This window comes from Narcine bancroftii, chromosome 6 (assembly GCF_036971445.1).
Source record: "Narcine bancroftii isolate sNarBan1 chromosome 6, sNarBan1.hap1, whole genome shotgun sequence".
Classification (NCBI taxonomy): Eukaryota; Metazoa; Chordata; class Chondrichthyes; order Torpediniformes; family Narcinidae; genus Narcine; species Narcine bancroftii.
Window position 1 is genome coordinate 10,639,023 of NC_091474.1, and position 1,116,410 is coordinate 11,755,432.

At 39.2% G+C, this 1,116,410-nt stretch overlaps 9 protein-coding genes, 5 long non-coding RNA genes and 1 other non-coding gene across 61 annotated transcripts in view; 9 read left to right on the top strand and 6 right to left on the bottom strand.

Moving 5' to 3' along the window:
- The first annotated feature begins 100,638 nt into the window (after window positions 1–100,638).
- Window positions 100,639–103,191, top strand: sox18 (SRY-box transcription factor 18). The gene is made up of 2 exons (XM_069883923.1): window positions 100,639–101,031; window positions 101,796–103,191. The coding sequence occupies exons 1-2, from the start codon at window positions 100,752–100,754 to the stop codon at window positions 102,650–102,652; spliced, it is 1,137 nt and encodes a 378-aa protein (XP_069740024.1). The 5' UTR covers window positions 100,639–100,751; the 3' UTR covers window positions 102,653–103,191.
- A 4,854-nt stretch (window positions 103,192–108,045) lies between these two features.
- On the bottom strand, window positions 108,046–113,451 carry LOC138735702 (uncharacterized). The gene is made up of 3 exons (XR_011339888.1): window positions 111,145–113,451; window positions 110,728–110,857; window positions 108,046–108,153 (listed from the first exon to the last, which is right to left on the bottom strand). It is a non-coding gene; the product is annotated as an uncharacterized lncRNA (long non-coding RNA).
- Window positions 113,452–116,602: 3,151 nt separating this feature from the next.
- Window positions 116,603–116,708, top strand: LOC138737800 (U6 spliceosomal RNA). Its single transcript, XR_011341242.1, has one exon. It is a non-coding gene; the product is annotated as a U6 spliceosomal RNA (small nuclear RNA).
- A 7,730-nt stretch (window positions 116,709–124,438) lies between these two features.
- Window positions 124,439–383,953, top strand: xkr7b (XK, Kell blood group complex subunit-related family, member 7b). Of its 25 annotated transcripts, XM_069883933.1 has the most exons (12): window positions 124,439–124,618; window positions 135,359–135,457; window positions 138,119–139,228; window positions 144,526–144,659; window positions 148,535–148,762; window positions 155,182–155,283; window positions 157,000–157,176; window positions 175,532–175,630; window positions 196,476–196,601; window positions 363,132–363,331; window positions 381,002–383,103; window positions 383,872–383,912. In XM_069883933.1, the coding sequence occupies exons 10-11, from the start codon at window positions 363,145–363,147 to the stop codon at window positions 381,946–381,948; spliced, it is 1,134 nt and encodes a 377-aa protein (XP_069740034.1). In that variant the 5' UTR covers window positions 124,439–124,618; window positions 135,359–135,457; window positions 138,119–139,228; window positions 144,526–144,659; window positions 148,535–148,762; window positions 155,182–155,283; window positions 157,000–157,176; window positions 175,532–175,630; window positions 196,476–196,601; window positions 363,132–363,144; the 3' UTR covers window positions 381,949–383,103; window positions 383,872–383,912. The 25 variants fall into 25 exon arrangements, 15 of the variants coding, with proteins under 15 accessions (XP_069740034.1, XP_069740033.1, XP_069740035.1 ...); XM_069883932.1 differs by lacking the exon at window positions 157,000–157,176; XM_069883934.1 differs by lacking the exon at window positions 155,182–155,283.
- LOC138735703 (uncharacterized) lies at window positions 319,562–640,106 on the bottom strand. Of its 5 annotated transcripts, none has more exons than XR_011339892.1 (4): window positions 639,978–640,106; window positions 555,603–555,650; window positions 427,444–427,493; window positions 319,562–319,923 (listed from the first exon to the last, which is right to left on the bottom strand). It is a non-coding gene; the product is annotated as an uncharacterized lncRNA (long non-coding RNA). The 5 variants fall into 5 exon arrangements; XR_011339890.1 differs by lacking the exon at window positions 319,562–319,923 and adding an exon at window positions 404,792–404,866; XR_011339893.1 differs by lacking the exon at window positions 319,562–319,923 and adding an exon at window positions 414,317–414,491.
- ccm2l (CCM2 like scaffold protein) lies at window positions 383,967–456,233 on the top strand. The gene is made up of 11 exons (XM_069883922.1): window positions 383,967–384,054; window positions 410,942–411,087; window positions 423,716–423,889; window positions 429,204–429,287; window positions 430,421–430,604; window positions 433,418–433,554; window positions 433,959–434,094; window positions 441,385–441,448; window positions 442,058–442,205; window positions 445,681–445,819; window positions 455,540–456,233. Exons 2-11 carry the CDS (start codon window positions 411,058–411,060, stop codon window positions 455,800–455,802), a joined length of 1,359 nt encoding a protein of 452 aa, XP_069740023.1. The 5' UTR covers window positions 383,967–384,054; window positions 410,942–411,057; the 3' UTR covers window positions 455,803–456,233.
- On the top strand, window positions 542,554–629,050 carry hck (HCK proto-oncogene, Src family tyrosine kinase). 6 transcript variants are annotated; one of them, XM_069883917.1, is made up of 15 exons: window positions 542,763–542,848; window positions 544,504–544,611; window positions 561,532–561,586; window positions 575,901–576,018; window positions 577,434–577,473; window positions 583,859–583,958; window positions 584,756–584,854; window positions 585,838–585,941; window positions 586,303–586,452; window positions 589,441–589,593; window positions 593,471–593,653; window positions 604,836–604,912; window positions 616,363–616,516; window positions 617,858–617,989; window positions 627,333–629,050. In XM_069883917.1, exons 4-15 carry the CDS (start codon window positions 575,905–575,907, stop codon window positions 627,533–627,535), a joined length of 1,509 nt encoding a protein of 502 aa, XP_069740018.1. In that variant the 5' UTR covers window positions 542,763–542,848; window positions 544,504–544,611; window positions 561,532–561,586; window positions 575,901–575,904; the 3' UTR covers window positions 627,536–629,050. The 6 variants fall into 6 exon arrangements, with proteins under 6 accessions (XP_069740019.1, XP_069740017.1, XP_069740022.1 ...); XM_069883915.1 differs by lacking the exon at window positions 561,532–561,586; XM_069883920.1 differs by lacking the exon at window positions 561,532–561,586 and having other exon boundaries at window positions 575,901–575,964.
- On the top strand, window positions 639,999–685,963 carry tm9sf4 (transmembrane 9 superfamily protein member 4). Of its 2 annotated transcripts, none has more exons than XM_069883912.1 (18): window positions 639,999–640,155; window positions 657,073–657,186; window positions 658,558–658,657; window positions 659,394–659,562; window positions 661,215–661,344; window positions 661,549–661,672; window positions 665,899–666,017; window positions 666,755–666,866; window positions 668,644–668,714; window positions 669,670–669,802; window positions 669,892–669,973; window positions 674,227–674,302; window positions 675,554–675,637; window positions 676,754–676,929; window positions 682,201–682,264; window positions 682,678–682,797; window positions 684,073–684,162; window positions 684,265–685,963. In XM_069883912.1, exons 1-18 carry the CDS (start codon window positions 640,141–640,143, stop codon window positions 684,412–684,414), a joined length of 1,929 nt encoding a protein of 642 aa, XP_069740013.1. In that variant the 5' UTR covers window positions 639,999–640,140; the 3' UTR covers window positions 684,415–685,963. The 2 variants fall into 2 exon arrangements, with proteins under 2 accessions (XP_069740013.1, XP_069740012.1); XM_069883911.1 differs by lacking the exon at window positions 639,999–640,155 and adding an exon at window positions 640,619–640,732.
- A 1,781-nt stretch (window positions 685,964–687,744) lies between these two features.
- On the bottom strand, window positions 687,745–812,760 carry plagl2 (pleiomorphic adenoma gene-like 2). 2 transcript variants are annotated; one of them, XM_069883914.1, is made up of 4 exons: window positions 812,633–812,760; window positions 713,071–713,196; window positions 708,678–708,809; window positions 687,745–692,951 (listed from the first exon to the last, which is right to left on the bottom strand). In XM_069883914.1, the coding sequence occupies exon 4, from the start codon at window positions 692,945–692,947 to the stop codon at window positions 691,697–691,699; it is 1,251 nt and encodes a 416-aa protein (XP_069740015.1). In that variant the 5' UTR covers window positions 692,948–692,951; window positions 708,678–708,809; window positions 713,071–713,196; window positions 812,633–812,760; the 3' UTR covers window positions 687,745–691,696. The 2 variants fall into 2 exon arrangements, with proteins under 2 accessions (XP_069740015.1, XP_069740014.1); XM_069883913.1 differs by having other exon boundaries at window positions 708,373–708,809.
- Window positions 692,124–697,915, top strand: LOC138735704 (uncharacterized). The gene is made up of 3 exons (XR_011339894.1): window positions 692,124–692,507; window positions 694,820–695,017; window positions 696,993–697,915. It is a non-coding gene; the product is annotated as an uncharacterized lncRNA (long non-coding RNA).
- Window positions 812,761–840,857: 28,097 nt separating the features above from the next.
- LOC138735709 (uncharacterized) lies at window positions 840,858–894,892 on the bottom strand. The gene is made up of 4 exons (XR_011339896.1): window positions 894,691–894,892; window positions 860,399–860,530; window positions 844,354–844,458; window positions 840,858–842,514 (listed from the first exon to the last, which is right to left on the bottom strand). It is a non-coding gene; the product is annotated as an uncharacterized lncRNA (long non-coding RNA).
- On the top strand, window positions 877,890–911,913 carry kif3b (kinesin family member 3B). Of its 8 annotated transcripts, none has more exons than XM_069883958.1 (10): window positions 877,900–878,064; window positions 881,938–882,049; window positions 884,987–886,431; window positions 895,375–895,476; window positions 896,965–897,087; window positions 900,768–900,886; window positions 903,650–903,766; window positions 905,867–905,972; window positions 907,283–907,494; window positions 909,152–911,913. In XM_069883958.1, the coding sequence occupies exons 3-10, from the start codon at window positions 885,037–885,039 to the stop codon at window positions 909,240–909,242; spliced, it is 2,265 nt and encodes a 754-aa protein (XP_069740059.1). In that variant the 5' UTR covers window positions 877,900–878,064; window positions 881,938–882,049; window positions 884,987–885,036; the 3' UTR covers window positions 909,243–911,913. The 8 variants fall into 8 exon arrangements, with proteins under 8 accessions (XP_069740062.1, XP_069740059.1, XP_069740061.1 ...); XM_069883960.1 differs by having other exon boundaries at window positions 877,900–878,057; XM_069883961.1 differs by lacking the exon at window positions 881,938–882,049 and having other exon boundaries at window positions 877,890–877,952.
- On the bottom strand, window positions 911,240–933,913 carry LOC138735708 (uncharacterized). Its single transcript, XR_011339895.1, has 3 exons — window positions 933,000–933,913; window positions 923,310–923,369; window positions 911,240–911,529 (listed from the first exon to the last, which is right to left on the bottom strand). It is a non-coding gene; the product is annotated as an uncharacterized lncRNA (long non-coding RNA).
- On the top strand, window positions 933,421–1,023,896 carry asxl1 (ASXL transcriptional regulator 1). Of its 5 annotated transcripts, XM_069883956.1 has the most exons (13): window positions 933,421–933,808; window positions 942,166–942,248; window positions 943,902–943,904; window positions 964,178–964,286; window positions 984,250–984,367; window positions 989,457–989,563; window positions 999,304–999,421; window positions 1,002,320–1,002,496; window positions 1,006,496–1,006,659; window positions 1,013,254–1,013,350; window positions 1,014,175–1,014,280; window positions 1,016,799–1,017,549; window positions 1,019,572–1,023,896. In XM_069883956.1, the coding sequence occupies exons 1-13, from the start codon at window positions 933,746–933,748 to the stop codon at window positions 1,022,875–1,022,877; spliced, it is 5,202 nt and encodes a 1,733-aa protein (XP_069740057.1). In that variant the 5' UTR covers window positions 933,421–933,745; the 3' UTR covers window positions 1,022,878–1,023,896. The 5 variants fall into 5 exon arrangements, with proteins under 5 accessions (XP_069740057.1, XP_069740054.1, XP_069740053.1 ...); XM_069883952.1 differs by lacking the exons at window positions 942,166–942,248; window positions 943,902–943,904 and having other exon boundaries at window positions 933,760–933,808; XM_069883954.1 differs by lacking the exons at window positions 933,421–933,808; window positions 942,166–942,248; window positions 943,902–943,904 and adding an exon at window positions 964,455–964,532 and having other exon boundaries at window positions 964,197–964,286.
- Window positions 1,023,897–1,051,222: 27,326 nt separating this feature from the next.
- Window positions 1,051,223–1,116,410, bottom strand: part of LOC138737278 (nucleolar protein 4-like) — a 96,080-nt gene continuing 30,892 nt past the window's right edge. Inside the window, exons 3-8 of the mRNA XM_069888029.1 lie at window positions 1,098,354–1,098,536; window positions 1,088,961–1,089,152; window positions 1,080,845–1,081,000; window positions 1,071,747–1,071,866; window positions 1,064,905–1,065,085; window positions 1,051,223–1,056,065 (exon numbers count right to left, since the gene is read on the bottom strand). Of these exons, the coding sequence (XP_069744130.1) occupies window positions 1,055,863–1,056,065; window positions 1,064,905–1,065,085; window positions 1,071,747–1,071,866; window positions 1,080,845–1,081,000; window positions 1,088,961–1,089,152; window positions 1,098,354–1,098,536 (1,035 nt within the window). The 3' untranslated portion in view covers window positions 1,051,223–1,055,862. The remainder of the gene's footprint in view (window positions 1,056,066–1,064,904; window positions 1,065,086–1,071,746; window positions 1,071,867–1,080,844; window positions 1,081,001–1,088,960; window positions 1,089,153–1,098,353; window positions 1,098,537–1,116,410) is intronic.

The window sequence follows — 1,116,410 nt, forward strand, 5'->3', positions numbered from 1 at the left end:
GCAAGCGGTGTTGGGAGTTGGAGTCCGTCCCGCCGGCCGGGGTGACGTCTCCGCTCATCCCTCCCTTGGATGTCCTGACGTCACCGGGTGCCGCAATCCAGCCGTCACCGGGCGCCGCAAGCGGTGTTGGGAGTTGGAGTCCGTCCCGCCGGGCGGGGTGACGTCTCCGCCCATCCCTCCCTTGGATGTCCAGCCGTCACCGGGCGCCGCAAGCGGTGTTGGGAGTTGGAGTCCGTCCCGCCGGACGGGGTGACGTCTCCGCTCATCCCTCCCTTGGATATCCTGACGTCACCGGGTGCCGCAATCCAGCCGTCACCGGGCGCCGCAAGCGGTGTTGGGAGTTGGAGTGCGTCCCGCCGGCCCGGGTGACGTCTCCGCCCATCCCTCCCTTGGATGTCCAGCCGTCACCGGGCGCCGCAAGCGGTGTTGGGAGTTGGAGTCCGTCCCGCCGGGCGGGGTGACGTCTCCGCCCATCCCTCCCTTGGATGTCCAGCCGTCACCGGGCGCCGCAAGCGGTGTTGGGAGTTGGAGTCCGTCCCGCCGGACGGGGTGACGTCTCCGCTCATCCCTCCCTTGGATGTCCTGACGTCACCGGGTGCCGCAATCCAGCCGTCACCGGGCGCCGCAAGCGGTGTTGGGAGTTGGAGTCCGTCCCGCCGGGCGGGGTGACGTCTCCGCCCATCCCTCCCTTGGATGTCCAGCCGTCACCAGGCGCCGCAAGCGGTGTTGGGAGTTGGAGTCCGTCCCGCCGGACGGGGTGACGTCTCCGCTCATCCCTCCCTTGGATGTCCTGACGTCACCGGGTGCCGCAATCCAGCCGTCACCGGGCGCCGCAAGCGGTGTTGGGAGTTGGAGTGCGTCCCGCCGGCCCGGGTGACGTCTCCGCCCATCCCTCCCTTGGAGGTCCAGACGTCACCGGGCGCCGCAAGCGGTGTTGGGAGTTGGAGTCCGTCCCGCCGGCCCGGGTGACGTCTCCGCCCATCCCTCCCTTGGATGTCCAGCCGTCACCGGGCGCCGCAAGCGGTGTTGGGAGTTGGAGTCCGTCCCGCCGGCCGGGGTGACGTCTCCGCTCATCCCTCCCTTGGATGTCCTGACGTCACCGGGTGCCGCAATCCAGACGTCACCGGGCGCCGCAAGCGGTGTTGGGAGTTGGAGTCCGTCCCGCCGGGCGGGGTGACGTCTCCGCCCATCCCTCCCTTGGAGGTCCAGCCGTCACCGGGCGCCGCAAGCGGTGTTGGGAGTTGGAGTCCGTCCCGCCGGGCGGGGTGACGTCTCCGCCCATCAGCTCGCCCGCCCCCACCCCCGTTCACTACAACTCCCGGGATGCATCGGGACGCCTGGCTCCTTGTGGAATTTCTGGGTGAGAGGGGTTTGTTTTTAAGAATCGCCTCAGTTTATTTTGATGTCTTTGTGCCGCTCAGGGTGGAAACCAAATTGATTGTTAAAAAGCAGAGCTTGTGAATTTGTATCTTCCTCATCGTCGTCTGATCCCTCAGCATTTCCATGTGTCTATGATAGAAACTGATGCTCTGTTACTTGTAACCGTGAGGGAGGTCTCACCAGCCCCATTCCCATTTGGGTTTTTTTCAGGTTGCTTTAAACAACTTCATTCAGTCTTTTCAAATTAAAAGGGAGGCTATGAATAGGCCAAAAGTATGCATATCCCATTCTGCAAAGCATAGATTCCCTTCTACTGTCAATTCCCCCCCACCTCCCCCCACCCCAGCCACATCCACCGCTGCCCTTTCATGTCACATCTAGTCTCTGTGGTCAACCACAGTGAGGCTGTGATTGGCCACCGCCGGCTGGACGCGCCTCCCAAGATCCATCCTAGCCACGGCCTTACACAAGAAAGGACCAAACAGCCAAATGCTACAATTTAGAATGACTACTTTTGATGTTAAGGCACCAACCCAGTGGGTGTGACATCAAGGAGCTCGAGTAAAATTAAATCAATGGGCATCAGGGAAGCACACTCCGAGGGCTGATGTCATACGTGACAGAATGAAGGATTGTACTTGTTATTGGAGGGTCTATAATCCAACTCCAGGATATCTATTGGAACAACATCGCTGAAGGGCTCCTACTATGAAGTACTGTTCTATGTTCTGTCTCTGCAGAAGTTCCTCGGGATGATGCCCAAATGCTTGGCCATCTTCTGCTACTTCATTGATAACTTTTCTTCCATTATGAGATAAAATTAGGATATCTGTCAAGGATAACACAATACTCAATTCCAGTCAGAACATTTAAGCAAATAATATTTTAGGAAAATGCAGATTTTGGCAACACGAGCCAGATTATAGTGTTTTCGTCTATAAATAGATCACAGAGGATGAAAAGCAAATGCTCCATTCAGGTGCAAAGCTGAAAAGATGACCAGGATAATAAGTATGTTTAAGTTGCAAACAGAAACTACAATTTGCCCTTTGTTTTAATTGAAAATTGTATCCCAAGGCTTCCAATATATTGTCGATTTGATATTATCTTGTTAAATACAAGAGAGACCACATGATGGCAGTATTTCATCTGTTTTTGTCAAATTTTAGCGCTTTACTGAAAATGTTTAGTCATATCAGCCTGCTTTTCTAATCTTTTACTGAAAAGTAGCTCTTAATTTTCAGAATTCTTTTATGATGAAAATTCAATATGCTTTAAAATATTGTTTTTGTTTTCATATTTAACACTTAATTATTTTAAAGCATAACCCTAGAAAAATAAGCTTTTGTTAAGAATGGGTAATATTCCATTCCAGCAGTAATGCATTTTGAAGTTTAACCTTAGAAAGTGTGATCTTTATTTTGCTACACTGTTATGTTCAGTCTAACTGAACAATTGCTAAATGCAAAGTATAGATTTCCATTGTTCTGTTACTACCATCCCACTGCTTCCGCCCCACCACAGACCCCTGATCCGTCAGTTCCCATCATTATCATCAAATTATTTCAGTTTTTCATGTTTCCTCATGCACATTTGGGTTATCCATTACCAGAAAAGTACTGTTTAGGATTCTACCACGGTCACTGATTTGTGAGCCAGTTTCACTCCGTAGCACAAGGAGGGCTCGGTTAGCCTCCTTTATCTTGAAATTGAAAAAAAGTTCTTGTTTCTGATAATTATCTGACAAGTCTCATGGAAGCAACTATATGTAGTGATTGGACAGCAATTGAATGCAGCATCAGAAAGCAACATGCAATGAGGAGTAGATTCCTTTTAAAAAGTGACAAATTAATTAAAATTTCAAAGTCTTAATTTCTATTTTTAGGACACTCTAACTTAGTGAAACATCCTAAGGATTTCACATGAACATTATCAAATGAGGTTTGACACCAAACCATGAAAAATATTAGGGCAGATGGCAGCAGCAAGAACTGAGCATGTGCTGGGTGGTGAGGGTCTTTGATGATTGCTGCTGCTTTCTGATAGCAGCGTTCCCTGTAGATGTTCTCAATAGTGGGGAGGGTTTTGCTTGTGATGCCCTGGGCTCTGTCCACTACCTTTTAGAGGACTTTGCGTATGATGCCTGGAATGAATGGCTTAACCATCTGTCAAGTTTTTCATTGGAACTGCAGATCTTTGCCCTCACCCTGAAGCTAAATAGTTTGGAAAGTTTCCTCAAGTTGTCCATTCTAGATGTAAGTGGATTTACTAGACATGACAATCAGCTAAGTTTCAGACTTTGTCTCTGGGGAAAAAAAACTCTGATTTATTTTTTTAATGGAACTGCAAAACATGAACCATTAAACATGAAAGTGTATGTATAGTGATTTTTAGATGTGTCTACATTCAAATTCTTCCTTCATTTAATAAATTTGAAATTACATAAAATTATTAGCAAACCAATAGCAAAAAACAAAATGGTTTAAGAAAACAAAAAAAAATCTAATAGATTTAGAAATTTCTTTCAATCATATATTCTATTACAGCTATCGGAAAGATTATTTCATGCATAGTTTTTGACTTGCAGAAAGTGACTTTGGGGTGGCACATTAAAAAGCTAAAGATTTGAACCATAAAATCCATTCCATCCCCTTTCATTTGGATTCAGATTTACTCACTTAATCAAATTATGAAATGTTCCACAGTAGGAATTTTATCCTCGGATTCTTTCCTTCAGTATAATATTAGTTTGTCCTTTGTGATAATAGAAATAAAGCAGCAGTTTGCACTCTGTTCCTTTGAATCTGCTCACCGTTCAGCACCATTTTCAAAGTTCAAGATTCTTTTTATGATCACGTAATATTACATAAAAATGTAATATACATGATATAGTTTTGTTCAAACCATTTACAGCCAGAACTCCAGGTCCAAACCTCTGATCAGGAAGCCTTGAGTGCCTGAGGCCCTTTGGGACCCCTTCTTGACTTCAGTGCCCTCTTAAATACCAGTTTTGATACCTGGTTCCCATTAGTCAGTCTCCAGGAGTCCACAGTCTGTGTGAGTCCTTTGACTGCCAATTGCCAGCAACTGCAGCTGGTCTGAATACTTTGACCGCTTCGCTAACTGCCCACAGCCTGTGTGGGACCTTCAGTCACTGAGCCCCTTGCTAGTCTGTTAACATGGTCACCTTCCCTGTTGAGTCGTCTCACATGCTTCTCATTCTCAATTTGGAGAGTACTCCCCATTTATGGTGCCCTGCAGTGATCTGCCTCTTCTCTAAGTCTACAGCTCCTCTCGATACACTGTCGAGCACGATCCTGGGCACAGACCACCGTGGTTGCTGGATTTTTTTTTAAAAAGCACCAACTCCTTTAACTGGTCGTTTAAAGTCTGTATGAAGCCATCATTGTCAGGATCAAGCAGTAGGACATCATGAAGCAGCTGTTCTCCTGAGTGTGTGCACCAGTGGAAGAGCATCCATTTTTTTTACTCTCCTCTTATAACTTGATTCCCTTTATGTCCAGAAGTTTATTAACCTATTTTTTAATTAGCATAATGACTGAACTCCAGCCTCCTGTGGGATAGGAATTCAAAATAAATTCACACTCACTGGGTAGAAATATCTCTTTATCTCAAACCTATCCTTTGAAACTGTGTGCCTGGTCCTCAACAAGGATTTCATGTGTCCTGTCAATATCCTTAAAATAAGTTCTCCTCTCCCTTTCCTAAAGGAAATAGTGTCAGTCCATTTACATTTTATTGCGATTTCTGTATGACACTCCAGGTGCAGTTGTAACAGGGCCTTATATAATCCTTATTCAAATCTTCTTAATAATGAGTAACATTATCATTTCCCTTTTTGATCATATGCTGAACTTTTGCAACTTATGTACGAGCACATTTATCAAATGCTTCTGTTGTGTTACTACACGAAAACCAACAAGGTCGGGTCAGATACAGCAATGAGCTCTCTGAACCCTTCTCCATTAACAATGGCGTGAAGCAAGGCTGTGTTCTCGCACCAACCCTCTTTTCAATCTTCTTCAGCATGATGCTGAACCAAGCCATGAAAGACCTCAACAATGAAGACGCTGTTTACATCCGGTACCGCACGGATGGCAGTCTCTTCAATCTGAGGCGCCTGCAAGCTCACACCAAGACACAAGAGAAACTTGTCCGTGAACTACTCTTTGCAGACGATGCCGCTTTAGTTGCCCATTCAGAGCCAGCTCTTCAGCGCTTGACGTCCTGCTTTGCGGAAACTGCCAAAATGTTTGGCCTGGAAGTCAGCCTGAAGAAAACGGAGGTCCTCCATCAGCCAGCTCCCCACCATGACTACCAGCACCCCCCACATCTCCATCGGGCACACAAAACTCAAAACGGTCAACCAGTTTACCTATCTCGGCTGCACCATTTCATCAGATGCAAGGATCGACAATGAGATTGACAACAGACTCGCCAAGGCAAATAGCGCCTTTGGAAGACTACACAAAAGATTCTGGAAAAACAACCAACTGAAAAACCGCACAAAGATAAGCGTATACAGAGCCGTTGTCATACCCACACTCCTGTTCGGCTCCGAATCATGGGTCCTCTACCGGCATCACCTACGGCTCCTAGAACGCTTCCACCAGCGTTGTCTCCGCTCCATCCTCAACATCCATTGGAGCGCTTTCATCCCTAACGTCGAAGTACTCGAGATGGCAGAGGTCGACAGCATTGAGTCCACGCTGCTGAAGATCCAGCATGGATCACGTCTCCAGAATGGAGGACCATCGCCTTCCCAAGATCGTGTTATATGGCGAGCTCTCCACTGGCCACCGTGACAGAGGTGCACCAAAGAAAAGGTACAAGGACTGCCTAAAGAAATCTCTTGGTGCCTGCCCCATTGACCACCGCCAGTGGGCTGATATCGCCTCAAACCGTGCATCTTGGCGCCTCACAGTTTGGCGGGCAGCAACCTCCTTTGAAGAAGACCGCAGAGCCCACCTCACTGACAAAAGGCAAAGGAGCAAAAACCCAACACCCAACCCCAACCAACTAATTTTCCCCTGCAGCCGCTGCAACCGTGTCTGCCTGTCCCGCATCGGACTTGTCAGCCACAAACGAGCCTGCAGCTGACGTGGACTTTTACCCCCTCCATAAATCTTCGTCCGTGAAGCCAAGCCAAAGAAAAGAGAAGACATTACCCCACATTGCATTTCATCTGCGGTGTTGATGCCCACTCTGTCAGCTTGCCTATAATTGCCTTGAAGTTTCTTTAAGTCCTTCTCCATTCTCACAACGTCTTCTAATATAGTATTATCAGCAAGGACAGGGCAAATCTAATATGTAGTCACCTCGCTTAAATTGTGGATGTACACTGTGAAAACCTGGGCCAAGCATCAATCCTCATGATACTCCATTAGATAATGCTTCCCAACCTGAGAATAGTTCATTCCTTGATGAACTTTGATGAAGGGCTCAAGCCCAAAATGTTGGTTATGTATTTTTTATCTCTGCTATATAAAGGACACTCTTTGACCTGAGATTCTCCAGCTTTGTGTTTTTACTTCAACCTCAGTTGCAGCTTTTCATGTTTTACAACAGTTCGTTCATTCCCTCCTTCTGCTTTTTATCGAATAACCAATTCTCAAATTATGTCAGTACATTATCCCCGATTTCATGGTGATCAACTGCTGACATATGACATTATCAAATGCCTCCTGAAAATCCAAATATATCACATACACTAGTTCTTCCTTATCCATTTGGCAAGACATTTATTTAAAGAGCTTCTACAAATTCATTGATGTGATTTTCCTTTTATAAATTGATGCATTTTGCTGAATCCTATGATTTGTTTTGATCTTTTGTAACTACGTCCTTCATTTTAGATTCCAGCATTATCCCTTCCTCTGACATGAGGCTAGAGAGTCAGTAGTTTCCGGTTTCTTTTTCTCTCTCGGATTCCTTGGCAAGTTTTGAACTGTGCTGTTTTATACTAAAATTGCAATATTTAACGATGGTGAGTTTCTTCTGATATCGAGTGTTTTTACTATTTTGCTTGATGGGGCACAACAGTTCATTCTTGGTACTTTAATCAAGAAAGTGAAAAGTGAATTAAATTCACAACAATTACAATGTTAAATTCTCTATATCTATATGTTCCTCAGAAAGAGTTAGGAAGGGAGTGTCTCATGACTGAACAAAAATTAACCAATAAATAACAAACTTTTTAGACTTTTTATGGAATGACAAAGGAAGTTATTCAAGCAAAACAAAAATTGTACATGTCATCAGCTTCCACTGATATGAGACTTGCGTCTCTAAGAAAAGCCCCTTGAGTGTGCAGCAGACATTCTGTTCTTGATGCTTCTATTTGAGTGTTTCACGATTGGAGGAAACCACACCTCTACAGAGTTAACCTGCTTTACTGGAAAATTCCATCGAGTCACTAGTGAGACGATGTGGTGGTTTAATTCACTGTTTGGGGACTTGGAAACTGATGGATCATTTTTACAACACAGAATTTCAGTGAAACTAGAATTACAGAATATTATCATTGCATCCACTTTGACTCCCCGCTTTCAAATGATGAAATCAGTAAAATAGAGCTTTAACAAAGCACAGTAAAGGAACCAAATTGTCCATGTCCATGTTTAACCTGAAAGATTTGGTTCACACAAGCTGTTTAACATAAACAACTCAAACCTAACCAAATTAATTTCCAGTCAGGCAGTATAAATGAATAATGTTAAATACATTAAGTCGTGTAAAAGACCTGAGTTAAACTATTTATCTGATGCACTTCATATCCATCCATCCAAAGTTGTTGAAGTGAATTTTTAACTTACTCCCTTTTAACTTTTATATTTAGTTGAATATTTTTTACCTGTTTGTTCATCAGAAGCATTGGGAAAACTGGAAAGGCTTTTTGTGGGCAGGATCTCACATTGGACTGTCAGAGATTTTGTCATTTGGTTGTAACTCATTTCATTCAGCAGAATAGCCATGTTTAATGTGGCCACTGGCTTGTTGGGAATCATATGTTACCAAGAGACCAGTGCTGCCTTAGTTAGCTTGGGTGGCTGGGTGGGTGCATAGCCACCTGAGCCATGCTTTAACCCCATTTTGCTTACTTATAAGGAACTTTATGAGCGACTTTCACTCCAAAATGAGTCACTGTCATGAATTTTACTTCCAATTTCCATCCATGTTCACCTTCATATGGTCTATGTCTGACTCTTTAATTTGATTTCTTAAATTTTCTTTCTCCATCCTGTCTATACCAAGAACCTATTTTTCCAAAAATAAGAAGTAGAACATCTGCTGTTTTCTTATTTCTCTTCTCATTATTCAAGGCTCCAAACATCCCTCCTAATTGCACATTTAGTTCTGTATGTCATGCTCACCACATAATTCGCCATGTCCATTGTGGTATATTAAACACACAAAAAATAACTCGTGTCGGTTTGGAGGTGTAACCCATCCTATTCCACTTCCATTGTGATCCCTCAGTCCTCTGACTCTAAACTGCTCCAGTGAGCCTCAATGTATTCAAGACAAAATATGGATACAAAAGAGAGAAGTATTAACAAGAAGCAAGCACAAATAAACTGTGCAATACACAAAATAAATATTCAATCATAAATAATGTGCAAAGTAAGAGCCCTTAAATGAGTCGCTGATTGAGTTTGGCATGCCTCAGGTGGCTATGCACCCACCCACCCACCCAAGCTAACTAAGGCAGCACTGGCCTTATGGTAGAGGGGTAGCAACTGTTTCTGAACCCAAGTCTTGTGACACCTATACCTCTTTCTAATGGCAGCATCAAGAACAGAGCGAGTGCTGGGTGGTGTAGATCCATGATGATTGCTGCTGTTCTCCCAACTACATTCCATGTAGTTTTTTATGATGGTGGAAAGAGTTTTGTCTGTGATATACTGGGCTGCGCCACTACCTTTTTACATTCGATAAATGTGCTTGTACATAAGTTGCTAAAGTTCAGCATACGATCAAAAAGGGAAGTGGTAATGTTACTCATTATTAAGAAGATTTGAATAAGGATTATATAAGGCCCTGTTACAACTGCACCTGGAGTGTCATACAGAAATCGCAATAAAATGTAATTGGACTGACACTATTTCCTGTAGAGTTTAGGAAAGGGAGAGGAGATCTTATTAAAATGTACAAATTTTAAGGATATTGACATTGGAATTCAACTATTTTCAGATTATTGCTATTGGTTCCCCCTGCCCACCCTAACCCTTTTACAATTTTTCTGGACCCACTTTTGATTTCTTTATATTTTTTGTTATCATTACTTTTTCTTGCCTCGAGCCATGATTTCATTTGTTATTTATTTTCTCCTGCCTTTCATCCTATCATAGATCTTTACTCTTTTCCCTAACTTTATCCTTGCATTTTTTCACTTTTTCATGTTCTGATGAAAGATCAACTTGAAATATAATTTTGTTAGGGCAGCATGGTTGGCATAGCGGTGAGTGCAACACCTTTACAGCGCCAGCGATTGTGACCGGGATAGAGTTCTCCCCGTGCCTGCGTGGGTTTTCCTCTGGGGCTCCAGTTCCTCCCACTGTTCAAAAAGAAAACATACCTGGGGTGGAGGTCACTTTAGTGTAATTGGGAAGCATGGGCTCATGAGCCAAGATGGCCTGTTACCATGTCTAAATTTAAATTTTAAATAAATTTTTAATTCTTTTCATACACCGTCACTGCTCTGCTGAATATTTTCAGTATTTCTATTTTTAATTTCTGAATTTTAACATTAATAATATTTTGTTTTTGTGTGTTGTTTAGTAATTTTTTTTATACTTTCCATGGGAAATCATTTTTATATTTTTATTTTGGGCAACATGTCTATATTTCAGCTGATTAATCAGTCACATGTATTAATTCGCATGGGATTGTGGGGACAGGTAGTGCAATTATACATTTGAATGACATTTTTCCAGGGGCACAGAACAAGAAAAAAGTTAATGCTTCTTCCTAACCCTTTGGCATTGAATCCTACATTAATGCCATACCATTTTAATGGTACTAATGATATCAGTTACTCAATAACTTACACAATAGGGGTAAAATGCAGCCTGTATTCTAAAAAATTACTTGGTTCCATTCAGTTTGTAAAGATGTTCACTCAATAAAACAAGCATAGAAGCAAAATGTAAGGTCTGACATACTGTAATTGGAGAACTTAATTAAGTTCCTGCACACACGAAAGGATTTAAAAAATTTTTATTAAAGTACATTTGTACCAGTACTATTTTCTAGCAACTGATGGTCAGTAAATCAAAACACTTTATTTTCCATTCAACAATTTCATTGTGATTTCAAGACGGATATTCATTTGAAAATGTCAACAGAGACTAACTTGCTTTTGTTTCTTTGGTCGCTTGTAAACAATGTGGCCACAGAAAGTAAATGAAAGTGCTATTAATTATGTACTGTATTTCATGTTTCAACATACATTTGACATGTGGTAAAGAAAGAAACTGCAGCAAACAATTTATGTTGAATATAGTTTCATAGTTGGCAATAACTGGACAATTAGATTTTAAATTAATGGTATTTGACAAATAAATATTGGTCAAGTTAACTCATTGCTTTTATCTGAATAGTGCAATAAATACTTTTATAGTCAACAGAAGAAGCCAATAGAGTTTTAAGATGTTGTCTAAAATAGTACATTTGGGTCATATGTGGTGTATATAAAAACTTGGTTATTAGCATAATGGATCAGATTTACTTACATAGCTTGTAATATTGTGAAACCCATTGGGTTCTGGATTCTTCAAGACCCATAGGTGTTCATATATGTATTCTCAACAATATATATTCACTGATATTGCAGTTTCTAGATATGAAACAGTTCTAGTTGATGCCATATGGGATATGGGGAGAAGGCAGGTAGGTGGAGTTAGGTCATAAATTAGATCAGCCACGATTGTATTGAATGGCGGAGCAGGCTCGATGGGCCATTTTTGGCCTACTCCTGTTCCTACTTCCTATGTTCCTATATGAAGATAAGTATTGCCTAATACATTTTCACTGGCTGAAAGTGAATAGTTGGAAATCCAGATCAAGCAATTTATATTTATAATACAAGCAATGAGTTGTGGATTTATTCACTGGGTGTACAATCTCAATACTCTGTTTATGTCCTATCCAGTAGTGGTGTTACATGAGAAAATGCAAAAAAAAAACCAGGAAAATTTAGGCATATTATCAATCATCTGAAGTTGATATTGTGCAAATTATTTGTGCCACATTGTGCTGAATTGGCATTACATCTTACTTCCAGGGAATTTTAGGGAAACATTAAAAATTCTGCTATATTATCCTGTTTGAAAGAGTGAGGTCTGTAGTTTGGGTGGAAGATTATGGGCTGGTGTGAGAGATGGGAGTGTTGTGTGGGGTATGGGAACAGATCTTGTGATATTTTCGCGGCACTGAAATTGTATTTGAACTGCTCTTGTGAGATCGTGAAAGGATGCTTTATTGAATATCTGCTCAGAGATATTAAAGTAAGGGCTTTTGTTTTGGGCTGGTTTGTGAAAAAAATGAAACAATCAGGATATTACTGTGAGGGAGCCTTTACATATTTGTTGTACATCTCATCAAATAGGTGAAATTCTATGATAATTTTTTGTTAACATTTTGAGGCTGAATTCAGAATACAGTAAGTCAAAGGATTTATGATTATTCAATCCTGAAACAGCGTCAAAATATTTTTTTTAATTGTCCACTTTGGAAAACCAAATTCTGTGAAAAATATTATTCTTAATTTCTGACAAATATTACAGAAAATCAAACTTAAGCAAATTTCAAAAGGGAAGCATTCCTTACTTTGTTTTGATTGTTTTAACAGTGCCAACATATTTCTGTCATTAACAGAATTTAGATCCTGTTGAAACTTGTGTAAACAGCACGTTGCCTGATCTGTTCCCAGCTTGGGTGTTTCAGTTTGGCTCCATACTTTAAATTTAGCTGAACTCAACGCAACCTAACTTAGGATTTCCAAGTGAAGGCTTACGAACCACCTCATAATTAAGCAACTTAAATTTTTGAATGCTACCTCTATATTTGAGGTTGTTTCCCGCAAAGGTTGCACAAATTCTAAAAAATGTTATTGCGTTAATAGCATTGGTACACTACTATTAAAAATATCTTTTAAAAATATTTTTATTGAGTTTAACATAATAATTGATATACAAATTATTAATATAGCAAAGCCACATGTACATGGCATATAATTAAGGCAAATGAATGATTAAATTTCATTCCTAATTGTTAAATGTGATTGTTAAAATGATTATGCATATAGAACAGTTAAATAATATTACAACAGACCTCATTATACCTTAATATAATATCTAAAAAAAGAGAAATATCATCTAGGATAATCATAATTAAAGCCGATAAATCCATTTATCTAAGAAAGAAACAAAAAACCTAAAACTAATACTAATTTAACCCCTCCCTCTAATCAAGGTTGACATAGAAATGCAAAGATGGATCAAGTCGCCGTCTCCAGAAGACGGACGGACCCAAATCACCTCAAACTTCAAATTATGGCACCATTCTAGAAATGGGCCCCAAACCTTTTCAAACTGAAACTTTTATCTTTAATATTGTACCTAATTTTCTCTAAATAACTATGTCATTAAATTATGTCGCTACTATGAGAGTTCATCTTTCCATTAAAACTGCTCGTCTGGCTATCAATATACTAAAAGCTAAAACTTTCTCTTGAGGTGCCGATAAAATTTAACTGAAAAAACAAACAGGGAAATTAAAGGGTATGGATCTAATTTAATCGTAAAAATTGTTGATTAAAAAATGAAAAATATTCTGCCAATATCTTCCTAATTTAGGACATTCCCAAAACACATGAATCAGTGAGGCTTCAAAAACGTTATGCTTTTCACAAAATGGATCAATATCCACATAGAAATGGGATCATTTGAGTTCGGACGTGTATTCTGTGCACCACCTTAAATTGTAATAAAGAAAATGAATCATTGATCAAACTAAGAGTGGAACACCAATCCTCATCTGAAAAAGATATATTAAGATCATGCTCCCAATCATTTTAATCTTAGCCATTGGAGCTAGTCTTAAATCCAAAAAATCAGAATAAATATGTGATATCAGTCCACCGTGAACAAATTGTCTATCAAAAAGTATATCAAGAATATTTGAGTCAACAATTTGAGGAAAGGAGTTCAGTTTAGACTGAACAAAATTCCTAATGTGCAAATAGCTATAAAAATGTCCATTAGAGATCTTAACTGACAATTGTTCAAACGAAGTGGTTATTTTGAATAAATAAATCTTTAAAATTTTTAATACCTAATCTGTACCATTCCTTAACACTTTCATCTAATACTGAAAGTGGGAATAGATGGTTATCTATAATAGAACTGGTCAGAGAAAAATTTCTTAAATTGAGCCCGTATTCTCAATCTAATACTCATTATCAGATTGTGTGTCCCTGAGATGTCACTGCTGCCGACTGACATCTTCAGGACTATGTGCTGAGGGACACACTGAGGCTTGGTGTAGCCCATGCAAGGGCAATGTGGGGAAGGAGCATAGTTTAGAGATCTCCCATTAAAGGGCATGGAGGGGCTGATACTAAGGAGAAGTCCTTCAGTCAACCAACAGTGGAGAGGGAGAAACAACAAGGTGTCACAGTGGTGGTAACTAAGTATTAAGGCAATAATGTAAAACATGAAATGTACATGGATGAGGTCACTCATATCATGTAAAAAGTTTATGAACAGTTTTTCCTGTATTGTAAATATCTTATTCTATATGAGATGACTGACATGATGTAAATGTTTTAAACAGTTTTTGTAAATAATTTACTCAATATGACTGAAAGGATGAATGTAAAATCTTGAGCAGTTCTTTTTTTCCTTAGTATGGTATATGATTTATTATAAATGATGGGTACTCAATGGTCTAAATGGCCCAACTCCTCTCCTCTGTCTTATGGTCCAATTATAATTTTAAAAAGAAATGCAGTAATCTGACAAAGATAGACCAATAAACCTCTAACAATTTTTTTTAAAAAGTAAAATCTTTCAGGTCAAATAGACAATCATCAATCAAATTAACTTTTTCAAATTGATGACAGCTTCAGGAGAAAAGAGTTGTGAGAAATGTTCCTCACTTTAGTTTATCTTAATTTTTAATGAACACAATATCTTATCCTTTAGAAATTAAGGCATGATATTATTTCTATGTGACCTCTAGTGCTGTGGTTTATATATTCTTCCTATGACTTTGGTTTCCTTCTCATACTGGTTTCATCCTTCAAAATATGTATAACCACAGAATTGTTTGATTAATCAATTACTGTAAATTGTCTTTTGTATACAAGTAACTGGTACAATCTTAGGTTCTTGATTGGAACGTGGAGAGAATTAAAAGGGAATAGTACAGGATTAGTGTCAATATGTGCTTGAAGATTGGCATGAATTTGCTGTTCCAAGGGCCTGTTCTGTACTGGATGTCTCCACATCTCAAGATTAGTGTTTGAAATTACTGTCCTTATCTACAAGAATGCATCAAATTACATGCATATATTAAAAAAAAGGCTTTTGAAAAATGTTAAAGTAACTATCTTTTCTATGAATTCAGTACTGGAGGATAAAGTCGAGAATTCTATCACAGCATGTCTTATTGCACTTAACCTACATTGGATATGAAGTCACTCATCCAAAGTTTTAGTCCACAATATGTATATCTGGAGAGAAAGCAAAGGTACACAGCAAATGAGACTTAGTGCAGAATACTACTCAGATTGTATAAAAACAGCTATTCACTTTTTTAAAAAATGATTAAACCGATTAATATACCACAACAAAATTTTCAAATACAGACACTGCTATTTTGCCAAATTATTTTTATTTACATTGACCACCGCCAGTGGGCTGATATCGCCTCAAACCGTGCATCTTGGCGCCTCACCGTTTGGCGGGCAGCAACCTCCTTTGAAGAAGACCGCAGAGCCCACCTCACTGACAAAAGGCAAAGGAGGAAAAACCCAACACCCAACCCCAACCAACCAATTTTCCCCTGCAGCCGCTGCAACCGTGTCTGCCTGTCCCGCATCGGACTTGTCAGCCACAAACGAGCCTGCAGCTGACGTGGACTTTTACCCCCTCCATAAATCTTCGTCCGCGAAGCCAAGCCAAATAAAAAAGAACATTAAGTAAAATTCCTTATTATTTAAGTTCATTTATGATATGTGGAGTGGTGTCATAATAATTTATTGCCCATTCCTCAAGTAAAAAAGTAAACCATCGCACATTATATAGACCAGGTAGAGACAGCAATTTCTTACTGAAAAGACATTAATAAACTTTTTGGACATTGACTTAAATATGGAAGCTCAAGGGTCACTTTTACATGTGAATTTATTTCTACAGTACTAATATTAAAATTCTAAAGTCTTAATGTAGCTCACATTCAATTTGTTTGAGTTTGAGTGCAGTTTCTCTGGTTTGCCTGGATAGTCTACAACCCCAATGGCATGAAAAGGCCAAACACAAACTGAATGAACATCACCTCATATTCTACCTGGATGGTCCACAATCCAACACCTTGAGCATAGAATTCTCTAATTTCAGGTAACCTGCACCCTATATTTCCTTTCTCTTTACTTCAGACCTACCCAGGTCTTCTCACACACCCCTTCTTTCCATCTCTCAGCCCCCCATTATCCAGTTTCTTTTCCCTCCTTGACCTAGTTATATCTGGCTAGCACCCACATACACTGGAGGCCCTGTCCCTTCCCCTACTATTTCTCTCTGTCCACCATCTCTCTCTTCACTCATCACGGTCCTTTCTTATCTGATTCCATAATTTGCAGCCCTTTGTTGTCTTCACATCACCTTTCAGCTTCTGTCACTATCTCCTCTTCTCCCTCCTCCATCTGCCCATCACCTCTTTCTCACCTCGATATCAATCTATAGCTTGTGAGCTTCTACCTCACCCCTCTATACTTGCTATCTCCCTTTACATTTTCAATCCTGATGCAAGATCTTGACCTAAAGTAGTAATTCTCCCTTTACATCCACAAATGCTTCATTACCCACTCAGTTCCTCCAACAGTTTTCGAATCCAGCATCTGCAGTCTCTCGTGTCTCCATTTTACTGGTGGTTTAATTATTGTTGGGATATTAGCAGCATTCTAAACTTAAAGAGTATGATTCTTTGAATTTATGTCATTATCTTTACTTCTCACAGTAGTTTATATACCTTGGACAATGCTTTTAATGGGCAGTATTCACTTTGAATAAACTTAGGAACTAAACTCAAGGGTTCAGACTTCAGAGAACCCTTTTTGTCTTTGACATCCAGAATTCTGATATTACTACATTTCCCCTTTGCTAAAGAAAGCAAGATTATGTCACAGAGACTTGATAAAGCTTGCTATGGGAAGGTGCATACATCTGAACTCTCACACTCCTTCCCATTAGAAGTTTCCTATTGGACTTTAACCAGATAGATCTTTTGAGGTATTGTCCAGTGGGGATGTATGCTATTAACAGTAGGAAAAGGGCTATTGTTGCTTCCTATTAACCTTGCTGAACATGGAAATAGGCCAATATATGATTACAAATTTTGTCGTTTGGGGATAAATACATGTCACCAAACATAGTCAGTTTTCCTGATGTTATTGTTACACCTGATAAAAATGCAGATAGTATTTCTAATAATTAAAATACTGGTGCACCGCATATTCTGTGAGGTATGCAAGTCTGCCGATGCTGTGGTTATACTAAAAACAGAAATGCTGGAGGAACTCAGCAGCTCTCGCAGAGTGCATAGGAGGTAAAGAAATATTACTAACGTTTCGGGCCTGAGCCCTTCTTTGAGGTATAAGCAAAGAAGGCTGGCGAGAAGGAAGGTAAGGGCAGGGGTTGGAGGAGTGGGGGAGCCCACAGCAACATACAAAAGGTGATAATTGGATATGGACAAGAATTGATTGGAGAGGGGGTGGCTTGGAACGCAGAGCTGGAGAAAAGGAGACAGAGAGAAAGTTAAAGTGACAGAGAATCAGAGCTGTAGGAAAGGAGAAATAGCGATAGGGGAAGAGGAGAGACAGCAGAGGGGTTATGGAAATTGGAGTGGTCATTGTTAATACCATTTAGTTGGAGGGTGTTCAGACAGAATATATGGTGGTTTCAGTCTGGCAGCACATGAGATCATGGACAGACATGTCGGCATGGGAATGGGGTGGGGAATTGAAATGCGTTGCTGCGGAGATCCCCACTATTGTGGCAGACAAAGCAAAGGTGCTGAACCAAGCAATCTCCCAATCTGCATTCAGCCTCTCTTGATGTAGAGGAGACCACAATTAAAGCATCGGATGCAGTAGATTACGCCTACAGGTTCACATGTAAAGGGTTGCTTCACCTGTAAAGACTGCTTGAGACCCCGAATGGGGGTGAGGGGGTGAGGTGTGGGTGCAGGTGTAGCATTTCTTGGGGTCACAGGGGTAAGTAGCAATGGGGCAACTGATTAGAAAGGAATGCATGGACACTCAGTGACTCCAGGGAAACTCTCTTTTACTACTCTTTCTCTGACTGGAAAGGGTGTTGGGCCATTTCTGCTAATAGCAAATCTTTGTCTGCCCTATGGTAGCCCTATCCTTATCCAATTATCACCTTTTGTATGTTAGCCTGTGCTTCCCCGCTGCCCTCTCCCCCTGCCCTTTCCCCCCATCTCCTCGAGCCTTTTTATTCAGACGCCTGCCTGCTTTTTGGTCATACTTTGAAGAAAGGCTCAGGCTCATAGCATCAGTTTGATATCTTTACCTCCTATGAATGCTGTGAGACTGGCTGTGTTCCTCCAGCATTTCTGTGTTTTTACCACTTGTATCTATACCTTTCTGATTACTAATTCACAAAATCTCAAAGTGTAGGTCCTTTGCAGCTAAAATTCTCAGATGCTTTCAGTGAAACAGCATGTCTAGCCAACACAATAGTTCAAATGTTACTAAAGAAAAGTACAACACTTTGCTTGTTGCTTGGAAGCAACTTTAGAATATGTTGTATTGATGTGAATCCGATGCATTTAAGTATCTTGGTAATTTATATCAAACTCTTCAGCGCTTGACGTCCTGCTTTGTGGAAACTGCCAAAATGTTTGGCCTGGAAGTCAGCCTGAAGAAAACTGAGGTCCTCCATCAGCCAGCTCCCCACCATGACTACCAGCCCCCCCACATCTCCATCGGGCACACAAAACTCAAAACGGTCAACCAGTTTACCTATCTCGGCTGCACCATTTCATCAGATGCAAGGATCAACAATGAGATAGACAACAGACTCGCCAAGGCAAATAGCGCCTTTGGAAGACTACACAAAAGAGTCTGGAAAAAGAACCAACTGAAAAACCGCACAAAGATAAGCGTATACAGAGCCGTTGTCATACCCACACTCCTGTTCGGCTCCGAATCATGGGTCCTCTACCGGCATCACCTACGGCTCCTAGAACGCTTCCACCAGCGTTGTCTCCGCTCCATCCTCAACATCCATTGGAGCGCTTTCATCCCTAACGTCGAAGTACTCGAGATGGCAGAGGTCGACAGCATCGAGTCCACGCTGCTGAAGATCCAGCTGCAGTGGGTGGGTCACATCTCCAGAATGGAGGACCATCGCCTTCCCAAGATCGTGTTATATGGCGAGCTCTCCACTGGCCACCGTGACAGAGGTGCACCAAAGAAAAGGTACAAGGACTGCCTAAAGAAATCTCTTGGTGCCTGCCACATTGACCACCGCCAGTGGGCTGATAACGCCTCAAACCGTGCATCTTGGCGCCTCATAGTTTGGCGGGCAGCAACCTCCTTTGAAGAAGACCGCAGAGCCCACCTCACTGACAAAAGGCAAAGGAGGAAAAACCCAACACCCAACCCCAACCAACCAATTTTCCCCTGCAGCCGCTGCAACCGTGTCTGCCTGTCCCGCATCGGACTTGTCAGCCACAAACGAGCCTGCAGCTGACGTGGACTTTTACCCCCTCCATAAATCTTTGTCCGCGAAGCCAAGCCAAAGAAAGAAAGAATAGTATGAACAACATGCAATTAATTTAATTCAACTGCTTCAAGGTTGAGTTAGGTTTTATATCTTTTAAAACATTGCATTCGTAATAATGATTATGGTGGCATAGTGGTTACCGCAATGCTGCTACAGCTACAACAATATATCTCCCCGTGTTTGCTTGGGTTTTCCTGAAGGCTCTGATTTCCTCCCACTGTTGAAAATGTACTGGGGGCTGTAAGTCAATTTGGTGTAATTGGGCGGCATGGGCTTATGGACCAATAGGGCCAGTTACTGTGTTGGATGTCTAAATTTAAATTTAAATGATAATGAGTTCATTGGGCATATGCATTGTACCATATGCACTGAAATTCTAACGCTGCAGCTGAACAAGTACTTCATATAAAGGAAAACAACTACATTCTTGTACATTAAATTGAAAAGAGATCATAAATACAAAAGATGGATAATATTCAAAGTCGCAGTTGTGCAAGTAAAAAATGGCATACAATACTGCAGACAGTCCTCTTGTGCTTCAGAGCAACCATGATTAATGTAACAAATAAAAGGTCAAGATCCTACTACCCATCGGAAAGAGATTGTTCTTGAACTAGTGGTCTTAAGTCTTCTGTACCTTCTACCCAAAGGTAGCAGTGAGAAGAAGTTAAGACTAGGGTGATGGGAGTCCATAGTGATGTTGGCTGCCTTCTTGAGACTGCACCTCACATAGATGTATTCAGTAGATGGGAGGTTCAGAGCCAGTGATGGAGCTGGCTATGTCTGACACCTTCTGCAGCATTCTGCATTCTTTGGCACTCAAATTATCAAAGCAGGCTGTAATGCAGCCAGTCAGCATACTTTCCACAGTGTACCTGTTAGGATTCCTATCAGACATCGGCAAAAAGGATGATGCGACAAGGCTTATTATGGAGAGCCAGAAAAGAGATGTAAAAAAAAATCTCCAACTCCACAAAATAATCCATTAGATTTCTAATTTATGCCCAAACCAGGATTAAAATTTGCTACTTACTGAACTATTTTCAATCTTAGTTGTGTTAATAGTAATTGCTTCTCAAGAAAATGTTTCACTGTGCAAGGATATAAAATATTCTCTGCATAGTACCTGCATTAAAACGAATGCTTGTTCAATGGTTGAACTGTGAATGAGTTAAATTTCTTATCTCCGTATCACTCCTGGTGCAGACAGTCCACTCAGCAAGCCATCTCATGGCTAACAGCAATGGTTCTGATCTCATCAGCAAACTTGATGCTGAACAATGCAGTCTTCTCCTAAGAACACAATTACCAGAAGTTCACAGCTTTTCACTGAAACCTCCCCAAGGACCAGAATGCCAGCCTGCTTGTCTGCTCCCAGAATAACAGTTGCTGCCAGTTTATTTGACATTTATCATAAGTAATTTAATAGTTATTTCATAAGGCAACATAGTTAAGAACACAATTTAAAATGCAATGCCAATAAATGTAATTTAAAAAAGGCAGACTCCCGTCATCATGTCATTAACAAAGCTGAGGCATTTAACTTTGGCGTATTATATTGATAGGCGCAATGCATATGTGGAGTAGGACAGGGAAGAGAAGAAAATCCGATGAAATAGCTAATATATTATAGGATTCCTTTGATCTTGTATTACTGTGAATTACTATAGATTTTCCTGGAATGAAACTGTTGTTTTACAATTTTTACTTTAAAGAAATTATATTGGGTAGTTGAGTATTGATAATGATATAAAGTTCGTGCAATTTTCAACTTTTGTGTCTCATGAAATTTCCAGAAATATAAACAGAACTCAGGGATTCTGCCAAAATTCTATTTCCTTAAAATTCACTGCATACACTATTTATTTCAACATTCTGTAATGGAAAGTTAATTTTTTCATGGAGTGAAATGTGGTCATTATTGTTACATGTGGATTGTGGAGGAACACATGACCTCCCTGTCTGGAATATTGTGGAGGGTCACGTGACCTCCCTGTCTGAAACTTCGTCTGAAGTCACATCACCTGCCAATCAAGGTTGGATCCTGGCCACCCATTGGTACACACCTTGCCGAATACTCAATGTCATCATTACCAAATGCCCAACTCAGAACAGAATAAAGATCGATGCATGCCACATTTCTTTCTCTCTAACTCTTTGTCCAATCCCAGACAGGTTACTACTGTGGACATCACTGGAGGAGTTGTGGGTAAGGTGTGCACTACACTGAATTGAGCCATAGTACTGCAGCAGATCAGTGCTTGCATCCCCCCATTGGTACAGGGAATCGGGAGTGTATTTGAAAGTCCCTGTCTGTGAAGTGTGTACACTTGTGGGAGAGTGTAAGCAGCCACTGGTATTGGAATCCCTTTTGGCCAATGTGCCTGATTGCACCGTTATAGTTTTATCTTGTACTGAGTAGAAGATAGGCAGCAACTGGTATCAGAGTCCAACCTGGGTCCATTGTGAATGTCTATATAGCCATTTAGTAGTAGAGTAATTAAGTATACATTCGGTTTACATCCGGTACTGCACGGTTGGCAGTCTCTTCAATCTGAGGCACCTGCAAGCTCACACCAAGACACAAGAGCAACTTGTCCATGAACTACTCTTTGCAGACGATGCCACTATAGTTGCCCATTCAGAGCCAGCTCTCCAGCGCATGATGTCCTGTTTTGCGGAAACTGCAAAAATGTTTGGCCTGGAAGTCAGCCTGAAGAAAACTGAGGTCCTCCATCAGCCAGCTCCTCACCATGACTACCAGCCCCCCCACATCTCCATCGGGCACACAGAACTCAAAACGGTCAACCAGTTTACCTACCTCGGCTGCACCATTTCATCTGATGCAAGGATCGACAACAAGATAGACAACAGACTCGCCAAGGCAAATAGCGCCTTTGGAAGACTACACAAAAGAGTCTGGAAAAACAACCACCTGAAGAAACACACAAAGATCAGCGTGTTCAGAGCCGTTGTCATACCCACGCTCCTGTTCGGCTCCGAATCATGGGTCCTCTACCGGCATCACCTTCGGCTCCTAGAACGCTTCCATCAGCACTGTCTCCGCTCCATCCTCAACATTCATTGGAATGACTTCATCACCAACATCGAAGTACTTGAGCTGGCAGAGTCCGCAAGCATCGAATCCACGCTGCTGAAGATCCAACTGCGCTGGGTGGGTCACGTCTCTAGAATGGAGGACCATTGCCTTCCCAAGATCATATTATATGGCGAGCTCTCCACTGGCCACCGAGACAGAGGTGCACCAAAGAAGAGGTACAAGGACTGCTTAAAGAAACCTCTTGGTGCCTGCCACATTGACCACCGCCAGTGGGCTGATATCGCCTCCAACCGTGCATCTTGGTGCCTCACAGTTCGGCGGGCAGCAGTCTCCTTTGAAGAAGACTGCAGAGCCCACCTCACTGACAAAAGGCAAAGGAGGAAAAACCCAACACCCAACCCCAACCAACCAATTTTCCCTTGCAACCGCTGCAACCGTGCCTGCCTGTCCTGCATTGGACTTGTCAGTCACCAACGAGCCTGCAGCAGGTGTGGACATACCCCTCAATAAATCTTCATCCGCGAAGCCAAGCCAAAGAAGAAGAAAGAAGAAGAAAGAATTAAGTATTGTTTGAAGTCTTCCCCTGTTTGTCTCCCATGTGATCAATAAAGTTACCTTTGATTGCAACACTTGTGTCCAGACTCGTCTCTCTGTGAACCCACTAAATCTGATACTTTCTCAAACATAACAATTGGCACTGTGAGTGAGGTTCAAAGAGTTTCAGCTGGGCACATATGGAGTACTAACCAAGTAGGAGATTGTGCTAATGAGCATGTGTATGTATGTTTGTGTGGGTGGGTGTCCTATTGTGTACCTGCTACCAACAGGGGCAGCAGGAGGTAACCCTTGGCTAGTAAAGGAACCCTGGAGTTGGAATATAAAATCCCTGGGTGGACCTCCGACTACCAGGAGTTCAGCCATTTGGCAGCATGGCTGTTAAGCTACGCCATGCTGGTTAACTGGATTAACAGGCTAGACCCCCGCAGAGAAAAGATAGACACCACTTGGTATCCCTCCTTGAGTAACTCTGAGGGGAATCCTGGAATGGGCTTTTGGCGTATGGTGTCTCTCTTGAGACACCAATATGAAATTGCAGGAGAATTAGACCAACAGAGTGCACAGAAAGATAGGGAGATTGAATCCCTGCCACATCACTCTTGTGCACTAAAGGAGGCAGCGCAGACTGCCCAATTGTGAGTGACCAACCGAGAAATGAAAGTCTTGGAGGCAGCTTCTAAACTGATTGAAACACAACAGCTGCAATCAGCTTGCTGGTCTGGCTGGCAGCTTGACCCAGCCAAAGACCGAGCCATTGTCCAGCAGGGGGAGCGGATCTGCACATGGTTGGGGGTGGATATGTTTGGATGGATGGTGATAACCATGAGGAAACTGAGTCCTATGACACACATCCTCCCTTCTGTGTCCTCCCACATCTTCCCTTCTGAGAGCTTGCAAGCCCGGCTGGTAATGATGCAGTCTCAGACCCAGCAAGGGCACCCGCCATTGATGTTCCACAATGGGGAAATTGCCAACGTGTACACTAGGGCACATTCAGCTCAGCATGGGAATGGGCCAAGACTGGAAAGTAGACTGCGTTGCCCCTCTTTCTTTTGGCATACGATCAGGCCGACCAGGACAACACCATACAGCCAATGAAATTCCTCCTCCATTTATGGAGCACCTTAGGAGGTACAGTCTGATCAGGGCTCACACTATACAGTGTCTAAGGTACAAAACTGGGCAACAGAGGCTGGTATCTGTGGCCATTGGACATCCCCTACCACCCACATGCATCAGGTCTAATTGAAAGAATGAACAGTCTCCTCAGGCAAAGGCCGTGCATGCTGACATCTGACAACACGCTCAAAGGATGGCTCAGCCTGCTATAAGAAACAGTGGGCCATCTTAATTCATGCCCCACTACACTGGGGTCCCTTCTTTCTAGACATTTGGCCACATTGGCACAGCAAAAGATAGATGAGGTTGACTCCCTGAGGAGTCCTGTAGGGTATAGGTGCAGCAGCCACAAGATCCACCCAGAAAAGGGGAGGTAGTTGCTTGGGGACCAGGAAGCACTCGGTGGGTTACTTTCCCGGGATAATGTCATAATGTTTCTATACTAACAAACTTTCCAAGAGGGAGTGAAGAAAATTCCACCCACCTGCCCTTCAGGGTAAAGATAACTCAACATTATGAAAGACTTCGTTACAGGACAAATTCACTTGAACACAACAAGCTGCTGCGATTCACTTCACTGATTTTCATAATTTTCCAGTCACCAGCTTCAACTCGTTTTAGCAGCAGGAGCTGTTGTCATGAACTATGCAAAAAACATTCAGGAGATGGCAAGAGCTATTGCCATGGACACTCACAGAAAATTCCATCTTCTTTTTCAAAGGAATCTTACTTTGCACACTATTTATTATTGACTATTTATTTTCTGTATTGCTCAGTTGGTTTGCATTTCTGTTTTTATAAATATTTTATTTAAAACATTTTCATACATGTAATTAATAAGCTGTTACACAAAACAATAAATGTTTAAATTGAAGAGAATTTCATTTATTACATGATGGTTATAACCCCTCCCCTTCCCTTTCTCTCCCAACCCCTCATCCCAAAATATATATATATGTGTAAAAAAATATTGTAATATAAAATTTAAAAAAAGAAAGAGCATCATGGATTGTATGGAGTATCACTCCCCAAAACACTGGGCGTCAACAAGGTTTATATGATCAATTTAAGGAAGAAGGTAGACTCAGGTCTTAAGAGGCTAGAAGAACATTTCTACTTATTTATACCTAGAATTTGTATATGCAGGCTCCAAATTTGCAAAAATATTTATTTCTCAAATGATAATAATGCTAAAGTTAGGAAGCTGAAGGCTTCCCAATTCATAACTCCACGATAATCTTTCTATAGAAACTCTTGACATTTTACCGTTCCAAAGAAATTTCCTTACATGTTTATTTAATTCTTTTTTTTTTTTAAATTTTTTATTTTTCACACCATAAATCACAATAGCCATGATATACACTTTTTCTTTTCCACACATTTACAGTGACTTTTTCTCCCTCCCCCCTCCCTCCTCCCAAGCCACCCCCCCATCCCCCCCCCTCTCATCCATTTTAGTTATACAATCTAGGTTGCATTAATTCAGTTAGACAATGTTGTCATTCAACAAAAATACACCAGAAATTCTACTGAGTCCATTCTTTTCTTTTCTTCTCCTTCCATCAACTTAGGTAATGTTTGTTCCCGGTAGGTTTTCGCTATTGTATTTAATGTAAGGCTCCCATACTTGTTCGAATATTTCAATATTATTTCTTAAACTATATGTAATTTTTTCTAATGGAATACATTTATTCATTTCTATATACCATTGTTGTATTTTCAAATTATCTTCCAATTTCCAGGTTGACATAATACATTTTTTTGCTACAGCTAGGGCTATCTTAACAAATCTTTTTTGTGCATCCTCCAAGTCAATTCCAAATTCTTTATTTTTTATGTTACTTAGGAGAAAGATCTCTGGATTCTTTGGTATATTGTTTTCTGTTATTTTATTTAATATCTGATTGAGATCATCCCAAAATTTTTCTACTCTCTCACATGTCCAGATTGCATGAATTGTTGTTCCCCTTTCTTTTTTACATCGAAAACATCTATCAGATACTGTTGGGTCCCATTTATTTAACTTTTGCGGTGTAATGTATAGTCTGTGTAACCAATTATATTGTATCATACGCAGCCTCGTATTTATTGTATTTCTCATCGTTCCAGAGCATAACTTCTCCCATGTTTCCTTTTTTATCTTTATATTTAAATCTTGTTCCCATTTTTGTTTAGTTTTACCATTTGTTTCCTCATTTTCCTTTTCTTGCAGTTTAATATACATATTTTTTATAAATCTTTTGATTAACATTGTATCTGTAATCACATATTCAAGGTTACTTCCCTCTGGTAAACTCAAGTTGCTTCCTAATTTATCTTTCAAGTAGGATCTCAGTTGGTAATATGCCAGCGCTGTATCTCCCGTTATATTGTACTTATCTCTCATTTGTTCAAAGGATAAGAATCTACTTCCTGAAAAACAATTTTCTATTCTTTTAATCCCTTTTTTTTCCCATTTTCTAAAGGCAAGGTTGTCTATTGTAAAAGGGAGTAGCTTATTTTGCGTCAATATTAGTTTTGGTATTTGGTAATTTATTTTATTTCTTTCTACATGAATCTTCTTCCATATATTGAGGAGATGGTGTAATACTGGAGAAGTTCTATGTTGTACCAATTTTTCGTCCCATTTATATAATATGTGTTCAGGTATCTTTTCCCCTATTTTATCTAATTCTAGTCTCGTCCAGTCTGGTTTTTCCCTTGTTTGATAAAAATCTGATAGGTACCTTAATTGTGCGGCTCTATAATAATTTTTGAAGTTTGGCAATTGTAAGCCTCCTTGTTTATACCATTCTGTTAATTTGTCTAGTGCTATCCTCGGTTTCCCCCCTCTCCATAAAAATCTCCTTATTATTTTCTTTAACTCTTTGAAGAATTTTTCTGTCAGTTGTATTGGCAATGCCTGAAATAAGTATAGTATCCTTGGAAAAATGTTCATTTTAATACAGTTTATCCTTCCTATCAGTGTTAGTGGTAGCTCTTTCCAATGCTCTAAATCGTCCTGTAATTTTTTCATTAGTGGATTGTAATTGAGTTTATATAATTGGCCTAGATTTTTGTTTATTTGCACACCTAGGTATCTTATTGCCTGCGTTTGCCATCTGAATGGGGATTCCTCCTTAAATTTTGAGAAATCCGCGTTATTCATAGGCATTGCTTCACTTTTATTTACGTTTATCTTGTATCCCGACACTTCTCCATATTCCTTCAATTTCTTATATAGTTCTTTTATTGATAGTTCTGGTTCTGTTAAGTACACTATCACATCATCCGCAAACAGACTGATTTTATATTCCCTGTCTTTTATTTTTATTCCTTTTATATTATTATCTCTTCTTATCGATTCTGCTAGTGGTTCTATAGCTAGCGCAAACAATAATGGTGATAGTGGGCATCCCTGCCGCGTTGACCTGCTGAAGTTAAATTGCTTTGATACATGTCCATTTACTGTCACTTTCGCTAACGGTCCCTTATATAATGCTTTAATCCAATTAATAAACTTCTCCGGTAAACTGAATTTTTGCAATACTTTGAACAAGTAATTCCATTCTACTCTGTCGAAGGCCTTCTCTGCGTCTAAAGCAACTGCTACTGCCGGTGCTTTATTTCCTTCTACTGCATGAATTAAGTTAATAAATTTACAAATATTGTCTGTTGTGCGTCTTTTTTTGATAAATCCAGTTTGGTCTAAATTTACCATTTTCGGTACCTGTTCTGCTAATCTGTTCGCTAATAGTTTAGCTATTATCTTATAATCTGTGTTTAGCAGAGATATTGGTCTATATGACGCTGGTGAGAGTGGATCTTTCCCTTGTTTTAGTATCACTGTAATTATTGCTGTTTTACATGAATCTGGTAAGTTTTGTGTCTCATCAATCTGGTTGATTACATCCAGGAGGGGCGGTATTATTAGGTCTTTAAATGTTTTGTAGAATTCTATTGGGAGTCCATCCTCTCCTGGTGTCTTATTATTTGGTAAATTTTTTATTATCTCTTGTATTTCTACTGTTCCAAATGGTTCTGTTAATTTATTTTGTTCCTCTATTTGTAGTTTTGGTAGTTCAATTTTAGTCAAAAATTCATCTATTTTCCCTTCTTTCCCTTCGTTTTCGGTTCGGTATAATTGTTCATAGAATTCTCTGAAGTTTTCCTTAATTTCTTTTGGATTATATGTAATTTGTTTGTCTTTTTTCCTTGTTGCCAATACCATTTTCTTAGTTTGCTCTGTCTTAAGCTGCCATGCTAGGATTTTGTGTGTTTTTTCCCCTAGTTCATAATATTTCTGTTTTGTCTTCATTATATTCTTCTCCACCTTATATGTTTGTAGTGTTTCATATTTTATTTTTTTATCTGCCAATTCTCTTCTTTTGGTTGTATCTTCCTTTATTGCTAATTTTTTTTCTATGTTTATTATTTCCCTTTCCAACTGCTCTGTTTCCTGATTATAGTCCTTCTTCATCTTGGTTGCATAACTTATTATTTGCCCTCTAATGAATGCTTTCATTGCGTTCCATAGTATAAACTTATCTTCCACTGATTCCGTATTTACTTCAAAGTACATTTTTAATTGTTTTTCAATAAATTCTCTAAAATCCTGTCTTTTAAGTAGCATGGGGTTTAATCTCCATCTATACATTCTTGGAGGGATGTCTTCTAGCTCTATTGCCAATAACAGGGGTGAGTGGTCCGATAATAGTCTAGCTTTATATTCCGTTTTCCTAACTCTCCCTTGTATGTGGGCTGATAACAGGAATAGGTCTATCCTTGAGTATGTTTTATGTCTAGTCGAGTAGTATGAGTATTCCTTTTCTTTTGGGTTTTGTTTCCTCCATATGTCCACAAGTTTCATTTCTTGCATTGATTTAATTATAAATTTGGTTACTTTGTTCTTCCTGTTAATTTTTTTCCCCGTTTTATCCATATTTGGATCTAAATTCAGATTGAAATCCCCTCCTATTAGTATGTTCCCTTGCGTATTAGCTACCTTCAAAAAGATATCTTGCAACTTTTGATCTTCTTCGTTAGGTGAATATATATTAAGTAGATTCCAAAGCTCTGAATATATCTGACATTTTATCATAACATATCTCCCTGCTGGATCTATTATTTCCTCTTCTATTTTAACTGGCACATTTTTGCTAATTAATATAGCCACTCCTCTTGCTTTTGAATTATACGATGCTGCTGTTACATGTCCTACCCAATCTCTCTTTAATTTCTTGTGCTCCAATTCAGTTAAGTGTGTTTCTTGGACAAATGCTATATCTATTTTTTCCTTTTTCAGTAAATTTAGTAGTTTCTTCCTTTTAATTTGGTTATGTATTCCATTAATATTTAGAGTCATATAGTTCAGCGTAGCCATTTTATATTTTGTTTATCTTCTCTTTCCGTTTTTCCATCATTACCTTTCCTCCTTTTCCATTTCTGTTTTCTTATTTTCAACTTTTTACCAGACAACATTCCTACAACATCCAACATTTTCCTTATTCTCCTATTTCTATCTTCTTTATCCCCAATCTCCCCTTCCCCTCCTGAGTTGCCCTTTATCCCTTGTCGGACAACCACATCTCCCCTCTCCATTTGGATTTGCGAATCCACTCGCAAGCGTCAACTGATTTTGCAGTGACCGCTCTTTTCCCCCACCCAGCCCCCCCCAGAAAAGATTTCGTTTTTTTTATGTCACAAAGGTCACTCTTTTAGTTCCCTCCTTATTCTCTCTATTCCATTACCTTCCCTTATTAATTCTTGTCTATACTCTCTATGTTTTCCTCTAATTACAGATACTTTCACATATGCCCATTGTCTCTATTCACTCTTATACCTCTTTACCCGCATACATATCAATCGTGGTCATTTTTACCCTCCTTACCCGTCTTCATCCCTCAGTCTATTTTTGTCTTTACCCACATACATATCAATCGTGATAATTTTTGCTCTCATTACCCGTCTTCATCCCTCAGTCTATTTTTGTAATTGTTCTGCAAATTTTCGTGCTTCTTCTGGATCCGAGAATAGTCTGTTTTGTTGTCCTGGAATAAATATTTTCAATACCGCAGGATGCTTCAGTGTAAATTTATATCCTTTCTTCCATAAAATCGCTTTTGCTGCATTGAACTCTTTTCTCTTCTTTAGGAGTTCAAAGCTTATATCTGGATAAATGAAGATTTTTTGCCCTTTATACTCCAGTGGTTTGTTGCCCTCTCTTACTTTTTCCATTGTCTTCTCCAGTACCTTTTCTCTTGTAGTATATCTTAGGAATTTTACTACAATAGATCTTGGTTTTTGTTGTGGTTGTGGTTTAGGGGCCAATGCTCTATGTGCCCTTTCTATTTCCATTTCTTGCTGTAGTTCTGGACATCCTAGGGCCTTAGGGATCCATTCTTTTATAAACTCCCTCATATTCTTGCCTTCTACATCTTCCTTAAGGCCCACTATCTTTATGTTATTTCTTCTGTTATAATTTTCCATTATATCTATTTTTTGGGCTAGTAATTCTTGTGTCTCTTTAGTTTTTTTATTAGATTCCTCCAATTTCTTTTTTAAGTCTTCTACCTCCATTTCTGCTGCTATTGCCCGTTCTTCCATCTTGTCCATTTTTTTCCCCATTTCTGTTAAGGTCATATCCATTTTATTTATTTTCTCTTCTGTGTTGTTTATTCTTCTTCTTAAATCATTGAATTCCTGTGTTTGCCATTCTTTAAATGACTCCATGTATCCTCTAACAAGAGCAAGTATATCCTTTACCTTGCCTTTCCCTTTATCTATTTCACTGTATTCTTCCTCTTCTTCTTCCTCTGGGTTGGCCATCTGTTGTTTCTTTGTTGCCCTTTCCTCCTCTTCTTTCTTGTTTCCATTGTCTTCTGTGGTCTCTTCTTGCTGCAGGTGTTCTGCAGCTGTCGTTGCCGGCTGTGGAGATCGACTCCCCAGCTGGTCCCCCCTCCCGTCGGTGTGTTTTTTTTCATGCGCGGTTGCGCACTTTTACTCGGCTCTGTGAGCCATTGTTGTAGTTCTCTTTCTACCGACCTGAGGTAGTGGGGTCTTCTCTCCACAGCGGGCCTCTTCGGACAGGTAAGGCCTTCACCTTTTTCCTCCGTTGTCTTCTCTTCCTCTCTTCTTTCCGTTGATTTTGATTTTTCTCCTTTTGTCTCCATCTTCTTTCCACCTTTATACTCACTTTTCTTTAACTTGTATTTCTGTGCCTTTGTATTTTCTCTTGTTTTTCCCGACTTTTCTGGAGAGGGCTGGAGTTCACCGTCCGGCCACTACTCCATCACGTGACTCCTTCATGTTTATTTAATTCTTGAAAAAACTTTTGTGGCAATAATACAGATAAAGTTTGAAAAAGATACTGAATTTTTGGGAATATATCAATCTTAAATCAATTAACCCTTCCTATTAATGTTATAGGTAAAGTCATCCATTTTTAAAAATATCCTTCAGCCTTTTTGAGTAATGACAGATCATTCAATTTGTATAATTTTTTTAGATTATTATCTACATGAATCCCTAAATTTTTAATCCCATCTTTTGACCACTTAAATTGAGTATTCCTTTGATAATTACTATAGTCTCCTTCCGTGAGAGGCATAATTTCACTTTTATTCCAATTTATTTTATAACCAGGGATCTTACCATATTCTTCCAAATTAAAGTGTATTTTTTGTAAGGAAGTTTCAGGTTCTGTCAAATATATTAGAACATCATCTGCAAATAAACTAATTTTATGCTATTCTTGACTAACCTTAAATCCCTTAATATTTAAATCACTCCTTATTACTTCTGATAATGGCTCTTTTGCTAGTATAAACAAAGCTGGAGACCAAGAGCATCCTTGATCTCGTCTGTTGGAATGAAGTAGATATTTGTCAATTAGTTACTACTTTAGCTTTAGGATCATTATAAAATGCTTTAATCCAATTTATAAAAGTTTGACCAAGCCAACATTTTTCCAAGATCTTAAACAAAAGTCCCATTCCTATCTATCAAAAGCTTTTTCTGCATCTAAAGCCACAGCAGCACTTACATCTTTTCTTTTTTGTGCTAAATGTATAATACTAAGTAATCTATCCACGTTGTCCACTGATTATCTCTTTTTTACAAAATTGATCTAGTCCATATTTATTAATTTAGGTAGTAATTTAATTATCCTATTTGCCAATATTTTAGCAAGAATATTATAATCTGCATTCAATAATGAAATAGGTCTATATTATGAAGGTTTCAAAGGACCTTTATCTTTTTTTGGTATCACAGTAATTATTGCTGTTGAAAATTATTCTGGAAGAGTATGTGATGTTGATGCTTGATCAAGCATTTTCATTAGAATCAACAAATCTTAAAATTCTTAATAAAATTCAGCTGAATTAATTACCTTCTAATTGTGTAAAGTTAGCATTTAATTCTGTTTGTCCTACCACACTCAATCTAAGAAAATATATCTAAGATAAATATCTTTCTATTTCATTCTCATCTTTTAAAGACCCTGGCCTATATAATTTAGAATAAAATTTCTTAAAGGATTCATTTATTTCTTGAAGTTTGTAAATAATGATATTCAAATCATTTTTAATTACATTTATTGTTCTTCATACCTGTTCCACTTTCAATTGCCATGCAAGTACTTTATATGATGATTCACCTCTCATAATACTTCTGTTTAGTTCTCATAATCACCTTTTCTGTTCTATAAGTTTGTAATGAATTATATTGATGTATTTTTATTAATTAGTTGCCTACGTTTATCCTCAGAGCTTCTCTTTTGAAGATCTTTTTCCAAAACCATTATTTCTTGTTCTAATCAATCTACCTCTTTCATATACTCCTTCTTGATATTAGAAGTAAAGCTTATAATTTGACCTCTCAAGTATTCTTTCAAAGTATCCCATATTACAAATTTATTATTCATGGAATTCACGGAATAACTGTATTTGTTCTCTAATATAATCCCAAAAATCTGTTCCTTTTAATAATAATGAATTAAATCTTCATCTATAAACAGATTTCACTTCGTCAAGCATTAAAACCATCATTTATAGAGGTGAATAATCAGATAAAATTCTCCCTTTATATTCTGCATCTAATATCCTTCCTTGTAATTGTGCTGAAATTAAAAATAAATCAATTCTGGAATAAGAATCATGTCTATTTGATAAAAAAAATTAATCCATTCCTCTGGGGTGAATTCTTCTCCATGCATCTATTAAATTCAAGTCTATCATTAATACAAATGTAGATTTTGCTACTTTTGCTTTTAACATTCCTCTAGCATATTATCTCAAATTAGATACAAACAAAAATTGAAATCTGTTAAAATATTTTCATGTGCCTCTGTTAAATTCAAAAATATTTCCTGTATGATTTTAAAGAATTCACAGTTCTGAATATATTTGACAATATACCATCACATATCTCCCTGCAGAATCAATTACTACATTTTGTATTTTAATTGGAAGATTTTTTTCTCACCAAAATTGCTATTTCTCTTGCCTTAGAGTTGAATGAAGAATCTGCTACATACCTGACCCAGTTTCTCTTTAACTTCAAATCTTCTTTCTCAATTAAATGTGTTTCTTGCAAGAAAAGCTGGGTCTACTCTCATTTTCTTAATTTGTGCTAATACTTCCTTTCTTTTCACCGGTCCGTTTAGCCCATTAACATTAAAATTTTAAAATCTCACTACGTTACCCATCCTAATAATCCACTCCTTCCCCCACCTCCACTTGTGACTATTCCTTCCTCAACACTCTTATTCAATATCCAATGTATTAGCATGTACTTCCTCTGGCAATCCAGATAGAAAAAAGAAAACAGATTTACTTCTAGAGCATACATGTTACCACATGTAACAAAATAAAATCCCTCAGTACATGTTGGTTAAATAATACTCAACACTAACTCCCTCTATTTTATGGGTTATGACCAAGGTCACAATTACCCACATGATACATTAGGAGTCAGTAACCCATCTCCTCTCCAACCCCGCTGTTATATTAATCTTTAGTCGTTTAATACAAACATAGAAGAATTCAAAAAAATTCAAAAATCAACAAGAAAAATATAAGTAAACAGTATTCTAGATTATTCACTCCTTTGTCAACTGCCAGATAAGGTTGATCATTGAAGCATATTGATAACAACTGCTCTTTTGATTCTTCATTCCACCTGAGCTTTTTACTTCCAGGCAAGAAAATCTTCAAAGTTGCAGGGTAACGCAATACAAATTCTCTTCTTTTTAATAAATTAGCAATTATATTAGGGTAAAATAAAACTTTACCCCCAGCATACTCAAGTGGGCCTCTCCTTGTTCTGGCCCCTTCTGCTGCTAGAGTCAAAATCTTCTCTCTGTCTTGATATCAAAGAAATTTAATTAGCACAGAGTGTGAGTTCTGATTTGGAAGTGGTTTTTGTCTGAGAGCTCTGTTTGGTCTTTCAATCTTTATAGGGTGATCAAAATTCCTTTGACCCAATACTTCAAGAATCCATTTCATGAGGGAAGTCACATGATGGGGTAGTGACCGGTAAGAAAATACCAGCCCTCTCCAGAAAAGTTTTTAAAAAGTAAAGAAAAAGCAAAGCCACAAACATAGAAACCATAGCAAATTAAAAATAAAAGTGTGGAGAAAATGGCAGCAAAGAAAGAAAAACCAAAAACAACGGGAAGAAAAGAAGAAGGAAAAACGTTGGAAGAGAAAGGTGAAGGCCTTACCTGTTCGAGGAGGCCCGCCGTGGAGAGAGAAGCCTGCTCCCTGAGGTCAGTGAAAACCCCGAACTCAGGACTACAAAGATGGCTCATGGAGCCAAACAAAAGTGCGCAACAGCGCATGCGCGAATCCTCAAGACACATCTCAATGCACAAGACAAAAACAACACTGACGGGAGGGGGGATCAGCTGAGGAGTAAGTCTCCACAGCTGAAACAGACAAGAATAACACAACAGCAAGACTCCCAACAGAAAAACAGAAAATAACAGGAACAAGAAGGAAGAGAATAAAAATAGGAAATCAGAGAAACAACTGATGACCAACCCAGAGGAAGAGGACCAACATCAAGACACCTTTAATAAAAATAATAAAAACAAAATTACCCAACAAAATAAAATAAACAACCCAACAAGAAAATCAGAAGGGACAGAGATAAAAGACACAGATCCTGGAGTAGACTCAGAAGAAGAGGAGGGAGAACATCAAACTCTACACAGAGAAATGGAAGATTAATGGAAGGGACAGTACATGGATTTTAAAAAAATTAAAGAATATATGGAAACATTAAAAGAATGGCTGACACAAGAATTCAGTGAAATAAAAAGAAGAATAAAAGGTACAGAAGAAAAAGTGAATAGATTAGAGATGGTCATGACAGAAATAGGAAAAAGAGTAGACATATTGGAAGAATGAGAAACAGCCATAAAAATGGAGGTAGATGACTTAAAAAAGAAATTAGAAGAATCTGATAAAAAAAGTTAAAGAAACACAGGAGCTGTTAGCTCAGAACATAGATATAATGGAAAATTATAATTGGAGAAACAATATAAAGATAGTGGGCCTTAAGGAAGATGAAGAAGGCAAAAATATGAAAGAATTTATAAAAGAATGGATCCCCAGGGTCCTAGGAATGCCAGAATTACAGAAAAGAATGGAAATAGAAAGGGCACACAGCCCCTAAACCACAACCACAACAAAAACCAAGATCCATTCTAGTAAAATTTCTAAGATATACGACAAGAGTAAATATATTGGAGAAGGCAATGAAAAAAAATAAGAGAACACAAAAAACCGCTGGAATACAAAGGTCAAAAAATTTTTTTATACCCAGACATAAGTTTTGAACTCTTGAAGAAGAGGAAGGAGTTTAATGCAGCAAAATCGACCCTATGGAAAAAAGGTTATTAATTTATGTTAAAATGATACAGCGGTGCTTAAAGTAGTTATCCCAGGGCTGTAAAGCAAACTTTTCTCGGATCCAGAAAAAGCACGAAAATTTGCAGAACAGCTACAAAACAGACAGAGAGATGAAGAGATGTAACAAGAACAAAAATGACAACAAACTATATATAAAGAAGAGTAAAGTATAAGTAAGAACTAAGAAAGGGAAGAAAGGAAGTAAGGAGGGAATTAAGAGAGTGAGCTTTTTTATATATGAAGATTAAAATCTGGGTGGGGAAGAATAACAGTCACTGTGAAATCAGTTGACGCTTGTGAGCGGGTTCGCAAATCCAAATGGAGAAGGGAGATGTAGTTCCCCGACAAGGGACAAAGAGCAACTTAGAAAGGGGAGGGACTATTGGAGCTAAAGGAATTTTAGATATGGGAATAGTGGAAATATTTTATGTTTTAGAAATGTTGTCTTACAATGTGTTCAAAAAAAGAAAAAGAAATGGATAAGAAGGGAAGGTGGTGATGAGGAAACGGAAAGGAAAGATAAACAAAGTATGAAACTATATGACTTTAAATATTAATGGAATACATAACCAAATTAAATTTATTGAAGAAAGAAAAAATTGATATAGCATTCGTGCAAGAAACACATCTAACTGAAGTGGAACACAAGAAATTAAAGAGAGATTGAATAGGACATGTAACAGCAGCATCATATAATTCAAAAGCCAGAGGTGTAGCTACATTAATCAATAAAAATGTACCAATCGAAATAGAAGAGGAAATAATAGATCCAGCAGGGAGGTATGTAATGATAAAATGTCAGATATATTCAGAATTTTGGAATTTACTCAATGTATACGCACCTAATGAAGAAGATCAAAAATTTATGCAAAATATCTTTTTGAAGATTGCAGATACGCAAGCGAATATACTAATAGGAAGGGATTTTAACCTTAATTTGGACTCAAAGATGGATAAAACTGGAAAAAAGACTAACAGAAAGAATGAAGTAACCAAATTTATGATTAAATCGATGCAGGAAATGCAACTTTTGGATATATGGAGGAAACAACACTCAAAGGAAAAGGAATATTCATATTATTCAGGTAGACATAAAACATACTCAAGGATAGACCTATTCCTGTTATCAGCCCACATTCAAGGAAGAGTTAAGAAAACGGAATATAAAGCTAGATTGTTATCGGATCACTCACCCCTGTTATTGGCAATAGAGCTGGAGGACATCCCACCAAGAATGTATAGATGGAGATTAAACTCCATGCTACTTAAAAGACAGGATTTTAGAGAATTAATTGAGTGACAAATTAAAATGTACTTTGAAATAAATACAGAATCTGTGAAAAATAAATTTATACTATGGGACGCAATGAAAGCATTCATCAGAGGGCAGATAATAAGTTATGTAACTAAGATGAAGAAGGACTACAATCGAGAAATAGAACAGTTGGAAAGGGAAATAACAAATACAGAAAAAGAATTAGCAATAAAGGAAGATACAACTAAAAGAAGAGAATTGACAGACAAGAAATAAAATATGAAACACTACAAAGATATAAGGTGGAGAAGAACATAATGAAGACAAAACAGAAGTGTTATTAGCTAGGAGAAAAAACACACAAAATACTAGCGTGGCAGCTTAAGACAGAACAAGCTAAAAGAACGGTATTGGCATCAAGGAAAAAGGACAAACAAATTACATATAACCCAATGGAGATCAATGAAAACTTCAGGGAATTCTACGAACAACTATATCAAACTGAAAACAAAGGGAAAGAAGACAAAATAGATGAATTTCTAAATAAAATTGAACTACCAAAATTACAAACAGAGGAGCAAAATAAATTAATAAAACCATTTGAAATAGAAGAAATGCAGGAGATATTAAAAAAACTACCGAACAATAAAACACCGGGAGAGGATGGACTCCCAATATAATTCTATAAAACATTTAAAGACTTATTAATTCCTCCTCTCTGGAAGTAATGAACCAGATTGAAAAAACACAAAACATACCAGATTCATGCAAAACAGCAATAATTACAGTAATACCAAAGATGGGGAAAGATCCACTAACACCAGCATCGTATAGACCAATATCTCTACTTAACACAGATTATAAGATAATAGCTAAACTATTAGCAAACAGATTGGCCAACTGTGTACCAAAAATAGTAAAACTATACCAAACTGGATTTATTAAAAAAAGATGAACAACGGACAATATCTGTAAATTCATTAACTTAATCCATGCAGTACAAGGAAATAAAACTCCAACTAGCGGTTGCTTTAGACGCAGAGAAAGCCTTTGACAGAGTAGAATGGAATTATTTATTCAAAGTACGACAAAAATTCAACCTACAAGAGAAATATATTAATTGGATTAAAGCATTATATAAGGGACCATTGGCGAAAGTGACAGTAAATGGATATATATCAAACCAATTTAAATTAAGCAGATCAACAAGGCAGGGATGTCCACTATCTCCCTCACTGTTCGCATTAGCTATAGAACCACTAGCAGAACTGATATGAACAGAAAATAAAATAAGAGGGATAAAAATAAAAGAGAAGGAATATAAAATCAGTCTATTTGCAGATGACGTTATAATATACTTAACAGAACCAGAAATAGCAATAAAAGAATTACATAAGAAATTGAAGGAATATGGAGAAATATCGGGGTACAAGATCAACCCAAATAAAAGTGAAGCAATGCAAATGAATAATGCGGATTTCACAAAGTTTAAGAAAGAATCATCATTTAGATGGTAAACACAAGCAATTCGATACCGAGGTATACAATTAAATAATAATCTTGGCCATCTATATAAACTAAATGATCAGCCATTAATGAAAAAATTACAAGACAACTTAGAGCACTGGTAAGACTTACCACTAACACTGATAGGAAGGATAAATTGTATTAAAATGAACGTCTTCCCAAGGATACAATACCTATTTCAATCATTACCAATTCACCTAACAGAGAAATTCTTCAAGGAGCTAAAGAAAATAATAAGGAAATTCTTATGGAAAGGGGGGAAACCAAAGATAGCACTAGATAAATTAACAGAATGGTACAAACAAGGAGGCTTACAACTACCAAACTTGAAGAATTATTATAGAGCAGCACAATTAAGATACCTATCAGATTTTTATCAAACAAGGGAAAAACCAGATTGGACCAGATTAGAGCTAGATAAAATAGGGGAGAAGATACCTGAACATATACTACATAAGTGGGATGAAAAATTGGCGCAGTGTTTGCATACCACCAACTGAAAACCTACTTGAAGGACAAATTGGGAAACAGTCTGAGGTTACCAGAAGGAAGCAATTTTGAATATGTGATTACAGACACAATGATAATTTTAAAAATTATAACAAACATGTACATCAAACTGCAAGAAAAGGAGAACGAGGAAACAAACTGTAAGACTAAACAAAAATGGGAACAAGATCTAAACATAAAGATAAAGAATGAAACATGGGAAAAGCTATGCTCCGGAACTATGAGAAATACAATAAACATGAGGTTATGCAATAAACAATATAATTGGTTACACAAGCTATACATCACACCCCAAAAGTTAAATAAATGGGACCCAACAGTATCAGACAGATGTTTTCGCTGTAAAAAGGAAATGAGAACAACAATACATGCAATTTGGGCATGTGAGAAAGTGAAAAAATTTTGGGAAGATCTAAACCAGATATTAAATAAAATCACAAAAAAGTAATATACCAAAAAACCCAGAGATCTTCCTTCTAAGTAATATAAGAAATGAAGAATTTGGACTCGATTTGGGTGGAGCACAAAAAAGATTTATTATGATAGCCCAAGCTGTAGCAAAAAAAAGTATTATGTCAACCTGGAAATTAGAAGACAACTTGAGAATACAACAATGGTACATAGAAACAAATAAATGTATTCCATTAGAAAAAATAACATATAATTTAAGAAATAACATTACAATATTCGAACAAATATGGGAACCATACATGAAACACAATAGAGAAATCCTACCACGACCTCCACCACTTAAAATGACAGAAGGAGAAGACAACGAAATGAACTGACTCAGTATATAAAAGTAAAAGATACAAATTTCTTGTTCATTTTTATTAAGTGATGACATTGTTTAATGGGTTTAATTTATCTTATAGATTGAACTTTGAATAAATGGGAAGGGGGGTTGATGGAGGGAGGGAAGGGAGGGTGGGAAAAAGGGGAGAAGATTACACTATATTCAAGAGAAAAATGTCTGTATGTATTTTGGTCAGTATGGTTTATAGTGTGAAAAATAAAAAAAATTTTAAAAAAATAATCCATTTCATAAAAAAGCCAATTGGATCTTGTTCCTCCACTCATCTTTAAGACCCACTATTTTGATGGATTTTCTTCTGCTAAAATTCTTCAATATATCCATTTCTTGCTGAAGCTTTTGATTTTCCATAGTATAACTCTATGCTGCATTTCTCCCTGCATTATATTCAATTTCACATCTAATTTATCAATTTTTCTCTTCAATTTATTAACTACATCCAGAACTTTATTTATTTCACATTTCATTTTTCTTATCATTTCATGAAATTCTTTTATTAATAAATCAATGCTGGTTATATCTTCTATTTTATGTTTACTCTTAGAAGTTTTAGCTTCTTTGAGTACCTCCTCCTAGTTGCTAATCTTCCTCTTTATTTTTTTCCTCTTCATTGTAGGTCCATTGTGAGCCTGACCCTTCTTCTTCCTCCAACGGCATTTCTGAAGGCCCCAGCTTTTCAAGCATGTACGATGCACTTCTAGGTTCTTCTCTGAAGCCATCTCTCCATCACTGCGGAAGAGTGATGTCAGCAGATCTTCATCAGGATCACTCACTCCAGTGAGTAGATTGGATGCTAACTCCCTGCTTCTGACTTATGGTAGGCCTCAGATCTCTTGATATTCTCTTCACGTCAGACTTCAGGTAAGGCAACAGCTGCTTTATCTTTCATTGGAGACATTTTAAAAATATTGTAGCTGAGTTTAAATGTGCTTTCAACATTTTTAATAGTTTAAAACATTTCTTATTCAGCACTTTTTAAGCTAATTTACCAGGAGGGTCAGGATCCTATGTCCTAACCCTACAGAATCACATGTCACCCCCAGGAAATTCGAACTTAACAATGTTCACAATCTTTGTCATACATCTTTTAATTACAGTCTTTGTAATGGGCCTTTTTAATTGAACCCTGAGCTGTGGTATTTACTTTTCACTAAAGTCTTTCAGGTCAGTTAACTAGCATCAATTTTTCTACAATTTTTTTAATTATAATGTTGGATATCAGGAACTGTTTGTATAGTACAATTCCGATTATCTGAAATTGTCAGGACTGGGCATATTTCGGATAAACGATTTTTCAGAGAACTGGTCATTTTTTAAAAAACAGCCCAGTAGCAACAGCAAATCACATGCAACAGTGTTTATAAAACAACAAACAGAAAGAGAAGGCTTTTAAGCATTTAAAATAATGTTTAATTCTCACCAAAAAATACTCCCGGCCACCGCCAATCATCTACACCTCCCTACCAAGGTTCCCCCTCCTGCTGCCGGGAGCCCAAGGTTCGCGCTGCTACTTGGAGCCCGACGTCCATGCTCCTGCCGGAGCCTAAAGTCCCCGCCCCTGTTGGGAGTCCGACATCCACTACTGCCAGGAACTTTACTTCCCCGCTCCTGCTGGGAGCCTGAGGTCCCCACTCCTGCCAGGAGCTCGAGGTCCCTGCTGCAGCCTAGAGCCTGAGGTCCCTGCTGCCACTGCCAGCCCAAGGTCCCCAGTCAGTTCTGCTCTGAAAAGTTTTTGGATAAATAAGGATTCCTGATTTGTTTCAGATATCCTCATTTGTCCAAAGTTTTTTTAAAATTTCAGATAACTGAGGATTTCAGAGAATCTGATTTCAGATAATCAGAGTTGTATTGTGTGTGAGTGTGAGTGTGTGTGTGTGTGTGTGTGTGTGTGTGTGTGTGAGTGTGAGTGTGTGTGTGTGTGTGTGTGTAGTAACCATTTGTCTTAGAGTCTTTTACACAGCAACTTCATTCCAGCATATTTGCAGCTTTTTTTTTACACTACTTCTGCTGTGTAAAAAATACTGCCACAGAATTGGGGGGGGGGGTGCATTCCAGTCCCACAGCAGAGATAGTAACAGTGCCACGTGGAACGTCATCTGTGTAAAAGGGCAATCCAGGACCAACTCAGGTAAGGATGTGTTTATGTACCTTTTTTTAGGTATTTTTGGATAAGCTTTTAAAACTTGGACAAAAATGAAAGTAGGAAAACAGGAAAAATCTTTTTAATAATAACTGCAATTATACAGCAAAGGTAAAAGGCAGAATTGATATGGCTGACAGTGAGCAGTTCACTAGGGAATACCTGACTGTTTATGCACGCTTCCATAAATGCAGAAGTCTGTATAAACTGTAGATGAAATGGCTGGAGCAGGAGATTAAATTAGCTGGTGTTGAAATAGTGATGAAGCCTCTACTAAATTCACCATTTCATTAGGTGATGTGTTGCTGGTAGAAGAATGAGAGATAATTTAATTCATAAGTACATATCGTCCCCTGTCTCACCATGGGATAGCACAGTGACAGGCATCTGGGGACTGGGGTGAGGGAGCTTCCAAATGTGAAGCCAAGGCATGGCATGTTGAATGCAAGAGAGGGCTTTAGCACTTTTTGAATAGACAATTTTCTTTCTCTTCTCTCCCCTCTCACACTTAGGAACAGTTCCCACAGCACCCTGCTCCATTGGGAACAATGGTCAAGGGGGTGGGGGGGGGCGGAATGCTGGTGAGCCATTGTCATTGAGTTTGATAATGTCCCTTGGCTATCATACAGAAGGAACTTGTGTATATATTGATCCACTTGATATGTATCATTATAGACCTAGTTTGACAGTTATAAAATGTTATTTGGATTTTCGAGGGGTGGAATTTTATACGTGGATTGTGGAGGAACATGTGGCCTCACTGTCTGAAATATATTTGGAAGTCGCATCACCTTCCAATCAAGATTGGACTCTGGCCACTCATTAGCGCACACCATACCATTGGCTCATTTCAATGACTCAGTGACATCATTGGTCAGGGTGCTACTGTGGACATTGCTGAAGGAGTTGCGAGTAAGGTGTGCACTACACCGAGTTGAGCCATAGCTCTGCAATAGATCAATGCTTACAGAGAGTCACATTCCTGTTGATGCAGAAAATTGAGAGTGTGTTTGTAAATTCCAGTCTGTGAAATGTGTACATGTGCGAGATAGTGTGGTAAGGTAAGCAGCCACTGGTATTGGAGTTCCTTGTGCCCGATGTGCCTGGTTTTGTGCCACGTAGAAGATAGGCGGCCTCTGGTATTGGAGTCCAACCTGGGTCCGTTGTGAATATCTATATAGTCATTTAGTAGTAGAGTAATTAAGAATTGTTTGACATCTTCCCCTGTTTGTCTTCTGTGTGTTCAATAAAGTTACTTTTGATTGTATCACTTGTGTCCAGATTGGTCTCTCTGTGAACCCATCAAACTTGATACTTTTTCAAACACAACAATTATTTCTAGTCATTTCATATCTCTACAAATTCGGCATTCCAGGAGTGATTCACTCTTGAAGCCCCAACATCATTTCTGTAGTAGGGACCTGGAAGATATGTGATTGTAGTGCCAGACCCGGACCCCTCACAGGTAAATTAGGATATATTCCCCTGCCCTTCACTGCTCCAAACTCTTCTTAGACAATCTGAAATGTATCCCACTGACCATGTAATTACTCAAGTCCTGGTCACCAATTGTGCCATCCCATTGATTCTGCTAGCCACAACAGAAATTCTGACAGCTTTTACACTATCTAATAGGCACCATTCAGGAGCAATGGAATGGCATAGCATCCATTTGCCTGGATAATCAGAGTTCCGGCATCACAGAAAGAGCTCTATATGATCCAAATCAAATCCATGCTGCTCAATTAATCTACACCCTGGTAGGTACTCGTGGGCTGAAATGGTCTGTTATCATGCTGTTTTTCTAAATTAAGAATTAAAAGGTTGACCACCCCAATTCAAGAGCAACTTCTATACATAAAAATGACTAAGAAATATAACGGCAGCAGGTAGCTCGGAAAGCCACCACTTACACTTCCCTTCCAAGTCGCACAGTATTTTGACTTGACTTGGAAATATATTGTCATTCTTTCATTAATGCTAGATCTAAGTTTTTGGACTCCCTATACACTTCAGAATTGTGGAGTTACATTCACCGGCAATACCAAAATGATTCACACAAGTGGCCACGGCAAATAGGAATGGGCAATAAATGTGTGCCTTGTCAGCAGTACTTGCATCCCAAAGAAATGACCAAATTGGAGAAAAAAAATCTCTAAGGCCAATGGCCACTCCCCAATTTAGCCTCCAAATAGAGAATTGTCTGGTGTGTTTTCACTTGGGCACATGAAGTTTTTAATAGAGGACCGTTGACTGGAATGACTAAGTGTAGACATTTTCATTCATTTCCTAATTTTATTTCCATGGCTATGGATGTTCTATTCCCACTGGCAAAACATCTCATCTATTCTCCTATTTGCTCTATCCCTGATCCAATGCCTTGTTCCATTCCAAATGGCTTCAATATATGTTTAAGTTTCCTCAACTGAGGAAACTTCAGAACTGCAATTGACGAGAGAGGGCAGAATGCTTGGGGGTAAGAAAGAGGATAATGCATATGGCATTTGTGGCTTGCAAATCAGATGATTGTGGAATCTGGAGGATAACGTCCTCCTCAGTGTTATCGAATCTATTGCCAGTCATATCCTCAACAATGATCATCTCAAAAATATGCATCACTATCTTTTCTATAAAGATAATGCACCACTTCTAAGCAGCAAGTTATGTGGCTTAGAAGACAACTTCCAGTTGGTGGTGTTCCCTTGCTTTTATTGCCCTTTTCATTCTCTCTGACGGAGGTCATGGATTTGGGAGGTGCTGTGTAAGGTGCTGCAGAACATCTTGTGGATGGTATCTTTGGATCATAGCATGCCAAAGAACTGCATCATAGGAATTTGTAGCATGCCAAGACAGTGTGACTACAAAGCTCAATTTATGCTTAATTTTGTGTTAATTCAAATTGATCCAGATTTATGCTGCTAAAAAACATACAGCTTGTGAATGCACCACAAAAATATTTTAAAATGCTTCCGCATTCACATTGTAAACTTATTCAAAGTAGAACTGTCATTTCTGAAATTTGCTGACTTATTTGGAAAATTCTTCAATTTATTGAAAGTTTCTGCACATGAATTGTACAAACTAATCTAAAATCGAGACAACAAAAGAGTAGAAATGAAGAGGAAATGTTTTTATTCTGATGTTTGAATCTTTTTTTGCTTTTGATATGATATGATGCTACGCAAATGTCCTTCCTTTTATTTAAAGAATGTTTGATATGATATGATGCTACGCAAATGTTCTTCCTTTTATTTAAAGAATGATCAACAATTTTCCATGGACTGGAGCAATATTTCAACTGTCTGGCATGTAATTGTAATGCTAAATTGTTCAAACGACTCTTTTGCAAAATATCTTAAAAGATGATATAGGAAAATGAAATTCAATCTCATTAAGGTCACAACCATTTAAATTGAAACTTACTTTATTTCATAGAGAACTGTTAACCAAATTGCTGTAACAGTCATGGGTTTTCAAATCAGAAATAGACAACTTATCTGTTATCTAATAAGATTAAGAGATGGTCATCCCAACAGTTCCTTCCAAAAAAAGGTCATTCTCTGTAAGATCTAAATTTCCCTAAAGAGCATTTTCAAAATTTGTTTAGCTACCTTCTTGTTTACATGAACAAAAAAAATATGGTGGATAGATCTAATTAATTTGCAACAACTGTTAGTGTTCCTAACGCTAATCAGACTTTACATAATTCTCTGCTTATTGCATCTGTTCCATAAGTGCAATGATGTTGATCCTAAGTCTCTGGAGCATATTTCTTCAATGAAGTATTATATATTCTGATTGCAACGAACTATATGTTCAAATTTTGATTCTCCTATCAGAAAAATGAACATTTTTGCATTATACGATTTTTTTTATTGTTAATTACAGTACTGGCCTTGACATTAAAAAAGTTAAATATTTAGGTAGAAAGTTACATTTTGGTGTGGAAACTTTGAAAGGTGAGTTTTCCTGTATGCTATTGATTTTTTATAATATATAGTTTACAGTTTGTGTTGCTAAAATCCAGTCTGATTTAACACTGGGTGTTAGGGAAATATATCATATTGTATCAAGCAACACAGTTAGCTCAGTCCTATTACAGCACCAGTGAACTAGGTTTGAATCCAGAAATGTCTGTAAGGAGTTTATGCATTTTCCCTGCAACGTATCTGGATTTTCTACAAGTGCTCTGGTTTCTTCCCACTCTCCAAAAACAAAAGGGCTTCGTAGGTTAAATGGGTGGCAAACGTTACACACACCTTTCACTGGAGTGAATTTATTTTGTATATACCTGTATCACATTTCTAAATACATACAACTTCCTTTCTTTTCTCTCATCTCTACTCTCTTCCCCTCTTCAGTAACAGTTTGGATATGGCTTGAAATGATCATTTCCACCCTTTGTTAATCTGAATGATTTTACTGTTAAACAATCTATCTGATATCTATACTTCCCTGTAAAAACACAAAATGCTGGAGAAACTCGGCTGATCAAACAGCGTCCTTTATGCCAGATGGGCATTTTAGCATGCTTATTGTTAAAAATAGACCACCACCACCACCATCATCATAATTTGGAATTGCATCACAACATGGTTGTTCATTGCTGTTAGATGTAAATCCTAGTGCTCCCCACCCAATTCAACAGAAAGAATAGTATTTTATAAAGGTAGCTCACCACCATCTTTTCAAAAATAATGTGGGATTGGCAATAAATGCCAGCAATGGCCAGATAACTGATTCATCGATAACAGCACAACTTTCAACATCATCATTCCCTCAGTTCTGGTCAGCAAGTTTCAAAACCTGGGCCTCTGTATCTCCCTCTGCAACTGGATCCTTGTCTTCCTCATTGGAAGACCACAGTCAGAGTGGATTAGTAACAATATCTTCTCTTCACTGACGATCAATACAGGCACACCTCAAGGATATGTGCTTAGCTCACTGCTTTACTCTCTCTACACCCATGACTATGTGGCTGACACAATTCAAATGCCATCTACAAATTTGGCAATAAGACCATGGGTGTCAGCAGAATCACAGACGGTAATAAGGAAGCATTCAGCTAGTTAAGTAGTGTCACAACAACAAACTTGTGCCCAACATCAACAAAACTAAGGAATTGATTGTGGACTTCACAAACTGGAAATCAGGAGACCAGTCGACATCAAGGGAGAGGGTAAAGATGTTCAAATTCCTGGCTGCCAACATCTCTGAAGATCTATCCGGGGGCAATATGTTGATGTAATCTTGAAAAAGGCTCGCCAGCAGCTACATTTCATTAAGAGCTAAATGAGATTTGATATGTCACCAGAGACTCTTGCAAATTTCTACAGGTGTAACGTGGAAAGCATTCTGACTGGTTGCATCACTGGTATGAAGGTACTAATGCACAGGACAAAAAGGCTACAAAGGGTTGTGAACTCAGCCAGCACCATCATGGGCATTAGTTATCACTTCATTAAGGACATCTACAAGAGAATGTGTCCCAAGTAAGTAGCCTCTATCATCAAGGACCCTCACCACCCAGGTGAGGGTCTTCCAATTCTCACTGCTACCATCAGGAAGGAGGTACAGGAGCCCAAAGACCCGCACCCAACAGTACAAAAACAGCTTCTTCCCCTCCACCATCCTATTTCTGAATGGACGATGAACCTATAGACACTACCTCACTTTTTTCTCTTGTTGCACTAATTAATTATTTTTAAATATTGTATTTATTGAATTTTGCACCTGTAAGTCTGCTGGTAAAGCAACAAATGTTGTGGCAATGTTCATGAAAATAAACCTGATTCTGATTCTCATCCCAAAAAAATGAATAAATATGAAGAAATTTATTGTCAGGGTAAATGAATGAGTGATGATATGGCAAATTGAATACAAAATGGAAACATATTTGCACACACTTCCTTATTCCCCCATAGATCTGCCTGAACTATTGATTTTTTTTAATTTTAAATTTCTGACTGCCTTTTTACTTTGCTTTATAAATTGTATGCTTTTGAGTTTATAAGATGAAAGATGATCAATTTGAAACAGACAAAATTCTTCAGGGGCTTGACCTGATAGAAACTGCAATATTATTTCTTTGACAGGGATGTCTACTCTAGAACATGATCAGGTTCTCAAAATAAGGCTATGGCCATTCACAACTGAAATGAAAAGAATGTTGAATTCTCATTTTAAGTGGATTTTGGAGGTTCAGTTGCTGAGTATATTCAAGATGCAGATTGATAGGTTTTCAGATGTTCAGGAAAATCAAAGTATATCGGGATTCATATTGAAAGATGAGACATGCACTAAAGCCTGGATAACTTGCTTTTCTTCCACTTGCTTTCTTGCTATTTTCAGGCACCTATAATACCACATACCACATTGGTTTTTTTTGTATTAGGTTATTGGATGCGCTAGGACATTTTATCTCCAAAACATCAGAGGATGAAGGTGACCTTAAAAGAGATATAAAACATAAGGGGCATAGATAAGGTCGTCATTAGCACCTTTCACACTGGCACCTTGACCCAGTAATTGATGACCAACCTACCGGTTAAGGGTCCAGTACAAAGGTTCTTTAATCAGCACACAGGCGTCATCAGATGCTGGCAATGACACTAGGTAGGTAGTATCATCCCTGGTGTCTGATGATACCTGCATGCCGATTAGCCCATTGTGAAAGGAACATAGAGTGTCCTGGGATAAAGTAGTGGCACGTTGATTATGTTTTTGTGTGAGTGCAGGAATGTGAAGGAAACAAAAAATTTTAAAGAAGGTATAAACTTTGCCGACCTATATATACCTTTATAAATGCCAAAAGAACCATGGGAAGGTCGCAACAGGAAAGAGAGAGAGAGAGAGAGAGAGAGAGAGAGAGATGGTGTATCTGCCCTCCCCAAATTCCTTGGATCAGAGAAACCCCTCCATGAGTGCTCTGTGCATGCAGCCCTTTCTCTGCCACATGGAATTCTGGGTGGGCAAGTCCACCATAGCTCCTTCTTACGGTCTTCATAATTTGTGAGCTATTGCCACTAGGACTTTGCGCGACTATGTGTTTTATACAACTTTCCCACAGTATTTTATAAATTTATAAAGGTTTTTGTAGGTCAGCTCAACAACTGGGCTGGAGGGCTAATACATAATTCTTAATTATGTTATAATTAGGCAAAATTATTTTTGTTTCAATACAAAATCATATCATAATACATTAATCTGGATTTAGGACAGGTCCACCAGTGCTCGATGTGTCACTCAGACGTCACCGGTAGAATCCCCTATCCCTGGGGATGCCTTGTGATGAGTGTGAAAGCAGACAGAGAACTGGTTAACAGTGTCCAAGGTGAAAGGCAAAAATGGCTTATTTAACCAGTTCACTGAATGGCCACCTTACTCTTTAGCCAGTGTGAAAAGAGCTATTGTCTTGCTCCCACAGGAACAGAGTCTAAAAATAGATGACATAGGTTTAAGATGAGAGGATAAATATTTAAATGGGAGCTGTTGGAAAAAAAATGTACACAGATGGTAACAGGTATGTGGAACAAGCTGCTATAGCAGATGGTGGAGAAGGGTACAATTACTGCTAAAAGACACAGAGACAGGTACAGGTACATGGATTGGAAAATTTAGAGCAGCCAATCTTAATCTATTTTTGGCTATGGCCCCCTTAGGATTGCTCAAAGTTGATGGGCCAGCTTCCCTATGAAGCAGTCAAGTTTAGTTGGTTTCTTTTGTATTTTTCTCCTACTAACAACATAAAAATATTTTATGATTTCATTCCGTTCTCCCTTAAATGTTCTGTGGCCCTCATTGAGAATGGCAGGTTTAGAGTAATATGTATCAAAGGAGCCTAAAGAGGAGCATTCAGCGGCACAAGGACAGCTTCTTCCCCATTGCCATCAGATTCCTGAATGATCAGTGAACCTTACTTTTCGTACACTGTTATTGTTAATATTATTTTATTTTTTTATAGTAATGTAGTGATGTTGTAAGATGGTTATAATACGTACGTTTGCTCTGTGACGCTGCCGCAAACACCGAATTTCTTGACCGGTTCATGACAATATATTCTGATTCTGAAATTCTAACAGTTCATGGGAGCCACCTCCTCTTCCTTCACCCCATGCCCAACCAATCATTCAGTTCAGATTGAAATTGATTAATTTTTTTTCCTTCCCAAGTCAGAAAGATCCAAGGCTTTTGTATTTATATAAAGCCTGTGATGTAAAACAAGTTGCCTCTCATGTTGCAAACATCTCCAGTCTTGCCTGCTAACAGTCACAATACATAAAAATCTGCCTGACTGCTCATGTTAATACCTTTTATTATCTTCCATTCACAAACTGAGAAAAGCCCTTTGAATAAACAACTCCTGTCCATGTGTTTTGTTGGGATGTGTTTTCCAATTTCTGAGGTAGGTTAACTGCTTCATACATAGAAAAAACACTGCCTTTCTTATTAACATTTTAATCATCTTCATGTCAATACCATTTTCTAAAAGCCTGTGCAATACCCTTTGCTATAAGACATTACCCTTAAAGGTAAAGCCTATTATTCAAATTAATCCTTTAGAAAATTAATCAAATAATCTTTTAAAACATGAAAAATATATTTCTCAAAGGCTTTAAACGTTAAAGGAGAAAAAGTCCTGCCTATTACAACATGAACAGTTCCAAGCCTCTCAATCAAAGACCAATAGCATTTCCTTCCTGCCTCCTCATAACTTCCTACAACAGGTCTTATCAACATAGAAACACTGAAATGATCAGCCTACTTTCAGTGCCAAGTACAGTCTTTTAAATGGAAAAAGGTAGCAAAAAGGTAAATTAAGCGAAATACTCAACTCCCTCAAGGCATCTGCTGTTTTGCTTTATTGGAAACTTGAAAGCACTGAGCTCCAGATACATTTACTCATGTGAAGTATAAAGTCCCACACCCATAAATCCTGATCATCCTTATGCAAACTATATTTATTTTTATATCAAAACCACTGCCAGAATTCAATCTGGTTAATACCGATAGCATCCATCTATACTAGACTTGTCCAAGTAATCTGATAAGTTCCCATGCAACCACTTTTCAAAAAAAATTTGGCAAAGGATTAAAAAAATCTTTGTCCTTCATCAGAAGACACCCACCACAGAAATAATCCATAAGACAAATAGTTTCAGTAAACAGTTCTTTAGTGTGATTCTATTGAAGGAAAAGTAATCAACAAAACATAAAAATAAGTTCATAAGTTGTTCTTGGTGGAAATAAATATTCAACTTTTAAACAAATTTGGAGCCCGTATATGCAAAGATTAGGGCTAAATATGTAAGAATGTACTTCTGGCCTCTGAAGACTTGTAATAATCTTCTTCCCTAAAGTCATTTAATATAAATATTGTAAGCCAATCCTTTGTGCAATCCAGATTGATATTACCTTTTTTTCTTTATACTTTACTTATTCTTTTTATACATTCCTTTGTATATTGTATCTGTTGTTATCATTATCTTTTATAGTAGTTGGTGGGTAAGAGGGCGGGGAGGGTGGGATCAATACCATGTAATTACTGTAACTTTTATATGTAACTGCCCGCCGAACTGTGAGGTGCCAAGATGCACAGTTTGAGGCGATATCAGCCCACTGGCAGTGGTCAATGTGGCAGGCACCAAGAGATTTCTTTAGGCAGTCCTTGTACCTCTTCTTTGGTGCACCTCTGTCACGGTGGCCAGTGGAGAGCTCGCCATATAACACGATCTTGGGAAGGCGATGGTCCTCCATTCTGGAGACGTGACCCACCCAGCGCAGTTGGGTCTTCAGCAGCGTGGATTTGATGCTTGCGGACTCTTCCAGCTCGAGTACTTTGATGTTGGTGATGAAGTCACTCCAATGAATGTTGAGGATGGAGCGGAGTCAGTGCTGATGGAAGCGTTCTAGGAGCCGTAGGTGATGCCGGTAGAGGACCCATGATTCAGAGCCGAACAGGAGCGTGGGTATGACAACGGCTCTGTACACGCTGATCTTTGTGTGTTTCTTCAGGTGGTTGTTTTTCCAGACTCTTGTGTAGTCTTCAGCGCCTGACGTCCTGTTTTGCGGAAACTGCCAAAATGTTTGGCCTGGAAGTCAGCCTGAAGAAAACTGAGGTCCTCCATCAGCCAGCTCCCCACCATGACTACCAGCCCTCCCACATCTCCATCGGGCACACAAAACTCAAAACGGTCAACCAGTTTACCTATCTCGGCTGCACCATTTCATCAGATGCAAGGATCGACAACGAGATAGACAACAGACTCACCAAGGCAAATAGCGCCTTTGGAAGACTACACAAAAGAGTCTGGAAAAACAACCAACTGAAAAACGTTAGGGCTTTCATCCCTAACGTCGAAGTACTCGAGATGGTAGAGGTCGACAGCATCGAGTCCACGCTGCTGAAGATCCAGCTGCGCTGGATGGGTCACGTCTCCAGAATGGAGGACCATCGCCTTCCCAAGATCCTGTTATATGGCGAGCTCTCCACTGGCCACCGTGACAGAGGTGCACCAAAGAAGAGGTACAAGGACTGCCTAAAGAAATCTTTTGGTGCCTGCCACATTGACCACTGCCAGTGGGCTGATATCGCCTCAAACCGTGCATCTTGGCGCCTCACAGTTCGGCGAGCAGCAACATCCTTTGAAGAAGACCGCAGAGCCCACCTCACTGACAAAAGACAAAGGAGGAAAAACCCAACACCCAACCCCAACCAACCAATTTTCCGCTGCAACCGTGTCTGCCTGTCCCGCATCGGACTTGTCAGCCACCAACGAGCCTGCAGCTGACGTGGACATTTACCCCCTCCATAAATCTTCGTCCGCGAAGCCAAGCCAAAAATAAAGAAGAAGAAAGAAGTATTGACTGTACAATTACGGATGAAAACTTTAAATAAAATATTTTTTTAAGTTGTTCTTGGTGTACTTTTTCATTCTTTAAAGATATAATTCACTCTGCTTAAGTTGGCTTGGATTCATGGCCATCCTGGAAAAATGGTGACCCTACTGGAGCTGCTGTAATAGGAGTGATGCCACTGGTGTGGACACACAGAGAGCGGGGTCACAGCACTCCCGTGAGGTCCAACCATCCAGTCCGAATGCCGTCAGCTCCATACAGGCTTTGAATGGTCCATTAAAGGAGCTGATGGTGCTTTTATTTAAAATCCTACAATCATGGGATCTATGCCCAAGATGGCAGTGCCTATGATCGGCAGCAGCCACAAGGGTTTCCAGACTCCAACGAAGCAGACTAGTGCAGGGCAACAGAAAATAGGGAGATCAACCCCCATCTCAGAAGGAGAATCAGGGGAGACAACGCACGGGTCGGTGACCACAGCAGTGGACCAGTGAGGGGTTCTGCGGCCGAAGGACACATGCAGGCATCGGGCTGCTGGTGATGAGGCAAGGAAGCCATGGAGGCTGTGGGATGCTGGATATTGCAATCAAGGGACTGGCACCAGGCTGCGGATTGCTGGAGGCTGGCTTGAAAGTGGCTGAAGGGGTACCAGGTTTCGGGACCAGGATGCGTGAGGATGGCATAGATGCCGAAGGATTCCTGATTATGTAAGAGTTTCATATCTGGAGCTTGGGTTGCTGACGGTTTGGTCTGGACTCTGTGTGGCTGTGGAGGCTGCGGGAGTACTGGAGGTGAATCCACAGCTACTCAGTGACTATGGGGCAACTCTCTTTTGCTTTTCCTTCTCTGACTGTAAGAGGTGCTTCAGGCTATTTCTGCTGATGGAGAATCTATCTGCCTTACACCAGACAAAAGGAATTTCATGAAATATGACAGTTTTTATTACATGACAATAATTTGAATCTTGAATCTAAAGCAAATTTGGAATAACTTAAAGGTAGAAAATAATTTTCATTTAAAGTCCATGATAAATGCACATTTAAGGTTTATATTTAACTCTCACAAATTTGAACTGCATTCTTGAATTTTGAGTTTAAAATTAAATATTGCATACTTTTTTCATTCAGTTATGGAGTATGGTTCAGTTCTTGGTTGATAGAACACATCTGTAATAAATTATTAATGTTATAATTTAATTAGACCACATGGTTTGATAATTTTTTTAAAATTACTCCTTAAGTTTCACCATCTTCGACTCAACATGTCAACACAATTAAGTTCAAAGTTCCAAGTTCAAATTTATTGTTGGTGTGCCTCCAAGTTCTCCGTAATCTCATCCTTGACAATCGACTCCATCATCTTCCTAACCACTTCCGGAATAATATTTCCTTTTTGCTGCCTTCCTCCCTTCTTGAATCTGTGATTTTTCAGTACTCCGGGATCATACCAAAATCTATTGATTCCCAAAAGATCATTACCAATGCCTCCACAATCTCTGCCGTCTCTCCTTTCAGAACCCGAGGGTAAAATCCATATGGTCCAAGTGACTTATCCACCCTTAGACTTTCTGAGCACCTTCTCCCTTAAAATAGTAACTGCATTCAATTCCCTTCCCTGATACTCTTTGACATTGGCACATTGCTAATGTCTTCCAGAGTGAAGACTGATGCAAGAATAAAATTTATTTCCTCTACTATCTCCTTGTCTCCCATTATTATTTCTCCAGCATCATTTTCTCATGTTCCTGTATCTACTCTCACCTCTCTTTTATTCTTTATATACTTGAAGAAGCTTTTTGTATCTTTTTTGATATTTTTGCAAGCTTAATTTCATATTTTCACTCCTTATGAGCATTTTGGTTACTTTGCGCAAGTTTTAAAAAAACAGTTCCCAATCTTTTATCTTCCCACTAATTTTGCTTCTCTGTATGTCTTCTCTTTTGCTTTTACGTTGGCTTTGACTTCTTTTGTCAGCCACATTTGTGACATTTTTCCATTTGAATATTTCCTCTTTTTCTGGTGTGTATTTATCCTGTACCTTCCCCATTTTTTGCAGAAACCCCATCCATTGCTGTTCTACCATCTTCCCGACTAGTTCCCCCTTCCAATCTTCTTTGGCCAGTTCCTCTCTTAATTCCCTTTACTGAAATACTGACAAATCTGACTTTAGTTTCTCCTTGTTCAAATCTCAAATTGAAATCAATCATATTGTGATCACTGCCTTGTCTTTTTACTCTAAGCTCATTAGTCACCTCTTGTGTATACATCCAATCCAGTACAGCTGATCCTCAAATGGGCTCTTCAACAAGATGCTTTAAAAAGCCATCTTGTAGGCTTTTTACAAATTCTCTCTCTTGAGATCCAATTCCAACCTGGTTTTCCCAATCTACTTGCATGTTAAAATCACCCATGATTACCATAACATTGCCCTGCTCTTAACATCTCCTCACTTCTCAGGAAGGCACAGCAGCAACTGCACTTCCTGAGAAGACAGAAGTGGACAAGGTTACAGGCCATCATTAAATTAACCTTCTCCAGGAGTTCTATTGAGAGTATCCTGGCTGGCTGCATCACACAGTGGTACAGTTGCATTAGAAAAATGGTTTGGAGGTTAAGCCACAGAACCAGAAGAGTGGCAGAAGGGATCACTAGAGTCTCCCTTTCCCCCCCACCCCCCCCCCCCACCTACCCAACCTAATTGATGTGATCTACCAGTAATTGTTGTAGTGCAAAATCATTGAGGACATCTTCCACCCTGCACACAGCATCTTTCAGATGCTCCTATCAGAAAAGAGATCCAGAAGTATCAAAGCCAGTACCACCAGGTTGACGAACAGCTTCTACCCACAGGCAGTGAGAATGCTGAATGACCAAAGGAACTGCTCACACTGACCATCCGTGACTGTCATATTCATGGAACAGTATTTATTTGTTTATTTGTACTGATAAAATACTTGTCCTACATATGCATTGTTTGTTGGTATGTGTGTTATATCTGGTTGTGTGCCCACAGGTTTTGCAATGAGGACCAGAGACCACTGTTTCGTCAGGTTGTACTTGTACAATCAGATGACAATCAACTTAACTTGACTTCTGACACGTCTTTTCTATTTGCTGTTTTAATTTGTTGTCCATATAGTGGTTTGTGCAATGCTATTACAGTGGCACCGACCCGGGTTCAAATCCGCTGCTGTCTATAAGTTTATACATTCTTCCTAAGACTTCCCTGGATGCTTCGGTTTTCTCCTATCCTCCAAAACATATGGGGTTGCAGGATTATTGAGTGTAATTGAGTAGCATGAATTCAATAGTCAGAATCACCTTCTGTTATCTTTTAAATAAAATGTAAAAAGAATTAAGATCCAGGTCAAATGTGATTTTATTAAATACTTACATCTGTATCTGCATTTCTATATTTCTCATCACTGCATAAATATGTTGTAAAGGTCAAGTCATCATCCAATATTGTATCCCATGTGCAATCCTTATGTAAACGACAAGCTATCTGTAATCCTTTGTTAACTGATGCATTAGTTTCATACTTCTGCTTTTTAACTCATTTTGATTTGATGGTTAGCTCTTATATGTTCAGTCAAAATCCAATACAGCAAACAGTTCTGAAACAGTACTTTGTCAGAGTCAAGTTAAGTCAACTTTTATTTATCGTTCATACCATGCTTGCACAGTCGGACAAGATATCATTTCTCAGGACCGCAGAGCATATTTATATAGATATGTTAGGAAAGCAATTAGCACATTAAAATGTTAAGATATTAAGACATTTTCACTGAAAGTCCACTGCACGCTATCCACATTAATTCTGGGAGTTCAGAAGCCTGATGGCTTGGAGAAAAAACTGTTTCCCATTCTGGATGTAAGGACCCGAGAGCTATGGTACCTCCTGCCAGATGGCAGAAGGGAGCACAGTTTACATGTGAGATGTGTGGAGTCTTTCACAATATAACCATATACAGCACAGAACAGGCCATTTTGTTTATCATTTTCCGCCTACATCATGTAGAAGATGTCCTTCATGCTAGGAAGAGGTTCCCCAATGGTCCTTTCTGCTGTGATTGAATATTAAAGTTTGAAGTCATAATCTTATAGCTCCTACTCTAACTTCTGGGGTTTTTTTCTGGAGGCTATTCTCTAGAAATGCAAATCTATTGAAATTTTTCTAACCCTGATTTCCAGTATGTTATTGCTTTTAAATTTGATTTTTTTTTTATAATGAAATCAATCTATTGAGGAATCTTAGGACTAACCCTATACTATATTTTTTCAAAGTTTAAGTCAATGATAAATAATTAGAATTAGAATAGAAATAGGTATTTTTGAAATAGTTAGTAATAGATATGGAAGGAAATATGAATTTACTATCCAGATACATTGACAGTTGTTTTCTGAATTAATTCATCTTGATGCACACATGCTCCAAAAAATCAACATAATTCTCTGTCATAAAAATATTAAATCGCTTTGATGAACAACAGGGAAAGAATTATGCAGTATTTCACAATAACTGCATGTCCTATGTCTGTTTAAATACAATTTTGACCATATAAAAAGCAGGTTTGACAGCTATCTCCACCCAGAATCTGGTGACTAATGTCAATTCTTAATGCTTTTTCAAGCATTTACAATTTGGAAGCCAGAAGATGTAGACTTGGACGATTTAAATTGCTTATAGATAATTTATAATTTTTTTTGGTTTATTCTCAACAATTATTAATATTGCTGCAAATTAAATAAATGAGCAATGCTGTAATCTGGTAAGATACATGTTATTCTCATTCTCTACCCTGTAAATTGATCTCAGCTGGACAGTGATTGAACTCCTAGCTTCAGACATGGAGTTATATAGGAAGGTCTACAGACACGGTGATCATAGTGCAATATACAAAGTTGCTGGAGAAACTCAGCAGGTCACACAGCATCTACTGTATAGGAAGCAAAGGGTAATCAATATTTCGGGCCTTGGACCTTCGTCAAAGTATGAGCAAAACACAGGCAGGTGCCTGAATAAAAAAATCTGGGGGGGGGGATGGGGACGGAGTAGAGGAGAGGAGGGATGAAGGGGCAGAGGGAAGAGCACAGGCCAACAGGCAAAGGTCATAGGTGGATATGGGTGGGAGGGTAGAAGAGAAAGTAGCTGAGAAGTGATGGGGAAGTGTCAACTCTCCAACTGAATGGGATGGGGAGCTAGAGGAAAGGAGACAGAGGGATAGGAAAAGAGAGAGGGAGGGAGAGAGGGAGTGGAGGGCCTAATGGAAATTGATATTAATGTCTGTTTCTTATTTAGCATTCAGTTGCTTCTGCTTCCCCACCCCACAGGCTGTTGGCCTGTGCTCCTCCCCCTGTCCTTTCTTCCCTCTCCTCCCCTGACCCCCATCTTTTTTATTCAGCTGAATGTTTGCTTTTAGTGCATACATTAACGAAGAGCTCAGGGCCAGAACACTAGTTACTCTTTGCTTCCTATAGATGCTGCATGAGCTGCTGAGCTTCTCCAACACTTTTGTCTATTGCACTACATAGATATAGAACATTACAATACAGTACAGGCCCTTTGGTCCATGATGTTGTGCAGACCTATATATAACTATGCCATAAAAATAGCTAAACCCTCCCTACTTCATAACCCTCTATTTTCATTTTATGTATGTGCCTATCTATAAGCCTCTTAAATGCCACTGTTGTTCCAGCCTCCATTACCACCACTGGCAATGCATTCCAGGCATGCTCAACTCTCTGTGTAAAAAAACTTATCCCTAATGCCTCCCCTAAACTTTCCTCTTTTCACTAGGTTCAAATGTCATCTGCCAATTGCCACTCCCACCCTGGTAAAAAGATGCTGGCTGTCTAACTTATCTGTGCCTCTCATAATCTTGTAAGCTTCTATTAGGTCAACTCTCATCTTCTTTGCTCCAAAGAGAAAACTCCTAGCTCTGCTAATCTTGTCTATGCTAAAGATCATGGATTTGTAGTCACTATCAGCGAGAGGTCTGTCACCTGACCAGGTTCATTTCCCAGTACTAGATTCAGTACGGCCTCTCCTCTAGTCAGTTGGTCCTCATACTGTGGGAATCCTTCTTAGACACACCTGACACATTCTGCCTCATCTATCCCTCTTGCAGAAAGGAAGTGCCAGTTAATATTTGGAAAGTTGAAGTCTCCCATAACAACAACTCTGTTATTTCTGCATCATTCAAAAATCTGTGACATACCTGTTTGTCAGTATCCCAAGGACTATTTGGAGATCTATAGACAACTCCCAATACAATGATTGCTCCCTTCCTTTTTCTGACTTCCACTTGCACCAACTCAGTAGACACTCTCTCCACAGTGTCTTCCCTTGCTGCAGCTGTGATGCTATCCCTGACCAGTAATGCTACTCCTCCCCCTTTTTTACCTCCCATCCTTTCCCTTTTAAAGCATCTAAACCATAGTACCTACATTGGCCAATCCTGTCCTTGTGTCAGCCCAGACTCCTTGTATTGAAATAGATACATTTCAAGCCCTCCAACTGACTACATTGATGTCTCCTCCCTTGCCTGTCCTTTCTCACAAAGCTACTACACAGTGCATCATTCTTTCCACCTCTGCTCTATTCTCTGTCCTCAAATTCTAGGACAAACTAGTTTAAACTCTCCCCAACTCTAGTAAAACTGACCAACAGTATATTGGTCCCGCTCCAGTTCAGGTGCAGCCTGGCCTTTTGTACCTGAAGTGATCCCAATAATCCACAAATCTGAACCCTGAACCCTGAATCCCTAACCCCGGACTATCTCTTCAGCCACACATTCATCTGCCACAATTTCCTATTCCTACCCTCACTGGTGTGTGGCACTGGCATCTTTCCCAAGATTACAACCCTGAAATCCTGGTTTTCATCTTCCTAACTCCCTATATCCCTCTTCAGGACCTCATCCCTACTCCTATCTATGTCATTGATAGCAAGATGGACCTCGATATTTGGCTGCTCACCCTCCTGCTTCAGAATGGGTGGGTGAACTACAATTGGCTTTGGTTCTTTTATATTGCCGAAAGGAAAATCATTACTTCAACAGATTGTGTTAAGCATCTAATTTCTTGCTCAAACTAATGAAAATTATTGAAATAATTGCTGAAGGTTTCATTGAACTTGAATGAGATGCCTCATCCCACAGTTGATGAGGCTGTTAATGCTCACAAATGCTCACCAAGAAAAGGAAAAATATGAATAAGATAGAAACAGAGCAGGGATGTTGCCCAGACTTCAGGAACTGAGTTACAGGGAAAGGTTAAACAGGTTAGGACTTTATTCCCTGGAGCATCAAAGAATGAGGGGAGATTTGATAGAGGTATTTAAAATTATGAAGGGGTAGACAGAGTAAATGTAGATTTTTTTTCCACTGAGGGAAGGTGAGATACAAACCAGAGGACATGGGTTAAGAGTGAAAGGGGAAAAGGTTATGGTGAACATGAGGGGGAACTTCTTCAGAGTCGTGGGTGTGTGGAATGAGCTTCCAGCTGAAGTGGTGAATGCAGGCTCAATTTTAACATTTAAGAGGAATTTGGACAGTTACATGAATGGGAGAGGTATGGAGGGCTATGGACAGTGCAGGTCAGTGAGACTAGGCAAAAAAAAAGGCCTGTTTCTGTGCTTTAATGTTCTATGGTTCTAAGTCAAGTCAAGTTTATTATCTGATTACACAAGTAAAACCGTGTTCTCCATTCCTCAGTGTAAAATGCATAGACACATAACAAGACATTACTCACATATAGCAAGCAATACATATGCAGGACAAGTATTCACATATAAAAATAAATAAATATTGTTTCATTAATATAAAAGTCTCGGACTCAATCAAGATTGTTGAGGTGCCGAAGGATACATGCTGCTTATAAGTTCAAACCCCTTAAAGAAAGAATAATGTTTGTAAACTAATGAAAAAAATGAGTTGCATTCTCAGCATTAAGATACTGTACATTGACTGATGAAAAATGAATGTCATATAGAAAACAGAGTTTGAATAAATGTTCCTTTTCACAATGGAGGAATGTAATTAGTGGAGTATCCCAGGAATCTGTTTTTTGGCTCTGAAAATGTTTATATTTTACAATAATGATCTCCAAGTGGGAACGAAATGTAAGGCTTCTAAGTTTGCTGACAATACAAAAATAGGTGGAAAGCCATATTGTGATAAATCTGCAAAGGGAATGTCAACAGTTTGAGTGAAAACCTGGCAAATATAGTTTTACATGGGAAAGTGTGAGGATTTCAAGGTTTGAGTTACAGGGAAAGGTTGTGCAGACTAGGGCTTTTTTTCTCTGGAGCATAGAAGATTAAGGGGGGACATGATCGAGGTGTTTAAGATTTTAAAAGGGACAGACAGAGTAAACGTGGATAGGCTTTTTCAATTAAGAGTGGGGGAGATTCAAACGAGAGGGCATGGTTTAAGATTGAAGGGGGAAAATTATAAGGGGAACATGAGGGGAAATTTCTTTACGCAAAGGGTGGTAGGGATGTGGAATGAGCTTCCGGCAGACGTGGTCGAGGCGGGATCATTGGTTCCATTTAAGGAAAGGCTGGATCGTTACATGGAGAGGAGAGGACTGGAGGGGTATGGACCGGGTGCTGGTCAGTGGGACAAGGAGGGTGGGATGGACTAGTAAGGCTGAACTGGCCTGTTCTGTGCTGTAAGTGGTTATATGGTTATATGGTTATATGGAAGAGGAATCAAAACATGAATTATTATCTAAATGGAGATACTGCAAATGAGTGAAATTCAGAGGGATCTTCGTGTTCCAAGAACATGATTCATAAAAAGTTAGCAGGCAGCTTCTACCACTAGTTAAGAAAGTCAATGTCAGGTTGTCCCTTATTCGAAAGAGGTTTGACTTTAAAAATTGAGAGATTTTTTTACAGTTGCACAAGGTGTTATACCTTGTTGTGCACAGGTTTGGTTCCCCCTAACTAAAAAAAAGGATAAGGTGGCATTGGAGTCAGTGCAATTGAAATTAACTAGCTAATTCCTAGGTAAGAGAATTGCCCTATCAACAAAAGGTAGATCGATAGGGTTTAGCAGAATGAGAGGTCATCTTATTTAAACTAAAAGATCCTGAGCAGGCATGCAGGATGGTTGTTGGGATGTATCCACCAATGAGAGGCATAACAAGGGGACATGGCTACAAAATAAGGAGCTGCTCATTTAAAACAGAAATGCCTATGAACTTCTTTTGGATTTACAATGAATCTATAGAATTCTCTGCCCTTGGTGGTGAAGTTCAGATGATTTGACATATTTGAATCAGAATTTGTTGTCGTGAATAAGTCACAAAATTCGTTGTTTTGTGGCACCATCACCAGTGCAAACATTCATATAAACCACCTTACAAAAAAAAAACAGCGTGGAAGAGGCTATCTGTATGCCATTGGATGCTCATCTTTAGGTTCCTGTACCTTTTTCCTGATGGTAGCAGAGGGAGGTGCGCATGCCTGGATGTTGCGGATGCTTGAGAAAAGAGGCTGCTTTCTTAAGACATTGCCTCCTGTAGATGCCTCTTGCAGATATTTGATAAAGATAGATAAATATTTCAAAGATTGAGGAATTGACGGGAACTGGTACAGAAGAGGTGATGAAGCTATTGTTGATCAGCCATGATTATACTGAATAGTAAGATATGCTTGGAAATATTTTTCTTGCTCTCCTAACTACATTTTTATAGAAATATGTTCATTTACTGTTCTCAATAATTATTCTTTCACAAGATCTGTGACCTGATTTCCCATGGTGAATGGTGAACAAATTTACCAAGGATGGATTCCACATGGGGAATCCAATGGTGTTGCATTTGAAATGTGATGCATTTGTTCGACTTCTGCTTTTCTTTCTTTTTAAATAAAAAAATTATGCAACAAAAAAAGGTGCAATTCAATAAGGTGATATGGATAGTTAAACCAATTGTCATTCATATCCATAATTCACATTCTAAATAGTATATACCTTTTTTAGAAAAAAAACTCAAGTAATGCAAAAAAAAAGGTAAGGATTCTGCTTTTGACTACAGAACTACCAGCAAGATCTAGGACGTTACTCCCCTAATTTAACACAAAGGCCAGTTGTTCAACAGTGTCCAGAATTCATTCAGGCATCGTTGAAGCTCTAATGATATTTAAGGCAAAGGTTAAGTGACCAAACAATGCTTCAGACATAATAGCTCATTGTAAATAAATATGCATACTTTCCAGATAGAGAGGACCAAGTGCAAACAAGCATATTCATTTTTAAACTGTTTAGAAAATGTCTTTATTTGTCCCAAAGTTAATTGTTTCTACTTTCCTGTTCATATATATGCGACAAACTTATTTATTTTAAGTATATGGTAACGGCTCTTCTTTGATGTTGAGATGATAACTCAGAGCATATAACAGGAGGAAAATACCCACTAATGCAAAATGCGTGGTTTAATATACCCTATAACTTTAATAATGTGTAATTTATTTGCTGAAAAAATATGAAATATTTCCTTCATGCCATCCAGGTCAGATCAGCCCATTTAAATGGCACAATTGACAAAATCTACCCCTGGCTCCCTATGACTACAGCATGTATTATCTACAGGATACACTGCATCAACTCATCAAACTTACATTGACACCAACTCCCAGTCTCATAACATCTACTTCTATGAAGGACATAAACATCAAGGTCATGGGAACGCTATCACCCTCAGGGTCACCTCCAAGTCGCACACGATTCTGACTTGGATATATATCATTGTTTTTTCATCATTGTTGAGTGTAAGTAAATGTGAAGTTCCCTATCTAACATTACTGCAAAGCATCATTTACATAAGATTCCAGTAGTTCAAGAAGCAAGCCCATTATTAACTTCTTAAGTCAAGCAAACAATAAATAAAGATTTTACTTTCCTCCGCTCTCCTAGAAAATACAAAAAAATTAATCAAATAAATATGAATTGATGTTGAAGTAAAAAAGTTGATTGATGAGTTAGATTTTCAATGTGTCTAGCTCCAGGCCAGAAAAAGCAGTGGCAACATTTTTTTATACTTTTAACTTTTCGAAGTGTCCTGAACTACAAGAGGGCGAATCCCTGAATTTCTAAAAAAGTCTTGTGAAGACACATTTTTTTAAATTCCTGGTTTTTTTTTAAATGTTCAAAATATCAGAAAATATTGTAAGTAAGGTAAAATGGATTTCAAGTAGATGCCCAACAAATATATTAGTTCTTGGAGTTTTAGAACAAGCAGCAAAATTGCATTTCACAAATTCAGTGCAATTAGGATAGGTGTGTCCACTAGGGTTACAAGGCTGGGAAAGTCTAGACTTCAGTACTGTATTGCAAGTAGCAATTTGGTAAAGCTGGAGATATTTTGTGGTTTTATGCAAGGACTGTGATAATCAAGGAACTGTGTAGGTTTTGTGCAATGAGGGAGTGATCCTACAGTTTCACATCATTGAGGTGATCAACTCAGTTGTTATCAGATGCCCAGAATTTCCAAAGAACCTTGCTCTTGTGAACCTATGTAGTTTGCTATTGAAGATGGGTTGCTTTAATGCATTGAGTTACTTTGCATCTATGCTACAACAAAGTTTAAAATAGTGATCAGGTGCAAAATAAGTCAAGTTTATACTATGTTATATTCAGCTGCTTGCATAATTATTGCTGCAGCTGAATTCATGCAAGATTATTCCTGAGATTTGTTTCTTGAGCCTCGCAAGATTGTGGACCTCCGGAAACTGGGGAAAAGCCATTTTGCATAAAATGCCAATGGGTCTGCAGTATGTAGGTAACAGATAAAGTTGAGATTATGGAAAACCACAAGAACTTGTTATCTTTGCCACTATTAAACGGCTGTCTTCATATATTTGTGAGATTTTTCATTTCTCTGATGTAAGGTCAGTACCAGTCTTCACACACAATGTATTGTTTTCTTCCAATATAATGAAGACTTTATATTCACATTTTCTGCAATCTTGCATAACTATCGACACAGTAGGACTTGTACTTTATGTCGTCAACCTTATTTATCGTTCATACCCTGTTCGCATGGTAGGACAAGATAGCGTTTCTCTAGGACTACAGAGCATATTTATATAGATATAAGTTAGGAAAGCAGTTAACACAAAAATATTAAGGTACTAAAAGTCCACGGTACACTATCCACATCAGTACTGATGGCTTGGGGGAAAAAGCTGTTTTCCACTCTAGACGTAAGGGCCCGAGAACTACAGTACCACTTGCCTGATGACGAAAGGGAGAACAGTTTACATGTGGGATGTGTGGAGTCTTTCACAATGTTTATTGCTTTCCTCCTGCATTGAGTGTTGTAGATGTCCTTCATGCTAGGAAGAGGTTCCCCAATGGTCTTTTCCGCTGACTTCACTATTCTCTGCAGGGTCTTGCGGTCTAGGTGGTGCTGCAGTTCCACAGGATACTCTCAATACATCCTCTGTAGAATGTAGTGAGGATAGAAGGTGGGAGATGGACTTACCTCAGCCTTTACAGGAAGTAGAGGTGATGCTGGGCTTTCTTGGCTATGGAGCTGGTGTTAAGGGGCCAGGAGAGATTCACCACCAGCCGCACTCTAAGGAACTTGATATTCTTGACGACCTTAACGGTAGAGTTCTCAATGGTCAGGGGATTGTGATCTCCCTGGGCCCTCCTGAAGTCAGTAACCATCTCTTTTGGTTTTTTTAATGATCAAATACAGGTTTTTTTGCTCTGTACCAGTTCATTAGTGTCTGCACTTCATCTCTGTGTGCTGCCTCCTTGTTCTTACTGATAAGACCCACCACTGTTGTGTCGTCAACGAACTTGATGATGTGGTTCAAGCTATGTTTGGCTGCACAATCATGGGTCCTCAGAGCGAACAGCTGTGGACAGAGCACACAGCCCGGCGAGGGAGGGGGGCCCGTGCTCGGTTTGATGGTCTTGGAGGTTCTGTTTCCGATTTGGATTGCCTGAGGTCTCCCCATTGCAGAGGGAGGTGTTTAGGGTCAGCAGGCCCAACTTTCTTATCAGATACTGAGACATGATCATGTTGAATGCCGAACTGAAGTCCATAAATAGTATTTAAACACATGAGTCTTTATTTTCCAGGTGGGTGAGGGCAAGATGTAGGGCAGTGGCGATAGCATCATCCGTGGAGTGGTTGGATCCATATGCAAACTGCAGAGGGTCCAGCAAGTATTTCAAACTCACAGAAAGTCAAACATCATCCCATAACTTGATTAACTAAAATGTAGTCTTGTATCTGCATGAATGGCATCATTTATGTGGGTTTAGATTAGAAGGACATGGTGTAAAAATGAAGGCAAGATGAACTTGATAGGATGTGAGGGAAGTTTATATTTGCACTTCAAGATGGAAAATTTTGGAAATACTTAACAAGCTAGGCAGAATTTGTGAAAAGGAGTAAAACACGAAAGTCTGCAGATGCTGTAATTGTAGTAAAAGCACAGAAATACTGAAGGAACTCAGCAGATCTTGCGGTGTCCCTAGGAGGCAAAGATATATTACCGATCTTTCAGACCTGAGCCTTTCTTCAAGGTATGGAAAAAGCAGGCAGTGTCCGCATAAAAGCAATGGTGGAGGAGCAGTACAGATGAACAGACAAAAGGTTTTTGATGTGGATATGCCGAAGAGGCCAGGAGAGAGGGAAGGTGAGAATTGATTTGGGCAGAGATAAGGTAAAGGAGACTGAGGGAAAAGGTAAGAGAAAGGGGGAGAGCCACAGGAAAGGAGGCATCTGGAAATAGGGGTGGGAAAGGGGTGGTTCACAGAGTCCAGAGAAATCAATGTTAATGCCATCCAGTTGGAGGGGCCCCAGATGAAATATGAGGTGTTATTCCTTCAATTTGCAGGTGGTCTCAGTCTGGCAGTGCATGAAACCATGGACAGACATGTCAGCAAGGGAATGGGGCAGGGAATTATCATTTATACTCTGGTAAAAGTCGATACCATGTAAAAATCTTTGGCCCAAGAATTTGGTATTTTCCATGTATCATATGTAAAGTCAATGCTCGTCTCTCACTTCAGCCCCAGTCGCCAGCAGGCTGGAGCATCTGACGTCTTTGTCATGAACTCACACCTCAGCCCATCCATCATAGCTCCCGATGCCTCGACCGCCGACTGCCTACCTGGTCTCAGCTGCTTGCCCTTTGAAGCAACCAACGCCTCGAGTGTGGACTTACCACCTGGTCCAGGATGCCCGTTAAATTCCTGACACCTCCGGCAATGCAGATACTCATTGCAGCCAAAAGTAATATCCATGTAATAGTTAACCCCATAAAGTCAACGTTAAAAAAATCTACAAAATTCGACTTTTACACGAGTATATATTGTAAAATAGATGGCCACTAGGAGATCCCTTCTATTGCAGCAGACAGACCCAAGGTGCTCAACAAACCGATCTCCCAGTCTGCGTCCAATCTCTCCGATGTAGAGGAGATCACAATGGGAGCACTGGATGCAGTAGATTCACTTGGAAGGACTTTTTCTTTTGAATATTTAAAATTTTTTCCATACTTGTAATTAATAAACAATCATATAAAACAATAAGAGTTTAAATTTAAAAAGATTTCAATCTTTACATGATGGTTATTTCCCCTCCCATACCCTCCTTCCCTAAATGCCCCACCCAAAAGAAAAAAAGTATATATGAAAGATATATAGTAGTATAAAATAAAGAAACAGAAAAATAAAAATAAAAAAACCTTTATGGATTGCAACACACAGGACTCCATCAAGGTTTATAGGTCATTTTAGGGAAGAAGATTAACAAGAGGCTAGAAGAACATCACTGCATATTTATACCTAAAATTTGCATATACAGGTGCCAAATTTGCAAAAATATATCATATTTATTTCTAAAATTGTATGTAATTTTCTCCAAGGGGATACAACTTTGGATTTCTGCATTCCATCTTCCCATATCCAGTGTGAATCTGATTTTCAGGTCACTTCAATACACTTCCTTGCCACTGCTAATGCTATTTTAACAAATTTCATTTAGTATATTGATAGTTTCAACTTAGGTCTTGTTCCTTCTACATTTAGTGAAAATACAATACCTGTAACTTGTTCTAAAAAATTTCCTAAATCCAAAAAGGCTTTACCTTGGGACATGACCAAGTTGAATGCAAGAAAGTTCCTGTCTCTTCGCCATACCTAAACATTGATCTGATAAATCTGATGTCATTCTATTTAATTTTGTGGCATCAGGTAAAGCTGATATAAAATATTACATTGAGCTAATTTATACCTTATATTAATAGTATTTATCATACAATCTCGACATCTTTACTCATCAATTGTAATATTTAAATCCAGCTCCCATTTCTGTCTAGATTTATGCACTTCCTGTTTAGTAGTTCCTGTTTGTAATAGAAGATACCTTTCAGAAGTAAATTTTTTAATACTTCATCTTCTAATAAGAATTTCCATCTCACTGCAAGTAGTAACAGCATTGCTGGACATAACTTTTCCCTCAAATATTCTCCCAGTTGAAAATAATAAAAAAGAGTATTATGTTATTCCATATTTATTCCTTATGTTCGTAACAATCTATTTAGAAGAACTGATTGAGGCCCAAAATGGTGGTGAATGAGGATGTGTGGGTGTGAGTGGAGCATTTTCTGCAGTCGCAGGGGTTGGTGCCAAGGGGACGGTGGATGGGAAAGGAGAAGTGGTCGAGGGAGTCACAGTGGGAGCGGTCTGTGCAGAAGGCAGTGAGAGGAGGAGCAGGGAAAATGTGTCTGGTGGTGGGATCATTTAAAAGGTGGTGTAAATGGCAGAAGATTTTTAAAGAACTGAAGGGCTTGGAGGTATATTGTGACTGGATATCAATAGTAAAGATAAGGTGGTTGAGCTCAAGGTACTAGAAGTGATGGAGGGCATATGAAGTATCGTGGTTGTAGGTGGTGAGGGACTGGACTGGGGGAAAAAAATGGAGTCAAGGTAAGCGGATACTAGTTCGGTGAGGGAGGAGGACGCGGAAATGATAGGTCTGCCGGGACAATTGGGTCTGTAGGTAGGAGGTAGAAATGGGCAGTGCAGGGTTTGGAAACTATGAGGAATTTGCAAAAAAAAACAAATAGTTAATGTTTCAGGTTAGGTCCCTTTAACAGAACTGGGAAGGGAGAAAACAAACTAGTTTTTTAAGAATAGAATGTGAGGAAGGAATGTGTAGAAAAAAAAATGTTTCTCATTAGAGTGAATCCAAATGGCTTAATTGGGACAGTTAAACTTTCTTGTCAGAGAGGCAGATATATATTTTGCTTGATTGATGCTGTGTGATAATGTTGAATTTCTCCTTTTGTGTATTACCCCACAACCCTTGTGACTAGTCTTTCCTATTTAACTAGATATGTTCATAGTTGAGCCTGTAAGGTAAAACATCATGAGATGGGAATGTGTAGGGAGTTACCCTGTACAGGGCAGTAACAAGAAGGGGAGGTGTCCTTGTACTCCTGTTAGGTAAAACATCATGAGATGGGACCGGAGAAGGAGTCACCCAGTACTAAGGAGTAACAGAATGCATCCTTGTACTTACAAGATAAGAGAGACATTGATGGATTGAGAGGCAGGAAGCTAGCAGGGAAAGGATAGCAACAGTTTTAGTCATTGGACAAGTAATGATATGATGATGTTCTAAGCACGTATCCAAGGGTATAAAAAATCACCATTTTGCTGATAACGGCAGAATGCATTCTCCGACTAACTTGGTTAGTCGCAAGTGTTACAATCCGGTAATAAAGAACAAAGAACCCTGATTTTGACTCAGCCTGGTGTTTGTCTCACTCATTCATGAACAAAGCAGACCTAACAAGCCCCATTGCCTCAACACATTAAACAGACAAAGGACCTTTAATGTGCTGATTACTACACCCATTTAGAATCTTCCCTATTAATGATATTTCCTTTGTTCTACCCATTCTTACCTGACCTTCTTCCCAATTGAAAACCTGGCTATTTTTCCCAATTTTGATGTAGGATGCTGCACCTAAAATATGAATAAAGTGCAAATATCTTTGCACAAATGTTGCCGGACCTGCTGAGTATATATAAAAGATATATAGTAGTATAAAATAAAATAAAGAAATAGAAAAATAAAAATAAAAAACCTTTATGGATTGCAACACACAGGACTCCATCAAGGTTTATAGGTCAATTTAGGGAAGAAGATTAACAAGAGGCTAGAAGAACATCACTGCATATTTATATAGTACCTTCAGCTGAGTGTTTCCTACACTTTTTTCAAATTTCAGATTTCAGCTTGAGCAGTTTTTATTTATTTCCTTATATTTATAGTGCCTATATTTATTTATTTCCCTATTTACAGAAAGAAAACTTGAGACAGTCTACTTGAGACCGAATCAAATGAAGCCATTCTTTCCTTAAACAATGTTTTGAAATTCTATGTCTATAGATGCTCCTCTACTTACGATGGCTCGACTTAAGCTTTTTCAAAGTTACACTGGTACGCTGGTGCTATATTTTATGATTAAAAATTGTTTTTTTCAGTGTGGAATAAAAGGTATTCAACATTTAATTATAAAATAGGCTTTGTTTTAGATAAATGGTTCTCAACCTTTTTTTCTCCACTCACATACCACTTTAAGTAATCCCTATGCTCTTCTACACATATATGGATTGCTTAAGGTGGGATGTGAGTGGGAAGGGAAGGTTGAGAATCACTGCTCTAGACCCAATTGTCACTGAAATATTTTGCTTGAGAAAAATTGTCATTGGCCCATTTCCTTTGGAGTTATGAAACCGTGCACATAACGAGTCAATTAGGGACGATTAAAACAGTGGTTTTCAAACGTTTTCCTTTCCACCCACATACCACCTTAAGCAATCCCTTACTAATCACAGAGCATCTATGGCAAAGAGTGGAAAGAGAAAGGTTGAGAACCACTGTTTTAGATAAATTTTCCCAGCTGTAGGGTACAGTAAGTGGTCTGATCCCATTTAAGGTCGGCTAGGCTGTGATGTTCGGTAGGTGCGGTATTCTCTTTTGACTCATGATTTTTTCATTTATGATGGGTTTATCAGAACATAACCCCATCATAAATAGAGGACCACCTGTATTAAAATAGAGACAAAATAATTATTTTTCCCACCTTCTCGCCATATTTTATAAAAATATTGCATAAATGTATTCAATTTTCATGCAGAATAATTGTAATGTCTATGCTAATTAGAATATTGGGTAGCAATATTTTCTGGAAGCACAAAATTGCTAATGACCTTGTTGGTTTTCAGAATTTTGATAAATTAAAAATAAAATTTAAAGATTTGCCATGTCATAGCACTTTAGTAAGTTGATCAAATGCTAACATTTTAATAATAATGCTGGGAGGATGGAGAAGGAAAAGAGAGGGAGATAAAAAAGATATTTAGCTAGAAGGATGAATTGTAAAGGAGCTGGCAATAATAATGTCAAAGCTGGGATAGCAAATATTTATTCAAAAATTAATAAAATAAGAGAGAAAAATAACCAACAAATCCTCAAAGGAAATGGATGTTAAAATATCTGGAATAGTGTGTAAATAGGACAAGTTATGAGCAACTTATTTGACTAATTTGTGTTTTACTGCTGTTTTCATGGAAAAGAAAGGCATTTGAAAGACGTTGTCTTCTGCTAAACTATGATTTCAAGTGTAAAGTCACTGTGTCTGTATTGCATATTTTTAAGTACTTCATACAGGAATCCAGCAGCAGAATTGGAAGCTTTTTTCACCATTTCAGTGAAGCTCAGGGTCATTTTCATCCCATACCCACTTGTCACCCAATAGTGCAAGTAGATAGCAATCTGTAATGGCATTCCTGACTGATTTTCTTCTCCAAAAGTAGCCATGCATTGCAATCACATTAGTAAAGGTAGTGTGTAATCCAGTGCACCTAATTCAAATGCCTTATAGGCAAAACCATGAGGCAACTTCTTTCCCACAGAGACCGACAATAGCACATTTCTTGCTTCTGCACTTCATATTTACACTTATGGCTGATAACTTTCCACAATTCTACTCAACCTTGCTGCAGGAGAAATTGGTGCATTTGAGGATAAAGACATCTTTGGTTCAGGACCCAAATTTATGATACTTGCCTTAATAGTAAAAAACTGGTGTCGCTCCATTTCAGCAACATTAGGGAAGCATTTTCTTCATTGTAGGCAACATTCTGCAGTAGAAACTCCATCTAATAGATGGGTATGAAAGCAGCTGCTTACATTCTCTGCAAAAGTACAATTCAAGTGGTAAAAGAGGAGGGAAATTATAGAAACGTGTATTGAAAACCCTGGGCCGTGCAGCCTAGGTTTCCAAGGACCTTCTGTATCTGTGGATGGGCACTTTATAAAACAGATATAAAAACACAAAATGCTTGAGAAGCTCACTTCTGAATAACTTCTCTGTAAACTCATCCCACTTCCTCCAAATCAAGGGCATAGCCACGAGTACCCACATGGGCCTGCTTGTTTGTAGGCTTTGTGGAGCAATCCTTGCTCCAAATCTACACAGGCAAGACCCCTCCCCCCCCCCCCCCAACTCTTCCTCCAGTACATAGACAACTACATCGGGGCTGCCTCGTGTGTTTTTACTTCAACCACAGTGTCTACAGAATTTTGTGATTTACTTATAAAACAGATAGGACACAAATCAGATGTCAAAAATAATGGCCAGGCAGTGGATGGTTTTAATCTGCCTTAAAAAAAACCCAGCAGAACAGACCTGGAGGTTCTCCTAAAAGCAGAAAAAGGGGGTAACACAAAGGTGCCTTGGATCAGCTTCCAACCTTTATTTGTTTTTATGGAGAGTTGCAGCCTGTGCTGTCAGGAAGCAACACCATAGTTTTTCTAGTTCTTCACATACAATCAAACAATAGAAGGCTATTTTTCCTCCTGTTAGCTTTGAGTTCATCAAAATAAAATAGAATTTACACTTAACTAATAGATAACTTACTTGTTAAAAGGCTGAATCAAACTAACTGTGGCTGGAGGTTCCAGATGAAACCACAAGCCATCAGCATCTAGCAGATAAGTACGTTTCTTACATGACCCTGCTTGAAGTTTGAGGCAAGCTGAGTGACAAATAACATTAAATTTGTCACTCGATTCCATCTCTTAACTTCCTGTGGAGAGCTGAAATTAACCCTGATTTCCCAGCATTATGCTTGGGGAAATCTGCTTCTGTGATTTTTCACCAAAAAGCCTGTACAGGATTAGAATAGGATTCATTTGGAGATTGGTAGGTAAAAGGAACGCTCATTATTTGTTTGTTGGTTATTTTTATTTATTTATCTTTTGATGCACTTCAACACTTGTGTGTTTACATTTTTAGAAAGGTATTTTACATTTTCTAATAGTTTTAAGTAATTTTAATAGCATTTTTGCATATCAGAAACATTTCAAATTTCTTAAAGAACCTTGACACCTTTGATAGGAAATTCCATCCCACCTCCCAGCCGTCCTCCCATCAAGTGTTGTCAGGAGTTTAAAGGAATAGGGGCTTTGCCTTACACTATTTAAGGCCTAATCACATTGTTCGCTTTTGCCAGGATTGGAGGACCCAGATGACTGGACCAAGGATTTGACCCATTTTAGTATATGTGTAGAAGAAGCGCAAGGGAGGGGTTCAGAAGATGGGAAAATTCAAAACCAACCACCCCTACAAAATTCTTATTTCTGGTACTTTGCTATATGTAAGGTATCAACTATATTTGCTCCATAATGTTACATAACTGATTAATTCATTGCATTTTGTAACTTCCTGAAAAAATGTATAACTGCAATTTTTTTCTTTATACCTAACACTTGACATTAATAGATAACTTTTGTGTTTGTGTTTTTGTACTTCTAATTATAATTTCATAACATATCTGGCAAAAATATCATATTTGTATTCAAGCAGACCATATCGTTTTTCAGGAATCTTTAGTTTTGCATGGGTATAATTGATGGAAGTATTCCAACCAGAGGTTGCAAAATCAAATTATAATTAAGATATTTGAATGCAAAGTCAACTTTGGGGATTTATATGACATTTAAATTGCATTAACTGAAATAAGGAGAGAATGCCAGAAATATTCCCCTCAAAATCTATTTCTATCCTGGAGTTCTAAAATAGACTATGGGAACCCCTTTGTGAGTTTGACCTTGCTGAGAAAATTGTGTGTTTAAATGAAATAAGTCATGGAGTCTGGAGCCTTCGCCAGATTTCCTTTGTTAGGTGTGGTGCAGCTGCAGTTGCTGTGCAGGATTGTGTGAGACAGAGGTACACTCTGAGCAAAAGTGTTAGCAGCTGGGTGAGGGCCAACTAGTCGGACGCCAGGCCTGGTGAGTTGGGTGGTGGGAGAGGTCACTGAGCTGACTTTTACAACGATCTTATCTGTGTCCAGCCATTGCAGCAGAAACATCAAACATTTCCTGTCGACGAGGCAGAAATACAACTGTACGGTGTCCAACTTTAGGCAGTCACTTTAACCTCACGCAGGATGTCAGAGATTGGCTTTTTATAAAAGGAAGGATTGCATGATGTTTGTCTTTCCCAGTGAAGGTTTAATGTGAAATTCCCCATACTAGATTTGATAATGCATTTAACATTAATGCAATAATTGATTTATATTATTCTATTGGAGGCAAAGCTGTAAAATGTAAAATTTTCAAACCAGAACTTACATTATTGGAACAACTTAGACCACTGTGGATCTAGCCGGAGGTGAAGGTGGCAGGAACTGGATTAGAGGAGTAATATTATTATGTTCCATGTGTTTTTTCTGTAGCATTTCTTCCACTAGGCACAATAATGAATGTTTAAACCTCCTCTGCCCAAGGGTAATTTGCATCTCTCCCACATGAAATCTCCTGAAACTCACTCCCCGTGATTTGATTTATGATTCATAAGCCATTTAGGGAGAACCTGTTTATAATGATGATAGATGAAAGAGAAATTACCCAATGAGGTCATGTAACCTAAATATTATAATTGATATTAGTCCGTGCTGAAATGGGAAATGAGATTTAGAAGGTGTAGTCATGGTTTGCATTCGTTTAATTAACAGAATAGTAATCCTAAAGCCTGATCGAATAATCCATGTGCTTAAATTCCACCAGGGCAATCATGGAATTTGAGTTGAGTTATTCTAGTGTTCTGAAAGTTTAAGTAATGGTGGGCACAGGAAAATCAAGCGAGTTCATTAGTATCCATCTGAGAGGAAATCAAATCTGCTATCATTATTGGTTTTATATATGACTCCAGATCCACATAATCATTGATACTGAAATGGCTGAGTAAGGTATATGGGAGCATTACAATAAATGAGTAAAGCTAGAATCAGAATTAACGTGGAGAGGTCCGGTTGTCGTCAGACAATTGATACGCATGATCAATGACTCCGAAGACTGAGTGAGGAAAGACAGGCTTTAATACTTATTAGATTTTGGCTGGCCCATCTCCATGTGCTCGAATGAATGGAAGGGGGCAGGGAGGTCGACATTTATGGCCATGTCACAGGGGGAGGAGTTACAGTGGGTCAAGTTATCAGTGGGTGGGCCAGCCACTTATACACAGAGCAGCAACAGTATATGCATATATACATATCTCCCCAAAAATCTTGCAAGTTCTTTACAGTTATCCAGGCAACAAGGCATTATAGGAGAGTATCTATATTGGGAGGGATTTCAAGCAATAACATGATTTCATTATACTCTCAGAGTCATACCTTACAGAAAATGGATCAAACTCTTCCAGCACAAACCCTGGGTTCCTCCTGTTCCACCAGCAGGGTAGATCCATCATCTTAGAGACATCAGTGTTGATTCTAGGGTACATCAATTCTTTTGACATTCATCCCAAGACAGGCAAGGAATCTACTTCTGATTACCACCTACCTTCCTTGCTCAGTTGATGAGGCAATGGTCCTCCAAAAAACTCCATTCTCTTTTACTTCATGCTTGATTATAGCTTTGCTACTTCCTCAGCGCCAAGTTTGTTGCCAACATAACATTCGAAAGTTCTTCTATAATGATGTTCACTTCTGTTTCACATCCTTTATTAAAAGACACACAGCTCTCAAATAACTGGAGTGGCTGATACAATAATAAATCAAATGTCATACCACCTGGAATGCATTTTTTTGAAAGACCTGGTCACAAATTTAATATATATGACATGCTTCATCATCAAGATCCTTAAGCTTCCTACCTCAATGAACTAGAAGGGGCATCAATGTGATGCAAGGTCTGTGTTGCTGCCATTATACTGCAGCAACCCAGGATCATCCCTGACCTTGGTGCTGTCTGTATGGAGTTTATATATTCTTCTTGAGGCTGTGAGGGCTTCCTCCATCTGCTCTGGTTTTCTCCCACAACCCAGAAATATGTTGATGGGTTCTTTGGAAAATTTAAATTAATTCTCGTACTGGTGGATGCAAGAAGAAGCATGAGGAAGTTGACATGATTGTGGGCGAATAAGTTACCAAATTAGTTAACAGGTTGGGAAAGGATGCAGATCACCATTTCTGAACAATATTTGTAAACCAATTCATTAGTTTCATGGTCACCAAAACTGACAATAGCCATTTAAATGGATTGAAAGGCCTGCTTCTGTGCTGTGGTGTAATATACCAAAATAATTGATTTATAATTTGCAGCACAAAATGGCCTTGCAGTTACTGATGAGAAAATAATACAGTACTTCAAGTTAATCTGTATGAGTTGAATTGAACTCCACTACTTAAAATCTGCCAGTCCACAAATAACTGGCAACTGTTCAATGAGTAATTCCATTATGACCCCTGCTAACATTGTGATATGCCATAAATTAATTAACCAATCTCCACATTACTGATGTAGTATCCTCAATCTGATGAGCTCTCTCTCATGTTACACTTTACTGAATGTCTTTTTTCAAATCTAAATATACTTCACCCAGCTTTTATCTGCCAGGTCATATGCCTTTAAAAACTCAATAGATCAATCCTTTATTGATTCATCTTTCATAAAACTAAGTCAAATTATAACATGATCAGCCTTTAATGCCCTGCCATAACAAAGCAAGGCGAACAGCAGAGGTGTATTTTTATTTTATTTTTGATGGAATATAGATTTCTAATCTATTTTTAACTGTGTCTAATCGATGTATCAAACTAACTTCGTGGAAATGTTCATGATGTTTAAAAAAAAGTATTGATGGGTCAAAGTGAGCAACATTCTTTCCCATCAGGAAACTTGGCTGATATTAGTTTATTTTGCCTATTCTTCGGTTGAGGACAAATTGCAGCTTCACTTGCTTCCTCAGAGTTGTCATTGAAGAGTGGTGCATTGAGGAGCTTCAGAGTTGGTATTTAATGATATTCTAGAGCTTGATGGATAAATACCATCAGATTTTTTAAAATGAATTGATGTAAGAGTAAGATTTGATAAAACTACAAAGGAAATTATTTAATTAATAAAAATGCATTAAGGATGCCTGCAAGTCTCCACAAAAATATTTAGCAGAGAATATAGTGATTTCAGCTGCAACTTAAAATCCATTGTTCAGATTTTGGAATTATCGTAAACTGCATCATGCCAGAAAAAAAGACCAAGATTCCAGGAGTAAGTAATGATTGAGAAATTCTGTTTAAGCTGGCCATTAGTCTACATGTGCTGAATTTTAAGAATGGTGCCAAGACAAACGTTTGTTTCTCATCATCTGTTGTCTTGTAATGTCAAGGTAAACTTTTGTTCCAATGTTTGCTTCAAACCAATGTGAATAATTACGAGTGAAAAATTACTGATGTAGAGTCATCAAGTCAGAGAGCAGGTTCTTCAGCTCAGTGAGGACACATTGGCCACAAACACATAAATAGGCCCTTTGATTCAGTGAGTACATGTTAACTATTAACCCTAATCTCATTATCCCCTCATTCCCATTCCCTCTACAAATTCTACCACACATCTACGGGCAATTTTAAACTGGCCAATTAATCACACCTTTTGCAGAAGGAAAATGGAGATTTAGAAGATACCCATGTATACACAGGGAAAATGTGCAGTCTTTACATACAGCACCAGGGATCGAGAGTGAGCTGGGTTGTTGGAGCAGTGAGAAAGCAGTTGCAATCGTTACACTATAATGCTGCTACATGCTATCTTCAATGTGAAGTTACAGAGTTTATAATCACCAACTTTATTACAAATTTATTTTAATTTGAAATTAAAACATATAAATTCCCTTGTAATTTATTGAATTATTTTGGAATTAGTGAATGCAAAGGCAGTTGGAATTCTGAATAAAATAAAAAGTACAAACATTTATTTTATGGGGAGAACAATAAGTTTGAGTAATAACAATTTGAGAACCACATGAAAGTCACGTAATTGAAGAATATCTTTCAAATCAGCATCAATGCTTCATGTAATTTTTGATTTAATATACATTTAGATCCCTTGATTCATATTTTACAATTGTAATTCTCAGTGATGTCTTAACAAAATAAAAGCTTAATTGGATATTCATTGAAAAAAATTATAGAGAATATCATGTGGTATTCAGATTCCAAATTTGTTTGTGATGCAGGCGACATACAAATGTTGTGTAGTCTGCACAAAGCTGTTAATTTTGCATGTAAGCAAAGCTGACCAAGTTTTTTTGCACATCAACAGTGGACCCGATCACAGAAAGATGCCTAGTGCCTGTCAAAACGAACCTCGTGTTTTAAGTTATCCTGCATTGTAGAAGATTTTCAACCGAAATGCCGAGGATGCATCTAGTTTTTTCTTTGCAAAGACTACTCCTGTAGGTGACTTAGTCGTGGGTAAAGTGGCCATGTGTCAATTCTCAGCTAGTCATTTTACCTATAGCATCATTATTAAGCAGACCTGAGAACATAGGATCCAGTTAAACCAGGAAAACTGGTAAGGTGACTGTCTACCTTGTCTGTTCCTTTCGTCATGTTATATACCTGTACTTCCACTGCCCCTCTGCCTCTAATGGATCCAGAGAAAACAATCCAAGTTTGTCCAATCTCTCCTTATCCACACTCTAATCCAAAGCATTGGTGGGTGAGAAGGTTTTCCTCTGAGTGCTTTCGTGGGTGTGTTAACTGGCCACTATGAATGATTACCCTAGTGTCTGGAGGTGAATGGTAGAATTTGGGAAAAGTTGACGTGGATGCGGGAATAATAAAGCAAGATGATGTATCATCAGTGCAAATGGGTTGTTGATGGTTTGGTGGTCTAAAGGGCCTCTGTCTATTCTTCAACTCTCTGTGACTATTTCATACATGTTCAATTCACTTCATGTTTATGTGCTTACATAAATAACTTTGTCTTATAAATCTGCTGGCTAGAATTATGCATGTTTTATAACAGCAGGAAACATGAAAATCCAGTTAACTAACCAGTTAGAGTAAGAACTTGGCAACATCAATTGAATAAAACTGAAGTGTGCACATTTCCATCATCCAGTAATTGTGCAAGAACTGGCAAAGAAATGAATGAAAAAATATATTCAGTACCAGCCAAGTCCATGTTCAGTATTGGCCAAGTACATACAGCTGGTACTGAGTTTTGATTCTGCAGATGTCTCCTCAGTTAATATCCAGGAAGGGAATAGATGACAATGAACGCTATTTTCAATTTATCCACTTTCTGACATTGCTACAGCTGATATTAACTCACCAGCTCCCTCGCTCAAAAGGAGCCAAAAAATTTGGGTCTACTTGACTATTAACAGAGATTACAGTGGAATAAATCTGAATTAGAAATTCTTTTCCAGGCTTTTATCTCAAGAAATCCGATTGGGATGAAGAAAGCTTGTTATTTTTTTAATGTAATTATAGGTATCTGTGCTCCTGTCCAAGTATACATAAGGGTTATTATTTTTCTGCATTATTGCTTTGAAACTTCTTGTCTGGTAAAAAAAATCATATTTGTATGTAATTGGAAGCATACACAAGTGTTGTCATACAAGTAATGAGTTGTCAACTCCATATCTGATAGAATTAATCCTTTTAAATATTATTTTTTTTAAATGTTAAAAATTAATGCGATTACCGTCATGGTTAGCTGTTGCCTGTTACAGAAACTGGGGTTCGAATCCAGTGTTGTCTGTAAGGAGTTTGTATGTTCTCCCTGTGTCTGCGGCAGTTTCCTCCAGGTGCTCTGGTTTCCTCCCATCATTCAAAACTTACCAGAGGTTGTAGGTCAGTTGGGTGTAATTGGGTGGCATGGGCTCAAGGACTGAAAAGGCCTGTTACTGTACTGTATGTCTCAATTAAACATTAAATTAAATCTCTTATTGATTATTTATTGGTAGTGTGAATGCTTTAGAATGGATTTGTGATACACATTTGCTAAGTGTAGTTAAATTCAACCTTTCAAGTCCTACTTTTGCAGAAATAATCTCAATGGGTGAAATTAGGTAAAGGCTGCATGTAAATCTCAACTTCTAATGTCAGGGAAGATCTCCCCCCCCCCCCCCCAACCCCCCTCCATATAGTGACTATTTAAACAGTGATTGAATTTACATTCACAATGGCATCCTCATTCTGTTGAAATCCTCTGCAATTTATTGTCCCAGTGAAAATTAATCAAAGGAATCCTGGGGGCAAATCATCATCCCGTCATGTTGTTGGTCCCACGTTGCTTGTGACCTGTCTGTCCAATCATCATGAAACATTCGAATGACCTCTTGATGGAAGGAATGAAGCCACTTAAGACACTCAGATGCTTCTTAAGCAAATCGTGACCTACCACAACTGATTTTCTTTGAGCAAGGTATAACTCTAATCATTTGAGTGCTTTCTCTTCAACCTCATTGGAGCATTTTATTGCTACATTTGGTCAAAGGCTGCACTGGTATTCTTGCCTCACGCATGGATTCTTTTTTTTTGTCTATGTTGATCTCAGCTCCTGGTGAAATACAGAAATTGTACCATTAAGCGGGTTATTTTTTGAGTAAGTGCTTGATTGAAGTTGCAATACTTTTCAATATTGTCTATTAGATGTTTACCTTGTAACTGTAATGAAAGCAGCTTGGATGGAGGCCAAGCAGCAACTGAAGCTGGACTCCTTCATTTTTCTCAGCACTCAAGCCTTGAGTATAACTGCTGGGATATTGTCTGGTCCCAGAATCCCAGCTGTTTCTTGATATTATGTGATGTGAATTGAATTCCTCAAGATTGGTGAGGATCTCAGGAGGAAGCCGTGATGAATCATCCACAGTACACTACTGGCTGAATATTAATGTCATTGCTGAAGGTGGATATTCTCTTCTCAAGTTAACCATTTTAATTATCCAGCCCTATTCACAACAACCTTTCATCTAATCTGTTGATCAACACATCACTTAGCTCTGCATTTGCAGCTGAAGCTTCACCAGGTTAGCACCTTGCCTGCACAGTTTTGAACATATCCTTCTGTATTTCTTCTGCCTTGATTTATTGGTAGGAGTGAGGAACATATTTGGCCATGAGATTACAGATTGTTGTGTAATACTTCTCTTTTGCTCCTGACTGCCTTGCTCTTCATGGATACTCTACTTTGAAGTGCCAGATATTTTCTTTGTCTCTCCCACTTTAATACATCATGCAACACAAGGGAAACTGTCCCTTCCAAGTGAAGCTTCACTTGTCCATCTGCAGGGGTTGTTTACTGCATCTGGCGCTCCTGTTGTGGCCTCTCTACATCAGAGGGACTGAATGCAGAGGGGCATATCACTTCATTCAGCACCATCTCTTTATCCACTGCAATATTGGGGATCTCCCAGTGGCAACCCACTTCAATTCTCTCTTCCCCCCCCCCCCCCCATTCCCATACCAACATGTCTGTCCTTGGTCTCATGCACTGCCAAACTGAGACCTCCTGCAAATTGGAGGAACAACTCCTCATATTCTCTGCACCATTTGGCATTAACACTGACTTCTCCAGTTTCTGTAAGTGCACTTCCACCCCCCCCCACCTCTCTTTCCCTATCCCTTTGTCTCCATTCCTCCAGCCCTGCATACACATTGCTGTCCCTCTCCCCAATTAAATTATCAGCTTCTGCCCTCCAGTACATGTCCACCTCTGGCCTCTTGGCTGTTGGTCTGTGCTCCTCCCCCTGCCCTTTTTCCCCTCCGCCTACCCCCCTGCCCCCACCTTTTTATTCCATGCCTATCTTTTTTTTTGCTCACCTTGATGAGGGGCTCAGGCATGAAACATTAGTTATGTATCTTTTCCATCTATAAACATTGTGGGATCTACTGAGTTTCTACAATTTTGTGTGTTAACTACAATCACAGCATTTACAGACTTTCTTCTTCAATTCCATTAGAGGCTGTAATGATGAGGGACTTTTGTCTGCACAAAATCTGCAAGTGACCACTCTTACAAATGCTATTTATGGGGTGGAGAGCAATAAGTTCCTTGGAGTTCACTTAACTAGTGACCTATTGTCTCCTCACTTGTCAGGAAGATGCACCAGTGATTACTTACTGAGAAGACTGAATCGGGCAAAGCTACCGACCGGCCAACCTTCTACAGGAGCTCTATCAAGGGCTTCCTGGCCGGCAGCACCACAGTGTGGTCCATTTGCTGCAGAGAAATGGATCAGATGTCAATCCACAGGACCACAAGAGTAGCAGAGAGAATTACTGGAGTCTCTCTTCCCTCCACCCCCCTCCCCCCACATTGACGTAATCTACCTGGATTGTTGTCTGAAGAAGGCATGCAAAATCATTGAGGATCCCTTCCACCCTGCACACAGCTTCTTTTTAGCTGCTCCCATTGAGGAAGAGATACAGGAGGATCAGAGCCAGCACTACCAGGCTGAGGAACAGCTTCTTCTCATGACCCTTGAGAATGCTGAACGACCAAAGGAACTGCTCACACTAACCACAGAAGACTCTCATATTCATGAAACAATTTCTATTAATTTATTTGTTGATATGAATGCCTTTCTTGCCCTGCAGATGTGTAGTTTGTGTGTTATGTCTGGTTGTCTGTTCGCATGTTTTGCACCAAGGACTGGAAAACACTGTTTAGTTGGGTTGTACTTGTACAATCAGATGACAATAAACTTGACTTGAAATTATGGAATGAATTATAAGGTGAGGACAAGGTTAGGTAGGTTTATCCTCATTCTTGGTTCATTCACCATCTGCTGCAGACCCAGTCTGTAAGTTATCCTTCAAGCCTTGGACAGCTTGGTCAGTGCTGAAGGTACCAAATCACACTTAGCATTGGATATTGAAGCATCCACCCAGGAGTACATTTTATGCCCTTTGTTTATCTGTGCTGTTACAGGCCTAGAAGACCCCAAAACCCAGCAGCAATAGAAATTCACCAAGACAAATGGTTACTTAAACAAAAGCCATTTTTAATTTTCTTTAAACATAAAAACAGGATCAAACTTTAACATTACTATTAACTTACCTTAACCTAACTTAACCCCCTTCTAATTCTAAGTGCATGTGTATGTAATGTGTATAAATTCAGAAAAGTTCTTTGATTCACAATCCAATCTCACTTCTCACTCCTCCAAGTTCACCGGTATCAGGCAATTCTTATACTGTGCACAGAATTTAACATTTATGAATTTTCACCAAGCTCTGATGTTTAAAGGTAATTGGTTACTGCTCAGGAAGGTTCTTGTTGGTTTCAGAGAGAAATTCATTGCTCATTGAACACTCTCACAAACTAATTTACTTCCATCAGTCACTTCAGTGTCTGATATAATATATCTGTCACAGTGCTTTTTCCAAACATTTTTAATGTGAACGTGCACTGATTTATTAACTAAGTTAGTTATCGGGAGGAAATTTTGTCATTCATTTTTGACATGATTTCATGAGACCATTTGGTTTGGAGTCAGTGTTGATGGTCCAATGACTACTCCTTCCCATGAGATCCTCTGAAGCTTCATTTCCTGCAGGACAGCACACAATCAGAAATGGTGATGGACGAGCCTGATGTTTGGTGTTTAAGGCATTTTTGTGCATGTGTAGGGCATGTTATTGCTTGATTTGTCTATGGAACATCTCTTGTAACTTAAATGGAGGTGCCAAGTTATTTTAAGATGCTATTTTGGCCAGGAACAATCTTGCCATGACCAAATTTGGCACCTGGGTGATTTGTCCAGCTTTTTAAAAAATCTTTTTATGTGACAGGTTGATGAATAACTTCAGAGTGCAGATAAAAATCTATGCTGACCAACTTAACTTTTATTAAATTTTTTTATTTTTCACACTATAAACCACATTGATCAAGATACATACATTTTCCTTCTTGAACATATACAGTGTTGTTTTCTCCCCCCCCCTCCTCCCCTCCCTCCCTCCCTACCTCCCCTCCCATTCATTTAAAGTTCAGAAAATAAGATACATTAAACCCGTCAAACAATGTTGTCACTCAATAAAAACAAACAAGAAATTCCACTGAGTCAGTCTTTTCATTCTCTTCTCCTTCTGTCATTTTAGGTGATAGATGTCCCCGGTAGGTTTTCTCTATTATGTTTCATGTATGGCTCCCATATTTGTCCAAATATTGTAATGTTATTTATTAAATTATATGTTATTTTTTCTAATGGAATACTCATTTCTATATACCATTGTTGTATTCTCAAGTTATCTTCTAATTTCCAGGCTGACATAATACATTTTTTTGCTACAGCTAGGGCTATCCTAACAAATCTTTTTTGTGCACCATCCAAATCAAGTCCAAATTCTTTGTTTTTTATGTTACTTAGGAGGAAGATCTCTGGGTTTTTTGGTATATTGCTTTCTGTGATTTTATTTAATATCTGGTTTAGATCTTCCCAAAATTTTTTCACTTTCTCACATGTCCAGATTGCATGAATTGTTGTTCCCATTTCTTTTTTACAACGAAAACATCTGTCAGATACTGTTGGGTCCCATTTATTTAACTTTTGAGGTGTAATGTATAGCCTGTGTATCCAGTTATATTGTATCATACGTAACATCATATTTATTGTATTTCTCATAGTTCCTGAGCATAACTTCTCCCATGTTTCCTTCTTTATCTTTATGTTTAGATCTTGTTCCCATTTTTGATTAGTTTTACCATTTGTTTCCTCATTCTCCTTTTCTTGTAGTTTAATATACATGTTTGTTACAAATTTTTTGATTATCATTATGTCTGTAATCACATATTCAAAATTACTTCCCTCTGGTAACCTCAGACTGCTTCCCAATTTGTCCTTCAAGTAGGATTTCAGATGGTAGTATGCCAACACTGTATCGTGAGTTATATTATATTTATCCTTCATTTGTTCAAAGGATAATAATTTATTTCCCGAAAAACAATTTTCTATTCTTTTGATCCCTTTTTTCTCCCATTCTCTAAAGGAAAGGTTATCTATTGTAAAAGGGATTAGCTGATTTTGCGTCAGTATTAGTTTTGGTAGTTGGTAATTTGTTTTATTCCTTTCTACATGAATCTTCTTCCAAATATTGAGCAGATGATGTAATACTGGAGAATTCCTACGTTGTACCAATTTTTCATCCCATTTATATAATATATATTCAGGTATCTTCTCCCCTATTTTATCTAGTTCTAATCTAGTCCAATCTGGCTTTTCCCTTGTTTGATAAAAATCTGATAGGTATCTTAATTGTGCGGCTCTATAATAATTTTTAAAGTTTGGCAGTTGTAAGCCTCCTTGTTTATACCATTCTGTTAATTTATCTAGTGCTATCCTCGGTTTCCCCCCTTTCTACCTTATTATTTTCTTTAACTCCTTGAAGAATTTCTCTGTCAAGTGTATTGGCAATGCCTGAAATAGGTATTGTATCCTTGGGAAAATGTTCATTTTAATACAGTTTATCCTTCCTATTAGTGTTAGTGGTTAGTCTTTCCAATGCTCTAAGTCGTCCTGTAATTTTTTCATTAGTGGATAATAATTGAGTTTATATAGATGGCCGAGGTTTTTATTTATTTGTATACCTAGGTATCGCATTGCTTGCGTTTGCCATCTGAATGGTGATTCTTTCTTAAATTTTGAGAAATCCGCATTGCTTCATTTTTATTTGCGTTAATCTTGTACCCCGACACTTCTCCATATTCCTTCAATTTCTTATGTAATTCTTTTATTGGTATTTCTGGTTCTGTTAAGTATACTATAACATCATCTGCAAATAAACTGATTTTATATTCCTTGTCTTTTATTTTTATCCCTTTTATTTTATTTTCTGTTCTTATCAATTCTGCCAGTGGTTCTATGGCTAATGCGAACAATAAGGGCGATAGTGGGCATCCCTGCCTTGTTGATCTGGTTAAGTTAAATTGTTTTGATGTATATCCATTTACTGTCACTTTTGCCAATGCTTTAATCCAATTAATATATTTCTCTGGTAAGCTGAATTTTTGTAGTACTTTGAATAAATAATTCCATTCTACTCTGTCAAAGGCCTTCTCTGCATCTAAAGCAACCGCTACTGTTGGAGCTTTATTTCCTTCTACTGCATGAATTAAGTTAATAAATTTACAAATATTGTCTGTTGTTCGTCTTTTTTTAATAAATCCCGTTTGGTCTAGATTTACTATTTTTGGTACATAGATGGCTAATCTGTTTGCTAATAGTTTAGCTATTATCTTATAATCTGTGTTAAGTAAAGATGTTGGTCTATATGACGCTGGTGCGAGTGGATCTTTCCCTGTTTTTGGTATTACTGTAATTATTGCTGTTTTGCATGAATCTGGTAAGCTTTGTGTTTTATCAACCTGGTTGATTACTTCCAGGAGGGGAGGAATTAATAAATCTTTAAATGTTTTATAGAATTCTATTGGGAATCCATCCTCTCCTGGTGTTTTAATATTCGGTAGTTTTTTTTATTATCTCTTGTATTTCTACTATTTCAAATGGTTCTGTTAATTTATTTTGTTCCTCTGTTTGTAATTTCGGTAGTTCAATTTTAGTTAAAAATTCATCTATTTTGTCTTCTTTCCCTTCGTTTTCAGTTTGATATAATTGTTCGTAGAATTCTCTGAAGTTTTCATTAATCTCCATTGGATTATATGTGATTTGCTTGTCTTTTTTCCTTGATGCCAATACCATTCTCTTAGTTTGTTCTGTCTTAAGCTGCCACGCTAGAATTTTGTGCGTTTTTTCTCCTAGTTCATAATTTTTCTGTTTTGTCTTCATTATGTTCTTCTCCACCTTATATGTTTGTAGTGTTTCATATTTTATTTTTTTATCTGTCAATTCTCTTCTTTTAGTTGTGTCTTCCTTCATTGCTAATTCTTTTTCTATATTTGCTATTTCCCTTTCCAATTGCTCTATTTCCTGATTGTAGTCCTTCTTCATCTTGGTTACATAACTTATTATTTGCCCTCTGATTAACGCTTTCATTGCGTCCCATAGTATAAACTTATCTTTCACTGATTCCGTATTTATTTCAAAGTACATTTGAATTTGTCGTTCAATGAATTCTCTAAAATCCTGCCTTTTAAGTAGCATGGAGTTTAATCTCCATCTATACATTCTTGGAGGGATGTCCTCTAACTCTATTGTCAATATCAGGGGTGAGTGGTCCGATAATATTCCAGCTTTATATTCTGTTTTCCTAACTCTGTCTTGCATGCGAGCTGATAACAGGAATAGGTCTATTCTTGAGTATGTTTTATGTTTACCCGAATAATATGAATATTCCTTTTCCTTTGGGTGTTGTTTCCTCCATATATCCAAAAGTTGCATTTCTTGCATCGATTTAATTATAAATTTGGTTACTTTGTTCTTTCTGTTAATTTTTTTCCCAGTTTAATTCATGTTTGAATCCAAATTAAGGTTGAAATCCCTTCCTATTAGTATATTCGCTTGCGTATCTGCTATCTTCAAAAAAATATCTTGCATAAATTTTTGATCTTCGTTAGGTGAATATACATTGAGTAAATTCCAAAACTCCGAATATATCTGACATTTTATCATTACATATCTCCCTGCTGGATCTATTATTTCCTCTTCTACTTTAATTGGTACATTTTTACTGATTAATATAGCTACTCCTCTAGCTTTTGAATTATATGACGCTGCTGTTACATGTCCTATCCAATCTCTCTTTAATTTCTTGTGCTCCACTTCAGTTAAGTGTGTTTCTTGTATGAATGCTATATCATTTTTTTCTTTTTTCAGTAAATTTAGCAGTTTCTTCCTTTTGATTTGGTTATGTATTCCATTAATATTTAAAGTCATATAGTTCAACATAGCCATTTCATACTTTGTTTATCTTTCCTTTCCGTTTCTTCATCATCACCTTTCCTTCTTATCCATTTCTGCTTTCTTTTTTTGAACACTTTATAAGACAACATTTCTAAAACATAAAACATTTCCCTTATTCTCCTAGCTAAAATTTCTTTAACCCCACTATCCCCTCCCCTTCCTGAGTTGCTCTTTATCCCTTGTCGGGCAACCACATCTCCCCTCTCCATTTGGATTTGCGAATTCACTCGCAAGCGTCAACTGATTTCGCAGTGACCATAACTCTTCCCCACCCAGCCCCCCCAGAAAAGATTTTAATTTTCATATACAACAAAGGTCACTCTCTTAATTCCCCCCATACTTCCTTTCTTCCATTTCTTTCCCTTCTTAGTTCTTACCTTTATTCTATTGATTTTTTATATATATACATACACATATACACATACATATATATATATATATATATATATATATCTTTGGCTTGGCTTCGCGGACGAAGATTTATGGAGGGGGTAAAAAGTCCACGTCAGCTGCAGGCTCGTTTGTGGCTGACCAGTCCGATGCGGGACAGGCAGACACGATTGCAGCGGTTGCAAGGGAAAATTGGTTGGTTGGGGTTGGGTGTTGGGTTTTTCCTCCTTTGCCTTTTGTCAGTGAGGTGGGCTCTGCGGTCTTCTTCAAAGGAGGCTGCTGCCCGCCAAACTGTGAGGCGCCAAGATGCACGGTTTGAGGCGATATCAGCCCACTGGCGGTGGTCAATGTGGCAGGCACCAAGAGATTTCTTTAGGCAGTCCTTGTACCTTTTCTTTGGTGCACCTCTGTCACGGTGGCCAGTGGAGAGCTCGCCATATAATACGATCTTGGGAAGGCGATGGTCCTCCATTCTGGAGACGTGACCCATCCAGCGCAGCTGGATCTTCAGCAGCGTGGACTCGATGCTGTCGACCTCTGCCATCTCGAGTACCTCGACGTTAGGGGTGTGAGCGCTCCAATGGATGTTGAGGATGGAGCGGAGACAACGCTGGTGGAAGCGTTCTAGGAGCCGTAGGTGGTGCCGGTAGAGGACCCATGATTCGGAGCCGAACAGGAGTGTGGGTATGACAACGGCTCTGTATACGCTTATCTTTGTGAGGTTTTTCAGTTGGTTGTTTTTCCAGACTCTTTTGTGTAGTCTTCCAAAGGCGCTATTTGCCTTGGCGAGTCTGTTGTCTATCTCATTGTCGATCCTTGCATCTGATGAAATGGTGCAGCCGAGATAGGTAAACTGGTTGACCGTTTTGAGTTTTGTGTGCCCGATGGAGATGTGGGGGGGCTGGTAGTGATGGTGGGGAGCTGGCTGATGGAGGACCTCAGTTTTCTTCAGGCTGACTTCCAGGCCAAACATTTTGGCAGTTTCCGCAAAGCAGGACGTCAAGCGCTGAAGAGCTGGCTCTGAATGGGCAACTAAAGCGGCATCATCTGCAAAGAGTAGTTCACGGACAAGTTTCTCTTGTGTCTTGGTGTGAGCTTGCAGGCGCCTCAGATTGAAGAGACTGCCATCCGTGCGGTACCGGATGTAAACAGCGTCTTCATTGTTGGGGTCTTTCATGGCTTGGTTCAGCATCATGCTGAAGAAGATTGAAAAGAGGGTTGGTGCGAGAACACAGCCTTGCTTCACGCCATTGTTAATGGAGAAGGGTTCAGAGAGCTCATTGCTGTATCTGACCCGACCTTGTTGGTTTTCGTGCAGTTGGATAATCATGTTGAGGAACTTTGGGGGACATCCGATGCGCTCTAGTATTTGCCAAAGCCCTTTCCTGCTCACGGTGTCGAAGGCTTTGGTGAGGTCAACAAAGGTGATGTAGAGTCCTTTGTTTTGTTCTCTGCACTTTTCTTGGAGCTGTCTGAGGGCAAAGACCATGTCAGTGGTTCCTCTGTTTGCGCGAAAGCCGCACTGTGATTCTGGGAGAATATTCTCGGCGACACTAGGTATTATTCTATTTAGTAGAATCCTAGCGAAGATTTTGCCTGCAATGGAGAGCAACGTGATTCCCCTGTAGTTTGAGCAGTCTGATTTCTCGCCTTTGTTTTTGTACAGGGTGATGATGGTGGCATCACGAAGATCCTGAGGCAGTTTACCTTGGTCCCAACAAAGCTTGAAAAACTCATGCAGTTTGGCATGCAGAGTTTTGCCGCCAGCCTTCCAGACTTCTGGGGGGATTCCATCCATACCTGCTGCTTTGCCACTTTTCAGTTGTTCGATTGCCTTATATGTCTCATCCAGTCCTCACCCCAAGTCCAAAGCCCGCTGCGCAGCTCAGACGGCAAAGTCCTCCTCAGCGACAAGATCTCCATCCTCAACCGATGGTCAGAACACTTCCAATCTCTTTTCAGTACCAACCGCTCAGTCCAAGATTCCGCCCTGCTCCAGCTCCCTCAACAGCCCCTAAGGCTAGAGCTGGATGAGGTTCCCACCCTGGATATATATATATATATACCTACATACACACATACGTATAGTTTGTGGTCATTTTTGTTCTCGTTACATATCTTCCTCTCTCTGTCTGTTTTGTAGTTGTTCTGCAAATTTTCTTGCTTCCTCCGGATCCAAGAATAGTCTGTTTTGCTGCCCTGGAATAACTATTTTAAGTACCGCTGGAAACTTTTGCATAAATTTATATCCTTTTTTCCATAGGATCGTTTTTGCTGCATTAAACTCCTTCCTCTTCTTCAGGAGTTTAAAACTTATATCTGGATAGAAAAAAAAATTTTGACCTTTCTATTCCAGTGGTTTTTTGTCTTCTCTTATTTTCCTCATTGCTTTCTCCAATATATTTTCTCTTGTTGTATATCTTAAGAATTTTACTAGAATGGATCTTGGTTTTTGTTGTGGTTGTGGTTTAGGGGCTAATTTTCTGTGTGCCCTTTCTATTTTTATTTCTTCCTGTAGTTCTGGTCTTCCTAGGACCCTGGGGATCCATTCTTTTATAAATTCTCTCATATTCTTGCCTTCTTCATCTTCCTTAAGGCCCACTATCTTTATATTGTTTCTTCTACTATAATTTTCCATTATATCTATCTTCTGAGCTAACAGCTCTTGTGTCTCTTTAACTTTTTTATCAGATTCTTCTAATTTCTTTTTTAAGTCCTCTACTTCCATTTCTACGGCTGTTTCTCATTCTTCCACCTTGTCCAGTCTTTTTCCTATATCTGACATGATCATCTCTAATCTATTAATTTTTTTCTTCTGTACTTTTTACTCTTCTTTTTATTTCACTGAATTCTTGTGACTGCCATTCTTTTACTGATTCCATATATTCTTAAAAAAAATATATCCATTGTCTTGCCCTTCCCTTCATCTTCCATTTCTCTGTGTTCTTCCTCTTCTTCTTCTGAGTCCACTCCAGGATCTGTGTCCTTTACCTCTGTCTCTTCTGGTTTTCTTGTTGGTTTGTTTGTTTTATTTTGTTGGGTATGTTTGGTCTTCTTATTTTTATTAGAAGTGTCTTGCTGCTGGTCTTCTTCCTCTGGGTTGGTCATCTGTTGTTTCTTTGATTTATTTTTACTCTCTTCTTTCTTGCTCTCGTTATTTTCTGTGTTTTCCTCTTGCTGTTTTGTTGTGGTTGTCAATCTCAGCTGTGGAGATCGACTCCTCAGCTGGTCCCCCCTCCTGTCAGTGTTATTTTTGTCTTGTGCATCCGCGCATGCGTGAGGAGTCGCGCATGCGCGGTTGCACACTTTTGCTTGGCTCCGTGAGCCATTTTTGTAGTTCCGAGTTCGGGGCTTCAACTGACCTTAGGGAGCGGGCTTCTCTCTCCGCGGCGGGCCTCCTCGGACAGGTAAGGCCTGCACCTTCTTCTTCCGACATCCTTTCTTCTTCTCTTCTTCCCGTTGCTTTTGACTTTTCTTTTTTCGCTGCCATTTTCTCCACACCTTTATTTTCACTTTAGTTTGGTTTTTGTGTTTGTGCCTTCGTTTTTTCACTGTCTTTATTTTACTTTTCTGGAGAGGGCTGGAGTTCCCCGACCGGCCACTACTCCATCACGTGACTCCTCCGCTGACCAACTTACCAATGTATTCACAGATATCTTCAACAGCTCACTCCAGCAGGGTGTGGTACCCTATTTCAAACAGGCGTCAATCATACACAAAAAGTCTGTAGTAATGTGGTTTAATGACTATCGGGCAGTAACATTTGCATCAACAGTGATGAAGGTTTTTTTGTTGAAGCGTATCAGCTCCTGACTGAGCGGTGACATGGATATGTTCCATTTCGCCTATTGTAACAACAGGTCTAAGCTGGATACCATCTCACTGGCTCTACACATAACCCTGGAACACCTGGACAATAAAGATCAGGATGCTCTTTATTGACTACAGTTGGGCATTTAACACCATCATCCCCTCAAAGCTGATCAGAAAACTCCAAGACCTGGGACTCTACACCCACTGTGTAATTGGATCATGGATTCCCTCACCTCCAGACCATAATCAGCACTGGAGCACCACAGGCTACATTCTTAGCCCCCTGCTCTACTCACTTTACACCTACCACTGTGTAGCTTGGTAGGACAATAACACCATCTACAAATTTGCCGACGATTCCACTGCAGTGGGTCGTTTAAAGAAAAGTGATGTGTCAGCATACAGGAGGGAGATTGAAATGTGGCTGAATGGTGCATCAACAACAGCCTTGCACTCAATATCACCAAAACTAAGGAGCTGATTGTTGACAAGGAAGGGAAAGCCAGTGGTGTACAATCCAGTGATCATTGGGGTATTAGAGGTGGAGTGGGTGAGTAAAGTTAAGTTCTTGGGAGTCACTATCTCGGAGGATATTTTATGGACCAAACACACAAATGGCATCAAATAGAAAGAATAACATCACCTCGACTTCCTCAGGAGTTTGCAGAGGTTTGGTATGACACCAGCAACCCCGGCAAATTTCTACAGATGTGTGATGGAAAGTGTGCTGACCAGCTGCATCATGGTCTGGTATAAGGATAAAAATACCCCTAAATGTAAAGCACTGCAAAAGGTAGTGGACACAGCCCAGGACATCACAGGCAAAACCCTCCCACTATCAAGAACATCTATAGGGAACACTGCTGTCAGAGAATACGAGCAATTATCAAAGATCCACACCACCCAGCTGCTCGCTGCTGCCATCGGGAAAGAGGTCTAGGTCTAGGTGCCACAAGACTCACACCACCAGGTTCAGGAACAGCTGCTACCCCTCCACCATCAGACTCTCCAACAACAAACTCAATCAGAGACTCATTTAAGTCTCTTACCTGTGCACTTTCTTGATTAAAAAAAAATTCTCTCTATTACACAGTCAGTTTGTTTACATTAGTTATCTCTTTACAGTTCTTTATTTGTTTACATGCATATGCAGCGAGTTTTTTTTGCACTACCAATAAGTGGTAATTCTACCTCACCCACAGGAAAAAAAATCTCAGGGTGGTGTGTGATATTCTGTATGTATTCTGACAATAAATCTGAAATATGAGTCAATTTCATCTCGATGAGCCTGAGATCACAAATAATCCAGATGGGATTCTACAAAGCAGGCTTGTTATATTATAGTCACTTTCTTTAAAAATTAGAGATTAATTGAAATTAAATGTTATTGCTGAAATTGAACTTGTGAGTTATTGTTGACTACTTTGCCCCCAACATACTCCTCATAAATTACCCTAACCCATAGACGAAAAATATAACTACATGATGTTTTCAGTAAGTCTTCTGCATTTACCGAAAGTAAAATTGTGTGAACATATCCTTTCATTTTAGAAATATCCTCAAATAATCTTAAGAGGTATAAATGTTGAAACATATCAATAAAATGTTTTCATTTGAAAATTAAGTCACTAAAATAAATTCAAACATGGATGTTTTTATATATCATATGCTGGCCAAATAAGGTGCAGTAATACTTAAGAAAACAAAGATTTCATTTTAACCTAATTCAGTGTGAATTGAATCATTATGAATTTATATTCTGAAAAGAGACTATTCCTTCAAAATTAACAGCATTTTGGTTGGTTGTCAAGATCGGTTTCTCAAATGAAATACCACATTTTTTATGTTTTGCATTGTAACATACTGGAAAATGGATGAATATTAACGATGTTTATTTATTCGTCTTGAAAGTGGGAAGGGTGGAGAAGGAAGTGAATAAAATAAAACTAGTAGTGCTGGAGAAGCTCAGAATCCATTGCATAGACAAGCAAAGATGCATTTTTCCTCATATTCATTTGATGGAGGGGGTTCCATGGCATTGTGTGCTGAATGGAAATTTTTTTGTTAGATTTACTTTTTTTTTGGCTTTAACCAAGTATTGCTTCAAGCTCAAAACTTCTCAGCTTTATTGTTAAATAACCTTACATAGTCTTTATGCTGTTGTGACTCCACCTATTTTATTCAGCACTGAGTCATCTGTATTTGGATGGATTTCAAACCTGGGGGTATTTGGCTTTAGCGAAGAACAGCTAATTAGAATATGATTTTGTTTCTCTACAACAATAATCTCATCATTCATTTGCACTGCTATTCACCTCAATGAAATGTAACAATTTCAGAGACCGGAAGGAATATACTGTAAACAATTTTCAGTGAAAGTAAATGATCCGTAATTTGATAGTTGGGCCCTAAAACAGTTCTGGAGTAAAATTATGCAAGAATCCTTCAGCAGGCAAATTTACAGTTGATATATGTCCAGAAACTTCTGAAAAATGCATGGGCCAGTTTTAAATGGAGCTCGGCCTGAACATTCCTGCCTGGCTTCCTTAATATAGAATTTTAGCCACTTCAACAGGCTCTTACATTTGAATGCTTGAACAAGCTCAATATCCCCCATTTCTGCTTTGAAAACTGTAAACTGACCACTCCTCCCAAATCAGGGTAATGCTCATTGAACTGGTGGCTTTTTCTACAGATGCTACTTGACTGGTTGAGTTCTTCCAGCATTCCTGTTTTTGTTTCAGCTTTTTTTTTCAACATGTGCAGTTTTGTGTTTTCAACTTTGTGATGTTTATACACAGCCATTCTCAACGGGGGCCATACAGCCCCCCCTCCCCCACCCCCCAGAGGCACAGTACATTTAGGGGGGACCATGGACTGAAATCATAAAATATTTTTATGTTTCTTAGTCAATAGAAGGGAAGTATGGAAGAAACCAACTAAATATGACTGCTTCACAAGGAAGAGACCCCATAACCTTTGAGCAGACTCCTAAAGGGGCCCATATCCCCCTAAAATAGTTAAGAATAGCTAGTTTATTGAGCAATAAATTGGGATATTTAAAATTTTGTGTGAGAATATATTGTTTACAACCAAGATAATCACTAATATCTCCAACAAGAAGTAAAGAGAAATTTATAAACTGGTTCAAATATGAACTTTGCTATCACGAAAGATAGCTAAGTGACATAGTTTGAAATAATTTCAAAAGGAAACTGCACAAGTACAGAGAACAAAAGGTGAAAATGTTTGGGATGGTGACTAGGGAACTGTCTTATAGGCTGCTTTGCTTTAAATTCTATGCAGTTTCTTAATTATTCTGTAAATGCATTAAGAGAGGTAAGCGGAGAGTGTTCAATGTTGTTTGTGTTGTGCCAGATACATGGTGGAAAGCACGTTACATGAACAGCTTCACTTGTGAATGAATTGGGAATGGAATTAAATGTGATGCAATCGTCAGCTAATATTTATGACCCTTAGCAAAACAAACAATATTTGGGAGAAGAATACTGTGCTGTAGATGTCCATGGTAATAACCTGGAGTTTGAATGATTGACATCTAATAGCCACAATCCTCTTCCACTCTGTGAGATTTGACCCCAGTCATTGAAGTGATTTCCTTTTGATGCTCACATACCACCTTTGCCATGGTTCCTTGAACCCATGCTCAGCTAAATACTACCTTTTTTGTCAAGAGCCATCCTGTCTACCCACCTCTGGAAGTCAGCTCTTTGGTCTATGTGCCAAGGCTGTAATGAAGTCACAAAGTAGTAAAGGTGAAACCCAAAATAGAATTAGCGATCTGGTCAAGTGAGTGCAAGTGCTGTTTGATGGCACTGTTTATGAACTTTTCATCAATGACCGAATGGTGGAATATCTTGGGTGATATAAGGCTAGATTCAATCTGTCCTACTTTAGTTGTAAACAAGTCAGTTGGATGCCAGCGCTGTAATCTAACTGGAATATCTTGTTTGTATCACCCATAATCTATTATAGACATGCAGGGATGGACACATCACGAGTGCACAATATGCTTTTTCACATAAGATGCAATATGTGAGAATAATGTCCCAACACTGGAATTTGGTGCAAGTAAGATAGAGGAATAGAACGAAACACTCACACAAAGTACTGGTCAATTCCTTGAGTTAGTAACATTTGCTGCGTGTTTTATATCGACTGAAATTCTGAAAGGTTTCGTGTCTTTCGTAGGTCTCAGTCATATTCTTTCCTTACGCCCGCAAGGGAAGGTGGAACTATCTATGCTTGGATTTATCCCGATTTAAAAGACATTTGTTCGTATTTAGTTCGAGGGCAGGCAGATTTAAATGAGAAGATTCGACAGGTTGGCAGCTTCATAATTCGGCAAAAAAAAATATGTAACCGAGCTGAGATCTTCAGAGCTGACGTGGAACAGGTTTGTCCAGGCTTTCAGATCACTTGGTTTCTGGATCTACTGCAGTTAGTGCCGAGGCATTAGTCATTTTTCATGATGCCCACGGGGAGGTGCACAGATAGACAATATGATTACTGACATGGCATAGATGTTATAGCGGGGCGTCGGCATGTCGTTGCTAAATTCTAGATACAACTTGAAACAAACTTTCGGAACCGGTATTCGCACCATTTGAGTCGTTGCACTCAAAGCAACGCTCAAGAGGAGTTTGTAAATTGCTTCTACCAACTAATTATACAATGCAGTTCGGAATTAGTGGCGAGATGGGGTTTTTTAATAGCCATTTTGCATGGATGCACCTATCCCCAAATATGACGAAATATTATTTATCCTTTCTATATTTATAAATTACTATTTGGATGCAGTGAATAATGATTCTGTACAAGGCGTCACAACGGGTTATTTCCCTCAGAACCACAAATGTAATAACTACATAAATGATCGAAATTCATTTAGAGCAGAATATTTTTAGTTATATATAGTAGGAGCTGGGATCTTTAATGTTTGAAACTTGAACGTGAAGTACTTTAATCATCGGTAGGAAATTAACGAGGCTTACATCAATTACGTGTCTATCGTGCGAAAGTTAATAGACATTCTGTATTGCATGTCACGAATCTCGTTATAAATATATCAAATATTCTTTGCATAGAACCTCATTCATTTTAACACGTATTGAATGGAATAAAGAGAACATTTTTAACTGGCATTTGTTATATCGATCATAAAATCACTCTAACATTAATAAAATGTACGATCCTATTTACAGTTTAGATTTTAAAAGATTCCTGCACGCTTCATTTTTCAAAAAATAATTTGTGGTAGCTTCTTTGAACATAATATTCGAATTGTTTAGTTTCTTAAAAATCAAATGCACATTTATTAAAATGTAAAAGCAGTCACAGATAAGTAATTTGGTCTAATTTTACCTAAATTTTAAAGTCACGACTTTAACAATGTGACAGTCGAGGGATCACCTTCAGCTCGTTGACTCATTGCCACGATAATGTGATAATCATTTTAGATGTGTGTGACTTTAGCAAAGCGTTGTCAAAATCGTTATTGACATTTCCGACAAGAGTAAAATGTAAGAATAAAAAACACAGCCCACTGTACCTCGGCAGTTTCCTATTTTAAAGCTAACCGGAAACTGCTTTGAAGAATTCCACTGCAAGTGTACATTTCGAAAGGATACCGAAAGAGGTTCTGTTTCTTCAAAAAAAACACGTCCCAACTCCTTAGTGGAACAGCATTTAACCAGAAGTTTAGAACTGCAACACTAACCCGTTTGGTTGGGACCACTTGGAAGTCAGAAGGTTGCAGATTCAAGGTTATTCTAGGATTTAAGCGCACAATCCCAAATTGACGAAATGCTCCACCGTCCCTGCAATAAAATATTAAACCGAGGCCTGTTCATTTGTATCTTAATAGTGCGTTCTCTCGATCTTTCAAGTAATATTTATTCTTGAGCTGCTCTTCACGGTTTTTGGAAAGACCTTCCTGTACACCAACGACCTGGCATCAATAAATCTACTGGAAAATGTTGCAACAGACCTGCTTAAATCGACATAACGTGCACCTTCTCTATTTGCCATCGCCTTAACTGAGGAGAAAGGGCCGAATTACGAAAAAAAAAACCCGACCTGAATCAAACGTCTCTGGAAGTATGACTTAAAAGGCATCAATAGAGGACAAATTGGGTCGAAGTATTTTGTCAATAAGTTCAATTCTCATTATAGTAGTGCTCCACATAGGCAAGACACGTTGGGATATCCATTAACAGCCGCATGGCTGGTTGATAGTTCCGAAGAACTTGAATTGACAGATCACATACTTTTTATTTTGACTGGATTATTCCAGTATAGAATTTAACATATGATAAACAAAAAGAACGCAGTTAAATTGGTATTTCTACGTTTAAATATACGATGAGTTTTAGACATGAAAATGGGTTCTTGCGAACCCCCAAATTGCATCTGGCCAGTTGGCATTTTTTGTGTTGTCTCGATAAAGGGACGCAGCCGAAACGTTCACTGAGCATTTCTACCCATGGATGTTCCTGACTCGTTAAATTCATATTTTGATCGACATTTTTCATATTTTGGTCGACATTTTTCATATTTTGGTCGACATTTTTTTTATCCTGGTTGTGTTTTATTTTAAAAAGCAAGTTCTAAATATGTAAGGCATGAATGACCCATTTGATAAACAGCACACACACTTAAGGATAAATTGATCTTTTTCTTCATTTCTCTTTCTCTATTGTATATGTGCACCTTGCTCATTGGCAAATTGTCGTTTTGAGCTGCCAATAACCGAGTAAACATAACATTGAGGCAGACTCCTCATTGTTGATCTGCTTATTTTATAAAGCTGAAGCTCAGTGCAAATAGAGCCAAAAGATCACGTGGTTATGGTTAACGTTGCTCCCTCAAATTTTAACCCAAAACGTTTTGTCATAATTTGGCCTCGGTGTGACATGTTTTACCTGAAGGACAGACACCATTTTCCAAGTGTAACCCAAATTATGGTTTGATGTCAACAGCTCTATAAAATGGACAGGTTCTATTTTTCTCCACCAACAACCTCTCCAATTCCTTCCATTTCCCAATAAAGCTCTAGTACAGTGGTTCTTAACCTTTTTTCTTTCCACTCACATACCACTTAAGTATTCCCTATGCCATCGGTGCTCTGTGATTAGTAAGGGATTGCTTAAGGTGATATATGTGGGTGGGAAGGTAAGGTTGAGAATCACTGCTTTAGACCCAATTGTTATTGAAATATTTTGCCTGAGGAAAATTGTCATTGGCCCATTTCGTTTGGAGTTACTGCACATAATGAGTCAATTAGGTACGATTAAAACAATGGTTTTCAAACTTTTTCTTTCCACCCACATACCACCTTAAGCAATCCCTTACTAATCACAGAGCACCTAAGGCATAAGGAATACTTAAGAGGTATGTGAGTTGAAAGAGAAAGGTTGAGAACCACTGCTCTAGTAGCTGAACAATTGTCTTCCTTGGTCAATAACTTAGCTCTCCTTTATCATCATCTGAATGAACATTATTACATGGGGAAAAAAATCTTCCATCCGTCCTGAACCAAATAACCACCTTGGTCTTAAATGGCACACGAATTGGAGACCACTGGGAGGTAATCCCATTATATCTAGGGGAAAATATGTGATTACAGAAACCTCTTCAGTGTAATACCTGAACTTCTTGTATATCTGATCAGGTTTATTTTCACCACAAGGTTCCGTTTCTCAGTGAATCCTTGACACACATTGATCTAAGATCTGCCAAGTGAATAAGCAGTGATTTGCAATTTCGCAACTTTGTAGTCTGAACAGTTGTTTTTAAGGGAAGGATGGTGTACATGGTGTTTAATTTGTATTAAAGTTATACAGTAGGTTACCCATGAGGTTCTCACTGCCCAAGGAGCTGCCTTTAAAGGTGTTAACTTACAGTCATTGGTTTGTGGGTGAATCCTCCGCCTCCCTACAACTTTTTAAATATATACATATATATTTGGTGAAATCACGCCTCTTAATTTCTGATTGGTGCTGCTCCCTGTATATTTGCTCCTGGAGCAGAGGAGACCAGAACAGAAGTTATTAAGATTTTACGAGGTATTTGTGATTTGCAAAGAAATCCGCCCAGTTGAGAGTAGCTGGCTCTAGACAGACAGATAAAAGTGTTTTGGCTGGAATGAGTATTTCTGAGGCCGAATACTGCTGTGTAGAGGATTCGCAGCCCGGGAGCTCTGGCCTGGCCACGGCCGCTTCTCCATGGGCTCAGTCCGAGAGCCCTATCTCTCAAATCGGTCTTGCATCACCTCAAAGCACGAGTAAAGCCGAGGGAAAGGGCGACACCGAATCGCGGATCAGACGCCCTATGAACGCCTTCATGGTGTGGGCAAAGGACGAACGAAAAAGGCTCGCTCAACAAAACCCCGATCTGCACAATGCAGTTCTAAGTAAAATGCTCGGTAAGCAAAGACATTCTTTATTGAACCATAACGACGCCGGCATACTGAAAGTTGTATTGTTGCAAGGAAGACACGATCTGATTAATTGATTTCTTTCTTGCTGCAAGCACAGCAAATGCTACATTCAAAATACTCATGTGATAACGTCATGCGAAACTAAGTTAAAATCGATTAGCATTTGGACTAGGTATGTGTCTTAAACAGGCTTTGCATTGATGTCAGAAATATAAATGCTTAAATGTAAATAAAGTTTTCATCAGAATAATTACATTTCCCCAAAAGTTAGGACAAGTCTAATTATTTCATTTAAATCAGAATTTTTTTTTAAATCTATTCAAATATTTCTACCTCCAGTCATTATTATTTACATCAAAGACCCACACCACACGCTTTCAGGAAAGAAATACAGGTGCCACAAGTCTTCCTGAGAACAGCTGCTCCCCCTCCACCATCAAACTCCTCACTACAAACTCAATCAGGACTCTGACTTGTGCACTTTATTTGATTTTCTTTTGTTCCCTCTGGATTACAGTCAGTTTGCTTACTCGTTATCTGTCTACAGTTCTTTTATTTATTTACATGTTTTACACTGTGTACAGTTTATTTTTTGCATGACCAATCGGTGGTAATTCTGCCGCGCCCGCAGGATAAAGGTCAGGGTGGGATGTGATGTCATGTACGTACTCTGACAATAAATCTGAAAACAATTAATTTTTTTTGTCTGATTACAGTAAATTCATGGTTTCCTTTCTGTGAATTTGCAGGGCAAACTTGGAAATCTCTTCCCTTTGAGGAGAAGCGCCCTTTTGTGACAGAAGCTGAGAGACTCCGTGTCCAACACTTGCAAGATCACCCCAACTACAAATACCGGCCACGCAGGAAGAAACAGAGCAAAAAAGTCAAGCGGATAGAGACCAGCCTTCTGGCACACAACCTGCCCCAGAATCATGGCTCTGCCCTCAGGACCACTCAGGGAGTTGGTGGCGACAACTTCAGCAGGAGTCAGCACGAGGGAAGACTCTCGGGCCAACATCAACTCCCTTCACTCAGTCACTACCGCGATTTGCATGGACTGGGTTCCGAGTTCGAGAACTACGGCTTGCCCACTCCTGAGATGTCTCCATTGGACGCGTTGGATCCGGTGTTCTTCCCGCCACACGCGCAGGAAGACTGCAGTATCTCGTATGGAAACTACCATCATCAGATAGATTACAGTCGGGAGAAGCAGCCAGATGCCTTGTCCTATTCAGACCAAATCTCTGCCAATGTGGGTGAGTTGGTTAGGCATCCACAGCATCTGTATTACAGTCAGCTGTGCCCTGGAGGTCAAGGCAGCCTATCAGCTCACGTGGGGCAGCTCTCGCCTCCTCCCGAAGCGCAACATGTCGACAATGGGGAACACTTAGGTCCAAATGAGCTTTGGACCGATGTTGATCGTAGTGAGTTTGACCAATATTTAAACCTGGCAAGGACTCGTCCGGATACCTCTGCACAAACCTTTCACGTCTCTCTGTCGAAAATGAACCCGAGAGGTGTGTCCGGATGTGAGGAAAGTAGCTTTATTTCTGTCCTGTCGGACGCCAGCAATGCTGTCTATTACAGCACTTGTCTCACCGGCTAACTCGCAGTGTTCAGACTGTTCAGCTCCCGCGATGGTTCCCTCTCAATACACCTTGCCAAAAAGTCACTAAACGGTTACTGCAGTTCAATATTTGTTTCTGTATCAGCCGAAATCACGGGTGAACACCGATTTGGGAAAAGGGAGTGGGTATTAAAGTGAACCAGATCTTACGAAGTGATTGGTTGTAAAATAAATGAGAATGGAATTTTTCGGTGCCCGAAGCAAATTAATACGAAAAGCGAAATTGTATTAAGCAGAGATTATTCCAATTGGAATGATATTGTTTGTAAGCCTTCATGTAGCAGCGCGTATACAATGTGACCGGACGAGTAAAGCTTAAAATCGAAATGAATATGTAAATATTGAGGTTTTTTTGAACTGTCCTTTCCACATTCTATGGCTATACCAAAATATTTTGGCGCCTTTCGAACTGTTTTTGCTACTAATTTTCAATTATTAACTGTAATAAAGTTTCAAACACTTTTGACAATAGTGTTTTTTTTTGCTGTAATTGCATGTTGTAAATCTGTTATTTAATAAAAAAAATCAGCTTGTAAATTGCTTCCACAATATAAAGGTCCGTTGTCTTTCTGCTTGAACACCTGACTATGCATTTGCTCACAGTTACAAATTGGCTTCGAGGAGCAATTGTTTTGTGCCTCCAGGTTTCCCAAATATCATTCATTTCCTGTCTTAAATATACTAATTTTAAGGGTTTTGTATTATCCTGGAAATTCAGACCGAGTTCATGATACTCAGTTCATTCTAGCCTTATACTCTTGCTTTATTGTTATATATGACACCCTAAAAAAAAATACTATTAGAATATCAGGGATCCACTAAGACTCTTTCAAACAACATAATTGCCCTGCCTGTGTTAGAACGAAATATTTTCTGTTAATAATATTAATGAGACTGGAGGGCTTATAAGGATAGACTGTTTTTTCCCCTGTGACATAGGTAGAGGGATGACCTTACAACTATGAGATAAGCTGAATGGCCAGAGTCTTTGTCCGAGGCAGGGGATTGCAAAATTAGCAGGCACAGGCATCAGGCAAGAGGGGAAAGATTTAAAATGGACGAAAGGGGAAAGTTTTTCCACACAGAAGATGGAGGTATATGGAAGCCATAGAGGCAGCTCCAATTAGAATGTTTAAAAGACATTTATACAGTAAAAACACAATGCTGGAAAACTCAGCAGGTCAAACAGTGGACATTATATAGCAAAAATAAAGATACATAACCAATGTTTCTGGCTTGAGCCCTTCATCAAGGTATGGAAACATGTTGGCAGACGTTCAAACAAAAAGGTAAGTGGAGGTGGGGGGGGGGGGGGAGAAAGAGCATGATCCCAAAGGCTGGAGGTAATTGGTGGAGAAGGGAGGGAGGCCACAGTAGCAAGTTGGGGGAGGAGGTGTGGCTCAGTGAATGGAAAAGGGAAGGGAGGGAGAATGGAGAGCAGGTTAGTAGAAACTGGAGAAGTCGATGTTAATGCCATCTGGCAGGAGAGTGCCCAGATGGAAAATCAGGTATTGTTCCTCCAATTTATAGGTGATCCTGGTGTGATAGAACACGAGGCCATGGGCAGACATGTGAATCTGGGAGTGGGAAGCTGAAATGAAATGGTTGTCCACTCTGAGGTCCATGTCACTGATGCAGACAGAGCAAAGGTGCTCAGCGTAGCGATCTCCCAGTCTGCGTCCAATCTCTCTGATATAGAGAAGGACACAAAGGGAGTATCGGATGCAATCACTCACTCCTGCAGATACACAAGTGAAGTGTTGATTCACTTGAAAGGCCTGTTTGGGGCCCCGGGCTGCAGTGTGGGTGCAAGTGTGGAATCACCTGCAGCCACAGGGGAATGTGCCTTGGGTGGTGGGGGTTGTGTTGCTGGAGATTAGTGGAAAGGGATGAGTGCATGAGGGAGTCATGGAGGGAGTGGTCCCTAAGGAAGGCAGAGAGAAGGGGAAGCTTGTCTAGTAGTGGGATCATTTTGTAAGTGTTGGATGCAGAGGCTAGTGGGGAGGTAGGTAAGGACAAGTGGAATCCTATGTTTGTTGCATGGGCAGAAGGGGCCAGGGCAGATGAGCAGGAAATGGAGGAGATGTGGATGAAGGCTGAGTTGACGGTGGTGGAGGGGAAACTACATTTGTGGAAGAAGGCAAACATTTCAGATGATCTGGACTGGAAGACCTCATCTTGGGAGCAGATGCAGTGGAGATGGAGAAATTGTGAGAAAGGAATAGAATCCTTGCAGGGCATTAGATGTGAGTTGTGGGTTGGTAGTTTGTAAAATATGTCAATGGAAAGCTTGTCTCCTGGGATGGAGAAAAGGAGTGCCAGAAAGGGAGACAGTTATTGGAGATGACTAGTTGAGTTTTAGATTGGGGTGGAAGTCGGCAACAAAGTGAATCAAATGATGAGCTAATCACAGGTGTGAAGTGATATTTAGAAAAGATAGTTAGTCAGGCGCATAGAGTGATACGGAGCAAATGCAGGCAAATAGAATTAACCTAGGTAAGCAACTACTGACATGGCCAAATTGGGCTGAATGGCTTGTTTCTGTACTGTATAACATTAGGATTGAGTAAAGGAAAGTTAACATCAATTTACATATCTATGTTGCTTTCTTCTAACATTGAAGCTTCTCACTTCTATCCAATACTGTAAGACTATAACTCTATAGCCAATCCACTTTATTTTGAAGTAGCTTGTGTGAAATTACATAAACACACAATAGCCAAAATCATTTGTTTGAAGAATATTTCAGATTTTCAAATCATGGATGTGGTGACCTTGGAAAAACTTACTAATTGAATATATATACATCCTTTGGAAAAGAAGAATGGATAAAGTATGGATAAACCACGCAGCTGGTGTTCGATCAACCTTTCTGTCATTTGTAACCTGCTCTAATGTTGTCAAGTACAGTTTATAGACTGCCTTCGAAACACTTTTCCAAACACCAGTATACATGTTTTGCTAAATTATGTTCAACAATTATTACCATTCTAACCACCTCAACAACACTCAACATTTCAAAGAATTTTCACATACCTCTGCAGTACAGAGAGATGCATAAAATTAGAGGTACTGTATTTTGAGTCCCATATGGTTATGGTTATGGTTATATGGTTATATGTTAAATCCAAAGCTAACTTAATTAAGGGAAGCACAGCCTGACATTCTGAATATATAAATAAAAAGAAAGTTGCAGGTTTTTAAATTTGTTTTATTACTTCCCTACTTTCAAAACTTGATGTGAGATAGAAAAATAAAACAAATAAGAAATGAAAATGTAGAAGTAATTTGTCAGATCAGTCTAAAAAATTCTTCCCGTTGACCGAATAATTATTGACCAGGAAGCTCGAAGTGCAGGCAGTAAAAGATTGGATAGAGTTCCAAATCATCTGATAGGGAAATTGGATCTCCAGAGATGAGGTTCAGGGAACCCAACCAAATCATCTGATAGGGAAATTGGATCTCCAGAGATGAGATTCAGGGAACCCAATGTGAATAGCACATGTCAGCTTGACATTCAAATATTGAAGCATTGGTGCTGAACTTTTTTTGATAGCTATCTGTTCAAGATTACTTCACCTTGGGCCATTTTCTCACCTACTCCAATTATCTTTATCATAATTTAATCATCCTCCTTGTGACATTTCATTAGTTACATATCAGTTCCTCCACACATGCCAGATGTTTTTTCAGACCTCTCTATTTGGAACAGTCCTTATGGAAAAGGATGCAAGATGCTGGTGTAGAGGTCTTTGTTTATATATAAACAGGTTGGTCTGCTTTTTTAATATGTATGTAAACTATGTTTATAAAATTGGTTAGTCTTGCTGAGAATCTATCTTCTCAAAATGATACTGGACAATTTAACATTGAATTGAAAATTTCAATTCTCTTTGTTCACAAATTAATTCTAAGAATAGGACATTTTCTATCAAATTAAGGATACACACTGTTAAAAAAATACTTCAGTCAATTTATCTTATCTATTCCGGCGTACTTGGATATACCCATATCATCATTTAATTCCTTTCAGGGTAAAATCAGAAATATAAGTCACAATATTTCAAATATAGGAATGCTACAGTGCTTTTTGATTACTTAGTGATATTTCAAATATAGGAATGCTACAGTGCTTTTTGATTGCTTAGTGATATTTTGTATTTCATTCTAAATTGATAAACTAAAGAATAATTATTTCTTCATTTTTGGTTTGAAGGTAACTGGATTGTAAAAGAGTATATTGTATATTTGAGTTTAAGTTTATTTGTAATAAAGTATCCAGTAACGTGAAAAAGGTTCACCTGTGAGCAGTCTACCATATTCCCTTTTACATTTGTACTGCTGTGTAATGGGCACAATTTGCAGAGTATAGGATTGCAATGAAAAGAACGATCAATTAGCAGTGAGAAAGGATATCGTGAAAACATTGCGATGGGGTTCATTCTGGAGCTGAATGGCTCCATGGAAGAAACTGCCTTTAAGCTTGTGAGTCATTGGGCAAGTTAAGGATTGGGACAAAAACTGACGGTAAAACCTTTTATCCGACGGATCAATTGACACCAGTTGTGCCATTTCTATGACCTTGTCTCAACACAGAGAAGAAATGAAATCTGTTTGGTTCTCTGTATTCTATCATTTTTACTTTTTGTTTTCAAAGGGGTTTCAAACCTTACTAGGTGATGTCATTGATAATAATAGTGTTTCGACCTCCATTGAAAGAGTGAAATAATTAGTCAGGCATTGTGCCACAATTGTCATTCTCTTCCTTGTGCTGCCGGTAATACCAACTTAAGTCATTTTTCACAGGCATCCTGTCTGAGAATTTTACATGGAGGAAATTCTTTGTGACAAATGTTGAATCACACAAATCATTTTGCAGCAATGGTTCTCAGGAAGAAGAAGAGAATTATTAGCATTTATTACTCATTTTCTGGTCCTATATTTCCTGATAGATTATGCAGAGCATGGTATTCTCAGAACTCTTTTTTCTTTGGCTTGGCTTCGCGGACGAAGATTTATGGAGGGGGTAAAAAGTCCACGTCAGCTGCAGGCTCGTTTGTGGCTGACAAGTCCGATGCGGGACAGGCAGACACGATTGCAGCGGTTGCAAGGGAAAATTGGTTGGTTGGGGTTGGGTGTTGGGTTTTTCCTCCTTTGCCTTTTGTCAGTGAGGTGGGCTCTGCGGTCTTCTTCAAAGGAGGTTGCTGCCCGCCAAACTGTGAGGCGCCAAGATGCACGGTTTGAGGCGTTATCAGCCCACTGGCGGTGGTCAATGTGGCAGGCACCAAGAGATTTCTTTAGGCAGTCCTTGTACCTTTTCTTTGGTGCACCTCTGTCACGGTGGCCAGTGGAGAGCTCGCCATATAACACGATCTTGGGAAGGCGATGGTCCTCCATTCTGGAGACGTGACCCATCCAGCGCAGCTGGATCTTCAGCAGCGTGGACTCGATGCTGTCTGAACCCTTCTCCATTCTCAGAACTACATTTAAAAAAAAGTATATATGTAAGTTGTGGCAATCTAAAATCCTGAAACGAGAGAAGCAGTCACAGACCTGAGGCACTTTAATCAGCACAATTAAATATCACCCCTTTGACTTTTCCTATATGCTTAAAATGATGTCTCATTGCCGGCCATCTAAGTTGCAAAACCTGCTAGTGCTGCCTCTTTTCAAGCACTTCTCTGTCCAAAGGTGTATTAGGCCAGTGAAGCAAGTCATGTGAGTTGAACAAAGTGTGATATTGGTGGCAGGTTCCCCCTGAATGAACTGCACCAGTGGTTTTCAAAGTTTTTCTTTCCACTCACATGTCATAAGTGCTTTGTGATTAGTAAAGGATTACTGGACATTTACCCCCTCCATAAATCTTCGTCTGCGAAGACAAGCCAAAGAGAAGAAAAAGAACTTAAGGTGGCATGTGAGGTTGAGAACCATTGCTCTAGACCCAATTGTTACTGAAATATTTTGCTTGAGAAAAATTGACATTGGCCCATTTCCTTTGGAGTTATGAAACCCTGCACATCACGAGTCAATGAGATAAGATTAAAACAGTGGTTTTCAAACTTTTTATTTCCACCCACATCCCCCTTAAGCAATCCCTTACTAATCACAGAGCACCAGTGGCATAGGGATTTCTTAAAGAAGATTGTGAGTGGAAATAAAAACTTTGAAAACCACTGAATGACACAGAATATAAATATCGTCATGTTTTCTATTTGATATGAAGCTCATTTCTGTCTTTGCTGAGGATTTTTGACAGTGATGTATATCTCTCCCTGTTTGTTTTCAGAATCAAATATTTTTGTCATATCTGCATTTATGGTTTGTACTTGGTTTCCTCAGAAATAGATTATGGATCTTTTTCTTGAACCTCTGTAGTCCTGGTGATTACTACAAGATGTTTCCATTACATTAGGCCCGATACTAATTAATGTCTAGGTCAGGAAGCCATGATATTTGTAGACTAACTTCTAGGGCATTAGACAAATATGAGTGACACAGTGATGAACCTAGCACAGCTGGTGCAGAGAAACCTGTCAGAACTTGCAATGAGGTTCCATCAGCAAATATGCAGAACTCGATTTGTTAGCAGTGAACCACCCTAATCTTGCTTGAAACTCTTTTGTAGCCAGTTTCACTATTTTTGCAAAGGACTTGGATTTGTTGTGCTAAATTTTGCAATGGTGAAAAACAATTTCTGTACATTTAAGATTGCTTGCCAATTAATTTATAATATTAAAAGATGTTTCTTGGCATTGTGCAAAGCAAGAAGCCAAGTTTAACAACTAGGAAAAGCTTGCATGTCCTCCCTGTGGCTTTGTTGGTTTCCTTTCGGTGTTCAGGTTTCAGCAAACCTGCCAAACACAAGTGGATCATAGATTAATTGGCCATGTGGTGTCAGTGGGTGTTAGAATTGATGGGAATGTGGGGAGAATAGATTAGCAGAAAAAAAAGCGGAGAAGTAAGATTGTTATGAGAGCTAGCATTTGCTTGATGAGCTAAATAGTCTTCTATTATTTGTGACTTCTTTCTAGGAGAATTTTCAGAGAAAGGTCTGATATCAAACTAGCCTTGTGAACCATAAAGCTCCAGCAGATTACACTAGCAATGGAAGAGGTTAGATGTGGAATCTGGTGAATGATATCAGAACATAAGAGGATAAGGACATAAAAAAAATCGGAGCAGGAGTAGGTTATCTGGCCCATCAAGCCTGCTTGGCCATTCAACGTGATCATAGCTGATCTGATGATTGGCTCATCTCTATCTTTCTCCCTTTTCCCCATATCTCTTAATTCCCCTACTATGTAAAAAATTATCTAACCTTGTCTCAAATATATGAGGTCACATCCATGACTTCAATGGCAGTGAATTTCACAGATTCACCACCCCCTGGGAAAAAGAAATTTCTCCTCATGTCCATCCTAACTCTAGTACCCTAAATCTTGAGGCTATGTCCCCTTGTCCTGGCCTCCCCTACCAATGGAAATAACTTACCTATCTAACTACGCCTTTCATAATTTTATATGTTTCTCTCAGATCCTCCCTCATTCTTCTAAATTCCAGTGAGTACAATCCCAAATGACTCAATTTCTCCTAAATCCCTCATCCCTAGAATCAACCCACTGAACCTTCTCTGCACCGCCTCCAAAGTCAGTATATCCTTCCTCAAGTAAGGAGACCAGAACTGCAGACAGTACTCCAGATGTGATCTCACCAGTAGCTTTTACAGTTGCAGCATAACCTCCCTGCTCTTAAATTCAATCCCTATAGCAATGAAGGCCAACATTCCATTTACCTTATTGATAGCCTGCTGCACCTCCAAATGGTATGAACTTTTTAAAAGCCTTAATCATCAAGCAAGCACCAAATATTTCTTCATATTCCTGAAATTTTTTTTCTGGTTAGGAGGTCGAAAAGTTCAAAGAAATTGGCCATAGTTCAGAGTAAGAGGATCTTTCTTGCTCTGACCATATCTGCAGTACTGATGAAGCTATTCTTCGATCATTCCACCCACAGTTAGCCTCACATTGAAAGACATAAAAATGAAATACACTTACATAGAAATATATTTATGATGTAAAGAGACACAATTTCCTAGGAAACACTATGCAGCTGTGATTCCGGCATATGTGCAGAGGAATGTGTTTCCTTCCATCCCTGGAACATTATAGACACCAGACATTCAATCTGTCAAAGATATTATGTTACAAGATCAAACCAGCAACCACAAAGAAGGCATATCACACAGGGGTAAAGATGAACAATTACTTTATTAACAAAAAATTCACTTTCAAACTTTCATTCAAATTCCCCCCCCCCTTTTATAACAATGCCCACTGGTTATTATGCAAATCTCTATAACAGTGTAAAACTAATAAATTCCCCAGCCTAAATATAACATACATAATCAAAGTCTAAGTTATATTTCCAACCAGCCCACAGAAAAACTTAGACACAAAACACACAAGACTCACAAAACTTCAATCTTAACCGAAGCAAAGATCATAAACAAAATTCAGTTTGTTTGGTTAACTGAATCCAGAAGATCTTTGAGAGAGAGAGAAAGAGAGAGAGAGAGAGAGAGCACAAAATTCAAAGTTGTCTTGTATTGCTTGCAGAGAGAGGAATCACTGGCTTGGTCCAGATCCTTCTGGCTGCCTTCGGAATGTTCATCCTTTTTGAAATCCCAACATTCTAAACTGTCCTCCAGATCATGACTTATGCTCTGGGCCTTCTTCCACTCCACAGCAGCCCCAGTGGTGGTTTATCGTCCAAGTCCAGAAATTTTTAGATCATTTTCTGCACATGCTCAGTCTGTCTCCCACTCCCTCAGCAGTCCACCTTCGCCTTGGCTCTCTAAGGCAAACTGTTACTTTTTAACATAAAACTGTCAGAAATAAAACTTCTCACACATGAGTCTCTTTAAAACTGATGACACGACAAGCTTTATTTACAAGTCTGCAGAGTTGGACTCAACTGGCTTCTCACCAGTTAAGCCCCGATACATACAGTGCATTGATTTTTATACCCTTGTTGTTTGCCCTTCCCCTTCTTATTAATACTGTTTTAATTGGTTAGTATTGCAAAAGCATTCTAAGTACAACTGCATTTTTAATTATCACGTTCGTTACGTACGCTGCGAACTCTACATACACTAAATTCTGTTTCTCACCCTTCTTATCAATCTTTTGTCTCCTGCATGTCTCTCACTATGACCATGAAAAGATATGTTTAAAAAAACATATCCAGCTGAACCTTTTGTCCTTGGCTGCTAGTAAGCTCCCTGTCCGTTCTGGCTTCCCTTTTTATGATTAATCATCACATTTTAACTTAAGCCATTTTAACCTAAATTCTCTATATATAACAATCCACCCCTTTCTCTCTTTAAAATGTGTGTATTATATATATATGAATGGGGATTTTAACTCGTGGAAGAGAAACGTTTCATGATAAATTAATCTCGTGCTGAAGTAAAATTCTAACGGGGTCTCCCAGTCCCCCTGGTTGCATAGCCTGTTGGACCATGGAAATCACCAGGCTGCGTAGACAGGGAATAATACAGGGCAAAACAAGTAGGAGGAATAAAATACCTCCAATGACCCACAATAAGGTATGCCACCAGGTTCCTCCAAACCATTTGTCCATCCAATTTAATTTTGCAAAAGGATGCCAGGTTTGAACAGGTACATGGGACAAAGTACGAATATTATCAGCGATTTTTCGAATGGCTTGGCCATTATCATCAATCTGTAAGCAGCAGTTAGTCAAATTAAGCTTTCCACATACACCTCCTTCCGTGGCTAGGAGATAGTCTAGGGCCAGACGGTTCTGATATATAGCAGAGCGCATTTGACCTTGCTGGGATGCAAGTAATTGCAGGGCTAGAGCTGTTTGATTTGTAACAATTTCAAGGACTGCTTGCAAGCGAATAATGTGATTTAACATATAAATAGGAGTACGATAACCCCAGGATCCATCTTGAGCCCATGTAGCGGGACCATAATATTGAATTATGCGTTCTGGAGGCCAATCATCTCCCCATTGTCCCAAATGTACCGTGCTAGAGCGGGGCTGACGGTGTAATGTATCAAAAACCTTCACTCCTAATTTATGACCGTGATCGTGGGGTAGGAGGAAAAATTCTGGGCGGATTATTCCTAGGAAACAAGTTCCACTCCACTGTAAGGGGAGACGAGTATAAGCTTTATTACCACATACCCAGAATAATCCATTTGGGGATACTCCATACCCCCTTTCCCAAACTCTTTTAAGAACGGGGTTTGATTGGTATGGTCCTGTGATGGTGGAACTGGTACAATTCCAAAACTGAATACTGCTATTAGACAGGGGTAGGCAATTAGTTTTAAAAACAGTGGATAAGAACCAAGTCAGGGGTTTAGGAAACCAAGTGAAAATACCAGGCGAAATGCGAATCCATACAGCCTTGCAGGGACTTTTTCCTACTGGGTATTTGCCGGTTCGTGAGAGACAATAAAAACCAGAGGGGACGTTAGAGAGAGACCAAGTTTCTCTTGATCTCGTTCGGTTAGTTGTCCATATTCGGGAAATCATGGTCAATGAATTGAGGGACTCCCCCCACCAAGGCCATTGCTCTGACATCCGTGGACCCCCGCAGACCCAACAATTGGTTACATTAAAAGTTCCTGCAATTTTAGTTGCAAGATCTACAAAAAGGTTATCTCCCCCAACTGCATGACCGAAACTTTCATGGTTATTTGGATGGACTCGAACTAAGTCCGGCTGTCTTAAAGGGGCAGGCACTTTCGGTATAAGTTTTGGTATAATTTTCCAGATGAAAATAAATTCTCATGTTTCACACAAACTTCAACCTATCTATAAACATAATTGTAAAACATTTTCAAATAGGGAGTAAAATATATGAAATAAAAATAGAAAAATGTGATTTTATATTTCTGATTTCCACCATCAGCATTTTTGCTTTTGAAACCAATGTTGTTTTTTTACTAAATTAAAATTTTTTAATTTTAATTTTTCTTTAAATGCAGAAATACAGCACTGTAACAGGCCAATTCGGCCCTCTGAGTCTGTGCAGCCCAATTTACATTCCATTAACCTAAGATTTTGAAGGGTGGGAGGAAACCAGAGCCCCGGGAGAAAATACACGCAAACACAGGGAGAATGTAAAAACTCCATACAGACAGCACGGGATTCAAAACCAGGTCTTATCCCAGTCGCTGGCACTGTAAAGATGTTGCACTAACCGCTACGCCAACCATCAGAACCAAGATCACTTCAACATCAATCTACAGACTATATTTGCAGAGTATTGTGGATCCCCTGCAGATAACAGAACACCCACATCAATCACTTTAAAACCCACAGGAATGGAGAGAATTCAATAAATTTAGACTGTGCCTAAGAAGATTTTGGCAACCTTTGAAGTAAGAAGAGGGTTAACAGGTCCTCCTTTCTATTACCTGCCAATCAATGACATTCATGTTATGGTTGCTCCTCTGATTGCCTGGGACATGAGGCTGTAAATTCTGACCAAGGATATTTCGTGGGTAGACTTCTTTCCGCTCTTATTTTTGCTTTACCTCAGCCTCTGCTTCTTGGCCCTCGGGCTGTGGTTCTCCAGGTTGTTCTTCCTTCAACATCACTTACTTCCTTCTGTTTGAAGGATTCAACAGTGGGCAGCACACACAACGATGAAGTTTCTGAGGCAGGGTCTTGACCTAAAACATGGACTTATACATGTTGCTGTTTGAACTGCCGAGTTCTTCTAGAATTCTGTGATTTTTTTTTTTGTTTTGATTCCAGCATCTTCAGTCTTTTTTGCCTTCAATAAAGTTTTCATATCTGCTTGGCACATTCAGCTGTGTAATGGGACATTCCTCTAACATTTGTGTCACTTGGAAGCTCTAAATTGTATCTGGGGAGAGAAGTCATGACTTCCAGACAGAGTGACTGCTCAGAATGGAGGAATTATGTGAGATTTCCTAGAAACGTAGTTTTGACCTTCAGGAAATTCTTTTGAGCATCTTCACTATCTTGCATGTAGAGGAAACTGTTTTTTTTGCCTCAGCAATAGGTTTGTTGTAGAAGTAAGAGCCTGAACAATGTAACATAATCAAGAATGTAATCTGAGCAATGTGATAAAGGTTTGACATTTGTTGCTGGGCGACCCCTGCCCAGTTTGTAAGTTTCCATCACCCTGGAGTTTCCCCATTCAGATGACCTGCAAGAACAAAGCCTGAGGAAAGGGGAAGTGAGTTAAGTGATTGGTTCACATAACGATGCCATTTGCAGATGAATAAAGTGTTGCTTAATGCTGATAGGGTAAAGCTCGTCACATGGGAGAAGACTTTTTTTTGGATTGGCCAAGGCAGATTGCGGCTGGGTGTATAAAATGATGTAGTTGTATGTTCAGAGAGCTCCTGGATCCCCCCACAGAGATGATAGACCTCTCTTTGGCTTGGCTTCGCGGACGAAGATTTATGGAGGGGGTAAAAAGTCCACGTCAGCTGCAGGCTCGTTTGTGGCTGACAAGTCCGATGCGGGACAGGCAGACACGGTTGCAGCGGTTGCAGGGGAAAATTGGTTGGTTGGGGTTGGGTGTTGGGTTTTTCCTCCTTTGCCTTTTGTCAGTGAGGTGGGCTCTGCGGTCTTCTTCAAAGGAGGTTGCTGCCCGCCAAACTGTGAGGTGCCAAGATGCACGGTTTGAGGCGTTATCAGCCCACTGGCGGTGGTCAATGGGGCAGGCACCAAGAGATTTCTTTAGGCAGTCCTTGTACCTTTTCTTTGGTGCACCTCTGTCACGGTGGCCAGTGGAGAGCTCGCCATATAACACGATCTTGGGAAGGCGATGGTCCTCCATTCTGGAGACGTGACCCATCCAGCGCAGCTGGATCTTCAGCAGCGTGGACTCGATGCTGTCGACCTCTGCCATCTCGAGTACTTCGACGTTAGGGATGAAAGCGCTCCAATGGATGTTGAGGATGGAGCGGAGACAACGCTGGTGGAAGCGTTCTAGGAGCCGTAGGTGGTGCCGGCTAAAGAAAAATCTGAGTCCTTCATTCCTCAGGAGAGGATACTGCTGATTCGGATCTCACCCCAGAACCTGGATCGAGGATTGACACCAATCCTCTTACATTGTGTAACTAAAATCACCCTTTTTGGGATACACCTCAGCTTCACTCATTCCATGGCATTACCTGCTAATTTTTCTTCACTGTGCCTAAAATATATGAAATCATGACTTTATGAGAGCAGTTCCTTAGTGTCTTTCTCAAGTGAAGAACAAATAGTAAATTGTGGCAAATTGCAGAAAATTTCTATGGGTATTTGGAATGATTCTGTGTTCTGGAAACTGAGGATCAAGATAACTGTGACTTCCATGGAGAGTTCAGGCATGGGAGGATGGCCAAAGACAATTTCATATGTGTTGGCTATGCACACTTTGGCAAATATGAGTCTGTAAATACCTTGTTCATCAAATGGTGCAGGGAGAATGTGGCATAAGTGGGGTTTTCAGAGATGGACATCTTTTCTTCCTGGCCCAAGATCTGCAAATCACCTTGAGAGGCCCATCTCAGCAGCTCAATGCTCGAAGAAACTCTACTTGTCATAGCACACACTGTGAACTCTGCAAAGTGTTTGAGAACTCTGCAGATGGCTGTGAAGGTGCTGAGACTGAGTCTGCTTCAGTGTCAGCAGAATGAGAATTAAGTCAATGTTCTTTTGAAATGACTCCACACAGTCAGAAATTTCACCTTGAGCCCCAGTTTATATAATGAAAGATAGAAATGGATCTTATGGAAAGAGCAAAGAAAATGTTACACCATTGCTAATGTCAATCGTGGACAAGAGGTGCCCGGTTCAATTTTCAAATGGCCATCTCCTGTGCACCATTAACATTAGCACAATTTCACACAGAATTATCAACACCAGGTGCTCACTTTGGCAGCACATATACTAAAATTGGAACGATACGAGAAGATTAGCATGTCCCCTGTGCAAGGATGACACGCAAATTCGTGAAGCGTTCCATATTTTTGGGATATAATATTCCTGTTTTAAAACATTTATTAGGGATCTGGACTAAAAGGAATTTTGTTATAGATACGAGAGATAAGATGTCAATTCAAACTCCATTATATCAAAATAGGGTTATTCCTTTTTCGATGAATATTTAAAGGTATGGGATTCTGAGGGTATAAAGGTGATCGAGGATTGTTTTGAAGAAGGACAGTTTCTTTCTTTTAATCAACTTAGAGAAAAATTTGGAATACTATTTAATTCTTTATTTGTGTATTATCAAGTTTGAGCTTTGGTAAGGGATAATTATGGAAGAGAAATGAAATTACCTGAACTAACAACATTTGAATTTTTGATTTCATTAAAAAAGGGTTTTATTTCTGATATGTGTACTTTGTTACAAGATGATATGGATAAAGCAAATTTAAGTAAATCTAGAAATAAATGGGAAGGTGATTTATTTTATGATATACCTCAAGAAGATTGGGAAGTTATGTGGCAAGATGGGGTGACTTAATTACTTAATGTAAGATATAGTTTGGTTGATTATAATTTTTTACATCAGTTATATTTGACCCCTGAGAAATTTTTAAAATATGGATTTAGTCATTCGGATTTATGCTTTAGATGTAGATTACATACTGGAACATTTTTACATGCAGTTTGGTCTTCTGATGAATTTCAACCATTTTGGGAAAAAAAATTAGAGTATTTTTTTTTAAATTATTTAAGATTAAATTGCCATTACACCCAGAAATCTTTTTGCTGGGCTATATTGTTTCGCTGACTGGTTTGGGGTTGGATAAGTTTCAGAGAGCTTTTGTTCATTTAGCAATGACAGTAGCACGGAAATTTATTGCAATTACTTGGAAAGATAATGTAGAAGTAAATATAGCTTGTTGGCATAATAAATTGAGATCTTGTATTTACATGGAAAAATTAACATAATCTGCATGATAATTATTCTTTTTTTATTCAGATGTGGTCACCTATTTGGAATGTATGGGTTTAGAAATATCTTAAGGTACTATATAGTTTATGTTTGTAATTAATTGATATATGTCTTTTTTTGCTCCCCTTGCAGGGCTTGCTGAAGGTGGGAGGGGGGTGGGTTTATAGTGTTTTAGTTTATTTTGTTCTTATTTTTATGTATTATCTCTATGTAATTTGAAAATTTTAAATAAAGTTTAAAAAAAAAAGAATTATCAACACCAGCTACAAATGATCATTAATCAATCATATATCTTGGCATAAGGGATAACTCTATAAACTTGTTAACTTGTTGGAGGTTGGGGGTGGGGGGGGGGAGATGCTTGCAGAAAAAAAAAGTATTATTGCATTATACCCAAAGTTGTCATTCTTCTTCCACTCCATGGACACCTGTCAAGGTACCTGTACATGGATTTCCCCCCCCCCCCCCCCCCCCCGTTTTAACTTTGCTTCAGTTCATTTGTGACTTTAATCTATTTGCTGAGATCAGTGGCTTGTAAAATCCTCAAGCTGGTTTTATGCAATTCAGCTGAGCATATGATCTGGTTTCATGGTTTTCTGTAAAGATGGCAAACGAGCTTATCTCAGATTTTTAGTTTGGTTATCTTGAAATTATGTAACCCTGAAAGAGAACTGATTCCTCTGTAAATTAGTTAAACTTTTTGTTGTTTGTTTATTTTTCATAGATTGATTTATAGCATTGAGAACTAAGTAATAATGCAAAAGAGACATTCAGCACTGAAAAGGTTAATCAAGGGTTATCATTTATAATCACCATAAAGCAATGACGTCACCTAAAGTTAATGTTGCCTTCTACAGAGGTCTTCTCATCAGTGTTTGATCATTCTGATCATTTGTTACCAGATTGATAACACTTGACTCAGTGAAGGGAATGAGAAACCTATCTTATTCCATTTGATTTGGATGAAAATCTACGTACTCAATCAAAATACGCAGCATTCACTCTTCAGTACCACTTGACCTCTTTGTGCAATATCAGAGGTGATTTCCTGCTGCTGAAATTATACATGAATCTTTGGTCCTGGGTAACTGTTACGGAGCAAACAGACATTTAAGATATTTAATCTTTTCTCCGTATGTGACTGAATTGAATGTTATCTGCTGTAACACCCACTAGAATGAGACTGGACCATTTGTAGAATATAAATTTAGTTCCTAGGAGTGAAGTGGTTTGGTTTGTAGATATTAGAATGATTCTGGGTCTTGAAGAATCAACTCTGTTTTGTACAGGACCTCAGTACCCCTCAGAATCAAACTGTTTTCCTATAACATCTGAGCTGCCTGTGAATTCCATTTGATGTTAGTAGGATGGTTCTGAATCTAATAGAAAATGTTCACCAAGTTAAATTTGCAATCATGGTTTGGAGATTGGTTGTTACTACGAACTCCGATGTTTCTTACATTCAAATTACCTTCATTTCCAATTTTGTTTTGCTTTTAATGCTTCAAAACACACAAAAGTAAATTTATCAAACAAAACAAAGCTCAGTGTGAAGTTATAAGCAAATCTTTTAACTCTTTTAGACATGATATGAGGAGACATGCTCACGCTGATGTTCAAAGAAGCATACCACAAACCTGCAGTGTATTTTGCGATATGGACTTTCTTTTCTGACGTTAGTAGCAGTCAAGGATTAGCTCAGGAAACCTTGACGAACAAGTAGCCACAATGCTAATAATATTTTCAATTTTCAGCATCTAGTTGTTAATGAAAAGTCATCTTATATGCTCACCACCAATTGCCCTTGAGGAGATAATTTTAATCTTTTTTTTAATTATTAATCCTTCTGGTGAAAATATTCCCACAGTACTATAACATTTCGATAATTTAGATCCAGTGATAATGAAGGACTGGCAAAGTGTTTCCAAGGTAGGATGGTGCATGCCTTAATGGGGAACCCGCAGGTAGTGCTCTTGCTATGTGTCTACTTCCTTTGTCTTTCTTGGAGGTGACATTCATGGTTTTGGGAGATACTAATGGGGTAACACAGTGGAGAAGCGAGTAGAGCATCTGCTCGATTGACCTTAGTTCCACCATGGAATGGAGTTTGCACATTTTCCTGCTGATTTCTCTGGGTGCTCCAGTTTCTACCCACATCCCAAAACCCTGTGGGCTGGTAGATTAATTGGCCATTGTAATTACCCCCCATGTGTAGAGGAGGAATAGAATCCAGGGTAGTTGAGAATGTGGGGAGGATTAAATGGATTAAGGTAGGATTTGTGTAAAATGTGGATTCCATGGGCCGAAGGTTTTTTTTTGGAGTTTTATCTTGCCACGAGTCCAAGACTCCAATGCTTGGAGCGTAACTGCTGTTCATTTTGTACAGAGCACCTATTACAGCCACCATGACCCAGTCACGCAGCAAATTAATATTTAGAGAGGTAGTTGCATTAATAATCAAGTGATCTGTCCCCGTACTGCTGAGCCAACAGTCGATCGACTTTAGGTTAAACAAAACACAATTCTAGAAAAACCTTTAGCATTTCTACTTTTGTTTCAGATTGCTGCAGTCAGGGGTTCCCACCTGCTTCAATACACTAAAAGTCTTTTGACTTTCTTTGTGCCATGTGATCAGTATTGATGTGCCATCAGTGTCCATGGAGCCAACACCACATCCTAACCAGCGAGGGAGGAAAATATAACTCTGGGGAACTCTGTCCCTGCATTAGTCAACATTGGACTCCAGCCTGTCCTTGTTGGACCATTTCCTATCAAGATTCATTGAGGAGAGGAATCTGGGTCAGTGGAGTGAGTCAGTATTTCCCAGGAGTCTGTGCTGCAGGCTTATCTATTTGTGGATCCATGACCAGCATTTGCTAACTTCAAACAGAAACTTGTCTCTCCAGAGCCAGAAACTCCCATCGGTATCAGTACCTTCGGAAGACCAAGTTGAAGGAGGAAATGAACGGCAGTTACGCTCCAAGCATTGGAGTCTTGGGCTCGTGGCAAGATAAAACTCCAAAAAAAAACCTTCGGCCCATGGAGTCCACATCGTACCCAATTTTACACAAATCCTACCTTAATCCATTTAATCCTCCCCACATTCTCAACTACCCTGGATTCTACTCCTCCTCTACACATGGGGGGTAATTAAACAAAAAGAGAAATAGGTTTTTATACAAAAGAGAAGGTTTTCTTCTGTGGAGGCTTGGATTGACATTGGAAATCCTGACTAATTTCTACAGATGTGTGGTAGAAAGTGTGCTGACTGGCTCCATCACAGTCTGGAATGTGGACCCCAATACCCCTGGGCGTAAAGCCCTGCAGAAGGTAGTGGACACAGTCCAGGACATCACAGGCAAAACCCTCCCAACCATCGAGAACATCTGCAGGGAACGCTGCTGTCAGAGAGCAACAGCAATCATTAAGGATCCACGCCACCTAATGCACTCTCTTTTCTTGCTGCTACCATCGGAAAAGAGGTATAGGTGCCACAAGACTCACACCATCAGGTTCAGAAACTGCTCCACCATCAGACTCCTCAACAATAATTAGGCAACATGATTGGCATAGCGGTTAGTGCAAAGCCTTTACAGCACCAGCGATCGGGACAGGGGCTTGAATTCCCTGCAGTCTGCAAGGAGTTGTACGTTCTCCTTGTGTCAGCATGGGTTTTCCCTGGGGGCTCCGGTTTCCTCCCACCATTCAAAATGTACTGGGTGTGTAGGCTAATTGGGTGTAAATTAGGCGGCACGGACTCATGAGCTGATATGGCCTCTCACCGAGCTGTATGTCTAAAATTTTTAAAAATTCAAATAAGCACAATCAGGAAGTCATTTAAAGCTGAGCATAAGGATGATCAGATTCTGCATACACCTGATTTTGAAGTGAAGTCCTGGAATAAGCTCGAGAACAAGCAGACAAAACAACAATCAATAATGAAGTTCAGTTTTGCTGTGTGACAAATAACCTTACATTTGCACTTCATTGATTTTTTTTCCTCTCTTGTCTTGCACAGTCAGTTTGTTTACATTTATTTATTTGTTTATATATGTACACTGTGTACAGTTATTTTTTTGCCCAATTAATAAGTGGTAATTCTGCTGTGCCCGCAGGAAAAAAAGAATTTCAGGGTTGTATGTGATGTCATGTATGTACTTTGGCAGTAAATTTGAATCAGAATGGGGATGTGATATTGTCGGCAGTTACAGGGAGAAAAGAAAGATTTTTTAAAAAGTCACCTCTTCATCCCTTCCACTCTCTCCAACTTAATCATTCCAGTTCCTGATATGAAATGTTGACTCCATTTCTTTTTCCACAGGTGTTTCCTTAGATCTGGAGAGCTGCTTGCTGATAGCAATTAGTCACATTTCACTGATTTAAAGGTTTTGGGTCCCTAGCACATATTTAACAGACCGTGACCTTTCCTTTGGATTTGGCATCATTCCTTGCTCCCCTTGGGTGCAATGTGGAATGAGAATTAATATTTATTCATGATTTTATTAAATATCAGAAAATGTCTATTGTAGATCAAAGGAAATCAGTGAGGTTAATTGTAATCTTTCTAGCCCAGAGGCAGAAGGGGATGAAATGGTTTTCTTCTGCCCTAGATATGGTTCTTTGGTGCAGAATTGATATTTTATTATTAGAATTCAAACACAGAATAAATATAGCCAAAATTTCCCCTATCTCTGTGTGATTTAATAGAAAGTATTTAAACCAGTGGTTCCCAGACTTTTTCAGGCTGCAGTGCCCTTGGCTCCCAGGTCACATCCCGAGTGCCCCCCCCCCCCACAATACCACAACACTGAGTGGGGGGCTGGTGTCGGCACTGAGTGGCGGTGGTGGCGGAGGTGATGAGCAGGATTGAGGCTGGGGGTGGAGGCGCTGAGTGGAGGGGGTAGTGACGCCAGTGCAACATGGTGGCCACCGAGACCAGCTCTCGCCTTGTTATAGGAACATAGGAAATAGGAACAGGAGTAGGCCAAAAATGGCCCATCGAGCCTGCTCCACCTTTCAATACGATCATGGCTGATCTAATTTATGACCTAACTCCACCTACCTGCCTTCTCCGCATATCCCCTAATTCCTCTATCATGTAAAAATTTATCTAACTGAATTTTAAATATGTTTAATGAGGCGGCCTCAACCACTTCCCTGGTTAGAGAATTCCAAACATTCTCTACTCTCTGGGAAAAACTATTTTTCCGCATTTATTTTACAATACATGACAATGACATTCTGTGACTCCCCCCCCCCCTTTTCCAGTTCATTTTATTTGTGTGGGACTGTCCCTTTAAGAGACCAGATCAGATTTACCAAAAGCCTGCAGGTTTTGGAAAGTGACTGTGAACTAGCAGCAGGATTTGAAGTTGATACATTTTGAAGAGTGAAGGGGGGGAGCAGCCCTGGAGATGCCAGGGGCAGAGACCATGAGACCAGCGTACTGAAAAGGCAGTGCACATTCTATAAGAGAGCCCATTTTAAGAAGGCCACACAAGAGAAATATCTCTTTGACCTCCTTTGTGGGATTGAGAAACCCATTCGGTCTTATTGTGTGGTTACAGACAGAATTGTCAGATTTCCTCCTTTTGCTTACAGAGGAATGAGAGACTACTTCTACTGACCCACAAAAGGGGTTTTAAAGTTGCAGAAGAAATACTGCACTGCACTCGAATGACCCATGAAAAGGGGTTTAATTGCAGAAGAAGGCACTTGTCTATAAAGGACATTTCTCTGAAGCACTTCATGAATAATCAACATTCTGTCACCCCTGGTCTCTTTTCACCCACTTTGGGAACTGCTAACTTCATCTAAGGCCTGCGTGCCTCAACCATCTAAAGCCTTAGTGTTGCCTCAATCCCAAGCCCATGTATCATCGTTGAATGTCTGAAGTTTGAACTTTGAGCTGTCTTCCCAGAATTGAGCCTTGAGCAGTTGTGGCTTGGATTTTTCCATCAACACCAGTATACTCATCACTAGTTAGAGTTTAAATTAGATAATTGTATATAAATTTAAGTTAAGTTTAGATAAGTTAGTTAAATGAGAGTAGGTGTTATATTAATAATTAAAAATATTCTTTTAAATATCATATAATACTGTTTGGGCTAATCTTTATTGCTGCTGTCATGTACATAGCAAAATGTATATTCTTAGATTGGTACTGGCTGTGGCACAGAACATAAGAGTGGAGTTTAAGTGAGATCCGCATAAATTAGCTCACTGTCAGAGTACCCGAACAGATCCAGCCACCATTTTACTGGATTAATGCAACGTCATAAAAGACAGTGCAGAGGTGACTTGTAGGGTTATTGTCAGGGATGGAGAAATGTAGTTAGGAAAATATGATTGTTTTGGCTTGGGATGCTTTATTTGGAACGGAAGAGAATGGGGGGGGGGGAGAATTTATCAGAGTATGCAAAATAATGGCATGCATGCAGAGAGTGAGTAAAAATGAATAGTTCCCTTCGTCGAGAAGTCAGTAACCCGTGAACATAGAATTAAGAAGAAAGAGTAAGATGGAGTTGAGTGAAGATTAGTGGGGGTCTGGGACTCCTTGCCTGGATGGTTGCTGAACTAAAAATTGTCATCATGTTTTAAAAATACATGGATAAACATTTGAAGTGTTGAAAGTCACAGGGTTGTAGAGTAAGAGTGGTGGAGTGTGATTAGTCTAATTAATGCTTTTTGGCCATCATGCTGTAAATGTTTCTGATTCTGGGTGTAGTGCTAGAGTGCTACCACCAGGAGGAGTCAAAGAGGGAGTGTGTGGCATCTGGGGAATGTTAGATCTTGGGTAGATTCAAGATGGAGGCCTCCACATGAGCTCCTGTCTGAGTTTTGTTCTTAGTGTTGCTTGCTTTAGTTAGTAAATCTAGTTGTTTAAAAAGAACCCAAGCTTCTTTATTGGAATAAGAGAAACATCATATGGTAGCAGGAGTGGAAGAAAGACACTCGATATCAGCAGAGAAAATGTGGTGAGTTTAAAAACTCTTGATGCTGTAAAATGGGCTGGAAATGTAAACCATGAGTGGAAGATGTTTAAACAAACTCTGATCATGAAAGGATGGTTGAAAGTTTAATAATAAAGACTAGTGGAACTCTGACAGGCAGCTGAGACTATCCTGGGCTTCCCAGGCTATAAAACCTATCAGGACTATATGTGGTTCTGAATCTCCCTGGCATAAAATCAGTTAACTAAGCTACATTACTTCAAAAAATTTATACAGTATATGTTAATATCTACTTACTGTACTCCATTGCAGGCATCTTTCTCCACTGGGATGAGTGGCCCTTCTGTTCTCCTGGTGGATCTAAGATGGTACAGATTGTTTGACATAACAGCTCTTGAATTGCAGCAGGTTGACACCCTGCTCACAATGCTTGAGGCCCACATTCAGTGCTAATCTCAGGCACTGTCCGGGTGGAGTTTTCACATTCTCTTAAGGTCCTTTCATGCTAAGTCTCTGCCTGGAGGCCAGCTATAAGCGCAGAGGGAAAAATATAAGCACTTTTAAGGTTGCTCCATTAAAAGGCTGCTCTTGCATCACATTCATGTTGAGCGGCGCCTCATGGCCCCTCCCAGAGCCAATGGAGGTGGGGCAACTGGTGCCACCCATCATAAATCTGCAGCACAGCAATGGTCGTCTTCCCTACCTATAATCCCTAATGCAGCTGGAACCACTCTGTGTTTCCCAGAACTGTTCCAGGTGCGTGGAGGATTATAGGTAGAAGATGGCCATTGCTCCACTGACAGCCCCAAAAGCCGAAGTGGCCTGGTGAGGTGCTGGAGCAGCCGGCGGGGCTGTCACAGCCCACACTGGCCCCTGTCCTCACGGCCCCTGCCCTGATAGTTCCCGCCGACCGTCCTTGACCTGATGGCTCCCGCTGGCTCCCCCTGCCCTGAGGGGGTCATGGAAGGAGAGGGGTGAGTGGGTGGGGGAGAGAGGAGAGATGGGTTGCTGGTGATATTGCGACGTCATCAGCCCACCCCTAGCTAGCTGCTTGCAGTGGCTGTGTATTCATGTGAAACAGCAGAGCGCAACACTCGGCTGATGATCCTTCCCCGAGAGGGATTGCAGAGGGTGCCTTGGAACCAGCAACGGCGCATTCATAGAGGTAAGTATCTCCGCTTTTACAGTCAAGCTTTTTCACTACATGAAAGGAACTATTGTGACGTCTGGATTTCTGTATGCTACAGTTTCCTCCCACAATCCAAAGATGTGTAGGATGGTCACTATAATTGACCCTTCTGTGTGGTAGAATCCAAGTGAGTTGATGGGAATATGGGGAGAACAAAAAAGAAGTAGCATTAATGCACAATTAGTGTAAATAAGTGATCAACGGTCAACCATAGACACAATGAGCTAAAGGTTCTGTTTTCATGCTCTTTCTCTCTATAACTTTACAACTCTACCACATAACAAAACATGTAAAGAATTGATTAAAGGGATCAATGGTGGGATTGTCTTTTAAAATCCTGGCCAGATTCTTGAGAAGAATCATAGTTAAATGAAGCTATGTCCTCATAAACATCTACTTTTTATCTGAAATTTGTGAAGTGATTTTCCTAGGCATTCACAATCTATCAGTCTCCTATCCATTTTAAATGCTTGCCTCTCATGGTAATATTATGTCCCCTAGTGGTTCTAGATTCTACAACTGGAACATACAGTCTCTCATCTTATATTTATTTTGTCAATCCTCCTCAGAATGCTCTTTTTCTTAGTTATCACCTCTTGTTGAATAAACTGCGGTGCATCAAAGATACTGCAGCATCTCCAGAATCAATCAGGTGAATCTATCTTGTTCTGACACCTTCTTTAGGTAAGGAAAACAAACTTAAATGCAATGAGCTTTTGCATTTTGTTACTCTTGGACACCAATTTCTCATCTTCCTCATCGATTATTTGTAAGTTTACTTTGCATTCCTCACGAACCAGCATAATAAGATTTGCTTTATAGATCAACATTTATTAGTTTCCCTCAAATTAAAGTGACCAATTTTTCTTTTCTTACCATGCATGTTCCCTAATATTACACTCTATACGCCAACAACTTACTCACTTGATATCCCTTTTGCAATAAATTTTATCTCTTTCCCTCATAACTTCCAATCAACTTAGCAATGTTAAACTGTTAGTTTACCTTAAAAATTCATATAAATTATGAATAGCTTGAGGATCCAATACTGATTTGTGTTGGTCCACAACTTGGCCTGCTTCCAAATCAAGATCTTTCATGCCAAATGTATGATTCCTGGCCCACGAGGCCATAAATTATGTCACTGTGTCTTTTTTTGTGGTACTTCGTGGTACTTGTTTAAATATTTCTGAAAGTCCAGATACATTACATCAACTAGTTTCTCCTGACTCACTCAGTTACCTATAAACCAAAGAAAATTCATTATGATCTTTTCCTCTATAAATCCATGATGCTATGATCTTATTGTTTGTGACATTATGATCTTTTACCTGCTCCATTGTGAAATATAGATTCCAACATTTATACCAAAAGCAAGTGAAGATCAGTTAAGCCCAGTACTGCAGATTTCAAACTTTCTCTTAATAACTGTTGGTAACATAAGTCATTAGTTATTATATATGTGATATTAATTTTGAGTTGAATTTTAATTAGAAAATTTTCTCTTCTGATTAAATTGTTATTCAAATTCAAAGCAATGTTCTGAATTTAGATTTTTACATTGAACTTTTTTCTGACACTTAATAATTTTGCAAAAATCTTTCAAAAGGAAAGGTACAAATTTGTTTTGAATTGAAGGGACTGCACGGTAAGCGTAACAGTGGGGCAGTATGGTTAGCACAGCAGACCAGTGATCTCGACTGGGGTTCGAATCCCACTTATATTTGGACAGAAAAATAATTCTCATCATGTTTTTAAGATTGCTAGCTGGCCATCTTTTCTTATTTGTTTACAATATGAACCAATAAATAAAATTTTAAAATATTAAATTAAATTTAAATTTAGACATACTGTAACAGGTCCTTTTGTCCCATGAGCCCATGCCACCCAAATACACCCAACTGACTTATAAACCCTGTATGTTTTGAAAGGTGGGAGGAAACCAGAGCACCCGAAGGAAACCCACGCAGACACAGGGAGAACATACAAACTCCTTACAGACAGGGTGGGATTCTTTTCTCTCCTCTCAATCCTGGGTCTATCCCACATTTCTTCCCCCAACCCCTCCACCCCCACACACATATCTAAGGTCACTCAATTTTGACTGTATTCAAGTCTCTATCTCTCTATCTTGTGCTTTTATCTGTCCCACGCTTCTCTCTCTCTCCCCCTCTCTATCCTGTGCCTCACTTTTCCCCAACCCACCCCCACCCCCACCCCCCCCCCCCCCACCCATGTCTCTCCCTTTTTCCTGGGTCTTTCTCTAAACTCACCACCAGTACAACTTTGACCCCAGCCAAAGGCCCCTTCTCTCTGACAGCTGTCAAGAAATAAAAAATATCATTTCTACTTGAGAGCTAATTTTGAATGGAATACTGTTATCGGTTTGATCCATTCTGTAAGTGGCGAGCACAGCTGAATTGATAGAGGTAGATGAAATGGGATATCGCTGCCAGAACCTTACCGCATGGCCCCCAACTAGATGGCGACATCCCTCTCCGTGTAAGTATCACGAGATTCAGCGAGACCGCAGTGTCCTCACTCACGCACGTTGGAGTCCAGTAGATAGTATCCACCAATCATTCCCTCAACTTGCCACCATTCCTGATTCAGTGAAAAATGGAAAGTTGGGGAGCAGACAGTATTCTGACTTAAATTCTAAAACTTGTTGAGAGAGGAATGTTCTCTCAAATCTATAATCATATCTCCCTCATTCGTGGAGAAGTTGATCACTTTTATACAGAGGTGCCGGAGCAGTGCTCTGGTGAGCTCTGGCCACACTGCACCCCTGATGTATTCTATATTCAGCAGATCAATGTTGTTTCAAATATCCCTTGGATCTTTTTTTATTGAGAGAGGAAAGCCATCTGGTGTTAGCACTGATGAAGTGACGATTTTGTACACCAACCAAATGTGTCAACCAATGCCTCGGCACCAAAGCAAGATTATCCAAATTTACACTCTTTTTACATATTTTCATTGCCTTGTTCAGTATACTGAAGATGATGAGAAAAAACATGTGAAATTTTCATTTGAGATTACAGGAAGAAACCTGTGAGCCAGAAGCAGTTCTTGTGGAAGGAAGTGACTAATTTGTCCCATTTTGATCGCCTGAAAACAACATTTGTACCAGAAGCCTTGATTTACAATTATGTTGGGAGAGAATGAACACTCGATACAATAACTGGATCTGCTGTTTTGTTTTCTGATTGAATTTATATTGGTTTTTCTTTCTCCTAAGAAATAAATTTGACTTATAATTGAACATTTCTGTGATTACTCTTAGGATACAATTGATACAATTCTGTTTTCAATTGCAAAAAGTGAATGATGACTCCACGTATCATGAAAACAGGATGTTTTTAATCGCTCACTCAATCAAATCAAGTTGTTTTTAGACTTTGATGCACTTGTTTTAACTGACCCTTCACTCTTCCCTTCCAATTACTTCAGTCTTTGTAAGGTTGAGATCAAAAATAATAATAACATCAGAAGACGACTACATTTTTGGCTGGCCGCAGAAAATACTGTGGGACAGGGTTTCTTTCCATTTGTGAAAAAATTCTTGGAGCAAGGTGGCTTCAGTTCTCTACCCCTTCCTAACTTGATTTGCTGCTCATTGATTACAGCATCGTGCAGTCTTGCTGCTGTTGTTTTAAGGGAGCGGAGGCTCTTGAATATGTGGTAGAGTGAAGGAAGGAACACTTTGTTTGTAATACTATTAAATGCAGGCAAAGTGAAAATCAATAGTTGGATCGTATCTTTTTGTAAAGGATGCTTCAAATAAGCAGGAAATTCATTCTTTTTATGTTATAAATTGTTTAATTCCTTGCTCATGGCCAAGCTTTAGTAAATTCTTATGACCAGGCCTCACTTTCTAAACTTGCATCTTGTCTCAATCTCACTATGGCTGAACTGCTTCCTTTCTCCGCAGCGCCTCCAGTCCTCCACAGCACCTCCAGTCCTCCACAATCTCCGTCCTCTCCTCACCATTAATTTGCTTCACCTCATTCGTGCGATGCTTTCTTCTGACTGCTTCCTCAGCTCTGGAAGTTGTGCCCATTAGCCTTATGATTTCCTTTTAAAATCAGTCCTCAGAACTAGTATCGTAGCCCCAGCATTTTGTTACTTGACCTATTATCTCTTATGTTGCTCAGTTTTAAATTTTTGGCTGTAAATGAGCAATTTGCGATTTAATCACATTGCACTCAATATATGAATGGAAAATTGACTGCAGGCACTCCATTAACGCTTCAGATGTCAGATTTATTGTCAGGGAGACATCACATACAACCTGAGGGGTTTTTTTTTCTCTCTGCGGGCGAGATAGATTTAATGGGACAATTACAATATTATAGAATATTACAAGAAGTTTCAATACTTTAAAAAAAAATTGAATCTGCAGCTCATTAGACTAGCAGAAAGATCCCTCACTACAATAGATGATTCAACTCACCCATTCTTGACTATCCCACTGTATTGGGGAAGGATTTTGGGAAAGCAGATAGGGATGAAACAGGATGAAATCATTCCACAATCTGGGCGTATTGTGAGGTATTTTTTAATATATTTATTTTTTTGCAGTACTTTTTTGGTCCCATCGTAAGTCTTCAGCTATTTGATGTTTTAAATGTGATCTGGCAGTTCATTTCCTCTTGCCTGTTATTTCAGTTGCTGATGTGTTTCCGACTCCACTAATTTTGCTTCAAAAATGAGAAGAATTTGAACTCTTAGCTTACCTAAGGAATTGTTGTCATCATCTAATTCACAAAACAGGATTCCGAATGTTTGTTGCTATTTTCTTTTGCAGTTGAAAGAATTCAGAAGGGAAGGTTCACAGGTTAAACAAATATTTAAGATTTAACCCCGACAGATCTCATTATGTCGTCAGGAGCAGGCTACAATTATGAGAATTATTTTTCTGTCCAAATACAAGTTATAACAGGTCCAAGATCATTTTTTCTCTTCAATTTATACTGCACTTTCTCTCTTTTACTTCCATGAGTTACGCTTAGTCAAGTCAAGTTTATTGTCATCTGATTGCACAAGTACAGCCAGACAAAACAGCGTTTTCTGGTCCTTGGTGCAAAACACACAGGCACACAACCAGACATAACACAAATACAGGCAAACAATACATCTGCAGAACAAGTATTCACATACAAATAAATAAATATTGTTTCATAAACATGAGATCTCGATGGTTAACGTGAGCGGTTCCTTTGGTCGTTTAGAATTCTCACTAGCCATGGGAAGAAGCTGTCTTTCAGCTGGGTGGAGCTGGCCCTGATACTTCTGAATCTCTTTCCCGACGGGAGGAGCTGAAAGATACTGAAGATACTGTGTGCAGGGTGGTAGGGGTCCTCAATGATTTTACATGTCCTCTTCAGACAACGATCCTGCTAAGGTGTGGAAGGTGGAGGGAGGCTCCATTGATCCTCTCTGCCACTCTTATGGTCCTGTGGATTGACCTCAGATCCATTTCTTTACAGCAAAAGTACTATCCTGTGAGGCAGCCGGCTAGGACACTCTCGATATAGCTCCTGTAGAAGGTTGATCGTTAGCCTTGTTTGCTTCAGTTGCACTTTCCTGAGGAGTATTAGATTAAAACTCTTGCCTTTACCAGAGGTGGTAAGTCCACAGACACCATGACAACAGGCTCTGATCACCTAACAAATCATCCATAGCAGCCATTCTCAATGGGGGCCATAGCACATTTAAGTTTACGCCTTGTTTTCTTTTCACCTCATAACAATTTTTTAAATGTTTTTTTATATAGTCGGAAGTAGAAAAGAATGGAAGAAACTAAAACGACGGCTTGACAGGGAAAAGGGGCCTGTAAATTTTGAGCGGAGTGCTAGCAGGGCCATGCCAAGTAAAACATAGTTGAGAATGGCTGATCTATAGAAATGGACAAAGTGTAATCGCTGTTCAATCATCAATAATTTCACCTCAAGGAGATGAAAACTGCGTCAATGAAACAGCAATTATTTTAAACAATAAGGATTTTCAAAGCATCTTGGTTTGTTTAAGTTTTTTAGTTTTCATTTAGTAAACCATTGTTGGCACATTTTAAATTATTTCAGTACCAGTAACGCAAAGCAAGCTGAATAAAATTATATTTCCAGCCATTGTTTTAATGCATTTATTTAAAAATTATATATAATACTAGTTTGAATCTAAAAACTTAATCTGAGGAATCTTGATGATTTGATTAAGTTGTAGCCAGTATTTTTATAAGGTCAAATATTATTTTTCGATTATGGGCATGATATAAGTTTGAATTTATCAAATGAAAGTACAAAAATGGAATAAATAAGATGCATAGGTACCTTAGTCTTAAAGCATTGTGCTTCAAAAGTGGGTATTCAAATGAAAGTACAAAAATGGAATAAATAAGATGCATAGGTACCTTAGTCTTAAAGCATCGTGCTTCAAAAGTGGGTATTCAGGTTATTCACAGATGATTATGCCTGGATTTGCAACATCCGGATGTCAGCTGGAAGAAAGAGCCAGACTAAACAGATCATGTACACTGTTCACTGGCAGCTGCTTGAATGTACAAAGTGACAGATTTTCTCAGCTGACCATTCTCAGTTATGGTCAAGCTGTTAGAACTAGTTAATCCAAAACCATAAACAAAAGCTGTACATTTAACCCTGAGAGATAATCATGAATGCCTTCCTTCTTATTAGACAGGAACATATCCATGACATGAAAAGAAATCATCTGGAAACTAATTAACTTTGCTCCTGGAGTTTTCCTTTTGACTTGCTTTCCTGAAAATTAGACTTTTTAAATTTCCCTTCCCACAAAAAAAATTATCGGTTACATGATGAGGTCATCTTTGGCGATGTTAGCATTCAATGTCTGCCTAATTGCCTCGAAAGGTATGCTGCAGTCCCTCCTTGAACCATTGCACTCTCTCATCACAGTTATCCCATAACATTGTTCGGGAAGATGTTCATACATCTTAAGTCAAATTGATGCATCACTTGGAGAAGTATTACAGATGTCCATCCACCATATATCTTTGCCCTTAACTTTCAAAATGGTAGAAGTCAACAGAAGGTGCTGTCAAAAGAAAGAAAATAGAGGAAGTACAATTTTAAGGAAGTGGATGGCTTGCCAACCAAGTCAATTGCTTTTCCTGGATATTATTGTTATAGAGTTGTCGAACCTGTATTCAGGAAAGGAGAGACGACTCCATAATATTCCTGATATTAACAAGATAGTAAGAAAAGGCTTTCAAGCTCGAGGAACGTGCATTCATCTTTGACCTGCACTTGTCTGCAGTGACGTTATTTGGCTGGTCTGTTTAACTTTCTGACTGATGCTTTTTCTCCAGGAAGTTGATGATCAGGGTAATACTCATGTAGAAAGCAAACATTGTTCTACTTCAACAAATGTCCCAGATCCAACATTTGTCACCATGACCACATTATCCAAAGAACCCTGTTCTCTGCTACCCCATGCTTGTTAACTGCCTTGCTTGTTTCTCAGCATCAACATCCCTAACTTGTCAATACTTTTGAGGCTTCCTTTATCTTAATTAAGGTGAGAACAATGATTCTTTATTGATGGTGATAGCATTTCCAGAAGTGTGGTCCCAGAAGTTCAAGTACAATAATCTTTCAAATGTCCTACCACACGGCACATAAGTTGGTTAAAATGTTATACAAATAATAAACCAGACATTTGATTTTATTTTAATTGATTTATTTGTGAATGGCATTTTGAGCCACTTTAGAGAACAAATAAGAGTCTGCTGCATTTCTCTGTGTTTGAAACATATTTAGACAAGATAATGAATGGCGATAGATTTCCTTCAAAAGTGACTTAAGAATGTTACATTTTTAAATGTCATTTGGTACTTTCAATGTCATAGGTATTTAATGCTTTCAAGTTCCAGAATAATTAACTATGTTTTATTTCCCTGACTGCCGTGGTTGAATTAAACTGGCATCTCTAGATTATCAGTCCAGGCCTCTGTATAATAAAGGCATATGTTGAAGGAATTGCTGAAAACAGATGAAAACTTTAGTAGACTGGTGCATTATTATTTCTAAATGCTTAACAACTACTTCCTGGGGTTCCATCATTTGTAAATATTGCAGAAGGTGTGAAATATTCATAGGTGCAATGAATGTCAAGATTAATTCTATTGGTTGAGAAGGATTGTAGACAAGGACATCAATGTTAATGTTTCTAGTTTTAACTCAGAACAAAGTTTGCCCAGGTTAGCAATAAGATGATTTAAAAATTCATTGACTGATTACACTGGACATTTTTTTTCTAAAAGGTTTGCTTCCTGAAAACAAATTGGGGATTATGATAGAACGCAGAGATAATTTCAGATTTGCTCTATCACATGGGAAATTGGAGAAACATTATATTAACCTTTATTGAATTTAGCATGTTTAATTGCCCAGTGATGCTGACCTAAAAATGTTTTGCTGTTGAATTTCATTTGTACTCCGCATCTGATGCCTCTGTGTCACTGTCCAACAATAGTCGGCCAACATTGATAGATTCCAGTTTCCCTGATACCGCTTTTCCATGGTTGCAATGTCCTGGTGAAACCTTTCGTCATGTTCGTCTGCACCAAGATCAGCAAGGAAGGAGTGCGAATGCAGAAAATAAATTTTCAATGATATGTTGCACTTCGTGGTTTTGGAGGTTTGAAGTAGACAAAATATGACAGGAAATCACAAAACTAGGTTATATCTGAAAAGCGGCATGCGATAGGAAAATCTTCTGCTGATTTTCATGATCAACAGCACAAATTACAAAAAATACACTCAAAAAGTGTTCAGGAAAAAAATCTTCATTGTGCTGTGTTACTTGTTATTTTAACCTGTGGCCATATTTCTGGCCATTCCTCACCAGCTAGTAAAATCACAGAAATGCTGGAAGAACACAGCAGTTCTCGCAGCATCTATAGGAGCTCAGGCCCAAAATGTCGGTTATATATCCAACCTCTCATGGACGCTGCAAGACCTGCTGCATCCTCCAGCATTTCTGTGTTTTTACTACTATCACTGCAACTGCAGACTTTCATGTTTCACTCCTTTCTTTCCTCATCAGTTGCTGGCATGTTAGTGACCAAATGCAGACCAGCACCATCTCTAAAGTGGTTAACAATTGCACACATCTATCTCTATCCAGTTAGCACCTGCTATTTCTGTCATGTGCCGAGGTGAACATCCAGGTAAGATGATGCATTCTGTTTGAGTCACATGACTTTCATCATTGAACAGCTGGATGTGAACGAGGTGTTAGGTATGGGTTTTGACTGGTAGGTATTGTTTAGACGATGATGTATTGGGAAGAGTCTGAGGATGAATGAGGAAGATGGGATGTGAAGACGCATTCACTTATCTTAACACTGCATGAGGTTATTGAACTCCCCGCGGTATTTTATCAAGGTTCTGAACGCTTGATACCTGCAGTCAAAGCTTTCTCTGTATTCCATGGATTGAGCACCTTCCTGTTCTTTTCAGCCACCTCTAGTGTAGCATTAGAAATTTTTGATTCCACTTTCTCCTATTATCTCATTTACATCTCCATTTCAGAATGATCATCAATGATTTCCGTGACCTGCTTCAGCTACAAGATACCCTCCCTTGAAAAAAAGTGGACATTGCAGGTTACACAAGCTAGCTGTATCCCAAGTGAGTTTTTCCAAAAATACTGATGAATTCATCCACCCAAAAACGTATATAGTTGATACTTCGTAAAAGTTGACCCTCTATTTTTAGCCCCAAAAATTTGGTATTTTCCATATATGGAATGTAAAAGTAATTAACAAGCCTTTTTTTGACTCTGGCCACCTGCCTATCTGAGCTCCTGATGCCCCAAATACAGTCTCTCACCTCAGCCTGCAGCTGACGTAGACATTACCCCTCCATAAATCTTCGTCTGCGAAGCCAAGTCAAAGGAGAAGACACGCAATATCAAGCAACCAGAATATTCACTTATCTGGCATCTGCCAATTACCGTAGGTGCCGGATATTGGGGATTTTACTGTATATAAATTCAACCATATTATCACTGTAGGAAATCTTTGAGTGTTATCATTAATTGTTTTCTTTTAAAACATTTTTACATGTGCATTACAGGTTGGCATATATGGAATGTAAAAGTAATTAACAAGCCTTTTTTTGACTGGCCACCTGCCTATCTGAGCTCCTGATGCCCCAAATACAGTTTCTCACCTAAGCCCCGGCTCCCTACCCATCTGAGCTCCTGAAGCCCTGACTGCAGACTCTCGCCTCAGTCTTGGCCGCCCATTCATCTAAGCTCCTGACACCTCGAATGTGGACTTACCACCTGATCTCACTGCCCACCTGTCCATCTGAGCTCCCGAAGCCCCAACCATGAACTCTCACCTAGCTCTTGGCCGCCAACCTATCCAAGCTTCCAATGCCTCAAATGCGGGCTTTCCATCCAGTGCCAGCCAACCACCTTCCCATCCAAACCCTGCTGCCATGATTGCTGACACCACCCAGTCCTGGCTGCCCACCTACCCACTCATCTGAGCTCCTTACGCCTCAAATTATGCAGGTACTTACTGCAGTCAAAAGTAGTGTATGTGTAATTGTTGACCCCCCCCTAAATTTTACCCTAAAAATTGGCCCACTAAATTTGACTATCACACACGTATATAGAGTAGCTAGTCTTGACTGTGTATTGTAATATTATTCTTCAGTAGAAAGATAATATTTTGCCTACATATGGGGAATATAGTAAAATCCCCATTATCTGTAATTCAAGCAACCAGCAAAATAATTGCAGAAAATAAACAGGTAAAAAATATGAAAGTTTAACATTTGTCCCCTCTAGTGGTTAGTTTGCGTTGTCTCCGCTCCATCCTCAACATTCATTGGAGCGACTTCATCCCTAACATCGAAGTACTCGAGATGGCAGAGGCCGACAGCATCGAATCCACGCTGCTGAAGATCCAACTGCGCTGGGTAGGTCACGTCTCCAGAATGGAGGACCATCGCCTTCCCAAGATCGTGTTATATGGCGAGCTCTCCACTGGCCACCATGACAGAGGTGCACCAAAGAAGAGGGACAAGGACTGCCTAAAGAAATCTCTTGGTGCCTGCCACATTGACCACCGCCAGTGGGCTGATATCGCCTCAAACCATGCATCTTGGCGCCTCACAGTTCGGCGGGCAGCAACCTCCTTTGAAGAAGACCACAGAGCCCACCTCACTGACAAAAGGCAAAGGAGGAAAAACCCAACATCCAACCCCAACCAACCAATTTTCCCTTGCAACTGCTGCAACCGTGTCTGCCTGTCCCGCATCGGACTTGTCAGCCACAAACGAGCCTGCAGCTGACGTGGACATTACCCCTCCATTAATCTTCGTCTGCGAAGCCAAGCCAAAGAAGAAGAAAGACACGCAATATCAAGCAACCGGAATATTCACTTATCCGGCATCTGCCAATTACCGTAGGTGCCGGATATTGTGGATTTTACTGTATATAAATTCAACCATATTATCACTGTAGGAAATCTTTGAGTGTTATCATTAATTGTTTTCTTTTAAAACATTTTTACATGTGCATTACAGGTTGGCAAATATGTTTTTATATTTTACAAATATTTTATGTTAAAATATGTCATCATTTCTTGTACATGGCAGCACGGTTAGTGTAGCGGTTAGCACAAAGCTATTACAGTGCCAGTGACCTGGGTTTGAATCTGGCGCTGTCCATAAGGAGTTTGTACGCTCTCCCTGTGGTTTCCTGGGCTTCCTCTGAGTGCCCCAGTTTCCTTCCACCTTTCAAAGCATTCGGGGGTTGTAGGTTAATTGGGGTATTTGGGCGACATGCTCATGACAGGAGGGCCCTGTTACCATGCGGTGTGTCTAAATTTAAAAAAATTTAAATGATAACTGATTTTCAGAGCTGAGCCCTCCAATAAGAAATGCTAAGTGTTCTGCCCACATCTTCCAATTATGTTCAGCCAGCTTGTGTCCTTCTTAACCAATTGTAAAGTCTTGGTTGGAGCCCGTGATATTAACATTAGTAAAAATAATGCTCAGTGCTTCTAGATTAACCTTTCCTGTAAGCAATGGAAAGAAACAGGAATTCTGACCAATTACTTAGAAATTGTCCCCAGAAAATGTTCATACCTGAGTGTGGTGAAGATGTAACAGTACTGAACCCATATTAATTTATGATGCCAAATAAATAACATTGCAACAACAAGTGTAAAAGTAAATGAAAGAGTTAAAAGGATAAAATCTCTGCATTGTTACAGCTCTTTATTCATTGCTTTTCCTGAAGCTGACATTTTGTCCATGTCTGTTTTCCTTCAGCAGACATGCTTCTTAACGCAGGAGAGCTGCTGAGAGACAGGAAGAAAACAGGAAGCTATTACCAGCATGATGCACGGGAAACAAAGCTAACTAAATAAGTCGTAACAAGGAAGAAAAGACCCATGGACAGGATATTTTTGAACACGTTGACAATTTTGTAGCTTATCTTTTGAGCGCAGAATTGAAATTCTATACAAATAATTGAAACATCTGGTCCTATATAAGTGTTGTCAGTCTTTGGTTGGGGGCCAGTCGCCGTGTGGAGGTGGCAGGAGTTGCGCAGGGAAAGGTTGGCAGCTTGGCAAATTGCGAAATCAATTTACTGGTAAAACAAATGAGGCAGAATTTTCTGAACTTGATCTCCCAGAGCAACGCAGCAACAGACCCTTCAGCCCACTGTGTCTGTGCCGACCATTTCAAACGAATCCCACCCACCTCACATGTCCATATCCTCTATTCCCTGCTTGTTCATGGGTCTTTCTAAATACCTCTTCAAAGTTTCTGTCATATCTGTTTTTAACCACTTTCCAGGCCTCTGCCACTCCGAGTAAAAAAAAACTTGCCTTACAATTCTCCTTTAAATTCCCCTAAACCTATGCCCTTCAGGGGTTGACTTTTTGAAACTTAATATACTTGAATCAGGTTAACTCTCAGCCTCCAATGCTCCAGTGAAAACAATCCAAATTTGTTTAACTTCTCCTTTTTGCTAACACCCTCTAATCTAGCCAACATCCTGGTCAACTTCTTTAGCACCTTCCCAACGCCTTCACATCCTTCCTACAGCGTGGCGAACAGAACTGCGCGCAATATTCCATTTCCAAATGTGGCCTAACAAAATGTTTACACAGTTGCAACATTGGTTTCGTGTTGTATGATCTTTCACCTTTGAAAAAAACCTGTTTAACCTACTCCCCAATTTCTGTGGAGCTTGAGTGGCAATGCTGTGCACTGGCAACAAAGAAAAATGAAAATAAAATTTGTGCCAAGAACTAGTATAATCTTGGATCCCTCCATGTTATTTTGGGGTTAATTTACTTTTTCTCCTTGTTTATTTTTCATTCAATAGGTCTTACTATCGTGGAGGTGTTTGGTGATCATGTTACAGTTTAGGTAATGAAAAATTATAGCTCCATATATTTTGATAAGTTCTGGGATTATAACATTTATACTTGCATTGGATTTATATTATCCCACTTAGTCATGCATCATGTGGGCACATGTCATTCATAAATATTTAGAAGCAGATGTTTGTGTTTATAGTGAATATCACATCCCCATCTGGTTCTTCTTTAGCGACTGTATCCATGAATAAATTTTAAGGAATAGTTTCTGTATGAATGATAAAAAAATCTTCTGCCACGTTAAGAACTGAAGCTTATGTTCAAGCTGAGGTGCAATTTTCCAAGATTTAGAGTACTGAGTAATGTCCTTCTCAGGGGCAGATTGGCGGAATTATGAATTTATTGTTTACAATGGGCAAAGCAAATCATTCAAAAAGCTCCATTACAACCTTCTTGAGGAGCAGAGTATTACTACAGATGAATGGTGTATCTGTAGTTCTGCCGAGGTGGATGTATGTTATTGGACTGTTTTATTCAGACATCCGTTCGCGTTACTGGAAGTAAGACCACAGTGGGCTTTCCAGATGCTGTCATTAATTTGGAGCACAATCTTTTCTCTGCAGATTGGGAGTTTATAAATCTATAATTTCATCCCAGCGTTGAGAAAAATCTTTAGCTAGGATAAATGGATTTGCCTCCTGTTTGTTTCTCAGTTCTATACCTATTTTGTATGGTCAGGAGAGTCAACTGACTACCAAGCATTTGCTTGTGTTACTTGACCTGATCAAGGTGTTGCAAAGAATTTCGTTCAGTCTGAGATTTAAAAAAATGTGAAATTACATATGTCGAGAGGGAAAGAAGCCCAGAGGTGACAGGACAGAAGGTGGAAGAGGTGAAGAGATAGGTAAAGGGGAATCTATTAGGAAGGTTAGGGGATAAAAGTTAGAGAGAAATATATAAGTACAGGAATAGATAAAGGGTTGAAACATTGACAGACCACTTCTACCCATGGAGGCTGTCTGACCGGCTGAGTTTCTCCACCAATTCTTTCCTGATGCTTGGGTTTTTCTAATTCTTTTTGAAGAACTATCACATCTCCTCTCTTCGTGCTAGATAATTACCAATGTATTCAGATAGGAGCAGAGCCTGTAACTTTAAATGCTGTTTTGCTTTTTCAATGAGACATTGTTACTGAGGACGATTATCACAGTAAAGATAAATGGAGTGGGTAAACCCCCAATGATCTGAAATTTTAACAATGTCATTTCTGGTGGTGAATGAAACAAATTAACATTCCAAGATGCGCACCATCATTCCTAACCATCTGAAGCTGCCGCGAGATTGTAGAAGTCCATGCCCCGCAGCAGATACGAGATTGTAAAAAATCCACACCCTGCAGCAAATACGAGATTGTAGAAGTCCACGCCCCGCAGCAGATACGAGATTGTAAAAAATCCACACCCTGCAGCAAATACGAGATTGTAGAAGTCCACGCCCCGCAGCAGATGCCTGGTTTTCGCTGTCCTTCTCGAAACCTAAGAACCTTGTAACCTCGGATTTGTCTTGCTGCCCAACAGCTGCTGAACCACTTGGAGTTTTAAGCTTTTTTTTCAGTTGTGATACTGATTTGCACAGAGGGGCTGGCAGGAATCATCCAGTTAAAATATTCTGCATTTAAAATCCAAAAATAAATATCAGCTGTTTGATCCTAGAAACAAAAGTATCCAGTAAATTGACCTGAGTACCTTTGCTCAGTTTAAAAGAGTCTATTTAGTCAGGAAGAATAAAACTGTTAACAATGTCACAAATTTATAGAATACAGAGAATTAATCATTTGAGAAAGTTGAATAATGATGTCATGATGTGTTGCCTTTGACAAGTTCTGCTGACTGTTTTTACTGTCAGTTACCAAAGAAATCTTGAAAATCTGTGATTAACAACTTAATCTTCCTTTGTGAATTAAGAAATATCCATTTTCGACCTTACCCAAGTGCTTGACCTTGTGCCGAAGTCAAGACCTGTTTCCTCTCTATGTGAAAAATCACTTCCTCCACCAGGTGGCCCACTACAATCATTTTCACAAGGAAAGACTATTTTTCCTGTAATGTGAATAGTGACAGGATGTCGTTCCAAAGTTTCCTCGGGAAAAAACAATTATTACTCTTTAGAAAGTAAAAATTAACTCCATACTGACCTCTTGAATAGTTGAGCTAAGTAACTTTCTGCTATTGAATCTAAGTCTTTAGTAAAAACACAATGTTGGAAAAACCCAGCAGGTCAAACAGTGTTCTTTACATAGCAAAGATAAAGAGACATAAACAACATTTCAGGCTTGAGCCCTTCATCAAGGAATAATATAGGACAAAATTAGTTGGCAGGTGCCAGAACAAAATGGTAGCGAGGAGGGGCAGGGGGAGGAGCACGGTCCCAAAGCCAGGAGGTAATAGGTGGGTAAGGGAGGGAGGGCACACCAGCGAAAGGGTTAGGAAGGATGGCTCTGTGAATGAAGTGGGAAGGGGGCAGAGAGCTAGAGGAAAGAAGGGAAAGGGAAGGGAGGGAGAATGGAGAGTAGGCCGGCAGAAACCAGAGAAGTTGATGTCAATGTCATCTGGATGGAGAGTGTCCAGATGGAAAATAAGGTGTTGTTCCTCCAATCTATGGGTTGTTTAGGTGGGATAGGCATGAGACCATAGACAGACGTGAGCAGGGGAGTGGGGTGTGGAATTGAAGTGGTTGGCCACTGGAGATCCCTGTCACTGAAGCAGACAGAGTGAAGGTACTCAGCAAAGAAATCTCCCAGTCTGTGCCCAGTCTCTCTGACATGGAGAAGGCCACAAAAGGAGCACTGGATGCAGTAGATCACTCCTGCTGTTACACAAGTACTGTTTCACTTGAAAGGACTGTTTGGGGCCCCGAATATTGGTGAGGGAGCTGGTGTAGGCATGTGTGTGGCACTTTCTGGTGGTCACAGGGGAAGATGATTAGCGGGGGGGGGGGAATGAATTGCAAGGGAGACATGGAGGGAGTGGTCTCTTTGCAGAGGGGGGGAGGAGAGGGAAAGATGTGTCTAGAAATGGGCTCTTGTAAGTGGTGGAAATTATGGAGGTTAATATGTTGGATGCTGAGGCTAGTGGGTTGGCTGGTAAGGACAAGGGGAATCCTCTGTATGTTATGTCTGGGACAGAGGGGGCCAGGGCAGATGAGTGGGAAATGGAGGAGATGTGGGTAAGGGCTGAGTTGATGGTGATGGAGGGGAAGCCATGTTTGCAGAAGAAGGCAGACATTTTAGATGATCTAGACTGGAACACCTCGTCTTGGAAACAGATGTGGTGGAAACGGGAAAATTGCAAGAAGGGATTAGAATCCTTGCAGGGGACTGGGTGTGAGGAAATGTAGTCGAGGTAGGGTTTGTAACATATGTCTGTGGAAAGCTTGTCTCCCGAGATGGAGACAGAGAGATCAAGAACAAGAACTGCAGGAAGTGGCACACACGCACTGACACCTGCTCCCTCACCGCTATTCGGGGCCCCAGACAGTCCTTTCAAGTGAAGCAACACTTCTTGTTTCCCAGGAAGAGATAACCTTTCTGTTACTAGAACATAGAAAAATACAGCATGGTACTGTGAAATTTATTTCACCAAAGTAAAAATTATTTTTTGTGATGGTGTTGATACTTGGGGTATCTCAAAGTTATCTCTTCCACTCAACACTTCTCCCTGACCATGTGGTCATATTTATTTCAGTATAAATATTATTGCCACTTGTTATTATTCATGCATTTTCCTGGGAAGGGGTGGTTGTTACTATGTAGAGCAATTAAGGAAACTAGGCTGAATTGGGTACATAAATTAAAGCATACAAAATTCCTAGAGCTAGAAGCCGTAGTCTCACAATAATGTACCCGTTCCTGAGGACTGTGATGGGAAGCAATATCTTCATCCAGAGGATAGTGCACATTTTCATCTGAAAGCAAGCTGTTGCCACTAAGTCACTATGTATATTTGAGTTGCAGGTCAGAGGATTTTTGAAATTGAGGAAATTAAGGGGTATGGGTTAGTCCAGGAAAATAATGGTCAGGAAAAACATCAGCAAAAGCCTTTCATGCTTCTACTTCTCATGTTCTGATGTTCTTTTATTGTTTGTCAATCTATTTATTAACAGATAAGATCATTGATAGCAATGTTTATTAAAATTAACTAGTAACTCGGGTGGGAGCACTTACAATCACAAGGCACTACATCACACTGAGAAAGCTGGGGAATTTAAATTTGGCCCATGAAATAAATCTGGAATTGGGAAGTTAGAACTGTTGAAGAAATTATGAAAGCTATTTGATTCACTCATTGCTTCCTTTCATTTTATTGAACAAGATCTCTTGTCTTCATCCAATCAATGAACCCAGAACCATAACATTACGATTGATGCTTAGTTGCTCACTGACATGCCTCCTCAGTTGTGGAAAGAACAAAAATAATAAAATTAGGTGGTAATAATGTAGGCGCAGAGAACTGAGTCAATCCTGCTAAGTCTTGTATCTGGAGATTTCCAAAACTGCAAGAAATATCCTCTGGATTCGTCGGGGAAAAGCCTGAAGTCAAACTTTCAGAGTGATACCTAACAGTAGACCCCACCATCGCCACACCCTAACTAAAACAGAAGTGAGGACACAGCGGGTAGACCCCACCATTGCCACACCCTAACTAAAACAGAAGTGAGGACACAGGGGGTAGACCCCACCATTGCCACACCCTAACTAAAACAGAAGTGAGGACACAGCGGGTAGACCCCACCATTGCCACACCCTAACTAAAACAGAAGTGAGGACACAGCGGGTAGATAAAGGTGTTGGTTCTGATTGATCTCAGCAGTTGCATTGAAGTCTTGTGGTATCAGTTTAAACGTGAGGAGAAAACCTACTGCTAATCACCACTGGCCTGAAACCCCTCTCCCGAAGTAACATAACAAGGCCACAACATCAGAGACTTCCATGGTGGTACGAGCTTTAATGATACAGATGTTTTGGTTAACACTCTGGGGACGTGACTTCAAACCTCACCATAGCAGAAGTGGGATTTAAATTTGGCTAATCTAGTTTTTTTTTTAAATCCTGTCATGAATAATGTTGCCAAAATAAATGACTGGGGTTATCATAAAAGCCCAACTGACTCAATACTGTTATGTCATCTCATTACATCACAAACATGAGCAGTATTAAATGTACAAATGGCATTCAGAGGAGACAGACTGCCCCCCCCACCCGCTTACATGGTTTGGACCAGACTCAAGCAACAAAATGGCCTACATCTGCTTCTATTTCTCATGTTTCTGTGTTTTTTTTTAAACCAGGATGTCAATCTATTAATTGGCAGAGAAGATAAAACTGTGGACTGCTAATGCCAAGACATTTTCCAAATTAAGCTGGCAAATGCAAATCTACTGAATTCCAGAAGTGAGTTTACAGTGACTCTCCTTGGCATCAGGTCAGTATTTAACTGATTATGGCATCAGCAGTTACCAGGAGGAAACCCTAGGGACATTGTCCTTCCTTAATGAAGGTAGAGGACCTGGAGTGTTCTGAATAAAAGCTTATAGTCGTCACCACATGGTCAGGGAGAAGTGTTGAGTGGAAGAGATAACTTTGAGATACCCCAAGTATCAACACCATCACAAAAGCCAATCTACAACCTGTTTGATTCAATTTCCATGATATAAGAAAAGACTAAGAATATTGGATACAGCAAAAAAATATGGGTCAATGAGATCCTGGCTCCAGAACTGAAGGTCTGCACTCCAGAACCACCCGTGATGGCACAATGGTGCATTTAGGAGCGCTGTTGCCTTACGGCTCCAGCAACCCAGGTTCCATTCTGACCTCTGATTCTGTCTTTGTGATCTCCCCGTTTCACATAGATTTCCTCCAAGTGCCCTGGTTTCTTCTCATATCCCAAAAATGTGCAGCTTGGTAGGGTGATTGGCCACTATAAATTGTTCCAAGTGTGCAGTGAGTGGGAGAATCTATGAGTGGGGTGAGGTGATGGGAAGGTGGGCAGAATAAAATGGGTTGGGGAGGACTCGTGTAAAATAATGTGTGCTGTATCACTGTGTGGCTCTATGAAGCCCTGGCCTTGGCCCTGGCTAAGCTGTTTCAGCACAAATATGATGTTGACTTCCACTAATGTGGAAAATGCCCCAGATATGTCATGTTCACAAAATGCAACACAAATATGATCTGACTAATTGCTGCCCAATCAGCCTGCAGTTCACTTGCATCCCTCAACTCTGGATGTTTTTACAGCCTGCATCCAAATGTGAACCGGAGAGCTGAGTTCCAGAAATGAAGTAATCATGACTGCCCTTAACCTCAAGGCAGCATCTGGCCTGGTGTGGCCTTGGTTCAGTTGCATGTATTGGGCATCAAGGGCACTGCATCCAGATGAGAGGAGTTAAACCTTGCACAAATAAGGAGATTGTGGTTGAGGTCCACCCAGGAGCTTTTCAGGGCAGCGTCCAAGGCTAATAATATCTTCGGATCTTTGTCTTGCCCTGGGATCTTTTATATCCACATGGAATGGATGACAGGGCCTCAGTTCACCACAATCCTTTCTTAGTATAACATTACCTCAGTATTGTGTTAAAGGTCTGTCTAGGTTTCAATAATAGTCTCTGGAGTGAGATAAACTCTGGATCAGTGGTCAGGGGCTCGAAAGAAGTCAAGGCTGGGTTTGGGTTTTCAGACACTGAAAGCCCAGCCAAAAACTATAAAGGAGGGCTTGGATATTAGTGGGTCAATCAAGTGGTAATTATTGGAATCCCTGTTAGTGTCATAATGGCACTGAGGAGATGATTTTGGAAGGTTTTCAGGAGCGTTATGGGAAGTAGTGAGTATCAGACTGAGTTAAGTAATGGGACTTACCTTGGTAGGATTCTAGTCCACTGTAATGGAATGAGTGATCTATGATGGACATTTCTCAAAACAATCTGCTCTAATTTCCCTGGCAATGCTCCCAAAATTCTGAGATGTTTTTCTACCTTTTGTTATTGAAAGAAAATACCGTCCTATTCCATCCAAGGAACTTCCCTGAAGACGTACCTTACAATAATTGATTGGTGGTGTATCTCTCATGCTCAGTGTGGGTTATTATAGTCTGACTGCTCTTTGAACACTGATCTAAGTGTTATGGTTCTGCCTCCTCAATATTAATCAGTGTGAATGCATATTTTATGTCTTTCAAAAGTTCTTTATTTTTGTTTAAAGATTTACAAGCATGATGATGATTTTCCATATTCTCAGGCATCTAGCTAACCAAAATTATACACATTCTTTCAGTAAAAATTTCAATGCTCCATTAAAATGTTTCCCGTCTCATTTGGGAATCTCAAAGTAGATTCCTTTTCCATACAGCATTATTTTGCAATTCAAAATGAATAAAACTTTAATTGAATGTTTTCATGCACAGCAATTTAAAAAAAATAATTCTGCTTTTAAGACACAGTAGATTTTATGCGAGTTGCATCAACGTGAGGTAGAGCATTTAACCTCACTGAATTCTCAAGTTCCTCACTAGCCTGCATTAAGGCTGGTTTCTGAAGTGGATTGGAATGATTTATTCGAAGCTCTACTGCGGCTTATCATTTGAGACAGAAGCTAGGTCTTTTTTGTCTATCAGAGTTTATGAGACAAGGTGTCAACCTGTTCTGGCTCTGATAAGGATAATTGCTTGTGGCAGATGGGATGTTCCTTCTGCTCTAGAAGGCAATTCATATTATTTCCACAAACTTCAAGGAACATAGCATGCCATTATAAGGCTTAGACATTTGCTTGCGGCTGAATTCAATGCATCTCTCGGGAGGTGTGTGTTTGTGCGTGCACACGCACGCACACTTGAGGGGGAGAGGAGGGTGGAGAGCTGGCATATGTATAGAAGGGTTCAGGTCCGTGGGACCAGGCATAAAGATGGTTCAGAACAGACAAGAAGGGCTGAAGGGGTCTGTTTTTGTGTTGTAATGTTCAATGGTTCTATTGTGGGTCAGGGATAGCTGTGAGGGGTTGTGGGGTTAGTACATCCAGCTGGGATGTACTACAGAAATTTTGTATTTAATTGGGGATTACTAACCTTGTACCAATCTGATCTGGATTCTGAAGACCTGACACAGTAAAAGACTGCCCTCTGGAATTTGAAGCACAAAGGTACAGGTGGGGCGTGTGGATGGGAATCAGGGCCAGGGTATACTGGGCCCATTACAGAGGGATTCAGTAGTTTGGCCCAGAGCAAGCAACTATCTCCTGGCCATGGCCAGTGCTGTCAAAACTCTCACCTCATGAACCTAGCCCATTTTATGTGCCTTCTGCTTGTGGGAATTTCCTCTTGGGTCAGGGAAGCCCAGTCATTGTAACATGAAACCATAAGAAAAGAGATATATATATATATATATATATAGGTATATAGGTGCCTTGCACCACCAGGTTCAGGAACAGCTGCTACCCCTCTATAAGACTCTTCAACAACAAACTCAATCAGGGACTCATTTATTAACTCTTACTTTTGAATTTTATCGATTGTTTTTCTCTCTGTATTGTGCAGTTCGCTTGCTTACATTTCTTTATTTGTTTACATGTCTACATATCTACTTCAGTACAGTTTAGTATGTGATATCATGTATGTACTCTGACAATAAATCTGAACATTGAACTTTAAAATCTATCTTTAAGTTAATAGTGAAGTCAGCAGGCTCCTTACCATTTTAAATGACCAATCAAGGAACTGGGAGCAGATTGGCCATCTGCCACGTCTCTCTTTTGTGAAAACCAGAATTATTAATTTTTCTGGATCTGGACATTGTTGGAAAGGCCAACATTTATTGCCTGCCCTCATGTCCCTGTTAAAGTGGTGGTGAATCTCCACGTAGAACTGCTGCAGTACTTTGGATGAAAGTATTCCAGTGTTGCAGGGTGGAGATTGCCAGGATTTGGAGCCAGTGATGATGAAGCAATGACGATATATTTCCAAATTGGAATGCAACTTGACCTTAAGGGGAAGTTGCAGATGGTAGTGTTCTCATGGGGCTGCTACCTGTGTCCTTCTAAGGCGTGGAACTTGACACATTACTTGGGTCAGGATCAGATCCTGTTTTAGATTTTTGCAACAACGCCAACCATTTTTTTGGAGTTACATTTCAACTCTAAATATCACAGAATGGACAAAAATACAGTCAGCACTTTATGAATTTTTTGCATCTAAAACATATGTTTGTATAAAAAATTTTGATTAACTTCCCATGAAGCAAATTCATTCTGACTGTTCATTCAACAATTACACTGAATTGAGTCACTTTTCTTCATTATTTATTCATTCAGGGTATAAGGAAGATACAGCAAATGCCCTTTGAACCAATTAGATTTGTATCTCAGAGGACACAAAAAAACCCACAAGAACTCCAGATACTGAATCCAGAGCAAACAATATGAAGGTGGAGGTTCTCAGAAGGTCAGGCCGCATCCATGGAGAAAAAATGGTCAGTCAGCCCGATTGGAACCAATCTGAGACATTGATTTCCCTCTAGCTTCTTGTTGTCATCGCAGAGGGTAAGCTGGATTGAAATTTCTTAAATGATCATAAAGTTTAGCTTCCACCACTACCTCTGCACTGTTTCTGCAGTGTGCATCACCTACAAAATGCATCTGCTGTGGCCACCAAAAGACCTTCCAAAACTCCATGACCTTTCTTTCTTTTTCTTTGGCTTGGCTTCGCGGACGAAGATTTATGGAGGGGGTAAATGTCCACGACAGCTGCAGGCTCGTTTGTGGCTGACAAGTCTGATGCGGGACAAGCAGACACGGTTGCAGCGGTTGCAGGGGAAAATTGGTGGGTTGGGGTAGGGTGTTGGGTTTTTCCTCCTTTGTCTTTTGTCAGTGAGGTGGGCTCTGCGGTCTTCTTCAAAGGAGGTTGCTGCCCGCCGAACTGTGAGGCACCAAGATGCACGGTTGGAGGCGATATCAGTCCACTGGCGGTGGTCAATGTGGCAGGCACCAAGAGATTTCTTTAGGCAGTCCTTGTACCTCTTCTTTGGTGCACCTCTGACATGACCTTTACAGTCAAGATTAACAGTAGCTTCAGGAGCAATGTTTTTTCTTCACGTCAGACTTAAAACCCGAGTGACCAAACTGCAGTGAGTGACAGAAAATTACATTATGCATATAATTAGTAAATAACTATCCTTTACACAGTGTAATTTACTGGAGAAATTGTTTTCCTTTCATTGGACAAAGTTGCTATAGTTTATTGCACATTTTATTTCATCTATTCATGAAATAGTTTTCTGATAAATTGTCTTCGTTTGATGTACGATATTGTTTGCTGCGAACAAAGTCGTACTCCCGCCTCCACAACACAAATGTTCAATAAAAACAAAGCTTCCATTGATGCCCTGTGATCTCGAGTAGATAATCCTATTGATAATTTGATCAAATAGGCATTTTTAGGCTGCTGGGTTTGCCTCCAACCTTGGTAACCTTGAAATGCAAATATTTATCATGTTGTCCAGAGTTTTTGTGGTCTGAGAAAACCACTGTGTTCAATTAACATAGAAAAATGTTTATGACTGACTCAAATAAAAAAATAATGACATAGATATAGATTATGTCTATAAAAATTGTGTCCGAAATATTCAGTTGGTCGAAGACAAGACTATCCGAATCAAGAAATCTGGGCGGCACAGTTAGCTTAGCAGTTAGCAGAACACTGCTGCAGCACCAGCTATTGGGACCGGGGTTCGAATCCCGCGCTGTCTGCGAGGAGACCATATGTTCTTTCTGTGACTGTGTGGGTTTCCTCCAGTTTCCTCAAACCCTTCAAAAAAAAGTACTGGGGTCATAGGTCAACTGGGGGTAATTGCCTGAAAAGGCCTGTTACTGTGTTGTATGCCTATGTTTAAATTTAAACTTCACTGCCTCAGAGTTTTTGAACTGAAATCCATGTTGTAGACACGGACAAAATCAAAGAACAACTACTGTTCACCCCCATGTTCCCTGACGTTCCAGCATCTGAAGAATGTGTTAGTGCTGCCTTCAGTGGAGTGAATCCAAAGAAATTATTTGGTCCATTTGGAGTACCCACTGAGTACTGAAAACCTGTACCAACCAACTTGCCAACGTAGTCACAGATATCAAACATCTCACTCTGGCAGGGCATGATACCCACCTGTTTCAAACAGGCCTCAATTGTACCGGTGTCCAAGAAGAGTGTGGTAACCTGCCTAATCGACTACTAATTCACAGTGATAAAGTGTTTTGAGAGGCTGGTGTTGAAGCAGATCAGCTCATGTCTGAGCGGTGTCATTTCAATTTGTCTACCGCAGCTTGGAACATCTGGACAGCAAAGATACATACATCAGGATGCTGTTTATCGACTACATCTCGGCATTCAACACCATCATCCCCTTAAAAGTGATCAGCAAACTCAAAAACCTGGGCCTCAATACCCACTGTGCAATTGGATCTTGGATTTCCTCACCTCCAAATCCCAATTAGTGAGGACTGACAAGAGCATTCCTCCACAATCTCCGTCAGTACCGAGGGACCACAGAACTGCATACTTAGCCCCCTGCTCTACTTGTTTTACACCTATGACTGTGTGGCTTGGAACGCAACAACATCATCTACAAATTTACTGATGATACCATGGTAATGGGTTGTATAAAATTGAGCAATGAGTCACTGTACAGGGTGGAGCATGAAAACTTGCATAACCTCGCACTCAATGCACCAAAACCAAAGAGTTGATTGAGGACTTTAGGAAGGGAAACCAGAGGTGTAAAATCTAGTGATCATTGGAGAATCAGAGGTGGAGAGGGTGAGTAAATTTAAATTCCTGGGAATCACTGTCTTGAAGGACTTTTCCTGGTATCGATGCACAAATGTCTTCGTGAAGAAAGCACGTCAACACTTCTACTTCCTCAGGAGTTTGCAGAGATTTGGTTTGACACTGAAAATTTTAGCAAACTTATACAGATGTGTGTGAAAAGTGTGCTAACCGGCTACATCATTGCCAGGTATGGGGATACTCATACCTGGGGAAAGGTAGTGGACTCAGCTTAGTACATTATGGACAAAACTAACCCCACTATCAAGAACATCTGCATGGAATGCTTTGGTCAGAGAGCAGCAGCAATCACCAAGGATCCACACCACCCAAGACATGCTCTGCTTTCACTGCTGCCAGCAGGAAAGAAGTATAGCTGCCACAAGACTCATAACACTAGGTTCAGGAACAGTTGCTACCCCTCCACTGTCAGACTCCTCAACAACAAACTCAATCAAAGATGTATTTAAGGACTCTGACTTTACACATTATTCATTTCTGGATTTTTTTTCTGTATTGCAGTTTGTTTACATTTCTTTCTTTGTTTACATTTCTTTACATTTCTCTCTTGTAGGCATATCTTTTCTTGAATACAATTTTTTTGTACTTCCAGTAAGTAGAATTCTGTCTGATCCACTGGAAAAAAGAATCTCAGGGTTGTATATGATGTCATGCATGTACTCTGACAATAAATCTGAATTTTGAACTTTGACACAAAGTACATAAAAGAATATCAAAACATCTTTCTCCATAAATAGATCTTGATCAGACCTGGGCTGGTGTGACTGAAATGGAGTAAAGGGAAACCAAGTGAATGTGATTCGCAAAAACTCCTTTCCTCAAAGAGGGCAATGAGATTGTTTCATGCAAAGGATTGAGATCATTAGAAGGATTTCCATAGTGCTAATCAATAATTAAGAAGGGGAAAGGGGAACAAGAGAAATCTGTTAGTTCTGATGGGGTTTGTGGGGGGGACAGAGGGTGGTCTATATTTAGAGGGAAAGGTGGCATATTTTGAAAAGTTGAGAACCCATGTGCTTTGTTGTTTACCTCATGCCAGGATGAGGAACATTTCAAACTGAATTGAAAATAAATTTGTAGATAAAGGGTCACGATCCACTTGTAATGATTTAGGTAGGGGATTGTTAGAGACACAAGAAACTGTAGGTGCTGGAATATGAAGCAAAAGATAAACTACTGGAAGAAATCAATGGTTCAAGCTGTGTCTGTTGAAGGCAAAGGATAGATACCTAGCACCAGGTCTCTAGAGGCCCTGTTAGGAGGGCATCAGGAAGAAGGGGCAAGGTTTAGAAAAGGGGCTCATTAATCCTGTGGACATTGGTGGTGCTGAATTAGCAGATTTTCTACACCATTGATTCTCCAACACTTATTTATTCATTTCTTTAGAAGCTACACAGTGGAATAACATATTTTCTAGTGAACCTTTTATGTTTGAAGGGAGCACAGGAATCAAAACCCCAATAAGTTTCAAGAGAACATAATTATAAGGACTAGGTCATCGACTGAGTCAGAGCGGTAAGGTTTTGGCTCAACAGGCTTCAGCAAGAATAAGATAAGAGGTGAGGGATAATAGGAGTTGAAGTAAGAAAAGGGCCACCCCTTTCAAGGAACACAAAGGATTCAGCAGGTAGGCACAGGTAAGAACAGGTATTAGATATCATATATTTTGTTCCTCCAGTCAAAAACAGTGGGAATGGTAGCCAAGGCAGGGGAATGCACTTCTTGCAGAATGTAGGTCATCAGGGAAGCCAGCAGTATCCCTGATGACTTCATCTGTGAGAAGTGCATCCAGCTTCAGCTCCTGACAAACCGAGTTAAGAAATTTGATCTGGAGTTGGATGAACTCCAGATTTGGGAGGCAGAGGGGGTGATAGACAGGAGTTATAGGGACACTATCATACCTAGGAGACGAGAGGATGGTGGATAGGTGACAGTCAGGAGAGGGAAAGGGAATAGGCAGGCAGTATAGGAAGTAAGGAAAGCAAACAGTGAGATTATGGAACCTATACAGATTAAAGAGGAGGAAATGCTTGCAAATAAGGATGGATAAATCCCCAGGGCCTGACAAGATATTCCCTTGGCCCTTGAGGGAGGCTAGCGTAGATATTTCAGAGGCTCTGGCAGAAATATTTCAAATGTCATTAGCCATGGTTGTGGTGCTGGAGGATCGGAGGGTAGCTCAGATCATTCCCTGGTTTAAAAAAGGCTCCAAAAGTAACTCTGAAAATTATATGCTGGTGAGCCTGACGTCAATTGTAGGTAGATTATTGGATGTGCTCTAAGAGATCGGATATACAATCATTTGGATAGCCAGAAACTGATTATGGAAAGTCAACATGGCTTTGTGCATGGTAGGTCATTTTTTGAGGAGGTTACCAGGAAAGTTTATGAAGGAAAGGCTATGGATGTTGTCTCCAAGGACTTTAGTAAGGCTTTTGCTAAGGTTCCAAATGGGATATTAGTTTGGAAGGTTCAGACGCTAGGTATTCATGGTAAAGTAGTGAACTGGATTTGACAATGGCTGGTCAGGAGAAGCCAGAGAGTAGTGGTGGATAATTGTTTCTCAGACTGGAGGCCTCAGGGATTGGTGCTGGGACCATTGTTGTTTGTCATTTATATCAATGATCTGAATGATAATGTGGTAAATTGGATCTGCAGATTTGTAGATGACACTAAAATTGGAGCCATTGTGGACAGTAAAGAAAGTTTTCAAAGCTTGTAGAGGGATCTGGATCAGCTGGAAAAATGGGTTGAGAAATGGCAGATGGAATTTAATGCAGGCAAGTGTGAGGTATTGCATTTTGGAAGGACAAACCAAGAAAGGACATGCACAATGAATGGTAGGGCACTGAGGAGTGCAGTAGAACAGAGGGATCTGAGAATACAAATACATAATACCCTGAAAGTGGTGTCACAAGGGGATAGGGTTATAAAGAGAGCTTTTGGCATATTGTCCTTGATAAATCAAAATATTGAGTTTCGGAGCTGGGATTTATGGTTAAGTTGAATAAGACATTGGTGAGGCCAAATTTGGAGTTTTGGGTGTCATTCTGGTCACCAAATTACAGGAAGGATATCAGTAAAATCGAAAGAGTGCAGAGAAGATTTACTAGGATGTTGCCCAGACCTCAGGAACTGAGTTACATGGTAAGGTTAAACAGGTTAAGATTTATCCCCTGGAATGTAGAAGAATGAGGGGAGATTTGATGGAGGCATTTAAAATTATGAGCGGGGTAGGTGAGATACAAACTGAAGGATATGGGTTAAGAATGAAAGTGGAGTAGTGTGAGTGTGGAACGAGCTTCCATCCGAGGTGTTGAATGTGGGCTTAATTTTAACATTTAAGAAGAATTTGGACAGGTACATAGATGGGAGAGGTTTGGAGGACTGGGTGCAGGTCAGTGGGAGTAGGCAAAAATTGTGGTTCAGCATAGACTAGAAGGACCAACCTGGCTTGTTTCTGTGCTGTAATTTTCTATGGTTCTTTGAGAAGGCACAGGAACCAAGGCCCTAGTCACTTTCAAGGGAGTGTTAAAATTGGGGCGTCACAATCAATGGAAAGAATATAGGAACAGAAAAAAAGATAGAAAAATCTATCTTTGGCATAGGTTCAACCTGAGCCAGTTGGGTAAAAGATTCATAGCCAAAAGGAATGGATAGTGTGAGAGGAAGATCATGAAATTGAATTATGGAGGCCCAGACAATATTAATAAAAGTTCACAAACAAATGAAAAGGAAATTGTAAATTGAGACTGCAGGTAAAGAAAGATGAAAAATAATATAATCTAGAGATAGAAATTATAATATATAAGGAGGCATTTGTAAGAGAAATTTTTGCAAAAATAAACATTTTTATATAAATGCCCTGATATTGTCCACATGGACCTTAGTAACATGGAAAAGATCCCTCATGATCCTGAAGTTAAAGATTTATGGGCTCCACAGTGAATTGGTAGTTTAAATTCAGAATTGACAGATACATGGAAGATGGTAGTGGTGGAAGAGTGTTTCTCTGGCTGGAGGTCTGTGATCAATGGCGTTCCATAAGGATACCCTGTTGATTGCAATAATTATAAATGACTTGGATGAAAAAAAGATTGTGGATATGTTAATATGTTTGCAGATTACACAAAGATTGATGGAGATGTGAATGGTATGGATGTCCATCAAAGAATACAACAGGATATAAATCAATTACCGATATGGCAGATGGAATGTAATGCAGGTATGTGTGAGATACTGCATTTTTGGAAGCCAAATGTAAGGGGAATATATACAGTTAATGGCATTGCTGTGCAAAGAAATCTGGAAGTTCAGGTCAATAGCTCCTAGATAGGATGGCAAAGAAGGCATATGGCAAGCTTGCTTTATTGGTCAGGGCATGAGTACCAGTGTTGCAGTGATATGCAACTTTGGTGAGGCTGAATGTGGAGAATTGTGAAAGGATATGGAGGGTTAGAAAAGTGTACAAAGAGATCTGCCAAGATGCTGCCTAGATTAGAGGATATGAGGTATGGAGAGAGATTGGACAAACAGGTTGTTTTCATTGAAGCATTGGAGGGTGAGGGGAGACCTTATCAAGGTTCATAAAATCATGAGATGTATCGATAAGGTATGCAGTCTGAATCTTTTTCCCAGTGTCAAAATATTACATGGTAGATAACATGCATTTAAAGTGAAATGTGGAAGGCAGGGTGAGAGAATTTAAAGAAAGTGGACACATTTCTCTTTACACAGGAAGTAGTAGATGCCTGGGTAGTGGTGGAAGCAGATACGACTGTAGCATTTAAGAGGCTTTCAGATAGACATGTGAATATTGCAGGGAACAGAGCAAGCAGCAGGGTTTTAGTTTAATTTGGGCATTAAGTTCAGCACAGACAACGGGCCAAAGGGCCTCTTCCTGTGTTGTAATGTCCGATGCATGGAACAGAAAGAACAAATTGAATAAGGTGAGATGGTCATTATTGAAATATTCAGAATTTGCAAGATGTTCAAGAATGCGATATGCAGTAAATGGGTTGTATCACAGCTGGGGAGGGGTACCCCTGCAATTGAGCATGAACTGATGTAATTGATGGGAGAAGATTTAACAAGAGGTGAGCATGACATAAGAACATTGAGAGTAAAATAGAAAAATAAAGATCATAATGAGAATTATGCAGGGGCCTGCTGGGAGCTACTATAAAATGCCAAAATACCTTAATGTAGGGATTAAATTTAAATTTAGACATGCAGGTTCATGCTGCCCAATTTACACCCAATTAACCTACACCTCTGGTACATTTTGAATGGTGGGAGGAAACCAGAGCCCACAGGGAAAATCCACGCAGACACGGGGAGAATGTACCAACTCCTTACAGAAAGCTCGGGATACGAACCCCAGTCCTGATCGTTGGCACTGTGGAGGCATTGTGCTAACTGTTTCACTGACCATGCTGCCCGTCAGCATAGACCTGAGGCTTTAATAGAAAGATCAACTTCCATAAAATTGCAAAAGATAGATGAATTTGTGTTTTAAAATGTAGAACATTTCTGGCAAGTGAAAAGTGTGATTTCCCATAGTAGCCTGACCCAGATCCATCATGAAGTTATATTAAATTGAATATTGATTATTTAGCCAAATTTAGTTAACAGCCAAATGGTGCACAGCTATTTATCAGATATTGTTGAAATAATGATCAATATTGTGTTTGAAATATAAAAATGAGAAACGATTACTATGCTCTGGATAGGCCTATGGCTGAATTCCATGTAATGAGGAGAATGATAATTGAAGACAATTGAGCAAATCTATTTACAAGAAAAACAAGGATAGTATAGAGGAAGGTGTTCAAATATAATTCACGATTGTACACCTCAGAGACAAAATTTCTCATTGTCAAAAAATCAGCCATGGAGGACAAAGAAGAAAGGATTAATAAAAAGGCAAACTTTTCCATAGATTCTCATTCCTGGACATCGTGCAAAGAACAGCAAAAGTTGAAAACAGAGTGAGAACAAGAGAAAAGGACTATGAGAAGAAATTTGCAAGAGATATTAACATCAATGTAATCATCTTCACGATAGTATTGGGAAAAAGGTGACCAGGAGCAATGTGGGTCCCTTAAAAAAAACCAAGGTGATGGTTGAATGATAGGCATGTGGAAGATCATGGTGCATCAATATTTAGTTAGAGAAAGAGGAGAACTTGCCATATATCCCAAGAAAATTCAGTTTGAACTAGGGTCAAAATTACTGCAAACAAAATGATAGACTTGAGGAATCCAGTGACACTAAAGAATAACATATCCATATTTCCCAAGTCATATGGATATGACTAAGGACCTGCAGCATCTCTCATCTTCCGGGTAAATACTCCATTAAATGTTCTTGCTTTTGACTTGCTCAACACTTTACCTCTCATCTTTTTCTCAATTCTCTCCCAATCGCACGTCTTCCCAATCCTGCGATAACCTCCAATTTTCTCAATAACTGATCCTGCCTCAGTCCTCCCTCTGGCTGACTCCCAACCTGCCTGAACATCTCTACTCTTCTCCCTCTCCTAACCATCTCTTTACACCAATAAACTCTAATTCAGCCAACTCACACCTAAACCAGCCGTTCTCAATGGGGAGCAGGGGAGGGTGGGCCGACACCACCCCTCCTTTCCCACCCCCGGGATCACATTCAAGTAAAATCCTGTTTTAATCTTGCATAACATAATTTTTTGAAAATATTTTCTATGTAGTCAGGAGGAGAGAAGTCTGGAAAAAACCAAAGCCTGACCACTTCATAGGGAAGGGGCCCATAAACTTAGAGGAGTGTCCCAGGGGCGCTGTAGCCAAAATAAAGTTGAGAATGGCTACTCTAAACCCTGCAATCCATCATCAAATTGATCACCAGTGTTCTTTCTACTTTAATGAAGCTAAAAGGCAAAACCAGTGAAATACCCAAAATGTGAAAGGTCTGTTGTGTGGTACATGATTGTCACACAGCAGTTGGTAGTACATTTTAAATTTAATTCCAGTATAAAATTCCCTTGGTATCTATAAGACTATAAGACAGAGCAGAATTAGGTGATTCAGCCCAGTCTTCACCATTCGAATCGTGGCCGATGTATTTTTCTCTCAACCCCATTGTCTTTCATTCTCCTTGTAACCTTTGGCACCCTTATTAATCAAGAACCTATCAGCCTCCACTAAAAGTATACCCAATGACTTGGCGTCCGTAGCCTTCTCTGGCACCGAATTCCACAGATTCGTCATCCTCAAGCAATCAATATCTGTTATTGCTTTTGAAAAGTCTGCAGAATTTCCCAGCCTTTAAAGGAATCTTTGCTTGGGTTTTTCCTATTTACTTCCTTTATCTGGAGTATATTCAGTGTTGCTAGCAGAAATATTTTGATGAACCCAATAGTCATTGGGCTCACTATTTCCCTTTTGAGAAAAGATGTGTTTACAGAGTTTTTGTGAATAACCCATTACTGGAAGGTAAGCAGTCCAGAGCTGATCTGAAACTATAACTTGCACATTTCATTCCATGGAGTGGTCTTGGGTGGAGCAGCCATTAAGATGATCATTGCTGCCATCAAGTGGCAACAGAACTGATCGACTCAATGAATTGAGGATTCTTTGACATTACAGGTATCCACTAACATTATCTCAATTAAAACAAAACAAGGACAATCTCCATGTAATTGTCTTACTAAATGCATTCACTGTAATTTCCATGAAACTTGCAGATTCCGGCAATTGATAAAGTTACATTAAGTGATTAAAAGTAGAAAATAGATTTGTGTGCATGAATGATTACTTATCGAAGAGAAAGGTATGTTGGGAGTGTGAATACTACAATTTCACTTTCTAAGCAATAGAATTCTGCAGATGCTTTAGTTTTACATGCTGACCATCACTTAAAAATACATTTAAATGATTGTGCAGGGCTTCATCAGCACAGGAATAATAATGGCCCACATGAAAGTGAATTGCTCCTTCATTCAACCAGTTTAGTAATTCCCCAAATGTAGATCAAAATTAAATAATTTTTATTGACACATTTTTATCATAGCTTGAGGATTTTTGAGCAAAAAAAGTGAAAAATGTCAATAGCCATTTTTAAAAAAAATATTTTGAGCAATGTTTAAGAGATAAGCAAATAATGCAAAAAAAGTCTTCCAATCCCCCAATTTTACATCTATCTATCTAATTATCTATGTATGCATATTTTATATGCACACACACACACCCACACGAACACATATTGTACAGTATAACCATATAACAATAACAGCACAGAAACAGGCTAACTTGGCTGTAGTCCATGCCGAACACTTGCTCCCACCTAATCCCACTGATCTACACTCAACCCATAACCCTCCTTATTGTACATACATACCATGTATGTGTAATATATATTATATACACATTGACCACCGCCAGTGGGCTGATATCGCCTCAAACCGTGCATCTTGGCGCCTCACAGTTTGGCGGGCAGCAACCTCCTTTGAAGAAGACCGCAGAGCCCACCTCACTGACAAAAGGCAAAGGAGGAAAAACCCAACACCCAAACCCAACCAACCAATTTTCCCCTGCAACCGCTGCAACCGTATCAAAGTATTATATTTTTTTTTTAAATAATTTAAAATAAGCTTCAGAAGGGAGAAAAGGAGCTAATTAATTTCACAATGGGACTTTCTGACTTGGAGTTCATAGAGAATAGAATTGTCTCCTACATTTTACAAGCTCTACAGTTGATTGGACATGCATTTGCATATAGTTGCGTTCAGGATTACCGAAGCAGTGACACAAGGGATCTTACTGTTCACCAGTTCTAGATCCTCAATTTACCCAGGAGCAGCACTGTAAGACGACATTTAATTTGCAGACAATTTACAAAAGCTTTTTATCATTTGCAGAAAAAAATGAATTTCTCTCAAAACAACTACTTCACCAATTTACAGTGATTTTCTGACTTCAATTAAAATTAAATTATTTTGATAAAAATTGTGCAATGCTTGCATGGGATTTTACAGAGCAGAGAGAGCCCCACAGGTCCACTCTAGTCTTTATGCTCCATCCAAAACTTCTCCCTTACTATTACATCTCATTCTATAATCACATGATCCTGTTCTCCCACATTTATTTATCTAGTTCTCAGTAAATTACAGGGTTTTTTTGTTAAATTAGATGTCCTTTATTGTTTTGTATATTTTTAATTTTATAACTTTTTAAAATTAGTCATATTTAATTATTAATTAAGTTGTGATCTATAGAATGCTTGTGATATTTACAAATATTCAAACTCTTTGACACCTTTGACTGCGGGTTTAGTCTAAGGTGGACCTGAACCAGCTCTCAAAATATTTCATTGGGGTTCACAATTGAAAAGACCTACGGTGCTCAGAAGCTTGTCAATCAGGTTGCAGCCATTTAAGCTGCTATGGTGAGAACCTGTGGATCTTTACTCGGTAAGAAAACTGTTTGATAGGGCTGTGTCTATCAAACACAGGTAAGTAGGAAGTGTTCCAGTACTGGTCATCAGGCCTCATGCCTACTAATTCATTGTGCATTTAATGTATTAATTTTGCCTGTATTAGACATGTTAAACGAGATAAGTTCATGGATATTGTCGATAAAAAGGAAGTATAGTAGTATTCATTTCATTTTATAGAGCAAAAAAGTCACTGCATTAGAGCTTCATTGCAACGGGAAGTAGGAGTAAATGCTGAGAAAGAGCAATAAGGTTGGGGATACATTAACTCCACTTTGAAATCTTCTTCCGACTATATAGGTAGACAAAACTACCTGTCACCTCTTTGGCTCAGGTTTAATAGAGCCTTATGGGGTAAAGCACAATGAGTGAGTGAACTAATTACACCAGAGTTCCCAAAATATGATGTAATTTTGGTATCTTTACCCTTAGCCACAACATAATGAGCGAAGCAATTAGAAAGGGGACATCACCAAACCCATATGTCACAGGTCAACTTTGTGTGACACATTTAATGCCAATTTCCCAGAAGTATTTATGACACTTTTCTGAACTATTTGTGCCTGGATGACAAGACCGTAAGCAGTATATTTCAAGCTGGAGACAAGATTCTCCTGATCTTATTGTTCATTCATTGCAAGTTGAAAGGAGAAAAGACATCTGAAGGTCAAATAAAACCTCATCAGTTTGGCTCAATGGCCAAAGATAACTAGAGTCAAGGCAAGAATTATGATGGGCTAAATGTTTTTAGGAATTACAAAGATGATCCAGAAATTGATTTGAAACTAATTACTTCCCTTTTGGCTATTGGCTCTGTATACTCTCTGGCACAACTACTACACACTTGGTTCAGATCTGATTTAATTCTTAGGGATATCATCTTTCAACCATTATTGTTATCTGTTTTATGTTTCTATGTTCTTTGAACTGTGGGAAACTGACCTCCAAACATTAGTGAGATGTGTGAACCACTGACTCAAAATCCTCTCTATTAAATTCTTCATCATACTGATCACAAGCAAGAAAACATATAAATTTGAAGCTAAAACCTATAACCATTCTCAAACTGGTCTTGGCCTAAGCTTTGGACATGTTCCGCTAAAGGTACCATTGAAAATGTCCCACAGCAATATAATTTACACGTAAAAAGGCTAAGGAGAATCCTGGGCAAGCATGTGTCGGCAAGTGCAATGACAACGGGTGCCTCCTGTTGGAGCTCTGCACAGAACAGTGGCTTGTCATTACAAACACCCTTTTTCAGCAGAGGGACAGCCTTAAGACTACCTGGATGCATCCCCGATCCAAACACTGGCACCTCCTGGACTATGTCCTGGTGCGAGAAAGAGACAAACGAGATATGCTCCACACCAGGGTCATGCCCAGTGCGGAATGCCACACTGACCACTGGCTGGTTCGCTGCAAGCTCAACCTTCACTTCAAGCCAAAGTCCAGGAACAGTAAAGCCCCCAGAAAGAGGTTCAATGTTGGAAACTTGCAGTCAGACGAAGTGAGAGGAAACTTCCAGGCAAACCTCAAAGCAAAGCTCGAGGATGCAATCCGCCTCACGGACTCGTCCCCTGAAACCCTCTGGGATCAGCTGAAGACTGCCATACTGCAATCCACTGAAGAGGTACTGCGCTTCCCCTCCAGGAAAAACAAGGACTGGTTCGACGAAAACAACCAGGAAATCCAGGAGCTGCTGGCAAAGAAGCGAGCTGCCCACCAGGCTCACCTTGCAAAGCCGTCCTGGCCAGAGAAGAAACAAGCCAATTTCATTTCAGTGCCAACCGCTCAGTCCAAGAATCCGCCCTGCTCCAGCTCCCTCAACAGCCCTTAAGGCTAGAGCTGGATGAGGTCCTCACGCGGGAAGAGACATATAAGGCAATTGAACAACTGAAAAGTGACAAAGCAGCAGGTATGGATGGGATCCCCCCCAGAGGTCTGGAAGACTAGCGGCAAAACTCTGCATGCCAAACTGCATGAGTTTTTCAAGCACTGCTGGGACCAAGGAAAGCTGCCTCAGGACCTTTGTGATGCCATCATCATCACCCTGTACAAAAACAAAGGAGAGAAATCAGACTGCTCAAACTACAGGGGAATCATGCTGCTCTCCGTTCCAAGCAAAATCTTCACTAGGATTCTCCTAAATAGAATAATACCTAGTGTCGCCGAAAATGTTCTCCCAGAATCACAGTGCAGCTTTCGCACAAACAGAGGAACTACTGACATGGTCTTTGCCCTCAGACAGCTCCAAGAAAAGTGCAGAGAACAAAACAAAGGACTCTACATCACCTTTGTTGACCTCACCAAAGCCTTCGACACTGTGAGTAGGAAAGGGCTTTGGCAAATACTAGAGCGCCTCGGATGCCCCCCAAAGTTCCTCAACATGGTTATCCAACTGCACGAAAACCAACAAGGTCAGGTCAGATACAGCAATGAGCTCTCTGAACGCTTCTCCATTAACAATGGCGTGAAGCAAGGCTGCGTTCTCGCACCAACCCTCTTTTCAATCTTCTTCAGCATGATGCTGAAACAAGCCATGAAAGACCTCAACAATGAAGATGCTGTTTACATCTGGTACCGCACGGATGGCAGTCTCTTCAATCTGAGGCGCCTGCAAGCTCACACCAAGACACAAGAGCAACTTGCCCATGAACTACTCTTTGTTGACGATGCTGTTTTAGTTGCCCATTCAGAGCCAGCTCTTCAGCGCTTGACGTCCTGCTTTGCGGAAACTGCCAAAATGTTTGGCCTGGAAGTCAGCCTGAAGAAAACTGAGGTCCTCCATCAGCCAGCTCCCCACCATGACTACCAGTCCCCCCACATCTCCATTGAGCACAGAAAACTCAAAATGGTCAACCAGTTTATCTATCTCGGCTGCACCATTTCATCAGATGCAAGGATCGACAACGAGATAGACAACAGACTCGCCAAGGCAAATAGCGCCTTTGGAAGAATACACAAAAGAGTCTGGAAAAACAACCAACTGAAAAACCTCACAAAGATAAGCGTATACAGAGCTGTTTTCATACCCACACTCCTGTTCGGCTCCGAATCATGGGACCTCTACCGGCATCACCTACGACTCCTAGAACGCTTCCACCAGCGTTGTCTCCGCTCCATCCTCAACATTCATTGGAGTGACTTCATCTCCAACATCGAAGTACTCGAGATGGCAGAGGCCGACAGCATCGAATCCACGCTGCTGACGATCAAACTGCACTGGGTAGATCACGTCTCCAGAATGGAGGACCATTGCCTTCCCAAGATCATGTTATATGGCGAGCTCTCCACTGGCCACCGAGACTGAGGTGCACCAAAGAAGAGGTACAAGGACTGCCTAAAGAAATCTCTTGGTGCCTGCCACATTGACCACCGCCAGTGGGCTGATATCGCCTCAAACCGTGCATCTTGGCGCCTCACAGTTCGGCAGGCAGCAACCTCTTTTGAAGAAGACCACAGAGCCCACCTCACTGACAAAAGACAAAGGAGGTAAAACCCAACACCCAACCCCAACCAACCAATTTTCCCTTGCAGCCACTGCAACCGTGTCTGCCTGTCCCGCATCGGACTTGTCAGCCACAAACGAGCCTGCAGCTGACGTGGACATTAACCCTCCATAAATTTTCGTCAGCGAAGCCAAGCCTAAGAGATTTATATTAATAATAGGAGCAGAATATCAGGAATTATAGCATATATCCAGGAATGGTAGGTGTGAAATCATGACACAGGATTCGATCAGCAAAAAAATGGACATATTTGTCAAATTTAATAAGATTAGGGCCAAAAGGGGAGAGTGTATTAATATCCTACACATCTTATAGTGACTAAAGTAAATGAACTTTCACATGCTTGATCTAATAAAACCAATATTTAAGAGGAGTTTGAATGTGTAGGTCTCTGGGACGAGAAGGAAACTGGATAGATGCTGTGTGATATGAGGATAGTTAAAAGAAAGGGAATGTGGAAGGAAAAGGGATGAAAGCTCTGACTTGGTGACAGGATCAGAACTCAAAACAACCTGTATTGTGGGGAAAATAGGATTAAATGCATGGATTACATTTCATTGCACAAATATACATCTTAAAATAAATCCATGTACAACTGATCATCAAAATAATGAGGAGTACTCTCCTTCCTGGATCTCTCTGTCTCAATCTTGGACCCTACAAGAATTCTATTCTCTTCTCTCAGTTTCTCCATCTCTGACACATCTGTTCCCAAAACGAGGTCTTCCAGTCCAGATCTTCCAAAATGTCTGCCTTCTTCCACAAATATGGCTTCCCCTCCATCACCATCAACTCAGCCCTCACCCGCATCTCTGCCCCCAAACACAACAAACATAAAATCCCCCCTCCCCCATCCTCACCTACCACTCCACCAGCCTCCACATCCAATACATTATCACCTAGAATTTCTGGCACTTACAATGGGATCCCACTACCAGATGCATCTTCCCCTCTCCACTTTCCATAGGGACCACTCTCTTTGTCTCTTGCACTCATTCCTCCCCATCAATCACTCGCCCTCCCCCTGGCAACTTCCACTGTGGCTGCAGGAGGTGCCACACTTGCACCCATACCTCCTTCCTCATCACAGTCTGGGTCCAAAACAGACCTTTCAAGTGAAGCAACACTTGTGTATCCACAGAATTGGTTTACTGCATCCAGTGCTCCCTTTGTGGCCTTCTCTACATCAGAGAGACTGGGCACAGATTGGGAGATCGCTTTGATTAGCACCTTCACTCCTTCTGCACCAGTGACAAAGACCTCCCAGAAGCCAACCATTTTGGTTCTCTGTCACACTCCCATTCTCACATGTCTGTCCATGTGTACTATCCCACCAAGACTACCTGAAGTGGAGGAATAACACCTGATTTTCCATCTGGGAGATCTCCTAGCATATGGCATGAACATTGGCTTTTCCTTTTTCTGCTAACCTGCTCTCCTCTCTCCCCCCTCTTCCCTCTACCCTTTCCATTCCCCTTCCAACTCTCCTCCCCCTTTGCTCTCTGTTCACCTGACCATCCCTCCTCCCCTTGCTTGCTCCTTTCTCCTTGTATAATTTCCTGCCTTTGGAACAACCCCTCCCCCTACCCTTTTTTCGGATACCTGCCAACATTTTTCCACACCTTGATGAAGGACTCAAGCCCGAAACATCGGTTATGTATTTTTACCTTTGCAATATAAAAGACACCTTTTCCAGCATTGTGTTTTAATATTAAATTAATGAGTTTCAACACTGTGAGTTGGGCCACTCTGCAAACATACATTTTACACATACTGTTTATACTAGCTAGAAAGGGGCAATAAGAAAGTTTAATGAGCACAGAAATTTTACAGTAACTCAATGCCACCCTTGGTTGACTCCCCAATGGACATTTCTGGACTTGGCACCTCTGAAATGTAACTATGATTCATTTAGTTCAAGTCATGGCTGGAATGTTTCTAAACTCTAACATAGCTTCAAAATAATCAGATTCATTGTGGAATGAAACATAAAAATGAAAGTGCAAACAACCCTTGAATTAGTTTCTGGTTTCTAAATCTCCAGTGTAACAAATTGACTAAATGTTTTCATTCAACTGTGAAACTTTCTGAAAAACTCATGTCTGAATTTATTTCTAAAACACAATATAGTTGTTGTGAAAGGCAGGATTCTGAAAGTACTTCAAGGTTAGGAAAATAAAAACATTTGGATGCTTATAACTTTATTTTTTTATAATTTAGACATACAGCCCAGTAAAATCCCTTTCAGCCCATGAGCCCGTGCTGTCCAATTACATCCAATTGACCTACAACCCAGTAGATTTTGAATCGTGGGAGGAAACCAAAGCACTCAACAAAAACTAAAGTGCAGTGTGAAACCAAAATTGCAGAGTGGATATTTGATGTCACATTACTTCCAATCTGTCACTTGAAAGGTCTGTATTAAAGAATATGTGGACTTTAAGAAGATGAATCTCATAATTAACATCACTAAAACTTTAGTTAAAAAGCATTCTGGCAATTTACTGCTTCTATTATTGGAAAATATCTTTTGAAAATCATTTCATTTCCAGAAAGAACTCTGCTCATTCTATGCAAACCAATGTTAATATGAAAAGGGACAGTGATTTGTATTCAATCAAGGTTGAATCTTCTGATTTTTTTTTGTAATATTTTATTTATTTTAAAATATTTAACAATCAACAATAATCACAAATGTAAAACATCAAGAAAGCCCTCCCCTCCACCCCTCCCCTTATATAAATCTTGTTAAACAGAGAAAGAACGAAGAAAAAGAAACACCAAAAAAATCATCCCATTGTCAGTGCCTCCAGTAAAACATATGGAGACACAATAAAACCACAGTTTTAAAATCTTTACAGAGGTCTACTGGCTAGCCAGTAGCAATCGTAACCCTCTATTTGGCGCCAGTGAGGTACCTATATGCTCTAAATAAGGCTGACAGATTTTTATGTTACAATAAGCATGTTAAACCTATTAACACAAGACAAAATATTATTACTAAAATTGCTTATATGATTCAGATTTTTTCAGATTCAACATGTCTATCCAAGTTTGGGTGGGACAGTTAGCGCAACGCTGTTACTGTGCTAGGACTGTGATGTGAATCCAGTGCTGTCCGTGAGGAGTTTGTACATTCTCTCCATGTCTGCATGGGTTTCATCTGAGTGCTTTGGTTTCCTCCCACGATTCAAAATCTACTGTGGGTTGTAGGTCAATTGGATGTAATTGGACAGCACGGGCTCATGGGTTGAAAGGGCTTTTACTGGGCTGTATGTCTAAATTTTTAAAAAAGTTATAAGCATCCAAATGTTTTTATTTTCCTAACCTTGAGCTTCAAATTGCAGATTTAGTAATTGTTCACAGATTTTTTTGCCCTAGTTTGAAGAAATTCTGTTTGGCGCACAACACATATGCTAAATGCGAACTCTGTTTCCCATGTTACAGTTTAGTACCATATAATGAGCAGAATGAATAGTGGATGTAGGGAAGCCAAACATTAGCAAAAACTAAAGTGCAGTGGGAAACAAAAATTGCAGAGAGTGGATATTTGATGTCACATTAGCCAAATCCACTCCATCCCTGGTGCAGTTTCAGTGACTTTTCATCCCTTTTTCATATCAGTGTATTCCAGATCCAATTGCATCAGAAACTCTAATCCTTACAATCCTTCTCTCTCCTGATTACCAGTCCTCTTCCATTCTCTACAAGGAACTGAACGTCTTACTCCTGCCTCCCACTGCCACATTTAGTACTCCCTATTCTCCTTATGAATACAATCTAGGCTTCATGCCTCTGGCAACTTTCACCGCATCCAGCAGCACATCCTAAATTAACAGATAATTTGTCAATTCATCTCAGGCTACCACAAAGAATGTTCTAATCTTTCAGAGGATCAATTCTGCACCATTGATATTTGAGATTACAAAGATTCCAGAAATTAAGGGATTATTTTATGAGGAGAGTAAGGACCTGAAATTATACTCATTGGTGTTTAGATGTATAGGTGGGGTGGGGGGGGGGGGAGGGGGGGTGGCCTGGGTTGCATTTTATAGAGATTCGTAAAATTATGAAAGGAATGGGTAAAATAGAAGCAAGGAGATTGCTTCCACTGGCAGGTGAAACTGGAACACAGGTCCAAACCATAAGATTCAAGGGAGTAGATTTAAAACAGAAATAATGAGGAGCCATTTCTCCCAGAGGCTAAAGAATCTGTGGAATTCTCTGTCAAAGGAAGCAGCAGAGACTGAGTTTATTTAATACACAGATAGACAGATTTTGGAAGAATAGGGAAAGGAGGTGAGTAAATTGAACTGAATCCTTTCTTCTGTTGTTATTCCAGAAAATCAAATATAATCTCTTCATTTGGTTTCAGTTTTGAGCCAACAGTATAATCCAGGCTGTTATGATAGTTGTTGCACAGTTTAATTTGGATCATTTGAAATTCAAAGATAATCTTGTAACTGCTTGGGAATCATTCACTTGTCCAATGGCTAACTGTTTGTGACTGCTATCTGGTATATCATCTCTGCTATTTGAGTCAGATTTGATTTATCTCTCAAGGATAGCACCTTTTAAATTTATCCTTGTTGACTATATGATTCCACTGTGCTAAGTCTTCTACTCTGTTAACATTACGTCTCTGAGTACCACCAATAGTGTGAATCATGCAAGAAATAACATAACATTGCTGGAAACAGACCAAAACAGTGATTATCATAAGAGCACAAGATATAGGAGCTGAAGTCAGCCCATTGGCCCATCAAGTCTGCTCTGCCCTTCTAATCATGAGCTAATTTATCCACTCAGCCCCATTCTCCACTTTCTTCCTGAAACCCTTGATGGCCTGATAATCAAATACTTATCAATCTCTGCCTTAAATACACCCATCAACCTTGCTTCCACAGCCTCCTGTGAAACTCACAACCCTCTGACTAAAGAAATGTTTCCATATCTTTCTTTTAAATCAACACCCTTTTATCCTGACGTTACGTCCTCTTATCCAAGAATCACCTACCATGGGAAACAACCTTGCCACATCTAATCTGTCTAGGTCTCTTCAGTACTCCAACGAGTACAGTCCAAGAACCAACAATTGTTCCTCATCTGCTAACCCTTTCATTCCTGGTATCATTCTAGTAAATCTTCTCTGAACCCTCTCCAAAGCCAGCACATCTTTTCCAACTTGAACATTGACAGCAAACTAGAAGCTGCATTGAGACATTCTCTGAGTGCGACTGAATCGGAAAATGACAGGATTAAGACTTTCAGTTAATTCAGGCCCACATCTAACCATGGGGTTAGTGACTGAAGTTCCAATGACTTGTTATAATTTATCCATAGAGACAAGGCAATGTGGTCACACTTGTATCCCTAAAGTGTAGGCTTTGCTGCATCAGTTATGTGATACCTTGTCTAGCAAGAGAGGCAGAAGTGTTCTGATAAATACCTCTCATGCTTAAATAGATGGCAATGCATGCAAGTCATGAGAATGAAGAAGTGGCTTGCAACTTACCCAAGTGTGTAAAATGCTGTATCATAGCTAACTGAAAGAAATTGCTGATCGTTGAGTGATGGAGAATTGAAGGGGGAGAATTGGTATTGTTGATGATGGAGAATTGAAGGGGGAGAATTGGTATTGTTGATGATGGAAGCGAATCAGTGGTGTAGTCCAATGATACAACTGGCTGCAATGGTACCTGAAGATGACCTTACAGAACTAGATCACTCCTGTGGTCCACACCACTTATCCTGGGTCGCCTTGGAAATATGGTCTTATGGTCCTGCCTTGAAATTGTTGGGATCTGGAGATGTAGGATGTTGACCCACTTTCCACTAAGTGCTCCAGTCTAGCTGCCTTGGAGCCATCGTTCTCTAGTGTTGCTCATTCTTCATTCCCTCCACGTCAGATCATCTTCTTGCACTACCACTGGCAACTGATCCATCTGCAAAACCCCCATCCCTTTAAAAGGTGCAGGCTAGCTTTGGGTTTAGTGAAGCAAAAAAGGAAAATTCTAATGAAGAGTCGACACAATACATCACCCTTGTTTCTCTTTCTGCAGACACTGTCTAGTTTGCTGTTTTCTCGTTTGATTACTCTTTGAAGTTATTTATAATTCTGTCATTCTGAAATGAGTTTTTTTTTTGCAATGTCTAATAAGACTTAAATTAATTATATATTTCATGAAAAAAGATCATGAAATTCTCCACATGCTAATTAATAGTTTATTCCTTGCTGTATCTGAGCTTGTGAAACTTGACATTTACTGTAAATAAATATATTTTATAACAAATACTCTTCCTTGGTTCATAATGCTTAATAGTAAATGTGCGTGACATTTAGACAGTTATTCTACTGTCTTCTGTAAACATAAAAATAGCTGATGGTATAAATATATTATTTGTAATTATGTACGCTGGAAGCTTTGTTGAATAACTGAGAATGCTCTTGATATAGGATTTCTCATGAGATTGATCTGTATCATATTGAATAAAATATCTGGAGTTACAAATCATGGGAATATTATCTGAAGGGGAGAATTTGTTTGAGCCTGCCAAGTCCAAAGGTAACAAGCTAAGGATTAATGTTCATCTGAGGTGGGACAATGATTTGTGAAGGTACAGAGATAGAATAAGGTGGAATAATGCTGTGCTTCTGTGGTCAGACATGATACAGTAGGAATTATGTCAAGGAAACAATGAGTGGGTTGCTTGCAGGAACACAAGAGGAATTAGAGAAAGATGCAACTTCGGTTTTGAGAAAGAGGATAACACTGGACAACAATTTTTTTTCAAAAAGATTGCTTCTTGATTTTCATTTGTACTCAGCATCTGATGCCTTTCGTGTCAGTCTCCAACAAGAGTCAAACAGCCTTGATGGATCCTAATTGCCCTGCTATTGCTTTTCTACGGTTGCAATGTCCTGGTGAAACTTTTCACCATGTTTGTCGGTGACTGCACCAAGATCAGCAGGGAGGACGTCCATGTGCGAATGCAGAAAATGAAGTTTCAACTCTAGGTGGCACTTCACAATTTTTTTTTTAAATACTTGAAGTAGACTTAAAAGATGTCAGGAAATCACAAGTTATAGTAAAAAAAAATGGTAAATGATAGGAATTTTTTTAAAAGGGATTTTTGTGATCAACAGTCCAGAATTCATAAAATACAACCAAAGTGTTCAGGAAGCAAAATCTTCGTTATCCAGTGTAATCTGAGAAGAATGTTGGCTTGACTAGGAGGGGGAAAATTTTGGCAGAGGTAGCTAAACGATAGTATCAATTCTAATGACAAGGATATCAACACACTGCTTAGAAGTGAGGATGAACCATACAAGTCAAAAAGAAGGTAAAGGAGCCAAAGGAAAAGGAGAATATTAACATGTATTTGTTTTTATGGATGAACAAAGTAAAAACATTTTGTGTATTTATGAATGATAATAAAGATAGCTTGAATCTTTATAATATATAATTCTCTACTGCAGGGTGTTCTAAAGCATTTTACAAGTAGTTCAGATGTGTATAGAGTCACTATTTTATCAGAAATCACAATTAACCAATTTACAGAGAACAAAATCTTACAAACAGCATTCCAATATTGCGCACATAATCACATGTTGCTTTTAGGAATAAATATTGACCTGGATAGCAAGACATCATCAAAGAAGGCACACAATATAATGGCTCTTCAAAAGACTACACTAATGACATGTTAGCATTCAAAATTTGGTAGTGGGGTTTGAAATCCCAAGCTTTTGAGTCAGCTATCACTAAAGCAAGACTGACATCACTGCATGATGTTGCAAATCAAAGGTAATAAAATATATTTATGGTTTGAAAATATTGCTTGATGATTAATGTTATACAGAAACCTTAGAACAGAACATTCTTACTAGGCTGTGGAGAAATATTCTCACTTCTGACAGATGCTTGCTGCATAGTTTTGATACGGCTGTTGCTACTGTCTGGATCACTCCACTTTTGCATTGTAACCTGGGACGCAGCACTTCAAATCATCGACTCATTCAGCACCACAATGGATACAAAAAGCTTCACATTTTCACATTGAGAGCTTATTATTTGGATCATGAATCTTCTTGAGATTTTCATTTTTGGACTGGGATGGACAGGGCATAATTTCAAAGTCTGGAGATAATGTGAAATTCAAAAATATACATGATAATAAGGAGGACAGTGGCAGATTTCAAGAAAAAATAGCAAAAGGGGCAGGTACATGACAGATGAAATTATAATGTAGAAAATTGTGAAGTCTTATACTTTGGAAGGGAAAATGGGTAAAATTGGAAGTAAACAGATTCTAATCAGCATCCAGAGGAATGGTATTTAAAACCCTTTCATAGATGGAACAAATCCATCCATTCTGTTTGTCAGGATGGATCTGAAATTCTGTGAGACAAGCACAAGACAGAGCACTCTAACATTGTGTCAAGTTATTTCCATAATGTTATCATGAAGTGAGAAAATAGCAGTTGAGCTCCATGGAGGCTAAATCTCCAACCAGACACTATCTGCATTTCAGTCTTCTTCTTCTGGCTCTCCATCCCATAGGATGATGATGGTTCCTTTCAGTCAGTTTGTGGGGTTTGATATGTGCGTCCTGCAGTGGCTGGTCAGGCTGGTCCTTGGCAGGCACTGCTTGTCAAATTCCTGGCAGATGAAGCCTGGAGGGGCAGAAGCTCTTTTATGGTGCTTCACTGCTTCTTTGAGTTTGTTCTCAGCAGCGTCTACACCTTTTCTGATGACGTCCCTCCACTGTGAGCAATATTGAGCCAGATCTTCCCATGTTGATGGGGCAATGCCAGCTTTCTTGAGGCTCCTTGTACCTTAGTCACTGGCCTCCTCATTTTCAGGTACCTCTGGACACCTGGCCAAACAAGATGTCCTTGGGCAGTCTTCCATCAGGCATTCTGGGGATATATTGCAATAAATATTCACAATGATATTTTTGGATTGTTTGAAATTTTTATTTAACCATAAATTTATCCATGATAAATTTGATCAAAGCCATAAATATCAAACAACTTTCTTGTATGTTCCTGTAGCTCAAATAATAGAAGGCTTATTTTGCTCAATAACAGCAAATAAAACTTGAATGTTTTAATGAAATCATTCAAAATCTATTGAAGAAAATAATGGTGGCATGTTTAATTGTTTTAAATTTGATTTGAATAATTCAACTAAAAATATGTTGAAAATAATGACCTCAGGAACAAGCTGACCTCTTGGTTTTAAGCATATCTTCTTTTCTTCACAATGTCAATTCTGATTGCCTCTCCAAGGTCAATATTCAAGTATTACCTGTGGAAAAGTTCTCCAAATAAGACCAATGTCAATAAGAGGCTAATTAATGTTAATGGGAGTGTCTCAATACTGACAGCTTTTTGGCTCCTGGTGTTATCTCAATGACCTTTACAGGTTATTCCAAAGTGAGGAAAAATATTGAATTAAGTAATTGTTTTTCATGCCCATTTATATGAATGTTTAAGATTGTTTCAGTGTGACTGGTTGGTGTGTTTTCTAAAGTGTGACAATGGAAAATGATTGGTAGATTCAATACATTTCAATCTAAATGTGAATAAGATGGTTGAGAAATTCATCCTTGCTGCTTCCTTGCCACCAACAATCTCCATCTGCTTTTTTAATGAGGTCTTAAAAATATTGTCAGTGCTCGTGGACTCTCTGAAGTAATTTCAGAAACAGCAGGTATTAGGGATTAAATTTCCTAACAGCTCCAACTTTGGGAGTAGCCTTTATGGTTACACCACACTAATTTGTCACCTTGCAACATGGCTAACTATATCAATGCAAAAATGAATGATGTAATAGTTAATGGTTCCTTGCTTTTCAGTGAAAGCTTTTGTTGATTTTGGAAATGGAACAGTCCACGTCAAATTGTCATATATACCATATAGCAACAGCAATACCTGACATGAATCCTGTGGCAAGATTTCTAGAAGTGAGAGCTGAGGATGACTATGGCTTTGACTTTGAGAGTTGAGTAGGATAGTTTTATACCTCAGTTTTCATAGGTCACAAATAGCCTGTGTTAGACATTACTCCTATAGGAAATGTTGATGAGAGGGTGCTGAAATGGGGAAGGTTTTTGGTCCTATCACTTTGGCCAGATGTATTTCTCTACTAAAAGCACAATGCTGAAGAAACTTAGCAAGTCAAACAGCTTACTTATATAGCAAAGATAAAGATGCATAACCAACAATTCAGGCCTGAGCCCTTCATCAAGATCTGAGCAAAATGTAGAGAGGTGCCCAAAATGGTAAGGAGAGAGGAGCACAGGCCCACAGGCAGAAGGTAATAAGCAGATAAGTTGCGCCTCTCTTCCTTATCCACCTATTACCTCCTGTCTGTTCTCCTCCCCTTTTATTCCGGTCCTGTCTACATGTTGCTCATACCTTGAGTAAGGGTTCAGGCCCGAAACCTTGATGATCTATCTTTACTATATAAAGTACACTGTTTGACCTGCTGAGTTTCTCCAGCATTGTGTTTTTACTTCAACCAAGGTGTCTGCTTACTTTCATATCTTACCTCCTTATCTAGTTCTTGTTTTACTAATTCTGATCTGATGAATAGAGAAGCAGTTCTTTTTACGCAGGATTCTGGAGTTTCTGGGCATTTCATTTTCAGAAGGAACCTGGTGCAACAATATGGTAATATAGTGACTGGAATCCCAGTTAGGTCTGTTCATTTGAAATTTGTTTTATAGGCCGAGTTTTGCCTATGAGTACAGGAGATGTGTGCTTAGACATTTAGATAACACCACATTTGAACCTTCAATATTATTAAAGCTATTCATCTGAGTGTGTACAGAACTGTTTGCTTTTAAGAGTAATGTACAGTACTTGCTGACCTTTACTACTTAGTGAGTTGAATGTCAGAAAACCATTGCTAAGGTACACAGCAAAAAGCTTGTATCCTATTAATTGCCACTGTTAACTCCTGTTTAAATATGTACCCTCGGTTATCACTGTGTTCTGATTTGTGCATACGTTTCACTAACTTTGCACAATTGTGTTTCTTTGTCATTGCAAAATGTGAAACTCAGAAGAGAGACAAGTCCAAGAATGTTTACTTTTGACAGCATTATGGCAGTGCCTCTTGGTGCAGTATTTTCTATATTTGCAATATTTTCTGTAACTGCTGTGAATTAAGTCGGAAGAAATTTAATTAAAACAGAATGATTTAGACTTTTTTTGCTTCAGAATTAATCACTATTATATTTGGCAGAGATCAATAATTGTGATCATTAGTCTGAAAGATGATTTCATTCCTCAATACAGCTTTCATTTATCTGATCCAATGTTTTTTCAAACTGCTCCCCTAAACTCACATTCCATGTTAAGCAATCCCTATGTCATAAGTGGTCTATGAATAGTAAGTGATTGCTTAAAGACATAAAAGAAAAGAGTTTGGTAAATTAAATGCTCGGATATTAAGGAATGACATTAAATCTCTTTGAAAACAGAGAGCAAGGCAGCAGCTTGGGGAAAGGAGTTATGGAGGATACACTGAAGGAAGAAAGGGAACCAATGAAAATATTGGATTGAATTGTGTGAGAAATGAGGTAAGCTATAATCTGATATATATATATATATATAGACAAGGAAATCAGAGTAAATGAAAGAGAGGAATATCAGTCTTAGCATTGGCCTGAACTTGTATGGTAAATTATTGTAATCTAAAAATGGAACTATATAGAACAGCAAAGATAGAACTGGAGCTGAAAATGGTCCTTCTAAAATGTTTTTTCTATGTTAAAGTCAAGCAAAACAATTCATTGAAACCATCTCCACTGCCTACAGGAAGATTAATGTACCACACTGATATTTCTTCAAAACAATGGGTTTCAGAGATTTGGATTCTTGGGTTCTATTGTGAAGGAGAAATGGGTTTAAATCCCCGATGTCACTTTGACCTTTTCTCAGTATTTTCCATAAGTCACACATCCAAAATATTGTCCATTAGCATACAATGCAGGCTAAATATTAAGAATAAGTTTATAATTTTATAAACCATGTAATATTCATTGCTTTTAATATTCATTAAATCCTTAACTTCAAATGTTGTTTTATTGCTCTTTAATTATTCATGTAAGAAATTTTGTGATAATCAAATGTTCCTTTAGAGGCAACAATTAATTTATTACAGCAGTGAGATTTTAGAAACCACTAGCAGGCAATTGGAAAAATAATAATTATGCATGTGGATCAATGTTAAATTGAAATAAATGCCTAACAATTATATACACATCAAAATATGAATTAATAGTTCTTCACAATACAATATTAAAGTTATTAATTAATTTTAAAGTGAAATTCTAACTGAATGGAAATTGTGATTGTAAGATAGTTCATTGTTAGGTGCTGATGTAGGGTTTTGTACCAATATGGCTGCAGATATGTCACCAAGCTAACACAATAATCAAATAATGACCTGCAATCCAGCCCACAGATGGTGTGCCCAATTGACCACAGATGGAAAATGATTGATGTAAGCAGGCTGTGTGGTATCATGTGCACAGTTTCATCGTTGACCTCTGACCTGCTCCCCCATTAAATCTAAAAAAAACTAAAATGTTTATGCAGGATTAATTTCTCTGCTATATTTCTCTGAAATAAAGCAATTACATCTCAGCCCCAATTTTTCTACCGATGATGTGAGCTACTAACAATATGGGATAAAGCAATTCATTGAATTATATCACAGTTTAGGAAGTATTTTACATAAAGCTGATTTAAGGGCATGAACTTCGAGCCAACTGTAACAAGGGCAGCCACCTTCCCCAATTCATTTTAGTTCTACAATAGTATTTGTCCTTTAATGCCGAAGATCAGATTGTAAATTTTCCTGGAGCCAAAGGTGCATGCTGGATTATATTCTTCAGCAAATGATGTTTCACATTAAACTTTTACAAACAAGAGAAAATCCCTGATGACAACAGCAAGGCATTAGTTTGAGAGGCAATACATTGTATGCAAAGTATTATTACTTGCATTTCATTCAGAATGATTTTAGCTGTCTCGATTTTTTTGAAGCCCGCTATTATGTCTGAAGCTTTGACTAAACACTCTAAATTTCTCACTTCCTCTCCAGAGGTATTAGTTTGTTCCTAGTATATTGGAGATAATGATGGAAATATGTTGGGAGAGGTGGCGAATGATGGTAAATCTCTAACATCTTACTATGCGTTATCCTTGACCTTAAAAATAATCTCAATAAATACCTGCACAAGGGGTAGGTATCTGAAACCTCTGAGCAATGCATTTTCCTTCTCTCTAACCCAGTAACATTGGTGTCAAGTATTCTTACTTCAATTCCTTTTTGGAATGGATATGCAAGTAAGTTTATTCTCTGCAAATCTAATTAATTAATTAAGTTGGTTGTAATTGCATAAATACTCTAGGTCAGTTCAATTCCCATTTTTTCTGGTCTTGTCCTCATGGAATCATTCAAGCGTCATTATTTTTCTCCAAATAATCTTTCAGACTTCAATGAAGTCCAATATAGTGCTATTCCATGACAAAACATGTTTGTAGTTAGGCACCTAGTGCCAACTGATCTTTGTCAGTTGTTACATAAAAGTAATTATCCAACCATTAAAAACCATTTTCCTAAGACAACATTATCTTAAAACATATTGCAAGTCCAATATCTTAAATTCTGGAGTTTCATTTATCAGATTAACCACTAAAGAACTAATTACTTATTTTCTTGGGCTGAATGTAATTTTCACAGCATAAAATTGTAATTAGTGCAATAGAAAAACACAAAGAATGCAGATGCTGGAATCTGAGCAAACAATAATCTGCTAGGGGAACTCGATGCGTCAGGCAGCATCCATGGATAGAAAAGATTAGTCAACGTTTCAGGATCTTTAATCAGTAATTTCATCAGATGCAAGGATCGACAATGAGATAGACAACAGACTCGCCAAGGCAAATAGCGCCTTTGGAAGACTACACAAAAGAGTCTGGAAAAACAACCAACTGAAAAACCTCTCAAAGATAAGCGTATACAGAGCCGTTGTCATACCCACACTCCTGTTCGGCTCCGAATCATGGGTCCTCTACCGGCACCACCTACGGCTCCTAGAACGCTTCCACCAGCGTTGTCTCCGCTCCATCCTCAACATCCATTGGAGCGCTCACACCCCTAACGTCGAGGTACTCGAGATGGCAGAGGTCGACAGCATCGAGTCCACGCTGCTGAAGATCCAGCTGCGCTGGATGGGTCACGTCTCCAGAATGGAGGACCATCGCCTTCCCAAGATCGTATTATATGGCGAGCTCTCCACTGGCCACCGTGACAGAGGTGCACCAAAGAAAAGGTACAAGGACTGCCTAAAGAAATCTCTTGGTGCCTGCCACATTGACCACCGCCAGTGGGCTGATAACGCCTCAAACCGTGCATCTTGGCACCTCACAGTTTGGCGGGCAGCAGCCTCCTTTGAAGAAGACCGCAGAGCCCACCTCACTGACAAAAGGCAAAGGAGGAAAAACCCAACACCCAACCCCAACCAACCAATTTTCCCTTGCAACCGCTGCAATCGTGTCTGCCTGTCCCGCATCGGACTGGTCAGCCACAAACGAGCCTGCAGCTGACGTGGACTTTTTACCCCCTCCATAAATCTTCGTCCGCGAAGCCAAGCCAAAGAAAGAAAGAAATTAGTACCTCATAGTAAAAACACAATGCTGAAGAAACTCAGCTGGTCGAGCAGGGGACTTTATCTTAGCAAGCCTGAAACGTTCGTTATGTATCTTTATCTTTGCTTATTTAAAGTCCCCTGTTTGACGGGCTGAGTTCCTCCAGCATTGTGTTTTAACTTCAACCCTGGTGTCAGCAGACTTTTATGTTTCACTTCCATTCGTGAAACATATTAGTCAAAACAATACCAGTGAATGTTTGCAACACTTGGTTTGAGATTTGCCTTATTTACATTTCAAAAAGGCCGCTTTTTGTTTGTTATTGTGTTGATATTTGCAAAGTTGAGAATTGATGTGAAGGTTGAATTTGTGAGTCAAAAAGCAATCTGCTGGACGGACTTAGCAGGACAAGCACCATCAGCGGGGGAGAGAGAATAGTCGATGTTTAAAGTTCGTACCCTTCATCAAACTGAATTTCTGGGAATTTTTAGCATAATTAACTAAAAAAAAGCATACTGCACCTCCCATGCTACCCAATTACACCCAATTGACTTACAACCCTGGTACAACCCTTTTGAAGGGTGGGTGGAAACTGGAGCACCCAGAGGAAACCCACTCAGACACAGGGAGAATGTACAAACTCTTTGCAGACAGTACTGGATTTGAACCCTCCCAGTAAATAATTCATAAAAGATGGAACAGCAAAGGCAAAAATGAAATGACAACTTCACCACTGCTGTGTTTTCCTGTAAGTAATTGCGTAGCACCAACTAACAATAATTTCCACACTCCTAAATCCACTTCAAGGACAACTTGGGCAATATTTGTTGTACTTCCCAGGCAGACATTTTGACTATTTATTGCGTGAGGTTCTTTATGCTGGCTTATTTGACCAGTTTCGTGGGTGGAGCCACTAACATCATTAGAGCTCCAGAAAGAGTTAAAAATGGTGGGGTTGCTGGAACTGCTATCACAGCAGGCCTACTGCTGCTGTGGAGCTGGGGGAGAGGGCTCCACCGCGGGGTCCTACACCCATTCCTACTGCCATCTGCTCTGTAGAGGCTGCAAGCAGCCTGTTCTCTCACTTTCAACCTTTTTATTGAGTTTTATAGAACAAGAGGGTCTAAGTACTCGAGATGGCAGAGGTCGACAGCATCGAGTCCACGCTGCTGAAGATCCAGCTGCGCTGGATGGGTCACGTCTCCAGAATAGAGGACCATCGCCTTCCCAAGATCGTGTTATATGGCGAGCTCTCCACTGGCCACCGTGACAGAGGTGCACCAAAGAAAAGGTACAAGGACGGCCTAAAGAAATCTCTTGGTGCCTGCCACATTGACCACCTCCAGTGGGCTGATAACGCCTCAAACCGTGCATCTTGGCGCCTCACAGTTTGGCGGGCAGCAACCTCCTTTGAAGAAGACCGCAGAGCCCACCTCACTGACAAAAGGCAAAGGAGGAAAAACCCAACACCCAACCCCAACCAACCAATTTTCCCTTGCAACCGCTGCAATCGTGTCTGCCTGTCCCGCATCGGACTTGTCAGCCACAAACGAACCTGCAGCTGACGTGGACTTCTTACCCCCTCCATAAATCTTCGTCCGCGAAGCCAAGCCAAAGAAAAAAATAGAACAAGAACACATTGTATAGAGAACACAAGGTTATCAAATATGAAGAATATGCACATTGCCAAAAATAAAACCATAACGATTCACCCCCTTCCCCATACCACATTGTTGGAATAACAGAAAAGAAGGAGAAAAGAAACCAAAGAACTCTAATGGAAAAAAAAACATGGGATGTTTTGACATAAAATTAAAGGTCGTACGGTTCTGCTGAATCTATAAAACAAGACTAACTGAAGGAAAACAATTTACATAAATAAACACATTCAATGATCAAGACAAACAGATTTAATGAGTATGAAAATAGTCCATACAAGGACTCCACATTTTATGAAAATTAGTGTTGGTATACAATGTGGAATACCTGATCTTCTCTAAACTGAGGCATGAACAAACAGCCTATTAAAGGAGCTGATGGTGTATTATTTAAAATTTTGTGACCACAGGGTCAAGGCCCAAGAAAGGGGTGCTTATGTTTAGCAACTGTCTCGAGGGGTGGCAAACTTTTCTTGAGCAGCGGGCTGGTGCAGGGGACCAGAAAATGGGGCAACACCCTCCATTGAGAAGGAGAAGCAGAGGAGATGGCCCTAAGGGAGTGACCAGGTGACGGGCTAATGAGGTGGACTCCCTTCAGGCTGCTGGTGATTGGCTCATGAGAACCAGGTATCGGAGCAGGGAAGCAAGAAGATGCTGAGTGCAAGGAGGGCTCCCAAAGGACCCCTGGGAACTGAAGGCCTTTCTCATCGTGACAGAGATTTGGATTTTGGCTCAGGTTGCTGATGGTTTGAACTGAACTGGAGTCTTGTGTGGCTGCAGAGGTTGTGAGAGCCCTGGAAGAATCCATGGACACTCAGTGATGCTACATCCTTGGCAGGGCAATGTTTCCTCAGGTGCATGCCCTGCCCACAAAAGTTGCAACTGGAGAGATTGCCCACGACGATAACCAAGGTCAGATCATTAGTGGGTTGGTGTATGGGACCAGGCACTCATGGAGTCGGATGATGCCCTGTCTCAGAATAGCGGCCGAGTAGTCATTTGGAGTTCTGGAGGGCTACCTCCAATGTCTATATAAGCTTGATCACCCTTGTCAAATTGAGTTCCTTATGGTGCAGTAATCACTGGCGTATGTACCTGGAGCAGAGGCAAGCAACATAGGCATCTCTAACGAGGTCCTTGGCACTCTGGGTGGTGAACAAGGGCTTATAGTCGCAGGCTCTGCACAGGATCTGGAGGGCCCACAGGAACTTAGTGCTAGACTCACCAGGCTGTCGTTTTCTGCTGGCCAGGAGATGCCTGGAGAAAACCTCATTAATCTTCCAGTGATGCTGGGCCTGGTATGATCTGGCATCACTGAACATGGGTAAACCTGGGGTCCGACCTGTGAAAGGAGCAGTCTCAGTCAATTTGCATCTGTGGTGATGGCGTCCACAGCTGCCGCCAAGAAGTTTTCAGAGCATCGTAGCTCGATGGTGTTCAGGGCATCCGGTGACTGGGGGTCGATGGAAATTTTCTCTGATTTCAGGCACTGTTCCAGACTCCTTTGAAATATTAGCTATTAAAATTGATGAACCATCAATAATTCACAAAAGGCTGAGCAGTGAAGCAATCAGGGTTTTAATAGCTAAAGACTGGAACACTATCAAAGAACCATCCACCTCCTTGACTGATCAGAGCAAAAGGAAAGGGGTAGCCTGCAAGGGGTTATGGGTAGGATTGATCTCGGGAGGCGTGTCCAGTCGATAGCAGCCTGGTCACGGTGTAACAGTGGTTTACCACAGGTGTTGAATCCTAGGTCTTGGAGATTGCTGATCAGTTTTGGAGGGGATGATGGTATTAAATGCTGAATTATAGTCAATAAAGATCATCCTGATCAAGGTATCTTTACTGTCCAGGTGTTCCAGGGCTTTGTGAAAAGCCAGTGAGATGCATTACCAATAAGTGGTAATTCTGCCTCACCTACATGAAAGAAAATCTCAGGGTTGTATGTGATGTCACATATGTACTCTGACAATAAATCTGAAATGTGGAAGAAGTTCCACCACAATGACATTTCATACGCACTGGGGAAGTTGGAGTTGTAAATAACCCCTAACTACATGTTTGAAATGGTAGGGCAGACAAAACTAGCAAAAGCAATGATTCCAGGAACAAGAAAAGGGAGGAAATATCCTGAGAGATGAATTATAGGTTGCATTAATGCAGTTCAATTACATTAATGGCCATTTCATGGTCTCCAGGCTGGGAATCATGTGAAAGGCATAAATAACAACTATGTTGGTGACAGAAGGATCCACCTACACCATTATTTATTATGGTAGTTCAGTTGGCTGCAATCAGAAACAAAACATTCAAAATACAAGAAAATCACTATCGATATTGGTCTGAATGAAGAGCAGAGCTTTTAAAATCTACTTTCTGAGCACCCATCAGGAAAGAATTGTAAATTCCAAGAAAATGTCTGTCACAATGTGATGAATTTGCTCTGACTATTATAATAAGCTACAACATAGATGCTCTTGGCTCAAGTCCACCAATAACTCTGACACCAAATTGTCATCTAATTCAAAGCCAATTAAATTCTTGAGTTAAGATGGGTGACAATTATTTAACAATACACCAACTGTAACACAGAACTGTATGTAACAATTTAATACTTTATCATTCTCCAATTACACATTAGCATACAAGAAAATACTTTCACCACTTCTTCCACATTCTAGCTTTGTAATTTGCCAACACCATCAAGGTGATAAGACATGAATGTGTAGAGTGTAGTGGAAGGAAAAGAATTGAGATTCCTTGCTGCTGTGATCAATCATATGTTGTTAAATATATCTGTTGCCTTGCTTTGAACAAGTCCAGTTGCAGGTCAGTTGTATTCAGGAAAATGGGCCTTTTAATGATCTCATGCATAACCAGACTGTGGCATTAACATCGACCTCCAGTTTCCGTTAAACCCCCACCCCCCCCCCCCCCAATTCCACAGTTTTTCTTCCTCCAGGGTGCGTTATCTCTCTCTCTCCTTCCCTCTGTCTCCTTTCACAGAGCCAAAATTAATTCTCACCTCTCCTCATCACATTCAATTAACACCTTTTGTTGGTCTGAACTTGTCCCCCAGCCAATCTTCAGTCTTTATTTCTAATTCCTTTCTGACCTTTGCTTATACTTTGAAGAAAGATTCATGCCCAAAATATTGGTAATATATCTTTAATTCCTAAGGAAGTTGTGAGACCGGCTGAGTTTCTTTGTTTTTACTTTCAAAGACTACATCTAAAATGGTAATTTAAAAATACCCTCTCAATATCTTAAAGTGGAGGTAAGAGGTATAGGACCTATCTTCTCATGGGCTGTGAGATTACTGAATGACTGATGAACCACTAAAATAACTCTCCAAGACTCTACTATTTATTAATAATATTTAATTTAAATATATGTACTGTACTTGTCTGTACATGTGTTTGCACTGTTTTGCATTGTGAAATGTTGTTTTAACAGGTTGTACTGGTACAATTAGATGATAACTAAACTTGCTCCATCCAAATTGGTTATTTAATCAACCTCTGTGTGATGTGTTAATCTCCTGCCAAATTTTTGTTTCATTTCCACTCCTTCCTTTCTCAACTCTATCTTGCTGATCCTCCCTAAGGCTCACAATCAATAATGCAGTGATCAGATGTCCTAATCAATATGCCTGAACATGAGAGGCACAAACTGAAGATGCTGGCATGGGTATCTATGGTGCCTGAAGATGTCTACTAGCTATGTGCAACACTTTAGAAATGGAATTGAACCCTGTGGTTGAACTTCCATTGGTGGCATGTTCAGCAATCTTCTTATCTTGTTCATCTTCTTCTTTCTTCGGGTTGGCTTCGCGGACGAAGATTTATGGAGGGGTTTGTCCACGTCTGCTGCAGGCTCATTGGTGACTGACAAGTCCGATGCGGGACAGGCAGGCACGGTTGCAGCGGTTGCAAGGGAAAATTGGTTGGTTGGGTTGGGTGTTGGGTTTTTCCTCCTTTGTCTTTTGTCAGTGAGGTGGGCTCTGCGGTCTTCTTCAAAGGAGGTTGCTGCCCGCCGAACTGTGAGGCGCCAAGATGCACGGTTGGAGGCGATATCAGCCTACTGGTGGTGGTCAATGTGTCAGGCACCAAGAGATTTCTTTAAGCAGTCCTTGTACCTCTTCTTTGGTGCACCTCTGTCTCAGTGACCAGTGGAGAGCTCAGCATATAATACGATCTTGGGAAGGCGATGGTCCTCCATTCTGGAGACGTGACCCACCCAGCGCAGTTGGGTCTTCTGCAGCATGGATTCGATGCTTGCGGACTCTGCCAGCTCGAGTACTTCAATGTTGGTGATGAAGTCATTCCAATTAATGTTGAGGATGGAGCAGAGACAGCGCTGATGGAAGCGTTCTAGGAGCCTTAGGTGGTGCCAGTAGAGGACCCATGATTCGGAGCCGAACAGGAGCGTGGGTATGACAACTGCTCTGTACACGCTGATCTTTGTGTGTTTCTTCAGGTGGTTGTTTTTCCAGACTCTTTTGTGTAGTCTTCCAAAGGCGCTCTTTGCCTTGGCGAGTTTGTTGTCTATCTCGTTGTCGATCCTTGCTGCACCATTTCATCTGATGCAAGGATCGACAATGAGATAGACAAGGCAAGGCAAAGAGCGCCAAGGCAAAGAGCGCCTTTGGAAGACTACACAAAAGAGTCTGGAAAAACAATCTTGTTCATAATAAACGAAGAAATAACTGAAAGTAGGCAAATCTTTATTTAGATACCTGCCTGCATTTTGCTTGTACCTTCTGTGACAGATTATAGATATGTTTTTGGGAGATAAAGGGGGGGGCAGGGTTTTTTTTAAAGTGTAGGTTACATACAAACACTTCAAAACATCTAATTTAAAGTACTGGAGCTCTGCTTAAGCTAGTCAGGCTGGCTACAAGAGCCTTTGCAAAAGCTTTGGAGAGTGCCCAAGAGACTTCACTAATAAATGGTTGTTTCGAAAAGCAACAGTTGAAAGAACTCGGAGGAGTAGTTCATAGCCGCAGTCTGTGTGGGAGTGTTGTTTGCTGTTCTAAGAGGGTCATGTGGTTTTGCAAGCAGAGAGAGAGAGTCAAATTGGCTTTTCTGTGTGTATGTGTGTGTGTGTGTGTGTGTGTGTGTGTGTGTGTGAGTGTGAGAGAGAGAGAGAGAGAGATTAGTTCTCCAGTTTTACAGACATCAGCAATTTCCCATTTTGAAGACGGGATGTGAATGTTTAGTTCAACCTGGTCAAAGCCATTGTGGCTCATACAAGAGGAGAGGACTGGGTGACTAATGTTTCATTTGAAATAAGAGAAACATAAAGGAACTCTGTGATGACCTGAAAGAAAGAGGTTATCATCTGGAGAACCCTGAGGGGGACATTTCTTTGGCAAGATAATGAAGTGGCTGATTAAAAGGAATCAATTGTGGGTGTCCAGTGAACAACAAATCTATCTCTGAAAATGGACAAGAACCTTCCTGAGCGGTAACCATTGACATTTCAAGCACCAAAGCTTGGTGAACTTCATAAATGTTAAATTCTGTGCACAGTCTAAGAATTGCCTGCAATCAGTAAACGTGGAGAAATGAGACTAGGTTGTGAATCAAAGAACTTTTCTAAGCATGTGCTTAGAATTAGAAGGGGGTTAAGTAAGTCAATAGAGACAAGTTAAAGTTTGATTGTGCTTTCATGTTTAAAGATCATTAAAAGCAACTTTTGTTGAAGTAACCATTTGTCTTAGTGAATATCTATTGCTGCTGGGTTTTGGGGTCCTCTGGACTCGTAACACTTGAAGAAGGGCTCTGGGCCAAAGTGTCAGTAATAAATTTTTGCCTTCTATGGATGCTGCGAAACTGGTTGAGTTCCCCTAGCATTCATTGTGTGTTTTTTACTACAGTCACGGTGTCAGCAGACTTCTGTGTTTTAATCATCTTAGCAGGTCAATAAGATCAAGATAAAGGCAGCCAAGAAATGCAGCAAAGTAGAGTTTCTGCCAAACAGCTCCAGTGTCTCAGGTTCAATTACGACCTCTGATGTTATCTACGCAGAGTTTTTCTGGGTTTCCTGCAGCTGTTATAGATTTCTTCCACATCCTAAAAAATTGCAGAGTCAGTTAGTTAATTGGTCACTGTCAAATGCCCTTGTATGTAGGTAGGGGGTAGAATGGGGTTGGGGGGGGGGGGGATAGTTATGAATGTAAGATAAGTTGCATGGAAAATTTGGGCTGCTGGTTGAGCAGGGATTGAATCAATGGCACCTTTCTAATCATGAGAAGATCTGACAATGCTTAGTAGATCCAATCTTGAACTCATCAACAATTTCTTGTGCTTTCTAAGGAATTCCACTTTCAACATATTCAAGGATTCCACATCCAGAGGCTTCAGGTTAAAAAGTCCTAAAGTTTCACAATCCTTTGAGAGAAGAAATTCCTCCTCAGATTTGTTTAAAAGTTGAGCCCTTAATGTAAAAAATGTCCCCTTGCCTAGATAACGCCATGTGAAGAAGCATCCTCACAGCATCCATTCTATCAATTTGGTGTTTTTCAATGTGATTACCTCTCATTTCTTCTACATCATCCAAATCTGCTCAATCCTTATTCCAGGAATCAACAATGAATCTTCTATCCTTCCTGAAATATGGAGGCGAAAACTGTTTGTTGTATCCCAGGTGTTATTGACAGTGTTGAAAAACTGCATCTTATTATCTTGTCTTTTATACTCCATAGCCCTTATTAACTTATTGTGTTTCAGATCCCTTTACACTGGAACACTGTTTAACTAATAATTTGCTTTGACATTCTTTCATAATGGATAACCCATATTTTAGTGCAGATTTGTCTTTTGGTTGTCCCAGAATAGTTTATGGTTAGGTTTAGGCTATCTGAGGAGGTTCAGGAACCTGATAGCTGTTGGGGGAAAGAAAAACTGTTCTTGACTCAACCATGCTTCTGTATCTTCTGTCTGAAGATACCTGTAGCAGTGAGAAGTGATTGTGACCAGGGTGATGGGGATCCTTTAACATGTTGGCTGCCTTCTTGAGGCAAGTGTTTCACATAGGTATCTTCAATAGACAAGAGGTCAGTGCCCACGATGGACTCAACTAGGTTTGATGTTTTCTGCAGCTGTTTATGCAATAATTCATGCTACTAAATTTTGTGTGTTTCAAAGGCAGTATATAATTGCGGGGAAAAAAAACAAACCTGAAGCAAATGTTAATAGGAAAAGTTTCTGACCTTTCTGGGTCTTATTAAATGTATTATTAGTGTGGGTGACTTGGAAGTGTGATACCACCATCCAGCAAGTATTTCCATTAATTATTTTCCTTGACACATTGAATAATTTACTAATCACCAGAACAGCAGTAGGTTTTGCTCAGAAGATGCATAATGCACAAAATGCCTTCTGATCTTCCTCTGTTTGAAAGTATATTTTGTGCAATTTTCCCACTTCTTGCCAATGTGAAATTGTGAGCAGATCCTTGGAAACCGTATCCTAGGGATTTGGTGATGTCGAGGTTAAGTTGGTGAACTAATGTTTTGAAGGGCATGACTAATCAGGATCTTGTGCATTCCAAATTTGCATTCATTTTTTAATTGCAGAATTTATAGAAGGCTTTTTATTTTGATAAAGCTGTTGCAGAGTGTCACATTGCAGACCAGCCACAATACAAATTCACCTAGACAGTTACTTTTAAATATATATATTTATTAATAATTACTAATAAATTAAATCTACCCCAATTATGCATGTGTGTGTGTGTGTGTGTGTGTGTGTTACCCAGACCATTAAAGCTTAGGCACTATTCTGGAAAGTTATTCCCAAAGTTCAGTCTTAGAAATTCTGTGTTGAAACTCAGAACTTTTAAACTGATGCTCAGAAGTAATTATGAAGGAGAAGATTGTGTGATCAGACTGCTACAAACTGATGAATCTTTGTCGTGTTGCTTCCAGAGAAATGTCCTCTCATAAAAATGGTTGTCACACTCCTCTCTTCGTTGCATAGGAGAAACAAAATGTGTGACTTCCACAATGCTTCCAAAACCCAGGCAAGGATCAGTCAAAATGACCATCACAATGGACACGATCCAATGCAGGAATTCTCCTGCTTCCTTTACCCAGATATGGGCCAATCAAAATAGCCATTACAATGGTCATGGTGGTTAAATTTCACACAAAGTCATTCCACCTCTGTGTTTTCCGACGTCTGGCTGATCAATACTGAATTGTGTTCCAATCGCATGACTCATAATTGTATGTCTCTCTCTCACCATCTGTTTTTTTCCTCAGTAAACAATCATTGTTCTTGGCTCTTCTTCCAGAGCATCACTTTGTTTATAGTCAATAGTTAATGGTGCCACTCCATCTGTGAATGCTGTAAAAACAGCCTGCAACAACCCCCAAAGTGAAAGAGGAGCTTGTAATAAAAGACAGAGTGGTAAATTCCCTATCAATCAAGCCTGTTGATTGCAATACTATAATTAATATTGAATTGAAGATGAAATGTCTGTGACTACCTTGCAATCCCTGAATTATTATATTACCATAAGCAGAAAAGGAACTACATGGTTAAGCATAACTATCGTATTTTGTTGATGTTATACTACGTCACTCGCAAGTGCATTATATTGCACATACTGAATTGGCATTATATCGTTGGACAAGAAGTTTGGGTGAAAGAACAAATTGTGAACCATAGATTTCAGTCTGTAAACCTAACAATAGAGCTCTGGAAACAGCAAGATAAAGAATACATTTCTCACAGAAGTCGCCTGCTTGGATAAGGAGAGGTCCATAACTGATAAGAGGAGATGCCAGGACTAGAAAACAAAGAGCAGCCCAAATTGACCCCTGTGATCTATCTTGATCAATAGTTTGTAAACCTGACATACTATTGTTAGATGGCAGATAGAACTATATCCAATGGTGTAATGTTATCTGTCTAGAAAGTAGAACTCTAGCCAACAAGGATAAAATGAAGATAATTGTTGAAGGCAACATGTGGAAGAGCATAGCGCAATGACGGGAAGTTGCATATTCTCAGTGAGGAGATAGGAAATCTATGGGCTCACTACCGATAACCTTTAAATAGCCACAAAAAACTCCACCTTAATAAATCACTTTTTTTTAAACTGATATTTCTGATAAGTTACTAAGTAGAATGTAGTCTTTAGACTTCCTTTGTAAAAAGATCATATTACTCGTGTATAGACAGGAGCTGGACTGTGATCAGTTCTATATACATTTATTTAGAATGGAACATTTTTCCTGTGTGAGCTTAACCTTTAAATAGACATTTTGTTTTACAAAAAGGATTTCCCGTAGGTGAATAAGAATGAATGATTTTCAGAAGTCTAATTGCAAGAAGCGATCAATGCTTTGATGATTTGAGGCTCCAGTCAGTTTCATTGATTGATTTCATATCATGGCCTGCACTGTGAAAGTTATCACATACACTTTCAATATAACGGGGCAATGATTTCAAATCTATTATGAACTTGTATTAGAATCTTATGATTGCTCTCAAACAGATTATAGCTTTCATTAATGCTAGATCTGTGATATAACTAAAATTGGTTGTGTTGCAGGCTTCTGTTATTTTTTTCTATTGAGTTACTTTGGTGGTTAGAACAGGGTGCAAACACTTACAGATTTCATAATAAGATTTTGAAAAGACACAGAGGCACCTCACTTCAAGTTGTAAACAGAGTTAATGCTCTCAACTAAAGACTATAACAATGGATTGTTTACTTAAGGAAAAGACATCTGGTGAGAAGAGAAGTTGTATGTTTATGACATGCTTTTGGGAAATTGAAACTGAAACCAGTATTGATCAAGCATGTTATGTGATTGAGATGCTTGAAGAAGCAATATTCAGTATCATCAGCCAGTCATCTGAAAAGACAGAAATGAAATAACTTTGTGAAATAGACACTGCTGTTGTTTTATCCTTGTCAGGTCATTTTGATTTACTCATGTCTGGGTAAAGGAAGCAGGATCATTCCTGTATTGGATCATGATCATTTTAATGGTCATTTTGTTTAACCCTTGCCCATGTTTGTGGAAGTCACATGTTTAGTTTCCCCCTACACAAAGAAGATGGGAGTTGTGATAATTATTCGTATGAAAGAACATTTCTCTGGAAGCAACTTGATAAGGATTTGTAAGTTTTGAAAAGACTGATGACTCAGTGTCTCACCTAATTTATAATTACTTCTCAACATCAGTTTAAAGGTTTTGAGTTTCAACACAGGATTTCTAAGACTAAACTTTGAATTGACTTTTCAGAATTGTGCCTAATCTGTAATGGTTTGGATAATCCACACACACACACACACACACACACACACACACACACACACACACACACACACACACACATTTGCGCATAGTTGGGGTTACATTTAGATTTCAGTAAGATGTTATATTCTTAGTGATTATTAATTAAAATATGGTTTTAAAAATACCATTGTCTTGGTGAATTTCTATTGCTGCTGGTCTATGATGTAACAGTTGAAAAAGTAAGTTCACACATCCTGTGCTTCTCACCACATGAAGTGGCTCTCCACTCTCCGCTCACCTGAATAAAAGCAATGCCTTTATCAGGCTGTTTTTTATTGATTATAGCTCAGTTTTCAACACCATCATCCGCTCGGTTCCGCTTCAAAACTTGGGCCTTTGCACCTCTCTCTGCAGTTTGATCCTTGACTTCCTCATCGGAAGACCACAGTCAGTGCAGATTGATAACGACATCTCCTCCTCACTGACAATCAACACAGGTCCACCTCAAGGATCTGTGCTTAGCTCGCTGCTTTTACTCTCTCTACACAAGACTGAGTGGCCAGGCACAATTCAAATGCCATCTACACATTTGCCAATGATACCATGGTTATTGGCAGAAGCACAGATGGGAATGAGATAGATCAACTAGTCGAGTGATGTCACAACTTAACATTAGAAAAACTAAGGAATTGATTGTGGACTTCAAAAAGGGGAAATTAGGAGACCAGTTGTCATTGAGGGGTTAACAGTGGAGAGAGTAAAGAACTTCAAATTCCTGGGTGTCAGAATCTCTGAAGATCTATCCTGGGGCTATCATGTCAATGCAATCATGAAGAAGGCATGCCAGCAGCTTTATTTTGTTCAGAGTTTAAGGAGATTTGATATGTCGCCAAAGACCTGCACATTTCTACAGGTGTACCGTGGAATGCATTCTGACTGGTTGCATAACTGTGTGGTATGGAGGTGCCAATGCACAGGGCAGGAAAAAGCTGCAGAGAGTTGTAAACTTGGCCAGCCCCATCATGGACATTAGCCTTCACTCCATTTAGGACATCTTTAAGAGGTGATGTCTCAAGAAAGCAGCCTCTATCATCAAGGACCCTCACCACCAAGCCCATGCCCTTTTCTCACTACTACCATCAGGAAGAAGGTACAGGAGCCTGAAGACTCACACCCAGTGCTACAAAAACAGCTTCTTCCACTCCACCATCAGAATTCTGAATGGACAATGAACCTATGGACATTACCTCACTTTTTCACTTATTTGCACTATTTATTTATTTTTTTTAAATCTTTTATTTACAGAATTGTAATTTATAGCAATTTTGCACCTTGTTTTGCACCACCCTGCTGCCACAAAACAACAAATTTTGTGACATATGTTCATGACAATAAACCTGATTCTGATTCTGATAAACAGCGAACACCAGTAATATCACACTATAAATACAAAGTAATCAAAGGATGTTTTGGCCATCAGGATCTATCCAAAATGAGTTATTTTACTAATGAAGGCAGTGCAGATGCTGGTTTATTGCAAGTACATATGCATAAAACACCCTCCCAGTCAGCAGTAGGTACTGTTGTAAAAACATGAAATGTTGGAAGAACTCAGCAGATTATTCAGCGTCCATAAGAGTATAAAAAACATTTCGGGCCTGAGCCATTCTTGAAGAGATGAGCAAAATAAAAACCCTCCTCTGGACACTGCGAAACCTCCAGCATTTCTGTGTTTTTACTACAGTGTCTGCAGACTTTCATGTTTCACACCAGTAGGTACTGTTTATCTCAATTAAAAAAACCTAAAATGTACCTTTTGCATAATGTTAAATTTAACTGTCAATTGCATCAAAACAATTTCACTGTCTAAACCTATGAATATATGAATTAGGAGGAGAAGTAAGAAGGGTTACTGACTATCTGTTGGCTTCCGTGAATGCTGTCTGATCCGTCATTTTGTGTGTTGCCCCTTTGATAACTCTACTCTTCAATTCATCACAAAAGATTTGATTATAATTTCATCTTACCTTTTTTTCATATCAAGAATCTACTTCTGCCTCAGAAATATTTGGACTCTGCTTTCTCCACCCATTCAAACAAAGTATTTTGCCTCTTAAGTGGGAACATGTTTGCATGTTTTTATACCAAGGACCGAAAAAACCACTGTTTTTTTCCAGTTGTATTCAGACAATTGAATCATAATAAACTTAAATTGGATCCTGAACTTGAACTTAAAGGTATCAGACATGAGGAAGTTGCAGAAGTCAAGTGAGAGAGTAATGGATAAACATGAAGAGAGGGATGGAAGATTTTGAATATCTATATTTGAAGAAATTATGTGATAAAGAAAAAGGACTTGATCTAGGACAAGAGAGATATGTATCACAAATTGGGGTTTAAGGAGAGAAGAACATGAGATATTTGCAACTTTCCATTCACCTTGTGAAACTACTTTCATGTTTAATTGGTGTGAAATGCACATATCAGTGGACTAACTTAAGGTCTTAGCACTATTTGAACCTAACAGGACTAACTTTGAGCCCTTCTGGCAGCAACTTTTCTGGTTTCTGCTAACCTGTTCTCTTTCCCCCATCGCCTTTTCAATTCTCTTCCCCCTCACTTCACCTAACCATCCCTCCCCCCTTGATCTCTGCTGACTCCTCCCTCCATTTGCCACCTATCACCTCCTGCCTTGTGACCAACCCTCCACCCCCTACTCTTTTGTTTGGACACCTACTGACATTTTCCCATACCTTGATGAAGGGCTCAAGCCCGAAACATCCATTACGTATTTTTACCTTTGCTATGTTGGGTTTCTCCAGCTTTGTGTATTTTTACCAACCATGATGTCTGCAGATTTTTGTGTTTTACTTCAAACTATTGAAGAGTTTTATTAGGGATAGGATTTATGAGCATTTAGGGAAGTCTTCTCAGGGATAGTCAGTATGGCTTTGTGAGGGCCAGGTCAACTTTCATGAGCCTAATTAATATTTTTGAGGAAGTGGTAAAAGAAATTAATGCAGGTAGGGCAGTAGATATGGTGTTAATGAATTTCAGAAAGGCATTTGACAAGATCCCCCAAAGTAGACTCATTCAAAAAGTCACAAGGCATGGGATCCATGGAACCTTGGCTCTAAGGATTCAGAATTGGCTTGCCCACAGAAAGCAGAGTGCAGCAGTCTGCCTGGAGGCTGATGGCTAGTGGAGTTCCATAGGGATCTGTTCTGGGACCCCTGCTCTGTTGTTGAGAGGTAATGTTGTAACTCTATGAAACTTTGGTTAGACCACATTTGGAATATTGAGTTCAGTTCTGGTCATCTCATTACAGGAAGGATGTGGAAGCTTTGGAGAGGGTGCAGGGGAGATTTACCAGGATGTTGACTGGACTGGAGGCAAGTTAAACAGAGCTAGGGCTTTTCTCTTTGGAACTAAGAAGGATGGAAAATGATTTAATAGAGGTCTACAAGATTATGAGAGGCATAAGGCCTTTTCATAGTCGGCCTCCGGATGAAGGCTGGCTTAAAAGCTGAATGTAAAGGTATTTCATGGAGGGAGAGGGGTGAGTGAGTTGGGTCATGGGCTTATGACATCACCACAACTCATCAGCCCACCCCAACCAGCCACTTGGAATGGCATTACATTCATGCAGAGCGCTGCGCTCCACCGCTGACCCTTTGCCCAAGAGGGATTGCAGTCGGTGCCTTGGAGCCATCCAGGGCGCATTCATGGAGGTGTCTCCTGATGTAAGGGTGGAGAATCTCTGCCTTTACACTTGGACTTTTTAACCAGGCGACATCTTTTTAAGGTGAACGGAGGAAAGATTAGTGGAGATATCAGGGATAAGTTTTTTTTTCCACAGAGAGTATTGGTTGTCTTGGTTAGGGAATTAAAATAGAGGTTTATTAGTGTGAGGTAGGGAGTGTTTTGATTGTTGAGTGGGGTTCAAGAGGTCAAATGGCCTGTACTATGCTTTAATTGTTCCATGTTCTAACTCAGTGAGTGACACACTTGACTAAAGTGTAGAAACATCAAACCCTAATGTACAGCATAGAAGCAGGTCATTATCTACACGTCTATGCTGATCACTGAATCGGGCAAAGCTACTGACCGGCCAACCTTCTACAGGAGCTCTATCAAGGAAAGGATGCTTTTTCACTCAGAGAGTGGTGGCAGAATGGAATGATCTTCCAAAAGAGATAGTTGTGGCAGGGACCCTTCTGTCATTTAAGAGAAGGTTGGTTGTGCACATGGATGTGAGGGGTTGGAGGGTTATGGGCGGAGAGCATGAGGGGGAAGCTAGTGGAGTTTTTCAAGTGAACCGGCGTGGACTTGAAGGGCCAACATGGCCTGTTTCCACGCCATAAACAGTTATATGGTTATTACACCTGTCTAAACCAAACCCACTTGCCTGCATTAATTACGTATCCTCTATGCCTTGAATATGGTTACATTTTCTGCATCTACCACCACTGCTCCATGTGTGAAAATCTATTCCCTCAGATCTCCTTTAAACTTCCTCTCTCACACCTTAAACACATGCCTACACCCTATGGTGATTGTTGTGTACAAGCAGTGGTAACTTCTAAGGCTCATACTTCGAGAGGATGAATAAGATATACACTGATATTATTTTATTTGGTAAATGGTCAGAGTCAGAGGATAAAACTCTGATTTCAAACACTTGTATCGACCGTGCTTTGCTTTTATTAGAGAATCCTAAGATTTACTTCCTCTTCGGCTAAAAAGTGGCCATTTGAATCCTCCATCAAGCTACAAAATCGAGGAAAATTCACACTATGAATGACAGTCTATGCAAATTTAATATCTTGTCTGAAGGATTCTGTAATTGATTTCACTTTGACTCCATGACAGAAAATAAAAGTATCAGTGAGAATTTCTGCTCCTCTTCTCTTTAAGATAGGACTACTGACTATTTCACAGACATATTTCAAGACTCTTACTTGGGGTTAACTTGAGATTATGACCTCAGAATAGACAAGGTACCCTGACAACCTTTAGCTTTACCATTGTCATCTAACACTCACAGATATAAATTGAAACTGATTTTGATAAATTCAGGTTTTCATGCAGGTGCCAGGAACCTCTAATATGCACTGGTTAATAAAAACATAGAATGTGTGAAGAATGAAGGACGCTGCTCCTCAGAAACATTTAATTTTTATTTAAAAGGTGAAGTAATTTTTGTGTTTGTGGCATGATTATAACGAGGCTTTGTTGAACAATTTTAAGCATTTAGTAGGCTAATGCGAGCTGGCATTTCCAAATGAAGTAAATACTGTCTGCAAGCAGTTGAATTATTAGATGCTTGATATAGTTCCCTGTGATGCATCAACTGTCTCAAAGAAAATTGCATTTGATTATTAACAGAAATGTCTGTGGAATAATATAATTTTAAAACTTGAAAGGCTTATTTAAAAAATATGTAAATAAAATTTGCTTAAAGCAAATAAGGGAGTGACAGTTAATCATTTATTTGTGAAACAACATTTATGTATTTTTTAAATAAAAAGTCTGAAACAACAGACAACATTTTAGTACTTTAATTATCTATATTTTTAATTGGATGGCCACTGATTTCCAAAAAGTACAATTGAATATAAAATGTGTGACAACTTGAAGTTTGATTTAAAAAACATCTGATACAGGTTGTTCATATATACTATATTTCCTGTTTTAAATCAATTGTTTTCATTCAATGAATATAAAATCCACTTGCAAAGTGGACCTTGTGGTCGCACTAGGCATGCAGCAAGCATGCAGAGATGAAAGTGAGTTGAACCAACTGACTTTAATAGAACTCTCACATGCAATTAAATCCCTCAGAACCCGAAGATCCTTGCGACTCCTGGGACCTTTATGACATCATCCGCCAGGCTGCGGGCTTGCTCCGCACCTGGAGCTCTCACAGATCTGCCTATGACTCCGTGAGCTGATTTGCCTATTGTGTGGGTGAGCTGCCATAACCTTCAAATTTGTGCTTTATACAATACTTTATAACTATCAAAAAAGTACTCCCCAAATGGTATTAATATGCCCTAATAAGGAGTGACAGAGGAATTAAGAAGTGTTATGTTTTCTGTTCAGTAGTTTTAGAAAAATTATTAAAAGTACACCGTTTTTAAATTTCTTGATTAGATTTCAGCTATTGCTGTATATTTTAATAAAAGATACAATAGTGGCAACGGGTACAGGATTTGGTTCTCCCAAAACCTTTATTTTTCAAGGGAATATGTGGTTACTGATTCATCATTCTAGATTGCGAAGATTAGATGTGGTTGTTAAGTCAGTGGTACATCTTATCTGTGGTGTCGTCACTGATCGGCACCATATTAATTAATTTCTTTGCAGCTTTGCAATACTCAGCCCAGGACCACAGAGCATTGCAGAGGAATTAACAATTTCAGATTAAAAGTAAAAACACTAAAATGCTGGAGGAAGGCATCCAGTCTTACAGTGTCCTTGGGAGATAAAGATATATTTGCTGATGTTTTGGGCTTGAGCCCTCCTTCGAGGAAGAGGCAATCTTTGTTTCTAACAATTTCAGATGCATGGTCAAGATTAGTGATCACACTAAACCTTCTTCTTTCCTTTGTAACCTAATTTCTAATCTATAGGTCTTCCTCGGGCTTTGAGCTTGAAGAAAATAGAAACATTGTTGCAGCATTAGGTCATTTGGTCACCCCCACATTTCCCCTTGTTTCTGGGCTCCACCCACTTCTTGGTGCATTCCCTAGCTCTTTTAACCATCCTCCCAACACTTCCTCGTTATCACAGTTCTGCTTCAGCTGTAATTGGTTGTGGCCTGCAAGGATGATCAACAATCTTCGAAAACACAGTGGCTGCCAACAGGAAATGATGATGTAATTTGTGAACAGGCATGCTTTAACCTGAATACCTCTGCTACCTGGGATTATTAAACTTACACTTGTGTCTTCCCTGTTGGATTCAAAGAAAATTCCGTGCAACGTACAAATAAGACAGGAGTGAAGGTCAGCTGGTCTGATTCTAGATTTGATTCAGAAACTTGTGTTTCATATCCATTCATTTGGATTGTGCAACTGATGCCTGTGTAGAGCAATAGTGTCCTTCCTGAGCCCTATTTTTAAAATCATATCATTATGCATTATGTGTAATACGTGTCGAAAGAACCAAAGACTTGTTGATCCAAACCGAGGCTTTTATTAACTAAAAGACTGGAGCATAACACAAGTAGGTTGACCAGTCCAGAATGACCTGGTCTGGCTAGGAGCAATCCTTTAAGTCCTGCCAGTAGGTGTGTCTACACTCTCAGCCACTCACAGTCATCCTACATGACCATCTGTACATATGTACACATTGGTGATAGAATCTGTACTATTTCAATATGTGATTAAAGAAGCCAGAGATCTTCCTGCTAGGTTCAGTGAAAGATCTGGTCTAGGTGTATTATCAGCCCAGCACAGACTTAACTGAGGATGGCCTAATGCAGAACGTGTCTGGTTGTAAGGCCATGTCTGAACCATCCTCTACTAATTTTTTTTACTAAATCAGCTTGGATTGTGACTTGGAACAGAATCTATAGATGGTGGCATTCCCATGTTGCTGCAGCCTTTGTCCTTCATGGTGGCCATGGGTACATATTAGGATGGTAAATATCGGAGCAATTTTGTGTATTTTACCTGTAATTTGCACCCAAAGTGAACAAGCAAATATTTGGAGTGTTAATCAAGCAGATTGTTTTATCCTGGAAAATCTCAGCAAAGTCAGACAATGGCTAAGGAAAGAGAACCAGAGTTAATATTTCAGCTTGGACACTTGGTTCTCTTTCCACAGGTATGGCCTGGTCTGCTGAATATTCCCCATATTTTCTGCTCTTATTTTTGTGGATGATATTGTATTTTGTCGGGGTTATTCAAGTTGCACTCGTTTGAGAGAGGAAAATTAGCATAACCCATCCTTATGAACCATGCAAATGGATCTCGTAAAATTTCCACAACTTGACCCAGCTTTGTATTTATTAATTTTATATCATAGCAATTATATCAAGCACGATTAAACCGCATTGAACTGTTCAAGAAATGATTTCAGCTGTAGTATTTATCATCTGTAAACTCTCCTTTTATTTTTACAAATTTTTTTTTTAAAGTGTAAGAGGAATACTGAACCAAAAATTATGACATCTGCATGTGGCTTTAGTCTCGCATTTTCCAACCAAATCTGTGGGAAAATGACTAAATGCCACAATGTTTCATTACTCCTTTGAAATCTACGTCATCTGTTAAAACCCAGTCACGATTTAAATGATATAGACCCTAATTTCCTTTACAACAGGGGTGTCAAACTCAAATTCACAGAGGGCCAAAATTAAAAACTTGGACTAAGTCATGGGCCAAACTAAATGTTTATTGAAAATTTTCAACAACATCTGCATGTTTTCTTTTCTTTCAACATATGTAATGTTAAACTTTTTCTTATTAAAATAAATGTTTGACAATAGTTTTGGTTAAACTCTTTCCAGAAAAAGCATTAACAAATGAGAAATAAAATATTCAATAAATAATATTTCTCTATAGCCTTTAAGCTCCTTTTAAATGTATTTTTTTTCAAAAGCCTACAAGTCAAAAAAATAACAACTTGCTTCAATGACAAACAGGTTTTTCTTTTAAAATGATGAACATATAGTCTGCCTCCCACCTGTCTTGAAAGGTCCTGTTTTCTGTCTTTCGTTTGGCCATTTTTCGTAAGGGGTTTATTACATGTGAGTTGGGCGACAGGTCGCAGATACTAATGAAAGTAAAGAGAAGAGGTGGGGGCGATTAGTGGGCTGACGGGCCAGCACCAATGCATTTGCAAAGCACTCTGGGATTTGTAGTATTAGCTGTGCATGCGCTATACTGGCGCAGCGGCCAGCGGGCCAGCTCTAATACATATTTGATATGATCTTGCGGGCCAAATATAATTATATCACGGGCCAAATTTGGTCCGCGGGCCTGAGTTTGACAGGTGTGCTTTACAACAATAAAATAAATGCATGTTTGCATATCATGCCTCTTCTTTTAAAATCCAATGACCTAGAAATTGGATCCATTCACACTGGTATTAGTGCAAAATACACATAAAAGCTGTTTGTTATTTTTGGAAAAATATGGAATTCTTGTCTATCGTAAAATTGAATTGGGTGCTGGATTGTGATTCTCCTTAGTGTGGCTAATGTTTCTCTGTTGTTGTTCACCCATGTGATGAAATCATTGATATGCACATTGGTCATCTCAGCCTAACTGACAGGAATTGGATCAATAATTTGCAACAATAACCTTTGTTTTTAACCCCAATCCCTAATAAGTCAAAGAGCAACCTCACAGTAAATTGATGAGATGTGAATGAAAGGGTGACCCTTAGGACATTGATATGGATGTCTACACCAGCTTATCTCATTTTTTAAGGCTCTTTATCATTGTTAGGGCTCACAGAAACCTTACAGTCAAAATCCTTGACAGATAATATTAAAGAGGAACAGCTGAGGGGTCAGTAGGTAATAGGAGGATTGAGTAGTGGTGAAGGATAATGAACTAATAGAGCCCAACAGAGGAGAAGGATGTTGAAAGACACAGCAAGAAAGTGAAAGTCAGGTGGGGGGTGGGGGAGGCAAATGGAAGCAGGAGGTGGTGAAGGTGGAGATAACTGCTGAAGGAAGTAGATTGGTAGAAACAATATAATGGATGGTGGCCAGATGGGAACAGTGGAGGGAGGAGATGGGTGTGCAGGACCTATGCTGGAGGACATTAAGTAAGGAAATAGGAAGGAACAGGTTAATGGGGGATGGAGGGCAATTGGAAAGACAGTTGTATATTAGAGGACTTGGGTGGATAAGAAAGAGAGAGAAAGGGACTGAAGGGGAGCAGATTACTTGGATAATTCAATATTCATGCCACAGGGCAGAATACAAGGAGCTGCTCCTCAAGCTTGTATTTGGCTTCATCAATGGAGGAGGCCAAGGACAGGCCAGACAATATGGACTGGAAAGGGAAATTAAAATGGCTGGCAACTGGTAGCTCAGCAAAGCAGCTGCCTCATCTGACCTTGATCTCACCAATAGACATTCAGAGCATTTTTGTTTGTATGTAGGGTGTATGGTGTGTTTGTATGTGTCCACTAATATCCAAATATATGCTGTTTCATCAGGCTGTATATACAATCAAATGAAAATAAACTTGAATGGAATGCATTAATGTTTTAAGGTAGCACTCAAGGTGAAAACCACTGTAATGGTTTTCAAAAGGCACGTTTTCTTAACTTCACAAATTTTAGGGGGATTCACTTGATCAGGCATAAGTGATAATTATATCCTTCATGCAGGATCGAGGTTCAACTCCAATTTTTAGATGAAGATGTATTTTTCATTGTCTTCATTATTTGATGAGCTGGAACTTTCTCTTATAAAACGGTGGAAGAACTAATTACATTTGTTTTAATTTATCATTGGTAGTTCACTTCATTTTTCCTGTCTTTAAGTGAAAGCTATTTCCTGGCAAAACCCTCCCTGGTTAGTATTTTGTATACTTAATCCATAAAGCTAATTTTGTGAATAAATTGCAATTTAAAGTTAATCACTTAGTATAGTGGAGAAAGCTAATAATTATTTAAGTTAGCACCACCCGTCTTGTCATTGTTTTGAAGTCTGAAGTTTGTTGTCCTATACATAGGTACAATATACAGATGCAATGAAAGTCTTAAGAGTTTGGTATGGTGACACCAATAACCCAGGCAAAACTCTCTCCACCATCTAGATCCTAGAACATCTACAGGGAACGCTGCCACAGAGAGCAGCAGCAATTATCACGGAGCCACACCACCCAGTACATCCTCTGTTCTCGCTGCTGCCATCAGGAAAGAGGTCTAGGTGCCACAAGACTTGCCCCACCAGGTTCAGGAACAGCTGCTCCCCCTCCACCATCAGACTCCCAACAACAAACTCAATCAGCGATTCCTTTAAGCACTATTTTTTTTTCGTTTCTGTATTGAGCAGCTTATTTACAATTCTTTATTTGTTTACATGCGTACGTTGAGTTCAATTCTTTTACGCGATCAAGAAGTGGTAATTCTGCCTGGCCTGCAGGGAAAAAAGAAACTCAGGGTTGTATATGATGTCACGTGTATAATCTGACACTAAATCTGAAAAGTACACAAGTGCTTGAAACGACTCCGTTTCCCCTGCAAGCAACGGCTGCCAACATGGAATTAACTGTTAATTAATTGGAGATGCTCATTTGAAACTAAATTACAAATAAATTACTTTAAAACTGCGAGTTTCCCTCGTTGGAATACCCAAAGAATTTGATGGTAACTCAACGGCTTCCTGAATCAGAAATGGGGTTCATTTCAAAGGGCAGTTTGAGGAGAACCATTTCGAAGTGACGCTGAATATTGGTCTGATTTTTTTTTCCCTAAAGACACAGTAAACCAGAGGGTCATCAACTTGGAGCTTTGCTTTTTTCCCCCATCAAATTTATTCAACTGGCACCTCCTGCGATGTGTCTTCACCGTCTATTCAAGTTCTCTGGACGAACTGGTCTCCTGCCCAGAATTACCATCATGACCTTCTCAATTCAGGTCTCGGGGTGATTCCAGGAAGACACCCAGTCGGCGGCCGTGGTCACCAGCTGAGACATTGATCTGTAAACCTACCGTTTAGCCGGAAAGGGGAAGAAGGAAGATGGGATTTCTAGTTCACATGCAAGGTTTTAAGGCGCCCTCTCCAGTTAAATGCAACAAAAAAAACCGGGTGACAGGGGGAGTTTATCTGTCTCTTTCAGAAATCTGATTTGTGCAAATCCCCGGCTCTCTGTCCCATCAAGCTCGGACCTGCGATAAAGAAAGACTATCCATCCTCCAAACTTTGCAAGATCTCACGCTCCCAATTTGGAACACTTTCCGAGTGAATATTTACGGGGGATCGTGGAGCCAGCCTGTACACCAATGCATGCTCTGAATTACTGCAGCGACCATATCATTTCACTGTTTCAAAGGCCTTAACTGGATTCTCCGCCAACGACGAGAAGGAGCGCTGGCCAGAAACAAATACTTATCGGGGTCGGATTAAACGATCGGAGAGAAGACGGGCGGGTCAGCGCTGCTAGAAAGTGCAGCCTGTTTGAATGCACGGGCCGTCGCGTTCTCGGGGTGCGCCTGTTGAATGGGTCTGTGGGACGACACAAAGGGGAGAGGCGCCTGTGCGGACTCGGTGATGCAGCCACGTTCCCCAAGCGGGGCAGTCGCTCGCCGCGGATTCGAGCGCACGGAAGCCCGGGCTCGCCTCCGTCCTCCCCGACTCTCTCTCCGAAGCTCAGCCCAACGGCCGGAAGTTTTTTTTTCCTAACGACCACCCCCTCCCCCCCCCCCCCTCCAGGCGCTATTAAAAAGAGCCTCCTTCCCCGGAAGTGAGTGCCAGTGTTGGAGGGGGGGCTGCTTAAACATGGCTGCAAAGTCGGACGGGACGAGAGCCGCCTCCATGCACAATTTGGGTCAACGCCCAGCGGAGAGCGAGGAGAGGGGCCCGGCAGCAGCGGCTCTCGGTGGCCCGGTGTCGGGCGAGCAGGACTCCAGCTGCTGCCACAGTTCGTGTGTGCACTCGGTGATCCGCCAGCGCCAGGAGTACTCGTTCGCGGACTGTTGCTGGGTCCTGGGCGCACTGCTTGTCTTCTTCTCGGACGGGGCCACCGACGTCTGGCTGGCCGTGGACTATTACTTCCAAGGCGACTTCTGGTGGTTCGGGCTGACATTGATTTTCGTGGTGGTGCCGTCTCTGGTGGTCCAGGTGTTGAGTTTCAGGTGGTTCGTCTACGACTATTCGAACGACGGTGGCAGCGGCGCCCGAACCCAGGCGGTCGCGGGAGGAGCCGTCGCCACCGAGGACGCAGTCGATCAGTTCAGCACCAAGGAGAGCGAAGCGAGGCAGCGCCGGAATGCCGGCACCTCGCCTTGCTGTCGGCTGTGCATGTGGTTCTTTCAGTCTCTCGTCCACGTTCTGCAGCTTGGACAGGTCTGGAGGTAAAACTACAGCACTCTGTTTAAACAGATAGTTTAACTCCATTTGAACGGTAGAATTGCTGTATTTCAGCTCTGATATTTTAATCCAAATCGACCACTTGTTCTGTAGGGTGGGGCGTTATTTCGTGGGTGGAATTCACGTTTAATGAAGAAATTTGGATGTAATGTGTCAATCAGGGAGATCTTGGACCAATTTAAATTTGTTTGCAAATAGGTGATGAACAAAGGAAAGTACTTGTTCTAATGGTTTTGAAGTAACTCTTTTCTAAAGTAAACATCTTCAATATCTATGTAGTTTATTTCATGAAAACTTCAGAATGCATTTATTTATTAGTTATCTTGGATATCTATCTCTATTGGTAACCTGACTGGAGTAGACAAAAGAGGCAGGAACGACAGACATGGAGTGCAGTGGTACAACTTTCCAACAAAATCCGAAATGGCTCAAAATATTGCCCATTTAAATATACTGTTCGGAAAATGTGAATTCCAGTTTCTGTATGTGGATAAGGGGCAGTTACTCTACCTTGCCTGTGCCAAAATGGGTATTTTTAAGTGGAACAGCAGCAATAAGTAATGTAATTTCTTCAGTTTTTAAGCAACATTTTTTTAAAAAGGCATTCATTCCAAAATTGAAAGGATTGGCATGAATGAAGAACACCAGGAACATGTAAGCTAGAGGAAGAGTTGGAAGCATGCTACATTATAAATTAGGGGTTATTTTACATAATTGCGCCTGCTAAGAGGAAGCCATGATTGAGATGCTTTCATCCCATAACCAGTTTTGATGTGTTCTTCAATTATGAATGTAGGAATTAAATATTTTCATGCACGTTAATCAAGTTAATAGCACATTACACCTCATCCCTACCTCTTATTTTCAGTAATTATGTTTCACACTTTTCTGTTTGGAGTTTAATAGCCAAGTTATCTAAATGACAGAACATAATAGAAAATGGGTTGTATCTTACAAACTAGTAAGTTGTTCAGCAAATGAATTGGAAAGCCAAGTACCATATTGAAATTGAACAATTTGCAGATGATGTGTTTCTTGCCTTTTTTTTTCTGTTCCAGATAGTGGGAACAAATCTGTTCTCCTATTAACAACATTCATCCAAGTAAAAGATGAGTCAACTCAATTATATGTGATATTTTCCTCTTTGCATAATTACACAAGATTCCTTGGGATTGTAACACTTAGCAATTATTATTTTTTAAATAATTCTTTGTTCCATAAAACAAAGACATCTTCTAAGCTTCACGTACTTTAGGCATATCAAAGAATTGGATTATGCTTGAATATGGAAGGTATTTATTGTACTGAATTAGCTACTTAAATTGATGTTATAGCTGAACTTTACACAAGTGTGTGGCCATGCTTGGATAACAGTATACTTAAATTATTAACTTGCTTTTTTTATAGGGGTAAGGCTAGAACATACCAAATTTCCTGACACTGAACTGACTTAATTGAAGAATGAATGTGATACTACATTTGTATACCAATAACTTCCATGATTTATTTTATTATTGATCTTATTCTGTATGAAATATTGACTTTGCTATTCAAAAAAAATGCATTCATAATGTTACTATCTGAGAGTGCAACTTAATGCCACAAATATAATATAAATGGCTCAGAAATATTTTTACTTAAAATACCTTGAGCTTTGTTCACATCGACATGCAGAAACCATAAAAATGCAATGGAAACTTTAAATGATTTCTGCATGCCCTGCTTTTGGAGTTTGATTAGAGCTATGCATACACACTTCGAATCCAAAGACGGTTGCTTCACTTGTATTTGTGCAATCCATCTCTCTTGGTGAACTGGCTCTATAATCAGCAAGACTGCAATCTCAGTGAGAGTTTGTAGGATTTGGAATGGGGGGGGGGGGGAAATCCATGTAAATATAGGAAGGATGCAGTGTTATAATTGGGAAAGTTAGGGGTTAACATGGGCAGTTAAGGCAGAGAAAATTAGGCTTTGCTAGAAACCCAGTCCTGCTGTTTTTGAGCTATAACTGTTTAATCACAAAACCTCAAATTTAAAATGGAATTGAATTTTGAGGATATCCCCAAGGTAGAATATTGACAAAATATGAAGGCATTTTATCTTGTAAGGAACCCTAATTTGAGACCATCATCTCCTAAATCTTGCCAACAGCAGTAGGGGAATTAATTGCCTTGCTCTAAAGTCCCAAAACCAGTGCTTTAGAAAATAATAGATGGGATTGATTGAATAGGCTTTTGTACCAGGCTGATTAAGATTCTGACCCAAGGTATCTCTTAAATTCATCTTGCCTAAAGTTTTATTCCATACATGGAGGCAGATGCTATTTCATTCTGGATTAGTTTACGCTGCTTTTCTGATGAAGAGATATCACATGGATTTTAAAATAAAGAACAATAGCAAAACCTTGTGTTTGTTACATAGTGGATGTTCCTGTATGTTTCAAAGTAAAAATTAAACCCAAGTACAGAACGAATAACTCTTGAGAGATTATAGTAATATATAATTGGTCCACGGTGTCGTGTTCATTCGATTTTATTTTAAGCAAACAAAAATGTGATCATTACCTAAATATAATTTGAGTTGAAGAGCAAGGACCATGGTGCATCTATGATACCAAAATGAGGGAATATTTGAAGTGAAACTACCTCTTAGAAAAGATCCAAGCTAAAGGAAGAGCATATTTGGTAAATTGTGGGTTTTTAATAATACTTTTCTACATTGATGTAAATTATTTAAATACCAATTTTGAGACAGTAAACCATTATGAGATGGTTGTTGAGAATTTGATGGTTACAAATTACATGTGGGTGACTTGTACATAACAACTCAGAAATAATTCTGTTACATATGCTGTATCATTATTCTCCATCATCAGATCAAGTTTGTAATTATTGTGATTACCAAATGCAGCAGCTACTTTTTTTAAAAAGAGAACATTAATTTGCAACACATTTGCAGTTGAAGTTAATAGTGAAAGTGTACTATCGTTGAATACTCCAACAGTAAAATGTTTTTTAAAAAAAGTAACAAAATAGCCATTACAAAAGCACTAAAAGATTCTGAGACAAAATGCGAATAAAGTTTCTAATTGCTCTAGACTATTGAATGAGAATTCGCCAGTCCATCAGAACTTCCAAGCAATTTGATACTGGATGAGTGGAGGTTTTCTGAGCTACCTCTGTGGCATACCCTTTGAACTATTCCTGTTAATCAATTTTATTTCTTCTTTGCCAAAAGGTTTCTCTTTTCTCATCTGTGTTCAGATGTGTCTTCTACTTTTCATGGTACATGGAACAATGCGGTACAGAAGCAGACCCTTTAATTTACAAGTGTGTGTTGAATGTGATGTCAAAGCAAACTAAAACTCTCTTCCTTGCAGCTATCCCTCTTCCTCCTTCATATTGTGAGTTTTCTTCAGTCTCGTAAATGCCTCTTTTGTAGTTGTTTCCACAGTTTTTCCTGGCAACCTGTCTGGGCACCTACCATTTTCTGTGTATTTTCTTAAAAAACATTTACCCTGCACATCTCTTTTCAACTCCATCCTTTCCCTTTCACCCCACCCCCGATCCACCAAGCCTTAAACACATGTCTAGTGCATGAGCCTTTTACCCTCAGGAAAAGATTTTGACTACTGAGCTTATTGATTCTGCGAATTATTTTTTTTTAAAAAAAACCTCAATCGACCTATCATGGATATCCCTCGAGGTCGAGGATGATGGTCTTCATTCCTATGGGCTCTCAAATGGCTTATGAGTCCAATCTTGGAAAGTGGCCCACCGAGCTAAGACATGATGGTATCATAAATGCACCATGGTCCTTGCTCTTCAACTCAAACTATATTTAGGTAATGATCACATTTTTGTTTGCTTGAAATAAAATTGAATGAACAGGACACCGTGGACCAATTATATATTACTATAATCTCTCAAGAGTTATTCGTTCTGTACTTGGGTTTAATTTTTACTTTGAAACATACAGGAACATCCACTATGTAACAAACACAAGGTTTTGCTATTGTTCTTTATTTTAAATCCATGTGAAATCTCTTCATCAGAAAAGCAGTGTAAACTAATCCAGAATGAAATAGCATCTGCCTCCATGTATGGAAATAAAACTAGACTGGAGTATTTTTTTTAACATGTACTTAATGTTGCACTCCATGAAGCATACGATGCTTCACAAATCAACTAACTAGTTCCAATGCATAAAAACCACGTAGATTTGAGCTGTTAGATTCGTTGCAGCCTACACCTGCCTTCACAACCATTGAGTTTGAAGTAACTTCATCTGTCTGTTCCACCGTTGAGGACTTGGTTGGATTGTTCTTTGTCAGGAATCTCACCCTCAACCTTGCTGCCATGGGTGGCCCTACCAAGAGCATAGCTCCAGACAGCATCGCTCTTGGGGTCCCAGGACCACACAAGCTTCTCCACCATGGCAAAGTGACAATCTACAGAGAAGCAACCTCCTATATTCCAGAGAAAATAATCCAAGTTTGTCTAATCACTCCCCATAACTCATGCCCTCTGAATCAACATCCTAGTAAATCTTTTCTATTACACTAACCATCTTTTAACTTCTCTAATTTCACATTGTTTGCTACAATACTTAGTCAAACAGCACAGAAAAAACACCCTCTGCACGTCAAGTCCAAGCCAACTATCAAACATACAGTTGTATTCTCCCCTCATTCCTATCTACTCCCCTATAGATCAGGGGCAATGTATAGTGATCAATTAACCTACCAACCTGCACATTTTGGGGGAGGAAAGCAGAGAACCTGTGGAAATAGACATGTCAACTCCACGCACCACAATGGAGGTCAGGATTGAACCAGGACTCCTGGAGCTTTAAGGCAGTAGATGTACTGCCCTTGTTTTTAAACCAACTTCCAAATTCACAATATCCAGGGATTTAAAAAAAGGAATGTGGATCATGTGCAAGCAGCAGGGATTTAATAAAATTTGGGCATCGTGATTCAGTGCAGACATGTGGGCTGAAGGATCTGTTCCACAGCTGTTCTGTTCCACACTGGCTGCAGAATTTGACAGTTTGGTCAGTGCGTCGATCTGCAAACAGAGTGCACTCTCAGCTTAGCCAGTGATCAATACTGATTCTGACAGTGAAGAGTCACCAGTGAACTCTACTCACTTCTCCAGTAGGAGATGGTCGTTGTGTAAAGACATCACTATCTGGATCTGCTATTGCTGGATGGGAACAGTTAAGGTACCTCAATCACCATCAAGTAAGACTTTTCATGATATAAAAAGTATTGAAACATTGGTTATTGAAGATATAAAGAAACAAAACTAAATCTGTTAATTAAGTTGAATAGAGCTACTCTTAGTTGCTTCATTAATGCTTTATTTTTGCAATGGAGAATTGAACTAAATAGTATGCTTTTCATATTTTACAATCAGCTGTTCAATAAAGATCCAAAACAAAGATGTAGCAAGTACATGTATTCCCTTATAAATTTGTGCTTTGCAAAATCTTATTCCAGAGATTACACATGTACTTGATGTTGTCTCCCAATTTTTAGATTTTATTTTCTAAATGAGACCAAATTAGAATTCTGTTTCAGTTTTAAACAATGAGTACTGTTCTCAGCCTTGTATTTGATAATCCAAGTCATGATTCTTCAAGTCTATTTTTTTTTAAAAAAACTATTTTCCAGATTTGGAAAAGAGCACTCCTAATTTTTTTTTCCAAAACTTTAACAATTAGAATTTGGAGCTAGAAATGCAGCAATGCCAAACAGTTTTTTTTCTTAAGCAATGAATTATTGAAAATACACTTCCCTGGAATGGAATATGTTAATGACAATTCACAAATCTTTTCGTTCGGGGAATTCAACTAGGCATTTTCCAATGTAAGTCATAGCAAGTCTGATACAATTTCCACATCAAATAATCTCGCCTCCTGAGAAAATAATTTTATTTTGGGCCTATGCTAAATTTCTAAACCATGAATTCCATCTTGTTTGGTTCAGGCTTCTTAGCAGAGGACTTGTCTAGCATGTATCTGCTGTGCTGTTTACAAGCGTGGCTAATAAGATTAGTAGCTTACATTGCAGGTGGGCAGTCTGACTTTATTTTGTTATGCAAGGTGACAAATTTCAAGCTACCATTTCCTAGTATCTTGTATTATTGCTGAGATCAGTTGCCCTGAGCATTCTGCACGTCGACTTACTGAGAAATGGCACAGCTAAAACAAATTGTACCTGCAGTCTTCTCAACCAATTATTTCCGTGGACTATTGTTAGATATTTGAATGTTTTGGCAATCAGTGGTGAGCGGTATACTGCAGCAATCTTTGCTGGGTCCACAGCTCTTCACAATATGCATTTGTGCGCAAATTGATTTGGAAGAGGGAAAACCTCCTTAGAACACAGTAGTTGGGAGGTCTAAGATTTCATACCACATTACAGCCAAGTCACAGAACAACTGCATATATGTAATGATTCAGGAAGCAGGAGAATAGAAGACCACCGGAATTGTTCTGCTGAACCAACCCCCACCCCCTTCCAGTCATGCTGCTGTCTCCCCCCCCACCCCCCCCCCTCGCCTGCCCGACACGATGCTGGTCTCCTCCCCCGCCTGCCTGCGCTGCCGGTCTCTCGCCCGCCTGCTTGCCCGAAACACGATGCCGGTCTTTCCCCCCCCCACCCCCCTCGCCTGTCATAAGAGTCCATTTTTGAGTTTGTGGATGTTAGCCTGAAATCAATGTTTGGGATCCACGGACACCAGTGCTATAAACGATTCTGTGGATTAACGAATCGCATTCTAACGAGATTTCACTGTATATGTATTGCTTCTAAGTTAGCTGATACTAAATTGAGTAGAGGAAACATAGAGTCTGCAAAGAGGTATGGATGGGTTTGGCTCTGGCAGACAGATAGCAACCCTGGAAAATGTGAGGCCATGCACTTTGGAAGAAAAAGTAGTAAATTGCGCTATTTACAAGGTGAAAAATACAAAGATACATTGGCTTTGAGGCTGTACAGAGAGGTTCACCACTTTGCTTCTCAAAATCGAGGTTATGAGGAAGATTGAGTAGACTGGGACTATACCCATTGGAGTTCAGAAGGATGAGTGGAAATCTTCTCAAGCTGTGAAAGAAACAGGAAAGTTCCAAATTTTAGGTGAGACTGAAACTTGGAGCTATAGTTGCAAGACTCAGCTGAGGAGATTTAAAATGAGATGAGGAGGAACTGCTTCTCCCAGAGTTATGAATCTATAGAAATCTCTGCCCAATGAAGCGATAGTGGGAGCCCCATTATATGCATTCAAAACACCGATAAATAGGTTTTTAAGTAGTGTGGGAGTTGAAGGTTATGGAAAATAAGGTGGGTAAGTGGAGCAGAGGCTGCAGTCACATCATGATTCGATTGAATTGCAGACTTGACAGGCCAGATGGGCTGCTCCTGCTCCTATTTCTTGTGTTCAGTCATCCCCTGATAAGAACACTGGTATCCAAGAGACCATTTTCAACCAGATAACTTCATTGTTATTGTAACCTTACAATGATGTGTTGAAATTCTAAACCACATAACTATAATTATATTATCTTCATGTTTAAAGAAGCTTTCCATGAATTTATTTCTGCATTTGCTACATCAGTTTTGTATAATGAATTTTATGCTACCCCAAATGATTTGCACAAATTCTTAATGAACACTGTGGGTTTAATTTTAGTAGGTTCATATGTCTTGGATTAAAGATGTATCTAATTTTAAATGGTGAACAATATTCTGTGAAATGAAATAGTTCAACACAAGCATTACTAATTTCTTTGGGATTAACCATAACAATTTGGCAGACTAAAGATAAATCCATTAACACAACAAAGAAAAACGGAGGATCTGTATTATATAACTTGCCCACTGCAGCAGGTACATTTAGGACAAATCTGAAAAGGATGTCTCTGGAATCATGGCCTTGGTTTCTCCTTTTTTAAGTGGTGTTGTAGAAATTGCTATGTTGTAGTTTGGGATTAAAGTGGTGATGGCTAGTTGAAAAAAGTCACAGAGCAAGATGTTGAAATGTGGGATTTCAAAAGCAATATTGTCTGATTTCTGTGTTTCACGAGAAACTGAAACTCATTTTTTTTTTAAGGGCAGAGTTCTGTCAATGTTCAGGTTCTCCCCAAATTACAACTGCATTTGGGACCAAAAGGTTGGTCGCATCTCGAAATGGACGCAAGTTGGAATTTTGCCATGCACTTAGAGTACCGAAGTCTTAAAGCAAACATTTTAATCAGATTTTCATTTCATTCTGGTCCATACTTACCTTTTTAGTCGGGGTCCTGGGGTGCAACCCTCTTGATTCCTGTGCACATTTGCCCTGACGATATTAAATTTGTACCCTTCATTTTCATGCATGCACCAACCAAACTCCAATACGTGAACCCACCGTGCATGCACCAATCGAAGACTCGCGCCTGTGTACAGGAATCAAGATAGCTGTGCCCAGCCTATGAACCCCGGGTCACTGACCTTCAAGGTAAGTATTGCACATTTTGGCTCTTGCGTGCCCTATATCCCTGTTATAGTTTATCAAATATAATGTAAATCGCATTAATTTTATATCTTTAATTTTTTTAAAAATGAGTGTATGTGCGGATGGATGCAAGTCACTTGGGTTGCAAGTTGGGGAGTACAGATATTGCAAGAACTCATCATTGCCACAGTATCATGCCATAGGTGTCATTTTTGGACAATTCCTAAATGGAGACACCATAAAACAACTTTTCCATGTATGACCACACCACCCCGATGAATGAATGGTTGCTGGATTGGTGGGAAGTAGACAGGAGAGTCCCCTCTCAAAACCGAGAACCTGCACATGTGGCTATAAGAGGTGTGTTTGTACAGAGCAGCCATGGAGTCTTTCTAGTACCACTGCCAGACACACTCTTAGCATGGCTGTCTTGGTAATCTCTGAATGCTGCCCACATTGGGGAAGCCTTTCAAACAGTCAAATGCCTTTCCTTTTCCTGTGGCTAAAGGAAAAAAAAAAATTGGTCTCCTACCCATGATCATGGGGTTTAAATGACCTCTCTAATATGACACAGGTTAGCCACAGCAGCTGAGAATCGCCCTGAAACTTCGAAGCTGAATGTGATCACCAGCCTGATTTCCATGGGCAAAGCAGTCAAGGGTTAGATTTCATTGCATTTAAGTTCTTAAATAGTCAGGTAAATATGGCAGTTTGTGCTAGCTCTAACTAGAATAGATTCAGGAGAAATGGGGTCAGTAAGTTGATTGCTCTGCCAATGGTCATTTTCTAGGCAGAATGTATTTACTACCATTGATATTGTTAGGCAAAGTTGAAGCTGAAAAAATTTGGAGAGTAACAAATTCTGCTGAAAAAGAGATCCCATATCTCAATAGGTTCAATAGCTCCCAGAAAAGTGTCTGGTACCCCCATTGTGGTCTCCTCCACATTGGAGAGACTGGACTCAGTTGGGAGATCACTGCATTCAGCATTTTGGCTCTGCCAAATGAAGAACAACGTTTAATTTTCCGTCTGGGCACACTCCAACCAGATGGCATTACGATTGACTTCTCTGTTAGCCTCAGCCACCCCCACCCCATCACTCCCCTTCTACCTCCCTATTTCTTCTTTCCTTTAGGCTTGTCTCTTTCCCGTTCCCTCTGTCTCCTTTCCTCCATCTCTCCATTCACAGTGCCACTCCTACCCCGATCAATTCACATCTTTCTTCTCCACATTTAATTAGCACCTTTTGTCTGTTGGCTTGTGCTCTTCTGCTCTTTCTTCCCTTCTCCCTCACCCTTTTTATTTTGACGCCTGCCTGCATTTTGCTTATACCTTGAAGAAGGGCTTGGGCCCAAACCTTTGGTTATGTACTTTTACCTCCTATGGATGCTGTGAGACATGCTGAGTGCCTCTAAAACTTTTTTAAATGCAGTCACAGCATCTGCAGACCTTCGTGTTTCACACCTTGTTAGCCAGATTATTTTCTTTCTCAAGCTACAAACCATTTTTTTTGTCTAAACTATCTTCTGGGTTGGTGGCTTCCTAAATTTCTACTTTAGCTGTTCAGCCACATTTCTGTTGGAAATTTTGCTATTCAGAAGTCTTCAGTGACCTCTTGGAACACATGGGTTTTTACCTTTTTTTTTTAAAAAAAAAACAATTTTTGTTGATTCCAAAAGGAGTGAACATTCTCCTAAAGCAGAATAAAAACCATAAATACACTTGCAAATGTACTAAGGAACTGTAATTTAAGCCTTTCCTTTAGAAATGTGTGACCTATCAACTGTCTTTGAACAAATCAGTTACATACGTTTTTAAAAATAAAATATAAGCCATGTGGTACAATAAATGTGAACTCCTGTAATTATGAGATAGATTTGTATCCACTTTAGGAAGATTTGGAGGCTTTAAAGAAACAGTTCAGAGGAGCACAAAGGTGCATCTAGTAGATCTATTGCCTTACAGAACCAGTGGCCCAAGTAATCCAGTCTGTAACCACTGGATTTCCTCTCACATCCAGAAGATTGTGCATTATGAGGCAATTGCCCCTAATATTTATAGATGCCCTCAATATATTTGAGGTAGTTGCCCCTAATATATTTATACCTCCAACAGCACACTAGGCTCAGCTTGAGGGATACAAATTTTGCTTTGAAATGCATTGGTTGAAGATTTTGAATACATACATATAATGAGCTCTAAGAAAAGATTTGAGTACTGCAACATGAAATACAGCCTGAGTTTTAAAATAGTTATTTGAGTAGTTTTTTTTTAATAGAACTGCTGATGTGGCTTATCTTGTAGCTTGAAACTAGAATCGGGAAAAGAACAGCTGTTCATTGGAGTATGAGCCCAAAACAGGTTTGTTCTTTATTTTGTAAAATCTTTCTTGCCATGTGATGAAGACCCATTTGTAACATCATAGACCAACAGCAATAGAAATTCACCAAGACAATGTTGTCTTCAAAACAATTTTTTATTAATAACTATTAATAATATAAAATCTTACTCGACTCGTGTGTGATCCCAAACCATTGTAGCTCAGGCACGATTCTGAAATGTCAGTTTCAAAGTTCAGTCTTCAAAAATCTTTTGTGTTGAAACTCAGATTCTTTATTGTTGTTGAAAAGTAATTATGAAGTAGGTGAGATACCAAGTCATCAGACTTCTCAAAACTCATGAATTCTTGTAGAGTTGCTTTCAAGAAATGTTTCTTCATATGAATGATTTTTCTACAATTCCCCTCTCTTGCTTGAAGGTTGTGGATTTCCATGATGATTTCACAAGCCCAGGCAAGGGTTTTAGATGAAGTGACCATTACAGTGGCCACAGTGGCTCTGCTCTCTCTTAAACAAGAGAGACAGTCTAAGTGGCCATCTTTTCTGAAGCCAATTTGATCCTTTGTTCCTTCCTTCACAAGAAGAACACAATACCAGTCCTTTCTAATGAAATATAACTGCATTTCTGACTTCAGATGAAAATGGTTCATTATATTAAAGATGGTTTCTTAGTGTCATAATCACATGACATCACTACTGGGTCTGTTTGAATTTTCATTTCTCCAGAAACCACTTCATGAAGCAAATGGCTTTCTGTTTGATCAAATGTCTTTCTGAGTAAACATTCATTGTCTTCAGTATTTCAATAGAACAATCAACTGTAGTTTTATGGCTCTGTTTACATCTGGACAAAGGAAACATAGCGTCTCTTCAAAATGGTGTGTGTGTGTGTCTTTCCCCTGTTTCCAAACCCACACAATCTTTACTAAAATATAACTTATAGATTAATAATAATATAATTCTGTAGCCCAGTATTTTCTAGACTTGTTCTTCAAATCCTTTGACATTGACATCCTGTGTGAACTAGAATTATTCCCTCTTCCATTCATAATTTCTGAAGTAAATGAGGAGGCAAAAAATCTAGCATAACAGTACTTAGAAGGCCATTTGCTTAATGTGAAACATGAGTCCAATCATGTGGTGAAATTTTAACCGAACTGGCTGGGAAACACTTAGTGAGCTTGGACATCAGGCTGCATTTCCTAGAAATGAATTCTAGATGTTCCCTCTTGTCATATCATGTGAACATTTAAGCCATTTTTTAAAATGCACTTGTCTCAAACAAGTAGATTGTAGAGTGAAGAAGTGTGATATGGAATTGGTTGGTAATAAGATGAAGGGAAAGTAGTTCACATTAGTTGTGATTTTTTAAAAATTGTATAACTAATTAATTATGATGTGCAGCAAAAATTGATTTCAAAAGCAATTTTGACCCACCATTTAAATGGCAACAACAAGGCGATTGAATTGCAATTTTATACACTAATTTTGCTCATTTGTTGTTGAAATATTATTTACTGTATTCGCATGTTGTGTGAGATGGTTTGACCATAAAATTGGGGTCATTAATTTTGACTATGGCACATACTGGTGATTTTATTTATTTATTCTTTGATTAAGTTGTTGAATGCAAAATGTCACACAGAATTTAAAAAGTAGCTGGAATTTATATGCAGGATGCTTTGCTTTATGCCATTGCTTTCCAAATGTAGATGTTTTTACTTGTGTCGTTTTAACAATTGAAGGAAAATATTAGTGTGCAATACTTGAATTTATTTTCACTTTTTTTAAGCAGGTGCACCAAACATTCAATGCCATATGATAGGAAAACATTAATTATTGCTTTGTTTAAGAACAAGGCATTCATTGCCTGTTGCACAAGTCTCAAATTCCCTAAGAATCCACTCTTTTTAAATTCTTTGGTTATTTAATGAGGAATATAATATATTAAATCCATTTTGTGCAGAGCCATAATTTTCTTCCACATTTATAGAACTATATTACATTGTAGTGCAGATTTTGTGCACCACTTGCCTGTGCCTAAAGCTCTGTCGTAGGTTATTTTGTTTTTTAAAAAACATTGTTTTCCTGATGTTCTTCATTTGGTCTGGCATTAAGCTACACCATGGTTCATTTTCTCAAGTGCCTTTATTCCAAATATTGAGTTCAAGTTAGTGACAATGAAAATTAAGTTTTTATTGACATAGTTTTTGTTCTTTTTAAAACAAACAGGTGAATTGATTCCTAATTAAATCACATTACAAGGGATTAATGTTAAGATAGCAATGCCATTTATTTTCAGTGAAGCACCCAATGCTTCTTTCCCCTCTATAATTCACTTTTTTGCAGTGTTCATGACATTAATTGAATAATTTGATACCAGATAACAGGTTCTTTGAACATAGATGGGTACAACATGAGAATCTTTTGATAATTCTGTCATTCATTAAATGTAGTAATTGAAAACTTTCTAAAAATCAAATAAGAGAAGCAATTTTAAAATGATCTATATGATGGGTTACTGATGGCTGTAATTTTTTTTAATTACTGGTGCCCTTGTCATTGTTGGATAAAAAAGTTAAAATTATATATTTTTTAAACTGTGGATGCTAAAAATTGAGAATAAAATCAGAAAATGATACCAACATTCAAAAGGTCAACAGCATCGTGAGAATCCAAAACCACATTCAGATTTCAAGTTATTGCTCATACATTTTTCCTCTTTGAATTGCCTTTGTTAAAGCCCTGGATAGAATGCACACGCTTCAGGGACTGGCCCCTTGCTCCCTCGAGGGAAGCAGTTGAGAAGGATCCTTCCAGTGTCTTTTCACTGCAAATGCTGTAAATCGATTTGTCTTTTTCCTTGAAGGTGGTCAGGATTTAATGCTTCTGTATTTCCTAAGCATGCTTTTTTTTCCCATTAATGGGAAGGAGATTAAGAACTTTGTGTAGGAAGTTTCCCTCAATCAGGATTTAGAACATTTTGCAAGGTTACTGTCTGCTGCAAAGGCATTGCCTTTCCAACCTCGTTAGTTCATGGGTAGCACTAAGAGTGGATATTGTAGTGTGCTTTAGTAAATTAGATTTGGAATATATTATTGTTATTCTACCTTTTATGTGCTATTCAAAGGGTAGCAAAGAATCACCATGCGTGGCGGCATTTTGCAAATGAAGAAATGGGAAAAGAAAGACAAGGAAGAGAAGTTCCGGTAGAGACATCCTGTGGTTGAGGATCATGCTTGTCTCCTCTGATGTTGCTGAATCCAAAGCTTGAGCTCTTGTTTCCAGCTACCTGCTCCATCACACCTGAAGCCTGGGTTATGACTCCTAGAGCTTTTGGAAGACATCAGTCTTCTGTGGTCTGTTGGTAGGCCTGCTGTACCTCCTTGATCTCTATTCCTTGAAGCTGTTGGTGCCAGTAGCCTGGCAGAAGGCCTGCTCTCCATCACACCTCTTTGACCCCTGGATCTGATTCTTGGAAGGCCATGGCTCCTGCTCTTAACATTGCCACTGCAGCCTCCACTATTATCGCAACCACCTCCCAACTCATTCGTGGTATGGCTCCCAGGTAAACCTGATGGGAACTGCCATTAAGAATAGGAACTAATTTACAGAAAACTCTTCACTCCACAAGCAAGATCACTCCAATCTTCTTCAGAGCACCAATAAACAAACAGTATTGGCATTTGTGCCAACAAGGAGGCTGGGCTCCAAGTTATTGAGGTTCACTGTCAGAATGAGACTTGTATTAAACTCCTGAAAACAAAGGTCATCAACCAACCTTCCTCTGCTGCACAGCATCTCCTTACAATGCTGAAATTGAAGCATCACCACTAAGGAGTTCCTCAAAGTGCTCCTTGCATCAGTTGCTGGTTGCTCCTTATATCCCCGATGAGCTCTCTTTGGTTCCTGGCTCTCAGTGGGGTGGTTCTTGCGGATGTTTGGGTAATAAAGGACTTGAAAAAACCAAGTGTGCTAAAAATTATGCTTTTATTTTCTGAATTTCCTGGTGAGTATCAACAGTTCAGTTAAGGTGTTTTCTTCAAGAAAGTTGTAGTGGTTTCTTAAGCTCACAAAAGCTTCTATAAATGTCACATTTAAAATTACCAATAAAATGCTGGAAATACTCAGCGGATCAGGCAACATCTGCCTTAGAACATAGAACAATTCAGTAGAGAAACATGCTATGTTGCAAATATTGACTGACCGGTGCTTTTAATGTTTGTGTTATATACACATTTAACAGAATTGTTATCCATGGAGGAAAAAGGATAATGGAAATGTATTTAGAAAATTTAAGGATCAGATGTTTCAGATTGGTTGTGGCGGGGGGTGGGGGGTGGGGGGGGGAAGGATTTGGAACTTCCCTGGGGTCAGTATTTTAATGTTTCTCCTGTGCTTTGATATAAGCTTGGATGAAGAGGATATCACTTCAGTCTGTTGATAATAGCTTAAAGTAGGAAATGATAAGGCTGGTAAGGTTTCAGAAGGGATAAAGATAAAAAGGCAGATACAAAACTGGTGAAATTTAATGCAGAGAAACATTTCAGTAGGAAGAATTAAAACTAAATATTTTAATGGATGATGGGAACCGATTATAGTGTGTGAACACTGACCTTCAGCAATGATAATTATTGTAATACTGGTGGACCCCGCTTTATGAAGGTTACCATTTGTAAACCAAAAATTCATAAAGCAAAGACCCACTGACTCATAGGCATATCTAGGATAAGGCAGCCATGGCACATGCTCTGGGTCCCACTTAAAGGGGGACATCACTAGCCTCACCTCTCCCGCCCAATATCTTTGTTCACTGTTTTAACTTGCTCTGCTGAGTTTCTCCAGCATTGTTTCATGGTGTTTGCAGACTTTGGAGTTTTACTCCGTTTTTCTTGCCTGCTGATTTGCTAAGTCGCCCAGGCCCGTCAGCACACAGTGATTGGTGCTGGGGATGGCTTGGTGTGCCACAGCCTGGCGTGCTGCTGGTTATGGAGGTGCTGAGGGCCATCTCATCTGTGTCCCACCGTGGAGCTTGGCCTTTGTTCCAGTGTTGGTCACGTCACAGCCACCCCCCCCCCCCCCCAACCACACCTTCCTCCCTGCCTGAGAGCTGGGCCATGTGTGTCCTGGCAGATGCTGGCATCACCCCCTCCCCTCTCACCACAAGGACTCAGCGTCTCTGCAGCGCCACGTGAATGCAAGCAGACTGCCCGTGGTGCTGGGTGTGTGGAGAGGGGTTGTCACTTCTTCCGCTGTCTATTACTTGGGTTTTGAGTGCCAGCAAACAGATTATTAAAATGCATGCCTAATCAAAGTGTGTACATTGGAACAGGAACATAGAATTGAAAAGACTAAAAAAAACTCTTATTGCAGAGTTCAAAAGTTTGTCCGTGATTTTTAATTTTTGAATTGAAATATTCAAATACCCCTGAGCATGGGTAAATTGAGCAATGGCTGTCTTTGTTACCCATAATCCCCCATGCAGCTGGAACTGCTTTGCCAGTGCCAGGGAAACACAGAGCGGCTCCAGGTGCTTGGGGGATTATGGGTAAAGAAGATGGCCATTTTGCCTACGGAGCCTGCAGCTTCCAGCTGGGAATGGCAAGTAATAAACACAAGGCTTGGTTGCTTCAACATGGGATGGAGCCTTGAGCATCCCATGACTTGGTGACTGGGAATAATAAACCTCAACGTGGTGTAGCGTGGCTCACAATCAAGGGTTCTGTTGGGGGGGTAGAAGAGAGAAGGGGGGGGCTTTCTCTTACTAAAGCTCACCCTAGGGGCCCAGGTGGAAGTTGATCCATTGGTTTACTTCTTTTAAAAAAAAAATTACAACGCAACATGTGAAATTTACAAGGATATGTTGGGCGACACAGTTGGTATAGTGATTAGTGCCAGCTCACTTGTGCATGAAAATCGCCCAACTGGCAACTTCATGTGCGTTTTTTGTTAAAAGAAAAACGAGGTGGGCGCAATTTCACCTCTTGCCATAGGTGCTGTTTTACCCAGATACGCCACTGCATTGACTATTATTGAAGGCAATTTTCGTAAAAATGAAAACCCATTATAAGTTCTTCATAAAAGTGAATTTTCATAATTTGAATATTCGTAAAGTGGGGTTTACCTGTACATACAACGTTACTCTACATCACCTTTGTTGACCTCACCAAAGCCTTCGACACCGTGAGCAGGAAAGGGCTTTGGCAAATACTAGAGCGCATCGGATGTCCCCCAAAGTTCCTCAACATGATTATCCAACTGCACGAAAACCAACAAGGTCGGGTCAGATACAGCAATGAGCTCTCTGAACCCTTCTCCATTAACAATGGCGTGAAGCAAGGCTGTGTTCTCGCACCAACCCTCTTTTCAATCTTCTTCAGCATGATGCTGAACCAAGCCATGAAAGACCCCAACAATGAAGACGCTGTTTACATCCGGTACCGCACGGATGGCAGTCTCTTCAATCTGAGGCGCCTGCAAGCTCACACCAAGACACAAGAGAAACTTGTCCGTGAACTACTCTTTGCAGATGATGCCGCTTTAGTTGCCCATTCAGAGCCAGCTCTTCAGCGCTTGACGTCCTGCTTTGCGGAAACTGCCAAAATGTTTGGCCTGGAAGTCAGCCTGAAGAAAACTGAGGTCCTCCATCAGCCAGCTCCCCACCATGACTACCAGCCCCCCCACATCTCCATCGGGCACACAAAACTCAAAACGGTCAACCAGTTTACCTATCTCGGCTGCACCATTTCATCAGATGCAAGGATCGACAATGAGATAGACAACAGACTCGCCAAGGCAAATAGCGCCTTTGGAAGACTACACAAAAGAGTCTGGAAAAACAACCAACTGAAAAACCTCACAAAGATAAGCGTATACAGAGCCGTTGTCATACCCACACTCCTGTTCGGCTCCGAATCATGGGTCCTCTACCGGCATCACCTACGGCTCCTAGAACGCTTCCACCAGCGTTGTCTCCGCTCCATCCTCAACATCCATTGGAGCGCTCACACCCCTAACGTCGAGGTACTCGAGATGGCAGAGGTCGACAGCATTGAGTCCACGCTGCTGAAGATCCAGCTGCGCTGGATGGGTCACGTCTCCAGAATGGAGGACCATCGCCTTCCCAAGATCGTATTATATGGCGAGCTCTCCACTGGCCACCGTGACAGAGGTGCACCAAAGAAAAGGTACAAGGACTGCCTAAAGAAATCTCTTGGTGCCTGCCACATTGACCACCGCCAGTGGGCTGATAACGCCTCAAACCGTGCATCTTGGCGCCTCACAGTTTGGCGGGCAGCAGCCTCCTTTGAAGAAGACCGCAGAGCCCACCTCACTGACAAAAGGCAAAGGAGGAAAAACCCAACACCCAACCCCAACCAACCAATTTTCCCTTGCAACCGCTGCAATCGTGTCTGCCTGTCCCGCATCGGACTGGTCAGCCACAAACGAGCCTGCAGCTGACGTGGACTTTTTACCCCCTCCATAAATCTTCGTCCGCGAAGCCAAGCCAAAGAAGAGACAACGTTACATATGTACTACTTACTGCAGCCAAGCAGCACTTGTATTTTAAAAATACAACTCCAATATTTAAATTAGACAGTATAGAAGGAACAATAAATATAAAAGATAATCAATATTCACAGTTTCAGTGAGTGCAAGCAGGTCTTTTTGTGGATTCGATTTTCCCCTGTGCCAGTTGCTGGCGCTGTAACAGCGTTGCGCTAACTGCTACACTAACCATGCAGCCTTATTGTTCTTGTAAGACTTGACAGAGTAGATGGTGAATTAATAGTTTTTTTTTTAAAGCCTTTTACGCCTCCAATTTGGAATCATGGACTCAAAATAGGAGGTCAGCCATTTTGTACCTGAGGAGAAATGATCCCCAAGGTGATGAATCTTTGGAGTTCTCGATGTAAGAGTTCTTCGGAAGCTTGGCATAGTTAAGATGCAGATTGAAAGATTATTTGAGGGATAGAGGGTTAGTGCAAGAAAAATGGCACTGAGTTAAAAGATCAGACACACACCACTGATGGGCAGAGTTGGGGCTCAACACTCCATTGCTTAAATTCTGATGTTCTGAGGGTGGAAAGAAATCTGCATGAAAACTATCTGAATATTTCAGTCACATGTTGCACATTATCCTGACATTGAAATATATTGCTATTTCTTTATCATTACTGATTTCAAACCCAGAAGCACCATGGGATTGCCTTTACTACATGACTTGTCCAAGAGTTTTCTTGTTGAAGCAGGCACGATGGGCAGGAATTCAAAGCTGACAGTGTTCCTGAACGTGTATAATGAATCACTAGTGAGATTTATTTAAAGGAGAATCTAAAGCACACATTGCTAATGAGACAAGAAGGAGATTTATCAATACATAGATAAATTGATGAGTTTAAACTGAAAAGAAATGTAGAATAATGTTGCTGTCAGTAATGATAACAGTAACTCATGACTGCAAGGGGAAGTGTAGCAGAGGGTGAAAGACATTTTCGAAGCAAATGGATGACTGGATCTGTACAGAAAGCAAAACTGTTGGAGGAAAGTGGATATTGATATTACAGAGAATGGAAACCATTTTAGTAGTTGTAGGAAAGGAATTTGTTCTTTAAAATTAAGTGAATTTAAGTGTGAATGATGATGTGTTCAGTGATGTTGAGGGTTAAAAAGAATAAACCTGAAATTTTCCCATCCTTAAAAGTGTAAATGGTGGTTTTTGAATCCTGCTTCAAAATAAAGGAGGGTGACAGTGACTTGAAATTTGATTAACCTAATGAATGGAAGAAGAGTTTGAGGATAACTTAGTACCATTTACAGAAGACTTGAATATTCCAAATTTCCTGAGTATCCTTTAAAAATTTCCCCTTCGTAATTAAAATAAGTACATTAACTTGTGTATCGGGAACTTTAAATTGATCTTTCCTCTTCACACACTTCCATTAGCCTCTGACCTGCTAGGTCTCATTCTGAAGAAACCAATGCTTTTCTACTCTGTTCATCTGCCATCAAACTTGGAGGAAGGTGGATCTGCAGGAAAAGAGCCCGAGACTTAACTCGCTGTATCGTTTCATGTCACCTGAGTTTGAAAGTGCAAACGTGCATTCCTCCAGAATGAATTTGGGTAGGAGTAGAGATGGCAGAGGAGTAAAGATAATTAATGCTTGCTATCCTGCAGCAAATAGTTTATTCATAATTATCATCTGCTTTTTCAGCAGTTGCTGACGATTTTTTAGCTTGTGCTTGTATTGTCTGGAACTCAATATATTGGACATTTTTTTTTTAAATAGATATTTGACATGGTAACAGGCCAATTTGGCTCACGAGTTTATGCTGCCCAATTGATCAGCAAACCCCAGTACTTTTTTTTGAATGCTGGGAGGAAACTGGTGCCCTCAGGGAAACCCCAGGCAGACTCGAGGAGAACATACAAACTCCTTACAGACTGTGTGGGATTCAAACCCCAGTCCTGATCGTTGGCGCTGTAACATCATTGCGCCAACTGCTATGCTAATGGTGCCAACTTTTACAAGCTGTAACATTTTTTTTAAATCACATTTCCTTGTTTAAATGTCATCGTTGCTCATTTGCTTTTGTTTACATGCTGTGATTTTTTTAAAAAAATAAAGATTAACATCTAAAACTGCTTTTGTTTGGCCATTAATGGGAGGAAAGTTGTTTCTATCCCAACTACAAATATTTGAATAACAAAATATGCTGGATGGCTTTTGAAGTTGCTGTTGATGAAAGTCAGGTTGACAGAGATGAAAAGTAAGTCTCTCCTGTGAGAAAGAGTGAGCAAAATGCACCTCCCAGTATTTTCTTGGAGAAATTCGGGAAGGTCGAAGTGGCTGATTTTGTGCCGAAAGTGAGACAAGGTGCCATTTTCTGGCTCAAGAAGGCTTAAGCCAAAGGAATGGAATTTGAGGCTTTTATGATTGGATGGTTGGTAAGCTCCCACTGCTGTTGGTTCTGTTTACCATTGAGGGATGCTATTCCAAAGGCAACTTCCAGCTCCAAAAGTTGGTTAAAAACCTATTGAGCGTAAAATGATGAAGAACTGTCATTGGAAGGACCGTGGTCTGATATCAGTTGAGGCACTCTTCCCTCCCACGTTAGAAAGATGCACATTCAGGGGTCCATCAAATTGAATTTGTAATTGAGATGAAGAGTCGGAAACAGAATTTGGTGTCCTGAACATGCATGAAATTTGTGATTTCACAGCAGCATCACAGGGCAAACATCTAGTTATTTATTTATATTAATGATTTTTGACACCAAACATTGGAAATCTCAGTTCTTCTCAAATGCCTCTCAAGATAGTTGGACTTTCGTTAAATAATGGACCTCTCCATTTCAATTCTTCAGCACTTGGCTGCATTAAGCTGACATTGTTTTTGTTTGCTGCAACATTTTTCGAGGATATTTTAGAGATTTGGAACCATCTCGTCATTGTAATGCAGCCCTCCTCCAAAGCACCAAATTTGAATGTGGCAGATTCAGTCCAATTAGTGACTCTGTAAATTGCAAGAATCATGTGGACACTCTGGCTTCTTCCCAGAATTTGCAGTTTCATTTCTGCATTGATTTTTGCCATATCCAGTCAATAGTTGTATCCCGTGCTGATCCCATTGCTTCTTTCCTTGTTTGTGGGATCTTGTAGTGATGCACTTGTGTGTTCATAAAAGAATTTATGAACTGGATGTCTTATTCTGTTCAAAGCGATTATGGATTTTTTCCTCTGAACTGCCTACCTATAAGGTCTGTGAAGACTTCCATAGTTGTGAAATTGCCAAGCCACTGTCAAAGTGACATCTTTGATTCTGGTTACACACATGGACTGGACTCCAAGCATCATTATCTCTGGGAGATCTAACTGATCCAGTTCTCTAATTATTGCTTTAATCTACAGGACTGTTTCTCAGCCTCCTGATAGTTTTCAGAGGTCCCTTGTAATGGTATTTCCCAGATATCCCAACTCAACACCCCTGTCAATTGTTAACCAGCTTCTCAGTTTTCACAGTCTTTCACCTGAACAATAAGCACTGAAAATCTTTGGCTCTCCAACAACGTCTACACTTTATCTTTCTCGTAATTATACCCTTTGTTAGGATTATCCAGTCCCACTTCAAGCTTGTATCTTTTCACTTCATGTTCTCGTTTACTTCCGTTAAACCTCTCTTTAGCTCTATTCAGGCTTAACCTGTGGAGAAATTGCTGACTTGCCACCTCTTGTGTTCCGCTGTTTGGTAAGATAGGCTGTCATCAAATTCCATCACTCCCGGCACCTTGGTTATACCTGGTCTCAAGGATAATGCTGCCAGTGCCATTATACTCTTGTTACATGTAATATTTCTTCCTCAGTATCCCAGGTAGTTGCATCATAGTCATTGGATTGCCCTTTTCTATGGCTATCTCACTTGATCTGCAACCTGCCATACCTGGTCTTCCAGGTGTATTAAACGGTGCCTCTTGAGCCCACCTGAGCATGAATAGCTTCTGGATCTCCTGGTCAAGTAAGGGGACTATGCTTTCAAAATTAGTTTCTCTGTCTGAAAACTCAATTTAGTCTAATCCCACAATTGGACTGGGTGATGTGGTTGGCACAACAATATTACAATGCCAACAATCCAGGTTTGAATCCAAGACTATCTATAAGGAGTTGGTCCATTCTCCCCATGTTTGTAGAGACTCCTCCCACCCTCCAAAAGCATCTGGGGTTTCTCAGGTGCTGCATTAAATTAAAAATAAATTGCTAGTACATACTCACAGCTCAAAACTGGTTCTATTGAAAATGTAACAGTTCAATTTCTTCCTCAACTTGGGGGGACACTGTCACCATAATCATTAACACCGTCTTCTCCTGACTCATCAGGAAATGGTGATGTATCTCAGATACAAGCCCTGGCACCCAGCATCACAGGGCACACATTAATGGTTGTTTCCTCAATCAGTACCTCTGAATGCATTCTCCTGAGTTGTGCTTATTCTGACCACCTTTTTCTGTGTCTACTGTGTATGCCTGGTGTTACTGATTAAGGAACTTGACCCCTTGCATCTGAGACATTTGGGGACCACCATCTTTGAGTATTTACCTACTGTTGTGCAATATACCTTTTACCATGTGAGTGTTGTAAGAAGAAAGAATTGAAACTTGAAAATCTGTAGACACTGTGGTGGAAGTAAAAACACAATGCTGGAGAAACTCAATAGGTCAAACCGAGTCCTTTATGTAGCAAAGACAAGATAAAGCCCAAAACATTGGTTATGTATCTTTATCTTTGCTATATGCCACACTGACCACCACCAGTGGGCTGATAACGCCTCAAACCGTGCATCTTGGCGCCTCACAGTTTGGTGGGCAGCAACCTCCTTTGAAGAAGACCGCAGAGCCCACCTCACTGACAAAAGGCAAAGGAGGAAAAACCCAACACCCAACCCAAACCAACCAATTTTCCCCTGCAACCGCTGCAATCGTGTCTGCCTGTCCCGCATCGGACTTGTCAGCCACAAACGAGCCTGCAGCTGACGTGGACTTTTTATCCCCTCCATAAATCTTCGTCCGCGAAGCCAAGCCAAAGAAAGATAAAAGTTCAGGAACAGCTGCTCCCCCTCCACCATCAGACTCCTCAACAACAAACTCAATCAGGGACTCATTTAAGGACTCTTACTTTTGCATTTTACTGTTTCTTTTCCCCCCTCTCTGTATTGCAGTCAGTCACTTACATTTGTTTACGTGTGTACAGGTTTTTTTTACACTACCAAGAAGTGGAAATTCTGCCTGGCCCGCAGGGGAAAAAAATCAGGGTTTTATATCTGGCAATAAATCTGAATTCTGAATCTTACAAACACCAGTTGAGTTTATCTTGCATTGTTTTGACTGTTGAAGGACTGTGCCATTCTTTATCCTCACTTGAATGTGAGAATCACATGTTAAATAGTCCACTCTGAATCCTCCCAGCCACCAATCTGCATCACTGATCTAGAGTTAGAATTTTACAGCACAGAAACAGGCCATTCTGGCAAACTTGATTCTGGCAATCTTATTTGCCAATGTTTGGCCCATATCTCTCTGAACCTTTTCAATCCATGTAAATATCTGTTTTTAAAAAAGCAATTACACCTGCTGTGGTGGGGAACAAGGTCAAAGGGTTCAGTGAGTGACAGCCCTGTAAACGAGGCAGCATTAACCAATATTTACAACAGCGTACAGGAGACGTATATGCCTGCATGCAAGCTGATTTTTTTTCTATAATAGAAGTGAATTACAGATGGTTAAGAAACAATACCTGCCACTCCTCCCCCGACAAGCAGGCATGGCACTCAACTTACTGAAGCTGTTTACAAATTAGATCAGAGGACCCATGATGGTTCCATTTGAGGTGCATGTGAAAGAGAGCCCTGAACTATCTACACAACTCAGTCTGGAGCAGCTTGGATACCTCAGCAAGAGGTCAAAGAACTAAGAAAATGGCGGGAGCACGCAGTTGTGTTTTATTCCCGGCACCTGAGGGCTGACCCAGGTACTGGTTCATGTGACCAATTGTAAGGTGGTATCTGATATTGGAAGGTCTGATATTCAACTACACTGGACAGTGAGCTTCGATCACTTTTCCTGTCTCTTCAATAAGAAGACCCTCTGTGTTACATCCACCTCTACCATTTCCTCTAGCTGCTTGTTCCACATACCTTTCTCTGCATGAACAAGGACTGTGCCATTCAGGTCCCTTTCGAATCTTTTCTCTCTCTCTTAAATCTGTGCCTTCTAGTTTTAGACCCCACTACCCTGGGAACAAAACTATGACTATTTACCTTATCTACACCCCTCATAATTTTGTATATCTCAAGCTAAAAGCATCTGGAAATTGCATTGATTTACAGGTTTATTATTTTGACTGTATTTGCAAACTTAACATGTCAAACTGTTGAACATTATTAAATATCTGACGTCAATGCTTGCACATTGCCATGCTCTTCTGTTCTGTGTTCTTCCTACAGAACACAATGATATCTCTTGTCTTCGGGAACACTTTTACTCTTTCTGTATGTACAGGATTTGTTGTTCCTTTGTGGACTCAGCAGCATATCACCTGCACACAGATCAATCAAATCGGCCACTAAGCTTTCTCCTGTGTTGAGATAGCTGTTAGTTCCGCCTGTCGATCCCTTCTGTGTTTTTATTACATTTTCTGTAGTTGCAGAAAAGTAAGCCTTGCCGCTTTTATGTTTCCAGAGGTCATTCTCTCTGTAAGTAATAAGTTAACTGGAACAGTCCCCAATTTCCATTTCAGGAAATTCCAAATATTGTGGGAAAATTCTCAGTTTCTCTGGACACTTTTGGTTGCAATTTCCTTTCAATCAGCCTGTGCTTTCATCTGTTTATAAATCTTTCCTGGCTGGCGGGCTCTGTTCTGCTGCTCATGAATGAGCTTGCAGAAGTATCCAGCTCTTGAGAATTTAGCAAGGCCAAATACCAGCTATTTTTTAAAAATTTAATCCATTTATATCAGAATTTTTTGCCTGTTTATTATTTCTTTAAAGTGACAACGTGGTAGATTTGGGTGCTGCCCCTGGAGCTCTCCAAGATAACAAATTCTGAAGTGCTTGCAAAGTATCAAATTGAATTGATTCTCAAACACTGAATGAATGACGCCAGGGAATCTTCATAGCTCTTATCTGCAGATTTGCTTGAGAGGTAATGTATCCATCTTGTGGTGGAATTGGCTGAGATTAATGGAGCAAACCTGATCAACCCAAGGGAAAGGTTTGTCCACTCTCTTTGCTGCATTATTTTTTTAAAATCTTTTTTGACTTTGAATTTTAGTGGGGACAGCATCTGCCATTCATATGAATAGTTGGATTGGATTTGGTAAATAGGAGAGTATGTGCATTTTGTGATTGACAGGCACAGATTGTCTGATGCAAAAAAAAAAGTCCTTTTTTAAATACTCACACGAAGTAAATTTGTATTTAGATTTGAAAGTAGCTACGATCCATTTTTATATCTCTGACAATAACCAGGAATCTCAATAAATTTTGCAATTATTTTCTTCTAATCCAGTTCCTTGAACATTGTTCACTTTCCTTTTTGGCCCCTATATGAAATAAAAGGCTAACGAACCATGTGTGTATCATGGAGAAGTGTTTTCTGCAAGGCTTTTGTATATTTGTAAGTAATATTCACAATTGACCATTTCCCCAGTGCTGATCTTTCCATCATTTAACTGGCATTTTTTTCCCTTCTAAAGAAGTACTGTACTTGCCTAGAATTTGGATCCATTTGTCTGCAATGCTAACTGTGTAAATATTGTCAGGAAACCAGACAAGACATTTCTGAGCACCTTTTGAACGGCTAACATATGTCTGCTCTCAGTTTTGCTCCAATTGGTCATGTGTTAATGATTCCCTCAGTGCTAATGGAAATTCGGCCTTGAATGAGCAACTTGGGACTTTCACTATTCACTCCAGGTAAGATTACAAATAAATTGTGAAGGATTCAGAATTAAGGCATGCTTAAATTATCTTCACTTTTGTATTATGTCTTGTACAAAGCATCTCATGGCCTCAGTGTTTCCTGCTCAGCATTATAGGAAGATTGATCAAAAGCCTCTTGGTCAGTTACTTGAGCCACGAGCCCTATTACAGTTCCCTCATTTTATCATGGGCTCCTGCCCCTCTGTGGCAGTCTTCAGTTGTACTTGGGCTGCCTCGTGAAAAGTGCTTTCAGCTCTAATTTTCTGCTTGGTACTCAGTGGGATAGTAATGTTGCCACTGCAAGCACTACAGATCCAATTGAAGACACCAATCTGTGTGCTTTGGCATAAATTCTTGAAATTTTTTAAACTTTATTTATTCGTTCAAAATACAAATAGTAAATAACATATACAACAATTAACCATAAACATGAACGTTATATTTTATTTTAAAAAAAAGAAAAAACCCCCCCCTTCAGCCAACTCTCCTGAGAGCCATAAAGAAAGAAAAAAAATTAAGGAAAAATTAAACATACATATTGAGATCTAATCAACATAAATCAAAATGTAAATATTCTGAATATAACAACCACTTATTAATAAAGAAACTATAGTTATCACACAAAACATATGTAATTTTTTCCATTATTAAACAATATTTCATCTCATTATGCCATCTATTTAATATCAATCATATTTGTATCTTTCCACGTAATAGCAATACATTTTTCGTTACAGATAATGCTAAATATACAAAAGCAAGTTGAAATTTATCTAATCCCAAACCTTTCAAAGGTTGCAAACTGTCCAATAAAAATACTGTCAGATCTAAAGGTATTTTAATCTTATACAGGTATTCCAAAAACAATTGAATTTTCTTCTAAAAAGACTGTGGGTGTGTGGTGTGTGTGGGTGTGTGTGGGTGTGTGTGGTGTGTGTGGTGTGTGTGGTGTGTGTGGTGTGTGTGGTGTGTGTGGTGTGTGTGGTGTGTGTGGTGTGTGTATTTATATATATGTGTGTGTGTATATTTATATATGTGTGTGTGTGTGTATTTATATATGTGTGTGTGTGTGTATATTTATATATGTGTGTGTGTATATTTATATATGTGTGTGTGTATATTTACATATGTGTGTGTATATTTATATATGTGTGTGTGTATATTTACATATGTGTGTGTGTATATTTACATATGTGTGTGTATATTTACATATGTGTGTGTGTATATTTATATATATATGTGTGTGTGTATATTTATATATATATGTGTGTGTGTATATTTATATATATATATGTGTGTGTATATATTTATATATATGTGTGTGTATATATTTATATATATGTGTGTGTGTATATTTATATATATGTGTGTGTGTATATTTATATATATGTGTGTGTGTATATATTTATATATATGTGTGTGTATATATTTATATATGTGTGTGTGTGTATATATTTATATATGTGTGTGTGTGTATATATTTATATATGTGTGTGTGTGTATATATTTATATATGTGTGTGTGTATATATTTATATGTGTGTGTATATATTTATATATATGTGTGTGTATATATTTATATATATGTGTGTGTATATATTTATATATGTGTGTGTATATATTTATATATATGTGTGTGTGTGTATATATTTATATATATATGTGTGTGTGTATATATTTATATGTGTGTGTATATATTTATATATATGTGTGTGTATATATTTATATATATGTGTGTGTGTATATATTTATATATATGTGTGTGTGTATAAATTTATATATATATGTGTGTGTGTGTATATATTTATATATATGTGTGTGTGTGTATATTTATATATATATGTGTGTGTGTATATTTATATATATGTGTGTGTGTGTATATATTTATATATATGTGTGTGTGTGTATTTATTTATATATATGTGTGTGTGTGTATTTATATATATATATATGTGTGTGTGTGTATATTTATATATATGTGTGTGTGTATTTATATATGTGTGTGTGTGTATTTATATATGTGTGTGTGTATATATATATATGTGTGTATATATTTATATATATGTGTGTGTGTGTATTTATATATATATATATGTGTGTGTGTATTTATATATATATATGTGTGTGTGTATATTTATATATATATGTGTGTGTGTATTTATATATGTGTGTGTGTATTTATATATGTGTGTGTGTATATATATGTGTGTGTGTATATATATATATGTGTGTATGTATTTATATATATATATATGTGTGTATGTGTGTGTATTTATATATATATATATATGTGTGTGTGTGTATAGATATATATAGAATTACCACATCTAAAACACAAATCTGATTCATGAAAACCATACTTTTTTAGTTTATCAGGTGTTAAGTATAATTGATGTAAAAAAAATTATAATTAATCATTGCATAGCGTGTATTTATCAGTCTAGTTACACTATCATAACAAATATCTGACCAATCATCCTCGGGAAAAAATAAAACCAATATCCACTTCCCATTTACTTTTGGATTTATCCCAACCCTTTTTATCCATACCATCCTGTAATATTTGATACATAGATGAAATATGTATCAAAGCTGGTATTTTCATAAGAAAAGTCTCAAATTTAGTCATTTCAGGTAAAATCATATCTCTACCAAACACATGTTTTACCAAAGATCGAATTTGATAATAAAGAAACCGAGTTCTTATCAATACCATAACTGTCCCTCATCTGATTAAAAGATAAAAATTTACCATCTTTAAAACAATCTCCCAAATTTTCCATACCTTTAAATCTCCAATGTAATAAACTTCGATTGTGTATTGAAAAAGAAATAAGTTGATTATTATACAATGGAGTCAGTCGATAATTCACCCCTAGAGCCTATCATTTTCTTTTTCTTTATCCATAACTTCATTAAATGTTTTAATATAGGCACATTATGTTGCTGTAACAAATTTATATTCCATCTAAACAAAAATTGATGTATTTCAAATTAGGAAATATTTGCCATCTCAATTTTGGCCCAACTAGGGGGCCATTCCAAATCCATTAATGAACTAATAAATTTAAGTTGGGCTGCTTCATAATAATTTTGAAAATGTGGTAAACGTAATCCCCCTAACTCATATTTCCAAGTTAATTTATTCAAAGCTACTCTTGAAAATTTACCTCTCCATAAAAACTCCCTAACCATTTTATTCAAATCTCAAAAAAAATGATCAAGTATATATGGAATAGATTGAAACAAATATTGCATACGTGGAAAAATATTCATCTTAATTGTATTTATCCTACCCAATAAATTAATAGGTAAATCTTTCCATTTAATCAAATCAATTTTAATTTTTTTTATTAACGGAGCATAATTTAATTTATATAAAGATTGATAATTAACATTCAAAATTATACCCAAATACTTAATTCGATCAGTCCATTTCAAATTAATAATATTCTTATAAACTGAATAATCTCCTTCACTTACCGGTAATATTTCACTTTTTTCCCAATTAACTTTATATCCAAAAAGACATCCATATTGTATCAGACATTTCTTCAAGTGCAAAAGTGATTGAGCTGGATTTGCCAATACATCATCGGCAAATAAACTAATTTTATATTCCTCATCTAAAACTTTCATACCTTGTATCTGTGTATTTTGTCTTATCAACTGTGCTAAAGATTCGATCACTAACGCAAACAAAGCTGGTGATAAAGGTCAACTTTGATGAGTTGATCGAGTCAATTTAAACGGTTCTGAAAACAAGCCATTCGTCAATACTCTAGCTATCAGTTTACTATATAAAGCCTTAATCCAACAAATAAAGATAGGACCAAACTTAAATTTCTCCAGAACTTTAAACAAAAAATTTCACTCAACTCTATCAAATGCTTTTTCTGCATCTAAAGATATCACCATCGGGTGATCTAAAGATTGTCGAAATCGATTAATCAAACTAATCACACGCAGAATATTATCTGAGGCATATCTATTCTTTATGAAACCTGTCTGATCCATATGAATCAACTTAGGTAAAAATTTAGTGACTCTATTCGCTAAAATTTTAGCTATTATCTTATAATCTACATTTAACCACAAAATTGGTCTATATGAAGATACTTTCAAAGGATCTCTATTTTTTTTTGGGATTACTGTAATTAAAGCACTAGAACAAGACTCAGGTAATTCATAATGTTCTCCAACTTGACGTAATACATCTCCAAACACTATAGAAAAATCATCATAAAAAATTTTATAAAATTCAACCAAAAATCCATCGTCACCAGGCGATTTACCGTTCGGCATTTCCATCATAGCCATTTTAATTTCCAAATCAGTAAATGGGTGCTTCCAACTCCTGTGTATCTCCATCCTCTAATGTCGGTAAATTCAACTGTGATTTTTAAAAAAAAGATCAATCGATCCATTTTCTTTCCTTCAGATGTATATAACTTTTTATAAAATGAACAAAATTCATCATTAATCTCACGAGGTTTATAAGTGATAAGAGAATTTTGTCTAACAGCATTAAGTCCTCAAAACCTGTTCTTTCTTTAATTGCCATGCCAATACCTTTTATGCTTTCTCTCCCCATTCATAATACCATTGTTTAGTCCTATTAATCATACATTCAAATTGATAAAATTGCAAAGTATTATATTCCAGTTTTAACCTAGATAATTCTATTTTCTGATCTTTTGTAGCATCTTTCTGAAATTCCTTTTCTAACTCATCAATCTGTTTCTCTAATTCAAGACTAATTTAATCGATTCTTTTTTATTTTAGAAGTATAACTAATTATTTGTCCTCTCAAATAAGCTTTCATAGCATCCCATAATACAAACTTACTTTGAACAGAATTAGAATTTTCTTTAAAAAAAAATTAATTTGTTTTTTAAGAAAATCAATAAATTCTGTATTATTTAATAACATTGTATTAAACCTCCAACGATAGGCCACTTGAATTTTCTTGGAGGTTGCATATGTAAAGTATAACAAAGAATGATCTGAAATCACCCTACTTTTGTATTCCGCTTGTTGTATTTTCCCTTGTAAATGTGTCGATACTTAAAAAAATAGTCAATCCTTGAAAACGATTCATGTCTAGATGAATAAAAGGAGAAATCTTTCTCTGTCGGATTAAGATGTCTCCAAATATCTACTAAATTAAGATCTTTCATAATGCTTGAACCTGAACTGCCATTTTAGATTTCTTAACTTTCTTTGGAGATTTATCTAATAAAGGTTCCAAAACACAATTAAAATCACCACCAACTAAACATTATCATTAGCCTGACCCAAATATAAAAATGCATCTGAAATAAATATTTCATCATCTACATTTGGGGCATAAATATTAAGTAAAGTCCAAAGTTCACTAAAAATCTTAATTCAATTTAAGAATACATCCTGCCTTTTCCTCCATTGATTGTAATTCAAAAGATAAATTTTTATGTATCAAAATTGCTACACCTTTTGCCCTGGAATTAAATGAAGAAGAATATACATGCCCTACCCAGTCACTCTTCAATTTCATACTTTCTTTGACATTCAAATGTGTTTCTTGTATAAAAGCAACATCAATTTTCATTTTCTTAATGTACGCCAAAATTCGCTTACGCTTAATCGGACTGTTTAAACCTCGAACATTAAAAGTAGCAAACCTCAACTTTGACATATCTACTAATATTACTAAAGACCAATGATATCTTTATATGAAAACTCAAATCAACATATTATAGGCCCTCCAATGGGAGAAAAAAATCACAAATTAAAAGCTAGATAAAATGAAAAAAATAATAATATAATTAAACCCCCCCCCCTCCAAAAAAAACTACCAAAAGATAGTAATCCCTAAACAAAATTTGGGTGTGGATCACCCACCAGTGGCTGATGACTAATAGAACCTAGAACAAATCTCTCCCTCCCTAGCCAAACAAAGGATAACATCATAATAACATAAAAAGTAAAATAAGAATAAGAAAATTATTCTATTCATCCATGAGATTCCAAACTCTGAGATCCCATTTCAAAAGAAGCTGGACTCTTTCCATTCCCGTTTTTCCCATTTCTGCCATTTCTTCCGTTTCCAGAACAACCAGATTTTTCTTTAGGAGACAATGGTGGACTACGTCTTTGTCCTTTTATATCTGGCAATGAATCAGCAAAAATCATTGCTTCACGATCATTCTCAAAAAACCGAGATTAATAGTCTCCATAAAACACCTTCAGCACTGCTGGATAGCAAAAAGTAGATTTATAACCTTTACGCCACAAAACTTCTTTAACTGGATTAAATCAATGTCAACATTGAATGACCTCTTGACTCAAATCAGGATTAAAAAAAAACACTGCTATTCTAAATCAATAACGGAGTTTGTCGTTGTCTCGCATTTTGCACTGCTAGTCGAAGTATTGCTTCTCTGTCCAAATAATTCAAACATCGAATTATTACAGGTCTCGGTGGTTGACCAGGTAAAGGTGTTCTTAAAGCTCTACGAGCTCTTTCCAGTACCAAGCCTCCAGAAAAAAATTCTTGCCCTAGTACTTGTGGGATCCAGTCTTTAAAAAAAACGAAGAGGATCTTGTCCTTCCATACCTTCTGGCAAACCAACAATTTTCACATTATTCCTTCTGCTTTGATTCTCCAAGTAGTCTATTTTCCTCTTTAACTCCTTCTCACGTTCTTGCAATTCTATAATGGATTTTTCAACGTTCCACACTTTTTCTGTATCAGAAGCCACTTGCTGTTTACATTCCAAAAAAGCAGACTGAATTTTTAAAAAATTTTCACAAGATGTTTCCGCACATGCTTTAACTGTATGTAATTCTGAACTTATACTAACATTCATTTGGCCCAGCTCATTCATTATAGGCTGGATGACAGCATTTAACTGCTTACGTTGTAGCTCAGAAAAGCTCAGCCCTGCTTTCTCTGATGTAGTGGCAGAACCAGGTAACTGCAGCTCCTGCTGCAACTCAACAAAAGGCATTTTAACGGTTTTACTGCGGGTCTGGACTCCCAGTGACGGCACCCCGACTTCCTCAGGGGGTCGACGCTGGTCTCCCCCCGCAGCTCATTGTTTTTTCACAAAATCACGGAGGAAATCGATATCATCAGATTGGAATGCTACCTGAAGCAATGGAGTCTTCTTCCTGCATACTCCCTCCATTAAAATTGAAAGGCTTCCAGAATCGGGATCCACTTCTTGGGAACACATACCTTCCTCCAGAGAACGGGTAATTCCAGTGCTGTCCTTCACTTAGTGAGTAGTAGACATTTTTTTTTCAGCTCCCACAGGCAGTCTTTGTGGTTTAGATACTTAGGAAGTTAAACCTGAAGCTGTAACAAGTTGTTTTGGCCCCAAATCTTCAACACTTCAAAAATGTAACTTCTTCTGCACTTGAGGTTTAATCTTAGTACCACTAATGGCCATAACAGTTCCTTAATACTTTAATCTAAAATTTAAGAAACTTAAACTTGAAAACAAGGGGTTAAAAACGGGTACTTAAAAGCCCGGCCAGAGAGGTCGAGATCACACATCTAGACTCTATGCCATCTTGAAAATCTTCAAGTCTGACTGAACAGTGGCAAGATGCACAACCTACAGCATCAAAAAAGCTCCACAATTTATGGACAATTCCAACATGTTTTCTGTATAAACCAAGGAGCCTTTTTAATCAGATGTTTTCAGTATAACTATGAGAGCCACTGTCTCAAGAAGGCAGCCAGCATCATAAAGTATCTGCACAGCCTGGTCATGATCTGACCTGAAGGCCAATTGGGTTTTAATGGGAACCCAGTAGTTTTGCTATTTCCATTACTGAGGCTGGTGTTTTCAATCTTGAATTCTGTTTTTTTTATGAAATTCAGTAAATTAATCTGGAGTAAACAAACTTTGTGTCTGTTAATGTGATGAGATTTGAACTTTTCTCCCTCCTCATTTTCATCCAAATATCTGGCTGCATTCTACTAATTCGCATATAATACTTATTTCCCACCTGATGCATTGATTTATTTCTTGGGTTGCCATCTTTACAATTTTTATTTTCAGGTGGCAGGTCTCTGACCACACTGTTATTTGCTGTTGAGTGTCACCTGGCCCTGACTTCTGCAGAGCTTTCATTGCTCATTATTTTTGGATGTTAGAAATTCAAATAATAACCCACTTCTCTCAGTCTTAGTCTTACTTTCTTCCCTCCTAACTTGCCTTTCCGAACTTGATTTTCAAAATAGTACATTATTGTTTGACTGGCTCTTCTTTCTCTCACCTAAATAAAAATTTGATTTATCATGGACCATTTATACTAACCTATTTTTAGTGCCCTGTCTTCTCTGCCAATGGCATTCCACTTGTGACTCTAAATACAGCATGATTGTTACAAAGGTCTCTGCCTCCCATTCAATCAGATATTCTGCTTAACAATCCTTGAATTTGGGGGGGGGGGGGGGAGGTGGGAATCCTTCAAACTCCTCTAAATTGCTGTCCTTTAAACATGTTATGGGGAAAAGTTTGTCTATGTCTTCACTCTTAATTTTGTTTACCTCAACTGTCACCACTCCAAGGGAAACCAACCCCAACTCTCCCCATAGTTCAAAAATCATCCTCAACAACCAAAACCATGCACAGCTTAATTAATATTTTATATGATGTAACCTCTCTGCTCTTGTTTTCTTAGTGCCAGCAAGTATCACCGAGGTAATTTAAGGTGGTTGAGAAAACTTGTCCTGCTGTCTTCAAGGATCCTTGGAATGTACATCTTATTCAATTCTCCCTTCCAATTATTGACCACGCCTGAGCCTGCTTATCTTCTAAGAACAGACAATCTCAAGCATATTCAGGCTATTAGGCAGCTGAACCCTGTTGAATGATGAAGCAGGCTCAAAGAAAGAAAAGTCTCCTCCTAACTTCTTATGCTTTCAACTTCAGTTTACAACCTCTAGCCCAGGTAGGAAACTCAGGTAACAATATGGTTCAGATCCTTCCATACTCGTGGTTCTTTTATTTTTAATAAATGTAGCTTTTGGTTCCAAACTGGATTACCCATGCAACCAGGAAATCGCAGGATATTTAAGAGTAAGACCACCAGAAATTTCTTCTGTCAGAGCATGTGGAATTCTCTAAAGATGGAGGCCAAGTCACTGAGAAGGTGGTAAATGGATTTCTGGACACAAAAGGAATTGTGTATGGTGCAAGAGCAGGAAACAGAGTATTGAGCTATATAGTAGGATCAGCCACGATTGTATTGAATGGCAGACTAAACTCAGAGGACTATCTGGCTTACACCTGCATCAATTTAATATGTTGTTGTCATCCCTAGTAGTTGGACATTTAATGCCATGGAAAGGATATGATTCGGCTGCAGAAAAGATTCACATGGCTGTTACTGAGACAGGTGGGCACGAGTTACAAGAGGAGATCAGACTGGCTGGGACTGTTTTCCCTTGAGGTGCACGGATATACAGTAAAATCCTAAATTCCAGAATGCTTGGGGATTGGGTTGGTTTGGATTTTCCAGATTCTCGGGCAGTACATCTGTGGCGCTAACACAATGCATGCACAAGTCGAGAGTTTGAGAAGACCAGCTTATCAGGTGATCCAGATTTTAGGCATCCAGATTTTTGGATTTTTAGCTATAATAAATAGTCAATCTTTTAAAAAAAAAAACAGAAGAGTCTAAAACTGGACAACACAGACAGGGTATTCATTGGTGATCTGAGAGGCAAGGTTTTCCACAGAGAGGATGATGCACAAGTGCCAGAGGAAGTGCTGAAGCCCAAAATGTTGGTTAAGTATCTTTGTATAAAGTACACTGTTTGACCTGCTGAGTTTCTCCAGCTTTGTGTTTTTACAACATTAAGTTTGACAGGTGTATGGATTAGAAATGTTCAGAGGGATTTGCATCAAACACAGGTAAATAGGACTATCTTTGGCAGGCAGCCTGGTCAGCAGAGAGGAGTTAGGCTGAAGGGCCTGCTTCCATCAAGCATAACATTATTACTCAATAACTTTTCAAAAGGGAACAACCAGGCTGTAATAGAAAGTCACAGCAACTTACGTACAAAATGTACGACTCCTGTCCAACCCTGTACCCTTCCTTTTTTTGGGATACATTTTGAATTGTTCAGCCCACTGTGTGTATCCTGTTATGCATGCATCTACTTCAAATTATTATTACAAATATTCACCATTATGCTCAGCAACACTTGGATTCCATCATAACTTAATTAGCTGAATATTTTAAAAGGGAATGTAATGCTTTAACTGATATACACAAAATAATAGCAATTAAATAAAATTATTGATCTGGAATATCAAGTTGTATTGGATTTCATGGGATGTATCTTCTCACAAGAAATTGAGGTGGTTGCAAATTTTTTAACAGAAGGCTTTTTTCATCAAAAGGAAGTTTCCATTGTCCATTCAGACTGTTAGAGAACAAAACGTGTCAAAAAACATATCCAAGATGGTGCAGCATAGGGAGGGATGGGTTGCATCATGGAAAAACTGGGTAAACTGATGATATAATGAAATGGTGCCACTGAAGACATTGCCAGAGTATACCAGGCTACACAAGGATTTGATCGTAATAAAAACACAAATGCTGGAGAAACTCAGCCGGTCTCGTTGTTTCCTTAAGAGGTAAACATATTTTCAACGTTTTGGGCCTGAGCCCTTTTTCAAGGTATAAGCAAAGAACAGGAAGGCATCAGAATGAAGACTGGCAGGCCAAACAAAAGGTGTTCAATATCTTAAGAGGAGAAGTGAGAATTGATTTTGGCTCTGTGAAAGAAGGGGAAAAGGGAAGAGGGAGAGCTGGGGGAAAAGGCGACGAGGAAGAAGGGGTGTGCGGGGGTTGGTGGTTTAAATGGAAACTGGAGAAGTCGATGTTCGTGTCGTCCAGATTGAAGATGAGGCGGTGTTCCTCCAAATTGCAGGTGGTCTCAGTCTAGCATTGCACGAGTCCATGGACAGAAAGATAAGCAAGGGAATGGGACGGGGAAAATTGGGCCATTTTGAAGATTTAAAAATAATCTTCTGAGAGGAAGGAAGCTATTAACAGTTAGAGAAGATGAGAAACATTTTGGTTGCAGGCTTCAGAGACCAGGATGAATTAGCATTTGTGCAAGCCTCTGAAATTGAAAAGGAACAAAAACACCAAGCCTGGAAACAGGCATCAGGCAAGATCAAACAGAATTTAAATGCACCTGGATATCAATACCAAGGATGCATATTGTTTGACTAGTGAGTGAAGCAGCTGGACAAGGAAGTTAAATTAGCACCAGAGACACAAAGTCTGTGGTGTCAAACAAGCAGATTTTATAGTTGCAATTACTCATGAGAATCATAGTCTGACAATCATGTGGCATGGTAAAAATAGATGTTGCTATTTAACAATAAGGTTCTTGAGGAGAGGGGAGGAGTGAGGAGTCTGAGGAGTGGAGATAACCATCAGGCTTGCAATCAAATCAATTTGTGTTGCAGTGAGGATCACTGGAGACACAATGGATCAGAAAACAGAAAGCAAGTTACAGAAATATAAAGGAAAATGTAGGGAGAGCGAGGGTTTGTGTCATGATGCAATTTCAAGGATATAAAATGACTAAACTGTACAAATACAGTCAATTCTCTGCTAACACCAAGACAGAAATTGTCTTAATAAATCAAGAGAGTAAAACACAAGTCTGCAGATGCTGTGATTGAAGTCAAAACACAAGGCTGGAGAAACTCAGCAGTTCAAAAGTGTGCTTTATGTAGCAAAGATAAAGATCCAGAACCAATGTTTCAGGCCTGAGCCCTTCATCAAGGCACAAGCCCAATGTAGGCAGGCAGCTGAATAACATTGTGGGGAATGGGAGGAGCACAAGCCCCACAGGCAAATGGTCATGGGTGGATAAGGGAGGGAGGGCAACAAACGGGGAATGGCTCTGTGAATAGCATGGGAAGGGAGGAAAAGAGGGATATGAAAGAGAGGGAGATCAGAGAGTGGTCTGGTAGAAAGCAGAGACATTGATAATGCCATCCAGTTGGAGGGTAACCATATGGAATATTAGGTGCTGCTCCTCCATTTACATGGCTTGGTTGGGCAATGCATGATGCCATGGACAGTGGGGTGGGGTGTAGAATTGAAATGGTTGGCCACTGGGAGATCCTGTCATTGATTGGTACAGAGTGAAGGTGCTAGTGATGGAATTTCCCAGTCCGTATCCAGTTTCTCCGATGCAGAGAATGCCACAACAGGAACACCGGATGCAGTAGGTAAACTTCCACAGATTCACAAGTGAAGTATCACTTCACTTGGAAGGTCTGTTAGGGGCCATAAATTTAATAGGTTGAAGCAAAATAAAGTGTAATCTTGATGGGGTGGTGAAACAAGTGAGAGATTTTGCTAAAAGGCCGAAGAAGTGAACAAATGAACAGGGGATGTTGTACCTTAATCCACATAGAGCACAGGGGTAAGATGGGTAGAATCCAATTTCAATAATAGAGAAGTGATTAGAAAATATTTTGAAGGACAGGATTAATAAATATTTAGAGAGGTAGGGATTGATCAGGGATAATGAAAATTGTTTTGATTAGGGAATGGCAGAAGGAATTTATCCTTTAAATATCTATGGAAACATTTTGGAAGGACCAATATGGTAAATTATTTACATAATGAACAGCCCCATTTGCATTCTCCATCACTAGTCACATTTCTACTTATTTTCATGTTCTTAGAAAATTTGGAAATGTTTCATTTTTGAACAAAAATAAAATTGTGGATCTAATTCATGAAGAGTTTGGGGGCCAATCACTGATCCCTGTGGTAATCCCATCAATCACAACCTGCCAACTCCAGAGGCACTGATTAATTCCTTGCTTCTTTCTACCTTTAAGTCCAAGCAAGTATACTAGTTGTGCTCCAAGTATTCCAATACTCTTCAATGATCTTCTATGTTATCTTCTGAAATTACAGATAAAATACACCTCATTCACAAGGAATTCCAGCATGTTGATCAAACATGATTTCCCTTCTACAAATCCTCATTAATTTATCATTTATCAATACCTGTATTTGTTGATGCCAGCATTTTGCCAACTGCAAAAATACAAGATGTGGAGCATTATGGGCTGGGTGCGGGTCAATGGGACTAGGTAGGAGATGTTCAGCATGGACTAGAAGGACTGAACTGTCCTGGTTCTGTGCTGTAATTATATGGTTACAGGTTGATAATTACCTTTTGCTCTCTTTCTTCCTCTTCTTCCCTATTTAAATTCTACACTCAATTGAATTTTGGAATTTACAACTAGAGCATCCATTACCTCCATGGACATTTTTCAAAACTTTCTGGGATGTTGATCATCAGGTCCCTGGGATTTCATTTTTCATGCTCCTTCACTTCTCTAGTTCTACTTGTTAAACAATACTATTTTCCTTCCTCATTTGCACTGGACCACTGGTTGTTCAGTATTTCTGGAGTTCAGTTCTCATTCCCCAGGAGGTCGGCGACTGGAATGTCACTCCCAGCATGGCTCACGTCCCCGAGACCGATGCTTCTGTAAGCATGTATGGACACACAAGGCCGAAGCCCTGGAAGAGCAGGTTTTCCTCCTTCATGCAAACCATAACTACGCTTACGTTAGGTTCGGGAGTAGCAGGGAGGACACCATCTCAACCAGGGACCTGGCACCAGCAGGAGCATCCACCACACCACGCCACCCTCCAACCCAGGATGATGCTGACTAGGCATACACCCCCGTCCCCATGCAGCTATGGGGCACACAGGGCCTCCTTGATCACCAGGGGCCTACTTCAGCCTTAGGAGACGAACCAGCCCCCCCAGCCATCCAACATGACCCGCATACATGGACCCCGGCCCCCTTGGCCACCCCTCCATGCAGCATCACACCAGCCACGCACACCCTTGCCGCCAGCCCCCCCTCCCCCCACCTCCCCTCTGACCAGTGACCAGGAGCCAGTCCTATGACGGTCACAGAGACCCCGACGGCCGTCAAATCGTCTCAACCTGTAAATATTGTATGTACATAGTGGGTGCGATTCCTTGTTACTGTTTCCCCCCCCCCCCAGGACAATTTTAAAGAATGGGGTGAATGTGGTGGTACACCACCGGCCTACTGCAGGGGGTGTAATGGGACAGGACAACACCTGGCCGGCTGTCAATCAGTCGGCCTGAAGGGATCAAGCCCCACCCGGTCAGGTGTCAATCACCCTCCAGGATATAAGCCTGCGCCGGCCTCCCAATGTCTCACTCAGAGTTGCTGCAGCCACAGCCAGCCTGGCTCTGTGGAAGTCTTTGTGGATTAAAGCCTGTTATACAGTCTTTACCTTGTGTGTGTCTGATTCGGCTAACAGTGCACCACAATACTCTGGACTGGGATCATGGGTAAGCTACAGTATTAACCAGCTGGTGGTTGGATATAAAACCAGTCCCGGAAAATGGGGACACAGTGTATATTCTTATTGGTAGTCTCTGAAAACGGGAACACAGAATACACGTGCTTGTTGGTAGACCCTGAAAAGAGGACATAAAGTCTAAAGGTTATTTAAATGTATTAAAGTTAATGCAATCTTTTATCCTGTAGACCTCCTTTGCCTGTTTATGATTTTGTGTCTTGGAATCCTAGAACAGTACAGCACAGAAACAAGTTTTTCAACTCAATTGGTTTATGCTGAATTTTTTCCTTGTCTTGTCCTATAGCCCTCCAAACCCCTCCCATCTATGTACCTATCTAAATTTTTCTTAAATGTCAAAATCTAGCCCACATTCACCACTTCAGCAGGCAGCTGTGACCTGTGAAGTTCCCCCAAATGTTTCCTTCAAACATTTCCCTTTCACCCTTAACCCATATCCTCTAATTTTATCTCAACTAACCTGTGGAAAAAGCCTGCTTGCATTTATTTTCTCTATACCCCCCTAAATCCCCCCTCATTCTTATTCTTTCTTTTTCAATCTTTTTGGTTTTTTAAAAAAAAATCAGGTTGCATAGATGCATACGATAGAATGCTCAGGTGAAAATAAAATAGAATTACAGATGATAAACAATGGTAAATAAGATGCATATGATCCATGTTACAAATTGGAAATTGGAAAAAAAAAACACCTACTGCAAATCTAATTTCTAACCCCAACCTGAGCAATTGCTGGCAAAGTCAGGCGTGAACTACTAATATAAGGTACCTTCCTGAGTTGTACACTTATCACATTTAGAGGATGTATGGGATAAAATTTATTTAATTGAACTTCAGAATAGTGGGCCCCATGGACTACTTTAAATTGTAATAAGGAATAACTAACACAGAGAGAAGATGAATGTGCACATTTCAAAATAGATTCCCATGTATCTTCAGCAAAAAGTTGTTGAAAGTCATGTTCCCAAACTTTCTTAAGACTTCGATTTTAATCTTATCTGGAAAGTATATAATTGTAGATCTAATCGGAAAGGACTGCATTCAGCCCTTAATGAACTACTATTAAGACCTAGTGATAGTTCTTTATCTAACATTAAGAAAGTTTGGGAACATGACCCTCGTTCTTAAATGTATATTTGTCACAATATTCTTTTGAGCTACTTAAAGCGAAAGCCATTGTTTATTTATTGCCGTAAACTATTAGTATAATTTCCAATCTACTACAGCTCACCTCACAATTGGGTCATATTAATGACATCTGATGACCTTTCCTTGAAACTCCTTTTGAAGTAACTATTATTTAACACTGTCTCAGAATACTAGATCTAAAGTTGACTTTTTCTGTAGTCATTGCACTGATTTGGAAATTTCTCTGGTACACATTCCAGGAAATCGTCCTCTATATTGTTAATATTCATCTAAGTTCTCCAGTTAACTTGCAGAGTGATATCTGACATGAAATTAACACACCTTTCAATTGTCGATTAATTTTGTACTCAACATCATTTCAAAGAATGAAAGCAACTCTGATTAATGCTTTTTGGCCCCTCCTACTGCTTTCCTCCATTCACATCGATTAGTGTAAGCCTAGGGTTTTTCCAAACTGCTGTATTGCTGACATTCTGTATCAATAGTGATACTGCACCTCCTTCTCAGTTTGGCTGTCCTGTCTAAATGTTGAATACCCAAAGGGATTTTATTTCCATTTTTGTCACTCTGCCAGCTCATTTCTGTTATGGTAATCAGATCATATCCAGCTTCGACTATTTATGCTGTTAATTCGACCACCTTGTTGCAGTTGTGGCAATATCAATTTGCTTTTTAAAATCCTTATTTTCTGACCATATTTCCCAGATGCCTTTATTACCACTTGCCTATTTATTTTGGTTTTTTTTTTAAATTCCACCTTCACCTACTTTTTTTTCTTCCTTTACTTCCTGGTCTGGCATTTAATAAAATCATGTTTGACCTGTGATCCAATTCTTTGGATGTAAACCCTTGGAGATGGATAGTTTTGCAGTAATTATACTTGTAGTTGAGAGTTTGCCTCAACTGCTGTTTGTGGATCAGAATTTCACATGGCTATCTTTCTTGGTGTGTATAGTTGTTGGCTAACTTCTGCACTGAGTAGGCAGTCTCTGTGGGTACTTTAACCCTTAACCATTTCTTTTCCGTGCTTGAGTAACTCTTTGGCTTGGCTTCGCGGACGAAGATTTATGGAGGGGACCACGTCAGCTGCAGGCTCGTTTGTGGCTGACAAGTCCGATGCGGGACAGGCAGACACAGTTGCAGAGGAAAATTGGTTGGTTGGGGTTGGGTGTTGGGTTTTTCCTCCTTTGCCTTTTGTCAGTGAGGTGGGCTCTGCGGTCTTCTTCAAAGGAGGTTGCTGCCCGCCGAACTGTGAGGCGCCAAGATGCACGGTTTGAGGCGATATCAGCCCACTGGCAGTGGTCAATGTGGCAGGCACCAAGAGATTTCTTTAGGCAGTCCTTGTCCCTCTTCTTTGGTGCACCTCTGACACGATGGCCAGTGGAGAGCTCGCCATATAACACGATCTTGGGAAGGCGATGGTCCTCCATTCTGGAGACGTGACCCACCCAGCGCAGTTGGATCTTCAGCAGCGTGGACTCGATGCTGTCGGCCTCTGCCATCTCGAGTACTTCGACGTTAGGGATGAAGGCGCTCCAATGAATGTTTGAGTAACTATGTTTAAATAAAATCAGAGGCACAGATGTTCAATGGTTATTGCGGCTGTTTCAAAGCTCCAGCAACTGGAATTTATTCCTGACCTTGGGAGTTATCTGTATGGAGATTGCATGTTCCCTCAATGACTGCATAGGTTTCTCCCAGGGGATCTATTTTCCTTTCACCTCCTGAAGAGGCTTGGTTAGAAAGTTGATTGATAACAGTAAATTCATAGTGGCATAGCTGGGTGGCCGGAAAATGAGTGGCTGAGAGAGAAAACGATCTTAATGATTCCATGACTCCAAAACTAGCAGTGCTGCTCTAAAACCGTGGTTCTCAACCAGTGGGCCATGGCTTTCTACTGGGCTACAGTGTGTTTTTGCATGGTCTTTAAAAATGTTAAATAAAATGCTTTAAATTTCTTGAAAGATGATTGGTTAGATGTTTTCTGGAGGAAATGCCATCACACTTTGGCATTGGCTAACGATTTATTTTGATACAATCGTTGAGAGAAGATCACACTCCTGATGAAGGGCTCAGGTCTGAAACTGCCTTTTACCTACCGACTTGGAAATATTACTCAGTCATTGCCACTAGTGGGCCATGGCATGTCAAGTCGGATGCCAGGTGGGCCTTAGACCGAAGAAGGTTGAGAACCACGGCAAAGTTTCAATGTGTCCTTGGGTTCAGGTGAACAAGATCCCAGGGGGAATGGGGGAAAAATTGCATCAGTAGAAACCTGTTATTTCTCTCTTCCTAGTCCTCACTGCCTGGCTTCTTGGTGCATCTGTTAGAAGTTAAATAATAACTGCAACTTCCTCCTCTCAGGAATTATGCTTCTATTACTTGAAGAAAAACACGTAAAAGTATGCTGTTAAATTGTTTTCATAAACATTTCAAGGTGTTGACGTAACTGCCTTGTTTTCTTGTTGTCTAATTTGCTTCCTCATTACAACACAAGAGGTGTCTATTCTGCCCATTGGATTCTTGCCAGCTCCCCATAAAACAATCTCACCAGTCTCATTCCTGCTCCCTGTTTTCTCAGCTGTCTTGCAACTTCTTTGTAGGTCCATAAACTCCTTGATTTGTTTACCACTTGCTGACATTATAGGATAATTTAGTCACAACTAAACCAAACTGCACGTTGTTAGAGTATGTGAGGAAACGCCGATAGTTATGGGGAGAATGCGCAAACTCCAAACTCTCGGTACCTAAATGAAATCTGGCTCCTAGATCTGTGAATCAGCAGTGCCCACCATTTCAAGGAATATATTAATAAGAGAAAATCTTGCTCAATACCGTTAACTTTTAGATTTGAAAAATACAGGTTTGATGCCAACACTAATTTTGGGAAAAATCTGCTTTACAGTTTCGTAGAATAAACAGGTTTCAAATTGGCAAGAACTCAGTTACTTGTGGATGAAATTTGTCCTTTTACATCCTTTATCTATTTTAATTATATTCTAGATAGTATAAAAGTGACCTTCATTGTGTAATATGCTAATTCCCTGAGGAATTACAACACTGCACAATGTGAATGATTGCAAGTATGTTTTTGCTCCTCTTATGTCATCTGTTGTAAGATTTATTCTTCTTCTCATACTATCCACAAAGCATCCTGAATTATACTTGGTCACCATTCAGAAGGAAAGAAAATAACTTCCTGAAAAACTGTTGCTGTGGTATGAGCATATTGATATCTAAAGTTAATTCTCCAAAATGGTTATGAAGTAGAAATTCTGCCTGGCCTGCAGGAAAAAGAATCTCAGGGTTGTAAATGATGTTCACTGACAATAAATCTGAATTTTGAAGTTTTCTGGATTAATCAGGAAAAGTTGATGGCCAAAAATGTTCGTACAAACAGTGCTCTCCATAATGTTCGGGAGAAAGATTTTTTTTCCTTTATTTCCCTTGTGCTTCACAGTTTTAAATTTGTAAATCAGATAATTCCCATGTAATTAAAGTGCACATTTCAGATTTTAATCAGGGTTATTTGTGTACATTTTGGTTTCACCATGTAGAAATTACAGGACTTTTTATACACAATTCCCTCATTTTAGGGCGCCATAATATTTGGGATATTTGGCTTCACAGGTGTTTGTGATTTCTCACGTATGTTTAATTGCTTCATTGGTGCAGGAATAAGAGAGTTAGGCTTGCTTCTAAGGTTTTGGTGTCTGTAGTTGCCATATATCTTCACACACTTATCTTCATTGATGTAATTCCTCATGGCAATACATCTGAGGTGTATAGAAACGTTGCCTCCAAACTAATTGGACGACGGTTCATCCTGCCTCAAGACCATGATCCCAAAAATACTGCAAAAGCAACAAAGGAGTTTTTCAAGGCTAAAACTGGAAAATTCTTGAATGATCAAGTCAGTCACTTGATATAAATCCAATTGAGCATGCCTTCCATAAACTGAAAAGAAAATTTGGGTCAAGCCCCTGAAACGAGCAGGAGCTGAAGATGGCTGAAGAGGCCTGGCAGAGCATCACCAGAGAAGATGCTCAGCATCTGGTGATGTCTATGAATCACAGACTTCAAGCAGATATTGCATGCAAGGGATATGCAACAAAGTACTAAACATAACTACTTTTCATACACATAACCAAAAATTACACTGCCCTGAAATGGGGACTGTAATTTCTACATGGTCAATCCAAAATGAACACAAAAGCCCTTTACTAAAATCTGGAATGAGCATTGTAATCAGATATGAATTGTTTGATTTACAAATTTAAAACTGTGGAGCACAGGGGTGTATCTGTCCCAAACATTATGGGGGGCAACTGCATGTATAGATTTGTATAATGATTTCAACATTTGAGTTTTGGCAGGGAAGGGTATATTGGATTACTCCCAATTAACACTATGTTTACACTATGTGCTCTAAAACAAGAGGGTTGGTTTAAACATGGTTAGATAAACCAACCCCAACCCACCAATTTTCCCTTGCAACTGCTACAACCGTGCCTGCCTGTCCCGCATCGGACTTGCCTGCAGCAGACATGGACCTACCCCTCCATAAATCTTCGTCCGCGAAGCCAAGCCAAAGAAAGAAGATAAAGATGCAAAGTTGGGCTTCTTTATATTCTTAACAATTCATTTTGTCACCTTGAGTAGTGACTGTGGCACTTTGTAATATTTAGTGAGTTTTGCTTACTGTGTTTGTTTGTGTCCTGACAACATTTTCTTTCATTCCTTGGAAGATATTAGCTTTAAATAATAGTCCCTTTTTCATTGGCACTCAGTTAATTGGGCTGTGCAGTGTTCTGGGGATAGGAATTCCTTTGTGCCATTTCCACTGGGCCACCCTTAACTGGGCCACCCTTAACTCATCCCCAGGGATTGGAGTGTTCTACCTTCATCTGAAAACAGGTGGTTTTATGCTGTCCCTTTTCCACGGGTTTTATCAGTACGCTGGTGTCAGCTGATGCTGTGGATAAGAGTAGGGTCGAAGTGGTTAATCCCTGAAATGACGTCATTTGATGCCGACGTGCTGACAGTTTTCTTTTTCCACTGGACTCTGTCACAGTTAATTCCTGGGACAAGGTACCAGTGGAAAAGGGGCTCTTGTCTTGCCAGGGGTGGTGCACTGTGACTTTGACTGCAGTATCCATTTTGATTTAATGACAGATGCAGTTATCTTTGGGGGGGGTACTATGGAGCCTGCTATTTTTTTTTCCCCCCTTCATTAGGAATGTGATCTTCAGTCAACAACTGTATCAAGATAAATTATTAGCCAATGCCAAAGGGTATTAACATTTTCTCCAGAAAAAATCTTTCAAGATATTATTGCACTTCTGATCTGTATAGACTTTTTAAAAAGCTGTATATTTGCTATAAAAGTTTGTGCTGAATTCCTACAGTATTATCAAATATAATACTACAAGTAAAATTATTGTAAGTATGAAGAATCATCATCCTTTGTAACGTCTACTGGTTTAAATAGGGGGATCTATTTCAATAAAATTTGGCAATGAATGGAATTGTTGGTGATATATTTTACTTCATCGTTGTTGAATGGAAGCTTAGAATTCTTAATTGCAGCTGCAAACAGTTGTGGCCATTGCTTACAGCATTTAAAATTGACAAGGATGAGAAGACTATCTTTCTGTAATGAATGACAAAACCAGTACCAACTCCTTACGTGATCCCCACCCCGGATATCCCGACCAGTGCAAATTGAACTTGACAGCATCAGGACAAGAAAAATTACCTCTCGAATTCTGTGCTTCCCTTTTTGGGTGCATGTCAGTTAAGAGGAGGAGAGGGATGAGAGAATTGCAGCCCAAGGCAGGGATTGAGATTGTACTATCACTTTCAACAATGGTTCAAACTTCTAGTCTTCAGACAAATGGAAGTAAACAAGAAAATCTGCAGATGCACAAAAGTGCTGGCGTTACTGAGCACGGCAAGCACAGAATGTAAAAGGCAGTCAACGTTTTAGACCAGAGTACTTCAATGGGAGTGTGATCCTCAGTCAACATCTGTATCAAAATAAATCGTTAGCCAATGCCAAAGTGTGATGACATTTTCTTGAGAAAACATCTCTCCAATCCAATCATCTTTCAAGATATTATTGCACTTCTGGCCATTTGCATCTTTAGCCCAAACAAAAGTCACAGTTTCATTGCTGGTTAATTTCTGAAATGGACTTTAATGCTAAATGCAACCCCTGAGACGCTAGCCTTGCTTGAAAGGATCAGACTACTTCAGAAACTGTGTGGAGACTGTAAGGATTGTTAAATTTTGATGCTTTGTGCTATTTGTATAATAGCTCTTGTACATACTCATCAGAGTCTTTGGCATACTCACATATAACCCACTCAAATCTGTAATATCATGCCTGGCCAATTTGTATGGGCGCCAACAATTTGTGAGATTTTGGCTATCAAACACCTTTATGCTTGTGGCATAAAGTGTTGGGACTGGCCATGATCATATTGGGTTTAAGTCAAGTTTTTAATTTTATAGCTGTGGACACTTCCATTGCAGTATTCTCAACAAGAAAGGTACCTTATTGTAGAACGATCAGGAGGAAGAGCTGATAAGAAGTGGATGATGATTAATTGCTCAGGGTCTCTGTAGGATCATCCATGATGCCCAAGTGAGTATTGTCAATGGCATAAAGTTTTGAAATGGCCTCATTCCCCTTAGTGTGGTCAATCTGCTCTAACCCTAAATCAGTTGAGGATTTCCCCATAGATGTATTTGGCTTAAACTTATTCTGTTTAATCTCAAACCACTTCCAGCTTTCAATGTGCTTATGGTGAAATGTTTGTAGACAAGTACCCTTAAAGGTCTGAACTTTTGGGCAAACTAACTAGTGTTTGAATTGCAATTTAATTTATATTTATTCTCTGTTGTATTCCATGCTTCTGCAGTTCCCAGAGCAATATCATGTGGCTTGATGTATCTTGTCATGGTCAGAAAGATGCACAATGTTAATATATTTAGTCAATTCTGAGTTGAGTCCAGGCTCTATAATTGAATCATAGAATATATTTTTAGTGCCTTTCTTGAAGAATGATTGCATGTGTTACAAAATATATTTCAGTGCTGAATAACTAAAGAATAGCAATGAAAATCAAAGAATAATTGAATTTCACATTCATCCCTTTCGATATAGACTCCGCAACCTGGTAGAACAAAGAACACAGAACAGTACAGGACAGGAACAGACCCTTCAGCCCAGAATATCTGCACATAATTTATTTTCCTAAATTATCTGCATTCATATTTTTATCCACTTAAATGCTACTAACAGTATATTACCCCTGGCAATTTTAGACATCTATGAATTTCTGTGCATAAAAATTCTTGCCCACACATCTTTAAACTTTCTTCCCCTCCTCTTACATGCATGTCCTTTATTAATTGATTTGTTTTCCTCCGGGAGAAAGATTCCGACTGCCCTATCTATTCCCCTCATAATTTTATAAACTTTTATCAGGTCACCCCTTCATCTGCAGAGCCTCATATGCTCCAGAGAAAACAGCCCCAAGTTTGTTCAATTTGTTCTTAAAGCTCAGACCTTCTAATCTAGACAGTATCCTGATAAATATTTTCTATGCCCTTTCCAAAGACTCCACACCATTGGACACAGTACTCCATGAGCAACCTAACCAACATTTTATGCACAGTAAAACCCTTTTTATCTGAAATTCAAGTAACCAGGAGCCTCACGCAACAGGGTAAAAAAAAAAATTTGCAGAAAATAAATACCTGTATATACTCGGGTAATAGTTGATTTCCCCCCCTCCCAATTTTGGCACCGACTGCCCACCCATCCGAGCAACCGACGTTCTGACCACAAGTCCTTGCCCATCTGAGCTCCCGATGCCATGACTGTGGATCCTCGCCCCATCCACCCACTGTTCCTCTCACCCCAGCCGCCCATCCTCTGGAGTTCCCGATGCTCAGGCCACAGACTCTCTCCTCAACTCCAAATGTCCGCCCATCTGAGCTCCCGATGCCCTGAGCACTGACTTACCACCCAGTGCCAGGCATCTGACCTTCCAATGCCATGAAGGATGCAGGTACTTCATGCAGTCAAAGTTTGACTCCATGCAAACGTCAACATTTCCCTCCCCCCACCCCCCCCCCCCCCAATTTGACCCAAAAAATGGTCCAAAAAACTTGACTATTACACGAGGTCAAAAAATATGGATGTTTAAAATTGGCATGCCTTGCTGTTAGTTTGTCAGCCTCGCAAAACACAGTTTCAAGCAGCTTAAAAACTTCATTTATTGGCATCTACCAATCCCTTAGGTGCCAGATACTATGGATTTTTTTTTTTGTAGCTACAGAAAATACTTCCTTTCTTATACTTCATCAGAAACCAAATTTATTGTTGTGAACAAGTCATGAAATTCAGTGTTTTGCAGCAACAATCATAGTGTAAACATTCATATTATAAACATTTTTAAAAAAAATAAAATAGCAGTGCATGACTGTTGTTGGTTCATTGAGGAAGAAGCTGTCCTTGTGCCATTGAGTGCTTGCCTTTAGGCTCCTGTACCTTTTCCCCAATGGTAGCAGAGTGAAGAATGCATGGCCTGGTTGGTGAGGGTCCTTGAGGATAGAGGCTGCTTTTTTTTTTTGAGACATCGCCTCATGTACATGGCCTCAATGGAGTGGAGTCTGGTGCCTGTAATGACGCAGTCCGAGTTAACAAGCCTCTGGAGTTTATTCTTATCATGAGTGTTAGTGCCTCCATACTGGGCAGTGACGCAACCACCCAGAATGCTCTCCACGGTACACCTATAGAAACTGTGGAATGCCCTGACCCATAAATGCACATATGCTATTTGCCTTCCTTGTCACCCTATCTCCATGCGAGACCACTTTGAGAAAGCTATAGACTCGAACCCACAGATCCCTCTGTACATCAATGCTGTTAAGGGTCCTGCCATTAACTGTATACCTTTCCCACATTCTGATTAGTTCTGGTAGTTCTCATTACCTCACTTTGAAAATGCTGCCTTGCCATATGAATCTTTTTCTGACCCAGGCATGAAAGAAGGTCCAAGAAGAGAAAGATCCACTTTGTATTTAGGCGAAGAATTGTTATGCTAATATGGTCTTGGAAACCTCTGTTAAACAGGGAAGTCTGCAGATCCCATGATTGTAGTGCGAGACATAAAAGTGCTGAAGAAACTCTGCAAGTAAATGCAGCATCTATAGGAAGCAAAGGGGTGTAACCAATGTTTCAGAGCTGAGGCACCTGAATAAAAATGTGAGGAGAGGTGGGAAGAAGGGGCAAGAGGTGGAGGCCAATAGGCAAGAGGTCATATCCATCTATACCCTAGTCTCTTCTCCCCTCTCTCCTCTCTTCCCCCACACATATTTGTTCAGGTGCCTGCCTGCTTTTTTTCTCCCTCATATCTTGACGAAGAACTCCAGCCCAAAATGAAACTTGGATCCCTTTAGCCTCCTATAGGTACCGTGTGCCTCGTTGAGTTTCTCCAGGACTTTTGTGTATTGCACTGGAAGCATGTGTTCTTCAATGAGTCGCAAGTTTTCTAATGGTAAAAATTGTTTAGCTAATTTAACTTTACTTATGGATGGTTTTGAATATCATTGTACAGAAAACATGGGTAAATTGTGTTCAGTTATCTAATTAGGAATCTTAATTACCTTGACTATCTGTCATGGTAACTAAAAATGTTTTAGGTGGCAGTAAAAATGTGAGAGATTTCCCACATAGTGTCGCCAATGCTATACAAGAGGAATGTTTTTGTCTCAAACTGATACAACTGCAAATGAAGAGAAAGTGCTGGTCGAGATGCATTGGAATGGGTTAATCAAATTTGATCCTGCCAGCAGATGATGGATGAGCTCACCAATACAAGTAACATTGGGCAACTCGAGCTTTCAACATGTCAAATTCTTGAAATTTATATCGCTACCTAATTACTGCTCATGTTCAGTTCATTGCATCATGTAGGATTCTACAGTAATTTCTTCAATTATTCACTATTCAGAACAATATTTCATACATTTGAAATGATTATTTTTATGCTGAATATATATATCAGCTGTGAACTATGAAAATCAAGTCATATATTTTAGCTGACGCTTTATTCAAGCCAAAATGTTCCTGAAATATGGCCGTGCAGGATGGTGAGCTGCATGTCCATGTCACAAAGAAGCCCAATCCTTAAATTAATACCTGGCCTCCTGTTTGTGTTATGTTTGTTTGAAGCCACCAATGCAAAATTGATTTGTTCGAAAGTGACACAAGAGAAGGACGTTATTGCCTATCAAGATTTAATGTATTTACCTAACTGAATCCTGAGCTAGGCAAGACATCATTGCCACTGCAGAGCCCACATTGAATGGATGTCATCTGTTAATAATTGATGTCTAGTTTAGTGGCCAGCAGGAATGGCATTTACGAATAAAATAGATGTTTCTTTTTTCCCTCAATTCTCATTTTCCCAAGCCCTCAAAAATTAAAAGGAAATGGAGATCGTGTCTAGAATTCAGTTAGTGGCAAAGATAGCTGTAGATGATTTTTTTTGTTGGAACTGAGGGTTGAGAAGATGAAATCTAAATGTTCTACATATGACTGTGCAGAGCAGCTGTATCGAATTTAATTTAAAATGCAGCCTACATAGGCAAATTAAGAGTCCACGCAATCTCCTGCCATCAGTGAATTATTATTTTCCTCCAGGAAATAAGTTGATATCCATTTGTAAGGCAGTGTAAAACGTGGTGCAAAAAAGGTACAAATTGGATATGTAATATCTCATTCTAAAGGCAGCTTATAGTCCTATAATTTCTATAATTTTAACCTATTTAGTAAAAAAATGTGCTTTTCAGCCTGATTTTGTGCACTCTTTAATCTTGCAATTAATTGCATTTAAATGCACACTGCATGTGAAAAATATTAATGAGTGCAAGGTAAGCATGAAGTTTATTTAAGTTTATGAATAACTATTTCAAAAGGAAGTGTTGAGAGTTTGCAGCTTGTATGAATATTTCTACATGATGAAGCATGCAGTGAGTAAAGGCCAATTAGTACGTCAAAATCGGCTCCATTACATTCTTCCCCACTGTGGATGACTCCATTTATTTAATTTCCTGAAGAATATACTGCATTAATTTTTTTGTATATCTGCCAGCTGAATTAGCAAAGCTCTATATTTTTTCATCTCATATTCCTGCCTCTCCCCATCAGTTTGTAGCTTCTCAAGGAGCTTCGATTGCCCAAATCCTGTAGAAGATGCAGATCAAATACCATGATCCACCTTCCCCATCTTCACAGGTAGACAACACCGATCGATAATACAGAGTAATTTCAACTATGGGAGCAACAAGAATGCGAGTTTGCCCAAAATGGACAGTCCATTGCAAGGAGAAAGCAAGGACCAGGCAATTTCGACAGACAGATCTTGTATTAAAATTGGATACCTCCCACTCATTGCAAGGAGTAAAACTGGAATGGGAAATGAATGCTGCCAGTAGCTGAATGAAACATTATCAACGAAAAAAAAATGCGACTCTGTTTTGCAGGTAGGCTGTTCTGAGTTGCGCTCCAAGGAATTGAAAGCTGGGAGGTTTGACATGTGTCTGATTTGTGCTCTATTAAAATATGGATTTCCTGTCGAGAGTTTATTATCCTCCCACGTGGGATAATCTGTAGTGCTAAGTGTTCTGCACCAGTCCACATGTTTACAAAATGACAATCCCGCATAATCATTGTGCCACAGTTTAGAGACTCTTGTTAAAAGTATTTTTTAACACCATTCGCCTTTTAACCACTTTCAAGGTGCAGCATGGGTATTTTATTTAGGAAAGAATGGAGCATTATTTGACCCAAGTCGCTATGCACAATTGGTTTTAATTACTGAATTGTTATCTGAATTGACTATCAAAAAGAATTCTTGCTACTGTCGAAAATGAGCTCAAAAGAATACATTTTTTTTTAAAAAAACTTCCTTTGATCTGAAACAAACTACATGCTTCAGACTAAAGAGATAAAGTCTATCTTCATATCTTTTCTACTTGATTTGAGCTCTATCATGGCATTGAGAACAATATTGGAATAGAAATTTATTGCCTCCCTAAGGGAAGAATTTGTTTTTAAATACACATTTTACTCCCAAAATCCAACTTCCTTGACTTAAACCATACGGTTTAGTTCACACAAATGACGATGAAATTTCTAATTAATAAAGAGAGGGAATCAATCTGGAAAGAGTTGCACACTCTCCCATTACAGATTTGTGAGAAGACTGTCATAAAAGTACATTTGTTGATAGATGGCTATGGAATTTGGATAAAGAAAGTGCATAACATGAAGTATTAATTGAAAAGGTCCTCTGAGCCTATTAATGCTATTCATGATTGATGTGCAAAAGTTTAGATTTTCCTACGTTACTTGAAAGGATGTTATTTATTAGACTGTTGAACTGTACTGCAGCTGGATGTTTAGTTAATAGCTGGTACAGATGGTATCACTTTACACCTCTGACTGTGAGGTTCGGTACAGCTACAGCACCATCTACAAATTTGCTAACAATACCATGGTAGTTGGATGCATTAAAAAGGGGCAATGAGACAGCAAGCAGGAAGATGATTGAATGGTGTACTAACAACAACCTTCCACTCAGTGCCACCAAAGCCAAAGAGCTAATTATGGATTTTAGGAAGGGAAAACTAGAGGTATATAATTCAGTGGTCATGGGGATCAGAGGTGGAGAGAGTGAGCAAATTTAAATTCTTGGGAGTTGTTATCTGGGAGGATCATTCCTGGACTTAACACACGAATGTCATCATGAAGCAAGCGCATCAGCACCTCTAGTTCCTCAGGGGTTTGCAGAGGTTTGCTATGACGTCAAAAACCTTGGAAAACTTCTACAGATGTGTGGTGGAATGTGTGCTCACCGGCCTGGCATGGGGGCTGTGGTGAACTGCTGTACACACATTTATCTGGCTCCACTCCATTCTGTGACTGTACCCGTGGTTCCTCCCTCTGGACCCAGTATAAAGGCTCCAACCCCATAACCATTCCCCAGAAAGCCTGGGTCATAGCACAGGATGACCTTCAAGTTTATTGTAAATAAAAGCCTATTGTTCTGTAACGCCTGTCTTTCGAGTTATTGATAGCTCATCGGGGACACCAATGCTTCTGAGTGGAAAGCCTTACAAAAGCTAGTGGACAATGCCCAGTACATCACTGGCAAAACTTTCCCCACCATTGAGAAAATCTACAAGGAACACTGACATCAGAGAGCAGCAGCAATCATTGTGGATCCACGCAACGCAGGACATGATCTGTCTTGACAATATATGATCTTGGTGTCTCAGTTTCTCTGATGTGATGGTGACCACTGAAATTCAATGTCTACTTTCAGCAACTCTCCGATGTTTGCTGTGTAGTCTGACGTATGGTAAGAAGGAACTCGTGTATTGGACCAACTCAAGGAAACTTCTGAGTTCCTTTTTGTCCTTTGGGTGATTCATCTCGACAATGGCTTTAACCTTCTCTAGGCTTGGCTTTACCCCATCCGGAGTGTACACCATTTCGAAGAATTGGCATCCCTTCTCTTTTATAATGCATTTGTGTGCATTAATTCCTGCTCCTCTTGTTCTCTCTATGGTGTACCCGGATGTGGTATATGACGCCAACAGCACCTTTACACCCTCTGAAGATCTCATCGATCTTCTGTTGGAACACATCCTGACTCACCTTTAGGCCAAAAGGTAGTCGCAGGAACTTTTAATGAGAAAATGGAGTATTGAACATTATTAGTAATATTGATTCCCCATCTAGTTTCACATTCCAGTATCCATTCTTAGCACCTAGCTTGCTAAAGATTTTGGATCCTATTACTTCCACTGTGATGCCTTCTAGTGTTGGTGTTGGGCAGTGACCCTTTTTTTATTTCTTGATTTCAGTCTTAAGGGTCCAGACATATTCTGAAGTGGTCATTTGGTTTTTCTTTGACCACATATGTCAAACTACACAGTCAGTCAGCTCAGACTTGCATCCTTTCCATGTCCTTTAGTTCTTGCTCCAACTTCTTCTTCAGCTCCAGTGGCACTTTCCTTGGAGCATGGACGACTGGTTTGCAGTGTGGATCTATGGGAATGTGCTATTCAAAGTCTCCAAAGCATCTAACTGAATCATCAAAGCATTCCGGGTGCGTACTCATGAGCACAGCCTTGTTTGTGACTGGAGTCTCTATTGATCCTTTTGGATATCTTCTTCATCTGGATCTCATAATTGACAGAGATCAAGTGCAACTCCAGGCAGCCATCCGGACCTAGAATTGCTGGTCTATCTGCATCTACCACTTAGAATGACAAGAGGATGTTTGTTTCCCCTCCCCCCCTTATGGCAGCCATTGATATTAGCTCTCCCTAGCTGCTTGATTATGGGTCCACCATAGGCCGTAAATGTGACATTTGAGGTTTCCAATGCACCATAATTTGGATACTATTTTATTATGTTCCCTGGGAACATCTTGTGGTAGAGTCTGAGTGAAGGGATGTTGCTTTGTGATTCAGTATCCAGCTTCACTTTAGGTTAAGTATCGTAGGCCTGTTCTGGATTGTCCTCTGCATTTGGATCTTTGTGTGCAACTCGCTTCCTTCTTTCATCTCCCCTGACATCTCGTGAAGGTGTATGGATTCCATGTCCAGTATCTGGGTGTCTGAGTCCTCATTGTTGTTTTCTTTTATGTGGTGGATCTTCTTGTCTTTTCTCTTCACTGGTATTACTGTTTTCTTCATACCAGACTTGCATATCTTTGCCCAGTGGCTTGCTTTGCCACAGGCTCTACATCAGAACCTTATGCAGGTATTTGTTACGGTCATTGAAGGGGTGTGGTCTGCCGTACTCCCTGCAGGTCTTGGAGGTTTTCACATTTCTGTGTTCTTTACAGCATCAACCCTTCCTTCCTTCTCTTTTCTGTGGGGGGTGGGGGGGGGGGGTCTGCATAGATGGGGATTTCATTTGCTCTGGCTGTGTCTATAGCTTCGTCCAGCTTCAAGCTATCCTTCCCTATAAGAGACTTTGCACTTCGGGAGGGGCGCTCCCCAAATTAGATGGTCAACTAATTTTTCCTCTATATCATTAAATCTCATTTTACAGCAACAATTTTTAGTCAAATGAGGAAGTGTTCAACAGTTTAATCAGTTTCTTGCATTATGCCTTGAAATTCATAGCATTTAATTCTCTGAATAGACCTGGATTCAAAATGAGAAGCAAACTTTGCAAATATCTGCTCTGGATCATTTTTTTTCCACCTCTGTAAACTCCCAACTATTAAATAAGTCAAGGCCTCGCTCCCCTGTTCAGAGAAGTTTTTGAATGCTAAATTGCATTTTTGCTGAAACTTTTTAAACTACAGTCTCCGCGTCCATCATTGGGTGGAACTGCTGTTGGTCCAGCTATTTTTTTCAGTAATGTTTTTTTCTCTTCCCATTCGTATTTCAGTGACTTGCAATCCATTGTATGGCTTTATTCCTGTTCTCTTGTACTGCTGCCACCATGTTATTTCTCTGAGTTACTTGGCAGGTTTCTTAAGTAACTTGGAGTTGCAAGATTCAAATGATTAAAGAGATTTTACTTACTGATGTCTTCCACCATCTCAGGAAACATTTCACACTCGTATATACATATGTCCTACAGTGGTGCACTACAGTTACTACAGTGAGAAGGGTGTATTCTTGTGTGGTTACAAAATTCTTCACATTATCTTGACTATATATCAATAGTTACACATGAATGCCTAAAACTTGGAGGTGTTGAATGAAGTCTTTATCCAATGTGACTGCTGCCGTGACAAAAACCTTGTTTTGTAAGTGTGCAGTTAGGTTATGATTTTGGTTTGAATCCCTTATTCTGGTATGTAGACTATTAAATACCACCAGCGTTGTCTCCGCTCCATCCTCAACATTCATTGGAGCACCTTCATCCCTACCGTCGAAGTACTTGAGATGGCAGAGGCCGACAGCATCGAGTCCACGCTGCTGAAGATCCAGCTGCGCTGGGTGGGTCACGTCTCCAGAATGGAGGACCATCGCCTTCCCAAGATCATGTTATATGGCGAGCTCTCCACTGGCCACCGTGACAGAGGTGCACCAAAGAAGAGGTACAAGGACTGCCTAAAGAAATCTCTTGGTGCCTGCCCCATTGACCACCGCCAGTGGGCTGATCTCGCCTCAAACCGTGCATCTTGGCGCCTCACAGTTCGGCGGGCAGCAACCTCCTTTGAAGAAGACCGCAGAGCCCACCTCACTGACAAAAGACAAAGGAGGAAAAACCCAACCCCAACCAACCAATTTTCCCCTGCAACCGCTGCAACCGTGTCTGCCTGTCCCGCATCGGACTTGTCAGCCACCAACGAGCCTGCAGCTGACGTGGACATTTACCCCCTCCATAAATCTTCGTCCGCGAAGCCAAGCCAAAGAAAGAAGACTGAAAGTAAAGAAAATAAACACCAGTTTGTTGCTTTCCCTGCAGGCTGAATTATTTTCATTCTTTCATCCTTGCTCCACTGTCTAGCGAAGTGAAATGAAACATTCAAAGTTAAAAATACATGTGGCTTGTAACAACTTGATTACTTGAAATTTAGCTGCCATTTCTGTGATTGGATATTGGCTGCAGTGACAATGATTTGATAAATTGCTCTAGTGATTGCAATCTTAATAATGACAGCCATTTTTATTCAAAATGAAAGCAGGTGGAGAGACTAAAATTGAGGACCACAGTTAGCGGTGGCCTGATGCTGTCAATGTCTGGGTTGTGATTTGACTGGTGGCCATAGTAGTGGTATTGCTTGGTAACTGTCTCCATGGTAAAGCATAAGTGAATAAATGATAATGGGAATGCTGCTCCCTGAAGAGCATCCATGGGTGTGCCTTCTGGGATTTTTAAAATTCCTTTTGCTTTATTGTGGAAACAGATTTGCAACACATCCTACCGCCATCCATGTGGCAGATTCTCCTTCGCTAATCCTCATCGACAATTTGTCTTTTGGGGCATTAGTTGCAGACTCCAATTTGACTGTTTTATAATTCTTCCTCTTGGAATGCTTGTTTAAATTCTGCAATAAACTCTATTGTTAGTAGAAGCTCGTCCTGTAGTTCTGAAATTCTCCAAGGAAATTGAGCTTGTTCAGAAGACTTGAAAGTTCATTGTATATTTTGCTTCAGTGCTGTGAGTCGAACTCTTGTCTACGTGTAGAGTTGGATTATTAATTTGAAGGAAGTGGATGCTGATTCTCTGTGATAGTACAGATCTATCACCAATGTACATAGTGTATATAGTTACTGTATCTAGACTGTGCTTACAGCGATTGGCTGAGAGCTAAGCCACACCTATTGTTTGGGCCTTAAAGGGTTGTGTCCCTAGCCAGGTCGGATCATTCCGGACTGGTCGGCCACCTGTGAAGAGCTCCGGTCTTTTGCTAATAAAAGCCTTGGTTTGGATCAACAAGTCTTTGGTTCTTTCGACGAGCTCTACATTCTCACAACCCATTTTTCTGCATTCACCCCTCATTATCCCAATCTACCAAAGAAGCAGGCTATTGTATATAACATGATTCTTTGCACTGATTTGTTACAATTCTAATTGGTGTATCTGGAAAAATAATATCCATGTATTTTAACTCCTTACCTTCAGTTAAATCTGTCAGATTTAATGTTTACTCCTCAAATTTCAGATGAATTAGTATTTCTTCTTTCCCCACACCAGGGTGGCCATTCCAAAGGAGGACATGTCCTCCTTTGGAATGGCCGCCCTATCTCATACCCCTCTTTAATTCATTTTATAACCAATCATTCAGAGTGCCACTTAAAGTCTGGATACAGCTCATTTCAACGTCTCTGAATTCTAACCCTTCTTGGCTGCTTTTGAAGAAAGGAACTGCAGGTAAACTCTCAACAATTCCATTGCTAACCTAACCACCGCCCCCCCCCCTCCCCAATTAACCAAAATTGTAGAGGAACCTTCCTAGATGTGAGATTCGATAAAGTTTATCTCAGCAATGCATTGAGGATGCATTGGGTGTGAAGAGAGATTGGTGGTGTGGATGTTACTCCTATCTGCTTTGCTCAGAACCTGGATCTCACGGCTTCAGGAAGAGCGAGGTAAAGCTCTGAACTTTTCCAGCTCCTTCAAGATCATGAGGAGTGGTTTTCCTTTGGTACTTTCCTCCAGAGCAATGATTTGTTCTCAGAAGGAATATACTGAGGATGATCTGAATTATTTTTTAAAAAAAAACCAGCAAACTGCTAGGATTTCTCATCAGGTCTTGCAACATCTGTGAAGAAAGCCATGAACTATTCGTTCACTGGCATTATCTAATGATAAATCAGATTTAACGTTGACTGCAAAATGTCTTTCTCCAGCAATAGATTGGAATGAGTTGGTATAAAAAAATGTCATAATTACTTTGGGACGCGATTAGAATGCTGAAGATAGAGAATAGTAATGCAGTAGTGGTGAAGATGGTTTTTTTTAAATTTTTTATTTTTCACACCATAAATCACATTAGCCATGATATACACTTTTTCTTTTTCACACATATACAGTGACTTTTTCTCCCCCCCCCCTCCCTCCTCCCAAGCCACCCCCCCACCCCCTCCTCTCATCCATTTTAGGTATACAATCTAGGTTGCATTAAACCCGTCAGGCAATGTTGTCATTCAACAAAAATACACCAGAAATTCTACTGAGTCCATTCTTTTCTTTCCTTCTCCTTCCATCAACTTAGGTAATGTTTGTCCCCGGTAGGTTTTCGCTATTGTATTTAATGTAAGGCTCCCATATTTGTTCGAATATTTCAATATTATTTCTTAAACTATATGTTATTTTTTCTAATGGAATACATTTATTCATTTCTATATACCATTGTTGTATTTTCAAATTATCTTCCAATTTCCAGGTTGACATAATACATTTTTTTGCTACGGCTAGGGCTATCTTAACAAATCTTTTTTGTGCATCCTCCAAATCAATTCCAAATTCTTTGTTTTTTATGTTACTTAGGAGAAAGATCTCTGGATTCTTTGGTATATTGTTTTCTGTTATTTTATTTAATATCTGATTGAGATCTTCCCAAAATTTTTCTACTCTCTCACATGTCCAGATTGCATGAATTGTTGTTCCCATTTCTTTTTTACATCGAAAACATCTATCAGATACTGTTGGGTCCCATTTATTTAACTTTTGAGGTGTAATGTATAGTCTGTGTAACCAATTATATTGTATCATACGTAGCCTTGTATTTATTGTATTTCTCATCGTTCCAGAACATAACTTCTCCCATGTTTCCTTTTTATCTTTATATTTAAATCTTGTTCCCATTTTTGTTTAGTTTTACCATTTGTTTCCTCATTCTCCTTTTCTTGCAGTTTAATATACATATTTGTTATAAATCTTTTGATTAACATTGTATCTGTAATCACATATTCAAGGTTACTAGTGGTGAAGATGGTTCATGAATTTTTCTCATCTATTTTCAAGCAGAATTTGTTTGAGTGAAGCAGATGTGTCTTATTCTTTGGCTTGGCTTCGCGGACGAAGATTTATGGAGGGGGTAAAAGTCCACGTCAGCTGCAGGCTCGTTTGTGGCTGACAAGTCCGATGCGGGACAGGCAGACACGGTTGCAGCGGCTGCAGGGGAAAATTGGTGGGTTGGGGTTGGGTGTTGGGTTTTTCCTCCTTTGCCTTTTGTCAGTGAGGTGGGCTCTGCAGTCTTCTTCAAAGGAGGTTGCTGCCCGCCAAACTGTGAGGCGCCAAGATGCACGGTTTCAGGCGATATCAGCCCACTGGTGGTGGTCAATGGGGCAGGCACCAAGAGATTTCTTTAGGCAGTCCTTGTACCTTTTCTTTGGTGCACCTCTGTCACGGTGGCCAGTGGAGAGCTCGCCATATAACACGATCTTGGGAAGGCTTTAATGAGAAATGTATACAGATGGGTATCTGTGATGAAGGGGATTGAAATTTGAGCAATTAGCAAAACGCTTTGGTTACTATTTAATAAGGTTCATAGAGCATTAAAATGAATCTCGTGTCCAGATGGGTCAAGCAGGTTATTTTAATTTGAATCAGTAGCCCTCCGCTGACATCATTAGCGAAGCATGTTGCTCCTCATTTGCACAAAACTGACCAAACGTCCTATGGGAGGATTAGAGGAAACGGGCCAGCTCATCCTGTTAGGCATGGTCGTCCACAATCATCCCCTCCCTCCCATCTGCAGACCTTCTTACCCAGTCCGCCTGCTGCTCATCCTTATTAATGAAGTGGCAGATGCCTTTTCCTTGTTCACCCTCCATGGAGTATCCATAGCCAACAGTAAGTGTTTCAACGACATGAGTGAAGCAGCAGAAAAGGAACACAAAACTTTTCCCCAATTTCCAATCCTTCCGGATCCACTAAGCACAACAGGATATTGATCTTTGTAACACGAGCACTCTGGAAAAAGCGCCTTCATTTGCTGCAGTCTGATTTTACTTAACGGATCCTTCACTGAACAGGATTTACTTGGTATCATTTATAATCCATGAAATTGAATCCTTGATCAATATCCAGTTATCACAAAGTCAGTTCCCCAGTTAGAATGGTGCTCAATAAGAGTCTGGAGGGAACAGGATGCTACGTTAATATTTGTTTTTCCCTCTTTGTACTAATTTTGCTGTTTTATTTCTTGTCTACTAGTTAAATTAAGCTAAAAGCTTTAAACTACCTTAGTTGCCCCAAGTACCACGTCAGCAATAGGTTTCATAAATAAGATAAACTCATCATACATTTCACTCAAATAAATTCAATTCTTAAAATTTAATAAAATTCAGTATTGTCATTACATCTTCTTAAATTGTGGCTTCTGGCCTCAGCATTCCATTTATTTTGCATGTAACTTCTAATTCTTTTGTAGACTTTAGCTTCTACTTACATGCTGCTCTCTGCTATTTCTTTGTTCTGCAAATGGAAATCGACTCGTGTATGACTTCTGCTATTCGGTATTGTAATTTTTGTTTAGCCTTTGGGATTTTCAAAACTGTTTCAAAATGACTGTGATCTTGGTGTTAACCTTTAATACACTCCTGGCTTCCAAGTGAAGCCTTGAACAAAATGTGATTGGCTCTGCTTACTTTACAATTCTGCCTGCTAATTAATCCTGTAACCCTCCTCAAAGGTTTGACTTCATACAGATTTAATGTTTTTCTACAAGGTGACTAATTTGATGGATAAACCTGTTTGGTGAAGTCTATATTGATTGTTATAAGGCACTTGAATAGACTTCCAGCTATGGACTTCTGAATCTATTCTTGTTTTGAAGTCTCTATCTCCTGGTTTTAGAATTTTTTTGTATTGCCTTTTCTAACAAGATAACAAAAACTTGTAGTGGCAGCTACACTCCTACTGAAAGAACACACAACCAGACGGGTTGAGCTCAGTGAGCAGAACTGATTTATTGCAGGCTGCTGGGCTGGACTTGTACTCCTGGCTGAGAACTGCGCTGGGGGACGCTGATGTCAACCAGGCGTCACGTGGTCCCCCAGCGCGGGCTTCTGAGCCCTGTGCTGAGAAGAAAGGGAAATCCCCGACGGCATCATTTTGGCCGGCTGCCCCGCCGCGTAGATTACAAGCGGGACCGGTTCGCCCGCCAAGTGGTGTGCCGCCACAAACTCCGATATTTACTGGTTTCAGTTGTAGTTTCCATTATTTTATGTGGAAGGCAGCAAACATAGCCAAGCCCATCACAGGCTCTAACCCCTCATCCATTGAAGACAGCTATGTGAGGCACTACCTCAACATCACAAAGGGCTGCTATCACCCTAATCATATCTCTTGACACTGCTACCTTGGGGCTGAAGGTATAGAAGCCTGAAAATCAACACCTCTAAATCAGGTTGAGAGTTATCAGGCTCTTATTCTTCCCTTGTAACTCTAATCGTGGACTGCTCTAACACCACAAAAAGGACTGTGTGCATTACTTCAAAGTCATTTTTTTCACAAGAATAACTGAATACATCTTTTGTGCACTTTTAATTCAATTATGTATACTTCTGTTGCTTTGTTTTGCAAAGCCCCTGTTGAACTGCACCAAGAATGTGCATTATACCATGAATGTGGCCAATTATCATAATTTGTAGCAAGTTTTCCAACAAATAATCTAATCCTTCAATGTAATATTTCTAACAATTAATCAAATATCCAATTCCAGGATTTTACATAACCTGCTTGTGTTGTCACATTAAATTGGGAAAATGAGGGGTGGGTGATATTTTACATAGGATGTGTTAATTGCTTGATCGATTGATCTCAGATGCTAGTGGCCCAGGATTATTTGTTATTTCCATCAGAATATTGCTGAGATGGAATTTGGAGATTATTATTTTACAAATAATCTGAATTGCAGACAAAAGATATTATGACTAAATTTGTAGATGTTGGTTATTCACAGATATTGATTGTTTCATTGGGGTTTACCAAATTTTTGGAAGTGTTTTAGATGGGCCATTAACTTTTTCCATCCAACAGTTCTTGAATTCCAGTGTGATACTGATTTATTGTTGTTGGCTATTATGTTGCTAAGTTGTATATGTATGGTTTCCAAAGCATTAAAGTAAAATATACCATTGTTTTGGAGCAAGGCACCTTGCGAGATATGCTATGATATGGATCGTACCTTCTCTCTTTTTGGTGCCAATTGCTTGCATGCTCCCAAATGGCAAGAAATACAAACTAATCAAAGGCTTTGGGACATTAATGAATAAGTGAGCAAATGATTTACCTCCATTCAGTCAACTTGAGGACAGGAAAAGGAATCACAAATGAGGGAGAAGGAAGTTGGATGAATATGTCAAATTAGAGCAATATTGTGGAATCTGGAGTCAAATTTACAATTTATTGTAATAGTTGTCGAGGAAGTCATTATAGCACGTGCCAATTTGCAATTCAGGGAGATGTTTTCTTTGCTGCAAGATTTTTTTTTAGTCAATAATAATGGGATGTACAGAAAACTCTTGCATCAAATATTGGCTTCTCTACTTGAAATTGTATGCCATTACCATGAATGAGCTACCTCTGTTTGGTTTCTTAACGGTTATCACCTCAGCAATAAATTCTACTTGCTAAAGAAACATGTTAGAAAAATTGGGGCTTTTGACATTTTCAGATGGGCACTAAGATGTTTGCATAATATTTCACTTCTGAAGTGGCAGAGCATTTAAAATTGAAGGAGCAAATCTGCAGGGAGATCGCAGACAGCTGCAGGAAACCTCAAGTTGTGATAGTAAGTGATTTTTAACTTTCCACATATTGACTGGGACTCACATGGTGTAAAAGGGGCTGGATGGCTTGGACTCGATTGTCAAATGTGTTCAGGAAGGTTTTATCAAATGCCAACAAGAGAGAGTGCCGTACTGGATCACCTATTAGGGAACAAGACAGGACAGGTGACACAGAAGTATGTGCAGGGAAGCTCTTTGAGTCCAGTGATCATAATGCCACTAGTTTCAAGATAATTATAGGTCTGGTCCTCGGGTTGAGATTCAAAATTGGAGAAAGGCCAATTTTGAGGAACTGAGAAAGGATCAAGGAAAGCATGGATTGGGCTAGGTTGTTTTCTGGCAAGGATGTGCTTTGTTAGTGGAAGGTCCTTGTGATAGTACAGATTCTATTACCAATGTGTATATGTACAGATGGTAGTGTAGGATGACTGTGATTGGCTGAGAGCGTAGCCGCACCTACTGGCAGGTCTTAAAGGATTGCTCCTAGCCAGACCAGGTCATTCTGGACTGGTCGACCTACTTGTGATATGCTCCAGTCTTTTAGTTAATAAAAGCCTTGGTTTGGATCAACAGGCCATTGATTCTTTCGACGCACTCTACGGGGTTGGGGGGAGGGGAGTTCTAACAGCAAATGGAGAAGTTGATATTAATGCCATGCAGTTGGAGGGTGCCCAAACAGAATATGAGGTGTTGTTCCTCCAATTTATGGGTGGTTTCAGTTTGGTCCGTCCATGGTTAATAAAAGCCTTGGTTTGGATCAACAAGTCTTTGGTTCTTTCAATGCGCATTACAGCCCTCAAAGGTGACATTTGGAGAATACAGAGTTTATATGTTCCTGTAAGAAGGAACCTCTCCTTTTGAGGGATAATGGGGATCTGATTAAGAAGAGAGGGGTGTAAAGCAGATATAGGCAACAAGGAGCAAATTAGATATTTGAAGAGTATAAAAAATGTAGGAAAACACTTGAGAAATCAGAAAGATTAAAAGAAGACATGAGGCTGCTTTGGCAGACAAGGTGAAGGAGAGTCTTAAGGGCTTCTACAGGTACAGGGTGCTTAATCTTTTATCCGAAATTCTGAAAACAGGACAGTTTTTCGATAGATGTCATCTGCTCACTAAAGCTTGTGTTTGGCACCAAACGTGACCCGACGTGACACATACAACTCATGCTTGAATATCCCATGTCGGTCCACATTGGTAATTAGTGGAACCCTAGGGAAATCTTACTTTATAAGTGCCAGCGGGAAAAAAAATAACAGGATCCAGCACCTCCGATTCGCTGTATACAAACATCCGATTTATCATCGATGGCTTGACGTCAGATCCCTCTGGTGCTTATGGACTTTGAAGACTGTGAAAATTTCAAAAAGAGCTGCAGAGTCACCCAAGGGTAACAGAAAGAAGCAGAAAAGGAGGCATCTGTCATTATCGATAGCGCAGAAAGTAGTTGTTGTAGAAGCTTGATCATGGTGTATATGTGCAGCTTCTCACTTAAAATTATGGTGTTGGAACTACCAACACATATGACATAAAGAAGTGAAAAGATAAGTTGTTGAAGTTTTACAGTGATGACCAGAAACTAATGAAAATAAGGAAAACATTGGCCAGGCAGATATTGACCGTGTGCTGATTGAGTGGGTTTGACAGCAAAGTGAACGTCTGCCTCTCACTAGTTTGATTGTCAGGAAACAAGCTAGAAAATTCCATGAAGAACTGAACCTTGAAGGTGAGTGTAAATATTCACAAGATTGGCTGCAGAAATTTAACAAGTTCGATGGTGTAAAATATCTGAAAATCTGTGGTGAAAAAGCTTCCGCTGATTATGATGCAGCTGAACGTTACATTGATGAATTTGCCAAGATGGTATCTGATCGAAACTTTAGTCCCGAGCAAATTTACAGTGCTGGCAAAACAGCTCTTTACTGGTGGTACCTCCCTAGAAAAACATTAACAACGGCTGAAAGAGCACCGTCAGTTTCAAGGACGCTGAGGACAGGGTGACTCTTCTTGGGTGTGCAAACGCTGCAGTGCTTGGAAGAAGCCAACACCTGAGATGTTTTAAAGATATAACAAGGTTAACTGTGCATTATTATGCAAACAAAAAAGCATGCATAACTAGAGAAATGTTTACCACTTTGTACCAGCTGCATAAGGTCATTATAGGGAAGAAAACTGCAAAATTTTATTGCTCCAGGACAACTGCTGAAGTTCCTGTGGAAAAATTTACCTTCTTTCCCCCACCTCCCCACCACGTGACATTGTTAATACAGCCATGTGACCAAGGAATTTTAAGCTCAATGACCACCAACTATAAAGACTTTTTCCTGATGCAGTCAATAGAGGCATGAGTATCAAAGACTTCCTGAAAAGAGTTCACTCTTAAGGATGCCATTTATGCACTTATTAATGCTTGGAAAAATGTAACTGAATCAACATTTTAAAAAAATGCTTGACAAAAACTTTGGCCTGCAACACGTTTAATGAAAATGAGCCTGCAGCTGAAGACTTTGAAGGATTCTGTGTCAGTAACAAGTAGAAGATGATATCAAACCTTATTGCTGATGTCAAAACTGTTGCAGCAGAAAGAGTAAGTACGTTGGAGGCAGCTGACAGTGAAGAAGTGCTGAACATTGACCACGTTGCACCTGTTGGGCACTCCTTAAGTGATGGAGAAATTGCTGAAATGGAAATAAGCATGAGGAAAGAAGTGACGGAGAAGAAGATATTGTGAATACAGGTGAAAAAAATGCCCATAGATGGTTAAAATGTGTGATCAGTTCATTGGTGGCATGGAATGATGTGCATTTATCATGAGATTATGGCAGTTTATACAATTAAAAAGAGACTGCTTAGACAGAAACCTCTTTTAATGAAACAGTTGACACTGGAAGAGGTCTTTAAAATGATTCCAACCTGAAGACAATATACTGCATGTACAGTATATTTTCAGGTGTTTAGTTTGAGCCAGTTTATGTTTGAAGTTTTATTGTACATTTTACTTAAAAATAAAAAGTACTTGAGTGATTTTATATCTCTTTATCTCACCTCTCCCCCCCCACCCCATTCAGTGTCACCACGACCCCCCTCCATCCAGCATCACTGTGACAACACCCCCCCCCCCCCAACCATCCATAGACCCTTCTAGTTGGAGTGTCTTTGATTTGTGCGAATCGGAAACCATGCAATTACTTAAAAATATCACCATTATATTCAAAACATTCCGAAAAGTGTCTGGTCCGAAAGATTTTGAATAAAAGATTAAGTGCCTGTATATTAAGAGCAAAAGGATAGCAAGGGACAAAATTAGTCCTATTGAACATCAGAATGGTCATCTATGTATGGAAGAGATGGGGGAGATCTTGTGGTTTTTTTTTTGCATCTGTATTTACTCAGTCAACTAGCACAGAGTCTAGGGAAGTGAGTCAAACAAGTAGCAAGGTCATGGAACCCACGCAAATTATTAAGGAGGAGGTGTTTGCTGTTTTAAAGCAAAAAAAAAGGTCCTGGCCCTTCAGACCTTGAGGGAGGCTAGTATTGAAATTGTAGGGACCTTGGCTGTACAGGTGCCTAACCTTTTATACGAGATTCCGAACACAGGCAACTTCCAAAATCCAGCACTTTTTTTCGGTAATGAAAATTCCCAATCACCTCACTCCTAGCCCCTGTTCATCCGTCAGCCATCAATTGGCTGTGCCAGCCCCCGGCCATCCATTGGTCACCCCCGGCTGGCTGTCTGTCAGTTGCGCCCATTCCCCCCACCATCTAACTCCCGACGTAGCCGCAGGAGTGAAGTGCTGCCAAACCCGGAGTTCACGCACTGAAATGGCTAGCGGCAACTCAATGCGGGAGCAATGCCTAGCTTTCTTACCCATAATCCCCCACATGGTTGGAACCACATTGAGCCAGCCACAGTCTTGAATGAACTCTGGACACAGGGCTGAAAGTCCCCTTTCCACCAAAGGTAGAGATGATGGGGATGGGGGTCTGAGCCAGTTTTCTTTTGAAGTGTTAATTTTTTTTAAATGCTAATCATATTATGTTCTTTATCTAAATTAATTTAACACCCCGTGCCCTGTTTTGTGCATTTTTTTAAATATAATTATTACTTAAACTTAAAGGGACCATCATTTTAAAATCTCATGATTTCAAAATCCAGAAGATTCCAAAACAATGGCAGGTGTCTGGACCGAACAATCCTGGATAATTCAGGCACCTGTACTGTATTTAAAATGTCCTTAGCCACAGGCGAGGTGCTGGAGGATTGGAGAGAAGCTTGTATTGTTTCCTTGTTTATAAAGGGCTCCAAATATAACCGAAGAAATCATAGGCCAGTGAGCCTGACATCCGTAGTAAGTAAGTTATCGGAAGGTGTTCCAAGAGATAGGAAATAGAAGTATTTGCAGAGTCTCGGACTGATTGGGGATGTGCGTGGTAGGTCATATTTAACAAATCTTAGAATTTTTCAACAAGGCCACTGTGAAAGGTGATGAAGGGAAGGCTGTGGATGTGGTCGACATGGACTTTATTAAGGACTTTGACAAATCCCACATGGGAGGTTAGTCAGGAAGGTTCAGTCTCTCTGAATTCATGGTGAAGTAGTAGACTGAATTTGACATTGGCTTTATGGGAGAAGCAGGAGAGTCATAATGGATGATTGCCTCTCTGACTGGTGGCCTGTGACTGCTAGGTCTATTTTGTTTGTCATTGATATCAATGATCTAGATAAGGTGGTAAATTGGATCAGCAAGTTTGCAGATGACACAAAGATTGGAGATGTAGTGTACGGCAAGGAAGGCTTTTAAAGACTGCAGAGGGATCTGGACTAGTTGGAAAAAATTAGCTGCGGGATGGCAGATGTAATTTAATACAGACGGGTCTGAGGTGTAGCATTTTGGAAGGACAAACCAAGGCTGGACATGCGCAGTAAATGGTAGGGCACAGAGTATTGTGGTAGAACAGAGGGATCTGGAAATACAGGTAACCTCATTCCCTGAAAGTGGCATAATAGGTATGTGAGAGATGGGAAAATTGACCTAAAATTATGAACATGGAAGAAACTAAAGTTCATCAGTAAAATGGCTGAAACCAGTTCAAACAGGATAAGTTTGGGGCTTAGGATGCAGGAAAGCAGAGTCAGCACGATTAACATAAGAATCTTCTATCCTTTGTGACAAGACCATAGGACTAAGATAAGGAATGGTAAGGTACAATAGAATGTAGGAAGTTGAGGTAGTCTGGATCAGATAAGGGTCTCCTAGCCCTGGACAGAAGTACCAAGTCATACATTTCTAATTAGCTAACCATACACAGATTTATACATATGAAATTAGCCAACCCTAGATAGAATGAGTCAACTCTGCATATCAAGAGACTGTAGCCCAGAGAATCAGGAAGGTGTGAATAAGGACAATGACATGATGGGACACCCACAGGATACCCCCTGGTCCTCCAAGTGTACTGAAACTGCACGTAGGCAGGATTGCCTAATGCCAAACCTCTCCAGCAGGAGGCAGAAGAATGTAAGGGGGAGGGTATTCCTACACTGAAATCAACTGTATAAAAGTTGGGTGAGCCCCAGTGTGTGTGTGTATTCCCAGGGTAAGGGGAAGCACCCAACTTTGCATTGTTGTAGTAATAAATGTTCTTTGTTCTCAATTTTTGTCTCGAGCAATTTCTTTAAAGGTACTTTAATTTCTAACAAATGGGGGCTCGTCCGGGATCACACTCCCTCCACTGACAGAGTACCCCGACGACGAGAGTAGGTGCACCCCGGCTGATTCAGCTGGACTCACGGGCGACGGGTGGCTGGTCAGTGGAAGAAGCGAGTGATATCCGAGAAGAGGCATTGAGAACAAACGGCGGAAGGACGCGCGCTAGAGCAGTACTGCCAGAACTCGGTAAGAGTATTTTACTTGTTCCTAAGTATGGGAATAGCGGGCAGTAGAGATGAGAGTCCTGACACAGGACGTGACCACCAGATAGCTACGTACAGCCCGCTTGGGATGATGTTATCTGAGTGGGGCACAGGAAAGACCCGCGGTAAAGACAAACTAGCGGGCAGTAGAGATGAGAGTCCTGACACAGGACGTGACCACCAGATAGCTACGTACAGCCCGCTTGGGATGATGTTATCTGAGTGGGGCACAGGAAAGACCCGCGGTAAAGACAAACTGACGACGGTCAGGTATTGTTGTAATGAATGGGTGGGATACCCGGTTAAAGGGAGCTCCGTGTACTGGCCAAAATTCGGATCCGAGGATGAATGGATGTGTGAAGTTTGAACTTATGGCTCTATCAAAACCAGCCAGACAATGTTGAGAGCAGGGAATATGCAGCCTGCTGGCTCAAGGGATCCATTGAACAGCTGGTTTTGAATGAGAAAGAATCCAGGGATAAGAGAGAGGAGGAACCTCTTGTCCCTGAATCACAGGGTTGGGATGTGTTACATTCCCTCCCTGCACCCTATGTTCCTCCTATGCCGGCTCCTATCTTTCCTTCCCCTCCTATGACCTACCCTTCTGCACCTTCCCCACCTCCCCCACCACTAGAGAAGAGAGAAGAGAGCAGGAGTGGTATGATAACTTGCTCACAAAGCACTCGATTACCACCTCTGTTGGCAGGAGAGAGAGGTAACTTTAATTCAGAACAGCGTGAGACTCTTCAGGAAGAAAGGGGCAGAACCCTTTGATTCATTTCCCAGGGAGCAGGAACCCAGACCTAATAAGCTAGAAACCAATTGGATGAGACCACTGTGGGAAGTTCCCATGGGAGAGGGTCTCGGTTTCGTAAATGTGCCCCTGACCAGTACTGAAGTGTGTAACTTTAAGAAAGAACTGACCTCCCTGATAGAAGATCCCCAGGGATGTGCCGAACAGTTAGACCAATTTTTGGGACCAAATATATATACAATATGGGGGTCTCGACATAGAATCCCCAGCAGGGGAACAATTGGTACTAACAGGTTTTGTTACCAACTCAGCCCCAGACATTAAGAGAAAATTACAAAAGACAGAAAATTGGCATGAGCAGGGAATAACCCAGCTTCTACAGATCACACAAAAAGCATTTGTCCAGTCATCTGAGGATAAGCAGAAAGCAAAGGCTAACATTTTGATGCAAGCAGTTAAAGTAATAGTAGATGAGTAACATGGAAAAGGCAGGGACTGTGTGCCAGCTCCTGAATGTTGGGAGAAGTGCAGGGAGTGGGAGAGTAGAGACCAGAGATAATTTCATAAATCACGACTTCCCACTTCAGTCACTGACCAATATTGATTAAAATTCATGCTAAAAATTAAATGTCATAAATGATCGTTTTTCAATACTGTAGAATTAGCGAATTTAACTACCAGTTAATTCCAATTTATGAAATAAATTGTATTTAAATGTGATTTTGCACAGGGACTACCTGAGAATAGTGATGTTATAACATTTGCAGGGAGAAATGTTTGCGCAAATAGGGTGAGTTCTATACATCTTAACTTTAAGTGTATGTGAGATAAAGAAAGGATCTGATGTGTAAAGTGGCTGGATCAGCCAGTTGAAGGGGGAGTGTGCATGTCCCTTTAAGTGCACTGTGGCACTTGAAATTGAGGCTTCAGGCTCTTGTCTTGCAGTTAGAGGTATGGAGCCCTATCAACACATTTAATACATTTCTTCTACACATTCAGCAGTCAAGGTCCGTGAGTTTAAAGATCACCCACCTCTGGAGAATAAAGATACCTCTGGGGATTCCTATGGGGATTCCTATAAGTTTAATCATTCATTTCTCTGGTGCATTTTCCTCCGGAGTGAAATTAATGCCTCAGCACAATTTCTCTGTATTGCCGCTGTTATTTAATTCATGATAACTTTCCCCCATTCATCAGGTTTATATTTAAATCCGGTAGTGCGGAAGTTACATTGTAAATAATCACGGAGGTAAATCCTGCGCAACTGGATTCAGCTTAATGGAGAAATAAACCTGCGAACTGGTCTATGGTGGTGTGTGAGTACTGCAATAGGTGGAATATGATTTAAATTGGTGGCATTGTTCAGAACAATTGGGTGCATAAGAATAATAATATCATTAAGAACTCACAGATCTTGTACCAGATGCTATTCAGTACATCTTGACTTAAGGACTGGAGAAATTGGCATGTTAGAATGAGATTGGCATGGTACCAATATTTCTTGATTCAATAATGACTCCACAAGCTCCAGGATTCATGCAGCAGAACTTTTAAGTGGAATATAATAGAAACTAGCCTGTACTTAAATTATTGTGTGTGCAATCCTCATAAGAACATCTTTTAACTTTTTTTTTGGTGCCTGTTTTACAGACTGTTTTAAATAAGGCCAGCTCCTGTGAGCTGTGGCACAAGGCATTTTACTTAAGGCAGAACTAAAGGTTGAATATGTTTCAAGTTCTCTTGCAGGGGCTCTTGTGCTGCAATGTCTGTTATGTACTCACTCTAACAAGTTGGAGGGTTGTGCCCCATACAGACAAGCAGCTCCAACTGCATTTTAATAAGGTCTAACATATTCAAAACCCATGCAAATATGGTTTGTGTTTCATTTTACAATTTTTACACTAACACAAAGGAAAGTCAGATTGTTATTCATTTTATTAAAATCTAGTGATTGGTTATATGTAAAAGCATGGCAAGAGGATCAACTAAAACCTGCCTGGGATGGTCCCTTCTGTGTACTTTTAATTACAGACACCGCAGTAAGAACAAGAGAGAAAGGCTGGACCCACATTCAAAGAATTAATGACAAAGTGCCATAATGTTACAATTTTATTCGTTTTTTTTAATGGTTTACATTTATCGTGGTTTATTCAGTTTTTGTGTATTTTATTGCTGTTTTCAATGAGCTTTACATTTATCGTGGTTTATTCAGTTTTTGTGTATTTTATTGCTGTTTTCAATGAGCTTTACATTTATTGTTGTTTATTCAGTTATTGTTATATTTTATTGCTGCTTTCAATGAGTTTTACTTTCATTGTTGTTTTACTCATTTTTTGGAATATTGTTCGTTAATGTTTTAAGTCCCCCTGGAATAAGGGCAACAGAGGTTACAATTGTGCTCCTTTAGAATGTAGACAGGGCATAGATTTAATGTATAGTCATAATGGGATATAAGGGATCCCAATACGGACCAGGGGAATTAAACAGCTTTAGTGGAGTACATCTAATTTGTATCATAGCCTACACAGGTATTAAAGACAGGAGTTTTGAAGCGATAGCACAAAGGACATGGTGGGACAAAGACAGACAGAATGGTTGTCAGGATTGTACATGTAACAGAGAGAGAGAGTTAATACATATGCTAATGTACACAGACAGGCTGCAACTCACAAGTTCAATGATACATATGCTAATGTTAGCAGACAAGCTGCAACACACAGTTAAATCACAAGAAACAATCCCCCCCCAGCTTGGTCACTTTTCATCACCCCATGAAAGGGAGCACCAGTTTCCAACAACGTGAGCTGCTTGACACTTTAATATCAGGCTCCAAACAGCCTTCGGAGATCGGTGGCCCTAAGGTTCGGGGCTGAAGAGGACATCAGATACTAGCCACAATCAAACGGAACCGCCTGACTACTGCTACTCGTTCGCTGCTGAAGGCAGCGCTTCTCATAGACTGCTACTCGTTCGCTGCTGAAGGCAGCGCTTCTCACAGACTTCGTCGGGACAACACTTACAAAGGTCGTGTGCTTCAAAGACACTGCTTCAATATTTCAACGTATGGGATGGACTAGACTTTTTACTGAGAACTGGAGCCTGATACTCCAAACCCTAATAAGCAGCTGGACTCACTCCCCTGACCTTCATGGTGCTCCCCTACCTAAAGACTTTACACAGACATTACAATTCGGTTATTGACCAGCTGGGTAAAACTACACCTTACACTTGAAAGATCAGTGTTACTGATCTAAAAGAAAAGTGAGGAGGGGGGGGGGGGATCAGTCACACTGACACTAGTAACCAAAGATCAGTAACACTGATCATGGTGAAAGATCAGTATTACTGATCTAAAAGAAAAGTGAGGATTGTGAGAGATGGGAAAATTGACCTAAAATTATGAACATGGAAGAAACTAAAGTTCATCAGTAAAATGGCTGAAACCAGTTCAAACAGGATAAGTTTGGGGCTTAGGATGCAGGAAAGCAGAGTCAGCACGATTAACATAAGAATCTTCTATCCTTTGTGACAAGACCATAGGACTAAGATAAGGAATGGTAAGGTACAATAGAATGTAGGAAGTTGAGGTAGTCTGGATCAGATAAGGGTCTCCTAGCCCTGGACAGAAGTACCAAGTCATACATTTCTAATTAGCTAACCATACACAGATTTATACATATGAAATTAGCCAACCCTAGATAGAATGAGTCAACTCTGCATATCAAGAGACTGTAGCCCAGAGAATCAGGAAGGTGTGAATAAGGACAATGACATGATGGGACACCCACAGGATACCCCCTGGTCCTCCAAGTGTACTGAAACTGCACGTAGGCAGGATTGCCTAATGCCAAACCTCTCCAGCAGGAGGCAGAAGAATGTAAGGGGGAGGGTATTCCTACACTGAAATCAACTGTATAAAAGTTGGGTGAGCCCCAGTGTGTGTGTGTATTCCCAGGGTAAGGGGAAGCACCCAACTTTGCATTGTTGTAGTAATAAATGTTCTTTGTTCTCAATTTTTGTCTCGAGCAATTTCTTTAAAGGTACTTTAATTTCTAACAGGTAGATAGGGTTATAAACAGAGCTTTTGGCACTTCGGATTTCATGAAGTAATGAGTCTAGGATTTAGAATGTTGTGGTAAAGTTGTATAAGACTTTGAGGCCAAATTTGGAGTTTTGGCCATATTACTAAAGGAAAGATATCAATAAGATTGAAAGAGTGTAGAGAAGATTAACTAGAATGTGGCCAGGACTTGAGGAACCAAATTCACGGAAAGCTAAACAGGTTAGGTGTTTTTTCTTTGGAGTGTAGAAGAATGAGGGGAGATTTGATAGAGGCATACAAAATTATGAGAGGCATAGATAGAGTAAATGCAAGTAACCTTTTCCCACTGAGGTGAGGTGAGATACAAACTAGAGAGCATGGGTTAAGGGTGAGAGGGAAGACGATTAAAGGAAAAATTAGAGGGAACTTCTTCACACAGAGGAACATTGAATGAGGTGCCAGCTGAAGAGGTGAATGTGGGCTCATTTGTAACATACAAGAAAAATTTGGACATGTACGTGGATAGGAGGGATATGGAATAGGTGCAGGTCAGTGGGACTAGGCGGAATAATAATTCTGCACAGACTACAGTGTGAAGGGGCCTGTTTTCTGTGCTATAATGTTCTATGGTTCTATTAACTTCTCTGACAAAAAACAGGCATGACTTTTATACAAATATTAAATTGTTCCTTCATTGATGTTAACATTGATTTTATTGCAGTTTTTTTTTTGATGGAAAATATAATCATTTGGCTAAGCAGGCTTTAAAAGTACAAGTTGCAAGGAAATCCCCCACCTGAGCCTCCAACCGCTGATCCTTGCCCAGGCTGCCCGCCCGCCCCAGCTCCCAACCATGGATCCTCGCCCCAATCATTTCCCCCAATCCATGCCCAGCCACCCGAGCTCATGATGCTCCGAACACTGACTTATCACCCGTTCCCAGCCATCCGAGCTCCCAACACCTTGAATGAGGCGGGTATTTGCTGAGGTCAAAAGTTTGATCCATGTAAATTTGACCTCCCCACCCCCACCCCCATTTTTATGGCCTGACCAACACTTGGTCACTAAACATTTTACAGCAAATTATTAACTTGTTCTTACTACGATATCTAAAACCAATGTAATGAGGGTATGGATATTGTAAATCTATGTCTATATGGGATGGTTCAGCTCCTTAGGAGGAGGGATGTGAGAGAAAAATGCCAGTTACAGGCTTCAGTGATGTGCTAATTTAATTGCTACATTAAGTAAGTTAACTGAAAATAAATGGTATGTACTGATCTTGTTACCTGTCTTGACTGTGTTCCCAGGAAAGCCCCAAACCCTCAAAAAGAATCCCCCATGACATCAAGTGTCTTTGAAGAGGGATATATTTTATAAACAGCAAACACTAATTTTGATTTCAATCGCAAAGAATAGAAACTACTGTGTCCGTGCACATAGGCAAACTATCATTTAATCTGCTCACCTTTTCTATGCTAGCTCTTTGAAAGAAGCGTCTGATTAGTCCCACGTCCCAGTTTATGCCCCGTGTGCATTTCTGGTCCCTTTTAGAGGTTCCTGTGGAATCTGATTCCTTTGCTCTTTGAGGTAGAGTTTTGCAGATTTTTATGTGAATGGTGCCTTTTGGAAACAGCCAAGAAAATGAGATTGAAATTGCACTGAAAGCTTGCATTGACTCAATAAAATGAATAGTCTGCCATGTCATGAGATTGCTTGACTGTGTTTGAGTAGAGCAGCATCTTATTTTTACATTTCTCACATTATCAAATCTCACCTGCTTTATTTTCTTTTTTTGCAAATTTGAAATCTTTAACCCTGCAATTTTCCCATTTCTGACCACATGGTTATCTCACTGAACAGTTATTGTAATACTTACAACTGCCAAAGGCCCTATCTCAGGAACTTTAAACACCTATCTTTTGGTCATCCACCCAAATATCCTTGTGTTTGCTTTTTTGGGGGGGTGGGGGGAATTTTACTGTGTTGAAGCCATTGTTGACTGCAATATTTCAGATGTGACCTTTTGCACAGCAGTGTTGAAGAACCCCATGTGGTGTTGCATAATAAATTATTTAGAAAGTGCCAAAGCTCCACAGCATGCTGATGTGTCATCAGGCAGTATCACTGGATCCTATGTGAAATTGGATTCCCATTGCAGTTACGCTTCTGATAGAATCTACACTTGCAACTTGCGCACTGTGAATATAGCTTTAGACTTGGGTTTGAAAGCAGACATTGGAACGAATCTGGGGAGAGTGTGTCGAATCCAGCTCCCACCTCCAACCTCCCAACAATGTCCAGATTTTTAGATTTAACATTTTAGATTTAAGATTTAACTTATCCCCAGAGACTATTGCCATTTTGGATGTATCAATGAATCTGGAACCCTTTTAAGATGCTGTGATTTTTCATGTGGTTGGTCAAGCTTCCTGCAGTGAGGGGAACATGGCTACTACTATAGAGACATTAACATTGACTTTTCCAGTTCCTGCTAACCTATTCTCCATTCAGAATTTATTGTCATGAACAAGTCACGAAATTTGTTGTTTTGCGACAGCATCGTAATGCAAATATTCATATAAATCACCTTACAACAATAACATTTACTTCCCTTCCCTTTTCCTTAGCTCTCCATCCCTTCTGTCTCAATGCACAGAGCCATCCCTCCTCCCCTTACTGACTGCTGTACCCTCCCTTCCTTATCCACCTATTACCTCCTGCCACCCCTTGGGACCAATAATCCTCCCCCCCACCCCCTCCCCTAATGCCATTTTTTTTGGACTTCTCCCGATATTTTTCCTTACCTTGATGAAGGGCTCAAGCCCGAAACGTTGGTTATGTATCTGTGTCTTTGCTGTGTAAAGTACACTGCTTGACCTGCTAAGTTTCTCCAGCATTATGTTTTTTTCTTAAATCTTCAGTGGGTCTTGAAACTTGTGAACTAATCTGGGCAAGGATGTTATTTGTGGCTGAAGGAAAATTCCTGAAAATATTCATCTTGAGAAAGAAAGTGACAGAGACACCAATGTATCTCTAATTAAGATTCTAGATGTCAAAGCAAGTGACTATCAAGTCAGAAATGCTGCCGAAAATATAAACCAAAATGTTAAGTGTTTCTACATGGCATATTCTATACATGTCAAAGTATTTCCCATTTCAATTTGTTGAAAATAACTCTTCAGCAGGTTTTAAACACCCCATGAGCACTGGCATGTGAATTTTGCTTATAGAGGCAGAAATGTCGAGGCTCTTTTTAACACCTTTTTGCATATTGTACAAGATGCTGTTTAACATTCTGTGTAGCTGTTGACTATTACATTGCCCTTTGCCATCTAATAATTGAAGCCCAGAAATGTTTATTGAAAATGTGCACAATAAAGCAGTCTTGCATCTGCTGTAATTGCAGCATTCTCTTGCTGTGAAGGGTTTTAAGATCTTTAATCATAATTTATCAATGATGTTTTAATAAAGGTGAGTTCTTATTCCAAATTGATTATTTATTTACTGACATTTCGTGAGCTGGGTATCTTTAAAATATATGCTGATTTAAATCAAACCAAATATAAAGTATGACATGGCTCCAGTGTGAATGCAGTCATTAAAAATGTACAAGAGCGTTGATTATAGTTGTGTCATCTTAATTGCCACATTTAAAGAAAAATATCAAAGCAATGAAAATGTGGGGGGTGAGAACATAATTATTTCACAGTGCGGATACTACATGGAGTTTTCTGTCTTTTAATTGTCAAAGCAGCATCTCAGGGGAAAAAAGTCACTGCAAGAGAATTTGACAGTTGCTTAAGTGGGGGCTTATTAAAAGGCAAGGGGAGCAAGCAAGACACTGGTATCGTTCTCAGTGATTTGTGACGAGAGAACACTAGCGCATGTTTTGTGGTTATGGGGGGGGGGGCCGGGGGGGAGCTGACATATCCTGCACTGATGCTCTACGGATTTAATAACCTGACTGCAGTTTCATTGCAATTGACCTGAATGCATATATAGACCAAATCACACATGTACTGGGTACAAGAGACTGCACATGCTGGAACCCAGATTAAAAAGAAATGCTGGAGGAACTCAGCATCTGTAGAGGTTAGAGGAGTTTTGCCTGTACCTTGTATGTTTCCTGTCCAGAGTGGCCTATTAGTTGTAGGGGTGGTTTCTCCCAAATAATTATTCATCAGACTATATTGGATGGCATGGTTAATGTAGCAGAGCGCGCAACGCTGTTGCAGCGCCTGCGATCGGGACCAGGGTTCGAACCCCGCGCTGTCAGGAAGGAGTATGTACGTTCTTCCAGAGTCTAAATGGGTTTTTCCTGGGGGCTTTGGTTTCCTCCCACCATTCAAAAGAAAATGTACCAGGGGTTGTAGGTTAATTGGGTGTAATTGGGCAGCAGAAGCTCGTGGGCCTAAATGGCCTGTTACTGAGTTGTATATTAAAAATTATAAATATTGTAAACCGAAGAGAAGAACTGAAGTGGCCAGACAATTATTGTAAGAATTATTTTATTAGGCAGCAATTTACACTGCATAGGAAAAAAAATGAAACTTGTCAGGTTTCTTGGTGAATTTGTTTTAAATGTATGCACAATTGTGCAACAAATAGCAAATGAATGAAAGAACTTTTTAGTGTTATGTGCTGACTAATACACAGGAAATTACTATTTTTTTTTTGCGTGTGTTAAATACATTGTATTCCTCAAAATTCAATTCTTGATTTCACTGATATCAATGAAGCCAAATAACAGACAAGTAATGTGCATTTTGTTACATTTTTTTTAAACATGTGATCTAAAACAAATTGCTAACTTTTTGAGTTTTGGTGTAGTACATCTGGAAAAATATAAATTCTCGTGCAGAAGTTGTGGGAGGAAATCTTGAGCCAATAGGGCTTTTGGGCCACGAGAATGTGAATCAAATTGACAAATGTTATTTGCATTAATTTTTTCTTGAAGGCTCTATCATCACTGCTGACAGGGTGGGGGTGGGGGGGGGGGGTGGAAAACTGATGTATAAACTCGCCATGTAAGAGGTTGGTGTTTTTTTTTCCCTTCAAGACAAAGACATTTGATCAAAATCATTGCACTTCAATTCTCTTGGAAAACACCACCAGGCTGAGCTATCCAGAAGGATAGTTATTAATGACCAAAGAGGGATTGCATTATTGGTGCAAAAGAGATTTGTATCAACAGAAATATTCCAGGTTGATTTAAAATTCCAGGATAGCTTAACTCTTGTTTTTAAAGTAGCAGTTATGAATCCAGCAGGAGTGCACAGCTAGGAACTACTTTGAAAATTAAAATTGTGCTTAAAGATTTAGGATTGAGAGAAGTATTTGTTGAAAATATCAGCCCATCCTTTTGAAGATGATTTATGAAGCAATGAGTTCGTAACTCTCATCCTGTCAGTTTCCAGGTCACCACTCCTGACAATAGCTTTTTGATACCCATTTTATTTAATTACTGAAATTTAAATTTAACAGATATAGATGTAGAGTTTTGGTGCTTAGCTCACCATTCCAGTAACATGTGTATCTGTCACACTGAACAACTTTTTTTATTAGACATACAACACAGTAACAGGCCCTTTTTAGCCCATGAGTCCAAGCTGCCCAATTGACCTACAACCCCAGGTACATTTTGAATACAGTAGTGGAAGGAAACCAGAGCATCTGGAGGAAACCCATGCAGGCACGGGGAGATTGTACAAACTCCTTACAGACAGCATGGGATTCCGAAGTGGCCTGGAATTTGTGATCTCTGATGAGCCAATGAAGCAGATTCGATTTGCATTTTCTGGCATCATTTGTTAAACTTGCTTGGGTTGCCAACTCCTAGTTCAGCAGTGCCACCCTACATACCATCAGGATCAATTTCTGAAGGCATCATGGTGAGGTGGTCACAGGGAGAAACAACTTCAGCCTTCAATTGTTCAAATCGTTTTGACGGGGAGCTGATTAGTTTATTAAAACTATCAGTGGTGACCTAATGTTTGTGGAGATAGGAGATGATTAAAACATTTAATTCTATAGAATTTTGTGATTTACTTCATTAAAATGTTTAAAATTGCTCTTTTAAAAAGGCTGTTTCAACTCAAAGCCATGAAAGAGAATCCAAAGTTTCTAACATGCACACTTGTCCTCTCTTACTGATGGTGAACTCCACATGCCTAGTGAATGAGGTTATTAAGGGAATTCTCCAGAATTGCATGCTGAGGAATCAAAGCAACTTTGTGTTTTGCCTCTGAACTCTTTTGCAAAGGGTCCAGTGATGGAGTATTGGAAGAAAATTGCAGGTGAACAGGTTCTGCCAAGTTTGAAACTGCTTCAGTGCATTTGTAAGCATCCCGAATGTTGACACCCTCGTTGGTATGTTTGTTCCAAGGAAGTGGCCTCTCAAGAAGGTGCAAGGATTACCAGGATGATAATAATAATGACCAAGGCAAATTATTCAGATTGTCAAAAAGATTTCAAATGCTTGGTCACTTTAAAAATTATTAAATTAACTGAAAGGGAATTTGAATATGAACACTAAAAGGGTGACCCAAGGGATAACCTGGGGAAAACCAGACTTAAAAAATTAATTGAAGAAGCTTTAAGAACCAAACATTTTTCTGATGAATGGGGAATTTGATTGTGGTACTTGAAATGTCAGTGTGATGTTCAAATGAAGGGTGCTGTTCGAGAGGCTTCTGGTCATTCCTGTTGAGTACCAATATCAGTCAAGTCACCGACAGCACAATCCTTGGGTCCAGCAAGCAGTGCTGATGCATATGGTTTCTTGGTGGTAACCCCCAATGGCCATTCTGGTTTAATCCTCAAAGGTGCAGATCTTTGCTCATCGATTTTGGTGGAATGTCCTCCCAGCTCAGTGAAGCATGATTTGATATTGTTGATGCTGTTTTTGAAGGAAAGCATTGGATCGCAAATAACACCCACAATATCAAATCATGAATCACTGATCTGAGGACATGGTCAGTTTTGTGATCTTTAGTTTTGTAACTCTACTCATTTTAAGTTGTGATGGTAAATTAATCCATGGTAATCTGTGGGTAAAATGTAATTTTCTAGAGTTGTATCCAATGACGAACACATAGTTGAACAGCAAGGATAATATGCTTTCTTTTACAAGTGTCCTGTCATGTGGCATTAGTTAAGGCCCAGCCCCATAATTCTGCTTAATTTCAACTTAAATTCTTCTTGATTCAAGTTGACAGAGTGAAAGACCTAATTCCAGTGGAGCAAGCAAGATGCCTGTTTGATATTTTCTAGACCATGTGTGCTTTGATTTGAAGTGTACCAACAAGAGAAGTAAATCTGCATTTAACTTGTTTTCCCTGGAAAATACAAGGAATTATATAATGTTGAAACATAATTCCAGATTGTCAAACCAATGGGTTAACACCATGGGTTTTACATAATAGAGGAATTAGGGGATATGGGGAGAAGGCAGGTAGGTGGAGTTAGATCATAAATTAGATCAGCCATGATCGTATTGAATGGCGGAGCAGGCTCGATGGGCCTACTCCTGTTCCTACTTCCTATGTTCCTATGTAACACCTCTTCTGGAATAAAGGGAGGGATTGGTAAATGCTGTAAATTTGTAAAGTGTTCATGTACCTACAATCATAACAATTTATTGAAGGCTCCCAATCAACAAAGTTTGTGCCTGAATCCTCCATGCCATCCAACTGTTGAAAAGGATTGAAATTTGCATTAAAAAATTATATTAAATATAATTTTTAAATTTCGACATACAGCAGGGTAACCGGCCCTTCCGGTCCACGCCACCCAAATACCACAATTAACCTACCTAACCCTTGAATTTGTATTTTTTTTAAAGGAGGGAGGAAACCAAAGCACCCGAAAGAAACCCACGCGGATATGGAGAGAACGGGTACTCTCTTGACAGCAACATCAGGTCCGAACCTGGGTTGGTAATGCTGTAGTAGCATGGCACTAATTTCTAGGCTAACCGTGCTACCCAAAGAATATAATATTGGGAGGTGTTTTGATGTATCAAAGTTGTGTCAAACTAATCTATTTTTTAAAAAAAAACTAGTTACATGGCACAGAGATGAGGCAGCTGCAAAAGGTTGCTTCAGGAAGCCGGTTGGAGGGAGGTGGTGAACGAATTGTAAATAGCCTCTGGCTTATTTCTCTCAAGGGGATTGCCTTGAAATCAGTGCCTGCAGTTTCGTTTCCTGACAGCAGAACTGTTTTATTCCTGTCTCTTTATATTCAATTGCCTGTCCCATCCCATTCCCACTCTAACCTATTTGCCTCCCACATAGTCCAATTTAGTTCAATGTATGATTAAGGAAGAGAACATTGTAAGTCTTGGGTCTTTATATTGACCTCAATAACTTCATCTGCCGAAATGGCTGATCATCCTGCTGTAAGGTTAATATTTCTCTCCGCAGATGTTCCTTTCCAACTCTCTATTCCTTTGTCTTTGCAGCTTTAATCATCCTCCGGTTCTCATGAAGGGGGACAGATCTGAAATGTTAAGTGTTTCTCTCATGACAGATGCTGCCTGACCAGGTTCCCAGCTGTAGTATGAGCAGTCTTACCAAGCAGAGTCTGCATGTCTGCTTACGTGAATAGAGACTGAGAACGATAAAGTTAATTCTTGAAATGATGACCATCTCTGCTCCCAAGCTTCCAAACTGCACAGTGTGAATCCTGTATGGGGGATCCCAAAAGCTCTTGGAGAAGTTCTGCAATGGTGCCACTTCCTTTTGTGTTAATGGGTGAACTTTTGCAGAACGTGGTAATACATCCACAGATGCTGCTGTCCTTTGAATAGTCGGCACCTGCCTTGTGTGAATCTGCCTCTCTCTGGATAAAGCCTGCTCCAACCCCAGCAGTGAGCCTCGGACTAGATCAGTGCTGACTAAATAATACAACGTAGGAAGTGAGAAGAAGAAGCCCATTTAAAAATTTGTTCACTCTAACATGCATCATTTGGCTCAGCCTGATTTCTCAGCTGATGGAAATGCAGCTTTCAAACTATATGGGGAACTATTTTTAAAAATAAAATGTAAGTCAAGAAATAAAACTAAAATGCTACATATGGGAAACATGTCAACGGGTGTCAAACAATAAAATTTAATTTAGTCATGGCGATCAATATATTAATTTCTCTTAACTTTTATTCAAATCAAGTGGTGGAGGGCATCTTCCCCCCCCCCCCCCCCCCCCACCCCCTTCTGGCCTGGTACAAATTGTTCACAGAAATTCCTCAATAAGTGTAGCGTAATTTAAAAACAACCCATGAACAGTTTAGGCTTTGTAAAAAGATATATATGTGGAAATCTGAACTTCCTGGTAATTTATGATATTGGCATTTCCCTGTAACATCTGTCCCATCTCCCAAGAGGTGTTCTAATTCTTCATGTGGCTGATAATTCACAGGAGGATAAATATATCAATGCCTCAAGACATCTTGATATTGGACAATTATTTGGTATTGGTGTGCCATGAGTTATTATGTAAACAAATGACAGCCAATCTGAGAGATGAATATTGTATTAGACGGTGTTCAGTGACTCTTGAAACTGGAATAGTGCCCAGGAAAATGTGATGCTCTCTGAATACTGCCATGACTAAGTGGACCTTTCAACCACTTATCAGAAAGCAGTGTCTATAACAATTCGCATAGTGCAGCGGTGACCTCGCAGCATAGATTATAAGATGAGTTTTTTAATGAAACATGATTTGAATGATGAGGTTGAATCAAGCTGCAACTTCCAGTGAAGGAGTGAACTTTTGACTGACTGGCGTGGAGACTTAGCTTTGCATCCAGAACTTCTGCAAGATAAAGAATGTGCATTTGACATTGTATATTTAAGTGCAAAACAAATTTAGAATTTTTATACATTTTGAACTCATTTCATAATTTCGTATAATATTAGCAGATTTCCTGTGGCATTGTTCATCAGAAAATCAAGAAAATGTTGGCAATGTTTAGCTGCAGGCTGTTTAATTTCACTCAATAAAAATCTGGGATCAGAGAGTGGTTCTAAATTTGTGTCCAGTTGAATGAATGTCTTGACTTTGCTGTGATTATTTTCTACCCGACAATATATGACCGACGCACCCTGGACAGAAGGCTGACCTCTGATGCATGAGCAGTATTAGCTATTGCTACTTAGCCTATGTTTCTCTCACTCTTGCTTTTGCTTTTCTTCTGAATAATTTGACAGAGCTGAAGGGTGATTCGGGTTTCTTCTTTTGTGCTGTCAGTGGTGACTGGATAGGGAAGGGAAATAGTGATCCAGCTTCAGATGGCTTTTAGAGATGGAAGTAATGTCAAGGAGTTGGGGTGAAGAGAGTCAAATTGAGGTTGAGTGAAAACTTCCAAACAGTTGGAGGAGGGAGATCAAATGAAGAGATTGTGATAAGGGAGCAGCTTAATGGAGGAAAACACAATGTCACAGAAGCACAGTTTAGGAACTGCATGGGAAAGATGAGTGTAAGTAGATATTTTGACAGCTCAAACTTCCATTTGTCTTTCATGTCACCTAAGTACGGCAGGCAATGGTAACAGGTAAGGGCTGGTAAGTGTCTACACGGCAGTTCGTTAATCTTGTACTATTCATCAGAGAAGGAGGCTTGCAAATTCAATAGGGCTGTACCCTTGGTTTGGCTGCCAAACGTTCCACAGCATCTAATATAATGTGCCCTCACGAGCTGGCTGAGTGCCACAGTTGGTAGATTTTGCGCAATGAAAGGGCATCCAGAGCTCATAACCAAAAAGAGTCATACATATGTAAATTAAGAAGATGACACATGCCAGAGGCGCGCTAAATATAGCAGCTGCATTCTGAATAACCCAGTACATCTGAACAAATCTCTGTGGCATGTCAGCAAAAATGTGAACTTTATATCAGACCACTAATGCTCTTCATCTTTCACCATTTAGGCCCATTTCCCTCCATTGCTTATGATTTTTCTTTTATTCCTTTTTAAAGAGTTGAGAGAAGTTGGTCGTGGTGAGGGGACTGTGGCCCTTGAGAAATATATACCATATCACACTATATGTTTGCAATTTCAATGATAATATTAAGGTACAAATGGCTCTTCTTTTTGTTGATGGTGGTGATAAACTTGCTAGCTTTTTTTTTCTCGCTGCTCATTCCAAGCTATGGTGGGCAACACTGATGGAGAGAGAACTAGTATCTGTTTACCTTGACTCTGTTTTGTTTCTATCCGGCCCCTGCCCAACTATATCTGGGATGTTTCACATACCCTCCATCACTTCACAACTTCCAGTTCCTTGAACTTGGTCTTAACCATGGACATCCAATCACTATACACCTCCATCCCCCATACTGAAAGCCCTTCATTCTGTTCTTGACAGCAGAGCAAAAAAACCCACCACCACCCTCCTCCAGTTGACAGAATTTGCCCTCACCCTCAATAACTTCTCCTTTGAATCATCCCACTTTCTCCAAGTCAAAGGGTACCTGCATGGCCCAAGCTATGTCTGCCTTTTTGTTGGATAGGTGGAGCAATTCATGCTACAGGCCTGTACAGACAAGAAAGACCCCTCAACTCTTCCTTGGCTACATCGATAATCACTTTGATGCTGCCTCATGCACCCATGATGAGCTCGTTGACTTTATCTACTTTGCTGTCAACTTCCACCCTGACTTTGTCCATCTCTTGAAATACTCTCTCTTTTCTCTATCTGTCTCCATCTCGGAAGATGAACACTTGACAGGATCTTCAACAAACCCACCAACTCCCACAGCTACCTTGATGACTCCTCTTCACACCCTGTCCCTTGTAAGGATTCCATTCCTTTCTCTCAATTCCTCCATCTCTGTCACATCTGCTCATAGAACGAGGACCTCCATTACAGATCATCAGAGGTCCTCCTTCATCAAACAATGTGGCTTCCCCTCTACCAACATCAACTCTGACCTCACCCACATATCCTTCATTACCCGCTCATCAGCCCTGGCCCCCTCTATCCCCAGGCACATCAAGGACAGGATTCCCCTTCTCCTCACTTCCCATCCCACCAGCCTCCACACCAATTATTTCATCCTCCACTATTTCCACCACCTACCATGTGATCAAACCACAAGATGTATTGCCCTCTCTGCCTTCTGCGGGGATGCTCCCTTGGTGACTCCCTTGTTTACTCCTCCCTCCCTACCAATTGTCCCCTTGCCACCTACCCCTGTGAGCGCAGGAGATGCTCACTTCCACCCATAACTCCTCCCTCAACACCATTTGGAGCCCCAAACAGTTATTCCAAGTGAAGCAACACTTCACTTGTGAATCTGTAGGGTCATTTACTGCATCCGGTGCTCCCATTGTGGTCTCTGATATATTCGAGAGACTGGATGCAGACTGGGAGATTGCTTCATTGAGCATCTTGGCTCTCTGTCTGCTGCAATAGGCTGGATTTCCCAGTGGCCACTCAATTCCCCACCCCATTCCCTTGCTGACATGCAGTGCATGAGACCATGGACGGACCAAACTGAAACCACCCATAAATTGGAGGAACAACACCTCATATTCTGTTTGGGCACCCTCCAACTGCATGGCATTAATATCAACTTCTCCATTTGCTGTTAGAACTCCCCTCCCCCCAACCCCGTAGAGTGCGTCGAAAGAATCAATGGCTTGTTGATCGAAACCAAGGCTTTTATTAACTAGAAGACTGGAGCATATCACATGTAGGTCGACCAGTCCAGAATGACCTGGTCTGGCTAGGAGCAACCCTTTAAGACTCAATTTATCAAATCCAATTAACACCTTTTCTTTTGATTTGTGCTCTTTAACTTCCTATTCTTTTATCCCAGCCTTATACATAAATGCCTTTGTATGTTCACTTGTATCTTAATGCAGGGTTCAAGCCTAAAGCGTCAATAATATATCTTTACCTCCTATGGATGCTGGGAGACCAGCTGAGTTCCTCCAGCATCTCTGCGATTTTGCTACAATCACAGAGTCTACAGTCTTGAGTGATTCGTGGACATCACTGGTACTCTGTATGTATTCTGACAATAAATCTTTTAAGGATCTTCAACAAATCCACAGGGTGACTGGTTCAAGGCAACAAGCTGCATCGCTCCCACTCTGTTTTTCTCAAACTCCATGAGATCATCAGAGATGTACAAGAATTCATTCAGTGGAATGACTTGTGTCCACTTGTTTCTACTTCAATCTCCAAAATACTCTTATGAACTGCATGCTGAAATGTGGAATACATCCAGTTGAATTCTTGATTGATCTTGGGAATAAAATATCTATTTTGCCTGCTAGCTACTTCTTGTTGAGGAACCTGGCCAGCTGTTTGCAAAAGAGCCGAAATTCATGGAAAAGTTCAACTCCCATAAAGTCCACAAAATCCAATAAAAATTAGCAAATATTTTTATAATGGAAGGAACATCATACCAGTACCTTTAAACATTCACAGACTTAATGACAGTAAAATAGACTTAAATGGCATTACTATAAAATAGTAATGCTCCAGGCTTTACGTTGTCTATAGCTGCTTAGTATTGGGTTAGGCTCTGAAGAAATTAAATTTCAATCTGTATGATGTTTGCTTAAGGCATTTTGTATAATAATAAAAATTTCAGATAATCCTTCATCAATGGGATAATTTTTGTACTTGCATAACTCAATATGATAAACTGTCTGGATAACAATAGGTTCTTGCTTCTTGATCTGTTCAATTTCCATAACCCATAAAATGGGAAAATAATCTCAAAGATGACAGCACTTAATAAACTTGTTGAAACTTGCCAAATTCTGTTTTTCTTTCCATATTGAGCATTGAAGTAATCCTGCAGAACCTTCTTGCCTCTTTAAACAATTGTTATTTCACTAGTATAACAAAAAATTCTCTGCATACAAACTGATTTAATCTCCATTTCTTCATAATTTGAATATGATTTTTTTTTATATATGTGCGTGTGGTGTATATGTATGTATGTATATCTAATATTAGCCCTGTAATATTTCAGCTGATAGCTCAATGGAAGTATGAACTATCAAAATATCTAATTACTCTCATCTTCCCTTCCCAGCTCTTAATCATGTATCTCCAAGATACATGCTTCTCTGCCATTTTGTGTTCTCCTCCATTAGGTTGCTCCTTCATGACGATCCCCTTTCTCTTCCTCCCGTCCTCCCTCCTCCACTTGCGTTAAAGATTTTACTCGATCTTGATTTGACCCTTTTCACCCCAACTCCTGTATACTGCCTGCATCTCCAAAAGTCATCACCAGTTGATCTGACTACCTCCCAATATTGTCCCACGTCCCCAAATGAATTTGAGCAGTCTTTTTCAATAGTCTCAAAACAAGTCATTTGCTAGTTTTGGCTATCTGCGGAAAGAATCAGAGCTCTGTTGAGCACAACAGATATACATGGGAGTTGCGAAGTAAATCTGATGATTCCAAAGAATAGAATTGCAAAAATCATATAAGATATTGAGGGGAAAAACATGACAATGTGGCATTAAAAAGTGGAACTAAAGATTAGGAATCAAGTTCGACCTTGTGCAAAGCTGGTGATGGATATAGGAGGTTATAGTCGTTAACCAGGACATTGCTGCAGGAGTTCTTCAAAGCATTTTCCTGGGTTTGACCATCAGTCACATCCTTGCTTTCAAAAGTGATGATATCGGATTGCTTGCATGAATGCAGCAACACTTGGTCATCGCATCATCTACGATGAGAATGGTCATCATTTTAGACAGTTCTTTGGACCAAAGATGACTTGTTTCCCTCTCTGTTTTGTGGATTGTGGGATGATTAGTCAGTCCAGTATCGAAAGTGCAGACTCTACCATAGATGAGGAATTGGTGGCTGAAGGAGGTAAGTGGATGGGTAGATTGTAAAGTGATTTACTCCCACTTTTTTGTGGGTCTGGATATAATTCTCCATGCCATACTAAACGCTTCTCCATTTTGAGCCTTTTTGAGCCGGAGTTTCACAGGAATCAATGAAGATATTGCCTTTTAAGTTGGTTGGGAGTGCACCTTTGAATCCTTTTCTCAGTCAACCTTGTAATCTTGAATCATGTTGCTGTTTCTGAAATCTGTCATGAAACATGCAAATAACCTGAACAGAGACGAGCTTGAATTATCAGCATGTTGGCCTGGGAATGAGTTGCATTAATTTGCTTTTCTTTTCAGTGAATGTAGCAGAAACATTGTCAGTAGTATTTTTTTTTCCAGTGAGTTCGGATGTCTCCTATGCTAACGAATGTCTCCAAAGCTTGTAGAGGGTCAGGAATTACTGCTGTCTGGACAATTGTTCTTCATTACTAAGCTGAGATCAGCAAGTTTAAATTTATATTTGTCATATGTGCACTGAAAAAAAATAGTTTTTGCATGCTAACTACCCATTTATGTATGTACAGTAAATAAAATGCTACTTCAGTTAGGGTAACAGATCATTTGGAATGAATCCAGGGCAACATTTATTTTACTAATGTGAGGTTCATGCAGGAGTCTGATGGCAGCAGGACAGAAACTCCTTACATCTGGTGGTGGGTGATCTCACACCTATGAATCTTTTCTTCCTAACAGAAGGATGACTGTGTGGTCAGTGTGGGAGACGACCATTTCATAGTTTCAGGATCATATCTTCATCTTCCTATACCACTTTCTCAAGTCAATCATGCTTTTGGTGTACTGAAGGTGATGGTGGATATCATCGTTCAAGTTCAACTTTGCAATGTGATTCCTGAGATGCATAAAGAGCACCAATCACATTGTCCAGGGTGTGGCATGAGCCTTTGCATTCAGGGGGTAATATGGGGCAGTGAGGACAGGATGGCGGAGGGTTTTTAGTCTTGCAGTTGTGGAGTGAAAAGCTGGATTCAATCAACAGATTGACATTATCTTGGTGCTTGGCGACATATTCAGTTAGATGTTGAGATTCAGGTGAACTTGATTCTGAAGTGTAGTTGCTATAGATTGGACAGTCTCCCAGGAAGAGCAAAAATTGAAAAAAGGTTGAGTAAAGTCTTGGTGGAATATTGCAGCATTGCTTGCCTGAATTAGTATCACAGCTTGCATTCTTTCATGGGACAAATGAACAGCACAAATGCACTTTCATGTGCAGCTAAATTTTAAGGGGGTTATGAAATAACCCCTCCTGCCAGAGGTTAAAGAAGGTTAATCTATTACTGGCTATTTTTTTTTCTGTATGGCATAGCCAGTTTGTTTTCTTTGCTAAAGTATTGTTGAGTTTAACATACAAGCTTACATACAGAGTTTTAGAAATAAATGCACATTACAAATCATTTGTATACGTGAAAGCACACAAAAAAAATGAAATGAAGTCAAAAATTCATTAATAAACATAAACAATAATTTGAATTGATCTGTAAAACCTTGTTAAACCTGTTTACTGAGTTGAGTCCATTTTTTTTGGTTAAAACCCTCCTCCCTCTAATCAAGGTTACCTTATAAGTAAATAAAAATGAAAATGTGGATCCAATGGTGACTCTACTGTTCCAGACAAACTTCCCCAGCAACAGCACACATTGTTGAAAGAATCACACACATGAAGAGCAGGAGATGTTAGAAGAATGTATGATGACAGAATCCCAAAGCAGCTACTTTATGGAGAGTGCCTGAGAGCAAACCATCAAATGCTGGACATAAAAATAGATTCAAAACCTCTATTAGAATATCGCTGAAGAGTCAACATTGATGCGCAACATTGGGAATAACAAACATTGAATTATCTTGTTGGGCGAGGGCTCATCATCATAAAAAGTGTTGCTTGTTCATATGAGGAAGTGAATATAGAGGAAGCAAAGAAGATCTTGAAAATACTGCAGCCATTCTCAATGGGAGCCCTCTGGCCACAGTAGATTTTTAAAACCTTGTTTTCTTTTCATCTCATGCTTTTTATGTAAGAAAGAAACAAAAACTTGACTGCTTCACAGGGAAGGAGGCCCTTTGAGTAGAGTCCTAAGGTAGCCATAACCAAAAAAAAAAGAGAATGGCTATGCCACAGATTCCCACATCTCTGTCACCTCCGTGCAGCACTAAAGATCAAATATTATCCTCTTACGATAGAATGTGACGAACAACTACAAATAGACACAGGTTAGGAAATGTATTTTTGCCAGATTTTTATCAATAATTTTGTGTAGATTTCCAATTTGTTTATCAAGTCATTCATCGACACTTTACATACCAGAAAAGCAACATTGGGAGTAACATTGGAGCAAAGGCGCATATAACTATAATGTCTCAATAAAAAGGGCAATCTACGAAAGAAGTCAATAGTGAGTGATTTGGATAAATTCGCATTGTAATTTTGCCTGATTTTTTTGGATTAAATATTAAGGCATTCTTGTAGTAATAATGCAACAAAGATTAAAAGAACAATGAAGGTCAACAGGACAATCTGGCTATGTTGGAAAGGTGATTAATTGGGCTATCTTATTAATATATTTATAAATTTAATATATTTATTTATATATTTATATATATATTTAGGATTGAGAGAAAATAACATTTATGTTTGGCAGGCATCTGGGTAGGAATGATGAGCAAAGATATGTTATCAAATACCTGTTGTAACTGATGTAATCTGTTGTTTCAGACATATAAAAAAGGGTCTGACAAATTAAGTAACAAATATATACATCTTTCATTCTAGCACATTAGATACACACACACACACATATTTTTGTCTTGTTTATCATCAGTTCATCAAAAAAAACTTGAATTTCCATGTTGCTTTTGTCACCTCTAAAGATTACAGTTTCATTGTTTAGAAGAAAAGATTGAGATCAGCAGTGAGTGATCTCCCAACTGTGTTCTTACCTTGAATGAAGCAAATTAGGCCATTCAATTCATCAAGCCTGCTCTACCATGGCCGATGTGTTTTTTTTCCTTTCAATCCCCTTCTCCCCATAACCTTTTCCTTTGCTCTTCAAGAACCTGTCAACCTCTGTTTTAAATATAAAGTTCAGGTGTGTGGTCAGAGTATATCTATGACATCACATTCAACCCAGAGATTCTTTTTCCTGCAGACCAGGCTGAATTCCTACTTGTCGGTCGAGTGCAGAACACTGTACTCGAGAAAAAATGCGTATTCAAAGAAAGGCAATACAGACAAAAATGTCCACGGTCAGAGTCCTTCAATCAATCTCTGAGTTTGTGATTTAGGAGTTTGATGGTGGAGGGGTAGCACCTGTTCCTGAACCTGGTGGAATGAGTTTTGTGTCACCTATGCTTTTCTCGCAGCAGCGAGAACAAAGCATGTCCTGGATGGTGTGGATCCTTGATGATTGCTGCTTCTCTCCGGCAGCAGCATCCCATATAGATGTTCTCAATAGTGGAGAGAGTTGTGCCTGTGATGTACTGGGCCTTCCACTCAGAGGTTTTGGCGCTCCCATACCAAGTTGTGATTCAGCCGGTCAGTGCACTTTCCATTATATATCTGTAGAAGCTTGCTAATGTTTTCGATCATACCAAACCTCTGCAAACTCCTGACGAAGTATAGTAGAGGCACTGATGTGTAACTTCACAGTGACATTAGAGTGTTGGATCCAGAAAAGGTCCTCAAAAATAGTGACTCCCAGGAATTTGAATTTGCTCACCCTCTCCACTTCTGATTTTCCCCCAGTGATCACTGGATCATGCACTGGTTTTTCCCTTCCAAATATCCACAATCAGCTCCTTAGTTTTGGTGACATTGAGTGCGAGGTTGTTGTTGGTGCACCATTCAGCCACGTTTTCAATCTCCCTCCTGTAGACTGACTCATCACCCCTTTTTATACCCCCCCTATCATCAGTGAATTTGTGATGGTTTTGTTGTCATACTGAGCTATATAGTCATGAGGGGGGGCAGACTGGCAGCGCGACTGGAAGGGGGTGGGGGTGGATACAGCAGCACAATTCGGGTGGGCTTTCCGAAATCCGGAAAAATACAAGGTTCCCCCAAGGTTCCGGATAAAGAATTGTGTACCTGTACTGATGGAGATTGTGGAGGTGGAATATACCCAATGACTAGGCTTCCATAGCCCTATGAAATATAGGGCTATGAAATTTCACAAATTCATGGCCTTCTGACTGAAGAAATTTACCCTCCTCTCTGTACAAAGTGAAGGGAGGAATATTTAGGGGAGACATCAGGGGAAAATATTTTTTACACAGAGTTATAGGTGCCTGGAATGCCTTGCCAGGGTGGAGGCTACAACAATATGGACATTTAATGGACTCTTGGACAGGCACAGGAATGAAAGAAAAATAGATGATTATGAGGTAGGGAGGGTTTTTTTGTTTTAGGTAGACAGTGTGAGAGATGAGTAAAACTGATACAAAAATATGAAGCTGAGGAAACTAATATAGATATATGGGTAAATGAATAAAGCCAGTATGAACAAGATAAGACATGGATATTAGAATGTAGGAAGCAGAATCAGTCTGAGTAAGATAAGAATCTCCTAGCCTTTAGATAGAATCAGCAAGTTCACCTTATGAATGAGATAAGGATAGACAATAGATAATAGAATGTAGGAAGTAGAGTTAGTCTGAATAAGATAAGAGTCTTCTAGCCCTAGATAGAATTAGCAAGTTTGCATATGTAATTAGTAAGCCTTAGACAGTTAGCCAGTTCTACATATGAAGAGGTCACAGCCCTGAGGGACGGGAAGGTGTAAATTAGAACAAAGACAGGGTTGTGAATAAGGACAATGAGGATAATGACATGATGGGACACCGACAGGATACCCCCTGGTCCTCCAAGTTCACAGAAACAGCACGTAGGCAGGCAGGATTGCCTAATGCCAAACCTATCCAGGAGGCAGAAGAATGCAAGGGGGATGGTATTCCTATACTGAAATCAACTGTATAAAAGTTGGGTGAGCCCCAGTGTATGTGTGTATTCCCAGGGTAAGGGGAAGCACCCAACTTTGCATTGTTGTATAATAAATGTTCTTTGTTCTCAATTTTTGTCTCGAGCAATTTCTGTGAAGGTACTTCTGTTTCTAACAACAGTGATATGTGTCAGCACAACATCGTGGACTGAATGGCCTGCACTGTGCAGTAATGTTCTAATCTAAGTCTGTGCTGTCTGGTCCTAGACTCTTCCCTGACTGAAAAGATCTTCTCCATGCCCACTCTATCCATTCCTTTCAATATTTGCAATGTCTTGATTGCAAATCATCCATCTAAACAGTGAATGTAGCTCAGAGCCATCATCCGTACATTAACCCTCTCATCCTTGTGATCATTTTTGTGGACCTCTGGGTCCTGTCAATACGAGCACATCATTCCTTGGATATGGGGCCTGAAACAGTTTCCAATACTCCAAATGTGGTCTGACCAACGGCTTGTGAACCGACAGCATTACATTGATTTGTACTCCATTTAGACTTGAATACGACCACTGCATTTACCTTCCCTACTCCTAACTCAATCAGCAAGTTAACTTTGAAACTAGCACTCCTTAATCCCATTGGACATCTGCTTACTGAATTCTCTCCCCATTCAGAAGATATTTGACTACTTTATTCCTTCTTCCCTTCTTCCTTGTTCTTTATTCCATCTGCCTGTTCTCCCAACCTATCCAGGTTCCTCTTCCAAAACCACCTGCCCCTCAATCTATCTTCATATCACCCTCTTGTGGCCAAGTTTAAGGCCATTAATTTCATCATCTAAATCATTTACATACCGCGTGTAATTTATCAGACTCGACACTGATTTCTGCGGAACACCACTAGTCACAGAAAGCAGCTAGAAAATGCCCGATTATTCACTCTTTGCCTTCTGCTGGTTAACCAATCTACTCGCCATGCTGGTACCTTTCCCATAATACCATGAGCTCATCCTTGTTTAGCAGCCTCATGTGTGACACCTTGTCAAAGGCCTTCTGACACATTAATCTATTGATGATTTTGGCCATCTTTTTATCAGCCAAGACTCCAAGCAGAAAATGTAAATGTGTAATTATAACCATATCCTTCTCGTTAAAGTCTATGGCACTTGCAGATTTGCTATATTTTAACTACAATACAAACAGTATTAATGATGTAAAAAAAAGTTCTGTAACCCATGTGGTTAATGGATTTGAAGAATTGGATCATGTGGTTTCCAACAATTTGAAGATTTTTCAGAGGAGTTCATTTCTTTGCAATCCAATATTTTGTTTCTCATTTTCTGATATCATCATCTTTCCTTCTTCTGAACTCTGTGGATAATTTGTCTACCCCTGGCTGAGAAGAAGTTTAAAGGGTTATGAAACAACTGTGTACATTTTTTTTGTCAAATGGGGAATAATCCACTGGCATTTATTCTCCAATGTGGTTGTAGACGTGCATGGGGATTCCTCTAATGTATTAATCATGATTAACTTGATCCAGCAAAATCAATTATGGAAAAACTTGTACCACACAGAAAAAATAAAGATGTGCATTTTCTTATGCACCTTTGTAATGTCAGAATGTTCCACACTGACTGCCTTGGAATTTGTGTATATCAGCGTTCACTGCAAAGTGGCAATAGTAAATGTTTGGATAGTCTTAATTATAGGCAAGAAGATTGGATACAGTTCAAAGTTCAACTTCTCTAAATTTTCTGTTTGATGTCTCACCTGAAAGAAGGCTCCTGAAATACATTGGTGCATTGCAGTGCCCTCTGTACAAAGTTCAGATTTATAGTCAGATTACATACATGATAACACATGCAGTGCAGTACAACCCTGGGATTATTTTCCCTGGGCAAGGCAGAATTACCATTGATTGGTACTGCAAAGAACTGTAGTTGAGAAGATAAGTACTATATACACGTAAACCAATAAAAATTGTAAACTGCAATACAGAGAAGAAAAGAAATCAATAAAGTGCAAAAGCAAGAGTCCTTAAATGATTCTCTTATTGAGTTTGTGGTTGAGGAGTCTGATGGAGGAGGGTACTAGCTGTCCCTGAACCTGGTGGGGTGAGTCTTGTGGCACTTCGACCTCTTTCCTGGTGGCAGCAGCAAGAACAGAGCACGTGCTACATGGTTTGGATCCTTGATAGTTGCCGCTGCTCTCTGACGGCAGCGTTCCCTGTATGTTCTCGATGGTGGGGAGGGTGATGTCCTGGACTGGGTCCACTAACTTTTGCAAGGCTTTCCCCTCCGGGGTATTGGTGTCCCCATACCAGACTGTAATTGATATTGTTAATAGTAGCTCTGGAATGGAATTTAAATCCATCACCAACAAGGTGGTGGTTTTAAATTCTGAAATGAGGCTTGGATCCAAAAGTGAGTTTTCTATCAAATGAACAGTAGCATAAAAAGCATAATTTCTGCTAGAGTATACATAAATGAGTATAAATGCATAATACAATTAAGTAGCCTCTTTAACAAATTAAATGCCTTTTAACAAGTAGGGAGTCAGTTTAAGGATGAAATGCAATTAGATGTTCATAGCACTTTTTGTGGGGGGGGGGAAAAAACCATTCCAAACTGAAGTTTTCCCAATCTGTGTATGTGTTCGGTAATGTTCTCATATCATTACTCAAAGAACGTGGAAATTTTACTGCTGTCAAGCCAATGTTCTTCTTCCTCTACTAATCAGACTGAAACTTAAAAGATTTCATATTTGTCCCAATGCTGTTAGCAAAGATTTGACAATTTTTTTTGCCTGTACCTCAAGAATCTGTACTTCAGAATTGTTTATTAGATGTGAGCCACTTTGGAATGATTCTGAGAACTGCAGTAAAGCACTATATAAATGCAAGTTAATTTATCCATTTCGTTGTGCAAAAATGATTTTCTCTCCTTAATGTATTTTTCAGATTTCATGGTGATGTAAGTGGGGAATGGTATGTTAAGTAGCACATTCACAGTGAGGTCCATGCTTCCAAAGTAATTTGTGCATCATTAATGTCCCATTTAGAATGAATGGTTGTAGTTCTCTGACATGTACTAAAAGCCTGATGAGTGATTGTGGGATATGAATTTTATTACATTCTTGCTACTTAAACATCATTTACTAGTTCAGCCCCTTTAGTCTGTGAATCCTAATCCCTTGGATAGTTTCCACTAGTGTAGGGCCACTGGCCAACACCTAGTTAGTGTAATATTTGGATGCATGACTTTTTTCCAAAGTTTATTTTGTAGTAATGTAGGAGTCCCCATCAAGGCCACTGCTTGAGTTTCTTCAGTTGAACTTGTTTATACACAACTCAGCCTCGCTGGGCTGGCAGTGGAGGAAGGGATCAGGTAAGTGATACCAATCAAGTGGATTACTTTTGCCAGTGAAATTTTTGTTCTTGGAACATTTAAAAATGTAGAGAATATTTCACAGCAGCCCCACTTGCAAATGAGGAGGCTTTGTTAAAAGTTTAAGAGGTATGCCAACTCTTGCATGATGCTTGTCCTCTGACCTGCTATAGGGTGGCACAGTTGGTGTAGCCATTAGCGCAATGCCTTTACAGCACCAACGATTGGGGCCGGGGTTCAAATCCTGCGCTGTCTGTAAGGATTTTCTACATACTTCCTGTGTCTGCATGGGTTTCCCCTGGGGCTCCGGTTTCCTCCCAGTGTTTGAAATGAGGTGAAGGTTAAATGGGTGTAAACTGAGCAGAACAGACTCATGGGCTAAAATGGCCTATTACCATTACTGTATGTACGTCTAAATTTAAAGTTATTCTGATGGTGTGATCATTTTCTGGTCAATGGTGAACCCTGTGGTCAGTGATAATGGATTTGTGTCAGGGATAGGTGTCCATACCTCTCTGCATATTACCTTGAACATGTTCTCCAGACCTTGATGCATGTAAACACAAACAGTTATTATCTACAGAAATGCAAGCAGAACTTGATGCTGAGCAATCATTATAATTGAAGGGAAGGTTAAGTGGATGAAGATGAGTGGATTCAGAACAAAAGCCCATGAAAATAGAGCTCTCGTGATAAACTGCCATCATCCTCTGTCATATTAGGTACTGTGAAAGATATTGGAGTTTGTCTCCTCAATTTGCCTTTGGTTTTGATGCCATACTCCATCAAGAGATAAAGTTGAGAGAAGCCATGCTTTCCTTGCCAAGACATTCAACTTCAGCAGTTTGGATTTTTTCAGCTTTGTTTTTGGATGAGACATAGCTGTGACTAGATAAGGCAATTTTAATAAGTCATCACTCGGAAACCTTGGATAATTCTGAACATGAAACCCTCAGCACTGCAGCAAAGATGATGAAGCTCTTCTACGGTTTCTGGTGTACACAGCTATTTTTTTTCATGCGAGTTGAATGGTTGGAAAATGGCAGTGCTGGGCAGCACAGGAGAAAGCCAAATGGATCTTTGATGACATTTTAATCATAAATGCTCCAAATTTCTTTGTACCTTAATGCTGATCAGACTTGCTGAAGTGCAGTCATGGGATGGCTCGGAATGCATTCTTAATGGTGGTGCAGCTATGGTAAAGTGTGTTGGCTCCCTTGGTTTTGCAGATAATGTGTTTTAAACAGTTCATTGGGATTTTACTTTGTCTATTATAAATACTGAATGCACTTGTGTAATTGTCGACCATCCCTCCCCACCCCGCCCTTTTCGTCCCAAAATTGTGTTTTCTATATAACCAAGTGTAAAAGTCAACTCCACCCCTTATTTTGGCCCCGACTGTCTGAGCTCCCAGCATCCCGATGCGAACCCTTGCTCCAGCCACCCACCTATCTGAGCTCCCAATGTCCAGAACACAGATATACCACCCGGTCCCGGCCCATCCTAGCTCCTGATGTCCCAAACGCAGATCTACTACCCGGCCCTGGCTATCAAAGCTCCCGACGCCTTGAACGATGCAGGTACTTCCCATGGTTGAAAGTATGACTCGTGCAAAAGTCAACCTGCCCTGATTTTACCAAAAAGCTGGTCCAAAAAACTTGGCTATCACTTGAGTATATTTGGTACAATAAATGCTAGTTATTTGAGGAATGTTTATTCACTGAAAATGTTGTATATGTTCATGTTTCCAATATTTATTTATGTTACAGTATAATTGTATCAGATATTGCAAAACAGCAAAAATTCAGTTTAAATCTCTCAGGAAGACTCAGCAAGAGTCCTTGAAGTTGCTGATTTTAAACTCCAGAACCCATAATCTGTGAGTGGAAGCATTGGTTTAAAAAAAGGGTTAAAAATAGTGTGATTACACATGTACAAATGATGTGATTTTCCCCATTACAACTGTACTTGCTCTGTAGGAGAAATGGGACCTTTGCACTTGCTTTTAAAAAAAAATTAAAGTGCTCAGAAATGAATGAGTGTTGCTAACTTTCAACAAGATTTGTCTCAGTTGGGATTCTGTTGCAGCACCACATCCTTAGAACTGCTGCTTTTCAGATACTATGAGAAAACAAGGCTTACTCAGGTGGATGAAAAGTCCATAATTATTTAAAATGGAAAACATAATTATACCCAGGATGCCTTCCAACGTTCATCTCCCACCAAACCTGACTAAACGCAAGTTGTCAGGACATTGTTTGCTTTGCTCTTTTTCGGAGTTTGGATTGTGCAAGTCAGCTGCCCTGTTTCCTCCTCGACACTTCAAATATACTCCTGAACTGTCAAGCCCTTTGGGAGGTCCTCAAGGCATTTCAAAACCATCATTCTTTTTGTAAATGATGTATCAAATCCTCCATCATGCTTATTTCAACAAGTGTTCCATCCACTTTAACAAACTACTTGAAGTTAATTGATTTGGATATCAACAATTAAATCTAATTCAATCTAAATCTCCTTTTTAGGGGCATAAAATAAACCAATGAGAACTATTTTTAGAAGTTTCAAAATTGTGTGTTCTTGATGAACCTGGTACCAACCATTATCAATGACTAAAGACATAATATTCAAAAATTATGTAAGAAGCTGTGGAAGAAAATGGTTTATGGTAATTGTGAACGTTACATTAAAATTGATAATTAGAAGTTAAATTTTTGAGCTTTTAATTAAAACAAATTGTTCAAGATATTACAGATTCGCATCAAATTTTTCATTATGATTTTGTGACACATGCTTAAGTAAAATTGTCACAAAGTAATTATATCTCGTCCTCTGAGAAGTGCTGTAATGCCATCACTAGGAAGGAAATAATTATCATATGACATATTTACATAGATTACTTCCATTGAAAATGTAAGGATAGTGAGTTACAATGGAAAAATTTGACAGAACAAATGAAAGTTTTCTTTCAAGTCTTGTTGTGCCACAGTTTTATGTTCAAACCCCTTTTAAAGTCTTGCCTGCTGCCTCTTTTAATGTCTATAACCTCTTGTCTTACAGACTTGAATCGTTACTTTCTTCCTACCCGAAACCTTCCTTTTTTTTTTTTTTTTTTTTAAATTTTTTTATTTTTCACACCATAAATCACATTAGCCATGATATACACTATTTCTTTTCACACATATACAGTGACTTTTTCTCCCCCCCCCCCCCTTTCCTCCCAAACCACCCCCCCACCCCCCCCTCTCATCCATTTTAGGTATACAATCTAGGTTGCATTAAGCCAGTCAGACAATGTTGTCATTCAACCAAATTACACCAGAAATTCTACTGAGTCCATTCTTTTCTTTCCTTCTCCTTCCATCAACTTAGGTAATGTTTTTCCCCGGTAGGTTTTCGCTATTGTATTTAATGTAAGGCTCCTATACTTGTTCGAATATTTCAATGTTATTTCTTAACCAATATGTTATTTTTTCTAATGGAATACATTTATTCATTTAAATTTGGTAGTTTCTTCCTTTTAATTTGGTTATGTATTCCATTAATATTTAAAGACATATAGTTCAGCGTAGCCCTTTTATATTTTGTTTATCTTCTCTTTCCGTTTTTCCATCATTGCCTTTCCTCCTTTTCCATTTCTGTTTTCTTATTTTCAACTCTTTATAAGACAACATTCCTACAACATCTAACATTTTCCTTATTCTCCTATTTCTATCTTATTTATCCCCAATCTCCCCTTCCCCTCCTGAGTTGTCCTTTATCCCTTGTCGGACAACCACATCTCCCCTCTCCATTTGGATTTGCGAATCCACTCGCAAGCGTCAACTGATTTTGCAGTGACCGCTATTTCCCCCCACCCCGCCTCCCCCAGAAAAGATTTCACTTTTCATATGTCACAAAGGTCCCTCTTTTAATTCCCTCCTTATTCTCTCTATTCCATTACCTTCCCTTATTAATTCTTGTCTATACTATCCATATTTTCCTCTAAGTACAGATACATTCATGTATGCTCATTGTCTCTATTCACTCTTATACCTCTTTACCTGCATACATATCAATCGTGATCATTTTTACTCTCATTACCCGTCTTCATCCCTCAGTCTATTTTTGTCTTTACCCACATACATATCAGTCGTGATCGTTTTAACTCTCATTACCCGTCTTCCTCCCTCAGTCTATTTTTGTAATTGTTCTGCAAATTTTCGTGCTTCTTCTGGATCCGCGAATAGTCTGTTTTGTTGTCCTGGAATAAATATTTTCAATACCGCTGGATGCTTTAGTATAAATTTATACCCTTTCTTCCATAAAATCGCCTTTGCTGTATTGAACTCTTTTCTCTTCTTTAGGAGTTCAAAACTTATATCTGGATAAATGAAGATTTTTTGCCCTTTATACTCCAGTGGTTTGTTGCCCTCTCTTACTTTTTTCATTGTCTTCTCCAGTACCTTTTCTCTTGTAGTATATCTTAGGAATTTTACTACAATAGATCTTGGTTTTTGTTGTGGTTGTGGTTTAGAGGCCAATACTCTATGTGCCCTTTCTATTTCCATTTCATGCTGTAGTTCTGGACATCCTAGGGTCTTAGGGATCCACTCTTTTATAAACTCCCTCATATTCTTGCCTTCTTCATCTTCCTTAAGGCCCACTATCTTTATGTTATTTCTTCTGTTATGGTTTTCCATTGTATCTATTTTTTGAGCTAGTAGTTCTTGTGTCTCTTTAGTTTTTTTATTAGATTCCTCCAATTTCTTTTTTAAGTCTTCTACCTCCATTTCTGCTGCTACTGCCCGCTCTTCCATCTTGTCCATTTTCTTTCCCATTTCTGTTAAGGTCATCTCCATTTTATTTATTTTCTCTTCTGTGTTGTTTATTCTTTTTCTTAAATCCTTAAATTCCTGTGTTTGCCATTCTCTAAATGATTCCATGTATCCTCTAATAAGAGCAAGTATATCCTTTACCTTGCCTCTCTTTTCTTCTTCTATTTCACCATACTCTTCCTCTTCTTCTTCCTCTGGGTTGGCCATCTGTTGTTTCTTTGGTGCCCTTTCCTCCTCTTCTATCTTGTTTCTATTGTCTTCTGTGGTCTCTTCTTGCTGCAGGTGTTCTGCAGCTGTCGTTGCCGGCTGTGGAGATCGACTCCCCAGCTGGTCCCCCCTCCCGTCGGTGTGTTTTTTTTCATTCGCATCGCGCATGCGCGAAACTTCGCGCATGCGCGGTTGCGCACTTTTGTTCGGCTCTGCGAGCCATTTTTGTAGTCCATTATTTACCGACCTGAGGGAGCGGGTTTCTCTCTCCGCAGCGGGCCTCTTCGGACAGGTAAGGCCTTCACCTTTTTCCTCCTTTGTCTTCTCTTCCTCTCTTCTTACCGTTGCTTTCGACTTTTCTTTTTTTGTCGCCATCTTCTTTCCACCTTTATACTCACTTTTCTGTAACTTTTATTTCTGTGCCTTTGTGTTTTCTCTTGTTTTTCCCGACTTTTCTGGAGAGGGCTGGAGTTCACCGTCCGGCCACTACTCCATCACGTGACTCCTCACCCGAAACCTTCCTGATGTGTTGTTTCCACTATCATAGCTGCTTGTACATACACCCTCTTCTAATCCTTTAGCCCACTCCCATCTTCCCATCAGACCACTCTCTCTAAAAGCAAGCATTTAAGGTACCTTGGCTCCATTCAGTTCATTCACTTCCCTAAAATTAATTGAAACTTGACCTTAAAGCCTAAGAACAACACCTCACATTCAGCGTATGTCTTCTTCTGGGTTTCCATCCCATAGGCTGATGATGGTTCCTTTCAGTCAATTTGTAGAGTTTGATATGTGTGCCCTGCAGGGGCTGTACAGGCCGATCCTTGACAGGCCCTGCTGGCCACATATTTGGCAGGTGAGGCCTGGAGGGGCAACAGTGGCAAAACCTCCGTTGTGACCCTTCCCGGGCCTTTCCTCTTTTGCCTCCTTGAGCTTGTCCTCAGCAGCATCCACACCTTCTCTGATGGTGTCCCCCCCACTGTGAGTAATCTTGGGCCAGATCCTCTCGTGTTGATGGGGCAATGTCAGCTTTCTGGAGGCTCCTGTGCAGAACATCCTTGAGCGGTAGTCACTGACTTCCTCGTTTTCGGGTATCACTGGAGAGCTGGCCGTACAAGATGTCCTCAGGCATTCTGACAACATGTTCTGTCCATCACAGTTGGTCTGACATCACCAAAGTTGAAACTGGTGGCATTCCAGCTCGAGAAAGGACCTCGATATTGGAGACCTTGTCTCACCATCAAATTACCTTAAAACCTAAGAACAACACTTCATATTAAGTGAGTATAGTCTACACTTGAATATATAAATAGTGAATATTCCAATTTCAGGTAACCCTTGCCTCCTATGTGTCACTTGTAATCTTTAATTCTTGCTCTCCTCTCAATCCTCCCCCTTCCTGATTCCATCCACCTCCTGCCCACACTTTTCACTTCACCCTATTTGTCCCTGGTTCCATCTGCTTTTTATGTTTCTCTTAATGATTCCCATGATCAGCTTTCTTAATTATCATAATCCATTACCTTGGTATTCCAGCTTGTCATCCTCCAGTTTCTGTCTCCATTCTCACCCTCCGTTCCATCTCCCCCACCCAATTACCTTTTTACTTCTGCCTCCTTCCACCTAAACCCATCTGCTTCCATCTCCCAACTGCAACCCCTCCCCCCCGCATCTGACTTCTTCTGCCCATCATCCTTCAGTTCTCTTTAATCCACCTGTTGCACCACTCTCCCTCTTCTCCTTTACACCAGCTCTCTTCCCTTTCCCTCCATGGACACCATTCAACCCAATGAGTTCCTCCCAAAGTTATTTCTTTTACTTTAAGTCTACCCTCTTTGTTCATTTATTCCAAGTATTCCTTTTGGCTTTGTCTCCATCTTTGTGTCTTTATATACTTGTGAACTGTCTTTGGATTTTGTTCTATATTTATGATACATAACACACCTGAGATATACATAGCATGTGTTTGTTGCTTTTTTGAGCTACAATTATCAATGACATGATTTCCAAAATAGTCTCAGCTGCAGCGGATGGTCTTGAGATTCTTAGGGCAAGATCTCCTTTGTTGAAAAATTATGTCATGTAATGGTTAATGTCTCTTTGTTTACTGCCTTGTTCTTTAAGTTCAGATTCAAGTTTATTATCCGATTACACAAATAACCCTGACGAAACAGTGTTCTCTTGTCCTTGATGCAAAACATGCAGGCCTGCAACCATACATAGCACACATATAGACAAACAATACATATGCAAGACAAATATAAATATATACAAATAAATGTTGAGTAAGTTTTAGAGTCTCGAATGGTTAGTGTGAGCAGTTCCTTTGGTTGTTCAACATTCTCACTGCCCATGGGAAGAAACTGTTCCTCAACCTGGTGGTGCTGGCTGATACTCCTGCATCTCTTTTCTGACGGGAGCAGCTGAAAGATGCTGTAGGCGGGGTGGTGGGGGTCCTTAACAATTTTTTTAACCCTCCAGATAATTATCCAGGTAGATTATGTCAAATGGGGAAGTGGGGGGGGGGGGAAGAGAGATACCCCAGTGATCCTCTCTGCTATTCTTATGGTCCTGAGGATTGACCTCCAATCCAATTCTCTACCACAACTGTATCGTATTGTGATGCAACTGGTCAGAACACTCTCAATAGAACTCCTATAAAAGGTTGACATGATGGGCGTTAGCCTTGCCCACTTCAGTCTTCTTAGGAAGTGCCGACAGATGAGGAGATGTTGTGTGTCCATGATGTATCACTTGTTAAGTGGACTCAAAGGAACTTGTTGCTCTCTACTCTCTGCACTACAGAGCTATTGATGTGTAGTGGAGGGTGGTTACTCCTGGTCCTCTCGAAGTCCACAATGATCTCCTTTGTCTTGTCCACGTTGAGACTTCGGTTGTTACTCTTGCACCATATCACGAGATTTTCCACGTTCTCTCTGGAGTGCGACTCATCATTGTTGCTGATGAGGCCGACTACTGTTGTGCCATCTGCAAACCTGATGTCACGATTTGAGCTACTTTTAAGATTTTTAACACCTGGGTAACAGTGACTTGTCAGGAACTTGATCAAATCCAGAAGGAACCTTAATAATAAAACAGCAATGTCTTGAGAGGCTTCCACCCAAAATTACAGTTGTTCCTTGCCTCTAAGAAGATCAAGCTGCTGCCAGTATGCCCTAATGTTACTGCAGGGCACGTTAGGAGAGAATTATATGTAAATGTCCAAAATGTCTCCAGTGTGATAATTGCAAGATTACATCAGCATCTCTTATACATTTTAAGCACCAATAATAAGCCATCATGTGAAAGAGCTCGGCAGAACGACATCAGTGTAATTTGTATTGCTTCATCCAGAGTTTTTAATAATTTAATCTCAGGCATTTTACTGGATTTAAAATGTCACTTCAATGCAGTACCATGTGTCTCATTAATGTAAGTGCTATTTTTTAGATGAGATATTACAGCTGAGTTTCCTTTTGCTCATCATGATCCCAGTATGTTTCAAAGGGTAGGGATTAGCGTTGCTTCCCATATCTTGGCTAATACACTTTAGGTTCTTTTGATGTGCATTTTTTTTCATACCTTTTCTTCAAGTACATGTTCATCATTGTTCCATTACTGATTTAAGATTGTAACCATCAAAATCAATAGCCTATTAGCTGCATTAAAGGCAGAAGAATGTTGTCTATTCCTGTGCTCTGTACATTCACGCTAACATTTTCTAATGGTCCATAAATTTCTTAGAAATACAAGTTGTTATCAGTTTTATGGTCGAAAATATCCCTTTGTGGTTACATAGAGGAACCATTAGAAGAGTGCATTTTGGCATAAGGTCACAAATAATGAAGCAAAATTTTGGACAAATCGTGTTTTACCTCGGGGAGAAATTCCAAATGATTTGTGTGTGTCATTAATGCTGCTTTAGTAATCTAATCATTTCCAAAAATAAATGTGAATAGTAGGAAAGTGGCCAATTTTTACTGATGGTTGAAAATCAAATTGCAAGGTCCTTGATCTTTTTGTCTGTGCATTGGTGTTCAAGAAATTTTAAGGATTTTTTCTTTTTTAAAAAAAAATAACACCGGTGATTAACAGCAACTTTCTATGGGCCTGCTAAAACCTCTACTCCCTTTCCTTTTAAATACTCACCTTCCACCCTTCTTGCACTGCAATCGGCAACATGTAGTCTTCTTCTCACTGACCAGCTACTGAATCGCATTCTTCTTTCTTTGGCTTGGCTTCACGGACGAAGATTTAAGGAGGGGTATGTCCACGTCTGCTTCAGGCTCGTTGGTGAATGACAAGTCCGATGCGGGACAGGCAGGCACGGTTGCAGGGGAAAATTGGTGGGTTGGGTGTTGGGTTTTTCCTCCTTTGTCTTTTGCCAGTGAGGTGGGCTCTGCGGTCTTCTTCAAAGGTGGTTGCTGCCCGCCGAACTGTGAGGCGCCAAGATGCACGGTTGGAGGCGATATCAGCCCACTGGCGGTGGTCAATGTGGCAGGCACCAAGAGATTTCTTTAAGCAGTCCTTGTACCTCTTCTTTGGTGCACCTCTGTCTCGGTGGCCAGTGGAGAGCTCGCCATAGAACGCGATGGCCTTCCATTCTGGAGACGTGACCCACGCAGCGCAGTTGGGTCTTCAGCAGCATGGATTCGATGCTTGCGGACTCTGCCAGCTCGAGTACTTCGATGTTGGTGATGAAGTCATTCCAATGATTGTTGAGGATGGAGCGGAGACAGCGCTGCTGGAAGCGTTCTAGGAGCCGTAGGTGATGCCGGTAGAGGACCCATGATTCGGAGCGGAACAGGAGCGGGGGTATGACAACAGCTCTGTACACGCTGATCTTTGTGTGTTTCTTCAGGTGGTTGTTTTTCCAGACTCTTTTGTGTAGTCTTCCAAAGGCGCTATTTGCCTTGGCGAGTTTGTTGTCTATCTCTTTGTCGATCCTTGCATCTGATGAAATGGTGCAGCCGAGGTAGGTAAACTGGTTGACCGTTTTGAGTTCAGTGTGGCCGATGGAGATGTGGGGGGGCTGGTGGTCATGGTGGGGAGCTGGCTGATGGAGGACCTCAGTTTTATTGAGGCTGACTTCCAGGCCAAACATTTTGGCAGTTTCCGCAAAACAGGACGTCATGCGCTGGAGAGCTGGCTCTGAATGGGCAACTAAAGTGGCATCGTCTGCAAAGAGTAGTTCACGGACAAGTTGCTCTTGTGTCTTGGTGTGAGCTTGCAGGCGCCTCAGATTGAAGAGACTGCCATCCGTGCGGTACCGTATGTAAACACCGTCTTCATTGTTGAGGTCTTTATTGGCTTGTTTCAGCATCATGCTGAAGAAGATACTAAAGAGGGTTGGTGCGAGGACGCAGCCTTGCTTCATGCCGTTGTCAATGGAGAAGGGTTCGGAGAGCTCATTGCTTTATCTGACCCGACCTTGTTGGTTTTCGTGCAATTGGATAACCATGTTGAGGAACTTGGGGGGGCATCCGAGGGGCTCTAGTATTTGCCAAAGCAGTTTCCTGCACACGATGTCAAAGGCTTTGGTGAGGTCAACAAAGGTGATGTAGAGTCCTTTGTTTTGTTCTCTGCACTTGGAGCTGTCTGAGGGCAAAGACCATGTCAGTGGTTCCTCTGTTTGCGCGAAAGCCACACTGTGATTCTGGGAGGACATTTTCGGCGACACTAGGTATTAGTCTATTAAGGAGAATCCTAGCGAAGATTTTGCCTGCAATGGAGATCTCATTAACAATCTTCAAATCTCCTGGGAAATGGCTGGAATGCAGAGGCCTTAAAGGGCCAGTCCACCATCAAGGTCAAGGCCAAAAACATGGCATGAGGGCCAGGATCCAAAACAAAAGGGACTGAGACCTCCACTAGCATCCATGCTATTGGCAAATGCCCAGACATTGGAAAATAAAATTGACCTCCGGGTAAGGGTGCTTTTTCAGAGACAGGTGAGATTGCTGCACCAAGACCTGGCTAACAGCAAACACACCAGGTGTCATGATCCGACCAGAGAGTTTCACCATTCACAGACTCTATTGGAACTAGGATTCTGGCAAAGAGGGTGCTTTTAAGTTAATACTGGCTAGTTCCATGTCGACCTCTTGCTCCACTGCCTTAAGCAAAGCTTAATTAAATCCAAACCTTTCTATCTACCCTGAGAGTTCTCTTCAGTGATTCTCACAGGAGTTTATATCCCTCCTGATGGTGATTACAAATAGGCATGCAGAGCTGGATGATGTCATGAGTAAACAGGAGAAAGCCCACCCTGATGCATTATTTGGTGACCTAAAGCAGGCCTGTCTCTAGAAAATTCATCAGCATGTGATTTGCTATACCAGAGATCCCTGTACACTTGATCACTGCTAACCAACATAAGGAAGGCCTACTGTTCTTTTCTGAGACTGCATTTGGCAAGTTGGATTATCTGGCTGTGCTCCTTCTGCCTGCATACAGACTGAGCCTTAAAAAGAGGGCTTCTAGAGACACCTGGGAACAGGGCAGTGGGATCAGTGTGGGGGCTGGTGGCGGGCTATCGGGAAACTCCCAGCGGCCTGCTGTAGGTGCCCACTTGGTCCCACTGCCCTGCTCCCCCCACTCACAAGAGAGAGAGCAGGCAGCGGGCTGCTAGGAGAGAGTGGGACAGCGGTATTATTTAAAAAGATTTTTACTGTTGTCCTACTTGCATGTTTTGTCCAAGTTTTAAATGCTTACCCGTAAATACACTTTTTAAAAAAAAAGTACCCAAACACATGCTTTCCCGTCATGGTGCCGGAATGCCATTTTGCCCTTTTACACAGACATCAATTCGGCACTGTTACTACTTCTGCTGCTGGAAAAATACCTGGACTGAAATGTGTTCGCACCTTTGACACAGAAGGAGTAAGTGTCCCGGAACAAAGTGGCAATGGAATAGGGGTGAGAAACTCACTTAAGGACTCTTATTTTGCACATTATTTATTATTGAATGTTTACTGTATTGCACAGTCAGTTTATATTTCATTTTTTGTTTACATATCTTTCCTTGTACAGTTTTTTTGCACTACCAACAAGTAGGAATTCTGATTCGGATAAGTGTTTTTTTGATGTACTAAGGAAACAGGGACTTTTCTACAATCGGTATTGTCCTGTGAAAAAGTGGAAAGGTTTTGGAATGATTTGAGTGTATTAATAGGACAATTTATGAAGATAAAGATACAAAACAATCCAAAAATATTTTTATTTGGGAATATATATGAAAAAGATAACTGAAATTGGATAAATATCAAGAAAAAAATTTAAGTATTGCAATAGTGATTGCAAAGAAATGTATAGCAGTAACATGGAAACTGATAATGTATTATTAGGCAGATGGCATATTGAAATGCAAAATCATATACATTTAGAAAATATTACATATAGTTTAAGAAATTGAGTCTCCACTTTACCCAACCCTCTCAATTAGAAGTGACAAAAATAATCAGTGAATAGTATATATGGCTAATAATGATAGAAGCAGGTGTTGTTTTCTTTGTTCTTTTTGGAGGGAGGGGGGGTTGGGGAGAAAAAAAATTTTTTTTTGTATCATTGTGCTTAACTTATGACTTATTACCGAATTATTATTTCTTTTTGTATTGGTATAAAAGATGAATAAAATTTTCAAAACAAAAGGTAGGAATTCTGCCACAGGAAAAAGAATCTCATGTATGTCCTCTGACAATAAATTTGAAAATTGGATGCACACATTCATATGGAGCAAGAAATTAAATCCTAGTTCTCCCAGTTACTTAAACATGGAGAAATATTGTAAGATACTTTTATTATCCTATCATTTGTGCAGATACCTTCCAGCTCAGTTCTCTGGAAATCACAAGATTGAGACATTTGTCTTTTCAATGATCTATCAAGTGGTATCTATACATGAATATGTGCATTGGAATATCAGATCTGGCCTCTCTGATTGCAAGTTGAAAGATCTTTTAATTCAATCATTTGCTCGAACTGCAATAGGAATACATCAGTGAGAATATTACTGAATTCATCTTGATCAGTTCTATAATTTGTGGTGCACATGTACAATGTCGTTTGCCATAATGTTGGGCTCTTATTTCATTATCTTATCTCTTTTAATTTACAAATTTTGCCTTTTATCAGAAAGGGACAGTGGTGAATAGCTAGTTCAAGAACCGGTAGACTCCTGAATAAACCGAAGAGATTGTATCTGTGATTAATCCTGACAATAAGCATCTTTAGGCATTTTGTTTCTAATCAGCTTAAAGCATCGCAAGCATTTGAAATGCAAAGCAGATCTTTGCTCACTTTTATGTTTATTCCACAGCCATTGCATTCCGTGAAATTATTCCCATTCTCCTGGAACATATGCTGTGTAAAAAGCTCGGAACGCGAATGAGGGTGCCATTCCAGTTCCGACTTTTTACCTCCTTGACCTCTTGTCATTTTCCCGAATGCTTGCAGGCATTCCAGGACCAACTTGGGTCAAAGTGCATTGTGTCCTGTAATTTTCCTAGTTTATTTGTCAATTTTAGTGCTGCCTGCTGTCCCACTCTGTCTCAACGGTCTGCTGCCTGCTCACTCCCGCAGCCCGCTGTCCCACTCTGTCCTGGTTTAATCTCTTCTCTGTTGCTGTGGGCCACTATCCCTAAACTAACCCTAACCCCATGCCTAACCTGAACCTCATATAACCCTAAGCATATGCCTAAACCTAACCCAATTTCAAATCCCACACCTAACCCTAACCCAGTGGCTCTCAACCTTTTTCTTTACACTTGTGTACCACTTTAAGTGGTAAGGGATTACTTAAGGTGGTATGTGGATGGAAAGAAAAGGTTTAAAAACTACTGTTTTAATTGTACCTCATTGACTCGTTATGTGCACGGTTTCATAACTCCAATGGAAATGGGCCAATGACCATTTTTCTCAAGCAAAATATTTCAGTAACAATTGGGTCTAGAGCAGAGATTCTCAACCTTCCCTTCCCACTTTGCCTCCTATGGACGCTGCGAGACCGGCTGAGTTCCTCCAGCATTTCTTTGCATTTTAAACACATGGCCTTCTTGCCCAGTACAATAACCACTCGTGGATACAGTGAGAAACAAGCAACTGGAGATCCAGGAAATCTGAGATGGAACAGAAAATGCAGAGAATACTCAGCATATCAGGCAGCATCTGTGGAGAAGGAAATGGTCAACGTTTCAAATAATTTCCCTATATCCAACCTGGAAAAATCCTTAGAAAATAATAATGTTCTAATTTGCAGATTGTACAGGTGACAGTTACTTCTGGTGATTAACCTGAGAAAAACAAAATAAATGTTCACGCTGGAACTGGCTGATGCAGAGCAGCGAAAATCCTGAAAATGTAAAACAAACGAGAATGCTTCAAGTACCGGTGGAGACAGAAACAAGCCAGCCAATCCCATGCCAATTGTGGGGGGGGGGGGGGGGGGGGGGGGGCGAGGCTGTCTGCTGAAGGCAGCATTTCACCAATATAGAGGTTGAAGTGCTCTTCTTGGAGTTGGTCCTAGGCATTGTTGGAACAGAAGCCAAAGGCAGACCTCAAGATTGAGGGAGATAGAAAACGAAAGTATCAAACAACTTGTGAACTAACTGCAAGTACTATTCAAGTTTGGTCACACAAGTTCCATGTGTTTTCTTCACCATATTGGAAGCAGCATATTGGAAAAAGTGGAAGTGAATTGTCGTTTGGGTCCTTGCTGGTGTGAAAGGGCAGGTGCTGTATTTTCCTAGCTATAAAGGGAATAGAATGGCAAGCCAAACAGTCACAGATACTGCACTTTCTGTACATTCACTTGATATAAAGGCTTCCTTCAAATCAAGTGTATTGTCATCTGATTGTACAAGTACAACCTGATGAAACCGTAGTCTCTGGACCTCAGTGCAAAACATGCAGTCACATAACCAGACATAACGCACATACATGCAGACAAGCAATACATATGCAGGACAAGTATTTCATCTACGCAAATCAATAAATATGGTTTCATGAGAGTCTCGAATGGTCAGTGTGAGTAGTTCCTTTTTTCATTCGACATTCCCGTTGCCTGTGGGAAGAAGCTGTACCTCAGCCTAGTGGTACTGGCTCTGATCCTCCTGTTTCTCTTCACCAGTGGGAGCAGCTGAAAGATGCTGTGTGCAGAGTGGAAGGGGTCCTCAAATGATTTTGTGTGCCCTTTTCAGACTAACGATTTCAGTAGATCACATTACATGGGGGGAAGTGATCCTCTCCGCCACTCTTCTGATCCTGTGGATTGACAACCTGATTAATTAATCTGATGAATTTTCACCATTTGTAACCTCTTTAGCCAAAATTGGCTGCCCAAAACCGAATACTCAATACGAGACCTGAGTAATACTATATCTGTAACAAATGTGCTAAGATTAATTTTTTGTTTAATGTTAAACTATATTTCATATTTATATATCTTGTTATTCTTGTGTGGGGTTGTTTTCAAGGGGACAAAAGAGATATTTGCATTTTAAAAACACAGATTTTCTTTGAAGATGGCAGCTGACCATCTCAGAGACAGAAGTCTGCTGGGCCTACAGATGAAGCGGAGAGATGAAAAGATTTTATGTTAGTTCTTGAGAAGAGAACAATGGACTGTTTACTCAAGAAGCCATGTTGCTGGTTAATTACAGAGAGCTCAGAAGCAGTGCTCTTGGGGGAGAGAAACATCAAACGGAGACAATTACTTTGATTTTAAGTTTGGGAAAACAAAAGATTAAATTATGCTTTAGCATGAAGATGATAAAAGGTTCAGAAAAACAAAAGTTGTTATGATGTCATACAATGTGACGAGAGATTTGCAAGAAATATATTATCGAAATCAGAGACAAAGGGGGCCAGTTGAAGTGAAAGCCATCCTGTATCGGCAGGGTTGAAAAAGCAGCCACCAATGCAGCCTCGTGTGCCCATGGAAAAGGTTACTCTTGATTAATAAAGAAATCATCATGGAAAACAGACTCCGTAACTCTTAGGCAAGGTAAGATGTTTGCTGAAATTTAAAATGGACTTTTCAGAATTATACCTAAACTGTAATAGTTTGGGATTTGGCCACACACACACACACATACATATTACATTTGCACATAGTGGGATTAAGTTTGGAGTTAAGTAAGAAATGTTATGTTTTTAATAGTTTAATAAAAATTATTATTTTGAATTTACCATTGGTGAATTTTCCGTTGCTGTTCTTTTGTTAGATCTTAACAAAATTTGTAAGTTCATAACAATGTCACACATGTATTTCCTTGAACTTGTACATCTTTTCCCTTATGAACCTAACCTTCTATTAACATTTTCATTTGCATTTCCTTTTTTGATTTGCCATTTTATTTTCATTCGGGAATCTGGGCATGGATATGATGTTAAACTGTCAAATAAAGAGTCTTTGACCATAGTTTTGGAATGAATGTGGAATAAATATCTCATTTAGTTTTACTACTTTATTTTTTTAAATATATAGTTCTGGTTTAGAAGGAAAACTTTCTACTGGAATAATTTTGATAATTTGAAGTTGGATACTTCAGGTTACTTATAACGCATAACCTTGTTCAAGTTGATGTTCATGTTATGCATCCTTCAAGAATTTTTTCTGAAAATTAAACTGCCAGGGTAGATCTATGTTTTGATGCAAGTTATGTTTAATTATTAAATTATGGCAGGTGATATTTGTGCTCATATGCTATCATGTTGAAATGTTTGGAATAATGAGACCACACCTGAAGAAGAGTAGAGGCATTTATTGGTGAGCTGTCAGGCTTGATATAGACACACAACATGTGACCTGGCATCATGACATCTGATGTGCTAACTACCTCATGACGTAGCTACGTTAAGTAGGTCAGGGCTTCTCAGTAGACCTGTGGGTTCTGCTGAATCACTTTGCCTCGTGGCTGTAATGGCTAGTTGCCAGTAGATAGGAGGCTGTTGTGTCTAGCTGTCAAAAGACGGTAGCTGTTAGCACTGGTTCTGCCCACTCCCTCCAAGCCGTACTGCTACACAGTGTAGAAACCCCATCAGTTTTCTTGACTTACAGATGTAGACCAAAACTATTCTGTCAGTTCACTTTTTTTGGTTATTTTGTACCTGTGACAAAATGTGATAACAATGGCTTACTTTCTCATCTAATCTTTAACTCCAAAATTGTACATTTACATGAAAATTTTATTCTATGTTCCACAAATTAACATGTGCTAACTTTATCCTTTCACACTATTCTCCTTATTTAAATAATGCATAAATCTTTTGTGCAGCATTCCAATATTTAAATAGCTATTGTGAGACAAATAGCAACTAAATCCAACTCTCTTCTCAGTAGACAATGGCAAAGAGTTATTTTCAAGTGGAATTCACATTTTTGGCATCTCCATAAAATAAGATTTATTATTTGGTCTTTTTCAATAACAACAAATTGTTATGAGAAGATATGCCATTAAGCATTAGACATCAGTTATTCACACGTACAGTTAATTTTATGTATGGAACCATCCTAAGGCATTTACTGGGATGTACTTAATGACAACATGAGTAGGCCAATCTGACATTTGAACCTATTGTACCATTCAAATCAATCATCAATCTACACTTTGAATAATTTACTAGCTGATGCTACAAAACTCTTGGTAAACTTATCTAGCAAGAAAACTCTATCTGAGATACAATTTAAATTGATATTGTATTCAGAGTTTATTGGGTAAACAACACAAGTTAAATGAAGAACCACTGCACTCTATCATTTTAAGGATTACTTCACCAATGAATAATTTGTTTGTATTTACTCCTTCAAATCTCACTCATATTTTGAGTACCTCAATAGTTCACTCCTTAATATGCTAAAATTAAGGGAATACAAGATGATCCAACCTTTCCTCCATCATTTGATGTTGGAAGCCATTATACTATATTAATTTATGTGACTGTTCTAAGGTTGATGCATCTCCACTGACATTCCACAGTTCTCTTCTGAGGCAGGTCCTGTGGAACAAGTCTGAGATTACTGATATGGCCCAAGTGGAACTTGCAGATTTTGCCAAAGGTGGGGCAGGTGGTGCTTGGCAGAATGATTGATTGGGTTATGTGTGAGGTAGTTCCTTTCTTTCACCATTATCTGCAGGTCATCTTGTGCTTCTAAAGAAGGGTCTCCAGGAATTCAGTGCTATCCTGTGCCCTGTCTCCACTTGGAGCAGTTGTGGGTCAGGGATTCCCAGAGGTTGATCGAGTTGTTGCATTTTTTTTGTCTCAAGGAAATTTTTGAGAACATTCTTGAATCATTTTCTCTAGCCAAAGTTGATCTCTTTCAGTGAAAGTGCAGAATAGCACTTGAAGAGTCTGGTATTGGGTATGTGAACAAACAGCCCACACAGTGGAGCCAACAGAGTGTGATTGGGGCTTCAATACGAGGGTTATTCGCCTGGGGAAAGATTGCTGACATTGCTTTGCTTACCCTGACATTGAATGTCAAATATTTTGCTTTAAGATTCTTGTTGGATCCAATCCAAATCCCAGAAATATATAGGAGAATACAGATCACTAAATGGGAAACTTTAAGAGTTTTGATCTTGATTTTTAAATGCTCATGGCTTGTTTGCATCAGAAAGCAACCACAAGATGAATTTCCCAGCACATCTAAATTTAAGGAAGGTGCTTCATAGTCTATCACAATTGATGAGGACCATTTTGGTGAGAACAAGGGCAGTTTTGGTGAAAATGAGGGCAGCCATAGTAGTGAATGCTGCTCTCTGCATTTCTGTTTGAGTTGCCTTGTTGTGAAAATCAAGTGCATTATGTCTCCAGAGAGAGATAAAATTTACTCATTGATTTGGGGAAAAGACTGTCCTCTGGGATGTGGTATTAATGGCAGACCCTGGTGATGACTTTCTCTGAGCAGACAGCAGGAATACTCTTCTGTAGTTATTGAAGTTGCATTTATCTCCTTACTTGAATATGGCCATGATTACAGCATCTGAGATCGCAAATGTCTAATCTGTGACTATCTCTGGTGTCGCAGGTAGACAGGGTTGTAAACAGCAATTTTGGCATATTGGCCTTCATAAATCAAAGTATTGAGTATAGGAGTTGGAATGATATGGTAGAGTTATACAAGACTTGGTGAGGCCAAATTTAGAGTATTGTGAATGGTTTTAATCACCTAACTGCAGGAAAGATACACTGTACAATCAAGATTTTGCTTCCTGAAAACTTTGAGGTGTATTTTATGCATTTTGGTCTTCTGATCATGAAAATAATCTTAAAACTTTCCGATCATGTAACTTTTTTTTAGATATAACCTATTTTTGTGATTTTCCCTGTCATTTTTATTCTTCTAGTATTTGCCCTCAAAGCGAGTTGTTTTAGTCAGTACAATCCTGCCTGGGTATGCACTCAGGGCAAGCGGTATGGAAATGTTGTCTTAGACCTGGGCATGTTTAGTCAGGATTGATGCAGACAGGATATAAAAGCATTTAGATGCTGGGTATGGTTGGCATAGATGTTAGCGCAATGCCTTTATAGTGCCAGCGATCAGTACTGGGGTTTGAATCGCATGCTATCTGTAAGGAGTTTCTAAGTTCTCCCCGTGTCTGCATGGGTTTACTCCCGGTGCTCTTGTTTCCTCCCACTATTCAAAATCTACCAGGGGTTGTAGGTCAATTGGGTGTAATTGAGCAACATGGGCTTGTGGACTGAAATGGCCTGTTCCTGTGCTAAGTGTCTAAGTTTAATTTAAATTGCATTGATACAGATTGAATGCATGTTGATGCATATGTTCTTCAGGAAATAGCATAGTGAGTGTACTTAACAAAAGCATTTATTGTCTTCAGGAAGATTCAATACAGCAGAAATGTCTCATCAATGTTGCATCAGCTGTGATACATTCATTTACATTTGTGGCACATTTACACTTAAAGCTCAAAGACACAGCATGACTGCACTTATTAAAAAAAGCCTATGAGCTCTACCTTGGTTGTAAAATTGGTGACCAAGACAAACCCTGAGCTCCTCACATTTATTGTGCAATTTCCCTGCTGATTTTGCTGCAGTCATTGACAAACATGGTGAAAGGTTTCACCAGGACATTGCAACCACTGAAAAGTGGTATTAGGGCAACTGGAATTTATCAATGCTGGCTGACTATCATATGACACTGACACGAGAGGCATCGGATGCTGAGTACAAATAAAAAGCAGTGGCAAAATATTTTTCGGTCAGTTGAACTAATGCAGTACATCAACATCATTATGTGATTAGCCAGGCTAAATCCAATGTTTCTCCAACATCTTGTGTGGTACAGCAAATCTTTGTGTTCAGTTTGAAGTTGTCTAAATAATCCACATTATTTTTCAGGAAGCAAAACTTTTGGAAAACAATTGTTTCCAGTGATGTCAATAAAATTGCAGAGATTTACTAGGATGTTCCCAGAACTTGAGGAACTGAATTCAGGGAAAGTTAAACAGATAGGATTTTATTTCCCTAGAGTGTAGAAGAATGAGAAGAGATTTGAAAGAGGTATATAGAATTATGATGGGAATAGACCAGTGGCTTTCAAACTGCCCCCTAAACTCATATTCCACCTTAAGCAATCCCTATGCCATTGGTGTTCTGTGATTAGTATGTGAGTGGGAATGGAAGATTGAGAACCAATTGTTACTGAAATATGTTGCTTGAGAAAAATTGTCATTGGCTCATTTCCTTTGGAGTTATGACACCATGCACATAATGAGTCAATTCGGTACGCTTCAAATAGTGGTTTCAAACTTTTTCTTCCCACTCACATACCGCTTTAAGCACTTATGGCATAGGAATTGCTTAAGGTGAGTTTAGGGGAGCAGTTTGAAAACCACTGGTGTTGACTTTTTTACACTGAGATTAGGTGAGTTACAAACCAGAGGACATGGGTTAAAGGTGAAAGGAAACAAAGTTAAAGGGGAACATTAGGAGTTACGTTTTCACACAGAGAAGTTGGAGTGTGGAACAAGCTGTCAGCTGAAGTGGTGAATGCTGGGTTACTTTTAAGATTAAAAAAAATTTGGACAGGTACAAGGATGGGAGTTGTATAGAGGGATTATGGACTGGGTGCAGGTCAGTGGCACTAGGCAGAGTAATAATTTGGCACAGACTAGAAGGACTGAAGGGACTGTTTTTGTGCTGCAATACTCTATTGCTCTGAGTGTATTTATGACCACTGTTCCCCATTCAGAATCTTTAGAACTTTAACATGTATAGAATATAGTACTAAGGCTTACTTGAGTTTTAGTTAGCACATTGTGTTTATAACTTGTCAGTCGGCAAGACAAAGTTTCATAAATTCCTGTGGGATGCAGTCAGGGCCTAAATACCCAAACCTCAATCGATGAAGAGCCAAAAATTAGTCAAATTTGGAAAGATGGAGAAGCAGTCAGTGTACAATGGAAGAATCACTCTGAAGATCTCTTCAACTGCCCAAAATGCCATAGAAACTCTGCTTCATTTTCTTCTGCAATTCTAAAGCCTTGAGAGAAAAACCATCGTTCCTTTAAAAGATCTAAAATATGATACACCTGTGTGTCAGCTTTTAAAGACGTATGCAATTTCTCTTAATGAAGAAAGTGTTTTCATTTAACCCAGATCTATTTTCTGTTTGGTCCAACACTTGGCCATACAAATTCCATTTATCATATTTATATTTTCAGTTTATGGTTATGGGAAATATAGATCTTGTAACAACCTAGTTCATTAAGTTAGCTACATATCCAAGTTTGTTCCTTCCATTATAAGGGACATTAATATGTGATGGAAATTAAAGCACTGGTACAAATTACAGGGGAAACACCATTAGTTGCATTTAGTGAATCAAACAAAATCTTTGCATCCGTTCTCATAATCATGTACCTCAGTGATTCTCAATCTTTTTCTTTCTACTCACATACCACTTTAAGTAATCCCAATCCCATAGGTCCTCTGTGATTAGTAAGGGATTGCTTAAGGTGGTATGTGAGTGGAAAGAAAAAGTTTGAAAACCACTGTTTTAATCGTACCTAATTGACTCATTATGTGCACAGTTTCATAACTCCAAAGGAAACGGGCCAATGACAATTTTTCTCAAGCAAAATATTTCAGTAACAATTAGGTCTAAAACAGTGATTCTCAACCTTCCCTTCCCACTCACATCCCACCTTAAACAATCCCTTACTGATGGGATAGGGATTACTAAAGGTGGCATGTGAGTGGAAAGGGAAGGTTAAGAATCACTGCATCATTTTGCCTGCTCTCCCTTTGCTTTTTTTTCTTTAGAGCCTTATCTAATATCTTCTGGATATCCCTTGCTTATGTGGGGTATGTACACATAGAGTTTAATGTCATTGCGATATAATGAAAATCCAGGATGATGTGGGTAAAAATGTTCCTTCCATATTAAGGCACATTAATATGTGATGGAAATTAAAGCTCTGGTACAAATTACAGGGGAAACACCATTAGTTGCATCTAGTATAGTGAATCAAACAAAGTCTTTGCATGTACCTCAGTTAAATAAACTATTTATTACCTATTTATTGGCCACATTAATTATACACACAGATGTAGATTAACTCTGCGATCTGCAGCTGGCCTGCCCAATCTACTTGGAAAGCAAGGTGTCAACTCTTTTTGGCATCGTCATCTTGTCCCAGATATGCCCCATATCCTTGATGCTCATGCAAGAAGTGGCAAAATGCAAGGTTCAGTCCTGAATGCCCACCAGAATGGAGAACCCCCTCGACATTAATCTTTGCTCTTTTCCCGCCACCCATCCACACCATCAACCTTTCCTTCTCCTTTACTTTTCCTCTGGATTCTACTGTCTCCATTCCATTGGCTTAGTTTCATTCCACTACTGATCAGGAATTGTGGGACATGAATCTACTATGAGTATGTTTTAAGAATCCAAAAGAAAATCCAAATGTTTTGCCCTCAGTTTCCTTTTATTTAATTCTTCTAATAATAGTAATGGAATGTGATATTAACCCAGCAACCTGTTGAGAATTTCCATTTTGCTGCAGTGTCATGGTCCAAACAATGCATCGTAACTTTAAAGGGTGCAGTGACCATACAGGTTTAATGGTCTATTAAAGCAGCTGATGGTGTTTTATTTTAAAATCCTGCAAATGCAGGGTCAATGCAAAAGATGACTGTGCCTATGGTCTGAATCAGCTGCAGACACTGGGAGAGTAGCAGACCAGTGCAGGGCAGCAGAAACTACGAGAACAACCCCTTTGAAGAAGGGAAGAGGATGACCCTACAGGGCGGCGACCATGGCAGTGGACCAGCGAGGGGCTCAGCAGCTGAGGAACCGACACAGGCTGTGGGCAATGTGAAATCAAGAGATCAGCGCAGGCTGCTGGAGAGTGGCTCATGGGAACCGGTGATCAGAACCGGGATTCAAGAGGGTGCTGAGGGCAAGCAAGGATTCCAAAGGGCCTTGGATGCAGAAAGCATGGAGGTTTTGATCTGAAACTCGGATTGCCAATGGATCGAACAGGAGTCTGTGGCTGCAGGAGAAGGTGAATCCAACGTCACTGTGATTCTGAAGGGACTCTCTTTTGCTTCTCTTTATCTCTTACTGTAAGGGACGTTGGGCAACACTAATGGTAACTCTTTGTCTGCCTTGTACCAGGTAGGAGGCAATTTTGTGTAATATTGCACATACTGTACTATTACACGGCAATAAAGGAATCTTGAACCTTAAATTACAAGGGGGAGATGCACCAGAAATCCTACTCAGTAACTTACGAGGCTGCCAATTACTATCTCATGGGAGTCCTGCCAAAACAAAGGAAATAAATCTAAAAGAACTCCACCTTTGTTCATTATACCAAGCAGCCCACTAAAGATGTTTATAGTGTTTACTTAAACTTACTTAGACATACAGCCTTCTGGCATACGAGCCTGTGCTGTCCAAATACCCCAATTAACCTACAACCCCCCAGATGCTTTGAAGAGTGGGAAGAAACCAAAGCACCCAGAGGAAACCCATGTAGACAAGGGGAGAACGTACAAACTCCTTACAGACAGCACCAGATTCGAACCCTAGATGCTGGCACTCTAATAGAGCTAAATCCTGAGCTGCATTATTTTGATTTTTTTTATTGTATTTTTACATTCACCAGAAAAGAATGTTACAACACTGAAAGAGGCCATTTGGTTCATGGAGGGCTTTCTAGCTCAGCATATGGTTGGTGTAACGGTTCGTGCAATGCCTTTACAGCACCAGCAATGGGAACTGGACTGGATTCAAATTCCATGCTGTCTGTAACGAGTTTGTATTTTCTCCCTATGTCTGCTTCTGTTTTCTCATGGGGCTCCGGTTTCCTCCCACCCTTTGAAAACGTACCGGCGTGTCGGTTAATGGGGTATAAATTGGGCGGCACGAACACGTGGGGCTGAATTGGCTTGTTACAGTGTTGTATGTCTAAATATTAAAAAATTAAAACTCTTAATGAATTCAAATGCTCAGAACTGTAACCACGCAGAGTGAAATATGACCTATGATATTAACAAGCACCAAGAATGGAATGGATCAAAATGCAATGAGGTCAACTCGAGTGCACAAAATTCATTTCCTATGTAGCATCTGCAAACTGCAATGTTTGACAATGAATAATGTCTAACAGATTCAGTGTAATGTTTATAATACAAATGCCCAGTGATTTTTTTTTTAATCATCTGGAAGGTAAAAAGGTGCTTCTCTTGACCAACACAAAAATGTGGACCTCCAGCTATTACAAAGGGTTGTAGCAGTTGCCTGTCACTGAAAAAAATCATTATCTTTGGCCATCTCACAGGATTCAAGGAAGATGGGGTGCAGTGCTAATTTTATAGGTTCTGGAGCTCATCAAAAGTGGTGATAAGGGGGTGCCAGAGTTGACCCACGATGTGCCTGAAGTGGCCCCATGAGGTGCCGGAGCAGCGCTCCGGTGACCCCTGGCAGCATTGCACCCTTGATGAGGTGGAAAATCTTGTGATATGGTGCAACCGGAATGACCACCCTCCACTACATGTCAACAATGTTATATAGAGAATTTAGGTTAAAAAGACTTAAGTTAAAATGTGATGATTAATCATAAACAGGGAAGCCAGAACGGACAGGGAGTTTACTAGCAGTCAAGGACAAAAGGATCTGCTGAATATGTTTTTTTAAACCTATCTTTTCATGGTCATAGTGAGAGACATGCAGGAGACAAAGGATTGATAAGAAGGGTGAGAAACAGAATTTAGTGTATGTAGAGTTCACAGCGTACGTAACGAACGTGATAATTAAAAATGCAGTTGTACTTAGAATGCTTTTGTAATACTAACCAATTAAAACAGTATTAATAAAAAGGGGAAGGGCAAACAATAAGGGTATAAAAATCAATGCACTGTATGTATCGGGGCTTAACTGGTGAGAAACCAGTTGAGTCCAACTCTGCAGACTTGTAAATAAAGCTTGTCGTGTCATCAGTTTTAAAGAGACTCATGTGTGAGAAGTTTTATTTCTGACAAACAACTCTATAGTGGAGGGAGTTGAGAGCACCAGGTTCCTTGGAGTTCACTTAACTAGTGTCCTCTGTCGTCGGAATATGATCCCAAACTAAGCAAACCTCTGAAGTTGAAAGGGGAACCGTAGACTGTTTGATTGGATGAAATGGTTAGCATTGGGGTGAGTCGATGGGTAGTTTGAAGTGTGTATGCTTCTATGTGCTCTCAATGAATGGACAAGGTGCACAACACCATCCTGAAAGCATTTTCTTCACTTTGAGCTGTCATGGATCAGAGATAGGAATGTTGCATATTTTCAAAGATCTGATTGAATTTTCTACGTCTGCTTGGTAATATTTTGGTGTGACAGACTCTAAATAGAGTGACTGTTTCTTGAGTTTGGATGTTGGTATGTGACTGATGTGACCTCCCCTGCAGAGCAGACTAAGTGCATGTTGAAGTCTCAATTCTAGGAATGATGGCCTGGGTAGAATGCAGACATTTGTCTGCTGATCGTTTTCTATCGCCTGTAAGTGCATAATGAAGGTAAGTTGGTCTCAATAACATAAAGAAGTGTAGGAATCACTGCTATGTGGTTTCCATATGCTCTTTTACTCAGTCAACCAAAGGCACACCTGGTGCGCATTGAGTGTAGTAGTTAGTCCCATTATCAACATCTGCCTTCTCTGAGAGGTTCTTCCCAAGAAATTTAAAATTTAAAGATTTTTAATTTTGAATCAGCACAACAATGAAGAAGGAGATTCTCGTGATATGAAGGAGAAGGAGATTCTCGTGATATGAAGGAGAAGGAGATTCTCGTGATATGAAGGAGAAGGAGATTCTCGTGATATGAAGGAGAAGGAGATTCTCGTGATATGAAGGAGAAGGAGATTCTCGTGATATGAAGGAGAAGGAGATTCTCGTGATATGAAGGAGAAGGAGATTCTCGTGATATGAAGGAGAAGGAGATTCTCGTGATATGAAGGAGAAGGAGATTCTCGTGATATGAAGGAGAAGGAGATTCTCGTGATATGAAGGAGATTCTCGTGATATGAAGGAGAAGGAGATTCTCGTGATATGAAGGAGAAGGAGATTCTCGTGATATGAAGGAGATTCTCGTGATATGAAGGAGATTCTCGTGATATGAAGGAGAAGGAGATTCTCGTGATATGAAGGAGAAGGAGATTCTCGTGATATGAAGGAGAAGGAGATTCTCGTGATATGAAGGAGAAGGAGATGCTCGTGATATGAAGGAGAAGGAGATGCTCGTGATATGAAGGAGAAGGAGATGCTCGTGATATGAAGGAGAAGGAGATGCTCGTGATATGAAGGAGAAGGAGATGCTCGTGATATGAAGGAGAAGGAGATGCTCGTGATATGAAGGAGAAGGAGATGCTCGTGATATGAAGGAGAAGGAGATGCTCGTGATATGAAGGAGAAGGAGATGCTCGTGATATGAAGGAGAAGGAGATGCTCGTGATATGGTGTGAGAGTAACACCCGAGTCTCAATGCGACAAGACGAAGGAGATGATCATGGACTTCAGGAGGACCAGGAATGACCATCCTCCACTACACATCAACAGATCTGTAGTGGAGAGCACCAAGTTCCTTGGAGTTCACGTAATTAGTGACCTATTGTGGACACATAACGTCTCCTCATTTGTCAAGAAGGCCCAATAGCAAATGCACTTCCTAAGAAGACTGAAGTAGGTAAGGCTACTGACCACTATTATGTCAGCCTTCTACAGAAGCTCTATTGAGAGAGTCCTGGCCGGTTCAAACACAGCATGGTATCATTGCTGCAGAGAAATGGATTGGAGGTCAATTCACAGGACTATAAAAGGGGCAGAGAGGATCACTGGAGTCTCCCTCCACAACCCACACACCCCCAAACCCTCCCCATCAACGTGGGGATTGTTGTATGAAGACGGCATGCAAAAGCATCGAGGTCCCTTTCGACCCTGCATGCAGCATCTTTCAGCTGCTCCCATCGAGAAAGACCTGCACGAGTACTAGAGCCAACACACAAGGGCAGTGAGAAGGCTGAATAACCAAAGGAACTGTGCCACTAACTATTCAAGACTCTCATATTCATGGAACAATATTTATTTTTATTGTCCTGCATATATATTATTTGCCTCTATGTACGTTGTATCTTGTTGTGTGTCTGCGTGTTTTGCACCGTAGACCGGAGAATGCTGTTTCATCGAAATCTACTTGAGCAATCAGATGACAAGAAACTTGATTGAATGAGAAATGGTTTTCATTTTCCAGGGTCTTCTCATGAACATTTTTTTGTCACTCAGCACCTTTGCATATTAGGAACAGGTTGTTGGGCTTTATGTGAAGAAATTAGCATCTGTTTGCCGGGTAGCTGTCATTTATTTCCTGGCTTAGTGGAAATGGGTTAGGATATTCAGATGAAGATGGGAATTTAAAATCTCCCAGTTCTTATTCTGTCAGTGTCAGGGCAATTTTCCCCTCCCTGCCCAATGCCTTGGAGGGCAAATTGTTCATTTTAATTTTATTATGATTTAATTCAATTTCAGATTTAATAAGGAGAAATTAGATTTCGATGTGTCAGCATTTTATCAGAGTAAAGGAAGTTACAGTGGCATTAGAGAGGAACTGGCCAAAGTAGGAAGGATAACAGAGCTGCAAAGGATGGAGGAAGGTTCGGGATAGAATCCTATCAAAAAAAGGGAAATATTCGAATTTTAAAAAGGTCACAACTGTGGCTGACAAGGGAAAACAAAGCCATCGTAAAAGCAAAAGAGAGGGAATTAGTGAGAAGATAGAGGATTAAATAGTTTTTTAAATGCAGAAGGCAACTTTAAAAAAACATCGGGAGAGAAAAGATGGTCAGAAAGTCGGCTAGCAAATAATATCAAAAAGCTTCTTCAAACATATAAAGAGTAAAAGAGAGGTGAATAGATGTAGGACCACTAGAAAATGGTACTGGAGAAATAATAATGGGAGACAAGGAGATGGCAGAGGAGCTAAATTTGGTATCAGTCGTCACTGTGGAAGACATTAGCAGTTTGCCAAATGTCCAAGGTTATCAGGGTAGGGAGTGAGTACAGTTAATATTTTAAGGGAGAGGGTGCTCAGAAAGCTGAATGGTCTGAGGGTAAATAAGTCTCCCAAACCAGATGGATGGCATCACGGGTTCTGAGAGAAGTACCAGTAGAGATTTTCTGGAATCAATAGATTGTTGCATGGTCCTGAGGACTGGAAAATCAGAGATGTCACCCCACTATTCAAGAAGGGAGGGAAACAGCAGAAAGGAAATTATAGACTGGTTAGCCTGATGTCAGTGGTTGAGAAGATTGTCATGGATGAGATTATGGAGTGCTTGGAGGCACAAGATAGGCCAAAGCCAGCATGGCTTCCTTCAGGGAAAATCCTGCTTGACCAACTTATTGGAATTCTTTGAGGAAGTGACAATCTGGCTGGATAAGGTAGATGCAGTGGATATGGTGAATATGGATTTTCAGAAGGCCTTTGACACAGTGCCATGCATGAGGCTACTTAACAAGATCAGAGCCTATGGTCTAACAGGAAACATACAAGCATGGGTAGAGCATTGACTGATTGACAAGAAACAGAGAGTTGGAATACAGGGATCGTATTCAGGTGGCTACTGATTGCTGGTGGTGTTCCACAGGGGTCGGTGTTGGGGCCGCTTTTTTTTAATATAATGTATATAAATGATTTAGATTATGAAATTAATGACTTTGTGGCTAAGTTTGAAGGTGATACATAGGTAGGTGGAGGAGCAGGTAGTGTTGAGGAAACAGAGACTGCAGAAGGACTTAGACAGATTAAGAGAATGGGCAGAGAAATGGCAAATGAAACACAATGCCAGAAATAATGTTCATGCACTTCGGTAGAAAAAAAATAATTTTCTCCCCATTTATAAAATAGAAAATTCCTAGATGCAAAGGGACCTGGGAGTCCTTGTGCAGAATACCCTGAAGGTAAACTTGCATGTTGACCTGATGGTGAAGAAGCCAAATGCAATGCTGGCCTTGCTTTCAAGAGGATTAGAATATAAGAGTAGGGATCTGATGTTGACACTTTATAAGGCCCTGTTGAAACCTAACAGAGCAGTGAGCAGTTTAATGCTTCTCATTTAAGAAAGGCTGTGCTGACATTCGAGAGGATTCAGAGGAAATTCACAAGGATGATTCCAGGAATGAAGATGTAAGATGAGAAACGTTTGATGGCTCATGACCTGTACTTGTTGGAATTTAGGAGAATGATGGGGGGATCTCATTGAAACATTTTCAGTGTTGAAAGAGATGGACAGAGTAGATATAGAAAGGTTATTTCCCATGGTGGGAGAGTCTCGGACAAGAGGGCACAACTTCAAGATTGAAAGGCATCTGCTAGGAACAGTGTTGTGGAGAAATTTCTTTAGCTTGGATCTGTCACAGGTTGTTGTGGAAGCCAAGTCATTTGGTGTATTTAAGGCAGAGATTGATAGGTTCTTGATTAGCCAGGGCATCAAAGGCTATGGACAGAAGGATGGGCAATGGGGCTGAGTGGGAAAATAGATCAGCTCATGATCAAATGGTGGGGCAGGCAATAGGCTGAATAGCCTATTTCCGCTCCTATGTCTTGTGTGGTCTTATGAAATAAAGTATTTCCACTTTCTGCTGCTGGAACTGGTAAGATGTAATGTTTGCCGATAAGCAGAATGCCAGTCTTTTTCATCCTGGAATGATTTTGGCACCCTGGGCAAGTACACTGTCAATTATATGGTGCATAAAAAAGAAAAATAGACCTATTTCTCCAGGAAACTTGCACACCAAGACTACACATATCATCTGTAAACGTATATTTTTCCTTGCTGCCTGACCTGCAAGTTCCATTTCAGATTTCCATCATTTTCAGTTTCTACGTTTAGTTGCATTCAAGCATCCGGATGCAGATGTTATTACATATCATATAGATATATCTATATATATAGATATATATATATACACAGTACCAAACATTATCTAATAGAGAGATAGATTGTATCTATCTCTCTAATCTCTCTCTATCTTATCTAATAGAGAGATAGATTGCAGCGATTGTATCTCGCTGCGTCACGCACACACGCACAGAGTGAAAATCTCTTTTCATCCCAACAGCTTGTGCCTCCCTTTCACTTGCATCTGGCATTGACAGTTACAGCCTTCTGCTGTTTGCCTCATCTGCTGCTTCTTAAGTCATGCCTCAATCGTCATCTTTAGTAGCTCCCTCTCCATCGTTGTATTTCCCAATTGCTGGGACTTCATCATAAGTTTCTGCTTCAAGACTTCCAACTGTTGATCACTCCTGCACTTCCCACAACTCAGCTATTTATCTTTGTAAAAATTTAATCTCCGAGTCATCTGATTGAGCCCATTCAACAGTGGATGATGCATTTCTTGCTGAGACATTATTATATAAGCGATGCTTTTTGTCATTTTAAAATGTGCATTTCACACACCAAACATTATCTGAGGAAAAGGAGACTCTCCAGAGAAGTCTACTTTAATTCACTCTTAGTAGCTTCAGTGCTTAAAACCATAACTGACAATTCATCTAGTCCAGCTGATCTTACGACAATTTACTACTTCAGTTTTTATACCTGAGCTTCTAGTTCATTTAAGCAAATGAGATAAGTGCCAAAGGCTTCTCTTACAAATCATCTCGTGCCTTTAGTACAATATATTTCAGCAATCATCAGACTCTTTTTGTTTCTCTCAAATGTTTTACTTTCCTGTCAGCAGATTTATTTTGTCATTGCTCAATTCTGCAAACCACTTCTTTTCTAACCCCATCTGCTTTTATGCTAATTTTTGAACTTCGCTTTGAATATCTCTTTTGTTCAAACTAACCTGCTTCTGAAGGCATTACAATTCCAAACCGGCCTAATTCTTCCTCTTTTCACAATTTCTTCCTGTTGCTCCTTTAACCAGAAGATTTCCCAACTCCTCTTCACTGCATCACAGAGGGAAGAGTTGGAGGCTTGCAACATATTCTGTTTTGGACATCTGGTGCAAGTTTGTAAAACAATTTTGATGACAGACTGCTTTGGATAGGCAGACAGAAGCTTTGTGGTTTTCTCAGCATTAGTAACTGAGATTACCGCCTTTTACAGACACGCCTCTCGGGTTCCTGGGGCTTCTGGATGTAATTAACCTCAATACCCAGGTGACTTGGTCTCAAGGGAGAAGACATGGCTAATGTGACCATTACACCTCCTTTACCTCTACCCCATAACTCTGACGTACTGATGTTCTTCAAGATCAGATTCTGCAAATAAAAAATTAAAAAAAAAAATAAAAAAAAATCAGATTCTGCAAATCTGCCATTATTTCTGCTCTTACAGAAGTAAGGATGTCGTATTTTTGAGTCTGGGTTGTAGTCTTTCATTTTTTAACTTGCATGGTTATCTGTCTTTCAAATGTGTGCCCAAGAACATTTTGATATCTTCCTCTCAGGTTAAGTCTTGCAGACAGACAGCATAATTGTCAACTCTCTCTGCCATATGCTTACAAGTTTGAACTTCTGAAATATTTTGGATGGTGCTAGGATGAAGTGTGATTTTATTTTCCTTACTTTATGCCTGCGAGACATGGACAGGTGCAGCAGACCTTTGTGATCTGTCTGCACAGAATACTTCATGTCAAGACGAGGCAGCATTCCAGACAGATTATGTCCTGAGCAATCTCCCCAGCATCTATACATTGTTGAAAGATTCACAGCTCAGATGGATAGGACATGTTAGTGAATATCTGGTGACAGAAGACAAAAGCAGCCTCTTTACTGGGGAGCTGACTGAGGACAAATGGTCATGTTTTGGACAGAAAAGGAAATTCAGTCTCCCTTAGAACATCAGCCCTGATGAGTTTCAACAATGAAACACACATCTGGGAACAACAAACATAGGCCCATCCAGTTTCTTTTTTTTTTAATATTTTTATTGGTGTTTGCATTATACATTATAAGATTTGAAAGAGAAAAGAAATTATTACAAAAAAGGTTTACATGATTATTTTTAAATTCAGAGCACAATTATATTGAAGAATAGAATTAACCAACAAAAAAAACCAAAATGGGGAAAAAAACAACTATTTTTAAAAATCAAAACCATTAAGCAATGTTAAAAGTTAACATATCGGAATCAAGTGACAATTACTTGGAGATGAATGACACAGGTGTTCATTTCTAAGTAGTTTTAAAACAACCTTCATTCTTTAGGTTATGATAATAATCCACAAATGGGCCCCATGTCTTTTGGAAGTTAATATTTGAATCTTTGATGGCAAATCTCATTTTTTCTAGACATAATATCATTTAACCATTGTGTATGTGGAAGTGGAGCATTATCTTTCCACAATCAAAATTGCACGTCTGGCTATCAATGAAATAAAGGATAAAGTTCAGTTTTGAGTTGGAGTCAGTAAAACATCATCAGCTTGAAATGAACCAAATAGAGCAATTCAAGGGAAAGGTTCTAATTTGAACTTGAGAATCACCAATAATGTTTGAAAGATATCTTTCCAAATTTTTTCTGAACTAGGGGAAGTTCAGAACACATGAACCAAAGAAGCATCACAAATTTTGCAATTGTCATTGAAGATTTATATCTGAATAAAAACAAGACAATTTAACTTTAGACATATGTACTCTATGGACCACTTTAAATTGCCACAAACTGGAGGTCGTATTAATCAGATTACAGATGGAGTCCAAAACCTTGTCTGAGAATAAATGATTCAAATCCTGTTCCAATTGTTCTTAATTTTAACTAATAAGGCTATCCTTAAATTGAGCAAATTGTTATAAATAAGAAATATTAAACCTTTATGAGAAAGTTGTAAAACAAAAAGTGTATAATGTTTGTTTCCGGAATTTGTGGATAATCAGGAATTTGAGACTGAACAAAATGAGTGTTCAATTTTACCACCACTTATTCAAAAGAGGCAAAATTGTTTCAAATAAAAAGGATTTTAAAACATTATGTCAGTCATTAAAGACAGTATCTGGCAAAGAAGGTTGAAAACGATCTTTAGATATAATAGGGCTGGCAAGAGAAAAACTCTGAAATCCAAAAAACCTTCTAAATTGTGCCCATATTCTCTAGCTATGACTAATTATCACATTATCAGTTAGTTTTATATGAAGAAGATTGAAAAAAGACCCTAGAATTGCAAACATAGATATATTTTTAGTAAAATTCAGTTCCTTTCTACCCATAAAGGCCAGCCAAGTGGATTATCGAAGTGTAACAAAAGAAGAGAATTGCATTTATTGACCACCCTGTAATAAAATCTAAAATAAGAAAACGCTGATGCATAATTTCTTTTAGCAAACCATCCTGTTTGACAAAACTACATGAAAAGCGATGCTCTTTCACACGAGGAAACTAGAATGGAGGAAGCATAGGGGGTCCTCAAAATTCAGAACCATTGATGCTACGGCATTCCTCCATCTCTGCCACCTCCGTGAAAGCTTTTTTTTCTCCAGCCCAAATTGATCTCAGCAGCTGCCTTCCTACGCTTCGCAATACTAAAGGCTAGATGAATTGGTGGAGGAACTCAGCAGGTCAAGTAGCATATGAGACCACATTTGGAATACTGTGTGCACAATGCTTTCCTTATTTAAGGGAAGATATAAGTGCATTAGAAGCAATTCAGTATACTCGACTCATGTTTGGTGGTCTTAAGAGAATGTTTGCTTTGAAGTGAACTGTTTATTGCCATGTGTATCGAGATACAATGGAAAAACTTTGTTTTGTGTGCATCAAAGCAATCCCTTCTGTATTGTGCAGTTAGTAGGGCAAGAATAAAATATAGTGTTCCAATAAAAGAAAATTACAGAGTATGGTGTTAAAGAGAAAATGTACAGTTAAACTTGTGCCATCATCTCTGACTAATGGAAGGCCCATTGAAGAGTCTTATAACAGCAGGAAATCATCTGTCCTTGAATCTGGAGGTGTGTGTGCTTTTTTTTTCCCAAACTATTAATCTTCTTCCTGAAGGGAGGGGGAGAAGGGAATGTGACTGGGGCGTCTTTTAATATATTGGCTGCTTTCCCGAGGCAGCAGGAAGTGAGGGTACAGTCAGTGGAAGAGAGGATAGACCTGTATCTGTTGGAGTTAGAAGACTTGATTGAAACATTGCCCTGAGAAATCTTGCCAGGGTGGCTCTAGAGAGAGAATCATCTGGGTAAGTACACTCTGGAAGGGATACTTCTGCCTGTGGAAGTATCTAGAACAAGGTTCACAATAATAAAAACAATGGATCACCTATTCAAAACAGATGAAGCAGTTTTTTTTTCATAACACTCTTCCTCCAAAGGGCAGTGGAAGCATAATTTTTGAATATTTATAAGGCAGAGGTGGGTAGCTACTTGATACGTAAGGAGGTGAAAGGTCACTGTCACTTGATTAGAGTATGGAATTAAAATTAGGCTTGATCATTAAATGGCTACTGTCATTTACTACCTTTTCAATATTCTTTCTGTAGCCTTTTTACCTGAAACTGCAGGCTCATCCATTTTCAACTATATTTGCAGAAAACCATTTCCAAAGGAGCCAAGAGTTTTTGTACATCTTAATTTTCCTTTGCTTTGGTCTATTGCTGAAACTTCTTGCATCCATTGTTTTTATAATATTGTTAAATTTTTAAAAAATCTTGTACTGGCTTCATAATTGTCTCTTTTTGGACTCATTATGTCAACATCTCTGAAGATCTATCCTGGAACCATCATGTCAATGCAACCATGACGAAGGCTCAACAGCGGCTATATTTCATTAGGAGTCTGAGGAGATTTGCAATTTTTGCATCTGTAATGCACAACACTCCTGCCACAAAACAACACGTTTCATGCCAGATGTTCATGACGAAAAACCTGATTCTCCAGTTTATAATGGCACCCCCAAATAAACCCCCCCCCCCCATCCCCAATGTTTCTTGGCGTCCATGCTTCCCAATGCTTGCTGAAAACTCCTCCAATTTGAAGTTTCTAAATCTCTTGATTCTCTGGACCAGTGAAAAAAGGGCTTTCGTTGCAAGTATTACACAAACGTGCTAGTGAATCTCAGCAGGTTGCGCACCATCAATAGGAAGTAACGGTAGTAATAGAGATCAAAAGTCAATGCAGTGTATCCTTTACTTCCGAAAGTCGTTGGTTACCATTTACTTTCTATGGATGCTCCGTGACCTGGTGAGTTTCTCCAGCACATTTATATACTGAATTCTACCCCAGCATCTGTGGACTTTTCTGTTTAAATCGAGTTTCAAGTTCACCTTTATCTGTCATTGTCTTTAATAGATTGACACCTCTGCTAACATTAAGGAGGTGGTGTTTCAGAAGAACTGGTTCAAATTTCAGTTGTTAAGCCTGCAGATCATTCAGTTGTTGGTGTTGGTTACACGCCATCCTAATGGTGCTTCCAAATGTCTCACAAAGAGCGAAAACTTCAAATGCAATGTTGTAGTATGTTTCCATAAAACAACATGCTGAAAAATCTTTGGAGCCCACCGAATCAGTGCTGACCATCAAGTATAATACACAGACTTGACAAGGAGCCCAGCCCAGCCCATTGGTTTCCCTTTGCTTACTGTGAATGCTGCATGACCTGATGAGTTTCTCCAGCAGATTTGTGCTTTGCTTTTGACCCCAGCATCTGCAGATGGTCTTGTTTAGTTGGCCATAAAGCATACTTTTTTTTAATGATATTTCTGTTATATCACATTTTATTCTCCCCACATTCCAATCAATTCAGCCTTGAGCCTATGAAAGTAAGAAACTAGAGGGTTATGGCTGTGTGCTGGATAAGGGTGAGTTTGTTGTGAAGAGGGTTTATACAGGTCAGAACAACATTATGGATCGAAGGGTTTGCTTGGTGCTGTTATGTTCTACCATTCTTCTACACATGAGGGTCAATTTACATTGGCCAATTAATCCACCAGTCTGCACCTTTTGAGATGTAGGAAGAAGCCCTAGCATCTAGCAGAAATGCACAGGGAGAAATTACAACTCCACATAGACAGGACCTAAAGTTAGGATCAAGTCTGTGTCATTGGAGACTGTGCCATGCTGATTGCTTTTGTACACTATCTAATTTGCTTCCATTTAGATGAAGGACATTTGACGCAAAAGAGGGTATTAACTCTGTATTTCTTGTCACTGATTTCCTGACAATGCACCCAGAAACCTATAAAGTTAACCTGATTTTTTTTTGCAGTAGCACTGGACGAGATTGTTGATTTTCTTTTGGGTTGTAAATGTTCATGGTGCCTATCTTACATGCTGATCTCTGAATTTGATTGATGTTCAGAGTTTGGGTCCCTCCAGAGATATGACTATGTGATCACTGCTTTGAAGGAATGCTGCAGTACTAAAAGTACTGTATGTTGGATGAGCTGTTAAGCCAAGGCTGCAACCTTTCTGATTCAAGATCCCGTGGCACTATTTGAAAAAGCACTTCCTTTATTTGAAGGCTTTTCCCAAGTGTTTTTATATTTATCCTTTACCAACTGCTCAGGGAAACATTTTTGTGCAGAGCTTGCATAGATGTTAAAGCACAGAAGAATGCCATTTCACCAAAAAGATCTATGCAACTGTTTATATTTTTATGAGCCTCCTCCCTTTCAGTGTTTGCTTTCTTACTCATTCAGTTCGAGATCCCATTAAGTGCACCTTGGCTAATTTTCTCAGCCGTTCCATTCAAGTAGCACATTATCTAACTCCAGTTGCTGCCCTTTTGGTGTATGCATACTCTCTCTGTGTCTGCATTGATTTCTATCGGGGGCTCTGGCTTCCACCAACATTTCCAAAGGTGCATTGGTAGATTAACTGGCTACAGTAAAGTACCCCTTAATGTACTGTAGGAAAGTGGTATCAAGAATCAAAAAGGGTGAGGGTGAGTTGATGGCCATCACCAATTCAGTAAGTCACAGGGCAACAGTGAAGTAAGGAGAGGGGGGATTGGAACGGATGGGATTAGTCTGCCAAGAGCTAGGATGGACTTGATAGGTCCAATGCCTTCCAGTATCTATGCAAGTAAAACAATTAAAATAATTGACCTCTGACAGAAAATAGAGATACGCCTTCTTCTGTTGTTTGGAGGCACGGTCTCCATCCTGTTGCACCCATGTCATGGTCACCATTCAGAGTTCACTCCTGAACGCTGATTCAAAAGGTCAGGTAGTGTGCCCGTGACACAGGTCCTTTAGAGCTGGCCTAGTGAATTATGACCGGTGACCCCAAGCTGTTTTGTTTTGCCATTATTATCATTATCTGAATAGATCAGCATCTTTTCTAAGATATGATTTATAGGGGAGTCTGAAGCTCTCAGCAATTACCTTGAAAGCCCCTTCCTCTGTGTAGTGTTAAGAAGGTGGTGTACAACAATGCCTATGATTTTCACTCAAACTATGAAACTTGGTTCTATATTCATGGTTATTTGTACACATTTTAGTTTGACCATGTTGAAATAACACCACTTTTTATACATAGTCCCCTCATTTCAGGGAACCATAACATTTGGGACATTTGGCTTCACAGATGTTTGTGAATACTCAGGTATGTTTAATTGCTTTATTGGTGCAGGTATAAGAGAGCAAGGTTTGCTTCTAAGCTTTTGATCACCTTTGGAAGCCATTTTTTAACATGAGGACCAGAGTTGTGCCAACTAAAGTTAAATAAGGTATTATGAGGCAGAAAAGAAAGAAAAAAAAACAGTAAGAGACATTGCGCAAACCTTGGGATTACCAAAATGAACAGTTTACAACATCATCGAGAAGAAAGCCTGTGCTGGTGAGCTCAATAATTGCAAAAGGACTGGTCTTCCAAGGAAAATCTCCAGTGCTGATGACAGAAGAATTCTTGTCAATAATGAAGATAAATCCCCAACTGTATGTCTGACATTAGAAATAATCTTCAGGAGGCAGTTGTAGATATGTCAATAACTACTGTCCACAGATACACTGCAAGATGCAAACCATGGCAAAGGTGGTTTGCTTTGGATCTTGGGCAGTTCCTTTACACCTCCAGACTTTGCTCTTGCCATCATTTTGATACAGGTTAATCTTAGTTGCATCATTCCCAAAACCTTTTTCCAGAATTCTGCACACTCTTTTAACTACTTCTTGGCAAACAATAATCTTGCCATCCTTTCTGTGGCTAACTAATAGTTTGCATCTTGCAGTATATCCTGTGTGTTCCCTTTCATGAATATTTCTGCAGACAGTCGTCATTGACCCATTCACACCTGCCTCCTGAAGAGTGTTCCTGATCTGTTGGATGTGCGCTTGTGGATTTTTCTTCATTATGATGAGAATTCTTCTGTCATCAGCACTGGAGTCTTCTTGGAATACCAGTCCCTTTGCGATTACCGAGCTCACCAGTACACTCTTTCTTCTTAATGATGTTCCAAACTGTTGATTTTGGTAATACTAAGGTTGGGATAATGTCTCTTAATGTTTTATCCAGCCTCATAATGGCTTCTTTGACTTCCATTGGCACAATTCTGGTCCTCATGTTGGAAAATAGAAACTACAGACTCCAAAGGCAATCAAAAGCTTAGAAGCAAACCTAGCTCTTTTATATCTGCGCCAATAAAGCAATTAAATATACCTGAGTACTCATAAACACCTGGGAAGCCAAATGTCCCAAACATTATGCTGCCCTGAAATGAGGAGGACTATGTATTAAAAGGGTGGTAACTTCTGCATGGTCAAACCAAAATGCATACAGATAACATTGAATAAAATCTGGAATGTGCACTTTAATTATATATGAATTGTTTAATTGCAAATTTAAAACTGTGGAGCACAGGCACAAATAAAGGGAAAAAGTGTCTGTCCCAAGCATTATAGAAGGCACTTGTGTTTCCACTGAAAAAGTGTCAAGCTAATCAGGCAGCATCTCAAATTGTCCTGAATTCTGTGCATTTGTAAATGTTCTGATTCATTGCAAAATCCATAAAGCATATTAAAATCAAACAGAAGCTAAGTGGAAATGTGCATGTAAAGCTGGGTGCTGAAAGGTGTGAAAAGGGTAACAGATTTATTGGATTTGACATCCACCAATTTTAGTGTAGAGGGCAGAGAACCATTAAATATCCTCTTGTGCATCATTAACAGGCTCTCTATGCTGTTGTCCTAATGGATTAGTTGCCGATTGCTGGGATGCTGCTCTGTGCATCCAGATACAAAAGGCACAGAAATTGCTTGCTTCAGCACTGTATGACAGACTGTGCAAAATGTATCATTCAAACTGGGTTTTTTTTATACAAGGCAAATAAATTCTCCCTGCATGTACTGTTCAGTGATTTTTTTTTTTTAAAAAAGGCATTACCTTTGGTTATAGTGTCTGTAGAGAGAAACCAGTTTGATAATTCAGAATGAGACCAAAACTGAAAGTTTTGTATGTAAATGATGGTGCATTATCTGAAACATTATCAGTCTTGCTAGTTGTTATAGTAATTGTTTTCCTCTTTTACCTTCAGTCACAGTTGAATATTTTGTGGCTCATTTAGCACCTGTATATGAAATTGTTGTGAAAATCAAAAATAAACTGCAGATGACAGAAATCTGAAATGAATCTCAACAGGTCAGACAGAAGCATTCACTGCTTCTGTTTCCACAGATGCTGTTTGATGTGTTTTTTTTCCCCCAGCACTTTCTGTTTTCAGGTATGCAATTGTTGTGGTGCAGTGGCTACAAATTATACACACAAACAAAAGAATACACTCGCTTGTTTTTCAGTGCAAAATGGAATCAACCTTCTTTATATTTCACAGCCACTACAACTCTTTCTTCATCCCATGAAACGCTACCCACCCAAGCCCCTCTGACCTTGTCATTGTCTCTCCACTCCAAGGGTGATTGAGTCGCTCTTACTCTCCCTCCACCTGTGCCCCTTTGCATGCGGGTGGTCTATCACGGTGTATACACTCCCCCCATTCTGACCCACGTATGTGCGCAACTACTCTCGCGCGTCACCCCGGATACATCACCAGCAATGATTGGCACTACTTCTGACAGACATCAGTACACAGCAGTGGCATTCTGAATCATAACAACTGTGGGATTTCAGATACCAGTTATGGAATGATTGTAAGAATGCAATTTGAACAATAGCTTGTGATTTGAAGACCAGAAACTGTAATAAAAATTCAGCTAGTTGTAATCCTTTAGTGTTTGTTTGAAAATTGCCTTGTGCTAACTGGACAGCTCCTCTGGTGGTTAAAAATATGCGACTGATATGACAGAACCTCTCCTGCATAAACACTTAATTTGTATATATTTCTGTAAAATTAACACCAATTGCATCATCGTATAACCTATAACAATTATAACATAAAAACAGACCAACATGGCCCTTCTAGTCCATGCTGAACACTTTCTCCCACCTAACCCCACTGACCTATACTCGACCTGTAACCTTCCATGTCCATGTACATATCTAACTTCTCTTTAAGTGTTAATATCGAGCCTGCCTCCACCACTTTGTTTGGAAGCTCATTCCACGCACCCACCACTCTCTGAGTAAAGAAGACCCCCCTCATGTTTCCTCTAAACGTTTGCCCTTCTAACTCTCAACTCATGTCCTCTTGTTTGTAAAGCCTCTTTACATCAACTGTAGCTATATCCCTAATAATTTTAATTACCTCAATCAAATCCCCTCTCCACCTCCTACAAAGAATTAAGACCTAACTTATTTAACCTTTCCCTATAAATTGGATGCTGTAACCCTGGAAACATTCTAGTAAATCTCTGCACTCTCTCCAATTTTTTGATATCTTTCCTTTACTTCGGTGACCAAAACTGTACATAATACTAGAAATTTGGCCTCACCAATGCCTTGTACAATTTTAACATAACATCCAACTCGTATACTCAATGCTCTGATTTATAAAGACCAACATACTATAAGCTTTCTTCACCACTCTATCCACATGAGAATTTTCCTCAGGGAATTATGTACTATTTTTCCTAGATTCCTCTGTTCTACTACACTCTTCAATGCCCTACCATTCACCATGTATGTCCTATTTTGATTAGTCAGATGCTAATTTTTTTTAACTTGGAGCAGCCTTGGCCCCTGCTGAATTCAGCACAACCTTTTACCCACAAACTGATGATCTTCATCAAATAGAACCCTAATACTTCAAGTATGTAATTTGATAAAGGCTTTATGTTCGATACAGATGTCATGGGCCAACGGACCTGTTCCTGTGCTGTCCTGTTCTATGTTCCATATTTACATATTGAGTGAAACTGCAAACTTGATTTCATGCATTGGAAAATAGTTATTAGAGCTTCGTATGTTCTTGAAAAAATTACATCAAAATGATTCTTCAAACTGTTTTGCAGAATGTTGGTTTCACGTTTACTACTAGAAAATACCATTGCAGTATCAAATATGAATGTGAATGTACATCATAAATCTCTGACTACATCTTTTCTTGCTTGTCCATCATTTGGGTTATTTCTTCAACTTTTTTTTGTTCAACTCCTCCAAATCTGGGTCTCTTGAACATTATCCTCTTCTTTCTAATGGTTATTGCCAGTTATAACCGCTAGTAATTTAGCGTCCAAATCTAAGATTGCAGTTGCTAAAGTCATAATTTGGGGAGATAACTGAAATTGTAAGTACAGAATATTGTATATCAGGATCAGAATTCCGGCATCTCGGCTCTGACATTAGTGATTATCTTGAAATGTTACTCTTTCCATTTACCTCCTGACAGTTAATTACCTAATGAAAACCTGTCTTACTAACCAGGTTTTTATCTTCACTGTTTATATAGTGGCCTTCAGCTTGGTTCGAATTTTTTTGGTGGATGATACTACCTCTGTAAAATGTCCGAGGAAAATTTTCTTTGTGCGAATGCCTTAATAAATGCAAATGATCATTGTTGTCAGTGTTGCAACGCTCTTATATTTACACTTGCAGAAGAGCAAATAGAAAGGCTGTAACGTACAGAAGCATTGCCAAGTACATTTTTATTGACGTGCATTTCTGTTTCTAAATTTGACAATGCTTTGAATAAATGTGTTATCATCCTTACTCCAGTGCACAGCAGACATCAAACAGAATTATGAACACTTCACAAGTTCTTCTTGATGTGCCAGCTAACCATCTGCTGCAAATTGCTTCCTTAATACTGTACATTAAATTTTCTTCAGCATGCTTGATAGTAGAATCATCTGTGAACTTTCTAGAGAGCACAAATCTAAAAATGATTTTGCACCTTTAAATCTGCTGAAACTATCGAACACAGATGTAGGACAGTATTGTGGATAATATGCTGTAAAATATTTTCTTATTTGGTTGTCTTGTTCCAATCTGTTTTCACGATTTACTCTTTAAAATATTAGTGCATTCAATATCTTTATATGTATGTGGATCATTTTCCCATTAGAAAGTTTAATTATCTCACTGGTAAAAAGCTGTTACATTCTCTTAATAGTGCAAAAGATGTTAGCTATATTTTTATAGTCAGTCTATAGATTTATCATAAAGTTAAACAGAATCCTCAAAACAGACTTGTTTCTTCTGTAAATGTCCATCTAAAATTGTAAATGACAACTTATTTATCCATCTTGAATGTAACATTGGGGTGGCATAGTGGTTGCCGAAACACCTTTACTGTGCCAGCGATTGGGACCTGGACTTGAATCCCATGTTGCCTGCAAGGAGTTCGTATGTTTTCCCCGTGGCTGCATGGGTTTTCCCTGGGGTGGCTCCGATTTCCTCCCACCATACTGAAACATACCGGAGGTGTAAGTTAGTTGGGTGTAAATGCGCGCCATGGACTCATGGGCCAAAATGGCCCGTTACCGTGCTGCATGTCTAAATTTTAAAATGTAAAATTAATCTTTGTAAATATTGAGCATTTTTTTTTCAAGAAGAGATATTAGAAATTCATGATGCCCATCTGTATTTTAACATTGTCACTTAGAAACTAGGCAAGCAAGGGCCAAACAGCCAACAGATCCTCCTGACCTCATTAATGAGTGAATCCAGAGATTTGAACCCTGGACTTTATACCATTCATCAGCATTCTATCTCAAACTGCTGTCAAGTGAAAACTGACTATTGGGAGAAAAAGGTCTCGTATATATTATTCAAGTCCACTTCAGGACATCCCAGAATGCTGTCAGTCAATCAAATGTTTTTGAAATATTGCAATGTTGGACATTCAACAGCCAGACAAAGAGTAGTGGAGGTGAGGGAGCACATTGCAAAGAGCTGCTGAGTAAATACGAAAAGGCCGTTCGGCATCTGGAGTCACTGAGTGATATCAAAGCTTTTCTGCACTTCGATTCTGTCCATTTCCTTTGATTTCATATCTTTTTACAGCCATTGCAGCAAACATACTGATGAGTTGACCTGGCATCAGATTTTTTAATTAGGGAATGATTCTATGCTTTCATTTTGAATGAAGAAGCATTTCTGATTTAGTTATAGATTACCTTCTGGCTCTCCATCCCATAGGGATGATGATGGTTCCTTTCAGTCAGTTTGTGGGTCTTGATATGAGGATACCTCACTCCTCAGAAAGGAATAGTGTGGGCGTGAGACCCATCCTCTTGACATCTCCTCCTGGATTTAGTTGCATGGTGAGGTCCAAGATGGTTAGTTGAAAAAGGTTTCTATCTTTTGCTGGTTCCTTTTCAGGATCATGAAAATGGCAGTTACGTCACCACCTGGCTTTTGCACATCAAAGAATGTAAAAATAAAATCTCCTTATAATCTAATTTCTAGTCCAGGTAAAAGTCTGAGATGCCACTGTATTCCTTTCAGATATTTTTTAAAAATTTGTACTCTAGCCCTTTTTCCACCTCTTTTTCAGATTTTAGTGTGCATGAACTAACAAAGACCTCCAGTTGTTGCTTGCATATTGTATGGCTGTGACTACCACAGTTACCCCTCCATAAATCTTCATCTGCGAAGCCAAGCCAAAGAACCACAGTTTTGCCCAAACAATATCTGTATTTTTAAACTTGCTTCACTGATGATGACAAAAAGAATAAGTAATGAGAATAATTTAAATATAATGAACAGCTGCACAGGATTCTTTCGGATGCCACCATGACTATATATTTATTATCTCAATACTTACTTCTGCCTTCAATTCTACAAATTTGCATTTGTGTTAACAGTCATTTGTGAAACCTGACCAACATTCCCATGGTTGCTACTTCAGTTCCACAAAAAAATTAATATTGCTTCATTAGATTTGACCTGCTCTTCACGGATCCTTGTGAGGCCTCTAATCAACTCAAATGTCTTTAAGTACTCATTTGCTCTGTCCTTATTCATTGGAAATGGCTCACACACTCGTGTGTGTTATTAGGGTGGAGAGCCTGGATCAGAGAGACCAGGACTTTCCTGTTAGTCCTGGAGGATTACTTCTGTTTGAAGAAGTGCCCCAGTTAATGTTCTTCTCACCTATTAGGAATTGGTGAGAGTAAATGTCCATGAAAGGGATCAGCAGTGAAATCCTGTGGGCAATTTTTCCCTGTTTCTGCAGAATAACTAATTTTAAACTGTTCTACTGGTATGTAGCTTTGTACAGATAAAGCAGCTAAAGTCTTTGAATCCTCTTCAATAAAGGAATAGTATTCTTTATCATACCTTATCCCATCCCTTAAACTTCAGTGCCATATTAACTGAAAAAAGGGAAGTGGATTGGATCAGCTGCTCTCCACTTCACTTGTCAGCTCCCATCCATTACTGGGAGATGGAGGGCTGCCAAATAAAAGGTCCAGTGGGTGAAATTGTAGTGGAATTAAATGCAAAGACTAATGCTGCAGCCATATTGGCTCAACTCATCAATCCAATTCACTGCCCCATTCCACACAAAACTGTTGACCGTCTAATTTTTCTTCTGGAAGTGGTGTAAATGATCTTTTGAAGGGTGAGCTCATCATACATCTGAGCAGTTAGTTGCAAGTAGATTAATTCCTAAATATATTTTGTATGACTCAACCTCCTTGCATAAAGAATGAAAATTTTGTCAGGTCCAAAATCGGGTGGGATTTTGGCAATATAAATCTGTAGATTTCATTACCACAGGGAGAAAAATGAAATGGAGGGGAAAGATATGATCCCTTGAAAATTTGTACAACCTACAATTATTCAAGAAATTTAGAAGTAGGATTTCTGTTAAACAGTGCATTGGTAGATTTTTCCATGTCTGCCTTTTGATACGATTCTTAATTATTTCCCTCTTTCTTTCATACTTTTTAACACCCACCTTTCTCTCTGCTCAGTCTCTCTGTCCTTTATCCTTGGTGATTTCAAACCCACCTATGCATTTATCCTGCGTTTGCTCTGGTCTCTCCCTTACAAATATTTAAACCCAGGTTCAGGGTCTTCATGCACTAACTCTTGAAGCCACAACCCCTGAAGATTTAATCACAAAGTTTGCCCAATTATTTGTCAAATCCAGACTGGATTTTAGAGCACAAGGATGATTCAAATCTGAAGTCAGAAACAGACTGATGCTCATTTCCTATTATATCCAACCTGTTGCTTAAAATTCATCCATCTTAAATGAACCCTCAAATATCAATGTGGAAAATTTTTGCATTGTTTCAGTCTTGAAGAATATTTTCCTTTACTTCCATTCTTCTACCCCCTCTAGCCCTAAATTCTCTTTTGCTTAGTTTTTAGTTGATGAGAATTTTCTCCAGTGCCTTTAATGTCTCGAAACCCAACTCTGTCTGCTATATTGTTAATGGTTCATTTAAGTATTGTTCCTCTCTTCTTGGAAGCAATGACCATCGCATATCACTTCACTCTTCTTGCTATTCAACCTTCTCTTGCCCATTCATACAAATCTTGCCCTTGTCTCTTTGTTGCTTTAATGTTGCTCCTGCATCCTGGTTCTCCAATTTTCACCGTGCCCCCTTCATGCTAAGCTACCTGCAAGCACAGTCTTTGCTTCAGTGACCACTATACTGTTAAGTAATGTCCTCATCACTTTTCACCACACAAAAAAAAGCTTAATTTTCACCTTCCATATGACTGCCTCATCATTGATATTATCATCTCCCAAATCTCCAAATGATTGTTGATCTGTTCTATAAATTTATCTTTGAATTTCTCCGAAGTTGGTTCTGTCCTTGCCATAATTCCAAAATCCCCATCACAATACCAAAAAAAACCAGTTTTCACTAATTGTGGGGTATTTGTTGCCTTCAATTTCATTACAGCATTGAATAGAATCAATTATTGTATAGGATCTTTCTCTCATTCAACCAGGGGGATGCTTTCATGTAATTTAATTAACCTTTCAGTCAGTAGCAGCATATTTAATAAAATCACTTGCCTTTTTACCCTAACACTCCAGACACTGTCAGTTGTTTTTTTTCTTCCTTCTGATGCTTTACAAGGTCCTTGACGACGTTATCAGAGGAATTGATTTGGTACCAATATGTGAACAACACCCAATTGTTTCATTCCTTGTGACTGCTTCGTTACATTGTGGTCTCATCAACTTGTCTAATTAACGTGTCTTAAATAGTATGTAATTTGTATTTGGTTTACCCTCAGGATTACTCGGGCCATCAGTTTTCTGGACAAATTCCAATATGTTTATGCCACGCATCCCATTCCCTTACCTCTTGCATCAAATGGTTGGCAGGTTTTGTATCTTATTCAATCCAGAACTAAATGCCCCCCTTATAAAACTCTCCATTGCCATCAAGATATAAAATTAAGAAACTTTGCCAGTAAATTATCCGTCCTGTCTCCTCCAAACTTGCAATTCCATTGTTCTCAAGGCAAGTATCTCATCCTGCACACGCTGTATGCCCCATCAAAAGCTCCTCTGCCTATTCTGTAGAAAATTCCCTTGGCTGCTCGCTCATTCTTGCGCATCTTGGTTCCCACATCTCCAGCCTAAATTTCTCATCTTAATGCTCTTCTCTCTTCTGTAACTTCCTCTGGTCCTCCTAATTATGCCATTCTTGTGTCCCCTTGTTTCATTTAACTGTATTTTTTGCAATTATTCTGCATATTTATTATCAGTAAGTTTGTAAACTGGATTTAACATTAGCTTAATGGGAGAAGCCAGAGATTGGAAGTGGATAATTTCTTCTCTGACTAGAGGCTTGTGACTGGTAGTGTGCCTAAATGATCAGAGCTGGTTCCTTTATTGTTTGTCATCTTTATCAATGATTGAATCATCAAATTTGCAGAAGACAAAAAGATTGGAGGCATAATGGACAGCGAAGAAGGTTTCAAACCTTGCAGAGGGATCTAGACCAGCTGGAAAAAAATAGGCTGCAAAGTGGCAGATGGAATTTAATGCAGACAAGTGTGAGGTTCTGCAATTTGGAAGGACAATGGTGGACATGCAAGGTAAATGGTAGGGCACTGAGGAGCATAGTAGAACAAAGAGATATGGGACTAGAGACACATACAGCACCTCAGAGCTGTGTGCTCAACCTAGTCCTGTTCACGCTACTGACCCACAACTACATCCCCAGATCCAGATCCAACTGTGTCATCAAGTTTGCAGGTGGCACAACAAAGTTGACCTCATCAGCAACAACAATAAGTCACACTGCAGAGAAAATAGTGTGAGACTAACAACCTGAGTCTCAACATGGTCAGGACAAAGGAGATGATTGTGGACTTCAGGGAGACCAAGAACAACCACCCTGCATAACACATCAACATCTCTGTAGGGGAAAGAGTGGAGAGCACCAAGTTCCTTGGTGTTCACTTAACTAGTGACCTATCATGGACATTTAATATCTCCTCACTTGTCAGGAAGGTTCAACAGCTACTGTATTTGCTGAGAAGACTGAAGTGGGCAGGGCTACCGGCCACCATTATGTCAACCTTCAATAGGAGCTCTATCGAGAATGTCCTTGTCTGCTGCATCACAGTGTAGTATGGTTGCTGCAGAGAAATGGATCAGAGTGGCAGAAAGGATCACTAACATCTCCCCTTGCCACCTCCCCCCCCCACCCCCATAAATGATATGATCTACCAGGATCATTGCTGAACAGGGTGCGCAAAATCATTGAGGACCCCCTCCATCCTACCCACAGCTGCTGCCATTGGGGAAGAGATACAGGAGTATCAGAGCCAGCCCTACCAGGCTGAGGAACAGCTTCTTCCCACAGGCAGTGAGAGGGCTAAATGATCAAAGGAACTGCTCACATTAATCATCTGAGACTTTCATTTGTATAAAACATAATCTATTTATTTATTTATTTATTTTAATGGATAAAATACTTGTCCTGCATATGTATTGTTAGTCTGTACTGTATGTGTGTTATGTCTAGTTGTGCATGTTTTTCACTGAGAACTGGAAAATGTTGTTTCATCGAGTTGTACTTGTACAATAAACTTGACTGGACTTAACTAATTCCATGAAAGTGGTGTCACAGGTAGATAGGGTCATAAAAAAAGCTTTTGGCACATTGGCCTTAATAAATGTATTGAGAATTGGAGTTGGGATGTTATTGTAAATTTGTATAAGAGATTTGTGAGGCCAAATTAGGAAAATGGCGTAGTTTTGGTTCCCATACTAGAGGAAAGATATCAATAAAATTAACAGAGTACAGAGAGGGTTTTCTAAGATATTGCTGGGATTTGAAGAACTGAATTACAAGGAAAGGTAATCCAGGTAGGACTTGTTCCCTGGAGCATAGAAGAATCTGAAAACTGCTGAGAGCCAGATCACAGGCATGCAAGTCCGGAGATCCAGAACACTACACAATGAGCAGGTACAACCTAAGAAAAGCCATCTCCCAGGAGAAGGGGAGATTCTGGATGAGAATGGAAACAATGAAGGATACCTGACCCTTCTTTGGCTTGGCTTCGCGGATGAAGATTTATGGAGGGGTAATGTCCACGTCAGCTGCAGGCTCGTCCGTGGCTGGCAAGTCTGATGCGGGACAGGCAGACGCGGTTGCAAGGGAAAATTGGTTGGTTGGGGTTGGGTGTTGGGTTTTTCCTCCTTTGCCTTTGTCAGTGAGGTGGGCTCTGCGGTCTTATTCAAAGGAGGTTGCTGCCCACCGAACTGTGAGGTGCCAAGATGCATGGTTTGAGACGATATCAGCCCACTGGCGGTGGTCAATGTGGCAGGCACCAAGAGATTTCTTTAGGCAGTCCTTGTACCTCTTCTTTGGTGCACCTCTGTCACAGTGGCCAGTGGAGAGCTCGCCATATTACACGATCTTGGGAAGGCGATGGTCCTCTATTCTGGAGACGTGGCCCTGCAGCAGGTGATAAATGACATCATCTGCTACAAAACCAAATCTGGTGCAGTAGGAGCCAGCAAAGCTTCACCCCCAGATAAATGCAATGCTTTCATTGCCCAGTTTGACCACTAGAACAAGGAAGAGCCACTGCACACTCCCAGGTCCCTGACGATCCTCTACTGTCAGTATCTGAGAATGATGTGCGGGCTGCCTTCAGGAGAGTGAGAGAACATCTACAGGGAACGCTGCCGTCAGAGAGCAGCAGCAGCAATCAACAAGGATCCACATCACCCAGCATGCGGTTTGTTCTCACTGCTATCATCAGGAAAGAGGTTTAGGTGCCACAAGATTCGCACCACAAGGTTCAGGAACAGCTTGTACCCCTCCTCCATCAGACTTCTCAACAACAAATTCAATCAGGGTCCCATTTTAGGACTCTGACTTTTCACATTATTTATTATTTTCGATATTGACAGTAAGTTTGCTTGCATTTCTTTTGTTTACATTTCTCTCTTTTGGGAAGTTATCTTTCTTGAGGATAGTTTCATGCACTACTGATAAATGGAAATTCTGCCTGACCCCTGGAAAAAGAATCTCAGGGTGTATTGGCCTGTTAGTCGTCTGACAATAAATCTGAACTTTGAACAAGGGGAGATTTGATAGAAGTATACAAAATTATGATGGGTACAGATAGAGAAAATGCAAGTAGTTTTTCCCACTGAGGGTAGGTGAATATACAAACCAGAGCGTGATGCTTCTTTTGTTACAATTTTAAAAAGTGGGTTCTTTTTAAAACAACTAGATTTATTAACTAAGCCACCAGCACTAAAAACAACACACACATGCAGACCTCATGGGAAGGCATCCATCTTGAATCTACTAGAGGCAGCAACATTTGCAAGATGCAACATTCTCCAGATGCTACACACTTCATCTCCGACTCCTCTTGGGAGGAAGAGTCTATCACCACACAGAGGACGTGGGTTAAGAGTTAAAGGGAGAAGTTTAGGAGGAACATGAAGGAAAATTTTGTCACCCAGAGAGTGATGGGAGTATAGGCCGAGCTGCCAGCTAAGGTGATGAATGCAAGCTCAATTTTAACATTTAAGAAAAATTTAGGCAGGTACATGGATGGGAGTGGTATGGAGAGATTGGGTGCAGATCAGTGGAACGAGGCAAAATACTGTAATAGTTCAGCACAGACTAGAGTGTCCTTTGGCCCTGTTTTTCTGTGCTGTAATTTTCTGTTGTTCTATTCAAGAAAGATGACACCACTCTCTGGGTCAAGTAAGGGTAACATCCTCATGTCTGGAGACAATGTAATGGATAAGTGTTTTCAGTGTGGGTTAATGCATCAATGGATTGCTGTTATAACTGTGACAAAAATAATATTCATGCATTTCCATTGCACACTGAAATGTTATTTGCCAAGAAAAAAGAATGAACAATTGTAAGACAGCAATTATTTGATAACTAACCATCTTTTTGATCAAATTTTAAAAAATACCAATATTAGTTCCAGAAGACAGCTGGCTCCAAAATGTAACATTTCACAAATTGATTCAAAGAACTACAGTATCAGACCACAAAATACAAGCCTTTGTCTTCTTTTCAAGGTTGACTCGTCTGGTTTTTTTAAAATAGACTCTAATCAGGAATTCTGCAGGAAGATTTTTTTTGTAAAATTAGCCAGAGGGTATAGTTGCCAGTTTTGCAATGCTAGAAACCTGGGTTCAGACTTAACTTATGGGGACTGTCTGTGTGCATTTTGCCTTATCTCCCTTTGACCGTTGAGTTAACGAAGCAAGTCATGGCAACCAAGTTGTTTCTAATGTGATAGAATCTGGGGGAAATGGATGGGAATGTGAGGAGAATGTGAAAAAGATTTTAATTAGGACTGATGTAAATGGGTGACAAGTTGATGACTGGCATATTATCTGGGCCAAAGCTCCTATTTCCATGCTGTATGTCTTATGACTATAACATAATAATTTTAACATTGCCTCCAGTTATGAAGTATCTAAACAATGAGATCCATTGATTGGGGAGATATATTTTACTAAGTACAAAATAGAAGTATATAAATTAAGTAGCATCTTCTTGCTGGGCCTAGTGACTCCTCTTGTATTGTGAAAAGAGTGTATTGTACAGTGTATATCTGTGTAATAGTCAATACCATGTAAAAGTCAACCTCTCTATTTTTGGCCCCAAAATCTGGTATTTTCCATATGTTGCGTGTAAAAGTGGACCGCCCCCATCTCATTTTTGGCCCTGACCACCCACCCATCGGAGCTTCGGATGCCTTGACCACAGATTCTCGTCTAGGCACCCCGGCCACCTGCCTATCTGAGTCTCCAACCACCCCAAACATGGACTTACCACCTTAACTCAGCTGCTTGCCCATTTGAGCTCCCAACACCTCGAACAATGCAGGCATTTACTATGATCAAAAGTAGTAGGCATGTTAAAGTCGACCCCTAAATTTTACCCTAAAAATTGGTCCATAAAATTCAACTATTACACACGTATATAGAGTAGTCGAAAAGGAAGATGTATTGTGCACAAGCACTCCCACAAACTGAGATGAATGATCATTTATCAAACTTTTGTTGTAGTTGCTGAAGATGAATTTTCCTTTTCTATTTGCATATGGTATGTTGGCAAGTTGCCTCCATGAATTTTGATTTTCCCTATGTGGTTGGTGAGCCTTCACTTTGAACAAACAACGTTCCTATAATGCTTTTTGTTACTAAAATGGTAAGAATGGTTGAAAAGCTCAGTCAGGAAAGGCTATGATCTGATGTTGGTGTTTTCGTATCATCAAAGTTTTTCGGTGGTGGTGGTCCTTCTGGATGGAGATTGGGCGGGAAGTTTAATTTCAGATTTTAAAAAAATTTAGACAGACAGCACGGTTACAAGCCCTTCTGGCACTCATCCCCATGCTGCCCAATTAACCTACAAACCCCATACCCATTTTTTTTTGGAAGGGTGAAACCACAGCAGCCAGACAAGACCTATGCGGACACTGGGTGAACATACAAACACCTCACAGTCAGTGCGGGATTCTAACCTAGGTCACTAGCACCGTAATAATGTTGCACTAACCGTTATGGCAACTGTGTCACCCTATCACCTTTGTGCACTGCTGCAGTGTACAAAGTACACACACACAAAAAAAAAATCAATGTTAGGAAGATAATGGAGTGGAGATTGATTCAAGTGCTGGAATGGAAGCCAAGTTAAGGCTCTAAACTGAATAATGTGAAACTTTGTACCTGGTAGACAGGTATGTATTCTTTCATGTGACAGACTAGAGTTGTTAGCTCTTGGGACAGTAAAAACCCTAGCATCCTGCACCTATGGAGATTGGTGAATTTTCTGGTTACTTGAGAATGCGCGTTGCATGACTGGTGAACTAACTGTGAGGCACAACAATTTTAAACTTCTGTATCTTTTACCTATTTATTTTCCACTACATTTTTTTGCCAGTTGCTTGAATTCCGGATAACAGGGCTTTTACTGCAGTTAGATCTTGAGCATTCAGGAAGTGAGGTGAAATGCCCAGCTTCTGTTCTGCTATGACAACTCATTGGTACAGCGACCCTGCCATCAGATTCCTGAATGATCAATGAACCAAAGACACTGCTTTACATTTTGTGCCGTAACCACGTTACGCTAACCGAGCCACCCGTTTTTGAATTGAATTGTGCGACAAAAATTAGGCCAAGTTATCTCAGGGCACAACAATTCTGATTGGGACTTCTGTAACTCAAGTCCTGTTCTGGGTTTTTGAGTCTCCAAATCAAGCTTGTATGCACATTACCTGCATTTCATGGCTGACCCCTGGCAATCCACCCAGACCTGTCTATCTGCTCTGGCTCCATTCACAGTTCCCATGAACCCAGGCTTGCTCCCATCCTACAGATGATAAAATGTGAAGATCTCTTTCAGCGATGCTTTGTGCCTTGGGTACTAATGAAATTTGCAGCAGGGTGCCCACAGCCAAGGATTAATAAAGTCACCAGAATTTTTGGCTGATGTTCTCTCTAGCTTTCTTTGGCATAGATTTTTTTTTTTGCCATGACTTTCAATTAAAAGACGAGATACTTACAATTCTTTGGCTTGGCTTCGCGGACGAAGATTTATGGAGGGGGGTAAATGTCCACGTCAGCTGCAGGCTCGTTTGTGGCTGACAAGTCCGATGCGGGACAGGCAGACACGGTTGCAGCGGTTGCAGGGGAAAATTGGTTGGTTGGGGTTGGGTGTTGGGTTTTTCCTCCTTTGCCTTTTGTCAGTGAGGTGGGCTCTGCGGTCTTCTTCAAAGGAGGTTGCTGCCCGCCAAACTGTGAGGCGTCAAGATGCACGGTTTGAGGCGAGATCAGCCCACTGGCGGTGGTCAATGTGGCAGGCACCAAGAGATTTCTTTAGGCAGTCCTTGTACCTCTTCTTTGGTGCACCTCTGTCCCGGTGGCCAGAGGAGAGCTCGCCATATAACACGATCTTGGGAAGGCGATGGTCCTCCATTCTGGAGACGTGCCCCCTGCGTATATGAAGTAATGAATGGAGATATTTTCTAGACTGGAATAGACCTTTAGGGATTGGATAATGTTACAAATCAAACCTTCAAAAAATACTTTTGATATCAGCAGTTTTTGTGCTCTGCCATTTATTTCAAACTGACCTTGTTAAATGTTTTGCTGGAATCATATTGTGAGCAATAGAATTGGCTAAAAGGTATCTGGTTATCTTTTCCATTCTCTGAAGCTCTACAATAAAAGAAATGATGAACTGAATTTTGTAACAAGACTGAATGACCTAATAGTTTAAAAATAAATAAAATAACTTAATTTTTATTCAGCCTTGTCATTTACCGAAGTTGTCAAGTGAAAGCACTGGAAAAGCTGAATTTGATTAAATTAAAATTTTGGCTGAGTTGGATATATTATGCATGCAGACAGAAGGTTTGAAGCTATTTTAATGAAGTGTGTAGCACATGACATTTTTGAGAAGTTAGAGGTTTCCTACAATGGCAGAGATGCATCATGAGGCAATTGCCACTCCTTTGCTATTTTTCTTACTGCCTAAGGAAGCCATGTCCTCTGAGTCTTCCAAGAATGCATCTTTATTTAGCAACAGTGTATGGTGTACAACACACAGCCATGATTACCAGAAGTGTGATTCCAAGGACTAAAATGCGGCCAATAACTCTAATCGCACTTCATAGTGTAAACCTGTCAACCTACTGTAAGTTGACAGTGGAAACATGTTGATTATAATCACTGAATTAATTGAATCAAATTCTGGAACTTGTTTCTGTATTATTGGTTACTATTTCTTAATTGTAAAACCCAACATGAAGAATCTTCATGACAACATTACCATCACTTCTTACAGGACATAAAAATTAATACCTTTCAACCTTTTCCCTAGATTCTTTGCAATGTTCCTTTTTTTTCATCATAGGGAAATTACATATCATATCTATTTCTTTGTTATCTAGGAGTGAATAAAAATTAAATAATTTTATTTACTCTTAAATCTTTAACACAGTTTAGGAACTATGTATGAAATTGCTGTGAAGGTCAAAAGTAAACTGCAGATGCCAGAAATCAGCAGGTCGATCAGAAACATTAACTGTTTCTCTTTCCACAGATGCAGTCTGATGAGCTGAGTTTTTCCAGCATTTTCTGTTTTCACATTTGAAATTGAGGCATTTTAAATCACACCAACTGTGGGGTTTCAGATATCAGTTGTGGAAGGATTATAAGAATGCAATTTGAATAATTGCTTCTCATTTGAAGGCAGTAACTGCAATAAAAATTCATCTGGTTGTAATCCTTTAGTGTTTGCATGAAAATTGCCTTGTGCTAACTGGACTACATTCTAAATATGATTCCATGTAAGCGTGATCCTCCTCTGGTGGTTAAGAATATACCACTGACACGGCAAAACCTGTCCTGCGTAAACACAATTTCTACATAATTCTATTAAGTTAACATCTCATTTTAACATTTAAGAAGAATTTGGATAGGTATATGGATGGGAGAGATATAAACTGGGGGCAGGTCAGTGGGACGAGGTCGCAAAAAATGGACTCGAAGTCCCAAAGGGCCTGTTTTTGTGCTGGTTCTATTCCAAATCTTGTTCCTTGGCTCCTGCTATCTTCAATAGACCCTATTACCCACAAACCAATAATCTTTATCAAATAGAACTCTGATAATATTCTATATACTCTACCATACACTTTCTTACCTAGCACTGTTAAAGACTTCACATTTTCATCTTGCACACAATGATCCATTCGACTAAGACATGGCACATTACAAAATATTAATGGTCATTCTCTTTGAAAGCAAAGCAAGATAATGTCCAACTGAAAAGTATGAAAAGAGGCAGTGACCAGCAGCAGATCTGGAAGCTTCTTTCTATATGTCCAATTGTCACAGTTCATCCTCAGCAGCAGCATGACAGAGGACTGATCTACAGTCTGTTCCTGGAGACACACACAGAGTCAGACAGCCAGAACTGCTGGAAGACCATCATCTCGGTGAAAGATGATGCACCTTGTTCTGCCTGTTGGTCTTTCAGCGTATACAGAGATCGGCGAGGGGATGTTGCTGACTGGCACGTTCGAGGCTGCAGGAGTGCGTGCTAAGGGATGCAGAGACCCTTGGTGCAGCCAATGCAAGGGTGCTGTGGGGAAGGGTCACAGTCCAGAGTCCTCCCATTACTGGGCATTGAGGGACTTGAGATTGAGGTGAAGCCCCTCAAAACAGCTGAGGGGAATAGCCACAGGGGTTTGTATTTAGAGAACAAATGTGGTAACAATGTACATTGATGGAAGTGTATAGATATGATTGACAGAATGGATGTGAAAAGATTTTGAACAGTTTTTTTGTAACTTATTTTTTTGTGAATAAAGTCGATTTTGGGGAACAAAAAAATAATCTGTATATCCAATCTGCCTCCTGTCATACTCTCTCTAAACCAGAACATCTTCTGCTATGCAAACTGCAGATTGCACTTATTCTCTTTCTCCTCTTCCCTCCCGCCCCCCCCACCACCTTCCGCCCCCATCCTCTGTAATCAAGTGATGCTTATCATTGCATCTTTTTTCATTTTCAATGCACAAGTGCTGCAGTTTAGGCAGCTGGTGTAGGAGCATCAAGAAGGCAATGGCAATAGAATATGTTTCCTTTGCTCTAAAACGAACAATACAGAGCAGGAGACTGCATGCTTTCTACGTGAAGTTGCCATTGCAAAATTGTGTTGTGTAGGTCTGAGCAGTGGATAGATATTTTATGCCGTACATGAACAATGGCTTTTCCTCCACTTATTTCAGCACTATGGAGGATTGAGGGAATTTGAACAGGTTGTAAATTGTGAGACAGATTATTCAGTGACGAAGGCCCATAAGAGGAGGAGCTCGGTTCAGAGGATTGGTTACTGGGGCAGAGTGGTTCATACTTGGATCAGAGTCAGGATGGAGGTGGTCACATGGATCTTAATGAGAAGTGTGTCTGAAATTCTAATGGACAGTTTTGGACAGTTGCAGTCCAGATACAGTAGGATTGCAATTCAGTCAGGGCACAGTATTGAGAGACTAAAGGAGACTTTTAGCAAGGGAAGTATATCATCTAAACCAAACCAGTGGATACCATCTACAGTATTCTATTCTGATCTGATCAGGGAGGTCACATGTGAGCTACTGAATTTTGCAGGAGTATTCAAGTTTGCATTGGACTCTGGCCATTACTGCGGATATCCAGGCATTTCTGCATATAAGTGAACAAAATGCACAGTGCACCCAAAGTTATGTCATTTGGGAACCACACAGTAAGTAACCAAATCTCATGTGAATCAGTTTCTGCTTAAATTCTGACATGCGATGTACAAAGATTTGGAGGTGTCTGATAGAATTTCCTTACCACTATTCGCCCCTCATCATCTCCAATTTCGATGCTACACTTAATTTAGCATGTGGTGAACACTGGTCATGAATAATCTGTAGCTGGGGCAGAGAGAGGTCGAGAAGACAACAGCTGCGAACTTGCCAGATGGCAAGGTTGTACATAAATTCATTCACCAAGGGGATGGATGAAATGTCAATTTGGAATGTAACAGAAGAAGGCAGAAGGAATAATCATATTGAAATTGATCATTTGGCATTGGGCTTTGTGCGGCACATGGCATTGGTGGTCATCTACATATGCACAGTTCCAGATGCAACCATAACGGACCATCAGCAGTCATAGTTTTCTTGGCAACACAAGCAGAGCTTTTGGAAGACAGGCCAAGTGGTGAAAGTGCCCTTTTAAACTTTGGATCGTTTGCTGTATCTGTCTTTGTAACACTAAGGTTTTCTTTCATTGCATGCAGTAGATAGCTGTGAGCCGTGCAAACAGTGAATGGGCCATTTTGGCCAGTCGCCATTCTTTATCTGGCATGGAAGCACAAATGTAATTGACTAAACTGGCTACCATAAAATGAAAGAGTTGGCCTGTTGCCTGGGATCTGGACTTTGACCTGTATAAGGTAACATACTATTTGGACGGCTGAGAGAGTGAAATCCCATTTGGTTCTGCTGGAGGCCAGAGTTAACATGATGGTGCCAAAATGATATTCCTGCTCTGTGATCTGTGATCTTGCAAAGCCATCTGCTTGTTATCTACTGATATTTGGCAAGAAGCGATCCTGTTGAATTTGAACATAAGAAATAGGAGCAGGAGTAGGCCATCGAGCCTGACGAGCCTGTGATCATGTGATCATGGCTGATCTGATGATAGGCTCATCTCCTCCACCTGGCTTTCCCCATATTCCTTAATTTCCTTACTATTTCAAAATCTATCCAACCTCCTCTTAAATATATCTACCAACTGTTACCTCCACTGCTTCTATGGGAAGCAAATTCATGGATTTACCACCCTCTGGGAAAAGCAGTTCCTCCTCATCTTTGTCCTAAATTTTCCACCCTGAATCTTGAGGCTATGTCCTCCATTCGGGAATCAGAATTTGAATTTATTTAATTCATAAGAATGTCTTTACGAAATTCTACACAGCAAATTTGATTTTTTTTTAATATTTCCAGTTTCCACAAGTTCATTACTGTGGTTGCTTTGATGGTCATTGGCAATTCAATATTTGCCCTTCTTTGAGGCTGCAATTATGGGGCAAATTTCAGTGAGGACTGGTTATTGCAGAGCAAATGTCTCATATTATTAATTGGTGGGATTTCAGGAAAAATTTCTCCCTGTGCATTTCTCCCCCTCATCTCTGCCTCTTTTCCAGCAATTTTATCCGACAGTAAACACTTACTATGTATTTTGCCTGTCACAAGGTGAATATTTCTTAATGTACTAATTTCTGTGAGCAACTGGTTTTGAATTCAGCAGAAATCCTTCCGCTCCTGCTGCATATATTTCTGTGCACTTTTTACACTTAAAACAATTCTGGAAAACACATTACAGTTGTCAAATGTAAGCTGAAGCCAGGTTAAATTAATCAACATTTCGGGGTGGCAAAGTTGGCATAGCAGTTAGCACAACGCAGCTACAGCAGCAGTAATCGGGACCGGGGTTCAAATCCCACGCTGTCTGTAAGGAATTCGTACATTCTATCCGTGTTTGCATGGGTTTTCCCCGGGGGCTCTGCTTTCCTCCCACTCTTCAAAAACGAACTCGCGGGCTGGGGGTGGTTGTAGGTCAATTGAGTCAAATTGGGTGGCACGGGCTCATGGGCCAAAAGGGTCTCTTACAGTGCTGTATGTCTAAATTTATTTCAATTTAACCAGCAAATAGATTTTGCTTCCTCTTTGGGAAGGACTGACTGAGAACCTCTGCAAGAGAATTAAACTGTCAGACATTACCTGTTTGCTCTGCGTTGCTTTTTGGACATTTACTGCACAAGCAAACACGAATATGACATTTTGGGCAATTTACCCTTGATTTAAATTATTGAAAGGATAAGAAGGGAAATAAGAAAGGTTTCCCGCAAAAGAGTTTGAATAGTTTTGAAGTAATTGTTTGAAAAGTTAAGGCAGAAACTCTCAGCATATATGAAAGGTCCCTGTTTACAGTTGAAGAGTAATGACCTGCAAGAATATAGATCAAAAAGAAAAAGAACAATGCTGGAGAAGCTCAGCTGGTCAGTGTACTTTATATAGCACACCCAATGTTTCAGCCTTGAGGATTTGCTATATAAAGTACACTGTCTGACCAGCTGATTTTCTCCAGCATTGTGTTTTTATTCCAACCACGATATCTGCGTTTTACTGTAGATCAAAGGGACTTTTAGTAAAGCATTTGACAAAGTTAGTCACGGTAGGCAGGTCCAAAAGATTAAGTCACATGGGATCCACAGTAAGTTGGATAAAAATTTGGCTTGGTCTGACTGTTTGTCTGACTGCAGGTCTGTGTCCAGTGGTGTGCCACTGGAATCAGATTGATTAGGCAGTAGTCTTGGCCTGCAGTTTCTGTGTAAAATAATGATCATCCAAGAAAGAAATGTATTTATTGTACATTGGATGCTATATACTGGATTTTATTGAATTACTCACTGAAGTAGCTTGCATATTATTTCTGTGCTTTGAATAGGTATCTCAGAGCCATGTATCTTGGAATCCAAAGCCGATGGCACAGGGAACATGAGCGCCGGCACTTCTACTGGAGAATGATGTTTGAAATTGCTGATATAAATATGTTACGCCTCCTCGAGACCTTCCTCAAAAGTGCACCTCAGCTTGTCCTCCAGCTCAGTATTATGGTTCAGAGAAATCACATTGGGAGCTTACAAGGTAAGGCTCGATAATAATGGTATAATATAAAACCAGTGAAAGAAACACATATTTAAAGAAACAAAAGATTCTACTTTTGTCCTCTTTGTCTTACTTTCTCATCGCATGACAGAATTCCTTCTCTTTAATTTCCATTTCTTTAATCTCTATATCCAGTGTGCTTTTGCTTCCCTGCTTTATTTGTTATCTTCACGGCTGTCCCTTGGATAGCAATATAATTTAACAAGAAGATTTACAGATTTAACAGAATTTTAGTGCTTTTGCAGGGGGTCAGAGTGAGGGGTGGGGGGGGGGGATGGTGGCTCTGGAAACTCATAGAAACATAGAAGATAGGAGCAGGAGTAGGTCATTCGACCCTTCGAGCCTGCTCCGCCATTCAACGAGATCATCGCTGATCTTAAAGTTCAATGGTGACCGGGCATTCACATTCCCAGGTACAAAAATATTATTGGAGGGACATGGAAATCAAAGGAGGGAATGGGGTTACCACACAATAGAATAGAGTTTAAAGCAGCCATTCTCAACCTTTTTTGTATGGCCCCTTTTGAATTCTACCCTACCAACCACCCCCCCACCCTTTCCCTGTGAAGCAGTCAAGTTTAGTTGGTATCTTCTCTACTCCTCTCCTACCAACTGCATAAAAAAACCTTTATAAAAATTATATTTTCTGTCCGTGCCCTTGCCCCTTTGCATGTGTATGGCCCCGTGGAGAAAGGCTGGTCTAAATAATGTGCCTTTTTAGTTCTGAGGTAAATGCTGCCACTAAATCAGTTTTGCTTCCTTGGCCTGACGATGTTCAAATGTCTTATTATGCCCTGTAAGGAAGTTGTATATGATAGTTTATCCTAATTGTTAACAATATCTCTTCGCATTGAAGAGCTGAATAGACTTTCTCCTGCCTCCATAATGATCTGTCTATCTAGGCTTTAAATAACTGCAATAAATTTGTCTATTTGAACTTAATTTTGAAATTAAAATATTGATTTAAAATAGATGATCTTGTGTAGATACTGTAATAATTTAGTGAAACAAATAATTAGCATAGTAATTGAGTCATAGAATTTTACACCAACCAAGTTGTCTATCTAGGCTTTTCTTATTTCCCCTATGTTTGGCCCATATCTCTCTAAAGCTTTCCATCCAGGTACCTGTCTGAATCTCTTTTAAATGTTGCTATTGTAATTGCTTCTACCACTTCCTCTGGGCTATTATTTCTATCATTCCCAATAATCCTTGAAGGATTTGTTTAATCCGATCTGCCTCTATCATTTGCTTTACCAGAGTTTCAATGTATCTTGCCATCCAGGGTTTTCTACTGCTGCCAGCCTGGTCTTCACTCCTACCTTCTAGTTCACGTGAACCCATCCCTCTTTTACAGGTGCATTGGCCCCAGAAGCAATCCCAACAAAGCAGGGATCTCAATCCCTCCCACCTGTACCATCTGCTCAGCCATACATTCATCTGCCCTATTCTCCTCTTCCTACACTCTCTAGCACATGGCACAGGGAGAAAACCAGGGATTAAGGTTCTGCTTTTTAACCTTCCATCTAACTCCCTATCTTCACTGTGCAGGATCTCATCCCTTTTTCTCCCTTTTTTCATGGGTACCCCAAGAACTTGGTAATGCTATTTTAAATGTGGTCCTGCTGTTTTGCATTTGGTTAATTAAATAAAATAACAACTTTCTATTCAAAGTGATGATCCTGAAACTTGAATCAGTTACGATTTCAACAATGTCCTTTTTTTTTTAATTTAAATTTAGACTTTCAACACAGTAACAAGCCCTTTTGGCCCATGAACCTGTTCTGCCCAATCACACCCAATTGACTTACAACCCCCGTTACATTTATTTTAAAGGGTGGGAGGAAACTGTAGGCCTTAGAGAAAACCACACAGTCATGGGGAGAACATACATACTCCTTACAGACAGCGTGGGATGTGAACCTTTCTCCCATTCGCTGCTGTGGCAACAGTGATGCACTAACCTTTACGCTAACTGTACCACCCGTTTGGGTCAGAAACTCCTGTTCTTACCTGGAGTGGCTTGTTTGTGACTTCACAACCATGTATACCAGAGGTTCTTGATGAAATTCACTCAGTTATAATGAACTGCTACAGATATATTAGTGATCAAACCCGAAGGATCACTCATTAGCCTTAGACCCAACATGAGTGCACATGACTGAGGCAACTCCGTGAAGCCCATCTTGCTGGCCTCTGGGGACATTTGTCAGCAGGAGAAGTGAGATATAGACTAGTGAAACCAAAAAAATCTGATGTAGATATGCTCAAAGAATCATGTCTGCCATCCCCGGGAATGTCTTGGACTGTTACTTGAACATAACCAGCTGAGATGGAAGACAATTCGGTGACCTCAGAGGTCCCACGAAATCCAATGAAGCATGGATGAGATAGGGTCCCTCTGATAAACAACTGTAGAACTTGGTCAGCTGATCAATTGGCACAGTCTGTGTCGAACATCACGGGGAAAAAGAATCCCGTGGATCCCGAATTGGCATTTTCATTGTCCATCTATAAAGTGGCTCAATGATGTCGCCATGTTGACTGAGGAAAAATTCAAATGCTAGAAGATGTATTGCAAAAAAACTAGAGATTCAAAAAAAGATGAGTAGTTCATGAACACTAATCAATATCATTTCCACTTCTTTTGTAAAAGGAACTATGCATCTGAGATTTGGGCCTTGCCCCATGATGTTGTTTTAATGGTCATGAATCGGTGTTAAGGCAGATTCATTTTTATGAAGTTTATTTGCTTTGTCACCTTCTGAATGAAAATTGTTTCTTTATAGTTCCCTGGAGATACATTGTTGAACAGACTGTACCACAGTCATTCTATTACCTTCCTGACAACATTAACACAAAGGTTTTGGTTATTGATAAAATGACAGTGATGTGGATCTGAAATATTGTGATTTTAAAAACATAAAATGCTAGAAACAAGCTGCTTCTCAGGAAGCATTCGTGGAGTGTGTAAAATTAACAGTTTAAGTCAATGACCTTTAGAACTGGTAATTGAGATTAAATAAGTTAAGATGGGGAGACACTGAGTAGGAGAGAATAAAGGAGGTGCATGTCTGGGGGTAGTGGGTGGGGAAAGGCTGATTAGTGAGATTGTAGCAAAGGGATTTGATTAGAGATGTAATAGGCCAGACTTGGGAGCAATATAACAGCAGTTTGCCTGAAATTACTGAAGGGGTGTGAGTGACAGCTGAAAATCTGAAATAAAAGTGCCAGAATGATCTGAAATGCCAGAATGTTTGAAAATAACATGTTGTTCCTTGAGCTTCATTGAAACAGTAGGAGGTTGCAGTCAGAGATTAGATTAGGAGTTGGAGAACTAAGGAGTTCTGTTCAAAAGGAAGAGGTAAAAGGAATTTCCTTGCAATTTTTTTTAATAATTGGAAGGAGCTGTGTGAAGGGCAACAGATATTGGTGCATCCAGAAAAGAACAGTCTCCTTGGAAGACTGAAAGGAGGAGAGATTACTCCGTTATTCAATATCTTAAAACTCTGTTTATCTCTGACTTTTCCTTATTTTGAACCTGATACATTACAGGTGCTGCCTGGCTGATTTATTTCTCACATTTCTCTTTAATTTTGAATTTCCAGTAGCTGTGGAATTTTTGATTCTTAAATCCTGTCTGTTATTATGCTCACTTTATTGTAAAATGGGTATGATTGAATCTGATTTACTGGCATATTGTAAGGAGTCTGACTGAAGAGTAAATTTGGGAGTAATTAAGTGCACTGTGAAGATGAGAAAGGAATTCAAAATGATGAAAGGAATAGACAAGATAAGTATAGGTTATGTCTACATCAAATTTAATAGCTGCCCATCTTTATGGAGCAAAACAATACAAAATATTTTTAAAATAGCATTCTCAAATGCAAGAACATGAACCATGAAAGTATCTTAATTTTGTGACAAGTTCTGACCTGAATGTTTTGCTTCCATTTTTCAAAGGGCCAGCACCAAACATTCACAGCAAGTCAAAGTTGCAACCCAATTCAATTAATCCAGCGCCATTTGACTTGGCTTAGTTTCCTGATTCAGCAAAGCACTGCAGCACTTACAAACACAATTGATTAATCTTTGGATGTAAAATGAATACCAAAATGTTGGTTATATTAAATATTAACACCACTTTCTGGTCATGAAATATCAGCTCTCTTCTTTTTGCACTGTACTATTACGTAAATTATCGGCAACTATTGGACATTCATATGCAGTTCCAGTCATGTTCTTTTAGTGCATGAACAATGGGAGAAAGGAGTAAGAGACACTTCTGTGACATAGAATTACTGACATTGGGATATATCAAAGTGATTCACAAACTTTGAATTACATTTTAAGCATGCTTATCAAATAAATTGAGAACCAGTTAAATAAGTTTGCATATTAATCCAGGCTATCATTCGTAACTAAAATGTTAAATTAAAATGTTAAGAATTTGTGAAGAAGTTGTTTTGAAAAGAAAATTTAATTTTTAAGTTTACACATGCAGGTAACTGCCTCCTTTTAAAGAAATGTTGGAGAACATGGTTAATCAGTGATGTCTGTAAACCACATAGGAGGATAAAGGATAGCAGGCAGTGCTAGATCAAGTGAATTTTCAAAAGTGAATTCAGGACGCTTTTGTGATATGAAGCAAAGGCAGTGCAGCTCTATCAATAACCACAAGCAGACACAAAGCAAGAGGTTCAAGGCTTTAATATCCAGAAACATTGGGCATGTCGCTGCATGCTGCTGGCCCAGATCCAAGGCTGGTATGGAGGGAGGAGTCTAGGCCTACCACCCTTTATTGGGGATCTTACGGAGAGGAGTTACAGGGACAGAGGTGGGTCAGCCTGTACAGTCTAGTGAGGTTACACCTGCACTACCATATTCCACCACAGGCATTGAAAATACATTGAAGTGTCGATCAACTATAAACTACTAAAAGAGACCATATGAGATGAAGAAAACTACAGATGTTGGAAATCTAGAATTTAAAAACAAAATGCCAGAAACTCTTATTAGATCTGGAAGGAGAAATCGAGTTCATGTTTTAGGTCTGAGACTTTTCATCGGACTGTAGATTATTTCTCTTTCCACAGATGCTGCCTGATCTGCTAGGTGTTATAACATTTTATGTTTATTTATAATTGCGAGACTGAACAGATTCCAGGATCTGAACAATCTTACTTATTTTATTCCACCATAACAAGTCTTGCATTCATTTAATCAAGCAGACACAGCTTCATTTAGTACATTATCCAAATGATAGTGCAAACTCTTGAGCAATCCGTTACTCATTACTGAAGTCAAATTTTTAATGTTTTGGTCCATCGTGTTGCTTGAATCTATGACTAAACCAAGATGATGACAAATAAAGTAGGTGCTTTTTTGATTTCAGTATCTTCTTGCGTTTGCTTGCTTAAAATCACAGGATTCGTATACATAAGGCTCAAAAATGCAAGAATGCACAAAAAATAACGGTGTGATACATTTAATAAGCTATTAATTATTATAAAAACCCAGAGCTATAATTAACACAGTAGCTGACATTAGTAATCCTTAATATCTGCCCAATTATAATGAATGCATCTTGACATAGTTAATTACTTCAATACTTGTATTTGATGGTTAAAACTATGCTCTTGTTAAAAACACATTCATACTTCTGAATAAAGATGAAAGAACCAAACATGGGTTTTCAAGTGCTATCTTGATGGTTTCTTTTCCATTGCAGAAGTTTAATTAATTCCAGCCATTGCTTCCTTAAAGATATTATTTTCAATATGAAAATATACGCAGAGAACTTGTGTATGGTTCTGTGGGGTGATCTTATCTTTCTTTGGCATGGCTTCGCGGACAAAGATTTATGGAGGGGGTAAGATCACCCCACAGCCTCCTAAACTCCAAGGAAAACTCCAGTCCCAGAAATATTCTTGTAAATTTTTTTTCTGCACTCTTTCCAGGTAATGACATCCTTGCTAGAGTTAGGTGGCCAGAGTCTCACCGACCTTTTGTACAAATATTTCAACTCTTATACACAATACCTCAGCTGATGAAACCAAGCATGCCATCTGCCTCTTCACACTGTCCACCTGTGCACTCTTTTAGGGAAGTATTTACTGATACCCCTAGTTCTTTCTGTTCTACAAAGGTCTCCAAAACCTCACACTTGCCGAAGTTGAACTGCATTTGCCATTCATTGGCTTATTTTTCTGAGTTGATTTAAATTTTATTATAATCTTAGATAACTTTCTTCACTGTCTGCTATACCACCAATTTTGATGTTGTCTGCAAACTTACAAGTCAAGTACATTCTCTTCCAAATCCTTAATAGAGATGACAAACTTTAGTGGAACCAGCATTCATCCCTGTGGCATGCCACTGATCACTGGCCTCCACTCTGGAAAAACAACTCTCTACTACCACCCTCTGACTCCTACCATCAAACCAACTTTGTGCCCAATGGCCAGCTCTCCCTGCATCCCATCTGATCTCACCTTCAAGGCCAGTCTACCAAGGGAGACCTTGTTAAGGCTTTGCTAAAGTCCATGTAGGCAGCATCTACTGCCTTGCCTTTATCAATCCTCAAACATGTCCAGTCTGATTAATAACATGGCAAAATTCCAATCTTCAGTGAAAAATGGTGCAAAGGTTTGAACTAAAACAATGTTGTATGTTCAATCATAAATGTTAAGTGCATGTAAATAATGTGCAAGGCATTTTCTACCAAAACTAATGCAAATATTTAATATGCTTGTTGTAGCCACATCTTCGATATATTTTTCAGACATCTTTTTTAAAGGCTGATTTTTTGTGGCGGATCTTTATATTCTGATTTGTGTGATGGCAGCAGGTTCTGCAAGTGGGAGGATGTGTGCTTTGCATAAGGTCAAAGTAAATTAAACACCTGGTGAGAGAATTTTACTGTTACTAGATGATAGATTAGAAAAGGGATTTTGTGGAACATAAATGATGAGTGTGGGTGTGTTTGAAAGATACAGTGACTGCCGAGAAAGGTCATTGGAAAGATCAGTGAGGAAATTAAAATGATGCCAAATTCTCCTTTGTTCACAGTCAGGAGTATAGAAAACTAGTTGTATAATAACAAGTGTATGAATGGTGAAGGATATTTAGCATGTACAGACCTCTCACAAGCCAGTAATGCAGGAAACAAATGTGGGCAAGGATTTCCTTTCAGGGGAATTCCAACTTGAAAACTAAATGTGATATCTCTTGTTGGAGTGGTTGCCAAGTGGGAACACTAATTTCCACACTTTGGTACAGCCAATGCAGGTCCTACTTGAGACAGAGAGGACTAGCTTGGAAAGCTCCAGTGATGGGAATGTTGAGAATGGATTGGGCCTTCTAAGAAGGAGCACATTGGATCATCTATGAAAATGCCTCCCTCGGTACTAGGTAGAATTATTCACTGCTTGGGGTTGTGGATGCTAGAAGTTCACCATTCCTTGGCATGGATTCCCTCCAATTTCATATGATTCACAAGATATCAGAGCAGAAGTAGGCCAATTGAGTCTGCTCTGTCATTCTATCATCCTCCCATTCAGCCCCACTCTCTGGCCTTCTCCCTGTAACCCTTGATAGTCTAACTAATCAAATACCTATCAATCTCTGCCTTAAATATACCCGTCAACCTTGTTTCCACAACCGTTTGTGGCAACAAATTCCATAGACTCAAAACTGTATGGCTAAAGAAATTTCTCTGCACCTCTGTTTTAAATTTATGCCCTTTTATCCTGAAGTTGTTCCCTCTTGTCCTAGACTCCCCGACTGTGGGTAACTAGCTTGCCACATTGTAGATAGCGTCGAAAGAACCAAAGACTTGTTGATCCAAACCAAGGCTTTTATTAACTAAAAGACTGGAGCATATCACATGTAGGTCAACCAGTCCAGAATGACCTGGTCTGGCTAGGAGCAATCCTTTAAGACCTGCCAGTAGGTGTGGCTACACTCTCAGCCAATCATAGTCATCCTACTACACTACAATCTGTACATATACACATTGGTAATAGAATCTGTACTATCACACACATCTATTCTGTATGGGCCTTCAGCATTCGAAATCCCTTGATCAGGTTCCCCCTTATCCTTCTGTACTCAACGAGTTCCTCAAATGCTAACCCTTCCATTCCTGGTGTAATTCTAGTAAATCTTCTCTGAATCCTCTCCATGTCACCACATCCTTTCTGAAATAAGATGCCCAAAGCTGTACACAGTACTCCAGGTGAGGTCTCACCAGTGTCCATAGAGTCTCAACATTAGATCTCTCCTCTTGTATGCTATTCCTCTAGAAATGAATCCCAATATTGCATTCACCACCTTCACCATTGACTAAACCTGGAGCTTAACCTTTAGGGTATCGTGCACAAGGACTCCCAAGTCCTTTTGCTCCTTCAAATTTTGAATTTTCTCCCCATCTGAATAATAGTCTGCCCATCTATTTCTTCTACCAAACTGTATGACTGTACACTTTCCAATATTGTATTTCATCTGCCACCTCTCTGCCTTGGCCCGGTCATGTGCCTCTACTCTGTAGCTGTCAAAGACAGTTGTCAGTGACTCCAACAGCTTCCCAACCACCGATGTCAGGATAATAGGTCTATAATTCCCTTTCTGCTGCCTCACTCTCCTAAGAAGCAGCATTCACAATCCTCCAGTCCACTGGATGTGACAGAATCCATTGTTTCTTGGAAAATCACAATCTCTACAGCTACCTCCTTCAGAGCCCAAGGGTTCATTCCATTTGGTCCAGAAGACTTAACTACCCTTAGAACATTCTGGTTGCCTTGCACCTTCTCTCTCGTGATATTGACTATGCTTACTTCTCTTCCCAGAGACCCTTGAGAGTCCAGTATGCTACTTATGTCTTCTGCAGTGAAGGCTGATCCAAAATATGATTGTAAAGATACCTTTGAGTATTGTGACATAAATGCTATGATGGCAAGCTTTATTGAATATGTAGCTCTGTTTAGGCGAGTAAAATTATCCAACTAGAGAAGAGATCAAAACTGAAATGAGATGTGAGGCCTGGTGCTGATGGATAGTGGAAGATGACACTTCACAGATAAAATAGTTAAAATTTGATTATCACCACCACCGGGTGTGGTTTTAAGAACTAGTTATTAACAAAATGATACTAAATTAGAAAGCTGTGGTTTAATGAAATTGGATTCAGTGCAGGAATGAATGGGCTCATGAGAAAGAGAAGAAAAATCTGTGACCAATCATTTTTTGTGCAAAATAAAGAAGACCCACATATTATCTCATTAGTGTAATTTTTGATAACGCTGTGTACAATTATCAAGAAATTAACCAGTTCATTTACCATATATGTCGGCGCCTATGTCAACTGGGTGTATAAGATGACCCCCAGAATTTCCACTTTTTCCCAGGGCAGGAGTAGCAAACATGTACAGAGTAAAGGGAGAAAAGTTTAGGGGAGACATCAAGGTAAGCATTTATTACGCAGAGAGTTGTGGGTGCCTGGAATGCATTGCCAGCGGTGGTGGTGAAGGCAGGAACAATAGGTCCATTTAAGAGAGTCTTGGACAGGCACCTGGATGAAGTAAAAATAGAGGGTTATGAGGTAGGGCAGGTTTAGTTAAAAAAATATATATATAGATATATAGGTTGGAACTACATTGTGGGCCAAAGGGGGCTTGTACTGTGCTTTGATGTTTGTAAATCATGTGGAACAAAATAGAGAATTTCACATTTGGTAAATAGTGGCATAGAGAACCGTCTGAAAGGTTACTGGACATTTCTGATTTTATTTAGGGAATTTATGTGATCATTTTTTTTTATTCTGGAAAAAATAGCAACAGTTTCACACAGAACTCTTGAGCGAACCCTTGTTGTCTAATTTGCTGCTGCCCTGTTTTCCCTTCAAAGAAGGGAATAAACTATCTCTCACCTGCTTCTGGCTCCCAATTACCACCCTGCTGCTCTCTCCACAATCCACCTATCACTGCCTGTTTTGTGCTCTAAGTTCCAAGATCTGCAGTCTCTTGTGTCTTTATTTCTGTATCTGGGAGCTAGATAAGGAACACAATTGTTAAAATTAAGCTTTCTAGGAATGAGAGCGGGGTTTTTATGTCCAGAGGAGTTTTCAGAGGTTGAGAAATGGGATTATATCTGCAATTTAATGCCCAATTGAGAAAGAAACGATGGTGAAGTACTTAATTGAAAAGAAATTGTCAAATACATGGTCAAGTCCACAAAAAAAGGACACTTAGACTTGATCCATTAAATCTAGGATCAGAATAAAATGATATTCCATTCAGTTAGTACATATATTAATTAATGGTGGCAAAGGGAGGTGAATTACTTAATTTGGGATTAATAGAAGCAAATGAACAATCCGGAGACCACACCGACACTGGAAGGAAAGAGAATGGAAAAATTTCAAATATATAATTCCTATAAAATGCTGCAAAGGGAGCCAAATGGTGAAGATACAATGGAAAGCTAGAGCAAATGGGCACCTTCACTGGAAGCCAGGAAGGCAAGGATTATAATAGAACTTGGTGTTTAAGAAGGGAATTACCTGTTTTAAAATGGGCATTTGAGGATAGATAAACAGGTGTATGATGTCTTTATACTTTCTGTTTGTTTGAATATTTTATTTAAATTTTCCTTACCTGTATTCTTGTCAAAATACAAAATATAATGTAATCATATCAAATCCATTATAAATGATGGTTTTATAAAAAAATCCCAAGATATAAACCCCCCCCAACCCCCGACCCACAAATAATAACCCCAACAGAGAAAGAAAAGAAAGAAGGAAGAAAGAGAGAAGGAAAAATAATAGAATTGTAAAGAAAGAAAAAAAGAACTGAACCTGGCTGCCTTTCACTCAATTCTATTTGTTTACTTATTTCAGGGGGTTAACGATATTTCACGGGGTTTAGGGAAAGTCCATTTATATGTACAATATGTAAATATGGGTACCAAATTTTCAAAACAAAAATCATATTTATTTCTCAAATTATATGTAATCTTCAAGAGATATACAGCTATGAATTTCCATGTGCCATCTTTCCAAACCTAAATGAGAATCCAATTTCCATCTCACTGCTATATTTTCTTCTTGCAACTGCTAATGCAATTTTTAAAAGTTCTTTTTGATATAAATTCAGTTTCAATTTTGGTCTTATCCCTGAAATATTACCACGTAAAAATAACATTGGATTTTGTGGAAAGTTAACTCCTGTAACTTGCTCCAAATAAGTTCCTAACTCTATCTAAAATGGTCTCAATTTTGGACATGACCATGTAGAATGTAAAAATGTACCAATTTCTTGGCTGCATCTGAAACATAGATCTGACTTCAATCTATTTAATTTTTGAGGGGTAAGATGTAGTTGCTAAAAAAATACGATACTGAGCCAATCTTTATCTAACATTTATTGTATTTGTCATACTATCTTGACATAGTTCTGACCAATTTTTCTCCCCAATAATAATATTTAAATCTGTCTGCCATCTCTGTCTGGATCTATGAATTCCCTGCTTTTGAGTTCACTTTTGCAATAATATGTACATGGCTGATATAAATTTCTTAATAGATCTATTACAAATCAAGGTTCTAGTTCACTACTTTTAGGTAATAACATTGTTGCATCCAGTTTATCTCATAAATATGCTTTTATTTGACAATAACAAAATATTATTTTATATCTTCTATTTATTTTTGAATTGTTCAAATGATATTAAATTTCCTCCTTCATAATAATTTTCTACATTTCCAATTCTCTTAGAAAAGCAAATATTCAAAAGTCGATTATTCATTGTAAATGGGATGCCTATTTTCATTCAATGGTATTTTAGCCATACCAGGGTTCCTCATTCCCATTTCAGTATTTGCTTTATACCAATGTCTTTACACTTTTGTCAGGTTGTTCCGCTGACTGGAAGGCAATGAGAGCCGCACGATTAGTGTAGCAGTTAGCGTCACACTATTGCTGCGCCAGTGGCCTGAGTTTGAATCCATTGCTACCTAGGAGGAGTTTGTACATTCCCCCTTTTGTCTGTGTAGGTTTCCTCCAGGTGCTCCGGTTTCCTCCCACCTTTCAAAATGTACAGGATAGATTATTTGGGGTAGTTGAGTGGCATGGGCTGGGGCTGGGGTGGGGGGGGGGGTGCGAGGGGATGTCTGAGGGCTTGTTATTGTGCTGTATGTCTAAATTTTTAATTTTATAAACACTCTAAAATCTCTTAAAAATTGGGGGTGTCAAATTAAAAATGAAGTTGCTTTCAAGTAAATGTTAGATCAGAAGATGTAAATGAGTTACAAAAACATTAAATATTTAGCTGTTTAATGTATATACTGTGGAGCTCATTTTCATTTTAAAAAAGGGGATTGCTTTCAAAGTTATGGAAGCAGTTTGATCTGTTCCTTGATCATTCAAGATTAAGCCTGTGGCAAGTTTACAGGAGGAAATCAATTTATGCATTTGCTCAAAATAATTTCCAATGAAATGTCATAAACAATTAAAAACTCTTGGCAGCAGGGAATGAGATTGTATATTTGGAGTGCAGTCAGGCCAGAGTTTTTAATGTAGATAGATAGATTCAAGATCACTCACCATACTTCAGCATCAGTCAGTAGTGCCACCAGAGGCCGTGGAATGGCTGTTCTGCAAAATGATGATGTCATATTGGCACAGACAGTGAGCTTTCTTTGAATATTTGCAATGCAGAGAAAGAGAGCTTCAGTTTTCTATTACCTAACTGACTGATGTTAATGCAGAGAATTAAAAGTGACAGTACATTTCTTTTGTTGCAACTGATATTTTAAATGATGAACTGTAAAGAGCATCAATGACAAGGACTGTACAATGTCTCCATTATTATTCTGTTCCGCTGATTGCAAACAAAGGAGAGGAACTTTTCAGCAAATCCATGCTGTCAGACATGCATGGTAGTGAAATTGAAAGCTGAGATTATCGTGGTTACAGGATAGAGTTTTTCAAATGACTGATATAGTGGTGTTAATGGGCAAATGGGCAAAATATATATTTGTAGCTTCTACAAATGAGACAACCCAACATTTCAGACTTGAGCCTACTTTGATGAAGGGCTCAAGCCCGAAACAGCAGTTCTGTATCTTTACCTTTCCTACATAAAGGGCTCTGTTTGACCTGCTGAGTTTCTCCAGCATTTTGTATTTTTACTTCAGTCACGGTGTCGACAGAATTTTGTGATTTACTTCAAACTTTGCACATTTGAACTAATGGAGAAATAAATTTCCCATTAACTTGAAACAGAATAGTTAAGGTTTAAAATTCTTGTTCTGAAGCATGTGAAATTTAAACTTTGGTGCTGTGGGGTGATCAAGGCAGTAACGAAGAAAGAACTTGCTTTAAGAAACCATCAAGGGTGCCACTAAAATATTTAAAGAAGAGAGTATCTCTACTCGCCACCAGGATCCACCAAAGCCCAAGACTGACAGGACCAAGATTCTTAGGTCACTATCCCATACAAATTCCACAGGCCATCTGGATAATTTCATCAACAAGAACTGTCAAACATGTCCTTTTTAAAAAAAAAAGCCCCTCCATTGAAAGAACTTGCATTGATTGATATGTATTTGTTCATGATTTTTGTTTTGTTTTTCCAATTTGCAAGTACTGGCTTCCTCTTCCTTCTGCTAAAACCTAACAATCAGCCGGAATTGAATTTCTAATATTTTATTCATTTTTATGTATTTTTCAAATGAATAATTAGTTGTAATTATCTGTGGCTTATATTCTGGAGAGACCAGAAATGTGAGGAATCTTCTGACAATAAATATACAGCTACCTGTTCATTCCAAATTTGCCATTTGTTTTCTTTCTGTAAAATACAATTCCTTGGTGTACCTGTTCTGTTTCAAGAGCTGCCTTCTTTCAATATATTGCACATGCACTCAATGCAGTCTTGACATTCATCATTATCAACCCACACTAATGCAGCACGTTTCTGCCTGAAGATGACATGATTTGTTCCTGTCTTCTTGCTGTAAAACCTAGTCAATAATATTTCAGCTTCAACCTTGGATGGGGATATGGCCCATTGTGAATGACAAAATATCCTGACTGACTTATAATGTCCAAGATTTAACTCCTTGGGGTTTAATAGATGCAAGGAATGAAAGGTACAATCTCAGAAGCTAAGTAATTGTGTGAGCTTTCAGAAAAGTCTTCAGGTATCAAGGTGTACAGGGAAGGCAAACTTCCCCCTTATGCCCTCGAGAACCTTTGCCACGAGAGGGAATGCATTGACCTGTTTGGATTTTCCAATTTATTTATTTATTTCTACTTGGCTTGACTTGGTGCTTTAACATTTGTGAAAATCTCGTGAAATGGTGTGAGCGTAACAATCTGAATCTCAACGCCGACAAGACAAAGGAGATGATCATGGATTTCTGGAAGGCCAGGAACCATCACCCTCCACTACACATCAACAATTCTGTAGTAGAGAGAGTGGAGAGCATCAAGTTCCTTGAAGTTCACAACTAGTGACTTATCATGGACACTCAACATCTCCTCTTGTCGGGAAGGCGCAACAGTGACTGCACTTCCTGAGAAGACTGAAGCGGCCAAGGCTACTGGTCACCATTATGTCAACCTTCTACAGGGGCTCTATCGAGAATGTCCTGGCTGGCTGCTTCACAGTGTGGTATGGTCGCTGTAGAGAAATGGATCAGAGGTCGATACACAGGACCATAAGAGTGGCAGAGAGGATCACTGGAATCTGCTCACACTAACTATCTAAGATTTTCATATGTACAAAACAATATTTATTTGTATAGATGAAATATTTGTCCTGCATATGTACTGTTTGTCTGTACTGTATGTGTGTTATGTCTGGTTGTTAGTCTCCATGTTTTGGACCAAGAACTGGAGAATGTTGTTTCGTCGAGTTGTGCTTGTAAAATCAGATGACAATAAACTTGACTTGACTACTTGCTATACGCCCATGACTGTGTGGCTAGGCACAAATCAAATGCCGTCTACAAATTTTCCAATGATGGTTGTTGGCAGAATCATAGATGAGAATTGGGAAATGTACAGGAGGGAGATAGATCAGATGGTTGAATGGTGCCACAACAACAACTTTACACTCAATGTTAGTACAACCAAGGAGCTGATAATGGGCTTTACGAAGGGGAAATCAGGATACAATAAACCATTCCTATCAAGGGGCCAGCAGTGGAAAGGGTTAAGAACTTCAAGTTCCTGGATGACAACATCTCTGCTCCATGTTGATGTAATCATGAAAAAGGCTTGCAAACACCTGTACTTTGTGAGGAGTTTGAAGAGATTTGGTATGTCGCCAAAGACTCTTGCAAATTTCTACAGGTATACCCTGGAGAGCATTCTGACTTGGTTGCATCGCTGTCTGGTATGGAAATTCCAATGCACAGGACAAGAAAGAACTGCAGAGAGAAATGAACTCAGCTAGCACCAACATGGGCATCAGTCTCCACACCATCTACAAGAAGCAGTATCTTAAGAAAGCACTCTCCGTCCTCAAGGACCTTCACAACATAGGCCATGCCCTCTTCACACTGCCTCCACCAGGAAGGAAGTAAAGGAGCCTGAAGACGATCACCCAGTGGCACAAAGACAGCTTCTTCCCCTCTGCCATCGGATTTATGAATTGACAATGAATCACAGACACTTTCTTTTATTTTTGCACAAATTTATTTATTTATAAATGTAATTTTTCACAATATTTGTTCTGTAATCCTGCCACAAAACAATTGACATGTTCTGATTCTGATATCACTAGATAAATTAGGCTTTAAAAAGCTCCTTGACAGATGTTACTTCATTGTCAAAGTTGCTTTATTTCCATTGGTTCAATAGTTAACTGATTGGATATTGATGGCCAGAAGGCAACTTTATTTTTGAAGAAGAGGACTGATAATTGCATAAAGTTGATTATCACACTTTGGAAAAAACAACAAATGCTAAATATCAGATCATTTTAAAAAAAAACAGATTGTTTTTTAAAAATCTCAACAGATTAAGTGATCTTGTCATTTCCTTCTGCTTATTTTATGATCCTCTAAAGCTAATCTTTCACCAGGGAGAAGAGTCAAGGTGATCCTAATCTAGAAAAATCCTGGAAAAATTAATTTGGCATGGAAATACTGCAACCATGCACCTGGTTATTCATGAGCAATAACAGAGGAAGTGCTAGTAATTTATGATCTAGAGTTAATTATTTATAATCTTGAAAAGCATGTTATTTGTTGTCAGTAAAGAAATATATTCCAATTTAGTCCTACTGCTTTCTGATATGTGTATCTCAGGACAACATTCTTAAATGACATGAGCTTTTTGTAGCCATAGACATTGTGTGTAGCAGTAGAGATGATTAGTTGTCATGCAGCTTGTGTTTTTATTTGAGGAACTTCAATTCAAAAGAAGAGGCATTACGTTTCTAATGAAACTGCAGCTGTGAGCACTTAGTGGAATAAATTTCCTTTGCTGCTTCGCCTTACTTAGCAGACATAAGAGAAATAACTTCACTTACAATCCCTCTTAACAGCAGTTGTTTATTCTGTTGAAGATCTTCTGCCTGACCCGAAAGCTTGGAACATGTGCAGGGTTGTCTATAAATGAGTGGATGGAAAGGGGTGAACATTTAATCCATTCAAACAGAAAATCTTCCATTAAACGCAATGGGTGAAATGTGATGCTAGCCCATACGTTAAAGATTTCAGATTTATTGTCTGAGTACATAGATATATAACCCTGAGAATCTTTTTTCTGCAGGCGAGACAGAATTACCACTTACTAGTCGTGCAAAAAAACTGTACTCAATGTACACATGTAATCAAATAAAGAAATGTAAACAAACTATGCAATACAGAAAGGAAAAAAATTAATAAAATGCACAAGTAAGAGTCTTACTTGATTGAGTTTGTTGTTGAGGAGTCTGCTGGTGGGGGAGGAGCAGCTGTTCCTGAACCTGGTGGTGGGAGCGTTTGCTGGGTTGTGTGGATCCTTGATGAATGCTGCTGCTCTCTGACATATTCTCGATGGTGGGGAGAGTTTTACCTGTGATGTCCTGGCCTGTGTCCACTACCTTGAGCAGGGCTTTATACTCGGGGGCATTGGTCTTTCCATACCAGACTGTGATGCACCCGGTCAGCACAATTTCCGCCACACATCTGTAGAAAATTTACAGGGTTTCCGATGCCATACCTAAATTCTGCAAACTCCAGAGGAAGTAGAGGTGCTTTCTTCACTATGCCGTTTGTATGTTGGGTCCAGGAAAGAAATAACAAGTAGCAAAGTACGGTGAACACCGGCTATCTGGCACCTGTCGGGATTGGTAGAAGCCAGATCAGTGAATTTTCTGGTTGCTTGAGGTTGTGTGTTGCACGGATTGGCGAACTAACAGTGAGTCACACCAATTTTAAACTTCTACCAGTTTACTGTCTGCGTTTTCTTTTGCCGATTGCTTGAATTCTGGATAATGGGGATTTTACTGTGACTTAAAAACATATCAAATATTGCACATGCCCTCTCAGAGTTGTTGCTTCTGTTCAGGTTATGTCAAACTTAGCTATTTTAATGAAAGTTGCACTTCATCATTGAAATAGACTAATATCTCTCCATTATTTTGCCTTAGGTCTATCAACAGCTGCTTCACTCCTGTCCCTTGCTTGGATGATTGCTTCCTACCAGAAGATACTTCGGGACTCCCGGGATGATAAAATGCCCATGACCTATAAGGCTGCTATTACGCAGATTCTTTGGCATCTCTTCACCATTGCTGCACGAGTAATTGCATTTTCCTTGTTTGCCTCTGTTTTCCAACTATATTTTGGAATCTTTATTGTCAGCCACTGGTGCATCATGACCTTCTGGATAATTCATGGGGAAACAGACTTCTGTATGTCCAAGTGGGAGGAAATCATTTATAACATGGTTGTTGGAATTATTTACATTTTTTGTTGGTTTAATGTTAAGGAAGGGAGGACTCGGTGTCGAATGTTCACCTACTACTTCATTACTTTTTGTGAAGATGCTGCCTTGACTGTGCTCTGGTACTTGTACAGAGATTCCCGTACAACAGACTTTGAAGCCTTAATCATAGTTTGTGTCGTGTTTAGTAGTTTTGCTCTTGGAATATTCTTCATGTTTATATATTATGGTGCTTTGCACCCAAATGGACCAATGTTTGGTTCACAAGGAGGGTGTATTGATGGTGGAGAACGAGACACTGCTACACACATACCTGCACAGATTATAACAAGCCCCCCCCGAGCGATGACCCAGTGCCGGACTACAGTGGGTGAGCAGGTTCCTGCTGATCGAGACAGTTGCATGCCTGTTTTTCAGGTGAGGCCCAGTATTCCCCCTACACTGGTGTCACGTACACTGCGAACAGAAGGGCCTGTTATCCGGATTGACTTGCCCAGAAAACGCTATCCTGCCTGGGACGCGCACTTTATTGACAGACGGCTGCGTAAAACCATCCTGGCCTTGGAATACACTTCACCTGCCACTCCATGCCTCCAGTACAGAAACATTAGTTTCACACAAGAAGTACTGGAATATGAAACTACTGTGTAGTCATATACAAGCAGATCTAGATGCATGGAACAATCTCACCCTTCTTAAGGTGTTCAAGTCTATGTAGAATAATGGTGCACCACAGAGTTTTACCCCAACAACTGACCTTGCTCTGTCATAACAATGTGCAGAAGGCCTGTATCTACAAATGTGTTTTTCAGAGGAGATGTAATGTAATATTGCAAACTCACTCTAACACTGGAGTGGACTGGTCAATTATTTTTGTTCTTGCTTTTTACAGTAAATGATTTTTAAATTTGTTTTGAAGAAAATAAGAATAGGTGTACACGATTTTGTGTCACTCAATTGTGAAAGGCCACACATAGGTGAACGTATGGTATCTTGAATTTTAATTTCAGATTGCTTGGGAAAAAATTGGTTTGCATGTGGTGTTTGAAGTATTATGTCCCAAATTTACTATATAGCTTATTCTCTTTAACCTTTTTAAAAATCACAAACTATTTGCCAAATAGTGATCAAATGTTAAAAGAGTATAATACGACGTTCTGTAGAAATTAGACAACATCCATTGTTTGGACTTTTTAATCCTTTTGTCTCACAAGTCTTTTTTTTATGTAAGCAGGCTAGTTTTTTTTCCCCTGGAATTATGATGGTTCTGTCAGTGGAAATAGGCTTGACACTCTATTGCAAAGAAAAATAAGACAATTACAGTAATTCTTACAAGCCATTTGTAACAGGCTGTGCATATTTCAGTACAGAAATTTCAAACTGCAATATGGAATAGCAAGAAATTATGACGTTTTTAATAAATGATTAGAGCAGTTGACTTTTTTCTTAAATGTCAGTTTGTCATTTTTCATATTTTAAAACATGCCAAGACTGCAGAGAAATTCTCAGGAACTATGAATTCAAATAAATATAAAAGATAAAATGTTATGATAGTGTTGGATTTAGATTCTGTACAAATATAAATGATCCGACAAACATGCAAATTATTTTTAGTTGTATGTTGGCTAGCAGGTAGAATACATTTAAATTCTGTTGGAATGTCAGACTTGCTTTCTGTGTTGTATTGCAGCTTTAAGCATTGAATAGATAAATGCAGCTATAAAATGCATTAATCAACGCAATTAATGTCTTGTCAGAAAAGTTGGAGCCAAAAAGCATGTTCCAGTCACGAGGTATCAAGCTCAGGTACAGCCTTTATTCTTGAAAATTTTGAGGCTTCTGAATACTTGGTCCTTGAATTCAAAAAATAGAGAATGAGAAAGAGGCTTCATCTTGTGTCTGTATAAGATGGTACACTGATTAGAATAAGATTACTGTGCCAAATCAGAAGTGTTGCCTTTCACTTGGGTAATGGCATGAAATAAACTATTTCTTCATTGTTGACAAAATGTATATGTTCAGTCTGAATGCAAAGCAGTGAAATGAGTGTTAATTCACTGCTGTCATCTGCAATGTTTGAAAAATCAATGTTTGTTAGAAGTAAAACTTTTTTTTTTACCCAGGGGATTTGGTTCCCTGTGGAGTTTTAAATTACTACTGCCTGTAGTATAGATATAAATTGCCCAATTAATAGTGTTATTGTCATGAACTACTTGTAATAAGATAATGCAATGATTCAGGAAAAAGCTTGCAACAGTTTGATTTGAAAATGCTCAAGATGTTTTGGAATTACAAGAACTTAATCAGCAAGAGGTTAATCTATTCTTTCCAGATCAAACTTAGATTGAAATGTAAACTTGCATTTAATTTGAAAACTGGTTAAAAAAAATATTGATTAATAGAGTTTACAGATAGGATGGAAGAATAAAATGATTGTACATTTGCCATGACTGCATTTTCATAATTAATTTTGAGACTTTTTCCTTTGTGGAAATATGCAACTTTTCAGTAAAACTAGTGACACAGATCAGTTTAGCAATTAACCCCGTTAATATCTTAAATTTTGCTTCTCAGGAGTGTGCTCAAGCCAGCACAGAATTTTGTTAATACCACAGCATAAATACACATGTCAGCAGAGAGTTTTGTGAAATGGAGAACAGCATAGATAAAAAGAGCTAAACGCGAAGTAGCAGCATGCTGCAGTTCAACAAGAGACCCAGTATCAATGAAAGAACACCAGTGCTTATCTAAAAAAAGGTAATTAGTTTCATAATGGCAAATAGGGTGTAACAATATTATAATATGTCAATAATGTGCTTTTTTTTGGAGGAACTATTTTAAAGCCAAATGATTCAAGATAATTGAGGCAATCAGTCAGAAAAAGGAAAACATGGTTACTCTTTAAAATCAAATGTGTTTTGATGATTTAAAAATGATCATCATAAAAAATCAAATTTAAAATGCAATGAAAAATAGGTGAGCTGCACAAAATAATTACAAGGAGCGTGCGACCAGTTGTTAATGATTTAAAAATCTCAAATTGAGAGGTGAATTTATTAAAATTTTGACAATATCTGTGATTTTATTGATTTTATAATACAAAGAAGCCAATATGGGTAAATGTTTTGAGATGTTTTTATTTGTAACAAAACATTCACTTCAGTGTTGTAAGTGTGATATCAATTATATTTTTGCCACATTTGCTGTATCTTAAAATCTTTGTATAACTACATCCCTAATTTGAAGCCTTATTTTTCACTCATTAATAAGGACCAGACTGTTGCTTATTGACAGAGGCAAAAAACTAATGAGATATTAAAATGTGCCTGTTTAAGCTCCACAGATAGCCTAATGAGTTAGAGGCGCCACCCAATTTGGCATTAAGCAATGAGGAGTAAAATATCCCAGCAATGATTCTTTCTGTTGTAAGTTGCTTGACCACAGTTCCAAGCTGAAGCTCTGAAAGATCCAGCTTTAAACCTGGGCAAGAGAAAATACCCCTTGTTTGCTATCCAGAAACTCCTGCTGGGAAGCCTGTTTTTTTTTGGATGTCAGATGAGGACAGGATTGAATAGAATCTCTTTTCCTCCTTGATCAAGCAACGAGCCCCCAAAACTCATTTTAGAGGCAAATATATACAAAATGTCCAATTGTGTTGGTTGTGTACATGGATGTGAGGAGTTGGAGGGTTATGGGCGGAGAGCAGGAGGGGGAAGCTAGTGGAGTTGTTCAAGTGACTTGAAGGGCCGACATGGCCTGTTTCCACGCCGTAAACAGTTATATGGTTATATGGTATGGAAGCTGTGTGCAAGTGATGACTGCAGATGCATTTCTCAGTTAGTGCTATCTGAACACTCAAGAAAATAGTTTGGGGAGAAGTGCCTACACAGTGACATGAATGATACTGATAATTTTTAGTAGAAATGTCTACTTATTAATTAAATCAAGAATCAGTTTACACTTAATAGCTTCAACTTACAATACTATCAATACAGAATATTATTCAGCCTACTGTATGAGGTTTGCTATGTGGCACACTGATTCAGAGAGCCAAGGCTCATTTTATTATGACTGTTCAGTGGAATTAATAATTTGTTCATATAATATTCAAGGGGTTTCTCAGAAGATCCAGTTAAGAACGGAGAGGAATGAAGTGTGCACCTCTATTGTAGATTGATTTGTTGTGAGGCATTCACCAGTTTGCAAGTTAGTCTGATGGGGATTTACTAATCTCAATGAAAAAGAATGGATAGAATATGGCAGAACTTGTATTAGTTGTAGATGAAATGTGATTTATCTCATTTTGGGAATAAGTTGTGGTTATTAGAACTCCATTTCTTGTGGGCATTATTTTTGACAAATTTTAATGATCAATGTACAAGGACATGAAAAAAAAGAGCCAAGGCTGGATATCTACTAAATAGGAATGAGTAAATTATGGGTCAAATTTACAATCAGTTCCAAAGAAAATCTATGTTGTTGTGACTGTAGTATGTTCAGAATTTGTTGAGAATGTTTCAAGTTTTTTTTAATTCTATTGCAATAACATTAATTTATTCAGTGTTGTTGAAGACTTTTTAGGTTTGATTATTGAGATAAGCACTTAATATAAAGACTACAGTGAAATACGATGACTACTTAATAAATTGGTGCACTTCTCTATGAGAGATAATGTGCCATCTGAATGGTTATGTTACATTATGGTCTGATCTGCTGCTTTTATTTTTAGTGAAATAATCTACCTCAGATGCTTATTGTGTAATTTTTCTAGTCTTTGTGATCTCCTCATTGAAAGTGGAAATGAATTGTTAATGTTTCACAGTGCAGTGAAGATGAGTTTGAACTAGTTCATAGTTTGTCTCTCATTTCTCTTAATGTCATTTTGGAGCGATATTTACTCAAATACTAATTCTATTATATATTCATCCGATATAATGGAATAAAATAAAATTCGCTTAAAGGAAGGCTTGAGTAAATTGCGCACATGCTGTGACTCATCTTTTGATAGCACTACAGTCCATATTCTCACCTGTTTGCCAATTTTAGCTCTTCCATTATTAATGACTTTTCTTCTGACAGTAATTGAAGCAAAAGCAAATCTTGTGGAATGTTTCACTCCATGTTCCATTTTTACATTTGTATAATGTAAATTAACAAACCTGAAAGTGCCGAGAAAATGGCTCAAAAAGTTGCTCTAATTTTGCCTTTTTCACCAAGAAGAAAAAAGATATTTTGATGTTTAGTGACTCGCAATTAGAAGGGGTAAAATTCACACTAATAATTATAATTGAGAGGCTTTTTTTTCATTAATCCATCTAGGATTTGCATTTCTGCAACTACTGGGAAGTATTGATCACTCGGAGAAGAATAGCTGCTAGCAGTCTGAATGTAATCATTTTCCAATTTGAACCTACATAGCTTGCATCAACTCTTTTATTTTGGTCTATGGTGGAGAATTCTGCCATTTTCTCTTGCAGCACAACAGATAGGACAATGGAAAACATAGGCAGCATTAAATATCATTGGTACAATATTTCTGCTGAAAAGAGCTAGCACGTATAAATACATTAAATGTTTACAAATATTATTTTGTCAATAGACTGTAAACCTCACTTTCTCAATTTTTCTTTCTCTCTTTCCTCGCACTCATTCTCTCCCTCAATATTATTTTAAAGAGATAAAATTTAATAAGAATGAAGTATCAATGGAATTGACAGCACATAATAAAAGAAAACCAAACTATTTTTTTTCATTTGTGATACAGTAATTTGTGAAAGACTGTGCAAAATAACTAAATGATTACAGTCTTCAGAGAAATTGTAATATAGTCAATATTTGTTCTCTATTTCTGAATTCTACTTTGAATGACTTTAGGGCCATTTAAAATAAAAATCTACCAGGAGAACAAGCCTTGAGTTTCAAAGCACTTAAGAAAAATGATCTTCAAATGCCTCTATTCAGGTGAAATTAGTTGTCTAATTTGAAATGGTGTACAATTTTTAAAGCCCTATCGATCTGCCGTAGGGTGGTGTGTGATTGAGTTGCAAGATGCAAAAGAACTTGATTCGTCTTTTTGCAGGCTTTACACCATGTCTTTCTGCCTCAGTTTTTGTACTTAGCTTTGCCGACACAATGAAATTGAGTTTCTGCAAGGAAAGCGCGTTCCATGATGAGTTAAGGTGAAGCAGTACGAATTTTTACAAATAAAATTTACAGTCTTTACTATCAATAAAATGTGCATTTTATCTCTAGTGTTTATTTTACTCTTCAATATTTACATGCATTCATTGGAGCCGTTACCGTTCAGAAATTGGGTTTCTTCTTCTATTCTAAGATAATGTTTTATGGAGGGAAAAGAGTAGGCAATGCTTTGGGCCTAAACCCTTCACAAGGAAATCCCATGTCCTTGATGAAGGGTTCCATCCAGAAATGTTGACTGATCATTTTCTGTTGCTCGACCTGCAGACTTCCTCCAGCCAATTGTGTTTTCCTCCATATTCCAACATCTGCATCTCTCGTGTGTCCCCTTCACACATTTTATGGTGTATACCCGCCCCGATGACATTAAGAAGGAAATTAGCGAATGAAAATACGTTTTCAGATCCTGTATATAGAGTGCAACTGATTATGACAACCCAAGTCACTCATATATGACATTGCCCTTTTTCAAAATGTCTTTACATTTAGCTTTGAACTCATTCATCCTGTATTGTCTCATCTAATACTCTATGTCCTACAAATAATCTTTTAAGCTTTCAAATTGGTGCCGTTTTTAATCACCCCTAACAGAAGAATTTTATAAAATACTTTCTGGATTTTAATAATTTAGACTTGGACTATGCAATTATTTTTATTCTGGGAGAGACTTTTACAAATTGACAACATGTGGATTGGTTCAGTGAATAAACGTCAAAAATGTTATATCACTACATTTCTAATAATGAATATGATTAAAATTTAGCAAGTTTATTATGTCAGACATCATTTACAGATGCAATCTGTGTGAAGGCAAAATAACATTCATCTCTTAACCTCTTAGATTTACGAGATGTCTTTTGCTAGAACACAAATCAAAAATCCAGTGTACATGATCAGGATAGAAAAATGATCTTTGTGTTAATTTCTTGAATTTTATGATACAATGTGAACACAGAAATTACTTCAAATTAATAACATGTAATTCCAGAATTTGGATTATCTTAACATTTACCTATTTTATTATTTCTACTGTAATAATTAAAGTTGATGATGTATAATGTAACACCTCTCCTAGTTTCCTGTTTAAATGTCCCTTCTTACAGTTTTAGCAATTATCCAACATTTCAGTGACTGTTTCTTCAAACATTGTCCTTTATTGAAAACTATCATTTTTGTATTAAACATATGCAAGTGATACTGAAAAATATCTCTGGCATCTAACACATTAATTGGTTCGTAATGCATGATACCACTGAGGGGCATATGATGTATATTGGCATTAAAATTTCAATTTTCATTTTAGCATTTATTCTATATATAGTATATATACTATATATGCACATATTCTTAATTTGTTTTTTTCTATAATGAGTAATGAGAAACTTTTAAAGCTCTTTTATCTGGTTTATTTTACCACAGTAAAGATCATAGATCTATGAAAGCAACAAATATTCATCCAATTCCCATAGATAAATGAATAGCAGTGCTGTTTTTGCCCAACTGCTTCTTATATGTCCTGTACGTGAAAGGCTGTATGTATAATTGAGGATGTAATCAATATCTTTCTTGGGTCTTGGCAGTTCGATCAGCTGTAACATAACAGCTTGTGATTGTGTATACTGCTTTATTTAGTGGAAATAAGCTGTGGGGTAAAATGTCTCCTCCTCGTGTACCTGTAATCAGTTTCGTACTATGTGGTTTGATGTTATTTAACACACATGACTGAACGCTTGTTCACCAAAATGATTAGAAATTGTACATTCACCAAATGACTGAGAAATAATTGTCGACATCATAAAGATGTTGCTTGGCTTCAAATGTCATGTATGTTAAAACAAAGATTATTATATAACAGCTGGTGAGTTTTTAAGCCGACTTTCTACCACCCTTGCTCTTTTCTCAGCTGCTGAGTAATAGTCTTTTTTTACTAGAATAAAAAGGATGGATTGAAGTGTTTCATGATGTACATAGTTATTTGGTGCCATCTTGTAATATTGTTTCTTTTAAAATGATTCAAATAAGTAACTGGGCTTGAAACTTTGTATATTATGAACCTTTTGTACATTTTTATTTTGCTGCAATGCAAAAACCAAAATCATTAAAATAAATTATGCCATAACCCCTTTTAGTAGTTCTGATTTCACTATCTGAAACAAAAGCACAGCAGAAAATAAGAGCAGAATCCTGCATAAAAATGTGAAGAATATTTGCACACCTGCTATGTTCAATATTGAATAACATGGAAAGTTCATAAATTTGCATACTGCAATGTCATACTGTACTAGGTAGATTTGGCATCGTCTGGATCCTTTATACTTATCTACTGTATCAGAGTAAGAAATAAGTGGCAATTTATTGACAGCATCAACTACTGTATATTCAGATTAATACTGATTTTAGTCTCACTCTTTATCATTTCCCCAGTATGATAAAATACCAGCTTTCTCACCGATTATTATCAAAACCAGCTTTTTATTGAAATTTTGTTAGTTATCAATAAAATCATAGCTTATTTGACCATACAAAGTATACATGTGATTAAAAAGGATAATTGCTGGGCTGTTTTCCCCCTCCTGAAGTTCCTTCCCAATCATATTGAAACTGGAGACTCCAATTTAAATATAATTGTAAAGAAAGGAGCATTTATCCCAGCAACATCTGAACTTTGTTTTGGGGGAAACTGAGCAATATACCATCTGTTTTCATATTTTTCATTAAATAATGTAAATGGGTTGAGCCTCATTTGAACCTTTTAGTTTTCATTTTTTTATTGTGATCTTGATAATAATTTGTTTTTAAGATGTAGTGCAGTGGTTCTCAGCCTTTTTCTTTCCACTCACATGCCACAATGCCGCAGGTGTTCTGTGATTAGTAAAGGATTGCTAAAGATGGGTGGAAAGAAAAAGGTTGAAAGCCACTGTTTTAATTGTCCCTAATTGACTCATTATGTGCATGGTTTCATAACTCCAAAGGAAATGGGGCAATGACACTTTTTCTCAAGCAAAATATTTCAGTAACAATTGGATCTAGAGCAGTGATTTTTCAACCTTCCTTCCCACCCACATACCACCTTAAGCAATCCCTTACTAATCACAGAGCACCGATGGCATAGGGATTACTTAAAGTGGTATGTGAGCAGAAAGAGAAAGGTTGAGAACCATTGCTTGTAGTGGGTTGAAAATTCTCTTTCTACAGCAATTTTCTATCATGAAAGTGTTCCAAAAAGTTCAAGGCTGTCAGTTTTTTTTTGACAAATTATGTCAAGCTGTTCCAATTTGTCATTGTCAGCTATACATTGTTTAAAAAGACCACACTCTTCAGGTCAAAAACAAAGAAAATGGGGTGGAATAAGAAGAAATTCTTAAAATATGCAGACATGACATGAAAGCTCTCCCATTAAGGATGGATTGTTGGAATTAATACAGTACCAAATAGAGGGAAGGGAAAGAAAAGAATTAGCATGAAAATAAGATGAGAGCACAAGAAAGAAGGGATAAAGCAAGATATGGTGTTTGTTGATGATGTCTTGAAGGATTTTGAAGTTGATGAACTGAGAGATTGTGAAGTAGTGGTGGTTGACAAGGTCTGGGATGATTTACAGCAGAAGACTCCAGAGGCAAACTTCTGTTTGACTTCTAGTGAATGAAAGATAAAGCACGGAAACAGTAAATACAGTCTGAAAAAGGTCAAGTCTGGAGGCAACAAGAATATAAATCAAGGTCTTAAAAGGAGATGAAGTGAGATGGGGTCAGAAGATATTGATATTTTACTTGTGGATAAAACCTTATGCTATTCTGGGGTGGCAGAACACTGGAAATATTTAGTTTAGGAGTTTAAGCAAACTAATATATAAAAGTACTTGAGGAAGCCAAATAAGATAACTTTGATAAAGAATAAAATGAGCAAATCCTAGAAAATATCAGCAAGCCTTCTGATGAAATGTCAGTAAACTCGTATTAACTTCTGCTCTCTCCAATATATTCAATTAGACCACCTGAATCTGTTCAACATTTTCTGTACTTTTTTTTATTTCATATTATCAGCATCTCCATTTTTTATTTTTGATCATAGCTTTGATTCATGTTGAACTGTGGGACATTTTGAATGATTTATGACCTTGCATTAGGAAACAACCACAGCAGTTTAAATGAAGAATGGCAAGTAGCAAGATGAAACTGGCTGGCATTGGGTTAACCCTAACCCTAATTAATAGATAATTGTCAATTAGCAAAAAATATGAAATAATGATGGCTCAAAGCATAACATGGTCATGATGTGCAGATATGACAAACCTAACTTTGAAAAATAAAAAAAGGATTTGGTGAAAAATACTTTGAAAATCAAGCTAAATTTAAAACCAGATTTGAGTTTAGATCAGTATTTGGCAGATTCTTAATATTTTTGCACACCGAGTGTCCAATTATAGGAAGGATATTACGGAATCCTATCAAGGAGCTGCAGCCTCTGCTCTTCATTCATCTACTGGAATTGCTCAATGCAAGAAATTTTTTGACATGGATTGTGATTATACCATGAAAGATTTTGATCATTTAATAAGCAATTGTTGGAGAAAAATATTAAAGTGTAGAGATGTAACATAGGTCAGGTCTGATGGACCCAACTACCCTGATCTCATTTTTCTATCAGCAAACATGTCAACCTTCTGCCTCCAGGCACAAAATATGATACAATCCAATTACACAAGCCATATATGCATTGTTTTACACTGAATAGTCAGAATTGCCCTCTGCATACCAAAGGATGCTATTGTTGCTCCTATTGCCAAAGAAGAAAATCATCCAATTACACAATTGAGGGAAGTTGTCAATGCACACCATGATGATAAGGAGGGATAGAAATCTTCCTCACCACCACCCCACCCCCCTATGTTTTCAGAAGAAGATTAAAAAAACATGAACCACACATTCAACATTTGTATTCAGTCTAGAATGTCAAAACAACTGGTCATTGTTCTTTAGGTTCCCTATCCTCATGCAATGTAGATTTCTAAAGGATAATGTGTGTCTCAGAAAACAGAGCAAAATGCAATTAACAGATTTAGGGAGCCCTGCGACAGGAGCACAAGGGACATCATTACTGATAATAAAAAGGCATGGAATTTGGGACAGCATATTAAGTGGAAAATTGTTTAGGAGGGAGTAAACAATAGGTTTTGGATAAGACGTGAGTATTTTCTAGAAAGGCTATCAATGATTTTGAAAAGATCATTTGATGTCCACTTATATTGAGATCCTTGAAATTGATTAAATATGTTTATAGATTGTGAAAATCAAATATAAAAACAAAAGTTCAAGCTTGAAGCTTATGAGTAAAGTTTCAGCCACAGCTTGGGTATTTTAGAAAGTTCAGGCTAAGTAAGATATATAAAAAAAACTATAAAAGCTATAAAAGCCTTGGAAAAGATACAGAGAGGGTTTACAAGGATTTTAACAGATATGGTCGCGCTCCAGAGCAGAGGAGGCTTGAAGAGTTATATGGCCTACTGTTGCTCCCATGCTATTAAGAGGAGCTACAGTAATGAGAAGACACTGGAGAAGTTATGAATCTGTTTCTTGAGGCAATGAAAGCAAAGAGCTCAGCAAAGAGCTGAGCCAATATAGGTTGTCAACCTGGCAATCTGAAACAAGAGTGCACTTCAGAGTGTGCCCATGGAGAGAAAAACAGAGTTAATGTTACACATCATTGTGAATGGCATGGCCTGTCCATTGGACTGCTGTAATTAATGCCTCAGTATTGGACATGATGACCAAAGAGAGAGTGCTGAGAAATGCAAAAACTGGAGATGCTGGATTTTTGAGGAAACAATGAGGTGCTGCAGGTACTCAGAAGGTCAGGCATAGAAATGGTCAGTCATTGTTTCTACCAAAAGGTGCCAATGCATGTATTGGGTTGTTGGCACAAGAGCTTATGTGATGAAACAAGCATTTGGCTCTGACAACACCATGCTCCAAGTGTCTTGTCAGAAGAAGGACTCCATTGGAATTAAATTTCCCTGCTCCTTTCTTTCCAAACCTGGCATTAAAATCGAGTGAAACACAAAAATCTGCAGACGCTGTAATTATAGTAAAAACTCACTTCGCTCTACCAAGTGAAACAACATTTCACATGAATCTGCAGGCATCATTTCTACATCTGGTGTTCCTGTTGTGGTCGACTCTACATCGCCCAGATGGGGCACAGACTGAGAAATCACCTCGGCTCTGTCCGCTCCAATAGCATGAACTTCTCAGTGGCCACCCACTTCATTTCCTGGTCCCATTCTTTTGTTGAAATGTCTGTCCATGGCCTCGTGCACTGCCAGACTGAGACTACCAGCAAATTGGAGGAACAAACCTCATCATCCACCTGAGCACCCTCTCACCAGATGGCATTAACACTAACTTCTCCAGTATACATTAAACCCCTTCCCCTATATTCTTCCCCCATCACTTTTCCCTAGCTCTGCCTTGCTCTCTTCCCTTTTCCCTCTGCCTCCTTTCACAGAGCCAAAATAAATTTTCACCTCTCTTCTTATCATATCCAATTAACACCTTTGGTTGGTCTGGACTCCTCCCCTGCCAGACTTTATTCTTACCCTTTCCTGTTTATTGCTTATTCCTTGAAGAAGGACTCAGACCTAAAGCATCGGTTATATATCTTAACCTCCTATGGATGCTGTGAGACTGATTGAGTTCCTCCAGTAATTCTGTGCATTTTTACTGACATCAAAATCCTCCAGCAAGATCAGGTTGCCTTCACCGTAATGCAAGTTAGGGCTTTCGAAGATCAGAACCGAAGTTGTCCTCGGCCACATCCATCACCAGAATTTGGGAAATGGCATTCACTTAAACCACAGGAGGAGTTGCTAACGAGTTCACCTTTGACTGCAAAATTTTGTGAAGCTTCAGTTTGCCCTCCTGGAAGAAGTTGTATCCACCACTTTTCTTTGAGCTAGGCCTTTGTTCTTCATTTAGGATGGCAATATCCGTTTAAAGTGTTTAAGTCATGAGGCTATGACAAGAAGGGTAATTGCAGGTTTGCCATGATTGGGACTCTCACTGATGGCTCTGACAATCCAGGTCCTGAACTTTATGTGAAGATTTGAAGTTGCTTCTACGTGACTAATTTTAACAAGTAGTGACTATTGCACACCAGCTACCAAACACAGGCTTGGAAGAGTGACATCCTAGCACAATTGCAGAGCATCCAAGACAACTGGGGAACAAAAAATGTTTGCATTGGAAATCAAAAAATTTGTATGCAAGTAGCCATCTGGAAGCTATGAAGAGACAGCAGTGGGCAAGGGTATCTGGCCTCAAATGTATCCATGTGTATGCCATATCATATCTCCCAATGCCATTCCATTGACTCCTCCCACCTTCCATCCCCTTTCCCTGAACTTCCTCTTCAGTGACCTCTTCCCATCTGCCAAAACTCTAATCACCTCTGAAATTCATTGCTTTAAATGGCATCTGAACTGATATTTGAATGAACAAGACATGGAAAAATGAAAAAATAATTTAGGCAAGTAGGAATTATATATATGGGAATGATGGTCAGCATAGATATGATGGGCCAAAAGGTCCATTTCTATGCTGCTCAGCATTATGACTGAGGGCTGTCACTTATGGCAAGCCTCTGTAGATTTGACCCCTGGTTTAGACTTTATGTAAGATTGTAAGTTACCACAATATTTCAAGATTTTAATGACATTATCAAGAAACTGTGGTTAAATTAGTATGGGAATCAGGAAATCAGAAAGACAGCTTTCAAGGATGATTCAATTGCAAGATCACACTTTTCTTGCCCAACTGGTTAGGTTAAAATTGTCTGCAATGTTCCTTTGCACTCTTTAAATCAGGTGATCCATTTCACGTGATATTCCAAAAGTATGGAATGTCCTGCATGTGTGCTCACCTCCATCATTTCAACGGCAATTTATGTGAACTACAAATTTCATGATGGCACAAGCTATTTCAAACATACCTGCAAGCATTTGATAAACAGAGACAGATGGTCCATTGAGCCTGACCTGATGTTGTAACCAGGCAACAGGACCCCTCCTCCACCGCATGCTAGCAGTTGTACAATATTGTGGTGACAACACTGCCTGGAACCAATATCACTCTATTACCAAGCAAGAACTCCTTGCCCTGCAGTGTTGCAGTTTAAAAATCACTCAAAGCTTTTTTTTAATTAAGAGGTATAAGTATGAACAAACTTCAGATTTGACCTTGGACTTCATTTGCCAGTGACTGGTTGTCTGAGCTACCACTTTGAAGTTTCTTCTGCCTTTGTGTGGGAGTAATGGGTGCTAAAGTATGTGGATCATTCCAGCATGAAATGCACAAATAAAAGTCTTTAATGGCTTCTCATGCTGACAGTAGAACTTCTCCCAGATAGATGATGATCCAGATCACTAATTTCAAACACTGAAACATTTTGTATTTACTTAACTATTTGTAAATGAATCTAAACTTGAGAAATACTTCAAACTTTTTAAAAGTTTTTTTTTTAAACTTTATTTAAAGATTTTATCACATGAATAAAAAGAAAAATTACATTTAAAGAAAAGATATAAAATAAAATAATATAATAAAATAATATAATTACAATACAACATTAATAACCTAACTTAATTCAACCTAATTAAAAGTTAATTTTAAGCCTAATCCTTTCACTGCCTCATTTAGTGTTATTGGAGAGAGTGGCATAACTCGAATGGCATCTGATTTTCATGCATTAGTAAAAGCTAATGGCGAGGCAGGCAGTGATGCTCAGATGTCAGGATATTGCTCTGCCTACACGACAATTGTTACATGACACTATGTCATGTTTAAATTTAGAGAAGATTAGATGCTCAATTTCTGATTTGAATTTAACTTTTAAAACACTGTGGGGGTCTTTTATGAATTATTTTCAAAATCCCTGATTTGATATGAATGAAGAAGTGTTACCTAATAAAGTAATTTATTACTTTGATTAGGAATTCATTTTTCTCACCTTGCCAAACAGATTCATTTTTGATGATGGGTTTATATATTTTTTTAAATAAAATAATAAAATATATTACAGACTAATAAAACCTTATTAGTACTAACAAAGGAGCAGCATTGGAAAACTCACCAGACAATGGCAAATTCAAAATAATAGTTTTTTTAATTAAACTATTAATAACATTTCTTACTTATCTCTAAACTTTAAATTTAACCCCACTATGTGCAAATGTAAATGTGTGTGTGTGTGTGTGTGTGTGTTAAAGTCCAAAACCATTAGAGTTTAAACTTGATTCTGAATAAGTCAATTTTCAAGTCCAATTTCAAATATTTTGTTGACTTCAGGATACTTTTAAATTGCAGTTCAGAAGTAATTATGAAGCACCTTTAAATATTTTATTTTCAGATCTCTTTAAACTTTCAAGTTTCTTGATGCGCTATCCTTCAGAAGGATATTCTTCAAACAGGAATGACCATCTTCTGGGCACAAGAGAAGCATTCTTACTTATTTAAAAGCCACTTATCTCCTGTGATAAGTATAACACAAGTCCTGTCTTTCCAGGTGATCAAGTTTTCTGTCTTCTTCAGTTTTCTTCTTAAAAGTCACGAACTTTACTTTCATGATGAAGCTGGACTCTTTATTTTCTTAAACGAGGTCTCCCTTTTGAAATCCACTTATTTTCTGTATTCCCCTTTTATTAGGAGTAACATTTAACAGCACCTCTTCCAATTACTGCAACTCAACCTCGTCTTTCACAAGCGTCCAACTCCTCTGTGTCCCAAAAGGTCTAGACTTCTGAACTGACCAAAATGTCTGAATTTGCCAATATTATGTGACATTTCATCATCAATGAGATAATCTCAATTCTTGGAAACCATGTATCCATGTACTGGAATCTTTAACAGTTGTCATCTCCAGTTTATTGGAAATCATGTGGCCTTCATCACTATGGCTTGTAGACGTCACAACTCCGAAAGATGACCTCACTTCTGAATGTATTGTATGGGTGTGTGTAACCCTGTACCAGCCCACAATTCCCTCACTAGAAATACATTTACAATATTTCAACTCTATAGCTTACTGGTACTTTACTAAGACATTTTTATCTGAAATGTAGTTTAACATTAACCTAACTATTAAATATTAACAGAGATCCATTAAAAATATTACTTTAATTTAATTTGTTTAATTGAGAAGGTCTGGTACCTTGATCTAAGTGTAATATATTATTTTTTGACTTTTAATATGTATTATTATGTACTTTGTATTTTTCAATGTGAAACTTCAATAAAAATATTGAATAAGAAAGAAAAAAATTAAACCAGAGAAAGGTATGGGTAAAATAAATACAGAGCATGAAAATTGATGAAAAGTCAGTAGAGAAAATAAATATCTTCTGAAATTTAGTTCTTGTGTACGCTCAAAATACTGAGTGGCTAGAAATCTCGTAAATTATGCTGGCGGTGCCTATGCACACCAGCGACCATGATGGGTTGCAATCTTCAGATGAGCAGCGTACTGATGCAGGGCACCAATAACAGGGAGAACACCCGCTCTCCCCTGTTGCAAAGAAGAAGCAAAGGAGATAACCCCAAGGACGATGACCATGGCGGCGGATTAGCAACGGGCTCACGGCAGAAGGACACACACAGAAGGTGAGGTGTTGGCAACTTGCAGGTGAGGACCTCCCACAGACCTGGCATGCTGGCATCTTGAAGTCAAAGGCCTCACACCAGGCTACAGGCTGCTGACACATGAGACCAGGTATCGGGGGGCAAGAATGGCTTCCAAAGGGCTCTGGGCACTGAAGGTTTCCTCACCATGACAGGTTTGGATCTGGACTTGGATTGCCAATGGTTTGAACTGAACTGGAGTGTTATGCATCTGCAGAGGCTGCGGGAGCGCTGGAGGCAAATCCATGGATGCTCAGTGACCCTAAGGAGACTCTCTTTTGCTTTTTCTCTAACAGTAAGGGGTGCTAATGGTGAATCTTTGTCTGCCTTATGGTAAACTAAAGGTAATTTTGTTTAATGTGATATTTCTGTTATATTACATGACAATAAATAGTATCTGATCTGTTCTGATCTGAAAATCAGGGAAGTTTCCTGTTACCAGATACCAGTCTCCAAAACTGCTGATAACTGCTTCTTGGAAATCTATTTCAAAGCAAGTCTGTGGCTAACCTTGACCAAGCAGTGATGTAAAACCTTTGGAGAATACTGTATAGCCATCAGTCTCTTGGGTCTGACATGGCATGAAGCTGAATTTTTAATTGCTTGAGTTTACTTATACTAAAGTATTCAAGTATTTGGAAAATGGAGACCATATTTTGAAATTTTCATGGAGGCAGGAATTTTAACATGGATTTGAGCACACATGGGTAGATTTCTCCCCAAGGCAGGAAAATAGCAGTTGCAACTGGCAGTATAAATGAGGAGGTACAGCCTGACTTGAGCTGACAGCTGCAGTTTAATGTATCATCGGTTTTATAATCCCTTTGCGATCTGTCTGATTTAGTGAGAGGACTCTTGCTCCTTAGATTTGTTGTTTTCTGTGATTTTTTTTTACTTCCAGCTTTAGGAATATTTGATTGCAGCTCTTGGTAAAAAGCCATTTTTATTACTTTCCTCTCCTTAAGGAACACTTGAGGAGGTGCTCCTGTGTCGATCACAAATGGATTAGGAAGCATTTGTAGTTCCAACAAGTAAAACTACAATGCATTCACCAAATGAAGTTTGGGAGCAGGAAAGCTGTTTTCGAATAACATGAAACAGCTCAGATTTAATCTCACAGCAACTAATTTAAGCACCAATAAACACGACTGGATTTTCAAAAGTTTTATTGGAAAATATCCATTAAGAATTAAGATGAATAAAAGATTTGCACTTTAAATATCCTCCAAAGCAATAATTGAGCGATTTTAAAATATCTATTAATTGCATTTTTAATAATTGTTCAGTCATCTTGTATATTTAATCATGATATTGTAGGTATAAAGCAAACTAGAGATTATGCCGTGGATTTTTATACTTTCTGTGGAGTGTTATCCAATGACTATATAACTATTGCAAAACCCCACATTCATTACTTCAGGAGGGCTGGCACATGATACAGACACTTTATACCTACCACAGAAAACTATACATCCTCTAATAGAAATAAGTCAGCTGACTGGAAAAATTCCCCCACAGAAAGTATCTAAAATGTGCTACTATATTTCAGCCTCCCAAAAGATCTTAATAACCTGCCTCAAATTTCAAGATCATTTAAATTCTTGAGAGGTGCTTATCTACACTGAGTCAGAGAACTCGCAAAAATGCACGGCTACTTGCAGCACCTATATTTTGAGCTTCACTCACAAGTAGGGCAATCACTGCACTGAGAAGAAGGGTCGATGATCACTTTTAACTCTAAAGTTGGGCCGAATGAGCCTGAAGACTGGCTGACTTGGGGTGGCTTTTAGTGAACGATCAAGTCTTTACAAATGCAAATGGGGTGGTGATCCAGCTAACCCTCCAAAAAGATCAGGAGCTGTGGAAGAAGGGATAAAGACTGAATGAAAAAGGGGCCCCATTCTGTTCCCCTGGGAACTGTTCCCTCACCTTCAACTTCCCAAAGTGCAATTTATCCAAAGACTAAGATTTTCAAAGATGGAAGCCATAAGATTTGTTAACATCTGCAGGGAGAGTTCCGGCCACACAACGATTCTGTTTGTGGAGCGAAATATAGCAGTAGGCCTAAATTATTTTACACACATGATAAATGTCACACCTCCCGCCTTGAGGATCATCACAGCATCACAACTGGAAAGAAGGATTCCATGAGAAATATTAAAAAATCATCTGTGGTTAAAAGATTGGGGCAGCAGTGCCAGCGATCGGGACTGGGGTTTGAATCCCCCACTGTCTGTAAGGAGATTGTACGTGTCAGCATGGGTTTTCCATGGGGACTCCAGTTTTCTCCCACCATTCAAAACATACCAGGGGTGTAGGTTAATTGGGTGTAAATTGGATGGCATGGACTCATGGGCCAAAAGGGTTGATCAAAAAGGTTGTCTAAATTTAAATAAGATTTTTTTTTTCGAAATTAGCTCAAGCATAATATTAAATTTATAAATGGAGCATTCAAGGTGGGAAGGGCTACTGATAGTCCAGAAGACTGAGTATAAAATTGATTTTGAGAGAAAACATACATGTAATATTAAAACAGTAAAATTTCATATAGATACATAAATAGGATAAGTAAGGTAAGCATGGAGGACACAGCAAGTATCTCAAGTATAATGGATGTGCTAGTGTGGAAATACCATGGGAGAACAAAAAAATACTAGTCACTCTGTATAAATGACTGTATAAATGACACTTTCCAATCTCTCATATTTCCCAATTTCAAAACGTCATCTTCTAAGAAACGTAAACTTCGATATTCCAAATTACAATCTTATCACTTCAATAAACCAAACTTCATATTTTCAGCTTTATGTAGCCTTTAATTAGTTGATAAAACATTTTGAATAACTTCGCATCAAGATTTTCATAACTTGAGTAAATAAAGCATTCTGTACATAACGATATTCTTCTTTAAATAGTTAAACCAAAATTAAGATGATTAAAATTAAATGATGATTAATATAAGACGATAAGAAGATGAATTCAAAGAAAAGTATTTCAATGCTTATGCCTCCTCCATGGTCCTTTGAAGACTGAACGCAAACTCCCTGTTTGCCTGGATATTACAACATATGATGTCATAGTAACTATGGTAACACTACAAAACAAGTTATTCTTAAAGGAATAGTCATAAAATTAACTAAGAAGTAAAAACACAAGGTTTTAACCTTTACATTATGGACTAAAGGCAAACCAATTTCCATTTCTATTAAAAACCTTGAAAACTTTCTATGCCAAAGCACTTTAATGGAAGTGGCTGCAACAATTGTGGACTTGCTGGGTTTTTTGAAAATTTTATTTTTCAATTTTTCCAAAAACATAGTGTATCACATCTGAAAAAAACCCAATTCATTTTAACATATTTACACATTCTTTTAGTATGCTTCACTTCTCAGACACAAATGTGACAGAGTATTTAGTGACGGTTTGGGAGGAATTGTTAGAGTAGCTTGCATATACACATTTTAAAACAAAATATTTGCAGGACTTTTGCAGAATGCTTTTTGCAGCTTGCCTGGGAAAGCATGTGATCTTTGCAGGCAGGAGGAGAACAGTTTGGCTCTCAGAGAGGGAGGGTGTGTTAAACAGAGAGAGAGAGAGAGGAGACATAAATCATTTCCACAAGGACAAAGCTGGCAAATTTTGGAAGGCTGTCTGGTCAAAGGTGAAGGCTGGTGGTGTGAAAGGTGACCTGAAAGAAAGAGGATCATCTGGAGAACCCTGAAGGGGCAAGTTTTGTCAGCAAGACTGATTGAGAAGGAATCAGTTGTGGATATCCTGGAAAAGGAATCTCACTCTGAAAACCAGCAAGAACCCTCCTGAGTGGTAACCTTTCGCCTGTTAAGCACCAAAGACTGGTGAACTTTGTTAATGCTAACTTCTGTGCATAGTACAAGAATTGCCTGCAACCAGTGAGATTGGACTGTGATTCAAAGTAACTTTTCTAATCTTAAATTTACATTACACACACCTGCGCTTCATGTTAGAGGGAGGATTGAGTAGTTAGGTAGATTAGTTAAGTAGATTAAGTCGTTAAGTTAGATTTTAATTCTGTTTTCTTGTTCAGTTATAATTAAAAGCAACTTTTGTTTAAGAAACCATTCATCTTGGTGAATTTCCATTGCTGCTGGTTTTGGGGTCCTCTGGACTCCATAACATTTTATGGGAGATTGTCTGGGATGTTTATTTTATAGGGAAATTAGCTGACATTCCAAATGAATGGTTTTGAGTGATCTTGAATGTTTTTCCAGTTTATGATTAGCATTGATTATCTGAAGAGTGTACAGTGGTGAATGTGGTGCACTAAAAGGTATTTTCATTGCAAAGAAAATAGCAATAAGTGCTGAATTACTCATTTGGAGAAGATACTATTCAACACCAAGAGTGAATATTTCAAAAACCAAGATCAAGTCTCCTCAAAGGCAATAATTGCATGATGTTTGAATTTTTAACTGAATATTGCATTTTTTAACATGTTACAATTTTTGATTGAACCTTGGTATCTAATACTATAAAAATCTATTCTGTAACCTTTCTTTGGAGTTAAGCTTATATTCTTCTTGCTCTTACATTTAGAACAAGAACAGATAATTGGAAAAGCCATCAGAAGATAATATTAGGCTATTGGACTAAAAGAAATGTTAAGTTCTGCTTGTGAAAAATGTAGATGAGCCATAGGATCACGTCAATCATTGCGAAAGCTGGTAATTGATGAAAGACTTGATTTTTGGTGAAACAATTTGAACAAGATTATGTTTAAAGCATGAATTGCATTGATAGGTATCTGAAAAAAGACTGATTTTTCTCAGTTTTCAGCACGAGAAAGGAGAACTGAGGTTCACCATTGTTATGGGCCCAGAGGACCCCAAAATCCAGCAGCAATGGGAATTCACCAAGATGAATGGTTTCTTAAACAAAAGTTGCTTTTAATTATCTTTGAACATGAAAACAGGATCAAACTCTAACTTATTACTATTAACTTAACCCCCTTCTAATTCTAAGTGCACATGTATGTAATGTGTGTGTAAGTTCAGAAAAGTTATTTAATTCCCAGTCCAATCTCATTTCTCACTCCTCCAAGTTCACTGATATCAGGCAATTCTTATATTGTGCACAGAATTTAACACTTATGAATTTTCACCAAGCTCTGGTTCTCAAATGGTTACTGCTTAAGAAGGTTCTTGTCAGTTTCAGAGAGATTTGTTGCTCGTTGAACACACACAAACTGATTCCCTCCAATCAGCCACTTCAGTGTCTTGCTGAAGAAGCACCCCATTAGGGTTTTCCAGATAATAACCTCTTTCTTTCAGGTCACCACAGAATTCCTTTTCTATTTCCCTTATTTCAAGTGAAACATTATACAGCCAGCCATCTCCTCTTATATGGACCACAAGGGCTTTGACCAGGCTGAACAAAGAACTCACAAACCATCTTAAAAATAGGGTTTTTCCACAAGCTTGGCTGAATCTCTCTCTCTCTCTCTCTCTCTCTCTCTCTCTCTCTCTCTCACACACACACACACACTCACTCAGATAAAAACTACATGACCCTCTTAGAACAGCCAACTGCACACAAACAGACTGCGGCTCCGGACCTAATCTTCCAAGTTCATTCATCTGTGGTTTTCCAAAATAATAATCCATTAGTCCACAGCATGTCCAATTAACCCCCAACTTGTGAAATCCTTATAGGCATTCTTCAAAGTTTTGCAAAGGTACCCAGAGCCTGTTCTGTCTGGCTTGAGCAGAACTCTGGCATTTTAATTGAGATCTGTTTTGAAGTGTTTATATGTGACCTACACTAAAAAAAACCTGCCACAATTTATCTCCTTTAAAACATATCTATATACAATATAAAATATAATCTGTCTCAAAATGAACAGAAACATTTTAAATCATACTGAGAGAAAATTATATTTGTATAGATTCCTGGTACATGCTCAGGACCTCAAAAACCTTCCACCCATTTAATTAATTTGAAACAGTAGTGGTGCACAGGTCATTTTAAAACATTTTTAAAAAATTTAGACCTACAGCATGGCAACAGGCCCTTTCAGCCCACGAACCTGTGCCACTCAATGACACCCAATTGACCTACAACCCCCAATACATTTTGAACGGTGGGTGGAAACAGGAACACCTGGAGAAAACCCAAGCAGACACAAGGAGAACATACAAACTCCTTACAGACAGCACCGGGTTCGAACCCCGGTCTTGTTTGCTGGCGCTGTAACAGCATTGCGCTAACTGGTACACCAACTGTGCCAGCCAATGTAATGTAGCAGCCAGTTTGGACACAGTATACATTTCCTCACCTCAGTAAACAGATCAAACATCTGTTACTCTGTATTCCCCCCTGATAATAAAACAAATAACAACAAGAAAACTCTACATCCACCTGAAAATTTATGACTTTGGGTATGCAATATTCCTTCAATTCTTCAGTGAAGAAGCTTCAGCCTTGATTACGTGCTGCAAGTCTGCAACCTTCCAAGCAAGAGGAAAGTATGATACAAGCTACTATTCATCAGTGGATTATCGTTGAAAAATTAATTTAAATGCATTTCGGTATCTAGTTTCTCTGTTTATTTTATATATCGTCCCATCCAATACCATTGGAAGAACATCACGGCCACTAACATTGCACCATTTAAAAGGAAAACTTGAACGCCATCCACTCAGTCAAATGCTGCTCCACCCAATGTCCTGAGAATGAGAAATAACAATCAAAATAATCTGATGTTTTATAACTTTTCTACTTCCGCTGCTCATAATTGGTGAACAAATTCACATGTGATCCAAGAAACAGCTTAGACAGTGATGGTTCTAAAGGTGAAATGGTACATTGATCCATTTTATTTCATCATTAAACTGAGTGCAATTTTTGATACATTGGCAAATACAGCTCCCATTTAAAATTAAAAATGTATGGAGGATAAACAATTATAAATAAATTTATAACAGTGAGACGATAATAAAAATACTACATTGTTGAGACAAACTTTTCTTAAACTGAATTATTCATGGCCTTTTAAAAAAATATCTATTTGATCATAGGAGAATTAAGTGTCACAGAAAACCTGGTCTAAACCAATAATCTTGCTCCTTGCAAATTAAAATTCTAATCTATTGGTTATTCTTTTGGAGAACAACACCAAGCTTCTAAATCTGGCACTACTGGCGTAATTGTGGTCTGCAAATGCACTTTATTGTGTGATCTGGACCAAGAGAGCTTTGCATATAGATCCAAGAGTTTGTCAGGAAAGTGGTGAATTACATTATTCACCAAACTTTCTCCAAGGTTTGCTGAGCACATGACTGGGTTAATCTTCCTTTGATGAGTGTTTCTGTTCTCAAATTTATGACATTAAAGTAACAAGGTCATCATCAAATCATTATCCTTAGTATGAGCTGAAACACAAAAGTCTACAGGCCCTGTGATTGCAGTCAAGGCACAGAAATGCTGGAGGAACTCAGCCAGTCTTGCAGTGTCCATAGGAGATAAAGATATATTACCTATGTTTCAGGGCTAAGACCTACCTAAGCTTTAATGTGCTATGTATGAAAAGAATTGGGAAACAATCCCAAAAGATTAATAAAGCACTTGGCTCAATTTCTTCAATTTTGTTTTATGTTAGTTTATTTTGAATTAAATAATTAATCCCAATGAGCCTACCCATTCTTTTTTTTAAAATTTTTCACACTGTGAACCATATCAATAAAAATAAATACAAACATTTCCCTCTTAAATAGACACAGTGGCATTTTCTCCCCTTTTTTTCCCCCTACCTTCCCTACCTCCCTCCCACCCCCCTCCAAACCCATTAAACGTTCAACATGTACAATACAATAAACCCATTAAACAATGTCATCACACAATGAAAATAAACAAGAAAAATGTGTCATCTACTTTTACACACTGGGTCAGTTCATTTTGTCTTCTTCTCATTCGAGCATTTTAGGGGGTGGAGGTCCGTGGTAGGCCCTCTCTGTTATGTTCCATGGACTGTTCCCAAATTTGTTCAAATAATGTGACTTTATTTTTTAATTATATGTTATTTTTTCCAATGGAATACATTTATTCATTTCCATGTACCATTGTTGTACTCTCAAGCTCTCTTCTGATTTCCAAGTTGACATTATACATTTTTTTGCTATAGCTAAGGCTATCATCATAAATCTTTTTTGTGCTTCATCCAGTTTGAGGCCTAATCCTTTACTTCTTATATTACTTAGAAGAAAGATCTCTGGATTTTTTGGTATGTTGCTTTTTGTGATTTTATTTAATACCTGATTTAGATTTTCCCAAAACTTTTTCACTTTCTCACATGCCCAAATTTCATGTACTGTTGATCCCATTTCCTTCTTACAGCGAAAACATCTGTCTGATACTGTTGGGTCCCGAGGATAGCGTTTGATAAGTTAACAGAGAGGTACAACCAAGGTGGTTTGCAGTTACCAAACTTTAAAAATTATTATAGAGCAGCACAATTAAGGTATTTATCAGATTTTTATCAGACAAGGGAAAAACCAGATTGGACTAAGATAGAGCTAGATAAAATAAGGGAGAAGGTACCAGAATATATACTTTATAAGTGGGATGAAAAGATGATACGATATAAAAGCTCTCCAGTATTGATTCATTTACTCAATGTATGGAAGAAGATTCACTTAGAAAGGAAAAAAACAAATTACCAACTACCAAAATTATTATTGACGCAAAATCAGCTAATCCCTTTCACAATATATAACCTTTCCTTTACAGAATGGGAGAGAAAAGGAATTAAAAGAATAGAAAATTGTTTTTTTGAGAAATAAATTATTAACATTTGAACAAATGAAGTACAAATATGGAATAACTCATGGTACAATGTTTGCACACCACCAACTGAAAACCTACTTAAAGGACAAATTGGGAAACAGACTGAGATTAACAGCAGGAAGCAGCTTTGAATATGTGATTACAGAAACAATGATAATTAAAAGATTTATAACGAACATGTACATCAAGCTGCAAGAGAAGGGAAAATTATGAAATAAGCTATAAACCCAAACAAAAGTGTGAAAAAAGATTTAAACATAAATATAAAAAATGAAACATGGGTAAAGTTATGCTCTGGAACTATGAAGAACATAATAAACACAAGGTTATGTATGATACAGTATAATTAGTTACACAGGTTATATATCACACCCCAAAAGAGCCTACCCGTTCTTGAAGATATTTCTTCTTTGGCTTGGCTTCGCGGACGAAGATTTATGGAGGGGGTAAATGTCCACGTCAGCTGCAGGCTCGTTTGTGGCTGACAAGTCCGATGCGGGACAGGCAGACACGGTTGCAGCGGTTGCAGGGGAAAATTGGTTGGTTGGGGTTGGGTGTTGGGTTTTTCCTCCTTTGCCTTTTGTCAGTGAGATATATATACTGGTGGAATGCACAGTGATGATGGCACAGTTAGTGTAGAGGGCAAATTCCAATCTTTTTCCTTCTTCAGCTCTCTGAGCCTTATTTCTACCCTATATATCAGCTGAGCTCTGTAATTCCAGTTGTTTGGAGAGTGCACGTGGTCTTATATCATCTCTGGATCCTGGCAGCTCCTATTAAAGCCCAGCCGATATGTGCTCCAACATTTCATCTCTGCATACCTTCCTAAATTGATGACTCTATTCAGAGGTGAGTAGAGGTGGTTATACTACCAACTGATTATTAAAGACTCTTCAGGACAGGCCTCGGCAATGGCTTTACTGACAATTTTAATGCACACTTGCTGAAGCTTCAGACATCCAAATCTTTGGATACATTGCAGTTCGATCAGTGGAGTTTTATTATCAGACAACTTTATTCGCTTTCTGGAGACAGTAACTTATTTTTAGAATTTCTTTTTTTCTCTTCCCCTTTTTCCATTTGTACATATGCACCTTTCTCATTGTTATTTGACACTTGTAACTCAATATTAATTTACTTTATCATTATTACAATATATACCTATGTATTTTGCATATGTTAAAACCAATAAAAAGATGGAAAGAATTTCTTTTTCAATTAATAATTACTTATAAAAGTGCATTTTGCATTCTCTTTCCACAATTTTGTTCTAGCAATCCAAAGCACTAAATAGTCATTTGGTGAAGATTTTAAATTTGCTCCTGCAATTACAGAATCACCTCCATTTAAAAAGATACTTACAAATTGCCTTATCAAAACACCTCAGCACTTATAGTACATTAATTTCACCTTGCTTGCGATAATGACAGAAAGCCCTGCCTCTCCTTCTCTTCCCACCTATCATTTGATGAATCACCATAAGGTTCCATCATTAAATTAGATCATAATTCAACTGTTCGCTTTATCTAAAAAATAACTTTGGTTCACGTGTACTCCTTGATTCTCTGACTTAATAGATATCCACCAATCTACAGATAATTTTCACAAAAACTAGACATATTCTAACTACAAGCTAACTCGTGAGTAACCCGGATTTTGATTTACCGTATTTCATGAAGCTCACAAGTATAGAATCCAGGATGAAATATATTTCTCTTTGACATATTTATTGGTATCTCCCATCACTTAGCATACCTGAATTTTCAAGTCCTGCTGCTTCTCAGTGCATTCTAAAAGTCTTCCATTTAGTTGTAGTTCTTCTCATTATTCCTGTCAAAAGCTTCTTAGTGTTGTTATATGACCACCCATCCCTCAACTGGAATGTCTCATAGTCTTATAACATCCTTTCCACAGAAAAACATTCTCACAATATTTTAATGCAAGTGCCTTGACCCCAAATGCAGAATATTTATATTGATCAAAAAGAATATTTGACACAACTTTGAGACATGTAATAATAACTGTTTGTCATATGAAAAATGATTTCAAACATTGGTCTCAGTTTCTGTTCCTCTACCAATTTCCTATTTTATGGGCCAAGAGGAAGTCCATCGAAATTTTTCTCATAGAGAGTGGTGAACCATTGGAATTTTCTACCTGAATGGATTGTTGAGACTAGATTATGAGAGATATTTTGAAAGAAAGCAGATAATTATTTGAAACTTCAGTAAAATCAGGTCTGTGGGGACTAACACAAAGGTGTAAAAGCTTGGAGTCGATTGTATTGAATAATGGAGGAACCATGTGGCTTTTACTTCTCCAAATTGTGTTCTTTCCTCTTTCTTTCCCATGTGCTCAACTTTCCCAAATGCAGAGATCATTCTGAATCACTATTTCCATACTTTCAAAATATATTCTATGTTAATCACAAGGGTAATAATTTAAATGGCCAAAAGGCAGGTTCTTAGAAACTCTGATGGAATGTGTAAAATAGTAAATCTTTAAAAATGATTGATAACAATTATTAAGAACTTTTTATCATCCTCTTTCATGCACTTAACAGAAATTTCTTATGGAATAGCAGATGTCCAGAACTTGTATTTTTAAGCAAATAAATAACTATAGGAGGAACTCAGCAGATTGAGTAACAGGCAGGAGAGCTGAGGATTTGTCCATGTTTCAGGTTGAGACCCTGCTTCAGAACTGATACAAGGTCTCATGCTGAAACATCGTCTATTCCTTTCCCCTCTTTCCCCCGTCCAATGCTGATCGATTAGAACCATAGAAAACCACGGCACAGAAAACAGGCCATTCAGCCCTTCAAGTCTGTGCCGAAACATCATTCTGCTAGTCCCACTGACCTGCACCTATTCCATAACCCACCAGACCTCTCCAATTCATGTATCTATCCAATTTATTCTTAAAACTTAATAGTGAGCCCACATTTACCACGTCAGATGGCAGCTCGTTCCAAACTCCCACCACTCTCTGAGTGAAGTTCCCCTTAATGTTCTCCCTATCACCTTTCACCCTAAAGCCATGTCCTCTCATATTTATCTCTCCTGATCTAAGTGGACAGAGCCTACTTGCATTTACTCTATCTATACCTCTCATAATTTTGTAAACCTCCATCAAATCTCCCCTCATTCTTCTTCTTTCCCTCTAACTCAACTCCTGAAGGTCCAGCATTGTCCTAGTAAATCTTCTCTGAACTCTTTCACTCTTACTGATATCCTTCCTGTAGATTGGTGACCAGAACTGCACAAAATACTCCAAATTTGCTTCACCAATGTCTTATACATCCTCACCATAATATCCCAACTCCTGGGATCAAAACTTTGATTTACGAAGGCCGAGATGTCAAAAGCTTTCTTTAGCCAAGTTCCTCCAACAGTTAATTTTTTTTGTTCCTCTTTATCTCCATGTAAGCATTTTTAAGCAATGGTTTTAACAAATGAAACAAAATCTTGATAATAATTTTATGTTACTTCATGACTTGTTCATGACAAAAGAATTCTGATTCTGATGTTAAGACAAATAGTTTATTACGACATTGAATTTATCGAAAATAAAATATAGGTAATTAGGTAGGAAATTGAAATAATCTCTGAAATACTTTATTGATATCCGTAAAATTAATGTAATTACTGTGATAAATTGTTACAGCTATTGGAACTCTGCTTTACTTAGGTGCCGTGGTAATGGAAAAATACCAGTTAGGCAACAGAACACATCCAGAGGAAGTGACTATAAAGCCTTTCTGTTGGTGCTAGGAAATCAATTCAATCTTTAAGAATGAGCTAAAATTAACATTGCAATACTTCTTCAATATTGATATTCTCATAAACATCACCTTCCTTTCAGAATTAAAATATATTGCTGGAAGTTTCTATCAATGAAGTTTTGGATGTTGAATAATTGTGATGAAATTTCAATAGGCTGATGTATATTTTTATCAGTCCCAGGAGAGGAAAAGCAGTTCAAAGTTTACTTATTTGGTGGAGTCCACTAAGAGTTTCCTGCATGTAACAGCCTAAGAACCAAACAAGAAACTTGTACAGGACATGAAAGCACAATGGACGTAGAGATCAAGAAAGGGAAGAAGGTGAGACCTTTTATAATGTGACAAATCACTTCGAAATATATGCATCAATATATTATAACTTCAAATCTTTTAAATACATTATGTGCCAGATACAATGCAGGTTCTGGGAAGTACACACGCCTGCTGTTTCCTTTAGGGAAACACGTATTGATAAAAGTTTGTTCAGAATTCGAAGTGAAAATGTGGGTTTTTTTGCAGAAAAAATGTATAATTTTTGTGTTATGTTGCTGCAGTATTACAGCATTTCCATGAACATGATAATATTCTGGCATTCCTGCAGCACAAATTATGTGAGCTTGTCCTTTTCAAGTCAACTAATTTTAGGGCTTTTTAAAGCTGCAGCTGAGATTTTATTTGGGGGTGATTTAATTTACTTCCTGTTACTTGGTTTAATTCGTCTACAGATTCTGTTTTAGAATTTACTCTGGACTGCAAAAATTTGTGTGTCGTTAAAGTTAGCAGCAGGCAAAAGTATTGACGGTAGGAATGTAGCACAGTTTTCTGATGAAGCTTCTTTGTTAAAATGGAATGTTGTAGCAGCCACACAGTGTGGTATTGCGAACTGCCACCGTCAGTTCACAGACTTACCTGACACATCGCGGGCGAGCAGTGCTGGGCGCCAAAGTACAGCGAGTGGATCAGATGAAGCCCCTGCCTAAAGGTGTGGGGCACTAATGGCTCATAGCTTTAACCTAACGAGCTCATTAACAGGCAGAGGATAAAAGGTATGTCTGCAATAAACCAGTCTTGAGTTGACTATCTTTGTGTGGGTTTGCCTTTATTTAGTAGCATCTACTTTAGTAGCTGCTACAATGTAATCATTATATATCAGTCTGTAATCTTTTATATTTATTCAATCAATGTTGTACCATGACTTCTGCAATTTTATAAGGATAAAAGAAGAACTATCCACAGGCTAAGATTTGTAATGTTTCTTTTTTTTGTCAAAGGTTTGACCATTTGACTTAAAGTTAAAATTCAATAATGGTAAAGGTTAAAAAGGTAAAGGTTCCATTATTGTCATGTAATACTACATTTAGAATGTAACATACATGAAATTCTTTAATTAAACGCATTGAATTTAGCGTTTAAGCATGTACTCGCCAAAAATATAGAATGTATAACAGCTATTGTTACATTGATGAGACATTTCTGCTGCATTGATTCTTCCTAAAGACAATAAATGCTATTGTTTAGTACACTCAGCATTGCCTGAAGAACATGTACATCAACATGCTTTCAATTTATATCAATGGAAGACAGAGTCATCACTTTGTCCAGCGCCTTTCAAAGAAATAAGGCCCCAGCAAGTTGCACCACTGGTTTACAAAACCACTGCTCTAACCACTGCTCTAATCTACGTTGTCCAGTGAATGATTTCCAAGTTGCATACTTGAACAGTCCCAGGGGATCACCAAAAAAAACAAAATTTAAAAATTATTGCATAATAAATTTATGGGATATGACTTGGAAGTTACTAGTGAGTCGGTCACATGAAAAACAGAGTTTACCTGTTGAGAACCAAGCATAATCAAATCTCCCATCCATTGCAAAAATATTAAGCCAACATATTTGCTTTATTTTAGGCTAGCTTGACTGCAAAATAGAACAGTGATCACTGGGAGCTAAGAGCAAATCCCAAGTGTAACCATTTTGAGGTCTAGATCATCTTGCAAGATGTAAGCTCATCTCAACAACCACAAGCAAGAGAACTGGTATCCTGATGGGCAGACAATATCCCAGCATTACCTGTTACTGACATCAGCTAGTACTGATATGCAAATTGCTATCAGGAACCTCTTATTGTGGCATTAAAATAATACACCCATGGGTCTGAGCACAGTTTAAACCCTCACATCATGGGAGACAAAGTTGTGATTGTGTACCATCAACTAATTAACAAACTATGCAAAGTTTATTTTACTACCTTTAATCTACTCTTATTTTTCCTATAGATTTAAATTCCTTCATTTGTAGAGTGTCACAGTGAAATCAGGCATACAACTGATTATAGCTCTATGTCAAACATCTAAAGATGAGAGGATCTGTATTTAATATAACTTGCACTTCTATCTTAAAATATTAGTGTAGATTGTATGAAAACACTGGACAAAATTTTTTTTCAAAGCATTTGCTTCCTGACCAAAAATTGGGGATTACAAAAGACATCTTCAACTTGAACACAAAGATAATTTCAGATGTTCTGTATCTCATGAGAAGTTGGAGAAACATTCATTGCCTTTCACTGAATTTAGCGTTTAAGCATGTACTCGCCAAAAATATAGAATGTATCACAGCTATTGTTACATTGATGAGACATTTCTGCTGCATTGATTCTTCCTAAAGACAATAAATGCTATTGTTTAGTACACTCACCATTGCCTGAAGAACAAGTACATCAACATGCTTTCAATTTATTTCAATGTAATGCACAGCATCTGTCTAGGTGAGCTGATATAACAGCCTGTCTGCATCTATCTTGACTAAGCTTGCCCAGGCCTAAGACAGCATTTGCATAGCACCTGCACTGATTGCATGCCCAGGCATGCTTGGACTCGCCAACACAGCTTGCTTTGTGGGCAAAATACTAAGAGACTTAAAATATGAAGGAAATCACAAAATAAGTTATATCTAAAAAAAAAGTATGTGATAGGAAATTTTTAAGGTGATTTTTGTGATCACCAGCCCAAAATCCATAAAATACACCCAAAAGTATTCATGAAGAAAAATCTACGTTGTCCAGTGAATGATTTCCAAGTTGGACAGTCCCAGGGGATCACCAAAAAAAAACAAAATTTAAAAATTATGGCATAATAAATTTATGGGATATGACTTGGAAGTTACTAGTGAGTCGGTCATATGAAAAACAGAGTTTACCTGTTGAGAACCAAGCATAATCAAATCTCCCATCCATTGCAAAAATATTAAGCCAACATATTTGCTTTACTTTAGGCTAGCTTGACTGCAAAATAGAACAGTGATCACTGGGAGCTAAGAGCAAATCCCAAGTGTAACCATTTTGAGGTCTAGATCATCCTGCAAGATGTAAGCTCATCTCAACAACCACAAGCAAGAGAATTGGTATCCTGATGGGCAGACAATATCCCAGCATTACCTGTTGCTGACATCATCTAGTACTGATATGCAAATTGCAAGTTGTTTGTCCAATAAAGCACAGGCTGCTCAATTTGCCAAGGAATTTGCACCCAACATGACACTTACATCACAAAGAAAAATGTTGGCACTATCCCAGTGTTATTATCCAAGTCTGTGCAACATTGCCTGATTTGCTGAGTATTTCAAGTACAGAGAATCCCTATTATCTGGCATCTTCGGGGATCGCTGATGTTGGGTATGCAAATGTTCCACTTCACTGAGACTCACTCTTCCAATGCCTAATACACCTGCATTAAGAATACACTGGTTAAAAGACAAAAGGCAGTTCAAAATATAAAGTAATTTGGAAAACTCAGTATTGTAGTCTTTAATTAGATAATTCCCATAAATTACAAAATTTAAATTCGAACCCTAGTCACTGGTGCTGTAACAGCGCTATGCTAACCGTCATAATTAAACCCCTCCCTCAAGTTTATCGATAAAGCCTTACTAATATATCTAATTCAAATAAAAATAAAGACTCTTACTAGGCAGGGATAGGGAGACACTTTGGGAGAGTCGCCCCAGCGGTGAGCGGCATCGGGAGGCTCTTCAACCTATGCGCTATCATGTCATTTCAACACAACTCTGTTGAAGCTTTACCACCTTCCTTGCGCTGACAACCCAACTCACCTCCATGCATGTGTCCCGGTCAGGCCCCTGGTGCACTTTCCTTCTGCTAACTACCCAGTTCAACATTAATGGCTCCAAAAGACTGAAGGTGAGCAAACTGATAGGCTTTTATTTGCTATAGAACAAAGGCACATCCATGCTGATCGACTGTCCTGCACTGTGGAGGGGGCTGTAGAACAGTCATCTTTCTTTAGGAACCTGTGGGTGGGGCCACAGGTACAGTCAACCAATGGTGTGTCCAAACAGATAAATATGTCCATACAGTGGTTTATCACAACATGTGCCCAGAGAAAAGGCCCTGGTTTGGGTTGTGGCCAGAGATTGAGACCTAGTGGAACAGTTCTGTCCCTGTAGAATATGGCTTGGGTCTAGAGATTTGTTGAGATGAGTGTCTAGACTTTGGTATTTAAGGATGAAGGGGAGGATGGGGGCTTTGGGGGTTGCCTGTAGATTGTGTCGAAGATGGTGGGCTTCGTTCTGAAAACTAGAACCCTCAGGCATCATTGAGAGAATTTGGTTTGGTGCGAGTTAATAGAATCAGTCATGGGCTACAGGTGGGAGTCTGAAGAAAGTGCGAAGCTTAAAAAGGAGGATTTAACTATAGCAGGCTAGTAGTGCCTGCTTCAAATGCAACCTATGAGAGTCATTCTTAAATAAAACATAACTGAATATCCTGAGCTCAGTTTAAAAGTAATATGACAAACCATGATGGAAAAAAAATAACTGAGATGAAAGTTTGCCACCTGACTAAATTTTGTATGCCAAAGACTCTCCAATTAAGTTTGAGAGACTTGAAAACCCTCACAGGAGGATAGAGGAAGCTTTGCTCTGCATCTGAGAGTATAGGATGGATGCCTGATAAAAGATAATGCTCTCCTGAGCACTAATATTCTACAGTTAGATGAACAGAGGAATAATTAGCGACCTCAATTTAATTTGTCTAAATGTGATCACACACTGAACAAAGAAGGCAATAAATTATAAAACATTTGATGCATGTTCCTGTAAGTTCCAGGAGAGGAAGAACAGTTAACTGTTCAAGTCGGAACTCATTTGGTGGAGTCAGCTATGAATTTCCTGCAAGTGACAGCACAAAGCAAATACCCTTGCTCACAGTTCAGAATAAATGTGAAACCAAAATTAATCATGATGTCAAACAAGGCAGGAAAGTAACATTTCCATAACTTTATGTTAGTGGAACCTCTGTGCGCATATAGGGCAAGCAAAAAACTAATGAATTTTGTGTATTGTTACATTTTGGGTACGAGTACATGACAATAAAGGAATCTCGAACTAAAGGTAACTTCAAATATTTTATAGGTTTTCACCCAGTCTGTCATAAACTCAAATCAAACTTGAAACTGATCACAACTTTTCCCAGGAAATATTCATCGAGGCAATAGATATTAATGTTTAGAAGCCTTCTTTATGTCATTGAGGAGTAAAAGTGGCAACCATATAAGGATGTGAACTTTCATTGATGAAATGTTGTAAGTTTTTCATGAACCAGTGCTGAGTTCAAGGGGTCTGTTCCAGTCAGGTGGAAGTTTCATATATGCAATTACAGTATTAATGAAAATTGAGATTTGGATTTTCTTCCATTTTAAACTGATGGAGATTTCATTATCTTTGTGGCTTAAATTGCCACTGGTCAATTTGTTGGGAGAATCATTTATTCTGTACTGTAAATTTGACTTAACATGGTTTCTGCAATTCTATTACAGTTAAAGACTTTTGTTTCAAAAGTTTCAACTTTTGTGCCTTACACTGTCATCAGCTCTTCTATTTTCCTGTTTTTAACCACATGATCTTACATTACTTTTTTAATAAATACTCATTTTTAAATGATTTTATGTTCTCTTCCAATATTTATCCATATTCTAAACACTGTAAATATACTGATTGTCCTATATTCCTGTGATTAAAGTAGCATTACTTAAGATCTTTTTCTTACAAAATGCATATGAGAGATCTGTTTTGTGCATCAGTGGTAAAAGGACCATATTGATCACATTCAGATTGACAGCTGATGTATCTAGGATTCGGTATAACTGCCCCATGTTACAGTTTTAAATTATGATCTAATTGAAAAGTAGTCAAATATCTGATTGTTTCTATCTTCTGCTTTCACTACATCTCGCTAAAATACATTTTCAATAAAATCTTAACAAAAATAAAATATTTAAACTATTTGCTACATTGTTATTAAAGCACATGAATCAATGTTATTTAAAAAGAATAAAATGCATTAGCTCACAAAATAACCTGTAAAACAAACTATGAATGGTTATTTAATATCTGACTTCACTTTTGCTCCTGAATCAAAACCCCTGCCGGCCCACGTGACTGAGCCACCAATGCTGGTCTCCACCCTGGCCCCAGTGGCCCACGTGACTGAGCCACCAACGCTGGTCTCCACCCTGGCCCCAGTGGCCCACATGACCGAGCCACTGACACTCATCTCCACCCTGGCCCCAGTAGCCTACGTGCCCGAGTAACTGACACTCATCTCCACCCTGGTGCAAGTAGTCCACATGCCTGAGCCACTGACGCTCATCTCCACCCTGGTCCTAGTGGCCCACGTGACCGAGCCACTGATACTGGTCTGCACTCTGGCCCCAGTGGCCCAGATGACCACACCATTGATGCTGTTCTCCACCCTGGTCCCAGTGGCCCACATGACCAAGCCACTGATGCTGTTCTCCACCCTGGCCCCAGAAGCCCATGTGACTGAGCCACCAATCCTCATCTCGCCCCCTGGTCCCAGTGGCCCACATGACTGAGCCACTGATGCAGGTCTCCACCCTGGCCAATATGACCGAGCCACAGATGCTGGTCTGCACCCTAGCCCCAGTAGCCCATGTTACTGAGCCACCAATGCTGGTCTCCACCCTGGCGCCAGTGGCCTACAGGACCAAGCTTCCATCACGACTATCACCCTAGCTCCACCAGCCCACATGACTTAGCCACTAATGTGGGTCTCCGCCTTGGCCCCAGCAGCCTACAGGACAGAACCACCATCATGAACATTCATTCTGGCCCCTCACCCCCAACTCACCCCTTCCTCTCTTGGATCTCTCCAACCCTACACCTCCTGATCCATTTCCAAAACCAGGATTCTCCACCCACTATTGCAGACCCCTTCTTCTGCCTTAAACTGTCTTCCTCCTGCTGGAAATCTCATTCCTGGCCTTCTGCCCACTCCAAACATTTATACTTCCAACTGCCACTGAGACATCAGCCATTACGACATCACCACTCCCTTCACATTCTAATCTCTGAACTTATCACTTCCGGTCATCTCTCTTCCACAACCACCATGAACCGCCATGCTCTATCTCCTATCCCAAATCCACAAACCCAGTTGTCCAGATGGACCCATTGTTTCCATGTGCTCCTGCCTCACTGATCTGGTATCTGTTTATTTCGATTCCATTTTGTCCACCTAGTCCATTCCCTCCCCACCTCTATCTGTGATAATTCACATGCTCTCTATCACTTCAACAACTTCCATTTCCCTAAACTGGACCACCTCATCTTCACTATGGACATCCAATCACTGTAGACCTCCAACCCCATACCAAAGGCCTCAAAGCCCTTCATTTCTTCCTCGACCACAGACCCAACCAGTCTCCTCTCCACCACCATCTTCCTCCAATTGTCAGAACTTGTCCTCAACCTCAATAACTTCTTCTTTGGTGCTCATGATGGCTTCATCGACTTTATTCACTTTTTTGCCAATTTCCACCCCAACCTCAAATTCACTTTGTCCATCTCGTTCTCTCTGCCTCCATCTCTGAAAACAAACTCTCCACAGACATTGTCGACACAGCTACCTTGACCACATCTCTTCATACCCTATCCCCTGCATGGATTCCATTCCTTTCTCACAATTCCTCCGTTTCCATCACATCTGCTCTCAGGACAATATCTTCCATGCAAGATCATCAAAGATGTCCTCCTCCTTCAAAAGCAAGTGGCTTCTTCTCTGCCACCATCAACTCAGCCCTCACCCACATATACTCCATTACCTGCACATTTATCCTGGGCAGCCTAGATCCCTACGCACAACAATGACTGGATTCCCCTTGTCCTTACCTACCACCTCTCTGTCCTCCACATCCAATATATCATCCTCTGCCATTCCCACCACCTACCACGCCAAGTCAAGTCAAGTCAAGCCAAGTTTATTTTCATCTGATTGCCCAAGTACAACCCAACAAAACAGCATTCTCCAGTCCTCAGTACAAAACTCGCAGTCACACAACAGGACATAATACACATACAGACAAATAATACATATACAGAACAAGTATTCATATACTGTATGCAAATAAATAAATATTGTTTCATAAATATGTGAGTCTCGGAAGGTTAGAGTGAGCAATTCCTTTGGTCTTTCAACATTCTAATTGCCTGTGGGAAGAAGCTGTTCTTCAGCCAGGTGGTGCTGGCTCTGATACTTCTAATGGGAGCAACTGAAAGATGCTATATGCAGGGTAGAAGGGGTCCTCAATGATTTTGCACACCACCTTCCTTCAGACAACAATCCAGGTAGATCACATTAATGGAAAGAGGGAGGCTCCAGTGATCTTCTCTGCCACTCTTGTAGTCCTGTGGATTGACTTCCGATCCATTCTCTGCAGCAACTGTACCATACTGATGCAGCCAGCCAGGATACTTTTGACAGAGCTCTTATAGAAGGTTGACATAATGATGGCTGGTAGCCTTGCCTGGTTTAGTCTTCTCAGGATGCTATGTGCAGGGTAGAAGGGGTCCTCAATGATTTTGTGCACTTTCTTCAGACAACGATCCCATCGATCGTATCGATGTAGGGGAGGGAGACTCCAGTATTCCTCTCTCCTACTCTTATGGTCCTATGGATTGATCTTTGACCTATTTCTCTGCAGCAGCCATACCACACTATTATGTAGCTGGCCAGGATGTTCTTGATAGAGCTCTTGTAGAAGATTGACATGGTAGCCGGTAGACTTCTCAGTGCAGGAGATATGTTTCCAAGGAACTTGGTGCTCTCCACTAAGAGTTATTGATGTGTAGTGGAGGACAATCATTCCTGGTTCTCCTGAAGTCAATGATCATCTCCTTCATCTTGTCCATGTTGAGACTCTTGCACATATCATGAGATTTTCCACCTCTTCTCGACAGTGCGACATCATTATTGCTGATGAGGCCAACTATTGTTGTGTCATCTGCAAGCTTGATGACACTGTTGAAGCTGGATCTGGTGATGCAGTCATAAATCAATAGCATGAACAGGAGTGGGTTGAACAAACAGCCCTGAGGTACACCAGTGCTCAACATGATAGAGCTCAATGTTCTGCTACAAACCCAGACAGACTGTTGTCTTTCTGTTAGGATGTCTAAAATCCGGTTACAGAGAGGGGTGTTGAGTCCCAGCGAGGACAGCTTCTCCACCAACCTCTTCCGAGTTATCATATTAAATGCTGAGCTGAAGTTGGTGAACAGCAGCCTGGAGTATGAGACATTGTTCTCCAGATGGATCAGGACAGAGTGAAGGGACAAAGCTATAGCATTGTCTGCTGAGTGGTTTCTTCTATAGGCAAAGCGAAACATGTCCAGCATCTCTAGGAGATGTGCGTTAATGCATATCATTACCAGAGGCTCAAAACATTTCATAATGGTGGTCACTGCCACAGTGTGGTGAAGTTATTGAGATCTGTTACTGTTGCCCTCTTGAGTGCTGGGATGATAACGATCCCACTACCAGACATATCTTTCCCTTTTCTCCCACAAGCACCACTCCCTCTGTGACTTCCTCATCTCCTCCTCCCATCCCACCAATCACCCCTTTGGCACTTACCCCATGTGTCTGTAAGAAGTGCTACACTTGCACCCTCAACTCATCCCTTACCACCATTCAGGATCCCAAATGCTCCTTCCAAGTGAAGCGACAGACCACTTGTGAATCTTCATGGGTCATCTACTGCATCTGGTGTCTCGCTGCGGTTTCCTCTACATCGGAGAGACTGGACGCAATTTGGGAGATCATTCAGCACCTTCGCTCTGTCCACTGCAATAGTGGATCTGCAGGCAGCACCTTTCAGCTGCTTCTGTCAGGAAAGTGATACAGGACTATCAGAACCAGGCCGAGGAACAGCTTCTTCCCACGGGCATTGAGAATGCTGAATGACCAAAGGAACAGCTCACACTAACCATCCAAGACTCTCATATTCACGAAACAATATTTATTTATGTATTTGTTTGTTTATTTGTACATATGAATTTCTTTGGCTTGGCTTCGCGGACGAAGATTTATGGAGGGGGTAAAAGTCCACGTCAGCTGCAGGCTCGTTTGTGGCTGACAAGTCCGATGCGGGACAGGCAGGCACGGTTGCAGCGGCTGCAGGGGAAAATTGGTTGGTTGGGGTTGGGTGTTGGGTTTTTCCTCCTTTGCCTTTTGTCAGTGAGGTGGGCTCTGCGGTCTTCTTCAAAGGAGGTTGCTGCCCGCCAAACTGTGAGGCGCCAAGAAGCACGGTTTGAGGCGATATCAGCCCACTTATTCTGCACATGTATTGTTTTGTGTGCATTATCTGATTATGTGTCTGTGTGTTTTGCACAGAGGACTGGAGAACACTGTTTCATCAGGTTGTACTTGGACAATCAGAAGGCAATAAAGTTGACCTAACTTTGATACTCCCAGTGAACACCCATTTCAATTCCCCACCCCATTCCCATGCCATCAATGTCGGTTCATGGTCACGTGCACTGGCAGACTGAGAATACCCATAAATTAGAAGAACAGCCCCTTGTATTCTGTCTGGGCACCCTCATACCAGATGGCATTAACCTCCAATTTCCATTCCCCCCTTCCCCTATCCTAATTTCTCTATTCTTCTAGCTCTCTCTCTTTTTCGTTCCCTCTGGCTTCTTTCCTCCAGCTTTGCATTCACAGAACCATCCCATTCCCTAATCATTCCTCTCCTGTCCTCTAATCCATATCTAATTATCACCTTTTGTCACGTCATGGGCTTGTCCCCCTGCTCCTTCTGCCCTTCTCCCCCAGCCTTTGTATTCAGGTGCCTGCCTGCTTTTTGCTCATATGTTAAAGAAGAAAGAACTTGGGCCAGAAACGTTGGTCTTACACCGTAACCTTCTATGGAAGCTGTGAGGCCTGCCGAGTTCCTCTAGCATTTCTGTGTTTTTACTCTTGTATATTCAAGCCTTGGTCAGAATTTGAGCAGATAATTTAAGCCAACATTCAGTGGCAAAAAAAAAGGGAAATTATCACATTGCTTCACCTGAAGTTCGCTGATACAGTAGGAAACTTTGAAAAAAATCAAAATTTTTGGGGTGTTAAAATAACTGAAGAATTTTTTAGTGCCTTAAGCTGTGTTTTCCCAAACAATTGAACACTATGACCAGGAAAATTGATGATGGCAGAGCAGTAGACATTGTCGACATTAACTTCAGCGAGACCTTTGACAATGTCCCACCTGGGAAGCTGGTCCAGGAGGTCAGAATGTATGGGGTCCACATTGAGTTGGCCAAATGCAGGGAAAAGGGACGATCTTGGTCAGCATGACAAGCTACGGAGAAAGCCCAATTTACACGCTCTACAACACTATGACCGGACATATGATTCATAGGATCTTCCTCTACCCAAATTAATTAGTATGTTAAACTATGCCTTAAATATGAATCATTATGTAGAAATACTTTTCTCTTACGATTCACCACCCAAACTGTAACACCTCACACTTCTTTGGATTAAACTTCATCTGCCATTTCTCTACACATTTCCAGCTGGTCTATATCCTCTGACAATCTTCTTCATTATCTTCAACTCTACAAATGTATGTGCCATTTGTAAATGTACCGATCAGCCCACCTACATTTTCATCCAAATCAAAAACATGTAGATTGCAGCTCAGTTCACTAAAACATTGAACATGATTCTGCAAAAAAAATGTTTTTCCCTCTTATGATTTCTTAAATTGACTTTATTCCCTGATCCGTACCATCAGTGACTCCAAAGATTGAGTGAGGAACGATAGGCTTTAATACACATTAGATTTCTGCTGGCCCAACTCCATGTGCTTGAATGAGTGCAAGGGAGCAGGGAGGTCGACCTTTATAGCCAGGTCACAGGGGGAGGGGTTACAGGGGATCGGGTCATCAGTGGGCGGGCCAGCCACTTGTACGCAGACAACACAGAACATGTTATACATATCACCACACTCCCCAAAAATAATCAATCCTTATTAAATATTCTTTCCATGTGTAGGTTTTAAAAATTTGTGTAAATCTATTCCAGGCCAATATTGGAAGGCAAAAATGAATAACCTGGTCATATTTGACATTTTAAGATAATTTTTATAGTCGCACTTTTTTCAAATATAGCATGAAAAATCTAACTGACATTGTTAATGGTCATTTTTCTGCTGTCTCTGTAGTTTTGTTCACGTTTTCTTTATTTGTTGTCGAATGTACATTATAATAACATTATAAAATGCTAATACTGTCCTTTTAGATATGTAACAGAGGTTTAGAATTCTTTTCCAAAAGTGGTTCTCTAGAGTTTATGTATTATTTTAAGGGAATTCGATCATTGATTTTAAAAAGACAAACTATAGAGATATTAAAGCAAGCAGACAAGTGTGATTAGTTTATTTGGTGTAAGTGCTTGCAGATTTACAATGACCTACAGCATTCGATTACTTTTTTGATGCCTTGCTAAGAAGAATGTTTCTTTTATCTCTGAAATGAAGCAAATCTTTTCCCCAAAGCCTACTTGAAGAGCTAATAAGGACAGCCATCTTTAAAGTTCTGACGTTTGCATTCATCATGTGATTTACAGGGTTTTGTGTCTCCTATCAAAAGGCTGGTATTTCCCAAAGCTGACAAGAACAGGAGGCAACAGGACAGAAGCAGTGTGTACAGGAGGCCACTGCACTCTATCCCTCTCTTCCCTCCAGATTACCTCACAGATCCTGAGATCCTACTGCATGATTATCTGGAGAAAGAGGTCAAAGTATGTTCTCTTGCATCTCATCATGCACAAGATAAGTTATTCTTGAAATAATGCACTAATGGGATCAAAAATAAAGATATTGTCGAAAGGATAATATGGTGCAGTAGAAGTCCGAAAATCCAGCCTGCTCGGGGATTGTTCAATCCGTATTTAACTTAAATTGTTATCGCTCAGGAAGGTCTGTGTTGGTTTCAGAAAGATATTCATTGTTCATTGGACACGCACAAACTGATCTCCTTCAATCAGCCATTTCAGTGTCTTGCCAAAGAAACTTGCCCCCTTGTGAGTTTTTCCAAAAGATAACCTCTTCTTCCAGTTACCACAAAGAATTCTGTAATTGACTTCAGACATTTATAATAGGCTGAACTCAGAACTCAAAACCTGTTTTGAAATGGGGTCTTGCAGCAGGTCTGCAAACTTGCAGTCTTCAACACCAACTGCTGCTGTTAAAGTGACTCTCTCTTCTCTCCCCAAAGAATAGCATGTTTTTTTCTTTCTGTTTTGCAAAACCACATGACCACTCTTAGAACAGCAGACTTCAACCAGAAATATGGATCACTGCCACTAGTTTAGCCATAAAAGATAATTCAGCTTCTGAGCCTGGACACATCTGTTCAAACATGCTGTTCCTTTGAAGACAATAGTCCATTTCAATTCTACACATCAATCCAATTAACACCTACTTGTGAAGTCTTCACAGATCATGGTTTCTTGTAAAGTCAAGGGCAGACATGGAGTCCACATTTAGGCATAGCTCTTGCATTTTAAATGAGATGTCTTTTGTGAAATGTAAACTAATGCCTAAACCCTCACAATCTAACCTTACCCCTAAAGATATATTTTATTTCATAATTGTATTAACTTATTCCATAACACAATCCCCGAAGGTGCTGGAAACGAGCGGTTTTACTGTATTAGCAATTGATAAACTGCACAATGGTAATTTGCAAATTAATTTTCATATTAAAATAACCATACATGTGTAGAATAAAACCAATAAAAATTATTACAGGAGCAGGCAGGGAGAATCCCAATCATGTAGCATTCAGCATTGCTGCCTCATGGTTTCAAGTCCCTCAATTTGATCTTGACTTCAAGTGATGTCTATGTTGACTATGTACATTCTCATCTCACCTGTGGCTTTCCACCAAAAAGTCTGACTTACTCCCACATCCCAAAGGTAAGCCAGTAGTTAATTGGCTCTTGTCACTTCTTAATGTGGTAAGTGGCAAAAGAGTCACAGCGGAATTGATTGGCATGTGAGAGAGAATGCTGGGCTACAGAAAAGTAAGGAGAGGGAGGCACAGGATTACTGCTGGGAGCCAGAATCGGTTGGACGATCCTCTGTGTCATAACGAACACGTTAATCCCAGCCACTGTTCAATAAATGCAAATGGATTTAGACATTAATCAGGGCAGGCTTTATTTTTAAAGTCAAATGCTTTCCAACCACTTTTCAAACAGAAATGGAAGGGTGAATGAGTAAACTGAAGATTATATAAGGATGTCAGTTGCATCTTCTTGTGAACTGAAAACTGAATTCAGTTATCTCAGCAGCAAATGTACATCCTTTGCCATCAGCATCTATTTTTGTATCAGCTTTTCCCCTGTTGAGGTAACACTGATGTCAAAGATTTTTACATGCATTTTGAAACTCAGCTTGGTAATCAGGGCAGATAATATTTTATTCATTGAACATAGAAATAAATCAATAAAACTTTCAAATATACTATTCACTGACCTCAACTGTGTCTAAAATGAAACAATTTTAATCTTTTCTTGGAATATTGGTTTCTTATTTGAAATGGAGTTACCTACATACATTGTAATGGATTGGTCCCTCTCAATAAAAGTTGAAATCTTTTTCTTTATTTGGCACAAGGATAACTTTCACACTGAGAGGAAGTGCCAATTAACAAAACATCATACATTAATAAAAACTGAAGCAATTCAGATGTGCCAATTCAACAAGCTAACAACATAGTTAGTGTAATGGTTAGCACAGTGCCATGACCTAGGTTCGAATCCGGCACTGACTGTAAGGAGTTTGTGTGTTCTCCCCATGTCTGCGTGGGTTTCCTCCAGGTGATCTGATTTCCTCCCATGGTCCAAACTGTAAGGAGGTTGTAGGATAATTGGGCTATTTGGATGGCACCGGCTCATGGGATGAAAGGGCCTGTTACCATGCTGTATGTATGTCTAAATTTAAATTTTTGGTGTAGAGCAGAAATTTTCTCTGAGCACTTTTTCTTTAATGTTTCTTTCATTCTTTTTCCATAAAAACTGTTCTCTTCAAGCTATTTATGTCACATGTACTCAGAATAACCTTTCCTCTGAAGAGTGGAAGTGGAACTTACTGAATGTTTGTGCCTGCAGATGTGTATAATAAGAGGATGAGCTTTCCCTCGGCTCTGTGTTTGGTGCATATGATTATCCTGAACTTCCTTGATCATATCCTTTTGTCTACCCTAACGAATCTTGGCTCACTCTAAGGGCTGCACTGTCACATTGAATTTGAGTGTTCATATGTAAAATGAAGGCCAGGATTCCAGGCTCAACACTTTTGTTGGTGGGGTGGGGGGGGGGGGGGGGGGGTGGGCGAAGGGGTTTATTTTGAAATTGCAAGCAGCTTTTAAATATCTATCGTCACTGGGTCCAGCGCTATACTTTCTGATTTTTGGTCATTTCTACTTCTTCAGTAAAAATCAGTTTTTCCAGCATTTTTGTGTATTGCTTAAGAATCCAGTGACTGCAGATTTTCTTGTTTAGCAACGTTAAAAATGGAAAAGCCTTCGCAAATTGCAAAAAATTAAACATGCCCTGCCTAATAGGCATAAAAGTGAGAATGAAGTCTATTTATTTATAGGAGGAACATATTGCGTGAATTCACCACCTACCTCAGGTCCCCAATTGCTATCATTGTTTTATGATTGTTTACAATCACATTTTACATAACAATTGTTAATTAGGCCAACAGGAAGCACAGACTTTGACAAAATGGATTCTAAGATGGGGTGTAAAATTGAGCATGAATCTGTGATTTATTATACTCCACATGAAAATAAACTCCAGCCAGTGCAACTCTACTGTACCAGCATTTTAATTTTCAGATTTTGATTCATAGTAAATAAAAAACTTAAATCTCAGAATACTTATCTATGCTGCTATGATAGAAGAGACTGCATAGGTCTTGGGAAAAAAAGGCACAGTATTTCAAGTTCATGGAGCTGCTACGTGGCCTGAACCTTTGCAGGAAGGCTACTTTGCCATTGTTAAATTTTAGGAACTATAATTGATGTTGAGAAATGCATGTGATGTTCCATATTCATAATTTAGTATTGTTAAAGTATCTCTTTAATGAATGATGGGAGATTGTTTTACATGTGAATTGCAGGAGTCGTTTGTTCAATTTTTATGAGAGGACGTGAGTGCAAGCACTGAGTTCTCAACAAGAGCTATTTGACAGCTCATGGAAGAGTATAGTAGTGGGAAAGGGCCTTCAGCCCATGATATCTGTCCCAACTATGATGCCAAAGTAATCTAAATCCATCTACCTGCATGTAATCCATATTCCTCCATTTTCTCCAAAGTCTCCACATCCTTCCTGTAATGTGGCAAACAGAATGAAAGGTAAAACTCAAAATATAACGCAATCAAAATTTGATACTGCTTCAACATGACTTCCTAAGTTTTATACTCTTCTCTGCAACCGATAATGACAAGCAGGCCATACACCATCTTTACCATCCTATCTACTTGTGTTCCCCCTTTCAGGGATCTACAGACTCACCAGAAGTTCCCTCTATACAACGATGCTCTTAAGGGTCCTGCCGTTTACTGTATATTATCCCCTTACATTGAACTTCCAAAGTGCAACTTGTCACACTTGTCTGGATTAAAATCCATTTGGCATTTGTCTACCTATATCCAAAGGTGTACAATTGCCAGCCCAATCATCCTTGTATACAAACACTCCACACCCCTCTCTGCATTAGACTCCTATGATAACATATGCAAGTTTGGGTTATATGATCAACTCTACCATTAAGGAGTGATTTTGTTTAGGACTCTCCTTTATAATTCCACTTAGATGTGTGAGAATATTTGTATCTGACAGAGACTGATTTCATTTCATCAATTGATACAGACTTGAACTGATGATGCAACATGAGCAAACTTACCGTATATGCCAGCATATAAAACAGAATTTGTACCCTAAAAGTGTCACCCCAAAACCATGCACGCCAAATATAAAATCCGAACCTTAATATCCTGTGGTTTAGAGTGTCCCCCATGGTGATGGAGAACAGCATAAAACATTTGCATAACTTTTATGGTCCTACCACTAAATATTTTTCAACTGAAACTTACATTTGGAAAGCTGGATTAATAGTAATGTTATATTAAATCAATAAAAATATATTATAAACCTGTCCAACATACCTTAAAATAATAGCACAGCAGAGAAAGCTAATAGCCATCAATTGCAACAGCTGATAAACAGTAAACAATCAGCTAGGGTCGCAGTGTGTGTTCTATTTACACTGCCTCAACAGGTCAATCACAATAAATCTTGCAGTGACTAGTTACCAATACTTGCAGCCAAGAGCACAGCAAAGACTTCAAAGCCACTGCTTCATGGTATAGTCATTAAAAAGGAATGATCTGGTACTGAGGCAGAGTACTAAAATAGCACAGAAATGACCAGTATAGTATTGACATTAAAATGACTAATTTCCATCACCACATAATATCTTTGGCTTGGCTTCGCGGACAAAGATTTATGGAGGGGGTAAAAGTCCACGTCAGCTGCAGGCTCGTTTGTGGCTGACAAGTCCGATGCGGGACAGGCAGACACGGTTGCAGCGGCTGCAGGGGAAAATTGGTGGGTTGGGGTTGGGTGTTGGGTTTTTCCTCCTTTGCCTTTTGTCAGTGAGGTGGGCTCTGCGGTCTTCTTCAAAGGAGGTTGCTGCCCGCCAAACTGTGAGGCACCAAGATGCACGGTTTGAGGCGATATCAGCCCACTGGCGGTGGTCAATGTGGCAGGCACCAAGAGATTTCTTTAGCAATGTAAGAAACACGATTAACTCTGAAGCAACATCGGAAACATGGATGAAACACCTATGAACTTTGACACGGTTGGTCATCAAACTGTAGATACAAAGGGTGCAAAAACTTGGGCTGGTCTTATACACCAGTTTCCAACATATACTATAGTTTATTCAGTCATCATCCCAGTCAGTTCCTTAAACTCAGGACTTCTTTATTAGTTATTTATGAAATTCTGTACATCATGAACTAACTTTATCTTCAGTTTTTAGGTCACTTAACATGGGTATCGTGTTCTTTAAATCCAGCAAGCAGAACTGAAGTACTACAGCTTTTGGACACAGCAAGGGTAAGAGATGAGTGCCAGAGAAAAGCATGAGTTAAATACATATTAGTTATGCACAATAAGTTGGTCAAATCCGGTAAGGACACATAAACAGAAAAATATCCAGATAAACCCTATTAGTCATGTTAGTTAATCGACTAACATTGACCAGCATTATGGGAGAATGCCCATTCTATTCTTCAAATGGTACCTTGAGGTCAATGTCAACCAAGAAACAGGCAGAAGACTGCAGTGCCTGCATTGAAGTGTCAGTCTAGATCAGTGGTTTTCAAACTGCCCCCCTAAACTCACATTCCACCTTAAACAATCCCTATGCCATGTGTGCTCTGTGATCAGTAAGGGATTGCTTAAGATGGTATGTGAGTGGAAAGAAAAAGTTTGAAAACCACTGTTTTAATCATACCTAATTGACTCGTTAAGTGCACTGTTTCATAACTCCAAAGGAAATGGGCCATTGACAATATTTCTCAAGCAAAATATTTCAGTAACAATTGGGTCTAGAGCAGAGATTCTCAGCCTTCCCTTCCCACTCACATCCCACCTTAAGCAATCCCTTACTCATCACAGAGCACCAATGGCATAGGGATTACTTAAAGTGGAATGAGAGTGTAGAGGGGCAGTTTGAAAACCACTGGTCCAGATTACCGGTTCAAGTTCATATTCCTAAGAACTAGTGGTGGTCAAGTAGGTTGCGGGGTAAGTTCTTCACATCTGTACATCTAAGATTTTTAAAAACATGATGAATTTGTTTTATTGTGATAACATCATTAATGGAGGAAAACCAAATTGCACCTTGATAATATTACAGCCAAAATTTCTAATGTTCAGCAATTTCTTTATCATTTGATTTATATTTAAAAAGTTATCTTTTGTTTGATGATTTATTTTCCAAAGGAAATATACTTCATGTCATCAGTTCAAAAGTTGATATTAGTAGATCAGAGTCAACAATTTAATGTACAGAAATTGCTCTTCCTTACCAATGAAATGTTATCCATTCCGTTGTTTAAAATTCTTCATTTTTTTATCCACTAAAGTTGTTCTATTTTTAGATATAAAGAGATTTTAATGAAAAAAAGTTCTCTTAAGCTAAAGGAGGAGGAATTTTATTAAGAAAAATTGAATCCTTTTAACAGCAACAGAAACAACTGCCTTTGCAAACAACTGCAGAACAGGACACCATCCTGAGTTTGTCTGCACGCTGTCTGCTCTTAACCTGGAGGGACAATGAAGAACTGATTCTGAGAATCCCAACCCATGAGATTGCCGCTGTTTCGTACGTCAGGGATGATGCGCTGCATTTACTCATTCTCAAGACGGGTATACTTATTTGTTTCAAAACATTCAGTGCAAGAATGTGGTTTTGTAAGTTATTTAATAACAGTTCTGCGTTAATCCTGTTGAACATAAGAATATAGGAAATAGGAGCAGGAGCAGGCCATCCAGCCCATCGAGCCTGCTCCGCCATTCAATGAGGTTCATGGTTGATCTGATGATAGGTTCATCTCCCATTTCCCCATATCCCTTAATTCCCTTACTATGTAAAAATCTCGCCTTAAATATATTTACTGAAGATGGCCTTCACTGGGCAGAAAATTCATCACCCTCTGGAAACTTCAAAATATTTGTGTTATGTTCACAAATTATGTATGTCTGTCAACTTTTTTCCAAGTGATTAATGCCATGGTCAGAATCTTTCTCCTTTAAAAACATCTGGGATTATAATGGTATAGTAAAATGAGGAAAAGATTGCTTTCTATGTGAAATTAACTCACGAACCACAGAATTTAGCAATTGAAATTCAAGACCCACAAATAAAAGACTTCCTTTATGCACCATCAGGGAGGCCTTAGGATGTTGAACTCAGAATGATGTACCATTCTGATATTATTAAACAAACCTTTCCTGAAGTTTTACCTGAAGTACAGTATTGGGGGGAGAAAAAAAATCTTTTCAGCATTTAGGTGGGATTTTGTCAGACATCCCCCCCCACCCCCAACAAAATGCCTGAAATGAAAATATACCACTCCCCTTCTAACTTGAAATGTTAACTTTATTTATCTTTCCACAGATGCTGCCTGATGTGGTAAGACTTCTCAACAATGTTCGTTTTATTTCAGAATTCCAGCTCTGCAGTTTTCTTGAATTTTGCTAGCACCCTTTCTTTTGATTGATAGTTTGTTTAAATGTCTTGACATCTAATTAAAGTATTGTAACATCAGAGACCATTTTTTAAAAATTTGTTTACAAAAATAAACATTTATCTGCTAAGCTTCTAAATATATTCAATTCCATTTTCACTACCCAACTCCTAAAGCTAAATTGTATTGTGTAAGTTTAAATGTGATGTTAATTCATATGGTCTGGACCATGGAGCCGTGCCTTCATTTAATTTAATTGAGAAGAATAAGTTTTCGTGCTTATAAGTGCATGAAGCATGCTGATACACTTGGAACATATTTATAAGCCATCCATCTTGTATACTGAATATTTATAACCATATAACAATTACAGTACGGAAACAGGCCATCTTGGCCCCTCTAGTCCGCACTGATTTAAGTGAACTCCTCTAGTCCCAACTAACTGCTCCCTGTCCATAACCCTCCAGTCCCCTCACATCCATATACTCATCCAACCTTCTCTTAAATGACAAAATTGACCCTGCTGCAACCACCTCTTCCGGAAGGTCATTCCACTCAGCCACCACTCTCTATCACTATGTTTTATATTTATTATTTTTTTAATTATAAGGGGAACATGAGGGGAAATTTCTTTACGCAAAGGGTGGTGGGGATGTGGAATGAGCTTCCGACAGACATGGTCGAGGCGGGATCATTGGTTACATTTAAGGAAAGACTGGATAGTTACATGGATAGGAGAGGACTGGAGGGGTATGGACCAGGTGCTGGTCAGTGGGACTAGAAGGGTGGGATTTGTTATGGCATGGACTAGTAGGGCCAAACTGGCCTGTTCTGTGCTGTAAGTGGTTATATGGTTATATGGTATACTGTTATAGTTGTGTTTTACTTCATGAATTACTGTATTTGGCTGCAGCACGTATTAGTTTCAGTACACATGTATATTGTACATGGTAAACTGCAATAAACATGATCATTATTACAGTATAGCACAGGGGAAGGTTATTTGGCCCACGTGCCTGTGCCGAAGATGATGTCCAAGTCAAAGTTCAAATTTATTGTCAGAGTACATACGTGACAGCACATACCAATCTGAGGTTATTTTTTTCTATGGGCCGGGCAGAATGTCTACTTACCACTAACTGTAAACTATGCACAAGAAGAAAGAGAGAAATGTAAACCAAGAAAAAGATGTAAACAAACTGTGCAATACAGAAAAAAAAATTCACTAGTAAATGATGTGCCCAGTAAGTCCTCAAATGAATCTCTGATTGAGCTAAAACTCTGCTGGTTGCATCCCTAATGCATCTGCTACCACCACTCTTCCTGGCAGCCAGTTTCAGGCACCCGCCACATGGTATGTAAAAAAAAAACATTCCCACACATCTCTTTTAGACTCCCCACCACCACCACTCCTTAAACATATGTCCTCTCGTAAGTGACACTTTTACCCTGTGAAAAAGGTTCTGGATGTCTACCATACCCTTCCATGTGTAATACGAAACTTAAAATCCAATAACATTTCAGTTAAAATCTCTTTCCAGACCTTCTTTCCAATTCAAGTCACATTATTTAATCATGTTCCCTTCACTCTGCAATCATAGTGTTTGATACCAGTGTAAAATTAACTTGACGAAAGTAGCCTTAAACTTCCCTTGCAGCTGTGTGAGATAAAAGAAGGACTGCATGATGTTTCATGGATGTAACCCATCTCAAGGTTAAAATGACATTAATAAATTACTTGAGCTTTCCTTGAAAAGTAGATGGCACTATCTCGATATTTTACTGTGGAACTGTTGAGCAATACACATATTGCAGCTTTTATCTTTTCTAATAAATATTACAGATAACAAATTGTTTCTCACATGTTCTTGAATTTAATTCGTCTGGCTTTTTTTTGTAATCATACTTGAATTTTGCAGTCCCCTTATTTATTTTGTGCCATAGAAAAAGTCCTTTATTTTGATGTGGTTATAATTATGTATCTCCCGTTAGGTCTTGGAGTGGCTGTGGTTGCTGCTGGTGGCAGTCTGGAACGGAGACAAACAACCGGACCTCTGCTCGATATGCAGGAAGCTGTGCCTGGTTCAGAGACATATTGCAATCTTGTGATACTTGCAGTGGACAGCAGAGTGAGCAGTTCCTGTTATACCAATAACGACAAGTTTTATCTCCATTTTCAGTAGATGGGCTCTGAGATTAAATCAGAATCAGAATTTATCGTCATGAAATTGGTTGTTTCCAGCAGCGTCAGAGTGCAAATGTTCATATTATAACCATCTTACGCCATTACTGTTAAAATAAAATAATCGTGCTCGAAAAGTAAGGCAGAGTCTGTGGTTCACTGATTATTCAGGAATCTGATGGCAGTGGGGAAGAACCTATCCTTGTGCTGTTGAGTGCTCGTCTTTAGGCTCCTGTGCTAGCAGAGTGAAGAGGTAATGGTCTGGGTGGGGGGGGGGAGGGGGTTCTTTGAGGATAGAGGCTGCTTTTTTAAGACACCGCCTTAACAATCACTACTTTTTTTTTAAATTAGGATTCAGCTGAAGAATATTGTGCTTTAATCTGCCAAGTCTTTCGTATTATATATGGAGACCAGACTATAGACTGCGTGGATCGTGCTGGAAACAATTATACCCCAACCCCAGACAGACGGTGGTTATTGGAGAGAAGTATGTTTTTGAAAGCACAAGAACATTCATAAGAAATAGAAGCACAAATGGGCCTATCTATCCCTCACACCTATTTTGCTATTCAATAAGGTCTCTTGGTACTTCATTGCTAATCTTTTTCCTCAGCTCCCCTTTCCTTTCCTTCCAAACCCCATTAATTTCAAAAAATATTCATATTTATATTCTTCAATATAAACATCCATCATCTGCATCAGTTTTCAAAGGATTTCAGTAAGATTCTGACTCCATTTTACCAATCCTCATGGCTGGTTGTTGCCATATTCTCATTCCTTCGTTTTTTATTTTGCTCTTAGTTTTCAAGTTAGGCTGCATGAAGGTCACCCATGTTGACAAGCAGTAACCCTGCAGCTTTTCAACTGGGGAATGCCATATAGTGTAATATGGAGGGATAGACTTTGACCGAGACCTGATTTGTCAACAGCAAGTATTTTCAATGGTTTGTGTCAATACTTTAGCCAGAAAGTTGCATTGGATGGGAAACCTATGAAAGTGAATGGGAAAATCAGTTTACAACAAGTGCTTTGTGTCAATAAGGTGTTTTTTTTTAAATTTTATTGAATTTTATTTATATATTCAATAAAAAGTGTAAGAACAAGAAAAAATATACTGATCAGGTACCAAGTAATGACAATGTATCCTAGAATAAAAATGAACATCGCATGATAAACAAAAACAGAATTCGATATTATATCTCTTGTTCCTGCAGAAAAAAAAGATAAAACACTGTAACTAACCTATCCAACATCTATCGCCCCTAATCTAAAAAAAGCCGCTGGGACGCCTTAAACCACCAAAAGGGTAACAGTAACTGTATGTCGGTGGATTACCTTGTATGTAAATAAGTAAGTTCAGGAGGAGATTATAAATGTTTTGTATGTTATATACTAAATAGTAAACCAACTATTATTCATTAAACATTAAAATATTCCATAAAAGTGTGCCACATTTTATCAAACTTATCTTCAGTTTTCAAAACATTACATCTGATCTTCTCGAAGTTCAAGCATGACGAGGTTTGGGTCATCCATTGTGCATAACTGGGAGGGATCAAGTCCTTCCATCTTAGCAAAATAGATCTTCTCGCCATTAAAGTGGCAAAAGCTATCACATGGCAAGCCGACACTGATCATCGACTGTTCTCTATATCCACCCCAAATAAAGTTATAATGGGATAAGGTTGTATAGTAACCAAGAAAATCTGGGAGAATGCATTAAAAATTTCCTTCCAATAGTGATCTAATGCCAAACATATGAAATAAGGAAGCAATCCCATTATGACATCTGTCACAGACAAGGATGATAGTAGGAAAATTCTTAGCAAATTTATCTTGGATAAATGTGCTCTATGTATAATCTCAAAATGAGTAAGTGAATGACGTGCACAAATGGAAGAGGAATGGACCAATTTTAAACCCTTGGTCCATAGATCCTTGGAAAGAATAATTTGTAAGTTGCTCTCCCAAGCACTCTTAATTTTATTCATAGAAATACAACATATTTAAAAATTAATCCATAAATGAATCCCATTAAACCCTTATGATAAGGATTTATCTGAAAAAAATAAGTCAATACAATTATTATCATGGGAGAATGGAAAAAATATAAAACAGCGCCTGAATTGAAACCAAATTCATAATTAATTTTTGACGACTGAACTGTCTATTAATTTATTCACCTTTACCAAAGAAAATAGAAGGGAGGCATCAAGTAGTGTAACCAGAGCAAATGTGTTAAAACCTTTCATCTCCATGGATGTCCATTCTGGGCAGTCTGATTTATCCAGAAAACAATATATATTAATTATTACTAGCCCAATAATAATGTCTTAGGCTAGGCAAGGCAAAGCCCCCATCTTTTTTTGATTTTTGTACGAGATTTATTCAACCTTGGACTCTTGTTATTCCAAACATACGAAGAGATCAGAGATTCAACCGAATCAAAAAAAAATTCTTTGGTATAATAATCGGAATTGCCTGAAATAAATATAAAAATGTAGGCAGAAATTCATTTTGATTACATTAATTCTATCAACAAATGACATAGAAAGCAACGACTCTGTTCAGACAGATGAAAGAGACCTTAACCAATGGGGTGTTTTGCATTGCTCTTAACTATGGAAAAAAAAAGAGATTTTAAAATTCAGAGAAAAATGTCCATCATCTTTAACATCTATGACAACATAATGCAATGTTATGGACAGAAAGGGACCTGCTGCCACCACCCCTCTCTTGCATGCTGCCCCTCTCCATATTCTTTTTTGAATATTTTATTTAAATTTCCATACATGTATTAATATCTAGATATGAAGGACAATATCCCCTATGTAGAATTTAGGATTTGAGAGAACATGTAAGATGGTCACTGTGGAGTTGGTGTTCAAGAATATGAGTGAGGAGATGACAAATCAACATAACCAATGTTTCGTGCTTCCCCCACCACCATTTTTGTCACGCCTTGATGAAGGGCTCAAGCCTGAAACATTGTTTATTTATCTTTATATTTGCTCTATAAAGTACACTGTTCAACCTGCTGATTTTCTCCAGAATTGTGTTTTTAACTTCAACCACGGTGTCTGCAGACTTTTGTGTTTTACTCCTAAGGTTGTATTGCTTTGCTTTGTGTCCTCCCAAGGACATTGAAGATATTGCTTGCTCACAGATTTATCTCTAGTCATGCCATGCATAGTAAAAATGGCTTAGGCTTGTCCAATTTCTCCAGCTCACTGACATAACCACCACATCTTTGGCTTGTCATCTCCTCAAGCAGCAACATCCTAAATGTAAGGTCAATGCAGTGTCCATAAGCACATGACGAGACGAACAGTAAGGACAGAGCTACCAACACAATGTCCTTTGTTGAAGGCAGTCAACATCCAACTGACAGCAATAGATAGTTTAATAAAGAAACAAACAACATTCCTCAGGATGCAGTGTTTAAAGTTATCATCAGATCCATATATTCCACAAAAAAAATACTCAATTCTGCAAGTATTTTCAGTACTTTCCAAATATACTGAGCTCATAATCCAGAATTATTTCCTTTGAAATTATGAAGTAAATAGTGTGCTAATTTTCTTGGATAATTTCACTGAAATGATCATAAATATCAATTGTACTGCAATTCTTTGAGGAATTGCCATCATTTCCAATAAAATTCCATTCCTTGTAGGATCAAGAACTTCGTGGACTTTGAATGGGGATGCTGGGGCAGCAAATTGGAAACTGAAGGGGAACATGAGGTTCATTTGGCAGATAATGTGAAGGTAAACCCAAAGGGTTGCTACAAGTATATTAAGAGTAAAAGGATAGAATGGGACAAAATTGGTCCCCCGGATGATCAGAGTGGCCAACAATGTGTGGAGTCTCACGGAATGGGGGAGATCTTAAACAGTTTTTTTGCATCAGTATTTATGCGGGAAACTGACTAAGTGCTTAAGGAAGGAAGGGAAACAAACAGAAGTGTCATGGAGCATATGGAAATTAAGGAGGAGGAAGTGCTTGTTGCCTTACAGTGAATTAAGGTAGATAAATCCACGGGTCAGATATGATATTCCCTTGGCTATTGAGGAAGACTTGTATAGAAATTGCAGGGGTCCTGGCAGATATATTCAAAATGACCTTAGCCATCGGTGAGGTACCAGAGGATTGGAGGACAGCTCATGTTGTCCCGTTGTTTAAAAAAGGCTCCAAAAGTTAACTCGGAATTTCAGGCCGGTGAGCCTGATTTCAGTAGTTGGTAAATTATTGGAAGGAGTTCTGAGAGGAAGGATATATAGATAGTTGGACAGCCATGGGCTGATTAAGGGCTGTCAGCATGGCTTTCTGCATGGTAGGTCATGTTTAACGAATCTTGTAGAGTTTTTTGAGGAAGTTACCAAGAAGGTAGATGAAGAAAAGGCAGTGAATGTTGTCTACGTGGAGTTTAGTAAAGCCTTTGGCAAGGCCCTACATGGGATGTTAGAAGGTTAAAACATTAGGTACCCAGGGAGAAGTTGCAAACTGGATTCAAAATTAGCTGTGTGTGAGAAAACAGAGAGTGGTTGTGGATGGTTGCTTCTTAGACTGGAGGCCTGTGACTAGTGGTGTGCCTCAGGGATCTGTGTTAGGACCATTGTGGTTTGTTACTTATATTAATGATCTGGATAATAATGTGGTAAATTTGATCAGCAAGTTTGATGATAACACAAAGATAGGAGACATTGTGGACAGCGACAAAGGTTTTCAAAGTTTGCAGAGGGATCTGAACTAACTTGGAGAATCGGCCAAAAAAATAGCAGATGGAGCTTAATGCAGACGTGTGAGGTGATACATCTTGGAAGGGCAAACCAAGGTAGGACATACACAGTAAATGGTCGGGCACTAAGGAGTGTGGAGGAGAAAAGAGATCTGTGAATACAGATACATTGTTCCCCGAAGGTGGTGTCGCATGTGGACAGGGTTGTAAAGAAAGCTTTTGGCATCTTAGCTTTTATAAATCAAAGTATTGAGTATAGAAGTTGGGATCTTATGTTGAAGTTGTTTAAGACATTGGTGAGGCCAAATTCGGAATAATGTGTGCAGTTCTGGTCACCGAACTACAGGAAGGATAACAATAAGATTGAAAGAGTGCAGAGAAGATTTACTAGCATGTTGCCAGGTCTTCAGGAGTTGAGTTACAGGGAAAGAGTAAACAGGTTAGGACTTTATTACTTGGAGCAAAGAAGAATGAGGGAAGATTTGATAGAGGATTACAAGATTATGAGAAGTATAGACAGAGTAGATATGAGTAGGCTTTTTCAACTTTGATTGGGGAGATAAATCTAAGGGGTCATACTTTTAAGCTGAAAGGGGGAAGGTTTAGGGGGAACATTAGGGAAAGTTCTTCACTCAGAGAGTGATGGGAGTGTGGAATGGGCTCCTATCTGATGTGGTGAATGTGGGCTTGATCTTAAGTTTTAAGAATAGATTGGATAGATACAGAGATGGGAGAGGCCTGGAGGGTTATGGAATGGGAGCAGGTCAGTGGGACTAGCAGAGTGCTGGTCAGCACAGATGAGAAGGGCCAAATGGCCTGTTTTCTGTGCTGTAATGTTCGATGGTTCTATGGAATGGAAGGTGATTTTTTTTTAATGATCTTGCATTATTTTAGTTCTTTGTTTTAAATTTAGTCATACAGTACGGTAACAGCCCCTTCCAGCCCGTGAGCCCATGCTGCCCCATTGATCTACAACCTCCAGTACATTTTTAACTGTGGGAGGAAGTCCAGGCAGACAGGGGGAGAATGTACACACACCTTACAGTCAGCGACGGACTCAAGCCCCAGTCACTGGCTCTGTTACAGCATTGCGCTAACTGCTACACTAACCATGCCGCCCCATGTATTTCTGTTTCTTTTTAAATATGGTCTTCTGCTTTTTAAAGGAAAAAAATAGCCATCTTAATTTTTTTCAGTATTTTAATGACAGGGATTTTGGAAAGCTGTTAAAATCCTCCAGCAGGAGACCATGCACTCTTCCTGGTTTCACCCTCTATCAAAGTCTTTGGAGGTGTTCCAGGGGAGGTGGTGTATCGCACCATCCCCAGAGTGAACTGTCCACAGTCCATTGTCCCCTGGATCTCATTGCCCAACTCATCGTAGCAAATCATCCTGACAAAGTACAAGGAAGTATGTTGTGTCAAATCCAGTACAATCCAGCCCTTAGCATCGGGCTAATAAAAAGAGTATACAACCTATTTTTTAACAGAAGTGGGATCATCTTTAATCTTTGAGGATTCTCTGAAATACCCTTCCTCACTATTTATTGGAAAAATGATCTGAATGCGTAATGCTGCAGCCTGACATTAAAATATAAATAGATTGCTCGCCTCTGGTTTGTTTTCCTGCATTATAAGTGAGTAGCTTCTCTTTCTTAACAATCACAAAGAAGTAATTCAGGTTGAAAGTTTGGATTTATTAAAGCCAAGCACTCACAAGTCTATTTAAATATTGATAACATGAATATTAAGTGCGTCTTGCAGCTACGGTATCTTTTAATTCACATCAATTAATCGCAGCGCCTTGGATTGGCAGGTTTCATGGCCACTCTTGAAATCTGGACAAGGACATTCTTTTAGGCACGTTAATCCATTATAAAAACCAGCATACTAAACATCACACAAGTTACTGAAATTTAAAAGTTAAACATTTACATTTATTTATCTAAAAGTTGTAACCAAGTTGCACAGAAATGGAATCGTTAACAGTGACTCCAAAGACAGAAGTTGACCAAAACTGATAGGCTTTTATTAGCAATAGAATGAAGGCACATCCCTGCTGGTCGACTGTCCCGAACTGAGAAGGGGGCTGAGGGACAGTCACCTTTATTCAGGAGCCTGTGAGAGGGGCCACAGGTACAGTCAGCTAATGGGTGTGGCCAAACAGATAAATATATACATACACTGGTTTACCACAAACAGCACATTGATGTCATTTTATTTTCACCTCAACTTTATTATACTCTGCTGCTCATGAATACTCTTGTAGGTATTAGCCAACAAGTTACCAGATCTTTCTGAACTCAGGTTTTACTGAATAGGCGACATTATTCGTTAAATATCAGGGAATTGTTAAAAAAAACATAATCATATGTAAGGTGGAACTGAAGTGAAATAATACTGTGATGCCAACCTGTCTCTTTATTTTAAACTTTATTTAAAGATTTTATCACATGAATAAAACAAAAAAAATTACATTTAAAGAAAAATCCAATCTGTCACTTTACTGTGATTTTATTTTATATTTAATGATTGTCAGTAATTCATTACTTTCGTTCTTAGTGGGTTAAAAAAAGATCAACATTACCTACAAGGCTGGGAGGGGCCAGGAGAGAGGGGATACCTACATAGCACCCCAAGTGCCACATTTTGGTATGAAGATTAAAATTATGAAGTTGTGCATCATTATTTGTTGGTTACTCAGCAGGCTATTCCATTCCACCCTGTGTTTGTAGCGTAGACTTACTGATAGCTTCTCCCTTTGGCTATTTTGTGCTTGGAACTGCATTAGAATTTTTGGCAAACTTCACAAACAAGAAACTTGCCTTTTTTTGACTCTAAATAAAGGCACAAAAGTAAGGCAGAGACTTTGAATATTTAAAAGTGAAAATATTTAGCCTCATTTGTTAATTCTTCAATTTCAGCAAAGAGTTTGTATTTCTCACTCTGTATAATCACCATTTAAAAAATATACTTGATCTGTCATAAAACGCCTCTGTAACTGAACACTCAAATCTCCTTTTTACTGATTCTGCAGGTGACAGTAGACAAACAGCTGAGACCTACGGCTACGAAGCAGATTTTAGCTGCTGCAGCTCTTTGTAAGTACAGTTCCCCTAGTCTTTGGAAATGACCTTGCTTAAAACATCAGGAATAGGTTTTATTGCTTCCCCATTTCAAAGTTAATTGAAATTCAAGTTGTCAGAAATAAAACTTCTCACACATGAGTCTCTTTAAAACTGATGACACGACAAGCTTTATTTACAAGTCTGCAGAGTTGGACTCAACTGGTTTCTCACCAGTTAAGCCCCGATACATACAGTGCATTGATTTTTATACCCTTATTGTTTGCCCTTCCCCTTCTTATTAATACTGTTTTCATTGGTTAGTATTGCAAAAGCATTCTAAGTATAACTGCATTTTTAATTATCACGTTCGTTACGTACGCTGCGAACTCTACATACACTAAATTCTGTTTCTCACCCTTCTTATCAATCTTTTGTCTCCTGCATGTCTCTCACTATGACCATGAAAAGATAGGTTTAAAAAAACATATTCAGCAGAACCTTTTGTCCTTGGCTGCTAGTAAGCTCCCTGTCCGTTCTGGCTTCCCTGTTTATGATTAATCATCACATTTTAACTTAAGTCATTTTAACCTAAATTCTCTATATAACACAAGTGCCTCTGTTTTTAACTTTTTTTGAGAGCAGTGATGGATCACAGGACACATTTGATCCTTACTGCTGTGGCAGCTCTTCCCCTTCATGCAGAAAATCACAATTCAGCCAAGGAACAGTTGGCAGTGAGAGTGACCAGAGTAACACAGGAGCTGATCTGCTGCAGGATTATATGGCAACCGTAAGTAAATGCTGGGTGAATGTATACAATCGTACAGTCATCCTCCACTACCTTCTCTGGTAGCTCATTCTAGAAATCCGCCACCATCTGTGTGAACAAGGTGCCCCACAGGTCCCTTTTAAATATTTCCCCTCTCACCTTTAATATATGCCTTCTGAAATCTTCATAGACAGATTGAACATGTTTATCAATTCTTTCTCACTTTGTTCTGTGTTTTTAGCCCACCCCATATCTGTATCTCAGAGGTTGGTCAAACATATCACCGCAATTTCTAAATCATAGCTTTTTTTCCTGGTTGAACTCTTTTTCAATCTTGCCTTCCTGATTTTCAGCCCTTTGCATCCTTGGTCAAGCTGTCAGTCTTTATTACAGATTTTTTAAATTTAGACGTGAAAACAGTAACAGCCAATTTCAGCCCACAAGTCTGTGCCGCCTAATTTATACCTAATTAAACTACACCCCCAGTATGTATTGAGCAGTGGGATGAAACCGCTGCCCCTGGGGGTGGGGGGGGGGAGCCCATGCAAACATGTGAAGGATGTACAAACTCCTTACAGACAGCATGGGATTCGAACCCCAGTCCCGATCACTGGCACTGTAAAGGCCTTGCGCTAACCCGCTACACCATCCGTGCCACCATGTCTGATGTTGGGTATGAAATGTATCTTGATTTTAAAAAAAGTTCAAACCTTAAACATTGATTGGCATTCTAATCATGGATGCTGTTTGATCAACCTTGTAGAGATTGCTCAGTTCCACAGAATGTCCTTATACTTATCCTTTTAGGTAACCTGGAAATTGAATTCTACATTAGCTGAATACATGTTTCTTCTTTGAACTCCATGGGGGAGAAACTTTCTTTTGGACACTGGACCTAAGTGCAAAAAAATACTGGAAACACTCAACAGGTCAAGCAGTATTCTTAGAGAAAGGAGCATGCCTGATGTTTTAGGTCAAAGATCCTTTGTCAAAAATAAAAATATGAGAAAACATCCATGTGATTAAGCTACAGAGAGGAACAGAGGTGGAGAAAACAGAAGCAATGTGTGGGATATAGGGTGCAGTGCTATAATTATCAAGGGAACGATTAGTTTAAAATAGAGCAGTAGGTTGTTAGAGACGGAAGAGGAACAAATTGAAACATAAAGGTACAGGCAGAGCTGTAGAGGGAGGGGGAAAATAGTAGTTACCACAAATAGTCAAATTTTTGAATCCCACTGGCTTTAATGTAGCCAGATTGAAGATGAGGTGCTCAGCTCAAACACATCCTAAGCATTGTTGAAACAACGTAGGTAGCCTAAGATAGTGTGGTCAAAGTGGCAGCGAAGAGGAAGTTCACGTTTGCCTTTGGGGAATAAATGGAGAGTTCTGCCACCTGAATTTGGTAGGGAGGACCATCCTCTGAGCACCAAATGCAATACATTGAACTGGAAAAATTACAAGTAAATTGCTGCTTTACTTTGAAGGGTGATTTGGGTCCATTGCTGTTGTACAGGGAAGAGATTTTTTTAAAAAGGAGTCTATTGGTTGCAATTGTTTGAGAAAGTTCTGTGTTAAAAATCCAAGAATGAACTATGTTTTCCCTGCTCTATCCACTCTGTTATGTCACGACTCAGCCTATTGCTGATGGACTTTCCACATATGCCAGTGGTATTTGTCAATATAGAGGAAAACTTAATATGTAGACTGGCCATGTGGTACTGTGGTACTGTGAGAATAAGGCATCCCTGAATAAAGGAGGGAAAAAAGAATTTCCGTTCCCAATCCCAGTGGAAACATCTCTGTATGGACATCATATGAAGACGAGACGTGGCAAATGTTTCATGCCCTACCCATATGAGGTCTTGCTAGCATTTCTTCTGTGGAGAACCCACATGAATCTTGGCCAGTGACCGAATTAATGAGGGATGTCTAATTCCTGTGGAATGATACAAAGAATGGAGGTAGCACCTTTTCATCTGTAGACAGTTAATTACAGGGACTTTGATATTTCCCCACCTTCTCTTCACAATTCATGTTTCTTTCAAATGTTAATATTTGTTGTGTTCTCCCCTTTTCCAATCCTCAAGCTAGTTCCAGGCCTTCTCTTCCTCAATGGAGTTTGTTACCATATCAACATTATATTTGTACAATAAGATTGTTGTAATTGTAGCCCCCCATGTCAAGATTGTGTTGTGCAGGAAAGAGATTGTGATGCAAGCTAGTTTCTTACGGGTTAGGACGAAGATATTTACCGCCTTTATTCATGTGTTATAAATAATCTAAGTATAAAAGTAATACCATTTGTTAGTCAGATATTTATTGCACACATGGGCTTCTGAAAGCTCAAATGCCTTTTCTTTAACTGATGGTCTTATCCTGAGTGAATCATGAAGTCTATTTATGCCACCGCAAAGATATCATGACAGAAAAGATTCTAATGTAGTAGTTACTTTTTTTAAAATCTCCCACTGAAAAGAATATTGGTGCATTTTGGTGACCATGACGTACATTTATAAAACATGCATCTTGATAGTTGTTCATCTTTTACTTGAGAAAAACTTGGACTAGCTCCAAGTAGGAACTCTATTTGTTTTTATTAATAACTTTTATTTGATAGAGGCTGTTTATTTCACAATGAAGAGGTGGGACCCTTGCCTTTCCATAAAACCAGCCCTCAACAGCATCAGTGGCAGAATTTACTGGCAGGAAACGTTCCTTCTGGGCACAATTTTGATGCATGACAGAATATTTGTTTCAGCTGCCCAATATATACCACATTCAGCAGTGAGAATAACAAATGTCATAATTCATTTGACGAGAAAATGTATGTAAACAGTTGTATTGTTCCCAGCGCAAAGGCAGAGATCTAAATCAGCAAATGGATTAAATTAACAGCTTATCTCTTCATATATTTTAAACAAGCTTTAAAAATAGATTTCCTCTTTGCTAGCCTTCATCCATGCCTCTTTGAGAAAATAAACATATTGAACTTTGTCAACGTCATGGCTGTTCCATTTATTGACTGATATTTCTGACTACCATAAACACCCAGTGCAATCCAAATTAAGAGCTGTCTTCAAAAGTTCAAACTTCGATGTTATCATTGAAGTAAATCTGTTTAAAACTTTAATAATCTCAGATATCAACAAAAACAGAAAGGTTTTGCAATCTAACCATAAATATGCACAACTTTTCAGAAAGATTTAAATAATATCTTTACCTCTCTTTCTTCCTTAAAGAAACTTGAAAACCTAATATACTTTGACAACACTTTTAACCATCTGTTCTTGAATCTCATCTCTAGCTTAGCAGCAACCTTTTATTGTTGGCACTCCCAGGAAATGTTTTAAGATGTTTTATGATATTGAAAATGCTTTGAGAATAGGAAGTTGTCAGTGGTATTTATGTTTGGCAAAACCCAATAAATGTTATCAAGAATAATGGGATGAATGGCATTTCTCACAAATTGTGCTTTTCTTTCATTGGTTACAAGCTGAAAACAAAGTTGACACCTCAAGAAATTCAGCAGTTTGCTTTGCTGCTCCATGAGTATCGAACTGGTGCTCCGGTAGAAGATTATTGTGCAGACTTGCTTCACCTTTATGGAGAGAAAAGAAAATTCCTCCTTTTAGGTAAAACCATTTCTGTATCACAGCTGATGAAATCATTCTTCAACTTGGTTAACCTGCTGAAAGAGGACTCTTCTGGCAGAAGAGGTTTAGTTGAGTCACATAGCATTATAGGAACAAAAGAATGCCATTTGGATTTACGTTTAGAAGTTTTATACTGTTTTTCTTTATTGCCTTTTGTCCTGTCCTCTGTAAACCAACTCAATAAGCCAAACTCAAACTGTTCGCCTATAGTTTGGTCTCCAGAAGGAATGAAGCACAATAAAAATAAAACTGCTGGAGGAACTCAGTGAGATAGGCAGCATTGGTGAGAGATGAAGAATGGTCAACGTATTGGGTCAGAACCCTAATAAAGTATTGGTTAAACCAGTATAATCCTCAATAGATCACATCTGATTTATAATTCATAATTTTGTACTCCATCTGCCTAGTCAATGGGAAGAAGATTCATTAATTTGACTTCAGAATTACAGTGGTGCCGCAAATTACATTCAATTTAACAGAAAACTTACTGCCCACTGTTTTCCAATATACTGTCCCAACGGGTGGAGGTTTTCACACCTTATGCAATATTCCTTCAATCCCTCTCAGATCTAAAGACCATTTCATTTCTATGCAAAGATAAAATGAGTTTTCTGAGATATTTCAAAGAATTAAGGAAGAACCAATATTTACTTATGTTGGGTTGTTCAGATTATTCCAGGATTTTTAATGATAGTTGTGTGCCTTTTTTTCTAAGAATACAATCATAATTATGTTTTCTAGTATTGGATTGTTTTTTAAGAACATGGTGACAAAAGTATTTGATTATTCAGAAGTACCTCATAGTCCCATCTTCCTCCTCTCTCAGTCAGGTTCCAGCAAACATCCAGCAGCTCAGTGAATGTAGTGATTAGTGCAACGCTGTTACACTGTTCAAATCTGAGGCTGTCTGTAAGGAGTTTGTACATTCTCCCCGTGTCTACCAGGGATTCCTCCGGGGGGGGGGGGGGGCCACTTTCCTCCCATCTTCTAAAAAGTACGGGAGTTGTAGGTGAATTAAGTGTAATTGTGTGGCGCAAGATCAAGAGTCGGAAAGGCCTGTTATCGTGCTGTAGGCCTAACTTTAAATTTAAATTCTACTACTGTCATTTTACTCAGAAACATAATCATTTGTTGGTCCTCTTTGTCAGTCATCTCTCATTCATTTCTTCTCACCTTACTTAAATCAGTATGCATTTCCTCCGCTATTCAGAATGCAATATTATCGGCATCTCGGTAACGGTGTGGATAGATATCAATGATGAAATTCATCAATACTTTACGTGTGCCAACACAATCTTTAGTCAATTGAGGGAAATGGTATTTTAAGATCAAAACAGAGACACAAGACATGATTTAGTGTCAACTAGTAATCCCTACTTTCCAAAATTCTCTGAGATTTCGATTAATTACTATCTCAAGACACGAGAAAAATACTTCCAATGCTGTCCCCACAAGATCCTTCAAACCAATTAGAAGGATAAGCAACTTAATGTAATTGTCCTCTCCCAGTCCAATCCCCGTATTGAGGGTACATTCAGTCATTTACTTCAGGCAGCCCATGTCATTCACATGTCCAATGCCAGACTTCTAAAATAGATCCAGACAATTCATGACTTACAATAGTCTGACTAACAATTCTTCATCATTACAATGGTAGAATCGAATTTTGGCTAGGCTAGGCTATGATGTTCAGTGTTGCCACAGAGCCCACACTGATCTCACTGCCCTTTTTTGACTTACCATGGGAGTGATGGAACTGTGGAATGTAACCCCATTGTAAATTGAGGACTACCTGTAATCTATTCCAAGCTGTCATAGGAAAAGATTACCCGGCCAAGAAAGCAAGAGATTCAATGCTGTGCTCAAAGCTTCCTTGAACAAATGCAACATCCCCTCTAACTTGTGGGAATCTCTAAACTATGAACACTAAGCCTAACAAAGGATCATTCAATTTGGTACTGAGAACCTTGAGTTCATGCGTTGGAAGCACTTAAAAGCCTTGCAACAGAGAAAACAAACCATGTCACAAACTACCTGCCTATTTGTAGAGATGGAGGCAGTTTGCACATTAGCCTCTGCAGAACCCAGAACCCAGAAAAATGGAATGGAGGTAAATCACTACCAACCCAAGGGATTCCTCAAGAATATTACCTGCATGCTGAAGTTTTTTTTTTTTTTTTTTTTTTAAAATTTTTTATTTTTCACACCATAAATCACAATAGCCATGATATACACTTTTTCTTTTCCACACATTTACAGTGACTTTTTCTCCCTCCCCCCTCCCTCCTCCCAAGCCACCCCCCCATCCCTCCCCCCTCTCATCCATTTTAGTTATACAATCTAGGTTGCATTAATTCAGTTAGACAATGTTGTCATTCAACAAAAATACACCAGAAATTCTACTGAGTCCATTTTTTTCTTCTCTTCTCCTTCCATCAACTTAGGTAATGTTTGTTCCCGGTAGGTTTTCGCTATTGTATTTAATGTAAGGCTCCCATACTTGTTCGAATATTTCAATATTATTTCTTAAACTATATGTTATTTTTTCTAATGGAATACATTTATTCATTTCTATATACCATTGTTGTATTTTCAAATTATCTTCCAATTTCCAGGTTGACATAATACATTTTTTTGCTACAGCTAGGGCTATCTTAACAAATCTTTTTTGTGCATCCTCCAAGTCAATTCCAAATTCTTTATTTTTTATGTTACTTAGGAGAAAGATCTCTGGATTCTTTGGTATATTGTTTTCTGTTATTTTATTTAATATCTGATTGAGATCATCCCAAAATTTTTCTACTCTCTCACATGTCCAGATTGCATGAATTGTTGTTCCCCTTTCTTTTTTACATCGAAAACATCTATCAGATACTGTTGGGTCCCATTTATTTAACTTTTGCGGTGTAATGTATAGTCTGTGTAACCAATTATATTGTATCATACGCAGCCTCGTATTTATTGTATTTCTCATCGTTCCAGAGCATAACTTCTCCCATGTTTCCTTTTTTATCTTTATATTTAAATCTTGTTCCCATTTTTGTTTAGTTTTACCATTTGTTTCCTCATTTTCCTTTTCTTGCAGTTTAATATACATATTTTTTATAAATCTTTTGATTAACATTGTATCTGTAATCACATATTCAAGGTTACTTCCCTCTGGTAAACTCAAGTTGCTTCCTAATTTATCTTTCAAGTAGGATCTCAGTTGGTAATATGCCAGCGCTGTATCTCCCGTTATATTGTACTTATCTCTCATTTGTTCAAAGGATAAGAATCTACTTCCTGAAAAACAATTTTCTATTCTTTTAATCCCTTTTTTTTCCCATTTTCTAAAGGCAAGGTTGTCTATTGTAAAAGGGAGTAGCTTATTTTGCGTCAATATTAGTTTTGGTATTTGGTAATTTATTTTATTTCTTTCTACATGTATCTTCTTCCATATATTGAGGAGATGGTGTAATACTGGAGAAGTTCTATGTTGTACCAATTTTTCGTCCCATTTATATAATATGTGTTCAGGTATCTTTTCCCCTATTTTATCTAATTCTAGTCTCGTCCAGTCTGGTTTTTCCCTTGTTTGATAAAAATCTGATAGGTACCTTAATTGTGCGGCTCTATAATAATTTTTGAAGTTTGGCAATTGTAAGCCTCCTTGTTTATACCATTCTGTTAATTTGTCTAGTGCTATCCTCGGTTTCCCCCCTCTCCATAAAAATCTCCTTATTATTTTCTTTAACTCTTTGAAGAATTTTTCTGTCAGTTGTATTGGCAATGCCTGAAATAAGTATAGTATCCTTGGAAAAATGTTCATTTTAATACAGTTTATCCTTCCTATCAGTGTTAGTGGTAGCTCTTTCCAATGCTCTAAATCGTCCTGTAGTTTTTTCATTAGTGGATTGTAATTGAGTTTATATAATTGGCCTAGATTTTTGTTTATTTGCACACCTAGGTATCTTATTGCCTGCGTTTGCCATCTGAATGGGGATTCCTCCTTAAATTTTGAGAAATCCGCGTTATTCATAGGCATTGCTTCACTTTTATTTACGTTTATCTTGTATCCCGACACTTCTCCATATTCCTTCAATTTCTTATATAGTTCTTTTATTGATAGTTCTGGTTCTGTTAAGTACACTATCACATCATCCGCAAACAGACTGATTTTATATTCCCTGTCTTTTATTTTTATTCCTTTTATATTATTATCTCTTCTTATCGATTCTGCTAGTGGTTCTATAGCTAGCGCAAACAATAATGGTGATAGTGGGCATCCCTGCCGCGTTGACCTGCTTAAGTTAAATTGCTTTGATACATGTCCATTTACTGTCACTTTCGCTAACGGTCCCTTATATAATGCTTTAATCCAATTAATATACTTCTCCGGTAAACTGAATTTTTGCAATACTTTGAACAAGTAATTCCATTCTACTCTGTCGAAGGCCTTCTCTGCGTCTAAAGCAACTGCTACTGCCGGTGCTTTATTTCCTTCTACTGCATGAATTAAGTTAATAAATTTACAAATATTGTCTGTTGTGCGTCTTTTTTTGATAAATCCAGTTTGGTCTAAATTTACCATTTTCGGTACCTGTTCTGCTAATCTGTTCGCTAATAGTTTAGCTATTATCTTATAATCTGTGTTTAGCAAAGATATTGGTCTATATGACGCTGGTGAGAGTGGATCTTTCCCTTGTTTTAGTATCACTGTAATTATTGCTGTTTTACATGAATCTGGTAAGTTTTGTGTCTCATCAATCTGGTTGATTACATCCAGGAGGGGCGGTATTATTAGGTCTTTAAATGTTTTGTAGAATTCTATTGGGAGTCCATCCTCTCCTGGTGTCTTATTATTTGGTAAATTTTTTATTATCTCTTGTATTTCTACTGTTCCAAATGGTTCTGTTAATTTATTTTGTTCCTCTATTTGTAGTTTTGGTAGTTCAATTTTAGTCAAAAATTCATCTATTTTCCCTTCTTTCCCTTCGTTTTCGGTTCGGTATAATTGTTCATAGAATTCTCTGAAGTTTTCCTTAATTTCTTTTGGATTATATGTAATTTGTTTGTCTTTTTTCCTTGTTGCCAATACCGTTTTCTTAGTTTGCTCTGTCTTAAGCTGCCATGCTAGGATTTTGTGTGTTTTTTCCCCTAGTTCATAATATTTCTGTTTTGTCTTCATTATATTCTTCTCCACCTTATATGTTTGTAATGTTTCATATTTTATTTTTTTATCCGCCAATTCTCTTCTTTTGGTTGTATCTTCCTTTATTGCTAATTTTTTTTCTATGTTTATTATTTCCCTTTCCAACTGCTCTGTTTCCTGATTATAGTCCTTCTTCATCTTGGTTGCATAACTTATTATTTGCCCTCTAATGAATGCTTTCATTGCGTCCCATAGTATAAACTTATCTTCCACTGATTCCGTATTTACTTCAAAGTACATTTTTAATTGTTTTTCAATAAATTCTCTAAAATCCTGTCTTTTAAGTAGCATGGGGTTTAATCTCCATCTATACATTCTTGGAGGGATGTCTTCTAGCTCTATTGCCAATAACAGGGGTGAGTGGTCCGATAATAGTCTAGCTTTATATTCCGTTTTCCTAACTCTCCCTTGTATGTGGGCTGATAACAGGAATAGGTCTATCCTTGAGTATGTTTTATGTCTAGTCGAGTAGTATGAGTATTCCTTTTCTTTTGGGTTTTGTTTCCTCCATATGTCCACAAGTTTCATTTCTTGCATTGATTTAATTATAAATTTGGTTACTTTGTTCTTCCTGTTAATTTTTTTCCCCGTTTTATCCATATTTGGATCCAAATTCAGATTGAAATCCCCTCCTATTAGTATGTTCCCTTGCGTATTAGCTACCTTCAAAAAGATATCTTGCATAAACTTTTGATCTTCTTCGTTAGGTGAATATATATTAAGTAGATTCCAAAGCTCTGAATATATCTGACATTTTATCATAACATATCTCCCTGCTGGATCTATTATTTCCTCTTCTATTTTAAATGGCACATTTTTGCTAATTAATATAGCCACTCCTCTTGCTTTTGAATTATACGATGCTGCTGTTACATGTCCTACCCAATCTCTCTTTAATTTCTTGTGCTCCAATTCAGTTAAATGTGTTTCTTGGACAAATGCTATATCTATTTTTTCCTTTTTCAGTAAATTTAGTAGTTTCTTCCTTTTAATTTGGTTATGTATTCCATTAATATTTAGAGTCATATAGTTCAGCGTAGCCATTTTATATTTTGTTTATCTTCTCTTTCCGTTTTTCCATCATTACCTTTCCTCCTTTTCCATTTCTGTTTTCTTATTTTCAACTCTTTACCAGACAACATTCCTACAACATCCAACATTTTCCTTATTCTCCTATTTCTATCTTCTTTATCCCCAATCTCCCCTTCCCCTCCTGAGTTGCCCTTTATCCCTTGTCGGACAACCACATCTCCCCTCTCCATTTGGATTTGCGAATCCACTCGCAAGCGTCAACTGATTTTGCAGTGACCGCTCTTTTCCCCCCACCCAGCCCCCCCAGAAAAGATTTCGTTTTTTATATGTCACAAAGGTCACTCTTTTAGTTCCCTCCTTATTCTCTCTATTCCATTACCTTCCCTTATTAATTCTTGTCTATACTTTCTATGTTTTCCTCTAATTACAGATACTTTCACATATGCCCGTTGTCTCTATTCACTCTTATACCTCTTTACCCGCATACATATCAATCGTGGTCATTTTTACCCTCCTTACCCGTCTTCATCCCTCAGTCTATTTTTGTCTTTACCCACATACATATCAATCGTGATAATTTTTGCTCTCATTACCCGTCTTCATCCCTCAGTCTATTTTTGTAATTGTTCTGCAAATTTTCGTGCTTCTTCTGGATCCGAGAATAGTCTGTTTTGTTGTCCTGGAATAAATATTTTCAATACCGCAGGATGCTTCAGTGTAAATTTATATCCTTTCTTCCATAAAATCGCTTTTGCTGCATTGAACTCTTTTCTCTTCTTTAGGAGTTCAAAGCTTATATCTGGATAAATGAAGATTTTTTGCCCTTTATACTCCAGTGGTTTGTTGCCCTCTCTTACTTTTTCCATTGTCTTCTCCAGTACCTTTTCTCTTGTAGTATATCTTAGGAATTTTACTACAATAGATCTTGGTTTTTGTTGTGGTTGTGGTTTAGAGGCCAATGCTCTATGTGCCCTTTCTATTTCCATTTCTTGCTGTAGTTCTGGACATCCTAGGGTCTTAGGGATCCATTCTTTTATAAACTCCCTCATATTCTTGCCTTCTACATCTTCCTTAAGGCCCACTATCTTTATGTTATTTCTTCTGTTATAATTTTCCATTATATCTATTTTTTGGGCTAGTAATTCTTGTGTCTCTTTAGTTTTTTTATTAGATTCCTCCAATTTCTTTTTTAAGTCTTCTACCTCCATTTCTGCTGCTATTGCCCGTTCTTCCATCTTGTCCATTTTTTTCCCCATTTCTGTTAAGGTCATATCCATTTTATTTATTTTCTTTTCTGTGTTGTTTATTCTTCTTCTTAAATCATTGAATTCCTGTGTTTGCCATTCTTTAAATGACTCCATGTATCCTCTAACAAGAGCAAGTACCTCCTTTACCTTGCCTATCTTTTCTTCTTCTATTTCCCTGTACTCTTCCTCTTCCTCTTCTTCTTCCTCTAGGTTGACCATCTGTTGTTTCTTTGCTGCCCTTTCCTCCTCTTCTTTCTTGTTTCCATTGTCTTCTGTGGTGTCTTCTTGCTGCAGGTGTTCTGCAGCTGTCGTTGCCGGCTGTGGAGATCGACTCCCCAGCTGGTCCCCCCTCCCGTCGGTGTGTTTTTTTGTATGCGCATCGCGCATGCGCGAGGAGTCGCGCATGCGTGGTTGCGCACTTTTACTCGGCTCTGTGAGCCATTGTTGTAGTTCTCTTTCTACCGACCTGAGGTAGTGGGGTCTTCTCTCCACAGCGGGCCTCTTCGGACAGGTAAGGCCTTCACCTTTTTCCTCCGTTGTCTTCTCTTCCTCTCTTCTTTCCGTTGATTTTGATTTTTCTCCTTTTGTCTCCATCTTCTTTCCACCTTTATATTCACTTTTCTTTAACTTGTATTTCTGTGCCTTTGTATTTTCTCTCGTTTTTCCCGACTTTTCTGGAGAGGGCTGGAGTTCACCGTCCGGCCACTACTCCATCACGTGACTCCTCCCTCCTGCATGCTGAAGTGATGGAGTTATACCACCTGGAGGTATCAAAGATGGAGTGTATGCCATCTGAGGAATGTTGCATCTTGGAAATGCTGATGCATCTTGGGTAGATTCAAGATGGAAGCCTCCCCATGAGGTCAGGTCTGTGTGTGTTCTGTTCTTAGTGCTGTTTGCTTAGTTAATAAAACTATTTGTCTAAAAATAATCCAAGTTTCTTTATTGTAATAAAAGAAACATTACATATACTTCCTCAGCTTGAATGATCAGTTTGTAAATCAGTGACTAAACAGAGATATAATAGTGGGGACAAAGAAGCATTATATGCATCTAACCACCACATGAATCCATTTGATCTCAACTGTCAAAAATGCTCCCTCTATTCGATTCATCTTAGCAAGTTAAAACTGAACTTATTTTCTCTCCTTCCCAATTCTGATGACAATCTCAAACTTGAAATGTCAACACTGCTTCTTTCCACAGATGATCCCCCAATTGTTTCTAACATTTTCTATTTTTAATGCAATGAGAGATATTTCGTATAACCAACTGCATAGTGGTCTATTTTTGCATTGCTTGTTGATAGAAGATGTTTCCATAGAAAGGATGTATTAATATTCTGCAAAATAATTTTCTTTATAAAATGTACTAAATTCTACAATGTCCATTTTAGAAAAGTAAGTGCTGTCAACTGTAAGGTAAAACATCATGAGATGGGAATGTGTAAGGAGTTACCCTGTACAGGGCTGTAACAAGATGTGAATGCATCCTTGTACTTACAAGATAAGAGAGACATTGATGGATTGAGAGGCAGGAAGCTAGCAGGGAAAGGATAGCAACAGTTTTAGTCATTGGACAAGTAATGATATGATGATGTTCTAAGCATGTATCCAAGGGTATAAAAAATCACCATTTTGCTGATAACGGCAGAATGCATTCTCCGACTAGCATTGTTAGTCGCAAGTGTTACAATCCGGTAATAAAGAACAAAGAACCCTGATTTCGACTCAGTCTGGTGTTTGTCTCACTCATTCATGAACAAAGCAGACCTAACACAAGGCATCTTTTTCACCAGTATCTGCTGAATTGTTATCAAGGAGTTTTTGTTGATGCTTCCAATTCAAAGTTCAAGTTCAAACCTACTATCATTCAGAGCAGTTACATCCATGGGAGTGATTATTTTTTAAATACATTTGTAATTTCAATAATTCTTGCAGGGAAAATTTTGGTCATTTAACACAGGGCAATTTGTTTAGCGTAGTAGTTAGTGCAACGCTGTTACAGCACAAGTGACCGGGTTTGAACCTGTCTGTAAGGAGCATGTTTGTTCTCCCCATGTTTGAGGGGTTTTCTTCTGGATGCTCCAGTTGCCTCTCACCCTTTAAAATGTATGGGGGTTTAAGGTCAATTGGGTGTAATTGGCCCAACAGGCTCATGGCCCAAAAGGGCCTGTTAGCGTGCTGTATGTTTATGTAAATAATAAGTGTCTTGTTTTTACTTTAGGCATGCGGGCTTTCATACCCGATGAAGATGCCAGCTACTTTGAGGGTTTTTTAGAAACCACTGGAATTAATGATGGAAGAGGAATACTAACAGACAGCTTTGGAAGAATTAAACGGAGCATGAGTAACACATCAGCATCTGCAGTCAGAAGTTATGACAGTTGGTCTGTACCTTCAGAAACTGATGGCTTTGAAAGAATGATTTCAAATATCACATATGACATTGAAGCTTTAGGATGTGATGTGGAGGATGATTTATTGTGATGGATGAAATGTTGTCAGTTCACTTTGCTTAACCTTTTTTAAATAATACATTTACTTCAGTCATTCAAAACAATAAGTGTAAAAATCATCAAACCTTGACACGCACAATTAAAATGTGCACTCAATGAAATGCTTCAAAAGTTCTTAATATTTTGATAAAATTGCAGAACATTATTCAACAAATATTACATGCATGTATTAAAACTATCTCTCTTTACCCATCACCTGAACCAAAACTTGACTTTTGACAGAATTTGTTCAAATTAATTTTAAACATCTGAGGTAAGTTTTCCAACAAACATACAGTTCAATGATGTTTTGAAGTTAATATGAAAGACAGATATTTGCTAACCTCAACAAGATTTTATGCAATCTGAATTCTTTGAAAGCTGAGGAAAATATCTAAACTATGAATAATAAATGCTATTTAAAACAGGTACACCATTTGATTTAAGTTATTACAGATATTTTTATGTTGAAGTAGCAATAATGAAAGGTGATTTCATTAACTGTTTTGATGATCTTGCTGTGATTTCTTGTAATAATACTATTAGTGCAATAATGACTCCTTTTATGGCACAGAGCATAGATGAAATATTTGGAAAGAAACTAAAATCATAAACTAACATCCCTTACCTCCTTATTATTTCAGATGTTCCTTTCCCTATTTAATTTCCTTCTCTCTCTCTCTGTCTCTCGTGTCCATTATCACATTCCCAATCCCACCTTTCCGCTGACATATATTACAAACCCACTAACTCCCACAGCTACCTCAACTACACTTCCTTACACTCTGTCCCCTGCAAAGATTCTATCCCCTCCTTTCAATTTCTCCATCTCCGCCACATCTGTTCCCAAGATGAGGTCTTCCAATCCAGATCTTCTGAAATGTCTGCCTTCTTCCACAAATATTCCTCCACCATCAACTCAACCCTCCTCCGCATCTCCTCCATTTCCTGCTCATCTGTCCCGGCCGCATCAACCCACAGACACAATAAACGTAGAATCTCCTTATCCTCACCTACCACCCCACCAGTCTCTGCACCCAACATATTATCCTCCAGAATTTCCGGCATTACAACAGGATCTCACTACCAGAAACATTTTATTCTCTCCTCCCCTCTTTGCCTTTCATAGGGACTGCTCCCTCCATGATTCTCTCGTGTACTCATCCTCCTCCACCAGTCACACCCCCCTCCCCCACCTCCCAGCACCTTTCCCAGTCCAGCGGGGCCCAAAACAGGCTTTTCAAGTGAAGAACTACTTCACTTGTGTATCCGCAGGATTGATTTACTACATCCGGTGCTCCCTTTGTGGCCTTCTCAACATCGGAAAGACAGAGCGCAGATTGGGAGATCACTTTTCTGAGTATCTTCTCTCCATCCACACCAGTGACAGTGATCTCACAGTAGCCAACCATTTCAGTTCTGTGTCACACTCCAATGCCCACACTTCTGTCCATGGCCTTATGTTCAATCCCACCAAGACCACCCGCAAATTGGAGGAACAACACCTGATTTTCCATCTTTCCATCTGGACACTCTCCCACCTGATGGCATTAAAATCGTCTTTTCCGGTTTCTGCTAATCTGCTCTCCTCTTTCCCCCTCCCCCTTCCCTTCCCCTTTCCAGTTCTCCTCCCCTTTCCCTCTCTATTCACCTACTCATCCCTCCTCCCCTTGATTGCCGCTGTCCCCTCCTTCGCTTCTCCAACTATCACCTCTTGCCTTTGAGATCACACCTCCCCCCCCCCCCCACTCTTTTGTTCAGGTGTCTGCCAAAACTTTTCATACCTTGTTGATGGGCTCAAGCCCAAAATGTGGGTTATGTATTTTTATCTTTGTGTTTTTACTTCAACCACGGTTTCTACAGATTTTTGTGCTTTACTCCCTCCATTCAAGGTTTCCGTACACTATATTTTTTTAATCATGATTTTACATCTTTGTGTGAGATTTGTTTTGCCTTTTTTGTTTCTTCTTTCCTCTATCTCCTGTTTGACTTTCATTGAATCTATCAAATATTCCATTTCTGATACAAAATGTAGGTCTCTTAAACTTGATACAGCCAAAGTTTTTTTTAAAACTCTAAAACTGGAACTGAAATAGGCACATGGTGATTTTCATAATTTTGGTGGGAATTTGGTCATTAAAAAGTAATGGAAATGGGATTCTAAGAAGTTGGAGAAAGGGATCAGACACCTTGACCAGTCAAGGTACTAGGAGAGATCCTTCTACCTACAGAAAATAGGAGAAGGCCTGAGACTTCATAGCATTGACAGATACAAGGTCAGGTCTGGCAATAGTTGCCTTGGGTATGGAATATTGTTCATCAATATTTTTTTTATCCGCCAATTCTCTTCTTTTGGTTGTATCTTCCTTTATTGCTAATTTTTTTTCTATGTTTACTATTTCCCTTTCCAACTGCTCTGTTTCCTGATTATAGTCCTTCTTCATCTTGGTTGCATAACTTATTATTTGTCCTCTAATGAATGCTTTCATTGCGTCCCATAGTATAAACTTATCTTCCACTGATTCCGTATTTACTTCAAAATACATTTTTAATTGTTTTTCAATAAATTCTCTAAAATCCTGTCTTTTAAGTAGCATGGGGTTTAATCTCCATCTATACATTCTTGGAGGGATGTCCTCTAGCTTTACTGTCAGTATTAAGGGTGAATGGTCCGATAGCATTCTCGCTTTATATTCTGTTTTTCTTACTCTATCCTGCATACTAGCTGATAACAAAAATAGGTCTATTCTTGAGTATGTTTTATGTCTAGTCGAGTAGTATGAGTATTCCTTTTCTTTTGGGTTTTGTTTCCTCCATATGTCCACAAGTTTCATTTCTTGCATTGATTTAATTATAAATTTGGTTACTTTGTTCTTCCTGTTAATTTTTTTCCCCGTTTTATCCATATTTGGATCCAAATTCAGATTGAAATCCCCTCCTATTGGTATGTTCCCTTGCGTATTAGCTACCTTCAAAAAGATATCTTGCATAAACTTTTGATCTTCTTCATTAGGTGAATATATATTAAGTAGATTCCAAAGCTCTGAATATATCTGACATTTTATCATAACATATCTCCCTGCTGGATCTATTATTTCCTCTTCTATTTTAAATGGCACATTTTTGCTAATTAATATAGCCACTCCTCTTGCTTTTGAATTATACGATGCTGCTGTTACATGTCCTACCCAATCTCTCTTTAATTTCTTGTGCTCCAATTCAGTTAAGTGTGTTTCTTGGACAAATGCTATATCTATTTTTTCCTTTTTCAGTAAATTTAGTAGTTTCTTCCTTTTAATTTGGTTATGTATTCCATTAATATTTAAAGTCATATAGTTCAGCGTAGCCATTTTATATTTTGTTTATCTTCTCTTTCCGTTTTTCCATCATTACCTTTCCTCCTTTTCCATTTCTGTTTTCTTATTTTCAACTCTTTACCAGACAACATTCCTACAACATCCAACATTTTCCTTATTCTCCTATTTCTATCTTCTTTATCCCCAATCTCCCCTTCCCCTCCTGAGTTGTCCTTTATCCCTTGTCGGACAACCACATCTCCCCTCTCCATTTGGATTTGCGAATCCACTCGCAAGCGTCAACTGATTTTGCAGTGACCGCTCTTTTCCCCCACCCAGCCCCCCCCAGAAAAGATTTCACTTTTCATATGTCACAAAGGTCACTCTTTTAATTCCCTCCTTATTCTCTCTATTCCATTACCTTCCCTTATTAATTCTTGTCTATACTATCTATGTTTTCCTCTAATTACAGATACTTTCACGTATGCCCATTGTCTCTATTCACTCTTATACCTCTTTACCCGCATACATATCAATCGTGGTCATTTTTACCCTCATTACCCGTCTTCATCCCTCAGTCTATTTTTGTCTTTACCCACATACTTATCAATCGTGATCATTTTTACTCTCATTACCCGTCTTCATCTCTCAGTCTATTTTTGTAATTGTTCTGCAAATTTTCGTGCTTCTTCTGGATCCGAGAACAGTCTGTTTTGTTGTCCTGGAATAAATATTTTCAATACCGCAGGATGCTTCAGTATAAATTTATACCCTTTCTTCCATAAGATCGCCTTTGCTGTATTGAACTCTTTTCTCTTCTTTAGGAGTTCAAAACTTATATCTGGATAAATGAAGATTTTTTGCCCTTTATACTCCAGTGGTTTGTTGCCCTCTCTTACTTTTTCCATTGTCTTCTCCAGTACCTTTTCTCTTGTAGTATATCTTAGGAATTTTACTACAATAGATCTTGGTTTTTGTTGTGGTTGTGGTTTAGAGGCCAATGCTCTATGTGCCCTTTCTATTTCCATTTCTTGCTGTAGTTCTGGACATCCTAGGGTCTTAGGGATCCACTCTTTTATAAACTCCCTCATATTCTTGCCTTCTTCATCTTCCTTAAGGCCCACTATCTTTATGTTATTTCTTCTGTTATAATTTTCCATTATATCTATTTTTTGAGCTAGTAGTTCTTGTGTCTCTTTAGTTTTTTTATTAGATTCCTCCAATTTCTTTTTTAAGTCTTCTACCTCCATTTCTGCTGCTACTGCCCGTTCTTCCATCTTGTCCATTTTTTTCCCCATTTCTGTTAAGGTCATATCTATTTTATTCACTTTCTCTTCTGTGTTGTTTATTCTTCTTCTTAAATCATTGAATTCCTGTGTTTGCCATTCTTTAAATGACTCCATGTATCCTCTAACAATAGCAAGTATATCCTTTACCTTGCCTTTCCCTTCATCTATTTCACTGTATTCTTCCTCTTCTTCTTCCTCTGGGTTGGCCATCTGTTGTTTCTTTGTTGCCCTTTCCTTCTCTTCTTTCTTGTTTTCTGTGGTCTCTTCTTGCTGCAGGTGTTCTGCAGCTGTCGTTGCCGGCTGTGGAGATCAACTCCCCAGCTGGTCCCCCCTCCCGTCGGTGTGTTTTTTTTCATGCGCATTGCGCATGCGCGAGGAGTCGCGCATGCGCGGTTGCGCACTTTTACTCGGCTCTGTGAGCCATTGTTGTAGTTCTTTTTCTACCGACCTGAGGTAGCGGGCTCCTCTCTCCACAGCGGGCCTCTTCGGACAGGTAAGGCCTTCACCTTTTTCCTCCGTTGTCTTCTCTTCCTCTCTTCTTACCGTTGATTTTGATTTTTCTTCTTTTGTCTCCATCTTCTTTCCACCTTTATACTCACTTTTCTTTAACTTTTATTTCTGTGCCTTTGTATTTTCTCTTGTTTTTCCCGACTTTTCTGGAGAGGGCTGGAATTCTCCGTCCGGCCACTACTCCATCACGTGACTCCTCCCCTTGTTCATCAATATTGATGTAGGGAGCTATATGCTGGGGAAGCTCTATTTGCAGCTGTTGCCCATGATAAACCAGTCATTCTGGTCATGAGGTAATCATAGAAAAACTCATCATTGGCCTTTATGTATTTCCTTTTGTGATCTGTGCCATTATAGAGCCTATGAATGAATGCAATCATGATGTAGCATGTTGGGCCAGAGTAGTGAGCTATCAGAATCACAGACTCTGAGGATAGGGCATAGGATTTGATGAAATTCCATGCATGTCTCAGACAAAAATCTTACCCTGACGCAATTAGAATTCCTAAAATAAGAATTGCAGCTGGAAGAATCTAAGCAAACTTCTGGATCAATAAGATTGGAAGTGGAAACCATCACAATTCTACTCTGAAAATAAATGCGTGTGAAAAAAGCAACTGTACTGTAGGTATGATTGTTTAGACTAAAGAGTCTGGTGTCACTCAAATTAACTCTGGGAATGTAATCAGGGTGTGTAGTTAAGGATTGAATAGCATGAGAATAAAAGGTCAGGTCAGATGAGATTCACGATGGTGAGTGAAGGATTTCAGAAGGAAAATAATTAGGCGTATGTTTATTGTAAAATTTTCCCTATTGTTGACTAATTAATTTAGTTAAATATTCTATTAATGATCAATTATCTGTGCAAACAAAAGGCAGTCATTAGTGTTATCTTTTAATTAACAGGGTATCTGAACCAATCTTAGCTCATGATTCTATTTGCCTTGTTAAATACATGGAAGACAAGAACCTCATGTTTTTAAGTAAAAGCGGATATTTTTCTATCAAAATTGAAAACAAACCAGTGGAAAGAAAAACAGGCAAATGCTGTAAAAGCAGTTAATATTAATAGTGTGTAATGTAACATCCCTGGTGTTTGCAAAGAGCAATATGTAGAAGGTACAACTTCCTCACACATTATGGGCTCACATTTCTGAAATGAGTCGAGAAAGTTTAGAAGTAAAACGCAAAAGTCTGCAGGCACCCTGGTTGAAAAAAAACACACAATGCTGGAGAAACTTAGCTGGTCAGAAGTATTGTTGGGTTAAGAGGAAAATTCAGTGAATTTTTATTCAGCATGGATGCCAGATTGGCCAGATTTAGTTTCAAAATGAAACTGTGCATTGAACCTAATGAGGACAGGACGGTGACACTGAAGTGGCAGTTGATGAAGTAGAGAAAGACGATGTGGTCAAACAATAATCATGGCTTTTATTAGCAGAAACTCATGGTACAATAATAAAAGACAATAGATGCACATACAGTTATATCTAGATGGGAGTGTCCTTAACAGTAGAGATAATGCACAGCCAATGTTAGTACAGCTAGGCTCGCCAGAGGGGAGAGACAGGCAGCTTGGCAGACATTCACCACAGACACAATTAGTAGAGGTGATCTCCAGTGCTGTGTGGAGTTTACACCTTATTTCTGTTGTATAGATTTCCTCCAAGTACTCCAATTTTCCAAAGATATGCGGCTGGTGGGTTCATTGCTCACTATAAATTGACCCTAGAATGTGGGTGGGTGATAGAATCTGTGGTGTCAATGGAAATGTGGGAATAATGAAATAAGATTAGTGTAATGCAGTGCTTTATGGGTAGTATTGACTCAGCAGGCTAAAGAGACTCCTTCTGTGTTGTATGATGTTTTAACCCTTTGGACTCCAGCCATTTTTAACCTTTCATAATATATACTCCGGATTGGGTCCATGGGTCAGGAATCAGCTGGAGGTAAGTACAATTTAAAAGGGAGCAGAGCAGAAATTTGGGCTGTTGTAATTTCAGGACAGTCACTGAAACAGGAGGAGTAAGAGACTTGGGAGAGCTGTGAGTGTCGGGAGCCAACAAGAGGTGAGTGCGGTTTAAAAGGGAGCAGAGGGCAAGTTAAGGGTTAAAAAGAATGGTGATTGGTGGAAGGAGTAATAAATATAAAGGGCAGTGACAAATAAAAAGAGGGGTAGCTCAAGTAGAGTGGACCAGTGTAAGAGTGTGACTTAGAGACAAGGCTTCGGTGAGCTGAGGACAAGCTTTATTCCATGGAGGTAAGGTCAGATAATATATTTGTATTTAAATTAAAATGTTCACGTAAACAACTAAAGAAGTGGAATGCTCTGATTGCAGGATGTGGGAAATCTGGAAATGGACACAATTGTCCCTGATGATGCAAGAGGTGCATCCAGCTGCAGCTCCTGGGAGACTGTTAGGAAACTGAAGCTGGAGCTGGATGAACTCTGGATCATTCAGGAAACAGAGGCAGTGATAGAGAGGAGCTTCAGGGAGACAGTTTCCCCAAAACTCAGGAGGCAGGTAACTGGGTGACTGTTCAGAGAAATAAGCAGACTGTGTTGGGGGGGGGGGTGGGGAACAATCTACCAGGGGCAAGTTGTGGTGGTCATGTCTCTGGCTCAGAGCCCAACCCTTCGGCTCAGAAGGGAAGGGGGGAGATGAGAAGTATGATGATTAGGGACTCATTGGTTAGATGAGAGGATAGGAAGTTCTGTAAATAAAATTGAGACTCCCGGATGGTATGTTGCCTCCCAGATGCTAGGGTCAGGGGAAGGTGACCAGCCAGATGTTGTGGTCCACAGGTGGACCAATGACATAGATAGGAGTAGTGATGAAGTCCTGAAGAGGGAATATAGGGAATTCAGTAAGAAGTGAAAAACCAGGACCTCAACGGTGGTAATCTCAGATTACCACGCATCAGGGAGAGTAAGAATAGGAAGTTGTAGCAGATGAATGTGTGGCTAAAGAGTTGGTGCAGAGGACAGGGGTTCAGATTTGTGGATCATTGGGATCTCTTCTGGGGAAAGTCTGACCTGTACAAAAAGGACAATGTGCACCTGAACTGGAAAGGGACCAATATCCTAGCGGGCAGGTTTGCGAGAGCTGTTGGGGAGGGTTTTAAGTAGTTTGGCAGGGGGCGGGGGGGGGGGGGGGGGGTGGGTCGTGGGAACCAGAATGTGAGTGCAAAGAATATGGCAGAAGTTCAAAAGCATGATGCTATGTGCTCTGAGTTGGTGAGGAAGGACAGGCAGGGGACAAAACATAAAGGTAGCCAGTTAGAAGGTTTGAAATGTGTCTATTTCAACGCTAGGAGAATTAGGAATAAAGGGGATGAATTTAGAGCATGGATCAGTATGTGGAACAACAATATTGTGACCATTACAGAGACATGGCTGGAGGAAGGGCAGGATTGGCTGATGCAGGTACTGGGGTTTAGGTGTTTTAAAACGAATAGGATGGGAAGTAAGGGGGGTGGGGAGTAGCATTATTGGTCAGGGGTGGTATCACTGCTAGAGAAAGGGGGTACGCTGTAGAGGGAGTGTCCACTGAGTTGGCGTGGGTGGAAGTCAGAAATAGGAAGGGAGCAATCACTGTGCTGGGAGAAGTCTCTAGGCCCCCAAATAGCCCTTGGAACACCGAGGAACACATAAGCAGGGAGATTTTGGAATGGTGCAGGAAATACAGGGTTGTAGTTATAGATGATTTCAATTTCTGACTGGCACCTGCTTACTGCAAGAGGGATGGATGGGGCTGAATTTATCAGGTGTGTCCAAGAAGGATTCCTCCCACACAATGTGGACCAGCCAACGAAAGGAGAAGCCATACTGGATCTAATTCTGGGTAAGGAACCTGGTCAGGAGGTGGATCTCTCAGTGGGGGAGCATTTTGGTGAGAGTGACCACAACTCCCTGAGATTTAACATAGCTATGGAAAATAATAAAAAGCAGACAAAATAGGAATGTGCTTAATTGGGGAAGGGCTAATTACAATGGGATGAGGCAGGAACTAGTGAGAATAAATTGGAAACAGATGTTCAAGGGAGAAACCACAGAACTAATGTGAAGGAAGTTTAAGGACCATTTGTGCAGGGTTCAGGATAGGTTTGTCCCACTGGAACAAGGAAAAGGTGGTAGGAAAAGGGAACCATCATTGATGAAACAGGTGAGGCAGCTGGTCAAGAGGAAGAAGGAAGAATACATTAGATATAGGAAGCAGGAAACAGGAAGGGTTCATGAGAAGTATATGGTAGGAGCTTAAGAAAGGACTCAGGTAAGCTCAAAGGGGGCATGAGAAGGCCTTGGCATGTAGGATTAAGGAGAATCCCAGCGTTTTTTATGTGTATGTGAAGAACAGAAAGGTGATGAGAATGAGGTGGGGCCACTAGGATAAAGGAAACAAATGTGCCTGGAGGTGCAGGAGGCTGGGAAGATCCTAAATGAATACTTGGCTTCAGTATTCACAAGAGAAAAGGATCTTGATCAGGATGAAGTCGGAATAGAAGAGACATGTGTTGGACAATGTTGAGATTAAGGAAGAGGAAGTGTTGGATCTTCTTAAAATCATTAAGATTGACAAGTCCCGGGAGGGGGGAGGGAGAAAAAGTCACTGTAAATGTGTGGAAAAGAAAAAGTGTATATCATGGCTATTGTGATTTATGGTGTGAAAAATAAAAAATTAAAAAAAAAAAAAAAAAAGATTGACAAGTCCCCAGGGATAGACACAATATGCCCCAGGTTGCTGTGGAAAGTGAGGAAGAGATAGCTGGGGTAGTAACTATGATCTTTGAGTCCTCTTTGGCTTCAGGGAAAGTGCTGGAGGTTTGGAGAATGGCGAATATTGTCCCCTAGTTTAAAAAAAGGTAATAGGGAGAATCCTGGGAATTATAGACCAATGAGTCTTATGTCAGTGGTGTGCAAACTATTGGGGAGGATTTTTAAGAATAGGATCTATGAGCATTTGGAGAAATGCCGTCTACTCAAGGATAGTCAGCCTGGCTCTGTAAAGGGAAGGTTGTGTCTCATGAGCTTACTGTATATGTTGGAGTATACGTTGAATCATAAAATCCTAAAAAATTTCTCAAAAGTGGGTGGGGGGGTTGACTTGTACGCTGGATATACTTTTGAGATCTTAAATTCACCAAAAAAAACAGATTGACGTCGATCTGTCATGTAAGTCGATGCTGGAAGCACCTCCCCACTGCCGGTGCTGCCGCTCCCCGACACCTCCGCACCACTGGGCATTGCCATAACCACTCCAACCAGGGACCCTGAGGTCAATGTCGCCGCTCCTGCCTGGTAGGCTGAGGTTCCTGCTCCCACCAGGAGCATGATGTCGCCGCTCCAGCTCCGTGGGCCATCGCCACTGCTGCCTGGTAGGCCGGGGTTTTTTTTTTACATACTTAATTTACAGCTTTCTTATTTGCGACCCCCAAAAAATGGGGGTTGGCTTGTATGCCGGATATAACATAAAACCATTAAAATGAAGCATAAAAGGGGATCAACCTATCTGCCAGTCGAACTGTATGCCAAAATAAACAGTAATTGAGTTGTTTTAGAAGGTAATAAAAGAAATTGATGGAGATAAAGCGGTAGATGTGGTCTGCGTGGCATTTGACAAGGTCCCCCATGACACTCATTCAGAAATTCTTGAGACATGGCTGTGTGTGGATAAAAAAATTGGCTTGCAGGTAGAAAGCAGAGAGTAGTAGTGGAATGAAAATATTGTTCCTGGAGGTCAGTGACTAGTGGAGTACTGCAAGAATCTGTTCTGGGACCCCTGCTCTTTGTGTTTTTTTTATATAAGAGGCAGATGGATGGGTCAGTAACTTTATGGATGATATGAATGTTGGAGGAGTTGTGAATGGAGTTGAAGGTTGTCGAAAGTTACAAAAAGATATAGACCGGATGCAAATTGGGCAGAAGAGTGGCAAATGGAGTTCAATCCAGAGAAGTGTGAGGTGATGCATTTTAGATGGACAAACCAGAAGGCTGCATACAGGGTTAATGGTTACTTAGGAGTATGGTGAACAGAGAGGCCTTGGGTCCAAATCAATTCATCCCTCAAGGTTGCCTCACAATTTAATAGGATAGTTAAGAAGGTGTTTGGGATTCATCAATAGGGGTATTGAGTTCAAGAGTAGAGAGGTCCTGTTGCAACTCTACAAATCTCTGGTAAGACCACACTTAGAGATTTGTGCTTGGTTCTGCTCACCTCATTAGAGGAAAGATGTGGAAGCTATGGAGAGGGTGCAGACATTTACCAGGATGTTACCTGGATTGGAAAATGAGTTTTATGAAGCAAAGTTTAGCAGATCTAGGGCCTCTTTCTTTGGAGCGTAGAAAGATGAGAGGAAACTTAATAGAGGTCTACAAGATTATGAGAGGCATAGATAGAGTGGACAGCCAGCACCTGTTTCCCACAGCAGGAATAGCAAAACCAGGGGACTTGAGTACAGAGTGAAGGGAGGGAAGTTTAGGGGAGATATCAGGGGTAGGTTTTTATGCAGAGAGTTGCCTTGCCAGGGATGGTGGCAGAGACTGAAACATTAAGGGCATTTAAGAGACTCCTAGACAGGAACATGGATAGAAAAAAAACAGAGGGTTATGGGGTAGAGAGGGTTTAGTATTTTTTTAAGGAATATACGGGTCGGCACAACATTGAGGGCTGAAGAGTTCTATGTTAACCTACAGTACAAATACCAGTATGAACCAGCTGGTGGCTGGGTATAAAACCAGTCCCAGAAAACTGGGACACGTGGTCCAAATGGTTAAAATTATGTCCATGAGATCAACTGTAAGTATAAGAAGGAATGATTACACTATTACAATCAATTCTTTAACTCCCTCCTTGACAGAAGGCTGCAATGCGATTATCAAATTGAAGAGCATTCATGTGGTCTTAGATTGTAGTTTTCACCTCTTTTGCTAACATTGATTTATGCTTGATAATCCCTCAGGAATTATCTTTCTTATTTTACTTCAACCCCAACCCCAGCAAATAATGTTAATATTGGAAGGCTGTTTTACAAGAACCATAAAAGTCTACAGTGCGGAAACAAGCCATTCAGTCCATTTTTACTATGCTTGGCTATTCCACTTAGTCCCATCGACCTGTATCCAGATCATTGCCCTCCATACCCCTCTAATCCATGTACCTACCAATCTTCTCTCAAGCCTAATTTTATTTAAACAATAAGGTTTCCACCAGAGACAATGATTCACGAATGGCAACATGGTTAGTGTAGAAATTAGTGCAACGCTGCTACTGTGCCAGCGACCAGAGTTCAAATCCAGCGCTGTGTGTAAGGAGTTTGAAATTTCTCCCCGTGCCTGCATGGTTTTCCTCCGGGTTCTCCTGTTTCCTCCCACCGTTCAAAATATTCTGAGGTTGTAGGTCAATTTGGTGGCACGGGCTCATGGGCCAAAAGGGCCTGTAACTGTGCTGTATGCCTAAATATAAAAATTTGAACGAGGCTGAGACTTCTCCTCGTTTCTGACAGTGACAGTCAGAATTCTTCTATTTGAACACTAAAATTGGTTAACTAACTCGGTGCAGATAGAGTTTTTAACCCAGGACAACAGTGATTTGTGTGACAGAGTTTCATTCTGCACCAGCTGCAGGGCCGGATTAATATAGGAACAAAAGAGGCATATGCTGCAGACCCCACGTTTTCAAGGGCCCCACGCTAAATGCTTGCTGGCTTACTCTATTATTTTATATACTATAAATTATGCACAACTGACAGGGTGTTTAACTTAAACATTTTTGTTTTCATGTTTGTGCAGTGGCTATGAGATACCACACTCCCACAGTCTGTGTTAATAACCCCGATGAAAGGTGATAATTGGCTAAAATTTAAAATCTCAATTTAACCTTAAATTTATGGTTAGCGATTTTAGCCAATTATCACCTTTCTTCGGGGTTATTAACTGTAGAGCTTGTCGAAAGAACCAAAGACTTGTTGATCCAAACCAAGGCTTTTATTAGCAAAAGACAGGAGCTCTTCACAGGTGGCCGACCAGTCCGGAATGATCCGATATGGCTAGGGACACAACCCTTTAAGGCCCAGACAGTAGGCGTGGCTTAGCTCTCAGCCAATCGCTGTAAGCACAGTCTAGATACTGTAACTATATACACTATATACATTGGTGATAGATCTGTACTATCACATTAACAAAAACAGTGGGAGTGTGGTATCTCATAGCCGCTGCACAATTTGTCGTTTCACAACTTGTGGAAGAATGGAGACTGAACAAAAGTTTTGGGGCACACTTCTAGAGCGAATACTTTTGACATTTGAAATTGATACCTACATGTAAGTAATAATATTGGTATTATATATTATAATATATGTTTGGGTTTGGGGGAGGGGGGAATTGGTGGGAAATATGAAACTTTAAAGGAGTGTAATCACTGAATATATAGTGATCTGAGAAAGCTAGCATCATTTTGTTAAGAATAATTAAGACTATTTGAAACTTACCAAAGCGGAGGACATGCAAGGTCAGCATCAGAAACTCTCCCAGGAGGGTGGGATGGGGTGGCGCCCCCGTCACAGTTCCCCCTCACTGCACAAGTGCCACCCAGCACTATTTAAGACTACGTATGCACTGGCTGGCACAATTTAGGGACCCTTTATGCTACAGGCCCCACACTACCTTAATCCAGCCCTGACCAGCTGCCGAGTGTTGTTTGATTTTTTTTCTATCAAATTGACTTTAACATATTGACAAACATGAGCAAATAAGTATAACTATGTGTTATTTAATTTAAAATTAATGTAAAATTTTGCTGTACTAAATAATAAAATGCAGCATAGATCCATGAGATGAAGATGTTTTCCTATGAAAGAAGATTGACCTGTCATCAGGAGTATTTAGAAGATTAAAGATGATCTCATTGAGACAAACAAGACTGAGAGGGACTGACGAGGTAAGGGCTGAGAAGTCCAGCTGCAGAATCTAAATGAGGCAACATGGTCTCAGGATAAGGGGTCAGCCAGGTAGGATTGACAATAGGAGAAATTTCTTTCTTCAGAGAATTGTAAATCTTTCAAATTCTTTACCAATGGGCACTTGAATCCTCATTATTCCTAAATTCAAGGCTAAGATCAATAGAATCAAAAGAAATTGAGATTATTGAGATGAATGGCAAAGTGCATCAAAGCACACCTTCCAACAACATTGGGCCAGTTACAGTTTGCCTACCATCCAAACCGGTCCACAGATGATGCAATAGCCTTGACCCTCCATTCCATCCTGACCCACCCAGAGAATGTCACATATGCCAGGCTGATACACATTGACCATATCAGCATTTAAGAAGATAATACTTCAGAGGCTGCTGGATAAACTGTCAACACCCCTCTCTGCAACTGGATTCTAGATTTATTGATGGAACGACTCTGTTCAGGTTGGCAGCAAAACTTCAACCCCCATCACACTGAGCCCTGGCACACACTCCAGGTCTGTGTGCTCGGCCTACTAATGTTCACACTGCCAAATTGCGACTGCACTGCCAGATTCAGCTCCAACGGAATAATCAAATTTGTGGATGTTACAACAGTAGTTGGCCTCATCAACAACCATGATGAGTGGCATTATAGAGAGGAGGATGAAAGGCTCATTAAATGGTGTGAGACCAACAACCTGAGTTGCAACACGGACAAAGGAGATGTATGTGCATTTCAGAAGGACAAAGGTCCACAATTCAACAGTTCAGTCATGGAAAGAAAGAAGAACACAAACTCTTTGGCATGCATATAATGGACAACCTGCTCTGGACTCACAACACCTCCTCATTAGTCAGGAAGGCACAGCATTGCTGCACTTCCTAAGGAGACTGAGGAGGGCAAGGCCATGGACCCCCATCTTGACAACCTTTTACAGGAGTACAATTAAGAGTGTCTTGTCTGGCTGCCTTACTGTGTGGAACGGTAGCTGTAAAGCATTAGAGGATTATTAAAACAGCTGAGAGGTTCACTGTGGTCTCCCTTTCCTCTATGCACATTTACTTGGAGGGCTCAAAGAATTATACAATATCCCTTCCATCCAGCCCACTACATCAAAAAAGAAGGAACATCAGAATCAGTATTGCCAGGCTGGGGAATAGCTTCTTCCCACATGCTGTTAGTCTGATTAAATAGTATGACAACCATCCCAAATATTGATATAATTTTGATTATTTATGTGATCTTTACAAACTGTGTATTGTGTGTTTCATGTGTGCACCATAGTTTGGAGTTTTGTCAGGTTGTGTATATACAATCATATGGTAATGAAATTGAACTTGAACTTGCATGGGGCAGCAGATGAGCCTTATTGAAATTGCTGGAGTAGACTGGATGATCTCTGCAGGCAACTCCTGATTCTATCTCTAATGTTCTTGTGTTCTCATGCATGAGTTGTGAAAGAATGTTGTACCTAATGATTGGAAAATATTTCTCAGAGTTGCAACCCAGTTCAAAAACTAAATTATTAAGTTAAAATTCTGTGTGCTAAATGTTGTTACCAAATCATTTTGATATTTGATTTTGTATATTTCGAATTATGTAGATTTCCTTTGCAGTAAGCATTAAATTCCTGTTTCTTTGAATATGATTGACCTTTAGTCAAGGCAACGGCTTAAATACAAACATAGGCATGTTCTCTTCTTGTGTCCGCATGTTATTTTTAAGTGCCAGCAGAGATGCAGTAAGTTGAAGAATGCTGAGATACATCTATATTTAATTAGTCCTGCCTCTTTTTAAGGCCATTGTTGCTAAATATAGAACATTTTGAAGTTAATTAAGCTAGAATCCCTGCTGATTGACAGGTGCTTGTAATTTTCTGACACTAGTTGAAATGCACTGAGTGATAAATTACTACCTTTTACCTTTTTTGACATAATGGGCCTTTTTGTATAAAGACCCAAATGCACACAATCAAACTGTATGCAAAATTATCTCACCCTGCATTTAATTACAACTTTTCGTTATAGATTCCAATATTTATTTTGTCATAATCTCGTCATGCTACAGTGACCCCAATGCTTAGACTTGTAACTTTGCAAAGAATGACCAAAGTACCCAACTCATTTAACCTCTGGCCTCAAATACCCTTTAGCTGAAGATTACTTTATTTCTTGACTCCCCATATGCATCACACAGACCAACTCAGATATATGCAATGCAAAGGTACTGTTTACAAAGCAAAGATCATTGGTTTTCTGGGAGGGCAAGCACCATGTTTGCACGTCAGACGTGTCCATTATAACAGGTTGCTCAAAATAAAATGAGTCCAAAAAGTTGAGGGATTCAATTCACCTCAAAAAAAGTGGATTACATTTGAAATTAAGGATCCAAATTTTTAAATCTGCTGATATCATCTGATTGACATATTTTCAAAGTCCAGATTTGTTGTCAGAGTACATACATGACATTGCATACAATCCTGAGATTCTTTTCCCTGCAGGACAGGCAGAATTTCGACTTGTCGATAGTGCAAAAAAAGGCACGGTTAGAGGGTTGCTACGGCTCTCAGTCTCTCAACACACTTTCTGCAATGAATCCATTCTCCATTTCACTGATACAAATTATTTCATTCCAAAAAGCTTACACTCCGACCTCCTAGTCTTCACCACTATTCCTTGTTCCAACGAACTTCAATGTATGCTTTGGGAACAGCATCTTATCTTTAAATTAGGCACCTAATGCTCAACAGACTTAACAGCTCTAATGATTATTGCTCCCCACCCCCCCCTCCCCGTTTACCATCATCTTTAGAGGGTAGCTAGTTAAGAGGAAGAAGGAAGCATTCAGAAGGTTTAGGAATCAAAATACAGCAAGGGCTCAAGTGAATTACATGGTTGCCAGGATAGGACTGAAGAAAGAATTTAGGGTAGTTAGAAAGGGGCATGAGAAGGCCTTGGCAAGTAGAATTAAGGAAAGCCCAAAAGAGTTCTATGCATACGTGAAGGATGATAAGAGTGAAGGAAGAGCTGTTTAAGGATAAAGGAGGCACAACGTGTGACTGGAGGCAGAGGAGGTAGGGGAGGACCTAAATGAATACTTTGCTTCATTGTTCACCAGAGAGATAGGACCTTGGTCAATGTGAGGTGAGCATACAAAAAGCTTTTGTGCTAGAGTATGTTGAGTTAAGAAAGAGGAAATGCTGAATCTTATTTGAAACATTAGGATTAATAAGTCCTAGGGCTGGATGAAATATACCCCAGGTTACAACAGGAAGCAAGGAAAAAGATTGCTGGGGCTTTGGCAATGATTTTTGCATCCATCTGGCCAAAGGATTGGAGAATGGCTAACGTCATCCCTTTGTTTAAAAAAGGTATTATGGAGAATTCTGGGAATTATGGACCAGTGAGTCTTGCATCAGTGGTGGACAAACTATTGGATAGGATTCTTAGGGACAGGATTTATGTGCATTTAGAGAAGTATAGTCTCCTTAGGGTTTGTCAGTACAGCTTTGTGAGGGGTAGGTATACCTCACAAACCTAAATGAGTTTTTTGAGGAAGTAATAAAAGAAATTGATGATGGTAAGACAGTAGAGTGGTGTATATGGATTTTAGAAAAGCATTTAACAAGGTCCCCAGTGGTAGACTCATTCAAAAAGTCCTGAGGTATGGGATCCATGGAACCTTATCTGTGTGGATTCAGAATTGGCTTGCCTGCAGAAAACAGAGGGGAGCATAGATGGAACATATTCTGCCTGTTGATCAGTCTAAATCTGCCTGGAGTTCTGCAGGAATCTGTTCTGGGAACTGTACTCTTCGTGAGTTTTATAAATGACCTGAATGAAGAAATAGAGGGATGGGTCAGTAACTTTGCAGATGACATGAAGATTGGAGATGTTATGGATAGTGTAGAAGGTTGTTGTAGGTTACAACAGGACATAGACAGAACAGGCAGTAGTGCAGAATAGTGGCAGAAGGAGCTCAATCCAGAGAAATGTGAGTGATGCATTTTGGAAGGTCAGACTTGAAGGTTAATGGTAGAATTCTTAACTATGTGGAAGAACAGAAGGATTTTATGGTCTAACTCCATAGCTCTCTCAAGGTTGCCACGTAGATTGGTACAGTGGTTAAGAAGGCTTATGGTATACTGACCTTCATTAGACAGAGGATTGAGTTCAAGAGTTGTGAAGCACAAGAAAAATATAGGGTTGGGAAGATTTAGATTTTTGAGTATTTACATAGGTTCGGCACAACATCATGGGTCAAAAGTGCTGTAATGTTCTGTATTCTGCCTTCTATAGTCTGAGACCCAATTCAATCACTACATATATAATATTAGTTTTCTGTTAACACAATCTAATTCATGGAAACATGCTTTAAATTGCAGAGTAATGAATTAGTGAGGTGGATTGAACAGATTTCCTAAGCATTTGCAACTATTTCAAGCTGTTGATAAAATAATATTTCTAAGGGTAATTTAACTATCCTGCTACACATGTGAACAGTTCAAATGATAAAGGATCGGTAATTAACAGCTTTCTGCAATGTCTTATTGATTTATAATTGGACACATAATTACACAACATGCTGCGTAATTAGATGCAGGGTCTTGACTTGAAATGGCGACAATTCCTTTCTCCTCCCCCACAGATGCTGCTTTACCTGCTGAATTTCTTCAGCACTTTGGGGTTTTTTTTTGCTCCAGATTCCAGCATTTGCAGACTGTGTTGTCTCCATGCTGCGGTGTTTACTTTTTGCCACATTTTTGCTGAGACGCTGCACTGTGACTAGGACCTGTTCTTTGATCACAGTTGAGTGTCAGCTATGGATCACTAATGAACTTTCCTGCAATCACTGAGCAACACATATCCAGGGAAATGAGTAAGCAATGAAAGAACAGGTCCTAGTCACAATGCAGCGTCACAGCAAAAATGTGGCAAAAAGTTAACACCGCAGCATGGAGTGAAAACATAAGCTATTTTGAAGGGCTCAAGCCCGAAACATTAGCAATTGTCTTTATCTTTGCTTTATCAAGTACGCTTATTGTAAGGCTATGGTAGATTAGGAGTGAAACACTAAAGTCTTCACATGCTTCTTTTTTTTCTTTTCTTTGGCTTGGCTTCGCGGATGAAGATTTATGGAGGGGGTAAATGTCCACGTCAGCTGCAGGCTCGTTGGTGGCTGACAAGTCCGATGCGGGACAGGCAGACACGGTTGCAGGGGAAAATTGGTTGGTTGGGGTTGGGTGTTGGGTTTTTCCTCCTTTGCCTTTTGTCAGTGAGGTGGGCTCTGCGGTCTTCTTCAAAGGAGGTTGCTGCCCGCCAAACTGTGAGGCGCCAAGATGCACGGTTTGAGGCGAGATCAGCCCACTGGCGGTGGTCAATGTGGCAGGCACCAAGAGATTTCTTTAGGCAGTCCTTGTACCTTTTCTTTGGTGCACCTCTGTCACGGTGGCCAGTGGAGAGCTCTCCACTTCACATGCTGAGATTGTAGTAAAAATACACAGAAATGCTGGAGGGACTCAGCTGGTCTTGCAACGTCCATAGATGGTAAAGATATATTACCAATGTTTCAGGCCTGAGCTCTATCTCCTATGGATGCTGCAAGACTGGCTGAGTTCCTCCAGCATTTCTGTGTGTTTTATAGTAGACTAGGAAGCAAAATTGAAAGCTATGAAAGAAATAAGCAACTGCTAACATTTGAGAACCTAGTATGTAATTTACAACAAAATTGTATATCCCTTTTTGGCACAAAGCCATTGGGAAAATATATCTAATCACAGATAAGAGGAGATAAAAATGAGCAAGTAAATTAGGAGCAGGAGTAGCCACTTTGTTCCCTCAAACCTGTTTTATCATCCAAGAGGTTTGTGGCTGATCAGACCATAAATCTAATTCCACATTCCACTTACAGTAACCCTTTCCCTTCTTGGTTATCAAGAGTTTTTCCAGCTCTGCCCTAAATATACTCAAAGATTCTGTTTCAAGTGAAACATGAAAATCTGCAACACTGTAACGCTGGAGGAAATCTGCAGGTCTTGTAGCATCCACAGGAGGTAAAGGTATATAATCAATATTTCAGGCCTGAGCCAAATTATTAGTTTTTCAACTAAAACTGTTTATTCTTAATGCAGGTATATTAGTTAGACATTGTAAGTATATGTTTCAGGGAACCAGAAAATTTGCGTATCTGGCATCCATGGCCCCTGTTGGTGCTGGATAATGGGGGGTTTTCTGTATGGGAAATTTTAAGATCTAAACAAAGATTGGTTTATAAAAATGATAAGGAAAGGGGAAGTAGAATGTGAGAGCAATTAATTCAGAAACATAAAAACAGATGGCAAAAAAATAACTATGCATACTGTAAAGGAAGCCAATTGCAAAAGTAATTATTACAGACTAAGAGTCCAAAAAATTATTTTGGGGAATAAAAAAATGGTAGAGAAAGTAAATCTTTTGACTAACTTCATTCAGAAAACCTGCTTGAAATAATGGAGAACCATAGAACTATTGTGTCAGAGTATATGGATATGTTTTTGGGAGATAAATTGGGAAAGGTTTGTTAGAGTAGGTCACATACAAACACTTTAAAACAGATTTTATTTAAAATACTGGAGCTCTGCCCCATGCTGGACATGTCGGGGCCAACAGAATTTGCAATGAGTGAGAGAGAGAGAGAGAGAGAGAGAGAGAGAGAGTGTGATCACTTCTACAGTGTTACAGCCTGCAGAAGCAGCTGGGACTGGATCAGGACAACAGGCAAGTTTGTGGAAAACTCCATTTGGAATATGGGTTTATAAGTGCTTTGTTCAGCCTGGTCAAAGCCCTTGTGGTTCATACAAGAGGAGAGGACTGGCTGTTTAATGTTTCACTTGGAATAAAAGAAACAAAAAGGAACTCTGTGGTGACCTCAAAGAAAGAGGTTATCATCTGGAGAACCCTGAAGGGGGCAAGTTTTGTCAGCAAGACACTGAAGTGGCTGGGTGTCCATCGTACAACAAATCTCTCTCAGAAAACTGACAAGAACCTTCCTGAGCAGTAACCATTTACCTTTCAAGCACCAAAGTCTGGTGAACTTTATACATGTTAAATTCTGTGCACAGTATAATAATTTCCTGCAACCAGTGAACTTGGAGGAATGAGCAGTGAGATTGGACTGTGAACCAAAGAACTTTTCTGAACTTACACACACATTACATACACGTGAGCTTACAATTAGAAGGGGGTTAAGTTAGGTTAAGTAAGTCAATAGTGATAAGTTAAAGTTTGATTCTATTTTCATGTTTAAAGATAATTAAAAGCAACTTTTGTTTAAGTAACCATTTATCTTGGTGAATATCTATTGCTGCTGGGTTTTGGGGTCCTCTGAGCTCGTAATACTATTGTGAATGAGGAGGTGAAAAAAGGTAACGTCAATCTATTTATTTATTTATTTATCTATCTATGTATTTATTTGTTTGTTTGTCTGTCTGTTTATTTATTTATTTATTCATCTATATATCTATCTATCCATCTATTAATTTATTTATCTATTTGTTTATTTATTAATTATTTATTAAGAGGTACAAGGACTGCTTAAAGAAATCTCTTGGTGCCTGCCACATTGACCACCGCCAGTGGGCTAGTATCGCCTCCAACCGTGCATCTTGGAGCCTCACAGTTTGGCGGACAGCAACCCCCTTTGAAGAAGACCGCAGAGCCCACCTCACTGACAAAAGACAAAGGAGGAAAAACCCAACACCCAACCCCAACCCACCAATTTTCCCTTGCAACCACTGCAACTGTGTCGGCCTGTCCCGCATCGGACTTGTCAGCCACAAACGAGCCTGCAGCTGACGTGGACCCCTCCATAAATCTTCGTCTGCGAAGCCAAGCCAAAGAAGAATTTATTTATCAAAACTAGACTATATAATGTTTAAGATTATTCCATATACTTGTATGGATTAAGGATTTGTTAATGCACTACCATCAAATAGGGCTTCATTGGACTGGAATTCTATGAACAATGGAATAACTCAGGGATCTCTGCGTGGAACCAGCTGCTCAGAATCTATGCCTTTGATCTGGAAGATGAATGAGGCCAAATGTAATGTATCCAACTTGTGGTAGTGTTGGTATTATACACTCCCTTTTCAGTCCATTTTCATTTGTGTGGGTCTGTCACCATAACAGAACAGTTTTAACAAAACGAAGGATTTGGAGCGTCTGTGAAGTGGAAGACTGCATATTCCTAAATTAGATACATCTTGCTGAGAGAGAAAAACCCAGGTGCAGAGACTCAACAGGATAACTACACAAAATCTCCCAGGTCCTTTTGCATCTGGGTATTTTTAATTTTATCCCCAGTTAAAAAAGTAAACTGCCCACTTATTTTTTTTATATCAAAGTGCACTTTCAGACATTGTATTTCATTTTGCCACTTCTCTGCCCATTCTCCTAATCTGTCTTAGTCCTTCTAAAGCCTCCTTCTTGCTCTAACACTACCCGCTCCTCCACCTCCCTCCGCATGTTCTCATGTTTATATGGATTCGGAAATGAAGAGTTATCCAGAACTTTTCTTCCTTCTTATTAATACTTGCTTTCTCAAATACGTTCAAAGTAACATCTTTGAATAATTTAACAATAAAGTACAAAGCGAATCATAGAAAACAAACTGAATGGATAGCTGGAACATCAAAATGGTAACACCACGACACAGCAACATTACAATGGCAAGAGGGATGTTCAGTGTGACTGCTTTCCTCATAGTTTAGGTACTTGTAGATCCATACAGGCAGTTACACCCATAAAATCACTGAGAGAGAAAAAAAGATAAACAGCATTAAATCCCATGTCAATTTTAACTCTCTGCATGAACCGCCCTTGCTCACTCTCTATTTATATCTAATAAACCCACTAGACAACAAATGCACTTCCTCTCTAAAACTTTACTTCCTTCTGTGACTGCTCCTTTACAGCAGCCTTTACCGTGCAAACTGCTGAGGCACTGGTCTCTATTTGACTTTTGCTGCACAAATCCTGTTGTGGTGCAATTGCAGGCTCTTAACCACGAGGTGACCCCGTGCATTGAATTTTTTTCAGTCACAGTTCAATTCACCATCTTGTGTGTGAATGCTTTAAAAATTCTTAAACTAATTACAGACAATAAAATGGTTGCCTCACTACGTCCCTTTAATGCCTTTTGAACCAAATTCCTTTTATAGAATTGATGCCACAGAGAAAAATTCACATCCTAATTACATTTAGGGTCTATTATTCCTGAGGCTTGTGCCCATACCTGTCCTATAAGAATTACACCTGAGAGTGTCCTCCAAGTTGATTTCCACTAAAAACAAGGATTGATCTACAAATTGATGATTGATCTACATTCTATAAATTCATTCGACAAACAAGGATTGATCTATTTTCTACAAATTGATGATTCATCGACAAATTGATATACAAATTGACGATTGATCTACATTCATTCATCCAAGGACTTGCACTAGCTTTCATCACACACAACAGTAGTTTTATTTAAAAGTCCAGTGACCATGGGGTCTGCGCCCAAGGTGGTAGTGCCTTTGATCGGCAGTAGCCATGAGGGCTTGCAGACTCCAGGGAAGCAGAGGACTGGCGCATGGTACCAGAAAATGGGGAAAATGCCCCCAATTTTAGAAAGAGTAGCAGAGGAGATGACCCACGGGACAGCGACCATGGCAGCAGACCAGTGAGGGGTTCTGCAGCTGAAAGACCCACACATGATGCAGCGAGCCTGCTGGTGACTCGAGGTGAGGAGCCCACACAGGCTGTGGGCTGCTGGCAACTGCGGTCGAGGGATTCATACTGGGGCTGCAGACTGCTGGACACTGGCTTGAAACTGGCTGAAGTGGTACCAGGTTTCAGAACCTGGTGAGAGAGGTTCTCAAGGGCACTGAAGGGTTCCTGATCGTGTCGGAGGTTTTGGATCTGGAGCTCAGGTCGCCAATGGTTTGGACTGGACTCTCTGTAGCCGCAGAGGCTGCAGAAATGCTGGAGGTGAATGTACAAACACTCAGTGACTCTTTGGGGGGACTCTCTTTTACTTCTCTTTTACTTCTCTTTTTCTAACTGTAAGAAGTTCTTTCAGGCAATTTCTACCAATGGCGAATCTGTCTACCTTACAACAGAAAAAAAGCAATTTCATGTAATATGGCACCATTTTAATTACATAACAATAAATTGAATCTTGGACTCAGCCGTCCCTACTGAGTAAAGGGAATAAAATAATTGCTTTAGTTTTTAAAAAATTGATGTTTTCATGTGTTCCAGTGAGTTATCCAGTCTGGACATCAGTCATGTATTGGGTGGGGGGGGGGGGGGGGGTGGGTGGAAGAGGGTAAACTTACCTGTGTTCACTTTTCATTCCAACTGCCATAGAAATGCTGACTTGTTACTATGGTTGATAAGTGAGAAAGCCTGGTTTAGGCAGACAACTCTGTTTTGCTGATGACATGAAGCATGTAACGTTACAGACAAACTCTTCCTCTTGCAAGGCCACTGGAAAACCCTGTGTAAACAGGAGTGACTTCCCACAAGTCTGTCTACTTGGGTGCTTGCGGATTTGAAGAAGAATTGCAGACATCTGTGAGGAACTTCAAAGTCTTGGGTGAAGCCATTTTATCCAAGGGTTTATCACTTTCTTAAATATGTTTTACCTTTGAAAACTGTAATACATATTATGTAAGAAACTCAATATCAGAATTGTTTACTGTGTGAGTGAGAACATGAAGGGATAATCATCCCAATGGTTATCTTCAAGATTTAAGATTCTTTATTGTCATGTAATAGTACAGGTCATAACATTACACAAAACTGCCTTTTGCCTGTTGTAAGGCAAAGAGTCACCATTAGTGTCGTCCAGAGCCCCTTAGAGTAAGAGAGAAAGAGAAGCAAAAGGAGTGCCTTCAGGGTCACTAAAGCCCCTTTCACACTTGCATCCCAGTATATCGGCCCGTTCAGTGTCCCAGGATAGGAATGGGGGTTCGACCTTTCACACAAGACCACACTTAACTGGGACACTGAATGCTTTCACACTTGTAAGGGTTTATCCCTGGCGTTTGGTCTGTTCTACCTTTAATAGGAAGTGCCTGCAATGCAATTGCCCATTTCACACTAGCCTGGTCTCAATGCCGGGGATTGTACTAGGGAGTCGAGGCCAGCAATCTCCGGCGTGAGATGACGTCATTTGGCCAGCGTTGAGCAGATTTTGCTTTCGCACTTTTCGCTTTAAAGGCCGATTGATGTTCGATTCCTGGGATCACTGGCAAGTGTGAAAGGGGCTTTAGTGACTGAGCATTCATCTCCAGCAATCCTGTAGCCACAATCCTGTAGACTCCTGTTTGATCCATCGGTCTCTTAGGCTCCGGATCCAAACCGCAGATATGATCAGGTAGCCTTCAGTGCACGAGGCCCTTCAGGTGCCCTTCGTGACCTCAGCACCCTGCAGTTGCAAGATTTTAGTTTTAAAACACAGTTGACTCCTATAACAGCCATTTAACACCTGTATAGAGCTGCTGGCATTAGGACCAGGCGGTTGAACCCTTCAGAGCAGGGCTGTCTCTACTTTCCACTCTCCGGGATCCATTACCCGTGGCAACTCCAGCAGCTCTGCCATTTGTACCCAGTTACAATGCCCTCCATAATGTTTGGGACACTTTTTTCATTTTTTTGACCTTGCACTCCACAACTTTAAATTTGTAATCAAACAATTCATATGTAATTGAAGTGTACGTTCCAGATTTTATTCAAGGCTAATTGTGTACATTTTGGTTTGACCATGTAGAAATAACACAATTTTTTATACATAGCCACCCCCCCATTTCAGGGCACTACATTTGGTTTCACAGGTGTTTGTGAGTACTCAGGTATGTTTAATTGCTTCATTGTTGCGGGTATAAGGGAGCTAAGCTTGCTTCTAAACTTTTGATCACCTTTGGACTCTGTAGTGTCCATTTTATCAACATGAAGACCACAGTTGTGCCAATGAAAGTCAAAGAAGTCATGAGGAGGCTGAAATACAAGAATAAAATGTTAAGAGACATCACCCAAACCTTAGGATTACCAATATCAACTGTATGGAACATCTTCTTTGGCTTGGCTTCGCGGACGAAGATTTATGGAGGAGTATGTCCACGTCTGCTGCAGGCTCGATGGTGACTGACAAGTCCGATGCGGGACAGGCAGGCACAGTTGCAGCGGTTGCAGGGGAAAATTGGTTGGTTGGGGTTGGGTGTTGGGTTTTTCCTGCTTTGTCTTTTGTCAGTGAGGTGGGCTCTGCAGTCTTCTTCAAAGGAGGTTGCTGCCCACCGAACTGTGAGGTGCCAAGATGCACGGTTGGAGGCGAGATCAGCCCACCGGCGGTGGTCAATGTGGCAGGCACCAAGAGATTTCTTTAGGCAGTCCTTGTACCTCTTCTTTGGTGCACCTCTGTCTCAGTGGCCAGTGGAGAGCTCGCCATAGAACATGATCTTGGGAAGGTGATGGTCCTCCATTCTGGAGACGTGACCCACCCAGCGCAGTTGGGTCTTCAGCAGCATGGATTCGATGCTTGCGGACTCTGCCTGCTCGAGTACTTCGATGTTGGTGATGAAGTCATTCCAATGAATGTTGAGGATGGAGCGGAGACAGCACTGATGGAAGCGTTCTCGGAGGTGATGCCAGTAGAGGGCCCATGATTCGGAGCGGAACAGGAGCATGGGTATGACAACGGCTCTGTATACGCTGATCTTTGTGTGTTTCTTCAGGTGGTTGTTTTTCCAGACTCTTTTGTGTAGTCTTCCAAAGGCGCTATTTGCCTTGGCGAGTCTGTTGTCTATCTCGTTGTCGATCCTTGCATCAGATGAAATGGTGCAGCCGAGGTAGGTAAACTGGTTGACCGTTTTGAGTTCTGTGTGCCCGATGGAGATGTGGGGGAGCTGGTAGTCATGGTGGGGAGCTGGCTGATGGAGGACCTCAGTTTTCTTCAGGCTGACTTCCAGGCCAAACATTTTGGCAGTTTCCGCAAAACAGGACGTCATGCGGTGGAGAGCTGACTCTGAATGGGCAACTAAAGCGGCATCATCTGCAAAGAGTAGTTCACGGACAAGTTGTTCTTGTGTCTTGGTCCGAGCTTGCAGGCGCCTCAGATTGAAGAGACTGCCACCCGTGCGGTACCGGATGTAAACAGCGTCTTCATTGTTGAGGTCTTTCATGGCTTGTTTCAGCATCATGCTGAAGAAGATAGTAAAGAAGGTTGCTGCAAGGACGCAGCCTTGCTTCACGCCGTTGTCAATGGCGTGACAACCCGACCGTTGGCAGCCGAGCCCCGGGCCGGGAGCGGTCAATGACAACTGTTTAGTGTATTTCAGAGTTTAATACACACCTCAAAAACCAATAGTCTAAACACTAAGAACTGTGAACTCCATTGCAGAGTTCTCTCCAGTCTTAAAAAAATTTCTACTAGAACTTTTCTTTCTGATCCTCAACCAATGCTGCTTCCCCTTTACTCGGCCGCGGCAGAAGTAAACGCACGCATGGAACATCACTAAGAAGAAAAAATGTACTAGTGAGCTCAGTAATCACAAAGGGACTGGCATTCCAAAAAAGACCTCCACGGCTGATGACAGAAAAATTTTCATCCTAATGAAGAAAAATCCCCAAATGCACGTCCAAGAGATCATAAACACTCTTCAAGAATTTGCATGATTTTCTGGTCTGTAGAATGCCCAACGTCTCGGCATTGGTTGTTCAAACACGAATGACCAAATCACCATTTCCTTTCACGAGTTTAGACAGCACACCGGAAGTACAATAATTAAAAGAGCCGGGACTTGCAACGAGCATCATTGATATGTGCTACTCATTAGCCCATTGTTCATGAAATGCCTGCAGTTGACTTTAGACTTCAGGCATTCCGTACTATTTACTAGGGGATTGGCAGCCTCATTCCCGTTCCAACCCTTTTACACAGCATGAGTTACGGGAAAATGGCAAAAATTTCCTGGAACGCAGTGACTGTGTGTTTTTTTAAAAAAAACAGCTGATACCTTCACACCGGATGCCATGAATTTTACTGAATATCAAAAGTCATAGCAGATGGAATATGCATTGTTAAATCCACCACTGGTTAAGTGATAACTGCCCTCATTACATAGTGAACAGAAACACAAATGAGCCTAAGGCACCACAGTGATCATTGGTATTAAGCCACTTAAATCAAATGCAGTGAGGAATTTAATACAAAAAAGCTAGATATTATTTCTGCAATGATGCAAATCAAAGGTTATGCCTTTACCGAGCAGAATATAAAGAGAACAGAGTTTCCAAACATGGTTTCCTGTTCCTGGATTGATGTATGAATCCATAATGACATTATATGACATCATCTTCAAGAATTTTCTTTAATTTGTCATTTATTGGTGTACACAATTGATTGCTTTGTTTTAATGTTTGCTTTTCATAGTTCTCTGATGAACTTATCTTGAAGAACTTATTTTGATTTGAAACACTGTCTGTAAATTGCTTCCAGAAACCTTTTCTAAATGGAACTCTTTGTAATAGAATGGATTTCAATAAACAACCTACAGAAAGGCAGGCATTAATTCCTTCATGCTCAAACCGGTTATTCTACTACTATGTATTAACAGCTCATTTATGTCCAATTTGTGCTTCTAGAGAACACTCAAATTATGTCATTTGATCTGTTGTGCAATAAATTTAAATTATAAAGTTTGAGTACAAGCTGCTTTAATTTCACTTCAGATAAGCTCGAAAGAATGCACAGGAAAGTCATTTGCATGATTACAGGGAACGAATGAAGGGAGGGGCTGACTGGGTGTTGTTCCTACAAGAACCAGCACAGGCTCAATGGGCTGAATGACTTCTGACAGTGCGATAATGATCCAGATGATTTAATATGACCTTGTTGATCCTTAGATTAGTAGGTGATGCCACTGAGTGGCTTTCCAAGTCTTGGAGTTAATCACATCTTTATGGATCTGAAGGAAGAGATTTCTCATCCTGAGCCAAATAAATAAACCATTATTATTATCTTAGTTTTCTTATCATTGCTAATTATTTTGCTTTTGTTGGGATTTGAACCCAGATTCCAGAATGATAATAAAAATCTGAATTACTAGTCTATTAATTTGACAGCTACTGTATGCTATCCTTCCCTTTGGGCGCAGTTGTAACTAGGAGATTGAATTCAATAACCTCTGAAAAGGAAGCAGGGATCATGGCACAGGATTAACCCCACTGCCATTGCTTCTGATGCAGACAATACATCAACTTTGCACTACCTATTTATTTGCATGATGACTCTTCGCAACCAATATTATCTGCTGCCATCTTGGAATCGGCTGTAGTTACAGGGTGCCACATCCCTTGTTTACCCTCAATTGTTTACTGTGTTCATTTTGCTGCAGATGTGGACTGTCTGGTTGCGCCTGTGCATTTTCTGTTTTTACTTAGATTTTCAGTATCTGTGTTATTTTGCTTTTCCGAATGGCTGCACTGGAACGTTGTAATCTGCCAAATGTGAATGCTTTCTGCAGACAATAACTTCCCCCACACTCACACCCTCAACAATATCATGTCCAATGTGACTGGCATTACTATTCTTTGATCATATGTCTGGCATTTTACTGGAATCAGAATGAAGCTCTCAGCAACCATAGAGTGCCTTTACGTCTCAGATTTTACAGCCAATGTGCCATTTAGCATCAAAGATATGACACTTTGCAATTTGCTGCTGCATTGGAAAATTCAAGAGCAGCTCAACTGGAAAAGTGGGAAACCTTCAATTTTTGATAAATGTGACTTTTGCATTCACCCTTTGAAAGGCTCCTCAAATGAAGACATACATTAAGGGTGGATCACAGACATCTCCCTGTCACCTTTCTATCCCAAGTGTTTTTTGCACGTTAGCTGCTTCCTGCGAGTCGTATTCTCCAGAAACCCCAATCAAATTCCTCTGCCCTTGAGAGAACTCAGCCATTGATCACACTATCTTCCCCGTTACCGCAGACTTGCTTCATACATTACCATCAATACCCAGTAGCTGAACAAATGCTAATTGTTTTCTTTTGTGAAAGTGTCGGTATTATTTCTGAGATTATATCTGTGAGAAAAAAATTATGGCCAGATTATTTCCCCTCAAAATCCTTCAGTGTGCGCTGAGGAACAAGTTCGCTTTCCACTTCGACATTGCTAATTTTTAAAGTGCTACCTCTTAATATTTACTCAGACCATTTTTTTGTTTTGTTTTTCTTCCTTACTGTAAAATTAAGTCATGTGAAATGGCATATCCAAAATATTAATATAGCATTTCAGCATGTCTCTGCCTTCACATGTCGGTTTCATTTTTGGTGCCTTGCTGTACCCAGTCATCTTTCACTATTCTTTAACATTTTGTAGCTTTACTGTCATATTTCCATATTCCAAAGAAGCAAGCCATTTGGCCCATTGTTTATGCTAGATCTCAAAGATATCCCATCAATTCCATTTCCACATTTATTTCCTTCTTTTTTTTTTGGCTTGGCTTCGCGGACGAAGATTTATGGAGGAGGTAAAAGTCCATGTCAGCTGCAGGCTCGTTTGTGGCTGACAAGTCCGATGCGGGACAGGCAGACACGGTTGCAGCGGTTGCAGGGGAAAATTGGTTGGTTGGGGTTGGGTGTTGGGTTTTTCCTCCTTTGCCTTTTGTCAGTGAGGTGGGCTCTGCGGTCTTCTTCAAAGGAGGTTGCTGCCCGCCAAACTGTGAGGCGCCAAGATGCACGGTTTGAGGCGTTATCAGCCCACTGGCGGTGGTCAATGTGGCAGGCACCAAGAGATTTCTTTAGGCAGTCCTTGTACCTTTTCTTTGGTGCATCTCTGTCACGGTGGCCAGTGGAGAGCTCTCCATATAACACGATCTTGGGAAGGCGATGGTCCTCCATTCTGGAGACGTGACCCATCCAGCGCAGCTGGATCTTCAGCAGCGTGGACTCGATGCTGTCGACCTCTGCCATCTCGAGTACTTCGACGTTAGGGATATAAGCGCTCCAATGAATACATCCATTATTTCCTTCTAAATAACAAGTAATAACATTCTCCGATGACTCTCTGCAGCCATTTGCACCAGATACAATTCCTAGTAACCATTTAACCTGTCATTTGAATGGATTTGGATTTGGAAAGAAACCAGAGCACCTAAGGAAAAATTAATGTGGTCACAAGAGAACATGCAAATTCCACAGAGTTAGCACCAGAGGTCGGAATCAAACTCAGGTTAAATTTGAGTCAAGTCAAGTTTATTGTCATATGATCGTACAAAAACATGCAGACACACTACCAGACATAACACACATACAGACAAATAATGCATATGCAGGGCAAGTATTATATCTATAAAAATAAATAAAGGTTGTTTTGTACAAATGAAAGTCTCAGATGGTTACTGTGAGCAGTTCCTTTCATTGTTCACCATTCTCACTGCCCGTGGGAAGAAGCTGTGCCTCAGCCTGGTGGCACCGGCTCTGATCCCTCCTGGATCTCTTCTCCCTCCCTCCCCCCCACCGGGAGCAGCTGAAAGATGCTGTGTGCGGGGGTGGAAAGGGGTCCTCAAAGGTTTTGCGCACCCTCTTCAAATAATGATTGCTGGAGTTATGAGATAGCTTTACTCCACGCAACGCCACTGAACTGCACAATGTTATTCATGATTAATGCCAAAAATCCTTCATCTTTTCCTCACATATTTCCATCTACCTCTTCTATTCTGTATTTTCTGTATCTGCAGCATCAAATATCATAGTTTACACCCAAACTATCTTCTTATTGTCTATTCTTTGAATTGTCAATCAATGTGGCTCTTTTCAACTCACTCCTACTTGAGTAATTTCATCTTTCCTTCCTTCCTTCCATTTTTCATAGCTCTTAGAATCCTAAAGATTTGACCACTATTTGCCAAAGCCCTTTCAAATATGCTCCAGTTGTTTCTTTTAATTCTACAGAACTAAACCCACGACAGCATTCTTACCATCTTCAATTGGTAACATCCTGGTCAACAAAACTTTCCTTTGTGCAATTGAAAAACTCTTCCAACTACTTGCCTTTTATTCTCCTATTTTTTTTCATGAATATAATTGAAGTTTCAAAAAATGTTAATGTACACATAGAGCACAGTAACAGGCCCTTTTGGACCTTGAGGTCATACCATCCAATTACATCCAATTGACTTACATCGCGGTACATTTGGAAGGGTGAGACAAGCACTCAAAGGAAACCCAGGCAGATATGGGGAAAACATACAAATCCCAGTCGCTGGCAATGTTACAGTGTTGTGCAAACTGTAATAGTACAGATTCTATCACCAATGTGTATTTGTACAGATTGTAGTGTAGGTTGACTGTGATTGGCTGAGAAGTGTAGCCACACCTACTGGAAGGTCTTAAAGGATTGCTCCTAGTCAGACCAGGTCATTCTGGACTGATCGACCTACTTGTGATATGCTCCAGTCTTTTAGTTAATAAAAGCCTTGGTTTGGATCAACAAGTCTTTGGTTCTTTCGACGCGCATCACACTAACCAATTTGCTAACCATGCGGCCCTTTATTAGCATTGCAACCCCCTGAAATTTGCAGAAGATTTGCTCATCCACTTCCATTGCATTTACTGTAGGAATTACAAATCCGTCCTTAAATCCTTGAGGATTAGAGATAGTCTCAAAAGGTAGGTGAAATAAAAAGTCACTAGTACACTTTATCTTGGTGAGTTGCTCTATAGAAGGCATTCAAATCTATGAAAGGTGTTTATATTCCAAGCAAGTGCAAACAGAGGGAGGCTGTCACATGATCAATCAGCCACTGCAAAGAGTGGTATCAATCACCACCTCTCCTCTGTCTTGCCTTGGAAGTCAGGTGTGAATGAACGCTCGCAAAGTCAGCAGATGAATCAAACTGCCTGCACACAAATGTTCAGTTATCCAAATATAAATAGAATTGGAACAAAAGCATTCATCCCTGCTTACCCTTTAAAATCATTATTAAAAAGGATGTGATACATAAGACAGCAGTGTTAAACAAAGGTAACATAGTGAGGAAAAATAAAGCAAGGATTCAGACTTCTCAAATCTATCTTCAAACTTTAACAGTTATAGATACACACCGACTCAATTAGAATGCAAGGGCAATGCACATGGCTGAATGCCTAACTGGACCCATTTTTTATTGGACTATCAGCTTCAGAACATCAGGTACAGAAAATACAGAGGAGTCTGAAGATCATTAATCAATGCCCAACAGTGTGGACTAAGAATCAACAAAAGTTAAGCCACAAACCTTCCTTATGATTTGGGTAGAATTGCAGCTGCCTAATTATATCAGTGGAAGTAGCTTATCCCTCGGTGGGGAGAGTAACCTCTTTTGGGTCTGTGCTGGAAGGAGAGAACCCACAAGCACAGCTTGGCAGGAGTGCTCACACTCAACCAGGGCTACAAACTAAATTTTACTTGCACAACATTTTTCCAACACTTTTAGTGGCTCCTTTTAAAAACTGCTTATTTGGTCTCAGAAGATCTGTTAAAGTTAATTGGAGCACGTGGATCGGTGCAGATTTAGTAAATGTAACTGATGTCCCAAATTAGGGCTGGAATATTGCACTTGTTTCAGGCAACTAAACAGAGCTATCTGTCAAAGGATCCTTATGGCCATGAGCAAGCCTTAAGATCACATTGGCATATTTGCACCGTGGGCCTATTTAATGATGGTAAAATGGCCCTCGATACTTTCTTCTGCAGTTTTCCATTACAATATCTCCCATAATATGGGCACTTGCCTCATTTTCTCTTTTTATCTTTCTTCTTCCTAATGATGATCAGACTTTCAGACTCTGCTGGTAAAATTCCATATCTTTCTGTGCAATCCTGTATTATTTTTAGAATATGCAGGGGTCAAGGTGTATTGGAACTGTGCCTTGCATCAAAGACTACCAATATGAAGCTTCCACCCACACTAACAGAGCTCAGAATGCTTGCAGTTCAGTGCAAGGACTCCCTGCAGAGTGACGCTTGTATTATCAGACCTCAGGGGACCAGTCCTGACATGTCAAAATGGCAAAACCACAAATGAACACTGGTAAATGTAGAATGCAAGTCCAGAGACTGGAAATAAGGCAAATGAATATGAAGACAGGTATTCTATTAAGCATTTTAATTATGCTAAACACTTAATCACTTCATGCAATTGAGTAATATGTATACACTTGAACGTTTTTATTATTGTTTCTTTATGCATATTAGTGCCCATACACATTGTCTTCTCCCCCTTCTATTGAGCAAAAGTCACATCAGCTTGATAACAAAGACCTCCATTTTTAAGAACAGAGCAGCGGTACGGCTCGGAGGGAGTGGACAGAACCAGCGCTACAGCTCCTGTCTTGTGTCAGCTAGACACAACAGCCTCCTATCTACTGGCAACTAGCCACTACAGCCATGAGGCCTAGTGACTCAGCAGCACCTGTCTACTGAGAAGCCCTGGCCTACTCAACGTAGCTACGTCATGAGGTCATTAGCACTTCAGATGTCATGATGCCAGGTCACATGTTGTGTGTCTATATTAAGCCTGATAACACTGTAATAAACAATCTTCTCTTCACTGGCTGACAACTTCAAGTGTGGTCTTGTTATTTCAACATGATGACATATGATCACAAACCTATCTGCCACAACAGTTTCTTCCCTGCTGCATTTAGACTCTTATAATTTCACTGATAAAACTTCCATTTTATCTGTATTTTCCTTGATGTACTTTGTCTTCTAATAATATAACCTGCTCTCTTTGATTTACTGTAATACTACGTTCTACATTTTGTTTTTACTAATGCTCTACCTGCTGTTACTTAAGTCTGGGTTGACTTGCCTGAATGGTGTGCAAACTAAAGCTGTTCATTGTATGAGCATGTGACAATAAGAAATTCAATTAAAGTCTTATGTTAGCCTTCATAAATCATAGCATAGAGTATAGAAGCTGGGAAGTGATGCTGCAACTGTTTAAGGCCTTGGTGAGGCCAGGTTTGGAGTATTGTTTTCAGTTCTGGTCTCCAAATTATAGGAAGGATATAGATAAGGTGGAGAGGGTGCAGAAAAGATTTACAAGAATGTTGCCTGGCTTAAGATACCTAAAGTACAAAGAAAGATTGAAGAGGTTAGGTCTTTATTCATTGGAACGTAGACGGTTGAGAGGGGATTTCATAGAGGTTATAAAGATAGACTAGATGCAAGTAGACTCTTCCCCCTGAGAGCAGGGGAGGTTGAAACAAGAGGACACAAGTTGAGGGTAAAGGGGAAAAATTTTAAGAAAAACATTAGAGCAGTGGTTCCCAACCTTTTTCTTCCATCTCACATCCCACTTTAAGTATTCCCTATGCCATAGGTGCTTTGTGATTAGTAAGGGATTGCTTCAAGTGGGATGTGGGTGGAAAGAAATAAATTTGAAAACCACTGTTTTAATCATGCCTAATTGACTCGTTATGTGCATGGTTTCATAACTCCAAAGGACATGGGCCAATGACAATTTTTCTCAAGCAAAATATTTTGGTAACAATTGGGTCTAGAGCAATGCTTCTCAACCTTCCCTTCCCACTCACACCCCACCTTAAGCAATCCCTTACTAATCGCAGAGCACCGACGGCATAGAGAATACTTAAAGTGGTACATGAGTGGAAAGAAAAAAAACCACTGCATTAGAGGATGCTTCAGAACTGGTGGCTGAATGGAATAGTCTTCCGGAGGAAATAGTTGAGGCAGAGCCAATTCTTTCATTTAAGAGGAGGCTGGATGCATACATGGATGGGAGGGTTATGGGCAGAGAATAGGTGGAGGGAGCTAGCGGAGTTGTTTGAGTGAACCGAAGTGGACTTGAAGGGCCGAGATGGCCTGTTTCCATGCCATAACTGTTATATAGGGTTATATGGTCATATGGAAGTAATACTCCATCTTTTCCTGACCGGTGATGCTCAGATTCTGACCAAACAATCATACACTTTTAAATGTGAAATGTAATAGCTCTAGAAATTCAGGCCATTGCCAACAAAATAAGGTTGAGTTATATACCTTACAATTAAGGAATCTCCTATCTAAAAGCATTTCATCACACACATAGCCTATCAATGAAGTGACACACCAGGGAAATGGTACATAGGGAGATCATTCAATCTGTACCACTACAATTTCCAGAGAAAATAACCACTGGCATATGTCACATCCCATGATGAAAGAATGGATCTCGCTCATGGAAGAGGAATTTTTTCTTGAACATTATTTGGTATTAAATTGAAAGTGTATTGTGGATCATACCACAGCCAGACTCACTTAAATTCAATTAAATAACATTAGCAGATTGTCTTTTCAGAGGTAGAAATGTATTTAATACCTGCTGATTTGCCAGAGAAACAATGAAAGATGAAACACAATTTATCATTCTAAAACCTCTGCGTATGTGTGCACAGCTGAATTCTAATAAATGGATAATGATTTCATACTTAAAGTCTTATTTCTACAATTTGCAGATAAAATTGCCCAGATTTTAACCAATATTAATTCAAACGTTCATGTGGTTTTCTGAACTGGAAATATTTAGAATTAAGAGGAATACTATACCATAGTTAAAAGTCAGACACTAGATTAAATGCATATAGATCCAAAATACTGGTAATCTGAAATCTCAACACTTTTGATGCATACAGAGATGTGCGCCATTCTTCTTTTCTTTTTTTTTCTTTTTTTTAAAAATTTTTTATTTTTCACACCATAAATCACATTAGCCATGATATACACTTTTTCTTTTTCACACATATACAGTGACTTTTTCTCCCCCCCCTCCCTCCTCCCAAGCCACCCCCCTTCTTTTCTTAAAATGATGACCAGCTCCTTTGTTTTGCTGACACTTGTCATATATTCTAAGCAGAGAAATACACTAGCACACAAAGACCTGATTCTTTACTACTATAAACTAAAAATGGTTCCCCATAGCACACAATATATATATGTGTATACATGATGATGTTATATGCATGCTGGCGTATATTCCCAACATTCTTCCCCCCACCCACAAAATAAATGCTTCATGAAAATAACATATAGGCACCACTTATACTAACTACAATAACTACATGGTACCTATGGACTAATGGTGTTGTTATGAGCCCAGAGGACTCCAAATACCAGTAGCAACATAAATTCACTAAGACAATGGTTACTTAAACAAAACTATTTTAAAATTTCTTCATACATAATAATAAGATCAATATTTAACTTATAACAATGAACTTAACTTAACTTCTAATTCTAAGGGCATGTGTATTGTAAGGTAAAACATCATGAGATGGGAATGTGTAGGGAGTTACCCTGTACAGGGCAGTAACAAGAAGGGGAGGTGTCCTTGTACTCCTGTTAGGTAAAACATCATGAGATGGGAATGTACAGGGCTGTAACAAGATGTAAATGCATCCTTGTACTTACAAGATAAGAGAGACATTGATGGATTGAGAGGCAGGAAGCTAGCAGGGAAAGGATAGCAACAGTTTTAGTCATTGGACAAGTAATGATATGATGATGTTCTAAGCATGTATCCAAGGGTATAAAAAATCACCATTTTGCTGATAACGGCAGAATGCATTCTCCGACTAACATGTTTAGTCGCAAGTGTTACAATCCGGTAATAAAGAACAAAGAACCCTGATTTCGACTCAGCCTGGTGTTTGTCTCACTCATTCATGAACAAAGCAGACCTAACAGTATGTAATGCGTATGTGTTCAGTAAAGTTCTTTGTTTTACTGTCCAAACATTCACTTTTCACTTCTCCAAGTTCACTGGTATCAGGCAATTTTCCATACTGTACACAGAATTTAACATTTACAGTCTTCCCCAGGCTCTGGTGCTTTAACGGTTACCGCTCAGGAAGGTCTGTGTTGGTTTCAGAGAGAGATTCATTGTTTGTTGGACACGCACAAACTGATCTCCTTCAATCAGCTACATAAGTGTCTTGTCAAAGAAACTTTCCCCCTTGTGGGTCTTTCCAAAAGATAATCTCTTCTTCCAGATTACCACAAAGTGTTCTTTTTCCTCAGAACTCAAAACCTACCTTCAAATGGGGTCATGCAGCAGCTCTAGAAACTTGCAGTCTTCAATTGCAGTAAACTGACTCCTCTCTCTCTCTCTCTCTTCCCCCCCCCCCCCCACCCCCCCCCTCGCAAAGAATGGCATGTTATTTTTCTGTCTGTTTGTAAAACCACATGACTCCTCCTAGAACAGAAGACTTCAACGGAAATTTGGATCGGTGGCACCAGTTAGGCAATAAAAGATTAATCAATTTCTGAACCTGGACATCTGTTAAACATGCTGTTCCTTTAAAGACAATAGTCTATTTCAACTCTACGACATCAATCCAATTAACACCTACTTGTGAAGTCTTCACAGATATTTTTCATGGTTTCTGTGAAGTCAATGGCAGACATGAAGGCTCCACCTGCACAGGCTTTTGCATTCCAAATGAGATGTTTGTTTATGAAATGTGACTGTGTGAAGTGCGACCTAAACCAAACCCCCACAATCTATACCTTTTTAAGATATATTTTATCATAATTTTATTAACCCATTCCGTTACAGTGTGAATTACCACTACACTACAACATAAGTCTTAGGCAGCCAAGTCACTGTACATTGTCCTATAGGCATACTGGAGGACAACTTTCCCTTCTTGATCTTCTTGGCAAGGTACATTACACCGGGAGACTTTGGGACTTCTCTGGACTCTGCTTTTTTGGGCAGTACCTCCTCCTCAGTTGATAGTAAGGATGGTGAACTTTCTCTTTGGTGAGCCCATTTTGGACATTGCATAGGGCTGTCCTCACACCATCCCACCAGATTCTCTATCTCCTTGCCATACTCCTTCTCATCGTAAAAAGAAATATTTCTCTCAAATAAGATTTATAAGCTGTACTTCCTTCATGTACATTGATTAACATTTTATTTTGCAGACCAGTTTGATTAACCAACCTTAAATTGTATATTCTAGATCCTCTGCTCCATGAATATTTATTGAATGGTGTTCTGTTGATCAGTAACAGCATTTCAATCAGACTCAAGAATTAATTGAAATAATTTTCTGTTATGCTTCAACAAACTTAGGCCTTGTTGTGGACCATCTTCCAATAAAACTGACGAATGAAAGAAATTCTTTACATCCTGATGGATCCCAGTGCACTCCACAGAGAATTTTTCACCCAACCTGATAACATCCCATTGATCAGAATTCTACTCCTTCCAAAAGATTGATTTAATCCATAAGTTTTAATGAATGGTATGCACTAATCCTAGTTGTATTGAATTTTGGCAATTATATAGAATACAGTTCAGCCTGTTCCTGTTCTTGCCGAAAAATCTCATGACATACTATACATTCTTGCAGAAGGGATTGAGTGGCACTCAAGAGGAACCCCAAGAAGTTGTTTCTCCAGCTCCTAGCAATTATTCTGCTTGTTTAAATCAGTTTTTCTGCTTCTTTTGTAAGCCCACCAAAATATTTCCAGTAGCATGCTCAATAGGTTGCTCAGGACCAGCAGTCAGAAAGACTCAGGGCTGCGAGGTCAATGCTGTTACAATGGCCTTTCGAATTTAGTTCATCTTTCTCCAAATTTTACAACCCCATTCACACTTATGGGACCACTGGTCCTTTGCCAAATATGACCGGCAAAAAAGCTGAGAGAGCATCCATCTGCTCTCTTCAGCATATCTGTGATCTGACATGAGACTCATCATTGTGTCCAGTGGAGTAGGAGGTCAAATCCCTTCTTCATTTGGCTGAGCATGCTCAGATGTCCATGCAAACCCCATTAAATGTTAGTTAGCTCAATTTAATCAATTGTCTTTGCTACTGGGAGATTCAGACAGCAATTTTATTTTGCAAGGGATGTGGTTCTTTGGCAAAACCATCTTCGTAAATAAAAAAATAACAACAAACAATATTTTAGAAGGTAAATTTCATTTTATTCGAAATTTAATACTAACAAATGTATTGCTTGTTAATAGATCAAAGTAATTGCTCTCGCATCTCGTAAATTGCCATGAAATAGATTGTCCTATGTACAACAGCATACTTCCATGAGCAATGAATTACCATGTAAATATTTTACAGTGGAACTGACATACTGATAAAAAAAATTTCATAACATCTAATCTGTAATCAATGATGCTATGAATTGAATACCTACAAAATCTATTTCATGTATAGAGATGTTGATACAGCAGATGCCATGCTTCAAGTGTCACTTTTCAAATGAAATCCTCAGTCACTGAAAAAAAACCCACCGGTATTTCTGTGTCACTTTTGTGTTACTTTCAGGTCATTGGAAAATTCTTACAGCCATAAAGTACATCTGAAAATTTAATCACCATTGCAAGATCCCACATCCACTGTGACTGATCGTTTTGTGGCATACAGTAAAATCCTTGGTATCAGAATTCAAGCAACCAGCAGCCTCAAGAAACAGGCAAAATAAGTGATGAAAATAAATGTTAAAAATTTAAATAAATAAGAATAAAATAATAGGTAAAAAATACATGTTTAAAATTATAAAAGTAAATCTTCTCTGAAGTAACACACAAAACTTTGGTGAAGATGGGGGAAAATATTCAGCCAGCAGGAGTGTCATGGTTGTGCTTTGTTCATAGTAGCTGTTTGAATAAAGTTGTGTGAAACAGCAATGGCTTCACCTAGGATGAAGAGCTGATTGATACCGTTTGCCATTGAGGTGACTCACTTAGAGTGTCTCCTAATCCCTGCTTAGAAAGAGTTGCCCTGATCAGAGGCTTTATCTGTACACTTGGCGGGGGGTGGGGGGCGGGGGGGAGGTGTTAATTATCTATAATGTTATTATTCGTCTTTTGGGCAGATCCATGAAGGTGGAGGAACCTGCAGTACAGCGATGATTAAATATTTTCAAAGAATGTAACTGAAAATAAAGTTGAATGATTTAAGGTTTATATATTCATGTATGTGAAGTTTGTTCAATGTAAGTACAGAATAGTTTTCTTGTTTTTTGTCTTTTCACTCAGAAGACCGCAGAGCCCACCTCACTGACAAAAGACAAAGGAGGAAAAACCCAACACCCAACCCCAACCAACCAATTTTCCGCTGCAACCGTGTCTGCCTGTCCCGCATCGGACTTGTCAGCCACAAACGAGCCTGCAGCTGAAGTGGACATTTACCCCCTCCATAAATCTTCGTCCGCGAAGCCAAGCCAAAGAAGATTATTAGGCATTGTAAGAGTAAGTCTCAAGCAACCAGAAAATACACTGATCTGACACCTATGGGGATTGGTAGGTGCCAGATACCAGGGGTTAGAACTGTAATTGATAATGTCCAGGACACTGAGTTTATTTATTTTCTTCTTCTTCCATATAGTACTGTAGGAACTTTAATCTCCACATAAGAAGTCAGCTGGAGCCTTGGTTTGTTGTCACATCTGAAGGATTGCACAACAGACAATGTTTTACCCTGTGCCAGAATGTTGTACAAATGCTCCTTTGTTTGGTAGCAATCTTGACTCTATGTAAGGTCATGTATTTGAAACAACAACCTTACAAAGAAACAACCAAACCACCTTAAATTGCATATATAGAAATATTCTGAAACAGTTTATCTCCCATACTTCATTTCAGTAAATTATAACTCTTGTGCTGTATTATTCTATAATTCCAGGTTTAGGAAGTCCTTTCTTTTCTTTGGCTTGGCTTCGCGGACGAAGATTTATGGAGGGGTACGTCCACATTTGCTGCAGGCTCGTTGGTGACTGACAAGTCCGATGCGGGACAGGCAGACACGGTTGCAGCGGTTGCAAGGGAAAATTGGTGGGTTGGGGTTGGGTGTTGGATTTTTCCTCCTTTGTCTTTTGTCAGTGAGGTGGGCTCTGCGGTCTTCTCAAAGGAGGTTGCTGCCCACCAAACTATGAGGTGCCAAGATGCACGGTTGGAGGCGATATCAGCCCACTGGCGGTGGTCAATACCCACGCTCCTGTTTGGCTCCGAATCATGGGTCCTCTACCGGCATCACCTACGGCTCCTAGAAAGCTTCCATCAGCGCTGTCTCCGCTCCATCCTCAACATTCATTGGAGTGACTTCATCACCAACATCGAAGTACTCGAGATGGCAGAGTCCGCAAGCATTGAATCCACGCTCCTGAAGACCCAACTGCGCTGGGTGGGTCATGTCTCCAGAATGGAGGACCATCGCCTTCCTAAGATCGTATTATATGGCGAGCTCTCCACTGGCCACCGAGACAGAGGTGCACCAAAGAAGAGGTACAAGGACTGCCTAAAGAAAGCTCTTGGTGCCTGCCCCATTGACCACCGCCAGTGGGCTGATCTCACCTCAAACCGTGCATCTTGGCGCCTCACAGTTCGGCGGGCAGCAACCTCCTTTGAAGAAGACCGCAGAGCCCACCTCACTGACAAAAGACAAAGGAGGAAAAACCCAACACCTAACACCAACCAACCAATTTTCCGCTGCATCCGTGTCTGCCTGTCCTGCATCGGACTTGTCAGCCACAAACGAGCCAGTGGAGAGCTCACCATATAATACGCTCCTGTTCAGCTCCGAATCATGGGTCCTCTACCGGCATCACCTACGGCTCCTAGAATGCTTCCATCAGCCATCCTCAACATTCATTGGAGTGACTTCGTCACCAACATCGAAGTAATCAAGATGGCAGAGTCCGCAAGCATCGAATCCACGCTGCTGAAGACCCAACTGCGCTGGGTGGGTCACGTTCTCCAGAATGGAGGACCATCGCCTTCCCAAGATCGTGTTCTATGGCGAGCTCTCCACTGGCCACCGAGACAGAGGTGCACCAAAGAAGAGGTACAAAGACTGCTTAAAGAAATCTCTAGGAAGTCCTTTAATGTTTTAAAAAAACGCCTGATACATTCTACAGTTGTGCAAACTTGGGGATAATCTGACATTTCCACCGTAGAGTAGACAATCATTAACAATTCGAGAGGAAATTACAGCAATACCGACAGTCTAATAGGAGGCCAAGTCATGCCTGAGAAATGTTCTAAAGATTCCGCAGATAAATGTCATAACCAGAATGCCTATATAGTGCAACAAAAATGAAAATAGTAACTAATAAAAAATAATCATACACAATGAAAGAGATTCAGACACCAAAATGATAAAATATTCAGGTCAGCTTTTACCTTCAGGGAGAGACAAAGGTAAAATAACATCACCTTTGAAACCTTCATTTCAGGTCATCACAAGCCATAGTCATAGAGCCAGGCAGCATGGAAACAGGCCCTTCAGCCCAACTTGCCCACCCGGAACAAAATGTCCCACCTACATTAGTCCTACTTGCCTGCATTTGGCCCATATTCCTCTAATAAAAACACAGAAATGCTGAAGGAACTGAACCCATCTCGTAGCACCCATTATATTACTGAGGTTTTTGGCCTGTGCTCTTCTTCAAGATTTAAGCAGAAAGCAGAATTGAAACGAGAATGTCCCAGTGGCCACCCATTTCAATTCCCCATCTCATTCCCTTGCTAACATCTCTCCATGGTATCATGCACCATTAGATTGAGACCACCAGCAAATTGGAGGAAAAAAAACACCTCATCTTCTGTCCAGGAACCCTCCAACTGGATGGCATTAACATCAACTTCACTGGTTTCTGTTAAACCCCACCTCTCCCCATTTTCCTCCTCCTGTCTCCTTTAGCACACTCACTCTCTGTCTCTCTGTCTCTCTCTCTTTTCCCTCTGTCTCCTTTCACAGAACCAAAATCAACTCTCACATTTCCTCTTCTATAAGAAAACCTTAAATCAGATTCCTGCCTCCTTTTTTCTTATACCTTGAACATCATGTATCATCAGAAATGTATCTTTACCTCCTATGGACATTTTCAACCTCTCATTGCTGCAGCCAGAGGTTCCCACCAGCTCCAAAAGGGCATCAATCATTCTGATGCCAAAGAAGAGTTGCATGGGCTACCTCAACGACTACTGCCCAGTAGCACTAATTTCTACTGTGATGAAATGCTTTGCCAGATTTAACACGTACCTAAGAAAAGATCTGGGCTCACTGCAATTCTCCTTCACAACAGATACAATATTGCTTGCTCTCCACTCAGCTCTGGATCATCTTGAAAACAGCAAATCATACATATGCCTGCTCTTCTTAGACTACAGCTCAGCCTTCAATATTATTATTCCCTCAGTGCTAGTCAAGAAGCTACAAACTCTAGGCCTCTGTACCCAGCCCCCCCACCCCCCCACCGCCACAACTGGATCATCGGAAGACCACAGTCAGTATGAATTGGAAACAACATCTCCTTCTCACTGATTATCAACACGAGCGCACCCCAAGGATGGGTGCTTAGCCACTGCTCTGCTTATTACACACCCATGACTGTGTGGCCAGGTACGATTCCAATGCTATCTACAATTTGGTGATGACACCAGTTGTCGGCAAAATCACAAACAGTTCAACATCAGCAAAACCAACAAGATAATTGTGGGCTTCAAGAGGAAGTCAGGGGAACATGACCCAGTCCTCCTTGAGAACTCAGTGGTGGAAAGAGTCAAGAACTTCAAATTCCTGGGTGTCAACATCTCCAAGGATCTGTCCTTGAGCCTCCGTATTTGTAATCACAAAGAAGGCTTATCGGCATCTATACTTTGTGAGGCACCTGAGGCGGTTCGGTATGTCACAGAAGACTCTCGTAAACTTCTACAGGTGTAGAGTGGAGAGCATTCTGCATGGTCGCATCACTATCTTATTTACTTTTAGGACAAGAATAAACTCCAGCCTGCAACATCTTCACTCCATCAAAGACATCTACATGAGACAATGTCTTTAAAAATTAGCCTCTATACTCCCCCCCCACCCCCACCACCACCACCCAGGCCATGCCCTCTTCAATCTGCTACCATCGGGCAAAAGATGCAGAGCCTAAAGATGAGCACTCAGCGGTATCAGATTCCTGAATAAGTATGAGCCAAAGACACTGCCTTACTTTTCGTGCGCATTTATTGTTATAACTATTTTATTTTAGTTTTCATAGTAATGCCGCAAGATGATTATAATATGTATGTTTGCGCTATGATGCTGCCAAATTTCATCACGTCCATGACGATAAATCCTGATTCTGATTCTGGATGCTGCGAGACCAGCTGAGTAGGACATGGACTGAATACAGGAAAAAAAGACGAGTTTGGTTGGCACAGACACATTGGGCTCAAGGACCTGGTTCAATGCTGTAAAACTATAACTCTAGCTGACACTTGCTCTCAATCTTCCACATGAGTTAAATACAAGAGAGCAAACCCAACCTTCAATCCCTAAAAATAACTGCTTCCAGGGATAATCAAGCACATTCTTGTGAGTTGCTGGATTCCATCTGTTGCTAAAATTCTACACAGTTTGAACTTTTCACATTTGTCTTCAGTTTCAAATATTTACTGAGTAGAGGAAAAAAAAGGACCTTACTGGCTTTAAGGCTTCTTGAGAGAACGAGAAAATTGTATTGGTGGATGTAACGCTATATTTTTGGATGATGTGAAGTTTTTGCATAAATAATTGACAGTTTGCAAAAGCAGTAAGATATTCGTGTAAGATCTGCATCATTGAAAGTGTGTGAGAGGAAAGAGAAGGATGTGAATGCAAGATATATCTAATTGATAAAGGATTAATGGTAGTTAAATGATAGGGGGTGTGGTGAATTGAATTCCAAAGGAATTCCTGAATAGGATTCATGGTCTTAAAATGCATTCACTTATCTTGACCACTGATAAGAGGTTATTAAACACTGTGGCAGTGCAATCAAGTGCTTAAGCCTAAGCACCTATCTTTATCCTGTATCTATGGGAAGTCTGTGGACTTGCCACAGATGCAGGAAGCTTCTGTTATGCCCCATCACATACAGCTGAGAGGACCAAAACTGTACTGTGGAGCACACAATAATCACATGGACATTAAACAACTTTCATTACCAAAAACCTGAGCATTACTGATACACTACTTGGCCAGGTTCCAGGTACAGGAGCAAGAGGGGGCAAGTCCGGGCATGCCAGCCTTTATTGGGAAATCTAGGGAGGAGCCAAGGGAGGAGTTAGGGAAGGTCAGGGAGATTCAGATTGGCCAGTCCGTACATCTATGTAAGTGCCTTTCACCACATGTACCACCCATCCTTACATTCAGAAACTACATCTGAGGCATGTGCACACACAGACTTCTGTGGCAAGGTGCACTGGGTGCCATTTTGATTAAGGTGTTTGTACATTCACATTTAAAGACTATCAAAAGTATGCTGTGGTAGCGGATTCAAAGCATCAATTGGCACGTGAACGTAACACCAGGGAAACCATCCTTGCACATTCAAGCAGCTCAGCTGTCTGGTAATGCCTAGTAACATGCTCTCTACCATGTTTCTCTCTTGTTCTTTGCTGTACTGCCCTATTCAAAATGATTGTCATGTCTGCAGCGTCCACAGTGTTCCTTATTTTAACAATTATTGGCTTTCTTTAAAGCAGAGCAGGCTGTCTTTCAATGCTGCTACCAAGCAGTGATATTGGGCTCTGCTTCTGAAACCTACAAGTAATGGTTGGCACGGGCTACATGCAACAATCAATATAATAACCTGATAACACAAAAAGAGAATGTTGTATGCATCATAATGGATATCCATTTACAGGAGCTTTTAAATCATTCCATATGACATTAGAAAGGATTCTAGTTAAATCTAACAGAACTTTGCCAATCCAAGGTGAAAAAAAAAGGTGAAAAAGAAAAAATATTTTTGGAACACTGCAGATTTGGAGCCCAATTAGTATCTATGATAATAAAGAAAATGGGATCGTGTCAGGGTAATCCAACAAGGCTGGATTTTGCTGATGAGGATCACCCACTGCCCCTGCCTGCCTAAGTGTACCTTGTGGGAAGTCAGAAGCCTATCTTAATTACTTTCTTTACATGGGAAGGCAGGGTTGAGGCCCCGCCTTCATAATGTCCTTGCCTGAAGCTGAAAGCAGAGCTATTTTTCTGTCAAAGCTGTGGTTGATTTTAAGATATCTCGCATCTAGCTGATAGAGATGATTAAAAACACAACTGAGGTGAATAATTTTAAAATATAAAAACAGTTTAAAAATTAAAAATAAAATTAACTGAAAATACTTATAAACCTAAATATCTTTGGCTTGGCTTCGCGGACGAAGATTTATGGAGGGGGTAAAAAGTCCACGTCAGCTGCAGGCTCGTTTGTGGCTGACAAGTCCGATGCGGGACAGGCAGACACGATTGCAGCGGTTGCAAGGGAAAATTGGTTGGTTGGGGTTGGGTGTTGGGTTTTTCCTCCTTTGCCTTTTGTCAGTGAGGTGGGCTCTGCGGTCTTCTTCAAAGGAGGTTGCTGCCCGCCAAACTGTGAGGCGCCAAGATGCACGGTTTGAGGCGTTATCAGCCCACTGGCGGTGGTCAATGTGGCAGGCACCAAGAGATTTCTTTAGGCAGTTCTTGTACCTTTTCTTTGGTGCACCTCTGTCACGGTGGCCAGTGGAGAGCTCGCCATATAACACGATCTTGGGAAGGCGATGGTCCTCCATTCTGGAGACGTGACCCATCCAGCGCAGCTGGATCTTCAGCAGCGTGGACTCGATGCTGTCGACCTCTGCCATCTCGAGTACTTCGACGTTAGGGGTGTAAGCGCTCCAATGGATGTTGAGGATGGAGCGGAGACAACGCTGGTGGAAGCGTTCTAGGAGCTGTAGGTGGTGCCGGTAGAGGACCCATGATTCGGAGCCGAACAGGAGTGTGGGTATGACAACGGCTCTGCATACGCTTATCTTTGTGAGGTTTTTCAGTTGGTTGTTTTTCCAGACACTTTTGTGTAGTCTTCCAAAGGCGCTATTTGCCTTGGCGAGTCTGTTGTCTATCTCATTGTCGATCCTTGCATCTGATGAAATGGTGCAGCCGAGATAGGTAAACTGGTTGACCGTTTTGAGTTTTGTGTGCCCGATGGAGATGTGGGGGGGCTGGTAGTCATGGTGGGGAGCTGGCTGATGGAGGACCTCAGTTTTCTTCAGGCTGACTTCCAGGCCAAACATTTTGGCAGTTTCCGCAAAGCAGGACGTCAAGCGCTGAAGAGCTGGCTCTGAATGGGCAACTAAAGCGGCATCATCTGCAAAGAGTAGTTCACGGACAAGTTTCTCTTGTGTCTTGGTGTGAGCTTGCAGGCGCCTCAGATTGAAGAGACTGCCATCCGTGCGGTACCGGATGTAAACAGCGTCTTCATTGTTGGGGTCTTTCATGGCTTGGTTCAGCATCATGCTGAAGAAGATTGAAAAGAGGGTTGGTGCGAGAACACAGCCTTGCTTCACGCCATTGTTAATGGAGAAGGGTTCAGAGAGCTCATTGCTGTATCTGACCCGACCTTGTTGGTTTTCGTGCAGTTGGATAATCATGTTGAGGAACTTTGGGGGACATCCGATGCGCTCTAGTATTTGCCAAAGCCCTTTCCTGCTCACGGTGTCGAAGGCTTTGGTGAGGTCAACAAAGGTGATGTAGAGTCCTTTGTTTTGTTCTCTGCACTTTTCTTGGAGCTGTCTGAGGGCAAAGACCATGTCAGTGGTTCCTCTGTTTGCGCGAAAGCCGCACTGTGATTCTGGGAGAATATTCTCGGCGACACTAGGTATTATTCTATTTAGTAGAATCCTAGCGAAGATTTTGCCTGCAATGGAGAGCAACGTGATTCCCCTGTAGTTTGAGCAGTCTGATTTCTCGCCTTTGTTTTTGTACAGGGTGATGATGGTGGCATCACGAAGATCCTGACGCAGTTTACCTTGGTCCCAACAAAGCTTGAAAAACTCATGCAGTTTGGCATGCAGAGTTTTGCCGCCAGCCTTCCAGACTTCTGGGGGGATTCCATCCATACCTGCTGCTTTGCCACTTTTCAGTTGTTCGATTGCCTTATATGTCTCATCCAGGGTGGGAACCTCATCCAGCTCTAGCCTTAGGGGCTGTTGAGGGAGCTGGAGCAGGGCGGAATCTTGGACTGAGCGGTTGGCACTGAAAAGAGATTGGAAGTATAGATTGGAAATATAGTTTAAATATTATAGTAGAGCAAAAATTAGTTGCTTTGCCAGAAACTTCATTGATATTCAAGAATATGGACAGTTTGGAGAATAAAAAAGGAGCTGTTGAAGGAATAAGAAAAATATATGTAAATGAGTCAAGCATGTGAATGGACTCTGATAATGCTGTAAATTACTCCTTCCAGCCTCCTGTAATTCACGGAGATCAAAGCATCTCAATTTATTCAATGCCAAACTCTGCAAAATGGTGCAAAAAGATGCCAACACTCAGAAGGCCAGGCAGCAACTGCAGGGTTAATATTTCAGATCAAATAACCTTTGTTTTTCTCTCTCCAAAGATACTGCCTGCCTGGCTGAGTGTTTTCAGTATTTTCTTTTTTTTTGTTTCAGGGCAGAACTGGCTATTCAATATTCCATGGAACAGATGCTATCAGGAAGATGGAGGTAGGAATGTTGTATTTTTGATTAAGGAGAATATCGCAGCTGGATTGAGAGGAGATATTCTTGGAGGCTCATTCAGCTCATATGGGTGCAGCTTAGAAAAAAAGAAGGGGAATACTTTGATGGGGCTGTATTGTAGACCTCCCACAGGCAATGGGGATCAGAGGAGCAGATTCATGGGGAGATCTCAGACTGCTGTAGCAATATAAGGTTTGTAACAGTTGGTGATTTCAGCTTCCTTCATATTACCTGGGATTTGGACAATCTATAGGGCTTGGATGGGATGGAATTTATTAAATGTGTCCGGGAGAGACCTCCTCCTGGGAAACGTGGCAGGGCAAGTGAGGGGTGTCAGCAGGAAACCACTTTGGGATCTATGATAATGACTCCATTGGTTTTAAAATAGTAATAGAAAAAGATAGGATTGTTCCATAAACATTGGGGCAAGTCAAAATTTGATGGCAAAATTAGACAAAAACTTGCAAAGCTTGATTAGGAGAGGATGTTTGAGGGTGAAGAGGGATCTAGCAAGAGCTTTATAAAAAAAGATAGGGGGAGTTCAGGGACAACATGTTCCTGTTAGAATGAAAGGTCAGACTAGGAAACCCTGGATGACCAGACCTATTGAGGCTCTGGTCAAGAAAAAGGAGGAGACATTTGTCAGTTAAAGAAAGTTGAAATCAAGTCATTTCTTTGAGCAGTATAGAGGATGTAGGCATTCACTTAAGAGGGAAAAGAAGGGGTATAAGTTGGTTCTGGCAGATCAGGTTAAGGAGAATCCCAAGAAATTCTACAAGTATATTAAAGGCAAGAAAGCAACTAAGAAAAGAAGAGAGCTCTTTAAAGATCAACAAGATCAATTTATGAAGCCACAGGAAATGGGTGAGGTCCTAAATGAGTATTTTTCATCTGTTTTCCTGTGGAGAAAGACATTAGAGACCAAGGAACTCATGGGCGTAAACAGCAAAGCCTTGACGAGAGTCCATGAAGCAAAAGAGGAGGGGGTGGAGATCTTAAAAAGCATACAGGCACAGACAAATCACCTGGGTCTGATCAAGTGCCTCTTGGGACATTATGGGAGGCTAGGGAAGAAATCGCAGGAGTACTAGCAGAAATAGATACATCATTATTAGGTATGGCTGAAGTGCTGGAAGGCTGGAGAGTGGCTAATGTGCATTTATTTAAAATAAGTCTTTTGGGGTAAGCAAGAAAATCATAGGTTGGTGAGCTTAATATCTGTCATGTGTCAGTTACTGGAGGGGATTTACATGCTTCAGAAAGCCTAAGTCACCATGGCTATTTTCTAAACAGGCAACCACTTCAGGTGCGAAGGGACTTGGGAGTCCTCGGGCAAGTCTCTCTAAAGCTCAACTTGCATGTCGAGTAGAGGAAGCAAATAGCCATATTGAGAATATAAAAGCAGAGCAGTGATGCTGAGGCTTTATCAGGCATGGGACAGACCACTCTTGAATATTGTGAGCCGTTTTGGGTCTCCTATCCAAGGAAGGAGGGTCTAGAGGAAGTTTACAAGGATGATCCCAGAGTGAAAGGAATTTCATAAAAGGAATGTTTGGAGGCTCTGGGATTGTACTCGCTGGAATTTTGAAGAAATGTAGGGGAACCTCTCAAATACTGAAAGGCTTGGATAGAGTGGATGTAGAGAGGATGCCTTCCTTCTGTGATGGAGGAGTCAGGGAACAGAAGGCACAGCCTCAGATCACAAAATCATCCCTTTAGAACAATTTCTGTACCCAAAGAGTCATAAATTTTCGGAATTCATTGCTGCGGACAGCTGTGGAAGCCAAGTCATTGGATGTATTTAAGGTAGAGGTCAATACATTCTTGATCAGGAAGGGAATCAAGGGTTACGGGGAGAAGGCAGGAGAACTGGGTTGAAAAATATAGTAAATCAGCCATGATGAAATGATAGGGCAGACTCAATGAGTCAAATGGCCTAAATTTACTCCTCTGTCATATTGCATATGTTCTTGGAATCTTTTATTCACTGAGTTTCCTGCCATCGTATATATCCATTTACTCCCTATTAGAAAATGATAACCAAGACAAAGCCAAATTTCAGCACCAGATTTCACTTCCTTCATTTTGAAAGTTCTTCTTTTTACAGCATTTCCTTTTTTAGCTAAGTACAGACCAACACAAAAGAAGAAAACACTAATCTTGGTAGTTTATTGTTTATTGATTTCCAAGTTTTAAGTTTAAATAACATATATAAATTAAAATAATTTAAAAGAATTTGCAAGAGGAAAATCAGCTTTACTGTTTATGATTATTTTCCTTAAATCATAGTTATTGTGTACTTTAAATTTCAGATCTGTAACTTCCTCCTAAACAAAGGTGAGATAGGGAAGTAGTGAACAGAAATGAACCTCTCCCCACTCCGCGAGAGGAGAAACAAAGTTACAATGAATTCTTTCTGGAGGGAACACCTGTCGAGATGCAAACTATATGCATACTTAAAATATACATTCTGTCAAATGGAAGGAAATAGATTATTTGACATTCTTGTTAATAGGTATTTTATTGGGATTGGTGTTAATACTTAATCTAGAGGCTGTGGGTAATTTTTTTGCTTGTATTTGCTACAGGGAAAAACACAGTAGTATGCATATGGGACAAAATTAACAATGGTAAGACAGAAATAACTAGATGTTAGTCAATAAATGTGTAGCTCATTCACATGGCATTCATTTGTCAATTATTTCAGCTGAGGTTTTCGGAGTAATAACATACCATGTCAAATTTTGAATAGTTGTCTGTGCATCAAATGTTTATCGATATATGTACGTGGGATACTTTGGAATCTGAATCTGTATCTGAACTAGACATGTTCCTCCATGCAAATCTATTCAAATCGAGACCAAAACAATGCTTAGTTAGAACAGTTCTAAAAATCAAATAACTGCAGATACTGAAAACCTGAAATAAAAACAGAAAATGCTGGAAGTGCTCAGTTGGTCAGACAGCACCTGTGGAAAGAGAAACGGAGTTAGCATTTCAAACTTTGTTCTGATGAAAGGACTCTGACGTGAATGGTGTTTCTTTTTTCACTGATCCTGCCTGACCTGTTTTGGATTTCGAGTATTTTTATTTACTTTAATGAGAAAGAATGTGCTGCAATATTTGGTGAACATGGTTGTAATCATCCAGCTACATGTAAAGGCCATGTGAATGCAGTACACAGAAGGTTGGCCTAGAGCAATGAACCCAAATCGCTATTGGCCAATTCTCATGTGGGTTGAGAGACAGCCTCGCTCAGGCCACAAGAAAAAGCTTCAGTATAGAATTAAGCTTCTCCCTCAGTAAAAACTTACTCTAATGCTGAGTATTTCCTGCATTTTGTGTTTTTATTGAACGTGCTGGAACTAAAAAGCATTAGGAGGATCTTGTGCTACAAGACATGGAAAAGAGAAGCTGAAGTTTTAGGAACAATGATAAAAATGAAAAATTGGTTGGAACTGCTAATTCCCTCAACTTGTTTGCCAGATATTCTTTAATTGTTTGTTCCTCAAATTGCATTGTGGAACCATTTGATAATAGCAAATATAATATGCAAGAGAAAATAACATGAAACAGAAAATATAAAATCCTCAGTTCATTTAAAAGCTGACATGCTGCAAAGTTTTGATGATCACTAGAAGAAAAAAATCAGATCTCAAAATACATCCTAACGTATGAAGACCTTTTATTAATTTATGGCATGCAGAGATTGACAGGAACAGAATTTATTGCCTACTGCTTATTGAGAAGATGATAGTGAGCTGTTTCATCATTCTCTGCAAAGAAAGAATCAAGGAACAATGAATGGTGCTTGGGACACCTTCATTCATTTCTCCTTAAGATTTTGCTGGAGTCACGTGATAAAGTAGTGGCCGGTCAGGGAATTCCAGCCCTCTCCCGAAAAGTTTAAAAAAAAACACACAAAGCACAAAGGTACAAGATTAAAATTTACAACAAAGTAAAAATAAAGGTGAGATGAAAATGGCAGCGAAGAGAGAAAAGTCGAAAACAACGGGAAGAAAAGAGGAAGAAAGAACGTCCGAAGAGGCCCGCCGCGGAGAGAGAAGCCCGCTCCCTCAGGTCAATGGAAGTCCCGGGCTCGGGACTACAAAAATGGCTCACAGAGCTGAGTAAAAGTGCGCAATCGCGCATGAAAAAAAACACACTGACGGGAGGGGGGAACAGCTGCGGAGTCGATCTCCACAGCTGAGAGAGACACCTGCAACACAGCAACAGGTGCAGAACACAGACAATAACGACAACAAGAAAGAAGAGGGTAAAAAGAAAACAAGGAAACAACAGATGGTCAACCCAGAGGAAGAAGAAGAAGAAGAACAGAAAGAAATGGAAGAAGAAGAAAAAGGCAAGACAATGGATATATCTTTTTTTTAAAGAATATATGGAATCAGTGAAAGAATGGCAATTACAAGAATTTAATGAGATAAAAAGAAGAATTAAGAATGCAGAAGAAAAAAAAGAATAAAATAGAAATGGTCATGTCAGAGATAGGAAAAAGAGTGGAAAATATGGAAGAACGAGAAATAATTGTAGAAATGGAAGTAGAGGACTTAAAAGAGAAATTAGAAGAATCTAATAAAAAAGTTAAAGAGGCACATGAGCTGTTAGTTCAGAAGATAGATATAATAGAAAACTATAATAGAAGAAATAATATAAAGATAGTGGGCCTTAAGGAAGATGAAGAAGGCAAGAATATGAGAGAATTTATAAAAGATTGGATCCCCAGGGTCCTAGGAAGACCAGAATTACAGGAAGAAATGGAAATAGAGAGGGCACATAGAACTTTAGCCCCGAAACCACAACCGCAGCAAAAACCAAGATCCATTTTAGTAAAATTCTTAAGATATACAACAAGAGAAAATATATTGGAGAAAGCAATGAAGAAAGTAAGAGAAGACAAAAAGCCACTGGAATATAAAGGTCAAAAAATGTTTTTCTATCCAGACATAAGTTTTGAACTTCTGAAGAAGAGGAAGGAGTTCAATACAGCAAAAACGATCTTATGGAAAAAAGGATATAAATTTATGTTAAAGTACCCTGCGGTACTTAAAATAGTTATTCCAGGGCAACAAAACAGACTATTCTCGGATCCAGAGGAAGCAAGAAAATTTGCAGAACAACTACAAAACAAGCAGAGAGATGAAGACATGTAATGAGAGTAAAAATGACCACGAACTATATGCATGTGTGTATAGGGGTATATGTGTGTGTGTATATATATATATATATATATATAGTGTGTATACATGAATGTATCCGTATTTAGAGGGAAATATATAGAGTATAGACAAGAATTAATAAGGGAGGGAAAGGGAATAGAGGGAATAAAGAGGGAATTAAAAGAGTGACCTTTGTTACATATGAAAATTGAAATCTTTTCCGGGGGGGGGGGGGCTGGGTGGGGAGGAGTTACGGTCACTGCAAAATCAGTTGACGTTTGCGAGTGAATTCGCAAATCCAAATGGAGAGGGGAGATGTGGTTGCCTGACAAGGGATAAAGGGCAACTCAGGAGGGGGAGGGGAGAATGGGGTTAAAGAAGTTTTAAATAGGAGAATAAGGAAAATGTTTGATGTTTTAGAAATGTTGTCTTATAAAGTGTTCAAAACAAGAAAGCAGAAATGGATAAGAAGGAAAGGTGATGATGGAGAAATGGAAAGGGAAGATAAACAAAGTATGAAATGGCTACGCTGAACTATATGACTTTAAATATTAACGGAATACATAACCAAATCAAAAGGAAGAAACTGCTAAATTTACTGAAAAAAGAAAAAATTGATATAGCATTTGTGCAAGAAACACATTTAATTGAATTGGAGCACAAGAAATTAAAGAGAGATTGGGTAGGACATGTAACAGCAGCGTCATATAATTCAAAAGCAAGAGGAGTAGCTATATTAATTAGTAAAAATGTGCCAATTAAAATAGAAGAGGAAATAATAGATCCAGCAGGGAGATATGTAATGATAAAATGTCAGATATATTCGGAGTTTTGGAATCTACTCAATGTATATTCACCTAACGAAGAAGATCAAAACTTTTTGCAAGATATTTTTTTGAAGATAACAGATACGCAAGGGAACATATTAATAGGAGGGGATTTCAACTTGAATTTCAACCAGATTGATAAAACACAAAGCTTACCAGATTCATGTAAAACAGCAATAATTACAGTAACACTAAAGCAAGGGAAAGATCCGCTCGCACCAGCGTCATATAGACCAATATCATTACTTAACACAGATTAAAAGATAATAGCTAAGCTATTAGCAAACAGATTAGCAGAGTATCTACCTAAAATGGTAAATCTAGACCAAACTGGATTTATTAAAAAAAGACGCACAACAGATAATATTTGTAAATTTATTAACTTAATTCATGCAGTTGAAGGGAGTAAAGCGCCAATAGTAGCAGTTGCTTTAGATGCAGAGAAGGGCTTTGACAGAGTAGAATGGAATTATTTATTCAAAGTATTGCAAAAATTCAGTTTACCAGAGAAGTATATTAATTAGATTAAAGCATTATATAAGGGGCCATCGGCGAAAGTGACAGTAAATGGATATATATCAAAGCAATTTAACTTAAGCAGGTCAACACGACAGGGATGCCCACTATCACCCTTATTATTCGCGTTAGCTATAGAACCATTAGCAGAATTGATAAGAACGGAAAATAATACAAAAGGGATAAAAATAAAAGACAAGGAATATAAAATCAGTTTATTTGCGGATGATGTTATAGTATACTTAACCAAACCAGAATTATCAATAAAAGAATTATATAAGAAATTGAAGGAATATGGAGAAGTGTCGGGTTACAAGATTAATGTAAATAAAAGTGAAGCAATGCCAATGAATAATGCGGATTTCTCAAAATTTAAGAAGGAATCACCATTCAGATGGCAAATGCAAGCAATAAGATACCTAGGTATACAAATAAATAAAAATCTCGGCCATCTATATAAACTCAGGACGATTTAGAGCATTGGAAAGATTTACCATTAACACTAATAGGAAGGATAAACTGTATTAAAATGAACATTTTCCCAAGGATATTATACCTATTTCAGGCATTGCCAATACACTTGACAGAGAAATTCTTCAAAGAGTTAAAGAAAATAATAAGGACATTTTTATGGAAAGGGGGGGAAACCGAGGATAGCACTAGATAAATTAACAGAATGGTATAAACAAGGAGGCTTACAACTGCCAAACTTTAAAAATTATTATAGAGCCGCACAATTAAGATACCTATCAGATTTTTATCAAACAAGGGAAAAGCCAGATTGGACCAGATTAGAACTAGATAAAATAGGGGAAAAGATACCTGAACACATAGTATATAAATGGGATGAAAAATTGGTACAGCGTAGGAGTTCTCCAGTATTACATCATCTACTCAATATTTGGAAAAAGATTCATGTAGAAAGGAATAAAACAAATTACCAATTACCAAAACTAATATTGACGCAAAGTAAGTTACTCCCTTTTACAATAGATAACCTTTCCTTTAGAGAATGGGAGAAAAAAGGGATAAAAAGAATAGAAAATTGTTTTTCAGGAAATAGATTATTATCCTTTGAACAAATGAAAGATAAATACAATATAACTCAAGATACAGTGCTGGCATATTACCAATTGAGATCCTACTTGAAGGACAAATTAGGAAGCAGTCTGAGGTTACCAGAGGGAAGTAACTTTGAATATGTGATTACAGATACAATGATAATCAAAAGATTTATAACAAATATGTATATTAAACTGCAAGAAAAGGAGAATGAGGAAACAAATGGTAAACCTAAACAAAAATGGAAACAAGATTTAAATATAAAGATAAAAAAGGAAACATGGGAGAAGTTATGTTCTGGAACGATAAGAAATACAATAAATACGAGGTTACTTATGATACAATATAACTGGATACACAGGCTATACATTACACCTGAAAAGTTAAATAAATGGGACCCAACAGTATCTGATAGATGTTTTCGATGTAAAAAAGAAATGGGAACAACAATTCATGCAATCTGGACATGTGAGAAAGTAGAAAAATTTTGGGAAGATCTAAACCAGATATTAAATAAAATTACAGAAAACAATATACCAAAAAACCCAGAGATCTTCCTCCTAAGTAACATAAAAAACAAAGAATTTGGAATTGATTTGGAGGATGCTCAAAAAAGATTTGTAAAGATAGCTCTAGTTGTAGCAAAAAAATGCATTATGTCAACCTGGAAATTGGAAGATAATTTGAAAATACAACAATGGTATATAGAAATTAATAAATGTATTCCATTATAAAAAATAACATATAGTTTAAGAAATAATATTGAAATATTTGAACAAATATGGGAGCCTTACATGAAACACAATATAGAAAACCTACCGGGGACATTCACTACCTAAATTAACGAAAGGAGAAGGAAATGAAAAGAATTGACTCAGTGGAATTTCTTGTTTATTTTTATTGAATGACAACATTGTTTGACTGGTTTAATGTATCTTAGATTTTGTACTTTAAATGGATGGGGGGGGGAGGTAGGGAGGGTGGGATGGGAGGAGGGGGGGGCAGAAAATGACACTGTATATATTTGAAAAGGAAAATGTATGTATTATGGTCAATGTGGTTTATGGTGTGAAACAAAAAATTAAAAAAAAAAGATTTTAATGTAAATCCTTAGAGCATTCCACCTCTATAACTGGACCCAGGGATTTTGCTGCTACTTTCCAACTTGAAAGTTTATTTACAGGTCAACCTTTTAGGTATCTCTATAAGATTTTTTTTTACATTCCTCCTTTCCAATATTTCTTCCTAAACAAGGACCTTGATGCTAAAAAGTAAAACAGATCACAAAAACTGATACCATGCCAGAAGGAAAATATTCGGTCTGGTGACTTTGGGGAAACCTTGTCATAAACTAGTCAAAATCATAGAGGACAACATTTGGCTCTTTGATATATTGCAGGAGTTCCTCAGTTTACAGTTAATTCATAAATTACCTTCCATCCACCAAGGCATCATGGTTAGCGTACCAATTAGCACAACACTGTACAGTGCAAGCGACCCAAGTCCAATTCTGGAAATGAAAGGGTTATCTTATGAAAGATTATGTGAGTGGCTAAGGGTCTGCCAGATGGAATACAATGTTGGTAAATGTGAGGTTATTCACTTTTGAAGGACAAATGGAAGATCAGAATATGATTTAAATGGAAAGTGATTGCAGCATGCTGCAATGCAAAAGGACTTAGAGTGCTTGTGCATGAATCACAAAAGGTTGGTTTTGAGGTGCAGCAGGCTATCAAGAAGGCAAAGGAATATTGGCCTTCATTGCTAGAGGGACTGAGTTTAGGAACATGCTGCAACTGTACAAGGTACTGGTGAGGCCACATCTGGAGTACTGCGTTCAGTTCTGGTCTCCTTAATTGAGGAAGAATGTACTGACTTTGGAGGTGGTGCAGAGGAAGTTCACCATATTGATTCCAGAGATGAGGGAATTACCCTATGTGGAGAGCTTAAGTCATCTGGAATGGTACTTAGATCAGTACTTGGAGCTTTGAGGTGGTGGTCCTTACAGAGACTTGGGTGGCTCAGGGACAGGAATGGCTTCTTCAAGGGCCGGATTTTAGATGTTTCAGAAAGGGCAAGGGAGGGAGGCAAAGGAGGTGAGGAAGGTGGCAGTTGATCAGAGATAGTTTCACAGCTGCAGGAAAGGAGGACGTCATGGAGGTATTGCCTACGGAGTCTCTGTGGAGGTTAGGAATAGGATGAGGCCAATAACTTTACTGGGTCTTTTTTAATAGGCCACCCAATAGTAATAGGGATATTGAGGAGCAGATAGGGAAACAGTTCCTGGAAAGGTTTAATAAAAAGAGTTGTCATGATGGGAGATTTTAATTCCCAAATATCGATTGGCATCTCCCTAGTGAAGGGGTCTCCAAACTTTTAAACTGTTGACCCCTTCAGGGATGACGTAGTCTCTCATTGACCCCCAGGCATGGAATCCTAGCAAGGGGAGTGGGGGGGGGGGGTGTTGAGTAGGGTGGCCAGCCATCCAGTTTTAGGCCGGACAGTCCAGCTTATGACCCCTCCGTTTTCTGTCCAGCACAACCTTGAGCTGGATGTTAATTTGTCCTCCATTTAGGGGTATAGGCCCTATATCCCCAAATGGAGGGAAAATTAAGGGCAGAAAGGGCGCTTACCCGCTGAAAGCAACTTCCCGGGGTCCGCAGGCCATGCATGGCTGGCTGGCGTGTGTGCAATGGGGTGAAAGCGTGATAGCGACACATGAATATTCACGGCATGTAAACCTCCCCCACCCCCTGTGCTGGATGGTTGGGGGGTGTGGAGGTACTATTTTAAATCAACCCCTACCCCCCCCCCAGTGTTTATTAGCCCCTTTTGAGCCCTTGGATCGTTCCATTGACCCCTGGGGGTTGATATTGACCACTTTGGAGACCCCTACCCTAGAACAAGGGGTTTAGATGGGGTGGAGTTTGTCAGGTGTGTTCAAGAAGGTTTCCTGACACAATATGTAGTTAAGCCTACAAGAGAAGAGACTGTACTAGATTTGGCATTGGGAAATGAACCTGATCAGGTATCAGATCTCTCAGTGGGAGAGCATTTTGGAGATAGTGATTATAATTCTATCTCTTTTATAATACCATTGGAAATAGATAGGAACGGACAAGTTAGAAAAACTTTTAATTGGAGTAAGGGGAATAATGAGGCTATCAAGCAGGAAATTGGAAGCTTAAATTGGGAACAGATGTTCTCAGGGAAAAGTATGGAAGAAATGTGGCAAATGTTCAGGGGATATTTGTGTGAAGTTCTGCATAGGTACATTCCAATGGTAAGAAACAGGAACTGTGATATACAAAGACTGTAATAAATATAGTCAAGAAGAAAAGAAAAGCTTTCAAAAAGTTCAGAGACTAGTAATGTTAGAGATTGTGAAGATTATATGGCTAACGGGAAGGATCTAAAAAGGAAATTAGGTGAGCCAGAAAAGGCCATGAGAAGGCCTTGGTGGGCAGGATTAAGGAAAACCCCAAGGCGTTCTACAAGTATGTGAAGAGCAAGAAGATAAGATGTGAAAGAATAGGAGCTATCAAGTGTGACAATGGGAAAGTGTGTATGGAACAGGAGGAAATAACATTCATTAATACTTTACCTCAGTATTTTCAATGGAAAAGGATGTTGGTGATTGTAGAGATGACTTACAGAAGACTGAAAAGTTTGAGCATGTAGATATTAAGAGAAAGGATGTGCTAGAGCTTTGGTAAAGCATCAAGTTGGATAAGTCGCCGAACTGGATGAGATGTACTCCAGGCTGCTGTGGGAGGCGAGTGAGAAGATGGCTGAGCCTCTGGCGATGATCTTTGAATCCATCAGTGGGGACAGGAGAGGTACTGGAGGATTGGAGTGTTGCAGTTGTTGTTCCTTTATTCAAGAAAGGGAGTAGAGCTAGCCCAGGAAATTATAGACCATAGAGTCTTACTTCAGTGGTTGGTAACTTGATGGAGAAGATCAGAGAGGCAGTATTTATGAACATTTTGAGAGGTATAAATATAATTAGGAATAGTCAACATGGTTTTGTCAAGGGTAGGTTGTGCCTTATGAGACTGATTGAATTGTTTGAGGATGTGACTAAACACATTGATAAAGGAAGAGCAGAAGATGTCATGTATATGGATTTCAGCAAGGCATTTGATAAGGTACCCCATGCAAGGCTTATTGATGAAGTGAGGAGGCATGGGATCCAAGGGGACATTGCTTTGTGGATCCAGAACTGACATGCCCACAGAAGGCAAAGAGTGGTTGTAGATGGGTCATATTCAGCATGAAGGTCAGTTACCAGTGGATCAATGTGGTTTATAGTGTGAAAAATAAAAAATTTAAAAAATTTAAAAAAAGGTCAGTTACCAGTGGTGTGCCTCAGAGATCTATTCTGGGATCCTTACACTTGGAGATTTTTTTTTAAATAAATGACCTGGATGAGGAAGTGGAGGGTGGGGTTAGTAAGTTTGCTGATGACACAAAGGTTGGGGGTGTTGTGGATCGTGTGGAGAGCTGTCAGTAGGACCTTGATAGGATGCAAAACTAGGTTGAGAAGTGGTAGATGGAGTTCAACCCAGATAAGTGTGAAGTGGTTTATTTTTGTAGGTCAAATACAATGACAGAATATAATATTAATGGTAAGATTCTTGGCAGTGTGGAGGATCAGAAGGATTTTGGGATCCAAATCCATAGGATGCTCAAAACAGTTGTGCAGATTGACTCTGTGGTTAAGAAGGCATTTGGTGTATTGGCCTTCATTAATCATGGAATTGAATTTAGGAGCCAAGAGGTAATGTTGCAGGTACATAGGAACCTGATCAGCCCCCACTTGGAGTACTGTGCTCAGTTCTGGTCACCTCACTATTGGAAGGATTGAAATGCTATAGAAAGCGTGCAGAGGAGATTTACAAGGATGTCGCCTGGATTTGGGAACATACCTTATGAAAATAGGTTGAGTGAGCTTGGCCTTTTCTCCTTGGAGTGATGGAAGATGAGAGGTGACCTGATAGAGGTGTATAAGGTGATGAGAGCTATTGATCATGTGGATAAACAGGGCTGAAATGGTTGCCACAAGAGGACACAGGTTTGAAGAGCTGGGGAGTAAATACAGAGGAGATCTCAGGGGTAAGTTTTTAAACAGAGAGTGGTGGGTGTGTGGAATGGCCTGCAGGCCATAGTAGTGGAGGCTGATATGATAGGGTCTTTTAAGAAACTTTTGGAAAGGTATATAGAGCTTGGAAAAATAGAGGGTAAGCCTAGTAATTTCTAGGTAGAGACATGTTCGGCACAACTTTGTGGGCTGAAGGGGCTGTATTGTGTTGTAGGGTTTCTATATTTCTAAGGTACTTGCTGGAATTTAGAAGAATGAGAGGAGATCTTATAGAAATGCATAAAATTATGAAAGGCATAGATGAGATAGAGATTGGTAAGTTGGGTGATGGGGCTCTGGAAAAAAAAATAAAAAAAAGGTGACGGGGCTCTGGGGGGAAAAAAAAGAAAAAAAAAGAGATTGGTAAGTTCCTTTCATTGGTATGGAAGACGAGAATGAGAGGACTTAGCCTCAAGATTCAGGGTAGTAGATTTAGGTTGGAGATGAGGAGGAAATGCTTTTTCCAGAGGGTAGTGAATCTATGGAATTTCCTGCCCATTGAAGCAGTGGAGGCAACCTCAGTAAATATACCTAAGAAAAGGTTGGATAGATTTTTACATAGTTGGAGAATTAAGACACAAGGGAAAAAGGCAGGTAGGTGAGGAAGAGCCTGTCATCAGATTAGCCATGATCTCATTGAATGGCAGAGCAGACTCGACGGACTGGATGGTCCACTCCTGCTCCTATTTTTAATGTTCTTTTGTTCATGTTCTTATTGAGAACCCTGGGACATTATGCATTGAAGCTGAGAAGAATGGCATGAATCTTAGAGAGACACATAAAATTTTGATTGGTATAGGTAGGATAGAAGCAGGGAAGTTATTTGCACTGGCAGTTGAGATCAGAACTAGGTGGCATAGCTTTAAGATTCAGGGTAGTAGGCTTAAGACTGGTGTAAGGAGAAAGTGTTTTTTTCCAGACAGTAGGTCTGGGCAGAAAGAAGGAGGCGGCGGCCCCGGTCCGGGCACAGGGAAAGCAGCAGCAGCCCCGGCCCCGGTCCAGGCAGTATGGTCCGACCTAGGAGGGGAGGCAGGCCCCTCCAGCCCGGGTAAGAAACCTGCATAGGAGAAGGCCACTCCGATATAAAACCTACGACCCAAGGACCTCGCTGCCACGTCCCAGCTTGCTTGGCCACGGCACACGAACCATGGGTGTAAAGGGTGGGGCCAGTACTGCGCACACTGCACTTCACCTAAAAGCTCCTTTGCGCAGGCCCGAGGACATGTCCACGTCCTCCCCCTCCATTTCCTCCCCCTCAAAAGATGCTCACAAACTCAAGCTAGCATGCTGGAACATCAGAATCATGCTAGACAAGGCTGACAGCCACCGACCTGAATGTCGGTCTGCCCTCATTGCACATGAACTCCTCAGACTCGACATCGACAAAGCCGCTCTCAGTGAAGTCCGCCTTGCAGATGTAGGCTGCCTCCAAGAACGCGGCGCGGGCTACACACTCTACTGGTCTGGCAAGCCTATGGATGAACGACGCCTATCTGGTGTAGGCTTCATGGTCAAGAACTCCATTGCCTCCAAACTTGAAAACCTCCTGACAGGCCACTCTGACCAGATCATGTCCATGCAACTCCCCCTTCAAAACAAGCGTCGCATCACCCTCATCAGTGTCTATGCTCCAACCCTCCAGGCGGAACCAGCAGAAAAGGACAAGTTCTACACTGATCTGCGCAACCTCATTCAATGCACCCCTACAGCCGACAAGGTTGTCATCCTTGGTGACTTCAACGCTCGCGTCGGCAAAGACTCAGAAACCTGGCGAGGAATCCTGGGCAAGCATGGTGTCGGCAAGTGCAACGACAACGGGCGCCTCCTGTTGGAGCTCTGCGCAGAACAGTGGCTTGTCAATACAAACACCCTTTTTCAGCAGAGGGACAGCCTGAAGACTACCTGGATGCATCCCCGATCCAAACACTGGCACCTCCTGGACTATGTCCTGGTGCGAGAAAGAGACAAACGAAATGTGCTCCACACCAGGGTCATGCCCAGCGCAGAATGCCACACTGACCACCGGCTGGTTCGCTGCAAGCTCAACCTTCACTTCAAGCCAAAGTCCAGGAACAGTGAAGCCCCCAGAAAGAGGTTCAATGTTGGAAACCTGCAGTCAGACGAAGTGAGAGGAAACTTCCAGGCAAACCTCAAAGCAAAGCTTGAGGATGCAATCCGCCTCACGGACTCGTCCCCTGAAACCCTCTGGAATCAGCTGAAGACTACCATACTGCAATCCACTGAAGAGGTACTGGGGTTCTCCTCCAAAGCCATCCTGGCCAGAAAAGAAACAAGCCTCGCCTCGCCAAACGAACCCAGCTCAGCGCGGACATCGGCGACTTCAGGGGTTTTTACGAGGCTCTAAAGGCTGTGTACGGCCCCTCACCCCAAGTCCAAAGCCCGCTGCGCAGCTCAGACGGCAAAGTCCTCCTCAGCGACAAGATCTCCATCCTCAACCGATGGTCAGAACACTTCCAATCTCTTTTCAGTGCCAACCGCTCAGTCCAAGAGTCCGTCCTGCTCCAGCTCCCTCAACAGCCCCTAAGGCTAGAGCTGGATAAGGTCCTCACCCGGGAAGAGACATATAAGGCAAATGAACAACTGAAAAGTGGCAAAGCAGCAGGTATGGATGGAATCCCCCCAGAGGTCTGGAAGGCTGGCGGCAAAACTCTGCATGCCAAACTGCATGAGTTTTTCAAGCTCTGCTGGGACCAAGGAAAGCTGCCTCAGGACCTTCGTGATGCCATCATCATCACCCTGTACAAAAACAAAGGCGAGAAATCAGACTGCTCAAACTACAGGGGAATCACGCTGCTCTCCATTGCAGGCAAAATCTTCGCTAGGATTCTCCTAAATAGAATAATACCTAGTGTCGCCGAGAATATTCTCCCAGAATCACAGTGCGACTTTCGCACAAACAGAGGAACTACTGACATGGTCTTTGCCCTCAGACAGCTCCAAGAAAAGTGCAGAGAACAAAACAAAGGACTCTACATCACCTTTGTTGACCTCACCAAAGCCTTCGACACCATGAGCAGGAAAGGGCTTTGGCAAATACTAGAGCGCCTCGGATGCCCCGCCAAGTTCCTCAACATGGTTATCCAACTGCACGAAAACCAACAAGGTCGGGTCAGATACAGCAATGAGCTCTCTGAACGCTTCTCCATTAACAATGGCGTGAAGCAAGGCTGTGTTCTCGCACAAACCCTCTTTTCAATCTTCTTCAGCATGATGCTGAAACAAGCCATGAAAGACCTCAACAATGAAGACGCTGTTTACATCCGGTACCACACGGATGGCATTCTCTTCAATCTGAGGCGCCTGCAAGCTCACACCAAGACACAAGAGCAACTTGTCCGTGAACTTCTCTTTGCAGATGATGCCGCTTTAGTTGCCCATTCAGAGCCAGCTCTTCAGCGCTTGACGTCCTGTTTTGCGGAAACTGCCAAAATGTTTGGCCTGGAAGTCAGCCTGAAGAAAACTGAGGTCCTTAATCAGCCAGCTCCCCACCATGACTACCAGACCCCCCACATCTCCATCGGGCACACAAAACTCAAAATGGTCAACCAGTTTACCTATCTCGGCTGCACCATTTCATCAGATGCAAGGATCGACAACGAGATAGACAACAGACTCACCAAGAAAAGAGCAGAGAACAAAACAAAGTACTTTACATCACCTTTGTTAACCTCACCAAAGCCTTCGACACCGTGAGCAGGAAAGGGCTTTAGCAAATACTAGAGCGCCTCGGATGCCCCCCAAAGTTCCTCAACATGGTTATCCAACTGTTGAGGATAAAAGTATTTTATAATTTTATATATATCTATTAGTTCATCCCATAGCCTTCTGAAACTCCAAAGAAAACAATACAACTTTGTTCTGTGAGTGTTACTTTGGGGGTTGGTCAGGGTGCAAAACAATCACAGATTTCATAACAACATTTTTATGGACTCAGAGGCACCAGTGAGTTAAAACCATAAACAGAGTTAATGGTCTTAACTAAGGACCCAGAACAATGGATGCTTACTCAAAGGAAGTCATCTGGTTAGAGAGAAGCCATATGATTATGAGTCATGTTTTTGGGACATTGAAATAGAAACAGAATTCAGAATCATCAGGAAGTTATCTAAAGTGATCTTTGTGTGGAAATGGACACTTCTGCTGTTTCTCCTTGGAAGGGGAAACAGTGATCTACTGTGACCATTGTAATGGTCTTTTTGATTGATCCATATCTGGATGAAAGAAGTAGGAGAATTGCTTCATTATGATGGTCATTTCATCTGATCCTTGCTTGGGCTTTTGGAAGCATTGTGGAAGTCATATATTTCATATCCCCTATACAGGGAAGAGGGGAGTTGTGATAATCATTCGTATGAAAGAACATTTCTCTGGAAGCAAATCAACAAGGATTCATGAGTTTTGAGGAGTCTGATCACTTAGTGTCTCATCTACATAATTACTTCTAAATATCAGTTTAAAAGTTCTGAGTTTCAACACAGGATTTCTAAAGCTGAACTTTGGGAATTGACTTTCCAGAATTGTGCCTAAGCTGTAATGGTTTGGTTAATCTACACACACACACAGGTATATTTGCACAAAGTTGTGGTTAAGTTTAGATTTAAGATGTTACATTAATTAATAAAAATATTGTTTTAAAAATAACATTGTCTTGGTGAATTTCTATTGCTGCTGATTTATGACATAACAGTTCAACCTCTTCTTATAGCTGCTACTATCAAATTCTAGTGCAACATCCTCGTGAACCTCTTCTGCACCCTCTCTACCATCTTTCTGGAATGTGACAACCAAAACTGCAGAACACACAAATGCTCCAAATCTGGCCTCATCAAAGCAGCAACATGCTTGTGCTCAACGTGCTGATCAATGAAGGTAAGCATGCTATACATTTTCTTTACCACCCTGTCCACTCGTGTTGTAACTTTTAGGAAGCAATGGACATGCACCCAAGATCCCCTCACTCATCAGTGCTGCAAAGGATCTTGCCATATACTGAATATTATTCCTAAAAAAATAAATAAATACAATAAAAACCCTGTATCCAGCACATAAAGGGATCGTTAATTGTATTTTCCTGTTGCTTGAAACTTACTTTTACAATACTTAACTAATCCACCTGCATTAAAAATAAACAGTTTAAAACATAAAAGACAAAAATTACGAGAATTAGTTCATAAAAGAATGCTAACAACAAATAACTTGAGGGATGAGATTATTGGAAACCAGAAGTCTGATTAGCAATGAGAGAAAGTGCCTTGAGAGTTCAAACATGATGCCAAGGATGTGAATTCTCTGGTTCACTTTCAGGTAGGTTACAGTGCTTTAGTAGTTAATAAATGAAGTTTTGTGACAGGAACTGAAGGCAAAAGCATTTGGTCTTGTCTTTATCTCAAAACCCCCGGTATCTGGCACCTATTAGGATCGGTAGATGCCGGATAAGTACATCTTCCAGTTGCTTGAGACTTACTGTAAATATGCATGTATAATGCAAAATATTTTGTACCAAAATTCGAGCTCAAAGTAGGGGGTCACATTATACACACATATTTACGGCAGCGCGAAGCCGGCGAGTGAGGGGGAAGAGAGACAGCAGCACGAATTGGGCAGGCGAGGGGGAAGAGAACCAGCAGCGTGAATTAGGCGGGTGAAAGGAAAGAGAGACACCAGTGTGAATCGGGCAGGCGATAGGGGGAGAGAGACACCAGCGCGAATCGGGCAGGGGTGGGGGAAGAGAGGCAGCAGCGCAAATTGGGCAGGCGAGGGGGGAGAGAGATGCCAGTGTGAATCGGGCGGGCGAAGGGGAAGAGAGACACCAGTGCAAATCAGGCGGGTGAGGGGAAGAGGGTTGTATTATACACAAGGGTAAAATTTTTCTCCTTTTTCCCCTCAGAAATGGGGGGAGGGGGGTTGCATTATACTTGAAATGCATTATGCACGCATACTTACGATACTCTTAAAAGCCTAACTAATAAATCCGTATTAACAATAAACCTTTTAAAAGACACTTATACTGAACAAACTTCACTTGCATGAATATATAAATCTTAAAGCATTTTATTTTTATTTTCAGTAATGTTCTTTGAAAACATTTAACCATGGCTGTATCTGCAGGTTCCTCCCCCTCAACAGAGTCGCCCGAAAGACAAACAATAACTTTATAGATAATTAACACCTCCCCACACACTCCCCCCACACCCCCTCAAGTTTACAGATAGAGCCTCTGACCGGAGCAACTCTTACTAAGCAGGGATAAGGAAACACTTTTAGAGAGTTAACCCAATGGTGAGCGGCATCAATCAGCTCTTCAACCTGGGCGACACCATTGCTGTTTCACAAAACTTAATTCAACCAGCTGCTACAAGCAAAGCACGACCAAGGCTCTCGCTGGCTGAATATTTGCTCCCATCTTCACCAAAGGTTTATGTGTTACTTCAGAGAACATTTACAATTTTTAATTTACGTGGTTTTTACCTTTTATTTTATTCTTATTTATTTTAATTTTTTAATTTATTTTCCTCAATTATTTTGCTGGTAGTTTGAGGTTTGAAATCTGGATAACAGGAGTTTTACTGTAATACTTATTTACTGAACTTGATGAAAACCTATTTTTTCTCTCCTTGTGGTTCTTTCATGTGATCATCAAGCTGAAATATTACCTTTATTTGTCTCTCCACATTTGCTGCTTTATATGCTTATAAAAAATATTCTAGAAATGACAGTTGTTAACATTAGCAGGTGGGAATGTTATTTTTTTTGCATGACATTCCATTTTATTTTAACAAAGGCACTTGCGCATTTATTTTAAGTAGGTATTTCCACTGCTAAAATAGCAGAGAAAGGAATGTCACACATTAGTCCATTGATATCAGCAATAGTCATAACAGAGCTTTTATTCAATTTTGGATGGAATTTGACTGGGTTTAAATATTCTGAAAATTTTCTTCTGATGTTACATTGTGATATTTAACAAACCTGTTGCTGCTTGTTGATGACTGAAGGAGTACAACAAAGACAGAGAAAATAGTGCTCTCTCTCTCTCTCTCACTCTCTCTCTCTCTCTCTCTTTCTCTCTAATATTATAGAGTTTTTTTTCTTTGGCTTGGCTTCGCGGACGAAGATTTATGGAGGGGGTAAAAAGTCCACGTCAGCTGCAGGCTCGTTTGTGGCTGACAAGTCCGATGCGGGACAGGCAGACACGATTGCAGCGGTTGCAGGGGAAAATTGGTTGGTTGGGGTTGGGTGTTGGGTTTTTCCTCCTTTGCCTTTTGTCAGTGAGGTGGGCTCTGCGGTCTTCTTCAAAGGAGGTTGCTGCCCGCCAAACTGTGAGGCGCCAAGATGCACGGTTTGAGGCGTTATCAGCCCACTGGCGGTGGTCAATGTGGCAGGCACCAAGAGATTTCTTTAGGCAGTCCTTGTACCTTTTCTTTGGTGCGCCTCTGTCACGGTGGCCAGTGGAGAGCTCGCCATATAACACGATCTTGGGAAGGCGATGGTCCTCCATTCTGGAGACGTGACCCATCCAGCGCAGCTGGATCTTCAGCAGCGTGGACTCGATGCTGTCGACCTCTGCCATCTCGAGTACTTCGACGTTAGGGATGTAAGCGCTCCAATGGATGTTGAGGATGGAGCGGAGACAACGCTGGTGGAAGCGTTCTAGGAGCCGTAGGTGGTGCCGGTAGAGGACCCATGATTCGGAGCCGAAAAGGAGTGTGGGTATGACAACGGCTCTGTATACGCTTATCTTTGTGAGGTTTTTCAGTTGGTTGTTTTTCCAGACTCTTTTGTGTAGTCTTCCAAAGGCGCTATTTGCCTTGGCGAGTCTGTTGTCTATCTCATTGTCGATCCTTGCATCTGATGAAATGGTGCAGCCGAGATAGGTAAACTGGTTGACCGTTTTGAGTTTTGTGTGCCCGATGGAGATGTGGGGGGGCTGGTAATCATGGTGGGGAGCTGGCTGATGGAGGACCTCAGTTTTCTTCAGGCTGACTTCCAGGCCAAACATTTTGGCAGTTTCCGCAAAGCAGGACGTCAAGCGCTGAAGAGCTGGCTCTGAATGGGCAACTAAAGCGGCATCGTCTGCAAAGAGTAGTTCACGGACAAGTTTCTCTTGTGTCTTGGTGTGAGCTTGCAGGCACCTCAGATTGAAGAGACTGCCATCCGTGCGGTACCGGATGTAAACAGCATCTTCATTGATGGTCAGAACACTTCCAATCCCTTTTCAGTGCCAACCGCTCAGTCCAAGATTCCGCCCTGCTCCAGCTCCCTCAACAGCCCCTAAGGCTAGAGCTGGATGAGGTTCCCACCCTGGATGAGACATATAAGGCAATCGAACAACTGAAAAGTGGCAAAGCAGCAGGTATGGATGGAATCCCCCCAGAAGTCTGGAAGGCTGGCGGCAAAACTCTGCATGCCAAACTGCATGAGTTTTTCAAGCTTTGTTGGGACCAAGGTAAACTGCCTCAGGATCTTCGTGATGCCACCATCATCACCCTGTACAAAAACAAAGGCGAGAAATCAGACTGCTCAAACTACAGGGGAATCACGTTGCTCTCCATTGCAGGCAAAATCTTCGCTAGGATTCTACTAAATAGAATAATACCTAGTGTCGCCGAGAATATTCTTCCAGAATCACAGTGCGGCTTTCGCGCAAACAGAGGAACTACTGACATGGTCTTTGCCCTCAGACAGCTCCAAGAAAAATGCAGAGAACAAAACAAAGGACTCTACATCACCTTTGTTGACCTCACCAAAGCCTTCGACACCGTGAGCAGGAAAGGGCTTTGGCAAATACTAGAGCGCATCGGATGTCCCCCAAAGTTCCTCAACATGATTATCCAACTGCACGAAAACCAACAAGGTCGGGTCAGATACAGCAATGAGCTCTCTGAACCCTTCTCCATTAACAATGGCGTGAAGCAAGGCTGTGTTCTGAACCAAGCCATGAAAGAAAAAGTATTATAGAGTTACAGTTTCAAGAAATGAATGAGACTACATTCATTTGAATCCTCAGGCATTCTGTTGCAGTATCTATATTGGAGGTTTTGTAACAGTCTACATAGCTTTTCAATGTAGAATCTGTCATTTACATATAGCAAGCTCGAGGATAAGGGCCTCCTGTTGTTAAGCATTGTTACAGTGTTGGCATGCCTCTAGTTATTAACCTTCCAGAAACTTGCACTCACCCACAACATTGCTGACTTTCCAAATCCACACAGTCCATTACACCTAAAGTGTATTGATATCCGTTGACAAACACCTCAGTTTTCAAAATTATGCTCCTTGTTTTAAAATTTGTGAACTCATTATCTCTATAAACCTGAGATCTGCAGCTTTACGAAGTGCCAACATTCCTTTGCTTTTAGTCTTCAACTCATCACCATTTTTAATCTCCTCTACTATTGGCACCTGTGCCTTCAGCTGCCAAGGTCCTAAGCTCTAACATTCCCTCCAAAACCTTCCAGTCTCACTTTCATCCCATCGGACACAACATAAAATGTAACTACTTGTTAACTTTTTAAACATCTGACCTAATATTCTCTTTTCCACCTTGTTCTCTTTTATATGGATAATATTCTACATGGAGATTTTCCGATAGTCTCACACAGATGACCAGCAGAATCAGAATCAAAATTTATTGTCATGTACATGTCACAAAATTTGTTGTTTTGCGGAAATGCACAAAATCTTGATTAATGCCGTGTGGATCTGCAAACAGTCAATGACACAACTTCGCAAAGTGCTTCATTTACTTTCCAGCCAATAATCTTAATAATTTCATTTGAGATGAACTTCTTTAGATGGGCTGTTTGAAATATTGGATTCCAAACATTTTCCTGAAGTGATAAAGTCAATTTAAATTATAGGACACAAACAGATGACAAGACACAATTTAGCACACTCAGCTGTCAGAGTATTTCCAGAGAAAAATTATGATATTTATTCATTTGTGAACAAAACATCAGTTGTCTGCTTTAGGCATTAGTATATCCTGGTTTGACTAATGGCGCTGGTGTCAACTGCCATCACTTGGAATGGAGTCCAAGGAACAAAACTTCAGTGCGATCGTGACTTTGCTTGCTAATGTTCAAACATTCTTCCTTTGTCTCTGAATGGAAGTCTTATAATAACTTACAACCTCTTATAACCTCTTTCATTGCAAAATATACCATTTATACTCAGCCACTTAGAGGAGAAGGGGCATAAATTGTAACAGTGAACTATTAACCTGCCTCAGGACACTGAGCCTACATAAACCTCTCCCCCCTCCCATTCCCCCATTGACGTGATCTACCGAGATCGTAGTCTGAAGAGAGCACGCAAAATCGTTGAGGACCCCTTCCACCCTGCACGTAGCATCTTTCAACTGCTCCTGTCAGGAAAGATACAGGAGGACCAGAGTCCGCACCACCAGGATGAGAAACAGCTCCTTCCCACGGGCAGTGAGACTACCGAACGACCAAAGGAAATACTCACTCTAACCATCTGAGACTTCCATATTCACGAAACAATATTTATCCATTTCTGTATTTATATATCTGAATACTTGTCCTGCAGAAGCATTGCTGTCTGCATGTGTGTTATATTTGATTGCACGTCTGTCTGTTTTGCACCAAGGACTGGAGAACGGTGTTTCGTTAGGTTGCACTTGTGCAATCAGATGATCGTAAACAACTTCACTTGACTTGATAAATGTAACTTTTATCCACAATTATCAAAATTGTTCATAACTCAGTTCCAACACAATGCTGTATTTACATGGAGACTGGAACAATATCTTTTGTTAGTCTTTAGCTTAATGCACAAGCATGGGTAGTTCATCTCCAATATATTTCACTTTGCTTCCTCTTATTCTATATTTTTGCTTCCAAATCACATAAAAATAACAGCCAAAGCAATGTTCATATTCTGCTTCTTAACTGGTGACCATCAAGAATTTTACTGCTCAAAGTAATATTATAGAACACATTGACCAATTAAAATCATGGTATGACTGGGCTTTGTCTTGGCGAAAGGTTTGTGCATAAGTTTACCATATGAAGTTTATGGATCGGCTACAGTTATTATCGAAGCTTGAGAAATTTTGAGAGGTGCAAGCAATATTGGGTTCCACCAGGCATATAAAGGACTTGCATTTGAAGCTGGTAATTAAATTTCACAACTTCATGATCATCAGTAGAAGAAATATATATATATTTTAAATCAAAGATACAGAAACAGGAATGGGACTAATTGACTTGGTTTTTACCCTTATTGAATGATCCTTAGTCTTCCCTATTTTCATGGCTTTTCAATGATGTTATTCAATTAACCTGGTCTTTACATACAAAAATATTACCATGACAACAAAAATCTGTTTACCTTTAAATAAAGGATATGCTATGGTAAACTATTAAAATGAAATACGAGTCTGAAATATTTTAATTTAATGTCAAAAATCAAACCTTTTACTCAATTATGTCACAGCAGTGAAGCATGCAGGTACTTGTTTCAATTAATTGATTAGAGAAGGCAGATAAGACTTCATTAAGATGAAGATTTTAACACTTGTTTCAAGAATTAAGCTTTCAGAAGACTGCATAATGCACAAATCACAAAAATAAACTGCCAGAAGAACTCGGCAGGTCAAGCAGTATCTATAGAGGTAAAGGAATGGCTGACATTTTGCTTTAAAACCCTATATCAGGAGGGGAGGTGGCTAGTGTGTAGAAATGGGGTGTGACTGAGTTGATAGTTGGAACTAAATAAGTGAGGAATTCATAGGCAGATGGAGAATGGCAATGAAGGGGAGGGAGGTAAAAAACAGGCAGAGATGAGAGCCAGTCTTCCAATGTCAAATTTTCAAAAAGAAAGCAACAAAAATAACTCAAATCTTCTCTTTGAGATAACAGGGAATATGAGGTGGTTGCCCTTACAACTTAATAAAGTTTATTTTTAAAAAAACATTTATTTAGTTATTTGAACTGAATAACTACAAAAAATAATTTTCTTGATAAATGGCAGCGCTGCCACCTGGGAGAAGTGGGGAGTGGAGACGTAGCCTCCAGTGCCCCCCCCCCCCCCCAACAGGGTCATATTGCCCAGCTGTTATACTAAAAGCCCGTTCAGCTTTAGTCCACCTGCAGAACGGGGCCAGCAGTGTTTCTTTTTGATAACCTGAGCAAACCCACAGAGGTTTATGCCAGAGACAGTGGGGCCTATGCTTGTGAGTTCTAGAGGAACAGTGGAGTAGCACAGGGCACCAGAGTGGGACAACACCATCCTGATGAAAGGGAAAGGCCTGGGACAAGACCTTACAGGGTGGGAGACAACAGCAGCAGAGCAGCACTTGGGCTCACCAGCCGTGCAACTCATACCAGGCAGCGAGAGAGTGGCTCATGAGAACCGTATCAGGATTGGGTTTTGTGAGGGTGCCAATGGTGACCAGGGCTTCCAAAGGGTTGAGGGTATTAATAGCTTCCAATTCATATGGGGGGGGGAGGGTTTGGAAGCAAGGTCTGAGGAGGGTGACTTCAAAGCATGGAGCATGAGTTCATTGCTGGAACAGGCTGTGTGGTTATGGAGGTTACAGGTTACAGGAGCGCAGGAGGCAGTGGCAATCGAACAAGTGACCAACGTCACTGAAGTGACTTTGGCTTTTCTTTCTCCTTGATAGGTGCGCTGGGCTAGTAGCACCTCTTTGCATGTCTTTACAGACAAACAAAAGTCAACAAATTTAGTGTGTTTATGTACATGGCAATAAAGAAATTTTGAACTTTGGAATGATGATGCTCATGTTTTATTTTAAAACATAAAGATCAATATGAGATTTCCTGATATCTACTGGCTATGTGTATCCCAGAGAAGCAATGTTAAGCTACTTATTTTTAACTTTATATTTCATGATGGACTCATGCTTTCTAATCTCCACAACCTTCTATCCACCCATCTGTGCTACTCCAGTCCAGTCTTCCCAACAACCTACCTGCAAACAAGCCAACTCAGATTATTATTAATGGTTGCTTCCTCGGGCAACAGGATCCAGTCTCCAGATATCTTTCATTCTTCTTACAACAATTCCACATTCCCTCCAAACATCTGCCTCAAAAAGATTCTTGAAGTATTTCTGCCTTGTGCCCCATTTTTATGCAGTCCCAATTAATCTTCCTTTATTCTTTTTTTCTTCTTCCCCAGTCTAAGTTCACCCTCTCTGGAAATAATCAAGCTACAAAAATATAAAGGATCTTTGTAAATGTAACACAGTTGTTTCGACATCATATTTCATTCTTGGAATATCATATTTTATCTTTGCCAATGACTGGTTAAAATTAATTCTCCATTGGAATTATACTGTTGATATTCTCATCAAGCATCTGATGAATAGAGAAAAGTTATCTGAAACAAGTCTTGAGGTTTATTCGAACATAGTGATATTTGTTAAATCAACTCTGTTTTTATCCTGATGATATTCGCATCCAGGACTTTCAACCTAAAAATCTGCAGGTTTGTTTGCCCGAAATAGGACATTTTTAACACTTTTCCAGAAAGGAAGTCTAATATGGAACTAAGTTATGTAGGTATGTGCAAGTGATCACTGTGGTCAAGTCTTGGGAGGTAATAGTTTCCACTGGCTACTATTTCTGGCTGACTAATCCTGGAGAAGATGGAATTCAAATTCAATTGGAGTGAAATGGCCAATAAGTGATCGGCTATTGATTAGACACCCGTTCAGTTTTACCCCTTTACTACAAAAAGAGAAATCATGGTTATTAGATATTTAATGCTACCACCAATTTTTTTCTTCCATTCTCTACTAATTTTTAAATGATTTTAGGACTTGAATAGAAATAAAAGTTTGTGGAAGAAATAGTTCCAATGCTTCATTACCAAAAGCAATCTGTCCCAAAATTAATGAACTGAAAATATAATTATTCAAAATCAGAGTACAAGAATAATCTTAACAAAACCAAGATTGAAGCAGATGTAATGATACTGAGGGGCAAAACAAGGTCGACGTAGTGAGTGGCAATCAAGCTGTTCTGAGCAGGCGGAAGAGGTGTAATGAAGTTTATTAAAATATTCTGATAAGATTAAAGTTATGAATTCTGGTGGTACTGAAAATATTTGGTGACGTCTATCAATTACAGATATCTTGCTGAAATAATGATTTTGCAACTTGAACCTTTCTTTTGCTACTTTGTTCAACAATTCATTTTGAGTTTACTGTACCAGAGTAATTCTGTTGTAATTGTGTAACAGGAAACCAATGGGAAGTTAGTTCTGAATTCCAGTAATGAAAGAATTCAAACTTCCCTTCACGTATCTGATGCCAGTGTTGAAAGTAGCAAAGTGACCAATTTTTCAGATTGCAATTGAAGTCTGCACAATACCTTCCATTTTGTGATAGTATTACATTCTATTTAACCGAGTGGTGATATCCTGAGGCCATAATCCAGATGGATGCTTCAAAGTCACACCAAAGAAGGTGTGCTTGGATATAAAATTAAAATCTAACCTGATTATGGCTGATTTGAAACTCAGGCTTGTATTTTTATTCATACCTGATCCAAACCCAGTAATACTAGAAATATACCAACCCAAAGATGCCATCTTCTCTGTGGACATCCAGTCTTTATACACCTTCATTTCCCCATCAGAATGTCTTAGGACCTTGCATTTCATTCATCAACCAAGACGCAACCAGTTCTCCTCCATCTGCACTCTCCTCTGCTTGGCAGAACTTGTTCTAACCTTCAGTTATTTCTCTATTGATCCCTCCCACTTTTTACAAATCATAGATGTAGCCAGGAACACTCGCATGGATCCTGCTATGCCTGTCTCTTCTTTGACAAGATCTTGGCCTTCCCCTCTCCCCTCCCCTCATTTGGCTCCATCTGCCTATATTGATGCAGCTCATCACTCATGAAGGACAAACCCTTATCTGTTTCTACCTATCACCGAAGCCCCTGCATCACCACTCCTTCTCATCTTTTACACTGGCTATCTTCCCTCTATACTAATAGCCAAGATGTAAAGTTTTGCCTTGAAGCGTAGACCATTGTTTTTCCTCCATATATCCTGCATGAGTTCACCTGGAAGTTTGTATTTTGCTCCAGACTCCAGTGTCTACAGACTCTTATGTCTTCCTGTTACTTATCTATGAAGCAATAATATTGTTCAACATCCTGGTCTGCATAAAGAACTGAGCTGAAGCAGCCCACACCCTTAGTTCTTGTTTGAATAAACATCTGACATGTCCCAAATCCAGCATCATGGCCTTTGGTCTCTTGGGTCTAGAGAACTAAGACTGAGAGATGATCTTATTGAAATTTTTTATGGGTTTGACTGGATAAATCCAGGAATAATAATTCATGAAGTTGGTGTCCAGAACCACTGGCCACAGTCTCGCAAAAAGAGATTTAGCTCAAGGACAATATTATTTTGACCAAAGGTTAGTGAAACCTCAGAAATCATTACCAAAGACAGCTGTGGGACTTGTTTGCTGAGTGCACTGAAGACAGAGACCAATAGATATTTGGATATTTAGGGTAATCAAGGGGCACTGAATTGAAAGCACAGCCAATGAATAGCAGATCAGGCATGATAAACCAAATGGTCTAGTTCTGCTTCCATTTCTGATGTTTTTATCTTCTATCAGACTGGGTTAGTTGGGTCGACAAGGAAGTTAGTACACAAACTAATCCAAATGAGATGCTGAACTTTGTCCCTATTCAGGTAACGCAGAAGAACTCAAGCCAACATTTATCATTGAATCAACAGTTCAGTAGACAAAACAATTTGCCATTTGTCTCATTGCTCTTTGTGGGGTCCTATCCAAACATTTATTGTCATATATGCCCAAAAAACAGCTATGATGAACAACATTTCCCAAGAAATTCAGTGTTCAGATTTATTGTCAGAGTACATACCTACATCACATACAACCCTGAGATTCTTTTTCCTGTGGGTGAGGGAGAATCACCACTTATTGGTAGTGCAAAAAAAAAAGTACTCAAGAAGATATGTATACATGTAAACAAATAAAGAAATGTAATCAAACTGATTGTTCAAAACAGAGAGAAAAAAAAACACAATAAAGTGGAAAAGTAAAAGTCCTTAAATTAGTCCCTGATTGAATTTGTTGTTAAGAAGTCTGATGATGGAGGGTTAGCAACTGTTCCTAAAACTGGTGATGTGAGTCTTGTGGTACCTATACATCTTTCCTGATGGTAGCAGCAAGAACAGAGCGTGTGCTGGGTGGTGTGGATCTTGTGATCTGAGGATAATTTTAGATATTTTTTTTATTTAAAGAGTGGACAGGTAGTTGAAAAGTTGGAAAATTATCAAACATAGACAGGGCTTGAAAATTGATATAAAAGGTCAAAAATGCAAATAATCGAAGTATTCTGCCATAACTCTAATGTAGCCGTCTCTTGCATGTACAAAATGTCAACGATTCTGTATACTTTGAACTAATGCAATTGATATCTTTCTACCATGTTATCTTATCAGAGAACAATGTATTTTGCATGATATTTTAATGTTCTAATATAGTTTTGAATAAACATGCAAATGTTTCAAATGCAAATTATCCAAGATTATACACTGCATCGTAAGGACTGAGCTAGCATTATATCTGTAAAACAGTGGTGATAAATGGACTACAAATAGTCAATGGAGATAGAAGAACAAATTTGTAGGCACATTTCTTGTAAGAAAAAACAATCAGCTGGACTTAATGGGATATATCAAATTTCCTGATCTTGCCTGCAAGGCAGTCAGTGTCAGAAGACATAGAGCAGGGGTGTCAAACTCAAATTCACGGAGGGCCAAAATTAAAAACTTGGACTAAGTCGAGGGCCAAACTAAATATTTATTGAAAATTTTCAAAAACATCTGCATGTTTTCTCTTCTTTCAACATATGTAATGTTAAACTTTAGGATATAACTTTAGGAGGATAATGTTACAGGTCAGGAGTAGGTAGCTCAAGTTCACCCTTTGCTTGACCTGAGGGAAACATATTTGGTCCCTGTGGAGATGTAGTCAGCATTCACAGGCTGTGTCCATTTTGGCCTGCATCAGGACTCAGCATTTCTATTCACCCTCGATCTACCATCCCTCTACCTGACCAGTCCTTTACCCACCTCTACTCACCCCTCACTCCACTCACTCTGCCTCTACCCACCCCATCCTATACACGCCCCTCTACTGCCTCTCCCCTCAACCTGTTCCTCCCTCTACCCATCTCTCACCCTCTAATCACCCCTCCCCTACTCGCCCTGCCCCTCCCCTTTTACCTCTTCTCTATCCACCCCTCCTTCTACTCATCCCTCCCTCTAACTGCCCCTCGCACCACCATAACTTCCCCTGCCCATTACTCCTCACCTACACCCTCTGCCCACCCCTGCTTACCCACCCACTCAGGCCCAGCACGCTGCCGATCAGCCTTTGCGGACAGCCACCATCTCTCTCTTCACGTGCAGGGCCGAACCAGCCGTCCCTGGGGTCCGCGCGGGTGCCAGCGCTGAAGGCCGTGGCGACCGGGTGAAGTGCGCTCGCGCTGTGGAAGGGCCGTCCGGTGCCAGTCGCGTGGGGCTCGCACTGCCCGGGGGCCGTGCGCAGCCTGCCATGCCCGTCGCGCCAACAGGAAATCACAGGCGCTCGCCAATCCGCCGCACCGCTCGATAGGTGGGAGAAGTAACTGGTTGTGCGGGAGGCCTTCCAACTGGCTTGCCGGCTGATGACATCGACAGACTTCTCGTGTCACAATTTCTCGTGTTGCAATGGGGAAGGATGTGCAATGAAGGGGGAGGATGGTGGGGGTGAAATTACCAAAAAACAGCATCGGCTCTCGCTGCAGGGCGGGCCACCTCTAATACATTTTTGAAATGATCTTGCGGGCCAAATATAATTATATCCCGCGGGCCAAATTTGACATGTGTGACATAGAGGGTAAAGAATTCTTAAATTGCATTCAAAAGATCATGGATAGACAGTACACCACAAGCTCAATATGAAAGGATCAGCATTTAATTTTAGGGAATGAAGTTGTGCAGATGGAAGAAATATAAATGGGAATGCATTTATTTTTGTAATTGTGAACATAATTCAGGAATATTTTTTATTTTTATGGAAAATAAATAATTTATTTTAAAAGTTTCAAAATAACAGGTAGGTAAATTTTAATGGAATCAGTAGTAATTTAGCAAAAATGGCTAGAAATTATCACATGTGGGTAAGTCAATCTCTGGATAATTGGAAGTATTCATAAAGGAGATTCAAGGTGTTCAGTCTGAATGTGCATCTACAAAAGACAATGATTGCCAATCGAGAGCCTATTGAATGACAAGCTACATACTTTGGATCAAGCACAAGAGGAAAGTTTATGTCAGACATGTATAGGTTCAATACTGCAAAATGCCTAGACAGCATAAATATTAGGGTGAAAGTAAAAGGAAATTTGGAAACCAGAGCATTGACCTGAAAAAATTCTGGCAATTAAATTCAAAGACCAAGAGGATAATCAAGGGAAGTGCCTAATGGATACAATGGATAGAGGCTAAAGGGGCATTTAAATAGAGATGACAGAATGGCTGATGTAGTGGTTAGCGCAACGCCTTTACACCGCAAGTGACTATGTTTAAACCAGGGTTCAAATCCCTCGCTATCTATCAGGTGCTTGTACATTCTCCTCGTGTCTGCTTGGGTTTTCTCTGTGGGCTCCGGTTTCCTCTCACCATTCAAAATGTACTGGGGGTGTAGGTTAATGAGATGTACTTGTGGGACAAAATGGTCAAAATTATACAGTAAAATACTTATTTTCTTAGCAAGAGTGAGAAACCATGGACACAGAATTAATATAATAGTGAGGAATATTTTGATGTAGTGTAGTGCATGTCTAAAATTCACTGCTTGAAAGAATGATACCACACTTAAAGGTTTTAGAAGAGTCATGCCCTGTAGGACCACGTGTTTAGTGCTGGAAGGTAGATAGCCCCTTTTTGACCAACTCAGGCAATGGCTGAATGTCCAGCTATTATATCAGCAAAATTTCTATGATCTTGTAGCAAGTTGTCAAACATCTGTAATTCACAGTCCCATTGTCAGAAAATATTCAGAAACTTGACTCAGTTCTTCAGGAATTCCATGATAACATGTCTGTTTAGTCACTGGAAACAAACCCACTCGTCACATTCAACGAGTAAACCCAAGTCTGCATTGATCATCGCGTATGCACAACCACATCATTCATCAATGTGAACCACTGCACAAGGAATGTGCTCTTTAATTCCCAATATGTTTGCTAGCAAAATGAAGTATTTTTCTACAGTACATAGTAGTAATGGATTCTTTCAGCCATCTTTTTTTTGAAGACTTTATTTAAAATTTTATAACATGAATACAATAGAGAATTACATTTAAAGAAAAATTAAAAAAAATTAAAATGGTATGATTACAATCTTCTTTTTTCTTTGGCTTGGCTTCGCGGACGAAGATTTATGGAGGGGGTAAAAAGTCCACGTCAGCTGCAGGCTCGTTTGTGGCTGACAAGTCCGATGCGGGACAGGCAGACACGGTTGCAGCGGTTGCAGGGGAAAATTGGTTGGTTGGGGTTGGGTGTTGGGTTTTTCCTCCTTTGCCTTTTGTCAGTGAGGTGGGCTCTGCGGTCTTCTTCAAAGGAGGTTGCTGCCCGCCAAACTGTGAGGCGCCAAGATGCATGGTTTGAGGCGTTATCAGCCCACTGGCGGTGGTCAATGTGGCAGGCACCAAGAGATTTCTTTAGGCAGTCCTTGTACCTTTTCTTTGGTGCACCTCTGTCACGGTGGCCAGTGGAGAGCTCGCCATATAACACGATCTTGGGAAGGCGATGGTCCTCCATTCTGGAGACGTGACCCATCCAGCGCAGCTGGATCTTCAGCAGCGCGGACTCGATGCTGTCGACCTCTGCCATCTCGAGTACTTCGACGTTAGGGATGAAAGCGCTCCAATGGATGTTGAGGATGGAGCGGAGACAACGCTGGTGGAAGCGTTCTAGGATCCGTAGGTGGTGCCGGTAGAGGACCCATGATTCGGAGCCGAACAGGAGTGTGGGTATGACAACGGCTCTGTATACGCTTATCTTTGTGAGGTTTTTCAGTTGGTTGTTTTTCCAGACTCTTTTGTGTAGTCTTCCAAAGGCGCTATTTGCCTTGGCGAGTCTGTTGTCTATGATTACATCAGAAAACTACACAAAATAACCCCCCCCATTAATTGTAACACAATATTAGTAATCTAACTTTAAATTAGTCCAGCCCTCCCCCCCCAAAAATAAAGAGTGAAGAGTTAATAAAATTAACAATATTATATATGGAAAAAAAACACCCACTTACAAAAAAGAGATAAAACTTAACCTAAAAAAAATTCTAACAACAAAAAAAAATTTTATCAATACTAAAATATCATGCTTAAACATATATTTAAATCAAACTTAAATGCACATAATTAGCAAACGGAGTCCACTTTAACTTATAAAAAGACATCTTATCCTGAATTGAAAAAGATATCCTTTCCATAGTCAAACAAACTTTCATCTCCAAATACCACTTATCTAAAGTTAATATATTTTTATCTTTCCAAATAAGTGTTCTTAGCCACGACTAAAGCTAAATAGATAAAGGAAATCTGATAATCCTCTAAACCTAAATCAATTAATGATTGCATGTTCCCTAATAAAAATATATCGGGATCTAATACAAGATGGATATTATATAAACTGTTAAAAATAGATTGAATAACTTTCCAAAACTGTTGCAATCGATCACAAAGCCAAACAATATGCAAAAAAGTATTGGCTGTCTGATCACATCGAAAACAAGAATCCAACTTACTAAGACCAAATTTTTAAAATTTCTCCGGCGTTAAATATAGCTGATGAATAAAATTATAATTAATCATCGCTAGTCTAGCGTTAATTAATTTCCGAATACTATTCTGACAAATTTCCATCCAAGCTTCTTCAGCTATTTTATGTCCTAAATCTTTTTCCCATTTCAATTTATCTTTATCCCAGTCTTTTTTACTATCAATTTCTTGTAAAATACAATACAAATCAGATATATATCCCTTTTTTGGTATTGAAAGTACCAGATTTTTTTGGTCAATCCAGCACTTCTTTCCCTTCATCATTTTTATTCTTCCTCTCCATTTACTTCCCTTCCAAGCAGATCAACTGCAATTGGCAAGGCTTCAATCCCCACTCTCAAACATCATCTGGTCAACCACTGATATTAGTTTTACTCTTAAAACATTTTTCCCACTTTTCCCAGAAACTAACTGGTTTGTTCTCCATAGCTGATAAACATCTCTCTGACCTTGCTGAGTATTTCCAGAATTTTCTGGTTTTATTTTTAAAGTTGCATTATTATTTATCATTTGCTTCCTAATCTGATGGGAGCATTAAATTCAGATTAGATTTTACACCAATTTTACTGTACGTCCCACTGACCAAAATGGAGTTTAAAATCAGACAGTGTTAAGTGAAGACTTAAATCAGTCTGTAACAACCAGGAAATTTTTGTTTAAAAAACAGTCTGAAAGAAAATTGCAGTAATAATGCTATGTTTGAAGTTGTTTCCTCATGTACTGCATAATAATATGTATTTCATTAACTTTTATTTCAGGTTAGATAACTACCTTGTGTTCCATTTTCTTGATCCCTTGAGGATTGTGAACAGCAAGTGACATAAGGTAGAAATGGGGACAGAATTTTTTTCACTTTAAAAAAAAAGTTACAGAAAATGTTCAATTTGTTATGAATCCAGAGGACTCCAAAACCCAGCAGCAATAGAAATTCACCAAGACAAATGGTTACTTAAACAAAAGTTACTTTTAACTTTCTTTAAACATAAAAGCAAGATCAAACTTTCTTATTATTATTAACTTAACCTAATTTATCCTCCTTCTAATTCTAAGCACATGTATATGTCATGTGTATAAGTTCAGAAAAGTTCTTTGATTCACTTTTCACTCCTTCAAGTTCATTGGTATCAGGAAATTCTTATACTGTGCACAGAATTTAACATTTATGAATTTTCACCAAGCTCTGGTTCTTAAATGGTTACCACTAAGGAAGGGTTTTCTTGGTTTCAGAGAGATTTGTTGCTCGTTGTTCACTCACAAATTGATTCCCTCTGATCAGCCATTTCAATGTCTTGCTGAAGAAACTTGCCCCATCAGGGTTTTCCAAATGATAACCTCTTCTTCTGCAGGTCACCACAGCGTTCCTTTTGTTTTCCTTAATTCAGGTGAAACAGTCTAGCCAGCCATTTCCTCTTGTATGGACCACAAGGGTTTTCAACAGGTTGAACTCACAACTCACAACCCAGCTTCAAAATTGGATTTCAACAAGCTGCCAGCTTGCCATGACTGCAGAAACTAGTTCTCTTTCTCTCTCCTAGAGAAAGCCTGTTTTGCCTCTTCTCTCTCTCTGCTTGCAAAACAACATGACCTTCTTAGAACAGCAAACTACAACCAGACAGATTGCAGCACCAGACCCAATGTTCTGAGTCTGTTAATCTGTTGCTTTCAAAACAATAATCCATTACTCCACAGCTTGACCAATTAACACCTACTTGTGAAGTGTCTCTAGGCATTCTTCAACATTTTATCAAAGGCAATTGGAGCCTGGACTGTCTGACTTGAGCAAAGCTCTGTCATTTTAAATGAGATCTGTTTAGCGAAGTCTTTGTGTTTGTTTGTGACCTACATTACCCCCACAATCTATCTCCTTCAAAAACATATTTATATGCAATATAAAAAATGATATAATCCATCACACATTAAAGATAAATGTGTTCAGTAAGTTTAAAATATAAGCCAAGTAAAGATTTCATTTTTTTTGTGCATAGATAACTTGCACTCACTAAAATGAATCAATCATTTGATCAACCTCATCAGTAGTTTGACAAATCTGAACTAGATGTAAAGATGATATAAACATGCTGTTCAGGACACACAGGGGATTGGAGGAAATGAATCAACTCCTATGTTCACAATAAACTATGTAATGCAACATGTAAGGAGAGAGAACTTGAGTTAATGTTTTCGGTCAATGATCATTTTTTAAAAATTTAATTTAGTCATAATTCAGCTTGGTAACAGGCCATTTTGGCCCACAAGCCCAATTTCACCCAATTGACATACAAACCCAAGTACATTTTTGGACAGTGGAAGGAAACCAGAGCCCCCGGGGAAAACCCACACAGACACAGGGAGAACATGCAAACTTCTTAAAGACAGCATGTGATTTGAACAGTGCTAACTGCTGCACTAACCTCGACACCCCATACGACAGCATGCTCTGAGGAAAGGTCAAACAAAATTAAATATTTTTTTTCTCTGTCTTAATTTTAAGGTTTTTAAAAAATTTTTAGTTCAGATTTCTATTGCTTTTCCTAAGGATATACCAATGAACCAAGAAGGGGTCTAAACACAAAACGTAAAACACATTTTTAAAACAATTTGCCCCCAAGTTGCATCTATCTGTAAGATCGTGGGGTAACATATCCTGAGGGTCTGTGGGATTTAACTCTGGACGGAGTTCCAGTTGATTGAATAACCTAGTTACTTGACCAGAATAAACATGCCAGAATGATGTGCCATCTTTGAATGTTGCTAAACCACTACACAGCTGAGATCTAGCCTCAGCAAAAAAAAAGTACCACATTTGCCTGGATTCAGCATTATCCCCGGGGAAGGTCTTCTCAGTTTGTCCTGTAACCGACCATCATTAAAAATAAACGGATGCCCATTGAAGTGGTTTATTGTCATCTGATTGCCCAAGTACAACACGACCAGACAGCGTTCTCAGGTCCTCGGTGCCAAACACATCCAGACACAACACAGGCAAGTATTCATCTATCCCGATACATGAATTCCTGAACATGAGAGTCTCGGATGGCTAGTGTGAGCAGTTCAATGTTTTCGTTTCACGTCAGCTATTTATGGTGTAATGCCGTGCACCATTCTTACAAAACTTTCCCGCGCTGATTTTAGGCGGCTTTTTTTAAATTTTATTTTTCACACTATAAACCAAGATACATAGAGACATTTTTCTTCTTAAATATATACAGTGTCGTTTTCTCCCCCTTTTCCCCCCCTCCTCCCTTCCCTCACTCCCTTCCCCATTTATTTAAAGTTCAATCTATAAGATACATTAAACCCGTTAAACAATGTTGACACTTAATAAAAATAAACAAGACATTTTACTGAGTCAGTTCTTTTCATTATCTTCTCCTTCTGTCACGATGGGCGCTTGTAACAATTGGACGCGGACCCACAAAGATACAAGATCACGTGTCAGCAAGAAGTAGCTTCCCACAGCGAAAGGGGCTGTTGAGAGGATCCTGACTCCAGGAGAACGCACTCTTCACGCCTCTGCTCACAGAGCCCAGCACCGGTCTGGGCAAGGTGGGACGGGCAGGGCATAGCGCACTCCTCCGCCGAGCACCCAATGAAACAGCCGAGGGCGGCGACTTCCCAAGCAAGGCAGGCACCAGGAAATAGGTCACACATTGGAAGAAGTGAGCAGGCAATTACGAGCGATCTCCTGCGGTAACGATGGGATTTTATGCTGGTTCTGATCATTGAGCCGACTTTAATTTGCAAATTGTACTTCGACTTTCCTCGATTTAATTTCGGACGAGAGGGAGGACGGAGAAAGGTACGTGCCTGGATTGAAAATTTGGAGGGACTGGATGCGGATCCACCTTGAGGGGATTTAGACCTAAATTGGCACTCCAGTGCGATGGTGGTCTGCCTGAACTTTTAGCACGGTTCGCCCCTCCGCTGAAGTCACGATATCCCCTTTCCCCTAAGTTTAAGAAAGTTTTGCGGAGCAAAAATGTCCCCTTTTAAAATAAAAATCAGCCAGACTGCACGGGGCTAATTGTGCGCCGCGGGGAAAGTCACCAGTGCGAGTTGGGGAACTGGTGAAGGGCGTCATCTCGGTGAATCGAATCGATGGTTGTCACGGGATTTCTGAAGGTACATGTCTCTCGCCGAACCTCCGTGGGGTTGGGTTACCTGCAGCGACATTGCTGGGCTCAACCTGGTCCCGCAACCTCCGTGACCTTAAGTTATGAGGTGGGTGACCAACCTTGTACCAGTGGTACGAGAGTGAACCTCAGTTCACTGACGGATCTCAATGTCACTTCCTCCATGGGAGCCGATGTGCGCAGATGAAGACCATTTTTGTTTTTAAACAGCTGGACCAACTGTTCAAAGAATTGTACTTGGAGCCCTAAGGGGAAAGCAAATGATTTAATCGCTTAATCTGAACAAACCGCAGTCAGTTTGTTTCCATTCATTATCTGTTTACAATTCTCTTATTTGTTGACCTGTTTTACGCTGTGTCCAGTTTTGTTTGCACTCACAATTAGTGGCAATTCTGCCGCGCCAGCGGGAAAAAAAGGAGTATGTCTGACAATAAATCTGCAATCCCAGTCACTCAATAATACTGAAAGATATCTGCAAATTTAAATGAACAAAAGTATTGGGGTGGATGGGATCCTGAACTGTGGGCTGATTTTCATTTTCTGCACAGTTCCACTCAAGTATTGGGTGTAGAACTTTGAGCAGCGCAGGAGTGGGCCCTTTGACCCATCATGCCTGCACTGGCTAAATTAATCCCTTCTCTGCGTGCACGGTCCATATACCTCAATCCCAGTGGTTTTCAACCCTTTATTTCCACTCACATGCCACTTTAAGTAATCCCTCACTAACCGCAGACCCTCGAGGGCAAAGAAGTCCTTGGTACTCTGTGATGAGTGAGGGATTACTTAAAGTGGTATGTGTTTGGTGCCTGCCACATTGACCACCGCCAGTGGGCTGATAGCGGCTCAAACCGTGCATCTTGGCGCCTCACAGTTTGGCGGGCAGCAACCTCCTTTGAAGAAGACCGCAGAGCCCACCTCACTGACAAAAGGCAAAGGAGGAAAAACCCAACACCCAACCCCAACCAACCAATTTTCCCCTGCAGCCGCTGCAACCGTGTTTGCCTGTCCCGCATCGGACTGGTCAGCCACAAACGAGCCTGCAGCTGACGTGGACTTTTACCCCCTCCATAAATCTTCGTCCGCGAAGCCAAGCCAAAGAGTATGTGTTTGGAAATAACGGGTTGAGAATGGCTGCTCTCTCCCCTGTCTGACTAAGTGCCTCTTCAACATCACCATTTTATCTCCATTTGCAACTTTCCCAGGCAGGACATTGCAGACATCTACAACTCTGTGTAAACTTCTATCAGTTATCCCTCAGCCTTTGATATTCCAGGGAAAACAATGCAAGTTTGTCCAAATCTCTCTTTACACTTCAATCTAGGCACTATCCTGGTGAACCTCAACTGCACCTTCTCCAAAGCCTCCACATTCTGCCTCTAGTGTGACCGGGATGTGGTTCAATTCTTAAAAGGCACATAACCATTATGTGGTAAGCTACATGGTGATAAGTGTTTGAAATTCATTTCTTGTGTCATAACCCTGCATAAAGTGTTTGGAAAAAGAAGTGACGGGAAAGAGGAACAAAAAAGAGATTAAAGAACTTGGTGAGTCAAGTACTATCTTTGGAGGCAAAATGGATGGGTAGACAGTTTAGGTCCTGCAACCGGCCCGAGGGAAGAGGATTGCCAGTACATATCAGAATGAAGAGACAGGGAGATGGGGTAGAAGCTGATAGGTAGAACCTGCTGAGGAGAGGACAATGGGTCGATGCAACCAGACAGGAGAGGAGGTGGAAATGATGGCTGGAATCAGATGGGGAGGAGATGATGGGCAAATAGGATGTGGGTGTGACAGAGGCTGGTAGGGTGATGGGAGGAACCAGATAGGGACTAGATGATGGGCAGATGGAACTAGGTTGAAGGAGAGGGATGGAAAAGGTAAACAAGAAAGAAGAAAACTAGATGCCTGTGCGAGGAGGCAGGTGAACACTGGGATGCACTATCTGAGATTGGAAAATTCAATGTTCATACCATTGGGTTGGTTGGAAGCTACCCAAACAGAGCAGGTGGTGTTCTTCCAATTTTCATTTGGCTTCTCCATAGCAGTGGAGAAAGCTAACCACAAGCAAATCAGTGCAGAGGTGGAAGGAGTTGAAATGGCATACAGATGGAATCTCTAGGTAGTCATTTGTGAACAGAGAGCAAATCCTTTGCAGAACAGTTGGCTTGTCTATGTTTGGTTTCCTCAGTGTAGAGGAGGTCACATTGTGAGGAGTGAATCCATTTGTAAAAACACAGAAATGCTGGAGGAACTCAAGCACATAAACCAAAGGTGTGAGTAAAAAGTAGGCAGTATCTGAATTAAAATGCTGGGGAGGAAAGAATGGGCAGGGGGAGGAGTACAGTCCAATAGACAAAAGGTGTTAATAGGATAGAACACAGGAGAGAGCAAAGGTGAGAATTGACTGGGGGGTGGGGGGGGGGTGGTGGGGTTGTTTTTGCACTCTGTGGAAGCAGAGCTAGGGGAAAGGAAGAGAACGAGATACAGAGCTAGAGGAAAGGAGACATCGGCTAACTGAAACCAGAGAAGTTGATGTTAATACTATCCAGTTGGAGGGTGCCCAGTCGGAATATGAGGTGTCATTCCTCCAATTTGCAGGTGGTCTCAGTCTGGCAGTGCATGAGTCCATGGGCAGATATGTGGCAAAGAAGTGGTTTGGGGAATTGAAATTGTTTGAATGTGATAATCCGGGTTGGAAGAGGTACTGGTGAACTTCTGCATAAATTGGAAAAGCTGATTTGAAGTCTCGATGGAGGTGAGTGGACAAATGTTACCATCTTCTATAGTTGCAGGAAATAATAGTATGGGGACAGGGTGGGGTGGGATGAGTGGGCTGGTGAGTCATGAAGTGAATGGTCCCTGTGGCAAGCACAAAGTCGGGTGCGGTGGGAGAGAGGAAGATTTGACTGGGTGCAGGATTATGTTGGAGCCAAAATGAGAATTTACTTCATCAGACTAAGTTGTCCAGTAATGGGGACATGAAAGGAGAAGTTTCTGTATTTTGACAAAAATCAGAAATTCCATAACCAACAAGCAATCCCAGCTTTTGGAGGGAGAGACAGGGGACAGGGAGTATGCATGTTGGATATCCCAAGTGTCATTCCAGGAAATTTTTTTTAAATTAAAGAATCAGAATTTGCTTACTTCAGCTCTGTCTGTTTCCTTTTCATCTGCAAGTTAGTGACATAGCAAAAATAAAAGAGACATCCAGCCCACTGTATCCATGTGGAGCATAAAGTATTAGTGTATACTAGTCCCATTTTACAGCACTAGGCGTGTGGTCTTAATGCCTTGGCCTTTCAATGCTTCGTCTACTTCCTCTTCCACCACCCCATCAATTTCATACTTCAACCAGTGTTTGGGTGGAAAAAAAAGTCTTAAATCTCCAACCTCCTTCGTTTAAAATAATACAGCCACCCAGCAGTCATCCACAATTCTGGTGGGGGTGGGGAGGGGGTAGATTCCTATTATCAACCCTAAGTATGTCTATCCATAAATCTGAATGGCTTAATTAGGCATTCCCTTGGACTTCTCTTTAAAGAAATAAAGTGAAACACAAAAGTCTGTAGATGTTGTGATTGTAGTAAAAACACACCAAAATACTGGATTTCTGGTTAAATTCTACTTCTTCCTTGAAGAAGGACTCTGGCTCGAAATGTCGGCAATAAAGACTGGCTGAATTCCTCCAGCATTTTGGTGTGTTGGCAAAGAAGTGGTTTGGGAAATGAAATTGTTTGAATGTGATAGACCAGGTTGGAAGAGGTGACACTCCATCTCAGGCAATATCATGGTAAGTCTCCTCTGTATCCTCTCCAATGCCATCACATCCTTCCTATGGTGTGACATCCAGAACTGCATACAGTACTCCAGTCATGACCCAACTCCTATTTTTATAGTTTAATCTCCCTGCTCTTGTACCCCATATGCTTTCTTGACCATCATGCCTATCTGTACTGCAGCCTTCAGGGACCTTTGAATTTGTACACCGTCCCCTCTGTACTTTCCAGAATTTTTCCATTGATTGTACATATACTAGCCTTACTAACTCATCAATATAATTCTGTAACTGAAGACTACCCTCTTCACTATCAACAACAACCACTAAGTTTGTGTCATCAGTGAACTTGCTAATTGTATCTCCTACCTTTGCATCCAGACCATTGAAGAATACAAGTAACTGTGAAGATCTTGGGATCAAACCTTGGTTGGAGTCTTCCATTCACAAAAATCACCTCAACCATCACCCTTTGCTGGTGTTAGAAATTCCACTTCCCAAAAATTGGATTTGACACTCTCCCTTCCCTATTGGAATTACCTAGCTCAAAAAGCTCCCTGGACATAGTTTAAAAATTCTCTAGACACAGATTAGAGATGCTAGAATCTGATGTTTATAACAAACTGCTGAGGGAAAGCTAGGTCAATCAGCATCTGTTGCCGGGGGTGGGGGGGGGGGGGGGTGGTGGGGGAAGAATTGTTGACTGTTGGGGTTGAGAGCCTACATCAGGACACCAGATGTACTTTGTTTTTTGCTTTTTAAAAAAAAAAAATCAATTGTTCTGAGCCTTTCATACTAAGCCAATTCCAGTTAATGTTGAGGAAGATGACGTCCCCTTCCATTCCTCATTAAGTTTCCACTTCGGTGACCTGCCTGCAGTTCTGTTCCATCTCCTGCTCATTATTTGGATAACCCTCTTAGAACAGCAAGTGACAGCCTCCTATTTTGTTTGAAGCTCTGCCTATATGGCCTAATTTAAAGAATATGCCTACTCTTGATTAATATTGCAGTGTCACCTCCTCTTTCACAGACACTGTTATGCCCGAGTTTCCAGAAGTGAAAACAAATGGTAATTTACTAATGCACCTCTCCAAATGATAAGATTTAAGATCTAAGACAAACAGAAAGGGTTGAGAGAAATGGCAATTTTTGCATCAAGTTGGGCATTGAAAAAATGTAACAGGAAAGATAAGTAATGAATATTTTTAAATTAGCCTTCAACAGTCCATGATCTGAAATACTGGAGACCATGCTTAATTGTTCACATTCTAAATGCTCTGATGCTGCCCATTATTGGCCACCTTCCTGTGGCAAATTTAATCATGTACACGCATTGCAGTTTCACATGACAGGTATACATGCAACAGAAGACATGTTGGAGCTTGATTGTGGAGAGACTAAGCAAACTGGGCCAATGTTCTTTTTCAAGCTGACCAAATTAAGGATGATCAACTCAAAACAAAATCCTTAGCATCTTGACAGTGGAGATGTTTCTCCTAGCTGGAATGTGCAGAATGGAATGTCACAGTCTCAAAATAAGGGACAGTCGATGGGAACAGAACTGGGATTTTTTTTCATCAAGTAGGTAGTGAATTATTAGATTTTTTTTAACCCAAGAGGGCTCCATCACTGAATGCATTCAAGAAAGATGCCTATATTTTTTTTGAATATTAAAGTGTGTCAAATGGCATGGGGTGAGCGCAGAAAGGTGGTGTTGAGGTGAAGGATCATTGGGCAGGTAGAGGGGCTGATTAGCTCACTCTGATTTCTGATGATCTTGTCAACTTCCCAAAATATGTCCAGTGTAAATACATCTGCAGCCTCTTAGAACACAGGTCAATGCAGACCATTCAGTCCATGATATTGTGTCAACCTACGTAAACCTACTCCACCACAATCTTAATTTTTCCCACCTCTCACCCATAACCCTCTTTTCTAATAGTCCCCAATGTTTAAAATCATAGATTGTTCTTAAATATAAAACCTTTCTGCATTGTAATGTTTTTTCTGGCTCGACATTAACGATCTACAATGTACATAATTTCCACTGGACTGCAAAATCCCAGGGTTTCATCCCAATCCAATTAAAAGTACACACAATCAATCCTATTTAAAAAATAAATGCACACTACCTCCTACCTTAAGGTCATATGGCAGCCTGGCTAGTTTTCATTTTAATTTCAAGGGCACAGTGGTTTATTGTCATGTGATTATTTGCTAAACCCAATTTGTTTCCCTTTTTTGAAAAGCAACATGTTTTAAAAAGCATACTGCTATTAAATCCATCAATGGCCTTAGCCTTCCCATCTTAATGCTCTTTTACCCCAGAGCCTGCATACCTTTATTTCCATCATTAGTTGTTTTGTCTTTGACCTATGGAATTCATTTCTTTGTTGCCAATTCTACCTTTCCCTCTGTATGCTCCAAAAGTCCTTTTGCTGATATACTTAGCCATACCTTTGCCATCTATTGCACTACCAAATATTCTGATATATTTCTTTTGTACACTGTTCATTAAGAATGATGATTGTTGATAATCGTTGGTAGCTTCACTTCAAAGCATGTTAACTTATGAGAGTGTTGTATTTGGGGAGTATCTAAGCCAAATTTATAGTTTCTGCAGAAAATAATAGAAAATCACACGAGAATTATAAGCCTGACTTTATCTCAGGCCCTCTGTATTGTGTTGGGGAGCCATTGTACATTCCCTACACTGATTGAACATTAAGGATGCTAAATTGTCAGTTTAAAAGGATATTGTACTCTTGTGGCAAAGCAGCTTTTTTGTCAAAGAAAAGCCGAAGCTGATGCAATGTGGCCTTGGTCAAGGAGACAAGCACAATGATCAATTTCTACACTTTTGTTTCCACATTCATAAAAGATCCTCCAGTTATTACCATATTTTAATGAGGAAAAATAAGGTTATTCTGTGTGAAGATAAGTGGCTAAATTAAATGATTTAATTCTACATCTCAAGATGTTTAATCCATTAAGTTATATTTGAAACTTTCACCAGAAGACAATTAAAAAAAAAAAAGTTTTTGCAGCATGACAGTCTAACTTCATTATTAGTCCTCCTCCTTATAAATTAAGGCTGGAGATCAGGACTACTCCAGAGATTATTCTGCAATGGGTTTTCAATGCAATCCTGAGGAGAAGCTACTCTTTGAGATTGCCTTTCAAGTGAGTTGTTAAACTAGTGAAATACATCATACAGATAGTTTATGTGCTTTATATTAATTAAATGTGTCTTCTGTTTTGTTCTATTTATATTGTTACATCAGTTTAAAAATTTGACCCATATCTGTGCTGTATCTCTCTATGACTGATTCCAAGGCTCCTCATGTGTTGCTCTTGAATATTTGTAACAATTTTTGTTTTTTTACATTACGAGCTGTCATCACTAGGACTGATGCCACAAAATTGCACATCTTTGATTGGCTATTGTTTATCTGTTACTGAAACCTTCATTATTGTTACCTCTAGTCTTTGTTATTCCCATGCTCTCCCACACTGCAGCTGCCATAAACCTGAGATTATTCAACCCACTGTCACTGCTTCCTGGTACCACTGTAAAAACATGGAGACCACTTTTGATCTCTGACAGGGCAATGCTTCTGGACATATACCTGGCAAATAAGCAGCTCTCAAGCTAATGGCTATCTGTCTGAGGATTCCATTTTTATAAATAGGTGAACGATTTACCATATATGCCAGTGTATATGACGCCTCATGTATAGGATAACCCCAGAATTTCCACCTAAAATGTAGGTTTTAAGCGATACCCTTTGTAGAAGACACCCCCAAATCTTGGACTTGCTGCTGACCAGTGGATGCAATAAAAAGCAAATTACAATATTTTAATAACAAATGACCATGTAAAGGTTTTTATTTTATTTGCATATTTTAAAATAAACCACCATCATCTCCTGTAACAGGCCACTCAAAAAGCCTGGACAGAGCCAACACCAGACAGAATGGGTGGATGAATACCATGGAGGAGTGCTGAGACTTTGCTAATAACTAACAGGGCAAGCGTGAGATTGCATTGGAGCTGGCAGGAAGATGGGAGCAATGTGTGATTTCATTGTCAAGGTTCAGATTCTAAACCTGGCGTATAGGACGACCCGATTTTAAGTTGATTTTTTAAAAAGTTTCGGGATTGTCCTTTAAACTGACATATATGGAACCCTTTTCTCTGCAATCTTGCTCTCCAAACCTTAGTTGTGTTGAATTGCTGGTTTTTTTTGCCTCTTTCAAATAACACAATGATAATTCCAGATATTGATCATATTTTTTCTTTCCAGATATCAGTTCTGAATTTCTCTTTGCATACCTTGCATTTGGTGCACAGTATTGAGCTATTTTATTCTGCTAATCGATCTCAACAACTTTCACATGCTTTTCCTAATAGAGAGAGAGAGATCTCTATATAGATAGAGATATATATCTATATAGATATAAAAATACAGCATGATTTTTTTTTACCACAGCTCAGTTTTATGATTCTGCAGGTCACACATTGGTATCTTTCTCCAGTGCAGCAATATGTAGGGAAGAGAAGTGTTCAGCAATTTGTAGATCAACACTAATGCTTTTCATAAAATGAATGCTTTTCATTAATCAATACCATGATTGCTTCTTTGGAACTGTTGCCAGCATATGCAGTAAATGGGAATTTGTCAGAAATATTAAGAAGGGACATGTTCACAGTGGCAACTAGGAATGCTTTTATCACTTTAAATATTTTTATCAAATCTCTAGAGTTTTGGCCTTTTTGGAGGAACAAGTGGGACAAAGACACAATCAGCCCCATTAATGCTAGCATTTTCCATACAACATTCATTCAACATTCCTTCTAACCAGTGATGTGACAGAAAGTCAATCTTTGATTCTACCAGATCTGGCGTACTTATGCTAAATACAATCAAATAGACAATAACTGTTGAGTAAATCTAATTCCCAATGGTTGGTGGGCTGGGGCTTCCTGCAGAAAGAGTAAATGGAGCTCAACACAAATCCCAAGGGGCTTTTCAAACAAATTGGGATGCGTGGTCTGAGCTCCAGAAGTATCCACCTCCCCGTCAGTCTAAATTTAGGTAAACATTTCGACAGCCAAAGAAACTTGAAAACATTGTTCATATCTCACCCAAGAGGAAGTGAGAACAACTGATCTCGAAAATTGAGTCTCTGGCCTTTGAGATCAATTAGAATTGCTGGAAAAACTATAGGAAAGTTTTCTGAATCCCTTTTGTACTTGTAATAGTACTGAAATCTGTTCTATGTTGTGGTCTGACAAGGGGAAAGTATAACATAGAGAATCCCCACCTTCAGTGACAAACTACTTTCAATCTGCACCTTCTGTTTGGCCTTGCATATGATTATAGTACAATGCAGAATTCATCAGTGTTGGTTTATATAAAACATTTTGCCATTCTGCAATATAGCTGTGTGGATAAAATGCACATTTGTTTTTCAAAATATTCATGAACATCAAAAACAACTTTGTACATATTATACTGATGTACATTATGCTCCGATCCTTGCATCTGATGAAATGGTGCAGCCGAGATAGGTAAACTGGTTGACCGTTTTGAGTTTTGTGTGCCCGATGGAGATGTGGGGGGGCTGGTAGTCATGGTGGGGAGCTGGCTGATGGAGGACCTCAGTTTTCTTCAGGCTGACTTCCAGGCCAAACATTTTGGCAGTTTCCGCAAAGCAGGACGTCAAGCGCTGAAGAGCTGGCTCTGAATGGGCAACTAAAGCGGCATCATCTGCAAAGAGTAGTTCACGGACAAGTTTCTCTTCTGTCTTGGTGTGAGCTTGCAGGCGCCTCAGATTGAAGAGACTGCCATCCGTGCGGTACCGGATGTAAACAGCGTCTTCAGGGGTCTTTCATGGCTTGGTTCAGCATCATGCTGAAGAAGATTTATGGAGGGGGTAAAAAGTCCACGTCAGCTGCAGGCTCGTTTGTGGCTGACAAGTCCGATGCGGGACAGGCAGACACGATTGCAGCGGTTGCAGGGGAAAATTGGTTGGTTGGGGTTGGGTGTTGGGTTTTTCCTCCTTTGCCTTTTGTCAGTGAGGTGGGCTCTGCAAGGATCGACAATGAGATAGACAACAGACTCGCCAAGGCAAATAGCGCCTTTGGAAGACTACACACAAAAGAGTCTGGAAAAACAACCAACTGAAAAACCTCACAAAGATAAGCGTATACAGAGCCGTTGTCATACCCACACTCCTGTTCGGCTCCGAATCATGGGTCCTCTACCGGCACCACCTACGGCTCCTAGAACGCTTCCACCAGCGTTGTCTCCACTCCATCCTCAACATCCATTGGAGCGTTTACACCCCTAACGTCGAAGTACTCGAGATGGCAGAGGTCGACAGCATCGAGTCCACGCTGCTGAAGATCCAGCTGCGCTGGATGGGTCACGTCTCCAGAATGGAGGACCATCGCCTTCCCAAGATCGTGTTATATGGCGAGCTCTCCACTGGCCACCGTGACAGAGGTGCACCAAAGAAAAGGTACAAGGACTGCCTAAAGAAATCTCTTGGTGCCTGCCACATTGACCACTGCCAGTGGGCTGATATCGCCTCAAACCGTGCATCTTGGCGCCTCACAGTTTGGCGGGCAGCAACCTCCTTTGAAGAAGACCGCAGAGCCCACCTCACTGACAAAAGGCAAAGGAGGAAAAACCCAACACCCAACCCCAACCAACCAATTTTCCCTTGCAACCGCTGCAATCGTGTCTGCCTGTCCCGCATCGGACTTGTCAGCCACAAACGAGCCTGCAGCTGACGTGGACTTTTTACCCCCTCCATAAATCTTCGTCCGCGAAGCCAAGCCAAAGAAAGAAACATTATGCTCCTATTTAAATTTTTTAACAGAAAAACCAACACACATATACACAAATGTTAACATACACTCTCGGATACACGCCCCGACCCCCACTCCCTGACCACCGTGGCAACTTTGCTGATAGCATCATCGGTATATTACCGATTATACTGGTTCAACCATCTCAGAGTTAGTCTTTTAATCATTAAGCACTCGTAATCGGAGAAAGATTTTCCAGTGGACTCTGATATATGTTCACAAAGCTTTTCATCTGCTTGAACAGGGGTTCCCAACCTTTTTGTTCCTCTGTACACCTTGGGCATTTTTATTGGTTTCCATGTACCCCTAAAATTTAAGGATTTTTTAAAAAGCGACATTGTGCAACTGACTGCAGATTATTGTATTGTACAGTAGTGGTTATTCTCTCAGACCCAATGTACCCCCTGAAATGTGCAAATGCACCACTGGGGTACATGTACCCCAGGTTGGGAACCTATGTGCTAGAAGAAAGCATTAGATCTCCAATGCAGTGGGTTAATGGGATGATTGGGTAGTTGAAGGTCTAATGATAATGGTGCATGATCAGAAATCAGAACACTGGAATAATTGGTGAAAACCACACAAGGATTAAGAGACCCATCGAAAAAGAAAGTCTATCCTAGAATGTGAATTGTGAACTCTGGAAAAGAATGAAAGTCTTTGTGAGAGATTGCAAAATCTCCAAGGGTTAATCAGGCCATTCTGAAGCATAAAGTCAGAAAACAACCTGGCCGTGGCCTATGAGGAAGTGCAGAGGAGGTTAGTTCGGTCTAGAACTGGATCCATAACACAATTTAAATACCCTGAAAAAAAATTACCGCATGGGTATCTGACAAGGATAGCTTACTTGTGTTAGCATATGTGATGTTATTGAAGTTGGGAGCATAGACATTGACCAGTAGCTCCTGTTTCTGCAAAATCTTACCTGTCCCTATGATATATGTGCGATAGCTGAGAGATTTGTTGTTCGCTGGCCACCCACAACTGATTCCTCGTAACCAGCCACTTCAGTGTCTTGCTGAAGAAACATGCCTCATCAGGGTTCTCCAGATGATAACCTCTTTCTTTCAAGTCACCAAAGAGTTCCTTTTTGTTTCTCTTATTTCAAGTAAAACATTAGACAGCCAGTCCTCTCCTCTTGCATGAACCACAAGTGCTTTGACCAGGTTGAACTAACCAGTCACAACCCATCTTCCAAATGGAATTTTCCACAAGCTTGCCAGCTTTTCCTGATCCAGTCCCAGCTGCTGCTGCTGACTGTAAAGCTGCAGAACTGAATCCCCTCCCCCCCCCGGGAGAAAGCTTGCTTTTACTCTCTCTGCTTGCAAAACCACAGACCCTCTTAGAAGAGCAACTTCCACTCCAGGCAGCCTGTGGCCCTGACAGTTTCTTTCATCTGTTGCCTTTTTGTAAACAACACTCCATTAGTGAAGTCTCTTGGGCACTCTCTAAAGCTTTTCCAAAGGCTCTTGGCGCCACCCTGTCTAGTATGAGCAGAGCTCCAGTATTTTAAATAAGATCTGTTTTAAAGTGTTTGTATGTGACCCACACTAAAAAACCTGCCTAAATTTATCTCTCAAAAACATATCTACATATAATACAAACACAACATAATTTGTCACAGTAATAATTCTGTACAAAATGCACATTTGTAAGGCATTTGTAAATGTGGTACACAGAGGTGGTTTAGATTGTCAAAAGAGCAGAAGGTAAAGATTGCAACTTAAGATGAATTGGTTTGAAGGCTAGTATCAAATTTAAATACCTGTATAGTGAATCCATTGTAGGCAAGGACTTAGAAGAGTATAGAAGGCTGTAAAACAAAAGTGTGGCAAATGTGAGCCAAAAAGGTCCAAGTTACATGCTCTGATTTGAATTTGAACTTGTGTCAGTGATAATTTTTAAAGATGAGCAAAATTCCTAATTCTCCATTCCTCTTGAAACAACCCCATTTCTCTGGAGGACAGCAGAATTATGGCCTGTATATCTGAAGTTTCTGCCTTAATTCAGCCTAGACATTATCTCATCTAGATGCAAGTTCAACATTCTAGAAAATGAAGTCCATCAGATGAGTTGGGTCAAAGGATCTGTTCTCGTATATACACTTCAATGATAAAAGCATGTAGTTACGTAAAAAAAGTTTGAATTTTTTGAACCATACAGTTGAGAAATAACTCCCAATAATTAACATTAAATGCAAGTAATATAACAAAATGAAAACAATACAGGGCAAATGGAACTACCAGATGGATTGAACTGAGCTACTTTAGATTCTGTATGATGTTAGAAGAGGAAAACAGGCAAGGCTTTGTTCTGAATACATCCGAGTAGATTTTATCTTTAACAAATGCTGATTCTTATTATGATACCTTGGTTATCTCAGTGTGATATTTGCGCTCTCTCTTTCTCTTTCCTTCCATCCTTCAATTAGCTCTTGCTGTTTAAATCAAGTGATCCAAAACATGGTATGTTATAGAGACTGCATTCTGTCAGTGCTCAGGTCATGTGCTCTAGTCTGATCCCTTGACTTTCTGACTTGAATGCCATCAAGCAACAATTAAATTTCAGACATTTTAGTACAGTAGAAGTCCAAAAATCTGGACTGCTTGGGGAGTGGGTCGCTCTGGATTTTCTGGATTCTCAGCCAGTACTTTATAAAACAAATTTAAGGGGGAATAAAAAAGAGATGAACAGGTAAACTTTGATGGTTGATCCATTAGCAAACACAGCATGTTTCATTTATCAAATTTGAGCATTTTAAAAGAAAAATAAAATAGTCACTTGTTGCCGCTGTTCGTCTGTGGCGCTTGTGCACGTGCAGAAAAGCCCTGCTAAATTTAAAGCGTTTGAGAATTTTCAAAAAATCTTGATTCTCGGGTGGTCCTGATTTCTGGTATCTGGATTTTTGGACTTCTACTGTAAGTGTGTGACCCTGCTAAACAATTGATGTTTATTTCTGTTGTTGAAATTTCTGTCTATCTGTTTTTTGTTTCCTCAGAATTTTTAAACAAACTATTACAATTACAAATGCCATTTACTGTTTACTGAACAGGCTTTTGTATATAAGATCAATGTGTTTGCTTGTTTGCAATGGCCAAGCAGGACAGCAGTTCAGGACAGCAGTTCCTCAGCAGATAGGGCTTTAGGGGTAAAAACCAGAAAATAGTGTAACACTCAGGAGGTCGGGCAGCATCTTTGCAGCAAATTGTAGAGCAGATGGTGGATGTATGGAGAGGACAAACAGTGCATCTCTGGCAGTATTGTAGTAACCCTTTGAATTGGAATCAATATTGCTGAGCTCAATTACTTTGTTTTGAAGAACTGGCTATTTTTGTGGTCAAGTCGCTGAGAGTAGGCACTTTCAGGTGGCCAATTGCCCCGCATGTAAAGCCGCATGCTTAGGCAATATGCGGCTGTTTTGAGGCCACCTGAATGTGCAAGAGGCGCTCTTGAGGTGAGCTATGTAACCCTCCTCCGAGAGGGATAATCAGCTCAGCTCATTGGCTCCCCCAGCCCACCTGAACGCAGCTGACTGAAAGCGGATATTAAAGGTCAGGCTGCTGATCACAGCTGACACTGGGCAGGAGATGGAGTGGGGTCAGAGCCGCATCCTGTGCAGCTGTGCCCTTCAGGTGGCCAGCGTTGTGCTTTAAACGCTGCCAGCTGAACGGCAATTTAAAGGGCCACTTCTGATTCTTCAGGTGCATTCTTAGCGTAGAAAGCACCTGAAAAAGCTTACTGGAGAAGTGCAGTATATTACCAGTATGTAATTAGCAAAATTAAAAAAAAAACTATCGCACATAAAATAGAGGTTGCCATGACATGCAATATTGGAAGCAAATGACAGGTCTGTGTGTGAAATGTATTGTTATTCACCTTTTGGGATTGATTCTTTATTTTGTTGTTTAGTTATTTTTTTTAACTGTAGTCATTTTTGATTTGATAGATGTCAGTTACATTTAATAAATTTAAACTACAATTGTCTTGTTGAGAGGGTGTTAATTGGACACTAAAAATTTTTTGCTATAATTTGCATAGTGTTGAACATGTAACTGCTGGGCCATTTCAGATGCAGTTGATAGTTGTACCAGATAAGAATAGAGGGTTTCCTTTGTGAATTAATCATGCGAGAGCCAAAAACAACTAATTCTTGAAACTCCAGTATCACTAAATTGTTGGAATACTTGTCTGAAGATCCAGTGCTGGATGAATAAAAAATTCCGCCATTGAAATGTTTTAATTTTGTGATGGACCCGATTTTTTTTTTTTTTTTTTTTTTCCCCTGCCCCCCCAACACAATCTCTTGCCATTCATGACCCTGAAATAAGTTTCTGACCACAGAACTTCTGCTTAACCAGCAGACTCATCACCCCTATCCTTCTGACTTGTGTTGGCTCTTAGTTAAATTATAACTTTTTAAAAAAAAGTTCTCATCCTTGATTCCAAATCCCTCCACAGCCTGGCTCCTCCCTGTTTAATATCCTCTAGCTCAGTTAGCCTCAGATTTCTATCCTGCTTCAGTTTGAATCTTTCTACCATCCCTTTTGGTTCACTTTTCATGGCTGTGCTTTCAGTTCTGAGGCTCGAAATAAAGGGATTTACTTTTTTTTTCATCTCCTTACTTCCTCATTGATACCCATCTCAATACTGGAGTTCTCAAATCAGTTTTTTTTTAATGGTATGTTTAGTCCAAGGCAATGAATAGCTTTGGAGCTTTAGTCCTGGTGAAATTTTGTCCAGGCATCTTTGAGCGAGTTATTGTATTGCTTGATATCTCTGTTAATGACCCCACCCGTGCAGTCATATTCTAATGACTGAAAAGGGATGACAAAGCTTTAAAAAATTAGTTACATTCCAAAGAATTCTATTTGGCTAGACAGACTGTAGTTACATGTATCTCTGCCAGGTTAGAAAATTGTTATCCAGCTCTGATTATAGAATGAGAAGGGTTTTCATGGACTAAGTAATTAACCTGAACAATTGTATTGCTGTGAGCTTCAACATCAGAAATAGCCGGATCAGATCAAAAGATCCAAGTAGAGGTTCATTTACGTATGGATCATGTTTTGAAGGGAGTTCTGATAAAGAGCTACAGGAGAAAGGAAGATGATAGTGGAATCAAAGTTCAGTGACTATAGAAATACAACTGTAGACAGGTTAAGAAATGCTCATTTAAAAAGGGCCAATTTTAAACGGCATGTGTTCGGAGATCTGAGACATTGGGTAAAGAACACCAGAGTAAAAAAAAAAGAGCTGAAATTAGCCTTTGGACTTCTCAGCAAAGAGGAAAGTAAATCTTTGTAGCTAAATTTACTAATGTGTTCCATTGCAATATCTTTAGCACCAGTGGTCAAAACCAAGTTTCAGACTTGAGAAAGTTGTACTAATTCTTGTAATATTTAAGGAAGAGCTTTATTGACCAATGCAGCTACACAAGAAGCAATGGTGGAATGCTTACCTAGTAATTGAACAGCAAAAGTTGGAAAAAATTGTCAAAAAATATTAAATTTTAACTTTAAGTTTATTTGTCACAAAATACTGAGTACAGTAAGAGTTCTCGATGAGCAGACAAGCAGGATATCGCTAGCATTCATACAATAATGTAAAGAGCACAATTATAAAATGAAGGATTGCAATGAAAAGAATGATTGCTTAGCTCCATGCAAGGGAAGTATGAAAGCACTGTTAAGGGGTTCATTTAGGGGCCTGGTGTCTGTAAGTACCTGTAATTTAAATTTGATTTAAACTGGTGTTGTTTGCAAATTTGAAGATGGAGTTGGAACGGTATTTAGCTGTGCAGTTGCGGGTGTAGAAGGATTATAGTAGGAACTTGAGGATTGCTGATGTTGAGTGTAATGGTGGAGGCAATGTTGTTACCCATCTTCATTGATTGCAGTCTGTTAAACAAGATGTCAAAGATCTGTTTGGAGAGTAGGGGAGGGTGGGTGAGTGTTGAGACTATGACAGATTATGTTACATTTTATATTGCATATAGATATGTTTTAAAGGGAGGTTTTTTTAGTGCAGGTCACATACAAACACTTAAAACTGATCTCATTTAAAATGTCAGAGCTCTGTTCAAGCTAGACAGTCCAGGCTTTGCAAAAACTTTGAGGAATATGTTACAAACCCAGAGGACCCATAAACCCAACAGCAACAGATATTCACCAAGACAAATGGCTACTTAAACAAAATGTGCTTTTAATTATCTTTACTCATGAAAACAGAATCTTATGAAACTTAACACTATTAACTTAAGTAACCTAACTTAACCCTCTTCTAATTCTAAGCACACATGTATGAATATGTGCATAAGTTCAAAAAAGTTCTTTGATTCACAGTCCAATCCCACTTCTCATTCCTCCAAGTTTACTGGTTGCAGGCAATTCTTATACTGTGCATAAAATTTAACATTTATGAAGTTCACCAGACTTTGGTGCTTGAAATGTAAATGTTTACCACTCAGGAAGGTTCTTGTCGGTTTTCTGAGAGAGATTTGTTGTTCGCTGGATTCCTTGTATCCAGCCACTTCAGTGATTTGCCAAAGAAACTTGCCCCATCAGGGTTTTCCGGGTGTCTTTCAGGACACCACAGAGTTCCTTTTTGTTTCCCTTATTTCAAGAGAAACATTAGGCAGACAGTCTTCTCTTCTTGCATGAACCATGAGGGCTTTGACCAGGTTGAACTAAGAATTCATAATCCATCTTCCATTGGGGTTTTCCACAAGCTTGGCAGCTTGTCCTGTTCCAGTCCCAGCTGCTGCTGCTGCTAACTGTAAAACTGCAGAACTGAACTCTTTCTCTCTCTCTCCTCACACAGCCTGTTTTACTCTTCCAAAAACATATCTATATACAATACAAACACAACATAATCTGTCACAAATGCCTATAAGGATTTAACAAATAGGTGTTATTTGGACAAGCTGTAGAGTAATAGATTATTGTTTTGGAAAGTAACGGGTGAATGAACTCCGAAGATTGGGTCCAGTGCCGCAGTCTGAGTGCAGTTTGATATTCTAAGAGGGTCATGTGGTTTTGTGTGAGTGAGAGAAAGAGAATATTCTGTCAGCAGCAGAAGCTGGGACTAGAACAGGACAAACTGGCAAGCTTGTGGAAAATCCCATTTTGAAGATGGGTTGTCAGTTCTTAGTTCAGCCTGGTCAAAGCCCTTGTGGTCCATTCAAGAGGAGAGGACTGGCTACATAATGTTTCACTTGAAATAAGGGAAACAAAAAGGAACTCTGTGGTAACCTGAAAGAAAGAGTTTATCATCTGGAAAACCCTGATGGGGCAAGTTTCTTCAGCAAGACACTGAAGTGGCTGATAAAGGAATCATTTGTGGGTGTCCAACGAGCAACAAATCTATCTCTGAAAACCGACAAGAACCTTCCTGAGTGGTAACCATTTACTTCTCAAGCACCAAAGTTTGGGACTGTCTGGCTTGAACAGACCTCTGCCATTTTAAATGAGATCTGTTTTGAAGTGTTTGTATGTGACCTTCACTTTAAAAAAAAACTGTCACAATTGATCTCCTTTAAAACATATCTATATACAATATAAAATATAACATAATCTGTCACAAGACCTAAATCCTAAAGTTTGGGAATGCACTGACTAGGGAGTATAGTATTGAAGACAGCTATAGAATATGAATAGTATTCTAATATATATATCCTTGGCCTTCATGTATTCCAGGGCCCTTGGTTGAGCTAGGGAGATGACATCTGCCATGATTCTGTTTGGTCAAAAGGCAAGTTGAAGTGGGTCAAGTTTGACTGGTAGGCTTGAGATGACATGAGCAACTAGTTGAGTCACGAGTTGATAGTTATTTAATCCTATTATTTTCTTTGATGCTGATATGCCAACCTTCTTGAAGCAAGTAGGAACTGAAAAAAAGATGTCGATGAATACATCTGCCAGTTGTTCTGCACAGGCCAAGTCCTGGGGCTCTGTCTAGGATTCTCCAATCGGAAGGTCACCATTACTTCAGCAGCAGTAACCATGGGTGTGACATCGCTTGTAGTGGTTTATGGGATTCAAATTGTCAGTAGAAAATGGTCCTGGTGTAGTCTAATTGTGAATTGAATATTATTGGGACCAGGTTTGGCATCATTGACAATAAAATCATCGTTTGGTAATCACAAGTGGCCATCTATTCTAAAGGAAAGCACAATTCTACCCAATGGAAAATTACAAATTCACAATGAGACTGAGGCCAAATGTGAAAGAAGTTTGTTAATTTAGATTTAAATATCAAAAGTTTCAAGATTGATCTTATTGCCCAGAGCACAAAATGCACAAAAGTCTTTCCTTTGTTTGCCTGCACCAAGAAATTCAGCACCGTGATTAAAACAAGAAAGAAAAGCAAAAGAGGGTCCCTTCAGAGATATCATGGATTTTGCCGCCTATTCTGATGTTACCACCTGTGGCCTCCCTCCCTAACCTCTGTAGCTGCATGGCCTGTTGTTCAGTAAAGAACCCAAGCTCCCGGTATCCAATCACTTCTCCTCGACAAGACACTGAAGTGGCTGGGTGTCCATCGTACAACAAATCTCTCTCTGAAAACTGACAACAACCTTCCTGAGCGCTAACCATTTCCCTTTCAAGCACCGAAGCCGGGTGAACTTTATAAATCTTAAATTCTGTGCACAGTCTAAGAATTGCTTGCAACCAGTGAACTTGGAGGAATAAGAAGTGAGGTTGGACTGTGAACCGAAGAACTTTTCTGAACTTAAACACACATTACATACACGTGCACTTAGAATTAGAAGGGGGTTAAGTTGGGTTAGTTAAGTCAATAGTGATAAGTTAAAGTGTGATTCTGTTTTCATGTTTAAAGATAATTAAAAGCAACTTTTGTTTAAGTAACCATTTGTCTTGGTGAATATCACTGCTGGGTTTTGGGGTCCTCTGGGTTTGTAACAGTATGTAAAACAAAGATCAGAACAGGGTGTGTTTGTGTGGTAATAAACTTACTGAATTTGCCCGTTGTTGTGAATACCCCCCCATGAACCAAAATCCACCAAACATGCTGCTGATTTGAGTTATTTGTTTCGATCGCTAATTTAGTGATATGGAAATTGTGGCTTTTGAAATGAGGCTGGAAATATAATTGTGAGTGTGCACGCACGTGGTTGTGTGGATCCAAAAATTTAATAATTGTTATTTGCCAGAATCTTATTATTTGTCAGGAAGGATTCTCATTTGAAAATTTATATTCATTGAGAAAGCAGAAATGGTTGTTTTAGTACCACAGAATTTTTTTCTGTAGAAAATAAATTGCACGATCTCTGGAATAAGAATGTTGACAAACTGTAGCTTAAACTTGTGAGTGAGTGTGTGTGGACATGTATGCTTGTAGAAGCCCCTTGCAAAACACTACATCCAGGTTACTCATTAACGTATCATGGTAGATTTGTACAATTTCAGCCCAGAAATTTTTATTTCATTTCCTCTCCCCACATGAAACATTAGGTTTCATAACATGGTTGTTCTGAAGTTGGAGGAGTTTAGTTTAGTTCTGCATTTAATGCACTTGAGACATTTAATGCTTGCAATAATTTTGAACAGTGGAATGTAGAGTTGTACCGTGAGGTTATAATTTCAACTGTCCTATATTTATGTAATTCCAAGTGAAAGGATGATCTTAATCTATAGGAAGAGCAAACCAATCAGTACCAAGCTAATCGTCATTCCTTTTTGATAACACTTTTACCATCATTCTTATCTAAAATATCACTCGACCTATTCCTCCCATGGAGGCTTTATTCCTCCAAGATAACATAGTGGTTAGAACAATGCAGTGACCCGGGTTCAAATCAGGCATTGTATGTTCTCCCCATAACCTGAGTGGGTTTTCTTCAGGTCCTCTGGTTTCTGCCCACCCTTCAAAATGTATGGGGTTGGTAAGTTAAGGGTGTAATTGAGAGCCATGATTTTAATGGGCTGAAGGGGCCTTCTACAGTGCTGCGTTAGTAAATTAAAAAAAAATCAACCTCCTTTGTTTTTTGTCTTCTCTCTGGAGACACTAACATTCAATTTTCTGGTACTTACAGTGATGTACAAATGCTGTCCTTGCCAATTGGTTTTGGTTTATTTTTGCTAACAAATGTACTTCATGTATCTAATCTTAGTCATTTTTGATCTTACTCCAACTTGATTTCCATATTCTTCCACTCATTATTTAAGCTTTCATGCATTTTCCCCTTCTCTGTCCTTGAGCTGATCCTTTAGAATAAAAAAAATCTCCAGTGTATCTTTTACAAGTTATCTGTTAGTCACTTCTCGTAACTCTGATCTATGCCTAAATTGTCTCTTGCGCTCCATCTTCAATGGACACATTTGAATAGAAGGACTGAAGGACATTTGATTTCCATATGATTCTACTTGGTCTAAGAAACAAGACCTAGGCAGTCCCTCACATGAAGGTTACTCCATGGTTTTCGGAATTAGTGGAATGGGTGAAATTGTTCAGCAATATTTTTTTAAAATTTCAGCCAGAAAGAAGAAATGGTATTGTTACGGGTTATATTTAATATTATATATAAATGTCTTTAAAAGAGATTGCAGGGGTTTAGTGTAGGTTACTTCACACATAGATACTTACACTTCACATCTCACTTAAAATGCAAGAACTTTGCTGAAGTGAGACGTTCAGGCACCAGTGTCTTTGCAAAAGACAATGGAACTGCTTTGGAAGGAACTCTAAAGTAGGTGCAAATGGAAAAGTCCAGGCTCAACTGCTGATAAAGATCTTTCAAGAATTGGATTTGGAGCCTTGGGAGGGGTTGTGGTTTTTAGAGAGGGAGAGAGAGAAAGAGAAGTCAGTTCTGCAGTAGCCTTTGAGGCTGCTGCAACATGACAAGCTGGCAGACTTGTTGAAAACCCCATTTGGAAGATGGGTTGTGAGTTCTGAGTTCAGCCTGTTGAAAACCCTTGTCCTTACAAGAGGAAATACCTGGTTAGAGTGTTTCTCCTGAAATAAGGGAAACAAGAGGAACTCTGGTGACCTGAAGAAGAGGTTATCATTTGGAAAATGCTGATGGGGGCAAGTTTCTTTGTCAAGACACTGAAGTGGCTGATTGGAGGGAATCAGTTTGTGTAAGTCCAACGAGCAACAAATCTCTCTGAAACTAACAAGAACCTTCCTGAGCGGTAACCATTTCAGTACCAGAGCTTGGTGAAAATTCATAAATGTTAAATTCTGTGCACAGTAAAAGAATTGCCTGATACCGGTGAACTTGGAGAAGTGAGAAGTGATTGATTGGACTGTTAAAGCAAAGAACTTTCCTGAACATGTACACATTACATACATGTGCACTTAGAAGGGGTTTAAGTTAGGTTAAGTTAATAGTAATAAGTTAAAGTTTAATTTTCTTTAAACATAAAAACAAGATCAAAAGCAACTTTTATTAAGTAACCAGTGACTTGGCGAATTTCTATTGCTGCTGGGTTTTGGAGTCCTCTGGGCTTGTAACAGTATAAAAATGGATAGTATGGCGTTCTAAACATTAGTTTTATTGGAAAAGTTCAATTCAATAGAGGGCATGTAAAACACTCTAAACCTTCCTAGCAGTTTTAAATGTATACCTACAAAAGAAAAACTCTGAATATACAGTATCCAAAATGAGTTAATGAATTGGCCATGTAATAGAAGAAACATTTCAAAGCAGAAGGAAATGGCCTCAATGAAATACATTCAATTGAGTGGAAAAGCAACTTGTGCAGAGGATATGGAGACTCTGCAGAGAGATATAGATAGGTTAAGTGAGTGGGTAAGGGTCTGACAGATGGAGTACAATGTTAGCAAATGTGAGGATAATCCACTTTGGAAGGAAAAATTCAAGATCAGAATATTATTTGAATGTCAAGTGATTGCAGCATACTGCCTTGCAGAACTTAACTGCCTCTTCCTTGCTTCCTTGTTCATGCATGAATTGCAAAAGGTGGGTTTGCAGCAGGCTATCAAGAAGGCAAATGGAATGTTGGCCTTCATTGCTTGAGGGATGGAATTTAAGAGCAGGGAAGTGGTGCTGCAACTGTACAAGGTACTGGTGAGGCTGCACCTGGAGTATTGCATGCAGTTCTGGTCTCCCTACTTGAGGAAGGATGTACTGCCTTTGGAGGCGGTGCAGATGAGGTTCACCCGGTTGATTCCAGAGATGAAGTGGTTAGTCTATGAGGAGAGATTTAGTCATCTGGGATTGTACTCACTGGAATTTAGAAGAATGAGAGGGGATAGAGAAATGCATAAAATTATGAAAGGCATAGTTCAGATAGAGGTAGGTAAGTTGTTTCCATTGGTAGGGGAGACCAGATCTAGGGAACATTCAGATTCAGGGTAGTAGATTAAGGATGGAGATGAAGAGGAACTGCTTTTCCCAGAGGGTGGGCTATCTGTGGAATTCACTGCCCATTGAAGCAGTGGAGGCAACCTCAATAAATGTATTTAAGACCAGGTTGGATAGAATTTTACATAGTAAGAGAATTAAAGGATGTGGGGGAAAATGGCAGATAGGCAGAGATAAGATCAGATTTGCCATGATCTCATTGAATGGTGGAGCAAGCTTGATGGGCCAGATGGCATACACCTTCTCCAATTTCTTATATTCTTCTATTAACATGCAGAAAATAAATTGGGAAAAAAAAATGATTGGCCAGTTGAGGAAGAAATTAGTTTCAGATGCAAACCATAAATAAGATTGTTTTAAAAGTAGGAAGGTGACTGGAAAACAAAAAGTCTCAAATCATAGAAAAGTGGGATGCAAAATTTTGAAATATTGGAAAGAGAAAAAAAAATTGCCCCCCAAATTTTTATGTATTATAGAGTGTAATTTCTCCTTATCCTCATCAATTGTTCACAAATATAATTTTTAGAGGTTCCCTGGCGTCAGCCCAATTGTGATTTCAAAGGTAGATTAGGTTAACAAATTTTCATTGCAAATCAGGAAGCAAAATGTACAACATAACTAGTGGCATTCAAGATTCAATTGGAAACTGAAATATCAAACAAACGTTTTAAAAATCTATTATCAAATTTTTATCTGAATGGAATTACAATTCTTAGGTTTCTCAACCATAATATTAGAAATTTATGATTGTGTTTTTAAAAATTGCATCTTTGGTAATAATTTTCAGATATTGCACTATGAAGTTCTCCGAGGAGGAGATTAAAGTGCACTTTGTGGAAGAGTTTGTGATCAGCGATGGCAGTTTTTGGTCTTTGCATTTAACCCTGCTTGCTCACATTCAAGCAATTGCTGTCCTCTCTGTATTAGGACAGCAGCGAGTACTGATGGTTTTGTAAATGTTACGTGTAAAATCCAGGTGAATTCTTTACTTTTTAACCTAAAAATTAAATTTGACGCACCTTTCCTCAATGCATATGTTCTTCAGTTTAGAAATTTTATGACGTGTGGACGTATCAGACGACACATTCAGTTTGCGGTTTATCAAAGTGAACAAGAACAGACAACTGTTCTCAGTAACTCATTTTATTTAATGTTCTTAAAATTTTCCCCTATTTGGATAAACGGACTACAAAACATTAAATGCTCTTTGGCTTGGCTTCGCGGACGAAGATTTATGGAGGGGATAAAAGTCCACGTCAGCTGCAGGCTCGTTTGTGGCTGACAAGTCCGATGCGGGACAGGCAGACACGGTTGCAGCGGTTGCAGGGGAAAATTGGTTGGTTGGGGTTGGGTGTTGGGTTTTTCCTCCTTTGCCTTTTGTCAGTGAGGTGGGCTCTGCGGTCTTCTTCAAAGGAGGTTGCTGCCCGCCAAACTGTGAGGCGCCAAGATGCACGGTTTGAGGCGAGATCAGCCCACTGGCGGTGGTCAATGTGGCAGGCACCAAGAGATTTCTTTAGGCAGTCCTTGTACCTTTTCTTTGGTGCACCTCTGTCACGGTGGCCAGTGGAGAGCTCGCCATATAACACGATCTTGGGAAGGCGATGGTCTTCCATTCTGGAGACGTGACCCACCCAGCGCAGCTGGATCTTCAGCAGCGTGGACTCGATGCTGTCGACCTCTGCCATCTCGAGTACAGAAATGGTGTAAACTGCTTTGGATTTCCAGCGAAGCTGAGTCATGTCGTCCAAATAGAATTAGAATCAGAATTTATTGTCATGAACATGTGTCACAAAATTTGTTGTTTTGCAGCAGCGTCACAGGGGCAAAAATTGTTATAAACCACTTTAAAAATAAATAAAATAAATTGGTGCAAAGATGGATAAAAGTGAGGTAGCTTCTGTGGTTCTTGTCCATTCAGAAATCTGATGACGAAGGGAAGAAGCTGTTTTTGTGCAGTTTTCAGTTCATCCTCAGGCTGTGGTACCTCCTTCCTATGGTAGCAGTGAGAAGAGGGATGGCCTGCGTAACGAGGGTCTTTGATGTTGGAGGCTGCTTTGTTGAGACACCATCTCTTGTAGATGTCCTTAATGGAGTGAAGACTGATGCCCATGATGGTGCTGGCCGAGATCACAATTCTCTATAGCCTCTTTCTGTCCTGTACCTCTATACCACACAGTGAACCAACCATGCAGAATACTCTCCATTGGACACCTGTAGAAATTTGCAAGAGTCTTTGGTGACATACCAAATCTCCTCAAACTCTCAATGAAGTATAGTCACTGGTGAGCCTTCTTCGTGGTGGTATCAACATGAAAACCTGAGGATAGATCTTCCCAAGATGTTGACACCCGGGAATTTGAATTTCTTTATCCTTTCCACTACTGACCCCTTGATATGGACTGGTTTGTGTTCTGGTTTCCCCTTCCTGAAGTCCACAATCAGTTCCTTAGTTTTGCTAATGTTGAGACCAAGGTTGTTGTTGTGACACCACTCATCTAGCAGATCTATCTCACTCCTGTACACTTCCTCATTGCTGTCTGTGATTCTGCCAAAATGACTGTGGTGTCATGGGCACATTTGTTAATGGCATTTGAATTGTGCCTGGCAACACGGACATGGGTGTGGAGATGGTAGATCAGTGGGCTAAGCACACATCCTTCAGGTGCGTCTGTGTAGACCTTCAGTGAGGAGTAGACACGTATACTGTATATCTGGAATAGTGATTGGGTCTGACCTGATAGACGATTTGATCTTGCAATGAATTTCTAACAATTTTAGCTTTATTTCTGATTATTTTGTTTTTTTTTAGATCTGTGCAAATCTATTCTAAATTAGGCTTTGTTACAAACAGATGAGATCTATAGATTAGATCAGGGGTTCTCGACCTTTTATCCCCCACACTCTCAGACTGCCTTAAGTAATCCCTTACCATAGAGCATCTATGGCATAGATGGTTAGTAAGGGATTATTTAAGGCTGTCTGTGAGTGGAAAGAAAAAAAAATGGATTGGATGGTTTGATGCCAAATGGAGGAAAAATGCATAAAATTCTTGAGTGATTGTGGCAAAGTAGAACCAGAAGCAGCAGTGTCTGGGACTAAGGATCACAGACTTGGTGCAACTCATCAGCCAATCAGGACTGAGATGAGAGGAAATCTCTTCACCTAGAGGGTATTGAATCCCTGTTCTACTAGAAGCTCATTCACCAAGGAATTGATGGGAAAGATCATAAGATTTTTACATACAAAGGAATTCAGGGATACAAGTTCAGTGCAGGAACCCAGCATGGAGAAAAAAAGATCTGGAATGATCTCACTGAAAAGCTCAGAAGGCACAAGCTGAATGGCCTCCATTTTCTACTCCTTAAATTGTGCATGTGAAATGACAGCTCTAAATCGGTACCTTTTTGTATTTCACAAATCTGAAAGATTTTGGACCGATAATGGCTATGTTACTGCACCATTAGCCAAAGTTCTAAGACATAAGTTTGAATCCATCTTTGGACACAGTGTGAATCAACATGACCTCTGTCACAATTGTTATGTTTTGCACTTAATTTCCTATGTATTTTAAATGGATAATGCCTTTACAATACATCAGCAAGTTCATTGAGATGTCACCAAGATCAAATGCTTCGCAATCATGGTTGGATGCAGAGGTCCGGGCACTTCTCAGAGCTTGACGTACTACCTTCAGGATAGGGGACAGGATAGTACTAAGATCAGCCAGGGCTGAACTCCCCCATGCCATCTGGAAGGCATCGCATGGGTACATACAGAGGATCCATGGATGCCTGTATTATGACACTGGCAAACCAAGGTGTATGTGGCAAGGGATCAAGTCTATAACAGATCACAAGTCAACCTTGTGAGTTAAAGACAATGACGCCTCCCTTTCAGATAGACTAAACATCTTGCATACACGATTTGATGAGAAGAACAGGAAGATGCCAAAGAAAGCTCTATGTTCCCCTGATGAGCAAGCCCACTGCATAGCAAGGCTGTGGTGAAGAGAACCCTATCCAAGGTGAATCCACACAAGGCAGTGGGACCAGACAACCTACCTGGTCGGGTACTGAAGGATTGCGCAGTCTAATTGACAGAGATCTTCATGGACGTCTTTAACACTTCACTGCAGCAGTCCATCGTTCCCACATGTTTCAAGACAGCCACCATCATCCCGGTAGCCAAGAGAGAGACTATAACAGGCCTCAATGACCTCCACTATTATGAAATGCTTCGAGCATCTGGTGATGGAACACTTCAAACAACACCTTCTAGAGATGCTGGACCCATTTCAATTTCCCTATAGAAGAAACCATTCCACAGAGGATGCTAAGGTCTTGTCCTTCACTCATCGTGACCCATCTGGAGAATGACACGTCATACACCAGGCTGCTGTTCATTGACTTCAGCTTAGCATTTAATATGATCATACCCAGAAACTGGTGGAGAAGCTGTCCTCGCTGGGATTCAACAGCCCTCTTTGCAGCTGGATTCAGGACTTCCTAATGGAAAAACCATAGTCTGTCCGGGTTGGTAGCAGAACATCGAGCAGCATCATTAATGAGCAGTGGCACACCTCATGGCTGTGTGCTCCGTCCACTCCTGTTCACGCTACTGACCCATGACTGCATCATCAGATCCAGGTCCAACAGTGTCATGAAGTTTGCAGATGACACAACAGCAGAAGAGGTGGAAAAATCTCATGACATGGTGTCAGAACAACAACCTAAGTCTCAAAGTGGACAAGACGAAGGAGAAGATCGTGGACCAGGAACGAGTAATCTCCACTACACATCAATAACTCTGTAGTGGAGAGTGCTAAGTTTCTTGGAGTTCACTCAACTGGAGACCCATCTCCTCACATGTCAGGAAGGCGCAACACTAACTGCACTTCCTGAGAAGACTGAAGTGGGCAAGGCTACTGGCCACCATCATGTCAACCTTCTACAGTAGCTCAATCGAGGGTGACTTAGCCAGGTGCATCACAGGTTGGTATGGTCGCTGCAGAGAAATGAATCAGAGGAGCATAAGAGTGGCAGAGATGATCACTGGAGTCTCCCTCCCCTCCTCCCCCCTCCCCCCATCCACAAATTGAAGTGATGCACCGGGATCATTGTCTGATGAGGGTGCACAAAATCATTGATGATCCCTTCCACCCCACGCAGCATCTTTCATCTGCGCCTATCGGGAAAGAGATGCAGGAGTATCAGAATCAGAAGCACCAGGCTGAAAAACCGCTTCTTTCCATGGACAGTGAGACTGCTAAATGACCAAAGGAACCGCTCACACTCACCATCCGAAACTCTCATATTTACTAAATGTTGTGTAAAATAAATATAAAAATTATTCATGATATATTTGTGTTGGTGCCGGGAAAAGTAAACTTACAACAAAAATATTCATCTTAGCTACAATATTATTAATGCCCAAGGAACAGTGGCTGGTGTACTTAATATAAGCTGGTACTGTTACAAGCCCAGAGGACCCCAAAACCCAGCAGCAATAGATATTCACCAAGACAAATGGCTACTTAAACAATGCTTTTATTTATCTTTAAATATGAAAACTGGATCAAATTTTAACTTATTATTAACTAACCTAACTTAACCCCCTTCTAAGCACACGTGTATGTAATGTGTGTGTAAGTTTAGGAAAATTCTTTGGTTCACAGTTCAATCTCACTTCTCATTCCTCCAAGTTCACTGGTTGCAGGCATTTCTTATACTGTGCACAGAATTTAACATTTATGAAGTTCAGCAGGCTTTGGTGCTTGAAAGGTAAATGGTTACCGCTCTGGAAGGTTCTTGTCAGTTTAGAGATTTTTTTTGTTCCAGGACATCCACAACTGATTCCATTTCAATCAGCCACTCCAGTGTCTTGCTGACAAAACTTGCCCCCTTCAGGGTTCTCTAGATGATGACCTCTTTATAACCATATATACAGCACAGAACAGGCCAGTTTGGCCCTACTAGTCCATGCCAGAACAAATCCCCACCCTCCTAGTCCCACCAACCAGCACCTGGTCCATACCCCTCTAATCCTCTCCCCTCCATGTAATTATCCAGTCTTTCCTTAAATGTAAATAACGTTCCTGTTTCAACCACCTCTGCCAGAAGCTTATTCCACATCCCAACCACCCTTTGCGTGAAGAAATTTCCCCTCATGTTCCGCTTATAATTATCCCCTTTCAATCTCAAACCATGGCCACAGGTTTGAATATCCCCCCACTCTTAATTGAAAAAGCCTATCCACGTTGACTCTCTCTGTTCCTTTTAAAATCTTGAACACCTCCATCAAATCCCCCCTCAATCTTCTACACTCCAGAGAAAAAAGCCCCAGGCTGCTCAACCTTTCTCTGTAACTAAAACGCTGACATCCTGTCAACATTCTCGTGAACCTTCTCTATTTTGTTTATATCCTTCCTATAATTTGGTGACCAAAACTGCACACAGTATTCTAAATTTGGCCTCACCAATGCTTTGTACAATTTCATCATAACATCCCAACTCTTTAATTCAATACTCTGATTTATGAAGGCCAACATTCCAAATGCCTTCTTCACCACTCTATCTACCTGAGTATCAACTTTGAGGGTACTATTTACCATAACTCCTAAATCCCTTTGTTGCTCTGCACTCCTCAATTGTCTACCATTCAATGTATCTGACCTATCTAGATTTGCCTTTCCAAAATGCAACACTTCACACTTATCCATATTAAATTCCATCAGCCATTTCTCAGCCCACTCCTCTAGCTTTCCTAAATCTCTTTTTAAGCTACAGTAATCTTCCTCACTGTCCACAATACCACCAGTATCATCTGCAAACTTACTTATCCAATTCACCACCCCTTCTTCCAGATCGTTAAAATATATAACAAACAATAGTGGACCCAGGACCGATCCCTGAGGAACTCCACTAGTCACCGGCCTCCAATTTGACAAACAATTTTCTACCACTACTCTCTGATACCTCCCATCCAACCATTGCTGAATCCATTTCACTACTTCCTTATTTATACCTAATGCCTCCACCTTTTTACCTAACCTCCTGTGGGGAATTTTGTCAAAAGCTTTACCAAAGTCTAAATAGACAACATCCACAGCCTTCCCTTCAATCTTTTTTGTAACCCCCGCGAAAAACTCTGTAAGGTTTGTTAAGCATGATCTACCCCTGACAAAACCATGCTGACTACTACCTATCAATCCCTGTTCATCCAAATATTTGTAAATGCCATCCCTCAGAACACTTTCCATCAACTTACCCACCACAGACGTCAGACTCACAGGTCTATAATTTCCAGGCTTGCATTTGGTCCCTTTCTTAAACATGAGCCACCCTCCAATCCTCTGGCACTACCCCTGTGACCAGTGACATCCTAAATATCTCTGTTAATGGCCCCACTATCTGTACACTAGCGTCCCTGAGTGTCCTTGGGAATACTTTGTCTGGACCCGGAGATTTGTCCACCTTTATCTTTTTTAACACTGCCATCACTACCTCCTCGGTTATCCTTAAATGATTCATGAACCTCCCCACTATTTTTCTTTACTTTAACTGGTACAATATTTTTTTTCCCTAGTGAATACCGAGGAAAAGAAATCATTTAAAATTTCCCCCATCTCCTCTGACTTCTCACATCGCCTACCCTCCCTATCTACAAGTGGTCCAATTTTATCCCTCACTAATCTTTTATTTTTAATGTACCTATAGAAACCCTTTGGATTTATTCTTACTCTGCCTGCCAAAGCCTCTTCGTGCCTCTTTTTGGCCTTTCTAATTTCTTTCTTAAGATTTTTTCTACACTCCTTGTAGTCCTCCTTCAATTTCTCACCACCCTGCTGTTTATACCTCTTGTACATCTCCCTCTTTCTCCTAACCAAATTTCTAATATTCCTCGAAAACCAAGGCTCCCTATGTCTTCCAGCCTTTCTTTTGATCCTCACTGGGAAATATCTACTCTGTACTCTCAAAATTTCTTCTTTGAATATTCTCCATTTTTCATTTACATTCTTTCCTGAAAAAATAATGTCCCACTCAATACTCCCCAAATCCATTCTTATTCCTTCGAAATTTGCTTTTCTCCAATCCAGAACCTCAACTTTAGGCCCTTCTTTGCTCTTCCCTAAAACTACCCTAAGTTGTGATCACTAGACCCAATTTGTTCTCCAACGTTAACCTTAGACACCTGACCTATCTCGTTCCCTAACAGGGGATCCAGTATTACACTGTCCTGAGTCGGTTCCTCTACGTATTGATTAAGAAAACTATCTTGTACACATTTGACAAACTCTAGCCCATCCAGCCCTCTTACTGTATGGGTATCCCAATCAATGTGAGGGAAGTTAAAATCTCCCATGATCACTATCTTATGTTTATTACACATATGCTATCTCCTTACAAATTTGTTCCTCCAAATTTCTTGGCCCATTTGGTGATCTATAATACACTCCTATTAGTGCCCTCATGCCTCCTCCACCCCTCAATTCCACCCAAACAGCCTAACTGGATGATCACTCCAAACCATCCTGCCACCTCGTAATGTCCTCCTTCACAAGCAGAGCAACTCCTCCCCTTTTTTTACCCCCTGTTCTATCACATCTAAAACATTTGTGTTCTGGAATATTTAGTTGCCAGTTCTATCCCTCCTGTAACCAGGTCTCACTAATTGCCACAACATCATGATTCCAAGTGCCAATCTATGCTCTAAGCTCATCTACCTTGTTCACTATGCTTCTTGCATTAAAGTACATGCATTTCAGAGAATGACCCTCACATATATTCCCTTTTCTACCTTTTACCTTAACCTCCATCCTTCCTTTGTTATCTTTCTTAATTAGGTGGCCATACACCCTAGACACTGCTTGCAAACTCTGCTCCCCATCCCCCTGTCAAACTAATTTAAACCCTCCCCCACAGCTCTAGCAAATCTACTTGCCAGGATATTGGTCCCCCTCCAGTTCAAGTGGAGTCTGTCCCTTTTGTACAGGTCCAACCTTCCCCTTTCTTTCAGGTCACCACAGAGTTCCTTTTTGTTTCTCTTATTTCAAGTGAAACATTAGGCAGCCTGTCCTCTCCTCTTGGATGAACCACAAGGCCTTTGAACAGACTGAACTAAGCAATCACAACCTGTCTTCTATATGGGTTTATCCACAAAGCTTGCCAGCTTGTCCTGTTCCAGTCCCAGCTGCTGCTGCTGCTGACTGTAAAACTGCAGAACTGAATTCTCTCTCTCTCTCTCTGAGAAAAAGCCTGTTTTCTCTCTCTGCTTGCAAAACCAAATGACCCTCTGAGAACAGCAAGTTCCACTTCAGACCGAATGCAGCTCTGACAAGTTCTTTCATGTGTTGCTTTTTTGTAAACAACAATCCATTAGTGAAGTCCTTTGGGCACTCTCCAAAGCTTTTGCAAAGGCTCTGGGGCCCCGACATGTCTAGCATTAGAAGAGCTCCAGTATTTTAAATAAGATCTGTTTTAGTGTTTGTATATGACCTACACTAAAAAACCAGCCCCAATTTACCTCCCAAAAGCATATCCATAATTTGTCACAGTACAATCATGTCAACTCTAAATTTACACTCTGTGATTTCATAAAATTATTAGCTTACAATGACATTGTCAAATTAAGTTTATTGTCATCGGATTGCACAAGTACAACCCAACAAAATGGCATTCTCCATAATTTTTTTTTTTAATCAATTTGTATTTTCAGAAACATGGGCTGTGCCAAGTCAAAGGATTCTGTGGATTTGGAAGAAAAAAATTTAAATGATCCCGTACGTAAATCTCAAATTGCTCTTTATGTGAAAGACCCTACATCCAACAGTCTTGTAAGTAAGAATAAAAAGATTGAGGAATTTCTTCAACTGTTGAAAAAATTTTACATTCACACAAATATTCCCGAGGAATTTGTTTTGTCGTTAAGAACCAATGTTACGATGAAAAGTGTGTGTGTTTATCATAGTGAACAAAGCCTTTGTGGACTGAATCTTCACAATAATGGTTTTCAAGAGTCAGGAGTTCAGGGGCAACTCATGTTTAATGTGACATTTTAAAAGTAACTTCCTCATTTTGTAAGAGGCCAGAAGTTCTGATTTGTATTCAGAAGTTGTATTTCTGATCCCATTGCTGATCTGGCTGTTGGTGATGATGCAAATAGACTTGGTGGTTTAAACATGGATAAAAATTTGATGGAAAAGGAGAGCATGCAAAATAAGGATAAAGCCCCGCCACAAAAATATATATTTACATAGCATATTTCATGTAGAAAAACATTCTGAGACTCATTAACCATTTATTGTATATGGAAAAACCCAACACCCAATCCCAACCAACCAATTTTCCCCTGCAACCGCTGCAACCGTGTCTGCCTGTCCCGCATCGGACTTGTCAGCCACAAACGAGCCTGCAGCTGACGTGGACATTTACCCCCTCCATAAATCTTCGCCCGCGAAGCCAAGCCAAAGAAAGAAGAATTCGACTTCCTAAAAGTTATTCGATTGAAATTCTCAAGATTAACAATTAGTGCAATGTTATTACAGGGCTGTCTGCAAGGAGTTTGTGTCTGTTTTCCTTGGGTGTTCTAGTTTCTTTTACAAAGACATACAGGACTGGGAGGTTAATTTGGTGTGTATGAGCAGTACGAGCTTGTGGCCAGAAGGGCCTGTATACTGTGCTGTATCTCTAAATGTTTTTTACTTAAATTTCCATCTGTAAATGCTCTGCCTGGCCTTCAATCTGATCTGTAGCTTGCTGTATCACATCCTTGCTGCCTACAAGATCACCAACTTGATGAGCCTGAACGTCCGCAATCTGAATCAGAGTATCTGCAATGTAGGAGGTTTTGGGCTAGATTGGAAACTAGTCTGAGCTGTTTTAATTTAATGAACTCGAGGTGCTCTATTTCGGTGTAAATTAATTGGATGTTTCTTTGTTCTTTGAAAGTAAGAGTACATTAATTTTGGAAAATCAAAATACATGGTTGAAGAATTTACCTTAAATGGAAATAAGAAACTGGTGGGGGTGGGTGTCAGACATTTCCATTGCTGCAGCCATATCCATGTGAGGGTTTACTTACTTAATTGTAGAAGTGTTATAAATCTCAGTGCATTCTTAGAATCTCACTGAAAATCAGTCATTGAAGTATGTGGGATCAACTATGAAATATATTGTGACAAGTCTGTAAATTTTTCTGTATAAGGACAATGGAATATTAATATCCAGTTAACATTTTCTTTTTCTTTAGAATACAAAAGGCTTTCCTTCTGGGCCAGCAGCTTCAGAAGGTATGTATGAAATTCAAATTTATGGTCATATTTGTAATTTGTAAGTAGGGTAGGACAGTGGGCGTAGTGGTTAGTTAGCCCAGCACCAGCGATTGGGACTGGGGTTCGAATCCCATGCTGTCTGTACATTCTCCCAGTGCCTGCATGGAGTTGGTTAAAAACATATCGGGGGTGTAAGTTAATTGGGTGTAAATTGGGCGACATTGACTCTTGAAATGGCATGTATGAAATGTATGTCGAAATTTATAAAATTTATTTTATTAGATTCGGTTGATTTTTTTTTTTTCTTTCCCCACTGTCACTGGAAATTCTTGCTGGCTTCAGTAATGTAATTAATGATGTGATTGTGAGTCAAGGGATCATCATGTGTGATTCCTAACCTGCCAATATTTCAAGGTATTAAAAAGATTCAATAAGGATAAGAAATTGCTGGCAAGATGTCATGATTATTACCTGTGCTATTTTACTCGCCTTCATGGAACTGATGCCGAGATTATGTATTAAAAGCACACAGTAATGCTGGAAGAACTCAGCTGGTCTCACAGCATCCATAAGAGGTAAAGATATTCAGAGGAGATCACAGCGGGAGCACCGGATGCAGTAGATGACCTCTGCAGATACATGTGAAGTGTTGGTTGGAGAGACTGAGAGATCGCTTTATTGAGCGCCACTATTGTCTGCCACAATAGTGTGGGTCTTCCAGTGGTCACCTATTTCAGATCCCTATCCTGTTCCCTTGCTGACATGTCTGTCCATGATCTCCTGCACTACCAGACTGAGACCACATTCCAAATGGAGGAATAACACCTCATTTTCCGTCTGGGCCATCCTACTATATGACATTGACTTCTCCAGTTTCCATTAAACCCCAGCCCCCATCTTCATCCCCCTGTCTCCTTGCCTCTTGTTTTGTCTTTCCCTCTCTTCCCTTTTCCCTCCATCTCCTTTCACAGAGCTAAAATCAATTCTCACCTTTCCTCTTATCATACCCAATTAACTCCATTTGTCCGTTGGTCTGCACTCCTCCTCCTATGGACACTGTGAGACCAGCTGAGTTCCTCCAGCATTTCTCTATTTTTTTTACTATAAGTGCAAACGACTGTGTTTCTCCCACAAGACTGACAATCAAATTCTGGTTTTCTTGTTCTGGATTTTTCTCCTCTACCCTAACTTCTTGCTGAAATTCAATTCCCTGACTGCTATAATTTCTCTATAATCTACTCCACTCCCAACCCCAGTCCCTCAAGCCCTTTGTCTACAGATATTTTGATCACCTTATCCACAAACGTGCAGAATGGTTTATTTTTGCAATGATTAATTGTGAATACAAGAATGAGATCCTCAGTTGGATCCTCGAGCCAAAGAGGGGAACACTGCTCAATTAAAACACCTGATTAAAATGAGATGACATCAATGACCAGTTTCAGATCCAGGATTTCCTGCTCCATGAATCAATGTGATTCAAGAGAGCGGATCTTTGTCAATGGAACCACCAATCTTCAGCAGCAGGTGGATTTCTACAACAAAGTATCCACCTGCTAAATCTTTAACATCCTTGTCAAAAACTTGGAAATGGATTGAAATACGAAATGCAGGATTGTAAGCAAGTCTGTGAACTCACAGATCATCTTTGAAAAGGATACTGAATAGCATTGTTCATGGACGAGACAGGATTAGATTTGACATAGCTAGGCATGATATTCATTATAGTGAAGCATTGCATAGTTCAGAATAACTTTTATTTCAGTGCAATTGATGCAAGTTTTAAATTATTTGCAAATCAGTGGATATACTACTTCATGGAATTGGAGGAGCAGTTGTTAATCAAAACAATTCTTTGCTGATGGGAATTATTGTTACAGCCGAGTTGCTTTATTACTCATTCATTCATAGATGTGGCAAAAACTCCATTGGTGGCAAAAACTGAGGGTTTTTAGTTTCTCTTTTGAAAGGATCACTCTCTAGTCCTTCCACAGGTAACAAGAGATGGTTTGAAAGTTTACAAATAAAACCAGTAATGTGCTATTATTTCATTGGATCATGGAGTGGTGACAGCCCAAAAAGAAGGTTTTTTGGTTAATTGAGTCTGTGCCAGCTCTATGACAAAGCTATAGAGACCCATTTCCCCACCCTCACTCCATTGCCCGGTAGATTTGTTCCTGTCATTACTTACCCAGACAATTGAATCTATTGCCACTACAATTCTGGCTATGCATTCCAGACCAAACCCAATGCTTTTTTTTGGTTTTCCTCATTCTATATCCACTCATTCTTTATCAAGGAGAAGTTTTTTTTCTGCATCTGTTCAGTCTATACCTTTCATGATTTTATTTGCCCTTTCAAATATACCCACAACTTCCTTTATTCTAAGGATCCACTCTCTAGGTTCTTTAAGCAGCTTTGTCCCTTTCCATGATTTATGAACATGTATACCAGATCTTTCTGGACCTCTTTAGAATAGCTCACTCCAGTTTATAATGACTTTGCTTGATTCTTCCTGCCAAAAGTTAAAGCCACCCAGCTAAACATTGTTTCCTTTGGTACCTACCCACTTATTCCACTCACTTTGCTGCATTATTGTTGAGGTAGCAATGGGGCTGGCAGCATTATGCCAAGATGAAAATTAATATAATCTGTATTCTTATTAATCTTTCAAATCACACGCTTCCAATTGATGACAAACCTAAGATTGGAGCTCAGAATTTTTTTTGAATTTTTGCTTCACACAACATAACATTTTAAGGGTTCTACAAATATCTTCAGCAATTGTTTTACATGGGAATAAGACTCTTGTTCATGATAGAAAATGATCGTTTCTACTTCAAGTATCCAGCTGGTTATTCTTATATATATATATACTGTAAATGATCACTTCTTCAAGTAATGAATAAGTATGAGTGTGGTACTCCACTTCCAACATTATTTCCATCAACGTCAAAACAATTGAAATTCTGAAGTACACAAGCTGCAATATCACTCATTCAGCAAATATGATCAGGAATAAATTTATTTCCAATATTTCTTTTGCCTCTGGTCAGTCATTAGAACCAATTGTCAGCATTTTCTATAAAACAAATATAGTCAGAAGGAGCAATATAGTAAGTTTAACCTATACAAAGAAGAATGAGAAATGATCTCATTGAGATGTGCAAGATTTAAATTTGAGATGAGAAGAATTTTTTTATGCACCCTCTGTTTTGCAAGGGTTGCGGATGCTCTGAACTTGTTTAAGGATGTGATTGATAGAAGTTTTAGACATTGCATATTAAAGTGGATAAGGCTCATCCAAGATCATATTGAATGGCCGAGAAGGTTCAGGAGACTCTGGACAGCTCCTGCTTCTAATTTTCATTTTCTTCTAATTACTTTGGAACCATAAATAAAGTTCCATAAATTCAAAGGGACACCACAAAATTTAATGAAATCCACTAAGCCCTCATTTCCTAATGTGTAATCATCCTCAAAATAGCATACAATGGAATATATTTTCTTACAATAGACCTTTGTTTTAATAATCAAAGCTTCTGCTGTCTTCTAAAATCAGAGGTCATAATTTCAAAATAAGGCAGTGGTTCTCAACCTTTTTTCTTTCCACTCACATCCCACTTTATGTAATCCCTATGCCATAAGTGCTGTGTGATTAGTAAGGGATTGCTTAAGGTGGCATGTGAGGGGGAAGGGAAGGTTGAGAATCACTGTTCTAGACCCAATCGTTACTGAAATATATTGTCATTGGCCCATTTCCTTTGGAGTTATGAAACTGTGGACATAATGAGTCAATTAGGTTTAAAACAGGTTTTCAAACTTTTTCTTTCCACCCACATACCACTTTAAGCAATCACAGAGTACCTATGGCATAGGGAATACTTAAAGTGGTATGTGAGTGGAAAGAGGTGAAATAAGGGATGGACTATTTGGGAGTGATGGGGAAAAAAGTGTTCATCAAACACTGGGAGTGAATCTTTAGCACTTCTTTATCCCAGAACACTCTGGAGGTTCAGTCTGGACCTTGAAGGAATTAGTGCAGAACAAAATGGCACTGATATAAAACAAGGCTCTGAAATATTAGGTTCATTCCTACATCCTTCTAATATTTGTAAAAGGCATTGAAATGCTCATTTTTACCAAAGCTTACAAGAACTTCTAGGTCTCGTATCTTTATCATCTTTCATGAGAAGACCAGAATAGTGGATTAAGTTTGTTCTAGCTAGGGAGTGCAGAGCAAGATAGGATTTTAAAGCTAGGGGATAATACTCTGTCAATAAAAATAATGTCAGACTGAATTGAAGGAACTTTGACACTTTACAGAGCTTTACAACTTCAATTGTGAGTTGTGTGATGTCCTGTAACCTGATACTTAATGATATTGAAGATGGGAATTCTTCACGGAATGGTGTATTTTGTGATAAATGTCAGAACAAATTAGAAAGTATTGTTTTCTGAGAGCTTTGTCTGTAACTCCGATAGATGTCTGCGCTATCTTTGGATTCTCTTATAGAAAGCGTTTGAAGTAGGGTAGCTCATCAAACTTTGCTTACTTTAATCCTCTTGGAAAATTGTTACACAGTACAAATTCATGATGGTGAATTATTTTGTTTCATTGCTTTGGAGTTGTGCATGAAAAGATTGGAAATTGAATATATTGCATCAAAATTAAAGATTGCATAGCCCAGATAGCAGCAGCATTCTCACCACAACACTCACAGCTCACAAAGCCTTTAACAACATTTAATAAGATTTTGTGGTTAATTTCCTACCTCTCCACACTTCAGCACAGCCCCCATAACTATTGATTTCCCTGGTGACTAAATATTGTGCAGATTCCGTCTTGAATATGCTTGAGTATTTATAATCTGCCTGGAATAGAGAATTCTAAACCTTTATAATCTACTTGGCAAAGAAATTTCTCTTCTTCTCAATGTTACTTAACTAACCACGTATACCTCCTAAGACTTCGCCTGCTTTCTTTATTACTCCCAGCTCCACAAACCTGTATTTCATTATAAAGACCATTTGTGTTGTACCTTCTAAAATCCAGGTATATTGCATCATTGATTTCTCCTTGTGCACCTATTCAAAAGTTCTCCTGATGCACATATTCAAACCAACTATTAGATTTGCCAAATTTGCAAAGACACAGTGGATCAGGAACAAGTAACATTGCCAAAATTTGAAGAGGAAGCTTCTGATATATTTTTTGCTTTCATTTGTGCTGTTGCAGAATGTTGATGGGAATGATGAAGTTATTATTTCGCCTGGTTTACATTGACCCCATCATAAAGAGCACAGCTTATGGAGTATCCAAGAATATGATGGAATATTTTTCCATTATTTTCTTATGATGTAGAAGGTGGTCATTGTCATTTTCTGGCTCTCATTCTTAATTTCCTCTGTGATCTATTCACTCCACATATGCACCAATTTGCCAGGGATACAGTGATACTTAGCTGCACAAGAGGCTACTTACACTTGCCCTTTAACCTACTGAGCTACAAGTCTTTTCAAATTTAGACATGCATCACGGTAACAGTCCCTTCCAGCCCACAAGCCTGTGAGGCCCAATTATACCCAATTAACCTACAAATCCAGTATGCTTTGAAGGGTGAAAGGAAACCAGAGCACCTGGAGGAAACCCACACAGGGCAATGGGAGAACATACAAACTCCTTACAGACAGCACCAAATTTGAACACTGGTCCCTGGCATTGGAACTGCATTGGGCTAACCATGTTGCCCTTTGGGATATGGAAGGAAACCGGAGCATTTGGGTGACAGGGAGAACAGACAAATCCACGTGGGCTGCACAGGTCAAGATGGAATTTGGGTCAGTTGTGTTCATGGTTACCATGATGTTTGTTAGGACATTTTGAAAGAACTAATTAATTATCCTTGGATTAGCATTTTATCAAAAATAGAAATTGGAGGGAAAACAGTTGTAAATATTTTTTTCCATGTGACCTCTGTGTATCCTGGTTAACGAGGCCAGATTGTTCATGATCAACATTCATCCTGGCCATGGAAAACATTCTGTTCTTGCAGTATGGGTAAGAATCTGCATCAGTGTGCTTCACCAGTCAGAGATTCTACTGCTTTGCACTTGGATCTATCAGACAGTGACCCAGAATTTGGGACATTCTTGTTCTTCATCATTAATGCGACGAGGATAAATGTGCAAAAAAAGAATTGCTGAAGGAACGCAGCAGGTCAGACAGCACCCATGAGTAGAAAAGGTCAGTTTGATCTGCTGAGTCCCTCCAGCCAATCTTTGTTTGCTCAAGATTCAAGCGTCTGCAGCTTTTGTCTTTCTTAAGAGGATAAATGTGATGAAATTAAAAGTTTTGTGCTTTTCCATGGAAGGGAATTAATTGAACACTTTCTGTTTGTAGGGCATGATGACTTGGTGGTAATTGCACTTTATGACTATGAAGGCATTCATGAGGGAGATTTGAGTTTTAAGAAAGGAGAAAAAGTGAAAGTGATCTCACAGTAAGTAAAGAGTTGAATACTCTATTGTTAACTCTTAACATTTGTACTAAACAGGTGAGTAGGAGCGGAATTGGGTGTGAGTTAGAATAGGAAGAATAGAAATAAATAATATGCCATAATATTAATATAATAATTAGCAGGCTTGCTCAGATAATCATATTTTAAAAAAAATAAAGTTTATATTGTAAGCAAACCATATATACTTCAACCTGAAGCATAGCCACTATTTGCTTATACAAAACCAGGGAAATAAACTACCTAATTTCCAGTCAAAATTCCTGATCGATTTGTTCAGTAAGGCAAGCATTGGCATCGAGAGAAATTTTAACATTTTTTTACCATCAGGAATGTGTTGCAGATAATCATTTCAGTGTGTTGATGTGGATCAATAAAGGTCCCACACAACGGTGCTTTTATTGAGAAGTTTAGGAGAAATATAGGTCACAGGAAATTCTGCAAGAATTCTGTTGCCCCAAAGATGCAATTCCTAGAACATCAGAGAGTAACATCATTGAAAATGATGGACAAAATCCAGGACAAAACTCTGCACAATAGATGGGTAAAAGCAAGTGTGACGTCAGAGGTTGCACCATTAAGATATCGAATGCAATTCTGCAGTTTTAAAGTACAGGAGATAAATTCCAGATAAATTACAAAATATTCGTGTGAGCCCTAGCAACTTGCATTTAACAAACATTTTAAGATCGCACCTATTTTTTAATGAAATCTGCTGAATTGTTATTGGTAAATGCACGTAAGCCAAGCTAACAGAATTGTCCTCTATTTTTGCCCCACAGACAAGATGAATGGTGGCTGGGAATATCTTTAGTAACTAATCAGGAAGGTTATATTCCAAGCAACTATTTTGCCAAGGTTAACTCACTTGAAACGGAAGAGTAAGTATCCATGAAAAGCATTTATGCCCTAACGTAGGTAGTTTTCGTGTTGTTTGTTCCACAATTGATATAATCAAGATCATTAGGTTGAAAAATAGAAAACTGTCACTATTTAATATTCTCACTTGCTACATCTATTAAGTTCATCCAAGTCTTTTATTCTGTAGATGTACTATGATAGGGTTCAGCAATGGAAATAACCTAATAATGGAAGTATTAAATAGCAGGTGCTGATAACTTGAAATAAATTAGAAAATGCTTGAAATATTAAGCAGGTCTGGCAACATCAGTGCAAAAAGAAACATTTTAAATACTCTGTTGATCAGAAGAAATAACTTCCTGTCTTTCCATGGATGCTGCCTGAGCTGCTCGGTATCTACAGCACTTCCAGTTTTAATTTCGGCTACATGCTTCCACAATATATAGCGATTTCAACACTGTGGCTACACAATGCTAAGAATAATTAGCTGTCTTCATCTTTACATAATAACCTTGTAAAATCTGTGCTGCTATTAAACAAGATTTAAATGCAATGCTTTACTGAAGGAGGTTGCTTTGATATACTAAAAATATTGTCTCAACTGGATGTAACTTGTGTGTGTCTGAATAGGGTCGCCATCCATTAGGTGATTCAGATTAATCATGGCATTGATCATGCCGTGGCAATACTGAACAAACATGAAAAGTAACTTCTCCTAAAGCCCTGGGCAACATTAGCTGATGAACCTTTAGCAATAGAGCCAGTTTATTTCCTCAACTTGCATCACTTCAAGAAGGCAGCTCACCCTTGCATACTCAAGACATATTGGGGATGGGCTATCAGTGCTGACCCTGGTCACCCGTGTCCAGATCATGATTTTTAAAAAAAAATGGTTACACACATAGCAAAAAGTAATTCATTAAATATTGTTGAATAGACTAAAAAGTTGAAAAAGAAGCAAGTCCCTTTTAAACTAACATATGTTCTGTCTATTCCATTCAAGATGGTTCTTTAAAGGTGTGAGTAGAAAGGATGCAGAGAGGCAACTTCTGGCAACAGGAAATAAATGTGGCTCATTCATGATAAGAGATAGTGAAACTACCAAAGGTGAGTGCTTTTATTTAATATTAAGAACAAAAGCATGTTTAACCATGCAATGTAGCACATTGTTGGTAGATATGGCATCATATGGAACAGCCTTCCATTTCTATACTCCCAAGTGTAAAGTTTGAACATCAATAAACTATATAAGTTTGTTCACTTGTGTGCTTCCATTATTAACCCTTAACTTTGAAGTATTCTCAGAAGAGAGAAATGGTGGAAAATGGATGACATGGTGGAAAATGGATGACAACTTTTAAAAAAATGTTTAGGGGTGAAAAAAGACAACCAGAAAAGTGTTTTGAGCTGAGATTTTGATATTATTATGTATCAGTATTGCTAAAATCTCTTCTCTTTTGTGGATTAGGAAGTTATTCCCTCTCTGTTCGAGATTATGATCCTTCATTGGGGGACACAGTGAAACATTACAAGATACGGACACTGGACAACGGTGGCTTTTACATCTCTCCCCGAATAACCTTCATCACCTTGAATGAACTAGTCAATCATTATAAGAGTGAGTATCATTATGTAGTAAAGCAATCTTTGAACAGCAAACTCTTCAGTGGGATACATTTTTAAATTGGTCTGCAGTGCCTTCAGCAACATTTTAATGGTGGTTTTAACTAATCAGAAATAAATTTGTAAATGCTTTTGCCTATCTGATATGCTTGGGAGTTTCAGATTTTTGTTCTGACCTCTGTGCACTGTTCCCATGTGACTAATAGTGAATCTAATTAAGATGAAGGCAAAGCAAATGTGTGCTGTGCTGGTCACACATATTGTGGATTTTATCAATGCTATTTTTTCTACAAAACATAAATGCTGTTCTTAGGCAAACAATTTAGTCTCACATTAAGATAAACCATAGAGTATTACAGCACAGAAAACAGACCCTTTGGCCCTTCTAGTCTGTGCCAAAATATTAATCTGCCTTGTTCCACTGACCTGCACCCAGCCCATAGCCTTCCATACACTTCCCATTCATGTACCTGTCCAAATTTTTCTTGAATGTTAAAAATTGAGCCAGCATTTGCCGCTTCAACTGGCAGGTCATTCAATACTCCCACTATTCTCTGTGTGAAGTTGTTCTCCCTAAACTTTTCCTCTTTCACCCTTAATCCACATTTTCTGGTTGGTATCTTGCCTAACTTCATTGGAAAAAGCCCACTTGGATTTACTCTTTCGATGCCTCTCATAATTTTGTATACCTCTATTCCCTAGAGCGTAAAAGAATGAAGGGAGATTTGATAAAGTCCTAACCTGTTTAATCTACCCCTGTAACTCAGTTCCTGAAGTCCTGCCAACTTTCAAGTAAATCTTTTCTGCACCCTTTCAATTTTATTGATATCTTATCTAAAATATTTGTTCTTGCTAATCTGCTTACAAAATAGAACCTTTCCTGTTTTTGGGTATTACCAATGGATCCAGTTGTCTTTGAACTTGTGTCCTTGTACAAATGTCCAACTTTGACCTATTAAAAACTGACAGCTAAATTGCTGGCTGATGGAAATTGGTTATGCAATGTAGGTAAATAATAATATCTACCTTGCTGCAGTCCAGAATTAATATCCAGGCATTGCACAGTCTATCACAAATTTCTCAGTTCTCTTTCCTGCAGAACCCAGATTATTTGCAATCTTATGCTACCTTTAACCCACTGCCCACTACCTTCTTAAAAATGCCTCTGATCATGTATTCCAGAAGAAAAAACCATTCATTTTGAGAATGCATGGCAATTGTTATGTTCTAATATATACAATGAAGACGCTGTTTACATCCGGTACCGCACGGATGGCAGTCTCTTCAATCTGAGGCGCCTGCAAGCTCACACCAAGACACAAGAGCAACTTGTCCGTGAACTACTCTTTGCAGACGATGCTGCTTTAGTTGCCCATTCAGAGCCAGCTCTTCAGCGCTTGACGTCCTGCTTTGCGGAAACTGCCAAAATGTTTGGCCTGGAAGTCAGCCTGAAGAAAACTGAGGTCCTCCATCAGCCAGCTCCCCACCATGACTACCAGCCCCCCCACATCTCCATCGGGCACACAAAACTCAAAACGGTCAACCAGTTTACCTATCTCGGCTGCACCATTTCATCGGATGCAAGGATCGACAACGAGATAGACAACAGACTCGCCAAGGCAAATAGCGCCTTTGGAAGACTACACAAAAGAGTCTGGAAAAACAACCAACTGAAAAACCTCACAAAGATAAGCGTATACAGAGCCGTTGTCATACCCACACTCCTGTTCGGCTCCGAATCATGGGTCCTCTACCGGCACCACCTACGGCTCCTAGAACGCTTCCACCAGTGTTGTCTCCGCTCCATCCTCAACATCCATTGGAGCGCTTTCATCCCTAATGTCGAAGTACTCGAGATGGCAGAGGTCGACAGCATCAAGTCCACGCTGCTGAAGATCCAGCTGCGCTGGATGGGTCACGTCTCCAGAATGGAGGACCATCGCCTTCCCAAGATCGTGTTATATGGCGAGCTCTCCACTGGCCACCGTGACAGAGGTGCACCAAAGAAAAGGTACAAGGACTGCCTAAAGAAATCTCTTGGTGCCTGCCACATTGACCACCGCCAGTGGGCTGATAACGCCTCAAACCGTGCATCTTGGTGCCTCACAGTTTGGCGGGCAGCAACCTCCTTTGAAGAAGACCGCAGAGCCCACCTCACTGACAAAAGGCAAAGGAGGAAAAACCCAACACCCAACCCCAACCAACCAATTTTCCGCTGCAACCGTGTCTGCCTGTCCCGCATCGGACTTGTCAGCCACAAACGAGCCTGCAGCTGACGTGGACTTTTACCTCCTCCATAAATCTTCGTCCGCGAAGCCAAGCCAAAGAGAGAGAATATATACAGTAGAAGTCCGAAAATCTGGACTACTCAGGGAATGGGCCAGCCTGGATTTTCTAGATTGTCTTTTAAAATTCAAATTTAAGGTGGAATAAAGAAGGGATGACAGGTAAATTTTGATAGTTTATTCATTGTGTTTCATTTATCAGAACAAGCAGTTTTCAAGAAAAATAAAATGGTTGCTTGCTACCACTGTGCATCTGTGGCACTTATTCATGCATGCACACTCACAATAGCCCGCTCAATTTTAAAAGTTTGAGAGTTTTCAAAAAGTCCAGATGCTCATATGGTCTGGATTTCTAGCATCTGGATTTTTGGATTTCTGAGGTAGCATTGCTGGTTCCAGCAGGGGACAGAAAAAGAGATTTTACAGTTCTTCTTATTCATTATATTCCAAATAATGTTGTTTTTGCAGCAGAGAGGGATGTAAATAATTAACCTCTTTTCTAGGGAGAGCTGTTCATATCAAATTGTTTAGCTGAGAACATTTGGGAATCGTATGACACTATTAAAAGGTTAATGAAAAAACTTCTCAGATTAAAAATCAGTTTGTCACAGCTGATATTATTCTTGTCTATCCTCAATGAGGCCTTCGTGGGCATAATATGAGCTAACATTCTATTCCCCTCTTCCCCTGATTATTAGAACAAGGAGATGGACTGTGTCAGAAGCTAACAAAGCCTTGCGTGAGTGAAAAACCACAAAAACCATGGGAGAAAGATGCCTGGGAAATTCCAAGAGAATCACTCAAACTAGAGAAAAAACTTGGAGCTGGACAGTTTGGAGAAGTATGGCTGGGTAAATGTCATCTTAAAAATATCTTTCTTTTACTATGGCTGTTGATTGAATTACACAATGTACAAATCGGTAAATTGATGGAGAACCATCAAAACTCCATTAATGCTGCAGGTATCCATTTTATATGTCACAAGATGACTTTTCCATATTGTGAGTTCTTGAAATCTTTCGCAATTCTTACCAGACAATAATTGCAAAAATATAATTTAAAAAATCTGAGAGCTCTCCGGGAATTCTTGACACAAAACACAAGATGGTAGTTAGATTTGCTTGACAATGTTCAATGCTTCCAAGGTAACCTTGGAATGTGAGACTTGTAACATGAGGCTCTGTGTTAGTGCGTAGCTTCAACTTGATGAACAAAAGTTCAGTGTTTAATCTGTTGATAACACACACTTTTACCACATATAGTATTTTAAGCCATCTGATTCAGTTTTGTGATTGCACTTTTCTTAGTCAAATGACCTGGTTCAAGCTTCCCTGTGGGCACAGTTTTATCCAACTACTTGGAACACGGAAGTGTTACATTTTCAGTGGTGGCGTCGGTCAGATGAACTTGTGGCTTCCATCCTATTGTTCTGTATAACCTCTATGAACTCTATTTATGAAACCTATAATCTGCTTCCATAAGATTATTCTCAAAGAAAGCTCACAATCAAATTTCACTTCTAAGCTGATGATCTCTTCTCTGAGTAATACCATACTTTCTCCAGAATCTTTGTGGCCATCCCTATCAAATAGGGTGTGGAATTGAAGTGACTAGTCACTGGTATGTTTTTGCAAAAACTGAATGCTTGACCCCTTTGGCTTTATAAATTATCATCCAACTAAATAACATGGTCTCTCAAATCCATCTTTACTTGATTTGAAACCCCATGTTTGAATCTTTCCATCCAAATTTTTATTATTTCCACCCCCCCCCCCCCACCCACTTCCAGCACTTACCTCTGTGATTGCAAGAAGTGCTGCACTTGCACTGACGGCACCTCCTCTCTGACCACCATTTGAGGCCCCAAGCAATCATTCCACAGGTGCTACCCGTGCAGCCTTCTCTACGTCAGAGAGACTGGGCACAGATTGAGGCTTCACTCCGTTGAGGGCCTTCACTCTTTTTGCTGAAACAGCAAGGGCCTCCAAGTAGTCAACCACTTCCATTCCACACCCCATTATCACACTGACATGTCTGTGAAACCCTTATCCATTATTCTATTGACTTTGAGATTTGACTATGCTAATGCACACCTGGCTGGCATGTTATTCTATTTACTACAAACTTGAAATCTTCCACAATTCATCTTTCTGCAACTCACACCATCCCATACATCCATCAGCCCTGCACTTGCTTAATTTTAGGTTGTCTGCACTCTTTTTCCAATATCCTTCTTCTTCCCTGTCCTTGTATCTGTAATCTCTTCCCATTCCATACACTCTTGAAATCCACCTGGTCTCGAAACCATTCCGGAATTTAATTCCTCCAGCTTGACTTTCAACTGTCGAAGGCAAAATTCTGGAACTCCCTACCAAAGCAATGTCTCTCCTTCTCCCCGTCTATTTGACGAAGTTAAATTTGTATTATGTAACTGGATTTTTATGTGATTATTGTTGCTGTAAAATGTCTTGAGATTTTTGTTACACTTAATAGATTTTTCTGTTGTAATTTCAAGCCAAGATCCTAGATTCACTGGCAGTAATGAGGAGCTCGCCCCAGTGCTCCAACCACCATTCCTACTTCTGTTAAAGACACCCTGTTTTTCAGAACATGATGCTATACAGATCAGCCATTCACAAATCGGAGCAGAAAAGTTTTATTTGCTACAAATTTGGGACTGAAAATTTAACTGGATTCTTCTGGTTGTATTTGATCAACATACTTTTTTTTTGGCACCATTCTAAATACAATTTTGAAATTGGAACACAATGTCCAGGTTATTATGCACAGGTTAGGTTCCTCCTAGAACAACCATGTTTCATTATGCTTTAATGGCAACCCCCTCTTCTTGATGATCTATCAGGTCTGACTGACCACAATGGGAAACCAAATATCACACAACCCCCTAAATATCACTGCTTATTTGACTTTCCAATTTGCATCACCACCAGTTTGTATCCTAAATTTTCTCCTTGAATTTAGTGGGTTACATTGATAAATTAATAATTGGTGTTAAAATTATGAAAACTAGCTTTCTTTGCATAATGGCTGAAAAATATAGTTGACCTTGTTTTATTCTAAAGTAGTTTGAACAATACTCATATTAAAGTATTGAACCAGTTTTGTCGATGTAATATTCTTTGGAATGTATTGACATAGTATCTGTTGCAACTCTTTATTCCTTCTTGAGTCATCACAATCTCCTGTCTCCTGAGAATTATTTTGAAAAATGAATCTCTCTGTATTTAGCCTTCTCACTGAACTGTGTCAGAATACTAAGCCAAACATTTAGATTACTAACTTCCTCTATGCAACCAGAACATGTTACATATTAAACAAAGGTTACGAAACAGGATTACAAAAAATGAATACACTTGAAAATGGTTCTCTATAAGTCTTCATTCTCTACCTCGGTTTTGAAATATTTCTTGTCACAATTTGTAAAAACAAAATTACCTCTATAATCTGTCTGAGGTACGAAATACTGATATTTATCTTTCTGTCAGAAAATGAGGTCATGACCAGAGCTAAAGCTTATGACCAAGTTGATTCCTTATAACAGAGTGGTGACAAGGGAGAGTGCTACATTTGGATGGGAACCTAATGAACCTGTAAGGTGCGAGTGTCACTTAAGGACTGATAGTCACCAAAGATTACCGTTGTTGTCTTCATTAGCTACAAGATGTTTGTGGATGAAAGAATGAAGGTAAATGGAGAGAGACTGAAAATGAGTGAAGTATAGAAAGGTATAGGTGACCTACTGCATGAATCACAAAGTTGGTTAGCAGATTGGGAAGGAAAATGGCATGTTTAAGATTAGGGAGGATACAGTACAGTTGCACAGGTGATTGTGAGGCCACCCCTGCAATGGTGTGCCCAATTTTTATTCTCTTACCTCAAAAAGATGTAATAGCATTGGAGGCAAATGAGAAAATAAAATTCACCAAGCTAATAGAAGAGTTGTCCTCTCGAGAGACTGGATTTTGGTCCACGAGTCCATGCCGGCCAATTTATACCCAATTAACCTACACCCCCCGGTACATTTTTGAACGTGATCAATTTCATGAAAATCCCCAGAAGTCTAACCTGCCAAAAAAAAAATCATCTTACCCCAAAATAAATCAAGAAAACAAACCTGGCAAAAATGGATAAGAAGTGTGTTTTTGAACAGCCTTTTCAGAGTGAACTCATGGCAGAAAGCTTAAATAACAAATGACAGTTTGAATTTGTATTTGTTGGAGTTTAGAAGCATGAGGTATTCAAACGCACAAGATCCAAAAGGGGATTGACAAGATAAACATTTTCTACTAGAGGGAGAGTGACGAACCTGAGGACATAGCATGTCTTTTAAAAAGGAGGTGCATAGAAATTTATTCTGTCAAAAGGTAGTGAATCTCTGGAATAAAGGCCAGATCAGATATTTGAAAAGGTTGAGGAACTAAGGATGATGGGGAAGTGGTGCAGAAGAGGAGTTGAGACCAGCATTCATCGGTATGATCATGTTGAATGGCAGGCCAGACTTGAGGGACTGAGTGATCTACTCCTCCAATTGTGTTCTTGTGAACAGGGATTGAAGCAAGGGAATCTGCCCGAAGCAGAGTTCATGCTATCAATCAGTAAAATGAAAATTATTATTTAAATCTGAGATGCTGAATAATTATATTTTTATTCATTTAGTCATTGTATTTTTGAAAGGAAATTTAAGAACCCAATGTTATTCTTTTTCAGCTACATTCAAAAACCATACGAAAGTGGCAGTGAAAACCATGAAACCAGGTACTATGTCCGTGGAAGCCTTCTTAATGGAAGCTAATCTCATGAAGGCCCTTCAGCATGATAAGCTGGTGCGACTCAATGCTGTGGTTACAAAGGAGGAACCGATATACATTATCACGGAGTATATGGCCAAAGGTAAAACAAATGCCAAGAATTATACGCTCTATATTTTTTATTTGAGAGATCTTGAGAATCCAGCTGGTTTGCTATTTATAGTGAAGATAATGTCCCAGTAAGGCAGGTGTTCGCGACTGCATACAAATATGTTTGCTCCAACCACATCATATTGTTGTCTGTGCTCTGTAAATGCCTATTTGTTATTTAATCTTTCTGCCATGAGTTCACTCTGAAAAGGATGTTCAAAAACACACTTCTTATCCATTTTTGCCAGGTTTGTTTTCTTGATTTATTTTGGGGTAAGATGATTTTTTTTGGGCAGGTTAGACTTCTGGGGATTTTCATGAAATTGATCACGTTCAAAAATGTACCGGGGGGGCATGTAGGTTAATTGGGTATAAATTGGCCAGCATGGACTCGTGGCATGTTACATGCTGTATCTGTAATTTTTTTTTAAAATTAAGCTTTACAAAACATTACAAAACATCTCCTGGAGATACAGTCTGCATACGTTATCTGGAAAAAAATATTGCTTGTGGCCAAATGGTTTTCTGCCTTTTTGATATGTTCTAAAATGTAGTGTCAGGAACTTGAGAGATTCTTTGATATAAAAATGAAAAAGCTAGAAACACTGAGCAGGTCAGACAGCATCTATGAAAAGAACAGTGTGGGACACGGTTAGCGTAGTGGTTAGTGCAACCCTATTACAGCACCAGCGACCTAGGTTCGAATCCAACACTGCCTGTAAGGAGTTTGCCCCGTGACCTGCGTAGGTTTCCCCAGATGCTCCCACCTTCCAAAATGTATGGAATTGTAGGTTAATTGGGTGGCACGGGTTTCAATGGATGGAATAGGCTTCCACTGTGTTGTAAATGTTTTTAAAATAGGCAGAGTTAATGATTAAGGCTAAAGAAACATTGATTCTCTCCTTCCACATCTATTTCCTGGTGTGTGTTTGTGTGTGTTTTCAGCAATTTCTGTTCATATCCACTACCTGCATATTTTTTTTTTACATTTTCCTCTTCTGAGTTTAATATCTTGGACCAAAATGCTTTTGTAGCCATAAAATAATAAGGACCTGCTAGTTCCTCTTGTATCAAACTCCATTTGTTCTCCTTTTATGGAAATATTTCTGGCCACCACTTTTGCAACTGAAAGATAAAAATAAGTTGGATAGGTTGCTTCCTGTTCATGCCAATTTTCAAAACCATCTCTGAAAGTTGGCAGTCCCTCCTGGCTCCAAAACTCCATTTCAAGCCTAACTTCAGAAACTCTAATCTCCCATTTCTGCCCAGAATTTTATGTTAGATCACATTCTCAGGGAGTTTTATAAAGTTGGTTGGTCTTCAGAATATAACTGCTTCTCTTCATGTGCATGTGAAATCACCCCAACAAAAGTGAATTATCTCCTGTATAAATATATACAATAGCAATGTTAAGGTTTTTTTGTAATAGGATTCCATGAAATGAATAGGAGGCAGTTGCTATGCCTTTAGATACAAAACTAAATAATTCAGAAACATGTACATGTGAACAAGTTTCCTTCCCTGATATAAAAAGCCCAATCATACGTATTAAACCTAGCCTCAATTTACAGCACAGAAACCAGCCTTTCAGTCCAACTCATCCACTTTGGCCAAGTGGACTACCTTTGCTAGATGCATTTGCCTGTGTTTGGTTGTCGGCAGAATCACAGACGACAATGAGGTGTCATGCAGGAGGGAAAAAGGTCAGCTTGTTGTGCAACAACAACCTTACACTCAATGGTATAAAACCAAGGAGCTGATTGAGGGGGAAATCAGGAGATCACGAACTAGTTAGTCCTCATCGGGAAAGGGTTAAGAACTTCAAGTTCCTGGGTGTCAGCAGCTCCGAGGATCTATCCTGGGGCAGTCATGAAGAAGGTTCACCAGTCACTATACCGTGAGGAGTTTGAGGAGATTTGGTATGTCACTGAAGACTCGTGCAAATTTCTACTGGTGCACCATGGAGACCATTCAGACAGGTTGCATCACTGAATGGTATGGAGGTGCCAATGCCAGGACAAGAAAAAAACTACTGAAAGTTGTGAACTCTGCCAGCTCCATCACAGGCATCTGTCTCCACCCCATTGAGGACATCTTCAAGAGGCAGTGTCTTAAGAAAGCAGCTTCAATCTTTAAGGACCATCAACACCCAGGCCATGCCCTCTTTACATTGCTAACATCAGGAAGAAGGTACAAGAGCCTGAGAATGAAGACCCAGCAGCACAAAAACAGCTTCTTCCCCCCCCCCCGCCATCAGATTTCTGAACGGACATTGAGCCACAGACACTACCTTATTTTCCCTTAATTTATTTATTTTTAAACGTAATTTTATAGCAATATTTGCACTGTAATTCTGCTGAAAAACTACAATTTTTTTGTGATGTATTTATGACAATAAATTCTGATTTTCCTTCTGATCCTTTCCTATCCATGCAGTTGTCTAAATGTCCCTTAAATCTCCTAATCATACCCACCATTGCAACTTCCTCTAGCAGCTTGTTCCACAAACCTATGTGTGGAAAAATTTGCTCCTTCAGGTCTCCTTTAAACCTTTCTCCTTTCATCTTTAATACATGTTCCCTAGTTTTAGATTTCCCTGCTGAGGGGGGAAAAAAAGCTGTTACCATTCACTCTATCGATGACCCTCAGGCCTTTGTATATCTCACAGAGTTCATCCTTCAGTATCTTATGATCTACGGTGGGGGGGCGGGGTGGTGTTTGGTTGGAAGGCCAAACATATCCTGTCTCTCTTTGTAACACAAGCCCTCCAGCCCTGGCAACATCCTTGTGATTTTTTTTTTTCTGCATTTTTTCCAGCTTAATAACATCCTTCATCTAGCTAAGCAACTACAATTGACCACAAATGAGATACAATTTTTGTCATATTTGGCAGACTTATTTGCCTTCGGCAGAAATTGCCTAAAGCGCCTCTTACAGTCAGAGAAAGAGAAGCAAAAGAGAGATTTTCCTTCCCTACACCCCCCCCACCCATAGCTGTGGATTCACCTCCAGCACTCCCACAGCTTCCACAGCCACGCAAAGTCCGGTCCAAACCATCGGCAACCCAAGCTCCAGATCCAAAGGTCCGATACGATTAGGAACCCTCCAATGTCCTCGTCACCCTCTCGATTCCTGGTTCTGATTCCTGGTATCCCTTCAGCCAGTTTTTTGAGCCAGTGTCCAGCAGTCCATAGCCCGGTGTGAATCCCCACATCTGCAGTCGCCAGCAGTCAATGGCCTGGAAGTGTTCCTCGCCTCGAGTAACCAACAGCCTGTTTTCTGGTGCCCTGTGCCAGTCCTCAACCTCCTCACTGTCTGCTGTTGAACATAGGCTCCTGTTCAAAGCCTGTATGGAGCTAACGGCAGTCGGACTGGGCTGTTTGGACCCCACGGTTGCCCTGTGTCTCCCCTCCTCACTCTCCCAGGTCTACAGCAGCCCTGCTGTTACAGCAGCTCTGGCAGCGCCACCACATTTTTTTTCCTCGTGTCCTGTCCTGTGGAGTATTGAGCTGTATTCCTTCAGGGATTATCTGGACATGTTGATTGCTTGATTACTGTGAAAACTGCATCACCACCTTGTTTTGAACACTTCAGGATTGGGATAATCTACTTTGGAGCACTTGGCAGTGCCTCAAAGAGAAATAAAAATACAGTTTATACCTTTATCAATGGAATAAAAATCTATGTCACAGCAGCTATCTGTGTCAAATGGTACAACAGTAGCATTTCCCCGTATGGCAGTGCCCTATTTAGTGTCATGCGATGGTCTCATTGCTGCTCTAAAGATAGAAGCTATCTCTGCTTATGTATCATATAAAAATGAGGATAACAAATCATTTTAAATCAGAACTATTTTTTCTTGCCTTATGGGTTGTCTTGCATGTCACCATCTTCCAACAAAGACCGCTTCAATAAAAACAATATATAATATTATTGTCATGTTAACAGACAATTAACTAATAATGCTGCTTCTCACTGGCATGCATTGTGTCACTGGTAAATGAGAACTCTCCCCTTGATCTATTATACCCTGAACCTCTTCCCAATTTCCCAGCTCTCTTAACTTCTGCCATGCACCCACTGACCCAGAAACAACTGTGCATTCTATTGGGTTTGAAGTGCACTCAGCCTTACTTCCTTCTTCGTGAAATAAGTCAGGAAGCGAAGTAACAGCAAATTAATGAGGCCTGCCTTGGGCCATGACCACTCCTCCCACCATCTCGATGTTCCAACCTACCTACCTCCCAGCACAATTCATATTGTTTTTTTTAAAATTGCAAAATGCCGTGAATATGGGAAATCTGAAGTAAAATGTAGGTCTTACTAAAAATGGAAATCATAGAAAATATCCTTTCAGAATCATCGTCTTACAGTCCACTCCCATGTACATTTTTTTTAGCTTGCAATGTGGTTTTTCTCTAGAACAATGGACTAGATAGTTTGCAAATGATGTTCCCTATTATCTTTTCCAAGTAATCTCAGTAGTGATCAAATCTTCAACTGCTATCTGATTTGTCATCTCCCATTGTGGAAAATCGTCTAGCCCAGTGTTCCCGCTTCTAGTTACTCTCCAGACTTCACTGGAATTGAATGTGCATAAAAGTTGGAATTGGCAGATTTGGCCTATGCTTTGAATTCCTATGTGGTTAGGTAATGTGAGGGTTTCATTCTCAAAAATTGAATGAATCATATACCCTTGTGGAGATGTACGTGGAAAAAGAAGCTTCCTTTTTTAAAAATGATAATAAGTGAGGAGGAAAATTTGGGAACTTGAATCCGAGACAATAGGAAAGAAAAGTAAAATCTGAATATGATATTGGTGAACAATCTAAGAATAATTTAAACCCAAATTACACTGGGTTTCAAAAGTTTGGCTTACTGAAAAGGAATTTGGGAGAAGAATAGACAATTTCAAGATAATGTCAGATTTGCAGTATCACTTAGGAAGCTGGAAGAACATGTAATGAAATTTTATTGAATTTGGCATATTTCATCACACAATGATGCTGACCATTGCATTATTTCAGCTGACCTAAAAATGTTTTGATTTTTGTTTATACTCTGCATCTGATGCTTTTGTGTCAGTGTCCAACAATAGTTGTCCAGCATTGATGGATTCCAGTTGCCCTGTCACTGCTTTTCCATGATCACCATGTCCTGGTGAAACCCGTCGCCATGTTCATCAGTGACTGCACGGAGATAAGCAGGGAAGAGGTCCAAGTATGAATGCAGAAAATGAATAATTTTCAAAGACATTGCACTTTTGTCTGCTTGAAATAGACTTAAAATATGAGAGGAAATCACAAAAATAGGTTATAATCTAAAAGACAGTACACGATAGGGAGATTTTATGGTGATTTTCGTGATTAGCCACCAAAGTGTCCATAAAATATACCCAAAAGTGTTCAGGAAGCAAATTATTCATTGACCAGTGTTATTAGTTGGAAAACACAAGGTTAAGCCTATATTCCTTTCTACTCTATACAATTTATTGTCTGAAAGTTGCCTCTTTTCCCAATTTGCCTCGGCTACTGCCAAGTTGGATTTTTTTTACATCTTTGATATTTTGATTCATTACCCTAATAATGTTAAGAGTTTAGCAGTTTGGGGCAGCATGGTTAAGCATAGCAGTTCGTGCATGCTATTACAGTGCCAGCAACCCATATTCAAATTCAGTGCTACCTGGAAGGAGTTTGTACATTTTCCCCATGTCTACATGGGTTTCCTCTGATCCTTCAAAATGTTGAGGGGTTGTACATCAATTGGGCGGCATGGGATTGTGGGCCATCAGTGCCTATTACTGTGTTGTATGTCTAAATTTATAATTTATATCTCAAGAATATCAACGTTGGCTTTCCAATTTATTCTTTTATAACAAAAAGGTTTGCTTGGCAAGTAGTGCCTGCTGTCTTGCATATCCAACCACCTGGGTGTGATCCTGACCTGTGCTGGCTGGGTGGAATGTACACATTTTCCCAAATATTTCAGTTTCCTCTCATATCCTCACTAAATCTAATTGGTCAGTTTGGTGATTATTGCAAATTCCCCTTGTGTAGGTGAAGAGAAGAATCAGGAAGGAGTTCATGAACATAAGAGAGAATCGGTTAGAAGCAGTTACGGAGGAATCCAAGTTGGAGGTGCACCCTGACAACAGTGTAGATTCAATGAGATGAATGGCCTTCTACTTTGTAAGGAAATATGTCCCACCCCACTGAACAAAATAGCAATTCATTTTTTGCCACATTTTCTGGAATGTGGCTCTAAAAATCTCTCTCATAAACTTTAATCATTTCAACTGTTGAAGGAAGATAGGTCAATTATAATAGTGAACACCAGCCTATTCATGAATACATCAGTATTGACTGTGAGTAACCCTGTGAGCATGCAATTCATTGCTGTTCCCTGGATGAGTGTGGGGGAGGTTACATGTTCCTGTGGGCGATCATGTGCGTTCTCAACTTCAAAGCTTTCCATTACATTAAACAATCGACTTTGTAGATAGTGAAACGATTATTTAAAAATTGTAAGTAAATGTTCACTAAAGCAATTGTCTTTTCAGTGCATTTGATCAATTTCATTGGGGGGAAAAAAAAATTCTGCATGAGAATAGGTCCTGTTTTAAAACAAAGGTAATCTATTGATCACTCAATATCTTACATTTTATTTAAATTTAGACATACAGCACAGTTACAGGTCATTTCGGCCCGTGAGACTGTGCCTCCCAATTTACACCCAATTAGAACCTACATCCCCATTATGTTTCGAATGGTTGGAGGAAACCTGAACCCCCGGGGAAAGCCCACACAGACATGGGGAGAATGTTCAAACTCCTTACAGCCAGCACGGGATTCGAACCCATGTCCCGATCGCTGCAGAATATTGACATTTATATTAGTGTTTCAAAAGAAATTAAAATAAATCTCATTTAAGTCAAGTGAAACAGATGGTTCTTTGGACCGTTCTTCCTGGAGTTCAGAAGATTAGAAGTATTTTGAATGCTGAAAGGCCTGGACAAAATTGATGTGGCAAAGTTTTTTTTTCCCATGGTAGGGGACTCTTGGATAAGAGAGCACACCTTCAGCCTCGAAGAGTGCCCTTTTAAAACTGAAATGCAGAGGAATTTCTTGAGCCAGAGAGTAGTATCTGAATAGGGAGAAGGGAGAGGATTGGTGCTGAGTGGGAATATGGATCAGCTCATGATGAAATGATGGAGTTGGCTCGATGGGCTGAGTGGCCTACTGCTCCTATATCTTATGTTCTTAAAACATTTATAAATTGCCATCAAATCCACATGATACTTTAATTACCCTATTAGGACATAGAACAGTACAGGCCCTTCAGCCCTCAATGTTGTACTGACCTATATATTCCTAACAAAGGTCAGAATCAGAATTTATTGTCATGAATAAGTCATGAAATTTGTTGTTTTGTGGCAACATCATAGAGCAAACATACATATTATAATCATCTTGTGCCATTACTATTTTAAAAAAAATAATAGTGCACGAAAAGTAAGGCAGTGTCTTTGGTTCATAGATTATTCAGGGATCAGATGGCACCGTGGAAAGACCCCATGAGAATATTCAGAACTGTTGGTACCTTTTAGAATTGATGGTTCCAAATAAGTAAAATATTGCAGAGAGTGATTCATGAAGAAAAATTTGAATGAAATATGTATTACCATATAAATGTAGAACCATAATTTTAGAGCACAGGAGCTGACCCTTCTGTCTGATTTGTCCATGCCAACCAAGTTGTCTGCCAATGTAAGTACCATTTGGTCCATATCTCTGAACCTTTCCTATCCATTAACATTTCTAAATGTCTTATAAGTGGTAAAGTTATATTCACCTCTACCATTTCCAATGTCAGCTCATTCCGACTACCCTCTTGTGTGCAGGAAAAAAAAAACACCTTTGGTCTCTCTTAAACTTTCCCTTCTCACCTTTTATCTACGTCCTGTAATTTTAGATTCTCCTAGTCTGGAAAAGTGACTGTGATATTTATCTATCTCCCCCATGATTTTATAAAGATATACAAGGCCCCCTACTCCGCCTCCTGTATTCCAGGGAGAAAAGTTCCAACCTAGCATGGTTACCTTAGCAGTTAGCCCAGTCACTGGCTCTGTAATAGCATTGCGCTTCGAATCCAGTCCTGTCTGTAAAAAGTTTGTATGATCTTCCAGTGTCTACGTGGTTTCCTCCGGGTGCTCTGGTTTCCTCCCACCCTTCAAAACATACTGAATTGTAGGTGAATTGGGTGGCAAGGGCTCGATGGTCAATAAGACCTGTTATAGTTCTTTATGTCTAAAATTCAAGCACTCCAGTCCTGATAGCATTGTGACTCTTTTCTGTGGCCTTTCTAGCTTAATGGTATGTTTCCTGCAGCTGGGTGACCAGAACTGCACACAATACTCCAGGTATGGTCTCACTAACAACTTGTACATCTATAACATGAAGGCTTGGCTCCTCGAACTCACCTATGGCTAACAATTATACCCTACCTCTGCCAAGGCTCATGCCGTTTACATCAATTTGAGTAAAAATTTCATGTCTACTTTTTTTTAAGAGTGTCTCTGTCTAAACTTGTGAAGAAAGAAAATACGCACTTGTTGAGTGTTGAGAAGCCTTGTGACTCCTGACGCTTCTTATCTTAACCCAACTATATTTTTTGACACCGTTAAACACACCATTTTCAAGCTGTCATCTAGCACTGATTCCATTTTTATCCATCTGCTCATTATGAAAGCTCAAACTGCAATGGCTTCCTTTCCTTCACACTCTTCCTTATCATTACCTCTGGTGTTCTTCAAAGATTCATCCTTTCCACCTTCCATTGCCTATCCATCTTTTCTTGTAAACACCATCCAAAGCTGCAGTGCTATTTTCAAGTTACACTGACCACTTCCAATTCTATCTCACTGATGGTCATCTTTAACTGCTGTCTAAATTGTCAGACTACTTGACCAACACCCAGAATTGGATCATGAGAATTTCTTCTAATAAAACCACTGGTGTCTGGAATTTAAGTCACTGGCACCCTCGAGCAAATGGCAAAAAAATTGAGGAAAATATATTTTAAAAAAATTAAATAAGATTAAAATAATAGATTTTTTTTAAAAAGTGTTTAAAATTGTAAAATTAAATGTTCTCTGAGGAAACACATAAACATTTGATGAAGATGGTAGCAAATATTCAGCCAGTGGAGTACTTTGGCTGTGTTTTGCTCATTGCTGTTGTTTGAATAAAGTTTTGTGAAGCAATGGCATTGCCCAGGATGAACAGCTGATTAATGGCGCTTGCCATTGGGGTCACTCTCTTAAAATGCTTCCGTATCCCAGCTTAGTAAGAGTCATTTTATCTGTAAGTTTGGGAAAGGGGGTGGTTATTTATCTATAATGTTATTGTTTGTCTTTTGGGCAGTTCCATGAAAGAGGAGGAACCTGCAGATTCAGCCCTTCAGTCCCTGTCACAAGCTTCATTTTCTAACCACTGAAACCCTGCCACCTGCCTGAAAGTGAACCAGAGAATTCACAACATTAGCATCATGTTTGAACTTTTTCTCTCATTGTTAATCAGACTTCTAGTCTCCTCCCTCAATTTGTTTGTTGTTAGCACTGTTTTATAAACCAATTCGAGACTTGACTGTGCAAACAATGCCAAGATCAGTCTACCACTTTTATCCTCCATAAACTTGATCCACCAGAACTTTGCTAAAACATATTCAGTTTCTGATCACCCCTGTGGCCTGCATCATACCCACCTTTTAAAATTCTCATTCTTGTTTTCATATGCCTCAGTGGTCTCATCCCCACCAACTCACCATTTCTCTGTAACATCCTACAGCCCTTCAACAATCCTGCAATCTCTAATCCTGGTCTCATGCAGCCCTACTTTTATCATTGCAGCAGTGAAGGCTGTTTTTGGCACTGCTTAATTCTTCATTTCTTGAATTCTCTTCCTGAATGTCTTCCCCTTTAAAATTCTCTCTTCTCCTTTAAAATGTCTCTTGGAGTTTTATTTTTGTAGAAGCCTCTGTTCATCTGCTATCTATCTTAATATCATATTTTCATCTATGCATGTGACATACAAAGATACCATTCATCCTAAGGAGTCAACTCGCAGAACAATCCCTTCAATCCCATTCTGCCCATTTCATGCAACCACTTCCCCCTCACATTCATTAACAATATTCAGAAGTTAATTAACCACCACTCTCTTGGAATGTAGTGGGAAATTAGAAAGATCAGAAGAATCCCTTGTACTCAGAGAACATGCAAAATCCACATATTCAACACCTGAGGACAGGGTCAAAACCATATTGTTGGGCTTTGAGGAAGCAAGGCAATTTGTTGTTCAATTGTACTGTCAGATTTTTCTTGATAATTCCCCTAGAAATTTTTTTTTTACCATTTGTTCAAGTTACTATATTTTCAAGTTATTTTTCTTTGTTTGCTTGCCTGAACCACTTTCTTTCTACAATTCTCCACAGTTGTGAAGCATCATAAATCCAGTAATTTGCTCCCAATCTATTCTGGATTATTATGGTATAATGCGACAAGTTCACTTTGAGAGACATTTAAGTGAATTTCTAGCATTCACTTGATGGAACTTTCATATTGTAATGGCCTAGGGCAGAATCTGAGGCAGGATCCAGTCCAATATTTTGGAACATTACAATGCTCTGAAAGGGATTATGAGAACATTTTGCATTCTATTCAGGCAAAAAAAAAACTGCTACCTCTTTCTGTCAGCTGCAGTAAGCAAACTATTCTATGATTTGGTGCAGGGAGGTTGGAAATTGGGACGTTTGTCTTGTTCAACTAACCATAAAGAAAACCTCAATAACATTGAACAAATTTCCTCCCAAATTCAGAAGTATACTTCATTTAGGTTTACTTAATATTTTTAAATCTGAAAGTCCCATATGAAATTGTATTTTCTCTCATGGGAAGGTTTTTACATAGTAAGACAATGAAGCTCTTTATAATACCATAATATTTAATCCTACCAATTTCCTCTATTCTTTGGCTAATAGTAAAGAGGTCATATTATTGTGGTCATGGGGATATATTGTAAGATGGGTCTAACTACCAGAAAATTCTGTATATTTGTCTCAGCCTAATAGGTTCAAAAGCACATCAGCGATTTTAAATCCCCCTCTGTCTCTTCCAGGAAGTTTATTAGATTTCTTAAAGAGTGATGAAGGGAACAAATTACAGTTACCGAAACTGATTGATTTTTCAGCTCAAGTAAGTGATCATGGTTATTTACAACATCTTTCACAATGGCGATCAAATACAACATAACTAGAAGTTTGAAACTGTATATTTTTTATTTGAGGAAAAGAAAACTGGTGTATTATTTACATTTTATTGGTTGAAAGACCAGCAAATATTGAGTAGGGTATATTTCCAACAGGATACTTTTGACATAAATTGCTGAAAAAATATTTAACATATTACTTAAATAAAAATATTCTAAAAATTGCCCATTTCATGCCAATGAAAAGAGTCTTTCAGAAACTGCATTCATTTTAAAAAAAAAACTATCTTTAACTGCAGTTTGATCATATTTTATCCAAAAGAAACATTGATCTTTTATTCCTGAGCGGTGAACATTTATCTTTCGGGCACCAAAGCCTGGTGAACTTTTTACAAATTAGTGAACAGGTGCGGACTCGAAAGGCCAACATGGCCTGTTTCCGCTCCGTAAATGGTTATATGGTTACTTATGGCTAAATATATCTACCATTGACAGCAATGGACATTTAAGATTCGCATGAAGCATCCAAAACTGAAAATGAATATATTAGCACCTGTTTTTTTTTTAATGCCTATAAAACCAGAGTAAATCACGTAAGCAACCATATCCAGATCATTGATTTGGTAATAAACTCGTTTTCTTACTTAATGAAGTTCTAGCAATGTCCTTTCTTAATTATCTTGCCAATAGTTTTGGTCTTCCTACATTATTAATATCCCACTGTGCGATTAAGAAGTAACTTTAAGAAAGTAAGAGAAAGCACTGGAAAGGTAAAGGGATTTAAAGATGGAATTTTAGAAGATAGCGAGGTGGACTGTTGGAAAAATAGGGGGAATGAAGAATATACAGAAGACCAGAGTTATAAGAAAGCAGGAAGAATTCATCAATGATAGAGGAGATCATTTGAAAAGTTTTTGTCATTGCTGCTTGTGTGAGAATGGGCTAATTATAATGTAAGATCATCCATTTCTAATATTAACTATTTTTTTCTCTCGCCACGGATACCAACTGATCTGAGTATTTCTGGAATGTTTATTTTTTTTCTTAAATCTACAGGTGCTATACATCTGAAATAAATACCAAAAACACTTCAAATGATCAGCAGGCCAGATACCATCTGTGGAAAGAGAAGCAAAGTTGGTGAATCAGGCAAAGAATTGAAACATTAACTCTGTATCTCTATCAAACAAATGATTCCTGACCTGCTGAGTGTTTCCAGCATTTTCTTTTTTATATTTCCAGGAGGTGCCTTGTTCTGCATGCCATGGTTCCATGTTTTTGTTTTACTGCCCTCACTTACGTCCCTCTCTTTATATCGATCGGTAATTAACAATATTGATTAGGCTCTCTTAAATGGCATTAACTACAGTCTTGGTTTCCACCCAACCACAAACACTCTCTCCACCTCTGGAACTGAAAACCATTGTTTTCTCGTCTTTCCACTTCTAAACGTCGCGATAAAACATTGTCACTGTTCAGAAGAAAATAGCAAAAAAGGGGGGGGGAACTGAAGAACTCGGAATGTGTGGAGGTAAAAGGACATGAACATCGACCATCCCTTTGTTTTCATGGATGAGAGACCAAAGAAAATGTTAGTGGTTGGGTGGGGACCAAGAAAATTGTTGATGCCATTTAAGAGAGGGTGATGAATATTGTTAATACATTAGAGATACATTAGGGCAGCGAAACAAAAACGTGGAATCATAAGGTGCAGAACATGGAAACAGCTGAGGAGGCAAAGGGATGGTTGACATTTCAAAAAAAAGGCAACTATTCACCATCTCTTTGCCTCCACAGATGCTGCATAATCTTCATTCTTCCATCGTCTGCTTTTTTTCCCTCTAGATTCCAGCATCTTCAGTCCCTTGTGCCAATAAAAATGAAAATGCTTTTGGTTTTCTATTGTATTCTTAGATTTCCTGAAGAAAATCCATCTTTTTTTAAAACCCTTTCTCAGCCTACATCTGTTCTGTGAGAATTGCTTGCTCAATTATCACTCTGGTCAGTATTGTAATTCTATGCTTTAGGAGATTGTGATAAGTTTGTTTCACATTGTTATCTTTTTGAACATTACTCTAGTCAGCTGGCTTGGACTGATTGAATTTTATTTAGATTTATTATTACCTGTCAGGGTTCTTCTGTTTAGATTGAGCTCATTATTTAACTATATACCTACAAGGCGATTACCTTAGCAACACACGGGAATTCCTCATAACAACCTAACTTTAAAATGGTTAATTGACATTGTAGCGGGTCAACAGTTGCTGCAACATGATCTCCTAAAGTTAGTTTCCAGCAAAAATTCTTCCATTTCATTTATTCTTCAGCAGGCACTGTTAAAGAGTAACAAAAACATTTATAACCAGCTTTTTCCTCATTCTTTTTTAAAAAAAGATTGTACTGGATGTCATTGAAGTGTTTTCCAGAAGTAAGGTACATTCTGGTATATCACTACTGTAATTGGGAGATAAATGAGAACTGATTCACAGTTGAGCCCTGTTATATTAGGAAATGAGAAATGGGAGAATGCAGAATTATCTGATATAAATGATCGTAAATGTTATAGTAAAAACAAAATCACAGAGGCTCTGATAGCTCGGTGGTTAGAGCACTGGCCTTGTAAACCAGGAGTCATGAGTTTGATTCTCGCTGGGACTTCATTTCTGTGAGGGGTGCTGGACAAAGTAGCGATTCTATGTCTTCCCTCAGTAGACAAAGTTAAGGAATTTCATGCATGTTACATTCTAAATGTAGTATTACATGACAATAATGGGTCTTTACCCTTAAATGCTGGAGACCTTGCAAAACAAAAAGAGAAGCATTGGAGATAAAAGTTGATATAAATCTGAGTGAAGCTTATGCTTCTGGTTATCTTGGCTTCCTTCATGAAATTTGAATCTTGACACTTTTGAAGGAGTTTAGCAGGAAAGTCTGGAGACGTTGTGATTGTAGGGCAATACGTGAAAGTGCTGGACAAACTGAGCAGGTCACGCAGTATCTATAAGAACCAAAGGGATATGACCAATGTTCGGGCCTGAGCCCTTCATCAAAGTATGAATAAAAAGCAGGCAGGCGCCTGAATAAAAAGGTGGAGGGAGGAGAGATGAATAGGCAGGGTGGAACACAGGCCAACTGGAAAGAGGCCACAGAGGATATAGGTGGGAGGTCATAAACTACTGAACTTGCTATGCTGAATTGTGAGATTTTTTTGTCCCTTTAGGTGCTTTTGTATCACTCACAATAATCTATGATATATCAGTCCAAATTTATTATCAATTCATTCTAAAGTGTACTTCAAGAATCTAAATTCACCAACATAACATTCCTGTTACCCTTTTGGTGGTTTAAGACGGCCCAGTGGCTTTTTATTTTTAGTTAGGGATTATAGATTTAGAATTTTTATCAGTTAAAGCAAACTAGAAAACATAAGAAAAAAGAAGTAGGCACTGAATCCTCCTCCACAATTGAGTAAAATTACAGTTCATCTGATCTTGACTTCAGCTCTATTCTCCCCTTCGATCTCAACCTTGAATATAATCAATGACTTAGCTTCTAAGAGTACTTGGCATTAAAAGATCAACATATTAATGCCCTATGAAGTAATTCTACCTCATCTCCATTTTAAATGGGCAACTCACTTGTACTGGAACTTAACCCCTAGTTCTAGATCCATTCCAATGCGAGGGAAAAAAAAACGTTCTTAGCATCTTTTGCCAGAACCCTTTGGGAATCTTGTATGCTTCAATAAAATTACATTTCATATTTTCTGAATGCCCAATTTAATCATCTTTTCCTCTAAAGGCAAACCCTTCATATCAGGTATCTTTCCAGTAAATTTTCTGTGAACAGCCACTTGTTTATCAAAACTGAATGCTGTGCACAGCACACCAGGTATGGCCTCACATACACCCAGAACATTTGTAGCAACATTTTATTTCTTTTCTATTCCATTGCATTCAAGGCTGTTGGTCAATTTGCCTTCCTTGTTATTTGCCTACTTGTATGTGAATTTTGTGCTTCGTGGAAATTGATGATCAGTGGTTGAGATAGGTTTTTGAAAATTGGAACAAAAAACTATCAGATAAATCATACCCTGTTTTAACTCCATAGTATACAGGAGCATGTATTCATACCTTAATTGTGCATATTACATTTTGGGTCCTAATTAGACATGTGGGCAACAAGTCTTCCAGACAAAAGTCATTCCTTTTAGGTTGGGTCAATTCTTCTAAGTATTTGAATACCTTTTATAATTTGTGTTACACAGTTTTATTTACAAGATTAATGATCACAGCTAATTCATGAGCAAACATGTCTATTCCAATTATGTCACCTTACACTATAGAGAAATTAAACTTGTAATCTTCCAAGAACTGTTGTACCTGCAATTTTATGATTCATGTCACTATTCCCTATCCTTCCTTGTCTTCTTCGGTATTTTTGTCATATTCCCTCATTTCTTTTTTTAAATTTTTTATATTTTTCACACTATGAACCATATTAACCAAAATACACACAAACATTTCCCTCTTAAATATACACAGTGTCATTTTCTCCCCTTTTTCCCCTCCCTCTTTCCCACCCCCCTCCCTACCCACTAAACGTTCAACATATACAATAAACCCATTAAACAATGTCATCACACAATGAAAATAAACAAGAAGATTGTGTCATCTACTTTTACACACTGGGTCAGTTCATTTCGTCTTCTTATTCTAACGTTTTAGGGGGTGGTGGTCTGCGGTAGGCTCTCTCTGTTGTGTTCCATGTACGGTTCCCAAATTTGTTCAAATACTGTGACTTTATTTTTTAAATTATATATTATTTTTTCCAATGGAATACATTTATTCATTTCTATGTACCATTGCTGTACTCTCAGGCTATCTTCTGATTTCCAGATTGACATTATACATTCTTTTGCTACAGCTAAGGCTATCATAATCAATCTTTTTTGTGCTTCATCCAATTTGAGGCCTAATTCTTTACTTCTTGTATTACTTAGAAGAAAGATCTCTGAATTTTTTGGTATGTTGCTTTTTGTGATTTTATTTAATACCTGATTTAGATCTTCCCAAAACTTTTCCACTTTCTCACATGCCCAAATTGCATGTACTGTTGTTCCCGTTTCCTTCTTGCAGTGAAAACATCTATCTGATACTGTTGGGTCCCATTTATTTAAATTTTGGGGCGTGATATATAGCCTGTGTAACCAATTATATTGTATCATGCGTAACCTCGTGTTTATTGTATTTCTCATAATTCCGGAGCATAGCTTTTCACATTTTTTATCTTTATGTTTAGATCTTGTTCCCACTTTTGTTTGGGTTTACAGCTTATTTCATCATTCTCTTTCTCTTGCAGCTTGATGTACATGTTTGTTATAAATCTTTTAGTTATCATTGTGTCTGTAATCACATATTCAAATCTGCTTCCTTCTGGTAACCTCAACCTGCTTCCCAATTTGTCCTTTGAATAGGTTTTCTGTTGGTGGTATGCAAACATTGTACCATGAGTTATACCATATTTGTACTTCATTTGTTCAAAAGATAATAAATTATTTCCCAAAAAACAATTTTCTATTCTTTTGATCTCTTTTCTTTCCATTCTCTAAAGGAAAGGTTACCTATTGTGAAAGGGATCAGTTGATTTTGCGTCAATAATAATTTTGGTAGTTGGTAATTTGTTTTTTTTCCTTTCTACGTGAATCTTCTTCCAAATGTTGAGCAGATGGTGTAGTACTGGTGAACTTCTATGTTGCGCCAGTTTTTCATCCCACTTATAAAGTATATGTTCTGGTACCTTCTCTCCTATTTTATCTAGCTCTAACCTGGTCCAATCTGTTTTTTTCTTTGTTTGATTAAAAATCTGATAGATATCTTAATTGTGCTGCTCGATAAAGCATTATATAAGGGACCATTGGCGAAGGTGACAGTAAATTGATATATATCGAACCAATTTAAATTAAGCAGGTCAACTATGCAGGGATGTCCACTATCTCCCTCACTGTTCGCTTTAGCTATAGTACCCTTGGCAGAACTGATAAGAACAGAAAATAAAATAAAAGGGATAAAAATAAAAAAGAAGGAATATAAAATCAGTCTATTTCCAGATGACATCATAGAATACTTAACAGAACCAGAATTATCAATAAAAGAATTACATAAGAAATTGAAGGAATATGGAGAAATATTGGGGTACAAGATCAACGCAAATAAAAGTGAAGCGATGCCAATGAATAATGTGGATTTCACAAAGTTTAAGAAAGAATCACCATTTAAATGGCAAACACAAGCAATCCGATACCTAGGTATTAGACTACATAATATTCTAGGCCATCTATACAAATTAAACTATCAGCCATTAATGAAGAAATTACAAGATGACTTAGAATATTGGAAAGATTTACCACTAACACTAATAGGAAGGATACAATACCTATTTCAATCATTACCAATTCCCTTAACAGAGAAATTCTTCAATGAGCTAAAGAAAATAATAAGGAAATTCTTATGGAAAGGGGGGGAAACCGAGGATAGCGCTAGATAAATTAACAGAATGGTACAAACAAGGGGGCTTTCAGCTACCAAACTTTAAGAATTATTATAGAGCAGCACAATTCCCTCATTTCTTGATTACCTTATTTCTAATTTGTAGAATATGATTGAATTCAGCTATGATAAGTCTCTAACAGTTCTTCAAGCATGACATAATGTTTCCTGATATCTGAGAAATCCTTATTCAAGTAAATCAGAGAGCCAAATATTTTGGGTCAAGCTATAACCACATAGTTTTGGACCAGATCTTGTTTAAGTTAGCTCAGTGCAGGTATTCCGTCAGGATACAGAGGGCCAAGCAGTGCAGCATGGAAGCTTTGCCCAAAAATATTCCTGACATGCTTTAACAATAGGCAAAATTTGGCACGGAGCTTTGTCTTCAGTTACTGTGTGCATTTTTATAATCATTAAATGACTTTAACACTAAGAGACATACAAGAACTATTAAAATTTAACTTATTTAAACTTTCAAGAAAAACACATTGAAATGCTGGAGGAACTCAGCGGATCTTTCAGCGTCCATAGGAAACAAAGATATATTGCCAATGTTTTGGACCTGAGCCGTTCTTCAAGGAATAAGCAGAAATTAAAATTTTTAAACCTTGACTCTTAAAAATAACTAAAATATTAGGTGTAATTTAAGCACTGAATTAAATAAATGACTTGCCCTTTACTTTATCTCCTAATGCACAGGCCAAGAATTCTCCAGTCTTACACTGGGTCCGGCCTGACTTAAAATTATAGGGATGCTGGGAAATCTAAGTAAGACTGGCATGTGCCATGTAAAGCCCATTGATTTGAGATAGGTTATTGCAGCATCTGTGGCCTAACTTTTAGACAGGTAGACATCATACACCATAACAGGTCCTTTTGGCCCACAAGCCCTATGCCTCCCCATTACACCAAATTGACCTACAACCCATTACATTTTTGAAGGGTGAGAGGAAACCCATGCAGACACAGGGAGAACATACAAACTCCTTCCAGACGGCACCAGATTCTAACTCTGGTCCCAGTCGCCTGCACTGTAACAGCGTGGCACTAACCACTACACTAACCGTTGCATTTCACAAGGTGGGAACAAAAGTGTGAGATTAGCTGAAGATTCAGTAACTTTTCAGTAGTTCTAATTGGGCTCCAGCATAACAAACCTAACTATAATTTCTAAGAAATTTGAGGATAAACAGAATAAAATTAGTTATTTAAATATATTAAAAGAAAGTGAAATATAACACTTTTGCAGCTATTGTAGTTAATGCTTTATATATATAAAAAAAAGAATAAATTTGTGATTTTTATTTTTGTCCTGGTCACTTTCACAAAATGACTTCGATTACAAATATTTTTCGTGCTTAATGTTTTGAAGGAGTTTTCACATTTTGTGCAACTGACCTGTCAGCGTTGGAACCCATCACCACTTAACTCATTGGTGTTATCACTGAGGAGGAAATGAGTATGTTCCAGTAAAATTTAAGTTGACAGCAAACCATTTGTGGTTATTTGCAGATATGTTCTTTTTAAAAGAAATTTCAAAAAGAGAAGCAGAGAAATGCTTAGTTTGAACTGTATGAGGAAGTTAAGATCGTGGAAACACATTGAAGATTGCCTTGTAAGCAATACATGTGGTCTGTAAATGTTCTTTTGGTTTGGATTTTTCTTTATCAATATGAAAATTACTGAAATTACTCAAAATTATAATGACCATGGGGGTTACAAAGGGTACAAATGGATTGACAAAACATTGGTGTATCTCATTTGGTTAAAAAATGAGGTTGCTTTGCAGTACCAAATTTGCAAGACCACATTAAAAATGTAGAAAGGCTTGTGTTACCAAATTTGATTTTTTTGGTCATATTGCTTAATCTTATCAGGACAACTTATTTATTAATAGTGATAGTGGAAGGCAAAGGGGAACATTTGCAAAATATCCTTGACCTTATTACTGTTCTAAAATCCCTGGTGAAAAATCCATGCATGTGGTTCTTGGGAACAGGGAGAGTAGGACAATGTTTACCCTTCTTCCCACCATCTGATGGTACCCATGAATCATTGTCATAGGGAGGGAAGAGGAAAATAGGAGAGTGAAATGAGAAGAACCTTCTCTATCAAATATAAATGTGTCCGCTCTGATCCAAAAATCTACTGCTTGGTAAAATACTATTTGGAGATGCAGGAACTTTTTACTTTATTTACTTACTTTACTTAATTTTCTACTGCCTCTCAGAGATTTTGTCAGGGTTGATAGCCACAGTTAATGGCTGCCACTCTAAAAGTGGAAGCAACACTGACACCAGAAGAAGAAGCTGGTCAAAAGTAATGCTTATTTTGTTTTAGCAATGTCCCAGAATTACATACTCATTTCAAACTTTGCCATACATTCAATACTCTTAGTGATGTAAAAATATTTCAAAAGGCAGTGGTTGGGTTGCGTTGTGTTCTTAAAATAATAAGGTGTGCATGTATATGTGTTTTACAGTTCATGGAAATGATCTGTGGCATGTTTCACTTGGCAGACTGCATATCCAGTTATTTTTACATTGTTCTGAAATACTTTGGATTGTTCACCTTAGCAAGTTCAAAGAAGTTGAAACAGAATGTGGAGAAACTCAGCTGGTCAAAAGGTGTACTTCAGGTAGCAAAGATAAAGATGCATAACCAACATTACAGCTTGAGCCCTTCATCAATGTATGAAAAAATGTCGGCAGGCATCCATACAAAATGGTAGTGGGGAGGGGCACAATCTCAAACACGGGAGGTAATAAGTGGATAAGGGAGGGAGAGCAGGGGGAAGAGGGAGGGCTCTGTGAATGAAGTGGGAAAGGGGTGGAGAGCTGGAGGAAAGACCAGGGAAGGGAGGGAGAATGGAGGGCAGGCAAGCAGAAACCAGAGAAGTCGATGTAAATGCAATCTGGTTGGAGAGTGCCCAGATTGAAAATCAAGTGTTTGTTTCTCCAATTTAAGGGTGGTCTTGATGGGATAGTACATGAGGTCATGGAGAGACATGGGAATAGGGTGCAGAAACTGAAATGGAATTGACCCCAACTTCCCCCCCACTCCCCATTTACACCAATGCCCATTATAACCAAAGCAATCCTCCCTTCTATTGAATTAATGTTTCCTAGCAATAAATAATACCATATTTATGTGTGTAATAGTCAAATGTTATGGTAAAACTTAGGGGTCCATGATTACAAGCATACTACTTTTGACTGCAGTAAGTATCTGGCGTCATGAGCTCAGGTGGCAGGGGCTGCGACTGGGTGGTAAGTCTGCGCTCAGGGCGTCGGGAGCTTGGATGGTTGGGCAGCTGGTGCCTCAGTGAGACCCCATGCTCGAAGCATAGGGAGCTCTCGTAGGCAGGCAGCCAGGGTCAAAAATGGTGGGGGGGGGGGGGTCAACTTTTACACACGATATATGGAAAATACAAGATGTGGGGGTCAAAAATGGGGGGGGGGACTCTTACACAGTATCGACTATTACACACGTATATACTTTTTAGCCTTCTTAATTACTTGTTGTCTGGTCATACTTGTGGTTTTTCTTTGCAAAGAAGTGGTTATAGTAGCATCATGGTAAATTTACTGGACTGCTGTCCATTGGCCCTGAACTGATCTGGAGAGTGAGCTCAAACTTCACAACAAAGTGGGTTGGAATTTACGTTCAAATAAATATACAAATCTTTAAATAAAATGTCAGTATATTTACAATAACCCTAAAGTACCAATCTGTAAAAAAAAAAATGGCTGCACTGCTGTAACAGTAACGCCACTGGTGCAGACTCATGGAGAGTGAGGACCGGAGACACGCTGCTACTCTGCAGGGTTATACCACCCAGTCCAACTAGCAAAAGCTCCATACAGGCTTTAAACGGCCTGTTAAAGGAGTCTGCAATGGTTTATTTTAAAATCCTGGGACCACAGGATCTGACCCCAAGGCGGCAGTGCCTGTATTTGTTACAGAGGGCTGGTGCAGGAAACAGGAAGACCACACCCCCTTTGAGAAGGGGAAGCAGAGGAGATTACCCAGGGGATGGGGTAACCATGGGGGCAGACCAGTGAGGGGCTTGGTGGCTGAAGAACACACAGGTTGTGAGCTGTTGTCAACTCAAGGCAAGGAACCCGTGGAGGCTGCGGGCTGCTGGCAACTGAGGTCAAAGGACTCACACCAGGCTGCTGTCTGCTGGAGACTGGCTCGAGACTAGCTGAAGGATACTGAAGGCTTCCTGATCGTCTCAGAGGTTAAGGTCTGGAACTCGGGTTGCTGATGGTTTGGTCTGGAGTCCTTGTGGCTGCAGGAGCGCTGGATTCAAATCCAAAGAGACTCGGTGACCCGGGGGGGGGGGGGAACACTTCACTCTCTTCATCTGACTGAAATAAGGCAGCCGGCAATTTCTGCTGATGGTGGATCTGCCTGCCTGACAACAGACTAAAACAAATTTCCTATAATATTACACCTGTTTTATTACACTACAATAAAGGAATCTTCAATCGGTGACCCTTTTCCCCTCACCTGGCTTAAAGGTTAAGGACCACTGGTTCTCCATTCGGGGGCAATTGGGGATGGCAATAACTATTGGCATCCACGTCCCCCAATTGAATATAAAAATAAACAGGGAAACTTTGACGAAGAAAGAACTTCATACAAAAAGTTATTTCTGTTGTTCTTTGTCTTTATTTTCTGCTTCTTGATGAGAATGGACTTGGTTGTATAAACAATGTCAAAGCTGACTCAGAGAATAACATTAAAAAATGTTATGTGGGTGAATATAATTTTTTGCTGTTTTAATGGTAAATTAATTGATTGTAAAAATAACTATACCATGATAGGCTTGGGAAATTTATTTAAATGAATCTTATGTAAGACTAATGACTTGTTATTTTAAGATTGCAGAAGGAATGGCTTATATTGAATCCAAGCACTACATACACAGAGATTTGAGGGCTGCCAATATTTTAGTGTCTTACATGCTGGTTTGCAAGATTGCTGATTTTGGCTTGGCCAGAATAATTGAAGACAATGAATATACAGCCAGAGAAGGTACGTTAATCCACGTAAGCGGTCTTGTAAACAAGACATGAGTTTGCAAGCCAGCAATTGCATCATTTATCACAGAGGGACCCTGACAATATTAATCAATATTCTTTATTTCCATTCATCTCTTTTAGCATCTCCTGTTACATTCTATATAGTGTCTGTCACTTTCTCATACATGTTGAGGTTTCGGAATTTCCATATCTCTGCAATTTAGCTTGATTTTTTTTTTCTAACCTGATTTATTGATCATGGGTGATTTACTCTTCAAAGGCACACACAAATTTATATTGTATTAAAAACTTGCATATATTCTACTGTTCAACTGGAAGCCTATTTCTGATCCCTTGATTTCACCTTTTTTTAAAAAGAAATCTTACTTTGTATCGTCCTTAATTCGATCAAATCAGATTTAGTCACATTGTGGTCACAGTCTGAAGGCATCCATGTGCTATATTATTTTAAGATGATATAAATTCCTTGCTTATCATTAAATTGACTGCGACCTTATCTTTTTTAAGATGTATAGTCCCAGAAAACATTCCTCCATGAAATGTAAAATTGCATTGCCTTCCTACTTAGGCTGTACTGTTCCTCCCAGTTTGTAAAAGTTAAACCCTTTCATTTCATTATAACAGATGCTATCACTGATCTCTCTATGTGTACATTGACATCCCCACCTCGACAATCAATAGGTCTCTAGACAACTGAGTTTTGTGATCTTGATTAACCTTTGTTTATTGTGCTTCCGCTATGTGTTCACCCATACTGGGAAGTCGATGAGTTTTTGACCATTGTTTTTGTCACTCATTGGTGCTCTCAGGCATTGTATTTGTTGAAATTGCCTGACAGAGTTGAGCAGAAGGCATGGAAAACAGCTCAAACTTCTGGGAGAGGGAGGTGTCAGCAGGAGGTCACAGGTGACCAAGAGGTATCTCAGTGAGGAACAATGTAAATGATGTCTGCAGTTTTCTCTGAAATCTGGCTCCTTCCATGCTGATCTGGAGCTATTTGCTGTATTTTGCAATTTACCATCCACTATCACCTGAAGTAGGTCAGTGGTGCACTCTGTTCGGAAAGAGATGGTTGTATTTCATTCTACCCTGTAGTAGAGACCATCAGGTAGAGAAGCGTGTGGCTTTGAAAAGATTGACTGCTCCAGCGTAATGCAGGGTAATGTTGACTGCCTGTGTTTCACTTTTCAGGATTGCTAGTGAAATTCATCCTTTACTAAAACCAGAAGTTTTTTTCACTTCTTTGAGATACAGTTAATGGTCTGCATTAAGAAATCAATTCTAGGCATTGATTTGAACTCTGCTATTATGATCTCCATTTACTATTTTCTAGGTGCCAAGTTTCCTATTAAGTGGACGGCGCCAGAAGCGATTAACTTTGGATCATTTACAATCAAGTCTGATGTGTGGTCCTTTGGAATTGTCCTCATGGAAACAATTACATATGGACGTACCCCTTATCCAGGTGTGTTGAGAATAATAAAGAAGAACTGTAGTTGCACCTATCTTACTTCTCTCCATACAAAGCATATACAATGTACATTTTTGTTTTTGTGAGGTAGATTCACTGTATGTTCGTACTTGAAGTGGCAGTTGAAGTAGACAAAGACGATGAGGTCAAACAATAATCATGGCTTTTATTAGCGGAAACTCATGGTGCAATAATGAAAGACAACAGGTGAATATACAGTTCTACCCAAGGGGAGTGTCCTTAACAGTAGAGATAATGCATAGCCAATGTTAGTACAGCAAGGCTCACCAGAGGGGAGACAGGCAGCTTGGCAGACATTCACCACAGTCTCCCCCTGGCATAAGAAGGGTTAAAATCAAAAGGACAGTTGCTAGGAAAGACTGAAGCAAGCGATACATGGATAAATGACATTGAGAATACAGCCAAAATATGCCATCGAAATATAATGAGATGTTTTATGAATATGTCGGCCTATCAAGTTGTTTATGAATTCTGGTGCTTCTTCTCAAAACAGGTGGCTCCTTTGCAACCTTGGGAACTGGAACAGGTCCTGGGTGTGTAGTGTGGGAAGGACTGACTTCTGGACCCACTCCAGAATCGCCAGCATGAGGCAGTGGAGCCTCAACATGGCTATCTGAAAGCTTACTAGGGGGTCACAGGCTGAGGGGGTGAGTCCAACCTCTCAGGCTCACTCTGAGTAGGGGTACGAGGAAAGGGCGAACCAGGTGAGGCCAGATCTCTTAGGGGTACAGTGTCAGTACTCCTTCTGGGAATTTAACATGAGCGTAGTTGGGGTTAGTATGCAGTAGCTGAACTGGTTGGACTGGGGGTCTGTTTTGCACGCCCGAGCTTGGCTCTTCAGCAGCACGGTTCCAGGCTCAGATAAACAGGCTGGCCAGTCCATCACAGTTCCTGATTTCCTAGGAAAGGCAAACATAGGGGGAGTCACGTGATGGAGTAGTGGCCGGACGGTGAACTCCAGCCCTCTCCAGAAAAGTCAGAAAAAACAAAGCAAAACACAAAGGCACAAAAATAAAAATCAAAGTAAAGTGAATATAAAGGTGGAAAGAAGATGGCGACGAAAAAAGAAAAGTTGAAACCAACGGTAAGAAGAGAGGAAGAGAAGACAATGGAAGATGAAGGAAAAGGCCTTACCTGTCCGAAGAGGCCCGCTGCGGAGAGAGAAACCCGCTCCCTCAGGTCGGTAAATAATGGACTACAAAAATGGCTCACTGAGCCGAGTAAAAGTGCGCAACCGCGCATGAAAAAAAACACACCGACGGGAGGGGTGACCAGCTGGGGAGTCGATCTCCACAGCCGGCAATGACAGCTGCAGAACACCTGCAGCAAGAGGAGAACATAGAAGACAACGAAAACAAGAAAGAAGAGAAGGGCAACAAAGAAACAACAGATGGCCAACCCAGAGGAAGAAGAAGAGGAAGAGTACAGTGAAATAGAAGAAGAAGGGAAAGGCAAGATAAAGGATATACTTTCTCTTATTAAAGAATACATGGAGTCATTTAAAGAATGGCAAGCGCAAGAATTTAATGATTTAAGAAGAAGAATAAACAATACAGAAGAGAAAATGAATAAAATAGATATGACCTCATCAGAAATGGGAAAAAGAATGGACAAGGTGCAAGAACGAGAAGCAGCAGTAGAAATGGAGGTAGAGGACTTGAAAAAGAAATTAGAGGAATCTAATAAAAAAGTTAAAGAGACACAAGAACTGTTAGCTCAGAAAATAGATATAATGGAAAATTATAACAGAAGAAATAACATAAAGATAGTGGGCCTTAAGGAAGATGAAGAAGGCAAGAATATGAGGGAGTTTATAAAAGAGTGGATCCCTAAGACCCTAGGATGTCCAGAACTACAGCAAGAAATGGAAATAGAAAGGGCACATAGAGCATTGGCCTTTAAACCACAATCACAACAAAAGCCAAGATCTGTTTTAGTAAAATTCCTAAGATATACTACAAGAGAAAAGGTACTGGAGAAAACAATGGAAAAAGTAAGAGAGGACAATAAGCCACTGGAGTACAAAGGGCAAAAAATCTTCATTTATCCAGATATAAGTTTTGAACTCCTGAAGAAGAGAAAGGAGTTCAATACAGCAAAGGCGATTTTATGGAAGAAAGGGTATAAATTTATACTAAAGCATCCAGCGGTATTGAAAATATTTATTCCAGGACAACAAAACAGACTATTCTCGGATCCAGAGGAAGCACGAAAATTTGCAGAACAATTACAAAATAGACTGAGAGATGAAGACGTGTAACGAGAGTACAAAAGACTGCGAACTAAAAAGACATAAGTTTTGAACTCCTGAAGAAGAGGAAGGAGTTCAAAACATCGAAAATGATCTTATGGAAAAAAACTATTCTCGGATCCAGAGGAAGCAAGGAAATTTGCAGAACAACTACAAAACAAACAGAGAGATGAAGACATGTAATAAGAGTAAAAATGACCATGATTTATATGTATGTGGGTAAAGAGGTATATGTGTGTATATGTATAATGTGCATACATGAATGTATCCGTATTTAGAGGAAAATATAGATATAATAGACAAGAATTAATAAGGGAAGGAATACAGGGAATAAGGAGGGAATTAAAAGAGTGACCTTTGTCACATGAAAAGTGAAATCTTTTCTGGGGGGTGCTGGGTGGGGGGGTGTTACGGTCACTGCAAAATCAGCTGACGCTTGCGAGTGAATTCGCAAATCCAAATGGAGAGGGGAGATGTGGTTGTCCGACAAGGGATAAAGGACAACTCAGGAGGGGAAGGGGGGGGATTGGGGCTAAAGGAGTTTTAAATAGGAGAATAAGGAAAATGTTTGATGTTTTAGGAATGTTGTCTTATAAAGGATTCAAAACAAGAAAACAGAAATGGATAAGAAGGAAAGGTAATGATGGAGAAACGGAAAAGGAAGATAAATAAAGTATAAAATGGCTACGTTGAACTATATGACTTTAAATATTAATGGAATACATAACCAAATTAAAAGGAAGAAACTGCTAAATTTACTGAAAAAGGAAAAAATTGATATAGCATTTGTGCAAGAAACACATTTAACTGAATTGGAGCATAAGAAATTAAAGAGAGATTGGGTAGGACACGTAACAGCAGCATCGTATAATTCAAAAGCAAGAGGAGTAGCTATATTAATTAGTAAAAATGTGCCATTTAAAATAGAAGAGGAAATAATAGATCCAGCAGGGAGATATGTAATGATAAAATGTCAGATATATTCGGAGTTTTGGAATCTACTCAATGTATATTCACCTAACGAAGAAGATCAAAAGTTTATGCAAGATATCTTTTTGTAGATAGCAGATACGCAAGGGAACATATTAATAGGAGGGGATTTCAACCTGAATTTGGATTCAAATATGGACAAAACTGGGAAAAAAATTAACAGAAAGAACAAAGTAACCAAATTTATAATTAAATCGATGGAAGAAATGCAACTTTTGGATATATGGAGGAAACAACACCCAAAGGAAAAGGAATATTCATATTACTCGGCTAGACATAAAACATACTCAAGAATAGACCTATTTTTGTTATCAGCTCGTATGCAAGATAGAGTAAAAAAAACAGAATATAAAGCTAGAATACTATCGGACCATTCACCCTTAATATTGACAGTAAAGTTAGAGGACATCCCTCCAAGAATGTATAGATGGAGATTAAACCCCATGTTACTTAAAAGGCAGGATTTTAGAGAATTTATTGAAAAACAAATTAAAATGTATTTTGAAATAAATACGGAATCAGTGGAAGATAAGTTTATACTATGGGATGCAATGAAAGCATTCATTAGAGGGCAAATAATAAGTTATGTAACCAAGATGAAGAAGGACTATAATCAGGAAACAGAGCAGTTGGAAAGGGAAATAGTAAATATAGAAAAAGAATTAGTAATGAAGGAAGATATAACTAAAAGAAGAGAATTGGCGGATAAAAAAATAAAATATGAAACACTACAAACATAAGGTGGAGAAAAATATAATGAAGACAAAACAGAAATATTATGAACTAGGTGAAAAAACGCACAAAATCCTAGCATGGCAACTTAAGACAGAGCAAGCTAAGAAAATGGTATTGGCATCAAGGAAAAAAGATAAACAAATTACATATAATCCAAAAGAAATTAAGGAAAACTTTAGAGAATTCTATGAACAATTATACCAAACTGAAAACGAAGGGAAAGAAGGGAAAATAGATGAATTTCTAACTAAAATTGAACTACCAAAACTACAAATAGAGGAACAAAATAAATTAACAGAGCCATTTGGAATAGTAGAAATACAAGAGATAATAAAAAAAATTACCAAATAATAAGACACCAGGAGAGGATGGATTCCCAATAGAATTCTATAAAACATTTAAAGACTTATTAATTCCGCCCCTCCTGGAAGTAATCAACCAGATTGATAAAACGCAAAGCTTACCAGATTCATGTAAAACAGCAATAATTACAGTAATACTAAAGCAAGGGAAAGATCCACTCACACCAGCGTCATATAGACCAATATCTTTACTTAACACAGATTATAAGATAATAGCTAAATTATTAGCAAACAGATTAGCAGAGTATGTACCGAAAATGGTAAATCTAGACCAAACTGGATTTATCAAAAAAAGACGCACAACAGACAATATTTGTAAATTTATTAACTTAATTCATGCAGTAGAAGGGAATAAAGCACCAACAGTAGCAGTTGCTTTAGACGCAGAGAAGGCCTTTGACAGAGTAGAATGGAATTATTTTTTCAAAGTATTGCAAAAATTCAGTTTACCGGAGAAGTATATTAATTGGATTAAAGCATTATATAAGGGACCATTAGCGAAATTACAAAATAGACTGAGAGATGATGACAGTAAATGGACATGTATCAAAGCAATTTAACTTAAGCAGGTCAACACGACAGGGATGCCCACTATCACCTTTATTGTTTGCGTTAGCTATAGAACCACTAGCAGAATTGATAAGAACAGAAAATAATATAAAAGGGATAAAAATAAAAGACAAGGAATATAAAATCAGTTTATTTGCGGATGATGTTATAGTATACTTAACAGAACCAGAACTATCAATAAAAGAATTATATAAGAAATTGAAGGAATATGGAGAAGTATCGGGTTACAAGATCAACGTAAATAAAAGTGAAGCAATGCCTATGAATGATGCGGATTTCTCAAAATTTAAGAAAGAATCACCATTTAGATGGCAAATGCAAGCAATAAGATACCTAGGTGTACAAATAAACAAAAATCTCGGCCAACTATATAAACTCAATTATTATCCACTAATGAAAAAATTACAGGATGATTTAGAGCATTGGAAAGATTTACCATTAACACTAATAGGAAGGATAAACTGTATTAAAATGAACATTTTTCCAAGGATATTATACCTATTTCAGGCATTGCCAATACAACTGACAGAGAAATTCTTCAAGGAGTTAAAGAAAATAATAAGGAAATTTTTATGGAAAGGGGGGAAACCGAGGATAGCACTAGATAAATTAACAGAATGGTATAAACAAGGAAAGGCAAACATACATTCTTGACGTGTTTGATTTGTTGCAGTACACACTAAAGTCCGAATAGAATGTAGTGCCTCAGGCAGCACCTCCTGTCACTGGGTATCAGGGTAACCATGTGTTTTTAAAGCAAGATTAACAGTCTTCCAGACTGTAGCATTAGCCCTTTCAACCTGCCCATTGCCCTGCGGGTTGTAGCTCGTGGTACGGCTGGTGGCAATCCCCTTTCGTAGCAGGGCTTGCTGCAGTTCAGCGCTCAGGAATGCTGAGCCCCTATCGGTATGAATGTAGTTGGGAAAACCAAAAATGCTGAAAATTCTGTCAAGTGACTTAATGACAGATGCTGTCGAGCCGTCAGGGCAGGGTTTCACAAAGGGAAACCTGGAATATTTGTCAATTACAGTAAGGAAATATACATTTTTGTTGTGGAAGGTAACAGCCCTTTAAAATCTAAGCTAATCCTCTCAAAAGATCGGGTTGCCTTGGTGAGAGTGGCCTCCGGAGCATTGAAGTATTGCACTTTGCGTTCTGTTCAATCAGGATAGCTTTTAGTCAGTTTCCTGACTTCTTCCAGAGAGTAAGGAAGGTTGTTAGCCCTTATGTCGTTTAAGAATCTCATGACCCCTTTGTGGCACAGTCTGCTATTTAACCTGCCTGTTCTGTACTGGATCTCATAATTATAAGTTGAGAGTTCTATTTGCCAGCGTGCCATCTTATTGTTCTTGATTTTACTTTTATGTTTAGTACTGAACATGTAAGCTACAGATTTCTGATCAGTGACAAGAGTAAATTTTCTGCCAGCGATAAAGTGTCTCCAGTATCGAACAGCTTCAATAATAGCCTGGGCTTCTTTTTCAATGGCAGGATGTTTAAGTTCAGGTCCGCGTAACGTGCGGGAGAAGAATGCCACAGGTCTGCCTTTTCGATTAAGGGTTCCTGCCAAGGCACCATCTGAGGCATCAGTTTCCACTTGGAATGGGACATCCTCGTCAATGGACGAGAGTGCAGCTTTGGCAATATCAGCTTTAATTCTTTCGAAAGCTTTTAAGGCCACTGGAGAGAGAGGAAAAGATTTAGTGTCAAACACAGGGCGTTCCTTTGTGGCATAGTCCCGAACCCATTTGCAGTAGTAGGAAAAGAATCCCATACACCTTTTTAGGGCTTTTGCTGAGTCTGGGGGTGGTAACTTCTTAAGGGGGGGCCATTCTTCCCGAGTCGGGGCGGATTTCGCCCTTGCGGACAATGTAGCCCAGAATGGGTAGCTCTGTCGCGTTGAATCCATTAAATGTAAGGTTGAGTTCTTTAACTGTTGCTAAAAATTTCTTTAAGTTGTTGTCATGTTCAGCCTGTGTTTTCCCACAGATAGTGACGTTATCCAGATAGGGAAACGTACCCTGTAACTCATACGTCCTAACAATCTTATCCATTTCCCTCTGAAACACAGACACACCATTAGTGACCCCAAAAGGTTCCCTTTTAAACTGGTATAACCCCCACCCCCCCCCCCCACACCATCATCCTCAAAAGCCGTATCGGGCCATTCCCTTTTCTTAATGGGGATTTGGTGATGAGCTGCTTTGAGGTCGATAGTGGAGTACACTTTGTATTGTTCTATCTGATTAATAATTTCATTGATATTTGGCAGGGGGTAGGCATCCAGGTTAGTGTAATGGTTGATTCTCTGGCTGTAGTCAATAGCCAGTCGTCTCTTAGTGTGATTTTTCACGACTACCAATTGGATCCGCCACAGACTCTTACTAGGTTCAATTACTCCCTCTTTAAGCAGTCTCTGGGTCTCCACTTTGATAAACTCACGATCCTCTTTGCTGGAAGAACGGCTCTTAGTGGCAATCAGCTGACACTCGGGATAAATCACTGAAAAGGGAAGGAGCTTTCATTTTTAATGCGGGCAGAATGCAGTAACTAGTGCGGGGGATGGTAAGTGTAGGTAGTGGCCCACTGAAATTTAACACTACACTGTTCATCTGAGATTGAATATCTAACCCCAGTAACATGGGGGCGCAGAGCTCCGGCATAATGAGCCAAACATCAGCAAGGCAATGTCCCTGAAAATTTAAAGTAACTTTACACTTGTCCCGTACAGTTTTTGTAAGTTCACTACAAGCTATCGATATCTTTCAGTTCGCTGGATATCTCCGTAAATTTAAGGCTCTGGCAACTTTCTCGTGGATGTAGCTGTCAGTACTTCCTGAGTCTATTAGGCAATCAAGAGTCTCACCATTCACCTCCCCCTTCATAGTCGATCGTTCCTGTCTGTAAAATCCCCCAAGCTTTAGTCAATTGAGCTATCACAGGGGATCTCACCTCGCCGTCACTTGAAGTCAATTCAGCCTGTTCGTCTAAAGATTCCCCCTTTTCACAGTTGTCTTCCATTTCTGCAGCTCCAGGATGCATTTTCTTGGTGCTTCTTCTTCTTATCAGTGGGAGTACTTTTCGCCTTACACGCTTTAGCGAAGTGGCCGAGTTTCCCACAATAGCTGCAGGTAGCAAATCGAGCCAGGCACTTTTGTCTGGGGAGCCAGCTCTTATCACAGAAATAGCATTTTTCAGGGATTCACCCTTTTCTTTCCTTCGGGGTTCCAGTACTCCTGGATGTTTCCTTTTCAGTTTCTTGCATTTCACTGGAGCATGTGGCACTTTCTCAGTGTTTTGGCTAGAGTGACTGCCTGGTCGTAGGTTAAGGGCTCCATCTCCAGCAGCCTCTGTCGGATGTAACTGGAGTCAATCTTGTTGACAAAAGCATCCAGCTTCAAGGCATTGCGGTGTTGCACATTGACTGTCCTGACATCACATTTGTTTGCCAGCGAGTCGAGGGCCAGTGCATAGGCAGCATCACTTTCCCCAGGTTTCTGGCGTCTAGTCAGCAACTGGTGTTGTACAAGCACCACGTTCCGTGGCGCCGCATAGCAAGCAGTCAGATGTTCACAGCCAGAGTGGTAGCTCCTTGCGTTACGGCGAAAGGAACCTCACCCAGCAAAGAATTCAGGTGGCTCCACTGTATCGTCTCATCAACCACGTTATTTCGAGCCATGTAGTAATCGAAACTAGTAATCGAAACAAGCAATCCAGTGGTTGAAAATTTCTCTGGCCCTTGGGGCAGACTGGTCGATCGTCAGCCGCTCTGGCTTGAGGGCTGCATCCATTTCTGCCAATAAAATTGAAGTGCCAGTTGATAAAGTAGACAAAGACGATGTGGTCAAACAATAATCATGGCTTTTATTAGCAGAAACTCATGGTACAATAATGAATGACAATAGGTGCATATACAGTTATACCCAAGGGGAGTGTCCTTAAGAGTAGAGATAATGCACAAGCAATGTTAGTACAGCAAGGCTCGCCAGAGGGGAGACAGGCTGCTTGGCAGACATTCACCACAGAACTCTTACTAGTTAAATGGAGGCTGAGTACTGATTTGGGTCTTTATTTAACATTGGACCAAAGCAAATGAACATTCCCAAAGGGCTCTATCGTCTACATTTGGAATTGATGCAATTGGAAAACTGCATAATGTTAACATGAATTTCGTGGGCAAATGCACACTATGTATTTGATGGTTGATGCCTGCAATCATGGACTTAATATTACTAAGCTAGAAATAAATTGTTCAATAAAGTGCTGAGAAAGATCCTTTTCTAAATTTAGGTTCCAGTTGATCAGTGAGTTGGGAAAATAGGCCAGAAGTTTCAAAGTTGTAATGAAAGAATACATTAAAGTCCATTGGCTTAAATCTAATCACCTGGTTATGTTGCTTTGTTTAAAGGAATGTCCAACACTGATGTGATTCGCTCATTGGAACATGGATATCGGATGTCACGCCCAGACATATGTCCCACAGAGCTCTATGATATCATGATAAAATGCTGGAAGGACAAAGCAGAAGAACGTCCCACTTTTGAATATTTGCAGAGCGTACTTGAAGACTTCTATACAGCAACAGAGAGCCAGTACCAGCAGCAGCCATGATGAAGTGCCAAGTCGGAACAGAGAATGGGACAATGCAAAAAGAAAAACAACTCATTATAGTTTTGACTCATTAAGTCTGCACTTGCATTTTTGCACCATGTCCAAAGTAAGGATAATTTTTAACATCATTAACTGTCAGCAATGTATTTTCCACGTTAAATATTTTCAATAACTTTTTCAAAGATGCAGTGGCAAATATTCAACAGAAGAAACTAAAAAAAAACCCATCAAACGTTGAATGCCTGAACAAAAGGTTTATTTTTGCTGAAATAATGTTTCAAATAATATTGGTACGTATTTTCATTGACATCACAATTTATTTTTTATTGTGCTCTATTTTTATACTGAAGCCGGTACTCCCAGTTGGATAGTATAGTACAGCAATATTCATAAAGAGAAGAATAGTTGAATTATATAGAACCACATCTTATTACATAACATAACAATTTACAGCACGGAAACAGGCCATTAGGCCCTTCTAGTCCGCACCGAACCAAACACCCCTCTCTAGTCCCACCTCCCTGCACAATGCCCATAACCCTCCATCTTCTTCTCATCCATATACCTGTCCAACCTTTTCTTAAATAATACAATTGACTCCGCCGCCACTATTTCTCCCGGGTATTTTCACAGATTATTATCATCGGAAATAGTGCCAGAATATGTAGAGAGTAATTTAAAAATTAGTTAATGAAAATAGCCAATGCCAATATGAAAATCATAAATATTTTCAAAAAGGTTGTGAGGACCTTCTTTTTCTTCCACGTTAACTAATGGAATATCTGGCAATTCCTTTTTTGTGTGAAGGTAACCAAAACCACCTGGCTCAGGGAAGCTCAAAGTGCCGAACTGTGTGTTCCACAGCTAACTTCTGACAGGATGATGTTCTAAGCCCAAAGGTGAAGGCCAGTCAAAGCAAAGGGCCAAATCCCCAGGTTAATTTGCCTGAAGGGGAGAATTTTTAGTTTTGAGCTGTTGGAATACAATCAAGCAGAGTCCACAGTCCAAACTGCAGTCAATGTAAAAATTGTTGTTTGTGGCATGAATGACAAGGGGGAAAACGTACTTATTTCCTTAATGGGAACCACCTGCAAAAGTTTGAGCAGGAGGCATTTCTAGTCCACGAGAACTGTCACTGGAGCAGAAGGAATACTCCTGAAAATGATCCATTTGATAAGCAAAGCGGTAGCTACTGAAGCAAAACCAATAAATTCAAATCTTATAAAATTAATTTGTTGGTATCTTTTATTATTAGAATATACTTGTTTTGAAGTTTTTAACAAGTGTGTAAGTTTTGGGATAATTTATAGTAATAATTGTTCTAGATGTCATTTGGATCATTAGTGCATCATAGTTTTACTTAATTAGTTCATGCACATGCTTTAAGATTTATAAACTGTGCATTTCTTAATCACTTGGCTTGAAAGTGTGAAAATATTATTTCAAATATATACCTATTCATAATGTATATTTGAATGAATGCTTCAAGTGTGAAATAAAGTGCCTTAATCTCAACATTACTAGTTTTGAAATTTGTCATATCAAAAATGTGAAATTGATTGTGATTCTTCAACCTAAAGTACTGTATACAAATTTGCATCAGACTTTATGAAGGTTTTTTTTACATTAGTTGTAATTTTCTGGATTTCCTGATCCTATATATAACATTCTGAAAACAGCAAATTTCAAGGTTATCAAGCTGTTGAAATGTATATTAAATATTTTCAGTCCTTTTGCAGGATAGCCTACTTAAAACTCTAGCACAACCTCCATCTTTGCCCCCCCCTGTCTCCTTTCCTCTAGTTCTGTCCTTCACTATCTGTACCCTTTTCTCTGTGTCTCCTTTCACAGAGCCAAAATCGATTCTCAACTTTCCTCTTAAAATATCCAATTAACACCCTTTGTTTGTTGATCTGGATTCTTCCCCTTTCCATTCTTCCACCTTTCTCTCTCGGTCTTTACGAGACGCCCGCTGCTTTTGGCTTCTAGCCTTAAGAAGTGCTCAGGCCTGAAACAGTGGTAGTATATCTTTACCTCCTACGGATGCTGCGAGAGTGGTTGAGTTCCTCCAGCATTTCCGTGTGTTTTTACTAGAATCACGGTGTCTACAGAGTTCCATATTTCACAGCTCCATGATTACCTTCCTGCCTAGTGACTTTTTAACCTCCATCTCCCAATTTCCGGCTAATTGATTTTCCTCACTATTCCCATTCTCTCCAGGTAAATGGTCCTTGTGCAAGGATCAGTGTTCTCTCAGGTACAGTATGATGTACCTCATGCATGATGAAGCATCACTGCCAAAGCAGCTCCCATAAAATTGACACCTTCCCCTCCTTGCAGTGCTCAGTTACTTTAATTTATCATCCCATATCTATTATATTCTCTTTCTGTTGAGTGCTGTCTCTCCTTCACAGTTTGAATATACACATGTTTTTATTCTCCTTGTTGCCTAAGATCCAGTCCTCCTAGGATTGTAGCCTATAGGACAAGATTAGGGGATAGGAGCAAGGAGTATGGCAGTATTGACTCCTGTTTGCTATTTTTATCATTTTGTTTCTCCATGCCATTTCCCGATTAAACCATTTCCCCTTCTCTCTTTTTGCCTCTCCTGTTACAAGTACTCTCCAAATTTTTGTTTTAGGTTATCCTTCCCAGGTTAATTATTTCCCAAATGAAAAGAGAGATTGAGGTGACTGAGACTGTACTCACTGGAATTTAGAAGAATGAGAGGGGATCTTGGAGAAACGTATAAAATTGTGAAAGGCATAGATAAGATCGAGGTACACAAGTTGTTTCCATTGATGGGGGAGACTAGAACTAGGGGATATAGCCTCAAGATTTGGGGTAATAGATTTAGGACAGAGATGAGGAGGAACTGCTTTTCCCAGAGGGTGGTAAATATACAGAATTCGCTGCCCATTGAAGAAGTACCTCAGTTAATGTATTTAAGACAAGGTTGGATAGATTTTTACATAATGGGGGAATTAATGGATTTGGGGGAAAGGCAGGTAGGTGATCATCAGTTCAGCCATTATCTAATCGAATGGTGGAGAAGGCTCAATAGGCCGGATGGCCTACTTCAGGGGTGTCAAACTCAAATTCACAGAGGGCCAGAATTAAAAACTTGGACTAAATCATGGGCCAAACTAAATATTTATTGAAAATTTTCAACAACATCTGCATGTTTTCTCTTCTTTCAACATATGTAATGTTAAACTTTTTCTTATTAAAATAAATGTTTAATAATAGTTTTCGTTAAACTCTTTCCAGAAGAAGCATTAACAAATGAGAAATAAAATATTCAATAAATAATATTTCTCTACAGCCTTTAAGCTCCTTTTAAATGTATTTTTTTTCACAAGCCAACAAGTCAAAAAAATAACAACTTGCTTCAATGAAAATCCAATCTTTCAACTATGAACAGTCCAAAGTTGACCAAAGAAAATATGAATCCAAGCTTAGCTTGCTACACTGTGATTTACTCTGATGCACCTGGGTCTAAACCAGATATTTGGCATCTCTTCTTAGATGCAAGTTCATCAAACTCTGGGGTCAGAGTTTGCCTCCCACCTGTCTTGAAAGGTCCTGTTTTCTGTCTTTCGTTTGGCCATTTTTCGTAAGGGGTTTATTACATGTGAGTTGGGCGACAGGTCGCAGGTGCCAATGAAAGTAAAGAGAGGAGGTGGGGGCAATTAGCGGGCTGACACCAATGCATTTGCAAAGCATTCTGGGATTTGTAGTATTAGCTGTGCATGCGCTATACTGGCGCGGCGGCCAGCGGGCCAGCTCTAATACATATTTGATATGATCTTGCGGGCCAAATATAATTATATCACGGGCCAAATTTGGCCCGCGGGCCTGAGTTTGACATGTGTGGCCTCCTTTTTCTTGCGTTCTTGTGAAACCTGGAATGCACACTGATAAGGATGACTAGGTCCTGGAACATGTGGGTCATTGGAAGTGACAGCCCATAGTGGCTCAAGAAGGAAAAACAAATATCAAAGGAGAAAGCATTTAAATAAAAAGGAAAACCCAACTGGCACACCGATTTGGAGATGCAGCAGCACCACCTATGGTCATAATGAATTAGAATAAATCCAAAGAATTTGGTCAGAAGAGTACAGAAGCAAAGCCCAGCATTATTATAGAACTAAAGTACTGGCCTATTCATTCCCACTAATTTTGTTGGCATTGGTCTAGCATTCTAGATCATACTGTACTTTGTGAAAGTCACATAAACAGCAATAATTATAATTGTCAGACTTTCCTGTATCATGTAATGTAATGCTGAAATTCACCTTTCAATTTCACCACAGCATTCCTGACTGCTGTAGTGAAAGGTGATGTAATTTTAAGCATGTAGTCCAGCAAATAAACTTAGCTCTTAAAGAGCCATTGACTTACAACCGAATGAAAGAGTTGCGCCTGAATGTGTGGATGCCACAACAGTGGAGGGCGAAGAAAAGACAGTGAAGTGTCCAAATAGTGTTAGGAGGATATAGATAGGCTAGGGAAGAACAGCACTCCAGGAGACACTTAACTCCGTGAGTGGAGCCTCTTCCTGTTGGCAGCAATATCTCCTAACAGAAGCTGCAGAAAGGGCTTTGTAATGATACAAATATACGTATGAAGGTCTGTCCTTTGTGATGTCTGTCTACTCAGCCTGGTCTGTGGGCTAAAGGCAAAATGAATCAAATGCTATCTTGTGTATCAAGTTTGGGTAGCCCTTTTAATGCAGACACCTAAGATGTGACAGAGCTGAGCACCAGCTGCTTGGGATGAGGATGTTGGGAAGGGATTTTGACTCTTACTTCCAATGGCTAAGCAAAAACATAAAATTGTATTTAAAATCTGACTATGAAGAATACAGTATGTGTGCGTAATTTAAATAAAACCATTTCCGGAAACCTGAATGAATAAAACGTTGTTGCTATGGCTAAATGTGAAATATGACTTTTATCAGAACTTTGAAATTGAAAATCTAACCACAATCTGATTGAGTTGCTCTGATATTAATCAATTTTTGGATGATTTTACTTTTGAATAAAGTTGTTAGGACATCCCTGGACAATTATTCACATTGTCAGGAAGATTGCAGTGATGTGACTTGTGGTCAAACAGGTTTGCTGGTGGTACAACTTGTTCTGCAGAGCAGATCTTGGGTGCTGCAGCCAAGATTGGGTCTTATCTCTTGCCTTTTATGTATCCAGTGCTCCCAAGCTATTTCTTGATATCACATGGAGTGAATCATTTTGGCTGAAGGCTGCCTTTTCGAATTGTTGGCATCTCAGGAGGAAGCTGAGGTAAATCATCTGGTTGGAACTCCCAGCTGAACAGTGGCAAATGCTTCAAACTTGTCTTTATCATCCATGCACTGGGTCCTGCCAATACTGAGTAAGGGAATGTTCTTGGACACTCCTCCTCTCCTATTTGTCACCTAATTGTCTAGCAGCATCCACTACTACATGTGCCAGGTCTTCAGAGCATTAACCCAATCTGTTGGGGCGATATTACTTTGCTCTGGCAATGTTGTGCTATTTTCGCCCTTCAGCGTGCTTGTGTTTCTCTGAGGAAAAAGTCAAGTTTATTATCATCTGATTGTGCAAAACATTCAGGCACACAACCAGAACATAATGCAAATACAGACCACAATGTATATGCAGGACATGTATTCAGATATACAAATAAATACATTAATTTTGTTTCAGAAATATGAGAGTCTTAGATGGTTGGTGTGAGCAGTTCCTTTGGTCATTCAGCATTCTCACTGCTGCAAACAAGCTGGTGGTTCTGGCTCTGATACTCCCGACTCTCTTTCCATTTGAAAGATGCAGTGTGGAAGGAGTCCTCAACGATTTTGTGCACCCTCTTCAGACACCAAGCCTGGTAGGTCACATTGATGGGGGTGGGGGGAGGGAATGTCCAGTGACCCTCTCTGCCCCTCTTATGGTCCATGGATTGACCTTCGATCCATTTCTCTGCAGCAACCGCACCACACTGATGTAGCTGGCCGCGACGCCCTCGATAGAGCTCCTGGAGCAGGTTGACACGATGATGGCCAGCAGCCTTGCCTGCTTCAGTCTTCTCAGGAAGTGCAGTCACTGTTGTGCCTCGCAGACAAGTGAGGAGGTGTATGATCAGACTCCCGAAACAAATACTCTGCTCTTCATTTTCTCATAGGAATCAGATTACCAGAATCAATTCAAAAATATTCTCAAACCTTTCTTCACAAACTCTCGGAGGAGCATTCAAGGTGACAGAGAATACCCTGAGAACATGTATCAGAACCACATGGAACTTCAACATAAATGGCAGAGGTGCACCAGCTCATAGACTACCCAACCACCTTATACCTTGATGAAGGATTCAAGCCCGAAACGTTGGTCATGTATCTTTATCTTTGATGTATTATGTACACTGTTTGACCTGCTGAGTTTCTCCGGCTTTGTGTGTTTTACTTCAATCACAGTATCTGCAGACTTTTGTGTTTTACTCCTATCCAATCACCTTTTGCCCCCTCGGTGTCAGAATCTACTTGCCCCACAATGGCCCCGTCAACTACCTCTGAACCCAGTGAATTTGAATGAAAACAAATGATCTTTATCCCAAGAAGAAATGTCCTGGATTCCAGGTTCACCAAATTTGCACATATTTTCAGGTGTGCCAGTTGCTCTTCTTCCCAACTCAATGAACCAGGATTGAATACTTGCTTTTATAGCAATTGAAGTGGAAGGAACACACCAAGCAATGAGGTGATGCATTGAGATTGTGTATATTTCTGTTGCTGCAGAAGGTCCACGATGGCTGATGGATAGCTTCCAAAACTCACCTGTCCCTATCCCATTTAGAATGATCGAGGTGCCATAGTATTTGATGGAATGTGTGAAGACTGGATTTCATCACTTTGGAGAGTGCAGTGGTCACTCCCTCCAATTCTATCATAGATTGATGCATTTGCCACAGGTGAGAACATGGCCAGACTTGTCGACGCGGGAGTGGGCCTGCCTCAGAAACATGGTTAAGGAAGTCTATCCTCCCTGTGGGATCATTCACAACTTCCCGCAGCCTAATCTATTAATTATGGCCTTCAGATCATGGCCAACTCGGTCATTTCTGGTCTGGATGGACATGGAATTTTCTAACTGCTTTTTCTGTCATACTTCAGATTCTCAGAGGACATAAAACGACATCACAAACAATCCTGAGATTCTTTTTCCTGTGGGTAAACACCATTGTTCTTGCTCCTTCCTGGGCTTCTATCAAATGTTGTTCCACAAGGAGAAGCTTTGAACTATCAGCTGAGGAGTGGTGGCTTGTGGGGATCTAGAGGGGGTTTCATTGTCCAGGTTTGACCTGATTCCATGAGGGGTTAAAGCAGTGGTTCTTAACCTTTTACTTTCTATTCACGTACCACCTTAAGCAATCCCTCTGCCATTGATGCTCTGTGATTAGTAAGGGATTCCTTAAATTGGTATGTGAGTGGGAAGGGAAGGTTGAGATCGACTGCTCTAAACCTAATTTTACTGAAATGTTTTGCATGAGAAAAATTGTCATTGCCCCCATTTCCTTTGGAATAACAAGTCATTAAAACAGTGGTTTTCAAACTTTTTCTTTCCACCCACATCCCACCTGAAACAATCCCTTACTAATCACAGAGCACCTATGGCGTCGGGATTACTTTTGTGAGTGGAAAGAAAGAGGTTGAGAACCACTGGTTTAAAGGGTCTGGAGTTAATGCTGAAAACTCCAGTGGTAATTCTTTCCTGCCAGTTTTTGACATCTTTCTGGAAGAATTTGTGCTAACGATCCAGGACGTAGTAATGGATTTACAAAGGAGGAATGATGGTGAATTATGCGTAGATTATGATTTTGTGCAGACAACTTTATCAGGCTGTTGCTTCACTAAACTGTGGGACTGTTATTTAAAATTCAGACACCAACGCTCAATTGCTTGTGAGCAGGACTTTGTGAGCTTGTGGCTGGCAGCCACATTGTCCGACCGACTAGACAACAGAAAAAACAGTTATTGGCAAAGAAATAATAGTTGGATAGGCAGAGAACAAAAGTATCAGTCTTCTCAAATTTCCAGTGAAGGAAATTGCAACTCAATCATGAGAGCCATGGATGACATCAATGGGAAGCATATCTTTGGCTTGGCTTCGCGGACGAAGATTTATGGAGGGGGTAAAAAGTCCACGTCAGCTGCAGGCTCGTTTGTGGCTGATAAGTCCGATGCGGGCCAGGCAGACACGATTGCAGCGGTTGCAGGGGAAAATTGGTTGGTTGGGGTTGGGTGTTGGGTTTTTCCTCCTTTGTCTTTTGTCAGTGAGGTGGGCTCTGCGGTCTTCTTCAAAGGAGGTTGCTGCCCGCCGAACTGTGAGGCGCCAAGATGCACGATTTGAGGCGATATCAGCCCACTGGCGGTGGTCAATGGGGCAGGCACCAAGAGATTTCTTTAGGCAGTTCTTGTACCTTTTCTTTGGTGCACCTCTGTCACGGTGGCCAGTGGAGAGCTCGCCATATAACACGATCTTGGGAAGGCGATGGTCCTCCATTCTGGAGACGTGACCCATCCAGCGCAGCTGGATCTTCAGCAGCGTGGACTCGATGCTGTCGACCTCTGCCATCTCGAGTACTTCGACGTTAGGGATGTAAGCGCTCCAATGGATGTTGAGGATGGAGCGGAGACAACGCTGGTGGAAGCGTTCTAGGAGCCGTAGGTGGTGCCGGTAGAGGACCCATGATTCGGAGCCGAACAGGAGTGTGGGTATGACAACGGCTCTGTATACGCTTATCTTTGTGAGGTTTTTCAGTTGGTTGTTTTTCCAGACTCTTTTGTGTAGTCTTCCAAAGGCGCTATTTGCCTTGGCGAGTCTGTTGTCTATCTCATTGTCGATTCTTGCATCTGATGAAATGGTGCAGCCGAGATAGGTAAACTGGTTGACCGTTTTGAGTTTTGTGTGCCCGATGGAGATGTGGGGGGGCTGGTAATCATGGTGGGGAGGTGGCTGATGGAGGACCTCAGTTTTCTTCAGGCTGACTTCCAGGCCAAACATTTTGGCAGTTTCCGCAAAGCAGGACGTCAAGCGCTGAAGAGCTGGCTCTGAATGGGCAACTAAAGCGGCATCGTCTGCAAAGAGTAGTTCACGGACAAGTTTCTCTTGTGTCTTGGTGTGAGCTTGCAGGCGCCTCAGATTGAAGAGACTGCCATCCGTGCGGTACCGGATGTAAACAGCGTCTTCATTGTTGGGGTCTTTCATGTCTTGGTTCAGCATCATGCTGAAGAAGATTGAAAAGAGGGTTGGTGCGAGAACACAGCCTTGCTTCACGCCATTGTTAATGGAGAAGGGTTCAGAGAGCTCATTGGCAAAGAAATAATAGTTGGATAGGCAGAGAACAAAAGTATCAGTCTTCTCAAATTTCCAGTGAAGGAAATTGCAACTCAATCATGAGAGCCATGGATGACATCAATGGGAAGCATATAAAGAAAGACAATTAGTAGAGATCAGTTCAAAACTTGTGTCTGGGGCACTTCGGAACAGAGTTCAGGACTCCAAACAAAAACAATGTGATTTTGGATTTGGAGTTTCACCATCGCGGTTATGACCTGGGTGGGGGGACATAAGTTAAGTTGGAGGGAAACTTGTGAGCCATGTTTATGTCATAGAACCATAGAAACTTACAGTGGAGAAAGAGGTCATTCAACCATTGTGTCCACATTGCCCATAAACAAACTAGTCAAGCTAATCTCATTTCTCCTCATTCATTGAATGTGATAGGGTTTCTGCTTCGACTAGGCATTCAAAACACACACTCTTTGGAATAATTTACCTCTAATTTTTCTAATACATGTCCTTTAATTGTTGATTTCTCTGTTATTCATTCTTCTCCCAGTGCCCATTATTCCAAAGTTTAAAAAAAAATGAAACTCCTCCCAGGCCATCTATTTTTATGTTGCCAGATTGGCAACATTTCATCAATCTCCACTGGATCATCTCTAGTCATCCTTCCTGCAATTTGATGACCAAAATTTTACTGTACTCTCGTTAAAGTCTAATTCGAGTTTCACACAATACTAGTCTGACTTACCTATTCTTCTGTGTCTCTCTGCTGCCTTCAATAAATTTCCACTACAAAAGTCTCTCTATTCCTTTACATTTTTCATACCCTTGCTTCCCTCGCTTTGCTCAAAATGCATGATTTCACACACCTCGTGATTAAATTCCAATTGCCACTTAACCTTTCTATTCACTTCATCTCTGCAGATGACAAATTTCTCCCTCACTATCAAGAGTGACATTATCTGCAAATGTCTTATTTTGCCCATTCATCTCCACCTAAATCATTGGGAAATGCTACTGAAGCACTGACCGAACGCAGAAGATACAAAACGTATCTGCAAGTTATAAACAACAGTTGATCATTACCCTTTCCTTTCCACCTCCTAATTTATTTTCAATCTACTGAAATACTTTTCCTTGAAATCCATGGACTACTAGTTTCCTAATCATCCCGTCATTAAGATCTATAAAACCTATGTCGATGAAATGACATAGGTTTGATATAGCCAACAAAAAGTTACATTGAGTTAATCAGATAATACCTTTCCATTTTGATAATGTTTGTCACATGCATTATTCAATGTACATATGCACTAATATTCTTGCTGCAGCCAATCAGGTACTTCACCAAAAAAACCACAATAGTTTACATTAAATACCATAGATAATAAATATTCAAAGTTACCATAGTGCAAGAAAAATGTGGTGCTACAACAGTGCAGGTCTTTTAGTGATGTTGGAGCAGTCCATGATTCTTTTTTCTTTGGCTTGGCTTCGCGGACGAAGATTTATGGAGGGGTAAATGTCCACGTCAGCTGCAGGCTCGTTGGTGGCTGACAAGTCCGATGCGGGACAGGCGGACACGGTTGTCCATGATTAGTGTAACAAGAATAAGCTGGTGGAAAAGAAACTGCTCCTGAACCTAGAACCTGGAGATGTTGGTCTTCAAGCTTCTGTTACCTTCTACTCAAAGATAACAGTGAGAAGGGATTGTGACCGAGGTGATAGTTTTTTTTTAATGACGTTGGCTGCCTTCTTAAGGCTGACTTCACATCCATGTGAAGTCAGCGCCTCTGATAAATGTGGTTTGGCTATGTTTGCTGTCCTCTGTTAATAAGCATTCCTGGGCACTGCAGTCAGTATAATTTCCACAGTGCGCCTGTAGAAGTTTGACAGAGACATCAAATCTTAAAAAACTTCTTAGAATGTGGAGGCATGGGTGGGCAAGAAACAAACTGCTGGAAGAATGCAACAAGTTGAGCTGCAACTGTGGGTGGAAAGGAGTTGTCAAGACTTTGGCTCAAGATCTGAACCATAAACGATTGCCTCTCCCCACAGATGTTGCTTGACTCGCTGAACTCCTCCGAAAGTTCATTCTTTGCTCTAGATTCCAGCATCTGTAGTGATTTGAATTACCCATTGTCATGTGTGCAGCAACAAGCTTTGATTTGTCTTCTAGTCAGCCTGTAGTGCAAAATAAAAGTCCAGAGTATCATGTGACAGAGAAATAAATGTTCAATTAAAAACAGGACAAGGTCAGCATCAATTTACAAACCAAAGGTCCATTTAATCGTCTGACAACAGTGGGAAAGGCAGAGAAACAATTGGGTCCTGCAATAGGTATTGTTTTTCTGTCTCTGTGTGATGTCAGGTGGTATTTTGCACCAAGGACTGGAGAACACTTGTCCTTGAGCAATCAGATGACCATAAAGTTGACTTGAACTTGTTGATTTTTGAAATGTACTCCCAAAAGGGATATTTGAAGCTTATTACTAATACCCATCTTCAAAGGCAGTCAATAAAAAGATGTTGGGTCAGGCTATGAAAGAGTAGGCCAACTGTGCCAAGAGTTCAATGGTGAACGGCCGCCTTCTGCATTGTACCCATGGAACACAGAAAGGGACCCGACGCGAAAGGAATGACGGGCTCTTTCTCTACATGGACGCTGCCCGACCCCTTGTGTCCCTTCACCTCCCTCTGTGATCCCAAGTCTCCTTTCCCTGCTCTCCACAGGGTGTGGGGGATGGGGTGTGGGGGATGGGGTGTGGGGGATGGGGGTGGGGGGTGGGGTGGGGTGTGGGGGATGGGGTGTGGGGGATGGGGGGGTGGGGTGTGGGGTGTGGGGGATGGGGTGTGGGGGATGGGGTGTGGGGGATGGGGTGTGGGGGATGGGGTGTGGGGGATGGGGTGTGGGGGATGGGGTGTGGGGGATGGGGTGTGGGGGATGGGGTGTGGGGGATGGGGTGTGGGGGATGGGGTGTGGGGGGTGTGGGGGATGGGGTGTGGGGGATGGGGGGGTGGGGTGTGGGGTGGGGGGGGGGTGGGCAACCATTCCGGAAATGCAACCTCAACAGCGAGAGGAAATCTGAATAAATACTTGCTTTTATATTCCACCGTCAATGCTGAATGAGGGTGGCGGGAAAGCCACTGAGCAGCAACATCCTTCACCAAGGGAACCGTCCCAGCCGGTTGCCAGCGCCAGCAAGGAGGAGGCGGGACCTGACCGACATCCGATGACGTATGATATGACACGTGGATTCCAAGATGGCGCCGAGGAGGGTAAGAGTAAAGGTGTCTTCCCACCGATGGCCTCCGGGCTGATTGGGTGGGCTGGGCTGGGCTCGGCGGAGGGGATTGTCCGAGCGAGCGCCGGTCTGGGGTCTGGGGGTCCTGGCTGACGGGAGCTGCGAAGCGATGGGGAGGCCTGTTCCGGTGCCGTCAGCCAGGCACGGCCTAAAGAGACGAGCTGTCGGCTCAACCTGAGGAGGCAGCATCTGAGTGGGGCGGGGCGGGGCGGGGCGGGGCGGGGGGTAACTGGCGAGCGGGGCAATGTGGACACGGGCTGTACTTGTCTGAGCCGTCCATCCCGTCACAGCTCGTGTGTCGGAGCAGACCTTTTATCGGCTGTGATTGTGGGTCAGTTTCAGGCTGGACGAATCTCCTAGCACTAAATCCCTTCACGGAAGCGTATCCATGGCATTGCAGTAGTTGCACTGTGCATGTAGCTGGTGTACTTGACAGGATCGGACCTGGAGATGTTACTCACCAAGATTGCTATTTCAATCGAAGAAAAATGCATGGGCTCTTGGAAACCAGGGCCCTCGCTGGGGCGCTAGGCCAAGTTGAAGAATTTCATGTATGTTACATTCCAAATGTAGAATGACTTGGCGATCGTGGAACTTTTACCTTCACGTTATTTTGTTTTCTACGTCATCTTCAATGTGTTGGTTGTTTGCCGGCTTTGTCATTTTAATCCCATTGGAGGTACTTTATTTAGTATGTCGGTGGTGTGATTGGAGGTTCCGGGAATTTGTCAGTTTAGTGAACTTTGTTTAATGTTTGGAGAAGGGATTGACAAATTGTGTGTTATTCAAGGGATCTTTTTTGAATATTTTTAATTCTCAGTTTGACATACAGAGTCCATTCTTGTCTCCCCCCCCCCCCCGATACAACTGAGAATAAGGTTAAATAATTAAACAGATACAAAAAAACACAAATACTGATGGGTTCAATGACCCCTACAGAAACCTAGTGAAAAGCATTGGAAAAACAACCAAGGTGACTAAGTAACAAAATATAAGGAATATATAATATATATATTTTATATATATATAATCTTCTTTCTTTGGCTTGGCTTCGCGGACGAAGATTTATGGAGGGGGTAAATGTCCACGTCAGCTGCAGGCTCGTTTGTGGCTGACAAGTCCGATGCGGGACAGGCATATATTTATATATATAATATATATTATATCTAAAATATATATATATATTATATATGTTATATAAATAAATATATTTATTATATGATATGTATTTTATATTATATATAATATATATATAATATTTATATATATATATCTTATATATTATATATATATTATATATAATATATTATATATATAATATATATTTTATATATAGATATATATATATATTCACACACAGAGATGGGGAGATATAGATATGTGTGTAAAACTACAAGAGCATGTCGTCTGTTCCCAATTGTTTCTCTGCTGCAATAATTATAAGGGTTTTCCATTCATTAGCAGTTCACTCTGTTAAAGTTATTGATTATGAAATCACAAGTGTAATTTATTATTTTAAAATATGCATTTGATTGTATTTTCTTTAAAATCGTTTTCCAAAAATATTTCATGAAGTAATTGCTTTTAGTTTTTTTTTTAAAGTTGTGTACATATTTGACTTGGTTAAGGATTTGGGAGAGCTCAATGGGGGCATGAGAAGGTTTTGGCATGTAGGATTAAGGAGAATGCAAAGCGTTCTATGCATATATGAAGAACTGAGGGACGACAAGAATGAGGGTCAGGCCACTAAAGGATAAAGGAGGTGAAATGTGACTGGAGGTGAAGAAGGGTGGGGAGATCCTAATCTCGATCAGGGTGAGGTTGGAATAGAACAGGCCTGCGTGTTGGACGATGTGGAGATTAAGGAAGAGGAAGTGTTGAGTTTTAGAAACATCAATAAGTTCCTGGGACCAGATGTGATATACCCCAAGTTGCTCTAGGAAGTGAGAGAAGGGATAGGTGGGGCAGTAGTGATGATCTATGAATCCTCTTCGGCTGCAGGGGTTGTGCGGAGGATTGAAAAATGGCAAACGTAGTCCCTTTGTTTTTAACAAAAAAAGGTAATAGGGAGAATCCTGGGAATTATAGTCTCACATCTGTGATAGGCAAACTATTGGAGAAGATTCTTAAGGATAGGCTCTATGAGCATTTAGAGAAATGCAATACTCAAGGATAGTTAGCATGGATTTGTGAAGGGAAGGTCATGCTTCATGGGCCTAATTGAGTTTTTGAGGAGGTAATAACAGAAAAAAGGGAGAGCGATAGATGTGATCTTCATGGATTTTAGCAAGGCATTTGACAAAGTCACCCACGTGAGACTCATCCAGAAAGTTATAAAGCATGGAATCAATGGAACCTTGGCTGTGCGGATAAAAAATTGGCTTGCAAGAAGAAAGCGCGGAGTAGGAGTGGAAGGAAAGTATTCTGCCGGGAGGTCAGTGACTAGTGGAGGGCCGCAGGGACCACTGTTCTTTGTGATCTTTATAAATGACTGGACAAAGAGGCAGAAGGATGAGTCATTCATTTTGCAGATGACACGAAGGTTGGAGTAGTTGTGTATGGAGCTGAAGGTTGTTGTAGGTTACAAGAGGATATAGAAAAGATATAGAGTTGGGCAGAAAAGTGGCAGATGGAGTTCAATCTGGGTAAGTGTGAGGTGATGCATTTTGGAAGAACAAACCAGAAGGCTGAGTACAGGGTTAATGGTCGGTTAGTTAGGATGAACAGAGCGGCCTTGGGGTTCAAATCCATACATCCCTCAAGGTGGGTGTCTGAGAGGGAAATGTTTGTGTGTATTTGGTTAATATGGTTCATAGTGTAAAAAAAAATTAAAAGAAGGTGGGTGTCTGGAATGCCTTGCATGGGATGGTGGTAGAGGCTGAAACATTGGGGGCATTTAAGGGATTCTTAGACAGGCACATGGATGAAGGAAAAATAAATGGTTATGTGGTACGGTGGGTTTAGTACTTTTTTAGGGATGTATGGGTTGGTACAACATCACGGGCCAAAGGCCTGTACTGTGCTTTAGTGTTCTTTGTTTTTAATAGTAAAACTAGTTGAAATTAAAGGAATACTGTAGTTTATACTCCTTATGGACTTCATCTCTTACTGAAGTTCTAAATACCTTTAATTATAATCAGAATATGGTGGAAACATTCAGCAATTTAAGTGGCAACTGCAGAATCTAATATTTCTTGTAGGATCTAAAATGTTACGTTTTCCTTACATCGTTGTTGCTTGACCTGCATTATCTCTATTTCCAGCATTATCTGTATTTTTTCAGATATTCAACATCTGCAATTTATCTTTTTATTCATTTCATGGATGCATTATACTTAAATGGAACCATGAAAGTCATGTCACTTGAAGACATGGTGGTGAAAACACTTGCCTTCGGTCAGAGCTAGGCTGCCCTGTTACAAATGTACAAATTTTTGGTGGGATTGATGTTGGTGCATTAACACAATTTTGGTCACCCTTACTGCATTAAATTTGCCCTTAAGCTGGAAATGTTGCCGATAAGATTCACAAGAATGTTACCAGGACTGATATGCTTGAATTATAAGGAAAACCTGGATATATTGGGACTTTTCTGCCTGGAAGCTAAGAGGGAGCTTTTTTAGATCAGGAGAGACATAGATAAATACTGGTAGTCGTGCCCTTTTTCCCCAGAAGAAGTGAATCTAAAACTAGAGACATAGATCTGTGAGAGGGGAAAGATTTCAAAGGGATCTAAGGGGCACCTTCTTAACAAAGAGAAGTGGGGACAATTGCAATATAATTTTCAAAAGGCAGTTAGGTACATGGAAGGAAAAGATTTAGAACAGTGGTTCACAACCTTTTTTTTCTCCCACTCATCTACCACCATAAGTAATCCTTTACTAACCGTAGAGCACCAATAGCATCCTATGCCATAGATGTTTTGTGGTTAGGTATTACTTAAAGGTGGTAAGTGAATGGGGGAAAGAAAAAGTTTGAGAACCACTGGTTTAGAAGGATATTGGCCAAATGCAGGCATACTTGGTTAGCATGGTCAGGTTAAATAAAGGGCATATTTCCATGGTGTAAAGCACACTGACTTTAAAATCAGTGGTTCTCAACCTTTTTTTTACTCACATTCCCTATGCCATAGGTCCTCTTTGATTAGTAAGGGATTGCTTAAGGTGGTATGTGGGTAGAAAGAAAAAGTTTGAAAAACACTGTTTCAATTGTACCTAATTGACTTGTTACGTGCATGGTTTCATAACTCCAAAGGAAATGGGCCAATGACCATTTTTCTCAAGCAAAATATTTCAGTTGGGTCTAGAGCAGTGGTTCTCAACCTTCCCTCTCACATACCACCTTAAGTAATCCCTTAATCACAGAACACCGATGGCAAAGGGATTACTTAAAGTGGTATGTGAGTGGAAAGAAAAATGGTTGAGAAGCACTACTCTAAATATAGTATATTAAATCTCCCTGAAGTTGTGCTTGGATTTGGATAAAAGCTTGATCTTTTCTGAATTTGTATGAGTATGATCTGGACCTTTCAAACAAGTGGAAATAATGGTTTTCAATATCCACCGGAGGAACGTTTAAAGAGCTTTTTTTTCATGGAAACAAGGTGGTTAGGTGGGTAACATGGATACCATAGCAGTCATTGCAACATCGTTACAGGACCAGCGATCGGGACCAGTTTTAAAATCCTACATTCTCTCCCCATGTCTGTGTGGGTTTTCCTGGGGTGTTCCGGTTTCCTCCCACTATTCGAAACATACTGTGAGTTGTAGGTCAATTGGGTGTATTTGGGCAGCATGGTCTCGTGAGCCGAAAGGGCCTGTTACCAATTCAGTCTTCGTAGCATTTGTTCTCTTGATTCTGCAAACATCCCTTCTGTTTCCCTTGTTTCAATATTCATGTTATTGTGAGTGGACCAGAAGTGTAAGCACCAGCTCCAACAATGATTGACCAGGTTTCTATATAAATTTAATAATATCTCCATTTATTTTCCAGAAAGGATTCTAGGAACTTCGTAGAATTCCAAATTTGCCTTGTTACCTCTAGTTCCAGATCTCTCAGCTCTTTTGCTCCATTTAGTTTTAGACTTTAACTTGCTCTTCATTTGTCCTTTCCACAAGTCTAAACAGTGTTAATAATACCATCCCCAGTGATCTAACTGGTCTTTCATCACAGGAACAATTCTCATTATTTTTGACACTCTCCATTGCATTCTTTAATATTGTCACCAGAATTGAACATAATACTCCAATTAGGTAACATTTCTGCATAATCTTCCTGTGCTTTTGCAGATAAAGCCAATTTATTTATGCTTATGAATTGCTTTCTCAACAGCCTTGCCAGTTTCAATGACTTGTGCACACATAATTTCTAGCCCCTCTCCTCCTGCAATATTTTGGAAAGATACTGGTCATTGTGCACTAAAATACTGATAATCTCTCATTTGATTGTTTGGAAATCCCAATAGTTTCTGTTGGCGTGGCTATCCCTCGTAGTCCAGGATGATGTCCTTTGTTCTGTTGATCCCCACAGAGCGAAGATGCCTATACATGTGTTTGTTTAATGTGTACTTGATGTTGCACTCCAAGAAGTGCACGATACTTCACAAATCAACCAATTGCAATGACTTGAGAACCACGACGATCGGAGCTAATGGATTTGTTGCAGCCTTAATCTGCCTTCACAGCCATTAAGTTCAGAGTAACTTCGTCTGCCCTTTCCACCATTGAGGACTTGGTTGGATTGTTCTTTGTCAGGGACCTCACCCTCGACCTTACCACCATGGGTAACCCTACCAGGAGCAGCCATGCTCCAGACAGCATCACTCTTGGGATCACAGGACCACATAAGCTTCTCCACCACAACAAGGTGACAATCCATGGAGAAGCCCAATAGTTTTACATCTACCTGATTGGGTTATGTTTCATGTTCTCACTTTAAATTCATCAGGCTCTTGCTTCCCATGTCTGCAAACTTAAAAAAATTAATTTGTTAATATTGATCAATAAAAGCATTGCCCCAACATGTATCCCAGTGCCACTATTCACCTTCCTCCAGTCTAGAAAATCTACCGTTCACCTCAACTGTTCGTCAGTTACTTGGCCAACTTCATATCCATCCAATTAATTCCTTGTGGTTCAACCTCGCTGAGTAAACCTGTCATAGAGGGTACCCTATCAAAACCTTCTAGAAGAGGCATTCTCAACCTTTTTTCAGCTAAGATTCTGCTCAAAATTTATGGGCCCCTTCCCTGTTAGGCAGTCATGTTTGGGTTCTTCAGTACTTCTCTCCAACTCACTACCTGTACTTCAAAAAACAAAAAAATTAAGTTATGTGAGGTGAAAAGAAAATGGCTGGGGGTGGGGTGGGGTGGTTGAGAATGGCTGTTCTAGAAGTCTATTTACTCCATATCAATTGTATTAGCTTCACTAACTGCCTGCTACCTCATCAATTATTTCAATCCAATTGTTAAATGCTACTTGACCTTAACAAGTCGTGATGGCCTTGCCTTGTATTTTTCCATGTGATTATTGATCTTGTTTCTCAAAACTTTGTCACTGTCAACAATAAATTAGCTGGCCTGCATTTGCTTGGTGTACCTTGGTTCTTTTTTTTTGTTGAGCAAAGTAGTATCATTTGCTACCTTTTGGTCCTCTAACATCAAGCCTCTATATCTGAAATGCAGTGAAGGATTGTGGTCAATACCCTTGCAATTTTCAGAATCAGAATTTTTTGTCCTTAACATGTCACAAAATTTGCTGTTTTGCGGTAGTGCAAATATTGCTATAAAATTACATTTAAAAATAAATCAATTTGTGCAAAAGTAAAAGAAAGTGATGTAGTGTCTGTGGTTCATTTTCCATTCAGAAATCTGAAGGCAGAGGGAAAGAAGCTGTCCTTGTGCAGTTGTGTGTTTGTCTTTAGGTTCTTGTACCTCCTTCCCGATGGCACCAGTATGAAGAAAGCTTGGCCTCGATGGTGAGGGTCATTAATGATGGCGGCTGCTTTCTTAAGGCACTGCCTCTTGTAGATGTCGTCGATGGGGTGGAGACTGATGCCTTTGAAGGCACTGGCTGAGTTCACAACTCTCTGTAGTTTTATCATGGCCTGTGCAGTGGTACCTCCATATGAGAAGGTAATGCAACCAATCAGTATGTTCTCCACGATAGACCTGTAGAACTTTGTAAGAATCTTTGATGACATACCAAATCTCCTCAAACTTTTTAAAAAAACTTTATTTATTCGTTCCAAAAACAAATAATATATGACATATCCAGCAATTAAACTTGAACGTTTTTAATATATATAGAAAAAAAACATACATTGTACCAAAGATCGAATTTGATAATAAAGAAATAAAGAATTCTTATCAATACCAAAATCTTCCCTCATCTGATTAAAAGATAAAAACTTACCCTCTTTAAAACAATCTCCAAAATTTTTCACACCTTTAAATCTCCAATGCAATAAACTTTGATTATGTATTGAAAAAGAAATAAGTTGATTATTATACAACGGAGTCAAAGCCAATAATTTACCCCTAGAGTCTATCATTTTATTTTTCTTTATCCATAACTTCATTAAATGTTTTAGTAACAAATTTATATTCCACCTAAACAAAAATTGATGTATTTCAAATTGAGAAATACTTGCCATCTCAATTTTAGCTCAACTAGGAGGCCGTACCAAATCCATCAATGAACTAATAAATTTAAGTTGGGCTGCCTCATAATAATTTTGAAAATGTGGTAAACGTAGTCCCCCTAACTCATAATTCCAAGTTAATTTATTCAAAGCTACTCTCGAAAATTTACCCCTCCATAAAAACTCCATAACCATTTTATTCAAATCTCGAGAAAAAATTTTATCAAGTAAATACGGAATAGATTGAAACAAATATTGTATATGCGGAAAGATATTCATCTTAATTGTATTTATCCTTCCCATTAAATTAATAGGTAAATCTTTCCATTTAATCAAATCATTTTTAATTTTTTTCATTAACGGAGCATAATTTAATTTATATAAAGATTGATAATTAACATTCAAAATTATACCCAGATATTTAATTCGATCAGTCCACTTCAAATTAATAATACTCTTATAAACTGAATAGTCTCCTTCACTTACCGGTAATATTTCACTTTTTTCCCCAATTAACTTTATATCCAGAAAGACATCCATATTGTATTAAACATTCCTTCAAATGCAAAAGTGACTGAGCTGGGTTTATTAAATACACCAATACATCATCAGCAAATAAATTAATTTTATACTCCTCATCTAAAACTTTCATACCTTGTATCTGTGTATTTTGTCTTTATCAACTGTGCTAAAGGTTCAATCACTAACGCAAACAAAGCTGGTGATAAAGGACAACCTTGATGAGTTGATCGAGTTAACTTAAAAGATTCCAAAATCAAACCATTCATCAATACTCTAGCTACTGGTTTACTATATAGAGCCCCAATCCAACCAATAAAAGAAGGACCAAACTTAAATTTCTCCAAAACTTTAAACAAAAAAATTCCATTCAACTCTATCAAATGCTTTTTCTGCATCTAAGGATATCACCATCGGATGATCTAAAGATTGTCAAAATCTGTTAATCAAACTAATCACGCGCAAAATGTTATCTGAATCATATCTATTCTTTATAAAACCTGTTTGATCAATGTGAATCAACTTTGGTAAAAATTTAGCCAATCTATTCGCTAATATTTTAGTTATTATTTTATAATCTACATTTAACAACTAAATTGGTTTATATGAAGACACTTTCAAAGGAACTCCATCTTTTTTAGGAATTACTGTAATTAAAGCACTAGAACAAGACTCAGGTAATTCATAATGTTCTCCAACCTGACATAATATATCCCCAAACACTGTAGATAAATCATCATAAAAAATTTTATAAAATTCAACCGAAAATCCATCATCACCAGGCGATTTACCGTTCGGCATAGCCATTTTAATTTCCGAATCAGTAAATGGTTCTTCTAACTCCTGTATATCTCCATCCTCTAATATCGGTAAATTCAACTGTGATTTTAAAAAAAATCAATCGATCCAGTTTCCTGTTTTCCTTCAGATGTATATAACTTTTTATAAAATGAATAAAATTCATCATTAATCTCACGAGGTTTAAAAGTAATAAGAGAATTCTGTCTAACAGCATTAATAGTCCTCGATATCTGTTCTTTCTTTAATTGCTATGCCAATACCTTATGTGTTTTCTCTCCCCATTCGTAATACCGTTGTTGAGTCCTATTAATCACACATTCAAATTGATAAGATTGCAAAGTATTATATTTCAATTTCAGCCTAGATAATTTTATTTTCTGATCTTCTGTAGCATCTTTCTGAAATTCCTTTTCTAACTCATCGATCTGTTTCCCTAATTCAAGACTCTGATTTAATCGATTCTTTTTTATTTTAGATATATAACTAATTATTTGTCCTCTCAAATAGACTTTCATAGCATCCCATAATATAAACTTACTTTGAACAGAATTAGAAATCTCAAAAATCTCATGAAGTATAGTCACTGACCTGCCTTCTTTGTGATTGCATTGACATGGAGGCCCCAGGACATATCCTCAGAGACGTTGCCATCCAGGAACTTGAAACCTTAACCCTTTCCACTGCTGACCCCTCCATGGGGACTGGTTCATTTTCTCCTAATTTCCCTTTCCTAAAGTCCACAATCAGCTCCTTGGTTTTGTTAACGTTGAGCGCAAGATTGTTGTTGTGGCACCACTTACCTAGCTTATTTATCTCCCTCCTGTACGCTACCTCATTGTTGTCTGTGATTCTGCCAATAACTGTGGTCTCATCAGCAAATTTTTAGATGGCATTGGAGTTTTGCCTCGCCACATAGTCATTGGTGTATAGCAAGTAGAGCAGTGGACTAAGCACCCAACCGTGAGGTGTGCTTGCATTGATTATCAATGAGGAAGAGATGTTGCTTCTGATTCGTACTGACTGTGGTTTTCCAATAAGGAAGAATTTCTTCATGTACTTCCTTCAATCCAGGGTTTGCATCAAGTTCAGCCAACTTTTCTGAAACATATATGCTATCAAGTTTCAATGAATCCAGTGTCTTTGACTATCTCTTTTGCCATTGGAGTAAAACACCTGACATCCAGCACTTATGGTGGGTGCTGGGTAAGTGAATTTTCCGGTTGCTTGAGATTGTGTGATTGGTGAATTAACAGAGATTTTAAATTTGCATATTTTTACTTAATTATTTTCTGCAATTTTTTTTGCTGGTTGCTTGAATTCTGGATTACAGGGGTTTTATTGTACTTTTGAAAGCACTCTCTTCCCTGATGAAAAAAGATCCAAAGTACTCATTTTAGTACCACAGCAGATGCCTTCATCATCCATGTATAAGTTTCCAATTTTGTCCTTTATGAGCTCATGTCCGTGCACTTTGTATCTGCCTGTAGAAAACTTTGATCTTGTTTTTTTTGGGAAAAATGTGCTTTTTGCCATAGTTTTAATTTTTCAGTTTGGTTCTTTGTGATCAGCCTAGTTCTCACTGGTATATGCAATCCTGTGTTATTTTTCTTGGCTTTATTGTTCTATCCATACCTTTTGATATCCAGGAAGCTCTAATTTTGAAAGTGGTCCAAAGTGAGTGAGCGCACACTTGTTTACATATTCTACCTGCACACCCAAAGAATGTTTAACGTTGAAACTGATGCTATTACGAAGTCTGCATTGCTCAACTATTTGGACACAAAATGTCTTAAAACATTTTAAGTATTTACAATTAGGTTCACTGTGTTTTTGTAGATGTTAAAGTTAGTTATTTGCAGTTTTGACATGTAGCAATCTCTCTTCCACCAATCAAGGCATAAAGAACAATGTATGCATAGCATCTTTAATGCCTATTTATAAAAATCATTAAGGCTAATTTTTATAGCTCAATAATCGATTAAGTCAGTATCTTTTCATTTTTCCTCTTTTTTTTTCAACTTCATCTTGTATGATGTCTTTTGGAAGTCAGGAAAGACCATTTACATTGCTCTTTTAAGTGAATCCACTATTATGTCCTTAAAAATAAAAATCATTGAGCCTTCGCGAGGATTTCAAGGACGAATTTTGTTTGGATTTTGATAGATACATTTATTGCTTCCTTTTTCATACTGCACCAGGCTATCGTTCAATTTCTTTTTAAGGTTACTATTGTTTGGAAGGGAATGATATTTGGTAGGAATGGACAATGTTTGTTTATTGTTCTGTGTACCAAGTTACAAGCAAATCAATCTCTATATTGTCTAGCAGGTAGTGCAAGAATAAAAATATTGTTACAATTACATAAATGTGCATGGTAGCGTTAAAGTGAAAAAGTAGAGTTAAAACAGTTCTAGGCATCTTGTGCTTATGGGAGGTCCATGCAAAGGCCTGATGACAGCAGGTAAGTGTCCTTGAATCTGAGGTACACAAAAGTGCTGCAGAAACTCAGCAGGTCATGCGGCATCCTTGATGAAGGGCCCAGGCCTGAAATGTTGGTTTCCCTTTACATCCTATGGATGCTGTGTAACTGATGAACTTCTCCAGTACCATATTTTTACACATATAATGCATCTTGTATGCATATTTTATAAATCAGGCACCCCCCCCACCCCCCCCCCCCCCGCTACGTGTTATATGTGTATGTGCACTATACGAGAATATCTTTACATGTTGAAAGAATGCACAAAATTAATGGGGGCATGGGAAAGTTGAACCGGCAATTTATAGCGGGCATGGGAATACTATAGTGAGCGTGAGAATATAATAGTGGTATTGAAAGAACGCACACAAGTTATAGCGGCCGTGGGAAAGATGCAATTTATAGCGAGTGTGGGAATGTTATAGCGAACATGAGAATGAAAGAAGGCAAACAATTTATAGTGACTGTGAGAAATTTTGATCTTGGGAATATCTTTTTGAACTGAATGTCATGGTATCCCTATAAACAGGACATTCTGGTTAATGTTAATTGCCCAGACCCATCCTGAGGGAGGAGATTAACATATCAAGTGCATCTGATTGGAGACATCATTAGGTTTAAAATCCCGCTTAACTCTGAAGCCTGTCTTTGATCTATTTAATTGATTCCTCTCCAAAGCTTGTTAACGTGTTGCAGTAGGGTATCATCTATGTAATAGGCGATTTGACACCTCTGGGGGAAGATAATTGCGAGAGATTAACGGTGGCAGATACTGGTATGTGTTTTGTCTCGTGTTCCATTTAAATGCAAATTTATTTTGTCAATCAGAATTTAGAATACCTACATCCGCGCAGTATATGAATGAGTAAATTATAGAAAATGTACCCAATTTATGATTTTTCTGCATGTTACATGCGTATGAGCATTCTATGTATGTGCAGGTTATATGAGTGAAAATACAGTACTTTTGCATCTGGTGGTGTGTGTTTTAAAAGTTGTGCACCCTCTGCCCAAATGGGAGGGGTGAAGAGATGTGCTCTTTGATGTGTTGGCTGATTTCTTGAGGCAATGGGAAATGAAAAAAATTGATGGAAGGAAGGTTGGGTAGCAAGATGGTTTGAACTGTGTTCATCACTCTGCAGTTTCTTGTGGTCTTGGGCAGAGTTGTTCCCGTACCAAATTGCTGCATCTGGGTAGGATACTTCATGGTAAATAATTGTGCCAATTTTTTTCTAATTATTTTAAGTAATTGGAGGTGTTGGTGCACTTTGCCATGGTGTTGACGTAGTTGAACCAAAACTAGTTGTTGGTGATATTTATTCTGAATTATTCAATCTCTCCACCTCAGCACAGTTGATATTGACAGATGTGTGCTCTGTCCTGTTTCCTGTTGTTTTGCTGACATTGAGGAAAAGATGGTTGACTTAACACCATGGCATCTCTTTATCATTCTGGAGCTGGTTGAATCTGGAGCTGGTTGAATCTGAAGCAAAAAAAATCTAATAAAAAAAGGTAAAATTCTTTAAGTAGCTTTTTTATTGGAGAGTTGTCAGTTTTTGAATGCTGATCCCGGTTACTTTATTTTTAAAGTAACTAGTTAGACCAATAATTGACCATTTTTAAAGGCAAGATGTACTTCAGTATTTTTGTTATTTAAATAATTTGTAACTTTTATAAAAAATTATTTACAACATGATGAAAGCAGATTCCAGCCATTGAAACCCATGCTTGCCTAATCCAATCACACCCAGTTAACCTATTGACTAAATTATTTGGTACTCAGTTCAGTAAGTGGATTGGAGGGTGAAAGTGTAAAAGGATAACATAATTTGTAGACTAGTAAATTATTTAAAAAATTTGTAAGACATGAGCAATTGTTTGTTTAATATTACTACAAATATTTTGCATAGAATTAATTAATAATCAAATCTCACTAGAGAGGAGAGTTTATTTTATTCAAATTACATTGTATTAAGAGGAACATGTTAAACAAGTTTCAATTTTTCAATTTAATCTGCTGCTTGTGTGTCTTTGTGCCTATGATTTAACACTATTCGACTGATGTTTCTGACAGTCATTTGAAGGTCCTTCAGACTATTAGAGTTGTGTAATTTAGTGCAGATTCTTTTAGATTCTTGAAATTGTACTAGATTTTCTTGTTTTGTGCTCAGTGCTTTCTTTGCATGACAAATGCAGGAACATGATCATTGACCTTGCCTGTCAGATTTTCTGCTTGTATATACAATAGTTAAACAGTTTAAAAACTTGGTTTTGTGCCAGGCCATTCTAATTTCCGAGCACCCCTCTGTTTTCAGTTCCCCATATTGGCTAATTTGGTGTTCATTAGGAATAAAACTAAATGCATTGATGCTGGGTGGAATTGGGCTGAAACTGCAGAACATTGTTTACACAAGATCCTAAGAAGAGAATTGAAATGTTCTGTGCTTTTCTGGATGCTGTTTCTCTATTTTTAGTGACCATGAGCCAGGGATTCCCATGAAGTGGAATGTAGCAATGTTATCCTAAGAGATTTAAGAACATTCTTGAACTGTTTCTTCCTTGTCCTTGAAATCTCTTCCAGGGTGGAACTTGGATTCAAGTGTAATTGAAAAGTTATGATGTAGCTTGGAGTATTTTAACTGCTACTATCTGGTACCATCTTGCAGTACTCATTTGTGCTACTAGAGAGAGTCAGTTAGCTTTGAGACGCAGTTAAAACACACACAGAAATGCTGGAGGAACTCGGTCGGTCTCACAGCATCTATAGGAGGTAAAGATATATTACTGGCGTTTCAGGCCTGAGCCCTTCATCAAGGAGTAAGGAAAGAACAGGAAGGAGTCAGAATAAAGACTGTAGACTGGCAGAGGGAGGAGTCCAGGCCAAAAAAAAGTGTTAATTGGATATGATAAGAAGAGAATTGATTTTAGGTCTGTGAAAGGAGGCAGAGGGAAGGTAGAGACAGACAGACAGCTGGGGAGAAATGTGACTGGGGAAGGGAGTGGTTAGCAGAAACTGGAGCAGTTATGTTAATGCCAGTCATTTGGAGAGTGCCCAGACAGAAGAGGTGGTGGTGTTCCTTCAATTTTCTGATGATCTGTCTGGCAGTGCATGAGACCATGGACAGACATGTCAACAGAGGAATGGGACGGGAAATTGAAATGGGTGGCCAAGGGAGACCCACGCTATTGCGGCAGACAGAGCCGAGGTGCTCAACAAAGAAGGCACCACCAAAGCGGGTGGGGGAGGGTGAAGCGTGAAAGTTTACAGATGCTGTGATTGTAGTAAAAGCACAGAAATGCTGGGAGCGCAGCCAGTTTCACACCACCCATAAAGGTAAAGATATTATAACCGATATTGCATACCTTGAAGAAGGGCTCAGACCCGAAAAACTGATATATAGCTTTACCTCTTGTGGATGCTGCAAGATCTGCTAAATTCCTCCAGCATTTCTTTGTTTTTAGTATAGAAACAGGTCCTTTGGCCCAACTTGTTCACGCTAATCAAGGTGCCTAAGCTAGTCCCATTGGCCTGTATTTGGCCCATATTCCCTCTAAATCTTTCCTGTCCATGTACCTGTGTGAATGACTTTTTGCAATTCCACCTTCAGGATTGGCGATGGGAATGCGAGGGAAAGTTTATTGGGGAGGCTCATAGGAAATGAGTCGATCATTGAACACTGAAACAGCCTTCAGCCCACATTCTATGTGCTGACCATTGAGCACCTATCTACACTAATCCCGCCCTTATTTTTGTTATATATTGTATTTACAGATTGTCAAGTCAAACAGTGCAAATGTTTCCAAAAAAAAGTAGTTAATGAGAAAAAATAAGAAAAATAGAAAAAGAAACGAGAGCAAGAAAACAAGATAGTTCAAGACTCGACTAAAAAGAGAAAAAAATAAGAGGTTGTCAGGTTGTCCTCCTTCCAGGCCTTACATTATCTAGCTTTTTTAGATGCAAGGGAGGGGTACAGATGAGGATGATCTGAAGCGAGGTGGGGGGGAGAAGCTACAGATTTACTGCAATTAGCCATACATCTGGCTGCCAAATGTTAATAAGAACATCATATTTGTTCCCCAAACTCTTAAGTGATTTTCTCAAGGGGAACACAACTTTGCATTTCCGCATTCGATCATGCCATTCCTAGATGGGAATCAGACTTTCAGGTAACTGCTATACATTTCTGGCCACCACCAATGAAATTTGCACAGCCTCATTATAGGTCTTATGCCCACGATGTTTCCCAGTAAAATGTTTTCCTATAATTTGTTCTTGAAAATTCCCTAGATCTATTCAGAAGGGCCTCACCTTGGAACATGACCAGGTTGAATGTAGAAAGGTTCCCACCTCTGTGCTGCATCTAAAACAGTGGTCTGAAATTTCCAAATTAATTTTTGTGGTGTGAGATAGAACCGATTCAAGAAATTATACTGTACCAGTCTAAATCTAGCATTAACTTTATTTGTCATACTGTCTCGATAGATCAGACCAGCACTGTTCTTCAATTATTATGGCTGTCTGATTCCCACCTTTCCTTTGACTTATGAGTTTTTGCTTGAAATAGAAAATACACTGACTCTCAAATCAGTCTTCAAATCGCTGCACTTTGGTAAAGTCATTGACGGATCTAATTTGTCCCTTAACTAAGATCTCAGTGAAAAGAATTATTCAACTAACCATATGTATTTTTTAATTGATCGAATGACAGAAGTTGCCGACTTCTCTAATTTCCGTTAACCACTCCCCACCCCCCCTTCCCTTGTCACATTTCTCCCAGCTCTGATGGCTCTCTTCCCCCTTCCCTCTGTCTTCTCTCACAGAGCCAAAATCAATTCTCACATCTCCTCTTATCATATCCAATTAACACCTTTTGTTGGTCTGGACCCCTGCCAGTCTTTACTCTGACTCCATCCTGTTCTTTGCTTCTTCCTTGAAGAAGGGCATGGGCCCAAATTCAATGGGAGAATAATGGTTTGAAATCCCTCCATTCTCCCATTGAGCACCTATCTACACTAATCCCACCATCCCAACTGCCTCCCCCCCCCCCCCCCCAATACTTTACATTTCTCCTGTCACTCTCTTTTAATGATGATTTACAGTAATTCATTAATCTACCAACCAACTTCTCTTTGGCTTGTGGAAGGAAACCAGAACCCACAAAATCACCAGAACATGTCAACTCCATATTGAGAACACCCAAATTCAGGATCAAACCCAATTCTCTCGAGCTGGAGGCAACAGTGATGGCCACTGTACAACTTTCCCACCCTGCTCTTGAACACTAACCCATTGCAGCATTTTTTTTGTATTATGGGACACTTATCAAAATAATTTGAGTTTACTGTCCCAACATTTGCAAATGATTTTATTCAATTGTCTGGTGTTAGCTTTTGAGTCTGGCAGATGTAGGTAGATATTTTCTAACTAATTTTAATTTTTTTTTTCTCTAGACAATATCAATCTGGCCATTGATACTTCTTTTAGACCTTCATACTTCATCTACCTTTTATGTACCTGGTGTGGCACCAATTGACTTTCATCATAATCATAGAGTGGAAATTAAGGTAAGTTTATTATTCTCTCTTAAGATATAGGTACTGCTCTCAAAAACTTCTACAGGTGTACCATGGAGAGCATTCTGGCTGGTTGCATCACTGCCTGATATGGAGGTGCCAACTCTCAGGACAAGAATAAACTCCAGAGGGTTGTTAATTTGGCCTACGATATCTCAGGCACCAGACTTGACTCCGAGGACATCTACATGAGGTGGTGTCTTAAAAAAGCCACCTCTATCCTCAAAGACCCTACCACCCAGGCCATGCCCTCTTTACTCTCATACTACCAGGGAAAAGATACAGGAGCCTAAAGATGTCTGCCTTTACACTAATAGTATGGCTGTATAATGGATTACTTTCTTCCTGATGTTAAGTGTATTTTAGTTTTAAATTTGTATTTATAAGGCAAAAAGTCTATTTTGGAGTTCAAAATGGTAAGAACTTGATTTCTGAGCTTCATTAATATGGCCCTTACTGGATACTCTTACAGTTTACACACAAGATGTTTTCTTAAAAATGTAATTTAGTCTACACTAAATTTTTATTCTGAATTCTAAATTAAAAAAAAAAGCTTTGAAACAGTTGGGGGGATAATGCTGGAATTTTTTCCCTGTTGCCTAATTGCTGTAAAATATTTTTTCCCCCCCCAGAGAACAGGAACGTACATGGATGTTGGTTTTGTTTTGGAATCCTAAGAAACTTTGTCTGACTGAATAGATCCCAATGCAATTACACACATCGTTTATAATATCCATGATTAAGGATCTCTAACAAGATACTGCTTTTGATGTATCTGCTCAACCAGCTGGATATTCCAGGATTGCAATTACTGTTTTATAAACCTCCGCTGAAGTAGAACCAATAAACTATGATTCTCACCAAACAGGTGTTCACAGATGTCAGTAAACCTGCCAATGTTAGAGGCATTTAATAAATTTGGTACTTTTTAAATAGCTTTTCAAAATATATATGCTTTAAAAAAAAAATTGAACCAATTGTTGCACATCTGTAAGGGGCCTAATGTGTGAAAATATGTATAACAAAGGGTAAAACCAATAAAATTCACACAAACTGTTTTTACAGAGCAGGTCAATGAAGTACCAAAGGCAGTAAAAAAAATGGAGAAAAGATTTCATTATGTTTAATCAAAGAATATCAATTGAGAATGTAACGTTTGATTTCAAAAGCTTAAGATGTTGAAATTGATGACCATATTGTTTATTATTGTCTGCACCAAATGTCTGTCCATATTTTGCATTGTCTTATTAATCATTGACCTGAGTGGGTGCGACTAGCTTCATCCAGAGGAAATAATCTTGCATAATTATGCGAGATGTAAAAAAAAATCTTTACATCTAGTCTTTAATCTGTAAATTTCAGGCTGTGAAGTTGACTAGCTCACGGACTCAGCTCCCGTATGAATATTATTCCCTTCCTTTTTGTCGGCCTGAAAATATTGAATACAAGGCAGAAAATCTTGGTAAGGCTATTATCTGCTTTACAATATAAACAGAGATTAAATTAATGGACATATCATCATTTTCGTCAGTAAAAGAAATGGCCAATGTTTTGTCTTGCTGAATGATTGGAGAAATTTTAATTTGTTGCTTTAACCTGTTATGAATTTTATTGTTGCATGTTGCAAAAGTTGTGAAAAATGCTAATGTGAACATACATCATTGTGAATAAAGGCATGCAATATATTCTCTGGGAATTTATTAATCTGTGGGGAAGATGTATCGTGAATTTAGTAGTTTGAACTCTTCCTAAAAGATTATAGTTCTGGCATTGTAGCATTAGTTATCTGCCTCTGTGCTGAAATCAGTGCCAGATGGCTTCAGCTTTGAGATTTTTTTTCATGATTTTAGAGTCAGATAATAAAGGTGACATCCACTAGTTACTGTTTACAATTCTCATTCAACTCTGAAAAATCTGCTTTTACACATGACTTGGATCATTTGGCAAATTATAATACCAAAAAAAAAGCTTTATTGATTTTTATTCTAATTGGGTTCAGCGATTGAACGTGATGAAGGATTTAGTATTTAAATCCCATTTAATACTTTAACCGTGAAGAATCCCCTACTTTAGCAGCGCCAAAAATATTGCTTTACTATTTTAGCAATGGCAATGAAAATGAATAATTTCAAACATTCCAAAAGTTTTATAACGTGGTTTCTCAAAAAGAAGTAACTATTCTTACATTTCTTATGCAGGTGAGGTGTTGAGAGGTGATCGGATTGTGAATACACCATATGACTTGCATATGAACATTGAAAAGAAATGTGAAGTGCTCTGTGACAAGCCCAACAAACCTGTCAAGTTTAAAATAGCCGAAAGTAAACTGATCGTAGAAAGAATTCGTGAAGAATATTATGTACACTTGTACGTAGTAACTGCTTTTGCTCTTATCAGACATTGATCTTATGTAATCTATATATTGATCTCAAGTATTTATTTAATGGCTGCTGCCATGCAATTAGTCCATGTTCTGAGTGGCAGGCCATTCTATTGTGCAACATCAGAAGTTAGACTGTTCCTTTTGGCCTGTGCGTAATGTTCACGGAGTTGTTCATTATACTTCTGATTCTTGTTAAAATATGACAAGGTGACTTGCCCTTCATTGCATCTGGTGTAATGAAGCATCTTCATATTCACAGCCAAAAACGTGCTGGGAAATATGACAACAGAGACTTCCACAGGCCAAAATGAAATTGAATATAAATTATGGTGTTTACTGTGGGATGAATTTTGGGCTTAATCAACTGTATTTCACAATAAAATGTACATTTTAATAGAGTGATTATAACTATTGGTTGATTTTATTTATAATTTTGGGTCTTTCAAACATGAATAAAAAGACCTTTGGCAAAAGTTAAGAAAATTATCCAGTAAATGTTTACAAATGAAAAATTGGGGAATATGGATAGAGGATCTCGTCCATTGTCCACAAAGGTTTTTCTCCAATGCAGTTGCATTAAACTTCTTTATCATTAACAATGTGAAGAGTCGTATAGAATATCATTTGGCTTTCCTTGTAGTTTATTGCTGTTCTTAGATCATACCTTCTGTAAGGTAAAACATCATGAGATGGGAATGTGTAAGGAGTTACCCTGTACAGGGCTGTAACAAGATATGAATGCATCCTTGTACTTACAAGATAAGAGAGACATTGATGGATTGAGAGGCAGGAAGCTAGCAGGGAAAGGATAGCAACAGTTTTAGTCATTGGACAAGTAATGATATGATGATGTTCTAAGCATGTATCCAAGGGTATAAAAAATCACCATTTTGCTGATAACGGCAGAATGCATTCTCCGACTAACATGGTTAGTTGCAAGTGTTACAATCCGGTAATAAAGAACAAAGAACCCTGATTTCAACTCAGCCTGGTGTTTGTCTCACTCATTCATGAACAAAGCAGACCTAACAATTCCCACAAGAACCTTTATGGCTGCTGTATTATTTTATGAATGTAGAATTTTTAGAATTGACACTTCAGGGTATATTTGATCACCTCCAGGTTGCCGCAGCAGTTGCTTTTTAAAAAGCCTGAAGTGTTAGACAAACACAATGCTGCTATAATCTAAAATCACTAGAATTCTACTGGAATTGAGAGGTTACAATTATGGGGAACCTCATTACATTGAAGCATCATCTCACATCAAAGAAGGCTAGGGGAGGAGAGTATATTTGATGAGTTTTTAAAACTAGTCTCTGAAAGCATAAACTGGAAATCTGAAATAAGACAAAAATGCACCATCTGTGGAGAGAGAGAGAAGCAAATGTAACATTTCTAATGAGTAATTCCAACATTATCTGCTTTACTTAAACTGGGAAATATTTTGAAAGCTGAAATTATTAATAATTTATTCTGGAGAACAAGAGGCATAGAAAAGAGTTTCTAATTGAAAGTAACTCAAGAGTTTTTTTGCTGCTTTGTCATAATTGACAATGAAGGCTATAATTTGTATGATCATTTGAACTAATGCCGGGCACATTCCTTTTCTCAGTAAATGAATTGTAATTGTTTATAGGATTGCTGATAACTTGCCTGTTGCAACACGATTAGAATTTTACCCAAATTCTGAAGACAATGACAAAAAGAAAGAAAAAGAGGTGCAGTTTGAGCATGGTTACAGACTGGGATTTATTGACAACAATAAGGTAAAATTAATCTTTTGGGCTTTCAATTAATAAGTTTCTTGGAGGAGAATAAATAGCAAATATTACTGAACTATTTTTTTCCTGGACGATGAAGGACAATAAAAGCTTTGTTCAATACAGGTTATTGCAGTGAATAGTTGGTGTATTTATTTAACATTTAAGCCCTTATAACTTGTTTGCTTAAATGCTGACTTACTTTTTCAGTTCTATCTCCACAACCATCTTTCTTTCATTATCTATTATCACAAAGAGGAAATAGAAAAGGACCAAGAACCCACATATAGAGTTGTACGCTTTGAAGTCATACCCCAAAGTGTTAAAAATGAAGGTAATGGCATTTTTTGAATGATTTGTGCACGTTGGCATGTACTCGTAGGCACACTGATTCAAAGAATAATAAATTAAAACATGATGAACACAGCTGAAATTTACATTGACAAAGCTCTTTTGATTTGTAGCTGTTAAAGCATAAGCACCACTTGAAATAAAAATTCTGTTGATTGTTGTGTTAATTTCTATACTAATATTGGCTATTTGTGCTTGCACAGCTGTGTCCCATTTTTTAAATGATTTAAATTTTATTGAGTTCTTTAAAAAAGTTACCCAAACTTTTGAGTCAGTGTAAAAGTGATGTAAATCCTAAGTTACAAAATATAAACTTATCCATAAAATAGAAATAAACATGGCAGCAAAATATCAATATAATAACCATTTGTGTCTATTTAGACCTCTGATAACAAAAAAACTACTGTGCATTAATATGCTTCACCACAACATCCATCATTATTTCTCCCCTCCACCCCCGGCATTGGCCATTTCTGAGGCCCACTCCTGAAATGATGCCCCCCCCCCCCAATATTCTTCCAGCCTTTGTATAATTTTTGTTCCTACCATTATACTTGTCTTAATCCAATTTTGAGAGTGTTTAATCCCCAAATAAACCAAGTGTGTCTCCCAAGACACAGTCTGGGGCAAAAAGGAATATCAATACCTGAAACTTCACCAATATACTTGTGTATCATAATCCAAATTTCTTGAATTGACACTTCAGGGTATATTTGATAGCCTCAAGGTTGCCGCAGCAGTTGCTTTTTAAAAAGCCTGAAGTGTTAGACAAACACAATGCTGCTATAGTCTAAAATCAAAGCACATGTACTAAATCCCCTTTATCTGTCTCACAACACCAGCATTCAGGGGTATTTTTAACCCTAATTCATATAACCTTGCTGGAGCCCAATAAAAACGGGGCAGAATCTTAAACTGAATTGGGCGCACTCTCAGGTCTCTTGATGTTATTTTGACATTTTAAATATTTTTTAAAACACTTATGTGACAAACAATATTATTGGGCTTTGAATAAAGAATCTGTCCATTGTTATGTGGATTTGCTCTTATTGATAATTTGTGGTGAATGTGAAGGATCCTGGACTTGAACATTAGCATGTAGGTTCCTCCAACTGTTCCTATGTCTGTTAGTAACTCAGTATTTTCATGTGATTTATTGAGAAATCAATACAATGTGGACATTTTTAAAAATGTGGAAATGTACATTTGGTTAGCTCACATCTGCAGCTGGAGGAACTGAATTGTGTTGCCCTCCTCCCTATTACCTCCTGCCTTTGGGACCATGCTCCTCTTTCCCCCTCCCCCACCTTTTTATTCAGATGTCTACTGACATTTTTCCATACCTAGACGAAGGGCTCAAGCCCGAAATATCAGTTATGTACTTCATCTTTGCTTTATAAAGTACACTGTTTGAAATGTTGAGTTTCTCCAGCGTTTACTTCAACCATGCTGTCTGCAGACTTTCGCATTTTAATTGTTTTAGGACATTGACTTTTCATTTGGAAATAATGCTTGCATTTGTCTTTTTGTTTCAAGTTCAGTTATAGTTCCCTCTCTCATTTACAACAATAAAAAAATTGTATGTTTCTCCTCAAAGTATTGTCGATGCTGAAAATCGAGAAAAACTTAGCAGGTTGTGCAGTATTTTGCAGAGTAATGGATTTAAGGTTTTGGATTGGGGAAAAATTCAAAATGGGTTATAAATTGTAGGGAAAATATGAGGCAAATAAATGAAAAGAAGGTCTGTGACAGGATGGAGATTTAAATTAAATTAAACAAGTAGAGCTGCTGACTGAAAGAGGATGGTTAAGGCAAGCAAATAACAAAAATGTCAGGAGTGATGAGATGATTGAAATTCTGAAATTTCCAGGGTAAGGAAAAAATGAATGCTGGAAGTGTAAGATGCCAAATAAGAATGAATTGTACCTGAAATGTCAATACTTTTCATTTGAAAAGTATTGGAGGCCAAACAGAGGTGTCAAAGTGGAAATGGGGTGGAGAATTGACAACTGAAAGCTCAGTATGAAGGCTGTGAACAAGAGATGTTCTGCAGTAAACCAACCTGAATTTAGTTGCCACAAGATGGAGAAGACCATATTGTGACCACAGACTATTATTTCCAATTTAATATCTCTGGAAGTGCTTGTTGTAGAGCATGAAGGGTTAGCACGGCAATTGCATCTCCTGTAGTTACATAGGAATATGATCTGAGAAAGGAAGGGGATATTGGTGAAGATAGAAAAGTTGACCAGAGTGTCTCCAAAGGAACAGTCCTTCTTGCACCTGCTCTCAAACCTCCATTTCCCTGGAGTGAGATTAATGTTTCCTTTATCATATCCTTCCCAGCTTCTTCCCCGCTGCCATCAGATTCTTGAATAATCAATGACCTAAAGACACTGCATTACTTTTCGTGTACTGCTATTTTTAATTTTTTTTAATAGTAATGTTGTAAGATGGCTATAACATGAATGTTTGCACTATGAGGCTTGTTCATGACAATAAATTCTGATTCTTTACATCCCATTGGCATCCACGTTCCATGAATCCTCCTATATGCCTCCTTTGTGATGCTGACAATAGATCTGCCAGGTCTTGAAGTTTGGCTCTGATTGCGGGGAAGCAAGTTACTATAATTAGCTCTTTGTCTGATATGAGTGTTGTCCTTTGTTATAAATTACTGATTTCTGTGATTTTTTTTTAAGAAGAAGTGAGAAGTGGATTATCTTGCAATTAAACTGCTAACCCATATATTTTTGACCTGTGGGGAGAAACCAGAATACTCTGAGGAAACATGCAGTTAGAAAAAATACCAGGAATGAACCCAGGTCCCTCATACTACCATTGTGACACCCCTATGAAAAGATTTGTTATTAATTATTGCAGAGTGAATTAGAGGTTAAGTTGGTGGTAATTCCTGAATGGTTCATCAGTTTAGGACAGTGGTTCTCAACCTTTTTCAGACCAAGGCCCAACTGGTTTCCGGCCTAATGTGCCCTGGCCCACTAGTGGCAATGACGGAGCAATATTTTCAAGTCCAAGGCAGCTCTGTAAGAAACACATGTTTATCTAATTTAAACTATTTTATGCAACATTTTTAAAGATCTACATGGAAACAGGCTGTGGCCCACCAGTGTTGAGAATTACTGGTGTAGGAGTTGCCTCAATACTGCAAAAAAATGTATTATGCCAGCCTGGAAATTAGAAGATAACTTGAGAATACAACAATGGTATATAGAAATGAATAAATGTATTCCATTAGAAAAAATAACATATAATTTAAGAAATAATATTACAATATTTGAACAAATATGGGAGCCATACATGAAACATAATAGAGAAAACCTACCAGGGACATCTACCACCTAAAATGACAGAAGGAGAAGAGAATGAAAAGAACTGACTCAGTGGAATTTCTTGTTTGTTTTTATTGAGTGACAACATTGTTTGACAGGTTTAATGTATCCTATTTTCTGAACTTTAAATGAATGGGAGGGGGAGGAGGGAGGGGGGGGGAGGAAATGACACTGTATATGTTCAAGAGGGAAAATGTATGTATCTTGATCAATGTGGTTTATAGTGTGAAAAATAAAAAAATAAAAAAAATTACTGCATTAGAGGGTCTGTCCTCTAGATGAGACGTTAAAACAAGAATGAAGAGTTAATACTAGCTCAGGAGAGATTGAAAGATCTGATAAATTCCAGCCAGTGTCTCCTCACTTAAGTTAATAGAGGAGATTTATTGCTGTTGTGGAATCTTGTTTTGAATAATAATGCTACTGCTTGGAAATAAAGTGGTATTTTTCAAAAGCTTAATTGTACCTGTTTTCTCTCCCCCATATAAATGTTTAGGTTTAAAACCCTTAATAGTTTTGGAAAGATGAATTCCTCTAAAAACATTTCAAATAAACAACAATCCTGGAGCGGAAAACTTAGTTGCAAGTTAAATTACAAGCAGTTTAATACTGTATTGTAATAAATTAAGTCTCCAGTTAAATATCTGAAGTAATACACTAAAGTCTGCAGACACATGGTTGAAGTAAAAACAATGCTGTGAAGGGTTCAGGCCTGAAACGTCGGTTTGCGACATGACGGACCCTGTTTGACCTGCTGAGCTTCTCCAGCACTTGGTGTTTTTCTGTTAAATATGTGTTTTGTTACTTATTTTGATTTGGAGTATTTACTTGTGCCAAATTACACATTTTACCCCAGATCTAAAAGCTGATGAAAAGGGAAACTGTCTCCTGCCTGAGGCTGCTGGCTCTCTTCCGCAAGAGATTGATCCAAAGAAAGAAAATGATGTCCTTTTTACTTACTCTGTCCGTTGGGAGGTAAGCAGAATGTTAGAGGCTAATAATCCATGGAGTATTGTGATCACTGATTTAGTTCAAGTATTCGAGAAGAGTTGAAAACTTGCCATGTCAGTGGGAAATTATAAATGTAATTAATATTTTCAGTACTGTTGTGGACAAATGTAAAATTCATATAGTTAAATGTGACGTAAAAATGCATTTGGTTCTCATTTCATTGGGGAAGGGAAATCTTTCTTTACCCTTTCTGATCCGCCACATTGTGATTAATTCTGCCCTTTGAAATTAACTGGCAAGCCATTCAAATGTATTAGAAGCAATTAGGAATGGGCAATACAGCAGTATCGATAACCTGCAAATGAACTTGAGGGGGGAAAAAAATTATCTCTGGCATTTGCTCTGAATGATTTTCTTTTATGGGCTTACTCCAAACTTGAATTGCTTGGGATGTTTTGTTGAGTTAAAGTTTGAGTCTGAAAATCTGAGCAGTATGACCCATAAAGCCATGCAACAATAATGCACTATAAAACATCTGTTTTTGTTTCTATGTATAAATACGTCAATATGACCTGAAAATAATCATATGATTGACTTCTGTATTGCTTGTTTGGCCTCAGATTATTGTAAAAAGTTTCCCCAGACTGCAATTAATCTGCTACACATTAAAACTGCTTAATATCACAGTAACATCCAGATGATTTATGGAGAAGATAAATAATGCATTTTTTTGCAGAACTCCTTTTAACTTGTATTTTCAGGGTAGTCCTGTTAAATGGGCATCTCGCTGGGACACCTACTTAACCATGAGTGATGTACAGATACACTGGTTCTCAATTGTGAATTCAGTAGTTGTAGTCTTTTTCCTCTCTGGTGAGTTTATTATTGCTACATTTTTCACTTTGTGGAAAGGAAGTCTTTATATCTACATTTTCAAGCCTTAACCTTGGAGGCTGATGCCATTTGTGAAAGGGACCAGAATTTAGGATTACAAATGTAAAATGATCATAAGTAAAATTCACATTAATCTCTTTCTCAGAATAGTTTAAAAAGTGGACTACTTGCAGATTTATTTGAAGCAAAATATAAATTTGTGTGGAATGGGGCTCCAGATTAAAAAAAAAGAGCAACTTCTGGCATTAACTAGGTAAACAAGGGTGTGACAAAGTTTGAATGTAATATTGATCAATTGAGGATGTATAATTTGTTTCTCTGCTGGACTTACTGTATTTATGAAGACTTACTATCTTTGACATGTAAAGTCATCATACTGATTCTGAGGAAGATTTGTGGCGATATATGCAAATATTTTGATGTGAACCCTTTCTACTGCTGATCCCTCAATGTTCTGACTTCCCCCCCCCCCCCGATGTCAACATTTAGTTCCCTTAGTTTTGCTAACATTGAGTGCAAGATTGTTGTGACATCACTCAACTAGCCGATCTCTCTCACTCTTGTATGCTCCTCATTGCCATCTGATTCTGCTGACGACAGTCACGTCATCGGCAGATGTGTAGACGGCATTTGAATTGTGCCTGGCCACACAGTCATGGGTGTAGAGTGGGAAGAGCAGTGGACTAAGCACACATCCTTGAGGAGTACTTGTGTTGATTGTTAGTGAGGGAGGAGACGTTGTTTCCAATTTGTACTGACTGTGCTCTACTGATGAGGAAGTCAAGGATCCAGTTGCAGAGACCCAGGCTTTGAAGCTTGTTGACTAGAACTGAGGGTATAATGGTAATCCAGCCTCCTACAACCCCACTGGGGGAAAAAAATTACAAAGTTTCATCATCCTCTGGTGCAGTTAGTGCCTACATACACCATGTCAACTGGATTCTCCTCCTTCCTCTTTAAGTTCTTCCCTAGTTGCTCAGCAGTTTTATATATTTTCCATCCAAAGAGTAGACTCACTTAATTACAGAAGAAAATGCCTCTATAATGAGAATCTTTAGAATATTTTTGTCCCAAATATCTGTCTGCTGCAGATGTATGTAAACATTTAACTGGCAATTTAAACATTTAACTGGCAATTTTTTCCTTTGTACCAATACTATGGGAATTGTAACTATGATATCCAAACAGTGGATAGATTTTAAAAAAAACCCAGTCATGTCAACATGTAAAGATATGTGGTAGGGCTGAATCTGCTAATCACCTGTCATCAAGCTGGACAGCACTCTGATTTTAAAGAGCCTGCAAGTCCCCCTTCAACTTCCTTCTTGCGTTTCAAACCCATGCTGCCTTTTCTGGATACCTTTGGATAAACAAGCCCTGCCTATACAATCTCTCCCTTTAACCCAAGGTTGCATTCCAATGTCCCGTTGAACCTCATTGTACTCTCTCCAATGTGACCACATTCTTCTTAAAGTGTAGCACCAATGCCTTGAACTCATGGCAGAAGCATGAGATGTAACTGGTTTGGTTTGTGATACTCCCTCCAAATGCTCAAATTTCAATTTTTGGGAAATCCTCTAATCTCCCCCCCCACCCACACCCACCCACCCACACACACTCACTCACTCTTGAGGAACCATCTTGGTGTCTTGGTATGGTCGCTGAACTAAAATGAAAACTTTATTCCAACAATCTTAAAATATTAACACAAAGCTTCCGTAAATACTATGTAATAAAGTTTTTCTTCTTTTCTCAGGAATCCTCAGCATGATAATAATTCGAACACTCAGGAAGGACATCGCAAACTATAACCGAGAAGATGACATTGTATGTATTTTACTCAGTGATCTGAAGTAGAATCTGACTGGGAATAGGACTTTAAAATTATTGCTGCTTTCCAGGAAATTCTTGTCTTACCTGATATCAGTAAATTTTCAAGACGAGAAAGTGGCTATGTTTATAAAAAGTTTTCTATATATTACAATGAATCTGCAATAATACAATTCTCCATCAAGTTCTTTCCTTCAATGCATCAAAATTTTAAAATTCCTTGTGAACATTTTGCTGTTATTTATTCTCACACAAAAGCAACAACGATTCAAGAAAACTGCTTATTGTCACCTCCTAGTGATCTGGTGAGGCCTTGAATTCTGCCATAGACCAGTGAACAAAAATAATCAACTGAGAAATGCATCAATACGGGAGAGTGTTGGTGTTGCTGCCGACAAGCTTGGAGAAAAAAAGAAATGCATCATCGGTTAACTTGTACACAATTAACTAGGCATAACTAAACAATGATTTTTCTCAGTAGATATTTGTTGATATTAATGTAACTGTCCACCAAAAATACTTTTATACAGTGAGACATCAAATTAAAACACAGTTCTATAGCATTATTATGGCGAGAGAAAGAAAGAACGAGAATTGATTGCTGATGTTTTGGATCAATAAAAAGTCATCAAACTTGTTTGCTAAGCTCCCCTGAACAGATGGTGCCTGGTTTGTTGAATATTTCTGCTATTTTTGTTTTCATTTCAAAAATGTTTTGATTTAAAAGATTTTAGTTATTTTATTGACTCACTGATTTTAGTTTGAAATCCTTTACACTTCTGTCCTTTTATTTGGGTCTCTTTAATATGATATGCTGGATGCTTTACCTAGGAGATGCCAAAAACAATGTCCTATCTGATTTCATGGTAGATTTGAGTTGTATGCTGGTTAAGAAGTGAAAGGTGCAAAGTGCCATTATTAACATGAAATTCCTTTGATTTTCTATTCTTAGGAAGACACAATGGAAGAATCTGGTTGGAAACTGGTCCATGGTGATGTGTTCAGGCCACCGTACTATCCCATGATTCTCAGCTCTCTTTTAGGATCAGGGATCCAGTTATTCTGCATGATATTAATTGTAATCAGTGAGTATTTAAAATCTGTACCTTCAAAGTATAAATAGCTGTAATTTTAAAAACCATTTTACTAATGCAGCATATGTGATCATTTTCAGTTGTTGCCATGTTAGGGATGCTCTCACCATCCAGCAGAGGGGCACTGATGACAACTGCTTGTTTTCTCTTCATGTTCATGGGGTATGTTAACTGAAAAGGCATTTTCAATCGTGTGTGCAATTTAAGATGTTTTCCTCATTTGTTTTTGTATATAAATGGATTGTCAAGCAGATGGATGAGCAACTTTACAAACAGCTCAGGTGTTTTATAGAAATGAGACAATCATACTTCCTCCTTTTTTTGTCTCCCAATGCATCTGACCAAAAGTGTTGCATTTTCAGTTGCTAAATGAGAAGCTAGCTTTAGAACTTATTGCTGAAACCCATCAAGTTCAGGCTTTTAAAAAATCTACATTGCATCTTCGAGCAATACAGCACGAAAACAGACTCTTCAGCCCAACTTGTCCATGCTGGCCAAGTTACCCATCTGAGCTCATTACAATTGCCTGGCCATATCCCTCTTAATCTTTTCACACACCTGTCCAAATTTGTTTTAAATGTTGTAATTTAACCAGCTTCTTGCACTTCCTCTAACAGTTCACTCCATATATGCACAACTCTATGTATGCAAAAAGGTTGCCCTTTCAATCCCTTTTTTAATCCTTCTTTCCCCCGCCTCCCCCCCGCCAGCACTTCCACCACCACCCCCACTTCACCTTAAGCCTATGCTCTCTACTTTTAGAGTCTGCTACTCAGGGAAAAAGACTGATTAGTCACCTTCTCTATGCCCTTGGTGATTTTGTAAACCCCTTGGCCTCTTGCACTCCAAGGAAAGAAGTCCAAGCACAACTCAAATTTGTTAACCATGATTTGGGAGGAAGGAAAACAAAGTCTTAACATTGAATCAGACACAATAGGTCAAATGGCCTTATTCTGCTCCTATTTCTTAAGGTCTTATGATCGAGGAAATTATAGAATTCTTGATGTAGCAGGATGGAAGTAAATATAGTCAAGATGGCTGTGGAGTCTATAAAATATGTCTTTTCCTTATCTGGATGGAGTCAGTGATAGGAAATAGAAGGGAAGAATCAATCATGATCCATGTCAAAGTCAGAGCAGAATGAAAATTGGCCACAAAAGTAATAAACTTTTAAAAAGTTTTGTCTAAGTGCAGAAAGCAGGACCTATACTGTCATTAATTTTTGTCTTTATTATTTTCCTTTTTAAAGCATTTTATAAACATTTCAGTGAAGTAAATTTTGGAACATAATTCTTTAGACAGTAATTAGACGTTGCATCACTTGAGTATATCTACCATTTTTGTTTGTTCACATTTTTGTTACCTGCCAGATTTTATTTTTAAGTCACCACATTCCTGGTGTTCTGTTTTTTTCTCCTGCTATTTTGATGAGCCGCAGAAAGGAAATGGAATGAAGAAATGCATGCAGTGTGCAGTCAGTCAAGTGAGGTGAAGAGAGAAGTATCACTATAATAATTGAATGACGTGTTAACTTGCCATAATTGTTAACAAAGTAATTGTGGCTTTAATTGGACTATAATAGCTTGAATTTGAATAGTGCTTGTAATATACTTCAAGGCACTTCACAGGGGGCTTTTCAATAAATTTTGATATTTGTCCACACGATGTGGACAACATTGGTAGCTTCACATTTTATACAAAAAAAAGAAAATTCTGGAAACAGTGAGCAGAACAAGCCACATCTGTCAGAAAAGAAACCGTCAATGTTTCAGGTTGGAATCCATCTAAGAAAGGGCCTTCAAAAAAAAAAAAAGAAAGGGCCTTCAAGACAATAACATCAGGTTGGAGGGAATCCTGGTGCGGATGAAGGGTCTTTGATCTGTAATATTGACTGTTTCTCCCCACTGATGTGGTCTGGAATGCTGAGTGTTTCTAGCATTTTTAGGTGTCCAGTATCTGCAATTTTATTTTATTTGCTTGAGCTTTTTATTTTTCCTCTCAACTAGAATTATGGTTTGTAGCCCACTTCAAAAGACAGTTTCAAGTCGGTCTGTGGCAGGTGCCATCTCACTGGCTCTGCACAAAGCCCTGCAACACCTGAACAGTAAAGATGCATTCATCAGGATGCTCTCTTCCAACTGTAGATCGGCATTTAACACCATCATCCTTTCAAACTGATCAGCAAACCCCAAGATCTGGGACTCAACAGCCCATTGTGTAATTGGATCCTGGATCTCCTGACCACAATCAGAGAGGATTGGTAAGAAGATCTCCTCTACAATCTCCATCAGTACTGGAGCACCACAGGTTCCCTTACTCTATGCACTTTACACCTACGGCTTGGTATGACAATAACACCATCTACAAATTGGCCGACGATACCACAGTAGTGGGTTGTATAAAGAAAGGTGATGAGTCAGCACACAGGAGGGAGATTGAAAACTTGGGTGAATGGTGCACCAACAACAACCTCGCACTCAATGTCACCAAAACTAAGGAGCTGATTGTTGACTTCAGGAAGAGAAAGCCAGAGGTATACAATCCAGTGATCATTGGGGTATCAGAGATGGAGAGGGTGAGCAAATTTAAGCTCTTGAGAGTCACTATTGGAGGATCTTTCCTGGCCCCAACACACTAATGGCATCATGAAGAAAGCGCCTCTACTTCCTCAGGAGTTTGCAGAGGTTTGGTGTGATATCGGAAACCCTCGCAAATTTTTACAGATGCGTGGTGCAAAGTGTGCTGACTGGCTGCATCATGGTGTGGTATGGTGACACCAATACCACTAAGTGTAAAGCCCTGCAAAAGGTAGTGGTCACAGCCCAGAACATCAAAGGCAAAACCCTCCTCACTATCGAGAATATAGAAACGCTGCCATTGGAGAGCAGCAGCAATCATCAAGGATCCACACCACCCAGTACACGCTCTGTTCTCATTATTGCCATCAGCAAAGAGGTCTAGGTCCCACAAGGCTTGCATCACCTGGTTCAGGAACAACTGCCACCCCTCCACCATCAGACTCCTCAACAACAAACTCAACCGGGGACTCATTTAAGGACTCTTACTTGTGCACTTTATTGATTTTATTTTATTTTTTTTAAATTCTCTCTGTTGCAGTCAGTTTATTTACATTTGTTATGTTTACAGATCTTTATTTGTTTACATGTGTACATTGTGAACAGTTTTTTTAAAAACTATCAATAAGTGGTAATTTTGCCTCGCCTACAGAAAAAAAGAATCTTGGGGTTGTATGTGATGTCATGTATCCTGACAATAAATTTAAAATTTGATCACATTATTCAGGCAGACCAGAATGGATAGGAATAGCATGCATCCTATCTGAACAGCCACGACTGAGACCAGATGTATATTCGTAATATATTTGTTCCTGGCTTCTAAAGTAAAATTCAAATGTTCCTCTGAATCAATGGTCCAGATTTCTGGATACAAATCTAATAACCAATCTACTATGAGTCTGTACACATATAAGGAGGTGTTAAGTAGATGAGCACCAATGAAGTAAGAGATTATGAGAAGCTTCAAAAGGAGGAAAAAGTGAGATGTTTAGGGAGGGAAATAGATAAATGCTAATGGTGTTATTAAAATCAGGATGTGCAAGAGGCAAAAACTAGAGGTTTACAGAGAATTGTAGGCCTGGATGAGAACTAGAGAAAGGCCACAATGAGATTTGACAACTTGACCTTTTAAAACCAGCAGATACTTAGTCATCAAATGTTTAAGAGTGATTGATTGGGATGATTTATATTAGGATACAAGATGTAGAGTTTTGGATTGTCTTGAGTTTTTAGGGAGTGGAAGATGAATGATCAGTTAGTTTAAAGGTAACTATTGTAGATGAGACTATCAGCAAGCAATCTGATGGAGATGTATTACAGTAAGTTTGAGACCATGAGTTCTTTGAACAGTAGGGGACTGAGTGGAAGAAACACAAGACGTGTCAAGAAGTCATCCAGAACTGTCTTTTGCGAGATGATGTTGGCACAAGATAAGTTTTGATGTATGTAACAGTGAATAGCTAGACCTTTTTTTCTGACATGTCCCTAGAAGTCTGAAATCTTTTGGATATTAACAAATATGAAAGCTGTTCCCATGGAGAATGTTTGCTCAGTTCTTAGTTGGGTGGAACATTGAGACTGCTGTCTTATATTGATTGGGTGAAAGATTCCAGGTCAGGAAATAGCATTCCAGTAGGTGAACATTAGTTATCAACATTTTGCTTGATTCCTGTTCTGCTGGTAAAGTCCAGTGCAAGTGGATGAATTTCTGAGATTTGGTGTGAGGCATGTGTGCTTTGTAGATCTATACCTATACAATAAGATGCAGTACTAAATGTTATGAGGAGATTATAGTTAATGGTTATTTATTTGTACAGAAAAGTTGTTTTTTCCCCTCAGATTGTTTGGTGGTTATTTTGCTGGCCGTTTATACCGCACTCTAAAAGGCCACCGATGGAGGAAAGGTGCTTTTTGCGTATGTACATTATTCATTCTTATTTGAACCGGATTCCAAACATTTGAGTTATTTTTGGGACACTTTAACACGGGTATTTTCAGTATAGTGTAATTTTAATAAATTGTATACTTTGAAGATAATGCAAACATCAGAGTAAATTTTGCACATTTTTAACTTTTACTATTGATGAACTCCATGGTAGAGACAATGCTTCAGGAAATGTGTGCAGTAAAGTGAGGTGAGAGGCAGTGGAGACAATTATCACCATAATAATTACCAGAATTGTTATGGGAGTAGATTTCATTGGACAATAATGGCTTGTATTTGAATATTGCCTGTAATATAGTTAAAGGCATTTCAGAGGTCAAGATTTTCTGTTATTAGCTAAGACCCATTATATTATTCATTATAAATTGATTTTACTTTCATGGTGCATTATTTTAGGTGTTGAAGATGTAGAGCCATTTTTTTAACCTTAGGCACTGGGACTGGAGTTCTATTTATGGAAATATTTGTAATCTAACTGAAGAACTTGAGGACAATGTATTATAATAATACTTGGTTAGAGACTTGCTTCACTGGAAGTTGTTTACGTGCAAAAAGCACCAATCAAAAATAGTATAATTTATCTGCCTTGTTCTGCAACATTCTTGGCTAGTAAGCGCATTGGATATCCAATGACTCAGGTTGTTTATACAATATAATACACAAAAGCACTGGAGAAACAGACCAGGTTATGCAGCAGTCATAGGAAGCAAAAGTGTATAACCAATGTTTTGGGCCTGAATTCTTCATTAAGGTAACCTGAATGAAAAGGAGGTGGGGGGGGGGGGGGGGGGCGGTGCGGAAGGGGAGGTGCACAGGCCAACAAGCAAGGGATCATAGGTGGATATGGGTGAGAGGACAGGGAAAAATCCCTGAGGGGTGGGGGGGAGGGATGGCTCTCTGAATAGAGACAAGAGTTGGGGAGCTTGAGGAAAGAGGACAGGGAAGAGGCCTAATGTAAAACTGAGAAGTCACTGTTAATGCCATCTGGTTGGAGTGTAACCCAGGTGGAATATTAGGTGTTGTTCCTCCAATTTGCAGGTGGCTCCAGTTTGGCAGTGCACAAGGCCATGGGCAGACATGTTGGCGAGCAAGTGGGGTGTGGAATTGAAATGATTGGCCACTGGGAGGCCTCACACACTTTGCGACACTGCATCAAAAAAATTTACTGTACTTATTTTTTTACTGTCTGCCTATGGTTGACTTATATTCTCTTCTGTACAGACTGCTACTCTATATCCTGGCATCGTATTTGGATTATGTTTTGTCCTAAATTGTTTTATTTGGGGAAAACATTCATCAGGAGCTGTAAGTATTGATATGGTTTCATTGTAAATCAATCTTTATTTTTAAATTAAGAGTAATTTGTGTCACTGCCACACACTAGGTTAGTCTTGGAGAAGTTTATGGACAGCTGTTACTTGTTTTAAAAAAAATCCCAAAGCATGATAGTGTATGCATGTTGGGTTTTGCCCACTGATGCTGTAATTGAGGACTCCAAATACTGCATTGAATTAAGTTCACTGTCTTTTGAAAACTTGTGTAAGTAGTAGTGTTGGTATTGTCTGAAATTTTATTCGCAAAAGGTACAAATGTCTGAGCATCTGTGAATACATTTTTAATTTCTGGGTTCGCTATAGAAAACATATTCTTGAATATTTGTTCTGATTGCCTAATAATACTGAGGAATGAAATACATTTTAATAAAACACTGTCCGTGGAACATCCTATATTTTCACTTATTGTTTCATTATGCCTGATAATCATTTGTATCTGCTTCTGATTTTCAACAGTAATTGGTTATGTTTTTCAATTAGATGTTTTAAACTCTTAATTGCAGAATCACTTAATGTGGCTCATAGTATAGTTTGAAACACCGAGGTCTGCAGCCGCTGTGATTGTAGTAAAAACACAGTAAATGCTGGAGGAACTCAGCCAGTCTCACAGCATCCATAGGAGGTAGATATACATTACCGATGTTTCGGGCCTGAGCCCTTTTTCAAGGTTTAAGCAAAAAGCAGGCAGGTTTTTGAATAAAGACTGAGAGAAAAAAGGGGGAGTAGTTCAGACCAAGAAACAAAAGACATAATTTGGATATGATAAGAGGAAAGATAAGAATGGATTTTATCTCTGTGAAAGGAGACAGAGTGAAAAGGGAAGAGAGAGAGAGAGAAACAGAACTAGAGGAAAGAACAGGGGGACAAAGATGGGGATGGGGGGGGGGGTGGTTTTAACAGAACCCGGTCAACATTAATGCCATCCACCTGGAGGACGCCCAGGCGGAAGGTGAGGTGTAGTCGAATTTTACAAGGTTAAATTTTGCAAAGTGGACATGCATTTGGTTCCCAGATCAGTTTCTTCAGTTTTGTAGGCAGTCTTTGCAAAAACCTTTGGTTCATGCTGTTTTGTATTTTTATGTTAAAGGTTCCCTTTCCTACAATGTTGGCTCTTCTTTGCATGTGGTTTGGCATCTCCCTTCCTTTAGTCTATCTTGGCTATTACTTTGGTTTTCGAAAGCAACCTTACGATAACCCTGTGCGCACCAATCAAATACCACGTCAAGTCCCTGAGCAGAGATGGTACATGAACAAATTTGTTGGGTAAGTTGTAAATTTGTAAACCACTTTAGATGTATTGAAGCTCTAAGGATGACCATTTTTAACATTTTGACACAAGTGAGTCAATTTTATGCTGCGTATTAATTATTATGGTGACAATTTAATTTGCATGATCCGAGTTGTAATTTCCAAACCTTTGTTCTGTATTGTGGATCGTACAAAGCAGTTTTCTGTATGTACGGTGATCACAGCTGAAACTTGTAAACTCAACCTCTCCTCAAAATTTTTCCTGTTAATCTCTAATATTCTGCTGAATTTATACAGCTTTCAAAGTAAATAGGTTTGAAGATTTTTGTAGCTGGCCAAATTTTTTGATCATATAAGATATATTTCTTCAGACTTGCATTGTGTTCCCCTTTACAAAAATTAACATTAGATTTTAAATTTAGAGATACAGCACAGTAAAAGAACCTTTTGGCACAGGAGCCTGTGTCACCCAATTACAGCTGATTAACCTACAACACCAGGATGTTTTGATTGATGGGAAGAAAAACCCATGCAGACATGAGAACATATGAACTCTTGACAGACAGCAAGGGATTTGAATCCCAATCACTGGCGCTGTAACAGCACTTACTGTGCTGCCTGTATTTTCACCTTTAATTTTTTTTTTGCCTGAACTCAATATCTAACTTGTGCCACTGTTGTGCAGCTTTTAGTCTCATCATTGAGAAAATATTTCAAAATCGAAGTATTGAGTGTAGGAGTTGGGATGTTAAGTTGAAATTGTTTAAGACATCGGAGGGGCCAAGTTTGAAATATTGTGTGCATTTCTGGTCATCTAACTGCAGGAAGGGTGTCAAAAAGATTGAAAGAGTGCAGAGAAGATTTACTAGGATGTTGCCGGGTCTTCAGGAGTTGTGTTACGGGAAAAGATTAAACAGGTTAGGACTTTATTCCTTGGAGCGAAGAAGAATGAGGGGAGGTTTGATAGAGGTTTACTAAATTATGAGAGGCATAGATGAGAGTAGATTGGGGGAGACAAATACGAGAGGTCAGTTTTAAGCTGAAAGAGGAAAAGTCAGAGAGTGGTAGGAATGTGGAATGAGCTGGCAGCTGGTGTGAATGCAGGCTCGATCTTGAGTTTTAAGAATAAATTGGATAGATACATGGATGGGAGAGGTCTGGAGGGTTATGGAATGGGAGCAGGTCACAGGGACTAACAAAATAACGGTCAGCACAAACTAGAAGGGCCAAATGGCCTGTTTTATGTGCTGTAGCATTCTATGGTTCTATAGCTGAATTTAAATTTCTGCTCTGTCATCTGCCTAATCTATTCACTCAGCCTCTTCAAGTGCATTTGTATTTTGCATTTCATAAACTTTTTCTATTTTAAAAATAATTGTCAAAAAAACAGAAGTAGATGAAATTTAAAAAGTAATTCCACCCCGAGTTTGATCTGCCGCAGAGCAAAAAATGGGGTGTAGAATTTTCTCAAGTTCAATACCAGATAAAGATTTTGCATTTACCAATTGGAATTTTAAAAACTTTTTTTAAATTTAAGAAAATAAATGTGGTAAACTCCAGGCTGCATATTACAATCCTCTGGAATTGTTTACTTGGGATTTGGCAAGGCAAAAGCAAGGTTGCCATTATTGTCTGTTCCCAAATGCTCTGAGGAAAATTAATTGAGAGAACTAAACAAAAAAAGTGATGAGGTTAAAATGGATAATTTTTTTGTCACAAATTAGTTTGTCTACCTTGAATTGTCAAGATCAAAAAGATTTAGATTAACGGCAAGAGAAACTAGTGAGGTTCTTGGTTCTTTGCAAAGTGTTAAGTTTTCCCTCTGAATTTTGAAAGAAATTTAAAGATTTATTAATACCTCCTTTTATGGAGATGCTGAAACAAGCAGCTGAAACCCATTCTCTACTGGAATCTTTTTCAAATGCAATTATAACTGTGGTACCTAAGAAAGATGGAGATTTGTTAAAAACTGAATCTTATAGGCCAATATCTTTATTAAATGATGATTATAAAATAGCTAAAATTTTAGCAAATAGTTGCTAGATTGATTAGACTATTACATTTTTCTCAGAAGAAGAGTGCCTTATCAGTGGCAGTATCTTTTAGATGCTGAGAAGGCCTTTGATAGATTAGAATGGAATTATTTAAGGTTTTAGAAAATTTTGGCTTTGGGTCTATATTTATTAATTGGGTTAAAACTTTATCTCTCTTGAAAACCATGATTTCATATACCCGTTAGTCTTGCTTTTAATTCTGACAGAAACATTCAAACATGTACTTAACATTTTATCTTTTGAAGGCCTCTCACTTACCAACCCCACCTTTGCTAGAAATCAGCCTCTCCCAATCCACATTTACCGGATCCTTTATACCATCAAAATAGGCCTTTCTCCAATTTAGCACCTCCACCAAAAGACCAGAATATCTTTTTTCATAATTATCTTGAAACTACAGGTACTACCCAACATACGCTTATGTTCCATTCTAGATGACTGGTTGTATCTCGAAATGGATGTATGTTGGGGAATTGCTGTACCTGTGATATTGAAGAGTTAAAACAATCGATTTCCTTCAGTTCTCTATCTCTGAATTCTTTTCATTCTCTCTGTTGCTGCGGACCCTGAGCACCCCGCAGACTCTACTGGCCTCTAAAAATCTATCTAATATTGAGCAACAGAATCAGAAATAAAGGACACAAGGAGGTAAAATGCAGTGAAATATCTCAACGTGGTGGCCACCATGTCCAGCTTTCGCGAGAGGTTGGCCACCATAATCGTGCAAGTTTTATATTTTTTCTTATAATTTTGGTCGTATGTGCGGATGGACCCAAGTCGAGGGAGTACCTGTAATGGCATTCTGATCACTAGACCCTGAATATTACCTGCCCTGTCTTAGCCCCTAATCAGAGATCCAGTGTTGCACTCTAAATTATTGAGTTAGGAAATTTCCCTGACACCTTTAACTCTAACCCTGCTGACTATCCCTGGTAAGTCCAAGCTTTTCCAAATGCAAGTAAGTCTTGTCCCTCAGAATATTCTCCAACACTTTCCCTACATTGTTCTAAGGTGCACAGGCTGATAGTTTGCTGGGAGAAACACTAAAGTGTGCAGATGAGTAATTGTAGTAAAAACACACCGAAATGCTGGAGGAACTCAGCCAGTCTTGCAGCATCCATAGGAGGTAGATATATTGCTGACGTTTCAGGCTTGAGGCCTCCTTCAATGAATAGGCAAATAACTAGCAAAAGAACAGGATCTCTTAGAAGAGGCAGTACTGGCTGGAGGAATCCAGACCAACAAAAGATGTTCATTGGATATGATAAGGGAAGAGGTGAGAATTGACTTGTGCAAAAAGAGAAAGCGCTTGGGGAAGGTGACAGGGAAGAAGTCGGGGTGGGGTGGGGGGAGGAGGGTGCTAATGAAAGCCAGAGAGGTCTATGTTAATGCCACGTGGTTGGAGAATGCCCAAATAGAAGATGAGGTGGTATTCCTCCAATTTAATGGGTGGTCTCATTCTGGAAGTACATAAGACATGGGATGGGGAATTAAAATGGATGGCCACTCGGTGATAATTTGGTGGTTTATGTCAAGTCCCCTGAGAGTTAGTCTTGTGGCATGGAACAAGATCTTCAGCCCAACTTATCCATGCAAATCAAGTTGGCATTGTGGGTGCATTTCATTTGCCTTTATTTCAGTGGTTCTCAACATTTTTCTTTCCACTCACATGCAACTTTAAGTAATCCTTTTTTAGGTAATTAGTAAGGGATTGCTTAAGTTGGTATGTGGGTGGAAGGAAAAAGTTTGAAAGCCACTGTTTTAATCATACCAAATTGACTCGTTATGTACACAGTTTCATAAATCCAAAGGAAATGGGCCATTGACAATTTTTCTCAAGCAAAATATTTTAATAACGATTGGGTCTAGAGTAGTGATTCTCAACCTTCCCTTCCTACTCACATATCACCTTAAGCAATCCCTTACTAATCACAGAGCACCAATAGCATAGGGATTACTTAAAGTGTGTGTGAGTGGAAAAAGGTTGAGAACCACTGCTGTATTTGGTCCATATCCTTCTCATCCTTTCCAATCCAGATATTTACCAAATGCCTTTAGAACATTGTAATTGTTCCTACTTTTATAGCTTCCTCTGGCAGCTCTTTCCAGATACAGACCGGGTCGTAAAAAGTTGCCCTTAAAAGTTCTTCTTAAATTGTCCCCTTTATGCCAGTGCCCTCTAGTGTTAAAATGGTCCACCTAGGAAAATGGTTGTGAGCATTCACTTTATTTATTCCCGTGGTAATCTTCTGATCCTCTGTAAGGTCGACCCTCAGCCTCCCATGCTGTGGCCTATTCAACCTCTCCCTGTAACTCAAAACTTCTAGTACTGGGAACATCCTGGTGAAACTCCTCTACACCCTTTTAATGTTGATATCTTTCTGAAAGTTGAGTGACCAGATCTGCATACAGTACTCTGGTCTCACCAATGCCTTGCACAGCTGTTTCATGAGGTCCCAACCTTTATATACAAAACCCTACCCAATGAAGGCAAGCATACCATCTTGATCACCTGAGGTATCACTGTTATGGAATTATACATCTGTAACTTTGAATCTCTCTGGTCTACAACACACTTCAAAGTTTGCAAGTCCTTCCCTGGCTTAATTTCCCAAAATACTACACATCACACATGTCAGAGTTAAATTCCATTTGCCATTTCTTGGTTCAGCTTCTCAACTAATTTAGATCCTGTTATAAACTTGGGTACCCATCCTCACTAACTGCACCAATAATTTTGGTTTCATCTACAAATTTACTAATTGTCTACATTGTGATCTAAATCATTAACATCCAGCTCTACCCCTCCAGGACACCACTGGTCTCAATCCTCCAAACAGATAAGAAACCACTTACTCATACCCTCTGTTCTTTCCACGAAGCTAGTTTTGAATCCAAATGGTCAGCTCACCTTGGATCCCATGTAATCTTCTCTTCCACTCTAACCTGACAACAGGACCTTTCCCTTCTTCAACAAAATAACAGCATTGGCTATTGTTTTGCCAGTGTCTGAAGAGGGACAAGATCTCAGCCAAGGCCCCAGCAATCTCAAGCCTTGCCTCCCTTGGTATCTGTGGATAGATGCTATTAGGCTGTGGGGATTTATTCACCTTGATGTTTTTCAAGAGGCCCTTTACACTGTCTCCTTGATTTCAACATGCCTTATTGTCATATTTAAAATAGTACTTAATCAAATGATTGTATTCATGTGCAATATCTTTAATTTTTGCAGAATTCTTATGGCTGGTATCCTGCCATTTGGTGCCATGTTTATCGAATTGTTCTTTATTTTTAGCGTAAGTAAATCTTAAATTTTAGTTGATGATGGTTCATTGGTTGCCTACCTTTTATTTCCTTTTCCTTATTTCCATTCCTAAAGTTTAAGGTTTTAAACAAAAATTAACTTTTTCTTTCCCCAACATTGTTTAAGAAAATAAATGCAAGTTGTTATTCGTTGCTTTCATTATTGTGAGATTTCTGCTTCTGTCTTGTTAGTGTCTATTCACCAAGACATGAAAACAATTCTTCTTTGAGATGAATTCTAAGTTGATGAACCTCTTTGCTCCCTCCTGCTCTTTAGAAATAGAATCGTTTGTAAATCCAAAAACATTTGTTAGACTTTCCTATTCAGAACCAGGTGCTTGTATCCAGAGAAAATAAACTGGGTTATAATCGCAAGGAATTAATTTGTATTTGTTTTCTTCTACAGGCAATTTGGGAGAACCAATTCTATTATCTATTTGGATTTTTATTTTTGGTATTTATTATCTTGGTGGTATCATGCTCTCAAATCAGCATCGTCATGGTTTACTTCCAACTCTGTGCAGAGGTATGATCCAATATTGAACTGAGTGTCTATAGTTTTCATTTTGTATAACGATTTCTGGTTTAATTTTAGACATGCAGCATGGTAACAGGCCCTTTCAGCCCTGGTACGTTTTGAAGGGTGGGTGGAAACCAGAGTCCCTGGGAAGAATGTACAAACTCCTTATAGAGAGTGTGGGTTTTGAACCCCAGTCCTGATCAATGGTGCTAACTGAACAAAGGACAGTAGATCCTTTTTCACTGTCAAAGAGGAAATGGAAATAATTGATTTTGTATTTTTTTTCCCTATGGCTTTTATAGGCTATATGGTTCTGTAGCCCTTAACCTAAGTAGCTCTTTACACATCAATGAATACAGTCCTATCCCTATCTGATGTTACTGATATCTAGACACCATGCCCCATCCCTTTTTATTTGCCCTCTGCAGGAATTGTTATCTCTGATTCCACTCATACATCCCCATCCATTTCTCCATGATCCCAGTTATTTTCTCTTCCACCTCCTCCCTCACCAACATATAGAGTCCTAAACAGCCCCTCCACATCAGACAAATTTGCATGCACCTCTTCTAACCTACTGCATTCAGTGCTCCCAGTGCAGTCTTCTCTACAAGGATGAGACCAGACACAGACTTGGGGACTGTCTGCAGTACTGTTCCCAATGGCCACGCTGAGCTCCCAGTTGCATACCATTTTACTTCCCCTTCCCTTTCTCACGCCAACGTAAACTAGAGGTTTCTGCCTGAGCAATCTACAGCCAGTTGTATAATTTCAGGTAATCTCCCCCCCACTCCCTTTTTTTGTTTCCCCACCCACCCAGTGACACTGGAACAAGGTTTCAACTGAGCTGTGGGAGAGTTGGATTCTTTCAATAACTGTCCCTAGAAGCAGACATCAAGGAGAGTCTCCAGAGTGAACAAAGGGAAATGGGAAACTCGGCGAGTCAGGAACCATTCATAGATGGAAATAGTCAATGTTTTGGGTCAGGATCTTTTATTGAGACACATTTAATTACTGCAAACAGATCTGTAAACCTGAATCATCTTTGTAGTGAAAGCTGAGAAGAAAACAAACTGCCAGTGGTACGTCACATTTCTATACAAAATTCACGATCAACTTAATTTGTTTAGAGCAGCATTAATAGAAAGCACTTGTGCTGAAATTGACTTTTTGGTGAATTGTTTAGCTGGTAAAATCTCAGGATGAATTTCATCAGGGAGTGTATCCATTAAAGGAAATGTGTTTCAGATTAAGATTAACTGCTTTTTTTTAACGTTTCAGGATTATAGATGGTGGTGGAAAACATTCATGGTGTCTGGTGGATCTGCATTTTATGTGCTTGTTTATGCCATATTTTATTTTGTCAATAAGGTATGAATGATAGAAAATCAAACCCAAATTACTGTTTTTAATTTTGACGTTCACATCCTGAAATAATTTATGAAATACTAAAAACATTTTTTTTCCCTCTAGTTGGATATTGTGGAGTTCATCCCATCATTGCTGTACTTTGGCTACACAACGCTAATGGTGCTGTCTTTTTGGCTACTTACTGGAACAATTGGATTTTATGCTGCATACATGTTCATACGAAAAATCTATGCAGCAGTAAAAATAGACTGAAAAGACTAGAGTGACAATGAGCTTATGCTAATGGGCCTTCCAACTGTAAATATCAATGAACACATTGACAAGCATCTGTTCTGAAGATTATTATTTTGTAAAATTCCTCCAACTCGGGTAATTGCACGATGTTCACTTTGGATGTGTGAGTGAGCAACAGTGTTTAGAAGAAGTGGTTTTTATATATAGTTTGATTTTTTTGAAAATGTGTCCCTTTGGGAGAACAATGCTGCATAAATGTTTTATTTTTAAGGAAACAACTATCCCAGCTTTATTCCAGTGTCATTATGATAACTTAAATAATTAAGTGAGATCACATTATTAATGTGCCAGGTACTTAAGATCTATGACTGGAAATATTTGTTTGCCTCCTATTCATCCATTGCATTAAATGTTTCTGCATTTTACAGTTAAGTAGGAAATGGAAATTGTGTATAAACAAAAATACATTGTAGCCAGAGCCATTTTGCAGAGATTCTACACAATCAGTTGCCACTTCCATCTGATCAAAGAACTCCATTGTATTTTGAAAGCAGCGCTATTGATTTTTTTTAAAAGGCACAATACTAGTAACCTAGTATTGTGACCCCTCTCCCCTTGTTCAAATTGATTTGGTGAAGAAATCCAAGTGGATCACAACATGTCCTGGAATGAAATGCCCTTAATATGTTTGATGGATTTCCTAATTGCTTTCATCATGTGTTCATCCTGTCGCAGGTGCCCACCCGAGATCCACTAATATAAACTTTACAAGTTGAATCCTTGACTCTGGAAGCTTTTTAAATTACTATAGGTCATTACAAAATTATTACAGATTTGTTGATTCTATTAAAACTTTTAAGATCGCTGTATTGACTCGTGTTCTGGTTTGCACCTCAGTTTACTGAGACTATTTTTTTGGATGTGAATATATAAGGCATATCTGGAAAATTCAGTAGAAATGTTAAAGTTTCAACAAAGGTTTGACTATATTTAAATTCCTTTCCTGGTTTCTGTGAAATGCTAATAATTAAAAACCTGTGAAACTGCAATCTGAAAAATAATCTTGCACTTTCTCTATGCAGTGACAGTAATAATGAGTTCATTTTAAATACTTGTAATAATTTACATTTGACATCTTTTCTCTTTCCCCTTGAAAATGAATGGCAACGTCATTGAGGTGTATGAAGTTAAATACGTTTCTTGGTGCATAAGAACCTGCGATTGAAATGGATTTTAAAACGTGAAAACAGTATGAGAAGTTGGTTTGTGACCACCACAAAGCTTATTCACTAGTCTGCACTGACTTCATCCAGGACCGAGTCCACCAGGTTTTTTTTAAAATCCCCTGTAAGAATTAATCAATAGCTTTGCTTTTTTGTACATTTTAACAATTAGTGGTAAAATAACCTTCAAAGGGAGGAAAATGGTGAAGTTTACTGTGATTTAAATTTTGTACATTTCAAATATTTAAATGCTGCATTACATTATTTTTCTTCAGTGGTTCTATGGGATTCATTTGATTTTGACTTTCATGCAATGGTGTAAATAAATGCAATTTTGTACTTTTGCTTTTTGGTCATGGGCACTAAATATGTGTAATTGTTTTCAAAAGGCTTATTACTCTCCATCTGAACAGTATAAAGTGTGTAAACATTTTTTATACATCTATGCAGTGATTGTTATACATTTCAGATTTTAAACAAGGAAAACTGTAGCATGATGTTTTAGAAAATCTGGATATTATTTCACAAAGTATACTTTTTTTAAAGAGTGGGAAGTTTAGTATAAAGTCACTTCAATGTGAAGTTGATTCTCCCTTAAGTTCTCGTAGTTTCCATTAGACCTGTTGTAAAGTTGGAAGCTAAAGGAATGTATTCCCAAGATCAGAAATTGTAAATGAGTAATGTAGTGTAATACTTCAAATGTTTTGACTGCAGTACCATTTTCATATACCATACATTTTGAAGTCTCTAATCAATATGGTTAGAATACAGCACAGAAACTGGCCCCTTCTTCTCTGTGCTGAACTTTTTTTAATCTGCACCCAATCCACAGCCCTCCATACCTCTTCCAGCCATATACCTGTCCGAACTGAGCCAGCATTCACCACCTTAACCCATGTCCCCCTAGTTTGTTTCTCACCTAGCCTTAGTGGAAGAAGCCTATCTACATTTACTCTCTTTATCCCCTCAATTTTAAATACCTCCATCATTCTTCTACATTCCCCTTATCCCTAGTTTGTTAGCTCCGTGAATGACCAAGTTTTGCACAAAGCAGTAACCTGCACAATGGCCATAGGATTGCGCCAAGTCCATAGTCCTTTCAATGCTGACCAGAGAAGAACCAAATCTATACTGTTCAGGATTGCCCTCTTCTATCCAACACTTCCTTTAAATTCTTGAAATGGGATTGTTCATTCTTTTATGACCATTTCTACATGAATGCCTGTGATTTTTGACCAGTTTAAGAATATCTGCACAGATATTGGAGACTACTGCTCTGCTAGTTTAGTGTCAAGGATAGAAAATACATGTGCCAAGTTGTTTCTACTTTCTACAAACAGTAGCTTGCAATTCATGCCATTAAACTTGCTGAGGTTAAAAAAAATCAAGCAGGTTAAAAAAAATCAAGCTCATCATATTCTGTACAAAAATCACAACCTTTTTATTGGATCAATGAACTTGGAACAGTCTGTACTTTATGGAAGTCTTTCCAAGCTTTTATCTCAGCATTAAACTCATCTTAAAAATGGAGCATTCATTTGAGGAAGAAACTTTCCTTTAAGGCTGTACATCAGAAATATTTAAATTAAACATGTACCACAAACAGTGGAGAAAATCCATAATACAGCCTTATACAATATTTCATGTTCAAATTTAAATCAAATTTTAATTTGGACTTACCACATAAGATCATCTTCATTTAATGTTTTGTTGTGCAACTTTCTAAAACTGAGTAGGGTTGGTTAACTGCATTGAAATCCAAAGGCCCAGAATCTTGTCTTGCATTGCTCACTCAGGTTGGAGAAACAAGTACAACCCCTTACACCCCAGCATCATCACACAAATTCATGGCAGGATAGAAGAGTTGCACAGTTCACATCTCTTGCAATTCCTGTGGTAAAGAAAAAACCATCTGAAGCTTCAGAGTGGGACTCGCTTCCTCCTTACAGGTGAGCTGGCTGTAAGTTCCATACATACTCTACAACAGAAAACTTCCAATGGTAACGGAATACCAAGGCTTAAGCTTTCTGTATGGTTGGCTTATCAAATGCTAATAATTCATGCAACCTTTGAAAATATGTCCATCTTAAGAAATCTATGAATGTAAATAATGAACATTTCGCAGTTCAAGCTCCATTGTTTAATTGTTCAAAAGTAACATGGTAGCAGTCAATGTATAATGTACAATATGTTTGCTGAAGTACTTCTTTGGATCTACCAATAAATGTCCAACAAATTCAACTGCAGCAACAGATTGCAAATGAAACCACTCAGGTAACAGTGTGATTATGTTGCTCTCAACCCAAAATACATTTGTACAAATACCAGTAGTATGTAAATAAAATGCTATATAAAAATAATGATTACCATATGCAGTAGAAACATCCTGTCATGACAGAATGCAGTAATTTAACAAAATGCAGGAAAAAAACTATTTACTATACAATGTATAAAGGACAGAAATAGATTGCAGTTTTTTTTCCAACTTTTACAAGTGATCTGCTGATACTTTGTGGATTCTATATATCAAGTGTTTTACACATTCACTTTAGTCCTAGGTGAGGCTTGGCACGTGGTAGATTGAAGTGGGGGTGGGGGGGGGTGTTATCTTAGCAGTAATTAGTGCTTTTGGAGGAAGCAAAACAGCTTCAGTCCTCTGTTCATCCACTGCAGAAGAATCCAGCAAATAGCAATACTTTGACTGTGCCTTCATTCCTTAAGTTAGTTCACTTCTGGTAGGAGCAGGCACATTTATTTTTTGAAAAAATATAAAATGGGCAAATTACTTTACCTTGATCTGCTTTCATTCAGTCCTAAAATATCAGTACAAATATAGAAGGTACTCTTAACTGTAAAGAACTTTACAAAATACAGAGAAATTGTGCAACTATGGAAGCACATTGACTATAGGCTATCTGATGTATAAATCAATAGTAAACAACTGTGAAGGAGGATACAACTTGCACCACTCCAAATACGGTTATTAAACCTTTGAATAATGTAGACTTGCAGCAATAATTAAAACAATTGGTGACTCCATCATTCAGGTTCAAACAAGAAAGATTTGAGTGAGTCTGGTTTATACAACAAGTTGATCTATGCATCAGACATCCCAAGCATTAGAGAACGAGCAGCTGAATGGTAGTAATACAAAAACACTGTAATGCTCCATCATAATACTAAAACACTTAAATACAGCACAATATAAATGATTAATTATCAGTTAATGGTGCTGAAGAGATACTCCTATAAAGATTTCTGAAAGTGCTAGAACTTAGCAAAATAACCAGACAAGAGCCTGACAATGAATGTAAGAAATAAGATCATTGAAAAATAACTGTTCACCTTGCAGTATTCACCAGCATGAACAGTTCTTACAGTAGATCTCTGATAATCCGTGATCCCACTGTTGCAAAGTACTGATTTTTCGGCATTGGGGCTCACTGGAGCACAGTTTCCCGCTGTCTTTTAATACTACTGCGTAGCATACAAAAAGGACAAATCAAAAAGTTATGTGGGAATTAATAGCAATAATATCCAGAGAGTTTGCCAGATTATCAGAGTTTTACTGCTCTATGATTTTTCTCCTCAAGAACAAAGAAATAACTAACCAAATGGATGCACCTGTTGTCTTCACATATTTCCATTCAAAATATTGATGCAAATTATTTTCTTTTGTTAAAACATGGAACAAATTAACATTTTTTCATTCATGCTATATAGTCATATTTATTAAACCCAAGATGTTTGCTAATACCTACTGCCCTGATGCCCAACAATTTACTGGACTTTCAATGGACAGAGGGGATCTCTTTAGTATAATTGGGCAGTGATTTTATTAAATCTTAATATCACAAAGTCTATGCTTAACATTTATGGTCTCTTTACAAGAAAAGCTTAAAATGTATTTAGTCAAGGAGAATTAGATATCTTAAAATCAATAGCAAAAATATTCCTACTATTGTTTCCATATGGGTCTCGGAACTATTCATCACATTCATTGCAAGTCAGGTTTGGTTTTCTCCTAGATTTTATAGCAAGGATCATGCTTGAGGTGGTGTGTTGTGTCTTGTGAGGTCCTGCTCAAAAAAAAACTGTGAAATAAGGAATCAAAGCCTCAGGTGGCCAGATTAAGGCACTGTCAAGAGAGGCAAACAGTAACAGAACTAAAATCTTTACATTAAATCACAAGCATAAAAATCTTTGAGACCCTGACTTAATATAATCAGGGTATTCTTAAATCAAACACCCTGTCCTGTATCCTTTTGAGATTTCAGTTCCTAAGTAGAAGGAAATGATGCAATATATTCACTATATAAAAGTCTAGTGATATTCAATTAATTTTTAGATTACTACATCTACAAGCCAACAATGCATTTCTTGCAGAAAATGGTTAAGAATTCAATTAGCTTGTCTTTAACTACTTATTGGAGCTAAAATTTCTAAAATATGCATTAATAGTATTTATACAGAGCTGTATATCATAATGTTTTTTGAAGATACATTTGGGGTTTAAATGAAATAAAAACAATTTAGGATTATTATTTGGGTGTAAAAGGCAGAATGATTACAATATTACAAGCAACTGCATTATAATTAAGCCATAATATCTCCCCATTAAGCTGCAAGTTGAGAATGTTTGATGGGTCTTTAACAGCAAAATTAGTGTTGGAAGGAAAACTCCATCACACATATTTACATACTGGCTAATTATGACTAAAAACAAAATGCTATCTTTGAATTGTGCACATGGAGGTAAAAATAAACCTGCAAAAATAGTTTAGTAAAAAAGACAGCTTTTAAAATCTGATTCCAACTCAGATCAAAAACCTGCGATCATTTTGTACAGGTTCGTACCTTTGTTGTAAACTGTGTGGTTGGTCTATCTTAAGCTTTTCCTTTCAATGTTGTTTGCAAATGTTACCCCTTGCGAAAAATGCATTGAGAGTACTTTGTTTAGCAATGTAATTATTAGGAGGTGCTTCATCTGTACCTACACACATCAGCAGCAAGAATGGGCATGTTTTAACTGTTGTAAATGAGCTACTCTTAATATTCAAAACTCTTGAGCAGAGTTCTGTGGCAGCTCTGCACAACACAGAAAGATATGTTTATTAATGCTTCGACACAAGTTAAAAGTGATCACATAAATAAATGACATTAACCCCATCATGAGAAATATTTAACACGAAAATGAAACCAATGCTTTCCTATCAAAGAAATAAACCGGTTTCAAAGACCCAATGACAAATATTATTACAAAAAGGCTGAATTATTGTTACCAACATTCTTAGTGTCCATAGGGATTGCTTCTCTCTGCTATTTTAATCTGCATTGATATTATTTAAATGGGTTAATGCTACAATTAAAGTAGAGAACAAGAATGTGCTGAGCATTTACCTACTGTTATATTACACACAGCAATATCTAGGCTCTTTATTTTTTGTATGATTAGGCAGGTCTACACCTATTGGTGAGAATTAGCAAAGTGTCTGAATTTTAACAATTCACATTATGGGCACAATATGTTTGACCATGCAAACATTTCCATTACCTACAGAGATCTATTGTGGGACAGAATAGCTCCTTTGAAAAGAAAAGCACAATTTGGACAGCTGACAAAGCAGAGGATAATGTATTTGCATAAATGCCATAATAACTAGGTTAATATTTTTTCCCATCCTTCACTAATTTTTCCCGAAACTTCTACCTCAGACATTTTTCCTCATGGAAAAACTTTGCATTTGTAATGGAGCTCCAATGAATGTTTTTAAAAAATGCATCTAGCTATCTGGGGAGTAAACTTCACATTAAAACTCATCCACTTCTTGGAGTTCTGACATGTTCAGTCCCCATGTGGATTTGGATCCATGTTGAGGGAGTGTAGGAAGCAAAAGGCTCATTGTTTGTTTGCCTCAACTGCTAACGGAATTAAAGTATTCCATACTACGGATTAGACTGGATAACGGAAATTGCCTTTTCAAAGCTTCAGCTTCCCTGGAGTTCTAGAAGGCTTTGTGCGCTTCAGTAAATTCCACTCCAGGCAGAGACTACTGAATAATAAATCCAACAGCAGTTCACTGGAACGCCTGGTGGAAACGCGGCAATGTCGTTGTGCTCAGACTGGTGGTAAAGACTGGAGACAATGGATGAAGAGGCCCAAGGCTGAGGCCATTTCCAGATCCTTGCGAGTCCTGCAGTTGAGGTTGAAGAGAGGTAAGTAAAGACTTGGGCTCACTTTGTGTATAGCCCATTACCAGCCCCCCTGCTGAAACAGGTGGATTGTACGTTGGGTGATTCAGTGGTAAAAAGCTCAGCAAATGGGAAAAATCCATGTTTGCTGTACAGAGGGATTCACTAATTATGGCAGGGTTTATGGAAAGCAAATGTTCACCATAAATATCATCCAGAGGCCCAGTTTGTGAATCTAAGCCTACTTTACCTGGTGCAGGCTGAGATTCATGGGATGAAAGTGGCAAGCTGCTGTGCAAGTCCATTAAGTAACTTTCCATTTCAATTTTTGTTGGCTTCTCAGGCAAGCCAGTGGCATACGAGGTAGATCCAATCTGATATTTAGGTTGCTGAGGAGGTGCTGAATGAATTGAGGATGGAGACTCCATCTGGCAACCCATTCCCATAGCTAGAGAACCAGCAACCAGGTTATGTGATGATACTGAATTTGTCGTGGCTTGAATGTGTGAACTGTACATGCTCATTGGCAAACTAGTAAATGGCTTACTTACTGTCTCTTTAGAAGCCATACATATCATTGGACTAAGTTCTTCCTTCACTGTTACGGGTGGACTGCAGTGAATCAAATTCATTACGTCAGAAGGCTCAGTCTTAATTTTCAACAACTCCTGCGAATGACTTTTCTTCATATGTCTGGTAAGGTGGTCCTTTCTGCCAAACCTCTGAGCGCAATACTGACAAAGAAAGTCTTTCCTGCCTGTGTGGACTACCATGTGTCTCCGAACATCCTTCCGTGTGTAGAAACGCCGGTCACAGTGGTCACACTGATGCTTTTTCTCTTTCACCCCACTCGACGACTTGCCTGAATGTGTTTTCAGGTGCTCAAGCAAGACCTCTGTGCTCTCAAACGTCTGAAGGCACACTTTACAGGTCAGGTCACCATTGGTGGCAGCATGTAACGCTAGGTGGCGCTTGTAACCCAGCTTGGTGTTATAGTTTTTACCACATTCTTCACACTTGAAAGCTTCTTTATTTGGATCATGAGTCTGAAGATGGTTCTTCAGATGATCTTTCCGGTGGAACATTTTTTCACAGTAGGTACACTTGTGTGTTTTTTGTGGTGAATGTGTGGCCATGTGCCTAAATAAAATAGTGAATACAAATCAGGACTGTGAGCAGTTCCCAATTGATTTTAAAATAATTAGCAATATAATCATACAAGTTTACTACGACTACAGCAACTGTAAACTTGATTAAAAACTTCAAAATAATCCTTTCAATTCACAAGCATGCAAATACATGCCTAATGGTTTTAAAAGATAATGCAGTTTTAGAAGACAAGAAAATGCAAAATATTAACATTAAACTTTTGGAAATTAAAATAGGAAACATTACATAGTCAATTCTACAAAATGATGTTTTCCATTTCTTTTCATTAGGCAATATTTTACTTTTCCAGGAGTTATAAAACACAGAAATGCAAACCATATGTAAACCTAACAAAATATAATATGTGCAATGGGCAACAAACAGAAAATTGTCTATTGATAACATTAGTATTTAGTCAATCAAATAACAACAATGTGGAAAACACAGGAAAGCTAGCCATGCAGAGCGAGGCAGAGGGTGCCTACTCTAAGAGAGCAAAGGAAGTGGAGACAGATCAATGAGTACAAGTGCATAGAGTAAGGGCCGATGGGATGGCTGAATTCTAGCCAAAAGATTAACCCGTCTAACATTTTAAGGCATTTGGATTGACAAGTTGCATTTCCACACTAGGCCAAAATAGCAACCAGATTTGTCTGCTATTGTAAATGACTTTTTGCTCTAATTTTTTCCTTCCATTCTCAATTTTAATCATTAATGATCTACGGTTTTGACCTTTTCTTCCACATGACAATAGCTTCTCTCATCTCCATAATTGGATATTGATTGGGCATTACAATAGTGGTGTAGTGCCACTATGGTTATCACTTAATATCCCTCGAAACATGCATACTTTTCAAGAGTTGTTCCTGGATATTGACAGCAATTGAGAAATTTATAAGTCTCCCAATCCAAAGGTGTGTCTAAAGTGCCATTACCCGCACTGCAGTGAGATAGACACCAGTCTGTAGCAATTTACCCCAATGGTGCAAATATCTCAACTTGCTCACATGGTTTGACTTAATCCAATCTTTGGTTCCAACTCATTCCTTTCCCTACCTTTACATGGCAGCAAAGGTTCTCAGATGCACAAATTCTGAAGGTTCAAAAGAAATGTGCATGTGCAAAAGCAGACATTCTAAATGAGACAGAAATGGGAAGCAATCCCCAAATAACATCTGGCTCTCTGGATGTTCAACATAATACACACTTGTTTTTGTGGACCACATAGGTTCACACCATGCAGCCTTAGGAGCGACATGCAAAGTTCAGTATTCCCATTCATTTGAACAGCTCAAGTTTGGGTTCTAACCGGGGTGGATTGGAGTTTTATTCAACAATGCAGCAAGAATATTATGAACAGTGTTCTTAAGCTATTAGGTTTACAAAATAAGCAATTTGTTGAAAAATCACATTGGCTGATGTGGACTCACTTTTGGATATTATTTCAATTGTCCAATATTTTGATGGTAAACCTGGAGCAACACATAGAGAAAGTGCTGGTGGGTCTCAGTGGGTCAGGCAGCATCCACGGAAAGCAATAGTCGGCATTTCTGCCCGTAAACCCTTCATTGGGAGTCCTTAGTTGACAGCCTGCCCCGCTCAGTTCCTCCAGCGCTTCCAATATTTTGTTGCAGTTGGGGCAAAAGCATCCTGTAAAACCGGAGTTTATACATTTATGTGTGAACATGATGCAAATCCTGAAACAAATTCATCAGGTCAATGGGAAATGAAGTTAATATTTGGTGCAATCAACGCAGTGAACTTTCATCAACTTTTTAGTCGACATTAAAATTTGTTCACTTTAGCATGTGCGCAACTTTCGCAATGACTTGAGTTATTAAGAATTGTTTTATTTCCAGGTCTTTGACAGCAGTGAGAAAAACTCGAAGGGTCATGACTAGCATGCATTGTCTAGAAAAGCATCTTTGGAATCATCGTAAAATAGCCAAAAGCTTCTCCAAATTTCTTCAAATGTTACATTACAAAATAACCTGTTTTGGTGTTCATTTATAAATTATTGAATGGCCAAATATCCTTAGTATGGGATTGAACTTTTGGTAAGTTATTCTTTGTTGCTCATTGGAATTTTGTAAATCCAAGTCATGTCAAATGTCCAATTTGATGTGGATATTTAAACATCATTGGTAAAATATTGTGAAAAATAATAGCTTTGTATGATACTCCAATGCAATAATAACATTATCCCAATTATTTTAAACAAGAACAAATTGTATAAATTACCATCAAATCAATGTGTCAATTATAATATCTAGCCTAATTCTACATCTATAACCAAAGAGGCCACTTCTTTCTGTGCCAAGTCCTTCGCTTCCTGGGAAGTTGACTAGTTTTTGATTTAGTAAAGATTATAATGAAGACCGAACTTTTAAAAAAACTATTAGGAGACAACTCTGATCATATCAGAGAAATTCTTTAAATCACCATCATAGCTAGATCATTTATTATATGCACGTTTCCTCTTAACCCTACTGCATCACCGAAGTGCAAAATAAAAGGAAGGCAGAATCTACTTTTAACATCCAACAACTTTCTCCAAAAAAAAGCCACACTGAAGTAGAGTATTACATGTGCCAGCAAATCATTTGTTACAATGATGCGATGGAAGAGAAAATGTTGCAATTTTTCACACAAAACAGGAAATAAGAAAAAATTCCATGTTTTGTGTTACAAAAATCAAACTTTTTAAAGAGGTTATGTTTTGTTACTGTGCAAACAGACAACTAAAGGCTACACTGAATTGATTAGAAAACTGAAATTTTCATTAATCAATAAACAACAGATTTGATGCCTGCTACAGCACCCAAAATTTGGGGTAGTGGCAGGGTGAGAGTTAGGGAGAGATTGGGTATGATTAGCTTTAACGTAGTCAACAGTTTTGATTTTATGAGCAACCTGATATTGTGTAGTGACATTCCTAAGACTCTCGAGCATCCGGGTGATTTTGTTAAGCAAAATTCAGAGTATTTCTATTACATTCTATTCAATGTTTTACTTTAAATGATGAACAAGTTCTCAATATTCTTTCCTTTGCTGCTTTCCTTTGTATGCAAACATAACCAATCTAAAATTATTAGAATGCCTGATGAAGGAAGCACAGCATAATTATCATTGCGAAAGGAAATTGTTTTCACCTGAAAGCATATTAAAATTATAATCTATTTTGGTGCAGTCATCACAAAGAGAAATGCTCAAATACAAAGGATAATAATGTGAATTTTGTATTAAAATCTAATTAACTACATTGTTAACTGACATGGCAGTAATTTAATGAAGTAAGGGCTAGTTTGAAAAATCCATCAAAAGGGTTAGAAACCCAAATCTGTTGCATTTCCTGATAAAACTGGTTTATTTTTTGTTAATTTGGGCATCATTCTAATGCAAAGTTAGACAAAAGGCCAGCCGACTCGACAAGATTTGACGTCCTGGGGTAAAAAGCAGTGTTCAACCCAGGAGGAATATAAAGAGGTAGAAGCAGGTCATAGAATGATAAGACAAAACTGAAAATACTACATTTGAAACAAAATAATGTAGTAATTAAATAAGATTGGAGGGCATGCAGTAAACAAATGGAGATGCAAGGCAGGAATTAAATCAATCATTCAAAAGGAATTGGACGGGTTGAATTATCCATTTTAACCAACATACATCACGACAAATTGAGAGGAGATCAAAGTGGCTCTCACTTTCTTTGAGGTGGTCTGAAATCAGCAGTGCTGGGCAGTTTGTGATGATCAAATGGGATAGTTTTAGATTCTTGAGGCGATCAAGAACTTTTGAGGCTTGACATGAAAATCTGGTAAACCCACTACAACACAAACATTCCACCTATTAGGTCAATGCAAGTTTATTGCTCCACACAAAGAGCCTAATAAAACCTCAGCTCATTCTTCCATTAATTTCCATTTTGTGTTCTATTTGAACATTTATTCAATAGTGAGCTCCACCTTCTCACTATTGAATAATTAGACATCAATATATCTGAATTTACTTGGAATCCCCTTGTTTTTACAGTCTCCTAAAATCAGTTCTATCGAAGCCCTTCACAATTGTGATGAGCCCATGAACTCAGAGCTGCAGTTTGTTCAGCCTCTCCTGCTAGTTGGACATCATCGAAGGCAATCGTCTTGGAAGAAGCTCAAGAAACTCTTCACTGGGAGCTGGAGGCCAGAAGCACCTTCCGCTCACCTCCTACTTCCTTCCTTTCACCCAAACTTGGGCTTACAAAATTAAGTTTACAATTTCTCTGAATGAACTTTGACTGCAGTGTTTTCATATATATGGCCATGGCTCCACAGCTAATGGAGTTAGGTCTAAAAGATGTGGGTGGCGATGATAATTAAGGAGCAGAATGATTGCATAAAGATGACAAGGAAGATTCACAGTCAGAGGAGTAGAGACCAAATAGAAAAAGGACACGTTATAAAGCTTGAAGCACAAGGGTCTGCTGTAGGAATTATATTAAGGAATATAAGCAACAATGACAAGCAAGTACAGTGGTAGATCTATAAAGCAATATTCAGGTATTCTATAAAGGAACCACAGCAGCTTTAAGGTTCACAAATGATGAATGTGAAAGAGAATGCCAAATGTAGAGTTTATGTACATAGATACCCAACACACAGCTGTTGCTTTGCTTTACAGACCCAGGTGGAACTTAAGAGTGACTGCACAAATTTAAAGATATTTTTATGGTACATCTTCTGTTTCTTGTCATGTGGCAAAAGCATTTTGCACTCAATAAAAACCACACGTTAGTGCTTTCAAATCGAGATAAATGCCCGAAGGCCATGTTATCGAATGTGTTGGCATTAGCTAAATGTCATGAATCAAGAATCCAGCTGTGGTTTTACATTTTTAAGTAAAAAAAAAGTTTTTGCAAGCAACTGCCAATTATACTTCAGTGTTGTACCTCAGTTGGTAAAACTGCAAAATAAAAAGCAGAGTGTGCACATGCTTTCTTAATGGTTCATTAAAAAGATGTGGAGGAACACGCAGAGGAGCTCATGATTACTCAGCCCATCTGCATAACTATTGTGGAAATAGGGAATTTTTTAAAAAAAAGCAAACCCAACCAACACAAGCAGCTTCCAAAGGACATAAAGGTTAACAGGTGTACAGCTTTCAATCACTTTCTATATGAAGATTGGTGGCAGGTGCAATATATGAGACAAAATTCCACATACTCTCTTTGAAGAAGTTGAATATTTGAACACTTGAATAAAGGTTAAAAAAAAAACCTGAACTAAAATGTGGTGCGAATCATGTATTCCCACCAGAATTCTGAATTTAGAGGACTTGGGAGAATGGGTAGAGAAGTGGTAATTGAAATAAAATGTACGAAATTGTACAGGCATCCACTTTGGTAGAAAAAAATGGGCAGACTATTTTACAAATGGGGAGAAAATTGAAAATACCCAGATGCAAAGCAACCTGGGAGTCTGCATACAGGACAGCCTGAAGGTAAACTTGCAGTCAGTGGTGAAGAAGGCAAATGCAATGCTGGTGTTTATTTCAAGAGGAAGAGAAGAGGCTTTACAGGGCATTGGTGAGACCTCACTTGGAGTATTATGAGTAGTTTCGGGCTTCTCATTTAAGAAAGGATGTGCTGACTTTGGAGTGGGTTCACAAGGATGATTCCAGGAATGAAAACCTATTGGAGTTCTTTGAGGATATAATGGGTGCGGCAGATAAAGGGGAACAGGTTGATGTTATAGATTTGATTTCCAGGAGGGATTTGATAAGGTGCTGCACAAGACTTATCGATATAATACAGATGAATGGAGTCAGGGGAAGTATATTGGCATGGATTGAGGATTGGTTAACTGATAGCAGTCAGAGTCAGGCTAAATGGGTGTTTTTCTGATTGGCAGGTGGGTGCCACAAAGGTTGGTGCTGGGCCCACAGCTGTTCATCATTAACATTGATGATTTGGAAGAGGGGGCAGAGTGACGTGTAGCCAAGTTTGCGGATGATACTAAATTGAGCGGAAAAGCAAATTGTATAGAGGATGTGGAGAGGCTGCAGAAGGATATAATTAAGTTAGGTGAGTGGGCAAAGGTCTGGAAGATGGAGTAAAATGTTAGTAAATGTGAAGTCATCCACTTTGGTAGAAAAAACAGAAGAGCAGATTATTATTTAAATGGTGAAAGACTGCAGCATGGTGTAGCGCAGAAGGTCTTGGGAGTGCTTGTGAATGAATCGCAAAATGTTGGGTTGCAGGTACAACAAATTATTAAAAAAGCAAATGGAATGTTGGCCTTCATCGCAAGAGGAATTGAATTCAAGAGCAGGGAGGTCATGCCGCAACTATCAAGGTACTGTGGAGGACTGTGAGCAGTTCTGGTCTCCATTCTTGAGGAAGAATAGATTAGCTTTGGAGGCTGTCCAGAGGTGGTTCACCAGGGATCCCAGAGATGAGGGGGTTGACCCACGAGGAGAGACTAAATTGCCTGGGATTATACTCACTCAAATTCATTAGAATGAGAGGAGATCTTATAGAAACATATAAAATTATGAAAGGGATAGATAAGACAGAGGTAGGAAAATTATTTTCACTGGTACACGAGACCAAAACTAGGAGACACAGCCTCAAGATTCAGGGGAGTAGATTTAAGACAGAGATAAGGAAAAGCAGTTTTTCCCAGAGAGTATCGAATCTATAGAATTCTCTGTCCAGAGAAGCAGTTGAGGCTACTTCATTAAAGAAATTTAAGGTTAAATTAGATAGATTTTTACTTAAAAAGGAATTAATGGATATGGGGAAAAGGCAGGTAGGTGGAGTTGAGTCGAGTCAATGATCAGATCAGCCATGATTTTAATGAATGGTGAAGCAGGCTTGACAGGCTGGATGGCCGACTCCTGCTCCAATTTCTTATGCTGTTATGAAAGGGTTATCATACAATAAGTGTGCAACAGCTCTTGGCTTGTACACATTGGAATTTAGGAGAATGGTGGAGAGTGGGGGAAGAAATCTCACTGAAAGGTTTCAAAATTTGAAAGGCGTGGACAGAGTAGATATAGTGGGAGAGTCTAGGACAAGAGGGCACAACTTCAGGATTGGTGCCGACGTGGAACAGAAATGCAGAGTAATTTCTTCAGCCACGGGTGTTGAATCTGTGGAATTTGTTGTCATGTCCATTGTGGAGGCCAGGTCATTGAGTACATTTAAGGCAAAGATTGAAATGTTCTTGATTAGCCAGTGCATAAAAGGTTTTGGGGAGAAGGCCTGCCAGTGGGACTGAGTGGGAAAATGGAATTAGCTCATGATGAAACAGATTTGATGGACTGAATTGCCCATTTCTGGTCCTGTTTTATGGTCTTGTGGTCTGAAATTTGATCATCTGCAGCCACTGTGATTGTAGTAAAAACAGAAATGCTGGAGGAATCAGCAGGTCTCGCTCGCAGCGTCCATAGGAGGTAAGGATGTATAATCGATGGTTCGGCCTGAGCCATTCTCCGGCATTTCGGAATTCTGAACTTGGCAATTAGATTTAAAATGCGCATGCTGAATAGTGGTAGATGTCTTGTACATATTGTTTGTGCATTTAGCCGTCCTCTGCATTTCCCATTTTCCACCAAAATCAGCATGTAACTGCATCTCTCCTGTGGCCAATTAGATATTTGCATTGAGGACAGTTACAGTACCCAACAGAAAAAGATGTTTGTGCACACAAGTAGATTTTAGGCATGGTAACCAAAACACTTGGTAAATTGAGTCAAAAAGGAGAGATAACAATAAAAACAGGAGGTTAGGTACAGAGTTTCAGTACATGTCTAAATTGAGGAATGACTACCAATATTAGGGATCGGAATTGCAGAAACTAGCAATGATGTATAGATCGGTGTAGAACAGGAATCAGGTACCAATTTCAAATGAGTTGCAGGTTATAAAGCATTGAAAATAAGAGGCTGGTATTCAGAGCTATGCTAGTGGTATTTAGGGCTACGCTCCAAGAAAAGTGCAGAGAACAAAACAAAGGACTCGACATCACCTATGTTGACCTCACCAAAGGCTTTGACACCATGAGCAGGAAAGGGCTTTGGCAAATACTAGAGCGCCTCGGATGCCCCCCCAAGTTCCTCAACATGGTTATCCAACTGCACGAAAACCAACAAGGTCGGGTCAGATACAGCAATGAGCTCTCCGAACCCTTCTCCATTGACAACGGCGTGAAGCAAGGCTGCGTCCTCGCACCAACCCTCTTTACTATCTTCTTCAGCATGATGCTGAAACAAGCCATGAAAGACCTCAACAATGAAGACGCTGTTTACATCCGGTACCGCACGATTGGCAGTCTCTTCAATCTGAGGCACCTGCAAGCTCACACCAAGACACAAGAGCAACTTGTCCGTGAACTACTCTTTGCAGACGATGCCGCTTTAGTTGCCCATTCAGAGCCAGCTCTCCAGCGCATGACGTCCTGTTTTGCAAAATGTTTGGCCTGGAAGTCAGCCTGAAGAAAACTGAGGTCCTCCATCAGCTAGCTCCCCACCATGACTACCAGCCCCCCCACATCTCCATCGGGCACACAGAACGGTCAACCAGTTTACCTACCTCGGCTGCACCATTTCATCTGATGCAAGGATCGACAATGAGATAGACAACAGACTTGCCAAGGCAAATAGCGCCTTTGGAAGACTACACAAGAGTCTGGAAAAACAACCACCTGAAGAAACACACAAAGATCAGCGTGTACAGAGCCGTTGTCATACCCACGCTTCTGTTCGGCTCTGAATCATGGGTCCTCTACTGGCATCACCTACGGCTCCTAGAACGCTTCCATCAGCACCGTCTCCGCTCCATCCTCAACATTCATTGGAGTGACTTCATCACCAACATCGAAGTACTCGAGCTGGAAGAGTCCGCAAACATTGAATCCACGCTGCTGAAGACCCAACTGCGCTGGATGGGTCACGTCTCCAGAATGGAGGACCATCGCCTTCCCAAGATCGTGTTATATGGCGAGCTCTCCACTGGCCACCGAGACAGAGGTGCACCAAAGAAGAGGTACAAGGACTGCTTAAAGAAATCTCTTGGTGCCTGACGCATTGACCACCGCCAGTGGGCTGATCTCGCCTCAAACCGTGCATCTTGGCACCTCACAGTTCAGCGAGCAGCAACCTCCTTTGAAGAAGACCGCAGAGCCCACCTCACTGACAAAAGACAAAGGAGGAAAAACCCAACACCCAACCCCAACCCACCAATTTTCCCTTGCCACCGCTGCAACTGTGCCTGCCTGTCCCACATCGGACTTGTCAATCACCAACGAGCCTACAACAGACATGGACATACCCCTCCATAAATCTTCGTCTGTGAAGCCAAGCCAAAGAAGTGTGAAGTGCAAAAGTAATGTAGCAGTGCCAAGCAGCATGACCAAACTATGAGTGGAGGCAGGCAACTTTACATTGACTGAAGATAGCAGACCATGATGGATATGATTTGAGATCAGAAGCAAGACTTAAGATTGAAAAAGACTAAAGTGTGGTTCTGCCTGAAAAAGTGTCAAGAAAGGAGCAGAAATTGGCTCCATTGGTTTTCATCAAAACAATGAACTGTTGATCAGTTATGAAAATTTCAGTTAGCCCATCTTCTACGACCTTTTGGAAAGGAGACACGTTTCCACTATGCCATGTGGTTGGGTTGGTGGGGGGGGGGGCCGTGGGATTCAGATTCTACTTTCAGTGGCTAGGTGCAATCCTGACCTTGGGTTTGGCTCTTTGAAGTTTGCCCATTCAAACCTGGACCACATTGGTTTCCTCCTTCATCCCAAAAATGTACTGGTGGGTCAATGGCAGCTGTAAATAACTCATAGTGTACATGGGCAGAGGGAGAACTGGAGATTGATAGATATACAAGAGATAGAAGATTATAGGTAAATAAGTAGAGGATTTGGACAAGTTCAATGCTCAGAATTGGCATTGACTTGATGGGCTGATTGGCTCCTTTTACACTATATAAAATAGTAAGCATGGTTGTTTCTGGGACAACACGTGCTTCCTGGACTTGTGTGTAAAAGCAAAAGCAACACTCAGCTGGGCTGGGACCAATTAAACATCAACTTCAACCTCTTGGTCTTCAGACCATCTATGAATCTCTGCAAATATTCTGAAACCTGCACAAAAGCTTCTAATTTGTGTTCCTGGATTCCAAATCTCTTTGCTCCTCCACCATTTCTGGTCTCTTAACAATTAGAAAATATTCCGATGTGATTTTTGGATCCAATTCTAACTCTTACTTTCACACAGTCCATTTTCCATTGATAGCTACATACCTGTCTAGAATCATAGTTTCCATTTGTGGAACAATGTTCCTCCCAAATTAATTACTGAAATTTGCATCTATTATTGTCTATTCCTTAACCTGCCATTGATTTGTGGTTAAAATCTAAATCCCTAGAAGAGATCCCTTGGGAATACCATTCAATGTATCAGTCAATTTTACCCATCCTCTCCATTTCATGCCTACAAACTCAATTTGAAGACAATCTTCTGTCCATCTTGCAAATGATTTGTATTAAATTCAACCAAGCTTATCAGACATATTGCAATCTTCACAAGTGTTCACACATTCATGTCAAAGTGTTTATGTATTGTTCCTGATAATATAGTCCAGTAAAGTTCCCAGAACAGGAATGATACTCTCAAACTTGTACTTTATGGCCTCTTTCCACTCACCTGTCCTAATGATGTGAAAAGATTTCCTTAGCCAAGGACAGTCTCTAGCCAGATCTGAAAAATTATTCGAGCATCTGCAATGTTCCTACTTTTAAAAAATACTCTAGCGCAGAAACACCAGGCCTTGATTAATTATCAATCTGAGGCCCATTAAATTCCCTGTAATTTTAAAACTCATTACATCCCCTAAGTTTTTTTTTTAAGGTTCCTTGTACAACTGGTAATCTGTCCACTTCCCATTGGTAAGTAAGGTAAACTGGGTAACAAATGTATGGAGTTCATGAAGGAGGCCCAAACACAATGATTTCCCTCTTCCGATATTTAACTAGACAAACCACAAGGATTAACAGGCTGAAGAATTGAGAAGGTGGACAGGTACAGTCAGATGTCAGATTGGCTTCCAGATTTACAAATCCTAGGATGTAATAGGAGAAAATGTGAATGGGAAATAGGAGAGAAACAAACATAGATCCTTGAGGGTTCCAGGTCATGAGGAAGTGAGGATATGCAAAGAAGCCCGTTAAAGCTGCTGAGTACGATCAGAGTTTTTTTATTGATTATTGAAAGGACAAATTCACCAAGTTGAAAGACAGACAAACAGCAGGTGTATTACAAAAAATAGGAATTGGCAGGTGGGGGAAGAATTCGCCAGAGTCACAAAGAATGCAAGTTGTGACAGCACGATGACATGGTGAAGATCTATTGCTTTAAAGATTGAGGTGTGGAGGTCATGAAATGGATTTGGTTGATTACAATTTCATGTCATTGGTGCTTTGGTATTCTTGTTTTATAGCTGGGAACTCTATGTAAAATGCTTGCTGAATTGTAAAGCTCCAAGTACTTTGTCATAGCTAACATGTCAAGTTTAAATCCAATTCCTTTAGATAGCCAGCCCCACTCCAGGCACATCTTCAAAATGTAATTATCCTGTGAACGACTATATGCTGCTTTCATGGGCCTAATCAGAAGATGATTCCAGTATTTAATTCTACGTTTTTGATCTCTCTCATGAGCATTGCAGTGCTTGAAATAATACTCCACCAGAACTCTTTTCCACTTTGTAAACACTTTCATCAAGGTGATCTGTCAGAAATATTCATTTTCTGCTGGAATTCTGACTTGCTTTGTCTGCCTTATTTTCTGGAGTTTCAGCGTTCAGGATGTAATACTCAAAGGTGTGGTCCAACCAGAACAATGAAGAGAATCTTTATAAATCAACCGATTTGTTAAATTAGCTCAACACTGTTCATTTAATGGAATGCTGCTTTGTAGTGATTAGGTTTCTAAATACTACCATACCTAGAACTTGACTAACTAAATTAAGCAGAAGATGTGCTTTCTACACTGCTGGAGTAGGGGAAAATATAGTCTTCTACATACAACATGTCCCAGTTGAACTGTAGAAATTAAATCTTCTGACTTTTAAGCTTCAGGCAATACTTAGCACACCAAAAGTATTCCCTGCAGGAATGCAAATAGCTGGCATAGTCCATGGTAATCAGTTTGTACCTGGAAAGCCAAATAGCTTTTCCCCATTTTATTACTGTACGCACTTATTCACAAGACCCTTTATTCAAAGACGGCATTTAAGGCTCCAGTTAGCAGTAAGGTACTTTGTGGTAGCTGAACGAGATTATATTCGACTTCTGACATCCAAGGCTTTGTGCTTCGATACAATTTTTTTTGATTTTTGACAATACATCTCTGGGGTCAAAGAGAAAACTGGAAGATGTCAAAAAAAAGCAATGAGCAGTCTCAGACTGTGTGCACAGCAAAGTAAAGCATTTTTGTCAGTTTTCTCATTTCTTCTGTCAGCCTTCTTCTCATTAATGGCATCAAGTATATTAGTGGTGAAGAGCTCACATTATTGTCACATGTACCAGGATGCAGTGATAAAGGATGTTTGCTAATGGTTATGGTTTAGATACGACTATGAAGAATTATGTATCTGACAATTCTGGTTGATCATTATGTTTTCTTGCTTTCTTAATGCTGAAGGCAGGGTGGAGGGAACTTGTATTTATCAAAAGTCTTATGATCTAGTCGATAATTTCAACCAAAAGTTGAGCAACTGAAAATTCCCCACTGCCTTCTGTCCAATCAGAGTCAAACAGCCCAGCACACAGAGCCACAGAAAGCAAAGATCTGCAGTTGATTAGTTTACGCTGGGGCAGGGTGATCATGCATGAAGGAGAAGCCACCAGCAGCAAGTGAACCAATGGCATCAGCAAAGAGAAACAGTCCTATACCTGCACCTCAATTTACACGTCATGATTCGCGGCACAAAATTGGGCTTTCATTTGATTTAGCGGAGACCAAAATATCAATCTATTCATTGGCTCAAAGTGTTCAGTATCGAATGATCTCAACATGTGCAAAGTGCACTGATTTTTTTTTCCCTTCCCAACGGCCCAAGCAATCTTTAAAATGCTCCGCCAATCACTAAAATTAAGCCTGATCTGAGCATTCAACTCCACTCTGCTGCCTCATTTTCAGTTTCTTAAATTCCCTTCACCCTCCTCTCTTCTCCCTCCCCCCACCACTGATACGAACCAGATAAATATGTTGACATTTAAAACACATACTAGCTAAGCAGCTACTGTCCTTCATAATTTCAATCAAGAAATATTTATTCATTAAATAACTTTGGCATCAATTATCTAACTCCAGGGATATCGATCACAAGTTAACATAAGACTCATCCACAATCTTTAGCTGTGTACTTTCTAGGATGACTGGCCATCCAAAATGGGAGTTATTCCACTCGCCTGATCAATCAGATGGGCTCAAATCAAATCAACGATTAAAAAAAATCTGTTGGTAACATGGCCATCTCTCACTAAATGTTTTTCCAGTTTTATTACCATAATATTTTGCTTCCACTTGGTACAGAATGAGACCTGTCTGGCATATCAGTTACAACTCAAGCTTCTGTTTGAGCTATTAGGTTTCTAGTGATCTTGGATCCAAGCTTTCCACTCTTAGGATTTAGGAGTGGTGGTAAATAGTACCCTCAAGGCTGATACTCGGGTAGATGGTGTGGTGAAGAAGGCGTTTGGAATGTTGGCCTTCATAAATCGGAGTATTGAATTCAAGAGTAGGGAGGTTATGATGAAATTGTACAAGGTATTGGTGAGGCCAAATTTGGAGTACTGTGTACAGTTTTGGTCACCAAATTATAGGGAAGATATAAACAAAATAGAGAGAGTACAGAGAAGGTTCACAAGAATGTTGACAGGATTTCAAGGTTTGAGTTACAGGGAAAGGTTGTGCAGACTAGGGGGAAAGATTGAGGGGGGATTTGATAGAGGTGTCTAAGATTTTAAAAGGGACAGACAGAGTAAATGTGGATAGGCTTTTTCAATTAAGAGTCGGGGAGATTCAAACTAGAGGGCATGGTTTAAGATTGAAGGGGGAAAATTATAAAGGGAACATGAGGGGAAATTTCTTTACGCAAAGGGTGGTAGGGATGTGGAATGAGCTTCCAGCAGACGTGGTCGAGGCGGGATCATTGGTTACATTTAAGGATCGTTACATGGAGAGGAGAGGACTAGAGGGGTATGGTCAGTGGGACTAGGAGGGTGGGAATTTGTTACGGCATGGACTAGTAGGGCCGAACTGGCCTGTTATATGGTTAACTGCTGGTAATCAGCAAAAACATTAAGATTAGAAGCTGCCATCCATTACCATTGTGCTCATCTTATTTGTCAGTGTGACTAATATCTTCATATCGCTTATATAGACACCAAGATTTGTTTTGTCATTAAAAAAAAAGCTTTTGTTGCTATCTTTACTTCTTTAAAGAGTTAACAACTATGCTTGTCATAGTTAAAATTGACCACCTACAATTGTCTATTTTGTGCTTATTTTGGTATAATTTCCATTTTAATTTTGAGAAGCACCAATGGCATCTAAAGAGTTTCTTTTTTTCTCCCCAGATGATATCCTTCCTGTTCTTCACCTGTGCCAACTTAGAAATAAAACTGCTTTGAATTTTGGATCCCACCATCACTTGGTGTTGGGCAAAGGCAATACATAACTTTGTTCCATCAAATGTTGCCATTCTTTTTTGAAATATTTTCAATGCATGTGCCATGTGTCCAACAAATACGAAAAACATGGAATTTCATGACTGATTTAAATTAAGCCTTATATTTCTGTGATGGATACATGGATGGCTATTTGAGATTATTTCCAAATGAAACCAGCGGCATGTTCCCAGTCAATGCACAATTTAACACGATACTTGAATTTTTTTTAAAATTAGGGTCCAAAAAATAATTTCACATATACTTATTTTGTAATGGTAGTCAAGCAGCATATTATATCCTTGCTGTATTGTGTGATATTAATTTAAGCAGAAATCACTGGAAGAGGCAATGGCCAGAAGTGGTGTGGTCTTTAGCAGATGGTTTGCAAGAATCCTCAGTAAGCCTAGAGGAGGTGTATATATTCAAATTAACCCTTTGAGGACTGCAGTAGCATTTCTGCAAATTTGCTTGAAAAGCTAATGTATCTTCCAGGTTATTTAAAATATATTAATTGCCATCATTAATGTTTCAAATATATTTCATGATTAACAATTTTTGTTTAAAACTATTTGATACACTGCCAAAATACACGTTGGGCCAATTAATGTAGAAAGTCGCGTCCTCAAAGGATTAAATACATTTGATAAACAGGTTTTAGGGCAGTTTTCCCATTCAGCTTCCCATACCTGAGAAGTTTATACTTGGACACAAAGGCTTTAGTGCACTCCGGGTGTGAGCACTTGTAGGGTCTCTCTCCTGTGTGAGAGTATGAATGGACTTTAAGTTTGTCAACACTGCTGAAGTATGCTCCGCAGATCAGGCACTCAAGGGTTCTCCTTGGCTTTGACTCCTTCCCTTTCCATTTGGCTTCTAAAACCTTCTGCGTATCTTCCTTCTGTTTTGTTATTGTGATTTGACTTAGGTCATCAGTGGCAATAGCTGCCATTGCAGCCTATTGGCCAAGTCCCTAGAAAAATGGGGCTTTACCCACCTTCTTGCTACCAAGTGTATTTCCTGTGTTTTCAGTCTGTGTATTATGATCACTTCCAGTTGATAGATACCTGTTGCATCCAGAGTTTAAGGCTGCTTCAGCAATATAGGAGTAGTTTAGATTTTTTTAAGCCTAAAAGTCAAATTAAATACAGAGATTAACATTTCTAAACAGTACAAAAACCATTTTATCTGTTTAGCTTCATTTATTAACTGTTTTTGAGCTAACAATGACTAATATCAAATATTCAGGATCCCATTTTCTTGAAAATAGATTTTTAAAAAAACATGGGCATAAAATCTAAAATTCTTCAATTCTAAAACTGAAATTTATACAATACTAATTCTTATATACGTGTATACCACACTCTAAAAGCCATCTTCATTTAACACACACAAAGTTTGAACAAGTAATACAGTACTTCATCTGGAAATTCAAAGATATTAATTATTTGTAATGAACAAACCCCTGACAGGCCAGAGGGCATGTGCTCCCTCAAAGACCAGGGAAATCACAGAACCAGTCAAATTGATCCGATTATTATTGCTGGCTATATAATCTTTGCTCAGTGATTCAAACGCATCATTTCAGGGTGCAACAACGACAAGTGAGAAAATGTCCAGGGGCTGCACAGTTGGCGTAGCGGTTAGAACAACGCCATTACAGCACCAGCGAGCGGGACTGGAGTTTGAATCCCACGCTGTCTGTAAGGAGTTTGTACATTCTCCCCGTGTCTTTCCCCCGGGGGCTCCGGATTCCTCCCACCATTCAGAACATACCAGGGGTTGTAGGTTAATTGAGTATAATTGGGCTGGGCGGGCTTGTGCGGCAAAATGGCCTGCTACTATGCTATATGCCTACATTGTTTTTTAATATTACAATTTTTTTAAATTAATGAATCCCAGTGATGAGGTGTCAGATTTTAACTACCAAAAACATCCTAACCATATTTTATCCTTCAAAATTATTTCACTTAGCAAGAAAACAAACAGAAGACAACAAAAACGTTGCCTCTTGATAAGCACATTAGAAAACTGTAGAACTCGATCTCTACCTTATAAATCTGAGATGGACACTACAGGAAATACAGAATTGCTTTATCAGAATTAAGACTTCTCAAATGAGGAAAAAAAGCACAGCTGCTTTGATGATTTGAATGAACTAAAGAACTAACATCACTATTCAAAGGACTGAGTTCCTCTAAAATCTTTATTGACATTCAACACAAATTAAACAAGTCAGCAGATTATCTATTTTACATTAAGGAGATGTACTGTGGACAGAGTACCCATCTACAAAATGAGAGCAACTGCATTTTGAAGACCTTTGCACAAAGTACTTTAAAATATATCTAGATACACACACACACGGAAAAAATAGAAATGCATTATTCTTACATGTAAAATGAGAAAAAAAAATCAGATCTTGCTTTATTTTTTGAGTGTAAATTTGAGGACTTGAACAATTCCAACTCCCCAGTTGCTTCATTACTATTTCCAGAAATAATTCTCCTCCCCCCCCTCCCACCCCCCAGTAACACCGTGAAATCAATTGGTAAACAATTCTATTGCTGATGCTAGAAGGAGAGATGATGGAAACTCTTTTTCAAAAAGCTATTGTGTAGCATGAAAACTCCCATCTAAAGTGGCAATGTGGGCAGAAAGCCTATTCAAATCTTAATAATTGCCCGAAAACAAGCACAATTTACAAGGCTAAAATAGAGTTGGGAAGTGGGAGTAACCTATATAGTACCTTTAAGAACCAACATCTATATTATGGGACAATAATCTCCTTACTGCCTCGTAGATTTTGTGTGTGTGTGTGTGTCCTGCACTGGGCTCACAAAGATTTGCTCTGTGAGAAATCCATGTCTGACACAACTACAATACAAATCCCATCCATCTCTATTGGGTTATTTCATTCGGTTTCCTCCAACTGTTATTTTACTGAAATATTAAAAATCTTTTACAGCCTGCTTTGTGTTGGTTTTAATATAGCATTTCATAAACAGCCTTTCTCTGTGGCAAGAACAGAACAATATAATGCATTCACTGTACATGTTAATGTTGTAGGACAGAAGGAAACTCAGTTCCTCAGACTTGGAGAGCAATTACGTGCATGTCACTTATATTACTCACAGTATTCTGGTCAACTGTAGTGATATCTAAATTATCTGCTGACTGCTGAAGTGAAGTCCAGGTATCTAAACCTGAGACATCAACTGAATGTCAATAAAACATTCCTAGGTTTCAACCTCCATCCAAAAAGGCATTGGTTGGCTTTTCTTTTCCAAAAATCAATGCAAAGAGGATGTACTGATTTACTTCAGGCACGCTATATGGGTTCAGCTCTTTAAAGCTACCAGTCCGAAGGTTCATGTAGCCATCAAGCAAGAGACTGCATATTCAGGAAATCTTTACAATCTACACAAATTAACTATTTAATGTAGCAATTTTAACTGTTAGAGGATTTACTCAGTCAGCATATTCAAAATTCTGCTGCTTTATCAAGACAAGAACATTTCACAGAACCCAAGAAAAAGGGGATGAGGGATCAATACAACAATCATGTAAAAACATAAATGGGAGGAAGTAGATTGACAAAACCAAGATAATGCTAGAATGCCTGCAAAAGGACTCTGCCTCCAGAAAAAACCACCAGAGACCATTCCCCTGAATTAACTGGAGAAGGAGAACACCCCTCTTATTTGCATCTTCTACTTTTAAATGTGCATCGCATCACCTGCCTCAGCTCTTGAATTCTATTACTATTAAATCACAAGTCAAGTTCTCACGTTAACACATCCTTTTTTCTGACTTGATAACTTAGTTAGTCCAGCCAACTAAAGCCCCTTTCACACGCATCCCAGTAAATCGGCCGTTCAGTGTCCCAGGATCGGAATGGGGGTTTGGCCTTCCACACTAGACTACTCCTAACTGGGACACTGAACACTTTCACACTTGCAAGGGTTTATCCCTGGCGTTGGGTCTGTGCTACCTTTAATTGGGAGTGCCTGCAATTCAATTGCCAGTTTCACTCTTGCCTGATCTCAACACCGGCGCTGCAGACGTCGGGGATTGTACTAGGGGTTGAGGCTGGCAATCCTACTTGCCACTTGAAAGGCCCATTAGTGTTTGATTCCTGGGATCACTGGCAAGTGTGAAAGGGGCTTAACATTCCCAATTCCACCATGCTGGATTCCATTATGCTTTGTAGCTTCATGATACATGGCTCATCTGGCAGTTCTCTCACCCCAGTCAGAGGATGTAGGTTCACAGTCCAGTACCTCAAGCACAAAATTAAGACAGGCACTGAACCACAATTCTGAGGGTGTGTTGCATTGCTGGAAGTACCAATTTGAGGGCGTGCTAAATAGGAGACCCTAGCTGCTGTAAGAGCAGATGTAAACAATCTTGTCCAAATTAGGATTGCTCTTCAATGTGCCCTGATCAATATTTAACCCTCAGCTAGTTCACTATCAGATTATCTGTTCATCACAATGTTTTCCTTGTCAAGCTGCTCTGCACAAACGAACTACCACATCTCAAACAACAGTGCCTGCATTTGAAAGATTTATTTGCAAGTGTAAAGTGGTTCGCTATGTCACAAGAATATGGTGCTGTAACCTGTTCTTAGCTAACAAAGTTTTTTAGGATATAAAACTACATAGTGAGAGGATAATGGTTAAACACAGCATGATGGAGGTGTCATGAAGTGAGGGGGGGGGGGGAATAGAGAGAGAGAGAGAGCGAGCAGTTCAAATTCACCCCTGCAAAATTATCCTCTATGGTAATTTGACCTGCACTTGGTATCTACCTAAAAAGGCAACGAATATTGCCAGGCCACAGCTCTACACTTCTGAACAACCACTGATAAATGGAATCATCAGGGACCTGGAAGGCAATTGCACACCTCTGTCACAGGAGATGCCTGGCCCAACAAAACCTGCACAAGGTAAAACACAGAGATTTCAATCTGCCTCACACAAAGTAATGACACACCTAACACTCAATTTTTCCACTTGATTTACACTTTCTATTCCTTTGCAATGGTGTGGAGAGAAACAACATTCTCATAAAACAAATAACATTAAACAGCCATCTCACGCTGAAATATCAGATTGCAAGGGGTCCCAAATATATTTCTACCTTTTCACATTTGAAGTGCAGATGGATTGTATCATCAGTGGTGCCAGTAACCAGAGTTAGGCAGCTTCAAGATGCAAATGTTGATGTCTTACTGGCAGACGTACACAATCAAAAGGCTTATAGATAAACCAGTGAGTCATTGGAATTCTTTATTATTAGGATATACCACTCCTAAACACTAACTTCATTTTGTTCAATTCCACCATGATCTATAATGGAAACCATCGAGACAGTAACAGATTTACCTTTGGCATGACTTGCTCCGCAGGTGCATTCGACTTTTCCAGTTCTATTCAAACAATCCCTTTTAGCCAGTTCCAACAATTCTCGTTGGAGGAGACCAAGAACTGTTGCTGCACATCTTTACTGACCTGCAAACAAAAGAAGCCCAATTAGATATCGTTAATTTTGTTATGAGCTCAGAGGACCCCAAAACCCAGCAGCAATAGATATTCACCAAGACAAATGGTTACTTAAAAAGTTGCTTTTAATTATCTTTAAACACGAAAATAGAATCAAACTTTAACATCACCATCGACTTAACTAACCCAACTTAACCCCCTTCTAATTCTAAGCTCATGTGTATGTAATGTGTGTGTAAGTTCAGAAAAGTTCTTTGGTTCACAGTCCAATCTCACTTCTCATTCCTCCAAGTTCACTGGTTGCAGGCAATTCTTAGACTGTGCACAGAATTAAAACATTTATAAAGTTCACCAGGCTTTGGTGCTTGAAAGGTAAATGGTTACCGCTCAGGAAGGTCTTTGTCGGCTTAGAGAGAGATTTGTTGTCCACAACTGATTCCTTTTTAATCAGCCACTCCAGTGCCTTGCTGCGGAAACATGCCCCCTGCAGGGTTCTCCAGATGATAACCTCTTTCTTTCAGGTCACAAGAGTGCCTTTTTGATTCTCTTATTCCAAGTGAAACATTAGACAACCAGTCCTCTGCTCTTGCATGCACCACAAAGGCTTTGACCTTGTGCACTTACAAACCTGTCTTCCAAATGGGGCTTTCCACAAGCTTGCCAGCTTGTCCTGTTCCAGTCCCAGTTGCTGTTACTGGCTGTAACACTGTAGAGAGAAAGCCTGTTTGACACTCTCTGCTTGCAAAACCATATGACCCTCTTAGAACAACAAATTCTCTTCCAGACAGAAGGCAGCTCCGACAAGATCTTTCATCTGTTGCCTTTTTGTAAATAACAATCCATTAGTGAACTTTCTTGGGCACTCTCCAAAGCTCTTGCAAAGACTGTTGGCCCCAACATGTCTAGCATGGGGCAGAGCTCCAGTATTTTAAATAAGATCTGTTTTAAAGTGTTTGCATGTGACCTACACTAACAAACCTTTCCCAATTTATCTCCCAAAAACATATCTATATACTCTGACTTGTTCAACAAATAATGCTGCTTAATGAAATTGTGAGAATGGTATTTCTTAAAAACAGCTAACAGAGCTTCATTGATACTGCCATGACCATTCACCATTTTTATGTGCCCTTGTTAATATCAAGACATATTTCTAGCCTGGAAATATTTTAAAAAAGACACTTGCCAAATGGTCTCCATTTTAAACAGAGGATTGAAATCTCCAAGACTAAATTAATTGATTTCAAGTATGGCCTGCTGTAAATCATGGCCTCTGTCATTTTTCACTGAACTTTATTTCAATGCAAGGATAACCACAAATGATCAAAATCCAGATTTTGTTACAACAGCACCAAATTCATCATGAGATTAGGTGTAAACAAATCTACAACTATATTAAATGAAATAATATGCAGGGCCATGGTTAGGGTTAGGGAATGGGACTTTTGATTGTTCTTGCAAAGAATTGGGATGGAATTGACAAGAAGAATAAATTTTCTTCTCTGCAGTGATCTCTGTGATTGCAATACCTGCCTGATCAATGCAGTATTCACAAAATTAAATCACAGTTAACAGCTCAAGTCAAACTATAAAAATAAACATATTGTGTGGCATTGTTAACAAGGAACATTTCATTAGAACATGTGATCAAGGCGATTCAAAGATTTTATATGGATCCATCAAGTTAAATCCTGTCAGCATTCAGCCACTCATAGGTATGTTCCAGGCCAGGACAAGCCAAGTGACACATATCAAATGGAGGACAGCGGTGGAGCATGACCATAGAGTCACCACAATGGTGATCCAAGTTCAAGTTTATAACCATCTCACTGCACGAGAAACAACATACCTCATACACAGCACATAATAATCACCTCATCTTTACCATTGACACAGTGGTGATGAAAAAACAGAGAAAAGGGAGGGAAGAGGTATTATCAAGGTAGCTTGAGAGTCATTGGGTTACAGTAAACTTCAACAATTTCTCTCCCAAAATAGAGTGACAGATCAAGATAGGGAAGACTGTTGTCAAAAATGGTCTCAGTTGATGAGGTTACAGTCTCATTCACTCGTTCCAATCATACTATTTAGAACCATAATGTCTGTTGACATAAAATTGCACCTCAGAAGTCTAATATTATTGAAGCAGAGTGCTTTTTTTGAAGAACTGTAGTACACAATTAATTTAGAACACGAAGCTTACGTTAATATCTGCAGGACCTATTATCAGTGTCAATAATTCAGAACTAAACATCAGAAGTATCAAGTTTCATTCTTACTCTACACTGCTCCAGAATTTACAATAGGAAACAAAAAAAAAAGCAACATTTCCCAAAATGGTCTGTTTTTATAATTACATGGAACCACAATCCACAACCAGAAACAAAATTTTTGGGGTAACTCAAATAACCGCAGCTGTTTACTCAAAGATTACAGGCCAGGAGCACGGCTTACATAGATTTTCAACAAGTCACAGCAGCAGTGCATCGTCCCCGCAGGATTCAGGACAGCTACCATTATTGCAGTGCCAAAGAGGGAGACAGTAACAAGCCTCAATAACTACTGCCCCAGTGGCACTGACCTGCATCTTTATGAAATGCTTCAAATGTCTGGTGATGGAATGCGTCAAAGCACACCTTCCAGGACTCTGGACCCATTTCAATTTGCCTACAGACAGAACTTTTCTAACGCCGATGCTATAGCTTTGTCTCTCCGCTCCCTATCTCATACACCACAGGCTGCTGTTCATCGACTTCAGCTCAGTGTTCAAAATCAGTATGGACCCCTACCACCCTGCACACAGCATGTTTCAGCTCGTCCTGTCAGGAAAGAGATACAGGAATATCAGAGCCAGAATCACCAGACTGAGAAACTGCTTCTACCATGGAAGCAAGAATGCTGAATGATGGATGAGCTACTCATACAAATCCTCAGTGATTCAACTCTTTATTTAACAATAATATTTCTTGATATTTGTATACAAGTACTGTGCATGTGCATAGTATGTCTGTCTGTCTGCCTGTGTATTATGCATGAATACAGGCTGTTGCATCAAGGACCGAAGAATGCTGTTTTGTCAGGTTGCACTTGAACAATCGGATGGATGATAAAGGAACTTGAACTTAGCCAGTCAATTAATAGCATAGACGTACAATCAGTCACTTCAATGTCTCACGAGAAACCCTTTTGAATATTGCTCAAGCAATTTACCGCAGTACACTAATACTCTCAAGAGGAACTACAACTCTTGATTTAAACCAAAAAGCTCTTGATCAGACTTGTTTTTCCGCCTTAAGGACATCCATTTTTCAGCCTCACTGCTTAACATCGCAATGTTACAGGCTACGCTGGATACTGTGGGCAAGATAAAAGCACAATAGCATCAGAATTTAGCTTCATATGTTCTGGAACAGTCTATGTGATTGCTGTCAAGGGCATTACACATGAATATTTAAGATGCATAATATTTGTTTGATAATGATGGAACTATTTTATCTGCTCTTGTTCACCATCACGATCTATCCACAACAGCCAAATGTTAACCAATAAAATTTTAGCAATTCTCAAGCAATTATGCCCCCATTTCTTTTAAACGTGCATTTTAAACAAGGTTATTGAAGTAGCAGAGAAAGGCCACCAATACAAGTAAATTACACTTGAATTACATGCCAGCAGTACATCTTAGACCAACAATCCATCTGCTGACACGCACAGAGCTTATTGCTTGGCATCAGATCACACATGTGGTCGTTAAAAAAAAAATAACTTGTTCATCTCAGGTCAAGATAATTATTCCAGATTATCAGTAACAGTTTTTCAATTCCTTCTCTCTCTACACCCCACCTTCCCCATCAACCTCCTATTCCTCCAAATTCCCCATCAACCTCAAATTCTTCCATGTGATTACATTGGAATCCAGAGCTTCTTTGGCAAAAAGGTGCTTATTACTTAGTTTGTTATGAAAGCCAATTAAATTGATGAAACATCAAAACCACTTCAATACACAAAAATTGCAAAAAAAAGAGCCAAACTGCATGGATTTAATCCGGTTAAAAGTAATCACATGGTTGGATGAGCAGTAAAAGTATAAGCAAAACGATGACATAATTGAAATGAGAACTCCTAATGCTGCGGTAGCAACATCATTTCCTGCAAGAAGTCTAAAATTCCTCTAAAGATGCAAGGAACTGATTTTAAACAGGAACATCGATGAGGAAGTAAAGGGCTCTTCTTCTCCAGCAAGCATAACTACTTTCAGTTATATCTCACTAAAGGAAAATCTTACGGCACATACCGCAGATCAAACAGAAGGCAAAACGACGTTGCGAGGCATTATCTAGTTTTCCTCTGGAGTCAAGTTATGAATACCAATCCTAAATTGTGAACATTTTTCTTAATGCACAGCCTGTTCCCAAGCAACCTCAAGTACATGTTGATAAAACTTCAGGCTCAAACTTTGGAATGCACAGATCAGCTACCGATACTCTAGAATTTTTGTTCACAGAAATAGTTAATATATTCCTTCAACCCCCAGTTCATATACGAATGGATGTTATTACTGGAGATGTGACAAGTTGAAGGTCGTACAACCTTGAAATGAAAAAGCAAGGATTGATTAGATATTGTCACCTTGGCTTAGTGCATGAGAAAGTTTCTTAGGAACTTCAGTTTTTTTTTAAAAGAAGAGGTGACCAAGAAGATTGACAAAAGTGGTACATGTTGTCTACATGAACTTTTACAAACTCTATCACATGGTAGGTTGGTCTGAAAGGTCAGATCGTGTGGGATCCAGAGTGTTACAGAGGGTGGTAGCAGAGAGTTGCTACTCAGTTTGGAGGCCTGGTGTATCAGATGGATCAATGTTGGGTTCACCATTTGTCATCTGAAAAGCTTGGATATCAATGTAATGAGTAAGTTTGAGGACTGAAATTTCAGGTGTTTTTGAAAGGCTTCATCTTGAGAGCAGATGTGGAGAAACTGGAAGGAAGGGATGACACTCTTACAGGATACAAGGTGCGAGGAAGTGCAGGCGAGATCATTGTGGAAGTCGGTGAGTTTGTCGTAAATATCTGCATGTAGTTTGTCTTTTTAGATGGAGACAGAAAATTCTAGAAAGGGGAGAGAAGTGGCAGAAATAGACCAAATGAAATTCAGATTGTGTTGCAGGTTATTGGCAAACTTGATAAAATTGATGAGTTCTCCACAGATGGAGGAAGTAGTCCCAATCCAGTCATCAATTTAATGGAGGGAAAAAAAATCAGAAGTAATGCCTGGGTAGGTTTGGAACCAAGACTGGTCCACGCAGCCAAAATAAAAAATATGCAGGCATAACTGAGATTCACACAAGTGTTCACAGCTACTCCTTTGATTCGACATAAATAAGAGACATTGAAAGAGAAGGTATTAGGGTGAGAACAACTTGGATGAGAGCAGCAGAATGAGAAATGGGAAGGAGCAGATGTTTTTGAGACTTTCCTATTAGGGATGGAGAGGATCATATTGTGGGAATCTAAGAATTGGAAGTTGTCAATGTGGTGAAGAGTGTGGAAGGTATCTCGAATGTAAATGGGAAGGGACTGGAAAAAGAGAGGGTATGCAATCAAATTAAGAGGAAATGTTTAGTGGGGCAAGAGCAGGTGGAAACAATGGGCTTGGCACAACAGTCCCTTTTGTGATCTTCGTAGGTGTGGGGTTGGGGAATTATCAAGTTGGACTCTGTGGAAGGGAGATATTCTGATGTAATGAGATCTGTGACAGTAGGGGAAACAGTGGCTTGGTCATGGTCCAAAGTTATGTCTGAGAAGGTATCAGAGAACAATCTCCTGCATTCTCCTGCGGAAGGAAGAGCAGTTGAGCAGCATCTATGTGGGGAAAGGATGAAAGGTTTTGACCGAAAGCAGCAACAATTACTCCTCCCCACCCCCAACCCAGCCCATCCAGACCATGCCTAATCAACAGCCGTCACACTACCAGTGTGTGTTTCTGCTTGCAGCTTACAAGTAGAAGCACTAGGACCTGCTGATAAATTCCTACATCACTGGTCTGAGGAAACAGATGACATTCTATCAAATTACTTTGAATCAGGAAGCTAGTCTGGTTTCATCGACTGTCCTCAATGAATATACTACTGCCATCATTAACTTCATCAGCAAATTTGTGAAGGACCGTATGCCAAGGAGAACAATCCAGGTATTCCCTAACTAAAAACCAGGTCTCAACTGTGATTGTCTACTCACTACTGACAAGCTGAGGCATCCAAGTCAGGTAACATGATTCTATACAAGAGGACCAAACCAAGCTCAAGTCCCAGGTGAATCTCGATGACAGCTGATGACTGGCTGGGCATGCATGGCGTCATGGGCTGGAAAGTGAAGCTGGTACAACAGCAAAATAAAAAACAAGCTTATCCAGGTTGAATGCTCAATATTAAAAGGGACCCAGAGAGCCAGCAACAATCTCCACACAATAACCTTGTGTGCCAGTGAACATGGGTCTAGGTGCACCTATGTTAGATTGACCTCCTTCAGAGTGAAACTTCATAATGATAATGACCCTGACGGAGTCCCTGGGTGGGTCCTAAGAACCTGCCACAGACCAGTTGGCAGGATCATCTTTTAACCACTCCCTCCTTAAGGCAGAAGTACAGGGAAATGCTTTACCCAAGACCACTAAAAATGGTAGAGAGTAGTGAACACAGCTCGGACCATTATACTTTCTCCATCAACTCCTTGTACAACTTCCGTCACCTCAGAAAAGCAGCTTGTGAAATCACGCACTGCCAACTTCAAGGATATTTTCTTTCCCATTGCTAGCAGACTCCTTAAGTTCAAGTTTATCATCCGACTATGCAAATACAACCAGACAAAAATGTTTTTCCGGACCTCAAACCTCATACAAGCAAAATAAAGTTGCCTTTGCTCTTTGTAGCTCTGCACTTGTTGACTTACTGGATATGAACCAAAACATACCTTTTCACAGTACCTCAATGGATATGACAAAAACTTAATTCTCAACCCAGAGTTCTGCTAGCAGATTGTTTTCTGTGCTATAAAAACAAATGGCTGCCTTGAAAATAGACAAAATCAAAACAAACTGAAGTTATAAAAAAAACAGGTGCTTAATTATGCAAAAACATCACATCCTTCGTTGAATAATCTATTTAACAATCTAAACTTGTTGAGAAGGCATTATTTTTACATAGCAACTCAGTGAGTTCCATAGAGTTTCAGCACCAATGTGATTCTGTTAAATGTATGGAACATGCTCGGAATCCTCATTTTTACAAAAAAATGTAGTTATTTTATTTTTGGTGTTGTGGCTCAGGAAGAGATTAACTTGACACTGGGAGAATGCCAATTCAAAGATAAAGCCTCCATTTAAATTCTCATTTTAAGGTGGGTTTTCAGACAAGGTTGAAATTAAGTTTTCTACAGAGTTTAAATGTGGTATATAACTTTTTTCACAAATTCTTACTCAAACAATAAGCCCAGAAAAGCTCTTAAAGGGAAATAAGGGTAAAAAGGAAACAACAAAAAAGCTGATTTAACATTTTTTTTAAGCCAAATCTATCACCTTGAACACAATTTTGCATCACAGAAAAAAAAATGAAAAAGGCCAGTTCTCTCACTCTGTAGATTTTCTCTGTGAGATTACAAATGCAAGTTATCCCTTTACACTTTATTAATTTATTGTTGTAAGGTGGTTTATATGACTAATTTTGTGACATGTTCATGATAAGATTCTGATTCTGAAATTTTGGTGAACATAGAGACAAATCTTCATTTTACTCTGGTTATCAACATAATAATGAACACAATGTGACAGTGTAGTTGTTAGCTATGAGAACACTAGCAGCTCGGGTTCGAATCTGGCACTGCCTGCAAGGAGTATGTACAATCTCCCCATGACTGCATGGATTTTCTTCAGGTCCTCTAGTTTTCTCCCACATTCCAAAGACAGATGGTTCGTAGGTCACATGGATATATTTGGGCAGCCCTCGCTCGTGGCCAGGAAGGACTTGCATTGTGCTTTAGCTCTGAAAAGAAAAACACCCTGTTTGATGGCTGTCTTGCTGATCTGTGAAAGACATAGTATAATCAAGCTGATGCCAATCACCAAATCAGCTTTTAATTTCTATATGGGTCAGAAAACACCACTGCTCAAGCATCCCTACTCCAGCACATTGATTCGATAACAAGACCAAGATAAAAGGAGCCAGATAAAAAAATTCCGACAGAGGACAACAAAAAATCAAATACAAAAACAAAAACTGAACATATCTAAAAGGGGTTCTCCAAGCCTGAACCATCTTCTGAAATTGGTTACTGGGGCCGAGGGCAGAAGATGACTAATGAGGCAGTATTAGTCGGGGCAGGCAATGGCTGAAAGGGTGGATGGGAAGCTTGTGAATCCTACAGCACTGCAAGTCTGCTTCACACCTACCCATCAGTCTCTGACTTGGGCTCCGTTTTTCACAGCCTTTCCTGTTGGGCATGTTGCGTTTGTTCAAAATTTTCTGCATGTATTCTTACCTCTAACTCAGTGGTTCTCAACCTTTTTCTTTCCACGCACATACCACTTTAAGTATTCCCTATGCCATAGGTGCTCTGTGATTAGTAAGGGATTGCTTGAAGTGGTATGTGCGAGGAAAGAAAAAGTTTGAAAACCACTGTTTTAATCGTACCTAATTGACTTGTTATGTGCATGGTTTCATAACTCCAAACGAAATGGGCCAATGACAATTTTTCTCAAACAAAATATTTCAGTAACAATTGGATCTAGACCAGTGATTCTCAACCTTCCCTTCCCTATCACACACCACCTTAAGCAATCCCTTACTAATCACAGAGCACATGGCATAGGGATTACTTGGTGGTTTGTGAGTGGAAAGAAAAAGGCTGAGAACCACTGCTCTCATCTGATATTTTTTTCCTACACTGTCCCCATAAACCATTTGAACAGTAGACTTGTACAATTTGTCTCCACAGCAATCCCTATAATGCTTCACCCGATGATATTCCCTTTGATCTATCCACTCCTTCTCCAAAATTCTCTGCAACTTAAGTTTATTTTCTCTCTTTCCCAGTATGACAAAGGGGTCTTCAAACTGATCCATTGACTTCTATCAACATTTTCCACAGATGCTGTCTGATTTAGATTAACAAACTAAACAACATTTCCAAAGTTTGTTTTGATCACATTGCCCTCATCCATTCAGGAGTTGCTGCTTCAAGAGATGCAGTTTTGAACAGAATTAAACCACAGAATGAGGATGATTAATATTAATAAAAAGGAGTTTAAAACAAATTTGAAATTAAATGTAAACCATAGTGTAGTGGATATTTTCTTCATCAGTCTTTTGACTGATGGTTTGTCAATAGAAATTAAAGTACAACTCGTGTCCAAATCTGAACAGTTTTCTCAATCTTTTGAGAATGGTTTCATTTTCAGTTACTTGTGTTTCTTGATTGCTTTCATTTGCCCCCTGGAATTAGAAAACAAAAATCCTTTCAATAAATCCTCCAATCTAGTGTATACAGTGGAGATGAGAAACCAGACATTGTACCAAGGTAAAATGAACAACAGCATTTGTATTACTCAGATTCAACACCATTCAAGGAGAGGCAAGTTGCTGCCTTAGAGAGCAATATTTATTTTTCCAAGAATAACATTTTTGTAATGCAAAGTAAAGTGACAAAGCATACATATTTTTCTTTAAAAAATAATCACAATTTTTTGATCTCTTAGTATAAAAACCTAAACCTTTCTTCAATGCACATACTGAACATAAAGAATAAATTATACAATAACAAATTTCCTTATCATATAAAAATAATAATTTAACAAACATCAACTGAATCGCCAATACCATTGCTACATGAGCAGTGTGTCAATGGATAGGAGCACAGCCAGGTTCCCCAAACAGTTTCTATTGATCAGCTTTTTGGTGCTTCTTACAAAAGGAACAAAAAACAGCCAATAGTACAAAGCAGATCCTCTGATTAATATCTCATTGAATGTGCCCTGATCAAAGCTGTATTTAAGTCAAAATGGAACTTTCATCGTGTCCCATACAATCATACAATAAAATCTATTTTATTCCAACAAGATTATGTAATAGACCAGCTTTTTGGATTATTCAGGAATGTAATAAATAAAACAGCTTCCATAATATTAGATTTATAACGTCAACAAAAGACCGTATATTTGTTCCTTCAAATGGCAGAACGTGTTTCTTCTCTCTATCATTAATAATTGTTTTTTTTTAAATGTCTTTAAACTTTCGATATTACAATACTATGAAGATAGTTACCTTTTTGGGTGATTTTTCTGTATTTTCCAACTCGCAAAGTTGATGGGAACAAAAACAGAAATTGTTCATTACCCGAGAACCACCTGTATGGCAGTTGCTTTTCATTCATTGACAGAAATGAAGACCATGACAGCCTATAGAAATAGAATTTCTATTCTTTACCTCCCAAGTTTTGAATCATGCAGCATTTTGTGTGTTCATGGAAAATTGTTTCTGCTACTCAGCAGAAATTTGTGCAGATGTTCTATTTCTTACAAAAATAGCTGAAATTCTTTTAATTTAAATGGCATATTAAGGAAACAGCCATTAGCTTCACCAACTAGCAAACATCGTCTTGATATGGTCATGGACAATTGGTTTCTACACAGGTTCTGTGGGTTGTGATGTGGTTGATCAAGTTGATGTGAGAACTACAGTTTCTATCACACATGGGCAGGTCATTATTGATAGGGCAGGTAGTAGGGTAGTTTACAAGGTGGTGCAGGTAGTAGGGTAGTTTACAAGGTGGTGCATTTTTTCCATATGCATGACTTTATGTCCTCCAAAAATCACGTCCAGGAGGTCCTCAATGGCATACCAAATGCTCTTCCTCATTTTGTGCACTTATCAGTCAAAACTTCACAGAAGACATACTATCAACACCCCCCCCCCCCCCCCCCGCCAGGATTATAAAACATTCTTGAAAGGAAAAACCTAAAAAGGACATATACAGTAAATGGTAGGGCACTGAGGAGTGCGGTAGAACAGAAGGATCTGGGACTACAGATACATAATTCCCTGAAAGTGGCATCATAGGTGGATAGGGTTGAAAAGAGACCTTTTGGTATATTGGCCTTCATAAATCTAAGTATTGAGTATAAAAGGTGGAATATTATGATAAAGTTGTACAAGACATTGGGGAGGCCAAAATTTGGAGTATTTTGTGCAGTTTTAGACAGCTAACTACAGGAAAGATATCAATAAGATAGAAAGAGTGCAGAGATGATTTACTAGGATGTTGCCTGGACTTCAGGAACCGAGTTACAGGGAAAGGTTAAACAAGTTAGGACTTCATTCTTTGGAGCAAAAAAGAGTGAGGGGAGATTTGATAGAGGTATTTAAAATTATGAATGGGATAGATAGAGTAAATGTAGATAGGCTTTTTCCACTGAGGGTATGTGAGATACAAACCAGAGGACATGGGTTAAGGGTGAGAGGTGAGAAGTTTAGGTGGAACATGAGGGAGAATTTCTTCACACAGAGTGGTGGAGTATGGAATGAGCTGCCAGCTGAAGTGGTGAATGCGGGCTCAAATTTAATGTTTAAAAAGAATTTATACAGGAATGTGGATGGGAGAAGTATGGAGGGCTATAGACGAGGTGCAGGTCAGTGGGATTAAGCAAAAAAAAAAGTTCACCACACACTAAAATGGTCGAAGGGGCCAGTTTCTGTGCTGTAATGCTCTATGGATCTAAAAATTTCTTATGACAGAGCTCAGAATTGACTGCAGATTTCAAGAATCTGGTGTCAGACATGTCAAAAGTGTACCCTGCCTACTGGAGTTGACTGTATTAACAAGGTCTTCAAATGCTTGGCCAGGAAGAAGATATTTGATTTACTTTCTCTACCCATAAATTGGATGATTTTTGGGATAGGCCATTAGTGATATCACTCCAATACTTGGAGGTACCTGCTGTTGGTCATCCACATCCCAGGAGTGCACAGGTGGATGGAGATCACTACTGCTCCATATATTTGGGCTCAGTCCAAATAACATTCAAATATTTTTCTTCAGAGGGCCAAAAGATGTTTGAACGCTGATGAGACTGGTGAATTTTATAAAGATCTGTGTTTGCTCAGAGATTGGTCAGGAGGCATGGGAAATGGTCTGCACTCTCATCATGGACCACGTTTGGTGGAAGGCTATACTGTGCAGTGAGGAGTTTGCAGAGGTTGGTTGTTTCAAGTGTGTTCAATGAAAGGCTCATTTTCTCATGTTCTTCAGTGGAACGAAATGGCGAAGATTAGCAGTTTGGCCTCAATGTGCATTGATTAACAACCATCAATGCATTGGGGCTCAATGACCAAGGTAGGTGTGACATTCCCAAGAGCGAAGTACGAGAGGAAAATTTAATAGAGGTATACAAATTATGAGGGACCAACACCCAACCCCAACCAACCAATTTTCCCTTGCAACCGCTGCAACCATGTCTGCCTGTCCCGCATCGGACTTGTCAGCCACAAACGAGCCTGCAGCTGACGTGGACATTACCCCTCCATAAATCTTCGTCCGCGAAGCCAAGCCAAAGAAGAAGAAAGAAAAAGATACAGTAAATGCAAGCAGGCTTTTTCTAGAGGTTCAGTGAGACAAGAACTAAACAATTCCAGTTAAGGGTGAAAGGAGAAATGTATAAAGAGAGCATTAGGGGGAATTTACTTCACGCTGTCAGCTGAAATGGTGAATGTGGGTTTAATTTTGACATGCAAGAAAAATTTGGATAGGTACATGGATGGAAGCCTCATGGAGGGCTATGGTCCAGGTCAATGGAACCAGGCAGAATAGGTTGCCACAGACTAGATGGGGCAAAGGGCCTGTGTCTGTGCTGTTGGGTTCTATTGGATCTCCACCTTGATTAGTGTGAGATGCACCAGTATGTTATTGTAGCATCATATCCTGGCTCATCACCAGCTTACAATGTGATTTTATGTTGTTGTTAAGCCTGAAGATCAGGACTTGTATACCATCAAGATGAACTTCAACAAAATTTGAAAATAATGCTTCAAAGTCCATCTTGGCACAAGATGTACTTAATACACTTTATTGAGTGGAAAGCACATTTCATCATTAGGTTTTAGTTCTAGGGTTGTTTTAATGTACAATGAAAAGATGAAACTGCCTCTTAGTTTCTTTCATTCTGATTGATAAAGCTTCAGAATTTCATCTTTTCCATCACGTACAGTTATCCTTGTAAGCAGCACCGTGAATCCACGACCAGAGTTTTACTGTGCTTTATGGTACACTTTGTGGGATTTGCCATTTACTGAAGTATTCCTTTGGTTTTATATTCTAGATCATTAGTTATGACTCCCCAAAGGTCACATTAATGTGCATGACAGAATGCAGCCTCCCAAGAACAACTCTAATTCACAAATCACCAATTCTAGCAAAACTTCTTTCTTAGAAAAATACATCAACTGCTTCAGAGATTAAAACAATACATAGAACACATAAAATTGCCTTTTTGTTTTGGCTGATTAAGTGTGCACAACTTCTTGACATGAAGATTTACTCTTCTGGAAAGTTTGATTATTGAAACAAGTTGATCAATTACCAGCATGGTTGATTCCATTGTTTACATTAATATTTTTTGGAATACATGGATTTTCTATTTGCTCAGGGCAAATCGAACATTCTTTTCATGTTAGAAAGACCAAAATGTGAGAAATTTTGATACGCAACTTAAAGTACAACTTGTGTTCAGTGAATACCAATTCAGAAACCACTAGTAATGTGTGTACCCATAACTACCTTCTTCACTTCTAAGGATGACAGAGCGGACAAAAAAAAATTAAAAATCAATTTTAAAAATAGTCGTAGCATTAGAATTTTATCAACAGTCAGTCTCAGTGCAATTTCAATCCTCTAAAAAGAAAATGTATCAACAGAAGCTTCAGCAAATCCATTTAGCAGAGGTACATGTCTTAGAACAACTCGATTTTCAGTTTAATGGATGAAATGCAAAATCATTTCAGGAATTCCAACTCCTAATAATGTAAACAGCTTATAAAGGATATTGTGGTTTAGATTTTGACATGCAAAGCTGTTTAGTCATGCAAAGAAAAGGCTACAGTTTACATAGCACAGCTTCTTTTTATATCGCTGAAATCTAATGCATCGTTTGAACTACCAGTACATATTGCCACCCACAACTGAGAGTTCATTTCTGCATTATCGATGGAAATCTGTACTTTGGTTAAAATTCTCAGCAGATCCTGTGAAAGATTATGTGAGAAGCCCAATAGCTCACTTCAGTGTCCGCTGCACAAACAAGGATGGACTATACTGCTGGGCACACACCAAAAGAAGCTCAAATCTTTGTATTTACAGGTTCTTATGAAAATGCAAACAACTTGACTTCAGTTCATTGGACCAACATTCTTTGTGCACGTAAAATTTTGTTTCAGTTCAGTGCTGATTTAATAGCAATTTTTCATTATTAATTTAATGATAGATCATTTATGTTATACCAGACCACCAAGTCCAGGTTCTTCTGGTGAGCATTTATTTAACAAACAATCTCTGCTTTGTCCAGTGTCTCTGCCCAATACCATGTCCTTAACATCCTTAAATTGTTTTTTTTTAAAACTTTATTTATTTGAAGAATCACGAATAGTACAGGTACAATATCCTTTATCCGGAACCCTTGGGGGGGACAGTGTGTTCCGAATTTCGGAAAGTCCACCCAAATTGTGCTGCCTTATCCACCCCTACCCCCTCCCAGTTGCCTGGCCATCTCCACCAACCATCGGTCCCTCAGCCGTCTTCCCTAACTGCGGTCCCTCGACCATCTCCCCCGACCGTCGGTCCCAATGTCACCCGGCTGCCTCCCCCAATCACGGTCCCTCAGCCGCCCAGTATTCTTCCCTCGACCACGAGTCCCTCGGCCGCCCAGCAGTCTCCCCCGACCAACATCCCTCAACTGCCTCCCCCAAATGCCGTTCCCTCAGCTGCCTGGCAGTCTCCCCCGACCGCCGGTCCCTCAGCCTCCACCCCCGACCGCCGGTCCCTCGACCACCTGGCAGTCTTCCCTGACCGACAGTCTCTCAGCCATCTCCCCCAACTGCCGGTCCCTCGGCTGCTGCCCCCACCCCCCCCGACCGCCCGGCCGCCTCCCCCCGACCGCCCGGCAGTCTCCTCCCGACCGCCCGGCAGTCTCCTCCCGACCGCCCGGCAGTCTCCTCCCGACCGCCCGGCAGTCTCCTCCCGACCGCCCGGCAGTCTCCCCCTGACCGCCCGGCAGTCTCCCCCTGATCGACAGTCCTTTGGCCATCTCACACGACTGCCAGTCCCTCGGCCACCTGGCAGTCTCCCCTGCCACTTCCCCCAACCACCGGTCCCCACTTGCCGGATTTTGGAGATTTCCGGATTTTAGATGTCCGGATAAAGGATCGTGTACCTGCAATACAAAGTACATTCCATAAAGAAAATTTTATGAGTATTAACTTAATTATTAACTTAATTTCATCCCAGAATGGTTGTACATACACACAAGACCAAACATCATGTAAAAAAGTTCGAGTACATACACCACATCTAAAACAAGAATCCAAATTACTGAAACTATACCTTTTCAATTTCTTTGGGTTTAAATACAATTGATGTAAAAAATTATAATTAACCATTCCGTACCACACGTTTGTCAATTTAGTAACATATCATGACAAGTATCTGCCCAGTAGTCTTTAGGAAAAACAAAAGCTAAATCATTTTCCCCATTTAAGCTTAGATTTCTCCCATTCCGACATTCATATTGTCTTGTAATACTTGATACACAACAGAAATATCACCCCTTTTTGGTATAGAATAAATCAAAGACTCGAATTCCATCAAGACAGGTAAAATCATCTCTCTACCATACATATTTTTCACCAAAGATTGAAGTTGATAATAAACAAATAAAGAATTTTCAGCAATATCAAAACGCTCTTTCAATTGATTGAAAGAAACTGACCTTCTACAAAACAATCCTGTAATGTTTTTATACCCTTAAAATCCCAACTCTTTAAATGACTATTAAACATTGAAAAAGAAATAAGCTGATTATTTTATAATGGAGTTAAAATTGACAATTTACCTTTTGATCCTAAAATCTTATTTTTTTAATCCATAATTTTAATAAATGTTTTAATATTGGCATATTATATTCCATCAACAAATTTACATTCCATCGAAATATAAATTGATACACCAGGAATACAGGCCATCTCAACTTTAGCCCAACTCAGGGGCTGGTCCAAATCCATCAATCTACTAATAAATTTCAACTGGGCTGGCTCATAATAATTTTGAAAATGAGGTAATTGAAGCCCTCCTAATGCATACTTCCAAGTAAGTTTATTTAATGCTACCCGTGGTAGTTTACCTTTCCATAAAAATTCTCTCGTAACTTTATTTAAATCCTGAAAACCCTCTTTGAAAGAGAACATGGTATTGATTGAAATAAATATTGATACGAGGAAAAATATTCATCTTAATACAATTAACTCGACCAATTAAAGTTAATGGAAGATCTTTCCACTTAATTAGATCTGCTTTACTCTTTTTTAATAATGGAACATAATTTAACTTATATAAAGATTGATACTCAGTATTTACAATTATTCCTAAATATTTAATTTTATCAGACCATTTCAATTTTATAATATTTTTATACTCTGAATAATCTCCTTCTCCGACTGGTAAAATTTCACTTTTATCCCAGTTAACTTTATATCCAGATAATGTTCCATATTGTAATAAACATTCCCGTAAATGTGGCAATGATTGTTCTGGGATTGTTAAATATATCAAAACATCATCTGCAAACAAATTAATCTTATACTCTTCATCCATAACTCTCATCCCTCTTATCTGTTCATTCTGCCTTATTGTTTGAGCTCATGGTTCAATAACTAATGCAAACAGGGCTGGTGACAATGGACAGCCTTATCGAGTTGAACGTGTAAATTTAAACAATGATAAAACTTGACCATTTGACACCACCCTCGCAGTCGGGTTCATATATAAACTTTAACCCAACCAATAAAAAAAGGGCCAAATTTAAACTTCTCCAGTACTTTAAATAAAAAATTCCATTCGACCCTATCAAAGGCTTTTTCTGCATCAAGCGCAACCACCATTGGGTGGTTGGGCTGCTGTCTATATGCACTGACCAAACTAATCAATGAAGAATATTATCTGAAGCATTTCTATTTTTAATAAAACCTGTTTGATCAACATGTATCAATTTAGGTAAATACTTAGCAAGTCGATTTGCTAACATTTTTGCTATTATTTTATAATCAACATTCAATAAAGAAATAGGTCTATATTAAGACTCTTTCAACGGGTCTCTATCTTTTTTCGGGATTACAGTAATTAAAGCACTAGAGCAAGATTCTGGTAACTCGTACTGTTCAGTCACTTGTTGTAATACCTCCCCAAACACCGAAGATAAATCTTCATAAAAAGTTTTATAAAATTCCACCGAAAACCCATCATCACCTGGTGACTTCCCACTGGGCATTTCCAACATAGCCGCCTTAATCTCCAATTCTGTAAATGGAGCTTCCAAATCCATAACATCCTCCTCTTATAATGCTGATAATGTTAACTTAGATAAAAAGAATCAATAGAACCATTATCCTGTTTCCCCCTCAGAAGTATAATTTTTTATAAAATGAATAGAACTGGTCATTAATTTCCTGAGGTTTATAGGTAACTGTTGAATTCATTTTTACAGCATTAATAATCTGTGAAACCTGTTCCTTCTTTAACTGCTATGCAAGTACTTTATGTGCCCTCTCACCCAACTCATAATATCACTGCTTAGATCGATTAATTAAATATTCAAATTGATAAGACTGCAACGTATTATAATGCAATTTCAATTTAGTTAAAGCCACTTTTTAAAAAATCTTCTGTCTCTTCCTTCTGAAATTCCTTCTCCAATTCATCAATTTGCTTTTCTAATTCAAAGCTTTCAACCATGTACTGTTTCTTAACTTTACTGATATAACTAATAATCTGTCCTCTTGAATAAGCTTTTAAAGCATCCCATTACACAAAATGACTTTTTACTGAATTAGCATTTTCAGACAAGAAAATAGTAATCTGTTCTTTAACAAAAATAACAAACTCTGGATTTTACAACAACACCGTGTTAAATCTCCACCTATAAGATAAACGTACCCCTTCTGAACTTGCGTAAGAAAAAAAAAAGAATGATCTGATATAACCCTGCTTTTATATTCTGCCTGTACGGTTGGCGGTACAGAAGGCAAGACAAAGTCAATCTCCAATAATGATTCAAAATAACAGAGTATTTTGTAAATGTAAATGTGCCGATACTAAAAAAAAAATCTATTCTAGAAAATGAATCATGTCGAGACAAATAAAAAGAAAAATCCTTCTCTGTAGGATTAACCCTTCTCCAAATATCCACTAAATTTAAATCCTCCATCAAGCCCTCAATTTGTTTCACCATATTTAATTTCTTTATACTTTTTGGGGTTCTGTCCAACAAAGGATCCAAGACACAATTAAAATCTCCCCCAATTAAAATATTTTCATTAGCTTGATTTAATAACAAAAAAGCATCCGAAATAAAACACTCATCATCCACATTAAGTGCATAAATATTAAGCAAAGTCCAAAATACAGTAAAAATTTTACAATTCACCTTTAAAATTCTTCCAGCATTCCCTTCCATAGTTTGCAACTCAAAAGACAAATTCTTATGAATTAGAATTGCTACACCCTTTGCCTTAGAATTAAATGAAGGAAAAAAAACACATGCCCAACCCAATCTCTCATCAATTTCAAATGTTCTTTTTCAGTCAAATGTGTTTCTTGTAAAAAGGCAATATCAATTTACATTTTCTTGATATAAGCCAAAACTTGCAAATTTCAAATTAGACATCGTTTCAAACTAACAATATAGTCACTTACTACAAAATATCGCTCCCCTTCTAATAAATTAAAACCACTCTAACTCCCCTAAATAATTAAATAAATAAAAAGTATATAAAATTTTAATTATTCCCCCCACAAAAAAAAATACTACCCAAAGGTAGTAACGCCATAAAAAATTGGGTGTGGTAAACCCCACTAGTGGCAGATGACTATCCACCCCTCCCCCAGCCAGAAATACATCATTCATATTAATACATTTCAACACTGTAAATATATTCAACCCAATGGCTCCATTCCCAATTATTGTTCCAGGTCTTCAATGTCAATATGACTTTGTGTTAAAACCTCTTTCTTTCCATTTTTTCCATTCTTCCCATTCTGCCCATTTCCATTTCCCCTCTTTTTGGACGACGATGGCGAAACTCTTGCATGTCCTGGTAAATCCGGTAATGAATTAGCAAAAACTAATGCATCATGGTCATTCTCAAAAAATTGAGATTGAAAGTTACCATAAAAGACCTTTAGCACAGCAGGTGTTAAAAGGAAATTTATAACCCTTCCGCCACAGTACTTCCTTAGCCGAATTAAATTCCTGCCATTGCCTAATAATTTCTTGACTCAAATCTGCATTAAAAAATACTCTGTTATTTTGAATCATTATTGGAGATTGACTTTGTCTTGCCTTCTGTACCACCAACCGTAGTATCATTTCTCTGTCTTGATAGTTCAAGACTAAGATCGCTCGTGGTGGTTGTCCCGGTAACGGCTTCTTTCGTAACGCTCTATGTGCCCTCTCCAATACTAAACCTCCTGGAGAAAAACTCTTTACCCAACACCTTGGGAATCTAACTCTTGAAAAATTTTATTGGATTAGAAGAAGACCCACAATTCTCACATTGTTTCTCCGACTTTGATTTTCCAATGAGTTAATTTTTTTCCAGTAAGTCTTTCTTCTGGATTCCTCAATCCAAAAATGAATCTTCCACTTTCTCTATTTTTTCCTTATTACGTACAACTTGAATTTTACATTCAGAAAAAGCTATTTCAATTTTAAAAAAATTTTCTTGCACTGTATCCACCGATTTAATACATTTACTGACATCCCTCTTAAGTGTAGATATATCTTCATCAGTTACATCAGTTATATCTTCAGACATATTAGATATTTTAGTTGTCACATCCAAAAATCCTCAAGTCATTTGTTTAGACATATTGTCCATATGATAAGCAACCCCTTCCAAAACTGTACAAACAGGATCCTTTCCAGTTCCACATCTTGAGGCCTACCTTCTCTAGACTCCACCCCCAATTGTTCCTGTGAACTACTTCTTAAAGGGAAGCCCTCTTCTTCTTCCAACGTTGTCGGTCCTTTCCTAGTGCAGCTGCGGGTTTGCACACCCGACGGCGGCGTCCTGACCTCATCGGGACGACGCCTCTTGGGCCCACCCACAGTCTAGTAGTTCATGGACCCTGGAGGCACTGTGCATGCCCAGCAAGGCCAGGGACCACACAGAGGTAGTTTCCAACTTCATTCTGTGCATCCCCGGTTCACCTGACGGCAGCCCGGGCTCAAGGGCCCTTCTCTCAGCCGGGTCGCCCGCGCGTCCGACATCACAAACGCGCGAATCAACTCTGGCCGAGCTCATCAACATGCTGGCACCATCTTGTGGAGACAAAGTCGGTGCCGGTGTAATACTCAGCCTGGCAGGAGTTCCGGAGGTTCCAAACGACAATTCTGTGGCTTCAACTGGACAGACAGGTAGGCCTCAATACTTCAGGACTTTTAAAAGGTAGTTTCTTCTGAAATTGAGCTTTCATTTTTTTTTAAATTAGTCACCATTGTGACCCCCTAATGTTCCTAAAAATAAAAACGTAACTTTTATTCTCTGAGATAAAGTTTAATGATGGGTCCTTAAAAACTGGCTGAGGAGGCGTAGGATTGCACGTCTGCCCTCTACGCCATCTTGCCACACCCCCGACATCCTTAAATTGTGAAACTACAGTAAAACCCTATTATCTGGAATTCAAGCAACTGTCAGCCTCAAACAAGCAGCGAAAAAAACCCACAGAAAATAAATAGATGTAAAATACAAAGTTTAAAATTGGCACACCTCACCGTTAGTTTGCTAATAATGCAACATGCAATTACAAGCAACCAGAAAACTCATTTTATCCGGCATCTACCAATCCCCAAAGGTGCTGGATACCATGGGTTTTACTGCACCTGCAATTTTTTTCCCCCCAAATACACCACACCCCAACATTAAAAAAACCTCCCATTTATAAACTTCTACACAGCCTCGCAGCTCAACTCAACTCGTCAGGTAATGTGCACAAGAGTTCGACAAGGGAAAAAATTGCAAGCATTAATGACACAAAAAGGATCTCATTAATAAATTGGTCCAGAACTAACTGGGAAATGTTGGCACTTGCATTTGGAAATGCATCATCCCTCAGCCTCTCATCTTAGGGATTCATAAACATGAATGCAAAAGTCCCAAACTGTTGGGACTTGGCCAATTCTAGGCGGCATAGGTTACCTCGAGTCCAGATACAGAGCACAGACCACATAAATTCCCCAATTTTTTACTACATGTTCCATTTGCTAAACTGGAGCAAAATTAGACCTGATGCGGTAAATTATTTATTTTAACATAAATGAAAAATTAAGAGGGAAACTAGTTATAAATCACTTAAAGTCAAGTTTATTGTCACCTGGCAAAATAGCATTCTCCAAACCTCGGTGGAAAACATGCAGACACACAACTAGACATAACACGCATACAGACAAATAATACATATGCAGCACAATTATTCATATTTTCAAATTTTATACACATACAACACACACACGTACACAATATTAAAAATATATACATTTTTCGTTAATGTGAGAGTAGCAGGTGATTGAGTAGCTTCTTTGGTCATTCAGCAGTCTCAGTGAAGAAGCTGTTCCTCAGCCTGATGGTACTGGCTTGGATACTCCCATATCTCTTTCCCGATGGGAGCAGATGAAAGATACTGTGTGCAGGGTGGAAGAGGTCCTCAATGATTCTACATGCCCTCTTCAGTGAATGATCCTGATAGATCACGGTGATGAATAGATGAATGGAAAATATTTACCCAAATTCAATTTAATTCATTTTAAAACTTGGGTTTTTCTCATTGATCGCATTGGTTTCTGAATATCAGAATCATTGACAGTATTCTTGGGAGCACAAAATCTTCTTCTACACTTTCATGAGCTAGCTTGGCTGAACTGTGAACATGGTGGCTATGCAAGACCCTTTCACCATATAGAACCTTATTATTTAGGATTAAATTCCATGAAGACAGCAAGTCAACATCAGCAAATCTGGAGACATCAGTTGGCATTTATCACGAGAGGAAAAAGTTTGAGCAAATTTAGGCAGTAATGTTAGTGTAGCGGTTAGTGCAATTCTATTCTTCGTGGAGGGGGAGGACGTGGACCTGTCCTCGGGCCTGCGCAAAGGAGCTTTTAGGTGGAGTGCAGTGCGTGCAGTACTGGCCCCACCCTTTACACCCATGGTTCGTGTGCCGTGGCCGAGCAAGCTGGGACGTGGCAGCGAGGTCCTTGGGTCGTAGGTTTTATATCGGAGTGGCCTTCTCCTATGCAGGTTTCTTACCCGGGCTGGAGGGGCCTGCCTCCCCTCCTAGGTCGGCAATTCTATTACAGCACCAGCAAATCAGGTTAGAATCCAGCGCTCTCTGAAAAGGGTTTGTAAATTTTTCCCGTGTCTACATGGGTTCCTCCCACCCTTCATTAATGAATAGAATTTGCAAGTTAATTGGTAATATTCAAGCTTGTGGAGCTAGTGGAGCTCTAAAAAAATTCTGCCCACGTATTTTTTTCCATTCAGTTTCACTATCACATTTCAGTGGCGATGGAATGAATATCAAAATGATTCCAGAAATTCCAATGAATCTAAAACCATTTTTTCCCTCAGGGAGCTAGATGCTTGTGATTTAGCAAACGGAATTGTCAATGACAAATAAATGCTCGAAGTATGGAAGCCTTTTCCAACTGTGCGGGTCTGTAAATTTTTCACCTGGGGAAAATTATCATTACTTTGGGGAAAAAAAAGAACATGCATGAATTTGGATTGCATTTTCATGCTTAATCTGCAGTTTCCCGTTTAATTTGTCAAACAATAAATGAAAGGACAGCAGAAATCCCTCCAAATACAAACAGTACATGCAATAAAATAAAATCATCTATGTCCGTACATGTCAGCATCCTGCTATGTAAGTGTTCAAAGATCATCGTGTTTTGCCACTTGATGAATCTGAATGATTTTTTTAATATACATGTGGAAAGTTTGAGTTTTCATCATATACCCTGGCAGTAACCATCTCACTTGAATCACTGTAATTTTAATATTCAACATCCCTGAAAGGACTGGAGTGTCCATTTGTACCTCATAATCAAAATCTAGAAGAAACATTCAGCAATCGAGAAATAAGATCATCAAATCTCTGCCCAATTGCTGAATTAAATGATCTCTGATGCAGAGTTTCCTCTATCAAATGGCTAGCACTTCCTGATTAGACAAGGAGCTTTTAATAAACACAAAATACTTCATTTTAGAAGTAGTTTCGATAGTAATAGCCAAGATGTTAATAGAATTGGCAAAACAAAAAGCAAGCCCCTCCAGTAAAACGTTATTTTGCATGCTATCTAAGCAATCCAAATCGGACAGCAGATAGCACAATAATAACTAATAAGAGAACAGTGTAGTGAGCAGTGTTACGTAGCCAAGTAGTATAGGATACAGAGAGAGTTCAAAAACAGTCTTTCTTCTTTGGCTTGGCTTCGCGGACGAAGATTTATGGAGGGGATAAAAGTCCACGTCAGCTGCAGGCTCGATTGTGGCTGACAAGTCCGATGCGGGACAGGCAGACACGGTTGCAGCGGAAAATTAGTTGGTTGGGGTTGGGTGTTGGGTTTTTCCTCCTTTGTCTTTTGTCAGTGAGGTGGGCTCTGTGGTCTTCTTCAAAGGAGGTTGCTGCCCGCCGAACTGTGAGGCGTTATACAGACATAATTTGTTGCCAGTATAAGATCCATTCACAAGTTTGAGAAGAGCAAAGAAACGGTCCTTGAATCTGGAGATTTAAGTTTTCATGTACATGTATCTTCTGCCCAATGGAAGTGGGGGTGGGGTGGGGGGGGGGGAAGAGAGATGGGGAGTGAGAAGAGAGTATGATTGGGTCATAAAATTGTATTACCCATCATACAAGATCCCTCCCAAATTTCTTTGCAAATGATGTTCAACCTATCTTGCTTCTTTAGGATTAACTACCAACAAGTCCAAAGCATTCTGGCCAAAGTATCATTATCAACAGTCTGCAAAGAGAAGTTCTTAAATAAAAAGAATGTTCTGCTTATTTTATAATGTCTTGGTCTAACACTTTGTATAGTACTTTATACTACTACAAATACAATAAAATTTAAGTTGTATTTTTTGATGATTGGCTCACCTGCTTATATAGTATGATCTAAATCAGACACTTTACACAGATTTAGTTGCTGGAATCTAGAGCAAAAAACTGCTAGAAGAACTCAGCAGGTAAAGACAAGGTCGCAAGTACCTTGGCGCAAGCAGGAACAAAATGGTCACGTAGCTTATAAATCTTTGATGGCATGGATTTTAGAGGAACATTGGTCTGGCTATCTGTAGAATCACCAATGGGTTCTTTTACACTTCAAAAAAACCCAAAACACAGTTGATGCCTCATCTCAAATAATTGGAAATATGATCACGACATTTGCCATTTGCTGAAACTGCTTCAGCTTCAATCAACATAGAAACATAGAAGATAGGAGCAGGAGTAGGTCATTCGACCCTTCGATCCTGCTCCGCCATTCAATGAGATCATGGCTGATCTTAAAGTTCAGTACCCCGTCCCCGCCTTCTCTCCGTAACCTTTAATACCCTTATACTGAAGAAATAGATCTAATTCCCTCTTAAATAGATTTAATGAACCTGCCTCTACTGCCCTCTGTGGCAATGAATTCCACAGATTCACCACCCTCTGGGTCAAGAAATTCCTCCTCATCTCGGTCCTAAATGGTTAGCCTATTATCCTCAAACCATGGCCCCGGGTTCTGGATTTTCCCATCATTGGAAACATCAAATGAAGTTTTGAGTCAGGCTTAAAATATACTGTCTATATACTGTCTATGTGGATGTGTCAAATTGGCCATAGAATTTCACCTGTGTGATTGGAATTTAGTAATCCATTGCATCAGTGATCTAATTTCATTTTGAGAGTTTATTTGCTTTCTTAACTGATTACTATCCAAACAAATGAAAACAATCACATTTTTAAAAAAGAAATGAAGCCCTATCATTCCTCAACGTGCTCCCTAATACAATGTCCTCTTGATGTTCAGAAATGTATTTGGGAAAAATGCCTCAGATCTATCATCAACAAACTAAATGGAATAATGCTTGAACTCAAATTGGAGACAAAAATACCAGAAGAGACTGCAGATGCTGGAATTTAGAGCAAAAAAAAACTGCTGGAAAAACTCAGCAGGTGAAGGGATAGTTACATTTTGCAGAGGAAAGATGAAGAAGAGGCTGGTAGATGATAAAGACAAGAAAAATAAATTAGGCAAATGAGTCTGATGGGGGAAGGGAAGAGAGAAAAATAACTAAGAGAAAAAAAATCAAGGAGGTGGGTGAAGGGAATTAGGTGGGGGAGGGTAACAAGTCTCAGCAACAGGAGGTGGGTTAGAAAAATTGAACAAAAGGGTAAAAACCAAGTGGATAGGCAGGAATGGAAAGGAACTCTGATCACTAATCTTATTATAACATACATATCCACCCCAGTGATAGAATGTGTTCTTTCATTAGATGCCGAGAAAGCGTTTGATCAGATGGGAGTAACTATTTGCTATCTTAGAAAAATTTAATTTTGGTCCAGACTGTATTAAATGGATTACTTTCCAACAATGTAGAGAATTTAAGGGTATAACTAGATGTGGAATTGAACATAAAGTATCACTTTATGCAGATGATTTATTGTTTTTTTAATTTCAAATCATGAGATTTTTATACCAAATATATTTGACCAATTTAGTCAGTTTTCAGGTTGTAAATCAAATTTAGATAAGAGAAACTTTTACCCTTAAAAAATTATTTTGTAAACTATTCTAATTTTCCATTTCAAATAGTGGAAGATCAATTCCAACATTTAGGAATTACAATTGCGAACAGTTACAAAAATTTAGTGAAAGAGAATTTTTTGGTATTACTTAATAAGATTAAACTATTATCGGGATGGTCACCCTTATCTATTACAATTATGGGTCGTATTAATTTGATTAAAGTGAACATTTAACCTAAATTTCTGTATTTTTTCATGCTTAACCAATTTTTATTCCCAAATCCTTTTTAATTAAGCTCATTAGATTCAGTTATTTCTACTTGCATATGGGTTGGGGGAGAAATGCATATAAATAAAGTCCATCTTCAAAAGACTAAAAGGAATAGAGGGTCATCACATCCAGATTTTATTATTGGGTGATTAACATGCGTAATTTACTTTTATTTTTACATTTGGCTAAGTAAGTGAATCGCCCCTCTTGGATAGAAATGAAACTGAAGTTTTCCCCCAAAAAAACCTCTTATGTTGGCAATTTCAGGATTTTTAAAAAAACCATTTTCTTTCTCTAAATTGACATATAATCCGTTAATGAGAAATAGGTTGAGAATATTGAGTCAATTTAGAAATTTTTTTGGGTTTAATAGTTTTTATCTGGCTAGTCCTATTATAATCACCTTTTTTAGCCATCTTTGCTGGACGTAGGTTTCAAGGAATGGTATATATTAGGAATCCAAAGTTATAAAGATCTTTTTATTCCAGATAATTTTGCCTCTTTTGAACATCAGCCAAATTTAATCTTTCTAACAGTCATTTTTTTTTAGATATTAACAAGTTCGACATTTTCAGTCCAAGCTTTCTGATGTTCCTCGAATCTCAAATACTAATTCTTGATGAATTTTTTAAACTTGCATACTTTCTCCCCCACAATGGATTAATATCATTGATAATGATTTATTGGATTTCAGATCAGTCTCTATGGCTGGGATTAAGAGATTGGGAACGAGATTTGAACATAACATTTTCAAATTAAGATTGGTACTCTACTCTCAGTTTGATTGATTCTTCAATTGGTGCAAGACACTGCTTATTACAATTTAAAGCCCCTTTTCCACTAGCATCCCAGTTAATTGGCAGTGCAGTGTCTCGGGATAGGAAGCACTTTGTGCCGTTTCCATGGGGCCACCCTTAACTGGGATACTAACTGCTTTTTCCATTGAACAAACTCATCCCCAGGGATCGGAGTATTCTATAACTGGAAGTAAATGACTTTCTGCTGTCCCTTTTCCACTGGTTTTATTGGATGCTGGCATCAACAAAAGCCGGCGATATGAGTAGGGGTAGAGGTGGTTAATCCCCAGCGTGAAATGACACAAATTCCCAGTTAATTCTTGGGACTGGATCCCAGTGGAAAAGGGTTTAAGATGGTATATAGAGCATATATGGCCAAATTTAAATTATCTTGTTTTTACACAAATATTCATAGACTAAGTAAGTAAGAAGTGTAAAATTTTTGAACCCTCCCTGATCCATATGTTTTGGGAGTGCCCAAATTTAGAGAGATTTTGGAAAGACATTTTCCAAACTTTATCAATGATTCCCAAGATTAATATAGAACTCTGTCCATTAATTGCCTTATTTTTATTTTCATGTGAGCCAGATACACTTCTGTCTGCATCTCAGGAGAAAGTTTTAACCTTCACCAAGCTGATGGCCAAACAGGCAATTTTATTGAAATAGAAAGATGACTCTTCACCTACCCATACACAATGGTTATATGATGTAATGTCCTACTCAAGTTTGGATAAAATTAGATACAACATTAAAGATAGAAAGTTTCAATTTATAAAAGATGACAGGCCCATTCAAGAATACTATCACAAATGTAAGAATGAAGAATTTTGAATGTTCCGGAGGTTCTCTTTCCAATGATTGGAGGTTGCCATCAGATCCACAATTTCCATTTTTTTTTAAAACAAGGTAACCTCGATTAGAGTGAGGGGGTAGATGACATTTAGTTTTTAGGTTGTTTTATTAATTTTTATTTGGCTTAACATGGCAAATATTGGTTTCAACATGGTTATCATAGATTAATTCAATAACTTGATTCTAATGTGGATTAATGAACGACCTAATGTAGTCCCATCCATTTTTTTTGGTATATGAGATGACTTGTTATGTGCTTTCCTTAAAAGTTTGTATGCAAGTTTATATGTTAAACTCAATAAAAAATATTTAAAAAGGAAAGGAACTCAGGGGCAAATTATGCAAACTACTGTCCTCTTCTTGGTTTGTAAAAGTAATGATGAAACAGGAACAGATTCATTTTTTCACCATGACAGTTTACATTAGACTGCAATATCAATAAACTGATTCATGTTCTAAACATCAATGATTCAGACACTTCCCAGAGTGTAGTTTTAGAGGAAATCCACTTTACCATGTCCTCTTTTTACAAATTCAGAAATGGAATCTATGACTTCAGGATCTAATCAATATGAACAAACTTCTGAAAGCGAAAAATTTAAACATATTCATGTCATAAATGGAGAAAATGATCGTTGCTTTCAATTCAAAAAGTCTTGATTCAAGTCAAACACTGCCTGAAGATGAATCAATGAAACACCTCCCGCTCAGTTCCAAGGTGACTAATCACACTGGCAAAGTGTCTGGGATTCAGGAAGGAAACACACCAGTATATTTTACAGGAACTAATGAAAACAAAACTGATGAATCTTCTCCACATTTTTTTGGCACCACAGTGTCTCACTCCCCTTTTCCTGCTGATTGCAGTGGGTCAAGAATCTCAGTACATGTATTTATGCTGACCTTGCTTTGTTACATTCCTGAAGGATCAAGTGCTAATTACAATAAGTGTTCAATATGAACAGGTTTTCAGCTTAAGGGGTTATCAGAGCAGAGTCAGAGCCCCTTTTACACAGCCACTTTCAATGTGTGAATATTGCACCATGCCTTCTGTGTAAAAAGTATTATTTCGGGCCCAGAGGACCCCAAAACCCAGCAGCAATAGAAATTCACCAAGACAAATGTTTACTTCAACAAGAGTTGCTTTTTATCATCTTTAAACATAAAAAAATCAAGCTTTAACTTATTACTATTAACTTAACCCCCTTCTAACGCTAAGCACACCTGTTTGTAATATGTATACAAGTTCAAAAAAGTTATTTGATTCACAGTCCAATCTCACTCTTCCAAGTTCAGGCAATTCTTATACTGTGCACAGAGCTTAACATTTATGAACCTTCGCCAGGCTTTGGTGCTTAAAAGGTAAGGTTCTTGTCGGTTTTAAGAGAGAGATTTGTTGCTTGTTGGACAAACTGATTCCTTCTGATCGGCTACTTCAGTGCCTTGCAGAAGAAACTTGTTCCGTCAGGGTTTTCCAGATGATAATCTCTCTTTCAGGTCACCAGAGTTCCTTTTCTGTTTCCCTTATCTCAGGAAAATACATGGATTTTAGTTGTGAAGTCATGCACGTTTGTTAAAAATAGATGCTCACTAATTTCCATTGTTAGATTCAGACATACTCATACATATGGAGAAATTAGCAAATAGCAGAATGAACCGATTTATTGAAGGCAAATTGAGGTTGACAAACTTAAATGCTGAAATGACAACATGGTTGCGCAGCAAGCAAGTGCTGATGTCATGACGCTTCCCTTGCTCGGCCACTTGCCGATTCAGACTGCAGGGGGAGGATGGCCTGGGATAAATCCCTTACAAGAGCATCAAACTAGTTATGGAACATTTTACCTGGCCTCATGTTAAATGGGATGTTAATTATGGGCAAGGACCTGCTTTCCATGTCAACAGTCTAAAGTCTCCAGACACACAAAATCCAAGCTGGGGGGGGATTTTGATGTTCCAGATTCCCGTTTCCAGCGTATGCACCTCAACTTGGTAATCCCACTTCCACCATCTCAGGGATATGGCAAAAGCTCACATGTGAAGATTGGATCATCCTGTGGCAGGAGGACACACTGACATTACTGCAGAGACATTCTCTTGGGCTTTCATGGATCATTGGATTCCATCTTTCTGTGTTCCAGTCACTATTACAATGGATCAAGGGTTTCAGTTCAAGTTGGCATTGTTCCAAGCTCTCACTTGAGGGTACTACCTAGACTTACTATCTGCAGGCCAACAGCCTTGTTCAGCATTTCCATCAACAATTGAAGGCAGTATTAACAGCAGATGGTGATGCACCTTCGTGGAGCGAGTGTTTTCCTATTGTTCTTGGGGTGTGTCAACCCAGATCTTGGGTTTTCAGCTTGCCAGGCTAGTTTGTGAATCCGAGTCCAAGCACAACAATGTTATCCGGCTAGTTATGCTAATAGTCTTCAGGAAAACAGAAGATTACTCCATCCTACTCCTACACAGCAGACGTCACCTGCAGTGTATGTGCCAAATCATTTACAATGCTGTATTCATGTGTTCCACCAGCATAATGCTGTTTGCAAACTGCTTCAGCCCATTTACAATGGTCTTTTTCAGGTCTTATGATGACACCAGAAGACTTTTGTGATCGATAGGTTGAAGCCAGCATATATCAACAGTCCTTATTCTGCATCAGAGCCAGAGGACCAGTCGCACCCTTGCCATTCGGTCCATGCATCGCCTGTCTTGCACTATCGTATGAGGTCGGGCCAAATAGTCAGCCCTCCAGATCATTACGTAGCTGGACAGTTCTAATCAGTCACTTCTTTGCATGGCTCGGAGGCTTGTGGGGTGGGGGGGGGGGCGGGGGGCGGTAGCTGTCATGGTCGCGTATTCACCTTCAGTCAGGAGAGAGAGAGAGAGATTTGGTGTTTTGGCAGTTGAAGAATGCAATGCTGTTGTCTAGTGAATAATAAAAGAAAGTCAACTTCATGGTGTGATGAAAGAACAAGTGAGTGTAAACGTTATTTGTTTGTAAGCTGTGGCAAATCAGTGGAGTTACAAACTCCCCCCATGTTCAATTACAGGATCATGATAGCTTTGACAATCAAATTTCAAGAATTAACCATCAAGACCAAAACAAGAAGATGGGAAGGTGGTGGCGATGATCAGCGTAAATCAACAGATTTCATGAGAAGCTTCAGCCACAAAATCAAAAAGGAGAAAATTAGGAGGTACAAAAGTTGCCATTGTTCTCTGTATAAAAGGACAAATTGTGTCCCTCACTTAATCTCATAGATTAATCTAGAAATCTACATGGAAAATACTGTATGTACTCATGCAATCATTGAATTTTTTTGACCACTTTTTCAAGCCAAAATTTTTTTGGGGGGGGGGGGGGTGGGGAGTTCACTTTTACTCAGGTCAAACCTTTCACCTCGTGAAGTAGCTCTGTCTTTTGGGCTTTGGGAGCTTGGATGGCCAGGACCAGGTGGCCAGTGTAAGGATCTGCAGTCGGGAGTTATCATTGCCGGGGCACCAGGCGTTCGTATTGCCCGGGATGCTGGAAGTTCGTATTGCCTCATTTCTAAATATACCAAAAAGAAAAACTCTGTATTTACTTTAGAACTGGGGGTGTTTAAGCAAGATCCTGATGCCATTGTCAAAAACTCCACAAGTTCTACTTGTGATGAGGTAGAAAGGACAATTATGATTTTCAAATTTGTTCTAATATTTGAAGAGCCATTTGTTTTTTAAAAAACCCAATTGGCAACACTCACAAATCTTTTGTAGGCATCAAATAAGTGAGCAATGTGTTTGTCATATGGGAAGTTCAGTAGTTTATTCGGTTAAAATACTTGTGGGCTTGGAGGAAATTAAATACATCACCAGAAAGTGACTAATTCACTTGCAAAATTAGTTGAGCCAAATAGATTTCCATTGCATACAAGAATTAGGAATCAAAAAGGATGTTTAAAGCAGTTTCCACACCTTTTAGCACACAATGCTGGTTCTATCCCTAGTCTTACAGGTTTCTTTGATAGGCGCAAAATAGCTTCAACGAAGAATGCAAGCCAAAAAATCTGGCATGGATTGCAACTGTTGTTTTTATTTTTGGTCAGCATAATACTGTTTGTGTTTATGTACCGCTGATTGAGTTGATGATTGCATAGCTGGCCACTACTTTAGATTGATAATTTCTCATTCATTGGTAAGTTGTCCATTGACATGCTTGTCATTTATTGGATTCTATCCAAATTTTCAAATTTCATCAATCTGAACTGCCCATAACCAATGACAATGAGACTTCCAACCCCTTGCTAAAATAGTTTTATTTCTTTAAAGCCAAAGTGCTGTCTTTGACATGTCAAGTGCAAGGATTTCTGTCCCAATGTCTTCTTTGAAGTCTCTAACAACATACGGAAATGGTTGTTTGCAAGCAACTTCGATGTAGGAAATCCCACAATGTTTAGTTGCTGTTGGCGCGTCAAAGTTTAATTGCAGCACTTAGAAATCCACTTTGCACACAATGCCCACCTAAATAATGCTATCACCCTGCTCATTTACCCTTTTGTCTTCTGATGTCTTATGCAAGTCCCACATGAGGAACCAGAGTTGCCATGGTCAAATAGAAAAAATAAACCAAACTGCAGACCTCCATGGAAGAACAAAGCAAGTTGCCTAATGCATCAATCCAGCAGGCAGCAGTGTTTGCCTGGCACGCAACCTGTGGCGCTCGTTCTATTGGCGCTCGTTCTATTGGCGCTCGTTCTATTGGCGCTCGTTCTATTGGCGCTCGTTCTATTGGCGCTCGTTCTATTGGCGCTCGTTCTATTGGCGCTCGTTCTATTGGCGCTCGTTCTATTGGCGCTCGTTCTATTGGCGCTCGTTCTATTGGCGCTCGTTCTATTGGCGCTCGTTCTATTGGCGCTCGTTCTATTGGCGCTCGTTCTATTGGCGCTCGTTCTATTGGCGCTCGTTCTATTGGCGCTCGTTCTATTGGCGCTCGTTCTATTGGCGCTCGTTCTATTGGCGCTCGTTCTATTGGCGCTCGTTCTATTGGCGCTCGTTCTATTGGCGCTCGTTCTATTGGCGCTCGTTCTATTGGCGCTCGTTCTATTGGCGCTCGTTCTATTGGCGCTCGTTCTATTGGCGCTCGTTCTATTGGCGCTCGTTCTATTGGCGCTCGTTCTATTGGCGCTCGTTCTATTGGCGCTCGTTCTATTGGCGCTCGTTCTATTGGCGCTCGTTCTATTGGCGCTCGTTCTATTGGCGCTCGTTCTATTGGCGCTCGTTCTATTGGCGCTCGTTCTATTGGCGCTCGTTCTATTGGCGCTCGTTCTATTGGCGCTCGTTCTATTGGCGCTCGTTCTATTGGCGCTCGTTCTATTGGCGCTCGTTCTATTGGCGCTCGTTCTATTGGCGCTCGTTCTATTGGCGCTCGTTCTATTGGCGCTCGTTCTATTGGCGCTCGTTCTATTGGCGCTCGTTCTATTGGCGCTCGTTCTATTGGCGCTCGTTCTATTGGCGCTCGTTCTATTGGCGCTCGTTCTATTGGCGCTCGTTCTATTGGCGCTCGTTCTATTGGCGCTCGTTCTATTGGCGCTCGTTCTATTGGCGCTCGTTCTATTGGCGCTCGTTCTATTGGCGCTCGTTCTATTGGCGCTCGTTCTATTGGCGCTCGTTCTATTGGCGCTCGTTCTATTGGCGCTCGTTCTATTGGCGCTCGTTCTATTGGCGCTCGTTCTATTGGCGCTCGTTCTATTGGCGCTCGTTCTATTGGCGCTCGTTCTATTGGCGCTCGTTCTATTGGCGCTCGTTCTATTGGCGCTCGTTCTATTGGCGCTCGTTCTATTGGCGCTCGTTCTATTGGCGCTCGTTCTATTGGCGCTCGTTCTATTGGCGCTCGTTCTATTGGCGCTCGTTCTATTGGCGCTCGTTCTATTGGCGCTCGTTCTATTGGCGCTCGTTCTATTGGCGCTCGTTCTATTGGCGCTCGTTCTATTGGCGCTCGTTCTATTGGCGCTCGTTCTATTGGCGCTCGTTCTATTGGCGCTCGTTCTATTGGCGCTCGTTCTATTGGCGCTCGTTCTATTGGCGCTCGTTCTATTGGCGCTCGTTCTATTGGCGCTCGTTCTATTGGCGCTCGTTCTATTGGCGCTCGTTCTATTGGCGCTCGTTCTATTGGCGCTCGTTCTATTGGCGCTCGTTCTATTGGCGCTCGTTCTATTGGCGCTCGTTCTATTGGCGCTCGTTCTATTGGCGCTCGTTCTATTGGCGCTCGTTCTATTGGCGCTCGTTCTATTGGCGCTCGTTCTATTGGCGCTCGTTCTATTGGCGCTCGTTCTATTGGCGCTCGTTCTATTGGCGCTCGTTCTATTGGCGCTCGTTCTATTGGCGCTCGTTCTATTGGCGCTCGTTCTATTGGCGCTCGTTCTATTGGCGCTCGTTCTATTGGCGCTCGTTCTATTGGCGCTCGTTCTATTGGCGCTCGTTCTATTGGCGCTCGTTCTATTGGCGCTCGTTCTATTGGCGCTCGTTCTATTGGCGCTCGTTCTATTGGCGCTCGTTCTATTGGCGCTCGTTCTATTGGCGCTCGTTCTATTGGCGCTCGTTCTATTGGCGCTCGTTCTATTGGCGCTCGTTCTATTGGCGCTCGTTCTATTGGCGCTCGTTCTATTGGCGCTCGTTCTATTGGCGCTCGTTCTATTGGCGCTCGTTCTATTGGCGCTCGTTCTATTGGCGCTCGTTCTATTGGCGCTCGTTCTATTGGCGCTCGTTCTATTGGCGCTCGTTCTATTGGCGCTCGTTCTATTGGCGCTCGTTCTATTGGCGCTCGTTCTATTGGCGCTCGTTCTATTGGCGCTCGTTCTATTGGCGCTCGTTCTATTGGCGCTCGTTCTATTGGCGCTCGTTCTATTGGCGCTCGTTCTATTGGCGCTCGTTCTATTGGCGCTCGTTCTATTGGCGCTCGTTCTATTGGCGCTCGTTCTATTGGCGCTCGTTCTATTGGCGCTCGTTCTATTGGCGCTCGTTCTATTGGCGCTCGTTCTATTGGCGCTCGTTCTGTTGGCGCTCGTTCTGTTGGCGCTCGTTCTGTTGGCGCTCGTTCTGTTGGCGCTCGTTCTGTTGGCGCTCGTTCTGTTGGCGCTCGTTCTGTTGGCGCTCGTTCTGTTGGCGCTCGTTCTGTTGGCGCTCGTTCTGTTGGCGCTCGTTCTATTGGCGCTCGTTCTATTGGCGCTCGTTCTGTTGGCGCTCGTTCTGTTGGCGCTCGTTCTATTGGCGCTCGTTCTATTGGCGCTCGTTCTATTGGCGCTCGTTCTATTGGCGATAGTATTCAAGTCATCCATTTTTGCTTAGAATTTAAATTATTTATAGCTTAATGCAGATAGCTTGCATCAAAGAAAATGCTGCCACAGATGCTCAATGTTCTGTGATATCTGCAGCTAGGATGCAATATGCTGCTTTAATGCTTAAAGGCATCTGTACATGTGTGTGCGCATGCACACTGATACAAGGCAGAGAAATTCAAGTCCATAGATAACAGAAAGTGGCGATAATTGGTGAGGGATCAGGATTGAGCTCGATCACTGGCGTACAAGGAATTCTAAAACTCTCACACAATCGTGTACATTTTTTTAAAAAAAACCACACATGCAGATTCGAGTTCTATTCAAGGGCAGCTACAAACCAGATTTATGCTCGGAGAATAAATGAAAAGCGCCACCGTTCCACCAAACTTAACACAGTAATCTCGCAGGGAGCCAGCAGTACGAATGAGCAATTTCATTCATGCTGCTGTGACTTTAACCAGTTGCAAGCAGCATTAATGAAGTTACTGTTTATACAATAAATCGACTGAATTACTAATCCCACCAGGCTGTAACTATTGGCATTAATAACTTTCTGATACCAATACTATAAGGACTATTTCTTTGTCAAGAGACTTCATGGAAAAATTAATTGTTGTGTGTATTCAAAGAAGGCTTTTATTGTATTCAATTAAGTAATTCATCAGGGTTATTCACCTGATTGAAGTACAGTACTCTCGATAAAGTCTAATATTTCAGCCTGGTGTTCATTCTTGATGTAGTAAATGTGCACACCTATGTTTCATCTTTATTAAATCACAATTGTATTACTGAAGCAAAGATGACAGCAAGCATATCCATATCCTCACGGTTTAAAGAGTCATGAACAGGAGTGTGGGTATGTTCGGCTCCGAATCATGGGTCCTCTACCGGCACCACCTACGGCTCCTAGAACGCTTCCACCAGCGTTGTCTCCGCTCCATCCTCAACATCCATTGGAGCGCTCACACCCCTAACGTCGAGGTACTCGAGATGGCAGAGGTCGACAGCATCGAGTCCACGCTGCTGAAGATCCAGCTGCGCTGGATGGGTCACGTCTCCAGAATGGAGGACCATCGCCTTCCCAAGATCGTATTATATGGCGAGCTCTCCACTGGCCACCGTGACAGAGGTGCACCAAAGAAAAGGTACAAGGACTGCCTAAAGAAATCTCTTGGTGCCTGCCACATTGACCACCGCCAGTGGGCTGATAACGCCTCAAACCGTGCATCTTGGCGCCTCACAGTTTGGCGGGCAGCAGCCTCCTTTGAAGAAGACCGCAGAGCCCACCTCACTGACAAAAGGCAAAGGAGGAAAAACCCAACACCCAACCCCAACCAACCAATTTTCCCTTGCAACCGCTGCAATCGTGTCTGCCTGTCCCGCATCGGACTGGTCAGCCACAAACGAGCCTGCAGCTGACGTGGACTTTTTTACCCCCTCCATAAATCTTCGTCCGCGAAGCCAAGCCAAAGAAGAAAAGAAGAAGAAAGAGTCATGATATGGGTCCCAGTCTGTATCTGATGAGGTGGTTTCAGCTTTGTCATTGGTATCCCATAAAGAATTATCTTCCGTGCCATCAACTGCACAAGAGATGCTGCACTTTTTAAACAATTTTATCAGTTACTACTTTAATTTTGTCCCATGCCTTGAGCATAAAGTTACTCAGCAGATCAAATGAAGAAGCACCCATTTCCCTGCCTTTTGTAAATTTTTTTTTGCACTCGACATCCCTGTCTTCCATTTCTCATCCACAGGGTCTTTGAATTACTTGTTCAAGCAGCCATCGAGGTTGCAATAGGGACATCAAACCACCTGGCATAACCACCAAGTATTATGTAGCGCTAATCTACTTTTAGTGTTCTCAGTTAAGTGTGTATGAAACACATCCCACACCAGCAAATTCTGTTCTTTGCGTAAACCGCCTGTTCCATACATTGTCAATCCATCATTTTCATCCATTCTTCCTTTTTCATGAAAATATACAAAAATGCCTGCAGAGAACTTCATTTTCAGTTTAATTTTGCATTTGAAATGACCATGGGTCTTAACTTTGTCCCATTGGCCATGCACGATAACACCACAGTAAACCAGGTCCTTTCATGGCCTGTACTTCTGGTTTGCACAGTTTTAATACCTTTCCATTGGACTATTCTATTCATGTCAAAATTCATAGGGGTTTCATCCATGTTTCCAATATTTGCCAATGCAAACTGGTGTTTCCACTGGTTATGTATAATAAACTGGTGAAAACTTACAACTTTATGATCAAGATAGTTCCTGTGCAATTTTTGTTTTTTTTTTGTTGTAATACCGGATTTTGCCTGTCTATGAAACAATTGCACCAGTCTATTGTAGCCTCAAAATTATCACTGAGGTCTGGGTGCGTCTTGGCCCACTGCAGTGCAAATTTTATTTTATTTCAGGTATCTATATAACAATCTTGCCTCTGTTCACATACCCATTCTACAATGTGATTTTCCAACTCTGGCCAAGGAGTGATTCCCCTTCTCAAAGAACATTGTCTTTTTGATATTAAAGGCTCTTCTTTCTTCCTCTAATCTCTTACCAACTTCTCATGCACATCAAATTTTCTTACAGCAACAGTTGTTCGTTTTCTTGGCCATTTCCATCACTGTTAACTGAAAGCTCACTTCATATTTCTGTCGCGTGCTGCACTGTTTTGATGGACCCTCCATGATAGCAATCAGTTCCTGCCAACGCCCAGCAGATCAATCCATGCAATCTTGGGGGGGGGGGGGTTGTCATATATGCCGGTCAACGGCCCATCTCAGGCATCTAGAAAATTGGGGTTGACTTCTACACTGGATATACCATAAAACCCTTAAAATGAGTTTTAAAAATTGGGAGGTTGGAGGGGGGGAGGGGGAGGGGAGAAGGAGTTAACTTGTACGCTGAAATATACGGTCATCAAAAATCTGTGACATCTGAAACAAAATACAAAATGCCTCAAAATTCACCCAATTAATTTTATAAAAATACAATATTGAAGTTTTGTATACAGTTGTTTACCAATTGTTTTCACATTAGGAGTAAAGATCAAATGTAGTTTTTAGCTCAAAGGAGAGAAAGCTAATTTCAAGAGGAGTCCAAGATAAGAACAGGGATGTAATGTTGAGACTTTACAAGGTACTGGCAAAACCTCACTTCGGAATATTGTGAGCAGTTTGGTGCTCCTCGTTTAAGAAAGGTTGTGCTGACATAAGAGAGGGTACAAAAGAAGTTCGCAAGGATGATTCCAGGAATGAAAGGGTTATCATGTGAGGAATGTTTGATGGCTCTTGGCCTGTACTCATTGCAAATTAGGAAAATGGGAGGAATATCATTGAAATATTTTGAATGTTGAAAGGCATGGACAGAGTAGATGTAGAAAGGTTGTTTGTCATGATGGGAGAGTCTCAGACAAGAGGGCATAATTTCAAGATTGAAAAGCGTCCATTTAGAACAGAGATGTGGAAGAATTTCTTCAGCCAGAGGGTGGTAAATCTCTGGAATTTGTTGCCACAGGTGGTTATGGAAGCCAAGTCATAAGGTGTATTTAAGGCATAGGTTTATAGATTATTGATTAGTCAGGGCATCGGAGGTTATGAGGAAAGACAAGGTAGTAGGGCCAAGGGAAAAGTGGACCAGCTCATGATTGAATTGTGGGGTAAACACGATGGGCTAGAGCCTAATTCTGTCCTGCGTTTTGTGCTCTTATGGTGGCTGGGGGGGGGGGGGGCGGGGGGAGGGGGAGAAGAAGGGGAATTGGGTGCTTGTGTGCCATATTCTTATAAGAAAATGGGAGGCAATCATTTGGCCCACTAGGTCAAAACTGGCACCGAACTTTAACCCCACCATAATTTGTATCTATGTAATTTAATTCACTGTATTTTCATTTGTACAAGGAGGGGGGGGGGGGAGAATACATGTTACATGAATATTAGAAAAGATTGGGATTTTTTAAATCTTAAGAATCAATGAAAATAAAAATTAAATATTCAAATAAAAACTGGCACCGAATGTGCAATCCTATTAGCACCGTTTATGCTCCAAATGGCTTCCTATACCCAATTGATTCTTTTGGCCAAAAACCTGCACTAAAATGTAATTTAGATTAGCTAATTAACCCATCTGCATATCTTTGGAATGTAGGAGAGAGCAAAGTATCTGATAGAAGCTCATTCAAGTTAGAGCGAGTGCACAAACTGCATGGACAAAAACTCTGATCAGGCTCAAATCTACTTAATTGGAGAAGTCAGGCAGCAACACTAACTGCTAAATAGTTTTGAGGATGTTTTAATACATTTAGTGGTCAGCAAGCTTCAAAACCTGGGCCTCTGCCAATAGGTCCTTGACTTCCTCATCAGAAGACCACAGTCGTTGTGAATTAAAAAGCAAGTCTCCTCCTCACTGACAAGCAATGCAGACACATGTCAAGAATTCATGCTTAGCCCGCTGTTCTACTCTCATGACTGCATGGCTAGGCACAATTCAAATGCCATCTAAAATTTTGCCGATGACACCGCAGTCATCAGCAGAATCACAGGCGCAATGAGGAAGCGAAAGAGTGAGGGAGATCAGCTGGTTGAGAGGTGCCACAACAACAACCTTGCACTCAATGTTAGTAAAGCTAAGGAAATGATTCTGGACTTCAGGAAGGGGAAGCAAGGAGAACACAAGCCAGTCCTCATCGAGGGGTCAGTAGTGGAAAGGATAAAGAGCTTCAAATTCCTATGTGTCAACATCTCAGAAGATCTATCCTGGGGCCTTCATGTTGATGCAATCATAAAGGAGATTCGCCAATGGCTATACTTCATTGGGACAATAGCTTTACTTCATTTCAAGAGATTTGGTTCGTCATCAAACACTCTTGCAAATTTTGACAGGTGTACCATGGAGAGCATTCTGACTGGTTGGATCACAATTTGGTATTGAGGTCCCAATGTACAGAAGGCTGCACAAAGTTGTGAACTCAACCAGCGCCATCATGGGCATTAAAAACATCTACAAGAGGTGGAGTCTTAAGAAGGCAGCCACCATCATCAAGACCCTCACCACACAGGTCATGCTCTCTTCACTTCTCACATCAATATGTAGGTATAGGAGCCTGAAGATAAACACCCAACAGTACAAAAACAGCTTCTTCCCCTCTGCCATCAGATTTCTGAATGGACAATGAACAACCATGGACATGTCACTTTTTCTCCACTTTTGCACCATTTTTGTTTAAATGTAATCTATAACAATTTTTGCTCCCATAATGCTGCGTATTCAGGACAATAATTTTGACTTTAATAAAAGGTCAAACATTGCTTCAGCAAAGATAAGCAGGAAGAGAATAAGAAGTGGAGATACAAAGGAGACAGCAGATGTTGGAATATGAAGCTGAACACAATCTGCTGGAAGAACTCAGCAGGTCAACCTGCAAAGGGAGAAAATAAAAGAATGCCCAACATTTCACGGGCTGTTCTTCTCCATATCTCCAATCTCAATAAAGGGTTTTACCCAAAGCATCAACCATTCTTTTTCTCTCATTTGCATGACCTACTGAGTTCCTCCAGTAGATTGTGTTTAGAGGAAAAAGTGAGTTGTATATATAGAACGTGTTACTTCAAGTTTTGAAGATTCAGAAATACTCCTGAGCGCTTAACAATGTTCAGAATCAGCCAGAAAAAAATGAAACCAGAGGAGTGGCAGAGAATATCACAGCTGAATGAGCTATTATTTAAAATTCTCCCAAGCTAAAAATTTAATGACTTATTTAATTTGCATAACTATTATTTTGTGATAAATGGAAGATCTTTCAAGTCAAAGTTGAGGAAAAAATTTACCTTTCTGCCATGTAGCCACCCAGTGGGTCGATTTAGAACAGCAACTGTAATGCACACAGTCGCAAAACTGAAAATTAACAACGTAAATACTCAGTACATTCTTCAGGGAAACATTAAATTTTCATACCAACATTTCTTCAATGAAAATTGGAAAAAAGCCAACTCCAGGTATTGTAAGCTCTGAAAAACAGAATGCTTGAAATATTGTTGAGAAAATGTTTTTCAGATCAATGATCTTTCAATGGAACAAACAACTGTTTGAAGGAAGCACAAATGGTAGCTTTAGAATCATTATCTTAAGTTCCTAAAATGTGCCATTCACATTCTTGGCTTCAATTTCAGTGTAAATAGGGGGAGAATCGTGAAAGTCTTAAATGCTGTGATTGTAGTAAAAAGAAACACAGAAATGAGGGAGAAACTCAGTCAGTCTCGCAGCTTCCATAGGAGGTAACCATATATTACCGATGTTTCAGGCTTGGCCCTTCAACGAATAAGAACAGGAAGGCATGAGAATAAAGTTTGAAGACAGGCCGGCAAGAGAAGCCCAGACCAACAAATAGTGATAATTGGATATAATAGGTCAGAACTGATTTTGGTGCTGTGAAAGGAAACAGAGGGAAAAGGGAGAGGGAGAGAGAAGCAAGAGCGCTGCAGGAAGGCGACGGGGGGGTGGGGGGGGGGGGGAGGGGGTGGGTTTAATAGAAACCGGAGAAGCAATGTTAATGCCATCCAGTTGGAGGGTGCCCAAAAGGAAAATTAGGTCTTGTTCCTCCAATTTGCAGGTGGTCTCAGTCTGGCAGTGCACGAGAACACGGACAGACATGTCAGCAAGGGAATGGGACAGGGGATTGAAATGGGTGGCCACTGGGAGATCCACACCATTGTGGCAGACAGAGCAGAGTTCCAAACAAAGCCATCTCCCAGTCTCCGCCTGATGTAGAGGAGACCACAATATAACTGGGCATTTCACAATATTCTCAACTTAAATTCAACAACTTCAGCTACTGAGAAACAGAAAATTCTGAAAAAGCTTAGCAGATAAGGTAACATCTGTGGAAAGATTCCCAGAGATAACATTTCAGATTGAAGACCCATTGTCACAATTGAGAAAAGAGAAAGCAAACCTTTACAATTTTCTCATCTCTCCGTTCTTTTGACGTGAAAGAACAAATCTCTTTCCCTGGATGCACAATGTTTCCAGCACTTTGTTCAACTGATTTAACTACTCATTTTGCTTTTCCTATTCACACTTTCTCCAGATGTATCTTTCAAGTTCAAATGCCTTTTGTTGCACAACTTTTGTCATTTAAATCTCTCTAATGTCCATTCCCTTTTGTTTCTTGTTCCCCTCTTTCCTTTTCTTGCACCTTGAAGCTTGTTAAACTTGAGACAAATACTAGGCCCTTTCAAATTGCAGCACTCAGGTTGCCCTTCTGGAGCCCAGGTGAGATTACTGGGTCAAGTGGGCAGGATGCACCTTTCAAACAAGAGTCTACCCTTCCTGTTAAATCGCCAAGTCGGCGATTTAAAGGGGATCTCACCTGTGACGAAGTGGTGAGTGACGCATTTTGCAGTCACAGGCAACTGCACAGGGAATCCTTTTCTGTTTAAAGTTTTCCAAAATGCCACCCCCACCCCCACCCTGGTCAGTCACTGCACCACCACCCCTCCCTCCCCCCCCACCACCAACACTGTGTTTGTTTTTTTTCTGCACTACCTGCAAATGATAATTCTGCCTCATTTGCAGAAAAAAAATCTCAGGGTTATGTCATGTCAATAAATCTGACAATTCTTTATTCCTCTCCACCATCCTACCTCCAGATGGTACATGAGCAGTGTTCCTCTAATAGATTGATTTTTCCTCCAGAATCCATCATCTGCAGTCTGTTGTCTCCGTGTAAGTGCCCCTACTGGCTGTTCGGTGGCAGGCTTGCAGATGACTTTTAATAGCATGAAACGAAGCAATTTTTGGCTATCTCTAATTCATCTGATAACTCATTTGTAAACTGGCTGGACAAAACTTGAGGTTTATTGAACCAAGGCCTTTGAGATGAGAATAGAAAAATAAAGTTATCTGAAATTTTGCAATTTTTTTTTCAGTAGTTTGATTTAGATATCTTCAAAATGAAGTGGTTTCACTGTGTTCAAACTAGCCAAAAAAAATCAAGGTAAATGAAGGTCCATATAAATATTTTCTTCATATTTTTACATTTCTCCCACATCCCAAATAAACACATTGATAATTGTTCATAAAATCTAATACATAGTTTAATGCAAATTGAACTTTTTTCCTACTTGCATCAACAAAAAGCACATATCAGGCTTCAACAACAACATGAACAGACATTATTCTGTACAGCAATTATCCAGAGGTACAGCAAATAAGAGCTGGAGAGTCCATTCCAACAACACCAGTTTGATCCCAACCTCCAGCACTGTTAACGTGAAGTGTGCATATTTTCCTTACGATTGCAGGTTTTCCTCCATGTACTTCAGTTTCCTCCCACATCACAAAGACACCCAGGTTGATAATTTAAACAGTCTTTGTAAATTGCCACAGTGGTGACAAGTGGTGGAATGCAGGACAATTGATGAAAATGCAGTGAGATTAGGCACTTTTAATATGTGTGGTAGCCCTCCTGGGACCCAGGTCTGATTACTGGGGCAAAGGTGCTTCCATCACCTTTTAAGCTCCAAGGGGATCAACCCATTAAAATCGCCAACTCGGCGATTTAATAGGGGGAATCCCGCCCCCACGATGACGCAGTAAGTGAAGTCTCACACACTCGGGTGAACTCGCGGTAAGTGATGTCTCACACACTCGGGTGAACTCGTGGTAAGTGATGTCTCACACACGGGTGAACTCACGGTAAGTGAAGTCTCACACACTCGGAGGAACTCGCGGTAAGTGATGTCTCACACACTCGGAGGAACTCGCGGTAAGTGATGTCTCACACATTCAGGGGAACTCGTGGTAAGTGATGTCTCACACACTCAGGGGAACTATTAGTAAGTCTCCCCCGCATCCCCACCAGCCGTCAATCATCCTGCCCCCTCTCCTCTATCTCCCCACTGCGGCTGCTACCCCTCTCCTAATTTTGCACACATCCCCGTGGCATCGACCTCCCCCCACCCCCCCCCCCCCCACCATGGCAGCGACCTCACTCCCTCCGATTGTGACCCACTTCTCTCCTCCTCCTTATGGCAGCAACCTCTTCTCCCCTCCCCTCCCACCACCCCAGGCCCCGTGGCAGGGACCCCTCTCTCCTCCCCGATTGCAGGAGGCACTTCACCCAGGGGTTTACCTGTGACTCCAATGTTCAAGCACTGAAGTCACAGGAGTAACCGGGTTGGCCATTCTGCTGTTCAAGCCACTGGTGAATGCATCCTGAGCAAGTTTAAATAGGTTCCCTGACTACCTCTAAGGTAGGTCAGGGACCTGGTTAGATTTACACCACGTTGACTGGGTTGGACCCTTTCAAGCTGTCACATGAATGGGGCACTAACCAGGCAATTTGCCCGGTTAACCCCATTTTACATGGCAGCTTGAAAGGGCCTACTGAAGTCTTGTTTGTGTTGGACTAGTGTTAATGAGTGATTGATGCTTGGTGTGATTTCTTTGGGCTTAATGGCCCATTTATGTTTAGTATAATGACTATAGCAGATAACAATGATTCTTAACACAATGGGAATTTACTTTAAAATGTCCAATCTAAAATGCATGGAACTGTTTAGTTTCAACATATGGCTTTTCTCCCCACATTTTCCCACTTCGAGGAAGAAATTGAGGATTCACAGACAAATGTTAACAATGGCAATTTCTCTCAGTGATCATACACAGGGTTGACTCTTTCCCCTAAACTGTGCTTTTAAGGACAGGATAGATCAAACATTGCAATTCAACACAGCTATTGAATGCTTTGTGACATTTCTATATTAATCAAACCCAACTTAGAAAATCCTTTCCAGCGCAGACACATTTGATATGCTCCCTTCATTTACAAACAACAACGGGAATGGTAGGGGCAATACTGCTAACTTAGACCCAGAACTTGAGACGACTGCCTGCGAATGCAGAGAGCCAAAACTCGACTCCACTTCCAGCACCTTCACTCATGCAATGTTCTTTCTTTGGCTTGGCTTCGCGGACGAAGATTTATGGAGGGGGTAAAAAGTCCACGTCAGCTGCAGGCTCGTTTGTGGCTGACCAGTCCGATGCGGGACAGGCAGACACGATTGCAGCGGTTGCAAGGGAAAATTGGTTGGTTGGGGTTGGGTGTTGGGTTTTTCCTCCTTTGCCTTTTGTCAGTGAGGTGGGCTCTGCAATGTAGCAAGGAGCTATTTCTACGGTAAAATATTTAGCTACACAAAAAGCTATTTGCAACTGACCTGCTGACTTGCCACCTTTGAATTTTAGACACTTGACTTCCTGAATCTGAATTTAACTCCTTCACTGCATCCTTAGTACCCAAAAGTTTTCAAAGTTGCAATACTTTACTGGTGTTAATGTATGAAAAGGCCTTTTCATTTGTTGTCAGACAAGACCATTTGAAATTCATGAACTCAATTTTTTCCATAACAGACCAACCTGCACATTATACAGTGCTATACTAATTCATCCAATAAACAAAAGTGACTTTCAAATGGCATCCTGATTAGGTTCCTTCTAAGCTAATAGCTCAAATATCTGGCCTTGCAAGGAGGCTAGCAGCTTGAATGTCTTTTCTACAATGACAATAATACTGGATGAAGATTTTTCTTCCTGAACACTTTTGGGAGTATTTTATGGATTTTGGGCTGCTGATCACGAAAATCACCTTCACATTTTCCTATCCCATACCTTTTTTTAATTAATATATGTAGAAACAAAATATTTTTGTAATTTTCAATTATATTTTAATTCTCCTTCAAGCAAACAAAACTATGAAGTGCAACATGTCATTGAAAATTCATTTTCTACAATTTGCATTTGGACTTATTCCCTGCTAATCTTGCTGCAGTCAGTGACAAGCATGGTGTAAAGTTTCATCAGGACATTGCAACCGTGGAAAAGCAGTATCTAGGCAACTGGAATCCATCAATGCTGGCTGACTATTGTTGAACATTGACACGAGAGGCATCAGATGCTGAGTACAAATGAAAATCAGTGACAAAATATTTTTAGGTCAGCTGAACTAATGCAATGTGACAGCATCATAATGCTATTAAACAGGCTAAACTCAATAAAAGTTAATTTAATGTTTCTGCAACTTCCTACATTATACAGCAAATCTGAAATTATATTTGTGTTCAGCTTGAAGTTGTCCATCATAATCCCATTTTTTTCAGGAAGCAAATTTTTTGAAAAAAATTGTAGTCCAGTATAATTGGTACCAATATCGGTGGCTGTTCGTTGAGCAGTCAGTTCCAAGATAAATTAAATTAATGCAACAGTACAAGAGGTAATCATAGGTTGTAGGTCATGATCAGGAAAGGCAATTCTTCCTTGGCCCAAGAGTACGGCAGCCCCACACTGTTTAACTGAGTAACCCTGTACCAACAACCCAAATTACATTGGACAACAAATGTTGTACTGTAAATCAATAGGCAAATAATACATAACCAATGTTTTGGGCTCGAGCCCTTCATCAAGGTATGAGCAAAATGTGGGCAGAGGGTCTTGAATAAAATGATCTTACGTGAAGTTCAGCACCTCCAATAATGAAATATTTTATTATCGCCTTACAAGTAATGTACTCAAGTAACAAGAATTGATCAAAAATCGTCTTTGTCTTCTGCATCCTAGGTATAGCGACTCAGTTATTGGAATTGCCAAGAGATGTTAATCAAGTTAAATGTTATAAAGCCGATAATGAAGATATTTCACAACTGGAGGTGCTGAACTTAAAAAAAAAGACATTAAACTGAACATCTGCTGCAAAAAAGAAAAATCAACAAATTGTGTGTCATTTTCTATCTCCAAACTCAATACACAATTACTATTATTTCCAAATAAAACATCAGGTTGACACAAAATTTAAAGTCACTTTACCAGCTTTAGTAATTCTTCAAACAATTTTACTCTTCGATATTGGTTAAATAAATTGAAGTGCAGTTCTGATGACAGTTATTTGTGGGGGGTGGGGGGGGTCCATGGTAAAGTCCCTTGCAATTCATGGACAATGACAGACTACTCTATTAAATTTCCAAGATACATCAAATTGGCAAGCATTTTTTCAGCATGGAGCAGCAGTGCACAGAATATTAAAAAAATAAACTAATGGTGGCAGACAAAAGCCCAAATAGCTTTGTAAACGCTTGCGGACACCAACTTGATCACCCAGTTGATCAAGCTGTGAGAATATTTTGTTTTCAAAAATTACTTATACTGTTCCTGATTCATGTGTTATTTATTCACAGAATGACACACAGATGGAATTACACAAACAAGGAAAATATGACTGCTACAGCACATGCTTAAATCTAGGCTCATATTATCCTTGTGGCTTTCGCTTAAAAGCTGTATATAATGTGATTATGTTGCTTGAATTTATTTCAAACAAACATTTATGAAGTAACATGTTCACCAACAGCAAACAACGATAAGTGCTCCTCAGATTTGCACTACCCATGCCTTCAAATGGGTCATTTTTAAATTACTATTTAATATCATCTTGAATAATTCTTCAGTTGATAATTACAAAGTACTAAAATAATCTAATTCAACGTCATACCATGGCAAATTCAATTTTAAAGATAATGCAAAAATTGAGCCTGCTGTTGGTTTCCCTGGTTGATCTCAGATTAAGGAAAGCATGCCCAATTATCAGGGGTATTGTCAGCTGTTGAAATCAGCATCGGATTTTGAACAAGTGAAAACACAATGCTGGAGAAACTCAGCAGGTCAAACAATGTACATTATATGGAAAGGATACAGATACAAAACCAACATTTCAGGCTTGAGCCTTCAAGGTATGAGCAAAATGTAGACAAAGATGCCTGAATAAAATGGACTTACTTGAAGTTCAGCACCTCCAACAGAAGTCCCTTTTCCACTGGCATCCCAGTTAACTGGCTGTGCAGTGTCCCGAGATAGGAAGCACTTTGTGCCGTTTCCACTGAACACAACTCATTCCCCGACCTTCAACTGAAAATGCGTGACTTTCTGCTGCCCCTTTTCCATTGGCTTTATCAGAACACCAGCATACGCCGGGGAGACGAGTTGGGGTAGAGGCAGTTAATCTCCAGCGTGAAGTGGCGTCATTCGACGCTGGCATTCAGACAGTGTTCCTCTTCCATTGGACCCTGTCCCAGTTAATTCCTGGGACAGGGTGCCAGTGGAAAAGGGGCGAGTGAAATACTCTTCTATTACAGCCTTGAGTATGTGATCCAGTTCAACATTTTAAGTCTAAAATGATCGACCTTCTGGCATTGAAGTAACAATTGATCAAGAAGACATCAAGAACAGGTCAGTGATACAGGTGAAATAAGAAAACAATACAGATCAAGTTTTGAGAACAAAAGCAAGGCAGTCAATATTAAATTGGATTTCAGATATTGAAGTTAATCAATATAAATAGGATATAAAACAAAGTGTTCAACACTTGTTCTTCAATCAACACTCCAGTTAATTCTCATGATTATTATTTTAGAGTCTTGGTAAAAGAATTAACTGCAATTCTAGAAATGATGAAGCTATGATGTGAATGCAAGTTTTTTTTTAAAGTCACGCTTATCCCTTTACCAGACTGTAATATGTAGTTGGCAACATAGGTGCAAACATTTCTTTAAAAATTACTCACAAGTGTGTTACACAGAGCACAGGCACCATCATATTCAACACCTGGACTCCATACCCAAGATACCTCGAGAAATCATTCCACGGCAAAGCTTAAATTGATTTGAAATGGAGTCACGACATCTGCTCTAGGTTAAGCCAGCTTGTGGCTTGAGCAAGGCACTGTTCGGTGTTTAATACAAGGATAGCCTGATGATTAGATGAAAAATAAAAGTGATTGAGGTGCATCAATTGATTTTGTTAATTTGGGCCTTAATTTGAATCCAGTTAAAAAACTAGCCCTACCAATGAAAAATAAAATCTCAGAAGCAAACCCAAAATGGTCTTCTCTGGTGAAGCAAATGAATACAGTATCTTAAAAAAATTAGAATTCCTGTTAAAGCAGTGTGGATGAAACATACAATCAGCCTTCCAAAAGACAGATCAAAAAGAATAAAACAAAAGGGAAAAAAAGATTCCTACACAGGCTATCCCCGGTAAGGATATGATTTTTCCCCCCCCACAGGTGCCCATAAGTTAATTTGTCCACAAATCAAAAAATATATTTATTTTAAAAATCACTTAATTTTTAATAATATACCACCGTAGTATTGTAAAGAATGACGCCAAAGTACACAAGTCTGAAAAAAAATTACTAAAAGAGAGGTTAGGAAACAAGCTCTGACATTCTTAAGAATGTCTCCGTCTTGGACCTTTGATTTTCAAACTATGCATGATCGTTAATACACAGAGGTAGCCTAAGTCAGACATGTGTAACCCAGGGACTTCAGCACGTTTTTAAAAAAATCACATTAGGTTAGATTTTGAAAATCACTTAAGTTGGTTGTAATCAGTAACAGCTAATTTTGGGGAAATTTGTAAATATATACACAGAACATAGCTGGGTTAGAGATAACAGCCTATTGAGTCTTGAGAGTGGGATTAAGAGAACTGATTCTGATGACTTAGCAGTCCAATAATAAAGATTCAGTATCCACACTGGAAATAGTCAAAAGTACTCTGGCACTAGATTCTTTACAAAGTGCAGCTTCCAACTGCATGAACAATTCACTGGAGGAACTCAGAGGATCAGGACAGTCAGATGTCTGTCAACACCCCAATGACATCATGAAGAAAGCACGCCAGCACCTCCACTTCCTCAGGAGGTTGTGAAGGTTTGGTACGAAACCAGAAACCCTGGCAAATTTTTACAGAGGTGTGGTGGGAAGTGTGCTGACCAGCTATCCTGCAAAAAGGTACTGGAGACAGTCCATCACAGGAAAAACCCTCTCCACTATTTTATACACACACACACACACACACACACACACACATACATATATATACACATACATATATATACACATACATATATATACACATACATATATATACACATACATATATATACACATACATATATATACACATACATATATATACACATACATATATATACACATACATATATATACACATACATATATATACACATACATATATATACACATACATATATATATACATACATATATATATACATACATATATATATACACATACATATATATATATATTATATATATATATATATACACATACATATATATATATTATATATATATATATATATATATATACACACACATACATATATATATATATATATATTATATATATATATATACACACACACATACATATATATATATATATTATATATATAAGACGCTGTTTACATCCGGTACCGCACGGATGGCAGTCTCTTCAATCTGAGGCGCCTGCAAGCTCACACCAAGACACAAGAGAAACTTGTCCGTGAACTACTCTTTGCAGATGATGCCGCTTTAGTTGCCCATTCAGAGCCAGCTCTTCAGCGCTTGACGTCCTGCTTTGCGGAAACTGCCAAAATGTTTGGCCTGGAAGTCAGCCTGAAGAAAACTGAGGTCCTCCATCAGCCAGCTCCCCACCATGACTACCAGCCCCCCCACATCTCCATCGGGCACACAAAACTCAAAACGGTCAACCAGTTTACCTATCTCGGCTGCACCATTTCATCAGATGCAAGGATCGACAATGAGATAGACAACAGACTCGCCAAGGCAAATAGCGCCTTTGGAAGACTACACAAAAGAGTCTGGAAAAACAACCAACTGAAAAACCTCACAAAGATAAGCGTATACAGAGCCGTTGTCATACCCACACTCCTGTTCGGCTCCGAATCATGGGTCCTCTACCGGCACCACCTACGGCTCCTAGAACGCTTCCACCAGCGTTGTCTCCGCTCCATCCTCAACATCCATTGGAGCGCTCATACCCCTAACGTCGAGGTACTCGAGATGGCAGAGGTCGACAGCATCGAGTCCACGCTGCTGAAGATCCAGCTGCGCTGGATGGGTCACGTCTCCAGAATGGAGGACCATCGCCTTCCCAAGATCGTATTATATGGCGAGCTCTCCACTGGCCACCGTGACAGAGGTGCACCAAAGAAAAGGTACAAGGACTGCCTAAAGAAATCTCTTGGTGCCTGCCACATTGACCACCGCCAGTGGGCTGATAACGCCTCAAACCGTGCATCTTGGCGCCTCACAGTTTGGCGGGCAGCAGCCTCCTTTGAAGAAGACCGCAGAGCCCACCTCACTGACAAAAGGCAAAGGAGGAAAAACCCAACACCCAACCCCAACCAACCAATTTTCCCTTGCAACCGCTGCAATCGTGTCTGCCTGTCCCGCATCGGACTGGTCAGCCACAAACGAGCCTGCAGCTGACGTGGACTTTTTTACCCCCTCCATAAATCTTCGTCCGCGAAGCCAAGCCAAAGATATATATATATATATACACATACATATATATATATATATATATAAACTTTCTTTTTTCTTACAAAACACAACAACCCCTTCCCGATATAAATCTGTACACTATCAGGGCTTACATCTGGGTTTAAAAAAAAAACAAAGTATTCATTGGGGAGATCACATATTTTTATAATAATACCTTTTTATATTTGGGACCTTATATAGTCCACATATGATTGCCATATTTTTATAAATACATCATATTTATTTAGATATTATGTGATTTCTTCCATAGGAATATAACTGTTCATCTCTGTCTTCCATCAGTCAGACTTCCAAGTAGTTGCAACATTTTTTTGCCACAGCTAAAACTATTTTAATAAATGAAATTTGGAATTTATTACTCATTTCAATAAAATTTCCCAAAAGATAAAGCTCCGGGTCTTTCATAAAGGCCACCCATCATCCTTGTTAGTATTTCAGTAATATCCTGCCAGAAAGATCTTAACTTCATATACAACCACATGGCATGTAAGAATGTTCCTATTTCTATCCCACACCTAAAACACATTCCTGATATTTCATATTTTGATTTATGCATCTTCTGTTGTGTAAGATAATTGGTATATGACTATCCAAACACCAATCAGACCAGCTTCTTTCAATTACTGCCACTCCTAAATCCGACTGCCATCTCTCTCGATTTCTGTAAACTTTCATTTTGTAGAGTAAAATACATCCTAGATATAAAGTTAGGTGCATTCCCAGCCAAATCATTGTTCCATCTGACCAATTTCAGGTGGTGCCAAGTTTGGCCCCCCTTCTTTCTCTTAAGAATGATCTTAACTGAAGAAAGCAGGAGAATGTCCCATTAGCTATTCCACACATTTCTTTGTTGTTCAAAAGACACAAGAGATCCTTCCATATAACAATCATCATATATCTTATTCCTTTGATCATACCATGAATTAAATATTACCCAGATTCAAAGGCAGTAGTACTTTTTACATAATGGTGTTCTCAGTGATATACCTACTTTGCTCCCCCTGAAACATTCATTTATTTCTTGCCATATTTTAATTACGTGTATTATTTTACCCCCTCCATAAATCTTCGTCCGCGAAGCCAAGCCAAAGAAAGATCTTTTTTGTTATTGACTTGACATTCCACATATATAAACTCCTTCATTGTCTCCTCTTTTATTGAATTCAGTCCCATTCAAATCCATGAAGGGGGACAGTTTTCTTCAAAGAAAGATGATGATGCTAATAAATAATACTTCTTAAAATCCAGAAATCCAAGTTCTCCCAGTTTATAGTCCCATGTTAACTTTTCCAGTAAAATTCCTGGTACTTTGTTATTCCAAGGGAATTGTCTTATAGAATTATGTAATAATTTAAATAATTTTTTTAGTTCGTTCAATAAGCAACAATTGAAAGAGATTCCATAGTGTTGGCATTACCTTCATTCTTATACAATCATCAATATTCTTATTAATGTAATCGGCAGATATTTCCATTTCTGTAAATCTTTTTCTATTTTTTCTAATAGAGATATAATTAAGCTTAAAGAAGTTCTGTAAATTATATTATTCTTAAATATTTAATTCCATCTTTTTTTCTATTTAACTCTGTCTTTTTGATATATTTCATAATCAAAATTCAATGCAATGCAATTCACTTTTATCAACATTTATTTTATATCCTGATATTCTTCCATATGTTTTCTAATATTGTTTGTAATCTTATCAGTGATTCAGCCAGGTCAGACATATACATCAGCAAATAAATTAATTTCCGTTCTTTCTGTCCAACTTTGAAGTTCCTAACATCTCTTCTTATCGTCTCTGCCAGAGGTTCAATAGCTAGAATAGATAACGCTGGTGATAGGTTGATCTACTCAAGGGAAAAATGGATGTCATTTGGTTATTAGTTATAATTTTAGCTTGTGGCATATGAATGAGTTTTTATCCAATTTATGAATTTTCTGCCTACATCAAATTTTTCAAATGTCCATTCTAGTCAGTTGAATGCCTTTTCTGCATCTAAAGAAAGTTGTTTGGGTCCAACCTTTATTTTTCCATATGTATTATATTGAATAATCTACTTAAGACTATTTGAAGAGTGTCTTATTTTAGCAAATCCCACCTCATCTATATGCATTAATTTTTGTAAATTCTCACCCAATCTATTAGCTAATGCCTTTGCTATAATTTTATAGCCTGTATGATGAGGGTTTTAGTGGGTCTCTACCTTTCTTCAGTAACACTGTAATTATAGCAGTTGAAACAGTTTCCAAGAGGGGTTGGGTCCTCACCACCTGGTCCAACACATCCATCAAAAGATCTTTCAATTGTCTGTAGAACTTAGGAGGGAATCTTCTGGGGACTTATTAGCTTGTAAAGTACCTAAAGCTTTTGCTATTTCTCCCCTTGTAAAAAAAGGTTATAATTTAGGAAGTTCAACATTTGTTAAAAATTCTTCCATTTCATTTTCATCTCATACTAATTCAGATTTATATAGTTTCATATAGTATGGTCTAAACGTACTATTTATTTCTATTTGATTGTATGTTATAGTATCATTTTCTGTTACTATTGCATTTATCATTCTGGATTACTCCTCTGCTTTTACCTGCCATGATGACACTGTGTCCCCATTCTCCTGGCTCATAATATTTGGGTTTAGTTTCCTTTATGGTTGTAGTGTATTGTAATTTTTCTGATATTCTATATTTTTCTTGTGTTCCTGATATTCTTTTTCCAATTTTGTTACATCCTTCTCTAAACCTTCTAATTCTCTCACATACTCCCCAAGATTTTTAGTACAATAAATAATTTGTCCCCTTAAGTAAGCTTTGTGTATCCCATACTGGAAAACCATCAGTAGAAGGAAGATAGTTTTCACCAAATATTCTATCTGTTCTCTTAATAAATTGACAAAATTCCTTTTTCTTTAGTAATGTTGCATTAAGATGTCATCTATACATACTTTAATTTTCCATATTGTAATAGTTAACAGTTCTTCTTTTCTTTCTTTGGCTTGGCTTCGTGGACGAAGATTTATGGAGGGGTAATGTCCACGTTAGCTGCAAGCTCGTTTATGGATGAGAAGTCCGATGCGGGACAGGCAGACACGGTTGCAGCGGTTGCAAGGGAAAATTGGTTGATTGGGGTTGGGTGTTGGGTTTTTCCTCCTTTGTCTTTTGTCAGTGAGGTGGGCTCTGCGGTCTTCTTCAAAGGAGGTTGCTGCCCGCCGAACTGTGAGGCGCCAAGACAGTAATGGTGAATCAAATACTCCATTTTTACCACTCTACTTTGTAACGGAGCAGACATTAAAAATGTCAATCATGTAGCCTTGAATAGAATGAATAGTCTCTTTCCAAGGGGTTGAGCTGCCTCCATATATCAATTAAATTTAAATTCTTAATAAATGATAATGTTGTTTTTGCCGCTTTTGCCCTTGTTGTTCTTGCTGATTTGTCCAATATTGGATCTAAACAAAAACTGTAATCTCCTTCAATCAATAAATTTTGTCTTCCCCTTGCAGTTTTAAAAAATGATATCTTTCATAAAGACATCATTTTTTGGGGCATAAATTTTACAAAGCACCATTACACGTCTTCCACTTTGATCCATTAATGTCTCTTCTATTGTTATTGGTATATTTTTTATTAATTAAAATTCCTACATCTCTTGCTTTTGATCCAAATGAAGATATTACTTTTCCCTCCCATCTTTTTTTTAAATTTTGAATGTTCCAATTTGGTAAGATGTGTTTCTTCCAAAAAGACTATCTGCCTTCAATTTTTTTTTTGGTATTCAAAACCAGTTTTCTCTTCACCGTCCGATTGATTAATTTCATTAACTTTAAAACTAATAAATTTCAATGTTCTGTCCATATTCTTCTTTAAAACAACATTTTTTAACAATACATTCTCTTTGACTCTTTAAATAATAAAGTGATTCCTTCTCCTTTAAGAAAAAAGCAGATTAATAATTTATGTAATTATTGTCAATGTTGTTTGAAAACTTTTAAATAATATAAAAAATAAAAATATGCAATGTCCCTGCCCCGAAGGTGTCACATTGAGCCCCAAAAAGCCCATGAAGAAAACCTGTGAAATCTCTTGAGGAAGAACACCTCCATTTAGTGCCTTTTTTTGTTTCTCCTTTCCTGGCTTCATTCTCCCCCTTAGACAAGAGTCTCCTACCTGCTACGACTTTTCCTATATTTTTTCCCCCTTTTACTGAAATCTCCGTGAACACTTCTGTAATTTTACTTCTAAATAATAAATACAAGACAGTTTAGCAAAAACTAAAAATACAACTTTTACTAAGTTACAATATTTTCACAATCTTCTTCCTCCGCAACCTCAATCTTTTTTTAAACCAACTTCACAGAAAATCTTCTACCTCATATCAGTCTTGGTGCGGGGGAGGGGAGAACCTCAGTTGTGGGGTATATCATTGAATATTTCAAGTTTTTAAGCATGCAATTTTCTTTTCACGTTTTCAAATTCTTTTCTTTGTTTAATTACTGTTGGGTTGAAGTTTTGAAAAAAATTTTTACCTTTACATGATCAACCTCAAGCAGGCCATTATTCTGTTTGGAGTAGTCATATGCTGCTCCCGTCCTTGGTAGCTTAAAAGCCTCACCAGAACCAGTCTTGGCCTCTGGTCCCCGGCTCTTCTGGGTCCAAGTGTTCGGTAAACTCTCTCAATATGCAGTTTTTCTCCAAATTTGTCCTTTCCTACACTTGTGGGATCCATTAAAAAAAAAGTTCACCAGGTCCCTTCCCTCGATTCCTTCCTTTAGTCTGATAATTTAGACATTGTTCCTTCGACTGAAGTTCCCCATATGATCAGTTTTGTCAAGCAGTCCTTGTTTATCTGACTCCCATTCTTTGGCTTTTTTTCCCACGCCCCTTGAAATCCTCAAGTTTTTCATGTGCTTCCATCAATTCAACTGTTCGGCCCATTCTCTCCATCTTCAACAATCTCTTATTTCGTTCATTTTTTCCATCATATCTCTCAACACCATTTCAACACTTATGAATCAGTTATTCAAACTCTCCATTTTTTTCCAGGAAGCGTCGAGTCTTGACCTGACTCCCCAGTTTTACCTGGTTCTGCCTGTCCTGTCACTAATTTTGCTTTCACTCCCTTTCAGACTTTCACCCAAGTTCCTGGTTGAAGAGGAGCTTCTTCAGTCTTTGTTCTCAGTTACTTTGGCTTCTTTGTACTAACTTTATCTATTTTTGATGAAAAAAAATTTGATTTTTCAAGTTTTAACTGTCAATTCATGGAGAGCTCAGCCAAAACTCGTTTGGCTAGGTCTTTCGCACGGCCACACCCCCAACCCTCTCCACTATCTACACTGCAAACCAAGGGTAGCAGCAATCATCAATGACCCACACCACCCTGTTCTCGCTGCTGCCATCAGGAAAGAGGTATAGGTGCCACAAGACTCACCCCACCAGGTTCAGGCACAGCTGCTACCCATCCACCATCAGACTCCTCAACAACCAATACAGAGACTCTTAAGTATTCTTACTTATGCACTTTATTGATTTTCTTTTTGTTTTCTCTGTATTGCATGGTTTACATTCATTACCTATCTACAAGTTTACAGTTTATTTTTTGCACTACCAATTAGTGGTAATTCTGCTGTGCCCGCAGGGAAAAAATCTCAGGGCTGTATGTGATGTCATGTATGTACTTTGAAAATAATCTGAAATCTGGGGTTCAATGAGCATTTTCTTCAGTAATGCTACATGTTTCAGGACAGAACCAAATGACAGCTCAGTTTATTTCAAATTCACTGATTCCAACCAAAGAGATTAATAGCATTCTGTATCGTCTCTGGTTGCAGTTAAAACGCTGAATAGATTTATGTAATCCAAGATCCTACATATAGCCCCACCTCCAAAATTATTCACAGACCCCAAATTTGTTTTCTGACTGTTATAGGTTAAAATCATTGCAGTCATCAATGCCCCTGAACTACACAATTATGGATAAACCATCAAATGATTACAAGGTCAAATATTGCACCTTTCAGATGTTTGCTGATTTTTATGTCATTAGCCTTGACTGTTTGGAACATCAAAATTGGCACATTAGATTTTACATTAATAAATCTTCATTAAGGTTAACTCAAAAGAAATCAAAACTGCCTGGCCCCACAGCACCCCCCCTTCATTTCTGAACAATATTCACAACATGGAATTAGCATTTCACTCTGATTAACCATCCTCACAAATGCAAACATGCATGGGGGAGGGGGGGGGGGTTCTAGATTCAGATTTATTGTCAAAGTACACACAGGACATCACTAACAACCCTGAATTTCTTTTTCCTGCAGCTAAGGCAAAATTACCTCTTATTGATCTTCTCTTTGGCTTGGCTTCGCAGACGAAGATTTATGGAGGGGGTAAATGTCCACGTCAGCTGCAGGCTCGTTGGTGGCTGACAAGTCCGATGCGGGACAGGCAGACACGGTTGCAGCGGAAAATTGGTTGGTTGGGGTTGGGTGTTGGGTTTTTCCTCCTTTGCCTTTGGTCAGTGAGGTGGGCTCTGCAGTCTTCTTCAAAGGAGGTTGCTGCCCGCCGAACTGTGAGGCGCCAAGATGCACGGTTTGAGGCGAGATCAGCCCACTGGCGGTGGTCAATGTGGCAGGCACCAAGAGATTTCTTTAGGCAGTCCTTGTACCTTTTCTTTGGTGCACCTCTGTCACGGTGGCCAGTGGAGAGCTCGCCATATAACACGATCTTGGGAAGGCGATGGTCCTCCATTCTGGAGACGTGACCCACCCAGCGCAGCTGGATCTTCAGCAGCGTGGATTCGATGCTGTCGACCTCTGCCATCTCGAGTACTTCGACGTTAGGGATGAAAGCGCTCCAATGAATGTTGAGGATGGAGCAGAGACAACGCTGGTGGAAGCGTTCTAGGAGCCGTAGGTGATGCCGGTAGAGGACCCATGATTCGGAGCTGAACAGGAGTGTGGGTATGACAACGGCTCTGTATACGCTTATCTTTGTGAGGTTTTTCAGTTTGTTGTTTTTCCAGACTCTTGTGTAGTCTTCCAAAGGCGCTATTTGCCTTGGCGAGTCTGTTGTCTATCTCGTTGTCGATCCTTGCATCCGATGAAATGGTGCAGCCGAGATAGATAAACTGGTTGACCGTTTTGAGTTTTGTGTGCCCGATGGAGATGTGGGGGGGCTGGTAGTCATGGTGGGGAGCTGGCTGATGGAGGGCCTCAGTTTTCTTCAGGCTGACTTCCAGGCAAAACATTTTGGCAGTTTCCGCAAAACAGGACTTCAAGCGCTGAAGAGCTGGCTCTGAATGAGCAACTAAAGCGGCATCGTCTGCAAAGAGTAGTTCACGGACAAGTTTCTCTTGTGTCTTGGTGTGAGCTTGCAGGCGCCTCAGATTGAAGAGACTGCCATCCGTGCAGTACCGGATGTAAACAGCGTCTTCATTGTTGAGGTCTTTCATGGCTTGGTTCAGCATCATGCTGAAGAAGATTGAAAAGAGGGTTGGTGAGAGAACACAGCCTTGCTTCACGCCATTGTTAATGGAGAAGGGTTCAGAGAGCTCATTGCTGTATCTGACCCGACCTTGTTGGTTTTCGTGCAGTTGGATAACCATGTTGAGGAACTTTGGGGGGACATCCGATGTGCTCTAGTATTTGCCAAAGCCCTTTCCTGCTCACGGTGTCGAAGGCTTTGGTGAGGTCAACAAAGGTGATGTAGAGTCCTTTGTTTTGTTCTCTGCCCTTTTCTTGGAGCTGTCTGAGGGCAAAGACCATGTCAGTAGTTCCTCTGTTTGCGCGAAAGCCGCACTGTGATTCTGGGAGAATATTCTCGGCGACACTAGGTATTATTCTATTTAGGAGAATCCTAGCGAAGATTTTGCCTGCAATGGAGAGCAGCGTGATTCCCCTGTAGTTTGAGCAGTCTGATTTCTCACCTTTGTTTTTGTACAGGGTGATGATGGTGGCATCACGAAGGTCCTGAGGCAGTTTTCCTTGGTCCCAACAAAGCTTGAAAAACTCATGCAGTTTGACATGCAGAGTTTTGCCGCCAGCCTTCCAGACCTCTGGGGGGATTCCATCCCCTGAAACCCTCTGGGATCAGCTGAAGACTACCATACTGCAATCCACTGAAGAGGTACTGGGCTTCTCCTCCAGGAAAAACAAGGACTGGTTCGACAAAAACAGCCAAGAAATCCAGGAGCTGCTGGCAAAGAAGCGAGCTGCCCACCAGGCTCACCTTACAAAGCCGTCCTGTCCAGAGAAGAAACAAGCCTTCCATCGCGCATGCAGCCATCTTCAGCGCAAACTCCGGGAGATCCAAAATGAGTGGTGGACTAGCCTCGCCAAGCGAATCCAGCTCAGCGCAGACATTGGCGACTTCAGGGGTTTCTACGAGGCTCTAAAGGCTGTGTACGGCCCCTCACCCCAAGTCCAAAGCCCGCTGCGCAGCTCAGACGGCAAAGTCCTCCTCAGCGACAAGATCTCCATCCTCATCCTCATCCTCAACAGAACACTTCCAATCTCTTTTCAGTGCCAACCGCTCAGTCCAAGATTCTGCCCTGCTCCAGCTCCTTCAACAGCCCCTAAGGCTAGAGCTGGATGAGGTCCTCACCCAGGATGAGACATATAAGGCAATCGAACAACTGAAAAGTGGCAAAGCAGCTCTTATTAATAGTGCAAAAAAAAACTACATAACATACACATGTAAACAAGAACTATAAACAATAATGGATGTAAACAATCTGCGCAATTCAGAGAGAATTTTTTAAAAAATCAATAAAGAATCCTTAAAGGAGTCCCTGATTGAGTTTGTTGTTGAGGAGTCTGATGGTGGAAGGGTAGCAGCTGTTCCTGAACCTGGTGGTGTGAGTCCTGTGGCACCTATACCTCTTTCCTGATGGCAGCAGCGAGAACAGAAAGTGTGCTGGGTGGTGTGGATCCTTGATGATTGCTGCTGGTCTCTGACATTCTTAATAGTGGGGATGGCTTTGCCTAGGATGTCCTAAGCCTTGTCCACTACCTTTTGGATGGCTTTATGCTTGGGGGTATTGGTATATACCAGACTATGATACAGCTGGTAGTACACTTTCCACCACACATTAGTAGAAATTTGCTAGCATTTCTGGTGCCATACCAAACCTCTACAAACAGCAATGGACAGAGGCAATGATGTGCTTTCTTCATGATGCCATTCGTGTGTTAGGTCCAAGAAATATCCTCCAAGATAGTGACTCCCAAGAACTTAAATTTGCTCACCCTCTCCACTTCTGATCCCCCAGTGATCAGTGGATCATATTTCTCTGGCTCTCTTCCTGAAGTAAACAATCAGTTACTTAGCTTTGGTGACACTGAGTCCAAGGTTAATGTTGGTGCACCATTCAGCCAAGTTTTCAATCTCCCTCCTGCATGATGACTCATCACCTTTCTTTATACACCCACTAATACAGTCTTAACAACAAAAGTGTAGATGGTGTTTTGTCGTACCAGAAGTAGAACAGGGGGCTAAGAACGCAGCCCGCTGGTGTTCCAGGAATGGTGGAGATTGTAGAGATGTTCTTACCAATCCTCAATGATTGTTGTCTGGAGGTGAGGAAATCCATAATCCAATTACACAGTGTTGTGTTGAGTCCCAGTGTGATGGAACTGTAATATTAATCTTTAGGTATATAAAATTTTATATTTATATGCACACACAGATATATATATATATATATATATACACACACACACACACTTTTTTTTTAGTAAAGTTATTTTATAAGTTTGGAAATGGGGACATACAGACACACATAATTACATTCAGAGACACCATTTTCTGAGTTTTAAAGTGTGGTAAACTACCCCAATAAAACTAGAAGTTCATTGAACTATCTCGGACAATAGGGGTGCTCAAGGAGGACATCTAATTAAACAAAAACGCTCTTTGCTTCTTTACCTACGTGTTAGAATAGAGACTCAGATAGCATCTGTTTAAACAAAAGTAGGCTTTTGCTGGTTGGTCACTAGACATATCAGAGGTATTGGCTTGAGAATAAAGTCGTATGCTTTTAGCATATAGATGTGAATGAACTTCAAAGACAACAATGATGTCGTATCAGTTGATTAAAGACATTTTGAGATCATATTACTGAAAACAGAGACATTTTGAGACCATTAGGTGCTTGACCATCCTGTAAGTCACACATTATTGAAGATATAGTAACCAGAACGGTACTGTTATGTATTACTCCCAGTCAAGGGAGAACACAGAATAAGAGGCTTTTGAAAGATTGACCACTTCCAACTGTCTCTTTAAGAGAGAGTGCATGTCTAATGTTCTTTTCTACATGGCACTTCATTTAACCTTTGTCCAGGTTTGCGAAGTCATCATGTGAAACACAAATTTGCAAAAGAGGGAGATTTGTGGAAAAACATTCGTATGAAGAAAGAATTCTCTGAAAACTCCTCTACAAGAAATTTGTGAGTTTTGAGAAGTATGATGCCTCACACCTTCTCCATAATTGCTGTTGAGCAACAATTTAAAGAAGTTGAATTACAAAACAAAACTGACAACTTTAAAAGAATCTCTTCAGAATTATGTCTGAATTATAATGGTTTTGCCACACACACATTTACGCATTGTGAGGTTAAGTTAGTTAATTTTTATTAAGAACCTACCACTTCTTACTTATTTATTGTTTTGAAGATACCATTGTCTTGGTGAATTTCCATTGTTGCTGATCTAGTATGCAACACACAGGTCTTGGCATTTGCTGATCTGTTTTGTGGGGATGATGGTGTGAAGTGCCAAAATGTAGTCGATAAAGAGCAACATAGTGAATGCAACTTTGCTGTCCATGTGTTCCAGGGCCTTGTGTGAAGCCAGTGAGATAACACCATAGATCTGTTGCTATGATAGGCAAACTGGAATGTATCCATGTCACCACTCAGACAGGAGTTAACATGCTTCATCAGGCAGCCTTTCAAAACACTTCATCACTTGATGCAAGTGCTATAGATCAATAGCCATTAAGGTAGGTTACTACACTTCACCTCACCATGAGTTCTTGGGTAACAATGAGCACCAACAATCGAGACTAACATTTCCCTCTCAAACTAACTTCTCTTTGCATAGCCCAGATCAGAAATTAGACCATGAATTATGCACAAATATATGGCTCAACAACTCACAAGACAAAAAACAACCTTTTGGACTTCACCTCAGACAACAAGAGTTTAAATTCAGCCCAGCTCAATAGGTCCCGTGACAATTTTTTTTTCCAGGTATCCATACCTTCTGGGCTTGTGCCCAGAAAAAGAATTCCCAATTTTGCAGTAATTGCATTGTGTACTGTTATTAAGGGACTGTGTTCAGTTAACATAGCAGTGACACATTTGACATGCATCAAGTTTTTATACAAATACAGTCCAATTTCCAAGTTTTGATAAATCTTATTTTTCAACGTTAAAGCATCAAGTTGAAATTCTAATAGCACAGCCATAACCATTTTGTCTCAATTTCTATTCCCAAATTCTACAGCATCACAGGTCATGATTCAAAATCTGTTCCGTGCCATCAAAGGAAGCAGTACGGTGGGCTGAGGGCAAGATAGTAAATTGATTTTCCATTATTTAATAATGCATCACTCACAACAATTACTAGTAACAAAATCATGTTCCCCAATATTTCTTTTTCTTTAAACCGTGGGACAAAAGATGCACTATATTCATACTAATTATGAAATTTCATTTCAAAATCTTTTCACTACAAGGAAACCTAGTTTCAAAGACACTGACGGTAGTGTCAAGTCAAATGTCATAAATAGTATTTATACATAGTCTGTCCGGGCACAGGGTGAGCTGCGGCGGCCTCGGCCCCGGTCCGGGCAGTATGGACCGACCTAGGAGGGGAGGCAGGCCCCTCCAGCCCGGGTAAGAAACCTGCATAGGAGAAGGCCACTCCGATATAAAACCTACGACCCAAGGACCTCGCTGCCACGTCCCAGCTTGCTTGGCCACGGCACACGAACCATGGGTGTAAAGGGTGGGGCCAGTACTGCGCGCACTGCACTCCACCTAAAAGCTCCTTTGCGCAGGCCCGAGGACAGGTCCACGTCCTCCCCCTCCACGTCCTCCCCCTCCACGTCCTCCCCCTCCACGTCCTCCCCCTCCACGTCCTCCCCCTCCACGTCCTCCCCCTCCACGTCCTCCCCCTCCACGTCCTCCCCCTCCACGTCCTCCCCCTCCACGTCCTCCCCCTCCACGTCCTCCCCCTCCACGTCCTCCCCCTCCACGTCCTCCCCCTCCACGTCCTCCCCCTCCACGTCCTCCCCCTCCACGTCCTCCCCCTCCACGTCCTCCCCCTCAAAAGATGCTCACAAACTCAAGCTAGCATGCTGGAACACCAGAACCATGCTAGACAAGGCTGACAGCCACCGACCTGAACGTCGGTCTGCCCTCATTGCACATGAACTCCTCAGACTTGACATCGACATAGCCGCTCTCAGTGAAGTCCGCCTGGCAGATGTAGGCAGCCTCCAAGAACGCGGCGCGGGATACACACTCTACTGGTCTGGCAAGCCTTCGGATGAACGACGCCTATCTGGTGTAGGCTTCATGGTCAAGAGCTTCATTGCCTCCAAACTCGAAAACCTTCCGACAGGCCTCTCGGACCGAATCATGTCCATGCGACTTCCCCTTCAAAACAAGCGTCACATCACCCTCATCAGTGTCTATGCTCCAACCCTCCAGGCGGAACCAGCAGAAAAGGACAAGTTCTACACCAACCTGCGCAACCTACATAGTCTGTCACTTTTTTTATATTTGATGAATCATACATTAGTGGTCACGGTTTTGGACAATAGTCTTATTGTGGCAACTTAGCTGCAAACAAAAAAGTTTCATGCATACCAACAAGTCCCCCTCCTTGGTCATCAGAACTGCTGCATAACAATTAGAGAGGGCCATTAAACATCCCAACTCGAGAGGTGCCCTCCAACCAGCAAGGTTGCAAAATACAACTTTAGATTACCTCTCCATGTTATTTTGACAATTTCATTGAACAAAAAAAATTGCTTTTTAAAAAAATATATTAAGTGATACAACGACTTACTGCTTCAGATAAAAATTTGACAAGCCAGAGAGCAAGCAAAATTAAGAGCACTGACAACCAGAATGGATCACAGCATTGCATTTTGTGAAATGATAGCAAAACCACATCCTCTTGGCCAAATATCAATCCAAAACTCCACGTTAGGAGCTACATGCACTCATTTTCAAATTTAATGGTCTCACCAGTTTCAAATTTCTGGGCTCGTTTTCAACTTTTTTTCTTTCCACTCACATACCACCTAAAAAACCACTAATGTCGACCACACAGGTGTTAATAATGCATGTGGACAAAAGACAGTTCTCTCCTCTCCAAAATACAACTTTCTCTTGTTAAATTCTCAAAAGTACTGGCATTCACCCAAGTCACAATTCTCAACTATCACCAAGAATTGATAAACCACTGGGCCAACATCTCAGAATAAACCAAATAATTCCTTCAGTGCTTAGAAGAATAATAGACCACCTTCAAGATTAAAGTTTCATTTATAGTTATGTAATGGTATAGAACATGTAATATTACATGAAATTGCATTCTGCCTGCTAATAATGCAGTCGCCATTAGTGTCATCTGTCACCCTGACATTGAGAAAGAAACAAAAAAAAAAAGAGACCCTTCAGTCACTGAGTGTCTGTGGTTTCACTCCCAAAGCTTCTGCAGCCACAAAAATTCCTGTTTGCTTCATTAACAACCCGAGCTCTAGATCAAACCTCCGACACAATCAAGAAGCCTTCAGCACCAGAGGTCTTTTGGGAACCTTCTCAGCCTATATGGGTCCCTCAGCTGCTGAGTCCCTCACTGGCTCGTTGCCTTGGTCAACGTCCTGTAGGGTCGCATCTTCCTCTTCAACAGTGGTGGGGGAGGAGTTTTTCCAGTTTCTGATGCCCTTTGTTGGTCCACTGCCCCCCTGGAGTCTGCAACTCCTCGTGGGAGTGACCAAGCACAGGGATCGCCACCTCAGGCACAGTCCTCTGCAGTTGCAGGATTTTTACATACAAATGCCGTCGGCTCCTATAACAGGCCATACAACGACTGTATGGAGCCACTAGTATTAGGACCGGGCAATTGAACCCTTTAGAGCAGCGCTGTCTCTCCTCTCTCCTGGGTCTGCTGAAATTTACAAAATTCCTCTGGGGTTGACGAATGCAATGGTGAATTTTTTCCCCAGCTTTGATGTCTGAATCAATGGGTCACAATTTCAAATAAGAGGTCTGTCAGTTAGGACAGAGATAAGAAGAAAATTTATTGAAATTCATAATCTACAGAGCTGTGGAGGCACAATCACCAAGTATATTCAAACTGCCAGGTTTTCAGATATTAATAGAATTCAGAAATAAGAGGTTGGTAAAGGCAAGTGGCATTGAATGAGAAGATCAGCCATGGTTTTAATCAAATGCAGAAATAGTTACAAAGGGCCAAATAGCCTATGTCCATTTCTTGTGCTCCTTCAACAACCAATGTAGTCCATTTCAAAATCCATCCCCTCTATTGCTGCAATGCTTCAATGCTCACCTTTTCCTATCAGACCAGATAATACTAATTCCATCTTGGCTGTTCTCTGTCCTAAAAAGGATTGTTCACAAAATCTTGTTGGCCATATCTCATCTCACAAAACTTTTATCTGCCATTACTCTAATTGACACTGATCCACACTGGTTACCAACTCATCATAAATTTAAATTCTACATACAGCCCTTTTGTTGATTATTCCATTCACCCTTGACCTGTGTAACTCAAGCCTTGCTCCACCCAATACTTAAAACTTCTGGCAAACTTTTCTCTTACCTCCTTACAGTTCTCATTTGGTTCCATCACTCTTTGTATAGCATCACCTCTAGTTCTCCCTTTATCTCATCCAAAAGAAGAAAATCTGCTGGAATAAAGATGAAGATTTATATGAAGCAATCTCAACTTTTGGCAGCACGATATTTCGACCTCACAACACCAGTGAAGCAGCAAGTACTCGACTTCATCAAGGATAGTCAAGCAATAGAATGGTTTGTGCAGGATCCCTTTGGAAACAGGGACATAGTTCAGTAGGCTTTGAGGTGAACATGGAAAAATGAATAGTTGGTTCTCAACATCATGTCCTTAACTGTGGCTTTTGACAGTCCCAGATGGATCTGGTGGGAGGAGATTGAGACCAATTCTACAGGAAAAAGCAACAGCAAATGGTGAATGCTTAAAAGTGACAGTGATCCCCATAATGTCTGGGATAAAGACTTTTTTTTCCCTTTATTTGTTCATGTGCTACACAATTTTAGATTTGCAATCAAACAGTTCATGTATGATTAAAATGCACATTTTAGAATTCATTCAAGATTATTTGTATACATTTTGATTTGATCATGTAGAAATCACAACACTTTTTATACATAGTTTCCCTCATTTCATGGCACAATGATGTTTGGGACATTTGCATTCACGGGTGTTTGCAATTACTCAGGTACGATTACTTGCTTCATCGATGGAGGTATATGAGAGCTAGGCTTCCTTCTAAGCTTTTGATCACCTGTGGAGTCTGTAGTTGCTATTTTTCCAAGATGAGGACCAAAGTTGTGCCAGTGAAAAGTCAAATAAGCCATTATGAGACTGAACATTAAAACAGCAGGAGACAATCCCCAAACCTTAGGGTAAACAAAATCAACTGTTTGGAACATCATTAAGGAGAAAAAGCATATTGGTGAGCTCAGTAACTTCAAATGAACAGGTATTCCAAGGAAGACCTCCACGGCTGATGACAGAAGAATTCTCATCATAATGAAGAAAAATCCTCAAACACCTGCCAATAGATCAGAAACACTCTTCAGGAAACAGGTGTGGATGTGTCAATGACGACTGCCTGCAGAAGACTTTATAAACAGAAATACAAAGGCTACACTGCAAAATGCAAACCACTAGTTAGTGGTCAGATTATAGAGTCAAGTATTTAAAGGAGCCTGGAGAATTCTTTGAGAAAGGTCTTCTGGACAGATGTGACAAAGATGAACCTGTATCAGAACGATGGCAAGAGCAAAGGCTTAAAGTTCCAAAGTATACCACCTCATCTGTGAAACATATTGGTGGGGATGTATGGTTGCCACGTGTACTGGCCACATATACATCTTCATAGAAGATGCAACTGCTGATGGCAGTAGCAAAATGAATTCTGGGGTATTTAGAAACATCTCTGCTCAAGTTCGAGCAAATGACTCCAAACTCATTGAACAGCCCTTCATCCTGCAACAAGACAATGATCCAAAACATACAACAAAAGCAACAAAGGATTTTTTTCCCCAAAGCTAAAAACTGTGATTCTCAATTGTTCAAATATACAGGACAATCACATGGCTGAGTCAAGGTCGTTTGTACTGTATTGATCAAGCAAAGAACTATCCTCCTGTTAGATAAACCTTATCAGATTTTAAAATTGAATGTCATTCACCTGTGCTTCATTTAATAATGGAGATATTAATTTAAATTTTTTTAATTTAGATACACAGCCCTTCCAGTCCACAAGTCCATGCCACCCAAATACTTCAATTAACATACAACTCTGTATGTTTTTGAAGCTGTATCTTTTTGAAGCGCGAGAGGAAAGCAGAGCACCCAGAGGAAATCCATGCAATCACAGGAAGAATGTACAAACTCCTTATGGATAGTGCTGGATTCAAACCAAGGCCACTGGCACTGTAATAGCATTGCACTAACCCAATTTAGAAATTTGGTGACTCACCCACCCCTCCTCCCCCGCCCGCCACCCCCCCCCCCCCCCCATGGCTGACTGTGCATAAAATTATGCATTTGTTCGAAAATTTGGAACAAATAGTATTAATTTATATTTGCCATTATGAAAAAATATACAGGTCGAGTACCCGAAGTTCCGAAAACCAAAAAGATCCAAAAACAAAAAAAATTAGCACCAACATGACGTCACAAGTTGAAAAAAAAATCACTACCTAACTTGCCCATGTGGGGCTCTGATGCTCTGTTACTTAAGTAATAGAGCTCTGTGGTACAAAATATTTGCTTTTAGCCGGGAAGATGCCAAACGAAGCTGAGTCCAAGTCTTTTCAGCGTTGGCTGTAGCCAGAGTCGGTGACTCCATTCTCCACATTGGGTTCAGTGCCATCCGGGGTCCCAGGCAGGAGTGAAGACCTCAGGCTCTCAGGAAGGAGCGGGGAAGCATCAGGGACCAGCGGTGATGGTAAAAGACAAAAACCATTGTTAATGAGGCAGATGACCCTGGAGGAAACATTTGAAAAAGCCATCGAGGAGAATTTCTAGTGTTTGGTGCTGCATTCGTCTTCTTTTGTAAGCAAAGATCAAGATTTTATTGGTAAGTACTAAACATTATTCCATGTGAATTTTCAATTTGTGGCATCACACCAGTGCTCAAAAAGCTGGCCGTTGCTTGCTGTTGATGTTGAATCGCTGATACAGGTATTCTGCTGATGCTACTGTGCTGTTTAGCTCCATTGTTCTGTTAAAACACAAAAACTGAAAAACGTCTGGTCCCAAGCGTTTCAGATATGGGGTATTGTACCTGTACTGCACATCTTTAACAAGACATTATAATCACATCTGGTTAACCAATGGCAGGTAATGAGGAAACCCTCCTCAGAAGGGAAACAGATTTTACATTTACACTGATACTTCAAACCAGGTATAATCCATCTTTTAAATGCCTTGCCTACCCATATATAAACGCGATGAAGGCAGGTGGGGGGTGGCATATCAGACTTGTCTTTTATTTACTATGCCAGGTTGTATCAGAAGCAAGTGTAAAAGGGCGAACCGTGTTGCCAGGTCCAAATGGGAAAGGAATGTGGCGTCCCGTATTTTTTTTTTGCTGCAAGAAGTTGGCTTGCTGTGTAAAAGGAGTCACTGACCTGGCATTTCATCTGTTCTGTGTGGACAAGCAAGCTGGTTTGCAGAGATGGGTCATGTACACGGAAATAATGTGGGTTTTAGTGTAAAAAGGGCAAGAGTGACAGATGTGTTTGAGCAATGATTTTACAACCTCAGGCAGACTGCCAACAGGCACTCTTCCAAGAAAGTCAACTCCATATCAATAGTGGATATGCTTCTTCAGGCAAAAGCATAAGCTAGCGATAAAATGGCATAAAGCCACTCAAAAGCTCAAATTGTAGCATTGCTTATTCTCATTGAAAACCTGAATAAAGACAACAAAATTAGACTGAAACAATTCAAAGCACATGGGACAGCTAACTTTTATCACCGTCTTGCAGCTTATTGGCAAGTTAGGGTCACCCGACCGCCTGGTAGTCCGAAAATAATACAAGTCTCTTGGAGAAGGGCAGCGACCATTGGACACAGACCAAGATGCCACTACCACACACAGGGTCAGCATTGTTCTCCATTATTCATCATCTCTCTCAGTGCATTTATCATTCAATTAAGTCTGTGTTCACACCAAGCTCAGTAGAAAAGAGCCTTCAATCAGACAGCAAACCTTACCAACACCATACCTCAAAGTGGTTCATAGTTGTCACTCGAGCTTTGTCTTTCAGCAAAAGAGTACTGTTTGCAAATGTTTGGCAGCTGTTTGGCTCCTCAAGAGGGATATAGGAGTGTTTGTCCATTATAGCAAATCTCATTGCTTTTTAGTTGAGGAGTTTTATTCATTCAATTTGATCACTCTCGCCTTTGTGTTTAGTTTGTTAGATCATTGTACTGTACATACTTAAACAGGAAAAGTTTCAAATGCACTGACAGTGAAAAGGCTCTGGAACATAATGGCTAAACCAAGCTACTTTGAAATGGTCTAATTTAATAAATATACAGTTCTTTAGTGTTCACAACCAATGAAGAAGTTTTGAAGAAATCTATGATCCCAAAAAACATTACTGCAACAATGAAGATCCGTGATTGGGTCATAGTGGACTTAGACACATGCAGTAGAGGGCATAATTACACAAACAGCTCCGACACTTCGCAAAGAAGCTAGACAGTGCTAACAATCTAGAAGTGAAATGTCAAAATCTTCAAACACTGAACAGTGAATAATCTTTTGCCAATCTGACAGTCAAATGGATTTGGATTCAACAATTCATCTAGCTCAACGTAGTCAGATAGGAAATATTTCAGTTTTCCAAAAATCCACTGATTCATCAATGAAGATGACTAAAATTTAAAAAGTTTTTAGTTTTTGTTTCTTGCAAAACAAAATCAGAAGAATTCTGCAGATTTGAAAGAAGTGGAATGAATATATATGTACACGCAATCACACACAAAACACCACTCTATAAATAACAGAATTTCAGAGCGTCATAGCTTTGTTTGCCAGAGAATAATTTCAGGGTCTATGATTGGTTTACAATTTAATAGTGCCATTTGGTTGAATATGAACATTGGGAACACTAATGACACTTAAAGAGCAAAACGCCCTTTCAAACTCCCATGCAAAATGGGTTTGCACAGTTAATGACCCAGTTCCATGCAATTTGAAAGAGTCCAATTGGGTCAACCCAGTCAGAACCCAACCAGGTCCCTGACCTACCTCAGAGGTGGTCAAGAAACCCAATAAAACCTGGGCAACCTGATCCGGCAGTTTGAAAGGGGAAATGGCCAACCCAGTTACTCTGGTGAAGTCAGCACTTGAATCACAGGGATTGAAATGCTGCTGCTGCAATTGGGGGGCGGGGGAAAGAGAGAAAAAGTCGGCGGACTGCGATGGGGGGGGAGGAGTGGGGGGGGGTCCGCAATGTGCCGCTGCTGCAAACGCCACTCTGGTTCACGGCAACAGCTCAATGTGGGAGCATGGGAACAATGGCCGACTTCCTTACCCATCAACCCCCACACCTCTGGTGTTGGCAGAGCGGCACGTCACGGCAGCAACAACCCCCCACCCATTCGCAGGGGCAGCTACTGACGGGAGGGGGAAGGCTACTGACGGCCGATAGTTCTCATGAGTTTGTGACGCCTCACTCACCACGTCGTCGCAGGAGCAGGATCCCCTTAAATCACCAGGTTGGTGATTTAACAAGTAGGTTTGCCTGTGATTTAAAGGTACATCCTCCATCCATGACCCAGTAATCGCACCTGGATCCCAGGAAGGCTACCCGGGTGCTGCACTTTGAAAGAACCTATAGCTACTAGTATCAGGTTCCTCAATCACTGGGCAGATGCACCTGGGTGAAAGTCAAACGCAAAACGACCAGGATTTATTAAGATTGGGTGCTGGGAAGATGCCAGAAATATAGCCCTACTGCCTTGCACCTGCCTTGCAGAGAACTTCCTCAGATCCTTACCCAGGTATGCACTGCTGTGCAAAACAAAAGGCAAGGCAAATATCTGGGAGCATTTCCAGATCCAGAAAGGGTAAGAAATTAACAGGGATAGTTGAAGGAGATAATTGAATAACCAGTAAGAAATACTGTACCAGTAAGCACAGTTCTTTTTACATTTCTTGAGTTTTTTTTAAATGTCCCTTTATTACTTAAATGCAGCTTTCGTCTTTATTGCTGAAATATCCTCTGGATTGATAAATACAGCTTCAAAATTACTACGGATATTATTAATATCAACATGCACAGATCAGATTCCTCAGGCAGCTATTCTCAGAAATGCTAAACTATTTAATATAAATAGATGAACGCCTCTTAAAATAACAGAGAAATGTGAAAAGAACATAGTTTCTTGCTGATATCACCAATAGCAATTACAAACTTATTCTGTTATTAACTTAATTCCCAGTGACTGGGGTCAATAACTGTTTTCTCCATTCCAGCATTTCCACATTCATGTTCACATTTTTGAAAAAGAACAAAGTATGTTATGAATTAATTTCAGAAATGTCTTAAATATCACAATTAAACAACTCCCTTCTCTCCATCTTATGTTACTGGGAATCAAAACAATAATCTTTTCCTCTATTCTTGCATACCTTAATTGCTGTTAAAGGTTATTCATTTTGTATGCAAGTCTACAGATGTCAGAGAACTTGATCAATAACCTGGACCACCAATTCAGTAAATTATACAAAGCACAGTTTGATCAATAAAGAATTTTCATTCTATACACTCTTAACATTTGTAATTCTTCCATCAAACCAAGCTTTCCCAACAAAAAAAAAAGCAATCATTCAGAAACCAATCGAAATCGCTAAAAGATTGAGGGAAAAAAACCTTCAAAAATGCTCTTAACGCTCATTTACATATACCTTGATTTTCATCACATTATTAGGAATAACAAGACATAAAAGTTAAGACAAACTTTAAAAAGGGTGAGTAAAATTAAGAAGAATCATGACCCTTCTTGGATCATGCACAAATATCACTGTTTCAAATGAACAGGGAATCTCACTTTTCATTTTGACTTGGGGCAAATGTTGACATATTTGGTTATGTGATCATTGAATTGAGCTTTTTTTCCCCTAAATTATACAAAATGTTTTACCAACATCGCCATCCCAAATCAATTCCCAGGCTTCAGTTCAACAAGGCACATTCTTGCTTTTTAAACAACACTCATCTATTAATGATATTTCATATGTCCTACATTTTATTCAAACAGGTACATTTAGATCAAGCTGGTGTAAACTGTGACAAATATTTCTGGCTATTCTACAACAGGCTAATAATCAGATTTTTCCATTAGTTTTGTCAGGAGTACGTTATAATGGATTCAGTTACAATTCATCAGTACCAGTGCAAAATTCTGGCTATTGGAAGAGCACCTGTGTGTTGGCACGAACTGAATTTCCATCAGATGAACTGATATCAAGTTCATTATTATCATACAAGTACAACTGGAAGAAACTATGTTCTTGGATGAACAGTGTAAAGCGCAATTACATATATAGACATAGCACACATATTGACGTGATTTATAGGAGGTACATAATAATTAACAAATAGTTTAAAAATATTGTACAGTCTCAGAGGTTTTCTATGAGCAATTCATCATCATTCACTGTCTCGCAGCTTGTGGGAAGAAGCCATTTCTCAGCCTGGTGGTTTTGGCTCTGCTTCAGCTGTATCCCTTTCTCAATAGGAGTAGCTGGAAGATGGTTATGAGTCGGGTGGTAGGGGTTCTTCACAATTTTACGAGCTCTCTTAAGACAACAAGCCTGATAGATCACATCAATGGGTGGGGAGGGGCGGGTGGGGAGGAGAAGAGAAAGACAACCCAGTGATCTTCTCCGCCACTCTTGTGGTCCTTTGAAATGACCTTTGATCCAATGCTCTACAGTAGTGGTTTGCAAACTAAACACACTTTCCACCTTGAGCAACCCCTATGCCACAAGTGCTGTATTAGTTAGGGATTGCTTATGCTGGCATAAGAGTGAAAAGAAAAAAGGTTTGAAAACCATTGTTTTAAATTGTACCTAATTGACTCATTAGTTTCATAACTCCAAGGGGAATGGGCCAATGACCATTTTTCTCAAGCAAAATATTTCAGTAACAATTGGGTCTAGAGCAGTGGTTCTCAACCTTCCTTTCCCACTCACATCCCACCTTAACCAATCCATTACCAATCACAGAACACTTATAGCATAGCGATTGCTTAAGATGGAATGAGAGTTTGGGAGGCAGTTGGGAAAAAAAAAATCACTACTCTACAGCAACCATGCCACATTGTGCTGCAGCCAGCTCGGACGCTCTCAAATAGAGATCCTGGAGTAAGTTGATGGCCGATAGCTACGCCCAAATTCTTCTCAGGAAGTGCAGTCACTGCTGCAACATCTTGACAAGTGCGGAGATGTTGGGTGCACAATGTAGATCACTATTTAAGTGGACTCCAAGGAACTTCGTGCTCTCTACTCTCTCCATAAGAGTTATTGATGTGTAGTGGAGGATGGTTGTCCCAAGTTGTTCTGAAATCCACAATCACCTCCTTCGCATTATCCACATTGAGAGTTAGGTTGTTATTCTCCCACTATAAGACAAGATTTCCACCTGTTCTTGCAGTGCAACTCATCATTGTTGCTGATGAGAACAACTACTGTCTCATCATCTGCAAACTTGAGGACTCTGTTGGAGCTAGATCTAAATCTGGCATTGCAGTCATGGGTCAGTAGGATGAACAGGAACAGACTGAGCACACCGCCCTGAGGTGCGCCAGTGTTCAGTGTGATCGTGCTTGATGTTCTGCTAACAACCTGAATAGACTATGGTTAGGAAGTTAAGAAGCTCAGAATTTAGTTACAGGGAGGGTTGTCGAGTCCCAGTTGAGGACAGCTTCTCCACCAGCCTCTCAGGAATGATCATATTAAGAGATGAAATCAAGATCAGTGTTATTTGTGTCATGGCAATTAAGTTATTCTAGTGTCACCAGAGCAGTGCACAATCCTTTGAAGCAGAATATTCCATTTGATTCATTGTCTGTGCCAAACGTTATTTGATTCCTTGTCAGACAATTCTTAACCAGGGCAACAACTGGCATCAACAAGATTCAATTTATTGTCAAAGTAATAAAACAATATCCTATTACATGAAATTTCCTTTTGCCTGCTGCAAGGCAGACAGATTCACCACCAGCAGAAATTGCCTAGGCACCTCTTACATTTCTTACAGACAGAAAGAGAAGCAAAAGAGAGTCCCCCAGAAAGCCAGCCAACTATTTTGACAACGAGCAGCAAGTGCTCAATGAGTGATTGATAGACAGACACATTTATGATTTTAAAAAGATTTGCAGACAAATTATCTTCTCACTCATTGGCCAGGTACATCCAAAAAGAATACCATGAAGTGAGATATAGTAAATCTGCGAGATACTATACTCCACAATAAGACAGCTTCAGTAGAAAAATAACACCAGGGTAAGCTAAAAATCAAGGGAGCACGATATACTTCATTTAAAAAAGGTTAATAATAATTGCTCCTCAGCTGCAGCTATATGAATAAAAATGAACTTGCTTGGTTATGCTGCAACTGTGGCTCTGTGATCTCGTACAATTTCTGAATGGTCTCAAATGATGTGACCCACTCACAGGTAAGAACAAACACAAAACTACAGATAGAAATTGCTCTCTCAAGCAAACAAAGCAAAAATCTTTTGCATCTTAATTTTTTAAAAAATGTAGAAGGAACCTGAAAGATTAGATATTGTACTCGAGCAATTTCAGTCTTGTAGTAGGCATCCTTCTATCTCCGAAGACAATGGTAGCACTATGGAGAGTCAGTATGTTTTAGAGAAGCATCTGAAATGGCTCAAAGGCCCATGCTGGTGTGACAGTCTCTGCCACACTTGCTGCGGATGAAGTTGGAAGGATGGGTTGTGGTCAACCAGCTCTGTTGTCTCTGCTTCCTCCATGTCCTTTGGTCCTCCAGCTGGCCTGTCCACTTTTCCTCACTGCTCTTCACGCCCTTTCTGTCAGAGCTTCTCCAGTGGCCACGGTCATCAGCAAAGGGCTCCTAGATGAGTAAGTTTCAAATCACAGTTGCAGACATCCTTGAACCACAGCTGTGGCTAGCTGCTGGATCAAGATTCTTCAGCCAGACAAACATACAGCGTCTTTTGGGATGTGACCATCCTCCATAGAGCCAAGTCACTGAAGAAGTCTCTAAAACAGCAGGAGGTCCATGCTGAGTTTATCCAGAACCTCTGTGTTGGTGAGTCTATCCAGCCAGGATATGTCCAGGATACATCGAAGGCATTACAAGGCCTTTCTCCTGCCTGGCAATATGCTGTCCCTGATTTGGTGCCATAAAGCAAGGTGCTGAGGACTAATTTAAGGTTGCTTGAAGTTGTTGCTTTGAATATTTAATTATGGACACTTTGATAGTTAAAAAATTTATTACAAATATGTATATGAAATTACAAAACAAGGGCAAAGATGAGGTAATATACAGACCCAAAAAACTTTGGGGAAAAAGATTCAAATATACAAATAAATAACAAAACTTGGATGGAACTATGTGCGGGTACCATGACTAATACAATAAATGCTCTGTATCGGATGATACACTATAACTGGCTCCAGAGACTACGTAACACCTCAAAAATTAAAAGAATGGAATTCTACACTATCTGACAAATATTTCCGCTGTAAACAAGAAATTGGTACAATAGCACATTCAATTTGGACATGTGCAAAAGCCCTTTGGAAGGTTTTTAATTTAATTACAACATAAAATACCAAAAGACCAAAAAATCTTTCTGTTGGAGCTAGATCTAGATCTGGCATTGCCGTCATGGCCAATGAGTGAGAAGATAATTTGTCTGCAAATCTTTTTAAAATCATAAATGTGTCTGTCTATCAATCACTCACTGAGCACTTGCTGCTCGTTGTCAATATAAAGAGTTACAATTAAAATTAGATAGATCTCAAAAACTATTTATTACGATTGCATTTGCAGCAGCAAAAAAAATGTATAATAATAACTTGGAAAATGGAAACACCTTTGAAAATACAATGATTATACATAGAAATAAACAATTGTATTCTATTAGAAAAAAATTACCGATAATTTAAGAGACAATAATGCTCAATTTGAACAAATTTTGGACCCATATATAAAGTTTATTAGTAAACACCAATTTCAAACCTTCAACTCATAATGAGTCATGTTATACTTATGGAAATAGTCAAACATAATATTTAGATGTGTTACGAGCCCAGAGGACCCCAAAACCCAGCAGCAATAGATATTCACCAAGACAAATGGTTACTTAAACAAAAGTTGCTTTTAATCATCTTTAGAGATGAAAACAGAATTACACTTTAACTTATCACTACTGACTTAACTTACCTAACTTAACCCCCTTCTAATTCTAAGCTCACGTGTATGTAATGTATGTGTAAGTTCAGAAAAGTTCTTTGGTTCACAGTCCAATCTCACTTCTCATTCCTCCAAGTTCACTGGTTGCAGGCCATTCTTATACTGTGCACAGAATTTAGCATTTATAAAGTTCACCAGGCTTTGGTGCTTGAAAGGTAAATGGTTACCACTCAGGAAGATTCTTGTCAGTTTAGAGAGAGATCTTTTTGTTCCAGGACATCCACAACTGATTCCTTTTTAATCAGCCACTCCAGTGTCTTGCTGACAAAACCTGACCCCTTCAGGGTTCTCTAGATGAGAACATATTTCTTTTGAGGTCACCGCAGAGTTCCTTTTTGTTTCTCTTATTCCAAGTGAAACATTAGACAGCCAGTTCTCTCCTCTTGCATGAATCACAAGGGCTTTGAGCAGGCTGAATTAAGAACTCACAACCCATCTTCCAAATGGAGTTTTCCACAAGCTTGCCAGCTTCCCAGCTGCCGTTGCTGGATGTAACACTGTAGAACTGATCTTTGTGTCTCTCTTGCGCTCTCTCTCACACACACACACACACACACACACACACACACACACACACACACACACACACACACACACACACACACACACACACACACACACACACACACACACACACACACACACACACACACACACACACACACACACTTAAAACAGCTCCAGGAAATCTGTGCCTCCGACAAAATCATCTGTGCATTTTTGTAAACAACAATCCATTAGTGAAGTTTCTTGGGCACTCTCCAAAGCTCTTGCAACAGCTGTGGGGCCGATATATCTAGCATTACCAGAGCACCAGTATTTAAAATAAGATCTGTTTTAAAGTATTTGTATGTGACCTACTCTAACAAACCTTTCCCAATTTATATTCCAAAAACATATCTATATACTCTGTCACAGATGATATGCCTTTTCTTCTTTTCTCTTTCCTTCTTTTTCTTTAGTTAATTGGGGGTAGAGAGGGAGGGGGGTGGTATGAAAATGGATGAGTCGCTCTGTACCTACAAGTACTGAGTGTGAATATCTTTACTGATTTGGTATATTGTGACGTATTGAATTTTTTTTTAATTTAAAAAAAAAGCTTGGTGACATACTGTTCTAGTGGCAGCAAAATTCCAGGAGTCTCTGTCCATTTTCATTAATCTTCCCCATGCTATCATGTCCAAGAACAAATATTGTAAATATATTGTATGCATTTATAACTCAAGTTATTTTTCTCCAGGAAACAGACCAATTTTAAGCTCTGCCTGTCCATTCTTTGTTGCATATTCATAATACAATATCCTATACAATATGTTTACTTGTCCTACATATTCATTCCTGCTTACACAATTCCTTTTGAACATTGCCAACAGGCCAAAGAACTTCTTAAAAAGACATCCCAACAGAGAATATGAGCCAACAATGCCTCTCATCACCTCAGTTTTTGGTCGACAGCATTAGAATCTGCTCAGCAATACTGTAAATTAACAAACTTTATAGTGTTAGACAGTTTAGCATGGGAACTAATTTTGCCAAATACAAAATCATAGAATGGAGAACATTTGAAGGAGAAAACTAATTGCATCAAAAGATGCAGGATACTGGAGCTGAATCTTTATGCAAAAATAGGAGGAAAATTGTGGAATACTGAAACAAAACAATTTTTTTTTAAATCAAGGCTTTTAATTTGAGAAAAATAATCCAATAACACGGATTGCCAACAGACCTTTTCTGCAACTCGTAACCATCAAGCAAATGTGACAATCAAGCAGTGACGAAGGAAATTGATGAAGCTACGGCAGTAGTTATTGTACTGCATATATGGATTTTTGTGAGGCATTTAACAAAGTCCCCCATGGTAGACTCATTCAGAAAGTTGAGGCATGGAATCCATGGAGCTTGGCTGTGTGGATTTAGAGTTGGCGTGCCTACAGAATGTAGAGGACAGTAGTTGAAAGTTGGTGACTAGTGCAGCTCCACAGGGATCTGTTCTGGGACTCCTGCTCTTTATGAATTTTATAAATGACCTGAATGAAGTAGAAGGATGGGTGAGTAGGTTTGCAGATAACACGAAGGTTGGAGGTTTTGTGGATCATGTAGAAGGTTGTCACAGGTTACAACAGGAAATAGACAGACATAGTTGGGTGGATAATTGGCAGATGGAGGTCAATCCAGACAAGCGTGAGGTGATGCATTTTGGAAGTTTGAATTTGAAGATGGAGTATATGGGTAATGGCAGTATGGAAGAACAGAGCAACCTTGGAGTCCAAATCCATAGATTTCTCAAGGTTTCTATGCAATTGATGGTCAAGTCAAGTTTATTGTCATCTGATTATAGAAATACAACCCAAGGAAACAGCATTCTAAGGTCCTCAGTGCAAAGTATGCAGACACAACCAGACAAATAATACATATGCAAGACAAATATTTCATCTGTAAAATATTGTTTTGTACAAATGAGTGTCTTGGATGGTTCCTTTGGTCATTAAGGTATTGTCAGGTAGTTAAAGCAGCTTATGGGATGCTGGCTTTCATTTGTCAGGAGATTAAGTTCGAGAGCTGTAAAGTAATGTTGGAACGCTACAGAACTATAGACCAGCCATTCTCGACAGGGGCCACAGTACATTTAGGGAGAAATCACAGGCTGAATTTTTTATTTTTTATTTTGGCAGTTGGTAGAAGTACAGAAAAAAAAACAACAAAATGGTAAGGCATCAGGCCCTGATAGCATAACTGGTAAGGTACTGAAATCTGTGCTAACCAATTAGCCAGAGCGTTCATAGACATTTTTAATCTCTCACTGCTTCAGTTGGAGGTTCCTGACTGCTTCAAAAGGGCAGCAATCATTCCGGTGCCCAAGAATACAAGAGTGAGCTGTCTCGATGACTATTACCCAGTAGCACTAACATCCATTATGATAAAATACTTTCAGAGGTTGGTCATGGCCAGAATTTACACATACCTAAGCAAAGGACTGAACCCATTGCAAATCGCTCCAGAGCAAACACACTTGGCTCTTGATCACCTTGCAACTTATACATACAGCTGCTCTTCATCACCTCCAGCTCAACCTTCAACACCATTATTCCCCCATTGCTGGTCAACAAGCTCCATAACCCCTTTGCAAGTGGATCCTCGACTTCCTAGTCGGAAAACCAGTCAGAATGAATTTGAAACGTCTCCTCCTTACTGATGATCAACACAAGCACATCTCAAGGATGCGTGCTTAGCACACTGCACTACTCACTCTACATCCATGACTGTGTGGCCAGGCACAATTTCAAAGCTATCTACAAATTTGCTGAAGACACCAAGATTGTCAGCAAAAATCACAGATGGCAATGAGAAAGTGTACAGGAGGGAGATAGATCAGCGAGTTAAATGGCATCATGCCAACAACCTTGAATTCAACAATTACGGACCAGGAGGAAGTCGGGAGAACACGAACCAGTCCTCATAGAGGACTTAGCAATAGAGAGGATCAAGAACTTCAAACTCCTGGGAGTAAACATCTCAGAACGCCTGTCTTGGAGACTCCATGTTAATGCCATCATGAGAAGGCTCACCACTGGTTATACTTGGTGAGGAGTTTGAGGAGGTTCGGTATGTAACTGAAGACTCAAAAACTTCTACTGGTGTACTGTGGAGAGCATTCTGGCTAGTTGTATCACTGTCTGGTACAGAGGTGCCAACGCTCAGGACAAGAAAAATTCCAGCAGTTTGTTAATTTGGCCTGCAACATCACAGGAATCAGTCTTCACTCTATCAGGAACATCTGCAAAAGGGAGCGTCTTCAGAGAGCAACCTCTATCCTTAAGCGACCCCCCCCCGCCCCCCCAATCGGGAAAAGGCACAGGACCCTGAAGACAAGCACTCAACGGCACAAGGACACCTGCTTTCCCTCTGCCATCAGATTCCTGAATGAACCAAAGACACTGCCTTACTTTGATGTTTTTCTTGCACTATTTTAAAATTTATTTTGCAAGGTGATTTATACAAATGTTTTTACCGTTATGCTGCCGCAAAACAATTAATTTTGTAGCATGTTCACAACAGAGCAGAGACTAAAGGAGTCCAGTGTCAAAAAAAGTTTAGAACTGATGTTCAAGACCACACTTCCAATATTGTGTTCAGTCTGGTTGCCTCATTACAGGAAGCTTCAGAGAGGGTACAGAGGAATTTAACAGGATGTTTCCTGGAATAGAGAACATACCCTATGAGGCAAGGTTAACAGAACTAGGGCTTTTCTGTTTGGAGCAAAGGTAATTTAACAAAATTCTGAGTCGCATAGATTGGGTGGACAGCCCTTTATCCACAGGGAACCAATATCAAATACCAGAGGGCATCTGTTCAAGGTGAAGGGAGAAATGACAGGACTTTTTTTAAACCCATACTAAGAGATGGGAATCTGGAATGCATTGCCAAGGATGGTGGTGGAGGCCAGTACAACAGGGATGCTTAGACAGGCAAGTTATGGGTGCAAGGAAAGGTAGATTTAGATGGGAGCAGGGAATCTTTTAACATGCACAAGCTGGATGGTGAGTCAGTGGTTAAATAGCAGGCCACACTGATTTTTCAGTGGTGGAAGAGGGTGGTGGCAGCGAATCAGGCATCCGTCTACACTAATCGTGTCTGTGGGCCGGATAAATTTGGATTTTGGGCCAGATGCCGTATGTTGTCTACTGCTGGTTTAGATTGTTCAACGTGTTTACAACATGGGCTTTAATGTTCTATATTCTAAACAAAGTGTTTGAAATTGAGTCGAGATGGAATTGAATTTCCAGCATCTTCCATACTGTTTAATGCAGAGACTAAAAGGGAAACAAATTGAATAAGCACATGAACTCAAAAGATCAAGGTCTCTATTGAGGATAAAAGAGGTGGACGTGATGTATTCATGATCTTCATGTGACAATAAAAATGACAACAATACACAGTACAAACAGCGAGGAGAAAAAAAAAAGATTGCACTGAGGAGGGGCTACAAATATTCAGTAGATTTTTTTTTAAACCTTTGGAGATAGGGCTACTCCTTTTATCATCCTTGAAGTTTCTGTAGGTTCTGGAATTGTTCCTGAGGACTGGAGAGTGGAAAATATGACTAAAGGTAAGAATAAAAACAGGGACAGCCAACCTCACAGCGTAACATCAATTGTAGGGAAAATGCTGGATTCTATTAGGAAGAATCAAAAGCCGAATACCTAAAGAGAATAGGATTGAGCACAGCTGACATCAATGTATTAAATGAAAAAAAAAAATCACATTCAATCAACTTCCTGGAGTTCTGAGGATATGGTACAGAATAGAGGAAGAGGAACCAGTTGATGTGGAGTCAAAAGTGAAGTGGAGCCAGGACTCAGCAACTGGTGAGTGTCAGGAGGTGCGTTTTGTTTCAAAGGAGTTTAAAAGTGAAGTGGAGCAAAGATTGTGGGCGTCTGTGCTGCAGAAAGACATTAGCAAACAAAATGGGAAGGTCAGGCGGTGGGGCCAGTATGCTGCAGCAAGTGTAGGAGTGGTGAGTCAGAGGCTTTACCTCGAAGCTTCAGTGAGCAGAGGCTGACGTCCTACAGGTACAGGTAAGATATTTTCATAGTTACCCAGAATAGGTAGTGGAGAGGTAGTGGAATTCAAGAAATTTGATGGTTTCCCTGATGATGACGACACCAACAGTAAGTGCAACCAAGTCCAGCTCCTGGAATACCGTATTAAGGAACTGGAGCTGGAGTTGGATGAACTGAAGATTATTTGGGAGGCTGGCCAAGTGATATGTAACACCTGGAATACAAGATTCATCTAGGAGATGGGTAAACACTGAGATGGGCAAGGGGAGAAAGTCAGTGCAGGGTCACCCCCCTCAGCAACAAGCATATCCCGGCCGGACCAACAGCATTGTGGTCAGCTCTGAGCCTCAGAGGGAAGGATGAAGTCAGGTAGAGTGATAATCATAGGGGACTCAATAGTCAGGGGAACAGAGAGGAGACTCTGTGGCCACAAAAGATACAACAGAAGAGCATGTTGCCTCTCAGGTGCTCGGGGCAAGGATGCAACTGAGCAGTTGCAGAACATTCTTTCAGGGGAGGGAGCTGAGGTCATGGTACAATATTGGGGAACTAATGACATAAGCAGGAGTGGGGTAGAGATCCTGCAAAATAAGTTTAGGAAGTTAGAAAAGAGACTTAAGCACTTACAATGTGGTCATCTCTGGATTACTCCAGGTGCCAATGTTCAAGCAAATGAGTGACAGGAGATGGTGCAGTTTCAAGTTCTTGGATCATTGGAACCTCTTCTGGGAAAGGGGTAACCTGCACGAGTGGGACAGGTTGCACCAGCACTGGAGGTGAATTAATATCCTGGCAGGGAGGTTTGCAAATGCTATTCAGGAGAGTTTAAGCTAGATTTGCAAGGGGGGTGTGAACCAGAGTGAAGAGAAGAGGCGATTGGTGCTGCAGTAGGGATAGCTGGTAGGGAGATTGTGTGGACAGACAGAAAGGGCAAAATTGCAGCCATCGGGATCAGTTGCAATGCAACAGGTGTCACAGAGTGAAAAGAACAAATATGTTTTGTATTTAAACACTCACAGCACAAGAAAAAAGGATTGGCAGGTATGATGCTATAGCCAACCATGGTTTCGAGGCTCAAGGATGGATGTCACTGGGAGCTAAAGGTCCAAGGATACAGTGTATTGAAAGGATAGGCAGGTGAGCAACATGGCTGGCATGGCTCTTTTGATAAGGAACAACATTAAATCATTAGAAAGTAGTGACGTAGGATCAGAATTTAGTTAATAAATGACAAGTATAAAAGGACATTGTTGGCAGTTAGACCTCCAATTGGGAACCAGGATGTGGACAACAAATTACAACAACAAATAGAAAAGACGTGTCAGACAAGCAATATTATGATAATCATAAGAGACTTTAACATGCAAGTAGATGGAGAAAACCAGGTTGGGATTAGATCTCAAAAGAGCATTTGTTAAATACCTATGAGATGGCTTTTTAGAGCAACTTGTTGATGAGCCCACTAGGGGAAAATCGGCTGTACTGAATTCGGTGTGTATTACACCAGAGGTGATTAATGATCTTCAAAAGAAATGATCACAATATGGTCAAGTTCAATTTGAGATTTAACAAGGAGAAACTAAGCTCAGGTGCGTCGTTATTTCAGTGGAGCAAAAGGAATTGCAGCGCCATAAGCTATGAACTGGCCAAAGTAGACTGGAAGGGGGCACTAGTAGGAAAGACAACAGAACAGCAATGGGAGTTTCAGCAAGAAATGAGGAAGGTGCAGGATAAATACACAAAAAAAAATTCAAACAGAAAAATATCACAACTGTGGCTGACAAGGGAAGTTAAAGTCAACATAAAATCAAAAGAGGGCAGACAAAGGAGTGAAAATTAGTGGGAAGACAGGATTGGGATTTTTTTTAATTTTGCATGATAACAGAAAAATTAATCGACAGAAAAGCACCACGAAAGTGGGCGAGCAAATAATATCAAAGAGGATATTAAAAAAAGCTTCAAGTATATAAAGTGTAGAGGGGAGAGAGGATACAAGACCACTTGAAAAATGACAGGGAAAAAAATAATGCAAGACAAGGAGATGGAAGAGAAACTGCACGAGTACTTCACATCATTCTTCACTGTGGAAGATCGTAGCAGTGTGCCAAATGTCAGGGAAAGGAAGTGAGTGCAGTTACTATTTCAAGGGCGAAGGTGCTCAGAAAGCTAAATGGTCCAAAAGAAATTAGTTGCAGTAGAAATTGTGGAAGCATTGGGAATGATCTTTCAGGAATCAATGGATTCTGGTATGGCTCCGAAGGACTGTAAAATCGCAAATGTCGCCCCACTATTCAAGGAGGGAGACAGCATTGCAGTCAATTAAGGATGAGGTTATGGAGTACTTAGGTCAAAGCCAGCATCGTTGCCTTCAGAGAATATTTTACTTGACAAACTAGTTGGAATTCTTAAAGTGCCCCCTTCCAATCTACTTTGGCCAGTTCATAGCTTGTGCCACTGTAATTCCCTTTACTCCATTGAAATACCGACACACCTGAGTTTAGTTTCTCCTTGTTAAATCTCAAATTGAACTCCATCATATGGTGATCATTAATCACTTCTGGCACTTTACACACCCAATCCAGTACAGCCGATTTTCCCCTAGTGGGCTCATCAACAAGTTACACTAAAAAGTCAACTCATAGATATTCAACAAATTCTCTTTTGGGATTTTTAAAGAAGTGACAAGTAGGCTAGATAAGGGAGATGCCTTTGACAAGGTGCCACACGAAGCTACTCAACAAGGATAAAGAGCCCATGGTATAACAGGAAACGGTAGCATGGGTAGAGCATTAGCTGATTGGCAGGAAGTAAAGTCAGAAATCAGGGATCATATTCTGGTTGATTGCCAGTTGCTAGTGGTGTTCCATAGAATGGGGGGGGGGGGGGCGGGGAGGAGTCATTGTTGGGGCCGCTTCTTTGTATGTTGTATATTAATGAATTAGATTATGGAATGAATGCCTTTGGGGCCAAGTTGCAGATGATACGAGGTAGTGCTGAGGAAAAAGGGAGGCTGCAGAAGGACAGAAAAATAGGTAGAAAAGTGGCAAATGAAATACAATGCTGGAAAGCGTATGGTCATGCACTTTAGGGGGAAAATGGGCAGACTATTTTCTTTTTAAATGGGAAGAAAATTGAAAATTCCAAATTGGAAAGGGACATGGGAGTCCTTTAGCAGGATAGCCTGAAGCTAAACTTGCAGGTTGAGTCAGTGGTGAGGAAAGCAAATGCAATGGTGGCATTCATTTCAAGAGGAATAGAATACAAGAGCAGGGATGTGAAGGTTTTATACGGCACTAGTAAGATGTTAGAGAGGATTCAGAGGAGGTTCACAAGGATGGTTCAGGGAATAAAGGATTGTCATATGAGGAGCACTTGACAGCTCTTGGTCTGAATTTATGAGAATGGGGGGGTGGGGGGAGTGAAATCTCATTGAAACATTTTGTATGTTGAATCTTGGACAGTAAATGCAGATAGGTTGTTTCCTTTGGTCTAGAACAGTGGTTCTCAACCTTTTTCTTTCCACTCACATACCACTTTAAGTAATCCCTATGCCTTGGTGCTCTGTGATTACTAAGAGATCGCATAAGGTGGTATGTGAGTGGGAAAGGAAGGTTGAGAACCACTGCTCTAGACCCAATTGCTACTAAAATATTTTGCTTGAGAAAAATTGTCATTGGCCCATTTCCTTTGGAGTTAACAAAATGTGCACATAACGAGGCAATGAGGTACGATTAAAACAGTTGTTTTCAAACCTTGTCCTTTCCACTCACATACCACCTTAAGCAATTCCTTACTCATCACAGAGCACATATGGCATAGGGAATACATAAAGTGATGAGTAGAAAGAAAAAGGTTGAGAACTACTGGTCTAGGACAAGAATGCACAACTTCAGGATTGAAGGGCACTCACTTAGAACAGAGTAGTGAAATTTCTTTAGCCAGAGGGTGGTAAATCTATGGGGTTTGTTGCCATAGGAGTTGTGGAGGACAAATCATTGGATGTATTTCAGGCAGAGATTGAAAGGTTCTTGATTAGCCAGGGCATCAAAGGTTATGAAGAGAAGGCTGGGTAGTGAAGTTGAGAGGGAGAATGAATCAGCTCTTGATTAAATTAGTCTTTCTCATTTGAATTTTCAGGTTTCATTTTAGGTCAAGAAACTAGATCTTCATTATAGTTTTATTTCATGCTTTCCTCGAAAAGATCTGGAAAAGCAATACTGTTCAACAGGAACAACAGTATGGGTCTGATGCTTCCCAAGACCATTGTCTGCAGAAATGAGCTGGATATCAATGCACATCAGTAGTAGGTGCACAGTATCTGCTGATGAGAAGACCAATACCAAAGCAGAGGTGCAGATATTTTTCGTGCAAGTATTCAGCTGGCTTTTACATCAACTGAACCAACCTTAATATTTGCAGATAAAATTTGGTGGTTATGAAAAATTAAAATGTATTTGAGTGTCAAAAGGACAAAAATGGATTGTGGTTAAGTTCTCTGCAAATGGAGGAGTCGAGATGGACACCTGCTTTGTGACAGAAGTGAAATATGAGAGATTTGGTTACACCCTTCAAACATTGCTATTTCTGTTGTTCAAATGCTTTTGATCTCTTCAAGCATTTCACCTGGCACCAAGTGCACAGCAATTAGAATACACACATTTTCTCAGAAGCAACAGACGTAAATGATTAGAGTAATTATGTCAAAAGATTGGACAACTCTTCCTCATGGAAGGTCACAAATTTGTATCTTTGTTCAGCTCGCTGACTGTTGCAAAACACAGAATAGGGTGATGCCTGCAAAACAGTGCTAGAGCTTCTGCAATAGACCTAGTGTCGAGAAGACTAGTGCCACAGCAGGGGTTCCAGAGTAGTTTGTTCAATGTGTAAAATAGACATTCTCAGGGACAAATAACTTATAAATGGATTATTTAGAATCAAAGTAGACAGCCAGCTTATGAATCACTGCTTGTTGGAAATCCCAACAAAAATAAAAATAAATTCATTTTATCTCAACCACAACTCTATGCAACATAACAGAAACCCAACAATCCAGGAAAGGTTCAAGACTCCCTTTAGAACAGTGGTTTTCAAACTGCCCAATAAACTCACATTCCACCTTAAACAATCCCTCTGCCACAAGTGCTCTGATGTGGTATGTGAGTGGAAATAAAAAATATGAAAACCACTGTTTTAATTGTACCTAAATGACTTGCATGGTTTCATAACTCCAAAGGAAATGGGCCAATGACAATTTTTCTCAAGCCAAATATTTCAGTAACAATTGGGTGTAGAGTGGTTCTCAACCTTCCCTTCCCACTTACAGCACAGGGATTGCTTAAAGTAGAATGTGAGTTTAGCAGCATAGTTTTAATACCACTGATTTAGACATACATTGTTAAAAATGATCAGGCACATATCAAACTATCATTTTTAATGTTGCGGAGATGCTCGGTCCAGCATCTGGAGCTCGCTATCCGATCCACGTCTCTTTTCTTTTACAAAGATAATCTTGATTAGAGGGAGAGGGTAGATTAGATTTAGCTTTTCTTTTATTTGGATTAATTTGGCAAATAAAGATTTCAATATGGTTATCATAGATTAATTCAATAACTTGTTTCTCATGTGAATTAAGGAACTGTCTAATGTAGTTTCATCCTTTTTTTAATTGTACTTGTATGTATACGAGATGACTTGTTCTGTGTTTTCCTTAAAATTTTGTAATTTTAAATGTTAAACTCAATAAAAATTTAAAAAGAAAATGATCAGGCACATAGTTTTTTTTAAAAAGTACAGATAAAGTGAGGGGAAAGCAAAAGGGAAAGGTTATTTGGAATTAATCCGGCTATAGGAACAGGCATAGTGTACTCTGGGGTGCATGTTGGACCAATGCACATGCATAATTTGAAGTAAAAAAAATACAATTTGATACTGGCTTAAGAATGACGAAAATGGACAATAAGTGAATTCAGCTTATGGCAGTCAAGTGGCAAGTTAAAAGGGAATCAGTTACTAGGCAGGTCATCTCCTGTATGCGGACTAAGAGCAATTTTTTTTGAGGGAGTTGGAGGATGGAATAGTGGTTTAGAAAGAAAAACAGTTGATCGTTTAAAATGTTTGTAGCACTATAAGATACAGCACACTATGGGTAGAGAACTGAGCAAAGAGAAAATGTGGTTTGCTCTTCCATTGTATCAGTGCAAATAATAAAGTTTTAAATTGTCCAATACTGGGGAGGAACAGAGAGAATAGTTATGCAGGACAACAGGGAAGCACAATGTAGGTTTGGAAAAAAATATTAAAAATTTGGTAAATGGATTAAGCCAAGGGATTCAGTTCAGCAAGTGTTCCAATTGAAGAACAATGGAAGAGTTGGCAAACATTCAGATTACAAACAGAAAGAAAAACAAGCCCCCAAAATCAGCGCTCATCAGACCAACAACTGATGCCTGGCTAGAGAATTGTTCACAATTTTTGGACAGGACGCAATACTAGTTAAACTCACAGATTAATTACCAGTTTGTGCCACATGAGCAGCTGTTAGTTAACATGATAGACTACATATAATGTACTTGCAATGAATTGTACTTACTGGAATTCCTCAGTTTGGACTACTTTAGTTTAGAGATCATTTATTGTGAAGGTTTATTTCAGATTTCTTGTACATAATGTCATGAGATTTTTTTTTCCGGCAGGCAAGGCAGTATTACCACTTATTGGTCATGCAAAAAAAACTGTATGCATGTAAACAATCGTGCAATATAGAGAGGAAAAACCCAACAATAAAGTGCAAAAGTAAGAGTCCTTAAATGAGCCCCCAATTGAATTTATTGTAGAGTCTGATGGATTTCTAAGTCACTTGCAAGAATACCGTATTTTGAATCCAAGCTGTTTTCCATTGAAATTACCAGTATATTTTAAAAATACTTAAACATTTCACAAGAAAATAAGTGCACTGTGGGGAGGGGGGTACATTATTTTTAATCATATTAAGTATTTCAAACATCTTTTGAAAGCATGATGGAAAAGATAGTTCATGCTAGCATTTTGTACTTAATTTCTCCATTAATGAAGGAATTATTAACAATGCTCTTCTGCAAGACAGTGGTGTGGTATGACAAAATACAAGTGCTGAATGTCAAGCATCACATTTCTTTTCTGCTCGCACTCTTTTTCAATTGAAATGTCTTTAATCTAAGAACACTGTTTAAGTGGCAATTTGAACTACAGACACAATCTCTAAACCTTCCATGCAAAAAGGGACAAATAATGAATGTCCAGCAAAAAGGATGAAAAAAACTGTAATGGCAGGAACAAATATCAAAAGCCACACTGAAAATAAAAGATTTGATGGTGCAATCGAATGCAGGAAGAGAGGTGACAAGAAATTCCAATGGCTGACAGCGAAGAATCACCACTTGGGCAGGAGGGACAAGCAGTGACCCCAAAACACCCTTCACAATATATCCTCTATTTGGTGGATTTTAAAAATATATATATAAATGGTTAAAACATTCACCTGAAAAAAATGCTACATCCATAAAGCAACTTGAATTTAGTACAGTTATTCTGTATTACATTTCATGATTATGTTCCAGCAAAATCCTTTTGTTCCTTCAAGAAAACGATACAGTCGGTATTGGTTTTCTATTTCCTTTACAGTTGACTGGATTGGGGAAGAAATATGACCAGAAAATAAATTGCAGTGGTATGTACAACCACTGTTCTTTTGTTTTTGGCATAAGGCTTTAATTTTATTGCAGTGATGTTTTATGTATAAAATACATTTTGCCAGGTCCCACCCATTTCTGTACAAATTAATGAAAATACTTCACAAAAACTACTCATAATTCAACTAGTATTGTTCCAAAGGAGAATCTCATTCAACATTTCACTGTTTCAAACTACTGTTATACTTGACTCAATGCTAATGTTGCATAACTTATTTAATGACCAGAAAAACATGCCCAATTATAGAAAGTGTCTACAGACACTGGACATTGATCTTACCACATCAGATTTACTGGCTTTCTTTCACATTTTAACCTCCAGCTTTTTCCTTATAATGTAATAACACTCTTTCCAGGGTGACTATTATTCTTTCAAAGTATTGTGTTCAGAATTTCATCTTCTAGTTGTGCTTCAAGATACTTTCCCTCCCCCCCACAATATTTGCTGCAGTCAGAAACGATAAGAATCTCCTTCGAAAGGATGCATTGGACGGTGCATAAATCAGTTTTGTATTGACAATGAAAATTAAAATTAGACCAGTGACCAATTAGCTGCAGGGTAAAAACTTCTTGTTCTGCTTGCTTCCACTTTATTCTGGTGCCTCATGTCACCACTAGTCCAAATTTAGAAATGATACGAATATACTATATTCACAAGTATTGCAACAACAAAAAAATGCTTCAATAGGGCAGTCAAGTTCTTTTGGTAGTAAAACACAGAAGTCTGTAGGCACCGTGATTGAAGTAAAAATACAAAGCTGGAGAAACTCAGCAGCTCAAATAGTGTCCTTTATGTAGCAAAGATAAAAATACATCACCAACATTTCAGGCTTGAGCCCTTCATCTACCAACATATCACAAGTTGATGAAGGGCTCAAGCCTGGTTATGTGTCTTTATCTTTACTATATAAAGGACACTGACCTGCTGAGTTTCTTCAGCATGGTGTTTTCCATCTTTTGGTAGGCCTGGAGACTGGAGTAATTCTGGTTAAATAAATAAATCAAAATAAATCTATAACTAAAACAGGATTAACAGTAGAGATTGTTCCTGGAATTGGCAGACAAAAAAATATTCAAAATCAAGTCATACTTGAGCTAAAAATGGGAACTGTTAGTTTCTTTCTATTCATTTTACAAAGAGTCAAATTTGGGCTATATTGTGCAATATGATCTTAGTGTTATGAAGTTGAGTTGAAGTCCTTCCTCTGGTGTTCACATCCAGAATAAATTCCTTTGATATTTAGTGAAAATTATTATTAAAGGCTTCAATGAAATACAAAAATAAAATTGAAAATGCTTTCAAGATTATGGTTTGAAGAAAAATTATAACAAGCGTGATCATTTCCACAGATTGGAAGGAATAATGAGGAAAATTTGCTTCATTTTTTTCCCCCTCTTAAAATATGTGTCACTGCAAATAATATTTCTGGCAGAAAAATAACAAATAGAAAACATACATAGGTTTTATCAGCATTTAAATTGAGAAAACCTCAATACATCCAACACTAGTTCTGACAAAGGGTTTAACCCAAAATGTTAATTATTTCTATTTCCATCGATACTCCCTGACCTGATAAGTGTTTCCAGCATTTTATTGCAGATTTCCACCATGAGCAATTTTTATCCATTTTCATGTCCCACTGAAAAGTCTTTTTTTTTTTTAATTAATGCTAAGATTTCTTATCTCAGCATTTATTGTCAAGAAAAATTGACAGTGCGATACAAAAACAATAAATTGTGAAGTATGGGAAATGGAATGAAAGTGGATCTGAACAGCTGAAGAGTTCGTCATCATAAGGGATTCAGTCTCAATTAGAATGTCAACTGATTCTAGAAAATTAATGATATTTTTCAACTCACTTATGCTCTGCCCTAATGCTTAGAACCACTATGATGGCATGAAAAACATTATTATAACTATAGCGGTGGGCACTCCTTTTTAAATCCAACTTTGGGCAAATAGAAAATGATCATCGACTTGGCAGGACAAAACATCTGTGCCACAAATCCCAAAGAATCTTGGCTCTTTGGAGGAAACCATATTTCTCCCAATAATTATCCCTTTGTTAAAGGTTTTCACTATTTCATATCCAGTTCTTAAAATGATAAATGTTAGAACTTTATGAAAAATTCCATCTCAACTTGCCCTGGCTAATTTCATTCCTTGACAGGTTTTAATCTCACCCATTTTATTTACATGCATATGCTTCTAGCTCTACAGAAATCAATGAAAAGTTGGAATAGTTCAGTCAAATGTGCAAACATTGTGCATTATTTAGATAACCCAAATTAAATTAGTAATAGTTACTTGATCAAGTACTCCATCTCCCTCAGTGTCCAACCAAAATTCTATTGCAATCACATGCAAGATTTTGACATTAAACTATATATCTTTTTAACAACCAGTTTAAAATTAAATAATTTCATTGAATATTCTGGCACAAAGGATAGAATTTACAGCTACACTAAAGACCAAAACAATTGCACAACTCCATATACAGTGTAAACACGGCCAGTACGTGTATTGAATAATAAAAGAGGAGATGTGCATTAGTATGGTGCTATACTCGCATCCACAACGCAAAAATTGAAGTCAACTTAAACTGCTGATGGCCAGATCTAGATGACATTTATTGAGTACTGTATCTTTTTCCTTCAACTATAACACTGTCACGTTAAAGCCATCAAGTGCATCTACCCCAGCAAATAAAGTGTTTAGCAAACAAAATAATCAAATCAAACAGTGTGGAAAGTAGAAGTTATCTGGATTGAATACAGAGAATAAATTCAGAACCAGTCACTAATTTACTTTGTTTTATACACAATTACAAATTCAACACAATTACAAATTCAACACAATCAATTAACTGTGGAAGCCAGAAAGGGTCAGAGATGTTGCTTTCAGATTCCCTTTTCACCAGCAGGACTGTTCTTTTAAATTCCAACTTTGGCAATGAACAGTGAATAGAAGGTAAAGGGAAATAACATTCATCCAAAGTTTAGAAAGACAATGACATTTGTTCCTTAGCATCATTAAGTTAATACACTGGCTTCAATTTTAACCTCAAAATGCATGGAAACTGGACACATTCGACAGATATACTCATTAACATAAATGTATAATTCTCCATAATAAACCACACATTTGTCTTCACTTTAAAAATACCTTAAAAACTACAACCAAATCTTTAATCTTCCTCACTTTAAATTCTTAACATATGAAAGAGTATTTATTGTACAAAAAAAAGTTCACATTCATGAAACTTGTTTAGATCTGTTCCAGTGACTTTGTAATAACTACTTTTAGCTTTTAAAAATAAATCTCTAAAAAAATCGATACTTCAAAAGTCTTTGGATCAGTTTTTTGACAAAAAACATGTCAAAGCATTAATAATGTTCAGCTCATTATTTTTAATCTTCCTAATCTGCAAGCAGGCACTACTTTCTCCAGGCAATAACATGCAAGTGGCCGTTTAATTCTGGTTAAATATAAGCAGTAAAACTGATCAATTTCCTTGGAAAAAAATGTGCCTTCCAAAATACCTCCCTCAGTGTTAAGGGCAACTGAAGGTTCCAAACTAAAAAGGTTGATATTGCTAAATCTCTGCACAAGTCCACGCCAAAGTTGAAAGCTACTGCAAAACGTTTTGCCGTGTGGTACAAAGGATGGGCTATAGAAATCAATTCACGTTACTGTTAGGTATTATGAATACATGTTGTGGATTTCTTGAAGGATAGGTTCACATGTCTTTTAAAAGCATCTCAATACTTAACAGTGAATGATCCATATGTGCAAATCAAGGTTTTGCCCTGAACAGTCAGATAGTTTCCTATAGATCACAAATTTACAAAATCTTATTCTGGAAACTGCAGTTACACGACCATGTGGAAAGTATGCTTTAAGCTGGGTTTTAAATTTAAACTGTCCAATTTCATGTAAGTGATAGCAAAAGAGCAATTTAAGTACAGATCAACAATACATTTTAGAAAGTTTTGCAATGACCAACTCATTTGGGAACTTTTCTACTTTGTTACTGAATAACACAGTTTAATGTTAATCAAAAAAAAAACCCTATATCAAATGAACAAAGTGTCAAATATTAGTCATTCATATTGATATTTACACTTGTAAAAATTCTGTATGTTATGATAATTCAGTCAATTTCACTTCAACCACAAAGTCCAAGTCAATTCTGAGCATAGGGATTCTCAACAAAACACTTTCAGGTATCCAGAACTCTAATCTTAGAGATAGAATTACAATAATAGTCTCTCAATAAAGATACGGTATTTCCCTTATAAAAACTTGATTTGTCAGTGATAAACTATTTACAGAGTTTATTTTACTCTCTATTGCTCTAATTTAGATTATCACTAATCAGATTAGACTTTGGTCTCTCTCACTTGTTGAGTGCTTATCAAAAGGCTTCTTCGATAGAAAAAGGTGTGAGAACACATACTGGATATGAAGATTCGTGAAGTTGTTTATAAAGCAGAAATATTTATATGCGACATATTACAGTAAAATTTTTCAAGAAATTTTGTTCTAAATGTAGCAGTTTTAAAACAGGGCACAGATATTATTCAAAAGAACTTCAAACTCTGAAGACCTTCCAGCACATTAATTTCTGAATGTTAAAAAGCCTGCATTATCCTTCTAGTAAGAAAATGGACTGGCAAATGCAAAAAAAGTAGCTTACAAAGAAGCTACAACTTTTTAAACTCTGCAGCAGATAGAATATTTTATAATTATGGTAAACTATTTGTAATAATTCTGTTGATTCTGTACAAATTTGAAATCTTCAGTTAATGGTGATTACATTTTTATTCTGTCCAAGTTATCTTACAGAAACGATTGCATAAAATGCAAACCATTATTGCATAATTTACTTCTTTTAAAATTTACTTAAAATGTTTCAAGACTCCATCAGTTTCTGTTCACACATGATAAATAGACAATAAAAAACTAGAACATTGAAAATATTAAATTTAACTTTAAAAATTAAAAAGCTGCAAATGTGACACATTCTCCCTTCATGCCTGCTTCTCCTTAACATGGTCAGAAAATAAACAAATTTACTAATCTTACAAGCACTCTCATAATTTTACACGTTTCCTTGACCTTTGTCTAAAAAAAATACAAAACTGTGCAAGAATTCACACAAAAAGAAACCATCCAGCTCTATTACATAGAGAAAAAACTTAAAAACTTTTAGAAAAATTGCAGGACTAGAACCTTTGTTTCTCCCAAGTTCCTTGAGTTGACAGGATTAGCAATTGCAAACAAATACATTATTAATTTTGTTTTGATTAATTTTTCGTTACTAGAGTTTGCATTTTTTGCAAGTGTCAAGGATATATTTTTCTAACAATTTAAAATCATTGAAGAGATTAAATTTGATGTCAAAACACTGAAGAATGAATTCTGAATGTGTTATACTGTTAGTTCGGTAAGTCAAGCAGCAAAAGGGGTCAGACAAATAGCTATTGCTACCACTTATCAAAAGAAAAGATTTAATTCAATATTTTATAAAATACATTTCTATTTAGTCCCTTGAAACGAAATATTGTATATTTGATTGAGATTATTACCCAAATTTGCATTTAACAAATTTTCTTTTTGTTTGACCAGGAATTCAATCAAATTCGTAAATGTACTAACAAACGTTTCATAATATTAAAGTTAGCAGCTTGTCATCGATATTCAAAAGCAAAAATGTTAACAAAATTTGAAGTTAATCAGATCACCATAAAAATCTGACTTCAATAGGTTTGTTATCCTTTTTCACTCAAGTCACATCAATTACAGTCTTGATACAAGATTTTTAAGGATATCAAAGAACTTGACTAATTTGTTACAATTTACACCAATACATCAATCAAAATTAATTTAAGACAATTTTAAAATACAAAGCTGTCTTGCATTTTAACAATTATTCCATCTCACCCAAACATTTGAGAAATTTGATGTTTCACACTTCAATTACTTTGCTATTAAAGTCTTTATTATTTTGATTAAATAAAGAGCAAAAATATATCTCTTTGAAATGTCTTACAATTACAAAGGGCTGTCAAAATATTCAAAATTTAGCAGATGAAAAGGACAAAGCATTCTGAAACAGATCAAATCCAATTTCATGACAAAGTCAGAATGATCAACTACAAGCTTTAAACATTCTAGCATTTTACTCATTGCTACCACACACCAGTTATATTTTAAAAAAATAATGAATATAACTAACAAGCCCAACACCAAATTATATTTTGTACTTGTAGCTTAAATTTGGTGTTATTTCTGAGATGAACTTAAGATTTTGTAATCACAACTCAAAAATACAATATTTAAAATATTAAACTCATTTTTGTAACATCTTGACTCTTTAAAGTTCAACTATCTGGAAACAAGATGATAGAATAGATCCCACTCGACTAAAATTCACACAAGTTTAACATTAATTTAAACACAATTTTCGAGAATTTACAATTTCAACGAACTGTACAATTTCACAATGAAACTTTACAATTTTAAGGAACTTGCTTTAAGCGACATTTTAATCTTTTTTTTAAACCAAGACAGGTAAATCAAATATCAAAAAATAAGCAACACTCTAAAAGATCATAATCTGGCAATTACAATTTTATATAATCATCTGTGATTATATTTCAACACTAATAGTGCATTTGTGTTTATTAAATGATGAAAATTCCATCCAAATGCTCGTTATTCACAGAATAAACAGATGACAAAGATTTTCAATTAGGATGTGAGCGATAATAGCTACCACACAACCCCTTTGGTAACAGAACAAACATTTAATCATGACCTGGTTTACTATAACCTCAATATAATTCCAGACTTCCAGGTAAACATGCTGTTTACTTCTTTCAGAGATGTCCTATGATTGGTTACAAGTCAACCAGACAAAAATCTCACTTGAGAAACACAAGCAAACTATAAACTTCGGATTGTGTTAGCAATAGGGCAAATAGAGAATAAACAAGATGCCACCCTGGAATCTGACTTTTGAAGTCAACACTTTGAATGCAACACAAACAAAATAAAAAGCAAATCTACCTGTCCAGTTAGAAGACAACTTGTTGAAACTATGAATCACAGGGAGTGTTAATCGTTTATCCCTAGTAAATAGGAGTCAACATATTAAAGCTCTTCTCTCAACTCCAAAACAATGAAATCACAACACGTTTTTCCAACGAGTTTCACCATTAATCTATGGAAAACAGTTGAACGCTTTCAAGAACTGTTATCTTTGAATCCCCCTTTCTCCTCACTCTCCCCCCTTCCAAGTCCACGAGCTCACGTGGTGCTGCAGAGAGGAAGGACAAAAGTTTTTTCTCTTCCCCCCCCCCCCATCAAATACTGGGCAATATTAGGAGCTCTTCGGTGCGATGGTCGATGAAACCGAACGAGGCGCCGGCGCCAACCCAACCCCGGGAGTCAACAAGTGCAAGAGCCGCACACGTTTTCAGACAAAAAAACCCCCCCAGATTCCGGCAGAAGGACTGGAGTTCGCCACCTCTTACTCGGTCACAGCCCAGCAGCGTGACCCACCGCCCCGGCTTCTGACTCGCGGCAACGAACCCACCAGGGAGAGGGGGAGAGGGGGAGAATAACCCCGTTCGAACGCTCACCAACTTCACGCGGCGCAACTCGCCGAGGGGGTCGAGGGGGTGGAGGAGAGGAGGGGGTGGAGGGTGGAGGAGAGGAGGGGGTGGAGGGTGGAGGAGAGGGGGGGGTGGAGGGTGGAGGAGAGGGGGGGGTGGAGGAGAGGGGGGGTGGAGGAGAGGGGGGGGTGGAGGAGGGGGGGAGGGTGGAGGAGGGGGGGGGGGTGGAGGAGGGGGGGGGGGTGGAGGAGGGGGGGGGGTGGAGGAGGGGGGGGGGGTGGAGGAGGGGGGGGGGTGGAGGAGGGGGGGGGGGTGGAGGAGGGGGGGGTGGCGTCCAAGCGAAGCGCTTTAACTCCCGAGACGCGCAGCCGCTTCCCCGAACGAAATCGCAGCCGCTCGGGGAAAAGTTACCACGTTCAGAAACCGTGACAAAAAGTCCGCTGCTGGAGACCCGACCCCCCAACCCCCACCCCACCCCACCCCAACCCCGCACCCCACCTCTCCCTCCCCCCCCCACCCCCCCATCAAGGACTCTCGCTCCCCGCAAAACCACTTTTTTAAGGGGAGGGGGGAATCGCATCACTTTCTACGATTCTTTTAAAACAAAACACCGAAAGGGGGGGGTCGGACTGGCAAAGTTTTTTGTTGGGGGGGGTTGCATCGAAGTGGGAGGAGGGGGGGAGGGGGAGGAAGGGGGGAGGGGGGCAAATGTCTTGCAGAGGGGGCTGCGGGGCGGGCAGAGGTTCCCGGGCAAGCGAGAGAAAGGCTGCGATCTGGTGAGCGCCAGCTCCCTCTCCTCCCCTCCTCTCTCTCTCACACTCACTCTCTCCCCCTCTCTCTCTCTCACACACACACACACACACCAACTCCCAGCAAAACTTCCCAGCACTTCACTAGTCAATTTCATCCCGACAACCCGCACCATTCGTTCCTGCGACCGGCCCAAACTCACCGCCGTGGACTCGGCATCTCTTTCCCGTAGGTTTTTGCACGCGGGCGGCCCTTTCCAAATTTTGGAAATTATTTTTCTCTATTTTTCACGGCCTAAAAAAAACTCTTTGCCCAGCTTCTTTTCAGAAGCCATTGTGCGGAGGATGCCGGGAGTGACGTCAGGGGGTTTCGCAACGTTCCGAGGCCGTCCCGGAGACCCGAGGTGGACGGACCGAGCGCATCCAACCCCCGCTTTGGTCCAGCGGCCGCGGTGCCGACGGGCCCCTTTAAATTGCACGGCGCTCGCCGCGTGGGGGGGGGGGGGGGTGGGTGTTGGTGGGGGGGGGGGTGGGGGGAGAGGCAGGAGGTGCCGGCGGGAGTGAAGTGGGACGGGAGTAAGACAGCGTCTCGCCGGCGTTGCCTGGACCTGATGGAGCCTGGACCAGATGGAGCCTGGTCCTGTTGGAGCCTGGTCCTGATGGAGCTTGGTCCTGATGGAGCCTGGTCCTGTTGGAGCCTGGTCCTGATGGAGCCTGGTCCTGATGGAGCTTGGTCCTGTTGGAGCCTGGTCCTGATGGAGCTTGGACCTGATGGAGCCTGGTCCTGATGGAGCCTGGACCAGATGGAGCCTGGTCCTGATGGAGCCTGGACCTGATGGAGCCTGGACCTGATGGAGCCTGGTCCTGATGGAGCCTGGTCCTGATGGAGCCTGGTCCTGATGGAGCCTGGTCCTGTTGGAGCTTGGACCTGATGGAGCCTGGTCCTGATGGAGCCTGGTCCTGATGGAGCCTGGACCAGATGGAGCCTGGACCTGATGGAGCCTGGACCTGATGGAGCCTGGACTTGATGGAGCCTGGACCTGATGGAGCCTGGACCTGATGGAGCCTGGACCTGATGGAGCCTGGTCCTGATGGAGCTTGGTCCTGATGGAGCCTGGACCAGATGGAGCCTGGTCCTGATGGAGCCTGGTCCTGTTGGAGCCTGGTCCTGATGGAGCCTGGACCAGATGGAGCCTGGTCCTGATGGAGCCTGGTCCTGATGGAGCTTGGTCCTGATGGAGCTTGGTCCTGATGGAGCCTGGTCCTGTTGGAGCCTGGTCCTGATGGAGCCTGGACCAGATGGAGCCTGGTCCTGTTGGAGCCTGGTCCTGATGGAGCTTGGACCTGATGGAGCCTGGTCCTGATGGAGCCTGGACCAGATGGAGCCTGGTCCTGATGGAGCCTGGACCTGATGGAACCTGGACCTGATGGAGCCTGGACCTGATGGAGCCTGGACCTGATGGAGCCTGGACCTGATGGAGCTTGGTCCTGATGGAGCTTGGTCCTGATGGAGCCTGGTCCTGATGGAGCCTGGTCCTGATGGAGCCTGGTCCTGATGGAGCCTGGTCCTGATGGAGCTTGGACCTGATGGAGCCTGGACCTGATGGAGCCTGGTCCTGATGGAGCCTGGTCCTGATGGAGCCTGGTCCTGATGGAGCCTGGTCCTGATGGAGCCTGGTCCTGATGGAGCCTGGTCCTGATGGAGCCTGGTCCTGATGGAGCCTGGTCCTGATGGAGCCTGGTCCTGATGGAGCCTGGTCCTGATGGAGCCTGGTCCTGATGGAGCCTGGACCTGACAGATGCAGCTCCCGGCTCCTCCATCAGTTGGGCACAGAAGTGGAAATTTGAGGGGTTTTTAAAAGAAAGTTCAGATTGATCATCATGTCACATACAACCCTGAGGTTCTTCCCCCTCCCCTACCACTCATTGGTCATGCAATTTTTAAAAAAAGGTGTACAGGCAAACAAATAAAGAAATGTCAAGAAACTGCAATACAATTTAATGCAAGTGTAAGAGTGGGTGCTCCCTTCGTAGTTAGGAATGAAGAGTTTGTGTAAGACCTGCAACCATGTCACCGAGCAGAAGATGTTTCAATGCAAAAGAATGGTCATTGGGGCTGAATTGCCAGATGTGACTCACCGCAATGAAATATGATGGATGCTTAATTAAAAAAAAACAGAAAAATTACACATACTGGAAATCTGAAGTAGAAACTGGGGATGCTGGAGATATTATGCAAGTCATGGAGCAAATGTGGAGAGAGAACAATGTTTCAGGACAAGAAATGATGAGAAAGATTGATCTGAAATGTTGACTCTATTTTCTCTGGCCATTGCTGATGCCAACATGCTGAGTATTTCCAGAATTCACTGTACTTACTTTATCAAAGTTGCCATTGAAGGATACCACCATTTAATTGGTTGACCTGAGAATACATAGATGGGTGTAGCCATTTCGTGCACAAGTATTGGGGTATAACACAGACAGTGGAGCATTGTTTAAAATCGTAATAAATATTCCAAATCCTTTTAAATTAATGTTGGTGTCTTTTTAATTGTTTGTTAAATAATTGAAAGGCATAGGTAAGTACACTGAAATCAACTGTAAATATTTTGTTGATGCTATAGAAATAATAGCATTTATATTTAAGTTATCTAGAAAATATCAAGAGAATGAGATGCTTCTATTCCATTGATGCCATGATTAGAAAGTCACGAAATACTGCTTAACAATAAAGAAAATAGCTAAAGTGATGAAGTAGCAGCCAACAGAATATGTAGTGAATGGAACTAGAGGGAAATGATATTGGACACCCATCAAAGGACCACTGGAAAGCAAATTACATTGTTTCTCTCTCATAAAGATGCTTTGGTTTATAAATTTTTGTTTAGATACTTTTTCTACCCTCCATGTATCAATTTATAAATATTGTAGAGGCTGTCTTTATCTCCTTATGTTATATATCAAATGTTTTTATTCTAATTTAGAGATGGTTGTTGAGGGTCAGATATTAGAAAACAATTTGTCACATTTATTATTCAATATGATATCAAATTATCATAACAGATTTTTGTCAATGAACAAGAGGAAAATATTTTAATTTGTGTCTTTCATTGAAGACAATTCAGTTAACTGAAATAATACATCTTGAGCCATTAATATCATTGTGCTAACATTTCAAATCAGTGTTTTATAAATTCCTATTCAACAAAAATCAGACATTTTTGTGATATAAATCTTGTGAAACAAAAACACAATAATTATGCAACATTTTTATTTTGGTTACTGTAACAATATAATGGATAAAAAATTTGTTGCTTGCATTGAATTTGTTCATCAAAGAAACACACAAATAATGGATACAAAAACATTTTGAAAAGAGCTAAGTAATGTGCATCTGGATGAAGTTCTAAATTAATTGAATTACCTTTGTGGGAATCAACTAAATTTTGCAGACGAGAATTGAAACAGGAAGATTACAATTATGTTCATCTTATGTGAAGTTCTTTTACTACTAGTGACAGTTTTTTTAAATGTTCAAACAACTAGAAATTTCTATCTCTAACAATTTTAATTAATGCTGTACAATCATTATACTTAACTGATTTTTTTTTAAAAAAATTATTTGGCTGCCCAATCGAAATTTATAGCATCTTTTTTTGAGGGAGAGGATATTCCTGATTGGGCTCAAATTGGTCTACACCTGGAAGGTAAAAAGATAGAAAAAGGTTTCATTTACAAATGGAATATTAAATTATTGTCTGGAAAGACAATACATTGTAATACACATAATTTGGATATAGCAACAAATTAATAAATGTATAGGTCTAAAAGTGGGGTCATCTTCAAAAGAACCCTTATATCAAAATGAGTTAATACCAATGACAATAGGAAATAAAATTCTGGACACTTGGCACTGTAAAGAGATCAAGTGTATTGAGGATTGTTATGAGCAAAGACAATTTATGACATTTGGAGCTAAAAAATAGATATGATTTGTCAAATAGAACTTTCTTCTGCTATCTTCAATTGTTTTTTTTTAAAGAGATAGTTTAGTTTAGAACCAGCCATGACCCCGCCAATGTGTAGTGACATGGAGGTTCTTCTTCTAAAGGTGATCACAAGTACATTTATATCTAAGATGCATTTCCTATTGCAGAGCAATAGCCCAAAACTGGACTTGCACAAATCGAGGGAAAGGTGGGAGATGGGCTTGGAGAAAAGGATTCAAGAATAATATTGGTCAAAATTGTGCTCTGATAAGATGACATTTATTAATTTCAGATATAGATTGGCACAATCAAATTTTATGCAACAATTATTCCCTACACAGTTTATAATCTGAAATTCTGGAATTGTGTTTTAGGTGTGCTTTCAAGGTTGGATCCTTTTGGTATGACTTGGCAGAAATTTTGACAAAAATTAGAAGTGGATTTTCCATTGAGCAATCTCATGGTTATTGTCACAAAACTATCAAAATATCAGATACTGTTCATGAGGATTGCACTAGCAGTAGCCAAGAAATGTATCACTGTTACATAGAAGTCCGACTCCCCCCTACTTATTTCTCACTAGAATATGGAGAAGCAAAGTTGTGCCCCCCCCCCGGAAAAGATATCTTAGAAAGAAATATGACGTGTTTGTTAAAATTGTTAAAATATGGCAGTCTCATTTGAATCATACTGGCTTAAGGATATAATCAACTTCCACAAAAATGTTTAAATGATATAATTAGGTTAATAGCGTTAAATTCCTGAAGATCAAGATATGGACTAATTAACAAAGGCATGGTCAAACATCCCTTCTTGTTATGTTAGCAGTTGGGGGGGGGGGGTGAGATTTGCGCAATCATATGAGACTTTGTAATTTTAAATAACTATTTATATGATATATGTAATTATGTTCTATATGAATCTTGGAAAAGTTAAAATATTCAAAAAAATTGCAGAAAAATAGTATCTATCTTAAATAGAGCAACATAGTCAGTGTGAGACACTACATTCCTGCAACAAAAATGTATTTACCTCATTTATTAAATGCTCCCTCGAACCACCATATTATTAATTCACAGTGTAAGATTTTACAACAAAATTAGAAGTATCAAATATTCAGTTAATAACCTAATATCAAATAAGAACCACAGAAATGTAGTGTAGCATCAAATACCACACTACATTCAGAGCATGGTCAAAAATCCAATGAGAATGCAAAGCTAGAATAAAATATGGTAAGAGAATTTTAAAATCGTTTTGTGGTGTAATGTGGTTTTTAAAAAAAAAAACCATTCCAGGCATGCAGAATAGTTAGACAATTATTGCAATACAGAAAAGGGCTTGGAACAATTTACTCAATAGCCAGTCAGATAATATATTAAAATATAGTACCACTGCCCTTCAAATATTTGTTTAAATTTAGCCTATAGTGCAAAACTTTTACAGCATAATTGGGACAATGTTTGAGAGACTGACCTCTTAATCATAATTTATTAAAATGTTCTAGTGCAATTAGAATATGATCCGAATGTCCCAAATGGAATCAAATGCAAAAGAAATTCCACCACATTCTGAGAATGGAAACACAAGAGTATTGAGATATGTTAAAAGGAACTGGAAGTAGGTTCCAAACACACAAAATGGCACTAAAACCCAGAATTAGAAAGTATGGCAAAATAGCAACAATGGATTCATATTTTTTTAAAAATTGCACCAGTTATTACCAGCACCAAATCAATCGGTCAAAGTCTCAAGTACACAATTCAGAATTTAGTCATTGAGTTAAAGGGGCAACAGGATTAACCAAAAACATTTCAATTAAGGCATCAAGTAGACATGGACAAGCAGTAATGAAAGTGTAATAAATAGCCATGTCTGAATATGATAATATAATGCGCACAAGGGATAGGTCTGAAGACCCTCAAGAGAAATTAGAACATAATGTCCACCATATAAAGGTGCAGGGAAATAATGCAATAAGAATATATTACTGACAGTCCACAGTATAATCATTCATGTCACAATTAGAACATGGAACTAAATACTCAAAACAATATTGGAAAACCTAGTTCTGAATGTACAAAAATAAAGTCAATAAAGTATTAAATACTCTTTTGGGTACTGGAAAAAGTTTTCAATAAATGCAACAGAAATCGAATTAAATTACTGTATGAGTCAGAATATGGTTATAAATACCTGTGGGGGAATATATTCCAAATATATTCAATGGAACTGGAATATATATTAATTGCCATAACTGAATCAAAATATTATTTAAATACTCACAAAAAGAATATGGAAGTAAAAATCACCCAAAATTCTCTTACTGAATATGCGTGCATGTCAGAAATGGAAGAAGATGCAAAATACACAGAACAGAATCAAAACATAATACAATATATATATAACAGAATCAGAAATTACATCAAATTTCACTAAATACGCAAACAAAATCAAAATATGGTACCAAATATCTACAACAATATCAGAATATGGGACCAATTATACAGAACGGAATTAAATTTCAGAGCTAGTTATGCATAATAAAATTTGAATATGGTGTGAGATAATCAGAATACAGTGAAATTGGATGATATCATCCACAGCATATTTGGATTATAGAATCTAAACATGATACTAAATATCCACAACAGAATTCAAATATGGTTCAAAATCAGAATATGACACCAAATACATACAAGAGTTGGAATATAAAACTAATTATACACAAGGCAGAATGAAATGCTAAATATACACAGCAGAATTGAAATATTAACTTTCCTCAACAGAATAAGAATATGGTACTAAATGTACTCAGCAGAAACAACATAAGGTATTAAATGGCTGCAACAGCAATAAAGTGACATTGCATACACAACAGAAATAGAAAATGGTAACACTCTTAATGGAACCACAAATATGTTATCAGAAGGTAGTACTGTTATGAGCCCAGAGGACCCCAAAACCCAGCAGCAATAGATATTCACCAAGTCAAATGGTTACTTAAACAAAAGTTGTTTTTAAATATCTTTAAACATGAAAACATAATCACACTTTAACTTATCACTATTGACTTAGTAACCTAACTCAACCCCCTTCTAATTCTAAGCACAAGCGTCTGTAATGTGTGTGTAAGTTCAAAGAAGTTCTTTGATTCACAGTCCAATCTCACTGCTCATTCCTCCAAGTTCACTGGTTGCAGGCAATTCTTATACTGTGCTTAGAATTTAACATTAATATGTTCACTAGACTTTGGTGCTTGAAAGGTAAATGGTTACCACTCAGGAAGATTTTTGTCGGTTTTCAGAGAGATATTCATTGTATGCTGACACCCACAACAGATTCCTTTTTTATATCAGCCACTTCAGAGTCTTGTGTAAGAAACTTGCCACTTCAGAGTTCTCCAGATGATAACCTCTTTCTTTCAGGTCACCACAAAGTGCCTTTTTTGTTTCTCTTATTCCAAGTGAAACATTAGACAGCCAGTCCTCTCCTCTTGCTTGAACCACAAGGGCTTTAACCAGGCTGAACTACGCACTCACAACCCATCTTTCAAATGGGGTTTTCCACAAGCTTGCCAGCTTGTCCTGTTCCAGTTCCAGTTGCTGCTGCTGACTGTAAAACTTAGAACTGATCAGTGTGTGTGTCTCTCTCTCTCAGAGAGAAAGCCTGTTTTCCTCAACTCTGCTTGCAAAACCACATGACCCTCCTAGAACAGCAAGTTCCACTCCAGACAGAATGCGGTTCTGACAAGTTCTTTTATCTGTTGCCATTTTGTAAACAACAATCCATTAGTGAAGTCTCTTGGACACTCTCCAAAGCTGTTGGCCCCAACATGTCTAGCATGAACGGAGCTCCAGTATTTTAAATAAGATCTGTTTTAAAGCGTTTGTATGTGACCTACACTAAAAAAAAACTTTCCCAATTTATCTCCCAAAAACTTATCTATATTCTGTCACAGTACTAAATATCCACCGTAGGATGGGGAATGTTTATAATGTTTTGTCAACGCAATCACAAATACTATTCTAAATGAGCACAAGAGATCAAAAATTAATCCCAAATAGATATTAGAGAATTAGAATGCGATTCTAAATATCTGCAGCAGAATCGGAATGTCGACAAAATATACACAGCAGAATTGAAATATGGTTCTAAATGTGTGTGTCAGGTGGAATATAGTTCTAAATATACAGGGCTGAATCAAAATGCAATCAATACAAAATCTGTACAGAATCAGAATATGGCACATGATACATGAGGGGGTGCCAAGGACACTGAAGGGTCCGTGACCATGTAGGAGGTTTGGATCTGGATCTCGAGTTTCCAATGATAGAGTCTGGAGTCTCTAGGGGGGGGGGTGGAAACACTCTTTTCCTTCTCTCTTTCTGACTGCTGGTCTGACTGTAAGAAATGTAAGATGTGTTTAGGCAATTTCTGCCGGTGGCAAATCCATCTTCCTTGCAGCAGGCAAAAAGAAATTTCGTGTAATATGAGACTATGATAATAAATTGAATCTTGATATCTTCACAATATTAGAAGAGGTATTAGATGTGCACATCTGAATGGAAAAGAAAGTGAAATGCACACAGAATTTAGAGAATATCGGGATCAGTGAATCCTCAAAAGATTAGAAATTTAGATACAAAATAACCAGAACAAAATTGGAATATGATATATGTACACAACCGAATGGAGGAGAGATGACCGTGTGTGTACACAAAAGAAATTTAAAATGTTCAATGTTGAGTATGCCCAACACATTGGGACTATTATGCAAAATACCCAAGACCCAAAGATAAAGTAGGTTGAACAGAATACTGTTAAAAATCCACAACTGAATTTTAACATTGTATCAAGAATCAGAATGTTTCTAAAATATATAGATAAAACACAACTGAAAATAGTCGGCATTGAATGAGAAACATGAATGACAAAAAATGGAATATAATGCTAAATATATACTGTACACTGAAATAAAAAATAATAAAGTAAATTATTCACAACAGAACTGGAAATGCTCGTGAATATTTAAACAGAATCTGAATAGGGTGCTTAATATGTGCAGGAGGGTCAGAAATGATCATAAAGTGTAGAATTGAATCGGAAATGGCCCTAAATATGCATGTCAAAAAATGAATACAATATTAAATGCACAAAATAAAATTAGTAAATAATAATGACTGCACTGAATTAGAACATGGCCCTAAATACCTAAAATAGAATCAGTATACAGTATAAAATATGCAGAGAAAAAATGGAAAAACAACACAAAATAGAATTAGAATATGATATCAAATTGCTATTGAAGAACTGAATATGGCACTAAATAACCACCATTTAGCAAAAGGTGGTACTTGATATCCAGAACAGAATCTCTTGGTACATCTGAATTCAAAAATATATTCCATTTGTGTATTTTATATTTGTACCACATCAGTATATTTTACCAACTTCCCACAACATAACTGAAACATGTTTCGAACACAGAATCATGAGTGTTTACAAATACTTTATGGTAAATACAAAACTATAAGATTTCATCCCAAATATCTATACTAGAATCAGCATGTGACACGAAAAAGTCTACAGGGGATGAAACAGATCAAATAACCGCAACATTTGGTACCACATATCCACAACAGAGTAACGACAGCCGATGGATCATTGTGTCAAAACAATATTGGAATAGTTGCATCGCAGAAACAAAAGACCTAATGAGATTTGATCATTTGAGAAAAGAATCAAGATATAGTAACTGTATCTGATTCTGAAAGTTGTACCAAATAGGAACAAAAGAATTTAAATATGCACAAAATCTGCCTGGATAAGCAACCTGGTGCAAAAGCCACAGGAAAATCAGAAACAAGTACCATGAAGAAAATAGTTGCACCCACTCCATATACAACATAGGCACAGTTCGTACAGTTAAATAAAAACACAAATATTAATACCAGCAACAGAAAGAGAAGATATGGTCGGATTCCAGAGAAAGATGATTTTTAAAACATATTCTTTTTTTTAAAACTTTATTTAAGATTTTATAACATGAATAAAATAGAAGATTACATTTAAAAAGAATAAAAATAAGATAATAAAATTACAGTGCCACATCGGTAAACTAAATAAACTAACCCCCCCCCAATAATTATTACACAACATTAGTAACCTAACTTAAAATTAGTCTAAACCCCCCCCAAAATAAAGTGAAGAGTTAATAAAGTGAACAATATTATATATAAGAAAAAAAAAGCCCACTTACAAAAAAAAAAGATAAAACATAACAAGTAAAGATACTAACAAAAAAAAAGTTATCAATACTAAAATATCACACTTAAAAACATATTTAAAACAAACTTAAATGCATATATTTAACAAACGGAGTCCACTTTAACCTATAAAAAGACATCCTGTCCTGAATTGAAAAAGATATCCTTTCCATGGTCAAACAGGATTTCATCTCCAAATGCCACCTATCTAAAGTTAATATATTTCTGTCTTTCCAAGTGCTCTACATTTCTTGGCCACAGCTAAAACTAAATAGATAAAGGAAATCTGATAATCCTTTAAACCTAAATCAATTAGTGATTCTATATTGCCTAATAAAAATATATCAGGATCTAATACAAGACAGATATTATATAAACTATTAAGTATAGATTGAATACCTTTCCAAAACTGTTGCAATCGATCACAAGGCCAGACAGTGTGCAAGAAAGTATTAGCCGTCTAAAGTATTAGCCGTCTGGTCACAACAAAAACAGCAATCCGACTTACTAAGGCCAAACTTTTTTAGTTTCTCCGGTGTTAAATATAACTGATGTATAAAATTATAATTAATCATCACTAATCTAGCATTAATCAATTTCCGAATACTATTCTGGCAAATTTCCATCCAGGCTTCTTCAGCTATTGTAAAACCTAAATCTTTTTCCCATTTCAACTTATCTTTATCCCAATCTTTTTTACTTTCAGTTTCTTGTAAAATACAATACAAATCAGATATATATCCCTTTTTTGGTATTGAAAGTACATATTCCTCAAAATTAGAATCAGGCAGTAAGATCATATGACGACCACATATCTGTTTTACAAAAGATCTTAATTGATAATATACAAATACAGAATTTCCACTAATACCAAATTTTCTTTGTAATTCATCAAAGGAACAAAAACATCCCTCAGAAAAACAATCAGATGTTTTTTATTCCCTTCCTTTCCCATTGTTTCAAGGTGATATTGGAGACTGTAAAAGGAACAAGTTGATTATTATATAATTTTAAAACATATTCATGTTAGAACCCAAATAATAGAACAAATACCCATCCAAGTTCAGTGTAAAAGTACTGTGGCAGAAATAGAAGAACTAGACGATTTAGTCCAATGAGTTCACATCAGTATTTATGTTTCAAGGACCTAATTTCATTTTACCTCATTTAAGTTTACCAATGTAACTCTTTTTTTTCCCCTTTCTTTCCTGTGAACCTATCTAGCCTTAATTCATCACTTCTCTCTGATAATAATGTGAGGTAGTACATCCTGGTAGGTATGTTCTATTATTACATCATTCTGCAAGTTTATTAATATAACTTGCTGCCATCCTTTTCTGTATTGAATACCCATTCAATGTTTCTTATTAGGCAAAGAAGTTTATTCACATTTTGCAAATCAATTATTGGTGACCACTGAATTCTGATGGTTTTTTGTTATACATTTCCCACAGGCAGAAATATTTCATCTTGTATTCAATAGAATTTTTTTTATATAATCTCACTCCTTTTATAAAGTCATGCCTCACCCTTCTGATATGTATACCTTTGCATTTCTGATAATATCCTTGTAAATCTTCTCTGCTATATATACAATGCTCCTGGTAAACAAAAACTGGACACAATTCTCTTGTATAATCTTTAGAAAATCAATCAAGGTTTAGCATAATATTCCCTATAGAAATAACCCTCGTTACTTGGTTTCCTTTGTTATCACTAATCTGTGGTGCAACCTTATGCAATTGAAGTTCAAAAACATTACAATCTCTTTGTTTCTTTTCCTCGTACCTTCCAAGTAATAAGTGGCCTCCACTTTCTCTCTGCTTTGACATGCTATTATTTATCAGTGCAGTCCTTTAATTTCCCATTATTTATCCATTCTGCACATTTATCTGTGTAATTATTTCAGTATCGACTATCACCACCTCCCCCGCCCCACCTGCCTTCAATTTGATGTCTTGTGCGAATTGGATTTAATTCTTTTCATTCTGAAATGCTCCAATTTTGCAATTAATCTGTGGATGTGTTTACAAGCAGGTCTAAAGTTCTAGAGTAGGTACTTAAAGCACATGCTTTTTGTTCACATTAGCCATTCATTCCTTTTTGTCAAAACTTTATTCAGCTGCACCTTTTGGCTGGATCTTAAGTTTTAAACTTGAGATGGTGCATATATTTTTGAACATATATTTTACCTGTTCTTGTGTTTTTTCAGATGCTTGTTTGTAAATGAGCTTGAAATCTTTATAAAACCGCTAATATAAGATAGAAAAACAACTGGTTGAAACACCAGGTGGTTCTTGAAGCCTCTCCCACACTATAATAACCAAATATATTATCATCCCATCCAATCAACTCAGCCACTCCACAGTCATATAATCCTCAGGAGGAGTTAAAAAAAAAAGAGCTAGGGACAATAAGGGAAACAAGAGAGAATAAAGGGAAAAAGGAGGGATTTGGCGGGCCCAACAGCATCCATGGAAAGAAATGGTCAGTCAGCATTTTGGGTCAAGACCCTTTAAATATTTACACTGATCCCTTCTGGCAATCAGTGGAAATCTGATGCTGAATACCAATGAAATAGAAAAGTAATTCATTTTAGATACAACAGCTTAATTAATATAAGGTGCTCCAAGATGCTTAGAACAGCAAACTTGTGATCAATGGAGTTAGAACATAATATATGATAAATATGGACTCAATTAATCCTCAGTACAAAATCTTGCAACAAAGTTAGAAGAATATCAAATATTCAGTAAGGAATATAGTACCAATTAATAAGAACAAAAGTGCAAAATAGTATAATATAGCATGACTTTTGGAACATAATTCAAAAGTAGAAAAAAAACTACAGATTCTAGAAATAAGAAATGAAAATAGAAATTGCTACAAATATACAGCTGGTCAAGAAATAAAATATACCATCAGTAGTTTTACATGTTAAGAGATTTTACAGATTTGAATATGTAAGATTATATATATATATATATATATATAAATACAGCTTTTAAAGAATGCTGCTAATATGAAAGTACAAAATAAATGTTAAAAACAGTTCATGTATAAAAGACAGACGATGTAATGTTATAGTGATGCAAAAATTCCACATTTATTAATATTTTGTCGTGAAATTTCAAGCCATTCACAGCATAAGAAAGTTTCCCCTCATTTCTCCTTTCATTATTTTGCCAATCACCTCCATTCTGTCTTTGGTTCCTTGTTTCCTTGAAACCAGACATCTAGATATTCTATAATTTTGTGATTCTTCATGTCAGCCATGTTTGTACATCATATAGTACCACCATTTCTTTGACTGCCTCCCTTCTAAAATATGATGCATGGGGGAGGGGGATTTCATACTGATATTGTGTTTCCAGCAAATGCACCTTAGAAGTCTCTGTCTGCCTCGCTGGTCACCCTTTTGATGCATTTTGCATATAAATGACAAACAAATCTTTTGCTCTGCAGAATTTATGCAGAGGATTTTTTCTCTTTCCATTCTCCATTCTTTTCATTAATCCACTATCATCATTAGTATTTAAACCAAAATCAACTTATGGCTTCTAGTCAACACCATTTGTGTGATAAATTGTTCCATGACAAAAGTATAGGAGTTTCCTGGGCAGAGAGCATTCAAGATAAGGTGATTTAAAAAATGAAAACAAGCATTTCCTGTTTGGGGAGAAAAAAAATGGGGTAGAAGTTGGGTATAAGGACAAGTTGTGAGAGTGGACGTCAGTATCTGAATGCTATATACATTCTGTCAATTGTACTTTGACATAGAAAATCAATTAGGTGCGAGAATGCAGAAAACAGGCTGCATTATTATGGTTCTCACGTCCCTTTGTAGGTAGTATAAAGTACATGGCCCACCTGAGGCAGTCTTAGCACTGGAATCAAATCAAAATTAATGAAACACCAAAGCTGCAGATACTGGAACCTTGATCCAGCACAAAGACTTGGTGGAGGAAGTCAGCAGGTCAGACAGCATTTCATGAGGACAAATGGTCAGTCAATGTTTCAGGTGTGAACCTTTATCAAGACAAATATAGAACAGGGAGGTACCTACATGGGTGGCACAGTTAGTGTCGAGGTTAGCACAACGCTATTACAGCGCCAGCGACCCAGGATAGAAAGCAGCACTGTCTGTAACAAAATTGCACACTCTCCCTGTGTCTACATGGGTTTCCTTCGGGTGCTCTGGTTTCCTCCTACCCTTAAAAATGTACCGGGGTTATGGGTTAATTGGGTGCATTTGGGTAGCATGGGCTCGTAGCTAGAAACCTCTGTTACTGTGTTGTATGTCTAAATTTTAAAAAATGTGAAAGGGGAAAGAAGCTGGGGGGAGGGTCTAGTAGTGATAAGAGAAAAAGACAGAAGGTGTGAGAGGTGCAGAGAGTGAAAAACAAAAATCTGCAGATGCTGTAATTGTAGTAAAAACACAGAAATGCTGGAAGATCCCAGCAGGACTTGCAGAATCTATTGGAGCTAAACATAATATAACTGACGTTTCGAGCCTGACCCCTTCTTCAAGGTATGAGTAAAAAGAAGGCAGCCATCTGAAATAAAAGAAAGGGCAAGAGAGGAATACAGACCAACAGACAAAGGTATTAATATGGAGAGGAGGGCAGGAGAGAGGAACAGTGAGAATTGATTGAGGAAGGGGGAGTGTGGCTCTGTGAGTGCAGAACTGGGGTAAAGGAGACAGAAAAAAGGGAAGAGAGAGAAAGAGAGATAGGTGCGGAGAGGTCGAGGGAGAAACCAATAGAAAGGGGAGTGAGGAAAGAAAATTTAGATTGAGAGAAAAATCTAGGTAAAAAGATGGAAACAGTGGATCGAACAGGATGGGGTGGGAGGTTCCCAAAAACTGAAGTATGTTCATGGGGTTAATTTTAAGGCTATTGGAGAGGGATATGAGGAAGAACACGTCAGGTTTCCTCTATGTGGTCCAGTCTCCTCCCACTCTCCAAAACGTATGGGGTTGGAGCAGCACGGATTTCTTGGGCCAGAAGGATATTATATTGAAGTTGCTTAATACATTGGTGAGGCCAAATTTGCAAAATGTGTGCACGTCTAGTCACCTAACTACAGGAAGGATATGAATAAGAGTGCAGAGATTTACTAGGATGTTGCCAGGTCTTGAGGAGTTGAGTTACAGGGAAATATTAAACAGGTTAGGACTTTATTCCTTGGAGCGAAGAAGAATGAGGGGAGGCTTACAAGATTATAAGAAGTGTAGACAGAATGGATGCAAGTAGGCTTTTTCCACTTAGATTGAGGGAGGTAAATACGAGAGGTCATAGCTTTAACCTGAAAGGGCAAAGGTTAGGGGAATATTAGGTGTAAGTTCTTCACTCAGAGAGTGGTGGGAATGTGGAATGAGATGCCATCTGATTTGGTGAATGCAGGGTCGATCTTGTTTTTTAAGTATAAAGTGGATAGATATATGGATGGGAGAGGTTGAGAGGGTTATGGAATGGCAGCAGATCAATGGGACCACAAAATGATTGTCAGGACAGACTAGATGGGCCAAATGGCCTGTTTTCCTGTGCTGTAGCATTCTATGGTTCTATGCTGTAAAGTGAAGAAAAAAAAAATCACATTCTACCTAAACACTTTCCTGCTCTGGTGGCTCTTATTTCCCTCCATCTCCTCATTTCTCCTAGCTTCTATCTTTCTTCTCTCCTTTGTTTTTCTAATTCTGTTTTCCATTTTCTTCTGTGTCTGTCACAATGGAAATACTTGGCTTCATCCAATCTGGCTCCAAATTTGTTGAGACCCATGCTAGTGGTTGTGGTGCACTGTTAGCCAGAATCAGACACACACAAAGATAAAGGCTGTACAACAGGCTATAATCCACAAAGACTTCCACAGAGCCAGGCTGGCTGTGGCTGCAGCAACTCTGAGTGAGGCCTCGGGAGGCCGGCGCAGGCTTATATCCTGACATGATTATATCCTTATATCCTGTCAATCCTTATATGATTGACACCCGACCGGTTGGGGCTTGATCCATTCAGGCCAACTGATTGACAGCCGACCAGGTGTTGTCCTGTCCCCTTACACTCCTGCAGGTACAGTAGGCCAGTGGTGTACCACCACAGTGGTGCCATTACACAAACTATTGTGCATCAGGAATTAAAAGGAACTGCATCTTGAGTTGATTCCATGTCATGCTTTTTGTATTGTCACCAAGTAACCATTTCATCCCGACAGCTTTTTCTCAGCCAGCTTGCATCATGCACCAATCTTCTCTCCTAATTGGTGGTTAAGAACTCAAATTATTTGTTCTGATGATATGAGCAACTTTTGCAAGTTTTAACTAATTTTCCTTTCCCAATTACCCCCCCCCCCGCAAAAAAAAAAATTAGGAGGCAGACTGTAGATACTGAATATCTATTGTGAGGAAGGAGAACATGTTCCTTCTCTTATAAGCATCAATTGGAGATTTCAGCAAAACTCCATACATTTTTGACACCAGATAATGTTACCTGATTTATTGAATTCAAGTTCTTGGGTCAGCATGGGAGGATTTGTGCAATTGCAATCTTTGTATGTTAAGCCCAATGTCATAATAACTAGGCTTCAACATGTAATAATATCATTAAAAGATTTTCCATTACATTACTTTGTCCACATGAAACCAAGCAAGTATGAAAAGGAAATTGTGATGGTCCGAATAGTGAACTGATGCATGAAGCCCTTTTTTATATTACATGGAGTTATTAAAAACTGCCTGAATGTTTATATGTGTCAAAATGACATTTTTGGAACTCAAGGTGTCAGGGGAGGCAAAAAAAAGAAAGATTTTGTAATTGCATTCTCAAAGATATTTCTTATCTTTTGGAAATTTTCATTCTGCTAACAAATTTTTCTATATGTTTAATTTCAACTATCTTCAACCATTCATTCAAGTGCCAATCTGATAGGGTAACACAATATTTTATATTATCATTTTTTTTTTGAAAATTTTATTTATCATTACACGTCAATACAAAAAAATTCACTAACATTAATCATACATAAATATATAATAAAAAGGAATTTTAAATTTTTCTTCCCAACCCCCCCTCACCTCCAAAAGAAAAAAAAAAGGAAAAGGAAAGAACACCTATTGCTACATACATCATATTGCTAGGACATACCTACTCGTTGATTGATATTATAGTCTCTAATTAAGAGGGGTGGAAGAGGTGGATAGAAATTTATTCATAAAATCCATATGTTTCCAAATATTATAAAAAATTTCATCTCGATTCCTTAAACTATGTGGTATTTTTTTTTCTATAGGTATACAATTTTGCATTTCATTATGCCATCTGCTTAATGATTCTACATTTTCAGTTTTCCACGTTATTGCTATACATTTCTTTGCAGTCTCTATTATGATATTGTTTCTTGATCATATATAATGTTTCTGAATGAAGTGTTAAAATTAGCGATGATTGTTTGAAAGTTCAAGTTTTTGTGTATACCAGTACAACTCGATGAAACAGTGTTCTCTGGTCCACGGTGCAGATCAATGCAAAACATGCGCACAGACATAACACACATTCTGATCAACGATACATATACACAGTACACATGTACATACTGTATATTAAAATAAATATTATTAATAAAAGGTAGAGTCATGGAAAGTTATTTTAACAGTCATTCAGCAGTCTCACTGCCCATGGGAAGAAGCAGTTTCTCAGCCTGAAAAATGCATACAAGATGCAATTTCTAATGATTACAATAAATAAGTAAGGGATTAACATCATTTAGTACAAGAATAGTTCACTTATTAATTTGAAGAAGATTTTTCTGTATTTCAGTATTTTCTACTTGCGGAATATATGGTATGATGGTAAACCATTCACAAAAAAAATTAGATAAACTGAAAAATTCCTTCCAAAGTAATTATATTATATAATGATTATTATAAAAATTATAATAGCTGATTATATATGCAGAGGTTTAGAGTTGGTTTATGGAAAGGTTGGAACTAATTTGGTTATTTATCCTTTTTTTGTATACAAGGGTTGATATAAAAGTTCATATTAATTTTGAATATATAAATAGGGAGTGATAAGAATGAAAGTGAAGTGTTTCGGGGTTTTTTTGCTTGAGCTGGCCACAACTTTGGTTGTTGACCTTCAATTTTGGATGGGCTGTTATTATATTTTCAAATTGACTTTGTTCCGGAAGTCTCAAATTTGCTTCCAATTTCTTTTTTAAATACGATTTTAATTGATAGCATGCAAAAATTGTATTATTTTCTATATTATATTTATCTTTTAATTGTTCAAAAGTAAAAAAGAATCCTAATAAACAGTCTGTTATCCTCTATATACCTTTACTGTACCAATTATCAAATAAAGAATTATTCAAAGTGAAAGGAATAAACTGATTTTGTTTCAACAAATTTTAGGTAATTGATAGTTTTTCATTCCTCTTTCCACTTGGATCCCATTCTATAGTTTCAATAAATGCTTTAAAACTGGTATTCCCACTTTCTCTTTAAACAATTCACCATTCCAATTATACAAAATTTGCTCTGGTGTAGTTTCCCCAATTTTATTCATTTTAATCTGAACCCAAGCTGTTTTCTCACCAATTTGATAGCAGGAGGACAAGAATCTTAATTGGGTTTTTTAAATTCTGTAATCTTAGTCCTCCCTGATCAAATTTCCATGTTAATTTTTCAAGACCAATTCTTGACATTTTACCTTTCCAACAAAATTCTCGTATGTTTTTATTCAAACTCCATTGAAATGTTTCTGGTACAGAAATGGGTAATGATTGAAACAAATATTGTGTTCTTGAAAAACTATTCATCTTAATACAATTCACCTGTTTTATTTTCATTATTGGTAGATCTTTCCATCTTTTTATATCTTCTTCTATCTTTTTTAATAGCGGTCAATAATTTAACTTATATAAATTATTTAAATTTTGATCAACTTTTATTTCTAAGCATTTAAGTGCTTCTTTTTGCCTTTTAAACTTTGTCATTCTCTTACATTGCAAATAATCCATATCAACCATAGGCATCACTTCACTTTTACCAACATTGATTTTATAACCTGATACTTATCCATACTCCACGAATCTTACATTTAATTTATTCAACAATATTTATGGTATTTTTAAATATACCATAACATCATCTGCAAACAAACTAATTTTATGTTCTTTATTATCTATCTCAAAACCTTTAATTTATCACTTATAATTATTTCCGCCAACGATTCTATTGCTAATGCAAATAAAAATGGTGACAGTGGACATCCTTGTCTAGATGACCTTTCTAACAAAAAAGGTTTTGATACTTGTCTATTTGTAACCATTTTAGCATTAAGTTGATTATATAATGCTTTTATCCAATTTACAAAAGCATCTGGAATCCCAAATATATTTAGTATATATAATAACAGATACTTTTATTATTAAGAAATTTATTTCTAATATGTATATAAAATTGGAAGAAACTAAGAAAAAAAAGGATTTATATAAATCAAAACTAGGATGAAAAAAAGATTTAAATATACAAATTTGAGAGGAAATAATGTCTAGATTGCATCAAGAGAGTGTTACAAATACAGTCAATGTTAAATACCAAATGGTTCAAAATAATTTTCTTCATCAATTATATTACACTCCACATAAATTGAATGGACTTAATTCTAATTATTCAGATAAATATTTCTGGTGTAATAAGGAAATAGGGACCTTTTTACATTTGGTATGGTCCTGTGTAAAAGTGGAAGAATTCTGGAAGGATTTGAGTGTATTATTAAAACAAATTATGAAGATAAAGAAAGATACAAAAAGATCTGAGAATATTTTTACTTGGAGAAGATATGAAACTTAAATTGGATAAATATCAAGAAAATTTTTTGAGTATATAGCGACAGCAAAGAAATGTGTAGCAATAATGTGGAAAATGGAGAATCATGTAATAATAGATAGATGGCATATTGAAATCCAAAATTGTATACCTTTATAAAAAAAATTTATTGCCGTCTAAGAAATCAAATTGAGTTTTCATAAAATTTGGGAGCCATATATGGATTTGTGAACAAAAGTCAATCCACATCCTCCAACTTATCAACTCCTCTCAGTTAATAACTGAATAATAGTCAATAAATACAGTATATGCTCATAATATTAAATATATAGATTTAGGTGCTCGTTCCTTCTTTCTATCTTTCTTCTTTTTGTTTCTTTCTTTTGGTGGTAAGGGAAAGGGAGGTTGGGGAGAAAATAGAAAAAAAATTATTGTATAATTTTGTATTTTTTGTTGCAAGCTATTATTTCATTGAATTAATGTTCTGTCTTGATGAAAATGATAAATAAAATTTTCAATATTTTTTTGGGTGGGCTGAAAGAAGGGGGTTATATTTAGTTTTTAGTACAATTAGCAAGGTTACTTTTTTATGAACAGTGATTTTGATCAAGGGAGGCGATGTTTGTATCACTGATCGGGGCATAGTGCTCAGTCACTTACCAATTAATATCATATCTTGGAATATTAAAGGTATAAATGGGATGATGAAGAGTGGTCACATATTAAAAATTTAAAAGAAGACAGTCTTTTCTCAAGAGATGCATATAAAAAATTCTGATAAAGGTGAATTCATGTTTAGATGGAAAGAACAAGTTTTTCATTCTTGTTCAGAAGCCAAGATCAGAGGAGTTTCTATTCTAATTAATTAGAATATTCCTTTAGAATTCAATAATAGTAGGGCAATTTATTATTTTTATAGGAAAATTATATATCAAAATGGTTATTGGCCAATTTTTATGCACCGAACATGGAAGAGCCTGCTTCTTTTGAAAAAATTTTCAGCCTTACCTGATTTAAATCACTACTCATTGATCTTGGGAGGGGACTTTAACTGTTGTTTAGATGTTGTTTTAAATCGTTCTTTTCACAAATCTACTACTCTTTCTAAATTGGTGACTTTAATTCATTCTTTTCAATCAAATTATGGTATTTCAGATGAATGGCAATTCTTAAATCCTAATAACAGGGAATACTCTTTTTTCGAATGTACATCGTTCTTACTCTAGAATCGATTATTTTTTAATTGATAAATCAATTGATCTCTTCAACTGAAGCATGAGACTATTAAGCAATAGTATATCTGACCATGCTCCTGTAGTTTTAGCCTTGAATTTTTCTGATATACCTCCTTTTAAAATATAATTTTAATACCTCTTTATTAGCAGATAAAGATTTCTTAAGCTTTTTGGAACAACAAATACAGCTTTTCTTTAATATTAATTCCTCTCCAACAATGCCTAATCCGATTGTTTTGGATACTATGAAAGCTTATTTGAGAGACAAATTATTCCATGCAGAGCCAATGTTAGGAAAAATTCTAATAAGAAAGACTGGAATTGATTAATCAGACTAAACAAATTGAAATGTTATTTGTGCAAAATAAAGATCCGGAGCTATATAAAAAAAAGAATTAAACATAAAACTAAAATTGATCTTCTTTCTACATACCCTATTGAACAACAATTGTTGAGAAGTTAATTCACTTTTATATTCATGGTGAAAAGACTGATAAGTGACTTGCGGGTCAATTGAAAGGTATTGCAGTTCAAAAATCAACTTAATAAGATTTAAATGAGAGATGGCACAATGACAATGTTTCATTCTAAAATTAATTAGACTTTCAAACAATTTTATTCTAATCTTTATACTTCTGAATTTAAGAATAATTTTATTTCAATGGCAGAGTTTTTAGAATAAATAAATTTACCCACCCTATCTCAGGACAAGTGTACAAGGCTAAAGGAACCTGTTTCTCAGGATTAAATCTCTACAGCTATCTCCTCTTTGCAGTCTGGTAAATTTTCAGGTCCAGATGGATTTCCTGCAGATTTTTATAAATCTTTTTCTAAATGGCTTGTGCCTCATCTAAGCTCTGTGTTTGAAGATTTGTTTAAAGAAGGAATGATCTTTTTATGAAATGAGTATTTCTCTTATTTTGAAAAAAGGGAAAGAAACTACAGAATGTGCTTCTTATAGACCAATTTCATTGATATAAAGATTTTATCTAAAGTGTTGGTGTATAGATTATAAAATATTCTACCAATAATTATTAACTCTGACCAAACAGGTTTTATTAAAAACTGTAATTGCTACCATAACATATACTGAGCATTGAATACACTATATTTGCCCTCTACCCATGTGACGGAATGTGTTCTTTGACTAGATGCTGACAAACCATTTGACTGGGTAGAAGGGAAATATTTATTTGCTATAATAAAGAAACTTGATTTTGGTCCAGATTTTATTAATTGGATTGAAATATTACACTTATATCCAATGGCTTCAATTCATTCTAATCAACAACAGTCTAAAATGTTTAGGCTATTTATGGGAACCTGACAAGGATGTAATTAAGTCCTTTAATGTTTAATATAATACTAGAACCATAAGCAGTAGCCCTTTGACAATTAAGACAATTTAAAAGATTAATCATAAACAGAATTGAACATAAAAGCATCTCTCGATGCAGCTGATTTATTGCTTTTTATTTCAAATCCTGAAGTTTCTATACTGAATATATTAACTATGTTCGTTCAGTTTGGACAACTTTCGGGATATAAAATAAATTTACACAAGAGGGAACTTTTACCTTTAAAAGAATCTCTTTCTATGTATTTTAAATTTCTGTTTAAAATAGTTAAAGACAAATTTCAATATTTAGGAATCTCTATCACAATAAGAAACTATGAAAGAAAATTTTGTAGTATTACTTAATCAGATTAAAATATTATTAACAGGATTCTCACCACTATTGATTACAGTGATTGCATGTATTATTTAAATTAAAATGAATATTCTACCTAAACTTTTATATAATTTTCAAGCCTTATAAATTTTTATTCCTCAATCCTTTTTTAATTCATTATATTCGATTATTTCTTCATATATATGGCAGGGAAAATAACCACATATAAATAAAGCCCATCTTCAGAAAATTCTTAGGAATGGGAGAATGTCACTTCCAAATTTTTGATTTTATTACTGGGCGATTAATATACGCAGTTTAATTTTATTATTATAATTTGATAAATTAATAAAAATTGCCCTTCTTGGGCAGAAATGGAACTGAACTCTTCTAAGTAATCATCTATGTTGGCAATTTTAGGTTCCACTTTATCCTTTTCCTTTTCTAAATTGACACATAATCTGATAATAAGAATTACATTGAGAATACAGGCTCAATTTAGGATATTTTTGATTATAATAATTTTTCTCTGGCAAGTTCTATTATAGATAACCATCTATTCCCACCTTCAGTATTAGATGAAGGCTTTAAGGAATGGTACAGATTAGGTATTAAATTTTTTAAAGGTTTATTTATTCAAAATAACTTTGCTTCTTTTTGAACAATTGTCAGTTAAACTTACGTTCTCTAATAGACTTTTTTTTTAGATATTTTCAAATTAGGAATTTTGTTCAGTCTAAATTGAACTTTCCTCAAATCGTTGACTCAAATATTCTTGACATACTTTTGATCTACAATTTGTTCACGGTGGACTGATGTCACATATTTATTCTGATTTTTTGGATTTAAGACTAGCTCCAATGGCTAAGATTAAAATGATTGGGAGCATGATCTTAATATATCTTTTTCAGTTGAGGATTGGTGTTCCACTCTTAATTTGATCAATGATTCATTTTGTTTATTACAATTTAAGGTGGTGCACAGAATACACGTCCGAACTCAAATGATCCCATTTCTATGTGGATATTGATCCATTTTGTGAAAAGCATAACGTTTTTGAAGCCTCACTGATTCATGTGTTTTGGGAATGTCCTAAATTAGGAAGATATTGGCAGAATATTTTTCATTTTTTTAATCAACAATTTTTACGATTAAATTAGATCCATACCCTTTAATTTCCCTGTTTGTTTTTTCATGCAAACCAGTTAAATTTTATCGGCACCTCAAGAGAAAGTTTTAGCTTTTAGTATATTGATAGCCAGACGAGCAGTTTTAATGGAAAGATGAACTCTCATAGTAGCAACATAATTTAATGACATAGTTATTTAGAGAAAATTAGGTACAATATTAAAGATAAAAGTTTCAGTTTGAAAAGGTTTGGGGCCCATTTCTAGAATGGTGCCATAATTTGAAGTTTGAGGTGATTTGGGTCCGTCCGTCTTCTGGAGACGGCGACTTGATCCATCTTTGTATTTCTATGTCAACCTTGATTAGAGGGAGGGGTTAAATAAGTATTAGTTTTAGGTTTTTTGTTTCTTTTTAGATAAATGGATTTATCGGGTTTAATTATGATTATCCTAGATGATATTTCTCTTTTTTTAGATATTATATTAAGGCAGGGGTGTCAAACTCAAATTCACGGAGGGCCAAAATTAAAAACTTGGACTAAGTCGAGGGCCGAACTAAATATTTATTGAAAATTTTCAACAACATCTGCATGTTTTCTCTTCTTTCAACATATGTAATGTTAAACTTTAGGATATAACTTTAGGAGGATAATGTTACAGGTCAGGAGTAGGTAGCTCAAGTTCACCCTTTGCTTGACCTGAGGGAAACATATTTGGTCCCTGTGGAGATGTAGTCAGCATTCACAGGCTGTGTCCATTTTGGCCTGCATCAGGACTCAGCATTTCCTGCTCACTCCTCAGGCTCTAGGCCTCTATTCACCCTCGATCCACCATCCCTCTACCTGACCAGTCCTTTACCCACCTCTACTCACCCCTCACTCCACTCGCTCTGCCTTTACCCACCCCATCTTATACACGCCCCTCTACTGCCTCTCCCCTCAACCTGTTCCTCTACCCGTCTCTCACCCTCTAGTCACCCCTACCCTACTCGCCCTGCCCCTCCCCTTTTACCCCTTCCCTATCCACCCCTCCTTCTACTCATCCCTCCCTCTAACTGCCCCTCACACCACCATAACTTCCCCTGCCCATTACTCCTCACCTACACCCTCTGCCCACCCCTGCTTACCCATCCACTCAGGCCCAGCGCGCTGCCAATCAGCCTTTGCGGACAGCCACCATCTCTCTCTTCACGTGCAGGGCTGAACCAGCCGTCCCTGGGGTCCGCGCGGGTGCAAGCGCTGAAGGCCGTGGCGACTGGGAGAAGTGCGCTCGCGCTGTGGAAGGGCCGTCCGGTGCCAGTCGCGCGGGGCTCGCGCTGCCCGGGGGCCGTGCACAGCCTGCCATGCCTGTCGCGCCGACAGGAAATCACAGGCGCTCGCCCATCCGCCGCACCGCTCGACAGGTGGGAGAAGTGACTGCTTGTGTGGGGAGCCTTCCAACTGGCTTGCCGGCTGATGACATCGACAGACTTCTCGTGTTACAATTTCTCGTGTTACAATGGGGAAGGATGTGCAATGAAGGGGGGAGGATGGTGGGGGAGACATTACCATAAAACAGCATCGGCTCTCGCTGCAGGGCGAGCCACCTCTAATACATTTTTGAAATGATCTTGCAGGCCAAATATAATTATATCTGGCCCGCGGGCCAGAGTTTGACATGTGTGTATTAAGGTATAATGAGGTCTGTTGTAATATTATTTAACTGTTCTATATGCATAATCATTTTAACAATCACATTTAACAATTAGGAATGAAATTTAATCATTCATTTGCCTTAATTATATGCCATGTACATGTTATCATATTGCTTTGCTTTATCAATATTATTCTGTTAAACAATAAAAATGTTTTAAAAAGAATGAAAAATAATTATAATGGTCAGAAGATAGATGTAATTTGTGTGATTTCTTTCACTGCATGAAGAAGGATAGACCACAATGTCACAAAAAAATAATTAAGCAGCGCATTTTAGGTTTCAGACACAGAAAGTGAAATAGCTGTACCTCAGCTCAAAGATTTTGTTGAGGCAGACAGTTTGAAAGGAAGGCAAAGAGGTAAATATGGATGCATCTTCATTGCTCATTAGCTTCTGGGAAAGAACGTGGGAAGAGGAAGTGAAGAAGATGGAAGGATGTACAGGACCAAATTTAATTGGGAGGGTGAGGTAGATATTTGGAGAGAAGTGGGTTGATACCAGGGCTATTGGGAGACAGAGGAGCTGAATTTTATTTTATTCAAACTTCAGAGAAGGGCATTTACTATCCAGACCAGTTGTAGACCTATTTCTGCCTCGTAGCTTTTGGACTCATCTCTGTTTAAAACCAGATCCTGTTCCAGTTGAAGCAAGACCATCAATTTGCCTAATTTTAGGTGACATCTGACTGATCTGGACAGTTCAGGGGCCTGAACAACCAACAAATTGTCAGAGATTAATATCAGAATCTGAGATTGTCAGCCACAAATACCCAACATTGGACATTTGGATTAATCTAATCCCCCAGGTATATGTGTTACAGAATTCAAATGCATTTTAATCATTTTTATTCCCAATTCTGTATTTGTGAATTTTATCTCAAGGAGTTATTTGTATTTACTGTTATTTTAATAATGCTTCTGGTGGGTACGATTTTTGCAGTGCAACACCTTTGTACCTCGTAAGCCCCTCCCCTCCTGTTCCTCACATTGTCATTTGCACCATGTAGGAGCAAAGGTGTAGAAAGGAAGAAAATCCAGAAGGAAATTGTTGTGTTATATTGTCTTCTGCAGGGAATGAATGAATGCTGGAAAACAATTCCGTGAGTCATCTCTTTTTCTGCACCCCATGCAAGCCCATAACATATGAAACAAATAAATCAAATACAACACCATAGTTCTACACCCTGTAAGGTAAAACATCATGAGATGGGAATGTGTAGGGAGTTACCCTGTACAGGGCAGTAACAAGAAGGGGAGGTGTCCTTGTACTCCTGTTAGGTAAAACATCATGAGATGGGACCGGAGAAGGAGTCACCCAGTACTAAGGAGTAACAGAATGCATCCTTGTACTTACAAGATAAGAGAGACATTGATGGATTGAGAGGCAGGAAGCTAGCAGGGAAAGGATAGCAACAGTTTTAGTCATTGGACAAGTAATGATATGATGATGTTCTAAACATGTATCCAAGGGTATAAAAAATCACCATTTTGCTGATAACGGCAGAATGCATTCTCCGACTAACTTTGTTAGTCGCAAGTGTTACAATCCGGTAATAAAGAACAAAGAACCCTGATTTCGACTCAGTCTGGTGTTTGTCTCACTCATTCATGAACAATGCAGACCTAACAACCCCAATCCTATTATATTGAGAGATGGTCAGAAGATATAATTTACCAGTATATCTGACTTTTAATATAATTTCTTTGGTGTGGATCTTTCCATATTTAGAGTTTATTCACAACAATTTAGTTGATGGAAAATTATGTTAAAATATTTTCTTAAAATTTGAATCCAGGAATGATCATTAAAATACCTTTGTGGTCACTGTGTTTACTGAAGGTTCACAAGTCATAAATGTTGGAACAAAACAATAAAAAGTTTGTTGAATGTACAGAGAAAAGACAAATTTCATTAAGGAATACTTTACAAATTCAGACTCTGTTAAAATATATTAAAATGGAACTTGATCTAATGCTCCAGAATATATTGAAAGGGATCTAAATTATAATACTCTAGGCAGTACCACTTGAGAGTCAATTATTTAATTAGCAGATTTTGTCTTCAATGATAAATGGAAATGAAATTCTGAAATACAAACTTAAGAAATTGCTATTTATTCAAAATATTTCCTTTAGTTAGTTTGTTAAGATTTAGTTGAAAATGAACATGTTTGTGATTGAGATATGTAAAATTAAGTACTCGTTCAAATAACTCAAGAAATTAAAACGCTATGGTTTGCCTAATAATATTTTAGCCTGCAGTACAGGTAACATTCTTCAATCCCCTTCTTTGCTTCCAGCTTTGTACCTCCTGTTGATCATCTCCATATCAACTGTGCAAGAGAGAATGGTTTCAGCACCTTATTTCCTCCGAATGTATTGAAGAGTAATTTTCTGCACAGCCAAATGTGGACCAAAAATGTATGCTGTCATTAATGGAGAAACATGATAGCATAGGAGCTTCAGGAACACAACTTGATAATTAAATACAGAAATCCAAACATTTCAGTTTTTTCACTGTGTAAATACAATTGCTTTTATTTATGCCATAAATACAGGTAAATACAGGTATATTTATGCCATAAATACAGACAAAACTTATCACAGATAATTACAGGTAAAGATAAAGGTTCCATTATTGTCATATAATACCGCATTTAGAATGTAACATACATGATATTCTTTAACTTTGTGTACCGTAAGGCAGACAGGGAGTCGCCACTTTGTCCAGCGGACCTCACATCTTATCTTTTTCAAGTTGTTGGGCACTACCAGTTGTCCCAATAATCACAGAGACAAAGACTGAGGGGCAACGATAGGCTGATTACACGCAAGATTTGCTGGCCCAGGTCCAAGCTAGGGAAGTGCAGGGAAGGAAGAGGTGACTCGACCTTTATGGCTGGGTCACAGGGGAGGAGTATAGGGAGGAGTCGAGGAGAGGATGTCATCAGGAGGGCGGGCCAGCTTGTGCCGTACTGGCCAATACAGAAAATAAACCATATCATTACACAAGTCCAAGTACTTTTCTAATATTGTGATTTGTATAAAGTACTCCACTGAAAATGAACTTAGTTATGTAGTTGTTAATCGCTTCAGATTTTCATTACTATTGGAGACTAAATTGTAAAATTAGAACCCAACCTATGATTTAGTTTTTCTTTACGATTTTTACTCTCCCTAATGCAATATTTTTCCTTCTTTTATTTCTGATTTGAGATTAAATTCACACAGTCTAATTTACTTAATCTCCTTAGTCCCTGTACAGTTTATTTCATAAGTTTACAATGAGCATTTAAGGGGATACCTACTTACTTGCGCTGTTCACTCATGTCCCTGGTTTTCCTCATTTCTTGCAGTGACATTAACAAACTAATAATTTCAGCGACATATCATGCAAAATTTATACGTTAATTTCTCTTCAATATTTTTTACATGCAAGGGTGTCATCAAGCACTGTTGGATCCACTCCTGTTGCAAGTTTTGAGCTTATTATGTTTTGTGGTGCATTTTGGTCCAGATTTTTCAAGCACTGATTTGTTGGGTGACAAAACATGTATTTGAGCTGTGCCAAGTGCTGTCCTCTCAGTAAGTTCCAACCAAGATTTAAGGTGTCTTGTAAAACCTTTTTGTAACATTTTACATGAACAGCAAGATTTTGAAACATTTCAATTTGACTGGAATATATTTTTCTGTCATGGATGGAGCTAGTTATTGACAAGATTACAATTTAATACCAGCCTTTAAGTGCCCTTGAGAGGAGAGTGCAAGCTGCCTTCTTGAACCGTGTTGTGGACTCCCTCCCACCATGTCAATAAGTAACATGTTTCAGGATTCTGACCCAGCAAGAAAAAAAAGTTAAATTTTCATGTCAAGATGGTGTAGGACCTGAAAGGAACTTTTGCAGATTGATGTTCCCATGCACCTGCTTCAAGATGGTAAAGGTTTTATGTTTGAAAATGGAGATGATAACAATACTTTATACATTTTTTTAGATGGTACTCACTGTGCTGATTGGGCCATGTCATTTGCATACCTGACGTCAGATTCCCAAAGTAGACATTCAGTGTCATGCTCTCTTGTGGAAGGAGACTACCAGACAGAGAAAATTAGTCCAGGATGTGGTCAAAGTTTTCTCAAAGAATTGGAACATGTAGAGAGTGGCACCAACCACTGCAGATGACATTTTCCAAAATCATAGCAGCAACTGACTGATGACATGTGCATGTTCAGAAGTGAGCTTGAAGCCTTTGTTGATTCCTTCACTGAAGCCTGCCAGAAAATTAGTCTTATGGTGAACATTTGGAAGACAAAGATCATCTATCAGCTTGCTCCCAATGCACAATAACACCCATGCATTCAAGATCTTCAGCGAGATGCTCCAAAATATGGATCCGTTTCTGTGGTCTTGATAGGAATTGCTTGGTGAAAGAGCACATCAATGATAGAATTCTCGATCAAATCCCGTGCGTGAGCAAGACCTTTTGCTGAATGAGAAATATGTTTGATTGACCTCAAATGCAGTAATGAACTTATAGTCTGGTGACGGCAGTGATGCCCTATTTTCTGTATGCATCAGAGACATAAAGTATCTTACACAACTGGAGAAGTACCACTGAAACTGTCTATGAAAATCTTTTAAATTGATTGGCAGAATATTTGAACCAATGTAATGAAATCCCTGGCCAACATCTTCAACATCAAGGCACTGATCACCCTCTAGAACTCATCATTCACTACCTGACCCCTTTGATTTTCTTAGCTCTTTTTCCCATTGGCTGGCATCTAACAATCCACTATCTCTGTCTGCCATATTTCACCTAACTGGTTGGCCAATCCCACAAAGGGACCCTGTGCCACTTTCCCGCCCTATCCTCTTGACATGGGCTTCTCTCCTGCAATTCTCCAGTCTCAAGGGCTTCAGCTTAAAACATTGTGTATTCTTTCTCTCTCACCAATGCAGCTTGACTCGATCGGTTCTTCCAGCAGGGTGTGTTTAGCTTCAAATTCCAGCATCTGCAGTCTCCTGTGTGTCTCCAAGGCACTGATCATGTTAAACTCAAGTCTAGTGAGTCAGTCACGTTGTCTAGACCAGTGAAATAGGAATTGTTGTCTGAGTTGCATCAAAGCAAGGGAATACCAGGAATACACAGAGTCCCTTTGAAAATGGTCACAATTCCAGTAGCTCCTGACCTTTCAGCACTGAGAAGGAACAATGATCATCTCAAATCATTGCAATGGGAGCATTTAGAGGTCACGCACAAACAAATGGAAGAAACACACAACATTGCAACCCACCCTATCTAATGTCATCTGGACTACCACACCATTATCTGTGGATCCTACATTAGTTTCAACAGCCACTTCAAAACCCAAAGAAATTGGGCGGCAGCAAATCTTACCTAACTTTAAGGGAGTGCCTGATAGAAGCATTTTCCTTGGGAGCTTTGGCTGAAACGAAGCACGTTTGCTCTACTGAGAGGTGATATTTAGCAACCCAAGCATTAAAAAAACATGATCTTTATCTCTCTTGGCTAAACATAGAACATTATACCACAGTACAGACCTTTCAGCCTTTGATGTTGTGCCTACCTATTTATTCCTACTAAAAAAAGTACTAAACCCTTCCTACCTCATAACCCTCTATTTTTCTTTCATCCATATGCCTGTCTAAGAGTCTCTTAAATGTCCCGAATGTTTCAGCCTCCACCACTAACCGCAGCAAGACATTCCTGTATTTTATCTTTAAGATCTTGATTTGGCTAATCAAGTGAGAGTTACTTACCCTTCAACTATGACTGAACTGTACATTTTGATGCTATTTGATTGGATTGGAGAAAACACTGTCTATTCATGCTGCACAATAAAAACAGTATAAAAGAAGATTCTTGGGGACGAGAAGTTTTGATATTGGTTGGTCTGAGGAATTGAATGGAGAATAGAAAGGAGATTCTCACAAAGATCCCCACAAAATTATTTCACGCAGTTCCTCTAGATACAGTTGTCCAACTCACCCAAATCTAAGTAAAATTGTCATCACCAGTATCAATCAATGTTCAATCATTTAAATTGGGTAATTGGCATGAACCAACAGAAAGATTAAACACCCACCTTCAGGACATTGATGGAGGGGTCCCAAAAGCGACTGAATTACTCAATGAGTTAACATCAGCATCAAACTGTTCAGCAGGAAATACTTCTGACTAGGAAAGTCTGCTGAGTAAAAAAAAAACCAGAAAACATTGCAAGATTTTTTGTTATGAATTTACCTAAAATCTGATTCCTTACAACAATGCAAACCAACGATACACGATACAAACGTATCACATTCATCAAGCAAAGCACCATTGGTCAACACATTTTTACACCTCTTTCACCATGAAATTTGAATCCCATTCAAAGAATTATTGCAACCAATGGAAGTAGAGAGGAATTATCCAGGAATCAAAGTGCATATGTAGGCAATGATCACTAGGCTAATAAGTGTCAGGTCAGTCACATTTTAAAGTCAATGACATTGCATTATCAATAATTGAACTCTGCATTCAATTCAGTAATTCTCAACATCAAATGCAAACCAAGCCTATGACGTTTAATGGTACCATTGAGTACAAAGCATTTTATGTTGATTTTTCCTTCAAGTATTGATGATAATCTTCACAATGAACTGAGTTCAGTCACACACAAATCACCTCACATTTTACAATGTAAAGAGATCCTTACACTCTAGGTATGAGGGGCAGAAACGTCTAAACAAGTTTATGCATCTTTCATTTCAACTGCTATTCTTTGCACTGAAAAAGAATTTCAATGATGTGACTACATAGTTCTTTAGTTTCAGATTTGGACCTTGTGGATGAATATTTGGGGTTTTCTGAATGTCAGAACTTATACACCATGGAGCCAAAACAAACAAGAAAAAGGAAAGTGAAAGCTGTTTTGGACCACACATTTTTAACTTCAGTTTGGATCCAAGTTTCAACCACTAATTTTATGACCCACTGGATATCTGTGTAAGACCAAGTATTTTAAAGAGTTCTATACTTCTGACATGTTAAACTGATCTCACAAGGAAAGGAATGCCATTTTCGAAGTTTGGGCTGATGTGACGGCAGTTATCATATTGTGCCTTTCATTTAAAATCTCTTGTTCCTTTAAGATTCTTTGTATTTTCCCATTTTGGATAAATCTGGTGTTTACTTCTGCTATCTGAAAATAATGAGTACTAATTTTCAAAATGATATAAAATTAGATCATTGTTTGTCAAATAATTTTAGTGACCGATTCTCCATTAATTATTCGAGGATATGAAACTGGATACAGAAGGTGCAAAAAATATTTCATTTGCAGAATAAAATGTATTTGTATTTTCACTGAAAAATGTTAATGCTGAGTCCAAACAACATTTTTGACAGATGTGTTCAGAAGGCAGTTTCACATGAAACATTTTCCTGTGGAAGGCTCCTTTCCTTGCAGTTAACTTTTAAATGTTTAAATGTTTGTGGTTGCCATCATCTTTTTAAAAGAGGAAAAAGATGGACTGGAGGTTAGGAAAAATCCGACAGGACAAAAAGTATCATTCAGTAACTTAAATGATACTTCTGTGGGCTGATCTATCATGCCAGTTTTGCTTCTTCAAGGAAATAAAGGGAACAAAAATTTCCATGAAATTGTATCCATTTCTCTTTTGGCAGATGACACGATGGTCATTGGCCTCATCAGCAACAATGATGAGTCGCAGGCAGCACAGAGAAGAGGTAGAAAATGTGTTGAAATGGTGCAAGAATAACAACCTGAGTCTCAACATGGAAACATGAAGGGGCTGACTGTGTACTTCATGAGGACCAGGGCTGATCACTCTCCACTACACAGTAATATCTCAGTAGGGGAGAGAGTAGAGAGCACCAAGTTCCTCGGTGTCCACTTAAGGAGTGACCTATTCTTACTTGTCAAATATCTCCTTACTTGTCAGGAAACCACAGTAGTGACTGCACTTCCTAAGAAGATTATTGCCGTCAAGGCCACTGGCCACCATCTTGTCAAGTTTCTACAGGAGAAAGTCCTGGCCGGCTACATCACAGAATGATACTGTTGCTGGAGTGCATCAGATTGGAGGTCAATCCACAGAACCATAAGAGCGGCAGAGAGGATCTCCGAGGTTTCCCTCCCACCACAATAATGGGATATACCGGATCGTTGTCTAAAGAGGGCTCGCAAAATCAGTGAGAACCTCTACCACCCTGCAGGTTACTCCTATTGGGAAAGAGATACAGGAATATCAGAAAAAGAACCACCAGACTGAGAAACAGCTTCTTCCCATGGATAGTGAGGTGGTTGAAAGACTGAGGAACTGCTCATATAAATCCTCCGTGACTCAACTATTTATTTAACAATCTTTGGCTTGGCTTCGCGGACGAAGATTTATGGAGGGGTAATGTCCACGTCAGCTGCAGGCTCGTTTGTGGCTGACAAGTCCGATGCGGGACAGGCAGACACGGTTGCAGCGGCTGCAGGGGAAAATTGGTGGGTTGGGGTTGGGTGTTGGGTTTTTCCTCCTTTGCCTTTTGTCAGTGAGGTGGGCTCTGCGGTCTTCTTCAAAGGAGGTTGCTGCCCGCCGAACTGTGAGGCGCCAAGATGCACGGTTTGAGGCGTTATCAGCCCACTGGCGGTGGTCAATGTGGCAGGCACCAAGAGATTTCTTTAGGCAGTCCTTGTACCTTTTCTTTGGTGCACCTCTGTCACGGTGGCCAGTGGAGAGCTCGCCATAGAACACGATCTTGGGAAGGCGATGGTCCTCCATTCTGGAGACGTGACCCATCCAGCGCAGCTGGATCTTCAGCAGCGTGGACTCGATGCTGTCGACCTCTGCCATCTCGAGTACTTCGACGTTAGGGATGAAAGCGCTCCAATGGATGTTGAGGATGGAGCGGAGACAACGCTGGTGGAAGCGTTCTAGGAGCCGTAGGTGATGCCGGTAGCCATGATTCGGAGCCGAACAGGAGTGTGGGTATATTTAACAATAATATTTATGTATATGTACTGTGCATTTCTATAATTTGTCTATATGTGTGTTTGCAGTGTGTTGCACCAAGAACTGGAGAACACTTTTTTGTTGTACTTGTTCGATCAGATGATAATTAAGTGTGTGTGTGTGTGTGTGTGTGTGTGCGCGCGCGCGCGCGTGCTACACAAGTACTAAACCAGTGAATTGAATTGGAACATTGTTGACTGTGGAGTGAATTCAGGGTAACGCTTGTGGCCATGTCACTCTGTGCCTCTGTGGTCAAATTGAATTTATAAAATGCTCCGCATCATCTCCCTAGGTTTTCCATATGTTGCTGTTTCATGAAGCAAACTGAATAGAATTTCAAGCTAAAAATCCTTTACAAATGACTAACAAACAACTATGGTTGGTACAAAAATTAATCTGAAGTTGTTAAAGATAGTTTTAAAAATTTTAAAAAGTAAACATATACAATGTGAATTGCACTGCTTTCCCCAAAACAAACCTATCACAATAGTAATTACCTACATAAATTACAATTAATTATTTAAAGAATTGTACAAAAATCTAATTATTTATAAAATATGTATCTACAATACCAACAATTCCAACAGTTATTTTTTCTTACTTTAGTTATTGCTTTGCACAACTCTCATGACCATTGTAAATTTTAATATTTTAAAATTTAGACATGCAGCAAGGTAACAGACCCAATTACACCTAATTGACCACCACCCTTGATATGTTTTGAATGCTTGGAGAAATCCACATGGGCAGATTCGAACTGTGCTGTAATAGCATTGCAGTAACCGCCTCGCTAACCGTGCCACCCTAATTTGTTCTTGTATTTTAATTAAATTGAACATTTCATATATTTAGTTGTTTAAACTAATTATTGAGCTATGAATGCGATCTAGCTTACAAATGATCAGTTGATATAGTTGTTAATCTATGTTGAATCAATCATACAGAATTTCAGTTGCATTGGTTCATTCATGTTCTTTGTTCCAATCATCAATCAGTAATTCCTGTAAGTCAGTAGTTTGCGAATAATGTCAACATTTTTTTAAACAAAAAATTAGCAATTTTAATACCAACTTCTGCTTTATCTTTTATATGGGTTGGATTATCATGGTAGAAAATTATTTTAATACGGTTGAATCTTCTATCAAACCCACCAATGAAAATATTAAGGAACTGAACAAGAGTGGTATATATCTTGAGTTAAAATTAGAAAGTGACAGCTTGCCAAACTGTAGATGCTAACCTGTTTTTAGTATGAAAATAGCACCATTAGGATTGGAAATTTTGGCAAGGTTTTGTCAGAAACACAAAGTCTAAGTGAATCAGTCATTATGAGCTAAAATGAAGGCTAACAGATATGTATTAAACCACCAATGCCTTATGATTTAAAATGAACTGCTTTGAAAAGTGAATCTCATTTTTCCTGTTATACAGTGATTGTAGGGATATTTTTGACATTCTGTCAAAGAACTGCTTCAGAACATTGGTTATATTTCTCTCAGAAAGTGTGATCCAAAAGGCAAAGCCACCTGGTCAAAGAACCATCTTGTGGTCTTAAACCCAGTAAAATCCACAATACAGAGATTCATAATTCAGTAAGCAGAGGAAGATTCTGTGATGACTCCACAATGTTTTAGTCATTTGTAGGCAACCAAATGTTCACAGGATATGATCACATTCATCCATTGCTTCACTGAAGGCTTCTATGCAGCAACAACTAAATAAATTTAATTGTAAGATTTTTGAGGCTTCATTAATACACATGCTTTGGACTTGCCCTAGTTTAAAAAAATTTTGGAAAAAATACTTCCAAACTTTATCAACCATTTTTAAGGTCAAATTAGAACCATGACTCAAAAGACAGAAGTTGAACAAAGCTGATAGGCTTTTATTTGAAATAGAATGAAGGTACATTCATGCTGGTTGAATGTCACAAACTGAGAAGGGGGCTGAAGAACAGTCACCTTTATTCAGGAGTCTGTGGGAGGAGCTACAGGTACAGTCAGCCAATGGGGTGCCAGACAGATGGATATATACATACAGTGGTTTACCACACCATGCTTCTTTATTTGGTTTTCTCAAGAAGAAAAAATACTACTGACTTCATCTCAGAAGCAAATTTTAGCTTTTACCTCATTGAGAGCTCGACGGGAAATTCTGATGAAATAGAAAGATAGCGCTCCACCTACTTATACTCAATGGCTACAGGAAGTCATGTCCTTCCTAAGTTTAGAAAAAAATCAAATATAATGTCAAAGATGTAAAGGTGCACTTTACAAGACATGGACCCCACTCATGCAGCATTACTATAATTGAAAGAATGAAGTCTGGTTCCCCAACGTCGTCTTTCGTTTCCTATATATATTTTAAATATGCAAGTTAACCTTGTTTAGAGAGAGGGGGTTGATTAATAGTGGGGGGGGGGGGAGAATGGGTTCATTTTTTTCTGTTTTTCTTTTTATAGTTTTGAAAATGGGTTTGATTGAGAATGGCACACACAATTTATAGCATGTATGATTAAGGTATTATTTGAGAAGTACAAATTATCTGTCTTTTATTCTATTAAACTCAATAAGTATTTTTAAAAGAAACAAAAATCAATTTAAAAGGCAATTTAAACTATGATCTATCTTTAGTTTGGTCAGGCAGTACTGGTAAATTATCCATGATTAGTGATCATCATCTGTTTGGAAGGAGTTTGATGCTCTTGCATTATTTTGATAACATTAGGCCTTTCACATGAGAACAGTCCACTGTCAGAAGACTAAGAAAAAAAAGTGACACAGATTGTACCTACTTTATATAATGGAAATACTCTTTAAGTTCGTTGAAGTTTTGTTTTTTAACATGGTTGTGATTATAATATGGATGGTTGTGAATTCTATATGTGCTGTTTCAAGAACAAGACATTCCTGGTGCATGATTATTTTCCCTTCAGAAGAATCATGTGGCATGTAATCAATCATGTCCTAACTATGATTTTAATCTGAGTTTTCTGTAAAATATTGTTTTCATAGAAATAATTAATTTGTGGATTTTTTTCATCTTGAATGGATTTCACATGTGTTGACCACACCAATGTATTTGGACAAAACAAATAATGGTCTATTACACTTAGCAGAAATTACTAAGGAAAATGCAAGAGGTAATTAACGTGGTCATGTGATTGGCAAAAAATATGAACAAACAACCCAAGATCATTTGCATCCATGACTGAAATGAGGATTGAATCTGTCAACCCACATGGCAGGCCCAGTAATTAGAGTTTGATTGGCATTCTCCACCTTCCTTTGCCTGGTCAATTAAAATGTTATGTACCAGATGGCTGGTAGAGAAGCTGCTTGGTTCATAATTTAGTTTTACTCATCAGACCCTGATATCATTGGGGTTCCAGACTAATGATCCTGAGTGGAAAAGGGCAGGTGGCCCCTTCACCAAGTTAGTGGCAAAAAGCCATTTATATTCATGTAATATTTAATTTTAGGTTGAGAGAGACAAGAACAAATAGGGTCAAATGCAAAACATTTCTGTGTTCTCTAAAATATTAATTGAACATCAGCTGAAGTCAAACCTAGTGTGTAGATAGGAATTGAAATACTTCAGATTCTGTTGTGAATATCTAGTTTATTGCACTGGATATTTGGACAGCAATTTAAATTTAATTTCATCTACAATAATTTTACTGACTTGAAAAGGTTGTGTGCATCTCTTTGTAAATTATTGGTTGCAGCATTACACTACCAAATTTCTCTCTACCTAACATAAGGCATTACATTCTGCAGGGACTTACAACTCTTTCGTGCCCAGTGCTGTTCCCCAACAGAGGGCTGATGATGATCGAGTTGGGTTAAATCATCAAATTCTCAAAACTCAATCAAAATCAGCCATGAATCTAGAAAAATAGAATGGCGGAGTTTTTTTTAAAAAAGATGAGAGATCAAATAGAGTTGGCGTTCCGATGGATTGGAGTAACCTCAGGAAAAAGTCACTGAGGAAGACAAGTATGTTGGACTTTGTAAAATGGATTTGAATACAAGAGTAGAAATTACTACTCCATTGACAGAAGGACTTGGTGAATATTGTGCACAAGCCTGGTCTCCCTATTTAAGGAACAATGTACCTGTAATAGAGGAATTGCCACCAAAATTCAGCAGTTTGATTCTTTATGGGAGGGGTTTGTGACATAAGTAGAGATTAAGAAGGCTGATCCATACTTTCTTGAATTTTGAGGAGAGAGATGTGAACTCACTGAAATTAAATGTGAGCTTATGATTGGGGAATCAGGAATTAACAAACATTGTCTCAAAATAAGGAATCAGTCATGAGAGAAATGGCAATGAGATGAAGGATCATGCACAATCTTAATTAATGGCAAAATTGGCATGAGGGGCCAAATGGCAGATTCTTGCTTATATTTACTTTTTTGGGTATAAATGGGCTAAGATCAGTGGTTTTCAAAGATGGGCAGAAAGGAAACTTGTCTAGCTTCTTGACTTCGAAAAGAGGAAAATGTTTGTCCTTTGAGATTAAATTATAAATAACTTGTTTTGTAGAAAAGCATTCAACCTCTAAGTCTTTTCTCGATGGTTGAAAGAGTTGTCTTTTGGGTTTAATGGTCATATTTCAGGAAAAGACAACTTCCAAATGTAATTTTGTAGACTATTTTTCTTCTTTCACACAGCTGTATAATTTTATGCAAAATCTGCAATTAAAGGGGTCATTTTTGTTGCTGTCAGGATCTTCTGTCATGCACCAGGTTTGGATGTGTTCGTACCACAATCTGTTTAGTTTTTCAGGCCACCCCAATCAAGAAATATGTACAAACCTGTTCTTCTCCAAGCCAATTCTCAACAATACAACTGTTTTTTTGTTCCTCAATTGCATGAATGAATTTCCAGAACCCAATATCTAAACATTTCTAATTCAGCATATTTCAAGATAGTCACTAAACCTTTGATATTCTCCCTTGATATTCACCTTGGTAACTCCACTTCTCTTTTCTTCATCATTTTACTTCTTTGTATTTTGAAATTAGTGGTTTTAATTAATACAAGCTGTTAAGACAGCAAGCACATGTCATGGAATCACCACCTTGTGCATTCATTATGTTAACGAATAACCACCAATAACTTCACATTACTCAAAATGTCACAACCAGGCTCTGATGCAGAGAATGAGACTTGCTTGTGCAAGTGGTTTTAAGAAGTCCTGATTGAGATTAAAAATGTATATGCAGGTGAATGGCTCTGATTAACTTCCCAAACATCAAAGCTGCAGTAGAAATGCAGTTTAAATCTCTTTGCAATGGACCTTCTGATAATTTAATGTGTTAATAAATTTCCAGATAATATTAGTGTGATGTAAAATCACAATGCTGGTGTGATAGTACAGATTCTATCACCAATGTGTATATGTACAGATTATAGTGTAGGAATACTGTGATTGGCTGAGAGCATAGCCACGGCTACTGGCAGGTCTTAAAGAGTTACTCCTAGCCAGACCAGGTCATTCTGGACTGGTCGACCTACATATGATATGCTCCAGTCTTTGAGTTAATAAAAGCCTTGGTTTGGATCAACAAGCCTTTAATTCTTTTGACGCGCTCTACAGCTGGAATAACTCAGTTGGTCCACCTGTGTACTTTATAGAGGAAAGATAAAGATGCATAACCAATGTTTCACGCTTGAGCCCTTCATCAAGGTATAAAAAATGTTAAGGGCCTGAAAAAAAATGGTGGGGGGGGGGATGTCAAATCCCTTCTCACAATTTCTCCATCTTTGCCGCATCTATTCCCAAGACGAGGTCTTCTAGTCCAGGTTATCTGAAACATCCACCTTCTTCCACAAATGTGGCTTCCCATCGACCACCATCAACTTAACCCTTATCCTCATCTCCTCCATTTCCCGCTCATCTGTTCTGGCCCCCTCTGCCCCCAGAATAAAATAGGATTCCCCTTGTCCTTACCTACCATACCACCAGCCTCTCCATCCAACACATTGTAACCATATAATTATAGCATAGAAACAGGCCAACTTGACCCTTCTAGTCAATGCTGAACACTTTCTTCCACCTAACTCCACTGACCTACACTCAACCTGTAACCCTCCATTCTTTTCCTATCCATACACATATCCAGCTTCTTCTTAAATGCTAATATCGAGTCTGCCTCCACTACTTGGTCTGGAAGCTCATTCCACACACCCATTGCTCTCTGAGTAAAGAAGTCCCCCCTCATGTTTCCTCTAAACGTATGCCCCTAACTCTCAGCTCATGTCCTCTCATTTGTATCTCCCCCTTTCTTAAAGGAAAAAGCCTCTCCAATTTAACTATATCTAACTTCTAATAATTTTAAATACCTCAATCAAATCCCCTCTCAACCTTCTATGCTCCAAAGAATAAAGACCTAACTTATTTAACCTTTCCGTATAACTTAGACCCTGCAACACTGACAGCATTTCTAGCAAATCTTCTCTGCACTTGCTTCAATTTGTTTATATCTTTTCTATACTTTGGTGACCAAATCTGTATGCAATACTCCAAATTTGGCCTCACCAATGCCTTGTACAATTTTAATATAACATTCCAGCTCCTATAATCAATGCTCTGATTTATAAAGGCCAACATTCCATAAGCTTTCTTCACCATGTGATTTCATCTTCAGGGAACTATGTACCATTATTCCTAGATCCCTCTGTTCTACTGCACTCTTCAATGCCCTGCTATTCACCATATATGTCCTATTTTGATTAGCCCTACCAAAATGTAACACCTCTCACTTATTTGCATTAAACTCCATCTGCCATCTTTCAGCCCATTCTTCTTAAGCCCTTTGCAAACTTTAAAACCCTTCTTCACTATCCCCAGCTCCATCTATCTTAATATCATCCGCATACTTACTAATCTAATTTACCACCCCACCATCCAGATCACTAACATATATGACAAGCAGTAATGAACCCAATACTGAACCCTGATGTACACCATTTGTCACTGACTTCCAATATGACAAACAGTTATCAACCGCTACTCTCCGGCACCTCCCATTCAACCATTGCTGAATCCATTTTACTATTCAATGTTAATACTTATAATTGAACCTTCCCTGAGGAACCTTATCAAAGGCCTTACTAAACTCCATATACATAACATCCACCACCTTACCCTCATCAACTTTCCTAGTAACCTCCTCAAAAAAAACGGTAAGTTTTGTCAAACATGATCTTTCCCTCCCAAATACATGTTGACTGTTCCTAATCAAACCCTGCCTATCCAAATATTTATATATATACCATATCTAAGAATACTTTCCATTAATTTACCCACCACTGACATCAAACTTACAGGCCTATAGTTACTAGATTTACTCCTAGCACCTTTTTTAAACAATGGAACTACATGAGCTACTTTCCAATCCTCCGGCACCATTCCCAATACTAATGACATTTTAAATATTTCCGACAAAGCCCCTACTATTTCTACACTAACCTCCCTCAAGGTCCTAGAGAATACCTTGTCGGGACCTGGAGACTTAGCCACTTTAAAATCTCCAGTACTTCCTCTTCTTTAATCATTGTCATTTCCATAGCTTCCCTACTTATTTCCCTTATTTTACACGGATCAATATCCTTCTCCTTAGTAAATAATGAAGAAAAAAAACTGTTCAAAATCTCTCCCATCTCCTTTAGCTCTGTGCATAACCATCCACTCTCATCCTCTAGGGCACACATGTCAAACTCTGGCCCGCGGTATAATCATATTTGGCCCGCAAGATCATTTCAAAAATGTATTAGAGGTGGCCCGCTGGCCGCGGCGACAGTATAGCGCATGCACAGCTAATACTACAAATCCCAGAATGCATTGGCGTCAGTCCGCTAATCGCCCCCACCTCCTCTGTTTACGTTGCAGGGTCTCACCGTGGACTCTGGTTTTGGGGCCTGGCCGGTGTCAGGGGAAGCCAAGGCCGCTTCCCAGCGCCCGGAACCGGAGGCCTCGGGCCTGACCTCGCCAGGACCGTTGCCCACTCCCCCTCCCTGCCGCAGGCCGACCCGCGACTCACGGTGACGGGGCCGCTGATCCGCCGAGATGCCGCCCTGCAGCGAGAGCCGATGCCCCCGCACTGTCGTTGTCCAATCCGATCGCCCGCAAACCCCGCCCTCCCGTACACAGGCCTGAGTAAGGATTATGAACTTTAATCTCAGGATAAAACGATCTTCCAATAGTTTCATGTCACAGTGATAAATATATTCCTGGTTAAAAATGGTCCTGCACCTGGATACAAGCTCATTAGGCATAAAACTTGAAAGTGTGTAAATCAAAGGATATCTGTACCAATGGAAAAAGGGCATGGCAAATAACCCTGCTAGAGTTCATGCCCACAATCAGTCACCCATTTGATTGTTTCAGGAACCATGTTATTCTCTCACATTCTCAATAGCCCCAAGATTTTACTATTCGACAGCACACTAGCAACATTTGACAAATCCTCTATAGAGAAATATTATTTATTGAATATTTTATTTCTCATTTGTTAATGCTTCTGGAAAGAGTTTATCCAAAACTATTATTAAACCTTTATTTTAATAAGAAAAAGTTTAACATTACATATGTTGAAAGAAGAGAAAACATGCAGATGTTGTTGAAAATTTTCAATAAATATTTAGTTCGGCCCTCGACTTAGTCCAAGTTTTTAATTTTGGCCCTCCGTCAATTTGAGTTTGACACCCCTGCTCTAGGGGATCAATTTTATCCCTCACTATCCTTTTGTTCCTAATACATCTGTAGAAACCCTTTGGATTTATCTTCACCTTACTTGACAAAGCAACCTCATACCTCCTCCTAGCCTGTCTAATTTCAATCTTAACACTAAACTCGTACAACCATCTTGCAATTAGACATTTAATCCGTAAGCACTCAACATTCAACAAAATAGCACATAAAAGGTTGCCATTTATGGAAAAATTTTCCAGTGGACATCTTAATATATACTTGATTTTCTCCAGTTTAATAAAGAAACTGATGTCCTTAATCCATTATGTAATAGAAAGGCATCTATCAGATTTCCAGTGCAGCAAGATTAGATGCTTGGCTGATAAGGATGCAAATGCTATTACCTGTTTCTGTAGAGAATTTAAGAAGTTGTCAGAGATTCCAAATACAGTACTACTGACAGGGTTGCAAACTTATTTTAAATATTTTGAATAATGTGCTAAAGACTCCACTCCAGAGCCCCTGCATTTTAAGGTTTTAATTTCTTTTAAATCCACCACTTAGGGATTTATTTTTTAATTTTGTACTGATCCACAAACAGTGGTACAGTGTAAGGATAATACACAAGAGTATCAACTGGGTTCTGTTAATACTGCTGCCTCTGAGTATTGCTGGTGTGCACGTTGCATGTTCTCTTTGTGACCACGGAGGTTTCTATTCGATTCTCTCTTTTTTTTTTTAGTTTTTTTATTTTATTCGATTCTCTGATTTCCTCTTATATCCCAAAAATATGCTGGTAGATTAATTATTTGCTGTAAATTTCCTACTGGTGTAGGCAGTTGGCAAAAGAATCAAATGGAGTTGATAAACATGTGAGAGGGTTTAAGTCACTGGACTGCTAGGGAAATAAGGAGAGGGAATTAATGTGATTGATCAGCTGAGACCAGCATCAACTGGATTAGCTAAATGGCTGCCCTCTGTGTTATCTTGACTAACATAAAAATAAATATGATAGAGGCACAATTATTACACAATTAAATATTTATGGAGGCACAAGTTTCATCTACTAAATATTAACTCTGCATTCATAGAAATATCTTTTGAACACATTTTGGATTTCTTGACATTCTTATTCAGGTCATTTCCATGTTGTGCAGCTGCTCCTCCAATAGAATGCAAAACTGTACTTTTATTCTTCACAATTCGTTGCTCAAGCACACGACTGTTCAGTTAAAGCACCTCCTTGAATCTCCTCATGCAGCCTACATAGAATACGTGTGACAGGCACAAGTACGGGGCAGTAGCAATCTCACTTTAAATGGTGAGCTGGGTCAACTGATGGAATGCTTGAAAACCTTGAGTCACCAAAGCATTCTGACCAAGAACAGACCCATTCATTTCATTCCTGAAATATAAAGTTGTGTAAACACAGTCATCAAGCATTATAGATGAATGAAATGTGGTTTTTTTCCACTTAAGCATTCAAATTATTTGTATATCTTTTTATCTTGAGTTTTTGTGTTTATTTAATTGCATTTTGATATTTATTTTTTATTTAACACTGTGAGATGAGTTTCCCCATTTTTCTTTGATGAAGTGAAAGTGGAAGAAAGGAGATTGCATTGTATTCCAATAAACCATACTTTTCTTCTCTTGCTATGTTCTTGTCCCAGGTTTCTTCAATGAAAATATTAAAAGAATAATCCATGAGTTGCATTCTCAAACTTTATTACAATAGATTATGAATAACCCCCACAACTTCTGTCTGCTTTATTTTTACAAATAAAGCAACTCAAAATGTTGATAAATAAAATTATTTTGCCTTTTAACTATAAAAATGAAAATTGATTATGTTGGGAAGAAATGGGTTCTACGGACAGTTTAAGAAAAATAATTTCAATGTTAGGAATATATCCATTTAAAAAATCACAATGCCTTCAATGCCATATTCTTTGCAGAAAGAAAAAAACACTGAACTGTGGCAGCCAGTACACTGAGACATGGACCAGCCTGCAAAATGGCTGACGAATGCGTCGACCGTGCGGACCTGGGGGTGATACTGGCCGTCATCCTAGGTGACCTCCACATGACAGGAAGATGGGGAACTCTGGTGGGAATGCCGGCCAATCCCAGGCTGGCAGTCCGATGACGCAGGGCCCTGACATTAGTGCCTGCGGCCCATATAAGCGTGACATCCAGAGCAATAAACCAGTCTCGTTTTCCAAGGCTTTGGTGTGCATGTTGTTCTTCTCCAAGCTCGCGTAGCATGAACACTACAGAACTATTTTTAAATTGATTTCTTTATCTGCAAAGATTGTAAATTCAGTTGCTTGCAAACTATTGACAGTAAAAAACTAATATTTGTCAGTAAATATCCAGAAATGTTCATCATTAAAATAGAAATGTCATATATTACAACTCAAGTTAAAACTAACCTATATTAAGAGAAATAGTGAGAGACTCACCATCAACACCCAAGTTTCATTTATTTGTTACAATATTCTGTTGTTTTCTGAGACCACCATACCGAGTATCCATTCATATTAAAAACCACAACACCTATGGTACAGAGGACTGAGTTATGAAGAAAGGCTGCAATAGGGTGACTTTAGAGATATGGATTCTTGTAAACAGTATTGATGATTAAATCTGGAATAGAACTAAACCATGTCAAGCAGGACACAAGCTCAAACTAATTATGTTCTTGAGTTTATTATCGTACACATTATACAATGTACAAAAGCACCAAAATTCTTACTTGCTGCAGTGGAAAAGGCACTTTAATGAAAAAAACAATAGTATATCTTACATTCAAAATAAATAATGAAAACAAAAGATAAGCACTTACTAAATACTCATTACCAAAGATCAAGATAACATAAAGTGATGTTATAATAGTGTAGACAGTCCTGGTGTGGTGTTGGAGCAGTCTAGGATAAGTGTAACATGAGGAGTCTCAAGAGCCTGACAACTGGAAAGAAACTGCTCTTGAACTGAGAGGTGCTGGTTTTCAGGCTTCTGTGGCTTTTACCTAGTGTGAAGAAGTTGTGACCAGGGTTATGGGTAGTTAAAAAACCAGAAATGTAGGAGGAACTCAATCAGTCTCACAGCATCCTTAGGAAATAAAGATATCTTGATGATGTCGTGGGCCTGTGCCCTTCCTCAAGAAGAAGGGCTCAAGCTTGAAATGTTGGCAATATATGTTTGTTTACCTCCAGTGGATGCTGCAAAACCTGCAGAGTTCTTCCAGCATTTCTGTGTTTTAACTACCATTACAGTGTCTGCAGACTTCTGTGTTTCACACCAGGGTGATCACAGTCCGTTATGAGCCTTCCTAAGGGAGCACCTCACATACTGTAGATGTCTCCAATAGATGAAGATCAGAGCTAGTGATGTACTTGGTTTGCTAACTTTTGTGTTCCTGTGCACTCAGATTACCAAGGCAGGCTGTGATGCAACCAGTCAGTATATTTTCACAGTGAACCTGCAGAAATTTGATAGAGTATTTGATGACATGCCAAATCTCCTTAAACATACAAGTACATTTAGTACCAGTGAAATATTTTCTTCAAACAAAGAATGATTTAGTGGGAAAATGGTAGACTTCAATAATTATTTAGAGTGAAAGTGCTTTTCTCAGTTGTAACGCTGCATCAACATTGCCAATGCACCGAAGTGAAACATGGAAGTCTGCAGACACTGTGATTATAGTAAAAACACAGAAATGGTGGAGGAACTCAGCAGGTCTTGCAGTGGCCATGGGAAATATACAATATATATGTCGGGTGTGAGCCCTTCTTCAAGGTAGATCTTGATGAAGGGCTTAAACCCGAAATGTCAGTAATATATCTTTGCTTCCTTTGGACATCGTAAGACCTGGACCAATGCATCACTCAGAGGGTAAATTTAATTCTGCATGCATTACTGGTGAGTCAAGATTCTTTATGAATCAAAGAACACAAGAAATAGAAACACGCATTCAGATCATAATGTTCAGTTCATCTTTAACTGAGATCTTGGGTGATCATTTACTGAAGTACCACTTTCCGTACTCACCCCATGTTCTCAGGTTTACTTCATGTCCAAAAATCAATTGATCTGTGCCTTGAATATAGGAAACAGAGTTTGCAAAGATACACTACCCGCAATGTTGACCCTTTATTTTGAGAATATAACCCATGGCTCAAGATACTCTAGCCAAGAGAAATACCATTCATCTTCTGTTTGTCGTCCTAGAAGAAAACTGCATCAGCCATTTCTCAAAACTCAAGGGAATATTAACCCAATCTGCTTACCCATTCTTCGAATGACAAATCTGCCACCCCAGGGATAATCAATCTGGTAAATCTTTGCTGCACTCCCTCTATCCTTCCCTTTGTGGTGCCAGGAGACAGGCACACATAATTCCCCATGCACTCTTACCTGAAGTAATTAGAGCAAGACCTCTTTGTTCTTGCATTCAAGTCCTTTTGCAATAAAGATCCACATTGCACACCTTTCTTTATTGCTTGCTGTTCTTCCACAGTAACATCAGGGATTTGGATGCAAGTCCCTCTGAAAAGCAACAAAAAACATGTCTCTCACTACTTAAAAGATGCAGTGAATTTCTTTTATTTGATTCTGAAAATTATGACCTACGTTTTTCAAATTTTGAACAAAGGGTTTCCAACATGAATGTTAACTCTTGTTTTTTTTTCCATAGGTTCTGGATGCTTTTTTTTTCATTTTAAATTTCCATTTTTATGATGCTCAATTTTTTTTCTATGTTCTATTCCCATTGCCAAATCTCTCTGTATCTTCATTACACCTTAAACTCCCATCCAATTCTTAATCACCAGGAAACTTGAATATATTAACTAGAATATGAACTGCTGGAGCCCAGTACCAATCCCTGTGACACGCCACTGGACAGCCTCCAACCTTTAACTCCTAGTCTGTTCTCTTTCTACTCACCAGTCTTCAATCAAGCCAGTGTATCATGCCCAAAAATATGCACTCTAATTTTGTCTGATAATCTCCTGTGCTACCTTATCAAAGGCTTTATGCAAGTCCAATTGTGCCACATCACCTTATTCATCCATTTCCTTTCTGCTTCTTACAACCTCAAAGAATTCAAACAGTTTTGTCAAATATAATTTCCCATTCAAAAATTCATGCTGCCTTTGCCCTGTTTTATTATCATTTTCCAAGTCCCGTTCCTACTTTAGTTTTGATAATAGGTCCTGAGCAGAACATCTCTACCCGTGGATGCTATCTGACCCACTGAGTTCCTCCAACTTCTCATGGTTTGCTCAAGATTCCAGGATCAGCGGTCTTTGTGTTTCTCTATCACTTTGTAAATGCCTTGACTCCAATTCATTAAAAATAGATTCCAGCATTTTCCATACAAATGACAATGGAGCAAACTGATCGGTTTTTTTTTCTTCCTTTCCAAGATACATTGGTTACCTTCTAATCTATGTGAACTGTATCAAAGTTTATGTAGCTTTGGAAGATGCCAACCAACACATTCATTATCTCCAACAACCACCTTGTTCAAAACCATAGGAAGCAGATCAAATCCTGGAGATTTATCATCTTTCACATTCCTTTAATTTCCCGTTTTTATTAGTAATTCTCATTTCTTTCAACATCTTATTCATCCTAAACCTACACTCCTCCACTATTTCCAGAGAGCATTTGTATATTCTTCTTGGAAGACAGACTGAAAATATTTGTTTAATTTCTCTGCCATTTCCTTATTTCCCCAGCGGAATTTCTCCTGTCTCAGTCTATAAAGGATCCATGGTAAATGTAACTGATATTTTTCATTTTACATTTCTGTAAAGCTATTTACAATCTTTTTTTTAATTTCACACAAGCCTACTCTCAAATTTTACTTTCCCTTTCTTATCAATGCCTTGGAACCACTTTGATGAATTCTGAAATGTTCCCAATGCTTTTTTAAACATTATAAGCCGTATTCTTTCATCTAATATTATCTTTAACCACATTTCCAATTAGAACATTCATGTAGTATCCAATAAAATAAACATTGAAGTGTGCATGGCTCAGTGCAGATTTCCAGATGAAAGCCAGAAAAAAATCTCAGAGACTCAACATTGAATGCATGTATATATTTTTCTCCTTCTGTTTACAATTTGTAAAAGTACCAGCTTTACTCAATGTTTACTAATGAAGATTATGCATGATCATTTTGTTAATAAGCCATAATAAAACCCAAAGGAATATGTGCTTCAGTTTCTACTTAAAAACCCAAAATATTTTGCATGTTGAATTATTCCTCATTGCATTCCAAAAGAATATTTTATTCCAAACAGGATATAGTTTGCTTTTTTTTTGTTGCCTTTTTACAACCAGGTCACCAACATTGGAACAAAGAATTGCACTTAAGAGTAATTATGTGAAGAACTTGGCCATTACGGATCATACACTTGGTGCAAACTGCAAGTTTCATCAAAATACGCCATCTGCAGGTTTCTGCCCCACAGCACAAGGAAATGTTTGTTTTCCACAGATGGAGCAAATCCTGCACATTTGAAATCAGGAAGTTTACAGATGTTTTCATCAATTGCGAAATAAGCAATAATTTCTGACCCACCTTTCTGGCACTAAATTCCAGACCATTCCTGTAATCAATTTTTAAAATTGCAATTATTCATTAAAATCCTGCGCAAAAATTGCTTGGATTGGAATCTTATGATGGATATTTATTTCTTTCACTCTCTGGACTGTATAATTTTATGTAATTAGGTGATTTTCATACTGATAAAAAAAAGCTACATTATCAAAAAATGATTAATTTAACATTCCAATTGTAATGTTAATATAGTTACATCATTGTTTCTATATTCTCAACTTCGCAGCTACTTCCATGTTGCAGAATGAATTGTCCTGCCATTTGAAATTAGCTGCTGAAGTGAGCATTTAAAACTGCTGGCAAATTAACTACAACCCAAACCTTCAATACTATTGATGGTGAAAATTTATAATGTTCCCATATGCTATTTTAAGAGTGAAATGAAAATTAAAGCTGCATGAGGCCTGCTCCAATAATAGGCGTGAAGTTAATGTTATTGAAATGAAGCTGACATGCATCAGTGTGTCATTTTGTTTTCTGAAAATCACTACACTTTCGGCATGAGCAGTGTAAGAAAAGTTGTATCTCCACGGCTCGATTTCAAAAATCTGTCAACAGTAAGGATTTGTATTACATTTCAGGTACATATTGTTTTTAATTTCTGAATTATTTAATTTGGAGACTCTTGAACAATTTAGAACCATAGAACACTGCAGCACAGAAACAAGTCCTATGGCCCATTTAGTTGATGTTGAACTATTATTCTGCCTTGTCCCATTAGTCTGTACCCAGACCAGAGCCCCGCGAAGCCCTCCGATCCATGTACTTATCCAGTTTTTTTCTTAAATGTAAAAATGGAGCCTGCATTCACCAAGCTCATTCCACACTCTCACCACTCTGCATGAAGAAGTTCCCCTATATATTTCCATTAACATCTCACCTTTCACCCTTAACCCATGCTCTCTTGTTCTTGTCTCCCTAACCTTAGATGGAAAAGACTGCTTGCATTTACTCTTATCTCATAATTTTACCACTAGCAAATCCATCTATATCTTCAGTGTCCTGACCTCGGAAAAGCATGTTGATTCAACGGTCAAGAAAGCAAACCAATGCCTCTACTTTCTTAGAAGACCAAGGAAGTCTAACTGTGATGTGCTGCAGTGCAAACAAACAAGCTCAAACTATGAAGGCTTTAATTAGCTTAAAATGCACAAAAGGTTCAGTATCTCTTCTGGCTCCATGGGCTCTACTGCCTACACAAGGGCCTCCATGAGCCTTTATATGGGCCAGTGATTGGCAGGGAGTAGGTGGAGCCAGCCTCCCAGGCTGCCTCCCTGCAGGTACCGTGGGTTGCCTCCTGAAGTAGACAGGTAAGAATGCAGAGAGATGCAGGCAATCACAGGCAGTCTGGTGGTTGTATTACCACATTAGCATCTCGCCTTGTCCCTGAGCAACTTCTAAAGGTTCACCATCGAAAGCATACTTGTGTATTCAACACAGCATGGTATATGAACTGCTCTTCTTAAGATTGGATGAAGCTACGGAAAATAGTGAATGCAGTTCAGAACAAAACTCAAACTTCCCTCCCTGCCTAGGAAAGGCAGCCAACATACAGAAAGACCCATCATACCCCAGACACACTCTCTTCTCCCTCCTCCCATCAGAGAGAAGGCTTAAGAATGTGAAGTATGCACCAACAGGCTTAAAGACGGTTTCTTCCCTGCAGCCATCAAATTCATGAATGAACCCCATAATCTCTCTCATGATGCCCTTTCTTAGTGCTAATTGATCTTCCTTTTCATTGTAATCCTATTCTACTCTTTTACATGGCTGTATGAATGTTAAATGCAAAATAAGGTTAGAACAAGTTAGACACCTGGTTGACCAAAAGGAAAATTAATTCCCCAATTGTGTTGCTTACGACTTCATAGGCTCTTTAGTGACACTGCTTAATACGGTAGAGAACATAATTCAATGAGAACATAATTGTATTAGATTGTCATTGAGAATCAGACTGTATCAACCAAGCAGCTTTGAAAATTTTGAACATGATATTTTATGTCATTGGAAAGTTTAAAGAGTCAATGTTAAATTCATGGAGGGCTTTCAATTTAATATTTAGAAAAAATATTGCAGTTCTACACTCCCCTGAATAAGGAAGTTGATAATACTTCTTCCCTATCCACCCTCAGTAATCAATGTACTTAAAGTTCATCCACCTGTGCCTGTCTGTCTGAGACAGAGGCTGATAGAAGTATAGAAATTCAGACACCTTTTGTGCTTGTATCATCTCTTCAAAAGACCTCTAAAATTTCAGTCAATGACAGTACTGTTGTTCCCTGTTGTAATGCAATATTATGCATGAGCTGACGTACCTACAGAGTCTGAATGATGAGTTATGGATGTTGCTGTTTTAATTGGAAAAGTTACAGATGTAGAGCTATCATCAAAAGGTTCTTTATTGAAATCAGTCAACTCTAAACATCTATGACTCAAACAACAATATTTCACATGGTACATTCAGTTCTTCAAACTACACCAACCCTCACGTACATAAAATTATATCAATGGTTAATTATTTACAGATCTGTAATTTTACAATGCCTAAATTCTGTTACAGTACAGAAGGAGTAACACACAAATTGCTGGAGGAACTCAGCAGATCAGGCGGCAACCAGGAAGGCAAGAGATAGTCAACATTTTGGGCAAAACTTTTCATAAGAAATAGGATTTGAGGGAAGTGGTAGGAGCATAGGCTGGCAGGTGGTAAATGAGTGCAGGTAGGAGGGGAAAGACTATAGAAGGAGGCCATTTAGCCTAATGTATCTTCACTGACTCTTGACAAGAGCAACTCAGTAATTCCAATTTACACTTCTCCTTGAAAATTTGTCCTCAGCATATAGTTGTCTGGTTTCCTCTGAAAGACACAATTGAATCTACAGCCATCACATCTGGGTGCCACATGTTCCTGATTCCATGTCACTATTAATTGTCTTCCCTTCTTTTTTCTGTGATGTCTAATCCTCAACATTTCTACCTTCAAGAGACTTTATCCACTCTGACCTGACTCCTCATCACTCAAAATACCTCGATCAGCTCTCCCCTCAATTTTCTATTTCCCAAATAAAATAGTCCCAGGTTTTCCAATCTATCCCTGTAACTAGTTCTTCACCCCAAAACAATTCCTGTAAAACTCTTCTGGATCATCTTCAATGCTTTCACATGCATCCTAAAATGAGGCAAACAAAATTGAACACAGATCAGTGTTTTATAAAATTTCTCCTCAGTGTTAAAGCTCAGAATTGTGTAGACTTTATGTCCACCCATACTCCCAGTTTCCTCTTCTCCTACATTCCTTTTAATATGATTTATTCCACAGTGAGTGCCTCTTCACATTCTTCCTACTAAAATGTATGAAAGGTGACCTTTGTATTATGGAGGAGTTGTGTTCCTAGAATATGATCCATATCACATCAAGTTGAAAATAAAGAACCATTAGCCATTGCCCTTCGAAAATTTAGAAAATTTAAAGGATTAATTAGAAATGGAATTGAACATAAGGTATCTCTCTATGCCAGTGGTTCTCAACCTTTTTCTTTACACTCACATACCACTTTAAGTATTCCCTATGCCATAGGTGCTCTGTGATTAGTAAGGAATTGCTTAAGGTGGTATGTGGGTAGAAAAAAAAGTTTGAAAACCACTGTTTTAATCGTACTTAATTGATTTGTTATGTGCACGGTTTCATAACTCCAAAGGAAATGGGCCGATGATAATTTTTCTCAAGCAAAATATTTCAGTAATAATTGACTCTAGAGCAATGATTCTCAACCTTCTCTTGCAACACACATACCACCTTAAGCAATCCCTTATTAATCACAGAACACTTAGGGCATCGGGAATACTTAAAGTGGTATGTGAGAGGAAAGAAAAGGTTGAAAACCACTGCTCTATGTGGATAATTTATGATTTTTATTTCAAATCCAGGGGTTTCTATACCAAATATATGAACTATGTTTACTCAGTGTGGACAATTTTTGGGATATAAAATAAATTTACATAAGAGGGAACTTTTACCTTTTAAAGGATCTCTTTCTATGTATTCTAAATTTCCATTTAAAATAGTTAAGGATCAATTTCAATATTTAGGAATTAATATTACAAAAAGTTATAAAAAGTTTATAAAATTTTTTTGTAGCATTACTTAATCAGATTAAAATATTATTGGGATGTTCACCACTTTCGATTACAATGATCGGACGTATTAATTCAATTAAAATGTACATTCTACCTAAATGTTTGTATCCTTTTCACGGCTTACCAATTTTTATTCCTAAATCCTTTTTTAAATCATTAGATTTGATTATTTCCTCATATATATGTAGGAAAAACAACCACGTATAAATAAAGTCCATTTTCAGAAATCTATTAGGAATAAGGGAATGTCACTTCCAATTTTTCAATTTTATTTTTAGGTGATTAATGTACACAGTTTACTTTTATTATTATAATTTGATAAATTAGTAAGTCGCCCTTCTTGGGTAGAAATGGAACTGAACTTTTCGAAGAAATCGTCTATGTTGGCAATTTTAGATTCCACTTTACTCTTTTCATTTTCTAAATTGACACATAATCTGATAATGAGATAAGATTGAGAATACAGGCTCAATTTAGGACTATTTTTGTGTTTCTTCATTTACATTTTCCCATAAATTCCTTGAGATGAATTTTAATCTGTATCTCAAATTTTTGGGACGTGATTTATGAATTCTGTTTTGTAAACTTCCCTTACCAATGTACTGTACTGCCTGAACTTCACATTGAACTTCATCTGCGATGAGTCTCCCTTTCCTGTTGCGTTTTATCACAATTCTTTCCACAGTTCACAATACTGCCAAGTTTCGAGTCATCCACAATTAGCTAATTATTTATACAGACATGTATATACAATTATAAATTGAACCCAACATATTTGTTTAGTCTCTTAGTCTTCTCAACCATAATAATCTTCAGTTGTGAGGTATACTTGACAACTATGAAGTATCTACTTCAGGCATTGGTAATTCCAATAATTACTTCTCTTAACAGAATTCAAAAAACATCTGATCTCACATACTGTACTATCAGTGTAATGTCATAGTTTCAATAATTCTTTCCAACTAGAAATATATTGTAATACATTTTTCCAAAACATCAACAATTAACATTGAACTTAGTACTGCTTATACTATGAGATAAATAAATAATGGTGACAGGCTAATTATTATGCCCATTTTATTTTGGTTGCCTGCAGTAGCAACCCCTTTCTTGTTTCTTGTCATTTTTGATGTCACAAGGTCCTCTCTTCCGACTTGCCCTTTCTGGATTATCTTCAATGCTCATAATTGTGCCATGACCGCTGCAGCCCTAAAAATATCTGTGACACATTCCACCATGTCTTAGCACCTTCTTGACTTGTCGATTTCTCTCCTTCAGCACGGCTCACTGGTTTTCTGCTGAACCCACTGTGGCGTTGACCTGACTTGTTGGTGGAATCGGACCACCATCATTACTATTTCTCTGAGTCTGTCACTGACTTGGGCTTTGTAGCAAAGCCCTGAGAGAAACTGCTGCACACTCTAGAAGCATCGTTTTCAATTTTCTGACTATTTTGAAAGCCCAACTGAATGTTAAATTCGGAGTATCAACTAGTCTTGCATGAATTATCTATTTTGTTTATCTACAAACCAAACAATCCTCAATGTCAAATCTAAAGTGCTTGAGTATTTCATTTTTTTTTCTGTTATTCGGTTTGACCATCTGCCACTAATGTTCTCCTCAAGTCCCTTTCATACATATGAAAGTTTTGACTCTACGTAAGAGTGAACTTTGTCTTTTGAATAATTTGGCATTGATAAATACTAACTTTCCCTTCAAAATGGTAAGAAATCAATTTACCTATTTGGGTGTAACAATCACTAAAAACCATAAAAACTTATTCAAAGAAATTTTTCTCACTTTAATCAAACACATGAGACTAATCCTTTAACTTCCTTATTTGGAATTGTTGGAGAGAGTGGCATAATTCCAGTGGCATCTCTTATGGCTAGGTGGGCAGTGATGCTCAGGTGGAAGGATGGTGCTCCACCTACTCATACCCAATGGCTACGTGCTTCACGTCATGTTTAAATTTAGAGAAGATTGGATGCTCATTACCTGATTTGAATTTAAATTTTCAAACATTGTGGGGACCCTTTTTGAATTATTTTCAGAATTTCTGATTTGATGTTATTTCAGCCCAGAGGACCCATAAACCCAGCAGCAATAGATATTCACCAAGACAAATGATGGTTTCAATGATCTTTAAACATGAGAACAGAATCACACTTTAACTTATCTATTATTAACTTAACCTAACTTAACCCCCTTCTAATACTAAGCGCACGTGTATGTAATGTGTGAGTAAATTCAGAAAAGTTCTTTGGTTCACAGTCCAATCTCACTTCCCATTCTTCCAAGTTCATTGGCTGCAGGCAATTCTTATACTGTGCACAGAATTTAACATGTATAAAGTTCACCAGGTTTTGGTGCTCGAAAGGTAAATGGTTACCATTCAGGAAGGTTCTTGTTGGTTTTCAGAGAGAGATTTGTTGTTCAAGGACATCCATAACTCCACTCCAGTGTCTTGCTGATGAAACTTGCCCCTTCAGGGATCTCCAGATGATAACCTCTTTCTTTCAGGTCACCACAGAGTTGCTTTTTGTTTCTCTTATTCCAAGTGAAACATTAGACAGCCATTCCTCTCCTCTTGCATGAACCATAAAGGCTTTGACCAAGCTGTCTTCCAAAAGCTTACCAGCTTGTCCTGTTTCAGTTCCAGCAACTTCATTGGCTGACACCGTCAAGTGATCTCTCTCTCTCTCTCTCTCTCTCTCTCTCTCCTCAAGACTGAGAGAAAGCCTGTTTGACTCGATCTGCTTGCAAAACAACATGACCCTCTTGACAATAGTGGTGCCAGCCTGCTCTTTCACCTGTTGCCTTGATAAACAATACAATCCATTACTGAAGTCTCTTGAGCACTCTTCAAAGCTCTTGTAAAAAGGTGAGAGAAGCCACTATGTCTCCAGTATTTAAAATAAGATCTGTTTTAAAGTGTTGGCATGTGACCTACTCTAAAAAAACCTTTCCCAATTTATCTCCCAAAAACATTTCTATATACTCTGTCACAATATGAATACAGAAGTGTGGACTAATAAGGTAATTTATCATTTTGCTAAGGGATTATTTTTTCTTCTTGCCAAAGAGCTTCATTTTTGGAATTGGGTTAAGATCTTTTTTACTAAAACAATAAAATATTACTGTAATATAATTTGTTTAATTGAAAATGTGGGGCACTGTGATGAATTGGTGTGATTTAAATGCAATGCACTACTTTTTGACTTTTAATATGTACTCTGCAATTTTTTGATGTGGAAATTCAATTTGAATTTCAATAAAAATATTGATAAAGGAAAAAGATGATCACTGAAGGCACTTCTCTAAAATTCCCATCATAATCTTTACAATCACATGATAAGAGACTTTATCTATGGCCTAATGGAACTAACGGATTCAACAACATCAACATTGACTTTCTACAATCAGCAAGCAAATTTATCTTTCTCTTTTCACATATAGTCACATTTGTCTGTTCTGTGAGCTTCCCTAAGACCTTAATGATATTGCTTGTCCTCAGTCCGTAATCAGATATAGTGAAAAAGACTGAGACCACTTGTGTTTTTCGAAATTACAAACATATCATCACTGTTCAACCTAAGCGCCCTTGTCTCTATTCTTTTTGCACTCGACCAGTTGCCTATTATTCTCTCAAGCACCAACATTTCATGTGTTGGTCTTTAGCAAGCAATAAATCTGCAGATGTTGGAAAACTGGAGCAACGTACAAAATGTTGGAGGAAATCAGTGGGTCAGGAAGCATACATGGAAGTCAACAGATAATTGACATTTTTGGTTAAAAACATTGATCCTGATGAAGGGTTTATGGCTCAAATGTCAACAGTCTATCGCCTTCCATGGATGCTGCCTCACTTGCTGAGCCCCTCCAACATTTTGAGTATTGGATGAGTTATTATTTGCTTCAGGTTTGCTACTGATATAAAAAAAAGACAAATAATGGAATAGACCCACCAAAATAACATCCTTTATTATCCAGTCACTCAGATAAAGCAGTGACTGCTACAACAACAGATCGAAAATCATCTTATATGATAGATATATTACATGACAGAGCACCAAGTTCCTTGCAGTTCACTTAGTGAACTATCATGGACACACAACATCTCCTCACTTGTCAGGAAGGTGCAACAGTGACTGCACTTCCTGAAAAGACTGAAGCGGGCAAGGCTATCGGCCGTCATTATATCAGCCTTCTATAGGAGCTTTATCGAGTGTGTCCTGGCTGGCTGCATCACAGTATGATATTGTTACTGCAGAGAAATAGATCAAAGGTCAATTCATAGGACCATAAGAGTGCCAGAGAGGATCACTGGAGTCTTCATTTCCCCCCCCCCCCCCCACCCCCAACCATCGACATGGTCTACTGGGATCATTGTTTGAAGAGGGTAGACAAAATCATTGAGGACCCTTTCCACCCTGCACATAGCATCTTTCAGCTGCTTCTGTCAGGGAAGAAATACAGGTGGATCAGAGCCAGCACCACCAGGCTGAGGAACAGCTTCTTCTCAAGGGCAGTGAGAACGCTGAACAACCAAAGGAACTGCTCATGCTAACCATCCAAGACACTCATTTGCATAAAACAATATTTATTTTTTTATTTTGACAGATATAATACTTGTCCTGCCTATGTATAATTGTCTGTATATGTGCTATGTCTGGTTGTATGTCTGCATGTTTTTGCACCAAGGACCGGAGAACTCCGTTTTGTCGGGTTGTACTTGTACAATCAGATGATAATAACCTTGACTTGAGACTCTGTTCTTAAAGGTACAAAACACATTTTTTCTCCTAGAGTACTGTACCTCAGTGTAATACAGGGACTGATCCATCCTTCCCAGAGTAATACATAAAGGTTATTGTGACAGATCTATAATTACAAATATTGATTCTAGAACTGGACATCAACTAGGATTTAAACTCAGGCATAGAAGATCTGACAAGCTTAAGATGGTCCCAAGGCTATTTGTTCCACTGATCCCAGATCAAGACAGATGGGTAACAGGGATTTGAGTTTGACATCAAGTTTCTGGACTCTGATCATATTGGCAGAATGGAAATTTGCCACGGGCCCACTGTCACAGGTTCTGTGATGTATCTACAGGTTGCTCTTTGTAAAAGGTTGAAATAGTCCTAGGAAACCTATTACAGGGGCAGATTGCATGATTTACTGCCGAACAGCATGGAAGGTGACCTGTTGGGTCAGTATGTCATCATGGGTTCAAAACAAGCCATTTAATTTCCCATTTCTTTGCCAATATATTTCTCCACATTAATTACTTTGTCTTCTACCAATCTCCTACTCAATCCCAATACAATAATAGAATATTATATTGTAGGAACAGACCATATTTCTTCTGTATTTTGAGATCTGCATCTCATTATATCTGCTGGAATTTGAAGAGACGGGCTTCCCAGCTGCAGTAAATCAAGAGAACAAAATTACACTAAATTGCATGAATAGTGCTCTAAATTTTGAATGTAAGTACAAATGGTAGATATTGATGGAAATGTGGGAAAATGTTCAATGACAATCTGACAGAAAGAAGGGAGACTTGCCTGCACAAATATCATGTGATAATGAGGAAATAATTTGTTTTGTGATGTTGGATGAAGATTAACTTTTGGCCAGGGCATTGGAAATAATTAACAATTAAAAATGATGCTTTAGCTGGAAATAATTAGTTCTAGTGAAGGGTTATTTGACTTGAAACATTAACTCTGTTTCTTTTCCTCCAGATGCTGTCTGACTTGTTGATTGTTTCCAGCATTTTGAACCATTGAGTTTATTGTCACGTGTAGCAAGATACAGTGAAAAGCTTTATTTTGCATGTTCTCCTGGCAAGTTAATCCATATGTAAGCACAGCAGTTAGTGGAATGATAAAACAATGTTCTGGGTAGTGTTACAGTCAGTCAAAAAGTGCAGGCTACAGTGTTATTAGGACAAAGAGCAGGGTGTAGAAAAAGATACAGTTAAATACTGTAGGGAAACCATCTATTAACAAGGGAATCCTTCAATATATTGGCAGCCTGACGAAGGCAGCAAGAGGTATACATGGAGCTGATGGAAGGGAGGTTGATTCGTGTGGCGGGCTGAGCTGCATTCACGTTCTCTGCTGTTTCTTGCAGTTCTCATACCAAGCTGTGATGCATCCAGACAGGATACATTTACTTCTTTTATTTTCAGTTATGAAGGATAATTCCTTTGATCTCCTTCAAAATAGTGCTTTTCTAAAAATTCATATTTTTCTAAAACAGGCACTTGTGATCCCTTTGATAACTGCTGTATTGGTTTCAAATCTCAGGAGAAAGAAAACAAATATGCAGTAGACTGGTTTGTCAGCCAAGAATTTTACGTTCAAGCCTGCATTCTGTTCTTCTCTTAGACCAGTGGTTCTCAAACTTTTTCTTTCCACTCACATATCACTTTAAGTATTCCCTATGCCATAAGGGATTGCTTAAGGTGGTGTGTGGGTGGAAAGAAAAAGCTTGAAAACCACTGTGCAAGGTTTCATAACTCCAAAGGTAATGGGCCAATGACCATTTTTCTCAAGCAAAATATTTCAGTTGGGTCTAGAGCAGTGGTTCTCAACCTTCCCTTCCCACTCACACCTTAAGCAATCCCTTACTAATCACAGAGCACTGATGGCATAGGGAATACTTAAAGTGGTGTGTGAGTGGAAAGAAAAAAGGTTGAGAACCACTTAATTGTCCTTCAGGATCAGTAATAAATTGCTTCTACTCCAGAAGTGATTTATAAGGGTCAACGTGAACTTTCTGATTCAACAGCAAGAATTTTACCCACTAACCATGGCTGTTACAAGTGTTATAAAAGAATGTACATTGATTTTTGATCAGAGGCAAAAAATGGAAGCAACAAACGGAAAGCAATGAGTGCTTAGGGAAAGATTTGCAGAGGCGTCAAACAGACCTTTCCTTTAATATGAATGAAGTCCCAGCATCATTGAACAGTCACTTTTTTTTTAATGCATATTTCTTGATTTCAATCAACTATTTTGAAGATCTAGATGAATAAATGTATCCCACAGATGATGTTATCTTTCATTAAATGGTAGCATGAAGGGAAATGGAGCACAGACTAATTGTATTGGCAAATGAATTATTTCACTCATTCTCAGAATGACATCCTTCATAAGAACTAACAAATATAAGCTCTGGATCCAGCGGCATCATGGGTATTAGTATTCACACTATTAAGGACAACTCTAAGAGGCGGTGGCTCAATAAAGCAGCTTCTATCATCAGGGACCCTCACCAACCAGGCCATGTCCTTTTCTCCCTGCAACCATCAGGAAAAAGGTACAGGAACATGATGACACACACTGAACATACAAAAACAGCTTCTTCCCTTCTGCCATCGGATTTCTAAATGGGTAGTGAACCTATGGACACTTTCTCACTTTTTTTGTTTCTTTGCACGTGATTCTTTTTATCTTGTATTTACAAAATTTTAGTTTTTAGTATTTGCACCTCGTTCTGCACAACACTGCTGCCGCAAAACAACAAATTTTGTGAAACGTCTACAACAATAAACCTGATTCTGATTCGGATTCTGAAAGTATTCAAGTTTAGCAAACAAAAGTTAAGATACAAGCTAACAGAAAAATTCAAATTTCTGTAAAGGCTTCAAAGAATAATCTTTGAAAGGGTTTTTTCATTATTTGGTGAATTAATATAGTGTGTAAATTTGATAATAGAAATATATGAGAGGTTTAGACAATTGGGATACATCAATGAAGGTGGCTCATAAAACTTTGTTAATCCACATCGGAGTGGAAAACCTTTTGTTATTGTTTACCATTAAATCTTGTAACTTCCTGCTTAAGATCAACTGGAGTGCTAAACTAGGGAACATAATTCCTTTTCTGGACAATGTAATATTCTTGTCAACGTAGATATTTTCATGAAGCAGAACAGCAGCTCGACGCGTCTTTTCATGCGAGGGAGTGCTAATAAACTGAGAGAACTACTCAAGCCGAAAAAACTGAAAGCAAATTAACATTTCATTTGTGTGGTCAGTGATAAGACTGATTTTCTGCAGCATTAATCTGTGGCAACAAAGCTAAAGTTAGTCAACAAAAATAGTCAGGATGACCCAATTATCCATAAATATAAGCACTAAGGAGGAAAAAAATTATCTTTGTGTCATTTCATTAATATGGTTCTAAGATTGCCAAAACTCTTGTTTAGCCTCAGGCAGTTACCAGGGAATCAGTGACTATGGCATGATGTGTGTGCTTGGAATGGCAAACAATGGCTTTGTGTTTCCCAATATTTAATTGAAGGAAATTTCTGCACATTCAATATCAGATGTCATATAAGTTGCCCTACAACTGAGATCCATCTCAAAAAGGGGTAGATGTGAGTGTTCATGTACATGTGAAAAATAATAGTGTTTTGGAATGATTTTGTCAAAGTTAACATGCAAACAAAAATTAGGAGGAAACAAAAAAAAGGTCCCATTTATTGAGTTGGATGAAAGATCAGGTCTAAAATGTAATTATATGGGAGGAGGAACGGAAACCATTGCAAATGATTTTCTGACTTTAACTTTTGTATTGAGAAATTCTGAACATGATCCAGTCAATTCCTACAGGCAGGTTTAGAAGGATCATGAGAAATAGATTTCCTTTATCATAATTTTAAATGTGTGACAATGCAAATACCTTGAGAATCAGTTTGAAATAGACCCACAAGGACAACATTCAGCAATCCCTAAAATAACATTTTAAGAAAGGTATTTTGATTCAAAGAATTAACTTTGATTTTTGGACACTACAAGATATCTGGAATTCCTGCAAATTGTCAAATTGTCCCAAATTTTTAAGATCTCCAGGAAGTTTTAAAAATTACAGTAAAACAATGTTTTTTCAATTTTAATGCTTAATTATAAAGTATCATATCAGTAGCTGGCCACTTCAACAAAATTGGCCAGTGTACTAGATCTAAACAATGAGAATGGGAAATATTAGTCAACTGCATGTGCTTGGATATTTAGGAGGACATTCAAATGAACCTTTTTTGCATATATTAACATATTTTAAATGTAATGTTAAGTTCATAAAGAAGCAGAAACCAGTAAATACACTGTATTTCCTCTACTGACAGTATCTATAGGAGACATAATTTCAGAACGAGTGATCATCCATTTAACATGGGGATAAGAAGAAGTTCTTCCTCGTGTTTTGTTTATCTATAATATGATTAATAAAAAGATTGAAAAAGAAAAAATAATTGCTTCTCTTTGGGTGCCATGCATCTTAGGAATTCTCTCTGAGCCAGAAGAACAGAGGTAGAATCAATGAATATATTCAGTTGTGGTGAGTCATGGACATTTAAACTCCAAAGGAATTGAGCGGTATGGGGAGAAAGCAGGAAAGTGATGTTTTTGGGCAAGATTAGATCAGTCAACATTTTAAAGGGTGGTGAAGTAGGCTTGAGAAGATGGCCCCCTTACTCATGTTCCTATTTCTAATGTTCAATAACCTTGCCTGAAACTTAAAATGGTATATTTTATTCCTTAAGAAATACTGTTTATCAAACAAAATTCATCATCTTCATGAAAATAATTGATTTGGAGATAAATTAAAAACTCAAAAGGAAGCAGATGCTTACAGTAAAAATAACAACAGGCATTTGAGAATCTTTTAAAATTGTGTTAGAAAGAGTTCAGAAACTAGATAGAGAATCCGATGATTCTATGTCTAATTTCTGAAGGTCACTTTTGATCCAATATATTTACATCATTTTTTTTTACAAGGTATCCTTGATTAGAGGGAGGGGAGAGATTAGATTTAGTTTTAGGGATTTTTTTTGTTTCTTTTTTCCTTTTTTTTTAGATAAACGTTAATATGGATTTAATTATGGTTGTCATAGATCATATCATTAAATTAGACAGAATTTACCTTTTGTTTAGACCAAGGGATTGTCTAATGTAGTTTACTTGGTTTCTATCCAGAATTATTTTAAAGAAATATTGTTAAGTAAACAAATATCAATAGGTTTTCTATTTACATTTATATTAATTTGTGATATGTATCTGATATGACCTGTTATTTGCTTGATTAGAGGACTTTTTATGTAAGATTTATGTGTTATACTCAATAAAAATATTTTAAAAAGGAGTTGAGAGCCAACATATTCTGGTAAGTGTGAAAGACAAAAATGGCAAGATTAGAAATCCTCAGAAACCCCATTTACCTGGATTCAGATCATATCTCGTTTAATGCCTCCTATCCTGTCTCCAAGCATTTTGAACGTTCCCATCATCCCCATTTCTTTCACTTTTTTTTCTGACTGCCTGTTCCATATGCCCACTGCCTTCTATCCAAAGAATGTACTCCTCTTAAATCTTTCCCCTCACCTTTCATCTATGCATTCACCTTAAATTTCTACTCTGGGAAAAAGGTTGTGAATATTTCCATTATCTATGCCCCTCACAATTTTATAAACCCTATAGGATCCTCCTTGAGCCCCTGACGCTCCAGGGAGAAGACTACCTCCAACCTTTCCGATCTCTTCTTATAATTCAAACCTGCCAGTCCTGACAACATCCTCGTGAACCTTTTCTGTACCCATCCAGCTGAATTATATTTTTCTTAAAGCTGGGTGACCAGAACTACACACAAAACTGCAGGCTCGTAAACCTGATGTCCCGGCTTCTGTACTGCGGTAAACAAGGGGTGAAGAGCTCAGGCCCAAACTGTATGCAACTCATTATTTTGCTTTCCATGGATGGAGCGTGACCTGCTGAGTTCCTCCAGCGCTTTTGAGTACTCAGTGTCCGGACCAATGAAGAAAATCATGCCAATGCATCTTCATCACCATGTCTACCTGCACCCTCAAATCTCTTTGATCTACCACACTCTCCATTCACCCTTGTTTAACCTCCCAAAGTGCAAAACCTCACACTTGTCACTGTTAAATTCCATTACATTTCTATTCATCATATGTTCTTGCAAAATAAAGTTGCTTGTTTCGACCGCAAGAGTCAATAGAATAGGGTGGATTGCCCCGTGTCCAGAACGTTGGACACCAGTGATCCACTCCAGCGGGAATCCAGTCCTCAGTTTGGACCTGATCTGGATTCCCGGTTCCGGACTTTCCTTCTCATCCGGGCCCCGTGTTTCCTGCGCTAATGGCTGACTGCATCTGAGGGAACAGGTAGAGCGACGGACACGCTTGATTCCTCCTTTTCCTTCAGTCGGGGTCGCCACCCGTTCGGCTGCGAGGGTGTCGGGGACCCCAATTGGACGCAGCGACCGGCATGTGAGCGGTTAGTTGGGTGACTGGGCCCAGCGCCTTGTCTGGCCGTTGCTAGGCCGCTGGTGATGGAGGGCTCAGGTGGAGACGGACACTGGCTGGCGGCCCCACCTCGTCAGGAAAGGCTGCCGCGCACTGGCTCACTGGCATGGGACAAGGGGGCAAAGGAGTCCAGCGTGTTTGGGGGGGGGTGGGGGGGAGGAGTCGGGCTGGAGGGGGGGGTGGGGGAGGAGTCGGGCTGGAGGGGGGGGTGGGGGAGGAGTCGGGCTGGAGGTGGGGGTGGGGGAGGTCGGGCTGGAGGTGGGGGTGGGGGAGGTCGGGCTGGAGGTGGGGGTGGGGGAGGTCGGGCTGGAGGTGGGGGAGGAGTCGGGCTGGAGGTGGGGGAGGTCGGGCTGGAGGTGGGGGAGGTCGGGCTGGAGGTGGGGGAGGTCGGGCTGGAGGTGGGGGAGGTCGGGCTGGAGGTGGGGGTGGGGGAGGAGTCGGGCTGGAGGTGGGGGAGGTCGGGCTGGAGGTGGGGGAGGTCGGGCTGGAGGTGGGGGAGGTCGGGCTGGAGGTGGGGGTGGGGGAGGAGTCGGGCTGGAGGTGGGGGTGGGGGAGGAGTCGGGCTGGAGGTGGGGGTGGGGGAGGAGTCGGGCTGGAGGTGGGGGTGGGGGAGGAGTCGGGCTGGGGGTTGGGGGGAGGAGTCGGGCTGGAGGTGGGTTGGGGGGAGGAGTCGGGCTGGAGGTGGGGTGGGGGGAGGAGTCGGGCTGGAGGTGGGGTGGGGGGAAGTCAGGCTGGAGTCGGGGTGGGGGAGGAGTCGGGGTGGGGGAGGAGTCGGGCTGGGGGAGGAGTCGGGCTGGGGGAGGAGTCGGGCTGGGGAGGAGTCGGGCTGGGGGAGGAGTCGGGCTGGGGGAGGAGTCGGGCTGGGGAGGAGTCGGGCTGGGGGAGGAGTCGGGCTGGAGGTGGGGGTGGGGGAGGAGTCGGGCTGGAGGTGGGGGTGGGGGAAGTCGGGCTGGAGGTGGGGGTGGGGGAGGTCGGGCTGGGGGCTGGAGGTGGGGGTGGGGGAGGTCGGGCTGGAGGTGGGGGTGGGGGGAGGAGTCGGGCTGGAGGTGGGGGTGGGGGGAGGAGTCGGGCTGGAGGTGGGGGTGGGGGAGGAGTCGGGCTGGAGGTGGGGGTGGGGGAGGAGTCGGGCTGGAGTTGGGGGTGGGGGAGGAGTCGGGTTGGGGGGAGGAGTCGGGCTGGAGGTGGGTTGGGGGGAGGAGTCGGGCTGGAGGTGGGGTGGGGGGAGGAGTCGGGCTGGAGGTGGGGTGGGGGGAAGTCAGGCTGGAGTCGGGGTGGGGGGAAGTCAGGCTGGAGTCGGGGTGGGGGAGGAGTCGGGGTGGGGGAGGAGTCGGGGTGGGGGAGGAGTCGGGGTGGGGGAGGAGTCGGGGTGGGGGAGGAGTCGGGCTGGGGGAGGAGTCGGGCTGGGGGAGGAGTGCTGGGGGAGGAGTCGGGCTGGGGGAGGAGTCGGGCTGGGGGAGGAGTCGGGCTGGGGAGGAGTCGGGCTGGGGAGGAGTCGGGCTGGGGGAGGAGTCGGGCTGGGGGAGGAGTCGGGCTGGGGGAGGAGTCGGGCTGGGGGAGGAGTCGGGCTGGGGGAGGAGTCGGGCTGGGGAGGAGTCGGGCTGGGGGAGGAGTCGGGCTGGGGGAGGAGTCGGGCTGGGGGAGGAGTCGGGCTGGGGGAGGAGTCGGGCTGGGGGAGGAGTCGGGCTGGGGGAGGAGTCGGGCTGGGGGAGGAGTCGGGCTGGGGGAGGAGTCGGGCTGGGGGAGGAGTCGGGCTGGGGGAGGAGTCGGGCTGGGGGAGGAGTCGGGCTGGGGGAGGAGTCGGGCTGGGGGAGGAGTCGGGCTGGGGGAGGAGTCGGGCTGGGGGAGGAGTCGGGCTGGGGGAGGAGTCGGGCTGGGGGAGGAGTCGGGCTGGGGGAGGAGTCGGGCTGGGGGAGGAGTCGGGCTGGGGGAGGAGTCGGGCTGGGGGAGGAGTCGGGCTGGGGGAGGAGTCGGGCTGGGGGAGGAGTCGGGCTGGGGGAGGAGTCGGGCTGGGGGAGGAGTCGGGCTGGGGGAGGAGTCGGGCTGGGGGAGGAGTCGGGCTGGGGGAGGAGTCGGGCTGGGGGAGGAGTCGGGCTGGGGGAGGAGTCGGGCTGGGGGAGGAGTCGGGCTGGGGGGAGGAGTCGGGCTGGGGGGAGGAGTCGGGCTGGGGGAGGAGTCGGGCTGGGGGTGGGGGAGGAGTCGGGCTGGGGGTGGGGGAGGAGTCGGGCTGGGGGTGGGGGAGGAGTCGGGCTGGAGGTGGGGGGAGGTGTCGGGCTGGAGGTGGGGTGGGGGGAGGAGTCAGGCTGGAGGTGGGGTGGGGGGAGGAGGCAGACTGGAGGTGGGGGTGGGGGGAGGAAGCAGGCTGGAGGTGGGGGGGAGGACGGGCTGGAGGTGGGTGTGGGGGGAGGTCGGGGTGGGGGTGGGGGTGGGTGGGGCTGGAGGTGGGGGTGGGTGGGGCTGGGGTGGGGGGAGGTCGGGCTGGAGGTGGGGGTGGGTGGGGCTGGGGTGGGTTGGTGGGAGGGGGTGGGGGGAGGAGTCAGGCTGGAGGTGGGGGTGGGAGGAGTCAGGCTGGAGAAACATAAAGTGCTTGTAAACAAAAAAAAATTGTACAGTACACTGCACACCTATAAAATTGAAAAAAAAATTCTAAGAGCTAACAAAGATATGAACTGGGAGAAAAAGTTCATAAAGTTTTGATCTGGCAATTGAGAGCTGAATTTGGGAACAATAAATTCAATCCAAACTAAAATGGGCTTAGTTTCACTTAACCCAACAGAAATCAGTGATACCTTTAAACAGTTTTATACAAACCTATAAAAATCAGAGTTCCCATGAGACCAAAGATTGATGACTTTCTATCCATTGTTGAACTATCGAAACTTGATCAAGCAAATTTGGACCTTCCCTTCAAAAGAAATTGAAAAATCCTTTGGGCTCACTGCAGTCCAGTAAGTCACCAGGGGAGGATGGTTTCCTGCCAGAATTTTATCAAAAATTTAAGAATCTAGTTATACTCCTTATCATGGATATAATTAACTTAGCATCCAAAACTAAGCTCTCCATGAATCATTTTCTACTGCCATAATTACTGTGATTCATTTAAAAAAAAACAGGGACCCATTAAAATTCTCCTAATGTTTGACCCATTTCATTACTAAACTCAGATTACAAATTGATTTCTAAGGCCCTAGCTAACAGGCTTTGCCAGTACTTCTCAAAATTTATTTTGAAACATCGGTCAGCCAACAACCTATGATGACTCTTCACTATTATCCATGATGCAATAAGACTTTTTTTGTTACCTTCAGTTAAAATCTTTCCTTACAGCCAATTTGGGCCCTGAAATAACTCTATTGGGACTCAATGAAAAGGAGAAACTACTCCAAGAAGAAATATATATTTTTATTTATTAATGAGTGAGAGCCCACAGCCATATTTGCATAAATCTAGGATGAGATGGGAGTGAGTCTTAGACACAACAATTGATGAACAACTCTGGTCAGATCTATGTCAGGGAAGTATGTTGGCAACTATCAATGCCAGGTTTGGATTGGTCCATTATAATTTTCTCTCTCAACTGTACCTCACCCCACAGAAATTACACCTATATAAACTTGAATTATCAGAGATGTGTTTTTGGTGTGGTATAGAGGTTGGTTCCTTTGTACATTCTACTTGGCTTTGCATGAAGGTGAAGCTCTTTAGGGATGACCTCTGTGACACCCTAACCAAGATCACAGGAGTCACCTTCTCCAGAGTTTTGTCTTCTGGAGAACTTTACTATGGTTGGTAGATCACTAACTAATTCTCAACTCAAATTCACAAAAATTGCCTTGTGTATATCCAGGAAATGCTTAGCAATAACATGGAAGTTCGATTTCCATCTACTCATGGATAAGTGGTCTTTGGAAATGAATAGCTGCATCTCACTTGAAAAGGACACATACAATCTCAGGAAGGTATATTACACCTTCCTAAAAATCTGGCAGCTTTATTTAGAGCATATAGGTACATATTAGAGGGGGTGGAGGGATGGGTTCTCTTGACGTTTTTTTATTTGGTATGATTGTTAATTGTTAAATGTATTTAAAATGATAAATATTACAAAAAATCCCCTGCAGTAATGTAGTCATTTTTCATGGTTGCTTAAAGCTGTAGCAGCAAAAGCAGCTGCTTTGTGGTGAGTACTGTGACAGAATATATATATGTTTTTGGGAGATAAATTGGGGCAGGTTTGTTAGTGTAGGTCACATACAAACACTTTAAAAAACAGATCTTATTTAAAATACTGGAGCTCTGCTCATGCTAGACATGTTGGGGCCAACAGCTTTGGAGAGTGTCCAAGAGACTTCACTACTGAATTGTGGTTTACAAAAAGGCAACAGATGAAAAAACTTGTCAAAGCTGCAGGTTGTCTGGAGAGGAACTTGCTATTCTAGAAAGGTCATATGGTTTTGCAAGCAGAGAGAGTCAAACAGGCATTCTCTCTAAGAGAGAGAGACAGACACAAAGAATTCAATGTTACAGTCAGCAGCAGCAACTGGGACTGGAACAGGACAAGCTGGCAAGATTTTGGAAGATGGGTTGTGAGTGCTTAGTTCAGCCTGGTCAAAGCCCTTGTGGTTCATGCAAGAGGAGAGGACTGGCTGGCTAATGTTTCACTTGGAATAAGTGAAACCAAAAGGAACTCTGTGGTGACCTGAAAGAAAGAGGTTCTCATCTGGAAAACCCTGATGGGGCAAGTTTCTTCGGCAAGACACTGGAGTGGTTGATTAAAGGAATCAGTTGTGGGTGTCCATCGTACAACAAATCTCTCTCTGAAAACTGACAAGATCTTTCCTGAGTGGTAACCATTTACTTTTCAAGCCCCAAAGCCTGGTGAACTTCATAAATGTTAAACTCTGTGCACAGTCTAAGAATTGCCTGCAACCAGTGAAATTGGACTGTGAACCAAAGAACTTTTCTGAACTTATGCACACATTACAGACATGTGTACTTAGCATTAGAAGGGGGCTAAGTTAGGTTAGTTAAGTTAATAGTGATAAGTTAGTGTGATTCTGTTCTCATGTTTAAAGATAATTAAAAGCAACCTTCGTTTAATTAACCATTTGTCTTGGTGAATATCTATTGCTGCTAGGTTTTGGGGTCCTCTGCGCTCGTAACAGTACAATTCTCCCACATACCTAGTGATATAAGCTGAGATCTAAAATTTTGACTGAGAATAAATTCCTTGGGAATTAGTAGATGAAGATTTTACTGCCACATATAAGTAATACTGCTTATTCCTGTGGGGTACCAAAGTGATCTGGGAATTAAAATCTGCCAGAGTAGGACTATGATGTTGTGTATCCGGATTTATACTGCATTGGGTGATATTCACCAACTGTATATTGGCACTGTGCCAAAGTATGTCAAAACATATACTCATTCTAGCAGTCTTTGTTCTCCAATACTCCAATAATTCCTTCTACAATAAAACCCCTGGTATCGGGCACCTACAGGGATCAGTAGATGCTGGATAAGTGAATTTTCTGGTGTCTTGCGTTGGTGTGATTGGGCGAATTAACAATGAACTATTTTAAACCTGTATTTTTTACCAATTTATTTTCTGTGATTTTTTTTTTGCTGGTTGCTTGTATTCTGGATAACAGGGGTTTTACTGTACTTAGACCACCAGCACTGTAGGCTGCTATGCTGGGAATTAGTTCTGAAATCCTGCCCACCTCTGGCTCTTCTCCCCAACAACAAATTACTGCTAAAATGTGGGTCTCAGGGCTACACCCTGCCCAGCGAGTTCTGAGCATTCCATTACTGGAGACTGAAAGGGGCTGCTCTGTATGGTTGGAAGTGATGGAAGATGCTGTCTTTCCTCTTTATTTGGCTTCACAATTGTTAACTCTGAGATTATTCAAATGGAAAAAGATCTCAATGGGTGGGGGTGTGGAGCCAAACAAACAATGACCAGCTTCCATCAGGTAGTGACAAGAGAAACATGTATGGGTGGCACAGTTGGTGGAGCTGTTACAGTGCCAATGTCCAGGATTCTAATCTGGTGCTTTCTGTGAGGAATTTGTACATTCTCCCATGTCTGCGTAGGGTTTTAGGTCAATTAGGTGTAATTGGACTCGTGGGTTGAAAGGGCCTGTTACCATGCTGTCTGTCTAAATTTAAATGTGGAACAGGAACTGCATTCCCAAGCAGAGGTAGCACTTGACATGATATCAGTGCACACATTAAAAACCAACATGCAGGCAAGTCCTCATTTGGAATGAGATGAGAAAGTCATTCACACTGACTGCCATTAAATTGCATTAACCCTGGCATAGTTGATTATTTCAAAGGCCCCAAATGGGTTATTTTTGCCGCTATATCGTTAATTAGATGAGTGCTTGCAATCATTTTTATCCAGTCATGAAATGAATGACCTTGACACTATTCTGATGTTCCCATTCTCACAGATGCTAGTTTAAACTATAATCAACTTCACATGATACATGAATGAAATGGATAAAATATTATTCAGAAAATGTTTTGATTTTAATACTAAAAGAACTTTGCTCTGTGACGGCCAAATCCCAAACAATTTCTCAAATGTGCAACTAAGGACTAGGTTGAGGGCAGTTTCGCCATGTAAACTGGTCCTGTTCAAGTGTAATGCTTGCCACCATGTGGTCAAGAGGAAAAATGATCAGTATGAATAATAGCTATATCTATTTACCAGGAATTAATAAATATAGTATCTTGGGTTCAATCATTTAAACATGGATCATGAACAATTAATGCTATAGTTTGGGCAAGATGGAAATATTCAGAAATACTTTCCTGAGTTGATCTAGAATTTTCTGTATTTATTTGAATTGTAGTATGATGCTAATAATTGCTAAATCTCTTTGCAGCTGCTTATTAGCAAGAACAATTCTTGGAATTTGGATTTTTCCACGACACGATGTCAAAGTTAAGAAGTTCTGAATCAGTGAAGGTGGTTGTGCGATGCAGACCCATGGATGAGAAGGAAGTTTCAGGTGGCTACGAAAGAATTGTTCGCATAGATGTAAAATTGGGTCAGATTTTGGTGAAAAATCCCAAAGGAAGTCCCAGTGAATTGCCCAAGACATTCACATTTGATGCCGTGTATGACCACAATTCTAAACAAGTAGAATTGTATGATGAGACTTTTCGGCCCCTTGTGGAATCCGTTCTATTGGGTTTTAATGGGACGATTTTTGCTTATGGACAAACAGGAACTGGGAAAACATATACAATGGAGGGAATCCGTTCAGACCCTGAAAAAAGAGGCGTTATCCCAAATTCATTTGAACACATATTCACGCACATATCTCGTTCACAAAATCAGCAGTATTTGGTTAGGGCATCATATCTAGAGATTTACCAAGAGGAAATAAAAGATTTACTAGCAAAAGATCAAACTAAGAGATTGGAGTTAAAGGAAAGGCCAGACACTGGTGTATATGTCAAAGACCTGTCCTCTTTTGTGACAAAGAATGTGAAAGAAATTGAACATGTCATGAATGTTGGCAATCAAAATCGATCTGTTGGTGCTACTAACATGAATGAACACAGCTCACGTTCCCATGCCATCTTTGTGATAACAGTTGAGTGCAGTGAAGTTGGACTTGATGGAGAGAACCATATTCGTGTTGGAAAGTTGAATCTAGTCGACCTTGCTGGCAGCGAAAGGCAGGCTAAAACTGGAGCTCAAGGTGATCGGTTAAAGGAAGCAACAAAGATAAACCTTTCTCTCTCTGCCCTGGGCAATGTGATATCTGCACTTGTGGATGGTAAAAGCACTCACATTCCTTACAGAGATTCAAAGCTAACTCGATTACTTCAGGACTCATTAGGAGGGAATGCCAAAACTGTGATGGTGGCAAATATTGGTCCTGCATCTTATAACTGTGAAGAGACTCTTACGACACTAAGATATGCAAATCGTGCAAAGAACATTAAGAATAAACCAAGAGTAAATGAAGATCCGAAAGATGCCCTTTTAAGAGAGTTCCAAGAAGAGATAGCTCGACTGAAAGCTCAACTAGAGAAACGAGGTGTGGGCAAGCGAAAGAAAAAGAATCGAAGGAGGCAGGGAGGAGAAGGAGAGGAGGATATGGAGGAAGATGATGGAGAAGATGAAGAAAGAATTAAAAATGAACCAGAATATTGGAGGGCCCAACAGGAAAAGTTGGAGAGAGAGAAGCGAGCCATTTTAGATGACCACAGCTTAGTGGCAGAAGAAAAACAGAAGTTATTGCGTGAAAAGGAGAAAAAGATGGGAGATGTGCGAAGGGAGAGGGAAGCCTCTGAAGCACTTGCTACTAAAATTAAGGTACCATAATGAGCTATTGCATGATTTCTTAGCTTAAAGCAGGGAATTTTCATTGGTAATATTTTGAAGTGTATAAATAAAACCAGTTGAAATAAAAAATAAGTGTGAAATAATAAAATCTTGGATTATATCGTGCCCAGTATGATGAGTTAAAGGAAGCAACGAGGGATTAAAAACTCCTTTCTAAATCATGTGTTTGGAAAAGAATGTATTTGCCTCCCAATAATCATCAGGCATCTGAAAAAAGAAGCCAGTGTGTTGATATGAACTGTTTTCACTTTATTTGTAATATTATATTGTCAGATAACACATTGTGATTAGTTTTGCTAAGTCGATCCAGTATAAGGATCACTGCTTATGAAAGATGTTGTAATTAAGCATCATATAGCCATAAGATTACCATCAATTTTTTTTTCCCAGCCTTCAATATCTGCAGCACTTAAAAAGCTGCTGTTCCTGAACGCCACAATGAAAGTAAAAGTTGTGCTTAATGTATGCGTTGAACAATTAGTGATTGATGCAAGTGGATGGCTGAGGTTATAAAGTCAGTTCATTTATTAGTCAGGTAATCTAATCAGAATGCTATTTTAAGGATAATAAACTCATATACCTGTAAGGATTGCATTTAATATAAATATGGTCTTTACAGGGATGCTTGCTTAGGAACTTTAGCAGATTGTTATTTCAAATTTGAAGAACTTAATGGCTGATTATTTGGAGAACTTGATGGCATAAGAACTCGATAGTTAGTTTAAAATGTTCAAGCCTTTTCCCAACATTCAGTTCAGCTCCATTTTGTGTGGTTAGATTTAAAGTCTAATCTCCACATTTGCATATTTTGAGTGATTTCCTCTACATAACTTGTAAACAAGATTGAGAAATTCACAGTACATTGTATCTAGAGTTTAGAAGGTAGTAGAATTATCTCCGCTTCCATACTGTGATATCTTAGAAAAATATAATATAAATTTCCAATTAACATACAATTAATGCTACTAAAGAGACTGCCAGGACTTCCTATACCACTTACACCTGAAACATCAGTCAATCTACTTCTATAAATGATTATTGTCTCTGCATTTCCAGTTTTCTTTTTCATTTCTGACATTAAAACTTTGGTACAATTTTCCACATTTTATCATGCCATTTATTTAATCTTAAAATAGTGACCTGTAGCACCTTTTTAACTCTTCAATCTTAAATATTATTAACGATTGAAAATTAGGAACAGGCAATTAAATGCTGGTTTGTCCTGTGACCACCCCCCCCCCCCCCAACATTCCTTAAATAAATAAAAAGATCAAATCTTGCCTCTCTTCCATTTCATTTTTTGTTTTCCTCATTCAAATTCTATCAGTATGATTACTGTTTCCCATTTTGCAAGGATTCTGTATTGGTGTAAAACACGTGACATTTAATTCAAAATGTGGCGTTTTCCATGCGATTCCCCCATACTACCTTGTACTTGGCATAGGGTTTATCCATTAATTACACTCTGTTCTCAGATGCTTGACAAATGCAGTTCTCTTCCTATCCAAGCTCTTTTTTTAAAAATTACCTAACATGGTGGCATTATTGTGTTCAGGAAGAAATGTCACTGATCTGAGGAATATAAATTCAGTCAATTTAGTTACTTCAGGCTTCAGAAATTCTCAGTGGGATTGTAAAATGCTAGCTAGTTCATTATGTCTTGTCTTTGGAGAAAATCTCTCCTGACTGAGTCTCTTTTGCAAGCAGACCAATAAGACATCCCTTACATAGTACAAGTAAGAGTATGTACTTAAGTGCAGAATTCCAGAGAGAGAGATCAGTTGTTACAGAGCAAAGGCAACATAATCTTGCTATTTTGGGGTTCATTCAAGAGTCTGAAATGGTGGGAAAGGAATCTGGGTGGAACATGATTTTGTACTCTTAAATCTTCTCCCTAGTGGGAGGGGAGTGTTTTATTTTTACACAGAAATCTCACTATATTTCTGTAATGAAGACCCGCCAATATGCCAGCTTTGGTCATTCACACTGAAACGAGCAAATCCTGCAATTTTCTGAGTTAGTGTGGCTTTTCACACAGCAAGCCGGCATTGAGGGAGCAAAAGAAGCAGGACGTGTAACTCCACTGTGTCAACACCTATTGTGATGTATAATATGTGCGTCGGACCTAGCCTACAAAACAAAATGGCGGTTGATCTTGATGTGCCTATGATACTAGCGATGAACATATATAGCACTCTTTGAGTACAGGCTAATTTCCTGCGCTTCATTCATGATGCACAGATGGACGCAGAATCCATGTGAGCACCATATTAGTGCGATCAGAAATGCATTGGAGGAGAATTTGAAAAGAAGCAGGGAGCAGTTTGAACCAGAAACGTGCGTGGACTTTAGACGCCGTAGACGTTTCCTTCTTGTGAGTCAATTTACGCTATTGTCAGATAGAAACATGGAGGAGAGAGAGACCACACGGGCCCATGTTCTGGTCTAATGTCCTAAACAATTTTGATGAAGATGAGTGGAGGTGTCTTCTCCGTATGTCTCAGGACTCTTTGACTTTGTATTGGAATTCATTGAGCCACACCTGAGGCGCAACACAACAAATTGGCGACAGCTCTGGAACCTCAGCTTAGACTCACTGTTACTTTGTGAATATCGATCCATAAGTTGTATTTTGGTGTCGGTGTGGCGACTGTATATGCTGATATGCCAAATTACTGGAGAATTGAAGAGGGCCCTATTTAACATTTTCTTGTCCTGCTAAATGGTGCACAACTCAAGGAGACAATGGATGGATTTGCAGTACTACAATCAGAAAGGCCGGCACTTCATTGTTCTTCAGGCTGTTATAGATCACAAGTACTGGTAAGGATCATGCCCCAAGTTACAATTATTGCCTCTTTATCAATTAATGTGTTTCATATGTCTAAACACAGACTTTTTGTTGTTCCAGCTTCATAGATGTGGTTGTGGGTTGGCCTGGTCACACCCAAGATGCCTGAGTTTTAGCAAACTCACCCATCTACAGAAAGGCTGAAGATCAAGGGGGAGGGTAACCTCTTCCCAAGTGAAGTAAGTTAATATACCCCACCCTACAGTGATTTATGTGTTGTCCTCAGAGATTGCATAAGGCACTTATACATCTACGTTGCTCTGCCTACAGAAATCCAAAACTGTTAATGGAGTGGAGATCCCCGTGCATCTAATTGGAGACCCAGTTGTCCTACTCAGGAAGTGGTTGATGAAGGGGTTCACTAACTACCACGCACTTGATCAACGGCAGCGTAGCTATAACTTCCATTTGAGTTCGGCAAAGATGGTAGTAGAAAATGCTGTCTGAAATATCATAGGTGGTTGGAGGTGTCTGACCAAGTGACTTGGTATTTATACCACTTTTATATCAGACGTTGTTTTCTGCCGTGTTTTACACAATATATGTTAAATCAACAAGGAACACTTCTTGCCTGAGTGGAACACTGATCTACACAATCTTCCTGAGGAGCCTGATCAGGTTGCATATCAGGGTGCATAAGCACACTGTCACCAGGAAATCCGTGAGGCAATAATGTACCTTTTGTAAGCAATTAAGTTTTTTTTTAGATTTTTTATTGAAGCAAAATAGCCATATTTTTAGATACATAAGAAAAAAAACACACAAGCAAACAAAATGCTCCCTCTCACCCACCCACAAACCTGGTATGGTAGAAATTTCTCCCACATTCACAATTGAAAAATAGCAAAAATAAAATTTGATCCAGTGAGGTCCTAATGTATATTTAAGGTATATATTACTACATTAAGCAGATAGTAGGAGTATGGGAGGACAGGTATCCGTACCAATTCAGTAGCGAGGATGTGTAATGATTTTAATAAGGCCAAAAAAGGTCCCCTTATTTTTTCATATATTGCTGGTTTCCTCCTTACACAAGATCTTTAGAGGGGTACTGTAGAATATTAACTTATTTAACCATTGCCACTGTGAAGGAGGGAGTTCAGATTTTCAGTTTTGTAGGATACTCTTTTTTTCCAGCTGTGGCCACAAGCGATGTAAAGTATTTTCTATTGTGGTTCACATTAAGACCTTGTACATCTCCCAAAATCCATACCCTAGGGCAATGCTTCTCAACCTTTGTCTTTCCACTCACATACCACTTTAAATAATCCCTATGCCATTGGTGCTCTGTGATTAGTAAGGGATTGTTTAAGGTGAGTGGGAAGGGAAGGTTGAGAATCACTGCTCTCGACCCAAATGTTACTGAAATATTTGGCTTGAGAAAAATTGTCATTGGCCCGTTTCCTTTGGAGTGAGGAAACCGTGCACATAACGAGTCAATTAGGTACAATAAAACAGTGGTTTTCAAACTTTTTCTTTCCATTCACATACCACCTTAAGCAATCCTTAAATTTTGGTTTTTATAATATCTGAGGTTATTTTAGCAATGTATTTCCAAAAGTCTTCCAGATAAGAGCAATTCCAAAGCATATGAAGTAATTCTCCATCACAACTTTAACATCTCTGACAATTGGGAGAGGGGTTATGGTATATTTTGTGCAGTCTATGTGGAGTGTAGTAGGTCCTACTAAAGTTATTAAACTATATTTGTTTATATTTAGTTGTATTAATATAGTTTAAGATATTTGAAGGATATTGCACTAATTAGCATAATTGTAATTGCATTCAGGATCTTATTCCCATTTATTTTTAATATTACTAAGTATAGATTGGCAAGCTACTGTTTAAATTAATGTAAATAGACAATGTCAGATCCTTAGTAGTGTACAGGGGTTCACGAAGCAAAAGCCTTTCAAACGGGGATTCTGTTGGAGTTTGAGGATAACATGTATAACTGTTACAGACCCAGCGTCTAATCTGAAAATACTTGAATAAATTATGATCTAAAAAATGAATTTACCAGAGAGTTGTTGAAAATTTGCTAAGTTATCTTGTCTACATAAACGTTCAACTGATTTTATACCACAGACAACCTAATTTTTAAAAATTCCATCTGCAATCAGGTGGAGGATATTGGGGATATTCCACAGAGAGGTTTTCTGAAATAATGAGGTATTTATTACCAATAACTGTGTGACTTTCTTGCCATACTGTAAAATAATTATTTTAAATTACTAAGGGTACTTAATAATATTTGAGTGCTTTCTTAGATGTTAAAAAAGGAAACACTTTAAAGGGAGCAAATGACAAATTTTAGTAAATGTATACAGTGCACTTGTCACAGGAGATATAAACGAAAATAAAACCTTTTAATTCAACTGTATTTAACTATTTACAATTGTGCAATAAAACCAAACATCAATAACCATTTGCAAAAGTTGCCTCTCTCCAGCAGCTTGAGAAAGGAAGAGCACGAGGGTGATTGAAAAGACGCGTATGCCTCGTCTGAGTGCTGCATGAAGTCATTCTGCGATGGTGCGTGAGGTTGATGAGTGTGGTATGGTTTGTTGCAGTTCAGTGGGAGCTTGATGCTGTCAAGCAGAGGATGACATTAGTGTAATCATGTCCCTCATGAGTGATGCCTGGTTCTGCATTTCCTGTTGGAAATCTTTGAACATTTGTCCAAACTCTGTCATCTCCTCTGACCAGGTAATGTCTGTCTGTCTGCCTCACGAGCCGTCATCTCCGCCTCCTGTACCTCTTTCCTCATCCACTCCTCATGGGCTGTCTGCACCTTCTCTTCACATCATCACAGTCCATTGAGTGCAACATCTCCCTCATTTCCTGGGTCACTACCTGTGCCTTGGTAGGTCTCTGTCTTTTCTTAGGAGGCAATGGAGCATATGCTATATTAGCAAGACTACTGTTTATGGGCAAACTCAGTTCTAAAACACATGACAAATATTTGTTGATCACAGGAAGAAATACTGGCTGCTTGTGAGGCGCAGGTTCTGTATTGCTGGGCTTGGTTTCCATGCAACTCAGAACCCCAGCATCGAGACTGATGCTGGAGAAGGGGAATGCAGCTGGAACAAATTCAGGGAACGATGGATCCTCCATGTTCTGTAGTGCAACTAGGTGTGCTGAATGGTTAGTACCCAAGATGGCATAGTACAGTTCAAATTAAGGCCAGTCCAATTGCCTCATTTATCTGGTTGTACTTTTTACGCAGACATTTCAGCGTGCTGATGACCTGGAACTTGTCCCGAGCAAAGCTCCAGTGTCTCATTTTTTGAGCTACACGATCTAATATCAGTCCATCTCTCACCTTGCCCGTTATGTGGCGGCTTATTTAATTCTCTGCCCGGATGGTCGGGAGCTCGTGAATCTCAGAATCACTCCAGTTGGCAGATATCGTGATCTTTGGATGCTGAGAACAGTCTGATTGTTGGTTTCAAATTTTTAAATCTCATGCTGAAACGTCACGCACTTAACATGTCATCAAAACGTCATATTACTTATCCAAGTTGGTCCCGGAATACCAGAAATGCTGTTAACATTGGGAATTTTACTAGGTCCCTTTGCAGAAAATAGTCAGGCCTGGAATGACTCCCCCCCCCCCCCCCAGCATAAAAGTGTGGCTGGATGGGATGAGTCAGCAGGAGCAATAGATGAAATTGATGGAAGGGAGGGGGAGGTATTTATAATGAGCTGAGTAATGTTCACAACCCTTTGGACAGAGCAGTTCCCATATCATATGCACACTGATAGGAGGTTTTCAGTGGTATAGAAGTTGTTCAGCTGTGCATTTATAACCATATATAACCATATAACAATTACAGCATAGAAACGTGCCAAATATCCTCAGCTTCTGAGGAAGTAAAGGTGTTGGTGTCCTTTCTGGCCATGTGGGTTGACCAGGATGAGTCGATGGAGATTGTTACCCCTAGAAATTGAAAACTGTCTACTCTTTTCACTTCAGCAACGCTAATATGGACTGAGGTCCGACACTTTTCCAGAAGTTGTTAACCAGTTTCTTTGACTTGCTAACATTGAAGGAGAAGTTTTTATCCTGGCGCCAAACCAAAAGTCCCTGTATATCTCTTTTGTACTTTACCTTGTCTGTTGTTAGAGATGCTGCCAATAAAAGTGGCATCATCCATGAACAGACAGAATTGAAGTGGTGTTTGTCCATGCAGTTGTGTACGGAGAATATAGAGAGGACTAAGTGTGTTGAGGATGATTGGTGCTGTCACAAATCCTCTCTGATTCCAGCTTGCAGGATCTAAATGAAAAGCAAATAATTCTAGTGTGTTGTGGTTTCCTTTATCTCTTAGGAATTGGAGTGAAAATTAAGCAGACTAATTTTTAAAAGATGAAATTATGCTATCAACTGAAACCACTTATTTAATTAGATATATCAGCATACACTGATTTTAAAACTACAATAATAATTACTAATGACAAAAGATAGAAGATTTATGTGGTGGAGTTGCTGTTGACCTAAATATTGCATACGGGTTAAGGATTTCCTGAGGGAAGTTGAACTCAATGTAATTTTTATGGGACCATTCACATTTTAAAATGTATACGCATCATAATTGGAGTGAAAGCTTTACAGTGTTAAATTATTGTGAATTACTTTTAGATTGCAAGTTAAATTTACATAAAACTAAGTGGTTTTCTAGGGGAAATGCTGTTTATCAGTAAACTAATCCAAGTTTGAAACACAGGAAAATGATGGGATGAAAATGATTATTGGGATTTCCACATTCTCACACTAGCCAGAGCATCATGACTACATATTTGATAACCTCCTATCCCTGAATTTGTTTCCTTTCCTGTGAAAGCAAAAAAAATCTCTAAAAGTCGATCAAATCACCATGTTCAATCTGATACTGTTTACAGTTTTGTTTTACAATAAGAACTTTTTTAAAAAAAGCATATTAATTAAGTTTTTGTTTTTAATGGGTTATCTCATGAAGAATTATTGTCTGTGAAACTAGAGTAAAGAGTATAAAGGAAAATCCTCCTGAGAGTCCACTTTGAAAACCATTCAGCCAGTTGATCAGTCCAAGACAAAGTAACTCTCTTAAATGTCATTGTGCACAACACATTAAGCAATTGCTCTCTTGAACATTGAAATGTGAACAAGGTGCACTGCAGTTGTTCAGTAAGCTGAGTTGGTATATCCTCTCAACCTGCCATTCCAGGAACAGCCTCCATAGCCACAGTCGACGCCGCTAAACAAACCAGTAAATACCAAATCACGACAGATGGACCTCTCAAGAATCCTCTCAAAGGAGAGTGGCAGTGGATTCCTGTCAAATAGTTCATCATTGTTATACTCTGGAAAGAAATAGCAAAATCTCTCTTACCTGGCTTGTGCCAGATTTAGTTTGTATACCATGTGATCAAATGTCTGTATGTTTGATTGTTCAATCGGCATTGTCCCTCCATCGACCTGGCTGCTCCCTCATTGCCTCTTTGGCACTGGAGTATGTCCATTAGTAAGATGTGTGATAACTAAGCTATAAATGTATTACTGGTTCTGTATTGTTGCTGGCTCTATTTCCTGGAGATCTCCACACAGTAATGTTATGAAGTGGTTCAAAAAGTTACTTTGTCACCATCTGAAGGACGCAAAGAATGTTGCCTTTTCCAGCAGCATCGACATGTGCTAAATTATAAAGCACAGGATTCCATTTCTAATCCTTTCTGGATCCTGAACCAGAATTAATTATGAAGCATAGAGATCAGCATTTTATAACATTTATTTGTCTCCCAGCAACCAGTGCATCATTAAACCATGAGATGCATTTTGATGATATGAAAGGTTTTCGTTGGAGATAAAAAAAAGAAAAAAAATGTACAAAACCAATTCTATTGGATGCAAATAAGAAACCAAGATGGAAATACTTGTTTATTATTTACTTTCAGATCATATATTTTATAGTTAAAGATTATAGATTTTTAATAAGAGACAATCATCTCAGAGAATCTGTTTAGGGCATAAAAGATTTCTAATTTTATGTAATTGAATTTCAATCTTATTTAACCAGGCTATGGAAAGCAAGCTTCTTGTTGGAGGGAAAAATATTGTGGATCACACAAATGAACAACAGAAGGTTCTAGAACAGAGACGCCAAGAAATTGCAGACCAGGTAATGGGGATTAGACAGGAAACCTAAAACATTTTGAAGTAACAAATGGAATTGACACTGTCATAAATATCTTAAGGTTATCTGCTTCAGTATCTTTCCACCACAGGATTTCCTTTCATTGACATGTAGCACTCTGGTTTCTTCCCAATTGTTTTTTTAATTACCCCTGGCTTAGGTGAAGGAGAAATAGTCAATAATTGTATTTTATACTTATGGTTAAAACGATGTGGGTCACTTCATTGACTATATTATGGAAAATGTACATATTTTAGTGGCCAGGAATATCGTTAATGAAATACCCAAAGATGAAAACAAAAATATATCTCTTAAGAATTTTCTGACATTCAAAGATAGAGATACATATTTTGTTCTTTTATGAGCTAGAAACAGATTGTTCATTAGTGTGTTGCTATTATGAAATGGAATACTTGCCAAATAGCATTGGATTATTTGTGACTGAAAAGATTGCATATTGAAAAATATTTTATTAATGATGCTATTACTGAAATGAAGTATTCATAGAAATGTTGTAGCATTTAAAGATTTTGCATAGCTCTTTGAGATCGTCTGACTAGCAAGAAATCCGAGCTCACTTTGATGATAATATTTCTTCTAGCTCTGCTTTCTTATGTGAGCCAAGACAGTGAGCACAATTTTTTTTAAATTTAGACATACAGTACAGCTGTCCACGAACTCATGCTGCCTAATTGAACCCAATTGATCTACAACCCCTGGTACATTTCTGAGCAGAGCAGAGCCCCTGGGAAAAACCCACGCAGAGACAAGAAAAACGTACAAACTCCTTACAGACAGTGTTGGATTCAAATCACTGTCCCGATCACTGGCCCTGTAACAGCATTGCACTAACTGCTATGCTAACCGTGCCGCCCCATAGCACAGGACTTTTCTGAGTGTGTCACCAGTTTTACCTGCAGATTGCCTTTGATATGTGATGAGGCTCTCCCCTCCATCCAAATTGGGGGCACTCTTTGAAAAAATATTTTTATTATTTATAAAATAAATGCACCATAAAACTGCTGCATATTTAAAAGCAATATTTAATTTTACATTTCAGTATTGGAATTGCACCTGATAAGGTCTTTTTGCTGGTTTTCCTGTTGATTTCTGTGGCCCAAGAGCTAGAAAATCAACACTGACCATTGGATTCTGTGGAGACTGTGCTGTTGCAGTGCGTGTGTCTCGTGGCTAACTTTGAACCAGAACAGGTTCTCAGACTTTCACCCATTCAAGTGCTTGTAATGTACCTGATCTCTATGGATTCCTTTGCAATTGAGCAGGTCTGCTCCAATAATTCAATGTGGTTTGATGTCAAATTCTGTTCATTCCTATAAAACACCCCAAAAAAATCTGCAATAAAGGTAATATAGAAATGTAAGCATATGCTGATTTTAAAAATGTGTAATCAGAAAAATGTAATGATATTGAAGAAAATTCTGAAATTGTTTCTGTGTTGACATTTGTTTGAAGAAACGACGTGAACGTGAGATGCAGCAACAAATGGAGACTCAAGATGAGGAGACACTGGAGCTAAAGGAGACATTCAGTTCGCTCCAGCAGGAAGTAGATGTTAAAACAAAAAAACTGAAGAAGGTAAAGTGGCTGCTGAACTTCTGTCATTTATTACTTTCAAGATGTACAATTAAATAATGTAAAATAAACACAAACAGAATAAAAATAGCATAGGTTGGGGATCAAAATACTCTGTGATTCAGATGGCATCAATACCAAGAAAATCAATTCATATTTTAAGGTTTTCATCTTTAAGGAGAACTTAGAATGGTAGGCTGTAATCAAGTTCTTATTGCCTGCAGATAATGGGCCAATAGAACCTGAGTTAAAAGTTCACCAAAAAAAATGGGCAAACATTATATGTTCTAGCTTGTCTTGGTACACTAACACACAACTGAGGAATGGGATGCAAAATAAGTAATCTGATTATCCCACCTCATCAGTCAGGCTAATTTATGAAAATGTGACATCATTCTCCCTGCGACACCAGATAAATATTCATTCAGAAGATCTTTGGAGAAGGAGAATATTACCGAGGTTGCAGTATCGGGTTCATATGGCCTGAATAGAAATTTGTGATGGATATAAAATGAGGTATTTTTATTATTTTCTCTGTTGCAACATAAGAAACAGGAAAAGGAAGTAGCCTCTTAGATCTCCAAGCCTGGTCTGCCATTCAGCAAGATCACGCTGATATATTTTTTTCCTCAACAAAACTTTAATTCTTTTCCTATGCTTCAAATTATTTTTATTCTTCATCTTAAATATATTCCATGAATCTGTTTCCACAGCTCTTTGGGGATGATAATCGCTGAGTGAAGAAATTGCTTCTCTATCCTAAATGTGTAAACCCTCATTCTAAAGCTGTGTCTTCTGGCTCAAGACAACCCCATGAGGGTGAACACTGTCTCAAAATCGACCTTGCCAATCCTCCACAGTATCTTCTGTTTCATTAGCATAGTTTCTCATTCTAAATTTCAAAAAGTATAGACCAACCTACTCAACCCTCTTTCCTCTATGTGAACTCCATTCCAGGAATTAATCTGAACTGTATCTCCACTGCCTCCAAGTTAATCATTGCCATGAATGAGACCCAAAACTGTAATTAATACTCTTGGTGTGGCTTCACCTGAATCCTATAATGTTTTACCAACAATTTCCTATTATTATACCCTTGTAATTAAGACAACATTGCATTAGCCTTCCTAATTCCTTGCTTTTGTCTGTGTTTCATATATCAATGTTTGAAATCTGGAATGAACCTCCTAGGTTGTTTTCAGGTACTCTGAAAATATTGAAACTTTTAGCTGTGAACTTAAAACACAACTCAAAAAAAAGGCATTTAGGGTTAGGGCTATTTGATTTAAAAGTCTTTAGATCTCTATGTACTGCTAACATCTCTATTACTAACTTTCCAACAATTGCTTTTTCATTCTTCCCATGTTATAACTTTGCATTTTCTTTTGTTCCATTCCATCTGTCAAATTCTTGGCCATTTATTTAACCTATGTAACTCCCTTTGCAGTCTCTAAATGAGAAATCCAGAGGTCTAATCTGTCTGGCCACCTCCTGTAGATAAATTTAAAACTTGCTACATTGTTCGGTGTAGAATTTTGATGAATTAAAGACAACAGTAAATGAACTAAGTGACAGTCCCTTGAAGAAGAGATTGATAGTGATGTGTTGTGACTCAGTCAAGGTCTGGAATTGGAACCTGACTCTGGCAGTGGGAGCAATTAAATCATCAGTTTAATAGGTAGGTAAGTGGCTGATTGCTGGCTGGCAGATTGACACATGCCTATTGCATAGTGGGGATGCTTCTGAGTGGGAGACCTGGATCCAGATTTCAGTATGTTTTAAGGCCTCAAGCTGGAGTCAGCATCAAATTGGCCATAAAGTGGTTGCGTCTTAATTTTCTTCCTTAGCAGACCGCTACAAAATCAGACATGGAATACAATTGAGAATTGGCCAAGCAATTCTCAGAATTGATTTTGGACCAACCTTGAAGTCTTCTAGCATCAGAGTGATTGTTGAGACATTGAGGGCTTTTGTGGTACCAATGGATGTAACCTGGAGGACATGTGTGTTGGCTTAAGCTAATGGCAGGAGTAAATGCTTCAAGGGAAAAAAAAATTAACTTCTATCTTGTCCTTGCCAATCTTCTGTCATAAATCCACCTATCCATGACATAATTACCATATATTTTGGCAGTTAAGACGACACTTGAAGCACCCAAAAAAGGGGTCATCCTATAGGGGTCAGATACAAAAACAGTGACCTTAAAATTCTACTCAAAATACCACTGGATTGGTTCCATAACCCATAAAAGCTGCTGAGGTGCACATTTTTACTTTGCACTGAAATCCATTACTGTGGTGTTTAAACCAATAAGAATTGTAAAATTTTTAAAAAGAATTTATTACAGTCTCTACTTTGACTTTATCCCATGCTTTGATCACAAAATCACACAGCACATCAAGTGATGCAGCACTCGTTGCCCCACCCTTTGTAAAGGATTTTTCAGCATTCATCATCCAATTATTCTATTCTTCATGCACATGATCTTTAAATGGCTTGCTCAAGCAGACATCTAATGGTTGTAATAGAGAAGTCAAACCACCTGGTATAACAACAATCTCAGTATTATTTCGTTTTAATGAGGCGCTCACGCTACGCGAGTGTGGATAAGAACGACATGCAGAACAAAGCCTTGGAAATTGAGACTGGTTTTATTGCTCTGGCCGTCGCACTTATATGGGCCACAGGTGCTGATGTCTTCATTCTTTCTCCATTCTCTTTACCATCTTCTCAGTTATGTCAAATGTCCTTGCAGAAGCACAATTGTTAGATTCCTTGGCCATTTCAATGATTTTTTAACTTAAAACTTACTTCATACTTTCTTTGTTTTGCTGGTGGCTCCATGATATTAATTTGATTTTTTTTTTAAATTCAACTGCTCAAGACAGAAGCTAGGAACAGACTGAACTGTGAATTACTTTGTGTCATCGTATACTACCAATATGAGCTAAAACCATGAAATTCAGACTTAAATTGGGGTCTAATCTTATCTGAATGTCTCCTTATCCACCGAAATGTACGATAGTCGGACTGACCTTTTGGAGACAGCGTTGTGCTTACAAAATAATGACTATCCATTGGGCTGAATGAGATAGATGCAGCAATTCAGAAGTGGGCATCCATGAAACACTGTAGGCCGAGAACCATAATTCTATTCTTCCACAATTTGTAACTTTGTGACCAGGCAGAACTTTCACTTCACAGTGATAAATATCTCAAGCCAAGGAACTAACTCCGAGGATTGTAGAAAGCATGCAGAAGCTTTGTTCAATGTACCTTAAAGTGTAGTGTCAATCTAATGCACTGAAACTTGAATGCACTCTAAATGGTGGAAGGGAAGCAGGAGTGAGCAAGAGCCCATCTCTGCACATTGATCCCTCCATTGTGCTTTCTTGTAGAAGATATGAAAATTCTTTAATTTTATTAAAATAGTTTTTTTTACTATTTTTCTGATGTTCTTGAATTTATAATAACAGAATAGATACTTGATCATGGTGAAGTTATTTTTAAGTTGATCATGTTTCATAAATTTGTTCTGTGATAGTGAAATACTTGCACAAAACTTGATTGATCTTTTATAAGTTGTCAGTTGTTTAAACAATTTATTTTTTGCAACTGTATTTAATCTACTTAATTGAACATAAAACACTTGGGTACATAAAATGAGTCTTTCTTCTTGTTAGCTATTTGCTAAGCTTCAGGCAGTAAAAGCAGAAATTGATGACCTGCAAGCGGAACACATTAAAGAACGGCAACAGTTGGAACAAACTCAGAATGAACTCACAAGGGAGCTCAAACTTAAGTATGTACCCTGTAATGATGAAGAAAGAAATATGAGAGTAACAAAATGATAATTAGTTCATTCTTGTGAAATCTCATGGTTGCAGGTAATAGATTCATTTTCATGATACATTTAATTTGCTGTTTAAGAAAATAGACTGGTCTCCAGAAACTGAAACACAGTCTGATTTTGAATGTATTTGTTTAACTTGTTAAAAGGAAAGATCTAAGAAATGGAAATTTTCTTCAGAAAAGAGCAAGTACCATGTAATGAAATTTTCAAAGTTATTAATTCTGTCAAACAGTAATTGATGGTAAATAATGATGGTGGAAAGACATTTGACCTAATTCCACCACAAGAATTTTAATGTTGTAAAACAGGTTATCTGATAAATATTTTAAAACATTAATAGAAGAGGCATTTAGGAAAAAAAACTTGCTAGTAAATGAAATTTAATGAAGCTTCAGATGCTGGAAATCTGAAATAAAGAGAGAAAATGCTGGGAACACAGCAGGTGAGAACAGTTAACATTTCCCATTTGAAAACCTTGATCAGAATTAGATACAAGAAAAAAAAGTTGGTTTTAAGTTGTAGTGGAGATGGGAGAATGGATAGATTGGGATAAAAGGAAACCTCTGACAGGATGAGATGATTATTACTGTAGGGACAAGTTAATGAGGAAAGTAAAGGATGATAATAAAAATAAAGAGTAAAATGTTATGAAGTACAGGGCTGTGGATCATGCCTCGTTGGTCAGTTGTGGTGATGGTGATAGAAAACTGAGCAAATATCTCATGGATGAAATGGTCAATTCTGAGAAAGCAAGTTATTTGGTGAATTTGCTACACTCTTCCAAAAGCTGCAGTACACTGATACAAAATGAAGTGCTGTCCTCACATTTGAATTGGGCCTTGTTTGAGATGTTGCAGGCAATAAGTTGGAGTGGAATACAAAATGGGTAGGCCAGGCAGATTGAGAAGCAGGTGCTTCAGAAAGCATTACCTAATATTTGTTTAGTTTCTCCTTTTAGAGATCGCATTGTAGGTACTGAATGTTTTACACTAGATTTTAATAAATGCAAGTGAATAGCTGTTACATCTTTTGAGCATTTTGTGGAGATCTTTCCCTTGCACCCTGGTTTGCTCTTTATCTCCATTAACCACACCCCTTCTTGGGGAATTTCCCTATGGACCTTCTATGCGCAGTTTGACAAGAAAAACAGGCAGACTCCAAAGAAAGTAAGTACTGTCTTCCCTTGATGAATGGGCCTTTTCCATAGCTGTGACCAAGGCGAGGGAAACCCTATCCAAGGTGAACCCACACAAGGCAGCAGGACCAGACAATGTGGCAGTTAGGTACTGATAAACTGTGTAGACCAATGTGGCGAAGGATCTTGCAGACATCTCTGCAGCAGTCAATTGTTCCTGTAGGTTTCAAGACAGCCACCATCATCCCGGTGTCAAAGAGGGTGACAGTTTCAACCCTCTATGTCTACTGTCCAGTGGCACTGACCTCCACCATTATGAAATGCTCCAAGTGTCTGGTGATGGAACACATTAAAGTGCACCTCCCAGAGACACTGGACTCATTTCAATTTGCCTACAGATGGATCCATTCCACTGATAATGCTTTTGCCTTGTCCCTCCATTCCACTTTGTCCCATCTGGAGAACGACACCTCATATTCCGGGCTGCTGTTCATTAACTTCATCAGGCATTTAACACGATCATACCCATGAGTCCAGTGGAGAAGCTGTCCTTGCTGGGACTCAACACCCTGCTCTATAATTGGATTCTGGGCTTCCTAACAGAAAGTCAGGTTAGCAACAGAATGTTGAGCACCATCACACTGAGCACTGATGCACCTCAGGACTGTGTCCTAAACCTGCTCTTATTCACACTACTGACTCACAACTGCAATGCCAGATCCGACTCCTACAGAGTTCTCAAGTTTCCAGATGACATGACAGTTGGCCTGATCAGCAACAAAATGAGTCGCATGACAAAGGTGGAAAATATCTTGAAATGGGGTGAGAATAACAACCTGAGTCTCAATGTAGACAAGGCGAAGGAGATGATTGTGGACTTCAAGAGGACCAGGGATGATCACCACACCTTCCCCATAACCCCCCATGCCCTCCCCTAACTATACATTAATAGCTTGGTAGTGGAGAGAGTTGAGAGCATCAAAATCCTCAGAGTCCACTTTAGAAGTGACCTTTTGTGGACATTAAGCATCCCCTCACTTGTCAGGAAGGCACAACAGTGACTGCACTTCCTGAGAAGACTGAGGTAGCCAACAACGAATCTCCTGGCCAGCTGTAACACATGTGGTACAGTTGCAATAGAGCATCATATTGGAGAGAGGATCTCTATTATTCAGCTCCAATTCCTTCCATTGACCAGATGACCTCAGCTTAACCCCATGACTTTGGCTGCACCCTCTCACATACAATATTCCCTTTATCTTGTCCATCCCCCCACTTTTTTTTGTCACTTAAAATGTATTTGTTTTTCTCTTTCTCAGTTATTAACCTGAAACTCTTTTCACAGATCTAGTCTCTCACCTGCTCTGCTGATTAATCTTTCCTCTAACAACTTCTGCCATATATAATTGGCAATAGTCTTTTATCAAAAAAAGTAGAAATTGCATTCTTGCAAAACACAGATACATAAATGTGTGTGCGATTATACTCGTGTGTGTACAAGAAAAAAATACATGCATATATATTTTACATAGGCTTGAAAATATTCAGATTTGACAGAAACATTTTATTATTTGAAGGCACCTCGTAATTGAGAACTTCATACCATTGGAAGAAAAGAATAAAATAATAAACAGAGCTTATTTCGATGAAGAAGAGGATCAGTGGAAGACACAACCTATCACACGAATTGAAGGGTGCGGTATAGTATTCATACTTGGTTAGATTCACACAGAATTTACAGCAGACAAGGACAATATAGCCATCTTAATTATGCCAGTATTAATGACAAATGTAAATCTCTGCCTATCTTGCAAACCCTCTTGTAATTTCCATCTATTTGTCTATCTTCAAAAGCATTTGAGTTTTCCTTTACAAGGCAGCTGCACTGTTTATCACTGGCAATTGGCTTGCCCTGTTTGAACCTAACTATCTTTAATTTCTTTGCCCATTCCTCCACTTATTGTTCTTTTGGTAATAATAGAGCAGAGTAGCTTTGCCTTGAATTTAAACATCACATTATTTGGTATCTAATCTCCTACAGTTTTTAATTTTGTTGTAAATTCTGAGCTGTTACTGTTTTTTAATTTAATTTAACAATTCCACTTGACTTGATCATTATTTTCATTTCTTTACTAGGTCATTTTCTCTTATTTTTTAATCATTTTGCTTAATTGATATTTCCTACTATTGATTAGTGACTTCTTAAATGCTGATGTCCTATTTAATATTATACCTGCATAGGTGTCCCATTAACAGTTTATTTAATTTATTGTTTTGTACTCTACAGATGATTTCCTGTTCTATCTTTTATAACTCCTTAACCATTCCCTGCCTTTTCATGGGGAAGATTGATAACTGGCTTGAGTTTACCAGTCACCTGTACACTGGACCATGCAGTTTCTTCTCGCTTGATCCAGGGAGCAACTTTAATGGGAGATATACTTTGGTTCAAGGCAGTACAGGGAAGGTTTGTTTTTGAGTCCTGGGATGGAGGGCTTGACTTTGAGGAAAAATTAAGACCATACTCGTTGGAGTATTACAAATAAAAGGTTCTAAGGAGTATTGATACTGCAGATGGTAAGAGGATGTCCCATGATAGAGGAATCTAGAACTATAGTACCTGGTGTCTTCCCATTTAAGATGGAGGTCAGATGGAATTAATTCTCTAAGAAAAATATGGATCTTTGGAATTCTCTGCCCTGAAGAACTGTGGAAGCTGATTCATTGCATTTTTTTTCAAAGCAGGAGTAGACAGATTGAAGGGGGACCCAAGGTTATGGAGAACCATCCTGGTGCCAGAATCTGATCAGCTGCATCTAACTGGATAACAGATAGTATTTTTACTCCTATTAGTTTTGGGTCCCTTGGTGACAAACACCCAGCTCTTTACTAATTATACCTGAGTTTCAACATTGTATCAGTACCTGAAATTCTGTCCCTAATGTACTGAATTTAGAATGAGTTGTATCATGGAATAATTTCATCATTTGATGCTAAGATGAATTCTGGATATCCATTTTAAGATTTCTTACCTTGGATTCCATTAGAGCATCTTATATCTTAATAAAAAGAATATTAAAAAATAGTTGAATATGAAATGTCTTTTTCCTTAAACAGACCACAAAATCTTTTTACTGCATTTGATGGTGCAATCTGTAGATTCTAGATTGACTTAAATATTTTTTGTGCATGGTGTTCACTTCAACCTTGTATCTATGAGATAAGGAAGGGAGAACTTTGGAGTTAGGATTTCTTCCTCATTTGAAGGTTTGCAGGTGCTTTGGTTGGGTTTTCCAGGGTGGATGTGAAGCTTTGAAAATCTTATGGATTGTGATACACAGGTGTTTTGTTAGACTTTTTTTTGGTCACTACTTAGAGATTGTAAAAATGAAAAACTATTTGAATCCTATTTCACAAGATCCGTAAAATACATTGTCTGCTGTGAATGAACAAAATGAACTGCAATAATTGCATAAGCTGTTGCTTTAACTATTGAAAAATTATATTCTGTACTAAAAATGATACTTGTATGAATGAAAAGGAAAAGCAAAAAAGGCCAGTTGTATACCATGTTAACAAAATTAATGAAGCTGTTTCTATTAAACATAAAGTTGATATTCAGATCCCAAATCAATGGTCTTCATGAGCAAATGCTACTTTTGTTCTAAAATAACAAATGTAATCTTTTTGAAATATCTCAAAAGAAATGCACTTGTTGTAATAAATAATAACGAAAGATAATGAACTGTCTCTAACCTCAAGTATTTGAATATTTTCACTATTATGCCTTCTAGAAATCAACAGATGATGAAACGACCTGTATCAGCAATTGGATACAAGCGACCACTTAGCAGCTATGCAAAAATGGCTCTGATATCAAGATCAGACCCAAGGTACAGGGTAAGTAAATAAGAGATTCAATACATAAAAGTGCTGGAGAAACTCAGCAAGTCATGGTGTACTACTGTTTTGGGCCTGAGCCCTTCATGCTTGCATATATACAGCATAGTAACAGATCCTTTCAGTCCACGAGCCCATGGCAGCCAATTGATCTACAACAATGGTACGTTTTGAAGGGTGGAAGGAAACCAGAGCACCCAGAAAAACTCATACAATCAATGGAAGAATGTACAAACTCCCTTCAGACACTCCAATCACTGGCGCTGTAACAGTGTTGCACTATCAGCTACACTAACTGTACTGCCCTTCATCAAGATAAAAGCAAAAATCTTGGGGGGGTGGGAGGGGCAAGAGGACATAGGTGGATATGGGGGCAGGGCAGAAGAGAAGAAATCTAGGAAGTGAAAGGGGAGGGGGTAGCTCTGTAAATGGAAAGGGAGAATAGTTAAAGGAGGAAAGGTGACAAAGGGATAGTGAAAGAAAAGCAAGGAGGGGCCTAATGAAAACCAGAGAAGTATAAGTTAATGCTATCTGGTTGGAGAGTGCCCAGGCGCAACATGAGATGTTGTTCTTCCAATTTGCAGTTGGCAATTTGCAGTTTGGGAGTGCACGAGGCCATGGAGAGACGTGATGGCATGGGAGGGGGCACGGAATTGAAGTGTTTGGCCACTGGGAGGTTCATGTTATTGCAGCAGGCAGAGTGAAGGTGCTCAAAAAAATGGTCTCCTAGTCTACGTTCAGTCTCTCTGACTAGAGGACGTCACAATGGGAACACCGAATGCAGTAGATTATCCCTTCGAACAACTGTTTGGGACCCCGAATGATGATGAGGTTGGAAGTATGAGCTCAAGCGTAACATTTCCAGTGGTCATATGCGTAGGTACCACGAGGTCGATTAGAGTAAATAGGAGAAATAGTTTCTCTCCCTTGTTGTTATAACATAACTCAGAAATAACTTGAATATGTTCACAAACTAAAACAAAATATTGAGAAAAGTCAGCATATCAAACAGCAGTTGTAGAAAGAGAAACAGAATTGATGTTTCAGGTTGGAGACCCTTTATCAGTATCGGAAAAGAGGGACAGCAAGTTCGTGATAAGTTGTACTGATGATGGGGAAGGGATTGTTAAATCAAAGGCAATGGTCTGATCAGCCAACGCTAGGGTTGCCATAATATGTGGTTGTGGAGGTGACTTGAATATATTAAAATGTTCATATTTGACCTGCGAGATAATTTTGGCAGGACATTGTTTATTAATCGATTAAACTGAAGACCTAATCGTAAGAGTGTGATTGGTTCGTTATTTCAGTTTTGCGTTGTTAATCGTGTTCAGGCTGAAAACATCTTGTTATTGGAACTGGACATGCCCAGCCGAACTACTCGGGATTATGAAGGACCTGCAATTGCTCCAAAAGTACAGGCTGCACTGGAAGCTGCCTTGCAGGATGAAGATGACCTTCAAGTAGATGCCTCCACATTCGACCCTCTTAGAAGTGGCAGTCTTAGGAAATCTAAATCCAGGTGACTGCAACATAAATTTTTATTGAAAGTACACTTGAATTTTAAAGTGGAATGCTTTTGTCATTACAAGATCATAAATCAGGAATGGGCCATTTAGTTGCTTGTGCTTGCCCAGCAAATTAACAAGATCATGGGTCTTAATAAGGTTTGGCTTCAACATCATGTTCAATCACTACAAAAACACTGGCGATTTAAAAATCTGATCATTCAAAAATCCTGTTAGGTCAGCACCTGGCTCTTTGGTGATGTGCCCTGTGCTCTCCTGACACTCAACAATGCATGGAGGATCCTATGATCTTTTTTACATTTACAGGGTTTAGTAGAAAAATTATTACAATACTGTGTAACATCCAAAAAAAGTGAAGCATTCAATGGTCTAGAAATCTCAACAGTCTGCCACCACAAAAGTAACAATACATTGTGATTATATTATTTCCTGACAATATCAGAATGTAACACTTGAATCCGTTGATTTGAAATTTTTAGCAAAGATAATGTAATGATTAGTTGAGCTTTTATTTCTTGCTGCTTTTTGCAAAATGTCACTTCAATTTGCAATGAACATGAACACAGTTTTGGTCCGCATGTACGCGTATAAAAAACTTTAACTACTTTTAATATGAGATTTAAATAATCTATGGAAAATGGTGTAAATCCTGTAATATTTTTACAGTTATTCCTGTCCACATTTATTATCAAAAATCCATGCTTGCACATCAAAATGATTATAATACAAAATCACTGTCTATAATTCTTCTTCATTGGAAGATCATGCTTTTGTCTGATTTGGCCTGTGTAGTATCTCCAGATCAGCTCATGTTAATGAAAAAAAAATTCAATTTCTCATTCCGATCCTAATTCCGTGCTCTAATTTTAACTTTATTCCTGATCTTCAAAATTCCATTATCAAAGCTTTTAAAAGCTTTACTTGCATCTAGTTCTCCTTGTTAATTTTTTTAGTGAGAATATTTTTTTCAAGGAATTTTGCTTTTTGATTGTAAAAACTACATCCAAATGCCATATTCGAAACAAAATTCTTGCAGAATTTAATTAATGAAATCTATTTTCATTCAAGCTCAATGGTTCTGTAATGGAGGATGAGAGTCTCTTGAAGGCAATAATATTTGAGTAAATTAATTTGGTGCATAAATAACTGCATTTATTATTGTGAATAACAACAGCTTGTATTTTGTAGTACATTTAAAATAGCAACATGTTTCAAGAGATTTTGCATAAGCATAATCAAATAATGCTAATACATCTGAGGAGATAATGGCGCTTATGACTAAATTCTTGTTAGCAAGTCAGTTTTAAGGAGTGCTTTTAAACAATTGAGTTAGAGAAATGGAGAAGCTCACCAAGAACTCTAGACCTTAGAACCCTTGCCAGCTTAAAGATGGGCTGCCAATAAAGAAGTGATGAAGATCAGAAATCAAGGTGCATGTAGTCTAGAATGAAACCTGACAATGTATTTTTTAAAAATCAAGTTTGTATGAAATCTCATTTAGATTTTCACTCTGATAAATGTTTATGGGCACATATTTTACAGGCTGATTTGTTTGCTGCTCCATGCCTCCAAAATTCCTGGTGAGAAACACATGCTGACAACTAGTTTGTATTAAATAATGTACTAACATTATGTTTCCTTTTTCTTCAGCAGACCTAAGACTGGTAAGAAAATGGGCCCCTCTTTCATTGGGTCTGGAACACAGCTCTACCCACAGTCTCGTGGCCTTGTTCCCAAATAACTATGTTCTCAAGAAGATAAAATAACTTGCCAGCAGGGAAATGTAAATACAGATGAGTTAGCTTCATCAGGTCTAATTTGCTTCTGGCCTTGTGCAAATCAGAAGTATTATTTCAGTTGAAATTAAATTTATATTTTGTTTTTAGTGTGAACCATTCCATTTTAAGACAAAAAACTGCACTTGCTCTATACCCACAATAATTTGACAACATTGTCTGTTTCATAATATAATCCAAGTGGAGAGTGTGCCACTGCTTGCTGCTATGGAAACCTATTATCTGATATATATGAAAAGAATACCTCATTTTCTGAGGAAACTTGTATTTAAAGATTTCTTAAAACTTGTTTTTAATTTATTAGATTTTCTTGTTGGAAAGCAGAATGTAGATAGATTGGAATATTTGTTACTGTATAGTTGGTATTTTTCTTACAGTTTTATTACTGTTTATTGTTCAGTGCTAAAGATTTTTTTTTCCAGATTTTTAAATAACATGCAGTTATTTCTAAGAAATACAAGCTTGCCAGTGGTCTAACACTATAACATACAATTAGTAAGTTTTGAATTCTTGGTTACAACTCATCAAACATCAGCCTCATTTTTATTAATATAAATGGGCTTTGCATAAAGATTGATTGTAGTTTCTCTAAAAAGTGTTTATATAAAGTACAAATTCCAAACATTTTCATCAGACTGAAATTGTTGCAGCTAATCTCAGCAGTAAAGATGTCATCGGTAAATATACTTTATCTTCCAAGAACCTATTGTATAAAATCATAAATATTTGTGTAGGTTCTCAGTATGAATTATACTTGTAAATCAACGATCTAATGAAATTTTGAAGGTCCATTTTTGGGTAGCATCTGACTTAAAATCTAGTCTGGACAAAATGTATTGAGATACGGTGACATCTAGGCTTGTTGAAACATGATGTTACATAGTTCTACATTTATCTGGTCCTATCAAGTATCAGTGAGCAGCACATTATATAATTCAAAGCAGGAATTGCTAAGAATGAAAATGCACACAGCAAATTTTATATTTAAGTCTGTTAAACATGGTGCCTTGTTTGATGGAATTACCAGAACTTGCCAGATTCTCTACTTGCTGTTTATTAGTGAATGTTTTAAGTCGAAATTAAGTTTTGCAAAATGTCTCTGCAAAATAGCACAACAGCTAGTCTCTTCATGTTTGAAGGTTGATTTAGGTTGGTATCTTTTACATTGCAATAATTGGTTTGTTTGAAGGCATGTTCTCCAATTGAGCTCCAAATCACAGGTTATTACAAAATAAAGAAATGTAAAATCTCACTCGGAAATGAGCTGATTGACTGTAATATTATGTGCTGAGACAAATAACTACATTTTAAAATATTTAACATGAAAAATATATAATGTTCTTGCTTCTGGTAGCCTTTTTAAAACTGTTTTCTCTCCTCTTCCCCACTTGCCAAAATGTCGTATTAATTTTGGAGCATAAATTAGATAAAAAGTTGATTTGGTTCTTGAATGGTTTGTCACAATCTCATTACAAGTTTCAGCTTGAAAATGTGGGCCTACTTGTACACAGTGCTCAATGGAACCTTCTATTTAAGGTCAGCAGCAATAATAAAATCTAAATATGAGGAAAGTGGCTGTTTTCCATCATGATGCCGAAAATTTGACTGAATTCATGCTTTTAAAATTTTATTTCCAATGCAAATAACATTTATTTAGAAAAAGTATGGTGGATGGTTTATGCTTGGATAAACAGAGAATGCCTTCTTGAGGTGAAAGGACAACCTTGTGAAATTCAAATAGTCTTTTAATTTATGCCTCAACTTAAGATAGTAAAGAAAATGTTTGTGAGCAAAATAATTTTAATGAAATTTGCTTGTTGTTCTATATTCATTTAAAACATTAGTATGGATAATCAATTAAATGGAAGATGATTAATACACCTTTAGCATTGTTTAAAAAAAAAAAGGTCTTTCGTCTTGAATTATACCACTGATCCATTAATATTTTGAAAATGCTCTTTTTAACCTAAGCTGTAAACAATGTAATTACATAATACAGATATTTGCAAATATTCAAGAAGTTATCTACTGACATCTTGGAATCCTGGTGATGACAATCCCACATTCACAGCAACATGTATTTTCTGATTCTCTTAGATCTTCCGATGTTCCTGGTACATTGTATGAGGTAAACTGTATGCTTGTAATTCCTGGTTTCTAATTCCTCTGATTTTTAAGATACCAATCACAACCACAAAATATGTCAGTTGAACCAGAAATACCCATTTGAAGCTGGAATAAAACAAAATTATAATAACAGATGCAAGTAGTCTTAGAATATTGAAGCAAAAATGAATGGCCATATTATTTGTAAGCACTGCACTTTTGACAATTTCAATTTAATATTGATTTCCCATGTTAACAGAATTCTGTATGGAACCTACGTTTTATGAAATGCATATTATAAATACTGAAATTTAGAATAAGAGTGTGTAACTGATTTTAAGAGAAACACAGTCTGATATACAATGCAGAATTTTGAGCACCAAATTTTTACATTTAAATCATCTCTGCAGCTTCTCACTCACTAATCAAAATTGTAAAACTTTCATTCTGTTTGTAAATTGTAACATGCAGTATGAATGGCCTGTAATAAACTTTCTGAAGCAATTACAATTTATTTTGAGTTTGTTTATTGCACCTGTGTAGCCTTTTAATGCACAATGAACTTTAAAATTATTTTATTCAATGATACATGAAAATGATGACAAAATACAAGGTACATAAAGTGTTAAAAATGTATAGAGCACCCAGATAATGAGCATAATTGTAATGAGAAATATATTATGGCTAAGATGTGATTATGACAGGAGAAAAGAATAGAGCAAGTAAAGATGAAATAAATTATTTACAAAAATAAGTTTCCTAAATATATTGACTTGAAATACCTACAGTTTTCCATTTAATGGATAATAGTTGATCTATAAACTTGATAATATTGCCTAATATATTCAAGCTCACGAGCACAAAAAGACTCTCGGGTCAGGTATGGTATATTATTGAGTTCAGACAGAGTTTAACATTTTAAAGATGGGCAATAATGAAAAATAGGTCCTCCAATATTTACACATTTTAAAGGAAACATGGCAAGTTTTCTTTTAAAAGAAATCTATTTGGAGCTAACCATTTTAATGAACAGGAAAATCTTAAAAATAGCTTAGTTTTAAAAGAAGTTTTTTTTAAAGGGAATTATTTAAAAAAAAAGCTCTAAAATTTTCTTGAAGATGTTGAAGTGGAATTCCAGCAAGTATACTTAGTATACAACTGAGCTGATAAACAATCACAGATTGGATACCAGAGTTAAACTAGAAAAGATAATTTTGAAATAATTATTATGAAAAGTTTACAGCAAAATTGGCAGGAGGTGGAATGTTTGAATACATATTCCCTATCCATATAAACAATGTTGAAAATTATACCTGAATTTTGTTTTGTTCTATATCTGTTGCTAACAGTTAGCACCAGAGACAAATTAATTTAATAATTTTGGTTAGTAATGCAAAGTATAAAATAGAATTGAGTGTTTCCTTACCAGGAGCTACTGTAAATAACTCTTCAATTCAAAATAATAACTTAAATTCAAAGATTATGTGAATGTTTGTTTATTCCAGGCAATGTAAAGCTTCATTGTACAATGTTCAGACCATATACAAAGCATGAAGTTTGTGTTATTGCAATCCATTATCCAGAAAGAAAAGCAAAACCAAAGGCATGGGATTCATTGAGGTTTTTACAGTATTAAAATGTTTAGATGCACTGACAGTTTTTATTCAAGCTCCCAGTAATGTAAGAGATCTTTAGATTGTGTTAATGTTTAAAACTTGGTAGAAAACCTTTCAAAGCACAATCATTTGGCTCAAAATATCACTATAGTGATTCTTTTAAATTTAATTGGATGCAGCTAGATAATTCAGTCCATTGCAGATATTCATCCAATTAACTAAATTATCATTGTTCTCTCCCAACTTCTGAAACTTTTTGCTTGTATTTTGCATGTACTCCAATATTGATCTCTCCACCCCACCCCCCATTAGCCGTGTGCTTTGACTATTTTTATAAAGGAAAATCACGTGCCTTTATTTTACTTCTGTTTTGAAGTGCTGAACTTAAACTTCTGACTACTTGTTCTAAACATACAATTGACAATATTTCTATAGCTTTCTCCAAAATTTGCTCGTTTCAAATTTTAAAGCTTCATTCAGCAGCATGCTGGAATGCATCAGGTGAGCAAAGTTGGTGATAACTTCAGCTCTTCTTGCATTCAGAGCATTTTTGCAAGAACATAATTGTGAGAATGAGTCTATCCTTCCACTCCAATAAATTTGATACTAAATCAAATGCATGCACTGCCAGACTGAACCATCTGCAAAATGGAGGAACAATATCTCACCATGTGTCTAACAAAATGGCATTAACATCAACTTCTGTTGATGTTAGAACCCCCTCATCTTCTTCGCCTGTCTGTCTTTCTCCCCTTTTCCCTGTCTCCTTTCACAGAGCCCAAATCAATTTTCACCTTTCTTCATATCCAATGAACACCTTTTGCCTGTTGGTCTGTACTCCACCTCCCATTCATCCCCCTTTCTTTCCCCAGCCTTTAACTCAGACGCCTGTCTTTTTTCATTCATACCTTGAGGAAGCGCTCAGGCCCAAAATGTTGGTAGTATATATACCTTTATCTTCCACCTATGGACAGTGCGAGACCAGCTGTGTTCCTCCAGCATTTCTGTGTTTTGACTACAATCGTGTTTCACTTGATAGTAAAGATGTTTGAATTGCTTTTAAATCTTGAGGTGTACAGAGAAATCATTGTTTTCTTTGTTGCTTTGCACTTTTTTTTCCAACGGTTGAAGATGCATTTCTCTTTTGAATCAACCACCACTTTGTTAAATACATACGACCGCTATCTAGGGAAAGAAAAATTGCTCTGACAAATCACTACCCAAAAATAAGTGATTCAAAATAAAATTAGCCTTCACAGAATTTATGTGAATAGATAAGATAGAGGTAGATAATTTGTTACCATTGGTGGAGGAAACTAGAACAAGGGGACATAACCTCAAGATCCAGGGTAGGAGGTTTAGGACTGAGATGAGGAGGAATTGCCTTTCCCAGAGGGTGGCAAATTTATGGAATTCACTGCCGATTGAAGCAGAGCAGGGGGGTTAAGGGATATGGGGAAAAGGCAGGTAGGCAGAGGTGAGCCTATCAGATCAGCCATGATATTGAAAGATGGAGAAGGCTTGACAGGTGTCCTACTGTTGCTCCTATTTCTTATGTTCTTGTTTTTGGGGAAAAGGTAATAAATATACAGAATATCTTTTTCAAATTTCTTGACACATGCAGAGATCCTTGTCACTAGGTCCAAATAATGGAATTCCAAAAGCATTGTGAGCGCATCCTTAGCACATGAATCACAGCAGTGGCTCACACCACCACTCAAGAATAATTCAAGATGGCATTAAAACCTGGTCTTGTTTCTGTCTTAACATATTTGCCAATCTTTATTCATTTATCATCAAGTATGACAAATATACCACAAATAAAGCATCATCGATATTCTTTGCTGATTTCTCCTCAAAATGATGCCAGCATTGGGTAGCTTTTAAAAAAAAATGCTACTAGTAAAATCCATGATATTGTTTGGAAGTGCAGTCAACCATTTTACTGAAATGATATAATCCTTGACATATTAGTGCCAATGAGCATTGTAAAAATGTTATGAGGTTTGATTTTAAGATTATGAAAAATTAAAAGGATGCAAAATGAGCAGCACATTTACAAAAGAGAAAATGTGAATCTACAAAAAAACGTGAGAGATTATTCAAAAAATGAAATGGAAAATTCTGAATAGTAGATTATGCAATAGGCTTTAATTTTTTGAGAAGAAATGATGAATTACTTATATATTTTTAAAAATGTACTGTCCTTTTTCACTGTTATTTATCTGCATTACTAAAATCTTAGTAATGCATTATTTTACTATGTTCTTAGCTATCAGGTAATGAAAGTTCGACATCAAAGAAAAACATTGTTTTTTATATATTTCTCTGAAACAATTGGGAGTACCATAAACAAAAATAATTAAAAGTGCTATAAGAACGAGTGAATCTCTAGCCCCTTTTCCACCAGCACCCTGTCCCGGGAATTAACTGGGAATTTACTGGGACAAGGTACAGTGGAAAAGGAACACTGCCCGAATGCCGATGTCAAATGATGTCATTTCACATTGAGGCGTAACCGCCTCTACCCATACTCATATCCCCGGAATTTGCTGACGCCGATGTGGAAAAGAGACAGCAGAAAGTCACCCGTTTCCAATTTAAGGTAGAACACTCCGATCCCTGAGGATGAGTTGCGTTCAGTGAAAGAGCAATTAGTGTCCCAATGGAAATGGCACAAAGGACTTCCTATCCTGGGACACCGCACAGCCAATTAATTGGGATGCCAATGGAAAAGAGACTTTTGAAGAAGTTATTAAATCATACTTCTTGGTTTTGTAACATTTATTTTATCCAAAGAGAGCAAAATATAAGCATACCAATAAGCTGTTGATGCTGTGAATTAGTATTCACCAATAAAACTAAAGGAAAAAAGTTCCAAATTCATGCCATTTTACTCCTTAATGTTCTGAGGATTTTTGAATGTAATTTGTTATTTTCATTTCAGACACAAGTGTTCATATTGTTATTACAATTGTATAATTGTGAATTATCATTGGGTTGTCTTGTGCGATCAGATGACAATAAACTTGAATTATTAAGCTAACCTTTATTGGCATCTACATATTTTTAATCAATAATAAATGTTATGTACATCAACCCTATATATTTAATTTTATCAACAGGAAAATGAACCAATAGAGTTTTTGGGATTTATTTTGAAATACTTTAATGATACTTCAAATTAATAAAAATAAATGTCTAATCTTCATTAAAGTATTGTGGACATCTTTGGCAAAGCCAGCATTTCTTGCTTATCCTTAGATAGCAGAGACCTGACTTTTCAAATTGCACTTCCAAGATTGAACTCTTGGTTGATGTTCCCATTTATTACTGAGGACATTCTGCAATGCCAGAAGTTCCTTCAAGATGAGATTTTTTTTAAAAAAAGCGTTATCTTCCTTTTTTGTATTTTCAACCCACTCAAGTCAAGAAAGCTAATTAAAACATTCAAAGTTGTAAAGCTACCAATGAGGATATACACCCTGAAAATTCCCATGGTTATTGAAGGATTTGATCTTAATAATGTAATATTGTGGTGAATTACACAAAAATGCTGGAGAAATTCAGCAAGTCACGCAGCATTCTTTATGTAGCAAAGATAAAGATGCATAACCAACATCCTGCGCCTGAGCCCTTCATCAAAGTATGAGCAAAAAGCAGGCAGATGTCTGAATAAAATGGTGGGGTGAGGAGCACAGGTAATAGGTGGATGTGGGTGGGAGGACACATGAAAAGAGATAAGAAGTGACAGGGGAAGGAGACAGCTCACTGAATGGAGAAGGAAGGGGTGGAGAGCTGAATGAAAGGAGACAGGGATGGGGAAGAGAAGGAGATGGGAGTGGCCTAATAGAAACCAGAGAAGTCAGTGTCTGCCATCTGGTTGGAGAGTACCCAGACAGAATATTGGATGTTGCTCCTCCAATTTATCTATGGTGTATTTTGTAATTGTAATATATTATGGTGACTTCTATTAATCAGCTACTTTTGAAATCATTTTCCATCCCAAACTAAATTGTCTTTCGCTGTAATAATTTGTGAATTTGCTGCTTATTGGAATAAAATAAAGCACTTTTTGTATATTTATCAATGTTATGCATTGATAAAGCTAACTGGATTATCACTCATTTAAAGTTAAAAGCGAAGTGGAAGGTTCAACATTATCGTCAACATTGCCACTGTATCGTGGTCCATTAATAACCTTTCCACCATTGGATCATGACCTCAAAATCCTCTTCACTCCTAGAAGCTGCTTGTCAAATGCTCCTACCGTGCCATTTCCACTGTAGTTCTAAATCTACTTAAAATAAATAGCATCTGATTTCAACATTATCAACCATCCAGTAGGGAAAGTCACTTTTGTTTTCAATTGATCAGTATGAAGAGGGATTTGCTTTCTGTCAACTATGGTGTATGTAGAGATAAGAAAGTTTGTTTCAACATATCCAGTCATGATTTTCTAAAGACAAATCAGATGTATCCATGTCATCACCAATTCTAATTTTAGAAGTTGTTCTTTGCATCTAAAAATTACAAATTCTGATGCAGTCAATTATTTTAAGAATGTACAGGTGAACATGGTTAGCAAGATAACGTAACTTGTTTCATTTCACTGAGTAAAAGCTTAAAAAAGAATAAAAGTATTGTAGTTGCCTTTCAACCTCATGAGGGCAGCAGGGTCACAGAGAAAACTAATAACAGGAACATTCATTATTCAAAGGGTGGCAGCTGATTATATTTCCCTGGACTCAGCTACTAACTATCAATTCACAGTGTGAAATGGAGTAAACAAACCCAAGGGCAATTCTGTATGATGAAAAATCTACAGAGCTATTCAGAATGTGCACAGTATCATTACAGTGTCATATATGATAATTACTTGAATGACCCAAGTGCTTGCTTGTGCTGTGCATCCTATTTCAGTGTTGAATTTCTGTAATGGAAAGGCATTTAATGTAACATCTTTCGGAAACTAGGGTTGTACAAAATGCAAGTGTCTATCTTCTTCCAGCATATTTTGTGGAGATGATTTTAGACAAAATTTGAAAAAGAGGGAATGAAATAAAAGGGGAAAAATTGGGGAAAATTTGAATATGAAGGAATTTTTTAGTAAAGCATTAAATAAGGAAATAATGAAAATGAATGATTTCTTTAGGTAGAACAAGTAAGTTGTTTTTGAACCACTGTTTAAAGTAAGACCATAAGACTGTGTCTTTGGAGCTGAATAAGGCCATTTGACTCAAAGTCTGCTCTACCATTCAAATCATGGTTGATATATTTTTCCTTTCCAACCCATTCTCCTGTTTTTTTCCCCCATAACCTCTGATGCCCTTACTAATCAAGAACCTCTGCTTTCAATATACCCAGTGACTTGACCTCCACAGCCACTTGTGTTGATGAACTCTACAGATTCACCACCCTGGCTGAAGAAATTTTTCCTCATCCATTCAAAAGGAGCATTCTTTTACTTTGAGATTGTGCCCTCTGGTCCGAGACTCTCCCGCTACTAGAAACATCACCATGTCCACTATATCTAGCACTTTCAATATTCAGTATGCTTTGATAAGCATCCACCCCTCCCCCCAACCTCCCCCCAACCATACTTCTGAACTCCAGAGAGTACAGGCCAGAACCATCAAACACTGCTCATATGTTAACCCTCTCATCCCCAAAATCATTCTTGTAAACGTCCTCTGGATCCCCTCCAACACAATCACATCCTTCATTCGATATGGGGCCCAAAACAGCCTGCAATACTCCAAATGTGGAGCATTATAAAGCCTCAGCATTACATCTTTCCTTTTATATTCTCATCCAAATATTTTAAATATTCAAAACATATCAGGGATGTAGGTTAATGGGGTGTAAATTGGGCAGTACTGACGTGGGATGAAATGGCCTGTTACTGTGCTACATGTCTAAACAAATTTAAAATTTATTTAAAATAATTTAAATTGAGGCATAGAACTAAGGAAGATCTGTTATTGAAGTCAATGGAATAAAATAGGAGCTGAATTAGTGCATGATAACTCCAATCCATTTGATGATTATTCTCAATTACAAAGGTTACCCTTGACTTTTCTTGTCCATTTCAAACTATCTTCATTAGTTCAGAAACTATGGACATGGCCAAGAAGCATGTCTATTCTGCTCTTGAAGAAATTTATCCCATCACCTAAAGCTCTCTGCTATCTCCATCTTGACAATAGTTGGATGAAAATGGCCAGGAGATCCAGGTATTAATTAATGATAAAACATGGGCTACCAGTAGGAGGCACCTCAAACTGAAGGGAACCACTAATGCTGTCTCCACAAAATCATCCAAACCCACTAGCAGCATCTCCTACGCTGACATCCACAACCACACAGTCAGAAAATTGGCCACCTCATTTCTCATCAGGATTTTAATTTTTCCTAGCACTGTTTTTCTGAAGAAAAATCTCTCCTAACTCAATTTGACCACCTCTAATAGGGAGCCACATTGTTTACATGCCTTACCTCCAGCCTCGCAAAATAGGTTTTCTTTTTGAAGATCTATCACAGGTTGAGATTACCAGGTGAACAGAGGAAATTATTCAAAGATGTTCTCAAAGCCTTCTTGAAAATGTACAACATCCCAATGTTCTAGGGAATCTTTGGCTCATGACTATTCTAAATAGAGAAGAAGCTTTCAGGATATCTAGTCCAGTTGTTCTCAACCTTTTTCTTTCCACTCACTTACCACTTTAAGTGATCCCTATGCCATCAGCAATTGCTTAAGGCGGTATGTGAGTGGAAAAGGAAAGTTGAGAATCACTGCTCTAGACCCAGTTGTTACTGAAATATCTTGCTTGAGAAAAATTGTCATTGGCCCATTTCCTTTGGAGTTAAGAAACCGTGCACATAACGAGTCAATTAGGGACGATTAAAACAGTGGTTTTCAACCTTTTTCTTTCCACCCACATACCACCCTTACTAATGATAAAGCATCTATGGCATAGGGAATACTTAAGTGGTATGTGAGTGGAAAGAAAAAGGTTGAAAACCACTGTTCTACTCTATGCATAAGAAGCACACAAAACACATCGAAGACCTGTATAAATGGAGAAAGGAGTACATCAACTGCCAAACAACCCAGTCACTGGTTGCACTTGTGGCAGAGTCTGTAGATCTTACACTAACCCTATTAGTGTGAATGTTTGTACTATTGATGCTGTGCAAAACACCGAATTTCATGACTTGTTCATGGCAAAAGAAATTCTGATCAGCCAGTTCAGAGATTACAGAACTGGGATTTTTTTTTAAATGTTCCTTTGGCCATCTTCTCATCATGTACCCCATGTAAACTGAAGCTCATTCAAATTTCTGCTTCTCACTTCCTGGCTGCGCCATGTTCCATTCATCTTTATTATTCTTGCGCTTACTAAATTAGCTAAGCAATGGATTTACCCTGATCATACTCTACATCAGTTTCAATCAATAAGGAGTGAGAGCTAATGGGTCAGAAAAATCAGTGTTTCAGTCTACCTAGTTAATTCTCCAAGCTGTTGCCAATAAAACAACATTTGTGGGGACCTGATAACGTGCTAGCTGCCTTTCAAATGAAGGATAGAATATTCCAATGAAACGCATCTTCAGTGTCAAGGAAACTTATTTAACAGGGAGCTTGTTTTTTTTAATTTAACCCCACTCTGTATTTGTTCACATTACACTAAACAATGAAGATTTTTCTTCCTGAACACTTTTGGGTGTATTTTATGGATTTTGGGCTGCTGATCATGAAAATCACCTTAAAATATTCCTATCACGTACTGTTCTTTAGATATAACTTATTTGTGTGATTCCTGTCATATTTTAAAACTACTAGTATATTTTGGTCAGTCCAAGTACTCAGTGGAGGTACAGGTGCTATGTAAATGTTGTCTTAGGCTTGGGCATGCTAAGTCAGGATAGATGCGGACAGGCTAAGCAGCTCACATATACAAATGCTGTGCATTACATTGAAATAGATTGAATGCATGTTGATGCATATATTCTTCAGGCCATACCATTTATTGTCTCCAGGAAGATTCAACACAGCAGAAATGTCTCATCAATGTCATAGCAGCTCTGATATATTCTGTTATATTTATAGCAATTATACACTTAAGATTCAAAGACACAGCATGGATGCACTTATTAAAAAAGCCTATGAACTCTAATTCAGTTATAAAATTGGTGACCATGACAAACCATGGGCTGCTCAGATTTGTTGCGTATCATGTGCAGTCAACCTGAGAGCTTTGCTTAGAGGTACATATTGTGATTAAACATGCTAAATTCAATAAAAGTTAAATTAATTTTTCTCCAACTTCTTACATGATACAACAAATCTGAAATTATATTTGTGTTCAGCTTGAAATTGTCTATCATAATCTCCAATTTATTTTCAGGAAGCAAACCTTTGAAAAAAATTGTTGTCCAGTGTTATTAACCTGTCCTTAAATTTATGAGACCAAGCTAACCACAGCTTTTTATAAAGAACTATTAGCAAAGCAAAAGCCCAAGACACTTCCTATTGGAAAATAAATGAGAAATTAATGTTCAGACACATTGGAAATAGTTCATATGACTAAAAGGTTAGAAATTGGTTTAAGGGGCATCTTCAAAGTGGAAATAGAGTGCTTTATGGAAAGAATTCCACAGAAGATCTGTCTGTTGGAATTCAATCTTTGTGATGCTGAGGGTTGGAATTCTAAGGTTCAAGATGCTTCCTGATATTTTGCAATCCTGATCTCAATACACCGCTGCCAACCTCTCGCGAGAGGCCTGACTTTCACCCGTAAACGCATAATTTTTATATTTTTCTTTATTTAAAAAACAAATTCAGTCATATGTACAGATGGCTGTAAGTCACATAAGTGGTAAGTCAGGGAATACCTGTATATAGTCATTTTGGTTAATTTTTCTATTGGCAAGAAATAGAGAAGAAACAGACCTTTAAGAGATTCAGATCAGCAAGAATACCTTTTGAACAGTTGCTTCTTTTATATTCTTTTCTTTGGCTTGGCTTCGCGGATGAAGATTTATGGAGGGGGTAAAAAGTCCACGTCAGCTGCAGGTTCATTTGTGGCTGACAAGTCCGATGCGGGACAGGCAGACACGATTGCAGCGGTTGCAAGGGAAAATTGGTTGGTTGGGGTTGGGTGTTGGGTTTTTCCTCCTTTGCCTTTTGTCAGTGAGGTGGGCTCTGCGGTTTCTTTTATATTTATCATGATGCAAAAGGTTATTTTAACCCTGAATGATCCAATGGATATTTGATATTGAATTCCTACAATGATGCAGGTATATCTGAGGTGAAATTATGGATACGGCAAATTTTTCAGTTGGTCATTTGTTCACTTAGCTTTGTTAGTTTGAATATGTATGTGCAAAGGACAAGCTGTTCTCATACAAAAACTCCAGCATATTGCTATCTGAGCAAAAGTAACTGGGGTATTTAAATGATCTTACATGTCATGATAGGAAAGAGATTTATGGTTATTCATGTCCCAATACAGTGAGTCCCTGGGTTAAGAATGGCCGACTTATGGACAACTCATACTTACAAACGGACTATGCGTGGCTTTAGTAGTTCTCGGCTCGAGAAAGGAGAACACCATCCGCCATTTTGAGACAGATCACGTTGCCGTTAACACTGTGTAACTTTGTATTTGGCTTAAAATGTTCCCTTATTTACTCTTGTAAACCATGCCTCCAAAGCATAATCTGATCCAAGTGCTGGTGATGCTTCAAAGAAAATGAAAATGATCACGACTGAAAATAAAGTGGAAATAATAAATTGATCGATAAGAAGTGAAATGCCATAGTTCATTAGAAAAGCGTTAGGCTACAGTTGGCGAACAATGTTGTAGAGTTACTCGACTCCTATGCCAAAGAACTGACCAATGAAGACCTTGTGGAACTAGAGCAGCAGATGACATCATTTGAGGAAGAAGACTGGGACCTAAAAACTCCAGAACCGAAAAGGTCTTTGACAAAAGAGTTAGCTGAAGCCTTTCGTCTCAGTGAAGCAGGGATGGCAAAGTTAAGGGAGCAAGATCCTAATACAGAGAGGTTTACCAAAGTTTACTGTACAGTTATTGAGGGCCTCAGCGCCTCTATATGATGAGAAAAAGAAAAGCTCTGTACAAACCTCCTTTAATGTCTACATCAAGAAATTGACTCCAGTAGTTTTGTATGCATAGAAAGGTAAAATATATACTATAAACTAAGACAAACATTTGACTAACTGACACTAAATAAGAACCATATGTACCTGTTCTGACTTACCGACAAATTCGACTTAAAGACAGACTTAGGAATGGATCTCGTTCGTAACCCAGGGACTGTCTGTATTAAAAATCAAAATACACACACATTGATATCACAAGGTAAAAGAGTTGGAGAATTTTTATTTTAATAAATTTGTTCAAAGGATGTGAACATTGCTTGAAAAGACAGTATTTATTACCCAACTTCTTCAACCACTACAGTATCTGTAGTGAAAATACACATTGTAGTTAGCTGGGTAGGTGGAAGGTTCTGTGATTTTGTCTCAGAAACAATTAAAGTTCTTTAAAGTCATAAAGGTGCTTATGGACAAAAGATTGTTGTGTTCCAAGCTGTGGAAAGGGTCATGACCTGTTGAAGAAGTCTTGCTAAGAAGGAAAACTTCAGTAGCCCAATCGAGGAGTTAGATTTGGTGCCAATATTCCTGTCCTATTTTTATCACTGCCATTTTTTGGGCTCCTGTAAATGGGTAGATCTCAGCAGAAAATCTAAGCTGCATGACCCTAATTCTGATTTTGTTTCCTCTGTTGAGGTGGATTTGTAATGATATTATAATTTTAGAAATCATACTTTATTTAATTTAAAATTACACTTGCAGATGCAAAAAAAGATTAACCAATTTTAAAGTGTATATCAAAGCAAGATAAGAAAATCACTAGTATTTCACAATACAGGTACTCCCAACATACATCCATGTTCCATTCTGGATGACCAGTCATATCTTGGAATGGATGTATGTCGGAATTGCCTACCTGTGATTCTGAAGAGTAAAACGATTGATTTCCTTCCATTCTCTATCTCCAAATCTTTCTCATTCTCTCTTTTGCTGCTGACCCTGAGCACCCTGCGAACTCTACAGACCATTAGAATATTGAGCCACAGAATCAGAAAAAAAAATGGGGCACAAGGAATTATAATGCGGTGAAATATCTCAATACAGAGGTCACTGAGGTCAGCTCTCGCGAGAGGTTGGACAACAGCCAACATGGCGGCCACTAAGGCCAGCTCTCGTGACAGGTTGGACACCAGGCAACATGGTGACCAGCAAGGCTCACTCTTGTGAGAGGTTGGACACCAGCCAACATGGCAGCCACCAAGGCCAGCTCTCACGAGATATTGGCCATTAGCCAACCAGGTGACATGGTGGCCACCAGAGACAGACCTGATTTTCACCGTAAACATACGTTTTATATTTTTTCTTTCTATATTTTAAAAAAGTTTTGGTCATATGTGCAGACATAAGTCACATAGATCATAAGTTGAGAGAACCTGTACAAACGTCGAAAATTTTTTTTGAAATGAGCAAATGCTGGTGTCAAAAATGCAAACTGTGATTTAGCAGGGTTTGTCGCTATAGGCTTAAATAAAAATGTCAGTTACACTTTCCTCTTGAAGCCTGCCACAACAGGAATAGTGATATTGGTTTCTGTGCATGAAATTTGAACCTCAGCTGACCTTATTGTGCATGGAGTCTTTTAACTAGGCAAGATGGCCATTGTATCCTTCCAGTTCTTGCACAGAGCATCTGCTTCCTGTTGGTTTACCAAGGCAACTTCTAAACACCTTGCTGCTATAAATTTCAAATGTAATTTCAGTTGGGAAAGGGAGGCCACAAAAAGGAAACATATTTCAGGTTAGACATAGCTCCAGAGAATTGAAGTTAGATATGTTCCTTTAAATATATTCTTCACATTGTCTTTAAATTTAATACATGTACTAATTCATTTTTCAAATTTATTGTCGGAAAATCTTACATATTTAAAAAAAAAGTTCTGAATTTAGTTAAGCTGTGAAATGTATTTCAACATAAAATGTTATATTATGTTATATTATCAATAGTTTATGCATTAACATACATTGCACGGCCCACACAGAAGAAAGAAAAAATACAAATTGTCCTTTCATACTTCTAGGATTCATATATTTTTCTAAATAGAGGATTTTTTTTCTAAATTGAGATACTTCTGCTCATTGATACAGTCACAATTATTAATTGTCATCTGTCTATGGATTCAATGTGTCATATGACTCTTATTCAATTCTTACATTTCTATTCATGAGTAAGAAAGCCAAGAGCTTCCATTCATTCTTGATCCCATTCATCTATTCATAACCTGTAGTTTAATCTGTCTGATTTATCACATAGAAATTACATTTAGACAGGAAATTATAATTTTATTTTCCACCAGTTTCTTCTCAGTTGATATGGATCACAAAAAGTATGTTTACATTATTTCAGAAACAAATGCTTAAAAGACCAATAGGAGTAAGACTAAAATTCTGCAGCTTTTTAAAATCTTCTATGTGGTAGAACTATGAACCACTTGGCAAACCACCATTTTTGGGCAGTGATGCAATGTCTGTTGGCCTCTCCTCCCCTCTTTGCCCCTTATCCCTCTCACCCCACCTTTTTATTCAGGTGTCTTCTTGCTTTTTGCTCATACCTTGATGAATGGCTCAGGTTCAAAATGTTGGTCATCTATTTTTGTCTTCTATAGATGCTGTGAGACTTGCTGAGTTATTCCAGCACTTGTGTATTAATTACAGTGATGCAAAGATATGATCAGACCAGTAACCCAGAGACCTTGACCAACAATTCAGAGAGGTGAATTCATTTCCATGATGCAGGTGTGAACTTTAATTCACTAAACTACCTAGTGATGGTGACCACAAAATTACCAGTTTTTTTGTCAAACCAACCTTCATTAATATCTTACAGTGAAGGAAATCTGTGATCCTTACCCAATTAGGCCTTTATGTGACTCACTGAGGTGATTGACTCTTCTCCATTTTGGAATGTCCCAGCAAGTCACTGATTTCCAGGCTGGTGGGGAAGAGGCCTGTCAAAGGTGACCAGGTTCTGAAATTGAATTTTTCTTGTCTATTTAATATTCTATCTGGGATGTGCAGCAGATGAGTGTATTATGACAGGTCAACGACAGTGAAATTCAATTTTATATTGTCCCTGGACTACTGTGACCCTGAATGTCCTTTTTTGGCACAACTGAAATTCTTGAACATGCAAGTCCTGTGCTGAGTAAGCTTTACATCATCTGGGGTCCTTTCAAGTTATCTTGTTGCAATCAGGAGCACCCTCACATGGCAGTCATGTCCAAACTTCAGGTCACCCTGTCAAATTATATTAAAAGTTACTTGAAGTTTTTTACTTCTTTTCTCAAGTCTTGCAAGTAATTGGAGACTGATCACAATCTCTCAACAACCTGCTTGCACTGTTGATATCTTGGTATGGCAAACTCTTCCCACATCCATTTTATGTAGTAACTCCACCAATGAGCTGTTCCGCCCTGTCTGTGGATTTTTGTATATTTATTTTCATTTCACCCTTTCTGACCTTGGCAAAGGCAGTGATTCCTTAAAATTTATTTGATATTGCTTTGAAAGGTGAAAGGCCGTTTGTCCCTATGAGCAGCCACTTAATCTTTTTCAGTCTGTATCCTTGCATCAGCAGCAAGAGAGATTCTACAACCACAATGAGATGAGATGTTGGCATGTGGCCAAAGTTGCATGGGGAATTCTTGCCACTTATTCAATTCAGCTAACCCTAGGAATTGCAAGTCATCATATTTAGTTTTCCTCGACTAATTGTACACCACCAGTTAGCAATTCATGGCTTTACTTTTGCTGGAATGTAGAATTTGGTTGAGACCAGCATTCAAAATCCTCTAGCAATTCCTTTTCATAGTTCACTTTGATTATGCCTATTAGTAGAACAACTCTAGCCTCTAGGATATTTAAGATAATAGAATCGCTAAATAATTCAGTGAAAGGTACTGAATAAAAACATGGAAATGTGAATAAATATAAAGTATCAAAAACACTTGTCTTTCTATTGGCTTGATTTTTATTCCTGTGTTAGTTAAATTGTTTAAATAATATGATGTTGTCATGTGCAATAATAATATAAAACTCTGTTATTCCTCCCACTCTTTCCACTCTTTACACTACAATTCAGACTATACCTAAACTCTCAGAGGAAGATATTCTATTAACCAGGGTTCAGGATCATATGATCCATCAAACATTGGCTGACTCTGGTAAATCTTTCTGCTGTGGCAGGCATGACAGTAGTTAATAACTTGTACTTTTAACCAATATGTTGGTTACTATAGCAACATGACTCTTCATACATTTAAAATACTGTCCACTAATCAACAGCTCTTGTTACATTCAGATTTATTGTCAGAGTACATACATGACATCACATACAACATTGAGATTCATGTTTTCCCTGTGGGTGTAGCAGAATTACACTAACTGGTAGTGCAAAAACATAAACTGTACACAGCAATTAAAAGAACTATAAATAGATAATGTATGTTAACAAACCGACTGTGCAATACAGATAGGACAAAAGAAAAATCAATAAAATGCACAACTAAGAGGCCTTCAATTAATCCCTGATTGAATTTGTCATTGAGGGGTCTGATGGTGGAGGGGTAGTAATTGTTCCTGAACCTGGGGGTGCAAGTCTTGTGGCAGCTATACCTCCTTCCTGATGGCAGCAGCAAGAACAGAGCATGTGCTGGGTGGTGTGGGTCTTGGATGATTGCAGTTGCCCTCCAAGGGCAGCATTCCCTGTAAATGTACTCAATAGTGGGGAAGGTTTTACCTGTGATATCTTAGGCTGTGTCCACTACCTTTTGGAAGGCTTTATGCTCTTATTGTTGTCCACATACCAGACCATGATGTAACTGGTCAGCACACTTTCCACCTCTGTAGAAATTTGCCAGGGTTTCTGGTATCATACCAAACCTCTGCAAACTCCTGAGCAAGTAGACACTGAAGTGCTTTTTTCATAATGCCATTGGTGCATTGGGTCCAGGAAAGATCCTCCGAGATAGTGACTCCCAAGAACCTAAATTTGCTCACTCTCTCCACCTCTGATCCCCCAATGATCACTGGATTGTTTACCTCTGGCTTTCCTTTCCTGGCTCCTTAGTTTTGGTGACATTGAGTGCAAGGTTATAGTTGTTGCACCATTCAGCCAAGTTTTCAATCTCCATCCTGCATGCTAACTCATCCCCTCCCTTTATACAACCCACTACTGTGGTATTGTCATCAAATTTGGAGATGGTGTTATTGTAGTACCGAGCTACACAATTGTTGATGTAATATGAGTAGAGCAGGGAGCTAAAAACACAGCCCTGTGGTGCTCAGGTACTGATAGAGATTGTGGAGTAGAAGCTCTTACCAATCCTAACTGATTGTGATCCAGAGGAGGGGAAATCCATGATCCAATTACATAGTGGGGTGTTAACTCAGGTTTTGGAGTTTGCTGATCAGTTTTGAGGGGATGATAGTGTTAAATTATGAAATGTAGTCGATAAAGAGCATCCTGATGTATGCATCTTTGCTGTTCAGGTGTTCCAGGGCTTTGTGTAGAGCCAGTGAGATGGCATCCGCTGTAGACCTGCTTCTATGATAGGCCTTCACTCACATCAAAGATGATATTGTCAAGGTGGTGATGCACGCTATCGATGAATCCGTCCCATTTCAGGTGGAGAGTGATGTGTCTGACTTTGACCTGACGGTTATGCTTGAACAGGCAGGAAGGCCAGTGACATGTCTCTGCTCAGACAGGAGCTGATCTGCTTCATTACCAGCCTTTCAAAACACTTCATCATTGTTGATGTAAGTGCCACTAGTCGATAATCATTAAGGCAGGTTACTACACTCTTCTTGGGCACCAGTATGATTGACACCTGTTTGAAACAGAAAGGTACCACACCCTGCTGGAGTGAGATATTGAAGATATCTGTGAAGCTTAGCTTTTAGTCACTAGGTTTCCAGAGGTATTAATTACAACTCCAATTTATTGATGAGGAAATCTTGTTGCAAAGATCTTCAAGGCTTGGTTTCAACAACAAAAGCATCAAATTTGGTTTTCTCTGTAGATCCAGTAATGTGGTTGACAATACAAAACCTTTCATAAAGAATTTGTTAAAATTATAGAAGTAATATTGGAAGTTAAATGAATTAAATTTTAATCAGTGCAAATTTTATTATTCCTGCCAAGTTCAGGAATGTAGTTCTTCAGTGTTCAGCTTCATTTATGTCAGCAATAATAATGAAGACATTCTTGCCTGCAGATTTGGGGAACATTCAGGATTGGCTTCATTGAGTGACAGGTAACAAGTGACAGTCTCCAACAAGGGAAAACCCATTGCCCTTTCTTGACACTTAATAGCATCACTATTGGTGTAGACCAGAATCTTAACCAGGCTGGCTGTGATTACAAGACAATGCAGAGCCTGCATGTAAAGCACTGGAAAAAACAATACTGGGAGAAACTCAGCAGGTCATACAGTGTTCTTTACACAACAAAGATAAATTTACAGAACCAACAGTTCAGGCTTGAGCCCTTCATTAAAGTATGAGCAAAATGTAGGCAGGCACCCAAACAAAAATTATGCCTCTTTTACTTTTTACTCCTGTTTTACTCCATGTTAAACACTGGACAGTTTAGTGTAAATGCTACCATTTAATACATTCAAATTTGGAGCATGGTGGCATCTCAATTGCATTGTTCAGCTATAATAAGTTTCAAGAAGCTCAGTGGCACTCAGAATGGAACAGTGTGTGCAAATGATAACAATTGTTGGGATGGAATTGGAAGTGGAAAATTTAAAAATTCATTAAATTAAGCAAAACATCATAATGGTTAGTCCAGAGGCAAATTACAACACAGCCCATCCTGAATGTGCCAGTGGAAAACAAGGCTACCCAGTCTAACATCCGCCTGGCACTCTCCAACTGGATGGCATTAACATTTACTTCTCTGGTTTCTGCTAGCCCATATCCTGTTTTCCTTCTCTTCCCCATTCCTCTGTCACCTTTCCTCCAGTTCTCAACTCCCTTCCCTCTCCATTCAAAGAGCCATCCCTCTCCCCCCCCTTTCTCCATCTATTACCTCCTCCCTGTGAGGTGTGCTTCCCTTCCCCTACCCCCCCCCCCTTCATTTTGTTCAGGCACCTTCCTATATTTTGCTCATACATTAACCATATAACCATAACCATATAACCATTTTGATGAAGGACTCAAGCCCAAAACTTTGGTTATATATCTTTGCAATATAAAGTACACTGACCTGCTGAGTCTCTTCACCATTGTGTTTTTACTACCTGGTCTATTCCCACTTTCCAATATTCAACTTAAAAGCTTGCAGATCATGGCTCTTGAGCAATATTTCTGCCTCTATCACTCTGTCTGGCAGATTCCCAGACTTCACCATCCTGTGTGAGAGAAACAAGCTCTTCATTCCCACTCTAATCTTTATCCAATTACTTTAAACCAAGTACCTCTTGTTTTGACTCTATCTGTAAAGAGATCCATCTTTGGGCATTTGCTGTTTATTCCCCATGGGCACTCTTCAAAGTTTTTGCCAGGACACTCGGAGCCAGACTCTCTGAGTTCCAGCATTTGGCTCAAGTCTGAAACACTGGTGATGTAGCTTGACCTTTGCTACATAAAGGTACCTTTTGACCTGCTGAGTTTCCCCAGCATTTGTGTGTCTTCTCAGCATTTTAAATGAGATATGTTTCATCTGTTTGTATGTGACCTACACTTAAAAACCTGCCATAATTTATCTCCCTTAAAACATACCTCTATACAATATAAAATACAACATAATCCGTCACCCATAACTACTATTTGTTTCTTTAAATAAATTATTTTATTTCTGCTTTGCATCTATTCGATTCAACACTTTTTACTAAAGCCGCTCTCAGAACGTGGCTCCGGGTGTGTGTGAAGCGACGTTTGGGTAGCAGCGCTGTTCTGGCACCCGAAGGGCTGGGGGCTAAGGGTTAGGGTTGGGGTTCAGGGTCGGGGTCGGGGTTCGGGGTTAGGGGTCGGGGTCCGGGTCCAGGTCCAGGGTCCAGGTCCAGGTCCCAGGTCCAGGGTCCAGGTCCAGGGTCCAGGGTCCAGGTCCAGGGTCCAGGGTCCAGGTCCAGGGTCCAGGTCCAGGGTCCAGGTCCAGGGTCCAGGTCCAGGGTCCAGGTCCAGGGTCCAGGTCCAGGGTCCAGGTCCAGGGTCCAGGTCCAGGGTCCAGGTCCAGGGTCCAGGTCCAGGGTCCAGGTCCAGGGTCCAGGTCCAGGGTCCAGGTCCAGGGTCGAGGTCCAGGGTCGAGGTCCAGGGTCGAGGTCCAGGGTCGAGGTCCAGGGTCGAGGTCCAGGGTCGAGGTCCAGGGTCGAGGTCCAGGGTCGAGGTCCAGGGTCGAGGTCCAGGGTCGAGGTCCAGGGTCGAGGTCCAGGGTCGAGGTCCAGGGTCGAGGTCCAGGGTCGAGGTCCAGGGTCGAGGTCCAGGGTCGAGGTCCAGGGTCGAGGTCCAGGGTCGAGGTCCAGGGTCGAGGTCCAGGGTCGAGGTCCAGGGTCGAGGTCCAGGGTCGAGGTCCAGGGTCGAGGTTCAGGGTCGAGGTTCAGGGTCAAGGTTCAGGGTTCAGGGGTGGGGTTCAGGGTTGGGGCTCAGGGTTGGGGTTAAGGTTAGGGGTTGGGGTTAAGGTTAGGGGTTGGGGTTAAGGTTAGGGGTTGGGGTTAAGGTTAGGGGTTGGGGTTAAGGTTAGGGGTTGGGGTTAAGGTTAGGGGTTGGGGTTAAGGTTAGGGGTTGGGGTTAAGGTTAGGGGTTGGGGTTAAGGTTAGGGGTTGGGGTTAAGGTTAGGGGTTGGGGTTAAGGTTAGGGGTTGGGGTTAAGGTTAGGGGTTGGGGTTAAGGTTAGGGGTTGGGGTTAAGGTTAGGGGTTGGGGTTAAGGTTAGGGGTTGGGGTTAAGGTTAGGGGTTGGGGTTAAGGTTAGGGGTTGGGGTTAAGGTTAGGGGTTGGGGTTAAGGTTAGGGGTTGGGGTTAAGGTTAGGGGTTGGGGTTAAGGTTAGGGGTTGGGGTTAAGGTTAGGGGTTGGGGTTAAGGTTAGGGGTTGGGGTTAAGGTTAGGGGTTGGGGTTAAGGTTAGGGGTTGGGGTTAAGGTTGTTAGGGGTCGGGGTTAAGGTTAAGGGTCGGGGTTAAGGTTAAGGGTCGGGGTTAGGGTTAAGGGTCGGGGTTAGGGTTAAGGGTCGGGGTTAGGGTTAAGGGTCGGGGTTAGGGTTAAGGGTCGGTGTTAAGGTTAAGGGTCAGGGTTAAGGTTAAGGGTCGGGGTTAAGGCTAAGGGTCGGGGTTAGGGTTAAGGGTCGGTGTTAAGGTTAAGGGTCAGGGTTAAGGTTAAGGGTCGGGGTTAAGGTTAAGGGTTGGGGTTAAGAGGGTTAAGGTTTGGGGTTAAGGTTAGGGGTTAAGGTTAGGGTTAAGGTTTGGGGTTAAGGGTCGGGGTTAGGATTAAGGGTTGGGTTCAGGGGTGGGGTTAAGGTTAAGGGTTGGGGTTAAGGGTTAGGGTTAGCGGAGCGAGCGCCGGCTCCTGTCCACTGTGGCCGTCGTCCCGCTCGCTTTCAGGTGCCGAGGGGGAGCGCTCTGAAGCGGAGCGTCCCCCTCCCGGAGGAGGGATGAGCAAGTCCTCCTCGGCTCATCGTTCTCCGCTTTCAGGTGGCCTCCCAACAGCCGCATTGGGGTATTTTTGGCGGCTTTACGTCGGGGTGTCCTGGCCACCTGGAAGAGGGCGATTATTCAAACTCGTGCTGGGGATGAGGGAGACTCATGGCAGCGGCAGGGACCACCAATAAAGGACTGTAAAACTCTTTCTGCGTTGCGTACCTTCCTGGCTGGTCGATCGAAGAGGATGTCGGCGGCGTCACTGCACTACCGCTCACTGCCCCCCGGGTGGCGGGAGCGGCTCGCGCCTGCTACCCGTCGCTGTGCGCCCCGCCCCTCCCCCCACGAGGCTCACGGTCGTTGGAGTTCACCCCAAAGCGGAGCGGCCGGTTGCTCGAAGGGCGCGGCCTCCCCTCCGGGACTACAAACGCGAGAGGGCACTGCAAACCAGCCGCGCGCGCATGCGCGTGGAGGGGGGGAGAAAAAAACCGGTCGCCTCTCCCTCCCCCGCCCTCTCCAATCACCCATCCCCTCGGGGGTTCGTCAGCGGCTTCGGGTAAATATATATTTAAAAAAAAAACATAAATTGAGCAGATGGATGGGACGCTGCACATTTTGACCCGCGCGACGTCGGCGGCAAAAAAAAATAAAAAAAAAAGGTGAAGGAAGAAACAACAACTGCGGCGGCGAATGACGTCAGTTGCCCTTTGGCCCTGTTTTCATTATGGCCGTTTGCGTAGCGTAGGAGTCCCGGGATCCGCAGAGTCCGCCCGATTGCAGGCGACTGGTTGCACCGCCGCTCGCCCGGAGCTCGCCCTCGGCACCGGAACGCAAGGCTGAAGCCACCCCACCCCCACCCCCGACCGACCGCCCGCCCCGGCGCCGACATTTCCCGTGCCCTGCCGCACCTCTCCCTTGGCCAAAAAAAAAAGAGCAACAAAGAAGAGAGGAAGGGGAGGGGGGGGAAGATGAAAGACAAGCAGCAGCAGAAGAAGAAGAAGGACCGCACGTGGGCTGAGGCTGCCCGCATGGTAACTAAGAGCGTTTGAGATTTTCATTCCCCCATTCAGAGCCATCTGAAATGGGTTCATGACCCGATGGGGGGCGGGCGCTCCGCTCTGGCTCCTGGAACAATAATAAATGGAGCAATCAAGGCTCATCCAGCCCACGTTTATCATGTGTGTCACCCCCCCCCCCCCCCCCGGCACCCGCGCCTCCTTTTAATTTTAAAAAAAGAATTGCCATTCACTCACCTCGTCTCAATCGGTTTAAAGTTTCATTTTGCAGCTTTAGATGCACTCCCCTCTGCATGCGTGGGACCCTTTAGTGCGCATCGTGGGTGGGGATGGAGAGCATTGGCATGAGCATCAGATGCGTTCTCTCTTTTTACTGTGGAGATAGTCGTGCAATGATCAAAAATCTGTTTTCCTCTTCGAGACGTGCATGGTGGTGAAATCTAATAGGCAATGTATTCATTCCGGGCGTTGACTCTTCAGTTAGTTTTGAGTGCTTTGTAGTCCCATAACTATTCAGACGTGGCTCCCGGTCATAAATGCATTTTGCCCTGGTTTTGGACATAACCAAACCCCGCGTCGCCTTGCTGTCCTGTTGCATCATGTCTAGAACTTGAAGCATTTGGCTGTTCCTCCTTTTTACGGGGGAATCGCCATCGATTGTAACCTTTTTCCTCTGCCGCATCATTTAATGGTGAACTGAATGCAGTAGCTGTTATGATTATTAAGATAATTTAGCTCCTGCAGTCAATATTGTACTTGCATTTGTGCTATTAACATTGGGCATAAAATCCCATGCCCATTTCCATCCTATTTTAAGACCTATGTGGCATATTTTCCCAATCACCTGATGTTTCACGGTGTGCTCTGTTAATGATGATTTTCATTTGTCAGCACATTGTTTAAATAGGAATTCATTTGCCTTATTAGACAGTGTGTCAGTTTTAAGGTAAAACACTGGAGATGCTGGATATTTGAACAGATACATGCCAGAAATACTCACGGCAGAAAAAAAAGTTAATGTTTCAAATCTTTTTTTTTAACTCTCATGGATTACATGTCTTTGACATTTTCTTTGGTTAATACTTCTGAGATCTGTAACTTTTACAAGTTTATGTTTCTTTATTGTGGTTCTAAACTTTTAATGAGAACTTTTCTGAAATGTCTAGTGTATGGATTGGATATTGGATTGGGTTGTGATGAGCATCCACTTACTCAGTAATTGTTGGAATGAATAGTAATGAAGCATTTTGGAGTTGCAGTGATGGTGATTAAGGCATTTCTTTCTTGTAACCTATATAATTTTTAAGTGTTTTATGATTATTATTGTGTGCTGAATGTAAATATGCCAGTGTCATGCCATGTACAGCAAAATCCTAATGGAATATTGCTTTATAATTGCTCTCATGCTAGTAAGAATATTACAGAATGGTTTGTTAATGACTGCAGGGAAGAATCCCTTTGATACGCGATTTCACACTTTTGAACTTTCCCCCGATGGGAAGAGCGAGGTGTGTGATAGGTCCTTCCGTACGTTGACTGCCTTTCCAAGTCAACAGGAGATGAAAAGAAAGGAGGGAAGTTTGCTTTATGTTCAAATCCACATTCACCACATTCTGTAGCTTCCAATCTTGAGTTTTGGCAATCTCTGACCTTGTTATGATGCATTCCAGCAAATATGATGGTGCATCTGTAGAAGTTGATGAGCTGCATGGGGTGGGGGGTATCTAAACTTGGCCTTTTTAAAAAAAAAAGTAAGATGCTTGTGTTCTTTTTTGATCGTTTAATTGTGATTAATTTAGATAAGGTCAGTGGAAATGTATATTCTAAGAACATGAAGCTTTCAACTTTTTCCACTTTAGTGTCATGGATGCATGTTGTCTCTGCCCTGTCCTAAAGTCAGTGATCTTTTGCCATCAAGGATGAGGAGAGGGAGAGGTTGTATTCTTGGCTCCATGCACGAGGCTTCATCTTCCTTTCTGCATTCTGTCTCATCAACATTTGATACCTGTTCTCTGACTTTGCTGTTGTCAGCAAATTTGAAGATGTTTAAACCATATTTAGCTGTACATTTCTGGATGTAGTAGAGGACTGCATACGCATCCTTGAGGTGTGTTGTTAGGTGTGATTGTGGAGGAAATGGTGCTACCTATCTTCATTGATCATAGCCTGTTAGACAGGAAATCAGCGATCCAGTTGCCAGTGGGTGGGTGTAGATCCTGAAGCTTGGGGATGAATTTGACAGGGAGCAAAGCCCAGCTGTAAAATGTCAAAGATAATTAAACATTACTATGTGTGTCCAAGATTCAGAAATGTGTGTATAAAAAACAAAAAACCATAAAAATAATGTGAGCATAGATTTAATTTTTTAGTTTCCAGCAATATGTTGGGAAGTCTCAGTAAGATGGTGTTCCCATACGGAATCCCATGCTGGAACAAGCTGATAGACTCTGAACCTCCATTATAATTTGTTTCCAGTTTTATGTGAACCAATGAAGCTTTTGTCAAAGCTTCTTGTCTCAATTTTGAGCTTTTAGCAGTTTTACTGATGTTAAATTATTCTTTTTTCCTTCCCACTACTTTCAGGGGGACACATTATTCTAGAGAAAAGTTGATTATAGATTACATCCCAAATTTGCTTTATATGGTTTGTACCCATTGTGTCTTGTAATTTAATTTGTAAATGCACTCAAGATTAACATTTACTGTGTTTTATAATTGTCTGGCTCCTTTCAAAACTATTTGTTTTGCAGTAAGAGTCTCTTATTCTCTTTAAATTTCTTTCACAGTGCAGCTCTATTATCTCAAAGGTTAATGGTATCTTTTCCCAGGGCTTAGGATTTTTTTGTATTTTAATCAGAAATGGTGTGTTACTCAGAAAGCAACACAATATGTAGGTTTAGTGTTAAAGGTATGTTCGTGTGTTTCAAATAAATGCAGTTCATGAAAGCAGAACGCAGTGCTTTTAAGTTTTTAAAGATAGTTTAAAATTGATTTTTGGTCTTTCCCATATAATCTCTTTTAATGATTTTTGCTGGCCTTGGATGGTAGGTTTCAGAATTTCTCATTGTAATTCTTTTGATGTGACTAGTTATTCAGTACAAGTTGGAGTTGGATAAATATCATTCATCCACGTGTCTGGTGATTACTGTATGTGAAAACATTACTCATAATATTTATTATAAATGTCAAGGGACACTAGCAAGATTAATTCATTGGTGCTGAGTTCCAGATGCTGTGTTAACGTGCAACTAAAATCTAGGATCTGCGTTAACTATGAAATAAATTGCCTGAAAATTGCTTTTGAAAACAATTGCTTATTTCTTTGCTTTTTAATAGGTTTATGCTATAAATTTTTCAAGGATTACTTGAAACTGCATTATATAATTTTGCTAATAAAACATTTGCTCTGAGAGGGATGAAGCCCTGAAAATTGGCTCCTAAATATTCAGTTTTAATAACAAAATTCCAGTGCCTTTTGAATAATGAATGTTATTTGAATAATGGTTGCTATTTTAAGGTGAGCAGTGAACCATCCCTATTTGCCATAAATGCGAAGGATGTGCTGGCCGTTTGGCAGTTAATGCTTGCTTGTCGAAGGCTTGTGAATGTTTAGTGGCAAGGTTGTAAATGTGAAGGTCCACTGACTTCAGTGAGGTGTCACAGGCCGAGCCAATCTGTGCCCACAATACCTTGGACAACTAACTCCCTGTCATGTCAATCAAAGTCATTATTTATTGATGCTTTGCATCGTGAGAGAGATTCAAATTAGTAGAAATCAAATAATAAAATATTTGATTTTTTTAAACTAATAATTGTAGACTATTTTGGACTTGCTTCCTATTCAACCTTTTATCTCCATTCAATTGAACAGCGATTCTGTTCCTCGTTCAAGTTTTTCAGACTGCTGCATCAGATCCAAATCTTGTGGACTGTTTTATGTTGGACTCCCACTATTGGAAAGTGAGTGCTGTGAAGAAACCATGGTCAACACTTTTGTGACTTGTTTATTTGCGTGGTGGGGGGGGGGGAGGGGTGTGGAAAACATGAATGGTGTATAATTTGTGTGAAGATATGTTAGGATTACCAGCATGTGGAATTACCAGCACTTTCTTCCAAGGACTGGACTGATAGGAGAAGTTGAAGGAAAACTAGACTGCAGTTTTCTCCACCTGCAGCCGTGAAGTAAAGCTATCAAGGAGAGAGAGTGATGCCCACTTTACTGTGCGTACATTAGTTTGGAGTCTATGCCTAGTTTGCTGAGAATGTACTGTATTATTACATTTAAGCTGATTTTTCTGTTGCACGATGCTGGATATTGAACCTCTATTTTGAATGGAAGTATCTTGCAATGTTTTCACTTTGTGTGTTTCTGTGCCAGTTTGGTGTCCAGCACTGTTGCTGCATGTCTAGAACTGCAGTTTAAAGTGAAGCCTTATCTGAGGAGAGAATATTTTAGGTAAATGGTATCCGTGTTAGCTTCTGTATTCATTTAGCTAGTTGCACTGACTAAAATTTAAGTCGATTCTAATTAAACTCCATTTCTAGTCACAAATTAACATTATGGGAATATGGTAAGAGAATGGTCTTACATAAACAATGTAAAAAGTTAGTTGATTTCTCTCTGAAGTGCTCAATTCTGACTTGCAAACTCCATTGGTAGAGTGGGTGTTTGTTGGTAATGTCATTAAAGATCCACAATGCTTCAGAATCATTGCAAAAATTCAATTCGCACTTGTTTTATATTCTACGGGTCATAAGTGCTTTAAGACATTTCTGCACTGGTCTTTCATGATTTGGAAATGTTTAGATAATGTAGAAATTAGAAGTATATATTGGGTGCTGTGGATACATTTTACCAGGTGCTTTGAAGTTTGAAATGTGCCATAGTTGCTTATTAAATTTGGTTTTTATCGCTTTATTACAGATGCTTTTGTTTGGAAGCAGTGTCTTGTAGTATAATTACTATGGCGTGTGAATTTCTTAAGTACTGGGATCAGTCTTTGTCAGGCAATTTTGATGTTTAGTTTTGATGCTTTTTAAAACATGAACAATCTAAATTTCTTGCTCAGTGGAGTCATCAATCTAGGAATGTGTTTCCCTCCCAACTCTCGTAACATTCTACTTATTGTTTTTGTTTTTGAATATCCTATTGCAAGCAAAATTAATTTGCTATAATGGAAAAGGAGGTAGAGGGGTAGAATAAAACCTTTCTGGAAGCAAAATGGCTAGTTTTGTTTTAGTATAGTTATATTTTGTATATATTCTCTGAAATGTCATTTTAGTTATTCACTGCATATGGATGTTAATTATTACTTATAAAGGTCTGTAGGCATTTTGTCCTTCATGTTTGGGATGTGAGTCTTTTTAGGGTTGACAAGGACATATAAATTTCTCCTTCCATGCCCAGTTTGTCTCTCTCAATCCTTTTGTCAGCCACAGGACTTTTATGTAAAATCAAACCTTCTTGAGCTTGTTGGTGTTGGAATCTTTCCAGATGTTAATATTTATGTGAATGAGAAATTATTTTTGTGTACATAAACATTTATTGGATGCATTCAGTAAATTTTACTTTGGAAAAAACATCAGTATTAAAATTTACATTTTAATTTGTTATAAAATATGCTGTAAATGGTCCCACGATTAGAGGAACCCATATTTTGCAGTTAGCTGTTCTTATCATGTATACATTTGTTAAACTTTCAATTATTTAAAAAAAACTTAGAATTGAATTCCAAATGAAATAGCCATTACTGAAAAATTCACTTCAAATTAATGTCACAAGCCCAAAAACTGCACTAAAATAAATTCTTCATTTGATAAAATTCTGTCCTTTCAAAATGTTACATTTTCTCTATCAAGTAGCATCCAGGGTAAATCTTGTGCTTTATAATTGTGTAAAGTTTGTCACCTCAGTGAGTAACTTACTTGAGCATTAAACTTTGTAGAATCAGATAGATTTTAAAAAAATCTGAACCAGCCCATCTGGGCCTATTAAATTTACATTTTGTAACCAAAGCCATATAACACTTTTAAATTTGTTATTAATTATGCAGTACATGCCTCTTATTGAAGTCGTCTGGGCTATAAATACTTTAGTACTTCCTGACTTCCTCCAAACAGATTACATTTTAAATAAATTGGCTTTTAACTAGCATCTTGATTTCCCCCCCACCCCACCGAAAGGAACATTTTGTAATTAGGAACTGGCATTGTGTACAATGCCCAAAAGCAGGAAATGTAGACAAAATTTTCATGATTAGTTTTTTCTTTGACAGTGACTCATAGGTCAGGCTTGTTCTGAGCAGACAGTTTACAGATTAAGAGATTCACTGATTCTGTTAGCAGTCTTCATAGCAAAATCTTCAAATGTTTTTGCTCCCTGCGTCGTTAAAACAAAATTGTAATTACCTTATTTGAAAAGTTGTTCTTCTTGTGTGCAGTGATGCAAATATAAATTAAATTTATGTGGCCTGTTAAATTGCACTTGAAATTTTAATTCTCACCTCTATTGGGCTTGTGTGTTTTTAAGACTGAATGAGGTCGAGAATGCAGGAAAACTGAAATTTTTGCCATAAATAATTTGTGTAAGGCAGAGGACCTTCTCACTGATAGTTACCTTTCCACCCTATTATAAGTTAAATTTTATAATGGATCCAATCAGTTTAATTCTTGATTGGTTTTGCATGTTGTTTTTGCTATGGATCATCTCTGTTGCATTCAACCAAGTGGTTGATGTGATCATGTATATATTTTCCCCTATACCTCTGGGGAAGCACCTCACTTTGGGGCCTCCCCTGACACTGAAGTGCAGTGCTATTTTCCATTTAAATGATTTTTAAGATTTATCCATTGAGGGTTATTTATATTGTCTATGTCTGATAATTGATATTTTCAAATAGCATTCTTGTAGTAAACATGAACAATTAAATCCTGAAATATGCTGTTTATGCAATATTGATGTGTAGTATCAGTAAAAATCTTTGTATTTCAGCAAGGTGGGGGGGGGGGGGGGGGGTGGTACTTGTAGCCAAGCACATTCCTTTTAATTTTTATGTGACCATCTGAAAAATACATTTCAGGTTAATATTTAAGTAGTGATCTTCCATTAGCACACAAAGACTGGTTACACAGTTGCAAACAAGAGTAGGTGGAAACTGACCGAATTTCTCTGAATAACCAGTTTTCAGTCATGTCAAGAACCATCAAATCCTCAGTTCTTTCCATAGCAATTTTGCCCTCAATACCCAAGCCCAAATCAATAATGTTGGCTGTTTAGTCAAGAGAATTGGCAAAGAGTTGAGATTTCTCCCAGCATATTGTTTTGCTTGTCTTTAGTTACTGTGATTTAAATGAATTTCAGCCAGAGAAAACAATATTTATGTAAGATTTAATCATTCAATATTACTGCGGTTACGATGATTTTATAGTGGTTAGATTGCTAGTCAGTTGTGAAGCAGCTACAGTTCACAGTGCCTTCTGAAATGGTGTTGGACTCTGCAAAATAAAAAGATAGTCTAACTTATTAAATTCTCAGATGTTTGAGTAGCAAATTAAGTGCCAGTCAACATACTGAAGCTGCAGCAGAAAAAAAATGAAAGTCTAAATTTGCTCTGACTCAATGTGGGATTTTCCCAGATACGAAATGAAGTTGTATTGTTTTTTTTAACTGAAACGAGGTTTGTTTAATGTTTCCTGACTTTGTTTCTGTGTTAATACTCAGTGCACTACAATGCCCAGAAACTTTCACCTTTTTAATTGCTGGTATTATGGGAATCTTTGCGTACAATAAGGGTGCTAATACAAAATAACATCCTTGGACAGGCAAAGGAAAAGTTGTCCAAGGTTATTTATGGCAATAGCTGGAAGGATATGTCTGTGATGACCAATGTTAGGTGAAGCTGAAGGCAGTTTTGTTCCTTTTTTAATAAAAATATATATATTTTCTAGGTATCATTTGCTGCATTAAAACTAGTGGACTATTGTTGCCCTGTTCTACCTGGGAATCTATTCACTAGGTACCATTATTACAAAGGCAGAAACATTTATGATGACAGATGAGAAATGTCCAATCAAAGAATGGGTAATAATCTGAATTTGTTATCTTTGTGGGTGCAGAACAACTTTATTTTCAAATAGTATCTCTTTAAAAAGTAAATCATAGAATTTTTGTGCAGAATAACTTCAGAACTGTGAATTATCTGAGTACCAATGTCAATTTTACTCAGACCTTTGGAGAATATCAATTTACAAATGCTTTAAAGTCCTATGGATTAGAAAACCCGCAACACGTATATTGCTGCACATGATCTTTACAACCTTTTTGTGCTGTCGGGTAATGGTTGACTTGGATTTCAGTACATATCTGTCCACAGGTGTTGGAAAATTACTCTGATGCTCCAATGACCCCCAAACAGATCCTGCACGTTATAGAGACTGAAGGACTCAAAGAAATGAGGTCAGTTGTGGTGAATGGTTTCACTAGGAGACTGAGGGTTTCTTTTAAAGTAAATTGCTGAACTGAGGCAGGAAAGAATCTTATTGTTGAAGCTAGACTTCTGTGCAATAATGGATGGAAATATTTTGAGGATAATTGTTTTAATTTGTTGATCTCAACATTTTAGTCACTTGCTTTCTTCATCCTGCTGTCACTAGGGCATGCACATTGTGTCCGTTGTTTGCTCTTTTCCTCCAATGAGTTGATTGCTAAATATCCAAAAGCACATTATCAAAGATACAGAACAGTAATAGTTTGTTTCATGCTTTAAAGCGATGAGTTTTGAAGATTTTTTTTTAAGTGATGGGGCTCTGAATGTTGGGCTAGTTGAATTTAACATCCTTTTCAGCTAGGGCCCAAGAGAGGAGTCGATATGATTTGATGTTGTTGAGGTGCTAATGGATCAAAGGAAAGAGGCCAGAGTGGGAAAACCAGGGAGCTGAACAAGTTGCAGGCAAAAGGAACTTTCAGGGGTGGAGTTGAAGACCTTTAAGAGATTTAATCTTCCCCACTTTGGGTCTCCTCTGAAGGCTATGGAGAATAAGAATAAGTGGGTAAACATGACAGATTGGGGCAGGCCTAGGTTTTGGATGAGAAACTTGATGATCGTGGTAAGGTCAAGCCTGAGAGTTTCACCAATGACTAGTTTAAAACTCATCCTTAACACAACTATCAGCATTGCTTGGCATTTGAACTTCAGTTCTTGGATTAAGAATTCAGCATTCTCTGTAACTGGAGCTGCTGGGCGGCCTATGTTTGTAGATTTTTAGTGACTGTCAAAAACATGCTCATTCAGTTCATTTTTTAAAAAGTGACAATATTTTTCTCCCGTCTTTAATTTCCAGAGAAGGCAATCAAAATAGTTTTAAATTACTGTCTTGCGCCATATTCTCCCTTGTGCCTCACTTGGATGGTTAATTATATTCTGTGGCCCCATATGTGTGGTCCGTTGCAGCTTAGCTCAGTTCCATTTTAGCACACAATTATATTCCTTTTACATTTGCTTAAAAAGGATTATTGATGTGCAATAACATTTGCAGTGTGGACAAATGATGTAAATGGAAATTTGTATTGTGAAAGTCTCTGCTTTATGGTAAAAAGAATCAATTCTGTTTTATTCTGGACTCTGGAATTCCTCGCTGCGGTTTTGAGGATTACATTGTAAGCTCTTAACGTGAAAATCCACAAATTAGTTTTCTTTTTATGGTTGAAGATGATTTATTTTTTCTCTCTCCACAAATGCATCTTGACAGTTAAAGACATTTTAGTCTTTAAATGTGATTTTTTTTTTTCCTTCCTCACTGAACCTCTTGCACTGCAGAACTTAATATTGATTATTTTTGCAATGTCTTACTGTTGCGGCTTCTTTAAAAAAAATGGAAAAACAAAGAACAGAATAAAAAATTATTGTTTTTTTTAAAAAAAGCATTAATTAGCTTCATGCATGAAATACATGATTCGTTCTCTACAATCCAAATTAAAATTGATCAATCAAGTTATTAGAATGGTATCTCTATTTTGTACTGTTTCTTTTTCCAGTGAATGCATAATTTATGCAACTAATTGTTTTTTTTTCCTTTTTCATGCCCGTGTTTCGTGATGCAATGGCTGTAGAAGGTAAGCATAATCAATCATGTAAGAATAATGTTGTTTGGATAACTATAAACATGCAAAACAAAAAGTAATTTAATTATTTTAATTGAAACATTGTAGCTTAATTTTTTAAAAGTTCTAATTCTTTGCACTGATTTTAAAAAGTACAGTAATGTGATTGAATTACTTTGTTTTAACTACGACTTTTTTTTCACCTAATAATGGTGATTTGTGATTCTGCTGTCATGAATCTTCATATTCATTGTCAGTTTACTGTGTTCCTTATCATGCCAATTTTTTTATATAAACTTGTAATTCCAGAAAAAATTCAAACATTTTTTTCAATTGTGTTTTTATTAGAAAGGTTTAGGTATGTATTTTTGAACTAAGTCTAAAAGTTAGATTTATGGTCCTGGAATAATTATAATGTATGCTGTTACCATTAAAAAAAGAATTTGGTAGTTGCATGTATTTTTGATAACCATGTCTATTTCATTTAGATGTTGATTCAAAATTTAAGTACCCTATAAACTTTGTGTTTAGCTCGGTGGAAACCCATTGACTTTTTAAGAATTAAACACATTTGAGGTGTGTTATTTCATAACTGTAGGAAAGTAGGAAAATTAAGTATATTAATCTGCAATTGGTTCTGTGGATTAACAAAAGATTTAGATTTCATTCTCTCGTGCCATTATGCACAGTTCTGGTATGTTTTTTAAGGTTGAACATAACACAGCCAGACAATAAATGTTAGCAGTTTTGACCAGGACCACACTGTTTTTAATTATCCCAGCAATCATTTCCTCCTGAATAGGAGCTTTCTCTTTTTTTAAAAAAAGTGCACTTATTTCCACATACCTTGTTGAAAATTGGCATTTCATGATCAGTGCCTTCATATGCGCTGTTCAGTGTTGCTAGGAAGCCAAAACTGTATAGCTCCAACATAGAACTTGGAATGTTGATCAGATACGAAGATTAACTCTGAAGTGGAATAATCCTCCCCTTTGTCAATGTGCCATTTCACTTTGTTCTGGTGTCAGATCGGCTTCATATGGTTTAGGGCTGCAACTGCAGTCTCAACTATGAAATGAAATTGCTTCGTACCAAGCCTGCAACTGTTTTTTTTAATATAATACATACATATACTCTTGAAAATGGACGATGCCTTGGTATTTTGATTATTATTTTAATGTGTGTAGTACAATTGCCTGGAGGGTTTCAGACCAGAGAGACAGCAATAGTTAAAGATGACAATTGAGTTGTGGTCATATGCCTTGTACTCTTTTTAATTCCTTTTTGGCTTGGCAATCTGATGAACAATCTACTTAGAGTATTTGGGTTGCTTTGTGCCTGACTATGTGTGCAGCAGACTGAACAATGAGCTTTATAAAATGCTGATTACATGACTCTGATTTGCTGAGTCTGCACTTGTTTTATTTTTCTCATTAATTTTCCACCTCCAACAAAGAAACTAATAAATATTTTTATTTGTGAAGCATAAAGTTACCTCATTGCTGTTCAATTCAACTTCACTCTTACTTGCCCATAGTTAATTTTAAGAAATACACAACTGTACAATATTTTTACCATTGATTTTCTTTTGATTTTGCTTTGATTTTCCTTTTCAATTTCACCACTTAATAATCACTTGCAATTCTGTAATTATTTCATCCCTGAAATTTTTTTAAAATAAGCTACATTTAACAAACTTTTTCTAAAGTAAAATTGTACAAACCTGATTGGGCTATCCTAATGAATTAGACATTGTTTTTTCTTATTTTAAAGAAGTTGATGTTCCTTGCAGTTTGTAGATTTGTATACACAGCAGGTTGTTAGTTCAAAGCAGCTGCATGGCAAAATAACGTGTCTGTTTTAGTTGAGGAAAGATGGCAATACACTACCAGTTGAAGGCTCAAAAAAAAACTGAATACTAAAGGCATATATTAGTACAAATAAATGTCAGAACCATGGTATAATTCTGAGGTTATCCAAGGGCTCAGTCCATTCAGACAGCTGTAGATTTGTGGAAGTAATTGATTGGTGTCTTTGTTATTAAGATGATCTTGAGAAAATGGCCAAACTTTGAATGGATATAATTAACCATACAAAATATCGGAAAGAATAGATTTTGTCCCATTGAACAGATGATTTGACCTTGATGGGTAGTGTAGAACCCAGGGAAATCAGTTTAACTTGCCCAAAGCCAAAAGTTGGGTTAAAAATTGGGGAGTGGTGCATTTCATTCAGATTTCTTGCCCGTTGAGATTGGGGCTGATGACAGTTATAGTGATATCATGGCGCTTTGTCTTTTAAATTTTAGGAAGAATTCCTTCTGTTTTGCTTCTCTCAAAAGATTGGTTGATTGATAAGGGTGCTGCAGTTCTGCTGTTGTGCCTTGTTAGAAGGTGGGCTTTAAGTATTTGGACTTTGCACATTCCCAATTTCACGTTACATTTTCCCAGAAATGTGACTATTAGAAGGTATGTTTTTACTTTAGAATCTTTCTGCGAGTTTCCTAGTTCTCCTTGACATTGGATAATAGTATACAAAGGAGAGAAAAAAACTGGTATGAATGTCAGCTCCACATTATTATTCTGTTTGTGCACAGTTACCTGCTTAGTTTGTTTAAGCTAGTACTTTTCAATTCTAAAATTGTTTCATAAAGCTGAATTTCCTTCAAAAACTAAACTTGAATGATACAGTTTTTCTTTTTTTTTAAAGATAATAGGATATTGTGTGACTTTTCCATTAATTTTTTTACTTTTTTTATGCTCTAAGCAACCCTGCCACTGGGTTTTCTGCTTGTTCAACTAGAAGATGATGAAATCACATACGTAAAGTGTGTATCTCAGTTGAGTTGTTTATTGTCATGAGGTGCAGGAAAAAGGCACATTTTTGTGTGCTGTCCAGGAAAATCAACTTGTGCAGTGGCTACTGCAATAATAATAATAAACAACCAAATAAATAACCATGTTGGGAGCAGTTTTGTATTTGCTCATGTTGGGTATAGACAAAAGTACAAAAACATGGTGTGGGTTTTCGGGAAAAGTGCAGTTCAAAACAGGCCAAGAGCATCATCTTTTGCCAGTGAGGGATTAAGAGTCTGATGAGCAACTTTGGGTAAGATTAATTTCTTATTTGTGAGCAAGGCTGAGAACAGAATATTATCCATAGGATTTGTTGTCTGTAAAATTATGCATAATTGTATTATTTTTCTGCTCTTGTTCAACAATGCATTTTATTTTATTTTGGTGGTATGACTACGATTACAAAACGAACTGTTTTAAATAAAGTCTAGTATGATGACTATTGTCTCAAATATTAATCCATTCTTGTACTTCCCTCTTGTTCAACTATAAAGATACATGACCCATGCTAGAGGAATATGAAAGTTTCAGGTGGTCATTAAAGGAGTTGGGGTTGCTGAAGTAATGCTGCCTTGAGAATGCTGTTGGACAAATAGATATAGCATTTGTCCAAGAAACACATTTAACTGAATTGGAGCACAAGAAATTAAAGAGAGATTGGGTAGGACATGTAACAGCAGCATCGTATAATTCAAAAGCAAGAGGAGTGGCTATATTAATTAGCAAAAATGTGCCATTTAAAATAGAAGAGGAAATAATAGATCCAGCAGGGAGATATGTTATGATAAAATGTCAGATATATTCAGAGCTTTGGAATCTACTTAATATATATTCACCTAACGAAGAAGATCAAAAGTTTATGCAAGATATCTTTTTGAAGGTAGCTAATACGCAAGGGAACATACTAATAGGAGGGGATTTCAATCTGAATTTGGATCCAAATATGGATAAAACGGGGAAAAAAATTAACAGGAAGAACAAAGTAACCAAATTTATAATTAAATCAATGCAAGAAATGAAACTTGTGGACATATGGAGGAAACAAAACCCAAAAGAAAAGGAATACTCATACTACTCGACTAGACATAAAACATACTCAAGGATAGACCTATTCCTGTTATCAGCCCACATACAAGGGAGAGTTAGGAAAACGGAATATAAAGCTAGACTATTATCGGACCACTCACCCCTGTTATTGGCAATAGAGCTAGAAGACATCCCTCCAAGAATGTATAGATGGAGATTAAACCCCATGCTACTTAAAAGACAGGATTTTAGAGAATTTATTGAAAAACAATTAAAAATGTACTTTGAAGTAAATACGGAATCAGTGGAAGATAAGTTTATACTATGGGACGCAATGAAAGCATTCATTAGAGGGCAAATAATAAGTTATGCAACCAAGATGAAGAAGGACTATAATCAGGAAACAGAGCAGTTGGAAAGGGAAATAATAAACATAGAGAATGCTGTTGGACAGAGGAAACGAGTGTCATTCAAAGTTTTAAAGTTCACGGTGAAAATATTGAAATTAAAATGGAGCCTTTGGCAGTACAATGGTGGCGTACAAATTGGAATTGCTCGGTTCAGTCATATTTCAATAAAGTTGAAGGTTGGATGAAAGTTTTGAGATGTCAGCTAATATGAGGGATTAAAGGAACTGGATTTGTTGAAGAAACCAAACAGATTTTTGCATTTTTCTGGTAAGCCTGATGTTAGCTGTGTGAGAAACAAGTTGGGCACTTCCCCTTACCCTGGGAATACACACACACACTGGGGCTCACCCAACTTTTATACAGTTTATTTCAGTATAGAAGTACCCTCCCCCTTACATTCTGGATGAGTTTGGCATTAGGCAATCTTGTCTGCCTAAGTGCTGTTTCTGTGAACTTGGAGGACCAGGGGGTATCCTGTCGGTGTCTCATCATGTCATTATCCTCATTGTCCTTATTCACAAACCTGCCTTTGTCCTTATTCACACCTTCCCAACCCTCAGGGCTTACTAACTCTTATATGCAGAACTTGCTAGTTCTGTCTAAGACTTACTGACTTACTAATTACATATGCGGAATTTGGTGACTCTGTCTAAGGCCAGAAGACCCTTATCTTATTTAGACTATCTTTACTTCCTACATTCTATTATCTACCCTTATCCTATTCATACTGACTTTATTCTTTCTTCTTCTTTGGCTTGGCTTTGCGGACGAAGATTTATGGAGGGGGAAAAAGTCCACGTCAGCTGCAGGCTCGTTTGTGGCCGACAAGTCCGATGCGGGACAGGCAGACACGGTTGCAGCGGCTGCACATATATCCATACTAGCTTTCTTCATCTCTCATATTTTCATATTAGTTTTCCTCATCTCTCACATCTGTATTTAATAATGGCCAGTTTTTTAAAAAAAATGTATATCCTTAGCAATAAGAGGTAATGAGGATCATCCAGTTGTGAGACCTCAGTGGTGGACATTGGAGGGCTCAATGCCAAATGTGCTTCTAAATTTGACTTTGAAAAATGCAGAACTGATATTGAGATGCAAAATGAACAGAAGCCCACATAAGTGACAAGGAATCCAGTTTGAGTCCTCAAGAGATGGATCACAGAAAAGGGCCTGTAGCCCATGGAGTCTGTGCTGATCATCAATCACCCTCTTGCACTAATCTGTTGATCCTACATTCCCATCAACTCTCTGCCACCTTGCCTGCTGGTCCACCGGTGCAGACCCTCATGCCAATTTATAGTGGTCATTTAATCCACCAACTTGCCTGTCTGGTGCAAACCTGAGCAACCAAAGGAAATCCATACAGCAAGCTATAGCAGACTCTGACCATCGGCAGCTGCAGTTCCACTAGCTGTGGCATTGTATCGCAGGTCTTGTTGTACTGAAACCCTTAAAGGTATAGTGTTGCTCATTGTAGGGAATAACATCACACAAAATGGAAGAGATTTTGTTAAAGAAGCTACTGAGGCAATGTTGAATTGTGATTTTTTTGTTTTTGAGGAAAATGTCTCTCAAAGATGGGTGCTAGAAAAAGTGGTGACTCTGACAAAGTAAAAGAAATGCATGTGTGTTACATTCTAAATGTAGTATTTTGTGACAATAATGGAACCTTTACCTTTAGTAAAAAGGAGCTAGTGTCATGGGAGAACTATTGACCCCAAAGTGCATCCCAGAGTCAGGTGTTACAGCAGAAGGGAAAATGCACGTTGCTGCATTAACAGGCTAGCACCCTTAAGATTGTTGAAAAGATGGGCTGCCATGCACAACATGCCTGCAGTATTCAAATAAAAAAGATGACTGAATGACAAAAAGTAATGTTAAATGAAGCAATTTGTGCTGATAATGATTCTAATTGCAAGTTCTTTCCTTCATTGCTAGATGATGGTTTGAAATTTGCCTTTTCATCTCACTGCACCACTGATCTTCCAATTCCGTTCAAGTGAGAAGGAGCATGTTGTCTTTATTAGATGAGGGTTTCATTGAGGAGATTGCTTTGATACAAAGTGCTTTGTTGCATGAATGAAGTGTGTTTTTAATCATTTGATGAAAAGCATGGTTGTAATCCTGCAATAAGAATTCCATTCTGAGACTTTTTTGTATTGCCATTCACTTTGCTGTTTATGAACCCACACAAACAGCTTCCACCAGATGTACCACACAAGAAGCCAAATATCAATTACACCATAAATTGTTGTGTGTAAGTGAGCTCAGCAAGTCAGTGCCTATATTATGCCAGTTTTAAAAACTTCAAGTGTGGTTTAACATTATCAAAAAGGCAGGATTTAAAATTACTGCTTTGTTATTTCTTGAACGTTCCTTGGCAAATGCAAGTTGAATGAAATGTATGATGTTCAGAAATTTAGTATCCATTCTTTTGTCTTTTTGCAAACATTTGGGTATGTTTCAGTGAACCTAATTCAGATTTGCTTTATCAAATTTTCTTTGGCCTGAGAACACTGAGTGTAATTATTAGATACACGCATAGAGTCATTCTCTCCCCCCCCCCCGACTACAAGTTTGATGGGGCTTAATTTGTTTCAATAAATACTTTAATGCTTCCTTAAAATAGAATAGTGAGCATCTTTAAACATTGATTTGATCATCAACAGTAATGTCTATTTGATTACTTGATCTGAACTTCCATTGTAGAGTTTATTTTCCATTGCCTGCCTCATTATTTTTAGTGTATCTTCCTTTTAGTGCGTTTGTTGTTGAGGTATGCATTAGGCCGACAATGTTTGCTACTTGGTTTCTTTGAGACTTGCTCAGTTTACATGCAAGTTCAAGTCTTCCACGACAACTGCTCCATTCATACCTAAGTCAGGTATTTCGTAGTTTATTTCCTGTGCCACTGCAATATTATTTGGTGGCATTTAGCCAACTCTCACTCGTGATTATTTTTCCCCCTCTTTCTATTCCTAATTTATATCTCAACATTCTGCTCCTTGGATCTTCTCTCTCTTGCCCTGTTCTCATTTTTATTTGAGTGTTTCCCCTCCTCTCTGCCAATCCTTCTGAATTAACTGGTACACAGATATTTAATTCTCAATCATCTTCACCCTGCAACCATGTTTCTGTAATGGCTTCTAAATCATAGACCTATGAACTTATTTTGTGTCACCAGTTCATTGATCTTGCTTCAAATACTACAGGCATTCAGATGAAGTACCCTTGCACTCATTGTCCTTTGTATTTGACTCATGGAATATTTCTAACGTGCTTTGGTCTCTGCATTGGTTTCCTCTGTCTTTCTGCATGGATTCCTAAACCCTTGCCATATTAGTTTAAATACTCCCCAACAGCATGAGCAAACAATCCCCCAAAGATATTAATCCTGGTCTTGTCCAGATGTAGACTCTCGGTTTTGTACTAGTTCCAATTCCTAAGGAATCTGAAACACTCCTCCTGCAACACTGCATTTTCATCCTACCAATTCTGCTATTCCATTCTGACTAACATGCACGTGGTACTCTAACATTAGTACTTTTTGAGATCCTTTTTAATTTATCTCTTAGTTCCCAAAATTCAGCATATAGGATCTCATCTTTCTGATACATCATGTGTACTGACTGTTCACTCTCCTCTTTCCAAATGCGCTGTACCCGCACTGAAATATTCCTGATCCTTGCACCTAGGAGCAACACACCATCTGAAAGTCCCGTTTGTGGCCTCAGAAGCTCCTTTCTATTCCCTTACCAAGGAATCCTTAACCACTATGACTCTACTCTTTCCTATTCAGCAGAGCTACCAAGGTGCCATGATCTTGCCTTCTTCTGAAGAGCCATTTCCCCCAACAGTATTCAAAGCAATTTTTTTTTGTCTGTAAAAGTAAACCTGAGCTTCCTGCCAGTTCACTTTTTCCCTTTGCTCTTTTTTCTGTAATTATGCATGAAAAACATTTAATATTTTTTCTCCCTGCAGCCTGCTGCTTGACTTGCTAAGTTTTTCCAGTATTTTCTGTTCTTATTTCAGGTTTCCAGTATTGGCAATATTTTGTTTTTTGTCTTGCTGACTGCAGCAGTTACTTGTACACTAAAACTAACACTCTTTATTGTTTATTGAACAAAACAAAATCTTTGGGTCATTTGTTTAAGGCAATAACTAAGTGGCTTTAAGAAGAAATAGTGTCCTGTTTTGTTTGCTGTACTTTAAAGTAACTAATGTTAAGATGTTTGAAGGAAAAGGACCAAGTAAATCCAGATTTGGGGAGAAATTGACCCAGAGTTTTGCTTTAATTGCTGACCATTATTTTCAAAGGGAAGTGCAAACATGTGGATTTGGAATAAAATTAAGCTTTTACACATGATGCTTTTAAATTAAATGACCAATTCACTGGTATTGTTAAATCATTTTATGATGCCACAGCATTCTTATGTTAATTTAGCTTGAGCATGGCTCTTCTTCTGTAGAAAGTTTATTTAGAGGGACGCTTGTTCTTTTTAAATTTGGTATTGTAGTCCAGTTACAGGGAGAGTTGCTCAACGTGATTCATCACAATTGGACTTGGAAGCAGTTGTACATTCTTTTCTATGAAATCCTAGAATGCTTTTCTGGTTAAGTTTGTGCAGTTACAAGTGTGCAAATTTTTCTGCATTAATGTCCTGTTTGAGTTTCCCTTGTGTAAAAACATTTTTGCCCATTAAAATCTTATTTGTAGTGAGCCGAAATGTATGTTTAAGCTTATGGTAACTTATTGCATCAATAATGGAGTGCAAGATATAGTTTGACATGTGAGGGGCCCCAGGGCTGTGAATGTTTAAACAGATGGCTTGAGCAGCAAGCTTTTTAAGTAGAACAGAATCAGATGTTCAGTAAATTTAGCAATTAGAATTTAGCATCTTATCAAGGAATTCTATCACCCCTCCCCACAATGAATTTGATTCATTGAAGAGCAATCTAATAATTTTTAAATGTGTTAAATTGTAATACTTTGACTATTAGGAATACAATTTTAAACTGGTAAATTACAGTAAAATTGCCTAAATGTTCATTACATTTTAATCTGACATGGAAATTTTTTTTCGGTTCAGTCTTTATGATATTATCTAAAAGGGCTGGTTTACTGCTTATTCCTAAATATAGTTATGTGGAATTTATCCACCCAGTGACTCTTCAGATTTAAACTGTGAAATATCAGAGTTCCCCAGTGTTTGAATCCAATTAATATTAACAAACTTATCGTAGGATTGCTAACCATGAATTGGAATGTCGCCATCCATGCCAAGTGTATTAGCAATTTAAGGAATTTGTTGATCTTTTCTATTTTCTCTGGTAAATATCAAAACAAAATCTTTGGTAATTGAGTGCCAGGAAGTCCTAATTGTAGCTTTTTTTTAATGCTTGCTGTCATATGAATCAGGTAATTGTCTCCTAGAATTAATTTCAGATTTAAGTACATCTTCAGACATGCTCCGTTTCATTTAAAAAAAACCTTCTTTATGCTTTTAAGTCAAATTTGGTTTATTTTCTCAAACATCTACTTATTTTATCATAGGTCATTTGCCACTGCTAATAGCATTGAATATAAAACTAAGGAAGGTGTCTAAAACTTTGATCAGGCCGCACTTTTAATACTGTGTGCAATTCTGGTTTGCCCCTTTACGGGAAGGATGTGGAAGCTTTGGAAAGAGTACAGAAGGGGTTTACCAGGATGTGTCCTGGATTGGAAGGGGGTTTGAGTTACAGAGACTGATTAAGACAAATTTGGTTTGTTTTCTCTGAAGCGTAAGAGGCAAAGGGGTGATGTGAGTAAGATTTAAAATTATGAGACGCATTGATGTGGTGGATAGAAAAAATTCCCCAGGGAAAGAATGGTAACAGGCCATTTCGGCCCATGAGTATGTACCATGGATGTAGGTTAATTGGGCATCTTGGACTCATAGGCCAAAATAGCCTATTACCATGCTGCATGTCTGAATTAAAAATTAAAAGGTTGGCCAACCCTGCACTAGAGATTCGCCATTTAAGATAAAGGAGGGGAAGTTTAAGAAACAAGTGCAGGGCAAAGTGGTAGGAGTTTGAAATGGTCTGCCGGGGTGGGTAGTAATAGAAGTGGGTACAATAGTAGCAGTGAGTAGACTTCTTGATAGATGAAGGGAATGGCGCAATTTCTATCGAGTGCAACCAGCAGAGTTTTAGTTTAATTTGGCAGACACTTGGGGCTGAAGGTCCTGATCCTATTACTGTTCTACGTCCTTCAAATGGTTTTGTTATGGTTCCACTTTGCTGCTTTGATCAAAATATAGAGTGAAGCAATGTACAATTAGGCAAAAATAAGTTGTATTGTTGAAGTGCCATGTTCAGTTTGATCATTAAACTGAGCACTTGCCATATTTTTGTTTATTGAACAAAAATCTCTTTGCATTTTTACAATAGTTTTCAGTCTATATGTTGGGGTAAGTTCCAGCAACCCAGCAAAACTTCACAATGTGGCCATTCTTCTGTGAGACCCAAGATGGTGAATGTTATTATTTGATATGATTTTAGAATTTTAGTGAGGCATTAACATCTAGCAGAAGTTCCCTTGCAGTTAAACTTTGTCAGTGGCCTTGGCCCTGAAACTCTTGTCATTTTGCAGCTGCTACTGTCTTTGCTCTGTGCCTTTAAAGAATTGCACTCTTAAAAAAATTCCCAGTAAGAGTTTGGAATAAAGCTTGGGACCTTTATGTATAGGGTTTGGTACCATGTCAGATTGCATTTATGCACAGGTTGAAAACTAAAAACTAGGTGTGAGTATAAAATCAGAGCAAAGCACATCCAATCTGATCATGACTGGATTCAAAGTACTTGGAATTTTTTTTCCCCCACAATCTGACTGGGAGTGTTGCTGGAAGTAGCACTCTCTCAAACTGGCTTTTGATCAGTTTGAGAATGTAATATCAAAAATCAATTAGGAAAGCAAATAATTCTAGTATGGTTCAAGTATTGGTTAGGCCTGCACGGCCTGACCTGACTAAGCATTTGATTTAACACAAACTTCACACACAGCTGGGTTGTGTTTAACAGGCCTAGAGTATCTACATTCTACACAAGGGCCACCAAAGTCTGTTGAGTGGAAATTTACAGCTTCACAACAGGGACTGCGTTACATGGCAAGGTTAAACAGGTTAAGACTTTATTCCCTGGAGTGTAGAAGAATGAAGGGTGATTTGATAGAGGAATTTAAAATTATGAGGGGGATAGACAATGTAGATAAACTTTTTTTCATTGAGGGTAGGTGATATTCAAACGAGGTCATGGTTTAAAGGTGAAAAGGGAAAAGTTTAAGGGGAACATGAGGGGAAACTTCACTCAGAGTTGTGGGAGTGTGGAATGAGCTTCCAGCTGAAATGGAAGATGCAGGCTTGATTTTAACATTTAAGGAAATTTGGACAGGTATATGGATGGGAGAGTTATGGAAGGCTATGGACTGAGTGCATCAGTGGGACTAGGCAAGAAAAAGTTGTTCGGCACAGACTAAAGGGGCCAAAGTGGCCTTTTTCTGTGCTGTAAATGTTCTATGGTTAGCTTTCAAATGACCATGGTAAGACGTACAAAAATGTCGAACAACTAGGGAAAAAAATATTAGATCGTTTTTTATCAAAGTAATCAGACATTATCAGAATTGTAAACCTATAAACGAGGCAAAATTGCCAGCAGATTTGTCAATACTTATTTTGGGACTAAGGCACAGGTAACCAGATGCCAGTTATTCCGCATCTGTAGTAGACATCTGTTATGGCGACCAGGTCACTGGGTGTGTTTAAGGCAGAGAATGATAGGTACTTAATTAGCCAGCTCTGCTAACATGAGGAGAAGGCTGGATAGTGGGGCTGAGTGGGGAAAATAGATCAGCTCATGATTAATAACCTACATATGCTCCAACACTGTCCTCCATAATACTTGGGACAAAGGCATTTTTTTCCTTTATTTGCCCCAGTGTCTCACAGTTTTAAATTTTGTGATCAAACAATTAACATGTGGCTAAAGTGAACATTCCAGATTTTATTCAAGGTTATTTGCATACATTTTGCTTTGACCATGAAGAAATTACAGCAGTTTTTATACATAGTCCCCTCATTTCAGGGCACCATAATATTTGGGGCATAGCAATGCTAGGTCTATTAAAGTAGTCATGTTTACTTGCATATCCCTTGCATGCAATGACTGCTTGAATTCTGTGATTCATCGGCATCGCCAGATTTTGTGCATCTTCTTTGGTGATGCTCTCCCAGGCCTCTACTGCAGCCATCTTCATGAGATTTCTCTTCAGCATATAGAAAGTATGCTCAATTGGATTTAGATCAGGTGACTGATTTGGCTCTTCAAGATTTTTCCAGTTTTTAGCTTTGTAAAATTCCTTTTGCTGCTTTTGGAGCATATTTGGGATCATTGTCTTGCTGGGGATGAAACTCTGTCCGATGAGTTTGGAGGCATTTGTTCGAACTTGAGTAGATAAGATCTTTCTACACACCTAAGAATTCATTTTGTTACTGCCATTAACAGTTACATCATCAATGAAAATAAGCACGTGAGTACCTGTTTCATGCCCAGGCCATAACACCCGCATTACCATGTTTCACAGATGAGGAGGTATGCTTTGGATCTTGGGCAGTTCCTTTACATCTTCACACTGATAGAAGTTAATCTTGCTCTTATCTGTCCACAAGACCTTTCTCCAGAACTCTGCAGGCTCTCTTAAATATTTCTTGGCAAACTGTAATCTGGCCATCTCGTTACTCAGCCCTTTCAAACTGCCATGTAAAATGGGGTTATCTGGGCAATTTGCACTGTTAGCATCCCAGTTACATGACTATTGGAAAGGGTCCAACCGGGTCCAGGGCCTACCTCTCAGGTGGTCAGGGAACCCAATAAAACTTACCCAGACGTCCTCCGGCGGTTTGAAATGGGAAATGGCTGACTCAGTTACTCTGATGACATCAGCACTGGCGTCACAGGGAAACCCCTGGCTGAGGTGTCATTGCCATGGGAGAAGGCGGGGAGAGAGGACTGTGGGGGAGAGGGGGGGCTATGATCAGGAGAGAGTTTGGTGCCATGGGAGGGAGGAGGGACACAATCGGGGGGGGGGGGGACGGGGGGGGTGGAGAATGGGAGCCGCAATGTGGAATCTGATGGGGTGGCAACTGATGGTGGGGAGGGAAGACTAACTACCGATATTTCCCATGAGTGCGTGATGCGTCTCTTACTACATCATTGCGGGGGTGGAATCCCCCATAAATCGCTGGGTTGGCGACCTGCGATTTGTAAGGTGCTTCCAATACCTTTGCCTCATTAATCGCACCCAGATCCCAGGAGGGCTACCCAGGTGCTGCAATTTGAAAGGGGCTACTGTAGCTAACTAGTGGTTTGCATCTTGCAGTGTATCCTTTATTTCTGCTCATGAAGTCTTCTGAGGACAGTAGTCATTAATAGATCCACACCTGCCTCCTGAAGAGTGTTTCTGACCTGTCGGATATGCATTTCCTATATTTTTCTTCATTATGATGAGAATTTTTCTGTCATCAACAGTAGAGGTCTTACTCAACCTATCAGTCTCTTTGAGATTACTGAGCTCACCAGTACATTCTTTCTGCTTAATGATGTTCCGTTCAGTTGATTTTGGTAATCCTAAGGTTTGGGTGATGTCTCTTACTCTTTCTTCGACCTCATAATGACTTCTTTGACTTTCATTGGGAACTCTGGTCCTTGTGTTGAAAAATGGCAACCACAGACTCTAAAGATGATTAAAAGCTTAGAAGCAAACATAGCTTTCTTTTACCTGCACCAGTGAAGTAATTAAACATGCCTGAGTCACCACAAATACATATAAAGCCAAATGTCCCAAACTTTATGGTGCCCTGAAATGAGGGAACTATTCATTAAAAACTACATAGTCAAACCAAAATGTATTCATATAAACTTGAATAAAATTTGGAATCTACACTTTAATCACATGTGAATTGTTTGATTATAAATTTAAAACTGGAAACCAGGGGCAAATAAAGGAAAAAAGTGTCTTTGTCCCAAGCATTATGGAGGGCCCTGTCTGTTTTATGGTCTTTATAACCATATTAACTTTTCTCTGGAGTGATATTAAGCTGTTTGAATGTTGTTGTTGCTGTATCTATTGAGATTGTAAGCATTCTCAGATTTTGGGATGAATACCAGTTGGTACAACTCAGAATATGGTTCACAATTTATTGCATAATTGGTATATATAAGACTGAATTATTTCCAGTTCACTGGGTAGTACGGGATTTGACAGAAAACCTGGACAATGTTAATTGCTTCCAATAGATTTATTTGATACATCTTGTTTTCTGTTTTGTAACAGTTACTTTGCAATTCCTTGGTTTACCAAGCCATGTCAAAGGGGGTTAAACATTGAAGGGTTGTGGGGTTGTGATTTGCAGGGTATTAATGGCATCCCATAATTGTGTTCTCTGAACTTTTGGAAATTTTATTGCTGTCTACTTTTGAGTAGAGAAAATGAATATGACTAATTTTTCTATTTCATTTAAAAAAAATTTCAATCAACATGAAGTTACAAAACAAACAAAATCAAAGAAACATTACAGATATGTACAATAAAATATGAGAACCATACTACATGTTGATATACAAAGAAGGAAGAATCAACACATTATCACAATTATCAGATTCTGCACTATTGCTTATGAATACAGTCCAGCACTGATGATCTGATCGGATTCTCTGAAATCCTCAGTTATCCAAAATTTAAAAAAAAAATGAACAAAACATTTATCTGAAATTTTTTCGGAGCCGAACTGATTGGGGATATTGGGCATCCGGTGGCAGCAGCAGCGGACCTTGGGCTCCCAGCAATGGGGGGACCTCGAGCTCCCAGTTAGGAGTGGGACCCTTGGGCTCCTAGCACATGGGACCTCAGTGGGGAAGTGTCAGTGATCGGCTTGGCCAGCATTTTTTTGGTGAGAATTAAAACATTATTTTAATGCTTAAAAATCCTTGCCTTGTTATTTGTTGTTTAAACAAGTCATTTGCTATTGCTACTGTGCTGTTCTTTTCTAAAAAAAGACCAGTTCTCAGAAAAAAAAATTATCTGAAATAGGCCCAGTCCCGACCATTTTGGATAATTGAAGTTGAACTATACAAAATTACACACTGTGCCGATCCTCAAAAGAAAAGTAGGAAACAAAAAAAAGAAAGGAGAAAAAAGAAAAGGAGAAAGACCCCCTGTCCCAAAGGAAAAAAGAGGTAATTCTCCCATATGATGTGACAAAATCATCTGTTTTCCAAAAGCATTAATTATGTACAGATGAAGCATTACATGATTCATCCAGAGTTTACTTCCTCCTTTAAGGAATAAATGTCTTGAAGTAGACATCGCTAGAAATACTGTAGATAGTAGTAGAGGAGACTGGAGGGGGAAATCATCAAAAGTTAACTCCCGAACATCTTAAATATGGGTTTCTTATTCTTAAAAACATGTAACAATTTCTGAGGTTGTAAATAATCTTCTCTGGGGAACACAACTATGGATTTCTGACCTCCAGTGGGTCAGACTCAGTTGGGAATTATATTTCCAAGAAATGGCTCTGCATTTCCTGGCCATCGCTAAAGCAAGTTTAACAAATTTCAATTGATATTTCGACAGCCTCATTTTAGGTCTTGTATCTTCCAAATTCCCCAATTAAAACAATTCTGGCACCTGAGGATATCGAATTCTGGTAATTTGTTCCAGGAGATTCCCCAAATCTTCTCAGAAGGATCTCATCTTGGGGCATGACCAGGTAGAATGCAAAAGCATCCCTATATCTTGAAAATATAAACTGGATAGTTCAGATTTCAATTTAGTTAATTTTTGTGGAGTAAGGTTCAGCTGATGCAAAAAATTGTATTGCACCAGCCTATGCCGTACATTAATTGTATTACTCATGCTGCCTAACACAACAAAATGGATCAATTTCTACACCCAAATCTGATTTTCCATCTTGACTTATCTAGCCCTTGTTTTAGGGGCTTCTGTCTGAAGTAAGAAATACATTTTTGAGATAAATTTCTTTGTGATCCCCTTTTGAACCAGAGTCTCTATTTCAGTACATTGTGGTACTGGACTTCATTTATACCTTAAATAAGATCTTAACTGAAGATAGCATAAAAAGGAAAAATTTAAAACTCCAGTTTTATTCCTGATTTGTTCAAATGTCATAATTGTCCCTGCTCAAAACAATCTTCGATATATTTGATTTCACTCTGAAACCACATTTCTAGAATTTTATTATCAATTGTTAACAGAATTTTTATTTTGAGCTAGGGGTGTTTTGGGTGAGAGGCCTCCCCAACACCAATTTGACGATTGAATTTATTCCAAATAGTAATAATGTTTTGGTAAGGGGGCATCCTTAGGACCAAATAGTAATTTAGAATTTCATTTATATATAAAATTTTCTACTATCTTCTCACCAACCTTCGTTAAGGAGGGAGGTGACAAACTGCATTTGGGTTGCCCAGTAATATTTTTTAAAGTCCGGGAGCATTAATCCTCCCAGTTCATTATTCCAGGTTAATTTATTGATAGACTCTGAGAAACCTTCCATAGAATCTTCCTCATATATTTATTTAAATTCTGTAAAAAATCAAGGTACTAAAACCAGTAGGTTTTGGAAAAGTTATTGTAATTTAGGCAATATATTCATTTTTATACAATTGATGCTTGGAAGATTTATCCATTTATTGAAATCATCCTCAATTTTCCGAAGCAAGGGAAGATCATTAAATTTGTATAAATTCTGTAAGTTATTATCTATCTTAATACCTAAATATTTTGTCCTAATAAGCGGCCACTTAAATTGAGAGTCTCCTTTAACATGATCATAATTCCTACCCATAAGTGGCATAACTTTGTTTTTATCCCAATTAACTTTATAGTCCGAGAAAGTCCCGAAAAATTCCAAATTAGACTGCAATTTTTGTAATGAACTCTGAGTTTGTCAGATATATCAGAACATTGTCAGCAAATAAGATTGATTTTATGTGCTTCCTAGTTAACCATGAAGCCTTTTATGTCTGGATCTTGATGGATAGATTCACTAACGATTCAATAACCAGGATGAAAAGGGCTGGAGATAATGGACAACCTTGTCTACTAGATCTGGACAGTGGGAACACTGAGATTTTCCCTTTAGGCTCATAATTTAGAGCTTTAACCCAATTAATAAATACCTCTCCTGGCCCAAATTTTCCCAAAACTTTAAATAAATAGTCCTATTCCAGTCTGTCGAAAGCTTTCTACACATCTAAGGCCAGAGTGACACTCAATTCATCCCTTGATTATGCCAGATGAATAATACTGAGCAGTCTGCTAACATTGTCTGCAGACTGCCTCTTCTGTACTGCCAGTCTATTAGAGCTTTGCAATGATCTTGTAGTTTGCATTCAATACTGATATGGCCTGAAAGATGATGGTTTCAATGGGTCCCTCTTTTTTGGGAATCGTTGTAATAATTGCTACTGAGGACTGTGATAGAGTATGGGTTGCCACTGCTTGATCTAGTACCTTCATAGAGGTATCAATAAATCTTTAAATTCTTTATTAAACTTGGGTGGGAACCCGTCTTCTGGAATTTATTCCCTTTATTAAAGGGAGTGTTTAAATCCCTCTTCTTCTAGATTCAAATTTGGAAGGTCCCTTTGTGATGGTAAACGTTCTTTTATTGAAGTCCCCCACTGATTGAGATTCCTATCAAATTATTTAAAAGCTTCATTTATGTCCTTTTGTTTATAGAGTTGCTGAGGTTCTGATAAAAGAATAATTGAGAAATGTTACATTTTCTGTACCAACAAAGTAGGGGAATTGTGGGGGCCAAGGCTTACAAACTCTGCTTTGTGAAGTTTTAACCTCATTAGTTGTTCCATGTTGAAATTGAAGACATTAAAATGTTTAAAAAAAGCATAGTCACAATTTTATGCCCATTAAATCTAACCAAAGTGCTATGACCCATTGCAGATTCAGGAAAAATTTTTGGAATCTAGTTGCATATTTGAGTAAAATATTAAGCTCTTCAGATACTGATGTGTGCTAGTTTTTGAAATTTGCCATTCTCATCACAAGGCATCTTGCACAAGTTGTTACTGAAAACTACTACTGCAGCATTTGTTCTAAAAGAAATCTGAGGTCCATAATTTATAGGGATTTTGCTTGGTGTTTTGGGCATTTTGAGTTGTGTTTAAAAAAGAGACACCAATGAATTACATGGTCATCTATTTTGAAAGATGTACTTTGAATCATTGATAACTTTTGTATTTGGTGTAAACATTTGCTGATGCCATACCATAATTGCATATGAATTATTTTCACAACCTCTTAGAAGTCATCTTTGAGGAGGATTGACATTTGGATGCAATAGGATAAGAAATTTTTAAAATATTCAAATTACATTTTAAAATATTAAAACTAAATTGTGCAGTTAAAAACATATGGTGGAGGAACTCAGCAGGTCACATAGCAAAGGTAAAGGTATCTAACAAATTTTTCGGGTCTGTGCCCTTCAGGGGATGTGCAAAAAGCAGGTGGGTAGCTGAGTATAAAAGATGGGGGAGGAGAGAAGAAGGGGTGGGGAGGAGCACAGGCCAACAGGCAAAAGGCCAACAGGCAAAAGGCCATAATTGGACATGGAGAGGAGGACTGGAGATGAAAGGTGAAAATTGATTGAGGGAAGGAGGTGGCTCTGTGAATGCAGAGGTTAAAGACCAGGACATGTAAGTATAGGTGAATAGGAGAGATGGGGGTTGGGAGCTAAGGGAAACTGGAGGTCTGTTAATGCCATCTGGTTGATGGATGCCCAGACGAAATACGAGGTGCTCTTCCTAAATTTGTTGGTGGTCTCAGTCTGGCTGTCCACAAGCCAATGGACAGACATCTAGGAATGGGGAGGGGAACTGAAATGGGTTGCCACTGGAAGATCCCCACTATTGTGGTGGACAGATGAAATGCTCAACAAAGCGATTTCACAGTCTGTGTCCAGTCTCTCTGTAGAGGAGACCACAACAGCAGCTCTGGTTGCAGTACATAACCCCTGCAGATTCACAAGTAAAGTTTTGCTTCACTTGGAAGAACTGTTTGGGTCCCTGAATGGTGGTGACGAAGGAGGTGTGAAGCTTTTCAGTCCAGGGAGGTATGTGGTCAGATTTAATGAAAACCATTTGCCTTAGCTTGTTTTTCCCAAGTACCAACTGTTGTTTCCTACACATACTATCTGCCTAATCACCACTTACTTGTACAATATATAGTACTTTGTAATGGGCTTTTATCTTTTATCTGGTGGTTAATCTGCTAGATTCTCACCTGTGCTCAGAAATAAAGGTAGTATCTTTATTCTGCTTGAGTATTTGAGTATTTGGTTTATCACAAGATCATTTCTACAAGGCAGTAATCGAACCCTATTCCAATCATCATGAGTAATATTTGATTGCATGCATTGTAGTAAAATTCAAAACAGTCCTGTGTTGGAGTTAGGACTTGGAACAAGTTTTTAAATGTGCTAATAGGAACAGTAAAAGCTAATACGCCAAAATCTTATTTTGTAGAAAAGAAAAGATGTTACATTATAAGCAGAAAATTACATAACTTTAACAGTAATGGAGAATACCAAATGGGTGCAAATCCATCTTCTGCTTAAGAAAAATGAAATTCTTCCATTGTTCTTTGAGGCATAGTGACATAGACAAGTGCAAATCACAAAGCTTAGCAATTGCCAAGCAATATTTAAAAATGCAATTACAAAGTTGTTGTGATTAAAACTTTCTTGGCTTTAATAATCAATGTCGCTGCTGTTTTTGGCATTGTTTGCTTGCACAGTTTAAGAAATGATAGGGAAATTGGCCAATTGGAGCAGAATATGTACCACTGTGCCAATTTGAACTTAATACAAGGTATTTATATAAAATGTGCTTTTTAATCTATTTTATGTAGTGGAACATCTCCCTTGGCATGTCTGAATGCTATGCTTCACACTAATTCTCGTGCAGATGATGGAATGTTTTACAGACTTCCAGGGCGGATGGGTCTTTACACTTTGAAGGTAAGAACTATTGTTCCATTTGTTGCGGTAACTATAGGGATTTCCAAGCTTGCAGTTTGTAAGTAGCACAGGTGGCTTTTTAGCCAATGTACAAAATGTACTTCCATGTTCTTTAATTTGAACTTGCCCTTTTAAAAATGTTAACAATATTCTAATTTGGAATTTTAGTCTCTGAGATACCCGAATTCGGAACACCCTTCCAGAACTCCAGCCTCTTAAAGTTAATGGAAGAAGCCAGCAAGGAAGGTAGAACTGAGTTAATTGGATTTCAGAGACAGGAAGTATTGGGATCCAAGTGTCACATGCTCCCACAGACTGGCATTTGGACTATTCTGCTCTCATGATTTGTATTGTAATACTTCCCAAATTACATTTTGTATGGGTGCCTTCATTATAATGTTAAAGGTATAGTTGCTAAGGAAATACATTCAGAATAAAGTTCCTGTTCTCTTTTTGTTCTGCACAAAATGGACTTTATAATTTTTTTCCTCTCACTGTTCCCTTTATCCCTACGCCCCTCACAATGTCTAGAATGTCCAGTAATAATCTTCTGAGAGCATTGACTTTTGAGTGTATTATTAGTATCATTTTTAAGTTGTCTGTCTTTGTAGTGGAATTTATCCTTGAAGATGTAGCTAGAATTTGAGGGTGTGTTTCACATAACCGTGAGGATTTATAAATTGTGATTCAATTGAGTTCTTGTTGACCAATACATTTTATAATTAACATCTTCCCTCTCTAACATTGTATGGAATTAAACTGTCCGCAATAAGCCTTTTAAAGTGCGTGTTTTTCACTAAGTTTAATCTCTACAATATCAAAGTAGTAACTGCAAAATTTTGAGGAGCTGCGGAAAGCAGTTGTTTCTGCTTGCTTTTAATAAGTAGCAAGGCTCCACTTTGAGACAAATGTAGTGCTAGCATGCAGACTAATCATTGCTGTAATTAAATTTCATAGTTTCCTTTCTCGTGGAAGTTTCAAACATGAAAGACTTGCACAATACTGAATATTTTCTGCATTTTTTTATAATCTGTTTGCAAGCACCTGTTCTAGTTATTTATGATATTGGTATACTGCATCAAGATTCCACTATATTGAATTGATTGAGATTGGTGTGGATAGAAGGCTTGAAAATATCATATTTTGATGTCTATTGAAATGCACTGAATCTTTAAAATCCTGATTTAACACATGATTGATGGTTGTCTGTATATGTATCAGTGCATGTGTTCTGGGCAAGAATTATGATTGATGGCTGCACAAGCTGAATTGAAATAAAAGTCTGGCTGCTTCAATTACTTGCTAAATCCTTCAGTTTTTGTGATTAAATTGTGGGATGGATTTTTTTTTCTTTTAAGTCAACTGCTAAAAGTGAAGGTTCAGGACCCACTAAACCAAAATTGAAGAGAAGAAATGATTCAAAGCATAGACATTAAAACTGTAAATGAAATACTGAAGGCAGAATGAAAGACTTTTCATATGTCCTGGGATCACAAGAGAAAAGAGCAGAAGTAGGCCCATTGGGCCTATCTAGTCTGTTGTACCATTTTAATTATGAGCTGATTCATCCACCCACTCGTCCTCAAATACCTGTCAATCTCTGCCTTAAATATACTCAATGACCTCGCTTCCACAGCTGCCTGTGGCAACCAGTTCTACAGACTCTATGCCCTCTGATTAAAAATATTTTTTTGCATCTTTGTTTTAAATTGATACCCATTTATCCTGAAATTATGCCCAACCATGGGAAATATCCTTGGCACATCTAATCTGTCCAGGCCTTTCAGCATTTGAAATGCCTCTGAGCCCCACACCCCCCCCCCCCCCCCACCACCTCATCCTTCTGTGCTGTGGAGGGAATTGAGCAAAAAATATATTAAAAGAGGTTTCATTTGAGTTCATGTGGCAGTAAGATAGTAAGAGCTGCCTAAGGGAAATCTGAAGGTTTTAAAGAAGTGCTGGTTGTCATATTGACAACTGGGAAAGCTGGTGGGTGGTGTGATTGATAGGAATTTAAGAAATTAAAAGCAGAGGGGGGTTGCTTCAGGTGGTAAATGAGTGTATTTGTATGAATTGAGTGCTGGAATTCCCATATATGCACCTTGGTAAAGCAATATCAGTGTGGGCAAAAAAGGATTAGAATGGTGAAACCTGGCTTTATTTTGGAACCATCTGCTTCAGTGGAATAATTGGAAAAGTAGAAAACTATTGGGTAAAAAATTTGAAAAAGCATTTTTCTTGATGCGCAATGCATACGATGTTGAGGTCTGGATAGACTGAAAGTTGGTATGTGAGGCTTTTTTTTAAACTATAATTGGTACTTTTACACTGAGATCCCAGTAAATTGGCATGCCAACGACCCATGTTTAAAGTCAGGTAGGATCTGAGCGTTCACACTGAACCAAGGAAAGCCAGTTCACTGTGACCTTTTACATAGGGACCCAGCATCCCGGTGCAAAAGGAGGCGGGACCTGCAGCATTACAGCGTTGGCGTCCTGGGAAGGCGAGTAAGCCTTTTACACTGGAGCCGACGCGAAATGCATCGGCTCTGGTACTACCTACCTTGGTGGGTAAGTACCAGGATGAAAATGACCCACCACCCCCACCCATAGCATTTTGGTTGCATTCACACAGGTAAGTGAAACAGTGAAAAGGCGGTTAATTACAGTCTTTCATGTCCTTTGGAATCAAATTAGTGGCAAAATAGATGAGGGGGGTTGTTGGATGAATGGAATGCACAATTGATATGAAGATGGCCGAGTAGAGGGAATCAATATTTTTCACAGAAGACTTCATTGTATAAATGTGTGAGACATAAAAGCAATTGTCAAAACACAGTGACGGCTGGACATTCAGATGAGTTTTGGTGAATTGTATGAGCAGTGCGTGACTTAAAAGCAGCAAGGATGCTGATGAGTAGCACAGTGTTGAACCCTAACTTAGCACAGGCCATTGATGAATAATGATGATGTTTGTTGTGATATACATTATATAATACACTGTAGATTTGTTGACCCCCCCTCCCCCTCTTTTCCCTCCTTTTTGCTTGGCCCAAAAATCAGGTGTTTTTGTATGACCCTTGTAAAAGTGGACTTCCTTTGGCCCTGGCTGACCACCCATTTGAGCTCCTGACAGCAGATCTTTTCCCCTGCCGCTTGCCCATCCGAGCTCCTGTCTATGGTCCCTTGCCCTGGCTGCCTGCCCATGAGAGCTCTCGACTGCAGTTCCTCGCGTCATCCTCCCGCCCATCTGAGGTCACGATCTCAGATCCTTATCCTGGCCACCTGCCCTTCTGAGTTACCACCGTCCCAATCGTGGACCTACAACCCAGTCCCAGACATCCAAACGCTTGAGGCCTTGAGCAATGCATGTACTTACCGAGGTAAAATGTTTGACCCATGTAAAAGTTGACCCTCCCCTTTTTTTGTCTGAAATTCAACAATTGCATGAATATATATGGTACATGTACACTGAAATTCTTGCTGCAATTCAATCAATACTCGATTACTATAGTTTACATTAAATTTAAAAAAGACAATAAAAACGAGATCATTGGTTACATTTAAGGATAGACTGGAGAGGAGAGGACTGGAGGGGCGGGTGCTGGTCAGTGGGACTAGGAGGGTGGGGATTTGTTACGGCATGGACTAGTAGGGCCGAACTGGCCTGTTCTGTGCTGTGTGGTTATATGGTTAAAAAGACATTCAATTGCCATAGTGCAAGGAAAAAAATTGATGTAATAATCGTGTAGACAGCCTTTTTTGTGTTGTCAGAGCAGTTCATGATTAGTGTTACAAGGGGAAGTTCAAGAGCCTGATGACTGGAAACTGCGGTTGAACTGAGAGGTGTTAGATTGCAGTGAAAAAAGGTTGTGACCAGGTTAATGGGTCAGTTATGATGTTGGCGATCTTCTTGAGGTAGTTGGTGCCTCATGTAGATGTCACGTGAATAAAAGGCAATGCCTTTTCCCTCTCCTCTATTGTGCCTCCCTTAAGTTAATTGGTTGGTTCTGGTTCCTGAGGTGAAGATTGACCAGTTCATTCGGTGGGTTAATTAACATTATTGACCACATATTTTTCATTGTGTGTGAAGATGGAGCATGCTTTGTATTGACTTATTTTTCTCCTACCAAATTGTCTTTTTTTTTTAGACCATTATTAATTATGCTAATAATGGATACGAGACCAACAAATTGACTTACCAATCTAACTTGGTTGTCCTATTTTTCCTCTACTTCATCTTCTATTTTTGAGAAGGGATGATGTCAGTGTTTTTGTGATAGTGGTAACTGTAAGAATGCAATATCTTTTTCCCTGGCAAATTTGAGTTTAATGTGGGGAAGTATAAGGTCATGTGCTTCAGTGAGAGAAATCAATGGTGGATCTTTATCTGAACGAAGAGAGTGCAAGTGAGTGAATGTCAAGGATAAACATATTCTAGTGTATGAATTTTTTAAAAAAACTATTGGAAAAGGGCTGCAGTAGGTTTTGTTGCATTAATGAACCTCCTCAGTTGAAATACTTTGTACTGGGATGAGGGGATTATGTAGTAGGAAAGACTATTTTGGGTCTATATTCCTCAGTTTAGAAAAATGAGAGGCAACCTTATTCAAATATGGGATTCTAAGAGAACTTAACAGAGTAGAGAGTGGAATGTTTTCATGAGTGAGAGAATTTCAATCAAGGAGACATAGCTACAAAATAAGGGATGGCCATTTAAAACTTGATTAGACATTTCTTCCCTTAGCAATTTCTGGTGGTAGCTAGGTCATTAGAAGTATTTTGGAAATGGACGTGGAAAAATATTTGCTTGGTAGAAGAGGATAAATAAGTGGCATAGAAGAAGGTTTGAGACAAGTGCAGATCAACCATGATCATATCCACAGCAGGGCAGGCATGATGTGCCTGATGACCTCCTCCTGTTCCTGTTTTCTTTTGTATATCACTTTCATCACAATTCCATGGCATAACTTTGAATTTTGGTTGTGTTCAAAAAGTTAGTACATTCAATCTTTATGTTGTTGGGTGAGATGCAACAGTTCACAGCTGAACAGTTCCACAAACAAGGCAGATAATAATAAGACAATTTAATATATGTAACCTGTAGAAAGTTGTTGTTTTATTACAAAAAATTAAAGATAATTAGTTGGAATGAAGATGTCAATGGAATTACAACACTGATAATATTAAACAATGAGCCTTCTTCCAGTAGTATAACCAAATAATCTCTTGCAATTTCTGTCTGAGCTGTTCAGCAATCTTATACTGTGATCCCCAAATATTTCCTCTATTTATAATCCGAGGGAATGTAACAAAATTACCAGTAAGATGAAAATGGTTACAGATAAGTTGTCTGCACTTCATTTCCATTAATTCAACGAGGATTTGTTAAAGTGGTTCCGTTTTATTTCTAATAATCTATTCTAGGAGAAAAATAGCACAGTAGTTGCATAACTGGACCATTAATATAGAAATTATAAACTCAAATTGTGCAAGGCAAGTTGTGAAATTCCACAGTAAACCTGGTTGAAAATGGCCTCAAAAACTGCTACATTGTATTAAGTAATTCAAGAATGGCCTTCAGACAAAGAAATGCGATTTTAGTGTCTGGTGCTCCATCTGCATAATTTTAATATCATCTGATTGACCGTTTATGCTTTAAAGGAAGCTCGAATTGAGGAATAAATAATTGCTCCTCTCAATATACTTGTTAAATTCTTTTCATGTATTAATAATACAATTTTAATCCTTTAAACATGCAGTTTTTAATAATGTCTTCATATTCTGATGAGAAATATCATCTCTCACCTGCACTGATATGTAAAAATATTCTTGCCTGTCTCAAATTCATCTGTTGATAATCTATTTGTATGAATAGTCTTAATCTTGTTAATCAGTGGCACAGAAATTTGAACTAAATAAAGGTAGTGGATAAATTGTGTTTGGCCTCCTAAATGGTTTCCAATAAATTGCTCAGGAGCTTTTCTGCTTGAACCTCAAATGATTTGAAAATGCACTTCATCAACTCTAGCATCTAACATATTGGCTTCAATAGAAATATTTAACTCTGTTCCTCATTTTTAACACATTATTTGGTATGATGCAAACCATCATCTCTTGTAATTTCCTTTTCATGTTGTCTACTAATTACCTAAGAACCAATTAACTTCCCTTCAGAAAAAAAACTGCTAATTGGATTGAGAAGACTTTCAATTATGTCCTGCAATCCTTTGAAAGTTATTTTAATGCTAACTCGTGATTTTTTTGGTATATGCCTTCCCTGACCTGAAACACATAATTCTATTTATTTATTCCATCTAGGCTTGTTTAACTATTTATTTATTTTATGGTGGTATCTGTGCAGTCCACCATTCAACCACTGGCACAACATCCAGCCCACACATGGTAAGAGGTTGCCTGCCCCTGTAAAATTTATCTTTTCAGGGCAGGAATCTGTAATGGTAATTTTTGTTTGCCCACACTAGATATGGTTGGCTTTGGGAAAAATATTGATAAGGGGCAGCCAATTAATATGCTGAAGTTGCGGAGCAGGGAGAACATGGTGATAGTCATATGCAATATTGACATCATTGCTATTTTTGGAGTTTTGTTCCAGGTAACGTACTTTCTTAATCATATGGAGTTGAATACTTGTTCAACAATATGAAGCATGCTCACCAGAATGAGTTAAAGAAATTGCCTGCAGGTTAGCTATTTATTGATTTTTATGCTTTGTACAATGGTTTGGTCTTTGTCTACAGGTAGTGTTGTGACAGATGATGATGGACCTTTTGACAGTGAAGCTTCTGCATAACCATTGCTTTTAGATATGAATACACATTAGTGACCACGCTGTTTGTAATGAAGCTGAAGAAGAATGAGAATGGAGAGAATGCAAAGAAGATGAACTGGTTGTTCGGAATGATGGACAAATGGGTGTTTGATGTGTTGTGGGGAATATGTGGGGAATATATCCTTGATTCTAGCTTGGATTTGAGAAACGATATGCGATTTTTGCACATGAATAAGGAATTTCTTACTGGAATTCTGCCATCTGCTGCAGTGCTTTCACTGTTATTGGCTGGCTTTAAAATATTTGTCAGGTGTGCAGTGATTCAGAATCATTCCTGTTGATGTTGCCCCATAAGCAATGAACAGTGAAACCCCACTGAATTACCCTGGAATCTTATTTTTTATGACTAGGTCCCAAAAAGGAAATACTTATAAAGCCTTAAATTTATAACCTTTTGATTGGTGAGTTATTCATACAATGAATAACTAGCACATGGAAAGGTTTCTCAATTCGTTTAAAATTAATTCATCATAGATAGTAGATGCTGCAGAAACAGTTTGATGGCTCTTGGCTGAGTCGATGTATGTTAACACATGTCTAATTTGAATACTTGCTCATGGTCTGTACCCAGTTATTTTCTTCTTGGTATAAGAAACTGGTAGATTGCATGATGGTTATTATTTTAAAGAAAACTGTTAACTCCTTCCTTCTGCCACCAGCCTGGTAACATCTTCTGACGTCAAATATGTAACCCCTAGGTCCTGCTTCTCCAAGCATACGTCTAAGTACTTTTGAAATTTCCAGTCCTGGATTAACGTATTGCAGGGCCTATAGCAAATATTTTAAAGGGGCCCTAAATAGTACCGCTGGTGCATGCACAGTGATGGGGAAACACCTGAAATTACACCTTCACTTAAGTTACTCTCCTCTCTCATTGGGGGACGCAGCCTCTTCCTGCCTACCAGGACGGGGGCTGTGGCCCACTACCTGTTAAAACATGGCAGCGGCTGGTGGCATGTGGGATCAATGGCCGCCTCACACAGCTGGAACCGCTCTGCATTTCCCTGTTGCTGACAGATCAGTTCCAGCTGCATGGGGGATTATGGGTAACCAAGACGGCCATTGTTCCCGCATTAAGCTGTTGTGCGAGTTGCCGGGGACAATCTTTGTTAATGACCCCAATTAAACTTAAGGTTAGCAATTTTAGCCAATTATCAACTTTAATCAGGGTTATTAACACAGACTATCAGTGGAATCTGATAGCTGCTGCAAAAATATGAAAATGATTCTCATAATTCATAGCACATAAATGTGGGGACCCTTGAAATGACGGGGCCTGTAGCATTTGCTACTCTCACTACTACATTAATCTGGCCCTGCCTGTCTCAATCATTCTTTCAGGCAGTGGGTTTAAAATTTCATACCACCCCAGGTATAGACTTATTTCCTCTTCTCCCTTCTGATCCTTCAACCAATTGCTTCAAATCAATGCTCCTGTTTTTTGTTTTGATTGCTTGGTTAAGAGAAATTTGACCTGATTAGAGCTCATAATTTTATGCTGCTTAATAACCCTTCACTTTCTCTGTTCAAAAGGGAAAAACAATCTTTCACCTTGACTACAAATTTTTGCAGTTCTGATAATGTTCTTGCAAAATGTTCTGCACTCTGACTTTCTGGAACATTCGTATCTTTCCAATTGTGGTGGTATAATTTTTGTTAGAAACAATTTTAGATGTTATATTGTTCAGTTTGTGTAATGGAGAATGGCATTCCATGTACCTTAAACTATATAATCTCTTCACCGTGCTGCATTTTAGGGATTGTTGTGAGTGAGAAACAGGTTTGTTAGGTCTTAAAGGCAAGGACTCTGAACACAGTCTTGATGTGGAAGGATTTTATTTACAGAAGGCAAATGTGGAAAATGGTAACTGATGCCACACACACGCACAATATGAACTGGAACATACAATGATCAAGGAAAAATCACCACGATGCTCAACCACCCCTTGACTCATCAGTGCAGGCACGGCTCGATGCTGCAAGGGACACTAATTAAATGCTCCCAAGCCTTTTAACAGTGCACTTCTTACCAACAGTTTCTCCATCACCCTTCCACATTTCTAGGCCTGGAGTGAAGTAGCATAGTCCAAAGCTGGCAAAGAGAGAGGGGGAACAAAGAGCACATGACACCTTTTATAGTGCTGAAGTGTCCAGCCCATATCATTTACAGGGATCAATGGCTCAGTGCCAGGGTTAATCCAATTATAACAGCCAATGGCCCAAGGCCAAGTACAGGCAGGCTGGAGAGTGCAGTCCAGTGTAATTTACAAGGATCCAACGGCAAGGTGTGTACTAATGGGTGGGGCAGAACCAAACCTTGATTGGCAGTGGTAGGGGGCCATGCTGTCACGTGACCACCACAACTCTTCCCAGTTCAGGGATCTACGTATATTCCCTCTGCCATCAGATTCCTGACTCCAGGGTCCCTATGTGTAGTATGTTTTTATTTATTGTGTATTCCTCTGCATTTTCATATCTCCCCAAATGTATCCCTTTTCTCTGGATTGAATTTGCTACTTTTTAGTCCATTTGAGCAGTCCATCTGTATCTTAAGGCAGTCAACCTTTCCTCGCTGTCTACAACACTGTTTTGTGTTAGCTGCAAATTTCTTTATATTGGCCCATGCATGTAAATTTAACTTGTTAATGAGCACTACAAACAGCCAGGGGTTAGATATTGAAATCTGCATAACCTTGCTGGAAGCATCCTTTCATGTGCAAATTCATCTGTTGCCTTTGATTTCCTGCCCCTTAACCAATTTTGGATCCATTTTGTCACTCCTTTGGATTGTATTGGTTTTAACTTTTTTCAAAAACCTGCATGTGGGAGTTTTCGAAAATCTGCGCTATTAAGCCTCCGTGTTCTCAAAAGAAAATATTCAGGTATAGCTTCTTTCAAATATCCATGCTCACAGTCAATCAATGCCTTTTTAAGGAAAGCTTTCTACTCTCAGAATTGAACCCAATGATTTGCTTACCTAAAGAACATGCCTACCTCTCAATCTATGGCTTATCTTTTATCACCAGTGCCACTTCCTGCACTTGACCCATATCCCATGATTTCCTTAATATTCCAAATCTCTCATGCTGTCTTGCAAACATGAATTAAAAAAGAAAGAGGCTATTGTCACCTCTGAGTCCTGCACTGTCTGTAACCTCATCTTTGCATCCCTCCTATTCATGATAGCCTTAATCCCCAGATTTAACAAGAATCTACCCACCCATTCCCCTCAAAAAAAGTATTGTCTCTGCTTACATCAGTTTTTGAAGAACGGAGTTCCAAAGACTGAGGAGGAAATGTCCAATCTGCTGAGGGCAAAAACATGGGCATTTAAGACCAGGGATCTAGATCTGTACAAGAAGACTGGGTATGATCTGCGGAAGGCATCTCTGAAGCAAAGTGCCAATTCCGGAGGAAGTTAGAGACTGAGACAGATACACGCCAACAAAGTGTGGACAAACACCATAGATGGCTGCGATGCTTCATTACCCAATGAGCTGAATGCCTTCTATGACTCCTTTGAGAATAAGAATGAAACAGTGCGTACTAGAATCCCTGCAAAGGCTGAGGACCCTGTGATATCTGTCTCTGAGGATGATGTTAGAACACCTCGCAAGACATCAGGCCCTGCCGGTGTACTTGGTAGGGAACTGAAAATCTGCGCCAACCAACTAGCCGGAGTGTTCAGACAATTTCAACTTCTCATTGCTGCAGTTAGAGGTTCCCACCTGCTTCAAAAGGGCATCAATCATCCCGGTGCCCAAGAAGAGTAGTGTGAGTTGCCTCAACGATTATCACTCAGTAACACTAACTTCTACTATGATGAAATGCTTTGAGAGGTTTGTCATGGCCAGAACTAACATGTACCTAAGCAAAGGTCTGGACCCACTGCAATTTGCCTATCGTCACAATCACTCCACAGCTGATGCAATATCACTGGTTCTTCCCTCACCTTGAAAATAGTAATTCATTCATACGGCTGCTTTTCATCGACTAAAACTCAGCCTTCAATACCATTATTCCCTCAGTGCTGGTCAAGAAGCAACAAACTCTGGGCCTTTGTACTCTCCTCTCCAACTGGATCCTTTACTTTCTCATTGGAAGACCACAATCAGAATGAATTGGAAATGTCTCCTGATTATCAACACAGGTGCACCCCAAGGATGTGTGCTTAGCTCACTGCTCTACTTATTATATACCCATGACTGTGTGGCCAGGCACAATTCCAGTGCTATCTACAATTTGGTGATGACCCCACAGTTGTCAGCAGAATCACAAATGGCAATGAGGAAGTATACAGGAGGCAGATAGATTAGCTCATTGAGTGGTGTCACTCCAACAACCTTGCACTCAACATTAGCAAAACCAAGAAGATGATTGTGGACTTCAGGAGGAAGTCAGGGGAACATGACCCAATTCTCATTTGAGGGTTCAATAGTGGAGAAAGAGTTCCAAATTCCTCAGTGTCAACATCTCTGAGGATCTATCTTGGAGCCTCCATGTTGATTCAATCACGAAGAAGGCTCGCCAACTGCTATCCTTTAGAGGTGTTTGAGGAGATTCGGTATATTTCCAAAGACTCTTTTTAAAAGCTTCTACAGGTATACCATGGAGAGCATTCTGGCTGGTTGCATCACTGTCTGGTATGGAGATGCCAAATCTCAGGACAAAAAAAAACTCAAGGGTTATTAACTCAGCCTGCAACATCACAGGCACCAGACTTCATTCCATTAAGGACATCTACACGAGGGGGTGTCTATACTCAAAGAACCCCACCACCTGCTACCATCGGGGGAAAAAGTGCAGGATCCTGAAGACGAGCACTCAGTGGTACAAGGACAGCTTCTTCCCCTCTGCCATCAGATTCCTGAATAATCAATGAACCAAAGACACTGCCTCACTTGCATGATTTTTAAAAATATTTATTGTCAGATAGTTTTAATATGAATGTTTGCTCTGTGATGCTGCTGCAATCACCAAATTTCATGACTGGATCATGACAATAAATTCTGATTTGCCTTAAATGAGCAATCCCTTAATTTGGAGCAGTGATTTTTAGATATAGATTCTGCCACAGAAAGGAACGTTTTATCCATATCCACCCTGTCAATATACTCAGTAGCTTGAGAGATCATCCCACGAGTCGAAAAATTGCTGCTTGCCTTAGACTTGATTGGCCTACCTCTTGATCGTCCATCCAGAGTAAACCTAACTGTGTCTATTCTGTCAAACCTTGCAGAAGAAAGTATTTCAGTGTTATAACCTTCTACTTCTAAGATCAAGAGTATTCTTCCACAATTAAGACCCAGAGACGTGATGCTTTCTCATCCTTAGACTAACATGGCTACTAATACACAGGGTTACATATATGGAAGGGTGACATCATGACATGGGCATCATGATATCCAGCAAAGCTTATACCTGGCAAGTATAGTTCCAGATTGCCATATTTTCCTTTGTATGATAAGCCAAGATCCAAGGAATCAATCTGGTTAACCTTTGTTGCACACCCTCCAGCAGAATACATCTTCTTTGGGTGGGAAGACGACCTGGGCATTGTGTTCATACTGTGGGATCATGGGTACTCCATGTTTAATTGCACCAAAACATCTGAGCTCTTAATTCAAATCTTCTTTAAAATAAAGACCATAAATATTATTTTAGCTTTGTAATTGCTGAATTATGAATTAAGTTTCAATGAGATTTCTGGAAGTGCCTTTCAACACTTCTAGAAGTAAAACACAGAAGTCTCCAGATACCATTTTTTAATATTTATAATCAAAATTGATAAGCTCTCATTTCTCCACCTATCATTCTATCTGCCATGTAGTCTGTTGATATGCCTTTAAAGCCCCTCATCATCTTGCTTGGAATTTGCCATTCTTCTCGACATTGTATCATTAACAAAGTGTTTACATTATTACTTAAATAACTTTATTTGGAAATTGATAGAGATGCTGAACAGTTAGGGCCGCAGCACAGAACATTACAGCTTCTTCCAATCTGAAAATGTCCGATAGAACATTACAGCTTCTTCCAATCTGAAAATGTCCGATAGAACATTACAGCTTCTTCCAATCTGAAAATGTCCGATAGAACATTACAGCTTCTTCCAATCTGAAAATGTCCGATAGAACATTACAGCTTCTTCCAATCTGAAAATGTCCGATAGAACATTACAGCTTCTTCCAATCTGAAAATGTCCGATAGAACATTACAGCTTCTTCCAATCTGAAAATGTCCGATAGAACATTACAGCTTCTTCCAATCTGAAAATGTCCGATAGAACATTACAGCTTCTTCCAATCTGAAAATGTCCGATAGAACATTACAGCTTCTTCCAATCTGAAAATGTCCGATAGAACATTACAGCTTCTTCCAATCTGAAAATGTCCGATAGAACATTACAGCTTCTTCCAATCTGAAAATGTCCGATAGAACATTACAGCTTCTTCCAATCTGAAAATGTCCGATAGAACATTACAGCTTATTGAAGAGTTGTTGAAAGTCAAAAAGTATATCATTTCAATTCTGCTGGTGGCATCCTCAGTTGAAGCTTGATACTTTGTAAACACTATTTCTCTTTTGGAAATCCAAGTTTTATTTTTTCGTTTTTTTTAAAATGTGCAGCGTACAACTTGGTAGATTCCAGGATTTTGCTTAAATTAATACAAGGCTAAATGTTTTTTTCCCCCCCCTCTAATTTTGAATATGTAGGAACTGCTTTGGAGTCGATGGAACTTTGGAAGACTAAAACTTATGCATGAACTATCTCAAGAGCCTCTCTTAAAGCTTCGATGCAGGACATTGAATGCTAGGGGTTTGTCAACTTTTAGTTACTTTAATTAGTCCAATACCTTTTTTTGTTTTCAACTCTTGCTAATTTTATTGGACTCCTTATCCACCTGGTTTCAGTTCATTATTTACATAAAGCTTTCAACTTTGTCCTATATTTAACAAGATAATAGTATGGCTAGAATATTTTTCCAGTTTTCTTTTGATGTTTTAAAAAGATATAATTGTACTAAAAATGATGTAGATCAAACTTATAGATGAGAGTAGTGTGGTTCATGTAGAAAAAGACAAAGTTCAGCAAGATCTTTGACAAAGTACACATGGAAAGCTGATTTCATAGATTGTAGCCAATGGGATCCAAGACCAGCTGGATTCAAAGCTGGGTTAGGAACATGGTGGTGGAGGTTTATTTTTGTGATTTGGAAGCCTGTGATCAGTCGTGCATCACGGATTGGAGTTAGCACACTTAATGGTTTTCATATGCATGGCTGAGTTGGATACACATAGGAGATATGATTAGTCTGTTTCAGATGACATGAAATTTGGTGGTTTTGAATACAAGAAGAGTCTTGTTTCACAAAATTGTATTCTTCATCTGTTAAGTTGCGCAGAGTCAAGGCAGATGGAATTTAATTTTGAAGATCGTGAAGGGAAGTCTAGGGACATGGGAAAGTGTCAAGAAACAGTGGCTTTTGTGCACAAAACCATAGATTGGCTGTAAGTGGCAGTGCAGTAAGATAGGATGGTGCAGAAGGCATACGGAATGCTGAGAAGTCTGCAGATGCTGGGATTGTAGTGCTGTACACAGAAGAAGAGGAGAAACTCAGCAGGTTACGTGGCATCTATTGGCAGTAAAGGGTAACCAACATTTTGGACCTGAGATCTTTATCATGGTGTGATCAAAAAGCAGTCAGCACCTGAATAAAAAGGCTGAGGGACGAGAGAAAAGGCAGGGGGAGGAGAACAGGCTAATAGGTGAGGGGGTCATAGGTGGATATGGGTGGGAGGGTAGAAAAGAAATTAAAACTGAGGTGATAGGGGAAGGGGAAGGTTTCAGAATGGAGGGGGATGGGGAGCCAGAGGAAAGGAAACCTAGGGATGGGAGAAGGTTTTAACAGATATTGGGGAGGTCCATGTTAATGCTGCCTGATTGAAGGATGCCCAGATGGAATATTTGGTGTTCTTCCAATTTGTGGGTATCCTTGGTTTGGTAGTGGATAGACATATGGGAATGATGTGTGAAATTAAAATTGTTGACCACTAGGAGATAACCTGTTAATGCAGCAAAGGTGCTTAGCAAAACAATCTCCCAGACTGCATCCAGTCTCTGATGTAGATGAGGCCACAACAAGAGCACCAGATGTAGTAGATGACCCCTGCAGATTTACAAGTGAAGTGTTGCTTCATTTGGAAGGACTGTTTGGGGCCTTGAATGGTGGTGAAGGCGCAAGTGTAGCATTTCTTGCGGTCACAACGGTAGGTACCATAGGGGCAATGTAGAATACTATCTCAAAACTTCATGATTCTGTCTTCCACATTCGCTGTTTATTTGGTTTGTTAATTTCCATGTCAACTCATAATCCCATGAATATTGTATTAGTCTTATTTCAAATTGCCTAGTAATTTTCTGACAAGGTTCAGTTTACTTGTGCATAAGCTTCATCTTGCTTGCCATAAAGCTCAGTGAGACACTTCATTGTCAATTTTCCCATCTTCATTTGTACTGTCTTGAGAACTTTATTTATTTTCTCTTTTCAACTCTGAAGCACGGTATTCCATCCCCTCCAGCTGGGTAAAGCTCTGCCCAACAATGACAGGAAGCTTATTGTTGGAGGGCATCCTGGTCCTGTTGAGTTTTAAACCTGTTTGGCTTTCTAGGTCTGTGCAATGCCCCGAGAATTAAAACCTTCTCTCCAGCTTTGCATACATCTGTGCTATCCTATTTCAGATTCCTGATATATAGTTTTAGGAGTCAGCCTGGGTATTGGTATCCTTTAAGGCCCCGAGCCTTGATTTCTTTTCCAGCTCCATTTAAAATGCACTGAAGGGCCATTGTCCCATTTTCCACTTCTATTCTCCAGCTGATAGTGGACTACTCAAAATGTTCTACAACTGCTCAGTGATTTCTTTGAGATCTGGGGCTGCGTACCATGCTGCAGTCATGTCTGACTGATCCTCTGACCATAGAATCCTCTATCTTTAGTGCTCATGTGACTTTCCTCTTCAAATCACCATACAGCTGAGCCATCTATATTGCTTTTCTTTTGACTCTGACTACATTACACTGCAAATCTTCTTCAAAGAAATTAAATGGCCTCTGAGGTCAAAATTCTAGCAAGTGTATGATTCATTTGGGAAAGGTAAATCTCTACCCCCTTTTTTTTTTGCTCCATTAGCTATGGAAATTTATTGGGTTTTTTTTTATATAATGCTTTTCCAAGTACAAATACTTCCTCCTTTAAGAAGTTTCTCCTCTGAGTCCCAGAAATTGATTTGTTTTTTTTTGGAGGCAAGGGACAAATCATCTGGAACGATGTGGTCAATCCTTTGAATGTTTGTTTTAGATTTAAAAAGCTCTGCTCTCACATTAGGGTGTTAATCTTATTCAGATGGCATTTGTTTCCTTAAATGTTAAAATGAACCATTGAGTTCATCTGTCCAAAAAAAATCGGTGGTGTTGCAGTGCATGGTGAAGAGGGATTTTGAGAATCCTCCTCAGCCTATAGATCATGGAGAAAGTTGAACATAGTGAAGGTGGAATTTAATCCTGACAAGTGCAAGATCATGTACAATAGGAAGTCAAAAAGGCAAAGGACATGGTAGGGCACTAAGGAATCAAGGGACCTTGTGGTTCAAGTTCATGGCTCCCTGAAAGTGGCAACACTGGTTGATTGGATGGTTTAAAGAGCATATGGCATGATTTCCTTCATCATTCACAGCGTAGCATATAAAAGTTGGGAAGTCATGTTGCAAATTTACAAAACGCTTGGAGTTGTGTGTTCCATTGTTGTCACAACATTATAGGAAGGATGTGGTTGTGCTTGAGAGAATGCAAAGGATGCTGCCTGAATTTGAGGACTTTGGTAAAGGCCAGAAATTGGATTGGTTGAGCTTGTTCTCCCTGGATCAAAGGAGGCTGAGGGGTGACCAGACAGGTCAGAATCCTTTTCCTATGGTAAAATATCAAAAACAAGAGAACATAGGTTAAGGATGAGAGAAAGGAGTTTTAAAGATTGATGGGATCATTTTTTTTCTGGGGTTCATGTGTTAACACACTACTGGAGGAGGTGGTAGACTCATACAGAAACAATTTCTTGAGGGATGTTTAAGTAGGCATTTGAATAGGCAAGATTGTCAATCCAATAAATTAATGTAGGCAAATAGCTAGTGTAGCTGGGCAAAAAAGGTTGATGTGGAGATTGTGAAATCTGGTCCTACATACCTAAAACCATCTCTCTGTTTTGCTATTTGTCTTCATGATCCAACTAATTTGCCCTATTTTCTCGATGTTTCAACCATTTTTTTTAAACAAGAAATCATCCTTTATAATGTGAGCATTCAAAAGTAGTTAGAGCAAGGAATTTTGATAGACTTTATACAAGTTTCAGCTTCCCCCAATTCTTTGCTTTAATCAAGTCTATATCAAGGCTGAAAACGGTTCATCACCATTAATTTTAAGTCTTTAGGATCACAAAAGATTATATCGGGTTGGTCGTTTTGTTTTTGGTCTCATGAAAAGGCCCTTATCAAATTTCTCCATAACCCTTTTTCAGTAATAATGAGACTAATTCACATTTATTTTGTATACTTGAGAGAAAATGAGTCTGTCTTAAGGTACTTCATTATGATGTAAATGGAATCCATGCCAAAACAAATATACTTGTGCAGCAGTTTTCACAATTGTAGCTCCCATTTACTACTGTCATATAATGTAAAACTGCAGATGCCACAACTAGTTGAGCTGCTGCCCTGCAGCTCCTGAGATCCAGGTTCCATCCTGACCTGGGATGCCTTCATGTTGAGATGGCATGTTCTTCCTGTGACTGCATGGTTTCTACTCTGTTCAGATTTCCTCCCCCGTTCCAAAGGTGTGCCATTTTGAATTTCTACTCCTGTGTGAGTAAGTGGTAACATCTGGAGAAAAAAAAGTAAAATTGGGATTAATGTAGGGTTCATTTAAATGTTTAAAGTTGGAGTGGACTCTGGTCAAAGGGCCTGTTTGCTTGTTGCATCTCAGTTTCCATGCAGCATGCTTCCCCAAGCACTGAAATGACCTCACCATTTAAGTTTCTGGGATCTTTAATTGAGGAATTAATATTAGCCACAATGGCAGCACAACTCTCCCACTCTTCTCAAGTAGTACCTTTTGGATCCACTGCATTTACCTGAAAGGTTAGAAGTGATTCACACATCATCAGGTTTCTGGCATGTCTGATAGCATTGCCTTCCCTTTGTATTACCATGGTTCTTCTACTTGTGTCTGTAAAATGCTTTGAATTCGCTTCCTTCAAACTCCGAGCTAAATCCAAGTGGGGTGAGGTAAAGCATGAGCAAAGAAATCGCCTAAAGGAATCCTTTTTAATTTCTTACGTGCTGTAACACTTTGATTGGTTTGATGCTGTCGCCATTGGTTTTCCCATCTACTTGATCTAATTTGATCCAGATATAGACGACTCAGCTTGCTGATCATTCCACTCTTGAGAGAAGTGGCAACTTGGCCTTGTGTGACAAACTCTGAAGCCCATTCTTGGAATACCTTTCAGATGGAAGGTCAAGGCTGTGGCGCTGAGGAATCCAATCACTAGATCTAGTGACAGATGCAGTGCTGTCATTTATGAAGTCTGGGATTTCTGCAAATACACTGCTGAATAAGGAAGACCGACAGTTGCAAAGTTCAACTGCTGAAGGCAGGCAGGGAGTCAGACGCTGTTGGGAAGAAAATGACAGTAACCTTTTGACCTGAAAACCTGAGCACATACAGGAGTGGATTTTTCTAACTTTGTTCATCACTGCTGCCTTCCTCTCCCCTTTGGTTTGTATGTTGTACTGTTAAACTGATTTGATTTCTGGCAAGATTGGTTATCCACTAGAAATGTCAGCAAATGACTGCTTGGAATAGCTAGTGAAATGGAAAGCTAGTCCTTTCCTACTTGGAAGGAATGCTCTTATCTCCAATAGACAAGAATATGTTGACCATAAACAGACAAGATTGAATTTGAGGGTGGTTGCATAAATAAAATTCCTTCCAGCTTGTGGTTACAATGGTGACAGTATTTTTAAAAAAATTTTGAAGCTTTTTTACATTTATTTGAAAATGGATAGATTCCAATCTTGTAGATTCCTGACTTTCTAATGAGGAAGTGATCTAATCAGCTTCATTAAACTGCATCCTTGCATCTGGAACAATATGTATTTTAAAATATTTTCAAAGGGAAACCTACTCCAGCAGTATCCCAGGCGAATATGAAAGATGTTTGTGCTGGCTTAGTAATTGTAATGGTAATTTAGTTTTTTATAAATTTTCTTTCAATCCTCCTGGATAAGGAGGGAGTTTGACAGGTAAACAAAATCTCTAACTTGTAAAAAAAATCTTTAAAAGGCAAAATTGTTTACTTGTTGTAATTTTCCCTCATCATGCAGATTGCCTAGTATTATTATGGAAATTAAATAAATATTTTGATGGGAGCAATGGCAATTTTTACCTGTTTTTTAAATTTATGTGTGGAATCTTTAACCAATTGTGTGAAACTTGCCTATCATTATTAAAAAAGCAAAGTATTTGCTTTAAAGAAAAGGCATTTTTAGCCCGTTTATAAGCCTCTGTCACACTGCCAACCTGCTAAGTAGGTGTGTGAAGGGCCCGTGTTGAAATCCGTTCACACCGGACTATGAAATCCCAGCTCCTTGCATTAAATAATTGCTGTCGTGGATCTAAGGGGGCCCGACCTCCAGCGGTGACGTCCAGAGTGTTGTTGGCCTGTTCATATTGGAGCCAAGTCGACGCAGCTCGGCTCTGATTCAACCTCCTGGGTTGTATCAGTCCTGGGTTGATTTGTATGTACCACCCCACCAGCTTCGGAGTGTTCATACTGGCAGATTAACTGCTAAACTCCAGGTAAATTGCCAGTTTCAACTCATGTTCAGCTGGCAGTGTGAAAGGGGCTAATGATAGTTGAGAAGTTTATGGTTCTTTAATTGGGAATCTTAACCTGCTACATTTTACTCATTTCTATCATCAGTAATTTACACCTGGTTTGGTTTATTTATTCTTCATTGAACAACTTGACATTGGAAAAAAAAACTTTTGTTTATTCAGAAAGATGCATTATTATGGTCCAAGAACATGCCCATTGGTGATGAAGGTTATGATGATGGACCTGACTTGGAAAGTTGTGATTCTAATGAAGCCAGCACTACAGGCGAGGAAAATGATGGTAGGTAATGTCTAATTTTTATGTTTCCTTCTGATGCAGCAGCTATTCAGCTCTGTGCGCTCCCATTTCCTTAACTTGTCCTCTTGCTGTAGCGTGCGTGATATGTGACGTGTAGAGTAAGAACGACACGTACAGGTGTCGAGGTCGAAGACTGATTTATTGCACTGCCAGCTCTTTTTATATTCACTCCCTGCCTATGACAACAGGAGTGACATCATTGCAGCACTGGCCTCCAACTGGCCAGCATTCCTGCCATTGGCCACTGTTAATCGCCGTGTGGGAGGTCATGCAGGAAGATGGCCATTGGTCCCTCCAGGTTCTTCATGATCGCTAGGTTCACTGGCCATTTTGTGAGCTGGGTCGCAACTCAGTTCATGGGCCGCTACATGACCACCCCCCCACCAGAACTGGTGATCGCAATGTCCGTTGCCGCTTTGGGTGGTCTATCTCTGCATTGTGGGGGGTTGAGTCTCAACTGGCTAGCTAATGTCTATATGGGCTGCTTTCAGGCTGTCGAGGGTGAATGTTTCCTCTTTGCTGGCAATGTCCAATACACAAGTTGACTCATTATGCCTGACGCCCCTGTACACCCTCTTGTATGCCTCTGGAGGGATGCCCTATGTGTTTCCCTTCACACAAGAATACATTTGCAGGTGTGCTAGTCTTTGGGGATGAAGGATTTTGGCTGGTCGTGCGACAGGGGCTGTGGAGGGGCTAGGTCATCCAGTCTTTTCCTCAACTGTTTCAGTGCCATCATAGGGGTTTCCAGATCCTTGATGGTGGCCAAGAACTCCCCTGGAATTACCAAGGGTGTGCCATAGGCCATTTCTGCTGTAGAGACATTAAAGTCCTCGCGCGATGCATATCCCCAGAAGGACCTGAGGCAGTTCATCTGTCTAGTTGGGCCCCTTGAGCTGGGCCATCAGGACTGCTTTTGTATGTCTGTGGAAATGCTCCACCAACCTGTTGACTTGCGAGTAGTATACCATGGTATGGTGGAATTGGGTTCCCAACAGTTTGGCCAGGGCCACCCAGAGCCCAGAGGTAAACTGCTCTCCCTTGTTGGAGGTGAGATGTTTTGGGACTCCAAACCTGGACACCCAGGTGTTGATTAGTGCCCTGGCGCAGGTCTCCATGGTTGTGTCGGCCATTGGGACTGCTTCTGGCCACCTCGTGGAGTGATCAACCATAGCAAGGAGGTATCTTGCCCCACAAGAAACTGGAAGCAGCCCCACGATGTCAACGTGAACGTGGCTGAGCCTACACTGTGCTGGCTCAAAATTCTGGGAAGCTGCTTTCGTGGGAGTTTGCACTTTGGACGCCTGACCGAGCGTCCAGGTCTTGGCCCACTGATTAACATGCTTGCAGAGCCCATGCCAGGCAAACCTTCTAGCAACCATCTTCACTGTGGTTCTGATGGCCGTTTGCGCTAAATTATGCACCACATCAAAGACCTGCCATCTCTGCTGCTGGAATGATGGGGCAGAGTTTACCAGTAGAAACATCGCAGACGTGCGTCTAGTTGCCAGGGGTGATGACAGTATCCTCCAGCTACAGCCCAGAAAGCGCCATCCTGTATACCGGGATCTCAGGTTCGTTGTGTTGTGCCCTGGCTGGAGCTAAATAGTCTATGCCCTGGGATAGGGTGTGGATGGACTCAATGGCGGGACAGGAGAATGCATCGGCTGTCATGTTGCTCTTGCCGGCGATATTCTGGATGTCCGTGGTGAATTCGAACATGTAGGAAAGGTGCTTCTGCTGCCTGGCTGACCACGGATCAGATGCATTGTGGAAGGTGAAAGTCAGTGGTCTGTGAAGATCTTGAATTCTCTGTCTTCCAGGAAGTATCGAAAGTGCCTAATCACCAGGTACAGTGCCAGTAGCTCCTGGGTAAGGTGCTGTATTTAAGTTCAGGTGGGTCGGAGGTGCCAGCTAAAAAAGGCCAGTGACCAATGCCTGTCAATCAGCTGTTCAAGGATCCCTCCAATCGCTGTACTGGAGGTGTACACCGTGAGGGAGGTCAGCATCTCCAGCCTGGGGTGAATCAGAAGGGTGGCATTGGCAAGAGCGTCCTTCGCCTTCGAGAACGCCTCCGAGGACTCTCCGTCCCAGGCAATGTCTTTATTTTTCCCCACCATGAGCACGAAAAGGGGGCGCATGATTCGAGCAGCTGCTGGTATTAATCGATGGTAGAAGTTCATCATACAAAATAACTCCTACAGCCCCTTCATGGTGCAAGGTTTTGTCAATCACTGAATGGCCTCCACCTTTTCAGGCAGTGGTTTCACCCCATACCTGTCGATCTGATGCCCCAGGAAGTCGATTGTGTCCTGCTTGAACTGGCACTTGGTGGGGTTGATGAAGCCCTGCAGTTGTCTGAGGTGAACATTGTGCTCTGAATGGTTGCAGCTGGCAATAAGGATATCATCCAGGTAGATCAGTGGTTCTCAACCTTTTTCTTACGACTCACATCCCACCTTAAGTCATCCCTAGGCCATTGGTGTCTGTGATTGATAAGGGATTGCATAAGGTGGGATGTGAGTGGGAAGGGAAGGTTGAGAATCAGTGCTCTCGGCCCAATTGTTAGTGAAATATTTTGCTTGAGAAAAATTGTCATTGGCCCATTTCCTTTGGAGTTCTGAAACTCTGCACATAACGAGTCAATTAGATGTGTTTAAAACAGTGGTTTTCAAACTTTTTTTTCACACCCACATACCACCTTAAGCAATCCCGTACTAATCACAGATCACCTATGGCATAGGGAATACTTAAAGTGGTACGTGAGTGGAAAGAAAAATGTTGAGAACCACTGAGTAGATGAACGCGAATGGGAGGTCCCAGCCCACCATGTCCATCAATCGCTGAAAAGTCTGAGCAGCATTCTTAAGGCCGAAGGGCATCCTCATGAATTCAAACAGGCTGAAGGGGGTGATTATGGTGGTTTTGAGCATGTCCTCGGGATGCACTGGGATTTGATTAAAGCCCCCCCCCCCCCGATTAAATCGACCTTTGAAAACACCTGTAACCATTGTAAGTTGATGGAAAAGTCTCGGATATGGGGCATGGGATATTTGTCTGGTGTGTTGGCCTTGATGAGGTGTCAGTAATCACCACGCGACCTCCACCCTCCTGCTGCCTTCGGGGACCTGTGGAGAGGCCCAGGGGCTGTAGGACTGCCACACTATCCCAACTCCTCAATTTTCTTAAATTCCTCTTTGGTGAAGGCAAGTTTTTATGGGGGGGGTGTGGGGGGGGAATGAGTGTGGCTGGAACATGGGGCACTCAGTGAGGATGTGGTGCCTCACCCATGCTTTGGTTCCGTGGAGGAGAATTGTGGCGCCACGATTGCAGGGAACTCTGCCAGGATACGTGTGTAGATGGAGTTGAGGTGGGAGACGGCTGGTCATGGCGTTTTCCCCCTCATCCCATCGTTGATGGTAATAACAATATGGCTGGGTAGGGGGGTGCACTTGCCTCTCTGTCTGCTGTTGGCCTTGTTGCCAGCTGGGGTCAGAGCTTGGCGATCTGTTCTGCCAAGGCACCATTTTATTTTTTGGCTCTTTCCTCGGGTCACTGACGTCCTCATCGATGAGCAAGCATCGGATATCCTTGGGCAGTTGCTCCAGGAAAATCTGCTCAAAGAGCTAGGCTTGTGCCCCTCGGTGAGTGTAAGCATCTCGTTCATGAGGGTGAATGGAGCCAAGCGCAGCAGACGGGCACGCGCTTGTGCCATGAGTGTGGGTAAGTAGCTCTTTGAGGGTACCATTTTTGCCTTGCTCCGGAGGCTGCCATAGGAAATCAACGACTCTCAATGCCCTGTCCTGGTTGAGTGAGCTCACTACATAGTAGTAGCGGGTGTTGTCAGCGTTGATCTGTCAAAGGTGGGCCTGTTCGAACCACCCTTGTGGCAGCTTGAGTGATACTTAGTGGAGAGCTGCTTGGCCTGTCATCTTTGGGTCCAACTGCCAGTTGGACCTGTTGGGGTCACCAATGTAGCGTGCGCATAACTGAAGTGTGGAGTAAGAACGACACACATACAGATAAGTCGAAATCAAATGCTGATTTATTGCTCTGCCAGCTCTGTTTATATTCACTCCCTGCCTCTGACGACAGGAGTGACATTATTGCAGCTCCGGCCTCCGACTGGCCTTTGTTTCCCACCATGTGGGAGGTCACACGGAACGGCAGCCGTTGGTCCCTGCAGTGCCCCCGTGATTGCCACGTTCACCCGCCATTTTGTGAGCCAAGTCGCAGCTTGATTTGCGGACCACTACATTAACATCAATACTGCCACTCGCTTATCTCCTCCCACTGCCAATTCTCCAAGATACTTAAACTATAGGCAATTTAAAGTCGCTATTTAAGCTATCAATTGTCACAACCATAATGCCTTTAGGATGTGTGAGGAAATTGGGGAACCTGGAGGAAGCCTGTACATAAAAACTACACGAGAGCGTGCAAGATTCCATACAGAACTGAAGGTCAGCATTGAACCCAGGTTATTGGAGTTGTGAGCCAGTTTCACTAACTGCGTTACCATTATGGCATCTGCATTAGAAGCAAGAATGTCTGTTTAAGATTATAAAGGAATAAAGCTTCATTGTTAATTGAGTGAGGAGCCAATGTTTGCAAAGTATTATTTTGTGACAATCCTTGAAGCAAATGTGGAATACATTACCAAAGCAAGTTGAAGTAGTAGCCATTGTAACTATTTTGGGCAAATTGTAAGAGGTGAGATTGTTAGATGGTTTACATAATTTAAACAGTAATTTTGTCAAGTGATACTAAACATTCATCTCAGAATGAATGTTTGAAAATTTGAAGAGCAAATGCTTGTATTCCAAAGACAAAAGGATGTAAATTTCTAAAGGGTTCCTGGGTCTTCAGTAAAGTTTAATTTTTTTGCATTTAAAAGTGCTCTTCAATTCACAGTCGATGGATCTTAATGTAACAAGAAATAAGAAAATCTGAAATATTGCTTTGACGGCACATCAGATGAATTCTCTAAATTTAGCTGGTTGTAGCAATGGTGAAATGCTAAACAAACGAAAGCATTCTAAATATCCTCTTCTTTACTCCCTATAATTAGCCTCACCAGTGTCTGATGAGAGTTCCTCCAATGCGTCATGCTCCACTGAGATTCAAGGAAAACAGGTGTCTCCTGGTAAACAGAATAGCCACAAAGCATCCCAACAGGTAATTGAAGTCTTTTAATGAATTTTTACTGTAGTAGAAAAATAAATTCTTAACTCTCCATCTATTTAAGAATCTGGAGTACTGTATAAATACCAGGCTGCTGTTTTAGGTGTACTAGTGTAAAATACACTGAATGATTTCAGAAAAATTGGCTCATATTAAGCTTTGATTGCTTGTAAGATAGCTTTGTAAGGCTTTCCAGTTCCCTCACCAGAGCTGTGTTGCCCAGCAGCACATCCTTTTAACATTATTATTGGTGATTGTCGTACAGCTACACTAGCTCTGAAAGGGTAGTGATTGATTGAAGAGTTGAAATATTTTTGAATCTAATTGTGGTAATCATTGATTTGTTTCCCCAAAAATAAAGCACCCATGTTTTATTTGTTCAAGCGATCTACTCTAACTAAAAATGTAGATAACTCTTATTTAGAAGAACTTATACAAGAATTTTTTTTTTTAATTCAGGTTTTGAAACATCAACATTGGATGCTAGTTTCAGTGAAGTATACACAGAATAGTTCCATGCTATCTTTATAGACAGCAATGTTTACTGGTTATGATTGTCATTAACTTTTTTAAAAAATACATAATTTTCTGAATAAATGTGATCTGAAATTTATTCCCCTATTGACAATTTTCTTTAAGACCAGGGAAACTGTCTCGAACTACTTAATGTGCACTCACCAAGCATCTTTACAGATTATTGTTGCATACTGAATGGCATGAACTAAATTGCAGATATTTGTAAAACGAAAGTTGGTGAAATGACAATACCAGTGGATTCAGTGCTTTTTCAAGCTATAGATTCTTTTTTTTGTTTTAAATTTAATTTAAAAAAAAATAGTTAGACATACAGGACGGTAACAGGCCCTATTGGTACACGAGCCCATGCTGACCAATTACACCCAATTGACCTACAACCCCCGGTAAAATTTTTGAGGGTGGGAGGAAACCGGAGCCCCCAGGGAAAACCCATGCAGACACGGGGAGAACGTACAAACTCCTTACAGCGCAGGATTCAAACCCTGGTCACAATCACTGGTGCAGTAACAGGTGGTGCTAACCATGCCGTTCCAACACTAACCGTGCTATCTTGTTGATAAATTTGCAAGTAAGAAATTAATTGTAACTAATGGGGAAATAACCATGTTAACTGTGCTACTCAAAGTCATTAAATTTACAAAATATGAATGTTGGGATATTCCAGTTAAAATTAGTTATGGGTAATTTTAATGGAACAGAAGTAATTGCACATTTTTCAAAAATTAGTAAAGGTTAAAATTTTCATTGTCTAAAAGTGCTTTTTAGATATTTTTTTAAAAATTTCGGAAGACTTGTAAAATGCCCTATTTAAATAAGATGGGCTGTTTCCATGAATTGGTTTGCCTATTATGTATCTTTATAATTGGCACAGAATTATTTATTTGGATTCTTTAATTTAAGTGGTAAGCTCTGAGTATACTGTTACAAGTAAAAATAAATGTGCATGTATGTAATTTGTTATTGTAAAGTGGATCTGCAGTTTGGATTGACAAGTCTTATGACTGTTCCATTTGGCCTTGGGGTGTTTGTCCAGTTGATAACCAGATGCTGTCCCGGAAGTCCATACCTGACAGTAATCAGTTTGAATTTTTTCAGTTATCAATTCATCCGTACAAAATGATGCAATTTCTTTGAAGGAAAGGAACTGCAAGAAATGGGCTTGAAGAGCAATAGTACGTAACGGTTACCGCCGTGGACTAGTTGCTACAAATTCTCTGTAATGTTAAAATTTGTATCTGAAGATTTAAATTAGTCTGGGGACAGAAGTTTGCTATTTAGAATTTGAATTTGTGATTTTTGAAATAACACAAGTCTTTTAATAAAATGCTGATGTCTACAATATAACAGTGAAGCTATTGGGGTTTGTTTAAGAAAATCTCAGTTGATTTGCTAAAGGGTGACGTGGAAAGAATCTGGGCTTCCTTGTGTAGTCTGGTCAGTGAATGATTCTAGTTGGATCCTGAAGTAGAATCTGTCATATGAAATTGAACTCTCCTCTGGAATGGATTTGAGTCACCCAATTCCATCAGCAGTTGTTCTGGGTAATCAAGTCAGCTGGATAATAAATACCACCTTTTAAGAGATGTCTCTCAACAAAATTGCATTTTTTTTACAAGTACCATCTTTCCACAGTGAAGGTCTGCAAATCCAGTTAATTATTTGTCTCTAATACTGAACATCTGGAATACTTGTATTGTCTTCTTCTTTGGCTTGGCGTCGCGGACGAAGATTTATGGAGGGGTAGGTCCACGTCTGCTGCAGGCTCGTTGGTGACTGACAAGTCCGATGCGGGACAGGCAGGCACGGTTGCAGGGGAAAATTGGTTGGTTGGGGTTGAGTGTTGGGTTTTTCCTCCTTTGTCTTTTGTCAGTGAGGTGGGCTCTGCGGTCTTCTTCAAAGGGTGTTGCTGCCCGCCGAACTGTGAGGCGCCAAGATGCACGTTTGGAGGCGAGATCAGCCCACTGGCGGTGGTCAATGTGGCAGGCACCAAGAGATTTCTTTAAGCAGTCCTTGTACCTCTCCTTTGGTGCACCTCTGACTCGGTGGCCAGTGGAGAGCTCGCCATATAACATGATCTTGGGAAGGCGATGGTCCTCCATTCTGGAGACGTGACCCACCCAGCGCAGTTTGATCTTCAGCAGCATGGATTCGATGCTTGCGGACTCTGCCAGCTCGAGTACTTCGATGTTGGTGATGAAGTCACTCCAATGAATGTTGAGGATGGAGCGGAGACAGCGCTGATGGAAGCGTTCTAGGAGCCGAAGGTGATGCCGGTAGAGGACCCATGATTCGGAGCCGAACAGGAGCATGGGTATGACAACGGCTCTGTACACGCTGATCTTCGTGTGTTTCTTCAGGTGGTTGTTTTTCCAGACTCTTTTGTGTAGTCTTCCAAAGGCGCTATTTGCCTTGGCGAGTCTGTTGTCTATCTCGTTGTCGATCCTTGCATCAGATGAAATGGTGCAGCCGAGGTAGGTAAACTGATTGACAGTTTTGAGTTCTGTGTGCCCGATGGAGATGTGGGGGGGCTGGTAGTCATGGTGGGGAGCTGGCTGATGGAGGACCTCAGTTTTCTTCAGGCTGACTTCCAGGCCAAACATTTTGGCAGTTTCCGCAAAACAGGACGTCATGCGCTGGAGAGCTGGCTCTGAATGGGCAACTAAAGCAGAATCGTCTGCAAAGAGTAGTTCACGGACAAGTTGCTCTTGTGTCTTGGTGTGAACTTGCAGGCGCCTCAGATTGAAGAGACTGCCATCCGTGCGGTACCGGATGTAAACAGCGTCTTCATTGTTGAGGTCTTTCATGGCTTGTTTCAGCATCATGCTGAAGAAGATTGAAAAGAGGGTTTGTGCGAGAACACAGCCTTGCTTCACGCCATTGTTAATGGAGAAGCGTTCAGAGAGCTCATTGCTGTATCTGACCCGACCTTGTTGGTTTTCGTGCAGTTGGATAACCATGTTGAGGAACTTTGGGGGGCATCCGAGGCGCTCTAGTATTTGCCAAAGCCCTTTCCTGCTCATGGTGTCAAAGCCTTTGGTGAGGTCAACAAAGGTGATGTAGAGTCCTTTGTTTTGTTCTCTGCACTTTTTTTGGAGCTGTCTGAGGGCAAAGACCATGTCAGTAATTCCTCTGTTAGCGCGAAAGCCACACTGTGATTCTGGGAGGACATTGTGGTATTGTATTGTACCGCTGGAAAAAACTCAGTTCTATTTTCTGGTTTTTTTTCCCTATTTGATCTTTGGTTTTTCTCCTTCCTCAGTGTTCTTCACCTTGATTAGAATTTTGTTGTAGCTTTAACTTCTGTCACTTGACAGAGGAGATTTTTTTTGTCTTTGAGTCAATTTGATTAATTAAATGCACTTTAGAATGGAAGTAAAACACGCAAGTCTGTAGTTATAGTGGTTGAAGTAAAATCACAATGATGGAAAACTCGGCAGTTCAAACAGTGTACTTTACATAGCAAAGATAAAGAAACTTGATGAAGGGTCAAAATATTGGTTATGTATCTTTATCTTTGCTATATGAAGTCCTCTACCGGCACCACCTACGGCTCCTAGAACGCTTCCACCAGCGTTGTCGCCGCTCCATCCTCAACATCCATTGGAGCGCTTTCATCCCTAACGTTGAAGTACTCGAGATGGCAGAGGTCGACAGCATCGAGTCCACGCTGCTGAAGATCCAGCTGCGCTGGATGGGTCACGTCTCCAGAATGGAGGATCATCGCCTTCCCAAGATCCTGTTATATGGCGAGCTCTCCACTGGCCACCGTGACAGAGGTGCACCAAAGAAAAGGTACAAGGACTGCCTAAAGAAATCTCTTGGTGCCTGCCACATTGACCACCGCCAGTGGGCTGATAACGCCTCAAACCGTGCATCTTGGCGCCTCACAGTTTGGCGGGCAGCAACCTCCTTTGAAGAAGACCGCAGAGCCCACCTCACTGACAAAAGGCAAAGGAGGAAAAACCCAACACCCAACCCCAACCAACCAATTTTCCCCTGCAACCGCTGCAATCGTGTCTGCCTGTCCCGCATCGGACTTGTCAGCCACAAACGAGCCTGCAGCTGACGTGGACTTTTTACCCCCTCCATAAATCTTCGTCTGCGAAGCCAAGCCAAAGATGAAGTACATGGTTTGACCTGAAGAGTTTCTCCAGCCTTGCATTTTATTTGTGATTTCTGATCTTTACTCAGGTTTTTTTTTGCAATGGCATTGTTGTTAACTTTTGTTAATGTTTTAATTGGGAATACAGAGGTGGAATGAGGCGCTTCTATTGTTTTAGAAGTTTCAGACCTTTAACTTTATATTTTGACTGGTCTTTTGTATGTTAATTGAAAGAATAACTTAAAACAACAAAAGTCCATTTTAATATTGAATATTATATAAATTGTCAAATGAAGGGGAACTGCAGCTGAAATATTCACAAAAGATTTAATGGGGTGGCTTCGCTGATGACGCACAGGTTGATAGGAATGGTGCCTTTCACACCGGCTATAAATGAGATGTCTGGTTCTTAAAAAGTTTTGACCAAGCCCAGTCTTAAGGAATGGTCCAGTAAAACTAGAAATGGTAGAAGAAGCACTCTGAGATGAAAAATGTTAGTTGTCCTTAGAAGGACTCAGAATAGCTATAACCCAATGGACAATCAGAAAAAAAGTATTGTATCAAATATACTGTGTATCTTTTTAATCCTTGTGGATGGCATTTAATCTTTACATAGACTGAAGAAATCAAACTTTCCAAAATAGCTTGAAAGAGGCATTTGTAGGAGTTGTATGCATTCTCTGGGAAAGAGTTTGTGCAAAATAATTTTGTGTGCTGTTCGAGAGAAACACAGTTTAATTGTTGGTGTTGTAAACATTAAAGCCAATTACTTAGAAATGAAGGTTGCATTGGCTAAGGTATGAAAACAATTAACATGTTGGTTGGTAAAGGATGGAAGAATCTTAAAATTCTAAGCTATAAACGAATGTACTTTGTGTCATTAAAAACTTCAGGAGGAAAGTGAGCCATTTGTGCCTCATTAACAAGATGTTGGTCTGGGAATGCTCATGACTGGCACATTCCAAGCTGCAGGAGTACGTGCTGAGGGGTGCCCTGAGGCTTAGTGCTGAGGGGTGCCCTGAGGCTTAGTGCTGAGGGGTGCCCTGAGGCTTAGTGCTGAGGGGTGCCCTGAGGCTTAGTGCTGAGGGGTGCCCTGAGGCTTAGTGCTGAGGGGTGCCCTGAGGCTTAGTGCTGAGGGGTGCCCTGAGGCTTAGTGCTGAGGGGTGCCCTGAGGCTTAGTGCTGAGGGGTGCCCTGAGGCTTAGTGCTGAGGGGTGCCCTGAGGCTTAGTGCTGAGGGGTGCCCTGAGGCTTAGTGCTGAGGGGTGCCCTGAGGCTTAGTGCTGAGGGGTGCACTGAGGCTTAGTGCTGGGGTGCCCTGAGGCTTAGTGCTGAGGGGTGCCCTGAGGCTTAGTGCTGAGGGGTGCCCTGAGGCTTAGTGCTGAGGGGTGCCCTGAGGCTTAGTGCTGAGGGGTGCCCTGAGGCTTAGTGCTGAGGGGTGCCCTGAGGCTTAGTGCTGAGGGGAGCCCTGAGGCTTAGTGCTGAGGGGTGCCCTGAGGCTTAGTGCTGAGGGGTGCCCTGAGGCTTAGTGCTGAGGGATGCCCTGAGGCTTAGTGCTGAGGGGTGCACTGAGGCTTAGTGCAGCCAACGTGAGGGTGTTGTGGGGAAGAATCACTGTCTGGAATCCTCCATTTACCAGGCACTGAGAGGAATTCCCTCAACCAACAAGGGATGGGGGGGGGGTGGGGAAGAGAACAACAAGGTGCCACAGGGTGGTAATGGAGTATTAAGAGAAGAATGTAAAATATACAATGATGAGTATGTATCAATATGATTGATACTATGAATGTAGAAAGTCTTGAACAGTTTTTCTTGTATTGTAAGTAATTTATTGTGAATAAAATATGTGGTTGTTGCGACCTTTATATTCCTACCTCGTAATCCTCTGTTTCTTTATCCATGTGCTTATCTAAGAGACTTTGAAATGGCCTGAATGTTTCAGTTTCGACCACCACCCCTGGCAAGGGATTCCAGGGACCCACAACTCTGTGTTGAGGGGGGGAGGGAGTGGAGACTTACCCCTGATGACTCCCTTAAATTTCCTCCCATTACTTCTTATAGAAGTAATCTGGCATTTGCTACTCCTACCCTCAGAAAAAGGCAGTGGCTGTCTTCCTTATCTATGCCTCTCAGAATCCTGTAAATGTCTATTAAATCACCTCATCTTTTTTGCTCCAAAGAGAAAAGTCCCGGCTCTGCTAACCTTGCCTCATAAGACTTGTTTTCCAATCCAGGCAACATCCTAGTAAAGCTCCTCTGTACCCTCTCAATGGCTTCCACATCTTTCTAATAATGAAGTGACCAGAACTGAACACAATATTCAAAGTATGGTCTCACCACAGATTTGTAGAGTTGCAACATCACCTCTCAACTCTTGAAATCAATCCTCCAACTAATGAAGCCCAGCATCCCACAGGCCTCCAAAACTATCCTTTCAACCTGTTTGGCAGCCTTGAGAGATCAGGGACATTATCCATCTTAATGTTTTTAAGATTGCCCAGCACTTTCTCTTTGCTAATCTCAACATAATCCAGCAGACAAGCTTGTATTAAATTGAAAGAAGCTTCTAATTTTGTGAGGAAGAATAATTCTGAGGACTGAGTAAATTTTTGAAAATAACAAAATAAAAAGAAGAAAACGCTGGTGGAAAATATGAATTGGAAATGGAGAAAAAATGTATTGCAAACTTGTGCAAGTATGTGGTCCCCATGGAGATGATAAGGGAGATGTTCATGACAAATAAAGAAATGTCTGAGGCATTCAAACATACTGTGCAAAAGAAGACATAAATACAACAAAGATATCAAGGGGAAATCAAAACTATTTCCTCCATTTGGAGTGGCTTGAATAGTGGGGCCTTGATGTCTCAGAATGAAGGACTGAGAAACCTCTTCATGTTTAAGTCCCTATCTTGAGAATTTTTGTTGAGCATTTCCAAGGCTGAGAATTTCTTGGACGCACAAGGGAGTACAGTAAAATCCTCATTATCTGGCATTCAATCAACTAGAAACTCAAACAACCAGCAAAAAAAAACCAAAATTGGAAATAAATACATTTTAAGAAAAATAAATTTTAAATAAAAGTTTAAAATTGTAAAAGTAAATGTTCTCCATAGCAACTCGCAACCCCTTGGTGAAGATGGGAGGAAACATTCAGCCGGTGGAGGGCCCGGTGGTGCCCCGCCTGCAGCTGCTGTTTGAATAAAATTTCAATAAAGTTGTTTGATTAAAATGGCACTGCCCAGGATGAAGAGCTGGTGATGCTGCTCACAGTTAGGGTGACTCTCCCAAAGTGTCTCCCTGTCCCTGCCTAATGAGAGTCTATATCTTTATTACTATTGGGTATATTAGTAAGGCTCTATCTGTAAGCCTGAAGATGATAAATCTGTGGAATTTGTTGCCACAAGTAGTTGTGGAGGCCATGTCAATGGGTGTATTTAAGGCAGAGATTGATAGATACTTGATTAGCCAGGACATCATTTATGGGGAGAAGATCAGGCAGTGGGGCTGAGTAGGAAAATAGATCAGCTTATGATCAAATGATTAAATGATGGGGGCAGACTCGGTGGCTGAGTAGCCCATTTCTACTGCTGTGTACCAAAAGTATTAACTTGTAAATGAATTTGTGATGGTAAATTTTGCTTGCAGTTGTGTCAATTCAATGGAATGTTTCAAGAATTACCAGAAACAGACTAATGAACCCAACTTTCTACTTTCACAACTGTTTTTTCCATCACCCAAACCAATTAAGTGTGAAATATCAACTCACGGAAAGAATCAGAAATGAAGATATTGGAATGGCCAATTGTAATGCAGTTAGCAAAACCACACATTTAAATTGCTAACTCCATAAGGAATAGGAAGAATAGCAGTCATTTTGTATCTGCCTTATCTGTTATTCAACAATGTTACTGCTGACCATTACCTCTGCATTGTCCTCTGTTGTTTCCATATCCCTTGATTCCATCTGTAAATTTGATTTGCTTTTTAATTCCTGCTATTGCAAGGCCTTGTGGAATACTATCAAATGTTTCTTCGAATTTTAATACTGAACCAAAATATAATATATTTGGATCCTATGAGAACTTTTTATTCAGAGAAAATTTTGCAGATGAGTTCATGCTAAAGTTCTGTATGCCTCAGTCTTGCGTTGAACTGACTATTGCTTTTTGTGCATACACTAGATGTCTGCAATTCTAACATTTCATTGCCGTTGAACAATAACAGATGGAAATAAGGCTGAATCTAGAGAACATAAGCAGTGGTAGTAATTTTTGGAGATGTCCAAATTACTTGTTTTCTTGAACCATGACCCTGTGTATTACAGAATCTCCATGCCTTTATAATTTTTCACATTTAGTGATTCAATTGTACATGTGATAATGGTAGGTTAATGCCACAAACATGCAATAGGCATTTTCGAAAGGGGTACACTTGGAAAATGTTGTTCCCATCTATGTTATTGAGGGTAGCAAATATAAAATGTCCATGTGATTGGAGCTCATAATTGCTGGGATGCAAGTTGGGTGCAACCTTGTGTGACAATAGAAAGTTTAATTTTGTTATGACACGGAAGCTCTAATGAAGGTTCATGCCTTCAGCCAAAGCTTTAGTTGGAAAATGTAAAATGCATGGTTAATTCCAATGTTGAGCTTCTAGGTTAATTATGTGGTTGTGATTATTAAAAACTAAAGCACTTCATCCTGCGCAAGTTGCTGTCTGGCCTGAAATGGATTAAAAATTGACAGACGAGGAGAGTCTTGCTCCATTGATGTGAAATCAAATTTGATGCAGTCGTTGATAATAAATGTGTAATCTATATAAATGTGCAACCTTATCATTGATTTCTTGCTAATTTGTATTCTTATTCACTAGGTCAGCGTATCTCGGGTCTAGAGCACTTGCGTGTGTTACCCTGATTGACTATTGGATTTAGATTGTAAATTTTTAATTTTGTTTCTCAACATTTTGGCAGCAATATTTAAAAATGACTTTTTGTTACTGAGGCATTTCAGAATATTTCAAGATTACAAAATGCAGGACATATATAATTGAGTTCTTTGCTTCATCTAAATCCTTGTATTATCACATGCAACAGCCTGTAAAGCAACAACCAAAAAAGAAGATTGGAGTTCCGGTGATGATGAGTAAATCTATTCCAAGAGTTGTACTAACGCCTTTGAAAGTTAACGGAGAACATGTGGAATCAGCTTCAGGTAAGCTGAACAAAACGCACACAGTTGTTTTCTCTCAAGATATCATTTGGTCAACTTAGATGTTTTCATCCCTTCACCTTAGGGGATTGATGTTAATTTATAGGACTGGTTCCATGTTCCAGTTTTCCCTCAAAGGAGGCAGTAGAGGCAAAAATTGTGGGTACTATATTGCATTCTCAATTTTTCTAACTTCATCTCTTGCACAATGCCTCCTCGTTTGTCCTGAGCTGTTGGTTTGTATTTGTAGGATACAAATCTGAGCAAAATTGACTTTGCTTGTTTTGAGAGCACACCCCATTCCACAAGAAATGTATTGATATTGAAATGTAATGTCCTGAAGTTCCAATTTTTTTGCATAATAAGAAATTTAGTTTTAAAGTGTATCCCTTTTTGCTCATTGATATTTCTGATCTGTTGGATGTTGAGCAATAAATTACTCTAATTAGCATGAACTGAACCCAGAGAAACCACTAGTTCCTTTTTAATAAAATCCTTCATGGAATGTTGATGCTGTTTCCAGGATCATGCTGATTGGCTGGATAGTGATGGTGAGCTGGCCAATTGAAATCATTGCATTATAATTTGACGCAACTAAGTTTGCAAGTTAACCATGATAGGACATCATTGGAATGAATTTTGAGTAGACTGATAAGGCAGAAATGTAGATGGTGCCAATATAATGCAATGACCAAAGAGCTTGTATTACATTTGCACTGCCTGCTTTAAAAGAACCAAAGCTCCAAAAATAACATTGATCTTGAAAAACCATGTAGTGTTTTGTTAGAATTTGTAGAATGTAAAAAGCAAAGCAAGTTGTGCTATTGTGCCAACAAGAACTTTGAGTTTAATATTTTAATTGATTAGTAAATTAAGTAGAAATTCTGACCTTTATGGGGATTCCAGTTTAAGACAAAATTTAACTTGGTGTGTGACTGGTCTAAAAGTACTAAGTGGTGGCCAATTCTACATGTGCATGGAATTGTACACAAGAGCTTGGGTTTCAACAGTGGGAGGCAGAAACTGGAAGTGGTGGACCAAATATATATAATGCATCCCTACTGATTTTCCTTTCTATTGAGTTTGACTGCAGTTGTTATGAACAGTCAAAGTTTTGTTTCACCATTACTACATCAGGGGTCCTGTAGCATTAAATTCTTCAGCTCATACATTCTGAACTATTTTATTGTTTCCTTATTTGATTCAACAGTAAACCATTGTGATGCCAACTGATATCAATATCTGTCCAGCTTGGCTGTGCTGAACACCTGATGTTATGAGATTAAATAAGGTGGCCCAGTCTTTTCTGTAGTTTTTTTTGCCCATTCCTTGACCCAGATTTACGTACCTTTGGCCTCATTTACATGAAAACCAGGCAGAAATTATTGTATGTCACTGTCAAAAACAATCTGGGTCTCTTTGGAAAGACCAGCATCTTCTCTATACCTAATCCATAAATAATAGGTTGCTGTATTGAAATATTTTGATATCTTCTTTGAACATCTTAATCATACCAACTACTTTCATGTCCTAATTACTGTATATACCAAATGGCAAGGGTACTAGCACAGATCTTGTGGTACACCAATGGTGACAGGCTACAGACTACAAAAACAACTCTCCGCTGTACTCTCTACCTCCTGTTTTTTTTAAAAAAAAATTGTATCCAACTTGTCAACTTATTTTGATCTTCTGGGCTCCAATCCTTTGGACCATTTGCTCATGCAGCACCTTGTTACAGGGCCTACTGAATTCTGTGAAAACTACATCAAATACTGCCTCATCAATGCACTTTGTTACTACTTTATCTAATTGGATTGAATTTTTCAGATAAGATTTAACCTTACAAAGCCATGATGTCTCTCTTTGATTAATCTCTCCCTTGACAAGTGCAGATTAATCCTATCCTTCAGAATTAACATTATACTCTCAGGCCTGTAAATTACCTTGGTGATTCTGGAGCAAAGCCTGCAAATTGAAAGGCTGTAAAAGTTGAGTAAAAGAGAAACTTTTTTTGTTATTTGAGATGAAACCTGATGTAAAATAAATGCGCTTATTTTTCACTCAAGAACGGTAAAATGTCTTCATCTCAGAAAAGACAGGCAAAAAAATGATGGAAATCCTGGGATCTCAAACAATATTGGATAAATTATACTTTATAGATAGTAAAACTCACAACGACCTTGTTTGCTGAAATTACAATGTTGTCCCGCTCTTTTGTATTCTTTGCTGTATTATTTGGTTCGGTCTTGGGTTGTTTCATTCTTTTGGTTTTTTCATTTATTAATTAATGAACACTGTTTTTGAAGGAAAATGGAGTTGTTTTTTTCTCAAAAGTAATGAACCATGCCTATGTTATTGGTCCAGTACATTTCCTACATTCTATTTTGCATTATTTTGGGGTCCCCAAGTATAAATTAGATGTAACATGCAAATTAAATTGCCATGTGAGGAAGTATAGTTGGTACAATTTTGCAAAGTTGTGTTCTGTAATTACCTTATTATTTCATTGTTCTTTGTACTTCTGGGACGCTGCGTTGATGTCCCCTAATAATAACATTTCTTATGATGCAAATAAGTTCTGTGTCACTTAACAGGCAAATTCACTGTTTATATATTGTAAAAGAATGCACTTTTGTGGGCTTCATTTACCTTGCAAGTTCCATTTCTGCATTGCATTCATGAAGGTTATAGTGAAATGCTTATCAGGAACTATTTAATTTTTAATGATGAAGTCTATTTGTTCTCTTACATTCAATCCAAAGTTTACAACAGTGTTTAAATTTTGAAGTTCATGTCTGATCGGATTCAGTTTAAAAAAAAACTCCATGGAATGAAGGCCATAATTTCCTTTTGTGTAATCTACATAAACACTTTGAGTGAAGTAGGGTTTGTTTTCAGTGTTTGCAGCCAAGCACACAGATGGTGAATCAAGCAGTGCATCTAATGGTAGTTCCTGCACAGTCACCTCAGGTAGCATTCAGTACAACCGAACAGAAATGAATAAACTTCAATGCAGGCCAAGCCTAAGTCGGAAGCCTGGACAACACTTCAGATCCCTGAGGAGATCAAATACAGGTAGGGAGGGAATTTTATTGTTTAATTTTTGGGAGGAATAATATCGAAAAAATTGTGTCAAAAGACTGCTGTAAGGTCCTCCTCAAAATTGTATTAATTCCAGCTGAATATGCCTTTTTCTTTAAAGAATGTATCTTGCACTGCCCACAACACTGTTGATTTGTTATTTGGATTTGGCTTTTTGGAACATTACCTTTAACTGTTGATTCCTTCCAGTATTATAATGCTCCTTTATGTCAGAAGTCCTGTTATCTAGATAACTTATTTTCCAACTTTTTACTCAATTTATTTTTTGAAAGATTTCAGCAAATGAAACATTGCAGGTGGTCACCTTTCACTCCATTCAGTTCTTTGAATCATAAATTTACTTTAAATCCCTACTGTTCCACATGTAATGTTTTAAAATTCCATATCCAAGTCCATTTTGAAATTGGTTATTAACTGGTTTCTACCTCCCCTGGAGGTATTACCTCCAGATCAAAACCATTTTGAAATTAGAACTCCCCAGTACTGGGGCAATGTCAGGAAGCACTCTTTTCTTAAAGCTGTTCATGCTGTTCTGTTTGAACTTCCAGAACTGAGATTAATGGCATGAAAGTGTTTTCTTTAAAAGGAAAAGTTAGGTCAATGGAAATGACTTGCACGTTAGCTCCAATGTAACATGGGTTCAAGCAATATTTCTATTTTTCAGATTTTGAATCAATATCCTGTACATGTGTAAACCTGCAGATGAGTTGGGCAATGTGACTTTTGTTCCATAAAAATCATTTTCGGGCACTGCATATCGGGGATACTGCCCAGTATGGTGAGGATGGTGTGGGGGGGGGACGGACTGATGTACAGTTCCCTTTTGTTGGGGAGAAGGGCACTGCGTGTAAACCAAGGAGGATGCGCAAAAATATTGATTAGAATAGTGATTTGTGCTTTGGAAGATGACAATTTACAAAGCAAAAATAACTGAAACCAGATGTGAGGATTACTTTGCTGGATGGGAAGTTACCAGTTAAGGAAAAAGGGTGTGAGTTTGAAGGTAAATTTAAACACATTTATGCTTATGAAAGTAATTGATACATTCTTGAAAGGCATTCCTCTCTGTTCCATAATGTCCAGAAACAGAAATTAATTCTTAGCAGCAAAATATCTATTAAACAAACAATTATAGATCTTTTAAGACAAAATATAGCCATGTCCACTACTGTATGAACATGATTGCTGATAACTGAAAGAATTTACTATGAGTTTTATCTTAATGCAGTTTGTTTACTGTACTGTGTATTGCTAAGGAAGGGAATGCACAGCAACCCTCAGAGGTTGACCTGACCTACAAAACATGACTCCCTTGTAAAGGCATGGGAGGAATAATATTGGATTAATTTACTTTTGTGCAGTACTTGTAATTTTTGGGCCAACCAAAGAACGGAGTACAAAAGTGAATGACTGTTAAATCTGCACTTGACAAATTGAAGTTTGAAATTGTAACCATGCAGTTATTATCAGTGATCTTCATGAAAATGAATTGCTGAAGTTTTATTTTTGATTTGGAAAATGTAGTTACATTTTAATGAACTGTTTTAGCAATGCGTAATTGCCAGTAATTCTACAAAGCAGACATAGGCAATTTTTTACATAAAGGTATATAGTTAATGAATTGACAAGAGCATTTGGGCGGGGGAAAAAATCCATCATATTGAACTTGCCATGTGGCATAAGATGTTAAAAATAGTACAAATATTAAATGTTCTCACACACCGCAGTTGCATGTAATAGGATGCATTTTTATTTTAATTTCCTCATCACTCTTGCTCACTTGTTGCATTGAGTAGCAGTGGTGCTACAGCTGTCTCTTATCTACGTGGAGTCTGCAGCACCTAATAGCCTTAGATTGTCTGATCTCGGAAGTTAAGCAGGCACAGGACTGGTCAGTACTTGGGGAGACTGCCTAGAAACACCAGGTGCTGTAGGTTTCTGTGAGGGGTTGCTGGACAAAGTGGCGACCCTCTGTCTGCCTTATGGTAGACAAAAGTTAAAGAATTTACTTTTCTCCCTTGGACTGTGTGGATTTCATTTGGGTGCTTTGGATTCTTCTCATATCCAAAAATTATCTACAGTAAATTATCCCTGGTATAGGTGGCTGAATGAAGAATCAAAGGTGGATGATGTTTTAATGGCATGTGTGAGAGAATAGGTTACAGAGAAATAAGTTGGAAAACTGGATAACTTTGAGAAGTGATATAGGCTCTGCACTGAATCACCTCTTTTATCATGCAGGATATGAAGTCTTTGAAGGGTTCTTCAGACACTCATTATGTGGAAATGACTCTTCTCCCTTCCTACACCACTGATCTGCTTGAACTTATTTTCCTGGCCTCTTTAATTTGCTGCTACTACCATTGACTTTTTGGATTCTACCTACATAATGAGCCATCTTCTTCCAACATCTTCTGCACTCTTTATCAACAAGGCTTCATCCCATCTTCACATTCATTGATGTTGATTCAATTGGCACTTTGGTCAAGACAGAAATGTCACTAAAGGTTATGACCTTTATTGTACACAGGCTTTATTATATACAGGCTATACCAACCCCTGGCTGGTTCAAATGATCACTATGGCATTTGGTAGGGCTACATTTTGGGAAAAGACCCCAATTCTCTTCAACTAAATCCTATTGACCACTAACTTAAGTCAATTTCCTTTGTCATCCTTTTGCTTTTTTTAAAATCAATTGTTGCCCGATTTTATTATATTCGGCCATTTTTTCATATTCAACATGCTTTATAACTTAAATATATTGTCAATTAATATTTTCTTCAGGTTTAATATGAATCTTTACAGACCACGAAACTCTTCCATAAACTACCACCTTTAAAACAAAAAGGCCACATTTCTAATTTTGAAAATTGGAAGAAGTGGTTTTAGAATTTCCAAACACTTATCTTAATTCATCCTATTTTAGATTTGTATCTTGGGTTGTACCATTTTGGTATTTTAACACTGATCTTGGGTTTAGATCATTGTGGGGCAATTATTGTCCACCAAGCCACATTTAGCTTTTTTTCCCCCTCAGAAAATGGATGAATTATCTTGTGAAATCTCAGAGCAATAAATACAGGAGGAAAAATAAAACTTAATCATTCACTAAACCAGAGTTCTAATACACAATATTTATACTTTAAAAAGCTCTTTTTTTTTCTTTTAGATTCCAAGATTCACAACTACTATATTTAGAATTGGTTTGAATTGTTCCCCAAGTGGTTAAGAAAGTCAGAAGCAAAATGCCCTTGATACTTTTAGTGAGAAAGCAATGGATTTCATGTGATCTGATTGCTTTACTTCAGGGTGAATTATCTTGGTTTGCTTTTGCATGACATAAATTTTGTTCTTTTTATGCAGAATGCTTATTAGGATAATATGCTTCAGTTATTTCTATTAAGGAATGTTTTTTTTTTAAACTGCACACTGGCATTAATGAGCTGAGTAGAGATTTCATTTACAATGAAATTCACCACAGAATGATTACTTTCTTTCTGACTTACAAGAAACTAGCTCTTTGATTAATGGGCATCTGGAAGTAGGTGTCCAGTCGGAAATGAAGACGAGGCAATGCAGACGTTGTAATCTGGAGCAAAAGAAAACCAAACTGTTGAAGAAACTCAACGGGTCTAGCAGCATTTATGGAAGCAAGGGGATAGATGATGATTGGGTTAAGATCCTGTGTCAGTTTGGAGCATATCCTTTCTTGATGGAAGGTCTCAACCTGAAATGTCAACTTATCTTTTTACCTCTATGAATGCTGATTTACCTCAAGTTCTTCTGGGAATTTGTTTTTAAGCCATTCAGGAAAGGTGTTTGGTGCTGGTTGTGAAGGAAAAGAAAATTAATCCAAATGCTACTAGGAGTTCAGTTATTTTATTTAAGAAAGCCATTCCCAATTTTTTTTCTTACAAATGTGTTGTCTAATCAGGTGCAATTAGATGTTAAATTGTATTGTTTAAACAGGACAAATGAAGCGAAACAGAGGGGAAGAGATTGATGTTGAAACCCCTGGATCAATTCTCGTTAATACAAACCTGCGTGCATTGATCAATTCTCGGACTTTCACTTCTTTACCACTACATTTCCAGCAGCAGCTGCTGTTCCTTCTGCCAGAGGTGGACAGGCAGGTATGTGTGGCATTTATCACGATTTCTTGTTTTAATCTGAAACGTTATTGAATTTTTTAAAAAGAAAATGTTGCAGACCACTTCAGAGAACAATGTACTGTACCACAAGTTCTCTCTGTTCAGCAGCACTCCCCAAGGCTCTGTCTTTCACAGTGTATGCCTTTCCCTGATTTTTAACTTCTCTGCAATTTTGAGTTATTTTACTTCCCTTTGCATTTCAGTCTTTCCCAATTGATTTATATCCTGTTTTAACCTTGAATAACTACCTTCAATGTCAACAACAGCACCAATTTTGGGATCAATTTCAAGCAATCCCATCCAAATCAAATATGACAAAAAAACAAAGGAACCAACCCTGATCCTTCCAGCTCTCCATTAGTCACTGCCCTCCACTGCCAACTTCCACCTTGAACCCCAAGGCTAACCCTGGATCCGATGTGCTCTTGCCTCCCAAAACATTTGGGACCTTGCTAATGTCCATGTAGAGAATGTCTACTACCTTGTGCTCATTCGTCTTCTTGGTCACCTCTTTAAACAAAAAAAACCCTGAATTTTGTGAAATATTATTTTCCACACACAAAATCGTGCTGACTATCTTTAATCACTCTTTCCCAGTGTAAATAAATCCTGTTTGTCAAATCTCATCTCTGATGCAAGTCTCACTGGTTTGCAGTTCCCTGGCTGATGCCTGCTGTCATCCTTAATTAAAGGCATCAATTTGGCTAATCTTCCAATACTTTGCGTATGGCTAACGAAGCTGCAAAATCTCTGGGGTCCCAGCAATCTCCTCTCTTGCTTCCCGTAACATCCTGAGATGCATGTGGTCAGGCCCCAGGATTTATCCACTTTCATGCTTTTCAAGATGCTTAACACCACCACTTTTGTAATGTTGCTATACTTCAGAATATCAATTCCCTCCCCCTGAATTCACTAACTTCCATGTCTTCTCCTTGATAAATACAAATAAGACCTTGCCCATCTCTATGGCTTCACACACAAATCCCCTCAACAATTAGTGTGGAAATCTAAATGCTCCCAAGCTACCCTATATATACATATATATATATATATATATATATGTATATATAATATATATATATATATATATATATATATATATAATATATATATTATATATATATATATTATATATATATATATATTATATATATATTATATATATATATATATATATATATATAATATATATTATATATATATATTATATATATATATATATATATTATATATATATATATATATATATATATATATATATATAATATATATATATATATATATATATATTATATATATATATATATATATATATATCTTTTCTTTTCTTTCTTTGGCTTGACTTCGCGGACGAAGATTTATGGAGGGGGTAAAAAGTCCACGTCAGCTGCAGGCTTGTTTGTGGCTGACAAGTCCGATGTGGGACAGGCAGACACGGTTGCAGCGGCTGCAGGGGAAAATTGGTTGGTTGGGGTTGGGTGTTGGGTTTTTCCTCCTTTGCCTTTTGTCAGTGAGGTGGGCTCTGCGGTCTTCTTCAAAGGAGGTTGCTGCCCGCCAAACTGTGAGGCGCCAAGATGTAAGGTTTGAGGCGATATCAGCCCACTGGCGGTGATCAATATGGCAGGCACCAATAGATTTCTTTAGGCAGTCCTTGTACCTTTTCTTTGGTGCACCTCTGTCATGGTGGCCAGTGGAGAGCTCGCCATATAACACGATCTTGGGAAGGCGATGGTCCTCCATTCTGGAGACGTGACCCACCCAGCGCAGCTGGATCTTCAGCAGCGTGGACTCGATGCTGTCGACCTCTGCCATCTCGAGTACTTCGACGTTAGGGATGAAAGCGCTCCAATGGATGTTGAGGATGGAGCAGAGACAACGCTGGTGGAAGCGTTCTAGGAGCCGTAGGTGATGCCGGTAGAGGACCCATGATTCGGAGCCGAACAGGAGTGTGGGTATGACAACGGCTCTGTATACGCTTATCTTTGTGAGGTTTTTCAGTTGGTTGTTTTTCCAGACTCTTTTGTGTAGTCTTCCAAAGGCGCTATATATATATTATATATATATATTGAAATAATCTTTTGGGATAAAACAAGTGTTTGCTCTGTGCTTAAGATGTCTGTAATATTACTTTTTTGATGGTGCAAGTTTGGGACTGAGTAAATTATTCACGTGAGTTGATTTGGTGCAAAACACTGGGCTGTTCGATGAGAGTCTCTTCTGCTGACAAATTCAAAACATTCGTGGAATAGCTGACACAATTTGAATGGTGGTGGGTAGATATTGTATTAATTATATCTGTAGATGCCAAAGAGAGGTGCAATATAAGAATTGTAGTCTGCAGTTTTCAAACTAATCTGGCTCGAGTCGTTCAATACATGAAGAATGAGAAATAAGTTTTACCAAGGATAATTACTTTGATATTTATAAAGAATGCTGTGGAGAAGGTGGAGTTAGAAGAATGGGTGAATTTAAAATGGGGTTAACGTAGATTGGACTTTCATGTATTATGCATTCAACTGGGGTTGAAGGTTTGAATGGTCTGTTTTTATGATAGCCAGTATTAAGGTGAATTCTGCACAGACTGCACATTACAAGATATTTAATTCTGCCATTATCTTTATCCAATTTTCATGGTAATCTGAGAAAATCCAAATCAGTGGGGAGCCAGGAGAGGATTACTGCTAATTGAGTAGTTTCTTCAAATAAACCAGCATCAAATTGACCATTTGACAATATTTTTGCATTGAACTATTTAGTTTTTGTTTTGAGAAGACAGAGACAGAATTGTTTGGGCATAGCAGATGTAATCTTCTGATCATTTTATTTTTTCTATATTAGACAGATAGTGCAAAATGTTACTGTATTAAAAAGACTTGAGCTGTTTTCAATGTGTATGACTCTATATTTTTCAGAGAGTCTGATTAATAAGTTGTCTTAATGTTATTTGTTGGTCTCTTAATTGTGATTTGATTTGAGGATAGCAATGGTTCCCTAAAACAGGCCCCTATTGAAAAAGTGTGGAAATATGCCCATCTTAGGAAATGCGTCGGTGTTTGTGTGAAGTTTGAAGGTATGATGTTTGGATTTGTAGCTGGACCTGGGCTGAAATGGGACCCAAAATGTAAAATTATCTGAGTAGTGTATTTTTAGCTCCTGAACTATATTCTTTGTTTTGCTTTTTGTAGTTTGTTGTTGACAGCAGAAAAATTTTAGCCCATTTCACTAGTACATTTTGTTGCTCTTTGAAATTGTAAAACCAGATTCTTGCCTTTGTTCATGCATACATGGGTTGCAGCTATGAGAGACTGAATTTAGTGATGTAGAAAAGAAATTGATTTGGGTGAAAAATTGCTGTTTCTGTGTATTTACTCAGTTTTCTGCATTTTTAAGAGAATAGATTGATGAGTTACATGAAAATGAGGAGTGAGATTTAATGATATCGCTCATTTTAATTCAGATCCCTTTTGAGAAACTTTTGCTTAGGAACTTTAATTGCAATTTGCATCTTGGTTTTGATTTTTAAATTAACTTTTATCATCGAATGTTGCAGGGTGTACTGTTTTATCTGTACAAGACTAGCAATGGCATTTGAGACTGACTTAATCTCGGTTAAGTATATTCTCAAATATTTAAAAGCTAAACTGCATTCAATAAAAAAATAGATTTTTGGTTTTGAAGTGAATGAGTTTGAGGAAAGCATAATTTCAGGATTGTTTTAAATGTTGGATGAGTCAAATTGATATGAATGAGGAATTGTGTAAAAGTGCAAGAATGATTGGGATATGCTGAAACGTTCACAGCTTTGAACTACCTATTGTCATCTTAACGAACTTTATGTGCATATTATGAGTACAATGGCTGTAGAGGATTCACCATCCTGATTACTGCATGTTGGGCTGATCAAGGCTGAGGTGCTCAAGACTGATACATGGCCTACCTGAAGCATGTGGTAGCTGTGAACCCCTAATCAATGGTGACTGGATGAAATATACAAATATATTTGGAAACTGATGGATAAGAAGCAGCCTCTGACCTTGTTTGAGGCTCTCTTGGCTATAAATATCTAAGCTTTATGAGCGAGACTCTGTATATCAATTGAGCAACACAAGCTTGCAAATAAAGGGTATATGGTTTGAAGTTTGTTGGGTCTGAAGTTATTCCCTAGGTCTGAACTGAGAAAAGGAAGAAGGAATAAAATGGGTGAGGTGGTTTATGGTACACAAACCAGTGGGTGGCACTGTGATCTGTGACCAAATGAAAGGTTATGTTTCTTTGTAAAATAAGAAGTGAATGGGGCTTTTATTCCCTATTTTTCACAAGGGGTTTCTGTTCTAGTTTTATGAATAAATTTTCTTCTGGGGAGAATTTATGGTCTATTGTCACTGGATTCTTTTCTTCCTCAATCCTCTGGGTCCATACAATAGTAGTTGAGTATGTTTTCTAAATGTATACTAATGCACCTTTAAAATTCCACTAAATTTCTTATGGTGCAAGCTCTTCCTTGTGAATAGCTAATCTTAAATTTAAATGTGTTTTGAACACAGATTCTGCATGACTTCATATAAGTGCTACTTACTAATGAGTGGCTTTTGGAGTCTTACTCGTTGCTTTTCATTTAATGAATACAGATGTTCTTCCTGTTGAATGCAGATGCTTCAATGGTTTGAGATTATTGCCTGGTCAACTAATGTTCTAATCTAATTTTCATATACTGAAAACCTAAATTTAAATGTAATAATGGCAATTGTGCCCTCTTTATTCCCCTTTTGATCACATTTGAATATCGGTGCAGCTGCAGTAACTAATGTAATATTTTAGTAAAATTGTTTGTGCAGTGATATTAAATTGCATATTTTGCCAAGGTCCATTCCCACAGTTGTACTGTACCTAATCATGCACAAAACTGAGTGCACACTGGCAGTCCCAGCCCACACACCTCATGTGGTTTCACAACTGATCTTTTACATGCCTGACATTCACGGTCTGCCAGTGGAAGATGTGTGCAATCAAATATAAGAACCTGACTTTTTTCCCCCTTTCCCACCACTTTGACTATTTAAAGTAAATCCCAAAATTCTGTAGTCACCGTGGTTGAAGTAAAAACACAAAATGTTGGAGAAGCTCAGCAGCAGTGCCCTTTTATGTAGCAAAGGCAAAGATACAGAGCCGATGTTTTGGGCTTGAGCCCTTCATCAAAGCCCAAAACGTTGGTTCTGTATCTTTGCCTTTGCTATATAAAGGACACTGTTTGACCTGCTGAGTTTCTCCAGCATTTTGTATTTTTACTTTGACTGTTTAGTTGCATTTGCAGCCCCCTTATGCATGAGCTTGGATACCTATGCACAAGGCTGAGGTGCTCAAGACTGATACATGGCCTACCTGAAGCATGAGGTAGAAGTGAACCCCCAATCAATGGTGTCTGGATGAAATATACAAATATATTTGGAAACTGATGGATAAGAAGCAGCTTCTTACCTTGTTTCAGGAATCAAACCTGAAATCTAATTGATCTTTAAAAGGTCACCTTCTGATATCTATATTTTCTGATCTAGCTCAAAAATGATTAATGAAAGTGTAATGTCCTAATACAACCATATTGATGTTACAATCAAGAAAGCATACTAAAGACTACTTTCTGAGAAGCATGAGGAAATTCAATATGTACTTGGGTCTCTTACCAACTTTTACAGATGTACCATAGAAAGTGTCCTGTCATGATGTATCACGGGAATTGCTTTGTCCAAGACCACACAAAAAAAAACTGCAGAGGGTTGTAAACACCGCTCAGGCCATTGCGCAAAACAACCTCCCCTCCAAGTCAGTCTACACTCCTGTCTCAGGGAAGCTGCTATTGTGTTGAAGGACTGCCCAACCCTAATCATACTCTCTTCTCCCTCTTTTTGTGGGGAAGAAGGTTTGTGAGCCTCCAGATTTTGGAACACTTTTCTCCTGCCCTTATCAGACATACTGGCAACATATAATGCCCTTGTATGATTTTGTTTTATTCAACTCTACTAATCCCTTTAAACTGCTCTATTTGATTTATGATAACACCATTACATTATTGTCTTGTTGATTGCGCTACCTACTGTATGAGTTGATTGGCCTGGATAGCAGACAAAAAGTCTTTTCTTTTTAAACTGTATAACTGTACCCATGACAAAAACTCAAAACAATTCAATTCATTAATATGTTTTGATCGGTGATTAAAAATGGCCTTTTAGTTTCAAATGCTTTGGGGGAAGGAACTAAAATTTTGTAATTTGAAAGCTCAGAGCTAGTTTGAATTTCATACACCCTGTTTTACAGGGGGTGAGCAGGAAATCTTGCACCAACAAAACTGCACATGGTGAAGTTTGTTATGTTTTGCCCCACTCCAAGTGACATTTTCCCATATTTAATGCCAAGTTGCCGCAAAAAAAAGAACTTGATTGCTTTGAATTAATTATCTTTTGATGCGCCACTTTCTCAAGCGTTATGTTTGTAAGTGTGGGCTTCAGTTTAAGTTTTAAATAAATGGAATATCCCAGTTTGTTAACGTTTACTGCCTGGAATTGTTCCCTTTGGCTTTTATAGGTTGGTACTGATGGCGTAATGCGGCTCAGTAATTCAGCCCTAAATAACGAGTTCTTCACCTCTGCAGCTCAAGGGTGGAAAGAACGATTAGGAGAAGGTAACATCTTTGTTAATGCTATTAAAGGGTGGATTGTCTTTGGGTGCTTCTCCCAAACCTCTAGTTAAAGATGTGCTAAGCTAAATGTGAAGGAAATTTGGGGGGGTGGTTGGGGGGGTGGGGGGGGTGGATAAAAAACTGCATGTGCTGGAAATCTCAAAGTAGAAAATACTGGAGACACTCAACAGGTCAGTCAGCATCTAACAGAAACAGTTAATGTTTTGGGTCTGAGTCTCTTCACCAGAAATGTACTTTCTCTTTGTACTTAAGTTGATTCGTGCCATGTGGTGGCTTCTGCCCATGACATTGGAAAAGTGCTTCCACTTTTTGTTTCTCTATTGATTTTATAAACCCCTGATTGTTAAGATTTTGGGACATTGACCCAAATCTGAGATAAGCTAATATTCAAAATTATGCATGATAAAACTGATACAAATTTGAAGCTGGAATAAAGATCCCTGTTTGTTCCTTTTTGGGTCAAAGGTTACCCTTGAGATAAACTGGAGTGTATCCAGATCACTACCAGGTTTCTGTGATCCTGATCAGAAACAGCACATGAATTGTGAAGAGTGACTGGTTTCTTCTTCATCGTCTGCAAACAGAGATTTCCTCACCCCCACCTCCTTCTTTTGAACCTGGAGTAGGCATGTGGACTCTGCCACATGTGTGACAAATCAATACATGTGACAGCAACAATGGATGCAGATCCTACGCAAGATTAGATTTTTGTCAACATTGATCTTTTTACCCTAAATTTAAGCTCTGAATGCTTCATGGATGTGAGATGCTTTGGGTTGAATCTTTGTGCTTTAATCTTTGCGTAGGCGAGTTTACACCTGAAATGCAGCTTCGACTACGTCAAGAAATGGAGAAAGAAAAAAAGGTTGAATTGTGGAAAGAGAACTTCTTTGAAGATTACTATGGGCAGAAGTAAGCACAATGTTCTCACAAAATATATCTGTTTATTAAGATGTAGAAGTTGGTTTCAAAATTTTAGAAAGCAAGGAAAACAATTTATTTTACTACATGCAATAAAAGGGAAGGACTCTAACCCTGTTCTGGTGAAACCTGTTCCTCTTCGGGTGAGTGTTAAAGATCCACAACTTTTTTAGCAGAGCAGGTAATTTCTTAATAGGTATTATTCCTGTGTAAAAGTTTTTATAAAAAATAATGATTTGAATCATTATGTCATTGCAGTTTGTTGTTTCCTACACTTGTAAGTGACCACAAAAACAATTTTATTTCTAAATATATGTAATTGGCAAGTCTTTTGTGTTATCCTCGTCATTTAGAAATTTATTCTAAAGGACAAAAGGGTGCTCTTCTTCTTTTCTCTGTGCTTTGAGTTTGCAACTAACAAGTATTAAATCTTCACTAATCTAATTTCATCAGATCTCAAGTTGGAAACTGGAAGTGAAATTCTTGAATCAAGTTAGGATGGAAATGGAATCTTCCAGGTTTTCCTTGGTGCAGAGTAGGAGTTGAAAATGATCAAAAACAAGGCAAATGTAATGTGTTTGTTCAAAATGGGTGCACAGTCATGTCAGGCAATTACAAGACTATCAACTTAATTTCAGTCATAAATTGATAGGCAATTCAGGAAATTTGAGTTAATAAAAGAGCATTGGCATGGACAAGTAGGAATTGTGTTTGATCAACCTGGTTTAAATTTCCAATGTTTATACTTTTGTGCCTATTAATAGTTTGGATTTTGGTGGGTAATGTTAGCCTGTACTGAGTTTGGAGCTGTAGGATGTGGTGATGAGGTTGCAAGAAGATGAACTGATAAACCAGACAGACAAGTGAAATTAAGAGTGATACATTTTGGCCAAAAGAAGATACATTGTCATGTCCTAAAATGATATGCTGGAATCGAGGTACCTGGGTATATATTTACAGATAAGTTTGATGTGGAAAATGTTAAAGAATTTGTTTAAAACAAAAAGCAGATAAAATTATGGTCTCTATGAATGTGTGGAGTCCAAAAACAGTAATACTAAAATCAAGAATATGGTTTCCAATTCTGATCATCAAAGTTTAGGAAAGATGCGAAATAGCGAAGAGATTTGTAGGAATGAGGAGATTTCATCATATACAGCAAGATTATGAAGAAAAGAAGAGATTATAAACAAGAACTTTGCTTATAAAAGTAGAGCCAATGCTCTTTAGAAGAATGCTGGATAGGCATAGTTTGCAAGAACACAGGAAAAAAAATGGGGCTAAATAGTTTGTCACGTAAGAAGTTGGCATGGACACAATTATCTGAACGGCATCCTGTGTTCTCAGTAAACTGATTCTATTCAATGAGTTTAAAGTTCAATCAGATATTTGTTAGTACATTGAATTCACACAAGAGGCTTGCATTAAATATCTCCTGTGGGTGTATTGCAAATGACAGATTTCCAGTGCCAATGAATTTCCTAACAGTGGGAAAAAAATTGAAGCTTTCAAGTAGTAATTATTTTAATAGTTACTGATATTTATGGTGGTTATTTTCATACCTGTATATTGCACAGCTGGAAGATCTTTGTGTTTGTAAATATGAGGGGATCAGCTAGTACTATCCAGGTGATGTAAATAGTCACCATACCTGTGCCTTTAAGCCATTGAGAAAGCTGCAGCCTGTTATTTAGGTTTTCTGGGCCTTGGAATATTTTGTAGCATGTGCATCATTAGGGCTGCACTGTTAGCGCAATGCTGTTACAGCACAAGGTACCAAGACCAAGGTTTGAATCCCGCACTGTCTGTAGGAGTTTGTATGTTCTCCCTGTGTCTGTGTGGGTTTTTCCCGGGGGATCCAGTTGACTCCCGCCCTTCAAAAAAAAAAGTACAGGGGTTTTGGGTCAATTGGGTGTAATTGGGCTGAAAGGACCTGTTTTACCGTGCTGCATGTTTACATTTAAAGTAATAGGTCCATGCTGCATGTTTAAATTTTTAAAAATAAATTATGATATCAGATTAGACGGTGTACTGACATGTCATCGAAAATAACATTTTTATCTGCTGCATAAATGGTGAAATAACCATTGAACTTGGTGCCTTGGATGGTGTTAAATGTATGAGTGTTTTTCATAGAGAAAATATGGAACATATCATTTAGTTAGGTACCATCTAAGTGACTCGTGTTTAACCTATCCATCTGATTAAAATAAAAATTGAAGGAATCACTGTTGATTTCAAGTCAGTAAGTTGATCATTTTATCTCTGAATAGTGAATAATGATTTGTTGAAAAAGGCTCATTTTTTTATTATTGAAATTTGTTTGATCCCCATAATGCTCTTGAAGTATTCAAGAGACTGCCTTCAATGGCTGTAATTGTTCAATTTGAGGATTGATGAAGAATTCCAAAAAATCTAACTGGAACACAAGCTAAATGAGGAAAATTTAACTTTGCAATATGTTGTTGTACAGTATATTGGAATGTATTTCTTTTCATTATATTGACAGATTGGGCTTGTCTAAAGCAGAATCTGAGCAGCAGACATCTGTTAAAGTGGAAATAGAAAATGAAGCCAATTCACCAGTATTAGCAGGACCATCTAAGCAACCAAGTCCAGTTAAAAAGCAGGATGAGAGAATAAGAAAATGCACTAGAAGTTCAAAAGTGGATCTCAAATGTAGAGTGAGGAGGACTCTTATTGCAGAAAGAAAGCCTGAACTTCCTGAACAAGGTGAAAAAACAGTTTCATGCACAGTATCATCCCATGACACCAGGAGCCAGAAACAACACAGTCTTGAGGCCAAGATATTTCAGACAGTTACCTGTCCAGATGAAGATCAACTTGGTTTAATTAATAACGAAGAGAGCCCTGGACAATCAAAAGAAATACCTCCAAATAAATCTGCCTTAAAGTCCAAATCTATGTTGCTTTCTGAGAGACCTGCAGAAATACAATGTCAAGAGCGTACCAAATCTGGCGGACATTTAGAATTGACTGATGTACAGCCTGCTGGAATTTCCAAGGATCAGATCACCTGCTTGACTATAAAGAGTGCTGTTTTGAAAAGTGAGTTAGAGCACAACTTTGCAGAGTCCAAAGACCAAAAAAGGAAATCTTCAGAGTACAGCGCCTCCACTTCTGGCCCCGAGAAGAAGCCACGTCTTGAAGATCATCAGTCCTTTCGGACCGCAATTGATAGCTTTCGGACAGAAAAGGAACATCCTACAAAAGAAGAGCCAAAGGTGCCACCTATTAGGGTATGTGGTATTTAAAACCTGATTCGTTATTTAAACCTAAAATTAAATTCCTAAAAACTAAATTCCTCATTTCAGTTTAAAATGGCAAACAGTTTTTAAATTTGTCTTTTTCTGTAGATGATTGGTTGAGTCGGGATCTTTTGCATTTGTAGTATCAACATCACTAGTGCTTTTCAAAAATAGACTAGTGCATTAACTGAATTGTTCTTAAGGTGGGATACTAATATCTAGCCTGTTCAATGATCAGTATGAAATTCTCCTGGGGAGATTCAGACTAAGCTTTGCCAAATAAATTCCCATTTCATTTTTCCCATGCATATTCTAGGGATTCTCAAGTTAGATATCAGCCCAAACTGAGCAGTGAGTAGCATTTTTTGCTCTATCATTGCAATTGTTATCTTGAATAAACGACTTGGATCTTTATACTTGGCATTAATCATACAAGTATGCTTGCCAATATAACTTGTACACAAAGCATATTGTTCACAAGTACAACAAATGTAGATGAATGTTTTTTTCCAATTTCTTGTGTAGGTGCTTCTCTATAACTATTAATCCCTACCTCCCACAATGCCCAATTTCCACCTCTGAATGATGCTGAATACTTAGCTAACCAGTAGAAAATTGATTTTATTGGTATCCAGAAAAGGAAATAACCTGCTGGTAAGATGACATGCATTGAAAATGGCAGAATTATTGAGACTCGCTTCATTGCTTACTTGGCCTCAGTCCAGTAAGCCTGGTCATTTCTAATTGAAAATTCACTATTCACAAAAGCAGAAAAAGATTGTTGTAATACCTATAAAGTGTATGGTATTATGAGGGATGCACTGTTATTTATTATAGATCGTTTTGCAATTTGCAAGCCTGAAGACTATTGCTTAAATGAAGCACCTCTGATTCTTGAGACAAAATTTTGTTGGGATTAAGTTGCATCTTGAATTTGAATACATAATGTATGCTGATGTTGTGCTGTCCATCTGGTAGTGAATGTCTTTTAAATGAGATATATATGCATTTTCCCTTGTTTTTTGATCGTGTAATTTGACCCAGCAGTTATAACATAGGAGGAGGGAACTGGTCCATGTTATTTCCCAATGCAATAATCCCATTCCCCCTTACTTCCCTGTAGCCTTGCAGTTTATTCTCTCGTCCATCATCTTCCCTTGATATTTTTGCCTCTAACTGACAGGAATGGTAAATTAAAGTAGCTTGTTAATCTATTGACATGTCTTTGGATTAAAACTGGGTTAACCAGAGAAGATCATTGTTGTAACATGCAGACAGCACACGTTATCAGGATCTTGCTTGGTACCTGAAACTGTTAGATTGTGGCATTAACTGTTGTGCCACCCTCAAAGAAAAAAGTACACCAGTACGCTGGATTTGAAAGTTCCCTTGATGGTACTTATCAAAGAATTTTGCTTTCTGGTGTCCTTTGGCTCCGAATAGCCTTGCGTAATATTAAATATGTTATTGTGATTTTAAATATGTTGATTGTGGCTTACATTAACATTAACTTTCATATTAAATATGAAGCTATCTTGTGGCCAGTGAATGATGACATAAATAAATGTTGTTGGCATCTATGGTGATTTATAGTGACCTAATGTACTGTTGATGCATCTTTCAAAGAAAGAATGCATGTTCTTTTGTGAAATCGTATCCGCATAGCGAGAACAATTGTGTCCTTTTTGCAAACGCAAAGAATTTATGGGAATATTATTAATCTTCATCTTGCCAGTGGTGGATTTTTCTTGCATGCTTCCGTGACTCCTTTTTAATTGGCTTAAAGTCTGTTCTGTTTTTTAAGATGTGTTTTGATATGGCAGGTTTCTATTGTAGATTATGTTTTTATTGCATCAGTATTTTTAAAAATTATTGGTAGTGTACAGAAGAATTAATGTGTTTAATCTGGTCATTATCTGCAAAAATACTACAGAAAATATAACTGGTTACAATTTATTATAAACCCTGTTTCAAAAAGCAATACATGATAAACTGTGGGTATTCTGCTTACAGATTCAGCTCTCAAGAATCAAACCTCCGTGGGTTGTCAAAGGGCAGCCAGCCTATCAGATATGCCCCAGGATCATTACTACAGTTGGAACATCCAGTAGAGAAAGGACAGGTGCCAGAACGCTTGCAGATATCAAAGCCCGTGCTCAACAAGCCAGGGCACAAAGGGAGGCTGCAGCAGCTGCAGCTGCCAATGTTACAGTGGAAGGAGGGGGAAGGGGTAGTGGTGGTAATGGACCAGGGAGCACTGACTCCCCCGGACAGATCGACAGAAAGACTAAAGTACCAGAACAAGCTACGGGAAAACATCAGGTTAGAGCACAACTACTCCAAGCCTGTGTAACAGAAGAAGAGCCAGAGAAACCCAGCGATGGAGAGAATAATATTAAGCAAGATGTTATAATCGAGGAATGCTTAGAAAGCAATCTTGTGGACACAACACCACGCAAATTGGTGACAGCAGATGATGTCCATCACGTTGACTGGGAAGGTGATGCTAGTTACAATATAATTAGTGGTAATTCACCAGATCTGTTAGAGGATGTACAGGATCAAGTTACAGTTTCTGAAGTGAGGGACACAGTTGTTTCTGAGGGACAGGCTAACAGTGATGAAGCTGTTCTTCTCCAAGATGATACACTCCCTGAAACATTGGAATTGCCTGCTGAGAGAGAGGGTATTTCTATAGAAACTAACAAAAATGTTAAATGTGAAACTGTAATTCTTTCACTTGCTGAAACGGACAACTCTCTACTGTTGCCCTGTGGTGAAACCCAGAAATCTGATTCGAATGATGAAATAACCTGCAGTGATGAACCATTACAAAAATATGTTTTCTCTGGAACAGTAATTGCAGAAACCAAGAATCCTGCACAAATTAACACAATGGACACTCATGTTCCAGAAGTGAACACTGCAGCATCTGATTCATTACCAAGTAATGGCAGTGAAAATAAAACCAACACTACAGTCACTTTGTCAAGCCAGCTATCAGTAAACTTTATGGAACGCGACTCCTGTGAGCAAGAGGTTAATGGATATACCACAGAGGAAATTGGATCTCCGTTAGTCCACAAAGTAAATTCTCCGACTTTGCAATCAGATGAAGAAAAAGTGAGTGTCTGCAATGAATTAAAAATACACCATCAGCTAGATGCAAGCACATTGCTGGAGATACCAAATGAACCACATTTTGCAGAAAAACAAGTGACATCTGTAATAGTGTCAATGTGTTCTAATAAAGATCCCAGCCATTCATTGGCACAAAAATTCTCTCTCGAGTCAGAGAGGCTTGAAAAGCAACTTGACTGCAATGCTTCTGTTGTTGTGGAAAAATGTGTAAAAGAACAATTTGTAAAGCAAGAGCAAGTGTTGACAGATGCTGGACATCAGTTGGTAGAAGTTAACAGTGCTGTGTTGGAGGATACCTTTGACCAATTCACCAGCAAAAGGCAGCAAAACCATGAAAGTGGCGATGAGAATAGCTTGTATAATAAGCCTGAAATAGGTAGTCCATTGTCTGATGAAAGTTGTGTACAGTCCACAGATGAAAGAATATCAAATGACAGACCCCCTATTTGTTGTGAAAGTGGTGTAATTGTAAAAAGCCCTGACGTCTGCAAAGGGTTAAATGATGAACACCAACAGTTATATTTGTCTGAAGATAATCATCTGCAAAAGGATGAAAGACCGACCGAGTGCCAGAGACAAAAGCCTGAAATTTTACAAGATTTAAATCAAACCAGCCCTCTCCTAAATCCAAGTGTTGAAGGGCCAAAAAGAGTCGGTAATTTTAATCGCCCACTGTCATCAGTTGAGGTCAATAACCCACTGGTAACGCAGTTGCTCCAGGGCAGTCTTCCATTAGAGAAGGTTTTACCGCAATATAATTCGGGTACCAAACTGGAGATAACTAGACTACTTGTACCACCTCCGGTGACTCCTGAGAGTCCACCAGCTCAGTCAGAAAGAAATTTCAATCAGTCTGTAATTGATCATGTTGGACAAACAACTGATATCAAAAGTATAATCAGTGGAGTACATAGTGGAATAAAATTTACTGATTACCATTTGCATAAAATATTGTCGAGTGAATTCAGAGATCTCTCTCAAAAACGACTTGAGCAGATAAAATCAACTGTTTTGCAATCCAGTAAACATTGTGTCCAATCTCAGATGCTCTTGGACAGAGATGGTAAAAGTCTAGAGAGTTCAGTTCTACAGGAGCAATTGAATAGAACACCAGTTCTTTCTAAGCCTGAAGAATCTGCTCTGACCACACAAAAAGTGGTGCCAGCTACTGGCAGTTTAGAAGAAGGTTGCAAAGAATTAATGAATCTCTCCTCTGGAAACACTCAAAGTACCAATGTTCAAAATCCTACCATAAGAAGCATGCCTGAAACGTTAAAGCAAATTAGCAGTTCTACTGTGTCTGGGTATTGCATTCCAAACACACCAACTTTTTGTAGAAGTCTAGAGAATCAGAACACTATTTTTGGTTCTGTAATAGCAAAGGCTTGCAGTGGGGTGCCTGGAAGGCAGAAGGTTAGTCATGGTTATTTGCATAACACTGTGGTTGTGCAAAATGATGTAAGTTGTAGGGGAACAGAAGTGATCAAGATTCAGTCAAAAGGTTCAGTTTTTGAAAATGTGCCAGCCATTACCCAAACTTCACCAGAAAGGAATTTAATTGGAATGGAGAATGTGCCAAATGTAAGAAGGGATTGGCTTCCAAAACTGCATGAAAGCTTTAAAGTTATCAAAACTGAAAATATTCCCACATGTCGGGAATTTAACAAGAATCAAGACATTATTGGCATAAAAGATGGTGCATACATTCCATTTGATTCCAAAGACAAGCTATATGTTGGTCCAATAAAGATGGACTGCAATATCAGAAAGGTGATGAAAGAGTCTGGTCTACAGTTTCAGCATTCATCAGAACATTCTCTCATTAATTCCCAGCTCAGTATTCAACAGCAGTTATATGGCAAACTTCCTAAACTTTCCTTCAGTACCACAGGATTTAGCCATATTACCAACACCTCCGTTTCAGAACTGTCCATGGGCACCTTTCCAGTGTCCCTTGCAGGAAGTATGATGTCACTGAGTCAGAAGACAAACTTTGGGAACCATAATTCTGCGGTTCCCACTCAGACGTTTGCTGAAAGCAGTGGTGTCAGTGAAATGACTTTTAAATGTTCTTGCAGGCTAAAGGCCATGATCATGTGCAAAGGATGTGGCGCATTTTGCCATGATGATTGTATAGGCCCGTCTAAACTTTGTGTATCATGTCTTGTGGTGAGATAGTAACGAACTATTGTGAAGAAATTACTAATCTGAATCACTCATGTGGATTATTATAGCATGGTGAAAGTGCAACATATATGTATCAGAATTGTGTATCAATGTGTATAATTTTGCCTTTTGAGTCTAGTCTGACCACTGTATATAAATGGAAGGGCAGATAAACTGCATGCAAAAATATTAGGAAGTGTATGTTAGCAGTTCATAATGAACCGTTATAGGACTGCAAATCGTTGAGGGACCCTATATGTTGATAATCCTATTTTATTTCTTGCTAATAATGTCTTTTCTTACCAGAAATGTGTGAAGGTGAAGTTGTTGACTCCACAATAAGGCTCTATGCACTGATTTTGTTTGTAAAACCTAAAGCGACGTTTAATACTGTAAAACTGACCACATGATTAAGCATGTTGAGTTTTAGTTATTCATTCATGACCCAAGAAAAAGCAGTGTTCATTTTTTTTTTGCAATATTGAAATGTGTAGTCTCCCACCTTTAGTGCTTTGCATGTTGCCGTTGCTCTTCCGAGAGATTAGAATGGAGAGTACTTCCAAAGCATTATTAAGTCTTTGAGTTTTTGTTTGCTTCCACAGTATTTGGTAGAATACAACTATGAACACAGTGTTAGCAATGATGCAAGCTTATTAGGTGGCCTTAAAAGAAGTGATTTGTTTTTAATCCATCTATAATTGCTAAGAACAATGAAGCAAAAAGCCTTTTACTTCATGTTTGGCCTGAGTCTCATTCCCTGTTTACCAAAGACATTCTGCAAATATAAATTTATTTTAGAAGTGGCTTTACAAACTCATTCTCAGGGTACAGTAATCTCTCTAGCCATCAAGTTTTTCTCCTTTCCATTATTTGTCTTTCTCAATGCTGTTGTATTGACTGAGTATATGCTTGGGATTTATTGGTCTTTGATGCGTGGGTGACTTCTGTCTGTATTATGCTGTATTTTTATTTACACCTTTACACAGTATTGAAAAGTTGTGTAGTAAATTGAATAAAATGCATTCATTATATTCTGCAGTATTTTGTTTACATATCAGAAAACTACTTTTGTGCTTTGATTTGCATATTTTATGATTCTTGTAATGTAAATGTTAAAGTAAATTTTGTAGCAGTTATGGGGTAGAGGGGTTCACATTATTACTAAAGAAAAAATGTCAGTGTTCATTGACTTTAAATTGTGACATCTTTTGTTTGTCTCGAGATCATTGTGTTCTTTCACCTAATTGGCACATCTGCTGGTTGACACAGACTGTACAACGTTCATACTAACACCAGAGCATAACTCGTTCATAGTGGAACATGTCACAGTACCTTTGCATGTCTTTGACAATGAGAATTCCAACATTTATATGAAGTAAATTTGGAGTGGGTTGGCCTCCTAAAGTGAAAACCATATATCCTGATTTATTAAAGTAAAATTGGTTGTTTTAAAATAGCATCGACAAGCATTTAATTTAACCCCGTGTGGGAATAATCATCATAAATTAAAGACGAGTTCATGAAACAGCTGTAAGTGTTACAAAAGCTTTAAAACTGAAATTAAAAGCCAAAAAAGGATGAAATAATGATTAATGTTGTAAATTGGGTGCAACCTTTATTATAGACTTTGGAATAAATTTTTATCAACATACCTGTTCAACGTTTGTAGGGTGAAATATTGGTATCTTGATCACAAATTCTCTTGCTTTCACAGGCCCTGAATGCAGTTATTTACACAAACCGAAGATGCATTTTAGGATGTGAACCATTTGAAATGATCAGTTACCTGATTTTTTTTTAAATCTGAATTCTGTCAAGGTTTTGCAATGATGCCAATTCTTTAAATTTTAACCATTTGTATTTAATATGTTTAGTAATGGTTGCTATCAATGTTCCGTCAAAGCCCCAAGTTGTTTCACGTTTGATAATTAAGCTAGGTGTGAAGTAAATTTTACCTGCTCGTTATGGTGTGGGAAATCTACAGGTTTGGCATGACAATTTGTGCCAATAATAGAGGTAAGTTTATTAATGTTATCAATTATTATTCAGTTTAACTCTGCAAGTTTTAATATTGCATGTATCTTGATGACCTTGCTGTTCCCTCACTCCTTTGGCTGGGCATACTTTTCTGTGCCTTGTACTCCTTCATTTTGGACTAAGGTCATTTCCAGCATCGCTGGTTGGGCCTTGAGCCATCTTGGCTTCATTCTGAAGATCTTGCCATCAGCGATACAATATCTTGTGTTTTTTAAGGCAGCTTTTAATGTTATCAACTGTTTATTATTCAAGTATCCACACTGCTGCTGTGTTTCATGTGTGTACCTTGAGATTTAACAGAAATGCAATGCTAAGGATGCTAGGAATTTGAAATGAGCTCCAGTGCAAATGTTGGACCTGAAATGTTAACTGTTTCTCTCCACAGATAATTCCAGATCTACTGGTACTTAGAACCTCCAGCAGTTTCTGTTCTTGTGCTTTATGATTAAGGAGTATTTTGCATCTGATACCCTGATGTACGTAAGAAACTGTTCCTCAAATTCAAAATTAATTGGAAAATTACTTGACCATGTGGCTGAATTGGTAGTGCTTGCATTTTTAAGTCACAAAGTTGTGAGTTTAAATCTCTGTACAAATGAGTGGAAATATATGGGCTGATACACCAGTGCACACTGAGGGATTGCAACACTCTTTGAGGATGTTTGGAATAGAAGTATAGCTGTGATCTGCCTTCCTGTATTATAAAGAGTTTCCATAGTATCTTTTGGGGGAAAAAATTGAGCATTGTTCCATTTCTGGTCACCTTTCATCCCTCAAATATTATTATTTAAAATAAGTTCTCCAATCGTTGGCAGTTTAGTTTGTGGAATCTTCTGTTGCAAAAATTTGGTATGGGTATTTCCTGTACTGGACAATAATTTTTGCATCTTGCATGCAATAAAACCCTCAGTATCTGGCACCTATGAGGATCGATAGATGCTGGATAAGTGAATTTGCCATTGCTTGAGATTGTGTGTTGCATGGGTTGGTGAATTGACTGCTTGGGCTGCCAATTTTAAGCTTTTGTATTTTTTACCTATTTATTTTCTGTAATTTTTTTTGCCAGTTGTTTGAATCCTGGGCAATTGGGATTTTAGTGTATTTGGGAAATTTTGAGGGGCATCATAATGTAAATCATCCAGTGGTACTCAACCTTTTTCCACTCACATACCACTTTAGCTATTCCCTATGCCATAGGGATATGTGATTAGTAAGGGATTGCTTAAGGTGGTATGTGGGTGGAAAGAAAAAGTTTGAAAACCACTGTTTTACTTGTACCTAATTGACTCGTTATGTGCATGGTTTCATAACTCCAAAGGAAATGGGCCAATGACAAGTTTTCTCAAGCAAAATATTTCACTTATAATTGAGTCTAGAGCAGTGATTCTCAACCTTCCCTTCCCACTCACATCCCACCTTCTGCAATCCCATACTAATCACAGAGCACCGGTGGCATAGGGATTACTTAAAGTGGTATGTGAGTGGAAAGAAAAAGGTTGAGAAGCACTGTGTTACACATTTAGCATTTGAAAAAATGCTTCACTTGTTTTGAAGTTTCCACTCTCTTCAAGCATCAGTAATTTTGGGGGGAAAACTTGACTTTTGTGTGCTCCTTTTCCTAAGTTGGCAACAGGCACGATTGAAATCAAACTAAAATTAAATTTGTGATGGAATGTGCTGAACTGCACTCTTAAAATGATTGTTTTTACTTTTTTAATAGCTTGAGGCTGTAAACCATTTGGAGATGAATGTCATCTGTGAAAATGTTGGTTAAAAAATACTCAACCCTAACCATATTTAAGGGAGCACATATGAACTAGATTAATATAAAATAGCTTGCATTTTCAGTCATGTCTAATTCTGAGTAGAACTCAGATGGTGGTTGATTTTGTTTTTCTAATTTGGTCAAATCTAAAGTGTTACAAATTAGATACCTGTTTTTGAACTGAAGTTACCGGTAAATGCAGAAGCTCAGAGGAAGTGTACACGTGCTCCCCATTGATTTGATTAATTAAGTACATTGTCAATCAGATGCCAAGCAAGCCATTGTCCAATTAGCTTTTGTTATATTGCATATTAAACAATTAGCTTGTTTACTTAACTGGGGACAATAATTGCAAGAAAGATTTAAATCAGTCATTTTAAAAAATGTCGTTTTTTTGAAAGCTAGATCAATTTAGCAATTTAATACTGTTATTCCGAACCAAACAAAGTCACTGGCCTGTCAGGGGTTAAATTCATTTTGTGCATTTTTTTGGTCACATTATGTCCAATTAAAAGGGCAGTTTTTCTTTTGCTGAATGCAAACCAATCAAGCCTGTGTGAACTTTCTTTTAACAAGCTCTACTTTGCATAAATTTGCACATTGATAGCTTAACTGTGGGGGAAAAAAACCACTGGTGCAATTATGTTATTTTTTAGAATCAACCTTGTATTTCCCTCCAGTTCTCCTAAGATTAAAGATGCATGATATTTATAATAGGCACTTGTTTTTACTTCTACAGTAGGATGCAAAATGTGTTTTGAAAAGCCACATTACTCTAAAGCCCTTTTCACACTGGGACTTGAAAATGGGATTTAACCGGCAATTTACTGGGTCACCTGCTGGTATGGGCGGGGGGTCCAAATCGACCCAAAAATTAACTGCCTAAAGAGGTAGTATCCAATGTGAACTGGCAACCTGGTATGCCAGGTTCCATTTGTGACGTGCTGATGACATTCTTGTGTGCATGGGAGGTTTTTAAAGAAGCAGGGAATGGAAAGAGCAAAAAGGTGAACTCTGTTAACCAGCATATGGAAAGAGAGCAGAATGAGAACAGGAACTTATCAGAATGACTTCAAACAGTCCACATGCTGTTCATCAAATTGAACATTTGAGGAATAGAGTTTTAAAAAAGAATTCTCAATGACTTCTAGCAGTTCTTATGGTTGGGTGGCAAGATACCATTTTAATGTGTGTGTGTAGCGGCAGCTACACTGCTTCTGCAAGTACACAACCAGACGTGTTGAACTCAGTGAGCAGACTAGTTTGTTGCAGGCTGCTGGGCTGTACTTGTACTTCCAGCCCGGACCTGGCTGAGAACCGGACTGGAGGCTGCTGACGTCACCCGGGCATCACGTGGTCCCTCAGCGCGGGCTTCTGAGCCCAGTGCTGGGAGGAAGGGAACACCCTCAACGGCGCCATTTTGGCCGGCTGCCCCGCCGCGTGGCTTACAGGTGGGTCCAGTTCGCTTGCCTAGTGGTGAGCCGCCACGTGTTTCATTGCCGGTGCAATTTTTCTCATGTTCGCCTATAAATTGTGCACGTGTTTCATTGTTGATGTGATTTTTCCCACGCTTGTGTGTGTTTCATTCCCACTACCACTTTCCCACATTCACTATAAATTGTGCATGTGTGTTATCCCCACTACCATTTTCACATGCCCGTCTTTTGTAAATAAAATCATTTACTACAAAACTGTTCAGAGTCCTTGCTTTTTAGACCCATCGAATAACACCCCCACACACCCCCCCACACACACACACACCCACTCATAGGGTTACCAACATAAGGCCTTTAAAATGAATTCTGTTCTAGGTTTGTGGAGGCAAAAGTCAGTTGCTTAAATGCATACCTATAAATCTCTAGGCCAAGTCCTAGTTTGTTCAGTCAGGAGAAAGACACACTTTGCACCTCCCCGTGTCAATAGTCTAGAACGTTGTGCTTTAGTGGGATAATTTCTGAATGTTAAACTCCAGAGAAGGCAGGCTCATATTGTGCAGACTTCCTTCTTAAAGGATGGCCAATTCTTCCAGGGAATCTACTTTTGATTATTTGTGCCTGTTCTAAGATTCACTTACTTTTTTGTGGCACAGCAGCCCAAAACTCCATATTGATCCTGCTGTTGTCTCATCTGACCTCCATATATTTTCAGCAATTACCTGATTTACTTCAACCCTTTTTGAAATGAAGTTCTACAAATTATTTGCTTGTGGCACCTCAAAATCCTCAATTTTCTGTTTTAGTTTTAAATACTGCATCATCTTAAACATATTCTGATAATATTTTCACACTACTCTGCTCATGTATTCCCTCTGTTAACTTTGCTATCTTCTCTCAGTCCACAATCGTGCTGGAGAAACTCAGCAGGTCCTGCAACTTGTACTTGAAGGGCCCAGGCCCGAAATGTTGAGTTTCTCCACATTTGTGTATTGCCTCCTGGCATCTGCAGATTTCCCAATATACAGTTTCCTATAGAAACACCTTGTGTGGCACCTTCTGAGAGAGGCAAATATTTTTATATCCACTGATTATGTTCAAAATTAATCTACTTGGTTAGTAAGCTCAGTTTTTCTGTATACTATGTCAATTGTTTAATTGCCCTGGGCTGGTTTGGTTTAGTCCTACTTATTCTCATAGTAATGAATGTTATTTTGCCATCTAATTACCTTTAATACTTTGCAACAAAGTTGAATTAAATATTTCCTTGATAGAGCTTGAGCTTGGAATATCCAGTGCAGCTCTTCCTATTAGGATAATTTATTCTAAAACTTTATACAAATATGACAACGTTGTGACAATTTCAGAATTTTGATTGAGTGCAAAACAAGTCTGGCTTTCAGATTCATGGAGAAATGGCAAATGAAGTTTAATCTGGACAAGTGTCAAATGTTTCACTTTGGAAGGTCAAATGTAAGAGGAAAGTACACAGTAAATGGTTGGACCCTCTAGGAGCATTGACATTACAAAGGGAGTTTGGGGAATAAGTCCATAATTTCCCTGAAAATGGCAACACAAGCAGATGGGTAGTAAAGACTGCATGTGGTGTGCTTGTCTTCACTAGTTGGGGCTTTGAGTCTAAGAGTTGAAACGGACTGTGGAAAGAGGTTGTTTATTTGAATTTTCAGAAGGCCTTTGACAAGGGGCCACACATGAGGCTGATAAACAGGATAGGAGCCCACAGTATTATAGGAAAGTACTAGCATGTTTATAAGATTGATTGTCTGATGGAAGGAAAAGAGTGGATTTGCTTTGCTGGCTGATGTCGGTGACTAGTGGTCCACAAGGGTAAGTATTGAGTATGCTACTTTTCACACTATATGTAAATGATTTGGATGACTGGGTTGATAGTTTTGTGGCTGAGTTTGTATATGATGTAGAAATAGATGGAGGGGTGGGTAGTGTTGAGGAAGTCATGTTGATAGAAGGAACAAAGAAGTAAATGATTTTCTAAATGAGGAGAGAATTTAAAAAGCGTAAGTCAAAAAGGACTTTGGAGTCCTAATGCAGGATTCCCTAAAGCAGGGGTGTCAAACTCAAATTCACGGAGGGCCAAAATTAAAAACTTGGACTAAGTCGAGGGCCGAACTAAATATTTATTGAAATTTTTCAACAACATCTGCATGTTTTCTCTTCTTTCAACATATGTAATGTTAAACTTTTTCTTATTAAAATAAATGTTTAATAATAGTTTTGGATAAACTCTTTCCAGAAGCATTAACAAATGAGAAATAAAATATTCAATAAATAATATTTCTCTATAGAGGATTTGTCAAATGTTGCTAGTGTGCTGTCGAATAGTAAAATCTGAGGGCTATTGAGAATGTGGGAGAATAACATGATTCCTGAAACAATCAAATGGGTGATTGATTGTGGGCATGAACTCTAGCAGGGTTATTTGCCATGCCCTTTTTCCATTGGTACAGATATCCTTTGATTTACACACTTTCAAGTTTTATGCCTAATGAGCTTGTATCCAGGTGCAGGACCATTTTTAACCAGGAATATATTTATCACTGTGACATGAAACTATTGGAAGATCGTTTTATCCTGAGATTAAAGTTCATAATCCTTACTCAGGCCTGTGTGCGGGAGGGCGGGGTTTGTGGGCGATCGGGTTGGTCAACGACAGTGCGGGGTCATCGGCTCTCGCTGCAGGGCAGCATCTCGGCGGATCAGCGGCCCCGTCACCGTGAGTCGCGGATCGGCCTGCGGCAGGGAGGGGGAGTGGGCAACGATCCTGGCGAGGTCAGGCCCGAGGCTTCCGGTTCCAGGCACTGGGAAGCGGCCTTGGCTTCCCCTGACACCGGCCAGGCCCCAAAACCAGAGTCCACGGTGAGACCCTGCAACGTAAACAGAGGAGGTGGGGGCGATTAGCAGGCTGACGCCAATGCATTCTGGGATTTGTTGTATTACTGTGCATGCGCTATACTGGCGCGGCGGCCAGCAGGCCACCTCTAATACATTTTTGAAATGATCTTGCGGGCCAAATATAATTATATCGCGGGCTAAATTTGGCCCGCGGGCCAGAGTTTGACATGTGTGCCCTAAAGGTTAACTTGCAGGTTGAGTCAGTAGTAAAGTAAGGCAAATGTAATGGTAGCCTTCACTTCCAGAGGTCTAGAATATGAAGACAAAGATGCAATGCTGAGGCTTGATGAGGTGTTGATCAGATCACATCTGGAGTATTGCAAGCAGTTTTGGGAACTATATTGAAGGAAGGGTGTGGTGGCATTGAAGAGGGTCCAGAGGGTTAACATCTGAGGAGCATTTAAAGGCCTGTACTTGCTGAAGTTCAAAAGAATGAAGTGGGGGGGAGGGAAAAACCCCATGGAAGCAGATCATATATTCAAGGGACTAGATAGAGTGGATGTGGCGAAGATGTTTCCAATAGTGGGAGAGTTGAGAGGGCACAACCTCAGGACAAAAGGACATTCCCTTACAAGAGAGATGGAGAGAAATTTCATCAGCAGGGAGTTGTGAATCTGGAATTCCCTGCCACGGACCAGCTATTGAGGCCAAGTTCTTGAGTTTAGTTAAAGCAGAAGTTGATAGGTTCCTGATTTGTAAGGGAGTTGAAAGTTATTGGAAGAATAGGGTTGAGAGGAACAATGATTTGCAGAGAAAACTTGATGGGCTGAGAGGCCTAATTCTGTTCTCATCTTCTGGAATTATGAAACTTGGTTGACCACCTTTGGGGTATTAAATGAAGTTCTGGTTTCCCCATTACATGAATGACATTGAGGATTTGAAGAGGTTGCCAAAGAGGTTCATCAGGATGATGCCTGGATTAAAGGGTATTAACTCTTAAGGATATGTTGGACAAATCTGAATTATTTTCTCTGGAGCATTGCAGGCTGAGGGGTTGCCTGACAAGTTCATAAAATTGGATAGTGTGGAAATATTAAATTATAGAGGGCCTAGCTTCAGGCTGGGATGAGGGGGAGGGGTTCAAAGCAAGTTTTTTTTTAAAACGTAGGGTGATGGGTGCCTGGAACGTGGTGGCAGTAGATGGAGATACGACAGTAATGTTTGAGGCATTTGGATAGACACTTAGTGGTGAGGTATAGACCATGTTCAGGCAGATGGGATTAGTTTAAATTGGCATCATTGGTCTGCACTGTCATTATAAATTGAAGGTGTTGTTCCTGTGTTGTATTGTTTGATTGTTTGTTTGATCCATCAAGTTTCAAATCACTACGACCACATAAAGTGTTCCAATTACATTTTGTAGCAATCTCTCTTTTGGGAAGATTGAAAAGCAAGTTGTATGCCCCTGATCGAAAGAACACACTAAAGTACTCGACAATATTTTATTTAACCTGCCTGTTAATATGCCCATCTGAATGTCTTTTCTTCAAGATGGAATTGCATACATGATTGCTGAAGAAGTTTTACTATTTAAAATATTTTTATTCATTTTAATAAAGAACTTGTACAAATAAAAAAGTACAATTCAATAAAATTATATAAACTATTACACATAATAAATGTGTAAGAGTACATATATGACATTCAGTATAACACTAACGTACATAAATTGTAAATCAATTCCATAATTATTTTCTTTATAAAATATTTTAAATCTTACTTAAAGCATTAACAAATGAACATCTCAATTATACAATATTCCAATTATGTTTAAGAAATTATCTCAAAAAATGAATTAAATTTAACACTCCAAAGCACATTCTGAATAATGTATCAAAACATAATAGTCTTAAAAAATTTAGGTGAAAAAAAAGAAACAGAAGAAGAAATTATAACTTCAAGGAATTTGTACAATTTTCCTTTTTTAAAAGAATGGAATTTATAATTCTCTACCCTTCTATAATATCAATATTTACAATTCTCAATTAAACAAAACAATTATTATCAAAAAAAACCCCTTTAAATCAAAACCCTTACCTCTAAACAAGGTTATCTTTAAAAATAAAGACATGTGGGAATCAAGTAACACAAACCTGGAACCAGAGCATCCAAACACCCTAATTCTTTAGGTTGTAATAATATTCCATGAATGGGCCCCACATCTTATGGAAGTTGGTATTTAATAGCATATGAATTTTTTTTAAACTTAGGTAAGACATGATATCATTTAGCCTTTGTGTGTGTGTGTGTGTGGGGATTTCTAAAGAAGTTTAATGCTTGTTCTTGTCAGGATACTAATGATTTAGATCCATGTGGTGTTGGGTGATATCAACATTGCAACAGCCTGAAGTAACATTGATGATGTAGATACCCTGATGAAGAATAATTGGAGTTTAGAAATCGGTGCCTAGATTGCATCATCTCCTGATTATTAAATGACCTTTAGTTTTACCACTTTTTCAATCTTTTCATTTTTCAACTGGTGAGTGGGAAAATATTTCATGATAAAATATAACTGAGATGTTGCTCAAAATAAGTGTCACACAATAATTAGAATATGGTGCAAAATGTGTGGGACACTTTTCTAACCAGCAACTATTTTTCATCACGACTTGAGTAAAATTATTTCGTATCTGAAGACAAGTGTTTATTCCTCTTAATATTGCACATTAGGGTTAATTTTGCATTCTGATTTTTGGATCTCGACTGTTGGAACAAGCTGCGAGTGAGGGACGGAGAGAGCAGGTTCCAAGTAGTTAAGTAGGCAGCAGGGTCAGTAAGTGTGCTTTTGGATCTCTCCATTAGCCAATTAGCTCTAGTCAATAAAAAAAAGAGGGGAAGCACTCGCGGAGCGGCCAGTGTGAGTGACTCTGTATATGAGTGGGACTTTTGAGGCTTTGGCTTGAGCAGAGGTTGAGGTGGTGGTGAGGAGTACCACCCTCTGAGGAACAAAAAGAATTTGGCAGATAAGCACAAGTAAGGGCACGTCTTATTTATCTTATAAATTTTTTCCTCTAGTCATAGGCAGTGGGATTGGCACCCAGGGCCGGGGAATGCTTCTCTTGCATTACGTCAGGGAAGCCAGAAGTGCATCCAGATGCAGCGCCTTACAAACAGAGTTGAGGAATTAGAGCTGGAGTTGGATCATTTGGAAGGCTGAGGACGTGATAGACCGGAATTGCAGGGATGCTGTCACACCTGGAAGACAGGAAAAGGGTAGCTGGGTGACAGTCAGAAGAGGGAAAGGGAACGGGCACTCAGTGCAGGGCACCCCTGTGGCCATCCTCCTCAATAGCTACACCATTTTGGATATTGTTGGATTCGGATTTATTGTCAAGAGTACATATATGACATTCAACCTTGAGATTCTTTTTTCCTGCGGGCACATCAGAATTACCATTAATTGGTAATGCAAAAAAAAGCTACACAGTGTAAACATGTAAACAAAGAACTGTAAACAGATAACGAATGTAAACACTGACTGCAATACAGAGAAAACAAAAAATAAAATCAATAAAGGCTCAAACAAGAGGCCTTAAGTGAGTCTCTGTATTGGTTGTTGAGGAGTCTGATGGTGGAGGGGTAGCAGCTGTTCCTGGTGGTGCGAGTCTTGTGGCACCTATACCACTTTCCTGATGGCAGCAGCAAGGACCGAGCATGTACCAGTTGATGTGGGTCTTTGATGATTGATGCTGCTCTCTGATGACAGTGATCCCTGTAGATGTACTCAATAGTGGGGAGGGTTTTGCCTGTGATGTCCTGGGCTGTGTCCAGTACCTTTTGGAGGGCTTTGCACTCTGGGGTATTAGTGTCACCATACCAGATCGTGATGCAGATGGTCAGCACACTTTCCACCACACCTCTGTAGAAATTTGCCAGAATTTCTGGTGTCATACCAAACCTCCGCAAACTCGAGGAAGTAGAGGCACTGTAGGGCACAACCTACCAGGCACAAGCCACGGCGATCGGGTCACTGGCATGGAGTCTGGTCAGATGGCTGAGAAAGGAAGGGAGGAGAAGAGGTGAGCTGTAATGATAGTGGATTCCATAGTTATGGGGACAGATAAGAGGGTCTGAGGCTTCCAGGTGCTTCCCTGATGCCAGGGTCTAAGATAATGTGATCTGGGATAATGGCATTCTCAGGATGGAGTGTGAGTAGCTAGATGTCATGGTCCATGTGGGGACCAATGACAATGATAGGAAGGGTGATGAGGTCTTGCAAAGAGAGTTCAGGGAGTTGGATGCTAAGTTGAAGGACAGAACCTCCACTTGCTAGTGAGGTTAGAAACCGGAAAATAATGCAGTTTAACACATGGCTAAAGAGATGGTACAGGAAGGAGGGCTTCAGATTTCTGGATCATTGGGCTCTCTTCCAGGAAAGGTAGGTCCTGTTACAACGGGACGATTAGCATCTAAACTGGAGGGGAACTAATATCCTTGCCAGACGGTTTGCTAGTACTGCTCTGGGGGGATGATTTAAGCTAGAATTGCAGAGGGATGGGAATCAGATTGCCAGAGCAGGTAGGGGAGTGAAGGAGGAAAAAGATAAAGTGAAGATTGCATTCAATGTCAGAAGCCAAAGGATTGTACATGGTGAAAATTTTCTCAGATGCTTCTATTTCAATGCAAGGAATATTGTAGGAAAGGCATAGAAGCTTAGTGTGGATTGGCATGTGGAATTATGACTGTGACCATGAGTGAAACTTGATGCAGGAAGGCCAGGACCAGCAGCTCAATGTTCCGGGTTTCTGTTGTGATGGAGCGGGATATTGATCGTCAAGGAAAATATCACAGCTATGCTACGATAGGACAGACCAGAGAAATGGGAAAGGTATGACCACACTCATGGGGTTGTATTATTATAGTCCACCCAATAGACAGCGAGAATTGGAAGAACAAATCTGTAGAGGGATAGCAGATAGCTGTAGGAAATAAAAAGTTGTGATAGTAGGAGATTTCAACTTTTCACTGGGAGTCCCATACTGTAAAAGGGCTGGATGGCTTGGAGTTTGTCAAATGTGTTCAGGAAAGTTTTCTCAATATATAGAAGTACCAACTAAAAGTGCAATACTGGATCTCTTATTAGGGAGTGAGACAGGACAGGTGATAGAAATATGTGTAGGGGAATGTTTTGAATCCAGTGATCATAATGCCATTAGTTTCAAGTTATGGATAAGAATAGGTCTGGGCCTTGGGTTGAGATTCTAATTTGGAGAAAGGCTAATTATGTGAAAATGAGAAATGATCTAGAATGTGTGGATGGGATGAGCCAAGGATGTGCTGGGTAAGTTGAAGACCTTCAAAGGTGAAATTTTGAGAGTTCAGAGTCTGTCTGTTTCTGTCAAGATTAAAGGCAAAGTTAATAGGCCTTGGAACCTTGGTTTTTAAAGGATAATGAGAATCTGGTTCAGAAGAAGAGAGAGAGAGGTGTGACAAAGCTGAGCCAATGAGATACTTGAGGAGTTTTTAAAAATTGCAAGAAAACCCTCAAGAAAGAAATTAGGAAGATTAAAAAGACATGATGTTGCTTTGGCAAACAATGTGAATGCAAGTCCTATTGGATATTAAGAGCAAAAGGCTAGTAAGGGACAATTTGGTACCCTTCAATATCAGAGTGGTCGGCTATATATGGAGCCACAAAAGTTGGAGGAGATCTTTTTTTTACATCAGTACAGTATTTACTAATGAAACTGATACAGAATTGATGGAAGTAAGGAAAACATTGAGGTTGACTCTATACAGATTAAAGAGGAGGAGGTGCTTACTGTCTTAAAGCAAAATAAGGATGGATAAATCCTCAAGGCCTGACAACATATTCCCTCCAAAGTTCTTATCTACAGGTGAGGTGCTGGAGGATTGGAGGGTAGCTCATGTTGCTCCATTGTTTAAAAAAGGCTCCAAAAGTAACCATGGAAATTATAAGATGGTGAGCCTGACGTCAGTAGTTGGTAAATTATTGGAAGATGTTCTAAGAGATTGGATATACAATTATTTGTAAGCCAGGGACTGATAACATGGCTTTGTGTGTGGTCATGTTTAACCAATCTTAAGAGTTTTTTGTGGAGGTTACCAGTAAAGTTGATGAAGGAAGGGGTGTGGATGGTGTCCATGTGGACTTTAGTAAGGCCTTTGACAAGGTCCCACATAATTTGTTAGTTGGGAAGGTTCAGATGCTCAATATTCATGGTGAATTCGAAAATCTGATTCTACATTGGCTTTACTGGAGAAGCCAGAGAGTGGTAGTGGATGATTGCTTCTCAGACTGGAGGCCTGTAAATAGTGGTGTGCCTTAGGGATAGGTTCTGGGATCATTGTTTGTCATCTAGATGATAATGTGGTGAATTGGATCAGCACGTTTGCAGATGATACAATGATTGGAAGCATTGTGGATAGCAACAAAGGCTTTCAAAACTTGCAGAGGGATCTGAACCAACTGGAAAAATGACAAATGGAATTTAATGCAGACAAGTGTGAGATGTTGCATTTTGGAAGGACAAACCAAGTAAGGACATGCATAGTAAATGGTAGGGCACTGAGGAGTGCGGTTGGACAGAGGGATCTGGGAGCACAGATACAGAATTCCTTGAAAGTGGTGTGAAAGCTAGATAGGGTTGTAAAGAGAACTTTTTGACATATTAGCCTCCATAAATCAAAATATTGTGTCTAGGAGTTGGAATGTTACAGTAAAATTGTTTAAGATATTGATGAGGCCAAATTTGGAGTATTGTTTGCAGTTTTCGTCACCTAACTACAGGAAAAATATCAATAATATTGAAAGAGTGCAGAGTCAATTTACTAGGATGATGCTGGGACTTCAGTAACTGAATTACAGGGAAAGGTTAAACAGGTTAGGACTTAATTCCCTGGAGCATAGAGGAATGAGGGGAGACTTGATAGAGATATTTAAAATTGAGAGCTCAAGACAGCAAATATAAGTAGGATTTATCCACTGAGGGTAGGTGAGATACAAACCAGAGGACATAGCTTAATGGTGAAAGGGGAAAAGTTTGTGGGAAACATTAGGGGAAACTTCTTCACACAGAGTGGTGGGAGAGTGAAAGGAGCTGCCAGCTGAAGTGGTTAATGTGGGCTCAATTTTAACATACAAGAAGAATTTGAACAGGTACATGGGTAGGAAGGGTATGGACTGGGTGCAGGTCAGATGGACAAGGCAGGATAACAGTTTGGTGCAGACTAGAAGAGCCAAAGTGCCCATTTCTGTGATGTAAATCTCATTCAATTTAATTTATCAAAGGTAAAGTTATTTGCAACATCACAAAGGCAGTCTATGTCCTCTCATTTGTCAATCGCTGCCCCTGCCTATCAATGGCAGAAATCCTCATTAAAGTCTGTTATCTTCAAACTTGTCTATTCTAATACCTAGTAGTATGTTATCCCATCCATGAACTCTGGCACCCATTTCTGTGGCTTCTGGTTCACAATCTAATTTAAAAATGCTTATCCATAGATTAAAATTGCCTCATGACCTTGCTCGTCTCTCGTTTAACCTACAAATACTATGTTAGCTCCATATACTTGGCCCAATCTTTTTGATTCATCATTGAAAAGGGTCTCAGTTAAGTAGGTCCTCAACTGCAATCTGCTGTCATGCCCATCCTCTGACCATTTTTTCTCTCCTTGTGACTAGCTCAATTTTCCTCCAGTTACACTTTGCTATTTACAACTATTGTATTAAAAAAAGCACAATTGGTTGGTTTTATTATCCTAATTCGAAACAGAAAAAATGACTTCTGTCCTGAAAGATGTTTTGTAATATCCCCAAAGTAGCACGATGTAAATTGTTTAAAGATCAGTTTTTTGATGAGTGCGTGGACATTCCCAGAATCCCTTCCATATCTTTTTAGCATATTTTAAATCCACCAATACGGCAGACTTCACATTCTAGCTTAGCACTGTAGTTTTGTTGCATAACTAAAGAAATCACATGTTAAGTACCTTCAGCTGGGCGAATTTTTATTATGTCTTTCTTGCTAAGTTGTAAAAACTTAGTTTTTGGGGTTGATTGACTGTGACTTTTTTTGTGTGTGTGATCTCCTTATTCATCCATTGCTTTTTGAATGGAATATTAACCCCACCCAATTTTTTTGATTGATCTGTCGACCTCATGTTCCAGCTCTGGTAACAAGCTAAACGTATTAACCAATCTTCAATGCAGTCTATAAACCAGATTACCATAATAGCTTCCAAGTTATTAAAGTAACTTATTTGAAGTTTATTCATCAGAAATACCATAATGTTAATTTTGCCTTTCTTTGAATTTCTTGAAAGGAATTCTAGTAATGGTAAAGTCTCAAGTAAAGCAGGATGTAAAAACATATTTTGTCAGATGACACAAAATTGGAATAATTATGGACAGCGATGAAAATTTTCTAAGCTTGCAGAGGGCTCTGGACTAGCTATAAAAATGGGTTGAAGAAGAATAGATAGAATTTAATGGAGACAAGTGTGAGGTGTTGCATTTTGGAAGGACAAACCAAGGTAGGACATATGTTGTAAAGAGTCGGGCACTGAGGAGTCTGGTAGAACAGAGCGATCTGGACATAAAGATACAAAATTCCCTTAAAATGGTCTCACAGATAGGGTTGTAAAGAGAGCTTTTGGCATGTTGCCATTCATAAATGGATGTTATGGTAAAGTTGAATAAGACATTGGAGAGGCCAAATTTGAAACATTGTGTACAAATTTAGTCACCTAACTACAGGAAAGATGTCAATAAGATTGAAAGAGTGCAGAGAAGATTCACTAGGATATTGTGGGGACATCAGAAACTGAGTTACAGGGAAAGTTTAAATAAATTAGGACTTCATTCCTAGAGTTTAGAAGAATGATGGGAGATTTTTTAGAGGCATCCAAAATTATGAGGGGGGGGATAGATTAGTAAATGCAAGTAAGCATTTTCCACTGAGGTTAGTTGAGAACATATGAAAGGGGTAAAGTTTAGGGGGAACTTCTTCCCATAGAGAGTAGTGGGAGTGTGGAATGAGCTTCCTGCTGAAGTGGTAAATGCAGGGTCAATTTTAACAATAAATAAACATTTGGACGGATACATGGATGGGAGCAGTACGGAGACCTATGGACTGGGTACAGGTCAATGGAACTAGGCAGAATAATAGTTTGGCACAGATTAGAAGGGCCAAAGGGCCTGTTTTCTGAGCTGTAATGTTCTTTGGATTCCTTTCCTGCAGTAGCAATTCTTGATGTGATGTAGACTCTTGTATAAGATCAGAAGAAATTAACCATTGCTTGGCTGAGAATTAGACTTGAATTCTGTGTCATGATTTTGTTCAGAAACGGTAAGACGATGGCTTTACTGTATCCTACGATGAAACTTAATGACTAAACTCATTTGGCCCTAGAAGTCCAGTTTTGAAGAAATTAGTTCTAGGTCATGTATTTGTGGGAGCTCATGGTTTTCTGCCCAGAACCAGCTGTGAGATGGTGGCAAAATTGAATGAAGTGTAAATTGATAAAGAAAGGCTGTCACTATTTTATCAAGCCCTGGGCTACACACGTGCACCTAACTTTTTTTCTGTCAGTAGTAACACAAGGTTTCTGGCATCCCAGTCCTACAAATTGCATTTAAATAACTTGCAGCAACCATCTCAAATTGCAGCTGTCAAATGAAACCTTGCGAGCAGTGATCATTGTATTTTCCCTCTGCAGAAGCATCAAAAAATACAATTAGTGATGTGAAGTGGAATGCCTTGCAGCAGGCAGATGTCTTGAGAATTGCATATTTGTTTTCCCCAGAGCTCTGCAAGAGCTGTTAACAAAAGTAAATGGGAGAATTCACGTGCAATGTGACAGAGATGAACTCTAAGCCAAGTGAGATTTTAAAAATAACGAGTTCTAAAATGAGAAAAAAGGTGAACAGGACTCGATAACAAATGAAACTTTTGATGTGAAGGCAGAAAATAGGACTGCCAATTAGTTCTTGTCATGATCAACAAACATCAATGTCCTCAAGATAAAAGAGTGTCCATCTTTTCATTTTAAAAAAACATGAATGATGAATGAATATTCATCAAAACTCTGGGATGATTTCCCCATTCCTCTTCCAAAATTGCCTTTGAATCTTTACCTGGGAGTAGGTTGGCCTTGACAATAATGTTGCATCTGAAAAAAAAGCACGTGCCAGAGTGTGGCAACATGATCCAATGACAGCTTGAGTATAAAAAGATGAAGGGTTGGAGCAAAAATGGGGATTGATTTTGATTTGGAGGGAAAGGTAATAACTGGATAGGGTGAAAAATGTAGCAAGTTAAATATAGAATAATGGGTGTTACGGGCCAAGAGGACCCCAAAACCCAGCAGCAATGGAAATTCACCAAGACAAATGGTTACTTAAACAAAAGTTGCTTTTAATTATCCTTAAACATGAAAACAAGATCAAACTTGAACTTACTGCTATTAACTTCACCCCCATCTAATTCTAAGCGCACGTGTATGTAAGGTGTGTGTAAATTCAGAAAAGTTCTTTGATTCACAGTCCAATCTCTCTTCTCACTCCTCTAACTTCACCGGTATCAGGCAATTCTTATACTGTGCGCAGAATTTAACATTCATGAAATTCACCACATTTTGGTGCTTGAAAGGTAGTTACTACTCAGGAAGGTTCTTGTTGGTTTTCAGAGAGAGATTTGTTGCTCGTTGGACACAAACTAATTCCTTCCGATCAGCCACGTCAGTGTCTTGCCGAAGAAATTTTCCCCGTCAGGGTTTTCCAGATGATAACCTCTTTCTTTCAGGTCACCACAGAGTTCCTTTTTGTTTCCCTTATTTCAAGTGAAACATTATACAGCCAGCCATCTCCTCTTGTGTGGACCACAAGGGCTTTGAACAGACTGAACTAAGAACTCACAACCCATCTTCAAAATTGTTTTATTTTTCCACAAGCTTGCCATCTTGCATGTTCCAGTCCCAGTTACTGCTGCTGAACTGTAGAACTTAATTCTCCCCCCTACCCCCTTCTGTCCCTTTCACAAAGAGAAAAGCCACATGACCCCTTAGAAAAGGCTCCGGACCTAATCTTCAAGTCTGTTCATTTGTTGCTTTCCAAAACAATAATCCATTACTCCACAACGTGTCCAATTAACACCTACTCATGAAGTCCTTATAGGCGTCCTTCAAAGTTTTTGCAAAGGCAATTGGAGCCTGGACTGTCTGGCTTGATCAGAGATCTGGCATTTTAAATGAGATCTGTTTTGAAGTGTTTGTATGTGGCCTACACTTAAAAAACTGCCACAATTTATCTCCTTTTAAAACATTTCTATATACCATATAAAATATAACATAATCCGTCACACAGAACAGAGGAGATCAGAAATGGAGTGCCCTGAAATAGTCTGGGAATTTTGAAATCAATACGCTAGAACAATACACTATTCTCAATTGTTTTTCACCCATGGATCACCTTGAGGATTTATTTCCTCATTGCAGGCCATGAATTTGTGACGGGGGTGGTGGTAGTTTTTTTTATTTTTTATTTATTTTTTTTTTTTGGGGTGGTGGTAGTTGATGAGTTCAATCTCCTTCACAGATAGCTGATGGGGTTGGAGAATTTTATTTTTGTCATCAATTTTGCAACCTTGTTTCACATTTTACTTTATATTTCAGTCATATTTGGCTTTGTTGCATTAAATGGACCACCTACAACAAACCCATGAACCACAAGTGGTGCACTGATCTCAGGTTGAGTAAAACTGTAACAGAAGTTACGAAAGGAGGTGAGTGAAGTATGAGGCTTGGAGCCATTCATTTTACAACTGTTTTGGAATAGGCCTGCTGCACATTCAACGGATCCATATGTGGTCTCATACTCGATACAAACCTTACGATTCAACTTCCTACCGTTCCCATTCTTACATAAGATGTTGGAGTGGCTGGTGATTTTCCTGTTGGTGTTAGTGAAACTCTGCTTTGGACAGGCACAATGTATCTGGTGAAGGTAGTCCTGCTTTAAATAGGCAGCACATTTAGGGTAGCAGTTAGCACAATGCTAATTACAGCGCCAGCGACCAGGGTTCTAATCCAGTGCTGTCTGTGAAGTGTTTGTGTGGGTTTCCTCCGGGTCCACTAGTTTTCTCCTGCATTTCAAAACGTACAAGGTTAAGTGGAGTATTTGGGTGGCACGGGCTTGAATTGGAGTAAGATATCCAAGGTTTGGACCTGTGGTAATGAAAGAACAATATGAATTATTGCTAAGAAGGGAACTAGCAATGGTTCCAACTTCCCTTGTGCTTGCTATATACATAATGGTTAGTGATAGAGGTTGTAAAGAAATGATTGTGTTGGGGCACAGGCTGGAGGGCTGTTTGCCCAGGATGTGTGAAGTTACTTGACTGTTGTTGGCATTACACTGACTTGTGCAGCTTAGAAGCTTCCATTGAAATTCTACTTTATCCTTTTCACTGTCTGTGAGGCAGTGAAATTGAATCATTGAAGAATACCCAATTTCTGCCCTGCATTTGTAGCCAGTATTTAGTAATGCAGTCTAATGTCGGGAAGTGGTAGTTGCCTGGCACATGAATGGTGCAAGTGTTATCGTCCAGGTCACACTGCAAATGGATGGATTTATTTCAATGTTAAGGGACTTTTTTAAAATGGAGTGCAACAAAAGATTAAACTGAAATTCACCACAGAAACAGGCCAATCAGCTGATAAACATTCGCACCAGTATCTATACTTAAGCAACCTCTTGCCTTTCCTCATCCAACTGTACCTTCCATTCTCCTTTAAAAGCTTGTTCACCGCCCCCTCCCCCCTTGTGCATCTACACCACTCGCCTTAACTGAGTTTCACATCTTTGAATACAGAAATTCATTTTCCATTTCCTATTGGATTTCTTGGTGATTACCTCATAATCTTACTCACAAGTAGAAACATTCTCTATACACTTTATCAAAACCTTTTCTTAATTTTAACAACCTCCTTTGCCTCAGCCAATTTTCAGGGAGATCTAATTGTTTACTCTTGCATGAATGCCAATTTCTGTGTGTCAATATCCTTGTTATAATATGGCAATGAGAAACCATGCAGGTTTCCACATTTCCCGACTACGTAGGAGACTCATTCGGCCCAGAGTCTCTGCCAGCTCACAGAGAAATCCCATTCTCATCCATTTTTCCAGGTAACCTGTTCTCTCCAGATTCTCACACTCTTCTAATGGCCAATTAACTTGTCAACCCAAACGTCTTTGGGGGAAACACAGTCACATGGAGAATATGTAAACTCTACTCAAATAGCACTGGAGGGTAGGAGAGAACCTCAATCACTGGAACTGGGAGACATCTTATTTTTGCCTTAGGTTTCATGTCAGTTTAGGCACTCAATCACTGTTCTGTTTACTATATATAATGGCTCTGTCAACCTGTGACACAACTTGTGGTGTATTTGAGCTCAGATTCCATTGTTCCTTCACTCAGCTGGACTCTATACTCCCAAAACAAGCGACATATTATGGAGAAGGCATGTCAACCCTCCAGCTGCTCCTCTCCATTCTCTGATCTTTCTCTTCAGTCTACTATGGGAGACCTTGCAAAAGGTATTTTGAAATTTTAATAGACCATCTACTACAATCATTAGCCAAATGTTCTGGCTTCATGGTGAAAGGAAAGTTATTATTGACGCAGATGCAGTTGGTTGATCCAGGAATATTCCCATGTGGTGATAACCTGGATCTCCAAATGCAATAACCATGTACTGGGTATGACTAGTTGATGGAGTGCATCCCTTGACATTGACTCTATCCCCTGAAACTTCTCCTCCAATCAAGACTACATTGAAGTCTGGAACGTAGTGAACATCAATGGTGAGTAAATGCCACAGCTGTAGATGCAGCATTAATAGAATGTACAGAGGTGATTTTCTGCATGGTGGGTAGACGGCAGTATTGTAGTTGTACTAGAGCAACTTGGCTAGAGGTGTAGAACACAAATCCATGACACTACAATGTGTAGCCCAGAGGCTTTCTATATCCTCTAATGCCTTTCTTCTATTTATTGGGTGTGATTGACCCTATTCAATTCCATCCTAATGAATTTATTTTCAGCCAATGAATCTCCCTGATGTATTTTCCAGCGGATCTTCCGCAATGAATATCAGCGTGCCCTCCGTGATTAATCCTTGGCCACTTCCTAAATGTTTACCTTCATCTTGCCAGTTAACATCCAAAGGTTTCACGTGTCCCTGGATAAAACTTGTCGGTCATTTTGCTTCAAACTATTCTTTGCATCTAATTTGTCACCACAAACCTGACACTCAGTCCTGAATGAGAAGGGATTTTTGTCTATCAGTGAGACTTGAGTCATTGTCACAAGAAATTATTTCTGAGCCACTCCCTGCTCACTATCTTAAGACATTAAAAGCTTCATATTATTTGATCTTTTAAATTTAAATGTAGATGTGCAGCACGGTAACAGGCCATTTCAGCCCTCAAGTCCATGCTGCCCAATTTACACCCCATTAACCTACACCCCTGGTATGTTTTATATGGTGGGAGGAAACTGGAGTCCCTGGAGAAACCCACAGACACTGGGAGAACATACAAACTCCTTAATGATAGCGTGGAATTTGAACCCAGTTCCAGACCCGATCACTGGCGCTGTCAAGACTACGCCAACCTTGGTGCCTATATGAGTCTTTAACTCCATATTTTCTCTTAGTAAAATTATCTTTAATACTACACTATCATCCAAGATTATCATTACTTCTCCTGCTGCATCTTCCATAAAGGTTTTGTTACATTTTTTTTTAACCTTCTGCTTGCCTCATATTTAATCCTATGCATTCTTCATCCCTATGGCTTCAGTCCTACTAGTCTGGGGAATTTTAAATTCTCAACCCATTTCCAAATGGATCTGCTTCTCTATCGCTCCTGAATTTTGTCCTTCACCCATGAACTGAGAATGAATCTATACATGCTCAAAGATTATTCCCAGTTTCCTCAACTCCAACCACTTCAGAATTCCTTTCCTAAATTCCCTTGTTCTGAATCCTCAAATTTTAACTTTATAGATATTGTTTTTTTAATCTCTCCCTGCCTCTTTTTACCCTGTCATTCTGGTGGCCTTTAATCACTCAATGGAAACCCTGGTTTCCAATATCACAGAAGTTCCTTTTGTACTCTCCATCTTCAGTGCAATTTGAAACTAACTTGTTTCTAGCATTTTTGTCTACATTTCATTAATGTCATCTCAAAAATGCACCATCAATAGCATTTGGAGAAATGTGTGTGCATTTTGATCCATAGTTTAACCCCTGAAACCAACCACAGGACTAGTTCCCTTCCATTGCCATCTTGATTTTGGCTCCTTTTATGTAATTAGAAAGTTTAAGAACATTAAGACAGGCCCTTCAGCCTGACTTGTCCATACTGACCAAGCTCAAATTCATTTACCTGTATTTGGTCCATATCCCTCTTGACCAGGAGTGTCCAACTCAAATTCACAGAGGGCCAAAATTAAAAACTTGGACTAAGTCATGGGCCAAACTAAATATTTATTGAAAATTTTCAACAACATCTGCATGTTTTCTCTTCTTTCGACATGTGTAATGTTAAACTTTTTCTTATTGAAATAAATGTTTAATAATAGTTTTGGTTAAACTCTTTCCAGAAGAAGCATTAACAAATGAGAAATAAAATATTCAATAAATAATATTTCTCTATAGCCTTTGAGCTCCTTTTAAATTTTTTTTTCACAAGCCAACAAGTCAAAAAAATAACAACTTGCTTCAATGAAAATCCCATCTTTCAACTATGAACAGTCCAAAGTTAACCAAAGAAAATATGAATCCAAGCTGAGCTTGCTACACTGTGATTTACTCTGATGCACCTGGGTCTAAACTGGATACTTGGCATCTCTTCTTAGATGCAAGTTCATCAAACTCTGGGGTCAGTTTTTCAGAGTTTGCCTCTCACCTGTCTTGAAAGGTCCTGTTTTCTGTCTTTCGTTTGGCCATTTTTCATAAGGGGTTTATTACACGTGAGTTAGGCTAATGAAAGTAAAGAGAGGAGGTGGGGGCGATTAGCGGGCTGGCGCCAACGCATTTGCAAAGCATCTGGGATTTGTAGTATTAGCTGTGCATGCGCTATACTGGCGCGGCTGCTAGCAGGCCAGCTCTAATACATATTTGATATGATCTTGCGGGCCAAATATAATTATATCACGGGCCTGAGTTTGACATGTGTGCTCTAGACTGTTCTTATCCTATTCCTAATACAGAAACATTTCATCCCCTCTTTGTTGCTTTTCCTCCTTCACAATTACCTACTTTCACCATGACTTTGATCAGAAGAATAATTATTTTACATAATTAATCTGTTTTTCTGCCAGATCCTGATGTTTTAAGACTTGCGTATTTGTAGGTTACAGTCAGAACAATTTACATAAGCAGAAAATTTTAAATAAAACGGCATCTTGTGCCATCATTTTGCCGATCAGTTTACAGTAAAATGAAGTATTTGTACCACTCTTGTGCATCAAATTTCCCTTAATATTTTTTAGTCCAAATCTATGAACCATTTTGCACTGGTTCAAGAATTTACCTCTTATGTATTCGTTGTTAATTTTGAGTAAAATTTCGTTTCTTTGGGGAAAAAAAATAGCTTTATGCCATAAAAGGAGGCCAGCAAGTGGTGCATGTCACCTTAACACCAAATCTATCATTCTTAAACTGCTGCTCAGAAAATTCCCATTTTCCCAATTCGATCCAATCTTAGAAAATCTGAACCATTGAAATGAGCCCAAAATTAAAAGGTGCTATATTTTCTCCCTATATTCGAGGGAGAAAATGTGTTGGCCTCTTCACCATAGACTGTAGAAAATTACCACCTTTAATAAAGGTAAATGCTGGCCAGATCGAATGAAAAATGGCTTTTAATAAACTTTATCGTTGGTATAAGGTTTTATTTGTACTATTGTAGGTATAAGGTTTTATTTGTACTAAGAAGGTTGTGTTCCCTCGACTTATCCAAGTGAAAATAGAGGTTAGATAATGTTGATGGCATTTGAGCCTTCATTAATGCACAAATTGTCCAGTAACGTGCAGAGAGGAAGCAGGAGGCTATGATTGCAAATCGCTGACCAATTTATATGCTCTATCATCAGTTTAGCAGAAATGGCTTTTAATTTTCATAAAATTTTGCCAGTCTATTTAAAAACAGGACCATTAAGTCTCACAATTTAAGTGTCACAAAGCAATTATTAATGATCAATTAATTTCTTTGACCAGTTGGATGAGAACATTTATAAATGTAGTATCTACTTCCCTTGGTTTTGAATTGCTGTTAGAGAATGTAATAATGCAAGAATGAGGAAGGCCATTTGTCCTTCCACCATTGATCTGTATGTCAGTGCCATGTTTTCCATTTGTCCTTCCACCATTGATCAACAGATGATCCTGTATGTCAGTGCCATGTTTTTACACTATCCCAAGAATCTCATGACTCATTTGTGAACTTAGCAATCAGTGATATTAAAAAAAATGGAGCCTCCACGGCCCTCTAAAGAAATATTTTTCTCCTTTTGGACTTGCGGTAAATTTCCTATCCCTCATTCTGAGACTGTGAACCCTGATTCCAGACTCCTCAGCCAAGAGAAACTTTCTCCCCGCACCCTGTGTGTGAGTGAATTGCAGGCCTAAAATACTGAACTCCAGATATTGGTAAACTTGCCATTGGTGGAATATTTGCTCTCTTTCTTCTATAGCAAATACATCCTTTTTATTGCTAAGGAGAACAGATGTGTCTGTTTTCTTGGCATGGATTTGACATAGCCTGTTTAAATACAGAGGCATCTTCTTGAAAGCATAGAGTACAACATTAAGGGCCAATGTACGATTTGCATTCTTGCTGGCTTTCAGTGGCCTATTCATTTTTACACAGCTGCTTGCTCACACATTTAATGTGCTTGTATCCCCTTGAAGGCTTTTTAACACTCTGTTCCATAAACTCAATCCCATCTAGTTTAGTATTGTCAGCAAACTTGTAAATGTGACATTTGATCCCCTCTGCTCAATTATTGATATAGACCATTAAGCACTGATTCCCATTAATCACTGCCTGTCAAACCAGAGAAAGATCTGTTTATTCCTTCTCTTTGCTTTCTCCCAGGTAACCAATTTTCAATGCTTGTTAGTATATTACTCTAATAGTGTGACCCACCATGAGATCTTATTGAAAGTCTTCTGACAATCAAAATACAGGTGCCTAACCTTTTATCCGGGATCGTCAGGACCGGACACCTGCTGTTATTTGGAATCTTCCAGATTTTAAAATGGCAGTCCCTTTAAGAACTGCAGTGTTTCAAAATCACACAAAACGGGGCATGGGGTGTTAAATGAATTTAGATAAATAAAGACTGTAATGTCACTAGCATGGTTTTTAAAGTAAAACTTCAGAATAAAACTGGCTCAGACCCCTGTCCTCTCTTACTTTGGTGGAAAGGTGATTCTCAGCCCCGAGCACCCAGTAGGAGAGAAGCAGGTGGTGGCTGGCTCAATGCGGGAGCAATGGCTGTCTTCCTTACCCATAATCCCCCACGCAGCTGGAACCGCTGTGTGGGGCATTATGGGTAACAAAGATTGCCATTGCTCCCACAATGAGCCGACAGCACTGTACCCCTGCTGCCATATCGGGATTTAGATGGGAGAGCGACGGCTGGACAGCTGGGGTGGGGGATGTGTGTTCAGAATCCCAGATAAGAGGTTAGGCATCAGTACAGTAAAACCCCCAAGTATCTGCACCTATGGGGAATGGTAAATGCCAGATAAGTGAATTTTCTGGTTGGTTGAGATTGTGTGTTGCATGACTGGCGAACTAATGGTAAGGTGCACCAATTTTAAACAATCATTTTTTACCTATTTATTCACCACGATTTACTTTTTGCCAGTTGCTAGAATTCTGGATAAGAGGGGTTTCACTGTACACCAAATCTACTGGTTCTCCCTCATCTAATCTACCAGTCACAAAGGACTCCTATAGATTGCATGACTTGACCTAATTCTGTAATTCTCTTGGGGTGTTCATTTATTGCATCCTTAATTATTGATTCCAGCATTTTCCTTTTCTTATGGTTCAGTTAACAGGCAAAGCAGTTATTCTCTATTTCCTCTCCCTCATTTTATTTTGCAGTGGGGAGAATGTTGGGCATTCTCCAATCCACAGGAACCATTCCAGGATCTATAAAATGTTTAAAGATGACAACCAGCGTGTCCAGTATTAGGTGCAGGTGCTCTGCAAGTAAATTGCCTTGACTGCACTTTGTCTTGCTGATGTCGAGGAGGCCCCATTGGGAGTAGATGGAGGAGGTGCATGGAATCACCTCACCTGGAATGGCTGGTTAGATTGCTGGATGGTAATGAGGGAAAAGGAGCAAGAACAAGTGTGGTACACCTACATCTTGTGCCAGAAAGATCTTGAAGCCTTCTGCAGCAATGACAAAAATATTGAAAAATTAGTAAGTTTTTAGACAACACAAAAATTGGTAGAGTTGTGGATAGGGAATAAGGTTGTCAAATGATACAGCAGGTTATGGACTAGTTGGAGATAATGGGTGGAGAATTGGCAGATGGCGCCTGAGGTATGCACTTCTAGTGGTCAGACATAAGGGAAAAGTGTATAGAAAAGGCAGATATGATGACATTTAAGAGCATTTAGAAAGCCATGTGAACGGGCAGGAAAATAGTGGGTTGTGGATCATGTGCATGCAAATCGATTAGTTTTGTATGGCACTGTTGGAACAAATTTTGTGAGCAAAAGGGTCTGAGCCTCCACTGCACCCAGCGTTTGGAGCCTGAAAATTATTGCAATGTATAATTCCCCTGGAATACAGCAATGTTTCCTCTGTTATTGTGCAAATGTAATCTGCCATCCACTAAAATATCATTAATTACAGCAACAGGTCCTACTTGCTAAAACAGGAGATACCTGATCAGTGTTCCAAGATGATGAAAATGTCTGTTGAGCTACAGAATTATGGAAACCTAAAGCAGGTCAGTGGAGGAATTAAAGTAATACCATTCAAAACTATTTCTGAAACTATCTACAATTCCAATTAGTGAAGTTGCTACAGCTCTCAATTAATGTTCTGATATTGGCACAACAAAACAGAGGTTTGGACTCTCGACAAGAGATGGTACTTCAATAACAAATAATATTAGCACCTGAGTATTCTTTCTGATACACAGTAGTATATTGGGTTTATTAGTACTCCATATTATATATGAATATAGTACAAAGATATTCCACAGAGTATAATGAAACCAGTGCATTTTGCTAGTTTGACACCATACTGACAGCTCCAGCAAGATCATTGGTTCATGATTAAAGTGATATGTAAGTAGAACTGCCCATGCTATTCATTTAGCAAACAAAAAGTACAAAAACTCATTTGCTTTACGTATATCAACACGAAGAATCAAAATAATTAGCCACATGTATTGGAAAAACATATTCACTGTATATGCAATAAATATTAAAAGAATCTGGGTTATTTCTTCTACGCATTAATACAAGTATTGAATAACGCAAAATCTGTACATGTAAACAGCCACACTTTCACTGAGTCAAAAATCAGAAGGGAATACAAAGTTCACATTGGTATTAGGTACAAACAGTTAAGGAACTGGATTCTCCTCTTCCCTGTCAAAATTAATCAAAAGCACCGCTATTTTGTTGTTTCATAACAACATCCAGTTTATTTGCTGACTGCAACTCTATGACATGAAATTCTAGCCAGTTGATGCTTATTAATTCTTTCAATTCTATAGAGAATACTTGCAACTGTATGGTTACTATTGTTCAGTGTCATTTGGAATGGTTTCCGTACAGAAAATGGCTTCCATGTGGGCAGCATTTTCTGCAAAATGGTACAGTAGACCAACAAAAGTAAACAGCCTAACAGCAAATTTTTTTTTTAAAAAAGCACTCAAAGGCTTAAGATCTTTGAATGATAACTGTGTAAGTACACAGTCTTTGAACTCTTCATTATCCTTGTGCAACAATTCAGTGACTTTAAGTTATGGCTGAAAAATACTTAGTGGCCCCCCCAATTTTACTTCTGGAAAAGGTTACTCACAGCATCAAAGGGGGCTAAGATTGTCTTTTGCCTATTTTTTTTCAGTCTCTTTTCTGGAACTGCTAAGGACAAAAACCCACACAGAACAAAACTTTGCAACAGCCTGTACATTAAAAAATATTCCCCCCACCTTTTTTTTTAAAAAGTTACTCTGTCATACACAAAGCACTCAGGACAATTAGCTTAAAACATAGGGCAGAGAACATTACCTGCTCTTCAGCTTGAAAGAGGTCCCAAAAGTATATGAATGAGGTTATATTAAGCTTTCATCGATTTTGTTTTAAACAACTATTTCAGTCTTGACTTCAGTTCCAAATTCATTCAAGCTATTAGTTTGTACAATTGGGCTGTTATAAGGATGGTAGCATTTTCAGTATGAAGTATATATATTTCTTTAAAAAATTTTAAACATACCAAAATGATCTTTTGGTACAAAAAAAATGGGTGAAGGCTAAGATGTTGTTGCAACAGTAGTGATTTAAAGCTTTTCACAAAGGGTGTGTTTGCTAATGAGAACTGTTAAAAACCAGATTGAACTAGGAGGGAAGCATGTTCCTTCAATTAATGATATCGTGACAGATGTAAAGCATCCTGCAGTGGCCATAGCAAAATGGACTCAAATTAATGTTATTAAATCAATGCCATCACCTTTTGAGGGGGAGAACTCCCCATTTCTACTTTTGTAGGCTTTTCCTGAAGGTCTGGCATCGACATTCTATTCAAACAATGACTTCAATGTCGGAAGTGTCTTCTATTTACTCTGTCAAGCTCTTTTAAAATTTTTTATCAATTTTCTAAGCCTTGAAACTTTCAGGGAATAGAAGGTCGGCTTATGTAATCGATCTTCATAATTTAATGCTTACAATCGGTGAATCTATGCTACCCCATCCCCCAGGTCTAATGTATCCTTTTCCAAGATGTGGTCTAACCAGTTTTGTGTAGCTGTAGAGGGGGAAAAAAAATCCTTTTGATGTTTTTTTTATTACCTTGCAGGGCTCAATCCAGAAACATTGGTTATGTATCTTTATCTTTGCTATATAGTGTTTTTTAACTTTTTATTTTCTAGCTCTCTCGATGCAGGCAAACACTATTGCCCTTTAATTATTTTTGCACCTGTCTGCTACATTTTTAGTGAGCTGTGAGGTTGGACCTCTAAGGCTCCCAAATGTTCTCTTTTGCTTTGGCCTTGGTACAAAAGATTATGGTTGGTTGTAGGGTGGGGAGAAAGACTTGCATAACTCTTTATTACACTGAACGAGGTGTGTGGTTGCACCACAATCCATATCAGCAAAATCTAGTGTGCATTACCTACTGCTTTAATGATGATTTATTTCCTGAATTTGTTTGTTATTGAGTGCATAATAATTATCTTTACAAGTTAACATGGATTTTAAGTTTTCCTGTAAAGCGAAATCTCAAATCATTTTGATGTCTGTTTAGCGAGAATTGTCCATTCTTAAAATGTTCTGGTGCACATTGGCAATGGTCAAGTTGCAACCAAATTCCAGCAGCATTTTAAGTGATTGGAAGAGGGGGAAACTTATTGACAGGCTCTGATGGTGCAGAATGAATAGATAAGTGGCAGTAAGGCATTCAGAATAATGCAAATCTCTTTGTGTGATTTTATTCTACAGTTGATAGCATATGAATAATGAAGGGAAAACTGAGGTAGAAGTTATTTCATAAAATGTCTTTTTACAACAGTGGTTAAAGATTAGTAAGCCAACGCATTTGGGAAGGAATCTTTCTACAAAGTACAACTGAGGTTTATTTCAAAGGTCGAGCACACTATTTTTCACCAATTAAGTCTGGTTGAAAAGATGTAGGAGTACTGTCCTTTTCAAAAATGTGTCCTTTGAGTCCTTCCACCAAAACGGAGAGATTCCCACAGTAAAGCAGGTTGCAATAGAATTCTTTGGAAAGCTGACGTCATATGGTAGCACGTGGTAGTTGAAAGCAAATCTCCTATCAAGGGTTTACTGCTAGCATTTGAAACTCATCAGATGGATATTTTCCAAAATTAATTGGTTCATCCCTGATTATTGACCTGAAATAAATCCAAGCATCACCACAGCAAAATAAAACAAATCAAACCAGAGGTTAATGCTTTCTGAGGGGTATCTTATGAAAATATTGATACAACTTGGTGTTAGTGAAGGAAGTTTAATCTTTTGATAACTAAATTTAGTAACACTTAATTTTTTGCTGCTAATGTTAACTGTTAAAAACAGAGATAGAGAAAAGTATAAAATGACAAACTAGCTCCTGATTCACAGTATTTATTCTTTTTTTTAAAAAACTGTAAAAAATTTACCTTGGTATAAATTGTTACCTGAGTTCTGAAAGATTTCATGGTGCATTTTCCTTTCCTGAAGAGATTAAAAAAAAACTTGCAAAGATTTAAAATTAAGCATTTGGCAATGAATAAAAGAAGTTATCTCATGTAACTTCATGGGATGATCATTATTTTAGGTGGTTCTCAAATTCCACTTCAAGTACAAGAACATAAGGAGCTGTACAATATATCCCATAGGGTTAAATTTTAGTTGTTTAGAGAGAGAATATCTATATTTGCTGCATGCACTTTCTTTACACTTTATTACTTCTGATGTTGAAACGTGGGTAGGTCCATTCTCTGCAAGCAGTTGCTCTCTGGTTTCACAGATGAGTTGTCTTAACTGCATTAAATTTCAGCTGGAAATTAAACTGATGTGAAACCTGCTAAACCTAAAACTTGCGCTTTGTTTTCTGATAGATTCATTTGTAAAGAAAGCCTATTCTCCTGTCACTATGTACAAAATAATATTACAAGCTAAAAATCTTGTATTTTTCTCAGGCATGGGCTGAAATCAGAACATAGATTAAAATTAGTATTCGAGCTTTGTACAATGAAATAGTACCCACCTGTGTAGTTATTCACTTGTGTGGAGGTAAGCACTAAATGGTCTGCATGTCTTTGAAAGTGCACTTCATTGATTATGGTTGAAATATTTGTTCTTTCACGAGCACTGTCCTCTTTTATACAAGCTGTACATAAATTTCACCCAAGGATCTATCAACGCATCTAGGTTTGCCCTAATGTAAATTCCATGAGTGATCAAATTTAGTATCAGGACATTTTGTGTGTGAACAAGTGCCTTCATTAGTTGTAGCAGCATCAGACTGCAGCCTTCACTGTGGAAAGTCGATTATTTCGTGAATTTAGAGTTTAATAGGATCGGGGGGAAAAAAAAGTACTAAAAAAGCTTTGTAAATTGGTGACCATTTCATGCTACCATCCTCATACTAAACTAATGACCAAAATGAACTCTAAACTAATCTAGATGAATTTCTCTGCTCTGTTGTTCTTCCAGAGGCCTGGACTACGTTCTTTCTATTAGCAGCATTACTGGGTATTGCACCTGGGGACTGAATGCGAGATGGTTTTTGTATGGCAACTGGTCATGAACTACAGCTGCCAGTGAGAGGAGCTGAGTGAAATATGTTCAATCTTTCAGTTTATGCTGCCAGCTAAAGGTATTCTGAGTGAGGTCCTTGGCTTGAAGACACAAGACAGTCTCACAGCTCTGTCCTGATGAAGGTCTGAGGTTAAAGGTTGGTGACATCATCACTTCCATAGCAACAATGGGTTAATGGCCATCACGCAACAAGAGGAATCGCCTCCCAATTGCCAGTTTTGAACTGGGTCACTGCAGAATGTGGGGTTTTATCACTCGGATTGTTCTGACAGGAGTCAATTCTGTTGTAAAATTAGGTTTTCCAGTTCGTCTGCAGAGCGAAGGAGAAACGCTGCTGATTCTCTGTAGCCAGCAATGAGCTGCCGAACTGCATTAATTTCTGTGGGACTGAGCTGTGCTGCTGGTACATTCCTGCTGTTGCTCGTATTGGATGAAGTCGAATTTGAGGCCAACGCCTTCATGCTGAGATCAGTTGGGCCTGAAAAGATTTAAAAATAAATTCAGTTATCTCTTGTATTAATCATTTTAATATCCAGTGCTTTTAATGAGAAACTGGTTTTAGGAACAAGGGGGAGAATCTCGATGGTGAAAATTTGAAATATGCAAATGATTAACACTTAGCTCCAGATCTGGTATCTCATAAGAAAGGAAGTTGCTCACAACTACAATTCATCAATTTGGTGGAAAAAGTCTCAAAAATTAATATTTAATTTTAGGCTTATAATCTCCAAACCATAAAATGTTTTAAAACATCAACTAAATTATTAAAAAGGAAACATGCCCACTCCTAAAGGACTAGCGGATCCCCACTTTTCAGGGTAGTTGATTATGTCATTTGTGCATCTAGAGTTCTTTTCCATTATAGTAAATCATTCTTCTCGTATTAATTTGGTTTGAAATGGACAAGTGCATCCAGGTCAGAGTTCGATCCTCTCAGCTCCCTTCAAACATTTGGTATCGCCTTCCTCAGCCTGAGTTCCTTCAATAAAGTTTGCAGAATCTGATGTATTTAAATAGCTCCCCTCAGTTCTGCATACCAAATAATTAAACAGCAAGATGTTACTTTGGGGGTGTAACTAATCTTCAGTGCTTTATTGCCTGTAGGTTCTCTGCATGGAAGGTATATCCTATATATAATTAAATATGACAGTAAAACTTAACATATACTGCAGGATAACAATGGCTGAAAGCTTGCAACGGATCCCAGTTTACCCATTTGAAGCCCATCAAAAACAATTCCCTGGATACAAATGGTGTGAAAAGCATTGTAAAGTCGATGACAAGTTCCTGTTGGTCAATGCTAATTGGAATAAAAAGACAATTACATTACATTCTAAATAATGTAATACTAGATTTAGCAATTTCCTGTTTAAAACTTCTCTCAACACTTGAACCAAAGAATTTACAGCGTGAAGGGGTGCACAAGCACAAACTTACCCAGGTTATAAAAGTCTTGCGCCACAGAAAAAAATGTCCTTCAGCTCACCACGACCATTCTGATTTTAATATTACCTCCTTAATCCTTTCACAGGATGGTCTTGATACCATTATGAAAACTAACAGGGAACAGATTATACTTGTCAGCACCGCAAATTATAATTTGCTGATCCAAATGGTAGCATGATCTTAAATCAGCTATTTCTACATCAGTGTGGGATTATTAATTTCTGTCTTACTGAACTATGCATCAAATAAATCAATTGAATAATTAGGGCAACTCGGATTGTTACATCAGGCCTCTGTTTTCTGTATTTACTTCCTCATTTACTAAATCTGTTACTCCAGTTCAACCAGAGGAAAAATAGAACCACCATGTTTTCTTGTGTGTGGGATGAATTATATATTACTAAAGGAAAAGATTAGAATTCGGTTTAAAATAATATTCAAAAGGAAAGGCTTTGTTTTTTTTTTGCTTCTATCATTCTTTTCTAACTGCATGTTTTCAATATAGTAACTTAATACCAGATTCTGAAGAATTCAGCATTTTTTGTATAAAATAGATGTGCTCTCTCTTCACCTTAAACACTGAACTGCAGACAGAAAAACAACCATCTAATACTCAGCACATGAATCAACATGATATCTCTGAGCTGGCTTCAAGATTTACTGTATTTTAGCCCCTCCATGTTTAGCGTGAAATTTCAGGAAAAAATTGTTTTAGTGTATTTACCTCATTCATTTTGCTCAGGGGTCCCGTCGCTCGGTCTCACCCACAGTGCTTTGAGAGGAGCAACGAGCCTGATCATCAAGGCGCTCCCCTCAAAGCACCGCAGGAGACAGCGAGTGATGGGATTCCTGAGCAAAATGATTGAGGTGCAGGGGCGGGTGGCCAATACCGAGCGGCCTGAGCAGCTCGCTCACTGCCAACCCGCCCCCGCGCCTCATTCAATCTGGGGAGTTGTGCTCGTCGAACAAAGACAGATCATCGAGGCCCGGCGCTCCCTTCAAAACACTGTGGGAGGGAGCAACGGGAAGGAGAGAGTGAACGAGAGAGCTGGCAGGAAGGAGAGAGCGAGCGAGTCTTCTTACAGGGGGAAGTGAGCGTTGGCGACTCTGGAAAGCACGGATGAGTAGTTTGAGTGCTTTCCTCCTGTCGCCATCTTGCAAAATGGTGGCACCAAAAAGTCACTTTCACATACAAGACCCGGGGTGGTTTTTGAGGAAAAAAAGGGGGCTCCTGTATGCTGTCCTTATTGGATTTCCCTTTTGTCCAGTGGACATGAGTAGAATTTGAGCCCACGGATTCCAATGCCACTTTTGATTTAGAAACTAGGAGAAAAATTGGTCCAGTGACCTCTTTCATTCAAGTTTTCGCATCCTGTAATCCGATGCCTTGCAACGCGTTGATGCTACATTGAGCAGGTTCAGTGAGCTGTCGTGTACACACAAGCTCTTAATACTTGAACTTGGAAAGTTACAAACATCAGTCCATTAGCTAAAAAGGAAAAAGAAGAAATCAGGGGTACCAAGTCTGTCAATTTAACTTTTTATTTAGACATATAGCATGGTAGTAGCCCATGCCGCCCAATTACACCTACTTGATCTACAACCCCAGTACGTTTTGAAGTGTGGGATGAAACCTACGCAAACACAGGGAGAACGTACAAAGCCCTTGTCTGTAAGGCAGCGTCAGATTAGAACCCATGTTGCAGATGCTATCAAATAAGGAAGAAATTTCTGGAGTTTGTCATTAGTTATACTGACAAATGACATCTATTTAATCTATTAGTAGATTTCATGGATTGCATTCAGGGGATATTTGATAAGGGAATCAGATGTACTGTGGAATAGAAAATGGTTAAAAAGCAAGAGATCATGAGTTATGGTGATCTGATTTTTTAAAAATCACATTACTGATACCAGCTACTTCATCTAGATTTATTGTATGATTCTCAAAGTTCCAGAAAAATAAAATTGCAGATGCAGGAAATCTGAAATTAAGAGAATAGAAAATGCTGGTCAGGCAGTATCTGAGGAAAGCAGCAAGAGAGATGACCATTCTGGCCCAAAGGTATTCATCAAAACTGGAAAGAGAAATGAAGGTAGGGGAAGGGTAGGTAGAAAAAACAAGGGTCAAGAACATTTACAAAGAATGCAAACATTTGAGGTTGGTTGAGTGAGAAGTGTAGTGTGAGAGAGCAGCCAAATCTGTACCAACAGATTGAGCAGAACTACTGACATATGCCCAGAAATCATGGAAGGTGATTCACTGGATACGTCTATTTATGTATTAAAATAATACTTTGAATATTCAACTTGATTCATATTCCTCAATGTACAAAATGATTTCTCTATTCACGAGCAAGGTGAAATACCAAACCCTTCCAAATGCTAATTGCAATACAGCACTTCCAACTAATAGGATAATAATTAAATAACTTTCTTAAGTCTGTCTTAGTAGGTCTCCCTTGTGTCTATTTAACAATCCTCATTAAACTTAAGTACTTTAAATGGAGAAACCGTATATTTGCATAAAATTTCAATGAACAATCTCTGGAAAAAAAAGTTCCATAAAGAAAATAAAATTGCTGTGGTCTTGAGTTTTAAACTCTGAAAATGCTCAGAGTTATTAACCCCCCCCCCACCCCAAGTATTTTTAAAAATTATACATACATCCCTGTAACAGGCCAATGTGGCTCTACGAGTCCGACCCGTCCATTTTACACCCCATTAACCTACACCCTGGTACGTTTTTGAAGGGTGGGAGGAAACTGGAGCACCCGGAGAAAATACAAATTCTTTACAGCGTGGGATTTGAACCCACGTCTGGTCCTGATCGCTAGCGCTGTAAAGGCAGTGTGCTAATTGCCAACCATGCTGCTATCTGAATATGCCAATATGTTCTCATTTAGTTTAATTGATCCAACTAACTGCTCAATTACAAACCAGTTTAGAGTAAATGATGACAGAAGATTTTAATTTCAATTTTTTTCCCCCCAATCGTTGGATACCTTAACTCCAGGTAACATTCAGTATAAATCAGTCTCCTATGCTGTTGCCAGGTATTCATCCTGACAACTCAAACAAAGTTTTTGCAAACATGCTAATGCAGTCTAGAAATCCTCAGAGCTCATGGGATTCCTTGATGGAATTTGAAAATAAGCTTTCCAATGAAAAATTCCTTTAAAGATTCATGGTTCGCAAATAAGTTTTTTTTCAAGCAAATTCATACCTCTGACATCTGCAAATTTTCTGATTAGCATATGAATTCTAGTCATTTTAGCTCATGAAACTCAACTCTGAACATTTCAAAAATATGAATTGAAAGATGCATAATTTCTGTGTGAAGATAAACATTTGTTGCTTGCTTAGTTTAATTTATTAAGTCATTCAGTCAAAGCTATTGTAATATTTCAGCCAAGTGCATTTCACTAATGGGATATTTTTAGCTGTGTCTAATGAAAAAGTGAACACAGAGCAAATGTTAATTTCAGTAGCATCTGATACGCAATTGATGTATCTACTCATATCGTAAGAGACAGGATTATTAGTCACCTGAGCACTGCCACCCTCATCCACATCACAATCCAAAGCCTTACTGAACATGATTACAGTGAGATAAGAACAGTCAATTCCAGAGATGCATTGCTTTCAAAACCCAGAATGTTATGTCTGCCTGACCCCCCCCCCCACCCCCCACCAGCTCAACTAATTACATTTTACCAGTAGGTAGGTGACAGAGCTGGGGCATCTCATCTTGTTAGAACTCCAGGAGATTATTTTTTTTGTATAGTGCAAGCAAATAGAAATGTAAAGAGACAGAGTTAGTCTACAAATACTCGTTTTCTTCATTTAAATAATTTCAAAAGGGTCAGTCCTGTAGGATGGACACATTTCATTATTACCTGCTATTGAGAATGTCACAAATACGTTCATATCATATTTCTCTGACACTTACAAACAAGCATTTGAATTAAAATACAGGTACTCCCCAACTCATCTGCACATACAACTGATAGTTTAAAAAAATATAAAAATTACGTAGTTTCTGTTGTATTTGACAAACTATAACAGAGATACAGGGGGTTTACCTTGTTGTTCGGCACCTCAGGGTCCATAGGCTGGGTGCAGCCATCTTGATTCCTGTGCCCATGCATGGTGGGTTAGCATATTGGAGCATGCGCAAGAGTTAAGGGTGCTAGTTCAATAATGTCAGGGCGCCTAACTCTCCCATATGCGCCAACCGAACTCCAATACGCAAACCCACCGCGCATGAGCCAACCGAAGTCTAATGCATGGGCATAGGAATCAAGATGGCCGCGCCCAGCCTATGGATTTCGGAACACTGAATAACGAGGTGAGTATGCACATTTTGGCTCTTACACGCCCTGTATCCCTGTTATAGTTTGTCAAATACAACAAAAATCTACAATGAAAAATATTTGATTAAAAAGTTTGCTTTTGTTGATGATCTCCTTTTTCTTTCTTTTGTAGGTGGGTAAGGGAGGAGGGAGGGTATTAGTGGGGTGGTTGGGTTTTTTTCATATATATATATATTTAATCACATTATGTTTATATTAATATACTGTCATCAATGTTATATGTGATTTAAAATTAAAAATATTTAAAAACGTTTGCTTTAAGACTTCGGTACTCCACACAAGCAGGCAAAATACTGACTTATGACCATTCTGACATCCAACCAATCCTTTAGTCCCAATCACAGTCGTAAGTCGGGGACTACCTGTAGACCATATCAACACCCCTCTTAAATAGTTGGAAAAATTATATGCAACCACATTAAGAAGATGTATCATAATTTTCTAGGTGTAAATTTTTTGTTCTGTTTTATTCTTAGAACCAACTCTAATCACAAAATCCATATTGTGGTGTATTCTCACCAAAGGCCCTGTCTTAGAAAACAATAGATTTAAACAAGTGGAGTGAAGAATCTGCCCTTCACTTCAGCTTCTGAATAACATCTCAGGCAGCAATCTGAATTAAATTTTAAATGCTCAGAATACTACGGGGCGAATCTGAAATGATTTTGTTATTTAAATTTTCTTGCGTTATTTTGCTATCTTTGATTGAGGATTTTTTTTCCCCTAACCTAGCACCCTGAATTGACCTATTTTCTAACTGCTTTCCCTTCCTTAGAGGTAGGTGAGTGTCTCGACTCCATTCATACACATCCTGTTGAGCAACTTAAATCAAGTCCAGTAACTCATGTGGATCATTAAACTATGAAATAAACAAAAAAATGCTCAAAATACTCAACACACATTGGGTAAAATGAAGTCAGATGTAGGTCAGATCAATTTTCTTGCCTTTTTAAAAAAATTCTATTTCTGATGCAGAATCAAGGTGAGTAAATTATCATGATGGGAAATTGTAAAGTATGGTAGGAGCATTGATGTTCCAGTCCATAGCTCCCTATACAGCAGTGGAAGCCAGATCACTGGGAGTATTTAAACAAGTATCTCATTAGTGAGGGCATCAAAGGACATGGGGAAAAGGCCGGATATTGGAACTAGTGTAGAATAGCTTAGTGTAGATTTACAGAACAGATTTGATGGGCCTCGTGGCCTGGTTCTGTTCCTTTGTCTTGTGATCTTGTGAAACTGACAACATAAGTGGATAGGATGATAAAGAAGGCACCTCGCATGTCTGCCTTCACTGGCCAGGGCACCAGTGTAAAAGTTGGCAAATCATGTTACAACAGTATAAAACCATTGATTAGGCTGCATTTGGAATATTATATGCAGTTCTGGTCACCACATTATAGAAAGGATGAGTCTTTTGAGAAGATGCACAAGAGGTTCAACAAGATGCTGATTGAATTGGAGTGTATTAGCAACAAGGTAAGCTTGGACAAAATTGGGTTGTTGGCTCTAGAGACTGAGGGGCAATCTGATTAAAATTTTATAAAGTATAAGAGGGGTCGATGGTCAGAATCTTTTTCCCAGGTCCAAACTTCAAATACTAAGGGAGATAGGTTTAGGGTGAGAGAGGAAAAGTTTACAGATGTTCAAAGTTTTCCATCCCCACCCCCACAAAGAATGCTAGGTAAAATTTCTGGAGATAACTCAGCAGGTCAAATAGTGTACTTTATATAGCAAAGATAAGGATCCATAAACAACGTTTCGGGCTTGAGCCCTTCGTCAAGGTATAACAAAATGTAGACAGGCACCTGAACAAATGCTGGGGTGGGGTAGGAAGTGCAGGGGAGAAGTACAGTCCCACAGGTGGATAAGGAAGAGAGGGTACACCAGCTAAGAGAGCAGGGGGATGAAAAGCTGGAGGAAAGAAGGCAGAGGAGATGGGAAAGCAGTAAGAATGGGGAGTAGGCTAGCAGAAACTGATGAAGTTGATGCTAATCGGTGGGAGAGTGCCCCAACATAAAATTAGGTGTTACTCCTCCAAGGTATGGGTGGTCTCGGTGGAATAGTACATGGACAGACATGTCAGCATGGGAGTGGGACAAGGAATTGAAGTGGTTGGCCACAGGGAGACCCTCGTCACTGATGCGGACAGAGCAAAGGTTTTCAACCCTTCAGAATGGTAGGTGCCTGTCAGGTTTGGGAAAGCAGATTAGGTAGTATTACGTGTTCCCATTTTCAGTTCATTTTCATTTTTGTGGGACAGTCACTTTGAGAGAACAAATTTAACAAAACCCTGCAGGCTTTGGAGTTTGACTGTGAGCGGCTAAACAGGCTGAGGACAGCATATTCCTAAATTGGATATACATCTGAAGAGGAAGGGGCCCTGGAAAACCCAGGTGCAGAAACCATATGACCAACAAATTCAAGACACGAAACGCCATTTGCTCAGGGCCCATTTTAAAGAGGCAGTGCTGGGGAGCAGAGCTCTTGGAAGTAATACAGCACTGAAGTGGGCTGGTGTGCGGATATGGACAATTTGTCTGATTTCTCCATGTTATAAGAGAATGAGTAGTGGCCATTTTAAGTAGACAGTACTTGGAGAAGCATTTTTTGAAGGGATACTGTGCTGACTGTGGCCTCGTGTGGTGTTGAGACAATTTGTCTGATTTCTCTGTGTTATGAGAATACCACTCTGACCAAAAAAAAGTGAAGGTCACTGTGAACAGCTGTCCCAGGGTTCTGGAAGCAGAGAAATACTGCAATTCGGCTGACCCACGAAAGGGTTTGTGGAAACTTTGTGAAAAATCACTTGCTTCATGTCCCCGACGCCAAGGGCAAGGGGGAGTTTTGAGAAGAACATTTTTCGGGAAGAATCTCAACCAGGATTTTGTGAGTTTATGAACAGACTGCCACCTTGGTCTCTCCCACTGACTTTGTGAACTTCTTTGTCTCAATTTGAAGCCTATGTGACAACACTGAATTTCTGAAACAATTTTGAACTGCCCTTCCGAGGAATTGTGCCTGAGTTGCAGTGGCTTGGATATTCCACACACAAAGTATATTTGCGCATAGTTGGGGGTTAAGTAGATAAGGTGTTATATTGTGGTTAATTAATGATTAAAGATATGATTTTAAATATAACACTGGGCTAATTTCTATTGCTGTTGCCTGGGTACGTAACAAAAGTGATGTTTAAGGGGCATTTTGACAGATACATGAATAGGCAGGTAATATAGTATAAACCAAGCACATACAATCAGGACAAGTTCAATTGACATCATGGTCTGCACAGACATCATGGGCTGAGGAGCCTGTGCTCAGCAAGCTAGTAATTATTTGAAAGAAATATATTATACCAACTGACATTATATACTTCTACCTTAAATAAAATATACCTTGCATTGTTATAACCAGACAAAGGAACTTTTACCTTACATAGGCTTGACTATGAAGCAAAGGATAATCAACAATTTCCAGCTGTTATGATATCCATACCATTGCTGAGGGTTCCAGTCTGAAAAGAAGTCTGCAGTCCTCCGCCTATTCCTCCGTAACCACGGTAACTGTAATTCAGTCCTCCATTGATATACATCTGATCTTGTGAGTATGTGGTGTGTGCGAGCTGGGCCGTCTCCCTGGCTTGTTGGGTGTGTTTATCTAGTGCAATCGGTTCATCCTGCAACAAAATAAAATAGCAAACTAAAATCAACAAATCTCAGGTCCCAGGTGAACTTTCAAGAAAGCTATTTATTCTGTATTTCCAACTGACCAGTAATCTGCTGTGGCAGCCTTTGCTGTTCATTTAAGTCTTGTTTACTTCAAATTAGGGCACTTTTCTAAAATGATAAATACAGTTTCCACACTTCAGTCATTGCTATGTTCACAACTGTCTACTGCTTTAAGCTGTTTCCATTAGTCAATCCCCAGCCTTTCATTTATACCCTCTCCGGAGATGCAGCTGAAATTTGTATCGAATGATATACACATCAAATACCCAGTGTCAACAGAAACTGCTAGGGCTTTTCATCTGCTAAGAGTATCACGTAGCATGTCAGTGAAAGCTGGATACCAGCTTTCTGATCCTTGGTATAAGAAAAACCTCATGCATCTCACTGAACTACTGCAAAAGTTATTTTACTTGGAATAACCATTCAAATAATGATCAGAAACATTTAACACTCCCCATACAGCAACCATTCAATTTCATAGTTTCTTTTTTCATAAAGATTGACATTACTGTCAAGGGGATACAGACCTCACATAACAGCTCCATCAAAACGAAACTATTCCATTCGATAACTACTTTAATTCTTCTACTGTAATGGATTACTACTTCAATAGTGTGCAGTTCAGATACATCAGAAAATCTACTCAGAAACATAATCTGTTGAAATGGGACGATGGAATGTTCTGATAAATAATTAAAGTTGTTTTAGATTTTAAAGCATTGCCTTGAGTTCACTGTGGATTTTGTTGCTAATTACTGAATAAGCTTCCCAGCTGATCTTACCACCCCACTTTAAGGCGTACTGGAATTAACCTTAACTCAAACAAGTGGCTTGTGAGGTGTATGATTTTACAGTTTAAAAATTATTACAGTAAAAATGCTGGTATCCAGCACCTACAGGGTTTAGATATCGGATAAGTAAACTTTTTGGTTGCTTAAGATTGCCTTAATTGAGATTGCGTGAATGGTGAACTAATGGGGAGGCGTTTCAAATTTTAAACTTCCATATTTTTTACCTATATATTTTCCGGGACTTTTTTTGTTTTGCTGGTTGCTTTAATTCCAGATAACAGGGGTTTCACTGTATTTCTATTTGTCAGCTCCATGAATATCTAGACAGTGTCTTTTACTGGTACAGTATTTGCAACCTGTTATGTATTTTTCCTGCCCTTCAATCGATCCTCCACTTCTAAATACCATTCTTTATCTGAGATAGGAAGCAGAAAACTGTTTGCTGGTCTTCTTCACCAGTGTAAGGAGTTGTGGGAAAAATTCAAGTTCACTGATGTCCATGTGTGGTCTTTGTGAAAGCCTAACTTCCATTCATGTATGAAAAAGCACCAAGCCTTGTAAATTACTTTTGCTGATATTAGCAGATGAATAAGTAACACATCAGAATAAACCTCCCTTCTAATTTGCAGCTATTAAAAATGGTTATAATTAACATCCATATGATAACATAGGAAGAGTAAGTTATCATCCACATTTTGGGGTCATAATTTGCATGCATCCTTGCTGCATTTGTCTCAGCTCCACACATTTTGATATCCTTATGTTAATGATTATCTGCAATAGTAATTTACAAGGCTTGGTGCTTTGTAATGCATGAATGGAGGTTAGGCTTTCCACAAAGAACACACATAAAAGTCAGTGAACTGGAGTCCGGGGTACTCCCACAAAAAAATTATTTTTCATGTGAAACTTTACTTGATAACTCCATAAACTTTAAGCAGTTCTGTAGAGGTCTTTCTATTCTTCATCTTTCACATCTTCTGATATTCCAAGTAGTTTAGAGCCAATTGCATGGTTATCAAAAGCAATTATTTATGTACTAGAGTTCAGTACATAGATAATCAGAATGAAAGATACAGTACTATTAAGTTACTTCCACAATTTAAAAGTTACAATCACCTTTGTATTTAGTTATTGGGCCAAGTACCACAGCAGAATTTCAATACTTAAAAGTTGTTTAAATGCATCCTTCTTGGTTAATGATGCTTTGGTCTTTCTGTCAGGCTGACATAATGTATTCGACGGAACATTTTGTAAACAGGGGAGTACAAATAAATCTCAGAACCAGAGTACAGTCTTGTTATGTTGTGCATGGGACTGAGAACAAAGCTCTAACCAGCCCAATGATGAGGAAGCTTGCTGGTTATGGAAGCTTGCCATGCACTTTTTGCATAAAACAACAATTAGTTCAATTCAAATCAATTACGACTAATAGATTTTGAGAAGGGTGATAAATTAATGTAGGTGCTCCATTTTTAAATTGGCTGGCAAACAAAATCTGAAACTTCTGTGGATAATCAGTTTATAAAATTGTATTGATATCTTTACATAAAATAAAACATGGAGTCTTTTGCCATTTCTAAAATGGGAGGAACAGGTGAAGGTCTTTTAAGTGTTCATCCCGAGCTATTTAAGTGTTAGTTCGTAAAGTGCCAACTACATTCTGAGCATCTGCAGCATCTCAATTCCAGGTCAGTTTAAAATAATAAGTAGCTCGCTTTGATGAACTATCCCATTAAGTAATTCAACTGGGGTCTGATGAGGGGAAGTTAGTCGCCCATGGTCTAAAGCAAAATAAATTAATTCTATGCACATGTAAACATTGTGCTTTTTATTTTAAAAAAAACTGGAAGGAAGGTAAGGGTTTTAGTTGAATAGAAAATATAGATAGCATGAACCGATCATTCCTTTGGGAACTAGCTTAATGAGAACCACCAAGAAATCCAAGAGCTAATTAACTACAAATGCTGGGCATTCTTGGATTCTGCAGCTGATGTGGACATTTTACCCCCCTCCATAAATCTTCGTCCGCGAAGCCAAGCCAAAGAAGAAGAAAACTGCTATGTCTATCTTCAATCTCTACAGCTGACAACCACAACATCCCAGGCCTAAACCACATTCCCACAACCCATTTTTTCCCCAATGGTTCTTTGCACATTATATTTAACACACAATTTTAATGTAACAAAATGCTCCAAAGGTCATTGCACAAATGTTACCTCACAAGACATTACAAATCAGATGAACTGGGTTTTAATAAATTTCTTGGATGCAAAGAGGAGAGAGCATTTCCTAATACATGCATATTTTACCATTGTTTGGTTTAAAATCCTGGGTTTCATGAGAGAATTCTAGATTTTGGCCTTTTTTAGGGGAGCAATTTAAATTAGGGATTAGCAAGAAACCATAATTAAGGATTGTAAATCTTTAAAAGGCTTATGGGGCTGAAGATGGTTTCAGAGAATAGTAAACGAGAAGCCATGAAGAGATCTGCAATGATCTGTACCAATGGTCTGTAATCGCCTAACCAATCTCTCGACTTTTTTCCTTCCTGAATTTTCCGGTGTAGTGTCTTAGGACATATTTTGCAATGTTAAAAGAACGCTGCTAGTGATCTTTCTAAGACAGAAGACAAGGTCATAAAATGTAGCAACCGTTTTAAGATAGATTAGAGTTTAGTTTGTTGTTAGACGTATTGAGCTCTGTCATCATTTTTGATTTAAAAATTCACAGATTGCATGGTGAAAACAAAGAATAAAGATTAATCAAGACAATGGTCAAACTCGATTTCTAGCATTTTCTAATAATAGCTTAGAACACTACAGCCCTCGATGTTGTGCCGACCTATATATTCCTATTTTTTTTTTAAAAAACAAACCATCCCTTCCTCATAACCCTCTCTTTTTCTTTCATCCATGTACCCTATTTAAGTGTCTCTTAAATGTTCCTAACGTTTTTTCTGCCATTTCAGGAGTCATGCAAATATTGTGGGTGAGTGGGAATCCAGCACCGGCAGATTGTTAAATGATTAAAGGTACAGGAAAGATCTCTTCTGGAAGAATGTTGAAGAGATTAGTAAAGGAAAAAAAATGAATGATTAGGAGGGTGCGAGCCATGGTAATGGGAAGTTGTAGTCAGAATGCAATGGGCATTCCCGTCCTGACCAAAATCAGGCAAGTACATTTTACTTTGCCAGCTGTGGCTGTAACAGGTGCCACAAGATTAATGGGACACAATGGTGTCAAATTTTTAGGCCAATGTGTTCAAAGACCTGGGAAAGGAATGATTGGTTATAGGTGAATGGTTATCATAAAGAATAGACTGATTGAGAACAGGTAGATTTTTGACAATGCACAACAAACAAAAAGCCAAGGGAATTGGACAGAAATGAGACAGATTTGAATGTTGAGAGCTAATTAAGTGCACAGGTAGATCAATAAGAATAAAACCTCACAGTGGTTTTGTTTAAAAAAGAAAATGAAATTATTTTTGGAAAGCCGTAACAAATTCACTCAATAATAAAATGACTCAGATTTCAGATTTATTGTCAGAGTACAAACATGACATGACAGACAACCCTGAGTATCTTTTTCCTTAGGGCGAGGCAGAATTGCCACTTATTGGCGGTCTCAATGTACACATGTAAACAAACTGTGCAATACAGAGAGGGAGAAAAAAATAATAAATGTGCAAAAGTAAAGAGTCCATAAAAGTCTCTAATTGAGTTCGTTGTTAGGGGTCTGATGGTGGAGGGGTAGCAGCTTTTCCTGAACATGCTGGTAAGAGTCTTGTGGCACCTTTACCTCTTTCCTGATGGTAACAGTGAGAATAGAGCGTGTGCTGGGTGGTGTGGATCCATGATGATTGTTGCTGCTTTCCAAAGGCAATGTTCCCTTTAGATGTTCTCGATGGTGGGGAGGGTTTTACCAGTGATATCCTAGTCTGTGTCCACTGCTATTTGCAGGGCTTTACATTCAGGGGTATTGGTGTCCCCAATCCAGTCCTTGATGCAGCGGGCCAGCACACTTTCCACCACACTTCTGTCGAAATTTGCCACGGTCTCTAATGTCATACCAAACCTCCACAAATTCCTGAGGAAGTAGAGGCGCTGACGAGCTTTCTTCACCATGCCATTTGTGTGTTGGGTCCAGGAAAGATCCTCTGAGGTAGTGTCTCCCAAGAACTTAAATTCGCTCATCTTCTGATCTCCCCATGATCACTGGGTTGTACACCTTTGCTTTTCCATTCCTGTAGTCAACAATCAGCTCCTTGGTTTTGGTGACATTGAATTAGAGGTTGTTGTTGCTGCACCATTTGGCCAAGTTTTCAATCTCCTTCCTGTATGAGGTTGCATCGTGGTATCGTCAGCAAATTTGTAGATGGTGTTGTTGTTGTCATGCTGAAACACACAGTCATAGGTGTAGAGAAGGGGGCAAACGACGCAGCCTTGTAGAGGAGATGCTCTTACTGATCCTCCTTGATTGTGGTCTGAAGGTGAGAAAATCAGAATCTAATTGCACAGTGGGTTGTTGAGTCTCAGGTCTTGGAGTTTGCTGATTTATTTTCAGGATACGATGTTAAATGAGCATCCTGATGTATACATCTTTGCTATCAAGGTGTTTCAGGGCTTTCTGTAGAGCCAGTGAGATGACATCTGCCGTAGACCTGTTGCTATGATAGGCAAATATATTTACGCAAAATTACTTTCACTCGCAGATCTTTCCTCTCCCTCTACAAAAATTAATGTATAGTCTGTCAGAAACACAAATTCTCACAAATGAGTCTCTTTAAGATCGGTGACACGACAAGCTTTATTCACAAGTCTGCAGAGTTGGACTCAACCGGCTTCTTGCCAAGTCAAGCCCCGATACGTACAGTGCATTGTTTTTTATACAATTTGCTTGTCCTTCGGCATCTCCACTACACTCCTTTAATTGGTTAGTTTTTGCAGAATCATCCTGATTACTGTTAGTCACGCACACCACGATCATTCATGACCTCTGCTCAAACCAAATTCTGTTTTTCACTCTTTATCAATCTTGGGCTCCTGCATGTCTCTCTGTAGTTAAATCTGTTGCAAGTCTGTTGTAACATTTTCCAGCTAAACTCTAGTGGTTAGCCCCCTTTTATGACTAATCATCACATTTTAACTTAAACCCTTTTTAACCCAAATTCTCTATCTATAACATAGTCTTTCAAAAATTACCATACGGTCTGTTTATACCATCCTTTTAGGGAATCTTTATAATATATCAAATAAAGTTCTCTTCCTCTCCCCCTGGTCTTTATCTAAAATCCAAGTGCTCTGGAAAGATTAAGGGCCATTCATAATAGTTGAAATGATGAGAGCATGCTTGCAGCAGATGGTTAAAATGAAATTCGAGTTAAAACTTGGGTAAAAATAGGAGACATTATGGTTTGAAGGCAACTCACCACAGAAACATGAAACATTGTTGGAAAATGGCTTTCATTTCAGTTGCTAGCGTTAAACATGCGTTAAATCATGTTCTGATTCTGAAATTTGCTTCCACGGACTTTTATGCAATTTCAAATTTCTGCCACCCATTTTGTGAAAATGGTAGCTGATTTTGCTCCTAGCTTTAATCCTAATATTGCATGTCCTTGATTCTCTTACCAGAGGAAGTATACCTTTATTAAAATCACATCTCAATCTATGATATGCAACCCTTCTCCATAAATCTCTTAATTCATTATAATATAAGTGAATCAACCCTTTTAGTATGGTACACAAGACCTAATGTATTAATCTGACTAAGTAAACCTCTTCTTGGTTTTCCAGCCCCCTACATAATCATACCTGCTGCTGGTAGGTTTCCAGTCGCATACGCTTTGCTGCTTTCCGGCTTTCACTCTCACATGCAGCTGCCAGAATATTCTCCGCCATAGCTGAGGTCAGATGAGGAGGGGTGGGCCGGGGCTGCAAAGAAGAGCACAGACAAATGGAACAGACATGGTACTTAAATATCACTTGTCAAAATGAGTAAGGGATACTGAAACAAACTTGCTCAATCACATTCTGCTTCTATAACAATTCCTGCACTCAAGATAAACAGCTTCCTTTGCATCAAACTGAACCTTGTTCAGTCATTGAATATTATAAACAATGGTTACATGCATGTTTCTTGGAAATCAGATACCTGCATTTAATGATCAAAACAACGTATTTAATTAAACAGAATTCTGTGATCTTAGTAATGAGACACAGCTCTCCTATTCACAGCCAAAATGAAATATTCTCTAAACGTCAATGTGCTCTAGCCCAGAGTATCCATTTCATGGTGCAGGATGAAAAGTACTGGCACAGAACCAAACTGTTGAAATATGACATGTAATTTTAAGTAGATGCTTAATAAAATAGTTTTGGTGATATGTTTCTTCCCTTGTATATAGTTATTGTTGAGTACTGTGTATATGGAGCTGGCCTGCCCACTGATGACTCATACCCTATGAATAAAATAAAAATTACATTTAAAGAAATAATAAAAAATAAGATAATAAAAATTAGAATACTACATCATTAAACTACACAAATTAACCCCCGCAATAATTATAACACAACATTAATCATCTAATTTAAAATTAGTCCAACCCTCCCCCCAAAATAGAGAGTGAAGAATTAATTAACAATGTTGTAAATAAAATAGAAAAAACCCCACTTACAAAAAAAAGGATAAAACTTAACAAAAAAAATATCAATACTAAAATAATACCCTTAAACATATATTTAAATCAAACATAATACATGTATTTAACAAATGAAATCCAATTTAAAACTAAGTTCAAATATTAAAATCATATATCAACCACATATCTGTTATACAAAAAATCATAATTAATAATACATAAATACAGAATTTCCATTAATACCAAGTTTCCTTTATAATTCATCGAGAGAACAAAAACATCCCTTAGAAAAACAATCAGATAAACTTTTTATTCCCTTCCCCTCCCCTTATATAAAAAAAGAAAAAGTTCAAACTCTTATAAAATTCTCCATATTCTTCATTTATAACATCTTCAAAATTCTCTATCGAAATTAACTTAATTTTATTAAACTCTTCTCCCTCAATGTATTTGTACTTAATTTTCTTCTTTTTCTTCTTATCACCTTTCCCCTCATCTTCCTCTTCATCTAATTCAACATCCTCAATTTTTGACTTATTATCTTCTGTGACATCATCCTCTTAAAAAAGAAAAAAGAGAAACCCCCCCAAAAAAAACCTGCTAATTCCCTCTCAATTACAATCAGAAAACAAAAAGAGTTTAAAAAAAATTATTTATTTAAAAAAATAATTAAAAAAAAACCTTCACTTCTTAACCCAAAAATTAAAAAGAAGAAAAAAAAACAGGTCGGAGGTCAGAACTACCTCCTCCTGTTTAAACCGCCCAAAGCGGTAACTCCCCCAAAATATTGGGTGTGAGATAACTCACAGGTAGCTGATGACTTCTGGAAACTAGTGCCCACCCAGTTCCCTCTCCCAACTCCCATTTCATTAAACTATCATCATTATTTAAACTATTTAAACTCTTCTCAAAAAAAAGATAAAAGATTTATTTTTTTAAATCAACGTTACCACTTCGGTCACCATTGCTTCCATTTCTTTTAAAAATCTGGATCCCACCTTACATCTCTATTCTCTTTGGAGACCTTGAAGGACTACATCGTTCCTGAAACTGCATGATTGGTAGAGACTGAGCAAAGTCCATAACCCCTTTAGGATTGTCAAAGAACTTTGGCTAATTTCCATCCTAAAAAATCTTCAGTACCGCAGAATACCTGAATGTTGCCTTATGTCTTTTTTTCCACAACCGTTCTTTCACAGAATTAAATTCGCGTCGTTGAAACATAATTTCTTGACTCAAATCTTGATAGAAGAAAACAGGATTATTCTGAACCATCAAAGGAGATCTATTTTGCTGGGCATTTCTAGTAATCGTACGTAAAATGGTCTCTCTGTCACAATAGTTTAAACAACGGATCAAAACAGATCTTGGATTCTGTCCTGAAAAAGATTTTCTTCTTAAAACTCTATAAGCACGTTCCAGTATTAAACCTTCAGGGAATTTATCCTGTCCTAACACTCGTGGAATCCATTCAGTAAAAATTTTTCTTGGATCTGGTCCTTCTATGCCTTCTGGCAAACCAACAAGTTTCACGTTGTTCCATCTAGATTGATTCTCCAAATAATTAACCTTTTTCGCTAAATTTTAATTTTGGATCTGCAATGTTTCAATTATTCCATTTTCATCTTGCAGTTGATCCTGTGCATCGACTAAACCTTGATCACACATTTCAAATCTTTCAATGGTTTCAAGCTTAAAAGCTCCATTAATGACTTCCGCCATCGCAATAATCTTGGAAATAAACAGGTTCACAAAATTAGCTAAGTGACTCGATTCAGAATATATCTTATCTTCAAGATCCTTAACAGACATTTCAACAGAAGTAGATTCAGGCATAATGGGGTCTTGCTGTTCCTTAGAGACCACGGGATCTTCTGTCCCTTCCCTTAATTTAGTATCTTTTCTAGCAGTTTGACTTCGTATAAAAATCCCTCTCAAAGTCCCCCCAGCAATGCCAGGAGACTGAAGATCAGAGTTCTCTTTAAGCCAAATCTCTTTAATCATCTTCACTGAATCGATGTCTGGAAAAACCGTTGTAATTGAAGATGCATTTTGCAGCGCCACCACTGTAGCAGTCGAATGACAGCTCTTTAACTCTCCAGCTGGTGGCGCCCCAGCTGATTCAACTGTCAAAGACTGAGTAACAGCACTCACAGTGGCCGTTGTGTGAAATACTGGCACCCGTCCAGCTCCTTGGTCCAAAAGCTGTTGAATGCGACCTTCAAAGAGCCTCACCGGCTTAAAACAGAGCTTCAATGCCGAACTCTGTACGTCCTCCTCTGGATCCATTCTACGCTGAGTCCTGGCTTCTTGTAAACAAGTAGGCTCAGTCAATTTCGGAAAATGTAGTTTTTTAACAGTCTGTTGATGTTTTCTTTTACCTCTTTTTTTGCATATAAACCATTAGGCACTAATCCAACACCTCTTATTATTTATAAACTTTTAAAAGAACTTTAACGGGCACTTAAAGACAAAACAATAAATCAGAGTCAGGAGAGGTCTGGAAGGCACGTCTGTTCCCTACGCCATCTTGCCACGCCCCCGGGCCATAAAGGTTGGGCCACCTCTCCCTTCCCTCCATTCCTATCCAGGCCAGCAAGATTCTTCTGTATATTAAAGCCTATCATTCCCTCGGCCTAGTCTTTGTGGTTACTGGTAGTGCCTAACAATAGTTAAAGATAATACAAGGCTTTTTAAAAAATGACATGAAAGCATGTTTGCATAGGGCTGTTGAGCCTGACAATCAGAAACAGTTTGTAGAATTTTTAACTTGACAATGATGGCATTTACTACGAAAAATAGAGGATCAGAGCTCTGGGTTTCAGTCGGATGAATTTGCTTTTTCAACTTTTGAGATGCATGAATCAGATTTTCTTTTGGAGACATTAAATTGCTTTAAATTGATTAATACCAAAATTAACACAGTGAAAGAGAGCATGTGCATTTTCAACAGTTGCATGTGTTTCAGTGCAACTTTCAGCCTTATTGCAAAAAAAGGCTGATTTAATATATTTGCCGACCATCTTTTCAGTTTTGCAGTTTTCACGAAAGCTCTTCAGCCTGAAAAGTTGAAGGCATTTTCCACAAATGCTGCCTGGCCTGCTGAAGTGTTTGCAGTTTTTTTTTAAATTTCAAATCTACAGCATTTGAATTTTATTTCATTCTCAAAGTGGGGGAAGTATGTGGCACAAGGACTCTTTGGTAGAAGACCATGGGTGGAACAGGCACTGATTGGGGCTCATCACTAATCAAAAAAAAATTACAGTACCCCTACTTTGTGCCCATGGATAAGCATGGGGCACTTTGCAGAACTCGGGATAGATATAAAGAGAATAAGATGGAGTGCATAAAGTTGCAGTGTTTAGAATGGATTTTGAAAGCATCATGACTGTTGAGGGGATCTTCACAAATGCAGTAGCAGCTGCAAAGTTTCTCATTTTAATAACATTTTCTTTGAGGATTGGAAGTGCAGCAAAGGTAAGATCCTTTTACAGAAATACTAAAATAGGGGGAATTGTGGATGATGAAGAGGGTTTTCAAAGATTGCAGAGGGATTTAAACTGCTTAGAGGAGTGGGCAGAAAGATGGCAGATGGAGTTTAATGCTGATAAGTGTGAGGTGCTTCATTTTGGAAAGAATAATCAAAGCAAGACCTATGTGGTAAATGGGAGGGCATTGAAGGATGCAGGGGAGCAGGAAGATCTAGGAATAATGGTGCATTGTTCCCTGAAGGTAGGAGTGCATGTGGATAGGGTGATGAAGAAGGCCTTTAGTATACTTGCCTATTTATATCAGGGCATAGAATATAGGAGTTGGGAAGTAATGATGAAACTGTACAAGGCATTGGGGAGGCAAATGTGCAGTTCTGGTCACCGATTTATAGGAAGAATATTAACAAGATAGAGAGAGTGCAGAGAAGATTTACAAAAATGTTGCCTGGGTTTCAGCATCTGGAATACAAGGAGAGATTGACCAAATTAGGTCTTTATTTCTTGGAACGTAGGCTGAGAGGGGATTTGATAGAGGTGTTTAAGATAATGAGAGGGATAGATAGAGTTGATGTGGAAAGGCTTTTCCCATTGAGAGTAGGAGAGAGGGATACAAGAGGTCATGGGTTGAGAGTTGACGGGCAAAGGTTTAAGAGTAACATGAGGGGGAACTTCTTTACTCAGAGAGTGGTTAGTGTGTGGAAAGGTGGTGGAGGCAGGGTCAATTTTGTCATTTAAGAAAGAGTTGGATAAGTATATGAATGGAAGGGGGATGGAGGGATATGGGCAGATTGGTGGTAAGTGGGATTAGAGGAGGGTACTTGGATCAGTGCGGACTAGTGTTAGGTCTGACTCACTCATTCATGAACACAACTGCATCTTGTTACGGCCCAGCACTGGGTGACTCCTTCTACATTCCCAGCTCATGATGTTTTTACCTAACAATAGAAGGGCCAAATTGGCCTGTTTCCGTGCTAAAAAACATTTAAAAAAATAATAATTTAATTTAAAAACAAGAAAGTTAACTGCACTGCAAGTCAATCTTGCTTTGTGATCTTGTGATTGTTGAGGGGATCTTCACAAATACATACTGCCCGACACAACAAGGGAATGTTGTGCATTACACATGAACTCTAAAAGACAGAAAAGCATGACAGATTGAAAACAGGGCTAGAACAATTACATGCTGATCTTCGAACTGATGCCCATTTTATTTCCCATATCGTTACAGTTAACATTTATTTATCTTTGTTTATTTTCCCATTTCTACATTGTTCTTACAGAAGCTAAGCTACCTCCCGCCAAGACATATGACCATCGTCTACTGCTTCTTTTTAGAAGCTGGAGGAAGAGGACCTCATCTCATTAATGTTATGTATCCAAAAAAAATTAGTAGCCTTAGTCAATGGTAACGCACTCATCTTTGAGATGGAAGACAAAAATATCAGTGCAGTAAAGAACAAACAGCACACTGGTAAAGGTGGCTTCTTTTGCTCAAGTTTTTGTACTTTTAATATTCAGGGTTAATAACCAATAATGAATTTTCAATTTAATTGTGTCTTACATTTTGAAAGAGAACAAACTTCCACTCTATCATATGTTCAGGATATTCTAAATCTCCTTATAGCCCTAGGCTTGAACACTGAGAGCACCCTTGTGTAATATTTCCCTTATCAGTTATCCCATGGTGAAATTGTTAATCAGTGTCAGTTTTGTTCTACAGCCTCATCCTCACTAAGAAATAGATGAAGACTGCCCACAACTTATTTCAAACCAGCTGGGATTTTAATCACGTCAGTCTGAACTGGAATTAAACCCAGGACACTGAGGTAAAAAATAATACTATCTAATCCATTGCACCCTCAGATCTGAGTTCAATTTAAATACAAGCATAATCATGAATTATGAGACTATTTTAAGAAATGTCAATAGAACAGAAATCCTCATGGCATAGGTTTTAATATAATATCCCACATGTAGTTATTCATTTTCTAAACATACATACTAGGGCACAGAACCTCTTTTAAAGAAAATATTTCCACCGTTGCTAGCTTTTTGTTTGGTGTGCCATCTTTCCATACTTTTAAGTAGAGATACCTGAAAAAAACCTTTTAAAAATTATGAGAGAATCAGAAGTTTTGGAGATCTTCATAAAAATTTTAACACAAATGACAAAAAAAATCTTGAAATCCCTTGCTTTAATGAATCTCAAATGTCATGGAAACATCCCCAGCAGGGTCTGACATACTGTATATAGCAAATTCTCACTAATCAGTTCTCTGTAGTTCTCCTGCAGCTAATCAGCTTGCCATTTGCAGCTTAAATCCAGCTCAAGGATAAATGTTGTGCAGGATGTTACTTTTTGAATTTAGCAGAGTGGAGTTTTAAACACATTTGGTAATATTGTGATAGAGTGAACAGATATATACTTATGATATTAGTTGGAAAAGTTGTTTGAAAGAGGAATTACAAAATATGACAAGTTTAACATAATGGTTAGGGCAAGGCTGTTACAGCGCCAGCAACCAGGCCCTTAGTTCGAATCCTGTGCTGTCAGGAGTTTGTACATTCTCCCGTGTCTGCATGGGTTTCCTCTGGGTACTCCAGTTTCCTCCCACCGTTCAAAACGTACCAAGGATGGTAAGTCAATTGGGTGTAATTGGGCAGCACGGACTCATGGACCAAAAGGGCTTGCTACGCTGCAGGCTATCTACATTTTTTTTAATTACAAAAAAAATTAAATTTAAAAGGCAGTTAGAACTTTTTTTTCTTTAGAATAAACTGTAGCAGAATAACATAGTGTGAAATATCATAGAGGCATTAATATATTTAGTCAATTCTTTAAATGATCATTTGTTTTACACAAATATATGTTCAAAAGAAAGAAAGATTATTACATGCCACACAAAGAAATCTAATTTTAGATAGTGACACCTTGATTCATCTGCTGATCACTTCAATACTTTTTGTGAGTTTCTGAACATCCCAAGTCAGATAATTATGCTCCAAATTTTATTCTTGTATTTCATTCAAGAATAAAAACTAGTAAAGTTGCATAGAATCCAAAGGTGATCAAAACTTTGATGCAAGTGTAGGTCTCTTATATCTGCACCAATGAAGCAATTGAACATACCTGCATAATCATAAACCCTTCAGTCCAACTTCCTCCACCACACTAGACCCATCTGCCTGCATTTAGCCTATATCCCTCAAACCTATCCTATCCATGTATCCATCCATATTACCTGCCTCATCCACCTCCTTCAGCAGTCTATTCCATACACTCACCACCCTCTGCATATTAAAAAAAAAGTTATACCTTAGGTTCCTATTAAATCTCTCACCCCCCCCCCACACCCACCCCCACCCCCTCACCTTAAACCAATTCCCCTACTTTGGGCATAAGACTCTCTGAATTCACCTGATTTATTCTCTCATGATTTTGTATACCTCCATGAGATCACTCAATGCTCCAAGGAATAAACACCCAGCCTGCTCAACTTCTCCCTATTACTCAGGCCCTGTGCCCTGGACACAGATCTTCTCTGCACCCTTCCCAGCATCTTTCCTCCAGTAAGGTGACCAAAACTGAACACAATGCCCGAACAGAAACATCAATGGCTTGTACAACTGCAACATAATCTCCCAACTTCTGTACTCAATTCTCAAACTGATGGACCACCCTTCACGATACCACTTTCAAAATCCTATGTACCTGGACTCCTAGATCCCTCGGCTCTACAATACTCCTCAGATCCAAATCTTCACTCTGCAGGTCCTGCTCATGTAAGATTTTGCAAAATGTAACACCTCACATTTTCCTGTATTGAATTCCATAAACCATTCTTTTGACCATTTGCCCAACCAATCAAGATCCTACACGAGAAGCAAACCTCTGCAGAATTTTCAGTTATATTGTCATTTTATTAATTTGCAATAAGTTACTCTGGTGAATCCATGTTTTTTTAATCTAATTTTTTTTTCTCTCCCGCGGTGGCAATGCATTTATCAGCTAATACTGACTAACCAAACTAGTGAGTTCAGGCTAAGCATAGATACTGTGGATTGTGAGATTCCATTTCTAATGTTAAATTATATAATCTACTTGCTTTAATGCTTCTTACTGAGGAAAGCTCCTCCAGATTGAGGATGTTTGTAACTCACTGCTCCTGTCTTTCTGGGGACAGATTATCAAGGGTAGGAAAATGAAGATGAAATTATTGCTTTCACGGTTAGTGTGGCGGTTAGCGCAATGCAATTACAGCGCCAGTGACTGGGACTGGGGTTTGAACCCCACACTGTCTGTAAAGTGTTTGATGTTTTCAGTGTATCCGTGTGAGTTTTCTCTGGGTACTCTGGTTTCCTTTCCTTCCACCGTTTAAAAAACGTACTGGGGGTGTATGTCAATTGGGTGTAAATAAATGGTATAGGCTCATGTCTAAATTTTAAATTAAAAATATTAAATTTATTTTTAAACACACACACACCCCTCCATGCAACATGAGAGAGTTGGTCTTCCTGCCCTCAACCAATGGTCAACCTTTACCAGTTTTCTACTGCAGCAGGTGAAAACCTGGCAAAGCCAGTGATGCTTCTAATTGGGACAATGGGACAAGTAAGATTGATGTTATTTTGATAGACAACAAGTTGTCAATCGAAATTATTTTGCTTGTGTGGTGGCAAGTTTCAGTCTCTGAACTCTCTGTAACTAGCGCCCGCCAGTTACACAGAGCAGTTGCAGTCGGGGCTCTGGGTGGGCGCCTCGCGAAATGCAGCGTCTCACCTCAGAGGAAGGAAAACCTGATGTCCGCCTCACCCTCCAGCAAGCACGCTTTCTGTTGGCTGAAGGAGTTGCACCGCCGACAGTAGACATGAAGAGACTGGAGGCCCCCTCTTCCCTGTCCTCCTGTCTGAAGGAGGAGGCATGTAGGCGAGATGCCTGAAGATGGAAATAAAGAAAAGGGAGGGCAGGATAAATGGACAAGAGAAAGTGAACATGCCCTTGCGTGAAATTCAAACTCATTTTATCATTTTAATCTGCCTCCTGAACTTTTAAAGATTTTTTTTTCAATTTGATGTATTTTCAAAAATGTTAAAGTTGATCTTAATACTGTAGAATCCCCATTATCTGGCACCTACGGGGATCGCGGATGCCACATATGCAAATTTCTGGTTGACTGAAAAACACTGTTAACCTTCCTAATACACCTGCATTAAGAATACAGTTTTAAAACAAAACAAAACAAAACATGTAACACAATTTGAAAAAAAAAATCAGTATTGTAGTATTTAATGATGTAAAGTTCACTTTAATCAGGTAGGTCCTGTAACTTACAAACCCTACTTGCTGGCATTGTCATAATTAACCTGCCCTCTCCCAATTTTACAGATAAAACCTTACTAATATACTTAATGCGAATAAAGTTAAAGATTATTACTAGGTCATGTGAGAGATGAGTAAAACTAATATGAAAATATGAGAGATGAAGCTGGTATGGATATATGTGTAATGAATAAAGCCAGTATGAATAAGATAAGGATAGATAATAGAGTGTAGGAAGGCAAAGTTAGTCTGAATAAGATAAGGGCCTTCTAGGCTTAGAGAGAGTCAGCAAGTTTCACATATGTAATTGGTAAGCCTTAGACAGAATTAGCAAGTTCTGCATCCAAGAAGTTAGTAAGCCCTGAGAGTTGGGAAGGTGTGAATAAGGACAATGACATGATGGGACACCGACAGGATACCCCCTGGTCCTCCAAGTTCACAGAAACAGCACGAAGGCAGACAGGATTGCCTAATGCCAAACTCATCCAGGAGGCAGAAGAATGTAAGGGGGAGGGTATTTCTATACTGAAATCAACTGTATAAAAGTTGGGCGAGCCCCAGTGTGTGTGTGTATTCCCTTTTCTTTTCTTTGGCTTGGCTTCGCGGACGAAGATTTATGGAGGGGGTAAAGCACCCAACTTTGCATTGTTGTATAATAAATGTTCTTTGTTCTCAATTTTTGTCTTGAGCAAATTCTGTGAAGGTACTTCTGTTTCTCACAGTAGGGACAGTGATTTTTTTTGTGCTGTTTGTTTGGGTTTCCGGTTGATTGAATTCCAGATAATGGGGATTCTACTGTAATTACTTGGTTTGTTTACTTATAAAGTTTCTGGTTATCAATAGATAATTTCACAAATTCATGTAGGAATAATTTTTAAAAAATCAAGTACGACTGCATTGCTTCACTGTGGAGTTTCAGCTGTTATTGTCCTTTTGATGGCTCTGGCTCCATATGCAAGGAATTTACACTGCTGTCTAAACCCCTGAAGTAAACTTTCCAGATTCATTTGAACTTGTTCCAGAAAGTCCAATAAATTTACTGTGGTGGTACACCACCAGCCTACTGCAGGGGGCAACCTCTGTACCCGCAGGAGTGTAAGGGGACAGGACAACACCTGGCTGGCTGTCAATCCAGCCCGAATGGATCAAGCCCCAACCGGTCGGGTGTCAATCACCCTCCGGGATATAAGCCTGCGCCGGCCTCCCGAGGCCTCAGTCAGAGTCACTGCAGCCACAGAGAGTTTGGCTCTGTGGAAGTCTTTGGGATTAAAGCCTGTTGTACAGTCTTTATCTTTGTGTGTGTCTGATTCTGGCTAACAGTGCACCACATTTACTTTAGAGTTGCTATTAGCTGCATGTGAACTGCAACATTAATATGGTACTTAATTTCAGATTGTAGGCTTCCCCGCATGGAAAGATCATCAATTTCAAGTGCGAGTCATATGTGAATGAAGAGACCCGATGTATCTTCTGTTACCTTGATCAAAATGGCAATTTTTGACTTCAGAAACTTGGGTGGGGCAGTTTCCTATCATACTTGGGTGTCAGTCCTCTGAATATTCTGCCAGACTGACTACATTTTCCAGAACTGAAAACTTGTCAAAAATTAACAGGAAGTGTGCCTTTTGTTAGTATAACTGATATCCTAATCTTACAGAATCAGACTGTTGTCCTCAAAATTTATATCTTTGGTAAAAGAAAAATCTTTGAAGATAAAGCCATATAGAACAATGATCATACTGCAAATGGAAGAGTCTAGTAGTTCACTAGGTTGATAACAGATGGATCAACCCAGTCCAGGATAGATTTCTTGTTTGTTTCCCATAATATTCACCATCAGATCCATCAACATCGCACAAGTGATTTTCATTGACATATAGGAAGATCCAGAATATGGGAGCAGAATGTGAAACCGATGATCGCAGAAAACATCAAGGAATTTCAAAATGGATTAAGCAGGTTGGAGAAACATGATGTTTCTTGTGGATTTGCCAATGCACTGGTAGATAGCAAGCAAGGTGAACATGAAGAGGCTGTGCAATCTCAAAAGTTTTCTAATCTGCTCTGTGGTTGAAGAGTTGGAGGATTTTGAGAGGGAGTTCAAACAATAAAGAACTACCAAAACCTCCTCCTCTCCTTTATGTCTCCAGAGTTGACTCCCAATCTTGGATCTGCTCCATGGAGCAGAGTAAGAGATGCTTGTCAACAGCAGCTCTGTGATCAGCAAGTTAAGAGGTTGACTGCATAACATTCTTTACGATTTAAAGGCGAGAGACACCATAGCTTCCTCAACCTTTGCTGTTATCTCAATCCTCTGAAATAGAGAACAAACAGCAGTTGACTCTGGATAAACTATCAAGGTCTATGTGTTCTTCAAGGCAAGTAGAGCAAGTGATGGACCTCTGGCTGCCTAGGCTCGGTGGGACCATATCTGGTGAAACCTGTGAAGAAGTGCATCATCCCTTCCATCCATTAGTAAGAAAAGAGACAGAATAGAATTCAACAAACCTGGACCAGCCCAACTCCCAGAGGAAGATCTTGTGTTACTCAGGAATTCAATGATCTACTAGCAGGGCAATGAGCACAGCTCAGCTTGCAGGGGAACAGGAATGTATATGATGCACATGCTTTCAAAATAGAGTATGGGGGTCTGTGATTTGATATCTCGAAACATACACCAGCGGCTAAGTCCTAATCAAAGGGAGGGAAATTAAAAACCTCAATTAAATCTGGGATGAGGCAAAGTTGTGTCCTCTCCACTGTCTTGTTTTTTTTTGTGCTGTAGTGTGTTTTTTGGCAAATCCATCAGGAGAATTATTGTTAAGGATTTTTACAAGATCTGGGTGGTCTTTCTTAAAAAAAAATAAATTTAAATTTAGACATACAGCGCGGTAACAGGCCATTTCGGCCCATGAGCCCGTGCAATGCAATTACACCCAATTAATCTACAATCCCTGGTACATTTCATGTGGTGGGAGGAAACCCTCACAGACATGGGGAGAACATACAAACTCCTTACAGAGAGTGCAGGATTTAAACCCAAGTCCCAATCGCAGGCGCTGGAACATTGTTGCGCAAACTATGCCAACATAATGTTAGCAGGTAAGAGAAAGGAAAATCCAAGAAAAAAATTGGTATATTAACAGAAAAAGGGTAGCTAGGGGAGGATAAGCCCCCTCTTGAGGATCAGCGTGATAGAAAACCTTATGACTAGGATGTTCAAAGATGCACCAAGACAATGGCTGGTGATGAGAAATATTCCCCCTCTTTCCTCACCACAGTCTCAGCACTGACAGTGTACCCACTTGGTGGTTATGACTCCCATGTTATGGCCAATCGGGTAACAGAAATTTGTCCCTACAGAATTCACAAATTGTCAAACAAGCATTTGAGATGCAGAATAAATTCACTCTTACGGAGTTCATATAAAAGAAAATCAACTCTCATTTTACATTTCACACAAAACTGTGAAATGGACTTTTTTTCTAATAATTATCTATTTCTGTCAAGAAAATTTGGAAGAAGGTAATACATGAAAGTCTGCAGAAGTAAAAATAGTGCCGGAAAAACTTTACGTTGCAAAGATAAAGATACATAACCAACATTTGGGGCTTGAGCCCTTCATCAGGGAATGGACAAAATATGGACAGGCACCCGCACAAAATGGTAAGGGAGGAGCACACTCCTGCAGGCAGGAGATAATAGATTGATGAGGTGGGGTGATGGCTCAGGGAATAGAGAGGGAAGGAGTGGGGAGCTTGAGGAAAGACAACAGGGATGAAGAGAAAGGAAGAACGGGGAGGAGGCCAGCAGAAATCTGAAAGATCGATGTTGATGCCATCCAGCTGTAGAGTGTCGAGACAGAAAATTAGGTGTTGCTCCTCCAATTTACGGGTGGACTTGGTTTGACAGTACACAAGGCCATGGACAAACATGTTAGCGCGGGAGGGAGGTTGGAAGGAGATCTATTGTTTGCTGTTGAGATCCATCCTGAACAGCCATGTAACACAGGGCTCTAATCTTTACCAGTTGTTACCAAGGGCTACATAACTCAGTGCAAGTTGGACTTTGGTCTGCCCAAAGCATGCTGGTCTGACAGTGCCAGGAGATGTCCAAGTGCAGTGGTGCAAACTAACACGTTTCTAAGTCTCAAACTACATGTTGAGGGACTCACTGAAGCTTGGTGCAGTGTCACAAAGCTCTGAGGAAAGACAACAGTTTAAAACCTTCCTTCCCACAAACTGGCGGGAATAGAGCCTAAAGTTTTAAAAAGTGGCTTGGTCAAAAAATGTATATAAGGGAAAACTGAAGTCATAAATAAAACACAAAAATCTGCAGAGACCGTGGTTGAAGTAAAAACTCAATGCTGGAGAAGCTCAGCAGGAGGAACAGTGTCCTTTATATAGCAACGGTAAAAATACAGAACTGATGTTTCGGCCTTGAGCCCTTCAAGGTTTGGAAAAATGTTAGATGCATCTGAACAAAGAGCTGGAAAGGGGAAGGGAAGGAGAGCAGGTTTCCAGAAACCAGAAAAGTTGATGACAATCTAGCTGGAGGGTGCCCAGACGGAAAGTCAGATGTTGTTCCTCCAATTTTCATTTTGGTAGAATAGTACATAAGGCCATGGACAGAATGTGAGTATGGACTGTGACACAGAACTGGTTGGGTACTGGGAGGTGTCTGTCACTGGTGCAGATGGAGCAAAGGTGCTCAATGAAGCGATCTTCCAGTCTGAGCCAAGTCTCTCCAATGGAGAGAAGGCCACAAAGGGAACATCAGATGCAGTAAATCAATCCTGCGGAGACACAGTGAAGTGTTGCTTCACTTGAAAGGCTTGTTTGGAACCCTGGACTGCAGTGAGGGAGGAGGTGTGGGCACGTGTGGCACCTCCTTCAGCCACAGGGGAAGGTGTGAGGGGGACGGGGGGGGAAAGAGAGCAAGAGGGAGGGAGCGGTCCCTTCAGAAAGCAGAGAGGGGAAAAGATGTGTCTGGTAGTGGGATCCTGTTGTAAGTTCCTGAAATTCGGAGAATAATGTGTTGGATGCAGAGGCTGGTAGGGTGGAAGGTGAGGACCAGGGGATTCTACGTTTGTTGCATCTGGGGGCAGATGAGCAGAAAATGGAGGAGATGCTGGTGAGGGGGGTGTTGGGGGGAGGGAAGCCACATTAGTGGAAGAAGGCAAACATTTCAGAAGACCTCATCTTGGGAACAGAAGTGGCAGAGATGGAGGAATTGAGAGAAAGGAATAGAATCCTTGCAGGGGACAGGGCATGTTCTCGTAAAGTAAAATGTAAACTTCATCTGGCTCTGAGAACAGTGATGTATACAGAAAAAAACTCATTTTCCACTGGAACCTTGTCCCAGGAATTGATGGCCAATTTACCATTTAAGGGTGGAAGGGGGAAACAATCAGCATGCCAGCGTCAAATGACATCAAATCACACCAGGGATTGATAGCCTCGACTCCTACTCACATCCCTGGCATTAGCTGATCCTGATGGACTGACTAAATCAATTTAAAAAGGACTATTGTTGAAGGTAGACTCTTCTATACCGAGAGATGACTTATGCTCAACGTGAAAGCAGGTAATGTCCCGGTTAAAAGTGTCCCAGTGGGAATGCAAAAATGGCTTCTTTAACTGGGACATTGCATGGCCAATTAACTGGGATGCCAGTGGAAAAAGGGCTACAGACAAAAGACACGTTGGACAGACCTTTCCAGATGGATGTCCTGTTACGAAGCATACACTGCCTGTCTTGTTTGCACAAAAGAACTTTGCAGTGGCAGGCCCTTGAACATTTCCTTTGATACCCCATTAAAACACCTTTACCTGTACCATTCATTTCCTTGTACTATTTAAGTTTTTCACACTCACAAACATATGCACATAAAAGTTGCACCTCACCTCCTCAATTACAAACTGCAATTAATCAGAATAACCTAAACTTCACATTTCATGCCGGCTCTGGTCAACACTGTCAGGGCCATTTTTAACCTTTCATAACAGATACTCTAGACTGGGTCCATGGGTAAACTACAGTATGAACACCAGTACAAACCAGCTGGTGGTTGAGTATAAAACCAGTCTCAGAAAACAGGAACACTGAGTATATGCACTTGTTGGTAGTCCCTGAAAACAGGGACACTGGGTCCAGAGTAGAATGTACAATTTTAGAACATGAACATATCATTTCTAAATGAAAAGCATTTTGGAAAACTAGACCAGGTAACCGCTATCTTCTCACGCAGCTCCTTTAAAACCTTGTAACGGAAATCACTTGGTCTGGGAGAACTTTTTTTCTGACTGGCTCTTGTTTACATTAATTTTGACAAGGCCCTGAATTCAATTTTAGTTTCTTGGAACATCAGGATGTAATTATCCTCCAATGGGTAAACAATGACACAAAGTAATTATTCAATAACCTTGATTCCCACATATGTCATCTCTGTTTAAGGAACACTCTTACTTTCCTAGTACATTTGCAACTAAATATTGATATTGCAAATTTATTTTAATTCTTTTTTGTAGCTCTCACTTTCAAATCCACTTGTTTCGTCACCTACTGTTGCCTGTATATTTCCCAAATGGCAGAATCCACTACAATATCTTCTTTTACTTTTATGTTGTCTCTTACACTCTGAGATGAACTTGGAAAGGATCGTGCTTTACCATATTTTCCCATTTTCCACAATGAGGCCTAGTTTAAAATTTATAGTTGAATTTTCACCTATTCTATTACATGTGATTAGTCAATTGGCTTCAACTGGAAAGCCAATGGGTTGGACTGCCACTTCATTGTCACTGCCCAATCCTGATTGATATCTTTTACCTAGCATCAACCAATTTTAAAATCATCCTCATATCCAAAATAAATGTGTTCTATTTTTAACATGCGTTTGTTGGGAGGACTGCATTTCATAACAGTTTCTACACAAAAGAACGGCAAACCTCGAGATATTCACAAGACTGACCAAAGTTTAGTTCCTTTGGTCATTTCACCACACTTGATATCTCAAATTAAATGGAAAATATACACTCTTAAACACATTGTTAAATCCTAGATCATATTGTTTAGAACAAAATCATTAATGTGCAGCAATTTCTGAACTGAACAAGTCACGTACAACCGAGGAAGAGATGTGGCAAGGTAACTGCACTAAATGTATGTGAATATCAGTCACCACTTGTACTCACTTGGGCAAATATAGGGCTCCAGTGAATTCAGTAGAACAGAATGTGGAGATCAATAAAACTTTACGCTAGCCCTGCGACCAGACAAGGAATGAATCCCTAAGTAGGAATGGTGTTATAGTGGTTCCAGTTAATCTAGATGAGGTGATACCAGGGTACCCAAATGGTGGATATCAGTGGTGTCAGGTATGTGTTACTAACAAGGAAAAATGTCTCATTATTTTAAATACTGATCTTCCGAAATGTGTTCCACAAGAAAAGAAAATGGTCATACTACAAGATATAAAAATACTTCAAAAGGATTGTTTCTGATTTCACCATTTTTGATAATAATCTAAACCCAGAGGATATGCCGAAATCCAGATTTACTTTGAATGTCTCACCAGTTCAATGCCATTCTTTTTCATTCGTCTGCAGGATTTGAGGTAAGTGCGAATGCGTTTCCTGGCTCGCTCCTGAAATTCAGGGAACTGTCGGCTACATGACTCAATGATAGCTTGGATCTTTTCTTTGGGCTGTTTTGAAATGGGGACCATTCGGTCAAGATTTTCATCCACAAACAGCCTCACAAACATCTGTTGGCAAAAGAGAATATTAGTCAGAAATGACTCGGCCAGTGTACCACTGAAGTCTATGATTACAGAATACAGTTTCATTTTTATTTACTGTAGTTTAAGGTTGAACACACTCCCTTTTCCTTGGATTTGTGAGCCATGTACTATTTAGTGGTCAGGTGGACATCGATCTACATCAGCACAATTCTAAATCAGCTATTAGGGAGATAAAAATTGCTCAATTTTTTTCTCTTCCACGAAGAGGATAATTCTACTTGATACAGCATGAATGTGATTCTCAACAGTCTAAGAGGACAATCTCCCTTTGCATCAATCCAGTATTGAAAAGGCACTGTTTTCTCATATTTAAGTGTGATCATTTCTACACCATAATGTAATCAGTCAATATCTCACACTGAGCAAGATGAAATACTGCCAGACACTTACAACAGTTATAGCAAAATGTGATGCGGTATGTTCCTTTCCCTTTACACCATCCATTTTCACATCACCCATATTACATTCAGCTCCAGTTCATTTCTTCAATCTATTTTATCACATACAGACACCTAAATCTTTATGCAACCCAACCACAGCTTATTGACATAAGTGTTGCTTGCTTTCTCCATAACATTAGCTTAATCATTTATGAATGTAATATCTGGAAAACTAACAGCATTGTAGCAAATGCTACAATTAACCACATGAAAATATGGACATTCGTTTTTTTAAAAATTTTTAATGCATATGCCTCCCAGATTCAGAATTTATTAATTTGTTGTTTTGTATCAGCAGTACCTTACAAAATAAATAAAAATAGATCAAGAAAAAGAAAAATACCAAGTAAGGTAGTCTTCATTATTTCAATAGTACCTTAAGCTATTTAATTAGAACTGTTAACTGCCTGGAAAATGAATTTCACTTAGCCTTGTTGCCTCAAATGGGGACTATGAAAGAATTTCATGCATGTTACATTCTAAAATGTAGTATCACTTGACAATAAAGGAAGCTTTACCTTTTATATTGTGCTACTAAGCCAAATCATGCGTCACCAAAAACAGTGATTCAATATATAGTTTATTCCCCTTAAGTGTTTAATACCTGACCTCACTAATTAAACAGGCAGATGTCACATCATCAAGCAAAATAATGCCCAGTGCTGGGGAGAAGAAACATGACAAGCACCAGTGAAATTGAGGGTGTAACCACGGCTCGTCCAACCCCAGACACAGAGGGCAGCAAAAGCATCAGGGCACAAAGATCAAAGCAACATTGGCCTCAAACTATGCCAATGTAAATACAGTATGCTTTGAGTTTGCAGAATGTTTCCAGCATTGAGATAGTTAATACATTAAAATAATGATGGGGAGTCATTTATAAAATATAAAACCAATGAATTATGCATGATTTACTACTTCCAGCATGGTATTATCATTGAGAGTTTAAATGATGATTGTAGGTTGCGACCTTTAGATCCAATTTCTGTCATTATGTAATTAATGGGGACTGTGCATATCAATGACAACAACATGTGCACAAAACACAACAGGGAAATTACACGGGTATAAGGGTGAATTAGGAATAAATAACCAGCCAAATGTACTGACATTCAGGACTTCAACATACAATGGATATAAACACTTCCAAAAATGCTCAGAACTCCTTTCTATGATTTACTCAAAAAAGGCACAATTTCAACTGGTCCCCTTAAATAATGGATGTGAAATTACAGTCAAATGTGCTGCACACAGTTACGTGTCCTTTTAATTTTTCTTGTTAATGACTGTTCCACAATGTAAATGCTGGGGCTTCTATTTGTCACCCACACAACATTGTGCTGGATAATAGAATTTCTTTTTCAGGTGAAAAATATTTTGTGGCAAATAGGTTTTATATGTTATCATATCTGAGAGTAGTACCAACGAGAGGAGAAAACTAAAGAAAGGTTCATTGTTAAGGATTTTTATAAGATTCAGGTGATCTTACCATATAACCATTTACGGAGCGGAAACAGGCCATGTTGGCCTTTCGAGTCCGCACCGGTTCACTGATTTTGTGCGCCCTCTTCAGGCAATGGTCTCGGTTTGTGTGACTCGGTCTTGCACTCGTTGTGAAACACCTTGGAGGTGCAGTTTGTTACCGGTTTGTTTGACTCGTCTTTCTTTTTAAAAAAAGTTTAAATTTAGACCCACAGCATGATAACAAGCCATTTCGGCCCATGAGTCCATGCACCCAATTTACACCTAATTAATCTACACCCCCCCCCCCCCCCACCCAATTGCGTTTCAAACAGTGGGAGGAAACCAAACCTACAAAGACATGGGGAGAACATACAAATTTCTTACAGACCGGGGAGAACATACAAGCTTCTTACAGACAGCGCAGGATTTGAACCCAAGACCCAATTGCTGGCACTAAAAAGGTGCTGTGCTAATCGCTACGCCAACCCTGCAGTGCACTTTACCACTGGCTGTGTGTTCTTTTCATTCTGATGTTCTCCATCACTGGAGTAAAGGAAACCATTTGTATTACATACAGGCTGTGATTTATTGGATCCAACAGCTGCAAAAGCATCCTCTGTTGAAGGCATCACAAACCAGTAAGTAAATATCCTTGCATTTGAGGTGTAGATGTAACCCAATTCATCAAAGATACTGTACTATGCAACAATAGCATTTACAGCATACATCACTGTTGTCAATTTCCCCTCTGGTTTTGATTTATTTTATTCGAGTTGTTAGCTTTTATTTTGCTCCCATTATTTTTATTGATGCCTTTTTTTTTAAAAACTCTTACCTATCGGTACTTACTGATTCACTTTGCTTTGCTGGAAACTACCTTTTCTCTTTGCAGAAGTGAACTGGCAAACATGACCAAACTGTGCCGATGGAGTTAATACATAACATACAGTGGGACAGGTGGTAGAGCCACTGCCTCAGTGGCAGAATCCCAGGTTCAGTCCTGACCTTGGTTGCTGTCTACGTGAAGTTTGCACATTCTCCCTGCTTGTCTCCTCTCACATCTCCAAGACATGCGGAATAGTAAATTAATTAACTGTTGTAAATTGTCCCCAGTATGTGAGAGATAGAATCTGGGGGAGTTGATGAGAATGGAGGGAAAATAAAAAATGGGATTAATATTGGATGTCACGACTCACAGCCAAAATATTATTTATTTATTTAGCCTAAATCTGCAATCATATTGCACGATTGAAAAGCTAGTTAAAAAGCTATTATTTTCAGATAGTAGATTTGCAAGATTTTGTGGACTGGTGGTCCAACCATACTTCAAAGCTTGCATGACTTTGCACTAAGCAACCTCCTCCAGCCCCAAATATCACAGGGAACCATGCATTCTGGTCTGACTCCAATCACTCCATCAGTGTCAGCTGCATCTTCAACTGCCCAGGCTCAAAGCTTCCTTTTTGGATTCCCCACCTCTCTAATCTTTACCTCTCTCAAAGACAGGATGTTTCTTAAAACTAACTCTGTATCCAAGGTTATGGTGCCTACTATAACATTTACTTATGTGCCTCATTGTCAAAGTGCAAAACATCTTGGGATATTATTTTAATGACAAAAACATTATATAACTGCATAATGATGTCACTATCCCGATTCATCTCTATGGGATAACTACCTAGACATACCACAGAGTAAAGGCTGTAAGTGATTTGGAAACACATCCCGCACTGTCTGTAAGGAGTTGTACATTCTCCTTCTGTGTGGGTTTTCTCCGGGGGCTCTGGTTTCCTCCCACCCTTCAGAATTGGCCTGTTACATTACTGTACGTTTATATTTTTTTAAATTAAAAAAAAAACTGCAGACAATGGAACCTAGAGCAAAACACAATCTGATGGAGGAACTCAGTGGAGAAAAAAAAGAATGCTCAAAGTTTCAGGCTGGAACCTTTGATCAAGAGTGTCAGTGATAGCTGGGGAGGGAGTTTCAGAGATGGAGCGGGAAGGCAGAAGGCACAGTGCTCAAGAATGAGAAGTCATCTGTTTGTCAAATTTGATTAGCCAAGTGCCTGTTGGTCTACAACCAGTCTGTGCTGGTACATACTTGCATATGACACATTTGTCAATTCATGCCTCACCACTTCAGTATGAATAAACAACAAAAAAATTAAGAACGGCAGATACTGGAAATCTGAAATAAAACCCCAAAACACTAGAAGCAGTCAGCAGAAAGAGAGAGTTAAGTCACAGTTCGAAGACCCTTTGTTGTATGATAATAAATCAGCTGACCCAAGAAATATGGCTGCCAATAGCAGCTGATTTTTAACCTATTAAATAGGTCTTAAAGCAGTATTTACCTTGGCAATTTCTCCAGATTATATCAAAGTAGGAAACGGCTGGATTACTTTTTCCTTCATTTGTACAGTTATGATTTCTTTGAGTGATCTAAACAAGGTGTGGTATCCAGCATACAATGGATGCTGTCAAAATGTTCCACACATTTTTTTTGTGTCCTTGCATCATTGGGAATAGGAATTGTCCTATATATTTATGATTTTTTACTTAGTTTGTTAAATGGCTGACATAAGCAAGACCCTCAAGGATATAATACTTAAGTTATGGAAAGTAAGAGACTTGGCTTCTTGATCTGTAGCTTTCCAAATTCTGATCCTTTGGCCTCAAGTGATGGCTAGAACAACAATATTTTTGGGAAATATTTATCAGATCATAATGTTATGTATGGAATCTTGCAAAATAAAAGTTGTTGCTGGAAATTGAGGTAAAGAAGGAAAATGGTGGAAATTCTCAGTCACTGAGGCAACATCTATGGAGAGGGTTTCATAAAATTAATGCTTCAGATTGACTAAAAATTACAAATCAAAAATATTTTAAATTGGAGGGGAAGAATGCAGAGAACAAAAATAAATGTTCGTGAGAAGACGGGGACCCTGAGAGACTGAAGGATACATCTGGTGGTAGTACCAGTTGGGAAAGGGAAGTGAAGGTTCATTAACTGGAGCTAATCCAACTGATGAGAAAAGATTTTCTTTTAAAAGCAATGCTAGAATAATGACACACAAAACGCTGGAGTTCTTGGTATAAAAGAGAATGCTGAAAATACTTTGCAAATCAGGCACAATCAAATGAAACTCCATCCTTCATGTTTTGAATATTCATCCTTACTCCAATCATGGTTCTTGTCAGATACTGAGATCCATACATAATTCCAAGCATACTTGACTCTCTCTCTAACAACCCCGACCGCTACACACCATTTCAAAGCTACTGTGGCTCACACTTCCTCTTGATCCTTTGATGCTTCTCCATCCTTTCAAAGTATTGAAAAATCACAAGCTTCCACGAATTTTAATTTCTAATACTTTGGATTTCCCTCCCAGATCACGTTCTTCTGATCCCATTTCTCATTCCAGTCTTACCCATAGCTGTGATTTCACTATTCTTTCTGATCCTTCCCTCTTTGATACAGAAACAATTGTTCCTCATCAGAGGCTTTGGCTTTAACCCATCTCAGTAAAGTCAAGCCCATCATGATATTTGCATATCTACTGTCTCCTTCCTTCCATGTCCTTTCCTTTAGCCCGTGGACTTTCTCCCATCTTCAAAGTCTCCGATCCACTTGGATTCCTTTCTCTGGCCTCTAGATCTATTCATCGCTATCTCCAAGGTTGAGATTCCCACATAATGAGCACCAAATGCAGTACCAGAATGGAAATTTGAAAGAAGTACAAGTGAATTGTTCATTTTGGGTGGCTAGATTGTGGGCTGAAGAGAAAAGGACAGACTTTGGTCCTCTTGCAGTTGTATTGGAGTGTGATGGTGGAGTGAACCAGAGTGGCAAAGGAAAGGTCCATTTGGAATTCTGAAAGGAGTAAGGAAGCTATATCTGGGTGATGGTATCATTATTGAAGGTGGTAGAATTACACTGCTATTTTTCCACTCCCTTTAATGATGCCTCCTATCCTTCTCTGAAGTTGCAACATTCCACTCACGAAGGACCAACCCAATGTTGTCATCAAACCTACTTGCCAACGGTGTGCTGCAGTTATTGGGCAATATCTACCATACCAACCAATGATCTCATATCTTCCAGAGATCTTTCTTCTACAATCTCCAGCGTCAAAGTCCTTCGACCACACTGAGCCTAAATTCAACTCCACATCCAAGCCCACATGGTAGCCTCTGACAGTCGTGGTTGACTATGGGTTCTGCGCATCCGGTAAGCTGGAGTGGCCTCTCCAGGGCACAAACCAGGGCAGTGTTGATATGGAGATCTGTCTGTTGTCCATGCAGTTGGATCCCCTCCCTCTCTTCATGTTAATGACAGAAAGTCAATACAGTTTTGTGCCAGCAGTATCAGAGGAGTTGGCGTGCCGTTGCTGGGTAGAGAAGTCCAATAACAGATTTTTCCTCGGGTTTACTCCAAATGCCTTTCCTATGAGTGAGTATAACCACAAGGAAGCAAAGGTTTGAAATCTGAGTTTTCCTTTTGCTAGATGAGATACCATCCGTGGTTAATGAGCCCCACATACCCAGAGCAACTGATTTCAAGGTGCCAGTGGGCCACCTTTTCCCCTCCTCCTGTCAGTGAGAACAGCACCGCTGGGCATGCATAAGAAGTATGCCACATGAAGGCCAGCAGTTGGACTTGGTTGTCAGAGGCTGTTCAGGACGCACATCATGAAGAGCATTTGTGTAGCAATGGGAGCTCATCCCCACTACCACTCTTCAACTATGACAACCTTTAGAGGCCCATAAGGAGGACTATTCTGATTTTTGTCCCACGGAATTGAATTCTTTTTCCTTATCCCTAATTTTCCCCTTATCCAGTCACTTGCACTTACATCGAATGCCCTCCATCATCTTCCAGTTTCCTGGTCATAAATTACTCATTTTCAAATGAACATCCATCCTCTACACTCCATAGCAGAATGATCTGAATGTCCTACACATCTTCCTTCAAGAGAAACCCCCACCTCCCAAAATGTTTTTGTTTGAAGGGAATCCCCTCCCAACATATATTTCTATTTTTGCTACATAAAGGACACTGTTTGATCTACTGAGCTTCTCCAGCATTTTGCGTTTCTTCAACCATGGTGTCTACAGATTTTCATGATTTACTCCCCCCCCCCCCCCACCCTCCCGACCCCAACACACAATGTTTCCCTCTCTGCCTCCAGGAAATGTAAAACATAGAAAGTCCAAATATACTGCATCTGTTGCTTTGCTTTTATTTATTCTTCTACTTCCAATCTCAAAAAACTAATGAAACTGTCAAAAACTATTCTCCTTCCTTAAATCTTTGTTGACTTTATCCAATCCTAATGTTATTTTCCATATTTCCTGTTACCACATTCCTACTTTTCCTTTCTAGTGACATCAGGATAACTGGTCTGTGCATCTCCATTTTCTACCTTCCGCCTTTCTCAAATATTTACATTTCTACCTCCCAATCTGCTGTAACTGCTCTAGATTCTGTGGAAATCTGGTACATGAAAACTACACCATCGACTATCTTCATAGATATCTCCTTCAACACTTTGGGACACAGATCCAGGGATTTATTGACCTACAATCCCTTTAATTTTGCCAATACTATCTTAACCATCAGGATTCACCCATGTGAGCTGCAATCATCCTTATCATTGTTTCAACAGTTTCAGTAGTATTTTCTTCTTGTCATCCAGCAAATTTCTCACCTGTGATTTCTTACGTGAACACCAAAGAACCAGATTGGTAATGAAACAATTCCTAGCCACATTTTGTCCTCCAGAAATGCAGTTACAAGTCAACAAGCCCACATCAAAGAACAGCAGCTCATTGCAACCAACTAGAATTACAATCACATGAAAACCAAGGTCTTTATCAAATTGGAACTGTACACTTGAACACAAGTTGAAGCCAAGAAGAGTTGATGTAAAGCCAGGTAGTGGTTGAACTCAATTAAAACAGTCTTTGTTTATCCTTGCCTTGCCAACATAAATCACAGCTACAACTCAGTCCATGTAAACTAAATATGGGTGGACCAAGTCAAGAATGGGAAGTTGGTTGTGATTCCAATAAATTAAACTCTGTTGAAGGACAGTAAACTCACAGAGAGTCTGGTAGTAGTGCCCAGTGGTCAAACTGGATACAAGTACACAAAGCCAAAGTAAAGTCCAGCTCTAAATCAGATACCGTAAACAAAACACAAACATCTCCTGCAACAGTTCAAAAATATATACCCTTACTCTATAATGACTTAAACTTGGCAGAAGTATTATCAAAATACTTTTTTTTTCCATCGTACCTAATTAGCCGGTGAGCTAAGTTTATCAAACTAGAAAATGCTTGACCTACACACCAGATCCATGAGCTCTGTTTCATATTTCAAATAATGTAGATTATTTGTCAAAACTCTTAAATTTTGAGAATGGAATTATATCCTGGCTTCTTGCCTGATGTATATCTCCAATATTTTATGTTTTATTTCAGTTTACTCAGCATTTTCAATTTGTCGCTATTTCTGTATTTATGGTAGCGTTTAGTATCCAGCAGTCTTGATTGATTTTTCTGCAATGATAAAATCAATTAATTTGCTACTCAGAAATAGCTGGTGATAAGCATGAGTCAGTAGATATGACAGTAATGAGAATTATAATAATGTCATACACACAGTAAAATGTATATATGCACCAATATTCTTACTTCATGCAGCCAATCAGGTACACAAGTTTCACCAGCTACAACAATATACATTAAGTTACTCCAGTATTGAAAGATAATAAAAGATAGATAAATTGATAAATAAATATTAACAGTTACAATTAGTGCAAGAAAAATCAGAGTGGCACGTCAATAGCACAGTCAGGTCTTTTTATGGTTTCGGAGTAGTTTATGGCTAGGGTATAGAGGGGAGGTTTAAGAGCCTGATGTAAAACAAATATTACATAAACCTATAGAAACCACTTTTAGACAGATAATCCTGCAACTACAAACAGCAGGAAATAAAAGGCCTGCATTAGTTAGCATTTAAGCATTAGTTTAAAGCTTGTGTTCTCACAGATCAAGGATGGAATAAAAATGACTCCTTCAAATGCTGCTCCAGCACTTTCTATAAACTAAATAACTCAGTTTTCTCTTTGGGGCTATAATGCACAAAGCAATATGATTAAAAGGGAATGTTGATGGACTAGATTCCAAAGATCAAACTGTTGATAGAACTGTTTTAAAACTCCATTTACAAACTAACACTTTATTCTTACATTAAAGGCCTTCAGTCGCTCAGGATCCATTCCCTCTGAGTCATTAATCTTCTCATTGTCTTCATGGTCTTCATGGTCATCGTCGTCGTCGTCACCACCTCTGTTAATTGAGAGATCCTCAGGACAACTTCCCAAAAGCTCATTTCTCCCAGAGTCATAACTTCCTGAGCTGTAGGGTGGAGACTGGGGAGAAAAAAAACACACACACACACACACAAATCATTATATTTGTCTTAATATATGAAGCAGAGATATCCACTGGTCTATTATAATAAAGCTAATTACATTTGATCTCCTTCCAAACATGAATGGATCACGTTTGCAATAGGTGTATACTAATTTTCATTTACACAATGCTATTTGGAACTAGCATAATCAAAGAACTCACCAATTTAAGTTCCAATGGATTAATTGTTCAATAATTTATTACTTATTTTGGTGGCTGAGCTATGCAAAATGAAGCCCAGTTAGTGTAGCAGTTAGCATAATGCTATTACAGCACCAATGACCTTGGTTCAAATACAGTACTATCTGTAAGGAGTTTTGGTTCAAATCCAGTACTATCTGTAAGGAGTTTATCTGTTATCCTCGTGATGTGCATGGGTTTCCTCCAACCTTCCAAAATGTACGGGGTTTGTTGATGCATTTGGGTGGCATGGGCTCATGGGCTGGAAGAGTCTGTTACCATGCTGTATCTCTAAATTAAAATTAATTTTTAATAAATGGAATATAGGAGTAAGTGAAATAATATTGGTTCACGCAATGTCTGTTAATTAAGATGGCAAATTGACCATTTACATCATGAAAGTACTAGTTCGCTCATCATTAAATTTTATTACCCATCTATCCACCCATTCCATCATCCTCTATATTTGTTGAACCCAACTACCATCCTTCTCACAATTCACTATGTCTTCAAATTTTGGGCCAAGTCTCTATTTAAAAATCATCTTCTGCATCCAAGTCATTTCTATATATTAAGAAAAGCAGTGGTCCAAGTACCAAATTACCCTAGGCTTTCAATCTGAAAATCTGTGCCAACCAACTAACCCGAGTGTTCATGGACATTTTCAATCTCTCATTGCTGCAGTCAGAGGTCCCCATCTGCTTCAAAAAGGCACCAATCATCCCGGAGCCCAAGAAGACTATCACTGTTGAAATGCTTTGAGAGGTCAGTCATGGCCAGAATTAACATGTACCTAAGTCAAGGACTGGACCCACTACAAATTGTCCATCATCACAATCGCTCCACAGCAGATGCAATATCACTGGCTCTCCACGCAGCTCTGGATCACCTTGAAAATAGTAATTCGTACATATGGCTGCTCTCCATTGAATACAGCTCAGCCTTCAACACCATTATTCCCTTAGTGATGATCAACAAGCTCAAAACCCTGAGCCTCTGCATGCCTCTATACAACTGGATCCTTGACTTCCTCATCAGATGACGACAACCAATATGAATTGGAAAAAAACTTCTCCTCCTTACTGATTATCAACACAGATGCACCTCAAGGATGTGTGCTTAGCCTATTGCTCTACTCACTATACACCCTTGACTGTGTGGTCAAGCTCAATTCCAATGGTATCTACAAATTTGCCAATGATGCCACGGTTGTCGGCGGAATCACAAACGGCAATGAGGAAGCGTACAGGAGGGAGATAGATCAGCTTGTTGAGTGGCATCAAACCAACAATCTTGAACTCAATGTTAGCAAAACCAAGGAGATGACTGTAGACTTCAGGAGGAAGTCAGGAGAACATGAACCAGTCCACATCAAGGGATCTGAAGTGGAGAGGGTGAAGAACTTCAAATTCCTAGGTGTCAAAATCTCTGAGGACCTCCATGTCGATGCAATCACGAAGAAGGCTTGCAGGCAGCTATACTTTAACAGCATTCAGTATGTCACTGAAAACACTCAAAATCTTCTACAGGTGTAGAGTGGAGAGCATTCTGGCTCGTTGCATCACTGTCCGGTACAGAGGTGTCAACACTCAGGAAAAGCAAAAACTCCAGAGTTTTTTTTTGTTAACTCGGCTGCGACATCCCGGGCACCAGACTTCACTCCATCAAGGACATCTACAAGAGGTGGTGTCTTAAGAAAGCAGCCTTTATCCTCAAAGACACCCACCCCCCAGGCTGAGCCCGCTTCACTCTGCTACTATCAGGAAAAAGGTACAGGAGCCTGAAGACGAGCACTTAGCGGCACAAGGACAGCTTCTTCCCCGCTGCCATCAGATTCCTGAACGATCAATGACCATATACAATTTCAAGTCAGAAACAGGCCAGTTCGGCCCTTCTAGTCCATGCTGAACACCTTCTCCCACCCAGTCTCATTGATCTGCTCCCGGCCCATAACCCTCCACATCTCTCTCGTCCATGTACCTATTCAACTTTTCCTTAAATATTAAAATTGAACCCGCATCTACCACTTTGACTGGAAGCTCATTCCACACTCCCACCACCCTCTGAGTGAAGAAATTCCCCCTCATGTTTCCCCTCAACTCTTCCCCTTTCAATCTCAATCCATGTCACCTTGTTTGAATCTCCCTCACTCTCAATGAAAAAAGTCTGTCCACATTGACTCTATCTGTCCCCCTCATAATTTTAAATATCTCTATCAAATCACCCCTCAATCTTCTACATTCCAGGGAATAAAGTCACAGCCTATTCAACCTTTCCCTTTAACTCAAACCCTGTAACCAGGCAACATTCTTGTAAATCTCCTCTGCACTCTCTCTAGTCTTCTTATATCCTTCCTATAATTCAGCAACCAAAACTGCACAAAATATTCCAAATTTGGCCTCATCAATGCCTTATACAACTTCAACATGACATCCCAACTCTTGTATTCAATACTCTGATTTATGAAGGCCAACACACCAAATGCTTTCTTCACCACCCTATCTACATGTGACTCAACCTTCAGAATTCCTAAATCCCTTTGTTCTACTGCACTCCTCAAATGTTGACCATTTAACGTGTCTGACCTTTGCTGACTAACCTACCAAAATGTAGTACCTCACACTTCTCAGTATTAAACTCCATCTGCCATCTTTCAGCCCACTATTCTAACTGTCCTATATCCCACTGCAAGTTTAATAACCTTCTTCACTGGCCACAACACCACCAATCTTCGAACCAAAGACAATGCCTTACTTTGACTTTTCATGCACTATTGTTATAAGGTGGTTTATATAAATGTTTCTACTACGACGCAGCTGCGAAACAACACATCTTGTGACTTGTTCATGACAATAAATTCTGTCTTTGAAGTCCGTATGTGTCTTATTAGCAATATTTTTTTTTTTGACGCCCATACACTCAACATCAATTACATTTCCCACAATGACCCAGTCTGTTTTATTTTATCAAGAGCTTTATCAGGTTAGTCAGACACGACCCATTTTAACAAATCTGCATTGACCTCCTTTAGTCAATCCACACATGTCATTCTGTCCCTGATTGATGTTTAGCGGTTAGTGCAACACCGTTACAGTGCTAGCAATCGGAGCAAGGGTTTGAACATTCTCCCCGTGTTTGGCAGGGTTTTCCCCAGGGGATCAGGTTTCCTCCCATCATTCAAAATGTACCGGGGGTTGTTGGTCAATTGGGTGTAATTGGGCGGCATAAGCCCGTGTTGCTCAATTACAATTTAAAATTAATTGAAATGATTTCAAAATAATGAATTTAGGAACATTCCCAGGATGAGACTTATATTCTGGTAATCTTGTTAATTAATATTTCAAGATTAATTTATTATAAATCCTAAAACTAGTCTATTTTTCAAGGGAAATATCTGATCTGGTTTTTGTCTTTTTCATTCAATTGCTGAAAAATTGCAGCTTTTAGTTTGCCAGTACTGGCTGACTGATCAGTATTATCAGGATATGTCATCCAGTGGAGGGGGGGAGCAACTGTCCCCAAATTCGGACAAAACAGGAGGGAAAATTCAGGCAAAGCAAGAAGAAAAATAAAAGAAATTGGATAGAGAAAGCAAAAAGATAAACGAATTAACCATGACGGTGGCCCCACTCCACCACATTCCCATCCCTGGGCACTGTGCATCTCACCTCCAACCCGGGGTCTGGATACTGGCTGTGGCTGCCTCCGGGAACCGGCTCGTTGCTGGGGCAATGGCGCTCAGTGTCAGTGTTCAGGCCCTGTGACATCAGCGTATACGCCGGGACTAGCCGTCACATGACAGGGCGGTTGCAGCCCGGGTGCAGGACTGCTGCCGACAGATGGAATGACTTGCTGTGAACTTCCCGCATCTCTGCGTGATGACATGAGAGGATCTGTGTAGAGTCACCCACTGTCATTCCCACAGCAATGGGCGGTCCCCTGGACGATGAAGTGGCTCGAGCCTGGAGACAATGTGAGTCTTGGCCTCGGACAGAGCGGAGTCAGAGCACTAGGGTACAGCCCTCCTGCGGTGGGTGCCTGCACCGGCAGCCAGTTCATGTAGGGGGCAGTGGCCTGTATCTGGGCCCAGAGGTGAGATGCGAGCCCTGTATAAAATTACTTGCAAATCAATCCCTCTGTCTCCCTTAAGCAAACAGTCCCCATACGCTCATGAAGCTCTTCATATGATGCTGAGTAACAGAATGAAAGATCAGTTTCAGGATCAATAAATGCCAGTGAGATAAAATATGGGTGAGTCTAGGACTAGAGGGCATAGTTTAAGAATACAGGGAAGGCCGTTTCACACAGAAATGAGGAGAAATTTTTTACTCAGAGAGTTGTGGGTCTGCAATGCATTGCCACAGAGGGTAGTGGGGGCGGATTCGTTGGATAGATTTGGATAAGGCTCTTGTGGGCAGGGGAGTTAACGGTTATGGAGATAAGGCTGAGATTGGTTATTGAAAGGGAAAGATCAGCCATGATCTGATAAATGGCGGTGCTGGCTCGAAGAGCCAATTGGCCTACTCAAGCACCCATTGTCTATGTCCAGAAGGCAGAAGTTTATATCTTAACATTAGCATGAGCATCAAGATATTTATGAAGAACTTGATTATTTCTATTCAACCTTGTGAAATAGCAACATTCCTCATCAAATATGACAGTGTGATTATGCAAAACTACAAATTACTAATTCTGTGAGCTATTTTTAATTGCTAATGTCTTTTTCTTTCTTCTTTCTTTGGCTTGGCTTCGCGGACGAAGATTTAATCCTTTATTAAACAGCCATGTTGTTGACTATGAAGCAGCCATAAATTTAGGTGTGGTAAACTGGATTTGTTCTAAAGTCCAGGATTTCATTTTACTGGTATTCCAAAAGAGACCATTTTCAAACACAAATTCATGCATTAATAATCCCTTCTTCATTCCTTGTGCAAGTGACAGAATGCACCTCGGGGTTCAGATAATATCTTATCAACTGACTACCTAAAAAACTGAATACATATTAATCTTAACGCTTTGTAAAATTTCTAAACTATGTGAATATAACTGCAAGCATGAAAAATACAGCAGATACTTTGATGATTCAAATTATTAAAAATGTTCCTTCTAATGAGCTTTTAAAGTTAGTGCATCAAAAATTAAGGCTTCTGAGACTGAACATTTAAAATATACCAAAGTCAACAAGCCAAATAAAAACTCATTTGGCATAAATATGCTTAGTTGCTGAATATCCAATTGATTGACTAGGAATAAAACATACTAGAGCAGTGGTTCTCAACCTTTTTCTTTCCACTCACATACCACTTTAAGTATTCCCTATGCCATAGGTGCTCTGTGATTAGTAAGGGATTGCTTAAGGTGGTATGTGGGTGGAAGGAAGAAGTTTGAAAACCACTGATCTACTCTTATGCTTGAGATCAACCCATCTGCATCTGATTTTTCTGGAGGGAAAAGAGGAAATGTTGAGCATACACAAATATAGGGGAATGACATATAAGAAGTAATTTGCATTTTAATATACGAATGAAGTTCTGAATTGTTTGTGGTCAAATCTATTTTTTCATCCTCTGTAAACTTAATGGAAGTACAAATGCTGCAGGTATGAACTCATTGCTAGGACTCAGATGAGAAAATTTAGGGCATCACTAAAAACTTTCCCTAATGTATCATATTACATATTAGATCATGGGTATACCTAAGTCACTATCTTTATGGGTATATTATCAATAATGGGTATACCTAAGTCACTATCTTTGGTCATGTCCTGTAAACTCTATTCTCTTGTCACAGATTCCATTCCTTACCCTGGCCATTGTGTCAGACTGATAAGCTTTGTGTTTCTTTCTGCAAGCAAGTCCTAGCAGACAAAAGACATTGTCTGCTAGGACCTGCTTGCTTGCAAAAAGAAACACAATGCTTATCAATGTTTGAGATGCAGGAGGCCACAAGCTCAGTGAGAACAAAGAATGTAACTTGAATACTGAGTCTGTGAATAACACAATTTCACATGAAATATGGTTAATTAACCAGGTTACTTCATGGTCAAGAAAGAACTGTCATCTTACAGACTAGAGGGATTGAGAGAAATTGTGAACACAGCTCAGTCGATCATACAAACTTCATCATCACTGACTCCTTCTCTGCTTCCCATTGTTCGAAAACAGTCAACATATTAAAAACACATCCATTCCAGTCAAATTCTCTTCTCCACGCTCCTGTCAGGCAAAAGATAAAAGTTTGAAAATGCACCAACAGATTCAAAGACAGTTTCTTCCCATTGGTGGGTGGACCTAACATTCATAAAATGATGTTGCCCTTTCACTGCTTTAACGGAACTTTTTCTTTAAAGCACTATATCTTGCACTTTTTCATTACCTGATGTACTTAAGGTTGAGTTTCCTGGATAACATACAAAACAAAGTTTTTCACTATTCTTGACAATTAACAATTCAATTCAATCTGTCTGGAGCTGAACCTTGGACAATGTATTATTGTTGATGTAACTTGGGGATGTTACACTCTGTTTAGGCATATAAAATCTCTCTGGGGTGGGGTGGGGGAGAACAGCAGTAATTGTATTTCTTGATGAGTGCTAAGATGCCCAGAAATAGGTGAAATATTGTTCTACTTTACAATATTACTAAAGTCATCCAACCAAGTCAACATCAATGTGAATCTCTTCTGCACTCTCTACATGCTTTCTATAGTCTGTCTACCAGGATTGTACATGATACTCCGTTTGGATTAACCTGTGTTTTGTAAAGTTGCCAAACAAACTCAAAACCTTTAAATTTCATACCTCTACCTATGAAGGCAAGCATTTGTCTTCTACACTACCTCATCTATTTGTGTGGTCACTTCCATGCAATTTTGGACTTGAATCCCCATGTGTCTCTATTCATCAGCATTCATTTATGCCCAACCATTTATTCTTTACGTCCGACCCCTATTGAACATTCCAAAATGCATCATGTAGCACTTGTTGGAATTAAATTTCATCTGCCAATGCTCTGCCCATCTTTCCTTCAGATCTATATCCCACTTTAGCCTTAGATGAGCTTCTCTGTCAGCAAACATCAACAACTTGCAGGTCATCCAAGTACTTACTATTCACACCTCCTGCATTCACAGTGGAGTCGTTAACATACATCATAATCAATAAGTATCCCAGTACTGATCCATGCAGTACACCGCTGATCAAGAACTTCCAATGCTTCTATTACAACCCTCTGCCTCCTATCACCAGTCAATTTTGGATCCAATTAGGTAGCTCACCTTGGTTCCTGTGTGTATTAACCTTCTGAACTAGCCCTACTATATAATGCATATGGGAACTTGTCAAATGCCTTATTAAAATCCATATAGACAATATCCAGCCCCCTGTCTACTCAAGAATACAGACACACAAAACCATCCTGACTATCTCTAATTAGTCTCTGCTTTTTCAAGTGTTCATAAATCCCATCTCTTCTGAATTTCTTCAATAATTTCCCTTCAAACTGACACAAGACTCACCAGCCCATCGTTAAATGGCTTTCCCCTGCTGCCCTTCTTAAACAAAGGAACAACATTACGCACCCTCAATCCAGTGGTGAAACGGCAATATTTCCACTGGAGGGAACATACAATTACAATTTGATAAGGTCTCATAAGAGATGTCACTGGAATAGCATTAGAAACAATAGCACAAAAATACCGACAGAAGAGGAGAATAAATTTTTTGATTTACAGTTGGATATTTTGCCTCATGAAATTTTACCTTATAATTTCATGTTCACTATGTAACAGTAAAACTATCCAGTTCTGATATGTCACTTGGATTTTTACTTCATAGAATAGAAGGTAATCTGGCACTTCAGATCGTTCCACATAAAGTTTGTCTTTTTGCAGAATTGTTATTAAATTCCTATCAACATATGTTCATTGTTTCATTTCAGAATTTTGTGATTTGAACTGGGATGTGATTCAAAAGAGGAAGCAGTTTTGTACAAAGAAAAATAATTAATAAATTAAAGTGTCAATATCAACATGTATTAAACATTAATTTTGATTACAGTTAATATTTAAAAATGGTCATGTTGGCCCTCAGGAATCAAAGTTGTAGGGGCATACAAGTTAGACATAATGAGATTCATTCATCTCCATTTACTCCATGCTAATTAGTAAAAACAAAAGGTGGAGAAACTCATCAAGTCAAACAGTGTTCTTTACATAGCAAAGGTAAAAATATATAACCAACGTTTCAGACTTGATCCTTTCATCAAGGTATGGAAACATGTCGGCAGGCATCCGAACAAAAGAGCAGGGAGGGAAGGGTGATTGGAAAGGCAGGAGGTGATAGGTGGAGAAGAGAGGGAGGGGCAGCAGCAATCAAGGGGAGGAGGGAGGTGAAGGGAGTGGTAAGGGAGGGACGAGAACCAGAAAGGTGAAGGGAAGGGGGGAGGAGGAAGAAGAGAGTTGGTTATCAGAAACCAGAAAAGTCAATGTTAATGACATCTGGCTGGAGAATGCCCAGACGGAAAATCAGGTGTTGTTCCTCCAATTTGCAGGTGGTCTTGGTGGGAGAGTACAAAAGGCCATGGATAGACATGTGAGTGTGGTATTGTGCACAGATCTGAAATGGTTGGCTACTGGAAGGTCTCTGTCACTGGTGGAGACAGAGTGGAGGTGCTCAGCGAATCCATCTCTCAATCTGCGCCCAGTCTCTTTCATGAAGAGAAGGCCATAAAGGGAGCACCGGATGCAATAAAACACTCCTGCGGATACACAAGTGAAGTACTGCTTCACTTTAAAGGTCTGTTTAGGGCTCTGGACGTTGGTGAGGGAGGACTTGTGGGCACAAGATGGCACATACTGCGGCCACAGGGGAAGGTGCTGAGGGGTGGGGGGCGATTGCTGGGGAGGGTTGAGGACACAAGGCAGTCATGGAGGGAACGATCCTTACAGAAGGCAGAGAGGGGAGGAGAGGGGAAGATGTGTCTGGTAGTGGGATCCTGTTGTAAGTGCCGTAAATTCTGGAGGATAATATGTTGGATGCCATTGGGCAGCACGATTGGCATAGCGGTTAGCACAACACCTGTACAGCGCCAGTGGGTTTGAATCCTGTGCTGTCTGTAAGGAGTTTTTACGATCTCCTGTGTCTGTGTGGGTTTTCTCCAGGGGCTCCGGTTTCCTCCCATTGTTTAAAATGTACTGGGGATGTAGGTTAATGGGGTTAAAAAGTTGGCAGTATGGACTCATGGGCTGAATAGCCTGTTACCATGCTGTATGTTTAAATATAAAAATGCCGAGGCTGGTGGGGTGGTAGGTGAGGATAAAGGGGATTCTATGTTTGTTGCGTCTGGGGGCAGAGGCACCAAGGGCAGATGAGTGGGAAATGGAGGAGATGCAGGTGAGGACTGAGTTGATGGTGGTGGAGGGGAAGCCACGTTTCTGGAAAGTGGTGACATGTATCCGTTCCAGTTCGCCTCTCATAGCAACAGGGTTATGGCAGATGCCATCTCACTGGCTCTACACAAAGCCCTGGAACATCTTGGACAGCAAAGATGCATTCATCAGGATGCTCTTTATTGACTACAGTTTGGTATTTAACACTATCAATCCCTCAAAATTGATCTGCAAACTCCAAGACCTGGGACTCAACACCCCAGTGTGTAATTGGATCATGTATTTTAAAATCTCCAGACCACAATCGGTGAGGATTGGTAAAAACATCTTCTCCACAATCTCTATCAGTACCAGAGTATCACACAGCTATGTTCTTAGCCCCTTGCTTTGCTAAATTTATACCTTCGATTGTGTAGCTTGGTACAATAATAACACCTTCTACAAATTTGCCATTGATACCATGATAGTGGGCTATATAAAAAAAGGTGATAAGTCATCACACAGGAGGGAGATTGAAAACCTGGCTGTACCAACCACAACCTTGCACTCAATGTCACCAAACCCAAGGAGCTGACTATTGACTTGAGGAAGGGAAAACCAGACGTGTATGATCCAGTGGTCATTGGGGGAATCAGATGTGGGGAGGATAAGCAAATTTAAGTTCTTGGGAGTCACCATCTCAGAGGATCTTTCCTGAAAAACAAGAATAAACAGTAAAAGAGGTTGCCCAAACCTTAGATTACCAAAATCAAAAGTTTGGAACATCATTAAGCTGAAAGCTTGTAATCTCAAAGAGATTTCAGTGCTATTGACAAAAGAATTCTCATCATAATGAAGAAAAATCCCCAAATGCATGTCCGACAGGTCAGAGACACTCTTCAGGAGGCAGGTGTGCAAGTGTCAATGACGACTGTCCACAGAACACTTCATAAACAGAAATACAGAGGTTGCACTGCAAGATGCAAATCAGTAGTTAGCCACAGAAACAGGATGGCCAGATTACAGTTTGCGAAAAAGTATTTAAAAGAGCCTGGAAAAAAGTCTTGTGGACAAATGAGACCAAGATTAACCTGTATCATAGCGATGGCAAGAGCAAAGTCTGGAGGTATAAAGGAACTTACCAGGATCCAAAAGCATATCAGCTCATCTGTGAAACATAGTGGTGGGAACGTTATGGCTTGCACATGTATGGCTGCCACAGGTACATCATCATTGATGATGTTACTACTGATGGCAGTAGCAAAATGAATTCTTAGGTGTATAGAAAGATCTTTTCTGCTCAAGTTTGAGCAAATGCCTCCAAACTCATTGGGGGATGCTTCATCCGACAGCAAGACAATGATCTCAAACATACTGCTAAAGCAACAAGGGAGTTTTTCCAAAGCTAAAAACTGGAAAATTCTTGAATGGCTAAGCCAGTTACACAATCTAAATCCAACTGAGCATGCCTTCCATACGCTGAAGAGAAAAGCTGGGGACAAGCCCTCGAAACAAACAGAGCATCATCAGAGAAGATACTCAATACTTGGTGACGTCTATAAATCACAGACTTCAAGCAGTCATAGCATGCAAGGGATATGCAACAAAGTATGAATCATGACTACTTTAATGTGTTAAGGAGTCCAGAGACAACAGAAGTAGTTTTTAATTATATTTGAATAAGAAAACAGAATGAAACTTCAACTTATTACTTAAACAACTTAATCCCCCCCCCCCCCCCCAATACTAAGCGCAGGTGTGTGTAATGTGTACTTAAGATTAGAAAAGTTCTTTGGATCATAGTCCAATCTCATTGGTTGCAGGCAATTCTTGTACTGTGCACAGAAGTTAGCATTAACAAAGTTCACCAGTCTTTGGTGTTAACAGGCAAATGGTTACCACTCAGGAGGGTTCTTGTCAGTCTTCAGAGAGTGATTCCTTTTGTTCCAGGATATCCACATCTGATTCCTTTTCAATCAGTCTTGCTGTTGAAACTTGCCCCTTTTAGGGTTCTCCAGATGATCCTCTTTCTTTCAGGTCACCTCAGACAGCTAGTCTTCTCCTTTGACCATACAGCCTTCCAGAAGTTTGCCAGCTTTGTCCTTCTGGAACTGATTTCTGTGTCTCTCCTCTCTGTTTTACTCTCTCCCTCTGACAGCAAAACTGTTCTGTCTGCCTGCAAAAATCACATACTCTCCCACGCAAGCTGTCTGTTGATATTTTGTTGCTCTTTTGCAAAAAGCACTCTGTAAAAGTCCTGCAAAAATTCTGTGTTTTAAAATGTGTGTGTGCAAGCTGCTCTACCAATTCCTCCAAAGCCACCTCTAAATACTCTGTCACAAATGTACCATTGCTAAGTCCCAAATATTACGGTGACTTGAAATGAGGGGACTGTGTATAAAAAGTGTTGTAATTTCTATATGGTCAAACCAAAATGTATACAAATAACTGCGAATAAAATCTGGAATGTGCACTTTAATTACAAGTGAATTGTTTGATTACAAATTTTACACTGTGGAGCACAGGGTTAAATAAAGGAAAAAAAGTGTCTTTGTCCCAAACATTATGGAGGGCAGTGTGCATAATTGAAATTAATATATATTTATTTGCCGGAGGATCATTACAATTATAAACTTTAAATAAACTGCATGAAAATAGAACTTCTGTTTATAATAATACAAGAGGCACAAAAATCAATCATGGGTACTGTGAATCACAAAATCTTAGGGTCATACAGTACAGGACAGCCCCTTTGCCTCACAGGTTCTATATCAATCACAAAACATCTATTTATGCTAATTGTACACTCACCCAGTTTTATCAGCTCACATTCCCAAGGTTTTTCCATTTGTTGCAGGCTTCTGTTATTTTTTTTAATCTTTATTTTTAAATGTTATACTTTAGTAAAGTTATTTTTGGGATTCGACAAGGGAAAGACACTGACAGATAACAACTTTTTTTTAAACAGACAGCCTGGCACTTAATTCAAAGCCATAAAACCAGCATTATTGTTCTTATTTGAAAGACTGAAAACTGAATATTTACCAAGAAAGACATCTGTTCAAACCAGTATTGATGAAGCAAGTCATGTGATTTGAGAAACATGTAAAAAGCAGCATTTTAGATAATCAAAGAGTCATCAGGAGAGACAAAATTAAAGTGACTTTGGGGAAAATGGTCACTTCTGCTGCTTCTCCTTGTTAAGGGAGTGCAGTGATACTGTGGCCATTGTAATAGTCATTTTTGATTGACTCATGTCTGTGTAACGGAAACAGGATCAATCCTGTATTTGGATTGTGACTTTTCGAATAATCATTTTGTTTAACCCTTGCCTGGGTTCGTGAAAGCGACAAGTTTTGTAACCCCTACGCAAGGAAGAGGGGAGTTGTGACAACCATTCGTATGAAGGAACATTTCTCTGAAAGAAATTCGACAAGAATTTTAAAGTTTTGAGAAGTCTGATGACTCAGTGTCTCACCAATTTCATAACTACTTCTGAACATCAGTTTAAGGTTCTGAGTTTCAACACAAGATTTCTAAGACTGAACTTTGAATTGACTTTTCAGAATTATGCCTAAGCTGGTTTGAGTAATCCACACACATATATACATTTACACATAATTGGGGTTAAGTTTGGATTTAAGTAAGTTATCTTATTAAATAAAAATTATTGTTTTAAAGATACCATGGTCATGGTGGATTTCTATTGCTGCTAGTCTATGACGTGACACATTATCAGGAACAATCTTCCGTAGCCAATTAACCTGCTAACCCACACATCTCTAGGATCTGGGAGGAAACCAGAGCAGCAAGAAAAACAAGAGTCACAGAAGAACAAGTAAATTCCAGATAAACTGCATGGGAAGTCAGAGTTAAATCAGGATTATCAAAACTGAGAGGCAGTAGCTCTACGTTTCCCCACCCTCAAACCAGCACATCGTTTGCCTATGAGGAATCCAGAGTACAAGAAATCTTCACGTTAGGGTAGTTAGTTAATGGAAATTCACCTTCATGGAATTCACAAGTTACTCCCAAAAAAAGGAAGAAAATAAAAATATGTACTTACAGAATTATGTGAATGAATAAATAAATAACTACATTTTTTTTCAATTCACATTTCTTAATGCATGTACAGATGACATAGCTTTGCATTTTAGAAAACAGCCATACAGTTTCCTCAGATCAAACTCCAGTAAGGCTCCAAGTCTAATCACTCCATCAGTATTTGTATCTATACTTCCATTGGCTTTTCAAATAAAAAGTAAATTTCATCTCGAATATCTGTTTTAGGTCTTAGATCAAAAACATTCTTATTGTAATGGAAAAAAAAATCAAGCCTTTTTCATAAGCTTTTCATAGTTGATCGAGTCAAGTTCATTGTTGAACAACATTTCAAAAGATATTTCTGGAAAGATAACTGACATTGGAACAGTGGTTTCATTTATTTGCTAAAGTAATTATTTATACTGTAGTCTAAAGGCTTCCTAATGGGCTTTATGATAATAACTTCTACCAAGCATCTGTATTTCAGTAATGAGGCAACAAAACTAAACTTGCGGTGAATGAAGATGAGCAAAATAATTTTTTGATAGGCCTTTAATAATTAAGTCATTGGTATGTAATTTATTGTCTCATAATGTCAAGGAACACAAGCCCTTTAATATCTACACAGATATTTGGGTGTTTTGATTGCAACATGGACACAAGCACTAAATAAATAAGAGCAGGTGTAGGCCATCTGGCCCATTGAGATTGATCCACCATTGAATGAGACCATGGATGATCTAGCATAGACTCAGTTCCACTTGCCTGCCTTTTCCCCATAACCCTCAATTTCCTAAAATAATACTTAATGTGTCTAAATTTAAATGTAGACATACAGCATGGCAACAGGCCCTTGGGCTGCCCAAATACCCCAATTAACCTACAACCCCCATACATTTTTGAAGGGTGGGAGGGAACAGGAACACCTGGGGGTAATGCACACAGATACAAGGAGAACAGACAAACTCATGACAGACAGCACTGGATTTGAACCCTGGTTGCTGGCAGCAGTGTAATAGCTACATTAACCATGCTATCCTAAACTACTGCCTGTCTTTTACTGTTTCTTTGGGCAGAGAATTCCACAGGATCACCACTCTCTGGGAATAGCAGCTCTTCCTCATCTCTGTCCTAAATCTTCCCCAAATCTTGAGGCTATGTCACCTAGTTCTAGACTCACCTACTAGTGGTGATACCTTTCTGCCTCTATACGTTTCCACAAGATCCCATCTCATTCGGCTGTTTGCCAATGACCACCGCCAGTGGGCTGATATCGCCTCAAACTGTGCATCTTGGCACCTCACAGTTCGGCGGGCAGCAAGCTCCTTTGAAGAAGACCACAGAGCCCACCTCACTGACAAAAGACAAAGGAGGAAAAACCCAACACCCAACCCCAACCCACCAATTTTCCCCTGCAACCGCTGCAACCGTGTCTGCCTGTCCTGCATCGGACTTGTCAGCCACAAACGAGCCTGCAGCTGACGTGGACATTTACCCTTCCATAAATCTTCGTCTGCGAAGCCAAGCCAAAGATAGTTCCAGGAAACAAAATTGACTTGATCTCTCCTTGTAGGTCAATCTCTTCATCTCCTGAATCAAAGTGGTGAACCTCCTCTGCACTGCCTCCAAAGCCAGTATATCCTTCCTAAAATAAAGCACACAGTACTCCATGTGCTGCCTCACCACTACCCTGCACAGTTATAACAGAACATCCCTGTTATTAAATCTCTCCAGCAATGAAGACCAATATTCCAAGCAGTATCATTCAGTAGAAATGCAGATTTCAGATTTATTGTCAGACTAAATTCATAACATCACATATAACCCTGAGATTCTTTTTCCTATGGGCGAGGCAGAGTTACCACTGTTTGGCAGTGCAAAAAAAGCTGACTCAATGTATACTTGTAAACAAATAAGGAAATGTAAGTAAACAGTGCAATGCAGAGAGTTGTGAACCTGACACTGGCAAGACATGGAAGCAGAAATGGAGTGAAAGCCAAAGTGTAGTTGGTCATGTTTGACAAAGAGGAGATATTCTGGATGGGGTTTGGGTTCCTCAAAAATCTATTGTTATGCAGTCAACCTCAGAGGATAGTGATATCCTTGAAGAATTTGAAACTGCAGATGTAAATAATTTTAAAGTTATTAAATTACATTAAACATTTACTCTTTTACAAATATAAAATCTCAATTTCATGAATGGGCAAACTGATGGAGAAGCATATCATTTTGCTTAAAGGCTGGGAAATTAGAGCAAATTTAAATTCCATTTGGAATCAAAGTCAGTCATCATATCTTAAGACCCAGACTTCCTGCCACTTACATGGGTTAGTTGCTTACAGTTCACCATGGAATGGCAGGCAAAACCCATCAAAACTCTACCTGTAACTATGCATGGCAATATACAGCTTTCATTATGTCTATTAAAGATTGTTTCTGATATTACAAGTCTTGTTCCCAAATGCTGAATATTAATTCAAGGTCACTTAAATGATGAAGGTCTTACACAGAAAATTTAAATTTACTATCTTGGTAACACCTTTGCACACAATTGGTTGGCCATTTTCTAACATCGGGATAAAACATACTCTTCTTGCTCTCCTACATTGTGTGCACTTGTATGCAGCAGGCTCTATCTTGTACCAGCTCAATACTGGACAGCTATTGTGCTCATTGGAAGCCATTAAAAGCACATTTTAAAAACTGACTACAATGCATTCGTCCATTAGAGTGAATTTAGTGCAAACGTCAAAGGACAAATTTATATTGTCAGCTCTTTTACTGAGGATTAAGGATGGGAAAATTAAAAAGAAAATTCGAGTATTTCAGTTTTAAACAAAATCAATGGATGTAGAGCAGGTATCCTGACTTTATTTCAAAGGGACATCCTGGGAGCTCAGGAAACATCAGCTTGATTCGGATATACATTCCCATAAGTTATTTAAAACATCTTCTTGGACAGCTGACACAATCTGTTAAATCAGGGGTGTCCAACTCAAATTCACAGAGGGCCAAAATTAAAAACTTGGACTAAGTCGTGGGCCAAACTAAATATTTATTGAAAATTTTCAACAACATCTGCATGTTTTCTCTTCTTTCAACATATGTAACGTTAAACTTTTTCTTATTGAAATAAATGTTTGATAATAGTTTTGGTTAAAATCTTTCCAGAAGAAGCAGTAACAAATGAGAAATAAAATATTCAATAAATAATATTTCTCTATAGCCTTTAAGCTCCTTTTAAATGTTTTTTTTCACAAGCCAACAAGTCAAAAAAATAACAACTTGCTTCAATGAAAATCCAATCTTTCAACTATGAACAGTCCAAAGTTGACCAAAGAAAATATTAATCCAAGCTTAGCTTACTACACTGTGATTTGCTCTGATGCACCTGGGTCTAAACCAGATACTTGGCATCTCTTCTTAGATGCAAGTTCATCAAACTCTGGGGTCAGAGTTTGCCTCCCACCTGTCTTGAAAGGTCCTGTTTTCTGCCTTTCGTTTGGCCATTTTTCGTAAGGGGTTTATTACATGTGAGTTGGGCGACAGGTCGCAGGTGCCAATGAAAGTAAAGAGAGGAGGTGGGGGCAATTAGCGGGCTGACACCAATGCATTTGCAAAGCATTGTGGGATTTGTAGTATTAGCTGTGCATGTGCTATACTGGCGCGGCAGCCAGCGGGCCAGCTCTAATACATATTTGATATGATCTTGCGGGCCAAATATAATTATATCATGGGCCAAATTTGGCCCGCGGGCCTGAGTTTGACATTGTGTGTTAAATGGTTTCATGGATATCTATGGCATTTTCATATTGAGGAACAGGTCTTCAGTCTCCCAACTATCTGTCTGTTTAACACATTTAACTTCAGGCATTGAGAATTTTAGCAGCTTTAATGCCAGGTCTCTTTATTATTATAATTCTTCAGTTTTGATTAGAATCTTATGATGTTACAGGTATAACCCCGTTTTATGAATATTTGCTTTACAAAAATTAACTTTTACTAAGAAACCTGTGTTCACTTTTACGAAAGGACTTGAATGGATCTTCGCTTTATGCCATTTCAACTTATGAAAGATTTTATAGGAACGATCTAGTTTCGTAAAGCAGGGTGTACCTGTATATGAAAATAAGGTCTTTTCTGAAATTGCAAGCTTCAAATAAAAACAAATGTGGTAAATACTGTATATTTTTTCTCTTTACAATGTTCTCAATAAGTGTTAAATAAGCTGCAAAAAGGCA

Bases quoted from the DNA above. Each gene is read 5' to 3' on its own strand.
- sox18 (XM_069883923.1), top strand. From the start codon at position 100,752: ATGAGTATTTCTGAGGCCGAATACTGCTGTGTAGAGGATTCGCAGCCC. The intron at 101,032-101,795 runs GTAAGCAAAGAC...GTGAATTTGCAG, and splicing joins AGTTCTAAGTAAAATGCTCG to GGCAAACTTGGAAATCTCTT.
- xkr7b (XM_069883933.1), top strand. From the start codon at position 363,145: ATGTATCTTGGAATCCAAAGCCGATGGCACAGGGAACATGAGCGCCGG. The intron at 363,332-381,001 runs GTAAGGCTCGAT...ATTTTGCCTTAG, and splicing joins TCACATTGGGAGCTTACAAG to GTCTATCAACAGCTGCTTCA.
- ccm2l (XM_069883922.1), top strand. From the start codon at position 411,058: ATGGACGTAGAGATCAAGAAAGGGAAGAAG. The intron at 411,088-423,715 runs GTGAGACCTTTT...TGTGATTTACAG, and splicing joins AGATCAAGAAAGGGAAGAAG to GGTTTTGTGTCTCCTATCAA. The intron at 423,890-429,203 runs GTATGTTCTCTT...CTTTATCTTCAG, and splicing joins ATCTGGAGAAAGAGGTCAAA to TTTTTAGGTCACTTAACATG.
- hck (XM_069883916.1), top strand. From the start codon at position 575,905: ATGGGCTGTGCCAAGTCAAAGGATTCTGTGGATTTGGAAGAAAAAAAT. The intron at 589,594-593,470 runs GTAAATGTCATC...ATTCTTTTTCAG, and splicing joins GTTTGGAGAAGTATGGCTGG to CTACATTCAAAAACCATACG. The intron at 616,517-617,857 runs GTACGTTAATCC...ACTATTTTCTAG, and splicing joins TGAATATACAGCCAGAGAAG to GTGCCAAGTTTCCTATTAAG.
- tm9sf4 (XM_069883911.1), top strand. From the start codon at position 640,670: ATGCATGGGCTCTTGGAAACCAGGGCCCTCGCTGGGGCGCTAGGCCAA. The intron at 669,974-674,226 runs GTATGTTAACTG...TTTTCCCCTCAG, and splicing joins TTTCTCTTCATGTTCATGGG to ATTGTTTGGTGGTTATTTTG. The intron at 682,798-684,072 runs GTATGATCCAAT...TTAACGTTTCAG, and splicing joins ACTTCCAACTCTGTGCAGAG to GATTATAGATGGTGGTGGAA.
- plagl2 (XM_069883913.1), bottom strand. From the start codon at position 708,632: ATGGCAGCTATTGCCACTGATGACCTAAGTCAAATCACAATAACAAAA. The intron at 692,952-708,372 runs GTATGGGAAGCT...TATTTTATTTAG, and splicing joins TCCAAGTATAAACTTCTCAG to GCACATGGCCACACATTCAC.
- kif3b (XM_069883961.1), top strand. From the start codon at position 885,037: ATGTCAAAGTTAAGAAGTTCTGAATCAGTGAAGGTGGTTGTGCGATGC. The intron at 905,973-907,282 runs GTAAGTAAATAA...TCGTTATTTCAG, and splicing joins GATCAGACCCAAGGTACAGG to TTTTGCGTTGTTAATCGTGT. The intron at 907,495-909,151 runs GTGACTGCAACA...CTTTTTCTTCAG, and splicing joins CTTAGGAAATCTAAATCCAG to CAGACCTAAGACTGGTAAGA.
- asxl1 (XM_069883956.1), top strand. From the start codon at position 933,746: ATGAAAGACAAGCAGCAGCAGAAGAAGAAGAAGGACCGCACGTGGGCT. The intron at 1,006,660-1,013,253 runs GTATGTGTGGCA...TGGCTTTTATAG, and splicing joins TGCCAGAGGTGGACAGGCAG to GTTGGTACTGATGGCGTAAT. The intron at 1,017,550-1,019,571 runs GTATGTGGTATT...TTCTGCTTACAG, and splicing joins CAAAGGTGCCACCTATTAGG to ATTCAGCTCTCAAGAATCAA.